This window comes from Delphinapterus leucas, chromosome 9 (assembly GCF_059928025.1).
Source record: "Delphinapterus leucas isolate spDelLeu-1000000601 "Yukka" chromosome 9, BTC_Dleu_Yukka2, whole genome shotgun sequence".
Lineage (NCBI taxonomy): Eukaryota > Metazoa > Chordata > Mammalia > Artiodactyla > Monodontidae > Delphinapterus > Delphinapterus leucas.
Window position 1 is genome coordinate 40,035,220 of NC_143137.1, and position 853,971 is coordinate 40,889,190.

The 853,971-nt window shown below is 40.6% G+C and overlaps 4 protein-coding genes and 1 pseudogene across 17 annotated transcripts; 3 read left to right on the plus strand and 2 right to left on the minus strand.

Moving 5' to 3' along the window:
* Positions 1 to 399: 399 nt before the first annotated feature.
* DNAJB9 (DnaJ heat shock protein family (Hsp40) member B9) lies at positions 400 to 4,815 on the minus strand. 2 transcript variants are annotated; one of them, XM_022583166.3, is made up of 3 exons: positions 4,697 to 4,815; positions 2,834 to 3,060; positions 400 to 1,906 (listed from the first exon to the last, which is right to left on the minus strand). In XM_022583166.3, exons 2-3 carry the CDS (start codon positions 3,048 to 3,050, stop codon positions 1,452 to 1,454), a joined length of 672 nt encoding a protein of 223 aa, XP_022438874.1. In that variant the 5' UTR covers positions 3,051 to 3,060; positions 4,697 to 4,815; the 3' UTR covers positions 400 to 1,451. The 2 variants fall into 2 exon arrangements, with proteins under 2 accessions (XP_022438874.1, XP_022438865.1); XM_022583157.2 differs by lacking the exon at positions 4,697 to 4,815 and adding an exon at positions 4,574 to 4,690.
* THAP5 (THAP domain containing 5) lies at positions 4,300 to 200,588 on the plus strand. Of its 8 annotated transcripts, none has more exons than XR_016394207.1 (4): positions 4,300 to 5,167; positions 53,526 to 53,660; positions 95,363 to 95,471; positions 199,440 to 200,588. XR_016394207.1 is itself a non-coding variant. In XM_089917014.1 (4 exons), the coding sequence occupies exons 1-3, from the start codon at positions 5,088 to 5,090 to the stop codon at positions 80,502 to 80,504; spliced, it is 285 nt and encodes a 94-aa protein (XP_089773140.1). In that variant the 5' UTR covers positions 4,301 to 5,087; the 3' UTR covers position 80,505; positions 95,358 to 194,192. The 8 variants fall into 8 exon arrangements, 6 of the variants coding, with proteins under 6 accessions (XP_089773140.1, XP_089773141.1, XP_089773139.1 ...); XR_016394208.1 differs by lacking the exon at positions 199,440 to 200,588 and adding an exon at positions 147,769 to 194,192; XM_089917014.1 differs by lacking the exon at positions 199,440 to 200,588 and adding an exon at positions 80,435 to 80,505 and having other exon boundaries at positions 4,301 to 5,167; positions 95,358 to 194,192.
* LOC111179490 (putative G protein-coupled receptor 141) lies at positions 41,746 to 203,074 on the minus strand. Of its 3 annotated transcripts, XM_022583145.3 has the most exons (4): positions 202,566 to 203,074; positions 104,608 to 104,732; positions 46,444 to 46,583; positions 41,746 to 44,528 (listed from the first exon to the last, which is right to left on the minus strand). In XM_022583145.3, exon 4 carries the CDS (start codon positions 44,512 to 44,514, stop codon positions 43,603 to 43,605), a length of 912 nt encoding a protein of 303 aa, XP_022438853.1. In that variant the 5' UTR covers positions 44,515 to 44,528; positions 46,444 to 46,583; positions 104,608 to 104,732; positions 202,566 to 203,074; the 3' UTR covers positions 41,746 to 43,602. The 3 variants fall into 3 exon arrangements, with proteins under 3 accessions (XP_022438853.1, XP_089773142.1, XP_089773143.1); XM_089917016.1 differs by lacking the exon at positions 202,566 to 203,074 and having other exon boundaries at positions 104,608 to 104,768; XM_089917017.1 differs by lacking the exons at positions 104,608 to 104,732; positions 202,566 to 203,074 and having other exon boundaries at positions 46,444 to 47,220.
* Positions 203,075 to 238,424: 35,350 nt separating this feature from the next.
* On the plus strand, positions 238,425 to 787,030 carry ELMO1 (engulfment and cell motility 1). 4 transcript variants are annotated; one of them, XM_089917010.1, is made up of 23 exons: positions 238,428 to 238,663; positions 297,951 to 298,038; positions 337,451 to 337,600; positions 361,470 to 361,510; positions 362,727 to 362,799; positions 397,022 to 397,072; positions 406,201 to 406,370; positions 416,973 to 417,008; positions 426,544 to 426,643; positions 434,538 to 434,689; positions 437,027 to 437,105; positions 443,124 to 443,174; positions 446,289 to 446,411; positions 447,838 to 447,969; positions 505,826 to 505,930; positions 532,851 to 532,959; positions 613,033 to 613,169; positions 743,182 to 743,345; positions 752,091 to 752,203; positions 761,936 to 762,043; positions 769,116 to 769,198; positions 780,070 to 780,147; positions 785,617 to 787,030. In XM_089917010.1, the coding sequence occupies exons 3-23, from the start codon at positions 337,523 to 337,525 to the stop codon at positions 785,815 to 785,817; spliced, it is 2,184 nt and encodes a 727-aa protein (XP_089773136.1). In that variant the 5' UTR covers positions 238,428 to 238,663; positions 297,951 to 298,038; positions 337,451 to 337,522; the 3' UTR covers positions 785,818 to 787,030. The 4 variants fall into 4 exon arrangements, with proteins under 4 accessions (XP_022438812.1, XP_089773136.1, XP_022438792.1 ...); XM_022583084.2 differs by lacking the exon at positions 297,951 to 298,038; XM_022583104.3 differs by lacking the exons at positions 297,951 to 298,038; positions 780,070 to 780,147 and having other exon boundaries at positions 238,425 to 238,663.
* Positions 748,073 to 748,168, plus strand: LOC115801760 (U6 spliceosomal RNA; annotated as a pseudogene).
* Positions 787,031 to 853,971: the final 66,941 nt, after the last annotated feature.

Consider the following 853,971-nt stretch of genomic DNA (forward strand, 5'->3'; position numbering starts at 1 on the left):
AATAGAATAAATTCATTTTCTTCACAGATGTCAAATTAAAGATGATCACTAACAAATAAAGCTTCATGCAAAGTCTGCTTTTTCCCAACCAGGCCTAAAGAGGAAAGCAGCAGGGGCAAGAATACTTGTTCCTAGCAAACAAATACACCAAAATTATAATTAACAAAATCTTCAAGCTACCAAAATCTGTGAGGGAAGGAGGATGGAGGACGGTAAGAAAGCAAGAGAAATTACTAAACGGCAATCTAACAAGGTCACCTCAGGGTTTCAGGTTAGTGAAAAGCAACTTCTAGAATATGGTCTATGATCAGTATAAGCAGCCCAATTGCTTATATACCCTTCCTATCTCCAGAGTTGCTGACTAAACTTTTAACAATAAAATGACAACAGAGAACATCATATTGTAAATATTATATTTCTCTCACTCACAAAGGTGTATGAGATATTTACTAGTTTTAATATGTATCCATAGGATTAATACTCATGTGGAGTATAACACGGAAAAGTGCGGAACTAAAGAAATGTCTATCTGAAAACAAAAGCACACATTTCTTAGGATTTAAAAATATTGCACATAATAAGGTTGCACAGAAATTACTGGCTGTTTTTATAAACAGAATGAGGTATTAGTCAATCTCTAAAGATGAGGGCAAAGAAGAAAAACCACACACACACACAAATACATAAATCCATACTAAAACCTAGCGTCAACAATTAAGGAAGAAATGTGAAAAGATGTGTAAAATAGCTATGATTTCAACACTACAAAATCATTAGCCAGGGACCAAACACGTAACAAACTCTGGACAATGTTAAGTTTTCAACTTTCTTTGAGTCTAAATGACTATGAGCAATACAATCATTTCCTTTACTCAAATTCTTCTGCATGGTTCTCTGGTAAATATTAAACCATACCTTTCTGAAGCTTTCAGTGGAAATTAACCAAGATACTGCTTGCTATCCTTTGCTGAACGACTCAATTATACAGTTTCACATATTTTGTGACCCAAGTCAGAGATGCTACAGAGCATGCAATTTTAAATTAGCAAAGGTTTCACTGCAAAAAAGATCATTCAAGTTCACACAATTTAAATCTACAATAACTTTTAAAATTTAACCTTTAAATATTTATCAGGCAAACTCATTTTTTCCTTGGTAATAAAACTGGTCATGTTAATAAGCCAAGGGCAGGTAGAGAAAACAGACCAGGCAGAATTATAATATCTTTTTTTAAAGAACCTTGCCTAATCAGGGAAATTAATAATTAGCTATTTCTCTACTAACTGAATGTTGCTGAATTTCTCAAAAACAATTTAAATATATTTGACAGCTATATCAAGTTAAGTGAAATCATGCACTTGTCAAAATAGTTCACAAAAAATTGGTTCTGCGTCAAAGATATTGAAGAAGAGTCAACTAGTTGGGTTTAAAGAGAACAGAAAAAGGACAAACTACTGCCCTGAACAGTCAGTGTATGTAGTAACCATATTTCCTTTCCGTTGAGTGACAGTCCTACAGTGCTTGCTAGATCCATGGAAGCTATTTTCAGTCTGTACTGTATGTCGATTGGTGGTGGTGTCAAAACCACTAAAAGAAAACATTTTCTCCATATCTTCAAACATGTCATCAAACAACCCACCTCCAAAAGAAAACTCCTGGAAATGGTGCCTTTGTCTACTGGAACCATCCTGGCGTGCCTGGAAGTGATTTTCAAAATGCTTCTTGGACCGAGTGTTTTGGTTTTGACCAAAAAAACCAAAGTCTTTAAATAAGTCATCAAAATTGAAGTTAAATGACTGCTCAAAAGGACTTCCACTAGCTCTTTGTCCTTTACCATTAGTAAAAGCACTATGTCCAAGTGTATCATATTCTTTTCGCCTATTAGCATCTGAGAGTGTTTCATATGCTGAAAGAAATAAAAATACTTTAGTAATTGAAAGTAATCAAAATTACATATACCCAAACCTCTTAAATTTATTTTATGCAAGTATTTCACATCACAAATAAAACCAAATGCTACTAACATAAAAGTCAGAAGTCACAAAAGGCAAATACTTTGTCTTATTCACTGCACACTATCAGCAGTTAGCACAATGCCTGCCTCTAGTAAATAACCAATAAATATTTGTTAAATGCTGCTATTAATACAAATAAATATGGGAGCAACAATTTCAGAGTTATTATTTGTGCAAAATCATCACTTGTATGAAAGAATTTAGTGAGCAAATTCAGAGGAATTCATTTTTCACTTACTAGTTGAAGTAAATGTTTAACTCCAACTCCCTACTCAGTTACCTCCACCCACCATTAATTACTAAATGCTCAGGAGATGCAATTTGTTTTAGAATTAGTCTTAAGTCAAAACTTGTTTCATACTTTTCCTTTAAAGACAATTGTGGCTTTGAGATGTAGACCAAGTGAGGAAGAAAAAAAACCAAGGCATTTTAGAGTCTATTTAATTTTTTTATGCTTAATATTTTTATATTTAATCTCCATAATTCATAAAAACTTTCTTAAATTAATTCATAAGTTTTGGGTATCTAAAATTCCTTTTGACATAGAAACAATAAGCAACTTTATAAATAACAGAAGAAAGAAATAATACATTTTCAACATTTTCAGATCTGAATGCCAATAAAAGTATATACTTCCACATATCCAGGATCAAAATATGTTATAATAGCCTTGAGAATCTCACTCTCACTATATTCATGTGTAGATCCCACTCTCCCTCCCGCCTCCACAAAACCTTCAAATACATACAAACTTCTTAGGTATCATTCACCTTTACTAGTTAAAACCTGTGAGACCTTGAAGATAGTCATTTACGTACCTTCTGCAATCTCTCTGAATTTTGCTTCAGCATCAGGACTCTTATTTTTATCAGGATGGTACTTCATGGCCAACTTGTGAAAGGCCTTCTTGATTTGGCGCTCTGATGCTGACTTTGGCACACCTAAGATATCATAGTAACTTTTTGAGGCCAAAATTAATTCGGTTATCATTAAAATGCAGATTGCAAAGATGAAAACTGACTGGGGAGTAGCCATTTCTAATATCCTAAAAAAGAAAAGAAAAAAAAATATTATCCATGGAACTAATCTTAAGATTTTTCTTTTAAAAGAAACTGAATGAGCTTTTAGGATTCAAAGTATACTAATGCAGTATCAAAATGTTAAGCATATATAGTGTATCTTGTATCTATTTCCATGTTATTTCACTTATACAGGCTGCACTACCCCTAAATTGGTTGTAATCTTGAGAGCAAATATAATTCAACCAAATTAAGAAAAATCTTTCTTAGTTACTGCCTTTCCACTAACACTCTGGCCATAAACACAGTAGTTACAAAAATATAGCTTAAAATGATCTCAATATCTCAATCTTCCCTTCTAGAATTCATATTCTAAAGGAATTTTTTAAAAACTTTAACTTAATGGTAAAAAAGTATATTACCAAGGTAATCAGCCCAGTATGTCTAAATTAGCAGTAATCTTCCCTCCCTAAGAAACTTTCAGTTTTCATTTCAGCAAGGTGAGCCAAGGATTGCACACAGAGAATCTCAATATTACATAATATTGACAATGCAACACAATAGAATGTAATCTCTCCTTTTTTTTAACTGTAAGATCCCAAATATTTAACAAAAAAGCATGGATAAGTGAGTTTTGTTAAAAACTCATAATTAATAGAATTTAAGATTTCTGCGAAGGCTGCCAGAAAAATGAACTTTCATAGTTTGTACTTAAGATAAGGTAAATTCTTTCTAACTTCTCAGGAGTCGTTAAAATGTTTCTCTAACCTTAAAGAAGTTTGAACCTAGAATTCAACTGAGAATTCTTGACAGTACAGATTAAATGACTTGGGATTCAAACGACCCTGTTTGTTGAACACCGTACCACAGGAGTCCTTAAGAACCTAGGATGACATAACACAGCGGACGAAAGACGCTCTGGTTTGTGCAAACTGCCTGCGTTCCTCTCCTGTTGGCCTGTTCAGAGCGTAATTAGCAGATGGATTACTTCTTCCCAGAGAGTCACTCACAGTCACGCGAACCAAGGATCAAGTACGAACTCCTGGTTTAAAGAACACAAACCAAACGCGTACTGTGACTGATCCCTAGTCAAAGGGTGGGTCTAAAACTGACAGGGAGGCATCTTCCCTGTTTCACAAACCTTACTCCACAGTTTCAAGTTGAATATACCATACTCTCCTAAAAGACGGACCGTTGCGTTATACTGACTCCTCATTCCCGAGAGCCGGGGGACGGCAAGCCTGGGCCTTACTCCCCAGAGCCAGTGGCTGGTTGGGCTGGACTCGCCCTGTCAGACCTTGCGCCGCCGTCCGGTTGTCCGCGGCTCGGGGTCCGGCCCTGGGAGGAGCTGCCCGACACCCGAGAAGGCCAGCGGCACAACCCCCCCAAAAAACCGCACTACACTGTGCTTAGGCCATCTCCTTTCTCCTACTCTCTTCCTCAAGAACACCAGGCAACCCGAAGCCCTACCGGCGACCGTGGCGGACACCGAGGCCTAAACCTCCTCCCGGAGACCCCGGCCTCCTCCCTCATTCGCACCCTCCAGCTGCAGCTGCTCCTTCAGAGAGCGGAGGCGCCGGCGCTGCGCGGCTTGGCCTCCCCAACCCCGGCCTCCGTGGCCTCCAGGAGCTGGTGCGCACCCACTGCTGCCTGTCCACCGACCTCACACTCCTGCCGTCGCCGCCGCGTCCCCTCACAGCCAGCTCCCCACAGGCGGGCCGGCCGCTGCTCGCGCCACCACCTCAGGAGGAAACCTACACGAAACGCTTTCCTATTGGCTCCCGCCTCCCCACCTGACCCTGGCGCCCTACGCGCACGTGGAAAACTGTTGTTGCCGCTCTGCCTGTGCGTCACTTCCGGCCCCAACCCCCGAAAGGGCCGTACTGAAGCCGGCAGAAGCGGAAGTGAGTCGAGGGTTGCACCGTCTTTCCGTTCCGCCCAGCCTGGCGCAGGCGCAGTGGCTCCGGCGGCCTGCATCTGCGGCCCCGCCTCAGCGAGGAAGGCACGCCTGTGCCCGTCGGCGGCCCAGGTCTCCTGTGGCCTCGCCGCAGCGATGCCCCGTTATTGCGCAGCGATTTGCTGTAAGAACCGCCGGGGACGAAACAGTAAAGACCGGAAGCTGAGTTTTTACCCGTAAGTTGTCCCTAACGCAGAAGCGTTAGCCTGCCTCTGGGTCGCAGTTCTGTGGCGTTTGGGGTTGGGGTTTGGCGTATCTCCTGTCAGCTCTATAAATTCGGCCTTGGTTCTGCGGTCGTGTTCGGCCCCTCCGCGGGAGGAGGGCGCGAAGGCTCGAGTTCAGTTTACCTGGAAATGTTCTGACATTTCTAGGGAGGTCGCTGGGCGTGTGGCGAGGCGTTGGGGCCTGTTGGAGTGTTCATAGGGCGCCTAAAGCAGTCACGTTTGCGCGATGCTCCGTGGTTTTCAGAGCGTTTCCCCACCTCCCCGGAACTCATCTCATTGATGACCTTAACCACCGCTTCAGGTGCATCAAACGTGCCAAGTGGGAAGGTGCTCTTAAAGTTAACTTACACTTTCAGTGAGTTAGGTCGCATAGTTATTTAATTCCACTTTCTCCTGACGAAACTGAGGCCTTTGAGAAAGGTTAGGTAAGTGACCTTGAAAGTTTTGTGGCCGACCCAGAATTATAACCTACCTCCTGCTCAGGGCTCTAGATACTCTCCATTCGTTCAGAGAGCAGGGTAAGTCAGGGCTAACAGGTTTTTCCCTCCCTTCCAACGTAGAGCGTTACTCTGAAACCTTTCCTAAGCGAGGAAGCAACTGCTTTTTTTTTTTTTTGGTAAAGGCGAAAATCTTGTTCGGGCATCAGTACCTGTTAGACCTAACTTTCCTAAAAGTGAAGTGGCAGAAAGCGAACTTTGGAGAAGTGGGGAATACCTGTATTCCAAATTACTGCGGCCACGAAATATTTTCGTGGATCCCGAGAAGTACCCATTTTTATTTGGAAGAATAGTGAAGCAGTATTGTGTAATAAGTAAGAGGCCAGACTCCAAAGCCAGACTTAGGTTCAAATACTGGCTCCACTACTTTGTAGCTGAATAACTGTCCGTAAATTATTTAACCCTTCTAGCTAAGACCTCCCATCTGTAAAGTGGAGACACTAGTAATACCTAATTCACACGTAGTGTGTAAAAACATAAAATGGCGTTTGGCACTCATAACGTGATTAGTGTTTATGAAAGTCAACGTATTTATGTTATTCTATTTCCTTTATTTCTTGTATTTAAAAATAATTAATTTAGCCCTAACCTGGTTGTCTTTAACTTTCTTTGAATTTTCACTAGCTATTTTGTGAAGCTTATTTGACTTTAGACCTAAAGCTTTCTGTTCACTAATGACTCAGCTGCTTTGCATTATCTTAACTAATGAAAAAAACTGATAACTCCAAATAATTCACACCATGTGGCAATATTTCCAGGATTATCTTCCTCGAAGCCCTTCCACAAGTTGCAAAGAGATATTTTAGGGGGAGAAATATATGCTAGTATATTAATGGCTCTGGCTCTGAGGAGGTTTGTAGCAAAGGATCATGTTGAGCTTGATTTAACCCCATATTTCCTTGGCCTTGGATTTGGGGGCGTCATAACCTCAGACTAAAAATTCTTTTAATCTTTGTGGACTGCGTAGTTACTATTTTTAAGGAGTGAAAAATAATAATGCCAGAGGAAGACAATTATAAAGAATTTTTTCCTCAAAATGAATTTACTGAAAGTGGAGTTTTTAAGTGAGTTTTTGAAATTTCATGTGTAATCAGCAAACTAAACATTGAATTAGTTTTATTCCCCTAATAGCACCAAACTTGAAGAATTGAATTTTCTCATGCTAACACTATAGCACGCTGCAAAGTAAATTTATACTAATTTGAGAATTCAGTGAATATATACATATGGCGACCAGTTTATATCAGTGATTAGTTTATGTTTTGGGGAGAATTAATAAGACAGAGAAACAAAATTACCAAACAAACTGAACCAATATAGAGATACTGAGTTGTTCCAGAAACATATTCTAGGAGAGTTCTTAGAGATTTACCCGTTAAGAAAGCATTGCAATACAATTACCAATAAAGACATTCACAAAGTGTATTTTTTTAATTGTTTGATAACTTAACATATAGGTACAATAGAAATAATTTACAAATGGCATCCATATACATGAAATTACATTTAAAAAAATTTTTTGTAAAAGGCATATTCTCATTTTAGCTATAACAGAAAAGGTATAAACTTATCTCTGGATAGCAGAGTTCCAAGTCCTCTGAAAAGCAAATTATTTTTGCCATTAAATGCCTTTTCTCGTTAGGCGTATCATACTTATAACCTAAGTCATTGATATATGTAAGGTTAAAAAATTTTCAAGCCATGTATGAATATTATACCTATGGTAAAAACTTCCAAAGGCAGATAATCTGAGTTTTCCACGGAAGGATATCAGGGTTAAAAATTATTTCCTACAAAATACCCAGACTCTTTTCGTCTAGCATCTTACAAAGTTATCAATATTTATTTTAGAAAATCGTGCTACTACGAAGCATAAATGGTTGTGATTGGGAGGAATGTATAACAGCTGCTTTTTGTATGAGAACCTTCTATGTTACTGTTTTTTGGTTTTTTTGTGTTTTGTTTTTTTTTTGCGGTACGCGGGCCTCTCACTGTTGTGGCCTCTCCCGCTGCGGAGCACAGGCTCCGGACGCGCAGGCTCAGCGGCCATGGCTCACGGGCCTAACCGCTCTGCGGCACGTGGGATCTTCCCGGACCAGGGCACAAACCCGTGTCTCCTGCATCGGCAGGCGGACTCTCAACCACTGCGCCACCAGGGAAGCCCTATGTAACTATTTTTTATAAGTAGGAAATTATTATGTAGTATGTGTCTTGGACTGTGTTCTTGTAAAATCTTCAAAAGAAGTATAAATCACTGTTGTTTAATTCAGTTTAACTCAAACCTGATTAGACTGGTAGAATAAAGTTTTCTGTCAAATTCTACCATTAGTCCAGTTTTACCCATAAAACACATTGTAGTACGTTAAAGCCAACTCAAAATCCAGGTTACTCAGTACAGGAAGAACACGTATAAAGAGCTGTTTTACTTTTCTCTATCTTTTCTGTTTGTTTCATATTATAAAATATCTGAGTCTGTCCTTTAACACGTTTAGTTCTTGTGTCAATTTCTCTTTCAGAACTTGAATACTTGAATTTTAGAGTTCCCAATCTACCAGCTGTAGAAGACTAGAAATATTGGACTAAATTACAAATGGGTAGAATTGAGGCTGATTCCAGTAAAGAGAATGGAGGATTAGAAGTTTTATAAGATTGAGTATTCATTTATGTCAGCTAAACCATTTGTTTCAATTAACATCTCTGTATTTTAAAAATATTAATGTAAGAGCCTGAAGTTTAATACTTCTTGAATTATAGACCAGAAACCGTTTGACTTGTTATGTTACTATGAAATATATTTGAATAGGACTTTGTAGTTACAAAGCTCTTCACTAGTTCTAGGCAAACTGCACAACAGAATGAAAAAGAAATGTAATCCATAGCAAATATGAATAGATTTTATCCTTTGTAGTAACATAGGTTTTACTTGAAGGGACTCTGAGTTATGTATTACAAGCCACTCTTCTCAGACAAAAGCTTTGGCTACACATCTCATATCTTAGTCCTCTTTGCTGCAGAGATGGTATGGTAGTAGTTGTCATGAAGATGCTATTGTATGGTAGGAGTAGTTGTCTTGCTTTTATGGCACTTGATTGATAGGTTACCTATATGTGTAGGCCTGGAATCTGGCAAAATTGTTAAAATATAGCAAAGTTTTCCTTTTTTTACTTTCAGGTTTCCTCTACATGACAAAGAAAGACTTGAAAAATGGTTAAAGAACATGAAGCGAGATTCATGGGTTCCCAGTAAATACCAGTTCCTGTGTAGTGACCATTTTACTCCTGACTCTCTTGACATCAGATGGGGTATTCGCTATTTGAAACAAACTGCAATTCCAACAATATTTTCTTTGCCTGAAGAGAATCAGGTATTGGAGGCAGGGAGTAGGGGAGAAGGGGATAATGCTGAGCATGGTGGCAGGTTGCAGGGTGGCAGGTAATCAGGTAGAGGGGATGAGAGGGAAAGGTAACTGCTGGGAAAACACATATTTGAGAAAAAGAAAAACTAATTTGTGCTTTTACTGAAAGTGTAATAATTTTTTAAAGATTTAAACCATTTTGAAGCATAGCTTCAGAGGAGCCAAGGATAACACATACATAAATTATCAGGTTAAGTTATTAATGTAAATTAATGATCTAGATATTTTACTGGTCTTGTGAGTGATCTGAGATTTTTTTCCATTATACTGATATATTGATTATGCATAATTTTTTTAAAAAATGTTTTCAAGTATATTTTGAGCTGCTGTTATATACTGAAAACATTTTTTTAACTGAATAAATTTGCTTGGCCAGTATACTGCTCATAGTTGTACTGAAATAGTCAGCACTAACTAATAAGGGAATAAGCCTAGTAAGGACATCTTTATTAGAATTTGAAAATATTATTTTATAGGAGAAAGACCCTTCCAAAAAAAAATCTCAGAAGAAAAAATTGAAAGATGAGAAAGAAGTATGCCTAAAAGCCAAGTCAGAAGAGTCATTTTCATCAAATGAGCCAAAGAAGAATACAGTTGACACAGACGTCCCCCCTGAACATGCAGAATTACTTGATTCATCTGCCTTGGTAAAGCTACCAGATCCAAAAACAGAAAGTTTACAAAATAATGTATTAACTCTTAATCTGCTTAAACAAGATACCAGAAAATCAGAACCTACCTTGGAAACATCAGTTAGTCAAGACATAGGTATAGGTGGTTTTCACACATCTTTTGAGAATCTAAATTCTACAACTATTACTTTGACAACTTCAAATTCAGAAGGTATTCAGCAGTCTTTGGAAGCCCAAGAAGTGCTTGAAATAACTACCAATCATCTTGCTAACCCACACTTCACAAATAATTCTGTGGAAATTAAGTCAGCACAGGAAAATCCATTCTTGTTCAGCACAATTACTCAAAGAGTTGAAGAATTAAACACAAATAAAGAATCTGTTATTGCCATTTTTGTACCTACAGAAAATTCAAAACCTACAATTAATTCTTTTATACCTGCCCCCAAAGAAAAGGTGGAAATGGAAGAAGACATAGATGTTGAAGACTCATATAAGGATGTAGACAATGAGATGGAAGTTTTACAGATTGAGCATTCTTACTGCAGACAAGATGTAAGTAAGGAACATCTTTGGCAGAAAGTCTCTAAACTACATTCAAAGATAACTCTCCTTGAGTTACAAGAACAACAAACTCTAGGAAGATTGAAGTCTTTGGAAGCTCTTATAAGGCAGCTAAAACAGGAAAACCGGCTATCTGAAGAAAATGTCAAGATTATAGAAAACCATTTCACAACGTATGAAGTTACTATGATATAGGTTAAAGAGGTTTTAAAGCTATGACTTTTATGTAAGCTTTTTGTTTGCCAAACCAAATTATATGTAAAGTGAACTTTTTCCTGTGTAAAGCTCTTATCTTAATGAAGCTAAGCAAGTGCTCTAATGTTATGAACTGCGTCCTGTTCTTGTAATGCTCATTTTTGAGAAAAACTAGAGAGTTGTTGGGTAGAAGAAGTGTCATTACTTGTTAATTTTCCAAATTTGAAGTTAAAATGTAGTGAATAAATAATATGGTTAAGTCGTAAAATGAGAGAACACGGATATGGTAAACAAGAGCCCAGAATAGAAATCAGGCTCAGGAATCAGTCTTGGTTCTACCATTGACATGTGACTTGGACAAGTTACTTATCAAGATTCTCAGTCTCTAATCTGTAAAAAGAGGGCACTTAACTAGACCTCTAACATAGTCTGTTTCTTTATAGTTTCTTGCCTTTTTAATTAGATACTTTTAATAGAACAAGTTTTCTATATGATAATCTTATACTCACATAAAACTAGATGCTGGCTAGCATTTGATATTATTAACTGTTGGATTCTTCTCAATATTTATTAAATTATGTGTTGCTTGGCCTTTGGGCTATAGTTTTCTGTGTTATAAAGGAAAATACTCCAGTTACAATTTTATTCCAATTGAACTAAAATAAGGAATCAACCATTAGCCCAGTTCTTAGGAGAGGTACTTTAAACTTGAAAGAATATGTACCTTATATGTGGCAGACCATCATAATACACAGTCATTTAAGCTTCTTGACACCTTGTATTTAAGGTTATATTTATAAACCAAAAATTTCAATGAGGTTAAATTTTTTAATACTTTTTAAAAATTATGGTTTTTATCTATTTAATATGTGTAACTTTTAAAAATGTGTGCATAAGTTGTTTTAAAATTCCAGAATGATAGAGTATTACTTAATGTTACACCTTCCCACTTACATGTATTTTAGTAAAAGAAATTATAGATAGGTGGTGATAACCTTGGAGAGACAAGTAGGAAAGAGAAATAATGGTGATAGAAATAAAATGAAACGTAAAAGCGGAGACATAGTCGTAGCAACACAAATGTGAAAAATAGATGATCCCTTAGAATTGGCAGTTAATATAATTAAATATGTTACTCTTTATGGTATTAAGCAAATTCCTGTCAGCCTGATTCTTAGTTTTCTCATCTGTTATATAAAAAATACTGTTACCTATTTTGAAGGATGGTTTTTTGAATTCTGTAAGGTAGTAAATGTGTTTTTGGTGCCAGAAAATAGGAGGTGCTCAATAAATATTAGTTGACTACACAGCAAATAGTATACTAATTGTTTTGTAAATGGATGATTATTTGGGGCCATATGTCACTTAGTTTTTTTAGGCTAATAAAATTAATTAGTATATGAGTGTGTGTCAGCTAATTATAAAAAGTTGATTAGTGGTGTCCTTATTGTGTGGCTATGGGTGGGGCAAAATTCCTTAAAATTTTTGCATAAATTATGTGTATATAATTGGTAAAGTTGATGTGATGTTATTTTTAAGTTGCATTTTGCTGGTATTTAAAATAAATAATATAGATGTAAATAGCCTTTTTAAGTCATTATAAAATATGTTGTACATTGTAGTTATTTTCTATTTAAAGTTATAGTTTACTCAGGAATAATTTAAACTAGTTGTGTTTCTTTAAACTACTAAATTATAAGTATTTAAGATACTTCCTTGGCTTTTCTATATTCAGTTCAGAATGTTCCCTCTAACTCAGTTAACCAATAAATTTTATTTGGGGGTTCTGACCAACTTTATTTCTTACTTACATTCTTATAGCAGCCTCTTAACTAGTAGTACCTATATTTTCAATCTCCTGCTTCCATATTTTCCTGGACTCTGCTATCAGCTTTTTACCTAAACTATAGATGTAGCTGTATCACCTGCACACCACCTAACTTTCCTAGCTCAGAAATCTGTAATCACTCTTTAATACCTATAGAATTAAGCAAAACTTGTTACTATCATGTATATGATCCTCTGTGATTCTGTTCATCCTGTGTTCTAGCCACACTGGACTTCTTAGCATTTCTCAAACATGCTAGACAGGTACTTGTTTTTGTGTCTTCTTATTTTACTCTCTAAATTCAACCAGTCTGTTAAAATTGTATTTCGATTTTGTTGGAATGTCATCCCTTCTTACCAGTCAAAATTGTTTTTTCTCTGTTCCTACAGGGCTTTGTCTTATAACACTGAGCTTTGTTCTATAACACCGTAACAGTGTTTACACTGTATATCATGACGTTATCCATAGCTTTCTCTTCGACTGGACTGTATGCTTTTTGAAAGCAGAATTTTTATTCACTTTCGTTTCTTTGACAATGTAATATTAACTCAATAAATGTTTGGATGAATATTTTGAATTTGCCTACTTAGAATTTCTTGGTTCTGGTCACCTAAAATCAAGAACCTTCTTAACAAATATATCCTTGATACCTTGAGAATGATTAGGGAAGGATATAGATCTTCATATAATCTTTAAAACATTCCATGTTTCCAATGGACAGTACCATTTACCAGTTATCTGCTATGCCACCTATTAACTGATTTTTGTTGTAGAAGGCTATCCCCACCACAGACTATTTCCTACTTTCTATCTGATAGTTAAAAAGGAAATAAGTCTAAGGAAGCTGTTTATGCCTACATGTCAGGGAGATTGGTAAGTCAAATTTAGAAAGACTTCATCATATAAATAATATGTGACGTTGATCTAAACATCATGCAGGTTTTGGCAAGGGGCAGTGGTGGTTTTTTGTTTTCTGGCTATGCATTGCAAAAATTTTGACGTTTTAAGGATGCTTATACATAAGGCATGCATACTACTTTGTTCTTGGTTTGTAAATTAAGTTTTATAAACTACCTTTTTTATACATAAACAAAACCAATTTTCTTAAAGCTACCTTTGTATTCTTTCCTGTACCTCTTGAGCCTTGAACTTTGACCTCTGCAGCAATAAAGCAGCACTTCTGTGACACACACAAGGTCATTTTTTTTAAGAAAAAGAATGCACAGAGTTCTTACTTTTTCTTTTTTTTTTTTTTTTCCCGGTACGCAGGCCTCTCACTGTTGTGGCCTCTCCTGTTGCAGAGCACAGGCTCAGGACGCGCAGGCTCAGCGGCCATGGCTCACGGGCCCAGCCGTTCCGCAGCATGTGGGATCTTCCCGGACCGGGGCACAAACCCATGTCCCCTGCATCGGCAGGCGGACTCTCAACCACTGCGCCACTGGGGAAGCCCCAGAGTTGTTAACATTTTTAAGTGCTGCATTCAAAAGATACAGTTACTCAGAATTCTCTAGTTTGAATAAATTCTTGCAAAGTATCCTTACTGTAATTTGTGATATGATGCTGTGCCCTAAAGTGTATTTTCTTTACTAATAGACAATTTATTATGGCACATCAGCATGATTTGTTTAGATAGTACACCACTACATTCTGTTAATCATTAGGTGTGACTGAATTTCTTTTGCAGTTATTAAAAAAAAATCTCAACTTTATATATAAAAACTATATATATAAAAACATCAAGCAGGGAACTTTTCTGCATATTTTCGATCTTGAAAAAAAATCAGCCATATATTAAGAGTTGGAATATTAATGTGCAGATAAATTTTTCTGTTTCTAGCTAAATTGAACAGTTCTGCCAACTAATTTGGTGTTCAAGTACATCTTTCTTTTTTAGATTATGCTGTTTTGTATTTTTGTGGGTGAGGTGGGTGGGTAGAAATACTCATTCACAATTGTCAGAGGGAAAAAGCTACAGAGAAGGTTGGGGGTGGGGGTGGGAGACAAGATGTATCTGTATAAGAGATAAGTTCCTTCAAGGAAGGGCCTTTGTTTCATTTATCATTTTAACCTATTCTCCACCCTCTGGCTTTTTGGTTACTTGACCACCTCATCTCCAGTGAACTTTTCCTCCATTCCTCTTCAGCCACCTCATTTCTGTGGTCAGTGGTAGACCTTTGTCATCACCAGTACTTGCATCCCATTGAAAAACGTCACCTTCAAGCTCCTCATTCTGACTACCACCTTCTATTGTTTAGCACAGTTATTAGAACAACTCACACTGCAACCAACCACTCTTCCACAGTCTATCATCCCTGTCGTAGGTTCTATTTTGCAAATAATGGCCACAAAATATATCTCATCCTGTATTCTCTTCTGCAGTATATGACCTTGCCATTCCCTTATCGAGGGGTGGAGTTTATTTCTCTACCTTGTTTTTTTTTTAATAAACCTGTTTTATTTATTTTTGGCTGTGTTGAGTCTCTGTTGCTGCACGTGGGCTTTCTCTAGTTGCGGCAAGCGGGGCTACTCTTCGTTGTGATGTGCGGGCTTCTCACTGCGGTGGCTTCTCTTGTTGCAGAGCATGAGCTTTAGGAACACAAGCTTCAGTAGTTGCAGCATGCAGGCTCAGTAGTTGTGGCTCTCGGGCTCTAGAGCACAGTCTCAGTAGTTGTGGTGCACAGGCTTAGTTGCTCCGTGGCATGTGGGATCTCCCTGTGCTAGGGCTCGAACCCATGTCCCCTGCATTGGCAGGCAGATTCTTAACCACTGCTCCACCAGGGAAGCTCTCTTTACCTTTTTTTTAATCTGGAAGAGCGTGTGACTGCTTTGATCAGTAGAATACAGTGAAAGTGACACTGCCAGTTCCAGACTCAGCCCTTAATGGGCCTGGCAGCTTTCACATCCTCTTTGGAGCTTTTGCTTCCTCTTGGAATGCCAGTGCCATGTAATGTGTGATTACCCTGAGATCATGCTGGAAAAGCAGAATCACATGGAGAAACTCTGGAGAATGAGATATCAGACGTGTGAAGAAGCCACCTTGGAAAATGATTCTCCAGCCCCAGCAACTCGAGACTCAAAATGCAGCAAATGCAGCCACCTAGCTAAGCTCTTCCTGAATTCCTTAACCACAAAATTGTAAGCAAAATGTTTCTTTTGGGGTGGATTGTTAGGCAGTGTTTTAGGCTGTGTTTTCCAGAGAAACACGCTGTTCTTCAGGCTGAGATATTCCAAGGTCTGCAGTTGGCAAGCTAGGGACCCAGGAGAGCCATTGGTGTAGTTCTAGTCCAAGTCTGAAGGCCTAAGAACCAGGAGAGCTGATTGTGTAGTTCTAGTTCTATCTCCAGTTCAATTCTCCCTCACACTGCTCCCTTTCCCTCCTACTACCCCTTCCTCCTCCCCCAAGCTGAGGATCTCATCACATAATTTACTGAAAAAAAAAAAAATTATAAACACCTCTATAAACCAAAACAATAGAGTATTATACAGTAGTTAACATGAATGAACTAGATTTACATGCATCAACATGAATAAATACCCAAACTATGTGAAAAAAGGTAAGTTGCAAAAGGTTTGGTAACAGTCTACTACTTAATTAAAATTTTAAAATACACAAAACAGTAATACATGTTGCTTATATTTACATTCCTATGTAAAGGATGAAAAAGCACACCAACTTCAGGTTAATGATTACCTCTGAGGAGGCAAGAAGGGGTGATGGTGGAGAGATTTTATGTGTCACTTCTTTAAAAAAATAAGTGAGCTAAATAAAGACAAAAATATCTATTGAAATAATAGATACAGGTTTGCTTTATTACTCTTTTTAAAATGTTTCAGAATTTAAAATAACATATTTTAGTTGAAATGACGAAAGAGTGTGTTAGGCTTATTAAAGTAACTCTAAAGGTCAACTCTGATTAGACGTCATTCTTATAGTTTTGTTATGATTGCTCTTTGTTTTAAGAACATTTGAGGGGGAGTGGGGATTTACAGTGAAAGACTTGATGATTTGGATTCAGTAAACTTGGGATTGAAGTTAGGCACTATGGTAGGCAGAAGAATGCTCCTCTAACTCACTAAAACTCTGAAAAGGGGCAATTTCCCTTTTAATAAGTGGTTGAAGTGGCGTGGAGTGGGGTGGGTGCAGGCGGAACAGCTGACTTCTTTAGTTCTCTGCAGCAGTAAAATGTGAGCCAAATGAGGATGACATTTTTGCATATCATTTTCCCACTTGCTAGCAAATTCTAGTTTCATGTCTCTCCTCTGAGCTTGTAATGACGCACTGGCCCACTTCTCTATTCCCAGAGAAAATAAGAACCAGGCAGTACTGGAGAGGATAACATAAAACCTTTACAGGCGTGAGAGTAGGTTTAACTCTAATATGAACTAATCAGCTAAATTGTTTTAATATAAATTTAGAGCTATTTCCATCCCCAATTTTGAAATAAATAACCTAGGTTTAATTAATATGATATATATTTAATACTTTAATAAAAGAAGCTTTAACATAATAATCTCACTTTACTCACAATCTCAGAGAAACCCTAAAGACAGCCCATCATTAATCATTAGTCTGTCACAAACACCTCAGTGGTTTTGTTCCAAGGTTCAGGTTTTTAATAGTCTTCTCTATGGCATGTATATAAATAGTATGCATTGTGTAATTAAATATGGTGACCTATTGTTCTGCATCACTAGTAAACTTAATCACCTGTTCCCTCTCTGTAAATTCTACACCTTCTAGATAATGTAAGAGAAGCATTTTCTTATATTTTCATACTAGAGATAATTCATTCCCTCAAATGGACATTCCTTTTCAGACTCCACCTCTATGTCCCCCACACTTATGCCAAGGGCTCTAGATTGCCCTGGATCCCAGAGTCTTGGGCCACAGTATTGACTATCTCATGTATCTGTGCTGTTTTATTAGTGTTAGCTTTTCCATTCACGACTATCTGTGTTTTGTCTTCTCTTCAGGCATTGTAATATAGTGTTGTATTTTTGTCAAGTGTAAGGTCATTGAATGACCCTATGTTTTAGAAGGACTTGATTACATACATTCAGGTAATGGAAATGTGACGAATATTCACTATTGGAACTGGAACCTACAGATTCTAAAATATATGAGATTTATTTTTTTATTTTATTTATTTTTGGGCCACGCCATGTGGCATGCGGGATCTTAGTTCCCCAACCGGGGATCGAACCCATGCCTCCTGCAGTGGAAGCGTGGAGTCCTAACCGCTGGACTGCCAGGGAATTCCCAGAAATGTATTTTAAATGTTCTTATAGATGTCTTTTAAATTAAGAAATTTTAGCTTAAATAGCCTAACAAATTAGCAAAATATCTTATGTTGGGTGAACTATTAACATATTCTTCTCTTACTTCAGTTATTTGTAGTAAAATATATTACCTAAGGGGATAAAAATATTAAAACTACTTTTTAATTCTCTGATAATCACACAGGGATGCTATATTAATAAACACATATTCAGATTTTTCTGTATATTTGAAATGTATGCTTTATTTGATATTTAAGAGAAAATATATGATAAATAATTATATTGATTATTATATATTATATATTGATTATAAAGTGGATTTTTCACAATGTGCTGGGTTAAGAGTGATGTGGATTTTGCCCCCAAAACAATATTCTGCCCTTAAGAATGACTTAAATGTGATTATTTTCATCTTAGGCATTAAAATGTATGCCACTTTTTCCTTTGAAAGAAGATGTTAAAGAATCTGTTGTTCCTAAATAATCAATAAATTTGACTGTTTTTAATGGTCACTGATTAGCGTCTTGGTACTATAACTCAGGTAGTCATGCCTTAACAATGCCAGTATTATATGTACCAACAATCCAATAAAATCTATAGTGAAAATTTCTAAATGATGAATGAATGTATATGTGAATTAAAGGTAAAAATAAAGCCTGGAGAAGTTATGGAGTAAAAATGAAATGGAATTTCATCATGTATTAAGTATTAAGTTCAAAGCAATTTATTCTTTTTGAATCTTTCTATTCCACTTTGTCTTGATAAATATAGCTAAAGAGTAAAAGGAAAGTTCTGAAAGGGAGGATATATACTAGGAACAGACAAGGATGGTCAAGAATGAGGAGGTTGTATGGAAATAAAGAGAAAAAGAAGTTGATTTCTGTGAATCACAAATGAAAAAGTGACAGTAAACTTCAAATAAACAAGTCCAGTGTTATGGGCTAAATTGTGTCCCCTACCCCTGAATTCAGATGTTGAAGCATTAAAAAAACGTACCTTAGACTGGGACTGTATTTGGATATAGGGCCTTTAAAGAGGTGATTTAGTTAAATAAAATGAGGCCATTAGAGTGGGCCCTAATCCAATCTGACTGGAATCTTTATAAGAAAAGGAAATTTCAACACACAGAAACACCAGGAATTTGAGAGCACAGAAAGACCATGTGAGTTACACAGTGAAAAGGCAATCTGCTGCAAACGAAGAGGAGAAGCCTCAGGAGAAACCAAACCTGCTGATACCTTGGTCATGCCTCCAAAACTGTGAGAAAATAAATTTCTGTTGTTTAAGCCACACAGTCTCTGGTATTTTATCATGGCAGTCCTAAAAAACTAATACATATAGGAAGTTGGTTATCCAAATAGTAGTCATTTAAAAAATTCATAACAAAGGAAATAGTAAAAGAAATAGTACAAGAAAATCTTCTAGAATTGAACATGTATTTCCAGATAGAAAGACCCATCATGTGCTGAAAACAGTGGATGAAAATAGATACACCAAGGCAGATTGTTTGTAAAGGTCAGAACTTTAGACACAAAAAGAGGACTTTCAGCAAGAAAGCACATGCAACACAAAAGTTCAAGAATAGAAGAGCTTCAAACCCCTGAATGACTATCATGGAAGCAAGAAGACAAGAGATCAATGATTTGAAAATTATGAGGGAAAAAGTTCTAAGATCAAATTCTATATCCAAATTCTCAAAATATTGCCTCCTCTGTACCCTTTCCAAGGACGCTATTGGAAAATATGTCCTAGGGAAATAAGGCCATAAAAGAAAATCAAGAGAATGATTAGTCTAGAATGATTTAATTTATCATTAAACTGATCAAGAGATTAAAAGTAGGAAAAAGGAAATTCAAATCAAGAAAGAAGCAAAGGAAATCTGGAGTTGGTGGTGAAAGGCAGTCCCAACATGACAGCTGGACCACAGATCTAGAGAGCCAGCAGTCCAAATTGTAGTAGATCAGATGGCTCAGGGATAGAGTTCTTCAAGAAGATGAACATTGATAGAATAATGTGTTGAACATCGTCAAAGGAAACTTACATATCTAGGGTAGAATTTAGAGTTGAGTTAATATTAAGTACAGAGAAAACGATCCAGACAGACAAATACTGATGCAAAATGTACAGGAAAGTTCAAGGCATCATATCTTAGTACCTAACTGCATTTACATGGTCAAAATATTGTAAATACAACGTAAACACTGACAGAATGGGAAGATGAGGTATGGCATGGGAGGGATGTGTGTATGTGTGCATATGTTTATGCTAAGTCCAGGAACAAGGGGTTGGAAAATGAGGTAATTAAAGAGAGCAAAATCCTCATCGACCATAGTAGGATATCAAAAGATAATGCCTAAATGCAAAAACTTTAAAATGCAAATTAAGTGTGTTATTTTGAGGTAATACACAAAGAATCTGCATGTATCATTGGAAGGGGTTGACTCCAGGGAGCAGGTAATGAAGGACAGCAGTTTTTGTAACAAGACACAAAGAATGCTGACATTTTAAGCACATGTGTAAGAGATATGGGCTAGCTCCTATTCATCCTTCAGGACTGACCTGTTCATTATTTTATTTAGAGAGCCTTCATTTGCCCTTCCAGATGCCCTTCTTATTTACTCTATTTGCCGCCTTTACTTACCCTGCCATAATACCTATCATCTAGTATCATTATTGCTCTTTACTTGTTTTCATACCCCCAATGTAAGTTTTCATACCCTTAAAGTGTGTTTATTTTACAGGCTTTTTACCTTCATTGCCTAGCACAATTCCTAGTACATAATAGGAGCCCCATAAATATTTGTCAAGTGAATAACAGCACCTACTAAACCATATTTCAGGAACTATTTGCTGGGTCTAATTCTGGCTCCACATTGAGACAGCCACCAAATAAATTAACCAATTTGCAGCTCCATGAATATATTATTGCCCCATTATTCAGGTAGGCTCTGTTAAATTATTGACGTGAATTGTAATGTAAATAATGCTACTTTAAATCTTTTATGGCATGCCATAAACAATACCTAGTAAAGGTGAAGTAGCATTCCTTCTAGACTAGTGTTTTATAACTTGGAGGTCTTTGGGAAGCCTCTAGGAAGGTCACTGGATGCCCTAAAATTTAATGCAAAATTTTGTGTGCAGGAATTTTTCTGGAAAGAGAACCCATAATTTCTGTTAAATTAGGAAAGAGACAAATGATTCCAAAAAATTTAAACAGCACTGGTCAGGGCAGCATTGCCTTACGTTCCACATTGTGCCATTTTTTAGAGAGGCATAGAGCTCTTTACCTATTTTATTCTCTAAAAACCTTGAAACATAGAGATGGGAAAGCTACTATCCTAGATTTGAGTACACAAAAACCACCAATTCAGTTTTGTGATTTTTATTCATCGGGAGTAAAACTAGGACTGAAAAAAAAATTGACCCATATCCAAAAGCAGGCTGGGTAAGTTCTACACAAGAATTCTTATGAGTTTTAGACCAGTGTTGTTTCACATTTTATGGAAAATAAATTTTAATCTTCAAATTACTATATAGAATGTCAAAATTTATTTCAGATATTAAATAAGTATTATTTTTAATTATTAGAAAATACTGTGTAAGTTCAATTCGTTTGTTTCTTAGTTGCTGGAATATAATTCAAAATGAGAAGCAATGGAGCAGGAGCCAAATTCAGAGCAGGCCTAATCTTTTTTTTTTTTTTTTCAGTGCATGGTTTAGGATTTCCATTAATAAAAAGGCATGGTGTTTAAATATGCACAGTGGACTAGAACATCATAAATGTGAAATGAGGTTAATTTTATTGAGCTTTCAACCTTGCTTAGTCTAGGTAAAAATGAATTCACTGTTACGAGACTAGAACATATCTAAACCACAGATGAAAAAGAAGTCAGTTCAATGATATGGTATTAAACTATGAGAAGAAACTTTTGAGAGAGTGAGGAGGGAAGGGCAAAAAGACACCATTCCGATTATTCAGATAATCCCCAGCAAGTCATTAAATAAGAAAGCATGCATCTATTTCTCTGGAACATCAAGTAATATGTTAAAGAGATATTTATTTTGCCTTGTTAAAATTTGGTGATTTGGAGGTTTGAAACATCCTTCAGCATATCAACTTTCAGTTCACCTGTTTAGTTTCATTAATTTGGGAAATGATAAAATGCAAAGGGAAATAATGTAGTGGGATATAGGAGAGGCATAGAGGTAGGACTCAGAAGACCTGAAACATCCAGTTTCCTGAGTAATAAAATTCTAGTCTTCTTTGTCAGTAGGCAGAAGCACATTAGTGGAAAAAACCATGGAAATACATTTCTGAAAAAAAAAGTACTGTAAACAAAGCCTTTTAATGAAGGGAAAAAAGACAAAAAGCTAGTCCAAGGCACAATGAGGTAAACCACTCCTTTGTTAGCAACAGCAAAATACTGAAGGTGAAGAGATGCCACTGCTAATACTAGCGAATGGAGGACCCTGATTTTAACACATAGTGTTTGTCATGGGAGAAATTGCTTCCAACTTAGACAAAATGGTCCCACACATCTCATCTGTCTTTCGTCTTCATTTTGTTAATCTGGAAAGAACTGAACCAGAACTTCCTGGGGGGTTGGTTGGTCCTGTGTATCACTGAGGAACAGGTTTAAATGTTACCTCTTCCAAGAGGTAACAACACACACAGACACACACACACACACTGATGCACACACACACAGATATTCGTACTAGTCAGTTGTTCACTCTGTCTTTGCAGACTCTATTCATATCATTAATATAACTAAATCATTCTTTGCCACAGTTACCTCCTTATGTATCAGTCTCTGTTTAGACTGCAAGCTCCTAAGAGGTGGGGACCAAAACTTACCTTTGTCAGTGTAGGGGAGAAGAAATTCCTATACCCTCTACCATCCGACATACACATGGGAGAACTCACTGTGATGGGTAACTCAAAGGTATGGACAGAACTTGGGGCTTATATGGTTTCTTAAAAAGGAAAACTGCCAAGACAAAGGAGAAGGGGTTTAGGTCTTTAGAGGCAGCAAACTGTGGGTAGGTGAATATATGGGGCTGGGGGAGGGGACGAATGGCAGATAAAGGCTCTTTAAGTAAGTTTTGTTATTTAGATTCCTCTGGTACTGATAAGAGTCTGGGGTTGTCTCTGGTGGTTAAGAATCCTCCTGTCCTTCCTAGCAGAAAGAAAGAGGACAGAAAGTTTTTTATGTATCTGCATCCTCTCAATTGCCTGCAGCTCAAAACAGTCCTTAGTCAAAGTGGTATATTTTGGGGTATCATGCTTTGAATGCCTTAAGCACCTAGTAAGCCCTCAATTAAGTTGTGGAAAAACCTAATAATATGCTATCTCTAGTGGCGGTATTTGAATGATAGATGATTTTTTTTTTTTTTTTTACAACAGGATCTTATTAGTCATCCACTTTATACACATCAGTGTATACATGTCAATCCCAATCTCCCAATTCATCCCACCACCACCCCACCCCTGCTTTCACCCCTTGGTGTCCATACGTTTGTTCTCTACATCTGTGTCTCGATTTCTACGCTGAAAACCGGTTCATCTGTACCATTTATCTAGGTTCCACATAAATGCGTTAATATACGATATTTGTTTTTCTCTTTCTGACTTACTTCACTCTGTATGACAGTCTCTAGATCCATCCATGTCTCTAGAAATGACCCAATTTCGTTCCTTTTTATGGCTGAGCAATATTCCATTGTATATATATACCACATCTTCTTTATCCATTTGTCTGTCGATGGGCATTTAGGTTGCTTCCATGACCTGGCTATTCTAAATAGTGCTGCAATGAACATTGGGGTGCATGTGTCTTTTTGAATTATGGTTTTCTCTGGGTATATGCCCAGTAGGGGGATTGCTGTGTCATATGTTAATTCTATTGTTAGTTTTTTAAGTAACCTCCATACTGTTCTCCATAGTAGCTGTATCAGTATATATTCCCAGCAACAGTGCGAGAGGGTTCCATTTTCTCCACACCCTCTCCAGCATTTGTTGTTTGTAGATTTTCTGATGATGCCCATTCTAACTGGTGTGAGGTGATACCTCATTGTAGTTTTGATTTGCATTTCTCTAATAATTAAGGATTATTAATTTTTAATAATTGAGCAGCTTTTCATGTGCTTCTTGGCCATCTGTATGTCCTCTTTGGAGAAATGTCTATTTAGGTCTTCTGCCCATTTTTGGATTGGGTTGTTTGTTTTTTTAATATCGAGCTGCATGAGCTGTTTATATATTTTGCAGATTAATCCTTTGTCTGATAATTCATTTGCAAATATTTTCTCCCATTTGAGGATTGTCTTTTCCTCTTGTTTGTAGTTCCCTTTGCTGTGCAAAAGCTTTGAAATTTCATTAGATCCCATCTGTTTATTTTTGTTTTCATTTCCATTACTCTAGGAGGTGGATCAAAAAAGATCTTGCTGTGATTTATGTCACAGAGAGTTCTTCCTATGTTTTCCTCTAAGAGTTTTACAGTGCCCGGTCTTACATTTAGGTGTCTGATCCATTTAGAGTTTATTTTTGTGTATGGTGTTAGGGAGTGTTCTAATTTCATTTTTTTACATGTAGCTGTCGACTTTTTGCAGCACCACTTACTGAAGAAACTGTCTTTTCTCCATTGTATATCCTTGCCTCCTTTGTCATAGATTAGTTGGCCATAGGTGTGTGGGTTTATCTCTGAGCTTTCTATCTTGTTCCATTGATCTATGTTTCTGTTTTTGTGCCAGTACCATATTGTCTTGATTACTGTAGCTTTACAGTATAGTTTGAAGTCAGGGAGTCTGATTCCTCCAGCTCCATTTTTTTCCCTCAAGACTGCTTTGAATATTCGGGGTCTTTTGTGTCTCCATACAAATTTTAACATTTTTTGTTCTAATTCTGTAAAAAATGCCATTGGTAATTTGATAGGGATTGCTTGAATCTGTAGATTGCTTTGGGTAGTATAGTCATTTTCACAATATTGATTCTTCCAATCCAAGAGCATGGTATATCTCTCCATCTGTTGGTATCATCTTTAATTTCTTTCTTCAGTGTCTTATACTTTTCTGCATACAGGTCTTTTGTCTCCCTAGGTAGGTTTATTCCTAGGTATTTTATTCTTTTTGTTGCAATGGTAAATGGGAGTGTTTCCTTAATTTCTCTTTCAGATTTTTCATCATTAGTGTATAGGAATGCAAGAGATTTCTGTGCATTAATTTTTATCCTGAAACTTTACCAAATTCATTGATTAGCTCTAGTAGTTTTCTGGTGGAACCTTTAGGATTCTCTATGTATAGTATCATGTCATCTGCAAACAGTGACAGTTTTACTTCTTTTCCAGTTTGTATTCTTTTTTTTCTTTTACTTCTCTGATTGCTGTGGTTAGGACTTCTAAAACTATGTTGAATAATAGTGGTGAGAGTGGACATCCTTGTCTTGTTCCTGATCTTAGAGGAAATGTTTTCAGTTTTTCACCATTGAGAATGATGTTTGCTGTGGGTTTGTCGTATATAGCCTTTATTATATTGAGGTAGGTTCCCTCTATGCCCACTTTCTGGAGAGTTTTTATCATAAATGGGTGTTGAATTTTGTCAAAAGCTTTTTCTGCATCTGTTGAGATGATCATATGGTTTTTATTCTTCAATTTGTTAATATGATGTATCACATTGATTGATTTGCATATATTGAAGAATCCTTGCATCCCTGGGATAAATCCCACTTGATCATGGTGTATGATCCTTTTAATGTGTTGTTGGATTCAGTTTGCTAGTGTTTTGTTGAGGATTTTTGCATCTATATTCATCAGTGATATTGGTCTGTAATTTTCTTTTTTTGTAGTATCTTTGTCTGGTTTTCGTATCAGGGTGATGGTGGCCTCATAGAATGAGCTTGGCAGTGTTCCTTGCTCCGCAATTTTTTGGAAGAGTTTGAGAAGGATGGGTGTTAGCTCTTTTCTAAATGTTTGATAGAATTCACCTGTGAAGCCATCTGGTCCTGGACTTTTGTTTGTTGGAAGAGTTTTAATCACAGTTTCAATTTCATTGCTTGTGATTGGTCTGTTCATATTTTCTATTTCTTCCTGGTTCAGTCTTGGAAGGGTATACCTTTCTAAGAATTTGTTCATTTCTTCCAGGTTGTCCATTTTATTGGCGTAGAGTTGCTTGTAGTAGTCTCTTAGGATGCTTTGTATTTCTGTGGTGTCTGTTGTAACTTCTCCTTTTTCATTTCTAATTTTATTGATTTGAGTCCTCTCCCTCTTTTTCTTGATGAGTCTGGCTAATGGTTTATCAATTTTGTTTATCTTCTCAAAGAATCAGCTTTTAGTTTTATTCATCTTTGCTATTGTTTTTTTGTTTCTATTTCATTTATTTCTGCTCTGATCTTTATGATTTCTTTCCTTCTGCTAACTTTGGGTTTTGTTTGCTCTTCTTTCTCTTGTTCCTTTAGGTGTAAGGTTAGATTGTTTACTTGAGATTATTCTTGTTTCTTGAGGTAGGCTTGTATAGCTATAAACTTCCCTCTTAGAACTGCTTTTGCTGCATCCCATAGGTTTTGGAATGTCGTGTTTTCATTCTCATTTTTCTCTAGGTATTTTTTGGTTTCCTCTTTGATGTCTTCAGTGATCTCTTGGTTGTTTAGTAATGTATTGTTTAGCCTCTATGTGTTTGTGTTTTTTACATTTTTTTCCCTGTATTTCATATCTAATCTCATAGCGTTGTGGTCAGAAAAGATGCTTGATATGATTTCAATTTTCTTAACTTTACTGAGGCTTGATTTGTGACCCAAGATATGATCTGTCCTGGAGAATGTTCCGTGCACACTGGCGAAGAAAGTGTAATCTGCTGTTTTTGGATGGAATGTCCTATAAATATCAAATCTATCTGGTTGTTTTGTCATTTAAAGCTTCTGTTTCCTTATTTATTTTCATTTTGGATGATCTGTTCATTGGTGTAAGTGAGGTGTTAAAGTCCCCCACTGTTATTGTGTTACTGTCGAGTTCCTCTTTTAGAGCTGTTAGCAGTTGCCTTATGTATTGAGGTGCTCCTATGTTGGGTGCATATATAGTTATAATTGTTATATCTTCTTCTTGGATTGATCCCTTGATCATTATGTAGTGTCCTTCCTTGTCTCTTGTAACATTCTTTATTTTAAGGTCTATTTTATCTGATATGAGTATTGCTACTCCAGCTTTCTTTTGATTTCCATTTGCATGGAATATCTTTTTCCATCCCATCACTTTCAGTCTGAATGTGTCCCTGGGTCTGAAGTGGGTCTCTTGTAGACAGCATATATATGGGTCTTGTTTTTGTATCCATTCAGCAAGCCTGTGTCTTTTGGTTGGAGCATTTAATCCATTCTTGTTTAAGGTAATTATTGATATGTATGTTCCTATGACATTTTCTTAATTGTTTTGGGCTTGTTTTTGTAAGTCCTTTTCTTCTCTTGTGTTTCCCACTTAGAGAAGTTCCTTTAGCATTTGTTGTAGAGCTGGTTTGGTGGTGCTGAATTCTCTTAGCTTTTGATTGTCTGTAAAGCTTTTGATTTCTCTATCGAATCTGAATGAGATCCTTTCCAGGTACAGTAATCTTGGTTGCACATTCTTCCCTTTCATCACTTTAAGTATATCATGCCACTCCCTTCTGGTTTGTAGAGTTTCTGCTGAGAAAGCAGCTCTTAACCTTATGGGAGTTCCCTTGTATGTTATGTTTCGTTTTTCCCTTGCTGTTTTCAATAATTTTTCTTTGTCTTTAAATTTTGCCAATTTGATTACTGTGTGTCTCGGCGTGTTTCTCCTTGGGTTTATCCTGTATTCGACTCTCTGAGCTTCCTCGACTTGGGTGGCTATTTCCTTTCCCATCTTAGGGAAGTTTTCGATTATAATCTCTTCAAATATTTTCTCCTGTCCTTTCTCTCTCTCTTCTCCTTCTGGGACCCCTATAATGCGAATGTTTTTGCGTTTAATGTTGTCCCAGAGGTCTCTTAGGCTGTCTTCATTTCTTTTCATTCTTTTTTCTTTAGTCTGTACTTTATGACAGCAGTGAATTCCACCATTCTGTCTTCCAGGTCACTTATCCGTTCTTCTGCCTCAGTTATTCTGCTATCGATTCCTTCTAGTGTAGTTTTTATTTCAGTTATTGTATTGTTCATCTCTGTTTCTTTGTTCTTTAATTCTTCTAGGTCTTTGTTAAACATTTCTTGCATCTTCTCGATCTTTGCCTCCATTCTTTTTCCAAGGTTCTTGATCATCTTCACTATCATTAATCTGAATTCTTTTTCTGGAAGGTTGCCTATCTCCACTTCATTTAGTTGTTTTTCTGGGGTTTTATCTTGTTCCTTCATCTGGTACATAGCCCTCTGCCTTTTCATCTTGTCTATCTTTCTGTGAATGTGCTTTTTGTTCCACAGGCTGCAGGATTGTAGTTCTTCTTACTTCTGCTCTCTGCCCTCTGGTGAATGATAGATGATTTATAGAGTATATTGCATTATGCTTAGATCTAGTTAGTTTTAAATGCTGTAGAACTTAATAGAAATTTTATGTTGTTCAGTCTCAAAGCCTGTTAGGTAACTGTGCTGGCTTTATTTTTTGCTGTAATGTATATCTCCGATTTACCCGTTAACAGCAAATAGAGAAGAAGCCATAGAAGTTATAACATTAAAAGAGATGAAAACCTTAGCAAAGATTTAAATGGGGGCAAAGAAGTTTAAGATAGTTAAAAATATACATATCACTGTTTTCAATTTGAGGCATCCCTCAGAAAGTCACAAAATATTTACTCCAAGACTTCTGTTTTCAATTGCAATATATATAATATTTACAAAATAAATAAAATTAAAAAAACCTAAAACCCAGTAATACTATAGGTGACTTATTGGCTACTCCTAAATCTTCCTTATGTTGGACTTATCTAAATTCTAAATTGAAATATTTTTTTTTGGCCTTACCACGCAGCTTGCGGAATCCTAGTTCCCTGACTAGGGATTGAACCTGGGCCACAGCAGTGAAAGCACCGTGTCCTAATCACTGGACTGCCAGGGAACTCCCTAAACTGAAATTTTTAAGGGAAGCCTTTGATATTTTTCTAGACAATTATCTTCATCTTGAGTGATTTATCTCTTGATTTGGATTTTATTTTATGAAGTTTATACTCCACCTACATTTTATTCTATATCTTCACAGATATATTATTCCTAGAAGTGTTTGTAAATATTTCAGTTAGTCACAATTTTCATGATTGAACTGGGAGCAAAATAAGTATACTCTGAGACTTAGAAACTGTCCTTCAATCTTATTGCCATAAGATGTTTGCTGCTAACTCCTTTGAAGTGACACATATTTACTGTTTATGATTGTTCTGGTTACCATACTCATGTATTTAGACATGAAAAGTCATTTTCACTACACTTTAACACAATATGGATTTTCTTAATGCCACATCATAAAATGAATAATGCTATGCTTCATTTACTGATCTTCCTAAATCTTATATCAATTCATTTTATAGAGTAATTGAATTCAATTTTGTCTTTCTTAGCAATATGCCTGTTTTTTAACATAGCATCAAATTCCACATAAACTATGGCAATTTATATTTCTTAAAGTAAGACAAAATGAAACAAAATATACTTTGGAACTGTTTTTTCTGAGACATGTTTCTAGCAATTTTTTTTGATTATCTCTTCCTCCTCAACTTGTTTTACTGCATTTAAAATGTGGGATTTAAAGAGAACCTATGGAAAGTTTGTTTCACATTCATTTCTAAGCCCGCTTTTTTATTTTGTTTTAACCCATTCTATGTCAATGTCCTTTATTTAGAAGATTGTTGATCATTTTGAACATGGATTATCTCATTTTCTTCCTTAAATGTTTAGTAAACTTTACCAGCAAAATAACCTGAGCCTGGAGTTTTCTTTGTGGAAAAGTTTTTGAAAACAAATTCAAATTTTTAAATAGAAACAGGACTATTCAGATTTTCTTTGTGATCTTGTACTAGTCTTGGTAAATTGTGTTTTTCAAAGACTTCATTAATTTCACCTAAGTTGTCAAATTTATTGGCATTTAGGTGTTCATTACAATTATTATCTTTTTAAAGTCTGTAGGATCTGTAATCATATCTATCCCCTGTTTTGTTCCTGTTATTAAGTGACCCCTGAGTTAAATACCATCTTTAATCCCCTTTTCATATGGGAAAATAAGGCCCCAGTGATAAAGTGTATATCTTGCTGGCTCAAGATGGCATGATTTACTGTTAACTTCTGATTTGCAATGTACTATGTTTTCCCATGTGTACATTTACCTGGAATAGCTTACAAAATTTTATTTGGCAAAGGATCAAAACTATCACTGGGATAAAAAATACTACTAATGAAAATCCAGGTCATATAGGTCTTAGATATTTTGGGCTGGAATAATTCAGTATCAAAATTACTAAGTATCAAAAATACTAGGAGATATTTCAGGCCTAGAATTGAAAATTATAGATCATAGCTGCTACAGATTGCAATAGTTTAAAGATACTTCTTTTTTGTAAAGTAATCATTTGGAGATGGACTGCTTGGTGTTGCCCCACAGTCATCATGATTCCAGTACCATCGTGATGGTGGAGGGCTACTATCAATTTCTTCCTTCCCTGTACAAGCATGCCATACTCCCATCAGGAGACAGAAGAAAGAGCCCGTTCCTTTTCTTCTTTGAATCTGGGCTAGCTTTAGTGACTTGCTTGATGAATAAAATGCGACAGAAGTGATGTTCTGGAACTTCCAAAACTAGATCATAAAAAGCCCTGCTTCTGCCTGGGCCTTTTGAAACACTCATTCTTGGGGAAACAAGTTGCCATGTAGGAAGGCAGATTTCTCTGAGCTCATCATGCTCTAGAAGCCATGTGAAGGTGCTCCAGTCAATAGTCTGAGCCTATGTTCTAGCCATACCCATCAAGGCATCAGATGTGAGGTCAAGTCATCTTGAACCCTCCAGATCAGCCCATCTACCAGCTGAATGCCACTAAGTAACTTAAGTCAATGCCATATGGAACAGAAGAAGTTAAGCCATGCCCAAATATCTGACCAATGAAATTGTGAAATATAATAAAGTGCTTGTTGTTTTAAACCACTAAGTTCTAGATTGTGACACAGAAGAAGATAACCAGAACAATGACTATTATGTAAATGGAGGCAAACATCCCTATTATCTGGCCTTTTAAATACAGCTGTAACATTTCAGATTAGTTGAGAGAGGATCTGGAAAAATGCCACCACCAAATCTGTCATGCTGAGTAGTATATCCTAGGCAACTTCGTGCCTCTCCACAGTGCGAGAATGGGATTATAATTTCTAAAAATTATAAAAGGTCTTGCCAACACAGTTATTTCAGCTTAAGATGATTGACTCTTTATGGTCTTCAGCCAATTCTGACTTATTTTTATGTTCAAGGTGCTATAATGAACAGGACTTTTAGATTATTCAGTATTATCTTAAAGAGAAAATAAAAACATCTTCATGTATAAGGAAATGTTTGAGTAGTGATGCAAAGGTAGGGCTGTGAGGTTTTTGGCTGGTAAACTTACTGGGCTAGTTCAGATTTCAGACTGCTTTGAAACAAATCTTTGTGATTGAATGAATCTGTGATAGGGGATTTGCTTCCTGAGAGAATTCTCTCACTGGCGTGTTAAAAGGCTTTGTGATGGGTACATGTGGAGCCCTCTGTAACTTAAAAGTTACTCTGAGCTTTGCAAGCTGCTTTAGCCAAGAGGATCATAAGCAATACAACAAAGGTGAACATATAAATGAAAATGACTGTTAGGTCTTCCCTGGTGGCGCAGTGGTTGAGAGTCCGCCTGCCGATGCAGGGGACACGGGTTCGTGCCCCTGTCTGGAAAGATCCCACTTGCCGCGGAGCGGCTAGGCCCGTGAGCCATGGCTGCTGAGCCTACGTGTCCGAAGAAAAAAAAAGGACTGCTAAATTTAATCAAATCTCTAGGGCTTTAAAAAGAACATCTTGGATCATAAATTACTTTTAGTAAAAGCCTAATACCTAATTTGGCTTGGTGAGAACTTAATTGGAAAGTGCATGTAAAATAATTGAATATGTTTATTGTGAGTCTTTAATATTCCTTTTTATTCTTTAATGAAGAATAATTGTATAGCAACAGAAAACACAGTCAATATCTAAAGTCCTTGATTCCTGCTCAAGCAAGGATCATTCTCCTTAAACAAAAATAATGTAGAGGGCTTCTCTGGTGGCGCAGTGGTTGAGAGTCCGCCTGCCGATGCAGGGGACACAGGTTCTTGCCCCGGTCCGGGAAGATCCCACATGCCGTGGAGCGGCTAGGCCCGTAAGCCATGGCTGCTGAGCCTGCGCATCCGGAGCCTGTGCTCCACAACGGGAGAGGCCACAACAGTGAAAGGCCTGCGCACCACAAAAAAAAAAAAAATAATAATAATAATAATGTAGAGAAATAGTTGCCATTAAAGAATCATCTCCTTGGGGCATATTAAAAATTATTGTAAGCCTCATATGGATACCATGCTCCTATAAAGTGAGCTCTTTTTATTTAGCTTTAAAGCAGTACTATCAAAATTGTTCAGATTACCGAAGAAAATAAAGAGAAGGTGAACTGGCTTATATGCCCACTGAAAGGAAACTGAGTTGAATGACTTAAACTTCCAGCCTTGTTTTTAACTCAGAAGGGCAATTTTTCAAGTCTTTTTCTGTGGTCTTAACAAAAGCCATTAACTACTGAGCAGACTTTTTAAAGAAAATGGCTTATAAACACTAAATTATACCTATCCCAAAGCTCGATAGCTAGATAAATTCATAAATCAGTTAATAATAATGACCATTTTAGAAAGTGTTGATTTCTCTGGATATACAAAGTCCTATGTCAGTAGTAGAGTGGCTTGTATTTGGCAACCATTGTTAGGAAATGAATAGAAAATCTATCTTATCTCCTGAGGTTACTAAAATATAAAAAATATTTTACTCATTGAGCAGACCAAATTGTTTTGTGACGTGATTACATTGTAATTCAATAAAAACCATAATTTAAAAGCTGTTATTTTTGGTTATTTATGTATATATCAAAAGGTGTATTGTGGATTATTCGTATACATTGCAAAAGCTCTTGCTTCCTCCTATATTCTGGAGGGTTCATTAATTCATTCATTCCTTTATTAACAGGTACTTAATGAGCATCTATTGCTAAGAACTATTCTGTATTCTGAGTTTGCAATGGTAAACAAACCAGGAAAAAAAATTCCTTCCCTCTTTAGGCTTACATTCAATTTGAAGAGAGAAGAATAAGCTAGTGGTTACCAGTGGGGGACCAGGGAAGGGGAGGGGAGGGGAAGGTACAAATTACTGGGTGTAGGATAGGTTCAAGGATGTACAACATGGGTAATATAGCCAATATTTTGTAATAACTGTAAATGGAAAGTAACCTTTAAAACTGTATAAAAATTTAGAAACATTTTTAAGTAAAAAAATCTTTTTAATTAAAAAAAATTTTTAAAAGCAATTTGAAGAGAGAAAGTTGATTTTAAAATTTCAAATAAGCATATAATATAATGTCAGAGGGTAAAAATTAACGTGAAGAAAAATAAAACAAAGTATGGAATAGAGTATAATAAGTATATTTTTGAGGGGATGATCAGGGAAGTTCTCTCTGAGGAGATGACATTTTCATCTCTGCAATGAAATGCAAATGAAACAGAGGGAAAAACCATGGGAATATCTGGGGAGAGAACGTTCCAGGCAGGAACAGCAAGTGACCTTGAGAAGAATGGTTGGCAGTGACGATGGAGAGATGGCCAGTAGCTTTAGATTTTATTGTGTGATGAGAAGCCTTTAAAGAATTTTGAGCAGAGAAATAAGGGAACCCTTTAACTCCTTCTTAAGTGACAATAGAGGCAAGAGAGAAAGCTCTGAGAAAAATTCGAAGCAGTTAGGAGGCTCTCGCAAGAGAAGATAGCGCCTTGGACTAGGGTGTGTGCTAGATATTTTCTGTTTGCCTCTCCAGATCCCTTTCTATCCTTCACGGGTGTTTTGTACCCAGAAGGCTGGTTTGATTCAGCCAATAGGAGATACTGGCAGAAACTGGAGAACAGGAGGAGAGTTAGGAGGATACTTATTCTCCAGGCTCACTCCCTGCAGGGTCACAGGAGTTGGTCCATTCCTCTACCATAGCTTCTCCTGAGCAGCCCCTGTCCAAACATCTGTTCTCTCCTGGTTCTGTAACATCTCCCATCAATTGCCCCTTTAAACCTATAATGATAAGGCTTTGTGCTTTGGTAACCCCAAGGTTTTATACTATCCCTTGTTGAGTTTCCTAAACTCTACTCATACCTTTAAACAATCCCTTCAATATATCCTCCTCAAATTAGCTGGTTTTAATGAGCCACATGTTTCTTGCTGGGCCTTGAATGGCAAAGGATGATAATAGTGAAGATGATAAGAAGTAGTTGGATTCAGGATATATTTTGACAAGATCTGGTGAAAGACTGGATGTTTGCATATAGCATAAGATATGGAGAAGGGATACAACTCACTTTTTTTCCCCCTTAATAATATGGAAGTCTTCTAAGTTAAACCATGTACCTCTATTTATTTTCAACTAACTCAAAAGAATTCCAGAACATGGATATACCATAGCTTATTAATTAATCACCCCACTTGAAGTGATTTAGGTCATTTCTGACTTTTTGCTAATACAAATAATGCTGCAGTGTACACTCTTTTTTTTTTTTTTTTTTTTTGTTGTACGCAGGCCTCTCACTGTTGTGGCCTCTCCCGTTGTGGAGCACAGGCTCCAGACGCACAGGCTCAGCGGCCATGGCTCACGGACCCAGCCGCTCCAGGGCATGTGGGATCTTCCCAGACCGGGGCACGAACCCGCGTCCCCTGCATTGGCAGGCGGACTCTCAACCACTGCGCCACCAGGGAAGCCCTGCAGTGTACACTCTTGAACATACGTCTTTGTGCATGTGTGGATTTCTTTTTTCTTTTCTCCTTTTTTTGTTTTTTGGCCTCGCCACTTGGCTTGTAGGATCTTAGTTCCCCTACTAGGGATCGAACCTGGGCCCATGGCAGTGAAAACACCAAGTCTTAACCACTGGACTGCCAGGGAATTCCCAACAGTCCATTTCTGTGGATTTCTTAAAGACCGATATATAGAAATAGAATTACTATACCAAGAAATATACACCTTTAAAACTTATTTTATTATTTCCAAATTGCACTCCAAAAAGCAGTACTAATATCACTTCTAACAATATTGCCTTTCACCCTTACCATTAAGAGATTTTTCTCAAACTTTAAAAAAATCTTACGATAAAAATGTTTGTTACCTTCTTTGCTTTTACTTGAATGCTAGTGATAGTAAGCATATTTTCATGATAGCTGGCCAATGTTTGTTGAGGAATAGGATTAAACATAGCTTCAAAATAGCTTTCCACAAAATACTTAATTACAAAGAGGAAAAAAAACCCTCACAGTGGGGAAATCTGATACCACCTTAATTAAGTGACCAAAGTGAATGTCATCAGTAATGAGACAAGTTAAAATTGTGGACCACCTCATGGCAATGAGATATAATGAGAAAACAGCATCACGTCTGTGATATTACTACCAAAGATAGATAATCTGACTCTAATCATGAAGCAAACCCAAACTGAGGGACAAACTACAAAAAAATCTAGTTTGTGTTAAATTCATGGAAGGCAAGGAAAGACTTAAGAACTGTTCCAGAGTGAAAGAGACTGAAGAAATATGACAATTAAATGGCGTCTGTGGATTAGATGGTAGTCTTGTATCAACATTAATTTTCCAGTTTTGAGGGTTGTGTAATGACTTGTAGGAGACACGGGTCTTGTTTATGGGAAATTCACACTAAAATATTAGGAAGTGATGGGGCATCAGGTCAGCAACTTACCCTGAAATGGTTCAGAAAAAGAAGTTATTTGTGTTCTATGTGTAATTGTTATGAAAGCTTGAGATTATTAAAGCAACAACAACCAAATTTTTCACATTGGTAATCTTCTGAACACTTCACTCTGCTTGGCACGCAATGAACACCACATATTCAACCTTGTGACAGAGAGGATAAATTTTAACTTGCTTTCTCTTTCTTAGTTTTCTTTTTTTTTGGCTGATATAGATTTCAGCAGTCATAAATCATATAGCATAATAGTTGGAGAAATATTTCATCACACTATCTACAAGTCAGAAGAATAAAAGTTTCCCTGAGCTAATCAAAGGCTGTCTGTCATTGAAGGGGAAACCTCAGTAAGGTACTGGCTTGTTCCTCATATACTCCAGCCTTTTAAGGATTTAAGATGTAGAGAAGTCGCCTGAAATCCTGTGTTAAGGTAATTCAAATGTTATGCAAATTTCAGACATTAAAAAATAATAATAATAGGTCACCTAAATCTCAATTCTCTACAAAAACAACTGTGTTCTCTACAAATTATTTGCAAGAATCAACATAATTTGGGTTCAAAAATTGTTTGCAGATACTGTTATTGAAATAAAGCATGAAAATCTCTAAATATGACCTAAGCCAAAATATTTGCTTTCAGAATTATTTTTGCCCTTATAACTAAAGAGTTATATTTTAACAATATCTTCTCAATCTACTTCACACAGGAAGAGTTACTATGAAATATCCCTTTTAAGGAAAAAAAAACCCCTGAGAATCTATTGCAGAGTTTCGAAAACAATATGATTGTTATTATTTCATTTTCTTTTTTTCTCTATCTCACCCCCTTTTTTAAATAAATTAAGCTGAAAACTCAAGTAACAAGCTTTGAAAACAGATACAATTGTTACTTTGGGCTGCCATCTAGTGTTAAAATAAAGAACACATTTGCTATTTCCTTTTGAAAACTTGTATTGATAGTATTTTCAATATGACAGAAGTTACAAGCTAATAGTATAGTTAAAATATTTTTTAAATAAAAGTTAAATATATTTAAGGTATATAACATGCAATTTGATATATTGGGTTGGCCAAAAAGTGCCTTCGTTTTTTAAGTAAAAATAAAGACACATTTTTCATTTTCACCGAGAACTTTATTGAACAATGTATTCACCCTTTTGTTTCTCTACCTTCTGCCATTTTTCAGGCAACTTCATAATTCCATCTTCCCAAAATTTTTTATCTCTTTGAGCAAAGAACTGTTCCAGGTGCCTTTTACAGTCTTCCGGGGAATTGAAATTTTTTTCCATTAAGAGAATTTTGTAAAGACCGAAATAAATGGAAATCCGAAGGTGCAATGTCTGGTGAATATGGTGGATGAATCAGAACTTCCCAGCCAAGCTGTAACAGATCTTGCCTAGTCGTCAAAGAAATATGCAGTCTTGAGTTATCCTGATGGAAGATTATGCATTTTCTGTTGACTAATTCTGGATGCTTTTCATCAAGTGCAGCTTTCAGTTGGTCTAATTGGGAGCAGTACTTGTTGGAATTAATCGTTTGGTTTCCCAGAAGGAGCTCATAATAGAGGACTCCCTTCCAATCCCACCATATACACAACATCACCTTTGCATGAAGACGGGCCTTTGGTGTGGTTGGTGGTGGTTCATTTCGCTTGCCCCACAATCTCTTCCATTCCACGTTGTTGTAGAGTATCTCCTTTTCATCACCCGTCACAATTTGTTTTAAAAATGGAACGTTTTCATTACATTTCAGTAGAGAATTGCATGTGGAAATATGGTCAAGAAGGTTTTGTCCGCTTAACTTATGTGGAACCCAAACATCAAATCAATTCATATAACCAAGCTGGTGCAAATGATTTTCAACGCTTGATTTGGATATTTTGAGTATGTCAGCTATCTCCTGTGTGGTATATTGTTGATTGTTCTCAATTATTGTTTTGATTTAATCGCTATCAACTTTAACTGGTCTACCCGACCACGGAGCATTGTCCAGTGAGAAATCTCCATCCAGCACGGGAATTTCACAAACCACTTTTGACACATTTGATCAGTCACAGCACTTTTTCCGTACACTGCACAAATCTTTTTTTTACGTTTCAGTTGTGTTTTTACCTTTCTTGAAATAATAAAGCATAATATGCTGAAAATGTTGCTTTTTTTCTTCCATCTTCAATATTAAAATGCCTACACAAAAATTCACCAATTTTAGTAAGTCTTTTTTTAAATGCACACAGATATGACAGCTGTCACATATAATCTAGCAAAAATGTTTCAAATGAAGTAAAAGACAACTAAGAGCTACTAGAACCATCTTATGGAAAAAAACAAATGAACCTTATGGCCAACCCAATACATATACATAGTGAAATGATTACTACGGTCAAGTCAGTTAATATATTCTTTCTTTACATAGTTACCATGTTTTGTTTGTGACAAGTGCACCTGAAATTTATACTCAGCATATTTCCTTGGTTCAATACAGTATATTTTTTTTAGTTTAATTTATTTTTGGCTGCGTTGGGTCTTCATTGCTGTGCACAGGTTTTCTCTAGTTGCGGCGAGCGGGGGCTACTCTTTGTTGCAGTGCGCGGGCTTCTTATTGTGGTGGCTTCTTGTTGCGGAGCACAGGCTCTAAGCGCGCAGGCTTCAGTAGTTGTGGCACATGGGCTCAGTAGTTGTGGCTCCGTGGGCTCTAGAACGCAGGCTCAGTAGTTGTGGCGCACGGGCTTAGTTGCTCTGCGGTATGTAGAATCTTCCTGGACCAGGGCTTGAACCCGTGTACCCTGCATTGACAGGCAGATTCTTACCCACTGCACTACCAGGGAAGTCCCCAGTATAGTATAAGTATAGTCATCATGCCTGTACATTGGGTCTTTAAGCTTATTCATACTCACATAACTATAAATGTGTACCCTTTGACCAACATCTCTCCAATTCCCCCACCATCCCAGCCCCTGGTAACTATCCTTCTACTCTCTACAACTATAACTCTGATTTTTTTTTTTTTTTTAGATTCCACATACCATATATGGAATTTTATATATATATATATATATATATATGATACATCTTTATCCATTCATATGTTGGTGGACACTTAGGTTGTTTCATATCTTGGCTATTGTTGAACAATGCTGAAATAAAGATGGGAGCATAGATATCTCTTTGATATCTTGTTTTCAATTTCTTTAGCTTTTTTTTTTTTTTTTTTTTTTTTTTTGCGGTACACGGGCCTCCGGACGCACAGGCTCAGCGGACATGGCTCACAGGCCCAGCTGCTCCGTGGCACGTGGGATCTTCCCGGACCGGGGCACAAACCAACCCGTGTCCCCTGCATCGGCAGGTGGACTCTCAACCACTGCATCGCCAGGGAAGCCCCTCTTTAGCTATTGACATCCAGAAATTGGATTCTGCATAATATGGTAGTTCTATTTTTAATTTGGAAGGAAACTTCATACTGTTTTCCATAGTGGATGTACCACTTTACATTCCCATCGACAGTGCACAAGGTTCTATTTTCTCCACATCCTTAACAACATTTGTTATTATTTTTTTGATGATAGCCATTCTAACGGTGTGGGTTAATATTTCATTGTGGTTTTGGTTGCATTTCCCTGATAATTAATGATGCTGAGAATTTTTTCGTGGACCTGATAGCCATTTTTATGTCTCCTTGGGAAAAATGTCTATTCAGTTCCTCTGCTCATTTTTTAATTGAATCATGGTGAGTTCTGCTATTGACCTGTGTGAGTACTTTGTATATTTTAACCACTTATTAGATATATGATTTGCAAATATTTTCTCCATTCTGTAAGTTTTCATTTTGTTGCTGGTTTCCTTCTCGGTACAGAAGCTTTTATGTTTTGATGAAGTATCACTTGTTTATTTTTGCTTTTGTTGCCTTTGCCTTTGGTGTCAAATCCAAAAAGCTTTGCCAAGACAACTGTCAAGGATCTTGCTCCCTATATTTTCCTCTAGGAGTTTTACAGTTTCAGATCTTGAATCTGTTTTTAATTCATTTTGTGTTGGTTTTTACATATGGTACAAGATAGGGGTCCCAACTCATTCTTTTGCATGTGATTGTCCAGTTTTCCCAGCACCATTTATTGAGGAGACTATTCTTTCCCCATTGTATATTCTTGGCACATAGTCATAAACTAATTTTTATGCATTTGTTTATTTGGGGGCTCTTTATTCTCTTCCATTGATCTATGCGTCTGGTTTTTTTGTTTGTTTGTTTTTGTTTTTTTGCGGTACGTGGGCCTCTCACTGTTGTGGCCTCTCCCGCTGCGGAGCACAGGCTCCGGACGCGCAGGCTCAGCGGCCACGGCTCACGGGCCTAGCCACTCTGCGGCATGTGGGATCCTCCCGGACTGGGGCACGAACCCGCGTCCCCTGCATTGGCAGCCGGACTCTCAACCACTGCGCCACCAGGGAAGCCCTATGTGTCTGTTTTTATGCTGACATTATGCTGTTTTGATTACTATAGCTTTTACAATATGTCTCATATTGAAGGCTCCATCAGGTACATTTTGACATTGGGGCCCAGCTCCTGTCTCTGGAAGTTCCAGTCCACGTGTGTATCCCTTCAGGAAATAGAACTTGCTCATTTTTCTGAGTTTTGTCTTGGTAAATGCCTAGCATTCTCGTTCTATCACAGAAATAGGGCTCAGCCATGCCCAAGACCAAAATCAGGTTCCCTGGCTGATGCCTGGTTTCTGATACCTATCGATGCCCTTTGGCCTCCTGAGATTTATTATCCTGAGCATTATTCAAGTAAATCCACCATTACCATGCCCCTTTACCATAGGGTTTTTGTTACCAACTATTTTCAAAATGTTTTAGTCAGCCCCTATTACAAGGAGAGTTTCCTTGTTCTTATCAGCGCCAATAGGTATGAGAGTCCTTGGTCTATGCCTTATCTTATTAGAAGTTAAGTGAGCAAAATCTACCAAATCTAAGAAATGGCAGTTTTACAAAGGTTCACCTCATTGTCTTCATGCTCAAGAGCTAATGACTGGAGGGGATTGGACTGCTGCTGTCCTTCAGAAGACGTGCCATATTAACCTAGGAATGCAGTTTTAATGGCAGTCCCATTAAGAAGGATTTGGGAAGATTTGGGGATTTTCAGCACTTCTTGAATCATTTCATACAAAGCTCATTTCATTAAAAAAAAAAAATTGCCATTATCTGTGGGTTCAAAATCTGGTAGATATTGACTAATAGCCAACCTGGGAGTTGTGAGGCTCAGGGAAATAAATACCTTTGTCTTATCAAAAAGGAAAAATACATACATATTCTTTTTGTATTTTCCTAAAAGTTGCATTTATTCTTCTACTCACTACAGTAATGAAAGAAATAATTTATAATTGAATCACACTGAGGTTAAGTATTCCCAAAATATAGGACTCGTTTTCCAGTCCATAATGTCATAACTGGCAATTCTCCCTTTTAAAGGTTCTCAATCCTTGCAGACCCAATGCCTTATTTTTTATTGCAAATATTTGGCAACATTTTTACCATTCTAAAATAAAATTCATAGATAATACAACCCTTCCATACATGTAATGTTCTAACTGTAATATAAATGAGTAGTGAAAGAGAAAGTTATTTATAATAAAATATATGTATTTCTGTGTAAATGCTCAGACACGATCACAAAAGGAGACAAAATGAGGCAGTCTGATGTTGGCACCTATATCTAATATCAACCTGAATACTACAACTACAAATATTGTTTACAGGTGTGTTATGTTGTTTGTTAATGTCACAGATGATATTGCCATTGACAATGTGATTTTCCAAAGGAATTCTTGTTAAAGTTCTGAGGAAAACAGAGTAAAATCTTTCCTCAATATCTATGGTAGCTACATTTCTGGAAATTTCAGAAAATTAAAACCATACCAAGAAAATACTATGTGTTTATGAAAACTGAATAAAACCTAACTAACTGCTCTGATTATTATGAGCATATGTTTCAATTCACAAATGTCTGGAAGAACATTCAAAAACACAGCAAGACCTGATAATTTTGAATTGTGTGCAAGGCAGGGTGTCTAGCCTCTGACCCCAGCCATCAAATGCCAGTGGTACTCTCTTATAATAGTGATATCCAAAGTGGCCTGAGAGGCCAGTGTCACCCCCACTCCTGCATGAGATTCACTTGTAAAGCAAATAGAGACAAAAAACTGGCAAATTGAAATGTTTTGTTTATTCTGTAAATATTAATGAATAAGATATTTTATATATTGCATTTCTATATTTGGGATAGTATTTCTTATAGGTCCACAAAAATAGGCCCTTTATTATAATACCTGATAATACAGAGAAAAGCATAATTGCCAGACCTCAACATAATTTAAAGTCTGGAAGAGCAACACAATCTACAAGCTAACAGATATTATGACAGTAAGATATGGATATATAAGAAGAGAAATGATGTAATTTTCATAAATAATTTTTTAATTTTTAAAATATTTTACTATAATTATTTTCTTACACATTTTATGGGTGTAACAAATTTTCTCACAACTTTTTTGGGTCTTAGAAATTTTCTTACAAATATTATGGGTCAAATGAGAAGGAAAAAACTAAGAAAAGGTGGGAAAAGAAGACAAATAAGAAATTTTAAAACTATATCTATAACTTAGAAAGAAAGATGAATAAGTGAAAGTTTAAAGCAGGAAAAGATTTGGATAAGTCATGTATGTATGTTGTTGCTTTTTCTTCCTCAAAATTAATTTCTATGACTCAGCAATTTTAGTGGTCATAAAACCTCCAGGGGTATTTCTTATTCATCTGATAAATTTGTGGATTCATAGAGTATAACAAATAAAGAAAAATCTTTAAATCCTGAACATTTATCTTGCTGGGGAAAGAAAAAAGTTACCTTAATTCATTCCGTTCTTCTCTTCCTACCATGAATTGCTTCAGGTTCTGAAGGCTCAAATATGAAACTGGATCAGTTCTTTGGAAAGTTTCAAGATTGTGAAACTTTGAGGGAAATAGTAGAAATATGGGCACAAGGCAAAAAAATCCATAAGCCTGTGTTTCAATTTAGCAGCCCAATCTCATAGCCTAAATTAATGGTTTTCCTATATATTTCTCAAGAGTTCTTTTTTTTTTACAATATTGTTTTTAATTAATTGAAGACACAACTTTAAGGGTGAGAGGGAACTCTAAGATTTCAGTATAACTTTGTCTGCAAGGGAAATCTAAATTGTGGCCCAGGATAGCTAGAAATCCTCCAAAAAACAGAAAGGGGGAAAATTAAATCACTTCCCTTGGGAACTCATTTTAATGCCTAGCAGCATATTGGTCAGGAATATTGTCTAAGTTACAGTTTCACCATTATTTAGATATACTCAGTAAGCTTTTAAATGATTTTTGGAGATATTGAGGGAGTTGATCCCATGTCCTTAAACCAGACCTTTCAAAGGACAAATCTAGAAAATTATTATAGCAGAAGGCCACAAAGAGATCTGTTTCTCTTGATGTCTAGATAAGTGACTTCCCACCAAAGTTATGGTAATCTAAAAAAGTTTTTTACTACTCTCTCCCCTTATCTGTTTTTTGTGAGGGTGTGAGTTGAATAGTCATCTCATCTGGTTAGCCAAATAGAGTTTGTGTCTTTGAAATGACCATGATCAGGATTAATTTACCCAAGGTTAAGTGGAATGAAAAGAACTAGAGGGCTGAGTCCAGTCCAAAGCCTAAGAAAAGACCATGTTTCAAACTGAGGAAACTAAAATAAGCTAGTAAAACTCAGAAACCATTAGACCATGGTACCTGGATGGGCCAAGTAGATATTTTATATTGGAAAATAATGCAGTATTGCAACACCAGGTAAATTGAACATCACTAGTCTTTGTATATGTATCATTCAGAGATGGTAGGAATTAAATAAGGGCTGAAATGAAGGCTCTGACATTTTATAATCCTTTTATTTGGCTGTATTAAGGCATGGTTTTAATCAAGTAATGAAATAACCATTCCTGTTTTCACTCTCAATATTAAGGAAGTAATTCTGAATACTATACTTTGTGGTTAACGGCACAAAAGGCAATTCCATAGGTCAATTATCTTTTGCCTAAACCAATGGCTTCCCCCAAGAACAAAGAGCAGCAAATCAAAGCAGCTAATCGCTGTTACACTCAAGAAGATTTCATTATAAAATGCAACATTGTCATTACAGTCACTTGAATGTGCCACAGTGTACAAGTAATATATCCTAAAGAACTGGTAGGGAAGGAAGCAAATAAGAATGACCCCTATAAAAAGCAGGTTTTTCAACTGGGCCCAGAACTCCTGATGGGATAGTAAGGAGTGGTGTAGCTTCCGCGCCATCAACACAATGATGATGCTCTGGAGGACCAAGAGAATCACTGCAATAACTATGACAATAATGACTATCAAATAGTTGATGACTTGCACATATGCATAAGCAAGTTCTTTGTGGAATTTAAAACAGTGGTATTTGTCATAACCCTCATGAATTCCATACTGAGAAACAACCAGGGGCACCACAATGATAATCACAAGTAGCCACAGGGCAGTACTGGCAGCCACAGCATGCAGTTTTCTGTAGAATTCCACTTTGTCCTTGTGCTTGAAGAAGATGAGGTACCTGATGGCTAGGATCACAACGTAGAACAGGAATGTGAGGTACATGTGGATGTGCAGCATGGCGCTCACGAATTTGCAGAAGGGCAACCCAAATGTCCAAGTGTGCTTGATGAGGTAGGTCAGGCGAAAAGGCACTGTCAGGAGAAAAACACTGTGGACCACCACCAGGTTAATGACTGCTGTGGTGGTCACAGACCGGGTGTTCATTTTCACCAGCAGGAACAAAATGGAGATGATGCCCACCAGCCCTCCAAAGAGCACTATGAAGTAGAGCCTGGTTAAATGGGGTGACCTTATAGGGTTATTGCAGGAGGAACTATTGTGGTCAGCCATACTTCAGGAGTCACCTGGAAGAGATAAAGCACCAGTGTAACTAACTTCCAGAATTTTGTTCATATTTTGTTCACATTGCACTGGCAATGTGACTTTGTCATGTATCTGTTTACATGACATAAGCTTTATGTGCCTTAAGAATGAAGATTATTGTCATATGCATTTCTGCGTACTCTACACTGAAAACACAGTTAAGTCATTGATTCTTGACCTTTAATGGTTAAAGACCTCATCAAGAGGTCTGTATATCTACACAGTAAAAACTATTTGCATAAAACTGATTGCAGACCATTTGAAGCTGATACATGGACACTATTACTGTAGCAACCACTGGGGGAAAACAAATCTTAAGATGGACAGAAAGATGAGTGGGTGCATTAAATATGTGGAATATTTTTTTCTTTTGTGTATCATTATAATTCTCTAATTCCTTCCAGCTCATCAGCAAATGATCCAAGAATATTTATACTTAATTCCTTTAGGATACCGATGAGTTTGGCTAAAAAACTGGCTAAATCAAGGCAGCAGCAAGCAATAGGAGGGTATATCTGAATTTCTCATCACAGTTATATTATCATCTAAAACTGAGACCTTGGCTAAGTTTTTATCATGGGCCCCACTAACAATATAGCATGTCTCCTAATTCTCCCATTCCTCCACCTTTAAATTCATAAAAGAACCACTATCATTTTTCCTCTGGACTCCTGAAAGATCCTTTCCCTATATAGTCTTGGTCCCTTCTAATTATTATCCACATTCTAATTTATTATTTACTAGTTAATAAATAAAGTAAATAATAAAGACATATTAATCTAAATACTTATTAATCTTTACTTTAATCAGGTCACCTCACTTTCTTATTTAAATTCCTTCAATGGCCTCCCATTTCTTCTAAGGTAAAAATCAAAATTCTTGCATGTTTAGAATGTTCTGAGTTGTGGCAAAATCTGATCCCTTGAGACCAGATTCAAGAAATAATCTAGAGATGAAATTGACAGGATTTGACATGAGTTGTATATTGGGAAATGAAGGGAGAGGAAGTGTCTTAGTCACTCTCAGATTTCTTACTTGAACAACGGGGTGATAAGAGGTCTATTTACTGATACCAGGGAAACTGAGGCTCAGATTTAAGGAAGAGCAGTAGTTGAATTATGCACTTCATAATTATGCACTTTGTAACATGTTTGCAATTATTCTTATTCATTTTTTTAATATCTCTTCATACAATCAAACTTACCTAGCAATAAAAATGAACCAACTACTGATAAAATACTGATGAATCGAAAAAGCATTATACTAAATCATGTATTCTCAATAGGGTAATATTGCCCCCAAGGGGGCAAACGTTTGTTCTGGAGGTGTGAAAAATCTTACTTTTACTGTATAAAATACAGATATACATATAGTACATAAACAGACAAACAGTATATCTGTGGCATTAAAATTTCATAAGAGGGAGAGAGATAATTAGGGAAATAGGTCTAAAAAGGCTCTTTAGAAGGGCAATAATAAAGTTGAGAACACCATACTAAATAAAAGATGCCAGCCACAAAAGACTACATGCCGAATGATTTCTTTTTCTAAACAATCACAACTAATGTGACAGATCAGTGTAGCTCAGGGCCCAGGTTGCAGGGGAAGGGATTAACTTCAAAGGGGCATGGGGTAACTTATGGGATGATGGGATGTTTTATATTGTATTGGTTACAATTGTAGTTATTTGTCAAAGCTCATTGAATTGTACACTTAAAATTGGTGAATTTTCTTGCATAGAACTTATACCTCAATAAGACTAATTAAAAAATAATAATAACCTGGCCCCAGAGAGCCTCTGCTTTCCTGGGTATGGAATAGAATTTCCTTGCAGCCGACCTTAAAACTTGCCTCATGTTATACTGGTTCTGTGTGATGTGTAATCTCTGTACTTGCCTTTTATTTTTCTCTGTAGAAAAGTAGTTCCATCAGGTAAATGTGAAATTATACTGTGTTCGGATCTGAATCAAGGATGAACGTGCCACCATAAGTTCTGCTCATCATTTTTTCAGCTATTTACCTAGAAGGACCAGCTTCTAAAAGAAGAAAATATGATCAGTTGCATATCATCTATCTCAAGTCCTCCTTCCTTATCACCAACTGCCATGGTCTCTCTCTTTCAGATATAAGAAGCTCATGTTAAATCTCTTCTATGTACCAGGTACTACATGAGATGCTTGCCTGAACATAGTCTCATTTGACCCTCAAAGCAGTCCTGTGTATTGTATATGTATCACTATACTGATTTTCAAATGAAGAAACTGAGCCCCAGTCTGGATATCATTTGCCAAGTTTTCCAAAGTCTCTCTCTCTCTCACACACACACACACACACGCACACATGCACGCACACACACTCATTACTGTAAGTCATGGAGAAGCACGTGTGCACGTGTGCATCTCCTAAGCCCAAGCTTCTAAATCTTAACATAAGAAGGGGGGAGGCCATGAAGAAATTTGGTTCTACTCACATAGCTGTATGCTAGTATATCTTAAAAGCTGCTTTTCCTTTTTTTTTTTTTTTGGCCGTGCCATGTGGCATGTGGGATCCCAGTTTCCCCAACCAGGGATCAAACCTGCGCCCCCTGCACTGGAATCACTGGACCACCAGGGAAGTCCCTGTTCTTCCTTCCTTTTGGATTTCTTATTTTCTTATTCCCTTTACTTAGTTTACAGCAGATCCCATAAGTTAGCTCATTCAACATCCATTCTAACCTTTTCTGGTCTGCCAGAAAATTTCTGTACAGATTTTTTGCAGTTATAGTGGTTGTATGTGAACTAGTTTCTGCCAGTTTGTTGCACTACTGCAAAACTTGGAGGCAAAGTGAAGGATATCAATGTGTAGAGAGTTTAGATCATTTGGCAAGACAGTAATGGAAATGTCTGGTTGCTCTGGGACAGCAATGGCACAGGTCTCCAGAACTATACATCATGGATTTCAGGAAGCAATAGTTAGTGATGTTTCTGCTATTAATCCCATGGTAGTATTGAATATTTTTCTCTACATGGAGCATGTCTTTGTAGCAGCCAAGCCTGGTTCCCAGACATTCCATTATATTCTGTAAACTGTTACCTTCTAATAAACACCTTCTGCTTAAACCAGCTAAAGTGGGTTCTGTTGTCTGCAATTAACAACCCTGATATACCCGGTTAATTCCTATGATCTTTTAAGAATCAACTGAGGCATCATTTCTCCCAGGAAGCCTTTCCTAATATGCATTCTCAATTCAGATTGGATGTCATTCCTCTTTTGTCCCATGGAATACACCAACCATGCTTACCTCTATTATGGCACTTATCACACAGACCATAATTCAGTTCTGCCTTCCAAACAAGACTGAGCAAGGAAGAATCCAGTTTTCCTTTGTATTCATAGAATCTAATGAAGTTATTTAAATTAATGTAAATATTATCATTGAAAACTAACATACCTATAGTAGAGTGCCCTAATATGAGTATACAGTTCAATGAATTTTAACATAATAAACATACCCTCACTGAAGGTAATCACTATCCTGACAACTAAAACCACATAGTAGGTTTGTCTACTTTGAATTTTATATAAACTCAGTGTCGTTTTTTTGTGTGTATCTAGTTTAATTCACTCAACAATATGCTTTAAGATTCATTCATGTGTATGGTTTTATCTTATTTAGTATATTGTGTCATTGTATGACTATTTCACAATTTATCCAATCTATTGTTGATGGACAGTAGTGTTATTTCCACTTATAGGGCTATTATAAATAACACTATAAACCATAAGCAAAACAAAAAGACAACCCACAGAATGGGAGAAAATATTTGTAAACAGTGTGACCCACAAGGGATTAATCTCCAAAATATACAAACAGCTCATGCAGCTCAATATCAAAAAGACAAACAACCCAATCAAAAAATGGGCAGAAGATCTAAATAGACATTTCTCCAAAGAAGACATACAGTTGGCCAAAAAGCACATGAAAAGATGCTCAGCATCACTAATTATTAGAGAAATGCAAATCAAAGCTACAATGAACTATCACCTCACACCAGTCAGAATGTCCATCATGAAAAAGTCTACAATCATACTAAATACTGGAGAGGGTGTGGAGAAAAGGGAACCCTCCTACACTGTTGGTGGGAATGTAAATTGGTACAGCCACTATGGAGAACAATATGGAGGTTCTTTAAAAAACTAAAAATAGGGGCTTCCCTGGTGGTCAGTGGTTGAGAATCTGCCTGCTAATGCAGTGGACACGGGTTCGAGCCCTGGTCTGGGAAGATCCCACATGCCACGGAGCAACTAAGCCCGTGCACCACAGCTACTGAGCCTGTGCGTCTGGAGCCTGTGCTCTGCAACAAGAGAGGCCGCGATAGTGAGAGGCCCGCACACCGCGATGAAGAGTGGCCCCCACTCGCCACAACTAGAGAAAGCCCTCGCACAGAAACGAAGACCCAATACAGCCAAAAATAAATAAATAAATAAATTTATTTTTAAAAACCCTAAAAATAGAACTACCATATGACCCAGCAATCCCACTCCTGGGCATAGATCCAGAGAAAACCATACTTCAAAAAGACATATGCACCCCAATGTTCATTGCAGCACTATTTACAATAGCCAAGACATGGAAGTAACCTAAATGTTCATCGACAGATGAATGGATAAAGAAGATGTGGTATATATATACAATGGAATATTATCAGCCATAAAAAAGAGTGAATTAATGCCATTTGCAGCAACATGGATGGACCTAGAGATTATCATACTAAGTGAAGTAAGTCAGACAGAGAAAGACAAATGTCATATGATTTCACTTATATGCGAAATCTAAAAAACGAACTTATTTACAAAACAGAAACAGACTCACAGACTTAGAAAACAAACTTATGGTTACCAAAGGGGAAAGGATAAATTAGAAGTTTGGGATTAACATATACACACTACTATATAAAAAATAGATAATCAACAAAGACCTACTCTGTAGCACAGGGATTTCTACTCAATACTCTGTAATAACCTATATGGGAAAAGAATCTGAAAAAAGAGCAACTATATGTATATGTATAACTAAATCACTTTGCTGTGCACCCAAAACTAACACACCATTGTAAATCAACTATACTCCAATATAAAATAAAAATGAAAAAAAATAATGCTACTCTGAACATCCTTTTTTTTAAAATTAATTTATTTATTTATCTTTGGCTGCATTGGGTCTTCGTTGCTGTGCTCGGGCTTTCTCTAGTTGCGGCAAGTGGAGGCTACTCTTTGATGTGGTGTGCAGGCTTCTCACTGTGGTGGCTTCTCTTGTTGCAGATCATGGGCTCTAGGTGCCTGGGCTTCAGTAGTTGCAGCACGTGGGCTCAGTAGTTGTAGCTCTCAGGCTTTAGAGCACAGCCTCAGTAGTTGTGGCACACGGGCTTAGTTGCTCCTCGGCATGTGGGATCTTCCCGGCCCAGGGATTGAACCCATGTCCCCTGCACTGGCAGGCGGATTCTTAACCACTGCGCCACCAGAGAAGCCCTGAACATTCTTATAAATATCTTTTGTGAAAATAAGCATTTCTGTTGGGAATTTACATAAATGTGAAATTGATGGATTGTTTGGTATGTATATGTTCAGTTTCAGTGAAAACTGCAGTTTCTGAAATAAATTCCCACTAACAGTAGATGAGAGTTTCAGTTGTTCCACAACCTCGAGAACATTCAGAATTTTCTGTCCTTTTTGTTTTTGCCATTGTAGTTGATATAGTTGTATTGCATTGTGGTTTTAATCTGCATTTACCTAATGAATAGTAAATATGAGCACATTCATAGGTATCTGTTGGACACTTGCATATCCTGTTTTGTGAAGTGCCTTTTGAAAGTCTTTCACATTTCTATTTGGTTGTCTGCCTTTTTCTTATTGGTCAGTAGTAGTTCTTTATGTAGCCTAGATATTACTCCTTTGTTTTAGATATGTATTGTAAATATCTTTTTCCACTTTCCTTTCATTCCTTAATTGGTATCTTTTGATGAACAGAGCATCTAATTTTTGGTATTACCAATTTGTCAAATTTTCCTTCAGTCAGCACTTCCATGTTCTTTTAAGGAATCTGCCTACTCAAAAGTATTAAAGATAGTATACTGTGTTTTCTTCTATTTAACTTTCTTTTTTTAATTTTTAGATATACCATTCATCTAGAATTGATTTTTTTAAATATAAAGTAAGGTAGGAGACCATGATTATTTTTTCCCATATAGATAACCAATTGACATGGAATTGGAAATACCATCCTCACCCACACTAAACTGTGTCATAAATCAGGTGACCACATATGAGTCAATTTAGCCCATTTTTAGGTCTCCAGTATGTTCCACTGGTTTATTGATCTATACATGTGTGAATACCACACTGTCTAAATCACTATTGCAGTATAGTAAGTTTTCATAGCAGGTAGTGCAATTTTTTTAGCTTTCTTTTCCTTAAGATCACCTGAGCTATACTTGACCTTCTGCATTTCCATATATGTTCTGGAATCTGCTTTTAAAAAGTCTAGTGTTTTTAATGGATTTTCATTAAAATTGTAGATACCGATAACTTCAGACAGATAGTAATAGCTTTTCAATATGTCTTCTAATCACTGAACATAATATATCCCTCCATGTTCTTTTTTTTCTAATTTTTTAATTATATTTTTTTGAATTTTTTTTTTCATTCAGCAGGTTCTTATTAGTTATCCATTTTATACATATTAGTGTATATATGTCAACCCCAATCTCCCAGTTCATCCCACCACCACCCCACTGCCATTTCCCCCCCTTGGTGTCCATACACTTGTTCTCTACATCTGTGTCTCAGTTTCTGCCCTGCAAACCGGTTCATCTGTACCATTTTTCTAGGTTCCACATATATGCATTAATACACGATATTTGTTTTTCTCTTTCTGACTTACTTCACTCTGTATGACAGTCTCTAGATCCATCCACATCTCTGCAAATGACCCAATTTCATTCTTTTTTATGGCTGAGTAATATTCCATTGTATATATGTACCACATCTTCTTTATCCATTCGTCTGTCAATGGGCATTTAGGTTGCTTCCATGACCTGGCTATTGTAAATAGTGGCTGTATCAGTTTACATTCCCACCAACAGTGCAAGAGGGTTCCCTTTTCTCCACACCCTCTCTAGCATTTGTTGTTTGTAGATTTTCTGATGATGCCCATTCTAACTGGTATGAGGTGATAACTCATTGTAGTTTTGATTTGCATTTCTCTAATAATTAGGAATGTTGAGCAGCTTTTCATGTGCTTCTTGGCCATCTGTATGTCTTCTTTGGAGAAATGTCTATTTAGGTCATCTGCCCGTTTTGGATTGGGTTGTTTGTTTTTTTTAATATTGAGCTGCATGAGCTGTTTATATATTTTGGAGACTAATCCTTTGTCCATTGATTTGTTTGCAAATATTTTCTCCCATTCTGAGGGTTGTCCTTTCGTCTTGTTTATGGTTTCCTTTGCTATGCAAAAGCTTTTAAGTTTCATTAGGTCCCATTTGTTTATTTTTGTTTTTATTTCCATTACTCTAGAAGGTGGATCAAAAAAGATCTTGCTGTGATTTATGTCACAGAGTGTTCTTCCTATGTTTTCCACTAAGAGTTTTATGGTGTCCAGTCTTACATTTAGGTCTCGAATCCATTTTGAGTTTATTTTTGTGTATGGTGTTAGGGAATGTTGTAATTTCATTTTTTTACATGTAGCTGTCCAGTTTTCCCAGCACCACTTATTGAAGAGACTGTCTTTTCTCCATTGTATATCCTTGCCTCCTTTGTCATAGATTAGTTGACCATAGGTGCGTGGGTTTATCTCTGGGCTTTATATCCTGTTCCAATGATCTATATTTCTGATGGTCTCCTTTCCTCTGCAGAAGCTTTTTAGTGTAATATAATCACACTTGTCTGTTTTTGCTTTTGTTGCCTATGCTTTTGATGTCACATCCAAGAATTCATTTCCAAGGCCAATGTCAAGAGGTTTTTCCCCTATGTTTTCTTCTAGGAGTTTTGTGGTTTAAGCTTTACAATTAAGTCTTTAATCCATTTTGAGTTAACTTTTGTGTGTAGTATAAGATGAGACTCCAATTTCATTCTTTTCCCTCCAGTTTTCTGAAGACCATTTATTAAAGAGGCTACCCTTTCCTCATGTGTATCCTTGTCAAAGATCAGTTGACATATATGCATGAGTTTATTTCTAGGTTCTCTATTCTGTTTCATTGGTCTATGTGTCTGTTTATATGCCAATGCCATACAATTTGTATTACTTTGTAATGTATTTTGTATTACAGCTTTTTATGGTAGCTTTGTGATATGTTTTGAAATCAGAAAATGTGATGGCTCCAGCTTTGTTCTTCTTGCTCAAAATTGCTTGGGTACTCAAGAGTCTTTTGTTGTTCCACATGAGTTTTAGGATTTTTTTCTCTTTCTGTAAAAAATGTCATTGAGATTTTGACAGGGATTATATTAAATCTGCAGATCACTTATGCCAGTATGGATTACTATGAGTAGTAATTATAACAATATTAATTCTTTCAATCCATGAATGCAGAGTATTTCCACTTATTTCTGTGTCTTAATTTCTTTCATCAGTGTTTTATAGTTTTCAGTGTACAAGTCTTTTACCTCCTTGGTTAAGTTTATTCCTGAGTGTTTTATTCTATTTTATTCTCCTATTGTTAATGGGTTTGTTTCCTTAACTTCTGTTTCAGATAGTTTATTGTTAGCTTTTAGAAATGCAACTGATTTTTGTATGTTGATTTTGTATAGTGCAACTTTAATGAATTCATTGATTAGTTCTAACAGGTTTTTTTGTAGAGTCTTTAAGGTTTTCTACATATTAGATAACATTATCTGCAAATAGACGTAATTTTACTTCTTTCTTTCCAATTTGGATGCTTTTTATTTCTTTTTCTTGCTCTTTTTACTTCTTTTTAATTGCTGTTTTAATTTCTTTTTAATTTCAGTACCGTGGTGAATAGAAACAGCAAGAATGGGCATCCTTGCCTTGTTCCAGATCTTAGAGGAAAAGATTTCAGTATTTCACCATTGATCCTGATGTTAACTATGGATTTTTCACATATGGCATTTATTGTGTTGAGGTAAGTTCCCTCTACACATAATTTTTTGAGAGCTTTTATCATGAAACGGTGTTGAATTTTATCAAATGCCTTTTCTGCATCTATTTACATGATTGTGTGACTTCTATCATTCATTCTGTTAATGAGGTGTATCACATTGATTGGTTTATGTATATTGAACCATTCTTGCATACAGGGATAAATTTCACTTGGTCATGATGTTTGATTTTCTTTAATGTGCCATTGAATTTGGTTTATTAATATTTTGTCAAGGATTTTTGCATACATGTTCATCAGTGTTATTGTGCAGACTCCCAGATGGTCTGCCTTAAATCCCAGCTGCTGCATTCTGCCTTATCTTTTGGCTAAGCTGTGCTGTGCACTCTCTCAGCCTGCCTGCAGGGGGCACACTCTCACTCACATCACTCCCAAGGAAACCATCTCCACTGTGGCCCAGGTAACACAATGAGAAAAGAGAGGTTAAAAGGGTCTTTCTTCCTAGAGGGTGTTCCTTTTTTAAAAACTCTCTTCCTCTTTGCCTCCTTCTACATGGCACTTTCTCTTTTTTGTTCTCTTGAAGACTGCTCCATTCCACACAATTGTCCTCCTCCACCAAGATGGCTCATCAGCTCTTGAAAGCCAAACAGAACTAGAATGGAGCCTAGAGGAAGAAGACAATGAAGCAGTAAAGGCTTTCGAGAGTCATAGGTAGTAAAGGAGATCAGATAGGGATTTGGGCCCAATTTCTTCCCGGGGGGGCGGAAAAAAAATGTGTGTCCAAGAAGTATTCCTCTGCATGTGGGATATGACTCCAGTGATTAATAGAAATTTTTAACTAGTTGGCATAAAAATTTTATTTCTCCTCTCCTTCATTCTTTCTCAGAGAAGCACTTTATTCTCCTACATACATGACTTGCTTGTAGCCGTGACTGTGTATGTCCACACTATCAGTCACTTTCCCACCTGTGTAGGGACATTGTGAGCAATGTCATATTTTTCTTACTGTCAAATTTCTTTATACAGTGGTTTACTTCAGTGACAATAGCAACATCAGTTCAACCAAAGTAAACGGATTTGTTTGAACCTAGATGGTTAAATGTTTCCTAACCTATTACTTTATGTGTTAGAGTTGGACACCCACAAAGAATAGGGGATAGCTCAAGTTTTTGCACAAAATTGGAATTTCAAAGCTTAAAAATCTTGGAAAGAAATGCCTTAATTTCAAAAACTTTGAACCACACAAAAATAGTAAATGCCATTCAGAAATGCTTCCAGTGCATCACTGTAGAATAATAGCTTGCTAATGAGAACAGTCCTACACTGGATAAACCGAGAGGATGTCTGAGAGAAGCAGTAAGCTGTGTGACAGACAGGCCTGGGAGACAAACACCACAGGCAGGACCTGGGGACCTGAAACAATTGAGCCACCACCCACAGTCATAGCGCTCAAGGGTAAGCTCAGTTGAGGGCTTTGACATGTGTTATATATAGAACTTGACAAGTGAGGTTCAGTAAACACTTGCAGATAATATATACTCTCTTATTAAACGAGAAGTTCTCTTTCTTCCCCTGGATGTCAAGTTTAGATGCTATGTGTTTGGATTTTTTAATATTCAGGCTCAGGTTTGGAAATTTGCCCTGTGCTTTGGGACAGACATTTTGAAGAGGAAAAAGCCTGAAACTTGGAAGACACCTGGATCGAATGTTTGAGACACACTAGTTATTATTATTTAAAGACTCCACCTCACACCCAATTTTTGTAGAAAAAAATAATGTGAGCACTAGCCCAATATTTACTGCATGGTAAGTGGCCAGTGTATCTGTAGTGATTGAATGAGTTAGTGAAAGAAAAAGAGAGAAATCAAGAAAAAGGGGGATGGAAAGCTAGAGAAGGGAGAGGAAAAAAGAAAAGAATAAGGAGAAGGAGGAAGAGGGGGAGAAGAAGAAGGAAGAAGAGGAAGACAGGCTCTAAGGTTCCCAGCCAGCCATACTGTCATCACTTGCAGGCCTTGAGCTGACTAATATCTTCCTGGCATCAAAGTCTTTCTACCTGGAAATAATACAAATATATTTATTTACCCACTTGATTGTCTACTATAATATGAACTTTTTGCAAAAGAGTGCAGCTGACCTCTGTAAGACCTGAAAGTAAGGGCTATAGTTTCTGCTTCCAGGGAGCTGATCCATTATGAATACAAGGAGCCAGGGAATTTTTTATTTTATTTATTTATTTAGTTTAATTTTTAAATTTTATTTTTTTTTTTTATACAGGTTCTTATTAGTCATCAATTTTATACACATCAGTGTATACATGTCAATCCCAATAGCCCAATTCATCCCACCACCCCACCACCCCCCGCTGCTTTCCCCACTTGGTGTCCATACGTTTGTTCTCTACATCTGTGTCTCACTTTCTGCCCTGCAAGCTGGTTCATCTGTACCATTTTTCTAGGTTCCACATAAATGCGTTAATGTACGATATTTGTTTTTCTCTTTCTGATTTACTTCACTCTGTATGACAGTCTCTAGATCCATCCACGTCTCTGCAAATGACCCAATTTCGTTCCTTTTTATGGCTGAGTAATATTCCATTGTATATATGTACCACATCTTCTTTATCCATTCGTCTGTCAATGGGCATTTAGGTTGCTTCCATGACCTGGCTATTGTAAATAGTGCTGCAATGAACATTGGGGTGCATGTGTCTTTTTGAATTATGGTTTTCTCTGGGTATATGCCCAGTACTGGGATTGCTGGGTCATATGTTAATTCTGTTTTTAGTTTTTTAAGGAACCTCCATACTGCTCTCCATAGTGGCTGTATCAATTTACATTCCCACCAGCAGTGCAAGAGGGTTCCCTTTTCTCCACACCCTCTCTAGCATTTGTTGTTTGTAGATTTTCTGATGATGCCCATTCTAACTGGTGTGAGGTGATACCTCATTGTAGTTTTGATTTGCATTTCTCTAATAATTAGGGATGTTGAGCAGCTTTTCATGTGCTTCTTGGCCATCTGTATGTCTTCTTTGGAGAAATGCCTATTTAGGTCTTCTGCCCATTTTTGGATTGGGTTGTTTGTTTCTTTAATATTGAGCTGCATGAGCTGTTTATATATTTTGCAGATTAATCCTTTGATGATTCATTTGCAAATATTTTCTCCCATTCTGAGGGTTGTCTTTTCGTCTTGTTTATGGTTTCCTTTGCTGTGCAAAAGCTTTGAAGTTTCATTAGGTCCCATTTGTTTATTTTTGTTTTTATTTCCATTACTCTAGAAGGTGGATCAAAAAATAGCTTGCTGTGATTAATGTCAAAGAGTGTTCTTCCTATGTTTTCCTCTAACAGTTTTATAGTGTCCGGTCTTACATTTAGGTCTCGAATCCATTTTGAGTTTATTTTTGTGTTTGCTGTTAGGGAGTGTTCTAATTTCATTCTTTTACATGTAGCTGTCCAGTTTTCCCAGCACCACTTATTGAAGAGACTGTCTTTTCTCCATTGTATATCCTTGCCTCCTTTGTCATAGATTAGTTGACCATAGGTGTGTGGGTTTATCTCTGGGCTTTCTATCTTGTTCCATTGATCTATGTTTCTGTTTTTGTGCCAGTACCATATTGTCTTGATTACTGTAGCTTTATAGTATAATTTGAAGTCTGGGAGTCTGATTCCTCCCCCTCCGTTTTTCTCCCTCAAGACTGCTTTGGCTCTTCAGGGTCTTTTGTGTCTCCATACAAATTTTAACATTTTTTGTTCTAATTCGGTAAAAAATGCCATTGGTAATTTGACAGGGATTGCACTGAATCTGTAGATTGCTTTGGGTAGTATAGTCATTTTCACAATATTGATTCTTCCAATCCAAGAGCATGGTATATCTCTCCATCTGTTGGTATCATCTTTAATTTCTTTCTTCAGTGTCTTATACTTTTCTGCATACAGGTCTTTTGTCTCCCTAGGTAGGTTTATTCCTAGGTATTTTATTCTTTTTGTTGCAATGGTAAATGGGAGTGTTTCCTTAATTTCTCTTTCAGATTTTTCATCATTAGTGTATAGGAATGCAAGAGATTTCTGTGCATTAATTTTTATCCTGAAACTTTACCAAATTCATTGATTAGCTCAAGTAGTTTTCTGGTGGCATCTTTAGGATTCTCTATGTATAGTATCATGTCATCTGCAAACAGTGACAGTTTTCCTTCTTCTTTTCCAATTTGTATTCCTTTTATTTCCTCTTCTTCTCTGATTGCCATGGCTAGGACTTCCAAAACTAAGTTGAATAATAGTGGTGAGAGTGGACATCCTTGTCTTGTTCCTGTTCTTAGAGGAAATGCTTTCAGTTTTTCACCATTGAGAATGATGTTTGCTGTGGGTTTGTCATATATGGCCTTTATTATGTTGAGGTAGGTTCCCACTGTGCCCACTTCCTGGAGAGTTTTTATCATAAATGGGTGTTGAATTTTGTCAAAACCTTTTTCTGCATCTGTTGAGATGACCATATGGTTTTTATTCTTCAATTTGTTAATATGGTGTATCACATTGATTGATTTGCATATATTGAGGAATCCTTGCATCCCTGGGATAAATCCCACCTGATCGTGGTGTATGATCCTTTTAATGTGTTGTTGCATTCTGTTTGCTAGTATTTTGTTGAGGTTTTTTGCATCTATGTTCATCAGTGATATTGGTCTGTAATTTTCCTTATTTGTAGTATCTTTGTCTGGTTTTGGTATCAGGATGATGGTGGCCTCATAGAATGAGTTTGGGAGTGTTCCTTCCTCTGCAGTTTTTTTGAAGAGTTTGAGACGGGTGGGTGTTAGCTCTTCTCTAAATATGTGGTAGAATTCACCTGTGAAGGCATCTGGTCCTGGACTTTTTGTTTGTTGGAAGATTTTTAATCACAGTTTCAATTTCATTACTTGTGATTGGTCTGTTCATATTTTCTGTTTCTTCCTGGTTCAGCCTTGGAACGTTATACCTTTCTAAGAATTTGTCAATTTCTTCCAGGTTGTCCATTTTATTGGCATAGAGTCACTTATAGTAGTCTCTTAGGATGCTTTGTATTTCTGCGGTGTCTGTTGTAACTTCTCCTCTTTCATTTCTAATTTTATTGATTTGAGTCCTCTCCCTCTTTTCCTTGGTGAGTCTGGCTAATGGTTTATCAGTTTTGTTTATCTTCTCAAAGAACCAGCTTTCAGTTTTATTGATCTTTGCTATTGCTTTCTTTGTTTCTATTTCATTTATTTCTGCTCTGATCTTTTTGACTTCTTTCCTTCTGCTAACTTTGGGTTTTATTTGTTCTTCTTTCTCTAGTTCCTTTAGGTGTAAGGTTAGATTGTTCACTTGAGATTTTTCTTGTTTTTTGAGGTAGGCTTGTATAGTTTTAAACTTGCCTCTTAGAACTGCTTTTGCTGAATCCCAGAGGTTTTGGATCATCGTGTTTTTATTGTCATTTGTTTCTAGGTATTTTTTGATTTCCTCTGTGATTTCTTCAGTGATCTCTTGGTTATTTAGTAATGTATTGTTTAGCCTCCATATGTTTGTGTTTTTTACGTTATTTTCCCTGTAATTCATTTCTAATCTCATAGCGTTGTGGTCAGAAAAGATGCTTGATATGAATTCAATTTTCTTAAATTTACTAAGGCTTGATTTGTGACCCAAGATGTGATCTATCCTGGGGAATGTTCTGTGCACACTTGAGAAGAAAGTGTAATCTACTATTTTTGAATGGAATGTCCTATAAATATCAATTAAATCTATCTGGTCTATTGTGTCATTTAAAGCTTCTGTTTCCTTATTTATTTTCATTTTAGATGATCTGTCCATTGGTGTAAGTGAGGTGTTAAAGTCCCCCACTGTTTTTGTGTTACTGTCGATTTCTTCTTTTATAGCTGTTAGCAGTTGCCTTATGTATTGAGGTGCTCCTATGTTGGGTGCATATATATTTATAATTGTTATATCTTCTTCTTGGCTTGATCCCTTGATCATTATGTAGTGTCCTTCCTTGTCTCTTGTAACATTCTTTATTTTAAAGTCTATTTTATCTGATATGAGTATTGCTACTCCAGCTTTCTTTTAATTTGCATTTGCACGGAATATCTTTTTCCATCCCCACTTTCAGTCTGAATGTGTCCCTAGGTCTGAAGTGGGTCTCTTGTAGACAGCATATATATGGGTTTTGTTTTTGTATCCATTCAGCAAGTCTGTGTCTTTTGGTTGGGGCATTTAATCCATTCTCGTTTAAGGTAATTATTGTTATGTGTGTTCCTATGACATCTTCTTAATTGTTTTGGGCTTGTTTTTGTAAGTCCTTTTCTTCTCTTGTGTTTCCCACTTAGAGAAGTTCCTTTAGCATTTGCTGTAGAGCTGGTTTGGTGGTGCTGAATTCTCTTAGCTTTTGCTTGTCTGTAAAGCTTTTGATTTCTCCATCGAATCTGAATGAGATCCTTGCCGGGTAGAGTAATGTTCATCATAGGTTCTTCCCTTTCATCACTTTAAGTATATCATGCCACTCCCTTCTGGCTTGTAGAGTTTCTGCTGAGAAAGCAGCTTATGGAAGTTCCTTTGTATGTTATTTGTTGTTTTTCCCTTACTGCTTTCAATAACTTTTCTTTGTCTTTAAATTTTGCCAGTTTGATTACTGTGTGTCTCGGCGTGTTTCTCCTTGGGTTTATCCTGTATGCGACTCTCTGCGCTTCCTGGACTTGGGTGGCTATTTCCTTTCCCATGTTAGGGAAGTTTTCGACTATAGTCTCTTCAAATATTTTGTCAAGTCCTTTCTTTCTTCTCCTTCTGGGACCCCTATAATGCAAATGTTTTGTGTTTAATGTTGTCCCAGAGGTCTCTTAGGCTGTCTTCATTTCTTTTCATTCTTTTTTCTTTATTCTGTTCCACAGCAGTGAATTCCACCCATTCTGTCTTCCAGGTCACTTATCCTTTCTTCTCCCTCAGTTATTCTGCTATTGATTCCTTCTAGTGTAGTTTTCATTTCAGTTATTGTATTGTTCATCTCTGTTTCTTTGTTTTTAATTCTTCTAGATCTTTGTTAAACATTTCTTGCATCTTCTCGATCTTTGCCTCCATTCTTTTTCTGAGGTCCTGCATCATCTTCACTATCATTATTCTGAATTCTTTTTCTGGAAGGTTGCCTATTGCCACTTCATTTAGTTGTTTTTCTGGGGTTTTATCTTGTTCCTTCATCTGGTACATAGCCCTCTGCCTTTTCTTCTTGTCTGTCTTTCTGTGAATGTGGTTTTTTTCGCACAGGAACAGGAACTTTCTTTTGCTGTCTGCTTTCTGGTGGATGAGGCTATCTAAGAGTCTTGTGCACAGGGAATTCTTTAAAAACAGCATCTATAGTATTTATTGCTGATGTTACTTAGATATGTCACCCAAATATCTTATTGTGTTTCCCCTTCCCAAAGTATTATACCCTATTCATTCCCTTCTGCACACTCCTGAGGTCGAAACTCAAATTCCTTTTCTTTCAGGAGCCCTCTTTGGCCCCCTTATACATTCTCAGCTGCTGTCTCAAAATGCTTCACCTAAGTGTCTCATTCCTTCTTTCATTGCTTCATTAATTCCCATTTTAATTCTTTATTTTAGTCATTTGTGTATCTGTTTTTAATGTTGAATTTCTTTCAGAACTAACTGAGTGTTTTTTTATATTAGGCATGAATTTTTAACTGAATGTGTGAAATAATGGTTAAAAACCACCTTTACCTTATTAAACATATCCCTGAAAGGGCTGCGTTTGGATCGGATTCAGTAACTGATGTCGCGATTTTAGAATAAACTGTGGGCCCAGGGCACCCTCTCCTAAGGAGCAGGGCTGCCTCCCTGGCTCTCTGTGAGCCACCTTGCCTTGGGCAGCGAGCTCTTCTTTATCTCTGTCATTGACCCCTGAAGCACAGCAAGAAGCCTGGCCTCAAACCCCAGTTTCCCTCTGCCTTCTCTCATTCTCCTACTTTTGGGGAATTCCCTGGTAGTCCAGGGGTTAGGACTCTGAGATTTCATTGCTGAGGGCCCAGGTCCCTCAGGGTTCAATCCCTGGTTGGGGAAATAAGATCCCTCAAGCTCCCACAAGCCAAGTGGCAAAGAACAAACAAACAAACAACCACGCTTTCTTTGTTCCTTTTAGTGAAAAGAATGAAGTCTGACGCTTACCACACCACACACCATACACACCATATAAGCCATTTGTAATCTGACCCCAACTTATATTTCAAAGCATACTTTTTGTCATGACCGCTCTTTCCCCACCCCACCCTCAGCTGATGCACCAGACCTACAGGCCTTCTTGCTATTCCTGGAATGTTTTTTTTTCATACCTACAAGTTGTTTCTTCTCTCTATAGACCCCAAATGTACAGTTTGACACAGGAGACTGAGGTCTAAATTATATCCTAAATGATTTTATTTCTGTTCTTAAAAACTCCCGCTTGTTCTCCCATTGCCTCTCAGAGATGTATAAATGTCTTAGCATGACATAATAAATCTCTCCCGCCAGCCTTTATAATTCTATATCCAGCCTCTCCGCCACTGGAGCACCAGGATTCCCCCATCTTCCCTGAAGAATTTCTTCATTGTTCTGCTCTGACCTCAACCCACACAGGAGAACTCTTCAGCTTTGCTGAGGCTTGGCAGGAGCTATTTCCTTGAGTCTCACCAGTTCCCTTCCCCATGCTTTGCTCACAACCCTGCTTGGGCCCCAGTGGTCATTACCCATGGCCTGAGGCCTACCTCCATATCATAAGTAAGACATAAAGTGGCTTCTGTGGCTGTTTTATAAGGAATCCATGATAGAACCAACATTAGAGGCCAGTCTACGAGTTGAGAATCCTAAAAAAAAATTGTACAGTCCTACAAAATAGCATTAGGCAATCCATATCCTCATGAGTGCCTAGACTTCAGGTCCCAGGACCACCTCTCCTTTCTAGAAGTGCATCTATAATCTACTTTGGGATTTCTCACTTTGTTCAATAAAGAAATCATATTATTTTAAGTATCTTTCATCTAGTAGGTACTTAATATTCTGAGATTAATAAAACATATCCCTCCCTGCATTTAAATCTCCTTCTGTCTAGTAGGGGAGAAAGAGGTACATAAGTTATTTACAACAACACCTACACCTACAGGAAAATGCCACAAGAATTCAGAAAGGGGAGTAATTTATTTAATGCAGTGGAGAGTGAAGGCATCAAAATGTAGCAGCAATGGAGTAATGCTTGGGCACAGATTTGTAACAGGTGCTGGATCTTGAAGGATGCATTAAAGTTCTAGATGCAGACAGAAAGAGGTAGAGCACTCCAGGTAAAGACAGGAGTCTGAGAAAAGGCATGGATGCATGTTCAGGGAATTACCGATAGTCTGATGTGCGAGGAATATTAGGTAAATGAGTAGAAAAATAGGTGAATATCTGTAGATGAAGCTTGTCTACTGAAAATTATAAAGATGCAAATTGTAAAATATCAAATGACATTTTAATATTTCAATTCCAAAAGCTTACTTTGGGCAACGGAATGGAGAAAGGATTGGAGGAAGGCAGGACAAAAAGATTAATACTGTTAGCAGGCTATTATGCTGATCATGTTTAAATATTATAAGGATTGGTGCAAGTTGACACCACATAGGAGAATTCACCCCCAACTAACAAAAATTGAAGACTCAGGCTGGAGAGGACATTGCGTGCTTCACGTACATCAGTTAGCAAGTGATGACATTTATATATTAAATCAACAATAAAAAGACAGGAATAATCACTGGACATTTAAAGAAAGCAAATGCCACATTAAAAAAAAATCAAACTCCACAGGCCAATGAACTAACAGACTAGCTAGTTTGCTAAGAGGACAAAGGATAAAAAGTAAATTTAAATGTAATTAATACCATCAAAGAGAAGAGAATGATGTGAAAGAAATTCAGCTATAGTTGTTACTGAATAATAGATGTACCAAAAACCCAATTGGTGAGCTTGTAAGAATGTTCAGAAAGATTCTCACAGATGAAACAAAGAAATGGCCAAGAGAGAATATTGAAAATGAATGCTACAAGACACTTAGGGCAAATCTAGAAGTTCCAACATCATCTGGAGAGAGCAAAATGGAATGGAGTACTCATAATCGAAGACCATCTCCTACACACAAAAAAGATGACATCTTTATGTTAGTGGATCTCACCCAGTGCTGAGCTGAACCAATAGAAGAGATTCATGTTTCGAATCAGGATGGAATTTCAAATCACAAAGAACACACTCACATATCCACTTGGATGTCTAATAAACATCTCAAATTTAGTACATCCAAAACGGAACTCCTGTACCTTTCTCCCCCCACGTCCCAGACATACACATAAACTTGTTACTTTCAAAGTTTTTCCAGTCTCAGGTGACAGTAACTCCACTTTCTAGTTGCTTGAGTGAAAAACCTTAGAGTCATCCTTGATTCCTCTTTTTCTCCCCAAATTAAGCTCCACTCCGTAAGCAACTTCTATCCTCTTTTCTTCAAAATAATCAACATAGGATACCTGGACCAGATCTTTTTTCTATAAAGTACATTCCTGAGACAATTGACACAGAGTCTACAGATGATGTAACAGAATTGCATCAGTGTTGCTTTCCTGACTGTGATTATTGTATGTGGTTATGTAAGAGAATGTACTGTTCTTAGGAAATATATACTGCATGTCATAGAGATAAAAGCATCATGTCTTCAACTTATTCCCAAATGGATCAAAATATTATAATATGTATATATAAAAAGTGAAAGGTAAATGTGGTAAACGTTACAATTGGGGAATTGGGTTAAGGATATATTGGAGTCCTTTGTACCATTCATACAATGTTTTTGTAAATATAAAGTTTTTCTAAGTTAAAAATTACAAAAAAATAAAATAAATCTAAGTTGTGTCTTCTCTTCACGACTTACATTGCTACAACTGTAATTCAAGCCACAACATGTTTCACTGGGATTATAACAAATTCATGAATTCTCCCTTTTTTTACTCTTGCCTCCCCTATGGTCTATTCCCAGTTCAGCAACCAGAGTGATCTTTCAAAATGTAAGTCAGAATGTAAGTCAGAATTCCTCTCTTCACAACCCTCTAATGGCCCCTCATTTTACTCAGAATCTAGTCAAAATTTGGAAAATAGCCTATTAGGCCCTACAGAATTTAAGCCCTCTTCCCTCACACTCTCTTTCTTTGATCTTATCTCCTATAACTCTCCCTTCCACTGGTATATTCCAACTAAACATAATAACTCCTTGCTTTCCCTCAAACATCCCTGGCATGTTCCCACCTCAGGGCCTTTGCTCATGAAGTTTCTTCTTCAGGATGTTCTTTCCCCACCTATCTGCACAACTTGCACCTTCACCCCCTTCACATCTCTGACCAAAGGTACTTCACTGATTCCTTTCCTCCATATTTGAAATGTCAACACTTGACCACTTGTACCCAGCACACCTTTTCCTCTTTTTCTACTTTATTATTCTCCACAGCATTTATCACCGACATACCATGTTTTCGTTGTTTGTCTTCTTGCTCCCTCCACTATGATTCAAACTCCTTGAGGACAAGAAATTCTGTTTTGTTCACTTTTTTACCTCCAGCACTGGGGACACAGCTTTGCACATAATACCTTCTTAATAAATAACTGTTGAATGGATGAAACCAAACGTACTAAAAGTTCTCATGGGGTGGTGGAGCGGGGGAGTCCAGATACTCTATAAAAGAACTTAAGAAAAATCAGCATCAGACTTCTGACATAGTGAATGCTGAAGAAAAAAATCTGAATGGTTCTGAAAGATGATTTTGAATTTAGAAGTCTGCTTTCAACCAAACCACCATTTGAGATGGAGAGAAAAGGAAAGGTATATACATGAACGCTCAGAAAGTTTACCTCTCTCAGATCTTCCTTGAACTATTAATGTATGTTCTAGTAACATGAAAAAGTTACATGGGATACCAAAATAAAGTAGTCGGGGAATGACATCAGCATCACACTGATGTGAGAAGCTCTCTTTGTTCTTCCCCTTCAATCTGCAACCAGTAAAACATCCACAACTCAACAAAGGTGCCCCTGCCCAACACACCAGGGTGCTGGGGAATTCCACATATCTGTACATCTAAAAGTGGATGCATTGGAACAAATAGAGGAGGTAGAACCAGAAAAACAGTAGAGGTGACACCTGCAATCCCAGGTCACCAGTCACAGCAACTGAGCCCAGAGTCCCAGAGAACTCAGTAGCAGCAGAGGAGGAGGTACGAACAACTCTGGCCTCCCAGCCACCTCCCAGCCACAGCCATGGTTAAATGGGCAGCAGTGTGGTGGGTGGCCTGTGACCCTGTCCTGCCAACTGCAGAGGAGCCCACAACTCCAGCCCCTCTGCCCTCTGCGTGCAGCAGCAGAGCCTGTGAACCTGACAGCACCAGACATGGCAGAGGTGCCTGCACCACCCCAGTTCCCCATCACCTTCCCCTCCCCCATGGGGAGGGAGTGTGCACATCAGGAGATCCTGAGCTTAGTGGAAGAGCCTACCATTCTGGTGACCCAGGCAGTGATGTCAGTGACATGGGCAGCAGCAAGGTACCAGTGATCCTGGAGGCACAAGCAGTGATAATGAGGGCTGTGGGCCACATCTCTGACAGGCAGTGAAGGGTAGAAAGTGCCAATTCTCAAATATAACCAGAGGCAGCTCAGGTAAGCGAAACCAGAAACTCATGCTATAGTGCTAACTACTGGAAAGCAAAAGAAAGGCCTTTAATTTCTAACCTGTTGAATTCTTAGAGACAAGTAAAAAAACAAAACAAACAACAACTTTACCTAAAGAAGAAAGGTGTGCAATACTTCAGATGCACCAGCAAAGGAAGAAGTCATCAAGCACCACAGTAACATGGTACTACAAAAAGAAAATGACAGTTCTCCGGAAACCAAACTTAAAGTCACAAAATATTGTGATCTAACTGATAGGAGAATTCCAAAAAGCTATCATGAGGAAACTCAACGTGCTACAAGGAAAATCAGAAAGGCAGTTCAGTGAGCTCAGGAATAAAACTAATAAACAGAAGCAATACTTTACCAAAGAGATTGAAACTCTAAAAAAATAACCAAACAGAAATTCTGGGGCTAAAGACCTCAATAAATGAGATAAAGAATGCATTAGAAAGCATTTTAAACAGAGCAGACCATACAGAAGAGGGAATCAGTGAGCTCAAAGATAGAAATCTAGAAATGATACAGATAGAAGAGGAAAGAAAATCAAGATCCCCCAAAATGAAGAAACTCTATAAGAAGTATCGGACTCTTTTAGGAAGGGCAACATTAAGGTGATGGGTATCTCAGAAGAGGGAGAAGGGAACAGAGAGTTTATTTAAAGAAACAATAGCTGAGAACTTTCCAAACCTGGGGAAGGAACTGGATATACACAACTGTGAAGCTAAGAGAACATCTAATTACCTCAATGCAAAAAGACCTTCTCCAAGACACAATATATTAAAACCATCAAAAGTCAATGACAGGGCTTCCCTGGTGGCGCAGTGGTTGAGAGTCCACCTGCCGATGCAGGGGACATGGGTTCGTGCCCCGGTCTGGGAAGATCCCATGCGCCGCGGAGCGGCGGGGCCCGTGAGCCATGGCTGCTGAGCCTGTGCGTCCGGAGCCTGTGCTCCGCAACGGGAGAGGCCACAACAGTGAGAGGCCCGCGTACCACAAAAAAAAAAAAAAAAAAAAAGTCAGTGACAAAGAATTTTAAAGGCAACCAGGAGAAAAAGGATTGTATCCTACAAAGAAACCCCTTTTAGGCAATCAGCAGATTTTTCAGCAGAAACTCTACAGGCTGGGAGGGAATGGGATGACATTCTCAAAATGCTGAAAGATAAAACTGTCATCCAAGAATACTCTATTCAGCAAGGTTGTCATTAGGTACAAAGGAGAAATAAAGACTTTCCCAGACGAACAAAAGCTAAGGGAGTTCATCAGTAAAGACACAGTTTGTAAAAAACGTTGAAAGGAGCTTCTCTACCAGAAACAAAAGGTAAAAATACACAGAACTTTGAGTAAGGTGATAAATAGACAGACAGAATAAAAAAATTGCAACTCTATATCAGCATATGTTTTTGAACACTTTATTAAAGCATAAAGGTTAAAAGGAAGAGAAGCAGAAAATAATAACTATAGCTACTTCAATTTGGTAAAAAAAGCGAAAACTCATAAAAAGGGATAATTTGAGACAACAAAAACACAAAAGGGGAAGAGGAAAAGGATGTATCTCATGTAGGTAAATGAAGATAAGATACTATCAGCAGAAATGGACTATTTTATCCATGAGACGTTTTATATAAACTTATGGCAACTATAAAACATAAGTCTAGAGCAGAGACACAAAACAGAAAAAAGAGGAAACCAAGAAAAACATTATAAAAAAACACCAAACCAAAATGGCAGACAGAAGCACAAGGAAAAAGAAACAATGGAGATATAGAGCAACCAGAAAATGAAAGATAAAATGAAGAGACTGAAAAACATGCTACTGAACAATTATTGGGTCAAAGAGGAAATCAAAAGAGAAATCAAATAATATCTGAAGACAAATGTAAGTGAAAATATGACATATCAAAATCTATGGGATACAGCAAAAGTGGTACCAACAGGGAAGTTTGTATAGCAATACAGGCCTACCTCCAGAAACAAGGAAAATCTCAAATAAACAATGTAACCTAAACTTACACCTAAAGGAACCAGAAAAAGAAGAACAAACCAGGCCCAAAGGCAGTTAGAAGGAAGGAAATATTAAAGATCAGAGTGGAAATAAATAAAATAGAGACTAGAAAGACAGTAGAAATGATCAGTCAAACTAAGAGCTGGTTCTTTGAAAACATAGACAAAATTAACAAACCTTTCACTAGATAAACCTTTAGCTACGAAAAAAAGAGAGAAGTCTCTGATAAATAACATCAGAAATGAAAGAGGAGAAATAACAACAAATACCACAGAAATACAAAGAATTATAAGAGAAAATTATGAACTGCTGTATGCCAACAAATTGGACAACCTAGAAGAAATGGACAAATTCTTAGAATTATACAACCTTGCAAGACTGAATCATGAAGAAATAGAAAACCTGAATAAACTGATCACAAATAAAGTGATTGAAATAATAATCAAAAACCTCCCAAAAAACAAAATCCAGGACCAGATGCCTTCACAGGTAAATTCTACCAAACATTTAAAGAAGATTTAATACCTACCCTTCTCAAACCCTTCCAAAAAAATTGAAGAGGAGGGAATGCTTCCTAACTTATTTTACGAGGTCAACATTACCCTGATACCAAAACCAGACAAAGCAACCCCATAAAAGAAAGTTACAAGCCCATATCTCTGGTGAACATAAATGCAAAAATCCTCAACAAAATATCAGCAAACTGAATACAACAATACATGAAAAGGATCATATACCATGATCAAATGGGATTTATTCCAGGGATGTAAGAATGTTTCAGCATCTACAAATCCATCAGTGTGATACACCACATTAACAAAATAAAGGATAAAAACCATATGATCATCTCACTAGTGGTAAAAACCTGAAAGCTATTCCTCTAAAATCAGGAACAAGACAAGGATACCCACTCTTGCACTCTTATTCAACATAGTATTGGAAGTCCTAGCCAGAGCAATTAGGCAAGGAGAACATATAACACTCATCCAGATTGGAAAAGAAGAAGTAAAACTGTCACTATTTGCAGATGACATGATTTTACGTATAGAAAACCTTAAAGACTCAACCAAAAAAACTATTAGAAATAATAAATGAACACAGTAAAGTTACAGGGTACAAAATCAACATACAAAAATCTGTTTCATTTCTATACACTAACAATGAGCTAGCAGAAAGAGAAATTAAGAAAACAATCCCTTTTACAATTGCAACAAAAAGAATAAAATGCCTAGAAATAAATCTATCCAATAAGGTGAAACACCTGTACACTGAAAATTATGACATTGTTGAAAGAAATTTAATAAGACACAAATAAATGGAAAGATTTCTGTGTTCATGGATTGGAAGAATTACCATTGTTAAAATGTCTATATTCCCTAAAACAATCTATATATTCAGTGCAATCCTTATTAAAATCCCAAGGACATTTTTCACAGAAATAGAACCAAAAATTCAAAAATTTATATGGAACCACAAAAGACCCAGAAAGCCAGAGAAACCTTGAGATAAAAGAACAAAACTGGAGGTAACACACTCCCTGATTTCATGCCATATTATAAAGCTATACTGATCAGAACAGCTACTAGGAGAAAAAACAGATACATAGATCAATGGAACAGAATTGAGAGCCCAGAAATATACCCACACATACATGGACAATTAATTACGAATAGAATATACATATGGAGAAAGGACAGTTTCTTCAATAAATGGTGCTGGGAAAACTGGGCAGCTACATGCAAAAGAATGGAACTAGACCACTATCTCACACCACACACAAAAATCAACTCAAAATCGATAGAAGACTTGAAGGTAAGACCTGAAATCATAAAACTCCTAGAAGAAAATATAGGCAGTACACTCTTTGACATTGGTCTTATCAATATCTTTCCAGATATATCTCCTCAGGCAAAGAAAACAAAAGCAAAAATAAACAAATGGGACTACATCAAACAAAAACTTCTGCACAGCAAAAGATGAAAAATGAAGACAACCCACCAAATGGGAGAAGATATTTATTGACAAAGGCAAAGAATTAATACAGAGGATCAATGGCTAAGTGGCTGCCTTAAGGTCGGGAGCAGAGTAATGAAGTATGACTCACAGTGGATGCTGTGCCGTAACTGGGAGCTTTGGGTGACCTGATCAGGCTCGTGATAAAAGGCCTGGTCCCTTGGACCTTATTCTTCATTCCTCTTTGCTTCCCATTCCATCCCTGGATCACTTCTCCTGCTGCACACTGAACAAAAGGGACTGTGGGTGACAGCTTCCTGATCATTCAATATCAGAAAACAAGTCCTACCCCAGTTATTTCTTCATAGTGCTTATCACTGTCATCTGACTTGCTCCTTGTCATCCTCCACACCCACATTTGGACCCTTCTGGAAAGAAAGGATCCATGAAAGCTGTATACTTTACTACTGTGTCTGCAGGGCCAAAGGAACACCTATGCCAGGGATCAGAAGACAAAAATCACAAAATCTTAGCATTAGGGTGAAACCTAGAGCTTCTTGTGTCCATTTAAACTGAGGAAGACACTGCGGCCCACACAGGGACCTTCCTTACCTAACACAGCAATCACTAGCTTAATCTCAGCAATCCTGTTCCCGTCCAGAACTGTTCCCATGACACAGCACCATTATAGGAGGACATCAGAGGCCTAGAGAGGTAAAAGGCAGCTTCTACACGGCAGAGCCATGCTCTAAGCCCACCCTCATATATCCCTCTTCAAGAACACCAGATAGGAGCCACAGTGAATATCCAGCCCCAGCTAGAAGAGGCAAAAACATGAGAAAGGTTGTTTGTGGACAAATGGCTTCCTTGACTTTGAGATACCTTTAGAACAAATTACATTTTGTTATTTCTGTTGGAAACAAATAGGGGCATTCACTTTAATCACTCTGGGAAAATCAAACAGCGTTTTATCCAAAATATTTTGAGAAAAGACTCTGGAATGACAGCTCCATGTTAAGAACCACCTCAGGGTAGCTAAAAAAGAATCTGTCTGAAAATATCAGAAGCAGGGTGGAAAACACAAAACAGAAATATCGGCTCTAAAGAAATCCATTTGAGGGACTTCCCTGGTGGTGCAGTGGTTAAGAATCTGCCTGCCAATGCAGGGGACACAGGTTCATGCCCTGGTCCAGGAAAATCCCACATGCCACGGAGCAACTAGGCCCGTGCACCACAACTACTGAGCCTGTGCTCTAGAGCCCGTGAGCTACAACTACTGAGCCCACGTGCCACAACTACTGAAGCCTGTGTGCCTAGAGCCCGAGCTCCGCAACAAGAGAAGTAACCTCAATGAGAAGCCCATGCACCATAACGAAGAGTAGCCCCCCTCTCCACAACTAGAGAAAGTCTACGCGCAGCAATAAACACTCAACACAGCCATAAATAAATAAATGAATAATTTTAAAAAAAGAAATCCATTTGAAAGAATTATATGCCTAAGTAACATATTAAACAGTCACCCCTCGCCTGTTTTTTCCTTGTGTTTGTACTCTTTCATGGTCATTTTCCTTTGCTTATACTATTTCTGAAGTTTGAAAAGAATCTCCTGGTTCTTCAACTAAAATAACAACAACAACAAAAAAACCTTGCTTGGGCAATTTTAAGTACAGTTATAGATCTGCAGCCTCACAAATGAAAAAATTCAGTTTCAACAAACAACAGCATTCTGGGTTTGAGCTATTATTTTTGCAATCACTTGAGGAGTTAAACCTTGTTCCCGACTTGATAATTTCTGGTGACCCATAAGGAAGTGAAAGCTGGGGTCAGATCCCCATGAAGGTGAAACTCAGAGCCTTTGTGTTTGTACAGAGTAAGAGAAACACCGCCCTGCAAGCCACCTCAGCACACTGTTTCACAACCTACTTTCTCCAAAATAAGGAGCAATCTGTGAGTTCTTTCCATTCCCAGGGGCAGCTTTTTTCAGATATCCAGGTCTGTTGGTATTAAAATGTGCTGTGAATTCTGACGCTCGCATATGTCCCTCACCTCTTTACTGGAAATCTTGCTCCAAAGAAATACCTAGTTGCCCAAGGATTGTGTGTTCTCAGAAAATGTTAAACCTGTGGGAGTGTGTTCCTGGAAATCCCCTATGCCCAAGGCTGTAATGGTCTTCTTGCCACCTTCATCACAGGACGGGCCTCCTTAATCCACCCCAGCCCCAAAGACAGAAACAACCTGTCAGGTAACCAGTAAGGGAGGAGGGCTTCCGAGAGACAAAACTCGGTAGTCAGCCATACTAGTAACTTCCTCGCCTCTAAGCTTGCATATAGCCCAATGAAGAATTGAAACATAACAAAGTAAGGATAGGATATCACTAAAGAGGCTGCTTTTCACATTTTCATTTCACATGATTCACGCTGAGTATGTTTCATCAGGAGTATCACAAGTAGGCTTTCTTCTTTTCAGCCCCACTCTGACCATTTTTGGTGCTTAACTATCTACTTTTTCATCTTCTCCATTTTTTTTCTTCATAATAACTACAATGGTTTTGTTTCCTTTACTTTTCTCCGTGTTTCTGTGTTTTATTTTATTACAGAAAGAGGCAACGAAACTAAAGGAAAATTAGATGAACAGAATTTTTCCACTCTCTTGAATATTTTAGTATATTTTCTGCTAGTATCTTTCTATTCATCTATGTTAGTGAGGTAGATATAATTACATTGTACCTCAATTTTCAACCCATATTTTTCACTAGTGATATATTGAAGGACTTAGCCTTGAAGTTTCTGTACTTTTTTCTTTTTTTTTTGTTGAACGGGGGAAGTTGGAGTGGGGAGCTCAGAAAGGGGCTACAGGCAGTGTCTGTGGGGAAGGTCAGGGGCCCCTGCTCACCCTTCCTTGGTGACAGTGACTCTCAGAGGGTGGCCGGCTCTCCACTTCTTTTTTTTTTTTTTTTAAAGAAGATGTTGGGAGTAGGAGTTTATTAATTAATTTATTTATTTTTGGCTGTGTTGGGTCTTCGTTTCTGTGCGAGGGCTTTCTCTAGTTGTGGCGAGTGGGGGCCACTCTTCATCGCGGTGTGCAGGCCTCTCACTCTCGCGGCCTCTCTTGTGGCAGAGCACAGGCTCAGTAGTTGTGGCTCACGGGCCTAGTTGCTCCGCGGCATGTGGGATCTTCCCAGACCAGGGCTCGAACCCGTGTCCCCTGCATTAGCAGGCAGATTCTCAACCACTGCACCACCAGGGAAGCCCCAAGCTTCTGTACTTTTAAATGACTACATAATATCCCATCAAGTGGTCATCTTCAAATGCTATTTAACCAAATATTCAGCAATGGGACATTTCCAACTTACTGTTGTTATAAATAACTCTATGATAAACATTTTTGTGAATTAAGCATTTTACATATTTTGGATTATTTCCAGAAGCTGGCATCCAAGAAAAGAGTGGTTGTATGACATGAAAATATTTATGGATCTAGATTTACAGTGCCAAATTGTTTTACATTGATGGATACAAAATATTCATTTAAAGTAAAAAGTTTCTTCCTGCTTTCTAATTTAAGCTGTTACTATCAAGCAGGTTATTAAAAATACTTTATCCAAATGACTCCAATCAGCCAGCAATCTTTATTAGTTGTTCTTATGGGCAGAATTCCGAAATGAGCAAAACGAGGAACTATGGGTAAAATGCTGTCCTCAAGTAACTCATTGCCCCTTGAAACCATACCCTCAGCCCTCAGCAAGCTAAGCCAACAACGAAAGAAAAGTATTCCAGAAGTTCTACAGGTATTCTCCTGTTCAAATCCTGTCTTTGCTTCACATCTAAATAGAGCTCTGGAAAAATCATTGACCTCTGTCTTGGAGCTCAATTTAATCTGCCAACAAGTCAAGATGCCACTGCCAACAGAACATCTAGGGAGGACTGGGAATGGGAAATTACTTTAGAGAATGTTGAGTCTCTTTATTAAGGGAAAGATGACTTTTCATTTGAGAACTCACCAACATCTATGGTTGGAAGGCACCATACCTCCAAGGAGAATGTGAAATATCTTAGAGCAGTAAGGCTTTCCACAAGTCAAAGCTACTGAGCAGTTAGCAAGGCAAATCTGCTGAGGCTCCCCCTTCTCTCATCTTCAGTCCCAGGTGCCTCTGGGTCTGTGCTTTCTCTTCAACAATGGACATGTCAATTCTAGCACAATTTGTTGATAACAGAACTGCCATGTTCTCAGTTCTTCCTCGTTTTAGAAATGTCACATACGTTACTTATAATCCTCCCAAGAAGTCTAGGATCTGGGTATTTTTCTCCTTAATGAAGAAACTGAGGCTCTGAAAAGCTCAGAAACTTTCCCAGGTTCACTCAGCTAACTAGTGGCAGCACTGAATCCCAAATGCTGAGTGCCAGTTCACAGAGTTGCAGCAGCCCAGGAGTCTTCCTCCTGTGAAAGAAAGTGGACATTCCATCCTGCTGCGGCCCTGCTTTCCTCTGAGGTGGGGATCCTCCTAGATAGTTGGTCCTTGTTTCTCCACTGCACTTGTTTACACATCTATGACCAGTTACCAGGGTATTTAAAGGCAGTTAATTTGAATACTAGCAGAAGACTTGGAGAAGTAATTAAATAGGCCCACTTGCTATTCTCTAAAGCCAATAAATGTTTGAGAAGTGGTTCATCAGGTTGCACGATAATAGAAAAACAAAACCACATTAAAGTTTAATTACCAAAATTTGATTTGTCCTGAAGATAGAGTCCTGAGCCCCTTTCTTAATTCCTTTTCACTTCTTGAACTGTAAGTCCATAATTCCCCCTTTTTGTGATTGGAAATCACACTCAGAGATGGTTAAAGTGAGCGTGACTAGCTGCTCAACCCCAGATGAATCTAGCCCAGGGAGAGCCATGTCTAGCTATCGATGGACACGAGGGGCTGCTCTATGTAAGTGCCTGCTGCCTGGTGCCCAGGGATCCCTGATGAGCATCTGGGACACAGTCTTCTCCTAAGAATGTCAGGCTGGAGTCATACCACACCTCTCCTCTGACTGCTTTTTGCCTAGTTCCTGGTTTTGCTTTCCAGCCCCCTCTTGGTCTTGAGTTTCTCTGAACCCAAAAAACATCTTCACATTCTGCTGCTTCTGTCTTTCACTCCATGCCCTCTTTCACTCCATGCCCTCGCATTAATTTAGATGCGTCCCTCCCAGGACCAGCCAGCTCCTCAAATATTGACTCCAGCCTGGCTCTAAAGTTCTTTAGGGACTCCTTCCTCTGTTATTCATTTTGGCCCCTATTTCCAAGGGCTGCTCCTGCTTCCCTTCATTGTTGCATTATTTCTAATGGAATCTCTGGAAGAATTCAAGCTTTGCCTTATGCTTTTATTCCCTCGCCTCTTTCCTTCAAAGTTTATCCCCTATCCCATCCCACAGGGGCTAAAGTAAGTTCTTGCAGAAATCCCAAGAAATCCCAGGAGGAGGTGCCACTTATCTCCTCAGTTTCCCATCTAATTCTCAGCTCTCCCCACTCCTTTGTTTTTGATTTGCTACCCAGCTGCCTCTGAACTGCATATTCTAACCACAGTCAAGGTGAATTCTAAGATTGGATAATTTAGACCCTTCTTACAAAAATGACTCATGACTCCCAGATACGTGTGGCAAAGCGTACGTTTCAATATTTTCAAAGAGAGGAAACTAAGTTGCTAGGAGCATTTTGGTCCTCTGTACAGGAAAAGAGGACCATTCTGTCCATTATTAAACACAGGGTGAGATCCATGTTAGAAGTTAAAATGGGTAGAAGAAGCAACGAACCATTAATGCCCGATGAAAGAAGAGGTGCCAGATATTCAAACATGGATTGGAAAACTTCTTGGCAGATTGTTGTACAGAAAACTCATCACTGAATCTGATGGTAAGATAAGATGACCAATCCTGAGATTCCATAATTTTACAAGACAGGGCTTTTGCAGTCCTATCTTAACTCCATCTCTTAGCTCACCCAGACTTCGGCTTTAGGCTCAGACAACAGAACTGCCTTGTGATGGTCTGATTACCAAACAGCCAAAGGCATTTCTTTCTTGGCTCTGATTCACCCTCAGCTTCTTAAAGCTACCAAATACCAGTATCAGTAGCTTCTCTGGATTCTGGCCACAGAATTATTCTTTAGATAGAATACTCAAAAAGGACTTGGACTTTCAAGTTCCAAGAATGGCCAACAGTGAAAAGCATTCACTGGAGATCAAAAACCTGTGTCATTGACTTGTCCTCAATATTTTTCCCCTGGATGATGTTTTTTCATCTCAGGTGACATGCTAGTATTGTGGCTAATATTTCTGTATTCATTTATTTAAGCTACAGCTATGTACAATGAAAGTAGAAATGCCTTGCCTTTCCCATGTTTTCTGAGTAAGATGGTGTAGTGGGGTTGAATGGTGGCCAGCACCCAGAAAGATATGTTCAATTATTAATCCCAGAAACCTATGAATGTGACCTTATTTGGAAAAAGAATCCTCGTGGATGTAATTAAATTAGGGATCTCAAGATGAGATCATCCTGGATTATCCATGTGGACCCTAAATCCAATGACAAGTGTCCTTTAAAGAGACACACAGGGACTTCCCTGGTGGCGCAGTGATTAAGAATCTGCCTGCCACAGGGATATCGGCTCGGTGCTTTGTAACCGCCTGGAGGGGTGGAATAGGGAGGGTGGGAGGGCGGGAGACGCAAGAGGGAAGAGATATGGGAACATATGTGTATGCATAACTGATTCACTTTGTTGTAAAGCAGAAACTAACATACCATTGTAAAGCAATTATACCGCAATAAAGATGTTAAAAAAAAAAAAAAGAATCTGCCTGCCAATTCAGGGAACACAGGTTTGAGCCCTGGTCGGGGAAGATCCCACATGCCGTGGAGCAGCTAAGTCCGTGCACCACAACTACTGAGCCTGTGCTCTAGAGCCTACAAGCCACAACTACTGAGCCTGTGTACCACAACTTCTGAAGCCCGCGTTCCTAGAGCCCATGCTCTGCAACAAAGAGAAGCCACCGCAATGAGAAGCCCGTGCAGCACAACAAAGAGTAGCCCCTGCTTGCCGCAACTAGAGAAAGCCCGCGCACAGCAATGAAGACCCAAAGCAGCCAAAAGTAAACAAATAAATAAATAAATTAATTAATTAAAAAAGATACACAGAAGAGAGATACACAGAGAGAAGAGAAGGTCATGTGAAGACAGGCAGAGATTGGACTTTATGCAGCCACAGGCTAAGGAATGCCTGGAGCCTCTAAGAAGCTGGAAGAGGCAAGGAATGATTTTCCCATAGACCCTTCAAGGGGAGTGCGGCCCTGTGAGCCTTTGATTTTAGACTTCTAGCTTCCAACCTGTGTTAGAATAAATTTCTATTGTTTTAAGCCACTAAGATTGTGATGATTTGCTATGTTACCCCCAGGAAACTAATACAGGTGCATAATACAGGTGGCAGAACCTCTGAGTCTGTAATGTCAGAACCCCCCAGATTTGTGTGAACATTTTCAAGTACAAATTGGCTGTGTTCCATACCACTGGCTTTGCAGATTGCAGAAGGAAGTTAAGAACATCTGATGAAACTCCTCATTTACAAATAGTAAAACAGACTCTTCATGCCTCTATATTGCACCCCCTCAAAACACACACACACACACACACACACACACACACACACACACACACACCACGTATCAGGGAAGTCTAAAATAAAAGAGTATGAATCTGAGCTCTGCTTGAGTTATGTATCTTCAAATTCCATGCTGTGGGTGGACATCCAAAACTTTAAAAAATTCCCTAAGGTCCTATGAGTCAGAGATATCTTCATATTCTCTACCAGCCTTGAGACCTCAGAAGAGCCAAGATTTACGTGGATGAGGTGCCAGTTGGCAAATGTCCTGTTTCCTTTGCCTACTGGTGGCTCTTTCAAGAAGTTCCCTGAACGGGTGTCACTCTTCTTGCCTCAAATCAGACTCACCAGCAGAAAAGCCTTTCTAACCCACATTTTCCCTAAAGTTTCTATTTTATCCAGAATTATCATTCACTTTCTTCATATCATTTAATACCGTGTCTGTTAATGTATCTGTTAATTTGTATATTGATTGACCATTTTCCTCACTAGGCAAGAAGCTCCATAAAGACAGTGACCATGACTATTTAGTCCATCACTATCATGATGCAAGGTCCATAGTAAACACTAAATATTTTGTTGAGTATTTGTTGAATTTAAGACTTCTAATCTCCCTCACTAGGTATAAACTTTTTAATGGTGGAAACTTTCAATATAATTGATGTATTTTATCCCTGAGAGAAAAAAGGAATACATTGCAAAGCTATGAGACCAGGGGATCCATTTCCTGGTGTATTTATTGTCTTTGAATAATTATATTTAAGATGCATATGTTTTCCCAAGAGATATGTAAAGATTATATAGTAATGAATGAGGGACACAAAGTAAAAGGAGACACAGGCCTGCCCTCAAGCAGCTTATAATCTAGTGTAGGGGGAAGATGCATGTAGTAGAAATACGTGCAGGTGGAATGAGATATTGCTTTGAGGGCACAGTGGCGGGGGGAGAACAAGCTGCACTGGGAGAAGGGAGAATCCAGGAGGGCCTCACAGGAGAGGCTGCTTTTGAAATGGAACTGAAGGATGGAAAGGATTTTGCAGGCAGCAGGAGAGTAGATGAAAGGAGGAGGAGACTGGAAATGTCAAGGGATGGAACAGCATGAACCACAAAGAACAGACAACAAACTTTGAAGGAGCAACATGGTCCTCTCCATTACGGCCTGAATGTGTCAACCAGCAAACACACAACCTCCATAGATCTTGATGATCTAGTCCTGGTTGTTCAGAGATGTCCTCAATGCATTTAACTTTTGGAGAGAAGGGTGGTGACAGTAAGAGATATGTTTGTATTTCTCTTTTCTTGTTTTGTTTTAGACCATATGCTTTAGACTAGAGGAGAGAAGTGTAGCTTTTCCCTTTCGTAGATTTGGAAGCAGCTTCTCATTCTTCTCACAAAGCCTCAGTCCACATTTTCTGTGGCCACATTCCCTGCTGACAGTTATTATGTGTTATAAAAATGATGTAAACTTTAATCTTAGTCAGAGACACACACAATTAGGAAGACCTGTCTGTAATCAGAAATAGCCATGGTTTACACATGGCCTTGTACCATTGTGATAATATCCATCATGGAAAATTGAGGGTCTTTGGCTAGGGAACCTTCCACATATCTTCCTGGGCACCTTATATAGAGCTGGGTCCTAATAAATGCTCACAACACCCTTAGCCCTGTGGGAGACACTTTATGCAGTCTGTAAGGGAAAATAATGCTCAGATACAAAGAGTTTGAGTTGAAAACCTAGCTGAAAGTTCAGCAATGTTATGTCCTCTTTTATAACAAATGAGATACAAGTAAATAAAGTTGAAACTTCATTCAGAAATAGAAATTCTTAAGGGAATCATGTAAACTGAAAGAAAAACATGCTTTGCAGTACACGGATTCCTGAGCAACAGAACTAACTCACCTGAGAATACAGAAGTTACCACTTTCAGCCAACAAGAAATGATACTTTTGATCACACGCTAATTTTTTTTTTACCATTCTTATTGAAAAAACAGATCCAAGTAAAACAGTGAAATAGGATAATTTTTGTTCTTTAGGGTGCTACATTTTATACTAAAGCCCTGGATATTACTTCCTCCAATCTCTGTCCATCCTATTCCCTAACAAATCTTATTTTTTTCCTGGGTCCTAATTTCTCTCAGCAACATATTATACATGGCCAAAAAAAAGTAGTCCTTTATGCTCTAAGTCACCTTTCATTTCCTTTAAGAATTTTCCATTATTCCTCTCCAAGGAATCTTTCCCACCCTAATGCTTAGTTGTACCAGTTTTGTTTCACATCATTTCAAGGTTTCATTATAGTCATTAATTTAGCTTCTCTCTCTCTATAATGAAATATAGACACCATGGCAGGAACTGTGTCTAATTCTTTTCAGTTTCCCCCATAGTTCTTAGCAAGACTGTTGTCTACATGGTTAATTGAAAGAATGAATGATTTGTAGACAGATGTGTTTGCCTGCCTCCTCAGGCTCCGTTTCTGCCTTCCTCAAAGCCCATCATTTCCATTTCAGGATCTGTGTCGTTCTCAAGAAGTTGACTCCATGCCTCAGCTTCACAGATGGGATTCTATACTTGGGTTAAGGTAAACTGAGTAGTACATTTCATCCCCCATCTTACACATAATTGCAATTATTGGTTCAAGATGGACATACGACCTCAGATGGTCCAGTCAGAAAGAATTTCAGGACTCTTTCTGGGAATCCTGGGCAAAGGCAAATCCTCTTGTTTTGTTGTTTTTGACTGTGCCACATGGCTTGCAGGATCTTAGTTCCCCGACCAGGGATCGAACCTGTGCCCCTGCAGTGGAATCTCCGAGTCCTCACCACTGGACTATCAGGGAATTCCCCAAATTCTCTTGTTTTTACTAAGTAGAGTGAGTATATTTAGACTTAGAAGTGTTGCAGTCATTTCACTACCATAACAGAAATCAACATACATTAGGCTCATGATGCTGGTTAGTGGTAGCTTGTCAGTAGACATTTAGGTATCTGGTATATGAAATACGTTCTAATAGGAAAAAAAAAAACACAAAAAGACAGGAGACAAAATCCCCTATCAAGTTTTGAACCACTAAAATCTGATAGTTAAAGAACTTAAAGTTTTATCCAGTTTGCATTCGTAAAATGCTATTACAGTATTTCCTCATCTGTAATATGGAACCAATAATGAGGTAAATTATGTAAAGCACTCAGCGTGGGCCTGGACACTGAGCAGCCACTCCATAAATCTCAATAGTTTCCCTTTCTTTTCTTCCCCATCTAGAGGTCTTTGTCAAAAAACAAAAAAACCCCAGTAAAACCCTGAAATATATCAATAACCTGAAATTCTTATAATAGCATGTTCTGAAGAATTCAGAAAAAAGATAAATAATACTCAGGAACGAAACTTCATCTTCCAACTTTCATGAGGATACAACTAACCCATACCAGGACTCATATTTTTGAGACTCCTAGTGCTTGAGACACTGATTAATGGGAAGCCATTGCAAAGAACTTACATCCTGTTTCTACACAACATAGTAACAAACCATGGTGTAATAGTACTTGCTACACAAATGGCAGGTTAAAACACAAAGAAAAATAAACTCTCGATTTCTCAAATTAGACCTTTACAGTAAAAAGTATTCATTGGAAAATAAGGATAATGTAAAGGTATAAACTTCAGTTTGATTTATTCAAGGTTATTTGGATAAATTCGAGTTTGCTTCTTTTTTGATTGTTCTTTACCTTGAATTGCCTAAGAAGTTGGGTAACCAGCAGTTAGTTACCAAGAGTTCTAAGTTATTAAAAAAATCCTATTACAAACATAATGCTCTAGAATCTAGTAGACTGTAAGCCTGCATAGTAATTATCTTCTACCACCTTACCTTTTATTTTGTTGTAATGTGAGGAAAACCCACTCTATTACTATTCCTGAAATATTTTAGAGCCTTATAGGAAAATACAGCCCTTTGGAGTCAAGTTAACCTATTAGTTCCATTAGCAAAACTGTAGACTCTCACTCTTTTGATTACCATGATTAAATGTAGTAATTTAAAGAATATATATAGGAGAAAAATAGCCTGAGCCTGGGTCCTAGCTCTGCCACTTATTGGCTGTGTACATCTCTTCACTTTAAAATATTACCACCTCAGCTTTATAGAAGATAATAATACATGCCCTGCCAAACCCATAGACTCTCAAGAGACTAAAAAAGGCTCCCACCAATATTTGCCACCAAAATATCTGGCATAAAACCTATCCTTCACTGTATCTCAGAGGAAAATCTAGAAACCCAGGTCCAGGAGTGAAGAAGAGAATGAAACAAAAGACATGCAGAAAATAATAGAAAAGCCATTGATTTTGCAGACAAAAATGACCATATTTGAATTTTGATACTATTATCAATTTGAACTTAAACAATTTATTTAATCTCCCTGGGTTCAGTTCCCTTATTTATAAATGGAGATTACACTAGCAACACTGCAGAATTGTTAAATGAGAGAACAAAGAGATGTAAAAGGTCCAGTTTAGAGGCTTGCATTAAGAACTTCTTAATAAATGGTTGCTGCAATTACACAGAATAGTCAAGTAGAGAAATAAGGTTTCAATCATGTAAATATGTAACTAATGGGTATTTTGTGCAGTGAACTGGAGGTTCTTTAACAACAAGGCAGCATATATTGAAGACGACATATATTTAAAGTGATGGAACAATTGCAGATATAGAGTCTGGGAACTTTCATTAAGTAATAAGGCTCAACGCAGACAAGTGTAACCCTGGAACCATGTGGAACCCAGAAAAGCACTTAGAATCTAGGCAGCAAAAAGGAAGAGAAATCTAAACAAGACCTAAGAGATATGCCTGGGAGACATTGGCTAAGGTTTCTGTTTTTTTTTTTTTTTAACAGTTTATCCATAAGAAAGCATTATAAATTAGCAGCAGAATCTAATGATACTTTATCTGAATTTTCTTATATGTAAATTGTTTGACTTGATTGGTATCACACTGTGTATATTTGTAGCAGGGCATTGTTTGCCCAATTCTTCACCCTTCCCTTTATGCACACCCTCCGACCTGTGACTTTGAAGTCCCTAATTTATTTCCAGCTCCCTTGACTGTGTTTGGCCAAGTGACTTGCTTTAGCCAAAAGATTAAGGTAGAAATGACAGTATGAGAGTTTCACACTTAGACCTTAAGAGGCGGTATTTCTGCCCATTCCCCGTGCCTCTGCCATTACCCTGAGAACAGAATCCTGGGCTAGCCCCTGGTCCCAGAAGGAGGATGAAAGACACACGGAATCATCCAGCTAAATCATCCAGGAGAGCCCAGCCTCAGTCAGCAGACACAGGATGTTGGAGCAAGACCAGCTGAGATTTGCAGAGCTGACCATCTGGGGCTAGACCAATTGGCTGACGCTCATTTTGCTATCGAGTCTTGGGATGACATATCACATAGCATTTTGCTGGCAGTAACTAACTGAATACAATGTCCTTAATAGGTGTTTTGTTTTTTAAAATAATGTCCCCATCTAGCTCATGCATTGCCACCAGAAATGTAACCACTCTTTGCCATCTTTCAGGCATCAGGTTTATGGTTTTTTTAAAAAAATGGCCTTTGATTCGTAACCTGATATGTTATCCAGAGACACGGAGAAAGGTTGCATGAAAAAAAATTTTAACAGTAACTGGCTATTTGACGATATTAAAAAAATATTTTGGGCAAGATAATAATATTAGAGTTATTTTTTAAACAGAATCCTTGTCTTTTATAGATACATATCAAAATATTTATGGATAAGATGATATTACATCTGGGATTTTCTGGGGTTTTCTTCAAAATGATCCAGTTTCAGGGTAGGTGTAATAAATCAAACCAGAGCAGCTGGGAGTTGCATCATTGTAGCTGGCCGTAGCTGGGTAATGAGTACATGGGGTTCACTACTCCCTACTCTGCTGTATATCTCAAATTTTCCATAATAACAGTTCTAATTAGTAATCTGAAAAAAAAAAAGAGTAAGGGCAGAAAACATTTTCTTTAAAAAAGACAAATAATGGTGAAAGATAGATATACTTCCATTTTCTGTTATGAGGAGTAAATATGATAAAAGTCAATGCCTCGAAAGGAGATATTGCCCATGGGGCTCCCTCCAGATCACCAAGTACTCTCAGCTTCTCTACTAGGAATCCATCCTCATTTTACCCTCTGCAGAGGGGGCTTTGTGAACAGAGAATCCACGCTGTGAGACAAATGCAGAGGGGAAACTTAGTGCAGGTGTGCTGGGCACACACAGGCATTCTATGACTGTTCACTCAATAAAAAACTCCTGGTGGAGGGAAGAGAGGCCATCTCACACACAACAGACACACTGTAGTCCCTGCTACTGGGCTCCCAGCTTTTACACTCAACTCCCAAGCCTCCCTCTCCCTTAAGTACTTAACACACCCACTGGGGGTTACTTGTGGTTGTCTGAACTTCACCCTTGGCAGGAAACATCTAGTTCAAGACATCCCTTTACAGATACTTCTTTTATCTGTGCCTTAAATGAGTTGTGTTGGCAAGGTATTTGAAAACCATTGCCATCAGTGAAAATCAAAACAACAATAAGATCTTTTTCATCTAGTGAAGTAAAATATTGTGACAATCTTCAATGCTGGCAAAGATAAGGTAACACTGCTCATTAGAGTTGAAATTGAGACCACATTTCTAGAAATCAATTTGGCAGTGTATGGCAAATTCATGAAAAGCAGTCATGCTCTTTGAGTCAGTAATCCCTCTTCTACTAATTACTAAGAGCAATATTAGCAATGTGTACAAAATGTACACACTAGACGCAAAGAGATTTGTTAACGGTAAGTTAATTCTGCTACACCCATGTGACCTACTATGCCACTAAAATAATGCTTATAAAGAAATATTAAATAAAATAGAAAATTCCTGTGATAAAGAAGACAAGACTGTTTATACACCGTATTTATTGAAAGTGACTTTATCAAATATTTGAGTAGTTGCTTTGGGCAGGTGGATCATGAATAATTTTGATTTCTTTCTGCAGACTTTTTCAGTGTTTTCCAAATTTTCTTCAATAATAAGAATAAATTTTCATTATTATAAAAATATTTTAAAACAATTAAAACTATTAGTTCTTCTAATATTTCCTCCATCATGCAAAATTGCCCTATATTTCTTTTTTTTTCCTTTCTCATTTCAGTGTTCTTTTTTAAAGTAAAAAAAAAAAATTTGTTGAGGTATAGTTGATTTACAAAGTTGTGTTAATTTTTGCTGTACAGCGAAGTGATTCAGATATATATATGTGTATATATATATGTATATATATATACATATATATGTATATATACACATTCTTTTTCATGTTCTTTTCTATTATGGTTTACCACAGGATATTGTGTATAGTTCCCTGTCCTATACAGTAGGAACTTATTGTTTGCCCTGTATTTCTTAACTGCCTGATAATAATGACTTTGATGACAGACACAAACAACAGCCTTAGATATACTCAGAATAGGGGCTATGGCTTGTGCATCTATATATAGTTTTCCTTGGCTCAGTTAAAAATATAACTTAATAACACCTTCATCTCAAGGTCATTTTGAAGATTAAAGAGACACAATGTATAAAAAGTTTTTATAAACCTTTAAGTTCACAGTTTCCTTTGTATGTAAAATGTTGAGAAGACGTGGGTAATATACCGTACCTGAACATGCATTGTAAACTATGTAAAACTGCCATTATTATTACTTATTTGAATGAGTACTTTAAGCAAGGCATTTGGACCTTGATATTTTGTTGCTGTTCAAACCCTCTTGCCTAATACAGCCAAGGGTTATACATAATAAACCCTGGCTATCTGGGGTCAGTCCCTGCACATGACTCCCTCTTCCCCCTCATCAGTTTCCTGAAGTCATCTGCCCTTTCCCGCGAGGGACACGTGCCTTTCCTGCAAGCACAGCGCTCCTCTGAGACATGACATTATTACTTCCAGGTCTTACAAGGGCAGTTTTAGCTTTCACTACTCCCTGCAAATGACACCTTCTTTTGTCACCACCCTGTTAGAACTCCCATTAAACTGTGGAAGAAGAAATGTGCCTCTTAGCACAAAAATAAATTCAGGAAGAATAACAACTCCCTGCGTAATTGGAACACAGACTGCTTTTGGCCGGCTTTTCTGCCAAGTAATTATTTAGGAGACAATTTGAAAAAAATGCTGACAGAATGAAAGACCAGATTCAGAGCTCAGTTCATTGACTAACTAGTTCTTTACCCAGGTTTAGCCATTTTTCCTCATCATGCTTCAGTAGGGCCACTTATAAAATTATAACCTTAAATCCTCTGGGCTGCTGTGATGGTCTAAATGAGCTAACTTCTAGATTCAAAGCATCTTAGAGGTCACATATTATCTGAGAGATCATTCACATTCCAAGGTTCTTTTCAATTTAGGAAATTTCTTTCATACCCAGGCAGACACTTTCAGCTTCACAGAATTCACATTTTTATTTTTCGAGACAGTCTGTGGTATTGTTAGACAAAAATAATAGCCGGAAGGTGCTTTATTGTACGTACAGAAGGCTACCCTCCTCTAACAACCCCACCACAGTTAGAGTTCTGTTCTTGGGGTCTTTACAATGTAACTGTTTTTCCTTTTGAAATGATATTCCTTCATCAACTGAATATTCCTACCTTCTCTCTTTTCTCTCAGTACCCTGCCATCTTTTCTTATTCAGGCAAGTAACTAAGGTTTTCAGCATAGTGTAGGATTATAAGCTTTGGCACTGGAGTCTTGCCTTTATTATTTACTAGCTGGGCCATCTTGGGCAAGTTAACTACTATCCCCATATTTCATTTTCCTTGTCTGTCAGTTGTATGACTATAATGGTACATATTTCATAAAGTTGTTGTACTAAATGCTTTACTTGCATGCAGATAGTCTGCATAAAACACATCGCATAGAACTTGGTATAGAGGTTGCATTCCATAAATGTTCATCATTGATGATGGTGATAAAGATGGTGTAGTTTCCAGCACCTTCCTCATATGACTAGATTACTTGAACATTCTAGTTTGCCAGTGTCCTTCTTAAATTATAATGGCAGGGGGACTTCCCTTGTGGCACAGTAGTTAAGAATCTGCCTGCCAATTCAGGGGACATGGGTTCGATCCCTGGTCCAGGAATATCCCACGTGCTGTGAAGCAACTAAGCCTGTGCTCCACAACTACTGAGCCCGCATGCTGCAACTACTGAAGCCCGTGCACCACAACTACTGAGCCCACATGCTGCAACTACTGAAGCCCGTGCGCCTAGAGCCCCTGCTCCACAGCAAGAGAAGCCACCACAATGAGAAGCCCGTGCACCACAACGAAGAGTAGCCCCCACTTGCTGCAACTAGAGAAAGCCCTCACGCAGCAACGAAGACCCAGTGCAGCAAATAAATAAATAAATATTATAATGACAGAACTGGAGGCATAAACATGTTATAATCAGGAGAACACAGTGGAGTGCTCACCACTTATCTGGGTGTTAGCTATTTGAAATTGAGCAAGTTATTCAGTCTCTTGAAAGTCTACAGATTCCTCATGTATAAAATGGGAATAACAAGATTGTTCACTTTGTAAGGCTGTTGTGAACATTTTAGTAATGGTGCTCTACTAAGGTACTAAATATGTACAAACCATGGTTCTAAGCACTACATTTAGGACCATCTTGACAAACAGTAAACATTCAGTATTATTATGACAGGAGAAGGTCTAGGAGGTTTAGGGTACAGCTGTCTGAATCTAGGGTGATATTTTTTCCCTAGGCACAGGGTCTGAGGTTACCTCACGCCTGAGAAACCCCACACAGATCTGACCACATCTCTGCCCAGCTCCACTACCAGACACTTTAACAGGAAGGAGGTAAAGGGAAGAAGAGAAGAAGGTTGGGGAGAGAAAGAGGAAGAGGCCATAGCAGTGACAGAGAACTAAGGGACACACCAGGTGGGTGGTCACTCTCAGAAGGAGGAAAGAGGAGAAGAGCTACCAACAAGAGAAGGGCTTTCTCTTATTTTCCTTCATCCATGCCCTTCTCTTTGCAAGAGTCTACAGTCTATAAGATTTCTGTAAAAAAAAAGAAAAAGAAAGAAAGAAAGAAAAGAGCCTTACAATATTCAAACTGTCACTTGCTTATAAAGAGGCAATGGCATGAAGAACAAAGAACATGAGCTTTGGTATCAGATGCATTTTCCTTTTTTTGTAGTTGCATTTTCATGGCACCCATCATTAAACCTCTCCTTTTGAATACCAGATTCAGCTGTCTCTGCAAAGTATAGCTTTTGATTCATATGACTAAGATTCTTCTTATAGATTCTTTTTGCAATTCATTTGTGAATTCTTATCACTGCTGGAAAAGTTAAAGGCACTGTAGGATGATAAAAGATATTTCCACTTCCTCTTTGTACTTACAGAAATCTGGAGAATTGAGAAAAGTTCTGTCCACTGGGAAAGTTTAACCTCAAGCCTCTTTCTTGGATCTTTTACAAGCATGTTGATGTTCCGAATTACTGATAGGCCTGAGTCCCTCTGTGCTCTGAATTTTGGAAGTTTACCCATCCCAAACCAGTGATTCTCAATCTTTTGACAGATTTGCACCATTTCCCCCCTTCTCTGCAACCCCTAGAATCCCTGCCCAGAGGGTTTAGTGTTAGATGCCACCAATAATAAATATCCCCGTCACAATCTGAAGGTGAAACTGAAGAGAAGCCGTGACTCTTCCTGTGTCAACAGCATCCAGGCCCGAGGGCTTAGGAGACAGCAGACAACCCCTTCTAGTGGAGGGTCTCAGTCTTCCTCTGAATCACCCTCCTTGGAGCATACATGGCTGTCATCTTCAGTGGTGGTTTTCTGAGATTCCTGTACCTCCTGATTTCCAGAAAAAATGTAGCAGATGCCCCGAATCTTTATTCTAATAGCCCTTCCAATAGAATCTCTATTCTTATAGCCCTCCAAGTGACATGGAGGTTAAAATTGTTCTAGAATAGATGATGGAGAGAGCAAAGTAAAGGCAATTTTCTGAGAGATAATTGCTGATTATAATTGCAGCCTCTGATCCTCTACATTAAATTCCTCCCTGTTTGGAACACCTAGAGTGTTGTGTTTTTCTTTTTCTTTTTTTTTTTTTTCCATGATACTCTCGCTGTTGCATCAATGCTGGCTGCACAGTAGAATTGCCTGGGAAGCTTTTGAAAAGGACTGATGCATAGCTCCCACTTCTGGGAAGGAGCCAAGGTATCCGTATTTTTCAAATGCTCTTCAAATATTTCCAGTGGGCGTCCAAAGATGAAAACCACTGTCTCAATCTCAAATTGAATTCCCAACCTCAGGGTTTGATTTCTTTTCTGTCAGACCCTCATCTTTTTTTTTTTTTAATGTCTTTATTGGAGTACATTTGCTTTACAATGGTGTGCTAGCTTCTGCTTTATAACAAAGTGAACCAGCTACACACATGCACGTATCCCCATATTTCCTCCCTCTTGCTTCTCCCTCCCATCCTCCCTATCCCACCCCTCCAGGTGGTCACAAAGCACAGAGCTGATCACCCTGTGCTATGTGGCTGCTTCCCACCAGCTATCTGTTTTACACTTGGTAGTATATATAAGTCCATGCCACTACCCTCATCTTTTTATCATTTCAAATCAGGTTTATCAAGTCAGAGGACTCACTCTATCCCTTCCCTCAGTGTTTTCCCAACAAACTGAAGAGAGGCCAGTATAAGCAATTTTCAAAATGGCTCAGGGTTTCTGGATATCTGGCTGAAAGTACGTGGCAGACACAAATGCCAGTGCAAATGTAAAAATATAAAGAAATAAAATATTTAACATAAGTGATTTTTAAAAATTGATCAGGCAATTTGGAAAATAAATGAAATTGTATTTTGAAAATGAAAAATATACCCATAGAACCAGAATCTCAAAAGACATATTCGACAAAGAAAATAAAAATTGGTGAACTATATAATAGATATGAAAAAAATTACTCAGAGTGTGGCTCAGAAAGGAAAATAATAAGAGCAAACACACTGTATACATTTCTTATCACAAAAAAGAAGTGACATAGAGGTTAAATTTGTTCTAGAATAGACGATAGAGAGAGCAAAGTAAAGGCAATTTTCTGAGAGATAATTGCTGAGAATTTTCCAGATTTGATGAAAAACATCGATTGTCAGATTCAGTAAGGTCAAAAAATCTTAAGCAGGGTGAATAAGAAGAAATCCATACCTAGACATAGCATAGTGAAACTGCAGAATACTAAGGAAAAAGAGATGCTGGCGCTAAAGCCAGCCTATTAGAAAAGACGGATCACCTAAAAAGAAGAGCCTTTACAGATACAGGTGGGTTTTTAAAAGCAGCAGTGGAGGCCAGAATATAGTAAGATATTACTTTAAACAATGAGTGAAAATGACCATCAACCTACAAAGGATACACAGCAAAATTGTCTTTCAAGAATGTAGGCAAGAAAAAGACCTTTCGTACAACAAAAATTGAAAGAGAGTAACACCAACTTATTCTTTCTAAAGGAACATGTACAGGATATATTTAAGGAAGAAGGAAAGTTATACAAGAAGGAAAGTCTAAGTTACAAAGAAAAAAATGTTAATCAAGGAAACTAAATATATGGTAAATCTAACCAGATTTTGTATAAAACAACAATAATAAGGGTCCCTAATTTATTGGGTTAAAATACAAGATAATACTAAAATATTGGGCAATAATATCATATATAAATTTTGGAAGGGGGTTCTCTGTCAATGTATTCTAAGATCTGTATATTGCTTAGGAAAAAAGTAAGACATTGTTTAACTTCAGTGTTTTTAAATTGTATGGAAGTTCGTAATTCTTTAATAGCACTAAAAGAATTAAACTTGAATGTATATCTTCCAAACTAGTAAAGGGAGAAAGATGAAGTGAAGAAAAAACAAGTTCAATTAGTCCAAAAGAAAAGAACACAAAGATGGAAGGAAGGAAAGGAGGAAGGAAGGAAGGGAGGGGAAAAAAATGAAACCTACAAAAATGTATACAAATAGCAAAAAATTAAAAGGTAGAAATTAGATGCACCTTTCATTAATAATTCATTTAAGTGGACCATACTCTACTGTTAAAAAAGATTATCAGATTTATGCCGCATAGCACAGGGAGATCAGCTCGGTGCTTTGTGACCACCTAGAGGGGTGGGATAGGGAGGGTGGGAGAGAGGGAGAGGCAAGAGGGAAGAGATATGGGGACATATGTATATGTATAACTGATTCACTTTGTTATAAAGCAGAAACTAACACACCATTGTAAAGCAATTTTACTCCAATAAAGATGTAAAAAAAAAATCCATTAGAAGTCCATTATTTAGATACATCTTAAATAAAAGAAACTGGAAAGTTTGAAAGAAAAAGATTTAAATGCTATGCAAGGTAAACTCTAATTTCAAAAAAAGGAAGGGAGGAAGGGAGGGAGGAAAGAAGAAATTAATGTATCTATTATCATTACAAAACAGGCCTTAAGTTGTGTATAATAAATGCCATATGAAATAGGTACAGCCTATTGTGAGGGAAAAGGGAGTAGCACCTAATTCTTCCCCAAAAGATTAGGGGAAGAATTGAAAGAATTTGAAGGAAGAAAAGGAAATAAACATTTGGGCGATGTTTGCTGAGCAGCTGCCTATTCCTGGCCCTAACCCTGGCGATTTATTTGCATTCTCTCCTTGCAATCCTTATGACAAGTCTCTACAATATGAATTATTACCTCCAGGTTAAATAGGTTGCCTAAGGGCTCATATGTGGCTGAACAGGAAATTGTATCAAATTCTGTGTTTTTTTTTTTTTTTTACATCTTTATTGGAGTATAATTTCTTTACAATGGTGTGTTAGTTTCTGCTTTATAACAAAGTGAATCAGTTATATATATATATATATACATATGTTCCCATATCTCTTCCCTCTTTAGTCTCCCTCCCTCCCACCCTCCTATCCCACCCCTCTAGGTGGTCACAAAGCACCGAGCTGATCTCCCTGTTCTATGCGGCTGCTTCCCACTAGCTATCTATTTTACATTTGGTAGTGTATATATGTCCATGCCACTCTCTCACTTTGTCACAGCTTACCCTTCCCCCTCCCCATATCATTAAGTCCATTCTCTAGTAGGTCTGTGTCTTTATTCCTGTCTTGCCCCTAGGTTCTTCATGACCTTTTTTTTTTTTTCTTAGATTCCATATATATGTGTTAGCATACGGTATTTGTTTTTCTCTTTCTGACTTACTTCACTCTGTATGACAGACTGTAGGTCCATCCACCTCACTACAAATAACTCAATTTCATTTCTTTTTATAGCTGAGTAGTATTCCATTGTATATATGTGTATCTCATTGTATCTCAATATCTCATTGTAGTTTTGATTTGAATTTCTCTAATGATTAATGATGTTGAGCATTCTTTCATGTGTTTGTTGGCAATCTGTATATCTGCTTTGGAGAAATGTCTATTTAGGTCTTCTGCCCATTTTTGGATTGGGTTGTTAGTTTTTTTGATATTGAGCTATATGAGCTGCTTGTAAATTTTGGAGATTAATCCTTTGTCAGTTGCTTCATTTGCAAATACTTTCTCCCATTCTGAGGGTTGTCTTTTGGTCTTGTTTATGGTTTCCTTTGCTGTGTAAAAACTTTTAAGTTTCATTAGGTCCCATTTGTTTATTTTTGTTTTTATTTCCATTTCTCTAGGAGGTGGGTCAAAAAGGATCTTGCTGTGATTTATGTCATAGAGTGTTCTGCCTATGTTTTCCTCTAAGAGTTTTATAGTGTCGGGCCTTATATTTAGGTCTTTAATCCATTTTAAATTTATTTTTGTGTATGGTGTTAGGGAGTGTTCTAATTTCATACTTTTACATGTACCTGTCCAGTTTTCCCAGCACCAGTTATTGAAGAGACTGTCTTTTCTCCATTGTGTATCCTTGCCTCCTTTGTCATAGATTAGTTGACCATATGTGTGTGGGTTTATCTCTGGGCTTTCTATCCTGTTCCATTGATCTATATTTCTGTTTTTGTGCCAGTACCATACTGTCTTGATTACTGTAGCTTTGTAGTATAGTCTGAAATCAGGGAGTCTGACTCCTCCAGTTCAGTTTTTGTCCCTCAAGACTGCTTTGGCTATTCAGGGTCTTTTGTGTTTCCATACAAGTTGTGAAATTTTTTGTTCTAGTTCTGTGAAAAATGCCAGTGGTAGTTTGATAGGGATTGCATTGAATCTGTAGATTGCTTTGGGTAGTAGAGTCATTTTCACAATGTTGATTCTTCCAATACAAGAGCATGGTATATCTGTCCATCTATTTGTATCATCTTTAATTTCTTTCATCAGTGTCTTATAATTTTCTGCATGCAGGTCTTTTGTCTCCTTAGGTAGGTTTATTCCTAGAATTTTATTCTTTTTGTTGCAGTGGTAAATGGGAGTGTTTTCTTAATTTCTCTTTCAGATTTTTCATCATTATTTTATAGAAATGCCAGAGATTTCTGTGCATTAATTTTGTATCCTGCTACTTTACCAAATTCATTGATTAGCTCTAGTAGTTTTCTGGTAGCATCTTTAGGATACTCTATGTATAGTATCATGTCATCTGCAAACAGTGACAGCTTTACTTCTTCTCTTCCGATTTGGATTCCTTTTATTTCTTTTTCTTCTCTGATTGCTGTGGCTAAAACTGCCAAAACTATGTTGAATAAGAGTGGTGAGAGTGGGCAACCTTGTCTTGTTCCTGACCTTAGTGGAAATGGTTTCAGTTTTTCACCATTGAGGATGATGTTGGCTGTGGGTTTGTCATATATGGCCTTTATTATGTTGAGGAAAGTTCCCTCTATGCCTACTTTCTGCAGGGTTTTTATCATAAATGGGTGTTGAATTTTGTCAAAAGCCTTCTCTGCATCGATTGAGATGATCATATTGTTTTTATCCTTCAATTTGTTAATATGGTGTATCACATTGATTGATTTGCATATATTGAAGAATCCTTGCATCCCTGGGATAAACCCCACTTGATCATGGTGTATTATCCTTTTAATGTGCTGTTGGATTCTGTTTGCTAGTATTTTGTTGAGGATTTTTGCATCTATGTTCATCAGTGATATTGGCCTGTAGTTTTCTTTCTTTGTGACATCTTTGTCTGGTTTTGGTATCAGGGTGATGGTGGCCTCGTAGAATGAGTTTGAGAGTGTTCCTCCCTCTGCTATATTTTGGAAGAGTTGAGAAAGATAGGTGTTAGCTCTTCTCTAAATGTTTGATAGAATTCACCTGTGAAGCCATCTGGTCCTGGGCTTTTGTTTGTTGGAAGATTTTTAATCACAGTTTCAATTTCAGGGCTTGTGATTGGTCTGTCAAATTCTTTCAAACCAGAAAACTCACTATGTGAAAACTGATGCTCAAGGTTTTGTGTGTAGAGTTGACAGATAAAACACAGAATACTCAGATTTGAAATCCAGATAAACAAATGATTATTTTTGTATAAGTATCTCATGTAATATTTGGGACATATTTATACTAAAAGAAAATTATTTACAATTTATCTGAAATTCAGATTTAATTGGGAGCCCTGTATTTTTGTTTTCTAACTTTGGCAACTCTAGGTAGGGATGAAATAAAAGGCAGGGAGTTGCATTGAGTGACAGTGCTTATCAGAAGTCTCCCCTTGGGTCACGAAGCAAGACTCCCCTCCATTCCTCTGGCGACAACCCATTGAAACATACAAAGAAATATATGGACTATCATTTTCTTAATTGTTATTTATTTATATTTATTATTACTATATAATAATTACATTATTATTATTATGTCACAAAGCAATATAAGAGGTTGGAGGAAGAAACTCAGGAAAAATATTAATACATTCTCTTTTTTGCCATATTCCATTTTGAGCCCTTGGAGGACCTATTTGTAACTTGCTAAATCACAAGTGAATTGTGAGATTTATTGTCCCTAAGTTTTCAAACGGAATTTACTATAAAAATGTTTCATCACAGCTACATAGTTTCATGCATCACTGGGGTCCACATTTGCTTCATAGTCTAAGCTGAGGGTACAAATCCTGGTTGGACTGGAAGAATGAAGCACCCAGGCTGGGTTATTCATAGATTTCCTGGGGCAGATGGGTTTTAAATTAAGCTTTATGGGAGGAAAAGAACATAGGTTAGACTCTTCTATAAAAAAGAATATTGCCTAGTAGACTGTATCATAGAAATATGTAGGAGCTGGGTAAATGGTATAAATAAATGTCTAAATTATAGGACTTTTAATTTACATGAAAAATATCAGTGTGATATTCAATTTTAAGTATGAAATCATATAAATACATATGTCAATTACCCATACACACTTGCATTTTTTCTGCACATTTGAAGAATGGGAGATTCTAATTAAAAATCCCTTTTTATCAGAGCAGTGGCATCACATGTGCTTGGGAGGATTCAGAGTAGAACATCTCCTGTGATATGCCTCACCCCATCTTTCTACCCTCAAGTCACAACTGAAGACAATCTGACACGCTGATGGTAGGTGATCTTTCTTTTTTTTAGCTCAGACACTATGTTATGCCTTGCTGAAAGAGAAATCTATAAAAAGGGAATTGGGTGTTGAGGCTAGACATGCAATGCCCTTCCAATGCTATGCTACAGAATTTCAGTTTCCACATTCACCCCCTAACCCAAATTTTTCAAAGAGTTAAACTGTAACAAAATACACGTTGCACTAAGTTTATTCTGATCATATAATTTTTCTTTGATGATTCAGAAAGCAACCCAAGCATCTTAGTATGCTTCCAAGCCATCAATTCCATAATTTATTAAAATTGAGGCATAGGGTATAATGAAAAGACTGTGGGGCTTAACACCAGCTCTACCATAATATGGATAACTGAGGACAAGTGTTCAACTCCCTGAGCTTCATTTTAGCTAACAAGAGTTATCCTTTAAGAAATAATGAAAGGAGGCACGGACTACCTGTTAGGCCCTTTGGGCTCTCAAGCTCCAGTTCTCACTATACAGGATCAGAGAAGCAAATGGTATGAGGCACCATCCTGATTCTTTATCATGCCTAGAAATTGGCAGTTTATTTAAATAAATAAACAAACCCCGGATTAAATAAACCCATTTATATCTATAAATATTTAACTATTACACATAGTTACAATTTTTAAAATTAACAATTTACACATATTTAATTATTCAAAACGTAAAATACAATTTTAAAAAGTCAAATTGATTTGGGATTTCTGGCTACTTGTAATGTAGAGCATAGGTTTGCAAACTACAGCCCAAGGGCCAAATCCCACCTGCCAACCAATTTTATAAGTAAAGTTTCATTAGAACACAGCCATGCTCATCTGTTCAAGTATGATCTGTGGCTGCTTTCCTGCTACAGTGGCAGTTGAGTAGTCATGATAGGGATGGTATAGCTTACAAAGCTCAAAATATTTACTATCTGTTATTTTATAACAACAACAAAAAATGTTGCCAGACTTTGATTATAGATCAAAGGATTTTTTTCTGTTGTAAGTAAACTTGGGTGTGATCCATTTAGAGTGATGGGCAGGAATTTATTCATGGTCTCCAGTGGTGACCAAAGCACAGCTCAACAAGGTGGTAGCACACCAGACTGGCAGCTTCTATAGTTAGAAGTCAGATCTGGCTTCAAATCCTCCCTTATGTAGATAATATACATGTGAAATTGTTGGGAGGATTAAAGCTAAGCATGATTTAGTAAGTGCCCCCAAAATGTTCAATCTTTCTATTTAAATAAGTTTAAATAGAAATTTAAATTTCTATTCTGTTTCATCTCAGAAGAAAGAAAGAGAAAGGGGGGTCTCTCAGGTACAGTCACTCTGATAAAATGAAACAAAACAAGGTCCCCTTGCAGCACTATTTACAATAGCCAGGTCACGGAAGCAACCTAAATGCCCATCGACAGACAAGTGGATAAAGAAGATGTGGTACATATATACAATGGAATATTACTCAGCCATAAAAAGGAACAAAATTGGGTCATTTGTAGAGACGTGGATGGATCTAGAGACTGTCATACAGAGTGAAGTAAGTCAGAAAGAGAAAAACAAATATCGTATATTAACACATATATAGAGAATCTAGAAAAATGGTACAGATGAGCTGGTTTGCAAGGCAGAAATAGAGACACAGATGTAGAGAACAAACATATGGACACCAAGGGGGGAAAGCGGGGTGGTGGTGGTGGTGGTGGTGGGATGAATTGGGAGGTTGGGATTGACATGTATACACTAATATGTATAAAATGGATGACTAATAAGAACCTGCTGTATCAAAAAAAAAAAAACAAAGCAAGGTCCCTGTGTAATTTTATCTAAGCATAGACAAAAACAAGGTCATGGGGCCATCCATAAAATAACAAATACTCCCTTTCCTGATTAAAATTAATGACTTCTTTTTCTTCATTGAGCGTAAAAGTGTTTCTGCCTTATGACAGCATCCAGTACAGAATGAAGCCCCACATCCTTAGACACTCCCCTGAATCACCCCATGAAATCTCAAACCCTGTAATAGATTGTTTCTAACACTGCCTCACTGAGGTGCCCATGGCTCCCCATGGTGTGTGCTTTCCCTTCTTGCAATGAATCATAAACCCAAGTTGTCCAACTACAGGTGTCCCTGTGGTCTTTGGCTGAAAGTCGTTGACAGTGAGATATGAATAGTTTCAGTTTGTTTTATTTGTATTATAAAAACTATAAACTGTACAATGGTGGTAGCAGGGAAGAAGAGTAATAATTATTGAATAATACTATGTCCTAGGCATTTTTCAAACGTTATTTCTTTCGATTCTTATAATTCTCATTTGAGTTAGATATTGTGATCTACCTTTTACTGACAGAAGCAGCTAAGGATTGTTGAAGCTGACCAAGGTCTGGGGCATGGAAGATGTGTGTGTCACTTAGAAGTGTGTAACGGCTGAGAGAATCACAACTTTTTATAAAGAAAGCCAATCTAGTAAGGAATAATACTGTCTCCCCCTGTGACAGCCTCTCTTGTATATATCACACAGTGCTGGGCACTGGGGCCAGGATGCATAGATTGTCTTTCTGAACATCTTAGAAACTTCTCCATTCCTCCTTCTCTCAGACTTAAGCCCTCGGAGCAGCTGTTAGTTATGTCCCTGCTGTTAGCACTTACAATACAAGGTTAGGAATATGGGATGAGAAAGAACCAACCACCCAACCACAAGCCTTCAGAATCACCCTGGGAGATCAGTCAAACCACTGATGTCCAGAGCCCCACCTCAGACCCCTGGATCAGAATCTATGGGGAGACCTTGATATTGATGCTCTTAACAAGCTGTTCAGGTGATTCCAGTACAGACTCACCTTGAGAATCACTACTTTAATGTAAGTGAGTGTCATATTCCTTGTTGTTTCTCCAAATTTCATCCACACATCAAGTCTCATTTAAGAGTCTCAACCTTCAGACCTCTCTGTCTTCAGGGACGTTCCTCCTCCCTGAATTACCCCAGCACTCAGAGTCTGCATCACACAACTCATGCCTGAGTATGGAGGCTGATGGGGAAAATTCAGAACTTGAAGACAAAATTCACTCTCCTGATCTGCCAGGGTGTCCAGGTGACCTTAAGCCTTGATTTCATCATTTGCAGTATAAAGGAAAAATAGTCTCAAACCTGGCCTAGGACAGAGTTTTCTGTGTAATCCAGTTCACATGTTCTTCTGGAAAGCAATTAGCTTTCCTGATAAAACACTTTATTTTTTTTCTAATAAGACTTAATAGTATTAGAGACCTGTTTTAGAAAACTAGTTACCCATCCAATCATTTGACTAATGATTTGCACTTATTCTTTTTCCTTTTATGTGATCTAATACAGGTTATCTAACCACTTTTTTTTTTTCTGTAGTTGCCTCTGCCAAGAGAAAAGTCTTAGAATTGGTCTGTTCCAGATCTTTTCCCTTAAAGAAAATTCGACATTAAACTTTCACGTTCTCTTAATTAAATTTTCTGAAAAAATTAATAGTAAAATAAAGATTAATATACCTACCTCCTCCTTATAAGCTACAAAGCATTTGACAAATATAGAGTCTCATAATGACTTATGACTTTGCATTTGTTTTACATGGATAAATTGTGTCTCTCCAACTACATTATTGTCTCCTGGAAAGCAGGGATCATAAACATCTTTGAATATTTCTGTATGTCTTTCTCTCTATAATATTATAAAGAGTGAAGTAGATATAATAATTCCTATATTCCTATCAAAAATTTTTTCTGAAAATTAAGAGAAATTAAGAGAAACTGAAGTGTTTTATGTCAAATTTTCTTCATGGGAAGAGATCTGAAACAGACCAGTTTAACAATTTTGCTCTTGGTAGAGATGTTTGTAGGTTAGATTATGTTTAATGGAGTATGGACAGAAAGAGAGGGAGAAAGCGGGGGAGGGAATTGATGAATGTGACGATTTTTTTCTTAATTCCTGAATCTCATGTTCAAATACCAACTAAAGTTTCTCTAAATTAAGCCCTTGCATAGAATACAGTCTGTGCTTGATAGGGTCATGACTTTGCAAAGAGATTACAGTTTAGAAAAAGATAAGACCTGCACTAAAATAATCTTATGCCGTCTATGCTGAATTAATGACATGAGCGGCACTGCATCTGCTGTGAAATAATAAGAAATAAACATATTGCTCTGCCCCTGGTTCACAGAGCTCCTAAAACCATTGTAATTTGGTGGCATTAAAGGTGTGGATCACAATATTCCAAAGAAAATAATGTGTGATGTGCATTTGAGGAAAGAGGAGATGTCCTAATAGTTGATGCAGAGGAAACAGACTGGAGAATAGTGGGATATAATTTATGAAAAGTATACAGTCAGTTGTTCTCAGACTAGTCCCCAATATTTCTAGACCAGAGATAGCTGGAAGCCAGAATAGATAGGCAGTTTATTTTTTCATGTGATTCTAAGAATAGAAGCAAGAATTTGCTTTTTACACAAGAGAACAGATATTATGGTTCCATTTATGTGAATAACTTAAAATAGTCAAACTCAAAGAGACATAAAGTAAAATGGTTGTTACCAGAGGCTGGGGTAGGGGGAATGGGGAGTTATTGTTTAAGAGGTACAGAGTTTCAGTTCAGGATGAGGAAAAAGTTCTGGAGATGGACGGTGGCGATGGTTGCACAACAATGTGAATGTCCTTAATGCCACTGAACTGTCCACGTAAAAATGGTTAAAATGGTAAATTTTCTGTTATGTATACTTTACCAAAATTTTAAGAAGAAACAGGAAAAGAGTTTTTTAGGGTGGACTCTCCATTTAGTCAAGAAAGCATAATTTTGGTGAGCCTTTAGCTGTACAAATGGAAGGTAAGTGACACTCTGAGTACTGAAGATGCTTCAGACCTAGATGGGCCACAGTTCTGTTCAATGGGTCTTGCTCTTCAGAGATAATTATGATATGAACTTATTTTTGACACCCTCTAACTGGGGATTAATGTAGGAAGGAAGAGACTTGAACTTGTGGATGTAAAGACAAGGAGGGGAGAAGACCTCCGCCCAGGATGATAAGTAGGCCCCAGCAGCATGGCCTCACACCAGGGCTAATGAGAATGGCTGCTGGGAAGAAGTGCTGATACCTCTAGCAGGTGATCTCTAACTTTGAGTTTTTCATTTCTGTCTAAAGCATTGTAATTTCTTAAGCTTGTTATCAAGCCTTCATATAATTCATGGGCCAGAAAACTATAGCCCATGGGCCAGCCACATGTTTTTGTAAAGTTTTTATCTGATCACAGCAATGCCTATTTATTTATGTGTCATCTCTGTCTGTTTTCATACTGCAACTGGAGAGCTAAGTAGTTGCAACAGATATTGTATGGCCCTCAAAACCTAAAATATTGATTATCTGGTCCTCTAAGAAAGAGTTTGCCCCAAAAAGCCGTGTCACAGGTTCAAGTTAGTTGTGTTTGAGAGGAAACCGAAGGGACCTTGTCCACCTGTTGGAATAAAGTGGACCAGAGAGGTGGAGAGATGATATTCAGATAGACCTGAGGGCAGCAGTTAGACTGAGGGGCAGCCCCTGTCGTGGATTTGTAGAACGTGTGAGCCACGTCTCCAGAAATCTTCGGGAGGGGACTGAGCTCCTCATCACTTAAGCGAGGCCTTGGACCAAGAACAGAAATGAGCTATATATTTGAGATTCCATGTATGAAGCTTCTGGTTTTGGGACTCTGTCTGACTAGTCTTAATCTCTAAGGAGATCCAGTGATATGCAAAACCTCCAAATATTGATAATTGAGCAAATGATATCACTTAATGCACAGATACTGCACAGGCACACTCTATAATTATACCCCAAAGTGAACAGCAAGTTGCTATTTCCCTCACAGTTTCTGAGGCAGAGGGAGAGTGAAGGGAGGGGAGGAAGTAGGACGCACCCTTTAGAATAAGGATGTTCAGGCATAGCACCAGATTATACAAAGCTCTGTAGCCTTTTCTTTAAACATTTCTTAAATGTGTTTCAATCTTAGGATTTAAATTTCCCTAAAGAATTGAATGAACCATAAACCAGCTATTGTAGATTGAATTTCTCTTTCAGAAAATGAAATTATTCCTAGAGAGAGAAGAGAGGTATGTTTGGATCTCAAGTCATTTCCCACCCCCTGTAGCTGTGGGGACTCCCCAGCCAACAGCGCTCAGATTTTGGCATCGTCAATTAACCATGCACTGGAGGTCAGGCTGAACTTCTTTATCAGGGAGCAGAGTGATATCCTAAACTCTATTAGATCTGACTTTTGGATTGCCCAGGAAAACCTTCCATTTATGTGTAATGCTCAGCTGGTACAACTTCTACCTGATGCTGAGAATGCTGCTATTCATTAACAAAACTTCACTCTCCAGCCCCTCCATCCCAGAGGCTAAGTTACTGGAAAATCTGTAACATGTGAATTAAATTCAACAGACTTCGCTCTTTTTAAAAAATGGCTTAATCTCCAGGAACTACAATCTTTAGTTGACCAAGTATTTTGAAATCCCAGTTACGTCCAAAGTTGAAAAGAAAAGCAATCTTTGGACTTAGTAACTACTGTTTTTAGAGCATTTGGGGTTCAAAGCCTTTGGTATTTATTGTACATAATCTTAATGACAGTGTCTTTATCTTTTCATTCATTCATATATTCATTCCAGAGATGTTGAGTACTCAGTAACAAACACCATTCTAGAATACAAAGATTAAAAAAAAGCATAGTTCCTGCCTTTAAGGAAATCATATTTTTAGGAAAGAGACTCTGCTTAGATTAAGTTTGATTATTTGTCATGAATAATGCCATTGTCATCAAAAACAAGATAGGACAATGAAAATATTTGATGAATATTTTTACATAACTCGTAATAGATTTGAAGACATTTTGCAAAGCAATATTTTCAGAAATGTTTGACCAATTACAGAATTTTTCTCAGGGTTATTACTTGGAAGGATGTCACTGATGTGTGCATATTAAAATATTCTTTAAAATATTTTTGATGCGTTATTTTAGTCATAATATGCTAACATCTCTTATGGTGCCAGCACAGAGGCTTAGACATGGTAGACACCCAATAAGCATTCCCTTGAATTTTAGATTTGGAATTTTTAGGAATCAGCTAGTCCTATGGTCCTTAATCTTAACTGGGTTTTAGAGCACTTTGAAAATCTAATGAAATCTTTGGAACTTTTTTCCCATTAAAAAAGCACATATTTACAAACACTTAGATTTTTGTATACAATGTTAGGGGATTGGTGGATTACCTTAAGTATCATCCATAAACTCCTTTGGGGTCACATAATCTAGTCTATATCTTCCGTTTTATAACTGTTAAAAATCATTGCCAAGAACCGGGATTGGAAAATTATGGCCCTGAGGCCAAATCCAGCCTTCTTCTTTTCTTCTTCTTGTGCAGCCTGAGCTAAGAATGGCGTTTACATTTTCAAATAGTTACATTTTAAACAGTTATGTAAGAGCCTGTATATTATCTTCAACTTTGCCTTTTGGCTTGCAGAACCTAAACTATTCACTATCTAGGCCTTATAGAAAAAATTTGCCAATCCTTGCCCTAGAATGGTCAGAAAATACCTTCTAAATCACTCGGTCAATTACTAGAAAACAGAGGACTAGAATTCATACCTCCTGATTTCTCATCCATTGGTCTCTCATTACTCCTATTGATCAATTAAACTGTTGACTGATTGATTTAAACCCAATTAAAAAGAAAACAAGGAGTTGTAAATCTGGAGTACTTGATAAACAATTTCTTAGATAAATAATTGGACACTTTTGCAGGAAGTTGAAATCCAGAGAACTAAATGACCTATCCAAAATCATATTACAAATTTGTTAAAGAAGCAAGACTAACCTGTGAAACTCAGGCTGCGCATTACTGACTACTTTTTTAAACTTTGCATTATTTTCCATTGCACATGTTTGAAATGCAATACTTCTTGTGAAAGGAAATAATGGTATGGAAGGAACTTACTTAAGGAAAATATTTGAACAGATGCTGTTGTTAACTTCTAATTAAGTGATTTTTAAAGTTATTTTCAGATTCCTCCTGTCATGTCATACTGTAAAAATGGAATGCAAAGAATTATGATAACCATTATCACAAAATCACACATGCTATCTTGAATATATTCTTTTAGAAATTTCAAAGTACCTGATTGCTATTGATTGTTTTCTTCTATCGATTAGGGCTGCCAAAATGGTTTCAAACTATATATGACAATATTAGCAATAATAGAGTTTAAAGAGTTTCATAATAAAAAATAATAAAACTGCTTAAAAGATAAACATATGGGGCTTCCCTGGTGGCGCAGTGGTTGAGAGTCTGCCTGCCGATGCGGGGGACACGGGTTCGTGTCCCGGTCCGGGAGGATCCCATATGCCACGGAGCGGCTGGGCCCGTGAGCCATGGCCGCTGAGCCTGCGCGTCCGGAGCCTGTGCTCCGCAACGAGAGAGGCCACAACAGTGAGAGGGCCACGTACCGCAAAAAAAAAAAAGATAAACATATGAATAATATGTGAAAGCAATACCAGATCCCCTAAAGACTTCTATGAGGTTTTTAGCCACAGTCCTTTTTTTTATTTTCTGATCGATTTTGAAAACATTTTTGTCCATATTTAACCACTAATAAAAATTAGGTGTCAAACTCAGAGTAGTGTGTACTGCACAGGAAGAACAAAACAATTGTTTCTATAAAGGAGGAGTTGTGGTCAGAGTAGATAAGCTTGGGGTTTTTTTCAATATATTTTTTAACATCTTTATGGGAGTATAATTGCTTTACAATGGTGTGTTAGTTTCTACTGTATAACAAAGTGAGTCGGCTATATGTATACATATATCCCCATATCTCCTCCCTCTTGCGTCTCCCTCCCACCCTCCCTATCCCACCCCTCTAGTTGGACACAAAACATAGAGCCGATCTCCCTGTGCTATGTGGCTGCTTCCCCCTAGCTATCTATTTTACGTTTGGTAGTGTATATATGTCCATGCCACTCTCGTCCCATAAGCTTGTTTTTCACAGTAAGACTGTCTGGAGATTCTGAACTAGGACTACGCTAAGTCTGGCATGCTCTCTTTATGCATAACCTCTATTCACATGCCCCCCAGCCCAAGTCTTTTGCACTTACCTGAAAAAGCCAGATTTCTCAGGGAAATGTGCAGAGTTAGGCCGTCTGTCTGAATTCCAAATCTGATTCTTTTTTAATGACAAGGCTGCTTGGGCACTTCCACGGTCTGCATGCACTCACAGGGCCTGGCCAGTTCACCAAACAAAAGGAAGCTAGTGTTTTAAGTTAAGTTCTGCAAAGAATCAACAGCAACCACAAAACCTCAAGACCATTTCAAACACACTAACACTGAAAAACCAAGCTCTTAAAGATGAACAGTCCAAGTTGCAAAATTATAGGAAGGCCAACTGTCAAGAAATTCTTTTTTAAGGTTTTAGGACTACTGTGAGAATCCATTTTAAAAAAATTATTCAAACTGAATTTTGTAGAGAATGGGGGGAAAAGGCAGTGATATTATCAAAATGTGTGCTGAACTGTGTGCTGTGTTTAGGGTGGAAGAATATATATATATATAATTTCCTTTCAGAAAATTTACGGAGTTGTTCTATACCCCATTGGGGACCTAGGACTCCTACTCTTATAATGTGTTTTGGTGATTAGCTCTGTCATTGATATATAATATTGACTAAAACATGACACTAACATCAGCTCATTTAATTAGAGTTAAGAAAGAGGATATTTGAACCAGAGTCTATTATAGTGCCAGAGGAGGGGAGTATGTTAGTCCACAGTCTCGTTTTTTAGACCACGAACATTATCTTCAAAAGAAGTCCTGCACACAGTCATAAAGATATACTGCAAATGTTGAAAGAAAACTAAGTTCCTCAAACTGCTCTAACTTGCCTGCCATTTTATGCAACACTATAAATTAACATTTTATCAGTATTGTAATTATCTTGTAAATCACCTAATAACATATAGAAATCTGTGACTTTAGATTGCTAATTTATTAAATATCAACATTTTAAACACCACTCGAATTTTTAAACTCTAATTTGACATTTCTTTATTTAAAAAAAATTACGGGAGCATCAAACTTGTACCGTCCCTGAGTTCTCTCTACTTTAAAGGCCCGAATTAGAATTATGATTTTGGTAACTTCAGATGATTTGTGGCCTCCTTTGCAATGCTGGAATACTAATATTCTAGGCAAACATTTTGCAGCTCTTGTTACTCATTGTTCACATTTCTCATTTCAAACATAATGTTATAAATGCACCTGATTTTGTTTTCTCAGTTGCAAGGGAAGTATTCTACATCTGGAAAGTCTTCAATTTCGGCAGGTGTGCACCATTTGTGTTATAGGAATAAAACTGTTATATGCTTCAAAATAACTCATGCTGGAGGAATTTCAATTTTTAGTTATGGTAGAGAAGACCGTTATAGACAAACCCACCCTCTGAGAAGAACTAAAAAAATTGGATAGCATATAAATTCTATTGGCTTTAGAAAGCTGGCCAGGCAGTGAGAACCTGAAGAAACCAAATCCCCAGGAGAAGAGAAGTACAAAAAGTGAGCCTGATTTTTGACTCTTTTTTACTCAAGGTACTCCTGTTTATAACTGGCCACTGAGAAGCAGAGAAATCAAGCAGAAAAGGGTAGCATTATTGGCAATAAACAATGGGAATTTCATTATGATAAATGCCACAATCTTTCTAAAATATTACAATTCTAAATTTCTTGCACTTAATAATGTAGTTTCAAAATATATAAAGCAAAATGATGACACAATTAAAAGGAAAATGGACAAATCCATTATCATAGGGAGATTTTTAACAGATGTCTCTTAGTAACTGATAGACCAAGCAGACAAAAATTCCATATGGATATAGTAGATTTTTAACAATGCCATCAATACATTTGACCTAATATACATACCCTATATCCAGCAAGAGCAAAATTCACATCAAATGTCAAAGCCAGTTAACTAAGTGATGTGTATAAAGGAAATCTCAACAAAGATCTAAAAACTAAAATTATACACAGTATATTTTCTGACAATAGTACAGTTAGGCTAGAAATCAATAACAAAAAAGATAATATTAAAACTTTCTTATGTTAGAAAAGTTCTTGATATAAGTACTTTTAAATAATTCAAAGGCTAAAAAAATGAATACAAATGAAACTTAGGAAACTTTTTCTTTGAATGATAATGAAACTTCAACTTGTCAAATCTTTCAGAACACAATTAACACCATACTTAAATGCTTATATTAGGAGTGAAGCTGAAAATAAATTCTCCAAGCATCCATGTCCATAAGTTAAAAGAAAAACAAACCTAGGGAGAACAAATAGAAACAAATAATAAAAATAAAAGCAAAAGTCAATAAAATATTAAACAAACATGCACTGGAGAAAATCAATATAAAAGTTGTTTTTTTAAAAAAAGTTGGTTTTAAAATTTGATAAATCTCTGAAAGACAGGTCAAGAAAAAAAGAAAGAGGGCACAAAACACGAATATCAAGAATGATTTTATTCAAAGGAGGGATTTCAGTACAGATCCCACAGTTAAGAAAATGAAAACAAGAGGATATCATAACAGCTTTAGAGTAATAATTTCAATGAAACAATTAAATGGTTTTAAAAGCCATAATTTTCCAAAACTGCCAAAATACCACAAGAAGAAATATAAAATACAAATAGTTTAATATGTAGTAAAGAAGTTGGATCTGTAACTAACATCCTTTGAAAACAAATTTCCAAGCCTGGCAGTTTTACTAGTGAATTCCTCCAAACATTTAGAAATAAAAATCAATCTTACATATACTATTCCAGAGACAGAGAAAGAGGAAAAATTACCCAAGCCGTATTTTGAGGTCATTGTAACTTTGGTAGCAAATACTGGTAAGAACATTACATTAAAGGACCTAAGGGAGCCCACTGTCTTATTTATATAGATATAAAACTCTTACAAAATGATAGTAAAGCAAATCCAGTGATATATAAAAATGATAATACAATTATTCCAGGAGGGCAAGCTGGTGTAACATGTGAAAATCGATGAATGCAATTCACCACATCAACAGAATAGAGGAGAAGAATCATAATCATCTCAAATAGAGGCAGAAAGATCACTCAATAAAATTCAGCATCCATCTGTGATTTTAGAAAAGAAAACCTACAAACTAAGAATAGAAGGATGTTTACAACATTTTATAGCAAACATCATGCTTCAATGGAAAATATTGAAAGCTTTTCTTTTGATATCAGTTATGCGTAAAGGATGACTTCTGACTATTAGAATACTATTCAACATTGCATTCTAATCTAGGATCTATCTTAACCCAGTGTGATGAGGCAAGACAATCAATAGAAGGTATAAGTATTGGAAAAGTAGAAATGAAACTATCGTTATTTGCAAGAGCCCTGATTTTATACATAAAAATTCCAGATTTTTGTAGTTCATATAACTGACAAAGGACTCATATCAAATATATATCAATAAGAAAAAGACAGATAATACAATAAAGTTAGTATACACAAAATACATGAACAATTTGCAAAAAATTTCCCAATAAACCCACAAAATGTTGGTCACTCTTATTAGTGATTTGGGAAATGCAAATAAAAACTGCAATGGAATATCACTACCAGATAGCTGAAAGTTTTTAAAAATTTTTTTATACAGCAGGTTCTTATTAGTTATCTATTTTATACATATTAGTATATATATGTCAATAAACACACCACCAAGTGTTGCAGAGGGTGTGGAGTGAATAGAATATTCATATACTACTAGAAGGAGTGGAAACATGGCACAACTAAAGCTTTACTTCTAAAGCTGAGTATACACATATCTCATGAACTGGCGATTGCATTTCTAGATACACACCCAACAAATAATGCGTATGTATGTGTTCCAAAAAATGTTACAAGAATGTTTGAGACAGCAGTAGGTATAACAGCCCAAGTCTAAAATCTTCCAGATGTCAATCAAAAATAAAACATATTATCAGAAAAAAGTGGGATGTATAGAATTGCTCTTACCATGAACATGAATAAAGTACTGCTACATGAAAAACCATAGATGAGTTTTGCAAACAATGTATTAGTAAAAAGAAGCCAGACACAAGAGAAGTCGCTGTGTGATTATGTTCATACAAAATTTAAATACTGGCAAAACTGATATGATATTATAAATCACGTAGTTGTTACCTCTGGGATAAATGAGAGGAGTAACTGAAAGAAGGGGGACTTCTGTGCTATCTCCTGGTCTGGGTGGTTGCTCCCGGTAATTCTGTGGTTGTACTACTATAATTGGTGCACTTTTCTGTCTGTACATTATACTGAAACAATAAAAGTTTATTTGAAAAAATGACCCTCACTGGAAATTCGGTGCTATACTTGATTTAACACTAATTATTTTCACAGTTCTATTATTTCCACATAAGGATTCAGCCAACAGTCTCTTTCTTCCTTGAGGCTTGAGATGGAATGTCCTCCTCTTCCAAATTCCTTGCATGCTCTTGCTCATTTTCCTGGATATGATGCTAATACATCCTCTTCCTCACTTTGAAATATGTTTGGTCAGTGCTTCATCCCCACTGAAATAGTGCCAGAACAATTCGCTCCAAATCCATATTTAGAGCTCATTAAGAGAAAATTTGCATGTGGCATTTGTGAGCTTCCAGCTCTTACCTATTAAATCAATGTGCAAAGTACACTTTGGTTGAACTCTGCTGCAGATCTTCAGAATCATCTTAATCACATAAAAAGAATGATTTCCAATATTGGCACCCCATATAAAAATGAGACTGGTGATGATAAAATGTCAAATATTTAAAGAGCAGGAGAGGGATCTATGAAGCACAGAATCTCAGTGTTTGAAGATAGGCACTGATACTAGAAACACCTTCCACGTAATCATCCAGTCTCTACCTGTTCATTGACAGCTCTGATGTTTAAAGCTATTCATTACTTACAAGCTGAAATGTCTCACTATACCATCTACCCACATGTTCAATTCCCCCTCTACCACAGAGAAAAACTCAATCCCTTTTCTATACGACAGCACTGTAAGTGCTGATAATACTTGTCTTGTCCAGTCTTCTCTTCTCCATGCCTGGAGCTTTGTTCTGTTAAAACAATACATGTGTGGTGTGGCTTTGAGTTCCTCCACCCTCCTGGCCACTCTGCTTTCAATACTCTTCAGTTTAGTTAACTTCCTCCTTCTTCACAGTTTATCCAGAATGGCACCTAATGCCTTCAGTGTACTCTGACCTGTGAAATGATGTCTCTTTGTTATATGGTGCTTTCTTTAAGAGCTTCCCACAAGCACATTTTCCACCATCCTGTGGTTTAGACCCAAGAGAAGACCTTTGCATTGATCTTTGCTAAACTTTACTTTGCTCCAGGCTTTTCCATAACTTTTTGGATCCTAAATCTGATCACCACGTCGCCATTCAAGGTGTCCAATAGACCATAACTGAAGTTCAAGGCCTCTCCCAGCCACCTGAAAGCTTCCAGTTGGGCAACAGTCCATTCATGTGTGTCCTTCAGCTAGAGCCATTCTCCAGATATCATACAGCCTAGGATTCCAGAACGTCAATATGGCCAGCAGCTACCTTGCTGAATACCTGGATGAAAACCACATAACCTATGTTTAATGAATATTGTTCATCTTCATTCTGGTAACATGTCCAAGATATCCCTGTCACAATTTCACTTTCCAGCCACGTGAATTAGCATGTGGACTCTGTACTCACAGTGGAACACAAGGATTTGGAAATCATCTGTGTTCAAGTTCCTCCCTTTCACCTGGTTAACTGAGTATCCTCAGAAAAACCGCATAGACTCTCTGAGCCTCATTTTGCTAATTAAGACAATAGGCTAATTGCCTAGGCCTCTGCTGGAGAATTTTGCTTTGATTTGTTTTATGATGTGCATGAACTTTGTCTAAAGCAGCATTTTCCCTGTAAATTATTCCATGAATTGCAAACTCCACATACAGAATGTTCTGAAACAGACTATCACACATCCCCATGAGTGCAAAGGCCCAAAGTTTTTACTGTTTAATGCATTCAGACACTATATTTAGTTGTTAAAATAAAGTTGCCACCTGTAAAGAAGTACTGTTATACAGGAAGGTAATGATGATGATGACAACCATAGTGAGGATGACGGTGATGATGGTGATGCCTTTATATTCAAACCGTGGCTCCCACCCTGAAGTCTACACCATAAAACTTCTGTTGTTGGAATAACTAATAACGCTCACCTGGCTTCTCATCCTATGAGGAGTTCTATTTATATGCATGTCAGGATATTATAAGGCATTTCAGGGCAGTTGCTAGGGTGACAAATGAATTATATGAGGAAACATAAATGTACCTCAAATCTATACTTGCTCTCAGCAAGGGACTAGATTCAAGGTCTATGTAATTCCTAGGAAACAAGCTTCATGGTGCCATTTTTAAAACAGAACTTGGTTTTCTAGAAGCAGAGCATCAACCCTTGCACTGTAGGAGACTGCCCTCCTATAAATAGATAAGAAATCTAATGGTATTTTGACTTAGGCAGGAAGTCTTAGAACATTGGGGAAGACTTTCAGTTTTCAATGTATTTATTCACCAATAAATTTCACACACACACACACACACACACAAACACACACACACACACACACACACACACACACACACACCAAATAGATCTAGTAACTGGATCACCAGAAACCTTTATTCTAGGCTAAGCCAGGCCAGCACCTAATCTGAGCTTCACACATCCCCACCCTGTTTTCAGAAATAGTCTTGGGCTTTTTCTCTTGATCTTAACCTTAACTTTTTGCCTCATCATCCATTTCTATGTACACCCAGCTCCCAACTGTTTGGCTTTGTCTTCCCCTTAGTGGATCTGTGCTTGCCCCTTGTAGCTTAAGGTAGATTTGGCTTTTTCAGTTCCAGGAAGCCTCCCTACCTGATTGAGCCCTACCCTGGAACTCATCAATGATGGCTTCCTTGGTTACCTAACACTCACTCCTCAAGTGAGAGGTTGAGAGAGTTTACTTGAGAATGGGCAGCTCTTGCCAGAGAAGTTTAAGAGACAATTGCAATAGACCTTTCCTTTAGCAGCCCCCAAAGTTTCATTCTCGTTGAAAAAAGATCTCCCCAGGTTTTCTGTTTACTTAACATTTTTGTCTCAGTTCTCTATTTTGGTCACTGTGTCTCCAGAGTACATTTTTTTCTTGAACGATAAATGTATTAATTTATTCAATGAATACTTATTGTACCAGGCATTGTACTTAACGGCATAGCTCCAGAAGCTGCATGTTAGTTTGATTCCTGCCTTTGCTGGGGACCCTGTCATCTGCTTGTGCGACATCACTCACGGGCCTCGTCACATGGGCCAGCACTCTGCTAGAGAGTGTCTCTTTGTCTTTGAATTCCTTCACCTGGGAGTACAAGTCTTCCCATTCACACTCTCTCTCTCATTTGCTATCATCCCCAACTTGTTCACCAAAAGCTTAATTTCTCTACCATAGTAAACTCATTTGTTTAATCCAACGTCCATATGTCATGTACAGTTCAACAGAAGATGAGATCCATGAAATTAGGGACTGTGATTTATCTACATCCAATTGACCAAAACTTAGCAAACAGCACAAAACACATTGTATACATTCAATAAATGATTGCTTAGTGAGTGGTTGGGTTGATGGATGGATGGATGGTTGCTTAGTATGTGCCAAGCAGATACTAAGAATTTTATATAAAATAAATAAACCCTGGGGATGTAATGTTCATCATGGTGGAAATAGTTAATACTGTATTGTATATTTGAAAGTTGCTGAGAGTAAATCTTAAAAGTTCTCTTCTCAAGAAAAAAAAACTTGTAACTATGTGTAGGGTTGGATGTTAACTAGACTTATTATGGTGATCATTTCACAATATACACAAATATCAAATCATTATGTGGTATACCTGAAACTAATATATGTCAATTATATCTCAATTAAAACTAATCAATAATTATATTATCCCCTCAGCAATTGTAGGGAGTAGGAATCATTAGTCTATTTTACAGATGGAGAAAAACTCAGAAATATTTTGATAACTTTCCCAAGATTATTGTTAACAGCAATACTGTTATTTTGTTTATTAAGGTATAGTTGATTTTTAGTATTAGTTGTACAATATAGTGATTCAAAATTTTTATAAATTATACTCCATTTGTAGTTATTATAAAATATTGGCTGTACAATATACCCCAGTAGATTATTTATTTTATACATAGTAGTTTGCATCTCTTAACCCTCTACCTTTCCCCTCCCCCTTCCTTCTGCCCACTGGTTTGTTCTCTATATCTGTTAATCTTTTTTGTTATATTCACTCATTTATTTTTTGTATTCCACATATAGGTGATATTATACAGTATTTGTCTTTGTCTGTCTGACTTATTTCACTAAGTATAATATCCTCCAGGTCCACCTGCGTTGTTGCAAATGGCAAATTTTCATTCTTTTTTATGACTGAGTAATATTCCATTGTATATATAAACCACGTCTTCTTTATCCATTCATCTGCTGATGGACACTTAGGTTGCTTCCATATTTTGGCTATTGTAAATAATGCTTGTATGAACACTGGGATGAATATATCTTTTTGAGTTGTTGTTTTCATTTTCTTTGGGTATATACCCAGGACAGCAATATTGTTATTACTCGGTATCATGTTAGTCAGAGTTGCATTAATGATTAATAATGATTAGTAACCCTGTTAGCTAGCATCCATTGGATATTTATGCCTTCAATAAGTATTTTCTTCACATTATCTTATATAGTCCTCAGATAACTGTAGAATAGTGCTATTATTATGTCTATTATATGTATTTTTTAATGCCACATCCAAAAGTGTCCTATAGGTGCATGACACTCTGAATGAAAGATGTGAAAGCTACCTTTTCACTTACTCACAGTTCTTTCTCCATGGCCAACACAGGAGGTAGAGCATACAAAGAACCCCTGCTTCTGCTTTTCTAGGAACAGTATTGCCCAAAGCAAATAAAATCAGTAGATATCTACAGTTGCTCCTTCAGTTCTTCAATACTAGAAAGATAGTCATCTGGACCACTAAATTGTCATCACTAAATTAGTTTGAATTTATCTCCCAGTAGGGATAGCAGTCAGGATAGGACCACAAGGTTTTGACAAGCTATGATAGTATTAAAAAATACATATATTTCTCTTACACGCCATCTCAGACAATTAAATAGCTAGTTAAATGTGGTGTTTTTGTGATGAGGACACAACTATGAATCAAGTTCATCTAATGTCGTCATTCCTAATTTTATTTATTTTTATTAAAAATGTTTACTGTGGTATAGATGACATATAACTAATTGTTATATTAGTGGCAGATATACAACATAATGATTTGTTATTTATATATACTGAAAAATGGTTACCACAATAAGTCTAGTGAACATCTGTCCCCTTAAATGGATACACTTTTTCCCTTGTGATGAGGTCTTTAAAGATTTACTCTTAGACACTTCCAAATATGCAATACAGTATTATTAACCATAGTGATACATTATTCTTATATCGGCTTTCCCAATAGAGACTGATAGCTCTCACAGGATTTCTTCACTTTTTAAAAATCTTTATTCTCTCTTCTCTTCCACCTGAATCATTTTTAAATTTCTCTGGGTCACTTATTCTCTCTTGCGTCAGATCAACTGATGCTTTCTAATGCATTCTTCATCTCATTCATTGAGTTCTTCAGCTCCAGAATTTCTGTTTGGTTCTTTTTAATAATTCCAATCTCTTTGGTAAAGTACTCCCTCTGTTTATTAATTTTATTCCTGAGTTCATTAACTTGTCTTTCCGAGTTTTCCTGTAGCTTGTTGAATTTCTTCACAACAGCTATTTTGAACTTTTATCAGTTTAAGTTGCAATACTTCATGCATTTGAATTTTACCGCTGGAGAATTGCCATTTTCTTTTCGTGATACCGTATTAACATGATTTTTCATAGTGGTTGATGAAATGTGCCTCTTCTGTTGCATGTGAAATATCAGATACCCTTCTTATTTACAGAAGGAAGGCTTTGTTTACTTTGATTCTGACAGTTCAACAATCTAGCAATTGGAAACTTTTCTTTTGCTTTCCAGAAGATGGTGCTATAACACAGGGTTTTGGTTTGTTTTACTGAACAGACTCTCCATGCTACACAGTTTCACTTTCCACCTCCTCTGCCAGAGAGGTCGCCCCTGCCACCACCACAATCCCAGCAAGTGGCAGTGTCGGTCTGGGTTGTGAGGCTCCCCTGGCCTGTTCCTCCTTTTCCTCTGCCTCCAAACTCATCTCCATCCTGTTCTGATGGCTTGCTGAGTTCTCCCGTCAGGTGGGCTGCACCTCTACAATTTCTCTATCTCCCGTGAGTGCCCAGTTTTGCACTCTCCAGATTACCTTCTTCCTTTTGGTAGCAAGTGGGGGTGGGCAGGCTAGTGGGTGTGGATCCACGTCTTCCTCTGAGGTCCTATCCACTTCCTATCTACTTCTCACAGGTGGAAAGGTGGCTTTCCCGGGTGTCTTGGTGCACTGTGCAGAGGCACTTTTGATGGGTTATGGATGTCTGGTTAGGTGTGAATCAAAAAGAAGAGAAAAAGGAAACGACTCTTGCCACCACTATGTCCACATCACTCTCCTCAAAAACTTTGCTTTAAATAAGAGTGGCCCGGGGCTTCCCTGGTGGCGCAGTGGTTGAGAGTCCGCCTGCCGATGCAGCGGACACGGGTTCGTGCCCCGATCCGGGAAGATCCCACATGCCGCGGAGCGGCTGGGCCCGTGAGCCATGGCCGCTGAGCCTGCGCGTCCGGAGCCTGTGCTCTGCAACGGGAGAGGCCATAAGTGGCCCGCGTACCGCAAAAAAATAAATAAATAAATAAAGAGTGGCCCTAGGATAACTATAGAAAAGTATATTTCTTTTCTATTTATTAAATATTTCACCTTTTTGAAAATATAAATCTAAATGATATATCTTGGTCCTGGTCAGCCTTTATCCTGATGTGGTAATGCTGCAAGGATGGCTGTTTGCCATCTCTAGTGAGACTTGTGAAAAATGATGCTCATCATGTCATGTCTCTGACTGCAGCCCAGGACACAGCTCTTCAGTGGCAGAGGCTTGTCTCCAACCAGCTGATGCTGCATCACAACCATGTAGATATACAGAGAATTAAACCTCCTGTAGCTATGGTGACAATAGACTGGAATATCTGTGGGTACATCCTGTAACAGGGCCAATGTCACAATAGTGACCCCAGCAGGTTTTAGGTTCTCCACTGGACAGGCTCACAACAAAGTTTAATTTGAGTTGAGTTTTATCTATACTGATGCACTCATTATCTTTTGTAACACATTGTTATTCGCCACTCTGTGTCCTAGTTTGAATAAGCATCTTCAGGAATCATATATCATTTTTTTTTTTTTTTAATTTTTGGCTGCATTGGGTCTTCATTGCTGTGCGTGGGCGTTCTCTAGTTGCAGTGAGTAGGGACTACTCTTCGTTGTGGTGCGCGGTCTTCTCATTGCGGTGGCTTCTCTTGTTGTGGAGCACAGGCTCTAGGTGCGCCAGCTTCAGCAGCTGTGGCTCGTGGGTTCTAGAGCGCAGGCTCAGTAGTTGTGGCGCACGGGCTTAGTTGCTCCGCAGCATGCGGGATCTTCCTGGACAAGGGCTCAAACCCGTGTTCCCTGCGTTGGCAGGAGGATTCTTAACCACTGCACCATCAGGGAAGCCCACATATATCATTTTATGGGATGCTTTAGGCAGGGGTCAGCAAACTTTTTCTGTAGATGGCCAGATAGTACATATTTTAGGCTGCGCAGGCCATATGAGCTCTGCCACAACTACTCAAATGTGCCCTTATAAGTCAAAAGCAGTCATAGACAATAAACCAATGACTGTGGTCCAATAAAACTGAATTTATAAAAAGAGACAGCAGGTCAGATTTGGCATGTGGGCCATATTTTGTGGCCTTCTGCTATTAACAGAAACAATTGTAGTTAGATGCAGGGTTCTAGAGCAAACTTGAAGCAGTTCTGAATAGTATTATATAAAATAATAATATTATATCAAATATATATATTATATTATGTAAAATCCAGTTTGATCCATCTTCAGACTGCTAAAGGTTTCAAATCGTTGGAATCTTGATCCAATTGTTAAACATTCTGAGCCACCTCAGACATTTCACTAAAGCACTGCCATTCTTCTTGCCCAGGAAAATTGTGTGAGAATAGGTGTAGACCTTCTGAAATTTATCTGGTACCTTTTTTCTTTCCTCTGCATTATCTTTGAGCATAGAAAATGGGCAGAACCTCTAGTTTAAAAATTTTGCCAGAATAAACATCTGACCTGGATACTGCTCCTAACACTTTTCAAATTTCTCTTTCAACTCAAGGGCTCTCATCTGTTCAGTTGGTACATAGTGGGCTTCATGACTATTCTCTTGCCAGCCATGGTGCAAAAAATCTCCCAGGCCTCTCAGGAATTAGCCTGAGTGATGGCGAATTGCAGTATGAGTGCCTGTAACCAGTTATAATCTTGAAGGACATTTTGCTCTGAAATGAGTTCTAAGCTGTAAACTCGCCCATTTTAAATTTTAGGGTCTTGTTAAATCAGTCAACAATTCCTACCGTAACTGAGTCATCACAAACAAAATTGTCTCGTTATATATAGGATTTTAGAAACTCACACATTAAGAGATTTTGAAATTTATTCCCTGATCAATTTCCCATCCCTTTCCTTAAAATGTTCCAAAATAAAACTGACCCCCATTTTGGCTGCTCATTCCCCGCCTCCCCAAAATAGTAAATCTCTTTAAAACTGCCTGTGCCACGGTAATTTTAGAGAACTTTTCATTAAAAAAAAAAAAAAATCACCTTTATTCACATAAGCAGTCTAGGCAGAAAGCATGTATTTATCACATCAGAGAAAGTTCTTTCCGATAAGACCTATCTTGAGGCATAGGTTCGGACAAGTATCTAACTTTTGGCAGGCGGCTCATTGGGAACACACACGCTGACCCAGCCCTGCGTTAACGACCTTACAGCACACTCCCATATCATTTGCAGAAGCATCCTACTGCAGCGTAAAACTGTGGTGGCAAACTCCTGTATGAGTTTTTTATAATATAAACAGTTCAGAGTTTCTGTCATAAAATTAAGTTTCCCTAATAAAACACAACATCTGCATTTTATATCCACCGTGGGTTATGAGCCCCAGCAGATCAGAGAGTTTGAGTTTGCCTTTTCCTCCTCACTAGGTACCAGGTACAGGAAAGCTATTCTGAGTTCCAGATTATATCGATTATAAAGCTATCCACCAGAAGACATTTAGAAATAACCCTCCCTAGGAGACCTTTCACATCAATTGCCTGGCTGATCTTAGGAAAGAATTGTGAGCAACAGATCGTGGAGGCTGATGGTCCATTCTCATTGGCAAACACATCCAGGCTCTCATTTTCTTGGTCAGCCATAAAGCCTTAACATGGAGAAGGAAATAACATGAAATAAAATGAATTCTATGTAATACAAAGCCCATCCAATTAATACTAAAACCCAGCTGGACTGGAGTTTCAAACCCCTTCTTGGTCTTTAGCTTCTGAAATACAGAGCAAACACCAGCTTTGTTGATAGTGACAGTGCCCCAGAGAATAATTTTTTTTGCATAGCGTCAGAGCCAACCTCTGCAAACCATGTCAACCTACTTTCCCCTCTGTGGTGAATTCTGGGAGACTCTTCTTTCAGTCTCTTAGACCACTAATCTGTTCTTTACTCATATCAGCTTTGCAATTCAATTCATCTACTGTTTTCTTTTTAATTTCCAAGGATTCTGTCTCAATTTATAACATCTATGAATTCTCTTTTGTTAATGTTTTGTTTGTTTGTTTGTTTGTTTCCCCCATTAACTCTGCTTCCTTGAATATTTCCTTTGTCTTCATCTTACCAGTGCCTCTGATTCACACTATTAGCCTCCTTGAAAATTTGAAGATTTAGAACTCTATGCTCGTATTTTGAGTTGAGGGTTTAGACGTAAAACACTGTTGGTCACGAGTCTATTTTCATTCCCCAAAGAGAGTTCTCATTCTCCTGCTGTGGCTAGAAGTCCTGATCATGGACTAGTGGTGTTTGTTGACAGGAGGGCCTGGGGATGAGGTTGGGCAGAGTGGGCAGGAAGTCAAGTGAGTAGAGTGGCGCTCTCCATTCTTCCTGTCAACCAAATGCTTCTCTGGGAATCTCTATGTCAGAACTTTCTCTACAGCAGTTCCTGCCTTGGCTTTAATCTAGGGGTAAAGCCTGGTGTCTACTGCTCCTTTTCCATTTTTAATTCCCAGCTGTCACCCAAAGGTAGAGCCTAATCTCCACCTCTGCTCTGCCTCTTGGTCCAGCCCAGTCTCCCCAGAGATTTCACTGGCAGGCAGTGCAAGTGGAGAAGCAGCAGCCCCCAACTAGCTCAGCTATTTTGAAGGAAGACCTTTAATGAATTACCCCAATGGTTGCCTTGTTTGCATTTGTCGACTCTGACTTTAAAATTTCTCTGGATCTCTTTGGAGAGGAAAGAATCCCATCTGAGATACTTTTCTCCAGCCTGTATTTTGGGTTGTATTCTTTTAGCTCTGATTCATAATTGCAATGCCTCAAGACTTCTGCTCTACTGATAGCAGACTTTCATTTTTTTTCCCATCACTGTTGGAAATTATATCTTTTAAAATACATGTTTCAGATCTGTCAATGAACTTTGGGACAGAAGAGGAAAGAGGTGCAAGTGCTGAATCCTTCAACTTACAGCAGTAGTTTGAAGAGGTTATTTAACCTTGTTAACAAGAGGCAAATCTTGGTAAAGATGTATGGGTTTGCTTTATCATTTACTCTCTGTCTGTCTCTTTCTGTGTGTGTGTGTGTGTGTGTTTGTATGTGTATGTATGTGTATACATATATTTATATTTTTCCAAGCCTTAAATGATCTTTTAAAGTATTATGATCAATTTTATGGATGAAAAATTCACTTGAGGCTTAAGAACAATTAACTTGATATAATTTCAAACAATAGGTATCTTCGTACTACACCTGATCTAGTACATCATTTTATCTAATTTTTTATACTTTTAAGTGATTTGCCCCATCTAGACTTTGAACTGTATCATTTCAGGATAATCGTTTACTCATCTCTGTCACTAGTGCCTAGTAGTGGCTGACATATACAGTAGGCACTCAATGCATGTTTGCTAAAATCAGTTGAAGTGAAAGAACCAGGACTCTAATCCAAGTTTGTCTGACTTCAGAGTATACGTTGTTTTCACCACATTCTCCATCAGAGCTGACAACTGCTCTAATTCTTTAGAGTTAAGACATCACTCCCTCCCAATGCAATGTAAGGAAACTGCATACTCTTGCAATCCCCTTCCTCTAGCTTGACACATTTCCCCAAGTGATCATTTGCGTATTCAGTAACTATTCTCCACAGAAGTCTCTAGCAATGAGTTTTAGAGACTAGAACCCTAGAGAAGACAAGCAACATGTCTCCGTTTTGCTTTTTCGAGTTGCATCCCTGGTGGTCCACAAACTTAGGATAACATACAAGTTGGAAAATTAACCAGATGTGAAAATAAAATATAATGTCAGGAGTAACAGCTTTGGAGACAAACAGAAGCAATCAGTTAAAGCTGAGGCTGCACCAGTGCTGGAATTCAACAGTGTCTGATCATGATTAGCAAACAGCACTTAAAGGGTATCAGTTCACATAGATCCATTCGGGCTAGTGCTTTTGCTTTGGTTTAAGAAGAGAAAGGAGGCTGTACATGCAGGTTTACATGAATATATAAAGGTTCAAAAAGGGCTAATGGAAGCAACTTCAAGTATCTTCCCAAGACTGAGTCCATGGGCTCAGTTCTAAGTCTTACAGAGGCTAAAAGATCTCCTTTCACGAGGAACGCTTTCAGACTTTCAGGCACGAGCAGGGTAACTTGGATTTCCAGACCATAGCTGAAGTGCAACACAGAGTGAGTACGATGAGCGTGGTCCTCGTTTCTGCTCAGAACCCGTTAACTATCATGATTCTAGCCCTGTGAATTAGTGCATTGGCGATGGGGGCCACAGAGTAGTGACAGGACACCCATGGAGACCAGGAGGTCCAGCAGGAGGTGCCGTAAGCCCACTGGAAACTTGTGAAGAAAAACAGCAGTACCTAGACCACATTTGTAATACTTGTGAGACAAATGACGTACCTTGTAGGAATCCCTCAGAACTTTTGCGGGAGGCGGGGGCTGCAGAAATCGACTTCACAGGGGACCAAGAAATAAGTTAATAAGCCAAAATAATTTGAGAATTAATATGAACATGACCTCACTTTTACCCACAGCTCTTGGGATCTATGAAGATTCTGATTTTATTTCCTTTATTTTTAACCATTTCTTTAATTCCTAATATCATGTATGTTTAGGCATACTATCATAGCTTATTTAATAAAATAGTCTCTGAAATCTCACTGCCCAGTCTGGATACCCAGTTTTGTCACTTGCTAGTTGTGTTACTGCCCTACATTTACTCCTGAGCCTTTGTGTGCTCACTATACATGTCTGCAAAACAGTACCTCCTTCAAAGCGTCATTGAGAGTTTTAGATGAAATAATGGATTCAAACATAGCATAGGGCTCAGCCTCCTATAAGCATTAGTTCATGTTAGCTGTGTAGCTATTGTCATTAGTATCATCATCATCGTTATCATTGAGTTCATCTTCATTTGGGGCATTAGACCTACTCAACTCACTGTAATTTTCATTTTCTCAACATGTTTTTTTTTCATCATAGACTTCTTGGCTTTCTGAATAGTCATCTGCATGCAACGACTTAACTCTCGCTGCGAATTTCCCCTTTTCCTTTCAGCGGATAGTGGTGTTTGTTGACTTATTTATTCCTTCATTATTCACTAAATCACTTAGTCAACCACTGTTTAGTATGCCTACTGTATGTTAAGCAGAATTCTAGGAACTAGGCATATGGCACGGGAATCATGCATACAGCATTAAACTGCCCTCAGGGAGCTTATATTATCATGGAGGAGATAGACAATAAGATAAATAAATATGTAATGTAATGTCAGGTCAAGGCAAGGGCTATGAAGAAAAATAAAGTAGGGCAAATGAAGAGAGAGTGACAGGTAATGTAAGTTAAAATAGAGAAATCAGGAAAGGTACCTCTTTATTTGTAACAGAGCATGAGGATGTTCAAGCTCAAGGACACTGATGAAAGCAATAGAGTTCTTGGAGGTAAGCAATTAAGAGGAGTCTCCTTGAGAGCAACAAGGAAAATGGTAAAGCAGCTAGAAGTATAACAGAGAGAACCAGAGAACAAGATAGCTAAGAAGAGCTCTGCTGGGGTAAATCAAGCCTCAAAGACTACCTCTGCAAAGGGGCCCAACTCTAATTGAATCAGACTGTGGAGCAATTTATGACCCAAGGTGTTGTCAAAAACAATAGAGAAATCAGCCGGCAAATAGCGGAGGCTAACAGCTTGGTGTGATAATCTGCCTAAAGCTTAACAGGGTGTTCAGGGAAAGAAACAGTCAAAGAGAACCAGCTAAAGCCATATTCATCCCTGGGGAAGGAGGTCAGTGAAACTATGTACATGCCCAAGGCTGCACCCTTTAGGGAGTGACATCTGAGCATGCGTACTACATGGGAAATAGACTTCACTGAACTAGCCCAGCCATGTCACTAAATTAATAAGCAAGCAAACTATAAGAATACCAAAGAAAATAGGGAGGAGACAGATTTGTATTCCTGTTTGCAACAATATATTATTGAAAATGTCTGGTTTTCAACAAAAAAAGGATAGACAAAAATAAACAGGAAAATGTTGCCCGGAAACAGAAAAAAAGAGTAGACAACAGAAATTGCCTTTGAGAGCGTCAAAGCAGCCATTATAAACATCAGAGCTAAAAGAAGCATATTATAGAAGTAAAAAAAAAAAAATGATGTCTCACCAAATAGAAAATATCAATGGAAATTCTGGAGTTGAAAAGTACAATAACTGAAATTAAAATTCACTGAATTGATTCAACAGATTTGAGCTGGCAGAAGAAAGAATTAGCAAACACAAAGATAAATTGATAGAGGCTGTGTAATCTGAAGAATGGAAGGAAAGAAGACAAAAACTATAGTCAGCCCTTTGTATCTTCCGGCTCCACATCCTCAGATTTAACAACCACATATCAAATTTCAAAGCTGGTTGAATCTGCATATGCAGAACCCCCAGATACGGAGGGCTGACTCTATTCCACCATTCTATATAAGAGATTTGAACATTACTGGATTTTGGTATCTGCAGGGGTTCTGGAACCAACCCCCTGCAGCTACCATGATAATCTCAATACATACAGAAAAAGCATTTAACAATATTCAACATGCTTTCATGAAAAAAAATTTAACTAGAAATAGAAGGTATTTCCTCTCTCTGATAAAAGGCATCTACAAAAGTCTCACAGCTAATATACTTAATGATGAAGCTGAAGACTTTCCCTTTAAGGTCAGGAACAAAACATGGATGACCACTCTCATCACCTGTATTCAACATTGTACTGGAGGCTCTAGACTGAGCAATTATACAAGAAAGAGAACTAAAAGACATACAGATTACAAAGAAAGAAGTAAAACCATCTCTAGTTTCAAGTGGCATTATATTTTATGTAGAAAATCCTAAGGAATCACTAATTAATAAGTTAAGCAAGGTTACAGAATATAAGATCAACCTATAAAAATCAGGTGTATTTCAATAGCAGCAATGAATAATCTGAGAATGAAATTTTTAAAAAAAATTGTACTTAATAGCATCAAAAAGAATAAAATACTTAGATGTAAAATTAACAAAAGAATTGCAAAACTTGTACTGCCAAAACTACAAAACATCATTGAAAGAAATTAGAAGAAAACTAATAAAATGTAAATATGTTCATGGATCAGAGACCTAGTATTGTTAAGATGATAATACTCCCCAAATTGATCTATGAAGTCAATGTCATCTTTATCAAAATCCCAGCTGGCTTCTTTGCAGAAAAGTCATCACGGGACTGTGGAGCAGAGAACAGATGGAGAAGGCAAGAGTGGAGGTGGGAAACCCAGTTTACACGTAATGCCACTCATCTAAGTGAAAGACGGTGATAGTCTGTATTAAGCTTAGGGTGGTGAGGGACTTCCCTGATGGTCCAGTGGTTAAGACTCCACGCTTAAAATGGAGTCTGCAGGGGGCGCAGTTTCGATCGCTAGTCAGGGAACCAAGGTCCCACATGCCGCAGGGCACAGCCAAAAAAAAAAATAAGAAAGCTTACGGTGGTGGAGATAGAGAAATGTGACTAGATTCAAGACATATTTGTGGGTTAAATATGAAAAAATATGAAAGTAAACATAGGGATAAATAACATGTCTGTAAATGTATATGATCTTGGAATAATTTCCTCTAATGAGCCCTTCAGAGAATAAGTGCCAGATAAATCTAAATAAATAATGAGAATCTGCTCATTGACTAAGATGCAATGTTATTCTTCAGTGAGTGTTCTGCAGAAAAAGCAACATCTTTCTTGATTGTTCTTGGCAACTTCTCAGAAATTCTCATTTAATTGTTTTATTGTGGAGCAGGAAATCTTGCTCTATCTTTTAAAACCTGAAATCTTGCTGTATCTTTTAAAACCTCCTTGCCCAACTCAAAGCCTCTGGCAGAGAATTGGGGGTGGGAAACAGCACAGGTTCTCAGGATTCCTAATAAAAATAGAAAGCCATTAATTTCAGAATAGATGTTTAAAGCTATTACATTATTAACATAAATGAAGGTCTGAACTTTTTTTCTAATTTCCATTTTATTGAGGCATAATTGACGTATAAAGTTGTAAGATAAATTGTACATCATAGTGATTTGATATATATATACACTGTGAAAGGATTCTCCTCATCTAGTTAATTAACACATCCGTATCCAACACCTCACATATTTATCTTTTCTTTTTTGGGGGGTGAACATTTAAGTTCTACTCTCTTAGCAAATTTCAATTATACAATACAGTTTTATCCACTATAGTCTGAACTTTTAAGCAAATTTTTTCTATCTCTCATCTTCAAGATACTACAACAGATAGCAAGCAAGAGACAAATACAAAAGTTGTGGTTTTCTTGTAAATATGAGTTCATTCTCAGGTTGCTAAATCAAAGGGATTAAACCTACTGAGGTCTATTTAATCATTAAACTAAGTAACGGGATATTTTACTTTTAGTCTTATAGTCCGTACTTCAGGTATCAGCTTTAGCTCCATCAGCCAAATTCATCCTTTTAATTTATGACTTTCATTCTAATTACTAATTTCTTTACACAATGTGTTTAACTGCATTTTTGTACCTGGGATTATCTCATTTGAAACTCATTTTATCAAATATTTTAACATCTCATTTTGTGTGTGCTTTCAGAATTAGATAGCCTAGAGGGAAAATGCTTTGCTGAGCCAATGATAAAAATACTATTTTAAAAATTCTATACTAGCAGATGCAGTTGACAAGGCTTTTTAGAATTTTTAATTGACTATGGTTACCCTAGGACTTTATATTCATTGAAGTCAAAGCCCATGTTTTAGTTACCTTGTTATTAGGAGGTAGTGCATTGTTATGTTTTGTACACATAGTTCTTCTAAATCAGTGCTGAATTCAATACTAATATCAAAACTAATGTATTTTTATATTTAGCATTTATGCTGTAACAGTATTAAAATGTAAGAGTTTTTAATGTGATAAGCTCTGCAAAGTATTTGTAGAAATTTCAGGATCTGAAAATCAGATATCTTTAGGACAGATAAATTTTTTGTTCTAATAAGAGTTTAATTTAATTCTAGGTAAGTAAAAATCAGGGAAAGGGCTGATTAATAAAGTTAAGGAAAGAAAAGATCAAGTACTTACAGGATACCATCTGTGGAAATGTTTTAAAATCAAGTACATTATATATAATGGCAATATATACCCATTTACGCAGACTCCAGATATAACCAAGCAAGTATGACAGGCCATTATGCTGGCTGTAATGAGACTCCACCTATTCAGATAATCATCCTTTTGCTTAAATCACACTACATATCTTTCCTTGACAACGAAATTAGGTTAGAGGGGACAGAGAACATTAACAGTTACTATGTGCTGACCATGGGGCTTGGTCCCAGTTTCATAAATTGATTTCAGACATTAGAGCATCAAAAACTCCAGTGTTTTTTCTCAGTGATACTATCTGTAATTAAGTAATAGCAAAACAGAGAACTCCAAAGGTGCCAGGCCAAATTATTACCACCAATAAAAAATAAAACATCCAGATTTATAGCAGAAAACTGAGATAGTGGTACAAAGAAACAGAGATGATAAATGTTAATAATTACCCACAAACACTGCAACTACTACTGTTTGCGCACTCCACAGCACAGTGTGTGCACAGAGCCCTTAATCTTCCAACCTGGTAGTATTTCAAGGAGGTATTTTTGTTGCATGTTCTCATCTTAATATTCCCCTGTGCAAAATGGTTAAGCTTTGGATGCAGCTTTGTGAATTCAGTGAGTCAACATTTCCAGTGTGATTTGGTCTCAGAGAAGCAGGTATTGCAGAATATGATAAGCTGCACTGTAGACATAGACACATAATGGATGGGTGCATGAATATTTAGACAGAAGCCACCATTTCTTGAGTACTTCCTATGCATCAGACACTGCACTAAGTACTTTACATAATTACTCCTCACAATAGAACTATTTCCCCATTTACTTTGTTATAAAGCAGAAACTAACACACCATTGTAAAGCAATTATACTCCAATAAAGATGTTAAAAAAAAAACAACTATTTCCCCATTTAAAAAGTGTTCAAACAGCAAGGTTTATTATTGTACTAAGGTTAAATGAGGGCAGACTAGGAATCCAACCCAGGCTTGTCTGTTTCTAAACCATGTGGTTTATAAAAATCATTACATCATGCTCTGTCTTATAATTAACAATTGTGTAGGAAATGTTTACTGGGTGCCAGTGCGTTTACCCTTTGATTACATGGTATGTGTTTCAAATACATGAGCTTATCTCAGCTGAGGATTATTTTACACATGAGGCTCAGAAAAGCCAAATATTAAATCGTCTAATGACTACTAAACTCTTGGAGTCCTTTGTTTAGTGTCTAAATTCAATCACTTGGAAAATATGTCTTTCCTCTTAAGCGTTTCTATAATCAATGCTTAGGAAGGAAGAAGCAATATCTTTTGTTTTTAACTTTTAGATGAGGCAACTGAATCACAAAAAATTCAGTGATTTGCAAAGTCTCCTTGGCCAGTCAGTGGTAAAGTCAAAATAATAGCTCCTATATCTGAATCACGTTGTTTCTCTGGACTGCTCCTCACCTGAAAAGGCTACAATCAGCCTTTGTTATTCCACTGCCCATGAAGCTCCTATGACTTTCACGTTGCTTTTGTCCTCTTGATGGTCTCCAGGGAGACCAGGAGGATGCTGCCTGGAGAAATAGTGCCTCTCTTCTAATATACAATAAGACCTTGATGAGTCTTTTGGCAGTGTGAGTTTTTTCTATGTGTGGGGCATGTGTGTGTCTTTTGTTTTTAATAAAAGACACTTTGGAGGGATAATATGCTGGCTGGACTTCAGTTTTAAAAATAAGTTTTTCAGCTTGTAATCTAAAGGACTCACCAAAGATATGAAAAACCTAATAAAAGATTGATGATAAAGGACTCAAAAGCAGCGCCTGTCCTGTATATACATGTGAGGCCCCAAGGGGAGAACCAAAGCTTTGCAAAGCAAGATCTACCAAAAATTCAGCCTCTTCTGCAAACAGAAGTGCCTATACTGTAAGAACACAAAGACCTGCTTCCTGACTGGCCTTGGCAGAGGAGGACATACATTCTTATTACCATGACACTGGTTAATGTGGGCTGTTAGCTCTTACAGGGGGCAAGGTAAGGGCCAAGCTCTGTACTGAGCCAAATAGCCAGTATGGACAAGAAAGACAGAACAGCTAAGGAAACTTACACAATCCTTGTTCCTAGGAGGTTTAGTAAAAATAGCACATATTTAAGCAGGTAACCTGAATTAGTCACCTTTCTTGATCAGTAAAATTTTGGTAAAAATAATAACAACTACAATGATGACCTTACTGGGCTGTTGGGAAAATTTAAAGAAACTATATGTGCATGTGGTATGTATTTTATATACATAAATATTTTACAAATACTATATACATATAAAGCATTTAACAGTATTTATGCATTCATTCATTCATTCAAACACACAATAAATGCTGGATACCTAGGTTCTTTTTGTTCTGCTCTCTTGTCTTATCTCAACCTGAGTTTTGGCACAATGCTTGAGATGCCTCTGAAATCCATTTTTTTATTTTGATTTGGACTTAAAATACATTTAAAATACATTTTGATGGTTTAATGGTTCTGAAGAACCTAGGGGCAGGACAGGAATAAAGACACAGATGTAGAGAATGGACTTGAGGACATAGGGAGGGGGAAGGGTAAGCTGGGACAAAGTGAGAGAGTGGCATGGACATATATACACTACCAAATGTAAAATAGATAGCTAGTGGGAAGCAGCCACATAGCACAGGGAGATCAGCTCGGTGCTTTGTGACCACCTAGAGGGGTGGAATAGGGAGGGTGGGAGGGAGATGCAAGAGGGAGGAGATATGGGGATATATGTATATGTATAGCTGATTCACTTTGTTATAAAGCAGAAACTAACACACCATTGTAAAGAAATTATACTCCAATAAAGATGTTAAAAAAAAATAAATTAAAAGCCAACATGCTTCTCCCTACCCATTGCTGCAAAAGTGCCAGTACAGGCTGATTCAGCCCAAGTAGAGATAACCCTGGAATATTACCTCAGCACCAGAGGGAAGCCTGTGAGATCAGCATTCTGGCCTGATCACGAATGGATTTTTCAAGAGGGTGTGGAGATAAAGGAACCCTCCTACACTGTTGGTGGGAATGTGAATTGGTGCAGCCACTATGGAGAACAGTATGGAGGTTCCTTAAAAAACTAAAAACAGAGCTACCATATGATCCTGCAATCCCACTCCTGGGCATATACCCTGAGAAAACTCTAATTCAAAAAGGTACATGCACTCCAATGTTCATAGCAGCACTATTTAAAATAAAGACATGGAAGCAACCTAACTATCCATCAACAGATGAATGGATAAAGAAGATGTGGTATATATATGTAATGGAACATTACTCAGCCATAATAAAAAATGAAATAATGATATTTGCAGCAACATGAATGGACCTAGAGATTATCATATTCAGTGAAGTAAGTCAGACAGAGAAAGACAAATATCATGTGATATCACATATGTGGAATCTTACAAAAATGATACAAATGAACTGATTTACAAAGCAGAAAAAGACTCACAGACATAGAAAACAAACTTATGATTACCAAAGGGGTTAGCAGGGGCGGGGGAAGATAAATTAGGAGTTTGGGATTAACATATACATACTACTATATATAAAAATGGTAAACAACAAGGACCTACTGTACAGCACAGGGAATTATATCCAATATCTTGTAATAACCTATAATGGAAAATAATCTGAAAAAGAATATATATATGTGTAACTGAATCACTTTGTACACTTGAAACTAACACAACATTGTAAATTAACTATACTCCAATTTTAAAAAGAATGGACTTTTCCAAAGGTAAATAAATAAATAATAAAATACATTTTGATTGTTTAAAGAAATTATCATTTCTCTCTTCTGCTAGAAGAACAATGACTTAGATGTTTCTATTAAATCTAAGTAACTGGCTTCTCAAAACTGTAATCAGGGGCTTCCCTGGTGGCGCAGTGGTTGAGAGTCCGCCTGCCGATGCAGGGGACATGGGTTCGTGCCCCGGTCCGGGAGGATCCCACATGCCGCGGAGCGGCTGGGCCCGTGAGCCATGGCCGCTGAGCCTGCGCGTCCGGAGCCTGTGCTCCGCAACGGGAGAGGCCACAACAGTGAGAGGGCCGCGTACCGCAAAAAAAAAAACCTGTAATCAGTTGGAATCAGAGGGTTTCAGGGGAAAGAAAAAGAGATGAGTGAAAAAGCATTCCCCTGAATGCATGCTACTCTCTTAAAACTCAATTTTTTTCTCCTGCGACCCTCTCTGTTCATCAGCCCACAACATTCCCTCATTTCAGTGGATATTTAACAGCCGAGCTGAGTTGGTTATCTTTATGTTAGGGTCTGCTGTACTTCCCAGATTAGAGTTATCTATAATTTGCATCTCACAATGCCTGAAATGGTACCTCGGGGCACTCTCCCCCTTGTTCTCTGCCTCAGTGTCTTTACAAAGGCTGTCCTCTCTGTCTCAAGCTCTTGAATACACACCCTGCAACACTGCCAGGTACCTCCTAGGGACCACCCCTTCCTTCCCCCGCCTCTGCACAATCCCACCTCTTAGTTAAATCCTGGGCAGTCTTCAGATTTCAGCCAGCTGCTTAGCAGAGCTGGGTCCCCTTGTTAGACATTCTAAAAACAAAAACTCTACATTTTCTTTAACCTGTCAGGTTGCAATTATATGTGTGTGTATTTATTTGATAAACATCTGTCTTGTCCTCAGCACCATAAGCTACAGAATAATAAAGACTTTGTTTTCTTCTCCTTATATCACTGTACTAAGTACAGTGCCAGGCACATGGTAAGCGTGCATGCATTTGTTGAGTGAATAAAGTATTGGTAATGACCCACCAAAAAAAATCATTCTCATAAATATTCCTAAGCCTCAATTCCACATAGGGTGATGCTAAAATGTCCCTATAAAAGGGGTATTCACTGGAATAGTGAGCAGAACAGCCAGGGTCTTGGGAAAAATCAAGGATGCTTTTTCAGATACCTTATAGTCAATCCTTAGGTTAAACCTAATTCACATACTATGTATGGTGGCAGCATGAATACAACACCCAGGATAATACGAGTTGTGCTTTCTGTTCCACGACTGTGTACCCTGCCCTTCTGAACAACACCAGGCACACAGGAAGGGAAGGGCATCAACCTCTGTAGCTCTCCTGTGGTGTGCCAGTTATTTTACCTATGCCATTTCCTTGAAGAGAAGGATGTAATTCTGTTTATTCCGTGTTGCCTAAGGCACCTATGTCAGTCTAGAACATATAGCAAGCATTGTATTAACTATTAATGATTGCTTAAAAAATTGTATGAATGAAAAGGGGGATCCTATGACATGCAGGCAACCATAGATAAGCAAAAACAATGGTTACTTATGGGGACATGTTTTATATACATGTGATTTAGAAGAGAGAACTGTAGCTGGAATAAAATTCTGAAAATTAAAAAAAAATACATTTGGTTAGTGCTATAGTAGAAAGTGTTGAAGTAAAAGGCAATTAAGAGTGTGTTAATCACTGAGATAAGTTCTTAGCTAACTGTGAAAAGATAACCAAATTTGAATAGGTAAGAATAAGGAGATGCTTGTTATGTGGTACCTACCTCCAAAGACATTGCCTAAGAAATCTGCTTGGCTTCAGCATAGGTAAACCCTCTAGATTTTGTTTGTGTGTTCACGATGGAAAATTCCAAATAAGTGCAAAAGTAGAAAGAATAATACAATAAATCCATGCACCCATGGTTCAAACTTCAATTATTTTTTTTAAGAGTTTTTTGATGTGGACCATTTTTAAAGTCTTTACTGAATTTGTTACAATATTGCTTCTGTTTTATGTTTTGTTATTTTGGCCGTGAGGCATGTGGGATCTTAGCTCCCCAACCAGGGATCAAACACGCAACCCCTGCACTGGAAGGAAAATTCTTAACCACTGGACTGCCAAGGAAGCCCCTCAATTATTTTAAACACATGAAAAATCTTTCATTTATACCCCTACCATTTCTCCCATAACACTAGATTATTTTGAAGCAAATCACTGGTATTATAATATTTCCTCAATGAATGTGCCAATCCTAAAATACAATGACTCTTCTTTTTAACATAACCACAATACCATTGTTATACTTCAACATTATAATTCCTTAGTATCTTAGTATCACAATATATCACATAAATGTTTTTATTGTTTATTGGTTGGTTGGTTGTTGTTGTGTTGTTGTTACTTGTTTGTTTTTACAGCCGGCTTGTTAGAATCAGAAGCCAAACAGAATCCATATCTTGTATTGGTTGATATATCCCTTATGTCTCTTTTAATCAATAGTTCCCCCCTCCTTTGTAATTTTATTTGTATTTGTATTTTGTTTATCTTTTGAAGAAAGTGGGTCATTTGTAGAGTCTTCCACGTACTGGATTTCACTGATATGTCACCAGAGTGTTGTTTAACATGCTCTTCTGTCCCTTGTGTTTCCTGTACAGTTGTACTTAGAGGCTTGATAGATTCATTTTCAGTGTTTGGCAAGAATACTTCATAGCTGGTATTTTGTACTTCCTTTTGCATCACTTTAGGCGTCACACAGTATCTGATTGTATTTCTGTTTTTTGTTGTGTTAAAATTGATCAGTAGATTCAAGTGTTGCCAACCTGAACAGTCCACTATAAAGTTTTTTATTAGTTTTAACCAAATAATTTTAATAGCCTTTGATACTCTTTGCCTAGACGCAGTTTTCATTAGGGGTTGTGAAATGTTGGTATTCTAATTCTCTCATTTTTTCTGCATTTATCATTTAGAATTCTTTTATAAAGAACATTTTCTTATCAATGGAGTATGAATATGTATGTATATTTAGTCTTCATTATAGTTTGTATACAAATTACAGGATAAATGCTTTCCCTTTGTTTACCAGTTTTCAGAATGAATTGGTTCCCTAGCATCTAATAGTGATCACAAGTTTGTTTGTTTTTCTTCAAAGCATTATGAACTCATGGATTAAACACGTTCAATACACTTCAATTCACTGTAGTTATTATCCCTATTGATGGTTCAATTACCCATTTTTGAGACAAGTAGAAGCCAATTCAAGTTGCCTCTTGAGTCCTTTTGATATGGCTCCAGTGATTTTCAATAATCTCCTTACTTTCAATATTGAGATTTCAGGCTAATTTTGTACATTTGCTGCCACAGACCTGGAATCAGCTATCTCTTCAAAGAGCTCTTGTTCTTTTTATGGAAATGAGAGTTCGGGGACTACAGTCTGGATGCTTGGGATGATCTTTGCTCTGGGTTAGTCATTTTTTCTAGTCCTTTTCAGTGGACAAACTTAGAAAATTTGTAACTTTTGAAGAGAAAACTCATCGGGTTTTTATAAAGTTCGTATTTACAATTCAAATTTAGGCCTATGGGTTTTTACACAATTTCTTTGATTTTATATTTGCATCTTTTTCCTCTTATACTGAAAATATTGACTCAACAGCATTAACATAATTACTTATTTGCTTTATCCATATATATATACACACACACATATGTGTGCATGTGTACACACCCTTATTATACACACATTGGTTTAGAAAAAAAATTTCCATAACATTAACACTATGATTACTAAAAACAGCTAAATTTTGTTGTTCTTCTTGTCCATAGGATCTATTCCACAAAGGATATACTGTCAAATTACTGTGCTTTACAATCAATGAAATAATTTTTCTCTCACTGATAAAACCACCAACTCAATACAGAGTTAGTTTCATTTGTGTCATTTTGCCTTTTATTACTTAGACTTAATTTTGTTCATAATAATGTGAAGAATATACATGATTCCAAATCAAATCTACTAAATAAGATACATGCAAAGAAGTCTAGCTTCCGTCTTTACCCCTTCCAATCTATTTTCTCCCTCCCCCTAGAGATAACTATTCTTAGGTTTATCCTTCCACTGGTTTTTAAATATAAGCAAATGTAGGTATATAGTTGTATCCTCTCCTTTCTTAGGTAGAAGTTTGCAAGCTTGTCTCCAGAGTGCTTTTTTCATTAAATAAAAAATCCTAGAGATCCCTTTATAGTGATATACGGAGAGCTTTTTCATCTTCTTTATGCAGCATGGTCCTCCAGTGTCCTGACCTACTAGGGCTTATTCCTCTACTAGTCTACATTTGTCTGGTCTCTAGGCTTTTACTTATCAGAAACAGTGCTGCAATAAATAGTCGAGAACGTATATCTTTTCATATTTTTACTATTGTATTTTCTGGATAGATTATTAAAAATGAGATGGCTGAGTTAAAGGGTAAATGCATATGTAATTTTGCTAAATATCACCAATAGTGAATGAGAGTTTTTCCTTTCTCTCAGCCTTGCTGACGATACATGCTGTCATACTTTTGGATTTTTGCCAATCTGGTATGTGAGAAATGATATCTCAGTGAAATTTTAATTTACATATGTCATATTCTGAGTGAGGTTGATCATCTTTTCTCACACTTCAGGACCATTTGCATTACTTTTATTTTTTTCTAAAGATTTGTTGAAATTTTTCTTCTCTATTTCTAGAAGTCCTTTATGCATGAGGTGATATAAGTTGAAGTATTTTTCCCAAGTCAGCCATTTGTCTTTTTACTTGCCTTATCATGTAAAAGTTTTTTCTGGAATTTGAGTCGTAAGAGGAAAGTATTCCACACTCCTAATCCATAGAGGAATTTGTCCATGTTTTCTTTTAGTATTTATATAACCTTTTACATTTAAATTTCTAATAAATTTGAATTTATTCTAGTACACAGTAGAGGGATAGATTGATTTGTCTCTTTCCAAATGGGTATCTAGTTATGCCAATATCATTTATTAAAAAGTCCACCTTGCTCTTCCTCTTTCTTCCTCTTCCCTTCCTTTCTCTCCATTTTTGGAATGATACACTTTCAAAGCTATTTAGTGGAGTGTCCCCATGTGACACAGAGTGGCGGTGCCTGAGTAGAGTGAGAAGGCTCAAAGAGGAAAGTCCTTAAATAGGATATCAGAGTTCGGGTTGTGCCTGAAGGGTGTGTGTGTGTGTGTGTGTGTGTGTGTGTGGTGTGTGTGTGTTGGTTAGGAGGACCCAGTGTTAGGCGTGAGAACTCAACGAAGGAAGGTGGACATTTACATGTTTGGGAATCAAAGTATGAAACATCAGGGCCAAAGCAGAATGAGGAGGTCATACGCACACAAGGTTGGCCTGGCACACAGTGTTGAAGCCCAAGCAGGGAGAGGAGGATGTCCACACTGGGGGGAACCCCAGCATAGGGTGTCAGAGGCCAAGTAACATGTTGTAGAAAAGCATCTGCATGGAGGAGGATGTGTGGCAGTAGTGACAGGAGATTGGTTATATCCAGAGGAATTGAAACAGGTAAATATGTGAAGGATTTTGAGAGATGATTATCTCATTGTTAAAGAGTTACAACATAAAATGAAACAAAATGAAATTGGACCCCCTTAAAATAGTGCAGAGAGAAATTAAAGAAAAACTAAGTAACTGCAAAGAAATACAATGTTAACGTATTGAGAAACTCAATTAAGAAGTGAATCTTTCCCAAAGTGATTAATAGAGTCAATGTCATCCCTTTCAAAATTCCAGTGACATTTTGGTAGAAATTAGTAAGTTGATTTTAATGTTTATAATGAAATACAAAGAACCTAGAATAGCTAAAATAATTTTGAAAAAGAAGAAAAAAGTTAGAAGACTACAAGTATATGATTTTAAATCTTATTATAAAATTATACTAATTAATAAAGTATGCTATTGGCATAAGGATAGATATATATCCATGGTATAGGTCTTGTTTAATTTCTCTCTGCAATATTTTATTGTTTTCAGCATAGAAGTTGTACATGTCATTTGTAAGTATATTGAATTTTTGACTCTATTTTAAATGGTGTTGGCTTTTAAATTTGATTTTTTAATTGGCTGTTGCTAGTGTATGTAAATAAAATTAACTTTGCGTCTTGACTTCTATCCTGTGAGCTTGTTATATTCCCTTTTTAATTTCAGTTGTTCTTGTGGATTCGTTTAGAATTTTCTACATATATAATCATGTCATCTATGAACAAAAATAGTTTTTTATTATTCCTTTCCTTTGTATACTTTTTATTCATCTTCATGCCTCATTGCACTAGCTAGGACTTCCAGTACAATATTAAATAGAAGTGATGAGAGTGGGAAATTTTGTCATATTTCTAAACTTAGGGAGAAAAGAAGTCTTTTACCATTAAGTATATTAGCTGTAGTTTTTTTTGCAGGTGTCCTTGATCAGGTTAAAAAAAGCTTCCCTTTATTTCTAATTTTCTGAGAGGTGTTGTCATAAATAGATATTTAATATTTTTCTGTATATATAGAAATGATCATATGGTTTTATTCCTTTATTCTGTTAAGATAATGAATTACATTGACTGATTTTCAAAAGTTAAACTAACCTTGCATTGCTGGAATAAAACTCAGTTGGTTATAATGTATTATCTTTTTTATATATTTCTGGATTTTATATCCCAATATTTTGTTAAGAATTTTCTATCTAAGTTAATGACACTATAAGTTTGTAATTTTCCTTTCTTATAATATCTTTTAATATGTTTGTCTTATCATCAAAGGCAATATGTTATGTTGGCCTCATAAAACAAGTTTTGATATATTTCCTCATCTTATGTTTATTGAAAGCACTTGGGTAATATTAGTTTTATTTCTCCTTTAAATGTTTGTTAGAATTCATCACTGAAGCCACAATAGCCTAGACATTTCTCTGAAAGAAAGCATTTAATTATGAATTCAATTTCTCTAATAGAGATGAGACTATTCACTTTTTCTATTTAATTTTATGCTATTTTATGTAAATTGTGGGGGTTTTTTTCAAGGAAGTTTTCCATTTCATCTAAGTTGTTAAATTTTTTGGTGTAAACTTGTTCATTGTTTTTTCTTATCACCTTTCAATACCTATAGATCTTGTATTGATGTTCCTTTATCCTTCCTAATGTTAGTAATTTCTGTCTTTTTTCTTTGTCTTTATCAGTCTTGCCAAAGTTATCAATATTAGTAGTCTTTCAACAACCAAACTTTTGGAGTCATGATAGTCTTTATTAATTAATTTCTGCCTTTATTTTGGTCATTGCTGGGTATCTCTAAATATATGACACATTTCAATGCTCAGATATGTGGAAGTGACCTGTTTATGCACAGAGGCCAGTCAGGAAATGAACTTCTATTTGTCAGAAGTTACTGACTGACTTTCAATAGAAGCTATTTAACTAACCATTAGACATAATTCAGTTAGGGAAAAAAAGCAAAACAACCCCTTTAATAGAATAGGAAATGCAGATAAAAACCCTAGTGTTATTTGATAAGACTTATATTTTATTGTTAAACCTAAATCTTCTAAATTATTCAAGTTCAGTCACCTGGGTTGTAAAAAAAAATATTATTTTCATGGTATAGTACATAATCGATTGCTCATAGCCAAAATTTTTCAGAAAAACCTTTGACTTTTAATGAGAAAAAAATCATAGACCTAAACTTTGATTGAGAAACTAAAGAGAGTGGTTTGCATTTAAAGGTATGCCATTGTTAATTGGTAAATCAGTTTTTTAGTTTATTTAATAGGATTTTTTTTATTGGTGATGAATTTGTCATTGATATCTCTGAATTCAAGAAATAATATACATAAGTATTTTTCAGAGAAATGGTACTCGGTGTCTGTGTAATGGGTACAGTGTTTTAAAAACATTTTCTGATTTGTTTTTTCTAACTGTGAATCATTGTGTCTCCCTGTATCTTGGCCAATACGAAAGGCTTGGTTTGAGAAGGGGGAGGCCTGATGTAAAGAATCCTCAGTGGAAGATGAGAGTGTGAAAAAAAAATGCACTCTGGTCCCTAAAATAGATGGAAGAAAGTGACTGAAGGATAGAAAAGTAGTGAGGCACTTGGATCCCGATCTCCTCTTCTGGTCTAAAGTCCCAGAGTAGGCTAGGGGAAAGCCAAGGGCAGAGGGGCTTTCCTCCCACTTCCTGCCTGGACTCTGGGAGGAGACCACCTTGCAGGTTGCTCTGCCTCCAAACAGTGGTGGCTTCATCAGAGTAAAGGGCAGTACAGCAAATTTGGAGAGGGGACGAACCATGTGTAAGCCCGTGAGCTGCATTGTCCTCCTGCACCTTCAGTAGCTTATTCTGCTATTAGGTGTGTCAGAGCTGAAATGCCAGCCTGGGCAGTCTAAATTCAGAAACTGAACATTTAATTACCCAGCTGTGCATGGAGAGAGGGGGCATGGAAGAGAATCTCTGCTGTTTCCAAAATGCAGTGAGCCTTCCTAAGATCACTAGTGCTATTGTTTTCCCACCTGAGCTTAAAGGTCCTCCAAGCATGACCAGACTCGTGGAAAGGCTTATGCCCTGCCATCCAGCAAGGGATAGCTACACCTGTATTAAGAGAAAGATGTATAGCCTTGAATGTACTTGCCATTAAATAAGAATGAAAATATATAGCCTAATATTCAAAAGAAGAAGTTAGAAAAGCAATGAAAAATAACCATTAAAAAAGCAGGTGAGAAGAATTAATGAAGATAAAAGCAGAAATTAACTAATTGGAAAATAAAAATTTTGCAAGAAATAAATACATATTGATTCTTTGAATATACCAGTCATCAAAACAAATCTCTGAAAATCAAATCAGTATAAAAATAAAGAAAATATGAATATGAAACATCTGGAATTAGAAAGAGAATATAACTAAAAATACAAAGGGGTATTTTTTTGTTTTAAGTTCTAGGGAATGTTATGTATAATTACATGCTGAAACTCTGAAAATTTCATTGATACTTATGACCTTTTAGGAAAAATAAGAAACCAAATTAAAACAAGAAAAGGAGATAAACCTGAACTGAGCAATATTCATGAAAGAAAAAGATGAAGCTGTCAAAGTGCAAAAGCTGCTGCCCCTGGGGAGCCATTTCTCAGACAAGTTTGTTCAGATCCTAAAATGTATGTCCTTCCTGTTTAGATTCTTTTTGAGCTTATAAAATTTCCTTATTAATATTAAAAAGCTAACATTTCGGCTTCCCTGGTGGCACAGTGGTTGAGTCTGCCTGCCGATGCAGGGGACACGGGTTCGTGCCCCGGTCCGGGAAGATCCTACATGCCGTGGAGCGGCTAGGCCTGTGAGCCATGGCCGCTGAGCCTGTGCTCCGCAACGGGAAAGGCCACAACAGTGAGAGGCCCACGTACCGCAAAAAAAAAAAAAAAAAAAAGCTAACATAATCCTGATTCCTAACCCTAATAGAAATAACACACAGAGGGTAAAAACAAAACGTATTGCATCTTCATGTATAAATGTTAATGCACAAACCCTAAATAAGATAGAAAATCTAACTTTTTCATGAAAAAGCTGAATTGAAAAAAGTCAAAGAAATTTCCTGGCTTCAAGTCTTCTCAGTGCCTTTAATTTGTTCATATACAAGAAGGAGCAATTGTCTTCAGTCTTTCCAAATTTAGTTGATTATAAAATCTTTTTTAATGCCTGACATGCTGTGCTTGATAACTGTTTGAGAAATATTCAGCAATGTCAATAGATGAAAGCAAGGGAAAGGAGGTGATCATTTTGATAGATGGTAAAACAGGGAATGACAACATTCATTTTGCTGACACACTTTGGAAAACCGGAACGGGAGTGTACTTCAAAACTAAGAGCCAACATAAAATTTCACAATGATGGATTAGAGGCATTTTTGCTAAAGTCAGAAAAAGAAAAAAAGACTCAGCACACTTATGTAAGAATGCTTATATATTCCCACTGGGGTACTGATGAAAGAAAAGAAATAACAGACACAAATACAGGGAGGGGAAAATATAGTGTTAGTTTACAATGACTGGTTATCAGGAAAAGAACTCAAAAGAGCCACCCAGTAAAAGCTGAAATCATAAGAATGTTCAACAAGGTAATCAGTTAGCAAAGAAAAGCTCAAAAGTATATTAATAAAAAATAAACTATTAGGAAATGGAAAAATTTTCCTATTTTCCATAACCACAAAATATAGGAAGTAAATAGGAAAAAAGTAAAAGAAGTATCCTGGACTTGAACAAAATGCTTCAACTCCAATGAGGGACATAAATGAAGACTTGAATAGCTAGAGAGACAACATGACTCTGACAAAGCAAATATCAAGTTATCTAAAGAAATGCAGTACAAAAAAAGCAAGTAGGCTGATGAGGGGGAGCCAGCAGGGCCAGGATGGTTCCTTACAGAGCTGACATGACCCGACCAGAATTGCTGGTTATTGAGCAGCTAGTTCATCGCCCTGAAAGAGTATGATGCGATGGTCGAACAAAATCCACCCCAAGGAAAGGTTCTGCGGAGGGCTTTGGGCCCTGGGACAAGTATCTGTTAAGACTCCTGTTGGGAGAAAGCAGATCAGCACTGTGGTGAGCTCCAAAGAAGTTTCAGATGGCGTATTCAAACATACTGAGAACAAACGTGGATAGGCTGAAAAAGAGGGACACAGAAAGCAAGAGTAAGAAGAGCAGAGCAATCCAGTGGGAGGCACAGAATTTCCTGCTTTCATTTTACTTTTGGCTACAAAGCCAGATTCCTGGTTCCCCCACAGTAACTGTTTTCATGTGAGATTACGGTCATTTTGGAGGAAAGAAAGTTGTAATGTTTACAGGGCAGTTGTGGTAAGAAGCCAGGTTACTTTAGATCTGGCTAATTGGTCTGGGTTGTATGCTTGTGTATGCCTGGATTATAGTTTAGAGCCTCTGCAGCCATCTGTGTGAAGAGCAATGTTCACCATTAAGAAAACAAAACAAGGGAAAAGAAAAAAAGTTACTTTTTGAAGAAAAACAATCAGGGATAGAGTAGGGAAGACTTGGAATCCTAGATGTAAAGCCACATTATTTAACACACTGTGCTATCAGAATAATGTAGGGTATACAAATCAATGACACATATTAGAAGGCCTTGAAACACCCTCTAGTATGTATAAAAATACATTCATTATGAAAGTGATTTATCAGTTAAGATAAATTCGGCTGCATGAAACAGAAATCCAGTTATGCAGAATCCACTAAAGAGGAGTTTCGGTTTCTCACAAGCAAGACGTCTAGAGCTAGCATGATTATTCCAGAAAATCACCTGGGGTCAGAGTTCTCTGACCTCCTGTCCCACCATCCTCAGCAGGTGGATTTGCCTCAGGGTGGGAAGATGGTTACCTCACTGACTAACAGCATCCACCTCCTATTTCAGGAACAAGGAAGGAAAAAGGTGAAATGACACTTAACAGTGAGACCACCGCTTCATAAGATGTGAGCTGTTCTGCTCTCTGGCACACACAGTCAGCTGCAAGGAAATATGTGCCCGTTGCTCCCGACAATTGGGTTCTATTAGTCTAAAAAAACAATGAGAAATGATTATGGTTAGTAATGAGTCAGCTATGAGTGGCATTTTAAATGAAGGATGAAAGGTTGGATTGATCAACACATAGAGTGATGCTGGCTAAGCATGGCACGGCGGGGGTGGGGGGGAAGAAAACTAAATTAGAGTTCTCCCTCACTTACTACATAAATATAAATTCCACGTGGATAAAAATGTCATTGCCAGGATAAATCATGGGTAATACTCATGCAGTCATGTGGTGGGGGGGATGCTTTTCTAAGCCCAATGCCACAAGCGTAAAGGAGCATAAAGAAAAAGATTGATGAATTCAGTTATGGAAATGTTGAAAACTATTTTGCTATAGCTTCCAAGCAACAAAATATCCATGAACATAATTCAACAAAAAACTATTTACTAACAAAAATCTTTTCAATATATACTACGAAGGGTAAATCTCCTTAATGTAAGATTTAATTAGAGAATAATTAATACAATAAATGGCAAAGGTTCATTAACACAGTTTGGAAGAGAAGAGAAAATTAACCACCTGATACATGAAAATATGCTTAACTTCATTATTAAGCAAAGGAATGCAAATTGACAATAATGAGTTACCATGTCTTACCTATAAAACTGTCTATTAAAAAACCTGACGACACCAGTGACTGGGGTACAGACATATATGCCTACTAGGAGAAAAACTCGAACTGTTTTTCAGTGGGCAATATAACAGTATATAATACACAATATATTATAAATAGTATATAATATATTAAATACCTTAAATTCCATTGCTAATGTTTATTCTATAAAAATTTTTAGAGATCTGTGAAAGGCTTAGCTATGAAATTTTTGTCATGATATTGTTATTCAGAGTAAAAATTTGGAGAAGCATAAATGTTCACAACGGGAAATTGGTTAAATAATTTTGTTATACAAAAATAGTTTATTCTCTCATTATTAATTATACTATACATGAAATTTTGTGATATGGAAATACTCTCCTGATATATTAAAAATAACATACAGGGTAAGAAACATTAAAGAGATTGACAAACATAGACTAAGAACAAGATCAACACGCAGAGAAGATTCAAATGAATCTTTGAATTTATGTTTCAATTATCTGTAATTTCCTTTTATAATTAATATGCAACATTTATAACAACATCAAAAAGCAATAAAATTTATCGTGAATAATGTTACAGCAAAATATCAATGATGGTTATCCCAGGATCAGAGGACTGTGGAGGCTTTCTATTTATGTTTTCATTTATAAACTTTTCTGTGTTTCTCTTTAATGAACAAGTAAACTGCAATCTGAAGAAACAAATACTATTTTTTTAAAAATAACACTGAGATGCTCTCTGTTGCTCTCATAACAGAGTCCAAAGTTCATTAGAAGCTGTGTAAGTTTCTTCATGATCTGGCCTTTACTTGCCATGAGACATCTCTCTTACTATCTGTTCTACCGCAGTCCAAGGCTGGCCAGAACTACTTTCAGTTCTCTAAAAATAGCAAAGCTCCCCCTCCTGCTCTGGGCCTTTGCTCCTGCCCACACGCCCCTTCCTGACTTCTCACAGCTCCTTCTACTGGAACCCTCCCACCCCCTCACCTTCACCACCCAGCTTGGCGGGTCAGGTGCCCTGTGCATGCCTACATCATTGCATTAATCGCACACCATTTTCTGTTTGCTTGTCTTTCTCACACACTGGATTCTACATTCCTATAGGGAAGCATTTAATGAGTGATCAACAATTATTGTTGTCAAAGGAGGTAATGAATGAGTAAGAGAACAAATGGAATCAGCCTCTGTGTATCAGATCCTGCTGTGGACATCTCATCTACTTTATCTCATTGAATACTAACCGAGATTTATGAGGCAGGTGTTATGCGCCCCTTTCCAGCTAAGGAGACCAAAAATTTAGGAATTTGGATCACACTCAGCAGCCCCTGGCGCGTAGTAAGTGATAAAAATTACAGAATAAAAGTGCACTCACAGTCTGTGGCCATTTCTGTAAAGTCAAAACTAAGTGAAGAAATGAGATAATTAATACAAAAAGCACTTTGCTATGATGAGGTTGAGAGTGGAAATAGAAACAGGTTATTTTACTTTTTTCTTTTCGTCTTGAATTATTTTAGATGTCTACATAGAGTGCCTGGATTCATCTGCATTGAAACCCCTTGAGAATTTTGATAGGTTGAACCAAAACAGAATAATGAAATGCACCCTTCTAGGCAGGAAGGCAGAAGCAGACATAAAAGATTATTTCTCTGTATTATTTGGCCTTTATGGAAAGGACCATGATGAGCTTCTAGAAAATGCATTATTGATGTGATGTAATAAAGTGAGCAATCTTTCTTCTTTTCCAATAATGACTTATTTTATATTAACTGTGGTATGAAACATTGCCACTAAAGTTGTTTTTCAGCACAAGTGAATTGTATTTGATCTCATACCCTGCCTTTTCCATCTGTTTCAATAACTCTCATGTTTCATCAATGAAGCTTTATTCATGTCATTATTCCATTTCTAGTTCAGCATGGATGCAATGGATTCGAGAAATTTTTCTTGCCTGAATCATACCCTTTGTTCCCTACATTTATTTTTCTTTGGTTTCTGAGTGATTCTTGGTCAATTCATGCTTACCTTCATATTTCATTTCCTTCTACAAAAAACCTTTAACTGCACTACAGTTGAGAAAACAGATGTTTGCCAATAATTAAATATTTTGTTTTTTAAAAGGGCAGCTGCCTCTGCTTAATGTCTTGAAAAATATTAAAATCCACAGCCCTGTTCTTTTACTGTATGTGTGTATCTTAATTGCATGTAAGACTGTTACTGGAGCACCAGGGCAAACAAACTCAAAATCCAAATAAAGGGAGTTTTATTTAGAATATCAATTTGGAGGAGAAAAGCTAATTAGGGCTTGATATAACATTTAAAAATCCAAATTATACAAACATTAATGTTCTTCCCCAACTACATTTGATAATGATGTATTTGTTGTCTACTTAGCATTCAGTTAGCACGAACTCATAAATATATACATAGTGAGCGAATATCCATTTTCTTCCTTCCCATGATGGAAAGTCTTTTGTGTGCCAGGCACTCTGCTAGATAGCGTCTCTGTTCTCTCGGAGCTCACGGTCTCGGAGGAAGATGAAATCACACTGATGAGTGTATAATTACAAGCCAAGGTGAGTGCCCTGAAGACAAGGAGCAGGGTCACAGGAGCTTCTCTGGGGTGAGACAGTCTACACCTTCCAAACCTCTACACTGTGGTCCCTGGGAAATCTGTGAAATGCCTGCCCTGCCTGTGCTCACACTGAAACATTTTCCCTGCCAAATGCTTGAGGCAAAAAATTTGATAGACCTGACCTGGCCAGAATTTTAAGATTCAGTTAGAAAGTCCTCTGCTTCTGCGGTTGATACTGCAATGCATCTTATTTTCAGATTTTTTAAATTTTTAAATTTTTTAAAAAATAAATTTATTTATTTTTGACTGCGTTGGGTCTTTTGTTGCTGCGTGTGGGCTTTTTCTAGCTGCAGCGAGCGGGGGCTACTCTTCGTTGCAGTGCACGGGCTTCTCAATGCGGTGGCTTCTCTTGTTGGGGAGCACGGGCTCTAGGTGCACGGGCTCAGTATTTGTGGCGCACGGGCTTAGTTGCTCTGCAGCGTGTGGCATCTTCCCGGAGCAGGGCTCAAACCTGTGTCCCCCGCATTGACAGGCAGATTCTTAACCACTGCACCACCAGGGAAGTCCCTTATTTTCAGATTTGAAATGAGAAATTTCATCCAGGTGGCTGCCCACCTACCAAGGCTTTATTTAGAATGTTTGGTTTAAAGAGTATCTGCAGCAAAGAAGGGCCTGGAACAAGCACCAGAGTTAAATCCACTGTGGCAATGGCCAGGCAATGTGGTAGTGCTCGGCAGCATGCACAGTGTTGCCTGGACAACTCTGTCTCGCTTCACCATTGCTCACAAACTCCCTTTGCATCCCATGTACACACACACACACACACACACACACACACACCCCTTACATCAAATGCGTACTATTAATTAGAATCATTAGGAAAAGATTGATAAAGCAAGAGGTGCTTGAGTCCATCCAGGATAACTGAAACCCAGGGAAGGAACTGAATGAGAAGAGTGAAAATTTGGCCTTTTGACAAATACACACGGTCAAGGTAAACACTGTATCTGGGAATGATTGACTGGGCTCCCGGTTAAGTGAGTTCATGTTAGACACTTGATGACTTCACATGGGGTAAGTATTATCTGACCAAGCTGCAGAAAAACACAACTCAGAAAGTTAAGTCTGTTAGCAGAGAAGGGAGGGGAGGAGGGAGGGAAGGACAGCCCAGTCCTCAGGGTTATTTCATTTCTCTTTGAATGTTCAGTTTCAGATTTGAACCCAAGTCTCTCTGACCTCAAAGCTCTACATTTTCTGCTAAAGTGTAAGCATACAACAAAATCCCCATTTCCAAAAGTCAGCCCTCCACATAAACTCAGTTCATGCTGATTTCAAAAAGCAGAGGAAGTTTTAATGGTTTCCCATGACACAATGAAAACACCAAAACTCCCAGAAAGGCTTTCACAGCCTCCCACCCAACAGCTCGACTGTTGATCTGATCTTACTTTCCACTTCCAGGAACAGCTCTAGTCTGCAGCATTTCATGTTGTTGGCTGTCTCCCTCTGGACGTCCCTTTCCCACCCACCAAAGTCCGTTGTGTTCTTTGTGTCCCTGCTTCTACCATCCCACCTGCTGTAGGAGGGCTTCCCAATTCCCTTCCCAATTCTTGTCACTCTCCCTGGATTTCTGTCACCTGTCTCATGTCTGAGGTTATCTTCAGCCATCTGAGCATCTCTCTACAGACCCTGCACAATGCAGGGCACAGAACTGGCTTCGAATAATTATCAGTTACATTGAATTTAAAGGTGATGGGTCTGTAACTTTATTTGCAGCTAATCTTAATATCCTCTGGCGGTTTCTCCTGGAAAATGGGAAAATCACATTTCAATGATTAACACAAAATTCAGAGGGAGCAAACCCAGCATGGCTGTCTTGTAAGTGGCTCCTGTTACTTCCGGTACCTGATTAAGAACTTGCCTGCGCAACCAGATTATGTGTTTATGTTAGACCCAATTTGAAGGATGAAATGATGCTGGATAGAAAAAGTCCCATTGATTTTCTTTCATGTGTCTCAGCTCAGCAGCTATGCCTGGGTGCCAGCCATGTCCAGTGTAACAATAACCAGAGGCCTGGGTGTTCTGAGGTGAGCTATGGGCTTGAAAGGCACGTTACAGTGTCCTCAGTGTTTGCTCTGGGAGATGCACCTGCTTAGATGCCATTTGAACTACCAGTTTCTTGATAAATTGTCCTTGTACAGCTCCAGCAGACCCCGGGGGGCTGTCTGCACAGACCTCAGGTTGATGGCTAGCAGACCTGCTCTGCAGGACTCTAGAAATGCAGCCCCTTTGTCTCCCTTAATTCCTTAATTGGCACAGAGGAGATTCCATCCTCCTGGGAAGGCCACAGAGAGACAAAGAGCAGCATGGTAAAAAAAGCATCCCGCCCATTGAAATGATACCTATTTATTCCATGAGCACTTACACCCAAAAGGAAACAAACATAAAGTTACAAAGTAGTTTATGCCTTTCTCCTTATTCATTATTTCCAACATTATTCTTCACAGCCACATGCTGCCTTCCTTTAAAAGGCACCAAAACACTTCTCAGATGTTGTCTGGACACAAACATCCTGAACAAAAGAGCAGAGGCTGCTGAGGGTCATATCCTGTCCCTGCTTCAACAGCCTTCTCCAAGTTCAGCATCAGTTGAACATGAGGAAGGAAAAAAATGGTAAAGAGAGGAGGTAGACTGGACAGACAGGCAGATATAAGGACCTGACAGAGACAGCCAGAAAGAAAGACAGAGAAGAGAGAGACACGGGGAGAGAAAGGGTGTGTCCAAGACAGCCTTCACCCAAGTGAGTGCCAGGGGCTGTGCTGGGCTCAATGGCATCCAAGACCTTTTTCTTCCTCCCAAGCACCACTCCCTCTGTTCCCCTGCTACACTTCCCTCACCCTTCCCTCCCCCAAAACACATCGGCCCTCTTAAGATTCGGGATGCCCAAGTTGGACCCAGCCTGGGATGGCAGTGACAAGGAGACGTTCCACAGAGTAACAGAGTAAGAAACAGACTCAAGAAAAGAGAACATGAGAAAATAGCCATGGGGAGAAGAAAAGGAAGAGAGAGAGAGACAGGGTGATGCTGAGACAAGGATGAATCTCTCTGGGAAGCCATTTTCACATTACAAAGTAAACCTGCTGGGAGCGGGCATGGGGAAGGTGTGGGAGGGTTATCTCCCCACGTTGCTTCACCTACGCTGGGGCCAGACTCCCTGAGAGGTGCAGTGGGGGCCTTTTCTCTGTCCCTTACTTTGTAACTAAGATGCCAACCACCCGTGATTTCCAAGTTCCTCAGCTTTTAGGGCTGACCCTGCCTTTTAATATTTAAGTGACAGTGGCTTATATTTAGGAAATATATGCTTCAGTCTATAGAGTTCAACTGTCATGATGCCCTGCAACTTATATGCCAATGGCTCCTCCAAAAATAAGGTGAATAATAAAAATTTAAAACATACATAGAAAAAGAGAAATACAGCAATTGTGGCTAAATGTTAATAATCCTTGACTCTATGTAGTGGGCTTAAGGAAGTCAGAGTGCTATTCTTTCAACATTTCAGGATGTTGAAACTTTTCAATTAATATATAAGGTTGAAATATCTTTTAAAAATAATAAAAAGCAAGAAAAAAGTTCATGAAGGCCCTTGCCCAGTGAGTGGGTAATTGCCGCACTTCCACATTTCTCCCAGGCGTTGCTTGCTGTGACTTTCTGCACCTGCCAAATCCTCTCGTCATTTTCTCCTCAGGTTTGCTGATGCTCCCTTCTCTACACCTGACACAGACCAAACATGGAATATGACCCCTTCTTCCTTGATTCCCACAAAACTCCCTACACAAGGCAAGTGTGTGCTATCACTTTGACCAAAGATCCTGGGGCAATGGTTGGGGGTAGGGCTTACGTTACAGAGCATCAAAAGAATACATGAAAATGGAATATTTTTCTTTTTAAAATTAATTTTTATTGGAGTGTAGTTGCTTTACAATGTTTTGTTAGTTTCTTGCTGTACAGCAAAGTGAATCAGTCATATATATACATATATCCACTATTTTTTGGATTTCCTTCCCATTTAGGTCACACAGAGCATTGAGTAGAGTTCCCTGTGCTATACAGCAAGTTCTCATTGGTTACCTATTTTATACACAGTAGTGTATATATGTCAGTCCCAATCTCCCAATTCATTCCACCTCCTTCCCCCCTTGGTAACCATAAGTGTGTTCTCTACATCTGTGACTCTGTTTCTGCCTTGCAAATAAGTTAATCTCTGTCATTTTTCTAGATTCCACATATAAGCGATATTATACAATATTTGTTTTTCTCTTTCTGACTTACTTCCCTCTGTATGACAATCTCTAGGTCCATCCACGTCTCTGCAAATGGCACTATTTCGTTCCTTTTTTAATGCCTGAGTAATATTCCATTTATATATGTACTACATCTTCTTTATCCATTCCTCTGTCGATGGACATTTAGGTCGCTTCTGTGTCTTGGCTATTGTAAATAGTGCTGCAGTGAACATCAGGGTGCATGCATCCTTTCAAATTAAGGTTTTCTCTGGATATATGCCAAGGAGTGGGATTGCTGGGTGATATGGTAGCTCTATTTTAAGTTTTGTAAGGAACCTCCATACTGTTCTCCATAGTGGCTGTACCAATTTACATTCCCACCAATAGTGCAAGAGGGTTCCCTTTTCTCCACACCCTCTCCAGCATTTATTGTTTGTAGATTTTTTGATGATGGCCATTCTGACCAGTGTGAGGTGATACCTCATTGTAGTTTTGATTTGCATTTCTCTAATAATTAGTGATGTTGAACATCTTTTCATGTGTTTGTTGGCCAACTGTATGTCTTCTTTGAAGAAATGTCTATTTAGGTCTTCCACCCAAAAAATGGAATATTTTTCAATCAAACTTATAAACACCATTTTCCTTTATGGTTTTAAAATGAGTAATGCACTTTAACGTCCTATTCTTGAAGTCATATTTTCAATAAAGTAAGACAACTGAAAGGTGGCCATTGCTGCTTCTAGAAGTCCCCTGGCCAGTCCTACTACCAGGAGGGCCAGCCTAAGGTTTTTTGCTGCTTTTCTTTTCTCCTCAAGGCCCAGCCTCCCATCGCGCACTCAGCTGATTCCCTTTCCTCCTCCACCCCCTCCCTCTCTCTGTCCACACAAACTCTGAATTCAACTCAATTTCTCATGCAAAGCCACTCATTCTCTCTATATTCTGTCCCCTGCCTTCAAACCCTGTGTCTATCTGAGTGGTAGGAGGGAGAGCTACACTCAATAGAGCCACAGATCTATTAATTCATTTGGTTAAGCAAAAAATCATTTGCCCCCGAGAGCAATCACGTTAGCAGAGGGCAAAAGCATGCAGTGTTTGTTTAAATAGCAATTAGAAAAATTGTTGCTACCCTGAACCGTGGCTTCACCAAAGAACCCTATTTTTTTTTTTTAAGAACCCTATTTAAAATGTGGCAAACACTCAGTAGCAATTTGTATGGGAACTTTGTCTATTTGGCCTGCTGCAGAAAGGCAGTCCTCTTTAAAATGAGCTCTAGGAAGGCTACTGTCATCGTATCTTCCTGGGTCACTAGCCAGTGACAGGACAATTGAGACAATGTAAAGAAGACTACCCCCACCCCCTTTTCCCAGCCCAGTGATCTGCCCAACCATCATTGGTATTCTTGACTCAGCCCTCCCACAACAGCTCTATTCAGTCTCTTCAATTCTGTTCAGACTTTTTGACCTGGATCTCAAATCCTTTTGGGAGCCTTACTTTGTACTTCCTATGCCAGGGCCCTGGAACTGTTCTGAACCTACCCTGATCCTGGAAAATCTGCTTTCTGTGCATTGTCCCCACTCCATCTAATCTGTTTGGCTCCATATGAGCAGGATTCAGTGACCTCTGCCTTCATATCATTTCTGCCAGTCACAATTTCCAAAGGTCACATGAAAACCTTGAGGAACATCATCCTTTCCCTGTCATGTCTTCCTCCAATATCCCAACTCCCACTGGGAGTTGACGTTTCTTCCCAGAGGCTTATTCCAATCCTCCACCTTTGAGTGGAGTGCACTCTCTGCCTTGCTTCTGGAACTCTGAACCATCAGAAAGAACCATGGAAATATTACTGGTCTAAGACCAGCCAAATGCCTCTTTGTTCTGAACAAGAGGATGTTGGAGTCGTTTGCTTGCATTAAAATGGAAATTTCAGGACAATAAGAAATAGAAACTTGCTCAAGGTCTCACTCTCCAATCACCTATTAAATGAAGTACCAGGTGATATTTAAATAGCTCCTGCACTCCTGGATAAAGGAGGGCTTCTTCAGCTGCAGACCTGCAGGGAGCCCCAAGCAGTGGGTGATGGCCCTCGAAGCAACCAAAACGCTGTGAGCAACCAGCATGACCCTTTCCAGGGCAGGGCAGCCATCTCTACCCTCTTGCTATTGCATCCAGGCCCAAAGGTATGATCATAACTTATCTTACCAGATTTGGGACAATATGGGGTAAATGTCATCCTAATTTTGGTAGAAACATAAAAGCAAGTAAGCATGATTTCTAAACAGATGGAATTTTAGTCTAGGGTTTGCAAAAGTTATATTCGCCTTTATTGTAATTGTAATTGCCTACAGAGTGGCAAGTAGAACTCCTTGTTCCTTTCCTAAAAATCTGCAACTAATAGCCTCAGCCTGTTAATCCTGTTTCTCATAATTGGGAAACACTATCTGAGGGACTCAGGGGTCTCCTGTAACAACCACATGCCAGCGAGTGGTACTGTTCTGAGAAGAACATCTGCCTTCCTTGAGGACCACACACCCTGGTCCTCTTACAGGTGGACACACATACTCTGCCTCAGGGACTAGTCTGGGGTTGGCAACATCTTCATCCTGGGCAATCAGAGCCCTTCCCATGGAACTGTGTAACTTGAGCTCGCCAGAGACAGCCCTTTCCACTCTGGAGGTAAGATTGGGAATATGTGAGTCCAGAGCCATCAGCTGGTCCTGGGCCTACTGCCTGTCCCAAGCCCACCTGCAGGAGGAGAAAAGGAACCTGACACACACAAGAGAAGCAGAGGTGAGGGACACCGAGGGGGCCTGAGGTTCCAGTGACAAAAGTCCTTAGAAAAGTCATGGGTACAGCCTTCCTGAGGCTCTGTTTTTAGGTTGTGGTTTTTTTTCTGATATTGGTTTTGACTTTCTGAACTACCCTGATCCCTCCAATGTATCTTTTTTTTTTTTTTTCTAAGAAGATGTTGGGGGTAGGAGTTTAATTTATTTATTTTTGCTGTGTTGGGTCTTCATTTCTGTGCGAGGGCTTTCTCTAGTTGTGGCAAGCGGGGGCCACTCTTCATCGCGGTGCGCAGGCCTCTCACTATCATGGCCTCTCTTGTGGCGGAGCACAGGCTCCAGACGTGCAGGCTCAGTAGTTGTGGCTCACGGGCCTAGTTGCTCCGTGGCATGTGGGATCCTCCCAGACCAGGGCTCGAACCTGTGTCCCCTGCATTAGCAGGCAGATTCTCAACCACTGCAACACCAGGGAAGCCCACCTCCAATGTATCTTTTTATGCTTAGATGAATCTATTTGGTTTTCTAATACCTGGAACTCAAAGAATCCTAATTACCAAATGGCCCATTATTTATCTTGATAATTGATATAATTACTATGTTCCAGGAATTGTGTGAGGCCTTGAGGAAATGCACGTAAGTAGAATGGCTTCTCCTCCTACAGTACTCACCCTCCGGGGGAAGCCGCAGCTGGATAGCACTTCTTTCTCTGAGTTCCTGGATTTATCTGGGTGTCAACGACCCTTTCTGAGGATACTTTAGCACGCTCTCTCCACAGGAGCAGCAATGGCCCTTTTTCCATTTTATATTCCTATTATCTAGTGCAATCATAAAGACCCTCTGAATATTTGTTATGGGGATAAGTGAAATGCAATAATAATAACAACAAAGATGTTTTATAGTTTTCAAAGCCCTTTCAGATAAATTATATCAAATACCTAGAATATCCATGGGATCTTTATAGTAGAAAGTTGATGTTTATCAGCATCACAGCCAAATAAAAACATCCTGTAAGACCTTCAGCTTCCTTCCCTTTTCTTATCTAACCTTAATCTGGCTTTCTAAGGAGGCCTTCTTACTGGGAAAAGAATGAGCTAATGACCAAGAGCAGGGGAGGAAGGGTGATAAAAGCATCTGGTTAACTCGGTTGCATTTCCTGAAAATAAAATTAATTGGTTTCTGTCGAAGATGAATCTCAGGGCCTCAGGTACCTAACAACCTGATCCTCCAGTGGTGACCTAGGAAGCAAAGTTCAGGATCTGCAAAGCTGAGGCCCCGACACCTCATTCACTCTTTCATTCAACAAGTTCTATTGAGTGCCAATTATGTATCAAGCATTACGATAATTGTTGTTACTCTCCCCACTCTCCATAGTTTACAGCCTAGTACAGTGGTTCTCAAACTGCCTTGTACCTTGGAGTCACCAGGAGAGCTGATACCTGAATCCCATCCCCAGAGACTGAAACTTCATTAGTCTGGGGTGTGATCTGGATATCTGGAGCTTTCAAGTGTCCCCAGGTGATTCTAAGTGTGTCACCAAGGCTGAGAACCACTGGTGTAGGGAAAGAGAAAGATGCATAAGCAGGGAATTACTAGCAAGATTTAAGCACATGATGCAATGGGGCCACGTGAGACCCTCTCTGCCCAGGCTTGGAAGACCCTGAGAGGCTTCCCGGAGGAGGCAACAGAGACCTAAGGGGCCATGAGGACTGGCCAGGTGATGATGCTGGGAAGATGGGAGAAGAGTATTCTGAGCAAAAAGAACAGTAAATGTCATAAGAAAGTGCCCTGAAGAGAGAGAGCAATCCTGGTGTGTTAGATGAGAATAGAAAATGGCGTTACAGCAAAAGGAGGGAGAGGCAGTGATAAAAAATTGAGCTTGAAAAGGTGAGCAAAGGTCAAAACACAAAAATGGAAGCTTGGGGAAGTAACTCGGAAGGCAATGGGGACACGTGACAAGGTGCGCCCCAGGAGAATGAAAGCATCAGCTGTGTTAGAGCCAGAACCCTCATTCATCGGAATAACTCTGATGGCCACACCTGTAAATAGGACCAGCTTGGTGGCATGTTAATGTGGCTTTGTAATTGTGTTAATGATTTATCCTCCCTTTTAAAAATCTTGTCTATACCTAGTCATTGTGTGTGATAAATTTATAGGCTTCTTTTTCTCCCCACGAGATCAAAGCCACTGCATCATCTCATTAACCTTCACCACTGGAGAAGATGGTGAGGTAAATGATATCATATTAGGGAAAATTTTAAACACTTAAAGTTTAAAAGACTTGCCAAAAACTCAGTGTGGTAAAATGCCAAGTTCTGGGGCTGCTTTTTCTGCTGATTCTTAGGCTCTGATTTATCTGTGAGATGACATTGTGGAGAGAGGGGAACAGGTCAGCTTAGAGCATTTCTGAAGAGCAGGGTAGCACCGAGCTTCAAACTAACCCGCATTTAGAAAGATATCAGAGGGGAACGAAATTGCTTTTTGCTCAGAGAAACTCTTCCGGTTTCAGTTCCAGGGGAAATAGCTAATTCACGAACTGAGCTGTGAGAGAAATGAATGCACTGGTTCCCAGAGGAAAAGGGATCTGGTCATCTCGCCAACTGCTAATACAAATTTTAGGCTATTTTACATTTGCCCTGAATGCTAGATGAGCTAGCTAGATATTGCTTATCTAAAGCTAAAACACTTTGGACTGGATTTGACAGGTAGATTTTTGCTAACTCAGCCACAACACGATGAGGTTGGCCCATTTATTTGGTTTTGAAGCGGTCGACTGTGTTTCCCAACAAACTGGCAGCTCTCGTAGGCCCCCATCTGATTTTCTGCTGCTCATGCCTGAAGTTCCCTCTCAGCCTGATCGCCTGAAAAAGGTGGTTCAAGTTCATCTTTCAGTTCCAGCTCTGGACTCAGTCCATTGCCTGAGTTCAGACAAAGAGATCAGAGTGTGGATTAGACCAGTACTTCTCAAACTGTAATGCATGTGCTCCCACATCACCTGGAGATCTTGTGAAAGCGCAGACCCCACATGCTGCATTTCTGACAAGCTCCCAAGTGGTGTCGATGCTGCATGTCCATGAGCCACACCTTTTTCTCTACCTGTTCTGAAGCTCTGAGATCTCTCCTCTCAAAAGCATCTTCCCCAGATCTCTCCTCTCAAAAGCATCTTCCCCGTCAGCCTGCTTCAGTTTCTGTTAGTAGAGCATCTGAGTCTTAAAGGCCTTTTGCCCTTCCAGAGTCTCCTTTTTAAAACACTTTCCCTGGAGGATTAATATTTGATGCTCTGTCTCAGCTAAGAGTATCAGGGATTAGGTTTCAGTTGGTTGAAATACAAACCAAACTGGAATGAGTCAGGACTGTAGATATTAAAGGGACAAAAGCAGCAGGGAACAAAGAAAGGGACTCATTGATGATACATTCTTCCCCAATTAAAGGGAAACTAACAAATGAAAACCAAGCCACTCTCCTTGCCTTCAGCAGAGTTTCAAACCAGAGAATGTTACCTAGAACACACTGGAAAGTCATAACCTTGGAGGTAAATCCCACTCTGCCCTAGGATTGGGATTTAGGGCAAACTATGTAACCTTCTGCATTGGTTTCCTAATCTGTAGAATGGAAATGACAGTACCTACTCCATCCACCCCAAGTTGTTGTGAAGGTTAAATGAGATATCTAATCTTAGCTATTGCCAAGCACCTAGTATGGTGGCCCTAATAGTCACTCAAAATATAATCAAAATGTAACAAACAATGCTGTTGAGGTCTGCAAAATTCAGATTAGCAGAAGAGCTTGAGAAGGACTTCAGGAATTCAATAAGCTCCAGTTTGGGATGTACAAAGGAAATATACATCATCATGTAATTTGTCCTCTTGTATCTTGTACTCCATCTCAGCTCTCCGCCTGCGATGACGCCTTCCTCGACTCCTCCTTTTAATGATTGTGCCTATCTCATTTACTCCTAGATTCTTTTTCTAGGGAAATGCATATTCAAGAAAGAAAACAGCCGGAGGAATTATTACAGATTCTTCTTGGTATACCTTACTTAATTAGAAGAAAACACTGAAAATCCATTACTTCACTTGCCATTTGCTACCTGATGTTGAGCAAATAACAAACTTTCCCACCCTTGGTTTCCTGCTCCAGGAAACCAAGTGGAAGCAAGAGCAGCTATCCCAGAGGGTTGCTGTGCAGCTAATATGGAATATTATTGTACATGGCCCTTCAGTCATTGAAAACTGCAGTCCCTTCTACCCCAAGCCCCCTTCAGTGTCCCTTCATCCCATGTGTCAAATGGACTAGTCCCTTAGAAGCAAATAAACCAACCTAAACATTGATTCTAACCTTATTGCTTCCTTTTTTTTCCAAACACGATATGTTCACTCCTGTTCTCTTAACCCTTCCCAAGCTGATGCTGCCCATTTCCCCCCAAACTGTAGCAGCCCAAAGAACTATTTGGAGAAGCTGAGTTGAATGTGATGTTTTAGGGCTGTTCTTTTCTAACAATAGGTCTAAACAGGGCCAGTTTGAATTTCTAAGGAGGTCAGCATCTCAGCCACTCAGCCTCACAGTGGGAACTGCTCATGCGAAAAGGAGGTGTCAGGGACAATACTGCAGGGGACAATGGGGATCCCCCAAGAGGGGCTCTCTTTCTCCTCCCTAGGACCCAAATGGCCCCAAGCCAAGAATCCAAAACAAAATTGTCAACATATGCTTTGTTTCCCGACAAATGATGTTCAGTTTAGGCCATGATAATTTTTCTAAAATACCATTTAATATAAATTTTGTTTTTTATATGGGTTAGCAGATGGGTCCTGAAAGGTGCACAGCAGAATGCCTGTGTGGTATGTCATAAGTCAAGTTGGTAGAGTGACAGGTTCCATGTGTCTGCATGGGGTAGGGAGCTGTTAAAAAACTAAAAAGGAAATCAAGTCAACACTTAGGTGTTGTGAAGATGGAAAAAAATCATAATTTAAGAATCTAGGGGTTGTTAATCTGATTTTTTTTTTAAGATGGGAAATGAAGTGTTGAAATACCCCTTGGGTTGAGCACCACTTTTATCAATTCTCACCTCCTCTTTGGGTCTCAGTTTCCTTATCCAGAAAAGGAGGCTAGTTTTGGGTCAGAGATCACAAAGAGATTTCCCTTCATGTGCTAACTCTGACCTGTGGCAGTGGCTGCTCTGAGGACTGGCCTGAGAAGTCTGAGGCTCCAGCTGGCCTGGTGTCACGATAAGTAATTATCTGCCATGAGTCTAGGGTAGAGCCGGTTACAGTTGTGCTAAACACTTGACCCCATGTGAATTAGATGGTTTCTGAAGTCCCTTGCATTCTTTTTTTAAAATATTTATTTCTTTTCCTCTTTTTTTGGCTGTGTCGGGTCTTAGTTGTGACACATGGGATCTTCGTTGAGGCATGCGGGATCTTCTTGTTATGCATGCGGCCTGTGTTGTGGTGCTCGGGCCTCTCTCTAGTTGTGGCACACAGGCTCCAGGGCACATGGGCTCTGTAGTTTGCGACATGTGGGCTCTCTCGTTGAGGCTCATAAGCTCAGTAGTTGTGGTGCATGGGCTTAGTTGTGGCGTGTGGGATCTTAGTTCCCCGACCAGGGATCGAACTTGTGTCCCCTGCATTGGAAGGTGGATTCTTTACCACTGGACCACCAGGGAAGTCCCATCCCTTGCATTCTTAATAGTTATTGAGCCTAATGTGCCCACCATGGGATGAAGGGCACAGGAAGAGGAGGAGCTGCAGAGTATTAGATTGGGAGGCTCCAGAGAGAGGAGAGTCACCTACAGGTCACCTAGGAGCATAGCTTTGGTTAAAAGACACCCTGAAGTTTGGCTCCCTTTGCAACTAAATGCCACCCACAAAAATTCAAGCCCAGGCAATACGTGTGACACAGAGACCAAGAAACATTTTTTTAAAAAAACAACAAAGGGCTTCCCTGGTGGCGCAGTGGTTGAGAGTCTGCCTGCCGATGCAGGGGACGCAGGTTCGTGCCCCGGTCCGGGAAGATCCCACATGCCACGGAGCGGCTGGGCCCGTGAGCCATGGCCGCTGAGCCTGCGCGTCCGGAGCCTGTGCCCCGCAACGGGAGAGGCCACAACAGTGAGAGGCCCGCGTACCACTAAAAAATAAAATATAAAAGAACAACAAAAATATAGGTCCTCACAGTTCCCTCGTTTGGCACGTAGGATGGGTTGAATGGTGGTTCCCAAAAAGATTTTTCCATTTCTTCATGTCTAGAACCTGTGAATGTTCCCTTATTTCATAAAAGGGTGTTTGCAGAAGTAATTAAGTTAAAGATCTTGAGATGAAATCATCCGGGATTACTCAGGTGGGTCCTAAATCCAGTGATGAGTGTCCTTATAAGAGACAGGAGAGGTGACACAGGAAGAGGAGGAGGGATTGTGGCCATCGAGGCAGAGGTTGGAGTGATGCAGGCCAAGGAGGCCAAGGAGGGCTGACAGCCACCCGCAGCTGGAAGAGGCAGGGGAGGATCCTCCCCTGGCCCCCAGAAAATAAACGTCTGTTGTTATAAGCCACCAAGTTTCAGGTCATTTTTACAACAGCCTCAGGAAACAAATATAGCAGCCTGTTGGACTCACGGTGGGCACAGAATGGCTCAGGCTGGCCAGAGGAAGAGTCAGCGTCGTGGGTTCTGCAGAGGACACTGGCCCAGGTCCCCACCATTCCTTCCAGCCTCCCCTGCCCTTCAGACTCTCTGCCTGACACAGGATCATTTCCGCAGCCCAAGCAAGGGGCCCATGCCCGGATTCCTCTGGGCCTCTACTCAACTGCACCACCTTAGCCTTCAGATGGCCTCATGCAGGCCACCCTCAAGCCCACCTTGACCTCAGCCAAGTTCTATAGTCTAACTCAGCTATAAGCTTAATAATTCAGGTAATTCTAGTTGCACAGAACGCTCCTGGCTCTGTTGGAGAACGTACTCTCAAGATAGACTCCCTCCCCTTTATTACCCAAATGACAGCTTGTGGCTGCGTGCACAAATACCACCGAAGCTCGGCCAGCATTTGCCAGCTGAAAATGGAGCAGCAGAGGAACTCAAATGTGATCAACCTCCCTGAAACAGTGTTTGATCAGGAAACGTTACTCTCCAATTTGCAATACATAATGGGCAAAGCGACCATGTCTGAAACTTCATCTTGATAACCGCAGAATTTCAATCTATAGGAAGGGACAGCAATTCACAGTAATAACAAGTAGACCAAACCATGAATTTCTTTTGCTGTTATTGCCCCTGCCTTACCTTTTTCTAATGATGGGTATTGCTGGGCATACTGAGAAAATCTGAATTTCACTATATAGCAAGCCCCTCTCCCTCCCCTGAAACTTACACACACTACACCCACTTGTCATTTCATTCCACAGCCACTTACTAGACCTCTCTAGGAAAAACAGAGCCAGCTGTCCTGTGAGCTCTCCCTCCCCACCCTTGTCACAGCTTGTGGCAAGGGACTAATGTGGCTCAGACCTCTCGTTTTATTATGAGAGTTGTGGTGAGGAAAACCCAGGCCACGGATTCTATTTACTATATATTGCTATAATACCATATATTATTATAGCTTACTGTTTACCATCTGTGTGACATAGAGCATTTATTTGACGTCTGGGAAGCACTGGCTTCTCATCTATGGGGAAGGAATAATAAGTTTTCTTGCATGATTACAGTGAGAATCAACGTACTTAATTCTGGGTCTGGCACGTCTAAAGTCCTCAGGAAATATTCGTTACTGTGATTCCCATTGCTATTATTGTGATGGTTGTCCTCACTACCCTCCCCCAAAGATACATAATCCCCTACCTCCCCCCCACCAGGTCTGCTTGCCTCCATGTTTGCTCATATGATGACTGAGGGAGGGATGCATGGAAGAAATGGAAGCACAGACTTGGAGCCCACTGGATCAGAAGGGGTCCGAGCCATTCCAAGACTAGGAGATGCATCTGTGTACCAACCTCTTTGATGAACTCTCTTTCATATTCTGTACACAGAGTCCTCATTAGACACTTTTGCTTCAGAAATCACAGCAGCCTAACCGACACTTGGTTTTATCTCCCAAATCACCAACCTGTGTATGAAATATGCGTCACCCCAAGAAACCCATTACAAATTTTGCTTTGTGAATGATTAGACACGTTACTCCAAAATTGCCCAGTGCAGACAGCCCAGGCTGCTTTGGCCCCTCCCTTCCACCTGGGATGGCCCTGCCAGTCACCTTTGGCCACGCACAGAGGGAAGGGCTTCTGTTTCTGTCCCCACCAACCTGGTCTTTGTCCACCAAAAACTCCAGCCTCATCCCCCTTGGGGTGCCGGCTCTATGCAGCACTTTAAACTGTGGTGCATCCCACTGCACCCCCTTCAGCGCTCAGCTCTGACTCTTCCCCTCAACCTGCCCACCGCTGCCCTCACCTCTCCATTTAGCCATGCTCTTCTGTACCTGTACACATCCGGCTCTTGACCAAAATGCAGGTTATTGACATTGCCTCGGACCTCCTTAGGCAAAGTTCAACCTTCCTGATTGTTCCCACCAATGTACTCCAGCTCTGTTGTAAGTGGGAGCTGGGAAGTGCGCCTGGTCATCCAGGCGATGCTCCAAATCGCCCTGCAGTGTCCTCACCCGAATCAAAGGTCTCCCTTTTGCTGTACAATCAATCAGCCTCGAAGTTTACCTGATGAACTTATGTAAATGACTGTGAGAAAGCAAAGGCTCTCCCTTCGGGACTGGTAACCTAACAGGTAGGCACTCCTCAGGGTCCTCTGTTGGCCAAAACATTGGGAACCTTTGTATCCTTTTCAAAAATGAGTTATTTAAACAAAAGTCAGTCAGTGCGTTAGTTTGCTAGGGCTGCCATAACGAAGTATCACAAACTGAGTAGCTTAAACAACAGAAATTTATTATCTCAGTGTTCTGGAGGCCAGAAGTCTGAAATCAAGATGTAAGCAGGGTTGCTGCCTTCTGAGGGCTGTGAGGGACAATCTGTCCCACGCCTCTCCTCCAGCTTGTGCTACCCTCAGGAGCTCTTCGCCTTGTAGACGGCTTTCTACCTGTGTCTTCACATCATCTTCCTTCTGTACGTATCTGTCTGTGCATCCAAATTTCCACATTTTATAAGGACACCAGTCATATTGGATTATGGACCGCCCTAATGACCTCATCTTAATTTGATCATATGCAAAGACCCTATTTCCAAATAAGGTCACATTCACAGGCCCTGGGGGCTAGGACTCCAACACATTTTGGAGGGGACACAACTTAACCCATAACTTAGGTACACTGTATCCTTATTTATATCAAGGATTCATTCCCCAAAACCTCATATGATATAAAGCTTTCATAATTAATTTTTCTAAAGGAAAAACAATAGTTGAGGGCAAGGTGGAGGGACAATTATCTCAAGATGTATTTATCATGTTGTTCTTTAATATCTCTTTTTTTCTTTTCTCAGTCTCTTCTCTAATATTTTCCTTTGGGGACTCATTGAATTTATTGCCTGGCCTATCCCAGTGGTCACTTGGCTCGTGTAATGGCATTTTATGTAAATTTCACTGCAAAGTTACTGATTTTCAGACCTGATTTTCAGCACTTGCACAAGCAATATGACAGTGACATCTTGGATGATACAGTTATGTGATACAGAAATTTTTAAATGTTTAAGTAGCAATGAATATTAAAATAACAGCACAAAAGGGATCAAAACCCCTTGCAGAAATTCTGGTGCATGCAGACCTGAGGGTGACCCACAGCCCTCTGACAGGGAAAGCAGGGTATTTCCATTAAGCAGCTGAAGTGACACTGTCGGCTGGCAATAGTGTGAATGCAGGATGCAATTCATACAGGCCCCCTGCTTTGAAATTGTGAGAATTTTTATTTTATTGAAGTATAGTTGGTTTACAATGCTGTGCCGATCTCTGCTGTACAAAAACGTGACTCAGTTTTACACGTATGGACATTCTTTTTAAATATTCTTTTCCATTATGGTTTATCCCAAGAGATTGGATATAGTTCCGTGCTGTACAGTAGGGCCTTGTTGTTTATCCATTCCAAAGGTAATCAGTTGTGTGAATTTGTTTTTAATTTGAGGAATTTATAGCTTTTTTTAATTTCAAATTTGAGTAACCAGTTGAGAGCAAAAATGTCACAAATGACAAAGGCAACACAGGAGATGCATGACTATGCTCTTTTAAGGAGAAATATGGCTCGTGAGAAGGGGATCTCAAATCATGAGCCCTCTCTTCTCCCCACTACAACCATAGTTCTCCCGAGTCCCCAGGTGGTGCTGAGGTTTCATGGGCCACGGAGAGCCCTTTGGGCCCTTCCCACCGCTTTTGCTAACGTTCTCATTACGAATGGCTACACACCACCGACTCCCAAGCTTTAGCCTGCACCTTCACCCAGCCCTTATGGGAAAGAAGAGGCTATCTCGGCAGTGTTGTGCTCATCCTGACTTTAACTGCCCCACAGGTCTTGGACCAGCCCATCCTTGGGCTCTTGGATAGAAGGGCCTCAGGTAGACACAGTATACATTTTTCTGACTAAAAGCACATGATTTGTTTCACAAGAGATTTGTGAATTTTCAAATAATCTGAAAAATATGACAATCAAATCATATTTAGTTAAGCCTCTAATTAATTGCCTTGACCAAAAAAGAACAAAATTACATTAAATTCATCTACCCAAGGAAATCAGAGTGGGACCCATGACCACTCACTTCTCCCTTATTAGTGAGAAACAAGAATCCTCTCCCCCGCCCCAACCCATCTCTATTTGTGATTCCACAGTCCAGCCCCATTTTTTTTTTTTTTTTCCCCCGGTACGTGGGCCTCTCACTGTTGTGGCCTCTCCCGTTGCGGAGCACAGGCTCCGGACGCGCAGGCTCAGCGGCCATGGCTCACGGGCCCAGCCGCTTCGCGGCATGTGGGATCTTCCCGGACCAGGGCACGAACCCCTGTCCCCTGCATCAGCAGGCGGACTCTCAACCACTGCGCCACCAGGGAAGCCCCAGCCCCATTTCTTCTTTCCAAAATCCTTTCATCTCTATGTAAAGGAAGACATTAATTTTCAGCCTCATGGAAAGATAAACAAAAGGAAGAATGCATCTTGTCCCAGTCTTTAGGAATTTCAATGTAAAAATGCATTCCATTTGTAGAACAAAGGCTTGTTATTTTCACCCCATCTTCAGGAATGGTGATTCCCAGAAAGGTCTGGAATTTTAACTTTTGGTTTCATGCTTGACATCTGGATGGGTTTGTTTATGTGTGACTGTTTCTCATCTTGGGAAGGTGGGAGTGGCGAGAGAAAGGCATTAAATACTCAACTCTTGCCTGCCCATCAGCACTGGCAGCAACTGGTGTCAATAAAGATAGTGGAAAATGAACTGTGACTCCAACATCTGTGAACCAGGTCTCCCTTGGAGCTGACGTGCAAGTTGGAGACAGGTAGATGGCGCCTTGCCTCTTCAGGCTGCAGTGGGGCAGAATAACTTCTTAGGGAAGGTAAACGGGCTTCCCAGGCATGAATATCATTCTACTCATTTTCTTCTGGAAACAGTGCTCCGAAAAAGGTTGATGAAGACGTCAGGATACCCAGTTATTTTAAAGCCATTTGGCAATTTTTTCTGTAGTCGTCCAAAAGGTCATTAGACTTGCCGACAGCCGATGTTGCATGCCAACTTGTTTGCAGAAGAACCCAATTATCACACACAAAAACCCTCCGGTTGCAGATCAGTTTACTCGCCTGGCAGCTTTCAGAAAAGAGAAAGAAACAGATGTTCCTCATGCTCTGACTTCAACAGGCCTCCAACCAACCCTTCCAGCAGCAGAGACCTGATCTCAGCCCAGTGGGCACCTTTGAACCAAAGTCCTGCGTCCCCTCTGGCATCTGGTCCACCCCACCCCCTCTGCCCCCAGCCTCCCAGGCCCAGTCAGTGCTCAGAGGAGCCAGGTCTCTTCTAACTTGTTTTCCTTTTTTAAAACAGAGAAGTTATTTTTTTTCTGGTTTTGAAAATAACCAAGAGCTGCAGTGCTAACTCTCAAGGTGAACTTGGCCTAAGGGAGGCGTAGTTGTGGACTCTGTGACCTGCCAGCTTGAGTGACAGGATGTTTACAGTCATCGGGAGACTCTGAGAATTGAAGGCCTCTGTAGATTTCTTGGTTTTTATGAATGTTTAAAAATACAGTGATTTTTTAAAGGGCCTCACTTAGGAATCATCTATCTCATGTTTTCTAATCTGTATATTTAAACTTCTATGTCATTTATCAATACAGTAGAGGCACTAATGATGAATAATTATGAGTGTGGAACTGTAAAAGTTCAGAATATGTAGTCATTTACAGAGGCAGCACGGCACAGTGGTCAAGGCACAGACTCTGGAGCCAGCCTGCGTTTGAACCCTGGCTGTGTGACCTTGGACAACTGACAACCTCTCTGAGCCTCTTTTCCCTTTTGTAAAAAGCACATGAGAAAGATCCTTCTTCATATGATTTTTGTGAGGATTAGAACAGTGGTGAATAGGTGAGAGCTAATGGTATTTACAGTGTTTTGGAAGCACAAATTTGAATCATGTGTGCCGTGGGATTGACATGCAATAGCTTATCCCCTGACCTGAGAGACAGGCTATTGCAGATCAGTGAGGAAAGAATGAATACATTAATAATGATGCTGGGACAGTTGGTGACCCCCATGGGAAGGCAATGAAAATAGAGCCCTGCTTCCCTACTTCCGTACACAAAAATCAATCATAGACAGAAATAAATTAAGGACTTAAACATGAAAGGTAAAACTTTACATTTTTTAGAAGAAAACATAAGAGAATATCATTTTGTCCTTAGAGTAGGAGACTTTTTTTTAAAGACAGAAACAGGTGAAACTATTTTTGAAAGCTATTAATAAATTCAGCACTTCTGCTCATTAAGATACCATAAGATACTGAAAAGATAGGCACAACCTGGGAAAAGAGACCTGTGACATATTTAACTGACAAAAGATTCATGTCCAGAATAAAAGGGTGCCCATAAATCAAGAAGAAAAAAGCAAACAACCTAACAGAAAATTATCAAAAGATCTGAACAGGTATTTCACAGAAGAGAAGACAGGAAAGTTAATGAACATATGAAAGCACACTCAATACTGTTAGAAGACAAGACAATGCAAGTTAAAATCACAGTAAAATGCTATTTCACACCTACCAAGTTGATAAAATACCAAGCATGGCTAGAGGGCAATGATCGGGGACTCAGATGCACTGGTAGTGGGAAGTGCGTGGGTGTAACCATTTTGTGACACAACTAGGTATTGGCAAGTAGAGTTGAAAACCCACAACCCTACAGCCTAAGCCCACTCCTAAGAGTGGGTCCCCAAATTTGCTGCATGTCACAATCAGCTGGCATGCTTTTAGAAATCCTGTGCCCAGGCCGCACCCAGATTAATTTAAATAAGAATCTCTGGGGGTGAGACCAAGGCATGAGTATTTTTTAAAACAGCCAGATGATTCCCATGTGCAGCCAAGCTCTCCAGCCAAGGGTACCTTCTGCCTATGACCTTCGGCTGCTCCTCAGAGGATGCTGAAGAGGAAGAGGCCCAGGTTTGATGAGACACCTGGAAGGCTACAAGCATGGTGAGCAAAGTCCCACACAAGCTTCCCTTCCACAGGCACTGCCTGCGGGAGAGGAGTCCTGTCCACTCTGGATTTCTACCTCTTGTGCCACATAAAAAGCCAAGTCCTCCAGCAGCCCATCTGGCCCAAGGCACAGCCGTGACCTCTTCCCCTACACCAATTGGGTAGCTGTGCTCAAACTGTACAGCTGAGGATGCGGCTTTCTGTGCTGTGGAGCTGAAGGCTGGGCAGGAGTGGTGGGACTCCCAGGAGGTGGACTTTAGTCAGAGGTCTCTCAATTGGGGGCTGCCAGTGGACTGTCGCTGATGTTCCCTTTTATGACATCCATATAGCTGTAGGGTGACTGCTCGAACGAGGCAGGCCTCCTCAGCCAATAAGAGCTTCCTCATTATTTTGTAATAGTTGATATAAAAAATTGCGATTGAATTTGAAATCCAGTTGCATTATCAAGGGATTTTTCAACCTAACATTTGTCAATGAAAGAAAAGGAAGAGCTATTTGATTCTTTAAGTATCCTTCTTCAATTGTTATTACATGGTTTTAACATTTTTATTCCTAACCTTGAGAGTAATGGCTTTTGTCCATGAAGACTATCAAAAATTTAAAGAGATCATCATTTAAAATCTTGATCAAAATTGCATGTAACTATTTCATGCATAAAACCTGATATTTTAGAAAAGTATGTTCAAGGAGGAAATCTCAAGTTTCTTTTTCTAAAAAAATGTGAAAAGAGTCTATATAGAAGTGTTATACTTTTTCCTAACATAATTATGTAATATTAAAAAAATCACTTTCTTAACATAATTGTGAAACATAAAAATAGTTCTTTTTTCACCCGTACCTATAGAGATGCCCCCAAATCCCCTGCAGCTTACCCCAATACGCAGAACAAATACCATCTTTTTCGATGCACCATGACGGCTCGGGAAGCATAGCCTTAAAGAGAAATTTTGCATGAAAAGTATGTAAGAATGTATTTTATAGCAGCATTCTTTATAATAGTAAACAAACAGAAAACCACCCAGAAGATCGACAACAGAATGGATGAATGGTGGCGTGCTCATTCAATGGAATAGGACACAGTAGGGGTATCAGTGAACTACAGCAACATGTCACCATGAAGCAATCTCAAAAGCTTTATATTAAGCAAGGGGAAAAAAGCAAGTCATAGAAGAAAATGTACAAAGCTCAAAAATAGGCAAAACCAAACAATAAATTTGGGTGAGAAAGGATTAGTGATTTTTTTAAGGGAAAATACAGCCATTCACTCATTCAAGTCCACACAAACCTTGACACTTGCTGTTTTTTCTGCCTGGAATACTTTCCCCAGAGAGTGATTTGTTTTTTCCAAAATAAGGCACTACCTTATCTGTGAGGTCTTCCCAGATCAGCTGATAGAAAATTGTACAAGAGAAGGTGCAGCGCGGGGGCGTGCGCACACACAAACACACACACAGATCCATCCAGACATACCCCTGCTCACACCACACAAGGATACGCCTCATGTGCACACTCCATACCCACCTTATTTGACTTCATAGGATTCAACACCTGGCATATAGATTTATTTGTTTACTGTCTGTCCTTCCCACCCAACGGAGCAGAAACTTATTTTGTTCACTACTATCTCTCCAGCACCTAGAACGGTGGTTGGCACATACTAGGAATTCAATAAAAATCATTGGATACAAATGGGGATTTACTTAGCAGTTACTTTATTCAGACTACCAAATTCTAGTGCAGGTACAAGATTTAAAGTCACCAACTTGGGTATGTAAAAATGAAACTATTTCGCAATAATTGCATTTTATTTGTTCTCAGCCCCCACTTTTCACTGGTTGAGAGAATCTAGAGCTTTCCATTTCGAGGTAAACCTTTCTTTTCTGGATTTTTCCTCTGGCTGTCCTTTGGATAAATGGTCAGTATAACATTTTACCCCACTCCGCATCCCTCTGCCTGGAGGTGAGCTTAGTTCCTGGGGCATGGAAGTTTACAGTGCAGTGTGAGGGGCCGGTCTTCTCCTCCATATGGGCCCATCACAGGCTGACATCTATGACAGTGTTCTTGTCCTGCTGGGTCTTTGTTCACAGGCATATCTGACCCCACTGCAGCCAAACTGCTGAAATAACAGAGTCGAAGCTTTCCTGTCTGCCTTGAGCATCCTCCTCTACCAATGAATCTCACTTGACTGAATATCCCTGAAGAGGTGAAACAAGCTCTTCCATCATACTCAATTCTTCCCCAATCTCTAAAAACTCAAAAAAAAATTTCTACCCAAATCTTGGCTCTGGCTCTATTACCAGAAGTTTTCAAAAATGGTTTTGCAAGTTTAAATAATGCTTTATTTACGTAATCCTTTGGGAAATCTGCAGAGGTATTTTTTTCTTTCCAACAGATGTTCACTACCTGCAACTCCCCCTTTTTTTTTTTTCTTAAAGCACATTCTCTGCATTCAAAGACCTTATTCTTTTTTTTTATTATTAATTAATTTATTTATTTTTGCTGTGTTGTGTCTTCGTTTCTGTGCGAGGGCTTTCTCTAGTTGTGGCAAGCAGGGGCCACTCTTCATTGCGGTGCGCAGGCCTCTCACTATCGCGGCCTCTCTTGTTGCGGAGCACAGGCTCCAGACGCGCAGGCTCAGTACTTGTGGCTCACGGGCCTAGTTGCTCCGCGGCATGTGGGATCCTCCCAGACCAGGGCTCGAACCCGTGTCCCCTGAATTAGCAGGCAGATTCTCAACCACTGCGCCACCAGGGAAGCCCGCCCCTTTTTGTTTTTAATGTAGCAATTTTTGATGGAAATATTTTTACCGGATATTTCACACCTTCCAAATTTATTCAATGTACAATCCAGAAGATAATGACCTGATTTTCAAAAGAAGGTCATGTCTTCAAGAATATTAATTATTATCCCATGCTATTCAGTAGCTCTGGGAGCTGTCATGGGTGAGAGAAATGGGCAGGGTAGCTTGGCTTTCACTACATCCTGGCGCATCTGCTCTTCTTTCTTCCATCAGCTACTCTCAAGGGCGCTAGCCTGTCAGTCAGAAGTGATGCTCATCGCTCTTTCTGTCTATAGAAGGTTGGCCTTGCTTCTCCAGGTGTGGTCCTTGGACCAGCAGCATTAGCATCACCTAGGAGCTTTTAGAATCTTGGGCCCCTTCCCAGACCCACTGAAGCAGAGTCTGCATTTTATCAGGATCCCAAGGTGATTCGTGAGTTCATTAAAGTTGGGGAAGCACTGCTCCAAATTCAGCCCTGCCCTCACTCCCAGGACATGTCAATTCTCAGGCTGAGGCCTGAGCTGCCTCTCCCCGCCACACACATGCAATCATGATTTAGATGACCTGTGGACTCACACTGGATCAACATTACTAGACAGAGAACAATTTCCTATATAAGATGAGCTAGGACAATTGTCCCTAACCCAGAGTTTGGACTGACCTTGGGACAATAACTCAGGGAAGCAGCTAATAGGAAAAAGAACGTGGTGCAAAAAGCAGTCTGAGACACTTTTATGTACATAAACCCCAGCAGCTGTATTGCGATGGCAAATCATCGCAATCGTGGTTACAAACACACACACACACTTTGTCCAGCACATCCCCCAGGTTGTATTTTTGTGACTTATTTTTATCTACAAACGTCTATTATGAGTTGATTTCACCTGAACTACAATTTTCCCTGGGTTAGTAAGATGAGTGTGGACTGGAAAAGACGGGGGCAGATAGCGTGAGATGAGTTGAGCTCTTCTCACCCCTGTGTGGATCCTATAACTACAGGTCAGGAGAAAGTATTCTGGAGCTAGACTGCCTGGGTTCAAGACCTTGCCCTGCTTGGGTCACTGAATAGTACGGTACAAGTTATTTCAGCTCTCTGCCTCAGTTTCCTCATTTAAAATATAGAGATGATCCTAATTGCTCACCTCTCTGGATGAGTGTAAGAATTATATAAATTAACACACAGAAAGTGTTTAGAACCATAACTGATACATAGTAAGTACTCAGTAAATCATTGTTGTTATCTCTAAACCCAAATAGAAGGCGTTAAGCTACTTTTATTTCCTCCTTAAGCCATTTTTAGCTGTGAGACCTTGATTCAATTTACTTACCGTCTCTGAGCCTCAGTTTCCTCATCAGTAAAAAGAGGATAAGCATAGTACTTACCTCACAGTGGAGCAAAAGTAAAAGGAGAAGACTTGTAAAGAAGCACCTAGCAGAGTACCTGGCACATTCAGGCTCTGAGCAAATCTTAGCTGCTTTCTCTCCTTTGCCATGAAAACAAATAGTCAATACAACTAAATAAGATGTGTTTTTGTTTTTTGTTTTTTTGTTGCAGTACGCGGGCCTCTCACTGCTGTGGCCTCTCCCATTGCAGAGCACAGGCTCTGGACGCGCAGGCTCAGTGGCCATGGCTCACGGGCCCAGCCACTCCGCGGCATGTGGGATCTTCCTGGATCGGGGCACGAACCCGTGTCCCCTGCATCGGCAGGCGGACTCTCAACCACTGCGCCACCAGGGAAGCCCCAAGATGTGTTATTTTACATGCAATTCACATTCAAGATACCAGTGCCAGGAAAATTCTATTTACCCAGCTCAAATTCTCCTTCATTGATGCCCTCCCTCACCCACTCCCTCAGGGACCCCGTGACTCTCTATTCTGACCTGTCCTAAAGCACTTAGCCCACTGGGTCATGGCACATCTGCTTGTACGTACATGTCCTGAACTAGGCTCTGCACTGCTTAGGGGTAGGTATCATATTTTATTCATATCCACATCCCAATACCCCAGGCAGGGCCTTCCACAGAGCAGACAACATTTGTGGCATGGATGGGGGCATGCATTGGTGGGTGGGTGGGAAGGTAAGTGGATGGAGGAAAGCCTAGGGCAGCTCCAAGGCTCTTTTGCAACAGAAAGATGTAGAGGCCTGTGTGGCCTCCGTTGTTTCACAGCTGTGTTGGATGACTTGAGCCGTACATGACTTGGTAAAGAGTGCATGACTCTATTACATTGTGAATAATGAACTCTTTCCAGCTAGGTGCATACACGGACAGAAAATATCAACAAGTTCTTACAGTTCAGGTAGTTTCAACTCTGTAGCTGAAGAGTACATATGTATTAGGGTTGTTCAGAGTTTATGCAGACCCTTTAGGATGGCGTCCTACGTCCTCTCTCATCTGGCCCCAACCTCCCTTCCCAGGCTTCCTTCTCCTCTCTCTCTTCACTGCCTGCTGAGAACTGGTCAGTCCAAGAACACTTTACGGATATCCCATCATAATCAACTGCCCCCTCTCTGCACACCCTGGGAAAACTACTGTGTTTTTTGTCTTTGCAACGTTATTTGTCCATTTTATAGATAAGGAAACTGAGGATTAGAGAGATTAATTTGCCCAAGCTCACAGAGTTAGTAAGTAGAAGCATCAGGATGTGAACCTGGGCTATCTAACTCCAGAGGAAATGTTCTTGAACACCATGCAAAGAGCAGGGATGTTTACTTATTTTAGCAAATATGTCAATAGTACTCTGAAAAAAGGTGCTGATGTGCTGAACTGGCATCAGCCATTATAAAAAAGAATGAGTAATTGACACAAATCATAGCTCTTGGTTACTTCAGTGACTAATCTCTTTATTCAGATTACTATCATGATATATACATAAATATATATACATCAACATATTAACTGTCAATTTCAAATTTATAATCTGTGTTTCCCTGGGCCAGAATAAAGGCTGGAGTTCAAAGCAGGGTCAAATTAACAGTAATTATTATTCTTTTATGATCTTTATTTGCCGCTTGCTCTTATAGGACTTACAACCTACTGCCAAGCTTCCCCAGAATCTGTTTATTGTAGGGAACTCCTTGGAATATCACATACATTAAGGCCCTGTTGGTTACTAACATATGGTATGGACCTTCTCTCCATCTGTGTTCTGACACCTTGGATGAGGCTCGCTAATGCCACCTCTGCTATCGTGAGTAAGACAGCACCATATTTTCCCCATTTCACCAAAACCATCTTACAGTCCAAGTATAAAGCAAGAGAATGCCTGTCTCCTTTTATATTTCCCTTAGGACCCTAAACTCAAAACTAGTCTTAGATTGCCCTGGTATCCACAAGATTTTAACAAAACCATCTCTTTCTATTTTGACAAGACACACCTCTATCCTATGCAACCATTCCTTTGGCCCTGCCAAGGACCAACAGGGCACCCTCCCCTAGGGAAACCTTTTGAGGAGGTGGTAGAGTCTGCCCTTGGGTTTGCTACAGCAGAATGCCCAGGAATCCAACTGGCCCTAAGGTCCATGCTCAAGCTGCCAGTGCCTGGCCTTCACAGCCTCCAGGCTCTGTGTTCATTTTTCTAGTCAGGCCATGGTATAAACTGAATTGGTGACCCTACCCACCCACCCCAATTCATACATCGACGCCCTAGCCCCCAGTGTGACTGGCCTTTACAGAGATAATTAAGGTTAAATGAGGTCATAAGGGTGGGGCCCTAATCCCATAGTACTGGTGTTCTTAAAAGAAGAGGAAGAGACAGACGCCAGGGAGCTCCCTCTCTCTCTGCACGTGCACAGGGGGAAGGCTAAGTGAGGACACAGTGAGAAGGTGGGAAGAGAGGTTTCACCACAAACCAACCAACAGCACCTTGATCTTGGACACCCAGCCTCCAGAACTTCAAGAAAATAGATTTCTGTTGTTTAAGCCACCCGGTCTGTGGTATTTTGTGATGACAGCCCTAGCAGACTAATATAGACCATAATGGTCCAAACAGGTCCACTCAACAACTAATAGGAATCGCAATGCAGTAAAATTCCCCACACACTTTTTCAGGGAAAGACATTTCTGGGACACCTTTTGCCCCAATGATTATTCCTCACCCACTGATTTCTGTGTTTCAAGGAGAAGCTTCCCTTCCTGCTGACTTTAAGCATCCTGTGGAATAAAGATCATCTACAGGAAAGGCATCATCTAATCTCAACCACAGAGACTCCCTGAGGGATCAAGGAACACAGCCAGAGAGAATTTCACTCTCTGGGCATCTCTGCTCCTATGCAAAGAGGGGCTTATGCAGAAAGGATTTACCCACATAACAAAATTGCCATAAGGTAACTGCTAATGACATGGCTGCCGCTCCATGCAGAGCACCTGCCGCCACCTGACACAGCATAAAGCTCCACATTTTGGCAGCACTTCTTTGTCTAACACAAATGATCTTATTTTCACAAGCAGCTGGAACTGCCAAAAGCCCCAGTGAACAAACACAGTCTGGCAGATGCCACGATGGGGCTGAGAATATGAGTTCCTGGGATGGGAACTGGCAGGTTTACACACTTCCCCAGGTCCCAGCAGGCAGAGCACAGGCGACAGACACACACTGACCTGCATGTTAACGTCCCCAAAGTGCAGAGAACAGGACATGGGAGACGCAGGGGTGAAATTGGTATGAAAGTGCTTTAAGGTGAAACGAAATGCTTCTCACCGCTTTAACCACTGAGGAGATTTTCAGATTATTCAAAGGCAAAGGCAGCCTATAACAAGGTACAGGCACATAAAATATGTTTTTAACTGGAAAAGCCATCCAGGGCTGTCTAAATGCTTCATATGACAGAAATATTTACATTTACATAGAAGGAAGAAAAATGGTTAATTGGATTCTTTTGAATGAAGGACCATTAAAGTGTATTTTCACAATAATTGGTAGCTTCTTGCCCAGGGACACTTGCAGCTATAGGAGTCCCTCAGGAATGTGGGAAATCACCCCTTCTCCGGTGGCAGCCTCTTGGATACATCCTCTACACTGCCACCGTGCCCCCCAGAGAGCTTTATAAAATGCACAACTCTTCACATCCTCCCGAGGGTTGCTCTTTTTTGCCCTCAAAGTTATAGCTACAGTCGGGCTTCCCTGGTGGCGCAGTGGTTGAGAGTCCGCCTGCCGATGCAGGGGACGCGGGTTCGTGCCCTGGTCCGGGAAGATCCCACATTCCGCGGAGCGGCTGGACCCATGAGCCATGGCTGCTGAGCCTGCGCATCTGGAGCCTGTGCTCCGCAACGGGAGAGGCCACAACAGTGAGAGGCCCGCGTACCGCAAAAAAAAAGTTATAGCTACAGTCATCAGCATGGCCCATGCATGAGTCCCTTCATGATGGCCTTTGCCTACCCCTCTGCCGTCATCTCCTGCCCTCAGACATCACCCCACACAATAAAGATCCCAAACTACTCACTCTCACGCTGTCTTCATCTCCATAACTTTGCATATACTCTTTCATCCTCTACTCTGCTGAGTGAATTATGACCCATTCTTCAACATATGGGTCAAATTTACCCTTCTTTTCAAAGCTTCCCTGATGCTTCTAGGCAGTATTACTTGCTCCTTCCCTTACATCCCCAGAATACTCGAGGAGTCCCTTTGACATGAGGTTTAATATTCCATTTTGTTAGGATGTCTTGATACATATTGAGATGATGGGCCCAGGTGGTAGGTTCCATTGTCATTTTTCTTTGAGTCTCTTTAGTATCTCTAGGGCCAAGCATATTTAGCTGTTTGCCTAGAAAAATCTTTTGCTATTAAAATATGTGGAAACAGACAAACAAATGAAAAACACAAGGTGATTCATAAAATATCTTGAAGCATATGGAAAAGGTAATGTTCCCTAAAAATGTAGAAAAGTATACAACAAAACAACAAAAGAGGAAGGGAGGGAGGAAGGAAGGGAAGGAGGGAGGAAGGAAGGGAAGAAGGAAAAAAAGAGCAAAGAAAATTATAGAGGACATTAGCTTGATGTCTTCAAAAAGACATGGAGGGCATGACCTCCAGGAAACAGGATCAGGGAACCACAAGAACGGAAGAGGTGGTTGTGATGAAAGAAGAGACGTGACAGGAACTTGTGGAACTGGGAAAAAAAAAAAGCAAAAAGCAAGGAATTACAAAAGCAAAACCAAGACTAAATTAGAGCCATAAAAACCTCTTTCTTATTGTTCAGCTGTGTTTCCCCAGCTGGCACATCGGCCCTGGCTTCTTCCTCCTGCCCAGTCTAAGCTACAGGAGTCCCAGCAGATCTCCTGACTTAGCCCCACCCCTGCTAGGAATCTCTGTTATCTGGAAGAATCGCAGCTGAGGTAGAGCGTGGTAAGAAGAGCATTTAATTAGCCTTCTGGGGTAGGTAATCAGCTGCATCTTGGTCACTGGATGCTGAAAAGTTGAAGAAAATAAGTTATCAAAGAGAGAGAAAAGAAAAACAAAAATTAAAAGAGTAGTAAAAATAAGAGCAGAGACAAAGATTTGTTATCTTTACAAAATATGCATTTTGTGTTTTAAAGATAAGTTATGAGTCTGACTCCAAAAGTATAGGCCACAAAAGCAAAAGTAAACAAACTGCACCATATCAAACCAAAAATCTTCTGTACAGTAAAGGAAATCATCAACAAAATGAAGGGGCAACCTACTGAATGGGAGAAAATATTTGCAAATCATAGATGTGATAAGGAGTTAATATCGGAAATATATAAAGAACTCTCATAATTCAATAGCAAAACAAAATCAATTAAGAAATAGGCAGAGGATCTAAATAGACATTTTTCCAAAGGAGACATACAAATGGCCAACAAGCACTGAGAAGATGCTCAGTACCACTAACCATCAGGGAAATGCAAATCAAAACCATAGTGAGATATCACCTGACACCTGTTAGAATGGCTATCATCAAAAGGACAAGAAATAACAAGGGTAGGCGAGGATGTGGGGCAAAGGGAACACTTGTGCACTTTTGTTGGGAATGTAAATTGATGCAGCAACTATGGAAAACAGTATGGAGGTTCCTCAAAAAATTAAAAATGGAACTACCGTATGATCTCACAATTCCACTTCTGGCTATTTATTGAAAGAAAATCAAAACACTAATTCAAAAAGGTATCTGGACTCCCATGTTCTCTGCAGCATTATTTATAATAGCCAAGATATGGAAACAATATAAGTGTCCATCAATGGATATATGGATAAAGAAGATATGGCGCATAGATAGATAGATAGATATAGATAGATAGATAGATAGATAGATATAGATAGATACTACTCAGCCATAAAACGGAATGAAATCTTAGGAAATCTTGCCTCTTGAGAAAACATGGATGGACATTGAGGGTAAAATGCTAAGTGAAATATGGAACACGGAGAAAGACAAATATTGTATGATCTCACTTATATGTGAAATACTTTTAAAAAAACAAACAAGCTCATAGATAAAGAGAACAGATTGGTGGTTACCAGAGGTAGAGGGTGAGTGAAATGGGTGAAGAAGGTCAAAAAGTGTAAACTTCCAGTTATAAAATAAAGAAGTCCCGGAGAATGTAATGTATAGCACAGTGAGTACAGATAATAATACTGTATTGCATATTTGAAAGTTGCTAAGAGAGTAGATCTTAAAAGTTCCCATCACGGGAAAAAAATTTTTTGTAACTATGTATGAGGATGGAAGTTAACTATACTTGTTATTGCGATCATTTCGTAATCTATAAATATATCGTTACGTCATACACGCGAAACTAATATAATGCTATATGTCAATTATGCCTCAATACATTTTTTTAAATAAAGGTAGGTTATATTTTTATGACAAACATCAGAAAATACCCCAAAAACAAATATTCAAAAGAAGTAAAAACTATCCTCAGATTATCACTAACATTGTAATCTATATTTTTCCAAAAATTACAGTGTTCATACTCTCATACACATACCCTACATCAATTCTGTAAGTTCCTGTTGAAGATATTCTGTTAGACCAAATAAATCTAGGTGCTATTGAAAGATAAACCCAGAAATCTGCATGTTAAAATGATAAAAGTGTATTGCTTTCTCAGATCACAGACCATCGCTGACAACAGAGAGATTCTGCTTTTCCCTCCAGGGCTCCTTCCAGCTTGTGATGCCAGGATCTCGGAGGCAACATCTGTGATATGTCTCCAAGGTCACTATGGAAGGGGAAGAGGGCAAAGTGAGCTTCTGTGGGGACAGGCCTGCAAAAGGTGTGCATCACTTCTGCTCACATTCCATTGACTCCATCGACTGAAAGGGATGAGGATCTAAGATTTAGCTTTGTGCCCAACGTAACAGGAGACACACAGGGGTTGGGGAGCATTAGCAGTCTTTGGGTTGTGTAGTGGTTTTAAAAGAAGCCCACAAGTTGTCTGACGCTCCTCCCTTCAAAAGGTAGAGCCTAATTCCCCTACCCCTGAGTGTGGGCTCAAGTTCTAACAAATGCATATGATGATGTGTGACTTCTAAGACTGGGTCATAAAAGGCATTGTAGGGCTTCCCTGGTGGCGCAGTGGCTGAGAGTCCGCCTGCCAATGCAGGGGACGTGGGTTCGTGCCCCGGTCCGGGAAGATCCCACGTGCCGCAGAGCGGCTGGGCCCGTGAGCCATGGCCGCTGAGCCTGCGCGTCCGGAGCCTGTGCTCCGCAACGGGAGAGGCCATAACAGTGAGAGGTCCGCGTACCACAAAAAAAAAAAAAAAAAGGCATTATAGCTTCTTCCTTGCTTACTCGGTCTTTTCTCTTGAATCATTTACTCTGAGCAAATGCCAGCTGCCATGTCAGGAGGACACTCAAATGGTCCTATAGAGAGGTTAGGGTGATACAGAATTTAAGACTCCTGCCCATAGCCAGCAATAAATCGAGCCAGACTTCCTCCTAACAGCCACAGAGTGGGCCATCTTGGAATTCATCTTCTAGCCCCAGTCCAGCCTTCAGATGACGGCAGCCCCAGCCCACAACCTCATGAGAGGGCCCCACCAGAAACACCCAGTAAAGCTGCTTGGATTCTGACCCCAAAAAACTGTGAGACAAACAATGTTTACTGTTTTAAGTCATTACGTTTTGGGTAATTTATTATGTAGCAATAGATAATCAGTGCAGCATGGATCCACACACATAGCATAAGACAAAGCAAAGTTATCTCTTTTTCACTAAGTGAGACTTTGGGACCTGACCCAATATGGAACCTTTAATGGAGACTCCGTGACTCTCTTGCTTACACTTGGCAGCTATGAGACTTAGGGACGATGCTGAGAGAGACACTTCCTCTATGCATTTCCTTGAGGCCCAAACTCATAGTCTAGCCCTCTAATTATTGCCAGTCAAATGGCCAGGTAAGGCCATTCCAAGGAAAACCGTGCCAAGTAAGAGCAAGGAAGAGGGAGGTGGAATCTGAATCTGATCAACAGGCCCATGGAGGTGGGAGGAGGGGACGAGGAAACAGCTTGTAAGAGGACACAGCCCCTCACCCTCTTCACAGAAGCAATCCCAGAAGAAAAGAGCAAATTTGCAGAAAAGGGAAAACTTTCCATTCTGACCTGGAATCCAAACTTCTTTCCTTGTCCCTCAAGATTCTCCACCTCCAAGTGCTCAGAGTTATTAAATATCTGTAATCAGATCCATTCATATTAGATTCCTCTGACCTGGGATGCAGCGGGGTTAATGCAAAGGAGCTTTATGCCTTCCCTGGAGGCCAAATGGTGTTATCTCCTGGCCTCCTAGGGCTATTGTTCTCTGCTTTTTACTAATAAAGGCTGGGGTCTGATTAATTCTATGACAGAATAACAGTTTCTAATAATAGCCTATCTTCTCAAGTTCATTTTCACTTAATAACATCATACTCTAGTACATAGAGTCACTCAAATGAATAATCAACCGAGTGTTTTCACACTTACACCTTGCTAAAGTGGCTTTAATGGGCAGGGTATTTAGCACAATAATTGTTTACATACAGCAACAAAAAATTGCATGAATTCGTTAATGTTTGTAATTTTTTTTCTAAATTAAAACTGTCCCCTTTTATTGAATTCTCACTAATTACTTTCATCTTGACAGATAGCTCATATTATGCTTTTGAATTATCAGCAAATTGATGAATTTGTGTAGCTTAAATGAAAGAAGTATTTCACCAGCAATAGCTATTTGACTATTGCCCAGCGGTCAATTTCATTCCTTGTTTAAAAGACTAACTTGCATGTTGGGCCCTTTTTTACATGTATGGATGGATGGATAGTAGAACAGGAGATAGATGGGTAGACAGACAGACAGACAGGGACAGGGAGAGGGAGAAAAAGAGAAAGGGAGAGAGAGCCACCCGGGTATACAGAAATGGAAGGCAAGGCTGAACCACACAGGAGACAAAAAGTCATTACCACTTGATAGAAAGCACAACACACTGGAATCTGAGTCCTGGTTCTGTGCCCTGCTCCGGCACTTACAACTTTTTTGCCCAAAGCAAGTAACTGCAACCATTCTCAGGTCCATTTCCTTGTCTGTGGTAGGGGATACCACTGCCCCCTGTCCTGCCTGTGGTGTTGAAATATTTGAGTAGGCGACAGTGCTCTAGAATGACAATCAACAGTGTAAGAGATCATAAAGATGGGGAGAAAACTCCTCATGTGGCTGCCACCTTAATTCCTACCCCTCTATTCCCAAAATTGCTTATGCTGTTCTAATGGGCACAGCGGAGGCTTCTTGTAAGGATTCCAGTGTTTGGTTCCTTTGAAACACCGCCTCTCAGGGACTATGGCCAAGTACCTAGAGGAGCAGCCAGGGAGTATTTGTATCAGCACCTTATCATACTCCAAACACTTTGTTCTTGCCTACCCCAAACCTTCACTTCCAGAATGGACCCAAACTCCTGCTAAAATAAAAATTAGCATAAAAGTGACTTTAATATCACTGAGCACACAATAACCAAGACCCAAACTGTGATTAGATGTTCTGCTCTGCTTGGCCCTAAACTAAAACCACCAAACAAACAAAACTGTTCCCTCTCTCTCTTCCCTCCTTGCTCCTGGAGGGTTGGAGTGACCTTTGATGACCTCTGCCCTCCCTCTAGGACTAAGAATTTTAATCATGGCATCCCGAAGCCTCACTCAAAGCCATCGAGTTCTCCTCATTTTACAAAGCCCGCCTTGAGCTGTCGAGACAAGCACACGGTTATACGGCCCCTGGGATGCCCCCACTCCCACCTCCCCAAACACAGGATTGTGCAAAAGAGCATGTTTTTTGCCCATCTTTTCCCCTCATATCCTCTGTTAACCTGTGACACAGTATTTTGGTCAAAGCGTCAATGAATGAATCACAAATGGTGAGAGAGAGTTTCCACTTCACAAATAGTTTTCAGTGTGGGTGGTACCTTACCTTAGTAGATTTGTCAACTGCTTTTTCAAGCTCGGGAATCATGGAAACCTTTGCAGCACTGCATAGAGCTCAAGAAAAATTAGCCGAGAAACCATTAATGTGATATAAAAATGCACATGTGCCCTGGGCCAACGGAGGCGAAGGCAGACGTGTAATGCTAATAAGATGATTCACAGGCACCTCTGGGTCCTCTAAGGATGCCCAGGACCCAGAAATAGTTGTATCATCTTTGCAGCCGTTTGTATCAACAAAATACATTTTTCATTGGCCATGAAACAACAACAAAAATGCTCAGAGGTAATCTCCAACATCTATTAATCCAGTCTGAATTTTAGGGGAGCCAGGGAAGGATTCTACGGAAACGTGGGTTTTTATCACCTCTAGGCAACTGAATGAACACGCTCATCACTTTAAGACTCTTTTCCACAAGCCCACAAGTGCCATCCTCTCTGCCAGGAAAACCTAAGCATCCATGCTCACTCGTCCCCTCTAGATCTTCACTCTTATGCCTCCCTCAGTGGCCACCAGAAAATACATTTATTGGAAGCCACATCAAAACCAGATGGCTCGTCATGGATTTGGGGAGCCTGGCTTCAGCCCACTGTTGCCGTGACTTTCATGACTTTTTATCAGCATTGCCACCACTGCCACCCCAGATGATTAATTAAGAGAAACCAGATCTATTACTATCGCACCAAGTGGTGGATCCAAATAATTCTGAGAGTCCTAGATGGGTGAGTATGTCATAGTTTAGAATCAGGATAGGAGTGGGGTTTTGCTTATTTTCTTATTCTAAGGAAAAGCAAGCTCTCAGTTGCCGGCCTCCAGCCCAGATTCATGGTCAAAGACCTGGGCTTTGTGGCCTTAAGCTTTCTCCACCTCCACTCCTCCCTTCCAAACTACATGATGCAGACTCTGCTGATGTCCGTGGAAGATGCTGTGATGTACAGCCCAGATCTCCCTTCAGGAATGAAGGGCTCATTTTCCTGGCTGTTCAGTGGGCAGCTGGCCAACAGCGCTTACCTCTGAGCCCTCTCGGGGAATTGCCTTGGCTGAAGGGAGCCACCTTGCCCAGGGCAGCCCTCATCCAATGACTGGTCCACAGGGGGATATAAAGACCCTTCCCCTTTGCCCCAACTCAGGACAACTCTGAAGAGCCATCCTTCCTTCAAAGCTCCCTGAGGGGTCAGCTGCACCTTCCTTAGAACTGCATCACAGCCAAACAAACTTCTCCCTCTGCCCACGCCTGCTTTCTTCCATCCCCTGCAGGTGTTGATCCCAAGAAAACTTCCTATAATATTTCTTGCATACTAATCTCTTATCCCAGAGTCTACTTCCTGGAATCCAACCTGTGGCTATCCCCATGTCCCTTGGCCCACCTCCATTTTGACTTAAGCTGAGGCTGAGAATCTGGTGACTGACAGCGTCCAACCTCGAGCACCTGCATTTCTTGGCATCTCTGCCTGGGGCTTTCTTAGCAAAATGGTACAACTGGGGAGTGTGGAAGTTAACACCCCTGGAAGGACCCAGGATAAACGCCCACCTTCCCATATTTGGGTGGCACAGTTCTGAGGCATATTCCACAGTTTCTCCAGAGTCCCTGGGATCTGAGTCTCCACTCAGATGGCCCCCAGCCACCTCACCTGTGGACACACTGTTGGCTTTCTCCTTCTTTGTCTCACTGCTTCACTCCCTGCTTCTCTTCCCGGGATCACCTCCCAATAAGCCACTAGCACCCAGGTTCCTGCCTCAGAGTCCACCTCTGGGTGAGATGTGCTTATTTCTTTCCCTTTCTAAGCTGGAAACTCATCTTCCTGGGGGCAGAACCAAGGGGGCACTTGCAGGAAGGGGGCCATGAGTCACGATGAGTGTGAGTGTCAGGACAGCTGTGGAAGATGCTAAGGACACAAGCTAGATCCTCCACAATGCCTGGCTAGTGTCGACGTATTTTATGATAAAATTTATTAAGAGAAGGTAGGCTTAGATGTCACCCTTCCCCCATCTTCCTGTGTGGGAACTCCCCAGGTGCTCCAGAGACTGGATGACAACAATGACTGTCGCTTACCAAGCCCTGTGCCGATTCAGGGAGGAGCATTGGGCAGGATCTCACTCATCCTTCGAGGTCGATAAAATCATTGACTCAGTTATGAAAACTGAGACTGAGAATGGTGAGTGATTTCCATGGTCTCACCATTAATCAGCTAAGAGCCAGGATTCAAATCCAGAGCAGATCACTTCAAACTGCTAATTCCTAATCAGGGTGTAAGAGGTCACTGAAATATGCATGTGCCCAGCCAGGCGAATGCTGGGCAGCTTGGGGTCAGTGATTTGAAGAGGAGAAATGAAATGGTCTTTGTGTATTTCAGGGATACCTATGAGAGCATGCAGGAAAAGGGCTAACAGGGTCCGGAAAGCTCTAAAAGCAAAAATATACTGAGGAGGGTAGAGAATGAGAAAAGAGATAAAATAACCACATCATCTTCCAGGTCAGCAGGGAACCCTTGAGAAATGAGCTTGGTGACAGTCCGAGCAGGCTGAATATGATCTGTCCTGAGGAGGGCCTCTGGCTTCGATAGTGTGCCCCCAGATGTCACTTTTCAACCAATATTTATTGAGCGCTCTTGAACTGGAGACGTGGAAATAAGCAGAAAAGGCAAGTGCCCTGCCCCCAGAAAGCGAATCTACTAGTCAGGGGAAACTGACGAGAAATAAATAAATTGATATATTATAGATGTCTGAGAGTAATAAGAGCTATGAACAAATTAAAGTCGGGGTGTGTTCACAGTTGATAATGGCAGGTGCAATCTTAGATGAGGCAGCAGAGAGGCCTCTGGGGAAGGTCACATTGAGGGAGATAGACGAACGGGAGGCAAAGCATCCAGGGCAGGGAGCAGCAGGTACCAAGGCCCTGTGCAGGGCTGGGGAGCAGCAAGCAGGCCAGCGTTGGGGTGCAGAGGAAGCAAGGGAGACGTCAGTGAGAGAGGAGGCGAACCGAACGGAGACATTTTCTTGTGGCCAATAACATCCAGGCCTGGGAAAGTTTAAAGCTCTCCCCCAAGTTCCTGTGGGCCTAGCACTCCCCAGGTACTGCTGCTCCAGCCCCTTCATCATCCTCCTTTACTGTGTTGGGTTCACCTGGTGACAACCAAGAGTTAACCTATCACAGCTTTTTTTTTTTTTTTTTTTTGCGGTATGTGGGCCTCTCACTGTTGTGGCGTCTCCCGTTGCGGAGCACAGGCTCCGGATGCGCAGGCTCAGCGGCCATGGCTCGCGGGCCTAGCCGCTCCTCGGCATGTGGGATCTTCCCGGACCGGGGCATGAACCCGTGTCCCCTGCATCGGCAGGCGGACTCTCAACCACTGCGCCACCAGGGAAGCCCTATCATAGTTGTTTTATAAGAAACTAACCACAACAAGCAGTTTCTGGCTGTTCCATGTATTAAGATCCAGGGTATGCAAGGGAAGGCTCGCTTAACCCAGCCCAGTCCATCGGTCCTCTCTCTCCCCCTGTTTCTCCTCCAAGTGGAAATCTTAAAAGCATTTCTTCACCAAGGTAGATCTTCCCTAAGAGGAATCCTCCAACAACCACTGAGAGAATAAAATGTTCTCGATCTCGTTAGAACCCCACCCCCCGCCCGGGCAGGTGTGTGGTAACAGCGCTGGAACCCAGGGGCTGGGCAGCAGGACGGAAGTGGCATCGGTGTGCAACCAACAGAGTCGGCTTGCACGCAGAGCCACGTGGCGTGTGCATTTTTCGTCTAGAGAAAAATTAGGTCAGCTATAAATGGAGAGGACATGAGCACCGTGAAGCCTGCAGATCTCTGCTGGGTTTCCTAGGGGACGATCTACGGTACGGAGCTGTGGAGGTGTGCTTGGAATACGGGGCTCAAGTCGGGCATTTAACAGAAAGCTCAGCTTGCTTTCGGATAAATACACACACCGCTTTAACGTTAAGCCTGGGGAAGGTGTGTATTTAGTGGGGTGTTTTATTTTTCTTTCGTGATAATCTAGATTAGGTAGTAAGATGAAAGATGGATTTCAGAAAATAGATAGGCCGCGCATAAACATAAGTAGTCCCCAGCCTATGATATCTTTGTGACACAACTCTTTTTCCCTCCCTCTCCACCCCTTCACCCTTCCACCTTGGGGGTGCAGATATAATTACAGTTGCCATTTATTGCACTCCTAATATATGTGCAGGCATTATCTTTAATTCTTCTAAAACAAGATAGTTAATACTACTTCTGTTTTACAGATGCAGAAACCAAGGCTCACAGGGGGTTGCTCCAGGCCACATGACTAAAACAGAGAAGTGCCTAAGTCCTTCTGAACTGATTTCCCATTGCCTCCAAAAGAAAAAGTCTTTGGCCTTTTCTTGATTCTGAGAGGAGCCAATCTCTCTGTTCTCTGAGAGTGGCTTTTGCAAGATCAATCCTGGGACAAGCCCTCGATTGAGCTTATTCCTTGGCAAAGCCAAGGTGGTTCAGGTCACCAACGGGTACTGAACATTTGCCATGGGAGGCTCAGAACAGGAAGAGCAGAGGGTGCAGGGCAAACGGGAGCATGGAGGTGTCCAAAAAACAAGCGATGGAGTCCCTCCTTCCCAAATTTCCAACGAAATTTTAAACATGCCTACTTGGTGACTTTACCAAGCTGTCAGAAGAATCCAGGAGCAGGAAAGATGCATGTCTCTCCCTGTATACCTCCTTACTCCTCTCTTTCCCATCTTCATGGCTTACCCTGTGGCTGGTTGAATATTATTCTGTCCCATATCTTCCTCGTTTTGCTGTCAGGAGGATCCAATACGATAAGGTGTATGCCAGTACTTTGTAAACTCCACTAAATTACTAGAAAAGCACCGTTCTCGGTGTGGTATTAAGCCTGGTGGAGGCCATCCACGTGCTTGTTTCAGTGTCCTCACAGGGTGTTACACCTCAGTTACAGCCATTATCCTCACCAGCACCAGCAGCAAGAAATATTCATCGACCTCTTCTGTTACGCCAACCTCTACGCTGAGCGCAAATGTAATTCTATCTAACCTTTCAAAACATTCTGCAAGGTAGGTATTATCACCTCCATTTTACAGAAGAGGATGTTAGGAATTTCGTCCCTAAATAAGATGCTTTGGGTGAATTAGGTATATTGCTTTCTGGAACCATGTATTTGAACGTTGCATGAAGTAACTTTCTTGGTTAAACTATATACTTCAAGGAGTTAGAAGAAAAACAGTAAGGACAAGTGCTCTTAGGGAAAACAAGTGTTTTACAGGGACCCCTTAACTCAGTGCACAAACCCGTAAGTCACAGAAATATCCTACAAGCATCTCACGTCCTCTCATCACCATGAGCATAGACAATTCCAAGACAAGTTGCTCTGGGAAGGTCATCTGCAGCCAAGTCAGCCTTTGAGAGAAGGAGACAAGCTGTGACTTATGAATGCATCAGACCCAGGCTGGGGATGACATGTCACCCCTGTTGTGTCAGACTCTACTTGGTCCCTCCCTGGGGCCTCATTTGCCTCTACTCTTTCCCTGTTTTCTACCCCTACTTCCTTCTGTGTCCTCCACAAATCTCATTACCAATCAACCCAATATTGGAACTTTGTGTTTAGAAAAGGCAATAACAATGATGGTCCTGTTTAGTCACGGAGCCAGGTACTGTTCTAAGCGATTTACATGTACCTCGTTGTCAGATCCTCACGGGTACCTGTGAATCACTGTTAGTCCCCGTTTTACAGATGAGTGAACTAAGGCACACAGAAGAGAAGAGACTTTCTTAAACTCATCCTAACCTTAAAAGGCAGAGCTGGAGTGGGGACCCAAGCAGTCCAATGTTGCTGCTGTAGAGACTGTTTCAGTCATTTTAAAAGATCATTTTATTCTGGAAAGTCCCAAGTATCCAGGAAGATGATAACTGAAAATGTGGTAATCAGTGAATATAGCTCTGGAAAGTCAAGCCATTGTTCAGCCTAGAATTGGATTACAAAGGAAAAGAGTGGCAGGGCCTCACTCATAACAAGAGTGGTTTTAAAAAGAAAGATGAAAATAAGAATGAGGGATGGAGCCCAAAGCAAGAGCCCCAACCTGGAAACCCAGACACCTTTCAGAAGTCCAATGAGAGCTACTATGCACAGAATGGGCATCTGGTATGGAAACTGAGCCAGGGCTTTAGAGCATCACCTCGTTGGGTGTTCCCAGCCCCCCTGAGAGGGAAGTCGTTTGCCAAAGGTCTTTGAGCCAGTGAGAGGGCGAGTTGGGGTCTGAATGCCTTTCTGTGGGAGGCCAGAGCTGGAGCTCTGAACCACTTGCTATGCTTTTCAGAAGGTTGAGATAGAAAGTCAGTTGCAGCTGGCTAGGTGCTGTGCTGACGAAGCCAAGTGTCGTGCTGATGGAGCTAAAGATACAGGCACTGTTCCCGAGGTGGGCAGCTTCATCAACAGAGTAGAAATAAGTGGGGCGTTCACTTGACCAGCTCGGTAAGGACCAATGAAAACCGATGTCCATCCAAGAAAGACCACTCCAGGAGGTCCTACCAAGACCAAATAAAGACACTTCTCAGCTTATATTAGAGGTAGTTCCCTATTACGTATTAGTTATAATGTACTCTCTGGTCTTAGTAAATCAGAGTGGGAAGATACATGTTATGCCTACAAATCTAACTTAAAATAAAAATGCTCTCTGTAACTCATCTTTGATTCTTATGAGCCAGTTTATTGTCATATAAATGGGTGAGAGTTGATCATATTCTGAGAAATATTGCTTTAAATATTTTAACTAAAGTCCTCTCTAATGGTTTATTCAACCGCTAACCATTTATTAAGAAACTACAACTCAGTTGTAAATGTCATCAGTAAGCATAAAATTGTTAAACACCAAAATAAACTCTGGTAGGAGCAGCAAAGGACAGTCCTGAATCTAGTTGCTATGCTATTCTCTAGTCCTGAATCTAGTGGCACTGACAGTCCTGCCTGGGAAGCCACCACAGAGTAAGGGCCCACCAGGGAGCAGTGTCTGGGAAATACTCTTCCAGATCAGAACTTTTCTCTTTCCACCAAAATCTGGTAGAACTAGAAATTTCCCCTGACACTGCCAGCACCAACAATGAGAAGGATAGTCTATTTGCTTGTTTTTAAACCGCTAGTAGATTTACAGGATGAGAACATCACCTCTCCAGCAATTGCACAGACTTGTCAAGAGCAAACAGGAACACCAACAACTAGAGTGTTAGAAATGCAGTAGATAATAAAGACTCTGTGACATTAAGTGGGAACTCAAGCCCTTGCAGGGAGGAAACCCAATGCACAGGATCTAGATGTCTAGAGTCCCATTCTGAGGGCCTCTAAGCTGAGCGAGGAAGTGGCAGCAGCAGAATCTATGCAACATTTCCTGTGCTCCAACGTGCTGGCGACAAGGTGTGCTGCTCGTCAACCCTGGAAGCACCGCGAAATTAGTTTTCTTTTTGTTGTTTAGTCATTGGCTATACCTGTGTTTAATAAAAGGAACCTCCTGGGGCTTTCCTGGTGGCGCAGTGGTTGAGAGTCCACCTGCCAATGAGCCATGGCCGCTGAGCCTGCGCGTCCAGAGCCTGTGCTCCACAACAGTAGGCAAAAAAATAATAATAATAATAAATAAAAAAATAAAAGTAACCTCCTGTAGATTCAGTTTGTCTCAACTAATTCTTTTGTCAATTCTACAGATCTCCAGTTTAGAAACCGCTCGGGCACCTTTAAAGAATCTTTCCAAAATGGGGTCGACCCACATGACAATGACTGTCAAGATCCTGGGGACTCGAGTGAGCCCACACTCTAAGTCAGCAGCCACCCTTCCATTATAGTGTTTCAGACAAAAAGTGAGATAATGAGAGATACTTGGGATTCAAGGTCTCGAGGTCAAACATATTAAATGAACTGTTAGGTGACTGCACCCTTGAGAGAACAGTGAGGAAAGAGCATGTTCTTTACCCCTGGGGAATTTCTTAGTGTCGTAAAAGGTGAGGAACTGCACTGGAGGACATGGGTTGATTAAAAATATCAATGCAGTGAAACTTTGGAATCTGGAAATCCTAGAAAACCAAGCCCTGCCACCTATTAGCTGTGGTCCTTTGTGCAGTTTCATTATCTGGGCTTTATTCTGAGCCACAGGGTCATAACAGTGAAGCACCTGCCAGGAGTTGCTACACTGCTCTTCTATCTATTTGCCACTTTGTTTATGTTGACTGCCTGTCTCCTTCCCTTGCTCGTCAAATATGTACTAATTATATACTCTGTTTCATCTCCCCTCATTGTTACTTATATATGCTTTTACTATTTCTTTGTAAGTAATAAAAATTAACACCTAATTACAAATGGACAAACAGTATATGAGGTACTTAGAGTAATCAAATTCATAGAGACAGAATGTATTTAAAATAGTGGTTGCTGGGCTTCCCTCATGGCGTAGTGGTTGAGAGTCCGCCTGCCAATGCAGGGGATGCAGGTTCGAGCCCTGGTCTGGGAAGATCCCACATGCCGCGAAGCCGCTGGGCCCGTGCGCCACAGCTTCTGGGCTTGCGCTCTAGAGCTCGTGCTCTGCAACCCCCCGCTCACAGCAACTGGAGAGGGCCCAAGCACAGCAACGAAGACCCAATGCAGCCAAAATTAAATACATAAAATAAATAGATGTATTAAAAATATAAAAAGTAAAATAAAATAGTGGTTGCCAGGGGTTCCGGAGCAGGGGGTGGTGGTGGTGGTGGTGGTAGGGAAATGGGGAGTTAGTGTTTAATGGGTATAGAATTTCAGTTTTGCAAGATGAAAAAAGTTCTGGTGATGGATGGTGGTGATGGTTTCAAAATGATGGGAATGTACTTAGTGCCACTGAACTGTATGCTGGTTAAAATGGTAAATTTTGTGTTATGTATATTTTATCATAAATTAAAAAATAGAAACAGAAAATAAACACCTGACTCACTTTCGAGACACTTACCTACAAGATCCACCAGAATAGAAATATTTGTCACATCCAGACCCACCTCAACACTGTCTTTTGGGAAGAACTGAGGTGGGAAAATACACACGCTCCCCGCTCCCCCCCCCAACCCCCCACCCCGACAAAGAGGATATACACAGTACCCAGCAGAGGGCAGAAGAGAGTCAAGGAGGCATTTCGCCTGGAATTTTGGTTTTGTGATCATTCATTCTTTTCTAATTTGCTGTCTTAATTAAATGTTATTGCCTTTAAAAGTGAAAGTCTTTCTAAGACAACCACATTAGAGGACAGAGGATAAACAACTCTTCCACTGAGTTAAATGATCACATCATTGAAACTATCACATGGAAATAACTGCTCTGTGCTGGGTTTCCCGGTAGTACCAAGTTCCAACTTAACTAGTCATTTTTGTTTTGTGTGTATATCCTGTACCTGGATTATTTTACAAAGCACTCTATGAATAACTGTGTTCCCAGAAAGGACAGTAAGAACTGCACTAAGTCCCAGTGGAAACACTGTTGTAAAATTAATGGGATTCAGGGATTTAGGTGTTTTCTTTCCTCCCAGCTGAGCTACACTGCCATAACCAAATACCGTAAAGGTGCTGCCATTCACATTCACTTTAACTGAGATAATAGCTTTCTCCTTCCCTTGATTTTCTCCCTACCTTGATTTCCTACAACATAGTTACAGTTATCCTTGATGGGCAGTAATTACTTTGGGGAGATTGCTTTCTGGCTTAAAAGGATATTGCCGTTTTATTATGTTAAAACACCAAGGGAATAATTTTCAAGGAAGAGAGCAGCGTTTTTACGACAGGGGTTTTCTCACTTCTCTCTTAAAGGAAGCCGCATTTAAGGTTGAGGATTATTTTTTGACGTCTGGTTTCAAACAGCCTGGGAGTCGCAGGGCTGGCATGTGGATTCGAGAGGAAGGTTTGTTTAATGACGATGAGCATTAGCTCTTGCCTTCTCCCTTGGCAGCTGCTAGGCATCGTGTTAAAACTGGTGGCAGCAGCAGTAACTGCCCAGGCAATAATGGTTCTTCCTTTTCTTCGGGTAATTTGGATGCACATAGCTTTCTCTTTCCTGCATTGAATATGATTCAAGTCCCAAATATCCGTTATTATTTCACCTGCCTTGCAACGGGAATTGTAAGCGCTCTGATAAATGATTTGAAAGACTGTCTAATTTCCGTAAATACCTCTGCCAGCTGTTAACTTGCAATTTTATAACGTCTAAAACATTCTGAAATTCCTATGTGCATACCCCGAGTGAGCTGACAGCCACGTGTCCCCTGCATCAATTATGCCCCCCCCCAAAAAAAATTAGAGAGAAAAGAAAACTATTTTTCTCTTTCTCTGGCAGTGGAAGAATACTGCTCACAAAATCCCGCTTGTGTGAACAATGAGCCTTTTTCTATAGAATAGAAATGATGGGGGAGTCCATCCCTACGCATGCTAGGATGGGCTTAAGTCATTTAATTTCTGTCTTCAGAACATTCCCTTCTCCTTTCTCGGAGTCAAGCTGAAGGGAGAGTGGGAGGGCACAGAGATGGGAAGCTAGGAGATCAAAAAAGAACTAGACAACTGAACAGCCCTGAGTTCTTTCAGAGGCTGAAAACCCTCTGCGTTGAGCTACCTTGTGTTGTGTGCTATGTGAATATTTGTGGCAACGTAAAGATGGGTCGATGTCATCTCTAAGCTCATTTGCCCTTCAGTACACGGTAATCGCTTGGTTTACAATAAGCTTCAGGAAAACCCACTTTCACGTGGAGTTGACCACATGAAAGCTCTGTAAGAGTTATTTTCATAACCTTAAATCCCGAATTTCCATGAGGAGAATCTAAACAAATTGTACAGACTAAATAAACATCATTGTGGTGAAGGAAAGGCTCCAATATGGAAATCATGGTGACACATGCGTTGGCAGGAGACGCATGCTACAGTAAAGTAAAATGTAAACAGCTTTCCTTGATAGAGAATCCCATATGGAAAATGTAATCTGGCTGTAGAATGCAGACCACATAAAACACCATGTCTCTGTACTGAGTGGTAAAGCTAAAGAAGACAGTGTTCATGCTTGTGTTCATCCAGGCTGCACCAGGAGGGTGAACTTGTCTGTTGAACTCCATTGTGGAAGGTGGGTGCCCAGCTCCCCAGGGCACACTCCACTACAGCTCAGGCTCACAGAAGGGTTTGTTTCCTTGGGTCACAACTAAATTCATCACAATAGAGACTTCATCCTTCTGACAAGGGCTGTGGAAAAGGATCTGAATCCATATTTAGTGTGCCCTATATGCCAGACGCTATAAAATTTAAATAAAAATTTAAAATAAAAGTACAGAAAATAATTTAACAAGCACTGTCTCCAGATTAACAAATGCCAATATTGTATTCTCCTTGGCTCAGATCTTTGTGCGTTTGTATAAAAGATGCCAAATATTCCAGCTAAAACAGAAGCTCCCTTTGCTCCCCTCCTGAGTCCTTTTCCTCTCCCTCCTTCCCTGAAAAGGTGCCGCCCTGAATTTGGTGAGTATCATCCTCCTGTGGATATGTTAACCACGTTACCTCATTTATTCCTTCTAGCAACTCTCTGAAAAGGGTATTATCCCCATGTTACAGATGAGGAAACTGAGACTCAAGGAGATCAGTATTTGCCTAGGGTCACACAGCAAGTTGGTAAAAGAGTTGAGGTTCAAAGTCAGTTTGATCTTATTCGAAACCTGTGCCCTTTTTACTGCATCCTACATCCAGAAGAGCTGGTCCTATTCCTCACGGCACCTGAGGACCACATGGCTCCTTCCCAGCTGAATTATTTCACCTCTCCAGATCTTGATTCATGAGCTTTACTTTACGATTCCTTAATGGAACTATTTTCAAAGTTTTGCTTTTTGGGTTTGTAAAGCCCAAACACAAACCCAACTGGGGAGGGGTAAAATGGGAGAATTACACTATCTTATTATATGCATCCTATCTAATATTAAATACACCGCTGGTGTATGGTTGCCTCCCTGAGGGCTAACTGTGCAACCCATATTTCATTGGTTCCATGCCATTAGGGAGCTAACATCTACCTTAAAGATTTGGGAAAACTGAATGGGCTAAAATATGAAACAACTTATCCCACTTACTGGCACCGGGTAGTGCTCAATGAATTGTAACTAAAGGAATGATTACATATATCTAAAAAGGTACAGATCTACTGCAAATTCTAGAAAAATGTCAAGACTGGATTTAAATATATAAAAAGATAAGAATCCGATTTATGTTATGTGCTTTTTACTACAGTAAAAAAAAAAAAAAAAGAACAATCTGATTTGAGCTAATGGTGTAGGGGTGGAAATATTTTCCTCTACCCTCTTAGGCTTTGTACTGGGGGTCTGCAGCTTAACAAGGAATGCACCAAAAAGTGGCTCTCTAAGCAGCTAAAAATGGGAGTTTATATACCTAACTTAATGGCAGGGGAAGAGGGGAAGGAGAGAAGAATATTCTATGAAATGAACGAATGGTTTTCTAGGGGAACAAATGGGAGATAAGAAAGTTTGTGATAATGTCTGCTTATGCAAATGGGAGTGGTCTTTTCAGATTTTTTCTTCAGAGCCATAAAGCTCCCAGGGTAGGGGATTCTTGGCAGCCTCACTCCCAGAAGTTTCTGCTTTTCGTGGTAAAGGAAGGCTTCTTTCTGCATCTGTTAGATCTAAAATGTCTTTACTAAAATAATCGTCATATCAATTGTGGGCATCTGAGTGGGTCTCCACATTGGCATTAAAACCCTTCCCCACCCCTATATATTAAATAAACGTGCTATAATGTTGTTAGGAAGATTTTATAAAGTTTTAAAATAAAGTGATATCTTCTAAGCTGTTACTGTGTAAACTAAGACAAAGGAAGCCTTTCCAATCCAGGAGAAAAAAGTCCTAGCAGAGTGTAGATTCAGAGACCATTGCAATGGTGAAAAGAGCCCTGGATTAGTAAGCCAAGACCTTTGTCACAGGAACAGTGTTTACCTCCTGTGTTCTACCGCCCAAGGGTCTGGGACCTGCTGGTCCTCAGTTTTTTCACCTATAAAATGAGGATGATAATAATGTCTAAGTTACAGGTGTCTTTGAATAAGATCTATGTAGGCTGAAAAATCATTTGGCTTATAAAGGCTCATTTATGTTAGATTAAAACATTTTAAAACAGTATGATCCTATAAATAAGATGTCATTTTATTCATTTAAATCAACAGAGATGGGACGGTGATTAAACTTGAAAACTTAACTTAAAAAAAATACATACATATATATATATAAATATTCACCTCCAGGGAATGCCAAGCTGACATTCACCCTTAGGCGCTCTGGTGGCTATAGTTTAGCACAATGACAGTCAATGCTGTTGTTTTGGAGACAAAACTGTTTTTAAAAAACTGGAGTCAAGTAAGAGCCAGAGACCTTACTGAAATAAAGCAATAGCTACTTAAGGACGTCCTTGAGCACGGTGACCTTGTAGTATGCAATTGTTCTTACAGAACGTTGTATCCTCAATACTTTAGCCTTTTTATTTTCCTGGCTCAAGCCAGAAATGCCGACCTCTCCATCCATCCTAGAATCTCTGGCATGTTTATGGATGGAAAATGGCTGACCATAGGTTCATTTCTGGTTAGGTGATCTTCAGTTAGAACTGAAATTTATCTGCTATTTTAAGCAAGATTTTATAAGCTAGCCACCTACCCTCCCCACCCCAAACACACACGCACACTACCTTTCATAAAGAGTCCTCCCCAACCTCACAGGTTTATCTGGAAAAAAGTGAAGCACTAGTCAGCGTAGCTATTAACACTGACTTCACAATTGCAAGGTCCAAGTGGATATAAACATCAGTATAAAGTAATGTATGTGCAGTGATTTTTTAAAAATAATATGCTTCTAAAAATTAAGCTTTTCATGTGGAAATTGTCAAATAAATAGCTGTGCTCACTTCTAAAGGGATAAATAGCTCCAGGGTTTCATTATGTGCTCCAAATTTTCAAAAGAATTGATTAAAACTCACATCTGGCTAGCAGTCCCTGAGAGACTCTCCTATTTTCCACTAAAATACATACAAAGTTGCTTTTTGTTTGTTTGTTTTTAAATGTCAGTCATAAAAAAAAAAAAAAAAAGAACCACTGTGTTCAAACTCCTTTCATGGTCTGGCCTTTCCCTACTTGCACTTTCATCTTACCCTTTTCCTTCTTAATGAAACAAACTTCCCACCTATTACACCAGGTGATCTTCTATGCCTCAGGCTCACGTGCCCCACCTGACTCCAGTTCTTTGAATTGCTGTTTATTCTTCAATACTCAGCTCAAACACTGTCTCCTCCAAGACCCATTGTCCATTGAATGACTTAAAAACCCAGTCTTACGGAGTTCCAGCGCATTCTGTAGCAGTAGTTCAAAAACCTCTTCACATTACATTGAAGCTATCTCTTCCCTTGTCTATTTCTGCTCTGTTAACCTAAAACATTATAAAATATCCAGTTTTTTTAACCAGCAAAACAGGGTTTACTTGGGAGCAGCAAAGAATTGCAATCCTAGACACGCATTTACGGCAAACCACATGCACGTCAGGTTTAGCAAGGGAGAGGAGAAGGGGAAGTGGGAGAGGCTGTTATAAACAAAAAGTTCATTGGAGGGAACTGGGAGTTCAAAGTATAGTGGTTTTTTATTGGCTGAGCTGTTGCCAGGCAAGGAGAAAACCTTTCTTCTTCCTGCTGCCGATAGTAATGTCACTTTCTGCCAGAGATCTAAGAAGGTGTATCTCTCCCTATTGGGATCTGTACTGATACAAGTGGTAGGTGCATGAGAGCTCCCCCTTCTGGCCTCCCAGCTCCATTTTCGTGAAATTTCCCTTTTAATTTTCACAGCTCCCACTCCGCCGAGGTCTTCAGGACGGAGCTGATGTGCTGTTTAGCAATTCCTAACTCAAGGTTTCACCATGAAATGATTATTTCCATTTTATAATGGGTAGTTAAAATGTCATTATTCTCAAATTAACAGTAAACTATGTAGTTAATTACAGAGCACAGAGAACAATGGTTCAGTTGTTCCAAATTCATGTTTAACATATGCATGCACATCGTATGTATGTGCACAAAATACCTCTGAGTTAAAATAACCCATGAAACCAACATTTTCTAAAGCAAATTTCTAGAAACAGTTGTTTCATGAGCTACTCAATGAAAAAAGGAAAAGTGAAATTAAATATTCTGAGATATCCTACACTAAGAACATCGTTGAACACAATGGTTCCAATAGTTATCTGACCATGACACCAGTTTTGTCAAGTACACTTCTGAACATTCAGAGGAAGTAGAGTCAGGTGGACATCCATTTTGAGAAATGCTGCATGACTTATTCTAACCAACCAGTTGCTAATGTGGCAGACAGGTCAGACCTAGATGTCCCAGCACAGGTGGAAGATATTTGTTGGTGTGGATTAAGCTCTTACCATAGCACAACCAGAAGGAACAGACACATTCCAAGTGGTACTCTGTTGGAGGACTATCCATCTTATCTTTTCCAATACTAAAAATTCTGCTCTGCTTTCACAGGCAGTCCTTCTAATTCAATGAATAATGTTTTCTCCTTTTGGGGCATGTGTAAATGGATTGCTATCTATTTTGAAAAGTACCCATCTGTGATAACAGTCATGCTTATGGGTGGCAGTTAATTGAGACAATTTGGGAGATGATGATGACTCACAAACAGGAGGGAAGAAAGGGCAGAGAGGCGCCTCCTTTCTTTATAACATCATATTTATTTTTAATATCATGTTTTCATATTTATTTTGTATTTGTGTATAGTATCATATTTGTAATATATTTTCCATTTAGGTGTTTTTTAAATTAAAGCATAGTTTGGGGAGTAGGTACCAAAATGCACTCCTAATTGACAATTTTGGGTGGAATAAGGACAATTTAGCTTCTCCTACTTTATTCATGAAATCAGCACAGGAAATGCTACACTATCATTTGTTTGTGGCTTCATCTTCAGCACAAAATTAAGTTTTCTGCCTGGTGTCATTTGTCAAACAGTCTTTTAAAGCAGTAATTTCCCTGCATCCCTTACAAAGGCAGCCCATCTTTAAAACCACTGCATGCCTACGTCATGCAACAAATTGTCACTAAGGAGAAGGAACATGCTGAGAGTTATAATGCTGACCAAGTGCAGAGCAGACAATCTCTCTGACCATCATCTTATCACAAATGCAGACTCAACTGTTAGCTTTGGTAATAGTTCAGAAGGTTAACACTCTGCCCTATGTCCCACAAAGTAGGCATAACTACATTATACACAAAATCGTACATGTGTTGAGCATACCAACTATACAGAGGAGCCCAGTGTGCCATAAAATATACATGTATCGTATACAAAATGATGAAATGCCAGTCTAAATATTAAAGAAATTTTACTCTAAACTGAATGTTCCAGCAATAATAAATAATTTACAATATTTGATTAAATATACATTTGCTAAATGCTTAGGATTTAAAGATGCTGTAAGGAAATTATAAGGAGTCCATATCTTTTTGAAATGTTGGACAGAAAAGTCCGGTTTTCAAATCCCTACCTAAAGCAGCATTCAAATCATTTTGCATTTTCAGGAGAACCTGTAATTACCACCTTTCACGCTAGGTGGTGTACTCAAGAACAGAAAAAGCTATCAAATGGCTGAATACATTTGATTTAGTAAGGTCAAAAGAAACAGAGAGAATAATTTTAACCTTGGAAAGAGGTAACCATCTTATAAAGAATTCCAATGTGTTTGATAAAGAAAACAGAGACAGTCAGAGAGGTATGGAAAAGTGGTTCAAATAGTCTTGGGGATACCTCTCAACAGGGATTCTCCAAGAGTAAGCCACCTACCACCAGGAGAGCTGGCTAAAACACACATTCCTAGGGCACACTGGCACACCCCCGAATTACTGCATCACACTGATGAGGATGAATTAGAGACCTGAATCTGTCTAGTAGTAAGAAACCCCAGTTGGTTGACAAGTTCTTGATGTTCAGAAACTTTGTTTTCAGCTTCCTATAGCTCAGAGGTCCCCAACCTTTTCGGCACCAGGGACCAGTTTCGTAGAAGACATTTTTTCCACGGCTGGGATGGGGGGGAATGGTTCAGGGCGTAATGCGAGCGATGGGTAGCGGCATTTCGCTCGCCCGCCACTCACCTCCTGCTGTGCGGCCCGTGGGGTGTGTGGGAGGTTGGGAGACCCCTGCTATAGCTTGTATCTTGAAGATCAGCTGTTGTAGGTTTCACTCTAAAATCTCCAGATGAACTTTTGCTAAGTTACTATCACTCCAAGAAAATTCAGACTGGCAGGTTCAACCCTGTATGTAATAAAATATTTGGAAAGCACTTTGAGCTTTGTAGAATGGGAAAAATGTGTTTTATGAAATGCAGTGAAAATGAATCTCTTCTGGGAGGAATGGATGGTATTTATGTTAGGTATTCAAAAGTCGAACCACATTGATCTGCCTTTCGAAGTAATTACATTGATCTCTGGAGTGTACAGAAATGTATTGTTTATTCCCTGTGGATATTTTCAAAACCTCTTTTAAAAAACCAAAGCAGTTTTCTTCCTCTAGTCTGAGTCACAAAGGAAAACATCTTCCTGAATTGCAGCTAATTATCGTGAGTAATGTGTGTGTGTGCACACGCGCGTGCGTGTGTGCTCTCTAGAACCTCCTGAAGTGAATTTTCTGGGTTTTATTTATTTATTTATTTTACATCTTTATTAGAGTATAATTGCTTTACAATGGTGTGTTAGTTTCTGCTCTATAACAAAGTGAATCAGTTATACATATACATATGTTCCCATATCTCTTCCCTCTTGCGTCTCCCTCCCTCCCACCCTCCCTATCCCACCCCTGTAGGTGGTCACAAAGCACCGAGCTGATCTCCCTGTGCTATGCGGCTGCTTCCCACTAGCTATCTATTTTACGTTTGGTAGTGTTTATATGTCCATGCCACTCTCTCACTTTGTCCCAGCTTACCCTTCCCCCTCTCTATGTCCTCAAGTCCATTCTCTAGTAAGTCTGTGTCTTTATTCCTGTCTTACCCCTAGGTTCTTCATGACTTTTTTTTTTTTCTTAAATTCCATATATATATATGTGTTAGCTGGGTTTTATTTTAAATGAGAATTTTTTGGTATAGTCAAAAGTTTGCTCTTTTAAACTCACCTGTTTTAAAATATTTTAAAATGGATAATATACTAAGATAACCACTCCAACTTCAACTGAGTATACAGAATAAAATATAACCATTGCTTTAAGACTTAGCACAATCCGTGTGAAAATATATTCTGTACAGAGTTTGAAGTAGTGGCTTCTTCAGGACCCACTGAGGACAAATGGCCCCTACAGTACATGAACCTAGGCATCTTTGCTCTTTGAATATTTGTACCTACATTGTATGGTTTTCTTATTTTTTCCTTACTTTCAATTGTTATTTTATGTCACTATCAATACACCAAAGCAGTAGGGAGGACTCTTTCTATTTCTAATCTGCGGAAGTCTTGGAAGTTGATAACCACATTTAGTCTGTTAGAAATGTGTATAGAACAAGGAGAGTAGGGGTCCCGTGGAGTTAAGGAATGCTGCATTAGTGAAGTAGCAGATACTTCGCAATATCTACTCTGCCAATGCTTTCTAATTATTTTCTCATTCTTGATTGTTTTTCCAAAAGGTGAAACTGCAGGTAGTTGAATTGTGGGTAGTTGAACTATTAGTTCAAGCAAATCTTCCTAATCTACTTTACTTGTGATTATAATCATAATATTTCTAGAAAAGATTTGTGGCCCCCTCCAATTATATAAGTCTTCTTAATAATAGTAGAACGTATTTTCTTTCTTAAGTAAATCTAAATGTGCTTCAGAGTTTTCATTGATAAGAAAGCGTATCTGTATTATTTTCTAGGCATATATGTATATGTACATACACACATATAAATGCACATATGTGAGTGTGTATTTAATATGGGGCAGAGTGAAAAAGGAGCTCATTCTTCCACTTTGGGAAATGACTTCACATGCATCTGCTTTCTTTGAGTTACTTTCATTGCTTAATTATCTTTATCAAGGTCATGAAAAGGTAGAAATGCCAACAGAAGCAGGAATAAGGGTACTTTACAAAGGATCAGTACACCAGGACTGGAGCTGTTTGTCTGCTCTCTCCGGGGCAGGATAGGGGAGTTGCTGAACAAAAGTAGCCATTTCCCAGAACAAACAATGGCATTCTCTGTGACCTGGAGCACAGCTGGCAACCCTGGATGCTCAGACATAACTCCCTCCCGTGCTGACTTTTCCTCCAGCCACGTCTACAGTGCCAGCAACTCAGACACGTTGAGCATCTTACTGTTTCTTTTTGATTTTAAAAAAACATTTCTTCTAATGGAAAAAAATTAGCATTTTCTTATTACTTTTCTTTTAACTAAAGAACAACTTTGGTAAATTTATAAATCTCTAAATACATGGAGTTTGTTTGTTGGGACTTTTATCTGGAATTACTAAATACCCACGTGACCAGGTGCTCCAGGAGGGTGAAGACAGGATTTGCTTTGCTCAACATGGTCTGTCTAGCATGGCCCAGTGCCTGGCACACAGTAGGGCCACGCTAAACATTGTTCATCAACTGACTGATGATGATAGTTACAAACAGAAGCTCATCTGTGGGTGGAGATTAAGGTTAGCCATTACAGGGATCAGTTGGATCACAACATAAATGAGATTTTTTGTGTGTCTCTTACTGATTTATTTCCTCTTGTTCCCCTTACACAGCTTTGAAAACATATTTTAAATTTCATGAGGAGCAAATGACATGTTCCACTATGCCATCTAAAATCTCCTTCTCTGAATTCAGGTTTCATCTTAAGTGTAGAAAAAGTGATACAGGCTCACTGTAGAAAAAGTAAATACAGAAAAGTATTTTTTTGAAAATACCCATAATCTCACTGCCCAGAAATAACAACCACTAAAATGTTTGTTGTTTCCTTATATTTTTCTGTATTTACATCTTTAATTTATATCTACATTCACATAATTGGACATTGTAAATATAATTTCATATTCTGCTTTTAAAGTTAATGTTATTTCTTAAGCATATGCAATATCATTAAAACCTCTTTAAAAAAGCATAATTTTGATAGCCATGTTGTATTCTATCATAGAGAGATGCCCCATAATCAAGTAAAATTCATTTTTCTATTGTTGAGTATTTAGGTCATATGGAATATTTTATCTTTATGACCATCTTTGCACATAATGTTTGTGAACATCAGAGTACTTTCTTGGAACACTTTCCTAAAAATATACTTGATTATTTTTAAGGCTTTGTTTGATTAAGTATTGCCATATTGCTTTCTGGTTTTATTACAATTAGTAGATTAAACTTCTATCAACAGTGAATGAGACTCTAATAGTAGCTGATAGCAGCTACCTTTTTTGTTGAAGTCTTATTATCTGCCAGATACCATGCTAAATGCTTTACATGTATTATCTCATTTAACTTTATCCATAACAGTATAAAGTAGGTATTATTTTATACCCATTTACAGATGACAAACTGAGGCACAAAGAGGTTACATAAGTTTCCCAAAGTCATACAACCAGATTTTTGGACCCAATGATCTGAAACCAGAGCCCTGGCCCTCACTATACTGAAGGAATCTATGGCAGCATTGAAAGGTACACCTTATATCCAATATTTTAATTCTTTGCTAATTTCATAGAAGAAAAAACAGTATCTCATTGTTGTTTCTAAGTTTCATTATTTTAATATTAGCAACTTTATGTGCTTTGCTTATATAGTTATTCAGCCAGTTGTTTTTCTTCCAGTGTGAATTGTGTGTTTCCATCATTTGCTACTTAGTGACTTTTTTTTGAATATAAGCTTACTAAGTATTAAAAATATTCTCATTTGTCTGTGCCTGGACTGTTGTGGCTCAATACGGTTCCTGTTTGGCATTTAACTGTATTTACGATATTTTGGATATATGAAACTTCTTCATTTTTAAGCAGCTGAATATATTGTGATTCCTTCCATCTCTTTTATGCCCAGAAAGTAGTTCCATATCCAGGTACCAGATCGATGTTAACTTAAATTTTCTTTAAAAACTACGTGCTTTCCTGGAAAAGGAAAGTCTTACTGATAGCCTCGGGTTTCTTCTATTTGTCTGAGACTGCATTGTTAGAATCAAAGTGGAAACAATATTTTCTAATATTTTTGGTACACTGAAAACACAATTCATAGAAGTTTCAAGGTAGCAATTTTGTCTGTCCCTCCCACCCCTCCCCGCCAAGAAGGGGAAAACAAAGAAAGCATAGGTACACATTGCCGATAACAATCTGATACAAAGGATTGGGTTTTGGTTCCGGGCATTCTGTTTTGGTATCATCAACGTAGGTTCCCCCTTCCTGGCACTGTAATACACTTGGACTGGTTCTCGGTATAAGACGCCAAAAGACTACAGTTACTCATGAGGTGTTACTTTTAAAATTTAAGCCCTAACAGGATGTAGTTCTAATTGGAAATATCTGCCTTCTGAGCTAGATCACTGTAGAGTAGTCTTTGTTTACAAAGCATCTCATTAAATGGCAACAAAGCCTCCTAATGCCACAATTAGGGCTCCTTTCATTTTGCCAACACTATTTGCTGATAATTCTTCCCGTAAAAGCTTTGACATAAACCACTTTTTCTTCATTCTACTAACTTGTATCAACCTATTTAGGAGTATAATATTCTGTTTAAAAAGAACGTATTTGGGGGAGACAGTGCAAAGCTTCTTCATCCACTCTAAAATCTAAACCTAAAATTATTTACATGCAATTTTCAGTGATTTATTAATAAATTATCAACTAAAGTAGGGCTGATGTTGAAAAGGGTAGATTTGCTATTGGTTACTGATGTGCCAGGAAAAGAAAACCTATAATTATAAACAAGACACAGGCAACCATGGTAACAGAGAGATCTACTTTTCAGAACAAAAAAAAAATTTTCAAAAACAACTAACGTTCCTTAATGTTTGACTAGTTGTCACAAGCAATTCCAATGGCCTCTGTTACATTTTTTAAGAAGTTAATGTCTAGATAACTATAGCTCTAGACCCATTAACTTTAGACTAGCTATATGGACCTGGGTTTTACTGACTTTAGATTTTAAAATCCTGCAACTGTTTTTTGATCCAATTTTAGACTATTCTATAATGTAAGTAACTTATCAACAAACAGTCAATAATGTGGAAGTTACATAGTGATTTATAATGCATTATAGGATAGTGAGCAATTACTCTTTTAAAATAATAACTGTAATGGGAATCAAAATGGTTTTCCAAATATAATGAACAGTCACTCTCATCCAGCTACTTTTCATACCACAAGACTAGAAGATATTTCACAAATTATCTGGACCAGCTTTGAAACTAAATCCAAGAAACTGAAGGGAATAAAAATCACTTCCCAGAATACCCTAATCAGAGATAATTATTCATAGCAACAGCTAAAATTTATTGAGCACCTACTAGATGCCTGAGAGTTTCCAATCAACTGACATTGATTTCTCAGGTGCTGTGTTGTCCTCATTTCATGCGTAAGAAAAATGAGGCTTAGGGAGTCAAGTAACTTGTTTAAAGTTAACCTTCTGGTAAGGGGCAAGCCTGGGACTTAAACTTGACCTGTCTGAGTTCAGGATTCAAGCTCCTAACTCCTATGTAATAAATAAGTGTCAACCACATTTTGCCAACCCATCCTAGGTACATGACTATTAATAAGGCTGACTCTTCCACCCTTCCCTAAGCTTCATTCAGTCAACATAGTGTTCAAGATATCTGGGAAATTGGGATCCCACAAAAGATGCCAGGACTGATCCAATTAGCCAAGATCACTTACCTTTAAAGATAACTAAGACTGTTTGAAGGTCTCTTATTTTTGGAATAAAGGACCCCGCCTCCCTCAGAGTAATGCACTACCTTTTACATAGAATTTTTTCTGTGTGGGAATAGAGTTCAAGGTGGCCCGGAATAGCTTTTAATGGGATTTTTTTTTTTTTCATGACACATGGAATGTCCGTGTGTGACTAATTTATAGCCATTCTTTAAGCAAATAGTGGACCAGAACTCCAAATACTAAGTGTACCTCTCAGGCTTTTTGATGCCCATTCTCTCTTGCCGTAAAAACATTGCCAATTTCTTGATGGTGTTAATGTACTGTATTACAAAGATGGTATTCTTGATGGTGTTAATGTACTGTATTACAAAGATGGTATCATTGGGGAAAGCTGAGTGACGAGAACATGGGACCTCTCTGTACTGGTTTTGCAACTTCTTATCAGTTTATAATTATTTCAAAGTAAAAAAGTTTTAAACTATTGCCAAGTCTCCATTTTGCCTGGGAAATGAACTTCTGATTTTTGCAGCTGGTAACTTTCAAGGTTCCTCTTGGGGAATTGGCCATGGGTTTGAAGAATCACTGATGTGTGAGACGGGCACGATTTGTTAGCATACAAGGAACAACAGAGCGTGTCCATAAACCTGCATCAGAGGGGTCAACCACATGCCCTTCTCCAGGAATCCAGCTGAGGGCCAGGCTGCCTCTGAAAAGCCTCATTAGAAATGAAAGTCAGCCTGTTGTGGAAGAATCCCAGCTACCTCTGGTGCCACTAACACCCCTGAACAAGAAGAACTCACCAGGTGACAGGATGAGCCAGAGATTCCTTCCTGCAGGGGAGGAATTTGCCGAACTCCTCGCCTGACTGCTGCCTCTGCATGTTTACTGAAATGTATCCGTTTCAAATCCTGACAAGGACAGATCACAGGACTGCTGGGTTCCAGGAACAGAGCGTGCAATAGAGAGAAAAGCAAGGCAATCTTGCACGGGAGATCAAGGCCAGCCTTGAGCAGAGCCTCAGGAGGGTGCAGGTCCCTTGTCACTGGGGGATGGTATGCCCCGTCACCCAGGAAGTTTACTCTCTGTAAAACGCCTTGAGCAACGCCTTGAGCAACTAGGAACAGTTGCTGAAATAAGACAATGATATGAAGAACTGAAGGACGCTAAAGGAAAACATTGAAAGATTTGTTCTGGAGGCATCTGTCTGAAATATGATCATTGCCCTTTTTTTTTTTTTCTTTTTTTTTTTAAGAGGGAGAGGAGGGAAATAAAGGACTAAGTAGCTTCATCCAGTTAATGAGGCTGATCCTGGAAGTTCCTGGACTCACTTTGGCTCATCCTGCCCAGAAATGCTGTGCCAATAAAGGTTTGTCTCCAGTCGGTAGTAGAGGAAGCTGTCGAAGGTAGTATTCAGAAAAAAGACTGCAACTTTGAAAAGATAGTTTCATGCTGCACACAGCATGAATTCAGAGATGGAAGAAGATCTGCTAACAGAATCTTGGAAGACAAATGACAGGGCAAGGAATACAAGGAGCTCTCGCATGAGCCATTTCACAGGCTGCCTCGAAACTGCCTGTTCGTCTTCTGCCGTCAACCAACTAAAAGCCCTGTTGGCCTCTCTGGAAATAGATTGCTAAATAAACCTAAGCTTTTTTGGTTTGTAGGATTGGGGAATCAAAGGGGCAGCAGATTTATTTCATGCCTCTAAATATCATTTATAACATGGCTAAGTGGCCCAGAGTAAAACCACAATAAAGGTGATTCACGCAGGAAACCCATTCTGTTGAGGCAGAAAAGAAAATCCACATTAAACCACAGTCCATTCTGTGCATGGGGGGGAGTTAGATCAAGCCAAGCTCAGTGGATTCCCAGGCACACTGACGGCTGAATGCAATTGCTCTTGTAAAATGGGTATATGAGACTCCTTTATAGTGAGAATGCGGCCTCCAGCTCTGGGAGCAGGGGCACCCCTGACCACAGTGAGTTACCCAGTGGCCCTGCCATGTGGGTATCTGGGACCATATTCCCAGATGGCAGCCAGCCTGAGGATCTATTCAATTACCACAAGCTCCTTGCCGGGAAGTTTTCATCAGCTCCACTATCTACCAAGACAACTGGACCAAGTACAGAAACCCACCTTTGCAAATTGCCCTTAAAGGGGCATCTGTGTGACTGAGTCAGGGATGTCCACTGCCTCTTGGCACTTGGACTCAACCGTAAAGTTGATCACCTGAAAAAGTTGTTGATCCTCACCTTCACCTTCCTTTCTTGCCCTGAAGGTCTAAAGTATTAAAGAATGATGTAAGTGCAAGAACGGGACATAGACATAGAGAACAAAGGTATGGATACCAAGGGGGAAAGGGGTGGGGTGGGAGGAACTGGGAGCCTGGGATTGATACATATACATTATTGATACTACGTATAAAATAGACAACTGATGGGAACATACTATATAGCACAGGGAACTCTACCTAATGTACTGTGGTAACCTAAATAGGAGGGAAGTTCAAAAGGGAGGGGATACCTGTATGTGTATGGCTGATTCATTTTGTTATGCAGTGGAGGCTAATACGACATTGTAAAGTAACTATACTCCAATAAAAATTAATAAAAAAAAAGAAACATATAACCAAAATAAATAAATAAATAAAATTTCAGTAAGCTAAAAAAAAAAAGAACAGGTCATAGAGCATGTGTGACGGCCCACTATTCTCCACGTGACTTTTTTTTTGTGACATTAAATTCCTCCTAGCTTTTTTTCCCTCCTTCAGCTGGCACCACATTTCTTCCCTTTTTCCTTCTGATATCTATCAGTTCTCACACCTGGGCATTGGTAATGATCAAGTGAAATGCTTTCTGTGCCCAAATCCTCACTTTTCAGTGAGAAGTTGACTGGGGCTCCATCATAAGGCCTCCAATTACATTGTAAATTAATCAAACATGTAAAATCTTTTTAGTACATCTGATCTGGGGTTTTCCTTCTCCATTGGTTCTTTCCTTTGCGTTAGTAATGTTGCAACTTCACATATAGCTATTCAATCATAGTGAACGATCTCTAATGCAAGCTGGTTGACAGCAAGGGAGTCTGAAATGGAGACAGTCTGTAACTACACACAGATCAGAGTGGTACTGGCCATAAGTCATTGGTCCTCATCTGTTGTCTTTACTGAAAGCTGACTGTGGTCACTGTGACACATTCTAAAGGGTGGTCTCAACAGCACGTCCAGAGCTGTGATAAAGGTAGTATTCCATCCACGATGAATTTAGCAAAGACAAAACCTCATCAAAGCAAAGCTCCTTCCCTGAAAAAAAGGAAAATCTATTAACTTGTTACACTTTTATCAAAAGTGCTGATGTCCTTAGAGGTAATAGTAAGCTATCTTGTCTATTGACAAAACACTTGAAAACTGGATTTAGATGGGAATCGTTGGCTTTCTTCAAAAATAATTCATGTCTATTACTATGCCTGGAAGGGATGCACTGCAAACACCAGCAATAAAGAAGGCTTATTTTATGGGAAAAGCAATCTGGTAGACTGAAGACAGAACACTAAATTTGTGTGGTCGTGCAAATCTCATAAGCATGAACTAAAACATACTGAGCGCATCAATTAACCAGAGCTCTTATTGGATTTTTTTTTCCTACAAAAATGGTTTCTCATCTCAAAACAGTCAGTATTTTAATTTGTTTCCTTTTCAAAGACTAAGGATGTGCTCCTGCTAACAAGCTGCTGCTCATCAAACTATAAGGAGAGAATTAATTTAATGAAGAGTTTCTATGTAGGAAGAAGCAGTAGGAGGAAAGGGCAACAGTTGGAGCTTCCACCAGGCTGGCTAGGGTTTTACATTGCTGGAGAAGCAGCTGGAAATGTGGATGACAGTTTTCAAAGATGGATGATAAGGAAAAGGTCACTGAAATTGAAATGGTGGGTGGGAAAATGGAGCAGACCAGGATAACGTGGCAAAACTGAATCATCTCATGCGTGTTAAAGCTTTTAAGGAACTCTTTCCTTTTTGTTCCAAACAGTTTGCTATTCTCCCTGGTGACTAACTGTCCCACGAATGGCATAGATCATTGGCCCTTTTCTTCCACCCAAATCAATTCTAAAGGCAATTTTTAAAGTTCAGTTTATATGATAGAGGATGTTCCCTTCAGACCCAAGAAAAATTGTGAATGTGTGTCTTTTGCTTAAGTATGATTTTTTTTAAGCGAATGTTTGTTTCCAAACTACCTTAAAAACAGTGTGTGTATTTACAAAACTAACAAACACTATAGCTTGGAAAATTCCTTTGGCACAGACTGGAGCGATCAGTCACAAATGCTCCTGCTTAAAAACTTGACAGCAAGGCAAAGTATTTTATAGGCAAAGTGACATTTTATAATAATGGAATAATAAATGCAGAAGGGAAAATGAAGCAAGGCTGAAATATCATCTCAGATCCATTGGATGCTAAAGAGGGGTGAATCTCAATTAGACTTTTCCTGTTTTTATTGTGCTAATTATTATGGCTAAGACTGAAGCACTCAAACTTGGAGAACTCCAGTATTTCTAATCATGGTGTCACATGTCTCCAATCACTTGTCTATATGAGAATGTGATGATACAGTGCAAAAGCCTTGGCAGCATGCTGAAGTGGATGGAAGAAAGCGATGGGCAAATCACAGGACCACTTTATCAAGCACTTCAATTTGGAACCAAATCAAGCAATGTTTTAATCATCCTGATGAACACAATCCAACCCCAAACATCTAGAACTTGACAGAAATCAGATTACAAATGGAATTAATAAAGACCAAGTAAGTTTACTTGCCTGTCTCCATCTTCCTCCCCTCGATGAAACTCAACTACCAGAGGTGATTTGGGCCAGTTTAGGAAAATCAGCAAGAGTCTATCAATCACTCTTCTATTCCATAGCACAACAATTGTAAAGAGGGTTAAAAAACAAAAAAAACACAAAAAAACCCTGATGTTTAACTCTGGGAAAAAAGAAACAGTCAAGGCTGGTCTTAACACAGTGGTTTTTTAGATTAGGATGAAAAGACAGCCAGGGTAACAAGGAGAGGAAAGTTGGGGTGTGTTTTCACTCAGTTCTAGAGATACGCATCTGCCTTTCTCTAAGTCCTGGTCAAATGTACTTTGGGACAGATGGTAGCTAGACTTATTGTGATGACCATGTCGAAATGTATATAAATATTGAATCACTATGATGTACACCTGAAACTAATATGATACCGTATGTCTATTGTATTTCAATTTTTAAAAATGTATTTTGCGTTCACAATGGACTCCAGACTGGAAAAACCCTGTAAGTCCTCATTTTCATCACTCAGAAACAGATGTTTCCACAAAAGAATGACCATGGTGTAACACAGAAGAAATAAACCAAGGCAACAAGGAACTCAAAATCATCAAATTAGTAGATAAAACAGTGATTTAGCTAAGGTATTAATTATTCAATCATTTGATAGCCATTTATTGATGTCCACTTTATCCAAGGTACTTATGAGGTGATGGAGTACAACTGGAAAAGACTCAAGCGTCTTATCTCTGGATAGCTGGTTTCATTAGGTCTGGAGGGGGGTTTAGAAACAGGTCACTGCTTTTTTTTGTTTGTTTTTAACTACTAAAATAATTCTAAGGATCAGCAAATTGGGAACTCATGACCTGAAACAGTGATTATCAATCTCTTTGTTGTCTGGCAGGTCAGAGAGAGAGCGGTAGGGAGGAATTAGAGCTGATCCAGAGACCATTGATCATAACTCCAGTCTCTGTGGTTGCAGGACAGCAGCTACAAGGTGTGTTGCTGGGGAAGACTCAGGACTCTTGATTCAAACACCATGTTACTGCTTAGAAGCTGTGTGACCAGGATCAAGTCATTAAACTCGAAGAGGAAATTACACCCACTTTCAGAATTGTTCAGCATTCCAAGTGAGATCATAACAAGGCTCTGCCCAGTGCCTGGTCCATCGTAAGGCTGAGTTTCTGTCCTTTTCTTGCATGTGGCGTACCCTCTCTTTTTTCCCTTTTACTTTTAAAAATTGTTTTCATTTTTCATAACCCAATCCCAACCCACATTCTCCATGAAAGCTACTCGATACCCCACTACTCCCACCTCTAAGGCTCACTGACCTCCCTCTTCTGTACTCCTTCAGCCCTCATATTCAGGATCACAAAATCTGATGCTGAATTGTCCTCCAATTACTTCATGAGTATTGCTTTAGTTTTCCTGGCTGGGTTCTTGTTGAGCACTTGGACAATGTTTTCCTCCATAGAGATACAAAAGAATTACTTGTTGGTTGGTCAAAAGTACCTGTTGGGCTGCTGCCATAAGAGACATCTAGGGCTTCCCTGGTGGCGCAGTGGTTGAGAATCTGCCTGCTAATGCAGGGGACACGGGTTCGAGCCCTGGTCTGGGAGGATCCCACATGCCACGGAGCAACTAGGCCCGTGAGCCACAACTCCTGAGCCTGCGCGTCTGGAGCCTGTGCTCCACAACAAGAGAGGCCACGATAGTGAGAGGCCCGCGTACCGCGATGAAGAGTGGCCCCCGCTCGCCGCAACTGGAGAAAGCCGTCACACAGAAACAAAGACCCAACACAGCAAAAATAAATAAATTAATTAATAGACTCCTACCCCCAACATCTTCTAAAAAAAAAAGAGAGACATCTAAAGAGGGAGGCGATACCCTCACTTTTCTGTCGGCATAATGCAGTCGAGACCTGCCAACACTGCCACCGCCTCTGGTAGGCATTAGTATTCTGAAAAAATCATCAGAATGCCAGTCTCCTTCCACCCCCACTCATTTATTTTGTTGGAAAAATGCAGGTTTTGCATTTTTCCATGAACCAGATTTTACTCTATGCACAGAGTGAATGCAGCGCCTGTGTTTAGCATCCCAATGTGATAATTACGGATTGTGCTCACTCCGTGGTTAAATCCTACATTTCTACACTAAAACACAAAGGGATGACTAAATACTCTAGCGTGTTATCTTGCCCTTCCTTTCCATTGTGATTTTTTTTCTTATCATCCAGATTGCCCCCATGCTGAACCGTGACTGTAAAAATTACAGAGAAACCTCAGATGTGTATATAACTTGAAAGGTGAGTGACAAGAAGAGGGGAATTGCAGGGACATCTGTGCCAGCAAACACATGAGCATATTGGGAAGAGGTAGCAGTGTGTGTATATCTGTGTGTGTGTGTGTGTGTGTGTGTGTGTGTGTGGAACAGTATGCCTAGGGAGAAAAGAGATTTTTTGTTTTTAATGAGAAACAAAAGCTGGGTTATGTAAGCAGCATGGTTCAAAATGGCTTGTATAGCAAGAATGGAAACAGGGTATGAATATTAATAAGTAAAATGGAAGAAGTGTTCATTTGCAAGGAGGAAGTGAAGATGAAATTCTGAGTATCATTTGACCACAATTTTATCCAGGAAGCTTTAGATGTGTAGATCACATAATATATCATACAAATTCAAACCCAACTAACCCCATTGCCTAAATTTCCCCCTTCAGCACACTAATAACCAGTTTATTAATACTTCCACATATTACTCAGCCAATTTGCCTTAAACAAATTAGAATTTTGCATCTCTGAAGACCTAAAAGTGAAAGAAGAAAGAAATAACAAAACAAGAACCATATATAAAAATTAACTCCAAATGGATCAAAGGATTAAATGTAAGAGCCAAAACTATAAAACTCACACAAGGAAACATAAGGGTAAATCTTTGTGACCTTGGGTTGGACAATGGATTCTTAGATATGACCCCAAAACATAAGCAAGGTAAGAAGAAAAAATAGACATGTTGGGCTTCTTTGAAATTAATTAGGTACTTTCAAAAGACACTATCAAGAAAGTGAAAAGACAACCCACAGAATGGGAGGAAATATTTGCAAATCATGTATCTGATAAGGGCCTTGCATCTAGAATATACAAAGAACCCTTATAACTCAGTAATAACAAGTAACCCAATTAAAAATTGGCAAAGCATCTGGGGTTTCCCTGGTGGTGCAGTGGTTGAGAATCTGCCTGCTAATGCAGGGGACACGGGTTCGAGACCTGGTCTGGGAGGATCCCACATGCCGCGGAGCAACTAGGCCCGTGAGCCACAACTACTGAGCCTGCGCGTCTGGAGCCTGTGCTCCACAACAAGAGAGGCCGCAATAGTGAGAGGCCCGTGCACTGCGATGAAGAGTGGCCCCTGCTTGCCACGGCTAGAGAAAGCCCTCGCACGGAAACGAGGACCCAACACAGCAAAAATAAATAAATAAATTAATAAACTCCTACCCCCAACATCTTCTAAAAAATAATAATAATAATAAAAATTGGCAAAGCATCTGAATAGACATTTCTCCAGAGAAGATAAACAAATGGCCAGTACACACATGAAAAGATGCCCAACATCACTAGTCATTAGGGAAATGCAAATCAAAACCACAGTGAGATACCACTTCACATTCACTAGAATGGCGATAAAGGCATACCTTGGAGATATTGCAGGTTTGACTCCAGACCACTGAGATAAAGTGATTAGCTCAATAAAGGGAGTCACACAATTTTTTTGATTTCCCAGTACATGTAAAAGTTATGTTTACACTACACTGTAGTCTATTAAGTGTGCAATAGCATTATGTCTAAAAGACAATGTACATACCTTAATTTAAAAATACTTCATTGCTAAACATCTGACAACTCAGGGTTGCCACAAACTTTCAATATTTAAAAATGCACTCTCTGTAAAGCACAATAAAATGAGATATGCCTGTAACTCAAAAGTCAGGTAATAATAAGTGTGGGTGAGGATACGGAGAAAATGCAACCCTCATACACTGCTAGTGGGAATGTAAAATGGTGCAGCTGCTTTGGAAAACAGTTTAGCAGTTCCCCAGACAGTTAAACATAGAATTGACATTTGACTCAGTAATTCCACTCCAGATATATACTCGAGATAAATGAAAACACATGTCCACACAATAATTTGTACACAAATATTAATAGTAGCATTACTGATAATAGCCAAAATGTAGAAACAACCCAAATATTCATCAATTGATGAATGGACAAACAAAATGTGGTTATCCATACAATGGGATATTAATCAGCCATAAAAAGGAATGAAGTACTGATTTCATGCTATATCGTGGATAAACCTTGAAAACATTGTGCTAAGTAAAAGCAGCCAGTCACAAAAGACCACATGTCATATGATTCCATTTATATAAAATGTCTACATAGGCAAATTCCTAGAGATAGAGAGTTGAGTAGTGTTTGCTTAGGTCTGTGGAGAATATAATCGTGACAGCTAAAAAGATGTGGGGTTCCCTTTTGAAGTGATGAAAAATGTTCTACAATTGACTATTACGGTGGTTGCACAGCTCTGTGAACATACCGAAACCCACTGAATTGCGTACTTTAAATGGGTAATGCATGTGAATTATTATTTCAATAACACTTTGCAAAAGAAAAAAAAAGAAAGAGAGAAGAAAAAGGAAAAATGAAGCAATCAGCATGATCTTGGACTCTGTTAGAAGCTCAAACTACCAAATAAAACCGTATCAATGAAATTGTTAGTGAATTAAATGATAGAACAAAATGAAGAGAAAATGCTCACATGAAACCCCATCCCAACCTCTAATCCATCCCCTAAAGCTCATGCACCATGATGTGAATTTCAACGTTGGACTCTTACATACGTGAGATTTTCTTCCTCAAGCAGAACTTTGATCCTCCATACATTTGTCTTGAAAATTGGAAGCCTCAAAGTGAAGTTGGTGTCAAATGGCCGACTACCAGGTGGCATTCGTCACAGTGTTCAACCTCTGGAGCCTAAACCTGATAGTATTTTTGTTGAGTAATCTCCCAGAATTTGATTAGGAAATCAGTGAATCTCGAGAATGAGATCAAACGACCAAATCTTAACTCCTGAATCAGGGATAGTAAGGGCAAAGATTAAATATACTTCAACCTGTTCAGGGAATCTAATTAGCCCAGAATGGATCTCTAGGCCAGTATTTTCAAACTGTGCCCTGTGGAGGTTACTGTGGGGAGAGAGCCCAGGAGGATATGCTTCAGGGCCTCCCCCAGAGAATCTCTGCTTCTACCTGTTCTAAATACAGAGTTTCCGCTTAAAGAAGAGATTTAGCAGATTTTTGGCTAAAACAAGTATTGAAACCTAGGGATCTAGACCATATTAATTCACAGAAGCATCCTCACAAGGTTTTTGGCAAAAAATAGATTGCATTCAGGTCCTGATATCACTCACAGAGGAAACCTCACCAGCTCACAGAAGACCTGCTTCCTACAAAGGAGCCTCACCCAAAATATTTCTGGGAGGGTCCTGGAGGCATTTTGCATACTCTCAAGAACAAGTCAACATTTATTCACTCACAAAGCATCACCTCTGTGCCTGGCACAATGCAAGTATCTGCCATGCTTCAGGTCAGGAGTTCCTGCCCTTCCCTCATCCTTGACTTAGTTTTTTTGGCTAGACAATACTAACACTTCCAACCATGAGGACAGCCTATCTTTCTAGTCACTTTTGACCAGCTACTAATAAAAACAAAATGCCCTAACACCTTGATGTTTCCTTGAGGAAACATGATTCTCCCTAATCCTTCCAACACAAATACATACCAAGAAGATTTTCTGGCTCTTAAAAAACGATCGTCTTAGGTCAGAGATAAAGCTAGATTTTCATCATGTAGCTTTAGACTATGGGGTTTCTAATATTAATGGACTACCTGTTGTTTGCAGAATAAACAGGCTTTTGAAAATCTAACTTCCAAAACCAGCCATTGCTGGTTTCATGTGGAATCTAACTAGCAGTTTCTGACTTGGCCTCACCCAGCTTCCCACTAAAATACCCATGGGGACTCAGAACAATGAACCCTCAGACAGACAACCCACCCATTACCAGAGTATGTATGGCAACTGCACTAACTCATTACTGGTGTTCAATATTTGTAGGGAAGAAACCAGCTTTGGCAGAACCAATGAAAAAACCTTATGCCTTCCACCCTGACTCAGGGATCTGAGTCCCTCCCAGCCATAACTTGGACAAGTGCTCTTTTGCCATACTCCATCTGGGAGGTCAAAGCATTAGAATAAGTCAATCTTTTCAGAGCAACCTAGGTAGAAAAAAATTGGATATTTAGATTTTTATCTCTATATTTTTGGCAATATTGCTTCTATGTGCCAATACTATGGTGAAATTATCTTAAATTTTAATGATGATAGAAAGAATTCTATTTTGTTCACTGATGTGCACCCAGTACCTAGAACCGTGCCTGGCCATTGAGTAAACACTCAATTAATATTCACTGTTTAAATGTTTGTATGTAATTAGTTTTAAAAAAATCAGTAGGACCTCAATTGGCTTCTAATCACAATTGCACTTTAGTTTTTGAAGAGAATTTAGGCATGGGACTCTTTAATAATTGATGGATAAATAATTTCATAAAGAATTTAATCATGAAATTCACCAAGAACTTAGAGGAATAAAAGCAGGAGCTTAATGAAAGAAAGAATAGTCCATTTAACAGCAAAGGAATTAAAATAAAAAGGAACTTCGTTTATTCGTGACCTTCAAGGAATCAGCCCCGCATCCTCTCCCTGCCCACCGGAAGCCAGTGCTAGCAAGTCTGCTCATTTGCCAGAGCAGAGCAGGGTTCCCTGTCAGTGCTGCTGACAGCAAAAACAAAATAATTACTTCTTAAAGCCATGTATTAATTGAAGCCCTTGGGAGAATTCAATTTGTAAAAAAATAAAGAATTCAGTGGGAACAAAAGAAATACTGTGTTTAAAGTCAGAATAGAAAGGTTAGAGACTAAAGAGAGGTGAACTGAACGAAGTATGGGGGAAACATGGTGAGCGGAAAGCACTAGGGCGACCAACCTTTGCACACACCTCTCCACCTGCCAGTGTGGGCACCGCCATCTGCACACTTACACCACCTGCCTCCTGCTATCCAGACAAGGTGGGGAAGACTCACTAACCTCCTGGTGTTGATTCTAGAACCTACTTATTTTAGGAAAGGGCACCAATGTCATGAGTACTGATTGGAGATTGAAGTCCACATGGCGTTAAAGGTAGCTCTGGGGCCTTCTTTCTTTCTCTTTTCTCCCTGTCCCAACTCCTATGACTCTTATCTCTAAATTATTCCTTGACTTCCTCAGCTTTGAGGAATAAACATAAAGTAGGAGGCTAAAATAGTTTTGTTTTGTTTTTTTCTTTTTGCGGTACGCGGGCCTCTCACTGTTGTGGCCTCTCCCGTTGCGGAGCACAGGCTGCGGATGCGCAGGCTCAGCGGCCATGGCTCACGGGCCCAGCCACTCCGCGGCATGTAGGATCTTCCCGGACCGGGGCACCAGCCCGTGTCCTCTGCATCGGCAGGCGGACTCTCAACCACTGCGCCACCAGGGAAGCCCCTAAAATAGTTTTAATTCTGTCATTTAAAGGTGCTTTCAAATATAGGTTTTATTATGCTTTAAGTATGGTAAGGCCTCCAGATCAGAAGACAACTGCCGCTGTAAAGATAGTTTGTTATACTCACAGATGCCAAGAAGAGGGGCATACTACATCATGGAGGGCTACATAGGGAAGCACCAGGGTTGGTCAGGAGGCAGAGGGAGAGGGGAAAATTGTGAGCAAGAGCCTTTATTATGATTTCTGAAGGAAGGAATGGGTCTGGCATGGTACATGGACTTAGGATTGGCTAGTTTGGACAATTTCAATGGGCTCTGGGGCACAGAGTCTGTTCCTAGTCTGTCAGTTTTCTAGTACCTGACCCTGTGGAGATTAGGGCAAGTGGACAGTGGCCCAGAATGTGAAAGCTGGATAAAGGCAGTGACTGGGGATAAGGGCTCTGGATTGGTTGCTTTGCATTTGAAAGGCGTGCTAACTGTCCAGTTGTTCACTATCTCTAGGAATCGGCTAGCCCCGGGAGGGGTAGTCCCTCCAAGGTCAGCAAGGCCCTAGAAATGAAATCATCAGGACACAGAAAATAAAAGACATGGTTCATACAAGAGGCACTTGCATAGATTGAGTTTACTAGACTAGTAAAGCATTTCACTTGGTGACTTCCATCATAGCACAGAACTCCAGTTTTTGGAAGGTCAGGATCCCTATAAATTCAAAACCAAAAAGGGTCCCACAGTGAACGCGAATAAACTGCTTCTCTTTCTTGGGAACCATCCTCATCCTTACCCTGGGGATTTGCCCTCTCTGAATACTAAGAAAAATGCTTCAGGAGAAGGGTGCTTTATATTTCATTATTGACGGTTAACTTATCACAATATGAAGGAAAAGGATGGTTTAGGAACTGTTGATGAGAACAGGGAGATTTTCTCTCCATCACAAGGTGAAAATCCAGCCTAGTACGTCAATAGTAGAAGCTCTTATCAGTCAATAGAAGTTCAGAGCCTTGGAGAAACGGGACTGCAGGAAATTACTTTGCTGGAGTGAAAAAAAAATGACATCAGGTTATTGGCCCCAAGTGGCTCTTAACTTCCAAAAGTAAAATACAGATGAAGATGTCAAAAGAAGGGGGAATGTTCAACCACACTAAAAATTAAGATTTCCTACCAGCATATTACTGGAGTTTGGAAAGAATTCTCTCTAGCACTAAGGCTGATGGAGTTGAATTGAAAAATATAATCAGTGGCTCATTCAATGAATACCAGTTTGCCGAACGGTAAGAAGAGCTTGCTTTCTTCTTGCACTGTTTACACCCTGGTTGCTGGAACCCAAGAGGGGGTATATAGATTTATCGTTCTCTGGGATGGATAGACAAGCAAAGCAAAAACAGAAGCAAAATATGCCCATGGAGAAAATGTATTAACAATGAATAAAGGATGTCAGACCTGATGCTGAAAAATAAGCCTCTGAAATGGCTTTATTTCAGAAACGAAAGGAAATTGTTAAAAACTGTCAACCTTAACAGGATGAAAGATATAACTTTTGTGGAAATGAAGCAGGAAAAAAATAGGAATAGAAGAGTCTGAGATGAAAAGGGGACTGGGTGAGATAAAGAAGGTATTCAAGAAAACTAAAAATGTAATAATAGCAGAAACCTGAACCACAACAATTACTGAGAAAAAACCGAAACTGTCAGAAAATCAAATCAATGTAGAGGAGGCAAGATTTAGAAACTCTTCAGGAAAACAGAAAGAAAATAAAGAAATAAAAAATGATAAGAAAGAGGATGATAAATGTCTAGGACAGAGAACAGAGAGTCAGCCGAGAAATTGTGTGGTGGACCTGAGGGAGGAAACACAATGACAGAGCATGAGCAAGAATCAGACAGAAATGTGTACCACTTCCCCAGACCAAAAAAACTGGGGAATTTGACTCGGTAGCCTTCATCACATTCCTAGAAAATTTAGTACATCTGGACAAAGTACTTGATATACAAGATCTATAAGAAAGGAAAAAAAAAAAAAAGCCTATAAGCCAAAAAGTGGGTTATGTGCAAAGGATAAAAATCAGGTTAGCCTCCATGACACTAATCTGTGACTAGATTTTATGGTGTGAAAAGTCAGCTGATAATGACAGGAACCACTTAGTGCAAATAACTGTTGAGAATTTAGTTACAATATCAAAGACAAGTCTAAAAAAACTTTTTGAAAAAGAAGTTATATATGACAAAAGAATAATTTAATTCTTAAAATTTAAGTCAAAAACTTAAAATCGTGTTATAAAACCCAAGAATTAAAAAAAAAAACCCCAAGAATTAGGGCAATTAAAGTAGGAAAAAGGTTTTAAATCCCACATATCATATGAGGATTCAGAAGATTGCTATCCATTCTTGATTTGATGTAAGAAGATTACAGTTTTTAATGTTATTTTTAAAAAAAAAGCTTAAAGACAACCAACAGCAACATGAAATGCACAATACATGACCTGCAAATCAGGGAAGATAAATGCAAACATATCACAATATGATCCTGGTTTTAGTTTTTAAAATGCCTATTAAAAAACTCAAAATAGATTAAAGACCTAAATGTAAGGCCAGACACTATAAAACTCTTAGAGGAAAATATAGGCAGAACATTCTATAACATAAATCTCAGGAAGATCCTTTTTGACCCACCTCCTAGAGAAATGGAAATTAAAAAAAAAATAAACAAATGGGATCTAATGAAACTTAAAAGCTTTTGCACAGAAAAGGGAACCATAAACAAGACGAAAAAACAACCCTCCGAATGGGAGAAAATATTTGCGAACGAAGCACCTGACAAAGGATTAATCTCCAAAATATACAAGCAGCTCATGCAGCTCAATATCAAAAAAACAAACAACCCAATCCAAAAATGGGTGGAAGACCTAAATAGACATTTCTCCAAAGAAGATATACAGACTGCCAACAAACACATGAAAGGATGCTCAACATCACTAATCATTAGAGAAATGCAAATCAAAACTACAATGACGTATTACCTCTCACTGGTCAGAATGGCCATCATCAAAAAATCTACAAACAATAAATGCTGGAGAGGGTGTGGAGAAAAGGGAACCCTCTTGCACTGTTGGTGGGAATGTAAGTTGGTACAGCCACTATGGAGAACAGTATGGAGGTTCCTTTAAAAAACTAAAAATAGAATGACCATATGACCCAGCAATCCCACTACTGGGCATATACCCTGAGAAAACCATAATTCAAAAAGAGTCATGTACCACAATATTCATTGCCGCACTTTTTACAATAGTCAGGACATGGAAGCAACTCAGCCATAAAAAGAAATGAAATTGAATTATTTGTACCTCAGTAGGTGGATGGACCTAGAGTCTGTCATACAGAGTGAAGTAAGTCAGAAAGAGAAAGACAAATATTTTGTTTCTCTTTATGGCTGAGTAATATTCCATGGTATATATGTGCCACATCTTCTTTATCCATTCATCTGATGATGGACACTTAGGTTGGTTCCATGTCCTGGCTATTGTAAATAGAGCTGCAATGAACATTTTGGTACATGACTCTTTTTGAATTATGCTTTTCTCAGGGTATATGCCCAGTAGTGGGATTGCTGGGTCATATGGTAGTTCTATTTGTAGTTTTTTAAGGAACCTCCATACTGTTCTCCATAGTGGTTTAAAATAATAATACAAATTATATATATTTATGTAATATAAATATATATTATATTTATATAATAAATAAATATAGTTAATTTTATATTAACTTTTAATATAAAATGTTTTATTCTTAAAAAAGAGATGTCTCTCATACATAAATGAAAAGAAATTCATTGGCATTTTCCAACCAGTTTCCATGACCAACATTTGTTTATTCTGTGCAATTCACCATTGGAACGGTCCTCATGGGCAGACTCAATTAAAAAGCCTAAGAGAAAATGGTCTTAGTGCAAACTTCAGTTGGATTTTTGGAAAAAAATAATCTGAATTGCTTTAGATAACTATTTTGAACATTTACTGAGGTTATATAGAAGGTTCTTCTTTTCTTTAAATTCTAGATTGGCAATTCTTCGTGTGCCTTTGTCTTTGATTAGACTATGGTCTCTTGGAGGCCCAAGATTTTTTTTTTTTTTTCTGATTCCCACTACCTATCCCAGAACCTGAATATATGATTGTTCCATTGAAGTGAAATGAAATGATGTAAATGAAATTATTCTGCCACATGGTTGTTGCCATCACCATGTTCATTCCCATTATTGGACAAAAGGCATTGAACTCACGGCTTCAGCTTTCTTTAGTTGCATCTTGGGCAATTTCAAACTATTCCTCCCTCCAATTTTTTTTAAAGTTTACTCACACCTGCAAAACCCAGGTGGTGTTTGTTACTATACATGCTTTTAATTACCAGTAGCTTAAATGTACCATAGTTATAAAATTGTATTTTTTTTGCTTACATTTAAAACTTTTTCCATCATCTGACTTTATTTAGGTCCTGACTTTTCTTCCCCCAATTTCTATATAGCTGCATTAATTTTACTTTCTTCAGAAAACTTGTTTGAGCTAATAATTTAAACATGACATGCTTTTTCACAGCTCCAGGCCTTCTCTCATGCTGTTCGCTTGGCCCAAGCCTCCTTTCCCTTCCTTTCCCCTCATCATATTTATACTCATCTGAATTCAGATGTCACCTCTTTGATGAAGCTTCTTTCCCTATGAGTTTTCATTGCACACTGTATGGTCATTATGCTAATGCTTCTCCAGCAGGGCAGCGCCTGTCTCCTTCACACCCAGCCCCCTTCTTAGAACACTATGACATACAAATATTCAATAAACCCAATTTACTGAGAGCTGACCATGTGCAAAGTCCTCTACCAGACCCCCAGGGTACAGCATTGAACAGGCAAGTAACAGTGACAAGGTACTGTCCTCAAGTAGCTCCCATGCTTGTCTAATAAGATAAAGATTAGTTTTGATAGAGCTGTGACCAAAATAGAATGAATACGTGCAGTGTCTGTTTTGATAGGAAGGGTCTATTCTGATAGGTGATCAAGGCAGACCTACTTGAGGGGAATCTAAGGCCAAGGTCTGAAATATAAGAAGGAGCTCACCATGCGGAGAACCAGGTAAGCGCCTTCCAGGCAGACAGAAGAGCATGTACAAAGGCCCTGAGGAAGGCACAAGCTTGCTCTGTTCAAGGAAAAGGCCAGTGTGCCTAGAGCAGAGGGTGAGAATCACCCCCAGTGGAGAAGAGTGGTATGAGTTGAAGTCAGGCAGGGGGACCCCAATAACGCTGGCCCTGCAGCCAGCAGGGAATTTTGTTTTAATTCCATTGGCCATGAGTTCCCACTCAAGAGTTTTAAATTGGGAAGTGACATTACCTCATTTCTGTTTTTAAAAGATCACCGTGAAAGTGGATTGTTACAAGACATATTTTGGGTGGATAGTGGTGCTGTTTACCAGGGTTGGGAAGAAGGTGGGGTGTGGAGTGTGTTTCAGGGGCTGGGGGTAGGTTTTAGACACAATGTGTTTGAAAGTGGAACAATCAAGTAGGTAGGCAGATTTATGAATTCACACTTCATGAGAAATGTCTGGCTCAGAGATTTAATTTAGGAGATAGTCGCATCTAATGATATTTCAGGCTATGGTATAGGAAAAGATTATTTTGGAAGAAATGGAATAGGACTCAGGTCAAGTCCTGAGGCAACCAATCATTCAGAGGTCAGATGGAAGAGGGAAAACTAGCAAAGAAGTCCAAGAAAGAGAAGCCAGTAATGTTGGGGGAGTGTGACTTGAAGGGAAACAAAAGGAGAGTATTTTAGAAGGAGGAAACAGCCTACTGTGTGGAATGATGCTGCCAGAGTGAGTGAAGGAGGATAGAAGATGTCCTTCTGTGTTGATAAATCCCAGGTGGTTGGCCGTTTTGTCAAAAGCAGTTTTGATGGGGTGGTGGGAACAGAAGTCAGGTTGGCATGGATTGTAGAGAGGGTGGAAGTGAGAAAGGAGAGACAGTGAGGGAGTTGGCCTTCAAGAAAAATTATGCTGTGAAGGGGAGCAGAGAAGTCACTTTCTACCTATCTCCATAATACATACAGGACATAAGGTTTTGAACACACTATAATACTTCTTCTTCACTACTGCTCAAAATATAGCAAGAGGGCTTCCCTAGTGGCGCAGTGGTTGAGAGTCCACCTGCCGATGCAGGGACACGGGTTCGTGCCCCGGTCCGGGAGGATCCCACATGCCGCGGAGCGGCTGGGCCCGTGAGCCATGGCCGCTGAGCCTGTGCGTCCAGAGCCTGTGCTCCGCAACGGGAGAGGCCACAACAGTGAGAGGCCCATGTACCGCAAAAAAAAAAAAAAAAAAAAAAAGGCAAGACTCAACTGACCAAACAGCAATATTTACAAGAAATGGTGTGGTTGGGAGAAGTCTTCTTTTAATCACGTATTGAAACCAAGTTCCCTGGAGACTGAGTTCCCCTGCCAAGTTTATGATTAACTTCTTTATCCAAAATTTTATTCCTTTTCTTATCCACTCTGACCTCAATCCTGTGCTAACTGAATGCTAAACATCCAGTGTAAGATGAATAACACTGCTGGTGTCGATAACACTGTTAATGTACTGAGACTCAGGTTGCTTCTCCTGGGTAAGATGAGCTAACAGACTCAGCCCGCCGTGCCCCTGGTCATGGACCACCAGACCAGAGACCCCTAAACTGTAGGCATATTGACTCCTAAAACTACACCTAAGAAATGTCACAAGACGATGACTACCCCCAGCCTCTTTGTTCTTCCCCTTTAAAAAATCCCTAACTCAAAGACCAAGTAGGAGTGGATCTGAGGCTTGTCTCCCACTCTCTTGCTTGGCGCCCTGCAATAAATCCTGATTTTGCTGCAAACACCTGCCGTCAGAGTTTGGCTTTCTGTGCCGTGGGCACATGAGCCCTTGCTTGGTTACAGTGTTTTTTCGTTCATTTCTGTACTATCCTACACAGCTAAATTAACAATAGCTGACATCTTAAAGGGAATTATAATTTTCCAACTAAAATATTAATTTATTCAATACTCCTAACAACCCTATGAGACAGATACTCTAACTATCCCATTTCATAGATGAGGAATCCTCTAAGAGAGTTAAGAGATTACACCAGACCACAGAGCTAGTGAGTGGTAGAGGCAGAATGAAGACGCAAGTTCTAACTCCAACGTCTGTATTCCCAACCTTGGCAAAACAAGAGGTGGAGATAAGAAAGAAGTTATTAATGGCTCAGGATAAACACTGGAATCTTAGCCATCCTCATTTAAAGAAAAATGTCTTTGAAAGGTCTTTCTCAATTCACTAATAATTTTGGTAACAAGATGAATGGCTTTGTTGAATAATCCTTAGCAGTAATTTAAGTAATTCTGCTGGTAGCTGAGAATAAATGAATGGAGGCCTTAAGTATGATTCCTTTCCTTTTTTTAGTGCTAGAAGGAAAGGGATTTAGGAAACACTGTGAACTTCCTACTAAATTTGGAATACTGAAGACAATATTCTAAATAAGGTCTCTTACAATATGCCCCAGATATTCATAAGAGAAGTGTCTGAGTAAAAGTAGTAGTACATGCTTTATTTACTGGATTTATGAAAATGTGCTTATAGCAGTAGCTTCTAGGCATGTTTAAAAAGAAAGTAGGTTCCCCAAACATTGACAAACTTCCATCAGTAGTTAAGGCAACATCCAGGTAGAAAAGTTGAGTCACATGCATTACCTAAAGAGATCACCAAATGCATAAACATCAAGAAATGATACACAGGAAGTGTGAGCATACACAGGATGGATGCCCCCTTAAAACAGAACCCATATGGCTCTTCAAATCAATGCTCTATGCATTAAGAGAGCAAAGTGACACAACTCAACTCTAAGAGATGTTTAAGGCAGACAGTCATTCAATCATACATGCAGTTAGTCATCTCACAAATGGTTTTGAGTTTTTCTAAGCACTCAGCATTGCAAAAGAAGAGGCTCAAGCTCTTGGGGAATTTATGATCTTCATGGAGAGATGAGTTCTTTGGCTTATTTGTTGAGCGCCATAGGAGCGATAGACATAAGAGTGACATTAGGATGAATGAATACAAGGCATAGTTAAAAAATTTGTTTTTGCAATTTTTAAGGAAATATGTGCCCGGTGTTGAAATTACAAACAAAAGAAGTAAAACAAACATACACAATTCATCCTTAGAGAGCATTGATATTTTTGGATATGCATTTATACAGTTGAAATATAATGTACATACAAACATGTATCTCTTTTTTTCATTCAATGACATGTAGTGTTTCATAGCACATGATATAATTTCCAACATCATTAAAAATTCTTCATATATACAGGCCATTTTAATGATCATTTATACTCCACTATATGGATGGATGAACTGTAACTTATTAAAGAATTGCCCTATTGTTGACCATTTGAGTTTCATGCAACTTTTGATTGTTGTAGCTATAAGCTAAGCTGGAATAAACACATTTGTGCCAATCATGTTTGTCTTTTTTTTAAAAATTTATTTTATTTTTATTTTTGGCTGCGTTGGGTCTTTGTTGCAGTGTGTGGGCTTCTCATTGCGGTGGCTTCTCTTGTTGCAGAGCATGGGCTCTAGGCACATGGGCTTCAGTAGTTGTGGCACATGGGCTCAGTAGTTGTGGCTCGTGGGCTCTAGAGCACAGGCTCAGTGGTTGTGGCGCACGGGCTTAGGTGCTCCGCGGCCTGTGGGATCTTCCCAGGCCAGGGCTTGAACCTGTGTCCCCTGCATTGGCAGACGGATGCTTAACCACTGCACCACCAGGGAAGCCCTCATGTTTGTCTCTATCCCTTATTATTTCCTTAAGTATACATCACCAGGAGTGAGTGAAACTTCAGGGTCAAAAGATATGAACGTTTTTAAGGCTCTTGTCAGATCACTTTCCAGAAAGACTGCAGCAATTTCTACCTCTTCAAGGAATGTATAGGTGTGTCTGTCTCATTAAACTTTGGACCACTATAATCCTAACTTTAAAAAATATACATTTGTTAGTTTGATGAGGAAAACAATTAGTCATAGTTACTTGAATTCTTTGAGATTTTATTTAAATTCCATTAATGTTCCATAAGCCACCTGCATTTCTTTTTTTATAAATTATCTGTTAATATCATTGCTCATTTGCTTTTTGGAGTTTTAGTGTTTTAATGATGTGTTTGAGTTAATTTTATATCAATATCATACCTATTAACAAATATTTCATAATATCTCCCTCACTAACAGTTTGCCTTTCAATTGTGTCTCTGCTTCCTGTCCACAGGATGGCCAGGAAGCAGAGGCAGAGATGCATTAAAGCATCACTTTGGGAGGAAGAGGGTTCAGGTGGGTGTGGAGTTTCCAGACACATGTATGCCTCTATTCTCACAGATGAGGGTGAAAAGTGTGCTGGTAAGGGCTGTGTATGGTTCATACTTCACATTCTTATTAGTACGTAGCGATGAACTATTGGAGGCTTAAAATAAGTGACATAATCAGATCTACATCTTAGAAATCAAGATCTAGTGGTAGGGAGGAGGATGGATTAGAGGGAAAGACATTTTCAGTCAGCTCCTGGACTCCTGGAAGACCCTCCTCAGCGGTCTCCTGGGTTTAACTGATACAACTTTAAGTTTCTTTATGTTTAAATTTAAATATTTAAACTTAAACTAAAATATGGAATGAAGTAGGGTCAATATTTCTTTCTGAGAGAAAGAAATAAAATAGGTAAAGATGAGTGAAGAGATCAATAAATTGAAAGTGTTTATGGGACTGATGTTAAAGGAACACAGGCCTTTCTTTTGCAATATGTACCTGTTTGGTGAAATATTTGACTAAATCCTGGTAATCATATAGAAAAGTAGCAGAGATGAAACTGTAAGAGATGGCAAGCCTGACAGCAGAAGGCATTAGTGTTAGAATTATTTGTAGATAATGGGTAATCTAAAAGCTTTAGACATGAATAGAGCAGCTTATTGGGAACATTAGCCTGGGAATGTGCAGTTTGGATTGGAAAGAGAGACCAACTAGAAGCAGAAAGCTCAGTTATGAGTTCATTGTTTTGGCACAATATTTCCAGAGGGCAATTTGGTGATAATGCAGCAACAAATATAATACATCCATCTTCTGACCCTACAATTTCACTCCTAGGAATTTATTAAAGAAACAATAGGGAAAGTGTTTAGAGTTGTATGTTCAAAGGTGTTCATTGAACTGCCATATATAATAAAGAAAATGTAAAAACTAAACTTCCAACAATTCATAAGATGAAATACTGTGAAGTGATTAAGTATCATGAAGTAACTCTGTATTTATGAACTTTGAAATGGCTTCATAATATACTTAAATACTCTACATTTAGAGTGCCTCCTTCTCTTTAATCCATATATCATCCTATCCTGGTGATGCTTGTAAGATTGTTATCACAGTGGTGATTTCTAAAGCAAATCTTATTTAAAGTAAACTTCACAAAATAGAATGGTTCAATTCTCCTCTTTCCTTCCTATAAGGAATGAAGTAAAACAGGACAAGGGCCAGGGCTTGTTTATACACAGTCCCTGATGCAAAATAGCACTCCGTAAGTCTGTGCCTAATGTTAAATTAGTGCAGGTGCTGTGTTCTGTAGGTTAGTAATACATAGTAATATACCAATTCTTTTTCATATCAATGACTGCCAAGGCACTTTTCTCCAAATACACTTAGTCGTCTGATGGCTTCAAACTTAAGTCTTCAACAGTCCCCATAAGGTCCGCTAGAGAGATGCGGTGTGGACTTCTGCTATAGCAGAATGATCCTGGCTCTGGATTGAGAAATTTGCTTTCAATTTGCATCTGTCACATTACAGGTGTATAAATTTGGCAAGTCACTTAACCTCTTTGAGTCTCTGCTTCATCTTTAAAATGGGGATAATAAAATATCTTTCCTTTAGTTGTTGTGTAACTGAACACAAACAAAAGCCCTTCCATGACTTAATCCTTGCTACCCCACATCAGAAATTTCAGACAAGGAATATCAATATCTAGAAAAAGTTATTTTTTATCTTACTTAAAAGTACTATACCCACAACCCACTATCTAGAATGCTAAACTGTTTTCTCTTTATAATTAATCTCTTTGGAATAAACCACAGATCATTTCCCCCAAATATTACAGAATTTTCCTATTTTCATAAGTTCATATGCAAATTGAAGAAGATCTCACCTCAGTTATGAGTACTCAAGATAACATAATTATGTTATTCATGTAACCTACCTTGAACTTATCTTCAAATCCATGGTGTATTTTCCAGAAAAGAGGGCCTACCTTCTTTAGGTTCATCTAAAATGTTTTTGCTCGTGGAAACAAAATGCTATTTAAGATTTTTGCCTTCAGGCAAATATATAGGGAATCTCACTTGCCCTTTACTTTCCCTGTTCATGTCCCAAATACTAGACTCATTAGGGAAACAAATTCACATGCTTAGAAGCGAATAATTACTGTACTTGGTAATAAATGTTATTGTATTAACATAAAACCTAATGTTGTTCCTCCAAATTTTATCCAAGAATTTAGCAAAACTTAAAAAAAATTTTAAATACAAGAATCACATCAACTCCAAAGCCTTAAAATTGGCAATTAATAGTAAAATTACTACACTGTCTTTAAATTATCTTTTTACATTTAATCCCCCCCTTTTCCTTTGAAATGAAAGAAGAGTTAAGGTCATGTTTGGGGGCAAACAATATAGAGTGTTGACAAAGAATTGCAAAAATTGGGACTTTGATCTTAAAATAAAATAGATGTCATGGAGGATCTTTATGAAAGTAACCTTCAATCAAAATCTGGGACCTCAATCCAAAAAAAAATCAATGTATATAGAATCATAGATGAGCTAAATTTCTCCAGGTATATATGTCTTTGGAGAGACCAAGCTAGAGGATGAGCTCAGGTGTGCTGGCCCCGAGTTGTGTGTGGTGACCCAGGAGGGGAAGCTGGAAGATGTGATTGTGATTCTTGGAGACCATGTGAGCAAGGAGAGAAGTGGAAGAGCGAAATGGCTTAGAGGGCCGGATTCATGTGTCATGTGCCCCGACAAAGTGGGAACAGTGTTTCAGGAAAATTCTAACTGGCCTCTGGAGGGGGCAACTGAGTTCTACAGACTGAAAGGAGAACTTAAAAAAAAATCAACTTGAATGAGGCACAATCTACTCACCTTTTAAAAAATTCACTCCTTTAAAATTTTTAGATTTTCATTTTGAGATAATTGTATATTTACATGCAGTTGTAAGAAATAATACAGAAAGATTCCATGAACTGTTTACCCAAGCTAGTAGATAAGTGAAACTATAGTAAAGTATCACAATATTGTTTTATAAAATATAGTACTATATAAGACGATATATTAAAAATATATAGAGAGTACACTATCACAACAAGGATATTAACATTGATACAGTGGAAAAGAGGAGCAGCTCCATCACGAGGATCCCGCATGCAACCCTTATATAACCATACACCTCCTTTCTCCCTCACTTTCCCATCCACCATCGCTGACCCCTGGCAACCACTAATCTGTTCTCCATTTTTATAGGTTTGTCATTTCAGGAATTATATTTAAATGAAATCACACAGTGTGTGATGTGTGACCTTTTAGGGTAGGATTTTTTTTTTTTCACTTAGCATGATTCCCTGGAAATTCATCCAAGTTGTCATCAATATTTCATTCCTTTATATTGCTGAGTATTATTCCATGGTATGGATGACCACAGTTTGCTTAGCCAGTCCCCTACTGAAAGACAAAATGACTAATTTTAAGTTTTTGATGAGTTTTGACAAATTGATATGCCCTGGAATCACTGCCATAATCAATAAATAGGACATTTACCCAAGAGAAAAGAAAATATATGTTCACACATAAGCTACATGGACCTCTGTAGCAGTTTAATTCATAATAGCTAAAAACTAGAACTAAACCAAATGGCCAACCACAGATGAGTAAATAAATGAATAAATAATGATATATCTGTACAATGCAATGCTACTCAGCAGTAAGAAGAAGTGAACTACTGATATAAACGTCCCACATAGTGAAAAAGGCAAGACATAAAAGCGCATATGCTCTGTGACTCTGTTTATATGGATTTCTAGAACAGGTAAAGCTAACCCATAGTGTCAGAGAGCAGATCAGTGATTACCTAGAGCTGGGTGAAGGGAGGCGAGAGATTGACTGCAAAGGGGCACAAGAAAACTTTTCATGGTTTAAGAGAACATTTTAAACCCGCAACCTGGAGAGAAACTACTGCTCAGAACAGAAGGGCCTTACTTTCACAGAAATCAAGAAACTGGTGCAAATTAAATGTGTTTATGGAGGATAGGAAAAAGAGTAAGGTAGGAATAGAGGCCCAAAAAACCAAGGTATAGAAGAATAATGAACCCCAAAGGTGAAAATAGAGGAAACTTAGAAAAAAACTTATCAAAGCTTCAAACTGCAGAAGGCTGATGGGAACATTGTAACACAAGGATGTGAGCTTCATCTATTTGACATCAAGTTTATAGTATGCAAATTCCCCCTCCTTGGCTTGTGATCTTTACAGATCTGTGTGTCTGCCTTTCTTTGGGTCCTGCAGGAGAAGTTAGCCCAGTAAATGCAGAAGGAAAGGGTGTTGAGATTGCAGGTGTGGTCTTTGACAGGAAGATTCTCTGATTCCACTAATTAGTAAAGACATGAAATTATCTCTAATAGCAGAAAGCAAACAAGGAACAGTTTCTTCGCTTTTCTTGGGACCCTTTCATGACAAAATACATTGTCATATTTTCCACCAAGATCCTTCTGGAAGCCCTCTCTATCCCTCTGAAAAGCATGTAGTGCTAATGTAGTAAATGGTATGCCTAGATAGAAATAAGCCCTTATGGCACAATATATATGCCAAATTCTTTCCGCCTTTGAAGGAGACAGTACTTACCTGGGTTGTAGGGAGAGAAACTGGAGCAAAGACAATGGAAGACTAGCGACATGAGTTGAGTCTGAAAGAGAACAAAAGAAGGGAGGTTCAAATCCAGGTGAGAGTAGGGATAAACGTCCATTCCAGGGGACCTGTAGGTGAAAGAGAAGTGAGATATGGTTACTGGAATTCAGAACTGGGGAAATAAACTAAAGTAAATAGGAAGCCAGGTGGAATTAAATTGTCATTGGGGAGAATTATCAGTAGATGCTAAAATCACTGGGTAAAAGATTGTTCTGGAACAGGCTACTTGTACAGTGTAAAATATCCTCCCACAGATTTCTTATTAGTTGTCAAAGGAAAATGTACTTTTTCACTGGCCTAATCTAGCTGGTGGTGACAACCTTCCCAAGAGTGGCACAGACTGACAATGCATATATGATGTGATGCAGCATCAAGTACCCGTATCACCCATGAAGCGTTCATGCCAAAAATGTTTAACCTGAAGCTCATCACACCTAACTCCTACAGAAGCACAAAGGATAGAGGGATAAATAAAATGAAACCATAGGTAACAGGCAAATCCAGAGTGTTTGCTGTTCTATAAGAGGATTTGCCTGTACCCTATACATTATTAGTAATACTAATTAGTAATAGTTCTAGACAGAAGGGAGCATTTCACCTCCTAATACTGTAGGCCCTAGATAAAGTTAATTGACAAGTTATAACTCAGATGACTAAAGAAGAAACTCCAGATAGATCTTTAGACCCAGCGCTTAATAAGAAAAAAATTGGAGGTTAAGGCCAGGGTTTCATGCTATAGCATTTGTAAAATGTAAGTACACATATTAACTAAACTATTAAATATGTATAGTTTTCATGCAACATGAGTTCAGTCATTTTCAACTTGTCCTTTTGTTGTTGTCCTTATAGAGTCTCACATAAAAGATGTCTCTTCAGAGATAAAAGATGTCTCTTGTAGCTTTTTACAAGAACTTGGTAGACCCCACTTCATTCCAGTAGACAAGATGCTAAGGCTCAGGGAGGGCACCTTACAGGAGAAATCTACTAATTCAGTGGAATCGGCCCAAGTATTCTGCATCAGCTGGCCAACACAAGTAAATCTAAGTCCCTGCCAGCTTTCGATAAAATAACTCAGGACTGCTCCCTCCAAAAAACATAATTTTGTCCCTTACATTTTATTTTGAAAAATTTCAAGCATACAGAAAATTTGAAAGGCTATTTAAATAAATGCCTTTGTTCCCTCCTTGTAGGTTCAAGTATTGTTAATATTTTGCCCAATTTCATTTATATATATATATATATGTTAAGACATTCTCCTCCATAAGCCCAATACTATTTTTATACACAAGAAAGTGAAAAATACCATGTCATCTACTATACAGTGACTAAATTCCCCAGTTGTCCCAATAATACATTTTGTAGCTTTCCCCAGTGAATCAGGATCTAATCAAAACTTACTCATTGTATTATTTATGTGTGATTAACATTTTTTATCTCTTATAGTCTGGAATAATCTCTTTATTTTTTCCTCACTGTTTTTTTGCTTTCTTTCTTTTTTAAATCTTCATGACATTGACATTTTGAAGAATCCAGGTAAGCCCTCCTGTTCATGAGGAGTGGGAAAGCTCGGCTGCATGGGGGCCAGAGCACGGGGAACTGAGTGCCAGGGCTTTGGAAACCACGGCAAGCAAGATCTCCATGCGTGGCAAAGAGTGACCTGCAACGCCAGCAGACTTGTCAGCCCTCATCATGGAGGCTCCAACATGAAGAAGCCACAGACCAAAAGACCTCTTTGGGGGTCACCCATAAACATTCTCATCCACTTATATGATCGTGGAGGGGGTGATGGACCTATACAATCAACTGAGATTGGATCTCCAGCCAACACAGTAAGTGGGTGCTAAATTAGAGGGAAGTGATTTGGAAAATTAAGGGAGGTTTGTGTTGAAGATGGTAGCCTGAACACTTGGGTTTTCTCACCTTTGTCCAAAAATCCTATTGAAATAACAGTAAAGGTATACAAAAGGGGATCAATAGGAAACTGCAGAGAGAAGAGAATGGGGGAACAGAGGCCAGAGTTTTGATGAAATTATGTAGCATGGAAGGTGGACTAGATCTTCGTGATCATCTATCAGAGTGGAGGGAGCTGTTACTTAGAAGAGACACAGGGGAAGGATGATACAAAGACATAGGGGCAGATCTGTCCAGCAAACCTTATGCTGGCTCAGAGGCTGCAGGCACTGGGAGCAAGAATGGACTACGGAGCAGTAATCAAGGAATTTAATTAAGCAATAATCAAGGACTGAGTACAGAACAGCTGGGTCAGTGGGTCCCACCTATATTTAGAGGGTGACCAGCATCAATACTGTTTACCACTTAGTTAAAAATGGAAAGCTACTGTCTGAAGAAACTAAAAGATATGCCTGAAAATACCTACACATATACTATCCGTGTTCACAGATATAAATATTAGGAAATATAAACTGATAATCTGTGATCACTGGACTATCAAAGAAAATAATCAGTCCCAGAGACAAGAACCAAGGTGAACAAACAGAAAAAATGAACCTCAAATTAACAGATAATTCTGGAAACAGAGAGAGAATTTACAAACAAAACAAAACAGTTTTTAATTAGAATCTTCGAAGAGGTTCAAGAAGACATGTCCTTAAAAAAGGAATTGGCTTCTATGAAAAACGGAACAATCAGAAATACTAAAAAAAAAAAAAAAGAAAATGATGGCTGATACTAGAAGAATTCACCAAAAGGGTCAGAGGATAAAGTCAGGAATCTTCTAGAAAAGCACAGAGCAAAAAAGGAAGAAATGTAGGAGATAAGGAGATGTGATACAGAAGGTCCAACAATGATTTAGATAGAACTTCCAGAAAAGAGAATATAAAAAATGAGATGAAAATGAAGAAAATACAGAAAGAAATTTCCCGAGGTTGAAAGGGACAAGTCTTCATTTGAAAGGCTTATGTAGTGCCAAGAGGGAACAGTGATAAAATACCCTCACCCATTTCCATCCTGACGACAGTTCAGAATGTCAAGGATAAAGAGAAGATTCTAAGTGCTTCTAGAAATGAAAACACATACACATAGGCACACACACTGGTACATGAGGCAAACCACAAAAGAAGAAGATGGTTTTGACCTCTGACTTCTTATCAGCTGGAAGACAGGAAGCCATGTTTTTAAGAGTTCTGATGGCTACAAATCTGCCAATCAAATGTAACTGCAAAGTAAGGATAGTCTCAGACATGAAGGTTCTCAGAAATGTTGGCCTTCCATTCACACTTTCTAAAAAAAAAATTTGGTTATGTATTTCAGTGAAAAAAAAAAAGAGTCTTAGAAAGCAGAAGACAAGGTATTCGAGAAATGGGGGACATAACTAGAGGGTAATGGAAAGAAATTCTAGGAAAACAGTGAGGGAGTAGGCGACAATGCGACAGAAAATCTGAAGGCTCTGTGGAGAATGTCTTCAAGAGTAAAGCGGATTCCATGTGCAAGGACATGGAAGACTTTAATATGTTTTGGCAATTTCAGACTCCAAGGAGGGAAAACACCATAAAGTCACGATGCCTCCATGAAGTAAGTTAAAATATACCCAAATTGTGGACAACTGACAGACTTTAGAAGAGAGAATCTGTTCAGTCTTGACTCCTGACACATTCTTCTTCAGGGGTGACTGGTTTAATGACATAGGATTATATTCCTTCTCTTTCAGTGCAGTCATGCTATTTGCCTCTGCCATGTGTAATAACATATAATACTGTAAACTCTGCTTTAAAATTTTTAGAATCAACTAATAGACAATATATAAAGAAACTTTCATTATAGTGTCAGGAAGAAGGTAGCAGAATATAAATGTAATAAACACTGAAAATGTAAAACTAGTATTAAGTTTGGAAATATAATGTCATAATTACACACATCTAGTCCTCCTCTAGTCCCAACCCCCTGGGGCTAAAAAGAAGAGTTTGCCACACCAGAAAAGGAAGGAAGGAAGGAAAAGAGGGAGGGAGGGAGGGAAGGAAGGAGAAAGAAAGGCCACCAGAGTTTTGGAGAGTAGACTGGATCAGATATAGCGAAAATTAACATGGGAGGAAACCTCAGCTGATCTCTTTTTGGCTCTAGAGCTGGGATGGCCTTGAAGAGATGCTCTGAACTGGGCAAGGGAGGGCAATTCAGGGAAAGGTACTCAGGCATGAGGTATCAACACCGATATTCTCAGCAGCCTGGGGGGATCAGGGACAGGGTGGTGATTCCACAACTGAGCACCTTGGTCCTGAGGTGGGGGTGGAGGATAGAAAGGAAAGGGGAAGGGGTTCGTGTGGTGCACACAGCATCCACTAGAGGTAATTATAAAAAGTGTCGATTAGAGAATCTGGAAATTTAAATTTTGATCATCAAAAACAAACAAAAAACTAAAATAAATTAAAGGGAAGAATGGACAAGGCTAAAGAGTGAATTAACAAGCTGGAAGACAGAGCCAGTGTACTCTCCTAGAGGACAGTATAAAGACTCATAGGATAAAAAGAATGAGAGAAAGTGAAGTGACATGAATGATAATATCAGAAGGTCTGTGTCAATAAATAAAACACTATCATCAATAAAACACCAAAATGTGATGTTATAATCAGAAAGAAGAAGAACTGAGAAAGAGGGGGTAAGCCAAAGTTTTAGAAATCTTTCATAGAAAGCAATAAATAGATACTGTATGAAATTGATAAACCAAGAGATAATAGTATAGACAATTAGAACCATGGCACTAATCACCTAAATAATTAAAAACAGAAACGATTAAGTGTGTTGACCTCTAGGGACCAGGACTGGAGATGGCGGGGGTGGGGGGGAGAGAGTTTTACTTTTCATTTACTATTTTATATTTTAAAAAAACATTTGACATATATTTCTTTAAAAATTTTTTTAAAGAAAAAATAAAGATTATTGTACTTCCACCTGACCATTATAGAAGAGGTTAATAGCCATTACTAGTGCAGAGTGGTTAACATTCATCTTGGCTAAATTTACTGAGTATTTACTATACGCTAGGCATTGCCTGAGAGAAGTATCATCATATAATCAACTCCATATTATAGGCTCAGAGAAAAATACAATGATTTGTTCAAGGTCACATGGCTATTAAGAAGTAGAGCTGGGATTCCTTTCCATATCTATAAACTCCACAAGCCTGGACATTTGAATACTTTGCAGATTTTGCTCTGATGAGACTGGTGGGTCAATCCTCTTGTCAGTGTTTACTGTAACACTGTAGGGATTCCTTGAGTTATTGATCAATGCAACTTCTTTGGCCATCATTCTTTGGGCAAGGGGAGGTAGAGAGTGGATATAGATCTGAAAGTCTTGATGAATGTCCTGCTAAACACAAATCCAAACAGGAGAATGCATTTGGTTAATGGATGACTTGGCAGTCCATGGAGATATTTTTTGTTTAAAAATAGGGTGGGATGGCTAGAGCAGAGGGAGCTGGTGCAGGAAGTAAAGTTTACATGTTTTGATGGGTGTCCTCCACCACTGGACAATTTATAATGACTATGAAATGAGGATCTGCTGGGCATGAACCCAGAGTAATGGTGTCACAGAAATGGTCAGTAGCCAAACAAGAGTAGAGTCATCCCTTTCATTTCTCGAGCCCGTCCTTGACCTGGGGGCAAGTGTTGCAGGTAGTACCATGTTGGACACAGGGTTACAAGAAAGCCAACCAAGTTCAGTGTTTGGTTGGGCCGAGGCAGCAAGGCAAAAGCAAATAGTTTGTTTGTGGGCCTCTACAACTAGGATGACTGACCATCTGTTCTACGGGCCCTCTGCTTCCTTTGTAACATTTCCGTTTCTCCAGTTCTCCCCAGGCCCTTGGTTTTGGTGACTTAGGCTCCATCTTCTCTAGCCTTAGCTTCCTGCAATAACTCCCTATCGGTTCTTCCCGCGTGCCTTTTTGTCTCCCCTCTAATCCATTCTCTATTCGGTAGGATGAACCTTTAAAATAAAAAACCAACGATGATAGTCTCTTGCTTAAAATATTCCACTTGGAAAACAAAACAAAACAAAAGAATCACAAACAAAAAACTTTTCAGTGCCTTCCCATTATCCTTAATATATTCAGTATGACTGCCAAGGGCTTCCAAATTTTGGCTTTTGCCCTGTGCTCTTAGATTCAATTTTGATATTCTCACACTTTAACCAAATTGACTTTTTTAAGGTTCTGCCTGCACTATGATTCCTATAGACCTTTGTGAAAACTGCTTTTTTTGATCTAGGACCCCTCCCCATTACCCAGCCCACCGCCTTCCCCCACTGTCCTGGCTAACGTATACTCACTCATCCTTCAGGTTCCAACTCTAGCAGAGCTTCCCAGGGAGACTTACAGGTGATGGTAGCATCCCTGCCTCCACATGGTACTTCAATATTTGGTTATTACTATGTTCTTCTACTACATTCTGTCTTCTTAACTAGGTTGGAAGTGCCAGGAGGGGCCCCGCATGCTTCTCGTGCTCACCATTGTAGCCTCCCTTCCTCCCACGGTAGCTCACATTTAAGGCCTTCCGTGCACATTGAATTAAGGAATGATGGCGAGAAGGAAGGCCCTGGCATACAGACCCCCTTGTCACTCTGCTTGTCCCAGGGCTGATCCCAGTGGCTCTGGACTGCAGGTGTCTGCCTGCTACCCAGACATTGTTATCTCTGGTATAGCAGCTTCCTGGAGCTGAGGTCACTCTCTCTACCCCCAGAGCTGTTTCAAGACTGGAGTCAAGCCATCGTGAGCCTGATTCTAAGACAGGAAAAGAGAATAGATTTTTCAAGCTACAGATCAAGGAAGTTGAGGCTGATTTGAGGCAAAATTCTGAAGCAAATTATGAAATGTATTATTAAATGCACAGGGCTTATTTGCAGTTCAGTAAGTGTTTTTAAAAAATGAATTAGAAATGAATATTTGTGAATGCTTAGGAAGGAAAGAGTTGATCAACATGAGTCATCATTGATTAAAAATATAACAGGCCATTTTTGCAACTTTGGGTTTCATGGTGACATTTGGGTACTCATCCCTCCTCTCTTGGAGCTCTGTAAACACAAGGAAGAATAAAGATGTTGGAAACACAGGATCGAGTTATTAAATCTGGGAAATTCGCCCAAATACCTCTCTGTCCATCAACAGTGCAAAGCTGTCTTGTAAGCATGGTTGCGGGAAGCAGTTTAGACCTCAGGCTTCAGGGAATTTTGTTCTTTAGCCAGCTCTCTCTGCCGTGCTTCCTTTTCTCCTATAGCCATCTTGAAACTGAGATGGGTGGTCCTATAGGGGAGATCCTGAGTCCACTTCCCCAACCGTTTGAGATGTAGATGAGGCTGGCCCAACTGCAGAGAGCCTAGCCCTGCCCTGGTGGACTTACTGCAAGTGATGAGCTGCCCTTGGATCCTGATCCTTATTATAATGGACACCCTCTCTACCACAGCATGACCTGTGGGATTGAACGGCCCAGTCTCTGACCAGGAGCTGAAATAAAATCAGAGTCGTGATACTGGCTCTTTCCCTGCCCTATGGGTAGAAACTGATGCATGGGAAAAGGGAGGAGATGTTGCTCTTATTTACTGATTAGAGGACTGTTATAGATAATAGCTAAGCTAACATTTAGTGAGTGCTTCTATGTGCCAAGCCCTGTTCTAAGAGCTTTACTGTATCAACTCATTTCATCCTCACTCAACCCTCCCAGGTAGGTATAGTTTTAGTCCATAAGTTAAGTCACTTGCATAGGGTAATGCAGCCAGTAAATGGCAATGCTGGAATTTATATCCAACAACCAAGTCCAGAGATGGAGCCCTTCTACATGTTACCACCACACTGCCCACTCTACAAAAGTGCCCACTGCAGACCACCAGCTAGCCCAGGGTGAAGGTGGATTTCTCTAAGGCATTTGACACATCTAATATGTCTTTATGAATACAATAGAAAAATAAGGCTTGGTAATGGCACAGTTAAGAAGGTCATTAGTAACTGAATGAACCAGTGAATTCAAAGAATGCTGTTCCCCACCATGGTGGAGGGAGCTTCTTAGTAGGGTGTCATCCAGGACCCTAGTGTTCTAACCTAACTTGCAGACATGGGGAAACACTGGATGCCTGAATCAAGTCCAAAGAGACTTAGAGAAGGTGGACCAGAAACTGGTTTCCAAGACTAACCTCATAAACATGGACATGGCCTAATCGTAACACAGCAAAGAATTTCCAGTCTTCCCCTTGCACTGGGATTAACAGTGAGATGTATCTGAAAAATAATTGACAAGAGCTTATAAATAGTTTTTAATGGTTAGTTAGTTAGCTAGTTAATTTATATGACAACTAACTTTTTTAAAAGGCAGAGACAGGTGTCCGTTAAAAAATGGTGAAAGAGATTTGAAGCCATATCACATGAAAAGGAGTTAGAGTAGCTGACAATGTTTAATCCTCGGAAGAGAAAGTTTAGGTAGAATTCTAGGGCTATCTTCAAAGATCTGAAAGATTATCTCTTGCAGGAAGGATGTGACTTACTCTGTGTTAACTGCAGAGGGCAGAGCTGGGACCAAAGGTCACAGGGAGGTGGATTTGTCTAATTGCTGTGCAAAGTTCCCTGTCTACCCTTGGAACAATTATGACACCTAACATTTACCGAGTATTCATGGTGTCTGCACTAAAGTAAAGGTCTTTATGTGCCTTAGCTAGAAAGTTGTGGATAAGATTCATACTTATCACTATAAAAGTGTCTCATCATCATTAGTAAAGGCTCCATTTACTGACTGCTTATTAAATTACCTCATTTGATAGCTGCCCTGTTGACTGTTATTATTGTATCATTACTGTTTTACAGATGAAGAAATAAAGAAGTGAAATTACTTTCCTGGAATCATACTGTTTTAAGTTGTTAGTTTATAATGATCTGGACCCGAATATTCCAGCTACTAATACTGCCTCCTGGGGTTATGCATGTAATAAGGGGTCAGATCAGGGCAGTTCATTAGAAATATAATATAAGCCGCTAATGAGAACCATGTGTATAGTCCTACTTTTCCTAGTAGTCGTGTTAAAAATGTAAAAACAAACCAGTGAAATTATTTTTAGTGTATATAATATACATTTTATATCTTAACCCAATACATTAACCCAACTGAGTCATCACATCTAAACTATCATCATTTGTTGGAATGATGTAATCAACATTAAAATTATTAACGAGCTATTTTACATTCTGTTTTTCACACGAAGTCTAGTGTCTATTTTACACTTAACAGAACATCTCAGCATTAGCCACATTTCAAGCGTTCAATAGCTACTTGGAACTCTTGGCTGCTAATGGACAGTCGGCACATGGTTAAAATTTAAGTCTCCTTGGGGGGCTAGGGGGTGGGATTGAAACTTAACAGGTTTGCTTCCACCTTACATTCTAATGCCTCCCTGTCCCCGACTTACCTCCTTTGTCATTTTGCAGGGAATGTATAGCAACTGCCTTTGCCTTTTTCTGGTAGAGCCAGCGTAGATATTTCTGAATTTGGAGAGGACAGGTGTTTCTCCTGCAACCTTCCAACAACTGTCATTTCCCTCCTAAATACCAAATTGGTGGTAGAACGTTTTGCTTTATGCAAAGTTATGCAAAATTAGGGAGTCCCTGGCTTAATTGATGAGAAATAAATCCTTTGGTCGGTAAATGCACAGGTGACTGAGGAGGAGGAAACGTTCTCCTGTTACTTTTGTCGCGCCGTCCAAGGGTCGAGGCAGAACGTCAACACAAACACATCAGCCTCTTAAGGTAGCTTTAAAACAGCCCACCGAAGTTTCTCCTCAAAATTCCAAACCAGTTGCCCAAATTGAAGGCTTATAAAAAGATGCCGCGCACTCTCGGCCTCCCGGAGGTGGCGCTATGAGGGTGACGGAGTTAGCGCCTGCAAAACGCCGCGTGTGAGCTCATTCGAGAAGTCATGCTCTGCACACATATTATTTATAGCAGAACTGAGGCGTACACGGTGTTTGACATTTTCTTCTTTTTAAGTAGGGGGACTTCAAAAAGTCGTGGGCACCCCCATCCCCCAGGCAAAGTGCAGTGGGCCGGCGTCAGGGCGCCGGCTGGAGGCGAACGCGCCAACCACGCGTGTCCGGGCGCAGGTGCGGGGGGCGACGGCGGCCACTCCGCAGCGTCCGCTCAGGAGGAGATTTCGCGGCTAATCTCGGGATGCCTTGCAGATGCAAAATGTGTCTCTGGCCAGCAGGAGGAAGGAAGAGGAAGTGAGAGCAGCGGCCGCCGGCGGCGCAGCAGCCGGCCGACCCGGAGTGTAAGTGCGTGTGCTCTGGCGAGCGCGAACCGGCGAGGATGGGCAAGGGATAGAGGCAGAGCCACTCACACCGCCGGGACCCCGAGTTGGGCGACAGACCCTCCGGTCCCCCTTCAGTAGTCGCGGGGTCGCCGGAGCTCTGACTGCTGGGAACCCTCGCCGCCGCCGCCGCCGCCGTCCTGCGACCCCGGGCAGGTTCGTAAAGTTTCCTGGGCTGGCGCGGCGCCCTGACTCGCTGACCTCAGCGCAGCCGGGGAGGGAGCTGGGGCAAGGAGGAGGCGTCTTGCGCGGGGGGACTCTGGGCGCCGCGGAGACACTTTTGTTTTCTCCCTGGGGGCGTCGCGGCGCAGGCGGGGGGTGGCCGCCGGGGTGAAGGCTGCGGGCGCGTGGGGGCACTCTGCCCCATTTGGGAAAGTCAGGGCGGAGGGGGCGGCGGGAGGGCGAGTGGGAGCGGAGGAAGGGGCGCAGAGGAGGGAGCGCAGGGCCGGTGGCCAGGGAACCCGCAGAGATGTTTCGGTCAGGGCGGGCTGGAGGAGGCTGACTGAGGACTGGGCTGCTGGCGCCGGGGGGCTGGGGACAGGGAGAGTGTGGAATTGTGGGCTTGGAGACCCGAGAGGCTGCGCGGGAGAAGGGACTGGCAGCTAGGACTCCCGGCTTTTCTCAGGCACTCGCAGATGGAAGGGAATCCCCCGGCGAACGCACTCCTGGGAGGGGGCGGTGATGGTCTAGAGGCGTGGAGGGCCGGGAGGGACGCGAGGGGGCGGTTGGGGCAGCTGGGAGCCCCGGGCGACTGTTAGTAAATACCCGCCTCCCGGGGACACGCCGAAGTCCCCCCTGGGACCGGGAAAGGAGGTGGGGGGCTTCGATGGGTGACCCCTGCATCAGAGAGGGGGCGCACCGGGTGCGCCTGAAGAGAAGGAAGGCAGCCGAGCTTCGGGGGCCCTGGAATCCGAGCAGAGAGGGGCGGCCGAGATCGCAAGAGTAGCTTTGAGGAAGAGGAAATACAGAACTCAGCCGGCCCGGGGGTGCGCGCGTGCGTTTGGGATTGGGAAGTTCGTGTGGTGCCGCGGGCGCGCGCGAGGGCGGCGAGCGTGTATGTGTGTGTGTGTGTGTGTGTGTGTGTGTGACCGCGAGGGGCTCCGGAGCCGAGTGACCCTCTGCCACCTAGGGGCTGTTTGAAATTGGCTGCTCAGGGCAGGGGTTGCTGGCGGCGGGACCTGCGTTGACCTAAAGCCTAGCGCTTGGCCCCCGGTAGTGACCCTCCTCTGCGGGCCTCTGGACAGCTCCGGGGACTCGCGGGGCATATTTCGTGATGCCCAGTGCCTCACACGTAGGGCCTGCTAACACCACTGGCCATAAATGATGCGGATCTGGTTCGTTATATTTAAGATTTCAGAGAACCTATGGCAAGGGTTTCTGCCTCTGGAGGCAGAGGCCACAGGCTCCTCGTTTACGGCTGCCAGTGACTTGGGGGTGGTGTGTGGGGCAGTGGAAGAATTTCTGAGTTGTTGTTCTTGGGTTTTTTTGTCTATAAAAAAAATAAAAGTACATAAAAGTTACTGTCTAACCCTAACCCTAACCGAACTAGTAAATAAAAGTAATTAATGACCCGTATTTATATATCAACTTTACGGAACTGGGCACTGTGAGTTAGAAGGTCAGATCCCCTGCTGTCAAGTAGCAGACTTTTCTTCCTTACAGCTGACCTTCTGAACCCGCTCTTTACTATGGTACATTTCCTATCTCTTAAGGGCTGTGGTTAAAGGTTCATGTTGATTTCTTACCACACTTATTACTCACTTTTGTTTGTTTTTAATTAGATGGATTGTACCTCCTCTGGGGAAATTGTGAGGGAATGACCTACAGTGTTGGGACTCTGCAGGGTGGATGGTGTGAGGAGGGAAGGGAACTAGGGAAGAAGCTTGGTAGGTGTCAGGGAGGGGGTTGCTGGGAGGCTGGCCCAGACCTGGGTCTGGTGGAATTCAGGACCTGGAGCAGTCACTGGGTTACAGGATGGGTGGTCCTATTGATGGCCTTATCCCCCTTTTCCCCCCCTTTCCCGTGTCTCATCTCTCTGCCTTTCTTGACTACAGACAGCTACTCTGCCTTACATTCTTCTTTTTCACCAAGTTCTCTCATGAAGGCCTTGGCACGTGTTATTCCTTTTGCGCAAGGAGCCTCTCCCCACAGTGTCCAGTTGGCTCACTCTGTTGCTTCCTTCAGGTCTCTGCCCAGTTGTCAGTTTGCAGGAGGGCTTCCCTGACTGCCTCATATAAAATAGCAACCAGCCACTCCCTGGTCCTTTTAAGTCACTTAATTTTCCCTCTTAGCACTTATTACCCTCTGGCATTATATATTCACTTGTTTGTTTGATTATTGTTTGTCTCTCCCCTTAGAATGGAAGATCCACGAGGGCAGGAACCTTGTCTTGTTTACGGGTCCAGAACTTAGACTGGTTCCCACGTAGTAGGTGCTCAAGAAATACTTGTTGACTAAGATACGCCTTTATGGGAGAGGCTCACCAGGGAAATATACCAGAAAAACAAAATACTGCAACATCAGCGGCAAGTAAGAAGCCCAGGTAACGGGCTTTTGCTTTTTCTCCTCTGTCCTCTCCCCATGCCCAGCCACACTTCTTGCAGATCCCTTTCTACCTTGAGTAAACTCCTCCCCTTAGAATTTCAGCCTGAAGAAAGGAACAGAGAGGTGATTCCTTGGGGGAGTGGAAAAGCAGAACAGTTTATTAATAACGCATAACTGCTTCAGATCTGCTGTCTGTGTCATCACTCTCCTTGGAGAATGTCTTTTAAAAGTGTGTGGTACTTTAGCCAAAGAAAGACTCCCCTGGGAAGAAGGGAATTACTGTGAGTGGAGTGAAGTCAGAGACATCCACTGTATCCCACTCCACTCCCCCAGCAGATGGGAGACAAGGAGAGGAGAGGAGTAAGGGAAGAAGGAGAGGGAGACAGAAAGGGGCTGGGTGGCAGGTGCTGGGGAGAAGAGAGATGAGAAATGCCCAGGAGAAGCAAAATGAAAGAGAGAAAATGGATGAGGGGTTTCTACAGTGCTGCTAAATCATAAGCCTTTATTAAATTGAGATAGGGCAATATTTGAGTGTTTTAAAGTAATATACCCCTTTGGATGTTGGGTGTGAACGGGTAGGGAAAGGCGGAGGAAGGGAGTGCTTTGAAGCCTTGCAGAGAGGATGTGGCTAGGGGTGTGCCAAGGGGCTCTGAGCACACACTTTGCTGACATTATTATCTTTCTTAACACTGAAGGTTTAGAGGTAATCATTCCTACGGAGGACGTTTCCTGTCCGGATCTAAGACAGTGGGTACCCTTAAGGTTTGTAACTGAAGCCTGCAACCACTTTTCAATGCCTGAAACCATCCAAGTGGGTAGTTTGATTTATAAGACATTCATTTTGTTGAACTTAGAAAAGGTGGGGAATTACTAAACCCTCTCTCCATCACAAAGCCTCAAGTGTTTGCTGCTAATCGTGCAACTCCAGTTCTGCTTCTTCTAATTAACTAGTCTCATGTTTTTGAAGCTTAGCGTTACAACTAGGAATGGATCATAATATCAATTTATTAGGTCCGGACCAGCAGTTGAAAACATGAAATAGAAGAGAGTACAATGGAAAATTGAGTGTCTTACAAAACGGACACCAAATCTTAATGTCAAATGTATCACTTAATGTGGGTCATGATGAAAAAAGTCTGTTTTAATAATTCTGGAGGCCCTAGGAATGTACATTTTAAACCATTTACCAGGGATTCTGATGAAAGTGGTTCATAGGGCCATACTTTAAAAAACACTTAGCTCCCCGCCCCCCAAAATGCTATTGGTTTAATCTCCTGCAAGAGATGCTGTTTCCAAATGTTGAATCAGATGCAGTAAAAGCATCAGTCATTGACTTAACTTTTAAAATACTGCTGTTTATAGAACTTGATGGTCTGCTAGGCCCCGAGGCTGACGTCTTGGCAATGCTGGAGAGCCAAGTATATGTTTTTCACTTTAGTGATATGGAGAGACAGTAGATTATCTGTAGTAACTCTTTAAGTTAGAATAAAACGAGTGAAAATACTCTTTTCTGGACAAGTTTTAGTTTAAGCTTTTGAGGTCTTTAAGCTTTTGAGGTCTTTGGAACCTTACTTCACTGAACTTTTCCTTTCATATTTTATGCCTCACGGTCCCCATATGCATGCTTTTAATTACTTTCAGAGGCTTGCAAAGACAGAAGTAATCTCTTCTGGTGGCAGCCACACTGCTGTGATACACAGTCAGATTAAGCTTCTTAGCTGACCAGGGCTTGGGACTGGCTAACCAAAGAAGAAAAAGGCTGAGAACTTCAGCACTGTCCAAAACATCAGGATTTTGAAGACCAGCCATCCAGGGTACAGAGTGTGGCTCCCATGAAATGCGTGTGGCCCGTGAAAGCCTTTGAATACGCCAAGCACAGCATTTTTAGGTACAACAAAGCCAGCCTGCAAGTACAATGCAACACTGGTTGCAGTTTTCGGTTCCCTGGATAATTTAGGTTGTCTGAGTGTCAACAATTGGAACTTATAGATAATAGCCAGAACTGAAGCTCTCAAATCACGCTTTTGATCCATGATTAATTTAACTTGTGACTTAGTACTATGCTTTCTAAGCTTTCACAGGATAAGTACAGGTCTGCCTGAGCAGATTTTTGTCACTGGCCTAAGGTGGGGTGAACAGCCAAGTATTGTGTAGGAATCCATGCAGGAGAAGGGATGCTAGCTCATCAAACAGAATTAACCACAGCAACAACCTGGCCTAGTGCTGAGTAGAGAAATTAGTCACATGTATAAATAGAATGAGATGATGAGTCTCAGTCAGTGTTCTAGGCCCCCGCAAACACTGATTTCCAGAATCTGAGCAAGATTATTATTGGAACCTCAATTTTAGGAACTGAGGCTACAGTTTTGACTATTTTCGTTCTAACAGTTAATACGGGAAGCAAAACTTCCCTCAGTAGAAAACACCGGAAAACGTCCGTACTAATTGCCGGGCTCCAGGACTGCTATGGGTTGGGTGGGTTGTACTTGCCGGATAAGGAGCAGTGGTTTGAGGGCGGCAGGACTGAGTAAGCCCTGACTGAGCGTTGCCCCAGGGGGCTTGAAGTCACAGGATCCATGCAACATTTTCCTCCTTGTGCCGACAGCTGACATGCTTCCTCCTGGAATGCTGTTTTCGAAATGGTGGGGATGAACTGGTATAGTATTCATATCCCATCTTATAGAAGTGGCTTGGAGAAATGAAATGTCACTAGTATATTTGGAGAGTAGATCTGAGCCTACACCCACCTTTTCTGACTCTTTTTACCCTGTTGTATCTTGCCCGTGCCCCATGATGCCTGTGTTGAATACTTATTCTTCTTGTTGGTTCTCCTGGACTAGCCTGGTCTGAGGCCAGGATCCCCACATTGAGCTATGCTGCGGCCCTCCCAGGGGGCCCTTCACTCCTGTATGCTGGTAGAAATTCCCTGGGATCTGATGGTTGTGCCCTGGGTTACCGTGGCACCTAGGGATGTGTCTGCCACCACCGAGGCCAAGTTTTTCAGTGCCTCCCTTTGGATATCCCATTCTAAAGCTGACCTCTTTATTCCTGGGAGTCAGAGATCCTTCTCTCAGGGACAGCATGCCCATCAGCATGCTCATGATATTGACGCGTATAAGCCAGAATGCAATTCATTAATCAAAAATGAGAATGATGTTTGCCGAGGGGAATAGACACATATTCTTTAGCCAGCATTTTTTTTTCTCTGTGGATGAGTCATGGTGAAAGCAAAAGCATGGAACCACTTGGGGGAGTGGGGGGGACCAATCTGGGGGAGGGAATACGTTTAACAGAGTAATTTCCAGCTAGTCATATTTTTTGCTGTTTCTCCTGCCCCATGTATTAATACCAACTAAGTGAACCAGAGACTGGAGTTCCTAACCAGGATGGTTTCTCCCTTGGGTGATGCTGAGGCTACTGATTCTCTTCTTTTTCTTCCTGCAGTCTATTGCCCATTCTGCGTTGACCATTTATATCAGGCAGTCTCAACCTTGGCACTGGTGACTTTGATTATCCAGAGGCTGGATAATCCTTTGTCGCCGGGGGGGGGTGCCCTGTGCATTGTAGGAAGTTTACTAGCTTCTCTGGCCTCTACCCACCAGATGCCAGTAACAGCACCCAGTTGCGATAACCAAATATGTCTCCAGACGTTGCCAGTTGCTAACTCCTTCTCCTAGTAAGAACCACAGTTTTTTTTTTTTTTTTTTTTTTTTGTGGTACGCGGGCCTCCCACTGTTGTGGCCTCTCCCTTTGCGGAGCACAGGCTCCAGACGCGCAGGGCCAGCGGCCATGGCTCACGGGCCCAGCTGCTCTGCTGCACGTGGGATCCTCCCGGACCGGGGCACGAACCCGTGTCCCCTGCATCGGCAGGCGGACTCTCAACCACTGCGCCACCAGGGAAGCCCCACAGTTTTGTTTTCTTGCGTAAATTAGTTCAACTGTGGGCTATCAGACATGCTAGACTTTTGACAGCAGTTATAAGTGCCCCAGTTTTCTATTTACGGGTTATTCCTTTGCCGTAAGGTGGTTTATTCACAGATGGGTGGTCTCGTCCTTTATGTTCATTTATTTCCTCTACTTCTCCAAATTTCCTCTCTAGCCTCCTCTCCTCCTAAAATTGCAATTGTCTCCCTAACCCAAATTGCTTTCAATTCTGAATTTCATGTGTATTTCTTCCTGGCACCCTCTGGTTGAAAAAAACTGTAGCTGGTGACTTTATGCCTCAGTTTCCTCACAGGGTCTTGAGTTCTGGCCCCTGGTTACTGTGTTAGCTATAACGTCCACGTAATGCGAATAAGATAATGAAATGAGGGAGGTGGTCGCAAAGCTCAGCTGGGCTTGTTCAGAGGTCTCTGTCGCAAGATTAAGGAAATGTCTGCTTGGGAATGAGTTAACAGGGTGAAATGCCTCCTCTGCTGGTAAAATACGCCTTGGCTAGTTGGGTAGTAATAAATATTGATGTTCCATTAGCATGACCAGGGCATCGCTTTAAGGTATTGCTATATGTGGAGTCCTTTTCCACTCTGTCTATTAGATTTCTGTCCTAATATTGCCACATTTGTTTTCTTATGTAATTATCTGTCAACCTGTTATTTACCTTCGCTGTCGGCTGCTGTAGCAGAGTAGCATCTAGGGGCTTAAGGGATGGAGAGAGATTGTCCAGCTTGTGTACTAGCTCGTCTCCCCGAGGCAGTCGCCTTCTTATAAGTCACAGCCCTACAGTAAACCTCCACCCTTCCTTCCGCCCTTTGTGCCTTTTTTTTTTTTTAGCTTGAGATTGCATTTAGAAAGCTAGCGTTTTGTGCTGTGGGGTTCTGTGGCCGAGCAGTCCTGGATGAGCTATATTTTCCAGGCTGCTACACACAATTACCCTTAATTTCGAAGCATAGTGCATTTCAAAATAATTTTTTTTTCTGTTTTCAGGCTCTTTAATCCAGATGCAGAGCCACAGCTGGCTTTGCCCTTGCCCACCAGAAGGCATGTGGCTTGGGAGGTAGAACCAGTGGAGGGACTTTGGTTAGATTGCGTATTTTTGGCTAAGTGAAGAGTGAATTCCAATAACAGTCAGTAAGGCTGATTTTTACTTGACTCCTGTCCACCCTCACCACTGCCCCACCCCATCATTTTCACAGCGTTTTTATAGTGGACCATGTGACCTAGTTATTCCAACCGTGGGCCATTCATAGGAAGTGACCAAGTATTCAAAAATTTCGATTTGGGGGAATAGGACTGATCCTTTCATACACTAAATAGTAAGTGTGTACTGTGTATGTATGTGTACGTGTGAGAAAGACACACCCCCCCGACATATATCCATGTAGCTCTCCCAATATTGAAAGTTCTTTAGGAGCAAAGAAACTATTATATCACCTGCTAAATCCTATTTTCTCCAGTGCTTATCACTTTTATAGCAAGTCAGTATAAATCACATTAAATCAAAACTTTTCTCAAGGAATGAATATATTTCCATCATCCTTAGACTTACTTTACTGCCAAGAAGTGAGTTCAACTCGTTAGAACTACTTTCTCAATTACTGTCCATTCTTTGAGAGTTTTGAGAAACATTTGCCTGGATTAATATGAGAGAAGCACAATAAAGATTTATTTATTAATTGTAGTATATTTTTAAAATGTGTGCCATATACTTAAATATGCATATAAATATTATTAAATTGAAATACTGTTGGGCTTACAGTACCCATCATAATACTTCACTCATTCATTCATTCATTCATTCTGCAGCCATTTTGATCGCATTTTATGTCCTGTAGTCAAGTCTCTTGCTGGTCATTATAAGACCTGCTTCATATGAGCAGCGTGGTGAGAGGGGCTGGAGGGAAAACAGATCCATTAATAGATAGTCATTATAGAGTGTGATAAATGTGTGTTTACAATGTGTGCAGATCACAGAGGAAGGAGCTCACAATGAAGTGACTTTGAGAAGGACCTGGAAAGCTGAGTGTTAAAAGAAAGAACCTGGTAAGACCAGGGAATACAGCCATCAGGGTAGTGGGAGAATGTTTGAGAGAGGCCTTGTGTCAACTCTTCTGGGAGCTGGGCATTTGGATTGAGCAGAAAGGAGTGCTAAAGGATTTTAGGCAAGGAAAAGACACAGTTGGAATTCAATAAGAAATCTAAGTCCCAAGGCCACATGGAAGATAGATTAGATGGTACAGCAGGAGGGAGGTGCCAAGGAAAGATGGAAGCTTAAGCCCTTTCCTTCTAGGCCTACCCGAATAAACACACAGTCTTGGTCAAATGAATAAATAAAGCAGTGTGTTTGCTGTGTAAATGCAACTCCATCTTCAAGTCTGAGTAGTGGGCCAAAACTCTTCCTTTAAAGAGACAACTTCCAGAGGTCCAACGCCCGCCCCCCCCAGGTTGGATTCAAGCCAAAAGGAAAGGATATTGACGTTGATGAAAAAAAGATTTGCTGACTGAATGGATTTGGGGGAAAAAGGGAAAAGTCTTTGAGGTGTGAAGCTAAATAAATACATACTTGTTGGTTGAGGATTCAAATTATCTTTTGGACTCTCTTGGCTGGTTGACTTGGTGTATGTTAATTACCTTTCTCAGCCTCAGTTTTTTTTTTAAGAAGATGTTGGGGGTAGGAGTTTATTTATTTATTTATATTTATTTTTGCTGTGTTGGGTCTTCGTTTCTGTGTGAGGGCTTTCTCTAGTTGTGGCAAGTGGGGGCCACTCTTCATCGCGGTGCGCGGGCCTCTCACTATCGCGGCCTCTCTTGTTCTGGAGCACAGGCTCCAGACGCGCAGGCTCAGTAGTTGTGGCTCATGGGCCTAGTTTCTCCGTGGCATGTGGGATCCTCCCAGACCAGGGCTCGAACCCATGTCCCCTGCATTAGCAGGCAGATTCTCAACCACTGCACCACCAGGGAAGCCCTCAGCCTCAGTTTTTACACCTTTCAAATGGGCGTACTATAAGTCCCTACCTCTTGGAGTTGCTGAGGTAATTAAATATAATAATAATTGTAAAGTAGGATACCCCAAAAGCATTGGTTTGGACTTGCTATTATTGTTGATGTTATTAGTACTAATTCAGTAGTTTTTATTCAAGTTTTTAATTCAAATATGTTGCTAAAATCATTTAAAGACGTACATTTATTACTTTATCTTCTTTAAGTGGCTTGGGGAATTCCTCCTAAAATCTTGACTAGACTATTAGGTTGATTTACATATCTTTTCTTCAAGAATACAGCAGAAGTAAACTGCTGAAAAACAGGTCAGGTAAAATTACCATCGATTGTGAATTAAAAGAACTGACATAACAAATCATGTTAGCAATGTGGGATCCTCAAATAAAACCTCTTGTAAATGGATCTCTATCCCCCATTCATTGTCAACTAACCTGGGATTTTACTGTTTTATTATTATTTTACTTTGGGTAGAGAGAATGGAGGTTGCTAATTGGGGGTCTTTCCCTTTCCTTGAATCCAGCCTTCTGGGGGCTGTTTGTACTTGTCCAGCGTGGATTGGAGCCCAGTGAGAAACTCCCAGTTTGTGAAACAGTAGTGGAGGAGCATTTGGCAGGACTTTCATTCGGTTGAACTGGGTTTCATATGATTATGTTTTATGTTAAGGAGTTAGCTCAATGGTTCCAATAACGCTTTGTAAATGTCTCTTTCTGAATCACTTGGAACTTCCTGTGAGTAGGGGACGGTTCAAATGTTCATTGGCAGGTGGGTGGTAGGAAAGTATTAATTTTTCTTCTTTAACCTGAGCCTAGAAATCAGATTAGAAAATATTCTGGAGATGAAAAATAGAAAAATAAAAGTAGGACGTCTATAATCCTGAGTGCACAGACCCACTATAGCTCTGTCATCTCAGCATGATTAACTGTACCAACTTTCTCTTTCAAAAGTGCCCCAGGTTGGACCATTCATTTTATGGCCACCTAAGTAGAAGCCACCTGTTTCCATTTCTACTCATTCTGTCTGGCTGTTGCCAGTTTGTCTGAATGCCTTTTCTACTTTCTGTTCCTTCAGGAAGGCAACAACTAGCTGACAGGCTCACCAGCTCATTAAGCAGTGGCTCATGTACCCGCCACTTGGTAATGGCTTTTATGGAGTGGGTCGAAAAAAAAAATAAACCTCAGTGTAGACACTAAACTGCCGTGAAGTATGGGTGTAGGAGAGAAATGTGCCGAATGAAAACTACTTCTCCAAGCTTGTGCTTTGAAAAGTATAGTCCCCGCACCTCCTGTTACTATAGTCATGAAAAGTCACTTATCAATCACTATAATCAAATCTTGTTTGGTACCTGACAAATTATATACTCTCTTCAGTGTACAATAAAAATCTCCATCACTTTCTCTTCTCCCAGACAGGGTGATAAGTATGGATTTTTCAGCTGCTAGATTGTCAGTTGTGTGACAATGCCTCTTTACTATATATCAGGATTAGTGTGGAGCTTTAAATAGGATCCAGTGTTAAATAAATGTTTAAAGACCCATAAAAAGATTTTTATGGTGAAATATAGATTTACAGTAAATCACTGGGGAGTTATATCCATACCAAAATATATATCAGATTAAGAGTGAGTCAAACATATTAATTCACCTTGGACCCATTTTACAGATGAGGAAATTTACTTGTCAGGGAGGCTGGCTGCCCAGATCAATGCAAGGCCCAGGGAAATGGTATAATAGCAGTTGTTATGTTGAATTTCACTCTTCTTTCAAAATCGAGGAATTTTCTGCAGCGTACCGAATGCTACTCTCTTTTGCTTCCAAGTCTCCGTCCATTTGTCCAATTCATTTTTGCCTCAGTTGAACCCATTACATTGGAATATTGTGTTCAGCTGGGAACAATTTGCTGTGAGAGCTTTGCTTCAGGAACATGTAAATGAGCACAGTCAGGGCAGCAAACCATTCATTACCTGAGCCAGGGCCTACTGCCAGCAAGATGGCAGAGAAAAGAGGGCAGTAATGGTTGATTCGTTTATATCCCCGTGAAACATCATTCCACTGTAGTAGAGATAGTGTTGTAATTATGGCCAACTTATTGAGGGCCATTCAAAATCATTCAGATATACTGCTAACAATTCTAGCATTTGAAAATGCAGTGAAACAGTCTGAGAATTGGCACCTGGAGCTGAGAATGATAAGACGCACGAAGGTGTACACAAATATAAGAAGTAAGTCATCGTGGAAACCCCCAGGTCTCTTTTCATTTCAACATACGTCTTTCAGACAATGAACAGGCTTTAGGGTAATTTTTCATAACTAGATCAATGCAAGGCCCAGAGAAATGGCATAATAGCAGTTTTAATGTTGAACTTCACTCTCCTTTCAAAATCCAGGAATTGCACTAGGAAGAGTTGGGCTCATCCTTTTGAAGTGGTAAGTGCAAAAGAAGGTATCTAGTATCATGTGCAGGGGAAGGGAAGTTTCCATAAGACTTAGTCTTCAGGGTGCTGGCGAGACCCTGGAGCTTTTAACTTTTAGGAGAGGGATCCGAGTGTATTTTAAATTCCTGGTGGCTATTGTGGGTCTGCGTTTGCCTCCAGTGTTTGCTTTTTAGATACTCTTTAATTCCTTTGTTCATTCACAAATATATTTAATGAGCACCAGCTATGTTCCATGGGTGTGCTAGGTGATACATAAACGATGGTGGGTTTCCTTCCTAGGGAATAAAACAGAATAGTCCTTTAGCTGATGTCATGGGCTACTTAGACACCTGTGGAGGAAATGTACATTATTCAAAGGATTGCACAAATAAATGTGACATTTAAACTGTGCCAGGGGCTGTGGGGGAAAGGGCTGATGCTGGGAGAGCCTACAGCAGGGGGATTTATATAGTCAGGGAGATCTGGGAAGAGGAAGAACGGATTTTACTGGGGAAAGAAGAGTCCCTGTGGGTGGCTAGTGTGTGTGAAGGTCATGTGAAGGGCGGACTTGGATGTTGAAGGAACTGAAGACCAGAACGTTGGGCAGGGGACACTCCAGGCCTGGATTAGGCTGAGGAGGTGGGCTCGTTGGGACCACGGCTCTGGGCCTTTACCAAAAGATCAATGAAAAATCACTGAAGTGTTTACCCAGGGGAGTGATATGACCACAGTTACGTTTTGCAGAGATCTTTCTGACTTCAGTGTGCAACGTTTACATCATTTAAAACCGGTCACAATGTGACTGCACCATTACTACTTTTAGAATCTTAACAATTTCTAAAAGAATCAATTTAGCCACTGGTGTCTCCTTCAAATTTTAAAGAGCAATTTAACTGAGTGATTTAGCGTGGGTATTGCAACCACTTAAGAATGATATAGTACCGAGATCTGTGGTTCACAGACTTCAAAATGCCTAAGAATCGCTGGGGACCCAGAAATTGCATTTTAACAAGTCCGTCAGGTAATTCTAATGCAAGTGGTCCTGATTCCACTTTGAGGAGCCTGGTCCTACAAAGTGCTAAGGAGTGAAAGAAGAATTATAAACCTCAAGGTAGAACATTATCAGGCAGCCAGTAATGGATGGATCCTCTTTATTGCCTGGGTTTTAACTTGGACCTGTTCTCCCCACACTGGCAGGATATTCTTGCAGTGCACCTGAAATAGATTCTAAATCCTTTGAGTTTCTTCTAATTTATTTCCTAATCCTTTCATATGCAGCTGTTTTGTCAGACCTGTGGCTTACTACTTCTATGTCTCTGATATTTTAGTTTTCATTTTGTAGCCATTTCATAAGAATCTTCTTATGTAAGTGCCGAAGGAAGCCACGAGGCAGGGAGGTAGTGGGGAAGTCTGACCCGACGAGGAGGGTGGTGAGAAGCCCCTCCGTGGATTTCGTTTACTTCGCCATCCGAAGCAGGAGACTGAGCACATTGTACGAGGGAGACACCAGACCATAGTTGCCACAATGTGGAATTGTTTCCAGGGACGTAAAGGGCCAGGGATACAGGAGGATTACTTTGGTGGGGAGGGCGTCTCCTTTAAAGCTATTCTCTAGTGCCCTCTTAAAATTCTGCTCAGAAACCGATCATGAGGAAGAGAGTGGGCTCATGGCTGTTCCCCAGGGAGTGTAAGAGCCCAGAATTCCTTCGCAAGTGAAATCAGGTTGAAATGAACATTAAGAGTAAACTTAGGACAGAAAAGTCACAGAAAAGGCATCAGGCAATTGGTGGCGAGAAGAGAGAATGAAGTGCCCCGAACCCACATCTCCCCCTGGTCAACGTGACACATCTCAGTAGTCACCTCCTCAGGGAGCCTTCCTTGATTTCCTGGTATCCCCTCCTGGGACACGCGGAGTGCTTCCCTGTGCTGGCATTTATCGTGCCTCTTGTGCCTCTTTACGCTCTGCTTCCTGTCTTTGTTCCTGAGTAGACTGGAGGTCCTGAGGGCAGATATTCCCAGTGCTGAGGCCACAACAGGTGCTCAGTCAGTGCTTGCAGGGAGAAGCACTAGGGTACGTGTATGTGCGCACTGCGTCCTTTTGGAAGAGCCCTTTAAAATGGCTTCTTGGCCCCGAGTCCGGGCCGCAGGGCCATGTGGCTCGGGGATGGCTGGCATGTAACTCTCATTGCACTCAGTTTTGCTGAAGACCAGTCCTGCCTGAGGTCACTGTGATGGAGGCGGGGCCCAGACCATATGTCAGATGTGGAGGACAAGCGGCCGCTGGCCTTGCAGTGCCCTAATCCTGTGGTGGCAGTGGTTACTGCTTTACTGTCATTCCGCTGGACCCTGCGTGTAATGAACACTCCAGAGGAGGACACCAACGTTGTCATCACATTACTGTCTGCAGAAGTATTTATACCTCGTGTGTCTGCTTGTAATTCTCTCCTAGTCACCAAAAAATCCTATGGGGCAGAGATATTAGAAGAGCATAAGCTGGAAGAATGTAGAAAACATTTCTTGGCTTAAACCCTGAAACTTCTACCCCCTCTGTGCCTTTATCCACAGTTCAGCCAATGTTGAATCTGGAGAATATGTTTCTCTCTTCCTTCCTCCCAGGGCCTGTGGGCGACCAGGCATTCATGACACAAACTGGGGCTGGGATCCTTACCACATACGTGCTTACCTACATTTTATTTATTATAGTCTGAGAGCACTGTGACCTTTATAATGTATGTTTCTAGGCTAAAATTGCACATTATTTTTCTAGCAGCTATCAAAGGTTTCAGCTAGCAATTGAAACTTGATAGGTGTCGTGGCTCTTCATTGCTGGAACCATTTATCCTGACGTTCAAGTGCTGAGCTGAGCCCATTACTTTTAAGCCAAACAGCACACACACTGTAAACCCCAAACTTAGTGTTCTGAGTTCACGCTGGAAGTGGAGCATATTTGGGCCTTTGGAGCCACATTCTCAGACCTTCCACAGCCCTTTCCTCCTTCAATTAAATAACCAAACGACTCCTTGCTTCCCCAGTGTGGGGATCATGCCAGTTGCTGAGTATGTCTATTCCAATTATGTATTCTGGAGCTGGGGAAATAACCACAGGATGGGTTTGGGGACCCACTGCAAGATGGATCTGAGCTGAAACCCCATTGATCACTTGAATTCCATAAGCACTTTCTCTGACTGGTGGGCCACCAGGGACATTTTGGGTCTCCTGGAACTAGTGTCAGTTCAGAGGCTGTGACCAGTAATCCCCCAAAGGTTTGATTATTTCCTATTCCCCACTGCACAGTCTCCTTAGTAAAAGGCTGCCAGTCCCTTTGGGGGAAGACTGGGAGAAAGATTAACAGTATATATTTTCGGCAATGTACCAGGGTCCTTCCTCAAGGGGGCCCAGCCTCCCCTTCAGTTAAGGGATTTTGTGTCTATAAAGTGGTTCAAGTTGGGGAATTGATGAAGGGGCCACGACTCTGTTTTTATGGTTCAGGTCAGACTTTCATTCACTTGACCTAGAGCTCTTCTGCTTGTACAGATCCAGTAAGAACGTAGTAGGCTTCCTGTATATGTCACTTGTAGAAACACCATGATTAACTAGCTAACACCATAGGCCTGTGCGAATCCGGCTGTTCTGATTGCCGCTTTGACTCTGCTGTCTGTGTGGGAACCACGCCACACTAGAAGGTACTTAAATAGAACCCTTGACTGGCTGGAGGCCTGACGCCCTCACTCCCTTAGACACTTTGCTGAGCTGCCTTGGGGGAGTGACAGAGGCAGGATCTCCACAGCTAAACAGATGGAGTTTGAAATGACTCATTCTCTACTTGCTGTGGGCAAATTCATTAAGCTCTCATAGCTTCCATTTCCTCTTGTATAAATGGGAATGGTGTCCATGTAATGCCACGATAAAATGAAACACGTTGCCAAGGAACAGAGTTCCTTGGCTCCAGCGGGTGTCCAATAGATGTGAAAGGATGTATATGTTCTGAACCTCTCCTCCAAGATTGTGTGTTCAAGACCAACAGTTGGTTAGAAGGGATGGAATTAGGAATCACAAATGAACTCACAAGATACACCATTCCTGTATCTTTCCACACCCTTCAGGTTCGCTGACTCTGAAACACGTGCTCGATTTTAACTTTTGTAGAAAAAAAAAGCTATTTCATTAGAATAGGTTATGTCTACAAGAAAATTTCATGATGTTTTCTATTCTTTGCATTATGACTTTTTAAAGTTCACTGTGTTTTCCACTACCAGAGTTGATTCCTGCGTCTTATTTTTCTCTCTTTAGAGAAAATAAGGTCCCTAGGACAGGTGACCTTCTCAGTACTTCCCTGATGCTGTGCAGAGTCCTGTTTGTGGACCCCATTTGTGGACTTCATTCATTGACTCATTCTTTAGACACTCGATGCCAGGGAAGTGGTGATACACAGGGACTGACTTTCTTCCCTTTGGGGGGCAGGAGGCAGTCGTGGACACACCAGTAACGCAGTGTGGCTGGTACTCTCATGCAGGCACCAACCACTGTTGCTATTGGTCAACGTCCTGCTTCATGGAAGATGTTGTACCTCATGAGCTCTGCAGGCTCTGGTGGTCCAGGCATGGAATTCAGGGTCAAGTGGCCAGAGTCTTGGTCCCGGGCCTGAACTGACTATAATCTGTGCCTACCTTGATGGCCTCAGTTTTCTTAGCTGTATAATATGGAGGAAGGGGGCTAGATGTGATCAATGGGTCCCAATCAGAAATCTCTGGATCAGTCAACTGCTTCAGAATCATCTCAGTAGTTACAAAGAATTAGAATCTGGGCCCTCAACACCAGAAATTCTGATTCCGGGTGAGTTCTGGAATCCGTATTTATACAAAGACTTCCTGCCCTAGCCAGTTGTGCTATGAAGCCCCTTTGGGGAATCCCTGGATGACTTCTAGGTGCCTCTTCCCTGTAGTTCTGCTCTTCATCCTTTACAACCTGTTGCCCTCTTAAATGTCTCCTGCAGAAAGCCTTCTGACCTCTGACTGGTCTCCATAGAGAATTAATTCATGCATCTCTGCAAAAAAAAGGAAGACAGACCTCATCAATTTGTGCTTGTTTACTTTTCTGTCTCTTCTGTTGGCCTGGGGGCTCCTGAGTATAATGAGGGTACCATGTTTGTCTTTACATCCTCTGTGCCCTGCCCATTGCCTGGCATGTGGAATGTGCCCAAAGGGACATTTTAAAGACAGCAAGATGGGAGAGTATGAAACTGAAGATCAGCCCTTCTCTCTGCCTGTTAGCACTTCTGGGAAAGGTTTAAGAGACGTTTCGAACAAATTGCTCCAACAGGTTTGCCATTGCCCATTGAGTTGGTTAATCTATGCTGGCCCCTTCCTTTCAAATATCTGACTGTTGCAGAGGTAACTGTATTCCATCCTGTAGCCTTGAGACCCCCAGGATGGATGTGGAATCACTGAGAGAAGTGGGAGGAGGAAGACAAGTTGGAAATTAACAGTTTAAACTCAGGGGTTTTGCAAATGCAAGTACTTCCAATATATGACTTGGCATTCCCTCTGTATGCCTGCTCCCTACCCCAATTGAAAAAGACAACCGACAGTATGTGTGCCCAAATCATCCTCTGGACGGAACAGAGTCACACTGAGGAAAGGAAAGTTGATTTCCTGGTTGTCCTCCCACTCACAGAGTTCTGGGTGGCGCCATCCCACACTATTTGCATCACTGAGCTACACACACTGCCAAGACTGTGTCTTAAATTTAAACACATTCTCAGGAGGATAAAGAAAGCCTGAAGGAAAAAGGTAACACTTCGCCATAGAGGTGCGTAAGCACTGTACATTGTATGTTTTACTTCTGCTTTTGGGTTAAGGACAGAACATTAATTAAAAAGTAAAAAGCTCATCTTCTGAGCAGCAATTAATTTGTGTATTGCTGTACTTTCATCTGTTGAGTCTTTGAATTTTTGAAAACATAAAGACTGAAAATTATTTCCTAGGGGTCTCTCCAGTGTGCCTTCTCACTTAATTGTTTTGATCTTTAGGCTACATGTTGACGTGAGAAAGAACCAGTGTTAAAGAAAGAAATGTCATCGTAAAGTTCTGGTTCCTGATTTGCCGTCCGTGTGACACAGATGTGACAGGGCTCTAAGCGTATATACTCTGCTGTCCACTGGTTCTGCCCCACCCCCGTCCGGAGTCGAATGCTCCCATTTAATCAAGGCTGTTAAGAAGCAACATAACTGGATTCATTAGCCTGAGTTCTGAAAGCTCCTCTGAAGAGTTATTTTTGTATTCATCCAATTTTAATATTTGGGGACAGGCTGAACCACTTTCCAGGTGCCAAAAGTGATCATTCAGTTTTCTTATTAAATACTATTTTAGATTCAAAATTATTATTATTTTTTTTGTGGACTGCTTTGTGCCTTTGATCCAGTTCTCTCTTCCCTGGGATGCGTGTCCTGAGAGGATGAGGTTTATGACATTAGTAATACCTGAAATATTAATCCCTTTCAAGTGAAATCACTGCCCCACCCTCCTCCAACGCACACACAAACACACACACACACGCCCTCCCTTCCCAAACATGCATCTTTCATGTTGCTAAACTGCCTTTGGAGCATGTATGGGGAAAACTGATTTTTCTCCTCTTTTCAGAACGAGAAAGAATATACAGAGGCCTTGTGAGACAGAGCTGGAGTAACCAAGGTCTCTGAATTGGCAAACCTGGGCACTGTTGTCTTTACTGTTCCTTTTAAGCAGGACTTTCGTGCTCCTGGATGATGTGCCAGGAAAGGAGGACCACAGGCCTTGCAAGAATGAGTGAGCGTGCCATTCACAGAAGTGGGGAAGCTGTCAGCAGCCATTTCCTCTAACTATAATTTGCTACAGCCTGGAAATGAATAAGCGACAGCTATTAAAAGGGCTTTAGAATGATTGCAGTTAAAAGTAAAGATATTATAGACTACCACTTATACTTGTTTCTACTCATGGAAGGGCTGGATATTGGGGCCCATAAAATGTTTACAAAATAGTATCCTTGGTCTTTTCTATTTATGACCAGTCTACAATACTCTTTATGTCTTTTTCCATTTCATAGTGGCTTTGGTTTTGCTGATGTCTGAAGGAGGGTGACATTACATTGGAGGGAGCTGTGACACATTTTCAGCATTGGTTGCTGCCAACCTGGGGTGAGGTGACTGGGGGTTATTTCATCTGAGTGTTAGAGTTCTTCAACATGTGCTTTTTCTGGGGGTGGGATGGGGGTAGAGCAGGTGCTCTTGTTCTTGGCTGGGTGTCGTTATGCCTGTTATATGCTTTTTGTGAGTTTCAGTTGTGGAATTCGAAAAAGTCTTAGCCCGAAACGTATCTTAAAAATGTCTCCCCACCTCTCAGCTAATGTAGCACATCCTAGAGATGCCATTTTTTTTCTTGTGAATTGAACTAGAGGATCGTTGTCCATTTTGACAAGCCATTTTGTTCCAAATAAGTACACACGTTAATTTGCTTGACAGAGGAAAAGAGTACATGTATCTGAACTTGGGAGAGAATTCTGAAGGTCATTCTTGCTTTGGAAAGTCCCAGGCAACTCCATGCCCTTTGTCATCTCTGATTTCCTGCTGTTAAATGATTTGTATCGAGTTTCTAAAAAGGATCCCTTCGATGGTCTGAACCATGATGCTTCCTTGCTGGGGCTGGGTGGTTGTTGGCATTTGCCAAGCTTTGTTTGTGATTTTTCAGGAGAGATGATATCTCATCTTTTACTGAAAGGATCTTGGAGATCCTGAGTTACTACTTCCCAGTGTGTGGTGTTGAAGATGATTTAGGTATTAATGCTGGCTTTTGAAAGGTATTTAAATAATTGTTCATTCATTTTAATGCATATTGGAAAAAGGTAACAAGCGCATCAAATATATGATTTCACAGATTTTCATGCATAGGGTGAGACTAAGGTGAAATAATTTTAAGAGAATGTTAAGTAAAATAGGGCTGGAAAATAGTCTTTGGAGAGCTAGAGTTTGGGAAATGCTGATATAATCCAAAGTCTGCCTTTTGCCAGTGATGAGGCTAGATAGGGACCAACATGCCAAAGTCTGCTTAGTGGTGACTTTGGGACAGAAATCCAAACAGTGTGTTACACTAGTGAATAATAACAAGGACAGCTAACCTTTATTGAGTGTTTACTGTGTGTGATGCAAAGTGATTTATACACATTATCTCAATTCTCACTACAGTCCTTTGAGTTAACTACTATTGATATTCTTATTTTATAGATAAGAAAACTAAAAGTTTAGAGAGGGTGAATAGTTTGCCCAAGGTCATAGAGCCAGAAAGAGGCAGAACCGAAGGGAAAGATGGGCCGCATGTCAGCTGATCTTAGGTCAATGAGAATAGTTAACATCAAAGAAGACCTTGAAGAAGGGATCCTTTTGTTAGGAGATTTGAAGACCTGCGGAGCAAATATTTGTTGAGAGCTTAAAAGTGTGCTCAACTGCTGGGCACCAGGCACCAACTGAGACTTGCGGAAACCCTTGTGAATTAAGGGTTTTGTAGCCTTGTTGGAGTGGGTGACTTTCGTAAGACTTTCTTGGGGAGATTCTCTATGAATTAGCATGTTAAATGCTGAGAAGCCTCCAGTCAGAGATCTGCTTTCTTCTGTAACATGTTGGTTTTCAAACTCAGTTAACCACAGTTGCCCTCTTTCTCCAAATAAAACCTATCACATTTTGCAGAACCATTATTCTGTGGAGCACCCATTTGTGATCTCACCTAATCCTTTTAACTCATTGTACACGTGAGAAATCGGAGGCCCATGACTTGGCCAAAGTCAAAACTAGTTGTTAGCAGAGTTTGTGTCATTAGTTTATTCATTCAATGGATATACATCTAGTGTATGTAACTATAATTGCTATCAATTTTGGTGTATATTACTCTTTGGTACGTTAAAAACAAAATGTTCCAGAGGTCCCTAGGTTGAAGTGAGTCTACTGGTCATCCTTGCTAAAAAGCCAATTCTGAAACCATTGACCTTAGACAGTCCTTAGAAGACAGATTATTTATGAAAGCAGTCATGTTGGAAAATCATCTCTATAGGTTTCTCAGCATTGCTAAATTGTTTCATTGGCTAGAATTTTCATATCACATCTGTTTGTTGATTCCTGGGCTTTTGGCCATGTTGCTACAGTGCCAGAATCTCTAAGGCTCTACCCAAATTGCTAATATGGACAGATTCCTGAGTAGGATATAGTTTGTTTAGTTACAATAGAGATGGGACACAGAATCTTATCAGATGGCTAGCCTTTCATAGCTTCTGTTTGGAGGAACTACCTGTGGGTACTGGGCAATGTGTCCATCTGGTGATTTTCTGAACTATATAGCACACTGTGGCCTTGTAAATCTCTGCTCATGAATACTGAAGAGGACTCATGGAAGGATGCATAGCTTCTGTTGCATCATACATTTCAAGCATACAAAAAATGGCCGATGTTGGTACAGTATGAGGGGTCTATAAGCCCACTGGGCTAGAGGCTCTGAGCTGCCCAGGTGGAAGATAAATAAGGTCAACAAACAAATGGCTTTTCCACTTGCATATCTCCTTCTCTAAGGGATTTGAGACTGAGGAAGATCATTTTGCTATGGAGGAAATGATGATCTGGTGCTCATGGCTCTTTACAGTTTGCTTTGTTGTCCTGGGAAAGGGGGAAGTGCCATGCTGGACCTTGCTCTGCATCCCACAGGGGGCTCCCTGCTTCTGAGGGGCCCTCACCCATCAGCTCCACCCACATAGCCCTCAGGAAGCAATACTTCATCTCAAGCAGAGCATTTAATTTAGGAGAAGGGTATCCTGAATTTTAGATAGGGGTATTTTAATGGTTAGAAATGCAACCTCTCTGGTAGAGGGCACTTATGATTTAAAAGAAGAGAAACGGAAATGAACCTGACACTGTCTGTCAAACTCATTTCTAGGTTTCTCTTGGGAAATCTAGGTTTCCCCAAGCGGGTATTTCCCTGAGAAGGAATTGTTTATTTCATTCTACGTGGCTTTATGGATCACAGCATAATCAGACATTTATTTCTGGGCAAAAAAGGCCAAAAAATACTTAAATAAAAAGGTTAAGAATTGAGATAGATGTTTTAGAAGTAATATAAAATGGGAAGCTGCAAGTTTTATTTAGCCTCAGAAGTGAAAGCAAAGCTGTAAGAGGTTAGGTAAAGAGACACAAGCTTAATCGTATCTGTAGGAGTTTACTGTAGGCTATGAGAGGAATGCCTGACTACATAGAAAAATGACCTGAAGGGAAATGGTGGACTTTTTTCCCTTCCATATTTTTAGGAAATAAGCTGTAATGTGGAAGACATTGGTACAGGTCAAAGAGCATGATACCTGGAGCTTGAAAGAGCCAGGCCTGAATCCCACATTCTCCATTTACTAGATATGGGAATTTAAGCAACTTATGTGATATTTTTGAATCTCAATTTCTTCAGCTGTAAAATGTAGATAATAATACAGACCTCTAGAGGATGCTATGCAGTGCTTAACAGGCCTGACACATGAGGAGTGCCCAATAAATGGTAGCTTTTATTAAGAACTATAAATAGGAAAGTACTTAAGTGGTGCCCACCACACCTGGAAAGGAGCTCTGAAATGCTCTCTGGAGGTGCTGTAGACCCTGTGACTTAACTTAGTGTGGCATCATGCTTGTCCAATTTTGTTTGTTTCTAAAGAAATCACATAGTGCATCATTACTGGAACACATTTTAGAGTTTTTACAATCAGTTAACTAATTCTAAAACCCTTTACCTGAATAGGAAGGCAGATGTTGTCTGCTTCATCTGTCTATTTGTACACCTGTTTAAGCGTTTAAAAATCCACCAAAACATTTAAAGTCATGAAAGCTAATTGCTTCATGACTAAACAAAATTCCCTAAAAGTGTATATTCCTGCCAACAGTTGAATCCTCTAAAAGAGGCAGGAAAACCACATGAGCTTCTCTCTACTAATGCTGTTGATGTGTTGGGACTTGAACCAGGTCCCTTAGGCCAAAAGGAAGCACAGATATGGGGGGGAAGAGTCTGATGAGTTAAGCCAATAACATCCAACCTCTTGGCCAGAGAGATGTAAATTCTTTGTCTAAACTCACAGAAATAAGACTTTCAGGGCTGGAAAAGACTTTGATAAGTAATGCAAACTCCTCTTTTTATTGAATTTATTTCTCTGGATGCTATATATGTAATTGGTAATCAATAAATATTATTTGCTTGCCTTGTGAAATTGTTTCAAGTTGGGATAAGGATGAATCTGTTGTGTTGAAATAGAGGAAAGCTAATTTTCTTATGCTGGGACTGGCTGTAATCTTATTAGCCAGATGGTCTAACCATTAGAGCTAACCAGCCAGACTAGGCCACAAATATCTCAGTTGCACAATGCAATTGGATTTGTGAGCTGCAATCTTTTTTCTTTGGACATTTTTATTTTATTCTTTATTTTTAAAATTTATTTAATTTATTTTTATTTGTGGCTGTGTTGTGTCTTCATTGTTGCATGCAGGCTTTCTCCAGTTGTGGCGAGTGGGGGCTACTCTTGGTTGCGGAGCACGGGCTTCTCATTGCGGTGGCTTCTCTTGTTGTGGAGCACGGGCTCTAGGAGTGCGGGCTTCAGTAGTTGTGGCACGTGGGCTCAGTAGTTGTGGCTCTCAGGCTCTAGAGCGCAGGCGCAGTAGTTGTGGCGCATGGGCTTAGTTGCTCCGCAGCATGTGGGGTCTTCCCGGACCAGGGCTCGAACCCGTGTCCCCTGCATTGGCAGGCGAATTCTTAACCACTGCGCCACCAGGGAAGCCCCTGCGAGCTGCAGTCTTTAAGCATCATCATTTGTATGGGGACAGAGGCACCTCTTGTCTGCATTTTGGGAGCGTAGGTTGGCTCCCTGGTCTCACTCAGGTCAGCAACACCTCTGCCCATCCTTACTGGCTCCAGCTCCTTGCGGTTAAATCCCAGTGCATTTGTAAGCCCCAAGTGCAGGGGCCAATTTTGGCCTATGAAAGTGGTTAACCTTTCTGGCAGGCCCTCTCCTGCTGCTGTTTATGAGGCGTGGCTCTTTCATCTTTGCCTGTTGGAAGAGCATTCAGAAAAAGCAATTGCAGCTCCCAATTTCGAAAAAGCCTTTAATTTTCCATTCTTTCCTTTTGCAACTTCATCCACTTGCTGAATATTCAACCCCAAAGAAGCTGGGGTTGAAATGAGATGATAGATTCAGAACGGCCTGCAGTTTAGAGGATGAGATTATAGTAGAGGGTTTCCAGCCTTGAGTTTGCTTAGCTTTGAAATCTGGAGGACTATCCTCACAGGGAAAGACTCCTGGCTTCTGGGGAAACAGCACTGTGCCCCAAATGAACTGTGATATTTATCTTGATAAGGTGCTTGAGGAGGTTGCTGGATGTAGAAGAGAGTAGGTTTCTGAAGAGTACAAGCAATCTTGAGCCCTCTTGGCTGATAACTGCAAAATGTACGTGCCCTAAGAAATCAGAAAATATGTGGTGGGTATGGTAGAAAGAATCAAGTTGGCTAAAATAAAGAAATAGGGGGAGAAAGCTATTTAGAGAGAATTTGGCATATATTTGGTATTTGTGTCTGTTTTTCTCTTGAAATGGGCTCATGTGTTGGCAAGAAGCTTCTAGCTGTTGTCAGAGATATGAACATCTGTGTTCCTTCGCAGAAAACTCAGGATTCTAAAGTGTTTGGGGGAAACTAAGTAACTGCCACTTACTCTGTCTCCTCCTTAAGAGCTGAGTCTCTACTGCTCAGAGTGTGTTTTTAAAAGGAAGACGTGGCTTATGGCTTTCGGCTTTACTTTTGCATACCACGCGGCTTTACTTTTGCATACCACGCGGCAGAGGAGTTCCCAGAGATGAAATCTAAGGCTGTCAGATGTAAGTGTGCATACTTGAGGCAAATCAGTTTTACTTGCTTTGTTAGAAATAAGAAGGAAAGATGCCAAGTTAGCAAGCTCATTGTGACACAGATATGCAAGGAGAGCCATCAAAGGTGTGAAGCCTTTGCTTTAGTCCTCATAGCTAATGCTGAATGCCGTTACAATGACCCCCAAATATCAATGGCAACACAATAAGAATGTAATTTTTGATCACTTTAAAGTCCAACGGGGTCACCCGAGGCATCAATATCTACCCAATACACTACCCATAGTCTGTCTTCCTTTAGCCAGAACTCAATCACAGGCGTGGCCAAATGCAGAGGAAACCGGGAAATGTACTTATGCCATGTGCTTGTGGAAAATGCAATTGGTGTACGGAACTTTTAGTATCATCTCTGCCACAGCCCTAAATGTTCTTCCTAGACAGTTGTGGATTCGGGTTTTGTGGGGTCTGAAGCTTATGTAAGTCTGGGACTTACGTTAGAAAATTACACAGAATTAGATACACAAGTAAATATTTATTTAGAAGGGGGATGGGAAGGATTCAATCAAGTGAGAGGCCCTGAGGATTAAGGTTGCTTAGCACCACGGTAAATGTCTCTCTGTTCTTAGATGTCTGCATATAAAATGTGTTTTTCCCCAACTTGCTCGGTGCCCCCATGGAGCACTTAGTGCTAGTGAGGGTGTCCCAGGCCAGCTACCTCACATTGCCCTTCAGAGTGAAAACTGCTCCAGCCTTTCTGGGAAGCCAGTAGGCTGGCTATCCGTGCTGAGAGCCTGTGACACGTCTCCAGCTCTAAGTCAGTGATCTTGCCTTTGCATGTGAGAGGCTGAGGGCATGGGTGTAGATACAGATTCAGGCTGTTCAGAACCCAGCCACCATTTACTCCACATTCTTTAGCTTTTCCAAACTAAAAATTCTGCCCTCCCCCCCAACCCCCTGCCAAATTTATACAGTTGGCATAGCAAAGCACGTAACTCGGTGCTGGTATCAAGATTAGCTGGGATAATGCATTGAAAGTGCTTAACTTAGTGCCTAGAAGTTAACAAGAACTTCATCCATGTTGTCTGCTTTTTACTATCATCACACTAGGCAAAGATTTATGTTTGAAGATGCTCAATCTGCATTAGCTATATGTAAGAAAATGAAAGCTTTCTAACTGGCCAATGACAGGTAAATGCTTGAATTATGCCTCCATGCAAAGGACTATTACAGTAACTAGAAATGATGATACAATGTTTTGTTCAAGGAAAAATGCGTATCATATAATAAGTGAAAGCAGAATGATATGAAACAGTATGATCTGAATTATGTAAATCATGAGTAAATTAAAAAAACACTGAAATTAGGAAAACCTTAGCATTGCTCATCTCTGGGTGATAGACAAATGACCAAACTTTATTCTCATCTTTATAGTTTCTGCATCTGGCAAATAGTATTTATTTATTTAAATAATGATACTGCTGATCCTGCCTTATAAATCCGATATTGCAGCCTTAAATTTGCCTAATATTATATTTTATTGTTTCCAAAGTGCAATCACATCACATTTAATCTTCACAACAATTCTGACAGAACAACAAAGGAAAAACATGCTTTTAATGGAAAACAGATCAAACAAAAAACCCCACCCAACCACTAAAAACTTTGAATTGGTTGAAATTTCCAGACATCATCGTCACAGAAGTCTCCATCTCCTGCCTCATGTTCCCCTAATTAATTCTGCTGTTCGCCAAGCACTGTAACAAAGGAAAAAAGACTACTCCCTTCTAGATTAATATAGTTTTCTATTTAGATTTGTAATTACAAGTATTTTAACAGTATTGGTTTGGATTATTTCTTCAGAGAAGTTTTAGAATGGAGCTTGGAACCTTAGCCTTGTTCTACCAGAAAAACGCTTTCTGCATTTCATAGAGGTGAAAAGTCCACTTTAGGTCAGAGCCTGCCTGCTTTCTGCTCTGTGCTCCCCACCCTCCCTCCCCTCCCCTGCAGGCCCAGCCCTTGAAGATGGGGGGTGGGATTGCTGAAGGAGTCTCTAGGACCAGGGAGCCAACACCTCCTGATCAGATCACCCTGGATGCTCTTCTCCCCTGGCTGACTTGTGTTCTGTACCTGGCTTCTGCTTTGTTCCAAGTGCCAGCATCTTTGCTAGAAGAACCCACTGAGAGCTGGGCCCTGGGCTCATACCAGTCCCTCCTTCCTTCCTGCCTGGTACTCCACTGCAGAAGCTGGAGTTTGCCTCCTGCCCTAGCCAGGTGACTGACACCACCTTATAAGTCTGATTCTGGCTACCTGCCTGTACCTGGGAATACTGTGTTCTCTGATTGGCCTTGCCTGATGCTTCTTATTTCCAATCTGACCTGCAGATGCTGACCCAGTTACTTGAGCTGACTCTAAGGCATCCTTGCCTTGATATTCAGCAGGTACAGAGTTCCACTGGGGCAGTTCACTCCCTTCCAGCTACCTCAGCTGTCTTTCTCCTTGCTGTCGGCCTTGCTCACTCCTGGGGCCTGGGCAGATCCAGTTCCAGGTTCTGGAATCTCCCATGGGTCTTACCTCATTGCGGTGATCTGGGCCAGGTCACCAGATACTGTGCTTTGAAAAGACAATCTGTTTTTAAGTTGCTAACCGCTTGGAGGACAGCAGAACTGCAGGCTGCTGGAGGGGCTGGAAGTTAGGGAGCAGGGTAGGATACTCATTTCAATTTTGATTAAAAATACTCTTCAAGACAGTTCAAAATATGTTGCACTTTCTACTTGTAACAGTCTCAAGTCTGGGAAAGTATCGTGGAATGGCAGTGTTCATTTTTCTTCTTTAACAGACAGGTCAGGTTAAGTGGAAGTGTGGGCAGGGAAAAGAGTAGTCGGTGAGAGCCTGGACTGCTGGGTTCGATTCCTAGGGCTGCCCTAACAAATTGCAACTGGGTGACTTAAAACAGCAGAAATTTGTTCTCTCACAGTTCTGGATGCTAAGAGCGCAAAATCAAGGTGTCAGTGGGGTCTTGCTCCCTGGGAAGTCTCTAGGGGAGGATCCTTCCTTGGCTTTTCCAGCTTCTAGTAGCTCCAGGCATTCCTTGGCTTGTGCAGCATAGCTCCCATCTCTACCTCTATCTCCCCATGGCCATCTTTCCATGTGTGTCTGTCTTTCATAATGTTTTCCTCTTCTTGAAAGGATGCCAGTCATATTGGATTAGAGTTCACCCTAATGACCTCATCTTAACTTGATTATATCTGCAAAGACCCTATTTCCAAGGCAGGTCACATTCATGGATACTGAGGGTTAGGACTTCAGGGAGACACAATTCAACCCATAACTGCTGCCTATGATCCAGTTCTGGGTGCCCACTTCATTGGTGTGGCCACCAGCAAGGCTGCTTTGGGTCTCAGTTTTCTTGGCTATAAAGTGGAGATAATAATAGTGCCTTTCTTATAGGATTGCTGTGAGAATTAAATGGGAAAAGGCTTGGAATATTATCTGGCTTATAGAAAGTGCTCAGTAGGGGTGAGCTTTTAAGGCCAGTCACTTCCAGTCCTAGGATTTCACAAGCTAGTTCATGGAGAAATTGAGGAAGTGAATGAGCCACACACAGAGTAACATTATGGTAAAGCAGAGGTTAACTCTTTCGATGCTGTGGTGCGCAGGGCTCATCTGCATACAAATTTTGCTTCCAAGGTTGTTGTCACCACTAATTTTGCTCAAGTATTTGCTTGATGGAAACCTCCTATGCTGCTCTTTAAAGTGAATGCAAAGTAACCCTGTTGGGCAAGTTCTAGAAAATCTTGGCCCCTATTTGGACTGAGCAAATGTGTCTATCCTTTCAGGGTGGTCCTGTAAGACACCTGGCTTGTGCACCACTCAGCTCCAGGGTGCAGTTCATATCGTGGTCTGTGTGAATGCTGCTGCATGCCTGGACCCTGTGTGTGGTGGCCCCAGGTCCTTCCTGGGGTTGTGTGGGGTTTTCAAGTAGCATAGTCATGGTGTGAAACTTGAACCACATTCCGCTGGCTTAATTATTCAATAGAAACGGGGTTCCCAAGATTCTAAACAGTAGTCCATCCCTTTGGAGAATACATATGTCTATTACATTATCCATCAGGATAAAACCTGAGAGTTGAAGGCAAGTCAAATTGTTATTTTTCTCCCTGATTCATCTTTGTGAGGTTGGTGTCTTCAGTTTTATAGTTGGCAGCACATCTGATTTAGGAAATAGATGCTACAAGTTGAAGGCCTAAATAAAGCTAAATAAATCTAAAGATTGAAGTCCAATAAAGGAATTATCTATAGTTAGTTCACGTATTTCTAGTACCAGTCAGTTGCAAATCTGAAAATACAGGCTTAAATCTGCATGTTCATTTAGTTGTGCTGATCATCTGAAATGCTGGTCATTAGAAAGGTTATAGTTTCATTATGGAGTATACTTTGAACTTAATTTGTCTGTGGGTCTATTGGTGTTCTGGGAATTTTGCTCTAAGATGTGTTGAAGGTATGCTGTAGCTATGAGGTGTATGATTTGTTGACGAGTTGTTGAGGTGCTATTTATTTTTAATATACTCCCTTCTTTTTTCTTCCCAAAGCGAATAATCAGGATTAACGTTTAAGTGGGATCCATTTACTTCATACTGAGAGTTATTATTACTCTAATTCATGTTTCTTTTCCCTTGAAGCTCTGATGTATCTTTGGGAAGATAAACCTTTTTGTGTATTAATTACTTTTCAGTATTAATTATTACAACACAGCACTGAACATTATTGCACACTTATTATGTGCCCGCTCTGTGCTAACTGCTTTAGATAGATTTTTATTATTTAATTTTGCTATCCATACTAGACTTTTGAGTAATGTCTATTAGAATTCACATTTTATAATGAGGATCTGAGACCTGGGGAAGCAGACCTGCCGAGGTTTCATGTTTGTGAGTGGCGGAGCCAGGGTTTGAACACAGGTATTCTGGCTTGGGATCCCCTGCTCCTTAACCCTACACTCTTGATATTGCAGATACAGGCAAATCTTTGCATTTGAGGAGAGAACTACAGATGCAATCTAGCACTTTCCAGTGATTCAGAAGGGCTCTGCGTTTCCATGTAATATGAATTTCGGGACAGTGGATTGATTCACTTTGCTTAATTTGTTTTGTTCAAGTCGGCATCCTGCTAATTTGCACAGGCAGTAGCTGAAAGCAGTGGGAGATACCCCAATAGGGCTCTGGGTTGCAAGATATGTTAACATGGAATTAAGAAGTTCACAGGCTTCATATATAACCTTGAGACTGACTCACTTGTTATCAAGATGAAAACTATGGCCCAAAGTATGTGCTTCAGAACATAGGATGTTACTTGGTTTTCCGTAATAAATAATAGCAAAGTCAACTTAAATAACTAGCTTAAGTTATTGAATCAACTTAGATAACTGGTCTAAAAAGTTAAATAAGTTTCTTTTTTTAATTTCAGAAAATTTTCCAGGCCTTTAATATATGTATGCTATGTGCATTGCCATTTCCAAGAAGAAAAAAAAGGAGTATTAAGTGTTTTTGGAATGTACCTGACAATTATTTGATTGTTCATTTGTTCTGGCAGATAAGATTTGTCGTAATGCATCCATGATGCATTGTTTTAGATTTTTCCAGTCTAGCAGTTAGGATGACTTTGATTGTAAGTAACAGGAGACCCCGCGCCTAGTGGTTTAAACAATAAAACTTTATGTAAGTGAAAAGGTTAGAGGTATAGGGAAATATAGAATTAATTAACAGCTTGATTCAGCCACTCCCTAGGTCATTTAGGGTTTGGTTTCTTTTTGTTTTTCTCTGTCTGCCAGAGTTGAACTTTGGAGCTGGGCAAGGGGCAAATTCCCCTAGCTAATGAGCAGGGTGATCACCAAAGAATGGCAGGACAAAAATCTGATACTTTTTAGGAAGAGTGAATGGGAGCATGGATGTTTGAGAGGCAGCCAACAAATGTCCACTGTGGCCAGTGACCTGGTACCCCTAACTTAGATTAATGAAGATATTAATCTCCTCTCTTCTTCACCTTGTATGTATTGATATTCTACACGTATTGTGTAGGCTTTTTCCCTGCCTCAAGTATTTTCAGTGAACATTTCTATAGTTACCTCTAAACACAGAAAAAATTCCCAGCAGCATTCTTAGAGGTCGCATTCTGCATATTTCAGTTTCCCATATAGCAATCCTGTAGACCTGATAAGATATTAGTATTGGCTGTTAACGTCTAAGAAAATTTTTTTCCAAGGAAATTAAAAAAAAATTTTCTTAGCAAATTGAATGCCATTATGACATGTTACCCATTCCCTGCTGTATGATTCTTACTTACACTTAATATTATTTTGATATTAAAATATCCCAGTGGACGTAAATTGAGTTCTCTTAATTTACCCTTTCACATTACTGCTTGCAGGTTTTCCCTCAGTTCTCAGAAAAGTGCTGAAGGATGTTTCACTCAATGACAGGCTGGGGTTTTAGACAGCAAGAAAAAGAGAACTAAGGGCTGTAAGTTTGCATGTCACAGGGACAGTCAGTTTTGGCCCTGGGGATTTCTTCTGAGAAGTGAGAAATGCCTTCAGATGACTTGGTTCATTTGGTGGTTGACCTTTTTGCCACGTTGTAACAACTGGTATTTCCTTATGTTCAGTAAATGGACCGAGTGTCTGCTCTGTGCAAGGTATTTTGTGTGGAGTCTAAGTTGATTGGGAGACTTTCCTTAGAAGTACAGGCTTCCTGGTCTTTCAGCCTGGTCAGGGAGATGAGACAAGCACACAAATAACTAATACAAAGGATCAAATGTGGAGGGAGGCACAGAGAAAAGTCTAAGCGGCTGAGAGGAGGGAAAGATCCCTGGGAAGATGAGGAGCCCTGTGTTTGTGGAGGAAGGGGGAAGAATGGGGGCTTCAGACAGAGGAAGAGTTAGGAAAAGGATAAATAATCTAGTTTAGTTAGAGTCTAAATGTTGTGAAGCAGTTAAAAAAAAAAAAAAAGAATTCTCGTACTAGTGATTTATTGTTGTATAACAAATTAGCCCAAAACTTAGTGGCTAAACCAACAGTCTTTATTATCTTCTATGGTTTCCGTGGGTCAGGAATCCAGGAGCATCTTGACTGAGGGGTTCTGGTTGAGAGTCTGGCCTGAGGTCATAGACACATGTCGGCCGGGGCTGCAAGTCATCTGAAGGCTCGACTAAGGCTAGAAGATTTGCTCCAGGGTGGCTCATTCACATAGCTGGTAAGTTGGTGCTTGTGCTCTTGACATGACAGCTGGCCTCTCCCAGAGTGAACTTTTGAGATAGAGATAGTCAAGTGGCAGCTGTATCCTTTTTATGATCTAGTCTTGGAAATCACAAAGCATCATTTCCTAAGCATTCTATGTTTTAGAAAAGGCCAGTCTAAGGGGAGTGAGTAGGAGTCATTTTTTAAAGGGAGGAGTGTCTAAGAATGTGCACACATAATTTTAAAACCACTACTGTTCTTGAAAAGATAAATGACAGAAGCAAAAGCAATAGTTGCATTGCAGTGGTTTTCCTTCAGTTGTTTCTGCTACAGTGTTACTCATCTTATATTTGGCATGCTAGACTGTTTTGATTGGTAAACTATGGTGTAAATAATGTCGAAAGCATATTTTCTTCCTCTAAGCTAGTTATTTAAAATAAGAATTGGTAATTTATTCAAAAGTTTCTCCTGTAGCAGAAACTTACTACATAAGAGAGATAAAGCAGAAGTGACTCAGGCTGAGGTTGTGGGGGAGGGGTGCAGCCTCCCATCAGCACCCAGGAAGGCCCCACAGACACCTTGGACCCTGAGAATGGCACTTGGTTTGGAAGCCATGCCATGGATCCATCCAATTCTTTTTCGATTTTCTTTGAGAATTCAGTTTGTTCTTTTGAAGAACTCTTCCCCATTCAGGGATTCAGAATTGCTTTGTAAAGTGTATTCTAATCGTAAGAATTATTTTCTGTAATTTAAATAACGTGCTTGAGCCATGGCACTGAATGATGGTTAGTATTGTTTTATTCAAAATGTGTGTTTTGTGGGTGATGGTGGGAGGTGGTTGAGAGACAGGAGGGGACTTTAGTTGGAACAGACTTTTCCCCTCTGTGGAGCACATATTAGTTAAATACACACTTGGGACTCAAACATAAAGCGATGGTTACAGCAACGAAAGACAGGGCCCACCATTCTCGTGTGATATCAAAACTAAAAGCTATCCATGACCATGTGACCTCAAACCATCACGATATTGCTGCTGGAGTGGGAGGCAAACTTCCGAGAAATGGAGAATGTGTGTGCTTTGGCGTGAGTGTTTTGATAATTACCAGCAGGGGAAATTTTCATGAACCAGGTAAGGAAAAATATGCTTATTAGTCATATGAATAGTAGTTTTCTCAACACAATAATATACTGCTAAAGTCCACCCCCCCCCCAAAAAAAAGCCCTTTCTGTAGACTGCAGGAAAAGAGACTCTTTAATACAATAGAGAAATTGGAAAAGCAGAGTGCATTACCTCTCTCTAATTTAGCACATTTAAAGGGCAATAGCCAGCAAAATTAAATTTTATTTAAAGAATTTTGAGGATGAAAAGCATGAAGATATTAATTTTTCTCCACTACCACTTTCCACTTTCATTGCTGCTACGATCCACTTTACCCACTCATTCCTGGAAAAGAAAGAACGTAAAGCTTGCTGCAGTCATTTCTTTTTAAAATAAAGAAGTATTGTAGCAGATGTAGAAAGACTAGAAGAGACCAGAAGCTGGGTGCTAAATGACAGAAGGGAGACTATTTATTTTTTTACAAAGTTGTGTGTGTGTAAAGTGATGATTGCTCAGTGAATTCATCCATTGACCATCAGTATTAATACCAGTGGGATTTCCCATTTAGAATATTGCTAAGGTAGAATTAGTTGCTGTATCTCCACAATTATTTCTTAAAATGATTTTCTATGAGCCAGTAAAATGCCATGCTACTTTTTGTCCCTACTTCCTGTTCCTGCTGTTCTAGGTTTTATGTGAAAATGTATTTGTGGGAGTGTAAGCCTGAGCTCTTAGCAGAGGGCCTGGCATGGAGTAGCATCTGTAACCATGAATTCCCTTCCTCCTCTTCTCCTCATGCGTATTTGCACTGACCTCAGCATCCAAGTTGGGAGGGTGTCAGAGAAGATGCCTATAAATTGCATCTTTTCTTCATGCAGCTGAAAAATTTTCCACTTACGTCTTCTTCGCTTTGCAGGTTTATCTGTTTCTCTCTCAACAAGCAACCCACTGTTTCTTTCTCCACCAAAATATAAGTCAGGTTGCCATCATTTAGGCCTAGGCCAGCAGGACCAATGATGGGATCTCATTTCTCTGTTAGTTTTCTCTTGTTTGAATGAGGAAAGTGATTATAAACCTGGATTATTGTTCATTCTGTTTTCATCTTTATATGCCATTCATTCATTCATTCATTTGTTCAGGATAACATTTATTGTGGGTCCACTGTGTAGGGCTATGTGTGTGTTGGAATGAGGTGTGGGGCATGGAGGTTACTGTGATCTAGGTATCCAGGCCTTTGTCTCTGCCTTTTGGTATCTCACAGTCTGGTGGAGGGTTGGAGAGATAGACATTTAAACAAGTAGGTACATTTCAAATAAGCACTTATGGACCTCCTGTGGTATGCAGTGAAGTGAACCAAATATCATGTAGATGTCAGGTTTTACTAAACTTCCTTTCTTTCAAGGAGTTCATAGTTAAGTACAGGAAAGAAGACATAACTAATTTAGCAAACATTTAGAGACCTGTGTCTGTCAGTAAACTGCTCTAGTTGGGAAGTTCAAGTTTATTTTCATGTTAATTACATGAAATAAGCCCTTCATATGCAAAGAAAGTAAAGACCTTTGGAAGGGAAGTAGTTAGAGTGGGAATTGTGGAGGAAGTGGGAAGCAGAATAGTTAAGAGTAGTTAAGGGCTCAGACTCTGGGAGTTATATATATCTGGGTTGGATCTTGGCTCCATTACTTAATAGCTGTGTGATTTTCGGTGTGTATGGGGGTGGAATTAATTTCCTCTTTAAGACTCAGTTTCCCCATCTACAAAATGGGGATGATATTGGTAATATTTACCGTGGCAGATGGTATTTTCTGAAGATGTTCAAACCAGTATCTCTCATCCTTCATGTTCTTTTTACAATATCACTTTGACGGTCCTTGCATCTAGTGATAGAGTTTGTGTCCCTTCTCTTTGATCTTGAGTGGAATGTTGTGACCACCTTGACCAACGAAGTATAGCAAAAGTGTTGCTATATGACTTGCAAGGCTGGATGATAAAAGTGCTATGCATCTCCATCTTGCTGTGTGGTGTTCATTATTGGAAGCCAGCCACCATGCTGTGAGGAAGCCCAGGCTGCCCATGGAGAGGCCCAAGTAGGAGGAATTGAGGCCCCTGGCCCACAGGCCTGGCTGAGCTCCAAGCCGACTGCCAGCTCAACTCTCCAGCATATGAGTGAGCCCTCATGAAAGTGGATCCTGCAGCATGCTGCACGTGAGTTGCCCTGGCTGCCTCTACGTGGAGCCTAGACCAGCCATGCCTGCCCAGTCCTGCCAAATTGTAGTTTCATGAGCAAAGTAAATGACTGTTGTTGTTTGAAGGCCCTAAGTCTTAGGATGGTTTGTTACACAGTAATAAATAACCAGGACATATGCCATATAAGGCTGTTAGAAGAGTCAATGAAATGATGTGTGTAAACCAGCACAAAACTAATGCTTCACTAATGATTGCTCTTTTCATTATTGTTGATAGTTGAGAAGATATTTAATGAAAATCAGCATTAATTCAAAGTGAGGTCACAACCTAAAGTTCCCCCCAAGAACTTCTGGTATCTAGTAGGTTTTAGGGAACTTGTTTTATTCACTTTTTTGTCATTTGCAAAATCTGTTTTGTGTCAGCTTCCTAGAGCCCTTTTCTCCTGGGTTTATGACGCTGACTTTGTGCTGGACTCTGTCCTCTGCTGAGTCAGAGTTTCACTCAGGCTTTCAGTGTCATAACCAGACTTGTAATCAATGTTTAAACTTTCATAATGTTCTTTTTTTTATTGTAGTAAAAAAAGTAACATAAAATTTATCATTTTAATCATTTTAAAGTGTACAGTTCAGTGCTGTTCACTCTATAATATTGTTGTGCAACAGATCTCTAGTAATTTTTCATATTTCAAAGCTAAAACTTCATACCTATTGAACAACAACTCCCCATCGTCTGTTCTCCATCCCCCCCCAGCCCTAGGCAACCACCATTCTACTTTCTACTTTCTATTTCTAAGAGTTAGACTCCTTCCTGTAAGTAGAATCATGCAGTATTTGTCCTTCTGTGACTGGTTTATTTCACTTAATGTCATGTCCACAAGATTCATTCATGTTGTAGTATGTGACAGGATTTCCTTCTTTTTTGAAGGCTGAGTAATATTCCATTGTACGTATATACCACATTTTGTTTACCCCCTTATCCATCAGCAGACATTTAGTTTGCTTCCACCTCTCGACTGTTGTGAGTAATGGTGCAGTGAACATGGGTGCACAAGTGTGGCTCTGCTGTTATTATTTTCCCCTCCCACCAATAGCAGAATCTCTTTGAAGTGCATTTGAGAGAGGTAGGGGCTTATCTGTGTTCATTGCCATCTTCTTTTTCCAACATATCTTAAGAGAGTTACAAGTAATCAGGTAGTGAGGCTGCCTGGATTCTAACAGGGGGTTTCAACCTCAGTAGGCATATCTGTTGTGTAACCTGAATAGTATTAGAGTTATACCTCTATTTGTAGGCTCTATTGCTTTCAGAGCAGTTTTAAAAGCATTATTTTATTTAACCCTTGCTACATGGTGGCTGTTTCTTTCATATGAAAAATATGAGGATACAATTATGGTACAGATATAAACTCTATGAAGCTATAGGTATTCAACGTAGTATTCACTATTCTTCGCCAAAGTGGGCTTTTCTTATGAATAGACTTGAGATAGTTTTTTACCTATCTTTTAAATTAATAGATGTTATATTTTAGAGCAGTTTTGTTTTAGAGAAAAATTGGGCATAAAGTAGAGAAACTTCTCATCCCCTCTCTCCCTGTACCGTGTCCACTATTATTAACATCTTGCATTATTATGGTACATTTGTCACAACTGATGGACCAATAACAATATATTATTACTAACCAGAGTGCAGAGTTTACGTTAGGAGTCACTCTTTGTTTTGTAGAGCTGTATGCATTTTGACAAATGTATAATGTAGGTATCCATTATTCCAGTATCATACAGGATAGGTTTTATTGTCCTGAAAATCCCCTGTGGTTCACCTATTCATTCCTCCCTTCTTTCCTCCCTGCCCCCGACTGACAACTATTGATCTTTTTATTGTCTCTATAGTTTTGCCTTTTCCAGGCCATCATACAGTTGGGATAACAGTATATAGCCTTTTCAGACTGGCTTTCTTTACTTAGAAATATGCCTATAAAATTAATCCACGTTTTTTGTTTGTTTGTTTGTTTGTGGCTTGCTAGCTCATTTCTCTTTAAGGCTGAATACTATTCCATTGTGTGAAGGGACAGCAGTTTATCCACTCTCATATTGAAGGGATGTCATAGTTGTTCTGGGGTTTTGGCAATTAATAAGGCTGCTATAAACATTTGTGTGCAAGTTTTTGTGTGGACATGTTTTCAACTTATTTGGGTAAATACCATGGAGTGTGATTGTTAGATCCTATGGTGGGAATATGTTTAGTTTTGTAAGAAACTGCCCAACCGTCTTCCAAAGTGGCTCTCCCATTTTGCATTCTGACCAGCAATGAGTGAGAGACTTCCTATGGGTGCACATCCTCACCAGCATGTAGAGTTGTCAGTGTTTTGGATTTTAGCCATTCTTATAGGTATGTTGTGCTATCTTGTTGTTTGAACTTGTAATTTCCTAATGAAACACAATGTTGATAATTTTTTCATATGCGACATGTTTTTATTTTTAAAAGTTTTATTTTGAACTAAGTATAGACTCACAAGAAATTGCAGAAAAATAGTATGGCGGGGTTCCTTAATTCAGCTTCCCCCAATGGTAACATCTTACTTAACTAGAACATTCTCAAAACCAGGAAATTGAGACTTCACAATACAATGACTAGACTATAGACGTTACTAGAATTTCACCAGTTTCTGCATGCACTCATTCTATTTTTGTGTGTGTATCTAGTTTTATGAAATTTTATTGCATGTGTAGATTCATGTAACCACGGCCACAATCAAGATAGAGAACTGATCCATCACCACAGACACTCCCTACAGCTCTGCCTTTGTGGTTGCATGCTCCCCCAAACCCTGCCATGCCCCAATCTCTATTGACCACTGGTCAGACATATGTTTTTAAAAATTAGCCCTGGAGTTATTGATGCAGTTTTGTCTCTGCATCAGTATAGTTTGAAGGCTATTGATTGATTGATCTTCCTTTTGACTTTGATACTTATGGCTCTAGTCCCAGGTTAGTTAGAATGAGCACGTGTATCTTCATGTATTTTTTGGAACAGGAATCTTTACTTCTTAGAAGTTGGGTACAAAGAAATTTTGCAGAGTGCACTGCAAGGTTTTGAATGGGTAACACAAACAGTTGCAGTTTAGTGAATTTGAATAAAATGGGAACACTTCAGGAACTTGGGACAGGCTTGTTGCTGCAGATCCTGAACTACAGTCACGAGTCCTTATGCAGCAGATAAAAGTAGGCTTGCATTATTATTTTTATTATATATTATATATATATGTATATTATTATAATGTTGCAAAAGTTTTATTAGCAAGTTCCTTTAAGTAATGACCTACTTTAGTTCACTGAAAACATGATTCAATTTCCTGAAACATAATTTACAAATAATTTTTCAGATGAAATACCAATGAGTATTTCCTGACCAGCAAATGATAGCACTGTGAGGAAGTGGAAGAGTCATGAGAGAGACAACACAAGGTGGGAGAAGGAAGGAAGGAGTCCTTGTGAATGTGAGCCTGTTCCAGGCCTGGTGAATGGTGTTCAACAATAGTGCTGGAGCCCATGAAAGATATTTATTGAGGGTGCTGGGAACATTTTAACCTCTTATTTCAAAGGAGAGAAAAGTGTACTTCAGAAATCACTGGTGATTTTTATTTAAAAATTTTTTTTTTCCTTTTAAGGAGAAGGAAGCACAGCCCTCAGACTCCAGCCAGTGGCCACTTAAGAGGTCTACATATAGTGGGAAAGTTAAATTTGTGCTGGGGGATTATTAGTTAAATAATTAATTTGTAAAAACAACTGCATTCCATCGTTCTAGAGCAGAGTTTCTCAACCTCAGTGCTACTGACATTTTAGGCCAGATAAGTTTTTCTGTTGGGGGGCTGTTCGTTGCATTGTAGGAAGTTACCAGAATATTTGGCCAATACCCACCACAGTAGCACTCCCTGCCCAAGTTATGTCAAAGAAAAATGTTTCCAGACATTGCCAAATGTCCCCAGCGGAGGAGGAGCTACTCCTGTTTGAGAACCACTGGTTTTATATTATATATATATATGTATAAACAAACACATATATTCTTGAAAAATATATAGTATTATTTCCCAGTTGACATAATGGTGTAGTGTGTGTATATTGTTCTGCATCTTGGCTTTTGTCCATTTGTTAATGTTTTTGAGATTCAGCCATGTATATAAATACAGTTTATTTTTATTTAATTGCTGTATATTGGGTCACCTTTAGACCGTATCACATTTTATTTATCTATTGATGGGTATGTAAGTTGTTTCCAATTTTGCCATAAAAAAATTATTCCTCAGTGATTATTTTTATCCATGTCACCCTGAGCATGTATGTGATCATCCTAGATATTGAATAAAAGCCCACTAGAATTTATTCAGCTTTACTGTAAATGACCAAATTGTTCTCCAAACAAGTTATATTAATTTATACTCCCAGTTGGCAGTATATGTGATCCTACTTATACCACATTCTGACTCTTGATGTTGTAGAATTGTTTAATCTCTGTTCATCTGAAAGGTGAACATGGTATCTTACTGCTGTTTTAATTCACACTTTCCTGATTACTAGTGAGTCATCAAGTGTTAAACCTGGAAGGAACTTTGGAGTCTTCTAGTCAACACTTATATTTTAAAGATGAAAAAAACGAGACTAAGAATATTTTCTTAATTCTTTCTTACCTTTACTTTTCTTCACTAGGAATATTTTTCTGCCTCATTGTCTTATGTCCCTCATTGTTTTGTCATATTGAATTCAGTAGCAAATCAAGTGAAACCTTTCACATTTGCAAGGAAGGCAGGAAATGTATAGAGAAAAAAATGAAAGATTTTGATAGTACAGATTTCCTCCTTGCAATATTGTTTTTCACTAGCCACCCCAAGAGGATGGCTCTTTACTGAACTTATTATTTTAGGCACAGGACCTAAACCAAGGAGGACACACAGGTGTATACATGAATGATGGGGTGAACCCTAAGATGTAATGAGCAAAAGATAAGATCCTAGAAGCATCTAAGGCTTTTTTTTTCTCATCTCCTCTGCATCTTGAGTTTAATTTCCTGATTGTGCCTGCAGCCTCAGCGGACCTGGGAATTACTAAGAATGGAAGGAAGTGTCGCTATTTTCCTTATTTGGACGGATTCCCCAGTGAATTTTGATCCACGCTTCTGGGGTCAGCCCTCTTGAGTCCAGCCTCCTAGATGCCAGCTGTTGAGACCAGCAGAGTTGACCCTCCATGGCAGAGCAGCCTGGGCACTGTCCCCTGAGGGACACGTGGCCTCCTCTGTAAGGCCTCCAGACTGGAAGAGGTCCTGCCTGTCTGTGTTATAACTGGTCAGACTCTAATAAGCCTACCTTCCTGAAAACCTCATTCCCAGTAATGAACGCAGCATCCCGAGTACCAGTAAGCATGTCCAACATGATTTCAGTGCCCCACGCACGGGCGAGTTTAATTGCTATGTGCTTGCCTCAGATGGGAAATGAAGGCACATGTGACCTACAAGGCTAGCATTGCGGTTCTACGTAATCCCTTTCATCACAGGTATTTGTGTCAGTCAAAACAACATGGAAATATATTTGTTTTATTTTGTGATTTGGGAGAATAACTGCAGATAAGCCAGCTTTCCCCAGAGTTAAACTCTGTGAGCTTATTTTTATGCTAAATGGTGCACGTAATGCACGTTAATATTTTGTCAAGCTGAAAAATATTTCTTGCTGAAAGAGACTCTGTTTAGAGGCTTTTTCAAGCCACTGCATGCAGGGTGCGCTAAAGCCCATTTGCGTGTTCAGTTCTTCTGTGATTTGTGTTTTGAGTAGGCATCTGTTGATGACCTGTAATGGGTAGCATACAGTCACGTTGCTGGAGCTAGAAAGAGGACTAAGAGGAAGACCCTGTCTTTGGAGCCCTCTGTCAAGTGGAGACAAAGACGTGCAAACAGATAGTCACTGAGAAAGGAGCCAGGTACAGGCAATAGGGGACAGAGAGGAAGAACTGAATAACCACTTTGGGGAACTTGCAAGTTTCCTCAAAGGAGGAGCATTCTTGCTGTATCCTGAATAACGTGTGACGGTGACAAGGATTGGGGTGTGGGCGGGGCTGAGACTTGGGTTGGGGACTTGGGTTGGACTGGGAGGGGAGGGCGTTCAGGCAGAGGGAACAGTATGTGCAAAGGCTGGGAATTGTGAGAAAGCCTGACCTTTTGGGAAGAATTGTTAGTGACTATTCATTCTTGTTGTTTGGTCTGGATGTATTAAAAACACCCATGCCCTGCTTATGGGAATGATTCATTTGGATAAAATCCTATTACCACCCCAAGTTATGCTGTGTAACACAAGCATTTCAGCCCCCCAGCTGGTGGCCCCCATTACCAAGGCTTCAGTGATCTGGTCACAGTGACTTCTCCCCAGGGAGTATTTGCTCAGCAAATGCCTTCTCCGGGGCCAATTTCATAGCGTCCACATTTAGTGAGGACTCCTGATGGTGCACCCATTTGCATTTTATTCAGTAAAGATGAAAAGGGAGAAAAAAGGAGGGGAAGAAATCTGAGCCAAGTAATGCCTGACTTTTTTTTTTTTTTTTACTAGATATTTTGTTTTTTTTCTGATGAAAATAGTACTTGATAGTAACAGTTATCTAGCTACAACCTCAGTCTATTTAGTACTAAACTTTTAAGTTAGCCTTTCAGAGTCCTTAGAAAACTATGAAAAAAAGATCCAGGAAACTTTGGGACTGGAGTGTGAGACCTCCTTCTTTTCATGCTGAATTCAGAGTCTTTGCTACATTTTTGCAGAGAAGCTAGATCTCAACACTGATTGGAATTCTCGGCCCTGCAGAGGAGTCGTTGGACAATGTTTGGGTATAAGAGAGCCCTTATGGAAACAACCTGAAGGACCTGGGGAATTTACTTATTACTTACTAGGTTGTTACTTCCATTAATGCAGTGAAGCGTCTGAACGATGCCTTTTTTTCTGGAGATGTCATTATCAGAGTAAAAATAAGTAGGAAGCCCTGGAAAGCTGAGGGAGCTGCAGTAAAGTGCATTCCTTGGAGTGAAGTGAAGGTGAAGGGGAGGAACCGCCCAAGGTCAAATTCAGGGTTGGGTCTTGGTGGGAGGGGGAGAGGTCATTTGTTGAAAGGTGAGGATGGAAGATGCTCATTCAAACCTTCCCACGCGCTCCTTAAATTGGGTAAGTTTCTGAACTGATTTGAGAAGAAGACTATGATAATTTTAGGGATTCTTCCTCTCCCCCAGTCCCCTCTTTCCTTTTTCTTTTTTTTTATGAAGAGAATTTATTTTTTTGGAACGGTTTTAGATTTTACAGAAAAGTTGAGCACATAGTACAGAGAGTTCCAATATACAATCCCCTTTCTGCACGGTTTTTCCCTACTAGAAACATCTTGCATGAGTGTGGTACATTTTTTAAAATTAATGAACCAATATTGATACATTAATATCCATTAACATCCACAGTTTACATTAAGGTTCACTCCTTGTGTTGTACATTCTGTGGGTTTTGACAAGTGCATGTGTCATGTAGCCACCATTATAGTATCATACAAAGTAGTTTCAATGCCCTAAGAATCCCCTGTGCTCTACCTGTTCATCACTCTTTCCCTTCTCCGTCCCTTCCACCTGCACTCGCAGCCTTCACACCCCTGGCACACACACATCTTCGGATCTTTTTACTGTGTCTATAGTTTTTGCCTTTTCCAGAATGTCATGTAGTTGGCATCAAACTGCCTGTAGCCTTTTCACACTGGCTTCCTTCACTTAGAAATATACATTTAAGATTCACCATATTATTTTATGACTTGATAGCTCCAGCACGGCTGCTGGGTTGTATGGTATGGACTAAATGTTTTGCTTTATAAGAGGCAACTGTCTTCCAAGTTGGCTGTATCTTTCCTCCTTGCTTTTGAACTTTCCACATGACTTTCGTTTGGGAGCAGAACTTAGAAATAATTTGTGGGAAAATGCAGGTGCTACTTAAATTGTAGTACACGGATTCTGAAATACCTAGAGAAGTGTTTTGTATTAGGTAGAATATGGTAGGTGGAGACCTGACCAACAGTCTCTTACTGTAAAGACATTTATTGTTTACTTAACCAGAAGTCAGGGCCAGGTGGCTTCAGATTCATTAAGTAGCTCAAGGAAATCATCAAGGACCCAAGATCTTTTCTTCTGCTCTCCCATACTAAGTATGTTGGCCTTTTGTCTTTTGTTCACACTTATAGTCTCAAGATGGCTGCTGTAGTGCCAGGCACTATGTCCTCACACCCTTAACAGGAAGAAAGAGGAAGGGGAAACACCAGCAGCTCTCCTGTTCCTTTGTTTCTTATATTAGAAAAGTGACCTTTAGCAGATATCCTCTGATGTCTTTTTGGCTTCAGATGGTTCATTTGATCACTCTAGCTGCACAGAGGCCAGGAAGTGGCTTATCTGAGCCCCTTGAATGTTTGACCAGGCCTCATTCATCTATCTCGGGGACTATTGCATGAGCTACTTGTCACTTTGTTTGGCCTCAGCATCCTCACTCATCTGTGATATGATATGTGATATCAGTCACTTTCAAATTGTGCTTCCATGAGACCAAACTTTCTGAAGATGAGTTTAGAGGTCACTGCAGGGGGAGTGAGTGGGAGCGGGGGACAGTGAGCCAGGCTCTGGCCTCCCACTTCTTCCTGGATTAGCACACTTCCAGCTTCCTCACATGTTAGGGCTCCTGGAGGGTTTCCTTTGGATAAGTCCTCTACAGCTAAAATTAAGGGTGAAAGCACCCTGGGTTAGATGATGGTGAATGTTTCAATTCTAAGAGTCAGACTTTTGGACGAAAGTGAGACAAGGTTATTAGTCTCTTCCTAAGTGCTTCACAAAATTCTTAGCATTTTTGCCTTGAAAATTTTACCAGATGCACATGCTGTACAGAGATGTTGTCCTCTGTCCTAAAGGAGGAGGACTTTGCCATTTGTAAAGTGGTTTAAATCTTACCTCTTCTTTGACGAGGAGATGGTCTGGAGGTAGAAGATAAAAAGATGGTTAACAGCCTGAGTGTTATCCCCAAAAAGTGAAAAATTTGATCTTCCTTCATCTTTTCAAACACAGTTAATCAAATGTCCCTGAGTAATTGAGGAGGATGATTTGTGTTCTCTTCTATGCTCTTTGAACTCTTTTCCATGTTTATGTGAAATATGTTGACTTCTCAGGTGGACATTTTATCTTTGATGTAACTATTTCATCTATAGTGAAAAATGTTATGGGCTTTTAAAATTATTTCAGTTAAAATGCTTTGTAATTTATATTTGTCCCCTGAAGTGATTTTGTGAAATTTTAGGAAGAGAAAGTACATTAAAAAAAACCACAAATAGGGCTTCCCTGGTGGCGCAGTGGTTGAGAGTCTGCCTGCTAATGCAGGGGACACGGGTTCGAGCCCTGGTCTGGGAAGATCCCACATGCCGCGGAGCAACTAGGCCGGTGAGCCACAACTCCTGAGCCTGTGCGTCTGGAGCCTGTGCTCCGCAACAAGAGAGGCCGCGGTAGTGAGAGGCCCGCGCACCGCGATGAAGAGTGGCCCCCGCTTGCCACAACTAGAGAAAGCCCTCGCACAGAAACGAAGACCCAACACAGCCAAAAAATAAAAAAATAAACAAATGTGGGGTTTAAAAAAAAAAAGGAAAAGAATTTAAAATTAATCAATACAATCATAAATAGCATGTAGGTCAAATAATAAAGCATAATTTAAAAAAAACACACAAATAGGTATGTGTTTAAAAGATGAGCAGAGGGTCTTAATAGACATTTTTCCGAAGAGGACATGCAGGCACATGAAAAGATGCTCAACATTATTAATTATTAGGGAGATGCAAATCAAAACCACACTGAGATGTCACCTCACACCTGTTGGAATGGCTATCATCAAAAAGACAACAAATGGAGAGTGTTGGCAAGGATGTGGAGAAAAGGAACCCCTCATGTACTGTTGGTTGGAATGTAAATTGGTGCAGCCACTATGGAAAACAGTATGGAGATTCCTCAAAAAATTAAAAACAGAACTACCATACAACCCAGCAAGTCTACTCTGGGTATTTATCCAAAGAAAATTAAAACACTAATTCAAAAAGATATTGCACCCTTATGTTCATTGCAGCATTATTTAAAATAATCAAGATATGGAAGCAACCTAAGTGCCCATCAACAGATGAATGGATAAAGAAGATGTGGAATATATATGTATATATATATATATATATATATATATACATATATATGGAATATTACTCAGCCATTAAAAAAGTATAAAATCTTGCCATTTGCTCCAACATGGATGGACCTAGAGGGTATTATGCTAACTGAAATAAGTCAGAGAAAGACAAATACTGTATAATTTCACTTACATGTGGAATCTAAAAAACAAAACAAATGAACAATTTTAACAAAATAGGAACAGAGTCAGAGATACAGAGAACCAACAGGTGGTTGCCAAAGCAGAGAGGGAAGAGGGGTGGCAGAGGAGAGAAATAGGTGAGGGAGATTAAGAGGTACAAACTCCCAGTTGCAAAATAAATGAGTCAGGGGTATGAAATATATAGTGTGGGGGAATAGAGTCAATAATTATGTAATATCTTTGTATGGTGGCAGATCATAAGTAGATTTATTGTGGTGATAATTTTGAAATGTATAGAAATATCAAATCACTATGTTGTGTGACAGGAACTAACATAGTGTTGTAGATCAATTATACTTCAAAAACAAACAAACAAACTCATGAAAAAAGAGATCAACCTTGTGGTTACCAAAGGTGAGATGTGGGAGAAGTGGGAACTGGATAAAGGCAATCAGAGGTACAAACTTCCAGTTATACGATAAATAAGTACTAGCGATGCATTGTGCAACATGGTAAATGTAATGAACACTGCTGTATATTACATGTGAAAATTAAGAGAGTAAAGTTAAGAGAGCAAAGCCTAAGAGTTCTCATCGCAAGGAAAAAAACGTTTTTCTATTTCTTTAATTTTGTATCTTACATGAGATGATGGATGTTCACTAAACTTACCGTGGTCGTCATTTCATGATGTATGTAAGTCAGATCATTATGCTGTACACCTTAAATTCATACAGCTGCATGTCAAGTATTTCTCAATGAGACTGGAAGAAAAAAAAAAGAAAAGTGAACAAACAAACTAGGTCTGTGCTCCCTAAGGACGAATTGGTGAACCTACTGCTGTGTGAAGCTGACTTTTCTGGGGTTTTTTTTGGAAATAATTCCAGTGGCTTCATAGTTGGCACAGCACTTTGTGATATATGGACAACATGCTGATGCAGCTTCCATCCAGGAATGCCCCCCAGATCCTGGGCTGCGTGCTGCTTTTCAGGTCTTATTGGTACAGTGTTTAGATAGAGGAACCCTGCTGTGTGCAAGACAAAGGGCTTCAGTTCTAAGGGAGCATATGCCCTCTGATGTTCTACATAGTCATGTGTCATCTCATTACGATGCATAACTCCCTCCAAAGTAGAAGTTATTACATTTTACAGGGGAAATGGCAGAGCTGGAGCTGTAGTCTCCCCAGAAGCCTGAACATTTGCCACTACATCAGTTGCTCTGCCCTTCTACAATTAATTGGCATTTCTCACACAAATGCGGGGAAAGAGAATTATCAATTTTTGGAATACGTTTTTGGGTCAGATAATTGGCATATTTTAAGATATTTAATCTTCACGTCAACCCTCGGGGGAAGAGAGTTTATGCCAGCACTTGGAGTGGTTGTTACAGTATTATCCTCATTTTATGTCACAGCAAATTGAGAATTTTAGAGGAAATGGGTCCTTTAAAGGACATGTGAAAATCTGCTCAAGATGTTGGAATAATGGTACTACAGGAAGCTCCAGATAATACGGTTTCTGGCCTCTGTGGATTTATAAAGGTCCCCCCCAAACAGAGTCACTCAGTTTATTCCTTTTACAGAAAGCACAATGCCATGCCTTGTCCAAAAGGATGGTGAATGTTTGTCTACTGGAAGAAAAAGATAAAATGTCCAGCCTTTCCTCCTCTCCCACACACTTTCACAGTGGCTCATAGTCAGAGTACTTGGGTTCCCCCTCTCTGCCTGCATCGGGCTGACATTGGGGCTAAAGTAGAAGGTAGGATGTGTTGGCACATTGTAACTGTCCACAGGGCTTCCTGAGAGTGGGTTAGGGCCCTGGTGAAATACAGAATCGGTGGTCCCTCCAGCAAGGACTCACTGACTGAAAATCTCTACATAGAATTTAGATCAAAATTGCCTGACACTCCATTTCCCCAAGTCTAGGAAGAGACTCATTTGCCTCCCACTCTCCTCTCCCCTAAGAGTTTGTTGAGTGAGTTGAATCAAGGACATGATCCCAGCCCTCACTGTCCTGTCCTGGCAGAGCCTGGGTGGGTAATGACATCAAGGAGAAGCCAGAACCCGGGATGGATGTGCCTCTTGGATGGAGGTGGGTTGCAGATGGGAGGGCGTAAACCAGCTGGGGACTGAGGACCTTGGTCCAGCCAAATGGCAGAATGTGGTGTCCAGAGTGGAGGGTCTCAGGGGCAGATGTCTGGCCAGCAGTTGTTGGGTTGGTGAGGGTATATGTGAGGTGGCCGCTCCTTGTCACACTAAGTATTAGCATTAATGAAGCTGTGTTTGGACCAGCTCCCTCTAGTGTTCCAGTGTATCTCAAAAGTTGGTACTGGGTTAGAATATGCTGGGAAGGTGGGGCTGATTCTCTTAGGACGTCAGAGTCTTAAGCTGAGCATGGTGTTTCCCAGAGAGGAGCCAGGAATAGAATAGGGCCCCTTGGAAGCCCTACTGTGCCTCTGGGTTGGGGTTGAGGGTGATGAGGGAGGGCCTCCCACACGGGACACAGACCAGTTTAACAGGTCTATCATGGGGTTGAGTCCAAGAAGTATTAATGTGCCTCAGTTAGGATCATCCTTTTTTCCATTTTCCAAAAGGGATTTATGGGTGAAGGTGAGGCTGGAAAACCGTGATGTGACAATAGCAGCAGTACACAAGAGCCTGTGCTATCTTCTGATCTCTTGCCCTTCTTTGTCATTTCCCTGGGGGGGGGGGGACTTTCTGCCCTTTGGTTTCCTTACTTAGAAAAGTTTTCTTTTGTTTCAGGTGTCCAGGAATCATGTCAGGAGGTAAATAAAATAATGGAAACAAAGCAGGAACATAAACAAGTTTGGTGAAATCAGCCCCTTTTTGGTTCCCATCTAAATTTCCTTATCCTGTTACTTGAATTAAGCAGTGAAGAGAGCTTCAGAAGAAAGAGCATGTCATGATTAATTGAACCCTTACTTTTAAATAAATATATAGATTGAATTTTCATGTGAAAGAAACTTGAAAGTCCTGGAGGTAGGAAGTGAAAATAAAAATAAACAAAAAAATAGTAACCTCCTTACTTTCTAGGTGACTGAGAATACAGTTCAAAAGCCCTTTGCTGTTTTTCATGTATTTATACATCACCCCCCAAAAATGACCCTGAGAGCAGAAAAAGGTAGTACTTATTTACTAGTAGTACTTATTTACTAGTATATGTCAGGGACTGTGCTGGAGTTTGTATGGACGTGAGCTCATTTAATGCTCACAACAGTCCTAATGAAATGTGTATTATTGGCCATGTCAATGAGAAAAGTGAGGTTCAGAGACATTATGTGGGCTGCCTACAGGAAAATCACTGGTAAATGGACCTGTAGGATTCCAATTCTGTCTTCACAAACATGCTGTTCTTAACCCTACTGGTGCACCTGTGCTACCAAATGGGACTGTCTTACAGATAATCCTTTATAGTCATTACTTTTACCCTATATATTCCTCATATATTGATTCAAAGATGAGCTTGAACCTACCTTCAACTTTCTTAATTTTTGATAACTGAATCTTACTATTTTGAGCATGAAGTGTTTTAAGCATTGCTATTCAAAGGGATAGAAAGATAAAGAAGAAATGAAATTAAGAAATTTTATACTATGAGAGGCTGTAAAATTTACAAAGTATTTTGAGCTTCTCTTGGGTCTTATATTATTTCTTGTTTTAATATATAAGTTAAATAAAATTCAATTGGCTATACATTTTGCAGACATTCTACTGTTCATTAGAGTTTAAGAGTATGACTAATTTTATATTTCCAGCCAGTTTGTTTCTTTCTGATGAAAATTCCTATCTTCAGTCTATACCATTCTGTCTTTCTTAGGGTTATGCTATCAGATTTAGACAAATAATCCTTCATAACATGATGCAGGCATTTTTTATTTTCCCTTTTTTCTTGTTCAGTGAAATCGTTTGATGCTCTGAATTTTCCTTTTATTACTTCTTTGCCTGAGTCGTCCTGTAGGATTTCGTATATAGCTTTCTCAAAATAATTAGTTTCTGGATAACACATTGAACACTTGTGACGTTCTAGTGAAGAGGGAAAATACCTGAAACTTGGAAGCAGGCAAATAGGCAAAAGGATAACTGTGTGTCCCTTCAAAGTCATACTGGATTATAGTCCCTACCCAAGGATTATCTAATTCTCTAGGCTTACGTGCCTTTCTTTGCTTTTCTTTGATTTACTATTTACTGTTGTAAAATAGTTTACAAATCTATAAGGGTGGATGAATACCTATAGAAACTTGTGCAATGCAAATGATTCTTTTCCATTAGAAAAGATAATCCCCAAAGTATAATTTTGATGCTCTGCAAGGCATTAAACAAAGTTTGTATCTACTTTAGCAATCTGATTTCAGCATTCTTTCTTTCAGCGACTACGTATAAATATTTCTCTTCCATAATCCTTTGAAACAATATTTCTGTTCTGTTGGTTTTCTCATTGAATTAAATACATCTTTAATATGTAATTATTTTATGAGGGTCATTTTTTAACATTTTGGAAGTTGCTTTACACTAGGAATAATGTTAGACTCTTTCACCTGTGTCAAAAGAAAAACCAGAGCTGGACAGTAAAGTCATAAAACCAATTTTACTCAGGAACCATTGCAATAGGGGGAAAAAAGGCCTTAGTACAGCTCAATTCCAAATGCAACAAGGGAAAGTGGGGATTTATAGCCAAGGAACAGGGTTGGGGAATGGTCAGTGGAAGGAAACTCACTAAGGGGAGACATTAAAAATAGGGGGATTCTTGCTAAACAGGCTCAACAGGATTCTTGCTGAAGGCAGGCCGGCGTGATCACAGTTCACCTGGAGGATGAGGAATTTGATCAGATATTGAGGGTGAGGATTCTTTCTAAGACAATTTAACAGGATTCTTGTTAATATTGGACTCTACAAGGACAGAGATGGAAGCAGAGGGCTCAGAGGAGCCTGACTAAAGTTTGGCAAGGAGAGGATCTTTGTTATGTGTATTATGCAATTTAATATTCACATACAACTTCTTAGGTGAGCTTATTGTCTCCACTGTGCTTAGGAAGAAACAGAGGCTCAAGAGTGTTCAGGTGGGGCTTCCCTGGTGGCGCAGTGGTTGAGAGTCCGCCTGCCGATGCAGAGGCCAAGGGTTCGTGCCCCCGTCCGGGAAGATCCCACATGCCGCGGAACGGCTGGGCCCGTGAGCCATGGCTGCTGAGTCTGTGCGTCCGGAGCCTGTGCTCCACAACAGGAGAGGCCACAACACTGAGAGGCCTGCGTACAGCAAAAAAAAAAAAAAAAAAAGGAGTGTTCAGGTGACTTAGTTCAGGATGGACAGGGTATAATGTGGAGGCACCAAATTAGCCCAGGTTTATATGAATCAAGGTCCACTCCTGATTATACTTCACCATGTTGCCTGGAAAACTCACATGCTTCCCACCAAGGAGAGTGATGACAAAGTGTGGCTGAGGGTGACCCAATACTGTGCACGAAAGAACATAGATAAATAAAAGAAAGAAATAAGTGAAGGAAAAAAGGCTGAGATTGTCTACAAAAGAACTATGATACTGTTGGGGTTTTTTCTCCCCATAAATCAAAAAGAAAGTGTGTAAAATGTGTGTGCAGTTATTTTGAGTCATTGGATGGATTTTACTTGGAAAATCCCCATCTCTTACTTCAGACCTGACTATTTGCTTATTGGGTGTATGGAGAGAAGTAGGTAAAAAATAAGAAGTAGCAGAGGTGCTTGCTTTACATTAGCAGAACAAACAAAACATTGGGAGGGGAGAAGAGCCATAACTGCTTCCAGACTTTGGCCAGACATCGAGTTTTCATCTTTTACTGTGTAAAGGTATAGTTCCTAAGCTTAGCTTTTGAACACTGTAGGGTGTTTTCAATTTTTCTCAAGGATCTCATAAAGTTCTCAAAACAAAATTGGTTATAAGTCACATTACTTAAAAATAAATATATGAGAGGTGCGCTATGACATTAAGTCAGCAGTATGCTGCCTCAAGTCCAAAATTTCTGGAAATGATTAGGGAAACATAAGTGGCAGGTGGCAGTGAGAGAGGCAAGGATGAACAAGTCTTAAACATCGCTCTCTCTTTCTCTTACTGTAAAATTACCCCCAGCTATGCCCACAATAATCACTGCAGTAGGTAATGTTAGGAACTCAAATGTATTTAAAATACTAGGGCTGAAACTCAGTATGCTGTGGTATCTATCTATAACAGCAAACAGTCCTTGAAATCCTCTACTAACCCGGATTTGTATAAATTCACTAGAATTCCAGATATAAGAGGTTGGGAAATTGGTTTTATGTCTGGAAGTGTCATTAGCAACACCTACTGTTGTTATATTCTGGATCCTGATTAAAGGCATCCCACTTACATCCACTTAATCCAGAAGCCCCCGGGCTTTTCTGTATGCCTTGATCCTCTACTTCTCTCACTCCTTGGATGCTGCATCCTGTGTTTCTATGGAATCTGGCCCCTGTTTCCTCCTCATTGTTCCTGTCCTGGACTAACCTTCATCAGCTTCTGGTCTGACCGATAACTGCAATTTTCTCCTCACTATATTCTGTGTACTTAGCTTCCCTTCTGTTCCCCCTTCTTCCTCTCTGTAGATGGTTCCTCTAATTGTTGTAAAAATATCTGCATGATCTTGCCACTGGGCTTCAAACCCTTTAGTGGTTCCTCATGGCTTAAGGGACAAGGTATGCAGAGTCTTGCTAAACCTATGAAGGCCTTTCTGACTCAGTCCCTGTACACCTCATTCTCCAATCTCCCCTCTCCTGCAGCTCACCTTTGCTCTCAGGCTGATCTGGGATCTATTTACATCTGCTTTCAGTGGAACATGCCAGACTGTGTTGAGCCAGCTAACCCCTGTGCTGGATTGCTTCCCTCTCAACCTGGACTAGATTCTCCTTCTCAATACTGCACTGTAGCTGTTTATTTATATTGAATAACATTTCTGTGAGGGACCATGCTGTCCTTCAGGGCAGGGCAGTGTCCACTGTATGTTGGTGTCCCTGTGCCTAACAGGGAGAGGCTCTGCATAAATGTTTTTAGGTTGAATGAATGAATGAGTGAAGTGGGACCTTTTTTGGATGAAGAAATGAATGCAATTTACCTCTATGGAAAAATTGTGTGAGTAGGACCTAAGGAATTGTATTATTTATCCGCAAAAGCATTTCATCTGTCTTCTTTTCCTTTCTCTATATCTCATCTCTGTAAATGCATCTCTGTGAATTTGCTGTCATTGCCATCATTACAGTTCCCCCCAAGGGGGAGGCAGAGCAGGGGGGCACTGTTTGTGATAGAGGGCAGAGAAGGTACAAACCAAGATATGCCCAGATCCTCCCTAGCTCAGCCAGTCCTTGGGTTAAGCAGGCCAATCTTCATGGACTTGTGGGGATTTGAACACCACACACAGACACAGACACACACACACAGACAAGCGGCGGGGGGGGGGGGAATTGAACATGACCAGCAAAGGGAGAAACCAAAATCATGTACCACTCAATGACATTCAAGGGAAAGGATGTAGCATCACTTTTCCATGATGTTCTGCCAAAAATTCATAACCTGAATTTAATCAGAGGAAGCATCAGAGAAAGCCAAATTGAGAGACTTTATCCAAAATAAACAGCCTTAAAAACTGTCAAGGTCAGAAAAATCAGGGAAAGACTGAGGAAAGTGTTTTAGAATAAAGGAGGCTAAGGAGACCTAACAACTAAAAGCACTGGGTGATTCTGATCCTTTTGCTATAAAGTACATTCGTGGGACATTTGGTATAATTTGAATGGGGTCCAGGAGCAAATGCAACATGTATTCAATGTTAATTTCCTGATTTTGATGGTTGTGTTGTGGCTATGGGGAGAATGTCATTGTTGTAGGAAATGCTCACTAAAGTATCACTGAGTGATGGGGCTTCTGTTTGGCAAGTTACTTTCAAGTGTTTCAGAAAGAGAGAAAGGTTTTTGTACATGACTTACAATATTTTTTGGTGAATTTGAGATTGCTTGAAAATTAAAAAAAATTTTTTTTCAAGAAAAAAGTTAAGAAACCAACTTGGACTTTTTCTCATGGACAAGTTGTCTTGATGAGATTCGATCTGCATTATATGCTGAGGGAAATGTGCAGAAGAGGGGCTTTGGTGTTCCTTGAGAAGATTTAGGGGTGGAGACGTGGTGAAGCCCAGGGTCATAGCCAAGAGCAAGCCTGCATCTCAGCAGCTCTCAGCAAGTGAAAACAGACTCTGAAGACACACTGTCAGCTCTGGGAGAGCAGAGCGACCTCCCAGGGGCAAGTGCAATTAGCAGGTTTCTGGGGACTGGGGAGCAAGATGCCAATTTGATGATTTAGTGTGAGAAAACATACTCAAGGCCATTGGCACTCTTTGACTAGTGGATTTCCTCCCTGTTGCAGACTTCAAGGGGGAAGCCAGGTGGCAATCAGGAGACTGCTTGGTAAATAAGGAATCACAGTGAGAGGAGCTGACCAGTGTGATCAGAGCATCCAGAGGCAACCGGCCAGGGCAGCCTGATTTCTGCATTCTGCACGTGAGCCTCACACTTGGCAATGCTATGTGGAGGCGTGAGTCTGGGATGGGGCTTGCCCTCCGTTGGGCAGAGCTGGGGTGGCCTCCCAAGCTTCAGTTTTTGTCTGCTTTCATGGTTGGCCACCTCTCCGCTTGTGTTCTTTCTTTAGATACGGTAATAGCCTCAGCCAGGCTATGGACCCCTGAATGTCTTTGCTTGTGTGTGATTCTGTGTTGCCTCCTTCTGGGTTGATTTCATACGTTCACTCTCAGGGACATATACTCTCTTCATTCAGGTTCCTTAGAGATCCTTCTTGCTGCTACTGGCCACATGAGAACTGTGTTAGAGAGAGACTGCACTCTAGAGTAGCAACTTCCCTCTTCCTGTTTTTGTTTATTTTTTAAAGTCTGCAGCCATGTAAAAGGAAGGAAAGACTTTTTTTTTTTTTTTGTGAACAGGCTTACCTGCTTGGAATATCATATTATCCTCTGACTTCCCTGGGTTGCAGGCTTTCTTTTAAAGATTTAGCCCAAATGGATATTTATTCCCTGTTGAGGCCAGCGTGCCCTCCCCTGCTATGAACCAAAGGAATTCGGTTCCTTGGTGCAAAGTCCATGCAGGGCTGTTGGATGTGGGTGGAGATTACAGTTCACTTTCTACAATTGAGTAGTGCTGTCTCAGGGGTGAGACCCCACCCCTCCCAACCCTGCCCCTTCAATCCCCCCTCCGCTGGAGGGTTTGCTGTTCTTTTTCCCATAGGTAGCCATATCTCCTCCAGGTACTTGAAGGCCCCGGGCTACTTAGCCCTGAAACCTGTGGTCCCAAATGGCTCCTTATGTAAAAGCCGTTTGTTTCCTGGTGAGTGTTAACGCCAGTTGCCTCAACCTTGAGGCTGTTGAGCGCTAGAATCTGTTTTTGAAGAGGTGCTGGAAACCCGAAACCTGGCATGCAGGTTAAGTCTGCCTGCGGCCCAGAAGCAATGGTTCTGTATGGCTCATTGGTTAGAGACCAGCCAAGAGGGTCTGGGTCCTCCTGTGAGTGATGAAGACCATGGGAGCCCTCAGACATGAACCCTGTATTCTTCAAAGGAAGTTTAGAAGGTTGTTTTGATTTTTACAAAGGAAACACACGTACATATATGGACTGGCCCACACTGGTCTAACTTCAGAGTCCTCAATTTAGTGTAATTTTATATTTTGTTTACCCCTTTGCCCATACCATGATAAAGCCTTTCATACAGATGCCTTTATAAATAACTACTCCTTTTCCAGAACATGCCTGATTTGCATTTCTACACTGTGGATGTTGAACCACGTGTTCAGTTGGGGTGTCTAGCAACCCCACGTAGTTGCTACACGCTCACTGGGTCAGCTGTTGAGTCCTGGCTTGGCCATCTGTGCTCTGTGGCAGATGTCGGACCATCCTCTCATCTAAAAGTGCTGCCTCATGAAGAGCTCGTGGCCCTTAGCACCTGGCGGACAGAAACACTAGCTTAGAGGGTGGAGTGGTGAGCACCTGCAAGGCTCAAGGAACAGAGACTTGGTTTCCATTTGTAAACAAAACAAAACCAAAAGCCCCATGTGAATTTTGGCACTAGTCTTTGCCATCTGTTTGATTTTTTTACTGGGTCAGGCGCTGTGATGAGTACCAACCTCTGCGGACCAGTGAAAAGGATTAGAAGTAGAATCACCTGAAAGATGGCATTCAGAGCAGATAGGGCCTGTGGTCTGCTTAGGGACGTATAACTTTCACTTGCGTTCTGTCTCTAGTCCTCCTTGCATCTGGGAGTAGGGGCTGGGGTGGCGGGGAAAGGCAGGCAATAACAAGAAATGTGTCCCTTGGGGTCTCCTACTAAGCTGTGCCTCTGTCAGTCAGATTTCCTATTTGATGGAAATAGTTCTGCCCTCTCCAGCTCTGCCAGGCATCCCCCTTGGAGAGAGGGGTGGGAACTGGATGTGAAACTGATGTGAAACTGATCCCATTCCTCCAAGTGGCCAAGTGGCTGGAGGCTGACAGCTGTGTAAGGAAACGCTCCCTGTCATGGGCTTTGGGTCCCTGCTCAGTCAAAAGGCAGACTTTTTACTCCCAGTGACAGCTGCAAAGTACAGAAGGTGGGGCGCTAGCTCTGAATTCCAAATACCATTTGAGTTTCAAAAGCGTCTACGTTTCCATGTCTGTGGTGCTGTTTTACAACTTGGCACTGTGATAGCCGATGCACGGCCATCCGCTTTTACTAAGAATTCTAGCCAAATGATTGGCGGAATGAGAGCACAGGTGATAGATACTTAAGGCTTTGCTCCTTGGGGGATGAAAGTGGTGCGGAATGTGCTCTGAATTTCAAGAGATGAGAAAGGTGGGTGGTATGGGGAAGGAAGGCGATGAGATTTTGGAAGCTGGGTGACGCCCGTGAGGCTGTGGAAAACATGTATTTCTGTTTACAATGCTTAATTTTTGTTTCAGAGAGCAGCTCTCCCTACTGGGGGTTGCATGTGCCAGAGAGTTAATAAAGGATCCTGGGGACACCCGTGCTTCATGCTTTATGCATGCCCATAGGTGGAGGTGGAAGCATTTGGATCTAGTACAACTTGACAGTCTATTTCCTATGGTTGAGGGATGGCTGGATTCGCTACTGTTAGAGCAGGATCTGGAGACTAGCCCTTCGCCCAAGCTGTCATTCTTGCCTGTTAATGCAGGATGGACGGTGTTATCTTTTAACTTTGATAATTTGTGACTCGGAGATTCTTGCATAGCCGAGGTGTTTTAACAATGGATTAAAGTATACAGATTTCAAGTAACAACTTCTTTGCTTCTGTTTGAGGCAATACACTTGACTGTCCACATTCATGTCAACGCAGTGGTGGAAAATAAATCTCAGTGGTTTAAAATAGACTTTAAAAAGCATTACCAAGACTACTCAGTGCCTTTAAAAAAAATACTGCTCCTGAACTTTGGAAGTCTTTCTCTCCAAACATGAAGGAAAGGTCTTACATGGCTGTTTTGCTTAATGTGGGCTGGTTTTATTTTGGACTCTTTGAAACCCAGCATGAAGGCTAAAATTCTGCTATGTAGAGAAGTAAAAATGAAAGAAATGGTGACGTTTTGGTTGTGCTAAATTAAAGTGACACGGTGTAGATAACAGGGCACGGCTGTGTCCACAAATTAGCCCTCTCTAATTTGCTGCTGTGGAAAGTACTGCTTTGGTGTTGCATTGTAATTTCTTTCTTGAATTAAAAGTTTAAAAAAAAGAAAGTCTACTTCGCTCAAAGGAGGAAACCTGAAAAACTCAAGCCTTTCAGTATTTAAATGGCCTGTGGTTCCCTGTGTGCAGGGAACTATCTGAGCAAATCCTGCTTCAAAAATATGTAAATTACATGGTTTTATTTTTAGAAGCCACACTATGTGTTGGATTGTTTTGTGTGCTACTTAAAGTTATCCTTTTCCAAAGTTTTTGTTGTAATTCAGAATGTATTTTGCGTTGAGCAGGTGGCAGCTGTATTTTGTGTGGTCTCTTGTGTAAATACAGTACCACATCATGTACAGAATAGATTTCTGATGGCTGGAGGGTGGGGCCGGAGTGGGGGGGAGAAGTCCAAGGCTCCCTCCTCCAACTTCTGTTTAGTTCTACGCAATAACTCGATACTGGTGGGGAGCCAGGATGACATTTGGTTTCCCCAGTCACAACATGCCTTGCCCCAAATTATGATATTCTTTTCCCCAAAGTCAACTTCCCAGAAGGCCGAAATGTCATTTTGCAAAATGTGGTGGCACATGAACTATTTTATTATATTACAGAAAATCAGCTGCACAGATTGCAGAACAAAAGTCAGGATTGTTTATCACAACACTTTAAAAAAATTGCAATTTATGATCATTTGTCTTTTGTTTTCAGTTTCTATGGGTATTTGCTCAAGGAGAGACCCATGACTCCACATCAGACCGTCCATTCCTGGGTGCTGACACTTTCACCCTCCTTTGAGGCTTTAATTCGTCATGACTCATTCCACACAAACATCTAAGATGTTTCCTAAAGTGTGTTCCACAGATCACTAACAGATGTTTTGTTTAAAGGGTTCTACAGTCAAATTTGAGAGACACTGGGAAAAACAAAGCTAAAAGACTGCTTTACTGAAGGACTTTTCCAGGGCCTTTAACAGACAAACGTGCATGTGAATTGTCAGGACAGTAAGTTCATCTTCTTGCTGTGTCCTCACCTGTGGTCTCTTTTGAAAGGGCACCAATCTCATTCATGAGGGATCCACCTTCAGGAGCTAATCACCTCTCCAAACCCTACCTTCAATACCATCACACTGGGATTAGGTTTCAACAGAGGGAATTTGGAGATGCAGACAGTCAGTCTGTAACATGATGGTTCAATGAGAGGCTGTGTGTGAAGGCATTGAGTTCAGGGCCTGGGAGACCAGCGTTAGACTATTGGGAGACATATCAGGAAACCTGCCATTCTCTTCTGCAACCCCTTCCTCCTCAGTGAGGCTCCCTAGACAGGAATAATCTGCCCTGCTACCTTATGCCTGTTATCCAAACCTTGATTCCTCTTTCCTTATTCCTCTCTTCCTCCCCAACAGTCTGCTCATAACAAGCCCAACATTCAATAGGCTTCCAAAGAAAAGGAAACCTGCATTCTTTGTTTTTTAAATTGTTTTTCTTTTTTAAATTAATCCATTTTTTTGGCTGCATTGGGTCTTCATTGCTGCATGCAGGCTTTCTCTAGTTGCGGTGAGCAGGGGCTGCTCTTCGTTGCACTGTGCGGGCTTCTCATTGTCGTGGCTTCTCTTGTTCCGGAGCCCGGGCTCTAGGCACGTGGGCTTTCAGTAGTTGTGGCACGCGGGCTCAGTAGTTGTGGCTCACGGGCTCTAGAGTGCAGGATCAGTAGTTGTGGTGCAAGGACTTAATTGCTGCACTGCATGTGAGATCTTCCCAGACCAGGGATCGAACCCATGTCCCCCGTGTTGGCTGGCAGGCGGATTCTTAACCAGTGCACCACCAGGGAAGTCCCCGATAACTCAATTCTGTAAGCAATACTGGGTTGGCTCCCAGACCAGGGAAGCAAATTCTTTGTTTTTGTACAATAAAGGAAATAATTGGGCCAATTAGTGAAATTTGAATAGGAAATCATATACTAGTGTTGTATCAGTTTTAATTTCCTGACTTTGATAATTGTGCTTTGTTTATGTAAGTGAACTTTTTTTTTTTTTTTTTGCTGTGCTGCACAACTTGCAGGATCTTAGTTTCCTGACCAAGGATTGAACACGTAATCTTGGCAGTAAAAGCTCGGAGTCCTAACCACTGGACCACCAGGGAATTCCCTGTAAGTGAATGTTCTTGATCTTCAGAAATACATGTTGAAGTGTTTAGGGTAAAAGGGCATCACGTCTACAACTTATTCATATACAGTTATAGGGGAGGAAAAACTATTCTTTTTCCATTATGTTCCTAGTTTCTCCACTTGGGGCCCTGCAAATTAGACTGAAAAAAACAGAATAATGAGAGAAAAACAAGTACGTTTATTGACATAAGCAGCATGCATACACAAGGGAGAAACTCAGTGATGAGTGACTCAAAGGGATGGCTAGGACTTGGGTTTGTATAGCATCTTAATAAAGGACAATAAATTTTAGAAAAGTGATAGGACAAAGGAAAGGGGCTTTAGGTTTCCAAGGGTGGCAAACTGTGGGAAGGTATATGTATGTGGAAACTAATGGAAGGTAAGGGTCAATTTAATAAGGTTCGTTTGTGCAGGTCTACCTGGTGCCACCTCAACTCAGGTGTTAAGGTTGTTATTCTGTCTTCAAGCAGATCAGCAGAGGGCAGAAAGCTCATCCTGTGTCTGCTTTTTAAGAAATTGCCTTCAGTCAAAACAATCCTTGTGATAGAGTGGCGCATTTTGGGGTGGTGTTCTCTGAACTACTTCACAATTCAGAAAAAAGTAATAATACAAACAAGAGATAAAACGTTAGTATTTGGGGAATCTGGGTGAAGGATATACTTCATTTTCATCTTGGAACTTTTTTTAATTGAAATATACTTGATGTACAATTTTATATGTTACAGGTGTACAATACGGTGATTCACAATTTTTTAAGATTATACTCCATTTATAGTTATTACAAAATATTGTCTATATTCCCCAGGTTGCACAATGCATCCTTGTAGCCAAACTTATACCCAGTAGTTTGTACCTTCTACTCCCCAACCCTTATATGGCTCCCCCCCACCCCTACTGGTAACCACTAGTTCGTTCTCTATATCTGTGAGTCTACTTCTTTTTTGTTATAGTCACTAGTTTGTTGTATATTTTAGATTCCATATATAAGTGATATCATGTAGTGTTTGTCTTTGTCTGACTTATTTCACTTAGTATAATGCCCTCCAAGTCCATCCAGGTTGTTGCAAATGGCAAAGTTTCATTTTTTTATAGCTGAGTAATATATGTATATATATGTTTTATATATATATATATATATATATATATATACACACACACATATATATATATAATACATTTTCTTGATCCATTCATCTGTTGATGGACACTTAGGTTGCTTCCATATCTTGGCTACTGTAAATAATGCTGCTGCTTTGAAAGTTGGGGTACAGGCATCTTTTCAAATTAGTGTTTTTATTTATTTTTTGAATATATACCAAGGAGTGGAATTGCTGGGTCATATGGTAGTTGCAGTTTTAGTTTTTGAGAAACCTCCATACTGTTCTCCACAGTGGCTGCAGCAGTTCACATTCCCACCAACAGTGTGTGAGGGTTCCCTTTTCTCCACACCCTCACCAACACTTGTTATTTGTGTTTTTTTCTTTCTTTTTTTTTTTTGCTAATAGGCGATCTGACAGGTGTGAAGTGATATCTCATTGTGGTTTTGATTTACATTTCCCTGATGATTAGCAATGTTGAGCATCTTTTCATGTGCCTGTTGGCCATCTGCCTGCCCTCTCTGGAAAAGTGTCTAATCAAGTCTTCTGCCCATGTTTAAATGGGTTGTTTATTTTTTTGATCATTTTGGAACTTTTATGTAAGTCTGAAATTATTTCAAATTGTGAACTCTAAATTGAGTTTAGGAGAGAACATTTAATTTTCTCCCAAACTTCAAAACCATTTCTAAGCTAGTAGTGTCTAAATAGTAGGAAGAAGGCTCTTCTTTTTTTTTTTTTTTGCGGTACGCGGGCCTCTCACTGTTGTGGCCTCTCCCGTTGCGGAGCACAGGCTCCGGACGCGCAGGCTCAGCGGCTATGGCTCACGGGCCCAGACGCTCCGCGGCATGTGGGATCTTCCCAGACCGGGGCACGAACCCGTGTCCCCTGCATCGGCAGGCGGACTCTCAACCACTGCGCCGCCAGGGAAGCCCGGCTCTTCTTTTTTAAGTATAAGACAAGTGATTTTGAGATTGCCTTAAATTCATATCAATTAGCTAAAAATATTTCAGACATTATACCTTCTATCCATAGAGTAGTGTGAGTCTTGACATGCTAACAGAGCCGCTTAGAATAAAGTGGACCAGTAGGATGTATTTTTCTAACGCTGAATTTGTAAATAGTCTTAAATAGTCTTTTAAATTCTTAAATAGAAAACTAGTCTGTAATTGAAGATATTTGTACTCATACTGTTCACAAACTTACAGGCTGATCTCAACCCTTGTCATTGAATGTGTTTTAAAAGAGTAAATAAAAATGTACTAAGAAGTGAGAAACTGTAGAGGGGATTTCCTGAAAAGTGAGAGTGATCATGTACTGGAAGCTTGTTGAAGAGTCTTTCCTCCCCTGTGGGCTAGGAAGAGGCACAGATACTTGATTTCTCATGGTCTACATGTCAATATACCTGGACATTAGTCTGTGGATGATTCAAGTTTTGACTCTTAAAAATATTTATAGCCCCACAAATTTACAGTTTTTATTAATCTTAGGACCTACATCCCATTGTGAAATCACCCATTGTTATTACAAGTAACTTGGGACTCGCTTGTGAATTGTCACTTACTAGTAGCTAGTTCCTGCAGTTTAACTCTGCAGTAGTGTAGAGTCATAGATTGCTAACTACTTTTTTACAGATTTGTATCCATTCTGTGAAGAAGAGTTTTGCCTCTCTCTGTCCCTTCCAGTGGAACTTTGATAAACTGACAATCTAGGAGTCTTAATAATTATAACTAATCTAGCTAGAGTAATGGTACCCTGCTTTAGAAAGAGCAGTTCTTTTCTTGGTGATACTGATCTAATGAATGGATGTACGCTGTGAAGTTGGACATTTTTTCTGGGGTCTGTCCTCACTCTAACGTATCCGTATAACCTTATACAAGCTACAGTCCATCCTCATTATTGGGGGCTTCCATATTTGTGAATTTGCCTACTTGAGAGTAGTAACCTCAAATCAGTGCTTTTGTAGTCATTCACAGACATGAACAGAGCAGTGAACATTTGGAGTTACCCAGTGAACAAGTCCCCAGTTGAAGTCAAATAAGGCACTCTGCCTTCTTTTTTCAGCTCTTGTACTGTAAACAGATGTCCTTTTTTCATAGTCTGTTTAATGCCATGTTTTCCACATTTTTATGCTTTTTGTTTGTAATTTCACTGTTTAAAATTAGCCCAAAGCACAGTTATAGAGAGTTCTCTGTGTTCCCAAGTGCAGGAAGCCTATGCTATGCCTTAAAGAGAAAATATGTATGCTAATTATCTTTGTACATGCATGAGTGACTGTGTTGTTGCCATGAGTTCAATGTTAATGAATCAGCAATATATATTAAATGAGGTGTCTTTAGACAGAAACACACATGAAACCAAGTTATTTATTGATTGGCTGAAGGAAGTATTGTGGCCAGTCACTAGCTCAAGGGAACGTAATTCTGCATTTCCCCTTGGAGCAGTGGTTCAGCATTTGCTAATTTAGTGTTCATGAAGACTCTATAGAGCATTAGTACCACGAATAAGGAGAATTGACTCCTTATTTGATCTCTCCAAATCTCAGCTTCCTTATAGGTAGAGTGACTATATTACTCATCATAAAGCCCAGAACGAAGGTGAGAATTTATCAATCGTTATCCTAGTTCAACAGGTGCAAACAAAGACTGTGTTGAGCAGACTGGGTCATATAGTCATCCTATGACAGGTAATGTGGAGATTAAAATACCTAATTGCAGTAGCATTCAGCAAATATTTCTTGATCCTCTCCTATGGGGCTGGGTGTTGTATTGGGGGATAGCTATCAGTGGTAAACAAAACCACCATGTCCCCTGCCTGCATAGAGTTTACTGTCTGTTGGAAGAAGGGACATGAATGAATAAGCACACAAATAAGTATATTGTCACATGTTTTGACTGATTCTATGAAAGAAAATTACAACCAGTTCTATAGGTTTTAATTGTAGAGAATAAATATCTAATTTTGAAGTTGGGTGTGTTGACTGAAAAAAAATGCACAACCAAAAATTGAGAATTATGTTTTACTCGGTGGACTTTCTGAGGACTCAAGCCCAAGAGTCAGCCTCTCAGATAGCGCTGAGGGGCTGGTCTGAAGAGAAAAGGGAGGAGCCAGGATATATAAGAGTTTTTGCAACAAAAACCGGGGAGTCAGAACATCAAAAGATTACTGTTAATTAAAGAAAACCAGACATCTCAAGTTAATGAATTCAGCACTCTTCTGTGTATGGGAAGATGGAAGAGTCTGGGCTCACTGAAATCATTCCTTTGATATGCACCTTAGATATCTGGAGCCAGCATCCTGTTCTTTCCTGTCCTGAGCCCTCTCAGGGTGTACTGTTGGGGTCCGCTGTAGTGACTGATGGCTTGATGGCTGCAACATTCTTTTTTTTTTTTTTTTTTTTTTTTTTGCGGTACGCGGGCCTCTCACTGTTGTGGCCTCTCCCGTTGCGGAGCACACGCTCCGGACGCGCAGGCTCAGCGGCCATGGCTCACGGGCCTAGCCGCTCCGTGGCATGTGGGATCTTCCCGGACGGGGCACGAACCTGTGTCCCCTGCATCGGCAGGCGGACTCTCAACCCCGTGCCACCAGGGAAGCCCCCCAGTGTAGACTTCTGATGTCGCAGTTCTTATGTGTACACATCTGAGCTCAGCTGCTGCCCGGGTACAGGCTCCCTCAGCCAGCAAGACTGGATTGTGGACAAACTCTCCAGATCCTGTTTTTGAACTTGGGTTTTACTTCTGACTTTTCCTTCTGTCTTTGGGACCTGCTGGGCGGAAAACTTTTCCTCTACCCACTTAGGTTGGTCTGGGGCTTGCCCATTAACTGACAATAGCCAGATTAAAAGGAGAAAAGAGAAACCTTATTTACCTGTGCTTGGCAGTAGTACTCAGTAAGGAGTAATTTGTCAAATATTCAGAGGTAAAGATCTATACACCAACTTAAGAAAAAAGGGTAGGGGGCTTAGAGCTTCAGTGGGAAAGTATGGAAAGTTCTGTTGGGCTCCTTGATGTTAATGGAAGCAGAATTCGTACTTTCTGGTGGTAAGGGTCACTCTTCCCTCTGAAGGGGAGGTCAGGGGCAACTGTATTATGAGGAGGCTCTGCTCTGAGTTTAGATAATTTTTTTTCTGTAGCTGTTGATTGTTTTGATGTTTTCAGTTTAAAGTAATTTTAATACCACTTTGGTGGGCTATTAATTAATCCCTTCAAACTCTAGGTTTCCTTTTGCTCAGGACAATCCCTACCCATCTGAGAGTCTAATAAGTTGAATGTCAAAAGGAAGGGTTCTGGGTCCCTTTTTTACTGGCAACTCCTCTATCCTTATGCAAATTTACCCATCTTCTCCCCTTTGAATTGCTCTGCCTACCGAGGATTGCTGGGAGGGGTAACCCTTTCAGGTCACAGAAGGTCATGGCCCTCCCTTTCCTGGGGAGGTACTAGTGTTTCATCCCTCATTTGCATAACTGTGTGAGGCCACAGAGGTGACTCATCCCTGAACTAAGATCTGTTTCTAGTGACCTAAGTTTGCTGACCCAAAGACAGACACATGGCCTGGCAGCTTCCCTTTCTTGAAACTTTAAGACCTGCCACATCCTATGGATATGGAGATTTTTAGCTAATGGATAATTAAAGGATGCTGTGAATTAAAGGCTCACAGATTTCTTGCAACTTTTTTATCTTGGATAAACAAAAATGTTTAAAAAACAGTGGTTATAAGGCCAGGTCTCTGTTCAAAGGCGTAATCCTAAACCTTGCTGAGCTGATTCAGCCTTTCCCTCTTGGGCTGCATGAACTGGTCCTTTCTGATTAGGAAAAATTTGATATCTGGTTACTGGTTCATAAAAACAGAAAGATTTTCCTTCTTTTTCAGCTACCAAGTTTTTAGCAGGGAAATGGTAACCTGTTAAGGTGTGATTATGTGTGCTTTTGAGCACTGCTTTGCTTCCAAGGAGAAACTGTTAGAGGCATCAGGGAGATAGGAACAAAGAACCAAAAATTACTATGTAAAGCTTCTAGATTTTTTTTTAAACAATTAAGTAATGTTCTTTTTATCTGGCAAGTGATAATGATGCCCTGGATATATAGTATATTGGGCTTTTGCAAGACTTTCAAAAATTTATTATTAAGTTTTTGGGCAACGTGGAGAAATGGGAGCTAGATGCCTATACAGTTAGATACAAATGGTTGTATAACAACAGCAAAGCTTCAGCAGCCACCTCCTCCTTCATCCTTCCTGGACTGCTTGGGTGTTCAAGGCACTGGCCTTCAGCCAGGACTCACTGGTATACTGGTCCCCTCATGGCCAGTGTCCATTCTGATTGGTCACCGTGCACCCTGTGTCTGTGTTAAATATTTTAAATGTGATCTTAGGGTATAAACTACAGCTCTTGGGAAAAGCAGGCTGAAGCTGGGCCAGGGCCATATGAGCTCTTTGGGAACTTCATACGTGGTACCCATACCCCAGCTATAATTGAAACGAAAAATAAATCATAGTGTCAGGAAATCCAACACTGCATATTTTCCCATGATGTAGACTTCAGCTTTCTGTTTAGAACTATTAAGTAACAAATTATGTTTTATTTTCTCATTGATTGGATGCTCCTGCTTTGTTAGTGCCTTAAACATGAATCTTTGCTGAGCTCGGAGTGGGCCTCCTAAGGCAGCAGGGAAAGGAGAGAACTGGGGATTATGCATTGATTCTGCTTACATTTTGAGCTTCTTGGTAGTTGCCTCGGCTTAAAGTGAGTAAAAATTGTTTGCATAGCCATTAAGCATTTATGATAATGTGTAAAGTTGTGTTTTTAAAAAAAGCATTGCTTAAATTAAAATAGCACCATGAGCAAATAAGCCTTAGACTTCTTGTAATAAAATAAATGAAGCAAAATACTCAACAGAGGCATTTGCCACAAAATGCATATTTATTAAACGACCACTTTGCATATTGGCTTAGTTACATTATTTGCTTTTGGCTTTAGGGTACATAAGCGTGCCTTTGCCAGAACAGACCTCCCCTAGCGCCATCTTCTGTTTTACACCTGACTCTCCTGCTGTCCTATGAAATGCTGACTTGCAAAGCGGATGATGAAGCGGGGTTTGAGGTGGTGATATTTGGGGTGATCTTTTCCTAGAGACGTTACAGCATACTGTGACTACTTCTCAGCACTGAGAGTCTGGGTGGAAGACTAGCAGATCTTTACAAGCCTCAGGATGGGCTTCTAGCTTCGTTTGCCATCATAAAAGCCTGTCTGACTGGGGAGATGTCTCATGATAATCTCAAGCTCCCTTCTGCTCTATGCCAGGTTGAAAAGAAAGATAATTATGAAAAAAAGAGTGATGCAGAGAAGCGCCAACTGCCAGATCCCTTAATGAGTGAAGGATTTATCTAGAAACACAGCTGAAAATACCCATTAAATGTGTAAACTAGACTGAAGGGATTGACAGAAAGTAGACTGACAATTATTTATTGAATTACTGCATTTTTATTAGTTTGAAATGCACTTGCATATGTTCCAGTTAGCCCTGGGGAGGAGAGAAAAGTATATTAGTACAATTCAAAGTTATAAAAAATGTTAATTATTAAGCTGCTATAACTTTAAAAATGAGATGTGTAGGTTAAGTTTGGATGGATAGAAAGAGAAATCTATAGAAAATTCTGTTTTGGAACTACCAGGCTTTATGACCTTAGGAAATAAAGATAATAAACATTTATTGAACATTTATTGTGTGCCAGGTTCTCATGGGAGCACTTGGCATCATTTAATCATCATAGTAACCTTATGAGGTAGCAGTATTATTCCCGTTTTACAGACGAGTAACTGAGGCCTGGAGAGCTTAAGGGAAGGTATTTGGTCAGAGTCACCTGGCTAGTTAGTGACACAGTCAGGATTCCAACCCAGGCCCTCTGACCTCAGAAGTTACGGTCTTAAACATATGAAGATATGATTCTTGCCTCTGTCATTTAACTTTTCTGGATAGTTTTCTTATTTTTAAAATTAGAGATCAGGACTAGATTATTTGTGATTAATCAGAGAGTTTTGAAACTAGAAGCTCATTGCTTTGTTTTTTTTTTTTAACTGAAACTGAGAAGAGCCAATGTTCATCCTATACTCAATACAAAAGTTCAAGAGAATGACTAAAGGACAATTACTAGCAAGTATTTGTAGCGACTTAAGTAATTTCAGGATTTTACTTTTGACAGTTACTTTTTATTAGTTTTAGTAACAGGGACATGGAAAAAAGGTATTTCTGAGCCTACATCTCAACTGCTTTCTCATTTCTCTCTGTATGAACCCCACCCCCAGCCCATCATCCCCCGGACTAGCTAAATAATCACACGACAAGCCATCAACTCATCAAGGGAGTGATGCAGGAGGTGCATGAGAGGAGGAAATTTCAGGCAAGGAATAAGGAACATGCCACTGATTAAGAGAATCAGGAAGAAACAGCAGTCATTCTGTCCTGTTCAAATCTGAAGGTTTTTAAAGTCTACAGCAGTGGAAAATATGCTCCTTACTTCTTTAGGAAAGAAACTATTTATTCTTTACCAGATTATAGATTCTTCTGTGTTATGCATAGTTTCTTAACACATAGCTAAGTTAAATATATACAGGAAAGTTTAAAGGTATTTCCACTGTTTATTAATTAGTAAAGGAATGCATCATTCTTTTGTTATTATGATAAACTTTGGCCCTTCACATAAGTGAAGTTGCTAGGTAAATAAATACCAAAATTTAACATTTTTTTTTTATTAATACAGAAAGTCACAAAAAATATAATCATCCTCATCGGTTCACACAGTCCCATGTAATTAATTTTTTTTCATCTTGATCTTTTGTTAGCACTTTTATGAATTCATCAGTTTTCCTTCAGAGTTCTGAAAATGCTTATTCATTCAGTTCAGCAGTATAGTCAGTTACCAGAAACATGTACTTGTCAGAGTCTTTTCCATGAATTCCTTGAAGATGAAACCCTTTTATAGGAAAATTTTTGCAAAAGCATCAGAGTATACCCAGAACTGTCTGTAAATGACAAAAGACTTAAAAATGACCACGGTTAAAGTCTTGATGAAAGTTCATAATAATACAATTGACAAGGAAATTTAGTTATTTCTGAAATATACATTTTAAAGTAATAACTAGAATTATGACTTATAACATTATACCAGAACATATAAGATTTTTAGGAATCTCATGTAATGTCTGAAACATTTATATTAACATATTTCCATACAAATAACCCAAAGAAAGTTTAGTATTAGTTTTTTTTTAATTTTTTAATTTAATTTAATTTATTTTTTTATACAGCAGGTTCTTATTAGTCATCAATTTTATACACATCAGTGTATACATGTCAATCCCAATCTCCCAATTCAGCACACCACCATCCCCACCCCCCCGCGGTTTTCCCCCCTTGGTGTCCATACGTTTGTTCTTTACATCTGTGTCTCAACTTCTGCCCTGCAAACCGGTTCATCTGTACCATTTTTCTAGGTTCCACATACATGTGTTAATATACGATATTTGTTTTTCTCTTTCTGACTTACTTGACTCTGTATGACAGTCTCTGGATCCATCCACGTCTCATAAAATGACTCAATTTCGTTCCTTTTCATGGCTGAGTAATACTCCATTGTGTATATATACCACATCTTCTTTATCCATTCGTCTATCGATGGGCATTTAGGTTGCTTCCATGACCTGGCTATTGTAAATAGTGCTGCAATGAACATTGGGGTGCATGTGTCTTTTTGAACTATGGTTTTGTCTGGGTATATGCCGAGTAGTTGGATTGCTGGATCATATGGTAACTCTATTTTTAGTTTTTTAAGGACCCTCCATACTTTTCTCCATAGTGGCTGTATCAATTTACATTCCCACCAACAGTGCAAGAGGGTTCCCTTTTCTCAACACCCTCTCCAGCATTTTTTGTTTGTAGATTTTCTGGTGATGCCCATTCTAACTGGTGTGAGGTGATACATCATTGTAGTTTTGATTTCAATTTCTCTAATAATTAGTGACGTTGAGCAGCTTTTCATGTGCTTCTTGGCCATCTGTATCTCTTCTTGGGACAAATGTCTATTTAGGTCATCTGCCCATTTTTGGATTGGGTTGTTTCTTTTTTTTTAATATTGAGCTGCATGAGCTGTTTATATATTTTGGAGATTAATCCTTTGTCCGTTGATTTGTTTGCAAATATTTTCTCCCATTCTGAGGGTTGTCTTTTCGTCTTGTTTATGGTTTCCTTTTCTGCGCAAAAGCTCTGAAGTTTCATTAGGTCCCATTTGTTTATTTTTGTTTTTATTTCCATTACTCTAGGAGATGGATCAAAAAAGATCTTGCTGTGATTTATGTCAAAGAGTGTTCTTCCTATGTTTTCCTCTAGGAGTTTTATAGTGTCCGGTCTTACATTTAGGTCTCGAATTCATTTTGAGTTTATTTTTGTGTATGGTGTTAGGGAGTGTTCTAATTTCATTCTTTTACATGTAGCTGTCCAGGTTTCCTAGCACCACTTATTGAAGAGACTGTCTTTTCTCCATTGTGTATCCTTGCCTCCTTTGTCATAGATTAGTTGACCATAGGTGCGTGGGTTTATCTCTGAGCTTTCTATCCTGTTCCATTGATCTATATTTCTGTTTTTGTGCCAGTACCATATTGTCTTGATTACTGTAGCTTTGTAGTATGGTCTGAAGTCAGGGAGTCTGATTCCTCCAGCTCCGTGTTTTTCCCCTCAAGACTCCTTTGGCTATTCAGAGTCGTTTTTGTCTCCATAGAAATTTTAAGACTTTTTGTCCTAGTTCCGTAAAAAATGCCATTGGTAAATTGATAGGGATTGCATTGAATCTGTAGATTGCTTTGGGTAGTAGAGTCTTTTTCACAATGTTGATTCTTCCAGTCCAAGAATATGGTATATCTCTCCATCTGTTGGTATCATTAATTTCTTTCATCAGTGTCTTATAGTTTTCTGCATGCAGGTCTTTTGTCTCCCTAGGTAGGTTTATTCCTAGGTATTTTATTCTTTTTGTTGCAGTGGTAAATGGGAGTGTTTTCTTAATTTCTCTATCATATATTTCATCATTAGTGTATAGCAATACAAGAGATATCTGTGCATTAATTTTGTGTCCTGCAACTTTACCAAATTCATTGATTAGCTCTAGTAGTTTTCTGGTTGCATTTTTAGGATTCTCTATGCATAGTATCCTGTCATCTGCAAACAGTGACAATTTTACTTTTTCTTTTCCAATTTGTATTCCTTTGATTTCTTTTTCTTCTCTGATTGCCGTGGCTAGGACTTCCAAAACTATGTTGAATAATAGTGGTGAGAGTGGACATCCTTGCCTCGTTCCTGATCTTAGAGGAAATGCTTTCAGTTTTTCACCATTGAGAATGCTGTTTGCTGTGGGTTTGTCGTATATGGCCTTTATTATGTTGAGGTAGGTTCCCTGTATGCCCACTTTCTGGAGAGTTTTTATCATAAATGGGTGTTGAATTTTGTCAAAAGCTTTTTCTGCATCTGTTGAGATGATCATGTGGTTTTTATTCTTCCATTTGTTAATATGGTGTATCACATGGATTGATTTGCGTGTATTGAAGAATCCTTGCATCCCTGGGATAAATCCCACTTGACCATGGTGTATGATCCTTTTAATGTGTTGTTGGATTCTGTTTGCTAGTATTTTGTTGAGGATTTTTACTCTATATTCATCAGTGATATTGGTCTGTAATTTTCTCTTTTTGTAGTATCTTTGTCTGGTTTTGGTATCAGGGTGATGGTGGCCTCATAGAATGAGTTTGGGAGTGTTCCTTCTTCTGAAATTTTTTGGAAGAGTTTGAGAAGGATGGGTGTTAGCTCTTCTCTAAATGTTTGATAGAATTCACCTGTGAAGCCATCTGGTCCTTGACTTTTGTTTGTTGGAAGATTTTTACTCACAGTTTCAATTTCATTACTTGTGATTGGTCTGTTCATTTTTTCTGTTTTTTCGTGGTTCAGTCTTGGAAGGTTCTAAGAATTTGTCCATCTCTTCCAGGTTGTCCATTTTATTGGCATAGAGTTGCTTGTAGTAGTCTCTTAGGATGCTTTGTATTTCTTTGGTGTCTCTTGTAACTTCTCCTTTTTCATTTCTAATTTTATTGATTTGAGTCGTCTCCCTCTTTTTCTTGATGAGTCTGGCTAATGGTTTATCAATTTTGTTTACCTTTTCAAAGAACCAGCTTTAGTTTTATTGATCTTTGCTATTGTTTCCTTCATTTATTTCTGACCTGAAAATTATGATTTCTTTCCTTCTGCTAACTTTAGGTTTTGTTTGTTCTTCTTTCTCTAGTTCCTTTAGGTGTAAGGTTAAATTGTTTATTTGAGATTTTTCTTCTTTCTTGAGTTATGCTTGTATAGCTGTAAACAACCCTCTTAGAACTGCTTTTGCTGCGTCCATTAGGCTTTGGATCGTCGTGTTTTCATTGTCATTTGTCTCTAGGTATTTTTTGATTTCATCTTTGATTTCTTCAGTGATCTCTTGGTTATTTAGTAACGTATTGTTTAACCTCCATGTGTTTGTGTTTTTTACGTTTTTTTCCCTGTAATTCATTTCTAATCTCAGACCATTGTGATCAGAAAAGATGCTTGATATGATTTCAATTTTCTTAAATTTACTGAGGCTTGATTTGTGACCCAAGATGTGATCTACCCTGGAGAATGTTCCGTGCACACTTGAGAAGAAAGTGTAATCTGCTGTTTTTGGATGGAATGTCCTATAAATATCAATTAAATCTATCTGGTCTATTGTGTCATTTAAAGCTTCTGTTTCTTTACTTATTTTCATTTCGGATGATCTGTCCATTGGTGTAAGTGAGGTGTTAAGAGTCCCCCAATATTATTGTGTTACTGTCGATTTCCTCTTTTATAGCTGTTAGCAGTTGCCTTATGTATTGAGGTGCTCCTATGCTGGGTGCATATATAGTTATAATTGTTATATCTTCTTCTTGGGTTGATCCCTTGATCATTATGTGGTGTCCTTCCTTGTCTCTTGTAACATTCTTTATTTTAAAGTCTATTTTATCTGATATGAGTATAGCTACTCCAGGTTTCTTTTGATTTCCCTTTGCATGGAATATCTTTTTCCATCCCCTCACTTTCAGTCTGTATGTGTCTCTAGGTCTGAAATGGGTCTCTTGTTGACCATTTTCTTAATTGTTGTGGGTTTGTTTTTGTAGGTCCTTTTCTTCTCTTGTGTTTCCCACTTAGAGAAGTTCCTTTAGCATTTGTTGTAGAGCTGGTTTGGTGGTGCTGAATTCTCTTAGCTTTTGCTTGTCCGTAAAGCTTTTGATTTCTCTGTCGAATCTGAATGAGATCCTTGCCAGGTAGAGTAATGCTGTTTGTAGGTTCTTCCATTTCATCATTTTAATTATATCATGCCACTCCCTTCTGGCTTGTAGAGTTTCTGCTGAGAAATCAGCTCTTAACCTATGGGAGTTCCCTTGTATGTTATTTTTCTCTTGCTGCTTTCAATAATTTTTCTTTGTCTTTCATTTTTGCCAGTTTGATTACTATGTGCCTCAGCGTGTTTCCCCTTGGGTTTATCCTGTATGGGACTCGCTGTGCTTCCTGGACTTGGGTGCTATTTCCTTTCCCATGTTAAGGAAGTTTTCGACTATAATCTCTTCAAATATTTCCTCTGGTCCTTTCTCTCTTCTTCTGGATCCCCTATAATGCAAACGTTGTTGTGTTTAATGTTGTCCCAGAGGTCTCTTAGGCTGTCTTCATTTCTTTTCATTCTTTTTTCTTAGTTTGTGCCACAGCAGTGAATTCCATTCGGTCTTCCAGGTCACTTATCCGTTCTTCCGCCTCAGTTATTCTGCTATTGATTCCTTCTAGTGTAGTTTTCATTTCAGTTATTGTATTGTTTCATTTCAGTTATTGTATTGTTCATCTCTGTTTGTTTGTTCTTTAATTCTTCTAGGTCTTTGTTAAACATTTTTTGCATCTTCTTGATCTTTCCCTCCATTGTTTTTCCAAGGTCCTGGATCACCTTCACTATCATTATTCTGAATTCTTTTTCTGGAAGGTTGCCTATCTCCAGTTCATTTAGTTGTTTTTCTGTAGTTTTATCTTCTTCATCTTGTACATAGCCCTCTGCCTTTTCACCTTGTCCATCTTTCTGTGAATGTGCTTTTTGTTCCACAGGCTGCAGGATTGTAGTTCTTGCTTCTGCTGTCTGCCCTCTGGTGGATGAGGCTATCTAAGACGCTTGTGTAAGTTTCATGATGGGAGGGACTGGTGGTGGTTAGAGCTGAGTGTTGCTCTGGTGAGCAGAGCTCAGTAAAACTTTTATCCACTTGACTGTTGATGGGTGCGGCTGGGTTCCCTCCCTGTTGGTTGTTTGGCCTGAGGCAACTCAATACTGGACCCTACCTGGGCTTTTTGGTGGGTCTAATGACAGACTCTGGGAGGGCTCACGCCAAGGAGTACTTCCCAGAACTCCTGCTGCCAGTGTTCTTGTCCTCACTGTAAGCCACAGCCACCACCCACGCCCCCCCCCCCCCCCCGCCGCCTCTACAGTAGACCCTCCAGCACTAGCAGGTAGGTCTGGTTCAGTCTCCCCTGGGGTCACTGCTCCTTCCCCTGGGTCCCGATGTGCACACTACTTTGTGTGTGCCCTCCAAGAGTGGAGTCTCTGTTTCCCCCAGTCCTATCAAAGTCCTGCAATCAATTCCCACTAGCCTTCAAAGTCTGATTCTCTCGGAATTCCTCCTCCTGTTGCCGGATGCCCAGGTTGGGAAGCCTGACGTGGGGCTCAGAACCTTCACTCCAGTGGGTGGACTTCTGTGGTATAAGTGTTCTCCAGTCTGTGAGTCACCCATCCAGCAGTTATGGGATTTGATTTTACTGTGATTGCACCCCTCCTACCATCTCATTGTGGCTTCTCTTTTGTCTTTGGATGTGGGGTATCTTTTTTCGTGAGCTCCAGTGTCTTCCTGTCGATGATTGTCCAGCAGCTAGTTGTGATTCTGGTGTTCTCACAAGAGGGAGTGAGAGCACGTCCTTCTACTCTGCCATCTTGGTTCCTCTAGATCTAACATTTTTATTTTAATAAATTATGATGGAATTCTATAATTTTATTAAGTGCACTATATAGGCAAATGATGATATATAAAAGATATATATTGTTTAATGAAGAATAATAAAATTAATACCCAGGTACCTACCACCCAGCCTAAGAAATAGAACATCACCAGTGCCTTTGAAGCCCTGATCCCATTTCATTCCCTCAACCTTGTAACCTTTGTCTTGAATATTTTATTAATGATTTTTTGTTTAATTTTTAGAGTTACACAAATATAAACTATTTTTTGCAACTTTATAAAAAATTGAATTATTCTTTATGATCTTTTCTGTGACTTGCTCAACAGTAAAATTATGTTTTTGCGATTCACTCATGTTGATGTATGTATTGGTAGCTGTAGTTCATTTTCACTCTTTATAGTATATTCTTCTTTATGGATATGCTGCAGTTTATTTTTCTTGGGTTAGACATTTATTTGAGTTGTTTCCAGTTTCTTGCTGTTAGGGTGATGCTGTGAATATTTTTGTATACTTCTCCTAGATGATCAAGAGTCTCTCCAGGATGTATACCCAGGAGGAGGAGCCATGTTTTAGTGTGTACAACCCATGGCTTTACTAGGCAATGATAGTGTATTCCTGAAGTAGTTGTGCTAATTTAAATTCTTCCCATGGCTATATGAAACTTCCTGTTTCTTCACCTATTTGTCAGTACTTGAGATTGTCAGGTTGTATAAATTTTCTAGTCTCATGGGTATAAAATGGTGTTATATTGAGGTTTCTTTGCATTTCTTCAATTACTTATGAAGTTGACCATCTTTTCATAGGTTTATTGACCTTCATATTTTCTCTTGGATGAAATGCCTGGGTATACCTTTTGACCTGCATATTCTTTTCATATTGATTCATTGGAATTCTTTATATATTATATGTATTAAGTCTTTGTTCATTATGTTACATATATCTTCTCAATATATGACGTATTTTTATATTATATTTTTCTTATGGTACCTTTTGATAAATAGTTTTTAATTATATTGTAGGTGAATTGATCATTTTCTTTATGTTTTGGACTATTTATATCTTGTGTAAGGTATCCTTCTTATCCTATGATAATTAAGATGTTCTTGTATATATTTTTAAAGATTTTCTTTCTGTTCATTTTAATACTTAATCTCAGGAATGGTTCCATTTAATGTAAATTGTGAGGCAGGGGTTGAATTTAATTTTTTCCTTCATTGTTCCAGAGCCATTTATTAAATAGTTCATTTTTCCCCACACTGGTCTGCAGTGTCAGCCTTAGCATATAGCAAGCTTCTGTCTGTCTGTAGACCTTTCTCCAGCCTTTATGTGTGTTATATGTCCTTGTTGATGTCTTTACAATGTTGATTCCTCTTATTCGTAAACTTTAGATATCTGTCCATTTATTTTGGTGTTTAATATTTTTCAATAAATTTTATTATCTTATACAGAAAGATCTTGTAAAAATCTCTTCTGTTATTATTGTGTATTTAAAAGACTGCTATTTCTAATGCTTTCTTGCTGGTGTATAGAAATGCAAATCACTTCTGTATTTTGATCTTATATGCAGAAACCTTGACAAATGTCTTATTAATACTAATAAGGTTTCTAGTAGACAATCATATCATCCAAATAATGACAGATCTGCTTTCTCTCCCTTCCAATCCTTATAATGCTTGTTTGTTTTTCTTGTCTTATTGTGTAGGCTGAGACCTCCCATACAATATTTAATAGAGGTTGTGCTATTTGACTTCCTTGCCTTGGTTTTGATTTTAAAGGGAAAGCTTGATGGTTCATAATTAAGAATGATTATTGTTTTTTGTAGACATGCTTTAGGAAGAAAATTCTGCTCTACTCCTAATTTGTCTACTTTGCTAAAAGGCTTTAAAAAATTATGGTTTACTAATGTGTTGGCGATTCTGATGTCCTGTTTAGTTATGGCAGAGAGGAGTTAAGTTTATTATTCGTGATTGATGAAGATGCCTGCAGTGGTTGTTAGTGGAGAGGGGAAGGTAGGGGGAAGTAACATGTGATTGCTGTATGCTTATTTCTACTTGTTTATATTGCTATAAACAATTTCACATACATCACATCATTTTGGTTATTATTCCCAGCTTTTTTTTTCTTGTTTAGAGCATTCTGATTCCATGACTGTGACTGGAACCCAAGTCTGATGCCCACCAATTTTTCCAACTACACTCTGGTAATACTTAATTTGCACCATTCTTAAGTAACCAATTCTTTCTTCTATTGCCTTCCCCAGTCTCTCCAGTTCACACACTTATTGAATTTAATCTGCAACCTGTTATTTTTCACTGTATTTCTGAGGAATTGCCTTAAAGCATCTAAGAAATAAATGACTTCCTCAGAATCCGATCAATTTATTCATTTATTCACTTCCTCATTCACCAAATATTCATTGAGAATATACTATGTGACTATAGACATAATAGTGAAGAATACAGCATCCCTGCCCTCATAGAGCTTATACTCTGGCGTGGAATCACAATAAACAAACAGATGAATATATAATATGTTGCAAGGTAGTGATAAGTGATGAGTGAAGGGGGGTGAGTGAGAGAGAGAGGGAGAGGATGACTGGGAATGTGCGTGCTGGGGTGTGTGTGCCAATTTTACTGGCATTAGGTCACGTAGAGAAGGCTTCTCTGAGGAGATGACATTTGGGCTGAGTCCTGAATTCGGTGAACATGCCAGCTATGGGAAGTTGTGGGAGCAGTGGGTGGAAAGTGTGATAAATCTGAAGAACTTCAAGACTTCCTGGGTGGTCAGAGGAGATTGAACAAAAAGGAGCAGAGTAGGAGGTGGGGACAGAGAAAGAGGCAGAGGCCAGAAAATGTTGGGCTTGTAAAAACTCATCCTATAGATTTTGCTTTCCTATTCTTTTTTTTTTTAATTTTAATTTTTATTTATTTATTTTGTTTGCGGTACACGGGCCTCTCACTGTTGTGGCCTCTCCCGTTGCGGAGCACAGGCTCTGGACGCGCAGGCTCAGCAGCCATGGCTCACGGGCCCAGCCGCTCCGCGGCATGTGGGATCTTTCCAGACCGGGGCACGAACCCGTATCCCCTGCATCAGCAGGCGGACTCTCAACCACTGCGCCACCAGGGAAACCCTTTGCTTTTCTATTCTGATTGCCATAATGGAATTAGGTAGGTATAAAGTAATTCAGTAGCATCTGGTATCTTTTTGTTCTTTTACTGTTTCAGTCCATTATCCAGTTGTTGAGAATAGGAATGTAAACTCCTTGAGAGCAGCAGCCTAAGTTTCTTTCACTCTTGTGTCAGAGTCTCCAGGCTCCATGATTGATGGAAGGAAAAACCTGTGTTAATATTTATGCAACAAATAGAGAATCTCTCTTTCTCCCTTAGAGGTGTATGGGGAACACTGTCACTGAACTGGGTCAGGTTCTTGGCATCATGCTGGGAGATGCTGCTGTTCTGCAAGGACTCTAGAGGAATGAAACTTGGAAAAGGGCAAGTGTAAGCTAGTTGTCTTCCCAGCCTTGAAATGCTCCATGGATGAGGCTCGTTAGTGTGAGGGTTAGAAATTCTCGGAGTCTGACTTCCTCTCTTCAAGTGGTAACATATAACTTAGTCAAGTGTAAATGATTCGTTCATGATTCCTAACTTTGTCTTACTTCAGCTACTGTTCTTAACACTAGGTGTTAGGAGATTGGAACTAATCTTATTTTGAGCTGGGTCTTAACTTCTGTGCCTCAGTCTGCTACCTGTGTAACAGTATTTGCCTCCCTGTCTCACAGAGATTCTATGTGTGATGAAATGAGATGGATGTTGGAAGGTTTGGTTTGTCTGTTTTAATATGTGAGAAATAGCTAATACTGAAGTCTGATATAAAATAGTTATTGCTAATAATGCTTATTTTTGTTGTATGCAACATAATCTAACTTTGAAGAAAAAATATAGTGGACATTCCATTGAGACCACCTAAATATGACTGTGGTTTCTTCCTTCATCTTTTAGAAGAATGGCACAATTATGAAAATTGAGGGGCAAAAGTAAGGATACTTTTTCTGAATTTTCCTTCTCATCCTTTAGCCTCTTTTGAGTTTGATGGGGTTTTCTGCTTAGAATTTAGAAACAACTTCTAGGTCATTTTAATAACAGTAGGAACCTCATTGGTGGAGAGGTCCCTGTAAGTGGTGGATGGAAGTGAAATCTAGTTTGGTGACTCATCCATCTGATGTTTTCTTATCAATGTAGTTGTTGTAATCTTTAGTAGGTTATACAGTGAATATTAACTATTTTACATTTTTATACTTGTGAAGCTTAAAATCATTGCACGTAGTTGATATTACGACAACACAGGAAGGATAACGGTGCTCATGGCGATACTTTACTATGTCTCTATCTGCCTAGCAAAAGCTAAGTGATGAGTTGGAGTAATTACAAGTAATGGAGAGAAAAGAGTCCACTATTGAGGAAAAGAAGAATCTTCAGATGCGCCGCATTGATTAACTGGTTGGTTAGTTCTTCAGCTCTTCGCTTTACCTCAGAAGACACATTTTTTTCTGTATCTTCACACTGGGTTTGAACTTTTACCATCACTGAGATCAGAGTTTTGGTCTGAAGAATTAATGACTGAGATGAGTAGTTGGTATTTGAGAATAGTCAGTTCTGCAGTAGAAGACTGTCTTCTCTTCTGCTTTTTCTAATGAGGAGTGCTTCTCCAGGTACTGGTGTTGAGCAGATCTCCTGCTGCCTTTGTATCCTGCGGCTGCTTTGGTGCTGGCCAACACTAACCAGAGGGAGCTTGGATGTGTCTCTTCCCTGCTGAGAGCTGAACTTCTGGCTTCATTCCTGTCTCCTCACACTTCAAACATGATCCCCTGCAGCAGCAAGCTTGGGAGTTGATCAGTGCTCACCAAAACAACTTCTTTTATTTTCAGGTGCCCTTTTAAAAGACTCTTCATTCTGTGAAGTTTCACAGCCTTTGATTACTCTAGGAATTTAGGACCACAACTTAGAATTTAAAACACAAAGTGGAAATGTGCCCTGATATTACAAGTCATTTCAATAAAAGTGGATGTGTTTCCGAATCGATGGGAATAGACAGGAAAACTACGATTGCTTTCCCATTTCATGCAGGCTCAGATGTAAACCTGTGGGAGTGAAGAACTTTTTATTTGGTAAAAGCTAAAAACTTACCTGCATTTCTCACCTTTCAAGTTATGATAGTCATTCACAACTGCCAAATATAAAGATGTTTTGGACACCATTCAGAGCTTATCTTTAGCAGGTTCCAAGTGTGAGACGTATAAGAGTTTATAAAAACGTTCTGAGCTTTGTTAAGAAGATGCTTCTGACCCACTTTCAATAGGATTCACTTTTTGAGTTATTTTTCCATCAATGGTGGTGGAACAGGAAATATCCTGAGCTGTCTTGCACCTGAAAAACAGGATGTGTCCACAAAAGCACTCTAGTGTGCTCCATTTTCTCAAGCAAAACTTGCCAAATTTTAAGATGGTGAAATGAAAGGAAGAAGAAATTTGGTTTGACTTGAACTTTTATTTTAATTTTAATTATTAAAAGTAAGGATTCTGGAAAAAAATTTTGAGAGCAGAAATAAAGACCAGAATTAAAGTACTAAAGCATGTCTTATAGAACTCATCCATTATTTTTCCTATACGTTAAAGGTTTTTGAGATGAACAAATAAATATGGAAAGAAATCTCTTTTCCCAATTGGATTAACATTTAGGTGAAAGCAAAAATGGTCAAGTTTGAGTAAAACTCTTCAGAAGATCCTTAATATAAGCATAAGTCTGTTTTAACACTCTAGATCTTTGTTTGAAACTTGGAACACTTAGTCATAGAGTCAATACTATATTTGGCAGAATTGATGTTAGAAACACAGCCACATGAGGGCCCCCTGAGTATCTCTGAAGTCTCATTTTGTATTAATAAAGAGATAGGGCCTCCCTGGTGGCGCAGTGGTTGAGAGTCCGCCCGCCGATGCAGGGGACGCGGGTTCGTGTCCCAGTCCGGGAGGATCCCACATGCCGAGGAGCGGCCGGGCCCGTGAGCCATGGCCGCTGAGCCTGTGTGTCCGGAGCCTGTGCTCCACAGCGGGAGAGGCCACAACAGTGAGAGGCCCGCGTACCGGAAAAAATAAAAAATTAAAAATAAAGAAAGAGATAAAAACTGATTGGAGAATTTGATTCTAAGGGAAAAATGTATTGAGGGTTCCAGTTTGGCACGCTGGGAGGATATTATCCTTCACCACTGCTTATTCCATCTTAAAGTTTTATGAATACCATAAGTGATTAAATCAATTTCCTGTTAGTAAACCTTATGTCTGTTTATAACATTCTCCCATTGAAAACAATGCAGTCACCAACTGTGTAGATGGCAGTGAGTTCAATATTATTCCTACTGATACGGGTGCAGAGCAATTACTCTTTGTTCCTGGCAGTTGCTTGCAACCACATATGCCTTAACCAGTCAGTTGATCTGGGGATTGGGTTGAAATCCTTTTGAAATTTGAGGAGCTTAATTTGATCCCACTTTTTTTTTTTTCTTTTTTTTTTTGCGGTACGCGGGCCTCTCACTGTTGTGGCCTCTCTCGTTGCGGAGCACAGGCTCCGGACGCGCAGGCTCAGCGGCCATGGCTCACGGGCCCAGCCGCTCCGCGGCATGTGGGATCTTCCCGGACCGGGGCACGAACCCGTGTCCCCTGCATCGGCAGGCGGACTCTCAACCACTGCGCCACCAGGGAAGCCCTGATCCCACTTTTGAATAGACAGTCACCTACCTCCTGGTGGGTATGCCAAGGAGTACCCTCAAGCAAACCCTGGATTTTTCTCAAAATAAGTAATTTGTGTCTCTTGGCCCCTAAGCTTGTTTTATGCTTTAATGCATGGCTGAATTAATTTTTTTAAAAAAAATTTATTTATTTGGTTGTGCTGGGTCTTAGTTGCAACAGGAGGGCTCCTTAGTTGCGGCTTGCCGGTTCCTTAGTTGTGGCATGTGAACTCTTAGTTGAGGCATGCATGTGGGATCTAGTTCCCTGACCAGGGATTGAACCCAGGCCCCCTGCATTGGGAGTGCAGGGTTTTAACCACAGAGCCACCAGGGAAGTCCCTGAATTAACTTTTGCCTGGAAGTTTTTAAAGTAGATGTTTGAAATGTCTACCTTATTTTTTTAAAAAAATCTCAGCGGAATTTCATAAACTTTCATTTTAAGCTGTGTAACTCCCCAGTGAACTCTCTTGTACCTGAGTAAATTGATTTGCTATTTAGGTTCTTTGCCATAATAAGCTCATTAAATGCTGAGGCCTGCTACCAAAAAGTCATTATTTCAGTTCTGAGTACTTGTTCTGAGGCTGTACTCTGACAGAGCTAGGTGTCAATTAAGATTATTCCTTGTTAGTGGAAATAAAATCATTTTACCTGCTTATAAAAGAATCCCTCTGTTCTTTCTCTGGGGGAGAGAGGGATAAACTCACACAAAGTTTATCCATTAGGAGAAAAGGTAGAAAGATAGAGCTTGTGAAAAGATCCCTGTCTAAACTCACCGGAAGTTATGATCGCAGTCAGGGGGTACTTTTCCTGCAGAGCTGTGTCTCAAAGTGCCTTTCAAGTTGCAGGTTCTGTCACAGCATCAAGAGGTATGTCTGTGATAAGCCTGAAAAACTCAGGCTGTAGGATTCCTGTCCACGGGGTCAAAGTCAGAGCGAGTTCAGGAAGTCACCGTCAATATTATGTAAGTATGAGATGGGAAGGTGCCGTAGGGATCCACGATGGAAAACGCGTTTAATGCCTTCTTTCTTGTGAACCATATTGGTTGTAAAAGCCTAGATTTGCTGATTCATAGGGCTAATGGCGGCCGGCTCTCAGTTTGTGCCAGGCCCTGTTCTAAGCACTTTGTGTGTGTTAAAAGTCAGAGGAAGTTGAATATAATGGTCTGAGCACAGACTTTGGACTGAATAGATGGCTAACAAGCCAAGTTAGTGGCTGGTTTCCTCAGTAACTCCATTTCTTCATTTTTAGAATGGGGATGATAATGGCACCTATGTCACAAGGCTGATGGGTGGACTGAATGAGTTAAAATACGGGAACTGTTCAGTAGGGTACCTGGCACATAATAAGGTATGTAAACATTAGCTATTACCATCATCGTCTTATTACTCATCTCAAGAAAGCTGTGAGATAGTTACTGTGTTTTTCTCCATTTTAGAGTTGAGTAAACTGAGGCACAGAGAGCAATTTCCCCAAGGCCTCAGGCTAGGAGGCAGTGAAACTAGGATTAGAACACAAGCAATCTGAGTCCAGTCTGTGGCCATAACTGCTATACTCTGCCGCCTCTCAACTTGGTAAGAAGGAAGTGGCCGTGAGTTTTAGAGGTAGCCTGCCGTAAAGCAGATTAGGTATACAGAGAGGAGGAGGGGGGGTGTCTCTTGTACTAGAGGCTTGGACTTTACTACTGGGTCATCCAGGTGAGTCTACTCGGTAGTGGTCAACAAATTGGCTGGGATGCGTCTTCCTTTTGGAGTATTCCTATCTCAGTAATGGCATCACCATCTATTCTGTTGTGTAAGTCAGAATCCTGGCTCACCCTTGACTCCAGCTTCTCCCTCTTCCCCTAGATTCAGTTTATCATCAATTTCTGTTGATTTTTATTTCTAAAAACAGCTCATAAATCCTTCACCTTCTCCATCTACAAGGCCACCACCCCAGCCCAAGCCATTGCCATCAGTCTTACCAAGCCTTACCAATCCATCCTTGCCCCATTCCAGTCTGCTCTCCGATAGGCTGAGGCAGAATGCAAATCTGCTTATCTTGTGCCCTGACTTAAAACATCACCCACTTTTGCATTCAAATCCAGATATGTCTGACTCTAAAACCCGTCCTCTTTCTTATGCCATCTTGCCTCTATAAAGTTTGGAGCCGTTGGCTGTGATTTGCAAAGCTGAAAAAAGTAAGATTCTTAGGTGTCAAGTGGAATCTGATTTTCCTTGACCTCATTTATTAAATTCATGCTTCAGGTAATTAGGCCCTAGAATCTGACCCCACTACCAGACCTGTCAGCAGAGCTCAAGTGTTCCACAAAGATTTATAATATCTGACCTTTTTTCTAGGCAAGGCAAAGTATATTACAGTAGGAACATAAGATGCAGGGCAGTTCTTTCTAATTTTCTTCACAATCTCCTTCACTAATCTAGCTAGGTTTTGTGTGTGTGTGCAGGGTTGTTTTTATTATTATCGGTTTGTTGGTTTGTTTTTTGTATGACTGAGTCCTTATCAAAACAGATATTAGCAGGTTGAGTCTGAAGTTTGCTAGAACTGAGTACAGATAAAAAGAATCTTTAAAATACTTTTAATTGACGTATAGTTGATTTACAGTGTTGTGTTCTGTTGTACAGCAAAGTGATTCAGTTATACATATGTATACATTCCTTTTTTATATTCTTTTCCATTATGGTTTATCACAAGATATTAGATATAGTTCCCTGTGCTATACAGTAGGACCTTGTTGTTTATCCATTCTCTATACAATAGTTCGCATCTGCTGACTAAAAAGAATCTTAAATCATCAGCATGCTGTTAATTAACCGACATAAATGTTAAAAGGTACTCAGTTAGCAAACTGCCACACTGAGTTGGAATCCTTCTATCTTCCTCTTATCAGTTTTTGATCTCACCGCTTCCCAGGGGGTGCAGACAGATTGTAGGGAAGCTCTGCCCAGTGAAAAGTGAAGGGGAAAAGCATTTTAAAAAAAAATCCACCCAGAATGTGATCTTCTGGATATCAGTAAGCTCAAGGTGTAAATCAGTAATACTGGCTTTCAGAACAGAACTGCAGGCCACCTTTCCCCCAGTGTGTACCCTGGTTTTATTTTATTTTTTAAAATTTATTTATTTTTATTTTTGTCTGCGTTGGGTCTTTGTTGCTGCGTGCGGGCTTTTCTCCAGTTGCTGCGAGCAGAGGCCATTCTTTGTTGCGGTGCGCGGGCTTCCCATTGTGGTGGCTTCTCTTGTTGCGGAGCACGGGTTCCAGGCGCGTGGGCTTCAGCAGTTGTGGCTCGTGGGCTCTAGAGCACACCCTCAGTAGTTGCGGCGCACGGGTTTAGTTGCTCCTTGGCATGTGGGATCTTCCTGGACCAGGGCTCGAACCCGTGTCCCCTGCATTGACAGGTGGATTCTTAACCACTGCGCCACCAGGGAAGCCCCTACGGGTTTGATTTTTAAATAAACATGGCAAGGAGTTTCTGGATTCATATATACATATGTGTGGAAGAGCAATCCTTTTGTTCCCCCATCCACAAGGAACACTGGCCCCCTGGATCCACTGTTATCTTGGTGTTTGTGTGAAACACTCTTCAAAGTGTGGCCACCTGTCCTTGCTGCTAGCACGTCCTCTGATAGTATTTTATCTTAAGATAAACTGCAGCAAACTTGTGAGGGAACCCGGATAAAAACCAGAAGGAAGAGACTTCTCTCCTACAATCCAGGGAGTTTTGATAGCACCTCCTAAGGTGAAAGAGATAGCGAAAAACCTGCAGGCTTTTGTTTCTGCTTGTGTTTTTGGGGTGTGTGGGTTTGTGCCTGGTAACCAGAGGAATAAACTACCTAAAACCCTGAAAATGGTGGAAATTCATGTTTTCTAACAAAATCTTTCCTAAGAAACGTTTTGAGTTTCTTCTGTTTAGAGCCACAAGAGGAGCTGTGTAATCATTGGCCACTGGGCCTTTATCCCCACTGAAACCTCAGCTTCTGCATAGCTGCTAGGACACACAGCTGGGGAGGCTATGCAGTAACTGGGGCAAACTCCCCTGCTGTGCAGAGAGCACCCCTTTGGTCCTTGTTTGGGGACTATTAACTGCCTCATGACTGAAGACCTCATCCACTTCTCCTTGCGGAGAAAGGGTCTAGAAGAAGCCGAGTCCCGGTCACCTCCCTATACTCAGAGAACCTTCCTGGGAGACCTAGGCCTGTGGTCAGGAGAGAAAATGGGTCTCTTCTGTTTCAGCAGGTTATCTGCTCAGGCGGTTCTCTGTGACTTCCTGCCTTTGCAGTGCAGGTTAATCCTTCCAGAATCTTAACCCTAACCTTCCTCTTCCAACTCCTCCCAACCCGGTCACTTACCTAGAAACTTTTGCTCATCCTTTAAAACCCATAAAAAAAAAAAAGTTCAAATCTCTAAAACCTCCATAGAGGTTCAGGCTGAGTTATCATTCCCTCTCGACCCTCATAACAGTTTGTCCACCTCTATTATGGTGCTTTTAAGGGAAAAAAAAATTGCCGTGCAGTGGGAGCTGCATGTGTTTCACTAGAGGAGACAACAGACAGCATCACCCAGTTTATTCATCCAGGTACCGCATGCCTGGTAAATTAATAGTCATCATAATGCCACAGCAGACCCTGTTCTCGTTGCTTTATGTGTTTAGTCTTCACTGCAGTCCTATGAGAAAGGTTCTACCGTTGCTCCAGTTTTACAGATGAGGACGTTGAGAGTGAGCCATGTTACGTAACTCGTCCAGATCCACAGAGCTGTGGACATGGAGAGCCAGGATTAACCCAGGCATACGTCTGACAACACTCACTCACATGCCTGTGCTCATCTGAAGATTAAAACCTAAAACGCCAGAGGAGGGAGAAAAAGACAGAGGCTATTGCCATCCTGTGTGCATGGGGCGTGCGGCATTGCGTCAGGCACTGCCGTTCAGTATGACTAATTCTGTGCTGAGTTGTCAGGTGGAAGCCTGTGGAAGCACAGCCCAGCACCCGCCTTCTGCAGAAGGCCCTCACTGCTAATCTGATGCAATCGAATTTCCTAGGGTGGCCTTTAGGGCTCTGCTGTTGCTGGAGAGGGAAGGAGAGAGGTTTTGCGTATTGTTTTTTGATCAGCAGGTTTGGAAACTTTGAGTGTTTGGCTCACAGGATGGTGGAAGTGCTCCAGCGTTTCCTGTGGCCTCGAGTCTGGGCTCTGAGATAGGGAACTAAGGCTGAGCTTCGCCTGCCCCACTGGGGAATGTCAGCACACATCACCGAGTGACAGGGATTGCCGGAGGAGGGTAGCTGGGAGAGATGCTGGGGGGAGGAGGGGAGCAGTCACTGGCATTACAACAGCTGAAAAGGAATTTGAAAAGCAAATATCCAAAAACCAGAACAAGGGAGGAAGTATGTACATTAGTTTGAAAATAATGAACTTTCCATTTGAGATGCTGATTCCCTAAGTGTGAGAGAGAGAGCTCAGAGTTGAAGGGATGAGAATCAGCGGCTCTGATCTCGTCTTGTTTTTGACAGAATTTCTCTGGGAGAAAGATGAATCTGGAATCAGCCCTGCTCTCACCTGTGAGCATCTCCATTTCTGTTTCTGTCCAGTGGGACAAATGACTAGGTGCTGCTTGAAGAAGCTCTTAAAGGTTTTCTGTGCAAGGAATTCTGGATTTTAAAAATGCATCATTGGCCTGAGTAATCTCTCACATCAAAAAAAAAAAATCTCTGAATTTGCTTTTAAGGAAAGAGTGATTCATTCGTTTATTTATTCACTTGTCTGAAAAATATTTATTGAGCAGCTGTTTGCCATGCCATCTGGTCAGGAACAGACGTACAGAGATGAGTAAGATATATGACCCCTGCCCTCGGGGAACTCATAAACTAATAGCATAAGGTGTAGAAAGGTGCTCTGGTTGGTGCATTGTAAGCACCTAAGAAGACAGATGTTGCTGCAGTTACTTCTAGCCTTGGAGGCTCTGAGGTCAGGGAGATCTCTCAGAGGAGCGGGCACATGAAATTGGCTTTGAAGTCTAGTTGGGAATTTTTGAAGCCAACACAAAGGGAGAGGAAGAGACGTTCTGGAACGCAGAGGGAACATTATGAACAGAGACAGGAGCCACAAGAATTTGGCAAGCCCAGGAAATGGCCAGCAGTTTGATGAGGAGAGAGATAGCCAACATTTTACTCGGTGCTGTCCCTCTGCGTTCAGTAGATCACGGTACACTCGGAGAGCGATCCTGACCTGGCCGGTCTGGGGCTTGCCTTCTTTAAGCAGTGCTCCTATCAGCCACTGCAAAAGCACTGTATCGATGATCTTAAGGGAAAACCTATTTGTCATCATGTCTGACTTACAGTCTTTGCCTGTGTCTGTGGGGGTAGGACGCAGGGATACAGTTTGGTGGGGAAGGGTGTACTGGAGTTGTGGCGCTCAGAGGCAGGCTGGAGCCAGAAGGGTTTATGTGCCCTGAATCACCTTCCAGAGATTTAAAGCAAGAAGTGAGATGTTTAGATTCTAGCTATCACAATTACAAATCTTCTCTTTCTTTTGTTATTTATCTTCTGACGGTTTGCACAGTAGAAGCGGTGGTTAGTTGAATTCCTGTGTGAATTGGAAAGAGTTACTCAAAGAACTGGGCTGCTTTCCTGGAGACAATCCCGTAGACGCAGGTGATGATAATTCAATACGGGACTAAAGGAGAGAGTTTTCTCTGCCACTTTCCACTATATTTCTGGCCAAGACTATTCAACAATTCATTTTTCCTGAGAGACAAAGGAGGCAAATGGACTCAAAGCATCACATCTCAAAGTGTGTCCCATGAGAAACCGGTGTCACTGGATGCTCTAGGAAAAAGATAAAAGAGTTTTCTGGACAGATACATTTGGGAAATATTGTATATTGCATATGAAGATTTCAGAGTACACCTACATTACATTAAAGGCCCGATAAGTCCTGTAGTAAATAAACCCTTTTCAAAATATGGTATAGTGATTAAAACCATGGGCTGTGGAATCAGACCGATGTGGATTGAGTTCTGGCTGGGCTCCATAGGTGTCTATGAGACTTTGGGCAACTTACTTAAATGTCTCTGCATCTCAGTTTCCTCGTCTGTAAAATGGTTTAGTAAATGGTACCTATTTCATAAGGTTGTTATGAAAAGTATGTAGTCCGTGAAGTAGTTATTATTATTAGTATTATCCATTCAATGTTTTACAAGAGCTTTGACTTTTTTTTTGCGTTAAATTAATTAATATCTCAAAGAAATAGTGCTGTGAGGGAAATGCTAGACTAAGACTAATTCCTGAATTGCAGGCAGGACTGCTGTTAGCAGTCCAACAGAGCAAAGGCGGCTCCTAGGCACTAAGGGCTCCATCAGGAATATGCATGTACAGGTATCAGAGGTCTAGAATTGGGGAGCACAGTATCATTCCCTCTAGGCTGCAAGGGTAGATTGTGTAACTTCAGTGTGTTTTGTGTGCCAGTCATCTCTAAGGGAATGGCAGGATTCTAACTCAGGGTAGTAAAATGTTATGGTAGGGTTGATTTGTTAGTTAGGAGGTTTTCAGTTACAGGTGGTGGAAACCTAACTCAAACTCACTTAGCATAACAGGGAATTTAAGAGTTCATAAATCTAGGAAGGATATTAGGATAGATCAGAGATCGGAAGGAAACGTGTAGGAGACAGAAACTCAACGAGGCCGCTTTTCTTCCCTCCTGTCTCTCCTCTCTACTTGTCTTTGCTTCTCTTTGCCTCAGTCCTTCCTATAGCAGATGGCCCTTCCCTATCTGGAGGGAATATGGCTGTGGACAGCTTCAGCTTAACAAGCCCTGCAGAGAGAGAGAACGCTCTCCTTCCAAGGCCTCATAAATCAATCCCCAGAAATCGATTTGCTTGGACCCTCTGTCCCATAGACCAATCACTGTTGCCAGGGAGATGGGTGCTGTCATTGGCCAGGCCTGCCACATGCCTGTTCTTGGTTAGTAGCCGGTGGGACAGGGCCTGCTACCTGAAGAAAAGAGATGGAAAAGCTCACTAGACCACTAGACGGACAAAAACTGAAGCTACAAGAGCTTGCTAGAGCTGTGTGTGAAGGAAATAACGCTGGAGTAAAATGTTCCAAAATTATCCTCAAGTGGTATCAAGGTATTCATGTTTTTATGTCAAATTCCCTTTCCTGTTGGTTTTCTTCAATTGATCCTTGCTCTATATCTCAGCTCCCCTTTTTGCAGTTAAAATGTTATATGTATGACTATTAATATCCACTTTGTAAAGTTGGTCTCTATAAAAAGTTTTTTTTAAAAAGCAAGATTAGAATCAGTCACCTGAGTGACCTGGTTCTCAACCATGGGTGATTTTGTCCCCCAGGGGGCATTGGGCAATGTCTGGAGACATTCTGATTGTCACGACTGGGAGGTACTACTGGCCTCTGATGGATAGAGTCCGGGGATGCTGCTAAACACCCTGCAGTCTCCAGGATGGATCTGGTCCAAAATTTCATTAGTGCAGTGCTTAAGAAATGCTGCTTTCGTGGCTTCATCAGAACTGCAATTATAACAGCCAGATTTATTACTCAATTTTATGGATTAAAAATAAATTAATTTCTTATTTTCAAAGGGCTTTTGCTTTTATCTTTTTTTCCTTGATGGTAACGATATATGAGAATATTATTTTGCCTGCTGTGTCACCAATCAATAAGTGTTCGTTTCTTTTCTACCGATATGATATTCAACAAAGGTATTTTTGTATTTTAATTTGCGTTTCTCTTATTACTATTAAGCATGAAGTTTTTAGGTATTTATTGATCATATATTTCCTCTTGTGTGAATTGCTTTGTCTGTTTTTGTTTTCCCTTTAGGTTGTACAAGTATTTTTTTCTTATAAATTTATATTATTAATGATATTTATGCCAGGTTGGGTCATAGTTGTTGCAAGTGTTTTCTCAGATTGTTATTTGTCTTTAAATTTTTATGGTGCTTTTTGGAATGCAGAAGATTTTAAGCGTCTTTGTGTTAAACCTCAGCCTCTTATGTTTTGTGTTTTGGGTGGTGTGAGTTTGCGAGGGCGGCCACGACAAAGTACTGCAGACCGAGTGGCTTAAGCAACACAGATTTATTGCCTCACAGTTCTGGGGGCGGAAAGTCTGAGATCACGGTGTTGGCAGGGTTGGCAAAGTGAGGTCTCCCTTCTTGGCTTGTAGATGGCTCTCTTCTCCCTGTGTCCTCAAATGGTCATCCCTTTGTACCTGGGTCCAAATTTCTTCTCCGTATAAGGACACCAGTCAGATGAAATTAGGGCTGCCCTAATGACCTCATTTTAATTTAATTACCTCTTTAAAGGCCCAATCTCCAAATACAGTCACATTCTTAGGTACTAGGAGTTGAGACTTCAACATGTGAATTTGGAGGGGGACATACAATAGCCCACAATAGGTATCATGATAGAGAGGCCTCCATCATCTTGAGGGTATGTAAGTATTTGGAGGAAGTTATTCAAACTGCTGAGATTTAGCATCTTCATTCATTTACTTCAGATAGTGCCAGCTGTCGCTCGGGGCTGGGGTGAAGAATAAGTGAGAAAGTGTGTATTTCAAGTGCCCAGTTCAGTGCCTGCTCTCAGCCCGTGCCTGCCCCTTTCTGCCAACTATCCCATAGCGTCCATGATGAGAATTCAAGATGCTGTGAAAGCACTGTTGTCTGCAAGTTTGCAGCATATAGTAAGCCAAGAGTATCTAATTTCACATTGCCCCGCCTGGCAAGTAAATGGGCCGCGTTAATAGTGAGATTACCACATGAGGCTTTTGTGCACGGCATATCCATAAAATGAAATATTGGGTTTCTGCATTTGATTCAATTCTCTTTACTTTCGTCTTGTGTCTTGCACAGCGTTCCCCCATTTCTGAAGCCGTAAAGTTTCTTCCTTGGCCCTCCACTCTTCTCACAATGGCCATCAGTTCCCTAACGCAGATGGAGAATCTGAGATGGCAGCCCCACCATTTATCGCTCCATACGGACCCTCCAGTGCAGGGGGCACACACCCACTACCTATGGCAGTCATTGCTTACCTATGTGACTGGTAAAGGGGAGTGTCTGTCCCTCCCTGATACATGTTTGGGAAGGGAAACAAAGGCAGAGTTCAGCAAGCCTGAATGATCACAACATCCCAAGTAATGTCCAGCTGACAGCTCCTATGTCCTGTATCCTTCTACGTAGACAGGGTGTTGAGATACTATAAGTCTATTTGGAATAAAAAGAACGTTGTACAAAGAAGAGGGGAACAAAACTTTTATCCAGATGTGTTTCCAGTGAGCCTTCCTGAGGCACAGTGTATGGTGCAGGGCTGTGTCCTCAAAAGAGAAAACTAGAGGGCTCAAGGCAGACAGGGTCGTCAAAGGAGATTGGAAGATGCCACCTCAAAATATTCCACTTTGCATTAAGGATTATTTTTGAGCTGAAAGCAATTAAGAAACAGTATATTCAGAAGGAGCTCTCTGCCCTTCTTCTTTCTACTTAAAAGCAGGGCATAAATTTCCATTTGTAAAAATGTCCTTCTCTCCCAAACTAGAAAGAGGACTATTCCAGAGACAGCTCTTGTCACCTGAGAGGACTTGAGATGGCATAACAAACCTTACTAAACAACCCTTTCTTACCATATATTTCCAAGTTACCTTTCCACAACATACATTTCCACCCCACCCCCACCCAAGAAGCCCTAACCCCCTCGTCCTTTGTCTAGCCTTTTCTCCACACTTTATCACCCCTTTTTAAGATGGTTTGTGAGCTCCAACTTTTAACCATCTCTTTGAGTAACTCATCTCTGAGTTCTTCTGCATGTATAGGCATTGCATGAATAAATAAACTTTTTTTCTCCTGTTAATCTTTGTTTTGTTAGTTTAATTTCCATGCCTCAGCTACTGAACCTAAGAGGATTGAGGAAAGGTTTTTTTTTGTTTGTTTGATTTCTCTTTCCCCCCCTCCTCTACATAGTACAGAGAGAAAGGCTGCTTTCAGTTCCACTTTCAGAGGTCCTTTTCCTTTGTATGTAACTCCAATGCCAAGGGAAAACATTGTCTATGCTTTACATAGACAATGCATAACATCATTATGCAATATGATGGTGAGTGGGGCAGAGGACAGCTTGCCTATGGAGAAAAGGGACAGAGGAGTTGAAGCAAATCGTTTCTCCAGCTGTTTGGTGTTTCTTTCCCATTGATCTGCCTTTTGGCCTCTACTGATCCATCTGTCAGGCTGTTTGAGTTTGTGGTGGCACACAGTTCACCAGGGCAATCGTGCTAGTTTTCCCACTACACAGGTCCTATAGAACATCCTCATAGGCTTAACTTTTTATTCTCTTAATAGGGTTTGCTGGTGTAACAGAAAGTCTAGAAATAAGATAAAAGGGTTTAAAGCCATTCAGGGACCCAAAACTAAAACTATATGGAAAATTCAGCAGAAAAAATGTGTGAGGTATTTGGGAATTTTATGAACTCTAAGACCTAATCAAGCTGCCTGGAAAAACAGGGAGAGATGTAACAGATCTTTAAGAGACTTTAGTGAGATGAGTTTCCAACACAGACACGTAGCACTTTGGGCTTAGAACAATGTGTAGCGACAGACAGATTTCTAGATGGGAATCAAGAGTGGTTTTTTTCCATTGTCTTGGAGACATGACCCAAACATAAGAAGGAGACATTCAGCAGAATGATAAAGACAATTTCAACTTGCTCAGGGGTTATAGAGTCACATCTGACATGCAGATTTTGGTAACTAACTCCCAAGTGAGAAGTGACTCCTTTTTTTCATTTAATTCACTCAACTATAAACAATCTCTTTGACATGCATATTAAGGTTGTAGAATCTTGGTACAGGAATAAAGTAAATCAATCAGCAGTGAAGCAGGAACATTGTAGAATTCTCCACTCATTCCCTAGGTAGGGAGAACCACAAGGCAGAGTGGTTGGAAGGTCTAGCCTACACTTCCCTTTAGTGATTCTTAAATTTTAGCTTGCATAAGAATTATTATATCAAGGAGTTTATTACACAAATTCATGCAGCTTATATTTACTGGGCAATTTTGACTAGACTTGGTTTTATTGCCAGTAGCTCTGATGAGATGTCAGTCGTGGAAAGTACGCATTCAGCCGACACCATGAATGAGATGCTTGTGTGCCCTGGTGATGTAACTGTGTTCAGGATGTGCACCCTGCCATAAGAGTGCTCCAGTTGTGGTAGGGGGAGGTTGACCAGAAGACTCAAGTGCCCTGAGTGCTGTGCCTGGGGAAGCAAAGACCCTAGGAGATTGCATTTGTTGACTGAAATTTAGAAATGCATTTCCATCTCAGTTATGCCTGACCAAGCACTGGGCCTGCGTGTTGATGTTTCTTGGAGAATCTGATGAGACTGTTTGTCTTGTGTGAAGTTCAGCCATGGGTTTCCCTGATCATTAGTAATCTGCCCAGAGAACTTGGTATCTCACAACTTAACTGGAGGATGATTTTGCCTCGCAGAGGACTTTTGGCAATGTCTGGAGAAATTTCTGACTGTCACAGCTAAAGAGGAGTATTGACCTCTAGTAGGTAGAGGCCAGGGATGCTGCGAACCATCTTATAATGTACAGGACAGCCCCACAGCAAAGGACTATGGCCCCAAACGCTAACAGTGCCAAGGGCAAGAAAACCTGAGCTACAAACTTTCTCTTCTGAATTACATCAGTAGCAACAGTGACTATATATAGAAGCCTCAGAGCTAACTGTTCCCTCTTGGAAATATCAATTCAAGAGGATAAAATGTGGACTTCTGAGGATAACGATGTGGATCAGATTATTCATTCTGCACTTGTGCACCTGGCTCTACCCATGGGAGCCTGGCTGCACCCTGTCTGTGCCATTTGTTAACGTGGGGAAAACTGATGAGGTCTAATTTGGCTGGTTAAGTGAGTTCCCAAGGGATGCACCTCGCCTCTTTGCTCTCAATGGCTGCTTTGTACACCGCGCTAAAGTTGTTCTCCACAGAGACACAGGGAGAACTGCATTATTCTATTCTCACCTGTTCAACAGGTTTTGTCTGAAGAGTCTTTGAGAAATAAATATCAGTTAAAAAGGAAAAAAGCACGCTTGGCCTTTGATTCCTGGAAGGCCAGATGACCTCTTTCAGTGTAATTCTAGACTATTTTGTGTAGAGTTGGGAGGAAGGTGCTCAAAATGCATTTTTATTTCTATTATCTACTCTCTTAACCACCAAGATTATGTGTTCTTTGTTTTGAATAGTGTTACCTGATATTTATACTGAGTCTGTTTTCACATTAGAACCTGTTTTCTTAACTCTTACTCTAGGAAGTGTAATTGAATCTAGATCTTGAATTGAAGTGACTTGGTACAGATAAAATACACTGTCCTTGGAATTCTCAAGTGAATTAAAAGAGTGTAGAGACTATGAAGAAGTCTGTCCCAGTGCAGATTGTCTGCTTGTATTTGTATCTAGGAGATCCATAATTTATGTAGCAAGTCCCTGTTGTTGAATATTAAATTGTTTTCAAGTTTGGGGAATTACAACCAAAACAGCAATTGGCATTGTTATGGTTAAGTTAATAATTATTTCTTGAGGAAGCATCCTAGAAAAGTAAAATCACTCAAAGGGAACACAAAATTTTAAGGCTTTTGGTACAGTCTGCCAAAAGTACCTCTGGAAAGTTGTACCAATTTATATTCTGAATAGGTGTGCATGGACATGGACTTTCTTCTTTAGAAGTCACGACCAAGAGTTAGTGTAGGAGTGTCTAGGGGGGACAAGAGTACGGTCAATGAACCTACCAAGTTATGATCCAACAGCTGCTGGAACTCATTCTCTTATTACTCTAGCTCTTACTTGCTTGGCTTTGGCCACTCACCTCTTTCTGGAACATACAAGGCATGCTTCTGCCTCAGGGCCTTTGCACTTGCTGTTTGAGAAATAGAATATTGCCTACCATATTGGTAAACAAAGAATCTAGCTACCACATTACAGCCACCCTGATTGTGAGCCCTGAGGGCACTCAGGAAGGAAACAAAGAACGCTTGCCATCTAGCAGTCATCAGACTGCAGCCAACCCCTATGGTGCAGCTTGAGGAAACTCTGGATGAGGAAACACTACTGGCCCCAGATAGCTGAGGTGCATATCAAAGGAATGATTTCAGTGAGCCCAGACTCTTGCATCTTCCCGTGCATAGAAAAGCATTAAATTCTTTAACTTGAGGTATCTAGTTTTCTTTTATTAACAGTAATCTTTGTTCTGACTTCCTGGTGTTGTTGCAAAAACTCCTATATATCCTGGCTCCCCCCTTCCTCTTCAGAGCAGTTTGCTCAGGGTTATTTAAGATGCTGCCTCAGGGCTTGAAGTCCTAAGAATGTCCAATCAATAAAACATAACTCTCAACTTTTAGGTTGTGCATTTTTTTTTCAGTCGACGTGTTCCCTTGGCCTGTGACATGATTCCTCCAGATGTCCACATGGCTCACCTCCTCACTTCTCATAGGTCTTTACTCAGATGCTGTGTCTCACTGATGCTTTCCCTGGTTTCCCTATTTAAGACTGCAGTCCTGCCCCTCCCACAGAGATATACGCACATGCTTCAGATTCTCCTTCCCTGATTCATTTCTGTCCATGTCCCTTGACGCCACCTAACGTGTAGATTTGCTGCTGTATCCCCAGCACTGAGAACAGGGCTAGTACAGAGTAGGGCTCAGTAATTATTTGTTGAACGAGCTATTGAACCACTGCTTTGAAGATTTGCCTCTGCTGGTTAGCACTCATTATCGTCACACTGTGACGATCAAGGCTGTCTTCATCATCCTTGGCCAAAGGGACAGCGGTTCTGTTTTGCGTCATTTCCTTTACTTGTCAGCTCTGATGAAGTTAGTTATTCATATAACTGCTGGTGTTGTTATGATTAACTGCCATTAGGCTGCCATTATTAACTCTGCTATCTCTATCATCTTAGTCACGCCCAATGGCCACTGAGCTCGGGGGATAGTAACTGACAAGGCCCACTCTGGTTTGATAAAGAACCAGAGGCACATGTTTGATTAGCATCTTCATACAGAGATCAATTTCTGGAAAAAGGCTAAGAACCCAGTAGAAAAAAGGCAAAGTATCTGGACAGTTCACAGAAAAGTACTTTGCATCTTTATATTCAACCTCTCTCACAATAAGAGAAATAGACACTGAAAGTACATTGAGGACTTCCCTGGTGGCGCAGTGGTTAAGAATCTGCCTGCCAACGCGGGGGACACAGGTTCGAGCCCTGGTCTGGGAAGATCCCACATGCTGTGGAGCAACTAAGCCCGCACGCCACAACTACTGAGCCTGCGCGCCGCAGCTACTGAAGCCCGTGCGCCTAGAGCCCATGCTCCGCAGCAAGAGAAACCACCACAGTGAGAAACCCGCGCACCGTAACGAAGAGTAGCCCCGGCTCGCTGCAGCTAGAGAAAGCCCGCACGCAGCAATGTAGACCCAACGCAGGCAAAAATAAATAAATAAATAAATTAAATTAAATAAAAGGAAAGTACATTGAGATACATTTTTTTTTCAATGCATCAGGTGTGCAAAAGTTCAATCTGTTGGTGAGTCTGTGTGTAAAGAGGCAAGCCTCATCCATTGCTAAAGGGAGTATAGATTGGTACAACTCTCACTATGGAGATATATTTGGAGATGGCTATCAAAATCTAAAACTGCCTATGCTCTTTGACCCAACAATTTTACTTCTGTGAATCTACTGTAAAAATATACTTGCACATGAGCAAAATGATGTATGCATAAGATTTTTCACCAGAGGCTTGTTTATAACAGCCAAAGCTGAGAGATCACCCAGTGGCCCATGGCAGGGGACTGGTTCTTCAGATAAGATACTGGGAAGTTGCTTCATAGCACAGGGAGATCATCTTGATGCTTTGTGATGACCTAGAGGAGTGGGATAGGGAGGGTGGGAGGGAGGCTCAAGAGGGAGGGGATATGGGGATATACATATACATATAACTGATTCACTTTGTTGTAAAGCAGAAACTAACATAACATTGTAAAGCAATTATACTCCAGTAGAGATGTAAAAAAAAAAATAAAAGGCTGATAAACATAAAGAAATCAAATAAAATATTAAAAAAAAAAAGATACAAAGAACAACTATGCAGCTGTAGAAGGAACCAGGACACAAAATTTGTATTAATATAGAAGGATTTAGAAGATACATGAAATGAAAAAAAACCAGGGTATAGAATGCTGCCTTTTATGTAAAGAAAGTGGGAAATATAATATGCTTTTGCATTTGACTTACATACCTGAAGAAGTTCTGGAGCGATACATAAGAAACTAGTAACAGTGGCTAGCTGGAGGGGTGGGGATAGAAGTGAATATTGGGTGGGTGTATCATTTCAGGAGGAGGGAGATTCTACACTGTCTTTACATGCACACACACACGCACACACGTTCAAGTTTTGAATCACATGAGTGTTTTACCTGTTCAAAAATATTAAGTTTTAATTAATTAATTAATTTATTTTGTTTTAATTAATTTATTTTATTTATTTACTTTTGGCTGCGTTGGGTCTTTGTTGCTGCACGCAGGCTTTCTCTAGTTACAGTGAGCTCGGGCTCTAGAGCGCAGTCTCAGTAGTTGTGGAGCACGGGCTTAGTTGCTCTGCGGCATGTGGGATCTTCCCGGACCAGGGCTCGAACCCATGTCCCCTGCATTGGCAGGAGGATTCTTAACCACTGAGCCACCAGGGAAGCCCCCCAAAATATTAAGTTAAAAAAGTTATCCTAAAAGAAACGAGTGAGTCTGGGAGAGAGAGGCAGCAGAGGATAATCTTACTTCCTTTGTGTAAAGCAACACTGTTCATTCCAGTGAGAATTCAAGGTCTGTTCTGAATGCTGTACTAGGCGCTACAGTTAATTTTCTTCTCATCTTGTGAACTGGCCTTGGGGAGGGAGTGTGTGTGCATGTGTGTGAACCTTGGGGCATTGCGCCTTCCTTATGATATCTTGGTTGCTATAGTGCGGAGGAGCTCTATTTGTGGCACACAGAAAACACTTTAAAGATATGCTGCTTCCTGGCCATGACTTCCTGGACAATCTGTCCTTCCGAAGGCTGCTGAGCACGAGGAGTTTGCGTGCACTTCTGGGCAGAGTGAGCCAGGCTCATTCAGACCCTGGGCACCATTCAGAGTAGAAGCAGGCAGTAAGGGACGCCTTGCTTCCCACTGAGGCCTTGGGAGGCTGTTGCCTCTCCGGGGCCTCGTCTCCAACTCCAGGGCATTGGCACCTTCCCCTCCTTTGCCTTCTCTCCTCTGGAGCCACCCGTGAATGGTGCAGTTGGCACCCTGTGTCTTCTGCACCCAGAGCCGTTTCTTGTACCAAAACCACCAGTGAAAACAGGAAGTGATAAAACAAAATTCGCCCTGCATCTGCACTGAGCGACTTCTCTTTCTCTTTTTGTCATTCCTCATTAGGTATAGACACGTGCGGCCATCTACACTGTAGGATCCCGCTTCCACCGGCTTTGGACATCGCGGGGATTTGCAATGCCACCACCTGCGGACATCGTCAAGGTGGCCATAGAATGGCCGGGTGCCTACCCCAAGCTCATGGAAATCGACCAGGTTAGTAATACTGGCAGTCGTTTAGGGGTTATTTTAGTTTCCCTTCTATTCTGAATTTACACAGACTTCAGATAGCTCTTTTTTCTCCTGTTCTCTCTCTGGCTGTGTTGAAAAATTGGTGCGATAATAGTTGCAGTGTAGTTTGATTTCTGTACCACATGCAGTGGCGATGGATGGGGTTTTTATACTCATCCAACATCTACTTGGAGTGTGTCAATACAGGGTTTGTGTCTGAAGCTGTGAGGGAGGCAGGAGGGACAAGAGGACTAGACTCTGGGCAGTTGACACAGTGGAGGCCGTCCCAGCCCTGCCTTGCAGAGACTCATGACTATGTGCTGATTGTTTTATCATAGACAACACAAATCTTAATTTTTGGAATCACTCTTCTCTTTGGTTTTTGCATAAGCAGCCAACAAGTATGTTGCTACTTTGTCATATTAATAGTTTGGTCATGCGTGGATGGATCTAGAGACTGTCATACAGCGTGAAGTAAGTCAGAAAGAGGAAAACAAATATCGGATATTAACGCGTATATGTGGAACCTAGAAAAATGGTACAGATGAACTGGTTTTCAGGGCAGAAATTGAGACACAGATGTAGAGAACAAACATATGGGCACCAAGGGGGGGAAGTGGCGGGGTGGTGGTGGTGGTGGTGGTGTGATGAATTGGGCGATTGGGATTGACATGTATACACTGATGTGTATAAAATGGATGACAAGTAAGAAACTGCTGTATTAAAAAAAAATAGTTTGATCATGAAATTAGTGTAGAGGAATGGGTCTTGGATCCTAGCCGGTTGTAATTTTATTATTAGAGTAAAATGCACTCTGGGTCTAGTATATTGTCTTGTATGTAATAAATACTCAGTACATTTTTACTGAATGAAAAAATGTCAAGATTTTTAAAATGGTTTTACCTATGGAGTCATCGTTTAGTTTGACAGTCTTATGATGTAACTCTCATTTACTATTGATTACAGGCTATCTCAGGAAGGTGGTTTTTGTCATTGTAAATGATTTAAAGGAAAAAAAAATTGAGGCCTAGTGTATGCTTAAGGGTTTCATGAAACATATAGGATTCTAGATGGCTTTCTACATTTTCAAAATTAGGGTACCATGGCAACTCCACTTTTTATGTTCTTGATATTATTTTATGATCTATACTTTTCTGATACTATTTTATGATCTATACATTTTTTCTGGTCAGATTTTATTATCTGATTGAAGACCACTGCAAAATTTACATGGCATTGTGTGGACCCAAAGGATTCATTAGAATAAATTATAAAGGTCAAATAAGAATTAGTTGAGTTTGAGCATGAATGTAAGAAAGGGTACACTTTTAGGTTTGTTTTCAAAAAAGGTGTCATCAGACCAGCATGTCATAGTCATTTTAACTGTCCTCTGAGGCAGATTTTGTTGACTTCAGAAGCAACCCATGAAAGCAGAGAAGCCCGCCCAGCAATTTTATATACATTTGTGTCAGACAACGGTTGTTTACCTTTTTTTCACATGCTGCTTGAGAGAGGATATGTGTTGAATGTTACTTTAAAATATGGCTGGACTACTTGGTGAAGACTAAATGTTGTTAAAATTAGGTTTGTCTACAACCCAAGAGAACAGTGGTTCAAAGAGATAGAAGTTGGCCTCTCAAGTCCACATGGCAGTCCTGGGCTGGCATGATGCCCCAGTGTCATGGACCCAGGCCCCTTCTGTCTTGTTGCTTTGCCTTCTCCATAGGTGGGGCTGAGGACCAGTTGCTTGAGCATCACCTGAGAGCTCAGTAGATATGCAGAGTCTCAGACCCTACCCAGACCTCCTGACACAGATGTGCATTTTAACAAGATCCCCAGGGGATTCCTTGTGTAGTTAAGTCTGAGAAATGCTGAGCTGGATACCAGGTACCCAAGCCCAAGGCCACATCAGAACCACCTGGGGCACTTGTTCAAATGTTCTCTGGGGCCCCAGCCCCAGAGATTCTAAGTCAGTGCTTTAGGTAGACTCTTTCCTTTTGCTTCTGCCATGCCCCAGGGTGTTTGGAAACCTCTTCTTTAAGACAGTAGCTCTTGATACATACTCTTAGGGGCCTGTGGAGTCAGTATCTTGTTCCTGCCTTTGGGGATGGCCTTTGCTGTATGTGTGTCTTAATAATTTTTAAAAAAATATTCTTTTTATTTTGGAACAAGTTTAAATTTATAGACGAATTACGAAGATTGTATTGAGAGTTTTTGTATACCCTTCACTCAGTTTCTCCTGATGGTAACATCTTAATATAACTGCGGTACATTTGCCAAAACTATGGTAGATTACTAGTAACTGAACTACAAAATTTATTAGGATTTCATCAGTTTTTCCACTAATGTCCTTCTGTTACAGGATCCAGTGCAGGAATACCAACTGCATTGTAATGTTTCATGTTCCCTTTGTCTTCTTCAGTCTTTGACAATTTCTGAGTCTTTCCCTTGTTTTTCATGGCCTGATAGTTTTGAAGAGTAGCTTTACTTCAGTACAATTTCACACGCAGAAATGACAAGAACAGTACAAAGGAATTCCTGTCTACCTTTTATCTAGATTCACTAATTATTAATATTTTGCTTCATTTGCTTTATTGTTTTTTCTCTCTCTAGTATACCTATCCCCTTTTGAACCATTTGAGGATGACTTAGGAGCATCATCTCCCTTTACCCCTAAATACTCAATGTGTCCTTCTTAAGAACAAAATCATTCTCTTACATAACCACAGTCTCTTTAAAGAAACCAGAAAATTGAACATTAGTTCAACATTATCATCTAATTCAAAGCCCAAAGCCCATATTCAAATTTCATCAAGTATCCCAATAAGGTCCTTGATAGGTATTTTCCTCACAGTCTGACATCCCTCCAGGATCATGTATTACATTTATTGCCATGTCTCTCTGGTCTTCATGGATCTAGAATGGTTCCTTAGTCTTTCTTCATCTTTTGTGACCTTGATAGTATTGTAGAGTACAGGACAGCTGTTTTGTGGAATGTCCTTCAGTTTGGGTTTCTCCGATGTTTCCTTCCAATTAGATTCAGGTTTTGCATTTTTGGCAGACAGGCAAGAGAGGTAAAGTTGTGTCCTCTTCAGGGCATCATATCAAGAGGCACATGAAGTTTCCTTGTCTCCTTCTTGGTGATGGTTCTACATTTATACGTGATAATATTGAGGTTCATAGAAGTTAGATGATTTCCTAGTCAGTGAGACCAGGACAGAAACCCAGGCCTCCTGTACTTTGAAGACTGAACTTTTAAACTGTTGGCTAAATTGTAGGGCTTCTGCTAATGCCATAGGGAGGCCTCCACAAAGAGTTAGAGACCCAGTCCCTTTTTGCCCTGCAGCCGCTGAAGTTGGAGAGTGGCAGTTTTGGTATCAGGTGCTGTTTCTTTTTTCTTTTTAAGATTTATTATTTATTTATTTAATTTATTTTTGGCTGCTTTGGGTCTTAGTTGCAGCACGCAGGATCTTCGTTGAGGCATGCGGGATCTTTCATTGTGGCGCGCGGGCTTCTCTCCGGTTGTGGCGTGTGGGTTTTCTCCCTCTAGTTGTGGCACACGGGTTCCAGAGTGCGTGGGCTCTGTTGTTGTGGCGCACAGGCTCCAGGGCACATGGGCTCTGTAGTTTGCGGCTCACAGGCTCTCTAGTTGAGGCACGTGAGCTTAGTAGTTCTGGCACGCGGGTTTAGTTGCCTTGCAGCACGTGGGATCTTAGTTCCCTGACCAGGGATCAAACCCACGTCCCTTGCATTGGAAGGCAGATTCTTTACCACTGGGCCACCAGGGAGGTCCCCAGGTGCTGTTTCTTGATCCAGTTGGAAGTTGGCACAAGAATTGGAAATGTATTTGCACAAACGAGGAAGACTTGAGCAGTGATTATTACTGGGGTTTTCTCCTAATCTTCTACCTTGTTCAATAAAGGTCACACCACCTGTTTCTCTCCCATTGCACGTTACCTTTGCTCCTTTGCTCTTAGCTACCATTTCACTAAAAGGAATTTCTGGAAGCTGGGTCAGGCATTGCTGCCCCATCTTCTCCCCAAACCTCCAGTACCCCTCCACTTGTCACACTGTGTTGTCCTTGTCAATCAGCTTAAACCAGTGGTCCTCAACCTTGTGTGTGCGCAAGAGTCACCCGGGGAGCTGGTGAGTAACGCACATCCCCAGCTCAGCTGCAGAGACTGTGATTCTGCTGACCAGGGATGGGTCCTTAATCTGGTTTGTGACGAGCATTAGGTGAGTCCAAAGCAGGGCCTCCCACATTGCATCATGCAGGGGCTCGTGAGAAACAGCCATGAGCCCGAGTTACTCCATTTTTGAATACTGTTTCTCTAGTGCCTGGTGAACAACCTCCCTTAAGAAGTGAATATTTAATTAATGAACAACCAGGAGAGGGAGCTTCCTGAGTGGGGATCAGTTCTGCTCAGCCAGGGCCCATGAGGTTCAAGGGGATGTCTGCTTGGAGTGGATTGGTTTACCTTCCTTCTGAATTTTGAGGAGACAATTCTGTGTTTCCACTCCACAGGAAAAGCCCCGAGGAGCTTCTCACAACTGGAGTTTGCTGTCATATGAGGTTCTCGGAAGAGCTGTCAGCTAGCTCTTTTGTTCATGACGGCAGCCTCTGCTCCTGCCTTCACTCTGTTGTTGGCTTTCAACCTCAAGAGCCACTTGAGGCTGTAGGTGATGATTGTCTGGATACACAGAGCCAAAAAGGCTCCCCATCCACTCTTCCTGTTAACCTAATATTTTTTGAACAGCATATTTCTTAGTCAAGAGTGTCAAAACCCTAGCACTTTTTTTTTTTTTTTTTTTTTTTTTTGGCGGTACACGGGCTTCTCACTGTTGTGGCCTCTCCCATTGCGGAGCACAGGCTCCGGACGCGCAGGCTCAGCGGCCATGGCTCACGGGCCCAGCCGCTCCGCGGCATGTGGGATCTTCCCGGACCGGGGCACGAACCCGTGTCCCCTGCGTCGGCAGGCGGACTCTCAACCACTGCGCCACCAGGGAAGCCCCCCCTAGCGCTTTTGACACGAGGCATAATGCTGAGAGGCAGTGTGTCCTAACAGACACAGTACGGGCTCTGGGACATTTGAATCTGGGTGTGGGCCCTGGAGCCACCCATTCTGTGAGAACCCAGTTAGCCTCTATGAGCCTTGGTATCTTGGCCTGGTCAAGTCGAGACAATAATTTCCCACTTCTTTGATGGTTGTGAAGATTAAAGAAAATATATGAAAAGAATATAGGGCACTGCCAGCTCAGAGTAATTACTCAGTAAAGGCATTATTGCTGCTAGTTTAAGCAAGTCCTCATGAAATTAGAAAATTAGATGCTCTGATTTGTGTTTTTACTTGCCCTTCCATCATGCACAGTTTCCCACCTTTCTCCTTCTTTATCTGCCTAGCTTTATAAATGTCTAGAAGGAGAAAAAATTAAAGGGCAAGTGGGAGGGAGGCATCAGCTAGTAATAAAGGAACATGCTAACTGGATATGCAGCCAATTCATGCTATGGAATATTCACTGGCTCCCTAGTACTCCTCCACAATATTTTCTCCCATCTCTTGGCCACCCACCAATATTCTGGGAAGCAGCCCCTCTGTTCCTTGCACATGCTCTTTGGTCCTCCAGTCTCTCCTGCCTCTGTCCTTACCCCACATGCCTTTCTTTACGAGTACACTGAAGCCAGAAAGCCACTGCTCCCATCCGTGCCTCAGAAGTTCTCTGCTATGTGTTTGCACCTCCAAAGACCACTCGATGCTTTTGTCTCCTGTCATGCTGTCTTGCTTTTCCACTGCCAGCAGAGGAGGGAAGATGTGTCCCTACTCTTTTCCTAAGGCATTCAGCCTGTCCCAACCCCCATCTCTTTTGCTCCACCTGTGTTTTGACTTGTCCTCCCCCCTTACCTGAGGCTTTGCCCATCAAAATCCCCTTCATTTGTTCTTTTCTCCTCTGCTTTCAACAGGAAGCTCTTCTATACCTACCTTGGAAAATCTTCCTCTTGACCTAGTAACTCTCTTGCTGGAGTATAATTTATTTTCTGTCTTTCCATTCCAAGCCAATCTAAGTGCTGTCAGTATATGTCATCCATGTTGCTTTGGAATCTACTTGATCTTAGTATGAATAACAATTTCCCTCCCTCTGGTGTTGCTGTCTTTGATGGCACCTATGCCCTCCCGTTTGCTAAATCGAGTGGTCCTCACTCTGTCTTGGTGTCACTCGGCAAAGCTGCTCGTTCGTATCTTCTTGAAACTACCCCCCTCCCTTCATTAAGCTTCAGTTCTGAGATTCTCCCTCCTTGTCTGATTAGTCTTTGTGGGTTTCCTGCATGGTTCCATGTCTTTCTCATTCTTTCTAAATCAGTCACAACCTCAGTGCTTAGCCCTCTGGTCTGCGTGTTCACCAGTGACACTCGTTGGCTCAGATTCCATGTTCTTTCATGGATTTAAGTGTAACTCCTCTCTGAATAATACCAGCTCTGGTCACCGGCTTGTCCTACTAACTGGTCATCAGTTCATCTCTCTGTTTAATGGATGCATTATTTCCCTCTATAAACCTTCAGTTGCCTACAGAATACAAGCAAATGGTTGGTAAAACTGCTCATATGTGAACCTGAAGGAAGGGAGTCTGATAGGTGTTACCAACTTTTGGAAGTTATTTCATGTAGAACGGGGTTCATTAGATGTGTTATTTATGGCCCCAAGTGTACAAACTCCATCCTCTCCATACAACAAGATAGATCTCATCTCTAATCAAGAAAAGCCAGCATGGGCCATCTTGGCAGGCAGGGAGCCCTGGTCATCTCTCTCACTTGTGCATCAAACACTTGGGCAGACTGCTATGCTGCAAGTTCAGGCCCAGAGAGGATGATGGGAGGAGCTGCGCAGTTTTCAATCTTAGTTCTGCAGATCCTTCTCAAATGGTTCAGGGGTGAGGGGGGTGTGCCATTTGCTTCCAGGCTCTCCACGCTCACTCCTGCCACAGCAGCTGCCATTGACCTCTTTTCATTTTTAGATGCTTTGGGGAAAGAGTTTGTTCGAAGAAAGTATACCACAATTAAAAGAAAAAGTCACGGATGATTCTTGAGATTTCTAGTATCCCTGAGACTTGAGTCAGATTCCTTAGCTTGCCTTCATGTCCTGCCATGATTTCCCTTTACAGTATCCCAGGTTCAGGGTATTTGTGGGTGCTGCGTGCAATTCTCAAGTACCCTCTTGCTTTGTAGAAGCTGCCCCTTTAGGAGTGTGTCCCTGCACATTTTTGCCCTTTTTCTTTTTTCATGTCTTGTAGTTTCTTTCTAACAGCCAACCTGCTTGGATTCCTCCTGCACTCTCTTCCCCTCTCCGCGCCTCTAAATCCTGGCTTTGCTGGCACTGCGGAGAGCCTTCTTTCTGCTCAAGTCTTTTTTGATCATGTAATGTAGTTGTTTCTCCATCCTTCTTATACCATTTTCTTTGCCTGTAGATTTTATTTACAGTTAATATAACCTGTGTCTGATATTACTTACATGTGCCCATGTCTTTTGAAGTATATTATAAGATGTAGATTATAAATAGATTATAAGATGTTATTATAAGCTCTTGGTGGTCAGCCTGATTTACATACTACATTTGTATCCTGTGGTCCATCACAATGATCTCTATTTATGTGGGTCTACTTTTGGCTTGAATTGTGAGTAGTAACGATAAGAATAAAACACTGGTTATTCTCCATTCTCCAAACAGAAAAAATTACAATAGCACTCCTTCTCGTACATGGTTGCAGATTTTATTTTTCTCAAAGAAACATAGATGCATGTGTTTTTAGGCAAGCATGTACGAAATGATTGCCCACGGTTTTCCCTCAGCTGTCCTATTTCTGTAATATATTTAAGGTATAGTTCAATACGTATAAATTTAATTTACCCATAAAGCTCACTCATTTTTAAAGCTCAATACATAAAGTACATTGAAGTTTTTGTGCTTGACATAGGAGTTTAACTCATTCTGTACATAACACTAGTAGTAGTAGTAGTAATAATACATGTACCATCTAATCAGCACATATTATGTGCTAGGCACCGTGTTAAGTGCCCTGCACAGAGTACTTCATCTCCTTCCTACAGTCCAGCAAGGCAGGCTTTATACTTCCCAGTTCATAATTGTTCAGAGGCTCAGTGAGTTGCCTGACATCACACAGTTAGGTAGCTACTGATTTGAGTCTAGCACTGGGTGACACTAAAACCCAGACAGTTGCTACTAAATCATAAATCTGTTCAGTAGTTCTTTTTTAATTTCATTTCAGCTTTATTGAGGTATAGTTGACATATGGTGAGAACAATTGAGTTTTACTCTCTTAGCAAATTTAAAATCATACAGTATAGTATTATCAACTACAGTCACCATGTTTTACATTAGATCCTCAGGCCTTGTTCATCTTATACCTGAAAGTTTATATCCTTTGACCAACCTTTCCATATTTCCCCTACCTTCCAGCCTCTGGCAACTACTTTTCTACTTTCTGTTTCTATGAGTTTGATTTTTTTTTTTTTGTAGATTCTACATATAAGTGATACTAGATGGTATTTGTCTTTCTCTGTCTGGCTTATTTCATGTGTTTGGTAGTTCTCTTTGAGTCTCTCCATCTCTTAGGGCTCAGTTTAATGGTGGTTTGAAGAGATGCCTATGCCACTGCCAGCTTGCCTGCTGCACCCACTGACAATGTGACTTCCAGGGACATGTTGTATTATGAAAGCCAAGATTGTATTACCTTAAAAGTTAGGGAAAATATGGCGAGTGGTCTGGGTTATTACAGAAGGAGCCCACCTGAAGTGAGACAGAGCCTTGAAAGCCAGGTTTCTTTGGGGCTGGACACTGGGAGAGGCAGGCTGGCCTGGTGCTTATGGGCATGGACTTTGGGTGGACTTATTTGGACTCAAAATCTGGGCTGCCACTAAGTGCTGTGTGACTGGGGACAAGCCTCCTGCTTTGTAAGGAAGAATTGTCAATATTTATACATCCTTCCTGGCATTGTGGGGATTCGGTGAGGTAATCACTCAGCGCCCTGCTTAATAATAGAAACCATTAGGAGCCAATTATGATTTTTTTCAGTCATACATAGAATAGAACAAGTTTCTTATGTTTCAAGCAAGACTGGAACCAATAATACAAACTTTTCCTTAAATGCATTAAAGTTAGCTTTTCAGCCTGAAAACCCATAATTCCCCAGACATTTAAGTACTGAGAGCCTGGTGAACTAAAATGACAGTTGAGCTCCAAATAAAGAGTCTTGAATTCAGATGCAGTCACACAGAATATACAATTGGAGTGTATTTAATACCACTGAACACTATGTTTAAAAATACTTAAGATTGTAATTTTAATGTTATGTGTATTTTACCACAATAATAGTAATAAAAAATCCCATAGAATCAAGAAAATGAGACTGAATTTCTGGAAAGTGAAGCTCCAACCTTGCCCTGCAGAAATGAAAAGTCATGTAATTTTTCTGGACTGTTCCTTCCTGAGTGGTTGGATTACATCAGGATTTCTCAACTTCAGCACTATTGACATTTTTGACTGCATAATTCTGAGTTTTGAGGGCTGTCCTGTGCATTGTAGGATTTTAGCAGTATCCTGGCCTTTACCCACTAGTTGCCAGTAGCATTCCCTCCCCCAGTTGTGACAACCAAAAATGTCTCCAAACATTGCCAGTGTCCCCAGGGTGGGGGACAAATTTCCCCTTGTTAAGGATGGACTAAATCAGTGGCTCCCAAGCTTGGTTCTGCATCTGAATTGCTTATGAAACATATTGAACACACAGAGAGGATTATTTGTAGGTGTGGTTCGAGGTCTGGGAATTCCTGTCTTTTTCAAGCTCCATGGCGATACTGATGCTCTTGGACCCAGATTTAGAAATGACTGTCTCTACACCCCACTACATTTCTAGCTCTATCTGCTTGTGATATCTCTGGCTCCCTCAGTAATGTTTATGGAGTGCCTCAGTGCTTCCATCAGTAAAATGGTCCTAATGGTTCTTCACCTTGAATTACTCTACAGAGAGTATGAACATAACACCCTCAAGAGCTTCTTCTGTTCCACTTAAGAAAGCCTGGGTGATGTTGCACCACTACTTTCTGTGCTGTCATAATCAGGTAGAATGATATTGGGACAGGAATAGTCATTGCTCATCTGATTTTTGCAACTCTTGGATTTGGTATTGTAACAACTATTTCTTTTTTTAAAAATTTATTTATTTTGTTTTTGGCTGCTTTGGGTCTTTCCTGCTGCACGCAGGCTTTCTCTAGTTGTGGTGAGTGGGGGCTACTCTTCGTTGCACTGTGTGGGCTTCTCATTGTGGTGGCTTCTCTTGTGACGGAGCACGGGCTCTAGGCTCATGGGCTTCAGTAGCTGTGGCTTGCAGGCTCAGTAGTTGTGGCACACGGGATTAGTTGCTCCATGGCATGTGGGATCTTCCTGGACCAGGGCTCAAACCTGTGCCCCCTGCATTGGCAGGCGTATTCTTAACCACTGTGCCACCAGGGAAGCCCCTGTAACAACTATTTCTTAAACTTCCTTTACTATAAAGTGACCGAAGTACTTCCCTTTCTGGTTTTAGCTCTGTTCCTTTGTATGTGAGAGTGTATGTAACTTCATAAAATCTTAGAGTTTGCCATGCTTTGGAAGAGAAAGACAGAAAACGTATGTCTCCCCTCAGCTGAGAACCCAGTTTAATTGCACAGGAATGAACTCTAGTGTTCTGCTTTTTCTTCTGAAAATGAACTACAGATTTCAGTTTGCTTTCTGGGTAGGAAGGGGTGATAGTCTCCTCCATTCTATTTCCCTTCCCCAACTCTGTCACTAAGAGCACATTGGGTAACTCAGGACAGAGCCTTTTATCAACCGTGTTTTCTTGAGAGTTTGGTGACTAAGACATCTCACATTTCTAGAACCTTTTGCGTGTGTCACACTTTGTACTTCATTTTCCTGTTAGGTCAACTGGCAGTTTGCGGAGAGGTATATAAATATGTAGATTTCAGCATTAAGCAGGACTCTGGGTTCCCAGAAAAAGTTGTTTTGTTCTGCAGAAAGGCAGCTTGTACTTTGTCTCTAGGGGTATATAGACCTGTGCAGTGTGCCCAGAACTGCGAGGGAATGAGAACAGCCTCAGGGAAAGAAAATATGTGCTCTTCTAGGTTGTTTTTTCTAGAATTTCCATCAGATGTACTTGTGGGTCCTCTAACTAAGTCAGTGGTACCAGCGTGGCACTGGACAGCCTCCCCTGCAGCTCCCAAAGTCTCTCAAATAGCAAGTCCTGTGAAGGTTACCTCCTAAATGATTCTTGATTCTGTCCACCTTTTCTCCATCCTCGCTGCCACTGCTCTCACTTGTCTCCACTTACCTCCTCAGCTGGCCTCCCGGTCACCTCTCTTACTTCCCCTCCGATGCATTCTCCCAGGCATTCTGCAGTGACTTTCGCGCCACACTTAGAATAAATTCCAGACGTCCTTGCTGTGGTTATTAGGACCCTGCTATCCTCAGCTCTTGCCTACATCACCAGCTTTGCTTAGAGTCAATGTGGCTTCCCCCAAATTCCTCTGTCTTGGTTCTCATTACAATTGACTTTTTTCCTTTCATGAATGCATAGTTCTCAGAGCCTTTACAAATGTGATTTTTCTCTTAACTGGAAATTACCGCCCCTTCATTTCTCTGCTTATCTAACTCCTGTTCACTCTTCATCCCAGATGAAGAGTAAGCTGCTTAAAAGTCTTCAGATTTCTCAGATCAGATGAAGGCCCTTGTTATATGCACTTGTAACATCCTATATGGCCCCACTTATTCATTGTGTGATGTTCTGCACAGGCCAAGTGTGTTCCCAGTGCCTAGGACAGGGCCTGATATGTGGTAAACTCATAATAATGTGAGCAAAGGAAATAGGTGATGTTCGTACTTTTTCTGTCCTATGATGCAATTAAATATAATTATGAAAGGAGTGGCCCTGGTGAGAAGAACATCCCTTACCTTGTTCCCACCATGCATTCTAAATATATTATTATATCTTATGAATTGACTTTATGAAGATCTATTTTTGTCCTTCCATCAAAGTCATCCATAATCAAAAGACAACCAAATGACTTTGAGATAAGCTGTATCAATTTTCAAAATGATTATAGATGGATCACTACCCTGGGACAAGTTTGTGGTGATCTATTTGCATTCATCAGCCTTGTCACCATAAGATGCTCATAATTTCCGCTGTCACTTCATTCTTGACCTCCTGACCCATGTAAACAACTACCTATCTGCTTACTTGTCATGCCCATCTAGATGTCCCTTGCACCTCAAACTCAACATATTCAGAACAGTCCTCATTGTTCCTTCCAACCCCAAGCCTGTGCAGTTTTGCTTTTCTTCATATTTTCCTTTTCTCAGTGACATATGAACATACACCCAGTTTACTGAAGCTGAAATTACATGTCTTCCTAGACTCTTCTCTTTCCCTCAGCTTTTCTGTCCAATCAGTTACCTCAGAAAACTTACCTGCATCTGGTCCCTCTTTGTCACACCTGCTGCTGCTGCTGTTGGTGGCCCTATTCCCTCTGGTCAGTGTGGAGGAACATAGAGATCAAGGGAGGACTTAAAAATAAGTGTGTCATAGATCCTCAAAGGAAGAACTTTAGAAGAGAGAGACTAGTATCTACACAAACAGGAAATTATGCACACAAAGTAGGTAGACATAAATTGAGAATAGAGGAATATGAGAAAGAAACAATTAAAAATCTCAGAAATAAAAAATATACATATACTAAGTAAAATGTAAAAAAAAAAACCTACAACAGGAAAAAAACAATAAAACACATAGAGTTACTCTACAGTGGATTTGGCTATAGAGAGAACCAGTAACTTGGAAGATGAAAATAAGAAATACATCCAGAATATATTCCAAAAGATATGGAATGAAAAATATATATGAATGTGAAGTTGTGTTGAAAGGACACGTGAAGAAGTTCCATCCTATGTTTAATTGACAATCCTATTAATGAAGAACAAGAACAGAAGGAATGATGGAGAGGTGATATTTGAGGAGATCCTGGCTAATATCTTACCTCTCTGGAATTGAAAGAAGTTCCATAGGGGCTCTGGATTTGGCTGGTTGGATGGATAGAGGCTCTGCCATTAGAAGTTGTACGGACTTAGTACTCTGTCTAAGAGTAATGAAAAAAGGGAAGGTTTCTAAGCAGGGGAGTGACATGGTATGATTTGTACTTTTGGAAGGTCAAAATTTGAGAATTGTTTTGTGAAGGTAAAATGAAAGAAGAGAGACTAGTTAGACAGCTCTTGCAGCAGCCCAGGTGAGAAATGATTATTATGCCATGGCCTAGGATAGTGACAGAGGAGACAAAAAGAAGTCAGACATATGTCTCATCAAGACATATGAGAAGATTAAATTGACAGGAGATTGGTGATTGATTATACGTGGGAGGTAAGAGAGAGCAAAATGTTAAGGATGATAACGAGATTTCTTGTGAACAACTGGGCAAATGTTGGTGACAGCTACCAAGATAGAAAACACTAGTGGAGGAATATTCAGGTGGAGTCGCATTCTTCATGGAACACTTACAAATGGGTACAGGAAAATACGAAAGCTTATGCATATGGTTGGACTTCCTTTCAGATTTCCTTTGTGTTTTGATACACTGGCCAACTTGTCTCTTGGCCTCCAGTGTAATCACCTATCATTAGAAAATGCACATTTGATTGTGTCACTTTCCTGCTTAAAAACCTATGATAAGTCCAAACTGTCAAGAGTTAGACATTTTTGGCCTCCAGCTTGCCTTTCTAGCCACTTTCTCTCAGTCACGCATATGACATTGTCAGCTCCTCCATATGCAACATGAACATCCACTTACCGTGACTTTATGGGTGCCCTAAGTAATCCAAATAGCAACTATTTTTAATTGCTTCTCTGTACCCATGGGCAGAATAAAGAAGTTTAGAGAGTAACCTCTGAGGTTGACTGGGCAGGTCTGAAGAAGAACAAACAACATGAAGGAGAGGGAAGACGTAACGTTGATTGTAAGATTATTTTCTGGCAGACCAGAAAAAGATGACTAAAAGTTGAAAAGTGAAAAAGAATTTTGGAGTAAGATTTGAATTTGAGGTTATGGAAGGATACACGCTCCAGTTAAAATGGCCTGAGACAGAAGGGGACTATGGAGAAGTCAGGGCTGGAGGTGTTGATTTGAGTATCAAAAGTGAGAAGAAAGTTGGAGCAGAGAGTTCTTCCCCTGGATATCAAAAGATTCAGTGTTGACTTGGGAGTTCATCATAATTTATGTGGGTAGTCCATGATGCAGGATCATCTACTATTCTCATGGTAGTGCTACAACATTGAGCCTTAAATAACATTTTTCAAAAGCTCACTATGTGCCAGGAATTAAGAGGCCCAGAATTTCATTGCCTTCCCCTCAGGTGTTAGCTCTGGGCCCTTGGGCTTGTTGTTGACGGTTGCTAGTACTCCAGATTTGGGACAGAGTTAAAGAGCAAGGGTTCTGGAATTATATAGGTCTGGGTTCAAATTCTGGCTTTGCCCCTTATGCTGTGAGGCTTTGAGCAAGCTACTTAACATCTCCAGATGCTCATACAGTTTTCTCATTTGTAATGTAGACTTAGTAACATCATCTTGTAGGGGATATATGGTAGTCACTCAATAAATAGTAGCTACTACTATTATCATTATTATCAGAAGGGCTAGCCAAGTGATGATAGATAATGAAAGTCTGGGTTGATGATATGTCAAAGGTAGGGGAGTTTTAGAAAGTGCATGAGGTTGTGGCCATTCTTTGGATACTCCAGACCCTTCCAGAAGAGCCTGTTTTATTGTTCTTTAAGGCTGTGGTTTAGCCTCAGGTTGCTGTGGTCACATTCATGGGACATATATTTGAGACTTGGAAGCTCACTTCCTCCACTACTTGCTGGCAGATATCTCAGCACATCCATAAGCACTCTAGAAAGAAGGATGAATAGGCATTAGTGCATCCACTCACAAACAAAGTAAAGCAACTACATGGCAAAGTGAGACAAGTAGTAAAAGGCGGCAAAAAGCCCTACATTAAAAAAGTAAACTCACTTCTTAATACTCCCTTTGCCACTAGTTCCTCTTGGTATTCTTCGACAGCTGCCTTATACCCAATCTCAGTTTCTTCGCAGTTGATAAACCTTCATAATCCTGTGTTTAAATTGAACTTGAACTCTACTTTGCCTTCAGAGCTTATCTGGCTTTTTCATATCTACCCACCTGGTCTGATATCACCCTGTCCATCAGAGTTAGCAGTCATTTCTGTTTATCCGACCGAACCTGTCTGACTTTTTTACTTTCATACCATGCACATAAATACGATTGACCTTCCACATATGAACTTGACACAAGTAAGGAGACTATTTCACAGGAGTGAAGACAGGCAAACCTTAAGACCTGAACTGAGTCACAGTGTGAATCACTCATTTCCACATAAAACAGGACACTTGACTCAAGGTGTGGTGGAATGAAATGGCCTGCCAGCCAGGCCCGAGTCATCTGGGAGTACTTCTTGGAAAAGACGGATATTAAGGAAGGTAGAGAGGGATATAGGAATTGGGAAATTTGTTGTTTTTGCTGCCTGAGATATTGAAATTTGGAAAAAGATTTTATATCCATAGCAACATTGATATTAGGACAATGTAAAATAGTCAAGGACAAGGAAGGAGACTCAGAAGAGATAACTGATGTGAGTAGGGCTTTATTTTTGCATTGTTCATCTCTACATTTCTGTCCTTTTCTAAAATTGCAGTTTCCCTTCCAACTGAAGGGGAACACAGTTTCTACTGAGTAGAAGTATATCACAATTCCTAAAAGAGAAAGAGGTGTTTCTATTCCTCTTTAACCCACTAATACGTGAGAGTACTAATTATTTTTTGTCTTTGCTCACTTACATAGTCCAGTGATGTTTATGATGCAAAGATTGTACTTTGTCTTGCTGAATCTAATATTTAATTAGTTTCATGAAGCTTGAAACAAATCATTTTTAGTAAACCATTTAGACACAAATCATTTGTCAAGAAAAAGGTGGCATAGCCTGTCATCTTTCAATTTTTAAAATTAATGTGATACATAGTTTTACTACTTTGGAGATGTAGTTGTGAGCTCCCCCCTTTGTCATTTCTGACAGTCACTGAAGTCTTGTGTCAGTGATTCACATTGGAACTGTCGTCAAAATACTTGCTTTCCAAGAACCAGCTAAATTTGTCTCAGGAAAGTGTGGCTTTTGTCGTTAACTTTCAGATTATTTAGGCAGCTATTAGGCAAACAGAATATGCATACACACCCCTCGGGACACATTGGATTCCTCCATATTAAAGATATATGGCTCAGAAGCATGGAGAGTAGTCATCGGGTTCAATGGAGGAGAAATGACGCTGTTGTAAAATGACTGGTGTCATTGACACAGTGTCAGGAGGCACCTCTGGGAACTAGAAGGGTTATTGCACGTGAAATTTTCTCCAAGTCACATTCTAGGCTAAGTCGTAGTAAACATGCATATCCCTTCTCAGAGGTGTCCTGACATTTGGAAGCTAGGTTTCTTTTCTTTCTGGGCCAACATTACTCATAACTGCTGTGCAGAATATGTTCAATGAATTTCCATCTATAAAAGCAAAGTAAAATCCCAAGTGCTGTCTAACTGTCAAAATAAAGCAGCTGTCACATTCTTTTAAAGCACTAGAGAAAGGCTTTTTAATAGTCTGGGACCAAAAACTTTAAGTCTTTGTGGAAAATGGTTTTGCAATTACAGGGCTGTATGACAATGGCACGACGCGAGGGCAGCTGCGTGGTGGTGATGGGGGATTGCTCCTGTCTTCCTCTTGCTGTCGGTCTTCCATCTTTAGCTCCTACCTGAGCTTCAGAGGCAGTCGGAAGAGACCAGAAGAAAGGGAAAGAAGCTAAAAGTCTGAAAAAATAATTGTTCTTAATCAAAAAATGTTCATTAATTGCACCCTTGTGGCCTAGCAGCCACTCGCTTGGGAGGTGACAGAGGTGTCTCAGAGGCAGTCTCTGCCTCCTAACGAGTATAAGCTAGTTAGCAGAAGAAAGGAAAATGAGTTGAAGAATAAAGGACAGGATGAGATGAGTGCCAAAGGCAGCACTGGGAGTTGGAGTCACTTGAGGAAGAAGGAAGAATTGGATACTCATTCATTCATGTATTTAATTTCTTTAACCAACTTGTAAAAAAAAGTATCTGCAAAGCATCCAAGCAGGATTTAGGAGATGAAAGAACCTATTCATAGGTAACATTTATCCAATGCCTTGCTATGTACCAGGTGCAATTTCAAGGGTTTTACATACATCCTCTCAGTTAATCTTCACTACCCTACAATGTGCAAGATACTGCTTTTATTTTCAGAAAAGAAAATGGAAACATCGAGAGGAGAAGTAAAAAGCCTAAAGCTACAAAATTAGGGACTGCAGAAGTTGGGGTTCAACCCCAGGAAGTCATTTTCTAAAGTCATTCAAGTGCTCATAGTTGGGGGAAGGTATAGAAAAGCTAGTTGGTAAAAATTCAGCATTCAAAATGCTTTTCTGGTGTCCCTTCACTTACTGTCATCTCATAAGCATTTTTCCCCTCATGTCTTTAAAAACATTTGAAATACAGAAGATTTCAATGAAGCCAAGCTTTGTTTTGGGGATGATGCTCATTTTAGGACAGACCTGGGCCTGAGAAGTAGATGTCAGAGGTGGGAACTGCAGCCCACAATCCATAGTTGCTGACAAGCGTGCATCACATTGGATGGGGAAGCTACCAGCCTCCATGGGCTGGTGTCAAGGCATCAGTGTGGGCAGCAGCAGACTTGAGAGCTCCGAGGTGAGCATTTGGCCTGGGTGATATCCTCAGGCCGGGTGCCCTGCCAATGGGCAGAAACAGGTGGTTGAACGGGAACTGCTCAACTTATCAGGGAGGGGACACTGATGAGGGACAGCAGCTGGGTCGTGTCCGGAGAACGTGCCTCAAGGCAGGTGGGACTCCACAACCTCCGAAATAAACAACTAGGGACTCCCAAGGATGTTTCTTCTTGGGGTTCTCTCATGCCTGAAAGCAGCCATGAGCTTTGGGTGGGAGAGTGATCATTTTTTTTTTTTTTTTTTTAAGAGATGAAAGGGAGGCAGGGGGAGGATCTGGTTTACTGAGGAAGAAGATGAAGTGTTAATCTTGAAGGGGTGGCAGGACATCCACCAGGGGTTGTTGGGAATGGAGGACCAGACCTTAGAAGAAGGGTCACAGTGGGTGACATGGATTCAGGAATTTATGACACTGGCATTTCATTAAAGGCAGGAGAGAGTTTAGAAAGGAAAGTGAAGGATCAACATCCACTTTAAGGATTAGGTAGAAAGAGTAAATATTCTTTTCTCTCTGTAATCCTTAAAAACATCTTTTTTTTTTTCTTACCCAATTGCAGTAGGTTTAATAGTGGACCCAAAAAGTATGTCCAAGTCGTAACCCCCAGAATATGCAAAGGTGATTTTATTTGGAAAAAGAGTTTTTGCATATTTAATTGTGGATCTTGAGATGAGATCACCCTGGATTTAGGGTGGGCCCTAAATCCTCCTTATAAGAACAGGAGAGAAGACCATATGAGGACAGAGGCAGAGATGTAGATCACAAATGAATTGCTGGGCAATTTGGCGATTCTCAGGAATCTAGGTGATTTTATGTAAAGTAGATCAATCTTTTTGTACAGGAAATTTGTTTTCTGGAATTTCTCTTTGATAAATTAAGTTGAATAAAGGAATCCTTTTGGAGAATAAGAGCAAAAATAAAAAGGGAGGAATAAATTTCCCCCAAAAAACAACAGAAAAAGCTTACCCCTTGAGTAGAACTGTTGGCACATGGTACCTTTCCAATCAAATTCGTATGGAAATGCATACTTTGACAAATAAAAATTTTTGTGCCATCATTAAGATTTTCCCAGATTAATATAAAGAGAAGAAATACTTTCTCATGCTGCAAGATGACCTCACCGTTGCTAAAGGGAAACGGGGTAGAGAGTGCACATAATCCCCAGTCCCCTGCACAAGGAAATCTGGTAACTGTCTAACCCTCTGGGTTATCCTTAAAAACATTCCTGCTCTTCCCTTCTCACTGCTGAGTCTGAGAAGGCAGTTTTGACCTTCAGAACAAAAAGCTTAAGGGATTTAGTTACGATTTTTTTAAGTTATGAAAACATGCTCAGGCAATTAAAATAATTGTGCCTCAATATTCTACATCCAGATATATTCATATCGAGTGTAGAATTTAGTTTTCATTCCTTTAGAGTTTATGGAATCAAAGGGAGAGGAACCAGTTTTCATCCTTTTAGATCAAATTTTCTTTTCTCCTGGGCTTTTGTCTCAGTGAGGTAAAAGGCAAATTATTCCGTGGGTCTACAAAAAGCTACCAAGGCATTGCACTTGTCACCCTACTTCCAAGTCATAGAGAACTGGGCAGATAGACAGGAACATCTTCTGTAACCTGAACAAATGTTAACTAAAACATAGAGCCGACCTTTGGCTTGGAATTTAAGCCAGGCAAGGGGCTCACGTCAAATTGAGGGCTTTGTATAGGAAGTGAGAAAAGCACTGCTACCAGAAGAGTGTATTTGGGGTATCTCATTCAGTCCCTGTTTACAGGAGTAGTTCGTGCTTACCTGTGTGGCCTTGCTAATGGATGGAGACAATTATACCTGTTGAATTATACTCTTCATCACCTGGCTGACTCAATGCTCTTCCAAACTGTGAATCACAGAGTGGTCTGTGAGGGGAGTAGTGACAACCTTCACGAGTCTGACCAGCTGCTTAGAGCCACCCCGCAGTGGTTTACCTGGTAGGAAGTGAGATGTGTGCTAATGATTAATCCAGGCTATCCTTCGAAATGGTTTACTTTTACAGTCAAGCCTTTTTTGTTTGTTTGTTTTTGAAAGGAAAGTTAGTGAATGTGTGGATTTTCCATTTAACAGAAGTGTACTGAGTCTCCTCTGTATACTGTGCAACTAGTACTGAGGGGTGGAGAAGTTTACAAAGATGAATTAAGGTGCCTTGTTCTCAAGGGACAAGAAGATAAGGCAGATATACTAAGTCCTTAGGAGTGATATATTTAATGTGCTAAGCACAGAGGGACTGATCTCTCTCTGGGGAAATCAGGGACATCTCCTTAGAGGGGGTGTCATTGTTAGAGTTGGAACAGAAAGGAGGAGATGGACATTTCAACAAATAGCATTAAGTGAAAGTATGGGGGTGGGATTTTTTTGGATGAATCATCCGCTAATCCAGAAGCATGGGCAACACGGACAACATTAGTAAAGCTTGACTGCTTGAGACCAGATTGTGGAAGGCCTTGGATGACAAGCTAAGGGATTTATACTGTATAGGTGATGGTCGTGGAGGATCTATGAAGGCTACTGGAGCCAAAGAATGACATGAGTTAAGTTTGTGGGGAAAGAGTGATTTTGCCTAATTATAGTTAACGTGGGGATTGGAGACAAAGAAACTGGAGATGCAAAGACTTTTTTGCAAGGATATGGCACCAAGATCCTGAGAACCCTTAACCAAAGGTGGTAGTAAGATCTGGAAAGGATTAAGGGGAGAGAGGTTGTGGAGGAAGGAATGATGGGACTCAGTGTCTTATAAATATCCGTATGTCACAGAATAGAGAAGGCAAAGATAAGTTCCCTAGAAGTGTACACGGAAGAACTGCCAGAAATAGGCAAGGCAAGTGCAGGAACTAATGGAAGATAGGAATCTGAGTTTGATAGACCAGTGGAGCATTTGATTGGAAACTTATGGCAAGTAGTTAGTGCTAGTAATGATGGGCTGGTACTCAGGAAAGGCCCTGGGGCTGAGGAAACAGAATTAAGGGTGATGGAATTGGGGTATGACTTATCTGGTAGGAGTTGGAAGGAGGAGTGTCAGGATTTTAGAAGAGTGGTTAGGAGGAGGTGAGAAGTAATGATGTGAATGTCACAGAGGAAAATGCTACATCACCTGTAACAAATCAGAACTGGAGAGTGAAGAAATAAAGGTTAATGATGCTCCGGGCTCTGGTGATGTCATAATAAGACACAGAAATCATGGCTGGGATGGAGGGAGTTTGGGGGCAGGGGCATGCTATTATCGGGGTAGATTGATGGGTAGGGAATGGTGAGAGTGATGATTTTTTGTTCGTATATTTAACAAAATGCTTGAAGGAGAGTTAACATGCTATTTCTAACAAACTGTCAGAGATTTGCAAAGGTGTTTGGGATCAGGCTATAGACTTGGGGCAGTTGAAATGAATGAGGAACTGACCAATTAAGTAAAAACAGAAGAGACAGGAACAGAAATTTGGAGTTAGGAAGCTAGAGATGAAAGAGAAATGATGAAAGATCTCTTGACTTTTATTGAAGGATTATTGATTATAACTGTAGGAGACTGAAGGAAATATAGCATCTCTGGAAAGAGTGTTTCAAAAAGAAGGTAGTAATGATATTGTCAAATAATGTGGATGGATTAAGGGAGATGAGAATTGTGAAAACTCATTGGAATTAGGTTTGGGCGGTGGAGCCAGCGTTTCATTGGAACAGATAAAGAATGGAGGGGACAGGTGTAGGAAGTGGGCCGTGAGACCAGCCCTGTCCTTACATAACATTCATTTTAGTTGGTGAGGCTGCATTATGAGGGCATTATGTTCAGTTAACTATGGTTCCTTTTCCTCTGTGGTTTAAAGTTTTTCTTTAATCTTTCTCTATTAAATCTCTAAGTTTTGTTCTTCCAGAGTCTTTACTCCTTTCATATATCCAACTTCAGAATGTTCTAGATATGACAGTTCTAGAAGCCCATAGACTTCTGTCTTTTCAAATTTGATTCTGAATCTATGAATCAGTCCTGAATTAAAATCCAAGAAATTCCTCTAAGTTACCTAGACTAAGAATTCTAATTCTGAAAGCTGTAATTTAAATGCTTTCTCCTACATCAATAGCAATACTTTCCTGGCCTGATCTGTCCTTTCAATGTAATTTAAGTCTGAAATCCAGCCCTGTTATTTATATTTCAGTTCTGAGGGTACAAGAAGTAAGATTAGGCGGGTAGGAGACCACTAGGTCCTCATGAAATACCGATAGCCTGGAGAGGCCACTGGCAACTGGAAGTGCAAAATCCTCATCTTATGGGAAAAGTTTTGTTTCTAAAGCTCCTTTGTCCTTTGGTTGTGAGAGCACATTTGCCCCTTGACTCACAGCCAGAGCCATAAACAATGGACAAGTTCTTGCAAAGGTCTAGGAGTTGTGTAACCTGTAACCTCACTGTAGAGCCCAATCTCCATTTCCAATCTTATTCTAAAGGAGACCAACTCAGAATGTCAGGAATACTTACCATCTTTCCACCCCTCAACGATTCTAGGTCCCTTTTCTGCCCACTGCATTTAGAGTTGTAGGGGTAGGCAGACATTCTTTTGAAAACATAGTGGTGGGTTTAGTCATAGACCCTAGAGCTCCAGAGGGAGGGAGAGCATTGAAGGAACACTGAGGACTGTGTTGGAGCTTTTATCAGGGCCTAGAGGCCCTTCGAAAGGGCTATGAAGAGTGCTCAGAACTAACGAAGAGGGCAGACCTAGCAGCATCGGGTCCAAGGGCAAGGATGCAAAGAGGAAATCAAGGTCTTCTAGTGATGTGAGAGGGTAAGGAAGTGGAGCCCTAACCCTTTTTTTGAATATTTTGCCCTTTGTTTTAATTCTCATTTAATTTAATTTAATCTAATTTAAAATTCTTATAACCGCCCTGAGGAGTGGATAGGTCCTCTGCCCATTTTACAGGTAAGTTAGTTGAGGTTCAGCAAATTAAGGAAATTGTAGGTCTCACTGCAGAGAGGTTGACACAGCTAGGATTTGAACTGAATCTGCTTGATTCAGAATTCCTTCCCCCATAGGTCAGTGCCCCTCAGAGGGACAGGAGGAAAACATGTTTAGATGCTTTTCTGTGGTTGTATCCGAAAACCCAGGGCTATGTGTTGTATTTCTTTGATTTCTCTTCCCCATTTGTTTCTTGTCTGTAATGTGTTCCTTTGGTTGACACACTACTGCCCATCCCAGGAGATAGCCAGGGTCTGTTTGCATCCAAAGCAGAAAGAGTTTCGACATCTCTGGGCGAGCTGTGTGTGTCTCTTCACTACATTCTTTCAATCTGGAGGCAGGCGGAGCACAGCTGTGGCTGTTAGGCCAAAGGCACAGCTGTAGTCAGCCGCCAGTTGACACCATGGCACATGGTGTCATGGTCCCATGACTTGAGTGTGTCCTGCTCAAGCCGCTGCGTGATTGGCATTTGCATGGGCCACAGTTGGGGGAAGAATTCTCTGCACTTTGTAGGAACAATGTCACCATGCTTCATATTCCATTTGCCTCATGTTCTCGTAAAAATATCCCACATCCAAGCTTGTTTGCATAAAATGGAACTGCTGGTTGCCCGATTCATGTACTACTCTTGAGGAATTCTGGTTATCATTTGACCTTGTGGATTGTCATTGCCTGTGAGATCTTTGACCAAAGCTATGTTTCATCCTGATTTTAATGTGGCTAAGTTAAATATGATATATGTTTTTTTCAATTAGCAATGTTAAAGTATAGAAAAAATGACCACAAGGGTGATAAATCATTAATACAGTTGGTGGTGATGGCTGGTCGATTATTACCTTGAGAAAAACAACACACTCACTGACACAACCAAGAATAGCATATGTAAATTCTTCTTACTTAGATATCTCTTTATTAGGCCTCTTCTTCTTTTTTTTTATGTAAAATGATGAAATGAAACTGACACAAAGTATTTCCTTTTTTTCTATTTTTCAGAAGAAACCACTGTCTGCAATAATAAAGGAAGTCTGTGATGGGTAAGTGTTACTCAGGATTTATGCGGGGAGCTCCAGTCCACAAATTGAAAGGCAAATAAAATATTCTTGAGCAATCATTAAATATTATTCACTAAGTCACTATTTGACCTGCCAAAAGACACCAAGAATTGCTATGTAAGATTTCCATGCCTTTTCAGCCAAAAAAATTATCACTGTTTCTCAAGGAATAGAAAGTGTAGAATGGCTGATATGTGGACACTGGAATTGATACTATTTATTTTGAAAAGTTGTAGTTCATTCATCCTGCTCACTGGGGAACAGTGTAAGTTCCTGAGGTTAAGTACACACTTCATCTGGTATAAAATGAGAGGGCCACTCAGGTCCCCATAGAAGATAAAATAATTTAAAAGACAGGTCAATGGGTGGTTGTGCTGCCATGTGGAACTCCACAATGATAGTGAACTTTCCTACTTCTCTGGGGTTGCTCTGACAATCCAAAGGAAAAGCACATTGATATGAAAGTTGCATGAGGTTTTTTATTTTTAAAGCAGAAGTGTGAATAGAGTATTACCTGGAATTTATTTAAGACCTGGGATCCTTAATTGGAATGTTCCAAGCTACAGCAAGCATACCGATTGGGGACTGTAGACTACAGAGACAATTGAAATGTAACCATTATCAAAAATTTAAATTGCACTTATTTCCCTCTCTCTGCTCCACTCACTCCTTCATAATAGGGAGGAATGGAACTTTACATTTAAATACCCTTCCCTCAAAGCCATGAAGATAAAATGCCTAGGGCTTCCCTGGTGGCGCAGTGGTTGAGAGTCCACCTGCCTATGCAGGGGACACGGGTTCGTGCCCCAGTCTGGGAGGATCCCACGTGCCGCGGAGCGGCTGGGCCCATGAGCCATGGCCGCTGGGCCTGGGCGTCCAGAGCCTGTGCTCCATGACGGGAGAGGCCACAGCAGTGAGAGGCCCGCGTACCACAAAAAAAAAAAAAAAAGATAAAATGCCTAAAGGTGAGCAATAGGCTTGTAATAACACCTAGATGACCCACATCTGAAATGGTTGGTCTCAGGGTCATGAAAGGGGGGCTAATGCCATTTTGTTTTAGGAACTGCACTGTGGGTAACTTGGGTACTGGCTCAATTCCAAGCATAGGGTGTTTATTTCATCTAACTCTGTCAAACTATAAACAAGAAAATGACCCTTTTTTGTTTTTTTCTGATCCGTTTATGCTTGTAATTTTCAGGTGGTCCCTTGCCAACCATGAATACTTTGCACTGCAGCATGCAGATAGTTCAAACTTCTATATCACAGAAAAGGTAGGTCAGCCGCGTTAGTTAATCTGGGACACTTATATTTAAAGGAAATTAAAACATAAATGATGTTTCCTCTACTCAGGACTAAACATGCTGGTCTAAATTTTGCATCTCTACCATCCACAAAAATAGAGTCTGCAAAGCAAACAACTGCTACTTTAGTATCAACAAGGGGATATTTAGCCCATTCAAGAGTGAAGACCAAATATGTTTCTGCGTCCTGTTTTAGCAACAGCGTTTGCCTTCTAACTGTGAATTTACTAATTATCTCTCTTTCTTATTGCTTGGTTAAAGCATTTATTTGATACTTAATGACTTAGTCTAGCTTTTCTTTCTCAGAGTTTTTTTTTCAGAATAACCTCTAAGCCCTGCTTAAAGTTATTGAAAGAATGACAAGAAACCATTTCGAAGGTGGCATTGTGTAGGCACTGAGTGTTCTGTGGTTCTTGGGAACCCTGCTTTCTTCTTGGGTGATTTTATCTCTTTAGGAAGCTTGGAGGAGAAGGAGGGAATTGTGAAGACTACAGTGGCTCTGGCAGCAAGTACAATTAATGTCTTAGATCCCTGATAAGAGAAAGGAAAACTAACATTTATTCAGCACCTACTATGTGCCAGGAACTGGGCCAAGCACATTACCTCTGTTTGTTGATCTTGTCCTCAAGACTAACCTGTGATGGAAACCACAGTGGCTTTGGTTAACAGATAAGAAACTGAATCATAGAACTCAGATGGCTTGGCCAGTATCTCAGGGGTAATAAACCACAGAAAAAAGTGCTTTATTCTTCCCAGATGGTCCCTGGAATTTTCATAACTGATCATGTTTTCTTCTGCACACTGATTGCCAGAAAGCTGAGAGTTAACAAGTGGACTAGATTTCCTGGCCTGTGTTGTATTTATTCCTTTTACTTGTTGCTTTGATTCATTCCGCAAACAGTTTTCTGTCTTTACTTCCCCCTTGCTTCGTTTTCTTCAGATTTTTCATTCCTTTTATATTTATATAATCTGCATGCTATTCTCGGTGAGATAAAGAGGATATAAATAAATAAAAGTTAAATGTTAGCAGTTGAATGTATTGTTGTTGATACCCTTAAACAGAAGACTGTCTCATTTACCTTGGTTCACCTTTTAAAGGTAACTAAAATATTGTGACTTTGGGGGTATTATTGGAGATTGGATGGCTGTCTACTATTTAGGATATAATATGAAAAAGTTTAAAAATTATTAAGTGATAAAATTATAGGACAACAGAAGTTATAATAGTGTTTTTCAAACATCACCATTTAATGGGTAGTGAAATCAATTTAGTGGGTGTTCATAGCATTAAAAATTGGAATATAATAGAGTAGAATAGGTCACAGTACATCACCTGTGTTGTTTCTGAGAAACTTATGTCACACACACACCTGTATATAATACTAGTATATTGTGCTAGTTTTTTACCCTAGGCTGTGCCCCAAAAGCCGTTGAGTCACAGTTAACTCTGCCTTTGATTAACTGTATTGGCTTGTGTCCCCTGGTGGCTGTCCTGTCTTCTTTCATCATTCTCAGGAGACCTCAATGTATTGGTGATTTTACTAAGGATGGAATTCTCAGACTAGAGAACATAAGCATCACAGGGAGAATCATTTAAAAATGTAGGTTTTTCAGATCGCAACCCCAGAGACTCAGAATGAGCAAGCCTTGGATATGGCCTAGGATTTTGCAGTTTAAGAGCCCGCTGTGGAATTCTGATGCAGGTACCCAGGGACCACTTGGAGGAGCACTGCTCTGGGGCCATTTTTCTGAAGAGATGGGACCCGAGTGTCCCAGGCACTGTGCACTATGAACAGAGGTCAAGTGCTAAGTTTCATTTAGGAGGGTGTTTGTGTGCGGCCAATTCATAGAATAATTTAAAAATTCATATACTATTTATGCTTTTACTCTAATTAACATTAATATCTAACATTAATATCTAATTTTCTGATATTAACATTAATATCAGAAAATTCAAACTACTCAGAACAATGGGAAACTTATTATTTTATTGGGCATCCTAGTTATTTTCTGAGAGATCTTGTTTGGCCTGAGGAAATCCTGAATGTTGAATTTAAAGGGACTGCCACCTAAATCTGTCATCAATCTGTCTCTCTTCATTGGCCAGTAGTGAGGATTCTTCCTTTACTAAAAGTTTAGGGAATGAGGAGGCTCATTTTCCCAATTGCAGCTCTTTGTTTGTAAGTAAAATGTCATCACTGTTCTTCCTACAGCTGTCACTGAGCACAGTGTATGCATGTGACACAGAACGTGACACACAAAGGGCAGGAGATGGATCTTGAATTCTGGGTCCACAGGGGCAAACCTGGGCCGCCTTCAGTCTGCGGTTAGGTCCATCTAGTTCTTTGCAAGTATTCTTAAAAATAGAGCCCATTTCCGCCCCCCCCCTTTTTTTAAGTAATGTATTTAGCATCATCTTGGTTACTTACAGCCCAGTGAGTTGTTAGGTGATATTTGTGTTACCGTGGTAACCGGTGACTAATTTTCGAAACTTGTGCATGTTCTTAGTTAATGACTTTCCCTTGTATGTGAGGTGGTCTCCCTTCCTCTGACACAGGTAAAATATCACCTGTAATTTTAAAGAAGAAAAATTCTCCAGCCCTGGCTGGACAAGCTAACATATTCTGTAACTGATAGATGCTTGTGATTCTCTACTAAGATCCTCAGGAAGGCACCTCCCCTGCTTTTCTCATGTTATCCAAGCCCATTTTCTGAAATTGTCTTCATTTGCTTATTGGGCCATTAACTTCTGTTTTTCATCACAGGGGGTAAAAATGTCACATTGTTGAGCAGTGTTCAGCAGAAGCATAGCATGCAAATGCCTTAGAGAAAGTTAAGATTCAGCTATTTACAAGTTCAAATTCTGCCCCAGAAACTTTCATATTTCAGGGTGATGTCTCAGACACAGAGAGAGAAAATACAAAATAAAAAGTGAATTGTGTATTTTTCAGCTTTACGGAGGTGTAATTGACAAACAAAATTGTAAGACATTTAAGCATATGTCATGGTCATTTGATATACATATACATTGTGAAAGGATTCCCATCCTGTTAATTAACATATCCATCATCGCTATTTATTTATTTGGTGAAAACATTTAAATTCTACTTTCGTAGCAAATTTCAATTATACAATACCGTGCTATCAACTAAGTCACCATACTTTACATTAGATCCTGAGACCTAGTCATTTTATAACCTGAAATGTTGTACCCTTTTACTTACTTCTTTCTATTTCCCCCAACCCTTCAGCCCCTGGCAACCATTTTTGCTACTCTCTGTTTCAATGAGTTTGACTTTCTTTTAAGATTCCACGGATAAATGATTCCATGCAGTATTTGTCTTTCTCTGTCTGACTTGTTTCCCTTAGCATGGTGCCCTCACGGTTCATCCATGTTGTTGCAAATGGCAGGATTTCCTTCCTTCTCATGGCTGAATAATATTCTATTGTATATATCTACCACATCTTCTTTATCCCTTCATACGTTGACATCACTTAAGTTGTTTCCATATCTTGGCAGTTGTGAATAATGCTGCAGTGGATATGGGAATACAGATACCTCTTCGATATCCTGTTTTCATTTCCTTTGGATATATACCCAGAAGTGGGACGGTTGGATCCTTATTGTAGTTCCATTTTTGATTTTTTGAGGAACCTTCATGCTGTTCTCCATAGTGCCTATACCAATTTATATTCCCACCGACAGTGTATGAGGGCTCTCTTTTCTTCACATCCTTACCAGCACTTATCTCTCTCTTTTTTTGTTTTTGATAATAACCATTCTAACAGGTGTGAGGTGATTTCTCACTATGGTTTTAACTTGCATTTCCCTGATGGTTAGTGATGTTGATTAGTCGTATACGTGTTGGCTATTTGTATGTCTTCTTTGGAAAAATGTCTATGCACTTTCTCTGCCCATTTTTAAAATTGGGCTTTTTTCTCTTTTCTTTCTATTGAGTTGTGTGAGTTTGTTACGTATTTTGGATATTGACCCCTTATCAGATATATGATTTGCAGATATTTCTCTCTTTTCCACATATTGCCTTTTCATTTTGTCGATGGTTTCCTTTGCTGTGCAGAAGCTTTTTATTTATTTATTTTTTTAACATCTTTATTGGGGTATAATTGCTTTACAATGGTGTGTTAGTTTTTGCTTTATAACAAAGTGAATCAGTTATACATATACATATGTTCCCATATCTCTTCCCTCTTGCGTCTCCCTCCCTGCAGAAGCTTTTTAATTTGATGTAGTCCCATTTGTTTACTTTAAGTATTCCAGTGGAATTTGTCTTCCAAAAAAGAATTTTATATAGAGAGAGGGCTAAGCATTTTAGTCCATTATCTTCATTCCAGTCTGACAAGGCAGGTTATTATTATCTCCATTTTACAATGAGGAAAGTGAGACAGAGAGAGATTATGCAACAACCCGTTTAGGTCATACAGATGGGCAGTGGTTGAGCTGAGGCTTGGACCCAGGTGGGTCTGCCTCCAAAGCTGTCTATGCCACCTCCTGGAAACCCTCTGCCCCCACTACCTGGGCCCTGGTTTGTTTATGATGCTCCTTTTTTTTTTGCTGACACCAGGCCAGTGATCCTGATGGTAATTGCCTCAGGACAATAAATATAGGAAGTTACAGCCTGTGAGCATTGCTTACCAGCTTTAGTCTGTGACCTTTTTATTCCTTAAGAGGATGGCTTGGAGGAAGTTGTAACAGATAATCTTCCACTCACTGGGGATTAGCAAAACACATTTTCATTTGCCTTTGGTCTGGACTGTATAATTGTCTAAGGTAGTATTATTGCATTAATACCATATTTTTTAGGCAAACAGGAAAATTGCCTTGTCATCCTTAACCCTAAGCGTGCAGACAGCTAGGTCCCCAGAAAGCATGGGGCATGGTAGAGGGCACCTTTAGGAGATCGTGTACTTGTGGACAATTGAAGTTTTCTCATGATTTCAGGATGGTATTTTGGTCCCCTGTGCTAAGACCTACTTCAGAATGTGTGAAGTACAGTGATATACCATGGCAGTATCTTATTTCTATAAGTTTTTATTTTGTAAGAATAGAGATATCCATTTCTCATCCAGGCCCTCTCTGCAAAGCTGGCCCCAGGAACTTTCCGGGAAAGAAGCGGGGTCATTTGAAGGGCACCCCTTTTTAATGCCATTCCCACTTCCTAGGTGCTCTGTGTCCTCAGACAGGCCTTGAGCTTCCCCGAATCCCTGGGCAGACAGGGCTTGTGTATCCCTGGGACTTGTATGTCCAACCCGGGTCAGGAGACTACTCAATCATAGTGTGGAATTCAGTTCACCTGTCACACTTCAAGCACTGGGCTCTACAAAGAGCTCAGTGAGATGAATCCCTTTCATTCTCTGCATCCATGGATCTCAGGGTCTAGTGGGGGAAGAATACCTTGAAGTGGGCACAGGTTTTGAGGAAGAAGAGGCAGGAACCAAACGATTATAGAAGAGAAGAGGGATCCAGAAGGGTCCTGGAGTGGGCTAACCACGTCTGAACTGAACTTTGAGAAACTAACAGGAAAAGTATTCATTCAAAGACAGAACTCTGTTTCTGAGTTTTAGGCACCTTCACAGGTCAGCTGGGGCATTAGTCGGGGGGATGGTAACAACTGTCTTGAACATTTGTTGGATGCTTGCTATGTGGCAGGCGCTGAGCTAAACGCTTCTCTTCACATGGGCTCTTTGTTGTACTTGAGTCTTCACAGGAAGCCTGTGAACCAGGTTTTATTGTTACCTGCTCCATTCTCTGGAGGGCACAACTGGGGCTCAGGGGTGTAAGCAACAGAGCAGGGATTGACACAGGAAGTCTGGCTCCAGAGCCAGTGTCCTGTGCTCTCGGGTCGTGCCGTGGGACAGGCAGGAATCCCGGCAGTTGTCATCATGCTGTAACCACAGATGGAAGGCACACCAGTTCTTGGTGCGGGAGGTGGAAATCCATCTTTCCATCCTCTATTTTACCTCCCTGGTTTCCTCTACTGATAGTCCTCATTCTACTACCTCTTGGTTCTCCAAAAAGCATTTGATCCTATTTATACCCGTGACCCAATAACCCAATTGCATCAGCATTGCTGAGCAAAGTAATTTGCCTTCAAAATTCCCCAGAGATACACACATTACCAGCAGAGTTTCTTTTCCATTTGGAACGAGGCTGGTGAGCCCAAGGGAGCTGGTTCCATCCCTGTGTGGGAAGATTGGCTTTGCACAGAGACAATGGTTGGTGCTTCTCAGCTGGGTTGGTTAACCCAAGGGCGTGAGTCCTTATTGGTCACTAAACAAATTGAGCACAGGGGTGTCATGTGACTGCCTCAAGGACACTGTAATGAAAACAGTTCAGTGCACTAGACATCTCTGGTGCACTTGCTTCATCTTTTAAAAAGTGGCTAAAATATTGTGGGGTTTGGGGTATTATTGGGAAAGGATTGGGGAATTTTCTTCTATATGAGTATAATGCGAAAAGTGTAAAATTGTCTTTGAATGATAAAATTACAGGACAATAGAGGTAATAGTAGGGCTTTTCAAACCGTTGGTCATCACTTGTTAGTGGGTGGTAAATCAGTTTAATAGGTTGAAGGAGCATTAAAAAATGGACTGTAACAGGATAGAAAACAGAGTGTGTTACATGTGTTGCTTTGTGAAATATTTGTTTCATGTGCATTCATATGTAATACATGTTTAGTCTTATTTTTTACCCTGGGGTCAAAAGTGTTTGAAAGTCACTGAAAATATTTACGAGGTGGGGGATTAACTAGGGAGAATAAATGCAAGTGCTGTATGTTAAGTAGTTTAAGGAAGCCTCGTGTTTGGAATGTGTTCTTCCCTGAAGAAGGTAATACACACACCAGTACCACCAGCACCAGCACCAAACAAAATACAAAGCAAACTGAGCCATGTCTTTTCCTGGGGAGCTGCCGGTCCACTGGCTCCTAGGAGGGGCAGCCTATGGCCTGGTGCCATGTGTCCCTTCTCTATTGCCCCCAACAGCTAAGGGGACCAGAAGTTGACACCTTACCCTAGCTGAGTCCCCCTGGCCCCCTGCACCGTGCTTCTCTTCTGGGAATCTGAAATTGAGAGGTGAGTTGGGTGATGATGTTTGCTAGAACGGGAAGGTGAGATGGAGTCAAAGCTGCCGTGGTGTCAGGGCAGATGCATCTTCCTACAAGCTGAATGTGGGGCTTTGCAGCCCCGGCCATAAGTACACAGAGTAACACCAGTCTGCAGAAAGGATTGAGATAAGTGGGGATGAAGGCCTGTGAGGGAGTCAGAGGATGGGCAGAGGGAGCGGCTTCCAATCCTGATTTCCTCTCTGCTTTCTGTTTCCTGTCTTTGCATCCCTGTGAGAGGATATCCTGTGGCTTTACAGTCCTTCCCCTGAAACCACTGTACTTGGGTCTCTGTTACTCTTTTTTTTTTTTCTCTAATTAATTATTTATTTATTTTTGACTGTGTTGGGTCTTCGTTTCTGCATGAGGGCTTTCTTCTAGTTGCGGCGAGCGGGGGCCACTCTTCATCGCGGTGCGCGGTCCTCTCACTGTCGCGCCCTCTCTTGTTGCGGAGCACAAGCTCCAGACGCAGAGGCTCAGTAGTTGTGGCTCACGGGCCTAGTTGCTCCGCGGGCATGTGGGATCTTCCCAGACCAGGGCTCGAACCCGTGTCCCCTGCATTGGCAGGCAGATTCTCAACCACTGCGCCACCAGGAAGCCCTCCGTTACTCTTGATCAAAGAACTTTCACTGGGACAGGCATTTTAATTTGAGCAAACCAGAGCCCAGGAACATTGTAAATTTTCTAATCTAGCCACACATCCTCTGCGACATTCCTTTTTCTGCTGCTGCTTGTGGTAAAAGATTCCGGATTTGTTCAACAGAAGCCACTGTGGCTGCCTCAGCCGGTTATCCCTCAGCCAGGTGTGATGAGCGTGGGTTGCCACCTGCTGATCTGGGCCAGTGCCTCCAGGACTGGCTCTCAGCAGGCAGAAATGGTCAAAGAAAGACGGTCCCGCTTTTCACCTTGCGCTGACTCTTCAGCTCTTCTGGGGCTCCTGGCTCCCAGCATTTCTCTCTTGCTGCCCTGTTGCCCCATCTCTTGCCTTTCTCATACCCTGCTGCCTGCTCTCCCTTTGTTAAAGACTCCACATTCACGTGTGCCTCGCTGCTGAATTCTTTCTTTTTTGATTTATAACTGAACCTGACTTCTGGTATGGATGCTCCTTGCCCTGCTGGCTGCTTGTATGCCTGTCACCAGCCTTTAGAAAGCACTAAACTCTTCTAGACAGGCTGCTTGTCTTGGGTCTGCCAGCTCATAATCCAGGGCTGTCAGAACAGGCCAGGAGGAAAAGAGCCATGCATGCATGTATTCAAGAAAAGAAACTTGTACTGACTTCCCATATGTGCCAAGCGCTGTGCTAAGCTTTTAACATCTTAATTGAGATATAATTCATACACCATAAAAACTACCATTTCAAGTGTACAATGCAATGGCTTCTAGCATATTTACAAAGTTGTACAGTACTTAATTTTTTTAATTTATTATTATTATTATTTTTTTTTCCGGTACGCGGACCTCTCACTGTTGTGGCCTCTCCCGTTGCGGAGCACAGGCTCCGGATGCGCAGGCTCAGCGGCCACGGCTCACGGGCCTAGCCACTCCGCAGCATGTGGGATCTTCCCGGACCGGGGCACGAACCCGTGTCCCCTCCATCGGCAGGCGGACTCTCAACCACTGCGCCCCCAGGGAAGCCCCAGTACTTTATTTTTCAGATAGTAAAGCTGTGTCATTTCTATTCAGGGTATTTTCAAGTTCCAAACCAGAAGCTCTCAGATGCAAATGGAGATCACAGCCTCAAATCTAGACATGCAGATCCACTAGATCAAGGCTGCACTTCAAACATTTTTAACAAGTCCAGGTGGTACTAGTGCCCCATTTGAACATTACCCATTAGAAATGTGGGCAGCCTCTGGATCTTTCTCTTTATTCCTGCATGCGATGTGTCGGCTGAAGAAAAATGCACGACCTAAAAGTGGCCAGTTATGTTTTATTCAGGGACTTTACTGAGGACTATAGCCCAGGAGACAGCCTCTCAGGTAGCTGTGAGGAACTGTTCCAAAGAGGGAAGGGAGGAGCCAGGATACAGAGGAATTTTTGCAAAACAAAAAATAAAAAACAAACACCAAAACATTTAGTCAAACATCAAAAGATTACTGCTAATCACAAAAAACCAGGCATCTCAAGTTAATGATTTTAGTGCTTTCTACATTTGGGAGGATTCAAGAGTCTGGGCTCACTGAAATTATTCCTTAGATACGCATCTTAACCATCTAGGGTCGGTATCCTGTTTTTCTACATCCTGAATTCCCCTCAGGGCACAGGATGGGGAGCCCTGCTGTGGCTGATGGCTTGATGGCAGCAACATTTGTTGTTTACCAGAATGGCAGGCAACATTCTTTGTTTACTGAAATGGCAGGCAATATTTTTTGTCTGCAGAAGAAAACCCATGTTGTGAATTCTTATCAGCTAGAAGTCCTGTGCACTGCCCGAAGTGGGGACATCATTCTGCTTGGTTTCCACTGTTGCTGAGAGAGAACGAGGTCCAACTTTCTTCCTAACCTGGCCGTCAGGGTGTGTCGCAATCTAGCCCCAGTCGACATGTTCTTTTTGCCATCTTTTTCTTGTTCTTTCCGCTTTAGCCAAATTGCCTTAATGTTCTCCAAATAAACCTTGCTCTGTCTCCCCCATGTAGCTTTACTCACCTGGAATTCAGTCCTGCCTACCCTCCCTCCCTCCATCCCATTCTGTTTCAGGCACTAGATTAGATGCTGGGAATAAAGAGATGAAATGACAGACTCCTTGCTTCTGGGGGAGATGAGTCTTACCAACAAACACACCCAGGAAGTAATGCCATTAAAACGACTGCCATTTCGGGACAGCCGACCCTCCTCTCCCTCCCAATCCTAAATTGTCTGAGCTGGAAGAAACCATAGCTACTTGCCTGAAATAATCTTAATACTGATGTTGGAGATTAGTGTCTTCATTCAGTCCTTCAGCTCTAAATCTCTTCCCTTCTTCTCTGCTGCTACAGGAATTATTGTCTTTTTATTGTCTCTTAGGTCCATTTGATAGCTAAGCAGGATCTGCATGTCTTTATTGTTGCCTTGAAGTGGTACTTAACTATTTGTGTGCTAATTTGTATTTTCCCCTCACTGGAGTTGCAAGTGACTTACAAGCAAAAACTTCGTGTTCTCCCTCTGGGGCCCCTGCAGTGTCTCGTAGTTCCTTGAACATATTCTTCAGGTGTTCGAAGATTGTTTGTGGATTTTATGTGATGCAGTTTTCTCTGTAAGATAAAAGATACAATTAGTTGCTTAATAAATTATGTATGATGTTGGCTAATTCAATTACCAGAATATGCACATAAACTTTCAGATTATTCACAGTGGAGGGATCATAGAGTGAGTAAATGAATCTTAATGCTCCTCTTAGAGTCTTAAATCAGTGTTAAAAAGTTGGCTTTTAGTATCGCAGGACTGATTAATTATCTTTTCCAAAATAAGTACGTACACACATACACACACACACATAATATTTATACTGTGCTGGGTGTCGACTAAAATTTTTAAAGATTCATCAGATTTCATAAGATGATACTTAAACCCAGTCCCATGGATTTAAGTACCCCTTCTTTAGAATAAATGACCTGTTTCTGAGAATTTGGTCAGCTGTATGAATTTATCTCTAGTCCACAGCAATAGCTATGGGGAGGGAAAAATAAGAGACCCTCTGGTATCTCATACAAATAATTATTCATTAGGCAGACGATCAAAGAGTAATATTTCAAAGTCAGTATTATCATTTTTATTTTCATTATAGCAAACAACAACTTCTAAGAACCAAACTGTAGTTTTGACAGATAATTTACCCCCAATTTTATGATTTTTGTTGTTCAATTCTGAGAAAGTGAGTTTTACTTTACTTCACCCTGGGGGATCCGTTGATATTCTTGTAGTTCACCCATCTTTGGTTCTTTATTTCCGACAGTTGGCTCTGTGGAAGCAGTGATCACGGATGAGTAGAGAGATTCCTAGGCTTAAATACATGCTTTAGAGTTTCCATGAAGGAAAACATGGGCAGTGACTTCGAAACCTTGTCAGCACTTTCTCCCCACTCCACATACTCTTTTTCATTAAATGAAGGAGAAACTTAGGATAGTCACACTCCACTATGGTGACACATTTTCCAATAACCAAGGAACAATTGAATGCAAGTGTTTGCAGTTGGAATTATATGTACATACGGTGAAAGCCAGTCACTAAGAACAGAGGTTGTAGCAAGAATCTTGAGCAATGGGAAAAGCACTTTGGAATTTGTCATATCGTGTTTGCTGTGTCTTAGTCCTTTCAGCTTGGCTAACAAAAATACTATAGACTGAGTGTCTTACAAACAACAGTTTTGGAGGCCGGTAGTTCAAGATGAAGGCGCTGGCAGATTCAGTGCTTGGTGAGGGGCTGCTTCCTGGTTCATAGATGGCCGTCTGTCGCTGGGACCTCATAAGGCAGAAAGGGAGAGGCAGCTTTCGTAAGGGCACTAATCCCATTCATGAGGGCTCCCCTCTCATCATCTAATCATCTCCCAAAGGCCACACCTCATAATACCATCACACTGGGCATTAGGATAACAAATGGCTTTTGGGTGGACACAAACATTTAGCCTATAGCAACATGCCACATGTGAACCAAGAAAATTTTATTATCATCCCCCAGACCTTACATTTTGAGTTTCTCCAAGCCAGGAACCGAAAGATTATTAATATTATTCATATTTACTTTAAGAACATATTGGATTTTTCCCAATTCAGTCACCAAAGACAAAAGGCTGCAGTTGAGCTAAGGGCAGGATGATAGCCACATGACATACTTGGGTTTTTGATTCCTGGGACGTTGTTTGGGATAGAATGATACGTACTACTCTTGGGTTCCCTCAGCCCTTTCTCAATTCATCAAGCCCAACCTGTGAAAATTGAAGTATACTCACACACTGGTACACGTGCATACATGCATCAGGGTGTCCTAACTTTCCCCAGGAGCTATCCAGCCCTGCCATTAGGCTTCAGCCAGCTGTTTTCTTTTCTGGGAATGTCGCCCCACCTCTCTCCTGGTACCTTTGCTCTTAATGACTCAAACTAAATTGGCATTAAACTTACTGAAGTCTCTAAAAACATTTTTGGGGTGTTTTTAGAGTTTTCTAATTAAGAGTTTGGGAATTGGATGGGAGCTATCATTTATAATCATCTAGTGCTTTTCCTCTAGAGAGGACTTGGAAGATATATACTTATTTCAGGATGAAGTAAAAAAAAAAAAGACAGTCCAAGTTGAGTAATATAAATGAGAGGGAGCAGGGGAGAGGAGGGTACTGACTGCCACCAGCATTACTCAGATGTCAGTGGGTTTTATGTCTTGTTATTTAATGTTTACCACCGACTGTTGGATAGAGGCTATAACAAGATGATTGCACAGGCGGCTAACTTTTTTTGCTTAGGCTCCCTAGCTTGTGTTTGGTAAGATACTACTGCTTCTAGAATTGCAGGCAAAGATAAATGCCAGAGGTCATGATAATTCCATGTTCTCCAGTTCAGCTATTAAACAAATGAATAGATTGACTCAAGTACTGAAACATTTAACTGTGTAATGCTCAGATACAGGATGAATGACACATGGGTTTCCTGCAAAGGCAGGCACTTGTTTACCAGCAATGATCCTAGAAACACCAGAACACCCCTTGTAAAGAAAACAAACAACAGTAAAAAGCAAAAACCCATTATCAGTAGAGGAGATTAGTTCTGAGAATGGCCCTGCGACTCTTACATTGTGTCCCAAAGCCAGAAACCTAATTGCAAATTTCCTAAGTACAATCCCATTCATGTTTTTTATACTCTAGGAATGAGGTTTATTTTTGAATAGCTATTGGACTATGTTTCTCAAAGTTTTAAGCTGAAGACAGAATATATACCTTGTGCCAAAGGTAACAAAATAGCCATGAAACAATAGTCACCGAAATGCGTTTTCATTGTTGTTGTTATTTTTAGTCTATTATTTTCTATTTTGTTTTATGTTTTTTAAATGTTTGCTAGGATCCATCAGGATGACTTCATGACTATCACTGATTGTGATCCATAGTGTGAAAAACATTTCATTACATTCTTTGCTGTACAGTGTCGCAAAGTTAGATATCCTCACTTTACTAACCCAGTATCTAGAACAATGTGCAAAAAAATATTTATTTAATGAAAAAATGAATACCCACTACATCAGTAAATCAGTGACTCAAGGGCAGACTTGAGGGATAGGCATGAACAAAAGGAAGAAGAGAAATAAAAGAAAGATACAAAATTTGGTAGAAAGACTGGGGAGAGGGCAGAGGAAGGAGATCTTGTCTCAACCCAAGAAAGGTAGTATGCCTGCAGCTGGTTTCTGGATATGGCACTCTGTGACATTTGGGGCTCTAGGATGCCCACACACTTTCCACTGTGATCAGAGTTAAGTTACAGTAATAACTATTGCATGATCATTTCTTTTTATCTCCATAGTTCCATTCATTTTTGCATTAAAAATACCCCATATTTAGTAACCTGAAGCAAAACCCATTGTTAGTGGAGATGATACTTACTGATGCTCTGGGTGAGGCATTTGGACATGGCAAAGCAAGGATGATGGCTTTTCTCTGATGGTGTCTGGAGTCTCATCTGGGAAGGCACAAATACCTGGGGGCTGGAATCATTTGGAAGCTTCTTCACTTACATGTCTGGCTCCTGGGCTGGGATGACGCAAAGGCAGAGCTCAGTTGGGACTGTACACTGGACTGCCTACCTGTGGTCTTTCCATGTGGCTTGGGCTTCCTCACAGCATGGTGGCAATGTTCCTAGAAGCTCCCTGAGAGGGCATTTCCTGAGAGCCAATATTCCAGGAGAACCAAGCAGAAGCTGTATGCCTCTTTATGACCTAGTCTTGGAAGTTCTGTAGAATCTTCTGCTGTACTCTATTGCTGAAATTAGTCATAACCCTCCCCAGATTCAAGGGGAGAAGACACGGGCTCCTCCTCTCTATGGAAAGGATAGCAAACAACTTTGGGGCTTTTTAATTAAACCACCATATGCCATATCCCGTTACCTTTCTTTTTCAGGAAAAAGCTGCTAGATAGAGTTGCTATTTTCCAGAAGTTATCCAAAGATTAAATTTATCTTTTACTTTTGCTAGATTTCAACTTTTTAAGCTAAGAGGAAGAAGAAAAGGTAGTTAAAGTAAGAAATATAGAAGGAAGTTTATAGCATTAAAACATAGGGCAGCAATGAGGTGATTTTCCACATTGATAAAAGATACAGGAGGAGGAACAATTTATTGCTTCTTTTTCTTTTTTTTTTTTTTTTTTTTTTTTTTGGCAGTATGCAGGCCTCTCACTGTTGTGGCCTCTTCCGTTGCGGAGCACAGGCTCCGGACGTGCAGGCCCAGCGGCCATGGCTCACGGGCCCAGCCACTCTGTGGCATGTGGGATCTTCCTGGACCGGGGCACGAGCCCGTGTCCCCTGCATCGGCAGGCGGACTCTCAACCACTGCGCCACCAGGGAAGCCCGCTTCTTTTTCTTAAGGGTGGAGAGGGGAAGCTGGGTAAATTGAACAAGTGTTCAGAGGAATTTAGAGGGAATTAGGCACCTTGATATTTACACCTTCTTTTGAGTATAATTCTTGGGGAAATGGGTTTACTTCCTTTGCCGTGTCTGAAGATTAAAGTTAAAAAATAAGTGCTTTGTTACCATCAACTCCACCTGTAAACCAGTAACTGCTCTTCATTTATCAAAGACAGTCTTGTGCTTGGTACTGTGACTAAAGAGAAAGCTGAAAGATACCTGGTTTGTTAATTGCAGTCCTATCAAGTCTCTAGAGCTGGTGCAGGGCAGGTTAACCTTGGTTATCAAGTACCTTCTTCAGTCACTTCTCACTCTTACAGGGGAAAAATACAAAAAAATAAAAAATAACTTTAAAAGTGATTCATTGTGATCTTATCTAAGCTTTTCCATTTCATTTAGAGATGAATAGGAAGGGATGGTTCCTCCTCTATTGTTATTTTTTAAATGTATTTCTTCTCTTTTCTCATTGTTAGTCTGCTCCCTATTGTTTGTTTTTAATTCTCCTCTGACCCTTTTTCTTCCTGCTGACCCCTTCCTTCCTTCCTTCTTTCCTTTCTGTTAGTCTGTAACTTTATTTTTCTTTCACTCCATCTTTCCTCACTACCATCTCCTTTTTTAGGTTATTAACCATCTTTTTAAATATTTCTCTTCCTAGTCTCTGTTCATCTACTTTTCTTTCTCTCCTCTATGTTCAGATGCCCTCTCTCTTGAAACTTTAGACTTGCAAGCACTGTAGTTAGGTTTAGATTTTTAGGTATAAAAAAATAGTGAGGTGCCACTTTACTAATATAATGCAACTTACATAAAACTTTCCTTTTTTCAGCATCTGCTACTCCTAAGCAAACAGATGTGAAATCTCAAGTTTCATTAAAAAATTTACATAAACAGATAAGCACATTGGAGACATATTAGAAGTAAAAAAAAGAGTAAAAATTGTTTTAATTATCAGAATCCTAGTGCTCAGAGAAAACCACTGACATTTTAGTATATACACTTCAAAATTTGAGTTTGAGTGTGCATTTGTTTTGTAAAATGTGATCATAGCATACACATTCTTTCATAACTTGCATTTTAACTTAATATATAGCGGGCATCTTAACATGTTAGTGCCTACTTCACTATGTAATGAAGATTAAATTGGATAATGCTGGCAAAACACTTTGCCAGGCGCTTAGCCCATGGTCATCCCTCAGTGAGTCATATTTCCTATTTATTCGTCAAACTTAATGGCTGAGAAGTATTGAACTCAGTTTTTAAGTCAGTTCTTTTTGTTTTGATTTTTAGATTGTTTGCTTTTTTTCTTTCTTCCTCTTTCTCTCTCTCTTTTCTTTAAACAACACTAAAGTGTCCATTCCTTAAACTGAGTCTTTGTGTAATTCCTTAACCATTTCCTTACAAAATATCAATAGAAGTTGAACGAAGAGTCAAACTGGGTCGTCCTGACTTAATTCAGCCACTGCTTACTGATGACCCCTTGGGTGCCAGGCACTTTCATGAGTGATTTCATTTAAGCATCTAGGGCTCACAGAGGTCTTGGGAGGCTTTGGAGTTTAGGTCACACAACTATGAGTGTCATCTTTGGAACTGAAACTGAGATCTTCTATATTATTGTGAAGAACGTTCCATTTCAGGGGATTTTAGGGATGGTTCATGAATTGCAGAAGTATTTGATTTATCTGGCCTTTTAAATGGTTATTTTGAACTGTTTCAACATGAATAAAAAATTAACATAAACTGTAGTAATAACCTTATTATTATTAACTTAAGCTGTTGGGTTAAGTTGACTTTAGGTGGACCTCAACATGAAGCATTTTATTTCCTTCATCCTTGTGCATACATTTACACTTCTTATAAATGTGTCACTGACTGGGAAGATTGGAGTGTTTTATTTTAAATCAGGCATGAATCTACCCACTCGAGTAAAATCACCTAAGTAAGTTTACCTGTGCCACACCTGAGTGCCTGGTTCATGTATAGTCAGGGCTAGTTCAGGCTTCTCGGCTTGGCTGCATGTCAGGTGTCCAGTAACAGGGGGAGACCCAATTTTATTCCTTTATGTAAGTTTGGGGTGCTTTTTTGCCTGACTTCCAGTATTTATTATGAGGAATGAGAGTTGAGGTTAGATGTTAGTTATACAGATCTGAAAGAAAAAAATGCCCTATTGTTCCCTTTCCAAGCATCTGGAGAAACTCCTGAGATTTAAAGGTCACCATTAACAGCTACATATCTGGGTATGGCAGGCAGAATTCTAAGGTGGCGCCCAAGATTCCCATCCCCTACTGTTGCATGCCCCATACAAATCCTTCCTCTTGAGTGTGGTCTGGACCTGTGAATCTGAAGGGATGTCACTCAGGTGATTACATCACAGTTTGTCAAAGGGATTTGCAGATACAGTTAAGGTCCATGATCACTTGACTTTGGGTTGGCTTTGGGTTCATCAAAAGGGAGATTAGCCTTGTGCACCTGACTCAATCAGATGGGCCCTTTAAAGAAGGTGAAGCATTAAAGCGATGCTCTCCTGTTGGCCTGAGAAGGTGCAGATTGCCAGGTTGTGGAGAAGGCTACAGGGTAAGGACCTGAGAGCAGCCTCTGGGAGTTGAGCATGATCCCTGGTCAACAGCTGGTGAGGAAATGGGAGGAAGTGGGAGGAAGTGGGATCTTAGTCAAACAACCACAGGAAACAAATTAAGTAGCAACTGGAATGAACTCGGAAGTGGCCTCTGAGTTCCAAATAAGGATGCAGCCGTCTGACACCTTGATTTCAGCCCTGTGTGACCCCGAGCAGAGGACCCAGTTAAAATGTGCTACCCTCCTGACCCCATAGAAACTGTGACATCATACATTTGTTTCAGCTTCTAAGGTTTTGGTAATTTGTTTTGTAACAACAGAAAATGAGCACATTGTGTGAATGTATCCAGATTTTCTCTACATTGAATAAGATAACAGAACACAAAAGCAAATTGAATGTGGAAGCTTGTTATATTATTGTAATGATCATCCATAATGCCAGATATTAAATTTTTATGTTAATAAAAAAACCTCATTATTCTTGCTGATTACCTTAAAAAATATGCATTTACAAACCTAAGCTCATAAAACATGTTAATATTAATACAATACCTCTTTGTCTATTTTAGGTTCTGAGGGATTTTTTTCCCTTTCTAGAACAAAAAGATTCCATTATTTGAAAACCACTGGCTTGACTAAGAGGCACTTTTTAAAAAGACTGCATTTTGGTTGTTTTAAGAATGTAGCTGTTGGCAGGGAAAAGAGCGGGATTGTACAAGGCTAATTTATAGTCAGCACATTGGTTTTAAATATATGTTTATCTTTAATTGTTCCTTCATTACAAAGTAATGCATAGATGTAAGAAATCCAGCCACTACTTTTGATTTAGACAGATGAGTTTTGCACTAGTGATTGTTTTTAAATCAGAAGTCATTTAAATAGTAATTTAAAACTTCTAAAGCATGCCATATTTCAAACCTCTCAAAAAGTACAGAAAATGATATAACTGATACCCATACACCCAATCATCTAGATGTTAACAGAGGTTAACATTTTGCCTGTTGCTTCAGGTTTTCTTTTTTAGAAAAGTGCAAATCCAGCTGCAACGCTCTTCTATCATTTCTCCTGTCTCTCCTCCTATTCCTCCCTCCCCAGAGGTAAATACTAGCTGAAATGGATGTATATTATTCTCATGAATGTTTTATAGATTTTCTACATATGTATGTATTCATGAATAATATAGAGAATTGTTTTATACTTTAAAATTTAAATGATTTGTATCATACGGAAGGTAACATTGTGCAATTTCATTTTTTCACTCAAAGTTATATTTTTGAGATAAATAATGAATAATGTCCCATGGCATGAATAAAGCACAGTTGATTTATCCTTTTTTCTGCTGATAAGCAGCTGTTTCCCCAATTTTGGTATCACAAATAGTGCTGTCATGAATATTCTTGTTCATATATTCATGTGATTCTATTTGAACGTTTCTCTAGAATAGAAAGTAGGAAGCTGTTGGGTTGAATCTTTAACTTTACTAGGAGTTGCCAAACTGCTTTCCAAAGCGGTTCTGCTAGCCTGGTCCCACCCACAAAGTAGAGTTCCTCTTCCCTTCTTTTCACCCTGTGTTTGTTGTCATAGTCCTGCTAATGCTAGCCAACTGGATGGGGCGTGGGGGGCATGCGACTTCTTGTGGCTTTAATGTGTATTTCCCTAATTGCTGACGCTGAGCCTACTTCCTATGTTTGTTATGCTTCAGATTTCCCTTCTACAAACTGCCTGTACAGTCTTTGTCGAATAGCGGGAGGGGAGTGTTTTATTCTCATTGATTTATAGGAGTTCTTTATAGGATATGGACAATTCTTTTTTATCTAGCTACCCGTAGTCCATAACTGTTTAATTTTCTATGGTGTCTCTCGTCAAACAGAAGTTAATAAGACCATTTTAATATGATCTGATTGATCACTTTTCCCTTTATTGCTTGGGCTACTTATGTTTTGTTTAAAAGCACTTCCACTAGTCATGTATTATAAAGGTATTCTCTTTTATTTTCTTTCAGAAGTTAGAGAGTCTTGATTTTCGTATAGATCATTAATCCATTGTGAAAGAGAGAGAGAGAGAGAGAGAGAGAGAGAGTGTGTGTGTGTGTGCGTGTGTGTGTGTGTGTGTGTGCACGCGCATGTTTCTATTAGGTAGGGATCTAATTTTATCTTTTTCCTCCTAGCACCTTTTATTGAGTAATTCATTACCCATCTTCCCACCCCCATGATTTACATCTCACCTCTGTAGTGAGTCAAGTTTCCGTGATTATAGGAATCTCAGTGGCTTTCTGTTTTGTTCCTTACCATACAGCTTTGAGCACTTACAACTCAGTAACAAGACTTGACGTTTAGTGGGATGAATCTGTCTTCTTTTCCTTTATCAAAATCACCCTGTGTAGTGTAAGTCTTTTACTTTGCCAAATGAATTTTAGCATCAGTTTGTCAAATCCTGTAAAAATTTTGATTAAAATGGAATTAACTTATGGATTAATTTTGGAGGGAAATTGCTGTCATTAGCATATTGTTCATCTCATCCACGAAAACAATATATTTTTCCATTTATTAGAATGTTCCTTAAACTTTTTCAACAAAGTCATAATTTTTACCTCAAAGTTCTTGTATATATTTAGTAATATATGTGCCTAGGTACCTCATCATTTTGTATCTATCATAAATCGTATCTGTTTTTAAGCACTTCCACTCTTTATGACTATTTATGTAGGATTTATTGAGTGTTTGCTGTGTACAAGGCTTTCTGTTGAGCTTAATTACACCGAGATGTATTTATCAGTGTATTTCCTGTTTTTCATTATTAACAAGATTAAGTATCAGAGAGATTAAGCAACCTGATGATTATATATGATTAACTGTACAGCTTAGATTTTAACTCAGTTTTATCTAAATCTTTTATCTAAATCTTTACCTTTTGCTAAAAGCCTTTTCTTTTAAATCAGCTAATGTTTCTCTGATGTATGTCATCTTGTTTCACAGTATCTTTTTATAGTAAAAACCCAGAATCTCTATGTGAAAAAGGCATTTATTTTACCAAGTAGAAGTCCCTTCATACCAGTTAGTTAATTCATCTGGATAGACACGTTTATGGCAGAGAATAAGTCTATAAAAGAAATGTTTCTCTGGCTGTTATTTTTGGATCAACTCTTAAGGAAAACACCTGTCCTAATTGACTTAGTGTGTTATTTTTCTTGCTCACTACTTCACTTGTGCTTAGAGGAATTTAGGGTGAGTACTCCCGACAAGACAGACAGCTTCTAGAGGCAAGGCCTGGATGTCCAAGTGCAGGGTGGATGCTCCAGTGAAAAAAAAGAAGAAAAGCTAAGATGTAAATGAGCTTTTTAATACATTTAAAGTTTTTTTAAATTGAGGTATAATTGACACAACATTATGTTAATTTCAGGTGTACAGCATAATGGTTCAACATTATGTATATTGTGAAATGATCACCACAGTAAGTCTGGTTAACACCCCTTCCCATATGTAGCTAACAATTTTTTTCTTAGCAACTTTCAAATATGCAATACAGTATTATTAACTGTAGTCACCGTGCTGTACATGACATTCCCATCACTTATTTACTTTATAACTGGAAATTTGTACCTTTGACTCCGTTCACCCATTTTGCCCACCCCATACTCCCCGCCTCTGGCAACCACCAATCTAATCTGTTCTCTGTATCTATGAACTAGAGTTTTGTTTGCTTTTTTTTTTTTTTTTGTGAAGATTCCACATATGAGTGAGATATACAGTATTTATCTTTGTCTGACTTATTTCACTTAGCATAATATCCTTAGGGTCCATCCATATTGTAGCTAATGACAGGATTTCCTGTTTCTCATGGCTGAATGATATTTCATTGTATATATGTATACCACATTTTCTTTATCCATTCATTCATCAGTGGGCACTTAAGTTGTTTCCATATCTGGGCTATTATGAATAATGATGCAGTAAACATGGAGGTGCATATATCTTTTCAAGTCAGTGGTTTCATTTTCTTTGGATAAATACCCAGAAGTGGGATTGTGGGATCATATTGTAGTTCTATTTTTAACTTTTTGAGGACCCTTCATACTATTTTCCATAGTGGCTGCACCAATTTACATTCCCACCAGCAGTGCACAAGGGTTTCCTTTTCTCCACATCTTTGCACACACTTGTTATTATTTTATCTTTTTGATGATAGCCAATGAAAACGGGTGTGAGGCAGTATCTCATTGTGGTTTTAATTTGCATTTCCCTCATGATTAGGGTGGTTGAGCATCTTTTCATGTACCTCTTGGCCATTTTCCTTTGGAAGAAAATGTCCACTCAGTTCCTCTGCCCATTTTTTTTTCATCAGATTGTTGTTTTGCTATTGACTTGTAAGAGTTCTTCATATATTTTGGATATTAACCCCTTCTCAGATACATGATTTGTAAATCATTTGTAAATTATTTTTTGGCATTCAGTATGTTGCTTTTTCATTTTGTTGATGGTTTCCTTTGCTGTGCAGAAGCTTTTTAATTTGATGTAGTCCCACTGGTTTATTTTTTTACTTTTGTTGCCTTTGCTTTTAGTGTCAAATCTAAAAAGTCCAAGACCCATGTCAAGAAGCTTACCGCCTATGTTTTCTTCTAGAATTTTTATGGTAATACTTTCAAAGTTTTGACTGTTTAATTCCCTCCTCTTTCATTTATCATCCAACCTGACTTCTCTGGAGAAGTCTACTTAAACTCTAATTTTTCTCCTAGTGCAAGAAGGAAGAAGAGATAGGATAGAAGGGAGGAACCTCTAGTGGGATTCAAGCTAAAGCCCATTTGTTCTCTAGTGTGTCCTGTTGGGTACTTTCACTTCCAACACTGAGGCCAATCCTGCTTTTCTAAGGCCCCTATGTGGCCTCTTCTCATCACTGGGCCCTTCCTCTTAGGGCTGAAACAGGTGAGTTTCTGGGAGTGGCTCTGGACGGTTTTGTGAGCGTCAGAGCTCAGTTGTAGATGTCTGGGGCTGTTTGTGGCTCTGCTTCTGTGCTAGAGCAGCCTGATGCTGTGGTTTAGGTGAACAGTCTGGTGGAATATGGTTCACTTCCATTCAGGACATTATTGAGGACACAAGGATTGATAGTGGGACATGAGCAATTATATCTCAGTTATCCCTTTTTTAAAAATGCTTAATGATACACGTGCCTCCTAGTAGGCATGAAATAAATAGCCGCTGGTTGACTGAAGATTGTAGAATAGGGAAGGAAAGGAAGGATGGTCTGAGATTTATCTGAATTGTGGGAGGAAGAAAGGGACAGTTTTTCTGTCTTTGAAGACATAAGTGGCCAGTTAGTTTTAGTTTACAGATATATTCTGGCTATTGCTTTAGGTCCTATTACGATGAAAATATCCATTCCATTCATTCAAAAAGTATGTATTGAGCATGTTTTACATGCAAGGCACTGTTTTTGACACTGGTGATGATCAAAACCTGAAGATGCCCACTCCTCTCGTGTATATGTTCTCATGGGTGTGGGTAGAGACAGACAGGAGATTTTAAAAAAATGAACAAGGTATTTTCAGATTGGAGTAAGTGCTCTGAAGGAAATAAATGGGGTAACACGATAAAGATTGGGGGGCAGAGTGGGGTAGGCAGGCATTGCTGTTGAGCTCAGTCTGCCAGGCTAGCCACGTAATTTAGGTTCGAGAATGGGTCAGAAATACGACTTGACTTGGTTTAAAGCCAAGATTGCTGTAAAGCATCAGGGAGTGTCCTTCTAAAGAGGTGACATTTGTGCCAAGACTTGAGAGTCACAAGGAGGCATATCATAGCATTGCAGGAAAAGGCACAGCCAGTACAGAAGCCTTGAAGCACGAAGGGCTTGGTGTGATAAGGAGCAAAAGGGAGCAGGATGGTGAGCTGGGGAGTGGGGGAGTATCAGATATGATTGTTAGAGGTTGGCCAGGGCCACATCGGGAGTTTTTTAAACCATTGTAGGAATAGGGATTTTCTTCTAAGTACAGTGGAAAGCCACTGTTTTAACCCAGGCTCCATGAACTTGTATAGGAAGAAAGTTATAACTGTGTGAAAATAAAAATTTTGCATTATTTCAATGATGAATGTAGACAACCAGCCATGATAGTATAAACAGTATCTGTATTGATGTTACCGGTAGAAATCATAGATATTTCCACTTATTACTGTTATTGCAGTGATCTCAAAATGTCATTTATGATCATTACACTAATTAGAAATTACGGTAGTTATTAGCACTTATAATGTATCTTGTTATTTCATGCATTAATAAAGGCGCCAGTGAACTATAGCCTGTGGACCAAATCCAGGCTGCCACCTGGTTTTGTAAATAAAGTTTATTGGAATACAGCCATGCCCATTCATTTATGTATCATAGTTGCAACAGAAAATTTCTTTCCCTGCAATGCCTAAACTACTTAGTATCTGACTCTTTCTGGAAAAAGTTTGCTGATACCTGTACTGATAAAGCAGCATATATATTACTATGGTACAATTTTAAAAATTGGGTAACTGTAGGTTTCTTTGCAAGCTCATGTGTTTTATTTTATGCATTTGAAAACATTATTTATAGAAGTGATGCATAGGCTTCACCAGACGGCCAAAACATCCATGACCAGGGGGCAAAAAGAAAGGAAAAAGAATCCCTGCCCTGCAGTGTTCCAGGCAGGGAGCAGGATGGCTTGACCTGTATTTCCTCTGCCTTCCCCCTTCTTGATCTGGCAGATTTTTCATGTTTTCATTACCCAGTACCTAAGCTGCCTCTTCTTCTTCTTTTTTTTTTTTTTTGTGGTACGCGGGCCTCTCACTGCTGTGGCCTCTCCCGTTGCGGAGCACAGGCTCCGGACGCGCAGACTCAGCGGCCATGGCTCACGGGCCCAGCCGCTCCGCGGCATGTGGGATCTTCCCGGATCGGGGTACGAACCCGTGTCCCCTGCATCGGCAGGCAGACTCTCAACCACTGCGCCACCAGGGGAGCCCAGCTGCCTCTTCTTTATGGATGATGTTTTGAGTCCTTCTCGTGTGCCAGCCAGGGTCTTTATTAGGACTGCCTAATTTAATGCCCATGACAACACCATATGGTCTAGGTGTGACGGTCTTCATGCAGCAGTGAGGGAGGCTCGGAGGTGTTGTCAAGCTCATGTATTAATTTACCGACTGTTCACTGAGCACCTGCTATATGCCAGGCTCTGTGCCAAATGCCCAGGTGACAAAGCTGTCTGTGATGATGCCAAGGTTTGACTCAGGCCTGTCTGATGCCAATGTGGGGGAGGCTCACATCACAGCAGGTGATGTTCAGGATGACAGGTGACACCACACTGTCTCTTTGAAGCCAGCCAACAAGCAGCCAGCAAACTCGGTCACTCTTCCTTTTCTTGTGTACATCCCACTTTGCTCCATAGCTCTCCTCCACTCTAAAGGTTTGTGTCTCGTTCTCACTCCTTAGTCTGTTGTTTGCATCGGCTTTGCCTAGAATAGACCATGGAGTTGGTATTTTCCCAGCTGTAGCAGCAACCTTAGTGATCCCTGCCAATGCCACTGGAATGGCCCTTTAAAATCTTTCTTTTTTGCAAGCATGAGCTTCTTTCCTGTAAGTGCATCTCTCTTCTCCAGAACTTTGTGGATTTCTAAGACCACAGGCTCTAATTTGCCCATCACAACCCAGGTTTAAACATTTGCACATGTCATTTGATTGAGGGGTAGGTTAAAATTGATAGCAGGAGGGCCTGGCAATCAAGTCTCTATCTCAGATGAATAGAAAAATGGGACTGTAGGGCAAGGCCTGGTCGACGTGGTTCACCCCAGCTTGTGCAAGTCCTTCTGTCCAAAACCAGGGAGGTTGCTTTCTCCCCTAGAAACATAGCCAATGTTCGTTAGCTGGGTTGGGCAAATACAGTATCAGGCATTTTTCTTAATTTCTTTTGTTTTTTTCACATGTTGCAAGTGGAGAGCATTGTTCACCTGATTATCTACCTGGGCACCAGCATTTTATCAGTATCTACACACATATTCCATCAATTTGAACTCATACTGCAATACTGTTTTGCAGCCTACATTTCTCACTTGCTAACTAAAAAAATAATGCAGGAGGCTGCAAATAAGAAAAGAGTTTATTGGGGGTCTTAAGAATTGCAATTCGGAAGACACAGGTTGGGGTAACCCTGGAAGAGTGTTCTGGAAGAGAAAGAGTCAGGGGCTTATAAAGACAAAAAGCCACAGGGTTGTTAAAGGTTGCCTGGGGTGAGAACTGTGGTTGACTCTGACGTGAATCAGAAAATATTTGTCCTTAAGGAACCACAAGCTGTTTTAGGATAGGGGTCCAATAAGTCGATAGACCATCACAAGTTATTTTAGGATAAGGGCCCGATAAGTATCTTGAATTTCTGGCAGGTGTTCTGGATCCCTTCATCAGGTCAAAAGGTCAGATTCCATCCAGTCTGACATGTGCATAGGTCACACTTCCTTAAAGGCCCCCAGCTTTATTTTAGAGAGCTCTCTTCGCAGTATGGACTCCATTTTTATTTTCCTTTCACATACTTCACAATACAGTGTGACATGTTCTCATATTATTAAACACTCTGTCATACCAGCACTTTAATGGCTATATTATGTATCATTGGCCTGCTTTACCATTTTTATTTTAAATTTTCCTTCATATTAAGTGACATTTGGAAGATTTGGTATGTCAGTCAGGGTTCAGTCAGGATACAGTTAAAATATCATTATTTGAACTGGGGAAATTTAATTTAAAAATCAGTAACTAGTGGAATCTGTTAACTGCGAGCAAAGGGGTAGCAAAGGACTCTGGTGGGTCCCCAGAAGGAGCAGTTGTAGCAAAGTAGCTGTGGCCTCTAGTCTGAGGAGGAGAGGACAATTTAAGAACTAAAGACCCCCCAGGGGGCATGGCCCCCTTCCCCAGGGCTCTTCAAAGAGAGCATGGCTACCACAGAGGCATCACCACAGTGATGAAGGATGCAGGCCTGTGCTGAACTATGGGAGTGTGTCTTGCTGGAAGGTTGAGTAAGCAGAGCTGCTTGGAAGTGGCTTCTGGTAGGAGTAGGGCCTGAGGGTGGATCAGACCTGTGGACTTCTATACTTACTACTACTACTACTACTACTAACTACTACTACTAAAATGGTGGCTCAAAAGAGAACTGCCTTTCTATGACCAGGCGGGATTATTCCAATGCTCTCTTTTGGGGAAGCTTAACATTCTCCTACGATGGCAAACGGGAAATGCTTGCAGGGTCCATCTCCAATATACAAAGTGAGGCCAAGAATGTTGGATTTAGGGTTGAGAGACAATAAATGAACAACTGAAACACTTGGGCTTGCTTTTAGTTGTATTTCTCTGTTATAAACAATGTTTCAGTGGACATCTTTTGTAAAATGTCCGCCTCTCTGATGTTTCCAAAGGAAAAATTCATAAAATTTGATTTTGATTTTTAAGGCTTTTATTAAACATTACAAAATAACCCATGAAAAATGTGTCTCTATTTACTGTCCTTCAAGTTATGTGTGGGAGGAAAGGCATATATTTTTGTCATAGAACTTATTACTCACTCACTAGCTTTTCGGTTCTTGGGCTTATCTATTGGATTGTGAACTTGGAGACTGGAGGTGCTCCGAGCCAGGAGTCCTATGGTTGGAGCCTGGGGTCTAACTTAGTAAGTGCCAAGCCCTGCAGTGATGGAGGCAGCTGTGTGTTGTTGGAACCCTCCACCACCTTGCCCAATCTCCTTAAATTACTCCCTTTCCTTTCTAATCCACTGCTGCTGACAGATTTATTTCTCTGAAACATCCCCTTGGTCATAATGCTCAAAAGCCTTAAATGTTTCCTCTTTGTTCATTGTATTGAGAATAAAAGAGAAGTGAAGAGAATTGACCTTGGGTGCTGGGCCCTTGCTTCCATTCTTTTGATGAGGAAACTAAAGCCAATGGACTTGCCCAAGGTCACATGGGAAGTCAGTTGGTCCAGGCTCAACCTGGAGCTTCCTTCCTTCCAGTTCACTGCGCTTTCCAGGCTCCCAGACCCCTGCTGGTCAATTGTCCTCACCACCTTGTTGTTCTCCCAGCACAGCACCTGTAGTGAAAGAGAGTCTATGAATACACGTCCGCATCCTTTGACACTCATACTATGTCTCAGCTGGTGCTTATCCCACCGTCTGTATTGCCAGAAAGATCCCCATCACCTTCTGTGCTCAAGGGACTGGCTACTCTGACTGCAAGGTGGATTCCATCTAAATAGTGACCTGCCATTACTTTTTTTTTTTTTTTTTTGTGCCACACCACATGGCATGTGGGATCTTAGTTCCCCAACCAGGGATTGAACCCACACCCCCGGCAGTGGAAGCATGGAGTCTTAACCACTGGACTTCCAGGGAAGTCCTATTACTTTTTAACAGATTGGACTCAGTCAATTCTTATCCTATGGTGTTAGAGGGACACAGACGTGGATTGGGTTCTACCCTGAGCTTTTGGTCCTGGGGCCTGGACACCAGGTAGAGGCAGGTGTGTGCTCACTCCTGCCATATGAAAGTGGCTGAGGAAACAAGCATCTTCCCTGACTTTCTAAAAGGGTGCCTCTTTTTAAGCAGCAGTGAACATCTAATAGTGCCTGTTGCTTTAAGATAAGCATGTTCTTCTCCAGAAAAACACTCTTCTTTTTCTCTGTCTCCTACAGGTAGTTGATTAAAATGCCAAGGGAAGCAGGCATTCTCCTGCTGTTCCTCCCCTTGGGCTCACCACACCCCGTAGACTCCCTAGGCTCCTGCAGGCTGTCTGACCGCTTCGCTGCACTCCTTCCACCCAGATCTTATTACAGGTAGAAAGAGAGCAAAGTGGTCCGGTTTGTGTTTACACAGCACAAATAAGTAGTTAATAGAATCTTACTTAACACCTGTCTTGTCTGTCTGCTCTTGGTTTGGGGAATTGTGTAAATGGTACATGGGTGCTGTGAAAAGTAAAATGATTAAAGAAACACAATAACTGAGAATAGAACCTAGCTAGAGGCTTGAAGAAAGAGTGGAACAGAAGTCAAATCAAGATCCTTCAAATCCACGGGTGATGATGAGCCATATGGGGCTGAGGAGTGGGGCGGGGGAGGAACGTGGTCCCTGATGGGAAGGACCCCCTGGGGAAGGCTGAAATATTAGTTACGGAAGATGTACATTTAGAATAGTTTGCCACCCTTTCTTCCTTATCCTTTTTCCCCACCTCACCGCTCAGCCTTTTTTTCCTGGCTTTTGTGGGTTCAGATTTATTTTAGGGTATTTCTATCCTCCTCCTCAAATGTTAGACCTGTAGTCCTCCGTCTAGAGGCATTGCTCTGTAACCTAGCAACCGGCATGTCATATGCGGTCCTCACTTATTTCCTTCAGCCCAGAGATCTGAAGATCATGCAAATAGACACATAAAGGCTGGAAAGGATCAGGTCTACATGCAAAATCAGTCTTTGTGATGATTGAGCAATGGGTGCGAAGAACAGCCTTATTTCCTAGTAATACATCCAAAGTAAGGGCCTCATCACATCAGGAGAGAGAGACAGTGATAGACAAAGACAGAGCAAGGAGGAGAAGAAGGAGCCCAAGAAAAGATCCTGGAGCTTCCTGGACTTGTGGGGTTGTAAGTGCCCCCTCCCCCGCCCCCTCCCCCTCCCCCTCCCCCTCCGACCTCCTGCTTTCCTTGCTCAATAGCAGGAAGAGGGGTAGAATTTGGAATTTTTGACCAGGGAGTGATTCCTAATTTGTCTGGCTACATAGAAAGTTGGCATACTGAGATAAATTTCAGAGGCAAAAATATGACAGCAGTGACGTTTTTCTGCAGGATCTTATTATCCAGTCCACACAGAGGCCGAGTCACTGAGCTGATTCTGTGAAGAAACACAAAGGCATCCTCTCGAGACGCCTGTGAATGTCAGGGGCTAGTACAGTCTGCCACTGCTGGCTTAGGAGTAAAGGGGACAGTGGGGCTTTAGCAGGCTTTCACTGGGCCCCTTGTCATTCTTCCCGTGCATTGTGTGCCGTTAGGACATTACCCCGCAGAAATGTTCTTTCTGCTGCTTTCTCCTCCTCAGTTTTGAGGAGCTGGCATTAGTCTTGTTTGCCTCACTTTATTACCTCGAAATTCAGAATACTTACTCTAAATATGATGCATAGTCTTACAAATTAGACTGGGATGATTCTAAACTTTATTGTTCATCAGAATTACTTGGGAGCATAGTGAAAATATAGAGTCCCAGGTCCCTGAGTGTGGGCTTGGCGAGCTGGGGAGTCCCAGAAATCTGCATTTTAATACTCATGGTGATTCTACAGCCAATGGTATGAAGATCCCATGAGAATCGGAGATTAAAGGCTGATTTCCTACAGAGGGGCATGGGACAGTTTCTTGGCTCTGTGAGTTGATGGATACATTCTTCATTATTGCAGAATCCCCCTCTCCATTGAAGGGAGGGAGTTCACTTTTATTTTTTGTTCCTTCCCCATGTGCTTTTATATGTCATTTAGTGGTGTTCCTTGTCTGGCCCGAGAGAGGTGACCTTGACTCTGTTGAATGCTGATGGATAGGTCTTGTTGAAAGCTGCTTCCCAAAGGTCAGTGGCATAACCTGTTGATGAGGCAAAGCTGGCCAGTGTATTAGTCACCTCCCTAAGGGAGAACAGTACCAGGCCAAGCTGTGGCAGTGCCTCGGCAGGTAGAGGTGTATTGGTCAGGGTTCAACGAGAGGTGATGGTCAGCGGGTAGAGGGCGGCAGCCAATGGACAGGATAAGGAAGTACAATCACACACACACCCATACACACACACACAGCCCTTATTGAATGCTTGGAGGACTGCATCAAAGAAGGCCCCTCTGAAACAGACCTAGAGGCCTGAGACTATGATAAAAGAGTGAGTGGCAGCTCCCCAGCCTTTGATGCGGAGCCAGCTGTGTGCCAGACCTCCGTCCTCAGCCATGCTGGTCTGCTGATAGAAGAGGCGTACGGTTGCTAGCTGTTATTCTGCTGGATAGGTGCTGCTGACTTCCTAAAGTCTTAGACTCAGGATAACATAGATGGCACTATTATTTTTACTGATTGGATTACATATAGAGAGAGACTAGCTAAAAACAAATAAGCATACGCAGCACTGTGCTTTTTAGATGTTATTTTTGCACTAATGATAAACAGCTAACTTTTTTTCGTGAGTGTTTGCAAGGTGTTTGCCATTCTCTACTCTAAGCACTTTAAATGGATTGTTTCAGTTAATCCTCAGAACAGCCTTAGGAGACAGGTGCTCTCCTTATTTTACACCTGAACAAACTGACACAAAGGGCAGCTGTGTCACTTGTAGCAGATTCCCCAGGTGAGAAGTGAAATGTGGATCCAACTGAGACTGTCCTATCTGGAAATCCAACTCTTAAATGATGCTGCAGTGTCTGGATGGAACTTATGAAATTAAGAGTAAGTCCAAGCCTTTTCCTTTGTCTACATCACAAGTTAGACAGCTTTGGAGAGCAAAGGGTGTCACAGTCTGTGGCAGACGAGGTGCAATCCAGGTGATTTTCCTGATAGAATAGTCTCTGAAGCAGATGTCTACCATTGCCTATTTCTTTCAGTTTATCTACCTTTCTGTCGGGACCTTAACGTTTTTAATGCATATAATAGTGGCTCTTCTACTTATCTTTTTTATTCCAAAATACAAAATGCTGATTAAGAAACATCTTTTTAGGGAAAAGGAAGAGACGGAGGGCAAATGGACTGCCGACTGGGAAGGGAGGCATGCTGCTCTCGATGTAATAATCCAGATCGCTCTCATTTTTGAACCAGTTCTAGGCCAGGCACAGATCATCTGTCACGTCTGGTTCTTACTACATTCTCTAAGCAATGACTTGTTCTTCCCATATTAGGGAAGAGAAAACTTAGATCAGAGTGGTTAAGTAGCTCGCACTGAGCACACACAGCTGGTGCGAGACGGAGGTCATTTGAACCCAGCCCTGCCTGTCAGTGGTTTTAACACTGCTTTTGTTTTAAACAATCCTCAAGACACTTTCTTCAAAGAGCTCCTACTTGGGTCCCAGAAAGTCAGGAGTCAACGTTGCAGGAGCCAACATGGGGGCCTGGAACTCAACTGCTTGAGGTCACCCCGGCCATACTCCCACCTGGTGCCCCATGCCCAGGGCATCCCAGGGAACACCTGGGAATATGCAGAGCATTTGTTAATACCATTCTTACTTCTTTGCTCTCATATATGTTGGCCAGGTGATGCGCTCCCCCCTTGAAGATAAATGCAAGGCCTAGATCTTCTTACCTTTTCCAGAGAGAGCACAGCATCTGGTGTCAGATATGCTCCCCACCCTGATGAGTGTGAGTCCGCCCTTCCCCCTCCATGATGTTGGGCAAATAATTTATCCTCTTGGTAGCTTTGGTTCCTTATCTTTAAAGTGAGCATCAAGTTATTATGATGGTTAAATAAGCATTCCAACAAAAACCAAAAACCCTCACCCCAGTGCCTTTCAATAAATGTTAGTTTATTGCTTTTATTAGGAATGCTTCATCGTCACTCCTAATTTTCATGAGGAGAGATTATTGCTAAACCCTCCTGGTTTCTTCATGCCCTCTTTCCCTGCTTGATTCGTTATTTGGGAAGAATAAACTGGGTCCCCTTTTCCTCTTGGGAAGGAACTTGCCTTTGGTCTTACCTGAGGGTAAGTTATCTGTTAACTTAACTGAACTTACCTTATAAGTTACCTGTTAACCTGAGGGTTTAGTTATCTGTCAGCTGGTTCTCACTGTCAGCCTTGTGTTCCATAATCACTAATAAAGGAGGTATTTTAGCCTTTCATCTTCTGACTCTCTTTCATTTAGAACCTGACAGGAAAGAGGTATGCTATGTGTTCGGCTTCCTTAATTCTATAATTACTGTTTGTGGTCTTCCTCTCCAATTCTCATAGAGGCATAGAATTTTAGAGTTGAAAGGAGTTTTTTATTTAAAAGACTGAAATTCATTTCACCATCTCATACCTGAGCCTGGCTGCCAGGTGGCTATTCAGCCCTTGCCTGCACACTTCAGGTAATGAGGACCTTGCTCCCTCAAGAGGTGGCCCAGGGTGTCTGGCTGGGGATGCTCTAGATTGCGCTGAAATTGCCCGAGGAAGGTTTGGATCCGGCAGTATGGAGTTTTCAGGCCTGAACTCAGTATAAAACGTTCAGATTAGGTTTTCTTTGGGAGAGAGTATTGGCCTGAAGCCTGTTCGCTTTCAGATAATTCTTTTACAGAATTCATTTTCCAATAAGTAGTCAGAATTGGCTGAGGGAGAGAGTGAGTGTTCTGTGTTTTTGGCATCTCATCCTGAGAAATTTCCCAACAATTCAGCGTGCCTGCTGCATCCTGAGCAAAGTCTAGCTTGGGACTTGTCTGAAACGGTACAGGAGAAGGGCCCACAAGGCACTTTATTAACCTCCTGGCCTCAGTGCTCCAGGGTGAGGGATGCGGTACTGTGACTCCCAGAAGGCCAACTTCTGAAAGCTGAGCATGGTGCGTACTCTGGTGGCAGAAAAGAAAACTACCAGTGAAATTCTCCCTTCAATGCCAAAGATGCTAAGTGAAAGTTTCAAGACACTCACCTCAAATACACTTGCCAAGTGGAGGTGGACCGATTTGGGATCTGCTCGCTCATTTATGCTGTTTGTTCTTAACTTCAAGGCAAAATGCAGTAGGGACCATCAAATGTTAAGAAACCAGGTTCCTTTCTAACCTTTCATTTAAAAAAGAACAGCTTTATTGAGATATAATTCACGTACCAAAAAACTCACCTTACAAAGTGTTCAATTCATTGGATTTTACTGTATTCACAGATTTTTGAAATCATCACCATAATCAATTTTAGAACATTTAATCACCCCCCCAAACCCCTGAACCCATTAGCACTCACTCCCAAATCCTCCTCCGCCAGCCCTTGGAAACCATTAATCTGCTTCCTGTTCCTATGGATTTGCCTCTTCTGATACATGGAATCATAAAATATGTGGCCTTTGCCTCTAGATTCTTTCGCTTGATGTTTCCAAGTTTCATCCATGTGGTAGTGTGTATCAATACTTCATTTCTTTGTACGGCCTAATAATATTCCATTATATGGATTTACCACATTTTGTTTATCTAGTCATCTGCTGATGGACATTCAGGTTGTTTACACTTTTGGCTATTATGAATAACATTTCTATGAACATTCATGTACAAGTTTTTACGTGGACATACAGTTTCGGTTCTCTTGGGTATATATGTAGGAATGGTATTGCTGGGTCATATTCCCTTAATAACCTTTTAAATTGCTTTTTTTGATTCCTGTCCTTGGGCCCCGTATTCCTGTTTTCTGGGTTTATATTCACTTCCTCTGTACTGAATGCTGTCCATGACTTGGTATAAAGAAACAGAACAGAAATAGACTCACGGACTTTGAAAACAAACTTATGGTTCCCAAAGGGGAAAGGTCGGGGAGGGGGCGAGGGATGAGTTAACAGTATGGGATTAACATATACACGCTACTATATATAAAATAGATAATCAAGAAGGACCTACTGTATAGCACAGGGAACTCTACTCACTATTCTGTAATAACCTATAAGGGAAAAGAATCTGAAAAAGAATGGTTACATGTATATGTATAACTGAATCACTTTGCTGTGCACCCGAAACTAACACAACATTGTAAATCAGCTATACTCCAAAATAAAATAAAAATTAAATTAAACAAAAAGAATTGAAGGGAAAAAAATAAAGTTAATACATCTGGGACCCAGTTTAAAGTTCTTTGTGAAATAACTAAAAATCACTCAAGTGAGAATAAGCTGAATCATATGAATGCTTATTATATAGAGTCTCTGCTAGATTATACTTAACTTTGTTCTCTTCTTTCCCAAGCGTCCACTTGAAGATTTACAGAGATTTTTTTTTTCTTTTCCAGAATCGCAATGAAATAAAAAATGGCACTATCCTTCGATTAACCACATCTCCAGTAAGTTGATCTTTGTTTGTAGCTTTCTAGTAAAGTCTTTGATCTGCAGTTTGTTAAAGGGATTATGGGATGTTAATTTTTCACGGTGACTTTTGTGTGAAACAAAAGATCTTTGGACGGTCCTCATATTCTGGACTGGCAGGAATGCCCCTCCTTCTATTTCCCATTACAGAAAGGGCAATTTTTGTTCCAGGTTATGTGCAAGTAAATTGATCTTAAGGTTTGAGTTTTGGGGTCATCTCAGCAATTCTTTTATTACAGATGGGATAACTCAGCTGTACTGATCGGTTTTTACCTACCTGTCCACAGATCCACCTAAGGCCATCTGAACAAATTCAGACAACAAACAAAGGAAATAAAACTAGAGACAGCCCGTTACTTCCCTTTGAAGTCAGAGGGTGTGTCTGTGTGTGAAAGAGAGAGAGTGTTTAAGCATTTTCTAGTTTTGGTCAGTTATTATGACAATTCATAAAAATATAGTTTAAGAAATGTTTGCCACTTAACGCTGTTTCACTGACAGCTGATTCTAGGAAAAAAAAAACAAAACACTTTAAAGTCTTCCAGATAAGAGCTGCTAAACAAAATGCTGCCGTATATTTAGATTACTATAGCTGACTGTGTTGCTTATCTTGATCTTTCTTGCTGGCTTATAGATACTTTGGGTAGTAACATTAGCATATTTAAACTACGTATTTTTCACAGTGCATTTTACCGCTCTCCTAAAAAAATAATCTGCACAAAATACACCAAGTGTTACTATTTTCACTCTGCATATGTGATGAAAACTGTGTCTAGCTCTCATTTTCAGTTTCCACTGAAGCCATGTGGTAGGCTAAAAATAAATTTAAAAATTGGGAAAAGCATCTGGCTAAAATTAAATTGTGGTACTGTAACCACCACAAATTCTTCTTGTCGAAAATTACATTAAGAGAGGCTTACAAACTCCTGAACATTTTACCCAGTAACATTTCGAGCCTAAACACAGTGATGGACTCCATAAGAATATGCCACTGGTGTTGGCTGAACTGTCTTTTGGTACCTTCTTTTCCACTTAATGGGAATTATGATTCATACTCATTTTTCAGGGGCTACATGATGAGCTGAGACATTTTTGTCTGCCTTAGCATTGATCTTCTTACTTTAGTCAGCATGAGTTCATGTTAATTTGACCTTTAGAGACCATGGTTTCATTTGGGTTTTGTAGTTCCTATTTATCCTGCTGAAATTATTCACCTGCTTGATGGGCAGAAAGAGTACACCTTGCCTTTTGTTTCATCTCAGAATTAGAAAGGCACTGCTTTTTGTTAAAAATCTAGGTCTTCACTAATTGAAGTCAATTCTCTTTTTTATTTGCCATGGGTTCATGAACAAAATTTCTGCAGCGCTAAGCTACCCCTTGAAAGAATGTTAGGTGTTGGGCAGGGTGGAGTTTGTCAGCATCTGGAACATCAAGTACTAACACCATGGCATGACTTGGCATCACTGGGGACAATGGAGCTTGTGCCCTTCATATACCCAGCACGGTGAATGGAGAGATGTGGAAGCCAGTGCACAAAGCAATATTATACGATGGAATTCACTACAAGAGACTGGTTTACATTTTCCAGAGGACAGTGGTCCCCAAACCTGAATCGTTGGTAGAATTTTTAAAATGCTGATGTCTGAGCCTTTAAAGAGAAGCTGAATGATGGTATCTAGGAATAGGGTCCAGGCACCTGCAGTTTAAGAAAGCATTTATGATTTGACTGTAGCCACAGGGTATAGAATTGGGAATTACATTATAATCAAGATAGTTTGGATCTGTATCACTTGTTGCTGGTAGATTTTTTAAAAAATTACTTTGTGTTTGACTGAAAAATATGGGTCAGCATATGCTAACTCTTTCACTTTTTACATACACAATAAAAATATATTTTAAAAAATAGCTGTCTCTATTACATTTGCTAGGAGGTATTAGAGTACCATAAAGAAACTGGCAAGCAGTGTTGCGCTAGATTTTACAAGTCCTTTCATCTACCTCAGCTGAACTCTCCCAGTAGCCAGAAAAGACGCACACATGCCCACACTCGATACACACATGCATACACACACTCTTGTTTTAGGCAATGTGCAGCTGGGCTGAGTCTCACCTCCACTCTGTCAGTGATGGTATTTTTGTTGATGGATTTATTTTCAGTCCTCCTCTATATAGAACTATCCTTTCTGGATTGTTCCTAACAAAATAGGGCATTAATAAGAGAAGATCGAAGAAAACAACCTGCATTTTTATTCTTTTAAAAGTCCGACACTTGGCTGATGGTCTTCCTCTGCATTGCACATCTTTAGACAGTCTCTCTAGTGACCATCTTAAACATGTATCTTTTTTAGGTGTCCTATCCTTATCCATCTCTCCAGTATCATGAAAATCTAGCCATGAACATACTCAGGGAATGTGTGCAAATGTGTGTGAATTTCTGAGCATTTCAGGGTTTGGAGACCTTCAGATTCCGCAGCTAAGTAGTGTTCCCTTGTACCTGCCACGATAATAATACCTATGGAAATCTAACCTGAGGTCACATGTTGCATAAAGCATATTTTACATAAATTTTGGCTATTGTTCCTATCAGAAGAAGCTTGTGTTCCCAGACCATTGTTTTCACTTTCCTGAAATTTTTGTTTTTAAAAGTTTTCACAGTAAATATATTTGTAGTCTTGGAGTGTGGAAAGCCACTTTAAGTAGGACACAGAACCCAGAAGTCATAAAGAAAAGATTGATAAATTTGACTACCAAAAAATAAAAACAACCCTACAAAACCTTCATGTTTGGAAAGAATTCCAGAAACAAAGTCAAAAACAGCAAATTAAGGAAAACAATTGGCCACATACATGGTAAATAGAGGGCTAATTCCTCAATTTGCAGGATCTCTTATGAATAAATAACTGCCCCCAAAACAGATGGCCAAAAGCTATAAACAAAAATGATTTCTTTCTCTCTCTTGATCTATAAATCTCTGTATATAGTCTATCTATAGATATGTATAGATAGATGGATCTATATAGATCTATATATGGCTATTTAGCTATAGCTGTATAGATCTATATAGATATAGATACATATGAAAGAAAAAACTCAATCTTTCTCTCAAAAGAGATGAAAATCTACACTCCTAGATAATCAAGGTGTGAGGCAAAGACGCTGTGGTGTCAAGAGTATAAATTGGTACAGCCTCTTTGGAGGGCAACTTAGCTGTATCCACCCAAGCTTAAAATACATATGTCTTTGTCCTAACAATTTTACTGCTGGGAATTTATCCAATAGATAGACTCACAAAAGCACTGCAGGACACACACACACACACACACACACACACACACCCCATACACACCCATACAGGGCTGTATGCATCATTGCTTTCAGTAATCAAAAACTGAAACCTGTTAACTGTCTATCAGTTGGGACTAGTTAAATGCATTAGGTAATAACCATGTGATAGAATACTGTGTAGCTGTAAAAAAGAATGTGTCATGCTGCCTCAGGGGCATCTAAAAATTTTATTATTAAGTGCAAAAGCAGGTTGCAGAACACTGTGTATGGAGTGACAGCGTTATGCACAGGGAAAGGAGGTGTATGTATGTTGATAAAAGGATAAAAATGATTCTCAAGGGACACAAGAAACTGTTAACATTAGGCTAACTTTATTTATCATTTTATAACTTCTGGTAGTACTTACATATTTCTATACCATGTGCTGGTGTTATTTTTAATTAAATAAATACACACACAAATACATATCATAATGTCACTACAGTATACAAGAGGTGAATCATAACATTCCATGCTAAAACCATTCCAGTATTCCAACCTATTAGATTTTTAAGAGCCATTTTATATACGACCCGAGCTCTTCTTGCCTTTTATCCCTCATGTGGCCCGTGTGGACATATTAAACAAAACTGCTCATCAAGTGTCTACTGTTGCTTTGTCAGCTCTAAGCATAACCCTGCCTTTCTGTTCTCTCTCGTTTGGAGAAATGATATTAGAGGCATCTGGGTCAGAGGGCTTGTCACACTGATTTTGGGGGCCAGTTACCCTAGCGAAAAGAAAAGCAGTGTTATCTCAGTCACTCTGTGGATTCAGGTTATCAGAGATTCTTAACAGGGAGGCCATTAAAATTTTTGGAACCAATTTCTCTCCACGGAGCTGAGAAACTTGAAAAGAATTGTAAGCTGTCTTAAGTTCTATTTCTCTCCATTGCCCAATGAGCCTAACTCAGAGAGAAGCCAGTGGAGGCTTTTAGGCAGAGGAGTGACAAGATCACTCTGGCTGCTGCCCAAGAACAGACTGTAGGTGGCAGGGGGACAGGTTAGGAGTTCAGTGCAGCAGTCCCGGCAGGAGATGAAGATGGTGCGGGCTGCCTGCGTTGTAAGGATGCGGAGGGTCTGAAGGAGTGTTAGAGGGCAAGCGCTAGCACTTCCTGATACTTTGGATGTGGTGCCCCTTGAGAGAGGCTGCGAGGATGGCCCGGTATTTGGGCACAATAAACAGTAGTGCTGTTTACTGGAACAGAAAGTTTGGGAAGGGGAAAATGAAGAGTTCGAGATGCCTGTTATGTGCCCATGAGCACAACATGTCAACCAGGCAGTTAGGAATGTGTGTCGGGCAGCCTGGAGAATACAGGTGTGCCAGCCATCACAGGTACGTGGCATGGAAGGCCACGCGCTGGGTGAGGTTATCCGCCACAGGGAAGGCAGGGCCCTGGGCACACTCTCAGGTTTGGAGGAGGCCAAGAAGCCAACAGAAGAAAGTGCCTCAAGGAGAAAGAAAGGAACGCTTAGGTGTGCTGAAGGCTGCTGAGACAGTAGGAAGATCAGATGAGCGAGGAGGGTGTGCTGCACAGAGGTATTGGTAGCATTATGGAGCCGCTGTCCGCAGAGGTAGGGGCGAGGGCGGAAGCCTCGTGGAGGCGAGGAGAAGAGAGATTATGAGGTGAGGTGAGTTGCAGCTTTAGACCCGCTCTTTATTCCAGAGCTTTTGCGGAGAGTGGAAGCAGTGAAATGAGGGCCTGGCTGGAAGTGAATCGATTGGCTCAATGTACGAAGGCTTGTACATTTCTGTTTGCTTTTTAAGACAGGACCAACCTATTAGATATGTTTGCAGCTGGAAATGATCCACCGCAGGGAGAGAGACTGATGTACGGGTGAAAGGGGGACAAAATAGAAGCAGAATACCTGAGAAGGTGAGAGGGTAAGGGCTCTAGAGATGCAGGGAAAGATTGACCTTGGATAGGAAATAGGGGCCAGGTGCATAGAATCAGGGAGAAGCAAAGCGTGAGAGTAGAGACCCTGGGCCGTGTCCTTGGAGATAAGAAGATGAAGGAACTCTGGCTGTGCTTTTTGAAGTAGGAAGGTGCAGGAACTCCTGGCTGATCGCTTTGATCTCCTCAATAAAATGTGAGGCAAGATCACTGGTGTGAGGGAAGCAGGGGATGGGGGAGTTTAAGGAGAGAAGAAAAGGTGTGAAGGAGTCATTTTGGAGGGACATCGCAGACATACTAGGAAAGCGTAGTCTGATTGCTGGGCAGTATTGAGTGTACATTTGAAAATATCTGTGAAGGACATTTTAGATGACTTCTTAATTGGTATCATGGACCCGGAACCATTCTGGAAGTTTCTTGGGAATAATTTTAAGTAGGAACTTAAAGAATAGAGATGGTAAATACCTGGCACACTTCTACCATACATACCCGTTCTGTGTTCACCTGTGATCACTCGGAGGCTGTTTCCCTCTGAGCCCGGGCCCAGAACTTTCTCAGCCCAGGACATTAGGCAGTCACACTGAGCTGTTTGAGGGGCTCAAGGCGAAACTTGTTTTCTATCCTTAGGACAATGCCAGAAAATAAAACTTACTATCTGATACAATCACCCATATAGCTGCTAGACTCTTTTCAGTAGTGCTAACTGCTTGAAAAATCAGAACTAAGGTTATTTTATTTTTTAATAATGTAGATTTTCCCCCAAACATAAAAATATCGCAGACTCATGGAATATTTGAAAAGTGAAGCCTGCTACAAAGCATTATGTAGAATATTACACTTCATAAATAACAATGGGTCATATCTTGATTTGTTTCCTTGGGTTGTATTTATGCAAATATGTGTGCATATATATTCATTTATTTCTTCATGCATTTAGTGGAATTTTTTTGAACTCCTGGTAAATGCCAGGCTCTGTTCTAGGTACCGGAAATAAGGTGGTGAGCAAATTTGACATATTTCTTCTTCTCCTTTATGTTCCACTGGATACACGCCCACACCCATACACATATACCTCTGCCCCTCAAACAAGAAAATATATTTGCATCCTCCCCTTTCTCCTAATATTCCATCATGAAGATGTGCCCATGCTATCCTATATTCTCTGAAAGTTTCATTTTTAATTCCATATGATATTTCATCCTATGACTATATCATGAGTTATTTAACCATTGTCCTATTGTTGAACATTTTGGTGGCTTCCAGAGTTTGAATATAATGCTATTTTGAGAGCTCCAAAGGTACCACACATCTGTCTAGATATCTAAATGCATCCTTTCAGTCAGGGATGCTCATCACCACCCAGGATTCCTCCAGCTCTGCTGCTCATGAACTCCTTAGGCCGCCTGGCCCAGTCTGCTTGCCTGTCCTCTCCTCCTTCCACTTTCTCCTTTGCTCTCCAACCCCAGATACACTGGTCCTCCTTCTGTCCCTCCAGACATGACAGACTTGTTCCTCCTGTACCTCCTTTGTACTAACTATTCCTGCTGCCCAGAATATCTTCCTCGGCCCTTGCCTGATGTGCCTGACTCCTTGTCAATCAGATCTCTGCATCAATGTTGCTTTTTAGGCTGCTTGTCCCTGAAAACCACTCCATTTTAAAAAGCCACCCGTCACTATCTCATTCCTCTTTTAGGTTTGGCTATGAACTCATCGATATTTAATGTCTTCCTGTTAATTTGTTTTATTGTCTGCCCCCCACCTCGAGGACGTAAGCTCCAGGAGGGCAAGAGGCTTGCCTCCTGTTCGTTGCAGAATTCTAAATATATAGAGCAGCGCCTGGCTCAGGGTAAGCTTCCAGGAGTATTTGTTGAACCAGTGAGTGAGGGTTCTGTCTTTGATTTTGAAGGGGCGTAGCTGCCCAGGCTCTATCTTAGCTCCAGCATGGACAAGCTATGTGACCCTGGGCAAGTTACTTAACTTCTCTACACTTCCATTTCCTTTGTAAAATGAAGATAATGAAAGCTCCTGCCTGATAGATTGAATGAAGTCCTTCAGGAAGATATTTTGAATAGTGGCTCATAAAAAACACTAGGTGGGAATTCCCTGGCAGTCCAGTGGTTAGGACTCCGCACTTTCACTGCCGAGGGCCTGGATTCGATCCCTGGTCGGGGAACTAAGATCCTGCAAGCCACGCAGTGCGGCCAAAAACTGAAAATCACTAAGTAACTGTCAGCTGTTTTTATTAGTGGTATTAACAGCACCAAACACTATTAATTATGACAATGAAATCATTTTTGAGTCCTCATTATTATCATAATCTCTATAGTAAATGCAGGCTTCCTGCTGGGAGAAAAATGTATTTTTCAAGGAATTCAAGGTGACTCACTTGGTTTAAATATTGTATGTTACTGTTAATGCTGTATCTCCATTTGAAAATTTTGGAGAATGGTACATCTTTGAACAATGTAGAAAGATAAAGTGATTCTCCCTTTCTAAAAAATGGAATTTAGGGTTTGAGCCATTTGTCAGCTATGTGGGTATGTATCAGTGAATGAGTAGGAAAGGTTCTTATTCTCCTGCACCTTCCTTTGCTTCCTTCTTCTATTCTAGTTTCTGATGCAAAGTGTCAAGTTTTGGTTATAATTACATGGGAGACCATAGTATATGTCTCTGACCAAGTGATAGCAGTATGGGTTTCATCTGTCTTGGTCACTGAAAGATTGCATTGGTTTCCCTGCTGAATCCCCTTCTTTCTGTGGGGCTGCTTCCAGGTGACAGTGAAGGGAAGCTGGACAGGGAGGAAGGGGGCACTTGGGGTGGAGTCCCTTTGCTCTCAGTTCCTGTGTGGGTTCTGTTTTTTCTGCTCTGCAATCTTATCCCTGTTATAGTTCACATGGGGCTCCTCTGACATTTCTAATCAGTTTCTGTTTGGGAGAAGATGCCTCATTGTTGGGGTCAAATATACCTTCTTCCCCTTTCTCTGAAATATGACAAGTTTCAAAGGAGAATATGAGAATGGCAGAGTGCTTCAACCATTGCGGTTTTGAGTTAATAACTACAAAGATATTCAGTTATTTCTATTAAGCAAAAACACAGGCAGAAAAATTTATTATCTTATTTTTCCTACTTTCTGTCCCAAATGAAAGGTAGAAATGGAAACCTTGACTGGGTGAATGAGAAATACAGAAGACACATTATTATCTAGAAGTTCAGCTCCTCCAGTATACTTCTGTCCTGCATGTAGAAGCAACATGCAAATGCCTTAAAAAGGGGAACTTTTATGGGAGACAAAGCTGCTAATTTGGTTGCGTAATTATTTTGTTTTAAATTCACGCAGTAAATAGCTAATGCACGTGAAACACGAGTTGTTGAAAAGTGGAATTTACAAGCCCCATTGTGTTGTGCTGGAAGACTTTCCGAAACCCAGAAAGATGATTTGGGTGTCTAATGAAGCTTTTGAACATTGTGTGTAGGCAGTTATTACTCAGAGTATTGACTGAACGGGTGAACATGCTGTATAAATTTGTGTAATTGCTTAATTAAGCAAATAGCTTTCTGTCATTTATAGATAATAATTTTACTTAAAAAGTAAACATTCTCCCCTCCGCACTGCCATACCGGCTCCATTTCTGGGGTTTTACTGTTCTTGGGTTCTTGCTTTTCCTTGAGATGGGAATATGGGTCCTGTCAAGAGGGCAGCTGATTCCTGCTGTGAAATTGACAGGCATTGCCTGAAGTTGGAATCATTATGGTTGGAAACCTGCCCTTGGTTTGTAATACTCATCTGGTCTTGTGCTTTTGGCCTTTGAGTCTTCATTTCTCAATGAGATGCTAATATTTTGTCTGTTGTGGTTTCCTCCGTGAATACTGTGCTTTGTTTTTGTCCCCGGTGAGGCTCAAAACGCCCACCAGCTCCATGAACGAATCCAGTCGTCGAGTATGGACGCCAAGCTGGAGGCCCTGAAGGACTTGGCCAGCCTCTCCCGGGATGTCACGTTTGCCCAGGAGTTTATCAATCTGGATGGCATCTCTCTCCTCACGCAGATGGTGGAAAGCGGCACTGAGTAAGCATCTTTTACCTAGACTTCCAATCTGTCCTGTACTTTGTAACGTTTTGGATATTTGTTACTTTTCTTGTACTTGCAATTTCTAGTTTTAAATGCCAGAAATTGTCTAGGCTCAGGGAAAAAAAAATGGCGTTTAAGATAATGTGTGGGCTGAGGTTTCGTAATGTATCACTATGTTCTCCATCCACCAACTAGCCATTATCTAAGACGATCTCTGAAATTTTAGATTTATAAGGAAAAATATTAGTCATTATCTCTAAAGGCCTTTCCAACACAAATTATAATTCTTCAAAATATAAATCCCTCACATCCTTTGCTTATCCCTAAAAAAAAATTTCCTTCCCTGACTCCATTTTTTTTAAAAGTTAGAATACCTCCTTATGTTTCAAAGTCTTAAACCAGGTCGAAATGACATCCCTAAAGTAATTTTTTAAAAAATTAACACTTGACTGATGAAATACATGTCCTTAATCATTTATGATTAAGTACAATAAACATTTATTAGATACCCATTGTGTGCAAAAAAGTGGAAGTTGGGAAAATTTTAAATGATGTGAACCTTGCCATCTAAATATTTATGGAGGCAGAATTCAGTTGAGGTACAATTCCTCCTGAGGGCTGGGAGTCTAGAGGTTGGACCAGTTACAGCTCATGGAACCTTATGGGGGCTGGGGGGGAGGTATCAGTGAATGGGCCTTGAAGGAGTTTGAGTTCTACCATGAGCAAGGAAGGAATGGGCATTGGGGAGCTCACCTTCTCAGGGTAGGGTTTGATTTCTGGTGTGATTCTCTGGCTACAGAGCCAGATGGGTCTAGCTTTTACATGTGTGGACAGATAACTCCCTTGACCACAGAATACCAGGGTAGGGTCCACAGGACACTGCTCATTTCCGTATAGTCAGGTGCAACTGGTGAAGACTGTTAGAGCATACCAGTTAGAGCATGTGAGAATGCTGAGCCAGCTAACTACATAGTAATTTGCTAAATCAATAATGTGCAGAGTTGAGATAGGCATTTGTTAGGAAAGAATAAATAGCATTTAGAATTGGGGTGTAAACCTGGGCCAGTTAAATCTCTCTTCAGTACGTGGTGATTTAAAGAATGACCTGCTGACTGTACATGGTAGAGACCTATCTTGACCCACTCCCTTCCTTCCTTCCTTTCTTCCTTCCTGTCTCCTCCTACACTTGGCATTATTTAGCCTCTGTAGTTGGCACTAATGAAGATTCTTTTTTTTCCCCTCATTCAAAGAGAGCATGTTTCATAACAGCAAGAATATCTCCTGTATAAGAACGTTCTCTAGAGTTTGGAGTTGGAGGCCTTCATAAAGAAGTAGAGAAAATATCTAGGAGTGAATGGGGGCAGGGGAGTCAAATCCAAGAGGACTGGCAGGCAGGACTGGGTGATCTGGAAAGGCTCAATTGTAGACAGGTATCATTTATTTTTTTGACGATGACTAAAACTCTGCTCATTACATTTTTGGCAAACATCAGCTTAGAGTAGGGCAGAGAATCTCAAATCCTGGGTGTTACCAGAATCCAAAGTGGTTACTGAAAAATTGGGGTTGGAGCTTGAAACAGCTTGAGGAAAGTTAAATTAGTTAAAGAATCCAAGAGACTGGCCCAAGGAAAAGGAGAAAGAGGGTTCTGTCTTTGTTGGAAGCTCCAGCTGAAATCTAGTGTAGCGTGTGTCAGATCCCTCATTCCTTGTTACTAGTGAGCAGTGGATTGCGAGTTGCGATTACAACCACCTTCCCTGGTAACTGTGGACAACTTCATGGGACTGCCACATGTGGTAGGCCCCTCTTCACGCCCACCACTGCTTCTGGTGGGACAGTGAGCCCTGGGACCTTCTGCCTCCATCACATTTACAAGGTGTTAGATAAAAATGTAAAACTGTCCTCATGTTTATTGATTTATCTAAGTCCCAGCCATTGATGTATCAAAAACACTGCATCAGAGCCAGTCATAATGGAACCTGCTAATATTGGGTGGTTCTGCCACAGATACCTAAGTATCCAGGGGCTTAAGCTCTGGAATATTCAGAATGACATTGTGTTAATACTTCCAGATTTATCAGAATTGCAATTATAATTACAATTACAGTGGTATATACGCTGAAAGCCAGAGTCCATGTGATATGCGCCCTGAATAGAGGACTGGAGCTGAGCTCCAGTACCTCTGGAGGTTGGCAGTTATATATTTGACAATGAGGGAAAATGCATGTTAGGGGCTTTACTTTTTTAGTTTCTCATTATATTTGTTTGCTAGTGCTTCCATAACAAAATAGCACAGACCAGGTGGCTTAAAGAACAGAAATTTATATTGGCACAGTGCTGGTGGCTGGAAGCCCAAGATCAAGGTGTTGGCAGGCTTGGTTTCTTCTGCAGCTCTCTCCTTGATTTGCTAATGGCCACCTTCTTGCTAAGTCCTCACATCATCTTTCCTCTGAGCACAAGCATTCCTGGTGTCTCTTTGTGTGTCTAAATTTCCTCCTCTTATAAGGACACCAGTCAGATTGGATTAGGACACACCCTAATGACCTTATTTTAACTTAATCACCTCTTTAAAGGCTCTATCTCCAAATACTGTCCCATTCTGAGGCACTGGGGGCAGGGATTAGACATATGAATTTGGGGGGGGGGACACAATTCAGCTGAGAAGACTCATCAAAGGGACACTCCCACTTTGTGCTCCAGAAGAGAAAGAGTAAAAACTGATACTATGTATTGTCTTGTCAACATTAGGACTTTTCATCTGTGCTGTTGCCTTACTCTATAATTCATCTTGACTTACTGAGTGACCCAAAGACTGATCACTGGGGACAGGAGGTCTGAATTATATCTCTATGTTTCACATGTTAATACTGAATTTACTTTATGTGAACCACAGTGACTGAATTCTTTTTTTTCTATAGTGTATCATCCTCATTAATATTTTAATTATTTATAATCTGTAAGCCATCCCAATTTGTTACATGCAGCCAGATTTCAGACAGATGAGCAAAACTCAAGACCAGATCTTGGGTGAGTTCCGGTTTGCATTGTCTCTTACACTTTCCCATCACACTATGTTCCTGGGAAGGGATGATGTCTCTCTGAATCGCCTTGGTGTGTGTCCTCGTCACCATTTTATATAAGTTATAGGTCATGCTACACTTAGGGATGGAGGAAAGAGGGCACTGGAGCTGTACAACCTCCTCCCTTCCTTCTGCAAGGTCCTGCAACTCATGCTAAGAAGCTGCTCATTTAATGCACAGCTATTTTCAGATCTTTTGCTCAGATGAAAAAGAAAAGAGAAAGATACTTTTCTTATAAGGAAACCTGGCTTCTCAATTAAACTTAAACAAGACTTTAATTAATTAACAGGAAACCTCTGGAATATAAACTGCACAAATTAAATAGACCCTACAATTTGGAAGGCATTTACTTTTGACTCCTGGGCAGACTTCCAGCTGGGAAAGGCAGAAGTTTCCTGAGCAGGACCTGTGGAAACTTAGGAAACACTGAAGAAATGTAGCTGGAATTTTTCTGCTTACTTTGAGCTGTAATGAGATTCAAAGATGGACTTGCCTGTTTGCCATTGCCCAAGGCTGAGCTTTTAAAGGTCTCTCTCCAGCTGGTACCAGTAGTGACGATGGGGGGAAAATTAGTCACAAAGGAGCAAGGGGAAGTGTCACTTTGGCAGAACACAGTGTCTAAAACTTGAATTTTAATTTTTCCATTCTTGTGGAATTTTGAAATTCCATGTCTAGTTTCAGCTTGAAACATCGATGTAGAAGCAAATAAATTTGTGGGGAAACTTGTTTCCCCAACCTGAGCCAGGAAATGGTGCCCATTAAGGAATGGGCAGTGGTTTTTTGTAAAGATTTCTCAGAAATTATATATTTTATTTTATTTGAAAGAAAAAATATTGTACCTGCAACTCTAAATCCATTGTAGTGAATAACACTGCTTTTCTTTGGGTTTTAACGAAACACTGTGTTCTTTTTCTATGCTGCTATGCACATAGACAATTGGACGGTTTACCCTGTGCCCTTCTACTGTTCACCCATCAGAAGAACAGGGGGAACATTTCCAAGAATGAAAGGATCCTTATAGTTTCCCACTTGGCAACATGACAGGAAAATTATGCCCTTGGAATATGAGTAAGCAGTAGCAACACTCTGGCAGAAAAGTTAAGAGTGAAAGAAATTAAATTCACATGTTTACGAAAAACTCATTTTTTTGAATTAGCTTTATCTCCTTAATAAAAAAATATATTTATTGTTTAAAAAATAAGTGTAAATAAGCAGAAGGAGGAGAATAAGAGTCATTTGTAATCTGCCTTTCCAGAGACAAACATTTTTAACATCTTGGTGTATATTGTTTTTGTATATTCTTTTAGATACACACACACACATACACTGGCTTTACAAAAGTAGAATTATATTATTCATGCTCTCTGTAGCCTGCTTTTTGTACCTAACAATATTCCCATGTGATTAAATATTATTCCCCTCATCATTTTTGTTATCTGCCTATTAATTCGTTTTTAAAGCTCTGTTGAGGTACAATTGATACGCAATGTAATAGGAGAGTTCGAAGGATATGCAGAGTAGAGTTAACCATTCCTCTGTTGTTGGATATTTACACTGCTTTCAGGTTTTTTCAGGATTATGAACATTCTCTCATCAGTTTTTCTTTCAGCAGAATCTCTGTGAATATTTATTCTGTTGGAATAAAATTCCTGATTCAGAGGATATACACATGTTGAAGCTGTGTTAAATTAAGAACAGCCCCATAGCTTGTTGACATGTCCTAATTTGTACTTTACCATTCATGTCGGGGGTATGTCCATTCCTAACACCCTGGGCAATACTGGGCTGGCGTTTCCTTAGGGATTCTAGCTTTCCTAAGAAAAATAGCAGTGAGGTATTTGAGGAGCTTTCACTGATCTGGGGAATTTATAAGTACTTTTTATTTGCTTGGTTGGTCATTTCTCCAAAATTGGCTGTATTAGGAACAGGTCAAAGAGTCCCGTAGTTGTTTTAGAGATATGTAAAGCCCTTAAGTAATTGTCTTAAAAACAAACCACATTTGCTGTATGAACTATCAATCCCCTCCCCATTCTGTCATATAGATGACACAGATGAGGATGTTTGGGTGTATGTATAGCTATGTGTGTTTGTGTTTATAACAATCGTCATTGTTAGCACATGAACAGTTTCATATTAAACTGCGATTATTCAGATCGTTTCCTGCTGGCTGGAATCAGAGCTGTGACTGTTTCTCAGGAGATGTGAAAATTGAGTTATGACCTGAATTAAGCACCCTGAAATGATGTCTTGGCTTTGATGTTGCCTGGCACCCACACTTGAGAATGGATTTGTAGGTTTTATTCATTTAGCAAAGTATATATTATTTAAGTGCTGAATATTCCTGACACTGGGTTAGGCACATGGGTGTATGTGTGTGCGTAGAAAATACAAGCATGCATATGACAGTTTGCGACTACGTGTGACATTTTTTGAAATTTTGTCTTCACACAAAAGATGAATTTCTTTTTTGAAAGTAACTTTGTTAACCTCCACGGACATGGATTGTTGGCTCTAACTCATGCTGTCGCTTCTGAGAATTCAGTGTCTCTTATAATCCTTGGTTGTTCTGGAAGGTCCAGGCCAGGCCAAATTCATCAGCGACTCTTTGCCAGCCGCCAAGCACAGGTCACACCATGTGTGTCTTGCACTTCACCTCGGACAGAGGCCATGGGGAGGAGCAAGTAGCTCCCCAGACAGAGTCGGAAAGAACCTGTTCTGTGTGGTCTGTGGGCCCCAGCTGAGAAGCCTGCTGTGTCTTCCCAGCTCCCTCTGTCTGCTTTCCTGGAGCTGCAGTTAGCAGAGCTCAGGGAGTTCCAACTGCAGCAGCCCTTCTGGGGCCCGGCCAGAAATTTGCATCACAAACGCTAAAGGGGCCAACCGTCTAGGGCTTTGTCGGGGGTTGTGTGGCAGAAAATCCCTTATGCTGGAACTCCGCCTCGCCATCCCTTTTTGCTTTGTTTCTGTGTCTTTGTCTATCACTCCAGTAATGGAAATGAGAAGGGGTCACACAGCCTGTTTAAAGAAGAGATTATCTTCTGCTAGGGAAAAGATGCCATAGCTTGGGCTGAGGTGAGGGGCTTCTGATCACTGTGAAACATCAGTCTTTCGAGAATCATTTGTTCTCCAGATATGTTTCTTTTAAAGTGGGTATATATTGAGAGAGAGAGAAACTCAGTGAGGAAAACAGACATCACAACAAAAAGTTCGTCTTCTGCTTACGTTTACTCTGAAGCCAAAGTGAGGAAGTGGAGAAGTAAGAAACACTGTTTAGGCAATGAATTTCTTTCTGCACTCTGGTCAGGGAGAACTTTCTAAGGCCAGGGTCTGCTACAGGGGGTAGAACACATATATAAACCTAAGGATGCTCAGGCCCTAAGCAAGAAAGTTATTTTGGAAAATTGCAGTGACTGCTTTATATATTACACACACACCCCCAACAAGCATTAATTTTGTAGCAGTTCTGTTAAAAGATTAACTGAGGCATATTAAAAATTTTTAGAGTGTACTTGAGCAAAAATCAGTTAGAATTGGTCAGTGCCAAACTGGAAGTGATTAGGAACACTCTACCCACCGGGGCTGGTGGGGGAGAGGGGAGACTCTTGTAGAGAAGAAGTGGAAGCAAAGCAGGGGAGTTGTTGGATTGGCTGTAGTTTAAAGTCTAGTTGGCTGTTTGTGATTGCTTGTCCTTAGGTTTCCATTTCCTAATCTGGAGGCATTTGCAGGTTTAGGGTTTTAGATTGCTTTTACAGGCCTCCAGAGCATTAGAGCCCCTTCGGTCTAAAGGCCTCCTTGTTCAATTAATTTAACAGTTCCAGACTTAATGGAGAAGTTGCAAGATCAAGCGTCACCAGTTGTCCTGTTTGTGTCCTTTACAAAGACCTAACTGCAGAGAGCCCCTTGCACCCAGTTGTCCTGTCTTCTCCTAATTGTTGCAGGAAGGGGGACTCCTTCCAGGGCCCGAGAGTGGGCTCTTGTCTAACACTCAGAAATGAATTGTCCTAGGAGACACATGTACTGACAAAGCAAAAGACTTTATTGGAAAGGGGAGTCCGGGCAGAGAGCAGCAGGGTCAGGGAAGCTGGGAGAGCTGTTCCTCCACGTGGCTCACAATCTCAGGTTTTATGGCAATGAGGTTAGTTTCCAAGTGGTCTCTGGCCAGTCATCTTGCTTGTTCTCATATTTGGACTGACTCGGGGTCCTTCCTGGTGGCACGTGCATCTCTCAGCCAAGATGGATTCCAGTGAGAAAGATTCAGGGAGGTTGATAGGACATATGGACTGGCGTCTCCTCCCTCCTTTCCACCCCTCCTGAATTCTCCCGGTTAGTTTTTGGTGGCAGCACCTTGTTTCTTATCAGGACCTCTTGTTGCCAGACAACTCATCCAAGTGGTTATCATCGTGCCTGGCCAAGACGGGTGGTTTCAGTCAACGGTTCCCTAACATAATCTCTTGCAATCTGGAGCTATTCCTTAGTCTTTCCTTTTCTCTCATGGCTTTGACATTTTTTGAGATTAGAGGTGAGCCATTTTTAGAATATTCCCCAGTTGGGGTTTATTAAAAGGTAATTAATTAAAAGGTAATTATCAGGGAAAGATAAAAGCATGGCTTTCATAGAGATTATAAAATTGAATATGTGTTAAAAGAATGTATTTTACTCATCTGATACGAGGGAACCAGGCAGATGTTTTCACTGGTTCAAAGGAAGAGTCAAAAGGGCACAAATTTATATGAAACAGAGCAATGTCGAAATGAATTGTAAATGGAGACAAAACTGGTTTTTCACCTGCAGGGAGGAAGTTAATTAAATCACCACTAGGCAGGACAAAATGTACATATGCATCAGTTACCTACACCTTAAAGACAGCAGGGCTGGAATCAGGGCTGGATAACCCAGAAGAGTAAGCCATAGACGCTGCATAGTTTCCTTCTGAAACACGAAGTCCTTTTTCTACAGGTTTCTCCAGTGTTTTCTTCTTTTAGAAAACATATGTCTTTGGCTAGAATATCACAGATGCTTGTGTTTATTTCATTGCATCCTCTTAATGGCACATGATGTCTCTGTCTTATTACTGATGTTCACTTTGACCACTTGGTAAGGTAGCGCCTTCCTGGTATCTCCCTGTAATGCAATCTCCCCCCTTTGTAAATAATTAAGAAATCATTTTGGAGTAGTTACACCATGGGAAATGGAAAGTGGTACAAATCGGGTTTGTATATTTTCTGCCAGAGATTTGGTTCTTCAACAATACTAACACACCACTCTTTAAAGCAATGTAGGCCATTTGTTCCCTGTTTTATTCATTGGGCTATAATTTATCACTATTATTATTTATTTTGATGTCCAGTTTGTCCCAGATATGGCTTTGGAAACTTCATCAAGCTGTATTCTGTATCCTGCCTTGTCTCCCATTATTCTTTGAGCATTTCTGTACTTTTTGGCTCAGTGAAATGTTCCAGGCTTATCTAGATCTTTCCAGCCCTGGACCGAGTCATTTCTCCAAGGAACCCCAGTTCCTTTTAGTGGAGGGTGGTGTTTGGCTCTTGCAAAAGGGCCCAAACTCTGCTCAGGCCTCCTTCCCCATGGCCACCTACTTCTTCCACTCTGCCCAATGGCTATTTGAAGGAGAAGGAAAGGAAGCTAACATATATGTGGATGAAAAATGTCCGCCTGCCATATCAGTAAACAAAGGACATGTGGCCATCACGTCATCAGCCACTGCAGCTGCCTCCCACCGCCCTGAGGGGGTTCAGGATGGAGAAAAGCAGGATACTGGCCCTAAATCGCTAAGGTGCATGTTAAAGGAATGATTTCAGTGAGCCCAGACTGTTGCATCTTCTCATATATGGAAAAGCACTAAATCCATTAACTTAAGATGTGTGGTTTTTCTTTAGTTAACCATAATCTTTTGATGTTCTGACTCCCTGGTTTATTGCAAAACTCCTATGTGTCCCGGCTCCTCCCTTTCCTCTTTGGAGCCATCCCTCAGCACTATCTGAGAGGCTGCCTCTGGAACTGAGTCCTCAGAAAGTCCACCGAATAAAATATAATTCTCAACTTTTAGGTAGTGCATTTTTTCTATATATATCAAATATATATATATATATATATTTTTAAATAAAGGCAGGTTAAGGAGGGGGAAGGGCGCAGGAAGAGGAAGATCACCTTATATACATTTTTAACTCCCCAGTTTTTTTTTTTTTCTTTCTTTTTTTTGTGTGGTACGCGGGCCTCTCACCGCCGTGGCCTCTCCCATTGTGGAGCACAGGCTCCGGACGCGCAGGCTCAGCGGCCATGGCTCACGGGCCCAGCCGTTCCGCGGCATGTGGGATTTTCCCGGACCGGGGCACGAACCGGCGTCCGCTGCATCGGCAGGCGGACTCTCAACCACTGCGCCACCAGGGAAGCCCTAACTCGCCAAGGGAAGCCCTAACTCGCCAGTTTTATCAAATACTAGATCTGATCTTCTCGTGCTCAGTTAGGTTTCTGAAGTGGTTACATTTTATGAGGTCGAAAATGTGAAACTTAACTTCTTCCGAATTGAGTACCTACTCTGCATGTGCCTGACATTATAGTAGTTGAGCTACAGAGCGAGCCTTTGCCTTCAGGTAGCTAGAAGGACAGTGAGATGTCCTAAGTCATGCAGCTGATGTATTCTCAGCACTGTGGACATGGGCGCCACCCTCAGTCTGGTCAAGGAAGGGAAATCAGAAGTCAGGGAGGCTGCACAGAGGAGCCTTGAATCAGATGAATTTGGGGTAGGACTTAGCTAGTCCGACAGGGAGGGGAAGGGCATTCCCCCAGCAGAGGGAAGAACACACTTAATGCCAGAGAAATGTGGCAGACTTGAGGAATGGGAAGTGGTTTGATAAGGTTAGAAACACTTGTTTCCTAATCTTTTTGACCTAATCTTTAGTTTTTAAAGAAGCATAATTGTCCTTTTTTACAGACATGTTTTTTTGATGGTGCACTTTTTTTGCAGACTACTATCCCAGGGTTCCATCTGTGGTCCTGGAATTATTGCAATGTCTCACAGTGTCTTCCTTCAGAAGAAACTTTTTTTTTTTTTCTCTCTTAAGAAAAGAGAAAGTAGAATTAGTGGGCATTTTACCAAAGAAAGATAATCAACTATTTCTCCCTTGTTGAGCATGTACTTAAGAACAACTGGACTAGTGTTTTTTGGCTCTGCTTTTTCATTGAAAATATGCCCCTCTTATTTCTAGGGATTTCCCCCTGTTGAATATATACCCATTCTGAGCCAAATGGAGTGTTCTTGTTGCCTTTACTCATAAGTAAATGCAATAGGTTGGTTACAGTGGTTTAATCCCCATCTTTTGATTGTTTTGTATCATTAAAAAAACACCAATTTATTGCTTGGAGAAATGTTTTGAAATGAATTAAGTTCTCTTAATGACTGTTAAATCTGCCCTATATCTCATCCTGGGCTTTCTTCATGATCTGTAATTTGTGTAAAACTCATTGCTTTCACACATGCTCCTTACATGACTGTTTTTGAATTTTGCAGACGATACCAGAAATTGCAGAAGATCATGAAGCCTTGGTAAGAATTTCTGATGGGTTGATTCAGATGATATAACACTTCCTTCTTCTCTGCATAATTAAACCCTGTCCTCTGACTGATTGTGTAACTATGTGTCTAGATGTTTAGAGCAAGTGATTTATTTTTGCTTGCTTTTTGATGTTCTTTTTTTAAAATTAATTAATTAATTATTTTTAATTGATTTTTTTTTTGGCTGTGTTGGGGCTTCGTTTCTGTGCAAGGGCTTTCTCTAGTTGTGGCAAGAGGGGGCCACTCTTCATCGCGGTGTGCGGGCCTCTCACTATCGCAGCCTCTCTTGTGGCGGAGCACAGGCTCCAGACGCGCAGGCTCAGTAGTTGTGGCTCACAGGCCTAGTTGCTCCGCAGCATGTGGGATCTTCCCAGACCAGGGCTCGAACCTGTGTCCCCTGCATTGGCAGGCAGATTCTCAACCACTGCGCCACCAGGGAAGCCCCTTTTTGATGTTCTTATGAACAGGTTTTTAAAAAATTTATTTCCCTTTTCTCTTTACTTTGTGGTAGAAAGAGTATTTTATGTTTGTAACCATAAAATGATCACATCAGGATTGCTACCCTTCTCCTGGAGCAAGGCTAGGCATAATTTTATGTATTACTTAAAAAAAAACTTTCTTTTTTGTGGCCTATGTGATGTTCAAAATCAAAAGTCTTTGATTTTCTTCAGTGGTTTGGTAAGAAAAAGATCCACATTAAAAAAATATTTAGGGCTGAAGTATGGAATGAAAATTATTTACTTTCAGTGTGAGAATGTGTTCAACCACCTATATATTTGTGAATTGCCTGATAATTATGTCTGGAAATCTCAAAACTTCTTTCTTAGAGTATTCCCTCCTCAGTGCCTTTATTATCCACTAAACAAGGTGAGTCCAAAGAGGATCTAACAAACTCTCTATAATAGGTTGAACAAAGTCCCATTTTGCTAAGTTGTTAAGTGTACAGTTTCAGTTTGAGAAGGAAGACTGAACAGTATCTGAAAATGTGCACCTTATTTTTTAAGCCTTCAGAGAAAATTCTGATCAGTGTATGATAGTGGTCTAAAATCATTCATCTTCCCCTACCCCTCCCACTAGAAGAAGTATTAATTGCAGGAACTCTTCAGTTATTAAATTCTAATAAAGTAGAAATATTGAGTTTTTAGGGTAAAGCTTCTTAAACCTAACTTTGATATATATTTTTAATATAGTAGAAGCACTTAATGGTAATAGCAGTAGAAGCCATCTTTTATGGGAATTTACTCTGTCCTGGGCATTGTCTCAATGTTTACACTCCTTACTTCTAATTCACACTTTTATCCACCATACAAGATGAGTAAAATTAGAATTGTTTCCTTTATGAAGAAGTTAAAATGAGGTGGTGTTGGGATTCGAACTGATTTTTTCTCTAACAACCTCATACAATTTGCTAATGCAGAAGAATTTTGGGCTCTGAAGCCAAAATAATTTCTTAAAATTTATCTGCCAGTAGTTTTAATCTTTTGGTATATAGAGGTGTTGGAAGTGTGACTAAGCGTGAATCATGATTTCCATTTATCAATCGCAGACAAAATCAATGCTCAGGGCCCTGGTAATTGCAAAGTAGCTTAATCAGACTAAGTACCATAGATAATAATTATAAACTCTAGACAAAATATCGGAAACAGAAACATCTAAAAACAAGTGTCTGAAGAAACTGTATAGCAACTGAAAACAGACAGAAAGAAGTAAGTCAATCTTTGAGAGAACAGATAAGCCCTAGATGAGATTTGTGTATTTGCAGCTTTTTGCCTGAGGAGTCCTGCTTATCCAGGTAGCATGGGGTGACAAGAACCCTCAGTCTTAGTAAGTTACTAAGAGGATATAGTTTGGGGCTGGCAGAGCAGCTAGATTATTAAGGGGAATCCATGAAAGGAAGGAGGCTCAGAGGGTATGAGACGACCCCATATCTATATATAAACTCTGCCAGCTCTATCACTGATCACTGAAGTGTGAATATACGTGTGTATGGGAACCCCAAAGGGACCTGGTTAAATTAGCAACTGGAAATGGAAAGAATTGGGAAGAGATTTAAACTGTCACTCACTGAGGAGTTTGGAGTCTGATTCTAGCCAAGTTAACTTCCTACTAGAACAAAAACCAATTCTTCAGAAGAACAAAGCTGAACTATGGCCTTGGCAATGTTTCATTCCCAATGTTCAGAATACAGTAAAAAATTACTAGGTATATAAGGAATAGGAAAAGATGACCTATACTTAAGAAAAGAAATAAAGCAAGTAGTAGAAGCCTGCCTTGAGATGACCCAGATGTTGGAAATAGCAGATGAAAATTTTAAAGCAATGTTTATAAATATATTAAAAGACTAAAGAAAAGCATTAGCATATTAAATTCGCAGATGGGGAGTCTCAGCAGAGAAATGGAAATAAGAAATAACCAATTGGAAATTATGAAACTGAAAAGTATAATATTTAAAATGAAAAATTCACTGTAGGAGTTGAAGATGGCAGAAGAGACAGTAACCTTGAAGATATATCAGTATAGGTTACCCAATCTGAAGACTAGATATAGTGAATAATTGACCTGTGAGATAGTAGCAGTTGATTTTAAATACATTTAATTGGGGTCCCAGAGAGAGAGGAAACAGATAATGGAGCAGAAAAATGTTTGAGGAAATAATGATAGAAAATTTCTGAAATTTGTTGAAAAACATAAATTTTTAGATCTAAGAAGCTTGTTGAACCCAAGTGGGATAGATAGAAAACTATGCCTAGAAACATCATAGTCAAACTTCTGAAATTGAAGGATAAAAAGGATACCTTGAAGGCAGCCAGAGAAAAACAACTTATTACATTAAGAAAATAAAAATAAGAATGAGAGCTGACTTCTCATTAGAAATATGGAGGCCAGAAGGCAACTTCTTAAAAGTGCTGAAAGAAATAAAAGAAAACTTGTCAACCCAGAATTCTTTTCTAATAACACTATCTTGGAAATGAAGGTGAAATAAGAGTACTTTCAAATAAAGGAAAACTAAGATGGTTCATTGTTAGCAGATACACGCTACAGGAAATTTGAAGGAAGTTCTTCAATTAAGAGGCGTCAGATCAAATTTGAAAAAGCAGGACCCAGCTATATGCTGTTTACAAGAGATATACTATAAATACAAAAGAACATGTAGTTTGAAAGTGGAAAAACATATACCATGTAACTGGAAATAATAATAAAACAGTTGTTTTATTAATATCAGGCACAATAAGACTTCAAGGCAACATATTATCAAATATTAAGAGAGATAATTCACAATAAAAAATGGTTGGCTCATTAGGAAGACATAAAGTGTTAAATGTGTCTGTACCTAATATATAAGGCCTCAAAGTACATGAAGCAAAATCTGACAACTAAAGAGAAGTATAGACAAATCTGTAATCATGGTTGGAGATTTTAACACTCTTTTCTAATTTCTTTTTTAATTTCTAATCTTCCTTCAAGAAAGAATTTGCTAATCAACCCGGAGGAGTACAGTTAGCTGATAGCTTCCTGCTATAGCACGTTCAAGATCCATAACAGCTTTCAAACTATACACGCTCTTTCTAGGCAGCCCCTAGTCAGTGAGCCTGATGAGCATGGTGCACATACCAGGGCCTCGCCATTTCTGCCCATTGTGGGACCCCTCTAACAGTCCGTATTTATACTGAGCTTCCTCTTGGGTTGGCTGGGACTGTCGGATCTACATCTGCTCCTCTTTCCTTTCACAGGCATCAGATCTACCTCACGGTCTGAAGGGTATTCTTACCCAGTCTTGCTTTGTGCCTCTTTATCTTTCACAAGCACCACCTATCTTCCAATAAGCCTCTTGCTCTCCTTACTCCATCTCAGCATTAACTGAGGACTAAACTGACACAAAACTGACCTATGAGGAAATAGAAAATCTGAATACCCACATCTGTTAAAGAAGTTGAATTCATTTTCAAAAGCCTTTACACGATGAAAATAGGTTACAATGGTGAATTTAATTATACATATGCAGAAGAAATACCAAATCTACACATATGGTTTCAGAAAATAGAGGTAGAGGGGAAAAGTCCTCAGTCATTTTATGAGGCCTATGAGGCCAGTATCACTCTGATACCAAAACCTGACAAAACCAATGCAGGAAATAAAAATTAATCAACAGAGGTGCAACACTCCCCAGAAACATATGAACAAATACAATCAAGCAATGTATGAAAAGTATTTGTGGGCCTTCCCTGGTGGCGCAGTGGTTGAGAGTCCGCCTGCCGATGCAGGGGACACGGGTTCGTGCCCCGGTCCGGGAGGATCCCACGTGATGCGGAGCAGCTGGGCCCGTGAGCCATGGCCGCTGAGCCTGCGCATCTGGAGCCTGTGCTCCGCAACGGGAGAGGCCACAACAGTGAGAGGCCCTGCGTACCGCAAAAAAAAAAAAAAAAAAAGATTTGTGGCCTGTAAAGATGTAAAGATTTATCTCAAAAATAGTTTAACATCTGAAAAATCAGTCACTGTGATTTAGTATTTAGCAAAATAAAGGAGAAAACTTAAAGAGAAAAAGCATCTTTACAGATACAGAAAGTAGATAATAGATACAGAAGAAGCATTTCTTAGCGTCCAGCAGTCATTCATAAAAATTCTCAGTAATCGAGGAATAGAGGGAACTTCCTCAACCTGATAAAGACTATCTGCAAAAAAAAAAAAAGCGTTACACTTAATGTTGGAAGACTGAATCCCCACCCCTCCCAATAAAGACTGGGAGTAAGGCAAATATGTAGCACTTCTGTTCAAACTTGTACTATAGTTTTTAGCCATAGCAATAAGTCAAGAGAGAGATAAAAGACATAATGATCAGAGAGGAAGAAGTAAAACCAACTCTATTCGTAGAGGACATGATTGACTATGTAGAAAATCCTAGGGAATCTATAAAGAAACTGCTAGATCTCATAGCTGAATTTAGCAAAGTTTCAGGATATAACATGAGTATATAAAAGGGACATATTTTTATACCTTAATAGCAAACAACTGGAAAATGAAATTTTATAATTTCCATTTACAAAGTGTCAAAAATCATAAAATTCTTAGGAATAAATTTAACAAGAGACATCAGTATCTGTTCACTGAAAAAATAATATATTGCTGAAAGAAATTAAAGAAGACCTAAATAAGTGGAGAATATACCATTTCATGGATTGGAAGACACAGTATACCTAAGATAGCAATTCTCTCCAAATTAGGTTCAGTGAAATACAGTCTTTTAAAAAGTAATTACGAGCCAATCCTAAAAACTTAAAGGAAATGTACTGGACCTAGAAGAGCCAAAACAGTCTTGAAAAACTCATAAAAATCAGTAAAGTTGGAAGATTTCATTAACTGACTTCAAGGCTTCCTGTAAAGTTAGTTATTAACACAATATGATATTGGTGTAAGAGGATAGACAGATCCATGGAATAAAATAGAGTCCAAAATTGATCCACAGTTAAATTTTCAACAAAGGAGCCAAGAGAATATATGCTGACGTAAGTAATGCTATGATTCTAAAGGGTAAGGGAATGTCTGAAGGGCAACAGAAATCCATACATTTCAGTGTATATAAGTTTTACCAGAAACAAAATAAAATACTAGGGAAAACTCAAAGGGCAGGGTAGAACTATATTCATTAATTCTGGCAGTTAGGAATATATTCAGTATGATTTATTAATATCTTTGAAACTGGTCTTTATTTTCATCTTTTCTCTGCTTCTCTTTTGGGCATGACACCCAGTGGAGACATTTGGAAGCACTACTCTTTTATAAAATTAGCAGCATAAAATTTAAATGCTTTGAGATTGGCTGAATTTTGTTGGAAAGAAGAGGGTCTCTACTGAATTGATGAGAAATATTTATTTGAATCATTCCAGCACACATGGTGTGTTGGCTGTGACATGGCTCTCAACCAGCATGTAAAGTTTGCAGTCGGCTTAATTTGTGTCAGTCAGTGCTGCAAAATCTTTAGCTTGGCACTTTCTAAAAAAAAAAATAAACCAAACAAATAAAAATGCTCCCCACATGTGACATGTGGTTGCTTTATATTTGTAGTCCTTTTAGCCTTGATCTTCTGCACCCAGCACTGATTTCAGAGACAGGACCCTGGCTCCTGCCTTCCCTCTTGGAGCCTGAGTCACTCCTCTAGCAGTGAAATAAGCATCTGTGTCAGGGTTCAAGAAGAGCTTTTATAGCTGCCTCATTTGAAATGAGATGATTGAGTCCGTTGATTTGGAAGGTAATAAAATTTTAGCATGGCTCTCCTTTTCTTGCAACTAAGGATTTGAAGTTGAATTTTGAAAAAATTCTCCCCATGTAAACCTAGTATGCCATCCAGCAACCAGTTATAATGAATTATATATGTCATATATATACTATATGTATAATATAGTATATATGCATATTATATATTTTATAATATATAACATATAAACATAGTATATCTAATAACATTTATATCTATATATTTATAAGATACATATATATGATTATATATAATAGATGTCTAATAACATATCCATATACTTATATATTTAAATATATTAAATGTTATTAGATAATATTTATATAAATATAAATTATATAACATTTATATAAAACATTAGATGGACCAAGAGAGCTCTCCTTCTCCTGGGCACCTTGGTGTGATGTGAAGAAGCTTCTCTCATTTGTCAGTCGTTCACATTAATGGGTTATCACAAAGCACAGAAAGCCCTAGCTGCACTCTCAGAAATGATGCTCCAACTCCTTAACAACCTTGGGGAGTTAAATCCTGGTCCCGAAAGCAGCTTGGAGGTTTGGAAACCAAACAATACTCTTTCCCTTTTTCTCCATCTTTTTCCCAGGTCCTTGCAGCCTGTCTGAGGAGCCTGTAGGCAGAGCTCTGGAACACTTGAGGGACAATCCCCAGATGTTACTAAGGCCATTTGGATTATGAGTCCGTTGAGCAAGGAGCGGAGTCATTTTGCCTTCAGATAATTAGACAGCATAAATACAGTTTATCTTTTGCTTTTAAAGCAGTTAATGAAGACTAATATCATCTCTAGTCCCAGCTACAGCGAATATAAAGAAGAGTTTGATTTCAGCAGCATGTTACTCCTTTTTCACTGCCCGTTCCATTGCTTGTTCTTTTAGTGACAATACTGAGGCAGTATTTTTGCACTGTGTGGAGGTCACAAATGCCATCCTCCAATGTCTTATAGATGGGCATCTTATAGCAGTTGAGGTCTTTTAGCGTGCCAGGTGTAAACAGATGTCAGCCATTCGTTATCACTTGGTGGTTGTTTTTTCCTTTTTATAAGTAAAAAAATTGCTAATATGGTTTATCACTAATAATATAATAAAATAATAAATTAGCTAATATTGTTTACTAATAATTCTATACATTATTATGTAATAATATTTTCACAGTAATTCTAATGCCTGCATAATCTGTTAATAAATCTTACTAATTGCTTTTATTTCCTGGCTCTCTTATTTTCCTGAGGCAATTTCCTGCTTGTTTTTTTTTTTTTTTGCAAGCTAATGTTTGGATTTTCTTAGGACTCATTGTCTGTAGAAAGAGCCATTCTGGAATTTTTATATAACCTTTCTTGCTAGTATTTTTAATCCATTTTCCGCCTATCTTTCTACTTTTTTTTGTTTTCTTAAAATAAGCTTGAGTTTTCTGGTTTGAAATTTCCTTTTTGGGGCATGATTCTCTGATGCCACCCTGTATGATTGGGATTGCCCGCCTGTGACTCAGAAAAGCCTTAAAAAAATATTTGCTGCTTTTCTCTCTGGCTTGAAACGTTTGGCTTTTCTTGCAATTTTTTTTTTTTTCTCTCTCGAAGGACAGAGAATTCTTGACACAATGAAGACAGACATTTGAAAATCATGAGCTTTATGTACCTTTTTAAAATACCACTTTGCATAATGATAATAACTAACATTCGCATACTGCCTTCCATGTGCTATACAATGCTTAGAGGGCTCTAAGTATGGTAGCTCCTTTCATTTCCCCAGCAATCCTCTGAGTTAGGTATCACCACCACCACCAGCATCACTGTCGTCCTCATTTTTATAAAATGAGGAAACCGAGGCATACAATGTGTCCTTGTCCACTGAGAGCTGGAGGGTAGCCTCTGCTGTCTGACTCCAGAAACCAACCACTTAGCCATTTCTATCAGGCGCACCTCATCCCCTTTGATCTCCGGCAGCTTGGGATCACGGTCCTTTCCTGAGAGCCACTTCCTCTTTGGTAGGTCTCTTTTCAGCATCACAGCTTTGGAGATGATGCAGAATTTTCCAGGTGTGTTATTGAGGCTGGGCTGAGAACACTAGGAAGAAGGGAAATTGTGAAGCTGTTTTAAAAGAAATATGAGCTTGTTTCCTATTCTATTAATTGAAAATGGATGGGAAGATTCAATGTAGACACTTTATGAGACTTTGTAGTGTAGCAATTGTGATATATAAGAGTCTACAGATTAAAAATCTGAACAACTAGTTTTATTTTTAAAAAATCAAGCATATGAATCAGTGTGGTTGTATATAGTGTAGAGATCCTGATGGGCGTAATTCAATGTACTTGAAGAGAAAGTACTTCTCTTGAGAGTTTTGAGTTACTATTTATTATGGTGATAATTTACAGTAGAGGTAAGTTTCTGTAAAAGATTCTCAGTGTTGGTTTGAAAGCCCTAGAAATCAGGGTATTGTCTGATAAGGGTCACGGGTGGAGCTTGTTTAGAAGGCCGTTCTTTTACTTGAGCTTGCCTGATCTCTGCTTAGACTTCTAACCCACTCATGAGACCCTTCCTACAGCCTTTTGAATCACAGCAAGTCTATGGTCAGCAAACAGTCATTATCTATAATATTCCAGAAAGGTATTATATAAAGCCTATTAACTAAAGATAAAATGCTGGCCAGTATAGTATAGAAATGAATATGTTTACTTACATATATATTTGTATCTATGTGTGTGTGTGTAAATGCACTCACCCAAATACACACACAAATATAGACCACAAGAATCCTTTGCAAAATGCTAATACTGTTAATAGAATTATTTATAATCTTCCCTGTTGGATACCCAGAGATAATAAAGAAGCATATTGCCCTCTTCCTAATTTTTGTTTGCTGGGAAGCTTTTTTAAGCTATCATTTACTGAATTCTTGTATGTTACACACTTTATTAAGTGCTCTACAAGCAGCCCTGTGATGAAATAGATTTCACTATCCAGTTTTTCAGCAGAGAAGACAGAGGCTCAGGGAGATTAGGGACCTGCCCAGTACAACACAGCTCACCTGAATGAGAGTGTGAGTCCAGGTGTGTCCCACGGAGGCCCTGGCTCCCCTCTGTGAAGCCACCTGCCTCCTACCTATTGACTCATGTTTGCAAGGACATTGCCTGTGGCCCAGCTGCTTATCCCAGCGATCTCTTACAGTTCTGCTTGTATTCAGCTTTCTAAAGCTTTCTCACTTCTGTCTTCCCTTGTATTTAGCTCTTGGGCCCATCACCCTTATACGATCTTGTGTTTTCCAGCTTTGGAGACATGCTGTCCTTCACTCTGACGGCCTTTGTGGAGCTGATGGACCATGGAATAGTGTCCTGGGATACGTTTTCGGTGGCATTCATTAAGAAGGTAATTCAGATTGTGCTTCCCAAGGTCAAATCACTTCCTTCTTTTACAGATATTTTTCTCTGATTTGAGCATATTTTAGAATGGTTTGTTTTAGTTCTTTGTGTTAAAGTGTGAGTGTGGTTTTTGATAGTATTATGTATGTGGGGGTCAGGGCACCTAAATTCTGTATGAAAAATGATGTTTTCTCCCCACTGGGATCATAAGGGATTGTATAATACATGAGAACCCATAGTCAAGGAAAATCAAGGTGACATGTTAAAATCAGAGAAGCGTCTGCTGAGCCGCTCTTCTGGACTCTGCTGTTCTCAAGATCTAAGTAGAGTTCCTGCTGTCCTTCCCAATCCTTCTCCCCTTAACCAGGTGTTCAGGAAAAGGGAAAGAGGCAAAATATACTGATTATTATATGACTGGGTCTGAAGTAGGAATGTAAGAGAAGAAGGTGTGCTTGGATCCATGCCTCTTAGGCCGAGTAAGCCTGCTTACTGGTAATCTTGGCGCAATAAATGTCTCTGAGATCAACTAATTCGCTTGGTTCCTACTTTCCTTAGGAGGGAACTAACGAAGGTACAGGCAAAGGTGGACCTGGTTTGGGGAGAGAGGGCAGAAGAGGCCCCTACCATTCCCAGCAGTTGAATAGTAATAAAGACGTGTCTGCAAATTTACAATTCTCTTTCCAGTGTTCTAACAAAAAGTGAATAGCCCTGACTTTATAACTATTAAATGTAGTATTAAATCAAGAATCATTATTTATTAATTTTTTAACTTATTTTTCCTCTCTTTGTATTTGTGAAATGGCTGATAAATGTATTGGCATCTTTCTTCCTGCTGTTTTTGGAAATGAAGAGTTGTTTGGAATTCATACATTTATCTTATCTAGATTCCTGGGAAGGGTTGTCTAAAATAAAGAATTTCAGAGAGTCTGTGCAAAAGCTGGAAAATCAAAGCAAAATCCAGTATGAGTCACTTGAGTTTTTAAAGACTTTTATTTTGAAATCATGGTAGAGTTATAGAAAATTTGCAAAAAAATAGTACAGAATGTTCCATATAAGCTTCAACCAGTTTCCCTAAACATTTTGCATAATAATAGTATCATTATCAAAACTAGGAAATTAACAGTGGTGTAATACTGTTACCATTATTTGATTTCAGCAGTTTTTCTACCAATTTCCTTTCTCTGGTTAAGGACCAGATCCAGGATCCAAGACTGCATTTAGTTGGCGTGTCTCCCAATGTGACATTTCCTCAGTTTTTCCCTGTCTTTCATGACTTTGACAATTTTGAAGAATACTGGTCAGTTATTTTGTAGAATGTCCCTCAGTCTGGGTTTTTTGATATTTCCCTCATGGTTAAATTAAGGTTATGAATTTTCAGCAAGAATATTAGAGAAGTAATGTTGTGCCCTTTTCAGAGCATCACACTGGGGTATGAGATGTTAATATGCTTATTAATGGTGATGTTGACCTTGATTATGTGGATAAGGTGGTATCTTGTGGGTCTCCGCACTGTGAAGTTATCTCTTTTCTTTTTGAAGTTAGTCAGTACCTGGAGGGAGACACTGCCTTGAATTGAAGAGCATAGAAGAGCTCCTAGTCTGTTCATTGAGGGTGTTGGGAGCAGAAGCCCCACAGATTGAACGCCTTCATGATGCCTATTTTTTCCAGAGGAGGGCCAATTGGGAACCCAGGGCCTTCTTGACGCACCTCTGAATCCCTTTTTCCTACGAGGGAAACAAGTAATGGGAACCACCTAGAAAACATACAAAGAAGGATGAAGCCTCTTTTTGCCTATATTTGTCAGTGGTATGAATTGCTCAAAAAAGGAGAAATGACTGTAGAAGAGAAAGCCAAGGAAATCCTGATGTGTTAGGAAGTACTTTCCTTTGGTGGTGACAGGAAATGCAAGCATTAGATTATGAATGCAGAGAAAAAATTGCTGTATTTTTTCTTTCCAAGATAAAAGTTCTAGAGAAATGGAATATTATTCAGCCGTAAAAAGAATGAAATATTGCCATTTGTAGCAACATGGATGGACCTAGAGATTATCATACTAAGTGAAGTAAATCAGACAAAGACAAATATTATAGGATATCACTTATATGTGGGATCTAAAAAATAGTGCAAATGAACTTATTTACAAAACAGACTAACAGACATGGAAAACAAACTTATGGTTACCAAAGGGTAAAGGGGAGAGGGATAAATTAGGAGTATGGAATTAACAGATACACACTACTATATATAAAATAGATAAACAACAAGGACCTACTGTAGAGCACAGGGAACTATATTCAATATCTTGTAATAACCTATAATGGAAAAGAAGCTGAAAAAGAATATATATATGTGTGTGTATATATATATATATATATATATACATACACACACACGTATATATGTACACACACATATATAAAACTGAATCACTTTGCTGTACTGACACTAACAGAATATTGTAAATCAACTGGACTTCAATTGAAAATAAAAGTTCTAGGGGAAGTAAGTTCAAATCTGAAAATACTGGGTTTTGCAGATTTTTCATACTTAACAGAATTTTTCAATTCATTCTGAATTTATGGCAAGCCTTTCTTTCCTACATCCAAATTGCTTTGCTTTTCTGATATTAGAGCCTCTTTTGCTATAAAAACAGTGCTGTTCTGAACGTGAATTCCTTGAAGTTATGTTATGCTTTCACCCACATTATCTCTTTTGATCCCCACAGCAATCCTTTGTGGAACAGAGCAGTTAGTCTTGCTACTCCTGGTCAGGAGATGAGGACACAGTGGCTTGGGGAGATTGAGTGAGGTTATAGAGAGCGGGGTGTCATTGGTCCCCCGGGTCAGGGCTCCCTCCCCCATCATCATGCACCTGTGTTTTAAGCGATGGAAAGAACAGCTCCTGAAGAATAGTCTTGTTGAAGCAGCGTTACCTGTTGTTCAGCCCTCCCTGACCTCACTGGTGCAGAGTTAACTGATTTCTTCTGCTCTCCATTCTCCTTGGATCTTGTATATGCCACTATCCCAGCACTTACCACATTTCTGAGGACTTCTTGTCTTTTGACTGGCTCTCCCAAGAGACCATGAGTCCTTGGAGGGTGGAACCGTGGCTTTCTTCCTGTCTCTATCCTTAGAACCCGGCATAGAGTAAGACCTTAATACGTTTCTGTGAAATGAATGAGTGAAATTTGCTCTGGAAGCATTTTTTTAAACCCTAAAACTTGAAGAAAAAAAAAGAATACTGTGCCACTGTATTTAAATATATTTCAATTAAAACTTCAGTTATGAATATAAAGGAATTACAAAGCTGTCTTTCTTTAAATGATGTGAGATGTGGTTAAGAGAGAATGACAATAATCTAATTTCCTAACTGCCTATGAAAACAGTTTTCATTCACTGAAATTAAATAAAAATCATATTAGATCTAAGGAAGCAAAGACTAGCAGTCTTGGCAGTTTAAGTTAAAAATTAAATATTTTTCAAAAGGCAGCACGTTTAATATATGCTATCCTCATTCCTAGTCATTCTGTTTCCTTTGCATTGCTACTTAAACCTCAACTCCTTATGTGAATTAAAAAAAAATGGTCATCAGAAAATGACTTTATAATTGATAGTTTTTGTAAGATTAACTTTTTTATTCATTAGCTGGATCAAATTCAGCACTTTGACAACCCAGGAATTGTATACAGGCAACTGTCTTTTAAATGGAGCTTTATCTAGACAAAAATCAACTAGGAAATGCGCTGACAAAAGATGCTTATCTCTGTGGTCCAGACTTGGCTTCCTATTAATGCCAAATTCATACGACTTTGGAGCAATATTTTTCCCCTGCCAGCCTTGGTCTCCTTCCCCACTATCTATTTTGTTATGTGTGAATCTAGATTCTAGTTTACAAACTTTTTCTGTAATAAATAATATCATTTCATAAACACTTTGAAACTTGGAATCCCTTGATGCCAATATATAACATTGTTGCTTTTTAAAGACTTGGCTTCTTAGGGAGAGGGTCAGAAGGCATGGAGAGGAAAGAAATGGAAAAAAAAAAACAAAACCTAGAACTTTCTGTGCTACCAGTTGGTTTTCCCCTAGCCAAGTATAATATCAGTGCTTTTTCTTGGAAGGAAAGTTTTATACAAATGCTCTTGAAACCTTAGCTCTGCAGGAGGGCCTGGTTCACCCTGCAGTATTTTCAGTGCCTGAATAAACATCCAGCCAGTTTCAGCTTAGAGACCCAATAATTTTTGCCTCTTAACAACTTGAGAGATTTATGGGCCTCTGCCCAGATAATTTAAAATATGGGAGTGGAGCTCCATGTTCTCCATGGATCTTTTCAGTTTTGATAACTTAGGATAATTTTAAGATCTCAATCTAAGTGATTCAAAGAAGTGTTTATGTAATTTTAATAATTTGTATCATTGATTCATGTGATGACCCTTAGCTTCTAAAATGTCACCCAAATAGTCCTATGTTCTATTTCGGTAGCACTTTTAAATGAGTGGAAGCACGTGGAGGTAATATATATAATTACTTTTAGTTCCTCCTACCTCTTTTTCCCTTTGATACAGACCTACTTTCAAGAAGCTGTCCTTCGATTGATTTAAGCCGGCTCACCTGTGTTGACCAAAAGTACAGAAATGGAGCTGGGAAAAATTTAAAGGCAAAGGAAGTCATTAGTGACTTTTGGGAAGACAAGGGAATTTAAAATTTAACCAATCTTTAACCTTCTATAGCTATACTACGATCTGTAGTTTTTAAACTAGACATAGAAAATAACATTTATACAGTCACAGATTCGTCCATGCACCAATAAGGAGCCTGTCTACAGTCATCATGTTTGCTCAATCGGCCCTGATGCCTTGGTTATCAGTACTCATTAGTTGACAATATTGGGTCATTTAGATGTCTAGTTAAAACTATTGACAAAATAAGGGAAAAGATAGAAGTTAGTTTCAAAAAACGACTAGTATATCCTACAGAATTGTGCATAGGACTCTAATGAGTTGTGTGCCTGCTCTCTGCCAGCTTAGTGTGTTACACAAAATGTTGTACCCTGCTTCAGGCTTGCTGAAGAGATGGGATCTATGTGTCAAGGAAGAGCTGAAGTGATGGAAAAGATTAACTTTAAACAATACCTTGAGGAAGGTAATGGATTAGTTTCATGAGAGAGAAATATATAAAAATGGCAAATGGAAATGGAATATATATGTGGGGCACAATGTCTGAATGAAAGCAAAGGCCATAGCCTGTTTTACCATCATTGTATAAGCCTGTTGGGAGCAGGTGAGAGTTAATAATTTGCAGAGAACTTTAAAACCCATTATAAGAAAGTGTGCTTCATACCAGGAAAACATTGAGAGTTTTGATTGAGTATTTCAAGAAAGGAAATACTGTCACAGGACATTTATGGAAGTAAAGGGTAAATTTGTATTAGAGGGAAATCTTGAATATAGAGGAAACTGAAGGAGATGCTGTCTTAGTAACGCAGGAACGAGTTGGACCATGGGCCAGTGTTGTGTATATACAACTGAACATGTATCATAGGGGAGACATTGCAAATGTGTCCACGGAAATAGAAAGTAGGGAACTAAGACTATTAATCACTAATGATTATGGCAAACTTCGAGAAAGGTGATACTTGAGAAGGCAGGAATAAGAAGTCAATGAGATTGATTTTTAGCCCATTTAATTTTAGGCTTTGTTGGAATGTCTAAGTGGAGGTATACTTTTGGATGCCAAGAATAAGCACGTAACATACTTCATAGTAAATGACTTTTTTTTTTTTTTTGTGGTATGCGGGCCTCTCACCGCTGTGGCCTCTCCCGCTGCAGAGCACAGGCTCCGGACGCGCAGGCCCATCGGCCATGGCCCACGGGCCCAGCCGCTCTGCGGCATGCGGGATCCTCCCGGACCGGGGCACAAACCCGCGTCCCCTGCATCGGCAGGCGGACTCTCAACCACTGCGCCACCAGGGAAGCCCGTAAATGACTTTTTAATCTGTCTGTGCTAGATTATAAAGTCCTTGAATTTAAAAATCATGTGTGTTTGCTCATCTCTTGATTTCCAGATCCTAGGTCAGTGCAAGCCTGTTTCATAGCATATGGTCAATACATATTACTTGAATGAATGCAAAGAAGGGATGAAGGCTAGAGGGTGGGAGAGGGAGGTTGACCATCAGCTTTCTGCTGGAGGATTCTCCATGGAGTCTTAAAGGTACATCCAAATTTACTAAATGGAGACAAGAAAAGGAGCATAGAAGGAGAATAGAATTAGTGCAGAGAAATAAGAGTTATTGTCAATGCACTTCTTTGTGAGTTCTTCAGTTTTCTACTAAGTGCCAAGAATTATACTGGGACAATGAAAAATGGTTGGGGTGGTGCTGGTGGGGAAGTCAAAGAATTTATATTCTATTTAGAAGAGATCTAAGTTAGGTGTTAAACCATGAGCACGGTATGAGGGTCATTGGATTTGGGGGAGAGAAAGTTGGCCTTAGAGAAGGAAAGGTGGCATGATAGATATCATAGGGGAGCTGACCCATCTATGAGGATTAAGGCGAGGGCTTGGCAGGGACAGTAAACACATTAGAGAAGTTTACTAGCTGTGAAAGGAGCTAAAGCAGTCTTTTGAGAATCTTAAAGTTCTCATACTCTTCCTGTAGTCTGATTATAAAATAATAGCTTTTTGGAATATAAATCATAATGTTACTTTATTTCTTCATGTCATTTATTTTTCACCCCCCTGAGATCCAGGTGTATCTGGAGGCACAAAGGGTGTTGATATCTGTACCCCTCACCCCTACTTTCACTGGGGAGTCATTGGGCTAAAAACAGTTGAGCTGGTAACTGTCAGTTGTCATGGTCCTTTTGCATTTTATCTTGTACAGTGATGGAGAGAGGATGAGAAGGGGACAGTGAGACAGCAGAAAGGGAGAAATTAGTTTTGATGGGGGGGGAGAAGTAAGTGTCAATTTGTCATGGAACCAAATTATTTAGCTTTTAAGAAAGCAGTCATTATGATGATATAATAACAGCGTTTTAGTGTGAGTTGTCAACAGACAGTAAGAACTTTTAATGAGGCCTCTAAAATAAAACCTTCATGGTACCCATGTGTTTGGGTTACTGTGATCCATTATTCTAATGCTTATTTTACTTCCCTCTTACATTGTGATTTATTATGCTTGAGGCTTTAGTGATTAATTCCTTAGGGAATGTATTTTAGAGCTTAAACGACTATTTTAACTTTTAACGCTTCTAATTTAAATGTTTTCCTGTTTGCTAAATTTGAGAGAGATGAGAAGAATTTATTTTAACCATAAGAAATTGGAAGAATGGGGAAAAGAGTGTTTCATTGAGTGTTCCGTTGAATAAAAAGGAGAATAGCCAGTGAGTGAAAAGTTGCCAGTTGCATTGTGTTGACAAGTGTGATTTGTGTGAGTCCCTCAAGAATGTAACAGGAGCATAATAAGAACATAAAAGCCACAGATCGTGTGGGTGAAGGAGTAGCCTGGAAATGGAAGGGAATGGCTATAAGTATATGTTGAAATTACTGTCTCAAAGAAACACAAGAGTTCTTATGTGTTGAAATTGTCTGCCCCTGAAAGCTGAAACTCAGAAGAATCATTCCAGAAACACCAGACAGAATAATTCTTTGAAGCTGTTTCCTTTTTAAGATTGCTTATTACTGAGCTAGAGAAATAGGATATAAATAGTGGTCTGTAATAAGCTGGTGAACAATCATTGTTGACTCCATGCATTTCTGACTATTCTTCTGTAATAGTACTATCCCAAGTACTTTTCGTCCTCGGTGTCTGGTGTTTCTTAAATGAGCTCCCGATTTACTTGATTTGCTCCCTTCTCTACTTCTTTGCTCTGCTTACCATGAGTTGTGTCCCGCTTGGGTTTTCAGATAGCAAGTTTTGTCAACAAGTCAGCCATAGACGTCTCCATCCTGCAGCGGTCCTTGGCCATTCTGGAGTCCATGGTGCTCAACGGCCATGACCTCTACCAGAAGGTGGCACAAGAGATCACTATTGGCCAACTCATTCCCCATCTTCAAGGGTAAGCAAGATTGACTCCACCACAGTGGGAAGGGAAAATGCTTCAGGTGGACAGCCACCATAACCCCCTGGGAAAGGTTTCATATTGGTTTGACTAATACACAGAAAAAGAATCTTGATTTGGTATATAATCAAACCATGTCCCATGCTTGTCCCCCATCACACTGACATAGCACAGTTACTTGCCCCTGGGTGCTCCCCTCGGCTGCTTTTGTCACTGGTCTGCCCCCAGTGCCTTGGTAGGCACTCACTTCTGATCAATGTTGGTAGATATCGGTAGAGTTTTACTTTTAATAAGACACAATAGGACAATTTGTTCTCTTAAGTTCTCAACAGAGTCTTTATCCTTAATCATATAAAATAGTGCTTTCTGTGATATAATGAGAATTTTCATACTTAATTAGGAATTTTTAAAGCCAGGCTTCTTTCTTAGGCTCCAGGTGATTACAATGACCTTTGATTGCTGTATTCTATAATATACGAATTTTTTAAGAGGCTTGAGCTATGAGACAGCTGCCCTAGCAGACTTCGGTCTTTGGGGATCTCTCCTTCTCTCTATGCTTAGGTAACTAGTAAGGTTGCCTCTGATGATACAAGCATGAGAAGGAATCCCTTGTACGATGCCACTTTATCAATTAAAGTATTTGGATTGCAGGTGGCAAGAAGCATCCTGAGCTAGGACAGGGAGTTTATTGAAAGGATACTGGCGCACTTTATAGAACCGAGGAATGACTTAAGTAGCTAAGCCTTGGGAAGGACAGAAACTATGGCCTCCTTGGAGTCCTCACAACAGGCCTTTTCTCTAGCGTACTGGCTGGCAGTCATGTGACTTGGCTCCCAGTAACTGCTGCCCCTGGTCTCTCAGGTCACATTGGCAAATTTTCAAGAAGAAACCTGATTGGCCTGTTTGGGTTGGGGGTGTAGGATGGGGATGCGAGGGAGTATTCAGTAGTTCTCAATCTACCGAAAATGTTGACTGTGTTTATAATATAAACTACCGAAGTGCATTAGAGGTTTCCTTCATATGGAGGGGGTATGGTGACTAGAATGTAAAATGTTAAGTAACACAGTTTATGGATTGTGGCCTCAGGGAAAATTAACATATGCTCTAAAATGATGATTTTGTGTGAAATCTCTCTGGAAATAATACCAGTTTCACATGTCCCTGAATGTGAACTGTATCAACTTAAAAGTCTGTATCTTTTCTCTGAATCTCGAGGGCATCACTGTGCATTTATAGAGTGCTTTGCCAAGTGGAGAGTTTTTCATTTGCCAAGTGCTGTACTAAAGATTTTATATGCAATACCTCATTTTATCCTAAAGGCAGCTCCTTGAAATAGGAGTGTTTTTACCCAGTGTTACAGATGAGGAAACTGTGTTAGGGACACCCTGTGAACTTGTCCAAGGCCACACAGCCGGGCTGTGGGGCACTGGGCTTAGAATTTCATCCTGCCAAAGGCTGTGTTCTAAGCTCTGCCTCTTCCTAAATTATCTCTAAATATAACCTATAGGCCTCTGGTCCCTAGCCTTGGGTCCTTCTTATTTACTATATATTTACCATGCAGCTAACACTAGATCTTGGCTTTATTTGAAATTTCCGATTTCATTCCTGTGAAAAGCAAATTTGTAAACATAAAAACCTATTCTTTTGTTATTTAAAAGTTTCTATTTGGTAGATAGCTAGTGGGAAGCAGCTGCATAGCACAGGGAGATCAGCTCCGTGCTTTGTGACTACCTAGGGGTGGGAGGGAGACACAAGAGGGAGGGGATATGGGGATATATTGTACATAGAGCTGATTCATTTTGTTGTACAGCAGAAACTAGCACAACATTGTAAAGCAATTATGCTCTAATAAAGATTTTAAATTAAAAGAAGTTTCTATTTGAGAAATAGATTTTTAGAATATGTAATATTATTGCCATGGTGACAAAACAGTTTCCTTTATCATAAGCCCAGGAATGTAGGGAATACCCAGGACTACTCCCAGGTATACTTCATGCATCAGACAGAAAATCACATACACACACACACATACACACATACATCCCCTGGTCCATGTTTTTGACTCTAATAGAGGAGAAGTGGAGAGAGCCAGCTGGCCACCTGTATGTCTGGGTGATCTCCACTGAGCGTGTTTTGCCTGGCTAGCAATAGTAATTGTCCCCTCACTGTGTTTCGAGCCTCGTGATGGTCGAAATATTTTTTCAGTGCTGAATGCGTTTTCTAGGTCCTGGCTTTCTCTCTCATTATTTTGGGGGGACATAATCATGAGCTTTATCATGGTCTAACTCAGGGGTAGCCTCTTCTGACTTTCTGTATTACTGTGTGTCTTTACAGGACAGATCAAGAAATCCAAACCTATACCATTGCAGTGATTAATGCACTTTTTCTGAAGGCTCCTGATGAGAAGAGGCAGGTAAGTTGCACTTCTTTTGTCTTAAAGACTGTGCCCAGTTGTGCTGGCAACTTTTGGTGCAGAGAGAGCCTTCCCCTTCCCATCCCAGGAACTCCTGTGGGGCTCCTTGCTGCCCAGTGGTTTGCCTGGACAGCCTGGGATCATTCACAGATCCAGTGGGAACTAGGTGGAGATGGGCAAGCCCCTGTCTGATGAGGAAAGTTAGGAGTGTTCCAGTGGTAGAGCCCTTTCATCACATGCAACCCAACATAGAAGCCCAGAACAAAGAGATGAAATAAAGATGAAACTCTGCCTCTGTGATGGATGCAGAGTTAGAAGCCCCTGTGATCGTCTGTCATTTCATTGGATACTCACTGGGTCCAGAGAGGGATTGTCTCCATTTGCCTGATGAAAAAACGTAGACCCTGAGAGTTGTCATACTTTCTCCAGGGAGGTGTGAGATGGAAAGGTGAGAAGACAGGTTCTTCTTCAACTAGGGAAAGGACTATTATAAAGTGGTTGTAGAAGTGGGTTTTTGCATGTCTTAGAATTTGATTCACACCTCAGAATCCATTCCTGGTTTTTTTTCCATCAACATAACATACTTGTTACCTTGGTCACAATTTACTTCATTTACAAACTGGATGGAAATATGAGATTTTTCAACCTTTAGGAAGTGTACTGGGGAGCTTGATGACAGTTACCAATAAATTGTTTTAGAAGAATTTAGAAAGCTAGCATGCTACTGAACACTGTGTCAAGAATTTTATTTTTTTACTTTATTTTTTCGTTGCCAAGGATTTTAAATCTCAGTGGCTAAATGTGAAGGTTTCTGGTTTGTTTTCCGTTTAGGATTGTTTGCTCATTCCTAGGGGCTATGTTTGCACAGTAAGTAGAGTGGCTTTATAGTTTCCTGTGCTTTTGGTTTGGTGTTGGCTGGAGCCAGGAGGTGCCTGTCCTCCCCAAGCCTATGCTCCAGGCTGGATTTTTAAGGGTGGCTTTGCAGATCTTAAGTGGGATCCTGGGTAGGGCCGCTCCTTTTATATTTATATCTAAATACTGGGCTCATGATAATTCCCATCATCCCAGCAAATTGCCTGGGCATGTTCACAAGCCTGACATGGGCAGCACATACATAAACCTGACATGGGCATTGAGAAGCTTGATCCTTCTACTGGCCAGGCCACTGATGGCTGCTTGTAGAGTGGAGTCAAGAGCCAGGTCAGAATGCTGATCGGACCTCTTGAGACTGTCTTTTTTCCTGTGGCTGGATTAGAGGAAATGAAAGTTCATGCTCACCCCAAGTGCTACGATTTCACTTGGATCTCTGCATCTAGACACGAGTAAGATGCATACACCTTGCATCTTTCTGTTACGCTGAAACTACTGTTAATCTGTTGAATTGGAATTGAACGACCATGGAAAAATAGGGAATTAGATGCCAATCTATGCTGACTCCAGGACAATGATAACAATGAAAACATAATGGGGGATACCATTGTGTTAGGAATACCATTAACATTAGGTTTGGATTCTGCTAATCAAATCATTTTTTATTTTTGAAAAATTAGGCTCCATGAGACCGACACGGTACAGTTTGGCTGTATATTGCTATATTAATAATAAATCACAAAGGGTAGTCTAATAACATTAAACCATTTAAGAAAACAATTCAACTAAGAAAGATAGGGTGTATATCAACCAGCAGAAAATCCAAAGTATTATATGACTAATTTAGTCTTTGAAATAAAAATGATGATACTTGTCGATAGAAAATTAACTTGGACTTTATAAACTATGTTGAATTTAAGATGAATCAGTGATTATTGTTGGTCAAGAAAATGAACATTTCGATTTTTAATTTTTAAAGTACATTTTAGCGAGTTAAGAGAGCGTTGGCTCAAAATTATTTTGAGTTCATAATGAAGAAAAGTTTATTTGTTGTTATTTTCTGAACATCAGTGGAGGCCTTTAAAGCAGAAGATCAAGCTAGTTGGTGACATCTTGCTGTATATTATATATTGTTATTGGCTTGTGTTTTGAAAGATTGAAAGGTCTGAATTTTTTTGGCAAACAGGAAAAGTTCCCAAAGCCTGTCACCAGTGATAATATTTGAGGGTTTGCCATGCACCCTGCCATGTTCAGTGTCTTATGTCATTTCATTTAATTCTCATATCTATAGAAAGTCTTATTATTTCCATTTTATAAATGAGGAAATTGAGAGTCAAAGGAAGTAGAAAACTTGACCGATTGCTGAGCTGATAAGAGTCAAAGCTAGAATCCCAACTTCATTCTTGCTCTTATCTGCAAAGCATCCCACTGAATGCCGGTCAAGGAGACATCACCTGCAGAATGGCCTTGTATTTGCCTGGTAAAGAACTTACTGACACCTGAAAGACATCAAGCCCATTTTCTTACTCCAATCAGATTAAAACATAATTCTAAACACTTATTTACTGGATTTACAGGAATGTCCCTTTTCTTGTTTGTTTGTTTGTCTTTTTAAAGCTTTTGGACATTGGATAAAATTCCACTTCAGTCAAAACATTTTATTTATTTCAACCTTTCTTTCCAACTTGGGCTCAAACACATTGGTAGGACTCTATTATCTGGATTTTCTTTATTTTTCAAAATGTTAATGAATTTAGAAGGATTTTAAATACCTATACCTTATTTCTGCTTTTACTGAAGAAAAATATGACTAAAGTCAGATCTTTTTACTTGGCAGGCAGACCTGGGCGATATTTTTGTTTTGCATTCATTGAGTTGGCCTGCCTGAGAGAGCAGTGAACTTGGGCCTGGGGTATAACTGCATCCTCTGTGGATGGTCCCCTGTCAGCCTCCCTGGGAGGCGGGGGGTTGGGTCATGCTTTCCCCTGCCTCCCAGGTATTGGAGACTCTCCCTTTTCCTGCCCAAATAAAGGGAAGGGGTGCTTGTTTTGTGGGAGAGGGGATAGCTATTAGGTGGGCAAGTGGATCCTTTTTCTTACAACTAGTTGCCATTATTTATTTTATTATTTTCATGGCAAAGAATTTGGTCAGATCCCTTCCAAATTTCTCTACAAATATTTATGGCTTTGATAAGGATTATTTTTAAAAACCCCTTTATAGTTAAAATATTTGATAGAAAAATCCGAAAATACAGATTCCAAAGGAAGAAATTTTAAAGAAACCTATAATTACATCCCCAGAGAGGGAACCACTGCAACTACACACATCTGTGGGACTGTCATGGTCCTACTTCTTGCTTTTTGTGCAGACTCTCCTGCAGACTTCATTTTTTCACTAGATGTGATCATACGGCATGCACTGTTTTTTGTTTCTTTTTAACTGCTTTTAAAACTAAAGAAGATTTTGTGGACATCTTTCCATGTCAGTTTATCTATACAGGCAGACCTCGTTTTACTGCATTTCGCTTTATTGTGCTTTGCAAATACTGTGTTATTTTACGTGTTGAAAGTTTGTGGCAACCCTGCATCGACCAAGTCAACTGGCACCATTTTCCGACAGCATTTGCTCACATGGTGTCTCTGGTAATTCTTGCAAAATTTCAAGCCCTCCATCAGCAAAAAGATTATGAGTCTATGAAGGTTTAGATGATGTTATCATTTTTTAGCAATAAAGTATTTTAAAATTAAGGTATGTACATTGTTTTCTTAGACAAAATATATTGCATACATAATAGACTAGAGCATAGTGTAAACATAACTTTTATGTGCGCTGGGAAACCAAAATATTAGTGTGACTCACTTGATTGTGCTATTTGCTGTATTGTGATGGTCTGTAACCAAACTTGCAATATCTCTGAGGTATGCCTGTATCCATATCCATATTCATATCTATCTATATACTTTTATATCATGCTAATGGTATAAAATATTCTCCATAGATTCTCACGTTCACTCAAACCATTCCTTAATATTGGGCAAAAAAAAAAAGTCCATTGTGTGGACAAGGAGTTTTCTGTTTTCTCTCTGATCAAGTTCCTGTTCCTTTGGGGGGGTAGCGGGATGTTTTATGAAACATTCATTGCCTATTCTGTGCCAACCATTGTGCTGTGGCTGGGAATGCAAAGATGAAAAGGACAGTCTTTGTGCCCTTGAGAAGACCACACTCTTATGCAGAAGATAAATATTTTAAGCAGATCATTATAATAATTGCTCTAGTAGATGTTGGAAATATACTGTCCCTTCTAACTTATTTTAAAAATTGTTAAGTCGATAGGCTGACATAGGCACAGAGAATTTTTTTCTTTTTTTTTGTTTGTGTGTCAATAAAGCAATAATTTCATTTTTATTAAAGAAAAGGAATTATAAAAGAACGTTGGGCCTTTTGTTTTCATCTGATCCAAGAAGAAAAAAGATGGACCTTCCTGTTTTGATCAGGAAGAAAGCATGGCTTTCTGCGACCCATGGAAGGGCAGTTCCTTCTGGATTGCCATTTAACTTGTTTCCAGTGGTGTCCTCGTCCTTGCCTTCTTGTTTTCAAGAGGCTGGAAGAGGACTTAGTATTGGATTTTGTTTTTGTTGTCGTTGTTTTTTAAAAATTTTTATTGGAGTATAGTTAATTTACAGTGTTGTGTTACTTTCTGCTACACAGCAAAGTGAATCAGTTATACGTATACCTGTATCCACTCTTTTTTTAGGTTCCTTTCCCATATAGGTCACTCCAGAGTATTGCGTAGAGTTTCCTGTGCTATACAGTAGGTCCTTATCAGTTATCTATTTTATATATAGCAGTATAGTATTGGATTGACTTTGATGCCATCTAGCCCTTTTAGATCACCTTAGCGTATTTGTGTGCTTTTCTCTTCAATGCAGCGGGTCAGCAGGGGCGATAAAATTAAGCTGTAACATCTAACAGAGTGCTCTGAATTTCCATTCCTTCTTCTCTCCTGCTGGCTTTCCTTTCTGTGGTGGCGATGGCTGTTAGGTTGGTGTAGAGAGCAGTGTTGACATCCTTGATTGTCCTCTGACTGTAAGTCCCCACGTTCCCTTTGTCAGCACAAAGTGGGCCTTGCACTCCCATTCTGCCCCCGTCCAGCCCTGCCTGTGCGCCCCCTCGTACTTCCTCCCTGGGTTCTGAGTTCTCCTTGCTATCTCCAAGTTTATTTTGACCTTGATCGAATTCATGGTTGTGTTTTTAAATCATAGCTTAGTTTCTTCTCTACTCATTAAGAGTAGTGACACTAAAAATACCTCCCCCACCACCACCACCAGAAAACAACATTCAAGTGACTTCCTGAATATGAGCAGTATTTTTCCTTTGGGATGTTTGTACCAAGATTGTGTTCAACTATTTCATTTCCCCTTAGTACCTGTTTGACAATATTCAGAAAGGGCATCTGTGAATCATTTCATTTAATAAAATCACCTGCAAATCCTCTATGCCAGTCAGGCAGGCCAAAGCACAAAGCACAGCCTGCAGAGTTGAGGCCCAGGAATGCTGAGTGCGGCCCCTAGGGCTTTGCATCTGCCCAGATGTTTGTCCTTTGCTAAAACTTCACTCAGTTCATTTGCATAGACTATTAAGGCCTGGGGTACGTACTACTCACTCTTTGGTTTTGCACAGATGAAGATGAAATGGCTTTTAGAAGTCTTAGACCTTTAAAGTGATGGCTCTCTAGTATTGAAATCTCCTCTGTGCAGGTGTTATGTTGCCTTGTAGTAAAAACTCTGCACATATACAGTCTAATAAAATCTGATGAGCCGTTCCAGTGGGGAGCCATTGCTTTCATTTGGAGTGTTTGATTTTTATTCAGCACTTACCTTTTCCTGGAAGGAGGAAATTCCCAAGAAAACAAAGAAAAGAAATTTGCAGGTGCCAGATTTCCTTCCTTTGCTGTTGGCTACTGCTTTGTTATCTAAACAACATTCAAAAAGTAATTCGAATACTACTATCCACTTGAGTCCTTTCTTTGTTAAGAAATACTGCTGATATCCGGTTTTGAAGCACGCCCCAGGATAGAGTCATCTGGGGCTATGTGGAAATGTATCTTTCTAACCAAAGCTTTTCTGGCCGTGTGCTTTTCTTCCACAGGAGATGGCGAATATTTTGGCTCAGAAGCAACTGCGTTCCATCATCTTAACAGTGAGTACCTATGTGCTGTGACCACCTTGTTGGGAAGGAATGGTCTGGTGTATTTATTCATCTCCTCTTTTGGCTTGGTTTTGTGATTTGTTCTGTGACTTGCTTCTGTGGTGAAGCAGTAGTAACTAGAAAGGAGGAAAAAGTGTGCTTTTGGAAATGGAATAAACAAAGCTCTCCCACAGGAATGGCCTCATGATTGGAGGGAGAGCGTCTCTGGAACTGCTCTAGAGAGAAACGCATTCCGGCAGGAAGGGTTGGAAATCTCTCTCGGTGGGGCAGGTTTATTATACTCACTGAAGCTTTAGCTTTGCGTTTAAGGAAATCAGGGGCTCCCTGACTTTAAAAATTCCACCAGTATGAGCTTATACTGTTTTTAGTGAGGAAACTAGCTGGAAACATATCAGACTCTGAGAGAAGTCCTGAAATTTTGACCATCATTTTCCTGGGCCCCTTTCCTAGAGAAAGGCAAGAAAGACAGACATGAAACCCACTCATTAACTGTGATGCAAAAAAGACCTGAAACCTCAGTGGAAAAGAAGCTCTACATGTTATGTTGTGAATGTTTAGAAATAAATCAAATAGCAAGATTTCCTGAGGCCTTATCTGCTACTTGACTTCTAACCAAAGGCTGAAAGAAGCATGTGTGATTGATTCTTCTGCTTACCACAAAAAAAAAAAAAAGTGCTCGTGTAATTCTGAAAAGAAGTTCTGCAAGCTTATAGTTACACACACACACACACACACACACACACACATTCCAATACAATGAGGCCTTTAAAAATTAAAAACCTTATGAGGGCAAAGAAAATAAATATTCTAGAACCCAAAGCCAATAATAATGACTACAATTTGTCATCAAGTTTCATGTTAAACTTCCTGGCTGTTAAGGATAAAGAGAAACCATATGAGTGTAATTTTCACTGTTTGATAAAAGAGGTACCCCAGTTCTTCGGGGGATGACATATTTTGCCCCCTGAAACTGGAATCTGAAATGGGTATTGTTAGAACATTCTAATAGATTCTTGGTCCAAGAGTGGCTTTTTAGAAATCACAGAGGGATTCATAATACGGTTATTTTTTATACTGGCTCTCAATAAAGGTGGAAGCAGTGATTTTATTTATTTTTTTTGGCTGCATTGGGTCTTTGTTGCGGTGCGTGGGCTTCTCATTGCCGTGGCTTCTCTTGTTGTGGAGCACAGCCTCTAGGCATGTGGGCTTCAGTAGTTGCAGCACGCGGGCTCAGTAGTTGTGGCTCACAGGCTCTAGAGCGCAGGCTCAGTAGTTGTGGTGCATGGGCTTAGTTGTTCTGCGGCATGTGGGATCTTCCCAGACGAGGGCTCAAACCCATGTCCCCTGCATTGGTAGGCAGATTCTTAACCACTACGCCACCAGGGAAGCCCCCTGAAGCAGTGATTTTAAAGCATAGTTCAGTGAAGGTGTTTGTGCAGGGGAGGAGAGTGGGGAGATAAAGGAGTAGAAACTTGGAATTAAGGTCTTAGCCTGTTGTTGGTATCACCTTGGTAAGGCAGCTGGAGTTAGATTACCCAGAGATGGGGTGGGTGGAATGACTGTGGCCATCATGTCTCAAAGATCAGTTTGTTTCAATGGGACTTTTTACATGAGATTTTGATGGCTAGAAGCTCAAGGTTGGTATTCTCTGGCAGTAACCTGGAGTGCAGATACTTTTGAGTTGCTAATAAAATAGATACCCATATGCTCTAGTACCCATACACTTTGGATACTCAACATATACTATGAATTAACATTCTGTTGGGAAGATTGGAAGATATGAGGTTTGATTCTCCCCCCCATCCCATTGCCTGGCGTCCCACCCCCCAACCTCCATAATTTTGGTTCAGCCACTTCCTTCTATTCCTCATTCTTCACCCCGCCCCCCTTCTTCAATTGCTTATTTCGATATGGTGCTCAGAGCTGGCTGAGGAGTCCAGGTGCACGTCAGGTTGGGGGGCACCCAGAGAAAGTTCTTTGAGACAGCAAGATGTGGTTGGGTCTGGCACGTTCATTTGAACGGGTGTTTCACCACTTTGACTGGTTGGTTGGCAGTTTTAAGGCACGACAGTGGCCTCTGACAAATTGGATGTATATTAGACCCAAATGCTGCCTCCCGTTTCAAACCCAACCCTGGTGTGGGCGAAGGCCCCCATATCTGTCTCCTGCCACTCCTTTTATATTTGTTCCATTTTGGTTCTGTTTCAAAGGGGAAGGGTCATTTTTTTAAAAAAGAATTCATTGTTGGGCTTCCCTGGTGGCGCAGTGGTTGAGAGTCCGCCTGCCGATGCAGGGGACACGGGTTCATGCCCCGGTCCGGGAAGATCCCACGTGCCGCGGAGCGGCTGGGCCCGTGAGCCATGGCCGCTGAGCCTGCGCGTCCGGAGCCTGTGCTCCGCAACGGGAGAGGCCACAACAGTGAGAGGCCCGCGTACCGCAAAAAAAAAAAAAAAAAAAAAAAAGAATTCATTGTTAACAGGTGAGTAAAAAGTAATATATATGAATTGACTCACTGCATTGTGGTGACAGTAGTTACTGTATAGTTTCCACGGTGAATTAACTACAAACCTGATAGTTACTTTGCTTTTGTGTGATGCTTCTAAAACTTTTCCCCGTTGAGAAGTGGGATCACTTGTCAGAGACAGTTGCAGGGTTAAGATGATGGCAAAATTGCTTACTATACATATGCACCGTTCATTTCTCTACTGCAGGCAAGGGATGCTTCTGTTGTAGAAATTCACAGTTCTTCTCAAGGTGCTTTTATTTCAGGCACACCTTCTCTTGGTTTATATGGATGTAATCACCACCGAATTTCCACTTTCTTTCCCACCTCCACTCTTCACTGCACACAGTAGGTCTTTTCTCCACTTCTGGCCTAAAGATCAGGAACCTTACTGGGCCCTGAGATGTAAAGGAATGCTCCAGGGTCACCTGTGTGCTCATCTTTCTCCTGAAGGGTGGTTCCACCCACTTACCTCCCCAATGCTTCCAGATAAGGACTTCTGAGGTTCTGCTTGGCATCATGACCAGGGGGGTAACTTAGGTTATTTGCTTTTTCTTTCTTCCTTTGTTTAAAAAAATTTCACTTGTAAACCATCTCCCTAGCATGTCATCCGAGCTCAGCGGGCCATCAACAATGAAATGGCACACCAGCTGTACGTGCTGCAGGTGCTAACCTTTAACCTTTTGGAAGACAGGATGATGACTAAGATGGATCCCCAGGACCAGGTGAGTGCTCGTTAGACAACGGTAAAAGCACATGAGGGGAAGAGTGTCATTAAAAGTCTTTCCTTGGGCTACTTGGAAACCAGGAGGTTTTAGATGATGATAATATTATTTTATTATCATCTCAGGACTTAGGGGAATGGATTTAAAATTTAGGTGAATCTAGGATCAGAGAATAAAATAAATGAATTATTTCATTATGCATCAAACACATGCATATTCTTTCTTTATTGGATAAGAAAGCTTGACGTCACATGGCTGCAAACATTGGCCTTTGGCCCCAATACCTTCAACGGTGATAGCTTTGGAGTCAGGTTCCTAGAACACCTAGCCACTTGGTAGCTCTGTGTGAGATTGATTCTGTAGGCTGAAGGAGTAATTCCCATTCTCCAGTGATCAGTGCCACGGGTGGAGGTCCCAGGTTACATCTGATTTCTGGGCTTACATCTTTGTCAGTTGTCTCTTTGCTATAATTCTCTCTAGGTCTCTGGTTGTTGTGCATGAAAAGTTAAGTCTCGATCCAAAACGCTTTGGGGGAACTTTACTGTGTGAGGACGGAGTGAGAGGAAACAGCTGGGAGCCCTGCTGTAGCACATTTTCAACTTAAATAGCGCTGCAGCTTTGGAAAGGAAAACACTCATTACTGGCACGTGAGGGTCTGATCTCTAGCAGATGTGGATGCACATGCAAACTGTGTAACCACCGCAGCACTTCATTCATGGCGTGAGGCCATGAGATTAGGAATGATGGAGAGGCTTCGAGCAGCTGTCTAACATGCTCCACGCTTTTGGCAAGACCAAGTGCGATCACCCCAGAGAGATGCGACTGTCTTACTACTTCTAGTATGAAAGGCAATGTGTCTTAGGGTGAAACAGCCCTCCCTGCTTGGAAATTGCCTCCTTTTATCTAAAAGATACATTTTTTCTTATTGTGGTTAAATATGCCTCACAGAAAATTTACCATTTTAACCATTTTTAAGGTTTGTTTCTATGAAGTCACTTCTCAGTGGAGTTAGGGATCCCTTGTCACTTACATATTGTTCATAAACCTTACGGGCCTCTTGCTTTATTTCTGACAGTACAGGACTCCTAGGTCCTCTAATTTTTTTTTTTTTTTCCAATCACAAGCCTTCCATCATATTTGGGGCTCTCATTTAGAGCTTCACGAGGCAATTGATATCAGTGCTCCAAGTGGTTTGGCTGTGAGGGTAATTGTGGAGTAAAGCCAGGGCTGACCAGCAGGGAGAGTGGCAGGAGGAAAAGAAGTATACAGAGCTGTAACTTAGGACATTGGTTGCCTTTTATCTGTTTTTCTTTTGCCTGTATGCAGTGATTCATTTAGACCCTGGGGAACGAGGGAGTAGATGTAACGTCACACAGTGAAGGCAGCTCTCTCTCCCCCTCCCATTTTTTCTCCCTAACCCCTTCAGGCTCAGCGGGACATCATATTTGAACTTCGAAGAATTGCTTTTGATGCAGAGTCTGAACCAAATAACAGCAGCGGCAGCATGGAGAAGCGCAAGTCCATGTACACCCGGGATTATAAAAAACTTGGCTTCATTGTAAGTAAGACATCTCCAGTAAGCTCTCCTTCCAGCATCCCGGGGCCTGACCTCAGCCACATAACTGATGTCTCCTCCAAGCGTGTGGTCCTCTTGTGCCTTACAGAATAGTTTCCACATTTTCCAGATGTTTAGCTGGTTTAAACAAGATCACATGAAAATCTCTTCTGGCTGCAGTGAAATGGAATAACTTGCACAAGTGTGACTAATACTGAGTTTGTTTATTCAGTTCTGATTAAGTGTAACCAAGAGTAGTTAGCTCGGAAAGCATCTAGACTTCATTAAATCTACTTCACAAGAGGCTTAAGGTTCTATTTGAATTAAATGGGTGATGGCAACTGTGGGATGGATCTTATTACTGGGCTAGTGATTGGATTATTCACATACATCGATTTCGTATCAAAATCAAATTGAGTCTCCTGAAATTTAATCACGATCTGATTCATGCAATTTATATTTTTTCCTAAAAGTTTTGTCTTGCTACGGATGATGATATCTCCTAGATTTTCTTTCTTTCAGTTTGCAAATCAGAACACAGCTTGCCCTGAATATAAACTGCTGTTTTTGCTTCTACTTCTGGTCTATTCTTGCTTTTATCACCATCATATTTCTATATGACCTTTGGCTAATTAAGCTCAAATTCTGAAGGTGTAAATTTGGGTTTCTTTTTTACCTCCTTCATAAGCATCATAAATGAGATTTCTGGCTTCAGTGATTAGAAATCACCAGGCATTATTTTTTTATTTTTTCACACACACACATTGTATTTTATTTTTACAAGAGATAAATAAACTGACACCAAGCATTGTAAGTGGATGACCACAAGAAAAGCAAGAATGATTGCAATTACCAAACACGAAACACACTCATAATATTGTCATAATATTGACATTAAGTCCACTAATCCTCCACTGTAACAGCTCCTTTGCAGTGAAAATTGATTTGTATATTTTTTGCCTCTGAGTCCTTGTGGGATTTTTTTTTTTATTCAAACAGAAAGTCACAAAAATTATAATCATTCTCATCAGTTCACTCCGTCCCATGTGGTTAATTTTTTTTATCTTGATCTTTTGTTAGCACTTCTATTAATTCATCAGCTTTCCATTAGAGTTCTGAAAATGCTTGTTCATTCAGTTCAACAGTATAGTCCGTTACCAGAAACCTGTACTTGTCAGAGTCTTTTCCATGAATTCCTTGAAGATGAAAACCTTTTATAGCAACATTTTTGCAAAAGGATCAGAGTACACCCAGAACTGTCTGTAAATGACAAAAGACTTAAAAATGACCACGGTTAAAGATTTCATGAAAGTTCATAATAATGCAATTGACAAGGAAATTTAGTTATTTCTGAGATATACATTTTAAAGTAATGACTAGAATTATGACTTATAACATTATACCAGAACATATAAGATTTTTAGAAATTTCATGTAATGTCTGAAACATTTATATTAACATATTTCCATACAAATAACCCAAAGAAAGTTTAGTATTAGTTGTTTTTGTTTGTTTCTTTGTTTGTCTTTTTATACTGCAGGTTCTTACTAGTCATCAATTTTATACACATCAGTGTACACATGTCAATCCCAATCGCCCAATTCAGCACACCACCATCCCCATCCCACCGTGGTTTTCCCCCCTTGGTGTCCATACGTCTGTTCTCTACATCTGTGTCTCAACTTCTACCCTGCAAACTGGTTCATCTGTACCATTTTTCTAGGTTCGACATACATGTGTTAATATACAATATTTGTTTTTCTCTTTCTGACTTACTTCACTCTGTATGACAGTCTCTAGACCCATCCACGTCTCAGCAAATGACTCAATTTCATTCCTTTTTATGGCTGAGTAATATTCCATTGTATATATGTACCACATCTTCTTTATCCATTTGTCTGTCGATGGGCATTTAGGTTGCTTCCATGACCTGGCTATTGTAAATAGTGCTGCAATGAACATTGGGGTGCCTGTGTCTTTTTGAATTATGGTTTTCTCTGGGTATATGCCCAGTAGTGGGATTGCTGGGTCATATGGTAATTCTATTTTTAATTTTTTAAGGAACCTCCATACTGTTCTCCATAGTGGCTGTACCAATTTACATTCCCACCAACAGTGCAAGAGAGTTCCTGTTTCTCAACACCCTCTCCAGCATTTGTTGTTTGTAGATTTTCTGATGATGCCCATTCTAACTGGTGTGAGGTGATACATCATTGTAGTTTTGATTTCAATTTCTCTAATAATTAGTGACATTGAGCAGCTTTTCATGTGCTTTTTGGCCATCTGTATGTCTTATTTAGAGAAATGTCTATTTAGGTCTTCTGCCCATTTTTGGATTGGGTTGTTTGTTTCTTTAATATTGAGCTGCATGAGCTGTTTATATATTTTGGAGATTTATCCTTTGTCTGTTGATTCGTTTGCAAATATTTTCTCCCATTCTGAGGGTTGTCTTTTCATCTTGTTTATGGTTTCCTTTGCTGTGAAAAAGCTTTGAAGTTTCATTAGGTCCCATTTGTTTATTTTTGTTTTTATTTCCATTACTCTAGGAGATGGATCAAAAAAGATCTTGCTGTGATTTATGTCAAAGAGTGCTCTTCCTATGTTTTCCACTAAGGGTTTTATAGTGTCTGGTCTTACATTTAGGTCTCAAATCCATTTTGAGTTTATTTTTGTGTATGGTGTTAGGGAGTGTTCTAATTTCATTCTTTTACATGTAGCTGTCCAATTTTCCTAGCACCATTTATTGAAGAGACTGTCTTTTCTCCATTGTATATCCTTGCCTCCTTTGTCATAGATTAGTTGACCATAGGTGCGTGGGTTTATCTCTGGGCTTTCTATCATGTTCCATTGATCTTTGTTTCTGTTTTTGTGTCAGTACCATATTGTCTTGATTACTGTAGCTTTGTAGTATAGTCTGAAGTCAGGGAGTCTGATTCCTCCAGCTCCGTTTTTTTCCCTCAAGACTGCTTTGGCTATTCGGGGTCTTTTGTGTCTCCATACAAATTTTAAGATGATTTGATCTAGTTCCATAAAAAATGCCGTTGGTAATTTGTTAGGGATTGCATTGAATCTGTAGATTGCTTTGGGTAGTATAGTCATTTTCACAATATTGATTCTTCCAGTCCAAGAACATGGTATATCTCTCCATCTGTTGGTATCATCTTTAATATCTTTCATCAGTGTCTTAATAGTTTTCTGTATACAGGTCTTCTGTCTCCCTAGGTACGTTTATTCCTAGGTATTTTATTCTTTTTGTTGCAATGGTAAATGGGAGTGTTTCGATAATTTCTCTTTCAGATTTTTGATCATTAGTGTATAGGAATGCAAGAGATTTCTGTGCATTAATTTTGTATCCTACAACTTTACCAAATTCATTGATTAGCACTAGCAGTTTTCTGGTGGCATTTTTTGGATTCTCTATGTACAGTATCATGTCATCTGCAAACAGTGACAATTTTACTATTATTTTCCAATTTGTATTCCTTTTCTTTTTCTTCTCTGATTGCCGTGGCTAGGGCTTCCAAAACTTACGTTGAATAATGGTGAGAGTGGATATCCTTGTCCCTTTCCTGATCTTAGAGGAAATGCTTTCAGTTTTTCACCATTGAGAATGATGTTTGCTGTGGGTTTGTCATATATGGCCTTTATTATGTTGAGGTAGGTTCCCTGTATGCCCACTTTCTGGAGAGTTTTTGTCATAAATTGGTGTTGAATTTTGTCAAAAGCTTTTTCTGCATCTATTGAGATGATCGTATGGTTTTTATTCTTCAATTTGTTAATATGGTGTATCACATTGATTCACTTGCGTATATTGAAGAATCCTTGCATCCCTGGGATAAATCCCACTTGTTCATGGTGTATAATCCTTTTAATGTGTTGTTGGATTCTGTTTGCTAGTATTTTGTTGAGGATTTTTACTCTATATTCATCAGTGATATTGGTCTGTAATTTTCTTTTTTTGTAGTATCTTTGTCTGGTTTTGCTATCAGGGTGATGGTGGCCTCATAGAATGAGTTTGGGAGTGTTCCTTCCTCTGTTATTTTTTGGAAGAGTTTGAGAAGGATAGGTGTTAGCTCTTCTCTAAATGTTTGATAGAATTCACCTGTGAAGCCATCTGGTCCTGGACTTTTGTTTGTTGGAAGATTTTTAATTGCAGTTTCAATTTCATTACTTGTGATTGGTCTGTTCATTTTTTCTGTTTTTTCGTGGTTCAGTCTTGGAAGGTTCTAAGAATTTGTCCATTTCTTCCAGGTTGTCCATTTTATTGGCATAGAGTTGCTTGTAGTAGTCTCTTAGGATGCTTTGTATTTCTATGGTGTCTCTTGTAACTTCTCCTTTTTCATTTCTAATTTTATTGATTTGAGTTCTCTCCCCTCTTTTTCTTGATGAGTCTGGCTAAAGGTTTATCAATTTTGTTTATCTTCTCAAAGAACCTGCTTTTAGTTTTATTGATCTTTGCTATTGTTTTCTTTGTTTCTATTTCGTTTATTTCTGCTCTGATCTTTATGATTTCTTTCCTTCTGCTAACTTTGGGTTTTGTTTGTTCTTTGTTCTCTAGTTCCTTTAGGTGTAAGGTTAGATTGTTTACTTGAGATTTTTTTTGTTTCCTGAGGTAGGCTTGTATAGCTATAAACTTCCCTCTTAGAAATGCTTTTGCTGCGTCCCATAGGTTTTGGATCGTCGTGTTTTCATTGTCATTTGTCTCTAGGTATTTTTTGATTTCCTCTTTGATTTCTTCAGTGATCTCTTGGTTATTTAGTAACATATTGTTTAGCCTCCATATGTTTGTGTTTTTTATGTTTTTTTCCCTGTAATTCATTTCTAATCTCAGAGCATTGTGGTCAGAAGAGACGCTTGATTTGATTTCAGTTTTCTTAAATTTACTGAGGCTTGATTTGTGATCCAAGATATGATCTATCCTGGAGAATGTTCCATGAGCACTTGAGAAGGAACTGTAATCTGCTGTTTTTGGATGGAATGCCCCATAAATATCAATTAAATCTATCTGGTCTATTGTGTCATTTAAAGGTTGTGTTTCCTTATTTATTCTCATTTTGGATGATCTGTCCATTGGTGTAAGTGAGGTGTTCAAGTCCCCCACTATTACTGTGTTACTGTCGATTTCCTCTTTTATAGCTGTTAGCAATTGCCTATGTATTGAGGTGCTCCTCTGTTGGGTGCATATATATTTATAATCGTTATATCTTCTTCTTGGATTGATTCCTTGACCATTATGTAGTGTCATTCCTTGTCTCTTGTAACATTCTTTATTTTAAAGTCTATTTTTTCTGATATGAGTATTGCTACTCCAGCTTTCTTTTGATTTCCATTTGCATAGAATCTTTTTCCATCCCCTCACTTTCAGTCTGTATGTGTCCCTAGGTCTGAAGTGGGTCTCTTGTAGACAGCATATAATATGAGTCTTGTTTTTGTATCCATTCAGCAAGCCTGTGTGTTTTGGTTGGAGCATTTAATCCATTCATGTTTAAGGTAATTATCGATATGTATGTTCCTATGACCATTTTCTTAATTGTTGTGGGTTTGTTTCTGTAGGTTCTTTTCTTCTCTTGTGTTTCCCACTTAGAGAAGTTCCTTTAGCATTTGTTGTAGAGCTGATTTGGTGGTGCTGAATTCTCTTAGCTTTTGCTTGTCTGTAAAGCTTTTGATTTCTCCATCGAATCTGAATGAGATCCTTGCCAGGTAGAGTAATTTTGGTTGTATGTTCTTCCCTTTCATCACTTTAAGTATATCATGCCACTCCCTTCTGGCTTGTAGAGTTTCTGCCCGAGAAATCAGCTGTTAACCTTATGGGAGTTCCCTTGTATGTTATTTGTCATTTTTCCCTTGCTACTTTTTTTTTTTTTTTTTTTTTTTTTTTGCGGTACACGAGCCTCTCACTGTTGTGGCCTCTCCCGTTGCAGAGCACAGGCTCCAGACACGCAGGCTCAGTGGCCATGGCTCACCGACCCAGCCACTCCACAGCATGTGGGATCTTCCTGGACCGGGGCATGAACCCGTGTCCCCTGCATTGGCAGGCAGATTCTCAGCCACTGCGCCACCAGGGAAGCCCCCCTTGCTACTTTTTTTTTTTTTTTAACTTCTTTATTGGAGCATAATTGCTTTACAATGGTGTGTTAGTTTCTGCTTTACAACAAAATGAATCAGTTATACATATACATATGTTCCCATATCTCTTCCCTCTTGCATCTCCCTCCCTCCCACCCTCCCTATCACACCCCTCCAGGCAGTCACAAAGCACTGAGCTGATCTCCCTGTGCTATGCGGCTGCTTCCCACTAGCTAGCTACCTTAGTAGTAGATAGTGTATATATGTATATATGTCCATGCCTCTCTCTCGCTTTGTCACACCTTACCCTTCCCCCTCGCCATATCCTCAAGTCCATTCTCTAGTAGGTCTGTGTCTTTATTCCTGTATTACCCCTAGGTTCTTCATGACATTTTTTTTTTCTTAAATTCCATATATATGTGTTAGCATACAGTTCCCTTGCTACTTTCAATAATTTTTCTTTGTCTTTAATTTTTGCCAGTTTGATTACTGTGTGTCTCGGCATGTTTCTCCTTGGGTTTATCCTGTATGGGACTCTCTGCGCTTCCTGAACTTGGGTGGTTATTTCCTTTCCCATGTTACGGAAGTTTTTGACTATAATCTCTTCAAATATTTTCTCTGGTCCTTTCTCTCTCTCTTCTCCTTCTGGTACCCCTATAATGCGAATATTGTTGTGTTTAATGTTGTCCCAGAGGTCTCTTAGGCTGTCTTCATTTCTTTTCATTCTTTTTTCTTTAGTCTGTTCCACAGCAGTGAATTCCACCATTCTGTCTTCCAGGTCACTTATCCGTTCTTCTGCCTCAGTTATTCTGCTATTGATTCCTTCTAGTGTAGTTTTCATTTCAGTTATTGTATTGTTCATCTCTGTTTGTTTGTTCTTTAATTCTTCTAGGTCTTTGTTAAACATTTCTTGGATCTTCTCGATCTTTGCCTCCATTCTTTTTCTGAGGTCCTGGATCATCTTCACTATCATTATTCTGAATTCTTTTTCTGGAAGGTTGCCTATCTCCACTTCATTTAGTTTTTTTTCTGGGGTTTTATCTTGTTCCTTCATCTGGCCCATAGCCCTCTGCCTTTTCATCTTGTCTGTCTTTCTGTGAATGTGGTTTTTGTTCCACAGGCTGCAGGACTGTAGTTCTTCTTTCTTTTGCTGTTTGCCCTCTGGTGGATGATGCTATCTAAGAGGCTTGATGGGAGGGACTGGTGCTTGATGGGAGGGACTGGTGGTGGTTAGAGCTGAGTGTTGCTCTGGTGAGCAGAGCTCAGTAAAACTTTAATCCACTTGACTGTTGATGGTTGGGGTTGGGTTCCCTCCCTGTTGGTTGTTTGGCCTGAGGCAACCCAACGCTGGAGCCTACCTGGGCTCTTTGGTGGGGCTAGTGACAGACTCTGGGAGGTCTCATGCCAAGGAGTACTTCCCAGAACTTCTGCTGCCCGTGTCCTTGTCTCCAGGGTGAGCCACAGCCACCCCCCGCCTCTGCAGGAGACCCTCCAACACTAGCAGGTAGGTCTGGTTCAGTCTCCCCTGGGGTCACTGCTCCTTCCCCTGGGTCCCAATGTGCACACTACTTTGTGTGTGCCCTCCAAGAGTGGAGTCTCTGTTTCCCCCAGTCCTGTCGAAGTCCTGCAATCAAATCCCGCTAGCCTTCAAAGTCTGATTCTCTAGGAATTCCTCCTCCCGTTGCCAGACCCCCAAGTTGGGAAGCCTGACGTGGGGCTCAGAACCTTCACTCCAGTGGGTGGACTTCTGTGGTATAAGTGTTCTCCAGTCTGCGAGTCACCCACCCAGCAGTTATGGGATTTGATTTTACTGTGATTGCACCCCCTCCTGCCGTCTCATTGTGGCTTCTCCTTTGTCTTTGGATGTGGGGTGTCTTTTCTGGTGAGTTCCAGTGTCTTCCTGTCAATGATTGTCCAGCAACTAGTTGTGAGTCTGGTGTTCTCGTAAGAGGGAGTGAGAGCACGTCCTTCTACTCAGCCATCTTGGTTCCTCCAACCCAGGCATTATTTTATAACTGCAAATACTCTTTTCTTGAATTCACGCACACACACATACACACATATTAATATTTATTTATACACATTGGTATCCATGCCTTATTGTTATTTGGGAAACCTTGTCTTTCATGGGAATTGTCTTTGAAAATGTTTCCACGTCAGGTACGTGGGTTGTTTTTCATTACTGAAGAGTTTTTATTATTTGGGTGTACTACAGTTTATTTAACTAAGGTCTTTTACTGAGTGTTTAAAAATTACCAAGAAGTCCATAATTAACATCTTTGCCACCCAGTATTTATGTACATCCATGTTCATGTTATTAGGGTAAATCTGTGGAACTGGCATTTCTATGGTATATATTTTTAAAGCTTTTAACATCATCAATTTGCTTTCTACAAACATTGAGTAATTTCCACTTTAACCGGCGGTGGATCAGAGTAACTGTTTTATAAACCTCTCCTATGTTTCTTAAACTAAAAAAAAAAAAAACCTAGTAATTTGATGTTATTCCTTTTATACTGGTAGTCTTAACATGTCTTTTCTAATAAGAATACTTGTGAAGCATTGTATTTAGCTTTGCAACTTGCTTTACAGAGGTATTATGACATCATTTTTATACTGTCATATCCCAAATTTTGACTTGGACATTCCATTTGATCTTTTAGCTGAATCTATTTTTCTAAATTTTAGCAAAAAGTTTTTAGCAAAACTCTCTCTTACCCTCAAGTCATATCAAAATGGCCAGGGAAGAGACCAAGGTGTGTACATTTCAAAATACTTCCCCTTCATCCTGATATTCTGTCCTGGTGGAGAGCCTGGTTGTAGGGTGCACCTGAGTTACTGCCACTTCCTTTTTACTTGGATTTTACTTGGATCCATTTTACCTGGAGTTCTAGTGCATTTGAACTATGTAGAAAATGCAGAATGATCTCTGTATGAGTACTGATCCCTGGACTTGACGTGTCTTTACCCCAGGTCCTAGTGGTTTTTGTTGGGGGCAGTTGGATCTCAGAATGGACAGTATTACTTCTTTTCCTGGGCATGTGTATGAGGGATGGAGGAGAGAGGGAAGCTGGGGAAAGACCACTTGGTGGGACTCGGATTATCCCAGGTTCTCGGGTTATTACAGGTCCCTAGGAAGGATAGACATAATGGGGGTGGGAGGTACGAATTAACCTCCTTTTATTTTCATGCTCTGGTCCTGTGTGAAATCGCTGGGATATCCCGTGAGCCAAATTGAGTGATTTTTCTCAATGGAGCTCCATCTGTCTTAACATGATTGTTAATTCCTTCCACCGTCTGCTATTAGGGTATATCCTAATGTCTTAGTTTTCAGTGTGATATGAGTGTTCTGCTTCATGAGTACTTTATTAGAAACAATGCATTTTTAAGCTGAAAGTTAATTTGATGTGGTTTTAAGGCCTTTAGTACTTATGTGGCCTCCACTCCAAGGATTTGAAAAGTCGTTTTAGAAAAAGCAAAGGCCTTGAACAGAAAATAACCAAAGGAGAGTGTCGATGTCCTTAATTTTTCCCCTGTTCTTTTTTGAGTTTTCAATTTAGTCCTTTCTCTGAAACTTCTTCCAGGCCACAATCTTGTATCAGAGAATGCAGACATTGGAAAGACTAGTCAGTAATGATCTCTAATTCTAGAAATGATGCAGCTGCTTTCAAAAGCAGGGATTTTCACTTTTGACTAACCCTCAGTCACCGGAAAGAGACAAGCTGCAGTGATGGAAACGCATGTTCATTGTGCCCCCTAGAGGCCATTGTGCAAAGCGCTGAAAGCTGGTTGAGGACCTCAAGTGTCTGGCCACGAAAGCTCTGGATGCTGGAAGCTGCCCTGGTGCAAGATTCTCTCTGTGCTTCCAAAGGAGGAATAATCTTGCCCGCTAACTCCTTACTGACCTCCTTCCTGTTACCTCCTTCAGAAGCAGTTTGAGATTTGGATAATCTTTTGGATCTCCTTGAAGGAAAGTTCAATTCATATGAGATTGCTATTTCTCATTTCATGTCTCCAGAGTAGGCAGTGCCCAGGAAGTGTTAAGTGACAACTTTTTGGAGTTGAGTGGGCCTAGATTTTAATGCCCTCCAGCCTACTTCCAAGCCATTTACTAAAAATAAGCCGTTTATTAATAACTGGCCAGTGGGGCAGTTATTTAACCTATTTGGGTGTCAGCTTCCTCACTGTGAAACTGGGCAGGCGCTCTTCTATTTTGCGGCTGTTTCAGGGCCCTGTGAGACCATCTGTGAGCATCTGGCACTGTGCCGGGCACGGCGGATGCACCCGGCAGACGGCACTTCCCTTCCTTGCTTTTTGGAAAGCAAGGAAATCATAGTCAGCTTTTCAAGTTTTCCACAGTAGAGGGGCCATTGCTCCAACAAGGCAAGAAGAACAGTTTGTTACAGGATAATAAAGCACAACACCTTTGAGAAGGCACATGGGCCTCACATTTCTTCTCAGCACAGCATCCCAACGGAGCAGATTTTTCTGGTGAAATCATTCTAAAATCTCAGTCTGAAGTGGCTATATGGCTTCTATGTTTAGTCCTAACACAGAAAAGTACTTGCTTTTAAAGCAAAGCTGCTTATTCTTCTGAGATCTCTTAGTTAATGGTTTCTTAGTTGCAAAATGGACATGCCTTTGTAGGTTTCCCGGTAGGAAGATGGGGTCAGCGTTGTCTGAGTTAATACTAATCTCATGGGAACGTCTAAGGAGGGGCATGTGTACTTCTCAAGGTGACAGAAGGCAGATTCTTATTTTTAGAATGATTTTATTTTGAAAATGGGGGAAATGCCTGTATACAAACTATATGCCCTGTTGATTATAATGACCAGAAGCTGTGCAACACGGTTTTCATACTCTCTGAAGAGTTGAATTCCTGGCCAGAGACCCTTCAGAATGTAGCTGTCTTGATGTCGAATTGACAGCTTCTCTATTTGTGGATTTTACCTTTGTCCAGTCTATTGGACAAACATTAAAAAAGAGATGTCTGTAGTTCATTTTTCTGAGCCTTCTTGGACCAAGGCTGACGTTAAAATTGGACAAAGCTGGGTTTTTTTCCGAGTTCCTTTTTTTTCTTTTTCTTTAGCTTGACTGGGGCTAAAATAAGCTCAGTTTAAAAAAGAAACTGCTTCTGAACAATATAATGTACTTTAATATGAAACGTTTTGATAAACATTTCCCTTAACATTTTCAGATTGTCTTAAAAGAAAAAGATGACTAAAATGTAAAGGTGGTAAAAAGTAATGGGAAAAATTTTATTTCCGAATTAAGACTCTTTTAAAATGTAGGTTTTATTGTATTCAGGTATGGTAAGGCCAGCAGTGTCCCTGGAGATGGTTGCTGTTGAAAAGACAGTTTGTTATTCATAGTTCCCAAGAGGAGGGAGCATGTCACATCACGCAGGGACACAAGGGAAGCACCAGGGTTGGTCAGGAGGCAGAGGGAGCCAGGGGAAAACACAGGCAACAGCCTTTGTTGTGATTTCCATGGGAAACCGAGGCACAGAAGGTAAGTAGGCTCAGAATTGGCTACTTTGAATAATCTCCTTGGGTTCTGGAACCTCCCTGCTACCCCTAGTTGTCTGGTACCTGGCCCTGTGGTCATTAGGGCAGGGGGATGGTGGCCCAGAGTACAAAAGCCTGCTAAAGGAGGTTGTTGGGGAATAGGACCTGGGTTGGTTGGTTTGCATATGAAAGGCAGGCTTCTTATCTTTAGGAAGTAGGTCACCCTGCGAAGGGGCAGTCCCTCTAATGTCAGCAAGGACCCAAGATACCAAAGCATCAGAAAGTACAAAAAATGAAAAAAAAACATGATTAATACAGATTTATTGTTCAAATTTTTAAAGGATTTTTTACCTTCTTAGGTGATAGAAGACAATTATGCATAGTTGCACAAGTATAATTCTACATAATTACATATGCAGTGCTTGGTGTCATTTTAATATATTTTTTAAATACAGATGGCAGAGAATGAAATGAGATGCATATTTATATATCTCTTCCTCCATCTCCATCTCCATCCCTGTTCCCATATCACAGAAGAAAGCATCTTAGTCTAAATGCTACTAGAATTCAACAGCTACTGGGAGAGTGTGACATTGGGATTAAGCTTGTCCAGGGCTGTTCCTGACTCTGTCACTCACAGGCTGAGTGATTCCGACAAGGTACTTGACATGGTCATGAATCAGTTTTCTTGTCTTTAAAATGGGGCATGTTAGTTGTTTCTATCAATAGGTTTGTTGTGTGGATTAAGTGAGTAGATATTTATAAATCATACAGAACGGTGCCTGGTCATAGCAAGCAGACTACGAATTTGGAGGCTGTTATGATGATGTTACAACCACTATTAATATTATTATTGGAATGTTGCCCAGTGTCCCATGACACTGTGACACACAGTGATGGGAGAATGTGAGAGTTGTAAGTTGTCCCAGGAAGATAGGGAGAAACTGCATGGTTCAAAGTAGCAGTGAAAGATGAAGGAATAATGTGTGCTTGGGAAACTGCAAGTAATTTGTTGTGGCCAGTGTTTATGGGGACAGAGAAGTAGAGTTTAATTGCAAGCGAGAGACAGATCACAGAGAATTTTAAATTCAGAGGGGTTGAAATATGCAGTCAGTCTTCACGGATTCCATATCCGCAAACTCACCTATTCACTAAAATTTATTTGCAACCCCCAAATCAGCCATTGTGGTGCTTTCATAGGCGTTTGCAGACAAGCACAGAGTGGCAAAAAATTTGAGTTGCTGGGCAGGCCCATGAGGTCAGACAAGGTGGCTCTCTGCCTTCTTGTTTCAGCTCATATTGTAAACGAGCGTCCTTTTTACAGTCTAGCTGGGGCCGCGTTTTCTGAAACCTTGTGCTCTCTGTTGGTGATTTTGCTGTTTAAAATGGTCCCCAAGCATTGTGCTCAAGTGCTGTCCAGGGTTCCTAAGTACATGTAGGAGGCTGCAGTGGGCCTTAAAGAGAATATATATGCATTAGATAAATTTTGTTCACGCATGAGTGATAGTGCTGTTGCTGTGAGTTCAGCATTAATGAATCAACAGTATGTGTTAAATAGTGTGTCCTTAAATAGAAACGTATGTAAAACAAAGTTATATATTGATCAGTTGACAAAAATCTTGTGACCAGGGTCTTGAAGGAATCTAACCCTGTGTTGCCCCAAGACCGATGGCTCAGTGTTCGTTAATTCAGGGTTTGTGGTGACTTCATAGAACATAACTACAGGAAATAAGGAGAATCAGTGTACTTTAAGTCCCTGAGGAGCTTTCAGGCAGGGGTGAGCCATGGAGAAGAGAATCCCAGGCGGTCCTAGGCTCAGTTCCCTCCTAGCCACGTGTCCCGTATGTGTTAAGTGGGGAAGAGAAAGCCTGTCCTTCGCTAGCTCACAGGCGTGTGAGAGGTTAACAGACATTTGCAGAGCAGGGCAGTGCTCAGGACAGTGGGGCTGGGAGGGGCGGAGTACTATAACCTACTGTGACTTGAGTCATTTATTTCAAGAAGCTGCCTTGAAACTGCTGCTGTACCAAAATACCACGTCCCTGAAATCAGGTGAATTTTCATTCTCCCATCAGTTTTCATTCTAAACTCATTCTACATAGATGAGAACTCAGCCTATGGTGGACCTGGCTTATATCTCAGCATCACTCCTAACCGGACTTTCTTAAAGGTTTTGTCACTGAGAATGTGATTCAGTCCCTTGGAGTACAAGGACAGCATTAGGAAGGATCTAGAACATACGGAAAGTAAACTTGAACATTTACCTAGTTTTTGTGGTCCTCAACCCCCTTTTGCAACAAGGCATACCTGGAAACCACAAGCTAAAGAGGATTTTAATAAAGAAAATCACATTTTCCCATAGGAATGATTTAATAATTGGGATAGTATTCCTAACCAAGCACCCTGCTTTCAAATAGTTTAAGATATGACCCATAAACAATAGGCATACAAGCAAAAGGACAAAAACTAATATTTTTTTCAGTCATTTATTGAACTTCTGTAAGTTTCAGCCACATGGGATTCAGGAGGTCCCCGCGGGGGCTGGAGCCCTCTGTGAGGAAGCTCTGGCAAGTAGTAGCCAGTCCGCCCAGGTCCAGGCTATCCCTTCCACGAGGGACCTTCTGTGGACGTTGGTGGAGGGATTACTGAGACCCCTGAATGTTTAGGTTCGGTCTGGATGGACTTGCAGGCACATACTGCATGCGCCTATTCCCCAGAACTAGATCTATTTTCTGCCTCATTGAGAGTGTGCTCTGGCCCATTCTGATCAGAAACCCCCTTTCCCTACTCAAAATGCAGCAAAACCCCAGTCCTAATCATTTCTAGTCTTGCTCCATCTGGCTGTAAACTAGCCAGGAGATTCCAGTTATTAGTGAGGCCTGAGCAGAATGAGCCACTAGACGGTGCAAAACCATAGCCATCGACGACTCCCAGCCAGACCGCCCCACTCCCCCCAGACTCGGAGGACCAGCCACTGGGACACCCAATTGCATTACAGCTCTCCTTATCAGCCTGCAGAGTGTGAAGTTGTGGGACCAAGACAGGGGGCCTTAGGATCTCCTCGGCAGGTCTGTTTAGCCTCAAGGCCCTGCAGAAGCTAGGACCATTCTAAGATGCCCAGCTGGCCTCCTTGTTAAGTGAGATTGGGCTGCGGTTCATGGCACGTGAGCATTTATGTAGTACCCACATCTCCTGACTCTCATTCCCAATTATTTTTCCTTATGCTGTAGTGAAAGTCTTTTATATGGGGCGTAACAATCTATACAGTCTAATATTTTCTTCTCTCTTAACATGGAAATGCAGGAAAGAATGCACTGGAAATAGAATATCCAAATAAATATTCACTGTAGAAACAATAATAATAATGTATTTGGGGATTTAAAAATACACATAATTAAAATGTGTGACAGCAGTAACTTGGAGCGGGTAAGAGTGGTAAATTGAGTCAAAATGAACCAGCATCACTGGGACGTGGTACAAAGCTGTCTGGGGAAGTTTGAGCTGATTCTTCATATGTATTTCTCAGGTGAGTAGAAACTTAGAGATTCACTTTTCAACTTTTTCTTTTAAGTAGCCAATTCCGGAGTTCAATGTTCAGAGATATCACTGAAACTTCTGCCTTGATGGTAGGGGGTACTTGAGCCTCTTAGACATTTTTTTCCTTTTATCTCTGCCTTTCCCTTCCTCACTTCAACAAAGAGCAAGGGGGGTGCTGAGAGGAAAAGCAACCCAAGGAGAGCATTCTTTGAGGATTCCCATAGTTTAAGCCAAAACTTGCAGGCTGTTCTGTTGGTCACTTCCTTGATTGGCAGGTGAGAGTCCTTCTTTCCAGTGACTCCTCATTACAGGTGAAGAGAAGACCACCATGGCCAGGGAGGGCTCTGCGGTGTCTTTCTTGGATGTTTTCGGTAAATGATACGTAGCATAGCACGTGCCGTCTTCACATTTGGTTTTAAGCGCAGGGACCGTAGCTTTGTTGAAGTTGTAGCTGCACATAAAGAAAAGGAAAAGATAGCTTTGGAAAGTCTCTGGCAGAACCCAGGAAGACTGGATATCGGGCTTTATCTCCCCATCATTGAACCGAGGGGAGCAGGTCACCAGACAGAGCTCCTGCACGGTGGGCTCTTCATGTTGGTATCCGCAGCCTCGTAGGGCCGCCTCCATCTCAGGGTAGCGTCATTTCACTTGCTAGTGATGCAGAGAGATACCAAGAAGTCCCATGTAGATCACTTGCAGGACTTTTCTTCCCTGTCCCTCCTTTGCTGTCCGGCTGGAGTGGGAAAGGACCGTCCAAACGGGCACAGTGTGTCCGGCTTGCTTGCAGGGGGCAGCCCTCACCTGTGCTCTGTCGCTGACAGAGGTGACAAGTAGGCCCGTTTCCACTTCCTGCCTCTTACATCAGGGCTTGTGCTGTCGCTGCCATTTCCATCAAGTTGGTGGCTTTACATATGTGACAGGTTACTTCCCTTCTCCCTTCCCTGGCAGGGGAGGGAGCTTGGAGAAGCAGTGAGAACTGGGGATAATCTCATCTCAGAATCAGCCTCCAAAGAGCCAGCATTTACCTGCTGTAGATGCCATGTGAAGATGGTGAAAAGTACGTCAGTCCTACAAGGGACACATGAATAATTGTGCTCTTGAAATGCTTTGATATTTTTAAAGGAAATATTCTAAAGGAAAACTTTGAAAAACAAATGAACTGTGATTCATTGCTATGACAATATTTGAGCTTCATTCTCTTCTTGTATTTTAATGTAATTAATTTTAACTCTAGGCAGAATTTCTCAGAGGTGACTATTGAAAACTGAGTGAGGGGATGGGTTTCTCCTGCTCTGTGTTTTCCCCCTCCTTTCCTGTTCAGCACCCGTTGTCCAGCCTGATGTCCCTTTATCTCCTGTTAGTGCTGAATCTGTTCTCTAGTCACTAGGGGGCGTTCCTAACAAAGGTATGTATATTCATTACTCTCCAGGCTGAAGATGTTTTCGTAAAGAGCAGCTCTGAGAAGGTGGAGTACTTAAAGGGGTAATTTTTATTTTTTATTTTTTTTGCGCGCGGGCCTCTCACTGCTGTGGCCTCTCCCGTTGCGGAGAACAGGCTCTGGATGCGCAGGCTCAGCGGCCATGGCTCACGGGCCCAGCCGCTCCGCGGCGTGTGGGATCTTCCCGGACCTGGGCACGAACCTGCGTCCCATGTATCGGCAGGCAGACTCTTAACCACTGTGCCACCAGGGAAGCCCTAAAGGGGTAATTTTTAAAAGATTCAGAAGAACCATTCCCCAGCCGAAACCTTTTGCCTTACACTTTTAGCTTAAAACCCACAAGAATGTTGTCCCTTTTAAAACAAGACTGTGGCAGAGGGTGGTAACTTATTAAACAGTGTTAGTCATTAACCCTTTAGAGTACCCCTTTCCTGGCATCCTTTCTTTGTACATAGAACTTTGGAGCAAAGGAGCACCATCCAGCAGGTGCAAGGGTGTTACAGAGGGAATGTGGGCTTATGACATATAAACAGGTCAGTTCATCTGAGACTAATATAGCACAGCTTTTATGAACACAGCCTCTGGGACCAGACTGCCTGATTTTCCATCCCAGCTCCATTGCTCCTCAGCTGTGTGACCTTGGACAATTTACCTAACCTTTCTATATCCCAGTATCTGCATTAGTAAGAATGGTTTAGTAATAGTTCCTACCTAAGCTTTGTTGTGGGGATTGATAAGTTAATAGAAGTCGAGTTCTTAGAAACCTGCCTGGCACTGAGAGAATTTTAATAAATTCTAATTATTGATTTTACCATTTGGGTCTGGTGGCCGCAGTGAGTATGGGGTCTGCATTTTGACTGGGATAGTTCCTCATTTGACCATAGCCAGCTGGATCACAGAATAGAAATATATAGCTTCAAAGTGGAGCTAGATTACTCTGAAGGGTGATACCTCCCAAAGTCCATGAATTCCAGAGAATTTTTATAAAAGTGCTTGGCAGGGCAGGAATTTTATAATCTTCAAAAAGCCTCTTTAATGAAGAGGTGGTTCCTTTTCCTCTGCCTTGAGTAGCAGCTCAGGAGCTAACATGCAGGCCCATCCCTGAGCATGTCCTTAGGGATCTGGTTCTCATAGGCACCTGCTCCTGTGTGAATTTTCAAAAGAGGGGAGGACTCAAAATCACTATATATATCAAATTAGTTTTGCTGTTCACAGCAGGAAGCACCTTTCAGTTGGCTGACTCTATCCAGGATAACCCTTTAGAGTACCTTGGACTTAGGCTACACAGTGCTAGAGCCAAAACCAGATCAGAGTCTAAAATAGGACAAGCAGTTATGGGATTCTGGTACCTATGATGGATTGTTGTAAACATCCAGCACCTCCTCCTGTTGTGCTCTGCTGTCATGGCCTGGCCTAATGGTTTCTGCCCCTGGTAGGATCGTATCAAAGCACCTCTGAGAGCAGTGCTGGCTCTACTGGGGTGCAGGCCAGAGGGTGAAGAAATGCCAGTTCAGAGACCCCTGATGCCGTCGCCTGCTTGCTGTCCACCCTGCCTTTGACAGTCACTGAACAGCTCCACATCAAGTTAGCGAGCCTTCTATTCTCATACTTCTTCCTGAGACTTTTTTTTTTTCCTTTTTTGCAAATGGTCACCATTTGTTGATGTGTCTCATAGCTCTGAATTCGGTGTGATGTGACCTCGGGAGAGGAGGTGTGAACACGCCATGCAGACCTGTTTTATGTCTGGGAGGAAGTAATTTATACACCAGGAGCTGGCTCTATGGCGTGGGATTCTAAATCTGGGCATGGCATTTTGTAGGTGTAGGAAGGCTGTCAAAACCTTTCCAATGGAAGGGACCAGAACCAATTTGAGAATAACGTGGTTATATAAGAACTGTCCCGGCACTGGCATCTCAGCACTCTTCCTGTACTTGTTCATTCCGAAGAGGAGAGAAAGGGAAATGGGAGGAACTCTCCGTGAACTCTTGCAAACCCACAGACTTCCCAGTGAGAAATGACACAAGCTCCTGAGATAGGAGACAACGTAGTTAAAAAAGGGTAATGGGTATTTGTTAACCCTTTGCTTTCTTAGTATTCCTGCCCTTTCTCTTGAAAAGTTCATCAAACTGATTGGCCTGCTGAGTCTATATCATTTTCAGGTTGGCCCACTGGGGTTTCCGTTGGTTTTATATCAGTAACAAAACAGCCACAGTGGCACCCCACCAGCAGCAGCATTTTGAGTCCTTCTTGGGACCTGGGCCAAATGGTTCCCATGCAGGGTCTCATTTCATCTCTACAAGGCACAAGGCACAGCCATTATTTTTCCTATTTTAGAGATGAAGTCATGTGGTGGGGACATTTGAGATGGGCCTTATAGAATGGGAAGTGTTTGGACATGCGGGAATTGGAGGGCAAACGAAGGGACAGGCACGGATTAGCCCTGGAGGAGGAGAGGGGGGTGGACAACTGGAGATTGTGAAGAAAATGCTCCTTTGACGACAGGCCGTGAAAGATTTGTGCCTGGGTATTTGGATGATATTTGATCATTTTAAATTAGGAGATTATGTGGTTAAACGTGAGGATTTCACTTTGATGGCAGTATAAAGAAGATGCCGCTTTGGAGTAGATTCTTGCAGCCTCTTTTCTCTGCATACACACGGGGATGTCGTAGGCTTTCCAGTGGCAGGAGTACTGCTACAGCACGATTCGAATACCCAGGGTGGTTTCTTCTGAGCAGAGGATGCGTGATAGATTTACAAGTTGATGTGTGTGCATGTGTATGCGTATATCTTTGTGTGTACAGATGTGTGTGCCCATCTGCCAGCAGGAGAGAAAGTGATGAGAAGAGAAAATTGGAAATTGGATGGCCTATAACACAGGAACTCTCTGTGTATAGGCCATTATAGCTAGGAAACAAAATTGATACTCTTCCTATAAAAAGCCTTTTTGCATTGTCCTATTTTTAGTGTTTCCTAGTGACTCAACACTGTATATATAGTACTGCCCTGTTTTTAGTGCTGGGTGTGAATCTACTGCCTAAGGCTGCTGGTTAGCAAGGGTGCCCCCCCTCCAAGCTCCCGGTCCGGCAGGGACCCTCCCAGAGTGGTGGCTCGTGTCTCTGTGTCCCCTTCTCTGTTACACCCTGAGCCCGGCAGAGCATGTCCCTACCCCAGTGGGCAAAGGGTCCGTCCTTTCTGTCCTCCACTGCTGCTTATGTAACAGTTTGTCATGTTCATTCAGTTTACATGTCAGAAAAAATTACCTCCGTCTTAAAAGAGATTTCTGTGAAAACATCAGCCTGGCAGAAGTACAGGGAGCCAGGGGCCTTGGTTGGATGAGCATCTTTTTGTGGGTTTTGCACTGTAATCCCCGTCGGGTATGGGGGCTTCACGTGTGCTTCACTGCCCCCAGCCTTAGTTCTCACGTGTGTTCTTCTCCTTCCTCCTGGAGAAACCAAGGGGGAGGTGGTCAAAGAACTCATCGAGTCCTTGGCAGTTTTTACAAGAACAAACATGGTAAACGGATAATTACTTGTCAGGTTGAATCCTTCAAAGCCCTCAAAAAAAATTCTCTCTCCAGATCTAAACACATATCTGCAATGTTTTGTTTTGGTTTTTGTACTTTTACCTCGTGGACTTTCTATTTACACTTTTTAACAGTCTTTCTTTCTGCTAGTCAACTTAATACTTCCCTTTTGTGGAAACTTTGGAGAGGAGAGGAAATTGTGAAGAAGCAAAGAAAACATACAGGAAACCACAAAAAAATACCTGTAACCCCACCCTCCACTAGCAAACACTGCTACTGTTCAGTATATTTCCTTTATTGCTTTTTCTATGGATTCTGTTCTTTACATAGTTGAGATTAAATTTTATGTTCAATTTCCTATCATTTCCATTTGTCACAAGTAAGCCTTGATAAAAATCATGCGTAGGGCTTCCCTGGTGGCGCAGTGGTTGAGAGTCCGCCTGCTGATGCAGGGGACGCGGGTTCGTGCCCCAGTCCGGGAGGATCCCGCATGCCGCGGGGCGGCTGGGCCCGTGGGCCATGGCCGCTGAGCCTGCGCGTCCGGAGCCTGTGCTCCGCAACGGGAGAGGCCACAAAAGTGAGAGGCCCGCATACCGCAAAAAAAAAAAAAAAAATCATGTGTAGTGGCTGGATAGCACTGCAATAAGTGATTGAACCGTAATTTACTTAGGTGTTCTCCCATATAATTAAGGATATTTTAAAATAAATCACAAAAATGATTCAACGAACATATGGTGCATAACTGTTTGTCCACATTTAGAATTATTTCCTTAGGAGACATTTTTAGACACTTGGGTCAAAATTTAAGAATAAAAGCTCTCATTTATAATTTTGTTTATTTGTACTTCCTGTTTTTAAATTCTTCTTGCTTTCCTTGAAATGGTTTTTATTCACATTGTTTCTAACTACATTATTTGAATACTCTTTTTAATTTCTAATTCTGAAAGCAAGACAAACTGCAGAGAATTCAGAAATATAGATAATCAAAATGATTTAGAAAAAAATAAGCCACATTCCTTCATATATAAATAAAATAGTTACAATTTTGGTGCACATCTTTTCCAGATATTTTCTATGCTTATGTAAATAAGTATGCTTTCTCTAAAATGTGATCCTGTGGCTTTTTAAATTTTCAAAGTGAATTTTTATTTTAAGGTTTCTAGTGAAAAGGTAGTAGAATTTATTATGTCATTTTAGTATATGCTTAGCTTTATCTGGCAGAAACTTAGTGAAAATCTTAAAAATACGGGAGCTAAGCTACACAATTGATGAAGCCTGCCTTTTCTGTACATACTCATAGAAGCTTCTCGCAGAAGGACCAGTCATGGGTGGCTCCTGTGGCCACAGCCAAGAATTCCGTGCCTTTGTCCCCAACAAGATTTAGCCATGCAGTGTTTTTAGGGATTTTGATGCATACTGCAAAATTTGTTAGAAGAAACACTGTAACAATTTACATTTCCACCATGAGCCTTAGAAAGTGCCCATTTGACTGAATCCTCAATAACTCTGAAGACTTTTGTCTTTACTAATTTCACAAGCTTTAAAAAATCTCCTAAGATGCCTTTTCTCTATATCCCCACAGCCACATTTCCTATCTGCCTATTAGAGTCTTCTTTTGCTCTTATTTATCATTATTGTTTTTTTAATCTTCTTCCACTGGCCTGTGATTTTGTCTTTCTAACAAGAAGCACAGTCCAGAACTAAGCACTTTTCCCCCTTTGAATAAAGGATTATAACTCATTTAACTTAGGGTAGTGCAGTAATCCAGTTCTTGCCATCCAATTAACCCTCAGGGTACCACCTTGCTCCATCTTCCTCTGACTGCAGGCCAGCAGTTTTGCATCTCTCTGCTTATCTGCTTCTTTGGTCACTTCTGCAGACTGCTTTTTCTTTCTTTCTTTTTTATTTTAAAGGCTCATTTTATTTTACTTTTTGGCCATGCTGTACGGCATGTGGAATCCTAGTTCCCTGACCAGGATCAAACCCACGCCCCCTGCACTGGAAGCACGGAGTCTTAACCACTGGACCACCAGGGAAGTCTCCGCAGACCGCTTTTTCTTTTTTCAGCATGAATAGGGAAGACAATGGCTGTTCCATCTCTAGCTTTATATAACGTACCCAATCCTGTGTCCATTGATGATTCATGGCTTCTAAGAGAAGTACTTCTAATTTTCTGGATGGAAATCTTGTCCAATTTGAGTCAGATGACCACCTTCGCCCAATCAGACCTGCCCAAGGTAGTGGGTCCCTCCAGATTATATCCAGAACTGTTTCTCCAACAAGAGGATGTATATAGGGTGTAGACGATTAGAGTGTCCACTGTAGCTCCCTGCCCAGCAAGTGGACCTTTGTTTGGAACTTGGAGGTCACATAAATACTTATTATTTTTATCATGTTTACTGGAGTATAATTGCTTTACAATGTTGTGTTAGTTTCTGCTGTATAACAAAGTGAATCAGCTATTTGTGGTGAGGTGGATGGGCCTAGAGTCTATCATACAGAGTGAAGTAAGTCAGAAAGAGAAAAACAAATACTTACTATTTTTTCAGGAATATTCATTTACTTTGTAATTATTAAAACACAGTGTTACTTTAACAAGCAGTAAATGGAAACAATTATTATCAAAGACTTCTTTTGTATAAATGTTACTAGTTAGACCTCCCTATTAAATATGCTGGTCGTGTATCAAATTCCATTGTAATCTCTTTAAAAAGTATAGAAATGGTTTCTATTTTAAAACTCTGTTTGACTGCTGCTGTGCTAAAAATAGAGATGGACAACAAACTCAACATAAGATGCAGTTTGTTTGCCTTTAGGCTATTAGAGTCCATTCAGAATAACTCAGTTCCTTAGAAAGTCTTTAATGATATGATGGGAGAGGAAATGGGAAATGCCTCACAGTAGCCCATTCTCTGTTATCCACCTACTTATAATGGAGAAATTATAAGTTTCGATCTTCATATGTTGTGACTTCTAAAGGTGAGAGGATTTTAATGTAATAGACATGAAGATTGGTCAAATATGTAGATCAGGAGAAAAAAGGTGATTTAGTGATTTGTGATGGACTTAAGCGTACGTAGCAGTTCCAACAAATGCAGGTTGATTTGGGTGAATGTTTTGGTCTAGGTTTGCTATATTTTTATCCTGTAGGGAGTATGGTTTCCCAGGCTACATTTTAGGTTTTTTGCCGTCACTATATAAAACAATTTAGAGGGACCCATGTCAACAGGTGTCTGCAGTTGTAGCTCTAGTGCTTGAAGTCAGACCACCTCGGCAGCCAGAGAATGTATCCTAAGCTCTGTCTGCCCTCACCTTTGACCTCAGAATGACACGTGCATGGAGCAGACTCAAAGCAGCCTAGCTACAGACAAAGAGTCTGAACTGAGGCCAGAGCGGCAGCCCCCCAGACAATCTGCAGTTCAAGCACAGACAAGAAAATCATCTGCTAAAACAAAGGAAACAACACTCATTAGAGAAAAATGACAGAATCCAGAGTCTGCACAACATAACGTTCATAATGCCTGGAATACAATCCCAAATTCCCTGATGTATGAAGAACGAAGACAAAAATCTATCAAATCCAACTCTAAGATGAACCAAATGTTGACACTAACAGACAATGAGTTTTAAAAGATCATGAAAACTTGGTCCACAGTGAAAAAAAGCAAACCATGTTTTCAGTGAATAAAAATCTTAGCAGAAAGATTAGAAGTCTCAGTAGAGAAATAAAACCAATAGGAAAGAATGAAATGGACATTCTAGAATAAAAAACACAATCTCTGAAATTCCCAGTACATAATAAATCTTCTGCAAATGTAAGCTATTATTATTTGTAAGAACAAAGGTAAAGCATTTTGCTTTTATTTTATTACATTTTTACTAATGAAATAGAAGCAGATAGAGCAATTCTAGCCATCTTTTCCTCTTCTAAACCTTATTCTCCTTAACCTTGAGGAAAAGAGAAAGTTCTGGAATGTGAGCAGTGAAGTGAGAAAGTTGAGGGAGTTGGGGAGTATATCGCGTAGACCCTTGACTCCTATCTCTTCTGCGCTACTTTCTATACTTTGGGCACAGATTTGTCGATTTTCATAGAGCAAATTCCACTTCATCTCCTGATTTATCTCTCTCCCCTGATGGGCCCTGAATAATAGGAGGTCAGCTTCTAGGTCTTTCTTCTCTCTTTCCCTGATAGGAGTGGAATGAATGGGCACTGAGTGAATGAATAAAGCTTTTGGGTCCCTCAGTTTCTGCTGTCATCTCCTTGCCTTTTTCTTGGAATTGTCGTGTCTTTATTGCAAATGCTTTTGGGTGATTTACAAGAAATTACATAATTACTGAAGCAATATTACTTACTGAGTACACTGGCAGAATGTTTGCCATTTTTCTTTATCATCAGGTTTTATTTTTGCACAGTGTATTTAATCACGGTAAAAATGAAAGTGTCACTCACTATAAATAGACCTGTCCTTCCTCCTCCTACCCCTCCACACCTGTGTTCCATCTTCTATTCCTTTATTAGTCCTTCTGGGCAGGTGTTATGATGTCCATCTCTAAAATAGTCCCCTTTAAAATGGTGCCATGACAGTATGTCTACACACCAATCACTTTTACCAAATGTGTCTTAGTCATTGCATTTTGAGTCTAGCTTCAGTGTGTGAGCTGTTTTTTGACACTTTTTTGGTAGGGCTTTGAAGAAAAAAAAAAAGAGCAAGTAGCAGAGATATGAATTCTCTTTATGGGTCACCAGCCCCAGTGGGGAAAGAAGAACTAGACATCTTTTGTCTACTTGTTATCCTGTGCCAGGGCCTCTCCTGGGTGTTTGACACGCATTCCTCATTTAATCTTCACAACCAGTTTGTGAAACAGAGGTTTTGCTCTTATTTTATATTTGAAAATACTGAGGTTAAATAACCTGCCCAGGGTCTCACAGGTAGTAAGAAGTGACACCAGAAATTCAGTGATAATTTTATCTCATCCCCAGGCCACTGTTGTTTGGCACTGAACCGTACTGCATCTCTCTGAAATAAAAGGTTAAGAGAACTCAGGAATGCAAATGGAAGGTGGTTGTAGAGCATGAGTTTTGTGTTGGTTTTGTGTAATAATTTTTAAGCTTTTCCCACTAGGAAAGCCCATGATGGAATTCACACACACACATACACACACGCACACGCACACGCACACACACCTCTTTTCCTTCTCCTGAGAGCTGTTATGCTGCCTCACTCTCAAGTGCACATTGAAGTGCAACTGAATAGCTATGGGATTGTTATATGAATCTACCCTCCAGTATTTGCAAGTGTGTAAAACTCAGTGGTGTGTAAGATGCACGGCCAATGTTATAAAACTGCCTAGAAGATGAGAAACTCCTGTCTTTACTGTGCTCTGCTAATTGCCTCATGCTGCCACCAGGCGGCAGCATCTTCACATCGTTTCCAATTTAGTGGGCGTTTGGGGGAGTGGGCCATGGCATGCTGTGATCAAGTTCACCCCAAACCTGGTCACTCTTCACCCTTTATTTTCCAAGCCAGATGACCCAATCTTAATAGGGCAAAGTGAGTGCAAATCAATTTTCAGTGGGCAAAGTGAGTGCAAATCAAGTTTCAGGGGAGGTCAGTGAGAGGGAGGAAATACCCCTTGTATGTTAGCATACACATTAAAATGTTTGATTCTTTATATGAACGGATGTGTTCTGTGTATTATAGAGTCCTTTCCTCTACTGAGAGCACCCATTCCCTTTGCCAGGACTGCAGTGCTGAACAAATGTCTCAACTGCAAGTTAAACTTTATTTCCCCCTAAAACTTTAGTGTGTATGTATTTCCTAAAAGGGTACCTAGCACAATTACCAAATTCTCAGAATTTAACATTGATAAATACTATTTTGTAATCCAGTCCTTACTTGAATTTCATGAAATGTCCTTTAAAACCATTTTATTCTGTCCAGATCCACAGTTATGTGTTGCACTTACTTGTCCTCTTTGCTTTCCCTTAATCTGGAGCAGGTCTTTTGCTTTTTTCTCTGTTCCTTGATGGTTTTTGAAGAATATGGGCCAGTTATATTTTTATTTTTATTTTTTTTTTTAGTTTACTTTTGTGTTTGGTGTAAGGTAAGTGTTCACCTTCATTTTTCTGCATGTGGATATCCAGCTTTCCCAGTACCATTTCGGGCCAGTTATTTTGTACATTGTCTCTCAATTTGAGTTTGGCTAATATTTTTCATGATTAGATTGAAGTTCTCATTATATTTCATACCATACTATGGAAAAATGAGTCCTGATTTCCAAACGCTAGACGTAGAACATTGTTTATCTCATACTATCTCTTCAAAAGCCAGAAATTATGTGTAGACGGCATTTTTTAGCTCTGCGTTGTAAAGATACCCTAACCCTGCGGGCTCCAGTGATACGGGATTTAATTTCCCTGAGACCACCAGACGTCTGCAGCGTGGGGATTCAGGAATTGTTTAACAGGAGGTTTATGGCTTCAAGACTGGAAGGCAGTGACTGAGAATCATGTTGTGTATCCCTCTGTGTTAAAATCATTGTTCTTTGTTATCATGGAGCCAAACAGAGTTTAACTGTATGTTGAACAGTTAGATGTTGAGTGAGAAAATGACAATTTGCAATGTAAATTGTTGGGGTCATTAAGCGAGTCTTCTAGGGCATGGCGAAGGCTGCCTGTTTGACTCTTGTACCCCTTCCCAGAGAGGATGGAGCGCTTCATTTTCTTGGCAGTGGCGTTTCCCTCTCCAAGAAAAAACACGTTACTACCCTGAGAGTAAAAAGAAAATCAACAATATCAGTTTTGATATATGGCTAATTTTTTAAGACTATTTTATTAGTAGTGGCATAGCAACTATTAGACGCAGACCCAGGGAAGTGACTCTGCCTTTCTACTCTTTTCTCCTCCCTTTATCCAGCCTCCCCCAAATCTTTGCTTTTCCTTTCCCCATCCTGCTGTATTTGATAACTCAGCTTTTCCTAAAAGAATTTTCGCTTTTGTTGTAAAAGTTGAAATGAAAGAGCTATATGCAAATATATGCAGATTAAATTTGGATTATTTTTAAGCCACATGGACAAAATTCCCCTTACCAGTCTGTTCCCACTAAGAAAAATTCCTCTGTTTTTCTCTTTCTTTTTTAACTTTTTTATTTTGAAATAATTTTAGATTAACAGAAGTGTTGCAAGTATAGCACAGGGAGTTACTGTAACCCTTCATGTAGCTGCCGGTAATGTTAACATTTACACAATCATAGTATATTTTTTTAAAACTAAAAATTAACGTTGGTATGATACTATTGACTAAACTACAGAGTTTATTAGGATTTCCCAGTTTTTCCACTAATATCCTCTTTCTTTTCCAGGATCCTGGGATGCATTTAGTTGTCATGTCGTCTTAGTCTCCTCCAACCTGTGATAGCTTCTCAGTCTTTCCTTGTTTATAACAACCTTGACACTTTTAAAGGAGATCTAGTCAGGTGTTTTGTAGAAAGTTCCTCAGTTTGGGTTTGTCTGATATTTTCCCATGATTAGACTGGGGTTATGGTTTTTAGGAAAGAATATGATGGAGATGAAGTCCCATTCTCATCACAGAATCTCATCACCTCATATCTGGGTTATGTGATATCTGTGTTGATGTCTATAATTTTCTTATATTCTTCCTCTGTTTTGTAGTTTATAATACCTCTTTATGCTACTACAGCTGTTTTTAAAAAATTAAATACTGTGGTCAGTTACTTGGTTGTTCACAAAAAGTCCTCAGAACTCCTTAAGTTTTCTGTAAACATAGGATATTTCCAAGAAAAAAAAATCAAATGAGAGCATTGCTTCCTCTTTCTCAGATACTTTCAGCCTTTGCAACTCCACCTGAAAAGCATGGGTATGCCCCTTTATAAAGTGTTTAGAGAATCTTGGACAAAACATGGCACATCTTGAGATTTCTTTTAAGGTTATTCTTAGTGAACCAGACTTGTGCACTGGAACAAATCATGCCAGAGACGTAGAAGGGCTTGAGTGCGTTCCGCCGTGCCTGACTCCCTACCGAAGCCAAAATTTGACTCTCTGAGTTTCAGAGAGGGGGCTTTGTTTGGCTCAAAGCATCTGTGGATATTTCAGAAAGCTGATTTTAATCTTAATATAAAACTTCCCCTTCCAATACAGGGAATAACATGGGTGTGGATTTTCTCCCATTTCCCCTTCATTCATGAACTTTCTGGGTCCTAGAAATATTCAATTTAAACAGTGAGTCATGCATTGCAAATCAGTTCATCTGTACCATTTTTCTAGAATCCACATATATGCGTTAATATACGATATTTGTTTTTTTCTTTCTGACTTACTTCACTCTGTATGACAGTCTCTAGGTCCATCCACGTCTGAAATAGAGACACAGATGTAGAGAACAAATGTATGGACACCAAGGGGGGAAGCGGGGTGGTGGTGGTGGTGGGATGAATTGGGAGATTGGGATTGACATATATACACTAATACGTATAAAATAGCTAATAAGAACCTGCTGTATAAAAAAATGAAATAAAATAAAATTCCAAAAAAAAAACCAGAGTCAAAATGAGGAAGGGCCTAAGTGATCCACAAACCATAATTAATGTGTGACCACCAGTAGCTGAAATTGTTGCTCTTGAGCCTCCTCTAATTAGAAACCCCCCTTTTTTATTGAGGTATAAGTGACATAAAACATTATATTAGTTTCAGGCGTACAACATAATGTTTTGTATATAATGCATAAAATCTTTATAGTAATGGCCTCCTGAACATAGAGTGACAAATAAAACAAAACACATAACAAAAGAAAACAAATACGTAATTTTCTTTTTATAAAGCTAATCGTCAGAAGGAAGATCACCCTTGTTTACTTCTTATGATTTAATTCTAATTATGGCTCCCAGAACACATTCTAAATTATTGTGTTGTAGCTTGAATATTGCTAATTACCTGTGCTTCCAATTGGGAGGGAAAAAAAAAAGAAATTTAATTAGCTCTGAAGTTCGAGAACTACTGAAACAAGCACTATTTCCATATGCCACTTCTCTGTGCTTTCTCGTGCAGATTATGTATTTCATTGCTAGTATTCCTTGCTTGATGTGTGAACGCATTCGGCAGCCATTGCCATCAAGTTGAGTGTCATGAGCTTTCCTAAGCCACATATGCTCAGAAGGTTTTCTGACAGGGCAGAGAGAAGAAAATCTCGGATCCGCCGCACTCACAGTCTTCTACTTGAACACGCTATGTCTAGAGTACTGATGAGTGAGCTTTCTAATCGGAAAGGATCTTTTCTAATTCCTTGAAGCTCTTAATTTTCAATTCCACTGAGAACTCTTCCTTCCCTTTCTATCGCATGTCTTTTTAACAGGAGATATCTCTTTCTGAGCTGGTTTCTTTCTCCACTGGAGTACACATCTGCATGTTTCCCCTTAGCGTTTTTAATTGCTGTGCCATCTCCATGCTTTCCCACTGAGCTGTGTACCATCTTGGTTTAATGTCTGTATTGTCTGATACCGATAGTATATTCTTCTAAAAGCTGTGATCTGTTTTCCCTTTTCCTTTAATTTTTTTTCAATTTTTGTTTATTGCACAAACATCAGCATAACAGTAATAAGGAAACAGAAGAAACATCAGTTCTATGTTCACATTACAATGGACCAGCAATTTTTGTTCTGTTTCTGGTTTTTGATCATACATGTAAATATTTACATAACTGTAATACTAAAGGACAGATCATTTCATATTTTACTTGAAGCATTGTATCATAAGGAGTTTTTTCATATTGCTGTATCACCATCATCCTAATGACTTTATGTCGTTGAGTTTGATACACTGTCATGTATTTAGATATTTTTAATTGCTGGACATTTAATGTTGCAGTATTTTTCTATTTATAAATAATATTCTATTGTGCATCTTTGTTCTTATGACTTTCTCTTTTCTTTTGAATTATTTCACTGGGATAGGTCACTAACCAAAGTGCTTGAAGATTTTCATTGTTCTCAGGCTCTACACTGTGTTTCTTTTGTGCTTGTTTTTAGCACAATGTCATTTATAAGAAGGCACTTTTGGGACTTCCCTGGTGGTCCAGTGGTTAAGACTCTGCGCTACCAATGCACGGGGCATGGGTTCTATCCCTGGTGGGGGAACTAAGATCCTACATGCCTCACGGCGCTGCCAAAAAAAAATAAAAAAAGAAGGCACTTTGCCAATGTCTTGGGATCAAATGATGATAAGGAAGTCCATTTCAGAAGCAGTCTTTTTATGTGAGATTATTGTTGGGGTTCTGAAGATGTTCTTTTAGGAAACGATAGTGAAAGCGAAGCAGCCATTGAGTCTTCGGGGAGCTTATCAAATCATTGTGATTTAAAAGGCCAATTGGAAATTTATTTGCCAGCCCACTGTAATCTATACTGAAATTATTTCTAGTAACAATATATTCTCAACAATATCAAAGACTATTTTAAAAGCTGGCTTGGTGTCCTGTGTATCATTCCAAATATCATTTGAAAGTTTTATATCTAACCGGAATCTCAATCTGCTGTGGAAAATCATTTTCAGGTATTACAGTCCAACTTGCAATTAAGCATAGCTACATTCTTCTTCATAGAGGGTAGAGACACTGTCTTCTACTATGACCATGGGCATTTTTGGGGTTTTGAGATGGGCATGGAGCAGAGGGAAAGCAGTGTCCCTGTAGGGTTGAGAGGTGATTGAAGATGAGCCTTGATATAACTCCAGGATAGGGTCCTCTTTCTTAAAATCTGTTTGGTTTCAGCTGTCCTAAGGGGAAGATTCACTCTAGCCCAACAGTGCCTTCTGTGATGGGTTACCATTGCGATCCCCTTCCAATCAGACACTGAAAATTTGCTGAACGAATTTAAAGAGCTGTGGGGGGCTTCCCTGGTGGCGCAGTGGTTGAGAGTCCGCCTGCCGATGCAGGGGACGCGGGGTGGGACGCGGGTTCGTGCCCCGGTCCGGGAAGATCCCACGTGCCGCGGAGTGGCTGGGCCCGTGAGCCATGGCTGCTGAGCCTGCGCGTCCGGAGCCTGTGCTCCGCAATGGGAGAGGACACAACAGTGAGAGGCCCACATACCGCAAAAAAAAAAAAAAAAAAAAAAAAAAACTGTGGGTACTTACTAATTTGTAATGGGTGAGGTGATGATAGTACATGACAACTTGATTTGAAGCCCATATTCAACATTTGGAAGTGATAAACATTTTATTTATATGCTCTTCTCAGAAACTACCCCAAATTTCGTTTTCTTTTACTCTCTCTGTCCTTTTATCCCTATTCCGCCCTCTATTGTTGTCTCTTTTCTGATGTTTCCAGTGCTGTTTTTCTCCTTCCTCCCTTCTCCCCCCCCACTCCTGCTCCCTGCTTTTCGTTTTCTGTATTCATTCCTCTCTCCCCCCTTCCCTCACTTCATTTTGAGAACCCCCTTCCGTCTTAGTCTCTGCCATTCTTAATTCCTTTCTTTTTCCTTTGGGGAAATAGGCTTTATATTTTGAGTGTGCTAAGGGAATGTCATTTCCTTTCTTTTTCCTTTGGGAAAATGGGCTTTACATTTTGAGTGTGCTAAGGGAATGTCATTTCCTTTCTTTTTCCCTTGGGAAATAGGCTTTACATTTTGAGTGTGCTAAGGGAATGTCATTTCCTTTCTTTTTCCCTTGGGAAAATGGGCTTTACATTTTGAGTGTGCTAAGGGAATGTCATTTCCTTGTTTTTTCCTTTGGGAAATAGGCTTTATATTTTGAGTGTGCTAAGGGAATGTCATTTCCTTTCTTTTTCCTTTGGGAAAATGAGCTTTATATTTTGAGTGTGCTAAGGGAATGTCATTTCACAGTGAGAAACTGCAGGATTCAGGGACTGCATTTTGTGGCTTATTGATAAAGAGAGGCTGCAGGAGCTCATGCTTATGGCAGTGATTGAAGGGTGATGGCTCCGTGTCTCAGATGGACCTGATTTATGTGTGGGACAGCTGGATTCCATTTTCGTCTCTGGATTCTGTTTTGACCTCTCTTTGCCATGTAATTAACAGTGTGCCAGCCACAGATCATAAAGTGAATGCGGTTCAATGAATAATATTACATACTGATGCCTGAAGTTTGTCTTATCCATAGGACCTAGTGGGCATGGGGTATGCCTGGATGTCTAGCCAAGACTGACATTTAAACTCAATTGCCTGATGCTGGGTTATGAGAGCTCTGACATGCATCCCCAGACAGCTGCTCAGTACAGATGGCGGATGAGCTCTGAAGCTTCAGGCTGACGTGTCCAGGAGCCCAGAGGCAAACTGACCCTTTTCTCTTCAGGCTCAGCGTCTGTGTTGGCTGTTAGAGATAATCAGAATACATTTTAATTTATTTTCCAGATGAAGCTTGGGAGGCTTAATTTTTGGTGATTAAACTAGACTTCTGAATAGATTTCCCCAAACCCCAAACACCTTGCATAGAGATTCATATAGTGAAGTAGCTTTGCCTCCCTTGACGAGTATTACATTGAATTCAGCCCTTTTCATGGCTTTTGTGTTCTGTATTGATTAACAGAGAATGAGTTGACTGCCCGGCACGTGCACAGAAAATAAGACGTGGGGAGGGTATTAAGCATGGAATGGATAACGCTCATTTGCTTGAGATGCATAAAATAAGTTGAGGTAGAACGGGGAGGGGTACAAGACAGAAGATTTACAACCCCCAATCATGGTTTCATTTACTAATTAAGGGGTTCAGCAAGGTTGTTCAGACAGATTCAGAGGCTGAGTGTAAGCAGTCTTCCAATAATCACTAAGATGTTATTCAGGACACAAACCAGATGACTTTGGCTTCACAACAAGATGGGCAGAGATGTCCGCGTAGTCAATTAGTAACTCTTGGAATTCCAGGAGTCTGGGGTGGGACACCACTATTGTGGTTTTTCTTTGTCCAGCCCCACGAAAGCCAACAGAGCAGGTGCTGTGCTGTGCATTTGAGTTTGGGGGTGGGTGTGGTCCTGAGAGGAACCCGAAGGAGAGAGAGAGGTCCTTTAAAAGGAAGACATTTCTTATCTCTTCTCTGAATGAGTTTTGAGCTTAACATGAGATGGCATCACAGAAGGAGTTCACCTTGCGTTTATGCGTTGAGGCTGCCTGTGGAAAGATGCCACCGCGGGGATAAAAGAGGAGGTCAGCATGGGCTAGGAGCTCTTCAAGCTTTTGCAGTTTAGTTTCACTATTTACTTTGAAATGGATTCTCTGATAATTGGCTCCATGTAAAAATCAACAGATTTGAAATAACACATTCAGAGGTAAATCAGAAGGATTTTCAGTCATCATTTTCATTGCTTTTTTCCATCCATGGGGAACGTTGTGACTTGGCTCCTACCACCGCAGTGGTGCCTTTCCTTGGACCCTCGGATGGTGACATGGGACTTCCAGGTGGGGTATAAGAAGACGTGTATGCCTTCCTATGCACCCATGCTGGCCAGGTCTGAGAATAGGGGGATATTACTGAGGCCAGTAGATCTAATTTCAAAGAGTGTATCTCTAGAGTTAAATGAGTTTGCCTTAAATTCTGAACAGCTGCAGACGATGTAATCCTTTGAGACATTTTATTAGGCAGATTAAATTCAGATACAAGAAATGCTATTTCACATTTCACCAGAGAGGAAAGTCAAGTCTTGTGAAAGTTGTTTACTATAACAGAAGGTTGTCGTGTGTCTGTTTTGACTTAATTTTCTCATTGTGTCAGGACCTGTGCTCTCTGCTACCCTCTACTCCTTGCACAGTAGAAAATCTAGTCCGCTAGGAGCTTGTTGAGATGACTAAGTGCCTTATTCCAGTTGTGGGAAATTTGGGCTCAATGAAAGTAGTCCGTGGAAACCCCTGTTTGCTGTATCAAGTATGTGGTACTTACATGCATACGTGGAACCTATTTATTTAGCTCCAGTGTTGTAACTAAGATGGCCATTTTCCTTCTAGGCATAGCATATGTGTGCACTAACTTGACAGTAATTGAGTAGTTAACTTGAGCTCTGTTTCTGGTATTGTTGGTCATGTGCCCTCCACATAAGATAAGGTGTGGCTAATTGCTGTAGACTCTAATATTATAATCGCAATATCGTTAAGTCCATTAGTACCTCTTGATAGCAGACTAGATCCTAAATTTACATAAATGTCACATCAAATCTTACCTTTTCTTAGCTTAGCTGATGGAATCTATTGGAAGATAGGGAGAATAATAAGCTGGTTTTGGTGAGTGATATTTTGGATAGGGGTGTGAGGAGGAAACAAAATGAGGGATGCATTGGAATGTCTCACTTAGCCTTTCTTATGTTAAAAGAAATACTGAGAAAACACTTCCTAGAAATTGAGAGTAAATTTCTTTTCTGAAATATCTTAAGTGGCTCAGAAGAGGATTTCAGTATGAAATGACTTTTTAAAAAATGAAAGCACAGACAATTCTTTCTACCCTCAACCCTTTACAGATTTTCAAAGGAGAGGAGAAATAGAAATGAAGCTGACAAGAGAAGCCATCTAAAATTAAAACTCTCCATATGGAATTCCTTTTTCTTTTGCTCCAGATATTGTACTTTAAGTCCTAGAAACTCAGCTCCATCTTTGAGAATTTTCTTACAGAATGGTCATTGGAGGCTCTTTTAACTCCTAACTTCTATCGTTGTTCAATGATTTATATCTTCTAAATGGTGAAAATGTGTTCTTCCAAATGATGTTTTTATTGAAAGAAATCCTTACTAACTTCCTTATATACTGAGTAGATAATAATACAAAATTCAAAAGGTACAGAAGGTAAAAAATGGTGAAAATTGTTCCTTCCACCTGTTTTCTCCAGCCTCCCTTTTCCCTTCTTCAGAGGCAAACACTGCTGCCCATTTCTTTGTTTATTTTTATCTTTTACTTTGAATCTGATTGTGTTTAGGAGCTGATGGAGTGTAAGTAGCTCTTTATGCTAGATGTGCTTTATTGGTTCCCATCAGTTTAAAATGTATTAGATGAGAAAGCAAGGCCTGGCTATAGTAATAAACTAATGGAGTAATATTTAGCTAATCACATAAGTTTACCTAGAAATCTCCTGGGTAAATCTTCTTGCTACTGTTTCTACACTTATATGCCCATATTTCGTTGTCCAAGATGCCATTGAGTGGTAGCTATACATTTTATGTACAACTACGAATGAAAATAAAACCTAGCCAGTGAACTATTAACCAGTACTTCCTGTTATTTAATTATTTAGTTAAATTATAATATTAATTGTAAATATTTATAATACTACTTAATATTTTTAAAAATATTATATTTATTTAAAGAGCTCTTTTAGACTTGCTGATACATAGATGCTTATCATTCAACACTCTTGTAAACACATGGAAAGAAATAGCAGGAAAATAAATTAGATAAGTTTCATTCCTGAAAGTACTACCCATGGACCCAACTCTTATGAATCATTCACCTCAACTTTTATTAACTGTGTTTTTCACACAGTTTGCCCTGTGTGCCATCAAGAGCATTGGTGATACAGTTTTACAAAGTATCTGAAAACAAATTAAAAGTCATTGGTGCTGAGCTCTTAAGCTATCTTACTTCTGCAATTTTGCAGAATTAACACATTTTTGGCTATCACTGGGCTGGAAATGTATCGAAGCATGCTTGGTTTCCCTCAACTCCTACCGCTTCCCACAACCATTGGGTGCTTAGGGTTAAAAAAGCTCCAGTATTTTCTCAGCGTTTTTACTGCAGACCCTGATACCCATTCTGTTACCATGATGCTGATGTTTTTAATATTCACACATGCTCATGCAAAGAAAATTACTTTGTAACTGATGTCTGGTAGAGAGCACTTGAAACATGCCATTGATTATGAAATTCTCCCCAAATTTAGAACTGTTAAAATATGAAAAGCAAGTGCATCTTAGAATTGATAACCTTAATTCTGAATCGTATTAATAAAAAATAGAATTTCTAGAATATTTAATCTTTCAGATGAGAATTATCTCTAGATTGTAGACTTTGGCAGTGCTCATAACTCAAAGCCATAAGTCAAAAACACTAGGCTTTGAGATTTTTTTTTAACATCTTTATTGGAGTATAATTGCTTTACAATGGTGTGTTAGTTTCTGCTGTATAACAAAGTGAATCAGCTGTACGTATACATATATCCTCATATCCCCTCCCTCTTGCATCTCCCTCCCACCCTCTCTATCCCACCCCTCTAGGTGGTCACAAAGCACGGAGCTGATCTCCCCATGCTATGTGGCTGCTTCCAGCTCGCTTTCTGTTTTACATTTGGTAGTGTATATAGGTCAGTGCCACTCTCTCACTTCGTCCCAGCTTAACCTTCCCCCTCCCTATGTCCTCAAGTCCATTCTCTATGTCTGCATCTTTATTGTGTCCTGTCCCTAGGTTCTTCAGAACCATTTTTTTTTAGATTCCATATGTATGTGTTAGCGTATGGTAATTTGTTTTTCTCTTTCTGACGTACTTCACTTGTATGACAGACTCTAGGTCCATCCACCTCACTACAAATAACTCATTTTCGTTTCTTTTTATGGCTGAGTAATATTCCATTGTTTATATGTGCCACATCTTCTTTATCCATTCATCTGTCGATGGACACTTAGGTTGCTTCCATGTCCTGGCTATTGTAAATAGAGCTGCAAATGAACATTGTGCTACATGACTCTTTTTGAATTATGGTTTTCTCAGGGTATATGCCCAGTAGTGGGATTGTGGGGTTCTATGGTAGTTCTATTTTTAGTTTCTTAAGGAACCTCCGTACTTTTCTCCATAGTGACTGTATCAGTTTACATTCCCACCAACAGTGCAAGAGGGTTCCGTTTTCTCCATACCCTCTCCAGCATTTATTGTTTCTAGATTTTTTGATGATGGCCATTCTGGCCGGTGTGAGGTGGTACCTCACTGTAGTTTTGATTCGCATTTCTCTACTGACTGCTGATGTTGAGCATCCTTTCATGTGTTTGTTGGCACTCTGTATATTTCTTTGGAGAAATGTCTATTTAGGTTTTCTGCCCATTTTCAGATTGGATTGTTTTTTTGATACTGAGCTACATGAGCTGCTTGTATATTTTGGAGATTAATCCTTTGTCAGTTGCTTCGTATGCAAATGTTTTCTCCCTTTCTGAGGGTTGTCTTTTCATCTTGTTTATGGTTTCCTTTGCTGTGCAAAAGCTTTGAAGTTTCATTAGGTCCCATTTGTTTATTTTGTTTTTATTTCCCTTTCTCTCGGAGATGGGTCAAAAAGGATCTTGCTGTGATTTATGTCATAGAGTGTTCTGCCTATGTTGTCCTCTAAGAGTTTTATAGTGTCTGGTCTTACATTTAGGTCTTTAATCAATTTTGAGTTTATTTTTGTGTATGGTGTTAGGGAGTGTTCTAATTTCATTCTTTTACATGTAGCTGTCCAGTTTTTCCAGCACCACTTATTGAAGAGGCTGTCTTTTCTCCATTGTATATTCTTGCCTCCTTTATCAAAGATAAGGTGACCTTATGTGCATGGGTTTATTTCTGGGCTTTCTATCCTGTTCCATTGATCTATATGTCTGTTTTTGTGCCAGCACCATATTATCTTTTGTTTTTTTACATCTTTATTGGAGTATAATTGCTTTACAATGGTGTGTTAGTTCTGCTTTATAACAAAGTGAATCAGTTATACATATACATATGTTCCCATATCTCCTCCCTCTTGGGCCTCCCTCCCTCCCACCCTCCCCATCCCACCACCCCAGGTGGTCACAAAGCACCGAGCTGATCTCCCTGTGCCATGCGGCTGCTTCCCACTAGCTATCTATTTTACGTTTGGTAGTGTATATATGTCCATGCCACTCTATCGCTTTGTCACAGCTTACCCTTCCCCCTCCCCATATCCTCAAGTCCATTCTGTAGTAGGTCTGTGTCTTTATTCCTGTCTTACCCCTAGGTTCTTCATGACACTTTTTTTTTCTTAAACTCCATATATATGTGTTAGCATACGGTATTCGTCTTTCTCTTTCTGACTTACTTCACTCTGTATGACAGACTCTAGGCCTATCCACCTCATTACAAATAGCTCAATTTCATTTCTTTTTATGGCTGAGTAATATTCCATTGTATATATGTGCCACATCTTCTTTACCCATTCATCCGATGATGGACACTTAGGTTGTTTCCATCTCTGGGCTATTGTAAATAGAGCTGCAATGAACATTTTGGCACATGACTCTTTTTGAATTTTGGTTTTCTCAGGGTATATGCCCACTAGTGGGATTGCTGGGTCATATGGTAGTTCTATTTGTAGTTTTTTAAGGAACCTCCATACTGTTCTCCATAGTGGCTGTACCAATTCACATTCCCACCAGCAGTGCAAGAGTGTTCCCTTTTCTCCACACCCTCTCCAGTATTTATTGTTTCTAGATTTTTTGATGATGGCCATTCTGACCGGTGTGAGATGATATCTCATTGTAGTTTTGATTTGCCTTTCTCTAATGATTAATGATGCTGAGCATTCTTTCATGTGTTTGTTGGCAGTCCGTATATCTTCTTTGGAGAAATGTCTATTTAGGTCTTCTTCCCATTTTGGATTGGGTTGTTTGTTTTTTTTGTTATTGAGCTGCATGAGCTGCTTATAAATTTTGGAGATTAATCCCTTGTCAGTTGCTTCATTTGCAAATATTTTCTCCCATTCTGAGGGTTGTTTTTTCGTCTTGTTTATGGTGTCCTTTGCTGTGCAAAAGCTTTGAAGTTTCATTAGGTCCCATTTGTTTATTTTGTTTTTAGTTCCGTTTCTCTAGGAGGTGGGTCAAAAAGGATCTTGCTGTGATTTATGTCACAGAGTGTTCTGCCTCTGTTTTCCTCCAAGAGTTTGATAGTTTCTGGCCTTACATTTAGGTCTTTAATCCATTTTGAGCCTATTTTTGTGTATGGTGTTAGGGAGTGATCTAATCTCATACTTTTACATGTACCTGTCCAGTTTTCCCAGCACCACTTATTGAAGAGGCTGTTCTTTCTTCACTGTACATTCCTGCCTCCTTTATCAAAGATAAGGTGACCATATGTGCGTGGGTTTATCTCTGGGCTTTCTATCCTGTTGCATTGATGTATCTTTCTGTTTTTGTACCAGTACCGTACTGTCTTGATTACTGTAGCTTTGTAGTATTGTCTGAAGTCAGGGAGCCTGATTCCTGAAGCTCCGTTTTTCTTTCTCAAGATTGCTTTGGCTATTCAGGGTCTTTTGTCTTTCCATACAAATTGTGAAATTTTTTGTTCTAGTTCTGTGAAAAATGCCAGTGGTAGTTTGATAGGGATTGCATTGAATCTGTAGATTCCTTTGGTTAGTATAGTAATTTTCACAATGTTGATTCTTCCAATCCAAGAACATTGTATTTCTCTCCATCTGTTGGTATCATCTTTAATTTCTTTCATCTGTGTCTTATAGTTTTCTGAGTACAGGTCTTTTGTCTCCTTAGGTAGGTTTATTCCTAGGTATTTTATTCTTTTTGTTGCAGTGGTAAAGGGGAGTGTTTCCTTAATTTCTCTTTCAGATTTTTCATTGTTAGTGTATAGGAATACCAGAGATTTCTGTGCATTAGTTTTGTATCCTGCTACTTTACCAAATTCATTGATTAGCTCTAGTAGTTTTCTGGTAGCATCTTTAGGATTCTCTATATTTAGTATCATGTCATCTGCAAACAGTGACAGCTTTACTTCTTTTCTGATTTGGATTTCTTTTTCTTCTCTGATTGCTGTGGCTAAATCTTCCAAAACTATGTTGAATAATAGTGGTGAGCGTGGGCAACCTTGTCTTGTTCCTGATCTTAGTGGAAATGGTTTCAGTTTTTCACCATTGAGGACGATGTTGGCTGTGGGTTTGTCCTCTGTGGCCTTTATTATGTTGAGGAAAGTGCCTGTATGCCTACTTTCTGCAGGGTTTTTATCATAAATCGGTGTTGAATTTTGTCGAAAGCTTTCTCTGCATCTATTGAGATGATCATATGGTTTTTCTCCTTCAGTTTGTTAATATGGCATATCACATTGATTGATTTGCGTATATTGAAGAATCCTTGCATTCCTGGAATAAACCCCACTTGATCTTGTTGTATGATCCTTTTAATGTGCTGTTGGATTCTGTTTGCTAGTATTTTGTTGAGGATTTTTGCATCTATGTTCATCAGTGATATTGGCCTGTAGTTTTCTTTCTTTGTAACATCTTTGTCTGATTTTGGATCAGGGTGATGGTGACCTCGTAGAATGAGTTTGGGAGTGTTCCTCCCTCTGCTATATTTTGGAAGAGTTTGAGAAGGATAGGTGTTAGCTCTTGTCTAAATGTTTGATAGAATTCGCCTGTGAAGCCATCTGGTCCTGGGCTTTTGTTTGTTGGAAGATTTTTAATCACAGTTTCAATTTCAGTGCTTGTGATTGGTCTGTTCATATTTTCTATTTCTTACTGACTCATCTTGGCAGGTTGTGCATTTCTAAGAATTTGTCCGTTTCTTCCAGGTTGTCCATTTTATTGGCATAGAGTTGCTTGTAGTAATCTCTCATGATCCTTTGTATTTCTGCAGTGTCTGTTGTTACTTCTCCTTTTTCATTTCTAATTCTATTGATTTGAGTCTTCTCCCTTTTTTTCTTGCTGAATGTGGCTAATGGTTTATCAATTTTGTTTACCTTCTCAAAGAACCAGCTTTAGTTTTATTGATCTTTGCTATCGTTTCCTTCATTTCTTTTTCATTTATTTCTGACCTGAAAATTATGATTTCTTTCCTTCTGCTAACTTTGTGGATTTTTTGTTCTTCTTTCTCTAATTGCTTTAGGTGTAAGGTTAGGTTGTTTATTTGAGGTGTTTCTTGAGATAGGATTGTATTGCTATAAACCTCCCTCTTAGAACTGCTTTTGCTGCATCCCATAGGTTTTGGGTTGTTGTGTTTTCCTTGTCATTTGTTTCTAGGTATTGTTTTATTTCCTCTTTGATTTCTTCAGTGATCTCTTGGTTATTTAGTAGTGTATTTTTTAGCCTCCATGTGTTTGTATTTTTTACAGTTTTTTTCTTGTAATTGATATCCAGTCTCATAGTGTCATGGTCGGAAAAGATTAAGCTTTGAGATTTTGAAATATCTTAGTTTCGTAAGTGTGAACCTTCCCTTCCTTTGTATGTTCACAAATATTGCCGATACATTTCTTTTTCAGAACATCTGAAGTATGTCAGTTTGAACACTTACGTGGCAGGTTAAAAACTCTTTTCTTTTCTCCTCTACTGAGTCAGCTGTTTGTTTTACTCTAAGAAATTCAGAGATCAGATATAAGGATGATCTTCTAATTGAAAAAGGGAAAAACAATGAGAAAAAAGTCTACATTTGCAACCCAACTTGGCTCAAGTCGTAGCTATTTATTTCCTTCTTTGAAATGTGTAGTATTATTGTCAATAAGTTACTACGAAAAAAATTCAAAACTTGGAACGTAGGCAAAAAGTAGAGTGGCATATCCTTTCAATGTTGTACTGGAGCATTAAAAAAAAGTCTGTTCAAGGATGATTTAATTCTCCAGGAGAGCATCCTTGTGTTTGACTTGGTTGTTTACTGTTACTAGGGCCTAGATACTGGGAAATGATATGTTAATGTGTAGTTTTTAGCTGGTAGAGCTGCCCAGTAGGAAAGCTTACCCCAAGTGTTATAATGCTCTGTAGGACATTCACCAGCTTTGTAAGTAACCTACTAGTCTTTTACTCAAATTCTTTTTGCACATGCTATAAACACCTTCCCCCTCACATGCTCTTTGAACCAGCTTTATCATCCTGCTGGTTTCTTCATTATTGAGCTAAGTAAATCTTGATATGTGTTTATTCTGTATTTTTATAAGAGTCCTGTTATTAAATTTTTGACCATTTTCCTTTGTCAAGATTTTAATCTGTCTCGTGAAACAGAGTTATTACCAGGCGCCATGATATATATTTGTAGATTGACAAGTGTGTGTGGTAGTAGTTCATAGTAACCTGAAAGCATGGTAATGCATGTTTACCAGATTGTTTACCAGCAATCTACCAAAAGTAGATTGCTGAGGCTGTATGAGTTAGACTTTTATCCAGTGATTCCAATGTGATTAGAAGATGATTCTACTTGTTCGGGTGGGAAAGTTTCAGGAGATGGAGCTGGGCTTGTTTAAGGACCTGTGGGATTCTAGCCAGAGCTGGAATTGTATACAGAAGTCTGAGAGCCATCTCAGGAAACAGCCCTAGGGTGCAGGGGTGCCCTGTTTTGTGTTTACTCCTTTAGCGCCAGGAGTGGAGTTTTCTAAGCCCTCAACCATGTACGTAGTGGTTCCCTGGAGTTATCACCCTTGTCCTTCAGGGACTATCATACATTAAATTTATTCAGTTCAGGTCACCCTCTCACACCCTGATTATTCTCTCATTATACCTCTCCTGCAATCAGTCCTATTTTTCTCCTTCTTCCATTCTTCTCTCTGCCTCTCTATCCATTAAGGTATGCTCCCTGACTTGGAACGGTATGGCAGATGGCATTATGTTTAACTGAGATATACATTTATTTGCTTACTTCAAGGCTTTCTATAATGTCTTAGAAGCAGCTTTCACAGTAACTACCAATCAATGAAACACACAAATCAGTAGAGTGAAATTTCCTATGTGTTTGAATACTGCATTGATCACCTTCTCCGGTGTGCCTAAGCCATTTTCCGAAGATGATAATTAAAGTGGTTTAGGGACACTAGTTTTGAAGTGACAGAATACTCAAAGTACAGTGCTGCATTGTCTTATGTAACTCGGCACCTGGAAGTCAGGTAAAATGTTGCTGAATGTATAAATGAGTGGAAGAGGAGAAATGCTATTGAATCTTCTTTGCCAGAAGTCCCTATAAATAGAACAAGTTACTATGCCTGTGGGAGACTGAAATTTTCCACTCTTGAATGCAGGGAGTTGGGGAAGGTACAATATCCCCCAGGATCTTTGGGGAGCTTTTGAGTCTTTAATTAGTTGTTGTCTGATCCTGTTGGCAGATTCCTGGGGTAGGGATCTGTTCAACAGTGTCGGGAAGGAGGCCCCCTTAGCATGGTGTTGGTGAGATCCTTGAGTAAGTGTGGGCTGAGCGTAGTCCAGGGAATCGGATCCGTGGGGCCAGTGAGAAAGCCGAACTTCGAATTAATGGCATCGGAAGCCTGTGAGTTCAAGGTCCCTTGATATCTTGAGGGGAACCAGACCTAGAAAAATGACCAGGGTTTCCGAACTAAGGATCTTTGGCAGAAGGTAGGGGAGGACACTGATGCAGCTCTAGATGGAAGGTGAATAACCCACAGCTACCATTTCCCTGGGGCTTACCTGGCGCTCTGTTCAGGGTGTTTTCTTTACATCATCCTGTTTGATCTTAACCAGGCCAATGAGAGAGGCAATGCCTACACAGTGTTATGGGTGAGAAGTGGGTTTTAGAAAGTGAAGTTTCTTTTCTAAGAGCATCAACTAATTTTGAAGATTGCATTGGAACCTGCGTTGGTGTCTCTCCAGATCTGGGCCGCTTACCACCACGCCGTGCTGTCCCTTGCGTGTGCTTGTTTGGCCCTTTGAGGTTAGCCAGGCTCTTTACAGATGAAGTCCTTGTCAGGCTTGAAGGACCAGAGACGTTCCTGTCTGTACAAAGACACTTGGGGTGGAACGTTTGGAGGTTAAGCCCCGTGAACATGGTGGGCACAAGACCCAGGTAGGCTTTCTTCCTGCAGGCCACTGTACTCCCAGGAGGGGGCCTCTCTAGGGTCTTTTGGGGGGCCAGCTGTGCTCCCTTTGAGCTGTTCCTTGATTTTTCCCGTCCCACCCCCTGCACCTGGGACCACTGAGGGAGGTACCACCTACGCCAGCTTTACTGGTGAAGAGAGTACTTTGTGAACGAGTAGACTCATCCTGCCGCCTCTGCCTGTTGTCTGATGCGTGAGAACTCGACAAAGCTCCTTCCCATCAGGGCGCTGAATTAAAAAATCGATCCTTGACTGGAAAATGGGGACTGGGAGAGGAAATCATGCTGTTTTGTAGACGAAGGAGGAATTTATATAAATATGCTCCGAATGGTTTTACAGACTGCCCACGTATACACTGAGTCTGTTCAAGAAAAATTCATTTGCAGAGGATTGAAATATTCCTATTAATATTCCTTATCTAAGAGAAACAGAGGCATCTACTGAATTTCACGAAAGGTAATATGAAAACTGATCTCCAAGGATCTTCTTTAATATTTGGCTTCCTCTTTTGTTGTTGAAAATACATTTCAGTTCTCCTTTACATGCCAGCGTACAGCAGAGGCAAAAGCATGATCAGTATGAAGGTAATAAATGTTGGCGCCCGTTGGTGATTCTGGCAGCAACCACTTTTCATCTTACGTTTTATTATTCTGTACTTTTTAAGGTGCAAAGTCCTAAAGCTATTAAACCTACATTAGTTTGCTGTGGTCAAATAAAATTAATAAAATGTAGACTCTCTAAATTTAAATCGTAATTTTGAACTATTTCAATCGGAGAAACATAACAGCATATAAAAGGCATTCATGTATGTACCCACCACTCAGATTTAATAGATGGTAACATTTTGCTATATTTTCTTCAAACATCTTTATTTGGGGAGGGGGCATGAAACAGGACATTACATATTCAGTCCATGTCTCTCCCTGCCTGTCCCCTTTTCATCCCTCCTCTGTCTTAGCGTGATGTAGATACATATTATTTCCTTGCATGTTTTTGTACTCTGAAAAAGTGGTTGTGGAAATTTCGAGTCAAATTTTCTTCACAAATATATTTTGTGATAGCATCACTTTAAAGCCATAATGTATATTTTTAAAGTTATTTTTTCTGTGGGGTATAATTATCAAAGACCCACTTGTTAGAGGAGGTTGAAGTTAGTAAAGTAACTACCAAAAAATAAATTAGATTTTAAGAGGTTAGTTCTAGTTTCTCCTGCCCATCTTACTGCCCTCAGCCTCTGAGTAACCTGACGGATCCTTCCACGTGTATGGGGTCTTTGGGACAAAGTTCCCAGAGCACCTGAGGTTTGCAAGACAACTGAGAAGTTTTTTTTTTTTTTAACATGGAAGTTTTTAATTCTGTTTAATCTGTTTGCTAAGGTTATGGGCAACTTGGCATTCACATGCTATTTATCTAACATTTCCCAGAATTCTCATCCTCTTTCAGGGTTTATTGCTCTCTGATGAGTAATGGTCTCAAATTCTTATTTTTCAGATCCTTATTCTTAGGACTGAGAAAGTCACAGTCACTGTGTCTGCAGATGGGTAGATTTATATGAGCAAAACCAAACCAAAGAGAGGTTGCCCGCTTTTTGTTGGCCTCCTATGAGTCACAGCCAGGAGGGGAGATATTTCCCATTGGTTTTTGCTGATTTCACAGAGGCGGGAGGTGTGTTACAAGATGCACTTTAAAAAGTTCATTTAAAAAATCAATTTTAATATTTATTTTCAGACTAAAACTATGGCACTCCTTCAGGTCTTTTTATCCTCAGCCCCCCACTGATTCCCTTTGGAACTGCTTCCATTGCATTCTCCAGAAGGCAAGAATTTTTGAGACGACTGGAGGTGATTGCATCTGTTTAGCTTGACCATTTTTTGGTTGAACCACGTGAAATTCCATTTTAGTAGGTCATAAATGGTCAGATATTGGCAGTTTCAATGGTTCTACCCTACATATTTGGGGAACTCTGAACATTTACAATTCAGCTTTGGAGCTGGAAGGTCCCATCAGTATTGTCCAACTCTCAGCATTTACAGGTGATCGCCCTTGGGCTGGCCCAGGATTGCGCATTCAATGGTGAAGTGACTCATCCAGGCCGAAGCTGTGATCATACAGTTTCCTGACGAATGAAGTGAAGTGTGCTGTGAACTGTCAGGCTTCAGGAGATGCTGGCTTAAAGGGGTTATGTTAAAGGAGAGGGGTCCTTTAAGCCTAGAGAGCTGTACCCTGGTAGGGCAGGCAAATTGAGCAAACACCCTGCAGCTCAGATCAGATCAGACAAGTACCTCTTCCTGGCCTCCTTCATCTGAAGGAAATGTCTGAATTTACATACTTTCTGAAATGCTGTTAATCCAAGCTGTCCATCTGCCTGCATAGGACTTACTTGGGCAGGTGGAGATGAGCCTTTCTGCTCGAGTACATCCCTTGGGCACAGCTGGACGTGAGCTGCAGGGAGGGCTTCAGCAAAGGCTTGGGAGGCTCCAGGGTAAGAATCCAAACTGTATCTCATGTTCTCCTGCAGGATGGTCTCTGTTTCCTTTTAGAGAACAGTGGGCACACCTCTGATCAAATATAAGTAAAAATCAATGCATCCTCATTAGAGAAAATTAGAAAAATATGGACAGGTAGGGAAAAACATTTTCCATCTCCCCGCCACCACAAATAATTACTATTAACACTTTGGTAAATTTCCTTCCAGTTTTTAAAAGCATTTTTTATAAAACTCACAATTACATGCTAAATATATATCTTAATATTGCATACATATATATGTAATATATATATATATAAAATGTAATAAGAATGTATTATATAGAGAGTACTCTATAAAATACACAATGCCAAGGAATATATGCTACTATTGAAATTCTATATAAACTACAACATATATTTTCTATTCCTATTTTTTTCATTTATGATAACTAAGTACTCTATGAAGAGAATTTTTAAAGGCTGTGTAGTATTCCATCAAGTGATTTCCCCCCCCCCCCACTGCATAGGTAGCCAATTCTCCTTTTAGAATAGTAGTTAAGAAATGGACTCTAGTACATCTGGGTTCAAATTTAAGCATAATGGGTTGTGTGAATGTGGGCAAGATCCTTAACCTCTCTACACCTCAGTTTCTTCATTTTTAAAATAAGCATAGGAATTCTACTTATTCTGGTATGGAAAAAGGGACCACAGTGTCCAAATTTAAAAGCCAAGACTTTGCCATTTACAAGAGCTGCACTGAAGGGGGGAAGCAGGAGAGCGCTTACCAGACACAATCCAGGTCCCTAACTCATCAAACTTACAGGTAGTCTTATATAAAGGTATATAAAATAATAAAAATGTATATAAAAGTATAAAGGTCTTATATAAAAGTGTATAACAGAACCCCTCCGAGGTTTGCCTTTGGTCAGCAAGGGGAAGGGGCCCAAAGACACCAAGATGAGGCCTTGAGTCACAAGTTAAGGCTACTGAAAAGGTTCATCTCAACATAACATTGGCAAGACACAGAATTTTGTCCAGCTAAAACTTGGGCATCTTTAGAATCATTACGATATTATCCAGGGGAGCAAAACAATGAACATTTACAAAGGGCTTATGTTGTCCAGGAAGCAAAACATTAGCATTTCTTTGTTAATTGAGATTTTTAACTTTGGTTAAGGAGGGACTGATTTTCTTAACTCATTGAATTGCCTTGAGAACAAACACTTAGAAAAAAGGTTTGGCAAACTTTCCTTGTAAAGGGTCAGGAAGTAAATATTTTAGGCTTTGTAGGCCAAATGCCAAACCAGGCATAGACAATATGTAAATAAATGAGCATGGCTGTGTTCCAACAAAGCTTTCTTTATGGACATTGAAATTTTAATTTCATTATGTAATTTTCACGTGTCAGAGATAAGTATTTTCCTTTTGATTAAAAAAAAAGATTTTAGAAAGGTAAAAAAAAGACAGGAAACTTTTAAACTCACAACTCTGCAAAGTTGAGTGGTAAACCCAGTTTAGCCCGTGGGCCAAAGTAACCTGTGCCTTAGAACAGTCCTTGGCACTCATTAAGTGCTGTGTGTGTGTTAGCTGCTACTTCCATGATTAAAGTTGTTATCACCATCATCACTGTCTCTACTGTAGCACCATGCAGTGCTAGGCCCTGGAGGAGGGCAGGGCTGCAGTACACAAGCCCGTGCATCCCTTTGACCTCCTGAGAGCCCATTAGTAGCAGCAGCAGCTTGATCAGCTCCTGGCTCCATTGTGGCAGAGAGGTTTCATCTCCCGTGTACGTGGTGGTTCCCTTACCAGAGGCTGCCTGGAGAGCTTTGCTGGGCTGGAGGGAACAGGTTTCCAGCTTGACTAGCTAGACCAGCCCTGGAGCACACATTCTGTGGCCTTTTTCTTTTCTTTTTTTTTTTTTTTGGTGGTACGCGGGCCTCTCACTGTTGTGGCCTCTCCCGTTGTGGAGCACAGGCTCTGGACACGCGGGCTCAGCGGCCATGGCTCACGGGCCCAGCCCCTCCGCGGCATGTGGGATCTTCCCGGACCGGGGCACGAACCTGCGTCCCCTGCATCGGCAGGCGGACTCTCAACCACTGCGCCACCAGGGAAGCCCCATTCTGTGTCCTTTGATGGAACTTTTAGCCTGTGCTCTTCCTGGGGATGAGTGGAAAAGGGAGACAGAGAAACCCACTGTGCATAACTGGTGCTAGTCCACTTCCTGTTTTAAAACTACAAAAGGTGGGCGAAAAGGGAGTTCTAAAAAGATCGGTGAAAAAGGAGCTGGGAGTTAAGGGAAGAAAGAGTAGGGTGTTGCTAGCGCAAGCCACAGTGCTTGGGTCGTTCATAATCTGGCATGCACTCAGCTCAGTAGAAAAATTGCAGACAGCTTTATAAACCTTGACAGCATTATTTCATTATTCATGAAGACTTTTGTTTTTTTAACCATAACCAGCTTCATTTTAAAGATTTATTCCCAAGGCATTTTAATTGCGTCTTCATGGTAATTCTTTGTATTGACTGTTAAATCAACATACCAAATAAACAGTATTGGAGTTTACTCTTCTTCGGTGTCTCAGCTCTGCTTCTTCAAGATGAGGAAGTGAGAGTGAGTCCGGATTTTCATGAATTGAATACATGGCACTGCACGGCCTTTCCTGACCTTTTGAGAGTAATTTTAAAAAGGACATTGTTTTTTAACTAAGGAAATTTGCCTTAAATCCAGAATTTTCTATGTGAGAGCTTCCACAGTGTGCATGTGTGAAGTTACTTATGCCTGTGGGGTGTGTGTGTCTGTGTGTGTGTGTGTGCAAACATGCATATTTCAAAGCTATATTATTAAGGATTTTTTTTTAAATCTTATGAATTTATTTATTTATTTTTGGCTGCGTTGGGTCTTGTTGCTGCGCGCGGGCTTTCTCTAGTTGCGGCGAGCGGGGGCTGCTCTTCGTTGCGGTGCACGGGCTTCTTATTGTGGTGGCTTCTCTTGTTGAGGAGCACAGGCTCTAGGCCTGCGGGCTTCAGTAGTTGTGGCTCGCGGGCTCTAGAGCACAGGCTCAGTAGTTGTGGCGCACGGGCATAGTTACTCTGGGGCATGTGGGATCTTCCCGGACCAGGGCTCGAACCCGTGTCCCCTGCATTGGCAGGCGGATTCTTAACCACTGCGCCACCAGGGAAGTCCTTGTTAAGGCTTTTAATAATTCACTTCTGAGACAGAAGTTCCGTGAAGACAAGTACTATTTAGTTTTGAATTAATCTCTGGATGAAATTTATCATGTCTGTCTCCCATGGTGCCTTGCACAGTCGTAGAAATCCAAAATGATTTGATGAGAGAAGGAATGAATCAGGGGCTGCAAAGTATCTCAAGGTCATTTGCTCCAATTCTCTACCCTTTAGTTCTCTGGACATTATTCCTGCTGGACATCCTGCTTCAGTATTTCTAAAAACTCACTTCTCTGCTAATCCTGTTTCCTGTAGGTGCCCACACAATAATATCAGTCCTTCAGATGCCTAACTCACAACCCCCATCCTACCTCCACCACATATACATTTTTCCCCCGGGCTAAATATCTAAAGGTTTTTTTCGAACTTTTCTGATATACCCTACTGTTTAGATATTTCTGCTTCTTCCTGGCCACGCTTTTGTACATGATTTCCTGTGTGTCAGGAGCTGCCTCCCAGGGTAGCCCCCAGAACTGTGTGTTGTGTCCAAATGTGGCCTCAGCTGGGCCCCGTCGGTGGAACCCTCCTCTGTTCTTCTTGCTGTTCTCCTGTTAATAAATCCCAGCCTGTCAGAGCCTCCTGACTGCCACTCAGAATTGACTCATCTTGGACTTACACTGCCAACTCTTAACTCTTAGTTCTTAAAATAGGATTGGTCATGGACGCTCCTAGGTTGCAGAGCAAGCCCAGGGAGGGGGTCCTGGTGATAGTGGGTAGTTGTGGATGGTCCCAGAGCTCTAGAACCAGAGGTATTCCCGAAAAGACTAGTTGTGGACCTGCCAAAGGAGGGAAGATGGAGCCAGGTTGAAGGTCAGGAGAACGAAAGGGTAGCAGGTGGATGAATGACATTAGAGAGATTAGCAGAGGTGTTCCAGAGGCCAGGCAAGGAGAAGAGAATGTACAGCTGAGAGGGAGGTATGGCACGGAAGCCAGGTAGTTTAGAATCTGTTGGCCTGAACCCTTAACATCTTCCTGGGTGTTTCTTTCATGCAGATCCTTTGTACTTTACCTAAAAGAATCAAATTTTAATGATGTGGAGCTGGGATCTCATGAATTATTTGTAAGCCAGATTTCCCTTGTTCTGTAGTAGATGTGTTTTTGAATTTTTAAAAAAAAATTTTTATGGGACGTTACATTTCTCTGATTAAACTTCTTCTTGATAATGGGGCCCATCTTCCTATTCTCCAAAGACCGTTTGAACCTAAATAGGAAAAACAAAAGCTGCAGAGCTGAAGTGGTGACTCTGCCACTTCTAACCATGCTCTTGCACAAGTCACAAGTTCTCACCCCCATCTGTAGGAAGAGAATAATAACATTTACCTCATTCGTAACTCGCCTCACTGGGAAGATTAAATGAAATCACGCCTTTGGAGTGCCTGGCATGATACCTACCTGTCCCTGGTCACAGTTATTTTTCTGCCCCTCAGCATACCACCTTGCCCACTCTCAGGTCAGATTTAGTAGGCTGCCTTCTCTGTATTCATGCAAACTATTCATTTTTATTGAATTTACTGGAGAGGGACCAAGAACAGAACCTGAAGATGTCTAAAGGCTACGTTTAGGACCCTTTGGAACATTGATCCATGTTGGGGGTCACAAAGTCGGATGCTGTCAAGAACCTCCTTATATAAATGTGTGAATCAGCCAGGTGAGAGAGTGCTGGGCCTCTGTCAGCTCGGAGAGTGCATGTCCTCCCTAAATCAGGCATCCCAATAAAAGCCGCTGCAAACCAAACACTTCGATACAGGGAATCAAGGTTCCAACTCCATCAGTTGTTGGGTATAGATCCCTAGAATGCTCTTGCATTGGGTTACTGTGGCTTTAGAACAGAGGTTCTCAAAGTATGATCCAGAGACCATCAGTAGCACCTGGGAACGTGTATGAATGCAGATTCTCAGGGCTTACCCAGACCTACTCAACCAGAAACTCTGGATGGGGGGTGGGGCGCAGCGCCAGCAATCTGTTTGAACAGACCCTCTAAGAGATTCTGATCACGTTCAAATTTGAGACCCACTGATTGGGGAAAGTGTTCTCAACCCTGGCTGGACTTTGGAATCACCTGGGGAGCTTTAAAAGTAAAGCTGATTTTGGGTATCAGCCTGGACATCAGAATTTTTCAGAGCTCCCAAGGGGATTTTCAGGGGCATCCAAGGTGGATAAGTGCTCTTCTAGGAGCCTGTTGAAACACCCACATACCCTTTCTCCTGAGTGGGGAGGGGAAGAGTGGGAGGCACGTGTAATGTGGCACAGCTCCCAAGGGATCTGCTGCAACCATCAAACCCTGCTTCCCCTTGGAGAACATGACCTTAAACTACCAGCCTCAAGAAAGAGCTTTGAGGGCCTCCCTGGTGGCGCAGTGGTTGAGAGTCGGCCTGCTGATCCAGGGGACACAGGTTCGTGCCCCGGTCCAAGAAGATCCCACATGCCGCGGAGCGGCTGGGCCCGTGAGCCATGGCTGCTGAGCCTGCGCGTCCAGAGCAACAGGAGAGGCCATGGCAGTGAGAGGCCCGCGTACCGCAAAAAAAAAAAAAAAAAAAAAAAAAAAGAAAGAGCTTTGATAGGGCCTTTCCTAGACTGAATGAATATTCACTCAATGTGATTTGTTTTAAAGGTTGCTTTTAATGCTGTATTTGTTCAGCAAATGTAGGCACTTGTATAGCACAAATATTAACTCCTAAATCCTCCAAGGCTTTCCCTGCGATATGCCATCTGGCAGGCATTATTGTAATCATCTCTTTATTATCCACACTAATGAAGGACTAGCATGGCATTGGTAATTGAGAAACACAGATCATTTACAAATCATTCAGGCTAGTGCCAGCACTGCTTCCCCAACCAGGAATCATTCAGGAGGAGAAAATATTGACTGATGACAGTTTCCTTCTCTGTGGAGGTACTAATAATATTATTTTAGTCAGAAATTTGAGCAGTAGGAGAAGTGAGAGGCTTCTAAATTATAATTCCTTTTTCTGAATAAGGACATTTCAGTTTTCTCAATAAGAGGCCAAAGCACAAAGCAGATAAACAGCTAGTATATTTAAAAGGCATTGAACTTTGGAGCCAGTCGGTTCAAAGCGTGTTATAGTAGAAGCTGCATGGGATTCAAGAGATCAGTGGATCTGGATTCTAGACCTTACTTTGATATTACCCGTGCTATGCGAGATGTGCCATTCCAGCCATCAGCAGGTCTCAAAGTGTGGTCCTCAGACAGCAGCATCCGCATCACTTGGGAACTTGTTAGAGATGCAGATTCTCAGGCCTCTCCCCAACCCACCTGAATTAGAGACTCTGAGGGTGGGGCTAGCAATTGGTGTTTCGACAAACCCTCCCGGAGATTCAGTTCGGATGCCTGCTCAAGTTTGAGCACCGCTGTTCTCCAGGCACTCAGTTTTCTCAACTTCAAAATAAGGTGACAAGCCTAGTTTATATTTGAGGTCCACTCCAGCTCTCCAGTGGCGTTAGTGTATGGTTCTGGAAGTTTGAAAGATTCTCTGTCATAGACCTTGAATGTGCGATTGAAATAATTCAAGTAAAAAACTGGCATGTGTGTAACAGAAGAGAAACAGATCTCTAGGAACTCTATACACAAACCCCATATAGGATGCTCACTTTATTTTATTTATTTATTTACACCTTTATTGGAGTATAATTGCTTTACAATGGTGTGTTAGTTTCTGCTTTATAACCAAGTGAATTCATTATACATATATTCCCATATCTCTTCCCTCTTGCGTCTCCCTCCCTCCCACCCTCCCTATCCCACCCCTCTAGGTGGTCACAAAGCACCGTAGGATGCTCACTTTAAATGAATAGTGCTATCTTCAGTTGGTTGGTACCATTTTCTGAAAGTGAAAAAACCTTGGTGCTTTGGAAAGGGAGGTGGCCGCTCCTCCTTTCTCCAGGGGCTGAGAGCTGTCTGATGTGATTCACGGAGCAGCACTTCTACAGGCTCTAACAAATGGCATTTCAGAAGGATGTACAGAGGTACACAGGCTTTGCAGTAAAACAAGGGATATTTTCAAGTCATTTATGAAAGCTCTTGCAGCTTCCATTTCAAGACAGGTAGAAAAAAATAACATGGAACAAGAAAAGAAAATAAATCTGTATCCAGAGCATCTCATAAATAAGGAAGGAGCGGGGGTCTGTTGGCCTTGCTGGGTTCTCAGAGTATTTTTGTAACAGTACAGAAAGCTCTCAAATGTTTTGGCAAGTAATTCTTATACTGTTTCCGTTATCAAAATCTATGCTTGTAAAATTATTTCGCTGGCTGTTAAAACCAAAAGAGAAAAAGGAAACAATCATTTCAAGGAGAGAGAGGCTAGGAAGATGATACTCAGAGTTTAAAAAGAGAGAGACAGAAAAAAAGAATATAGTTCACCCACAACTGCAAAAATTATTTTTCATCTAAAATGCAGTGACACTTCATAATTTAGAGCGAGTCATAGAAAATCGAAGGCAATTTTCTAATTGGCTTTTGTTTAATTAAAAGCCTATTTGTTGGAGACAATAGGACCTGGTTTGTTGGACTTGAGAGAGACTTTGTTCTGTCTGGGAGGGATGGAGAGGTTATAGCTTTTATTGAAAAGGATGGATCACAGACCCACTTTGCCTGAGCAAAGCATGTTGACTGAGGAGAACCACAATGATGGGGAACCTGCACTGGACATCTTTGTGAAATTCCCAGTGGCGTCTGGTTGAGCAAAAGCTTGACCCTAAAACCCTGGTTAAAAGCCTGTCCTCTGAGTTCAAATTCTGGCTCTGCCACATACTGGCTCTGAAACTCTGGGCAAGCTACCCAGATGCTCAGTGCCTCAGTTTCCTTCTGTCAAAGGAGGAAAATAATAGGACCTGTCTTGTGGGAATTTTATGAGGATTAAAAGTTAGCATATGCAAGGTGCTTTATATAACACCTGCCACATAGCAGGCATTACTTTATTAGGACTATTTGCTAAATAGCCATATGGATCTTTAAAAGAACTCTAAAAATGTGTTATACCGTTTCATAACTGTAAGACCTTAGAAAGCAGCAGTGCCCTATTTGATACCCCCATTGTGTGCCTAAGGAGTTGTGTGATTGACGCAAAGAGGCTTCCAGGGCATCCTGGGAGCACAATTCAAACAAGCCTGATGATTCTTAACCCATGGGGGGCTTCTCCCTGGTCAACTTCACTAACACATAGCTTTGGGGGGTTGTTCAAACAAGATTCAGAGAAACTAATTTTTCTCATTTGATTTCCTTATAGTGTATTTATTTTTGGAATAGATTCATAGACCAACACTAGAAATAGCTCTGAAATAAATGTCATATTTTTCTCTCTTATATTTGGCACACTCTCCTTTGTTGGCTGGACCATGCTGTGTAGCAGCTAATATTGATTAGCCTACGCTTTTCTCAAATCAATTTTTCTCAGGCTATATAAAGCCTAAATGCTGGCAGTACTAAAACAGATGCATTCAACTTATACACTGCTGGTAAGGAAAAAGGTATGGACAAAAGCATGCTGAAACATATCGTCCAAGCAAGACATTGCCTGCTCTGCCAAATTCAAGTTGCCAGGTCCTGGGCAAGCTTCTTATCTCATCTGAGCTGCAGTTTCCTCACCAATAAAATTGATGCAGCCGCTGTGGAAAGCAGTATGGTGCTTCCTTCAAAAACTAAAAATAGAACTACTGTATGATCCAGCAGTTCCATTCCTGGGTATATATCCGAAGAAAACGAAAACACTAATCAAAAAGATACATGCACCCCAGCGTTCACAGCAGCATAGCCAAGATATGGAAACGACCAAAGTGCCGTCAACAGATAAATGGATGAAGATGTGGTGTGTGTGTGTGTGTGTGTGTACACACACACACACACACACACACACACACACACACACACTGGAATACTACGCAGCCATTAAAAAGAATAAAATTTTGCCATTTTCAACAACATGGATGGACCTGGAAGGTATTATGCTCAGTGAAATAAGTCAGACGGAGAAAGACAAATACTGTATGCTATCACTTATGTGTGTAATCTGAAAAAATAAAACAAATGAATGAGTATAACAAAACAGATGCAGACTCACAGATATATAGAGAACACACTGGTAGTTACCAGTGGGGAGAGGGAAGCAGGGAGGGGCAGCATAGGGGTATAAACTACTATGTATAAAATAAATGAGCTACAAGGATATATTGTACAGCACAGGCAATATAGCCAATATTTTATAAAAACTTTAAATGGAATATAAGCTATAAAAATATTGAATCACTATGCTGTATACCTGAAATTAATATAATATTGTAAATCAACTATATACTTCAATAAAAATTACAGGTAAGAAAAAATATGAGATAAAAATCTCCCCTAGTTCCACTACCTAGAGATAACCATTTAACATGTTGGAATACTGTACTCCAGAATTAAAAAAATAAAATAAAACAGGGTCATATTATTAAAAAACAAATAATAAAATAAAATGGGGGTAATAATAGTGCCCACCACCTATTAGATGAGGTGAAACCCAAACTAGTGGTAACCCCAAGAAAGTACTCAGCAAATTCTAACATTTTTATGTTACTTGTGTTCATGGAAATCGAACGTATCAAAGTCAAAATAATAAATGTATGCATAATGAGGGAAGTTCCACTATTCTTTTCTTAAGAACTGAAAATATCATAAAATCTTTCATTGCAAGTTACTTCTGAGACTAAATCTCTGATCATTTATTTCCAGCATTTTGATTTTCCCCTCACTATTGAATACAGGCCTGAGCCTCTTACACCAATGAGTATCAGATTAAAGCTGAAACCCACTGCATTTGATGTGCACAGTGATTTTCATTTTTGTTACAATTATATTTATTTTATGAAATATATCTTTCTTATCATAAGTAGTATACTTTTGTATATTAAAAATGTTCCAGCATCTTAACAAGCAAATCAGGATAAAATGCTAAAATAAAGTATCAAAGTCACTACACTGACCCAACTTGCTCTACAGATATGGACAGGAGTGCTCTGGAAATGGTGGAACTGTGGCCAGTAGGCAGCACCACTGTCCTATAATTTTAGATGTTTATTAGCTCATAAAAAAATTTCAAATCAGCATGCAAAAGACAGGTTCTGTGTACTCTTGAATAATGTAGAAAAGTGTGGGTCGTTTGAACCTTGAACAAGTGAACAAAATGTCCTTCCTGTACTTAAATTAGAAAAAATTACAGCTGACCAAAATTTCCCTGGCAAATCAGAGAGCCAAGCTGTTTATTAAGAAATATTCAGGGGCTTCCCTGGTGGCGCAGTGGTTGAGAGTCCGCCTGCCGATGCAGGGGACACGGGTTCGTGCCGCGGTCTGGGAAGATCCCACGTGCCGTGGAGCGGCTGGGCCCATGAGCCATGGACGCTAAGCCTGTGCGTCCGGAGCTTGTGCTCCGCAACGGGAGAGGCCACAACAGTGAGAGGCCCGCGTACCGGTAAAAAAAAAAAAAAAAAAAAAAAAAATTCAGGAAGAAAACAAAAATATGTCCTTTCATAAAAATTACCTAGATTATGAGGTAAGAGCAGTTTTCTTTAATATCTCTTTAACTTTTCCATTTCTTGAACATAAGAATGACTTCCCTTAAATCATTAGCCATTTAGATCTGAATTTTCAGGACAGATCTTGGTCATCATTTTAGACAATTAGTGGTGGAGAGTGGTTTACTGCCCTGAATAGGGGTCTCATGGTGTTTACTGAGCGATCTCCAGCATATGGAGAATTTGTTGGGCATATTTATAACTATTGTTTGTCTTTGTGGTTCTTGGCACAGTGTGGGTGACCACAAGGCCAGAACACTCCCTGCAAGTAGGCAGATGTTAGGACCCTGTGGACCTCTGAATTTTATAGAGTGCCTGTGCTCAGAGACCTACAGACTGTGTAAGTCTGGAAAGTTCACAAACACCATGGACAGGCGTGTCCATACCTAACCCTCACACACGAGGATGAGGAAGTTAAGGTGAAAAAAGGTAAATGGCAGAGATGTGGCTTCATTCCAGGTTTTTCTCCCCAAATGCTGTTGGTTCTGCTAAAGCACAGCCAATAATGTAAAAATACAGTTTTTACATTATTTTCTTTTCCTGCAGTGTCACATGTCTAAGAATAATCCCATATTTCGATCTTCAGTTGAGTTTCCCAACCCTGGGTCTAGAAGCTGGGTTTGCTCCACTTGTAGAAGGAAGCCCTCATTGCCACCCTGATCGGTTCACATGGAGATAGCAAATGTCATCCTACTTGATTATTCGGAGCTTGCCTTGTGGTACTTTGGTCTTCTGGAGGGAAATCAGACCTCTGGCAGCTGGTGAAATCTGCTGAAGAATTAACCTGATCAAACATTTTGTTTTAATCACAGAATCATGTCAACCCTGCCATGGACTTTACCCAGACACCTCCTGGGATGTTAGCTCTGGACAATATGCTCTACTTTGCCAAGCACCACCAGGATGCCTACATTCGGGTAAGCGCACAGCCCCTTTCAGCTGTTGTAGGGTTCCTACTGAATTCGAATTTCACACTTATGGATATGGAGGGATTACTTTTAGATGAGTGGCCCCAGAGATTGGCTTTTGTCACTTAGTAAAGTAAAAATGAAAATTAAATGAAATTAAAGAGCACCAAAATAGGGATTTTTAACTTTTAATTTTTTCACATGATATTTAAAAATATATTAGATATTGGAAAAATATTTTATATAGTTCATTTGATTATGACAAAAACTCTTAGCCTTAAATAACAAAGAAGAGAAACAAACTATCTACCAAAAACCTGCATGATCCCAACGTTACTGAAAACCACTTAGACTTATTTGGCTTCTTGAAAAGAGGCCCAGGATTCTGTCTAGCATTGCTCTGTTCAATCTAATGCTGGAGATACAATCAGATAAACAGAAAGAGAAGTGTGGGAGGGACGGGGAGGGACGAGAAATGCCTTCTCTCATTTCATAACAGATTAGTGAAACTCCAGCTACTAAGGCAATGCCTTTGTGGGTGGGGCTGTGGAAAACAGAAGGAGCCACCTGCCTATGCAGAGCAGGGGCGGGAAGGACAAAGTGTGAATGAATTGGAGCATAGGGACAGTACAGAGAAGGCCTTCGAGTCAAGGCTGCTCCACTGGAGGCCCTGGATTTTTGCTGACCCCTGTCCCCTGTCCCTAGGGAGAGGAGCCCAGATTCAGTCGGGCGAGGGATACAGATCCACGATTGAGATGAAGGAGGATATGAATAAATGGGACAAGGGCATTGGCAAGTGGTTAAAATGATGACTAGATATAAGCTTAGGAAATATTCGATGAATGAATATCCTAATGCAGGAAGAGTAAAGCTGAAATCAGAGTAAGGTATGAGCCTGTGCCTCTGATATTCTCTGTTGGCTCCCTCTTGACACTGGCTTTCTGGAGACCAGGGTTCAAGACCTGGCACTGTTGTTACCTGGTAATGCAAATGGGACAATTCCTTTTGACTGGGCTATAGTTTCTTCTCCAAACTAGAGAGCGTTAGTCCCTCAAGGAGCATTTGGAAATGTGTGGGCATGTTTTTTCGATAGTCATCATGCCCATTGGGGTGCTACTGGCCACAGCCCTCTAAAACATGGGACAGTCTGCACCATGAAAAATTGTCCTACCCAGTAATGACCCCTTTAAAAAAAAAGTCATGCCAGGTCTGAATTCCCTGTAAGCACTATATTTTAACTTCATCTGTTTTTCTATATATGCAATTTGACAAGCTTTGACTTATATTAAAACATTATTTGTACTTTAATTATATGAAGGATTTTATGCATTTCTCTGAATGGTGTTACGTGCTTCTCAGGTATTTGATTAGAAATGCAATTTTCCGTAAGAAAATTGTTTTTTCATAAAAGTTTAATTTGGTTTATATGTGTATATATTTATTGCACAGATTTTTTTTCTAGGACTGTAATCTGCTCTCACAGTAAGTAAATTAATATTTTTGAGATACCTTGTGGTATAGCCTCGGAGAGTTGAGTGTGAAAAGAAGAAGCCTAGCAGAAATTGAATTTAGCATTACCTGATTAATGTTTGTGGATGAATGTTTCTAAAGTTAGAGAGTATTGATTCTGAATGTACTGTTAATTGCATAAGAAGCATACGTCTCAAGAAGAGTAATTTAATACTTTAATCCCATTTTCTTCAATGTGTTCTCTAAACTGTCGTAAGTGAAATTAATACCATGGCAACCTGACAGAACTTTATATCTGATGGGAACTTAAAAAGAAAATCCTGTTTGAAAAGAAAGGTGTGGACTTTTTTGTCCACATGCACTTTCTTTCTGGTTAGACTGAGAAAGGAATGTTTTCTCGAAAGTGTTCCTTTCCTAATGTGTTCTGTGTCCCATCTGACTTTGGGACCATTAAATGCTGCATGGAAAGCTAAAGCTATTTACATGAATGAATGGGGTTAGGGGATCATATATAAAGCTGAGGCATTCTGCAAGGAAGCTTTGTGGTGACTATGAAAACAGATGTCCCAGTGGTAGTGAGATAGTGATGGAGACAATGAAAGTGGTCATCCCAGACAGCTAATTAAATTTTGATCTATGAGCTGAGTTGTCTTTTCTGAAACATAAAGATGGGCTCTTGTTTTTTTAATAAGCTTACATTTTGATAAAATTTCCTTTTTTTGATGAGGTAAATTTGCTGTCTGAATGCAGTTATTCATTTATTATTTATATCTTTCATTCAATAAACACGTATTCTGTACCTAAATCTATAGTCTCACTTTTCACTTTGCCAGTCAGATTTATGGTTGAGATTTTCAAAAGGAATTGTAACACACACACACACACACACACACATTCCCTCTTTGCCCTTGACACGCCCATGCCCTCCAGCTATCCTGTTGCCTCAAACAATGTATATTTTTCCAAGTTGTCTTCTTACCCCATGTTCTAACTCACCTGCTGCTCACTTTTCAACACTTTGCACCCATCACTTTCTAGAAGCTGTTCTGCTACATGGGGAGCCCTCTCCTCTTCCTTCGTCTTCTTTGTCCTCCCATCGACACTGGACACTTTCCATTGGCTGGTTCTCCCTTTTTGCCTGCAGCCCTTGCTGTCTGTCTTGGTTCTCTCCTTGGCTGCTTCTCTTAGTCTCTCTGATGGGTTTCTCTCCCTCTGCCTGCCCATCAAATGCACACAATCCTCACGACTCTGCCTGTGGATCTTTTTTCTTTTTCAGGCACTCAAGCTGCACATGTTTACTGACTGAGTAACTATCAAATGGCCTGCAGTGAGGGAGGGGATAGAGATTCCCCAAGGAACAAGTCACTCATGAGTCCTGTCATTGAGGATTTTACTGTCTAGCGATGGAAGGAGGGGTAGTTGGAGGAAGAGTTAAATGCCAGCACTTTCCAAGCCACTTAGAATGGATTTTGATTGGGCAGGAGTGATACTGGGGGCACAGAGGAGAGTCATAAACACGGATGTGGGAGCCAGGTCAGTAAAACTTCCTTCAAGAAGTGGCATCTAGGGCTTCCCTGGTGGTGCAGTGGTTGAGAGTCCATCTGCCGATGCAGGGGACACGGGTTCGTGCCCTGGTCTGGGAGGATCCCACATGCCGCGGAGCGGCTGGGCCCGTGAGCCATGGCCGCTGAGCCTGCGCGTCTGGAGCCTGTGCTCCGCAACGGGAGAGGCCACAACAATGAAAGGCCCGCATACCTTAAAAAAAAAAAAAAAAAAAAAAAAGAAAGAAGTGGCATCTACCCTAAGGCCTGTTGGATAGTACCAGTTATCAGGTAAGGGGAAGGGGGATGTGAGAGCGTACTCCAAGCAGAGGGAAACATGTGAACAGAGGCTTAAAGGTGTGTGCTTTGTTCAAGGAACCACAAATAGTACAGCATGGTTAAGACAGGGAGTGGCAAATATGATCATGGCTTGGGAGGCAAATGTGGGCTAGTTCATTAGGGACCCTCCACACCGTATTAAGGTGCTCGCTTGTGCCTTAGCCCAAAGGCAGTGAAGAATTTCTGAACTATTTTAAGTAAAGATGATGAGAGTTAATTTTAGAAAAATCACTCTCCTGCCAGAAAACAAATGTGAGAAATCAAGACTAGCAGCAAAAATAAAATTGGGGAAATTATAGAGAAATGATGGTAACTTGATAAGGCTAGTGTCTGTGACATTGGGGAGAAGCAGTTTGAATGAATTATTTTGGAGCTAAGGTAAACTAGACTCTCTCCAAGGAAAAGGGAGATACTGGCTTGAGTGGATGGATGGTGGTGTCATTGATGAACTAGACCTGTGGGTCTGAGGGGTTGGTCATTTGGAGACATCCAGATACTATATGCATATGGGACAACTGTCCAGGTGGGTGTTTCCAGTAGGCAGTGAGATATGGGCAGTGGTGGTCAATAAGAACGGCAGGGTCTAGTTCTTAGGTAACAGAATATAGAACAGCAAGCAAAGGAAGAGAGTATAATTTTTGTTGTTGTTTTGTTTCGTTTTATCTTGTTTTCTTTTTTCCCCCTTGGGTTTTTAAAATTTTCTTCTGAATTTTTAAATGTGACCTATCCTTGGCACATCTATCAAGTCATAAAACTGTTTTACTTGATATTTATTTGCAGTTTTCTACACTATATTGAGCAGATAAACATTTCACTGTTTTATAAATTATCATACTGTTTAACCATATCACGATCACTTAGGACTTGCTTCCTTCCCCAGGGACCTAATTTTAAACAGTGGCACTACTTCTTAGAGAAATATTCTGATGTTGAGTCAATATGGAAAAGAACAAACTTGACCCTTTTTGTATATTTTATTTGGTGTGGTGCTATGTTATAAGTAAAATTTTTTTTTTTTTTTTTTTTTTTGGCTACACCACGCGGCTTATGGGATCTCAGTTCCCCAACCAGGGATTGAACCCAGACCACGGCAGTGAAAGCCTGGCATCTTAACCACTAGGGACCAGGGAACTCCCAGTGTTTCCTTAATGCGGTTGTCTCCGAACTAATTACACAATTTATAAGATCTCAAGCCTTCTAGTAACAAAATTAAAAGTAAATTCTGGAAACGGCTTGTTCTTTATGTGCCCTGAAGTCCTTTGCCTCAACATCCCTCAAAATTTACAGTCAACATCTCATCCAGTTGGAATATATTTGCAGACTGGGTGACTGTGATAGAAGAGAATGAATTTCCTGAGAAGGGAAAATAGAAATGCCTTCAAAAGCAAGATTTATTTCAATGGTTTTATGCAGTTGTGAGCCAGGGCACATGTGTTTTTAGTATCATACTAAATCAGAACAGACATATTTATAATATGTCAAGTAAATAAGATTATGGGAAAAGACGGCTATTTGTACCTAAGAGTTGTTTTCTCAAGGTTCTTTTATGGTAGCCATTTTTAAACAGATGAAAAAATTTAAGTATGTTTACACTATTTTAAAACCTTTCTTCCTCCTTGTGATGCATACATAATAAACAATACTTTTTACAAATAGTTGGGAGAAATAATGGTTTAGACCCTAACTCACTGCTGGGACATGAGAGGCCTTGTTCTTGAGGCAGTACTGACAAGAAAATGCTATGAGATGATTTAGCATGAGAAAAGCCTCCATATTTTAAGTCTTTACTGTATTTTGAATATTTCACATACATTATTTGTAATCTTCTCTTCAGTGCTCCCCGAGGTGGGAAGATAAGGTAGCTTTGGTACCCCCCTTCTTCCGGTATGTAGATCTCTCTGTCCATTGAGGCCCACCTCAAGTTCAAAGTTATTCTAGGGAAACTCTTCAACTTTTCCTGTGTCAGAGGGCATAAACATAGTTATAATAGCAAACATAGAGCTTGCTGTGAGATAACAAGTATGCTAAACACTTTCACTAATATCTCACAGCACCACTGTGAGGTTGACACTGTTATTATTTCCATTTTGTAGATGAGGAAACTGACACACAGGAGGGATTACCCACAGCGAAGGAAGTGCTAGAGCTGAATTTAAGACAAAAGTCTGCTTCCAGTGTCCACACTCTGCATTTTAGGAGTTCATAGATTCATATAGGGGTTGCAGCCACAGTTCAAGTAAGTTCTAAGGATGTATTTTGCTCAATTGGCACAGTATTTTTAAAGGGAAGAGAATTTGAATTACCTGAACTCCCTTTCCAAATAACCATGAACCCCAGGACTCCCTATTATATTCTGTCTGGCTGCTTTGTGAATTCTAGTTATCTGCCTGGTACTTGAGGGGCTTGACTTGGTGGCCATGATATTGATGACCTTTGTGAAGTTCTGAATGCATTGTCAACACACAGTAGGTGCTTAACTTCTTTTACTTGCCTTTTCCTTTTCCACATAAAGTTGTACTTGATTACTGTCCCTTCTCCTGGGGGTTTCATATTTCTGCACTTAATGTTTGCTGTCCTTCCATCCTTGTTGTCAACTCCCGGAGAGCAGGTTCTTCATCTTGTGTTGTGTATTTGTTCCCTTGCTGAGACTAAAGGACTTTAATTTCAACTTCCCAAGTGTAGAGGAAAAGATTAGGCATGCTTCTCAAATTCTCTGGTTGTAAATATTAAAGAAAAAAAGTCATCAGATATTATTATAAATACAGAGGCCTAGTGTGCTTGGCGCTCTCAGCACAGTCAGCCCTCTGCACTGTGTGTCAGACCACACAATGGAGTTCTTGCTGCCCTTTAAGGGGGACAGAGACCAAGTATCCCTCATGTACCAAGGGGGGTGCTGATGGAGGCAATGCTGAGCCTTTAAAATAAATTAAGGAACTTTTAACATTTCAAGGGGGAAATTGGCAGTTTCCCAAGCGACATAATTACAAGACAGTGTGTAATGTGTAATTAAACTTAACTATGAAGCAAATGATTGGAATAAAGCTTGGTGGCACATCATTTTTTTTGTTCCCATAGTGCTGACAGATTCTTCCCTCCCCTTGTCCCTGAAATGGCTTCAGCAGCAATTGCTCCTAACTTTTTTAAAATGAAATTATATGTTGCCAGTTAAACACACAGTTTCATGTAAAGGAACCTTTTTTTTTTGTTTGAGTGACATTTTCCTTCTAGGTGATCTGGAGCACAGAATCCATAGAATAACAAGGACCTCAAGGCAAAGCCTTGCTGGGACTTTAAAATGAATCTTTGTCTAATAATTCATTTAAATACTTTATTCTTTACTTCTAATTTTTTTTTCTTTCTTTGACCAAGATCCACGGCTTGGAGGCTTGTTTTTTTTGTTTGTTTGTTTGTTTTTTGCGGTACGCAGGCCTCTCACTGTTGTGGCCTCTCCCGTTGCGGAGCACAGGCTCCGGACACGCAGGCCCAGCGGCCACGGCTCACGGGCCCAGCCGCTCCGCGGCATGTGGGATCTTCCCGGACCGGGGCACGAACCCGTGTCCCTTGCATCGGCAGGCGAACTCTCAACCACTGCGCCACCAGGGGAGCCCCTGGAGGCTTGATTTTATGTAGTTTTCTTTCATGTTTTAAAAATAGTGGCATTAATTTTGTTGATTGTGAATAACCAAGTGTTATTGCCAAACAATCAGGCCCCCCTGAGAGTCTGAATATATGTGATTAGATTTTTACTAATTGCGCTGGCAAGCAGAATTTCTGACTTCGAAAACCAGTGATTTGAATGGAACGCTTCAGGCCTCAGGATGAGATCATTTTTCAGCATGGGCTTGGTTTTATCTCAGAAGATCCATCATCGGAGGGAGGGAAATCAGGTTCCACATCCATTAATGATTGCTGGATATAACAGTGCTTGTACTCTGAGTTCTCGCCATCTGAGTTCGTTTGGTACTGGCTTCAGTACCTGGAGTCTGAAGCAGGTCTAAAACATGGTAGTTACTTATTGCATTCTCCTTTGCTACCAGCCCAAGCTGGGTATTAGGTTTAGAATTTTTTACTTAGCTTTCTGAAGGATTTTTTGTTTCTGTTTTTTTAAACTTTAAAACACAGTGGGACTTTAAAACACATTGATGGATTGCTTGAGAAAAAATGTAACCAACCAATAGAATGAACTATATGCAGTTGACACATTGCAAACCTAGGCCCAGTGTGAATTACAAGGTTAGAAACTACAGACAGCCTTATGTGTGGATGACACTGTCCCTCGTTAGGGCACCAGCAAAACCCTTAGTCAACAGCGACTATCCTGGGGTCTCTATCTTAGACCCAGTAATATCTTCCCATTGTTTCTCCAAACTGATTCTTTCTCAGTCCAAATTGTCCATTTTTTGGGTCTCACTAAATTAGTTAAACAAATATTTATTGAGTACCTTCTCTGTGACAAGCTGCCTCCTTTCTGCTGTCATTGACCAAGCTTCCCCCTTTAACTGTGCATTTTCTACCTTCATTGCGGAGAGCTCAGTAGCTGCTGTGCTGCGGGTTTGCTGTGGCTTCTCCCCTTTCCGCTGTAACTGCTGTGCCATGTTGTAGAGCAGAAGTTCCGAGAGCTGTCCTTCACATCTGCCTGTACCTTTAAGACGGGAAAGATTTCTGGGAATCCCCTCTCTTCTGTGTGTCTCGCGAACTGGAAGCTGTTATAGACCTCACTGGCTTTTTAATTATTTTTAAATAATGGACATCATTTTTTAGAGCAGTTTTAGGTTTACAGAAAAATTCAGCAGAAAGTACAGAGGGTTCCCACATAGCCCCTTTTGTCCCTCTCCCACACACAGTTTCCCACATTATTAACATCTTGCATTAATGTGGTACTTTGTTTGATTTAATGAAACCAATAACCTACAGTCTTGCTATAATTGCCTGTTAGTTACAGGAGGTTTTTTTGTTGTTGTTCCTTTGAAATTTTCTAGATAAATAATCATGTCATCTGTGCACCAATAATTTTATTTCTTCCTTCCCAATCTCTATACTTTTTATATCCTTTTCTTATTGCATTAGCTAGGACTTCCAATAAGAAGTTGAATAGTAGTAGTAAGAAGGAATATCCAGATATTAGGGGGAAAGAGTCAAGTTTTTCACCATTAAGTATGATGTTAGCTGTAGAGTTTTTATAGGTGCTCTTTATCAAGTTGATGAACCTCAGTATTAGTTTGCTAGGACTGCCATAACAAAGCACTATAGACTGGGTGGCTCAGAGAATAGAAATATATCCTTTAACAGTTCTGGAGGCTAGAAGTTTGAGATAAGGTGCCTGCAGGGTTGGTTCCTCCTGAGGCCTCTCTCCTTGGTTTGCAGACAGCTGCCTACTTGCTGTGTCCTCACGTAGTCATCTTGCTGTGCACTCACATCCCTGGTGTCTCTTTCTCTTCTTATAGCGGCATCAGTCATATTGAATTAGGGCTTCATGCTGATGGCCTCATTTTAAATTACTTGCCTCTTTAAAAGCTCTGTCTCCCAATACAGTCATATCGTGGGAGACTGAGGCTTAGACCTTCAACATACAGATTTTTGGGGGACACAGATCAGTTCATAACATTCTATCTACCTTGAACATCCCAGGTGATTCCAACCTCTGGGCCTGGTACAGGCATACCTCATTTTATTGCTCTTCACAGATACTGTGTTTTATTACCTGTTGAAGGTTTGTGGCAACCTGTATTGAGCAAGTCTATTGAACAGCATCCGTTCGCTCTGTGTTTCTTTGTCACGTTTTGGTAATTCTTGCAATATTTCAAGTTTTTAAATTATTATTACATTTGTCATGATCATCTGTGATCAGTGAGCTTTTAAAAATTTATTTATTTATTTATTTATTTATGGCTGTGTTGGGTCTTCGTTTCTGTGCGAGGGCTTTCTCTAGTTGCGGCGAGTGGGGGCCACTCTTCATCGTGGTGCGCGGGCTTCCCACTATTGCTGCCTCTCTTGTTGCAGAGCACAGGCTCCAGACGCACAGGCTCAGTAATTGTGGCTCACGGGCCCAGTTGCTCCGCGGCATGTGGGATCCTCCCAGACCAGGGCTCGAACCCACTTCCCCTGCATTGGCAGGCAGATTCTCAACCACTGTGCCACCAGGGAAGCCCTGATCAGTGATCTTTGATGTTACTATTATAATTGTTTGGGGGCACCACGAACTGCACCGGTATAAGATGGTGAACTTGATAAACACGTGTGTTCTGCCTGCTCCACCGACTGACCATTCCCCCATCTCTTTTCCTCTCCTTGGGCCTCCCTATTCCCTGAGACACAACAATATTGAAATTAGACCAGTTAATAACCCTACAATGCCCTCTGAGTGTTTAAGTGAAAGGAAGAGTCTCATGTCTCTCACGTTAAATCAAAAGCTAGAGATGACTAAGCTTGGTGAGAAAGCCATGTGGAAAGTCAAGATAGGCTGAAAGCTAGGCCTCTTGCACTAAACAGCAAGTTGTAAATGCAAAGGAAAACTTCTTGAAGGAAATAAAACTACAACTCCAGTGGACACACATATGATAAGAAAGTGAAACAGCCTTACTGCTGATATGAATAAAGTTTTAGTGGTCTGGATAGAAGATTAAACCAGCGACAACATTCTATTAAGCCAAAGCCTAATCCATAGTAAGGCCCTAACTTTCTTCAGTTCTGTGAAGGCTGCGAGGGTGAGGAAGCTGCAGAAGAAAAGTTTGAAGCTAGCAGAGTTTGCTTCATGAGGTTTAAGGCAAGAAGCCGTCTCCATAACATCAGCGTGCAAGGTGAAGCAGCAAGTTATCCAGAAGATCTAGCTCAGATAATGAATGAAGGTGACTCTACCAAACAACAGATTTTCAGCGTAGACAAAATAGCCTTCTATTGGAAGAAGATGTCATCTAGGACTTTCATAGTTAGAGAAGAGAAGTCAATGCCTGGCTTCAAACTTCAAAGGACAGGCTGACTCTCTTGTTAGGGGCTAATGCAGCTGGTGATTTTAAGTTGAAGCCAATGCTTATTTACCATTATGAAAATCCTAGGGCCCTTAAGAATTATGCGAAGTTGACTCTGCCTGTGTTCTATAAATGGAACAAAAAAACCTGGATGGCAGCATATCTGTTTACAACATGGTCTCCTGAATATTTTAAGCTCACTGTTGACACCTACTGCTCAGAAAAAAACGTTCATTTCGAAATATTTCTGCTTATCGACATTGCACCTGGTGACCCAAGAGTTCTGATGGAGATTAATGTTTTTTTCATGCGTGCTAACACAACATCCATTCTGCAGTCCATGCATTAAGGAGTAATTTCGATTTTCAAGTCCTGTTGTTCAAGAAATACATTTTTGTGAGGCTATAGCTGCCATAGATAGCGATTGCTCTGATGGATCTGGGCAAAGTAAACTGAAAAGTTTCTGGAAAGGATTTGCCATGCGAGATACCATTAAGAACATTGTGATTCATGGGAAGAGGTCAAAATGTCCACATTAACAGGAGTTTGGAAGAAGCTGATTCCAGCCTTCATGCATGACTTTGAGGGGTTCAAGACTTCAGTGGAGGAAGTAACTGCAGATGTGGTGGAATCAACAGGAGAGCTAGAATTAGACATGGAGCCTGAAGATGTGACTGAATTGCTGCAATCTCGTGATAAAACTTTAGCAGATGAGGAGTTACTTCTTATGGATGAGCAAAGAAAGTAGTTTCTTGAGGTGGAGTCTATTCCTGATGAAGATGCCGTGAAGATTATTGAAAAGGCAATATAGGATTTAGAATATTACATAAACTTAATTGATAAGGCAGTGGCAGGGTCTGATAGAACTGACTCCAATTTTGAAAGAAGTTCTGCTGTGAGTGAAATGCTATCAGACAGCATTGCATGGTACAGAGAAATCATTCATGAAAGGAAGAATCAATCAATGGGGCCAATTTCATTGTTGTCTCATTTTAAGAAATTATCACAGTCACCCCAACCTTTAGCAACACCACCCTGATCAGTCAGCAGCCATCAACATCGAGGCAAGACCCTCCACCAACAAAAAGATTAGGCCTAGATGCTGGTGAAGCCTCAGATGCTGGTCAGCATTTTTTAGCAGTAGAGTGTTTTTTAATTAAAGATGACATTGTTTTGCACACTTAATAGACTGCAGTATAGTGTAAACATAACTTTTATATGCACTGAGAAACCAAAAAATTTGTGACTCACTTTATTTTGATATTCGCTTTATTGCAGTGGTTTGGAACCAAACCTATAATACCTCCAAGGTATGTCTATACTTGCCTCTTCGTTTCCAGGGAATCTGCTCCCCAGTTAGCCAGGGAGCTTCTTCCCTCGCTTGCTCTAGGCTCAGGGTGGCCTTTCTTCACCAGCAAATATAAAGCCATAATTTCATCCCTTACCTCCCTGTCCATCTTACCTCTTGTTTTGCTCCAAATGTAATGCTTGTTTACATACTCTAAATTTACCTTTGTGTCTGTTTCCTGTTTACCTGTACAAATGTGTAAGCTCCATGAGGGCAGGGACTGTGTACTGCGTCTCTCCTGTGCCCCAGTGCCAGCGCAGTGGCAGACACACAGAAGGCGCTCAGCACATATCTGTTAAATCGGTATCTGAATTGAGTGCGTTCTGGTGTTCTGCCGTCTGGCCGGATCGCCAGTGACCCCAAGGTAAGATACCACAGAACAGGTTTTTATCTGGACTATGCTATCATCTCCCTGACTGCAGCTGTCCTTCTGGCCTTTGTGCATTCTGGAATGGAAACCAAATTAGCAGTTATATTGGTGTGGCCCAAAATGGACTTGCCCCAGATACACTGATGCTTATACTTGGGTGAATCACTGCTGACTTTCATTTTTAAATTGTATTCATGTGACCAGAGTCCAGCCAGTATTAGCAATCTGCCTACCAAATCAGAAGGCAATTTGTATTGGTATAATAGAATTTAGGTGGTAGTGTTCCTGAATGTTTCATTGTATTCTGTAAAAATAGCTTTCCCCTTCAGAGCTAGGCAATATACCTGGTACACCCAGGAGTGTTTGACACTGTCAGGTAACTATTTTTACATTGACCTTAATTTTATCAACTTTTCCTCTGCCTTGGTAAAACCCAAGATTCCAAAATTTAATATAAATCATAAATCATAGACAATATTTTTCTTACATTTGATAGAGCAGCTGAAACACTGTTAGTAACAGATATAACAGCCCTAACAGCTAATTTCTCTCTGGCTGGTTTATCAAATGCTATTCTGTACATAAGTACAAGCGTCCTTGAACTTGGTGGCTTTTAGAAGACCCTGATATATGTCATTCATACCTGTCTACAAACTTGTGATTACCAAGATCAGGGAAGTCAGTTTGACTGAACTTTCATTTCTTGAATGGTGATGCTTTCGTGCCACAGGGCTCTTGCACATGCTGTTCCTTGCACATGCTGTTCCCCCCTTTTCTCTGCCCATACTTACTTGCCCACGTAACTGTCATTCATTCTTCAGGACTTCATCCTGAAGGCTCCTCTTTTATTGCTTTTCTTTCCTTGTTACTTCCTTTATAGCACTGACTTAACTTGGAATTATATAATTACACGTTTTATTATTTGATCATTATTTCTCTCAAACATGACATTTTTGAGCAGAGACCTTTTTCCTCTTTTTTTTTTTTTTTTGGTCTTTTGTCCTCACTGTCTAGCACTGGGACATTTAAATTATTCGCTAAACGAAAGATTAAAGAGTTGCTATGTCGAATCCCTGACCAGTGTTACATCTCTCTTTTCCCCTCAGAAGGCCTTCATGGCCATATGTGATATTTGTCAGAGGATCAAAACTGAAATCAGACTTGGAAGAAATCTGCCTTTCAATGGGTGGGGTCATTGAAATGGCCACAGTTTGTTAGAACTGATGAGCTACATGGTATCAAGCCTCACCTAAAATCTTAGTTATGAAAGCTGTGAGAATAAGTGTATGTTACATGAGTAGACATGGGTTCTGTATAAGAAAATGACTAAGAGAACCTGCCCCCATTCACGCAAACCCAGATTCTGGGTCCCCCTAAATGGCAACAGGAGGCTGAGGAGTGGAGCGTGAGGGGTATGTGGGGGGCACGTTCCTTTGCTATGGAAGTTGGCCTCCTATCATCTCAGACAATTTTTCCTGCTGGTTTTCATTCTCAGCATCACAGGAAGCGTTTATAGCAAATAATTGCCAAGTGTTTTCCATAAACATACTACTAAGGACATTTTTCCCATATTCCAACGTGCTGTAAATGTTTGTTTTCCCCATGCCCAAAGAATGTGAGTATGCAGTTTCCTTAAGCAGGCCTTTGATATGTGGGCTTTGGCCCAGAGAGAGTTCCCTTCTGAGTTTGTCCTTCATCTGGCCATGTTGTCCCTGCACGAACAGTAGACTCAGAGAGTTTCTAAATGAGTTTTCCTCCACAGCTTGGATTCCTAGCCACACGGCTAGACTCCAGGTAACTTCTGGGTCCTGAGCACCCCCTCAGCAAAGGACAGGGTGAGGTCAGAGGTTGCTGGGAGCATCACAGAAGTCATTGCTTCTGATAAAATCCACAGGGAAATACAATGGGGAATGTGGATGACAGGGGATAAGGAGGTAATTGGAACTCAGGATGCACGTGAATGTATATAAATAATAGATTATGAAAATTCTCATATTAAAACCAGGCAAGGGACTTCCCTGGTGGCACAGTGGTTAAGAATCCACCTGCCAATGCAGGGGGCACGGGTTCGAGCCCTGGTCTGGGAAGATCCCACATACCACAGAGCAACTAAGCCCGTGTACCACAACTACCGAGCCTGCGCTCTAGAGCCACAACCACTGAAACCATGTGCCTAGAGCCCGTGCTCCACAACAAGAGAAGCCACAGCAATGAGAAGCCCGCACACTGCAACGAAGAGTAGCCCCCACTCACTGCAACTAGAGAGACCCCACGCGCAGCAGCGAAGACCCAATGCAGCCAAAAAAAAAAACCAGGCAAGCTAGTGTTCCTTGTTCATTAATAAGCGCCTAATGTATGCTGTGGTGTGGGGAATTCACAGGTGACTGAGTTACGGTTCCTGACCTCAAGGGCTCAACCCCACCAGGGGAAGTAAGACATGTATTTCACCACAATTTGGAGCAGAAAGTGAGAATTGCTGTGAGAAAGATATAAAGGACTCTGGGTTTTTAGACAAAGGGATTGCATTAGGTTTTATGAAGAAAGTGACACTGGCTTGGGGCCAAAGGAGAAGGACAATTTAGACAGGCACGGGAGGGGAGGTAGGGGTGGACGGGTGTCAGAGGAAGCAATTCCCATAGAAGGAATCACATATGGACCTACCCCTGTAGGAGGGCTGTCTCACAGCAGAGATCTCTCGTTTGGCAGAATTAGCCAAAATTTGGGATGCTTATATAGAATTAGATATAATGAGATAAATTCCTTTTAAAAAGCGAGATTTAATAGAAGAAAGATTTCCTTTTCACATGCCTTTAACTTGAAGTAAAACAATGTATGGCTTAATTTCTTAATTAGGTTCCAATAAATAATGTTTCCATTGTAGCTAATTTAATATGTGTATAATTGGAAAATTGACATTTTTTTGTTTGAAAATGTTTCTGCAAAGGCAGATTATTATTGTCCAGAGGAGGGTGATGGAAAATATTTCTCTCTTCCTCACCCTTTCATCCCCTCATGTCCATTCTCCCAAACCAGAGCGAATTTATAAATCTGTGAACCAAGTGAGAAAATGAAAAAAAAGTCAGGTGTGATCTGACTTACAGGAATCCATTTTATCACTAGCTCTCCAAGAATGTGTTTGTTTAGTAAAGTGAGTTACATCCAAATATGTTTCAGACAAATATATGTGAGTGTAACATAGCTTTAAGACTGCAATAACTGTTAAGACAAGTGGTGACAATTTCTCAGTAAGAAATCAGGCTTGAGAAATGTCAAGGCTAATTTTTCATCCAACGGTGACTGTCAGACAATGCCAAACATCTTGGTGTCTTTGTATTCCATTGAAGGAGACAGGAGGCATTTGTATTCAGTAATGCAACGTTGAGTGAGTCAAACTTCTGACTCGTGATCGAGTGATTTATTGCTAATATTGCCCAAGGTACAGAGGGGCTTCTCTGCCTTCATTCGGTATCCACTTCCCAGTTGCAATTAATCTTTATTACAGTCCATAGCTCACCTCTGGTTTGGAATGTTAAAAAGATGCCTTGGAAGAGAGCCTGGAATTAGTTTCTGCTCCTTCAAGTTTTATCCTCTTGATGAAGCTTAGCCTGCCTGCCCACTGCATTTCACATGAACCTTCATCCCAGAGAGTCATACTTCCTTGTAAAAAATGCAAACAATTTAGAAGGACACAGAAGAGTTACATAGCAAATGAAAGTCTGTCCGCCCTACAAATCCCATCCCCATATGTCTTCCAAGTAGATTGCAAGCCCCTAAAGATGGTATTTTACTCATATGTGTATTTTTAGCATCCAGCAAGTTACTTAGCAATAATCAAGGCTTAAAGAAAAGCTTTGTTGGATAAATGAATCAATCAAAGGGTGTGGAGGAGAGTGGGGCTAGAATTTCCGTGGTAGATTTGGGGGAGTGTAGTATTTTGCTTTTCAAAATGTGGTGCTTGGACCAGCAGCAGCAGCATCTTCTGGGATCTGGTTAGAAATGCAGGACCTCAGGCTTACCCCAGGCTACTGGATCAGAATCTGCATTTTAACAAGATCTTCAGGTGATCAGTGAGTGCTTTAAAGCTTGAGCCAACTTACGGTTGTCCTTTGTGTATCTGCAATATAATAACCTAGGGGTAAGACAGGAATAAAGACACAGACCTACTAGAGAATGGACTTGAGGATATGGGGAGGGGGACGGGTAAACTGTGACAAAGCGAGAGAGAGGCATGGACATATATACACTACCAAACATAAGGTAGATAGCTAGTGGGAAGCAGCTGCATAGCACAGGGAGATCAGCTCAGTGCTTTGTGACTGCCTGGAGGGGTGGGATAGGGAGGGTGGGTGGGAGGGAGGGAGATGCAAGAGGGAAGAGATATGGGGACATATGTATATGTATAGCTGATTCATTTTGTTATAAAGCAGAAACTAACACACCATTGTAAAGCAATAATACTCCAGTAAAGATGTTAAAAAAAAAATGTGAGCTTTCACAAATAAATGCAAGGAAAGGCATGTGATTCGCATTTAAGCAGTATGCAGTGGAGGCCTTATCCATCAGTGTATACTGAAGGAATTTGTAAGCCCTTCATGCTTCACTCCCTGGGTGTGAAGCTGTCCTTGGGTGTGGCTGTCCTTGGGTGTCCTGTAGGACTGGCATCCTGGGCCATTTCCAGACCATCACCTCTAGGGCCCACATCTGGTCAGTCCTAAACCCCAGTTTGAAATAGACACATTTCACTTCACCCAGGAAACAGTTCAAACCACAGTATAGAAATCACATAGAAGTCTTGCTTGTTGACTCAGGATGCTGGCACATCACATTTAAACTGCTGGACAGCAGGCATGTTATTCAATGTCCAAGGTATGGTTTCCTCGTCTGCGACATGTCCTGCTTTGATGACTTATGAGGACTAAAGGAGTTAAACACTTGAGAGTTTGCACATGGTAATCAGCCCATAGGTATTCACTCTTTTCTTAATTGAGGCAAAATTCACACAACGTAAAATCAACCATTTCAAAGTGAACTATTCAGCGACATTTGGTACATTCATGATATGTTGTGCAAACGTCACCTCTACCTAGTTCCAGACATAAATTATCATCACCCTGAAAGGAAGCCGTGTACCCATTAAGCAGTTGTTTCGCATTCTCCGTCCCCCCGACCCCTGACCACTACCAATCTGCTTTCTCTTTCTATGGATTCTAACTCTTACTAATGATATTTTTATTAGTCACAGAAAAAACCAACAAACAAACCCAAAAGACTCAGATTTATTTCTTCTTCTGTCTACTTTCATTGCTTTCCACGTCCTGAAAATCAGGAGGTTTGCTAATGATGGAAACTGGAAGTAGAGATGTGATATAACTTTAAAGCAGTGGTCCATAAAGTGTGGCCCCAAATTAGCAGCATCCACATTACCTGGGAACTTGTTAGAAATGCAGATTCTTGGGTTTGCCCCAGAACAGCTGAATCATAACTCCGGGGGTGGGGCCCAGCAATCTGTGTTTTAGTAAGCTTCCAGATGATTCTAATGCATGCTTCCGTTAGGGAACCGTTGCTTTAAATAAACCAGATATTACCTCTCCAAGCCTCTAGGGATGCCTACAGGTGCCTTCACACACACCTGTACCATCCTTGGGCCCAGGAAGACACGTACTGGCCTAGGAGAGGAGGTCTTCCAGCCCTATTTCTTTGATGCAGGCATCAGCTAGGGAATCTTTCCTGCTGTCCTCTGGCCTTTGGAACAGTCAACAGAACTGTTGCCTAGGCTTCCTCCAGTGACATCAGGGTTACTGTGCAGGCACAGGCACAAATACACTGTTATTTAATCGTTTCCCCTCTTGCTGCTACTTCATACTCAAAGGGAGGACTTTTCAGCAGCGTGTGGATGTGATTGCTTGCTGTATTTCACACATCCTGCTTTTGTTGCACGATATCAAAGTGCAGGCAGCATTTCTTTTTGGTTGATTAATGTTCAATTCGAGGTCTATTATGAACCTCCAGGCTTTAATTACTACACCATTACCCAGTCAATTCCTTGCCATTTTATATTTATGGCCTTTATTATGCCTCTGCATGTGCAATTGCCTAATTTTATTCTGGAAGAATTTCACCTCATTAGCTGGGTTTTGTACCATTCTTCTCATTTGTCCATATCGTTATTTATCTCGGTTCCTTGTGTGTGCTTTCCACCTTATTTTTTCACCAATCTGACCCTTTGTACATACTTCTTCTCCTTTTCCTGGGATGCATTGTTCTTTTGCCCTTGGAAACAGCTCTTCAAGTTTTTGCACACTCTTCTCTGGGTGGTCTTTTCCCTGGTGATCTGTTACACACTCACTCTTAACTGGTTTTTCCGTCTGGATTGCTTGGTGTCATTGGCCCTTCCAAAGGCCTGGAGGCCCAGCTCTTCAGCCCTGGACATACCATGGACCGTGGTTTCTCTCTAAAGGGCCAATTAAGGATCAGGGAAGAAGCTTTTTTCTTTTTTAAAGACTATGCTGCTAAAAATAATTTTTAAAAGACCTCTAAAATGCCTTACTAACACTCCCTGTCTCAGTCCCCCCAGTGCCTCAGAAAAATTTAGAGTTTGGTTTGCTTGCTTTTATATTTTCTTACGTTCCATCCCAGACCTGCTGAATCAAACTCCGGGGAGCAAGCCAGCAGTCTGGGTTTTATAAGCCCCCAGGTGATTCTGATGCCCACTCAAGTTTGAGAGCCACTGTTCTCAAAAGATGCTGAAAGAAGTTCAGGAAACCCACCTAAGTCAGAAATAGTATTTATTCCACCTGAGTCCTTACTTTGCCAAAGAGCAAGATTAATAATTTCGATAACAGTTGTGTTTGGGTTTTTGTTGTGTGTGGTTTTTATCAACATCTTTGCCCTAGAGTTATAAGAATATTTCTGTAAATCAAGAGCTCATGTAATTATTATAGCAATAGTAGATCAATCGTCTCCCCCATTGAGTATTTGAGATGTCTCAGGCACTAAGAGATCTTTACCTCCATTTTTTATTTTCATTTAATCTTTACAGCCCTTTGTAGGTTGGTATTCCTGTTCCCATTTTTATAGGTGGAAACTCACGTTAAGGAATGTGTGTTAAGTCACCAAGTCTGTTAGATGTAGATTTAGGAAAATCGTCTCTGTCCAGAGCCACATTATCCAGTCATCTGCTACCATGTTAAGGACTTTCCTGATCAAAGCTTTATTATTATTATTTCATCCTCTCCTTTTTCAGTAAGCGTAGGTATCATGTGTTTCAGTAGGAATCAGTAACCAGGAATGTGTGCTCTAGGGTTAGGCCACCTAAGTTCCTGAGCTGCGTCTGTTTATTTCTGTGCTATGTGAACCTTGGGCAAATTATACAACATCTTTTTGCTTCAGGTTCTCCATCTGTAAAGTGGGATAGTGCAGTATTTCTGTCATGTGGTAGTACCTGTACCTTACATGAGATAATGAGTGAAAACACTTCGAATGAGACCTGGGAAATGAATGCTCTTGATAAATATTAGCTGTGATTTCTCTTTCTCTGCCCTCTTGTCTGTGCCGTTAAAGCTCTTTACTTTGGGGCTCACTATCTTTATCTGTGAAGAAGGAGTGGTGGATCAGGTGGACTAACAGCCTGGAATTCTGATTTTTTTCTGGTTTATCTTCCTGCTTGGCATAGTTTCTATAATTTTAATGTTCTTTGTTCTCTGCCCACTTAAAATCATATTAAGGCTTTGGCATGTTTATTTGATTTTAGGGACTTGCTCAAAATTCATGATCACGGTTAAGCTCTTGTGCAACCCCCTTGAGGCAGCTCAGTGCTCTTTCTAAAGCTTCTCTCTGGCTTTCTGAGACCAGTCACCATTAGCATTAATACCAAAGGGAACATAGAAGGTGGCTCCCTCTTGGCCCGCAAGTCTCTGTGAGAGGACCCCACTGTGGCCTTACCCGTTGACTTTAGAAGATGTCTGTGTCTTGATGATGAGATCTAAGGGCTAACACTTCACTCTGGGGTGTTCCCTGATTCTGTTACTAATGTAAAAGTACCCCTGTGTTGGGGGTAGGGAGGGGGCTCATGGATAAAATAAAGGTTTTTATTTCTTTTTTTTTTTTTTTTTTTTTTTTTTTGCGGTACTCGGGCCTCTCACTGTTGTGGCCTCTTCTGTTGCGGAGCACAGGCTCCAGACGCGCAGGCTCAGTGGCCATGGCTCACGGGCCCAGCCGCTCCACGGCATGTGGGATCTTCCCGGACCGGGGCATGAACCCGTGTCTCCTGCATCGGCAGGCGGACTCTCAACCACTGCGCCACCAGGGAAGCCCAAAGGTTTTTATTTCTTATTTATTGGTTTAACATGGGAGATGACGGGCATCTCCTCTGGTGGGTCAACAGACAAGTTTTAATAGAGCTTGTGGGGTTGACAAGACTCTGAGGACGGGTGTCCTATGGTGGCTGTAACTGTGTAGTATTGGGACTTTATTGCCAAAACTATCAGGCTGTGACTTATTCTTTGGTGTCCTTGCTCATTCTCTGCACTTGCACAACCCCGTATTCCTGTGGAAGATTCCTGCTTGAACATGAGCACATGGGACTTCCTATCTTGCATTTCTGGTGAAAGTAGGTGGTGACACCGTTTTTATGCTTCTCATGCTAGAATGATGGGAGAGCCTCTGCATTGCTTTCATCTGTCCCCAGAGGCCAGTCATCAAAGAGCCAGTCTCACTGCAGTCATAATTTTTATTTAGTTGCTGGTAAATGTTGGCCAAGGGCCTCAAGGAAATATGAAGAGGGAGGGCAATAAAGCGATAATAAACACCAACTCTGTCAAGTCTGCTTTAGGCATTTTGCCTTTGTTTTGTGATTTAGGATGCACAACAGTCCTATGAAATGGGCTTTCTGGAATTTGTGTACAATTCACAAAAAGACGCAATGCCTCATGCAAGCTTACACTAGTTTGGCCCAGGCTCTCTATGTTATACATGCTTCCCGCAGCAGCTTTGGGTCAGAATTGGGGCGAGACGGACAATCCCTTCGCTTGGAGAGAACGCGGTCCAGGTTCACGTACTGTCCTTGCTGGCCTGTGAGGAGACCATTAAGCTTCATGTGACCGTCAGAGTCAAAGCAGCCTGAACAAAAACCTCCACAGATGAGAGGAGATGGAAGAAGCCCTTGAGGCTTGGTCCAGGGCTGGCTACAGGGAAAGCAGAATGGACTGGACTCACCCCAGATGAGGAGAGCTTAAGAGAAAGAGGAGGAAAGTGTGACAGGGACAATCAGATGAACATAAGTCAGCAACATGATGCTGAAGCTAGGAGGCAAGTACTAGAGTGTGGTTGGCCATGTACTTGGCACTTAAAGGTAACTCCCAAGCCAGATAAGTTGTCACCAGTGGAGAAGAAGAACTCAAAATGCATGGAAGTAAAGCCTGTGGGAACCCTCCACACAAAGTCATTAACCCTGAGCAATAGTTACTGACCCTTAGGGGATAAATGAGATAAGAGAGAACCTTATACCTTTGTCTAGAAGGGTCTGGGATTTATAAACCCACTTGAGTGAGATAGAGGAAATTGATCAAAGTTCCCTTAGCCTCTTGAGACATGAAATCCACTGAGTTTCACGGCAATGTATATGTGAAGGCAGTGTGTGAAATATAATGGGGAAGGAGGAGCTTTGGAAATTGAAGACCTTAAAAACTGAATTCCAGGAGTGACTTAGGCTATGATCTAAGCAGATCACCTCTTCCTCTTGTTTTAACTTTCTTAAGAGAATAATAATAATACCTGCCTTATCCATTTTATGGACTTTTTGGGGAATCAGTGGATAGAAAATACGTAAATGTACTCCGTAAAGTTGAAGTATTTAATAAAATGTTTTTTATAGTTAATATTGCATAAATATCAAGTGTTCTATAAAATATGCAGACAGTTTCCACTACTTTTGGTATATGAAGTATTCTAAAATGAGTGATAATAGCAGTTTTTAATATGTACTCCATCCATCGAGGTTTCTGTTCCAGCATGTTTGCTTTTAAAACCAAAGAGTGAGGGAAAAAAATAAAGATGAAAAATATGCTTTGATATTTCCAGATAGAGCTCAAAATATCTCACGTAAACATGATTAATACCAGAATGTTGAAATTGAAAATAGATATATTAGTGTATGTATTAAGTAAAAAGAAAAACTACTGTCTAGTCTAAGAATGATCTCTCACTGTAGTAATATCTTATTAGTAACATTCATAACCATAGTCTTTTCTGAATATTTCTGTGACAGTGTTGACCTTAAAGCCCACACAGGCAGCTTGAAAGGTTTGTGTCGGCTTTGTCTAAAGAAACCAATCAAGAAGGAGAGTCTGTTTTTCTTTAGGTGGGTAAATATAATAAGATGGATGGCACATTTTTTTTTAAACAGATCTTTGTTCATAGGACTCTTTTTTAAATTATTTATTTATTTATTTACTTATTTTTGGCTGCGTGGGGTCTTCGTTGCTGTGCACAGGCTTTCTGTAGTTGCGGTGAGTGGAGGCTACTGTTCGTTGTGGTGTGAGGGATTCCCATTGCGGTGGCTTCTCTTGTTGCAGAGCACGGGCTCTAGGCACACGGGCTTCAGTAGTTGTGGCACACGAGCTCAGTAGTCGTGGCTTGAGGGCTCTAGAGCGCAGGCTCAGTAGTTGAGGCACACAGGCTTAGTTGCTCCGCAGCATGCGGATCTTCCTGGACCAGAGCTTGAACCCGTGTTCCCTGCATTGGCAGGCGGATTCTTAACCGCTGTGCCACCAGGGTAGTCCCTAGAGATGGATGGTACATTAAAGAGTAAAGAGAAGGGCTTTTCCAAGCTGATTTACGTATTGGTTACTTAAATTACTCCTTAATTTAGTACCTGCTAATAAACAGTGCCTTGGAAATGTTTTCGGAACATTTATTGGCTGCAGTAATTCCACCTACAGTGTATTCAGATCACATCCTCATTAAATATCGATGCTCTCATGAAATGTGAATTGTTAATGTGAAATGCCAGGGAATGTCTTCACTGGGAGCTGGGGGCTGGCTGAAGACTACCTGTCTCCTGTCTTTTCTTTATGTTCTTCTTGCCCTGTTTTCCCCACTCATTTCCCATCATCAAGAGATTCAGATTTGCTCCTTGATGGGGCAATCTCAGATACAGACATTTTCAAAGAGAAGGATTCACTGATTGATGGGAACTTAGTTGTTCTTCCCTCCTGCTTTCCTGAACTGGAATTCCTGATTAGAGCCAGAAAGGATTCTCTTAAAAGGAAGTGGGTGATACAGGCTCAGTCGAATGAGACTGTTCACGTTCAGGCAAATTTCCAAAAGAGACCATGAAGAGGGGCAGAGGTTTTCAAGGACTCCAGCGCTGGTCCTTCCTGCTTGGCAGGAGAAAGGATTTAGTTGGATTTTATGACCAGCTTTCTCAGAGGAAAAACAACCAACTCAGAACACGTGTTGGCTAAAGAGACTGTAAGGAAGAATTTTATCGTAAATCCCAAGGACAGCAAAGGCTAGGTTCATGCTGATATGCAATGCATAATTATTTATGTGAGCATGTGCTGCAAACACTTGACAGTTGACAGGTCCCACAAAGTGGGATGGTTCATCGACTTCTTGGACAATCATAAGGGTGATAAAGCAACAATGATGAACTTCGAAAACTGCCCTGATTCAGCAAGTGGAACTGTTTAGGTTGTGATTAGGGTTAGGTATACGTGCAATGCTGGAGGAACATCCCCAAATGGAAATGGTTGATTTGTTCGTGTGGTACTGTCAGTGCATACAATAATTATGTGTGTGTGTATGTGTGTGTTATTGTTAACAGTGTTTGTGCAGATAACAATGGGAGCACATTTGTATTGAAAACCTACTCCTTTGGCTTTATTTTATTTTATTGATTTATTGATTGATTGATTGATTGATAGGTAAGGAGTGGATTTATTTAGAGAGGAACACACTCCACAGACAGAGTGTGGGCCATCTCAGAAGGCAAGAGGCCCCAGGGTATGGGGAGGTTAGTTATTATAAGCTAGGTAATTTCTTTTTTTTACTACCTAAATTTTATTTATTTATTTATGTATTTAATACAGCAGGTTCTTATTAGATATCTTTTTTATACATATTAGTGTATGTATGTCAATCCCAATCTCCTAATTCATCCCACCACCACCACCCCACCCCCACTTTCCCCCTTGCTGTCCATACATTTGTTCTCTACAGCAGTATCTCTATTTCTGCCTTGCAAACCAGTTCATCTGTACCATTTTTCTAGATTCCACATATATGTGTTAATATACAATATTTGTTTTTCTCTATCTGACTTACTTCACTCTGTATGGCAGTCTCTAGGTCCATCCACGTCTCTACAAATGACCCAATTTTGTTCCTTTTTATGGCTGAGTAATATTCCATTGTATATATGTACCACATCTTTATCCATTCGTCTGTTGATGGGCATTTAGGTTGCTTCCATGACCTGGCTATTGTAAACAGTGCTGCAATGAACATTGGGGTGCATGTGTCTTTTTGAATTATGGTTTTCTCTGGGTACATGCCCATTAGTGGGATTGCTGGGTCATATGGTAATTATTTTTAGTTTTTTAAGGAAACTCCATACTGTTCTCCATAGTGCTTGTATCAATTTACATTCCCACCAACAGTGCAAAGGGTTCCCTTTTCACCAAACCTTCCCAGCATTTTTTGTTTGTAGATTTTCTGATGATGCCCATTCTAACTGGTGTGAGGTGATACCTCACTGTAGTTTTGATTTGCATTTCTCTAATAATTAGTGATGTTGAGCAGGCTTTTATGTGTCTCTTTTCCATCTGTATGTCTTCTGTGGAGAAATGTCTATTTAGGTCTTCTGCCCATTTTTGGATTGGGTTGTTTGTTTTTTTGTTATTGAGCTCCTGGAAGCTGAACACTGCCCTGTACAATTCCAAACCTCTCCACATGGTAGACCAGGCAGTGTACAGAGGTTGTGTCCAAAACACATCTTACTCAACTCAGGGGCTCTGTCCTTGATCTCTGCCTGAAATAGCCTTTCTCCCAGATCTTGACATGGCAAGCTCTTTCTCACCCTTTGATTCCCAATAGTCACCTAGTTGTCTACACTCTCCTCCCCAAGTCTTCCCTGTTATTCTTTGCCACCTCAACTACTTTTTTTCATGGTACTTGTCATAAACTGTAATTACCTCTTTTGTTTTATCTGTTTCCCTCAATTAGCGTGGATGCTCTGATAAGTCAGAGCCCTGGTCTTGTTCTCCACTTTATAGGCCTAGACATCTTCCTGGTAGACAATAGGTACTCATTTACTACTGTTGATTGAATGAATAAAACATCATTTCTGCCACCGGAGAGGTCATAGTCTGGGGGAAAAACAACGTAAGTTGATGTACAACATTGTTGTAAATGCTGCTGGGATGCACCTACTCAGGGCGGTGTAGCTTTTGAGGACATTCCAGACAACTCCATTGAGGAAGTTGGAGGTGGTGTCAGAGATGGATATGCTGATTATTCCTTTTGTCAATGTATGAATTTGAAGATTGGCAACTTTTTTTTTTTAATTTTGTGCATTTTAGAACAATTGGCTAATTCCCCTTTATTTTTGAAGTTTAGTAACTTTAAAATAGAGTTTTCCTGTTTTGTTTTACTTTTGTTTAATACATGTGCAGAATGACTCCCTTAGTTATGGTAGGAATATCTCAAACTAGCTTAAGGAAAGAGGAGAATTTATTGAATGGCCCAAAGGATTTTTAGCGGAAGGGTTTAGCAAATAAACCGTAAGGTTAGGGAAGTAGCTTTGCTCCAGGAACACGTGGGACCAGCCGCTCAAACGCTGTCAGGGCTACCAGTGCCTCTCCTCTCTGTTTTCCCTTGCATTTTGGCTTGCTTTCCTTTTTTCTTTTTTTGTTTTTTTTCTTGCAGATTCACTTTCAGGTAGTTCCTACACTCATACCTTGTGGGTACTGTCAGCGTAGTTGGGCCAGTTTTCCCCTTTTTGTGTGATAAGTCTCAGGGAAGGACTCTGGTTGGTCCAGTTTGTGTCACATGTCCCTTAGGTGTGGTCTGGTCAGCTAGTGCCAAGGGAGAGATCTTGTAAGAACATGGAAACTCCTGTGGGAAATATGGGATTAAACGTAGGAGCTGAACCATTAAAAAAGGACAAAATAATGCCATTTGCAGCAACATGGATGCAACTAGAGATTATCAGCTAAGTGAAGCCAGAAAGACAAAGGCAAATACCATATGATATCACTTACATGTGGAATCTAAAATATGACACAAATGAACTTATCTATGGAACAGAAACAGAATCACAGACATAGAGAGCAGACTGGTGTTTGCCAAGGGGGAGGGGTTTGGGGGAGGGATGGAGTAGGAAGTTGGGGTTAGCAGATGTAAGCTTCTATATATAGAATGGATAAACAACAAGGTCCTACTGTACAGCACAGAGAACTATATTCAATATCCTATCATAAATAGAAAAAAATATTTAAGAAAAGGAAAAAAATGTAGGAGCTGAAGTCATAGAAAGAGAGTTGCTATTCCCAGGAAAGGGAAGATACGACTGGGAGAAAAAGAGAGTGGTTTTGTCACTTAAGTAAAAAGTCTTTACTGTGCCATTTTAAAAAACTCTCCATGGGCACCTCTGTGTAAGTGGAAACCAATGAGCAATATCCTCTTACAGAGTTGAAAATGGTTTTAGGAGATTTGGAAAACAGAGTTTTCAATCCTTTTACAGAGAATATACTTAAAGTACAGTTTTGTTCTGCCCCCAAGAGCCCTAGTTTGGTGGTCTGGAGTGGATCTGTTTCTCTTTATAGTAGAGCCAACATTTTTGATGTTTTCTACAAACTGACTTTCCTTTCTGACCTGTTCCCTTTCCTGCTTGCAGATTGTGCTTGAGAACAGTAGCCGAGAAGATAAGCATGAATGTCCCTTTGGCCGCAGTAGCATAGAGCTGACCAAGATGCTGTGTGAGATCTTGAAAGTGGGCGAGCTGCGTAAGTACACATATTTCCCACGGGGTGTGAGGCTTGGCAGAGACCCAGCTTCCAGGGTAGTGCCCTGACCTACATGCAGGGTTCCCAAGGTGCTGACAGCTAAGCAGGAGCATCCCCGTGGACCGAACATTCTTTGGCTCAGGTTTCCAGTGTATGTATTTCTTCATGTCTGCCCTGGGAATAAATGTTATTAAAATCTACAGGGATAGAAAAATGTGCAGGTATTGTGACTGAATTTCAAATATTATAAAAATGAGTGTATATTAAGAAAAGAGTGTATATTACTCTGTTTAGGAAAAAGATCTATGGATTTCTTTTTTAAAATTCCAGTTTTTACGCTACCAGTAGATCACTTTCTTTTCTTTCTTTTTTTTTGAATTTTATTTTATTTATGTTTTTATACAGCAGATTCTTATTAGTCATCAATTTTTTTTTTTTTTTGCGATATGTGGGCCTCTCACTGTTGTGGCCTCTCCCGTTGCGGAGCACAGGCTCCGGACACGCAAGCTCAGTAACCATGGCTCACAGGCCTAGCCGCTCCGCGGCATGTGGGATCTTCCCAGACCGGGTCACGAACCCGTGTCCCCTGCATCAGCAAGCGGACTCTCAACCACTGCACCACCAGGGAAGCCGCAATCATCAGTTTTATACACATCAGTGTATACGTGTCAATCCCAATCTCCCAATTCTTCACACCCCCACCCCCACCGCCCCACCACTTTCCCCCCTTGGTGTCCATACGTTTGTTCTCTACATCTGTGTCTTAATTTCTGCGCTGCAAACCGGTTAATCTGTACCATTTTTCTAGGTTCCACGTATATGCATAAATATACGATATTTTTTTTCTCTTTCTGACTTACTTCACTCTGTATGACAGTCTCTGGACCCATCCATGTCTCAACAAATGACCCAATATCGTTCCCTTTCATGGCTGAGTAATATTCCATTCTATATATGTACCACATCTTCTTTATCCATTTGTCTGTCGATGGGCATTTAGGTTGCTTCCATGACGTGGCAGTTCTAAACAGTGCTGCAATGAACATTGGGGTGCATGTGTCTTCTTGAATTATGGTTTTCTCTGGATATATGCCCAGTAGCGGATCATATGGTAATTCTATTTTTAGTTTTTTAAGGAACCTCCATACTGTTCCCCATAGTGGCTGAATCAATTTACATTCCCACCAACAGTGCAAGAGTGTTCCCTTTTCTCCACACCCTCTCCAGCATTTTTTGTTTGTAGATTTTCTGATGATGCCCATTCTAACTGGTGTGAGATGATACCTCATTGTAGTTTTGATTTGCATTTCTCTAATAATTAGTGATGTTGAGCTCTTTTCATGTGCTTCTTGGCCATCTGTGTGTCTTCTTTGAAGAAATGTCTATTTAGATCTTCTGCCCATTTTTGGATTGGGTTGTTTGTTTTTTTTATATGGAGCTGCATGAGCTGTTTATATATTTTGGAGATTAATCCTTTGTCCATTGATTCATTCGCAAATATTTTCTCCCATTCTGAGGGTTGTCTTTTCATCTTGTTTATGGTTTCCTTTGCTGTGCAAAAGCTTTGCAGTTTCATTAGGTCCCATTTGTTTATTTTTGTTTTTATTTCCATTACTCTAGGAGGTGGATCAAAAAAGATCTTGCTGTGATTTATGTCAGAGTGTGCTTCCTATGTTTTCCTCTAAGAGTTTTAAAGTGCCTGGTCTTCCATTTAGGTCTCAAATCCATTTTGAGTTTAATTTTGTGTATGGTGTTAGGGAGTGTTCTAATTTCATTCTTTTACATGTAGCTATCCAGTTTTCCCAGCACCACTTATTGAAGAGACTGTCTTTTCTCCATTGTATATCGTTGCCTCCTTTGTCATAGATTAGTTGACCATAGGTGCATGGGTTTATCTCTGGGCTTTCTATCTTGTTCCATTGATCTATGTTTCTGTTTTTGTGCCAGTACCGTATTGTCTTGATTACTGTAGCTTTGTAGTGTAGTCTGAAGTCAGGGAGCCTGATTCCTCCAGCTCTGTTTTTTTCCCTCAATACTTCTTTGGCTATTCAGGGTCTTTTGTGTCTCCATACAAATTTTAAGATTTTTTGTTCTAGTTCTGTAAAAAATGCCATTGGTAATTTGATAGGGATTGCATTGAATCCGTAGATTGCTTTGGGTAGTATAGTCATTTTCACAATATTGATTCTTCCAATCCAAGAACATGGTATATCTCTCCATCTGTTGGTATCATCTTTAATTTCTTTCATCAGTGTCTTATAGTTTTCAGAAACAGGTCTTTTGTCTCCCTAGGTAGGTTTATTCCTAGGTATTTTATTTTTTGTTGCAATGGTAAATGGGAGTGTTTCCATAATTTCTCTTTCAGATTTTTCATCATTAGTGTATATGAATATAGGAGATTTCTGTGCCTTAATTTTGTATCCTGCAAGTTTACCAAATTCATTGATTAGCTCTAGTAGTTTTCTGGTGGTATCTTTAGGATTCTCTATGTATAGTATCATGTCATCTGCAAACAGTGACAATTTTACTATTATTTTCCAATTTGTATTCCTTTTCTTTTTCTTCTCTGATTGCCGTGGCTAGGGCTTCCAAAACTTATGTTGAATAATGGTGAGAGTGGATATCCTTGTCCCTTTCCTGATCTTAGAGGAAATGCTTTCAGTTTTTCACCATTGAGAATGATGTTTGCTGTGGGTTTGTCATATACGGCCTTTATTATGTTGAGGTAGGTTCCCTGTATGCCCACTTTCTGGAGAGTTTTTGTCATAAATTGGTGTTGAATTTTGTCAAAAGCTTTTTCTGCATCTATTGAGATGATCATATGGTTTTTATTCTTCAATTTGTTAACATGGTGTATCACATTGATTCACTTGCGTATATTGAAGAATCCTTGCATCCCTGGGATAAATCCCACTTGTTCATGGTGTATAATCCTTTTAATGTGTTGTTGGATTCTGTTTGCTAGTATTTTGTTGAGGATTTTTACTCTATATTCATCAGTAATATTGGTCTGTAATTTTCTTTTTTTGTAGTATCTTTGTCTGGTTTTGCTATCAGGGTGATGGTGGCCTCATAGAATGAGTTTGGGAGTGTTCCTTCCTCCGCAGTTTTTTCGAAGAGTTTGAGAAGGATGGTTGTTAGATCTTCTCTAAATGTTTCGTAGAATTCACCTGTGAAGCCATCTGGTCCTGGACTTTTGTTTGTTGAAATATTTTTAATCACAGTTTCAATTTCATTACTTGTGATTGGTCTGTTCATATGTTCTGCTTCTTCCTGGTTCAGTCTTGGAAGGTTATACCTTTCTAAGAATTTGTCCATTTCTTCCAGATTGTCCTTTTTATTGGCATACAGTTGCTTGTAGTAGTGTCTTAGGATGCTTTGTATTTCTGCGGTGTCTGTTGTAACTTCTCCTTTTTCATTTCTAATTTTATTGATTTGTGTCCTCTCCCTCTTTTTCTTGGTGAGTCTAGCTAATGGTTTATCAATTTTGTTTATCTTCTCAAAGAACCAGCTTTTAGTTTTATTGATCTTTGCATTGTTTTCTTTGTTTCTATTTCATTTATTTCTGCTCTGATCTTTATGATTTCTTTCCTTTTGCTAACTCTGGGTTTTGTTTGTTCTTCTTTCTCTAGTTCCTTTAGGTGTAAAGTTAGATTGTTTATTTGAGATTTTTCTTCTTTCTTAATGTAGGCTTGTATAGCTATAAACTTCCCTCTTAGAACTGCTTTTGCTGCATTCCATAGGTTTTGGATCCTCATGCTTTCATTGTCATTTGTATTGTTCATCTCTGTTTGTTTGTTCTTTAAGTCTTCTAAGTCTTTGTTAAACATTCCTTGCATCTTCTGGATCTCTGCCTCCATTCTTTTTCCGAGGCCCTGGATCATCTTCACTATCATTATTCTGAATTCTTTTTCTGGAAGTTTGCCTGTCTCCACTTCATTTAGTTGTTTTTCTTGGGTTTTATCTTGTTCCTTCATCTGGTACATAGCCCTCTGCCTTTTCATCTTCTCTGTCTTTCTGTGAATGTGGTTTTTGTTCCACAGGCTGCAGGATTGTAGTTCTTCTTGCTTCTGCTGTTTGCCCTCTGGTGGATGATGCTATCTAAGAGGCTTGTGCAAGTTTCCTGATGGGAGGGACTGGTGGTGGGTAAAGCTGACTGTTGCTCTGGTGAGCAGAGCTCAGTAAAACTTTAATCCGCTTGTCTGCTAATAGTTGGGGCTGGGTTCCCTCCCTGTTGGTTGTTTGGCCTGAGGCAGCCCAACACTGGAGCCTACCTGGGCTCTTTGGTGGGGCTAATGGCGGATCTGGGAAGCCCCACGCCAAGGAGTACTTCCCAGAACTTCTGCTGCCCATATCCTTGTCCTCAGGGTGAGCCACTGCCACCCCCCACCTCTGCCGGAGGCCTTCAAACACTAGCAGGTAGGTCTTCATCAGTCTCCCCTGGGGTCACTGCTCCTTCCCCTGGGTCCCAATGCACACACTACTTTGTGTGTGCCCTCCAAGAGTGGAGTCTCTGTTTCCCCCAGTCCTGTCGAAGTCCTACAATCAAATCCCACTAGGCTTCAAAGTCTGATTCTCTAGGAATTCCTCCTCCTGTTGCCAGAACCCCAGGTTGGAAAGCCTGACGTGGCGCTCAGAGCCTTCACTCCAGTGGGTGGATTTCTGTGGTATAAGTGTTCTCCAGTCTGCGAGTCACCCACCCAGCAGTTATGGGATTTGATTTTACTGTGATTGCGCCCCTCCTGCCGTCTCATTGTGGCGTCTCCTTTGTCTTTGGATGTGGGGTATCTTTTTGGTGAGTTCCAGTGTCTTCCGTCAATGACTGTCCAGCAACTAGTTGTGATTCTGGTGTTCTCGCAAGAGGGAGTGAGAGCACGTCCTTCTACTCTGCCATCTTGGTTCCGATAAAGCTGAATCTTTTTTCTTTTTTTTGAAACATCTTTTTTATGTAAAGAACAATTGCATACCTTAATGAAATCCTCTTGCTTCCAGTATTTTACTTGTTTAGAATGCTTTCTCTATGAAAGAAGGAATTATTGAAGGAAATGGGTAGATGATCATGAAAAATGTGGTCAGAAATATGCTTATTGCTCTTTTTCTTCCTTATATTATAAAATTTAGGGGAGGATACCTAGAAATAGAGAGCATGATAATTTTCTTGCCTTTTGCTCACTGGCATAATTTGGCTTTAACTTGTTAAGGCAAATATGATTTAATCTGGCCTGAAATCATTGTCAGCATTGAGTCTTCCTATAGTGGGTAAATTCCATTCCCTCCACCAGCTATAGAGCTGACACACAGATAAATCTTTCCTTGTAGGCTTAATAACATGGGCACCAGAGAAGGCTGTTTATACCAGAGAAATGTCAAGTGTTTGCTATTATTGTGAAAGCGTAAATATTTAGTCACCTGCTTGAGAGCTTAAAATAATGGTCTGAAATGATTAATGGGAAAGAATCTAAAGATTAAATTGAAAAGGGGGTTATGTTTTATTTACAGTGTAGAACTGACTACACACACTGCTGAGGTAAATTTAAAAATTTAAAACTTAATAAGGACGAAGCTAAGAGTTTGAGTTGTTTGACCAAGATGTTATCATCCTCCCATGTAGGGGTGTGGGGGAAAGAAGTTGAAGTGGACGTTGAACTGCCATGGAAGTTTGTTACTAGTGAGCCCAAATTAGGGCATTTTTGCATTAAGAGTAGCAGCCTGACCTGAGAGATTTCTGTTCTCGGGTTCACTTATCACCAGTGTTAACATTTCAGTTTATCTGGGTGCTTGAAGTGAGTTATTCTTCCTACTCCTCATTCGACTAACTTGTGGAGATTTACGTCCGCTCTGTAGCTTACTGTGTATTCCACTGAAGGATTCAAGTCCTGAATCAAACAAATTCTCCTGAATTCCTCAGTCTGATAACCATGCGTATTTTGCATTCATTTCAATTTGATGGGGGAAACTGTAGAAAGTCACTTGCTTAAAAGCACTGCAAGACCATCCAAGATTTTGAGAAACTGGAGAAGAAGCAGAATCATGCTCTGCTTGGCTGGTACTTCTTGTGTCCAGGTTATTGCCCTGCAATGTCCCTTTCTTACCCTGCTTTCATTTTCATCTTCCCCAATGGCCTGCTTTGGCTATTAGCTCTCATCCTGATGGCAGTAGAAGGTATACTCTTCTGTGCTTTGACTGCCATACCCAGCTTTCTCCTCTTCTCCTTTGCCTAACGGACATGTTAAAAGTTAGCACAGAACAGAGATATGGTGAACTAGAAGGAGAATACTGGGGACAAGGGGCAGCTTGGTTCCATCTCTGCCACTTATGACTTTTGTGTCCTTGGGTAATGCAATCATAAATCTCATTGTGCACTTATATTCCTACATTTCCCCAGAAATAGATTGGTAGGGTTTGAGGTGATGATTTGAGTAGTTGCATTCGTTTTGTCTGTATCACAAGTAACGTTGGTGGCTGAAACTGCAGTGGTAGGCGTGAGAGGAGTATCCTGGGAACAGATAGTATTCAACCTAGGGAAACTAACTTGGACAAGATAGCCAAATTTCAGGCTGTGTGTGGGCAAGGTAAACGTGGATCTGATCTGGACTCTCCTCCTTGTCAGTGGGGCCCCATCTGGTGGGCAGATGGGAACCTTGGTGGCAGGAGTCTGAGCAGACAGTGCTGCTCAGGTGGACGTCACTCTGTGCTTTGGGGGAGGGAACTGGTACAGAGTAGGAGCTGACCTCTAGCTGGTGTAGAGCAGCCTTCCCAGACTTTTCAAGACGTGGTAGTCAAGCCAGGAGCCAGGATAGAATCCCATTCGCATGGGCTGAGGTAACAGAGTGGGGATGAAAGCAAATACCTTTGGGATCTCTGGAGGTGCCCCAGATGCTGTTCTTGCACTATATATTATTCCAGAAGGTGAGAACCTTCTGTTGCAGAGAAGGATTTCAACATTCTGCCACAGTTTGCTTAGCATCTGGTCAGGTCTGGTCTCTGCAGTGAGGTTGGGCTTGGACAGCTGGGACCTGACATACTCATGACAGGCTTCCTTCATCTAAGATGACAAATGCATTTATTCATTTGTTTAATAAAAATTTACAGATTACTTACAATGTACCAGGGATTATACTGGACACTGCAGGTGCAAAGGTGAACCAGATACAGTCTCTGGCCCCAAGAGTCAGTCTTGCATCTGGGAAAGTGTAAGAATGAGGTGAGACTGATATTTTTTCCTATTGGTTATAAATGTGTGTATAAATATTATATATATATTTATATATTATCTATCTATCTATCTACCCATTATCTGTTGTAAAGCATATTTTTTCCAATATTTTGATAGTTTGAGATTTCAGGTTGACCTGTGTTCGCCCTCTACTGACTGCAAAGGCCATTCTTGACATTTTGCAAGGCCTACCAAAGACTCCCACATTTCTGAAATCTACAGATTCAGAAATGCCCAAATTAGTTGCTTTCTGCTCATAAAATATTAAAGGATTGCTACATTCTTTTTTTTTTTTTTGGTACACGGGCCTCTCACTGTTGTGTCCTCTCCCGTTGTGGAGCACAGGCTCCGGATGCGCAGGCTCAGCGGCCATGGCTCACGGGCCCAGCTGCTCCGCGGCATGCGGGATCTTCCCGGAATGGGGCGCGAACCCATGTCTCCTGCATCGGCAGGCAGACTCTGAACCACTGCGCCACCAGGGAAGCCCAGGATTGCTATATTCTGATTGAGTGCTAGACATCAAATTATAAAACACCCTGTAGTAAGAGGAAAATTGCTTTTTAATGGATTGCCTTTTGTTCATTGCCATATTAAATAAGTTACTAATAGGAGAAGTAAATCTGAGTGAACCCTTATGTTGGAGGAGATATCTGTTTTTCTTCTGAGGAAAATTAGGTTCACACGCAGATCCATCTTCCTTTGGTTTGTGTGTGTTTGCTTTTCTCAATTCCTAAATTCATGGTTTTTCTCAGGTTCATGTTAATGATTGACCTGGCACATCATGGTCAACATTACATCTGTAAGGAAGTACTGAGACCAAAGAAGTACCCAACTAAAGTTCTAACTGATTTTTCTACAGAAGTGGAAAGATTCAGTTTTCTAGAAATGTTTTGTCTTTTGATTTAACTTAAGGTCTTTTGAGGAAACCCACTTCTGAAATACCTGTTATATTTTGGTGTCTAAAGCAAACATATAATGTTCAGTTAAATTACTGACACCAAATAGTTATGCACAGGTTTTTCCCTTTTAGATTGCTTTTTAAAAAGTGCCGTTTCTGCATCGCAATTATTGGCATATCGGAAAAGGCAGATGTTTAGTGGTGTGGTCTGGAAAACGACGCCTGCTTATGTACTCAGAGCGCTTTATCAAGGTTGTTTAGTTGAAGTCCGTAACACCCCCAGGAGTTAAGATCAATAGCATCTATGTTTATTAATGAAGAGAAGCCTTGTACTTACTGCATATTGTCTAGGGTCATTGAGCTCAAATTGGTGTTCAGGTTGCCCAAAGAAGGGTGCAGAAAGAGGCAGGGAAGTCGAGTGCTTGCATTTTGGCATCTGAATGACCCATTTGAATCACAGCTCAGCTGTTTATCAGGCGCCTTGGGCATGCTTCTTCTCTGTTCTGAGCTTCTGGTTCCTTATCCATAAAATAAAGATAATATCGGCCGCACCTATTTGCTGAGAGGGTTAAATGAGATAATGGATGTTGCTTTAGTTGGAAGAGGGATCGTTTTTTGGCAAGTGGTAGGATCTTACTTTCTAGAAAGAAACTGCAGGTTAAGCGAGGGAGGGAGAGTGCCCTGGTTTAAGTGACAGCTGGAACCAGGACCTGGAACAGCGTCCCTTGTTTCTTCACTCTCTATATTATGACTAAATTTTTTCTTTTAACCTGCTTTCTTCGTGAGGCTCGTTTGAGAGCAAGGCACTTGTGTTCTTAGTTTCAATTTTAAAAATTACAAAGAATACTGTTGACCTGGATGTAGTCGCATATCCCCATGTCCTGTGTTGTAGAATTGTCAGCCCCACTTAGAAGAACAAGATTAAGTAGAGGAGCAAGTTTTCAAAAGAAGAGGTATGGGGCTTCCCTGGTGGCGCAGTGGTTGAGAGTCCGCCTGCCGATGCAGGGAACACGGGTTCGTGCCCCGGTCTGGGAAGATGCCACATGCCACGGAGCGGCTGGGCCCATGAGCCATGGCCGCTGAGCCTGCGCATCCGGAGCCTGTGATCCGCAACGGGAGAGGCCGCAACAGTGAGAGGCCCGCATACCGCAAAAAAAACAAAAAACAAACCAAAACCAAAAGAAGAGGTATGCTTATGAGTGTGGGGTGAGTGAGGGTCGGGGGAAGCAGGAAGCGGTTTCCTTACCGAAGAAGGGAGGCGTAACACAGGTAAATCGATAGACTCGTTACAGCTATGAAGTCCTCATGAAGAAACCCTGCTCCTAATAGGAGCTAAAAATGTTACTGTTGTTTTTGTTATTGTAGTACTGTCTCCAAAGCAATAATAAATCATTGAGGGAGGTAATGAAAACTTGATTTCTGATATAAATAAGTTAATTACTTATCTTTTGAGTATGTAACACCTCATTCAGTTACATTCCAGTTATAGTCAGAACTAGGATATTTCTTTTTGTCTCTCACTCATTCATTCAATAACTAGGACTCGGGCTTCCCTGGTGGCGCAGTGGTTGAGAGTCCTCCTGCCCATGCAGGGGACACAGGTTCGTGCCCCGGTCCGGGAGGATCCCACATGCCGCAGAGCGGCTGGGCCCGTGAGCCATGGCCGCTGAGCCTGCGCATCCGGAGCCTGTGCTCCGCAACGGGAGAGGCCACAACAGTGAGAGGCCCGTGTACCGCAAAAAAACAAAACAAAACAAAAAAACCTAGGACTCCTCCTCTATGAGTCAGGATCTAATCCCTGCTGACAAGGACTTAGAGGACACACTCCATCCTCAGGCAGTTCACATGCTGACTGGAGAGTCTTTCACATAAACAAATAATTATAAAACATCTTACTATTTGTAAGTTACATTTAAATTATGTTAATGTCACTAAGAGGCAGTGTTCAGGTTTTTTTGTTCATGGGGAGCCAGGTGGGCTGAGGAAGCGATGTGACATGTTCCAAGAAGAGATATTTGAGTGTGTGGAGTCACAAAGATGAAGAGAAGAATAACCAGGCAGGCCCTTGTGTGTGTATGGTGGGTAGCAGCTGTTGAAAATTCTGGGCAGGGAGAACTGTAGGTGAAAGTAACCCAGAGGTTCAGAGAATTCTACAGTCCACCCTTCGTATCTCCGTGTTCTGCGTCTTTGGATTCAGCCAGTCCTGGAACCAATCCCCTGCAGGTACTGAGGGATGGTACTTTAGTGTGGCTAAAGCAGAAGGCTCAAGGGAACAGGAAAATGGAGGAGATGCTGGAAGAAGAGGCAAGAGTCAAGATAGAAGGATTTGCGGTGCAGAGGAGTTTGGATTTCACCAGGCAGTGGGAACCAATAGAAGAATTTTAATGACAAAAAGGAATGTTCCAGTCCTGGGCATAAAATTCTAAAATTGGATTACATTTTCTGGGTGTGACAAGAACTTGCAAGTATGATAATGTGCAGGACCAGGACCAGGGACAAGCTTACCTTACTCTAGCCCTGACCTAATAATAATCAACTGGGAGTCCGTTAGGAGGCTTTCAGCTTCAAGTAATCAAAATCCCAGCTCAAAATGGTCAATGTAAGAAGAACATTTATTGAGTGTCACAATTTCACAGTTGAGTAGGTCCTGGGGTTATCTGTTCAGTGGTGTCACCAAGGACCCAAGTTCTTTCCATCTTTTGGTTCTGCCATTCTTAGTGTACCAAATTTGTCCTCATTGCTGGTAACAAAATGGTGGCTACCATCACAGGGTCCAGGTGAACAAGAGGCTTTCTCTTCCAGTGAGTCTCTTTTAGGTGTGTGAAAATGTTTCCAAAAGCCCTCAGACGAAGTAGGACGCATTAGGGTGGTATGGCCGTAGACCCAAAAGCCCTTCAGCAAACTTTCTCTCGTTATCACTGACTAACACTATGGCCTGTGCCTGTGCCTAACTCAGTCATTGAGAGGGGACTGGAACCTTCTGAGGGTCAGACCAGTCATTTGCTTCTCCCAAGATTGAAACCAGCCTTCCTTGAGTGGCCATAGGATGGTAGGTAGCTGAAGAAAATTGGGGTTCTGTTAAGATAAGGAAAAACTACTTGAAACCCTTAATTCTGTCCCTTTACTCAGAAGAGTATTTTCTGCAGTTTCCTTACTGCTGCAAAAAACCATAAGAAATTGAAGTCAGATTATAGCCCTCTGTCATTTTGCTTTTATTGGGAGTTGGGGAAATGCAGTGTATTTTTTTAAGCAGCAGTATCAAAGGTTGCAGAAAAATGGAAATTGAAGTTTGATTATAACGTATTTCATTTTTCATCACTACGCTACTAGGGCTCCACTACCTTACTTTCCTTTTAGCAAATGGATATTTCCACGTCCTCAATTATGCTTTTGTGTGTGGGTTATTCTCAGGTGTGTTCTGAAGGGCAGAATGGACATACATTTGTGATTGAAGCCTTCATATTTCTCTGAAACAATTTTGCCAACTTCACCTGTATGACCATACATAATTAGATTAAAATTTAGTAACTACTTGTCTTTAAAAAAACAAGAATGAAATCTATATCACACACTATGAAAATGTTCGGCATTTCCTTACTTTGTCTTTCAGTGGAAGTATTTATTATAACACACCAGTGGTGCTGAGTGAAAGCACCTTGTATAATTCATCACCCAGACACCTCTGCTTTAGCAAGTAAAAATAACACAGGTGAGCAATCTGAAGGACTCTTTGGAGTGCACAGCAATTAGAATAGACACTTAACTCTGGGACATTGATGTTTTCATACTTTGAGAAGTACCATCCATCACTTTCATTCTTAGAACATCCTGGCTAAAGAAAACTCAAGAAAATTAGCTTTTAACAATTAAACCTCTTAAGGACATTTTTTCCTCATAATACTAGCTTGTACCTATGCTCCATGGAAAGTTGAAGCCTCTCAGATCTTGACTTTTTTTTTTTAATAGATCTTTATTGGAGTATAATTGCTTCACAATACTGTGTTAGCTTCTGTTGTACAACAGAGTGAATCAGCCATATGCATACATATATCCCCGTATCCCCTCCCTCTTGCGTCTCCCTCCCACCCTCACTATCCCGCCTCTCTAGGTCATAGCAAAGCAAATATCCCTGTGCTATGCGGCTGCTTCCCACTAGCTAACTATTTTACATTCGGTAGTGTATATATGTCCATGCTACTCTCACTTCGCCCCAGCTTCCCGCTCCTCCCCCCCAACCCCCTGTTCAAGTCCATTCTCTATGTCTACATCTTTATTCCTGCCCTGCCACTAGGTTCATCAGTACCTTTTTTTTTTTTTTAAGAATCCATATATATATATGTGCTACCATACAGTATTTGTTTTTCTTTTCTGACTTACTTCACTCTGTATGACAGACTCTAGGTCCATCCACCTCACTACAAATAACTCAATTTTGTTTCTTTCTGAGTAATATTCCATTGTATATATGTGCCACATCTGCTCTATCCATTCATCTGTCGATGGACATTTAGGCCACATACCCCGCCCCCCGCCCCCGCCACACACACACATTTAGGTTGCTTCCACGTCCTGGCTATTGTAAATAGTGCTGCAGTGAACACTGTGGTACATGTCTCTTTTTGAATTATGGCTTTCTCACAGTATATGTCCAGTAGTGGGATTGCTGGGTCATATGGTAGTTCTATTTTTAGTTTTTTAAGGAACATCCATACTGTTCTCCATAGTGGTTGCATCAATTTACATTCCCACCAACAGTGCAGGAGGGTTCCCTTTTCTCCACACCCTCTCCAGCATTTATTGTTTCCAGATTTTATTTTTTATTTATTTATTTTTTTTGTGGTACTCGGGCCCCTCACTGCTGTGGCCTTTCCCACTGTGGAGCACAGGCTCCAGATGTGCAGGTCCAGTGGCCATGGCTCACGGGCCCAGCCACTCCATGGCACGTGGGATCCTCCCAGACTGGGGCACGAACCCGTGTCCCCTGCATCGGCAGGCGGACCCTCAACCACTGCGCCACCAGGGAAGCCCCCCAGATTTTTTGATAATGGCCTTTATGACCGATGTGAGGTGATACCTCATTGTAGTTTTGATTTGCATTTCTCTAATAATTAGTGATGTTGAGCATCTTTTCATGTGCCTCTTGGCCATCTGTATGTCTTCTCTGGTGAAATGTCTATTTAGGTCTTCCACCCATTTTTTAACTGAATTGTTTGTTTTTTTGATATTGAGCTCCATGAGCTGTTTGTATATTTTGGAGGTTAATCCTTTGTCCGTTGATTCGTTTGCAAATATTTTCACCCATTCTGAGGGTTGTCATTTCGTCTTGTTTATGGTTTCCTTTGCTGTGCAAAAGCTTTAAGTTTCATTAGGTCCCATTTCTTTATTTTTATTACCATTTCTCTAGGAGGTGGGTCAAAAAGGATCTTGCTGTGATTTACGTCATAGAGTGTTCTGCCTATGTTTTCCTCTAAGAGTTTTATAGTGTCTGGCCTTACATTTAGGTCTTTAATCCATTTTGAGTTTAATTTTGTGTATGGTGTTAGGGAGTGTTCTAATTTCATTCTTTTACAAGTAGCTTTCCAGTTTTCCCAGCACCACTTATTGAAGAGACTGTCTTTTCTCCATTGTATGTTTTTGCCTCCTTTGTCGTAAGTTAGGTGACCATATGTGCATGGGTTTATCTCTGGCCTTTCTATCCTGTACCATTGAGCTATATTTCTGTTTTCGTGCCAGTACCATACTGTCTTGATTACTGTAGCTTTGTAATATAGTTTGAAGTCGGGGAGCCAGATTCCTCCAGCTCCATTTTTCTTTCTCAAGATCGCTTTGGCTATTTGGGGGCTTTTGTGTTTCCATACAAATAGTAAAATTTTTTGTTCTAATTAAGTGAAGAATGCCATTGGTAGTTTGATAGGGATTGCATTGAATCTGTAGATTGCTTTGGGTAGTATAGTCATTTTCACTATATTGATTCTTCCAATCCAAGAACATGGTATATCTCTCCATATGTTTGTGTCATCTTTGATTTCTTTCATCAGTGTTTTATAGTTTTCTGAGTACAATTATTTTGCCTCCTTAGGTAGGTTTATTCCTAGGTATTTTATTATTTTTCTTGCGATGGTAAATGGGATTTGTTCCTTAATTTCTCTTTCTGATTTTTCATTGTTAGTGTATAGGAATGCAAGAGATTTTTGTGCATTAGTTTTGTATCTTGCAACCTTACCAAATTCACTGATTAGTTCTAGTAGTTTTCTGGTGGCATCTTTAGGATTTTCTATGTACAGTATCATGTCATCTGCAAACAGTGACAGTTTTACTTCTTCTTTTCCAATTTGTATTCCTTTTATTTCTTCTTATTCTCTGATTGCTATGGCTAGGACTTCCAAAACTATGTTGGAAAGGAGTAGCGAGAGTGGACAACCTTGTCTTGTTCCTGATCTTAGTGGAAATCCTTTCAGTTTTTCACCATTGAGTATGTTGTTTGCTGTGGGTTTGTCATATATGGCCTTTATTCTGTTGCAGTCATTTCCTTCTATGCCCATTTTCTGGAGACTTTTTATCCTAAATGGGTGTTGAATTTTGTCAAAAGCTTTTTCTGCATCTATTGAGATGATCATATGGTTTTTATTCCTTAATTTGTTAATATGGTGTATCACATTGATTGGTTTGAGTATACTGAAGAATTCTTACATCACTGGGATAAATTCCACTTGATCATGGTGTGTGATCCTTTTAGTATGTTGTTGGATTCTGTTTGCTAGTATTTTGTTCAGGATATTTGCATCTATGTTCATCAGTGATATTGCTCTATAATTTTTGTGTGTGTGTGATATCTTTGTCTGGTTTTGGTATCAGGGTGATGGTGGCTTCATGGAATGAATTTGGGAGTGTTCCTCCCTCTGCAATGTTTTGGAAGAGTTTGAGAAGGATTGGTGTTAGCTCTTCTCTAAATGTTTGATAGAATTCACCTGTGAAGCCATCTGGTCCTGGACTTTGTTTGTTGGAAGATTTTTAATTACAGTTTCAATTTCATTACTTGTGATAGGTCTGTTTATATTTTCTAATCCTTCCTCCTTCAGTCTTGGAAAATTGTACCTTTCCAAGAATTTGTCCATTTCTTCGTGGTTGTCCACTTTATTGGCATATAGTTGTTTGTAGTAGTCTCTTATAATCCTTTGTATTTCTGCGGTGTCAGTTGTGATTTCTCCTTTTTCATTTCTAATTTTATTGATTTGCGTGCTCTCCCTTTTTTTCTTGATGAGTCTGGCTAAGGGTTTATGAATTTCGTTTATCTTCTCAGAGAACCAGCTTTTAGTTTTATTGATCTTTGCTGTCATTTTCTTCACTTCTATTGCATAAATGTTTATATTCTACTTCTGCTTTCTTACTCTACTTCAACCTTAAGTTTAATGTAAGAGCAACAAGCAAGCAAAAAATATTCAAGGCCTGAGCCCGGATTTAGAAAGTGCCAGTTAATCTGGGCACTTTTGGCCCCAGTTTAAAATGTCATAGGAGAGAGTTTAAAAGTCACTCCAGAGTGGTTGTTTAGAATAGTTATAAATCTGTTATCAGGATTTATAATAGTAGTACCATAAAACAGAGGGACTGATTCTTGGATTCAGAATCAGAAGCCCTGGGTAATAGGCATAACTGTTTTGTCTTTTGTCCAGATGGCTAGCTGTCTGGCTCCTTAGTTTCCCCTTTGTAACATGGGAAAATTATCGTTATCCTCCTCCTCCTCAACTGAGAATTGTTTTGTTGTTAAGTTGTTTTGTTAACTGTCAAACGCTCTCTACTTGAAGGAAGCAGTATTATCTCAAATATGCACAGATTCAGGGACCCTGACATGTATCCCAACCAATATAGCAGAGCCAACGCTTTCTGTGCATTTAGGGGCCGTTGTAAGAATCTCAAGCTCTGTGGCGGTTTGTTGGTGATTCCGAAGCAGTCCTTGTAGAGCCTTCTGAATCAGTGTGACGCTTGTCTCCATCGGAAATGACTGCTGAGAGAAATTACACAAGCTTGGCAGTTTGAAAGGATGTATCAAGCATATCTCAGTTATTAATGGATGAAAATAATGTATATTTACCTTAGCCTTTTTTAGGACTTGCTCCTTTTTACGTTATTTCTGGAAAGATATATAGCTGGAAACAATCAGTATCCATTCCTGTTATTTCTTAGGTTATAGATTGAGCGGGGAGACTGGTACATTTGCCCAGTGTCATGATGAAGAGAGATGCAGACATGTTGAAAGAACACAGTTGCCTGTTGTCTTCTTCTACCTTTTGTAGAAATACTTTTCCTCCAGTTTCATCTTAAACATCGCATTTGGGTGACAGGCCTGTTTCCTCCCCTGACCCCGACAGCATCCTCCTCTAAACCCCTGTAGCACCTTATCTGTGTCTCTTCTGTTGTACTTTCTACTGCATAAAGAGGTTTTTTTTTTTTTTCCTTTAATTTGTGGCCCTGTTTCCCCTACAAGTTGAGGTGGTTTATAGCAAAGCGTAAAGATAATTTAAAAATAAATAAATGGTGAAAACAAAGGCAATTAAAAAAATAAAACTGAAAAAATGGATTATGAAGGTTTGCAAGTATGTTGTAAAGACCTTTGTATTAACTAGCAATGGACCTTGAATTTGGCTCAAAGGTTTGTTTGTGCCAAGGAAGCAAAAGAAGTTCAGTAACAGGAAACAGATCACTGCCCATCTCACTTGAATAAACTCTATATGAAAACTGAAATGCTAATTTCAATTAATCCAAAATAGTATTTGATAACATTTATTACCATTTTTTAAAGATGGAATAGGATATATTCTTAACATCATTTTTTAAACTACTATAAAGCAACAAGCCAACATGATACTTAAAATGGTAAAAACAAAACAGCTTTGCCATTAAAAATTGGAACTAGAGTAGGATGCAAAGGACGCTGATATTCACTAGGCAGCACATTGATAGAAACAAAGTATTTTAAATTAGAGACAATAAAACTTTCTAGAAATCCCTGAAGAAACAAAGGAAAAGCTGTTAGGATGAATGTAATTTAGAAGAGTAGCTATATAGTGGGTAAACAAAACTTAGTAGCATTTCCATATGTCAGCAGTAATTAGTTAATTATAAAATGGATAAAAAGAGTTCTTCTAGCAGTGGCAATAAAAATGTAAACTGCTTTTGGAATAATCCTAATGGAAAACATCCTGGACTAATGTGAAGAAAACTGTAAGACTTTACTAAGACATGCAGCACAAGTTTCAAATAAATAAACAAGCAAATGTTTTATTCCTGGGAGGAAAACATTAATATTTTGATCAAGATCTAAATTCCCCAATCAATGTGCAGGCTCATATGTCGTTCCAAAATACCAATGGGATCTAGGATGGAAACTTCACAGAATGATGGTAGAGTTCATTTGGAAAAATAAGGACGTGAAAATTGGGAAGGAGAACTGATAAAGAAGAGCAATGAAAAATGACTGGAAATAAAAATATATTTCTTTCTTAAAGACATTTTTTTGTGAACAATTCATTCATATATCTTTCACTCTGGTTCACCTACTGTTGTGTTAACATTTTGCCATAATTGCTTTACCATTCTCTCTCTCTACACATACACACATACACGCATTCACAATAGGGGGTATGTGAAAAATATGAAAAAAATATGTTTTATGGCGGAAAAAGATTTTAATATAATTTGAAGAAAAAAATCAAAATAACTAAATAAAAAATGATTTTAAGTTGGATCCAGCTCTGGCGTGTTGACTCTTGGAGAGAGCAAAATGTGCTAGGAGCCCTGCCTAGCAAGAGGGTTCCTAGGATGGCTGTGGGAGGAAGGTTAGGGTGTCACTGGACAAGCCATCATCGTGGAAGCAGTGGTGGGAGCCTAGCTCAGAACATTTGCTCACCTCGCCGCTGGAGGTCTGAGAGAGGCTCACTACTACTCGTCACCTCCTCGGTGCAGGTCAGGGGTATATATGGTGAAAGTTTCATCACCTCCCCTCTGTTCTTCTACAACACTGGGGATGTGGCTTACCTAAAATCCAGTGGTTATAGATCTGAAAAACCATGGATTTCAGGACATCCAGCTTCTCATATAAGCAGAAACATCATTTAAAAAAAAAGCCCATAAAAGTAAAGTGATCCCAGTAGATGAAGCAGGCTGTCTTCACTCCTCATCTGAGAAGTCAGTCTAGTATTAAAGTTACTAGTCTCATTCCAAAAATGTGAAGGGTGAAAACCATCTTCCCCCAGTTCTGCAGATGTCTGTCTCTTCCAAACCCCGGGCTTGGACCCACAGGCTATTTTTCTCCTGAGCATTAATCACACTTCCTAGCACTTATTGTAGGATTGTGTCGCAGCAGGTTTTGCGCTAAAAGGCCCTAGGATGTTGTAAAAGTAGAATATTAATTTGGGAGGGGTGAAATTAGAGGCATGAAATTAGAGGGAAAGTATAAGCAGAATTCTGGAAGATTCAAGTAGATGGTAAGCGGAACAAAATAGATCAGAAGAAGAAAGGAATTAAAACAACGGAATCAGGATGCCATACTGCACTGAAATGGTGATGAAATGCTAAATAATAAGGTTTTTAAAACCAAAATGTACATGAGCAAAACGAAAGCAAACAAACAAAAACCCAGGAGCATACACACATCTTCAGGCTTTAACATAATTCCTACAGTGTTGGATTGACCCCCAGGGAGTCCGCATTGGTTGGGAGAGCAGCAAAGGACAGAAAGCTCTAGGATGCCTTTTAAAACATCTCATCCTTAACCTGAGGCCTTTGAATGGAGAGATTTTCCTGGTTGCTGCAGTAGATTAGGAGATAGATGCCAGTGGAATCTCCCAACCCTGGGCACCTGAACTTCAATCAAAGACCACTGTTGATTTAAAGACGAGTGGAAAGAATTTATTTAAAAAAACAAGACCACTACCATGTATTAGATGCTTTCTATTTGTCAGGCAATTCTATAAGGTCAATACTCTGTTAACCCTTAAGTATCTCCATTTACAAATGAAGGAACTGGGACTCCGGGAGAGGTTAAGTAGACTGAGGTCACAAAACATTAGATGCAGTTAACTATTATGGGATACTGCTGTGCTGTTTACTTATAACTACCGTGCAAAACTATCAACCACTGCTTTCATTTTTAAAAGAATATCCTCTCTTCCTTACAGGCTGTAAGCACTTCGAGGACTAGACTCAGAGTGAATTCATGTTCCATCCTAGCCTCTGGTCTGGTGCTTTACGCAAATCTGCATTTAATAAGTATTTACTACATGAAAAGAGTAGCTTTCTATTTGCTTCAGGGTCAGTTCCAAAAATGTTTTGCAGACATCACTAAATTTTTTTATGAACAAACAGTATGTGTTTTACCCCAAAACCTCTCAAACCAGCATCCCTTTTTCTTCTAAAGTAAGTGAGAACGAGTCATGCAAAAGGGGTCCTCTTCGTCCCTCCTCCCCCTCCTCCTTCTGGGCTAATTTGATGAGAGGGCCTCCTGGGTCCAAATTTGAATTAGAAAATATCAACACTACAGTATGTTCCCCAGAGAGGAAAAAATTATCTATTTTCAATCCTATGTTTCAGAACACACAGCTGTGTGACTTCCTAATTTATTATATTCCCCATCTGTCTCCAGTTCTCAGCTTGCTTCTTCTTTTCTACCCACCCCCTTGCTATGGGAAACGGGGCAGACTTTAACCAGTCCAGAGCTTGGACTCTAGTGAGAGGCCAGTAAACGGCTCCTCCCAAGACGCCTCCTGCCCAAGCAGGTGCGTCCAGCCACTAGGACCCTAAGGGAGCCAGGCTCCATGGAATGGCAGCTGTAGGTTAGGGAGCCAAGCTGCTCGCTCCTTGAAGGTCAGTGCCAGCTGCCTGCGTGTCTGTCTGGAGTGTGGCCATTCCCTGTCTCCTGAGAGCAGGACAGAGCTTTGGGTCCCAGCAATCAAGCCCAATGTGGCTTCCCTTAATTGGGCTTTCCAAGGGTTTTGGCCACAAGAACAGATTGCAGCTGTGGCCTGAGCGTCTTTAGAAATGTGAATCTTTTTTTTTTCTCCTAAAGAAGCTATTTTGAGCTTTATAATTGCATATTTCCATGTTGTTTTTTCACAGAGTAAGGAGAGTGACTTGCATTTTTTAATAGAAATCTGCTGGTTTCTTTGCTCTTCTGTCTTGCATAATCCAGGCCAGTGATTCCTGAACCTGGCCATGCATCAGATTCACTTGGGGGAACTTCTGTGAAATGTAAATTCCTGCAATGGAATCCTGAAATCAGCATGTTTTATAAACTCTCCAGTGCATTCCGAGGCAGGCAGACTGGCCTCTCCTAGGTTTGGGAATCTCTTTTGAACCCCCTCTCCCTCCCCCATGCTAATTTGGGTCATGGTTAAACGGTTATCTTTATGGGGTGGTAAGAGCTCTAGATTGGGCACTAAAAGACCTGGAATCTAGTTCTAGATCCACTACTGACCAGCTCTAGATAAATCTCATCTCCTATGTCCTCAGTTTCCTCTGGTGAAAACACTGCTATTGCCCAGATGGCTGCCAGGTCCCAAACTGCTGTGTTAATAAGCAGAGCCCTTTTTATCAACCCAATAAGGTGACCCTAACCACTGCATTGGTTAATTAGAACTTTGCCATCATCAGTTCTCGAGTGCCATGTATATAACCTAGATTGGTTAGTGGATTCTGTGCCAGAGAATTAAAGAGATGCCCAAAGACCTTGTGAGGAGGGGCTGCTAGTGGTAAGGCAACCTCCCAGCATGGACCGGAAGACTTGCAGATACGACTGCTCTCTCCTTTTGAACAGAAACTTTTGTTTAAATATGCTTTTCCCTCTCTGAATGTTTTCCTCCTTTGAAGTATCAACTTTATTGCCAGCAGCATCCTTTGAGAAGAACTGAGCCTTAATTTTGCCAGAAAAGATAAAGGAAATGGCAAGAAAACATTCCTCTCACTTCATTCTTCCCTGCCTAGCTGATTTCACCGTGTCTCTTCCCACCTTGTCATCCTCTCGGCTGGGTTTGATGGCTTTTGCCTCACGCCATGATGCGGTGGGGCTGTCATGGGGCTGGAGCAGCTGCCTCACCCGTCTTTATTTGGAAACAGGAGTGTTTAAATAATCTTGAAACTTGGAAGAAGACACAACCCTAAATCCAAATGCTACCTAACATTTCTGCAAGTCATATCTATCCCCACTCCTAGAAGCACAGCTCTAATGGTTCTATGGCTTTTATTAGCTGTTTAGTGGTTTGAGGAATTGCTTAGCACTGGAGCCCATAGAATCCTACCAAAGTGCACACACCATCCCAACGTGGCCAGGTTAGAACTAATCCTGCTGTTCTTCTGTGTCATTAATGTCATCAGAGGAAACCTCAAAGTTAAGGCCTCGTGGAGTTGACTGTTTTGATCACTTAAAAATTTTTTGTTTTGGATTAGGAGTTTACCTTAATGCATATACTTTAACAAATTTTCCTTATAAAAATGAGCTAATGTTATGCATATTACTTTGTAATCTGATACTTTTCACTTAAGGTGTTAACAGACCTCTTTCCTTTTAGTAAATGTATTCATTTGCAGTTTATGCAAACTTCTAATGGTTGAACAGTATTCCATTTCATATGTATGGGCATCTTGTAGATATAGATATAAATAGTATCCTATTTTCTGAAAGTGTGGGTCTCTTATTGGCAGATATTTACATTGTTTACAGATTTTTGTTTTTATAAAGGGCATCAGGATGAGCATTTGCTCAGTAAATACACTTAGAGTCTTAGCACTGGGGCTGTGGCAGTAAAATAAAACAGAATACTATCCCTTCTCTTAAGTAGCATATATTTTACTTGGAGAAAAACAAACAGTAAGCAAATGGAGAAGTATGTCACATGGTAAAAAATGCAACAGAGACAGATCAGACAGAAAAGGGAGGATGCATGACATTGCCTCAGTGAGATGATGACATTGATCAAAAATATGAAGGAAGTGAGGGAATGGACCAACATAGTATCTGGTCAAGACCTTTCTTGAAAGAGGGAACAGCAGTGCAAAGGCCCTGAGGCAGGAGTATACAGCATTGAAAAAGAAGTGTAAGGAGACCAGTGTAGCAGGAGCAGAGAGAATCTGGGGGAAAGTAGCAGGAGATAAAAGGGGTTGGAGGAAGGAGAGATTCTGCAGGCCCTTGTAGGCCACTGTAACAAATTTGGCTTTTACTCTGAGTGAAGAGAGAAGCCATGGGATGGACTGAGTATGCATGTGACATTATAGGACTTATAATTTGAGAGAATGGTTTGGTTTATTTATTGAGATTAGACTATAGGGGAGGGCAAGTTAATGCACCCTACTACAATGAGCAAGCTGAGAGATAATGGTGTCTTGAACCAGAGAGTTAGCCATGGAGATACTGAAAAGCAGTTGGGTTCCAGGAAATAGAAAGAGGAGTCAAGGATGGACAACTAGAAGCTGGAAATTGTCATTGAGATTGATGTAGGGCATAGAAGATCAGCAGTTCTGTTTTGGTCATGTTAAGGTTGAGATGCCTTTTAGACATCCAGATGTTGACTTTGGATGTTGACTTTGTAGTTGAATGTGTGTCTAGAGTTCAGGGGATGGTTCTGAGCTGGAGATTTAACTTTGGGCATCATCAGCATATAGATACTATTTAAAGTTATGAGATTGGATGAGAACAGTGAAGAGGCTCCGGGACTGAGCCCTGAGCACCCCAAAGTTGAAGGTTGAGGAGAAGAGGAAGAACTAGGAGCAGAATCATGGGGATGTAGAAAGAGAACCACGAGAAAGTTCAGTTAAAGGTAAAAGAGAGATTGCCTGTATGAAATGCTGCAGACCGTGGAGTTAAACAAGGATTGAGAATTGAACATTGATTTTAGCAATGTGGAAGTCCGAGGTGACCTGAGCAAGGGTCGTTTCAGTGCAGGGGTGGGGAAGAGAGCCTGATTGGATGGGTTAACAGCAAGAGAGGGCAGAGGGATTGGGACAGTGAATACAGACAAGTCCCACTCAGCGTGCGGGACTTGATGATAGGAAACTGTATCTTGGTTGCTTCATCTTTGTACACATCTTTAGTAATTTTCTTAGTTAAATGTCTACCAAAAGATCCTGAATCAAAGGGTGCATACTTTTAGTATTTTTTAATTCAATGTAATATATGCTCATTGTTGAAAAAATTTTAATGCAGAGAAGCAAAATTGATAATTATCCATTATCCTACCACCAAGATAGATTGGTGTATATCTTTTCCATTACAATGAGCTTAAACCATAATATTTAACATGTCCTATCCTTTCCATTTCATATATTGTGACTATCTTTCTACAACAATAAATATATAATTACATGTATCATTATTTATGGCTGCTTAATATTTCATTGTGTGGATCAACTATAATTAATTTGACCAGACTCTTATTACAGAATATTTAGGGATGTTTCCATTTTTTTAGTGGAAATAGCACTGTGATGAGCATCCTTGTAATTCCATCTGATTATTTCCTGAGAATTAATTCTTAGTAGAAGTTCCATGTCAAATGATCTGAAAATTTATAACTTTTTATTCCTTTACAATTTACCCATAGAAAGGATGAAGCGTTTGCACTCCACTGAGCAGTCATGTAGATTTAGATACAAGGTTTAACACAGTTTTTTAAACTACTGAAAGAATTGGGGGTGGTGGAAGAAACCTAACTGAGGTGGTGGGATCTGAGGTGATGATATGTAGGGAGATGTTCAGATAGATGGACATATATCTCATAAATGTATTGTAGATGATAGAGGCTTGTAGGTCAAGACATGACGTATAGTTATCTCTACCACAGCCACGTTATGACTTTCATGAGCCCCAGGTGCTTTAACCTTTGCGGGCAGCTTCCGCTGTAAAACATACTAAATTTTATATTTTAAGCCTGCATTGTTATAAAGATGACTGTAACCCAGGCTGGATTCATTATTATATGTTCATTATTATCCTATTTATGTTTTTCTTCTGACTTTAAAAGCAATTAAGATGAAAACAGTTTCATGGGCTCGAAAGTACCACGCGCCCTCAGAACTGTGCCTGCCAAGCCCCATGGATAGATTGGCCCTGATTATGTGTCTCTGTCCTTTTAATATTTTTAATAATGAATAGATATGACCAAAACATACAAGAGAAAAATGTCAGACTAAATTTATAAATATTCATGGTCCCTAAGTAGTTTCGCTTCACTTTACCCACAAAAGGAGGAGATACATTCCTCTTCTCTCTTATGTTCCATCCCATTTCCTCCTTATCAGTGGGCTGTAACGGAAGACTTGGTTCCTGCCGTAAAGAAAAGTAAAAGTAAAAACTCACTAGCTTTCCTCCCAAACCTGCCACTACTCCTGATCCCTGGTGCCAGCATTCACCTGGTTGTCCGCCCTAAAACTTGAGGTCATCCTTAGTCACAGCCTCATGTCCACAGCCGATCAATGACCAAGTCTTGTCAAGTCAGCACTTAAAGGTTTCTTTCTTTTTAAAGAAATTGAGATATAAGTGACTGTAACATGTATTAATTTTAGGTGTACAACATAATGATTTGGGAAGGGAAGCGGATGTACGTATATGTTGCAAAATGATGACCAGAATTAGTCAACATCCAGCACCTCACATAATTACAAATTTGTGTGTGTGATGAGAACTTCTAAGGGCTATTCTCTTAGCATTCTTCAAATATACAATACTGTTAACTCTAATATTGTTAACTATAGTTACCATGCTGTATGTTATATTCCCTAAACTTGGTTGTCTTATAACCGGACGTTTGTACCTTTTGACCACTAAACATTTCTTCCGTCTCCCTATTTCTCTGTGTTTCCACTGCCGTCACCCTGGTTCAGATCACCATGGTACCGCCTCGACACTTGCCCTCTCTAATCCACCCCTGCCCCATCCTGCAACCTGGGCTTTATCTAGGGCATTAATCCAGTTTATTAAAATGAGAAGCTCCTGTTGGCTCCTGTTTCCTCTCAGAGTAAAATCCAAACTTCCGTTTACCACCCTCACCCTCCAGAAATCCCAGCATGACGTTCTTCCTCTTCACTCTGGACCTTGGCACATGCTGGCTCCTTCCTAGAACACCCATTCTTTGTTCCTCTGCATCCCTACCTCAGACTCACTCTTCAGCCCCCAATCCCTGACAGCAACCTTCCACAGGGCTGGGTTTGACCCCTGATCTTCCCCCATTGAGGCACATCTCACACTACGTGGAAATGACATTTACTTGTCTGTCTTTGCACATTTTCTCCCTTCAGCTTCATCTGCTTCACAATTAGTACAGTTCCATCCAGATTCTTGTATAAGGTTGTCCATTAATCCAGCACAGATGAGAAGTGTGGAGAGGCTACATGGGGGGCAGCTAGTGGGTGCCATAGAGAACTGGAAGGAAGACAAATTTTTTATAAAGCTGAATCCTTTGGCTCTGGGACCATAATTTGGACAGATAATAGTCAATAAAACCCCCCAACCAGGACAAGCAATGTCATGTGGGATGAAGAAGACAGTGGGTTGGGTCTTAGCCATAGTGTATGACAGGCAGGAAGAGCTCAGCAGATACTGCCTGTCACCTTCATCCCAGTTGGGAATCTGCCCCCCAGGGTTTGCCCTCTGCTCTGCTGGGTCCTGCCTGCTGGATGGTGGAGCAGCCCCAGATTGATATGACACTGTCAGTCAGATGGAGGTCAGAAACCAGCAGGTGAGTCCTGTTGTGTCTAGATCATCACCAGTAGAAGCAAGATCTGTGTTCTCTTTATGTGAGAGTGGAGCCCAAGTTTCTTTGCTGCTCTTGGCCTTGAGAAGAAGTCAGAAGTATAGGCAGTGACACTTATGGCTATTTTCTGTCTAGAGGGTTGGGTTTTCAGGTGATGAGGAAATAAACTAAAACAAAAACCAAACAAAACCAAAATAAATCTAACCCTCTAGCTGTTGACCCATTTTGCTTCTCTCTCAGAACATCGGTCATTGCAGCTGGTAAGATGGTAAGAAGGGGACCCTTGGACCTTTTTTTTAACCACTTCTTATACCAAGTGGCTGCCTGCATTTATGCTTAAGATAATACCGTAATTTCTATTGTTTTGAAAATTCCTCTGGGTCATGAGTCATATGATTTCTAACTTTAATTGTTCATGAGATGTGGTTATAAGCATTTTATCTGAAGAAATAGGAAGAAAATATCTGGAAGGAGGCAGTCAAATGGATTACAATCTTGAAGTAATTGCGAAGAGTGACTCATCATGGTAACGAAATCACTTTAGTGTGTTTTGAATAGTGTTTTTAAAAAACGGGATAAAATAATTTTTAGAGCGCTTCACAAGTAGCAAAGACAAGTGTTCCATTATATCAGTTTGACCTGCATGTATACTGGGATGCAATGCAAGATGTGTTTTGGGCTGTAGGTCATGGTTGAAAAAGTTTAAAAGCCCCCCTCCCCTGCCCCATCATAAGGCAGTTCACCTTGAAATTACTCTAGAGCATTGTCTGCTTTCACACTAGTATATGCATTACAGAGTTTTTTTATTCAAATGTGTTATTCTATCAGAGTTTATCTTAATGGATGAGGTGCCTACCTCACAATGATACAAGTGAGGCTGATCATCTCCCATAAGCATCTCCTGCATGATTCCTGCTCACGTCTTTTCTCTTGGTACCGCTTCTGGCTCTCAGTGATGTCCCCAAATTTCTAGGTTCTTGCCTCTTAGAAGGGCTTCTCTACAGATTAGAAAATGAGAATTGTACACGTGATATTTCCTACGTGTACATAAGAGGGAGCCACAAGACATGTCTTTAAATGAAAGGGCAGTGTCCGGTCTTTTGTGCCAAAAATGACTAGAGCCTTCAAACAGCTTTTGTGTTTCTGATTTATTTCAGTGTTTTGCCAGTGTTGTATCTGAAAGACAATTCTTGTTGTATCTGTTTTAAACAATTCTAAATGGAAAGCCCTCAACCACCATTTATGTAAAAACCTGTATCTAAAACTCGAGCAGAAATGTCTTGCTAAATGATAAATGCCCTTCTTTCCTCCCGAGCTCCCTTCATGCCATCGAAGGAATATGAATAAGTATAAGTGGGGTATGAGAAAGCAATTTTGAGGTTCTGACTAATAAAATCATTGAACAGTCATTCACTCCCACTCAAGCCTAGGACTGTGGACAATCCACTATTGCTTTGGGCCTTTAAAGACTTCATAATCTGGCCTCTGTCTGCTTTTCTAACCTGACTGTACAATTCAAAAAATAAAATTAAAATTTAAAAATAAAGAAAAAAAAAACCCTAAACCGTAAACTGCCACAACCAGCTTGCATTTTATTTTGATAGAGCCCATTTGCAGTTCCTTAAACAAGTCAAACTACCTCATTTGTGCCTTGGCTCTTTGGCATTTTCCGTCACAGCTGCTTTTGGTCTAGTATCAACACAGCCTGTGTGGTCCAGGTTATTGGCGCAAAACCTTTAGGGATCCTCCTGATTAATTTGAATTCATTGTGCTTCTGTAGAGCACTTACCACAATTCAAGAACTGTGCTCAAAAAAGACATACTTCTTCATCATCTCTCCCTCCAGAGAAGCCAACGTTCAGAATCATTAGACAAATATGTCTTGAGCATCTACCATGCCCCACACCTCGTTCTAGGCATTGGAACTTTGCTGATCTGTTGAAGATAATCTAAAAGTCAGTTGTGGAATTATCTTTGTGCTCTTCATTGACTTATATCCTAACATCAGTGCAGCCATGTGAATAAAACTATTTATTAGAGCTATAACAAAATCTCCATGCATCGTTTTAAGATGTTCAACAAAGTGTTCTATAGAAACAGAATAAAAGACTAGTAAGGCTATTTCCCCCAAAGCTATCCTTTAGTTTCTATCATTGTTTAGACAAGCGATATTTTGTAGCATGTATTTATAGCATGTACTTTATTTCTAAATATCCTTTATGATATTATACATTTTATAGAGGATCAGATTTTTATTTTTTTAAATAAATGGTTACATAGTAATTGCCCTTGATTTTTCTCTGCCATTTCTCTATCAGAAAATTAAATAAACCAGCATCATATCGCATTTATATGTATATATATAAAGATTATAAAATCAACACATTAAAAATAAATTTTTAAAAACAGTGCGTGACCACTGTTGAAATTTTAGAGAATGGGAAGGTTTTTAAAAATTTATTTTATTGAAGTATAGTTGATTTACAATGTTGTGTTAATTTCTACTGTACAGCAAAGTGATTCAGTGATACATTCATATAGATTCTTTTTCATATTCTTTCCATTATGGTTTATCACAGGATATTGAATATAATTCCCTGTGCTATATAGTAGGACCTTGTTGTTTATCCATTCTCTATATAATGATTTGCATCTGCTAATCCCAAATTCTCAATCCATCCCTCCCCCACCCCACACCCCTTGGCAACCACAAGTCTGTTCTTTACGTCTATGAGTCTGTTTCTGTTTTGGAGATAAGTCCATTTGTGTCACATTTTAGATTCCACATGTAAGTGATATCATATGGTATTTGTCTTTCTGTTTCTGACTTACTTCACTTAGTATGATAATCTCTAGGTCCATCTACGTTGCTGCACATGGCATTATTTCATTCTTTTTTAAGGCTGGGTAATATTCCATTGTGTATACATAATACATCTTTATCCATTCATCTATGGACATTTAGGTTGTTTCCTTGTCTTGGCTATTGTAAGTAGTGTTGCAATGAACATTGGGGTGCATTTTTTTTTTTTTTTTTGCGGTACACAGACCTCTCACTGTTGTGGCCTCTCCGTTGCGGAGCACAGGCTCCGGACGCACAGGCTCAGCGGCCATGGCTCACGGGCCCAGCCGCTCTGTGGCATGTGGGATCTTCCTGGACCGGGGCATGAACCCACGTCCCCTGCATCGGCAGGTGGACTCTCAACCACGGCACCACCAGGGAAGCCCTGTATTTTTTTTAATTATAATTTTGTCTGGATATATGCCCAGGAGTGGGATTGCAGGATCATATGGCAACTCTATTTTTAGTTTTTTGAGGAAGCTCCATACTGTTTTCCATATTGGCTGCACCAATTTACATTCCCACCGACAGTGTAGGAGAGTTCCCTTTTCTCCACACCCTCTCCAGCGTTTGTTATTTGTAGACGTTTTAATGGCCATTCTGACTGGTGTGAGGTGGAACCTCACTGTAGTTTTGATTTGCATTTCTCTAATAATTAGTGATGTTGAGCATCTTTTCATGTGCCTGTTGGCCATCTGCCTGTCTTCTCTGGAGAAATATCTATTTAGGTCTTCTACCCATTTTTCAAATGGGTTGTTTGTTTTTCTGTTATTGAGCTGTACGAGCTGTTTGTATATTTTGGAAATTAAGCCCTTGTCGGTCGCATCATTTGCAGATATTTTCTCCTGGTCCATAGGTTGTCTTTTTGTTTTGTTTATTGTTTTCTTTGCTGTACAGATGCATGTAATTTGATTAGGTCCCATTTGTTTCTTTTTGCATTTATTTCTATTGCCTTGGGAGACTGACCCAAGAAAACATTGGTATGATTTATGTCAGAGAATGTTTTGCCTATGTTCTCTTCTAAGAGTTTTATGATGTCATGTCTTATATGTAAGTCATTAAGCCATTTTGAGTTTATTTTTGTATATATTGTGAGGGTGTTTTCTAACTTCATTGATTAACATGTGACTGTCCAGCTTTCCCAGCACCACTTGCTGAAGAGACTGTCTTTTCTCCATTGTATATTCTTACCTCCTTTGTCAAAGATTAATTGAACGTAGGTGTGTGGGTTTATTTCTGGGCTCTCTATTCTATTCCACTGATCTATATGTCTGCTTCTGTGCCAGTACCATGCTGTTTTGATTACTGTAGCTTTGTAGTATTGTCTGAAGTCTGGAAGGGTTATGTCTCCTGCTTTGTTCTTTTTCCTCGGGGTTGCTTTGGCAATTCTGGGACTTTTATGGTTCCATATAAATTTTAGGATTATTTGTTCTAGTTCTGTGAAAAATGTCATGGGTAATTTGATAGGGATCGCATTAAATCTATAGATTGCTTTAGGTACTATGGCCAGAAAGTGGGAAAGATTTTTAATGAAGAAAATTAAAGACACTCACTATTCTGCCCCCCCTGATAACAGCTACAAGCAAAGTGGTGTGTGCCTACCCTGTACTGTATCTGTATCCTCACTGTATAATATTTGCATATTATCTGTAAATATACATATGTTTGCATATACATGCATATATTAAAAATGTGAGATCATACTGCCTCAGAATCCTGTTTTTCTCTTCACTCAGAATTATAATATCTATAACAACTTCTTTATCTTGAAATATCCTTCAGGGATATATTCTTTAATGACTAGATACCATTCCACTGTGTAGCTACATTGTAATTTATATAACAGATCTCTATTTTTATATGTTGAGGTTTTTCCTAATTTTTACTATCATAAACACTGCTGAGATGATCATGCTTGCAGATAGATCTTACATTCATCTTTAGTCTTTTACTTAGGATAAATTCCTAGAAGTGAAATTGCTAGTCATGTACACCCTTAAGTTCTGGTTACTTGTTGCCATACTCCCCTCTGAAAAGGTTATCTCAATGTTTGCATCCCCCTCAACAGAATGTGAGAGAGTGTCTCCTCACCACACTGATTACTGTCGTAAAAAGAACAACAAAACCAAGCAATCTCATCATTCACTTGAGAGTTCAAAATGTTGTCTCAGTCTTGGCTATTTTATGAGAAATGTTAAACATTTTTTGATGTATGTATTGACCATATACATTTTGTGTATCAAAATGAGTGGTTCTATCTAAATTGGTTCTATCTTAATCTTAATTGCATGAGAACCATGCATGCCTTATGTTATATGAATCAGAGAAACCAATGACATTATCAGATGACACGTTTTTGAGTTTAGGGACTAGGAAGATCGATTCTTTGAAATAAATGAGAATGGGCGATTCTAATTTGGAACATGTATAGGTTGATCATTTTACTTTAGATATTTCAGACTGTTTTTAAAATATTTAGAGGAGCTGTGCATCAACTTGCCTTCTGAAATGATAAGTTAAGTTGTGGAGACCCAAACTCTTATTGTCAGAGGGACCTTTAAAAAAAGTTCCTTTTGTAGGCGCTTCAACCACTTTGGGGGACATTCTTCTCTTTATTGAGTTGCCAAAAGCCTATAGGGTAGTATTTAATTTGTTAAGGTTTTCGATTCTTTTTCATTTAATACTTTTGTTAAAAGAGTAGCACATGATATTATAAAGTACGTTAAATTATATAGGAGATTTAAAATAGAGAGAAATAATGTCCCTCTCCATCCTCATCTTGTTTCTCCTTGGGTCCCAGCTCCCAGCAGTAACCTTGGTTTGATGGGCTCTTCTAGTCCTTTCTGATTGCATATACTAATGTATCGTGTGTGGGGTGTGTGTGTGTGTGTGTGTGTGTGTGATATTACAGAACTCATTATTTTATTTTATTTATTTTTTTAAGAAGATGTTGGGGGTAGGAGTTTATTAATAAATTTATTTATTTTTGGCTGTGTTGGGTCTTCGTTTCTGTGCGAGGGCTTTCTCTAGTTGTGGCGAGTGGGGGCCACTCTTCATTGCGGTGCGTGGGCCTCTCACTGTGGCGGCCTCTCTTGTTGCGGAGCACAGGCTCCAGACGCGCAGGCTCAGTAGTTGTGGCTCACGGGCCTAGTTGCTCCGCAGCATGTAGGATCCTCCCAGACCAGGGCTCGAACCCGTGTCCCCTGCATTAGCAGGCAGACTCTCAACCACTGCAACACCAGGGAAGCCCCTAGAACTGATTATTTTAAATGGCTGGGTAATATTCCAGAGTAACGTCTGACATAATATAATGCTTGAAATGTGAACACAGTGTTAGGTTTACCTGCAGGGAATTTTGTTTATTTTAATCAGTTGGAGAAATTGAGGGGCCCAGGAGATGACCTTTTTTGACTAATGTTAGTAGAGAAGGTGTAGCATGAGTATTTTATTAAAGTTATGCCAAGTAAAGGAACATGATACCAAACTTAAATTTTCCTCTTTTTTTGGAGCCCAGTTAAATTTGGGGAGGAGAGTAATAAACAGAAAGTACATCATCAAGGAGCTCTCTCTAGAATTCTGTCTAGGAGAGTTAATCAGAATGTCCAAAATTGATTCTATTCTTGAACAATAGTCCCACTCAAGACTCTGAAATACAGTTATGAAATCCTTGTTACTTTCTTCTTGAAAGCATGAAGCCAGCTTTGGGAAAAATAGAATTTTTTTTCTAGGATTGAGAGTGTGGTGAAGAGTATGAGGTGCGTACGTGTGTGTATGTGGGTGGAAGAGATGAATGATTCACCCTCTTCTACCCATAATCCATATAAATGGAATCATACAGTATGTAGCCTTTTGAGTCTGGCTTCTTTCACTCAGTATAATGTTTTTGAGAGTCATCCAGGTTGTCACTTACTGTTTTAACGCTAATTGTGAGCTTTGTTTTGTTTTGTGTCCCATCTCCTTTTAAGTCAGGCGTATTGAGGTATAATTAGCGCAGTAAAATGCGCCCTTTTTAGGTATTCAGTTCTTTAGATTTGATAAATGTGTACAATCATGTCCCACCACAATCAGGATAGAGGCTGTTTTCATCTCCCCCAAAAGTGTTCTCTTGACAATTTATTTTGCCTTTGACCAATAGTCCTTAACCAATAGAGCGTGGAGGGGTCACCAGGGGAGCTGGTGAAGTTATATCTAACCTGATTGCCATAAGCCTTCAGTAATCTTACCTACTCAACTGTCAGAATCACATGACTACTCCTTGATGAGAGTGTCCCCCCCACCCTTTGTGAATCATATAGAAAGGAACATCACAGTAAAGTCGAGAGACGGCATGGGTTCCTCTCCACTGGGTTACCACACTTTGCTTAATCTTAGTATGGTAGTTCCTTGGGATGGACCAGAACCTTTCCCTGACAACAAAGCAAAACTCATGCCCATCATTCTGAGATTCATCACATCATCTTTAACTAGAAGTCAATAATGTCCAGAACCAAATAGGAAAGGCTTGCTCAAGAAAACAAGGGTTTATAGACGACAACGTGGGGGTAAACCCATCTCATTCGCTAACCACTGTTCCTAATTTACAGATATTATCCAAATTTGATGCTTAAACACAGGTTATGCATAAAACACACAAACACACACAGGCCCACAAAGTTCACAGATGTCCATGGAAGTCAAGAAAGGGTGTGATTTTTAGTGAACTGACCAAGTTGATAAATAAGCCCTTTTATAGGTCTAAGCCCTCTCCTACCGAGAATAAAGAAATAAAGAATAAAAGAAGATTGTATCTTCGTATGAGTTTTTCTCAGCGTACCATATCCTCTTTAAGTCTGTTTATCACACTCCCGCAAGATGTGGAAGGCTCTGGAAGCACTACAGAGTGAAGGGAGTTAAGCAGTACAGCCTCTTCTGCCGTCAAATGGTGCCACGAAGTTAGGGTAATGAGGATTTAAAATGATGCAGTTTAGGCTTCCTCTCTTTTACCCCCCTTGATTACTATCTTCTCACCCCACCACAGAGGAATGTCTTCCATGTCTAATCGGATGAGGTGAAGAAGAGAAAATTGCTTTTATTTTAAGCTTAAAGTTTAGCCAGATGGGAGCCAGCTTAAGTTTCGTGTGAATATAATTTGATTTTTTTCCCCATCTCACCATCCCATGTTGAGTTGCCTCTGACAACTGATAAAATTCACATTTCCAAGCAAATCTAGGATTTAGATATAAATATGCAGAGTGAGCACGCAAATTAACTCATGTTCTAAAAGTTAAAAAGGGTGAAATCAGACCAATTTCACATAAGAAAAATTTCGACAATGCTGGTGAGATGGAGCAAAATAGAATATAACCCATAATCAGATTCCAAAATTCTTCCAATTCATACTTTTTGACAGAGTGAGTAGGAACATTCTAGCAAAGTTGATTACGAAGTCTGAGATCAATTTTCTCATTAACTTTTGGTATGAAATTGGAGATAAATTCCATTTGGAATAATTTTCCCAAAGATTGACCTAAAAATGCTTGTTATGAAATAAATTAAAAATTTGGGAAATGTTGAGATGTGAGACATTAGCAATTTCAGCACCTATTAGTAGTTCACATTTCTTTGCTGCACTAAGGCACAATTTGAGAATTGGGATTTCTTCATTTCATACTTGCAGCCCACAAACCTTTCTGCTTTTAGTTACTCTGGTTCTGGATTTTTATCCTGTCTCATAGGTGAAGGGGTTGGGAAGTGATGGAGTAGAATTTGGTTTTTCTTTGTCAGTCTGATTGAAGATTAACTTTCTAATTCCAGTGGTTTGGATCTAGAAACAGATACTTTTCCTTCTAAATAGATCAGTCTTAGGAACAAAATTGCAAGGTATGGATAAAGCAAGCTTTCATATGAACCCCCGTCTTCCCTAGCTAGACCCAGTGGGGAAGAAGGGTAGAGATGCTGTCCAAATGGTGGAGTACAAAGTAAACGTAGTAATTCTCATCACTTCAGGCAGTGCATAACTGGAGTGGAGTCATTTCCACACTTGGAGGCTCCGCAGGCAGCAGCAGCTGTAACAGTAGACATGTGATGGGTGGCGTGCCCTGGGAGAGAAGTCACTGCCGGACTGTCACGGTACAGTTTTGACTTTCAATTGGAGGGATCAGGCATTCGGAAACAAGTGACCCATCAGTCATTTTAAAGTGAGGTCCTTAACACTGTCATATTTCAGAGGCAGAATTGTTACTTAAATTCAAACCGGTATTTTATAATTAATTTCTATCCGCCACCTTTATATTTAAGATCTTCAGCCTTCAAATAATTTGGGGGACCATATGATGACCTAAGGGGCAGAATCATTACTGAGCAATATTTGCTTGAGGGGCCCAGACCTTGTAAAGGGGATTTCTCTAGGACCCCTCAAGATATCCATTCTTTTGTCAGCAGCTCCATCTCCTCCTTTGTAAACCAGCCTGAACGTTCCTGAGTTTCATCCTGTCAGTGCCCTACTCCGTCAGTTCTGCAAGTTTAAATATTGTGTATCATGTTGATTTCTGAGCTAGCTGTGTTGTAACTGTTTTGTTCTTTTGTAAAGTTAATTTTCTTATTTATGTTTTACTCAAACAAATGTTAAAATTTGTATGCCTTAGTGGAGAGGGCATTGCAGATATACTGGCAACTAATGGGTGACATCTGCAAATTTAAGAGCTTCATCTAAAAGTGAATGGATGAGTTTCTGTAGAATACATGGATCGCAATTTTTATGGGATCCTCTTTAAATTCTGACAAAGTTTGCCTCATAAATACAGCTTGTGCAGAATTTTTCTGCCCCTAGAATTGCTCAAATGGAAAATGTATTCCCAAGTCCTTTTCGTTGGCATCTCTGTCCAATCAGTCATAAATCTTCTTGCAGGTGATTGCACCCTACTAGATTTTCCTAACTGGGTAATGCAAGTGTATTTTCAAGTATCAGGAGCAAATCACGAATACATTGCCCTCCAGTTTCTTATTTTTATAATTAGTTTTGCTCTACCCTAAAATTGATATGAGCCCTTGAGTCCAGTTTTCTCAGTGTCAGTAGCTCTTTGAGGCACTAAGGCCCACTGACCTGCAGTCACAATGCCTTCTCAGAGGACGACTCCGGAAGGCCTGGGTGCTGGGTGCTGACAGACACCCCTGTGTCTGCATCCAGGGTCCCTGTTCCTCGAGAGTCACTTTGTGCCAAGAGACATTGCATTTTGCCTAGTTCTTGCCATTGCCCTCAAAGTGCTAAATACTAGATTCAAAAGCATCAGGCATAAATGCCTATATATTTCCATTAACGGACATGCCCCTCTGAATGGTAACTGCAAAACTCAGTGCCCTGCAGCTTTGGCTCCAGATCTTCCTTCAGGGACTTGCGTAGTTGACTCTTCCTTCTTCCCAGATAGCCTGACTGCTGTTCAAGGCAGGCAGCGTTCCTATTCTTGTTTGTTCCTCCAGGTCTGCTAGGATTGTAGTGTTTTTACTGTCAAAATAGGTACACATTCAGATCAGAGAACACAGGAGGAAAGGCTGTGCTCGAGATAATCCACTGGGAGTCATTGCCATGTGAATTGGCGGTAAAATCATGGCATTGGTAATGTTGTCTGCAGGGAATTTGGAGTGAGACGCATGGAGGTCCGGAGGCAGACCCATGGGAAACCTTCCTCTGTGTGGACCACATAGAGGAAGAGGAGGATACACAAAGGAGAGGCAGGAGGGGGAGGGGCAGAACCAGAAGACACAGAGGTCATGGGTCATACATGTGGATCTAAGGATGAAAGATGAAGGCAGAAGTGGTGGTGAAGAGAAAGACTGTGGTCCTGGTATTATTACCAGAGTATTTATTATTAAATAACATATCATTTAACATCTTTGTATGAGTGACCTTTGGATATGGCTGACATTAGTTGACAATTTTACAGTTCACTAACTATACGGGTTTGTTGTATTCATCAGAGAGGGAAAGCATAAGCATGTCATAAATTTTTAAACTTTGTTCAGTGCTAAGTTTGGGACCTTTTATTAGTATCATTTTTAAAGATTTAGATTCCTTATTGAACCTGAAAATGAGTGCTGGCGTAATAAAGAGATCCTAATTGGATTAATATTAGTCAAGGTTTAGTTATTCCCTAGAAGCTACTTATTGATTTAAAATGCAATCTTCAGCTCCTCTCAGGTAATGCAATCAGACTCTGTTCAGCTGTGAGCATCATCAATTGCACTGACAATCACGTAAGACTAAACCTTTGCCCTTCACCTAAGTTTCAGATCCATGCCTCCTTTTCTCTCTTGGGCTCTCATCAAACCTAAAGGGAATTGGCATTCTCAAGTAATGGTATGTTAAAGTGCATATTTTGTGGATCCTTTTCTTACTGGGTGGATGACATAAAATTGCATCCCATGCCTTAGTGTGCAGGGCAAAGGTGTCTGTTTATTCTCTTTCATCTCTCTGGAATTCCTGGGCCCGTGTGCACTGTACCCTCACCTGGGCAAGTGGTGTCGGTAGAAGGAAACATTTCTCTTCCTGAACAATAGCCTCTAGTGAGTTACTAATACAAGTGCTGTTTCCCCTGAGCAGCAGCCCATAGTGAGTTTACTAATGTGAGTGTTTTTCCCCCTGGTCCTCCTCTTGAGGTGAGTTGGCTACTCCCTTAATGTGAAGATCAACCTAACTGTGGTTTCACTTGCTTAGGGACAGTGTTTCCTCATGCTCTAAGTAGGATTAATTTTCATAACTTAATTTACCAGGTCCAGGAGGCGAGCTGCAGTTGCTATAGGAACAGTAACTGAATTTCCTGGCATTAGTACATTTAACACATCAACAGTGATGCTATAGTGACATAGGTATGTCTTCCTTTTCCCACTTTCATTTCCTTTTCCCTTTTTAGATGGATTACTGTTGGGGAAAGGAGAGGAGGATTGAATTTCACAAACTGGTTTATCTGATTAGTGTGTCACAGTGTTCACCCGGCAGGTTATTTTCATGGTAGTTACACATCCAAAGGATGCCTGTGTCTAAACTTTACCTCCTGCCTTTAGTTGGTGCTACTTTTGACAGGCTTTCTAGCGTCATGGAGGCCCTTGCAGAAAGAGAGAAAAATATTGTTCACCATCATACTCTGGGTGTCCAACTTGGTGCCCCAAACTGAATAATTGATGATTGAACATCACATGGCTTTGTGTACGATGATAAGTTGTGCTCACTCACCTTTCGTCTTCACCACCATGAATCATGTCTTTGCTAAAACTGAAAGGCCTCTTGGGTTAGATATCTATATGCACACAGAGTGTGACTATCAGAGAAGTACTTGCATTGCATTTCTAGGCCACATAATCTTTAGCCTAACATTTGCATATTAATGGATAATTGTAAAACATTATGTAAATTATACATGGTGGTGAATACGATATCAAATCAAATGGCCTTTAGGGGTAATTACAGGATGCTGCTATGTCAACTAGGACGCTGCAGGTTGAATGCTGAACACTTTCCATAGAATGAAATATAACACAGCCAGGGTTTATTTCCATCCAAAGTCACGTGTCGTCTTTCAGTGTGATTTTCATTTTATTAGATGAAGAATCTAACACTTGGGATGATATTAGTTGCAGAATATTAGGGATTAAAAGAATAAAACCCTGATTTAAAAAATATTAGAATGAGGAAACTCTTAATGTTGGTAATTAATCTAAATGTTTGAGTCACAAAGTCCCATGAGTATTTATCTCTCTCATTGTACTTATTCAAACATACTTTCTTTTTCTTTTTTTTAATTTTAAAATAATCCATGCTTGGGGCTTCCCTGGTGGCGCAGTGGTTGAGGGTCCGCCTGCCGATGCAGGGGACGCGGGTTCATGCCCCAGTCCGGGAGGATCCCACATGCCACGGAGCGGCTGGGCCCGTGAGCCGTGGCCGCTGAGCCTGCACGTCCGGAGCCTGTGCTCCGCAACGGGAGAGGCCACAGCAGTGAGAGGCCCGTGTACCGAAAAAAAAAAAATAATAATAATAATCCATGCTCTTACTAAAATGCAGCAGACAGTACAGCCTTCTTCAGTCACCCCACTGCCAAAAGACTTCATTCATTTACTGACGTGCATCCTTGAAGACCACTCTCTGCTTTATCACTCTGTTCTCCACGAGTCCAACTCGGTGTCTGTCCTATATACGGTGGCAAGAAAGCAATGTGGAAGGAAGGAAGGAAGGCAGATAGGGAGGGAGGACAGGAGTTGAGAGGGAGGCAGGGAGGAAAGGTGAGAGGGAGGGATGCAGGGAGGAAGGGGATGGGTCAGTAAGTGCTACCACCGTGAGGCTGAATTCTGGGCAGCCCTAGTCACTTTCTTTGACCATTTGTTAGGCTTGCTGCGTGAGGAAAGAAATAAGGCTTCTCTTTAGAACATATATTTTTCCGTCTATAAATATTGACTGTATCTAGTGCTTTGAAGGGAGGCTATCTCTGTAAATATCTCCTGGTAATAAAAACTAGGTGACAGACCAAGGTCTTTATCACCATTTAAATCTATTCCTTTCTAACCCCTTCTTCCTCAAAACCCCTGTCCTACTGGATTTCCATGCAAAATGATCCCCCTACCACCATTATTCTAACGATTTCTGGTTCTCTGAGTTCTCTATTATGTTAGCCAGTGAAAATTAAGGGTGAAACATTTTATCCTAAAACAAACCTGATATTATGGCAGGTATCCACTTTCCAAAACCAACATATAAACAATAAGCAAATTTTGGAGGTCAAAACCAGTCATTCTTCAGAATGATCATTCAGATGTGTACTAGGAAATCTGAATCTCAGCCCGAGGAGTCTCTGAGGCCAGAAACCTTCTGTGTCTGATTTCTCTGCTCCTCCTCTTCTGTGCCTCCGACCCCAGCCCATCACCAGATTGGGCTGGAACTGGTGACTTGGGATGTTAACCCACATTTTTTTTTTTTTTTTGCGGTATGCGGGCCTCTCACTGTTGTGGCCTCTCCCATTGCAGAGCACAGGCTCCGGACGCGCAGGCTCAGCGGCCATGGCTCACGGGCCCAGCCGCTCCACGGCATGTGGGATCTTCCCGGACCGGGGCACGAACCCGCGTCCCCTGCATCGGCAGGCGGACTCCCAACCACTGCGCCACCAGGGAAGCCCCTAACCCACATTTTTGACAAATAAATTTACTTGGTTTACTTATACTGTAAATAAAATAAAGCCAGTGACCTAACATTATATGGGCTATAAAGCACAAAAGAATTGTTGACTGAAGTTTTTTGTTTTGGTTGATTGTTGTAGAATTTTGCAGGCCCATTTCTAACCAGACAAAGAGAAAGGAACTATGCCTCATTAAAGACATTCCTATTGCTTTCTTAGCACCAGGGTCCGGGTTAGATGATTAAATCCCTGCTTTGCCTCTTGCCGATTCTGTAACCTCAGATGAGTACTTTCATAAGCCCTTCTGCGATTCTTATCTCACAGTTTCATATGTGAAACTATGAAACATATGAAAGCCCCTAACAGAGGGCTTAATCCATAGAAGGTGCTCAGTACATGTCTTTTCTTGTTCATAACTCTCCTCGTTGCCATCCTCTTCCTGCAGTGGTATCACAGAAACCTCTAAAAGTGACAGTTGTCAAAACTTACATGCCAACAGGTAGCCAAGGTAGAAGTCTATGCCTGCCCTTGGGCAAGTCATTTATTCATCATTAATTTGCCTTTTTTCCATTTCCAGCTCAGATTGGTAATTTGGAGCCATTGGGAACTAATGGAAAATGGAAGGCATTGCTATCATTATCGCTCTGGTGTCATGAGGTTTCATGTGGGAAAATTTGAGGGAGGAAAAGGAAAAAAAGAAACCTGCCTAGAATTAAGCTATGCTATCTAGGGTCTCCTTCACGTGACTTCAAAGCCACATTTCCTTAAGTGGGAGTTAAAGGTTTAATCTCCTTGCCAGTTAGAATAATTCTTATAATAATGAATCATTTTTTGGCTCTGTGAGATACTATTGATGGCAGTACTGAAAAGCAATGAAACACAGAAATGGCTTCTGCCATACAATGAAAGAGAAAAATATAGCAGCTAATTAACAGGCCATAAAATATTTTCTACTACTGTGTACTAAAAGTTTGACACGCACACTGTTAGTTTTTAATAAAGGTAAGTTATCCAATTTTTATGTTGTTCCATATGCAAAGAGCTGATACATTGGCTCTAGGCTCACATTCCTGCCCTGAAATCATTTTAAGGTACTCACGACAATAGGCACTACAGAAGATTGTAGCCCGTCAGGCTCCCTGTCTTACAGAACGTCTGCCTGTAAAAGCCCTCTAACTGATGTGGTAGTTTCCCTGAGCAGATCAGAATTCCACCCGCCCCCCAACACACAACTTGGGTTCATTAAGATAATTCATCAATACAGAAAATACAAAAGAGCAAAGGTAAGGGAGCTGTCTCAGTGTGGCTCACTGAGCACTGGACAAGATTCCAGCATCCAGCTCTTATTAGAGACTGTCATCACAGGGAGACCCGGGGTGCCCTAGGGGCCCTGGTAGGAAATCTCAAGCTAATAGGATGCCTCGTGGATATCAGCACAGTGCCTGATGACATAGGTCCCTCCCCACAGTTCCCCTTTGTCCTTTCTTGGAAGTCCCCCTAGAAAGGAAGGAACCTACCATGGGTTTCAGAAGTCTCTGAAAAATCCTTTTAGGGTAAGGATGAAATTAGACTACCAGCTCTAGACTTTCCAGTGGTTCACAATCTTTGAGGAATCCTTCCACCAAGTATTCTTGGATAGGGATATTGCCCATGTGGAATCAGGGCCTCTTCGTTTCTAGGGGTTATCTCTATACCGCACTCAATACCCAGAGGCGGTCCTGGTCCTGGGGAACCACCCCAGGGTTTCCTGTATTGAGATTCTCTGAAGGCGAGGTCACATCATGCTCTGGTAAAAGGTGTTTGACCCTTGCTGAATCTGCAGAAGTTATTTATTTACCCTCATGGCTATATGAAGTCATTTCCCATCAGTCCCTCTGGATAGTCTGATGAAAGGTTGGCAGGATTCCTTTTCCTCACTTTCTTTCCTGCTCCCCTCTGGTTGGCCTGCCCACCCTCCCCAATTGGCAGGAAAGTGAAGTAGCAGTATAGAGGTACCCTCAAGAGTAGGAGAGAGAACAGATGCCACATGGCTGCTTGCCTCTCAGGTTTTAAAGTGGATTTGTAAATCTGCAAAGAAAATGTGATGAACCAGCTAAAAAGTCCCCCACAAGAGCAGCAGGAGATTATTTAAAAATTTTGCAACTCTGCTCATTTGAGTTGAGTGATATACCTTGGAGAATTTAACATGTATGTGAGACCAGCCCCATAGAATCAAAGAAAGAGAATCAGTAGGAATTTTAGCATAAGGGAGTCTAAGGGACTCTGGACTGAGGACCTTACTAGCCTGGGATAGAATTTTCACTGTTCAGCGACCAGTGGTATGTAATGTAATGTATTATATGTGTTTGTGTATGTTAGTATAAAGTTGCCATCTGTCTTTTGTAGCACAGAGGGACTAACTTTTTTCTCCATCTGTGTCCTGCCAACTTTTTTAGGGTTAAAAATGACTTGTTATTTATTAAATGTTGGTGGTAATGGTAGAGGACTCTGTAAATGGTTCTACTTGACACAAAGGGGAGTTGACAACATTATGTCAGTTCCCAAATTTAAAAGAAAATGTTTGCTAGTCTGAGAAAGCTCAAAATAGAGATCATTATCTAGCAGAACTGCCAGCAACCACTCCCCGCCAAACCCAGGTTTTCAGAAGAAGCTCAGAAATGTGAGAAGTGTCCTCACTAATAGACACAGAGGTCAACTCATGGTGCACATGTGCATGTGTGTACACACCTGTACATCAGAGGCTTAGACTAGCCTCTCCTCCTCCTCTGATGCTCTAAATTTGCTAGGCTCGGGGTGTGTTACAAAGCTGGATAAGCGCCTCTGTATATTAGAGACATCTGAAAGGAGGAATGATGAAAGCCTTGTAAGAATAAATGTCAGGAAAGAATCTCTTTTGTAGACTATATCATGAGAGCCTCACAACTTTGGGAGAATTTGATTTCTACTCCCAAATGGTTTTACCATTTTCTACCTGGAGTAACGCAGCAGGACACCTAGCCTGTGAAAAGCAAGCTGTGCCTGACAGAGGTCACTAAAAGAGTCAGTCTCTAACACTTCATTTTCTTTACTCCTGTAAAGTTAGGTATTTGCATAAATCATTGTTAAACTTATTTTTTCCTCAAAAACTTGACAAATTTTCCCCATACTATCATCAATTTTTAACCTTAAATCAGAGCCAGGATGCAGAACCCACCAAAGAATGTATAAAAGGAATAAAAAAATGTATAATGTGCCATTGGTAATATAATTTCCCTCAAAATGATCATAATTCACATGTCTTGTTACATTTGTTTCAATCCATTTAACAATCATTTATTCACCCTTCTCCTCCTCTTTTCTGTATTATACCTCACATACTAAAGATACAATATTATTTTTTATTACTTGGTATGTACTAGACACTTTGCTAAGAATTTTTTCATCTATTATCTCATTTAATACTTAAACTGTCCTAAAAAACAGGTACAATCTGAAACTCCATTTTACAGATGAGAGAAGTTATTCAGAGGTCCAGTGACTGGCGCAAGATTGCACAGCACAAAAAGGGGTCCAGATAACAAGTGGAACTCAGGTCTCTGTCTCCAAGCCCCCATCCTTCACACTGGGCTCCACTGTTCTGGTCCCGAGTGTATCATTGCATTTATCCTCCTACCTTCCCACCACCACATACACACCCACACAAGGTCAAAAGAAGCTGTTTGTTGGTGAGCAATTCCATCTGCTAGTTCAAGAACAACTTTCCTCTGTGTCCAAAGGGGTCCCATTCTGGTGCCTTACAACTCAGACTAAACCATATAGTCAAATCTGCTTGCTTAGAAGGAACCAGAGGCGAGGGCATATTTCTTTCTTTTACCATATCATCCTTTTTGTATTTATAAAATATTGACAGATTAAGTAGACCTAAGTTGTGGTAGGGATATCCTATTTTGTTTTCTAACAGGCAATGACCCTCCATCTAATGGACCACAGTTCGATTTCAGCTTTTCCATGGGAGCTGTGCTTGGTCTGATTGCAGTAGGCACAGTAGGAATTCTGAAGGATGGTGCTCCCAGAATTAGTTATCTCGTTGTGAACTGATGAGTGAAAAGTGGACCCTGCCTGGTCCTCCTGTCAAGAAAGTCACTTAGAAGAAACTGCAACTGTTGTTGCTTTTTAATCACTGCATTTCTTTCCTCGTGGGTACACTGACCTCATAAAGAACTGGCTCGGGATCTATAGTCAATAAAAATAGTTTGTGTTTATAAATCACCTTTCCTCCAAAGTATAAAAACTACTCCACAAATTTTACTCAAACTAAAATCTTCTTGAAATATTATTGAGAGAGACAAGACTATCGTAAATGGTAAATTCTTTCAGGGTAGGATTGGGCTTTTACATTTCTTTTGTTCCCCCCCAAAGCACTAATGTTTACTGAATATTTTGTGATTAATTGGTTGCTGGTTAATGTTAAGATCAATGCTAAGACTTAATGGATTGTACAGAAGGAAGCATGAAAATCTAGGGTTGCTCTTTCAGCCCAGACTATGAGCAAGCATCCCCCTTAGAAAGATGGTGGCAGCCCACTGTGCATGCTTGGGTACTGCCCAGCTGCAAGGGTGCACCATTCACATGGCCTATGATGATTATGGGGCCCTCTAGAATTGGGCTTAGCTCAACCATACACAGTAATGCAGCTATGGGCACAGCAGGACCTGTGACTAATAGGACTTCATACAGATGTGGTGAGCAGATGCATTCCCCAGACAGTTTCTCACCCTCAAAATCTCAGGAGACAGAACTAATGAGAGATTCCACCTGCTGGAGGGCTGGAGCTAACACCCTGTTGAACATTGACTCACAGGCTGTTTGGAGCAGATCCCGTGAATGGGTGGTGGAGACCATGCTTTGTTGGTTCTGGGGAGAAGAGCTGGGCTATGAGTCTATAGGGGGTGGGTTGGTATCTTGACTGCTAATGCTTTGATTCTAGGCTTACACACATACCTGAATGGACCCAGGGGTATTTGGCTTCTGCTATAGTATCAACTGTCAAAACATGAAGAAAGTGAGGCTCAGAGAGAGACTCAGCTTGCCCAAATTCCCGTATCTAGTAAGTGGTTGAGATAGAGTTCCCCCAAATCTTTAAAGCTTGTGTTTTTTGCAGTTACTCTGCTGCTTCTAGTTTGGGTAAGTTTTTTCTATAGACGTTCCAGCTCTTGGTTTCTTGTTATTGTCTCTTTGTATTTGTCCACTGGCTGCAGAAGCCATTTTCTCCTATTCATTTTAATGTTCAGTGTTTACATTTCAGGATGAGTCACAACTGCTTTTGACATATTTGACAGGGAGACATGGGTATCTTGGGGAAGCTAAATGGTAAGCTCCTTAGAAATCTGTTCCCTGGGTGATGGAATATGCCTCGCTCTATTGTTTATAAGCAGTAGCATCATTGCTAGGACAAGAAATGCAATACATATAGTAATATGTGCATGAATAGTTGGAAAGATGGTTGAACCAAAGAAGCTTGTCTGTTTCACATTTAGAGGCAATGAAAATTGAAATTTTTTAGCAGATTTTCAATGAAGATGGGAGAGGTGCCAGAAACTGGAGATTGCTACGTAGTGGTGCCTTCTTCCAAATTACTATAGGCTTGCGTACTATTTGCAAGGGGAGAGTAGTAACATTATTGCCAATCTTGAAATCCTATGATTCTGTAAAATATTACATAATATATCTTATACAAATCCCCCAGATATGTTAAGCATAATTTGAATAAACACAGATTCTTAAATTTAACTTGAATTGAGATTATGCAAAATGCTAAAAATTTTCTTTTCACATCCTTTATGATTTCCTAAAGTACTTAATAAAATATTAACATATTTTGCCTTTTGTTACTAACCCCAGTGTAATTGTGCCCATAACCAATTCCCCATTCTTTCCACATCTTTGAAAATAGAATCCATTTATTATGCATCTTTATGGCAGGCAGTTAATCAGTGTATGCTAAGGGACTGGGGGTGAATGTTATTATTTTCATTAGCTTCAAAAGTGGATTCTGAAAACTTATCACTGAAAACATTTTAAATGGATTATTGAAAAAGACTAGTTTTTGGTTTTTACAAGAGTAAAAATGACTTTGGGTTCCTAAATTTAATTTTTACCAAAAATTACTTTCTTTTCTGTCATAAATATTAACATGATAAATTAGATAGGTGCCCTAAATATAGTGTATCTAGTTTCTAAGACAGGGCACATTTTAGGAATTTCTTAGAATCATTTTCTTGGAGGGCGCTGTATCTTTTTAAGGATTTGAATCCATAATCTGAATAAAGGCATGCAAACTATACTTATCAGACTTTTCAGAATACCCAAATCAAGAGAAGCATTTCATAATTAAAGATTTTTAAATGTCCTAGTAGACTGAAACAGTGGGACAAATATCAAGATTAATTTAACTTTGACAAAATTCTGCACTTCAGTTTTTAAAAATCCATTGCACAAGTTTAAAACCAAGGAGATGACTTTGATCAATCTTTCTGGGTAAAGAACATGAGCATTTTAGTTGATGACATTGTCAGTTAAGCCCAAGGTAAATGGTTGTTAAGTAAAACCAGTGCAATCTCAGGCTGCACTCACCAAAATAGAGTTCCCAAATACAAGGAGAGTTAATAGTCTCATGGTAAATATACTTGCCTCAGACAGTTCCTGCAATACTAGGGATTATTCTGGGGCACCTATTTTAAGAAGGTCCTTGGCAAATAAGAGCATATATAGAAGAAAATAATGATGTCTGTAAGTAACAGTTGAAGAAATGAGGTATGATTAGCCTTTTGTAGAGAAGACTAAGAGGAGAAATAAGAACTTTCTTCAAATATTTCAAGGACTGTCAAGTGAAAAATTATCTGATTTACTGCATATAACTCTAGGGGTAAACTAGGACCAATGTGTGTGGAGTTTTAGGAAATTAGGCGATGAATTTTGTTTTTGTTTGATTTTGTTTAAACAAATGAAAGTGTATTTCAAAGTTGTGAGGCACTGCTTTTAACCAAAAATTACATGATGGTCTTTCATGGATGTTGCTAATTATGAAATTTTTAAAAATGGGTTTTCCCCATGTCTGGAAATGTAGATTCTCAGAGGGGTATTCTAACAAAACTACTTCCAAGGATAGAAAAACTGAGAGCTGGATTATTTTTACCTGATACCCAACCTACCCCAAGACATTTGTTGAACATCCCATAAACCACAGATGCTGGTTCCAGGCTTTCTCTGTGGAGGAGACTAGATTGTCATCATTAGGGAACCTCCACAAGCCCGGCATGTGGTTGGTGCTCTCCGTGGTGCTGAATCAAGGCAGGGCCTTGCAGGCTGAATCTGTTGCCTGTTGTTATCCCTTGGTATTATGGCTCCGTACCATATAGATCACACCCTTACATCAAGCTTTCTGATAATTTTGCCTGCCTTTCTTAAATCTGACTGGCACCCAGCCTGCCTTGATCTCAATCCACTGACCTCTCAAGAGAGGTGAGTTATGGAAGAGATTTGAGATTTTGCGAGAGCTGCAGTAGGTGAAACATGACATTCATATATCTCTCTTGACCTATTAAACAATTACATTTCTAATAACATGCAAAATCATCTCATGGTATATATTCATTGATCTTGGCAGACTTAGACATGAAGGCAAATATTGGATAAGATGGGTATCTGGCTGAGAAAGAGGGTCTTAAGGGTTTGATTACATTCCTGATAAACTAGATTTTAAAACTGGAATTTTTTCTTTACACTTTTTGTTTCTCTCATATATACAAAGCCCTGTTCTTGGAGGCTGGAGATATCAATTCTTTACACTAACGTGGTTTTGCATAGAATGAAATGCCTTGAGTAAAGGTCATCACATGACAACTTGAGGAACCGCACTGACAGAACATCTTGACAAAAGAAACAGAGATCTGATAAATTCAGTCTGTGCAGAGTAGACAGTCACGTTCTGCAGATGAGAGGATGATACAACTGGACCAACCAGGGAAAGGTACTTCTGTCCTCCTATGGGGTCTCACCAGACACAGAGAAATTGACTGATGTGAGTATTGTTCTCTGTAGACCCAGAGATCTAGGATTGAGCTCAAATGAGAAAATTTTGGAAACCTAAAATTAAAAGGAAGTAAAGGAACTACTAATGGAGAAAAGGAATATAAAGCATAATGGAGAGAAAAGTCTGAAAATCTCAGATATTTAATGATAAATAACTTATATAAAAACCTGCATAGAAGCCAAACCGTTTAAGATTCATACATTATATAGCTAGATTTTAAATGTAGAATTCATTGAGAAAAGGATTCATTGAAAGTTCACTAGTTACAACTTATAGAACACTGCTGTACCCAGTTATGCACTTAGTAAATGCTTTCTATGATACATGTAGGCTTGGTAGAAAGAGAAAAATCCCCTTAAAATTAAGGGAAAAAATAGAAACATGGTTTCAGGAAATATAACAAATGATATAGTTTATTCTCAAGATTCATCCTGTAAGGTTTTGTGATTAAATAACAATTCACATAAAGAACTTTGAGGTGAAAGAAATTATGCTCATTCAAAATTTAGACCAGTTTTTTAACATCTGGTCAAATTCAAGGTCAGATTTATTAGACTTAGAAAAATTATACAGATTACTAAAGAGCTGGTCTATTTATTTAATAATTCTCTTTGAAAGTTTTTTTTTTTTCCTGAGTAAAATATTCTCCAGAGCAAAGGTGTCCCAGTGTCCATTTGCAAAGCTCTTAATATCATATCTTACCCAATGTGATTAAGAGGCCAAGTATACAAGGCCTGTTTCTCATCTCACCCCCCTTTTTTTTAGCATTGCAGTTCTTCTGAAAGAAAACAATATTTGATCAAGCAGTCTGTAATAGCCAGAGGAGGAAAGAAGCTGATCATGTCAAAAGGAAGAATTCTTATGTGAAATTCCACATTTATGGCAGGGCATCCTGCCCAAAGCCCTTAGAGTAAACCAGGCCCTCCATTTGTGCTATCTTCTGTGGTTAAATTGTCTCCCTGGATGGTAGTTAACCTTATCAGCAACTACTGTTTGACTTTCTTCCACTGAAGCACAGATGAGACTCATAAAAACGCTTCAAGCTAGTCAACCTCTGAACTTGGCTTCTACATCTATCAAATATAGGTTGTGTTAACTACCTTGTAGAGTAGCTCTAAGGCATTTGGGTCATTGTAGGGACACAATAACTGTTGGTTCTCTTTCCACCTTCTCTTTCAAGGCTATGTTAAACACTACTAAAAAAGAGAATTGGGAAGTAAGTATTATTCTTGCCAAACACTGAGGTATCATCTGTCCCTGAAGGCCTTATATCTCAGTAAAGTCTATGATGGATCCATCTCCTCCTGAGGGGAAGTCCAGAGGGCAGCTTTCTTTGAATCCCATGATTGGATGTGGCAAATAGGGCTGCTGACCTAAGCTCTTCGTTTCTCCAGCTGTTCTAAAGAAAATGATAAGATAAAATATTCCCAAGAGAAAGCCACACTTGGAGAGGCAAGTGTCTATTGATTGCTATGGTTCTAAATTTAAAATTTATTAAAGAAAACAAAATGCTTTTCAGTGGCCAGAATGATAGAAGATGGAAAAATAAGATTTAAAAACAAAAAGAGAATGGAGATTGACTTCTAATAGGTGTGAAGTTTCATTTAGTTGTGCTGAAAATCTTCTAACATTATATAATGATGATAGTTGCACAGTTCTCTACACTAAAAAACATTGAATTTCACACTTAGGTGGGTGAATTTTATCTTATGGAAACTGTATCTCAATAAAGCTATTAATTTTTTAACAGATGAAAAGGTGGTATTTTCCAACAGCATAGGTATTGAGGATGAAAAGACTTGTCAGATCCCCATAACTCTACAGTTAATAGTTGGGTGGCCCTGGGCAAGCTATCTAACTAATACCTCTACACATCAGTTTTCTCATCTCTAAAACGGAGATAAAAAATACCTTCTCCTAGTTTTGTGAGGATAATTGGGATAATGTATGTAAAATATCTACCAGAATGCTTAACTTAGAGAAAGCCCTCAGCAATGCTAGTCATTGGAAATGGGGGATTTGATGGTGCTGACAGTATTAATAGAAGTTAAGTCTTCAGTATGAAAGTTCAGAGCCTGTAAGAAACCCTTGTGAGAGAAAACTTGACCATTCCATTTCAGGATACATCTCTTCCCTCAAAACTGTATTAAAGGAAATTGATTTCATTGTTTTCTCTCAATAAGCCTGCCTTTCTTCACTCTTTCCCTGGGCTGATCTGGAGACCAAAATCAGCAAATTCATTTACGCAAGTGTGTGGTTGGAAATCAGACAAAGTCTGTAAGCTCTTCAAGGAAAGTAGGACAGTTCTACACCTTTAACTCTCCCACCCACCCCTCCCCGACACCCTCCTCCCCCACCCCCCGCACCCCTCCCCGACACCCTCCCCACCCCCCACCCCCGCCGCCTTCACCACCTGGTTTCCTTTAGAATAGGAAAGCTGAATTGCACAAAGAAGAAGGATGTTGAACATGCCCCATATCTTAATTAGTATAAAAAGGCCACCAGCTGAATCCTTTCTGTGGCAGAATGCTCTTTCTATGGAGAGGAGATACAGTCAGAGGAGAATCCTTGCCAGAAAGCTGAACTAAGGACCTTTTGGGGAGAGGATCCTGGGAGTCCCAGAGCGACATTGGCAGTGGTCAGGCTGCAGGAAGTGCCTCTCCCCCAGCTCAGATCCTGCATTTATTTAACCAGTTCATTCAGTAATATGTGTCAAGCGCCAGCTGTGTCTGAGGTGGTACAGTATGTGCTTTTGTATTTATCCATTAACAAGGTAAATGTGGTGGTCTCTGTCAAGGCTGACATGCCAACTGGAAGACAGAGAAAACAAAGAGAAATTAAGTAATTGCAAATTGCTATGAATAAAGCACAGTTACAAATAGATCAGAGGACTAAAAAATTAGAATAACAAGCAAGTGATTGCTTTCCCGGTGGGCCTGTCTCCATTAGGCTCATTGAGAATAACCCTTTCCACCCCATCTTCACATCTGTGAAAGACAAAGAAAGCTGCCCACATAATCCAAGCACTTTCAGTGAATGCAGGATGTTCCAGGTCAACTGAACTGTTAGTTATCCAAATAGGTTACTACCTAGGTTCTGTTTAAAAAATCTTACAGAAGACAGTGGCTACATGAGTCTAAAGAGAGACAATGCATGGGAAGCACCTGGAAAATGTTAAAGGACCTATATAGGAATCACTGTGATGATGCCCTGATGAAATATTTTTAAACATGTGTTCAGACTAAGTCTTTGCATAGCAACTTTGAAATATAGGTACTTATTTATTTTGTGAGCTGGATGGGTAGCTGATCCCAAGACAAAAGCTTCCACTCTTTCATACCAAAGGTCTTTTCAATATTTCAGATAACAGAAAAATCTAATTATTGTGCAAATGCACAGGAGAAGTTTTTTCTTTTGCTTTCTTATAAAAGAATTAAAATCAGTTGCTACAGTGCAGAGAAATCATTTCACTTTTATAATTTAAGAAAAGCTATTTTTGTAAGTGTATAATACATTTAATAAAGTAGGTTTTCCACTAGGTTTTCATAGCCAAATCAATGGCTCTCAACCAGGGTCGGTTTTACACCCAGGGTAATGTCTGGAGACATTTTTGGTTGTCACAACTGGTGAGAGGGCTGCTACTTGGTATCCAGTGAGTAGAGGCTAGGGATGCTGCTAAACATCCTTCAATACACAGGATAGCCCCTTCTCAACAAGAATTACGCAACCCCAAATGTCAGTAGTACTGAGGTTGAAAAACCCCAGCCTAAATCAGTACAATTTTTTGTCAAGATGTGAAATTTTAGTACAATAAGGCAAAACCTATGATTTATGATAAAGTAGGATGATTTTTCAGCTAAACTGCCAGAGTAGATATTTAAGATAGTGATATATTCTGATCAAAGAGAGCAAGGTTCTCTTTTTTTTAAGATACCTTTAAAAAAAGAAATCGCTATTTCTCTTAGTAAGAGGATAGGGAAAGAGAAAACTGTGATAGGAATTCCATACCAGGGAATACTTATCTGATAGCCTCAACTGAGTGCATAAAGATCTCTTGGTGAGGGCTTCCCTGGTGGCGCAGTGGTTGAGAGTCCACCTGCCGATGCAGGGGACACGGGTTCGTGCCCTGGTCCGGGAAGATCCCACATGCTGCGGAGCGGCTGGGCCCGTGAGCCATGGCCGCTGAGGCTGTGCGTTCGGAGCCTGTGCTCCGCAACGGGAGAGGCCACAACAGTGAGAGGCCCGCGTACCACAAAAAAAAAAAAAAAGATCTCTTGGTGATAAATAGATAACATCAAGTTTAAGCATTAAAGTTCATATACTTTATTTCGAAAAGTCTCTCAGACTCATGCACAGGGTATATTTATTTTTAATTTAGATACAATTCAGAACTTGTTTGTGGTGGCAGGCATGGTTATGCTTATGGTACTTAACTGGAGTAGGCCACATGACCCAGCTAGGAAGAGTTTGCAGCTGTGGTGCAGCCAGAATTTTTCTTATTGGGGAAGATCCTTGAATGGTGATGTATTAACCCCATGGGGAGCAAGTGAGAGTGGGTAGCTGCATCCACTCACTGGGTATTTGTTCTCCTCTATACACCTTAAATACCTCAAGTTCTCATAAGCTAAAACTGCGGCCAAGCTGGCATTCTTGTTCATTATCGAACCCGAACCTGCTTTTGTGGTCAGTCCAGCTCTCTCAGCTGTGTGTTTCAAAGCTTACACAAGACAACAAAAATCAGAAAAATGTAGAGAGGAAATTCTGACAGGCAGGTACATTGATTAATAAGCTATTTCTGTATTTAACAAGCTATTTTGTTCAATTGGCCTCTAAAATGGAAGGCCAGGTCATTTGTATTCAACAAACATGTTCTGCAGACAAAGTGTTAGAGGCTGGGGACAGGAAGGTGAGCCAGCGGAGCCCTGCTCCTCTAGACATTCATTTCTATGGCTCAGTGCTTTCTCTTTCTCCTTTGCAAGTTAAAGAAGCAGCAACAGCAACTACCAATGACAAACTGTGCAGACTATTTTTTTTAAGTGTAACATTTGATTGATCCTAAGTGATAATTTTTTAATATGGCAATCTGTGACTTGTAAACATGGAAGGAGAATTTGTTTCATTAGTGAGCGCATAGTGAGTTGTTCCCAGCATTTCACAGCCCCTTCTACAAGCTTAAAGGATCTTGAAAACCCCTTTGTGCTTTGTGCTGGAATTGCTTAGAGAGTTCCCGGATTCCCTTTAAAAAATCAGAAAGTGAATTTACATTAGCTGTTATTTTGCTCCAGAAACTCCCTTGATCTCTCAAAGATCTCCCTTCCCGGTCTGTCAAAATCTCATGCAAGGTATGTATTGTTGCCTTCCCCTTGATCTCTTCATGAGTTTCAGAGCGTCAGGGTTAACTGCAGATGTTTGCCTCAGTCTTTGATTTGTCTCAGGCTTTGATTTTTTTGTTTTGTCTTGTTTTCATCATTCTCATTCCCCCATCTGATTCCTCGATGATTATAAAATATCAAAAACATCAAACCTAAACTGCTGCTCTAATGAGAGCAGACACGCCAGGGTTCTTTTCTCAGCTGACTGAAGCCCAGAAGGCAGCTCCAAGTGGGATGCTCACAGCGCTGTATTCTCCAGCAAGAAGGTGGCTGGGCAGAGGCCTGGGCCCCGTTTTTCTCACCTTAGTAAGTACTAATGTCTTGGGATTTCTTGTGGGAAAAATATGAAGAATGCTTGAAGTTTCTGGCAGAGTCATCTGAGATGGTTCTGATTTCTAACAAATATGACTATACATGGATAGAAAACATTTTTCTCTCTTTCCGAAGCTGACCTTGAGGTAGTCTGTTGAAATTGTGTATAACTGCTGGACAGTTACACATACTGTATAATTTTAAAAGGAGACAGGTAAAATATATGTTTTAGGTGATAAGGAGAGATCAGCTGGCTCTTGGCTTATTTATATTCAGGAAGCAGGGAAGTGGTGTATATGCAAAGGTGGACATCATGATTATATACTGAGGATTGATTTAGAATTTGGCAAGGTGCTTCTGTGGGTTTAATCCATTGAAGGCTGCGTCTGGTGTGGCCGCAGTGGCTCCAGGACCAGCAGTGTGCAAGAGAAGCCATAAGGTCTTCAGGAAGCAGACAGTCCTGAATGGCTTGGAAGGTTTTATTTTGCTGCTTAGAGCCTCAGTTTTCTTGTCCCTAAAATAGATATAATTCTAAACCTCACAGTAGTTACGTAATGTATGGCAATGTGTTGGGAAATGCTTTGTTAACTCTGAAATATTGCATAAAATATACTTTTTATCATGGAAATATAGGCTGTTTTGTCATCCTAGGCTATTTTAGGGAAACTAGGAAAAGGAAGACTTTATTTAGCCATTTTCCCTTTCTCTTAATTCCTTTGTGGAATGAGGCACTTCATAAATATATAAATAACTCTTTCTCCTCCCAAATAAGTGGTATTTTTAAGATTTAATAGAGAATAAAGGACAAGGAACTTGCTGCAGAGCAAAAGCAGTCAGCAACTGGGGGAAACCTTTTTAAAAAAGCTTTTGAACTATTGTCGTTTGAAAAACATATCTGTACTGTCTTATCAAAATAAGTAAGTTTTTTATAATAATGATATGTTATAAGTTTTGGGCAGTAAGTAGACAATGCAAAATCTTAGCTTCTTGTGCCACTAAATTTTTTTAATGAACTTGATTTTTTAGTATACTTTAGATTTACAGAAAAATACAAAGATAGTACAAAAAGTTCCCATATGCCCAGTAGTACCCAGTTTTTTACCATCATTACCATCTTACATTAGGATGTTACATTTGTTTCCATTAATAATAGTAATATTAACTAAAGTCCATACTATATTCAGATTTCCTTGGTTTTTACCAAATGTTGTTTTTCTGTTCCACGAGCCTACCCAGAACACACTTTATATTTAGTCATTGATTTACACTCTAGGTGGCCCAGAGTCCAGTTCCTAGCTTGTAGTGTGTCTCTGTGTTAAACTAGTTACTCTTTCTAAGGGTCTCTGTTGATCATCCTAGTACAGCATTCATAGCCTCATACTGGGAGACTAACGTTACCTCCATCCCAGAGCTCAACTGTGTAGCCACTTTATCTGAGCAAAGCACAGGCAAAAACTTAGCATGGAAATTTAAAAACTAGCCTGGAACAGTTGCAGTAAATGACAGAGTGCCAACCATATTCATGCACATCACTTCTAGCATTACTTCTCTAATTCATACTTATTTATTTTGATTTTACCCACTTTTTTTTTTACCCACATTTTTAACCACTGTGGCACCGTAGAATATTTTGAACGCTCAGCTTCAAACTCAGACTCAGAATGAGTCTATACCTATAAATAGCTGAGGGCTACTTGAGACTCTAGAATAAATCTCAGACCGAAGACCCAGAAGATAGTGAGGATGCAAGTATTCTTCTTTCAGTGGTTTTAGTAGCTTTTGATTTCAGTATAATGAGTAAAGAGGCCTATGATGCGGATAATCACAATGTACATGTGTTCAAGGACATAGTAGTAAAGCTCAGTGTCTAACTCTAGGCTCTGCTTGTCTCACAGGAACTTTTCTAGAACATTTCTTTGGAGTATGTAGATGAATAGTAAATCACCTTTTTAAAGCTAGAAGTACTCAAACAACTCAATAGTTGTGACTTACTCTTCCACCTGAGAGGCCGTACCACCTGGGGAAGAAAGGCACAGAGTCTGGCAGATCCTGGGTCAGGACTGTGACCTGGTGCAGGACGTGTGGCCGTCATGAACTCATCCATCCTCTCGACTAATATTCAGCTAAGCGCCAGCCAGCCTGTGATGACACTTAGGGTACTAAATCAACAGATGGGACAGAGGCCCATCCTGGGGAGCTTACATTCTGTTCTCTCCTGTACTGATAATCTTATTTACATTATAAAAGGGTCCTTCTGGATTCTTCGTGGAAAAGAGACTATAGCAAGGGTGGAACAGGATGCCTAGTTAGGAGACCATTTGAAGCAGGAGGTGATGTGACTAAACCAGGTAGTCGTGGAGTTGGTGACCAAGTGTCAGGTTCTGAATTTATTTTCGAGAGCCAGCCAGATTTGCTGTTGTATTGGATATGGGTTTGAGAGAAAAAGGAGTCAAAGATGCCTTAAGGCCTTTGGCCATTTACTACAGAAGGGAAGGCTGGGGGAGGGGAGGGCTTGAGGAGGGAAATCAAGAATCCAGTCTTGGCTGTTTGTCTGAGGTGTCTGTGAGACATCTGAATGGTGATGACAGTGGAAAATACGCATTGGCTGCAGGGAGAGGACTCAGAGCCGGGAGACTAGATGAGACGTCATCACCCAGGGAGTGAGTACAGGTAGAGAAGCCAAGACGTGCAGGACTGAGCCCCAGGTTTGGAGGTTAAGAATGGGAGGAAGGACCAGTGAAGCAGGAGATCAAGTGTCCGAAGAGCCAAGAAGAAGTGAGGTCTCGCCCGCAAGGGGAAAAGTGAGCACCACGTCAAACTTGAGTGATGTTCAGGAAGGATAACTTGGCATATACCATTGGATTTGGTAGCGTGGAGATGGCGGCAAAGCCATAATGTCCTTGTTCTTAACTGAAGACAGTAATAGTCTTACCTATAATGTTGTCAGGATTAATATATGATGTGAACGTGCTTAGCCCAGTAAATGTGCAATTCACGTTAGCTAGTTTAATAGGATACAGTTGACAGATCCCTTTCATGTAGGTTGGCTGTTCTGAGCCTCCCGAGCGATCTGAGGGAGAGGAATGGCCATTACAACCTTTGTCCTTGTTTAATAGTAAGGACACTTGCCCTCAGAGAGATTAGAGGGAAGTATCAGTAGTAAGGTTTCTGGGACAGAGCTGTTCTCAATCTGCACCTCACAGAGGATTTTCATATTAGCCCCAAAATAGCCTATTTGCTGTATTACCAAAAAAAACCCAAAAAAACAAAACCAACCAAACAAATAAGCACCTGTTTATTTTAAGTCTTTGTTTGAAAAAAAAGAAACCAAACTGAGTGGGTTGTAGCACTCTTCTCTTACAAACATCCCATGCTTCACAACACACCCACTGAGCCTGTCTAATTCGTATAAAAAAGACTCGTTGTTTCTAGTCCCTTACTGCGTGATGGGGACGGCAGCCCTGTAACGAAGAGACAGAAGAACATGGTTCACAAACCTCAGAACTGAGAACCCTGAATTCTTTCTCTAGAGCTGGCAGCACAGCTGGCCTTCGGCCCTGCCGCTTCTAGCCAGCCTCCCCTTCCTGTGACTGTCCTATTGCCACAAGTTCTAGACTCGCATCGGTCTCAGTCCTGGCTGCATGTTAGAATCACTAGGGAGCTTTTCAGTAATGTCCTGGCTCGTACTCTGACGATAGTCTGATTTAATTCATGTAGGTTAGGCCCAGACATCAGTAGTTTTTTGCAACTAGGTTTATTGAGATGTAATTTACATACGGTAGAGTTTACTTTTCTGTGTACAGTTCTCTGAGTTTTGACATACACACATACAGTCATGCAGCCAACACCACAGTCAAAACACTGAGTATTTGTATCACCCCCAAAGCTCACTGTGCCGCTTTCAGAAAACCTCTCCCCCCAACCCCCTGACCCTGGAGGCTACTCATTTGTTTTCTGTGGCACTGACATTCTTTAAAGGTAGATGATTCTAGTGTGCAGCCAGGGTTGAGAGCCATGGTCAGTAGAGCTGTCTACCAGTCTTCAATAAAATTCAGAGACACAGGAGAGGAAATCTGAGGCGTTCTGTTAATATATGCAGGAAATCCATCAGTTTATCTCATACTTATGCTCTCTTTATTAGCTGAGAGAAGACCAGTCTATTGCTTACGGTTTGCTGTGGTTGTTTCTTTGTTTTAATAGTGGAAGAAGGGAATGGAGTGTTTGAGAGGCTCAGAGGCATTGCCTGGGGAGAGCAGACCTCCCGTACCTCCCATGGTGGGCAGTGTGAGGTCACCGAATGTGTATGCAGTCTTTTCTAGGTGTCCACACTGTTCTTAGCATCATGAACACAACGGTAAGCTAAATATGCAATGCCCCTGCTCAACTGGGCCTTACTTCAAGTGGGTGGAGATAGCAATGAACAAATTAAAACCTATACAAAGAAGAAAATATCACGTAGTAGAAAACACCACGCACAGAGCAGAATCGGGGTGATATGGTAGAGCAGCGTGGAGGCTACTTTAGATTGGGTGGTCCAGGAGGGCCTCTCTGAAGAGGTCACATTTAAGCTGAGACCTGAATGTCTGGAGGAAAGTGGCCAAGCAAAATTAGAGAAAATTGCAGGCCGAGGAAACAGCCAGTGCAAAGGCCTTACAGTTGGAACTGAGATTTGTGAGTGCTGGGACAGAAGGAAGACCAGTGCATCTGGAGGGAGGGGCAAGGGGAGAGTGGTAGAGATGAAGTTGGGGAGGTGGGCAGGGGTCAGAGCTCCTGGGGCTTTGCAGAATGACATCCAGATAGATTTCGTTCCAAGTGTGATAGGCATGTGGTTTGATGCAGGAAAGAGCGTGCTCTGATGTATTTTAAAATACCACTTTAGGTGCTGTGTGGAGAATGGGCTGTAGCAGGTGGAGTGGGTACAGATGGAATGAGGAGGACTGGCTAAGAAGCTGGTGAGGTGAGAGGACAGTGGCTCCTAACACTGGGGCTGGAGAGCAGTGGACCGATCCAGGTCGACTTTTAAAGACAGGCCTTTGAGAGGGGGCTCCTGCACTGGCAGTGGATTTGGTGTGGGATTTGAGAGAAAGAGCAAGGCGGTCTCAGATTTTGGAATTGAATTTCTGATCACTTGTGATAGATTTCTCCTTGCCTCTCCCCATATAACCTGCATCTTTTTTTGTTCATATCACCAATCACTGCCTGGAATTACAAGTTTCTGGGCCCCAAAACATTAAGCCATAACCCCGATATCCCCAACACGGCAACTGAGCAGCTCTGCTTGGGCTGCAGATTAACCCAGGGAAGAAAGAAATCGGGCTGCAACTAAGGGAAATCAGTGCCTAGCAGCGGGAATAGGGTTAATAGGGAAACTTCTGATTAATTACTACAAAACTGCCCCAAATAAACTCGGTTTTACAAAAACAGCTGCCTTGGAATATGCCTTTACAATGAACTGTAAGATAAAATAGAAGAGTAAAAGTCCCAGAGAGCATGTAACTCTTGAACAAAATAGAACTGTCAAGAATACATGAAAGCTGTTATGTATGTTGTGAAACATAAATCACAAACCTCTTTATTTTGGAAAGTGTAATTAGCTACAAGTGTTTCATTAGGAGAGAAAACAAAATCAAGGACATCTAAGACCACTTTGGGGTAACTCGACAGACAACAGCTCTCAGGACATGCAACTGGGTGGGTGGCTGCTCTGCCTTACTGTGTTCTTGTGGGCAGGGTCACCACGGCACATGGCTCAATACTCATATTTTTACTCTCCTTTCCTTGGCCGGTATTTCAGGGGTTGTGACGCCATCTTGTTAGCTGCATTTTTAAAACTTATGTCAAAAACTCAATCTTTTGTGTCTCTTTGGTACTGCTTTTCAAACAATGCCTGTATATTTGCCTATATTCTACTCCCCACTCCCTTACTGTAGCTGAGAATTTCTAGGAGAAATTGGACAGAGGGGGAAATATATGTATATGTATTTATACACACACACACTCTAACATTATAAATGTGTGTGTCCTCTCTAGGCCTGAAATAGAAGCCTTCTTTTGGCCCCCCTCTGCTTTCCTTTGCCACACACAGACCTCTACTGTTCCGAAGATAACTCAAGAGCCCACAGTAGTTCAGCAAAGTAGGCAAAGACCTTGCTGTTTGAAATATACCTTATATATTTCAGGGGCCTGCTGTCTGTGCATGATGAATAAGGCCTTCATGTATTCAGGCTTATGGCTGTAAAATGACAAATGGCAACATTAATCTTCATATTGTTCCTTTCCCCTAAGGACATTAGAGGGACAGCCAAGGTCATGCAACCATGTAACCTTAGTATTGTTTCTCCTTATTTCCTCTCCTATACAGAATGTTGACATTACCTATTATGTATGCTACTCTCTTCCCTGATCTCCCCAACTTCCTCTTCCCAAATAGCTTTTAGACTTATATAGAATCATAATGTACAAGTAGAAGGAAGGCACAGCATTTATTTCTTATACCCACCATATTTGACTGATGAGGTGGGCAGCAGAATGTCCTATTCCTCCTTCTCTGGCAGAGAAATACACCAAGTGATGGCAACATGGTGTGAGAAACATACACTCCTTCAAGTTTGGGACTGGTTGTTTTTGTTCTAGGGCCCACTATCAGTGAAGTCATATCTTGATGGGGGGGTGGATTTGCCACTCTTACAGTGTTGCCTGTCACATCAGGCAAATACTCCTCACAGCCAGGTGCTCTAGTGTTTATATTTTTGTTATTTCTCTAGCAGTTAATGTTTTTGTTTTTTTGGTTTTTTTTTTTGCGGCACGCGGGCCTCTAACTGTTGTGGCCTCTCCCATTGCGGAGCACAGGCTCCGGATGCGCAGGCTCAGCGGCCATGGCTCACGGCCCTAGCCGCTCCACGGCATGTGGGATCTTCCCGGACCAGGGCACGAACCTGTGTCCCCTGCATCGGCAGGCGGACTCTCAACCAGCGTGCCACCAGGGAAGCCCACAGTTAATGTTTCTGTCATAATGATGCTAACTCCTTTCCACGTGGATTCACTTCTGTTGGTCGTGGATTGGAAGACTTATGCAAGAACTCTTTGTACAGTATCACAGCTACTTTTAACAATGTCACCTGTTCAACCTGTGCCACAGGGGCCTCTGATGAGTAAAATGATCTCAAATTATTTCTACTTGACTTTAGTTTTGCGCTCTGAGGATGATTTTAGCTAAATTGGAGAAGGAAATGCAAACATATATATCACCCTGGAGTAAAAACAAAAAGCTTTTGAAATTACTGAAAATAACAGAAAAACATGTGTGACTCTCCCACATCAGGCACAGGAACTGCTGGTGTCAAACCTAATCCCAGGAGACACTTCTTTGTTGCAGATTTTCTTTTGTTAAAACATTAAAGGGCATATGCTACTCTTTCTCCGTAGGAGAGTTTCCATTTTCTTTGCTGTGAGACTAGTGGATGCAGAGAATTCCACAAATAAATTTTGACCCTTCATTTTATAATTTTATTAGACGCTTACCTTTTATTCCATAATAACCCCACTGGTATTTCTCACCAGCAAAGTTCTTACTCCTCACCGTTTTACCACCTTCTTTCCCCACCTTTCCATTTTCATTGGCCACTTTATTCTCCTGTGATTTCTGCCAACTCAGGCTCTCAATGTGATCTTTGTTTCTTTTATCTTCTATATTCAATTTGTTGAAAACCTGTCATGAATAGTTCCCTATTATGGAAGTCCAAACCCTGGTTATATCACTTCTGGGTTACTAGATCTTTTCCAGAAGCTTCCCTCCAACTTCAGTATCATGCATGTATTTTAAAAAGAAGAAAAAATTCCACCACCAGAAAGTATGACTCTCCTTTGTGGACTTTCTCCTGATTTTTCCTCATTCCCACCAACTCAGCTCAGTTATCACCATCCCTGACATTTGTATGATACCAGAACATCTTTGAGGATACTTTTTATATATTTTCTCCTTTGACTCTCTCAGCTGTGTGAAGTTGTGAGAAATTAAGTAATTCCCCCAGAAAACATATGTCTATTTGGTACCAGAGAGTGGACTATTACCTAAGGCTTCTAAGAGTCTAATTTCTTCCTTCTACATAGCGCTGTAATCTAATTCAGAGCGTTACTCACTAACTGTTTACACCTTTCCTTTATCCTCTGTTATCTTTATTCTGCATCACTGAATACCACTCACCCCTTTTGGCCTTGGGCATTGAAAGGTTTTTCTCTCGGTGTCCTCTGTGTGTTCTTTTCTTGACTTTTTAAGAATCAATTCTGATTCTCTTGGCCTCCAAAATTTATGTCCCCAATACCTCATTGTGGGACAAACTGCCTTACAATTCCTTTTCCTGATTCTTTATTCTTAGAAACCTCTATTATCAAAGATACCAAATTTGCCTCATTTCTTCATATATTCAGTGTACCCTGAATAGTTATGGTCCTACCTCCTGGGAAAGGACTTTCAGGCCTTGACTGTGTAATGCTGACTTTCTTGAAAGTTATAATCTAGTGTCTGGTTTTTCCCCCCTAAACACATGATCTAGACATTGTTTTTGCTTCCTTTTTACCCAACATTCATGATAACACAGCTTTGTTTTCACAGAGCACTTTTTGCCTAAAAATTCAAAGTGCTTTGAACATTATCCATCCTGGCAGTGTTCCTCTGAGGTAAGTGGGTGGCAAGTATTTTTATCACCTTCTATTAAAGCAGAGGCAGAATTCACTGCACCATGATCCCCTGGAAAGCAGAGCAATCTGGACTTAGTGAGTCTCTGCTCTCTTTAATTCTTGGGCCACTGTAAAACTATTCGTGACAGAACTGCATAGAAGCATCTCCCTTGCAGGCAGACTTACATTCATGCATTTAAATGGCTTCCAAGAGACGTTGATTATGGAATTTGGAGTCTGAATGTAAGTGAATTTGAAATGCGCCTGGCTGGGAAATTGTTCTGAATGAAAAACACAGTCAGAACTATGAATTAGATTCTACCCATCCTTTGGTCCAATTCAAATGCCAGTTCCTCTAAGAAAATAAACCTGCACGTCCCGGGACTCTCCTACCCTTTACATATTCTTCCTTTGTGGTATGTAACTCACTGTACCTTATTCTGCAGCTGGTTCCATGCTTGATTGCCCTCTGTGGCTATAGCCACTTAAAATGTTTTCTGGAATGGAATGAAAGGAATTAACCTCTATTGTTTATAACTATCATGGAGCTTAAAAATTCTTCCATTGGCAGGGTCTGAGTGCCCTGGATGACATCTAGAAGATTGCAGTCCTTTGGCTGTCCTTCCACTTTGCTTCATGTTCACTACTTGGCCATTGATTATTCTGGAGAATGTCTCTCTCCTTAGCCAAGCATTTGCATATCATAACCAAGAAAGAGTAGCCAGCCAGCCATTTATCAACAGTGGCTCTGGGAGACCAGTTTGAAGTGTCAGCCGTGCAGAAGGACCTCGTGCAGTGCCTCTACCTCCTTCGTGCCTTCCTGCTCCCTATTGATGACAGGGCAGGGCAACATGGCCAGATACCGGCCTCCCAGGTGAGCTTTGGATGTGTCAGACCTCCAAAGTATCCTGCTGCTCTGATGAGAGGTGCTTTAAGTAGCGTAGCTTGTAAAAAATAAATAATACTCATTCTCAAGCTGCCCCTGGCTCCCTTAGATGTTTCTAAAACGTGCCAGTGAAGCCCAAAAAATATTGGTAATGGATAGGAAGGGAGAGCAGGTTCTTTTTGTCGTAAGAGTGAACTGTGACTCATACCTCCTGACTCATTGCAAACATGCAAAGGAAGCCAGTCCATGGGGGGCACTCTAATAGGATGTTTCTCCAGTGACTCATGTAGGCCTGGAATGAGGAGCAGCCTGAATCAAGCCAAGCAAGAGTATTTCTAAACACGGGAGGGCGTGTTTCCTGGGACAGTATGATGATGAGTCCTACACACTTACATGCTTATTTTAGCCCAGGCATTGAAATATGTGGGCGTGGTCTTTGTGCAGCCTTCCCTGTGATCATGTTTTGTTTTGTCCGTGGGGAGAAACGTTTAGTGATTAACTGGCACTGGTGAGAATACAAGATTTCAGGGCAATATTTCAGTGTAAGGAAATGAAGACTTTTTGAATATTGCAACTTCAGTAATGTTGCCCCATGGGACAGGTACCACTTCACATCTAACTATGCATTCAACAGACATGTTTGGAAACTCTAAGTACAAAGACAGAGAAGTAGTCCTGGGTCTCCGGGGTCTTTGAATTTCTATGGAGAGACACAAAAGCAGACATAGGATTGGGGAATTGACAGAGGGTGAGATGGAGACACTTAGACGTGTCGGCCTAAAGATAATGGGGGCAAGACATCCCATAGAGGTGGTAACAGCTGCGCTGGGTCTTGAAAGACCTTTGGAGTTACCACCAAGTAGGGGAATGAGATGAGGCTGGGTGTTTCAAGTAGAAGAAAAGTGTATGTTCAAGCCTAGAAGTCTTGCAAACAGTTTATTTGATTTGATTTGTTTTGGTCATTCTATTTTGTTCTCAAAATTTGAAACTGTTTTCTCCCTCTCACTTGATAAATACATTCTGGAAATTTTATTTTTAAAAATGTGGAATTGGTGTCTTCAGGGCTAGGCAGGGTACACATGGTAAAGACTTTGGGAAGAGTTGGGACCTTGAGGGATTTTAAGCAGAGTGGCTCAATTATTTTCACCATGATAAAGCACTAATAAAACTAGGTTTAAATGCTTATTACTGCTCTATCTGTATCTTGCCGTGGCTATAGTTAGATATTCATGAACTCCTCATGCGTGGCAGTGAGGAAAATGAATCTGTCTTAAGGGTGGGGGGCCATTTTCAGGCCTTTTATCACCATCTGGCACAGCAGTGATGAACACTTGAACCCAGCCCAGTGGCAGTGGGAAGGGAAAGGCGGGAATATATTCAGGATATTAAGGTGACTGAGAGAGGAGTCCAGGCTACCCTGGACGACTGACCGGAGGAGACAGCTGAGACGGGGATCCCAGCCCAGACAGAGAGAGTGAATTCAGTTTGGGTTATTTTGAGTGTGAGGTGACTAAGGGACATCCAGGCGGACATGTCCAGTAAGGAGCTGGTTGTCTGAAGCTCAGGGAAAAGTTCTGGGCTCAAAAAGAGAGTTTTGGCAACTGTGAGCATGGAAGCTTTAGGACTAGATGAGTTCTTTTAGGGTAAGAGCGAAGAGAGAGAAGAAAAGAAAGATGGGAACAGAGCCTTGGGCAGAAAAAAGCCCCCCCTCCCCGCCCCAACAAACAAAAACAAAAAGAAACAGATCTATGAAGGAGACAAGAAAGAGCAGTGAGATTGAGAAGAAAAACAATTATCCAGTGCTAGTGGGCTGTTGTCATTATTTTTGTCCCCTCTAAGGCCTTAATGGCTGTCACATAATCTTGAAAGCATTCACAAGGAATCCGTATGCATATATACATGCTAGATATAATGTCTTTTTTACCAGGAAACATAGTGCCATGTTGGGTATCTTATGTACATTCCAGTGACCATATGAGATGTCCTGATCACGTGTATGTGTAAGTGAATGGTAGTGATATCAGAAACACTCTCTGTTTTTAGAGAATTGGGGAATTTTTATAAAATGAAAGTTCCTGAATGCATTTGTCATGGGAGAGGGAGAAAACTGTTTCAAAATATCAAGAACAAGATCAAAAGACCAAAAAGTAAAATAAAATAACTGTTTGCAAAGAAGGGGAATGAAAGTGTCTGAGAGCATTAACTTTTATTTCATATGGAAGGAAGGGTTGAGAATTTTCATCAGAATCTTTCTCCTGAAGTTATGGACATCTTATTTTTAGTCTCATCCTTAGTTCGTTTCTTCATTAAGATGTGTTCTTATCTAAAATGACCTCTTCTTGGTGAGGGTTTAAAAAGAAAGAGAGGGCTTCCCTGGTGGCGCAGTGGTTGAGGGTCCGCCTGACGATGCAGGGGACACAGGTTCGTGCCCTGGTCCGGGAAAATCCCACATGCTGCAGAGTGGCTGGGCCTGTGTGCCATGGCCGCTGAGCCTGCGCATCCGGAGCCTGTGCTCCACAATGGGAGAGGCTGCAACAGTGAGAGGCCCGCGTACCGCAAAAAAAAAAAAAAAAGGAAAGAAAGAGAACAATGATGGCCAAGAAGCTGAAGGCCAAAATAACCTTTGTTGAATTTGGTTTAGGACAACTTCAACTGGAGGCAGTCTGTGATTGGATAACAACCACCTGAAAATAGAAACTTCAGGAGTTAATTATCATTATATGTCAGCAAGACCAGGGGCGGAAAGTAGTAGACATTCAGTATAAGAAGAGTGTGGATAACGAAGGGTTAAAATATAGCTTTACCCATCAATTTGTCTGACTTCTTCACAGACACACATTTCTGAGGCAGAATCTATATGTGTGGCCATCCCAGAGGCCCAGGAACAAGAAGCCAATGTTTCATTCCTTGGAATACTAATTAGCCCGCAATCTGTAAGATGAAAAACTAGTCTCATTAAAGCAGTAACAAGAGCTTAAACCTAATTTTATTAGTGCTCTTTAATAGTGAAAATAATTTTATCAACTGCAAAACCAGATTCACTTCTAGGATGTCTGTGTGTTCAAGACAATGAGATGTACTCTGGGAACACACCCTGGTCAATGTGCCACATTTTACTCAAATATATTTCCCAAAATACCACCAAATACCTGGTTGTTTGTTTGTTTGTTTTTGAGGCTATTTCTGTGAAATAGAAATCCAGTCCTAACATAATATTTTAAAGAAATCAGAGTGCATAAGGGCTATTTTTAATGAACAGAAGTAGTATAATTTGGCTACTTATACTAAATCTGAGACATCTGGGATAGTCATGGGTATGTGTGTGATCCGTCAGGGTCAGAGGGGCTCAATGACTTTATTATGTGAACACTGGGGAAGTTCTAGCTGCGTAATGGTTAGGACAGCAGCAGCAGCAACTGTGCAGTTAAAAAGCCACTGGGGCAAGGAGACCTCCAAATACACTGATTACACACATATTTTGTTCAGAGAATAGCCTCTGCAGGCTGAATGCCTCGTACACTTACATTCTGCCTCTGCCTCTCTCTGGCTGTGTGACTGCAGACAAATCACTTAGCCTCTCTGTGCCTTGACTTTCCTCGCCTGTGAAATAGAGATGAGAATCGAACCTGTCTCATATGAGAATTAAATGATTTAATAATTGTAAAGCACGGAGAACATTGGCTGGTATATATTAAGCGTTATATAATTGCTTGACAAAAAATAGATTGGTCTGATTAGTTTGATTTTCTTAATCTTCCAGGATATTAGTCTTGCATTAAAAGAGACAAATTTTGTATCTTCTTTATTAAGACAAGGATCTATTAAGCCAGTGAACAAATAACATGTCCCTAAGAGTCTATGAATTGTTGATTTTTTTCCTCTGGCATGAAAACAGTAACATTTTCATGTGAATACATGTCTACCGTAGATAAATTGGAAAATGCAGTGTTCTTACCAACTCTAAGAACTGCATATCCAAAAATTACCTTAGTTAGCAAGATCAAGTCTTCATTAAAATAATGGATCAGAGAAGAAAGAAATGGAATTAAATTTATTTTTAAATCCCAGTAAACAGGCGTTCTAGAAAGTATTAACTTTCTGCTTTAAAAATCTTCCATAGAGGGAAATTGATGTCTGTTGAGTGGCTTGATAACAGGGACTCTGGACCCAAACTGTTGTTAAACCCTGGCTCTGCCTCTTCTTAGCTCTGTGAACCAAGCTACATCACTCCTCTGTGCCTCAGTTTTCTCATCTGTACAGTGGGGATGATAATAACTCTACCTACCTTGTGGAATTGTTATGAAGATTAAATGAGAAGGTACTTGTAAGGAGCTTAGAACAGTTCTTGTACATGGTCACTGCAATATTCTGAAGTAAATAGCTTACCTTTCTAGGCTGCTCACCTTCTAATTTGCTGAAATAAATTCCCCAAGTGTCTTATAATTCAGATTATGTCCTTTTCAAGTTTTCCAGCCAGCTGTTACTCGTCTGATATGTAATGCCTTATCCTTTAGTTTCCTGTCTGTTTGGTAAATCTCAGCCCAGTACCTGTGTGAAGCTTGACCTTTTCCTAAATTATTTACACGATGCTTGAGGATATGCTTCTTGGGGCCTGGTGTTCTGTTTGTGCGCTGAGAGGGCCCTCTGCACAAACCTGCCCACGTGATCCTGGGTAGGAGAGAGCCATGCTCCTTATCATGCACCTCCTCTGTAAGAGGATTGAATGGAGCTATATATAGACAAAAATATTAGGGATTTAACTCTATTTTGTTCACTAATATAAATCTTCATCCTCTCAAAGCCCATGTTGGCAAAAGCATGATTGTCAATAGATTATTCCCTCGATATCCCCCTGTATCTCCCTTAATTCCACCATCCGGGGGGGGTACACATTGTTAACACTGTTCTGCAATCCTTGAGGCCGTATGTGCCGTGTGACAGAGTGTGACACGGACCTGAAATGGGCACTAAGTCCTAGTGCTCCTGCTGAAGGCCATGTGTGGTAAATGAGGCGTGTGGGGGGTGGGTAAGTGACCCCCCCCCCTCCCCGGCAGGACTAGTTGTTGGTTGGCAGTTGATCTACAGTGGAGGATTACCTACTGTATTTTGGGTACATATCAGATTTGAGTTTTCTTTTCTGTGCATTTGTGTAATTAATCTGCTTCCTTTATAAAGTTCCTCATTTTTTTATTAAGAGAACACCTATATTTGGATTTCAGAAAACTGGGAGAGAGAAGGCAGAGGACTGGGTTATTTTTCAGGTTGCAATGTTTATTTTAAAGCAGTGGGTGAAGCATGTGTGGAGCCTTCCAAAGTGCCCCTGTCACAGCAAGAGTGCTGAGACATGTGCTGTGCAAAAGCTGGCGGACATCCCTCATCCCGTTTTATTAAAAGTGCATGAAGTGGGGCATAATAGAAACCATGTAGAAGAAAAGCATGTTAAGGGAGGCACGAGGGGGAAGGAAACCAAGGAAGGGAATGTGGGCATGTGTCCGTGGAAGGCGGGCCATGTGAGAACCATGAAGAATGCAGAAATTACTAAATCAGGATTCCTATTTTTTGTAGGTTCATAATCAAGTGTGGGGATTCCGAGCAGGTAGAGGAAATAAAAGGTCTATGGAAACACAAAGGAAGTGGAAGTTGGGCAGGGATAGAGGGAAGTGCCTTTAGCAAAGGGATGGGCTTTGGAGGATGACTCAATGGACTCCGCGAAGAGGGAAACCCAAGAGCTTAACATGTGTAGATACAAGCAGGGGTGTTTTATTTGATGAAGAGGTAGAAACTATGGCTGCCTTTAGCATTCAGTCATAGGTCAGAGGAAAGTTAGGAGAATAGAGTAGGGGCAGACTGGGACGTGTTGAATGTTTTGCTAAAGTATTTGCATTTTATCCTAACACCGACAGGTAATCACTGAGTTTTTAAGATAAGTCATATACTGAGTATGAAAGACAAGAAAGAACGTCTTGGCCTGTCCTCTTTCCTTAATTTTGTATTTATTGGACTTAGGGTTACTTATTTTTAGCCCCTTTTGCCAGCTCCCCAGCTCTGGTTAAGGCTCTGAGCCTCAGGTCAAGATGTCATCCAGGGTCATGTGATGGCACACAGTACTTGCTGGGTCTTCAGTGAGGCACATCCCAGCTGCTCATTAATCAGCCTCTATCCCAGCATAACCCTCCAGTGCCCATCTCACATGGTTGAACAGGCAATTATTTATATCCATGCTAAATTTGCTGTATGACAGTCTCTTAATGTGTCGCTTCTTAGAATAATTTTCCTTATAAAGGAAATTTCAATAAGGGCATGCAGAAATTGCTTCTTGGATGTGCTGTCCTTTGCCCTGCCTTGGACTACTTACCACCCAACTAGAATTTTCCTCTTTCTTTATCTTCCACTGTACCTCCCAATGCTGCAGCCACACCACCCCCAAAAGGTAGCTAAAAATATTTCACATTTGGTTTTACATTACTAATATATACCACAAACTGGATACTCCTTTCCAAAGAATTCATTTTTTTTCCTATTCTTTTCTTCTCTTTGGGCTAAGAAAGAAACCTTTCATAGACCTGTAAGTGGATCCAGAAACAATTATTTTGCCAAGAGGTAAGGTGTCAAGGATCCAGGTTCTGTTTTCCTGCAACTCTTAGTTGTTTCGGCCAGAGGACCAAGAAAAAGCACAAATACAGAGCACGTCAGTAAAACCATTTTTCAATTATAAGCTAACTTCTAGGAGTCACTTAGCTCACTCTTTTTTTTTTTTTTTTTGCGATACGCGGGCCTCTCACTGTTGTGGCCTCTCCCGTTGCGGAGCACAGGCTCCGGATGCGCAGGCTCAGCAGCCATGGCTCACGGGCCCAGCCGCTCCGCGGCATGTGGGATCCTCCCGGACCGGGGCACGAACCCGTGTCGCCTGCATCGGCAGGCGGACTCTCAACCACTGCGCCACCAGGGAAGCCCTACCTAGCTCACTCTTATCATAAATCTTAATTTCCTGGAATTTCTGCACATTTTGTCATTTGGTTAAACATAAGATGATGAGATGCTGCTCTATAATCGTCCAGGTGAACTGATACCTTCATGAAAGAGGTTAAAGTGAATAAGATTTCACACAAGCTAAACCTTGTACTAAATTCAAGATTTGGGGGAAAATTACACATCATATTTGTATTCTGCACAACATTTTATAGCTACCATTTATTGAGTGCTTATTATATGCCAGGCACTATGCGAAGTGTTTTATGGGAATCCTCTCACTATATCTTTACTCACTTCTACAGATATAAATTACTGTTATTATCATCATAATAATAGAGACTTCGTGACGTTAAAGGACTTAGTTGAGAAGGTATAGAGGAAGAATTCTAGCCGCAGTCCTAACTCCTAACCACTTAGTACTCAAGTTTTTATGTGATTCATCACTCGTCCTTAATACACTGAAGTATCAAGTAAGTGGAGTCCAGAATAACAGGAATCCTCAAATTACCTGAATTTTAATTCCATTAAAAAGAGAGAAAGGGTAGGGGAAGAAAGGCGATAGGAAGTTGTTACTTTATTCCACTCCTATTTAAACCCTGTTAATGGCTTCCCATTGTAGGTAGAATAAAGCCCACACTCCCTAATATGTTCTACAAAGAATTAGATGATCTGATGCCTGCCTACTTCTTCCACCTCGTCTTTTACTCATCTCTCTTTGTCCTTGAACTCAAGGTCATATAGATAATGAGTGGCAGAGCTGGGATCCAAACTCAGGCAGAATGGCTCCAGGGCCATGCTCTTAACTACTTTGCTAGTTCGATGTATGGATGGATGAATGGGTAGATGAAGGAATGGGTGGGTGGATGGATGGATGAGTGGATCAATGCATCAATGGACTGATGGATGGACAGTTAGGTGGACATATGTACATGCGTGGATGGAAGGAAGGAAGGAAGGATCTATAAATGAATGAAGGAAGTAAATGAGGCAGGGAGGAAACTAATTTCAAACAGACTTGTGACTCAGATTTGACAACTAGTCAAATCTATTATAGCTTTTCCATCAGCATCAGCAATACTCTTCAGTGAGATCAGGATCCCCATTCACAAAAGTAAAATGCACACATATACTCTTTTATCCATCTCACAGATGAAATTGAACTAAAGTCCAGGTGTGGAGAGGTACCCCTGAACAACATTAGAGGCTGATACTACTTAGGTGATTGGACTAGGATGCCTGCATAGACAGGCTATATGTTTTCTATCCAGCCAGTAAACCTGGCTGCATGAAATGCCAATCCCTGGCTCCAGAGGTGATAGGCAGGGCAAATATAGCACTACTTCTGAAAGCCCATCAAAATCACCTGCAGTAGTTTGTAGTTTTACACTGTCTGAAATGTTGTTGTTCCTTTTTATTTGCTTAGAAAGCTCATATTCTACCTTTTTAACTTAACTTTTTTATGCCAGTGTAACTTAAATAAATAGAAGTGTTCAAATCCTGAAAGCACAACACAGCTCAGTGAATTTTCCAGTCACCAGCTATCCATTTTGCTACTCCTTAGCTCAAGATAGAGAGTATTATGCAACCACCAGAGACAATTGTGGGCTGCCCTCTCCCCAATTTCTTCTTGTCTCCAAGAGAACAATACCCTGTTTCCACCACCATCAATAAATTTTCCATTTTGAGCTTTACATAAATAGGACCACATAGTATGTTGTCCTTTGTAGAGGGCTCTGTTTGTTCAACATTGTGTTTTCTATTCATTCATGTTACTGTGTGCAGCATAGTTTTTAAAAATTATTTCTTTGTAGTAATTATGTTGCTATATGAGTAAGCTATAATTTATCCAATGTATTGGATGGACATTTTGGTTACTTCAAGATTTTGGCTGTAACAAGTAGTGCGATTATTAACATTCAGGTACCTTTCTTATGTAGCACCTGTGTATGCATTTCTTTTGGGTTTATATCTTTGGGTAGAATTGCTGTGTCATTGGCTATGAATATTTTAGCTTGACTAAATACTGTCAAACTGCTTTTCAAAGTAGTTGAACCAATTTAAACTCCTAACAACAGTTTATGAGAATTCCATTTTTTCCACATTCTTATCCACACTTAGTTTTTTTTTTTTTTTTTAAACTCTTCTTTGTAGCCATTCTGGTGATGTTTGAAAATATCTCATTGTAGTTTAAATTTGCATTTCCCTGGTGATTAAAAAAGCCAAGCATCTTTTCATGTTTATTGGACACTTAGATATCTTATTTTGTGAAGTACCTATTTACACTTTGCCTATTTTTCTACTAGATTGTCTCTCTTTTTATTATTGATTTATAGGGTTATTTATATATTATGGATACCAGTTTTTTTGCCAGGTAATGTTGCACGTTTTTCTCCTACCCTGAAGTTGCCATCTTTTTTGTATCTTTTGATGAACAGAGGTTCTTGATCTTAATATAAGCCAATGAACATTTTCCTTAGGGTTAATAATCTTTTTGGTCCTGTTTAAGAAATCTTTGCTCACCTCTAGGTTATGAACGTATTCTGCTGTATTTTATAGAAGCTTCATTGTTTTTTCTTTCACATTGAGACCTATAATCTACTTAGAGTTGAGTTTTGTAGATGGTGTGAGGTAGGGAGTCAAAATTCATTTTTTAGATGCATATATAATTGGCTCAGCACAAGTTATTGAAAATTCTTTTCACTGTGGTGTCACCTTTTTCATAAATCTAGTGATTGTATATACAAGACTATATCTGAGAAACTTAAAAGCTTTTGCACAGCAAAGGAAACCATAAACAAGGTGAAAAGACAACCCTCAGAATGGGAAAAAATGTTTGCAAATGAAGCAACTGACAGAGGATTAATCTCCAAAATTTACAAGCAGCTCATGCAGCTCAATATCAAAAAAACAAACAACCCAATCCAAAAATGGACAGAAGACCTAAATAGACATTTATCCAAAGAAGATATACAGATGGCCAACAAACACATGAAAGGATGCTCAACATCACTAATCATTAGAGAAATGCAAATCAAAACTACAATGAGGTATCACCTCACACCAGTCAGAATGGGCATCATCAAAAAACCTACAAACAATAAGTGCTGGAGAGGGTGTGGAGAAAAGGGAACCCTCTTGCACTGTTGGTAGGAATGTAAATTGATACAGCCACTATGGAGAACAGTATGGAGGTTCCTTAAAAAACTAAAAATAGAACTACCATACGACCCAGCAATCCCACTACTGGGCATATACCCTGAGAAAACCATAATTCAAAAAGAGTCATGTACCACAATGTTCATTGCAACACTATTTACAATAGCCAGGACATGGAAGCAACCTAAGTGTCCATCAACAGATGAATGGATAAAGAAGATATGTCACATATATACAATGGAATATTACTCAGCCATAAAAAGAAATGAAATTGAGTTATTTGTAGTGAGGTGTATGGACCTAGAGTCTGTCATACAGAGTGAAGTAAGTCAGAACGAGTAAAACAAATACCATATGCTAACACATATATATGGAATCTAAAAAAAAAAAAAAAAGGTTCTGATGAACCTAGGGGCAGGACAGGAATAAAGACACAGACGTAGAGAATGGATTTGAGGACATGGAGAGGGGGAAGGGGAAGCTGGGACGAAGTGAGAGAGTGGCATGGACTTATATATGCTACCAAATGTGAAATAGATAGCTAGTGGGAAGTAGCCACATAGCACAGGGAGATCAGCTCCGTGCTTTGTGTCCACCTAGAGGGGTGGGATAGGGAGGGTGGGAGGGAGACACAAGAGGGAGGAGATGTGGGGATATAGGTGTATATATAGCTGATTCACTATGTTATAAAGTAGAAGCTAACACACCATTCCAAAGCAATTATACTCCAATAAAGATGTTGAAAAAAAAAAAGACTATATCTGAACTCCCTATCCTATTCTATTGTTCTGTTTTTCCATTCATGGACCAATATCAAGCTATTTTAATTATTATAATTTTATAATGTCTTTCTATCCGCATATGTAATTCCTCCAAATTTGTCATTTTACCTAAGCACAATAATAATTTTGCTATTAAAACTGGTAACAACTAGCACTTACCGTTGCTTGTTTTATCTGTTAATATGTGAATCATGTATCACTTTAGATTTAATCTTAGCAGTAATCTGATAAGATGCATTTCCTTTTTTTATAATGAAAAAATTGAGGCCCAGAGGAAGCTAAGTTGATAAAGGTCACATTGCTATTGAGTAGCGACACCAAGATTTGCACCCAGGCCGACCTTGCTCTAGAACCTGCTCTTTTATTAACACATAACTGTGTGCCTGGGATGTGGCCTCAGGTCATTCTTTGTGAGTCGGCTATCTTTTGATGCTAGTGTCTGATTTTCAGTCCTAACACTAGTAGGTATTTTTTTCTCTTTCCATGTCCATAAAAAAAGGCCCAGAAGGAAAGTGAACAATGAAGCATTGGATTAGACGGTGTGTCTTTTTAGTGTCGATTTCATACTATTTTTAGGCATGTGAGAGGATAGAACAGAATATCCAGAGTTCTATTAAACCAGGTTTCAGGGGCTGCATAGAGCTGAGCAGCTCTCAAGCCTCTGATCCCCTGTCCTGAAATAGCAGGGGTGGAAGCTTCTACACTAGCAGAGCTCAGCAGTGGGGGAACTTCACATTCTTTGTCCTCACTCTCTTCGCCTTTTCACCTCTCCCACCTACAAAAGGTTTTGAACTTTTAGCATCTTCCTACACAGCACCAAAACTCCAAAACCAAGCTATTAAAGAATAGCCGTTCTAAAAATAGACGCTCAAAGGTCACAAGGGTAAGATCTTCTGCAAAGGTATAAAGAGACATTGCATCTGAGAATTCATGGGTGTATTACCCAGACCGACCCTAGAGCCACAAAGAGTTCTAGTTTGAGTTTCCACGCTTTGGATACCTAGTAAGATTTTACAACCGCTCTGTCAGTTTTCATGTATGAAATGCTTCTGTGTTTATGATTTATCCCCTTCTTCCTGTAGCTCAGAATTTTAAGACAAAATGCCCTTTGTGTTAGGCCAGTGCTTATCTCTCTTTCAAAGTGCACCATTTCCAAACACTGTTGCAGTTGAAATAGCTCATTATTTCATGGTAAAAATACTCAAAGTTTGCCTAGTGCCTCCGAAACATGTGTCCCTGTATTCACTTGCAAATGGGTTCACAGTCTCAGTATAACAAGGGTCATGGAAAGCATGGGACAGAGCTTTTCAGCATGTCAGAAATTACGTTTGTCTAAGAAAATTCCCGTGAAAGTGCAGAAATTATGTAAATTTGCCTGTGTCATCTTGTCATTCTATCTTTAGTCATGTAATTTTCTTATGTAATGGTCTGCATTAGGTGATATTAATAGATTGAAAGGGCCTGAAAACAAATAACAAGTTTCTTACGAAAAGAAGAGTAGATACTAGCTCATCAAACGTTTTCTAAGCCTATCAAATGCCACTTTGATGCCCTAACACCGTAACTGAAATGTGTAGCCATCCTGTCATTCAAGGAAATAATACTTTAGGACATATGGTTAAATGCAGGTGTAATCTCCAAGTTCTATAATTATTGATGGATATTAGGGACTTAAAAATACATTACGTGGTGTGTGTGTTTGTATGTGCGTGTGTGTAATGTCTTAGAATCTGAGACTTGGCAGGAACCTTAGAAGCCCATTTACAGGTAAGAAACTTGGAGCCCTGGAGCTGAGGTGACCTTCTAAGGTCACAAGGCAGCACTAGAACCCTTTCTTTGTATGCACCTTTCAGTGTTTACTTGCTGCACTGCAGTAGCCCTTGTTCTTTGAGCCTCCAGTGATGATACCTGCCTCACTTCACATTATCCAATGAAAAATGGGAACAAATCTACTTTGAAAGGCAAAATGCTACATAAGTGTATAGCATTCTTATTTTTTATTTTTAAAACAAAGGTGTGTGGATTATAGAAGCTTTCAAAGTTGGCCTATTTATAAATGAATTAGATGTCAGTAAATTAATAAGAACCCATTTCACCCTCAGCCCTGAAAATACCTTAATATTCCAGACTTACAAGATGAGTAAGTTGATTCTTTTTTTATAAAAGAGAATCTCATTGTGTTAAAAATAGTGTGCTTAAAAAAATTTGGTTTTGGGGGCTTCCCTGGTGGCGCAGTGGTTGAGAGTCCGCCTGCCGATGCAGGGGACACGGGTTCGTGCCCCGGTCCGGGAAGATCCCACATGCCGCGGAGCGGCTGGGCCCGTGAGCCATGGCCGCTGAGCCTGCGCGTCCGGAGCCTGTGCTCCACAACGGGAGAGGCCACAACAGTTGAGAGGCCCGTGTACCGCAAAAAAAAAAAAAGAAAATTTGGTTTTTGAAAAGCCTTGCTGTTTTTGTCCCATTGAAAACTTCTCTTTAAATTTCATGTATAAAATCATTGCCTACAAATTCAACACTGTTTTTTTCCTCAAAAAGTGTTTTTATTTTCCTTAAAAAGCAGTAGTAAACCTCCCCCTCTCTGTTTTTATCTGTTTGTTTAAACCTCTGAGTTAAGGACCCTGTTCATGAGAGTCGGGCCATCCCTGTGAGCTGATACAAGCTCACGTTTATCCCTGGGATGGCCTGGGCCAGGGTCCACTTGCTATATGATGACGAGCATCATAATCCTGTTGGCTCACACTTGCACTGAGCTTCTCCACGTAGTCACTGCTCCCTTTTAATCCCCACAGCCACCTGATGAAGTTTATACTACTGTTGCCCCCAGTGTACAGATGAGAACACCGAGACACTGACAGATGAAATGACTTGCCCAGGTGACTCAGCAGTAGGCAAAAGAACCCGTATTTGAGCCCCAGCAGCCTGGCTCCCAGCATCTTTGCCCCTTTTCCACCATCATAAACTCTTGGGCGAGCCATTTTGCCTTTCTCACTACTCTTACCTGCAAAATAAAAGAGGGAAACAAATCAGATAATCTGGTCCAGTCCTTCCTGCTCGATCATCCTCAGTCCTGAATATCTGCAATTTGAATGTTTTTGAGGAAAAAAGTATTAATACTTATTACTTTTCCCTTGCCTCTAATACAGGAACGTCCTTTTAAGGATGTAAAATCCCAAAATGTATCAGTCTTTTCATTGTTTCTTTTGTAACGTGTCAAGGAACAAATTGTTTTGATTTGCTGTTTGCCCATTCCTCATCCCAAGGGATGAGTCTCAAAGAATCTTAGGATGATGGCAAAGCCATCCTCATGTGGAGGTTGAAAACACTGGCTCTGGTGTAGAATGTTGGGTGTGATTCCTGGTCCTGTCACCGCAACAATGATGGGCTTTGGAGCCAAGTCAACCTGAGTTTGAATCCCAGCTCTGCCACTTGAAAGCCATGTGACCTTGGACAATTTTCTAACTCTCCTATTTCTAATTTTATAAAAAGAAATTGATGTTATCTTCCTAGGGGCTTGATGTAATAAGTAACAGTAATGGTGCCTGGCACGTGGCTGGTGACAGTGGCATGGCCATTGTTGGTACTATCACGTGGCCAGGTGTTGTCCATCAACAGGTGCTGGCTGGGCACTTATTGTGAGCCCCACTGGACTGCAGGTCAGGATGCTGGTTTCTGTTGAAGGAGGAATCCAAGGAGATCTAGGAGTGTGGGTGGAGAAATTAATTTTCAAAGTAGCAATCACAAGGAAATGCCCTGAGCTCTTGATATCAACTAAGGCAGGAAGCTGCTGCTGTGTCAACTAACCTGTGGGTTTCCAATGCTTGTTTGGAGCCACCTAAAAAAAGGCTCATGATGGAAGGCTTAATTTCTCCAAGTTTCACCTGTCTTATATATACAATGAGGATAAGCATCATGCCTACCTCCTGGGTTGCTGTGAAGATAACGCCTGTAGAGCCCTTGGGGAGTTATACACAATCTTCTGTCTCCCCCCCCATCCCTATTATTAACGATGTTGTTTCCCTCCCTCTTCACCCAAACAAGAGACGGGCTTGTTGGTCGCAGTTTTGTTTGGCTAGCTCAGCTCCAGTAGTCCCATAAATCTTTAACTAGGGCATAAAGTACACATATAATCACACTAGCCCCAAAAAAGATACCCTCATAATGTGATTAATAACGAGGTTTTGTATGGCCATAGTGGTTTAAAGTGCTGCTGTAGACTGGTAAATTTTATTGGCTTCAGTGCTTATGAAAGTGACAGCTCATTGCCCAGGGCAGCAAACACATAATCCTGTGTGTACTTTTCAAGTTCCTTAAATAGCTTTGTGTATCAGGTCAGAATGTCACTTTTGCCATCTCTACTGGTAATGAGCTGGAGTGGGATAACTTATATGTTCTTGCCTCTAATTTCTGAGATGTAACAGGCTTGACTTAAGAATTGGAGGAATCAAAAAACAGCCTATGTTCCTGGAAACAATATGCTGGCACGACATTCATTGTTATCACCACTGCCTTGCTCCAACTTTTATCCTTTCAAAGCACTTTCCTGTGAATCGTGTCATTTGAGCCTCTCCATAGCCTATGGAGAAGGCAAGGAGGTTTCATTTCCATTTTTTAGTTTAGAAAATCAAGGCTTAGAAAGGTGAAGTGACTAGCTTCTCATTGTCATGGGCTGGGCTTGAATTCAAACCTTCTGCCCTCAGACCCAAACCTTTTCTGCATGACTGCAAGCTGTTGCTAGCCTATGCCCTTACCTTCTCTGGAAGAAAACAGAATTTACTATGATAAAGTGTGAAGGTAGAAGAGGTTTGTGTATAAGTGTGTCCCCCAAAGCAGAGCATGTCCTCTTAGGTTTGATCAGGATTCACTCACCAGGGGCCTTCACCCGAGGATCCTCTCTAAGTAGAATTCATGTTCAACTACACGGTGGGCACCAGGGTCTTCCCCAAGTACAGAAGTTCTCTGCTGTAAACCCTACTCCCGCCCCACTCCATCCTCCTCTCCTGGGCTTCCAGAGCTTAAAATTCTATCATTTGGGATCTTGAAGATGAATTGGTCTTTAAATAGATTCCAATTAAAATCAGAATTCTTTCACTGTAAGTAACAGCTTATATTTAAAGAAAAAAATTTTAGAATCTTGTTTTGGGGGTCACAAAGCCTACTTCATTGGGCTCCAGTATCCTCATCCCTTAAGACATGAACAGTAAGACGCATTCTAAAGATCAAATGAATGTACGTAAAAGGGCTATAAAAAGGTCAGCTTGGCAGAGAGCTGAGAAGGAAGGGGCTGGTGTACTGGTCTGGGAAGGAGGAGAGAGGTGGCGTACCTAGAACTCAGAGCCCTGGGTCTGACCATTACAAAGGAAGCTTTGTAATGGGGTAGCTTGAAGGCAGTCTGACTGACTTCAGGGTTTGGTCCAGGACCGAACCCAGTTGCAGCCTTCAAAGCCACTTGGGTTGCTTTGACCTCCAGCCATCTGTGTCTGAGAATGTAAAACAAATGGTTAATGGTGTCTGAGGTTAATGATCTCAAATATCCCCTACTTAATGCCATAAGAGGAAAAAGAGCCCCCTGGAGAAATAATCAAGGATGCTATTTTCAAAGTTGCAATTAATTGTGTGTTCGGGAAAACTCATCTTCCGCCAGTTATTCTATTGAGAAGTAGGAAATTAAGGGTGATGGAAGAGCTGTGACTGACAGGGCAGTTTGAATAACCTTTATAAGGTCAAGAAGGCAGATGCAGAGCCCATATTCAACACCACAGATCCTGGACCAAAGCCATAAGGATCATATCATGGAGTGAGTTAGGAGCTCACTTCCTTGGGTCAAAATATGGGCCTAAGGGTAGGTCTGACCATCTGACCTTAAACTGAAGTTTCACAGTGACTACCCTTTGGTTGCCTTTTCAAAATGCCTTTTTTTCCACTGTGGCTTGAGCCAAATATGCCTCTCATCATCTCCCTTTGGAGCATGTGTCTGTATCCTTTCATTTCCCTTCTCACACTTCCTCCCTTCTTTCCTCCAGCTAGTGAGACCTGCAACGATTTCCACCCGATGTTCTTCACCCACGACAGATCCTTCGAGGAGTTTTTCTGCATCTGTATCCAGCTCCTGAACAAGACATGGAAGGAAATGAGGGCAACCTCTGAAGACTTCAACAAGGTAAGGAGAATCTGAAGCAGAGACAGAAGCTTCCTGTGTGCCCGGTGGAGGCCCACCCACCTTTGCATGGTCCCTTCGCTGGGTGTGGAAGGAGAATGAGGACGACTGTGATTTTAGGTGACGTTAAGGATGGAGAAGGAAAGGCATACCTATACAGACAGGAAGCTGTGTGCCAGCGATGCTCTTATCTCTCTAGGGATAAGCTTGGAGCAGCTTTGTTCCTTTTTGCTTACTAAGCAGGGGCCACCAGCAGAGACCCTTTCTTGAGAAATATTGATAAGATGAACTTTTTCCTTTAAAAGCCTTGGTCCGGGATGTCTTGTTATTACAGATCTAGTGGGGAAAATGCCTCCACCCCACCTGTGCAGGTGGCTACCAGGGAGAGAATGAGATGAGGAAGGCTGCTGTGGTCACTTGGTTTCTTTGTGGGTTATGGCTGCGTTGAGATAACTGCCCTTTGCTCTCTCACAACGAGTATTAAAATGCAAGACCTCTTTCAGGGAGCTGAGTAAGTTTATATGGAACATGTCTTGGTTTACAGAAAGCATTTGGTTTTTTTGAAGAGTGTGAATTTCACACTTCTGTTTGTGAGTGAATGTTGGGTGGAGAGAAGAGTGCTGACCAACTTAAAGGAAGCAGAAGCATCGTGCACACTTTTCAAGATAAACGAAATCTTTATCCTTGGATCAAAGCCTTGTTAGCAATCATGACGTGGCTAGTAATAACTGATGGTTGGGACAGGTATGCTTAGGTCTTTAATCATTCTTGTTTGCTACTGTATGTGACTCTGGGTTTGGTTGGCCCCATCACTCATGCCTGCTGACCTGGTACTGGGGGCATAACTGTTTCTAAGAGTCTAAGTGTCTGGTCTCAGAGTCATCCCGTGGGGCCTTCATGGGTTTGTGCTTGGGGCATAACATAATATCTGAATTCCAGCGTCACTTGACGTCCTTGTTGGTCTTTGCCTCTCAGTCCTCTTTTTTCTGAACTTATATCTGGTCCTTCTTTCCCACCATATTTCTGGTCCATGGCATCTTGAGCCAATATTGGTTAAAAAGAAAGAAAACTGGGAAAAGGACACTCTTCCCCAAGCCTTCCCCAAGGTTAGAACCTGACAGTCTCCATCAATATAATGATCTTACCTGCAGTTGTCGCAGAGAACGCCATTCCATCCCAGTCATTCTGAGCCACCTATTCAGTTCCTTTCTTTTCCGTTTCTGTGAATCTGTTGCATGTTTTTGATTTGTGGTTACCATGGTTTTTGAGTATTGTAACTGTATTGACTTGCCTTAGGCTGGTAAGTTCAGTCGTGTAAGTTCAAACACATTCTAAAAGATCTACATTTTTTACTCCCCTCCCCTACAATTTGTGATTTTGATACCCTATTTTACATCTTCGTGTTTATCCTATTGCTGTTCATTGTGGTTATAATCACTTTTACAAAATGTTTTTATTGTTTTTTTACTCTGTATCCTGGCCTAAGTGATCTTCAGTCCTTTTATATATTTGTCTGGGCCATCTATTTAAACTCATTGAAATAGGCCCCAGGGACTCCCCTCTGTGGAAAACACTGATCTGTAAATTGCATGCTAGAGCTGCAAGTGTCTGAGCAACTAGAGCCAAGGTCAGATGTGATTCAGGAGGGGAGGTGGAGGAAAGAAGCCCATTAATTCCCTTATGATTGTTAACTGTAGCCTCCTGAGTGTACTTCACTTCATTATGAGGGACTTTGCAGTTCAGGTGCAATTATCCTTGGGAGAGAGGGAAGAAGGAGCACAGAGACCTTTGTTCAATCAGGCCAAAAAAAAAGGGGAAAGTTAAATCAGTAGTCTCTGAAATTGCTATGGCCACGTTGCTTCTGGATCAGTTCAACTCTTCCTGTACTGCACTGTTTCTGAAAGCCATCCAGTCCTCAGCTCTTGTGTCCTGGGACACTTATTCCTCCAAGAGAAGGACTCTTATGTGTTCTGGCACTGAGCTATCCATCTGCTGAGGGCATTTCATTCATCCCGCTTTGCCAGAATTACAGAAATCTGCATTTTTGTAAATAATAAAATCAAATATTATTGCTGTTGATCTATGCACAGATAAGGTATATAGAAAACATTACCAAATTCCTGCAAAGGAATGGCTCAAGGGAATGAGTACTTAGACACTTAATTTCTGTAGAACTTACAAGTTTAGGACATGAAGCCCCAAAAATACATACACTGTTAGCAAAGGAAACCAGAGGCCTCAGTCTGGAGTCGCTGAGGGGGGCTTCAGGGAGGAGACGAGCATGGCTCTCAGGTCTGTGTTATTCATGATGGCTGTGCGCTCGGGTTGGTGGAGGTGATATTCTCATTGCTCAGGGTGAGGTCCTGCTAGGTGGTGGCAAGCCCCCCAAAGGGTCATGCTGAAACCTTTTTGTAATTAACTTATATGGCTGCAAAAACTTCCTGCAGCAAGATATCAGAGCCAGGTTCCAGTACAGTTTCTCACTGGCGCCCTAGTGCCATCTTTTTGCATTGGACAATTGTAAACCAGCTGTGATGTTACACATCTGCTGCCAAGTAGGGATGGTAGTTTATGGCCGTGGGCAGGCATCTGGAGGCCTGAGAGGCAGAGGGTCCCACTCCACATGTCCATTCATTGGTTAAGAATGGATATCAGAGGAGGATCAGGGATGGGTATGACAAGGCATTTCAATTTTCTACATTAACTATGTCTGCTTTTCTCTTTCTAATACTATGCATGCCTTCCTTTTGTAACCAGAAGAGTTTATCAGTGATATACTTTTTATCTCGTGTATTATTACTTTCCTAATACTGCTGGAACATATTGCCACAAACATAGTGGCATGAATAATACAAATTTATTATCTTACAGTCCATAATTCAGAAGCCAAAAATGGGTCTCGCAGGGCTAAAATCAAGGTGTCAGCAGAGCTATGTTCCTTTCTGGAGGCTCTTGGGGAGAATTCATTTCATTGCCTGTTCCAGGTTCTGGAAACTGCCTGCATTCCTTTTCTCCTTTGTCCATCTTCAAAACCAGCAACTGCAGGTTCAGTCCTTTCCACGTTATTTATCACTCTCATCCCTCTTCTGCTTCCATCTTTCACTTGTAAGGACCCCTGTGATTACATTGGACCACTTGGATAATCCAGGGTAATCGTTCCTATTTTAAGTTGATTAGCAACCTCAATTTCACCTGCAACCGAAATTCCCTTTTGCCATAAAAGGAAATATATTCACAGATTATGGGGATTAAAATACGGACATCAACGGGGAGCCATTATTCTGCTTACCATAATGTGTATTTAAATTGTAAGTACATTAGATTTGTAGCTGTGGGTATCAGTTTAAATTAATGAAACATGGACAGATGAGGCTTTTTGTTGTTCTTTTGGCTGTTAGACTAGCATAATACCTGTTGCAGAGTTCTGCTAGTGGTTGCTCAAATTCAGATATAATTATGTCCTTTTTCTTTTATTTCTCTTTTTTGTCTCTTTGGCCTTAACAAAAAAAAAGGACCCTCTGTGAGGGCCTCTAGTTCAATGTGAAGAATGTCTTTTCTGATTTTTTCCTGCTGCCTATCAGCCACCTTTTGCTTTACCAGATAATAAATTGGAAAAGAGAGAAGCTGAAATTTTAATCAGTTCACTTTTCTTCTTGTTATTAACTTGGTAGCAGAAGAGATTGAATTTAGGAACAAATGTGGGTTTTGTGTTACTGGTAGATTTAATGTTTTTCTTGTTTCCTAAGATTGTCCAAATGGGAATTCAGAAGTATCTTAAAAGAGCCCAACATGAGACACAGTTTCTTTGAACTTTCTTGGACATCTTTCCAGGCTTTCACCACTTTGAATGGAAGCATAGATGGTGGATTTAATTGTTGACCTGAGACCCAGGGTTCTGTAAGAAGGGCTTAGCTATCTGCCTTCTTTAGCTCATTACTGGAGAAGCAGTATCCCTCACTCTAAAATTGTGATTTTTTTCCAACAAACAATATCAGATTCCAGCAGACACAGGAATCTCTTCTACAGCCCACCTTGGTGGGGACACTAGTTGGTAGATACCTAGTGCTTGGCAGTTAATGCTGCTGCTGGAAGTGAGTGTTTGGAAAAGCAGCTGTCGTCCTGCTCCTCCAGACCTGGGAAGCAGCAGATGCGATGTTTTTTATTTATATAAGAGAAGTAGAATTAGAGAGTGGTTAAAATATTTATTCTTTGAAAGGTACTTTCTTACAGTTTCTCAATATAGTAGTCTCCGCAGAGTAATCCATTGGTTCAGGCCATTGAGTTTGTATTCTGTGTTCTTGCCTTTTATTACCAATATTTCAGAGCGTGCCTTATTCATTGACATGGGAAGAGCTAAACCAGAGCTGGATACCTTGGCACGCAAGTGGCCCCATAATTATTTCATTGAAGCCTTTATTTATTTATTTTTAACATCTTTATTGGAGTATAATTGCTTTACAGTGGTGTGTTAGTTTCGGCTTTATAACATAAAGAATCAGCTATACATATACATATATCCCCATATCTCCTCCCTCTTGCGTCTCCCTCCCACCCTCCCTATCCCACCCCTCTAGGTGGTCACAAAGCACGGAGCTGATCTCCCTGTGCTATGCGGCTGCTTCCCACTAGCTATCTATTTTACATTTGGTAGTGTATATATGTCCATGCCACTTTCTCACTTCATCCCAGCTTACCCTTCCCCCTCCCCATGTCCTCAAGTCCATTCTCTACGTCTGTGTCTTTATTCCTGTCCTGCCCCTAGGTTCATGAGAACCGCTTTTTTTTTTTAGATTCCATATACATGTGTTAGCATACGGTATTTGTTTTACTCTTTCTGACTTACTTCACTCTGCATAACAGACTCTAGGTGCATGCAACTCACTACAAATAACTCAATTTCGTTTCTTTTTATGGCTGAGTAATATTCCATTGTATATATGTGTCCCATCTTCTTTATCCATTCATCTGTTGATGGACACTTACGTTGCTTCCATGTCCTGGCTATTGTAAATAGTGCTGCAATGAACATTGTGGTACATGACTCTTTTTGAATTACGGTTTTCTCAGGGTGTATGCTCCGTAGTGGGATTGCTGGGTCGTATGGTAGTTCTATATTTAGATTTTTAAGGAACCTCCATACTGTTCTCCATAGTGGCTGTATCAATTTACATTCCCACCAACAGTGCAAGAGGGTTCCCTTTTCTCCACACCCTCTCCAGCATTTGATGTTTGTAGATTTTTTGATGATGGCCGTTCTGACTAGTGTGAGGTGATACCTCATTGTAGTTTTGATTTGCATTTCTCTAATGATTAATGATGTTGAGCATGCTTTCATGTGTTTGTTGGCAATCTGTATATCTTCTCTGGAGAAATGTCTATTTAGGTCTTCTGCCCATTTTTGGATTGGGTTGTTTGTTTATTTGATATTGAGCTGCATGAGCTGCTTATAAATTTTTGAGATTAATCCTTTGTCAGTTGCTTCATTTGCAAATATTTTCTCCCATTCTGAGGGTTGCCTTTTAGCCTTATTTATGGTTTCCTTTGCTGTGCAAAAGCTTTGAAGCTTCATTAGGTTCCATTTGTTTATTTTTGTTTATATTTCCTTTTCTCTAGGAGGTGGGTCAAAAAGGATCTTGCTGTGATTTAGGTCATAGAGTGTCCTGCCTATGTTTTCCTCCAAGAGTTTGATAGTTTCTGGCCTTACATTTAGGTCTTTAATCTATTTTGAGCCTATTTTTGTGTATGGTATTAGGGAGTGTTCTAATTTCATTTTTTTTACAAGTAGCTGTCCAGTTTTCCCAGCACCACTTATTAAAGAGGCTGTCTTTTCTCCATTATATATTCTTGCCTCCTTTATCAAAGATAAGGTGACCATATCTGCATGGGTTTATCTCTGGACTTTCTATTCTGTTCCACTGATCTATATTTCTGTTTTTGTGCCAGTACCATACTGTCTTGATTACTGTAGCTTTGTAGAATAGTCTGAAGTCAGGGAGCCTGATTCCTCCATCTACATTTTTCTTTCTCAAGATTGCTTTGGCTATTCGGGGTCTTTTGTGTTTCCATGCAAATTGTGAAACTTTTTGTTCTAGTTCTGTGAAAAATGCCAGTGGTAGTTTGATAGGGGTTGCATTGAATCTGTAGATTGCTTTGGGTAGTAGAGTCATTTTCACAATGTTGATTCTTCCAATCCAAGAACATGATATATTTCTCCATCTGTTGGTATCATCTTTAATATCTTTCATCAGTGTCCTATAGTTTTCTGAATACAGGTCTTTTGTCTCCTTAGGTGGGTTTATTCCTAGGTATTTTATTCTTTTTGTTGCAGTGGTAAATGGGAGTGTTTCCTTAATTTCTCTTTCAGATTTTTCATCATTAATGTATAGGAATGCAAGAGATTTCTGTGCATTAATTTTGTATCCTGCTACTTTACAAAATTCTTTGATTAGCTCTAGTAGTTTTCTGGTAGCATCTTTAGGATTCTCTATGTATAGTATCACATCACCTGCAAACAGTGACAGCTTTACTTCTTTTCTGATTTGTATTCCTTTTATATCTTTTTCTTCTCTGATTGCTGTGGCTAAAACTTCCAAAAGTATGTTGAATAATAGTGGTGAGAATGGACAGCCTTGTCTCATTCCTGATCTTAAAGGAAATGGTTTCAGTTTTTCACCATTGAGAACAATGTTGGCTGTGGGTTTGTCATATATGGCCTTTATATTGTTGAGGTAAGTTCCCTCTATGCCTACTTTCTGGAGGGTGTATGATCCTTTTAATGTGCTGTTGGATTCTGTTTGCTAGTATTTGTTGAGGATTTTTGCATCTATGTTCATCAGTGATATTGGCCTGTAGTTTTCTTTCTTTGTGACATCTTTGTCTGGTTTTGGTGTCAGGGTGATGGTGGCCTCGTAGAATGAGTGGGGGAGTGTTCCTTCCTCTGCTATATTTTGGAAGAGTTTGAGAAGGATAGGTGTTAGCTCTTCTCTAAATATTTGAGAGAATTTGCCTGTGAAGCCATCTGGTCCTGGGCTTTTGTTTGTTGGAAGATTTTTAATCACAGTCTCAATTTCAGTGCTTGTGATTGGTATGTTTATATTTTCTATTTCTTCCTGGTTCACAACTTGGAAGGTTGTGCTTTTCTAACAATTTGTCCATTTCTTCCAGGTTGTCCATTTTATTGGCATATGGTTTCTTCTAGTAATTTCTCATGATCCTTTGTATTTCTGCAGTGTCAGTTGTTACTTCTCCTTTTTCATTTCTAATTCTATTGATTTGAATCTTCTCCCTTTTTTTCTAGCTAGTGGTTTACCAATTTTGTTTATCTTCTCAGGGAACCAGCTTTTAGTTTTACTGATCTTTGCTCTTGTTTCCTTCATTTCTTTTTCATTTGTTTCTGATCTGATCTTTATGATTTCTTTCCTTCTGATAACTTTGGGGGTTTTTTGTTCTTCTTGCTTTAGGTGTAAAGTTAGGTTGTTTATTTGAGATGTTTTTTGTTTCTTGAGGTAGGATTGTATTGCTATAAACTTCCATCTTAGAACTGCTTTTGCTACATCTCATAGGTTTTGGGTTGTCATGTTTTCATTGTCATTTGTTTCTAGGTATTTTTTAATTTCCTCTTTGTTTTCTTCAGTGATCTCTTGGTTATCAAGTAGTGTATTGTTTAGCTTCCATGTGTTTTTATTCTTTACAGATTTTTTCCTTTAATTGATATCTAGTCTCATAGTGTTGTGGTCAGAAAACATACTTGATATGCTTTCAGTTTTCTTAAATTTACCAAGACTTGATTTGTGACCCAAGATATGATCTATCCTGGAGAAAGTTCCATGAGCACTTGAGAAGGAAGTGTAATCTGCTGTTTTTGGATGGAATGTCCTATAAATATCGATTAAATCTATCTGGTGTATTTTGTCATTTAAAGCTTCTGTTTCCTTATTTATTTTCATTTTGGATGATCTGTCCATTGGTATAAGTGACGTGTTAAAGTCCCCCACTATTATTGTGTTACTGTCGATTTCCTCTTTTATAGCTGTTTGCAGTTGCCTTATGTATTGAGGTGCTCCTATGTTGGGTGCATAAATATTTACAATTGTTATATCTTCTTCTTGGATTGATCCCTTGATCATTATGTAGTTTCCTTTGTCTCTTGTAACAGTCTTTATTTTAAAGTCTATTTGGTCTGATGTGAGAATTGCTACTCTAGCTTTCTTTTGATTTCCACTTGCATGGAATATCTTTTTCAATCCCCTCACTTTCAGTCTGTATGTGTCCCTAGGTCTGAATTGTGTCTCTTGTAGACAGCATATGTATGGGTCTTGTTTCTGTATCCATTCAGCCAGTCTATGTCTTTTGGTTGCAGCATTTAATCCATTTACATTTAAGGTAGTTATCGATATGTGTGTTCCTATTACCATTTTCTTAATTGTTTTGGGTTTGTTATTGTAGGTCTTTTCCTTCTTTTGTGTTTCCTGCCTAGAGAAGTTCCTTTAGCATTTGTTGTAGAGCTGGTTTTGTGGTGCTGAATTCTGTTAGCTTTTGCTTGTCTGTAAAGGTTTTAATTTCTTCATCGAATCTGAATGAGATCCTTGCTGGGTGGAGTGATCTTGGTTGTAGGTTTTTCCCTTTCATCACTTGAAATATGTCCTGCCACACCCTTCTGGCTTGCAGAGTTTCTGCTGAAAGGTCAGCTGTTAACCTTATGGGGATTCCCTTGTATGTTATTTGTTGTTTTTCCCTTGCTGCTTTTAATATTTTTGTTTGTATTTAATTTTTGTTAGTTTGATTAATATGTGTCTTGGCATGTTTCTCCTTGGATTTGTCCTGTATGGTACTCTCTATGCTTCCTGGACTTGGTGGACTATTTCCTTTCCCATATTAGGGAAGTTTTCAACTATAATCTCTTCAAATATTTTCTCAGTCCCTTTCTTTTTCTCTTCTTCTTCTGGACCCTCTAAAATTCGAATGTTGGTGTTTTTAATGTTGTCCCAGAGGTCTCTGAGACGGTCCTCGATTCTTTTCATTCTTTTTTCTGTATTCTGCTCTGCTGTAGTTATTTCCACTATTTTATCTTCCAGGTCACTTATCCATTCTTCTGCCTCTGTTATTCTGCTATTCATTACTTCTAGAGAATTTTGAATTTCATTTCTTGTGTTGTTCATCATTGTTTTTTTGCGCTTTAGTTCGTCTTGGTCCTTGTTAAACATTTCTTGTACTTTCTCCATTCTATTTCCAAGATTTTGGATCATCTTTACTATCATTATTCTGAATTCTTTTTCAGGTAGACTGCCGATTTCCTCTTCATTTGTTTGGTCTGGTGGGTTTTTACCTTGCTCTTTCATCTGCTGTGTGTTTCTCTATCTTCTCATTTTGTTTAACTTACTGTGTTTCTGGTCTCCTTTTTGCAGGCTGCAGGTTCATAGTTCCTATTGTTTTTGGTGTCTGCCCCCAGTGGCTGAGGTTTGTTCAGTGGGTTGTGTAGGCTTCCTGGTGGAGGGGAGTGGTGCCTGTGTTCTGGTGGTTGAGGCTGGATCTTGTCTTTCTGGTGGGCAGGACCGCATCTAGTGGTGTGTTTTGGGATATCTGTGACCTTATTATGTATTTAGGCAGCCTCTCTGCTAATGGGTGGGGTTGTGTTCCTGGCTTGCTAGTTGTTTGGCACATGGTGTCCAGCACTGTAGCTTGCTGGTCGTTGAGTGGAGCTGGGTCTTAGCGTTGAGATGGAAATCTCTGGGAGAACTTTCGCCGTTTGATATTACATGGAGCCAGGAGGTCTCTGGTGGACCTATGTCCTGAACTCAGCTCTCCCACCTCAGAGGCACAGGCCTGACACCCAGCCGGAGCACCGAGACCCTGTCAGCAACACAGCCAGGTACGTAGGGAGTTTCTTGCCTTTTGGGAAGTCTGAGTTCTTCTGCCAGCATTCAGTAGGTGTTCTGTAGGAGTTGTTCCACATGTACATGTATTTCTGATGTATTTGTCTGGAGGAAGGTGATCTACACATCTTACTCCTCCACCATCTTGAAGGTCTCTTGAAGCCTTTAATTTTGAGCACGGACAGGGTTTAGGAAAGAGGACGCAAGTGATTTGGCTATTTCAGGTATGGGAATCTCATTTAATGATTTTGTGGCTGACTGCTCCACTTTAAAAATTCAAATAAGGTATACACGTCAAAAGCTGTACCTGTGTGTAGCAGCGTTTCTCAACCTGCCTATACATTAGAATCACCTTGGGGGCTTTTGAAAGCCCTGTTATCCCAGCGCCCAACTGCACCACATGCCAATTAAATCCTTGGGGTGGAGCCAATGCTATCGATGAAGATTTTCACTAAGGTACATTTGATCAGTAAAAGTGAATTGTGTCTGTAGAATTACCATCAGTTGACACATGTAACACGTCACCAACTCGTGGCTTGCATTGGTGAAGTAGTGTGTCTGTTGGTCTGCAAGGCCCAGGCTCTAATCCTGATTCTTCTACTCAGGAGCTGTATGCCTGAAAGTTTAAAAAAAAAAAGTGGATATCAGTATTCCATCGCTGTCTCTTATGGTGGTGTGATCTTAAATTGAAGTAATAAATGTAAAAAGACTTTGAGGAAGTAAAATATTGTATGCAGTTGTAAAGTGTTCTTTTTGTATGTAATAAGGTAGATCCTGTCTATACAATATGAGTAAATTGCCCTTTTCACAAGAAGACATTTTTGGGCCATTATGTTAAAAAAAAAAGGGAAGAAAGAAAAGTGAAGCTGTCTATGTACCCCCAATTAAGTTCTGAACTGAATTAAACAACTCATTTAACTTTGGTGGAAATAAGGTTTCAGCTGAAAATTTGGTGGTGTCTTTCTCCAAACAGCTTTATTAAGTACCTTGGTTTTCCATGTGACAAGCCATGAGTAGCAGCCTAAAAGTCAGCAGGTCCCACAGTTTTCATGTACTTAATGTCTGGCAAGAGTTAAGGCCTCTCCAGCAATTACCTAGTTGCCCAGACCTCTCCAGGGATGGCTGAGCCTTCTAGATACCATCAAAATATTTGCTCATAGCATTAGTGTTACCTCAGACACTATCAGAATGGGCATTAAAAACCAAGATCAAATGACTTTGCCATGCTTTCAAATTACCAAAACGGAAGAAACTAATGATTTGAAAAATGTAGTCACTCTAGAGCGAAAGCACTATTTTGAAACGTGACCTGCCAGCATAAGAAGCAAAGCACACGTGATAGAGTTTATACTCAGGCTCGCACATGAGAACCCATCCCTTCAAAGAGGAGAGGCGGTGCACGGGGAGAGCCCAGGCCCATCGAACAAAGCTGCAGCTGCCTCTGGCTAAGCTTACCAGCTTCTTCCGAGCCAATGGGTGAAAATATCAATTCAGTAGGAAGAATCGGAGAGCAGGACACAGGACGGAGGAAACATCCTGAGAAGTCCCCTGGAAGGTTATCCATGGAAAATAACCTCTAACTCGTCACATCTAATGGATTATGGTGTGGTATAGAAAAGGGATTGTTTGAAAGCTCAAAGGCAGGGATCGCATGAATGAAAAAGGGAAATATGTTTGCTCCCCAAACTGCTTCCAGCTTACTGACTTTCTATGCATGCTTTTCAGGGGACAATTAGATATTCAGAAGTCCCCTTCCTAGGCCAGCTCAACTGCCTAGTGGTGCAGAGGGCGCTCTGTTAGCTGAGCTGGCCTAGGGAATGAAAGGTGGTCTGTAACTCTCACCATGAATAAACATGAAGCTCTTCATTTGCATGAGGCAGGTGACTGTAAAATATCTTGGAGCAAGTTGTGAAAGGAGGCTTTGTGCCTCTGTGCCCAGGGGAAGCTGGGGAGGACTCGGCGTTGTTTATCTTCATTAGAATTCCATCTAGTGCTGCTGTTATTGATCTGAACCCGGGCCTGGTGTGGTTAATAAAGTAGGTGTACGTTTTAATTGAAACATGAATATGTAAGTAGAGGAGAAGTCTTTTAAAGGGCCCTCATGTCATATGAGGTTATCCATTTTTCAGCTGTCTAGGCCATTTACAAGTATTTATTCAAAAAGCTTCTCATGTTTCACAAAGATCTTTAGGTTTGGAACGAAGGAAATGGAATCTCCTCTAGAAGCAAATGTGTTAACATGAATTGATTTATTTTTTTCCTTTGATGTTTCCCGTGGGAGAGGTAGGGAATGGTTTGTGTGTGTGTGTGTGTGTGTGTATGTACGTTTGAGTGTGTTTAAGGTATCCACTGAAGGTAGTGTTAACCTTTTTCATGTAACTTGCCAGTTTCTGTCGGACATAAATCACAGCATGTCCTCATCAATATCAATTATGCAGTCTAGAGACAGTGGAAAGACCAAGAAAGAGACAGACTTCACTAATTTATTGTTTTCAAGAGTTATCTTTTTAAACAGACCCCAGTGTCTACACTTTCTAAGAAGAAATGTATTAATTATAAGTAACAGTCCCAGCCAAGACAGGGAGGCTGCTGTGGTGTGAAGCAGTATTTCTCCAACTCTTTTGCATCACAACCCCATTAAGGAGGTTTTGTAGACATCTTTCCTCTAATCACCCTCCTCCTGAAATTTTAATTATGCAGATATGTCGTTACCTGTTTATATAATGTATGTACATCTGCGCTTTATACGTTAAAAGACTAAGAATTTTGCTCCTCCAAGAACCAGTTTTCACCCCTGGGGGCACTGTCCCATGCCCCATTGAGAATGCAAGGTGGAGAGGAAAGAACCCAGGCTGAGAGAAGCAGGAGAGTCTGCTGGCAGTCCCAGCATGGTCCCTCGCCAGCAGTGTGACCTTGAGCATGTCCTTTAGCTGTCAAGTCCCTTCCCATCTGTAAGCTGAACAGCAATAATCACAATAATGATAATAATAGCAATGGTATTTCCCTGAATCACAGTGAGAATTAGGCCCTCAAAGGTGGGCTTTGTAAATTGCCACATACAAGTGGGAGGTGCTGATCTCAACAGACAAATAGTAATTTGCACTTGGTTGTGCAGTATCATTGAGCTGCTTTGATTTCCCAAGGTAGTTAGTCCAAATATCTATAAATATAGATTTCCCCATACCTCTGTAAGGGGAGCCATTGAACTTTAGCTGCAAAAGGGGATTTTGACCACAGTGGGGACAAATTTCTATGTGAGGAGGAAGTCCTCTTGTGCAGGTTCGTAGTGGTGAGGGACGCTCTCCCCAGCCTGCCCAAAGATGTACTGCAGGTGATACGGGAGCTTAGTTGAATCTCAGAGGCGGGGCACGCTGATCGTTCAAGAGCCCAGGTCCCCCACTGCCGGCTGGATAACCTTGTGCAAGGGTCTCAGCCCTGTCAGCTTCAGATTCCTCATCTGTGAGGTGGGGCAGGAACATTACCACGGCTAGGCGGGCTGTGAGCCCTGGACCGTCTGGCCTGGAGCAAGCACCAGGTGACACAGGACTCTAAATCCCTCTGAAAAAGAAAAGGATACTCATGACAAAGCTGACAGCAAAACATTTTCAGGCTTTTCCCTCGGATTTAGTGATTAACTTAACAGAATGTCCATCTCAGAGTGCCATCTTAGTGGTCCCAGCTGCATAGCATCTGTGCAACTTTTATGAGAAAACAGGGATGGCCGTAAAGTGGTTTATTTCCAGGGACTGCCACTAAGAGCCTGGGTGTGCCTCCTTATGAAGCGGTTTTATACGGGGATCCTGAGTCATCCAGAAAGAATTAGATTTTGTTGACTCTGTTCTTGTAATTTCCATAAGAAATAGTTAAACTGTTTAAAATCTGTTTAAAAGTTGACTGGTAGATTTAGTTGGTTGAGAACACTGCTAACATGTTTTGCTTTCTCGACATTCTCTATAACTGGAGCATTTATAAAACATGATATTTACCAAGATTGAGTCTTATGAATAATTTTGGGACAAGCTTGACAATAGTAAATATACATCTTGGGGTTTCCTTTGTGTGCAGGGTCTGGCTTAGGGCTCTTCTTATTACCAAAGTCTTCCTAGAGTCAATGCATCTTTCTCTGAATGTGTAACGTGTGCTAAACTTCTCAATTATGAGAAGCAAAGAATCGATAGGTTCTTCTGCTGGACAGCGGTAAGACACATCAGTTCCTTTCTTTTAATATACATATATTTTATTGAATTATAATTGACATACAATGTCATGTTAGTTTCAGGTATACAACATAGTGATTCGATATTTTTATACATTCTGAAATGACCACCGCGACAAGTCTAGTTACCATCTGTCACCATACACAGTTATAACGATGTTTTGGACAATATTTTCTATGCTGTACATTACACCCCCATGTACTTCAGTCCCTTGGTTCAACTGCAGACCATCCCTGAACGTGAAAATAATGACAGCTCTTTAAGTTAACTGCTCTCTATAACTCTATTCAATGACTTTTGAAATTTTTTTCCCTTTCTTTAACTATACTTTGGGGCACTGTATGCACTGCTAACTGGTTCCTATGACCTGAACTCCATATTCCATGGTGGATTATGTGAGGGATTTGATAGTGACACAGAAACCATTTTATTAGCATATGTCCAATTAGAAGGAAATTACCTACATTTTAAGTTAGGCATAATGAGATTTAGGCATTTTAAATTAAAGGGCAGATGGGAAACAGAGTTGGAAAGCTAAGAAGAGTACCATTAGATGGGAATCTCTCAAAAACTTCCAGGTCCTTTTTGATTTAAAAGAAAATATTTATCTTGTAATTGCAAAGTGTAAATTATGTTAAAAGGGAGTCGAGAACACACTCCTACAGAGGGATGTGTTTCCAAAGGTAGAAAAGAAGTACATAAGGTAGTGTCATACAGGTCCCCCTCTTGCCAACTGAGGGTACCAAATGTTGAGGTGAGGTGGGGGATGGAGGGCAAAGAGGGGCCCTAGATAAACTGAGGACTCAGAATGAGATGGTAGCGTCAGAAACCATTTGCTAGGACTCCAATAGAAGAGGTGGGATAAGTAAGAGGATCCCAAGTGAGATTTCCGAATATCCCCTGCAAAAATACCAGATCTTGGGGGCCGGGAGTTAAAAATATATACTTAATTATTTAAACGTAGAAATTAAACTTCTCATTTACACTAATTGTATGCCTGTGCAGGTTTTTCAAAATCATGCTTTTAATCTGAACAGTGGTAAATGATGGGTCAAGAGTATCCACCTTCATTTTCCCAAACAGGAGCTAAAGCACTCACCTGCATGGTTCAAAACCAGATGCTGGTCTGCCCACGCCGTCTCCAGGCGTAGATATAAGCCACTGAGTCTAACAGGTCAAAAGCAGGAGCGAAGGTTGAGAGACAAAAAGAGGGTACCAAAGTAATACTCAATTTTACAGCAGTTTCCACAGCTGATTGTTATAGAGAGAAAAACCAACATAGAAACTTGAATTTGAGAGATGAGAATGCCAAACTGCTAGTTTCTTCTTTTCCTGTCCTTCCTCTCTCCATTCTTGCATTGTTGCTGTGTATTTTCCATGCAGTTCTGGTAAAATTAAAAATAATAGTGAGGGGCTTCCCTGGTGGCGCAGTGGTTGAGAGTCCACCTGCCAATGCAGGGGACACGGGTTCGTGCCCCGGTCCGGGAGGATCCCACATGCCACAGAGCGGCTGGGCCCGTGAGCCGTGGCCGCCGAGCCTGCGCGTCCGGAGCCTGTGCTCCGCAACGGGAGAGGCCACAACAGTGAGAGGCCCGCGTACCACAAAAAAAAAAAAAAATAGTGAGTGCTCAGTGCAGGTATGTGGGAGGAAGTCATTTAGGCAGGTAGTCAGTTCAGATATTATTCCCACACCTGACCAACACCTTCCCTAGGAAAGTTCTGAAGCCCACAGCTACCTCTTTTGGTGACAACTCATTCAGATCCCCTTCAGGTGCTCCCTTTGCTCTGTCCTTGTGAATACCCATACCTAGAAGTTACCACAGTGAACTTCAATTGTCTGTCAGGTTTCTAGGGAGCAGAGCCTTGCTTTTTCTGTATTCTCGGAATCTACTCAGTATCTGGGATATAGAAGGTATTCAGTGTTACTGTCCCACAGCCATCATATACACAGCATGGCCACATCAGTGGTCCACTTTTGGTTAATAGTGTTACTATCCAACCTAAACTTTAAATGCCGTCCGTCCTTTCAACAAACATTATTGTGTTTTCACAACACAGTGGGCACTGCCCCAAGCACCAGGAATACAGAGGTAAACTAGACAGATGGTTCCTGCACTCATGGGCCTGGCAGTCTCGTGAGTTTCTATTTGGAAGTTTATGGACTAGACCCTCTTTGTGAAACTAGTCAGTGACCAAAGTCACTACAATCACTGTTAGGTCCTCTGCCTTCTCATCATTGCCTTGATACAGATATTCCTCTTCTCTCCAAATCTGGTAGACTGAATGGCTGGTTGCAATTCTTCACTGCTCCATGGGAGTGGTATATCTCCACATCCTTGCCATGACATCATGGTGAGTGAAGTGTATTTCTCCTGCCCTTCAACTTTTGACTTGGTCAAGTGATTTGTTTGGGCCAGTGAGATATTCATGGATGTGAAGTGAGCAGAGGCCTGACTATGGCCCGTGTGGTTGGGTTGGGTTCTTGCATTCTACCTTCATCATGAGATGAAGTATATAACCTGAGCAGCCACTACCCCTTCATTGTAGGTCCCAGAATGAGGCATATGGACTATAGTTTCCTTACCTAGCCCATAGAATTACAGCTTAAAACAGCTACCTTAGCTGACCTATAGACCTGTGAGTATAAGAAGAGCTTCTTAGCTGTTGGGATTATTTGTTACACAGCACTGGTAATAGCTGACTAAGGAACCAACTATTGCAGTAACTTATCTCCCAGCTTCAAGACCTTCCCACTTTCCAAATGTCCTCAACACAGATCTGACCATATCATACTTGATTTAATCCACATCTGTGGCTGTCCATTGTCTGCCTTATAAAGTTTCATAACCTTAGCAAGATGTTCAGATTTCTCTTCAATTGGCCTAACATACTTTTCCTGCTTCATCCCCATATCTTCACCCTGCACCTGCCCTAAGCTCTGCATATCCTGAACTTCCCATCATTCCTTGCATATGCCATCATGCTTTCCTAGCTGAGGTGTTTGCTCATCCTCCTTCCCTCTGCCAGAAATGTCTTCCTCCATCTGCCTGTTGAAATTCTACTTTAGGATTTTGCACAAGTGCCACCCCAGTAAGATGGTTACCATCTCCCTTTCATTCAGAATGAAATTCTGCCCCTCTGCCTTCACAGCATGGAATTCAAAATTTCTTTTGGAAAATATCTTTGAACTATAGACTAGTAGTTTATTTACAAAGCTGTCTTTCTAAATTAAGTAAACATGTCATCGGAAGCAAGAACTATAGCTTTAAATCTTAATATGGTCACTGTTGTTCTATTCCTAGAGACTATAGGTACTAAGTATTCTGCAATTCTGCAGAATAAAGGATTTTCTTGCCCCAAATTCCAACAGACCTTATTAAGAAACACTTCTAGACTCTTTTTTCTGAATCTCTTCTTCAGATGTCAAAACTTTGAGGGAGTTACAAATGGATTTGGCCATTCACTTCTTAAGAAAAATGAAAATTATTTTCCCACATCTGTAGCTTTATATAAGGTGGATGGAAAGCCTCAAACACATTGAACAGTTGCAAAATAAACTGAATTTCTTTTTTCCAAGGAGAGTGGTTGGACCCCCTAGTTAAAAAGAAATCCCTCTATTTTATTTTTTCACCTTCACTCATTTCTTATATCCCTCTTAGATCTGCTTAATTCACATGCCCTGGCCATTTGGGGAGTACTCTGTTTCTCCCTAGTCTTGTTTCCGGGCCACTGGGGAAAATAGTGCCGATAATGGCGTGTATCCTTTCACAAGATGGCCACCGAGAGACTTTCCAGTGCAGAGGACAGACGTGCCTTCCAGCAGTCCATCCCATTTAGGTGACTCCTCTCTCCCCGAGCACACCCAAGAAACATGTGCCCGTATAGCATGTCAGATAGTAAACGTGAGCACACCATGCAGTTCACAAAAATCATCTTTTGTATTTTACCTTTACCTCCCAAATTTCTCTTAAATTAGAAAAACAAAAGTTGCATTCCTCAAGAGTCTCTTAAGAGCAGGAAGATTTGATTCGTGCTGCAGTGATTGTGTGTTTTAAGTGCTGGAGGAAGTCAAGTGCCTGGAACTCTTCTGGTCCCGATTTCCTTATTTCTCTTTCACATATCCGTTTGCGTGGCTTGGCTTGATTCGAGGTGTATGGCATATGGCTTTTTGCCGCTTGAGCTGCCACAGAAGTAAATGTCACTGGCATATAATGCCAGATTTCCATTTCTTGAATCACAGAGCATGGGATTCTGTCTGAAAGCTCCCAGGCCGCTGTGTGTTCTTAAAGCAGAAGCAGAAAAGGATAAGAACCACATCTCAGAGATGCTCTTCCTATTAAAATGTGTCTATTGCAATAAGAAGTATATGTAAAATGGAGATGCTGTTGCCCTCAAGTGTGTTAGAAAAAGCTGCTTGGCTTGTTTTATTGGGCACTGGGCAACCCTGGATATCTGTTCCAAGCCTCAACTAGGCAGATATCAGTCAGGACTGTAGAGGTGTTTTTGAATTTTTTCAGACCGAGAAAATTCAGTGGTGCACGTACCAGAAAACATACGACTGTGAATAAAAGATATTGATGGTTTTTTGATGCAGTTTACCAAAATTTTGCATTCATTACACTTTCAAGTTATAGAGCTCTTTAGGACAGACTTGGCTGATGAAAGAGCCCAGAAGCTGCCACAGGCCTAGCCTCAGCCTTGGCTTCCCACTTCACCCTCCTCACTGCCCTCACCACCTCACTCCCAATCCCCTCCCATGGCTGAGGAATCAAGAGGAGGGGTTGGAAATTCACAAAGAAGCAAGAAGTTCAGTCAATAAGTTCCATAAGTCAAGAGCATTGATCCTGAACCCAGAGTGGGATTCAAACCCAAGTGCTGAGTGATCTTTAGCAGATTAATTACCTTGCTCTGTTTCTCAGTCTCTTCATCTGTGAAATAATATAGTTGGAACTTAATATAGTTGTCCTTAAGGATTAACTGAGCCAATATGAACCTGATCATATGAAATGGGCAATATTTGACCATTTCTGAATTGCAAAATTGAGAATTCTTTATGGTTTATCCTAATAAAGCACTTGGGCCATTCCCATGAGGATTACACGATGCTCCAGATGAGGCATAGGAGGCGTTAGTTCTGGCTTTAGTTTGGTTAGTTCTGGCTTTAGTTAGTTCTGTCTTTAGTTTGGTTAGTTCTGGCTTTAGTTAGTTCTGGCTTTAGTTTAGTACATGACCCTGGGCAGTTCTCCTACACCTGCACTCAACACCTCTTTCCTTTGTAGACAGAGATGGCACCTGAGACGATTCCTCCCTCTGTGCTTTGAATTCTCTCACTTGTCATATCTGCTCCAGGACTCTACTCACTAGTCTCCTCTCTAATCCTCACATCATCAGTCTCGTCCTCTTGGGTGCTGTCTTCTCACCAGCATAAAAATGTACTCAAATCTCTTGCATTTTAAAAAAACAAATAAATAACTCCTTCTCAATCCTCTCTCCACCTCAAGCCAGGTTTCCTCAAATAGTTGCCTCTATGTACCATGTCTTTTTTTTCCTTGCCATTAACTTATTAATCCACTGCAACCTGTCTTCTGCCCTCACTAAAAATATAACTCAGTAGAAGGAGAGAAACAGGACTCTAAAAAGCACTAAATTATACTGTCAATACTTGAAAACCTCTTTAGCCACAAAAGCCACCAGTTTTGACAGAGTCAAGAATGACCTCTGATGGACATTTTAAAATCTCTGTCTTATTTGCCTTCTTTGGAGCACTTTACCCTGTTAGCCACTCTCTTCTTAAAAACTGTCCTACTGTGGCTTTGGAAATGAACACATACACAAGATACGTACATGATACGCTATACATATTAAAGGAAGAAATAAAATAATTATCGTTGTTCCAGTTACTAGAGATATTTTTAGACAAAAAATTTTTAAAGGTAACTAAAAATATAACAGCTCAAGAAGAGAAATACGACTCTAAAATGCACTAATCCACATTCTGAATACTCGAAAACCTCTTTAAAGGCATAATTTCTAAGAGGCAAGTGGAGATTGAGAGGAATCATTGAGTTGTTCTAATTTAAGACTGGAAAGAAGTTACATTGTTACGAATCTGTGTTCTGATGAAAAAGACATAAAAAATTTATAAAAATAAATCTTTTATCCTTTACTCCTTTATACTTATTGGCACCCTCCCTCCTCCCTCTTCATTTTCTTCTCTTCACCTAATAATCTCTCCGGTCCTGTTTTTTTCACCCCCCGTTCCTCTTTCAAGTTCTTTACACTCTCTTTTGTTCCCTGAACGGCCAAATTTTCCAAGAGAGATTGCAATCTCCTTGCGCACCTCCTCCACTCGCTGTGGTCTGACATTCACCCAAGTCCACCTACTGAGACTGCTGTATCTAGGTCAGCAGTCACCGCCTGAGTTTCAATCTGACAGCCTGTTCCCTATGTTCATCCTGTTCCATGGCCCTAAAGCCCTGGCTCATGTCCCCACCTGTGCTTCCTGGGATCCTCTCCATTCCTTGACTCCCAAAACACTGAGACCACCTCTCAGTGACCCCATAAGCATAGGCCTTCCCCCAGGCCTTCTTCTTGTTTCTCTCCTATCACTTCCTCCTCCCTACCCACAGCCTCTCATCTTCAATCATCCATCGACTCCACGAGTGGCAGCTTGTCTCTTAGACTTGGAACCTTGGAAGGATCCCTGGCTCTCCTCACCTCTTCTCCTGACAGGTCCCCAGATCCTATGGATCCAGCAGTGTATGATAAAGGGTCATCTGGCTTTAACTGCTCTTACCCTGCCTTCTGCCACCATTACCTCTGGTGGAGACTGTGTTTGTCTTTTAATGTTCTCCCTGAATCTGGACTCAGCCCACCTATAAGTTCTCTTTCCCCTAGTTGCCAGAAACACCTTTCTAAAACACAAGTCTTCTAACAACACATCCATACTCAAAAACCTTCGGCTTCCCCTTCTTACAGGGGATAGCAAAAGCTCCACTATTCTGTTGTGAACCACTTTTCTAAATGAAATGCTGATTGCACCCTGCAAAACACCCCCTACTAACCTGTAATTAATCATATTGATGGCTCCCCAAGCATGCCTTGCACATCCAAGTCTCTATCTTTACCTATGTTCCCTCAACAAGGAAGACCCTTCACTTTTTCTGTTGAAATTCTGCCCATCCTTTCAAGGCCCAGCCCATGGGTTCTGCAGAGCCCTTCCAAGGAGGCATAATTAGTTTTTTTCTTTTAGATGCACTTTCTTTTTCCCTTTCTTGTATCACTTAACATGCTTGGCCATACCTTGAGTTTGAGAACTTCTTTTAGCCAGTTAGCTTGCTTCAAACAGGTCCCTTACCACCCCTTATCCCACCTCATGGCTACTTTGAGGCAACACTGTGGAATCCTGGAAGGACCCATTGAAAACCATGGTCTTGGATTACAGTTAGTTACCTGCACTCTCTCCTTCTTGACTCTACTCCTGAGAATAAGGACAAATTCTGCCTCGTCCTTCTATCCCAAGGTGCCTACCAAAAATTATACAGTTGCTCAACAGACATTACATGGATTGAATCTTTATCCTTCCACTAATGGAAAAAAAGAAAAAAGCTGATAATGTTTATTTTTTTAATAAGATAATCATGTTTTAAAATGAAAAAAAGCACATCCCAGAACAAACTTTGCAAACTGTAGAACAAATTCATTCTTAAGTGAAAAGTATTATTGTGTGGCTACAATGAGACAGGAGAAGGAGTGATAGATGCTTCAGAGTGACAATTTCTTTCTGGACCGGGAAAAAAATTAAGGCACTTCCAGGAGAGAAAGAAAAGAAATACTGTGTGTGTGTGCCTTAAAAACACCTTTAGATTTTGTTTTGGTGGTATTTAGTGCCTGACAAAAGCCAATTGATGTTTTGTGCTGGCGTGCACTCCTGCACAGAGACCAGGGCCTGAGATGCTACAAACACATTCACAACCCAAACCAGGCTGTGGCTGAGCCTGGGAGACCTAGCCTCCAGTTGTTTGTGAGGTTGATTACCTCCCATCCTTCCGTCGCTTTTTTATATCGGGTGGAAGACCTGGAGCTCCCTCTGCAAAAAAGAAAGGAGGAATTGGCATCCCCAGTGACATTAAAGGGTCCCTTGCTACCGTTTTGTTGGCAGAAACCTTGACATTTCAGAGAATTTTAAGAAACAAATTGAGACAAATTTCCTGTTGGGAAATTCACCAACAATTGATGACCCTCACTTATAAAGCCATGCAGTACAATCCAGCTATTTAGAATCATCGACATTCCAGTGAGAAAATGAAAGGTCTGTGTATAGATGTTCATGTCATTGTTATTTACAGAAGGAAGAAAATGAAAATTAAACCAACAATTTAACAATGAGAAGATGATAAATTAATTTATGGCCACATTTATTTATATGTCAGATTTTTCAGTCATTTAAAATGACATTTGTGAATAGTATTTAAATATAAGAAAACATTTTTTAATATTATATCAAATGTAGTGAGGGAGCAGGATGCAACATTATATCTCAACCAAGTAAAACTATGAACAAAAAAGCTTTTAACATTAAATTTGAATGATTTTAACAATGGTTTCTTCTTCACGGTGTGATTAATTGTAATTTTTTTCTCTTTTATTAAGTTTTAATGTTAAGCATGTTCTCTACTGAGCATGTATGTTCTTACAGTCATATTTTAAAAGACAAGTTTAAAGTATGGGAGTACAGAACTGTCACTAAGCTCCAGTTGTAGTCTGTTAAGTGGTACAGGTCTAGAGGGAATTCTTTGACCTCTACACCCCACATTATACACTCAGGCTAAGTTTGTTTAGTCTTCCTTAAAATAAAGCATGGGGTTGAGCCAGCTGTGCCAGCTGAGCCAGTGCCCTGCATCTTCAACCTGAAGTTGATTGGTACTAAGATCAAAACCCTCTGAGGCTCCATTTGAGGAAGACTCATTAACTGGAAAAAAGCTCTGAGCAGATGTTACATCCTTGGAAAAGTGAGCCAGATCACAGACAGAGCGGGTCCCAGCACCTGGGCTGCTTATAAAATGGGTTTGCGAAAGGGAGGTTTCCAGCTGCTTTCCAGTGCACCCTCTTCCTTCTGACGTTGGAGATGCAGAAGTGGGAAGAGGGAGGAATGGGAGAAAACATGAGATGAGTCACTGAGATGTTTTCAAAGATATACTCATCTCATAACTTTATCCATGATGTTGGGTAGAGTGACAGAGAAGTACTCAGAAGGATTATATCACTTCCCTAAGTGTAAAGGTTTGCAAAAAGATTTTGTATTTTTGGCTAAGGTATCAGGGACATGTAGAGATGGTATTCCTAGTGTTGTGTGAATAAATCTGACTCTAAGGAGTTCACAGCATTGGGCATAGCCCTGGAAAGAGATAATTACAAAATAACGTGGCGTGCAACAGCAAAAGCCCATACGTTGTATGAAAGTAATTCAAAGGAGGGATTATATAGGAGAAGGACTCTACTTAGGAGGGTTTTAATGTATGAATAGAAGCTTACCAGGTGAGCAGAAGAGAACTGACTGGGAAAAGACATGAAATAGAATGAATACATCAAGAGAAAACTTAATAAATGGAGCTCTCTTGCTTTCAAGATTTTAAGGTTGTATTCTTGGGTTCCCAAGACTTGAAAGAAAAAACATGAAGAAACATGTGAAAGCATATTGTCAGTACTTCCTAAACATTAGTTGAATGAGTTGGAGGCCCAAATTCCTTACTTAAAAACTGGACTTTTTCGGTGAAAGATATTTTTTCAGTGTATGTACAGAACAACTAAGATGTCTGACACACAATAGATTGCCCCCAAATATAAACAAGAGCACTTATTCATGGTTGAACATATGTCATTTTTTGAAATATTTGCTTCACAATTCTCATGCTTGTCACTGCATTAAGAGAATTATGGGCAATGCATTTTGGAAATCATGTTTCATATTTGCTGTGGGATGACTTGGAGGGAGAGCATTTTTGCATTTAAAATGGAATTGATTATTGCCCTCTGGGTCCAATTTTTATTTATATTATCAGATTAACTCTTTCCTGCAATTACTGGCTTTAAAAATGCAGGCCAGTACTGATCAATAAAATAAAATTATACTTTGGTCTGAATTCAATTACTGCACAAATTAGGTTGCAGAGCCCATTCTTTGTGAGAGTTGGGAATAACCTGTTAATATCATTTGCCTAGGGGTCATGGTTCACATTAAAAAGCTTTCTGTAACTGGAAGAAGGATAGAGAACAGTTTGCAAGCAATCTGGCTCTGACAGGGTGATGATATTGAAGGACTGAGATTAAAGATAAGCCTGTCCTTGTGGCGGCAATGCCGGTTTGCCATGAGTGTGCACACTCTGAGTTGGTTTTTCTAGAGAAGCGCTGGGTTTCTGCTGATATTGAAGCACTGGACACATGGTTGTGACGCGACTGGCTTCTGACAAAGCCGGCTCCTTTATCAAGGGACAAAGTAAAATAACTGAGATCAAAAAGAATTCAGCCTAGAATTTCATACGGTGACCCCCTTGGTCCTGTGGGTGTCCTCGCCTTGTGGTTTCACACCTGGCTCTGTACAGACCTCTTGGACCTTCTTCCAAGCCCTCAGACTCTTTTGCTTTGCCCATCCCCTTCCACATCAGATCATGACCTCCTGAAATCTGACAGACTAAATCTCTAGTGCCTTCCTCTTCCTCCCTCCTTGCCTGAATAAACCACATCTACTTATCTTCTTGATCTTCTGGGCTTCCCTCTTGCCCAGCAAACCCTCTGTCCTTCCCCTTCATCCCTGGCTTACCCTGTTCCGTTGCAGTGTAACCCCTGTTTTAACAGGAGACCAGGACACATAGTTTATCTGTGAATCTGTAAGCAGAAAGAGCAGAGAAAGTGAGGGCATCAAATGTCAACCATTTGATGAAACAATAGATTTAATCTCTACCAACTGCAATGCAATTGGTCCTTTTATTGAGAATATCAGAAACTAAATTTTTTCTCAAAAGGTAGAATTATTTGCATGTGAAATTCTATGTTTTTCAGAATTGAGAAAGGTTTACTTATGCATTAGATCTGAAAATCAAGAAGAATGTGATGACAGCCCAGAATCATCCCTTTTCCTAGTGGTGAAGACGCTGTTTCCCATTTTGCATCGTCTAAAGAATAACCTACCATTGGCCCAGTAGCTTTTTGCCACCATATTGCCAGTGGACATGCTTGGCAAGGCTGAGCTGAGGATTTTGGCATTTTCATTTTTCCTTTTGGCATGAGTTTTCATCACCCTGCAGTTCTGGAATGCGCTTCCATAGTGTACTTGAAAAATTTGAGCTGGCAAGACCATAAGCTTTCAGAATTCACCAACTATTCCTTTAAAGGCAGTCAGAATTATAAGAGATGCATCATATTAGGCCTTGCTAGCACTTCTGGCCCCCACGGTCTTCTCAGGTCAGCTCATTCCATTTGGTCAAGTCCTTCACACCCCAAGGACTTCTAGACCTTGACTCTCCAACCTTATGAGTGTAAATCATGGCCACCACCTATCAGAGGTCTGTACTCTGGAAGAGGAAAGAAGAAATGCATGGGTTGGAGACTTGTTTATAGATGGGTTTGCATTTCGTGGATCTGGTTTTATTTCAGTGTTTGTAGGTTTTGCTGATATTTTAGGCATTTTTAAGGGAAATACAAAAATAGCAAAGTTCAGGGACATAAACGTCTTCATACTAATGCCTCATAACGTGAGTCACAAAATATAACAGTCTTAGCGTGCTAGTGTGACTGTCTTGCCTGCTCTAGACTCCTTACTTATGGGAGTCCTGAGGCATGGTGCAGTATACTGCTAATGGTGCTTCACAGACAGACACCTGACTTTGAATCCTGAGTCTACCATTTACTGGATGGCGACTGTAGACATTCTACTTAAATATCACGGATCTTAATACCCTTTTTGGAAAACAGGCATTATTATGATATTGGCCGATTGTAGGTTCTGCATATGCATTTGCTATTATTTCTCTCATCTTTCCATGGATGTTGAGGCTACGTCACATAGAGCTTAGCGTCCTGGGACCTAAAGATACAGACATTATAACAGACTTTGTCAGTTCTGCTTATGATCACCTCATCATGAAGATGAGAAAAAGAGAAGTGGCTGTCTGTGTATGGGGATTTGTCTATGGGATGTTGTTGTGATTATCTCCCCTTGGGGATAAAAAGATATGTAAAAGTTATCCAGACCATGTTTAGTTGAGGTTTTACATATGTTTTCATTTTAAAATACACCATGTAAAAAAATCAGAGCTAACTATATACTGGCCAGCCCAACCAACTAGAGAAACATCTCTCAATATCTCTTGAATGAAATAAAGCTACAGAATGGACCAACAGTAATTACACTTCTGACCTATTAGGACAGAGTCCTTACTTCTGACCTCACACGCTTGGGGAATATGGTCTGGTCCAGTCTGTACTGGGACTGTTTCTGTTAGACAGGGTAGAATTGAAGTCAGCGTGTGGGTGTTCTCACAGTAGGGAGAGGGGGGTGCCTTAAGAAGGCTAAGATGTAGTTGGAGGTGAGCCTTGTGCATTATGCACCCTACTTGTTCAAAGTTTACTTGTAGCTCAATTTGACCCTAATGACCTCCCTCCCTCTTAAGAATGAATCAACCAAACAAAAATGGGACTCAGTGTGGCCATGTCATGAATTAAGGAGGTCATTACCATCACATTCATTGCCAGCAATGAACATGAATCCTGATGAAACGGATGCCCAGCTTGTGGAAGTAATCTCTTTGGGACCAAGAGTTGGCAAATAGGAGGATTTGCTATTAGTGCCACCTCTTTATAACTCAGTGAGTAGAATCTTCTTCAGCTCTCTTTCAAATGCCCAATATAAATGGTGCTCATTTTAGTTAAAACCTGTAGGTAGACTAAGGAAAATGCAGACAGCAAATTTAGAAATCACCCCACAATAGTCACTATTTTCTGATCCCAAAATATATTGTCCCCTAATGTAATTCTTTCTTGAGTTGTATATTTATTTTTAAAGCATCACAAAGTTATATGACTTACATCAAATTTGGTAATAATACATTTAATAAACCATGTTTATGGAAAAGAATAGAATTTAATTAGCTTGAATCTTTCCCTAAGAAAAGCCTGGATAAATGGTACCGGCAGTGCCTACCTGGAATGGAGCAGAGAGTACAGGCTGTAATGTGTAGGTGAAATGGAAAGAGATTTCTTCTGATTTTATTCAGATGCCCCAGCATGATTACTTCTCCCTGAATTTTCCAGGTATTTGGTGCTGTGATTCCCTTCTCCTGTCTGTAGACACCACATAATAAATCTGAATGTGTTCGGAAGCTTGATGACACACTACCAACAATACATTTTGAGCCTCCAGCGTGCAAGTCCATTAAATGTATGCTCCATACCAGTTCTTGAGGACTTGACAAGCAGAAATTCAAATATCAAGCTGATAAAATCCAGGTTTCCCTGTTTTTTGAGGTCCAGCAGCAGCTCTGTTTTTTTTAATTGAAGTAGAGTTGATTTACAATGTTGTGTTAACTTCTGCTGTGCAGCAAAGTGATTCAGTTATACATATGTATTCTTTTTCATATTCTTTTCCATTATGGTTTAGAACAGGATATTGAATATAGTTCCCTGTGCTATACAGTAGGACCTTGTTGTTTATCCATTCTCTATATAATAACAGTTTGCATCCATCAACAGCTCTCTAAGCTTGTATATGCTCATTTCATTACATAGCCTAGAAAGGGAAGAATACCCAATAATGGCCAAGTTAACTCACCCAGTCTGTGATCTCAGTAACAAAACTACGAGACAAGTTTCCACGGGAAAAATTTTGGGAAGATTTTCCAAAGACTCTGTAGCTATTCTGTATAAAGTGACTCCTCTGGAAATGTGGATGAAGCTGCTTATTTTCCAGAACTAAAACCATGACTAGCTAGGTGAACCAAAGTTCCTGCTCACTAGCTTTTGAATAGAGGAGGGGAGTGGATCAGACTGAAGGCCAAAAAGTATTCTCTGTCTTCCTTGCAATTTTGTCTTAAAAATGAATTTTCTAGAAAAAAATTACCCAAAGATAATATGTGATTGTTCACGCTAATATGTGATCTACCTGTCTTCTTGCTGGCAGGTCTGATAGCATCTCTCACTACCTGGTGAATCTGGTCTTCAGGAGCTCACGTGTTCTTTCTTCACATACCTGCTCACCAGCATAGCTACTGAGCCCAAACTGTGCTACCGTACCCACCCTCAACTCTAAAATTGGTAGTCAGTCAAAGGAACGTTACCTTGTTCTGATGTAAATGGGTCCTTTGGGGTGGCCTGGAGTAGTGAGACGCCCCCATTCTCAAAAAAAAATGCCCTTCTCCATTTTATACATTAAAAATTAATTTAGGGTTAGTCTTTTCTTCCTTTATTTAAACCTGTCTTAGCAGTGATTCTCAAGCTGTGGTGTATATAAGAATCCCCTGGAGAGTTTGGGAAAATGTTCCTCAGCTCCACTCCTGACATTGTGGGTTAGGAGGGATGCAATGGGATCCCAGCAACCTGCATTTTGTTGAGAAGTCCAAGTGATTCTGATCCGGGTGGTCCCTGTACATCACACTTAAAGAAACTGGAGCTAGAATCTTTTTGTTCACATCCCAGCTCTGCCGCTTTTTATCTTCATGACCGTGGTCAAGTTACTTAACTTCCTTATGCTTCCATTTCCTCATGGTTATTATAGGGATAATAATAATACCTCATAGGGCTGTTGTGAGGCTTAAATTGGTTAATCCAGATCACGTGCTACCTGGACTATTAACTGCTTCATAGATGTTTAGCTACATCAGTCCAACATGTTATGGGTGCCTTGAAACTGACCGTTTCAATCAGGTTGATAAGCTGTTAACTTGTTGCTGAGAGTATCTGGGGAATATATTGAGTTATGTAAGTGTGTTTGGGGCGTGAGGGCAGGGAGTCATTTAGTGAAGTACTTCAGTGGCTTGTCATTGCTTACAGGATAAAAACCAAACTCCTGAACATGATTTCTGGGACCCTGCAGGTCTGGCCTCTGCTTGCTGTCCAAGCTTATCTCACACCATCCTTTGAATCATTCTCACTCTGATCAGCCACGCTTGGCTTCTTTCAGGTTTTCAAAGATGTCACCCTCCCTTGTAGGCAGTGCACGTCTAGGCAGGCCCTTTGCGTGTATTATTCCTTATGTCTGAGACACTGTTCCCCTCACTTTCAATTCATTAACTTTTACTCTTCTTTGGATCTTAGCTCAAATATCACTTCCTCCAAGATATTCTTCTTTACCTCACTAAGTTCAGTCTCTTTTATTATTTGTGCTCATAGCACATAGCTCTCCTTCATCCCCCATATGAAAGTTACATTTCAATACTTTTTGTGTCCTCTGCTAGGGTCATTGTGCTGTAAGGCAAAAAGCATGCCAGTTTGTTTTGTCACTAGCACAGTTTTTGTTTTTTGTTTGGCACATAAACACTCACTAAATATTTGTTAAACAAATGATTAAATTTTGATTAAATTTCCAACCAGGGAAGACCTGGTTGGAATGATGTTTCTGCATAAAAGCAGTGGCAATTTGGACAATCTCAGGAGGGTGAGAGGGCAAAGGGTAGGTGTCCCCATGGCAGAGGAAGGTAGGCAGGCGAGGTTAGAAAGTTTCCAGAAAGGTGGTAGAGGTCTCGACCTGAGATATCCACGCCCCTGGAGCATGGAGGTAGTCTGGACAGAGCTGAGAAAGACTGCTGGGTCCCTGGAAGGCAGAGCTGGGGTGAGAATTCCTTCCCAAGCTCACAGTGGCACAAAGAGACAAAATGGAAAGCTAGGACTCAGATTTTGGAGAGGGCAAATACAACATCAAGACCACTGGGCCAGAACTGAGCACTTGGAGACATGGTTTGGAGCAAGAGTCATTTAGGAATAAAGGAGGTCCAGGGCTTATTAGACACTGGGTTATTAGACACTGGGTGTGTGGTAATGAATAGCTCACCTTGCCTCCAAGGGCCAGAGACATGCAAAGAGCTGGCCTCAGCTCACTCGGAAGCCTGGTCCGTGTCTGGTTTTTTGGGGGTTTTTTGGCTGTGTTGGGTCTTCGTTGCTACACGCGGGCTTTCTCTAGTTGCGGCGAGTGGGGGCTACTTTTCGGTGCGGTGCGTGGGCTTCTCATTGCGGTGGCTTCTCTTGTTGTGGGGCACGGGCTCTAGGCGCGTGGGCTTCAGTAGTTGTGGCACACGAGCTCAGTAGTTGTGGCTCACTGGCTCTAGAGTGCAGGCTCAGTAGTTGTGGCACACGGGTTTAGTTGCTCCGCCGGCATGTGGGATCCCCCCGGACCAGGGCTCGAACCCGTGTCCCCTGCATTGGCAGGCGGATTCTTAACCGCTGCACCACCAGGGAAGCCCTGGTCTGTGTCATTGATAGTTTGAGGGCACCAGACTTGCAGAGACCATTAAGAAAGAAACGGTTCTCCTTGAGATTCATTATGATGGGACAGAGAATAATTCCTTTCTCTCAAACTTAAGCCAGAATCATAGCCTTCTTTGACACTTGCCATTTTCAGTCAGTTTCTGTAGAATTGAGGGCTTCCCACAGACCCACGTGGCAGATTACCACCATCTGATCCCCGTCCTGGGTTTGACCAGGCCAAGCAGCCATTCGTTGCTCAGTGGCGGCCCCTGTTGTTAAAGAGAAATGTAGCAGCATATCCAAAGTGTGACATAACTCTGGTCATGCAACCAGAAGAATTTGGAGCAAGCAGGGGAGGAGTCAGAGGGGATGTAAATGGGCTGAGGAAATCCCCAGGGGGATTCTCCAGCGTTCAGGGTGCTTTGGTGAGGTGCTAATACAGAGAAGAAGCTGAGCCTAAATGCTTTGTGCAAGCTTTCTTCCGCAAGCACCCGGTTTCGTCGCTTTATTCCAAAGGTCTGCTAGGAATCGCCGCAGTGCCCTCCGAGAAATGCCATTGCAAACTTCTATTTGAGGGCTTTTAGGGCTGTTAGATGAAAAATATTTTAAAAGCTACTCCACTAATTCTTTAGGTGACTTACAGTAAATTTTAATTAGAGGTGGAGGCACAGGAGGAGCTGTGTGCGTTTGTTTACGTCCTGAGTAGGAATCAGAGAATGGACCCTCCCGTGGGAACCCTGCTGGGATTCACTCTTGCATGAAGGCATTTATGGGTATGTGAGCACCCCTGGCATGCGTGTGCTATGTGTACAGAGCGAGGCTGTTACATGACATTTCTGGACAAAAACTGTATGTGAAGAAGAGGAGGGAGAAAGCAAACTCACAATCAAATAAAAGTAGGGAGGAGAGATGAGATTGCAGTTGATTATGGGTCTGGCAGCAGATGTTCTACATGAATCCAACTCGCTGCAGCCAGTCTGTTTCCATGGCAACAGAATCAGTAATTATTGAGCCCGGGAGCTCCCCCCTCCTTTCCCCCAACAAGGTGGAGGCTGATGAATATGAACCATCTCCAGCCCACCACCAGCTCTTTCTTCTTCTTCTTCCTCCTCTTTTTCTTTTGTTTTTAGTTCCTTATAAGGGGAGAGTATTGAGTAGTACCAAGAAAAGGAGCTGTCTCTTTATTGATGAAAGAGCATAGGGCACTAAAATTAAATGAAGTTATTGTTTTCTCTTGTGATACTATAAGAGAAAAGCTCTTCCTAGAAAAGCCAATGATCTCTGAAGATGCTAAATAAATGAGCAGGAGTTTCCCTGAAATGGAGGCTCCCTTTGATTGGCTGATCTTTCTGCGATTCCTGCCAATCAGAGCACCCCTGGGCTCCAGCTCCATAAACATAAGCAAAGCTACATGCTTATTCTTCTGGACTTGAAGTGTATACCATTCAAAGGTGTGCGGCGGGTCTCCATTCACATGGCTCAACTGGAAACCTGTTTCGTGAATAAGCTTACTCAGGAACCATCTGATATTCCAGCACATTGTTCTTCTGGGGGTCGACTTTAAGTCATTTGGTGGCAACAGCAGCTTAGAAGCAGTATTTGTAGTTGGGAAAGATGGACTTACGGGAGCTTGGTGAGTAAACCTCAGTCGTACACATCTGTCTGCTGGTATTAGCAGCCTGAGCTAAAATGTAGCTTTGTCCTATTGTCTGCCGAGAAAACTGTGAATTGGAACAAGCACATGGAAGAACAAGCATTCCAGGGTTCCCGTGATGTGTGAGCGTCTGTATTCCAAGGGCTGCATGCATTGCTTGGTTATGATCGGATTTGTAGTTGACTGTGTATTATACTGGGACATTGGTTTGGCTAGTTAGGATCGGTGTGAGGAGTGGAGTTTTGCATTATCTCCCTGGGCACGGATCCGTTTCAAAAGAAGATGCTTTTAAAACTAAATTTATACGAGTCAACCCTGTGCATTGCTGGGAAGAGAGAAAAAGGTGCAGGAACGGAGCTGAGCTGTGAGCTGCTTGACGGTGTTGCTGGTGTTTGCATTGTGAAGGGAGATGTTATTACAATGGTCTGTCAAACACTTCTTCAGACCCTCAGCCACAGAAAGAAGCATCTCTTCTGGGTGTGCTGCCGTTCTCTGCTCGGGAACTGTGCAACTGAGCTAGGTCGTGTCCCTTTCTTCTTTTGTGAAACCAGTCTCCAAATTGAAATATGTTCTCTCTCTTTTTAAAAAATTATTTGCAGAAAGAGTTAGAGTACAGTCAGAGAGATTCTAGCTGTCAAAAACCATGCTTCTAAATGACTCTGTTTTGCATCCGTTTAAACCAGAGAGGGTTTGCAAAGTTGTATTCAAGGATTGGCTCTTTGCCAGGGAAGGGATGCTCTGGGCTATTGCTCTGCTCCCTAGGGTTTAACTTTCTGACACTGATGATGAAATTTTCAATTTTGTTGGGTAGAAGAAGGAAGAATAAGAAAGCAGTGCTATAAACAGGCAATGGGGGGGGCAGCCCGTGAAAGGAGAAACTCTTTTCCTTCAGGGACCCTTCTAGCTGAAAACGTAAAAATATATGTGGCAAGACAGAACTCAAGGACTACACTCAAATGTAGCATTTTAGAGGAACTATAACCCTTCCAAACGAGAAGAGGAGAGGCATTGCTTTTGGTTTGGGTGCAGAGAGTGGCGGCTGAACTTGGGGCTTCCAGCTCTGCCTAAGAACCTCTCTCTCCTCAGCGTCTCTGTCTGCTGGTATTGTGATTTCCCATGTTATGTGCCGGGGAGGCTGACAGCACACTTGATGTCTTCTATTTACAGTCCACTTGGGTTCAAATAACAGAGAGAATAGAGAAAAGAAATCGTTATCATCTGGTTCATAAATATATGCGCGTGAAAGAGTCATATGTGGGAGATCTTACTGGCTCATCCTTTAAAACAGTGTCCTGTTGACAGAATAGTGTTGTGGGTCTTCACATGGCTCTACAATGGAAATTGCTGTGTCCTAAATGAGCTCTGTGATGAACGGGTAAAGAAACAAAAGAGCTAGGAATGTTTTGCCTGTGGAAGAGTCGAAAGCAGGGTGAGGGTGATTGGGTGTTTAGGAGAGACCTTCTACTTCTGTGACCCGTAAAGAGATGGGGTTGACTCTCCGGAGGAGAGGAAGAGTTTCCCAGCTCTGGGTGACTGCACGCAACACAGGGGAAACCTGGCCAGACTAAGTCAGTATCCTGTTTGTTAGCTGAAACGTCTCTAGAAATGTAGGCTGTCCTGTGATCCCAAGAAGCTCAAGATGGTGTGCTGGATTGAGAATTCCACCTGATGGGAGGCAAGTGTGAGCATCTCTCCCTGCTGCATCTCACTCCTCAGTACACCTCAATACAGGCACTATTTGGAGGAAGTCTGTTTTCTAGTGGCTGTGCATTAAGTGACAGTCATCTCATTAGAATGACCCTCCATCCTCTTGGTCTCTTCCCTCCCCCACTAGTGTCACTTGACATGAGTGAAGTGCTGGCACCTGTTGGCAAGAATGAGAGAAGAAACAGCCTTTTATGGAAGCAGTCAAAATGTAAAAAAAAAAAAAATTAAGAGTAGTTAATTAGCCTATTTTTGGATCATGGAAGTCTAAGAATTTGAAAGCTATGAAACTCTCCCCTGGCCTTAAGAAAATACAGTTATGCCTAATCACATAATACTTTAGTGACAGCCCATTTCAGGGTCAAGTAAGATCTCTGCCCTGCGTGACTAGCCAAGAATTTATTGTACTCTCAAGTTCATTATCTCCTTTTTGCAAATGGGTCCACTGAATATGGCCACAGCCCTATCTCATTTAGCTGCTGGCTTAAGCAGTGGCTTCTGGTTTTCTCACTCCTGAGCTTGGAGGGTTGGTGAAGCTGGAGTTATGGGACTTGAAATGAAAATGCTCTTTCAGGGACCAGAATTAACTGCATATGCTTGTAACTGTTGTATTTGCTCCTGGGAGAGAAGGCTTCTTCCCACTGCCTCTTCCTGGCATTTGCAAGATGTGGGACATATTAGAAAGATAAATGTAAAGACAAAGAAAAGCGAATTCCCTTGGATTTTCAAGTGACCATCAGAGTTTCCCAGTATAAGTCAAAGTGAGTATAGATACATTGAATCTAATCCCTGAAATTCAGCACTGAGAGCTGGAATCATAGGACCCCTCAGTTCTCCCAGCAGTTGAAATAAAATCAATCACAACAGGAATAGCTAACCTGCCTCGAGCATTAGCTGTGTGCCAGGCACTGTTCAATACATTTTATGTAGATGTAATAACTCATTGAATCTTTATAACAGCCCAACAGCACTACTTGTACTCCTTATTTCCTAGATGAGGAAATGGAGTCACCAAAAATTTAAAGAACTTGTTTACGCTTATCCAGCTAGAAGCTGGCAGGTGCTTGGTGTGCTCACACAGTTGATCTACTTGTTTGCTGCATTCATGGATGGGTGGAGTCTGAGTGGGTAGGGAAGGAGGTCTCCTAGGCTATCAGTCTGACTAGTGGAGTCAAGGCACAGAGCGTTGAGCGAAACAGTCATTGCAATAATTAAAGTCAAATTAGAAAGGCACTTTGGGGTGGTTGGTTGAATTATTAATAATGCCATTTAAGAAAAAAATTTTGAACTAAGTAAAAACCTGTCACCAAAGTGTTGCATTTGTTCGCCCCCTTGTGTTCCTGTGTGACGTGCCACCTTATTCTGCAGAGTGTTTATTTGACTGGTGTGAACTGGGTCAGTTTCTATATGAGACCAGCTCCTCCTGGGCCATCTGTGAGAGGTGGAAGGTCGCCAGTTTCATGGCTGCCCTTTGCTTGCATTTGCCGGGAATGGTTTGCAGTTGCCATAGCGATGGTGAGGGTCATGACAGACCAGAACAACAGGGCAGCCAGTTAGGGGGTTTCATGTCTCGCAATGGCTGTGGGGATTACCAGGGCTACTGTGCTTTCTGAAGACCTTGTAAACAGGAGTGATGATCCCAGCTCAGAAAGAGATTCCAGGTAGTAATAGTGGACATAAAAAGATGGAGCAACTGAAGACTCAGGTTAGGCCTGGAAATCAAGTGACATAGATTTCAAAATATGCCCCCCAGAGTTGGGGTCATTGAGGGGACAGGGGTTACGTGGTTGGGGGTGGTAGGTCTTCAACTCCCACTTTAACCAGAGCATCTCCATTTCTGTCTGTTTTATAAACTGGCAATCCCCACTGAAGACTTACTAATGAAAAATGAAAGGGAAGGTTAGGCTACTAGAAGGAAAAAGAAAAACTATTGATCTCAAAATTTCCAAATTGACATATAAAGAAATGAAAGACCAGAGCATATAAGCCAGCCCACACTGCTATATGGAAAAGGAATCAGTAGGGGTCTTAGTAGCAGCTTTTAAAAACATGGGTTATTTGTTATGCATGCCTAATGTTATGTAGTTTCTATTATTACACCAGTTATGCATATGCGTAGAAGACAATTTAAATAACTGTTCAATAAATAATGTCCTACAGAGACAATATGGCAGATCTCTTTCTAGACCAGCACTGTCCAGTGGGAATACAATGCAAATTATGTATGTAATTTCAATTATTTTAGTAGTCACATTAAAAAAGTAAAACAAAAACAAAAACCCCAGGTCTATTCATTCTAATAATATATATTATTCAACCCAGTATGTCCAAAATATTATCCTTTCAGTATGCAACTATGAAATTATTAACAAAATATTTATATTCAGTTTTTCATGTTAAGTCTTTGAAATCTGATATATATTTTACACTTACAGCACAACACGATTTGGATACTGAATTTTCACAGGAAATCTATATTTAGATTTCACAAGATTTACAGTTACAAAAGTAGATTCAGGAATGGAAATTGTTCTTTAAAAGTTTTCCAGTAACTGAAGTATCCATTTTAAAACTTAAATTAGCTAAAATTAAATAAAATTTAAAACTTCAAAAACAAACAGTAAAGCAGAACAAACAAAAAAACTTAATTGCACAGTCACGCTAACCACATGTTTCAAGGTTCCTATGGCCATGTATGGTTAGTGGCTACTCTACCAGACAGTGCAGGTCTGGACCCTAACTCTCTTCTTAAACTAGGCCAGTTACTTTCCTCACTTCCTCATCACTCCGTGGCACCTTCCTCTCTTTTATCTCCAGTAGATACCTGGCAGACTTGCCGTGGTAACAAAGAGAGAAATAGAACACTAGTATTCACAGACGTGTTTACCTTTGCCTTTAACCATTGCATGTGTCAAACCCAGCATGTGGCTAAATCTTGGTTTCTCCATTGCACTGTTTCGCGTGGGGGAATTAAAAGGTGTGCCATTTCCCATTACAGAAAGTCAACACACCATCTGTGGCATTTCTCAGTCCTCAGATATCTTGGCCTTGCCACTCTCTGTGCTTTGGAACTACCTCCTTCAACTCAGTCTGTTCAGGGAACGTGCGTTTCATTTTAATAATAAGCTAAGCAAACCAGAATAAGAAGGTAAATCTACTGCAAACAGTTAATTCTTTATGAAGACAACTGTAAATTGAGGCTAAGAGATGATTTAATTGATGTCATCTTATTCAATTCTACAAATTTTGTTTAACTAGAAATTATTGACTGAATAGTTCTTCCAATTAATTTGGTCTTAAAGTCTTTACCTTCAACATCAGATAACATCCTTATCTAAAGTTTTCTTTTTTTCGTATAAAAGCAGCCATGAACACAGAATCAACCTCTGCAGTAACATGCTGCAAAGCCTTCTCAGAGGCATCCAGTCCCAGCCTCCTAAAGATGACCTGCAATTTCAGCCAAATCTGCAAGTGGAAGGATAAAGCTCACTCCAAGTTTGGTGCTCTTGAACTTTCCATTCATAAAGAGCTCTTTTAGAAATAACACACAACACTGAGAAAGGAAAAATATCCATAGCGTTCAATACCAGCCCTAGTATCAGGGATGCCTTCTAGTCCAACTCTATCCATTTCTAGCATGTTGGACAGAATTGCCAAGGAGAATGCCTTGTGCACTTTAGCACTCAACAAATGTCTGTTGGATTAAATTGTGTGGATCCTTTGCAACTTCTTTCTTTTCATGGCATGACTTCATCTTTGTTTCTGAGGCAACAGTGGCAAACCAAGTAGATTAAACCATAGGCAGGGTTGAATCTTAAGAGCCAGATGACTTGCTTTGTGAATCTGCTGATACTTGGCCAAGCCAACGGCTAATACACTCAATCAATCAGGAGCAGAAAGAAGTGCTGTGGGATTTCAGAGATTGCAGAGACACTGGGAACTAGCTGTATGTTACATAAGTAAAATTATCATTACAATAATTGTCTTTGCATTATCACAGGATTTTGAAGTTCCCTAATTTTCTGGCTTATTTCAAGCAATCTGTGATATTTCTAGAAATACAGAACTAGAAAATTATTTGCATAGATGACAGAGCAGTAGTCTTGGATTGTTGTCTCTAGTTTAAGAATGAAATTTACAAGTCACTTAACCCTTTATGCTCCTCAGCATCTTCACATGGGTAAAGAGTAGTTTAGACTTGGTGACTTCCAAAGTCTTGTATATGTCAAGCTTCGAAACAATCTATCCTCCATGGCCCGTGCTCCATTGATCATAGCAGTCTTTCCCACTATACCCAGATAGAGCCTTGGGATCCTTCTTAACACTGCTCTAAGCCAGCCACTGATAAGTGATCAGAATTGGCTTACAGCTGGAAATGATTTTTTCATCCCTCTCTTACGTCCTTTCCTCAGCTCTGTGCCTTGTGCAAGACTTTGGAAAGGAACATACAGGGAATTATCATCAGTATGCAGGGTTCCAGCGATAAGGGAATGACAGTTCTTTACTCATCCCCTTGCTCAGCTGTTCCATGGAGGTGTTGCCATCTGACAAGGAGAGCTGCAGCCTGCACTTTGGGAGCTCACTTTTCTCTTCCTTTGAGCTATAAGTGATGAGAGACCTGTCAAGGAGAGCAGTTCACTGGCATCATTCCCAGACCTGGAACATAATGAAATAAAATTTCATTCTGACTTGGTTGGAATTCTTCTAGCTGAACGTTCGAGATAGCATCTGGGGCAATTCTAACATCCAGTTGCCTAGTTGGAATGAAGCACCCATCAGCTAATGGCTTTCATGCAGTCAGGGCCTCTTGGGGCAAATCATTTCTAACTAGAGCCAGCCAGTCCATAGGTCCCAGCAGGTAAGGTAGAACCCACTCATGTCTAATGGACCAGCAATGTGAAATCTGCATTTCAGAAGCTTTATTGTTTACAAAGAGTGATATCAAAACAGGAAATGTCTGAAAGCCACCAACACTGGTACTGCACCTAGACCTAGACTGCTCACCATTTAAGGCTTTAATCTGAGACTCAGGTTCTGGAGGTGTTATGTTAGTATTGTCCATTGACACTCGTTCTGGTACCCACAATAGTGATAGCAGGACCATCCCCTTCCAGCTTTGGAGAGGGGTGGAGGTCAAGGGGCAAAGCCCCCATTCTAGATTCCGTGAGCCAGGTTCAAATGCCTTTGCAAATTAGACCCAACAAGATTTGCAAAGATCACCTTATGGGCAATCCCTGTCTACCTTAAATTTCCCAAGCGCCGTGTAGATGACTACTGAACCTCTCTGAACCCTAGTTTTCCTTCTCTGTAAAAATGGAGGTAAAGGTACATACCTCACAGGGCTGCTGAATGGAAATTAGAGTGATATCTATGTGGATGATTAGTGTGCCATAATGCACTGTGTAATGAGAAATAGTATGATCACAGTCCTTGGGTAGAAGCCGTTTATTTTTCATATCTCATAGAACGTCTAGCTCAGCTCTTTGGCTATGGAAGATTCTCTAATCGGACAACCAGGGTGCATGCTGTCTGCTCTCAAATCATTCTCCTAAATCCTCAGAGACTACCCAACTCCTGCTAGCACTGGAGGCCACCCAGAGAGAAGAGAGCACTTCACTTAGAACCAGAAACCTGAGGTAAAAGTCCCAGCTTAGCCACTAGCAAGGTTTAGGTCTTTCCATGTTACCTCTCCAGTCTTTAGTATTTCTTTTCTTCATGGATAAAATATAGATATTATCCACACTAAATTGACATATAGAAATGTCTAGAGGACAAATGAATTAACATATTCCATGTGCTTTGTGGATTGTAACATAAGGTATTACTATTATTATTTCACATCTAGTATCTCCTAACAACTCAGCCTTGGTTTTTTTGAGGAGGGATAATTGGGAAGATGTTTCTGGAGGCAGAGTACCAGAAGCTCCAGGATGGTGATGTATACTTTCCTGACTTTGGAAGCCAGTCAAGATCAAATGATATTATGCTTCTAGGCAGATGCCTGTGGCGTTCAGGGAGGCTGTGCACTGCCATAAATAAGTGGTGGCTTTTACACTTGTAAGTCAAGATGTTCTTGGTCTCTGCAGATGGCCTGTAAATCTTTCTGGATAGCCAAACCTTAGCCATACAGCACCAGCTCTGTCCTTCTTCTTGAAAACACAATAAAAGCTTTGAAAAGCATTCATATTTTGGGTTCTTCTATATGCACGTTCTCAGCCACTTCTTGATCGCTTGCTTCCCCTCCCCTACCCACCGCCACTGTCGCCAGCCAGGCACTTCACACCCCCTGAATTACATATTCTGTCAAGAGAGGAGAAGAAGTGATTTCTTCCTTTGTAACAAAGGTGCTCTATTTACTGAAATCCCATAACATCCTAGATCTTGAGGAAACCTGAGTCCTGGGGCGGCAAATAAATTTCATCTAGTGACAGCTTGGGTGCCCTGGTGGTGGCTGCCCAGGGCTCCACATCTGGGCTCAGTGGTCCCGTGGGCAAGGAGAGGAGGGCAGCAGCATGCAGTTACCTTATTACAGGTAAAGAAAGGGAGGTTCAGAGAAATTAATTGACTTGCTAATATATTTCTCTTAATAAGGGACAATAACCACATTTCCTTGCTCTCTCAGTTTATTCAACAACCAATACTTGCTGAATGCCTACTGTGTGTAAGTTCTAGGCCTTGGTATTATCAATGAACATAGATAATGTATGAAGATCTATGAATTAACCTGCACAGAGCTTTATTTTTCATACAGTCTTTGGTGTTGGAACTGCCCAGAATACAGAGGCTACGATAAGAAAAATTTCCAACAGACTAGTTATTTATATATTCATTAATTCATTCATGCATTCACTTATGCATTATTTCCATGCCCAGTTACTTAAAGAATAAATATCCACTTTCAAAAATTGGGGCTTTGTAAGAGCTGTTTGAAAACAATTTGAAAGAAATTGATGAAAACAAATTGACCAATTACTGCCCTTACCTTCTGCCATGCCTCCTCCCAGCGTCCTTTTACGGCCTTGCTGGCACAGAGTTGGAAATGAACACAGAAGAAAATCTGAACTATAAGAGCAAACTCAAGAACTGTACACTATCTTAGTTTTGCAAAGCAACTTACAAGGTGAAATTTGGATGAACCAACTGTTTTTCACTTTACCAAAGTTTTCTGAACTGTTAGAATTATCAAAGGACAAAGAATGCACCTATGGTGATTGAGAACTGTGGCAATTCCATGTCACCTGGGTAGAGGTATAAATAGCAGTGGACAGGAAAATCTCTTAGCCAAAACTCTGAGCACTGTAGGTAACTATACAATAATCACACTAACTGTATGTGGTGATCTGTCTCTCTCTCCCATCCCTGGTTGATCGTCCTTCATAAGCTCACTCCCAGTCACTTGCGTCAAGGCCAGAGCAATGTCAGAAACACTGGTGGGTATATAAATTGTGCCCTCTCTGTGCTAGGCACTTTGCATATGCATAGGTCCTTATGATGGAATTTCCCAAACCTTTAAAAAATATTTCTAGTGTAACTATTATTTCTAAATTGCCACATGCCATGGTCTACCAGGATACAAGTTTTTACCAAACAGTGCATCCCCATATACTCAAAGGATGAATGGAAGTAGGGAATCAGGGAACTTTTAGTGCTGATTCTCAGTATCTGTCCTTTTTCCTAACATAGTTTCAGTACAGTGGTAAGAGCAATGTTAAAAGACCTTATATCTCCTTTTACACATAAGGAAACAGAGATGTGGAAGAGTTAGCTTATGACCCATCTAGTAAGTGGCAGAGTGCAATTCAAATCCATGTCTGTCTGACTCCCAGGCGTGTGTGTGTGTGTGTGTGTGCATATGACTTCCAAGTGATATGTTTATGTTTCATAGAAGTATGGTAGCATGATTAAGAGCTGACATTTTAGCATAAAATTCTATTATGATAAAATTCCATATGAGTAGAATCAAGGTAGAATGGGGGAAATGGGAAGCAGAATGGGAATTTGAGTTCTAGGACAGAGGTTGGCAAAAGTGACTCAAATCCAACCCATGGCCTATTCTTGTAAATGAAACTTGATTGGAATACAGCAATGCCTGTTTGTCTATATATTGTCTGTGACTGCTCTCATGCTACAACAGCAATGTTGATTAGGTATGACAGATACTGCTTGGAAGGCCTAAAATCATATTTGGCCTTTTATATTAAAAGTTTGCTGACCTGTATTAAAGGAGAAAAATAAGGATGTAAAATTTCCAACTATTAAGAGTTTGTTCATGTATGTTTAAATGAGCAATTATGGGTATCAAATCACTCTTGTATGTATATCCAATGATGCATTTTTAAAAGTGATGCAAGGGCTTCCCCGGTGGCACAGTGGTTGAGAGTCAGCCTGCCGATGCAGGGGATGCGGGTTCGTGCCCCGGTCTGGGAAGATCCCACATGCCGCGGAGCGGCTGGGTCCGGGGGCCATGGCCGCTGAGCCTGTGCGTCCGGAGCCTGTGCTCCGAAACGGGAGAGGCCACAACAGTTAGAGGCCCGCGTACCACACACACACAAAAAAAGTGATGCAATCATTTTATTTTTAAAATATCAATATTGTAATACACTGAAAATTATATTCTTTGCAACTATTTTAACTTTGATAAAAAAAATGTCAAAGTCAATTTAAAAATGTGTAAGAGGGTATGCAGACTTTTATAAATAGAGAGTTAGGGGACCGCTGCCCTAGAGTACAGGATCAGGGATGTGACTGTCCATAGTTCAAGGCCATCCTGTGATGAATGGGCGCTTGTTTCCTTCTCATGGGGCAAATTGAGCCCCAAGTGTGTACCTCACCCCTCAATCAAGCTGTTCTCCCACATCCTTGAGGGCTAGCTGATGGAAATGTGGGACTCTAATAGGACAGTGCCAAAGAGTGATTTCTTAAACATCTGGGCTCAGTCCTACAGATCAGAAAATCCTTCAAGCGTCCCTATATTGGCCCTTCTATCAGCCAGCAGTGCCCTTTGAGAATGTAGATGGCTGGGCTTTTCAGGATGTATCTGTAGACTTGATGGGAGCCTGTGCTGTGCTCCAGCTGCACTGACTGTGGGGTATACCAGACAAGTGTATGTTTAAACCTGCCTAGCAACCTTGATACATGTTAGGGGTTGAATTGTGTCCTCCTCCAAAAAAGATATGCTGGTCTTAACCATCAGCACCTCAGAATGTGACCTTATGTGGAGACAGGGTCTTTACAGAGCTAATCAAGTTAAAATGAGGTCATTAGAATGGTCCCTAATCCAAGAAGACTGGTGTCCCTAAAAAAATGGGAAATGTGGGTACAGAGGTAAGACATGCATTGAGGGAAGACAATGTGAAAAGACACAGGGAGAAGATACAAGCTGTTATCAGAATACATCTAAGGATGGAGGACTGGAACCAGGAAGACTTTATCCCTGGCCCCTAGTCTCCTTCCTTTCCCTTAGAACAGTTCAGCAGAGCATTTAAGATCAAAAACTCTGGAACCAGCAATTTTGGGTTTTAAATCCTACCAGCCATGTGACCTGGGGCCCAAATAGCCTCACTTGTTAAATAGAAGAATAATAGTACCTGCCTTGATAGGTTATTGTAAGAACCAACTGAGTTAATAACAGGTAAAACTCTTAGTGCTTGGCACATAGTAAGTACTCAACAGTGAAGTGTTCATTACTGGGAACCAGAAGAACAACTTTTGCCTAAGACCACCCCAGACCCATGAATCACCTAGCAAGTACTACCCACATGTTCCTCTGGAATTCTAGAAGTTTTATTTGTGAAATTACCATATACGTGTTTGAAGGGGGTTTTTGAAAAAAATCTCTGATCATCTTTTCTTGTTTTATCCTGTCTTATTCTTGGAAAGGCTAATATTTGAGAATAGCCAGCATGCCTTATTAATCCTTTAAAGAAAAAGTATCTGCTCTGGTACCAGTTGGCAGGTAGATTTCATCAGTCACTCAAGATTATGGATTAGCTCACTGATCTTTTTACCCTTCCAGCTAATTAGCCTTTGGACAAACACAGCTAGTCACAAAAGCCAAGCACAGCTGACCAAACACATTTTAAAGTAAATTCGGTGGGTAAGTCATGCCAAGCTTACTTAGATCTCTCAATGTTATTGCTTTTCTGAGTCACTGGAATCTCGATGATGTCTTTCCCAGCTAGATTTGAAAGTGAGGTGTTTATAACCCTTCAAAGCAATAGGAAAAATGTGACTAATTAAACTAGCTATCTCCTCCCTTCTTAACACCCTCCCATTTAAAATTATTTCTTCTCTTATGTCCTGAAATAACTGGCCCAGTTTGACTTTAAATGATTTAAGCATATCCTTTGGGACTCCTGCGTAACAGATAAGAGAGACTTTCCTAGATCCCCAGATGAAATGCAATTTTTCTCAATGTATTTTAATTACTACTACCTGCCAAGCCTTCCTCATACCTCTAGAAGGCACCTTACACAGTTCATGCCTCATCTTGGTGCGAAGGCTTGCTAAGTACTTGTAGATAATAATCATATCCTCTTAGATAGTGTTTGGTGAAACTCAAAATCTTTAGCCCTTTCATTCTTTGCTAAAGAAGACCTCTGCAGCTAATTCTTTTCAAGCTCCCTTCAGTTGAAATTATTCTCACACTATAAAATCATAGACAGCCTCACCAGCAAGTCCTCAGTAGTTGCAGGGAGCTTCTCTGTGGGGTGGGACCACCCCCTTGGTAGTGACAGCTGGAATGGTGTGGCCATCCCGGTGTTCAGCTCTGTTGGCTTCTCCCTCGACGACTCATCACATGGGCAGCCTTACACTGTGCATCTGTACTCTTCTGAGTGACCACTGCTTCGTCCTGATTCCACAAGGCAGAGTTCTGGTGAAGGGATTCTAGACCGAGTGACCAGCTCTGACATTGAACAACCACATACCTAAGTCACTGGGTTTTGGTTTTTGTTCTTGCATTTGAGAAAACAGAAAATAAGAAATGGTTTAGCTCTTATTTCAGAAGAGTAGTGTGATGGTTTTTCATTGTCATCAATATTCATTGATTCAACAAAACATTTATCGAGTGAATACTAAGTGCCTAGCGCTGTGTTTGGTAAATGGGAGGAATCCAAAGAGAACACAGTCTAGACTTTGCTCTCAGGGATCTTAGTAAAGAGTGAAAAGCTTACAAGATAGTAAACATATTGAACAGTATTATCTAGTTAATAACAAAATTGAGAGCTTCAAGAGGACAGTCCTAGGCCACCATTCTGTCACTAGTATGTTTGGAAAAATGTTCCATGGTGAAGAGCACTGCACTCTACACTTGCGTGGGCTTCCCTAAACCAAGTTATTGTGTGTGATACCCAAGTGTCATCTGTCTAAATAAATTATGATAATATGAGTTAATTACACAGAATGACCTATATTTGACAGGAAAAATGACCAAGAAACATTTCTCAGTGAACAAAGAAGGTAGGAGGACAATACACAGCATATGATCCCTGGTATGTGTGTCTATGTGTGTATGTTAGGTGTATGAATGTATGTGTGTGTTTGCATATATGTAAGGAAGGTCTGGAAAATGAATAAGACAATGTCAAGAATGGTTAATGCTGGAGGATGAGATTGGGGAACCCAGAAGAAGACTTTTATTTTTAATATGATGTTCTTCTGTACTTATTTTTGCTGTAAGTACACACTGACTTTTATATTTATTTTAATTTAATCATCATAGTGAATTCTTAAAAAATATAAATCTTAATAAAATATTAGTAAAAATCAAAACATTTTACAATATTATCAATATAGGAAAGTGTGTTTACTCTTGAATTTAATTATGGGAGAAATGTAATTTTGAGTTTGTTTTGGAAATATTTAAAGCAGTGGTTCTCATTCCTTGGTGCACATTATAATCACCTATTGATTCTTTTAAAAATTGAGAGACCCAGCCCCTGGATCACCTTAACTTTATAAACCAGAATTGCAACTGGGGCTTAATTAAGTGTGTTTAAAAACAACACACACACCCCACCACCAACAACAACAGCTTACTCAGGTGATTCTGATGTGCACCAAGTTAAAGCATAGAGCTAGAGAGGAAATGAAAGGATGACAAATGCCACCCATCTTGGCCATATACATACTAAGTTAAACTTCCTGAGAAAAGATAAAAATCTTAAATTGGATTAAAAAACAATATATAACCATGTTCTACTCACAAAATAATCACCTAAATAAATGACAGACAAAAATTTTGAAGGAAAAATATAGCACACAAGTTGGAGAGAAAGAAAATCGGAATAGCAATATGGACATCAAAGAAGAAATTAAGCCTAAAATCATCAAATGGGACAAAGAATCATTTCATAGATAAAATGTTCAAACTAAAATAATAAAAAGTCCTGAATCTTTATTCACAACATATCAGTATCATCAAAAGAAAAAGGAAAAGTTAAGGAAAAAAGAATGGACAAAAATATAGCTGTTATAAAACATCATTGCATTATTACTATATTGTTTCAAATAAAATATATAGATTTTAAAATATATAGATTTTAAAAACATAATTGTCAACCAATAGGTACATATTGAATTGGCACCTTACACTGAATGTATGCCTTCTTTTCAAGTATCCATGCAACTTTTTAAAAAAATGTCACATGGCCAAGTGTTCTTAATAAATTCTGAAAGTAACAGGCTTCTAAATAACTATTGAGTCAAAGAGGAACTAAAAGCTACTATTAAAAGCTATTTAGAAAGTGGTGACAGTGAGAACATGGCATGCCAAAACTTACAAGATACAGCCAAAGCTGTCCTCAAATGGTATATTTATAGCCCTAAAAAATCATTATTTTCATAGAAAGAATGAAAATAAATGAACTAAGGACCTACGTTAGAAAACAACAACAAAAGAGCAAAGAAGGGGCAAGAGGAAAGATATAATAAACAATAATAAACTAGAAAATAGAGAAATAATAGAAACAATAAGTAAATCCAAGAACTACTTCTATTAAGTAACTAACAACCATTGACAATTTTATCAAAGAAAATATAGAGGAAACATGAATTTAAAAACTTATCATTGAAAATAAGGTGAAAACAGGCATTAGGTGACTAAAACATTATTAATGAATTTGATGGGTGGCAAAATGCTACTGTACTGGATAATGCTCAGTTAGTGCACAGGTGATACAAAAAGCATGTATGCATGGCATATCAAGACTGAGGATGCCACGGACTCTAATGTTCACTGGGTAATGTGTGTACTTTCCATTTCCTTGAAGGCGGAATAAATGAAAGATGGAGGGAGAAGGTTCTAGCTAGTACATGCTCTCTCTCCAAATGCTGAGGTCTTTGGTGTCGCAGTGCTTCCATCATGGGCCTTTTATCATTAATCCCTAGGAAGTCATCTGTTCCTTGCCAGATATTTAAATCTCTACTAAAAATACCTCTTACTCACCCAGGAACACTGACTCCTTTTCCTTGTTTTGCCCCTTTATCCTTTCTTTCTGTAAGTCTGAGCTTTTGGAAGCAATCAGCACCCTCCCTTTACCAGAAGCACAAAATTTGGCAAACACTCCCCCTAGTGGCAATTTAACAAATCTCCTAAAATGGCTTACCCAAGAGCCAGGGCTGAAAGCCATGCCAGCCTGTGTTAACGGAGGCGGTTGTTAATGAAACACATTGCTGGGCTCCACATCAGAAGGGTGGCTCAGAATATATATTACTCTTCTAACAAGCAGCCCAAATAATTAAAGTTTGCATCTATTGACCTAGGTTATATATCTCTGTATGATTTAGAAAAGATGGGCAATGTGAGAAGAAATTCTTATAAACTAACTTAATTAATTTCCAAAAAGCATAGGAGCCAGAGGTGTTTGTATTAATTTTCTACAATGAGCACTTGCGAGAACGCTTGCTGCTACTTTTCTTCCTTATGCTACCTGCGCATATATGGGAGTATAAATTACAGACAAGCCAGTTGTACTTGGGCATCGTTGCTTCATTATTCTCCGTTCAGATTTCTAAACATCCTCCACACCTTAGATTTCTCTCTCCATTTTCTAGATTGCCAGCCCATTCAGAACAGCCTGCTGATTTCATCAACATGCTGCTTATCATGTTTTCCAGATTTTTTAATGGGTCTCTTAAATAAAACTGGCCCTTATTCTAACTGGTGTTTCTACTCTGGTCCCTTTCATAAAATCATCTGTTTTATGGTCAGAGTTTCTTTTCATTATTTCTCTGTAGTCTTTGGTGATCCCTTTTCACCACTTCCTTGTTCAGAATTGTCAAATGGCACCTTAATTCGATTCATTGATGTTAATAGTACTTGCAGGGAAGAGGAGGCTATTCATATTAATATCAACGCATTACCCAAATCATTTATCGTCTGCATGTAAAGTTTTAGAGAATAGGTTTGTCATCATTGATTAAGAGAGGAAAGAGCCTTCTTGCTGAGGAACCACAGACAGGCAGTGTCCATTGCTGCCTCTGCTTCGGGAAGGAGTATTCTCATCGTGTGAAATGGCATTATTTGAGGAGTGGCGTATGTGGATCGAGTTTTCAGGAGTCCCACCTGAAAAACCTGTGGTCCTAATACTCGCTGCTAAACAAAGGATTCCAAATATAAATAACATTTGAGCTGACCCGTCGATTCAGGTCTCATTCCCATTTCACAAGTGGTTTCTAAGGTATACAGTTAGGTCATATAAAAGTGACATTAAAACTCACGTTGGCAGAATGCCATTGTGGCATGACTTCTGTAATAAATAACGGCTGCAAATAGGCAAGATAATGTAAGATTTGAATGGGGTTACATTCTGAAAGGAAGGCAGCCAGAGGTCCTGAGAATTAATGGAGGAGCTGCAGAAAAAATATGGCTCTATTACACCAAGCACTTTCCTATTTTCCTTTTTATTGCCTGACTGAGATGATTTGGCAGAGTTGAAAAATAAATGAACTGTATTCATTTTTCTTCAGAGCTCTTCTTTTAAGGCATTCTGTAAGAAACAAAAAAATGAAATACTAACACAGGCAGTATGGGGGGATCAAGACATGAAGATGTAAGCATTCTATCCAGCAGTACATATTTAATAGCCCAGCACTCCTCATGTGAGGAAATATGCTTGGTTCCAACTAAGGTCATATCATACAGGCAAATGCGATGCTTTAAAGAGATGTTAATGGTCTGCTAGGTAATGCAGAGGAAATGATGTTTTGAATGGGTTTCAGTAGCATTTGAACCTTTCCACTGCCATCTTTACACCGCACCATATAGTGATAAGGATTATGTTTTTTATAGCAACTCGATTCCAATTTTCGGTACTAACTAGAGACAGGATTCTTTTGCAGGCTTATTATTTATGTTGATTATTCCTTTTCACATTTTATGTTAGCCACAGAACATTTATTCTAAACAGAGTGGACCCCTAGTTATAAAGCACATGGAAGTACAGCTCTGTGATGGAAACGAGGTTGGACATCTCAGAGATCCCCTCCCCAACTGAGCCTTTTTTCCAGTGCATCCCTCACATCTCCCCATAGCCAAGTTTGAAAGCAGTCTTCTGGGAGAAAGACAAGGTTTCTTCTTTATAACCTAGAGGGGGGAAATGCCTTTAATTATTCATTCATTCTTTATTGGGATAAATTTTTTTTTCAGTGATGTTATAAGCCAGGCCCTCTTCTAGGCATTGGGGATGCAACAGTGAACAGGAAGGACCAAGCGTCTGCTCTCAGGGAGATAGTGAGGGAGATGGCCAGGTAACCAGGAGGTGGTTGGTGATATGAAGAAAGTAAAGAATGATGGATGAAGGGAGGGGTCCTAGGATGAGGGCTAACATAGGAAGAAGAGTCAGGTAAGGGACTAGAATGCTGGGAAAGAGTGGCCACATCCAGAGCTTGAAAGTGTTTCAGGCAAAGAAAGCTCCTGAAAGCCCTGGAGCAAGGGTATTCAAGGCATGTCTGACAGGCAGGCACCTGGAGCCCAACAGGATTATGGGGGAGCTGGGGGCTGTGGCAGACAGAGAGGTCAAAGTTAAGGAAGCTTGTTGATGGAGCATCTACTATACCATGATGGAAATTCTGTATTTCTCATTTTATTTTAAATTTACTTTTAATCTTGGTTTAATTATTTATTATTACCCACTTATGATTAAACTCTTTACATTTTTATTCCCTTAACTTCCTAAATGGCTTTGAGGTAACATATATATTCTGCCTAAATACAGGTGCTTTCAAATAAAAGCTCAAGACCATTTAGAGGGAGAATGAAGTAATAGGTAGTGGGACTGAGAATTTAAAATATAGTTCTGGCCTTTGCGGGGGCTAATGGTGGACGCTGGGAGGGCGCTTCCCAAAGAGTATTTCCCAGAACTTTTGCTGCCAGTGTCCTTGTCCCCGCGGTGAGCCACAGCTGCCTCCCACCTCTGCAGGAGACCCTCCAACACTAGCAGGAAGAGCTGCAGCTTAGCATTATCGTGTATCTGTGGTCCTGACCAAGACCATCCCTGAACAGGACAGCTACCTGCCCACCAGCCAGCAGTGACATCATTCGGCCAGCCTGGAGGACCTGCCCCATGTCTCCTACACAACAGCCGTGTGGCTGCCAGGGTCTTGGTGCTCCGGCCAGGTGTCAGGCCTGAGCCTCTGAGGTGGGAGAGCCAAGTTCAGGACATTGGTCCATCAGAGACCTCCTGGCCCCTCGTAATATCAATCGGCGAGAGCTCTCCCAGAGATCTCCGTCTCAATGCTAAGACCCAGCTCCAGTCAACGACCAGCAAGTTCCAGTGCTGGACACCCCATGCCAAACAACTAGCAAGACAGGAACACAAGCCCACCCATTAGCAGAGAGACTGCCTAAAATCATACTAAGTTCACAGACACCCCAAAACACACTACCAGACATGGTCCTGCCCACCAGAAAGACAAGATCCAGCCTCATACCCCAGAACACAGGCACGAGTCCCCTCCACCAGAAAGCCTACACAACCCACTGAACCACTGGGGCAGACACCAAAAACAATGGGAACTATGAACCTGCAGCTTGTGAAAAGGAGACCCCAAACACAGTAAGTTAAGCAAAATGAGAAGACAGAGAAATACACAGCAGATGAAGGAGCAAGGTAAAAACCACCAGGCCAAACAAATGAAGAGGAAATAGTCTACCTGAAAAAGAATTCAGAGTAATGATAGTAAAGATGCTCCAAAGTCTCAGAAATAGAAGGGAGAAAATACAAGAAACTTTTAACAAGGACCTAGAAGAACTAAAGAGCAAACAAACAATGATGAACGTCACAATAAATGAAATTAAAAATTCTCTAGAAGGAATCAATAGCAGAATAACTGAGGCAGAAGAACAGATAAGTGACCTGGAAGATAAAATAGTGGAAATAACTACTGCAGAGCAGAATAAAGAAAAAAGAATGAAAAGAATTGAGGACAGTCTCAGAGACACCTGAGACAACACGAAATGCGCCAGCATTCAAATTATAGGGGTCCTGGAAGAAGAAGAGAAAAAGAAAGGGACTGAGAAAGTATTTGAAGAGATTATACTTCAAAACTTCCCTAACATGGAAAGGATATAGTCCATCAAGTCCAGGAAGCACAGAGAGTCCCATACAGGATAAATCCAAGGAGAAACACGCCAAGACACATATTAATCAAACTATCAAAAATTACATACAAAGAAAAAATATTAAAAGCAGCAAGGGAAAAGCAACAAATAACATAAAAGGGAATCCCCATAAGGTTAACAGCTGATCTTTCAGCAGAAACTCTGAAAGCCAGAAGGGTGTGGCAGGACATATTTAAAGTGATGAAAGAAAAAAACCTACAACCAAGATTACCAAGGTCTACTCTGCAAGGGTTTCATTCAGATTCGACGGAGAAATTAAAACCTTTACAGGCAAGCAAAAGCTAAGAGAATTCAGCACCACCAAACCAGCTCTATAACAAATGCTAAAGGAACATCTCTAGGCAGGAAACACAAGAGAAGGAAAAGACCTAAAATAACAAACCCAAAACAATTTAGAAAATGATAATAGGAACATACATATTGAAAATTACCTTAAATGTTAATGGATTAAATGCTACAACCAAAACACATAGATGGCTGAATGGATACAAAAACAAGACCTGTATATATGCTGTCTACAAGAGACCCACTTCAGACCTAGGGACACAGACTGAAAGTGAGGGGATGGAAAAAGATATTCCATGCAAATGGAAATCAAAAGAAAGCTGGAGTAGCAATTCTCATATCAGACAAAATAGACTTTAAAATAAAGACTATTACAAGAGACAAAGAGGAACACTACATAATGATCAAGGGATCAATCCAAGAAGAAGATATAACAATTGTAAATATTTATGCACCCAACATAGGAGCACCTCAATACATAAAGCAAATGCTAACAGCCATAAAAGGGAAAATGGACAGTAACACAATCATAGTAGGGGACTTTAACACCCCACTGTCACCAATGAACAGGATATCCAAAATGAAAATAAATAAGGAAACACAAGCTTTAAGTGACACATTAAACAAAATGGACTTAATAGATATTTATAGGACATTCCATCCGAAAACAGAATGCACTTTCTTCTCAAGTGCTCATGGAACATTCTCCAGGATAGATCATATGTTGGGTCACAGATCAAGCCTTGGTAAATTTAAGAAAATTGAAATCGTATCAAGTACCTTTTCCGACCACAACACTATGAGACTAGATATCAATTACAGGAAAGAATCTGTAAGATGTACAAACACATGGAAGCTAAACAACACACTACTTAATAACCAAGAGATCACTGAAAAAATCAAAGAGGATATCAAAACATTCCTAGAAACAAATGATAAGGAAAACATGACGACCCAAAACCTATGGGATGCAGCAAAAGCAGTTCTAAGAAGGAAATTTATAGCAATACAATCTGCCTCAAGAAGCAAGAAACATCTCAAATAAACAACCTAACCTTATACCTTAAGCAATTAGAGAAAGAAGAACAAAATATCCCCAAATTTAGCAGAAGGAAAGAAATCACAAAGATCAGATCAGAAATAAATGAAAAAGAAATGAAGGGAAAAATAGCAAAGATCAATAAAACTAAAAGCTGGTTCTTTGAGAAGATAAACAAAATTGATAAACCATTAGCCAGACTCATCAAGAAAAAAAGGGAAAAGACTCAAATCAGTAAAATTAGAAATGAAAAAGGAGAAGTAACAACGGACACTGGGGAAATACAAAGGATCATGAGAGATTACTACAAGCAACTATATGCCAATAAAATGACAACCTGGAAGGAATGGACAAATTCTTAGAAAAGCACAACCTTCCAAGACTGAACCAGGAAGAAATAGAAAATATAAACAGACCAATCACAAGCACTGAAATTGAAACTGTAATTAAAAATCTTCCAAGAAACAAAAGTCCAGGACCAGATAGCTTCACAGGTGAATTGTATCAAACATTCAGAGAAGAGCTAACAGTGATCCTTCTCAAACTCTTCCAAAAAATTGCAGAGGGAGAAACACTCCCAAATTCATTCCACAAAGCCACCATCACCCTGATACCAAAACCAGGCAAGATGTCACACACACACACACACACAAAGCAACAGGCCAATATCACTGATGAACAAAGATGCAAAAATCCTCAACAAAATACTAGCAAACAGAATCTAACAGCACATTAAAATGATCATACACCATGATCAAGTGGGGTTTATCCCAGGAATGCAAGGATTCTTCAATATATGCAAATCAATCAATGTGATAACCCATATTAGCAAATTGAAGGATAAAAACCATATGATAATCTCAATAGATGCAGGAAAAGCTTTTGACAAAATTCAACACCCATTTATGATCAAAGCTCTCCAAAAAGTAGGCATAGAGGGAATTACCTCAACATAATAAAGGCCATATATGACAAACCCACAACAAGCATCATTCTCAATGGTGAAAAACTGACAGCATTTCCTCTAAGATCAGGAAAAAGACAAGGTTGCCCATTCTCACTACTATTATTCACCATAGTTTTGGAAGTTTTAGCCACAGCAATCAGAGAAGAAAAAGGAATCCAAATCGGAAAAGAAGAAGTAAAGCTGTCACTGTTTGCAGATGACTTGATACTATACTTCCTAAAGATGCTACCAGAAAACTACTAGAGCTAATCAAGGAATTTGGTAAAGTAGCAGGATACAAAATTAATGCACAGAAATCTCTTGCATTCCTATACACTAATGATGAGAAACCTGAAAGAGAAATTAAGGAAACACACCCATTTACCATTGCAGCAAAAAGAATAAAATACCTAGGAATAAACCTACCTAAGGAGACACCTGTATGCAGAAAACCGTAAGACACTGATGAAAGAAATTAAAGATGATACAAACAGATGGAGAGATATACCATGTACTTGGATTGGAAGAAACAACACTGTGAAAATGACTCTGCTACCCAAAGCAATCTACAGATTCAGTGCAATCCCTATCAAACTACCAATGGCATTTTTCACAGAACTAGAACAAAAAATTTCACAATTTGTATGGAAACACAGAAGACCCCTAATAGCCAAAGCAACCTTGAGAAAGAAAAATGGAGATGGAAGAATCAGGCTCCCTGACTTCAGACTATACTACAAAGTTACAGTAATCAAGACAGTGTTGTACTGGCAGAAAAACAGAAATATAGATCAATGGAACAGGATAGAAAGCCCAGAGATAAACCCACGCACCTATGGTCACCTTATCTTTGATAAAGGAGGCAAGAATATACAGTGGAGAAAAGGCAGCCTCTTCAATAAGTGGTGCTGGGAAAACTGGAAAGCTACATGTAAAAAAATGAAATTAGAACACTCCCTAACACCATACACAAAAATAAACTCAAAATGGATTAAAGACCTAATTGTAAGGCCAGACACTATAAAACTCTTAGAGATGTAGAGAATGGACTTGAGGACACGGGGAGGGGGAAGGGTAAGCTGGGATGAAGTGAGAGAGTGGCTTGGACATATATACACTACCAAATGTAAAATAGATAGCTAGTGGGAAGCAGCCGCATAGCACAGGGAGATCAGCTCGGTGCTTTTTGACCACCTGGAGGCGGGTATAGGGAGGTTGGGAGGAAGACGCAAGAGGGAGGGATATGGGAATATATGTATACATATAACTGATTCACTTTGTTATACAGCAGCAACTAACACAACATTGTTAAGCAATTATACTCCAATAAAGATGTTTAAAATAATTTTTGGGGGGCTTCCCTGGTGGCGCAGTGGTTGAGAGTCCGCCTGCCAATACAGGGGATGTGGGTTCATGCCCTGGTCCGGGAAGATCCCACATGCCGCGGAGCGGCTAGGCCCGTGAGCCATGGCCGCTGAGCATGCGCGTCTGGAACCTGTGCTCCACAACGGGAGAGGCCCATGTACCGCAAAAAAATAATAATAATAATTTTTTTGTAAATAAAATGTAGTTCTGTGTTTCATCAGGGCCAGGGGAAAAGAAAAAGGAAGAGAGTCATGGTTTATGTAATTCTGATTAATTAAAAGGGAAGGCTATCCGTTCTGGAAGAAACTTCTAAAATAAATTCAAAACATAACATATTTCATTGGGTCTTATACAAGAAACATCAATAATTCTCTTTATGAATATTGAATACCTACTATATGCAAACTATTGACCCTCTAGGGAATACAAACTGTAATCAGACATAAATTCTGTCTTCCATGAGCTTGCAGTTTAATAAGGTGCGTAACAAACATACACAAATAACTATACTACAAAGTAAGATATGTAACAGTAAATTTAAGTTTGTTTTCAGAGTCTCTTGAAATGCACTTTCATGGAACTTTGTGTCAATCACAGGTATGGCATTAAAGCATGACTCTGCAAAATTTCATGGTTAGAGGTAAGACTTAAAATAACCAGCCAGGGTTATAGCTTTTCCATAATCCAAGGACTTATCACAGTACCCAGGGTCAGGCCAGCAGGGCAGGCTCTGTAGGCTGGCTTTCTGTGCCCTCATTCATCTCACAAGGAGGAGCTGGTCCTCATTCAGTTCAAAGGTGACTCTTTGTCAGAGCATGGGATGCAGGTATTCTGTATTGCTAACTGAAGAGACACATGAACTTTGGATATCAGATGTGCAGGTGGAAAACTGACATTCTTATGAAAATTGAATAGTGCTTTTTCTTTCTTTAATAGGAAAAAGAATATATTTTAATAATATATTTTTACATAGAATTCATGTTTATAGGTAAAAATAGAAAATGTAGGCATCACTAAAGGAAAAACACCTATAATTCATCTATCTAAATAAAAACACTGTTAGGGCTTCCCTGGTGGCGCAGTGGTTGAGAGTCTACCTGCTGGTGCAGGGGACACGGGTTCGTGCCCCGGTCCGGGAAGATCCCACATGCCGCGGAGCGGCTGGGCCCGTGAGCCATGGCCGCTGAGCCTGCGCGTCCGGAGCCTGTGCTCCGCAACGGGAGAGGCCACAACAGTGAGAGGCCTGCATACCGCAAAAAATAAAAACACTGTTGATTTTAATCTGTGTTCTCTCATTTTTCTACATGTCTGTATGGGGAGAGGATCATACCATCTATACTGTTCTGTGGTCCCCTTTCCTCATCTCTTTAAACATGGAGACGTACAGTTCAATGATGTCATTAGTAACTGCTACCTGGCACTCTAGTGTACAAATGTATCATTATTTATTTAACCAATATTCTAGAGTTGACACATAGGTTGCTCCAATGTTAGAATGAATGCTGGGATGAACAATCTTTAGAATATATCTTTTTCTGCGTTTTCAGTTTTCTGTAATACTTTCCTAGAAGCAGAGAGAGCGGTGATTTGGAGTAAGTATCCTAGTTCTAACTGAGTCACATACATACCCAAAGCCTTTCCTTCAGACCTTTGCTGATTGACTGTAACTGCAGGCAATGCTAAGCTATCTTTTAGACAGAGGGAAGGGGGCTTCAAAGCACCAAGTGAGTCCCTGAATTTTAGATTCTCATTTGTTTTTCCTTTCTTCCCACCCCAATCCCATTAATTACCTTAAATCAATAATCCAGGCCAGAGGATGGATAGCACTGTCAACTCCTTCTATTCTCTCAATGCCTACCACATCCAATTAGTCACCAAGTTATTTAAGTTCTGCCTCCTAAAAAATGCCCTGAATCTGTACGCTGCCTTCCTCCCACTTAATTTATCTGGCCCTGATCACTGACCCTGATTCCTGCAGAATTTCCTAAATGCTCTCCTCTTCTTGGGTTTGGCTCACCGTCTAATCCATCTTTCATATTTCATTTTAATGTAAATTTGATGATGCCACACTCTGCCTCAAAGTTTTTTATGACGCCATATTACTTTCTAGATAAAATTCTGAGCTTGCAGCTTGGTATACAGACCTCTGTTTCTGGACCACGTCACCCAAGCTGAGTCCTGAGAATCTGTATGTTTCAAACCTTCTCTGTGATTGCAGTGCAAGGAGTTTGGCCCTTCACGAGTCACAGGATGGGCACATAGTAAGCACTGGTCTGCTTGGGACCCACTCTAGAGCAGGAGGCCAGCTACAGCTGGAAACTTCCCTCAGCCACGGCTTAAAATTATTCAGCACAATGTGATTATTCTAGGAAAAATTTCAAAAGCACTCCGCCAGAGAGTATAGATTAGAAAATCATTTCCATTTAGGAAGCCTAATTTAACTAAGTGACACAATTTTTAAGCTATAAAAGCTTTTTCCTGCTGAGTCAGGATTTTTTGCTTCTTGGCTAATAGAAAATAGGTAGTAGAAATTAGAGACTGGCTCCAGAGACTACTACATGCTTGGCTGCATCAACGAGTGTAAAGTATTGTTTTGTGGGATAGAGAGGCGAGAGGGCATTTTGTTTAACTCTTGTTAAAGCACCATGTGAAACGTTTTTATTTAATTAAGACATTTAAAATCCAGCTTTCTTAGAGAAATACTGAAAAGCCACTGAATTAGTTGCATTCCTTATAGAAAATGATATTCATAAACATCCTCAAACTTAAAAAAAAGAAGAGGAAAAGATTTTGGAACAGTTGTATGTTTTCTTGGGATTAATGGTGAAGTTTTTAAAGAAACAGTACACTTGTGAGACTGAAAAAGATATTGCTATAATAGAGGTTTATTTCATCTCATCTCTTGCTAATCCTCAAGGAGTTTGGTGGGCTAAAACTCCCTAATTGTCATGCCAGGTAACGTGAACACCCTACATAGTCATTAATATCATTAATATTACACGTGGAAGATACAGAGTTGGGATTTTTTTTTTTGCGGTGCGCAGGCCTCTCACTGTTGTGGCCTCTCCCGTTGCGGAGCACAGGCTCCGGACGCGCAGGCTCAGCGGCCATGGCTCACGGGCCCAGCCGCTCCGCGGCATGTGGGATCTTCCCGGACTGGGGCACGAACCCGCGTCCCCTGCATCAGCAGGTGGACTCTCAACCACTGCACCACCATTTCTTTCTGTCTCCACTCAAATGTAATTTTCATGAAGACAGAGTCTCTGTTTTGTTCACACTGCATCCCCAGCCCCTGGTTCATGGTAGGCACCAGTAAGTATCTGCTAAGTTAATGTTTGCCTGCCAAAGAGTGAAGATTTTGTGTGATATACTCCTCTGTGGAGATATGAAAGGAGAGGGAAATTTGATCCTTTACCTAAAGGAAGCTTATAATAGTAGCAGTTACCTCTTTTTCTAGCCCACCTGATTTATCCAATTATGATCATGCTATGTACATTGCAACCTGATTCTCAATAGAAAATCTATTTTGTGTTCTTTCATATCTATCCTCTCTCCTCCTTTTGATACACATAATCAATACATATATTCCAAAATTGTCACTAATGTATATGTCATATGTATGTGGAAGGAGTGTCTTCCTCATAACACAGTTATCTCCAGGTATGTTCAGAGGTTAAAATGTAGTTTTCAAAACCATAGATAAGAAGTTGCAGGAGATACTGGGCTAGGTGATCTACATCAGTGTTACTCAAAAATGCCGGTCAGTGAGCTCTTTGTAACTGATCTGCAACAGAATGTAAAGCAACTATGTCGTTAAGCACACAGTTTAGTTCAGATTATACCTTTCCCCTGGTAAGACTTTCTTCATGCGGGAAGCAGCACATTGACTTGCATTCTCATGCAAGCTCTCTATCTTGTTGTGATTGGATCTCAAGCAGTTCATAGACTAGCACAGCTCTACAACCACACCTTGAACAGCACTGATGTTCATCAAAGTCTTATCTACTTCAAGGAATCTCCAAACTTCCTTTTAAAAGTATCGTTTTCAGTTTGTTATATGGTTATTTCTCCACTAATTACTTATGTGATAATAATTAATACAAATAATATAATTAATTATATTTATATAGATAGATGGATATATAATGTCATGTCAAGTAGTAGCAACGTCATAGAAAAAAATAAGGCTAAAGGGTTAGAGAAAGGTAGGGGCTGCTTTTTTGGTCAGAGTTCTCTTGGGTGGTTTCTGTGAGGAGGTGACACTGGAGCTGTAGAGAGAAAGCTATGTGATTATAGCTGGGAAAAGAGCATTCTGGGAAGAGAGAAGATTAGGCTCAAGAGGTTTGAGATGAGAGCAAGCTTGGTGTATAAAAAATAGCAAGGCAGTCAGTGTGCCTGGAAGGCAGTGAATAAGGAGGAGGGTGGTAAGGAACTGGGTCAGAGAGCCAGGGACCAGATTTTGCAGGGCCTTGTAGGCCATGGAAAGGACCTTGGCTTTTGTTTTGAGCGAGACATGGAACCCTTGGAGAGTTGTGAGCACGTGAGTGCCATGATCTGATAGGTTTTAAAGGATCGCTATGACTGCAAAGGAGTAAAGGTGAAGTGAGGCCGGTGAGGAGGCTGTGGCTGCAGATCAGGCAAGGGATGGGTGGTGGCTTAGACTAAAGTGGAAGGACTGGTGATGACAAACTCACATCCTGAATTTGTGTTAAAGGCGCAACCAATAGGATATGCTGGCTGGGTATGATAGGTTGGGCGTGGGGTAGGAGAGAATGAGTGAAACCAAGGATGACACTGGGTTTTGATGGCATTGTTTATGGACATGAGGAACACTGGAAAAGGACAGATTTGGGGTGAGGGAAGAGGAAGAAAGAGTCGAGTTTGGACCTGTTGGATGTGAGATGGCTGAAAGACATCCAAGTGCAGATGTGGAGAGAGCAGCGCAATAGATGCATCTGACTCCTAGGAAGAGGTTGGGACCAGAAATATAATTTGGGAGTTGCTAGCTCATCTAGGGAGTGAGTGAAAACAGAAGTCTAAGGACCAAACTCAGGGCACTCCCAACAGTTAGAGATCAGAGAGATGAGAAAAACTCAACAAAGGATGCCAAGAAGGAGATAGGAAGCACGCAGACCACAACACAACGGGGCGTTATGAGTGTCAGGAGAAGAAAGACTTTTTTAGGAAGAGGCAGTAGTCATCTGTTGCAGACACTTTGTGGCGTGAAGGTTGTAAATTCTCTCTCAGAACAGGCCTTACGGAGGTCACTGGTCCTCGTGATTAAAGCAGTTTCAGTTCTAATTCACTGCCTCATTAGAGGAGTTCTCCTGTGATTGGTTTTAGTTTCTTAGTGAAATGAGAATCAGTTATGTGATGAAAACTAAGAAGGAAGGAAGGGGCCTTGGAGGTTTTCGAATAGAGGAGAAGCTATGAAGAGTGAACCAACCGGGTAAGTACAGTAGGATTGCCAACAGAGCTAAGAAGTCACTTGTTAGTTGAGGTCATAGATTTAAAATGACACCAGACAGCACCACTGTATGCTCTCCTCCAGCCACTCAACTATGTAGATAGGCAGAGGCAGAGGATAGGATTTAAGGAAGATCGGTGTTTTACTGGGCAAATATGATGGAGGGAAAAGGTGCTGGGTATTTGGGAGTAAATGTCAGGGAGTGATTAAAATTATAATGGATTAGAGATTAGGTAAAAAAGCGAAGACGTGAATGGAGAAGGAAATGATGGCGATGTCAGAAGTCACAGTAGGTTCAAAGAATGTTTGGAATGGAGACATTAGAAAGAGGGAGTTGGAAAAATGAGATAATAGCTGTAATCTTGAGACTTTGGCGAATGTTCTGTATCAGCAATGGCAACATTTAGGATACAGTCAAAGAGTATCCAAAGCAGAGTGGCTTTGGAGTATATAATGGACAAGTCATTGGTTGAGGAGGCCATGGAACTAAGAAGCTACATGTTGGATGGATCGTTTGTGAGCGTATTGAAATTACTGAGAATAGTAACAGAATGATGGCAAAGGGAAAAAAAGTAAGAAAATCTTCAATAAATTGTGGGCATGACCAGGAGGAGAGTAAATAACATGAGGGATAGTGAGTATCATAGTCTGATGGCAGGCATGTCAAAGGGACTGGGCGGGGGTTAGGGAGTAGAAAGGACAGTGGTCTGGAAGCAGCAGGGAGGAGCAAGAAGGACAACCTGTCCAACCTGCAAGTTCAGTAGTACCAAGAGGTAGGAGGAAGAACTTGAGAAATCTACAAGAGAAACAACCTCCTAGAAATCAGCCAGATTTCCATCAGGGCAAGAAAGAGAAACAAATGCCTAGAGAAGATACGGGAAGATTTACCAGTGACAGACCTTGGGTTTCAGAGGGCATGCTGGAAAGGTTTGAAGATGACAGGAGGGGTGGCCAGAGCTTCAAGCAGATTGGGGAGTAAGCAGAACCTTTGGGAATGCAGATCTGGGAGAGTCTGGGAGATGAGGAATGAGCTGGAGTCATGACTGAGGTACAAAGGAATGAGAGATGTGACAGGCTGATCCTGGTGGAGTCTCAGAGGGAGTGGGATACTCGGCACTGAAAGCAGTTATTTGTTGGGACTGGTGTCTTTGGTGGTTCTTATGAGGAGGTGGGAAGGATTGGAGGAGGCAGAGCAGAGATTGCACCAGCAGCCAGAAGCACTTGGAGGACTCCTTGGATACCAAGGAGAGTGGTCTGACAGGGGCTGCAGAGCTCTAGGGATCTTGCCTCCATCCTGTCAAGAGCAACCTCAAGGTTTCCGGAAACCATACTCCTTAGTTGTCCATTATCTTCTCTAGATTAGAAAATCACCGTCCAGTGATTTTTCAGGCTCTTTGCCTGAATGTATTTCAGAATTACTAGGTTGGTTGAATCCTTCAATAAGTACTGTTTTTATGGAGAGAACTTCAAATTTACATTGGAAAAGAGCTGGTGCCATCCTCTCCACAAAAACAAGGCTGACGGCATTTAAATAGCTTTGGCTATCTCTTGGGGAGATCGCAGTTGGTGGGAAATTGACAACACTACTTGGAACATAACTTGGAAATGATATTTTTCTTTGCTCACCACTAGACATTTTGGACTTGGGAGACTCAGACTACCAGAGGAGTAGCTAATACGTAAGGGCAGTAGAGACTCGCTTCAGCGAGTCATTTCTTGTAATTTCTTTTCCCTGCCTTATAATCAAACCTACAGACCACTCGTTATTTACCTACTGTAAGTTTAGCTTTCCTGCTTTTCCCATTTCAAAGTCGTCATTGAAAAATGACCCAGCTGATGACTTTTATGCAGACTGATGATTTGTATGTAGGCACCACATATTTTTATGATAGTCTTTCCAACAACTGCTAAAAAGCTTTGTCTCTACAGGCTGTCGCAAGATGGCCTCACTTGTTAGCCTTAACGTCTACTTAGTTTTCTTGTACATCTTGGTGCATTTTTAAGTTATAAAATAAAACTTCTTGGATAAAGTGACCTTTGTTCTTATATGCAATCTAGCTGATTTCAGAATTGTCCTTTACAAACATTTAATACATTGATTGATCTGATGGCATTTGGGTCTAAAATTACTTCTTGGATATAGAAGAAACCAAGGCCTCGTTTGGAAAGTTTCTGGCTTAATTGTTTTCTTTCAAAAAAAAGAGAAGAAGGCAGATTCAGAATTTGGAGAGAATTATTGATTTTTATCCTGACGTGTTCCTGAATCAGAATGTTTATAGGCTTAAGGACACCCTAGACAAAAGAAGGTTTTGAAAAAGCGAACAGATATTGAGAGATAAATTTGAATCAGACATCTATTTATGCATCAGGCACTGACTAAGAGAGAGAGAGACATAGAAATGAAAAAAGGATCTTGTCTCAAGCATCAGATGGTCTAACAAAGGGGACAGACATAAACCAATTACCCTGTTGAATTCCATTAGACTTAAGTAGAGGCTGTGAGATCAGTTTATCCTCATGGAGGAAGAAAGAAAGTGGGTAGTGGATGGGGCAGGGGGGAGCTGGGACTTTGGAAGATGATAGAGAATTTGCCACATCCATAGGAGTGGGGTAGAGGTCATCTGAGAGAGAATTCAAAGAGGAAGCCACAGCCCAAGCAGAGGACTGGAGGCACGAGTAGGGTAGCCTGTGGGACCCTGGGGAGGCAGCAAGGGCAGAAAGATGTCACAACTCTGACTGAGATTCTTTGTACCTTTGACAGATATAGGGAGAATAAAAAGATGTATACATGTTTCCAAGACATTGTGAAGAATGCTCATTTTTATTTCTTATTCGGAGACATTCAGAAATCAAATTATTTTACTGAAATAATATGGAATTAGACCATTTTTCTATAATGAGTCCAAATAATTCATTTGGTGAGTGTTTTCATAAAGGAAGGCTTTTACCTGCTCAGCATCTTGTTTTTCCAAGTACATTTACTCAGGAATTTGTTCTTAAAACTGGATTCTCCATCTTTTGGGAATGAGACCAAGGGATGTAGTGGTGAGGTGAGAATTAAGAGAGATGAGATGGTGTAGAGAAAGAAGCAGAGGATTTGAGACAAGAGAGGAGGGTTTACTTCCTAGTGTGAGCAGTTAGGAGCTATGTGATGGAGACTAAAGTCACGTGCCCTCCTGGCATCTGTTCCTTCCTCTGTGTAGGGGGAACCGATGAGTTGTTTTGAGATATCAGACAGCAAGTATAGATACGAGACTTGATAGTGACACTAATCTCTCAGTTGTGAACTTAGCTTTGTTAAGACCCCAAGGTCGTAAATTGTACAATGAACTTAGAGAATGACTCTCAGATTTTCAGGTCCAGAAACATTTCTCACCTGGTATACTTGTAAAAATGCCAAGTATGTGGAATCACCTTCAGAACTTCTGATTCAGTAGGATTTAATAGAGATAAGGTTTAGGAATCTGCTTTTTAAACAAATACCCTATGTGATTCCAAAGAAGGTGATCCAAGGAGACCATTTTTAGAGAAACTGTTCCAAAACATCTGAAAAGATATATGCACCCAGCAAAATCAGGCCAGAAAGTTCCCAACCTGTTAATAAAACCCTGGATTCTTACCTTCCAAGAGAAAGTGCACATACCCCTTGTTGAGCTCTGAGGTTCTCTTTGACTGGGTGCCACAGCTGAAGTTTGCCTCATTACCTTAAGCCAAATCAAGAAGGCACCACCTTTTTGAAGTCCCATGATTGTGTTGGGGCGGAGGATAGAAGACCCAATTACCCTACCTGCTACCGAGCACAGGCCTCCCCTTCCTATCGTGTTGAGCCTTTATTCGGCAGCAGTGTCCTCTTGTGAGAATCAGCCTAACTGCCTTCCAGAGATGTCCATCCTTCCCCTACTTCTCCACCAGCCCTGCCCCAAGGGCATCTGCTATCAGTAGAAGGTACCCTGAGCATTTAGTCTGAACTCTGATCCTGATACTTAGTGACTCTGTGACCTCCAGCAATTCCTTTACTTTCCTAGTTTCCATTTTTCAACTGTAAATGAGGATGACACACGTAGCTTGCAACACTGCTATGAAGATGAAGCGAGATGGCTAAATGCTCTATGTAAGCCTGCTGTGTGGGCTTCTCCATCCAGACGGTAATGAGCTCCTGCCTCCCAGAAACTTGTGTGTTTACGCTCTTATGAGCAACAGCAGTATCTTTGGGAAGACTGCCTAGGAGTCAGAGCAAGGGTCCAAGTTTTAGGCATGGAGTCAAGAGCATGAAAATTTTCAGTACAAGTCTGTTAGCTTCTGAATAAAGATGGTAACTTTGGATTGAAACATTAATTCCCCTTTTCCCAAAATTTCCCTACAGGTCACACACACACACACACACACACACACACACACACTACATACTGTCCAAGGTCTGGAGCAAGGAAGGGTTAAATCTAGTCGTTCACTCAGCAACATGGTAGCACTCAACACCCATGAGATGCCAGACTCTCCATGGGTCCATTTCATACAGGCTAAAATTGAAAATCACCTACATGTTCAGCAGTAGGAAAAAAGTTAAATAAATAGAAAACTGTGCTTTCCTTAAAGATAATGATGCATTAGCATAGATATTTATATAGAAAAGGTGTTTATGTTATTATATAACAAAAGCTTTTAAAAACAGTATGTACAATATTTTACTAAGACTATTCTCATGAAAACTTTTAGAAAGATATGCACCAAAAATTTTAAGTGTTTTTTTTTTGTAGATGGTAGGATTAAGGATCATTTCTTTAAATATCGCTATCTATTCTTTCTAACTTAATTACATTGAATTTAACATACTTGTGTAATAAACAAATATATCTAACAGATTGGAACAGTCAGGGCTTTCAGACATTAACTGCAGACCTAAAAAATATTTGTGCAGCTAATTTGGGGCTTTTATGTGATGTTCATATTTATGTGAAGAGGGCAGTACCTATCTTCCATCATTTGACACCTGACCTCGTGATACTGAAATGGCGTGAGAGTCCTGTCATCTTCCTGTGGGTCCCCTAAGCAATGCTTTGGAGGTAACAAAGAGATTTGTCTCCTCCAAGAGTGGAAAGAACTCCAGTCTTCTATGATGTCTGTATTGTTTTCCTCCCCATCTATTCACATGCCAGTAGAATTTCTTTTATGTAAGGGGACCTCTCTTGAGACTCTCTGTGATGGGAGAGAATGTGTTGTCTTTTTCTCTCCTTTTTTTTTTAAAGCACCATTACAATTCTCACTTTCCCTCCATTCAGTTTCATAACTGAGTCTAGAGTGATTGCTTTTTCTTTGAACCTTGCTTAAAAGCATCCCAGTCCTTTTACAAACGTCCCTTTACCTGGAGCCTTGAAGGTGAAAGCGATGATATGGAGGGGCTGTCTTATTAATCAAATGTTTGCTCTGCACTGGGCATTCATCATACAAACCCACCCAGCTGGATAAGATTCATTAGTGTCATCTTTCACTGCTCTTGTCTGACTACCCCGCTCACTCTCTGTGGCATTCGTTAAAATGCCACCGATGCTTCCGTAGCTGGCTCCATCTCTCTCTCTCACCTCCCGTGGCCAGGTGCAGTGTGTGACCCCCCCAGGGGCAGGGAAAGATCACTAAGAGGTTACCAAGCAGAATATTTAATTAAAGAGCCTCTGATGGGCTCTTTGACTGATTTCCTTTCAAATCTGCCTGGATCCTCTGGGAGCTTCTTCTCGGGATCCATGTTCTACACTGAGCCAGATGGCAGCCCCCGGGGTGGAGATCGGCCTTCGCCCAACACTGAGCATTTATATGGTGTGGGCTTTGCCAGAGTGACACACCTATTCAGCAGTCACTGTGCCTCACAGGGGACATCCTGCTGGTGCCCAGACCCTCCTCCTTGGTTCCCAGCCAGCTCCTGCTCCAATCTACTTGCTAATTTCATGTAGACGTCTTTGAGTTCAGAGTCTCTTGCTCTGGCCTTTAAATCCCCCTTTGTATTGTTATTCTTTGAAGAAGTATTTATGGAGCATCTACCATGTGCCAGGCCCTGCACCAGTCACTGGGGACTCAATGCTGAGCCAAAGAGACATGGTTCTGCCCTCAGGGAGTTTACAGTCTAGCAGGGAAGACAAGCAAAAGCAAAACAAGAGTAAACAAAGCAAAATGGCCTCAAATGTAAGAAGTGCTGTGAAGTAAACAAAAAAGGGCAGAGACGGAATCTACCAGGGGTGGGGAAACCTTCTTTCAAACAGTGTAGTCAGAGAAAGCTGCGGTCCCTGGACCAGTAGCACCAGCATCACCCACAACCTGTTAGAAATGCAGATTCTTGGACTGTAGCCCAGACCTCTGATTCAGAGACTCTGGGGTGGGCCCAGCAGTCTGTGTTTAACAAGGTAGCGCTATGTGAAAGTGTGTAGAGGAAAGTACATTCCAGGCAGGGGGGGTGCAGAAGACCCAAGAAGGGAAAGAGCTTGACTTGCTCGGAGAAGTGAAATCAAGACTGATTTGGCCAGAGCAAGGTGAGGGGGAAAGTGGCAGAAGATGGTGTGTGTGATGTGGGCAGGGATCAAATCACGCAGGTTCTTGTAGACCAGGTAAGGGGGTTGGACTTTCGCTAATGTGAGAAACCACTGAAGCATTTTAAGCAGTACCGTGCACTGATCTGAATTATCTTTGAGGTGATCTCCATTACTGAGCCCAAACTAGATTGAAGCAGCTCAGAGTGGAGGTAGGAAGACCCGTTAGGAGGCTGATGCGCTGGTCTAAGCGGTATGGTGGCCTGGATTAAGGCAGTAGGAGGTAGAGGTAAGAAAGTAATTCCAAGGTGTATTTTAGAGAAGTTGACGGTCCGGCTATGGGTGGGGAGTTGTTATGGAGTGGGGAAGGGTCACAATCGACTCCTCCGTTTCTGCCTTGAGTAACTGGGTGGATGGAGGTGTCATCTACTGCTCTGGAGGGGTAATAGGGTAAGTATGCCTTCCTGGCCTTTATCTCAGACACCCGCCCCCTAACCTGTTTGGGCAGGCATCCCACTGTAACAGCTTCCTAGAGCCTATCCTCAGCTTGACTCGCGGGCTACATCCTCAGTCCGACCCAGATGCCTGACAGAGGAGCCCCCTGGACTGGTCCCCATAAGGGCTCTGCCCCTAAGGCACAGTGTCTTGTGTGCGTGAAGATTTGAGGAATACCTAAATGGCTATGTCTGCATGTAGAGCAGTGTTCCAGTTGGAAAAGGATTGAGTCAGTCCCCAGCCTTGCTAGGAGGTGCATACTTGCTACCTTCACCTTAGGAAGGAGAAAAGAAGTAGAGAAAAGAGAGGCAAATTGCCTGGGGTCAGGAAGCACAGCTGGCCCTGGAATCCAGTGGGGCTTGAACCAAAAGAAGCAGAAGACAGGAGTGGCTGGAGGCCAAGAAGGAAATTGGGGAAATCTGGGGCCCTGTGGTGAGTGACCCTTTGCCCAGTTACCCACCAGGAAGAGTGAACTGCAGGAGGGAATAGCAAGGAAGACAGATGTTTAAACTCTTCGCATCTCCTGCAGAGATGGTGGGCTGGTTACTTAAAAAGCTGCTTGTGGGCTGTTCAATTCCTGTGTCTTGCTCATGAGGCTAAAGGAAATGTCACCTCCTCTGTCACATCTGTGAGTAATGGGCGTGTCAGCCAATCAGGAGTCAGTCACCTCCAATTGTCCACATGCCTTAGTGTTTGTACGCTGTGCATAGTATTTTGTTCCTCATTTACTGTGTCTGTTTGGGATATGCAGGTGGTTTCATCTTCTAGAATTAAACTCTGAAAAAATTGGTGAGTTAGACAGGGGGCATATAAAAGAATGTAAAGAAGCATGGGGGGAAAAGAGAGCTTGGGAACTCTGACCAAAGGAGCCATGACCTGAGAAGGTGAGAAGTTGATCCAGTAGCATCAGCTTAGCCAGGAGAGCTCTGGGAATTTGCTTTGGAAAGATGTTTACATTCTACATGATAAACATTTGAGACCATTGGTTCTCAAATAGGGGGAGGGATTTACCCCAGGGAGCATCTGGCAATGTCTGGAGACACTTTTGTCACATTTGGGTAGGGGTGGGAGAGGGTGGAATTTGCTATTGGCATCCAGCAGGTAGAGGCAAAGCATGCTACTAAACATCCTGCAATTCACAGGACGGCCTCCATGACATAGAATTCTCTGCACCAAAATGTCAGTAGTGCGGAGGTTGAAAAACCCTGGGCTGTACCACGTGAGGAGGACAGAATAAGAAAGCGTGGTCCGATGCCTGCCGCCAGAAGAGGGTATGACATCCACACTGGGAAACGGTGCTTGTCTGCTGGTCTCTTGTCAAAGGAACAAGATTAGAAAATTCCGAGAAATCCCACCTGTAATTCCAGCTTTTGTCTGAGTCTCTTGGGAAATCAGCAAATATTCCCTGCCCACCATCTATGTGTAAGGCACCAGGTGAGGTGGTGTGGGAGAGCTGGGGGCTGTGGCAGACAGAGAGGTCAGAGGTAAGTAAGCCCAGCCCATTTATGGAGCATCCAGTTGGCTATAATGAAAATTCTGTATTTCTCATCTACATTGTAGAACCTTTATAAGGATAAAATGATAATGTATACAAAGTGCCTATACCTGGCTGACTTACTAACCAGATGCCAGATCTTCTCCTTGCTCCAGAGTTTAGCTGAAGGAGTTCAGCTTCTTCTGCACACAGTTATGTGCATTTGGATCCCACATGTTGCCTTAGTTTCCCTTACCTTCCCCATCAGTGCACGGAAGCAAATCCCTCTCCCTCTCCCCCATCTACCTCACCAAGCAATTTTAAGGACAAAATGTCCTCTAAAGTGCTTATAAGCTGCTCTAAGATAAGTCTCATATAAAATCAAGATCCTATTCATTCTAGTTATGTTTTTCACCACTTTTTACCACTTATCTATTCAGTCTGCATTTCTTGAGCATCTACTTCATGCTAGGAACTATCATAGCTAGGAAAATTAAGTCAAAGAACACATAATCCTCCACTTGACTGTCACAGACAAGTGTTCGCTCATCTTCTGTCACTTGAGCCCTACCTTCATGAATCTTGTCATATTATTTAATCGATATACTCAGGCTACATCCTGAAGGAGGATAGGAATCCTGGGGGCTGGGGTGCTTGTGGGATATCCCAGGCAGAGAGATGTGGATGCTCCCCTGTGGATGCTTCCAGGTCACTGGTCAGCGTGTGAGCAGGTGAAAGGCAAGAAGTACAGCCACAGGGGTGAGCCAGGTCAGCTTGAGAAGGGCTTTGTACAACCTGCTATACAACCTGCTTTGTACAACCTGCTGTGGGGAGCTTGGGCTTTGTCCCAGGGTTATTAAAGACTACAGAAATATTTTAAGCCAAGGAGAGACATGGTCAGATTTGTGCTTTAGAAAGAGAACTGTCTGGATTGAAAAATCCCAGATGACCAGAGGAGAGACCAGTTTAGGAGGTGGTTGCCTAATCTAAGAAGGACATGAAACGGGCCTGAATCCAGGTAGTGGAGAACATGGGAACGGAGTCCATAGATGTTTAGGCTGTGGAATCAACAGATTTGGGTGATTCTTTGGATGTAATTGAGAGTGAGTTGGAGAATGAGACATTGAGCATGATTTCCTGGTGGGTATTGGAGCCTCCAACCAAGATAGAGAATATGGGAGTAAGAACAAACCAGGATCTGGGGGAGAGATGAGTTCAGTTTCTGAGCTAGGTGGGAAGTGCTTTGGGTACATCCACATGGGAATAATGTCCTATGCAAACCTAGACGGTCTAATGAGCAAAGGTGAGTGGGATGCGCTGGAGATAGAAAATTGGTGTCACAAGCACGAGATAGAGCTGTAAGTCATTTGAATAAAGGAGACCACCGAGGGAGAAGGTGGAGAGTGAGAAAAGAAAGAGGGCCCAGGACTACACACCTGCATTTATTTTTTAATTGTTTTAATTTTTATTGGCGAATAGTTGATTGACAATGTTGTGTTAGTTTCGGGTGTACAGCAAAGTTGAATCGGTTTTATATATACATGTATCCACTCTTTTTTAGATTCTTTTCCCATAGAGGCCATTACAGAGTACTGAGTAGAGTTCCCCGTGCTATACAGTAGGTCCTTATCCGTTATCTATTTGAGATATAGTAGTGTGTATGTGTCAATCCCAATCTCCCAATTTATCCCTCCCCCCCTCGTCCCCTGGTAACCATGTTTGTTTTCTACCTCTGTAACTGCATCTAAGGGATGTGCAGATGAAGGCAAACTCACAAAAGACACTGAAGAGGATGGTTAGAGAAGTGGAAGAGAAGGCTGCTTCCAGTGAAAAATAGGGGGTCCTGATGGTTTCAGAAGGAAATTGTAGGTTCCTCTGGAAAACCACCCCACCCCCATTCTGACTATAGGTATCAGTCTTCCTTTGGAAGGCACAGACATGCGCACTCCTGTGCACACCCATACAGGCACACACACGACATACACACACAGGCAACGCACACACACACACATAGAGGTTGCTGGCAGTAAATGCCGTTTTGGTTTTAGCCAGGGGTGTCTTTGAAGCTTCAACCACAAAGAAGTGACTGGGACGATTCCACTGTTCTGTCCAGACAGCCTTTTATCTTCACAGCATAGCAGGAGTGCCCAGTGGCCACTTGGACAGCAGGTGCACTTTCCCTGTAACCAGTAACACTACTCATTCCCGTACCTACTGGGAGGGAGTGTAGCCCTTGTAGCTACCCCAAGCCCCTCTTCCTGGTGATGGAAATTTCCATTATTGGCGGGAAAACGGCAGGCTAATGGCACAGATGAATTTTTGTAAATTTTGACAGCCCCGACAGGTAAATATTGGCTTTGCACAAACAGGTTTCTATAAATAACCTGTCTGCTGTAGAAACTCCACAGATGGCAGCACGGCTGCCCAAGCGCTGACTTTCCCAGGGCGTTCGGTGCAGAAAAGCACAGCTGTCAGCTTTGCTGTGCTCCTTGTGAGCTCAGGACGCCTCTGCTGTGCCGGCAGCCTGTCCCCGTCCCATCCTCCTTCGGCAGGCAGAGGCGGGGACAGGTGGAAATCAATCATTTTAATAACCTGCCTCCAGTGCCTTTCCTTCCAGGATTCCAAAGGGGTTTCGTTAAAATGCCACTTTTTCAGGTTTAGCAGTCAGAGTGGGAATTTGTCTGATATGGGGATTTGTTGATCCGTTCTAATTTAAGTTGGTCCTATTGAAAAGAAAATCAGGTGAAGTGAGACACACAGTCACCCTGGATTGTGTGCTATGTGGCTGCATTGCTACAAATAATGCTTTCAAGGGTTCTGGGCAGACGTTGGGCTGTTGCGTGTGGGCACGCCATGGATGCTGACCTGAAAGAGAATGGGCGGGGTGGAGAATCACTCACATCAGCAAGTCATCTTCCTGGGAAAATTGGCCCAGTGGCCATCTCACCGCATCCAGGAACCAACAGGAATGTAATGAGCCACTGTTGGAAAAATACGGGGGCATCCTTATTTCTTAAATAGTGGGCTAAGAGCCCGTAGCTGAAATAATGCTGATTGAAGTGAAGGCATTCTAAATGACCATTCTAAGGATGCCCAGAAAGCTTTGTGCTAAATTTAATGCTCTGTGGCTGGGCTCCGGTTTGGGGTGTGCCTGTACTTCCCTCCCTCCCTACTGTTTTTTTCCTGCTGCTTCTTATTTCTCTGGGCTCATTGATCTAGTGCATTCTATTGTAAGCCTCTTCAGTCTCTTTTGGAAGTAGACAAGGTATAAATCATATAAAGTGTATCAAATGTTTCTAGAAGGTGCCTAAGATAGCAATAGTGATCAAAAAATCATTATTTTTCCCCTCCCACAAAAGTTTGGAGAAAGCAAATGGTAGTAATAGACATCATGCAATTAAACAATTCGAAACAGAAAATGAGGAGGAAAACTTTGTGGAGAACTGCAATAGGAAATAACACGTGAATAATGAAGCAATGTTGGCGTCCCATCCAAAGCAGAGTTGTCTGTGGTTTTTCCCTTTGGCCTTATCCCAAGGGAGGAGAGCAACGCTGACGGGAATCAGCCATCGGTATAAAGTATAGCACGTATATTTGCTGTGCTCTGTGTTCACAGAGTGAATTCAGGACTTTTCATTCCTCTCTTAGGCAACTTATGACCGTTAGCAGAGTTTTCCTTGGCTTTTTCTTTTTCTGGGTTTACCTTCTAGTTATACTTCCACATTCAGAAGGACTACTAGTTTATTAGGGTTTAGGGCTTTGGGCCTTTTCTCCCAAGTCTGGTCTCCATGCATAAAGGTCTATGTTTCCAAGAAGGGCTTTGAACGCCTCCTAGGCTGGGCTTGTCCAGTGCTTTCTGCTTCCCGAGCAGTCTATACAGTGCCCGGCGGCCAGCAGGCAACAGGCAACAATGTTTGGGGAGTGAAGCCAACTCAATGAGCTCTGGTTATCAGGGAATCTCACTTCCATATTGGGGAAGAGACCAGAAAAATTCTTCCCGGGTAAAATTATAACTTGATATTCAATAGTATAGCTGAGCAAGGTGTTCAGCATAGAAAATAATGAGTTATCTTCCACTCAAGCTGTGAGAAGGAGAGAACATATATTTTACAGGAGGCCCCAGTAGGACAGTGGAAAGTGCAATTACAAAGTGGAGCTTTGTAATCAGACAGGCTTTATTTTAAATTGTGCATTCCTTATGTGAATTGGCTGACTCTGGGCAAGTTTTTGATCCTCTTTGAGTCTCAGCTTCTTCATTTTCAAAATACAGATGAAAGTAATCATCAAATTCTCAAGATTGTGACATCCAAAAGGCAGTATAATGTCACCGTTGCAAGCAGGAACTCTGGAGCCACGTGACCAGGTTCACCTCCCTGCTCTGCCATTTACTAGCTGAGCGATCTGTAGCAAATTCCTTAACTTTTTGTGCCTAAATGTCCTTATGTTTAAAATGGGGAGCGTTGCTATGATGAATAAATAATTAATATACGTAAATATATATACAAGTGTTCATGATATACAGGTGTTCAACATGTGCTTATGACAGTATCAGATGGCACTGAGAAAAGATGCCCTGCCTGGGGTGCTTGCTCCCTCCACCCCACTCTCTTACTCTCCCCGTGCCTTTCTGAATAATTTCCTGATCATTTTATTCATTGTGGAACCAACCACACTATTGGCATCTTCATAAAGGATTGCACAGCTCTTGTCTAATACATATGGCCTCACCAAGACGGCACCTGTGTCATTTCCACACAAAACCAAAAAGGAAGCCTTTGAGGCCCCAGGAGGGAGAGGGGATGAGTGTTGTCATGCAGAGCTGGAGTTAAGGTTTTGTTTCTCTTCTGTTATGAACATATGTTCTTTAATTGAAAAAAAAATTGCAAAGTATTCCCAAAAATCCAAAATAATATGCTTGTTTACCTAGTAAGGGGTGAGTGTATTTTTTAGAGGCATATAATGCACTTCACTTATTCAAGATGTTGATATATACTCCAATCATTCATTCATTCATTCAGACTCTCTTATGCAGTGATTGTACACTGGGTCGTATGCCAGATGCTGGGGATAGAGGTAGGAGCAAGACTGTCTTTGCCCCCAAAACTCCAATCAAATTGGCAATGCCAATTAATGAAATTTGATGACACAAGCAATTGAATGAAGGTCTGTTCATGAATGATGATCCAGAATACCAAGAGGGAACTATAGACTAGGGGAAGGTGATTAACCTCGTGTTAGGACTGGGGTAACCTTAGCTAAGGCAGAGCTTAACAGCAGACGTGGGGCGAGGAAGATTGAATTTATATAAACACCAGTGCTACTTTGAATTTTTCTTAATAGTTAAAGAAAAAATATTGTTGACAATCCCAGAACTATATAACCAATCTAAATAAGTGATCATGAATGTGTACATTGGAAAGACTTTGGTGAATTTGTTTCATTCTCACTTGCATGTTCATCGTCCTCTAACCATGTGATCAAGGGTGTCCCTGATGTACAAATGAAGAACCTGGAGCTCAAAGAGAATAAGGGATTAGCCACTCATAGGGAGCACCTGTGAGATGGGACTCCAGGTTCCCCAGGTGGCTGAGATCCCCGTCACAGTGCACTGTCCTGCTAGGCCAGCCTGCTGCTGCTGTGATCTGAAGGTGGTTTGTCATGGTGATTTATCCCTGCAAGTGAACTCTGGAAGCTCTCAGTGGCATGTTGTAACAACCGCCTTTTTTCTTCCAGCTCTTCGGGCATCTTCCTCCATCCTTCTGGGAACATCTTACCAGTTAGTATAACAACTCTTGGGCTTCCTGTACTGTGTTCGTTTTCTCAGCAAGTGTTCATCATACCTGTAGGTTTTTTCACAGAGCCTAAAAATATCCTGGCTGGGGCAGTAAGTCTCCTAATTAGCATGCAAGGCCATGTATGATCTCATGTTATGACTCCTTCAAGCTAAAACACAGTGAACCCGCCATTGAAGGAAGCGCTTCCTTTAAGAGGTCATGCCATTTATCCAGATTTTCCCGTTCATGGTATAAATCTATGGTTTTCATGTAACTAAGACAATTCGTTGTCTACAGCAAAGAAAATGTCCTCTCCATAACTCTCCTGAAATTCCCATCCCACATTGTCTGTCTCCTGAGACCAAGAAAGCTCCGCTTTTGAGCCTTAGCACAATTTGAGGACTGTCACTTGTAATTACTTCATGTTTCTATTTCAAGGGCTGTTGGCTGATGCTTTGGAAAAATCATTTTGTTTCTTCCAGCTATGCTAAGGGGTCTTAGAAGTACGTGCAGCAGCACTTCCTGGTGGAACAGGAAAGATTCTCTAGATGTGACAGAGGAGGTGACTACTTAGTGAGTCAGGGTTGGGTGTGGCTCGGTGACTCTGTGATTCTTTGGTCAGTGCCCACCAGGTTGTGAACCAGTGTGTGGAGATCTGGCCTAACAGGGGAGTGCTTTGGACTGTTGTACCTTAAAAAAATCTGTCTCTGAATATCCATTGATGAGATGATGACTGTATCATCCGTTGGATTTATGTAAATTACAGATTGCTATTTACCTCTGTCCCTAAAGCCCTTATTCCCTAGAATCACCCAGCACTAAACTAAGGTGATACTAGCTTTCCAGCACTATTGTGAATCCAAGACAGCTGGGGTAGAGTGACCAGGAAGGCTTAGGAAACAGAATTCAAGTCCTGCTACCTCCCAGCTGTGCAGCCTTAGGCATGTTGGTTTACCTTCTCTGAGCTTTAGTTTGCTCACCTGTGAAAAGGAGCGAAATAAGGCCCACCTCACAAGGCATTGTGAAAGGCCGTGTAAGGGTGTTTTGTAGAGAAGATGGAGAAGATGAGTTAAATCCTGTGGAAGTGCATGTTTGATCATCTTCCCTGGGCGTGGCCACAAGGTCACAAGGCCAGAAGCCACAAATTTTCTTTCCAGATTGCCTGAATGGGTTTAGGTTTGACATGCTATTCTGATGACCCATTGGCATTGCATGCCAATTGCTCAAGGCAACAATTTCCAAGATGAACTAGAAAATTAGTAGGTAGTATGCTAGGAGATAAAAAGTCTTAATGACCAAATATGTTTGTGATATCCTAGGTTTAGTAAATTGAAGAGATTTACCTCGTATACGCTACTATATATAGTGAGGCTCCAGAAGGGAGATGTAAAAACTGAAATTTCTCAAAACTGTACATCACAGAATGTGATCCGACTTCCTTTCCCCTAACCCCACCCGGCACATCATGGAACTAGTGGAACTCAAAGCATATTCTGGAAAACGCTGATGCAAAGACTTCTAAAGAAACCACCCTTAGCTGTTTATACCTTTGCCAGTAGAAAGGCGTGGCGCCATAGCTGAAGTCAAGTACCAAAGACTGTGTAAAGTGTCGACACGTGGCTTCTGAATATACCATAAAGCAGTAAATGAAGATGATTGAGGCAGTAGGCTTTTTTCCTAAATGGTCTCTGGTTCGCTGACATTTGAGAAATCTGTTTAGCTAATATTTGAGGAATCAATTTATTTATTTAAAATAACTTGAGAAATCAATTTATTTATTTAAAATAAATTGAGGAATCAATTTATTTTTTCTAGAACCAATACGGATGAGAGTAATGGAATTTATTCCAAGAATATATACTATATAATTGGAAACTAATGTAGAATTTAGTGTACATTGCTTAGGGATATTTCATAAACCGCATAGCTGAGGGCCAGTGCCACCTTGTTCATAAAGCTGCTCTGACTTCCCCAGCTAGAAGTTGTCTTTTCCTTCTCCCAACCTCTTATCACACTTTAACGGTGCCTCTCTTGTGCATTTATAATTTTCCGCCTCACTCAAGAGCTAATTGTGTACATGGCTTATCTCCCCTGCTGACCAAGAAGCTCCTTTTGCGGACTGCTTCGTAGAGCCCCACAATGCCTGGCAGAGAGCAGGCATGTGCTAGACACTAAGATGATTGCCTTGGTAGAGTTTCTCATATCTCCTTGAGATTATTCATTTACTGTTATTATTACTTAGCTTTTATTCATTAGCCAATATTTGTTAAACATCTACTATGTGTTAAGCACTTGGCATTGATTGTTTCATTTAATATTCACAACAAGACTCTGAGGTAGATACCTTTTCCCCTCAGTTTACAAATAAAGGAACTGAGGCTTTAAGAAATGCTAAATAACTTGCCCAGCATCAGAACCAGTATTCCAAACTATGGGTGTCTCTTGCCCAAGCCTGTGCTTCAGATCACTAAGTGTCATCCTCTCAGGGGCTAATGAATAGACAAATACTCGCAAACCAGAAGAGTAGCCTCAGTGGTACCTTTGTAGTTCTCCATTCTGAGTCCCACTGTAGAGAAAATCACCCTCATAAATGAAAGACTTATAGGCCACCAGCCAATTGCTTTTTCTCCTACAGTTTGAGTGTGGAAGGCCCTCTTTGGCCTGTTCTGTCTGAGGTTGCTTTCACCAGCTACGCCCTGCTGTGACTGTAAGCCCTTGTTAAGTTTGGGTTAATTGCCAGTTTAGGCAGTGTTCTCCTTTAGAAAGTCCCTCCAGAAAGAACAGCTCAGAACTGGGAAATGGTTGTCTCTTTGCTCTCTGCTTGCCCAGCTGCTAATGGGGTTAGGAGGATGCCAACAACATATGCCACTCCAGATTCTTCTCATTTACAAAGTCTTGATGAGTTACACACCGGATGATTTTCAGCCTTTTGCCCCCTGTGGAGTCAGGACGTCAAACCAGCCAGTATCTATTGGGCACAAGCCACATGTAAGGACAGGGTGGCCCTAAGAACTCATTCACACTCATTTTGATTCTTCTTTTTCCTGGTTTTCTTTTGCCAGGGGCATAGAGTATGGTGAAGATTAGAACAGGAGATTTGAGTTCTCACTTTAGATCAGATACCACTCCATGCATGCCAGAGGCCGGCCACTTGGCCCCTCTGACCCCCAGTCTCCTCAGCTGGAAGCAGGAGGGTGGGCTGTGGCACTTCCTGCTCTCTCCTGCTTGATCTGGCTTTCTCATAGTGGGTGCAGCTCCCTAGGGAAAGAGTTTATCTGCAGTCTGAACGGGGATGGGGACTCTTGTAGCATATGGAACAATCCAGAACCATTGCAATACTGCTGGTATGTTTTACTTACCCCATCATCTCTGAGAATGTTCAGAAAACACAGTTCGTGGTAAGTGAATGGAATAAAAACAGAAATCCAAGTTGGAGTGGGATTTACACTCTGTAGACTTTTACTTTCAGGAGGTGAAACAGGCAGAGCCTATATATAGAGCTGTTCTAAGGGTGCTGGCCCTCACCTGACGGGGTTAGGGGTGGGAGAGGTCTCAGACTTCTGTCTCTGGTAAGTGACAAAGTCTTTGACCCAGATATGATGTGGTCAGGAAATCAACAAAGTCCTTCCTGAGACTCATGCCTAAGGTATAATTATATCCAAAAGGAGGTGATTTATGGGTCATCTTCCATTTTTAATAGCTTTAAAAATTATGTAAGCAAGCACATGTTCCTTTTTTTAAATTAACAATGCCTATGATGTTCTGAATCAATAGAATTTTTTTAAATGAGCATCACTGAACAGAGCAGGCAAGCATTCCCTCCCTCATGGAGCTTCCATCTAGGTGGCCACTGATGACAACTAAGGTAAAAAACCAGCATTTGCCCATCCAAGAACATAGCATTCCAAAATGAAGCAACTGCAATAAAGACCTTCTTACCCCATATGCCGCTGGGGCTGGCAGCCAATTAACAAAAAAGACCATGAACATGCTTATGGCGAATCATAACATGATATAAGTGTACCTGAAATATTTTACTTTAACTTAAAACATATAAATGCATATTAATTCACCATTTTTTTAACGTGAGACTAAAGCATTTTTTAGATGTGCTGGTCGGAGTTTTTAATGACCATTCTTGGACAAGCCCTGCCTAAAAGGCATCATCTGGAATTCCCAGTTTCAGTTTCTTCAAGTGGAATGAGATCTTGAAGGCCCTCAGGAAGCAATCCAAGTACAGAATGTTCCATTCTTTTGTGGTTGACCCACTCACACCTGGCTCGACAGCAGGTTTGATTTTGTTTTAGCAGCTTTTTCCCTCAGTCTTCTAAAGCATGCAACTTAGAGCGTTTTCTTTTTCACACCCACATTTCATCAGTGTATATCATATGCGACCAAATTGCATAATTACACTAACAAGTATAACTGGCACATCCCCAAATCTCACATCACAACTGGTAGAAGCAGAAGCACAGGGGCATACCAGCAATTAAGACGATTAGCTTGTATCAGCTTGGGTGTCAGTCAGTATATTCACAGGAAGGATGGCAAGCATTTCTTAATCTGGCAAGTCAGTTATGCAGTAATCAGTTTAGAGAACTCCTACTGTACTCCTGAATGTGGCCATAAGCACCCATTATTTGCATCCCCTAGAACAGTATTTCTCATTTGGAACCCTGATGATTTTACTGGGGGCTCAGGGGTCATTGGAAAGAGTTGGCAGCATGTCTGAATCTCCCTAACTTCCTTCAACCGTAGGAGCTGCACTTTTATCTGTTTTATACATCTGACTGCTGCGTTTGATTTCATTTTTAAAGAGAAGATCTAGAGAATGATTGTATCTTTAAGTAACGGCTATTGGGAAACTTTTGGAGAGGAAATTTTAAACTTTTAGTAGCCTGACATAAACCACCATAGATAGAGGACACCTGATAACATTTTAAAGTTTTTAAAAAGAGAGATGATTTAAAATGCCTGGTTTCTACCTGATTTCTTTCCATTAAGTGTTTCTGAATAGGCAGTGTATTCATTTCCTAGAACTGCCATAACAAAGCACCACAAACCAGGTGGCTTAAAACAGTGGAAATTTATAATCTCACAGTGCTGGAGCCTGGAAGTCCAAAATCAAGGTGTCAACAGGCCCATGCTCCTTCTGCAACCTGTAAAGGAAGCCTTCCTTTCCTCTTTCTAGCCTCAGGTGTTTTGCTGGCAATCCTTGGAGTTCCTTGGCCTGCAGCTGCATGTTTCCAATCTCTGCCTTTGTTATCACATGACATTCTCCTTGTGTGCCTGTGTCTTCACATTGCCATCTACTCATAAGAAAACCAATTACCTTGGACCAGGGGCCCACCCTACTGCAGTGTAACCTCATCTTATCTAATTACATCTGTAATGACCCTATTTCCAAGTAGGGTCACATTCTGAGGTACTGGCATCAGGACTTTGATCTGTATTTGGGGGGAACACAATTCAACCCATAAGAGACACTAAAGATTTTCTGGATATAGTTCTTCTCCCTGCCCTCCGCACAATTCCTAGACATTGCCAATGAACAAAACAAAGCCTCTCACCCTTTATAATGCCAGTGATGTCCCTGTGCTTGAATAAAACCAAAATAGGTCTCTGGGAGAATCCCTTAATCAAGGTGAGGCAGTATAGCCAGAAAAGACACTACGGTGAAAGGAGCTATCAGGTTTTGAATGCATACCCTGTATTTAGTCTTATGTTAAGCACAGCACATCCATTTTTTTAGACTTTATCTTCCCCAAAATTCTTATAGATGTCTATTATTTTATATACTTTAATTTTCAAGTAACAGAAAATTTGCGATTGTTAATTATCTTTAACAAGAATAAAATGTATTGGCTCCTATAACTAGAAGCTAGAATTGTAGACCTCAGGGCTGATTTAAACCAGGGGCTGTACCTCTGGAGTCCCTGGCCTCCACAGCTTTGTGTTTCCCTGGACTCTGCCCTTGTCTGTGTGGCAGCTTTAGTGCTGAACGTTGCACACCACAACATCCCATGAAAGAGAGAGGGAGTCACTTTAGGATATGATCCCAGAAGGAGCAAGAGCATTTATAGAAGCACCCAGGCAACCTCTGCTTGCCTTCTTGGCTTGAATTTGAACACACACCCTGTTCTGAGCAAAATACTGTAAAAAAAAAAAAAGGTCGGGGGGAGCAGGGGGTGCGGGCTCAGACCAATCAGATCTGCAGTCAGGGTGGCAGGGGAAGCATTAACCCGGGTTCAAGGACTGCCTGGAGGATAGGTGGATACTAAATAAAATTAGGGTTCTCTGACGAAGAAGGAGGAGGAAGGCAATGCCCGTGTAAGTCACCAGTAATGCCCACCTCAGCAGGACCAGTGCACAGATGAATAACTAAGATTGGGGGAAGTTAATCACTCCTTTCCAAAATCACATAGCTTGTGAGTGTTAGGCTAACATTCAACGCCGAAGGTCTCTGACTTTCCCATGTAGCAGGCTACCACCAGTTCCCTTACTGGAGTGGCTGAGCTCTTTGTGTGCTTTTTGGAGTAGTTATTTAGTCTCAGCTTCTTAGAAACCTGGTCTCCACACCCTTGATTGTGCACCTTCTTATAAGAGTGCCAAGAGCCCCATGTGATGTGCTTCCGTGAATGAATAAGGCTGCTGAGGCGTTGAGTGGCAAGAGAGAATTCTAGGAGGGCTTGTGCTGGGAGGGTGGATCCCGCGCCTGAATAGACAGCCTCAATAGAAGTACTGGATTGTTAGCTTCCCTTTTGTGCTTTAAAGCACTCTGAGCAAAATAACAGGGAGGCTGGCTCACCAAGTAAGAATATCTGAGAGAAAGAGAAAGAGAGAGAGAGAGAGAGAGAGAGAATAGAAAGGTACTCCCTCCAACTCTGCAGTTAGACCAGTTGGGTATTGGGTTCTTTTTTGGGAGAGACAAGATAATACCTTTATAGCCTCTCAGGAGGAACTTGCAGTGATAGAAACTGTGGTGGTGTCTATTATGGTTGAGCAGGAACAATTAATGTCCAAGATGGAAGAACTGAAACTTTCCTGCCTGCCCAGCATCTCACTCAAGTGATGAGAAATGAGGAATGAGTTTCCTCACACTCAGACCTTGGGTCTTTGTCTCTAACCCTTAGTTGAACTACTTCTACCGAGTTTCCTTTAGCATTTCTCTGGCTCTTGGCTATTTCAAGTTTTTTCTAGCAACACCAGTGGAGCATTGCAAAATCCAAAAGTTTTTCAAGGTCCTCCGTGAGCATCTGTATTGTCAAGGAAAAAAAATTGTTTTGCCCATTATTAACCTTCATGCTAATTGTTTCTTTTTTCATCTCCTAATCATCGAAAGCACATGTTTTAATTTCCATTTCAATCATTTCAATTACTTGCATCCAAAGCAGAAATAATCCCAATGTTATTAACTTTTATAATGCTCTAAAGTAAACAGCTCTTGACCTTACCTACCCATGCCTGAAGGTTCTCTTCCCTTGGAAGGCACTCCCACCAGGTTTGGTTTCACATGTGTGTTCAGGGAGAGGGAAATACTGTGAATGCTGTAAAGCTGGTGCCCTTCCCTACCTGCAGAGTTTCTAAAGAAAAGGCAGATGTTGTCCACTCCTCAGACCACTCTGGCTCCTGAGCCAACTGGGAGAGGATTTCAGCAGCCTTGATCCCGCTGTCTCCATTAGGGGAAGGGCTGAATTAAACGTGCACATAATAAGCCTGATTTGCAGGATGTCAGAAATGTGACTTGCCATCTGAGTTGTCCCCAGTTCTCCACATTCCTGCTCCTTGTCATGGTATCCCAATCTCTACAAGACCTCACTCTCTCTCCCTGTTGATACACATTTCTTCCAAGAGTGAGACCTGCCCTCAACCCTTGGCCTCACTCTAACAGGGCTCTCTCTAGCCCCTGTACCCACCCACATCTCCTGGGATCCTACCAGGAAAGCTAGATTCACATATTCCAAACATTTCCACAGTCAAAACTTTTCGAAGGAAGAAAGGAAGAAAGGGAGGGAGGAAGGAAGGAAGGAAGAAAGGGGGAAAAGGCTAAGGGGAAACTTAAAAGCAGAGCTATTCTCACTTAAATGGGAGGGGACAACTTGATGTCCTGCCCCTTCATCCTCTGAGGTGAATCCCTCCATCTCTTTTGAACACAGTGTAAAAATCACAGACCTGAAACCAAGAGATCTCTGGTGTGGCTGGGACTGTCACTTTGCCCTGCATTCTGCTCTCCTGCCCCTTGCTTCTCTGCCTAGTAGTTGGAGACCCCAGGACTCCCTGAGTTTTTCATGTGTCTGGAAGATGCCCATGGAATTACCCTTCTTCTCACAGAGATGGAGCCCTTGCATGCATGAGAGTGTTACCCTCATTCTATTGCCCTGATTCTGGAGCTCTCTCCTCCCAAGGGCTTGTGTTGGTCATACACCTGTCACTGTAGCTCACCAGAGCACAGAAAGTATTTCCCAGAAAGCTTTTAAGGTGTGTGTATAGACAAGTTTGGATCACTGTTGTTCATACAATTGTGGTTTCACCACTAACTTCTCACCTTGGAGGGTTGGTGGGAGCTACAGTGCATCTTCCCACACCCAAGTTCCAAAAGAAGCACATAGACTTAGGGTCCTTCCTGTTCTTCAAGGAGAAAATGACCTGATCTTCCTGGAAGAAAGTGACTAGTCATTCCTATCTGGGGTGTCTTGAACCAAATGGATTAGTGTCCTTGAAAATGTCATAGTTGCACTCTGTTCCTACAAAATTCTAGCTATACAAAGCCTGTGACATTGTGAATAGTCATACCTAAGTGAGCTTGGAATACAGTCATTCCCTGCAGCCTGGACTTGTAAAGTCTTCTCCAAGTATGGTGAGTGGCATAAAAGGTAATTTCCAGTCCCATATGCTCTTTGAGGCCAGGGTTAACTAAGCCAAATGCACACCTTGATGTGCCTCTATCACGGTAGTGTTCCTCTGGGTTGCTGTAAAAAAACAAGGCAGCTCTGTGGAACCAGAGAGTTGGCACTGCACGCAACCCCTTTGCACAGGACAGTCTGCCATCATAATGGAGATCCTAGAGGTCTTGAGTCCATGAATAACCTCCACTGCTGGGTCTCTTGGATGCTTACTTCAGGTGCCAACATTCCTCTGCCTCTGATGCCTACCATTCCTACAGTATTTCAGCGTGGACTGTGTGCTCCTCGAGGACAAGGAAATCAAAGCAGAGCAAAGTGCTTTGAACATAGTATTTATGCCTGGTGTCTTTTTCGCACCTTAATTCACTGGCAAGCATTCCTCGTACCAAGTTGAGGAAAAGTAATCCAATAAATATATTTTAAGAATTTAAGACCTGCATCATAGAAGGCATCGAGCGTGGCCATTTCCCAAAGTCGAGCTCCCCAAAGGGCACGGAGGTGCTTGCCCTTTCTGCGTTTATGCCTCTCCAAACCAGACTCCCTAGAGCCCTCAACCACTCTCTATATGACTTGGCTTCAAATTACTTATGCACAGTATCCAACATGGCATGTATCAAGAATGATTCATCATAGCCTTGTTAAGTAGCTTGCCCCAAACTTGATCCGTATCTGCAGGTTGAATCAAACTGGAAGCAAGAATACCTTGGCATTCCCACTTGAATCAGTAGAAAACATTAGAGACTGGGACTTATACCATTGGCACTCCTGAGGCCTTTGGACTCACACTGAAACTACACCACTGGCTTTCTGAATCTCCAGCTCCCAGACCACAGATTGTTGGACTTCTCAGTCTCCATAATCAGCCACGTGGCTGACAGGGTATTGGTGCTCCAGCCTGCTGTCAGACCTGAGCCTCTGAGGTGGGAGAGCCAAGTTCAGGACATTGGACCACCAGAGATCTCCCGGCCCCCCATAATATCAATCAGCGAGAGCTCTCCCAGAGACCTCTATCTCAACGCTAAGACCCAGCTCCACCCAACGGCCAGCAAAATCCTGTGCTGGACTCCCCACACCAAACAACTAGCAAGACAGGAACACAGCTCCACCCATTACCAGAGAGGCTGCCTAAAATCTTACTAACTTTACAGACACCCCAAAACACACCACCAGATACAGCCCTGCCCACCAGAAAGACACGATCCAGCCCCACCCATCAAATACAGGCCCCAGTCCCCTCCACCAGGAAACCCACACAAGAACTGAACCAACCTCACCCACTGAGGGCAGACACCAAAAACAACAGGAACTATGAACCTGGAGGCTGCGAAAAGGAGACCCCAAACACAGTAAGTTAAACACAATGAGAAGACAGAGAAATACGCAGCCGATGAAGGAGCAAGGTAAAAACCCAACAGACCAAACAACTGAAGAGGAAATAGGCAGTCTACCTGAAAAAGAATTCAGAGTAAAGATAGTAAAGATGATCCAAAATCTCGGAAATAGAATGGAGAAAATACAAGAAACGTTTAACAAGGACCTGGAAGAACTAAAGAGTAAGCAAACAATGATGAACAACATAATAAATGAAATTTAAAATTCTCTAGAAGGAATCAATAGCAGAATAATTGAGGGAGAAGAACTGATAAGTGACCTGGAAGATAAAAGAGTGGAAATAATTACCACAGAACAGAATAAAGAAAAAAGAATGAAAAGAATTGAGGACAGTCCCAGAGACCTCTGAGACAACATGAGAGGTACCAGCATTCGAATTATAGGGGTCCCAGAAGAAGAAGAGAAGAACAAAGAGACTGAGAAAACATTTGAAGAGATTATAGTTGGAAACTTCCCTAATATGGGAAAACATAGTCAATCAAGTCCAGGAAGCAGAGAGTCCCATACAGGATAAATCCAAGGAGAAACACGCCAAGACACATATTAATCAAACTATCAAAAATTAAATACAAAGAAAAAGTATTAAAAGCAGCAAGGGAAAAGCAACAAATAACATACAAGGGAATCCCCATAAGGTTAACAGCTGATCTGTCAGCAGAAACTCTGCAAGCCAGAAAGGAGTGGCAGGACATATTTAAAGTGACGAAAGGGAAAAACCTGCAACCAAGATTACTCTATCCAGCAAGCATCTCATTCAGTTTTGATGGAGAAATTAAAACCTTTACAGACAAGCAAAAGCTAAGAGAATTCAGCACCACCAAACCAGCGTTACGACAAAATGCTAAAGTAATGTCTCTAGGCAGGAAACACAGAGAAGGAAAAGACCTACAATAACAAACCCAAAACAACTTAGAAAATGGTAATAGGAACATACATGTCTATAATTACCTTAAATGTAAATGGATTAAATGCTGCAACCAAAAGACATAGACTGGCTGAATGGATCCAAGAACAAGACCTGTATATATGCTATCTACAAGAGAGCCACTTCAGACCTAGCAACACATACACACTGAAAGTGAGGGGATGGAAAAAGATATTCCATGCAAATGGAAATCAAAAGAAAGCTGGAGTATCAATTCTCATATCAGACAAAATAGACTTTAAACTAAAGACTATTACAAGAGACAAAGAAGGACACTACATAATGATCAAGGGATCAATCCAAGAAGAAGATATAACAATTGTAAATATTTATGCACCCAACATAGGAGCACCTCAATACATAAGGCAAATGCTAACAGCCATAAAAGGGGAAATCAACAGTAACACAATCATAGTAGGGGACTTTAACACCCCACTGTCACCAATGAACAGGATATCCAAAATGAAAATAAATAAGGAAACAGAAGCTTTAAATGACACATTAAACAAGATGGACTTAATAGATATTAATAGGACATTGCATCCGAAAACAACAGAATACACTTTCTGCTCAAGTGCTTATGGAACATTCTCCAGGAGAAATCATATTTTGGGTCACAAATCAAGCCTTGGTAAATTTAAGAAAATTGAAATCACATCAAGTATGTTTTCCAACCACAACGCTATGACAGTAGATATCAATTATAGGAAGAAAAACTGTAAAAAATACAGTACATGGAGGCTAACAATACTCTGCTAAATAAGCAAGAGATCACTGAAGAAATCAAAGAGGAAATTTAGAAATACCTAGAAACAAATGACAATGAAAACATGACAACCCAAAATCTATGGGAGGCAGCAAAAACAGTTCTAAGAACGAAGTTTACAGCAATGCAATCCTACCTCAAGAAACAAGAAAAATCTCATATAGACAACCTAACCTTACACCTAATGCAATTAGAGAAAGAATGACAAAAAAAAAAACCCAAAGGTAGCGGAAGGAAAGAAATCATAAAGATCAGATCAGAAATAAATGAAAAAGAAATGAAGGAAACAATAGCAAATATCAGTAAAACTAAAAGCTGGTTCCTTGAGAAGATAAACAAAATTCATAAACCATTAGCCAGACTCATCAAGGAAAAAAGGGAGAAGACTCAAGTCAACAGATTTAGAAAATAAAAAGGAGAAGTAACAACTGACACTGCAGAAATACAAAGCATCATGAGAGACTACTACAAGCAACTATATGCCAATAAAATGACAACCTGGAAGAAATGGACAAATTCTTAGAAAAGCACAACTTTCCAAGACTGAACCAGGAAGAAGTAGAAAATATGAACAGACCAATCACAATCACTGAAATTGAAACTGTGATTAAAAATCTTCCAACAAACAAAAGCCCTGAACCAGATAGCTTCACAGGCAAGTTCTATCAAACATTTAGACAAGAGCTAACACCAATCCTTCTCAAACTCTTCCAAAATATAGCAGAGGGAAGAACACTCCCCAACTCATTCTACAAGGCCACCATCACCCTGATACCAAAACCAGACAAAGATGTCACAAAGAAAGAAAACTACAGACCAATATCACGGATGAACATAAATGTAAAAATCCTCAACAAAATACTAGCAAACAGAATCCAACAGCACATTAAAAGGATCATACACCATGATCAAGTGGGGTTTATCCCAGGAATGCAAGGATTCTTCAATATATGCAAATTAATCAATGTGATACACCATATTAACAAACTGAAGGATAAAAACCATATGGTCATTTCAATAGTTGCAGAAAAAGCTGTCAACAAAATTCAACACCCATTTATGATAAAAACTGTCCAGAAAGTAGGCACAGAGGGAACTTTCCTCAACATAATAAAGGCCATATATGACAAACCCACAGCCAACATTGTTCTCAATGGTGAAAAACTTAAAACCATTTCCTCTAAGATCAGGAACAAGACCAGGCTGACCACTCTCACCACTATTATTCAACATAGTTTTGGAAGTTCTAGCCACAGCAATCAGAGAAGAAAAGAAAAGGAATCCAAATCAGAAAAGAGTAAAGCTGTCACTGTTTGCAGATGACATGATACTATACATGGAGAATCCTAAAGATGCTACCAGAAAACTACTAGAGCTAATCAATGAATTTGGTAAAGTAGCAGGATATAAAATTAATGCACAGAAATCTCTGGCATTCCTATACACTAATGATGAAAACTCTGAAAGAGAAATTAAGGAAACACTCCCATTTGCCATTGCAACAAAAAAGAATAGGAATAAACCTACCTAAGGAGACAAAAGACCTGTATACAGAAAACTATAAGACACTGATGAAATTAAAGATGATACAAACAGATGGAGAGATATACCATGTACTTGGATTGGAAGAATCAACATTATAAAAATGACTCTACTACCCAAAGCAATCTACAGATTCAATGCAATCCCTATCAAACTACCAATGGCATTTTTCACAGAACTAGAACAAAAAATTTCACAATTTGTATGGAAACACAAGAGACCCCGAATAGCCAAAGCAATCTTGAGAAAGAAAAATGGAGCTGGAGGTATCAGGCTCCCTGACTTCAGACTCTACTGTGAAGCTACAGTAATCAGGACAGTATGGTATTGGCACAAAAACAGAAATATAGATCAGTGGAACAGGATAGAAAGCTCAGAGATAAACCCATGCACATATGGTCACCTTAGCTTTGATAAAGGAGGCAAGCATATACAATGGAGAAAAGACAGCCTCTTCAATAAGTGCTGCTGGGAAAACTGGGCAGCTACAAGTAAAAAAATGAAATTAGGATGCTCCCTAACACCATACACAAAAATAAACTCAAAATGGATTAAAGACCTAAATGTAAGGCCGGACACCATAAAACTCTTAGAGGAAAACATAGGCAGGAAACTATGACATAAATCATAGTAAGATCCTTTTTGACCCACCTCTCAGAGGAATGGAAATAAAAATAAAAATAAACAAGTGGTACCTAATGAAACTTAAAAACTTTTGCACAGCAATGGAAACCATAAACAAGATGAAAAGACAACCCTCACAATGGGAGAAAATATTTCCAAATGAAGCAACTGACAAAGGATTAATTGCCAAAATGTACAAGCAGCTCATGCAGCTCAATATCAAATAAACAAACAATCCCATCCAAAAATGGGCAGAAGACCTAAATAGACATTTCTCCAAAGAAGATATACAGATGGCCAACAAACACATGAAAGGATGCTCAACATCACTAATCATTAGAGAAATGCAAATCAAAACTACAATGAGGTATCACCTCACACCGGTCAGAATGGCCATTATCAAAAAATCTACAAACACTAAATGCTGGAGAGGGTGTGGAGAAAAGGGAACCCTCCTGCACTGTTGGTGGGAATGTAAATTGATACAGCCGCTATGAAGAACAGTATGGAGGTTCCTTAAAAATCTAAAAGTAGAACTACCATATGACCCAGCAATCCCACTACTGGGCATATACCCTGAGAAAACTGTAATTCAAAAAGAGTCATGTACCACAATGTTCATTGCAGCTCTATTTACAATAGCCAGACATGGAAGCAACCTAAGTGTCCATCCGCAGATGAATGGCGAAAGAAGATGTGGCACGTGTATACAATGGAATATTACTCATCCATAGAAAGAAACAAAATTGAGTTATTAGTAGTGAGATGGATGGACCTGGAGTCTGTCATACAGAGTGAAGTAAGTCAGAAAGAGAAAAACAAATACCATGTGCGAAGACATGTACATGGAATCTAAAACAAATAAATGGTTCTGATGAACCTAGGAGCCGGACAGGAATAAAGACGCAGACGTAGAGAATGGACTTGAGAACACCGAGAGAGGAAGGGTAAGCTGGGATGAAGTGAGAGAGTAGCATTGACATATATACACTACCAAATGTAAAATAGATAGCTAGTGGGAAGCAGCCGCATAGCACAGGGAGATCAGCTTGGTGCTTTGTGACCACCTAGAGGGGTGGGATGGGGAGGGTGGGAGGGAGACACAAGAGGGAGTGGATATGGGGATATATGTATATGTATAGCTGATTCACTTTGTTACACAGCAGAAACTAACTCAACATTGTAAAGCAATTATACTCCAATAAAGATGTTAAAAAAAAAAAAAAAGGCAGAACTCATTGTTCTTGCCTTTTGGGGGCAAATCCAAGCAAAACCCTTGAGCCTTGTCTGGAGCACCAGCCTTGAGAAGGCTTTTCTCCATCCACTGTCTCTGCAGCCCCAGGAGGAACCCTGAGGTGGGAAACAAGCATTTCCCATTCATCTGTCCAGTCAACATACATTTACAGTCTTTTTTTGTGGCAGCCACTGAGCTTGGGGCTGGGTACTGAAGGATGAATGGATTTCATGGGACAGTGTTGTCAAGTTGACTCAGCAGACTGAAGAATTATGGGGACATTTCATCTTAGGAACATCCAAGAGACTATTGGATGTTAAGACATAGCGAGCACAAGACATAAAGGAAAGAATGAAATCAGCTCTTGTCTTTGCTCCCCACCTCTGCTCTCTGCATCCTCTCAGCACACTTTATTCAATCAACAGAAACATATACCCTGCAAAACCTTCCAGTTTTGTTTCACTTAGTATTTCCTTAGCATTCTCTTTCTCCCCCCGCCTTACCTCTACAAGAGTAAGCACAGTTAATCTTTTTCTAAATTACAAAGACTTTCAATTAGCAGGTTCTGAACTAATGACATTTTTTATCCATGCATCTCAAGGTACCCAGTTAGAAGTAGATAGACTCCTCAATCTTAATATATTTTTTCCCCTCCATCCGTGAATCTGAAAGTGACAGAAGGGTATTAGCACATTCCTTTCTTTTAGCACTTATCACCCAATCCTTGAACTGATTTTCATTTGTCTCCCAGTTAATCAGAGATCTCCTTGAGGAAGGAAAAGAAGGAAACTAACACTGATTATGAAGGATACTGAGCCAGGAACTGTGTGGGAACCCTGTGTTGACAGGGGCTGTGTTTTATTAAACTGGGTCTACTAGTGCCTTGCCTGCCTCTTAATACCCACAATAAATGTTTTATGAATGAATAAGGTTTACCCTCTAAAGAGCAGGCCATTTTACATCTCAGCACATGTGTACCACCCGGGCCCATATAACTTCTTGTGTATAGTATCTGGTTACCTGAAACAATACCTTATATCATACAGGACTTTTCTGATTTTTGTTCACATCCTTAAAGAGAGACACATATACACAAAAGTTCCTGGCACATAAAATTTGTTCAGTTACTAATTGATACGTACAGATGGTCATTAAATGAATTCTGTAAAATGGGTAATACCATTCTCCTTTTCATGGAGGTTACTGTATGTGTGCCCAAGCTCACAGCTCACGTTTTGGATTTGTGTTCAGGTTACATGTGTTGAGGACCTGCTATGTGTTGGATGTGCCATTAGGTGTTGTCTGTGTGTTTGTAATTTAATCCTACAACAACTCTTCAGAGTCTATATTAACAGTGTGATTAACTGAGGCCTTAAGAAGATAAATGAGTTTTATTTAAGGCCACGAGTTCATACTGACAGGCCCCCTTTCCAGTAGTGCTTCTTACAGCTCAAGCAACTAGTACTAGTCCTAGGAGGTGGACCCTTGGGATGAATCCCCCAAAGCTGCCTTACATGTTCTAAAGGAAGCATTTTTCTTTCCAAGTTTGCATCTATATCTTTCTCACTGTAAGATGGTGCTCAACAGTGGGATAGTGGCCCAAGTTTCCACGTTATTCAAATTCTGCATTAAGAATAAATGCATCAACGATTAAATTGACATTAATGGATCAAGTGCAGTAGGAAAGCCAGAAACTCATTTTCGTTCTGACCCCTTCCAATGACTAATAATATGATGGAGATGCAGGGAGAGAGAAAGAAACTAAAAGTGCCCCACATTCTCATCTCACACGTGAGCCTGTCTGAAAATGCCCACTGAATTTGTCTGCATGCCCTCCTTGTGCAGAAGGGAAGGGAGCATGCCCTTCCCACCCTGGAGAACATGCTTTGACCGTTTTTTCTTCCACTTGCCTGGTTGGAAAACAGCTGAAATTCTAAATACGACATGATTGGAATGTTGGACTTTCTCAGTGAGAGGGGAAAACACAGTTAAGTTTATTTTTAAAAATCAGTGAGATGTTTCTAAAAGCAGAACATTAAAAAGTGATATACCTGGGCAAGCTCTGTAGAAGATGATTTTATCCTATTTTAGTGGGTATTTCAATTATGGCTTACTCTTACGGGGAATGGTGCCCTGGAACACGGAGTGAGTAACGAAGCACGGCATGTGGCTTGGGAGGCTTCCCACTAAATGCAACTCATCAAATTAAAAGCATAAGTAATTTTAATGACAGCACAGAGAAACGAACCTTCAAAGGTTAGGAAATTTAAAATAGCTTTAACTTGAGGGAATTGCAGGGAGGTAGGCTTTCAACTCTTTTCATCTTAAAAAGGCACATCCTAAAATATTACAACATACGCATGTGGAATAAAATTCACTGAATCTGTAATTCGGAAGCAAAATATAGCTTTTGAATTTCCGAACATTGACCTGCTATTGATATTATTAACAAAACTGCCTTGGGCCCCAAATAGCCCACCTAGAATTTCTAGACACATCCGGGGCCATGGATGCTCCCTGGTCAATGGCAGCTGGCCTGTAGGTGGGGGAATCCAGCACACCACGGTATTCAGCTCAGTTGCAAGAGAAACAGAGAGAGAGGGAACGAGCTCATGGCTGCTCAGTGACTAAATGTGTTTCCCACCTCTTTTTCCTTTGGGTTGACCAGTTCCCCTCACAGCAGGGATGCTACCTAATGAGCAACATAATCCCCAAACATAATTTAGGCCCTTGTGGAAATGCATTATTTATTAGGCCGCTTGGATCTCATGGAGCAGAAGACTATTCATTTTCTCAATTCTTCCCAAAGGGGTGTGCAAAGCTGATGGACCTCCTTACACTTTGGGAATCAGTCATTGACCAGATAAGCATTGGCCCGTATTTAGAGGACTGATGGGGCAGTGGTGTTTTTCAAGTGCATTTGGAAACCAATATGATGGATTTGGCTACCATAACTTTAATACTTAATATGACAGTACGCCTTTGCCAGCTACTTTTATATTGTTCTGCTGCAGTGACTTTAAGACATATCCTCTTATAAATTCTTCAGCTGATTGAACCATTCATTGTTCATTCATTCAGCAAGTATTGACTGGGTCCCCACCATTCAGAGCTGGACCACACTGAACCTGGAGCTTGAGGACTTTAAGGTGCTTAATAAAGGTTTAGAAGGTGCTACTGAGGTCGTGGTATATTTGCCCATTAAGAAATAGTTCTACAACAATTTTATTTATTTATTTATTTATTTTGGACTGTGTTGGGTCTTCAGTGCTACGTGCAGGCTATCTCTAGTTGCGGCGAGCGGGGCCTACTCTTCGTTGGGGTGTGTGGGCTTCTCATTGTGGTGGCTTCTCTTGCTGCGGAGCACGGGCTCTAGGCACACGGGCTTCAGTAGTTGAGGCACACAGGATCAATAGTTGTGGCTCACGGGCTCAGTAGTTGTGGCACACGGGCTTGGTTGCCCTGCAGCTTGTGGGATCTTCCTGGACCAGAGCTCGAACCCATGTACCCTGCATTGGCAGGTGGATTCTTAACCGCTGTGCCACCAGGAAAGTCCTGACAATTTTAATTACAACCTGGAGTGAGAAATTTTCACTAGTGTCTTAAAATGTATTCACCTTCTTTCAGAAAACTCAGATATGGGAGGCAGGAGGCTGCACAGGAGAAGTGATCCTAGCAAATTAAAAGGAGATGGCAGTTTTCTGCATTTATCAACTCATCTTATGACCTTCTCCTTTATTATGTTTATCTGGTTAATTATATTGAGTGTTTTACATATCTTTTATAAACAGCATATACTTAAAAAAAACTTAGCCTGACCACCTTTGTGCTGTAATTGGAACATTTAGTTCCTCAACATATGATGTAATGTCTAATATGCTGAATTTAAATCAATAATTAAAATTTTCTTGTCTTCCTCTTCTATTAAAAAAAAAAAAATGGAGATGGCAGCATCTACTCTTCCACCTACACAGGAGGGGAAGGCAAAGCTCAGCAATATGGCTGGCCTTGGACTGGGAAGTGAGTCCACACCCCAGTCTGCAGCTACCCACACTGAGGTCAGTCCTCCAAGATAGCTGTAAAGAGTATGGGCTTTAGTGTCTTGTGCATCTTCTGTTTGGTTCCCAGTCTGCTACTTACTAGCGGTGCAACCTTGAGTAAAGCTCTTAACTCTCTCAATTGCCCTTTCTTGGTAATGTGAGGATGATAACATCTCCAGCACTAGAGCAGGTACAGCACTTAGCTCAATGGCTGGCCAGAAAAAACGTCCCATGAGTGCTGGTCGCCAGTGGCTGGAGTGGCTATGCTGCCACTGCTGTCTGTCACTCCTGTTCTCCTAGTGCATGGTCTACATTTGCGCACGTGCACAAGTGCACACACACACCGGACAGCTCTGTATGCGTCAGATGTATAGAATGTACATTCTTGCCATTCAGAAAAGCTCTCTTTCACATTCACTCTAGTAGCAAGAGGCTCCTCAGCAGAGGTTGTCTGATTCCCTGGGGCCTCTCCAAGCAGCCCGATGGGTGGGATGATTGGCTGCAGCATTTTTAGACCACAGTTAGTATTTACAGCCAGGACTGGGAATAGGGGTGGGGGATGGTTGGCCGACTCTAGAGGCAAGTGTTATTAACCAGGCAGTGGGAACCAAGCAGGGCCTGAAATAGATGTCGACATTATCTTTTGGTTGCAGGGTGTCACTGCCCTGCTGCTTTTGTTGTCAGTGCTTCCTGGATCGGGGTTTAAAAAAAAGGCAAAATTCACCGTTCTTATCAGAGACTCAACTTTTCAAATATAGAATGCGTTTATGTGTCACTGATGCTGTTGGAATTGCCTTCTGCACCTGATGTATACAGATGGTTCTTTTTGACTGGTTACACTGAATGATTTGCTTAAAGTCCTATTGATTGGGTGGAGAAGGGTAAGCATTACTGTCAAAGCCCTGGAGTCTGCAGGATAGAAGGTAGGGGGAGAGTCAGAATGTCTTAAAATAAGCCTGTTCTTGGAAAGAAGTGCAGGTGGCAAGAGACAGCCAGCCTTTTGTTTTCTGGGGCAGAGGAAAGACACATTTATGAATCCTGGAGTTAATCTTGAAGCCTCACTTGAACCAAAGGAGCTTAACAAGTGGCAAGAAATAAAACTTCTGAACCTTCTTTTCCCTCGTTTGCCTTTTGAGATTTCAGAGATTTACCAACACCCAAGGAAAATGATAAAGCACTAAGAGGTTAAGTTTGGATTTCTGAATAATCAGAAGTGGATTGTTGTGATTTACTCATATTGAATTTAAGTCTGGCTTCCCAGAAGAGTTGAGAGCCAGTCACCTATTTTCTGCATTTGAATCCCAAAATCTCTCCCCCTTGAACCTATTACAGTAATTGAAATGACAGTCCTAAGAAGTAACCAATTCCTTTAAATATGTACATAGCCTGTGGGCCTCTATCAATCATTCATACTCTGGTATGAACTAGTTCCTTCAAGTTTGATGTCTAGAGTTATACTCATTGGATGGGAGGAAGGGGCATGTGTTTTGCAAAAAAAAAATAAAGCAGTCTGGTACTGTCTCCCAAAAGTAGGACTGAATGTGATACCACAGTGGGTAGTTCTGGGCTACCTGTGTACTGTAAGCTTCCAAATCTGCTCCTCAGCTTCGAGCTTTATGTAATCCCGGTCAACAATGAGATGTAGTAGACTGTAGATGAAAGAGAGAAGCAGAACACCCAGCTACACTGAGGGGATGACTGGGTGCTCAGAAACGTAGACTTCATTCATTCACTGAATATTTACTGCTCTGTGTCTGGTGCTGTGCTAGGGGGTTTTGGTCCTGGGAGCAAGAAAGGGCAGCTCTAGCCTTTACTCAAACCATACCAAAAAGGAATTTGCAAAATTACATTTCGAAGATACACATGAGAAAGTCTGTGCTCAGCTTACACAAAGTTGCACAACTAAAGAGTGGTGGATTTAGAATTTGCCTCGAGCTCTGCCTGACATGTGACCATGCACATGCCCATACATCACGCTGCATCCCTCTTAGAGCTCAGAAACCACCTGGAAACTCCCAAGTTACAGCTGTCTGCTGAGGTTTACAACTGGTGATTTGAACTGTTTGAGTGAATCCTATTAGCTGTGGGTCCCTCTCACAGGTGAAAACTGGAAATTGATTTTTCAGAAAAGCAACAGAAGCAGCTGCCCCAGACGTGAACTTGGAGCCATATTCCAGGGATGCCACGTCCATCAGCATGGCCCATAGTTCTCTTCTCTCCCATTGGCTGGGACGTGGGTTTTGGTTGCCAAAGGTGGTAAGGGCCTGAACGTGCTATTCACCAGCCTCATCTGGCAGGAATCACTCAGCTTCTTTAAACTGGAAGCGAAAATCCACTCAAAGGGAAAATGAGAACAGCACTTTCCATTGTGTCAAGGGGAGTTGAGGAAGAAATGGGGAACATAGACACATGAAATGTCTCAATCACTCCTTGGTCTTTCCCAAGTCCTGGTCCCCCCATTTTTTGGTTTGATAGAAAACAGAGTGTACCTTTTACACTTTTCTAGATACTCTGCCAAAAATGGTGGAGTGAATCCAGGGAAATCAGTAGGTTAATTAGGATATCTGCATGGCTCTTCAACAGCAAGAAGCATAATGAAGCCATACTGTGGATAGTTAATCATGACTTCTCTCAAGGGAAGGTTATTAAGCTCCCCGCTTGGTGTTAGTGTAAGAATCAGCCTAGGAAGACTCTGGAACTTTACTAGCACTAATTTAAACAAGGTTTCCTGTACGTGGGATTGTTGCTGAGCAGCAGATTCTAAATTACATCCCACGGAATACATGTTCGAGATTTTGTAAGCAGGTAGCAGTGTTCTGCGATCCAACAAGTTTGAGGAAACACTAAGTTAAGCAAAGAATCTTGAATTTGCTAGTTGTTTATAGATTTCCAATATATCCTTTGTGTTTTTCCTTGGCCATTAAACTTGTTGCCAAGGAGCATCTCTTGAGGCAGGATAGCCTCGTGATTAAGGAGTCTGGAGCCAGATAGTCTGGGTTCAAATCCCTACTCTGCCACTCATTATCTGTGTGACCCTCAGCAAGTTGCCTCAGTTTCCTCATCTGTAAAATGGGGATCATAATAGTATCTACCTCCTAGGGCTGTTGACACAATTAAATGAATTAAACCATATAAGACATTTAGAACTATGCCTAGTACATAGTAAGTGCTCTCTAAGTGACAGTATTATTATAATTTTTGAAACTAAAAGACTGGGCATCTAAGCACCTACAGACAACTTCATAGGGACCAATCTCTTCAGGGCTAATTGTTTGTTGTTTGCTTCAAAATAAGTTACAGGGATTTCTTCTTCTCCAGCATGTGTGGAATTAGGACAAAATTAATTTAAAAAGCAGGAAACACAATGAATTATGGGATTCCATTGCATTAGATATATAGAAAACTACAAATCATGAGAGTCAAATAGGAACTTGAACAATAATAGTTTAGAAACATTGAAGGACAGCCTCTGGCTTCAAAACTTAGTGTGTGAAATAAAAGTACCAATTACCAATGGCAGATCATATGGTTCCCACTTGCCCCTCCATATTGAAAGCACACATGAATGCAGCCTTCGGTAGAGTAAGAACAAGGCACTGACCACTGGGTTTCTCTCCATCCTCTCCTTCTTCACAGTAAGGCGAGAAGGAGGAGAGGGGAAGGTTTAATCATGTGAGATTTAAGTACAATTCTGAGTGAAGCCCAAAGCTAAAAAGGCAAAGACCTGAAGTTAACAATGCTGGTTTGAGTGGGTTGTTTCCCCCACGGGACTCTGGGGACCCATGAGAAAACTTACCCTAACCCTGCCACATGTGAGATAAAAGGAAAAATTGCCCACCATACTCTTCAGAGGCAGGAGTCCAGTGGGACCTGGGCCCTAATCTCGCCACTAACAGAATGCATGACCTTGAGCCAGTCATTCCTGGCCCAAGCCTAGTTCTTTTGTAAAACAAGGGGACCCGCGTGAGTCTTAGCCCTGCCCTCCCGTGGAACAGTCTTCCATTGTCCTGGCAGCAGTGAATTGTGCTGAGGCCTACACAGCAAGGTAGAAATGAGGACAGAGTCTCTGTCGGTCACGAATTCAGAGGTTTCCCCTCCCTCCGCCTCCTTGCCTTGGGCGGCCGCAATCTTCCTTATGTAACTTGGTCAGGAAAAAGAGGGCAGGAAGGTAAAAATATTACCCCACAGTTGTAGCCAACCCAGTACTGAGCTGGGTTCTGGCGATGGAGGAACGAAGATGAAGGCGACTCAGAGGGAAATGGGAAGGAACGGAACGCACGTAAAATCGAGATTGAGTCCTCTGGCCCGGGGCGTTCATGCATATTTGGTCCTCCATGTGGCTGCTGGGTCTGGGCTGGAAAAGATGCGGCGGCGGGAGGGGGGAGCGCTGGGAGGGAGATGCATCCATCACCATGGCTCAGAGCGTTTAATTTTCCAGAGACTGTCATTAAATGAATTTCTGCTGCAGCCTGGCAGCCCTCGCAGACATTTGTTGGAAGAAAATTACAAGGAGCTGATTTGTCGGAGGTAATAGCTAGGCGGGGCTCCAAATTCTTAATGGCAAGTGGACCGTTTGCCTTTTAAAATACTGCTTGTTAGAAAATTCATTTTCTGGCCTGTCTTTGCAATCAGAGTCAGAGGGGTTGGGGAAATGTGAAAAAAAAAAAAAAAAACGGCAAAAAAGCTTGCTGGGCTTTCAGGCCTGGAATTGGGGCCAAGAAAATTGAAATGAGTAGGGGGCAATACAGGGACCAAATGCTAGGGATTGAATGATGGGGTGGGAGGGATGCTGGGCATAAGGGAGGATGCTTTTCCTGGAAATTTCTGGCCATTACCTGCCAGGAATAGCATCCTTTTATAATTTAAGATCTTCTCTTTTGCTGCAGCAGCCCAGAGAGGCCCGGCAACCCCCTGCACAGGGAGGATCCTAGAGGCTGGGCTGGGAGCTATGTATAGAAGGCAGGGTTGCTCTTACTGAGAGAGTCGTCATGAAAAAAATGATCGCTCTGTTTGTTCCTTGAAGTATAAAAATGATTTTATTTTTAGACATTACAGTGTTTTTTAAAAAAATCTACTGGCAGTTGTCTTCAAATGAAGCCATGGAAAGTGCAGCCAAGGATGGGTGCAGGCAGGAAACTTTGTAGGGTGTCAAGGGTTCCTCAGCCTCAGTGCTATTGACATTTGGGGCAGATAATTCTTTGTTGGGGGGCTGTCCTGGGTATTGTAAGATGTGTAGCAGCATCCCTGGGCCCGACACCATAGATGCCAGTAGCACCTCCCCACCTCCAGCTGGGGTGGCCAAACATTACCAAATGTTCCGTGGGGGGCGAAATTATCCCAAGTTGAGACCACTGCCCGGAAAACACAACCTTTCCCATGGCCCCTGCATTCAGTTTTTCTTCACTGATCACCTATCCCCCAGACCACTGGTCTTCCCCTGTGCCCACTTTGTATCCACTTCTCCACCCTGCAGGGGCACCATTCCCCCTCCATTGTCTGATCGCCTCCAAGATGAAGTGCTTTCCACCCTCCTCTTATCCCCCATAATATGCAGTAAGTTTAATGCACACTGTTCTTGTCATGAAATATTTGCATTGTATTTACCAAATACATATTCTTTAAGGAAAAGTTTGCCAAATGTGCTGCTTCAGCAGGAGAAAACACATTTCCACTCAGTGTCTCCATTTGGTTTTGTTTACGTGTGTTTTTTTTAAGGCAGCGCCAAGAGGACATATTTGTCCTGAGATCTCTGTGGTTCTGGGTTTTGGCTTTGGGGTTTTGTTTGTTTGTTTTGTTTCGTTTTTGTTTGTTTGTTTGTTGTGAACAGCTTAGATTTCTTTTACTCTCACCCCAGAGCACCTACATATAAGGTGGTGGTGATTCGTACTGAGTGGCCACAGGTTCTAGCCCATGGACTTGCAAGCTTCTCGTTCCCAGATCCAACATACCTCCAAAGAAGAAAGAAGAACATTTCTTCTAGGAAAGATGAGCTAAACCATGAAGTCAAGACCAGGGCTGTTGGACCACTGGCTGAGATCTACATGTTTAGTAAGATCTAAATTTAGTATTGGAAGTGAAACCTAACTGGAACAGGTAGAAGTTAGATTAACAATCATTCTAATACACAGCTCAGAAGGCCATCTCACTCTTTGTTTAGAGGCTTTGGCTCCTGCAGGAGGAATCCATCCTCCTTGGCCTGGAACAGAAGGCTTCTGTGATTTGCCTACAGAAACTTCATCACCAGTCTTTCCTCTGGCCAGTTCCCTCATTGTCTGTGTTCCAGCTATACAGAACTATTTTCAGTTTTCCAAACATGCCAGGCTTTTTCATACCTTTTCCAGGAATGTCCCTCCTCTTTTCTCTTCTACCTAGGAAATTCCTACGCATCATTCTTGACCTAACTCAAAAGATCTTATCTTTGGTGCTACCTCTCTGCCTAATAACCTATGGTATATTATGGTTCTTCTCCTGATATATTACAATGATTTATGTTCCTTTCTCAGTTTCCAATACTGACAACAAAGTAGACACCGCCTGAACGTAATCGAATGAACTAATGCATGATCCCAGTCCCAAAAAAAGTTATTTAGAATTTGCTGTTCTTGAGAAGAGTTTAAAAAAAAAAAAATGCATTCACTAAAGTTCTAAATTCCAGAAGGTGCCTTGAAAATTCCAAGATTCCCCACCCAACCTCTTCCTCTTTGGAAAGCCTAGCCAAATCTAAGCCCATAGACCAGGTCCCCTGCTGCTGCAAATCCAACCATCACCGGGTTTTTGTCATGGTTTCCCTTCTTCTGTGATTTTCAGTTGCCGTGGCATCATTGGGATTGTCTTCTCTAAACTGAAACTAAGTTTCCTCTTTACCTTTGCTATTCTACCTGAAGATGTAATACTGACATAGAAGACTTTCCTGCAAGATAGGAGTCCAAATTCAGAAGATACTTCACCCATTGTTAGGTTAACGAACCCATTAGTTCTCGAAGTTGCGTTCTATTCTGGGAGTTTGAATAATCTCTCTCTATTTTCATTCATTAATTAATTGGCATCTAGGGGATGTAGAAAAGAAAAAGGTATAGTTCCACCACCAAGGGATTCACAGTCTAGTGAGATCATTATCTAATGTTTCCACTGCCCAAAAAACATGCTCTCGTAATCATGTGCTGGGAATAGGGAAAGCCTGATGGAAGGAGGGAGAGCGTGTAGGGAAGCCCAGACAGACTGCACAGGGGGTTGTGAAAGTGAAATCCTTGGATGCCTGTGGGGTGCCCTTCTTGATTACATCCTCTTCTCATTCATCTTCCCTGACCGCTTTAATTGGGGTTCTTCTTACTTATTATCACCCTTAAGAAAGATGGAAGGTACATTGAGAAGCTCCGTGAACACTTTCCATAGGCAACACGTCGTTAAGATGAAGTTTTAAGCTAACCCCCAGCCATTTAAAAAAGCTATCATGAAAGATAAATGTGCAATGGAGGCTTTTAGACCTTGATTCCTGCTGAGAGCCAAGGGCAGCATCCACAACGGAAGCGTGTGCTGTCGCCCGGAACTCAGACACCCATTGCCCCTTGATACCTTCCCAGCAGAAGCAAGTTAATCGTTAAGCCAGAGTCATTTGTAAGATGGAGGTTTTCATGTTTTTCTTTGTCTTCCTTGTTTTCCTTTTCTTTTCCGTCTCTCTCATGTTTGGGAAGGTTTCTTAATTTTCAGAAGGAAAAGATCCCAGAATCCAAGAATAAAACTAATTATAATGACAAAATGACCAAAATGAGAAAAATGACAAATAATCTGTAGGCTGAAATTTTCCCAAAAGCCAGGAATAAATAAAATGTCTCTTAAAGTGCCTGGTGGAGGAGGCTGATAAAAGAAACTCAGTTATCTGTTGTTTCTTCTTCAGTCTGTGATATCTGACTTTAAAAGGGAAAAATGGTAAAAAAAAAAAAAAAATTTTTTTAAGGGTATGAAGTAAAATAATAAATAGAAGTTCATGAGCGTCTGTGAATTTGGAGGTTGAGAGAAAATGTATTCATAGTAAAATAACTAATGAGTCAGTAGCTTTGCTTTCAAGAATAGATCATTCAACTTAGCCTCCTCTCTTATGTTAAACTGCTTCAGCTGGACAATTGGACACCTACCACCTACTTATTATTATTGGAACTTTTAAGCGCTTTACTCTAAATAGATACCCTACTTTGTTTCCCTGAAATTTGCCTCATTCTCATAAGAAAACAGGAAAAAAGCAATTAGCAAGGAGGAAATATAGAGAATTCCAAGTGTTTGATGGAGAGTGAGGAAGGTTCCATAAGAAAGGGAAGGAGATCTGGCCCATGCAGAGAAGTCCTACCACTCTTTAAATAGACCTTACCTGTGCACTTTCTCATAGCTAAAGCCCAGCAAATGCCCTAGAGTCAATGTGATCCTTCTTCAGAGGAGTTTTTCAAGAGACATACAACCTTGAAAGATAAATGACTACCATAAATATGGGGATTTTTACAGTGAATCCGCTATGGTCCAAATACTTGTATCTCCCCAAAATTAGTATGCTGAAACCCAAACCCCCATAGATGATAGTATTAGGAAAGGGGCCTTTGGAAGGTGGTGCTCAGGTCATGGGGGCAGAGCCCTCATGAATGGGATTAGTGTTCTTATAAAAGAGGCCCCACAGAGGTCTCTAGCCCCTTCTACCATATGAGGACACGATGAAAAGATGCCAGCTATGGACCAGGAAAAGCGTCCCCACCCAGCGTGCTGACACCCTGATCTTAAACTCTCAGCCTCCAGAACTCTGAGAAATAAATTTCCATTGTTGGCTATATGCTACCCAGTTCATGGTATTTTGTTATAATAGCTCAAACAGACTAAAACAGAATCTTATCTGGACCCTTGCTCCACTGAAGAACATTTTGGGAACTTTTCTGTGTTGAAAATAAGGGATTTTAGAGAACTCGTTTGATAGTTATTGAATGCCTATGGTATACCAATTATTATACTTGACTTGAGCCAAGTGCAAGAAACAGACCCTCATTAGCTGTCAGGGAGGTCACAGACTAGGTGGGAAGGGAGTAGTAGTAATAATAGTAATAGCAATAACAGCAACAACAACAACTATTATTATTATTTGAAGGTAGAGTACCGTTATTATCCCCACTTTACAGTTGAAGTAACTGAGGCCAAGAGAGGTTAAGTAACTTGATAAAGCCACATAGCTACTAAGTGGCAGAGCCAAGTTCTAAAGGCAGGTCTGGTCCAGTAATCCAGCCCCTAACCACAAGGCAGCACTGCTTCTCAGGGACATGGAAATTGATCACCTAAATGTGCTCATAGAGGCCTATAAAAAGAGCTTTAGGTGAACAGAGAATAGAGTGACTTGTAGTGGAGTCAGAAAGGACTTCTCAAAAGAGGTGACAGTTCAAGAGAGACAAGATAGTCAGTCTAACAACAAAAAAGTTAAATGGCAGAAAACAACCTGAAATTCTGTTCATAAATTACTGTTGTGGAGAGTGATTTAATATGCATATGTTTTTTTTAACTTTATTTATTTCTTTAGTTAGTTAGTTGTTTTTTGGTTGAGTTTGGTCTTCGTTGCTGCGCATGGGCTTTCTCTAGTTGCAGCGAGCGGGGGCTACTCTTCATTGCGGTGCGTGGGCTTCTCATTGCTGTGGCTTCTCTTGTTGTGCAGCACAAGATCTAGGCGCGCGGGCTTCAGTAGTTGTGGCATGTGGGCTCAGTAGTTGTGGGTCATGGGCTGTAGAGCACAGGCTCAGTAGTTGTGGCACAGGGTCTTAGTTGCCTCACGGCATGTGGGATCTTCCTGGACCAGGGATCGAACCCGTGTCCCCTGCATTGGCAGGCGGATTCTTAACCACTGCGCCACCAGGGAAGCCCTAATATGCATATGTTTTACGCCAAATTTTAAAAAAACTTTTATGCATAAAATCATAATGATCTATTGATAGTCATTAAAATATGTGCACGTATATATGCATACATTTCATTATGTAGATATATAAATTAATATATTGGGTGAGAGATTATGTTTTAGGATTTAAAGTGAACACTATATCATGATTCAGTTTTAAGGAACATTGTTGTTAGTTTTGGACGTTGTGGCAGTTGTTTTAAATATCCACAAGTCAGCAGACTGGGAAAACATGAGCCCTTAGGAGCTCCATGAGGTCAGCGTCTCAGTGCCACGTGACGGTTGCCTGCACTGGGCAACAGACCAGCTACCCAGTCAATCCAAATCTCATCTGGAAATGAGGAATGACGCACTTCATTTGCTCCATCATTCATTTTCATGAAATCACTGACTCTTATGTTCAACAGATATTTCTTTGAGTAGGTCTGGAGCCCTGTGTTGGCTCTTGAATGGCTCGGCCAATGGACATATTACACAGAGTAGAAGGGGCGAGATCTGGGTCTTAGAGGCCAGGCAATAGGATGACGTCTAAGGCTGGCCTGTGGAGGAGAAAGCTACTAGACATTTATTAGCCCAGGCTAGAATGCCCAGAGGGAAGAACCAAGCCTCCTGATCAGATTACTGCTGGTGTCCAAAGAGGGTGGGGGGCTTTTGGCACCCCATGGAGAGTTCCCAGTAGTGACACAGTATAGCTCTGAATGGTCCACAGAATCTAAGATCTCAGTTCCATTGGCTAGCGATTTGGGGATGACAGGGGCTAGGCCTCTAGGGAAAGAGGGCTGGAAATGGCCAGATGGGTTGTTCCAGTTGCAGCTAAGATGGTATTGGGGTTCAGGAAGGGCTCCATTTCATGAGAGCTTTGGATTGAAGAAACTCTTCCACATGAGCCCAGCACGAATCACAGAGCATAGAGATGTGAACTAGAGCTCTGTGAGCACTGGGGGCCAGAGCTCACACAAGAGGACTAGATCCTGGGTTTGTATCAGTAAACTTGCAGCAGCTTCACTTCCATATTTTCCAGGTCCACTCTGTTTCAGGCACTGTACATTCACTATGTGATGCTCACAGCAACCCAGCAAAGTTGATGTCATTATCCCATTTCACAGATGAAGAGACTGAGACTCAGTCAGTAGATGACAGAGCCGAGTTTCAAACCCACAGTTACCTGACTCCAAAGCCCATATTTTTCCTATTTTACTAAATGCTGCTTCTGTTGAGCCAGTCCAAGCCTGCCTCACTGGCAAGAGAGATTGGTTCAGGAATTTATCAGGTACAGTCTTAAGGTCTCCAGCCAGCATCTGAACAGCACTGGAAAAGGCAGAGACTGCATGGTACTAAATGCTGTGGGAAAGAAAAGAATCATACAAAAGAATGACTGTCCTAGTCAGTATTAACCAAATGCTGGAGTCCATGAACACACAGTGACACCCAACAGAGAGAGCTGCATTCTCTGCCTTCTAGGATCTTCCAGCCCAAGATGCACATTTACTTGCTTGAATATTGAGCTAAGAGAAGGAAAGTCGCTAAATTTGTGCACGTTATTTTTATTATAGATGCCTAATTACTTTGAGTTAGTTGAACCATCCTCAGGTGTTGACTGAATGACTGAATGAATGAATGAAGGCATGTTTGCTTGCTCTTACAGATAAGGTTTTATCTATGGATAAACCAAAAGAAAAAATATTTTCCCATACCCCCTAAAGCGAGTCTACTTTGTTTTGTGGGAGGAAGCAATTTATAGACCTATCTACACATTATTTTCTAAAACTCAAGTATTTTGGAAGAGCAGATGGAGCACCATACTGTACACGCTAGTCATATATTTTGAAATATATTTCTTTTTGAGCAATTCAGTGCTGCTTTATTTAGCAGAAGCTGTTGAAGGTTTTAAAAGCAATGATCCAAAGAACATGAGTGGCTGAGATCATAGTGGACAGACAGGCACGACGGCAATGCTTTTCAAATTCTACTCTTCAGACCCCAGCCCTGGTCCCCATTGCCTCCCCTGTGTAGAGATGATGATCCATTTTGTTCTGGGGGATGTGGTGGCGGAGCCTGGTTATCTGTATTTTTTGTAAATCCTCTGGGTGATTCTGATATGCACCCAGGTTTGAGAACCAATCTTCTATACCCATGTCTGAGTCCTACTCTTGGTACCTTGTTTTCTTGAGGCTCATTTATTTTCATCGATTAAATTATTAGACAAACGAAGGAAAGAAAACTCCATTCCCTTTATACTTCCTAAGAGTCATGGGGGAAGCAAAGATGTGTTGAGCACCTCCGATATTGCCAGGAAATTTGTTTTATAGATTTCACTTAATCTTCACAAGAACTCACCAACATTTTAAGAATCGGCCCTCAGATTTGAGTTATACATACTCCTCAGTCCATACCTTATCACCATAAGTCCATGCAAGACTTTCCTTTTATTTTGTTATTGTTCCTCTTCACCCTTGCTCCCAAACCCATTCCCCTCCCCAACAGAGAACTACCTAAATATGATGGAACTCAAATATACATGTGTCCTTATAAAATAGATCTTATTATTTGTGTATGTTTGTATTGTTACTTTGATAAATGATAAATCTGTAATACAAATAAGCTATAAAAAGTAAGAATGTTTCTTAGCTTTTACTTAACATTACATTTTCAGGTAGATCCCTGTTACCGTGTAGACTACCAACATTTTCATAGTATTTCATTGTCTGCATTTCACTCCATTTTATTTCTATCCTTCCAGTTGATATACACCCATGCTACCTCCCGATCCCCACTGTCACAAAAAATTCTGCAACGAACATCCTCATTTGTAACCCTTGGGGACCTGTGTGAGAATTATTTCTGGGATGCGTACCCACGAGTTGGGTCCTGCAGTCATATGATCTATGCATATTAGTTTCAGACTGGTTTCCTAAATGGAAAGAGCACATGAGTGTTCCCACCTCCCTACATCCCTTCCAACATTTGGTGTGGACATTTGGTCATTCCGATGGCTGAGAGCACATGTCATTGTTGTGTTAATTTTCATACCTTGGGTCACTGGTGAATTTGAGCTTCTTTTCATGTGCTTCTTACCTGTTTGGATTTTTCCTTCTAAGAATTGCATTTTTATGTCCTTTATCTACTTTTCTATTTCTTTTTATATTCTAGGTATTAATCCTTTGTCAGCTCTGGCTGCTGCAATAATTAACTCCCAGTTAGTTATTTGTCTGATAACTTACCAATGTTTTTTCAAAAATCCTTACTATTTAATGTAGGTAAATCCAACAATTTTTCATCTTGTGGCTAATGATTTTAGGATCTTATGAAGTACTTTCCAACCCAGAATAAGGATTTGATTCCTATTTTTGTAGGTAAGGAAATGGGATCACAGTCTTGATACCCAAGCTCACACTATCAGTTAGTGTGATTTGAAACTATTAATAATTAGCTGTTAATAAATGAGATCATGGTGTTCACAATACTTTTAAACCAATCAAGTATTATTTGCACTAAAAACATCCTGTGAGTTTCACTCAGCGATCTCTCAAAAATACCAGTCTGCAGCTAGTATCCCTCAGATTTCACTAAATTTTCCTTCCTGCCCCGAAATTCTTCCAAAGTGTCTCAAATTGCATTACAGCCAGGCTGGTCATAATTACAGCTTTGGCCTTCATTAAGCTAATTACTACTTGGACTCAAATTGAGCCATTTCGCTCAAATAACACCGTAAACCAGTCCTTTCTCTGTGATGTCTCTGCCTTTTCTAGGAAAGTACAAGGCTGATATCAGAGCTCTGTCTCTCCTTAAAGCTGGGGATTTCAAGCCACCTTTTTCCAAGGACCCCTGGGGTACAGCTCAAGTGTCTCATAATGTAAGAGAAATGGGGGAGGGAGCTGCAGTCTTGGAAGGACCCTGAACACACGCCCTTTCCTCCAATTTAACCCAGTCAAGCTTTACCTTTATTTGTTGTGTGTACTGGACGATATGTCAGATCTATTTGAAAAGGGATTCTACTGATAAAGGGAGGGTGGGGGAGAAGCACTGCCTTAGAGAACTAGACTACTTAAGATAAACTGATATATTTTCATCTCTCTGCTCATGTTACATTTATATAGTGCTTTACATTCTGAAAAACACTGACATTTCTGTGTGAGGTAGGCATGTTTCAAGAGCTGCAGCACAATTTTCTCACAATTAAAAGCTCCATCTTGCAGCACCCGTTCTAGCAGGTGGGCTGAAGGGCCATATGCCAAGAGATAGTAGAGATTATCAACGGCTTGGGTCGAAGGTAGAACTAGATGATATCTAATCTCTCTGTTTGTGCAAAGATGTTATAACTGGGAATGCTTAGAGAAGAAAGTAACATCACAAGAATTGGCTACACTAAGCTTCTTGTCTGCTGGGGAAAGAAAGACTCCACACATTTCTTGAACACCCGCTCTGGTCTAGTCACCGTGCTAGGTGCCTCATTTCATTTAATCTTACAGCCACTCTGGGAGGGAGGTATTATTATATCCATTTTAAAGGTGTCAAAAGTGAACCATGTCAGGTTAAGTGGAAAAGCTTGAAGCCCAGAGCTTTCTAGCTCCAAAACCAGGGCTCTTCCCACTGCATAAGGATACCTCCACATAAACATTGCATCTTTTAAAAATCAGCCTCCTTGAACTTCATTTAAGCAGTTATATTTGGAAGGAAGTTTTTCATGAGTCATTCTGTCTCATGCTGGGCATCACATCAATGCCTTGGTCCTCTCTCTCCCTCTGGTCTTTACCTCCTGCTTTTGGATCAAGCGCATCATCTGTCATTTATAGCTACTTTCAGCCTCCTTGTTGATGAGGTCACTTTCCATGACTCAGCTGTTAGCATCTTTTCTGCTTTGATTTCCTGGGTTTCCAACACAAGCCCATGCTATTTTTGGTCTTGCCTCAGATAGGAAGATTGGAAAACAGCAGTCCAGCCTTCTGGTTCTCCAAGTTGTTGATTCGACTTGGCTTTCTCTCTTCATTCATGAATTCTTTCTGGGCTGCAAGCTGAGGAGGTTTGCATGATTGAAAGGTTCTTCTCTCTTCTCAGAGGGTGTACATCTGCGACACAAACAGGGGCCAAATGTGGTATCAGCTTTGGTTATCTTTGTTTTCACTCTTCTGACCAGAATCCCTCAAAGCACACAATCACCCTTTTCCCCACCTATTTCTTAAATAAAAGAATAAATGTATTGAATAACGATGTTGAGTAGTTTTATTTCAAATATGCATATACTATGACTAGTGTTCTGAGCAAGACAGTACAATTACCAAAACTAGGTTTATTTAATCTCTTATCACTAGGGCCAATCTTTCAATGAAACTGTGCTCTGTTAAGTGGAAGCTGTCTGGTATTCACAGCTTGTGCTTCTGGGTTCTTGCATTTTATACCAGGGGGCAGTTTACTCATGTGTTTCTGATCATTCTAAAATGATGGAGAGCAAGAATGTGTGTTTGCATAACACCTTGCACTTTATGAAGTGCTTTCAGATGTATCGTCTGTTTTACCTTAATTACTCTATGGGGTAGGTTTTATCATCCCTATTTCATGTAAGTAAATTCAGATGCAAGGAGCCTTAAACTTTATAAAAGAGCCTTCGTTTTGAAAAACAAATGTACGCATAAGGAGATTGAGCAGTCACCTAGACCTAGCACGTGCGAGTCATTAGCTTCTTTTGCCACAAACAATGCTGTGTTGATGAAGAAATACTATAATATTATACTTTGGGAGAAGCTGGTGCATATAAAAAATTGAGGTAAGACTGAATTGTCATTCAGCTGGCTGACACTCAGGACACTATCAGAGGGGCAGGACTCATGGAATTAAGCAGGGTTTGATATTCTCCACGTCAGAAGTAGAGCCTTTATTTGTGAACTGTTTTCCCTTCGTGATGGTTTCCTACGGCTGATTCTGTTGGCCAAGCCTTCAGAGCAGCCATCATGCTTTCAGGATCCCCCAGCCAGAAGAAAACAAGCACACCGTGGATTCTCAGGAGGCTAGGCAATATTCTAGGTGTTGAGGCTAACACAGTTAATAGGAAGTGTCCTTGCCCAGAGAATATAACAATACGGTGGGAAGTAGAGGGGTACAATGAGATCCGGGCTGTGATGGGTGACAAGCCTGCTTGCGCGAAGGATGAGCAGTTAGCCTGTTAAAGAGGGAGGATTTCAAAAAGAGACATCAACATAGAAGAGCGTGGAAATCACCCAGTAACTTGGTGTTTCTAAAAGGCAGTGTCTGAACTTGAGAAATAAGCAAGATATAGGCAGATATAGGCAGAGGCCCTGTGATGGAGGACATCTTTTCTGACCCAGTTCATAACACTGTAGAGATGGGATGGGAGGAGTTGAGCATGGAGTGAGGGAGATAAGTTAGGAGGCTTCTGAAGTAGTCCAGATGAGGGATGTGGAGCCTCAACAGGCAGAGAAAGTAGGAGTGGAAGGAAGAGGGCAGAGCTGAGAAACGTCGAGAAGGTGGAGTCACAACTTGAGGATTGGACACGGAGGTTAAGGAAGAGAAAGGTGTCTAAGATGACTTCATTATCTTTGGTCTGAAGGAGGACTCCATAAATCCGTATAGGGCAGGCTCCAGGCAGGACAGTTTTAAGAGGAAGATAATAAGTTGAGTTTTAGAAATGTGTGAGAGGTGTTTATGGGACACTTCTAAGACAATGTTTTACAGACAAAGAAATCAGTTTGTATCTCAAAGCTAGACATACAGCTTTTGCTCTGGTTTGCATTTTTTTTTTTTCCTCATGCTACTCCCTTTAAATCAGTGATTCTTTTGGGCTTCATCATGACCGACTTTATAAATCCGATGACAGCAACGGATTCCCTGGGGGTGGAAAAACACACATGCACACGTTCATAAAACATGACATAAAATTTCAGGTAGTTTGAAGAGCTCCAAGTTAATGCTACTTGCTTTCAATGGGACTTGGAGCTTTAAGACTCCATATAAATCTCAGAGCAGCCAAGTCACGTATTGATTGACTGTCAAGGATCTTCTACTATTGCTATATGACTGGAGGAGTCCAGTTGCAACCACATGGTTTATTATCAACACAAGTCAGTGGGAGATCGGAAAGCAATTACAATACCTAGAAACTGGAGCACACAGGCTCATTTTAACTCTTCTGTATACTACTTAGATCTTTTCTCACGACCCCATTCTTTGCCTGTGTCATAAACTCCTCCCCAGACTTTCCCCCAAGGCGGAGCTAATAGGACACAAGTTGTTCAGACTCTTACTATTTATTGATGCAAATGTGGCCTTTCTTATCCCAATTCATTATCATCATAAGGTGAGGATCCCGTTGTGAGGACAACCTCGCTTCATCTTCCGCTCAACTCACATTTGGTTTCACAAGAACGTAAACATCCCACAGCTTTCATCTCCATATTCTAACTCGTTTTTCTACAAGCTCCATGCATGTTCGTGTGCAATAAACTTTTTCACACATTTTGTTCTCATGCTGAGGCATGTTGGCATTCCTCTCCTCTAATGCACTAAATAGTCCTTCAGATCAACAGAGTCCCCCAAACAGATACAACGGTGCATTAAAGCATTCTGTCACCTAATATTTATTGAGTACTTCTTATGGACTAGGTCTCCCTTGAGGGTTTCCAGTCTAACGAAAGAGGCAAATGTAGATATATAAATTACGTACAGTGTGATCATTGCATTAATAGAGGTATCGAACCCAGGAGCTCATAATATGCATGCTGTGGTACCCCTTATCTGATGGGTTGAGTCTTTTCAGTCATTTTTCTGTGAGCATTTGTCGCACCCCTCCTGACTGGGCTTCACGGTGCTGTGGGGATATATACTTGGACAAATCTTGCATTTGAGAAACTTTGACAGCTTAACAAAGATGTACAAAATAAGCTTTAATAGAAGGTAGAAGTGATACATGCCGTAAGTATGAAGAAAAACAAAGGGGAAACTAGCATTTACTGAGTACATACTATGTGTCAGGGATTATTTTAGATACTTCCATTTACACTTTCTAACTGAATGCTCCTACCTGTGTTTAGGCTTAATTAGGCTTTTCTAACTTAATTTACAAATTAAGACTCAGAGATGACAAGCAAATTATCGAAGATCTCCTTGTTTGTAAAACTCACAATATTTCCACTCTATATTGCTAAAAGGACCTTAGGAAATATATCAAAATAATGAAGTGAGACAGAATATACTCATTTAGTTACTGCTCAGTGTTCCAATTTTCTCTCAACTTCATTTATGTATTTTGCCCTGCCCCTTATGGGTCAGTACATACCCTAGAACATACTTAGGGCTTGTCCCTTACCAGCTTTAACTATCAGTAATATTATGGCAATTTCAAAAATAAATCCCTTTGGATGTGGCTCAGCGACTGGCTCCTATCTTTCTCCTGTGATTTCCTCAATCCCAGGTAGCATTAACATTAGAGATAATTAAATTTGCTACCTTTACAGGATGACTTTCCATGGGCATGCCATCTTTCTTCTGAAGTGTGAACATTTCTTAATAAGACGTAGATGTGGCAGGCACCTTTTCTTATAATTCAAGGCCTTCTAATGTCCTTTTTAACAAAACTACTGACAAAGCCACTCTTAAGTTTCCTTTACTGGATGGGAATTATTACAGCTCAGATCCATTTATCCAGTGTCACACAAGTAGCTGGATATATTTGATAAACGACCCAAATTTTAACCTTCTTACAATTTAACACTTTAAAGAAAAGCCAGCAAGCTTCACCTCATTGGAAAATTACTATATGTCTGAAACAATTGGGATATCAGTATCTGTCAGACAGCCTTCCTAGGTGTAACGTCTAAAGCAAGACTCATTGAGGTGACTCGCGTTCTCTGCATGGTGTTTACCCAGTAGTCATCACTCGTGTTTGTTCATTATGTGTTGGGGTGATGAGCCAACCGCTGTACTGTCAGCTGGGGCTAGAGCCTGTTTAGTTTGGCACTGATTAATGATGTGCCCAGAGTGAGCTATTCTCAGAGCCATCTTAGAAACCCAGTTAGCCAAAGACAAATAGCTGGAACTTGGCCGATGGGAGCACAGGAGGTGTGCTCTTGAGAGAGGGGGAGTCATTTAGAAACATCCGTATGACTTTTGGTTGTCTTAACTAGGGAAGAGGCAGGTTCTGCGGTTAAAAAAAAAAAAAAAAAAGCCTTGGGGTGTGATTTCTTGGTAGGCACCCCGGATTCAGTGTAAGGCATGTTACTGATGTATAATACTTGTACAACTGCATTATTTTTCTGTGCTTTGGGTCTCACCATTTATAAACTTGCTTATGGAGCCTACCTGCTTCCCAGCCACACCTTCAGACAAAAGGCACTTGTGTCAGTGAGTATCTTGAGATGTTCCTTTCGAAGATCTTATGCCAAAGAATAAGCATCTATAGCTTTACATTTTCTTTACCAAATGAACTTTACACACACACACACAAAGTTTTAAGGGTAGTGTTTTTCTTGCCTTTGTACCTTATTTTTCCTTCTCATTTCATTCACCTGTTGTCATGTTGGTTTGACATCCATTTCTTTACTCAAGATTTCTCCTCTTCGCCTCTTTCTGTCCTTTAGGTGGGACAATAAGGAAGAGTTACATTGATCTTGAAGTTATAGAGAAAATGTCTCAGTGCTAATTAGACTGCTGGCCTTTTAGTGATATCCCAAAAATGGGCACAGCACCTTATTTTATCCTTTCCAGAACGGACCTTCTCTCCCTGTTACTGACAGAAAGCATCTCTGAAGTTCCATTGGCAACTCCTGGCCCGAGACTTTAGGAATATTTATTTCCAAAAGATAAATAAACCCCTTTTTAGAGGACATTTTTTCACTAGCCCATCCAAAATGCTCAATTCAAAAGTTACAAGGATGCCCAAATCCACTTTGTGGGAGAGAATACAGAGATGAGAGGATGAGCCCAAAGTTACACAGGAGGCAGGATAAGAAGAAAAATGCAAAGCCAGGTAGGCACTAGGTATCCTGGTTTAGTCATTAGTGTTTGACTTTATGACTTTGTTCCTCTGCTCAAAGATCTTAATTTTTCATCACTTCCTGCAAGATACAGTTCAGTTTCTTCTACTTGGCAGCTACAGGCATCCATAGTTTGATCCTGACCTGTCCCTCACAGCTTACTTCCTACCCCTCTCCCTAAGTGAATAAGAATAAACAATAATCATCATGTATGTCTAGTCTCATAGAAGCTGCTCAACAAACATTCCTTTAATCCTTACACCACACTGCAAGGTCTACACTGTAATCTCCAGTTTACTGGGGATCTGAGGCTTAGGGAGGTTCAGAAATTTGCTCCAGGACACATAGATGGTAAAAGTGAGAGAGCCAAGAATCAAACCCAGTTCTGCCTGACTCCAGGGCTTGCTGTTTTCCTTTCACTAAAGCCAAAGTGATCTTGAGCAACTGCCTTTCTATTGGCTTCGAAAGCCCATCCCCCTCACTTCTCTTTTTAGATCTAAATCATACCCATCCTGCAGGACCCCACCCAGAACCTGCTTTGTTCATACAATGCTTCCTAACCACCCCAGCTGGAAGTGGTCTCCCCTGCCAGGTAGGAGTCGGGAGCTTTGGGCTCAAATCGCTACTGTACCACTGTCTAGTGTGTGATTTTGAGTAAGTCACTTAATTCTACCTTGGCATATGCTGCAACCTGACCTCTGTAGTTCTACCCAATCAAAAGTTGTAGAATTGTGAAGTTATATATAATTTCTTGTATGTGCGGAGTCCTGTATCTCTCTGCCTACCTCACCCCCATTTCCCACTGGCTAGTACAGTACCTTATGCAGAAGGAGGGACACAGCAGATAGTATCGTGGAGAGACGCATCTACTCTTCAATTCCAACTCACTCCCATTTATTTGTCTCTTTTATTCACTTAGTCATCCATTCATTTATTTATTGCTAGGGCTGAATTTTTCTGTAACTTCCATGATCCTTCCTGAGATGTCCTAGAAGCCTCACCTCCACCTTTAGACAATATAGTTATTGGTTTGGGAAAAGTTATTGGGCAATACTTAATGCCTTGAAGGTAAGGACTTTTCATTTTTTATACTCAAAGCAGATAAAACAGAAGGAGAAGTCACTCTGACAATATGAGATCTGAGAAAAAGAAGTTTGGACCGATAAATACTTTTTAACATTTTCTGTGTCATGGCTCTTTCAGCATATCATCAATCCTTGCGCACCTGTGCGTACCAGCCCATGGTTTCCAACCTGCACAGAAAAATGGATGGCTACCAATTAATTGAAGTCACCAGGTTTCAAGTTTGGTTCCAAAGGACTGTCACCTTCTCTACCATCTTCAGTGACACTTGTGCCTTTTTGGTCCTAGAATCTTTAGCTCCTCCAGGTCCTCAAGCATTCCTTTAGGAGACAGTGATTCTGCTTATCCCATCAGCAGACGCCACTGGGCAAAACAGATCTCATCTTCCTCCCCGCTAATCCCCAGAAAATTCTTGGACGCTAGCTTTCACCTGTCAGATGTTCATGCTAATTGAAATTTGAAAAGAAGGGAAACGGCGATTATGTTCAACATCAGAAGGCCTACAGTTTGAACAAGGAGACCCATGTCTTCCCACTATTTTATCCATTCAACAAATGTGTCAGGCCCTCCTGAGTGTTCGGCACTGTTCTTAAGCCCATGACACTGTTCTTAAGTCCTTTCCCTGGACAGTACACCATTTCCAAAGGTGTTAGTATTGGCTTCAATTGCCAAGATGGTAAGTGAGATAGAAATACTGTTTAGCTCTTGAGCTGAACAACTTTCACAAGGACATAAAACTGAACATAATTTCAGGCCCTGAAAAGATTTGGTCTGGGTCACTGGGACTTTTCAGAAGGTCTAATCCAAAGTTACTGAACAGTCAGATGTGTTAGATAAGGTTAACTATTGCTGACCAACATCAGTTGCTTCAGAGATGATGGGTGGGTGCTCTTGTGAATACCAAATTCAATTGATTGGTAGAGACTGCCTGCAGACAGAATCCTGGTTCAGCAGGAAATAAAAGTGCCATGAAAGATTAGTCATGTCTGCCATTGTCATGGGAGAGAAGAATGATGGTATATATGCCATATAATTGCCATCTGTGCTGTTTCCTCCAAAGGACCCATCAGTAAGGGGGGGAATCACATTCAGGTGAAAGCATGGCAGACCCAGTGGATTTCTGGAAACTGTGGCAATAGCTGCCTTCATCCAGCTGAGAGAGATATAGTGAATGAGCAGAAAGGAAGAGGTATTGAGTGGAGAAAACACAGTAACCATTTCAGATCTGCCTTGGGTGCATTAGCTCCAAACCGCCAAATGACTAAGGATTTTGCAGAATCAGGGCATTTGGGGCTGTTTTAATTGTCTGAGCTTTGTGGCCATGGTGGTTGACAGGTTCTCCTTTAAAGATGGCTCACAATTACTTTAGTTTCGGAAGTGCTCTTCTGCCCTGGGAGTGTGTAATAACCAGCCATGGAAAAGAAAAGGCCTGGGGATTTATGAGGTGTCACAGTTTACAACCATCTGGGAGAAATACAGCAGGATGCTGGTACAGTAGTGTGTTAACCAGAGGTAATCTATCATTGCTACTGTTATAAACGCCCTCTTTCCCTCTGCTTAAAACCATCGCACAGATTTGACGCCAGTCTTCACAAACACGGGCCAGAAATCATCTTTTTTAAACATGTAACTCAGAAATACAGTCAAATTGACCTTCGGTTTACTAGACTGAGGGGGAAATTTCCCAGGTATGAGAAATTTTAAAATCCACTAGTGATAAAAAGAAAAATGAGGTATAGTCTCTTCCTTCAAGGGACTCAGGGTCCTACGGGAAACCAGTAGTGAATATATAATTTCAGCACACTCTGAGAAGTGCAGTCCTTGAAGCGATCGGGCAAGAATAGAAATATGTTTGTATGTGCAAAAACCAGTAGTGTGCTAAATCATCACTTTGCTTTCCCTGCCCCCAAATTGTATTGGTAACTCATACCCATAATGGCACTTATTGAGGGCCACTGTTATTATTTGTTTACACACCTACTTCCCACTAACTGCCTTTGAGTCCTGCAAGAGTGAGCGTTGGATCTGGTTTTTGTGTTGCCAGCACTTCAGCCAGTGATTAGCATGTATTAGATGCCTGACAAATGTTCGCTGAGCTAATACAGGGCTGAACGTATACAGGTGACCCTTGAACTACATGGGGGTTAGGACGCCAACCCTCTGCACAGTCAAAAATCCACATATGACATACAGTTTGGGCAGTTCCCTCATATCCGTGGTTCCACATCTAAGGATTCAACCAACTCCGAACCATGTAGTGCTGCAGTATTTACTATTGAAAAGAATCCACGAGTAAGTGGATCCACAGGGTTCAAATCCATGTTGTTCAACCGTCAACTGTACTTCTAAAGCTTCTAATGCAATACCCAGAATTGACAACTTATTAGAGAAAATTTAGAAAATAAAACATATTTACTCTTAAGGTGTTTGTTGATGATTCAGCTGAATCTATTTGGAAATTAAAAAGCGTACCATAGTGTTCTAAATTTCTCAACAAAGAATGGTCCACTTATAATATCACACTGTAAACTATAGAAACAAACATTCGATATACCATTTTAAAACTGTAAAACACAAGAAAATACTACATGTTATTTATGGATAAGGCATATGTAGAATTATAAAAATATCTACAGAGAGAATATATCTCAGGCAAGAGTAGAATGAGGAAAGGATGACACCTATGGCATTTTGTATCTTTAAAAAAGACATCTAAAACAAATACGGCAAAATGTTGACATAAATAAAATTGCCATGGTGGATGATTATCTGCTATATTATTTTCTGTTTGAAATATTTCATAATTTTAAAGTTTATAATTACTTTTTTTATGAAGTAAGACTACTGGGTGGGAACAAAATATCGCACTCTTAATTTGACGCATACCGAAAGGGAAGAGTATTTGGACAAGTGTGGCAAGAACATTCCTTCCCTGTATGTCAGAGTTTAGACCAGTGGGCTCTGCTTAATTTAAGTCCCACTGCATGGCCATCCCCCCTGCCCGGTGTGTGTGCTGAGGAGCATCCACCAACACTTCCCTTTTGGTGGCACTGTCCTTCTAGAGTGACTTGCCAAAGCAGCGATTCCCATGTCCTCTGAGTTCGGGAGCCTTGCCTGGTGGCAGAGCTGGCTTATAGAAGCCAGACCTTGCCTTTCCCACCCCATATCCCCTGTGGTCTTGCCTGAGCAGTCTGCTTACGAAAAGTTTATTAAATCTCCCTTCCAGAGGGGCACATTGTCCCCTTTCGTTTGTCGCTATCTAACAGTTTATGCAAAGTATGCTGGGAGAGCCAAATGTGTGAGGCTTCAGGATTTACCTCCATGTGAGACAGTAGACAATGCATTTATTTCCTAATGGTGATTAATTTTAGAATAGTTTGGGGCTGATTTATGTGGTATTTTTTCTGTCCATTTTCCGTTTAGCTCATTCATTCACTCTGCGAATATTTTTGAAACTCATACTGGATGCTGGACACACAGAGATGAATTGGGTAAAATCCCACCGTCCACAGAGGTTGAGACACATGGGGGAAGCTCAACACATGAGCAGACGGTCACCGTTCACTGCTTTTCTTCACACCTTCCCCATGAATGAGTGAAGAAGGGCAGTGAATGGATCTCAGATTTGTTGGTAAACAGCCCATAATGTTTAAAGGGGTATCTGTGGATGCCATTTATCCATGAACAGACCTAGGAAATTGCTTATCATTTAGTACCGTGTATTTGGGCATCATCATTGTGGAACTTAAAAAAGAAAACTCCTTGCAGACTCAGTTACTTCTTCAATAAAATTCCTCCCCTGCTTTTGGGGAGCTCCTAGGAGAGGCAGTCCAGCCCCTACCCCCCACCATGGTCAGCCAGGGTACCGTGGAGCACAGCACCTCGGTAGCAACTCTAGTTTGGGAGACTGGCCCGTTGGGAAGGTCATTCTTTGTAACTTTCAGAAGATTTGCCTAAGTCTTTGCTTTCAACACTTGAGCTTGACAAAGTATGGCTAAGTTTGGTAGACGAGCATTAGAAAACCAGCAGTAGCAGAATTATTAAAAATTTGTAGCCATTTCCCCCCAAACCTACTGGAAGAGAGTAGTTCAACCCTCTCTGCCAGAAAACCAGCCCCGTTGGTTTCTGCCCTTCTCACCATTCATGGTCCCATATTTTGACTGACTAACTTGACATGTTGTTTATTCAAAGCTGTGGATTAAATGCCACCCACTAATATGATTGGTGTGGACTTTGCTTGCCTGAGGCCAGCATCCTCAGACACTGGTGAAAATAGCTTCTTGCTGTCCAACAGAGCCTTAGTTAGCTAACCTGCAAATCTAGCCTGATTGCTGTATTAATTTGACTCCCCATTTCAGTGGGGAAAGGAAGCTTGGTCACCGGACTGTCTGCCTCTTGATCTCTCTCCCCTCAAGGGCAGGATACAGAGGGAAGGCAGTGATCCCAAACCTCACCTTTTCTGTTTCCTCTTTTGAGCTGGCTTCCTGTGGTTGCTGAAGAAAGTGAGAAGGATGTTTCTTCCATATCCTTTGTTCTTCAACAAACCCAGCAGTAATTGATTTTAAGCCTAATTGCTGGTTGAAGGGTTTAGTTCTTTTACTGGCTATAAACATGCCTGAAACCTTAAATTAAAATGCCTTCTTGTGAGGAGGAGGGCAGCTCTTAGTGTCTTAGACTTTGGAATGTGAAGTCACCCAGATAGCATCTGCGCGGAATCACAGGTCAGGTATTGTATGATGAGTTATTTGGGGGGCTAATGGCAAAGCCCTCGGAGCTCTCAGTTTGGATTATGATCAGATTCTCAGGATGCTTGGAGCTGCCTAAGCATCACTACCCTCGCCATCTGATTCCTACTTTATTTGTAGCTAAAACCAGGGGACGTTCTCAGCAAGCAAACAGCAGTACCAAGCAGCTAGCTCCCTTTCTAACTGCTGTGCCATCTGTTTTGCTCTCCGGGTGAGTCTGAAAAGTCATCTTCTATACTCTCTCTAATAACAATCCTCCATCAGGTTCCCCAGGCCCGTCTGGACGCTGCTAACCACAGACTTGCCCGCTCAGGGTCGGCACTCGGGCTACTGCCCTGTATCCGGAAACACTGATGCTGATTGCTGCCCAGCAGATTGTGGGTTTACTGGGGAGACGGTGGCTGCCCTTGCTAAAGAAAGCCCTTAAGTGGCATCTGAGCCAGGTAGGCAGATGCTCTCATCACAGTGGCTGTGGCTGCCTCGGTGAGAAGCAGCCCACCGAGTGGAGGTGGCTTCTAAGAGCCCTACGCAACCATGCTCAGAGCAGACACTCTCTCCTGACCATCTCTGTGATTTCCCAGGTGAGAGCACTCATCTTGTCCCCACTGTAGCTGGTACCCGAAGGCCACCCCTTGGGGGAACTGAGGGCGTAACAAGCTGAGGCCTGGGCTTCTCATCTGTAAGTTACATTGACATTTCTGAGGGAAGGTCGCATGTCCCTTTCTCTTTTCCTAAGAATGGCAACCATCATAGCTCCTTCCTACCTTCTTATGCCTCCTTATTTAGACCAGTAGCCCTCAACCCCAGCTGCACATTAGTACCCGCTGGGCGGCTTTGTAGAGCATGACCAGTGTCTGGAACCCATTCCAGACCAGATGAATCAGAATCTCTGGGGGTGAGGCCAGGCAGAGGTACGTTTTACATTTTGTTGTAGACTGAGGGTTGGGAATTACCTGTTTTGAGGCTATTTCTTTCTTTTAATCATTTTTCGAGTCCATCAGTCATAAAGTAAACAGACATTTTGTCAATTACTATGTGATCAGATCATGCAGACTCTGGATATGCAAGAGTAACCAAGGACACAGCCCATGACATTATGGAACAGTCCTATGATGGGAGAATATGTGGTCCTACGTTGCCTTTAGGGGGAGGGCTGCAGGTCAGAAATGGATTTCTAGAACGGAAGAATGAGCAAGTGTTAGAAAGGAGGGCATTAGTCACAGGTGGAACGGAGAGCACAAATGAAGGCACGGGGTGACGCTCGAGGCACTGAGAGGACCTCAGTGCGGCTATAGGTCATGGGGTCTGAAGGGTGGTTCCAAGTAGGAGGCATCGGTTGGGGGGTGGGAGTGGAAGGTAACCACGAGGGCCCGTGTGGTCACACTAGAGGAGCTGGTCTTCACCTGCAGGCAGTGCTGAACCGAGCAAACGATGTGATCAGATTTGCATTTGGGAAATAATCTGGCCTCTGTGAGGAGGGGCTGGAAGGGGTAAAGTTGAAGTCAGAGGTTGTTGGGTAAACCTGAACAGGTAATGGGGCAGGGGTCCAGGGACGAGTCAGTGAGAATGACGTGAAGTAGAGGAAGGGACAGATATTCAAGAGGTGAATGAACATCACACCACTCCTGAAAACTATAATCCTCAGAGCAAAGTTTCCAACTTTCATGAACATTCAGGTTCCTAAGCCCAGGTAGTTCCGTTAGTTTGATCATTGCTACCTAGTTTTTCATCACTCACCAAAGACATAATGTAACCCAGAGCTGCATTACGGGCACAGTACAGATACGTGGCGTCCCGAGAACAGGCCTTGGCTGTAAGCAGCTTGCATTCCAGACTCTAACCTGGGAGAAGTGAAGCCAATGGACAGTCCCAGTCTACAGCGAGCCGTTCTTATTCTCAGCTCTTGGGTACAAATCTTGGCTTTGAACGTGATGCATCACAAGCCTAGTATTTGCTGGGCTTGGAAATACCATCTTAGGGAGGAACAGTCACGGTGACCTCGCTGTCCGCGTCACACACAATGCTGGCCTTTGGCCCAGAATTAGGTCATCATCCACCCCTCACAGGGATGCCCACAGGAGCTCAGACCTCAGAGGGCTGTTAAGACCCACTGGAGCAACAGAGACAAGGAGAAGTTAAATAGCTTGCTGATTCTTATGATTACTGCATGCCAGGATTAGATCACATCCTCTGTGAAGTGCAGAGGCACTTTTTGGCCTTTATTAATGAACAAACTATTTCAAATTCATCTGGTATAATTGAGGACATATGATGAAATCGAGGATGAGCTGGAGGTTGCACACCAGCTGAGCTGACCCTTTGTGATTTCAGAACGCTTTCTGTTCATTTACATTAAGCCGACCCCAAGGGGCCCCGGAGAGCCAGACCCGTCAGCAGGGGACTGCACTGGTCAAACCCCAGTGGGAGGTATGGCAGGAGGGTGCAAAGGTGGGCCAAAGCATCTTCCAGTCCCTGAAACCATTCAGGGGGAGAGTTGAGAACACTGTTTACAAAACCAACTCTTGGGCTTCCCTGGTGGCGCAGTGGTTGTGAGTCCGCCTGCCGATGCAGGGGACACGGGTTCGTGCCCCGGTCCGGGAAGATCCCGCATGCTGCGGAGCGGCTGGGCCCGTGAGCCATGGCCGCTGAGCCTGCGCGTCCGGAGCCTGTGCTCCACAGCGGGAGAGGCCACAACAGTGAGAGGCCCGCGTACCGCAAAAAAAAAAAAAAAAAAGAAGAAGAACATTCTTGGGAATAAAACTGATCCAGTCCTAAAGCCCAGCGATGAGAACTGTCCCCCATGAGTCATTTTAAAGCTGGACTGCGTTGGCATCTGTCTTCTCCAAGACAGCCTTTTCTCTCCATGAAGATAAATCCATTTAATGGGCACCATGGATTGGGGAAATTGCACTTTTTTGTAAGCGCTGACCCTCCTTTAGTGGTGTGCTGCTGTGGCTTCTTCAGAAACCCTCCGCTCAGCTTCAGATCAGCCCCTTCCGGCTCAGCTCTGGAAGGAAGCCCAGAATGACCTCTGGAACCCTACAACACCATCTCAAAGCCACAGATGTTATTCTTTAGGCTGTATAGAAGTATTCTTTGAAAACCCTGGTAACAGTCTTACAGTTCTGTTAAGGATGCATTTGTTTAATTCTACAGATGAAGGGTAGGAGCCTGAGAATCTTTGATATTGAACATATGCATCATTACAGTCTGGAAGATACTTGCTAAGTCCCGTGGGCCACAATACAAATAAGAAACGGTGCCTCCTCTCCAGGGATTTACAGTCTAGATGGGGTGAAAAGTACACCAATCACTAACTTAACTGCTTTACAGTGATATGACAAGAATTGCTACAGAGGCCATACTGAAGGCTCAGAAGTGGTGCTGGATGTCTGCTGAGATCAGAGGTTCTCTCACTTGAGGGTGTATCCGAATCACCCGGAACAGCTGTTGAAACACTGATTCCTAGGCGCACTCCTAGAGTTTCTCATTCAGTGCGTCTGGGGTGGGCCGAGAAGTTGAATTTCTAGCAAGTTCCCAGGTGATACAGATGTGGTCTGGGAATATTTTTGTAGGAGAAACCTCTGACATAATTTCATTATCAGAAGGTAAGAGAACTCACATTCGTTGTGATTCTAGTATGTTCCATTTAATGTATCAGGTACTTTGCATGTAATACCTTGAATAGATTTTTCAACAGCCCTGTGAACTCTGTGCTGTGCTTACATAGTAGCATGCGTGCTACTGTGTCAGGGCTTCCACTTTACATGAGCAAACTGAGGCTTGAGAAGGGGAGCTCATGTTTGCTAAATATCTACGATGTACCTTAAAGGGTGTTAGGCTTCATCTCATTAACAATAACCTGAAGAATCCCAAATGATTCGTTCTCCCAGTTTACAGATGATGCAAATGAGTCTGGGAGGGATTGAGTGTCTTGAGGAAGTCTGCAGCCTGGCTTCAAAATTGTGTGCACTGAGCTCTAAAGGCTGTGAAACTATCCTGAACCCAGTACCCAACTGTTTGCTGAAAACTACCAACGTGGGCTCCAAAAGCATATTTTCTTTAATACCTGAGTCATGCACTGCCTACCTTCTGCCTTTGTTCTTGCCAGTCCCTCTGCCTGGATTCCCCTTTCCTCTTCCTTCACCTCATAACTCCCGTTCATCCTTCAAGTCCCAGCAACAATTTTGTCTCAACCATGTAGGCTTGGCTGACATCCCTCCTTTCCCCAGCTGGACCAGGAATAAAGATTCCTTCGCATGTGTCCCAACCTATTTTCTATTATTGAATCCCATCATATCTCCCCAAATCCTCTGGTGATTTATCATTAGTAAGAGAAGAAACAATCCACGGTTTTCATCTTAACCACCAAAGCCATCCACCATCTGCCCAGCCTTACCTTGCAGCCCCACCTCATTCGTCCAACTAAACGAAACCACCAGCCACTCTCCCCCACCCAGAGCTGTACACTCCTCCTTCCGAGCCAAGGCTCATGCTGTTTCTCCCACCAAGACTGGCTCCTTCCCTGCACCTCTTTGTGTCCACATCTTGCTTCTCTTTAAGCCCCAGCCAAAGTCCCCATGCCGTACCCTCAGAGAGGGGCTGGCCCTCGAAAGGGGCTCCGTAAGTATTTGGGGGTTAAACACCCTGCCCTTGCTCCACTGTGACGTCACTTCCTCTCTTGGGGTAGGCAAGTACGCACATGTCTTTCACTCTCCCAGACCGGGAGTTCATTCAGCACAAGCGCTCACTCACAGGGCCTTGTACATTGTAGGTGCTCAAAAACACTTGTTGAATGAATGGATGAACGATGCTGGATAAAGGTGTGGCTCTAAAGGCAGGGTCAAAGGTGACGAGACCACAAGCATATGGAGGCTCAGGGGATCCGGAGCACATTTCAGTTAAGAACGATGAAACCAGAGCGCACACTTAGACCAACAGCATGCTCGCTTCTATTCAGGGATCCCCAGCCTTACACCCTTTAATCCGCTCTGAGGAGCCAAAAGGTTTTCTCCATTTGAAGTACAAGTGAGACCGCCCCCCCCCACCTCTTTTGTATTTAACGTGTGACATTATTACAGCAAACATGTGCTGGGAAAACTCCAGAAACACATGGCTCAGACCGCAGGTGCGGTTCGGGCCTTGATTAAATAATGTCAATACCAAATTCAGATTCTAAGAGTATGTTTTCTTTGAAAACACACTGTAGCAAAGCACGTCTTGTAATTAAGCAAAGCACACGTTGTAATGAAGAAGTTTTAAGTTCATGGATTTGCTGATACCTCTGCAGCGCCATCTGTGGGTTTTTCAAACAGTGATTAAAGGTCTGATAATTTCCAAAGAGGACAGAGTTAAGGATGGTGGTTGTGAGAGTCTTGATTTAAATCGCACGCATAGAGCATTAACAGAGACTTTACGCCATCAACTCTAATCCTTGTAGAAGCTACTTTGCAAAGGAATAGAAGACTAGTTGACCTGTCTGACTATTTTGTCCCTTCTTAAAAAAACAATGACATCTACTGTGGGGGTCACTGTGCTTGGCACACGGAGTGACCATAGAACAATGGTCAATGGCCAGTGCCAAGCAAAACTGTGAAGTAGGTAAAACCAGTCTTTGGCTGCTGTATTATGCTGTATACCTACCACTTGCATCCCTTTCCCTAGGACCAGGGCCCTCTAGACCTCGTCTCCCCTATCAACCTACTCTTAGGAAATGGGCTATATTTTCTTCAAATTGAACTGTAAATGATTGCTGGAGATTTAAAGGATTGTTCCACCTATGGATGCTTACATCTAGCAGGGATCGAAGTCTTAAGCTAGAGAAATGGAACTCTAACTGGATTTTAAGCATAAGATATAAGTAGGAGCTGCAAAGTTTCCCATACTTACATAGGGGATTATCATCATTTCCATGCAAAGGTACAACCATGAGCATATAAATGAATATGATTTTTTAAGTTATTTCTTATCAAAGCAGCTTTGTTGTTTCTATCCAGCTTCCTTCTCCTATTTTTTCTCCAATCTGGGCAACCTCAGCCCCATAAGCTGGTACTCCTGCATACTTCATCGCATGTATTTGTTGAGATCTTTGGTTGAAAGTGACAAGAATCCCATTCAAACCATTTTAAGAAAAGAAAAAGGCTTATGTAACCAAACCAGCAAATGTCAGGGTCGAACTGACTTTGTGGTTGAATATGGCGTCACCGTTAACACATTCTTTCACACACACACACACACTTTCTTCCGTCTGATTCTACTGGCATTGGTCTCATTATCTTCCACTTTCCCGAATATTAAGGGACAGTCTTACAGGTCTCAGTTTGAGGGGAAAAGAACATGCTTCAGCTATCCCTCAAGTCAAGTCAGGAAAGTCTGGGGAAGGACGCTGATTGGTCAGTTCATGTCACATGCCCACTTACTAGCATGATCGTTGTGTCTAGTCACATGTAGTCTGGTGACTGTCATCTCTGACACCCCTTAAGAAACACATGAAGAAGGGGAATCACCGGGCCCTCTGGGCTTCTGTCTTCTTATCTATAAAACAAGGGAAGTGGAGATAGCTCTAAAACTCTCTCAGCATTAACCTGATTCTATTTTAAAATCGCTTCTTCATTTTTGTCATTCAAATGGCTATATCTTTGTCTCTCTTACGTGTCTTACCTCCCACCAGAAGGTCAAATAACATTAGGAGATGACAGTTACCTCCTCGGCTCAACTCAGAGTTTCTCTAAATGAGGAAAGGGGCAGCTCCTGTGGTGCCCCTCACATGAAACTGCAAAGTGTTATAATTCAGACTGGACCAAATTTAGCCACCATTTACACTGCATGATATGGGATGGTAACAATCTCAAAATCTGTGAAGCATTCCAAATTTAGCATTTTGCCTGAGTAACTAAAGAAGCAGATCAGGTGGAAGGTCAACTGGAAATTTTCCTCTCTGCCGTTATGCTGGGGGCATGAAACAATGTTTATGTAACTGGTTCCAATTCAGATACAGCCCAGGTTCCAAGTGGCTAAGATGTGGTCATTTCCATATTATTTACCTATTTCCATACCACTGAACAGCCATTCTTTCTGCAAAATCCATGTGATGTCTTCTTCTCTGAAATACCTTCCCCCCCTGCCAGCAGTGTTCATCAGCCCACCTGCTCTGTCTCGTCCACACTCCTGCTGTCATATCTTTGTCCATCCTGGCTCTCTTATTAGACCCTTCGTTCACATTAAGGCAAGGGCCTTAATGTCCCTTATACTGTCCACCCAGCATAGACACATGGTAAGCACTCAGCAACATTTGCTGTACTGACGTCACAAATAATGCTTCTCGAGCAAATTTTTGTTAATAGCTTCTATCAATACAGTCTGATTTATAGTAAGCTAATAACCAGTTGAGTTATACTGAAGAGAGCAGCCCAGCCATGGCCCTAGAAACCCCCATGAGTCAGCGGTCTGGAAGACAGTTGCCTTCATGCCTTTTATATCACTGTTATCACCAGCAACCTCTTCTTCACAGGGCAAGCATGGCACGCAGGTCCTCTGAGAATAGTGGTGCCTACTGGATAAAGCAGATCCATAGTGGATGATACAGATCTGTTATCCTTCACTGTTTCGTCTGAAGTTTCCCGAGATTCCTGCCATTAGATTTATTTCTTGTGATAAAGTATTGCTTCCCAGATAGCCCCTATGAAAATGCAAATAGGTTACCTAGTAGAGGGTATTCTTACTGTGGACATGGATTCCTAAAGGTCAGAAGCATATAAGGAAAAATGAGGGTTGATATCACTTGAAAATAGATAGACCTGTTTGTCTCGCAGCCACCAATGGCTCATCTTACCCTTGGTTCAGCCATGTTCAGTTGACTAAAGGAAAATGCAGTTGACATGGGATTCCTGGTTGCACGAGGACACTGCAAGCAATGTGTATGCAGATGACTAAAGAGTGAGGATATCGGGCATCCCTGAGCTGAGGGGACTCATGGGCTTGTGGGTTCCCCGGGTGCTCAGGTTTTTCTGAAGGCATATTGGGTTTTGCTACCAAGGAGGACTGACTTTCTTGTTCAGCCTCCCGATGTCTCTAGACCCCAGCAGATCACTGGACAGGTCCTCACACGATAGGACAGCTATAGGAGAGACATACACTTGGAGAAAGCAACCTGCACCATCAGAGAGGGGGCAGCACCATTAAACAGAGCTCAGCAAGTGCAAGGAGCTGTCCCATGTTTGGAGGATATTTCAGCTGTCTAAAATGTCCCAAGGTAGTGAGATTCTTCCCATCACCTGGCCATCAGGCAGGTTTGAAAGTTCTGGATCGCCTCAGTCTTTTCCATGCTGTAAAACTGTTACTTCTATTACAATAACATTTCATGAAAGTGGCATTTTGGTGGGACTAGTCAGTGAACAATTACTGAAGTATCCACCATGCGTGAATTGTTGAATGAACAACTGATTAGAAGCCACAGGAGCATACTGAGATCACATTTATAGTGACAGGAGAGGTACCCCAGGGCTGTTCAACACCCAGTGTATGCTCTGAACACCGTACGGGTATCTTAGAATTCAACTAGATATCTGTGACCTTGGACAATTTCTCAATCCTTCTCAGTCTCCATTTTCTTAACCTTTTTAAAAAAATTTTTATCTTATATTGGAGTATAGTTGATTTACAGTGTTGTGTTGGTTTCAGGCATACAGCAAAGTGATATAGTTACGCATAGTCATATACCTATTCTTTTTCAGATCCTTTTCCCACAGAATACTGAGTCCATTTTTCTTATCTTTAAAATAGTGTTTAAAAACACCTACGCTACTGTATGGGAAAGAGGATTAAATGAGGTGGTGAACAGCAAAGTGCCTGGCACAGAACCTAGCACATAATTGAGGTGCATTTGTGATTTTTTTCTTATTTGTAAGTTGCAAACAACCCAAAAATGGTGGCATGGGGTGCAGTATAATACAGTGTTTACAGTCCTAAGTTCAAATCTCAGCTCACTCACCTACCGATCAGCTGTATGATTTTGAACTAGTTAACTTAAGGTTTCGAAGCTTCAGTTTCTTCATATGGAAATGTAAAAGGTGATAATATCTACCTCATGGATTTGAGTAGATTAAGAGGAGGAATATATATAAAGCATTTTCCTTAGTATCTGGCACATAGCAGGTACGTTATCAAGGGTAACAATTGTTGTTCTTATCTTTAATGTAAGATTAAAAAAAGAAGCAGCTAGATTACAGTCTCTTGGATGCCTCTGTGTGTTTTCTGGTCTTTTCCTGCTCTAGATATTCTGATGAAGATAAATCCACATTAATAGAGGCAATGGTTAATTGCCTCCTTGTGGGCTGGACCTGTTCTAAAGCAGAAAATTACCATATTCTTCTTTCTTGAGGTTTCCAATGGGATATATCTATTCTAATTCAGTAGACCTCTTTTTTTAGTGCCTGGCTCAAAGAGGCAATACCACATGCACATTTCCAAATACATCATTTGTATGAACACTCAGGCCTTAACTACATGGGGAAAGCAATCCAGGAGGGGGTGGGTGTGGGTATTATTTCACATTCACTTGAACCGGTGCCAACCAAACTTCCACAGTTAATTGTGTCTCAGCGATTTTCTCCTGGAAAAAAATAATGATTATGCAGACTTCTAGCTGTTGCTTGGACTTCTTTCGCTCTTGAATTTGCATTGTTTACAGTCACATAATATATCAAGCAAATGAATATGCATATATCCTCCCACCCCAAGTCTCCCGCAGTCCCCCCCATTTCATAGTTAGTCAATCCACCTCCTTCCTTGCGGTTCCAGCGGGACAGGAGAAAATAGAAGCTGCACATCATGGTGGTTGACTCTTTGGAAAAGCACTCTTGAAGTTAGGGCTGAGAGTGCAAACTAAAGGGATCAGTGGGTAGGGAACCGTTATCCGTGGAAGACTTTTCTGAATGGGTAAGTTCAATCCCCAGGAAAATTATGGTCTTCCTTTAATCTCACAGGTAATGCAGGTGGTGAAGGAGCAGGTTATGAGAGCTCTTACAACCAAGCCTAGCTCCCTGGACCAGTTCAAGAGCAAACTGCAGAACCTGAGCTACACCGAGATCCTGAAAATCCGCCAGTCTGAGAGGATGAACCAGGAAGACTTCCAGTCTCGCCCGATTTTGTAAGTTACCCCTGACCCCTACCTCTCAAAGGCTCTGACGCACCATTTCTAGAGTGAAAGCTTATCACGCAGCTGGGCTGTATTGTGAGCTGTTTATGGAAGGCCAACAAAAGAGCTCTACTCAGTTCCTGAAGTCTCAGCAACTCCTTGAGAAAAGCTGGGCAGGGGCGGGCTAGGAGGAGATGGGGACAGGTGCTGGCAGGAGGATCTAAACCAAGAAGTGACCCAGTTACTGACGAGTCCACCAAGAATTTGCAGCTGAAAAGTTTGAAACCTTCTGTAATACTTGGGACAACTTTGTTTTGCCCATGAAGCTATATTCTATGTAGGTACCCTTGAGTGGCAAGATGTTCTGCCCCAGCCAGAGTGAGACCTACCAGTAATTAAAGCAATATGAACATTGAAGTATCATGAGTAGGAGGGAGGGAGAGCCAGCTTGAGAGGAAGAGAGAGACCCACTTTCTCCCTGCCCCGTTGGCTCTGCTTTGAGTCAGAACGTCTCATATGGCTCTTGTGACTATCAACCCACAGGCCTAAGGTGGAGAATCAGGGGACCTCTTTTTTTTTTTTTTGTGGTACACGGGCCTCTCACTGCTGTGGCCTCTCCCATTGCAGAGCACAGGCTCCAGACACGCAGACTCAGTGGCCATGGCTCACGGGCCCGGCTGCTCCGTGGCATGTGGGATCTTCCCGGCCCGCGGCACGAACCCGTGTCCCCTGCATCGGCAGGCGGACTCTCAACCACTGCGCCACCAAGGAAGCCCCCTGGGGGGGGACCCCTTTTTATAGGACTTTGTATCAGATGCACTTGCAACGGTTGTGTAATTTCATGAATCTCCATCTTTAAGATGTTCTGAACCTTGAACATGAACACTGTTTTAGACTATTTTGTTTGCTTTATCTTTCTTAGTATTGGCCTCTTTATCTTCCCTTGTTCTTTTCTAAGAGCTAGGTCAGCGCTGTTACCTTTATCATTTATAAGGAAGGGAATAGGAAACAGGGCTGGGGGTAAAGGAAAGTGTTTGACATTTACTCTTATTGTTCCCTCGGAAGGCTGGACACAACTTCTTCTGAGCTTTCAATGAAGCCATCTTACATCATAGGTGTCATGAAGTTCATCTTAAACCTTTCTCTCTAATTCTTTTTCTTTCTTCCCCCTTTCTGTTTCTTGCTTTCATATATTTGACATGTTTAATGATTGGCAATTTGCAAACCACCTCCTCATGCTATTTCATTTCCTCACACCTGTGTGAGGTAGGCCAATCTCATTCCCATTCGAGGACCAGGATATAGTCTAGAGAAGGGAGGACCTTGTTGACAAGTGGACGAACCAGGACTTGAACTCCAGCCCACTGATCCCTTAGCTAATTCTTCATCTACCCTACCAGAGCTCCTTTGCCAAGTGCAAGACTAAGATGAAGTTTTAAAAAGTACACAGAATAAAACATAGCCAAGCTATAGTGTCTACTTTGTGTTTATTTTCAAGCCTTAAGAAGCACCATTAGAAGCTGCAGAGCAGAACTGCAGGCTTTAGTGGGGATGAAGTTAGGCAGCAGGGGAGGGGAAATGCTTCCTCAGGGTCTTCGGCTTGCATCTGCATTAAACTATACCCACACTGGTCAGCAGGCAGCTCTCATGAGAGGCAGAGCTGGGGTTTTGCTTTGGTCCTCAACTAGAAGGTAACAGCCCCATATACCAAGCAGAAAGAACTTTGAATAAATGACTCCTCCGAGATGCAGTTTCTTTCTTTTTGTAAATCTTTTTACTGAAGTATAGTTGATTTACAATGTTGTGTTAGTTTCACGTGTACAGCAAAGTGATTCAGTTTCAGATAGGTAGATAGATACTTTTTCAGATTCTTTTCCCTTATAGGTTACTACAGAATATTAAGTACAGTCCCCTGTGCTATACAGTAGGTCCTTGCTGGTTATCTGTTTCATACATAGCAGTGTTTATATGTTAATCCCAAACTCCTAATTTATCCCTCCCCTTCCCCCTTGGTAACCACAAGTTTGTTTTCTATGTCTGTGGGTCTATTTCTATTTTGTACATAAGTTCATTTATATCATTCTTTTTTTTTTAGATTCCATATATAAGTGATTTCATAAGATATTTGTCTTTCTCTGTTGGGCTAGCTTCACTTAGCATGATAACCTCTAGGTCCATCCATGTTGCTGCAAATGGTGTTTCATTTTGTTTACGGCTGAGTAGTATTCCATGGTATGTATATACCACATCTTCTTTATCCACTCCTCCGTTGATGGCATTTAGCCGTGTCCTGGCTGTTGTAAACAGTGTTGCAGTGAACACTGGGGTGCATGCATCTTTTCAAATTATGGTTTTCTCCGGATATATGCCCAGGAGTGGGATTGCAGGATTACATGGTAGCTCTATTTTTTAATTTTTTAGGGAACCTCCATGCTGTTCTCCGTAGTGGCTGCACCAATTTACATTCCCACTAACAGTGTAGGAGGGTTTCCTTTTCTCCACACCCTTTCCAGCACTTATTATTTGTAGATTTTTTGATGATGGCCATTCTGACCAATGTGAGGTGATACCTGATGCAGTTTCTGTCTTGCAAGGAGGGACAGTGGCGCCTTGCCCCATCCCAGGGCCTACAGTACTAAAATGTTGGATGTTTCAGCAGATGTGTGAACACAAGGAGATTTTATTGTGCTTTTGACAACAATTCTTAAAAGCTAAAGGGAGACTTGAGGGACCACTTCAGTTAAGGCCAAGTGATTCTAAAGTAATGTTTGACCGTGACTTTGATTCCAAGTAAGACTGTTAACTGCTTGTCAAGTATGAAAACTTTGCTCCTGCTTTGGCTTCTTAACTTTACTTCCCAAGGCTCTGCCTGTGACATTCTGAAGTCTCTTTTCCCTTTATTATAAGAAACTCTTACTTTAAACTTATTATTTAGAGAGAAGCAATGGAAATATTAAGGGAATCTCCTGTTATACGTAACTTTGGCATCACCACTCGGCCACAGGACTGAAAAGCACCACGGTCCACCGGAGCTCTGGGTATAGTTGCAGTAAAGTCACAAAGACTTGTCAGAGCTACAGCATTTCACGGGGGAGGCCATGAACCAGCCTGGTCATTATCCCAGAGCCCTTAAAACAGGCAGGAGAGTACCAGCCTCCAGCTTCTTCTCCAGCGATGCTCTGTCTGTTAGAATGATCTGCTAGACAGGAGCTCACCGTGGGGTTAGATGAAGTCCAAATGCTGTCACAGTGGCTTATAGGATAAGCCCAAGTCAAGAAAGAAAAGGCATAGACCATGTACGATAGTCTTCAGTCATTCATTTATTCATTCATTTAACAAATGTGTATTGAGTGACTCCTACCTGCCAGGCCCAGCCTGAGGTGCTGGGACAGGCAGAGAACCAGAGACACTTGGCTGTCCCTGTGCCAGACTTTAAAGCTGGGGTTTGGAAGGATTATCAGGGACTGTGCTCAGTGCCAGGTGGGAGGAAGCACAGGCGGGTGGGTTGTCACTAGAGCACACAGGAAACTCATCTAACCCAAGCTTGGGGGTTAGGATATTCAAATTTTAGAACTGAAAAGCATCTTTAAGGTCATCCCGTTCAAGCTTTTCATTTTGCAGACAGGGGCAGTGGCTTGGCTGGGGCTTGCCTGCTGGTGCGGAACCCCGCTGGCTGCCCTTTCCCCATCACCTGGCTGCTGCACGCAGCATGGAGGCAAATCTCAGCACCATGAAGATCCCTTGGGCATGTGTCTTGTTTTTATAAAATGTTTGTATTTCCTGAGAAGGAAAATGCAAACTCCAAGTGACCAAATATTTTGGGAGACTGTGTATTCAGTGGGTTGAAGAAACTCTTATTTCTTAGCTCTTGACTAATTATTTCAGAAGGAGGTATTTGTTATTTTCTACTTAGTGTGACTTTATGGGAAGGATAAGTCCATCCACACAATTAATCCGAGTTAATGGATGTAAAAAGTTTGAATAGTCCCAAAATAGGTCATTTACAATGATGCTGGGGGAAGGGGAGCTGCAGGGACAAACACCAGGGAAGCAGAGAAGCAAAATGTGGAAAATCCAGACCCAGGAGCTAACAGACCTAGGACCAGATTCCAAGGCCATTATTTGCAGATGTGGCTCTTTAGTCAAGTTCTGTCACCCATTCTAAACCTGTTTTTCTTACGTCTAAAAGTGAAGATGATAAAAGTGTCCACATCGTTGGGTTGTTAGGAGGACTCAATGAAATAGTGCATGAAAAGCCCTTAGCACATGCCCCGCACATAACATCCACTCAGAGAAATGGTCACCCTTATTATGAGCTGATAACCAGAATTTAACAAGTGTCACAGTGTCAATATGTAAATGGTAAAACTGACACTGTGAGTGTATTTGTTTATACCTCATCTTATCTCAGAATGTACAGTAAAAGTAGATGAGAAAGAAACAGTAAAAGCAAATAGAGCCAGAAATAAGGCTAGTGCCTATCCTGCAAACCTGCATCCTTGCTAAAGATTGGCCACAAGCTTTGCTCACGGCTCTCGTAGCTAAAGCCAGTGTTCAGTGCACTTGATAAACACTTATCAAGTACCTGCCACTTGCCAGGTACTGCTCTGTGTGTTGATAATTCAGCAGTGAAGAGAACAGATACAATTATCACCCTTGTAGTGATTATATTTAAATGGGGAGAAATAGATGATAAACATGGTAAATAAGATTGTAGCATGTTAAAAGAGGATACAGGAGTGCTCGCTTCAGCAGCACATATACTAAAATTGGAATAATACAGAGAAGATTAGAATGGCCCCTGTGCAAGGATGCGTGAAGTGTTCCATATTTTCAGTAGGTGCAAACCATGACATATAGAATGGCTGAACAACAAGGTCCTATTGTATAGCACGGGGAACTATGTTCAATATCCCATAATAAACCGTAATGGAAAAGAATATGAAAAAGAATATATACAATGGAATCACTTTAATGAACAGCATAAATTAACACAACATTGTAAATCAACTGTACATCAATAAAATAATTTTTTTTTCAAAAGTGGATACAGGAAATAAAAAGCAGAATAAGGGAAATGGAGAGTTTGTGATTTTAAATAAAGTGGCAAGAGTAGATCTCTCTAGTTGGCATGGTGACATTTGAGTAAAGATGTGTAAAGGACTAAGGGAGCAGGCTATGTGTGTATGTGGGAGAAACGATTTCCAGCAGAGAGGATCACCAGTGCAAAAGCCCTGAGGTCAGAGTAGGTCTGGGCACTCAGTTGGTAACAAGGCGGCAAGTGTGGTTGGAGCAGAACAAGCAATAGGAGGCGAGGCCAGAAAGGTAGCTAGGAGCCTGATTTTGTGGGACCTTGTTGGGGAATCACTGGCGCAGGGGACTGGTGTGCCCTGACTTGGGTTTTTAATGATCTCTCTTGCTGTTGTATGGCGAATAGACTCCAAGGAGGCAAGTTTGGAAGCAGAGAGGTCAGTGAGGAAGTTATTTCAATAATCCAAGCAAGAGGTGATGAGAAGTGATTAGAGTCTCTACCATAGATTATATAGATTTTGAAGATAAGAAGCAAAGGTATTTACCGATCAATTAGGTGAAGGGTATAAGAGAAGGATGAACTCAGATTTGGGGCCTGAACAACTAAAGGACAGAGTGAGTGGAGCAGGCTTGGACAAGGGGATCAAGAGTTTAGTTTTGCACCTGTCAAGTTTGAGGCGTCTGTGAGATATCCAAATAGACAGCTGGATTGATGGGTTTGGAGTTTGGCTGAGAGGTCTAGGTTACAATAGTAAATTTGGATGTAGTCAGCAGAAAGTTGGTGTTTAAAGTCATGAGTCTGAAATATGAAGACCAGAAAGAGGTGCAAGGAATGACCTTGGGGACCCTGTAGTAAGACAGAAACAGATCAATTTCTATGAAATAGGCACTGTTACTCAGCCCAGAGTCTCCCCAGAGCCCTTGTAGATCAGGGATTGGCAAACTAGCTCTTAGGCCAAAACTGACCCACTAGCCGTTTTAGTAAATAGAGCTTTATTGGAACACAGCCACGCTCCTTTGTTCGCATGCTGTCATCTGCTTTCACTCTACCATGGCAGAGCTGAGTAGTTGCTACGGAGTGTATGACCCACAAAGTCTGGAACATTTACCATCTGGCCTTTTACAGAAAAAGTTTGCCAACCTCTGTTCTAGATGAACACCAGATGGCAGCTCGGCAGGGCAGACCCCAGGTCCAGGAAGGAGTCTCACTAGTCTAGTGGTGCTGTCTGTCCTCTGCACATGGCACTGGCCTCATTGGGCCTGGACTTGGGATTCTCTTCAGGAAAAAGTGTTAGAATTTGAATTGCTCTTCACACACTCATTTATTCTCCCTCCTTTAATCTTCCTCCTTTTATTTATTTACAGGGCTTTTAGATAGAATTAGGGGAATATTTATCAAAGCAAAGCCAGTGAAGCCGTGACCTTGACCTCATTAGCCCCAACCTGAGAATTTCAAAACCCAATTTCAGCCCATGGTTATTACCTGGATTACCCTAGAGGTCATATCTCATTCACAGAGACACCATATAGGGATTGCATATGTTTTCCTAATATGAGTGAATTTGGTAACTACTGAGTCCATTTGCAGGGAAAGAAGAGGATATAACTTAGGGGGAAAAAAAAAATCTGTTCCATTTCCCACATCGCCTAATCATGTTTTGGAGTCCTTTGGGGTTCATAACAAGAAAAGGTAACTCTTGTAGCAGCAGATCCACTTATTCTGATAGTCTGTCTCCGAAGATGGTTCATAAATGGAGTGTGTCACGATGAGCACATCAGGGTCTTACACTAAAAATCATAAATCATCAAGTTCTTTCAGTTATTTCCTCCTTTTGGCCCTTGTCTCTGCATCTTCATCTCCATTTTAATAACTAAACTCTAGCCTAGTAAAACTATTATTTAAAGATACATCTCTAACCTAAGACTTGATGAAATTCAGATTCTCTCTCCCATGATTTCCCCGTCGCCCCAACTCGGAAGCCAGGAGTGGTGATTTATTGTTGTGAGCAGCTGCCCTGGCAATTCCCCACCTTCTCCATTCGGAGCAGGGTTCATCAAAGCTGCAATTTGCTGAGTCCATTCTACAAAAGCTGAACGCTGATAACAGATAGTTTTAGTGATCTGAAAGCCTGAGATGAGACCCTGTGAGACCCACACTGGAAAAGCAAATGCAAGTAAAGCAAATGCACCAAGCTGTACCTCTGGGGCTGAATCTTCACATTAGGCTTTATAAATAGTCAGTTGGAACAGTATCAAATGACAGGGCATTTGAGGCCATTTAAGGCCAAAATATGTATTAACAGCTTTCTAGAATACCTTGTTAGATGGCCAGATCCTTTTATATCACTTTTTATTCTTTTTTTTTTTTCTCATGGGTAAATAGATGCAGTTTGCACAAGAAGCACTTGAGTTTGTACCCCTATTCAGGGCTTCACCTCTGTAAACTCTTTCCCATCTGTGAGATGGGAATGATGAAATTAATACCAGTTCCCAAAAGTTGGCGCTTTTGTGGTGGGGAAGAGGGAAGGGGTGTTAAATGAGCTAAAATTGCATGGTACATACTACCTGGCTCATAGCACACACTTACCGAGTGTCCGTGCCTTCCGCACCTGGAAACAGAGCACCATGTGAAGACAGATTGCCTGCAATCCAGAGCAAGCCCAGAGTTAAGGCTGAAGCTCACAAAAATGTGAGCCTTGACTACAGTGTAATATGGACACCAGGAATATTTGGCTTGAGGAAAGAAGAGAATATCATCAAAGCAAATTCAGTAACACCTTGCATTCCTGCCCAATGCTTACAGCTAACTTACACTCACACTGTCTCCTTTGGGACAGAAAAGATTCTTATTCCCATTTTACAGATGAGGAAACTGAGACTTACAGGAGCTACCTGAAATGCCAGTCATGGGCAGAGCCTACTGAAGTCCTGTCCTTCTGAGTTTGGGTCAGTGCTTTCAACACTGCTCTGAGGGCTGGACTCTGGGTCTCTCTATACATCCTCAAGTAGAACAACTCTAGCTTTACTAGACTCAAGTGCTAGGGCACTACATAAAATTTCACATGATAAAAAGTCTCTGCTCTTGAAATAAAAGATTTAAAACCCATTGCACTCTCTTATCATATCTTTACAGCATAGTGCATCTAAACCTAAATTACATTGTATTACCCTGAGACAAGAGCCAAATAAGCCTTAATTTATCCTCTCATTATCCCAATCTCTGTGGGCTACAATCTGGGTCAATGTGTTGTTCCCAGTTGTAAGTGACAGAATCCAAAGCAAAATGTGGTCCTGTACTTTGCCCGATACTGTGTTTGCTGTGGAATAGTCATCGTGTGGTGGCAGATCACAGATGCAGTCTAGGAGTTTATCTGCTGTAGGGGGGCAGAACATGACCAGAGATTCATTGTCTCAGCAGAGCTGAGTGAATTTTCACATAAATTTATATCTGTGGCTTTGTAAAACAAGAGAAGAAATTTCTCGGGAGACCTTGGTCTAGAGAAACGTCACTGAAGTGATTGGTGCTCTTGTGGGTATCTGTAAATGTCAGAGAACCTCTTTCCACTGATGCTTAATAAATGATTCTCTAAAGCACCCACTTGGGAGTATCGGGTTGTTCACGAAAAGTTGCAGCTTGCACTCGCCTGCCCCATCTGCCCATGGTGCCCTTTCAGCCAAGTGCTGTTCTCAAGGCGCGTTGTGGAATATGTGTTTATCCTTTCACAGGGAACTAAAGGAGAAGATTCAGCCAGAAATCTTGGAGTTGATCAAACAACAACGCCTGAACCGCCTCGTGGAAGGGACCTGCTTTAGGAAACTCAACTGCCGGCGGAGGCAAGGTATTGTTTGGGGCCACTCCAGACCCAGCAAGGAAGAACAGTGGCCTGCCCCCTGGGGAGTCACATGGGCATGGGTGTTGGTTTAAGGGTAGGCTATGCAGCATTGTACTCAGGACAGGACTAGCAGTCCAGGTAAGTTCTGATTTCCCATGTATACCCAGGGAGAATCAAAATCTAGAATCACCAGGAGACCTGTGGAACTGAAGAGCCACCTGGGCCATTTCGTGCCTCAAGTCTGCCAGTAGTGGTTCAACAACAGCTGACGTTATTGAGAGCTTACCATTTGCCAGGCTCTCACTTTACCTATGTTAATGAATTTCATCTTCCCAGTAACCCTATGAAATAGCTACTGTGATTACGCCCACTTTACAGATAGGGAAACTAAGGCAGTGAGGTGCGAAGTAACTTGCTCAAAGTCACAGAAGAGCAGGGATTTATACTCCAGCAGCTCTATGGCTCTAACTTTTAATGATTCACTATGCTATCAGGAGAGCTGGCACCCACTGTTAGATTTGATCTTGAAATTTTCAGCATGGATGGCCCTTATTTTCAAATCCCTATACTGCTTCTCTTCCAAGTCAGAATTATTTTATTTGTAGATATAAGTAACAGTGAACCAAGGTGGGATAGAATCAATTTTCATAATCTTGCAAGACAAATTTCTGGACTGTCTCTATAAACTTTAATCCCAAAATATCCAGTTAAAATGGATGCCATTAGACTAGCTCCAATAGGTGGAAAGAATTTCCAGCTGTTTCTTAGCCAGGGAAGTAAAGTCCCTTGATTGCTTTCTTGACATACTGCTCATTGCAAAGTACTCATATCATACTGTCCTGGAAACAAATAGTCAGAAAATAAAATTGGAAGATAAGATTTGGGGAACAGTCAGGAACAAGCATAAGCATTAGCAACTGTACCAAGAACAAACATCAGTTATGGCCCCAGAGAAACCCTGGCAGATACTTTTGAAACCTGATGGATGCCCTGCTCAGACACAGACCTCGCCCACTAATGACAAACATCACTTCGTGTTTATGCTGAGCCCATCCTCCCGGCCATTTACTTTTAATGGCTTTGCGCTGAATATTGAGTAAATTCAACGTATTTCGAATGTAAGCATTAAAAATCATATTAAGGAATGTCCAAAGGCAGAACTTCCTTGACGAATGAAAATGCTGGTTATTCCCAGAGGATAAGAAACCATGACAATGGGTATATACCCAGTAGTGGGATTGCTGGGTCATATGGTAGTTCTATTTGTAGTTTTTTAAGGAACCTCCATACTCTTCTCCATAGTGGCTGTACCAATTCACCTTCCCACCAGCAGTGCAAGAAAACCATAATTCAAAAAGAGTCATGTACCAAAATGTTCACTGCAGCACTATTTACAATAGCCAGGACATGGAAGCAACCTAAGTGTCCATCGAGAGATGAATGGATAAAGGAGATGTGGCACATATATACAATGGAATATTACTCAGCCATAAAAAGAAATGAAATTGAGTTATTTGTAGTGAGGTGGATGGACCTAGAGTCTGTCATACAGAGTGACGTAAGTCAGAAAGAGAAAGACAAATACTGTATGGTAACACATATATATGGGATTTAAGGGGAAAAAATGTCATGAAGAACCTAGGGGTAAGACAGGAATAAAGACACAGACCTACTAGAGAATGGACTTGAGGATATGGGGAGGGGGAAGGGTGAGCTGTGACAAAGCGAGAGAGAGGCATGAACATATATACACTACCAAACGTAAGGTAGATAGCTAGTGGGAAGCAGCCTCATAGCACAGGGAGATCAGCTCCGTGCTTTGTGACCGCCTGGAGGGGTAGGATAGGGAGGGTGGGTGGGAGGGAGATGCAAGAGGGAAGAGATATGGGAACATATGTATATGTATAACTGATTCACTTTGTTATAAAGCAGAAACTAACACACCATTGTAAAGCAATCATACCCCAATAAAGATGTTAAAAAAAAAAAAAGAAAAGAAACCATGACAATGAGCTTCAGGCTGGGCCTCGGGGGAGGACAAATGGGCAGAGTAAGAAAGGGCTGAGTTACAGCTGGGACTGACAAAGGCTCACATTAGGAAGAAGGAACTCACCTCTCCCATTCAGCCGTTGGAGGACTGGTTCACCCCCTCTTTCCTCACTGCATTCCTTGCATTTGGGCACCTTCATCAGAGTGAATGCTGTTCTAAGAAGATAGTGTGGCACAGTGAGGAAGACAAGAGCCCTGGAGCCAGATGAAGTGGGTACCTTCCTACCTCTGTCCCTGTCCAGCTCTGTGACCTTGAGCAGTTTCCCCATCTGAAATGGGGTTAACAATGCCTGTCTCCTAAAGCTATTGTGAGGAAGAAAAGTGCTCATGAATGCAGCTCTTAGAAAGCAGCTTTAAACAAAGGGGGTGGTAGCTACTGTTTTATTCTGGACGATCCTGTAGAAAAGAACAATGAGCTGGGGGTGAGTAGACTTGGTTCTAAGCTTCTCAACTCTGTACTTACAGAGTTAACCACCTGGGTGTTTATATGCAGAACACGTGACCTCTCAGGGCCACGGTTTCTCATCTGTTAAGTGGGAGAATAGGACTAGATGATCTATTAGTTCAGTCAGCCAGATTGCCTACTGTATGCTCTGATCTCCTCACTGCCTTTGGCAAAATCAATATTCAGGATATATTGCCCGCGTAAGGTGATTTATAAAGTTTTTATTTACCTGACATTGGGCAAAAGGCACAGAAGTGGGGGGAGGAGAGAGGTGGCAAATAGACACATGCCACCAAATGCCTCCGCTCATGCCTAGCTAGAATCCTTCGGAACCTAATTCAGAGAACCCAATTTTACCCTCCAGTCTACTCCACCACGAGACTTCCCTTTCTAGGCTGAAATGGGTAGATTCTACTTGAATAATCCTGATTCTAGATGTCATAATTACAGTTTTTTGGCTAAAGAAGTGTTAGTCCCAAATATGCCACTTTTTTCCAGTTTTCTAAAAATGAATTACCTACTGAGCAAAAAATATTAGCATCTAGATTATAAATTTATTAGTTAAACTCCCTAGGGAGCACGACCATCTGTGTTTAGTATAAAATCATCCTTCCAAGTGAAGGAAGGCTTTTTGGTGTTTGGTAAATTGATCTAAAACCTGGTGACTAGCTCTGTGTGCTTAAAAATAGGGATTCAAAGCAGACTGTGCTGAAATTGGTTTCCTATCACCCCATCAAAACATTCCATTTAGATTTACCCACATTAGTGAGGACATGATGGAAAATCATTTTAATCCCTTGGAGAAAGGTGAGATCTCAGACAGGAACAGCCACGAGCCATCCCAGGTTAAAGAGCAAGCACATACGCAAAGGGCCCGTGCGTGACCACACTCCCTCTAAACTTGTCCAACAGTGAGTCAAACACAGATGAGTGCATTTAAGTATTAACTTTACAGGGGAAAATAGGAAAGAGCTTCCTCTCTCACAGAACTGGAAAGGAGAGGAGCATATGTAGAGCCCTTTAGTGTGCCACGTTTGGCTAGAAGGCCCCTGAGTTGCTACTTGCCCATCATTCTACCTGCCTCATTTGCAACTCTGCTACTTGGTTAGTCCAATATAGATATATACAAATCTGGATTTCTGGGAATTCTGACCACAGTAGAACTGAGAGGCAGTAAATCATGGGAGACACACCAAGCTGCATTCAAGTCCCTGCCTCCCCATCCCCTAGCTGGGTAGCCTTGGACAACCTAATAAATCTCTCTGTGCTTCTGTTTCCTGATCTGTCAAGTGGGGATGATGTCAGTTCCTACATCGAATCATTGCAAGGGTTAAATAAAATCATGCATCTGTAGCACTTGGTACTCAGCACACGGTCAAACATTCATTAATGGTATTTAGTATTAAGTTTAGCTTACAGTTACTTAGAATATAGGTTTTTAAACACAGGCCATAGAGTGGCAACGGCTGTCACATACTTGCTTCACTCTGTCCCGCATTCTCTATGGAATGTGAAAGGCTCTTGTTCACAATCCTTCATAATGAGATTGCCTTGCTTCCGTGTTTCCTGAACTTCTCAAGAGAGTTAAGATGAAATCCCAGAAGTTGTCTGTGTTCGAGCTGTTATATGCTTCATGAGAATCTACAGGCTCAGGAACTGCCTCCTATTTTCCTTTCTTTTCAGAGATTAGGGTCTTTCAGAATCACTTGCATTAAATAGTCTTGATAAGAGCCCAGGGCTACACACTGGAGTATCATTTTCAAGAAATGATAGTATGAAACTTTTGCTTCTTGTTGAAGACAGTGTCCGTTTTGTTGACCAGTATCCCTTCTCTAAGCATTAACATGACAAACTTAATCTGAAACCCACTGGTGAGTGACACGTGTACCCAGAGGAGTTGGCATGTTTCCGCGCCGAGGCCAAGGGCGGTGTACCTGCCTTGTTCTTTCAGCTCGCTCAGGAGACCTAGAGCCGAATGGTACGTTCAGGTCATTTCAGTAACCATGTGAACCCTTCTGGGGAGCAGGTTGTTTCTTCCTCTTTGATTGAAATTTTCTTTTAATATTTAATTAAACCTTATCATAACTCATTTTTACAAAAAGGCAGGTATAAGTAAATGCGTTTTTTCAAAAGAAGAGAAGTCAGATTATTTTCAGAAAAAAATCACTTTGCAATAGATGAAAATAACAGATAATCATTGTTCTCAAAAGGTGGAGGGACCAGAGCTTCCCTGGTGGCGCAGTGGTTGAGAGTCCGCCTGCCGATGCAGGGGACATGGGTTCGTGCCCCGGTCCGGGAAGATCCCACATGCCGCGGAGCGGCTAGGCCCGTGAGCCATGGCCGCTGAGCCCGCGCATCCGGAGCCTGTGCTCCGCCACGGGAGAGGCCACAATAGTGAGAGGCCTGCGTACCGCAAAAAAAAGGAAAAAAAAAACATTAAAAAAAAGGGTGGAGGGACCAGTAATGTGAATGAGAGGGGTTATCATTGACTAGAAGATTAGGAAGGCACTAATATTTGAGAGCCAGCTCTGTGGAAGGTGCATGATGGATTCTCTGTATATGTTTTACTCATATAATTATTAGTGTTACTTAACAGAGGAACCATAGGGGTCCCTAAGGTTTTTATAATTTGGCCAAGACTCCATAGCTGATGTGTCAAGACCAGGTGTGTAACTCAGGTCTGTGTGACTCCAAAGTATCAGTTAGGCCAAACCATCTTTAAAATGACTCGGGGGCTCTGGAGTTAATCTTTTGCTATGAAAGGAGAGTCTCCAGGGAGACAGAATTCTGAATCAAAACAAGAGTATCTCCTTCTGAAGAATGTTCAGTGAAGTGAGGAAGATTTGAAAGGCGGAATGACCTTCATTCTGTATCCGTAGTTGTTGTCTTCCTTTACTGAACTAACAGAGATATCTTCTATCTCATCACCTGGAAGATGACATTTCCCTTTAAAAGCATTGCTGGGGTTCCTCATGTTTTGTGACTTGGAAACGTTTGACCCTAGGCAGGAAGCAGACCTTCCCCTAGCACGCTGAAGATTTTGCACATTTTAGGTTAACCTAAGAAAGACCCAAAGTCCTAGTGGAAGTGCCATAAGATTTCACTTTAGTAAAGGCCACCTGTCTCCCAAATGCAGGACTTTCAGGGCCCCCTGGGCCAGCAGCCAGCTGCCAACTGTGGGCTTTGCGCACAAGACAAAGATGTCCCCCTGAGTCCATGGCAGAGTCCATCAGGACTCGGTTCTTGCTGTGCCCTGTGCCTCACTTTACAGTCCACATTTCACACTCAACAATGGTAGCTATTCAGCTAGCCCGTCTCCCATAAACACCTGCTGGTCGACCCAACACTTGTCTCCAGCCTGGGTATGAAGAGAGACAATGAGCTGCACTGTTCCATATAGCTACCTATGGCTATTTAAGTTAATTAAAATTAAATAAGATTCAAAATTTCTTCTATTACTATTGAATAAGCAGGTACAGAGTATTTGCATCATTGCAGAAAGTTCTTTCGAACATTGCTGCAAGAATTACAGTTGTCAAGGGTGATTAGCTGCATAATGATCTATGTGACATATAACTTTAATCAGCCCTGGAGACCTTCTTACCAGGCTGTGAGCTTTGAAACCAGCTTTTCCCTCTGACCTTCACACACACACACACACACACACACACACACACACAGAAAAAAAGAGTGAAGCACAAAATTATCTCCATATTTTCAGTTTTTGAGTTGGGGGAATGAAAAGATGGCTATTAACGTACTAACATTTCTAATTGACTGAAAGACCTCTATACTAACTCCTGTTTTCTCTTTAAATGCTACTAAACAATCTTTGCTAATGTTCTCACTGCTTCCTGCTAATTCCTTTTGGTGACACAATCCACTCATTCATTGCCCAGAGGGATTGGGGAACTAGTAACATCATGCTGGGTTTTGAATAGAAAATACACATTTTTCTTACCATAAAAGAAACTGCGAATCAAGCTGCCACTGATGGCTGACACTGAAACTGTCTCACGCAACAAGTCGGTGCGCTCTGCTGGTCGGAGGTGGCATCTCTGCTCTCCTTTAGAGCGGCTCTGCCTTCAAGACAGCCACACACGAGTTATGATGCCTCTAAACCTTCCCAGAGCTAAGGACTCCAGCCTTTATCCTGAGAGAGATACTGGCTGAGTATCCACCCATTTGTTTATGAGTCAAAACAACCTTCCCAAGCCGTTCAGCCCCTTTTCCAATATTTTGTCATCCATCCAAGACTTCCTATTTGATGGGAGGAGCAGAACACATCACTCACATCAATGATGCACAGATCTTTTGCTCTCCACCATCTTAGTAGTAGACAGAGAAAGAGGAACTTCTATAGGATAAGAGAAGAGGTAGCCAGAGGTAGGAGGAAAACCAGAAGCTGGTGGTGTCATAAAAGTCAAGAGAATTTAAGCCTCTGGAAGGAGGAAAATCTGTCAGCTATACCCTGTATTGTTATGGCAAGGTTCCAAGTAGCCTTTTGTGTTTCTTTAAACAAACAGTGACTACAGCTTTTCAAGGAAGACGGTTGTTTTACCTCCCGGAACCCTGATAAATAGCCACTGTTTTCAGTAGTTTCTGAATGTAGGAGTGTGTTGCACAAGAGATTTTCCCTATTCCTGTTTTTCCCTGTAGTATAGGCAGAGTTGCTGAGTCACGGTCCCTACTTCCCAGACCCGGGAAACAAGTGTTTCCACCATATTTCTTTAAGTTGCCACTAAGAGCTAGGGAGCTCCTTCTCCTTGAGCTGCTTGGCTTTGTCCCTCATGTCTGCCTTTCATCCTAATAATTTTTGCTACACCCAGTAGAGTACTGTAGGCACTCTGCAAATATTCACTGGAGAAATAGACATAACGTATTAAATAGACAACTTACGAAAGTATGTGCAGCAAATTTTTGAAGTGTTGCAAGGGAATGTAAGTTGTGCATTTTACTCCACAGTATATGTTTGTACCACTTAAAGTTCTCGATGCTCCCCCAATTATACTGAGGATGATTGATCCATTTGTGCCATATTGACCCTTGGGCTTCAGGTTACCACTGCCAATCCCTAGAGTTTACCCCGGTTTGAAAAGTGAGGGATTTCTAGGAAGAACAGGCTAAGACCTCACTCAAAATAAGACCAGCGTGTTCAAGCACTACAGCTCACCAACTTCCTTCCCAGCTTTCTGTCACCCTTTTTCAGTTGCTCACTTAGCCAAAGTCCCATCTCAGAGGTAGCAGGGGAAGGAGAGCTCTCTAGGAAATTTTTCCAGCTAGATTTGTGGCCATCACAGTTCATTTAGACAAGGTGAAAGGTCCTTTGGGGGGAAGAAATCTCTACAATTACTCATGCCAGGTTCCCAAGAGCACTGTTGGTGCTCGTGGCCAAAAGTTGGCCCTCTCCTTTGGAATTGCAATTCCTATTGTGAATTACAAGTCAAATTCCCAAATGTGTTCTCCTTATGGAAAACTGCCTAATTGAAATGGTCATGAATTATTCAGGGAATAACTTTATTTTCTCCCTTTGAAATGCTCTCCCAGAAGAATGACCTGTGCTGTTGAGTATATGTGTGTGTGTGTATAGGTATATATATATAACAGAATTTTGAAAATTTAGCAATTCCAGATGTTTTCCTAGCACTCAAATCACTGTTTCTTTCCTCTCAAATTTTCCCACCAGCGTTTAGATTTTTTTAAGTATATGGATTGCCATATTCTGGCTACGTTCAGGAATTCTCAAACCCTGTTTATAGATGAGAAAGGAATCACAGAGGCATTTTGCTTTTGTGGATCCAGTTTGGGTGTTTTCTTTGTTCATTGTGTGGCTTTTACTTCCAGTTTTAAAACTTTCTTTTCTACAAAAGAATTGTAGTTAAAATGTGGTTTTGCAGTGAAAGCAATTTTAGGTAGAAGAACATTTTTCTTAAACATTATAGAGACCTTTTTGGTCAGAGTGGCTTCAAAATAATTTGTGTTTGTAGACACAGTAATGGGGTGACTTGACCAAGGCCACTGTGTTTGCCAATTGCATAATGTCACAAAGGGGTTTACAGGTCAGGGATGCTCTGTGCCTTAAGCATCTTGACCGGTGGGTCTTCATTTATCAATTTAGCCAACAGCAACTGTGTAACTTCCACGTGCCAGGCACTGTGCCAAGGGACCAGTGCAGTGCAATTGTGAAGACAGTGGTTGTCATCAGAGCGCCCTGGCTTCTCCACACTGTCAGGGCTGATGTGTGTCCTGGAGTCCTCTTCTGTCAGTAACCTTTCACACTGAACCCACTGGGGCAAGTTGCTTACCTAGGGTCTATGGCAGATAATGGGGAATACTAAGGGGCTTAACATGGGAGCACCAAGGATCCAAGGAGATGCTGGAGCAGCTAAGAGGATGGGAAGGGTCCCTTTGGCTGCAGTAATCAGAGAGGGCTTCCTGGAGGAGGCAGCATCTAGCACAGCCCTGAGAGCTGCACAAAGATTGCTGTCACAATCTAAGTTTCTTATCTAGAAAAAGCACTCTCTGCCTCCTTCTTGCTGCCTCACCAGCTTATTCAAAAAATTTTATTACATTTGGGGAAGTCAACTTAAAGGAGTTATTTATGAGAATGATCCTAAGGTACTGGTCACACTTATTTAAGAGGACTAAACTCTAGGAAAGAGAGAGGAGATGATTGCAATATCCTCATTCTTGGATAAATTTCTGAATCATTAGTGTATTTCCTCATGAATTCCATCCCTTGTGTGTGTCACTAGCTTCCTAACAATTTATTCATTGATTAGTTTGTGTGCATAGGCCTCAGGGGTGAGGGGTTTGATATGCCAACTGAGATATGGCACAACCACCTCACAGAGGAAAGTGGAAGCAGAAAAATTCTCAGAAAGCTGTTTTTTCTTCATCTCCCTCCCCACTTTTGTCAGGCCCAACTGAATAAAGAATAATCCCCTAGTCATTCTAGTAACCCTCTGGAAGCCACCACCTCAGAAACTCTGTTGCCATTGTCCTCAAAGGATTTGATAACTTTCCCAGTGGTACCAAATGTCTACCAAGAAGGACAGGAGCTAACTAAATATCAAAATCGAGAAGGGGCTAACTGCCAGGGCTCTAGAATCATTCCTTCTTGAAGAATTAAAATCGAAGGAACTGCGTGTTCTGCTAGGCAAGACTATGATGAAATAAGGATGTCAATATTTTTTGGAAACCAGAATCGCTTACCTGGTAAATTTGTGTTTTTTTTCCCCCAGACAAGTTTTGGTATTGTCGGCTTTCACCAAACCACAAGGTCCTGCATTATGGAGACTTGGAAGAAAGTCCTCAGGGAGAAGTGCCCCACGATTCCTTGCAGGACAAACGTAAGTGCCTCTCCTGTGTTGGAGGGCTGAGTTTTGGTTGCTTGTTCGTTTCCTGGTCACAGAATATCATGCAGAAAGACTATCAACCTCAGTAAACCCATTAGGCATGTCTCATCTAGCTGTGAGTCCTGGCCGAGCCGTCTCATCAAGCATAAGACCTTGATGGATTTGTGGTTTGGGACTGAAGAGGGGAGGGTGTAAAAGGGTGCTCACCTATCTTTCCTGAAAGACGTAAACCTGGGGTTCAAACACCCACTTTTACGTTACTTGTCCAAGTGTTATTCTAAGGAGCAAAAACAATATAAACCTGATTGTCAGTTGTCTTTTTCTGATGACCCAAAATAATTTCACATGAATCATGTACTTGATCCCACCACGTTTATGCATTATAGTTTACTGTATCCCACACTTATAATGCAGAGCTAATGCCAGATCCACGTATGGCTAGTTTACTTCAAAGAAGTAACTCAGACACTCAATAGCATTCTGTTGTTTCCTAAATATTCCCCAAAATACATATTATTTATACCGATTTGCTATTTCTGTACCATGTCTTTTAAAGAGCCAGTCATATGCTAGATTATTTTAGCCCAACACCAAAGCAGGTTCCAGGTTTTTTTAGTCAGCATTAAGTGTACTAATTAAACAAAGTATTACAGAAATATTAAAATACACAAAGGTAATGGATTAATTTGGAAGAGAAATGAGATAAAGTTAGACATAGCCTCAGAGGATATCTCAGGTAGAGAAATCAAAGAGTGAGAAAAAAGTAAAGACACTTTAAAATAACTTTTAAAAGTCACCTGGACCCTGCCATGAGTCATATAAACAAGTCGCAAACAGAATCCTTACCTCCAGGTCCTAGCACCTTCCCCCTTGTCACCCCAGGGCCTATGGAAGTCAAATCTGTACTGTCTTCCTTGCAGCTCATGGCCATCACAGGGGAAAATAAACCACAAGTGGCAAATTCCTGACACACTCAGACTCTGGGCTGACATATCAGACAGACAGCCTGGAACATTCTCGCTTCCTCCAGCTTAAAAATGGGACAGTCTGGTCTTCATAGTGTCATTTAGTTCAGAAGGCAATCTTATTTCTTTTCATGGGAGCACTGCCTCTTCAGCCCACGTTATTTGAAACCCAGTACCGCAGAGTCTGGGGCAGTGTCTATGCATTCTTGCTATGGGGTCTCCCCAGGCCTCTGCCTGTAATAAGGACCCTCCCTTCAGGTCTCAGAAAGCCTTCCGCATCCCACCATGGACAGAGCTGGACCAGTGGTTCTCAGAGTGTGGTCTTTGGACCACCAGCAGCAGCATCACCTGGGAAATTACTAGACATGCAGCTTCTCAGATCCTCACTCCCAGACCTGATGAATCACAAACTCTGGGGATGGGGCCAACAACCTCTGTCTTAACAGACCCTCCAGGCGTTTCTGATGAGCGCTCAAATTGAGAAGTGTGGAGCCAGATGTTGCCTGACACGCTTCATAGTGAGTCCCTAAATTGGGCTTTCACCAATACATAAATATTTTAAAAGAACAAGAAAAGTGAATCGACAGTGGGTTGCCAACTTTCAGTTTTGGCAGAAATAAAGGCTATTATAAAAGAAAATCTAACTAAAATTTAATATCACATTGCTTTCATTTTAAAAAGGGCTCTTGATCAAACAAAATGAAAGACCAGAAAGGCCTAATCTTGGAATAAAGGACAGTCCCTTGTACTAAATTAAATTAGCTGTGTGAAAAAGTCACAGCAGTGTCTTCATTTTCCTCTGTTTGCTATTAACTGGTGAAAAACTCACTGATGAAACCTCCCTCATGAACTCAGAACTGTCCAGAGGCCAGCCATTTGGCATCTCTGCTCTAATGCAGTAAAATGAAAAGTTAGAGGTCAAAGCAACCACAAGCTCTATATGAAGTCTTTCACCGCCTCGTTCTTAACCTGACCAGGAAATAGGGAAAGTGGTCTGGGCAGGAAAACAAAAAAACCATTCCTAACCTACATGGCCCAGAGAATCGGCTCTCCCACTCACTGGGTGTGTTATTTATCTCCATAGTTACAGGGATTTAATCCACTCCTCAACCCACAGATAGGCACTAGACTGGCGTGGACTGTAGGTTTAAATGCAGCACTCTCGTTCTCGCTGGTTGTGCTGCTTAGGAAGTCGGGAGCCCTGCCCCTAGAGAAGGTCGAGTCGTGGACAGCACCTGAGCCTTGAGTAGGAACAGTCTCTGGGCTAGAAACCCGAGGGCCGATGCCAGGGAGAGCCAGCTTGCCAGGGTGATTGCAGAAGAGCCAGGACAGAGCTGCAGATCTCCAAACAGTTTTTGGTCGTGGCCACAGAGTGAGGCTGCTTCTGGGAAAGGGTTGCATCAGTCCCTCTGACAGTGGCTGTGAAACTCATCCACTCCTTTCCTCTGCGGCCTTTGAAGTCTAGTAATTCAGAGTTCCAGAAGAGCTGCTCCGTAAACAGTTATCCGTTGCAAGGCAAACCAAGAATGAGTACCTGTGCAGGTGTGTGCATATGGGAGGATGTGGGGTGTGTGTGTGTGTGTGTGTGTGTGTGTGTGTGTTGAGGAGATTATATGTGTATGCACATGTGTGCCAGGGAGGGGGCATATTTCATGTAATGAAGTCAAATGAAGCTATTGTGTGCCTGAGATGAGAAGGTCCCAGCCTAGGAAACTAAAGTTTGCTGCTTCAGGCCTGCCATCTGGTTTGCATTTAATTACAGCTCGCATCCTGCCTGGAGCAAAATAGTCCATCCTCTTGGAGCCCTTAGTCAAAAACCTCATTCCACGAGAAAAATGAGACATTCCTTTAATTCATTTCAAGTACCCTTGCTCTTGCCATGTACAATTGCCCTCTCTTGCGACCAAGGGGAAAATTGTCTTCCACCCCTTGAGTTAATCAGTGCTGAATACTGAGATATTGGTGAATCAAATAGCATAATTGAATCCTCTTAATCCAGAGAGTGCAAGTGGAGATTGAGGGCCTCTCCGTAGCTGTCTTCATGTCTAAAGATTTAGCAAATCTCTCTTCTCGTATTCCTTTTGTTAGGCAGGAAACATGGCCCTTGAAAATCCACATCTCCTAACCTCCCTTCGCCCCACATTCCTCCCACCAGGTTTATAGACTCTCATCACCCCCACTAAACACCAGACTCCTCTGCTTTCCAGCAGTGCCTGGGCCCCTCAGAGACTCCCTTTGAAAGAGTCTAGGCCAGCGCTCTTCACTCCCACATCAAAGGGTTTTGCTCCCTCACACAAGGCCATTAAGCCTATTACAGCAGAGGAGAGGAGCAATGGCCACAGCAAAGCAAAGTGGGCAATTGGGTCATTGAAGCATGGGGAATAATTCAGGTCCCTCAATCTACAGAGAGAATTAACTTCGACTGTTGTTAATGAGAACAACAGCAAATAACATCTTTTGAGTGTTTACTCAACACCAGGCACTGTGCTAAGAGCTCTACATTACATGATAAATTATCCTCCCCACAACCTGAAGAGGTAGGTATCATCGGAAAATTAGGATTAGGAAAATGAGGTACAGAAAAGTTAAGTGACCTGTTGAAGGTCACATGTCCAATAAATAATAGAGCAAAGATCTGAATGCAACCATCCAACTCCATGGCCTAGATTTTTACCCACTTCTCCAGACCACCTAGATTCAAAGCCAGCAATGATCTTGGCTCCAGCATTGAGTTAATTCTCAGAACAGCCCTATGAGATGGATGATGTTATAGTTCTACATTGTAGACAAGAAAGCTTATGCTCCAAGAACTTAAGCCCAAAGTGGTATAGCCAGTAGGTGCACCTAGAATTCAAATCCAGGCTCTGTGATTCTAAAGGCACAGCCCTTCCAACCACTCCAGGCTTCTAAGTTAGAGTCCAGATTCTTTACTAAACTGTACTGGGATCAGCCTGCCCTTCCTCTGTATTTCTGCCCATAGGAGCTTCCACGATGGAGCTGTGTATACAGCAAGTGCTCATGGCTTACTGGTTACTTCCTGGGGTGATTTCTGCCTCAGCTTGGCTCCCAGGGGTGAAAGCTAGAACAATTTTTTATCATGGTGGCCACATTTACTTTTTCAAAGGCATTTTTTTTTAATCATGATTAAAGTTCCTTCCCCAGATAGTAGCAATCAAAGAGTTTCCTGAACATATCTGAAGTGATAACCACTTCCAGGGCTGTGTTCAGCATGATTTGGGGGGCCGACATCTTCCAAACATAGGGAAAAATCATGGCCTAGCAAGGGACCATAGAAGAGAAGAAAGAGCAGCAGTCCCAGCTCTGTCCCTCACTAGCTGTGTGACGTTGCATGATTTATTTCTTCTCTTTAGTCCTCAGTCTTCCCATCTATAAAATGGGAGCGTTGAATTAGATTGTCTCAATCCAGCTCAAACTGAAAAAAGCATTGAAAGAAATGAGGCCAGGCCGCACGGAGTTAGAGTGGGTGTTAGGGAACCAGTGGTGACCCTTCTGGTTCTCATATCTCTGAACCCCACTTAGTTATGTTGCTCCTACAAAAAAGGGCCTGATAGAAACACCAGCCCTGCTTTGAAGTAATCAAGGGCCCTCTGTTGCCTCTTAAGAGTGTAGATTCAAAGGATATGAGTCTGATTCTGCTCATGGGTTTAGAGAGGACAGCATTTTAGCCCTTCTGATGCCTAATTTTCCAGTGCATCTAGAGACAAACTATGTAAAGAGCAACCTTTAAAAGCCATGCTGTATTTTTAGAATTTTGTGTTTTCCTTTTAGCCATAATCCTGTGAGTAATATAGCAGCTCGTCTCCTTGACAGGGGACAATGCATGTAAAATACATAAAATATCTAATGCCACAAGCACGGTGGAAGAGTGCTTTTTCTCCGCTGATTCCTTCTCATTAGAGATTCTAAAGACTGCTCGCACGACAGACTTTAGTGTTACTCTTGTCCTGTTCCGAGTTAATCTTGCCCAGTTTTCAAAGCCGAGGGGTAACTTTTACTATTTATAGATCTTCATTGACCATGTTACATATTATACAACAGAAGACTACCCTGTGACTCAAACTCCATCTGAAGCTTGAGGAGGGTTTTGGAGTTGGTATGTGAATTATATCACAGATTCACTTCAGTGGTGGATTTTCATTGAAAAGTAAATCTTAAGTAAACCCAGCTTCCCAAAGTGCCCAAATATCTCCTCCTGGGGTAGTGATTAGGGAGCCAGGTCAGCCACTGAGAACAGGGCTGATTGTTGCTTCTGAAAATGATTTTGAGGAGAACTGAAGTCAGAGGCTGTGGTCAAAGGTAGGTTCAGGAATCACAAGGACTGTCTAAAAGAAGAGGCCAATCTCGAGCAGCCAGGCAGAGAAGGAAAGCAGTCCAAGGTCAAGGGTCATGCCATTCAGGAGAGGCTGCATCGCTACATTTTGCTGCAAGAATAAATAACCTCCACAATGTCAGTGGCTCAGGACAGCAAGAGTTTATTTATCACTCCTCACATTACGTAACTGACATGGGCTTTCGAAGGACTGGTCCACACAATCACAGGGACTCAGGCCAATGGCTGCTCTGCCATCCCAGAGCTGTGCCATCTGGATGGACCATGGAACCGGATCAGTCCCTGTGGCTGGAGAAGAGAGGCTGGTAGGCGTGGACTTTTCACTGCCTCAGCTAAGAAAGAGGCCATTTCCTCTCACATGTCATTGACCAGAGCTAATCGTATGGCTCCACCTAACTGCTGGGAAGAGCAGTCTTCCATATGGCCGGAAGGAGAGGAGAGGCAGTCATTAGTGAGTACAAGTCAGGTCTACCAAAGAGATCTAGAATCAGGACTGAGCTAGCAGCGGGTGCCTGCAGAGAATCCTGGAAGAGTTCCTCACAGCCTCCCTCTTCTCTAGGGTTTGAGAGAGCTCTAGAGGTGTCACAGATTTGGACAAAGTTCTTAGCAACTTTAGGGCACCCGGACAATGTTAGCTTTTAAAGAGCCTTCCTGTTAACGTCGTTTTGACATTCTATATATTTTATAATTCTCTCTTCATCTAAATGTCACCCCCAAACCCAATGCCCCAGTAAAAATAGGTGAACTTTAATCATGAAATCTCTCATTATCTTCATCATTAGAGGAGTCTAAGGAATTGATGACGCAAAGCTTCTGCAGATCCTAAGTGAGCTCCTAAATTCACAGTCCCTTACAGGAGTGAAAGATTAGGAATTGGAAAGGGACAGATGACTTTGCAGTTTTTTAAATTAAGCTTCCAAACCATCCTACTGCCTTCTCTCCATCAGATGACCTTAACAAAAGCTTTAAAGGCCCAAACCTTTCCACATCTTTTATCTTCCCCCAAGTTCTGAGTAGGATGAGAGATAACATCACTTTATCAAACTGCATTACACTCAGGATTTCCAAGATAAACACCAGCTACCACTATCAGAAAGGAATGTTCCCTTTAATTGAGTTTAATTTCATTGTCCATAAAATAGGAATAATAAAACCTGCCTCACAGACTGCTTGTGAGAAGTAATGAGATGGTAAGAGGGAGAATTTGGAGAATGAGAGTTCGGGATGGTTTAGATTCAGATAAATTTTTTTGTGATATGGTTACTTCCCCTCATTATCCAAAACTCAGAAACTAAAGAGATGTAGCAACTGTAGCAGGAGATATCCATCTGTAGGAAGCATTTGGCATTGCTCCTGGCACATAGATGTCTTCCATAAAATCGGTATCAGTACCACTATTAGTATGATTATTACCGCTGCTTCTAATACCATCACTTTTAATGCAACTATGATGGGTTTGTTGTTGTTGTTTCTGGTCTTTTTTTAGGTATTTGCTTTATTGAACCAAATTCTACTATGAACATAGATTTTTCTCCCCAGGGATGCTTTTTACCAGGATATAAGGATATATTTTAGTTCCTAGCCCTGGACACCGCTTGACTTCTCTTTTCTTTTCACCTCTTTTCTCTTCTAGCGGTAGTGTCTGGGAATGGCAGCCGTAGCAGCAGACTCGATGCTTAGTCTTGCTACTTTATGGACACTTAAGCTGTCACATGATGTAGTTACTTTCATTTTCTCTTATGAATTGCAGTGCCGGTGGCAGATATCAAAGCTGTGGTGACGGGAAAGGACTGCCCTCATATGAAAGAGAAAGGTGCCCTTAAACAAAACAAGGTATGATTTCCAAGTTATTGCAAATAGTTCTCTCTGCTCAACACAGTTACTGACTGCAGTGGGCCGAGCCCTTCTTTGGTAGCTATGCTTGTGTGGTTGGTGTGTGTGTGTGTGAGTGCACACACGCACACACAGTTATACATCTCTTAAACTCAGCTCCTTTTCCTTTCCTCATTCCTTTTACATCTCCTACCTAGTCTTATTCTTTCTCTCATTGATCACTTGTCGAATCTCCACCATGCCTTGCATTCTCTCACTTCCTTTCTACGTACAGCCCTAGGAATTGCCCTCTCTCTGTTGTCACCAGTCTTCTCTCAAGCCTTTTCCACTCATCTCCGTCCATCCTCTGGGCCTCTCCTAACCTTCTATTTATGTTCATATTCTCCCTTCTGCACTTCCACCCCAATCCCTTTCATTTCCTCCTTCTTAGTTACCCGCCTGGTGTCTCAGTGAAGTCTGGGAAAGGGAGGAGAGACTAGATGGCTCAAAACAAATCTTAGAAAACTTTTAAAGGCCTGATATTCTTCAGCATCATGGGAAATATTGTGAAACAGTTCAAACCCAGCTTAAGGGAGAAAATCTTCCCAGAGGTGAATATTGCTTAAATACTCTTCACATTGCAATATTCTTCACCCTCCCCATCATGTTGTTCGCCGTGACAGCCTACATTCCATAACAGAGGGTATGGGAGGTGGCATTTTCTGAAAAGATGGAGGAATTTCCCTTGCCCCCAGTTTGGAGGTATTTGCCCTTGGAGGGGCCATCAGGGAGCCAATTTTTTACTTCTTGGCATCTTGTGTTACATAGTATCTGTCCATGAACAAAATTAATCAGCTTCATCTGGAAGCTTCAGGCACCTCACAGCCAAAAATGTCACATAGATCAATAGGTTGCTTCTTTATTGTCCCGTGTCATTATCTAAGAGGAATGTAAACATTATACACATCCTATTTATCAATCAGTGTTGAAGTGAATAATGCCTGCCCTGTAATTTCAGTCATTATAAGATGAAGGTGAATCCAGGTCTGCATAAGATGACCCTATCTATGGTTAAGGAAAATCAAAAGCACTACAAAAGTACTGTTTAGGAAGAAAACAGGGAGAGGATACAGCCAAGGAGACAGGTAACAAGATCTTTGTTTCTTAAGTTACATGAGTATAACTCACCTCAAGTCCATATGAATCCTTCTGTGTCGAGCCTGTCACAGTGCTATCATATAAAACGCTGAGTGACATAAGGGCATGCCTTGGGATCTGTAGGTTATCTGTTACACAGCATTTCTTTCTTCTCCAAGATATGGGGAAGTAGGGATTCAACAGCTCATCATATACCAGAAGAGCATCCTTAACTAAAGACGCAAGTCCCCAGCCTTCATGGTTTGCCTCCTGTGGGGCCGCCTTCCTTCAAGACCACCTGATAACAGACGGAGCGCCGGATCTGCTCAGCTCCAGCTGAGGTCCCCGTGGTTATATAACACTTGGAGCCGAGCAGGACAAGGTGTGAGGAAATTGGCAGCAACAAGAGTCTGTAACCTAAAGAAGGCTAGGAGGGGTATAGTTGGCAGCCAAGCAACTTGCAAGGACTCAAGCACTCTGATTGGGACAGCGAATTATGTAAAACAGGTGTGAAGGAACTTCTGGTTTCACCCCAACCTGTAAAGAGCCTAGGAGTTGTCACTCCTATCCTTACAGTAAGAAGAAACTGAATAAAGTGAAAATCAACAATTTTCTTGGAACTACCAAGAGAACTGATGTTGCAGGGGAGACCACAGCCATGGAATCTGGAGAGTCAGGTACATCCAGAGAGTCACAGCCAGATCTGCTCACCTGAAGCAGAATCTACTGGAGCCGTAAGCTGTAAGATCATTTGGCTGGCAATTCTGATGACTGCTAGTATGAGAGCGAGAAACTCTTGGGGGTTGCAGTCTTGTGGGGGCATACTTTCATGGGCTTTATTTCCAGTAAACTTAGCAGATTCTCTCAGTGAAGATCTTATAGAGAGTCCCCCATCCCCCACTGCCCACCTCCATCATGGCTCTGGGAGGGGAAAGAGGTGAGTAATCATGGAATATGACAGAGCCTTCTCCATAACGAAGCCCTGTTCTCCAAACCTTTATCCCAGCTAGGGGAAAGGAATTTCTCCCATTGCATTCCTTTTTAGACTTCTTATCTCAACCACAGGGTTGGGGTTGGGGAGAGATATAATCAACAGCAGTCAGAACCTCAAGGAAATCAGTAGGAAACTCTGTAGCTATGCTACTGGGAAAGCTGTACTACTGGAAATACACTTGAGAAGGTGACAGCCACAAGACATAGGACCCCCAAAAGATGGAGCTTTAATTGGAAAGTTATGGAGTGCTATCCCTCACCCATATCCTACCACTACACCACTAGATTCCAAAATAATAACACTGGATTATACCTGAAAGTTCTGCAAGATACAACCTCTCTCTGAGGAGGAGTATTTAGGGAAGCTCAAAGTCAGTAGGGTAGACAAAAACAGGGACACTAGAGGAATTTGAAGCCTCTGGCACTTACAGGTATAGCAAACATTTAACGTATCCCAATTCCTTGCTAGATTAACATAAATCATCACTCTAAAGGTCTGTGTATCTCCCTTCCTATTACCTGATACAGCATGTCTGGATTTCAACAAGAAGTTACAAGCATGCCAAAAAGCAATTAAAAAACAGCCTGGAAAAACAAAGCAGTCATCAGAACCAGACTGCAATACGACACAAATGCTGGGATTATCAGACAGAGAATTTAAAATAACTGATTAAAAGGATTAGAGGCTCTAATGGAAAAAGTAAACAACATGAAAGAATAGATGGGTAATATAAGCAGAGATGTGGAAACTCTAGAAATGAATCAAAAGGCAAGGGTATAAGTAAAAAGTACTGTAACAGAAGTGAAATAAAGTATGCTTTTAATGGGCTCTTCAGTAGACTTGACATGGCTGAGGAAAGGATTAGTGAGCTTGAAAATGAGTCAGTAGAAACTTCCTAAACTGAAATGCCAAAAGGAAAAAACATTAGAACATCAAAGAACTGAGGGACAATTGCAAAAAGTATAATATATGTATAATTAAAATACCAAAAGAAAGAGAATAGAACTGAAGAAATATTGAATCAGTAATGGCCAAGAACTTTCCAAAATTAAAGATAGATATCCAACCACAGATCCAGGAAGCTTATAAGATACCAAGCAGAATAAATACCAACACACATACACACACACACACACACACACACACACACACACACCCCTAGGCATATCATATTCCAACTGAAGAAAACCAAAGACAAAGAGAAAATCTTAAACCAGAGGAGGAAAAACACCTTACTGGTAGAAGAACAAATATTAAAATTAAAGTAGATTTCTCATCAGAAACCATGCAAGCAAGAAGAAAGTAGAGTGAAATGTTTAGTGTTAAAAAAAAACAACTTAAAATTCCATATCCAGTGAAATTATCTTCCCAAAGTGAAGGAGAAACACTTTCTAAGATAACCAAAACCAAGGAAATTCATTGCCAGCAGACCTACTCTGCAAGAAATTCTTCGGCCAGAAGGAAAATTATATAGGTTAGAAACTTGAATCTACATAAAGAATGAAAGAGTGTCAGAGAAGGAATAAGTGAAGGTAAAATAAAAATATATTTTTTTTATTAATTCATCGAAAAGATAACTCTTTGCTTAAAATAATAATAGTAAAATGTGTTAGATGATTATAGCATATGGATCAGTGAAATGAATGACAGCAAAGTCATAAGGGATAGGAGGGAGGAATTGGTATACTCAAAACAGAAGACAAGGAAAAGGGAGAAAATTAAAAATAAAGAACAAATACAACACATGAAAAGAGTTACAAACATGGCCAATATAATCTAACTATATCAATAGTCATTTTAAATGTCGATGGTCTAAATACACCAATTAAAAGACAGACATTGTCCTAGTGGATAAAAAGCAAGACCAACTATATGGTTTTCTACAAGAAACCCACTTAAATATAAAGACTAAGATAGGTGAAAGTAAGGGGATGGACAAAGATATCAAAATACATGAGACAAACTGAGAGAACTGAAAGGAGACATTCACAAACCCATTATTATCCTGGAGATTCTGGTACCCTTCTGTCAGTAATTGATACATCAAGTGGAAAGAAAATCAATACGGATATTGATTACTTGAACAGCACCATCAGTCAACTACATCCAATTAACAAATCCACCCAACAACAGAATACACATTTTCCTCAACCTTACAAGAAACATTCACCAAGATAGACCACATTCTGGGCCATAAAATACATCTTAACAAATTTAAAAGAAGAGCAATCATACAAAGTATGTTTTACTTCCCAATGGAATTAGACTAGTAATAAAGAACAGAAAGATAGATGGAAAATCCCCCAAATGTTTGGAAATTGAAAACACACTATCAAATAACCCATAGTTTAAAGAAGTCTAAAGAGAAATTACAAAATGTTTTAAACTAAGTAGAATGAAAATATAACTTATCAAAATGTGTGGGTTTTAGTGAAAGCCGTGCGTAGAGGGAAATTTATACTATTAAATGCATATATTAGAAAAGAGGAAGGATCTAAAATCAATAATGTTTCCACCTTAGGAAACTAGAGAAAAAAGAGCAATTTAAGCCTAAAGCAAGCAGAAGAAAAGAAATAGTAAATATTAGAGATGAATAAAATAGAAAATAAGAAAACAGTAGAGAAAATCAACAAAATCAAAACTTGGTCCTTGGAAAAGATAAATAAAATTGATAAATTTCTAGCCTGACTAACCAAGAGAAAATGAAAGAAGATACAAGTTACCAATATCAAAACAGATGTAGAGATGATGTTCTCATTTGAGCCTAGGATATGTGTGGGTAGTTTTGGCCTTCTTGTAGGAGATTCCTCTCCCCTTAGAGGAGATCAGCAAAACAAACTGAGTAAATGACATTTCCAAACTTTTAAAAAACTTGTAAATGACACATAGAAAATTGGACAGGTGGGTGGACAGATGGATGGATGGATGGATAATGGGGCACACTGCTATAAACACATAAGTAAGCCTTCAAATGGAGGCTACTTCCTGGGATTCACTGGCAGAGATATTCCAGCCACTCCCAGCTTTTCTAGGCTGCCTTGAGGGCTGAGAGAAACAGCGGTATCTCTACCAGCCTGGCTCTTTCCTTTGTACGCATATGAAAATTGTTTGTCTTGTAATGCTAATAGCATTCATACATCTGGTTCATCGGGTAAAACGTCAAAAGGCAGAAAGGAAACCCACAGTTCTAATCATTTATTTCCTCAATCCACCCACACCCACACCCCTTCCCCATTGCTCCAGAGGCCTGCTCCTCCCTACGTCTGGGACTTCTGGATAGGAGAGGGGAGACCTGCAGCTTAAAAGGAGAGTTGGCCAAAATCTGTCCACAGGAGGTCTGTCAGTGCTCGGCAGTGGGCAGCACCCAAGGCGTGTTGCTGGCTCTTCAGCTTTTCCAACTAAAGAGTAGGTTCTGACATTTTGTGCCACAGGACTTTCCATTAGCTCAATTACTGAACAGGGCAAACTGGGACATTAGCATCTTTAAGGCAGACACTTGTTAATAGCAAGATGTTGGTAACCGCTAGTACTTCTCGCTCATTCAACATCTGGCATGCCAGTCATGGTCTAAGGCTTGCTCGTGGAGTCATTCACTCAGTACGCATTAGAGCACCTGAGATAGGATAGACTCTGGGCACAGAGTGATAAACAGGCAGACATGGCCCTGTCCTCCTGCAGCTTAGAGTCCAGTGTATTTAAAAGAGGTTGGTGCGACAGACAAATTTCTGTGGACACAAGAAGTGTTGGCTTCTTCACAGAGAGATTAGGAAATGTCTAACACTTAGGAAATGTCTAACACTTGAAAAGAATTATCATGGGTGAATGCAAATTCAATTGGAAGAATTTGACTTTCGAGGATTAAGGATTCTAAATTTAAACTCTGTGGTTCATAAAATAAAGTTGATTTGTCGCCATATCTTTGAAAGTGGGCATTCCTGGTACTTATCCCACTGATTTGGGCCTTAAGAGTTAAACAGTTAACATGTAATCCCCAGAGGGAAGATATGACCACGTCTCAGTGAAAGGGATAGGAATATATTTGACGTGAAAGAAGCTTGAAGCTCACCATGTCCAGAGCCCAGCTTTTATTTTTCCAGTATGATTTCATGTACCTGAAATAAGAAGCAGATTATACTAGAAGCTGATGTTCTGGCCTCAGCTTGAAAAGCCTGGTCTTAACCAAAAAGCCTTTTATTCAGATTTACTTCGTTCACCATTCATACTCATCATGTATTGAGTATCTTCTTTATACCAGGCCTGTGCCGGGTGCTGGGAATCCAAAGATAAATACGACCTGGCGCCTGTCCTTGGGTGTCTAACAGATATAAGACTTAAGTATCAACATGAAATTACAATCCAATGTTGCCTATGCCCCAGTAAATTTAAATACCAGGAGAGCCTGGGAGACTTGAGAAAGCTGGTGGAGGAAATGATGTCTGAGCTGGCTTTTGAAAAGGAGAAGTGAGGGGAAGACTTTCTAGGAGGAAACAATATGTGAAAAGGCACGTGGGGCCTTTTGACATGTAAAAGTGCATCCTCTGATTGAGAAACATTGAATTCAGAGTACAGGATTGGTGGGGACAGAGAGAAGAAAATGGGTTAGAGAACTATTGGCTGATCATGCTAAGATAGCTGGGGACCAGAACATTATAGCTGCTTATAGAAGGCAAGATCCTATCTTATTATTCACTATATGAATGACTGAGTTTGCCTTCTAAAATGTAAACTCAAAACTCATAGATATACAGGTGAGCAACAATGCTTCATAGCTATGATATCTAGTTCTCTGGCTATATTTAGCACACACACATGCCAAGTTATATCCTACACCTTTAATCAAAATTCTTTGACCTCAAGATAACGTAGATAGATTGTGGAGAGCCAACATAATTAAAGTGAATGCCAGGAGAGATGGCCAAATGAGGCAAGTCACCCAAAGCAACGTAAGGAATGGCGGCCAACGCTATACACCGAAAATATGTTGTCTAAAACTCTACTCTCGTATTCAGTCAACCCATCATCTGACCCCTGGAAGATGGCAATCCCCAAACCAAGGCACCATCATGCCCTGAATTTCTCTGAGCACCCCCTGACCCCACATGCCTTGTCTCTAGTCCCAGGGCTAGAGGGTTGAATATGGGGTCAGAGACCATAGGATCAGTTCCTCCCGTATCCTCTAACCCCAGAACTCACTTATCCCAGGCCTTCCTCCACATGGTGAGGTGGGAGATGTGCATTAGTGGAACAGAGGATGGAAATAAGCTGCTCCTGGACATGATTTTCCACTGACTTAAATCCAGAGGGAATAAAAGACCTTAGGTAGTGAGTAGCAAAGCCCCAGAGCATCAGATGTCTAAGATGTTGTGGTGTGTGACAAGGAGCCCCTGAGGGGGACACTGCCCCAGATCCATGACTGCTTACTCCACCATCTCCTGGCACCTCTCTCCCTCACAGACAGTTTGGACAGGTGGCAGCTTCTGGAGTGTTAGCCTGAGAGGCCACCGCTCCCAGCTCCTCAGTCTGCTTGCTCAAAGTGCTGGAGAGCTGACCTCCACTGATGCCTCAATGACAGCCGGCCAGGGACGTCAGTAAAACTCATTATAAGTGATAGCAGCCTTTAACGCAGGCATGGGGGTCAGAGAAGTAATTCCTCCAACCCCTCCCAGGCAGCTTCGGTGAAGTTAAAGTGGGGAATGATATTCTCACGAATTTCCTATTTCCTCCCTGTGTTTATCAGAAATCTAGGTCATGACAGCTCCGCTCATTCACATCTTCACTGCTAAATGCCTTAGAAGGGCAAAACCCAAAGTTTGAGGCCCCCTCCTTTTTCTTTCTGCTCCCTCCCTGCCCTGCAGAAGAGAAAGTGTCACCAGGGACAACCACGCTGACACTCTGGTCTCAAGTGACTTCAGCACCTAGTCAAGAGGCCACGTCTGGGCTCTGGTGATGCTCACACCTGCTGTCGTAAGCGAGGGGATGGATTAGCCATGCGCCTGCCCTAAGCAAAGTGGCAGTCATGGTCCAACGTCAGCCGGAAATCCATTGTCAGTTTCACCTTTTCCTGTTGACCTCTGAAGGTCACGTGGTGCTGCTGTAATGTACTGACTGGGTGTCCAAAAGCAAAGCCTGCCTTCTCCTTTCTCTCCAGTCTCTCAAGTATGAGTCAAAGACTTTTCCTAATGAATGACACTGAGATTAGTAAAGAAATCATCATCTATATCAGTGTTTCTCATCTAAGAACAGTCTTTATGAATTTATGAGATTAGAGCTTAACATTTTGTTGAAAAAATGTTTTCAGTTTTTTAAAAGAAAATAAGTCACCTGTGATCCTAGCACCTTAACATAATTATTTTCATTTCACAATTTGCTTCCAGTTTCCAACCACAGGAAGACATTGTTCATAATTGTGATTTGTATGTATCTAGTGTTCATTTCTCTTGCTTTTTTTCACTTAAGATCAGATCTTCATAATTATACTGAATGCCTGACTGCATGTATTTCTCTGGGTTGCTAATTTGTGATTTTTTTGATGGTTTACCCAAGGAAGGGAGGACATTTATTTAGTTTCTCATATTATGTTCTTACAGGTAATGATATATACAGCTTTTGCTTCCTTTTGAATTTTCTTTAGGAATAACCCCAGGAGTGGGACCCCTGGTTCTTGATATGGATTGCCTTACTGACTTTTTTAAAAGGATGACACCAATTATGGTACCACTACTAGGGCCCATGACCATTTTCATTATAAACTAAAAGACCCAAAAGAGATGCCAAACTTATGGAAAAATTGTTTTTGTTTGTTTGTTTTGGCGAACTCTTTTTTAATATTATTGATCTTAACTGGGCAGGCTTGAATGGAATCCTAAGGAAGAAAAAAATGAAAAATACAGGAACTTCCCTGGTAGTGCAGGGGTTAAGAATCCGCCTGCCAAAGCAGGGGACACGGGTTCGATCCCTGGTCTGGGAAGATCCCACATGCCGCGGAGCAACTAAGCCCCTGCGCCACACTCCTGAGCCTACGCTCTAGAACCCACAAGCCACAACTACTGAGCCTGTGTGCCACAGCTACTGAAGCCCGCGTGCCTAGAGCCTGTGCTCCGCAACAAGAGAAGCCACTGCAATGAGAAGCCGCACACCGCAACAAAGAGTAGCCCCGGCTCGCCGCAGCTAGAGAAAGCCCACGCGCAGCAACGAAGACCCAACACAACCAAAAATAAATTTTTTAAAAAATGAAAAATGCAGAGGGGGGTAGTTTTGCAGAACAGATCCCATTCTATGACTCAGCATTCTTTCCTTCACTTGTTTCTATTTCTGGTAGGGCGAGGATGCCCTAAGAGTATGAGATACTGGTAGGTCTGGGCTCAGAACAAGAGCTGCTTTCCCTTAATGATGGGACAGCTAGAGGTGAGCCAGACACAGATTAAAATCCATGAGAGCCACAAATAGCCTGATGGTTTGCTGTGTCAGGAGAGGCATCCAGCTAATGCTGGGCCTTTGGAGTTCACTTGGAAGAATTCTTTCTCATCTGAAATCTGAAGGCATTGACCTCATCTTTCTGCCTGCTGTCTTCTTTCTGGGGGTATTCTTGCCGTGACTTACTGGCCAAAGGCAAATCCTCTGACAGATGTTGAGGTAGAGAGTGATGTGGAGCGATCTACCTCCCCAAGAAAGAACGCCTGTGGGTAGTTACTGAGAGTGCAGCTCCCAGATCATAGCACAAGAGAAAGGGGCGGTCGCCAGTGGCGCCTAATAGACCCAGAGAAGGAAGGTTAGCACGTGTGTTACAGTGATGCAAAGCACCGATGTGGACTCATTTGGCCCTTCCCTCCAAATTAGGAGTTGTTAGGGTGTTGAGATGTGCAATGACTCATCTTCCATAGGTTGTACCCTGCTGTCAGTCCAATAGAAAAATCATAGTATCCAATATTGCACAGTACATACAATTTGAGAAGCATATATTAACATACATATTAGGCATGACGCTGAGTGTCTCAGCCAAGGTCATTCAGCTACAATGAAATGACAGTGTCACTTAGTCCTTGGTCCTGGGGGTCTGTCTCATAGTCTGTATTATGAATGAACCCAGACATTCGAACGAACACTCACCAATGAATGAACCCCAGCTATTCTGCCACTTGGGCCCACGCTCTCCTTTATACCCTGCAGCCACTATAGGATAAAACTAGGTTTTGTGTAGCCTTTGCTCTACAGTAGTTCAGAGGTCAAAGGGCAGACGTGTTACCTACAGATAATGAATTCATCCAGAAGCCTCATTACCTCCTACGCAGCTTCCATGTTTTAGCAAGTTCATACCCCTATGGACACCTGTCTGTTTGGAAATGATAGAAGATAGAGCAGCCCGTAATGCTGCTGATTGGGAAGGAGTTTACTGTTTTTCATGGTCTCCCCGGGAGGGAGATGCTGAAGATAGGAGAGTAGCACAGCTTTGGGGATATGTGGCCTTGGACAACTCACTTAACCTCTCTGAGCTCCTTTGCATAAAAGGGGAATGATAACATTTGCTCCATGCGCTGTCTTGAGAATTAAATGAGATGGTTCACGCAGACTCCCCCTGAACAGAGAGAAGGAAATGTGCTGTCAACCTTGAAAAACATGCTCCTTCCTCCCGTCAGCCTCACGGCTGCTCCTCTTGCCTGGACACACTGTAGGCACTATTCCATGTTCAATCTGCAGCCATTTGTGACTACAAAACAGATGTGTCAACTTTCCTCAGTGTGCTGTTTTCTCTAATCTCTCTTAGGAGGTGCTTGAACTTGCTTTCTCGATCTTGTATGACTCAAACTGCCAGCTGAACTTCATAGCTCCTGACAAGCATGAGGTAAGGGTCTCAGTGGGGTTAATTTATGAGAGAATGTCATATTTTCTCCAGAAAAACAAGCAGATAAAAAATATTGGGAAGAAAGGAATTTCATTTTTTTAAAATGTCTACCTGAGAAAAATCACGAGCAAAGGTACATCTTGTTGACTTGGAATAGAACAGGAACCTCTCGAAAAACTGCAAGTTGTAACAGATTCAACTTCTTCTTAGCTTGATCAAGAGTTTATGGTAAGGACTTCCCTGGCAGTCCAGTGGTGAAGACTCCGCGCTTCCACTGCAGTGGGCATGGGTTCGATCCCTGGTTGGGGAACTAAGATCCCACATGCCACATGGCGTGGCCAAAAAATAAATAAATAAACGAAAACTTAAAAACTAAAAATAAAGAGGTTATGGTAAAGAAGAAGAATGTACACATGCTTCATACTCAGTAAGGGCATAATTGTTAACCCAGAGGAAGTATCAGCCCTGGCTTATAGCTTTGGTTTTCCTTGAATATTTAGCTTTGGGCCAGAATTTTCCCATGATAAACTTATTTCTATTCTTTAAAACATTTGATGGAGTAGGTTTTTTACCATGTTTCTGTAAGTTATTTTAAGAGGTTTAGGGCTGTCTCTGCTGTTGGAATTTTATTTTTGAGATGCTTTTATTCCTTTTGACATCTTGTTATATGTATAATTTGTTTCTCTTCTTGAATCATGCTGTCAGCTATATTTAAAATATTTAGCATAAATCCAGGAAAATGCATTTGTAAGATGAAGTAGCAGCTCTGGTTGATTTAACTTTTTCTCTTGTAAACTAGAACCCAACATCATGCTTGAAACTCTTATTTTTAGATGATACCATTCAAATTTTTGTTGTGCATGTGGTTACATAAAAAGCTTTTAGAAAGGAAGGAACATTTTAATAGAATTTGAATTTTGTTCCCCATTTCCCCTGGGAGACTTAGCTCATTTAGAAGTTATTCTGTATTTGGTTTTCACTGGTTTGAAGCTTTTGAATAAAATTGTACATCCCAAAGAGAGAAGAAAGATTATATGCAAATCCTGCATTTAGAGCGGCACTTAAATATAATTCTGTGTTACTTGACATTTCGTTCACAGAAGGGGATGACTTTGTCTTCATCTTCCTGAAAATACACACTGTGTCCTACCATTTCTCTTTTTAAATAAAATTGTGGTTGTACACAGGCCACCGTATTCAAGATATATACGGATGTATAGGAAACTACTTCAAATGGTAGAACTGTGGATGCTATTTAAATCTATACAACGCTGTTTTCCCCAGTATACATTAATTCCAGATAAGGATAAATGTTCTGGGACTGCCAAATTTTTATTCATATCTTCCATTTTTTACCGATGTAGTGAGGAGAAAAATGCCATACACTTGTGTAAATTAAAAGTATTCTTCAGACCACTTCCGTATCTACTACCTCATTTTATTTGCATAATTGCTCCATAAAATGGAAAGTTCTGTCACAGATATCCTTGTTTATCAAAGGGGGAGAGAGAGGCCTCCCAAAATTGAATAACTCGACAATAGTACTGATAATAGTAATTATAACCGGAATACTCTGCACCAGGGACCATTCAATGCTTTATGTGCTTCACCTCTCTTAATCCTCATTCTGTAACTCTTAAGGAACAAACTAACATTATTCCCATTTTATAAAAAAGGGAAATGAGGCACAGAGAGGCTAAGAAACTTGTCCAAGACGAAACAAGCAGTAAGTGATAGAGCTTGGATTTAAACCATGGGGGTCTTGTTCCAGAAACACTTTCTCTTTGACCCTTGCACTGTGTAGCTTGGAAGGAGGAAAGCAGGACCTGGACCCATGACTTCCTGCCAGTGCCCATCCCCAGCTTCAGCAATTATCAGCTCATGGCCAATTAGGTTTCACCTATACCCTCACTCACACCCAGCTGCCACAACACCCCAGATTATTTTCGAAGCTCATCCAGATATCATATCGTTTTATTTGTAAATATTCCCATGTGCATCTCTAAATAATAAAGAGTCCACTTGGAAACATAACTATCAATCCATGATGACACCCAATTTTATAACGTTTTAATACCACGATTTGCAGTCAGGTTTCAGATTTCTCCAACTGTCTCATTTCTGGTTTTCTTTTTTTCTTTTATACTTTGTTCAGATCAGAATCCAAACAAGATCCATACATAACAATTGGTTCACGTGTTTCTTCAGTTTCCTTGAATCTATAGGTTCCTCTCTCCTTCTCTCATGAACATGTGCATGTGTTTTATTTCCTTGCAATTTATTCATTGAAAAAACCAGCTCATCTGTTTGGTAGCATAGTCAATAATCTAGATTTTGCTGATTTTAATTCTGTGTATTAGTTTCCTTGGCTACCACAAATTTAGTGGCTTAAAGCAACATAAATGTATTATCTTACAATTCTGGAGATCAGAAGTCGGATGCAGGTCTTTCTGGGCTAAATTCAAGGTATCGACAGAGCTGCACTCCTTTCTGGACTAGGGGATAATCCATTTCCTCACTCCTTCCTCACCTCCATCCGTCTCAGTAACGGCGGGTTGAGTCCTCACACCGCATTATTCTGACCGCCTCTTCCATACTCAAATCTCCCTCTCTCTCACTCCTGCTCTGTTTCCCTCTTCCACTTGTAAGGACCTTTGTGATTACATTGGGCCCACCTAGATAGTCCCAGATAAAAATCCCTGTTTTAAGATCAGATGGTTAGCAGTCTTAATTCCCTTCACCATGTAACCTAACATACTCACGGGTTCCAGGGATTAGGACATGGTCTTATTTCAAAGGAGGGTACTGTTCTGCCTACCATAACCTGCTCTATCATTTCACGTGTTTATCTGCATCCTGTATGTCCTATTAAGCGATAGTTAGGCGATTCAGGCTCTGCTTTAAGCAGCAGTAGTGTTGTATTCTTCCGTGATGTCTGGTTGTCTCTCTTTTGGAAATGTTTGCAACCATTGATGATTATCGCCCAGATCCTTGGATCTATTAGACTTTGGAAAAGGTTGATATTCCAATTCTATTGTAGTTATATAAAGAGAAACTGGCCTCATCAACTCTTTGGTTACCCTGAGGTTAAACAGTGTACATATGATAGGCAGGATAATGCTTGATTCTCTTGACCAGTTTTCAGAATCATGAGCATCTTCAAAGGAGGCCAGTGAAGGATGTTTGGTGTTTGGGTATCATTATGAAGTTATGGATTTAACGTATTTGTATATCAATAGGTTGCAGTTATTGTCATTATCAGTGTCCAAATTATCTAGAGAAAGAAGGAACACCTTCTGGTTAGCTTCTGAGTTCTATTGACAGATGCCTTTGGCAGCTTTCAGGCATTCTGGCATGACAAGATATTCCAGGTTCATCTTGTACATTTCCTACCTTTTCTCTGTGGAGCTTTGGCTCCTTTTGGTATTTAGCGACCAGAATCTGGACATTAGGTGTGCCTGTCACTACTGCGTTGGTCATTATTTTCAGGTTTTTTGTAGACAGAGCTTGGAGTTATGTTTTTTTAAAGATAAAATACACTGTAAGTTCGTATTGATACTTCCAACTCAGATTCAGTACTACAGAGTTCTTATTTATTGGTTGATGTATTTTTTAATAAAATTTTCTGTACTTGCTGCTTCTGAAAAGAAAAGCACCACAGAAGTGTTCCCGTGGGTTAAATTAATCTGTACTAGGAAGCTAGCCAGGACTGGGAAAGCTGTGCACAAAAAGCAGTAATCCCCAGCACGTAGGGATTTATAGTGAAACAGTGTCAGAGCTGAAAGGGGCCTTAAAGAGCATGGGGTTCAGTGGTGCCCATATCTGGAGGGACATCAGAATTAGCTAGAAGCTTTTCCAAATAAAATTTCCTGACCCAAGATCCATAAGATCAGGATCTGCAGGGTAGGACCTGGGTATCTATTTTTATTAAAGTTATTTATGAGGAAACGAATGTTTCGATGTGTTCGGAATCTATCTAAGGTGTTCATGAGGACACTAATACTTCCAGAAATCCTTTAGCACTCAACTGATGTTTAGAGAGGTTAAAGGCTTTGGCTGAGATCCCACAGCCAAGGCAGAACCAAAGCTCTACAGTTCAGGGCCGTGCTACTCAGACACGGGCCTCGTGATACACCCATGGTACACCTCCCTGGCTTAAAAAGTGGTGCCACCAGTGTGCGTCGTGGTAGATGTCTGTCACCTCACTGTGACTTGAGATCTGTGTAGTGCTTGCCATCTTGTAGCACTTTTATGTTGAGATCTGCTATCGTATTTTGGAACATAGCCCAGGTAACCACAGTGCAAAGGACAAGCTAAGTAGGATCTGGAATTGCAGCTTGACCCAGTAAGGGCAAGAGAGGGGGGAATCTAGAGGATGTTCTAGAAGGAAGACCAGTCCCACAGGAAAAGCAGAGAAATTGCTCTCAAAGAGGTCCTATATAGGACTAGGACATCCTAAAAGGTGAGCAAGCAGAGCATCCAGAATGCAGGCATGTTTCTGAGATGCGGGCAGCAGGGGCCAGTTCTTCCACCAGGTATCATGGCTCTAATACCAGGGCAGGGCAGGGTTTCAGCCTCTGGAGGGAAACTGACAAAAGCAAGGCAGGTCCTCAGATAAACGGAGCACAGTTCCTAGTCTACTGGAGAGGCAAAGGACACGATTAATTTTAATGAGAGGGGAAGAACCAAACTCTTGGTTGGGTACTATGGAGTGCTTTCCAAAACAGGGGATGTGCCCAGGGACCAGGCTCCAGAGACCTGGAGGAGAAAATCCTTGGAACCTGGAGACCCAGGCAGAAGGGGTCCCTAGACCGGCAGCCGAGCCACCTTCCGTTAAGATCACCCAGTAATTTTAGCCACTTTGCCCACCAGACATTGGGCAGCACTCAGATATTTCCTAGACCTTTTGCTAAGAAATGCAAAGGTGGGACTACCATTGGGCTGTCATTGTGGGTGCTGGGACTCAGACAGGATAGGCAGAGATGAGCTATTAGCCTGGGAACCGTACTTGGAATGAGGAGAGAAGCAAGCTTTACCTGGTGATGTTGAGTCCAGGAGTGTTGGGATATATTCTACCAATACCTTAAACTCATTGACTCACTGCTGGGATGTTAGAGAGATTATGTTGCACAGGCACGAAAACCCAGACCCTCCTGCTGCGCCACAGGGAGGCATCATGGGCACAGAAGAGTGCAGGCACTGGAAGCAGATTGCGTAAGTTCAAATCCCACCCACTCCACGTACTACCAAATGACTTAATTTCTCACCACCTCAGTTCCCTCATCTGTAAAACAGAGATGCTACCAGACGTGTCAGCTTTATAGACATGCTTTGCATGTTAAATGATGATGTAGGCAAAGCACTTAGCACAGAGCCTAGACCATCCTGAGTGATCAGTAAGTGTTAGCTGTTGTTTCTCCTCTTGTTATTGTCACCAGTAGTTCTCATTGTCACCTCCCTTCCCACCAGTACTGTATCTGGACAGATGGGCTGAATGCGCTGCTGGGGAAAGATATGATGAGTGACCTGACGAGGAATGACTTGGACACGCTGCTCAGCATGGAGATCAAGCTCCGCCTCCTGGACCTGGAAAACATTCAGATCCCCGACGCACCTCCACCCATCCCCAAGGAGCCCAGCAACTATGACTTTGTCTATGACTGTAACTGAAGCGCTCGGGGTCCAGAAGCTCCCCCCTCCAAAACTGGAAGAGCTAGCTAACAGGAGAGAAGAATGAAAACGCTCCCATGCCTTGGAATCCGCTGTGGTAGAGGAAAGCTGTGGTCCACATTTCCTTTGGCCCCAACGCCTCTAGCCCCGGCGTCTTCCTGCCCCTCCCTGGCGTCCTGCTCACCGCCCTGATTCCATTTCTAGACTCCGATGCTTTAGGTCACCTCCCGTTGCTGCAGCCTAAGGTGGGAGAAAAGCAAAACCCACCGCCAGTAAGAGAGCCAGAGGGCCCTTCCATCTTCATCCCAGCAGGCAAGCCCACCCCTCCTGGAGGCTGAAAGCCAGCAGCACCAGACCGCCCCCAAACCTACAGCCAGACCCAGGGGTGTGCCCGAGGCCTGTGTCTGGAAGAAACAGTCTAGCTACTTGAGAGGACCAAACACCTCCTCGTTCCCCTGCTCTCTAGAGTCCGCTCACACCACCAGTTCCATGTGAATTGAAATCTGCTTCCAAACCCCCTCCCTCCCACATCCCGGCCTTTGCCTGCCCTGTTCCTCTCTGGTCCCAAGAGCAACAGCAGAAGCTTCTTCCTAGTTCTTCCCAGGGCTGGGTCTCCACAGTCCGTGGTTCCCATGGCCACTTCACGTCTGCCCTGTGACTGCGACCACCCTTCCTGCCTCCCAGCTAGTCTTGGCTTTCCTCTCCCTGCCCCAGCCCAGACCTGCCCTCTTCATTGCCACACACCCTTCCAGCGCCTTAGCTGAAAGCACAAATGGTGAAACCAGCCCCCTTGCTCCATCTCTAATGTGCTAAATCTAAAAGCCCCGATGAGAGGCAGTTGCTTATCGAAGGGTTTGGTGGTCCTTCTCCTGGTGGTTCTGCTGAGCACAGGTTTCCACAGGATGGTCAAGTATCCAAGTTTACATCGTTGTAATTATTACAGGTATTGACAGTTTGCAAGGGTTCAGGGTTGTTGGTTTGGGGGGGGATGGGTTATGTTTTTTTGGTTATTTTTTTTCTTTGCTTTGTTTTTGTACAAAAGAGTCTAACATTTTTTGCCAAACAGATATATATTTAATGAAAAGAAAAGATACATAAAGGTGTGTACTTTCCAGGGTTTTTTTTTTTTTTTTTTTAATTATTTGAATCCTAAACCTCTTCCTGAGAATAACATTCCCCTAAACATGCTGTGGAATAAAATTAATTGTGATGAGTTGTGGGGCCGGTGTTTTGATTTGGTCATTTAGGTTCTTGCTGCCCAGGCATGAGCATCATCTGTGAGCTTGTCAGAAATGCAGAATCTTAAACCTCACCCCAGCCCTGCAGGATCAGGTGATGCACGTGCATATTAAAGTTTGAAAAGCACTGGCCTAGGGGACTCCTGACCATTGCTGTGTCACCATAGGCTCTGCATATCAGTAAAGAATGATCCTTCTAAGAAGACCACCTCAAGTCATCTAAAAAAATCAGACCCACTGCGTAATAATACGATCTATTCATTTTACACTGTTGCCTCCTGACGGTGACTTTCTCTTTTATTTTTTCTTCCTTACCATTATATAATTTATGGAACTGAGCAAATGAAACACATCACACTTTGAAGGAGTACAGTGAGCAAAGGAAAAGAATGCAGACCCAGAGACCAGAAATCAGTCAAGCCAGAACTAAATGAATCTAACTATGAATTAATGAAGTATGGGTAAGAGCCCAGCAAAGGATTTTTCTGAGGTTAGTTCCATTGGAGGCATATATGGATCATGAACTCCAAGGGCTGGAAGGGGTATCAGAAAGGTCCCAGTGATGCAGAATTTATAGCACAAGCCACTCTCGACTCTCAATAGAAGTGTTAGATGCCTCCAGGTCACTGCCGTTCTTTTGTTACCCAGATGTGCAATTACAAATTGTCCTGGGTTGAGATGATATTACAGGAAAAAAAGGGAAAAAAAGACCTCCTTTATAACCCACAGTAATTCCCAAGCGATTATGCTTTACATCAGTGCACTCACACCTGAGTGTCAAGTTGATACTTCCTTTACATTAAGCTTTGGTGATATTAACATGTATGTCCTTCATGTCAGGAGCGCTTGTTCATCCACCCATCAAGGACTGGTGAGGTCCTGAGAGTGTGACATCATTCTTTCATTTTGTGGCAAATGGTGCAGGGTTGCCGTCCACATTTGCCCACCTCATCTTCTCAGCCCAGGCTGCCTAATGCAACTTTCCCAGCCAGTGGGCTTCCCACAGCCAGCTCAGCTCCCGTCGCCACAGGTTTCTAAGCTTGGACAAATCAGCCAAAGCCAAGGGAGCACTGGAGGAGGAGCCCAGTTTTGTCGTGAAGCCTAAGCTGCATCCTCCAATTCAGCTTTACCTGAAATAAAACTGATGGCTGAATTTTAATCCACTGATATTTTAATTCCTCTCGTTCTTATTCAGAACCTATAGGGGAAAGGGTAGTTAACTGGCACTCTCAAACACAAGTGACCGAGGGCAGGAAAATCTGATTATTATTGCAGAAGAAAAAGTGCAAGGCTGAATGTTCCTTGAGTCTATTTGCAAATCCCTTCTAAACCACCTTCCAACTAGCAACTCAAGCATTTCCTACCTACCTGCTTTTATAATGAACTGAGCAGTTGCACCATTGGCATACATGCCTTTTATCGATTTTGTCTTAGTTATGAAATCTTTAACTTAAACCTTTAACTTACTGTAAACCTTTAGCTTAAAGGAAATAAAATATTCCTGTGATAATCAAAAACATGCTTAGAGCTAGACACTAGGAATGCAACAAGAATAAAATTTGTGAAATCGGGAAGGTTCTAATCAAATAATTTAGTCGAATATAAAACCAAATAATTGCAACACAGTGTGGAAATGATACTATATAACTGTGTACAACATAGAGTAGTAGAAAGGAGGTCATGCTCAACACGCTTGAAAGTGGGGTAAGGGAAACCAAGAGAGGAGTAGAAACTTGAATTAGGTCTTGAAAGAGAGAAGCTGTTTGCCACGCAAGAGATAAAACATTCCAAGTAGAGCAAAACATACAAACAGAGCCTGGAGGCAGGAAAACTGGTGACTATTCCAGAATCTGTAAAACATTCAGTGTGGCCAGTATGTAGGATGGATATGAGAGGGGAAGGGAGAGAAGACTGCAGAGGGTGTAAGAGGCACAAATCATGAAAATCCTGAGATGGTTGGCCAGGGATTTTACCTGAGGGCAAAAGAGTGTAGTCAGAGGAGTGATGTTGTCAGATTTGCCATTCAGAAATATCACAAAGACAAAATACCCATGTGGGGGAAAGATCAGTGCGGGAGAAATGGAAAGAAGAGATATTAGCAAGAAGGTCATTGACATAGTCCCAAGCAAGAACCATTTGAGCCAGACTTTGGTATAAACGATGGGAAAGGGGAGGAGAGTAAAGCCATTAAACAGCAGAGTTAGCTGCCTTTTTAGTGAAGGAGAGAGAAGAATGCCAATGACTCCTGAGTTTCTGGAATGGGTGAGTAAGCAGATAACAAGGCTGTCACCTAAAATCAGGAAGAGAGGAGAAATGGGAGATTTTAGAAATAAAAGTGAGGGGAGATCATGAGACAGCTTGTTGGACTTCTCCAATCAAAGAAATGGAAGCCAAACCTCATTCTAAAATGGAAACCTCATGACTTGAGAAACCTGTGGATGAGGGGCCTGGAAATTGTCATCGCTCAGTAAGTAAATCCCCTCCCATCCCTTTGGTCCCCCATCCATGCCCTCTCCTTCCCTCACGTCCTCTCCTTTCCTTGATGGTAACACAGTGGTTGAATGATCTTTAGCATAGTTCAACTATACGGCATGTTTCAACCAATTCAGCCTGTTTTATGAAAAAGGAAAATAATAAGCAAAGGAAAGGAAGAAAGGAGAAAAATTTAAATTTGAACATACTCTTGAAATAAATATTTGAGGTAACTTGCAATAAAACACAATTTAAAATAAACTTGGGGGGTGGGTGGGTGGGTGAAGGATATATGGTATAATTCTATATGAAAATATAGTTATACCCTATATTTTTCTTTTAATGGAATTACATTTTTTTCTGACAGTAAAATGAATGTTAAATGTTTTTAATCAGAACACACCCAAATGAAGGAAGGAAATAATTCTACCAGAAACATGATGTGTAGTTGATATACTTGAACATTAAATCTAAATCTGGGCTTCCCGGAAGCCAATGTAGATAAGGAAGCAAATTGGGGTATGTAGATCTCATTTTTTAAATTAAATTTCTATCACCTCTGTATATATATAAGCAAATATATATAAGTATATATAAGCAAATATCCTTTCCCAGGCACCAAATCTCAGAGAGGACATGCTATGAAAAGCACATAACACCTTCAATAAACACTTCTTAGTAGGTGCTATTTGTCTGCCACTCTGTTTTGCTAATGAAAAGAGTTACCCCCCCCCCGAAGCCCCTTGAGGGATGGAAGCAAACAGGTACCAGAGAAGGGGCGTTCTGAATGCTAGAGTCAGTTTAGGGACAGAGTATAGAAGAATCAGAAGAGGAGTCTGGAAGTCGAGCAACCAAGGAAAGCTTGGCCAGAGAAAGAGGTTCAGGAATGCACCGGGTGGGTCCAGGGCTAGGAGAGGTGCTGGGTACAGACAAGCAGGATACAGGAACTGAATCCCCTTGCACTTTCATCAGGCACTCACTATGCACCGTGCACAGGGCACAGGGATACAAAAGTAAACAAGTGACTCGGCCTTCTAGAGTCTCATAGCCTAGGACAGGAAAGACAGACAAATAAACGCAATCCAGAGCTAAAAGGATCTTAGTGTAGAGAACACTGAGCTAGCACACGGAGCAGGAAGTGACTTCTGCCTGGAGGGAAGTGAGGCCTGAGAGAGGGTTGGAAGGATGAGTAGGAAGCCACCAGGTGACAAGGGAAAGAAGGCCAGGCTCACTCTCTACTCATCCTTCAGGTCCCAGTATCATCATTGTTTTCCCTGGACATCAAAGTCAAGGTTGGCTCCGGCTCTGTGTCCCCAGAGCCACTTTTACTTACGGTCATTGAGCTTTCACTGTCTTCCTCACTTGCTGGGCACCCTATGACAGAGGGCATCTGGCTAGCTGTCCTCACCACTTTCATGCCCTACCCTGAGCCCAGTGCCAGGCACCTAACTGCACTGCATCAACTCTTTCTAAGAGAATTGATCAAGGGCTTTTCTGGAAGGGGTAACAGCATGAGGCAATAGAAAGAGGAAATGGGGTATGGCTGGAACAGACATGAGTGTGGGAGAGAGAAAAGTAGGAGATAATCTTGGAAAAGAGAGTGAATGGCAGACCAAGAAGTTGGAACTATATTTTCTACGTGGCCGGGGCCACTGCCATAGATACTTAGGTGAAGGGAGTAACCTGATTTGCATTTTAAGATCACCACTTTCATACTGACAGCAGCACAAAAGGCAAGTTGAGGAAGAGTGCGTCCAGGGGCAGGGAGACCAGGCTAAACATGTTTCCAAGGTGCCTCACTCTTTTTTTTAAAATTTCTTTTCTTCTATTTATGTAAGTGCAATATCACTATTCGGCAAATGCAGCAGTTAACAACTTACTGGAAGAAGTGACTTGGCCAAAACAGAAGTGGTCAAACTAGGATTTGAATCCAGGTTCTCTGGTTCCAGCTTCTCCTTCTTAATTCCTTTTGCAAGCCATTTTATTTATTTATTTGTTTGTTTATTATTGAATTGCCATTGGCATACAATATTATATGTTTTCGGTGTACACCATAGTGATTTGATATTTTTTCTACATTAAGAAATGATCACAATAAGTCTAGTTGCCATCTGTCACAGAGTTATTACTATATATATATATATATTTGTGTGTGTGTGTGTGTGGTACGCGGGCCTCTCACTGCTGTGGCCTCTCCCGTCGCGGAGCACAGGCTCCGGACGCGCAGGCTCAGCGGCCATGGCTCACGGGCCCAGCCGCCCCGCGGCATGTGGGATCTTCCCGGACGGGGGCACGAACCTGTGTCCCCTGCATTGGCAGGCGGACTCTCAACCACTGCGCCACCAGGGAAGCTCTACAATATTATTGACTCTGTTCCCTATGCTGTATATTACATCCTGTGACTTATTTATTTTACAGCTGCAAGTAAAGGTGCCTCACTTTTAAGAAGGCTGAGCTTATCAATCAATCAATCAGTCAATCAAATTACTAGGATCAAACTGAGTTCAGAAAAGAATATATGTGTGTGCTGTAAAAGAGGTGAAATGCTCATCACTGCAAAGACAGAAAAATTAAAAGCAAAAGGATGTATGATTGAAGCCTAATGTATAAATACAAAAATAGAAACAAGGCCAGATCTTTCCCAGATTGCCTGAACAAACAAAATCTGGACAAATGCTGGTTATAAGATATCTGCCTAAAATAAAATGACACAGAATAATTGAAAATACAGAGGTGAGCATGATATACCAGCAAATACAAAGTCACAGTTTCACATGAGGAGAAGAGATGGCAGGAGGGGAGAAAATAAATATCAGGAAAGTAAAATGAAGATTAAAAATCTATGGAAAAAGAAAGTAACTTTGTAATACTCTCTAACATTGATATAATTTACCATGTTGATATGACTGATGAGAATATCTAGTGTCACTGCTAACCGGTAAAGGGCTTTCACCAGAACCTGACCTAGCTGACACCCTGATCCTGGACTTCCAGGCTCTAGAACTATGAGAAATTTCTGTCCTTTATAAGCCACCCAGTCAGTGGTATTTTGTTATAGAAGCCTGAACAGATTAAGACACATGGTTTGTAGCTCACCTTCAATAAATAAACTCTGGTTTGATGGTGTTCCACTTAAAATGTCACTTGAAATGAATCACAGTTTTCTAAAACTGTGACAGTCCAGCAAACAAGACCTTACTGAATTTGCAGAGAATATTTGCATAATTAAAACTTAAGAACACAATCGATTTTTATTTCATTTTACTTCATTTCATTTCACTTCATTTCATTTTGGAACCAGGTAGTACTATCGACCAAAAAGTCTAAGAGATTTAGCAAGGTCTGATGCTACTAAATATAATTTTTAAAAACAAAAGCACAAAATATGATAGCAGAAAACCACATACGAGAAAGAGAGAGAGAAAAAATGAGAATGTACATGTATGTTGAGGAAAAGCCTAACTCTGGAGCAATATCATGGTTGCTCAGTTGTTAAGAAAATATAAGCTGTGAAGTCCTGTGCCAAATTCCAGTTCCAGTGCTTGCTAGCTGTGTGACCTAGTTATTTCCTGGTTTGTAAAATTTTGTCTATACAATTCTTTTATAACAACTATTGAAAGATTATATTAAATAATGTTTATAAGTTTCATGGGACAGTGTCTTGAGTATAGTAAATACTCAAAAAATAGTAAATAGTAAATACTCACAGCTAGACTTTTCTGATGCCAAAAAGTCAAACACATCCACTTGAATCCCTTTGAGTCTGAGAATTGGGCCACACTCCAACCCTCTTCCCAGGCTAGTTGCTAACCATGTGGATCTTGTTGTACCCTTCACACTTTGCCCTCATGAATTACTACTGTCTTATTTCCACCATTCAGATCTTACCCCCACTCTCCTGTATGGTAGTAGTGGATGTTGAACAAGTGGGCCAGACCCTGGGTGTTACCTGCACAACCAGGATCGGTGGCCCAATCTGCAGGAATAGGGCTAAAGTGGAAACTAAGTCAACATGAAGGAGCCAGGCAGAACCAGCAACAGCAAGGTTGGAAGCCAAGGGGTATTCCATGTGGCACCAGGAATAAAGGGGAACTCTCTGTATCTACCTTTATTGGACATGAGAAGTGTGGTGCCTGTGTGCTTCTGGCTGCCATGTACTGACCACCTGGTTGGCAGGCATTGTGTGACACGTTTTCCTTGCAGTACATCATTTTCCTCTCCAGGGGGCTGGTATTGTTACCTATTTCACAGATGAGAAACCCAAAGCTCAGAGAGTTTAGATCACTCCCCAAGGTCACATAGTAAGGAAAGAGTTGAATCTGGGGCTTTCTCTGACACAATGCCCTCTACTGACTCAAAAGGACAATGTGTGGTGGACCCCTTCACCTTCTGATGCTTATGCTATACAGTTTTTTGAACCTAAATTTGGGACTTCACGTTTCTCTCCTGGATGAGGAGAAGCAGGTCATTGCATTTTGCTCGTGGAATCTCTCATCTCTGAAACATGAAGCTTCTCTAGAAGCTTCTCTTAGGAGATGCGCACCATACACCAGCTTGCTGAAGGTCCTGCCGTTGCTGTCATGGTCCCTCAGCCCGTGCATCACCTGCTCAGCTTCACACCTGAGCAGGTTCTCTCCAGCTGCATCAGTTCTCCTAGACTTTTCACCAAGGGTGTGTAATGCCTTATTCTGGTCATAAGTTGTAAGAGAACTTTCACACTGTTCTTAAACTTCCCTACATGGCTTGACTGATTTATCTTGGATTCTCCAACTCTTCTCTTCCTGGTCCACCTCTCTCTCTTATAGTTGTTCTCAGTTAAGTTTTTTTTATCAGCTACCTCCCAATTTCCTTTGGGATCATTGTGGTCCTTGAAAGCTGCCAGGGTAGCTCTTTAAGGTTAGATTCCAAAGTACATGCCCAGAATTTATGAGGAATCCCTCCAAATACAAAAGAGAGCTGCCTGTTTGCTTTTTCAGTGAGTGCCATCCGATCACTCCCTATGACAAGGAGCATCTGTGGTTTTTCCTATACAATAGCTTTCCAGCACTTTCCCCATTACAGACTAGTGGCCCTTGAGAAGTGAGACCATTCCTTCACAAGACTGGGTTTTGCATTTTCCTGTTTACATTTGGAAAAGAGCGATCTGCTATCACTGCAGAGTGCAGAGCAGAAGAGGGAGTAAGAGCCACTTTGGGAGTGGATTTCGTACCCCAGCAGAGCCTGCTGGGGGGCGGTATTGCTGCATTGGCACATTTGACAGCTTTGTGCGGGTCTCCAAAGAGCAAGCACCCAAGGCTGATGCTGCCTCTGGACAGGAAGGTCAGGTCATGCCATCCCTCTGTCCTGTAGTGGGCTATCTATTTCCCACACCCACTGTGAGAGGGGTGAGGAGAGATGAACAGGCATACATGCAATTTCGTTTGGCCAAAGTCATTTCAACATCTGTAAAGCAACCAAGAATTCATCCATCACCAAATAAAGTAATTATCGAAGCAGCTGTTACCCAGACATGACTCTCAGCTGGGGCAGTGGGAGAGCAATTTATCTCTTAGCAGCAGCTTGCCAACATCTAACTTGTGATTTATAGAGGAGGAGAAATCCTCAGAATATAAGGTTCAGGCAGATGTGTTGAAAATGGCTCTTCAAATTCTTTTGAAATTTTGCCTACTGTTATTCAACTTATAAAATACTCATAGCAAATTTGGAATATTCAGAAGCAAGTATACAGGGAAAAAAATGACTTCTAATCAAGATAACCACATCAATATTTTAATACATGCCCCTTCCAGGCATTTCTCCATCTGTTAGATAGATAGATAGATAGATAGATAGATAGATAGATAGATAGATAGATAGAACATAGATAGACACTGTGTAATTGAGAATATATCACATATTTATATGTATTTGTATCATCAACTGAATGGAATCAACCAGGGAAAATGAGTCTATCCATACAACTCTGCCCTCATTGTAGCCAGGATTCCTTGGGGTCTCATCCAGTGATCCTCCTTAGCTTTTCCTAATGTTTGGCATCTTATTTCACATGGCCACTCCCAGGACTTCTGGAAATGTCCCATGGTCAGTCTGGGCACCCTCAACTTCATATACCAGGATATCTCTCTCTGTTTCCTGTATACATGCTTCTGTGTTTCTCAGTATCCAGTATGAACAGATGAGAAGGATAACAAACTTAAGTAAATCCCATATATCAAATGGGGAAAAGTTGAAGGAAATACTTCAAGTCAAAAGGAAATGAGATAATGCAGGATGTTAGAGAAATACAGAGCCCAACTTGAAGACCAAAGAGGAAAGAAATGCAGGCCACATCAGGCTGAATAGAACTCTTCTCCCTACACTCAGTAGTAAGAGCAATCCCATTTGGGTATTTTTCCCAACTCTCTTTCAAACCTTCTTTATGAGAAAGGAAGATATATCTGGCACATTCCTTACCTTCAAGGAACTCATGAATAAGAATATATACCATCCCCTAGGGCCAGGTTTCTCAACCATGGCACTATTGACATTTAGGGCCAGTTAATCCTGTGTTATGTGGGGCTGTCCTGGGCTTTGTAGCATATTTAGCAGCACCCCTGGATTCTACCCACTAGATTCTAGTAGTACCTATCTCCACTTCACCCCACCCCGACCAGCAAGTTGTGACAACCCAAAATGTCTCCAGATATTGCCAAATATCCCTTGAGGGGCAAAACTGAGATTCTCCCCAACTGAGAATCACTGAACTAGATATGGGGGATGGGGACGGGGGGATATCCTTCTGCTTGCTGACATCAAGCAAAATAATCCTATTTGCAAATCATTGGAAAATAATTCCAGCAGCAATGACCTTAGGGACATCAGGGCAGAGAGCACCCAGAGCCATTTGGGTTTGGGAAAGAGAAAGGAAATAAAAATGGATTCACATACCTCATTTATTTTAAACCTCTCAACAATCTTTCAAGGTAAGCTTTATTTGCTCACTTTACAGGTGAGAAAACCAAGACTCAGAGAGGAAAAGTAACTGGCCCAGGACCACAGAGCAGGTAAGCAGAGTACTCCCCACTCCACAGTGCTGTATGCAGCCAAAAAATAAGAGTTCCTAGAGTTTGGAGAAAGGAAATCTTACAAATTCTAAATTTATACATTTAAAATCAGAAAACCTGGAGAATGAGGAGATGGGTCTGAAGGGAGGAAGGCTTGAGTGACTTCAAAACCTGAGTGACTCCAAAGAGAAGATTTTACCCACTTTGAAATGGTTTGTTTAGAATTACGTTGTCAGCAAAATTGTCGTCGCAATATTTTGTCTACTGATTGGGCCCTACAATTAAGCCTCCCTTGATGAAAGCATCTTAAGGCTAATTTTAAATCTGATTACCGTCAGCATGACATCCACTTGGAGTTGCTTTTAAAACAAGCAGCAGTGTTTTCCTGGGGATGTCAGTGTCGGAATTTGTGGCCAGAAGTCTCTGCAGCCACATGTTCCTCTCCCACCCCTGTAACCCCCTCCAGACACTGTCAGTTCGCAGCATCTTAAACTCAAAGTGCCTTGATGCGAAGTAAGCTCCAGCGCTTCTCTCAGGAGCCCAGAAATGCCGCGGTGTCTAAGCATTGGCCTGAATCAGAGAACAGAGGAAGATTGAGTATCTAATCAGATTAGTATGAGAAAAGGCTCTGGGTCATGTCGTGCCGTCCCTTGACTTGAAGCTTCTGTATTAATAGTAGTAATATGTGATTTGTGCCACGTCTGCTCCGTTGTGGAAGGATAAAGGCGAGGGGGATTGACACGGATTATTAAAAAGCCTCTCGGCCCCAAGCTTTCCATTGTCTCTGGTCCTTCTGGTCTTTCTTTGAATAAAACATGTGTGAAGCAAGACAGAAACTCTGAAGACTGTCTCTTCAGACCCTCTTCAATCAGTGGAGAAGCTGACCGTCCACCTCTGCTGTTTGAGATGACACCACACTCAGAAAAGTGTGCCAAAGGGGGCAGCACCGGGCAGAGCCAGTGCTGTGGAAGCAATTCTGGCATCTGCACATCTGCCTGGGTCCAGTGCTAACCAATCTTTTTTCTGACTCTCAATTTTCCCCGCCCTTTGAGATGGTACCCATCTCTGCAAACTACTGTTTTCATTAATTCCCAGCACCCAAACAAGGAACATAAAATCCTTGCTTATCTCTTCAGACCCATCTCACTCACAGTGAGGGCTTGAAAAGTGCGGGGTTGATGAAGATAGAAGAGAGATTTGGGAGGTAGAAGAGGCAGCATCTGGTGGCCAGCTGAGTGAACACGAGGGAGCAGTCCAGAGTGACCGTGAGGTGACTTGCTTCATTGATTAGGGCAATGGTTACACATTAAGCAGTAGAATGAACTCGGGGTGGGAGGAACACATCTGGGGGGAAGATGGGTGACTCAGTTTAGGTCACGGAGGTTTGAGTACCCAGGGCCACCCCAGGACCTGTGCCGGGAGAGAAGACGAGCTCTCTCTGCCACAACCCCAATTGCTCCAACAAGCTGGATCCCTGCTCCATTGTCTACACAGATTACAGAAGGTGGCCTAAAAGGAAATGGCAAGCCAGGGTGTTAAAGTAAGATTTTTGGCAGTGGGGGAAATAGGAGAAGAAGAAGGCTACTGGTTTCTTCCTTGCATTTGCAGACCCACCAAAAATTGACATTGACGAAAGGGACTCGGCCTTTACATTCTGCAATAGCATCTGGGCTGCAGCTCTGATCTCCAAGCTCAGTGGTGGAGACCTCAGTCTCGCAGCTAAAAGACACCTGCCTGGGGCCAGGAAGAGTCCACAGTCCCCCCCAGCAGCAATTTACTTGTTTGCTTATGCTTTTCATTGTTGATATTATTGTTGTTTTTAATATCTCAACTTTAAAATGGCTTTTTGTTATGTCATTTTGGTGTGTTTTTCCTCCTTTTGAAGTGTCTAGTCTTATCTAGCTGCTTTCCCGTTCGATATTTGACCTTCTGAGCTCAGAACCAGAGTTTCCCTTTTTATTATTTTTCCTTGTTTTTATTTTTAACATTCTACCTTACATTACATTACATAAATTTGGATTCATTTTGATTTTCATTTTAGCATTTGAGCTGAAGGTGTTTAAATTTTTATCTCTAAAAATCCTTCCCTTTGCATCTGTTTGAATTTTTACTTTAATCCTTTTATTGATTCATTTTTAAAATATTTTTTTCTTTTATTCATTTTCAAAATTTCTACCCTTAAATTTTTAGTCCATCTCTCACAATCATTTTCTTACTAGGTTTTCTCTTTTTAATTTCCTTTTTTTATTTATTCTTAACATTAAGTCTGTCATTGCTCCCACTGTTTATTGTTGTTTTTGTTGTTGCATTAAGGTTCTGGAAATAATTCCCCTATTTCCCATGCAAAACAGAGATTAGACATCTTTTCCCTTCTAACAGTATACCTCCTTCCTTTCTGTCTGGCCCTGATAAATTTTTCCACATAGGTTTTTAGAAGTGAATTCTAATACAATTCTAAAATAAATTAGACATGCAAACACACACACACACACACACACACACACACACACACACACACACACATCTCTTACCTTATAAAATGAAATCCCTTCCCAGTCAAGAAAGCTGCCTCTGCAGATGTACATCTGAAGATTTGGAATGATGTGTCACTTCACCACATTATAAGAAGCCATGGGATTTATAATCTTTGACTCCAAAGAATTCAAAGAACAATAGAAGAGAGGGATTTCAACGGTCTGCTCTGCAGACCACTTGCATCAGAATCTTCCAGGTTGTTTGTAAAACAACCTGGGTCCCATTTCCATTTTTAACAAGCTTCCCAGATGATCACTTACATTAAAGTTTGAGAACAATTGCTTTATTGTACTGAAATCTATCTATATCTACATATAGGTATATACAAAACCATTGAAGCTATTATGAATAATTGTTATTTCTGGGGAGTGAGACAGAATGGTGGGGCAAATATAACTTTTTAAATAATAAACATTTGCTACACTTATAGCAATAGTTTTAATTAAATAATTTTTTAAGTTATTACACACTCCTTTGGATATTTTCTTATGCTGTTGGAATCATACTTTAAGATAGAAAGTAGAACAAGTTACAAGTACATAGCCTCTAAAATACTGACACTGCCTCTCACTACATTAAGACAGGAGTTGGAATTCCGTGGAGTGCCACCATAGGAAATTCACCTGCTCTGGCCCTGCCATGCTCCTCTTCAAAGAACTGGAAACTAAACAAGGAGGGTTGAGGTCGCCCAGTTTCTCTTCCTTCCCCTCCTTTCACTTAGCTTCCACGTGTCTACAGGATGGAGAGCAAACATTTGGCAAATTCACTGGTGCGAATGAGTGAGGCTGTCCTTGTTTTAACACTCCAACTACTTTCATTGTCCTATTTCCAAACATTTATTTACACAGCCCCATGCCACTTCTAGACAGATTTCCGGATCAAGTCTCCCCAGCTAACTTTAATTGGTCAAGGCCAAGAGCTTGTCAGTGTAGTCTTTAGGGATTTTAGCCAGGGTCAGGCCCTGAGCAACTGGGATAAGGATGGCAAGAAGACTGGAGAGGACAGGAAAAGAGGGAGGAGGCAGGAAATCTGCTATCACATACTTGGTGAACTACCTGGATTAGTGCCTGTGGCATGTCTGGCTCAATATTTATGAAATCCCGTTATCAGCATTTCTCTAAACTCCAGGGTATGTGTGTGGGGTTGGAGATGGGGTGAGCAGGTTGACTCCCTCAGACCCTGTGCCCAGAATCACTCCTGTGTGTTGAAAGGCCCTGCCTCCACCCCTCTTTGCTCTTCCCTTATAGCTTGGGCATTTAATTTGAGCAAGCATCTCTAATTATCTCTTTAGGATAGATTCCAAGAAGTCAGGTTACTAGGTCAAAGAGTAATCCTACTTTGAGAACCTTAATTTATGTCTATTCATTAGGCAAGTGTTAGGTTTTTCCCACTGGATGACCAATTATAGACAAACATTCTGTGACAGATATGTGTTTGTGGGCATATGAATAACAAATTATTAGAAATAGCAGAGCTTTAATGCTCTTCAATGTACATAACACTTGACTAGCCCCAATCTACTGATTGGTGGTCCACAAAGCCTTCAATGATAATGCCATGCTCTATATAAAAGAAAAGTTTAAGATTTCTGACTCAGGTTAGTCAAACTAATGTGGAATCTATAGTTTGAATGATCCAGACAGGCTGTGTCAGCTAATCAATAAACTAAAGGATCCATATGTCTTGATGGCTGTAGAAATGCAGGCTCATGCATATAATATGCCAACACTCCAGAGGATCTATCAAAATTGAGAAATAATTCACACACGGTAAGAGTCTTTTTTTAGGTATACAATTCAGTGATATTTAGTATATTCACAGGGTTGTACAATGCCACTGTCTAAGCCCAGAATATTTTTAGCACTCCACAAAGAGACTCCATACCCATCAGCAGTCCCTCTACGTCTGTCCTCCCTCCAGCCCATAGCAACCACTAATCTGCTTCCTGTCCGTATCGATTTGCCTATTCTGGGCATTTCATGTAAATGGAAGTATACAGCATGTAGCCTTTTGTGACTGGCTTCTTTCCCTTAGCTGAACGTTTTCAAGGTTCATCCATGTTGTAGCATGTGTCAGTACTTCGTTTCTTTCTATGGCTGAATAATATTGCATCTCATGGATATACCACATTTTGGTCATCCATTCATCTGTGGAGGGTTTTTAATGTTAGCTTTTAATTTATTATGGTATACACCCAGAAAAGATTATACTAATGATAATTATACACTTCGATGAATTCTTACCAAGTGAGTAACCAGCACTCAGATTGTGAAACAGAACATTACCAGAACCCCAAAAGCCCCACTGGGCCCTTTTCCAGTCCCTAATTACCCTCCAAATATAACCATTATCTTAATTCCTAACTCTACAGATTAGTTTTGCCTGTTTTTGAAATTTATACAAGTGAAATCCTACACTCTATGCTGTGTCTTGTGTCTGGTTTCTTTCACTCAACTCTATATTTGTGAGATTCATCCATGTTGTGGCATATAGCTACAGTTGATTCTTTCTCAGTGCTGTACGGTTTTCCATTGTGTAAATACTACTGTTGATGGATATTTGGGTTTCAATCTTTTGCTGCTGCTCACAGTCTCTAGGTGAATATATGTGCACATTTTTGTTGGTTATACATCTAGGAGTGGAATTGCTGGCTCATAGGTGCATATATGTTCATTTTTAATACATACTATGGAATAGTTTTCCAAAATGATTATATCAAGTTACAATATCACCCTCCGTGTATGGGTGTTATGGTGGCTTCACATCCTTGTCAACAGAGAGTATTATGTTTTTCATTTCAGCCATTCTGGTGGAGGTATACTGGTATCACACTGTATTTTTAAATTATTTCACTAATTAAGTTCAGCACCTTTTCATATAGTTATTGGCCATTTAAAGCCTTCTTTTCTGAAGTGACTGTTCAATGTTTAATTTTAATGTAGTCCAGATTATAAATGTTTTCCTTTATGGTTAGTAATTTTTTTATACGTCGTGTTTGAGAAAGCTTTTCCTACCCCAAGGTCATGAGATTGTGTTTTAATATGCTTAATATTGATGTGTATGATATTGAAATGTTTATTAATTATCAACTTTATACAAAATGGTGAATATATCTCTGTTATGCCCCCATCAGGAAAGGCACACAATGTATTAGAGATATCTGAATGGAAATAAGAACAAAGGAACAAATCATAGCATACAGTCTGCCGACACCTAGCAGAGATCACATACTTCTCTCTGTTAGCCTTTAAAAGAACCTGGTCCATGGTTGTCTCTCAACTTATTGTTTCTGGCTGTATCTCTAATTTTTTTCCAGCCTATACATCATCCTCAGTTGTAGAAACAATTTGTTTTGACTTCTTAATCTCTGTCTTTTTGTCTAAATATAAACCATATTTTATGACTCTATTAGTCAGTTTGTAACCATCCAAGCAGGAGTAAGGAAATTTCTGGGAAGAGCAGCTCAACAACGTTCCAATAGATTTATCTCTCCATCTGAACCCTTCTCGAACATGCCAAGTGTCCTTCCAATTACCAATCTGGTGACACTTTGAGCATCACTATAATTTATGTCAGAGGGAGCCTAGGGAGCAAGAAAGACAAATTAGCTAGATTTTCAATGGCATTGCACTGTCACATGAAACGGAAAGATTGTACAAAAGCCAGCTCCTCTCCAAGGGTCATGGTGCCTTCCTGGCTCATCCTGATATGCACAGTATTTGCATCAAGCTAATAGTGATGATTGATTCTGATACTGTGTCACACTGCAAATGGAAAACGTACTCTCCCTCCAAATTATCTGCTGCTAAATAATATGATCAGGCAGAGTTGCACAACCAGATTGTCAAGAAAGGAATGATTCACTGGGTGCTTGGAATAGCTAGCCAGCACATCAGAGAGTCTCACACCCTCACAAAGCACAGCAGCTGCATCTCCTGAGGATGCGAAGCTTTCTGAGCACACTTCATTATGAAGCATGGAAAGACTCACAAAGTGGGACCAAGGGGAGAATTAGCAACAGCAAGGGAATGAGAGGCACAGGTCAGAATGACATGTGTTTGCCCCAGTGGCACTCCTTAATTCACACAGCAGGTGTGGAGGGCTGAGACTGAGGGCCATAGGATTGCTTCCCCAGAGACTGGGTAAGAGAATGGCTTGATCTTGTCTCCAAAACTCTCAATTCTCTCAAAGTTTGGGAGAAACAGATAGATAACGAGCTAAGAATATTAAAAATGCTTATTAAAAGCTACCATGTATGAAGAGTCAGGGAGTTCCATTGTCTAGTGAAATGAGTAATACTATCTCTCCAATACAGCCTGAAAAACATTAGCCACTAATTCCTTTTATCCTAAACTAGGTTCTATTGCAAGATATAGCCTCTCTGCTCTGTGCTTGGAGCATCTCTATTCTGTAATGTCAGTGTTTGCCCTAGGTTCAGCCTTATCTGTAGAGTGGGAAGTGGAGTTTATTCTGCTCTCTTTGACATGAGCTGAAGGCAGGCCCTACAGTGGGCATGCACATGGATGCCATAAAACATCACGTGACTCTGTCTGAGGTCCACCTTTCTGCAGTGATCAGAAATTTGATCACTTAATTCATGCTTTAATTAATGGATGCCATTGTTTATGTAGGCCAGTGAATTCCAAAGTTGGCTCCTGTTAAGAACCATCTGGGCAGCTTCTGAAAAATACCCATTTCCTATATCTCATTCCAGAATATTTGGATTCATTTTGTTAATCTTCTTGATTTTGAAGTTCTTCAGGTGAGCCTGATCATCAAAAAAGTTTGGAAACAGTTGCGGTAGGCTAAAATAAAAGTAGGAAGTAATGAAGAGCCATTGAAACAGTCATATCAGAATTTATGTGTGCTAAGGCCGAGGTCCTGGAAGCAAATGAGATGCTGCCTGTTCCTGTAACTTCTTACTTGTTAAAGTCCTGAGGATGGAATTTCCTACCACACTGGCTTTCCCCCTCTTTCTACTCACTAAATGCCTAAAGTGCATCTTTTTCCTTTCCCTGTGGGGGCAGGGAGTTGGGGAAACCAGACTTCTCAATCTCATGGAATGGGTTCTCAACTGTAAAGGGAGTTTTGTTACCAGAATATGGGGGAAGGAGAATGGATAAACCATTGTGCACCTCGGAGAAATTGCCAACTGCTAACATTATACAGTCATCTGTCCAGGATGGAAAGAGGAAAAGAGAAAAGCTTAAATAGTCTACTGTAAGTTGGATGATACCAAGTTTGGAATGTTTGAGCAGTGTCATGCGAAATCTCTGCTCCTGGGAGGATGTAATTGTGCTGCATAGAAAATATCTTGTTGCCTGTGTTTCTTTACAACAAAGGAGGATTTCATCTCCAGCTCCAAGCCAGAAATGGTTTTTCCCACCTAAAGGAATTTAAAGCATCCTTCAACTTGTTACAGCATGCCAAGCACATGGTCATCAGAGCTGACAGCATGGGGTGTAACAGCCAGAATAGATAATCACAGAATCTACACCATGGAAATAGGCAGTCTACCTGAAAAAGAATTCAGAATAATGATAGTAGAGATGATCCAAAATCTTGGAAACAGAATGGAGACAATAAAAGAAATGTTGAACAAGAACCTAGAGGAACTAAAGAGCAAACAAACAATGATGAGCAACAAAATAAATGAAATTAAAAATTCTCTAGAAGGAATCAATAGCAGAATAGCTGAGAGAGAAGAACGGATAAGTGACCTGGAAGACAAAAGAGTGGAAATAACTACCACAGAGCAGAATAAAGAAAAAAGAATGAGAAGAAACGAGGACAGTCTCAGAGACCTCTGGAACAACATGAAATGCACCAACGTTCGAATTATAGGGGTCCCAGAAGAAGAAGAGAAAAACAAAGGGATTGAGAAAATATTTGAAGAGATTATAGTTGAAAGCTTTTCTAATATGGGAAAGGAAATAGTCAATCAAGTCTAGGAAGCACAGAGAGCCCCATACAGGATAAATCCAAGGAGAAATACACCAAGACACATATTAATCAAACTATCAAAAATTAAATACAAAGAAAAAATATTAAAAGCAGCAAGGGAAAAGCAACAAATAACATACAAGGGAATCCCCATAAAGATCAGCTGATCTTTCAGCAGAAACTCTGCAAGCCAGAAGGGAGTGGCAGGACATATTTAAAGTGATGAAAGGGAAAAACCTACATTCAAGATTACTCTAACCAGCAAGGATCTTATTCAGGTTCGATGCAGAAATCAAAACCTTTACAGACAAGCAAAAGCTCAGAGGATTCAGCACCATCAAACCAGCTTTACAACAAATGTTAAATGAACTTTTCTAGGCAGGAAGCACAAGAGAAGGAAAAGACCTACAATAACAAACCCAAAACAACTTAGAAAATGGTAATAGGAACATATATATTGATAACTACCTTAAATGTAAAGGGATTAAATGCTCCAACCAAAAGACATAGACTGGCTGAATGGATACAAAAACAAGACCTGTATGTATGCTGTCTACAAGAGACCCACTTCAGACCTAGGGACACATACAGACTGAAAGTGAGAGGAGGGAAAAAGATATTCCATGCAAATGGAAATCAAAAGAAAGCTGGAGTAGCAATTCTCATATCAGACAAAATAGACTTTAAAATAAAGAGTATTAGAAGAGACAAAGAAGGACACTGCATAATGATCAAGGGATCAATCCAAGAAGAAGATATAGCAATTGTCAATATATATGTACACAACATAGGAACACCTCAATACATGAGTCAAGTGCTAACAGCCATAAAAGGGGAAATCAACAGTAACACAATAATAGTAGGGGACTTTAACACCCCACTGTCACCAATGGACAGAACATCCAAAATGAAAATAAATAAGGAAACACAAGCTTTAAATGATACATTAAACAAGATGGACTTAATTGATATTTATAGGGCAATGCATCCCAAAACAACAGAATACACTTTCTTCTCAAGGGCTCATGTAACATTCTCCAGGAGAGATCATATGTTGGGTCACAGATCAAGCCTTGGTAAATTTAAGAAAATTGAAATCATATCAAGTATCTTTTCTGACAACAACACTGTGAGACTAGATACAAATTACAGGAAAAAATTTGTAAAAATTACAGATACACGGAGACTAAACAATACACTACTAAATAACCAAGAGATCACTGAAGAAATCAAAGAGGAAATTTAAAAATACCTAGACACAAATGACAAGGGAAACACGACGACCCAAAACCTATGGGATGCTGCAAAAGCAGTTCTAAGAGGGAAGTGTATAACAATACAATCCTACCTCAAGAAACAAGAAAGATCTCAAATAAACAAACTAACCTTACACCTAAAGCAAGTAGAGAAAGAACAAAAAACCCCACAAAGTTAGCAGAAGGAAAGAAATCATAAAGATCAAATCAGAAATAAATGAAAAAGAAATGAAGAAAAAATAGCAAAGTTCAATAAAACTAACAGCTGGTGCTTCGAGAAGATACACAAAATTGATAAACCATTAGCCAGACTCATCAAGAAAAAAAGTGAGAAGACTCAAATCAATAGAATTAGAAATGAAAAAGAAGTAACAACTGACACGGCAGAAATACAAAGTATCATGAGAGATTACTACAAGCCACTATATGCCAATAAAATGGACAACCTGGGAGAAATGGACAAATTCTTAGAAAAGCACAACCTTCTGAGACTGAACCAGGAAGAAATAGAAAATATAAACAGACCAATCACAAGCCCTGAAATTGAGACTGTGATTAAAAATCTTCCAACATGGGCTTCCCTGGTGGCGCAGTGGTTGAGAGTCCGCCTGCTGATGCAGGGAACAAGGGTTCCTGCCCAAGTCCGAGAAGATCCCACATGCCACGGAGCGGCTAGGCCCGTGAGCCATGGCTGCTGAGCCTGCGCGTCCGGAGCCTGTGCTCCACAACGGGAGAGACCACAACAGTGAGAGGCCCGCGTACTGCAAAAAAAAAAAAAAAAAAAAAAATCTTCTAACAAACAAAAGTCCAGGGCCCGATGGTTTCACAGGAGAATTCTCTCAAACATTTAGAGAAGAGGTAACACCTATCCTTCTCAGACTCTTCCAAAATATAGCAGAGGCAGGAACACTGCCCAACTCATTCTACAAGGCCATCATCACCCTGATACCAAAAACAGACAAAGATGTCACAAAGAAAGAAAACTACAGGCCAATATCACTGATGAACACAGATGCAAAAATCCTCAACAAATTACTAGTAAACAGAATCTAACAGCACATTAAAAGGATCATACACCATGATCAAGTCGGGTTTATCCCAGGAATGCAAGGATTCTTCAATATATGCAAATCAATCAATGTGATACACCATATTAACAAATTGAAGGAGAAAAACCATGTGATCATCTCATTTGATGCAGAAAGAGCTTTTGACAAAGTTCAAAATCCATCTATGATAAAAACCCTCCAGAAAGTAAGCATAGAGGGAACTTACCTTAACATAATAAAGGCCATATATGACAAATCTACAGCCAACATCACTCTCAATGGTGAAAAACTGAAACCATTTCCTCTAAGATCAGGAACAGGACAAGGTTGCCCACTCTCACCACTATTATTCAACATAGTTTTGGAAGTTCTAGCCACAGCAGTCAGAGAAGAAAAAGAAATAAAAGGAATCCAAAGCAGAAAAGAAGAAGTAAAGTTGTCACTGTTTGCAGATGACATGATACTATACATAGAGAATCCTAAAGATGCTACCAGAGAACTACTAGAGCTAATCAATGAATTTGGTAAAGTAGCAGGATACAGAATTAATGCACAGAAATCTCTTGCATTCCTATACACCAATGATGAAAACTCTGAAAGAGAAATTAAGGAAACACTCCCATTTACCCCTGCAACAAAAAGAATAAAATACCTAGGAATAAACCTTCCTAAGGAGATGAAAGACCTGTATGCAGAAAACTATAAGACAGTAATGAAAGAAATTAAAGTTGATACAAACAGATGGAGAGATATACCATGTTCTTGGATTGGAAGAATCAACACTGTGAAAATGACTATACTACCCAAAGCAATCTACAGATTTAATGCAATCCCTATCAAACTGCCAATAACATTTTTCACAGAAATAGAACAAAAAATTTTACAATTTGTATGGAAACACAAAAGACCCTGAACAGCAAAAGCAATCTTGAGAAAGAAAAACGGAGCTGGAAGAATCAGGCTCACTGACTTCAGACTTTACTATAAAGCTACAGTAATCAAGACAGTATGGTACTGGCACAAAAACAGAAATATAGATCAATGGAACAGGATAGAAAGCCCAGAGATAAACCCATGCACATATGGTCGCCTTATTTTTGATAAAGGAGGCAAGAATACACAATGGAGAAAAGACAGCCTCTTCAATAAGTGGTGCTGGGAAAACTGCACAGCTACATGTAAAAGAATGAAATTAAACACTCCCCTAACACCATACACAAAAACGAACTTAAAGTGGATTAAAGACCTAAATGTAAGGCCAGATACCATAAAACTCTTAGAGGAAAACATAGGCAGAACACTCTATGACATAAATCACAGCAAGATCCTTTTTGACCCACCTCCTAGAGAAATGGAAATAAAAACAAAAATAAAAAAATGGGACCTAATTAAACATAAAAGCTTTTGCACAGCAAAGGAAAACATAAACAAGATGAAAAGACAACCCTCAGAATGGGAGAAAATATTTTCCAATGAACAACTGACAAAGGATTAATCTCCAAAATATACAAGCAGCTCATGCAGCTCAATATCAAAAAAACAAACAACCCAATCCAAAAATGGGCAGAAGGCCTAAACAGACATTTCTCCAAAGAAGATAAACAGATTGCCAACAAACACATGCAAAGATGCTCAACATCATTAATCATTAGAGAAATTCAAATCAAAACTACAATGAGATATCATCACACACCAGTCAGAATGGCCATAATAAAAAAATCTACAAACAATAAATGCTGGAGAGGGTGTGGAGAAAAGGGAACCCTCTTGCACTATTTGTGGGAGTGTAAATTGATATAGCCACTATGGAGAACAGTATGGAGGTTCCTTAAAAAACTAAAAATAGAACTACCATACAACCCAGCAATCCCACTACTGGGCATATACCCTGAGAAAACCATAATTCAAAAAGAGTCATGTACCACAATATTCATTGTAGCTCTATTTACAATAGCCAGGACATGGAAGCAACCTAAGTGTCCATCGACAGATGAATGGAGAAAGAAGATGTGGCACATATATAAAATGGAATATTACTCAGCCATAAAAAGAAATGAAATTGAGTTATTTGTAGTGAGGTGGATGAACCTAGAGACTGTCATACAGAGTGAAGTATGTCAGAAAGAGAAAAACAAGTACCATTTGCTAGCACATAAATATATGGAATCTAAAAAAAAAAAAAATTGTTCTGAAGAACCTAGCGGCAGGACAGGAATAAAGACGCAGACATAGAGAATGGACTTGAGGACACAGGGAGGGGGAAGGGTAAGCTGGGAAGAAGTGAGAGATTGGCATATACATATATACACTACCAAATGTAAAATAGATAGTGAGTGGGAAGCAGCTGCATAGCACAGGGAGATCAGCTCGGTGGTTTGTGACCACCTAGAGGGGTGGGATAGGGAGGTTGGGAGGGAGACACAAGAGGGAGGAGATATGGGGATATATGTATATGTATAACTGATTCACTTTGTTATAAAGGAGAAACGAACACACCATTGTAAAGCAATTATACTCCAATAAAGATGTTAAAAAAAAGAATCTACACCCACGGCTAGCATCAGCCAAGTGAATTGGAGGCAAGAATGCCCATGCTAGAAATCAGTGATGAAGATTCAGAATGTAAACATGGTATTTGTAGGAAACATAACCAAATACTAAGACTTCTTAATAAAGTCCTAAAACAAAGGAGAGCAACTGGTCATCTCTTTGATGACTCAAGCGCAATGTGTAACACCCAGGAAGGATTCAGCAAAGAATGGCTGTGTTACTTTCTCAGGGAGAAGTAGCCATGGATTAACATCACAGTTCATTGTCCATGTTTTGGTTGTTTTTTATATATATGCGTGTACATGTATGTCAGCCATGTGGTTTTCATTAATGGGTTGGGTTCATCTTTGGTGTTCTCCATCCCGCCTGAGCTGGAAAGTTCTAGGGCTGCATGGTTCCCAGCAGACAGTGAGAGTTAAAATTCCAGGGTTCAAATCATGTGCACACTTTCCCTTCCAGAATTCTATCTTGACAAAGGTTGTTTCTTTCTGGGATTATGCAGAAGTCTTCAATCCCATGCTACTGCACAAATCTTTATAAGAGTCTTGTTAATTTTTTTTTTTTTTTTTTTTGCGGTACGCGGGCCTCTCACTGTTGCGGCCTCTCCCGTTGCGGAGCACAGGCTCCGGATGCGCAGGCTCAGTGGCCACGGCTCACGGGCCCAGCCGCTCCGCGGCATGTGAGATCTTCCCGGACCGGGGCACGAACCCGTGTCCCCTGCATCGGCAGGCGGACTCTCAACCACTGCGCCACCAGAGAAGCACCAAATACCATAATTTTTATAATTCAGTTTTTATTTTTATCAAAGTTAGACATGTATACATATGGAGTCAAATAGTGCTACCAGAATTATTACCAAAATCAAACCAAACCCAAACAAACCCCTATTCCTCACCCACAATCTCAAGTTTTTATTTCTAGGAGACCACCTTTTGCAACTTTATAAACTGTTGCTCTTGTTTTTTACCTGTATTTCAATAAACTACACACTTTTTTAGCACTACTTGTGATTTTTCAGTATTAGCCAGCATAAATTGACTTCCTACTATGGAAGTAGGGATTTAGTTCTTTTTTACCGGATTCTCACTTTTCTAGAAAATCAAAGGGTCTTCTGACAATAACTTTAGCCAAATCTATGCCTCTGGCTGTTGTCTACACTGGTGAATTACCCTGTGGAATCTTTGTACCATTTAGTAAGATGGTTGTTGGAGAAATAGCATGCCACTCTCAGTGTGGGTGGAGTTTATTACAGCACTTTGTATCTGTTATTCCATTTAAACCTCATAGCAACCTGGGAAGGTGAGTGCTGTTTTCTAGAAAGTTGTGATCCACTCAGGTTACACAGAGAGTGTGCAGAGCCACAAGTAGTTGTCTGCTCTACATAACTCATTAAGTCTCACCCAATCTTTATTCCCCTGCACTTTCTGTCCCTATGAGCTCAGCTTTATTTCCTTGTAAATATCAAGGTTCCTGCATTTTGATTCTCCAAAGTTCTCAGAGGTTCAGTTTGGGCCATTCATTGCCCAAAGTAGCACAGGCAGCCCCTCCAGTAACCAGGAATGTGGCCAGGCAAATTACTGGTCTCTGACTGGACCTGAAATAAGCCAACTATGAAGGCCAAATGCTTTAACTTGAGGGCTACAAGCTAGTTATTGAGAGGATAAAAGAGATTCGCTGCTGTGTTTAGGGAAGGCATCCTGCTACGGTAATTTCTAATTAATCACACCAGCTCATGGTCGGCGGGTTTGGCTTTGTAAATAGAAAGCAGATTTCCATGGGAAAATAGCAGAAATGGCTTCAAGCTGTGACAGTTTCAATGAAAAGGATTTGAAGAAATGATGGGTAAGTTTTTAGACATTTTATTAAAAGTAGTAGTGGGTGTGTATAGCCAAAAACCTTATTCTTTTCTGAGAAAAGCTGCCCGAAATATGTTTCATATAAACTTTCCAAATGTCCTTTTCAAAAACAAACAAACAAACAAAAAGATTGGGGGATGTAAATAATTATCTATCTTCCTTGCAAACCAACCTATTTTTACAAAGTTCGTTCTTGTTCTCTCAGAAGTAAGACACATATTCACAGTGTCTATCACGTGCCAGGTACTTTACAGCTGTTATCTCCTTGAATTCTCATAAAAACCCTGCAAGGGAGATGGCTTTTTTTTTTTCTAGTTGGATGAGGAAAGGAAGGCAAAGAGAGGGAAACAACTTGCTCTGGATCACACGCTGGCAAGGGGAGGAGCCGGAGAGGCCCCAGGTGACAGTCAGAGCTGGGGTGGAGCCTGGTGACCTGAGCTCTGGCTCTGCAGCAGACTCACCTGGTCCAAATCCCAGCTCTACCCTCACTGGCTACAATGCTTTGGCCAAGTCTTTTAAGTTCTCTGTGCCTCAGTTTCCTCAACCGTAATGTAGGAATAAGGGACAATAAACCAACAATGGTCAAACCATGTATGACAGTAGAACTCTGGCCCTCTACCTCTATAGCAACCAACCCAGGAAGCCAAACCATCACCTGTGCAGTAACTGATCCAGAACTGTCAGGATGTAGCCAAGACTGCCAGCTTCCCTAGATTTTTGCCCTTCCTTTCAACTCACAACCAACCAGGGAAAGCTAAATATGCTCCCCAAACAAATCACATAAGATGCCCCACTTCTAGTTAGCCCACCTCCTGCATCTCTGTGCCAACAGCCTCTAATCCGAGGAGACGTGAAGGCTGCCCCTTTTGATAGCTTTCCCACTCCCCTGACTGCGCTGGAGTCCCTGCCAGACGCGAGGGATGGTGGCCGACTCCCTTCCTGTGGCAAGCCCTGAACAGACTGTTCGTTTTCATTTGGTTGGTCTTCATTTATTTCCACAGGGATAATAACGGCACCAACTTCATAGGATGGTCAGGAGGATAAATGTAAGCAATGCAGGTAAAGTGCTTAAAGCAGAACCTAACACACGTTAAGTGCTCACAAAGATAGGGTTTTTTGAAATTAATTTCACAATGAAAAGTGGTAAGGCAGATTTAAGTAAATTATTTGCATAGGAAAAAAATTTAAGAACTGCAGAAGGATGGGGATTTGGACAGATATTTATCTGAGGCTCTTCTCTGACCTGTCCCAAGCAATATCATTTTCCCTGCTCTATAGAATAGAGAACTGAGACTCAGCAAGGCTGGAATTTGAGGAAGAAGTTGGACTCCAGAATCCAACTTATTTCTACTTCTCATGCTCATTTTCTGTGATGATTTTTTTAAAAGGTTTCCCTTGGAGATGTCTACCTCTTAGGGGTTTGTGTAATCCTGACCTTTGCATGAGAACAGAGTGGGCAGGTCACATGATTCCCTGATTTGTGAGTCCATCAACCATATTTATATCATGCAGAAATATTATGGCGGGACTTTTCTGAAAAAGTAGTTAAAGATGTCACTGGGTTGAAATTAAATGGTTTAGGGTTAATCTCATAGAAAGCAAGACCCAGAGCAAAGTATTTCGCAGCTCATGGCACAGTAATGGATGGATGTGAGTTAGGGAACCTACTTAACTGGTGACATCTATGTTCTGTTTTCATGAATATTTTCAAAATAATAAAATAGATAGATGGCACCAGGACCTTAGATAAATGAATTGATAGATAAATAGATTGATAGAGAGATAGGTCTGGCTTTCTTATTGACAGATTATATCAATTACTTAGATGAAGTGAGAACCCAAATTAGGAGCAGTGGGTGATAGACATTGTATATTACCATATTAAAGGCTATTTAAAGGAAACAGAGGAAAAGACAGGAAAGTCTCCAGAGAGATGAGCTTCAGGTAGTGCTCCACTCTTACAGAGAAAAAAAGGAAAAACTGTTACATGACTTTGGAGCTCAGTGAGGAATTAAAATGTGTAATGGTTTACAATAGCCAGGACATGGAAGCAACCTAAGTGTCCATCAACAGATGAACGGATAAAGAAATGTGGCACATATATACAATGGAATATTACTCAGCCATAAAAAGAAACGAAATTGAGTTATTTGTAGTGAGGTGGATGGACCTAGAGTCTGTCAAACAGAGTGAAGTAAGTCAGAAAGAGAAAAACAAATATTGTATGCTAACACATATATATGGAATCTAAGGGAAAAAAAAAAAGGTCATGAAGAACCTAGCGCCAAGATGGGAATAAAGACACAGACCTACTAGAGAAGGGACTTGAGGATATGGGGAGGGGGAAGGGTAAGCTGGGACAAGGTGAGAGATTGGCATTGACATATATACACTACCAAATGTAAAATAGATAGCTAGTGGGAAGCAGCCGCATAGCACAGGGAGATCAGCTCGGTGCTTTGTGACCACCTAGAGGGGTGGGATGGAGGGAGACGCAAGAGGGAAGAGATATGGGAACATACGTATATGTATTCCTGATTCACTTTGTTATAAAGCAGAAACTAACACACCATTGTAAGGCAATTATACTCCAATAAAGATGTTAAAAAAAAGGGAAAAAAATAAAATAAAATGTGTAAAAGAGATAATGAATACCTCTATTGCACAGTAAAAGTTCATCTTGCTGTAAAACACAAAGAGCTGTGAAATAGCCCTGGGAAGCCCATACATGGGAGAAAGATGAAGCAAATTGTTAAAAGAAAAGCTTCAACAGCTAAGTTAGCAATGAAACTTACAATACACAGGAGTTATTTATACTCTTTTGACACATATTCTACCTGGAGCATTGTATAGCTTTTAAGCAAAAGTTATGGTTCACTGATCCACTTGCCTTTATATAAATAAATAATGGTATCTTTTTAAAACTGGTAAATGTGATGAGGTCTATGGGAGACCCCATATTTAACTCCCTTTCCTCCTTAATTTCAATGACAAAGATATAAAAAATAAGAAACAGTCTGGAAGGGAGCGAGCAGCCCAGAGCCTCCTGCACCCGGAATCTCAGCAGAGAGGAGCCCCCCCCCTGCCCCGTGCAAGGGGCCTCCCTGGGGCACACGGGCAGCACAAGATTTCAGCCCATAATCACATAGAAGCACCAAGAGTGCGGTTCATTCACCTCCTGACTGTAGCCCTCCCTTCCACCACCTTTGAAACGCCTGTCTCTTTTTGCAGGGACTGAAATCACAACTATCCATACTTCAGCAAGAACGGCATCTCTCTGTAAAGAAAAATCACCAGATGTTTGACAAGTTTCAGTGGTTCAAATGAAAGGAGCTTTATATGAGAAATTAAGGAAAATACATGACAAACTGAAAATAGCCACATACAAATACATTTTTGAAAAATGTAGTTTCAGCATCTTGACAGGATCCAAGAGAATGTTGTTCCATTGAAAGAGGATCAAGATGATGAGAGAAAATATTACTTGGATATGAGAAACTTGGTGAGTGGGTTTTAAATGCATGACCTGACTCAGACAATATGGCTTCATGAGAGCAAATGTTGTCTGGAACTTTGTAAAGAAGGGGCTGAAGTGAGGACTAACGGTGCTAGTGATCACCTTAGCATCACTTAAGGCAGTTGATCCGGGCATTCTGCACCTCCAGATGTGATGCCATGGGAAGTACACAGCCCCACCTCTAATGGAGTCTGGCCAAAGAAAAGTGAAAGAGAATCTAATAGAATCTTTTAAAAGTTAGCCACTTATAGAAAACATGGGTGTGAGGAGAAAGGACAAGTCAGTTGACACCTCAAGGCTGCAGGACATTTTAGAAGACAACTTCCCGGCATAAAACAAGCCAGGAGAGAAAGGGCTGCCTAGGCTAGGAGAGACTTAGGAGAAAAGACAAACAAATGGTGTACATGGACCCTGTTGGCATCCTTATTCAAACAAACAAATGGCAAAAAGACATTTTTAGAAACATTCAGAGAATCTTGATTAGGAAATTGGATACTGCGTGATACTAAGGAATTTTTGTCAATTTTATTAGATGTAATTGTGGCATGGTGGTTATATGTAAAGATAGGTCCGTCTTATTTTAGACTTGCATGCTTAATATTCAGGGGTAAAATGACGCTGTCTGGGATCATTTTTATTTATTTTTTCCAGCTTTATTGAGATTTTATTGGAATATAGTACATGTAAGCCTGAGGTGTACAATGTGATGATTTGATACCACAAATTATGAAATGATTGCCACAATAAGGTTAGTTAACATCTCCATCCCCTTACATAGTTACCAATTTTTTGTGATGATAGCTTTGAAGATCTACTCTTCTTAACAACTTACAAGTATATAACACAGTATTGTTAATTACAGTCACCGTGCTGGATATTAGATGGGATTATTTTTGTCTTCAACAATAACAAAAATTGAATAGATAAAGAAAATGCTGCAACATCTTGAAAATTGTTGAATCCAAGTGCTGGTAAATAAGGGTTATTGTTCTTTTCTCTCTGTCTTTTGGTGTTTGAAAATGTTTATGTTAAACATTTTTATTGTATCAGTAACATCTCAGTCAAAATGGACAGAGTGTTCACCATCTGATTTCCTATCAATCACAACGAGCAACCACTGGAACAGAGTATTCTTTTTTGGGTGATATACTTACTCCCAAAGTTATCCCACACAAATTTACTGATTTTAGATCTGTAAGTACTGGCGTGTGTGCTGGGTGCTGTAATGCTTTGTCTGTGTCCTCCTTCAGGATGGAGGGACTATTTCCTCATCTGCCCAGAGAGTTCCCTGCTAATGTCTCAAAGCTGAATCCTTCCCCAGGAGCTGTCCTTGGCCAAAGGGGAGCTGACTTGTACCAGTTGATGGCCCCTTCAGGAGCAGTTCACATCCAATTTCTGGTCCATGTGTGGATAAAGGCCCCTGACCTCAGTTTGGGACTCCACGGCCCCCTACGAGATGGCTGTGAGCTTTGTTGTGGCTGCGTTGCAGTTGACCTTCTTCTCATCATTCCTGCTCCCTTTACTATCCCACAGGTGTTATTCTTAAGAGCAGTAGCTAATTATCCTCCTACACACAGATCTCCATCTCAGCTTCTGTTTCCCAGGAAACCTAACCTAAGCCAGCGTGGAGAGACCTCCACTACCTGTTGTTGAATGAAAAAAGCCAAATGCGAAACAGTATGAATAGAAAATTTCCATACACATAATAGTGGGAAAAAAAGCATACATTTCTATATGGGTGTAAATTCACAGAAAAAGATAGAGAAACTTATATACGTCTTTTTAATTTGGGGAAGGGAAGTAAGTTGGGGAAATGTTAAGGGCAGTTTTCATTTTATTTGACTCGCTTTAACTTTTATCAATGAGATGAATTAATCTGCTATTTGTGTTATTAAAAGTAAGTAAGTCAACAACAAATAAATGAAGAAAAATTCCTTGGTGCGAAAAGACTAGAAGCTCAGAGCAAAAGGGTTTTTAATACCAGGCAAAAGAAATGCACATTTATATGGTAGAATTTTTAAACTTAAATGACCACAAAAAATGTCTTACAGGCATGCAGCGATTAAAAACAGGTGGTTGTTCAAATATAAAAATAGTTCAGTGGGCACCAGACTTCTTTAAAATATCTCAAATACCAGAAGTTAACAAAGAATAACCAGAGCATTTGAGAGGGAAATATTGTGACCTAAGGGTTTTGCATCCAATGAAATGATCTTTAACATGTGCAAGAGAATCAGAAGAGAGTCTCATACATGCAAGAACTAAGAAGCTTAGAATCCACATATTTTCCTTAAGAAAAATTATGTGAAGAAGTACTGATTCACAAATTCTCCAAGCCAAGAATTTGAGTCTGGAGGTTGGATAAGAAATTAATGGTGATGAGCACTAAAATAAGTAAAATTTTGAATTAGTCTAAATTATTAATATTAGCTTGGAGTGAAACTTAATGCAAGCACCAAGAGTAATTCTTTAAAACATGGATGGACCTAGAGAATATTATACTTAGTGAAGGAAGTCAGACAGAAAAAGACAAATATTATATGATATCACTTATATGGAATCTAAAAAAGAATACAAATGAAACAATATACAAAACAGAAACAGACACATAGGCATAGAAAACAAACATACTTACCAAAGGGGAAAGGGAGGAGGGATAAATTAGGGTTAGGGGATTAACAGATACAAACTACTAGACATAAAATAAATAAGCAACAAGGATTTACTGTATAACACAGGAAACAATATTCAATATCTTGTAACAACCTATAATGGAAAATAATTTGAAAAAATATATATAACTGAATCACTTTGTTGCATATCTAAAACTCACACAGTATTGTAAATCAACTATACTTCTATTTTTAAAAAGAATAGTTCTTTACATTTAATGTTCATAACATTTAAAAAATTATTATTATCATTAATCTGGGTGGAAAGTCCACTGTCTATTGGCAAAACCAAAGAAAGATGAAAGTCAAGAAGTGGGGAAGGCAGGAGAAAGTATGAGGGTGCTAATCTCCCACAGTTTATACAGGTCTCCAAAAGACATATTATCTTATCCTTGATATTAATTGGGAAATATATCTTTTTCAGTTTAAAGGCTATCACTGGTAGACCAAAATTACAAATTTTAGTTTCTAAAGAAATAGAAAAAAAAAAAATTAGGGAAATTTGGCCAATGTGAAAAAAAGTAGGAAAAGAAAAAAGTGAAAGATGAGGAAAAATGCCTAAAAGTACAAAATAAGATGACAAAATCAAGGTGATACAAATTATTAAAATGAATATAAACATATTAAATAGAAATCTTAAAAACAAAAAAATTCAGATTTAGCTAAATAAAATATTCAATTACATGGGATTTTCCAGAGACTCAACTAAAATTAACTAAAATTAATTAAGAAAGGTTAAAAATAATGACTTAGGTAAAGACACACTGGGCCAAAAAAGAATGTAGGGATGGCAATAATAATAACAAATTAAGTTGAAATAAAGAGAAACAATTGCTAAAAGGGACAAAAGGGGTTTGTTTCATATTTTTGAAATATATTTACAATAAAGATATAATACTCGTGAATAATGATTGAACCTATTCATTGACTCACATAGCATTAAAATAATAAAACTATATTAGGAGGAGAAATTGGCAAAAAATATATCTAATAGGAAATTTTAGCATGCCTGTCCTAGAATCTAGAGTAGTAGAGACAATTACTAAGGATATGAAAAATTAATATAATTTATAAGCTTGGATCTCTACTATCTATCTATCTAACCATCTATCATTCTATCTGTCATTAATTGCACTTATTACTATCCATAGTATATTTATGAAAATTCATATCTAGGGCCACAAAGCAAATCTCAATAATTCCAAAAGAGACTACATACTAGCCAATTTTTCATGACAGTGCAATAAAACTGCAAATTAATAGCAAATGGCTTTTTAAAATTCTACTTGGAAACTGAAAAAACACAGCTAAATAACACTGAAGTGAAACAAGAAATTAAAAGTGCAGTTAAGAAGGACTTAGAATGTGATTCTAATAACTAGAATGAATCTCAAATTTTAATCAGGTATAGCCAAAGCTATATCAAAGACATTTCAAAAAGATTAAGAATACATGACCTATGCTTTTATCAATATCAACCTAAGAAATGTATAAATTTGAAACAGAACAATTGATAAATAAAGAGATTTAGTTCTGAGCAGACTAAGGAAACATAGAACAGAAATATACAACATTAAAAGTGAAAAAGCATATATTACTGTAGAAAGAGAAAAAAATTAAATTCTTAGAGATGACAAGAATGAGATAAACAATAAAGATTACTATCCCTATTACAAGACAAGGGTCCTCACATTATTACCAGATTTTTTTTAAGAGATACATCTAAAAGCAAATAACCAGAATGTTTTAAATGAAAGAGGGAGGCAGAGATCTACCAAGTGAACACAAACACACAAAAAAGTAGGAGTGGTGATATTATCTGACATTGTAGAATCTAAGGCAAAAGGATTAAATAAAACAAAGAACCTACTTTTAATAGATAAGCCTACAATTCACAATGGAAATACAGCAGGTGTGCACCTGTCTATGTCAAATAACATAACCCAGAAATAGACAAACAGAAAGACAAAAAGACAGGAAAAACAAAAGGCCACAATTGGAATGTGCTATAGGAAAACTCTTTTTTTATTATTATTATTTTTTCTTTCTTTTTTTTTTTTTTACATCTTTATTGGGGTATAATTGCTTTACAATAGTGTGTTAGTTTCTGCTTCATAACAAAGTGAATCAGTTATACATATACATATGTTCCCATATCTCTTCCCTCTTGCATCTCCCTCCCTCCCACCCTCCCTATCCCACCCCTCCAGGCGGTCACAAAGCACCGAGCTGATCTCCCTGTGCTATGCGGCTGCTTCCCACTAGCTATCTACCTTACGTTTGGTAGTGTATATATGTCCATGCCTCTCTCTCGCTTTGTCACAGCTTACCCTTCCCCCTCCCCATATCCTCAAGTCCATTCTCTTGGAAAGTCTTTTTATGGGCTGAGGTTCTTTAGCATTGCCATGTGAAAAACCGTCCTTCTCTTTGAAAACAAATGGAATTAATAAAGTGTGGCAGTTTTTCCAAGCTCCATTTTCTTTCCCAGAAAGACCATGTAATGTTTGCAAAATTCCTCCGAGCACTCACCTCTGTCTGGAAATGATGCTTGCTTGCTGTTTAATGTTCCTATTAGAGAAAAAGAAAAACAAACAAAAATGGTCCCTTAGCATTTCAAATCTGATAGCATTATGATTCGATGTCATCCTTAGGCCCTCTAATTCCACCCCAGGAGAAATAATAAAAGGGGACAGAATTACAACTCTTTGAACTAGTCACCTGGTAGAGCCCATCAGAGGCAATTCCTGGGTCAAGGCAAACTCCTTGTGCCCCCCTTTTATTTAAGGGAACTAGACTAACATGGGAGCTTGGGATTGCATGTGAGTAGGGAAAAACAGTTCTTTTTCTTTCTTAGCAGAGAGACTGAAGCAATTTGGGTACTATATGTTTAGCCTCATCTTGCTTTGATTGGACCATCAAACCTCTATACCTTTGCCTTTAAAAGATTTTCACATTAAGTCTTGCCCAGAAATATAATAATCTCTACAGTACTTTTGACACGTACTAAAACATGATGGACTGCTTTAAACATTTTTTCTCATAAACTGAGAGATCGAATAGACAAAAATACATAAGGATTTAGAAGCTCTGAAATATACACTTAAGTTGTTCAATAAATAAACAGAGCTTTTTACCCTACCAAAAGAATGGATTCTTTATCCCTAAAGCATTTACAAAAGTTTACCAATATTGGCTAAAAATACATCAACAAATTCAAGAATAGAAATTCTACAGGCCCCATTTTCTCATGTGTTCATTTGTTCATTCATTCATCCATCCAATATTTAATGGGCATTACCATTTGCCAAGGAGTATGCTAGGTGCTGGTGATGGAGCCAGAAAATTTAGAAATTAAAAAAAAAAAAAAAAAAAGACAAAAATCATCAAGCTTTTGAGTTTGGGGGAACTCAAAAAATATTTCTCCTAAATAGCTCTGGGCTCAAAGAATAAATCAAAATGCAATTATAAACTACTTAGGACATACTAATGATAACTATATTACATTCTTGCGAAAACTGTACTCAGGGGCAAATTCATAGCATTTGATGCTTTTGTTACTAAGGGAGAAAGATTTACAATAAATAAATGAAGTGTTTCTGTTAAGTTTAAGGAAAAAAAAAAACAACTTAAGAGTTGCAAAATAACTAAAAAGCTGATTCTGGAATATATTCAAAGGATTCCCCAGTCCTCCAGGGGCCGTCCGTTGGGAGACTCCAATTTTTCTACTGGAATAGGTCACAGAATCAAAAGAAGAAAATAAAGTCAGAACTCAGCATCAGGAACTCATGAACCTTTCTTGAAGATGCTGGAATTGGGGTGAGTTAACCTCTGCCCCAGAAGGGCTCACAAGTTTATGGAGGAGAGTGGCTTGTAAATCTTACTTAATAACTATTATAATGGTAAGTGAGAAAGAAGTACATATATGCAAAATTCTGGGGGTTCTCAGAAGAGGGAGTGATTAATTCCACAGGAGTGGAAGGCAGCATGGGATGAGGTTGGAGAGGATATATATACTGGTCCAAAGGGTAATTGATTCACTAGGCAGGAAAGGAGGTTAGGAATAATGGGAGAAAGGCTGAGTAATGAAAGTGACTGAGAGTTTGTGGGGAAAATAATTCATTTTGGTGGGGACCAGACTGAATGTCTGCAGTGAAAAGTGGAAACAGAAGTTGGAATGGCTTCTGATAGAGAAGGGCCTTGGAGGCCATGCTAAGGTATCTGGGTTTATGATGGAGAAAATGGAGTGCCCATCGATGGAGAAAATGGAGTGCCCATCAAAGGAGTTCAGGAAGGGAGGGGCATTATCATTTGCACATTGTTGCCTCATTCTGGTAATTTCTCCCATGATGAATCTGTTGGTAGGTTGGGGGGTTAGGCGGTAGGGACTGAGGTTGTCCTCAGGTGAGAGATGGTAAGGGGCTAAGGATGGCCAGTGCCATGGGAATGGAGGGCCAAAAGCCTACCCAAGACATTTCTGAGGTGAACTCGATATACATTAGTGGGTGTATAATGGAAAACGGTTATGGGTGGGGGGGCAATAAAGTAGAGCCAGAAATTACCCATAGGCTAAGTTAGGGGCACATGGTAACACCCTAAACAGAGGTCGAATTTCATGCAGACCCACCCAATCATTCGTTGTCAAGCATATTTCTAAACTCAGCATCATAGATTTCTAGCGAAAAAAAAGCTCCTCTCCGGAGCTTGAATCTCTTCACAAAATCATGTAGAAGGAATTGTTGATGGTTGTTACAGACGCTGAGATGTGTGTGTGTGTATCTTTGGGGGAGGTGTGCCCTTTCTAAGGCAGCTGCTTCTATCACTGGAGAATAGGACCGGCTTTACCTCCTCCCTGCAGGAAGACCTCTGCTTCCTTCCCAAGCCTCCTTGACACCCCCCCAGCTCTCCGAGGGAAAGCTAGAACTGGTGTTCTAATGACCAGTTCGGTAGTGACAGGCTGTGTTAGGAGCAACTAAATCTGGGGTGTGTACGTGTGTGTGTGCTCGCTTATGTGTGTCTGTATGTATTTTGGCGGTGTCATGTTTGTGTGTGTACTTGCCTGTGTGTGTCTGTATGTATTTCTGAGGTGTCATGTTTGTGTGTGTACTTGCTTATGTGTGTCTGTATGTATTTTTAAGTTGTGTCTATGTGTGTGTTTGTGTTAGAGTTGTCAGATTTAGCAGATAAAAATCCAGGTCCCACAGCTAAATTTGAATTTCAGATAAACAGCAAAGAATACTTTTAGCGTAAGTATGTTCCACATGTATTTGTTTATGCAATATTTAGGACTTATTCATACTAACATAAATAATCATTGTTTACCTGAAATTCAAGTGTGAAGCCCAAGTGTGCGTTTGTGTATGTTTTATGTGGGCCTCTGCGTGTATAGCTGTACGGGGTTTGTACCTGTGTGTTTGTGTGTATGTGTGTATGTGGTTTTTGTGCTTGTGTGTGCATGTGGATCTGAGTTATAGCACTCCTAATAAGAGTGCTATACAAGTTATAAGAGTGCTATACAAGTGATAAGGTTGCTATACAACCATCCAGGCCATGGGGAAAATAGAAATAGAACTCTCTACTTAGAAGAAAAAAAGCAAGCAGGTTTTTTTTCTATGATTAATTTTGACTTTGAACAAGTCACTACAAAGTGAAGAGGTTGAACGGATTCAACCATTTAAATATTTATCGACCATCCTAGGAGCAGAAGGTACAAAGGCAAATAATTCACAGAGGGCTCACAGTCTAGAGAAAGGACCTCTATACAACTGATGAGGTTACGATGTAGTTAATGCCACGATAAACGTGCCAGCCAAGATCCCAACGACTGTGGTGGTACCTTCCAGTTCTTCGTATCTGTAAAGGCAACAGATACTTCAGTGTGATGCTTTTATCATTTGCAATCTTTAAATTATGATTATTGGTGGAAGCATGCTCTGCTAAGCACAGATGATCACCCAGGCGTCAGTTTGTTGGGTTTTTTTTAACAGCAGCAGTATTCATGAGAGCCAGGAAATATCACTGACTTGTGCATTTAAAGCATTTCTTATCAGGCCTCCTGTCATCCTGGGCGGCGCACATTGCTGCTTTAAGGGGCCGCAGCTTCCCCTGCAGGGCATCTAAGCTCCCTCGGAGCTGGGTTCCTGACGCTCAAAAGAAGTGGGTTTCCACTTCTTTTGCTCACCCACAATTTTCAGGATCTATCTTTCCAAATACAATTAGCTGGCTAAGTGAGATATTGGCCATGCAGGCTTGGAATCTGTCTCAAGTGAGCACTCACACCCCTACAGAAAGCTGCCTTAATATCATAATTGAGGAATTATGTAGGAGCATCTGAATCCAATGGCGTTCAGCTAGAAGACAGGCTACAGCAAAAACACCTCAGTGGTGGCAACAAGACAGGAGTTTATTTCTCACTCACCTAGTAGTCTGAGCCCAAGCTGTTTTGCCGGACACAGCAGTCCCAGAGCGACAAGGAGCCCCGTTCCTTCTGCTTGGTGCTCTGCTACCTTCAGTCCATGGCTGCCAGCCCACGCATGGTCTAAAACACTGTCCTGTCTCTCATCGATGTGGCCTCATCCCAAGTAGCGAAAAGAGAGAGAGGCGGGAGGTGCAGGTCCAGTTCCTTTCCAGACCAGACCTGGAATTTGCATGTATCACTTCCCCACCCCACCTCCATGGCCATACGTGAAAGTGCGGCCAGGCTTGACTTCAAAAGAGGCCGGAAACGTGATCTTCCTCTGGACCGTCACAGGGCCTTTATCACTATGGAAGAAGGAAAGGTGGATATCGGGGCAACCAGTCACCTCTGTCCAAAGGGTTATTTGCCGTGAACTATTTAAGAGTACTAAGGGCAAATAGCCCTCAGAATACACTAGTCTGTTTATAGCTGGCAGGACCAAGAACCAATACTGAGCATTCACTCTGTTCCAGACTCTGTGAGAATCATTTAGTTAGTGTTATTTTCCATAATCCTGATAGGCAAAGGGCCTGAAGTGAAGTAACTTGCCCACTCATAACTATGATGCCAAAGGGGTTATTTGGACTCAGGAATTTTCCCACAGAGCATCCCGACTCCTATAATCTACTGGTGACTGAATGAATCCCTTGGCTGCGTGCTGGATTTGGGGGTGTCAATTAGGCATCGCTACCATCCCCATCTAGGTCTCCTCTGCATTGCAGAAGCAAAGCAGGAACTACAGTTCCCAGGATGCCATTCCCTGCAGGGTCCAGGTTAGAGCATCAGTGAGAGACATTTGGAAGGAAGGAGAGAGGCAGAGGCTTTTATCCTGCAGAGGTGGTTGTATCTAGACACCTAGGCAGATGGAGCTTCACAGCAGCCTCCCACTGGCTCCTGAAAACTTCTGGCTTTAGTGTTTCAGGCTGAGATCTTTGGCTGGTGGCTTCTCTCACCTTTGCACCCTGGCTCTTCCAAGGGTTACATAAATCCCTGATTACAATGTAAAACTCTCCATACCTGGAGCGCATAGACTGATCTCTCACAGACAAAAAATATGAGATCTGGCAGAATTCTTTCTGTGTGGCAGAAAGAACACTAAAATTGGTACTGGATGAACTGGATTTATTTTTTCTTTTTATTAAGGTAACATTAATTTATAACATTATATATTTTTCATGTGTATAACATTCTATTTCTACTTTTATATATCCTATAACCTGCTCACCACCCAAAATTTATTTTCCATCCGTCACCATATAGTTGATCCACTTTACCCATTTCACACTCCCCCGCCGACCCCTTCCCCTTTGGTAACCACTTACTCTGTTCTCTGTATCTGTGTGTTTGTTTTTGTTTGGTTTGGTTTGTTCATTTATTTTGTTTTTGTTCATTTGTTTGTTTTAACATTTTTTATATTCCACATATGAGTGGATGAACTGGATTTAAATCCCAGCTTTCTTACCAGGCATGACCTTGGGCACATTAGTTAAACTATGTGAGCATCAATATTTTTTATTTATCAAGTGGGAATAACAAAATCACTGGGAGGATTGCATGTGATAAAATATTTAACAACTATTAGCACAACAGGAAAGTAAAATGGTATCATTGTTATTACTGGTAGTAATAATAACCAAGCATATTATAAACATGATTTTATTTAATCCTAAAACTACTCTGGTTACTAGTATTATTCTTATTTAACAAGTGGGAAAACTAAAAAACAGAGAACTGAATTAACTTGCAAATGATCACCCAGTTAATTCCTGATGGATCCAGAAATTGAACCCAGTCTTTCTAGTTCTAGAGCTCACACTCTTTAAGAACTATGTGTTGTGTTTCCTGTTAATAAGCATTTCAACTGTTCATTTCCACTTTCCTCCTCAACAAAGTTGCCAACAAGTGAGAGAAAATAATTTGTGGGCAGCCGTACATATGGAATAACCACCTAATAATTTCAAGAACTCAAGATGGAATTAGTCTATCTGGTGAGATGCCTGGTCACTGGATGTTTTCAAGAAAAACCTCAAGGACAACTGACTCAAAGGCAGTGGTTCTCAACCTGCTGCAACTATACCCTTCAGGGGACATTTGCCAATGTCTAAAGTCATTGTCACAACTAGAGATTGGCTACTAATGATATCTAGTGGGTAGAGGCCAGGGATGATGCTAAACACCCTGCAGTGCACAGGACAGCACTCCTCCCCACGCTCCACAAAGAATTATCTGGCCCCGCTCAACAGTGTTGCTGTTGGGAACCCCTGCTTTAGGAGGGGTTATGAGATTTTCCATTCCTGATATGGGTTACATGGGACGTTCTCTACTACTGCGTTGTCTAATATGGTAGTCACTTGCCACATGTGACTAAACTAAAATTAAATTAAATTAAATTAAAATTTTGATTCCTCAGTTGCACTAGCCACCTTTCAAGTGCTCAAAGTTATGACTAGTGGTCACCATATTAGACAGTACAAATTTATAGAACATTTCCATCATCTCAGGAAGTTCTTTTGGACAATACTGTTGCAAGATCTTCTTTTACTCTGAAATCCTATTCAATATCTCAGGCTGTAGTTCCTTGCACATTATGGGAAACCAAATATTAAAATGGTGCTTCTTAGATAAAATAGGGCATATATATTCACATCATAAAAATAATCTTTTAAATGTGAATGTTTCTAATATATTTGATGGCTTATGTCCTTGTTAAGAATCTGATTTATGTGTTTATAGATCATTAAAACGGGGAAGAAGGTGGAAACTTAAACCTAGAATTGGCAAAGCCACTACCAATTGAAGCTCAAGGGAAGAACTCGAGGCAGCTCTGAAATTACAATCTAAACCAAAGATGTTTATGAAGCTGTAGAATTTTTTAGCTTAAAATCAGACTTATGTTTTTTGGTTTAAATTTGCATAATAGTTTTAGGGACCACAAAGTTCTTGGAGAATGTAGTGAAACACACTGATTATCTCTTCACAAGTGGGAACATGAACACACAGATATGTACAGATACAATTTTCTATACAATTCGTGCAATCAATGACTTCCCAAAGCCCAGGGAAGCCCTCTGTTTTCCACTTGGTCCCCACCCAAAATACCCATTTCACAGATGAGGACTCTGAGAAATTAAGTGACCCGCCCACGTTGACACAGTGGCAGAACCTGAATCAGAAGATGGACATTCTAATTCCCAAGCTTCATACATTCATTAAGAAATACCAATTTATATAAAGTAACAAAGGACCTAATCGACTGTATCATATAAGATAGACTAGTACTATCTAAATTCTTTTGCTTGGCGTCTATGAAGGAAAGGGAGAGGGTAGTGCTTAAAAAGCAAAGGAATGGCCTCTAAAATTGCCAGAGGGTAGAAGAGAGAAATGCAAGTCCATGCAATATTCCACAGACTGGATTGTGTAGCTCTGTATGAAGAAGCATGTTCTTTAATTTCTGATTTAGAATTTTTATCAGAACGCTTCTCCTTTGAGAATCAACTGCCCTTCTCCATACAACACATTCCCAGTAATAATATAAACTCCTCACCCAAATGCCTCCATCTTTCTCATTAAGGCTTCAGGAAGCAGAGTTTGTGAATTCCCCTTTGAATAGCTCATTAATTTATTTGCTTTTGTTCCTGCCTCCTGTCTCCTGCGTTCTGCATCCTTATTTGTGCGTTTTCTTTAAAGCCAACAAAGAGCCTGGAAAACTCCCTTATGTAAAAATTCCAAAATTCAATTGTGTATTTTATTCCTCAGCTTAATTATAAGAAGTTGTGCTATACCTACGGCTTTTCAAAGTGTGCTATTACGTAGAGCAGCAAGCAGAAGCAAAAGGGAGCAATTGGAAGTCTAATCCACACAGAGCCCTCTCTATTGAAATGCTATAAATAGAAATAATATTCAAGCAAAAAGAAATTGCCTCTGGATCTGCGCCCAATAGATCTACTTACAAATCCCAAACAAAACTTAGCGCGTCAAGTACACTTAGCCCAATGTCTGGAATATAACAATCTGGTAAAAAAAAATTTGTTGAGTGAATACACTATTTTCATTTCCCCCCTTGCCATTCATTCTCTGCTTTTCCTCCTCTTCTGCCATTCTCTGTCCTGACCCCTGTAGACTACTTCACCCAGGCATTTGTGCTGCATGGCTGCCCGCTGGCTACCGGCAACGGGAGGTCGGAAGATGGAAAGAGACATTGCGTACCTCTTTCCACTCCCCTTTCCTTCTGCACTTTGCTTCTAGGGTGGCTGTACCGTCCACAACCACAGCTCCCACAGAGCGGCCCCTTTTCCATGGCACCAGGTCTCACTGGCTTCCAGAAACATTATTTCCTCCTCTTGCCCCTTTAGGTGTAAGGCTAATAACAGTTTCTCACATTGTTGGTTCCAGGCTGTCTCCACATCGTTTTTGGTTTCTTCAACTCTGCCCACATCTTAGTAAACCATTTGTGTTAGTCAATTTGGGCTGCTATAACAACACACCATAAACTGGGTGACTTAAATCACAGAAATTTATTTCTCACAGTTCTGGAGGCTGGGAAGTTGAAGATCAGAGCATCAGCAGATTCTGTGGTGAGAGTCCACTTCCTAGATAGCTGTTTTGTTTTGTTTTTGCTGTCACTTTATACGGTGGAAGGGATGAGGGAATCTCTCTTAGTGGTAGGAACACTAATCCCATTCATGATCTAATCGTTTCTAAAGGCCTCCTCCTCCTAATACCATGAGGTTTAGGATTTCAACATAAAAATTTTAGGGTGACACAAACATTCAGCCCATAGCACCATCTCTTCATTAAAATCTTCAGTTGAACCGGGCAAGTTAAATTTTGTTTTTCATTATCCTAACAAATGAAACAGTTAAAAAAGTGAAAAGAATTGGAAAACCAGGTTTAAAGTTATTTTGAATGTATACTTTTTAACATTAAGGAATAATGCTATAAATATAAAAATCCCTTCCCCAAATATGAAAATCTTAATCATTGCGATCTTACTTAAATATAAGTTTCAATATACAAAAATTAACATTCATGTTTATATACTATATGTCAGGGAAGATAATGTAATTGAGAAAATGGATCCAGGTGTCAAGAAAATAAAAGTTAAGAGCATTAATAAATGACAACTGGCAATTAACTTGTACCTCCACTATAGACTGGAAGTTTGCTACATGTATATGTGTATGTATGTGTATTGTAAGCAATCCTAACCAATCATAAAATTGATGCAGCCTGGTACGTCATTTATGGCCCAACTTCTGACTTAGAACAAAATCTTTTTAGATCATAACTACATGGATTGAGGGAGGAGGGGTTCAAGTGGAGCTCAGACATAGGCATGAGTTGATTTTGGGTTGCAGGTACGAGAAATAGGGAGACACTTCATAAACAAAAGGACTAGTCATCCATCGGGAACATGGCTTGAATTGCTTTGGTGTAGGAGGCGGGGTGAAGCCAGTGTCATGTTCAGAGTTAGGGTAGGTGGCAGCCTGGAGACACCAGTCCATCTCTGAATTAAAGCACTCTTCTCTCCGAGAGACACTCTCTAGCACGCTGGCACTCACTCTGTTTCACTCTTACTCTCTCTTATTATAATACATTCCATTTATTTTTCTTATTTTAAGAAGTAACAAATAGCAAAGAAAAAATACCATAGAAATAAAGATAAGTGAAAGGAAAATAAAACATAAAATGACCCATAATCTTTCCATACTGAGATAACCAGTTTATACACTGAAGGAAAATATCCTTCACTACTGGTGATTGATGGCTAGTTAAGTGAATAGGTAGGTATTTCCTCGCAAAAATCTAATCAAATGTAGATGTTTTATAACTTGCTGTTTTCACTTAATAATATGTTTTAATGTCTTTCCAAGTTATTGCCTACCTTTCCACAGCATCATTTTTATAGCTGAAAAATATTGTGTTGTATGAATTTGCCATTGTTTGCTTACCCAGTTCTCAACTGTTGGACATTTAGATTCTTTCCAATATTCCCCTTTTTAAACAATGCTGTAGAAGATAATCTCTATAATTACTCGCTACTTCAATAGCAGGGTTATTGTTATTATCTGAAATTTTTAGTGTAAGGGCAATTGCTTACCCTTCTTACCTCTGAGCTATGGCTGTGATTACAGAAAAATACGATAATCATAGATTAAGCTCAGTTTTGAAGGGATAGGATCTATATGTTCAATCCAGTGCCATTGCTGAAACCTAGGTCCTGCCTGCTACCCGAAGCCTTGTCCCCACACATTGCAATATTGACAGGGTAATCTTGAGACACTAGTTATTATTTTATTCAGTATTTCTTTTTTCGAATGAATACAAAGTGGTAAAATGAAAGGAGACATGCATCCCATACCTTCATCTATGTACTATGTGTAATACATTTCACAAATATGCACGAGAGTGCATATGTATATGGCTGAATGTCTCTATTGGGTGGCTTATGCTGTCTTTACTGTTCCTATCCAAAGAATTCATAGGTCACCATGTGTTTTGTACTACTTACCCCACTATCCTGGTTACAACCTAGCGAGTCATAGATTCACTATAGTTGGTACAAAGTCCCCATCTACAGCTGGCTGAAGGCTCAGAGAGCTGCTTGATTAACATCTCTGCTGGCAGGGAGCCTGTCTTTTGCAGAGTGATTATCAAATTAGCTAGAACTTTTCTTTTGGAGATTTCAATGCAAAATACTTAGAGGTTCATGCATTTCAAAAAAAATATTTATTAACACCCTTTGTATGCCTAATACTGTGGTGAATGCTCAGGTTAAAGTAGTAAACAAGAGTGAAAAGTCCCTGTCCTCACAGACTCACACTCAAAGGCACACTGTCTGCTGTAGTAGAAACTCAACAAATTAAATGAGTTAACTCATGGCAAGCACTTAGGACAGTGTTTGGCACATAGTAGGTGCTTTATAAGTGGTATTAAGAGTGCTAGCAAGTAGTAGTAGTAGTAGTAGCAACAGCAATAGTAATATTATTTGTGGAATAAATGAGTGAAGGAAGGCAGGAAACCCAGAGAGTTGGCAGTGAGCAAAAGCTATAAAGCTGAAGATACTATGAGGCAGACAGATCTGCAGAGAAGTAGATGGAAGCAGAAAAGTAGACGGAGAAGTAAAAAGTGATAGAAGTTGATCCATAAAGATAGATATAACAAGCAGCAATAAACATAAGAAAGCCAAAGTAACAATATTAATATCAGGGAAAAGAAATTGCAAAACAAAAATGATTACTGGAACTAAAAAGGAACACTTCAAAATGTCAAAAGTGCAATCCATTAGGAAGACATAGCAATCATAATTATGTATATGTCTAATAACAGAGCTTCAAGATACATGAAACAAAAAGTTATAGATTCAAAGGGAAAAACAGACAATTCCACAATCAAAATTGTAGATTTTAACACACTACTTTTCCGTCTTTGATAGAAAAACTAGGTGTAAAAATTGTAAAATCATAGAACTGAACAATACTATTACCATTATGCAGCAATCAATGTTTATAAAACATATACCCAGAGCTTCCCTGGTGGCGCAGTGGTTGAGAATCTGCCTGCTAATGCAGGGGACACAGGTTCGAGCCCTGGTCTGGGAAGATCCCACGTGCCGCGGAGCAACTAGGCCCGTGAGCCACAACTACTGAGCCTGTGCATCTGGAGCCTGTGCTCCGCAACAAGAGAGGCCGTGATAGTGAGAAGCCCGCACACCGCGATGAAGAGTGGCTCCCACTTGCCACAACTAGAGAAAGCCCTCTTACAGAAATGAAGACCCAACACAGGCAAAAATAAATATAAAAAATAAATTAATTAATTAATTTTAAAAAAAACATATACCCAACAACTATAGAATACACATTTTTTTCAGCTGCCATGATTTATTTGCCAAGATAGAACAAAAGCTGGGCATAAAACAAGCCTCAGTAAGTTTGAAAAGATTTATAAGTATATTCTCTGACCACAACATAATTAAATTAGAAACCACAAACAGTATCTAGGTAACCCCTCTAAGTTTCAAAAATAATAAAAACCTACTTCTAAATATTCTACGAATCAAAGAAGTCACAAGGGAAATTAAAAATATTTTGAATGATAATAAAAATACAACATATCAAAATTTGTTGGATGTAGTTAAAGAAGTGTTTAGAGAAAAAGGTACGGCTTTTAATGTTTATATTAGAAGAGGATTTGGTAAACCATTTCCCTTGGGACAAATTTGGTGTGTAGCCTATCTTTTACGGCCTGTGAGCTAAGAATGTTTCTGCATTTTTCAATGGTTGTAAAAAATGAAGGAGGAGGAGGAGAATAGGAAAAAAATGTAGCAGAGATCATATGTGATCTGCAAAACCTCCCATATTTACTATGTGAACCTTTATGGAAAACATTCACAGAGCCCTGGAAAAGAAGAAAGGTATAGAATCAATGATCTAAGTTCCTACCTTAAGAAATTAAACAAAAAAGGCAAATTAAACCTAAATATGAGGAAGTAAATAAAGAAGATAACTGTAGGAATCAATGAAATAGAAAATAGACAAAAAATAGAGGAAAAAAATTCATTGAAACCAGAAGCTGGTTCTTAGAAAAGACAAATAAAATTGATAAATCTCTAACTAGACTTTTCTCTTTTCAAGAGAAAAGAGAAAAGACAAAAACTACTAGCATTGAGAGTGAAAATGGGAACAAAACCTACAGATGTAAAAGGATAGTGAAGGAATATTACAAACAACTTATGTCAATAAATATGACAATTTAGATGAAATGGAAAAGTATTAGAAAGGCTCAAATTAACAAAACTGACCCAAGGACAAATACAAAATTTGAATACTTTCTATCAATTATAGAAATTCAATTTGTAATTTAAAAAAACCCTTCCACAAAGAAATCTTCAAGCCCCAATGTCTACTCTGATGAATTCTATCAAAAATATAAGTAAGAAATAATGCTAATTATACACAAACTCTTTTAGATGTTAAAAAAAATAAAGGAGGAATACTTTCCAATTAATTATGTGATATCACCTCAATATCGACAGACAAAGGTACCCTAAAGATATTACAGAAAAATATTCCTCATGATCATAAAGATAAAAATCCCTGAACAAAATTGTGATAAATGATTCCAACAGTATATTTAAAAGATAATAAGTCATGATCAAATGAGTTTTTACTGAGAATGCAAGCCTGATTTGGCATTTGAAAATCAATTAAGGTAATTTATCATATTAAGTTAAAGAACAAATACTTCATTTTAATAGATTCGGAAAAAGCATTTGGCAGAATGCAAATCCATTCATGATTAAAAAAAAAATCTCAGCAAACTAAGAATAGAAGCAAACTTCCTCTACTTAAGGACATCTGTGAAAAGACCACAGCTAATAACCTACCTGTACTAAGGTTTTCCAGAGAAACAGAATAGGGTGTATGTGTGTATGTGTACATATACATATACCATATACACATACATTTATTTATTTAAAGCAATTGGTTCACATGACTATGGGATCTGACAAGTCCAAAATCTACATGGCAGGCCAGCAGGCTGAAGACCCAGGGAAGAGTTTTTGTTGCAGCTGGAGTCTGCAAGTAGTCTGGAGGCCAAATTCTTTCTTTCTCAGAGGACCTGTCTTTGTTAGCTAAAGCCTTCAACTGATTGGGTTAGGCCCACCCACAGTACAGAGGGTAATCTTCTTTATTCAAGGTCTACTGAGTTAAATGTTAATCACATCTAAAAAAATACCTTCACAGTGATATCAGGACTTAATTTTAATCAAATGTCTAGGTCACTTAGCATAACTCAGTTGACACATAAAATTAACCATCACAGTACTCAATACTGAAAGACTCATTTTCTATCTAAGATCAGGATGAAGGCAATTCTACTCTTATCACTTCTATTCCACATCATACTGGGGATCCTACTCAGTGCAATAAATTAAGAAAGATAAATAAAAGCAGACAGATTGTAAATGAAGGAATAAAACTGTATTTATTTGCAGATCATAAGATCATGTGCATGGATAATCCTAAGGAATCGACAGAAAAAGGTAATAGGACTGATACAAGAATTTAGCAAGATCACAGGATATGTGATTGAGACACACAAATAAATTGTATTTTGATATACTAGCAACAAACAGCTGGAAAATGAGATTTTTTTAAAAATCCATTAACAATAGCATAGAAAAGTATTCAGGAGTAAGTCTGACGAAAGATGATTTTCAAGACCTGTACACTGTAAAATACAAAAGATAACCAAGGAAAAATTTTAAAGACCTAAATAAATGGAGAGATATATTATGTTAATAAATTGGAAGAATCAATATTGTTAAGAAAATAATTCTACTCAAACTATAGAATAAAAGGAATCCCAATAAATATCCCAGCAGGATTTATTTTTGAAAAAATTGGCCAGTGGATTATAAAAGTTACAGGTAAATGCAAAGGAGCTAGAATGAACAAAATAATTTTGAAAAAAAAAAAGTGACTTTAAAGAACTTATGTTATCAGATTTAAGATGACTTACTATAAATGTGCTGTAATTAAGATATTGTGATATTAGCATAAGCTTAGACACATAAATCAAAGTAGTGAATCCAGAAAGAGATCCATATATATATATATATATATAGTTAATTGATTTTTGACAAAGCTACCAAGAGGGAAAAGATAGATTTTTTAATAAGTGGTGCTGGAACAACTGGAAAAAAAGGAATCTCAAACTTTACCTCACATGGTATACAACAATTAACTGAAAATGTATCAAATACCTAAATGTCAGCACTAAAGCTATAAAACTTCTATATGAAAATATAGAAGAAAATCTTTGTGATATTGGTTTAGCAAAGATTTCTTGAACAAGACACAAAAAGCGTGAACCATTTAAAAATTGATAATGACCTCATCCAAATTAAAAACTTGTGCTCTTTAAAAGATACAGTTAGGAAGATTAAAAAGAAAACCTTAGACTGGGAGAAAATATTTGTAAACCGTATCTGTGATTAAGTGACTATATCCAGTATACATTTTTGAAAGCTCTTACAATTTAATAAAATAACAAATAATCTGATATAAATGGGCAAAAGATTTAAATGGATGCTTAACAAAAGAAAATACACAAATGGCCAAAAGCATATGAAAAGATGCAAACTAAACCACAATGAGATAGCACAACACACTCACTAGAATGGCTAAAATTTAAGAGACTGTCAACTTCAAGTGTTGGAAAGAATGTAGAACAACTAGAACTCTCATTTGCTGCTGTTGGGAATGCAAAATGGTGCAGCAACTTTGGGAAGCGTTATGATAGCGTCTCATAAGTTAAACTTACCCTTGCCACAATGACCCAGCAGTCTCACTCCTAGATATTTACCCAAAAGAAATGAAAACATACATCTATAGGAAGACTTGTATGCTAATATTCTCAGCAGCATTATGCATAAGAGTCAGGAACTGGAGACAATCTAAATGACCATCAACTGGTGAACAGATAACTAATCATGGTATATCCTTACTACGATATGTAACTCAGAAATAAAAAGGAACAGAATATCCATTAAAACAACAAAGTGAGTAAGTCTCAAAAACATTGTGCTAAATGAAAAGTCAGATACAAAAGACTACATGCGGTATGATGCAATTTATGTGAAATTCTAAAAAAGACAAAACTATAGTGACAGAACGGTGGTTACTGGCTGCTGGAGGTTGAGAGAAGGGATCAACTAAAAAAGGCATGAGGAATTTTTTTAGGTCGATTAAAATGGTCCCCCTATTCCCTCTGCCTGAATAATTCCTATCTGTGCCTTAGGATTCCAGTCAGGTGTTGGCTTCTATTCAAATCCTTCTTTAACATGCTTCTCCTCACCCCACTCCTCTCTGTCCGCACAGTACCCTGTGCATTTTACCACAAGGTCCTGCGATCACTGGCTGTCCTATGTGTCTTCCCCCTGACTCTGAGCATTTTGATGGCAGTGATTATCTTTTATCTCTGGCATATAGTTGGGCTTTGACAAATGTGTACTAAGTGAGGAGTCAGGGAATCTCATGATGTTCCAAGTGGCCCTAGAGAAAGATTGTATGTATCTGCGAATATTCGTACGTGAGTCTGAGATTGAACCATCTTAATGAAACGCTGGAAGTGTAGCCAGCATCTTCAGAGCGTGTTGAGGGAGGGAGCTGGAGGTAGGCGTTCAAATGCCAAGTTCACGGATCAGGAGTAAGGGAGGAACTAGAATGGTCAGGAGTAGGGTAACCAGGACAGTACCGCGGAAGGCAGGTAATAGCCCCAACAGATGTCCATGTCCTAAACCCCTAAAACTGTGACTATGTTCAGCTACATGGCAAAGGGAAATTAATAGTGCAGATGGAATTAAGGTTGCTACTAATTAGCTGACCTTAAAATAAGGATATTATCCTGGGTTATCCCAGTTGGGCCAGTGTAATCATAAGGGTCCTCATAAGTGGAAGATTGAGGCAGAAAATAGAGAAACAGTGAGATGGCCATGTGAGAAAAACTGAATCCAAGGTTGCTGGCTTGGATGATGGGAAGAGGCCAAGGAATGTGGGCAACATTTTGTAGTTGGAAAAGGCAGGAAAATGGATTCTCTCCTAAAGCCTCGAGAAGTGAGTGTAGCCCTGCCCACACCTTGATTTTAACCCAGTGAGACCCACTTCAAACTTCTGAACTCCAGAACAGTATGTGTGTTTTTTTAAGCCACTAAATTTGTGGTAATTTGTTGCAGAAGAAATCAGAAACTAATAGAAGTAGTATTATCAAGTGAATAAACTTGGACAAAATATTTAATTTCCCTAAACTTCAGTTTCCTCTTGTAAAAAAGGGATAATACTCATTCTGTGGTTCTGAGGATTGAATTAGATATTATATCTAAAGATCTTGGTAGAGTGCTTGACACATAGTGAGCACTCCATAAAGAGTAGGTAATTACTATTAATAATATCATCATTCTCATTATTGTTCACTAATTTGCCTAGTATGTCTGGACTGGAAAGGAAAAAAGACAAAGTAAAACAATAAATGTCTCTTTTGGAAATCTGCAGGCATATTTGATTTTAGCTCTGTTGTCACGTGTCTTTTAAACTCACAAAATGTACTTCATTTCCTTCTGCTTTCTCTCTCTTACTTTAGGTATTAAGATCTATTTTAAATTTAGTCATTTCAGAGTCTCCTTGGCATCGTGTAAATGTCACACCATTAAATATATATTCAATGAGTGCTCAAGCAGCTAGCTTCCCTGCCAAGAAATGGAGTCCTGTAGGTGGGCAGGTGGAAGGATGACAGACACCCCCTGCCATGGACCCTGCTGTCCTTACTTACGAAGACCACATTTACTGAGCTCCAAATTGGGATGTGTGGTCTGACAAATGTGTTTTCTCCTGAGTTTTAATTTATTTTTATGAAAAGGTTTTCATGGGTATTAAATTAAATCACATGAAATTCAGTGGATAATCTTTATTGCAAAGAATAAAACCTCAAGTGAAAATTCAAAGAAAATATATATCAGTTTTTATAATATTTGAAATTTGCATTATCTATGACAATCTAGAATGTAAGGTTTGTTGACATCTGTGGGTTTTTGCTTCGTTTTGCTTTGCTCTGCTCTCAGGCATCCCCCTACTCTTTTCCTCTGAGCCATGCTTCTCCCGTTCTAATCAGGTGTCTCTGGTGAGCAGCCAAACATAGAACCCCAACTTCTGGTTGATCGAATAGACATGTGACACTGACCTGGCCAATCACAGTATCCCACTCCCTGACCAATGATTGGTCCCATGAATAGGCACATGACTCAAATGGAGCTAATTTCATACAGACAGATGAAGAACACAACTCTCTCTTTCCTCTTGAATAACACGCAGTGGAGACATACCTAGAAGCTATGGCCTGCCATACTTGCTACCACAAAAAGGAAACATCTGCAGAAAGTGGATGAGGCCAAAAACCAGAAAGAGGCAGGGCTGAGAAATGGAGAGGAGAAAACCTCTAATGTTATCTGTGAGCCCTCAGACCCTGCACTGCCTGACACCACTTACTCCCCATCCTTCTCTGTGCATGAACCAATAAATCTTTTTCGAGTGGGTTTCCTGTCACTTGAAATTGAAAGAGCCCTGGCTAATACACAGGGTCATTGCAAAAACACTGTTGGCAAAAAGAGACCTCAGAAAATCCATCCCAGAGGTGGGCAAAGCAGGAAAAGGAAGAGAGAAGGGTGGATACAGCAAGCAGCAAGACAAAGTGAGAAGAGAACCAGACTCAGAGAGCACCAGGGTTTATATTCCAGCTCTACCATTTACCAATGACCCTGGAAAGGTGTGATCTTGCGTGACAGCGTTAACATTTCTGTTTAATGATCTGCGGAGTGGACGGCTGATCCCGCTGCAATATATAACAAGACACGCTGCGGGACGCTCACCTGAGATGATAAATGTGAGCAGTCCTTGTAAATGTTAAGTGCTTGCAAATGGCATTTATTACACAGAAAGCAGCCCATTTAAAAGACTGTGGATTGAAATAGAGACTAGAAGGGTAACGTTAAGCCATAAGTAGCTGAACTCTTGAGAGAGGAATATTGAACTCAGTTAATAGTTGACTCTTCTATGAAGTATCTAAAGAGCTGACAATACTGAATGTCACTGGTTTAAGTAGAAACATGTGCAAACTCTATGAAAACTAGAAAACAATTCTAAGTCTGTGTGTGAGTTAAGAGCAGGAAGAGACAGAAGAGAGAACCAATGTTTGTGAGGTGTCCACAATATCTCACCTGTGCCCCACACAAGCTCTCATTTGATCCATGAAGCAATACTGCAATGGTCAGGTATTATTGTCCGAGTTTCACATTTGAGGAAAATAAGGCTCAAAACTTACATTCAAGCCCAGGTCTTATGATTCTACAACTGAATCGCTAGACCGCACACTGATAATACATTTGAAGGTAGACTTTGGGGGTGTGATGAAGATATGCTTAGTTTTCATTCCAGATTATAAGAACAAATCAATCAATATTTTAATGAACCTCAGAATTTATTTGCATTTTAAAAAGTTAGTTGCGAGTGGTTTTCTGCCGGATTTAAAGTCTAGTGCTTTCAGTAGTTAATAGGAATTTGTGTCTCCTCATTTGCATGTCAAGAATTGTGAAGGGTCTGGGACTTTACCCTACTTAAAAGTGAATAATCTAGACTGTTACTATTCTATGGATGCCGGCAGAAGACACAAGACTCCCAGTCAGAGACCAAGGACTTTATTACTCATGGCAGAAGCAGTAGCCAGAGGTTTACACTGGTTTGTGTTAGTTGGTTCTCAACCCCAATGCTCTCACCAAGTCCCACAAGTGTGATGAAGAGAGGCCATGGTGGGTACCCACACATGCCATGAGTTGCATTATGGGAGAGGGACACTAAAATTGGGGGATTTGCTGCTTTCATAGAAAGTGGAAACAAGCCTATTCTTTGTCTGGGGGAGATGTTACCTCATCCCTCAAGACTGCCTACTACAAACACAACTCTGAGAACTGGCCTAGGTAGAGTGGCCAGGGCCTTCCATTTTAGGCATACTCAGCAGGAGCATTTAGGGAGGCTCAGGGTCCACGGTGGACTGCCCTTCCCAGCACCAAGTCCTTCCCTTGACAACACTGAGGTCTTGTTTTTATTTATCCTCTCCAACCGCAATTTCATACTTTTGCTCTTCATTAGAGTCATCCCTTGCACATAGTTCTTCAGGCTCTTTCTCTTTCTTGTTGCAGACATCTCCCACTTTCTCCCCAAAGTTCTTAGAAACGCTCGTTGATGTGTCAACTAGGCTAAGCTGAACCATCAGAGAATACTTCCTCTAGTATTTCCAATCAGGGCAGGCTGCAAGGGATATTCCTTCGTGTAAACTGGAGGACTGAGGGAGGAAGCAGCTGTTTTCCCATGTTCTCCCGGTTACTTCCACAAACAAACACGAATCTAGATACTACCAGATTATCTAGTGTGATAATCTGTGTGAAGGGATTCTACAGATGTAAACTACCTCATCAGTTGACTTTAAGTTCATTAAAAGGGAGATTATCGTGGATGGGCCTGACAATCCATTGGAAGCCCTCTAAAAGAGGGTTTAGGCCTTTCCTGAGCTGGAGTCTGCAAAGAGCAGCTGGCTCTGCAATTGCTCTCTTTTCCCATTGGATCTATTTTCTGCCTGCTTGTGAACAAGTTTCAGCTTGACCCCATGGGGTTCCAGCTTGCTGGAGGTCTTTCCTTCTCGGCTGCCTGCCCTGTGGACCTTGGGCTAGCTGAGCCAGTCCTCACAATTGTGTAACCCAATTCCTTATAATAAATACTGTAATATATTAATAAGAATTAACATAATACTGTAATACTACAGTATAGTCATAATATAAACATTAATATTTATCCTTGATAATATATTATTGATATAATCAATAAACAACACATTCATATTAAAATTAATAATTATTATATAATTTATAATACATAGTTTATAACACTTATATCAACATATGTATCCTACTGGTTTTGCCTCTCTAATTGAACCCTGACTGATACATGTGTCACTTCTTGGCAACTGCTCATTTGATGAGACTGAGACCTCCTTCCTGCCAAATTCAACAACTTTCTCAGTGCTCATCTTGCATGATCCTTCCACTAACCATCACCTCTTTTTCATTAAAAAAAAATTTTTTTAACATCTTTATTGGAGTATAATTGCTTTACAGTGTTGTGTTAGTTGCTGCTGTATAACAAAGTGAATCAGCTATACGTGTACATATATCCCAATAGCCCCTCCCTCTTGCATCTCCCTCCCGCCCTCCCTATCCCACCCCTCTAGTTGGACACAAAGCACGGAGCTGATCTCCCTGTGCTATGCGGCTGCTTCCCACTAGCTATCTATTTTACATTTGGTAGCATATATAACCATCACCTCTTTAAATCACTTCTCCTTTAGTTTTGGAAATACCATTCAGGCTCTTTTCCCAGTCTCTCTCTCTCTTCTTCTGGTTCCTCTAACTTTGGTCATTTTCCTAAGAGTATTCATGCCACTTATTATATCTCTTCCTTTTCTCATGCAGGTGGTCTTCAGTCCTCATAGTCTTGACTATACTCAATGCCAATGACTCAAATATGTTATCTCTCATTTTCACCATCTTGGAATCTGTATTGCCCAGCCTCGTTTGTGAAAAATGCATTAAAAAGAAGTCCAGTCCCAAGTCTATTTGAATCTTCTGCCCCTCTGGACTCTGGATAAACTGCCTTCATGGTGATGACAATGCTGATCTACACCACTACCATTTATTGAGCCTTGTTATGTACTGGATGCTATTGAAGGTGCTTTACAAACATGATCCCATTTAATTCTTATGAACATCCTTATGAAGTAGATACTATGATTCCCATTCTTTTTCTTGTGAGAATCTGAGAATTGGGGAAATATCATGTAACTCGCCTTGGGACCCATAACTGGTAGATGTCAGAGATAGGATTTTTACCCTTAACTCAAGCCCCAAGCAACTGGCAATATTGCCTTTGTCAGAAGATATGGACAGTGAGGGCATAATCATCAAAGACCATTTAAATTTGTAGGATCTGGCCAAGCATAGCAGTGCTGGGCAGGTAGCTCCATCTCAAAAGCTGGCAGTAGCACTCAAGTGACTATTGAAACCAAGAGAGCCATGGGTCTGGTCTAGCTGGTATAATCACAGCTTTCCTTTGCCCTTGGTTCCTCATGCAGCTTTGCAGATTCCCTGGATGTGATTGTATACACTGAGCCAAAGGACAGCCAAATCATTCCCTTGCCAAGCTGTCTGTCTCCAATGACAGACAATAACCCAGCTTCCAGACAATGCTATTGTCTCACTGATACTGCTTTACCCCTCCTGAGCCATGACCTTGACGCCATTGAGTCTCAGTCACACCAGGTCTGGCAGACCAATACCCAGCAGGCCAAGGGATTTAGTGATCATTCCTGCTGATGTCAAGTCAGTGCAGTGTTTCTGTAGAATCATGGTGCTTAAAGCCTCCTGCAGGAAAGAGCAGTGGAACATTGATGCCAATAGAAAAAAAAAAAAAGCCTTCTTCCCCAAACAAGAATTTTTGGCAATTTCTTCTCTTGGCTAAAGCCTTTATGTTTTTGGCGTGATGTTTACTTTATGGTCCAGTCATCAAACCCTAATGTGGCTACGAATAAAGATTATGTTGAATATGAAGAACAAATTACAAAGGTGGCTGTGGAAGCCTTGCAGATTGCAAAGGAATATGTGCCTGGATGGGAAAACATCTTGGCCAATTCTTCTCTTGGAAGAGAGAGAGTAGTATAATTACCTACTGATTCTAGAGACTTTACCTTCTAATTCTCTAAAGAAGGAGAAGTCCTTGATGATATATTTTACATTAACCACTTCCTTTTGTGATACTTTGATGGCTTCAGTTTGCTTAAACATTTATTTCAGCTGATTGTGACTTTATTCTAGTCTTTTCAGAAATAAGTTTTACAAGATCCCTGTATCAATTCCCCCAGCCAGAACAGTGACCACTCCACACCTTCTTTGTTTGTTAGTTCAGTGATTAAGAGGAGCCCTAAGATGGCCTGGGAGTAGGCTTAGCTCCAAATTTAATTGAACTATGACTCTGATTTCAGGCAGAACATTCCTTCCTAGAATACAGATCTCAAGATAAGGATAATACCAAACACTACTCTAGCCACTCTCATTTCTCTTGGTTCTTAGGCCCATGCACTCAGGCTCCAGGGAAGATGGCACCAGATATTGTCCACTGGTTTAAGGTACCTGCTTGTAAGGAATTACCTTCATCAGACCATTCCAGTAATCTATCAAGCCATCTGTTTCTGGGTGACAGGAGAGAGTAGTGAATGCCAAAGTCAAGAGCCCTTTGCCACCCCTCCTTCACCACCAAATAAGTGCCTTAGATGGCTGCAACATTTTGTGAGATACCATGTCAATGGATAGGGCATTTGTATGCCCATGAGTGGGAATGCCAGCAGAAGCACTTCGAGAAATGAAGGCAAATGTGTATCTGGGATATATATCTATTCCTGTGAGGACAAATCATTGCCTACTTTGGGGAATGGTGTTTTATTAGGACTCGAAGTTGGCCTCCAATGTTGGAAAGTTGGGCAATCGGTAGCGGCTCTCGCCAAATCAACCTTGGGAATGAAAGTCCATGTTAAGCCTCCGTCTTTGTCTCTATTGCCACTCTCCACATTAGCTCATTGAACAAGCACCAATGTTGCCGAGGAAGGACAGTGACCGACAGCCACCTTTCCCACTGTCTATCGAGAGCATTTGCATGTCAGTAGCTAAAAACCAGGCACCAGGAGTAATTATTAATTTGCTTCAGTAACGACACCACATCCAAAATCTCAACTGTGATTTCCATAACCGCCTCCTTAAGTCTGGGACAATCTACAATTATTATCTAAGAACATCTGGTTTTTGCACCTGCCAAACAGACTAGTTAAATGGAAATGCAGTAGGTATAATCACCCCTGCACCACCTAAGTCTCTGATGATGGCATTAAACTTTGCAGTTCCTCCAGGGATGCCACATTACTTTAAGCTGATTATTTTGTGGCTTCTACTTGGCTCTTCCTATCAATATAATCTTCATTCCACACCATAGGGGACTAATGTGAGTATTCTGCCAGTTGAGTACATCAGTTCTCACGATACTTTTAGGAGTGGGAAAATAACTAGAGGGTGAGAACTGGGTAAGAGGAGACACTTTTGCATGCCAAGGATTATCTGTGTCTTATCTCTTTCCCTCTCCTCCCATCGTGGAAGTTATCTATACCCTCCTCAAATACAGGCAACCCAATCACAGAACCTCATTTTAAGAGACTGTGTCCCAGTGGCACTTCTGTCAGTACTAATTACTATGTAATTCAAGATTCTGGCAGGAAACAAGTAGTACATTCAAATTGGGGTAATTGGAGAGTGTAATAAAGGGACATTTTACAAAGATGTGGGCAGATTTAATAGAAACCAATAAGGGATAGAGAAGAACAACAGGGTTAGCAACAGTGGGAGCACCCCTTGGAACTCAAGGGAGGGAACCTGGAAAGAGCTGTAAACTTCAGCAAGGACTGTAGCCACTGCCAACCTGTAACCTAGCGAGGAGGTAGCCAGAGGAATAAATACCTTGACTTCAATGCACTGCCGCCTTCCAATGCCCTGCGAGTGTCATCCTTTGGCCCAACTCAACGGGAAGTCAGAGAGTGAGAGGGCCCATTGGTGCAGCCCATATAAGTCATCCTCCCAGGACACAGAGCAGGATGAAAAGCAAGTAATAGATCTGGAAGGGCTAATGGAGACTGTCCAGCACATCACCTTCAGCAGGAGACCCACCCTGAGAACTCTAATATATCCATATGTCCCCAAGCCCTGGAATTCCCCCTCCTCTGTGTCTTGCTCTACCTTTTCTTCTCCCATGGCATCACCAGCATCTACCATATGTGATTTACCTATTTATGATGTTTGTGGTAAATTCTCTCGCTATCTCTCTGGTAGAAAGTAAGTTCTCCTAGCATAGACATCTTCATCTGGTTTGGTCCCTGATGCCTCCAAATTACCCAGAACAATGCCTGGTACAAAGTAGGTGTTCAATAAATATATGTTGCTGAATACAAATAATGAGTTGTGGATAATGGGGAAGAGCTAGACAGAGAAGAAGGCAAATCTAAGAGCTGATATATAGTGATAAATCTCTAATCCTCCGTAGGTCTTAAAGAGAGGATTTGGGACAAAGCTGAGGTATAGAAAGAGGAGAGAAAGAGGGAGGAAGATTTAATTTATGTCAAGAAAGAGAGAAAGCCAGTGAAGAATTTGGTTGTTATTCTAGTAAATCTCACAGAAGTATCAATGTAGTATTTACCCTAAGGATTAATGAGGAAATGTGACCAACACTTGAAATGGGCTCACATGGTCCAGGTGATAAACCTGGGTCTCCCCCACCTTGCTCAGAATCTATTTTTCTACTCTCAGCCTATAGTATTACAGCAGAGGAGGGGGTGAATGGGTCTGAGATTAACTGAGAAGAACTATAACTCCTTTAGGCTCTCAAATCTCTTCCCTCAATCCTAATACATTTATACCATTAAAAAACAGAATTGTATGGGCTTCCCTGGTGGCGCAGTGGTTGGGAGTCCGCCTGCCGATGCAGGGGACGCGGGTTCGTGTCCCGGTCCGGGAAGATCCCACATGCTGCGGAGCGGCTGGGCCCGTGAGCCATGGCCGCTGAGCCTGCGCGTCCGGAGCCTGTGCTCCGCAATGGGAGAGGCCACAACAGTGAGAGACCCGCATACTGCAAAAAAAAAACAAAAAAAAAAAACCAGAATTGTATCAAAAAAAGTTTTTAAAACAGCAGGGGTTGGGCAAACACATTTGTGTTATGATGAGGGTCCAGAGGAGCAAGTTTGGAGCCATCTGTTGCTCTTGCCTGCCTGACAGCTTTTTCCCCTTCATTTGGTGACAGCACCACATTTTACTTTGGCGAGTGTTATGGACTGAATGGTGTCCTCCCAAAATTCATATGGTGAAGCCGTAACCCTCCAGTGCATCAGAATGCGATTGTATTTGGAGATAGGGCCTTTAAAGAAGTGTAATTAAGGTTAAATGGGATCATAGGGTGGAGCTCTAATCCAACAGGACTGGTGTTCTTATAAGAAGAGGAACAGACACCAGAGAGGCCCATACTCAGAGAAGAGGCCATGTGAGAGCACAGCAAGAAGGTAGCCATCTATAAGTTACGCAGAGAGGCCTCAGGAGAAACCAAACCTTTCAGCACCTTGATATTAGACTTCCAGCCTCCAGAACTGTGAGAAAATACATTTCTGATGTTTAAGCCACCCAGTTTGTGGCATCTTGTTATAGCAGCCCTAGCAAACTAAAACGGGAGGACTAAACTCTCCCATCACTCATGGCATGACAAAATCAACATATGGTTCTTTTTTCCTGCTTTTTGAACAAGGGGCCCACATTTTCTTTTTGCACAGGGGCCTGCAAATTACATAGCTGTAATTTGCAGCTATCCTGTCCATGATTGCCTGGGCCATCTCAAGTGGCTTTGGGATGTTTTGGTTGTGACCTGATGGAGGCAGGAGTGGAGGCTGAGAAGGAGGTGCATGAACGTCATTGAAAGGGATGCAGGGAGAGAGAAAAGGGTCTGGAAGGGAGATGACGGCACCAACCAGTGTCCTTTAGTAGTGTAATCACGCAGCCTGCGAGGAACAACAGGGACAGTATCACTAAAGGAGGGATGCTGAATGTTAAAAGGTACGTTCCTCCTTTTCAGCTGTGTGGATAAGAGCAATTCAGGGCTAAGAAGTGTTGCTGGAGAAAGGTCCTTTTCTCATATGATCGCTGATAACCTCCTATCACTCGGGCCCAATACTGGGATATATTTGTACAGAAAAGCTGAGAGCTTGCTCTCAGGAAACCCAGGGAACAGTGAGATTGATTGATTGATTTGTCAAGCCCGGGCAGACAGAAACAATTTCCTTGACTAGACTTAGTTAATGCAGATGGCAGTTTCCTTCACCCTTTAATACACCTCATCCTGGGCTTGGACGTGTTCCCAGGAGGATGTCACAGTCTCCCTGGAAGGGTCTGCACTTTTTCTCTAGGCATTTGAAAGAAAGAGGAGGTAAAACAACACAGCAGGAGTCGAGAAAGCTTTTAGCACAAGGAGAGTGTGCCTGTCTCCGTTTAGTGCGTCCAGCCATCCACTGGTGCATCTGAAGCTTTTGTGGGGAAAGAAGGCAAAGAATATGCCAACCACATGCTGATTCTTTACACCTGGAGCGTGGGCTCCCCGTCTCTGGCCATTCCATTGAGACACTGGATTGTCAGGAAGCGCGTGAAGATGCAGAGCCTAGCAGTTTGGAACCTAAGTGAACGGGAGCCTGATCACCCTGCTTCTTGCCTCTTCTTCCCCGCACTCACTCTGACGTCACTGATCTTACTGCTTTGAAGGCAGGGAAGAGAAGAGCAGAGGACACCACCCACCCATCCTGTACAAATACTCATTTCACTCTTCCCATTAAATGCCCCAACCATCTCTATCCTATGCAGGGCGGAGTTCGGGGGAGAGGGCGGTTAGGGCTGAGCACTGTACCACACGCTTCCCATCTCTAACCTCTCCTTTCCACGAACATTTCTGACAACCACAAATGGCTTGTAGTTCCCTGTTTCACCTGTTTTCCCCCTCCATGCCTTTATTTATGCTGTCCCCTCTACTGGAACGCCTTCTCTACTTCTTCATTGACTGGTGTTCATCAAATCCATTTCCTCTTCTTCCCGGCCACACAGGTAAGACTATAATTCCCAGCCTCCCTTGAGGTCAGCTGTAGCCATGCGACTGGGTTCTGGCCAATAGAATGTGAGCAGAACTGAGGTGTGCCACTTCCAGACCTGATCTATAAGAACCTCCCAGACAAGATCCTCCAAGCTCTTTCCCTTCTGCAGGGTATTGCCAGGGACCACAGTACCTGGAGAACTGAATGATAAAGGTGATGGGGACACAGGAAGGAAGCAACCTAGGTCCTCTAATCTCCACTTGGAGGAGAAACACCTGCTGATCATCAGAAACACCTATTTTGGAAAGTGAGAAATAGACTTTTATTATGTTCAGGGGTTGTTTCAGCAGCCAGTGTTACTATAACTAATACAACTGACTTCTAATTATAGTCTCCCACCTCCTGAGGGTTATAACACAATTGTAACCCAGATATTAGCTGCTCAGATGTCCTCCAGCCAGCTTTTCTTAGCATGGGCTGCCTGAAATCCCAGCCTCCTGGCCTTCCTGGATCCTCACTTGGACTCTTGGACTCTCCCTCGAGTTGCAAAGAGGCAAAACCTAAAGATTTAGACCAGTGGCTGGCAAACTATGACCCACAGACGAGATCCAGCCTGCTGCCTGTTTTTGTATAACCCACAAGCTAAGAATGGTGTTTACATGTTTTAATGGTTGGGAAAACATACAAAGAAGAATAAGATTTCTTGACACAGGGAAATCATGTGACATTCAAATTTCAATGTCTATAAATAAAATTGAACAGAAACACAGCCTTCACCCCCTTGTGTATTGCCTGTGGCTGCTTTCACAGTATAGTGGCAGGGTTGAGTAGTTGCAATGGAGAACAAAGCCTACGATCTTTTATTTATTTATTTGCAGGATCTTAGTTCTCCAACCAGGGATCCAACTCGGGCCCCCATGGCAGTGAAATTTCCAAGTCTTAACCACTGGACCTCCAGAGAATTCCCAAAGCCTACAATCTTGACTACCTGGCTCTTTACAGAAGACATTTGCCTGGCTTAGACCCATCACAAGTAGGAAGGTCTCCATGGACACAAACCCTCTCTCATATGACTGCACCCTCAGCTTTGTCTTCTGCAATGATACCTGTCTATACCTGTGTTTCCCAAACTCTTCTGCAAGATGGTAATAGGACAGAACACAAATGGTTCTTTAATCTAATGAATAAAATCCTGGGCTCTTTTTTTATTTAAATTTTTAACATCTTTATTGGAGTATAATTGCTTTACATTGTTGTGTTAGTTGCTGCTGTATAACAAAGTGAATCAGCTATACATATATCCCCATATTTCCTCCCACTTGCGTCTCCCTCCCACCCTCCCTATCCCACCCCTCTAGGTGGTCACAAAGCACCAAGCTGATCTCCCTGTGCTATGCGGCTGCTTCCCACTAGCTATCTGTTTTACATTTGGTAGCGTATATATGTACATGCTACTCTCTAACCTCTTCCCAGCTTACCCTTCCCCCTTCCTGTGTCTTCATGTCTATTCTCTACACCTGTGTCTTTATTCCTGTCCTACCCCTAGGGTCTTCAGAACCTTTTTTTTTTTTTTAGATTCCATATATATATGTGTTAACATATGGTATTTTTTTTCTCTTTCTGACTTACTTCACTCCATATGACAGACTCTAGGTCCATCCACCTCACTACAAATAATTCAATTTCGTTTCTTTTTGTGGCTGAGTAGTATTCCATTGTATATATGTGCCACATCTTCTTTACCTATTCATCTGTTAATGGACATTTAGGTTGCTTCCATGTCCTGGCTATTGTAAATAATGCTGCAATGAACATTGAGGTACATGACTCTTTGAATTATGGTTTTCTCAGGGTATATGTCCAGTAGTCGGATTGCTGGGTCATATGGTAATTCTGTTTTTAGTTTTTTAAAGAACCTCCATACTGTTCTCCATAGTGGCTGTATCAATTTACATTCCCACCAACAGTGCAAGAGGGTTCCCTTTTCTCCACACCCTCTCCAGCACTTATTGTTTGTAGATTTTTTGATGATGGCCATTCTGACCGGTGTGAGGTGATACCTCATTGTAGTTTTGATTTGCATTTCTCTAATGATTAGTGATGTTGAGCATCCTATCATGTGTTTGTTGGCAATTGGTATACCTTCTTTGGAGAAATGTCTACTTAGGTCTTCTGCCCATTTTTGGATTGGGTTGTTTGTTTTTTTGATATTGAGCTGCATGAACTGCTTGTATATTTTGGAGATTAATCCTTTGTCAGTTGCTTCGTTTGCAAATACTTTCTCCCATTCTGAGGGTTGTCTTTTCGTCTTGTTTATGGTTTCCTTTGCTGTGCAAAAGCTTTTAAGTTCCATTAGGTCCCATTTGTTTATTTTTATTTCCAGTACTCTAGGAGGTGGGTCAAAAAGGATCTTGCTGTGATTTATGTCATAGAGTGTTCTGCTTATGTTTTCCTCTAAGAGTTTTATAGTGTCTGGCCTTACAATTAGGTCTTTAATCCATTTTGAGTTTATTTTTGTGTATGTTGTTAGGGAACATTCTAATTTCATTCTTTTACATGTAGCTGTCCAGTTTTCCCAGCACCACTTATTGAAGAGGCTGTCTTTTCTCCATTGGATATTCCTGCCTCCTTTATCAAAGATAAGGTGACCATATGTGCGTGGGTTTATCTCTGGGCTTTCTATCCTATTCCATTGATCTATATTTCTGTTTATAATCCTGGGCTTTTTAAAAAGGATAGAATTATTTTGTTACTGGAAATGTTTTCAGCTCTTTGAATATGTTTTGTGGCCATCCAATTTGGGGATGATTGCTCAAGCTTATTTCATCACTCAACAATTTTTTAAAGAATATCCATTATTCTTTAAAACTATGTTATGTTCCACATAACATAATTTTATCCATGCTACTCTATACCTTTACCAAATATCAAAAAATTGTTTTCTAAGTTGGAGCAAATAAATCCCCCTTCTTAGCGAATCCCGTTGGTCATTCACTCCCCTCTTCGGGCACAGAAAGTCACTGTGGTGATTGCTCATGCTGCCCCTTTCCTCACCACAGACGTGCTCACTCTTTCTCTCCCCGATCTGTGATCTCATTCCCCTCCCCTACACGCACGTCACCCCCTCAAAGACATGGGAAGACAGGAATTTTCAAGCTGCAAGTTATAACCGAGCAGTGGGTCATAAAATTGATTTAGAGGGTCAGTGACCAGCATTTTTAAAAAATAATAAAATAAAAGAGGATATAAAATATCAGAGTGCATCTCAACAGTACTTGATGACATTTTCGTACCTGTTCTGGGTCACAGCATAAAATGTATTTCTTCCTTTGGGTTATTGTTAAAAATGTTTGAAAGCCACTATGCTAAGGTGCAAACAAAATAAAAGAACACAGCAAAGCCTTATAGCTAACATTTGATTAACAGAAATGTTGTACATCTGTCCTACTATTAATTCTTCTTATGTGTTTCCATTTTAAATTGTAAACATAAGGCCCCAAGGACTGCGTCTTTTGAATAACCTCTGTATCTCCTACCCGTCACTGTCTGTGGGACTCACTTCCCTACAGAGGCTGCATAAATATTTGTTGTTGATAATGAAATGGAAGTAAAAACTAATAGGGAAAACTCTTCGGTTTCTACAGCCACTGTCTGTTTAAAGGATGGAAAGTAACCCTCTATGCCTTGTCCACTTCTACATGGTCTTCCAGAGCTCCCTACACACAACCTAAGGTGACCGAAGGGGCAATGTTTCTCCTTTCTTCTGCAGAAAATGCACACACACGGCTCTAGATTCTTCCCATGCTGCCGTCTTCCTACATTCCACTCTCAGCTCTGCCCTCTCTTCCTGGGCACCCTACGCTCCAGCCACTGTCTTCAGGAATCCTCCATGCATCTGCATGCAGAGGTTCTCCCTCCACGCTTTCCTCTTACTGAAATCCTTCTTACCTGTGCAAGTCTGCATTGCATAGACCTCTGTGAAGCCCCAACACATGGAGTTACTTGCATCCATTTTTGTGATCCCACAGGACTTGTTCATGCATCTGTACAGCAACAATGGCACTGGATTCTAAGTTCTGATGTGTCTATGGCCTCCTCCTGCCTATTGGCTTCTCCAGGACACGGGGTGTATTTTAATTCATCTCTCAGTTGTCCATGACTGGCATGGCATAGCACAAAGTAGGTACCCAATAATGTTTTCAGTGTGAATGAAAAAGAAGAGATAGTATGAAATATCAAAGGGATGCAAAGTTTACTTATGGGGTAGACCACATTGCTTCCTCTCATGACCAAGCCCTCTCTAGCACCTGAGAAAAAGCTTGCTTGCCCACAGGTTGCATAACCTTTAGAGCTGTTTGTGGATGGAGGAATGGAGAGCAGATGGGTGCAGTCTTTCCAGGAATCTCAGGTGGAGAACTATTGCGGCTGCCTCTTCTACATGGACCAATCCTCCTGAGATTTATAGTCAGGCCATTCTACATGCAAGGGGGAAGTTTTAATTGCTCGTGAAGTTCTATGTGATCACAGACCCAACACAGCTAGTAGGGGGTGATTAGTAACTTGTAGAATTAGCCCAAATGTTAGCTTTATAATAGCTGTGAATATTGGAAACTGCAGAATTAAGTAGCTTTTGTTCTGAATTTCCTGCAAGCTTTTCTGTTCAAAGCCATCCCTCTAACACCCGCTGCTCCATCCACTCACCCAACAACCCCCTGCCTTGTTTTCCCCCACAGTTAGAACACTGTCTCTCTCACCCATCAGCAGCCACAGGATGACCTGCAGCTCCCTGCACTTGCTGTGTGGCAGTGGCGTTTCATGTCACTGCTGATCAGAGCAATACCTTCTCTAGGGACCGTCTAATTTCCCTGAGGCTGAAAGACAGTTCATAATGAGTTGCTCCACCTGAGCCAAAGAAGTTGCTGAAGATTCAAAAGCGGTGAAAGCCACTTTTTGGATTCTATCAGGAAATCCACGCAGAGCCATAGAAACACTTACCTTAGTCAGGAAAGCCACACAAACCCGAGAGTAGAAAAAGAAAAGAAACAAAGGCCCTAGGAAGGTCCTGGCCCTCAGCCAGATGTAAAGGGAATGTCACTTGTGACCTTTATTCTCTTTGGGATCTGTGGGTTCCAAAGAAACAGAACTGAGGTTATTAAAATTAGTTGTGAGGGGCTGGCACCAAGCACAGAGGTCAAAAGTCACCAAAGAGGAGAACACCTTACTAGATGCAGGCTGACGATGAATTCATTTCAAGTAAACCCAACCCCCTGGGCAATTCACCATGTGCCAGGGACTGAATTCAGCTGAGGGCTCTGAAGGCCCATTATACTTGGGTGTTGCAGACAATGCAAAGATGATACACTACATAGTGCTTGCTCATCATCTTCCTCCCAGGCATGCTTCCACCTGGTGGCCTCCACCTAGTTCAAGGCATCGCTCTCCACCTCACTGCCTGGGCCAGATGTCCCTCACTCTCACATCCCTCATCTAGTCAGCAAAACCTGAAGCCTTCACTCCTTCGATATTTTAAAATCCCTCCCTCTTCAGTAGAAGCTATGAGGTCCTTTGCATGAGCAGCCAGCCCTTAAGCGAGCTGGCCTGTGCCTGACTCTCCAGCCTCAGCTCTCTCAGACCCTCCTTCCTGCTTCGCACCCCATGCTTGGGGCTCTGCAGTGCTGACCTGTGATGCTTCATGAGAACTGCAACAGCAAACACAATCCGAAGGCAAAAGACAAACAGGGAACAGTGTCTGTAACGTATATAAAAGTGCAATGGTTTCCATATATATAATATATATGTGTATATATATATATATATATATGTATATATAAAATATATAAACTGCTATTACAGATCAGTAAGAAAATACATGAGCAGTCCAAAAAGATAAAGAATACATAAACAAGCATTTTTCAAAAGAAAAATATATGTAGAGAGAATAAACATAAGGGGAAAAGTCCCAACCTCAACAGAAACAAAAGAAATACAAATTAAAACAATGACATATTTTCTGTCTTTGTTGGTGTAGTGAGGAGAGAATAAAGACCTATCCTATGCATCTGATGAAGCCCAACTGTCAAAAAATTTCTCGTGGGAAAACTTGCTACCTGAAAAAGTCTTTAAAACAATGTATATAACACTGACTAAGCAATTACTCTGGTATGATTTTATCCTAAGGAAATAATTAGTAGATTGGAAAATGTTTTTACTTTGGGGATGTATAACATAGTGTGGGTTTTAATAAAAAATATAT

Coding starts and splice junctions, on each gene's coding strand:
- DNAJB9 (XM_022583166.3), bottom strand. CDS start 3,050: ATGGCTACTCCCCAGTCAGTTTTCATCTTTGCAATCTGCATTTTAATG. Junction 1,907..2,833: donor ATTCAGAGAGATTGCAGAAG/GTACGTAAATGA, acceptor TATTTCTTTCAG/CATATGAAACACTCTCAGAT.
- THAP5 (XM_022583134.2), top strand. CDS start 5,088: ATGCCCCGTTATTGCGCAGCGATTTGCTGTAAGAACCGCCGGGGACGA. Junction 5,168..8,883: donor CGGAAGCTGAGTTTTTACCC/GTAAGTTGTCCC, acceptor TTTTACTTTCAG/GTTTCCTCTACATGACAAAG. Junction 9,077..9,603: donor CTTTGCCTGAAGAGAATCAG/GTATTGGAGGCA, acceptor ATTATTTTATAG/GAGAAAGACCCTTCCAAAAA.
- LOC111179490 (XM_022583145.3), bottom strand. CDS start 44,514: ATGGCTGACCACAATAGTTCCTCCTGCAATAACCCTATAAGGTCACCC.
- ELMO1 (XM_089917010.1), top strand. CDS start 337,523: ATGCCACCACCTGCGGACATCGTCAAGGTGGCCATAGAATGGCCGGGT. Junction 426,644..434,537: donor CGGTGGCATTCATTAAGAAG/GTAATTCAGATT, acceptor TTGGGTTTTCAG/ATAGCAAGTTTTGTCAACAA. Junction 434,690..437,026: donor CTCATTCCCCATCTTCAAGG/GTAAGCAAGATT, acceptor GTGTCTTTACAG/GACAGATCAAGAAATCCAAA.